The sequence below is a fragment of the Periplaneta americana genome, chromosome 8, assembly GCF_040183065.1.
Source record: "Periplaneta americana isolate PAMFEO1 chromosome 8, P.americana_PAMFEO1_priV1, whole genome shotgun sequence".
Lineage (NCBI taxonomy): Eukaryota > Metazoa > Arthropoda > Insecta > Blattodea > Blattidae > Periplaneta > Periplaneta americana.
The window spans coordinates 157,186,330-158,339,762 of record NC_091124.1 but is presented as its reverse complement, the minus strand read 5'-3'; the positions used below and the strand labels follow the sequence as shown (position 1 = coordinate 158,339,762).

At 35.9% G+C, this 1,153,433-nt stretch overlaps 6 protein-coding genes, 1 long non-coding RNA gene and 3 other non-coding genes across 39 annotated transcripts; 7 read left to right on the top strand and 3 right to left on the bottom strand.

Annotated features, from left to right (window-relative positions):
- The first annotated feature begins 11,031 nt into the window (after positions 1 to 11,031).
- On the top strand, positions 11,032 to 11,103 carry TRNAN-GUU (transfer RNA asparagine (anticodon GUU)). Its single transcript has one exon. It is a non-coding gene; the product is annotated as a tRNA-Asn (tRNA).
- A 9,600-nt stretch (positions 11,104 to 20,703) lies between these two features.
- Positions 20,704 to 44,820, top strand: LOC138705191 (myoneurin-like). Of its 6 annotated transcripts, none has more exons than XM_069833934.1 (5): positions 20,778 to 21,133; positions 29,448 to 29,589; positions 29,681 to 29,806; positions 29,891 to 29,962; positions 42,123 to 44,820. In XM_069833934.1, the coding sequence occupies exons 1-5, from the start codon at positions 21,123 to 21,125 to the stop codon at positions 42,144 to 42,146; spliced, it is 375 nt and encodes a 124-aa protein (XP_069690035.1). In that variant the 5' UTR covers positions 20,778 to 21,122; the 3' UTR covers positions 42,147 to 44,820. The 6 variants fall into 6 exon arrangements, 4 of the variants coding, with proteins under 4 accessions (XP_069690035.1, XP_069690034.1, XP_069690032.1 ...); XR_011333651.1 differs by lacking the exon at positions 20,778 to 21,133 and having other exon boundaries at positions 27,769 to 29,589; positions 42,123 to 44,113; positions 44,291 to 44,820; XM_069833933.1 differs by lacking the exon at positions 29,448 to 29,589 and having other exon boundaries at positions 20,782 to 21,133.
- Positions 44,127 to 44,210, top strand: TRNAL-UAA (transfer RNA leucine (anticodon UAA)). The gene has a single exon. It is a non-coding gene; the product is annotated as a tRNA-Leu (tRNA).
- Positions 44,821 to 45,039: 219 nt separating the features above from the next.
- On the bottom strand, positions 45,040 to 93,651 carry LOC138705190 (facilitated trehalose transporter Tret1-like). 2 transcript variants are annotated; one of them, XM_069833929.1, is made up of 5 exons: positions 93,543 to 93,651; positions 75,625 to 75,745; positions 68,111 to 68,496; positions 56,204 to 56,623; positions 45,040 to 50,055 (listed from the first exon to the last, which is right to left on the bottom strand). In XM_069833929.1, the coding sequence occupies exons 2-5, from the start codon at positions 75,740 to 75,742 to the stop codon at positions 49,558 to 49,560; spliced, it is 1,422 nt and encodes a 473-aa protein (XP_069690030.1). In that variant the 5' UTR covers positions 75,743 to 75,745; positions 93,543 to 93,651; the 3' UTR covers positions 45,040 to 49,557. The 2 variants fall into 2 exon arrangements, with proteins under 2 accessions (XP_069690030.1, XP_069690031.1); XM_069833930.1 differs by lacking the exon at positions 75,625 to 75,745 and having other exon boundaries at positions 93,543 to 93,645.
- A 31,149-nt stretch (positions 93,652 to 124,800) lies between these two features.
- Positions 124,801 to 145,859, top strand: LOC138705189 (facilitated trehalose transporter Tret1-like). Of its 2 annotated transcripts, none has more exons than XM_069833925.1 (4): positions 124,801 to 124,918; positions 135,616 to 135,766; positions 136,511 to 136,770; positions 138,830 to 145,859. In XM_069833925.1, exons 2-4 carry the CDS (start codon positions 135,622 to 135,624, stop codon positions 139,898 to 139,900), a joined length of 1,476 nt encoding a protein of 491 aa, XP_069690026.1. In that variant the 5' UTR covers positions 124,801 to 124,918; positions 135,616 to 135,621; the 3' UTR covers positions 139,901 to 145,859. The 2 variants fall into 2 exon arrangements, with proteins under 2 accessions (XP_069690026.1, XP_069690027.1); XM_069833926.1 differs by lacking the exon at positions 124,801 to 124,918 and adding an exon at positions 132,785 to 132,911.
- A 34,887-nt stretch (positions 145,860 to 180,746) lies between these two features.
- Ogg1 (8-oxoguanine DNA glycosylase) lies at positions 180,747 to 242,093 on the bottom strand. Of its 8 annotated transcripts, XR_011333650.1 has the most exons (6): positions 241,184 to 241,473; positions 232,534 to 232,989; positions 227,953 to 228,235; positions 216,260 to 216,437; positions 211,748 to 211,819; positions 208,147 to 208,214 (listed from the first exon to the last, which is right to left on the bottom strand). XR_011333650.1 is itself a non-coding variant. In XM_069833903.1 (5 exons), exons 1-5 carry the CDS (start codon positions 242,027 to 242,029, stop codon positions 185,051 to 185,053), a joined length of 1,095 nt encoding a protein of 364 aa, XP_069690004.1. In that variant the 5' UTR covers positions 242,030 to 242,093; the 3' UTR covers positions 180,747 to 185,050. The 8 variants fall into 8 exon arrangements, 6 of the variants coding, with proteins under 6 accessions (XP_069690004.1, XP_069690005.1, XP_069690003.1 ...); XM_069833903.1 differs by lacking the exons at positions 208,147 to 208,214; positions 211,748 to 211,819; positions 216,260 to 216,437; positions 241,184 to 241,473 and adding exons at positions 180,747 to 185,149; positions 199,452 to 199,646; positions 241,968 to 242,093; XM_069833904.1 differs by lacking the exons at positions 208,147 to 208,214; positions 211,748 to 211,819; positions 216,260 to 216,437; positions 241,184 to 241,473 and adding exons at positions 180,747 to 185,149; positions 199,452 to 199,646; positions 241,600 to 241,743.
- On the top strand, positions 242,003 to 925,891 carry LOC138705188 (band 7 protein AGAP004871-like). Of its 15 annotated transcripts, none has more exons than XM_069833912.1 (10): positions 242,003 to 242,127; positions 323,802 to 323,877; positions 470,422 to 470,493; positions 786,900 to 787,000; positions 839,569 to 839,724; positions 878,954 to 879,051; positions 885,289 to 885,450; positions 896,226 to 896,391; positions 910,722 to 910,881; positions 918,052 to 925,891. In XM_069833912.1, exons 2-9 carry the CDS (start codon positions 323,832 to 323,834, stop codon positions 910,833 to 910,835), a joined length of 915 nt encoding a protein of 304 aa, XP_069690013.1. In that variant the 5' UTR covers positions 242,003 to 242,127; positions 323,802 to 323,831; the 3' UTR covers positions 910,836 to 910,881; positions 918,052 to 925,891. The 15 variants fall into 15 exon arrangements, with proteins under 15 accessions (XP_069690013.1, XP_069690023.1, XP_069690024.1 ...); XM_069833909.1 differs by lacking the exon at positions 242,003 to 242,127 and adding an exon at positions 454,831 to 454,975; XM_069833910.1 differs by lacking the exons at positions 242,003 to 242,127; positions 878,954 to 879,051 and adding exons at positions 454,831 to 454,975; positions 859,860 to 859,957.
- On the bottom strand, positions 255,000 to 304,862 carry LOC138705186 (uncharacterized). The gene is made up of 3 exons (XR_011333648.1): positions 304,554 to 304,862; positions 267,798 to 268,038; positions 255,000 to 267,151 (listed from the first exon to the last, which is right to left on the bottom strand). It is a non-coding gene; the product is annotated as an uncharacterized lncRNA (long non-coding RNA).
- Positions 492,777 to 492,849, top strand: TRNAN-GUU (transfer RNA asparagine (anticodon GUU)). Its single transcript has one exon. It is a non-coding gene; the product is annotated as a tRNA-Asn (tRNA).
- Positions 925,892 to 1,095,225: 169,334 nt separating the features above from the next.
- Positions 1,095,226 to 1,125,734, top strand: LOC138705185 (protein IWS1 homolog). 2 transcript variants are annotated; one of them, XM_069833900.1, is made up of 4 exons: positions 1,095,226 to 1,095,764; positions 1,105,465 to 1,105,677; positions 1,110,661 to 1,110,772; positions 1,124,280 to 1,125,734. In XM_069833900.1, the coding sequence occupies exons 1-3, from the start codon at positions 1,095,534 to 1,095,536 to the stop codon at positions 1,110,694 to 1,110,696; spliced, it is 480 nt and encodes a 159-aa protein (XP_069690001.1). In that variant the 5' UTR covers positions 1,095,226 to 1,095,533; the 3' UTR covers positions 1,110,697 to 1,110,772; positions 1,124,280 to 1,125,734. The 2 variants fall into 2 exon arrangements, with proteins under 2 accessions (XP_069690001.1, XP_069690002.1); XM_069833901.1 differs by lacking the exon at positions 1,095,226 to 1,095,764 and adding an exon at positions 1,101,475 to 1,101,658.
- Positions 1,125,735 to 1,153,433: the final 27,699 nt, after the last annotated feature.

The window sequence follows — 1,153,433 nt, the reverse complement described above, 5'->3', positions numbered from 1 at the left end:
GCATTTCTATAAAGGTTTTGTTGAAAATAAGCAACGAAGGGACAAAAAAACAGGAGATCTGTCTAATTTTCCTACTTTCAGAAAGAGATCAGAGGCGTATTTAGGCCTAGGCAGACTAGGCAGCTGCCTAGGGCGGCAGATTTGAACGGGCGGTTTTTAAGCTATTACTGTTATTTTTTATATTTCTTTAAATTTTATTCGTATCTCTTTAAAAGAGTACATACATGACCTTAAACGCACAATAAAAAGGATATTATGAATAACATCATCAGCAATCAGTTCAAATTTAATCAGCAGTTGTCTGCCAACGGAAAAAGGACAGTTTTTCCAATAATAGTGTCACAATGCAGTCGTAGCACTTTTTCAACGTTATGCCCTTTTACTGTGTCTCACGTGATAACCTTAAAAACATTTCTGGTTATTATAGACAGATTGATATCTGAATTGGAGAAAAGAAAATAATCTTGGAAGAGTTTTATAGTAAATTTGAGATTCTAAGTAATTTGCCTGGGCGAGACAACACTGAACTATTAAAATGTCCTAGAAGACTGCAAGAGCATTACGAAGACTGCTTGGAAGAATTTTTGAGTGATGAGATTATTCATTTAAAGCAACGAAATAAAAGTATCCTCCTTAAGTACATTCTATAAAGTGTTGCTTGAAAACCACATTCGAGAACTGTTTCCTAATTTCGAAATTGCATTACAAGTATTCTTGTCAACCGTTGCAACCAATTGTTCGGCCGAGCGCTCCTCTACAGACTCTAAAGACTCGAGAATTATTTACGATCATCCATGTCGCAAGATCAACAGTCTTGCTGTCCTTTCCCTGAATTCTGACATTACACAGCAACTAGACTATGAAGAATGATGTGATCGACGAATTTGCAGCAAAGAAAGTACACCGTAGACCACTCATTGCCTGATTTGACTTTGGAGAGTTCAATAACGCATGTATTTATTATTATTATTATTATTATTATTATTATTATTATTATTATTATTATTTAATTATGGTATTGTTGATGTTGATTATTTGATGATACATTCATGCCGAAATAAGAAGCGGAAATATTTTTCTCTGCCTAGAGGTGCCAAGTAGCCTAGCTAGATTCGCCCCTGAAGTAGATCATTAAGGGTGCTATTAATAGACATTTCGTTAGCCCGCGCTACGAGCGTGCTAAACTAGCCGCGGCTATCGACTGGTTATTTGTACAGGATTCATACCATATTATATCGCTAACACTGGCTTATGAATATGAAAAACATTGGTTCGCGCTGATCATCCACCGGAAACCCGGGCTAAGAATGTCTGTTATGAATACGGCCCTGGATTTCTTTAAAAAAAAAAAAAAAAAGGCTAATACAACAGTCTAGTATATACAGTCACGAAGCTTGAGTTGTGAGGGTGCTAGGAACAACAGAATGTGCCGGTACTATTTGCATTGTCTGTAATGAGGCGATATTAGCGATCCTAGTGGTTAGCAACAATGTACGGATGCATATTTACTACGTATTGAGCTTCGTGACTGTAATAATACTGCAAAGTCAGTAGGCCTGGAAATACTGATTTATACCCACTCTCGATGGCTATGATTTTTTTGAAACAGAATCACTCGCCTACAAGAAAGTGTTCTTGAATAGAAGCGGCAGTACAGGACGTGAGGAGTGCATGTGGTTTACTTGACCTTGGAGATGGGTCGAGCCGTGAGAAACTGGAGTGCTGTTAAATAAAAATGAGCATCTGGGATGCACATGTGGCGAACACGTGGTTTAACGGAACAATACGGAATTTGTAACAACTTGTTTCCTATTGTTCCAATTTTAATTATATTTGCAGGGTATTTTTAGACTATACTGAAAAGTAAGAACATAAGAACACCAACTATCTCCTCTTCTTTCTGGTCTACTGTGATTTTGATTCATAAAATACCTACACAAAGCATTCATCTGCCCGACTTGGGTGATGAATAAGGATGTTTTAGCGAAACAACGAAGCCAGGCATGCCAGAAATCAGACTCTAAATGCGTAGTTATGTGCGCGGATCGCCGGTCTGTGCAGATTGCATCAATCAAGCGTTTTCTTCGCTGGAGGGGTATACAATAATCTATTCTGCGCTTCTAGGGGTGGATTAAATAGGCATTTGGACATTATAAACACACTTAGCAGAAGGAAAAAAAAAAAAATAGTTATTATCAGTGTCTATATTTGAAAATTGTAATACAAGAAACTTTAGGCTTACTCAGTTATACTTCACAAAGTAGTGGTATGTAAAGCATAATTTATTAATATCATTTTTATATAGTATTTGGAGAAAGAAAATATTGCAGGAATTTCGAAAGAACAAAAAACGAACAAGTATTTCATTTTACGTAGTAAGTACACTACTCTTTCATTGTTCGTCAAGCATTATGCTTATTTAAGTTGTGTTAACTCTCACTAAGTGGTTTTATTATTTTATTTTATCAGTCTTAGTATTTATTTTATTATTGCTAATATTTTTGTTTTATTATTATTACTATTTATTAATTAATTAGTATTACTATCTTTGTATTATCTCCGTCACGGCTATTCTATTATTATTATTATTATTATTATTATTATTATTATTATTATTGTTACTATTATTAGGAACATTAAATCCAGATGTTTGAGATGGGCAGGGCATGTAGCACGTATGGGCAAATCCAGAGTGTTAGTTGGGAGGCCGGAAGGAAAAAGACCTTTAGGGAGACTGAGACGTAGATGGGAAGATAATATTAAAATGGATTTGAGGGAGGTGGGATATGATGATAGAGAATGGATTAATCTTGCTCAGGATAGGGACCAATGGCGGGCTTATGTGAGGGCGGCAATGAACCTCCGGGTTCCTTAAAAGCCAGTAAGTAAGTAAGTAAGTAAGTAAGTAAAAGTAAGTATTATTTCTAACATCAACATTATTATTGATATCAGTCAAATTTATGTAGACTCTACTGGACTGTACCCGAGCACGAGCATATGCCCATTTCGGGTATCTATTCTTATGTACCATTTCAAATGTAAATTGTGAATAAAATGGTGAAATTGTGAATTATTTATTGGGACCATTCGTACACAAATGTTGAAGAAAATATTATACTCCCAATTTACATGCAGTAGGACATCGTGAAGTTTTTACACTGAAATCATTTCCTTGCTGTATGTCAATATAAATTAAGCTTAGAATTTAAATTTACATGTAGTTTATTTAGAAAAGCTTGAGAGCAAGTTGGGAGCGTTACTGAAAGAAATTAAAAGTGTAGTTCACAAGCTGTGAAGAGACGATATTCTCTTTATGTCAGGTTTGAAGATTTATTAATATAAGTATATTAAATTAATATAGTGACGTGAGATGGAAATTTGCCATTATATATTTTTCCAGAAAATTTTTTTCGCCTTGCAAATAGTTTCTTTCTTTGATCCTTACAGCCTCACATGTATTCCTCACTATATTCTCATCACCAGCTTATGAAATGGAAGTCGTAAGTCGTCTAACCTATGATGGCCGTGTTAGTACACACTACAAAACAACGCCATTGTCTAGTTCGTTTTGCCGTGAGAGTACTGATTAAGAAATAAGCAATGGCAATTGAGAACTTTACTAATCTGATCTAAACTGTCACAACACTATTACCTCGACATTGACTGATGAAAGCCTTTCATTTTAAAATAATTATCTTTGGCTGAGGAAAACATTATAACAATTATGTTATATGATTCGTAATTTCTCTTCTTCGTTATCTGTGAACTCCTCACTTTATTTATCACGAGCCGTACCCGTGCGCTCCGATGCACCTGTTAGAAATAAATATAAAGCAATTACATAATTAAAATAGAACGTTTGATCCAGAGAACATTCGTGTTTGTTAGAAGGATAAATCGTTTAATTTGTCACTTAATTGAAATTGTATTTAAATAATTAAATTTGGTCCAGAGAGCACTCATTTGGTGCAATGACAATAACTTTAACATGTTTCATATTTGTTATTACATACAACTGTAGTTTAATGAATATTAACATATAATTTAGTTTTAATGTGTAAACTTTATATTACTTGCTATATGGTTCCATTGAATTATGGCAATAACTTAATTTTAACTATTGTTTTCTACGTCTTCAGTAAATGGCGCTTGGCCCACTATGGTTCTGAACCCTTCAAATAACTTAAATTATATTATATAATATTACATTATATTATATTATATTATATTATATTATATTATATTATATTATATTATATTATATTATATTATATTATATTACATCACATTACATTACATTATATTATATTATATTATATTATATTATATTATATTATATTATATTATATTATATTATATTATATTATATTATATTATATTATATTATATTATATTATATTATATTATATTATATTACATTATATAAAAAGTGCGTTGATAACGGATGTACTCCGATAAGAAAGTATTTAATTTGTTGTGGGGCTCTTGAATCTCAGAAGCAACAACTTTTACAACTGCGCTGCATAATCTGCTTGGCTCATTACCCATTTTTTTTGCATTGCATTTATTGCATATATTTAGTCTGTTTTATGTATTTTAACACGATTCGATTGAGCATAGTTAAAATTTGAATTATAAAATAATGGATTGCTAAGCTAACGTACTATTACTGCATACTAAATCAATACACTCTCGTTGTTCGTTAATTCTCTGAGATTAAAATGAGTATGTACATAAATATTATTTTAAGAAATACAGAAAACGAATGTACAAAATAGCCTATCAAATTTTCTGTGCATAAGAAGCTACTTTAATCTTACCTGTCCTCGATTTACTAAAAAGTTACTGAAATAACATTATAGCAGTATGTCCATCTAGAGAAACTACACTTTCCAATGGTGAAATAATAATTAATTATACAAATCGGTTAATTTAGCTTCCGATATTACTTCATACAAACACAGAAACTTTGTCTGTTGCTGTCCATGGCCCCTTTTTCGATTGTTGTTGTCCAAGGCTATAGACGAAGTCATTTGTTATTTTATTGCACCGTCTTAGATGGCGTTATTTTAATTTTAAAACTCATTTATCTCATTAAATATCAGTCCTATAAAAATTTTGTAAAGAATAAAACGTATCGGAAATCATTTTTAAAGAAACTTTTGTTATGTAACATTTTTCACAAAAATCAATAATAAGCGAGATATTTCGATTTATTTAATTCAGGCCACATTATAACCCCCCTTTTAAATAAAGTATTTTGAATGCCATATAGCCTAAAATCTAAGATACAACGAACTTAATTTATATTCCAATTTTCATATAAATCGGTTCAGCCATTATCGCGTGAAAAGGTAACAAACATACAAACAAAAATTTCAAAAATGCGATTTTCGGTTTCAGGGTGGTTAATTATATATGTTAGGACCAATTATTTTTGGAAAATCGAAAATTACCAGAAAAATTTCGGCTACAGATTTATTATTAGTATAGATAACTCATTTCCAGATACAGCCAAATCAGCACCCGTACTGAAACAAAAGCTGATATGTTGCTGCAGGTACTGTATAGCCCTGTCGCGCTCCCTTCCAAGGCGATTCACTCCCTCCAGGTAAGGGAATAGAAAGTGAACATTTCACAGAGACAGCTGCGCAATGTGCGCGACTGCACAATGTGCAGGGTTTTGGCATGCCTGCTCTAAAGAGAGCAGACATTCCGATCATTAGAAATTTGTTTGAAGAATACTATAATATTATGTCTCATTTTAATTATATACTGTAAGTTGTACCACACGATGATTTTTTTCAATCTAAGAAGTCAATATTAAGACAATACTGTGGAGTTAAAAATCTATTTTTGGGCATTTTTTAGTTTAGGTTCGGTGATTTCGGTATATCTTCTGTCGGTATACGGTAGAATTCAACCTAATTCGGGTTGTGCAGAACGCGGCAAACAAGATTTAACCCCGGTAACATGCTCGCTCGTATCTCGTCTCAAGTCACTCTGTTCTGTGGCAGACATACGACATTTTATAGGTAGCGTGCGTATTTGGAGTCAACATAAAACAAATCGTTGCGACATAATTTCTGCGCTAAACGTCTTGAAGTTTTGTCTTTGGACTTTCCATAAATGTTGTTCGCATGTCGACAAGATTTTCTGTGACGACTCTCTTTGTATATTGTATTTTTTACTGTTTAAAAGGGATCCTGTTTCATGTCACTTCTTAAACAAGTGAAGGATATAGTGCTGCTAAACTGGAGAATTTGCTACGGTAGCTTTGAGCCATACCGTTACGGTTACGGCCAAATTGAGCTAAATACACAATGTCGCCAACATAATGACATGACGTTGATGTGTGGCGTCGTTAGAAGGAGAAATATGTTTTTTTTTCTATCTCTCTACCTGCTTCGCTTTGAACATTACTGAGAGATAGCACTATTATTTTAAAATAATTAGTACCTACTACTTAAAATGAAATACTTGTTCGTTTTTGTTGTTTCGAAATTACTGCAATATATTTTTTCTCCAAATACTATATAAAAATCATATTAATGAATTAAGCTTTACAAACCATTACTTTGTGAAGTATAACTGAGTAAGCCTAAAGTTTCTTGTATTACAATTGTCAAATATAGACACTGATAATAACTGTGCTTTTTTCCTTCTGCTAAGTGTATCTATAATGTTCAAATGCCTATTTAATCCAACCCTAGAAGCGCAGAATAGATTATTGTACACCTATTCAGCGAAGAAAACGCTTGATTGATGCAATCTGCATAGACCGGCGCGGCGATCCGCGCACATAACTGCACATTTAGAGTGCTATTCATAGATATTTCGCTAGCCCGTGCTACGAGCGTGCTAAATAGGATTCATATCATATCATTTCGCTGACACTGGTTTAATAATAATAATAATAATAATAATAATAATAATAATAATAATAATAATAATAATAATAATAATAATTTTTTATTTAATCTGGCAGAGCTAAGGCCAGTAGGCCTTCTCTTCCGCCCAGCCAGATTCTAATTCTAATTGAATACAATTGCTTACATTGTTATTACATTAATATCTAGACCATAAAACAACATGAAAGTAAATAATGAAAGTTGGATAAGTAATGTTAGTGTGACAATAATAAACATTGGTAAGAAATAGTTATAATAATAGTAATAATAATAATAATAATAATAATAATAATAATAATAATAATAATAATATAGTAGTAGTAGTAGTAGTAGTAGTAATAATAATAATAATAATAATAATAATAATAACAATGAGATAATTTAGATATTTATCTGTGATATATATAGCCATTAAAAATTGAGAAACCTGAAACAGCTATTATTGTTACTTACTTACTTACAAATGGCTTTTAAGGAACCCGAAGGTTCATTGCCGCCCTCACATAAGCCCGCCATCGGTCCCTATCCTGTGCAAGATTAATCCAGTCTCTATTATCATATCCCACCTCCCTCAAATCCATTTTAATATTATCCTCCCATCTACTCTCGGCCTCCCCAAAGATCTTTTTCCCTCCGGTCTCCCAACTAACACTCTATATGCATTTCTGGATTCGCCCATACGTGCTACATGCCCTGCCCATCTCAAACGTCTGGATTTAATGTTCCTAATTATGTCAGGTGAAGAATACAATGCGTGCAGTTCTGCGTTGTGTAACTTTCTCCATTCTCCTGTAACTTCACCCCGCTTAGCCCCAAATATTTTCCTAAGCACCTTATTCTCAAACACCCTTAGCCTATGTTCCTCTCTCAGAGTGAGAGTCCAAGTTTCACAACCATACAGAACAACCGGTAATATAACTGTTTTATAAATTCTAACTTTCAGATTTTTTGACAGCAGACTAGATGATAAAAGCTTCTCAACCGAATAATAACACGCATTTAATAATAATAATAATAATAATAATAATAATACTAGTACTAGTAGTAGTAATAATAATAATTATTATAATAACAATGAGCTAATTTAGATATTTATCTGTGATATAGGTATATAGACTAGCCATTAAAAATTGAGAAACCTGAAACAGCTGTTATTGTTAACAAGAATTGTTAGAAAAATATTTCGTTAGCCTATTCTTAAATTGGTTTGATGTCTGACAGTCCCTGACATTACTCTCGGAAGGGAATTCCAAAGCCGAGGAACAGCCACAGTGAAAGAAGATGAATGTGAGGATGTTCGGTGGGAGGGAATGGATAATATTGAGGAGTGTTGTGATCGTGTGTCTAGGTTATGATGGGTGGATATATTTTGAAAACGAGACGCAAGATAGACAGGTGTGGAGAAATGCAATATGTGAAAGAGAAGGGAAAGACAGTGGATTTTCCTACGATCTTCTAGACGGAGTCAGGACAACATTTCGAGGGATGGTGTTACGTGATCAGCCCGGCGAATATTGGAGACCAAACAGAAGCACATATTATGAACACGTTGTAGTCTCTGCGCCGAACTAACGCTTAGGTCAGTAAGCAGAATATCACAGTAATCGAAGTGGGGCATCACGAGTGTTGCACTAACTTTTTTTTCATGGAAAAGGGTAGAAAATTCTTCAATCGCCTAAACGAGTGGATTAATGAGAATACTTTTTTGCAGGTTTCTGCAACTTGAATGTTCCAATTTAAACTTTTATGGATACGAAAAACGTTCGTTCGCTGATCATCCACCCAAAGCCCGCGCTAAGAATGTCTATCAATAGAGTCTGATTTCTGGCATGCCTGCTTTAGAGAATAGCGCTGATAAAAGAATTATAAGTTTTACATTAGGGAACAAAACGATTTTTTTAATAAATCGTAACTCGCTCATCAGTTTTATCATTCATATTATCAGTTTTAATCCTTAACGTGTAAAGTATTATTACTATTATTATTATTATTATTATTATTATTATTATTATTATTATTATTATATGAAGCTATGTTGGAAAGAGTGGATAAAGCAAGAATTATGTTGAAACTGGTTAGGAAGAGAAAAAAGGAATTGGCTGGATCACTGGCTGAGAAGGAACTGCTTACTGAAGGATGGACTGAAAGGAATGGTGAACGGGAGAAAAGTTCGAGGCAGAAGTAAATAACAGATGACAGGCGACATTAAGATATATGAATCATATGCGGAGACTAAGAGGAAAGATTGGAGAATTCTGGAAATCTGGTCTGCAGTGAAAGACATGCCCTTGGGCAGAAAACTATGAACAAATGAATTATTATTATTATTATTATTATTATTATTATTATTATTATTATTATTTCCTCTTTCTTTTTTATTCGTATTTGTGTTATATATGCTCTTTAGTGCTCCTTTGAGATTCTGTCGACTCTCTATTGCACTTACATGTACTTTTCATTATTCACCGTCACTGTATTTGTTGTATTTGTATGTGCTATAGCATGGAAGATAAGGTCGTATGGTCTTAATCAATACAGATTAAATAAATAAATAAATAAATAAAGAGACAAAAATGAATAAACAAATGAAAACAAACAAACAAGTAACTTAATAAAGAAACAAGATAAATTTTTATTAAAATAGGTTCGCTGATTCCGAAAATGACTATTTGAAACTATATAAAATTACACCGCTGCTTCCGAAAACACTATACATTAATTCAGCACAAATGCCATTTTGCTATTGAATATCAATAAAATAATACGATCATTGTACACATAGGTTAGGTCTACTATGACAACTACACATTAACACTACTTGAAAGCTCTAACTCAAAACTGTTCCACTATGGGAGATTCTCTCTTCACTCTTCTGTTTGAGACGTCAGCAGTAGCCTCCCAACATGGCTATATCCCAGCATCCCTTACAACGTCTTTCCTTTTCAGAAACGTCCTGGTGAAAACGCTCACCTTGCTCGTGACTTAAAGCTCCAAGGTTTTCCGGGAAACTATCAATGTGAGAGCGCAAAAAGTGCATTTTAAGGGGTATTCATTTAAATTAAATTAAATTAATGCAGTTAAATGAATCAAGATGCTATCATTGTTCTTCACTGTAAGTACCCCAGTTCATTTTATTCTTCGTGCTTTATTATAGTTTTAGTTATTCATTCATTCATTCATTCATTCATTCATTCATTCATTCATTCATTCATTCATTTATTTTATTCCATAGATCTTACATGAGCAACGAAGCTTCAAGATGTGGAACAAGTCAAAATTTTACAATATTACAATTACAATTTATACAAATTTTTACAGTTTTACAATTTAGTAATTTTCTACAATTTTGTGCAATTTTTGTAATATTTTGGCGAGGTGTAGTGAGATGAAGTGAGGTCCGAGGATTCGCCAAAAGATTATCCGACATTTGCCTTTTAGTTGGGGAAAACCTCGGAAAAAGCCAACCAGGTAATCAAATCAAAGGGGTTGATGCCGAGGATTCGCCATAGATCATCCGGCTTCAGTCCCACGACTGGGGAAAACCTCGGAAGAAACCATTCAATGAGATCAAAGTAGGATCCAACCCAAGCCCGAACGCAGCTCCGGATCAGCAGCCCAGCGAGTCTGCCGACAGAGCTACATCGATGGTTCTACTAAAAATATACAATACCGGTACATAGCCAATCAGATTATTAAATTTACAAACGCAAACAATCATTCATCAGTTGAGCTATATGTATAATACTAAACAAGTAAGTTAATTAAATTTAAGGCATAAACAATTCAATCAGTTGAATAATTTCGAGGGAAAAATTGTTTCGCAGCCGGGTATCGAACCCGGGACCTTCGGTTTAACGTACCAACGCTCTACCACTGAGCTACCCGGGAACTCTAACCGACACCGATCCAATTTTTCCCTCTATATCCACAGACCTCAAAGTGGGCTGACAACCGTCAAGCAACCAACTTCGAGTGCACACTAACTCCGTGTGACTTAAATTGTGGTTTTCTGTTAAGGAACAGTGACGTGTATTATGCAAATCAAGATTTCAGGTATAACTCTCTGTAAAGTTGATTTGAATAATTTCGAGGGAAAAATTGGATCGGTGTCGGTTAGAGTTCCCGGGTAGCTCAGTGGTAGAGCGTTGGTACGTTAAACCAAAGGTCCCGGGTTCGATACCCGGCTCTGGAACAATTTTTTCCCTCGAAATTATTCAAATCAACTTTACAGGGAGTTATACCTGAAATCTTGATTTGCAATTCAATCAGTTGTGATATATAGGAATTGATAATACATATCATGAAAACTACTTCAAAATACAAACACAAACAATTTATCAATAGAGCTATACAGATTACTATTCAATTTAAAGCATATACAATTCATCGTCCAAAACTATACAAACATATACTATACAAAGTAAGCAGATTAATTCAATTTACAAGCATACTTTCATTAAGCTATGCAATTTTTTGCTATTAATATCAAGTAGATTAATTCAATTTATAATCATAAACAATTCATCAGTTGAGCTATACAGACTACTATACAATTTACAGCATATACAATTCATCAATTGAGCTATACAGACTACCATTCAATTTACAGTATATACAATTCATCAGTAGAGATATACAGACTAGCATTCATTTTAAAAGCATATACAATTCATCACCCAAACTATACAAACATATGCAATCAAATTAGTTCAATTTACAAACTTACTTTCGTTAAGCTATACAAAATTGTATATTATGTCCAAAAATGAAGTTACGGAGAAGGATAAAGAAGAAAAGTTATTTGAAGGGCCATCAAAAAAGAAACAAATATATTCAGAAAGAAGATCATAATTGACTTCCTAAGAAGAAGAAGGGCAGTTATTACTTGCTTTTTATGTAAAGCACGCAAGGGGTTGGCGAAGCTGTAAACGAAGCAGCTGTTCTCAACATGTCTTCAAGTGAATCATTTTGTGATATCCGTGGGAAAGACAGAGGAATGAATCGTCATGGAAGGTGAATGTAACTAAATACTGTATAAAAACATAGGACCATACTGCAAAGGAAGTGAAAGCTAGAAACACTCGTGAAGACTGCTTGTGTGTATACTGTAGGTTATGCTACAAAAGAATTGTTAAAAATGACTAAATGTGATCTCTAACAAATAAATATCGTCACTTAGGCTGTTAAGGTGTACCTTTTAAATTGAAAACTAACAAATGCATATAATTATGTTTCTTTGGGTGCTGCAAGAAATGTTTTCAGTTGGTGGATAAATATTGCAGAGAAATTATTTTGCAGACATTCATAAACATTAAGAGCAAGGAAGTTCAAGACACACATTTGGATGCACTTATTCGACCTACTCCCACAAATAATGAACGATTATATTCCACACATGGTCGGGTGACCAGGCGTCCTCTTTTGTCCGGACATGTCCTCCTTTTTAGGCCTTTGTCCGGGGTGCGGGCGGATTTTTTAAAAATCAAGAAATGTCCTCCTTTTCGTAATTTGTATGCTTGATATTTTGAAATTATCTGATTTGACGCCTTTTCAAGTAATTTTCCTGTAGGTGGCAGCAGCATCGACGGAATATACTCTTTGCTAACGATCACAACTCTCTTTGCTCCTCTTTGTTATGGTCGTTGCTTACAGGAGCTAGTAAATCGAGAGATCGAGGTAGGAATATAAATCTAAATATTTTCTGTTTTCTTTAATAATTATAGTTCCCTTGACTTTCGTATGTAGCTAACAGTAAAATCATTATTATTAAGTTTTATCGTAATTATTTTGTAATAAAATAGATATTAACATGCTTTTAAGCATGATATAAGCCTCAATCTGTACTGTAAATATTTTGTAATGACTTAATTTAAAGTATAATATAGACCTAAGCCTAAATCTAAGTACATATTTTCGGTCCTCTTTTTTGGAACAATGTCCGCCTTTTTATGCTTTGTGTCTTCCTTTTTTATGGATGCGAAACTGGTCAACCTAACACATGGGCATATAAGATGATTTTCTGCGTACCAAATCAGAAAAACTTGATGACAAAAAAAAAACTCATGAAATACATTTCAGAAGAGGACAGAAAGTATTATGTGCCTTAAATAATATATTGTGTTTAGAATCATAAGTTAAGAATTTCAGGAAATGAATGAATGAAAGTAACCACTTATTGTTTTCCGTTTCGTGAAAAATTTAATTTTGGAGTTAGCATCATTTTGAATTCAGGTCCTAAATTTTATTTTTAATTTGTTTTAATGCTTTTAATACAGACAGTAGTTAATATTTGTTTACATTTCGACTGAACGTGAATGTCATTGCCAATGACCTTGCGTCAATACATACCAATACACAGCAGAGAAACAAATGACTGCTTCGGTTTACGTATTGGGCAAAGTAAATAATGACAGTCTATTCTCATTTTCAAAAACATCAGACTCACAAAACATTTTTTTTTCTGTAAAAACGTAGACAGTTACAGAGAAACATAATCCGACTTTTTTCAGTTATGTATGCCTTCCCACCAGTATTGTTTGGCAGGTTATATCATTTTCACTCTGTATAGCCTTGGACCAAAGTGTGCGTGTTTGTGTATCCCAAAGAGTTTGTAATATAATAAGTATTACAAACTCTTTGGTGTATCCAAACGTGATTCGGGTTCCGCACATTACGGGTAGATGGCAAGACTGTAACCAAGCCCCTACAGTCTCGGCTGAGCGGAACTAGGAAACCGGGGCAAATTGAACGTTGCGCTTGCCGCCATGATGATGGAGAGCAGACGCATAATAGCAGTACGTAAATCACACAATTTAACGCTGTGATGATCTAAAATTGACAGATTATAGCCATTTTCAATGTTTAACGTAAAATTAGGACGAAATAAATATATTCAGAGTTTCATTGATATACGTCAGAGCATTAAAGGAGAGCAAATACGTATACGTTGCAATTGATATAAAACATACTCATACATCCATAAATAGGCCTACACAATACATATTATAGAATTTATAATTTTACGTTAATCAGCTTATTGTTAGGTTCCAGATAATCGAAAATTATATTAACATATATTACTCTTAGATAAGAGGACATGAATATATGCACCTTGATTACACAAGTTCTTATTATAATCAAATTCTTAAGTGAAATAAATATGTGATAATCAGTATAGACCTGTTAAGTTTTATGTATTCATTTCCTTACATCTGAAACATAGCATGTTCTCCAACAAGATCAAGCCCACGGCTGGCTAATTTATTAGTCTAGTTAGGCCTATACATATTGATCATGAACCCTGAGTGATAAGTTCACTAAGTAGGCTTAGCTATTATAGCCATTTATTTATTTATCCACATATAGATTTTAAATCGATGTTTATTGTCTTGCAGATAAATTAATTTACATAATAAAAACAAAAAGTTATCTTTCCACTAATCTTAATATCTGATGTGTAAGTCTAAATAATTCACTCAGTGGGATTTCTCTACAGTCTGATATACCTGTACTAACAATTAAGTATTCTTTATTGTCGTAAACTACTGATTGATTTTTAATGATATTGATAATGTAACAACAGAGATAATATATCGTTCCTTTTGCAAATGGCTTGGAAAATTAAACAGGAATGGTACAGCATCATCTTTCAAAATTCTATTGTCATTACTTTTCCAAAAATCTATGTCTTTAAAATAAGCCGAACACAATTTTACGTGAGGTGAAGGCACAAATTTATCTCTTTTAATAGCAACAAGCCACTTAGCAAATAGCTCGGGATTCGTCAAAGGGAACCTGTAAAGATAGATTGTTGCCTAATTATAAACTTTTTCAACTACGGTATCTAAGATATACATAGTATGTTACAGTTTCAATGTAGCCTCCAGAATTCAATGTTATTATTTTGAAGCTTGTGTACTTACTTGTGAAAAGAAATTCCTGACCCTGTAAGCCACGTGTTATTGCAGTTGTACGCCGCACAGGAAACTACCATTTTACACTATTTACAAAGCACTTCACTTCATATCAACTATAGTAATATTTATAAGAATAAAATTTCATACTGTTATCACAACAGTTTACATCACTTTCACAGTGTTCACAAAAACATCCGAGACAAGACATAGCACAAGCAGGCCACTACCGTGTTTACCGCTGTTTCTACCAGTATCATGGGGCCGTAAACATGCGCAGACTGGTTTCAATTTTGGACAGGACATTAGCGCTCCGTGTGAGTCTAGTATACTATATAACGTCTTTGATTGTAACCTATTTTCAAGTTGCACACCACTTCGACGGGCCACGCTGTACATCATGCGTATCTGTGGAGAGTTATGTCGTGTACTAGGGTGAATGTATGTGTAAATGTTTGTGTAATTATAGTGTAAGAAATAGGTGAGGATGATGATGAAAATGAGGAAAGGAGAACGAGAACCCGGTGCCGGCATGTAGCGTGCTCCAATCTTGGACCAAAGTAGGTATCGTGTTTAAGAGCTTGTGAAACACTTAGGTTCCTCCACTCGGATCTTTTAGTTCTGTATTTACAGTTGAATAAAATGTGTTCGAACAGGGGACAACTGCACTGGAATAAATCCAGGGTTATAATCGGTGTAACGACAAGAAGAATTAAGAAGGAACAATAAAATATATATACAATTAAAGAACGAATTACAACAGTTTAGTCATCAAATCTGACTCATAGAAACATTTATGTTTATAATTTCGGTTATGCAGAACATTGCATTATTTTTAGGAAGGTGCAAGAAGTAAAAATTAAATTAAATCCTATGAATTTTATTTTGGGGGAGGGTGGCGAAATATTTTTTTTTGCCCCACGACGTAAGGAAACATAACTACGCTTCCACACCTGTGGAGTAACGGTCAGCCGTCTGGCCGCGAAACCAAGTGGCCCGGGTTCGAATCCCGGTCGGAACAAATTTACTTGGTTGAGGTTTTTTTCCGGGGTTTTCCCTCAACCCAATACGAGCAAATGCTGGGTAACTTTCGGTGCTGGACCCCGGACTCATTTCATCGGCATTATCATCTTCATCTCATTCAGACGCTAAATAACCTGAGATGTTGATACAGCGTCGTAAAATAACCCAATTAAAAAAAACATAAATACGGCCCTGCTTCTGAGGATTCAATTAAAAGAGAACATTACAATTGAGGAGTGTTTCTCCCAAAGTCAATAAACGCACAGAATCGTTCGGAATAACTCGCAATATTAACGCCATAAGTAACAACCACGCTTATCCATGGATATGGGAGAGCATGAGCAGTGTGCATTACTTCTGGGATCGCATTCGTATATATTTTACATTGTTGATGAAAATATAAAATGCTATTTAGTCGTCGTATGTTGCGAATTCTATTCTGCTTATGTTGTATTTGGTGTTTATCGACTTTTGCTTCAAATGATCGAGAGCGAATATCAAGTTTTGCAAAATATCACAGTTTTCATTGCCTTATAATAGTAGCAATAATCAACTTTTTATAAAAATGATTTCATAGGGATACGCGTAACGTGAATATTGACATGTAACCACCAAGAACTCAATTTTGAAATTTTTTGACGTTTATCGACTTTTGAAAAAAAAGAAAGCTCCTCAATTTTGAAAAGAGCAATCACAATAATGAATTTTGACATTAAAGGAAGATTGAGCAAATTTAAGACGAAAATTAACCTTTTTTTCTCTTGTACGGATGAGGGATCCGAAGACTTACATTGCAGCCTGAGGCTTATTGTGCTTACCACTCCTATTCTGTGAATGAGAGTAGCCGAACGGCTGCGCTTCTGTACAAGTACATCACGCCGCACCGTGGGCTTAATCCGGGCTATTGTGTGGATGATATGTGAATTAATGATAGCGAAAAGAGTGCGAGGTCCAACGCCGAAAATTAGCCAGCAATTCTGCTTTAGTTGGTTGAGGAAAATCCAAAAAAAAAAACCAACCAGGATTTGAACCCGGGCCCGCTCGTTTCATAGCCAGACGTGCTGATCATTATTCCAAAGCATTTTAGTGAAAAGGATCAACAGTTGTTATGGATGCATTAAAAAGAAGCAATAAATAAAATCCATCTTGAACCTTGCGTACACTACTTTTAACACTGTATTACAAAATATTGATAAATTGGCACTTACTAGTATTAATTATTAAAGCACGTGTGGCTTACAGCTGTTTCGGTGTATACACCATCGTCAGAGCCTACTGGATCATAGCGTCATCTTGATATCCCTGCCTGTTGTAAGGGCGTGTTTGTGTGGTAATGTGGAGTCAAATAGTGTGTGTGTTCTGAAATTGATCTCTGTGTTGAGAATTTGATTAGAGTGTGTTTTAGTGTGTCTGTATATTTCATATTGTTCTAGTGAAATTTATGGAGTTGTTTTCAAGTTCCGGTGTGTATTGAAGTTTTGGGTCTATTTTGTTTATGTATTGGTGTAGTTTGTGTATTTGTCGTTTGTTTCCTTTGTATAGTATGAGTATGTCATCTATGTATCTGTGGAATTATATTATGTTGTCAGCATATTTGTTGTGGTCGTTGTTGAGTATGTATGTTTGTTTTGTCCATAAATTTGCTAGACATCACCATAACAAAAGTTGACAACGAACACACTTTCAAAATACACAGAAAACCAACCACCACCACCACACACATACACAACATATCCAACCACCCTATACAACACAAACATGCTGCATTCAGGATAATGGTACACAGATTACTCAACATACCCATGAGCCAACAACACTACAATGAAGAAGTGAACACAATCAAATACATAGCACAAGAAAATGGTTACAATCCAAACATAATAGACAACATCATAAGGAAGACAAAACAAAAAATCTTAACAAACAAAAAAAAAGCACAAAATACAACACAAACACAAGAACACAAGAAATACATCACACTAACATACGAAAACGAAAGCACACTTAAGATCGCATCTTCATTCAGAAAACAGAAATACAATATAGCATACTGTTGTTGTTGTTGTTGTTGTTGTTGTTGTTGTTGTTGTTTTCTAATGCCAGGCGTTTGACAATAAAGTCATTTGACCTCTTGCACTCCAATATTTTTCAAAGATATTATCATGACCAGCCATTGAAGCACAGATTTTGAGGTGTTCCGAATCCATTTCTTGGTTTGAGTTGCACAATGGGCAGTTAGGGGACTGATATATTCCAATTCTATGTAGGTGTTTGGCCAAACAATCATGGCCTGTTGCGAATCTAAATGCAGCTACAGACGATTTTCGTGGCAAATCGGGAATTAACTGTGGATTTTGATGCAGAGAGTTCCATTTTTTCCCTTGGGATTGAGTTATCAAATTTTGTTTGTTGAAGTCTAAGTATGTAGATTTAATAAATCTTTTCACAGAGTAATACGTGGATTTAGTAACAGGTCTGTAAGTAGCAGTGCTGCCCTTCTTTGCTAAAGCATCCGCATATAGCATACTGTACAGAACAGAAAACACACTACAAAGACATCTCAACACAGACACAACACAAACAAATAAATACAACCACACAGGCGTACTTACAAACTCATATGTAATAGTTGCGACAAGTTCTACATTGGACAGACAGGCAGACCATTCCAAACACGCTACAAAGAACACATTAAAGCAATAACCAGAAGACACAATACATCTACATATGCTAACCATACATAGAATAACGTAAATACAGACATGGAAATCCTACACCTACAACCCAAAAACCAAAACCTCAACACACTAGAACAATATGAAATATACAGACACACTAAAACAGACCCTAATCAAATTCTCAACACACAGATCAATTTCAGAACACACTCACTATTTGGCTCCACATTACCACACACAAACACACCCTTACAACAGGCAGCGATATTAATATGACGCTATGATCCAGTGGGCTCTGACGATGGTGTATACACCGAAACAGCTGTAAACCACACGTGCTTTAATAATTAACACTAGTAAGTGCCAATTTATCAATCTTTTTTAATAAATAAAAAATGTCTTATATCAACGACAAATTACTCTCTCTTCTACACTTTTATCAATTCCAAAACTCACTAACATCCAGTGACGGCTTGTGAGTTCTAGGTTAGGTGGGGCCAGATTAAAAATAAACTCATGTCTTATACCACATGTCTCTATAGGCGCCTTTCGATATTCCCTTGTAGTTACATCAACATATCAGTTCATATTTTCAATCTTTGGACTAGAAAATACTTAAGAATAAAACACAGAATAATTAAAATATTTCTACACAATAATTAGTACATGCATAATTAATAAAACAATGATCAAGTTAAACAAATAAACAAACTTAGAGTTGCCGATTATTTGTACAGCTAAGGTGCTTTTCTATTCTTCTGATGCGCAAATTAATCTATCACTTTCGACTTATAGTTCGTTATTTTGTGAATGTAGTCCCTGTGAATAGAAAGAACAGCCAGTGAATTTAATCTTTCTTGCCTGTCATAGTGCTTCTCAAAAAGAGGTTTTATGCACTTAAGGATGCTGAATAAACGCTCTGTTTCGGCACTAACCACAGGTCACAAGAACTATTTCCAACAACTTTGTTACTATGTGCCCGTAAGGACATTTTCATGGAGTAACAACATTAACGCTCTAGAGGTTGGTACGTTTCTGGGTTTAGAGTACAATGCACTTAGTTAATTTCTAAATATTTCCTTATTCAGTTTGTTGTATTGCGTACTAATGGTTTGAAGCAATGACTCAGAGAAATTATCACAATAAATAAGGAATTTTTTGGGATAAACTATCGAAAATACAGACAAAAATTCCCGAAGTTTGCACTTTTTTCACACGTTATGATGTCATACGCTTCTTTTCTATTGGCACAACACCTAACGTTTTATATTCTATAGGGTTGTTAATGTGTGTTGTAGAATTTTCATGTGATTTTACTCTCTCAGACAAAATTGCTTTAAATCTGTACACTCCTTATTAGTCCACAGAGTTTCGTCCACAAAACATAGACAACGATTTTCATTTCCCACACGCCGTTAACCATTCCTTCTTTTCAAATAACTCAGAACAAAATTTTCTGCATTTCTTTTCGTCCTGTTGAACGATATTAATATTTTTAGTAACAATTGTTAATAAAAGAGAACAATTCGCTCCGGCGCCGGGGATCGAACCCGTGTTCTTGGTTCTACGTACCAGTTCTCTCAGTGGTTAGAGCGCTTGGTAAGTAGAACCAAGAACCCGGGTTCGATCTCCGCGCGCGCCGGAACGAATTTTTCTCCTTTAATAACCATTGTTACCATAACAGGTAAATTTTGTAGGGCCAAAAATTTATCTTTTCGTAAATATTTTTAGACTGAAAAGGTCAATTCATCTTCTAATTTTAACCGCGAGAACGGAGTTTGAATCAAATTGTCTACTGTGTACATTCTTTCAAACACTTTTGCACAATTTATAATATTTCTACTTAATGTAAAATAGAACTTCAATTTTAACACAATACCACAGACAGAATTGAACAGAAGGGTCGGCTCCAAGTAACGCTTGATGACTTTCAGGGTGGTGGGGAAAGGGACGGGGAAGAACTGAGTGTGTTGTAGTCCAAACTTTAGTGCTAAAGGGAACTACGTACAGGGCGGACTCACACGGGCCCAGTCAGTCCAGTCACTCGCTGAATTACGTCACTGCATAATATATATTTTTTGTATTGGAAACACATTAAGAAAGATAACTTTATATGAACTATACTGCACTGCATTGTAATTTACGTTCCCAAAAATGGGAACCGGGGCCGGGCCCCAATGGCCCTTAAAGAGGAGCCGCCACTGCTAACATCCAACAGCTATGCTCGGAGAGCAATAATTTACGATACGCGACACATGCGCATGGGAGGATCCTCAGTAAAGTTTAGTTCAACGCCGTGGTGAACTGGATGTCATACCCGCGTCAACCCTCCTAGAAGATGGATTGCAGACAGTCTGTCTGTGAGTCGTGCGGCACGAGTTGTAACCACAATGAAGATCGGAGGAGTCACGTTGGAGACAAACATGACGGCAACAATGAATATCAGTGTAGTATATGCCGCAGGATAATTATTACGATAGTCTTAAACCTGCGGCGTCAGACGAGGGAGCTACGCAGCAGTGGTAATTTCCCTTGTGAGGTGTGCAACTCTTCATTCGAGATTGACAGATACTTGAAGGACCACAAATCTTCTGCACATGGCACACTCGTAAGTTGGAGTACCAATATTGAAATATTGAATAATAATTTTTCTTTTCTCAATTTTCTTAGCTGATACGTACATTTAATATCAGGCAGTGCATCTCAATTGACGATGTGTTACAGGAGGAACAATTGAAGGGTTCAGAAACATGGTGGGCCAAGCGTCATTTACTAAAACCGTTGAAAAAAAGGATTAAAATGAAATTATTACCATAATTCAATGGAAACATATAGCAAGTAATATAAAGTATACACATTCAAACTAAATGACATGTCAATCTTCATTAAACTATGACATTCACTTCACTTTAATCCTTGCTTTCTCCGTTTTTAATAAATGGCGTTTGGCCCACTATGGCTCTGAACCCTTCAATTATTACGCTTGTATACATCTTAGTCTGACTAATGTAATACATATTAGAAGAAGTGTTACAAATATGAAATAGTGTGATATACGACCTGAGATGTGTTGTATTCTTGAGGAAACCTTCCAAATTGCTACGCACTGACACCAGGGTTGCCAGATAAGGGAAACAGAACCGTCGTATCAACTTATAAAAATGTCAACTTCAGCATAAAATTGTCGCACATTTCTCACCTTACTATATTTACAGATAGAGTGTACAAACATATTTCACAATACACTAAAAAAAGTGATTCATAGGCCTATTTATAATTATACCAGCAAATTTTTGTTCGAATGAAGAATATTACTAATTATTTATCACATTCACAATGACATTTAAAATTCAAACACATCACCATTTCTTCATCAGCACTGTCAACTCCGTAAAGCATGCACGATGACGCTTGGTCAGAAACAACATTATTAAACTGAAAGTCAGCTGAAACTTGCCTTTGGCCAGCGCGATGGAGGTATTAAGGCTAATATTATTAAATGCTTCATCTGATAATTGCATCAAATCAATCCGCCTGCAGTCCACTCAAATCCGACAATGCTATAAATCGGCGCGTTTAGACTTCTTAATCCTACTGCGGTACTATTTCATTGAGAAAATACTGGACTTCCATTGCAGAATATATAAGGAAGCTAGCAGAGATCTGAACTCGTGTTACTTTGACATAACCGCGCAGTACAATGAAACCTAGACCTGAAGATGACCAATTATGATTTGCATGGCAAGCGTAGCCGCCGTATCGATTTTCAAAACATCTTTTATACCACGGTACGTCAGCTCCCGTGCTCCACCGGCCGAAAGATAATCTGACCGTGCTCCACCGGCCGAAAGATAATCTGACCGGCCGAAAGATAATCTGATAATCTGACCTCAATCATATCCTTAAAAACCAAATACCAAATAGACTGGCAATAAAAAGTATAAAATAAAAATGAATCATATCCCTAAAACAGTAACAATAAAATACAAGCAATAAAAAAAAAACATGGGTAATCACACAGTCATTGAGAACTTAAAGCACGTTTTTTTTTTTTTCATATTAGTCAACGACATATTGAATGAAGAACACTTGTCTAAAAAGGGACGAATTAACCTTTGATTTTGTTTTAATTACAGATCAATATAAGTTCCATAATAATGTTGTCCCTTCATTAAAATAGTCGTACAAAATATCGTACGACATAGAGTTCGATCTTACCACGTACAATTAGTGAAAATGTTCGTATACGTACGACTATAGTCGTATGTATGACAACACTGACTGACACTCTCTTTCGCGGGAATTAGTTAGAAGCTGAACTGTTGAAACGTTTAACATTGCGTTTTTGAGGAAAGTGAACATTTTTGTGATAAGTTATTTTCTTGAATATACATTGTTATTCCTCAACGTTAAAAATATTAATGATATAGGCCTATATATTCTTAAAGGGAAAGAATCTACGTTTATAGCAATGTATGTGTAACTGATTTCGTTTTAAAATTATAATATGTTTTGAGGTTATGACTGACACCAGTGTGTCACAAATATGCAATACCAGTATTATTAGTATTCCATCTTTATACCTTGGTCTTCTGTTTCGTTACCAGTATTAGTAGTACCTGTAGGGGGAGGAAAACTCTCACCTTCCAACAAACTTAGGAAACAGTGGAATGAAAAAGCAATGTAAGAAGCCATGAAACAAATTCGAGACAAACATGAGAGAAGATAAACCTGGATTCAATATTACAATTGGGAAAACAACTTCTAATGAAGTTGCTGAATGCTTGTTCTGTGCTTTTCTTAGTAGAGTCCATTTTGACTTTACAATTTTGTTAATCTTGTAATTTGTTAATAGTATTCCATATTTGTACCTTCATTTTTTTTAAGGAAATGTATTAGATTTTGAGGAAATTATTATTTTTTCAAACATTTTATAACATCTTACGAACTTCTAAGTCCGGTATATCATTCAGAGGGACATTCAACAACAAACATAACTATACATTACTTTCAGTATTCAAAACATGTAGGTTCCGAAACGAAAAAAATAATTTTTTTTTCATATTTCTAAGACTACCTCTAATAGCGATGTATGTAATGGAGACAGAAATGAACTGGCCCCAATACCCCATCATCTCCTGGCTTAATTTCCTCATAAGTGATGTCTTATTGGTGCCATGTATAGAGAGAATCACATATGAGTAGTTCCTAAAAGGCTAATTTGGCCGTGTCTACAGTGTTGCCAACTAATACCTGCTATCACCAAAGAGGGTAAACTCACAATACCATGTACTAAAATAACAATAATAATAATAATAATAATAATAATAATAATAATAATAATAATAATAATAATAATAATATTGTACTAAAATTAAAAATGTTTTGCCTATTTATTTATTTCCACATGTCATCTTCATGTTGGGAGGTTTTTTCTAAATGATTCAACATTTGTGAAAGGGTATATTTTCCTTCTGGACCTTTCGCACATTATGTAGGTAATTAATAGATTAGTATGATCTAATATTAATATGTATTTTGTCTCACAACATGAAGTTCATTGCTTTGACTAAATAGTTTACGATTATGTTGGTAATTAATAGATTATTATGATCTAATATTAATATGTATTTTTTCTCACAACATGAAATTCATTGCTTTGACTAAATAGTTTACGATTATGTTGGTAATTAATAGATTATTATGATCTAATATTAATATGTATTTTTTCTCACAACATGAAATTCATTGATTTGACTAAATAGTTTACGATTATGTTGGTAATTAATAGATTAGTATGATCTAATATTAATATGTATTTTGTCTCACAACATGAAATTCATTGATTTGACTAAATAGTTTACGATTATGTTGGTAATTAATAGATTAGTATGATCTAATATTAATATGTATTTTGTCTCACAACATGAAATTCATTGCTTTGACTAAATAGTTTACGATTATGTTGGTAATTAATAGATTAGTATGATCTAATATTAATATGTATTTTGTCTCACAACATGAAATTCATTGATTTGACTAAATAGTTTACGATTATGTTGGTAATTAATAGATTAGTATGATCTAATATTAATATGTATTTTGTCTCACAACATGAAATTCATTGCTTTGACTAAATAGTTTACGATTATGTTGGTAATTAATAGATTAGTATGATCTAATATTAATATGTATTTTGTCTCACAACATAAAATTCATTGCTTTGAGTAAATAGTTTACGATTATGTTGGTAATTAATAGATTAGTATGATCTAATATTAATATGTATTTTGTCTCACAACATGATATTCATTGCTTTGACTAAACAGTTTACGATTATGTTGGTAATTAATAGATTAGTATGATCTAATATTAATATGTATTTTGTCTCACAACATGAAATTCATTGATTTGACTAAATAGTTTACGATTATGTTGGTAATTAATAGATTAGTATGATCTAATATTAATATGTATTTTGTCTCACAACATGAAATTCATTGCTTTGACTAAATAGTTTACGATTATGTTGGTAATTAATAGATTATTATGATCTAATATTAATATGTATTTTGTCTCACAACATGAAATTCATTGCTTTGACTAAATAGTTTACGATTATGTTGGTAATTAATAGATTATTATGATCTAATATTAATATGTATTTTGTCTCACAACATGAAATTCAATGCTTTGACTAAACAGTTTACGATTATGTTGGTGATTAATAGATTATTATGATCTAATAGTAATATGTATTTTGTCTCACAACATAAAATTCAATGCTTTGACTAAATAGTTTACGATTATGTTGGTAATTAATAGATTATTATGATCTAATATTAATATGTATTTTGTCTCACAACATGAAATTCATTGATTTGACTAAATAGTTTACGATTATGTTGGTAATTAATAGATTAGTATGATCTAATATTAATATGTATTTTGTCTCACAACATGAAATTCATTGCTTTGACTAAATAGTTTACGATTATGTTGGTAATTAATAGATTATTATGATCTAATATTAATATGTATTTTGTCTCACAACATGAAATTCAATGCTTTGACTAAACAGTTTACGATTATGTTGGTGATTAATAGATTATTATGATCTAATAGTAATATGTATTTTGTCTCACAACATAAAATTCAATGCTTTGACTAAATAGTTTACGATTATGTTGGTAATTAATAGATTATTATGATCTAATATTAATATGTATTTTGTCTCACAACATGAAATTCATTGATTTGACTAAATAGTTTACGATTATGTTGGTAATTAATAGATTAGTATGATCTAATATTAATATGTATTTTGTCTCACAACATGAAATTCATTGCTTTGACTAAATAGTTTACGATTATGTTGGTAATTAATAGATTATTATGATCTAATATTAATATGTATTTTGTCTCACAACATGAAATTCATTGCTTTGACTAAATAGTTTACGATTATGTTGGTAATTAATAGATTATTATGATCTAATATTAATATGTATTTTGTCTCACAACATGAAATTCAATGCTTTGACTAAACAGTTTACGATTATGTTGGTGATTAATAGATTATTATGATCTAATAGTAATATGTATTTTGTCTCACAACATAAAATTCAATGCTTTGACTAAATAGTTTACGATTATGTTGGTAATTAATAGATTATTATGATCTAATATTAATATGTATTTTGTCTCACAACATGAAATTCATTGATTTGACTAAATAGTTTACGATTATGTTGGTAATTAATAGATTAGTATGATCTAATATTAATATGTATTTTGTCTCACAACATGAAATTCATTGCTTTGACTAAATAGTTTACGATTATGTTGGTAATTAATAGATTATTATGATCTAATATTAATATGTATTTTGTCTCACAACATGAAATTCAATGCTTTGACTAAACAGTTTACGATTATGTTGGTGATTAATAGATTATTATGATCTAATAGTAATATGTATTTTGTCTCACAACATAAAATTCAATGCTTTGACTAAATAGTTTACGATTATGCATGATCTAATATTAATATGTATTTTGTCTCACAACATGAAATTCATTGCTTTGACTAAATAATTTACGATTATGTTGGTAGTTAATAGATAACTGTGGTCTAATATTAATATGCATTTTCTCTTACAACATGAAATTCATTGCTTTGACTAAATAGTTTACAATTATGTTGGTAATTAATAGATTTTTATGGTCTAATATTAATATGTATTTTGTCTCACAACATGAAATTCAATGCTTTGACTAAATAGTTTACGATTATGCTGGTAATTAATAGATTATTATGATCTAATATTAATATGTGAGGAGCATCGTTTCAAAACGTATTAAGTTCCCCAGTGGACGAAATTAAATTTGTTACTTTCTATTTATTTATCTTTCATGCTGTGAAGTCTGATGGTTCCAAGTCATCATATTTGTAAACTGTGAAACCAGTAATTAAAAATGGTTTTTTGTAGCGTTTTGAAAACTTCTCCGGTGTACGAGTAATCCAGTTTTTCGTCGTTCGTGTAAAAAATTATAAGTTGCACATAATACGTTTTGAAACGATGCTCCTCATGTATTTTGTCTCACAACATGAAATTCATTGCTTTGACTAAATAGTTTACGATTATGTTGGTAATTATGGGCCGTATTCATAGACATTTTTAGCGCGCGTTTCCGGTGGATGATCAGCGGTTTTCGTATTCATAATCCAGTGTTAGCGATAGGATATGATTTGAATTCTGTACTAGTAACCAGTGGATAGCCGGGGCTAGCTTAGTACGCTCGTAGCGCGTGCTGCGAAATGTCTATGAATAGCACCCTAATAGATTAGTATGATCTAATATTAATATGTATTTTGTCTCACAACATGAAATTCAATGCTTTGACTAAATAGTTTACGATTATGTTGTTAATTAATAGATTAGTATGATCTAATATTAATATGTATTTTGTCTCACAAAATTAAATTAATGGCTTTGACTAAATAGTTTGCGATTATGTTGGTAATTAATATGTAGTATAATGAGTAGAGAAGAAATATATGTGCAGTCACACGGATTTGCCGGGATCCGCCTCTGCGGGGGGTCTCCCTGGGGGCTCCCCACCCCCTACCCCTTGACCAGAGGTCAGTTGGGTGCCCTTGACCACTGGACAGTTCGGTGCGCACCCAACTGACCAGTAGACATTAGGGTGCTGCAATTATGAGTTGCACCCTAGGGTGCGCACCCAACTGTCCAGTGTTCAAGGGGGAGAGGTGGGGACCCCCCAGGGAGACCCCCCGCAGAGGCGGATCCCGTAGAATCCTTGTGACGTCACATACATTTCATCATTAGTGCAATAGCGGCGTACGTACACTTTATGCAAAAGCGGTCTAAGTCGAAAACATTTTTATTTTTTCGTTATGATGCCAATATGGCGCCCAGCGTTTCTCGAGGCACTCCCAAGATGGCGGAAGTGTTTTTCTCGTGGCACTCCCAAGATGTCGGCACTGTTTTTCTCAATGCACTCTCAATCCATGCATGTAATAGCGGCGGAAGTACACTTTATGCAAAAGCTGTATAAGTCGAAAAAAAATTAATTTTTTCGTTATAATGCCAATATGGCGTTCAGCGTTTCTCGAGGCAATCCCAAGATGGCGGCATTACATTTCTCGAGACACTTACACACGGAATATGATTTTCGTGGGGTACTCCCAAGATGGCGTTAATGTTTTCTCTGGTCACTCCCTAAATTTTAATTTTAAATAGTCCTAAATCAAATATCTTGTAGTTTTCTCGTGGCGCTACCAATACGACGCTCAGATTCTCTCGAGGCACTCCCAAGTTGGCGGCATTACATTTCTCGAGGAACTTGCACACAGAATATGATTTTCTTGGGGCACTCCCAAGATGGCGTTAATGTTTTCTCTGGGCACTCCCTAAAGTTGAATTTAAAATAGTCCTAAATCAAATATTTTGTAGTTTTTCTCGTGGCACTACCAATACGACGCTCAAGTTCTCTCGAGGCACTGCCAAGGTGGCGTAAATGTTTTCTCCAGGCACTCGCAATATGGCGTACTCTACTCGGAGTGGTTTTCTCAAGGCGCTGGCAGATCCGTGCGACCGCGCCGAGCATGCAAGTTTTGACAAGTTCGGAAAAAAGATGTTCCTCATCGGCGGATCCGGACGACGTACTACAGAGCGTGTCTGGACCACATGCCGAGCACGCAATTTCAGACAGGTCCATATGACGTCACTATGACGTGTGTTACTCGCGGCACTCCCGAGATTGAGTACTCCAAATATAACCGACCTTACCTCTAGCGTGTCTCACTGCACTCCGCACCTTTTCTAGCGGCGCGGTCAAACTTAAGAGCGTGCCACAAATTTTGCCTGCCTTTCTCGCGACACTCCCAATATGGCGGACACGCGTGTTACTCGCGGCACTCCCAAGATGGAGTACTCCAATATGTTGCCCACCTTTCTCGCGATTCTCCCAATATGGCGGACTAGGCTGAAAGCCTTTCTTCTCGAGGCACTTCCAACACGTCTCATTTTAACTCTACGCCGTTTCCCTAACATCGGATACAGACCTTGCGTGCAGGACGCCTCGCAGCAGGAGTATATATATATATATATATATATATATATATATATATATATATTTATTTATATTTATATTATATGTATATTTATATTATGTATATATATATGTATATATTATGTATTATATATGTATATTATATTATATGTATATTTGTAACAACTGTTATCATCAACCGCCAGCCAAGATGGAGCGTCAGCGATTCCTGTGCGAGTTGTGTGGTGCTTGTTATACCTATAATATCTACAATAAAGATCTGAGAAAGCACTGCCGCGACAAACATGAAGGTAGCAGGTATTACCAGTGCAATGTGTGTCGCAGGGTATTTACAACACTATCAAACCTGCGACGTCACACTCTGGAGGTGCACAGTACAGACAACTTTCCCTGCGACCTCTGCAACGCGTCCTTCAAGAGCGTAAGATACTTGAAGGACCACAAGTTTGCAGCACATGTCGCGCGCGTAAGTGTGTACTTTATAGTATAATACTGAATGATTTGCATATATTAAAATTTTTATTTGTCAGTAATTATTTGTTTTATAAATGTTACAGGCGGATCCTCCACCTATGTCACCGTCACAGCATGATATCGTTTCAGAACCGGCTGCGTCACCAATGCCAGGACCTTCGCGTATGACGGTGTCACCAATAGCAGGGCCTTCTCATAAGATTGTCGAGGTAAATAATGGAAAAAAAAATTATAATACCTGGATTTGTTGCTCTGTCATTAAACATATCATTAATCATATATAATTGTTTCAGCCCACGGCTACTACAAGTAACAATGAAGACCAACGTCTGCCAGAAAACAGTACATCTACAAAACATGATGAGGTCAGTGCCTTCATTCCCATTGAAAGAGCATTTAACAGCCGAGTCAAAACATATTTCGCATCTAATCTTCCTCCAGGCGATTTACTTACCGTTTTAGAAAGTGTTTCTCAAAATATTGTAGATAAATTAGAAGAAGTTCTGTGTGCTTTCACATTGGTAAAGTTCAATTTCTTTGTGGAGTGCGATTTCGGAAATATCTATAATGAAATGGCGCTCCACAACTTCAAATTCAAAACCAAGAACCAAGCAGTGTTTAGGAATGATGATCTGAAGGTAGTAGTAAGAAAGCATATTGAAAAGATAATAAAGGAATCTGAGGATAGTGCTATGAAAGGATCTGGATGGTTTTATTTGAACATTCGGAGTTTGGAACTTACAATAAATACACATAATCCGCTACAGGCTTCAGGATTTTTAAATATGCCGTCAAAATTCAGATATTCCAAATCTCTTATTAATATTAGAAATTTCGACAAATACTGTTTCAAGTACTGCATTCTTTCGAAAATTATTACATCACATAAGGATCTGTGGATGCAGTACCAAAATAGACCAGATTTGGAGGATATGTATGATTGGGAATGTATAGAATTCCCAGCGCAGTTGAAACATGTTTCTCGCTTCGAACGCAGAAATAGTATTTCAATAAATATTTTCGGACTGGATGACAAACATGAAATTGTACCACTGAAGGTTGTTGATGTGGAGTTGGAAGATCATCGCGATTTGTTATATTTAACTAATGGTGATGATGCCCATTACTGCTGCATCGAGAACTTTGACGCTTTCATCCGTCGTCAACTGACGAAGAACACAATCCAAGTTAGAGTGTGCAAACGTTGCTTTGCTCACTTTAGCAACGGTTGAAGGAGCATAAAAATCTATGTATGTATTTCAAACCACTGAGATGTGAAATACCTAAAATAACACACATAAAGTTTGATAAATATCACCATACTCAAAAAGTAAGATTTGTCATCTATGCAGAGTTCGAATCTATTCTACAACCAATCTCTGGATGTGAGAATAATCCTGAGAACTGTTGGACCTATCGGTATCAAAAACACACTCCTTTCAGTTACTCCTACCTTCTGAAAGACAGTGAAGACCAATACATGAAATTAAGGTTATTTAGAGGGGCGGACTCAGTATCACATTTCATGCAGTCCCTGTTGAATGATGTAAGTTCAATTGACCGCATTTTAAACAAGAGTAGGAAACCGATGACGTCTCTACCCTCCGAACAGGAACAAAATTTCACAAAATCCACCGTCTGCCACATCTGTAAAAAAAAAAAAATAAATAAAAAATAAAAAAAATAAATAAATAAATAAATAAATAAATAAAAAAAAAATAAAAAAAAAAAAAAGCAATTTTACAAAAGAGAATTATAAAGTGAGAGATCATTCTCATATCACAGGTATATATCGCGGTAGTGCTCATAGGGATTGCAATCTGAGTTACCGAGATCAGGCATTCATACCGGTGGTGGTTCACAATTTGTCCTCTTATGACTCATTTTATCGTGAAGGAATTGGGATTCGATAGTAATAGGATAGACGTCATTTCTAATACTTGCGAGAAATATATTTCATTCAGCAAATATATTCCTTCAAGATATAAGAATGATTCGTATCTTAAGCTAAGGTTTGTCGATTCATCCAGATTCATGTCTAGCAGCTTGGCTGAACTGGCAAAAAATCTGCCGAAAGAAAAATTTATTGAAACTTTGAGGACAAATTCGATTTGGTGTGTCGCAAGGGTGTGTTTCCCTACGATTACATCACATGTTTTGACAATCTGAACGAAGACCGTCTCCCGCCCAAAACGGCATTTTATAATAGACTAAATGATGAAAGTATTTCGGACTCCGATTACGATCACGCGGTACATGTTTGGAATACATTCGAAATTCAAAATCTGGGTGAATATTCAGACGTGTATGTGAAAAGTGATACCCTAATTTTGGCTGACGTTATTGAAAATTTCAGAGAAATGTGTATGCAGGCGTACGACCTTGATTGTCTGTATTACTTCACAGCTCCCGGACTTGCTTGGAACGCCATGTTAAAACATACAGAAGTTCCACTCTCGCTTCTAACTGATGTGGACATGATAATGCTTATAGAGAGCGGCGTCCGAGGTGGTATTTGTCAATGTGTTACTCGATATCCCGCTTCCAATAACGATCGGTGTAGAGAGTATAACGCGAACATACCGCATAGTTACTTATACTACGTCGATGCCAATAATCTGTGTGGATGGGCAATGTCCCAATATCTTCCATTTGATAATTTCAAGTGGTTATTGAATGAAGATATTGAGACACTGGACGTAACGTCCGTGTCAGATACAAGTGAGAAAGGTTACATTTTGGAAGTAGACTTGAAATATCCAGGTAGTTTGCATGCATTACATTCCGATCTTCCGTTCTGCGCTGAAATGAAATGCCCGCCCAATAGTAGAGTGAACAAATTAATCACTACCTTAGAAAAGAAAGTGAAATATGTGGTCCATTATAGGGCGTTGAAGCAGGCGCTTGAACATGGCCTTAAGCTCCTCAAAATTCATAGAGCGATCGAGTTTAGCCAGTCTCCATGGCTTAAGAAATACATCGACCTAAATAATGGAAAAAGGAAAGCGGCCACTAATAATTTTGAAAAGAAATTTCTATAAGTTAATGAATAATGCAGTTTTTGGCAAAACCATGGAGAACATCAGAAAAAGATTAGATTTTCGTCTTGTTTCTAACGCAAAAACTCTTGAGAAATTAATTTCTAAAACAAATTTTGTTGAGCGAACTATTTATGACGAAAATCTTGTCGGTGTTCATCTCACGAAGACGAAATTGGTGTTTGATAAAGCCATGTATGTGGGGATGGCGATTTTGGATATGTCAAAGACCCTCATGTATAATTTTCATTATTCGATCATGAAACCCTTCTATCATGATCGAATAAAGTTATGCTATATGGACCGACTCGTTTATTTATTCAATTGAAACCCAACATTTATATGAAGATCTGAAGAACATAGCAAAATACCTGGATACAAGTGTGTATCCTACAGATCATCCATTATTCTCGCTAGCGAATAAAGGAACTTTAGGAATGATGAAAGATGAGTGTGTTGGCAGGAATATTGAATCTTTTGTAGGATTACGAGCAAAAATGTATGCCCTAAATTTTGGAACCTCTTCTATAAAAAAACTGAAAGGCATTAAGAAGAACGTCATTCAAAATCAAATTAATTTCAATGACTATGTAAATTGCCTGAAGGAAGGAGATACCACATATACAAAGAATCGGCTAATACTAAGTGTTCATTTCAAAGTGTGTCATGACGTCACTGTTGTTGGGTCACCGATTTGAAGCGAGTTTCAGCTTATATGTTAGAGAAGTTGCCTATTATTTAAGGCGTTCTTCAATCTGAACTTGAGAATGTGTACGGTATAACTGGAACGTCGTAGCAACAGATGGCGGTCTGTACGGTCTGTGTGCTACCATAACCTCTTTCGAACTGTGTTTTGCGCGGGCAAGTCGTACGCAGGGTATTTGTTATCATCGGTTGCATACGGTAACATTCCACAACACAAATCAAATGCTCCGTGTCCATGTTGACAGTCGAAGTTAATGTCAACAAATACGTAAGTAATCGTCTTAACCCTCACCCCATATCCCGACAGTACGTATTTCCAAACAGTTCACATTCCTGCCACTACCGGCATTACCGTACGTATCGGTACGTACTCTTCAGAATGAACGCCGTACTTGCTAGGCAACTTCTCTGCCTCTTAGGTTATACACCTCTGCGGAAGATTGAATTCTCTAGGCTCATCGGCTAGCCACATGACGGCATACAGCGAGCCATGACACATTTTGAACTGAACACCCAGTATTGTCAGACCGTCATAATGTTTATACTATCTGCATGGATAAATATATAATAGGATGCGAAACTTAACGAGTTTCCTGTAACACATACTAGAGGCGCTGTTGTAGAAATTGATCTTGCTGCCATCTATTTTTGGGCGAGGCGTTATTACAAATAGGAGCGCACCAAGTAGCGAAAAGAGTAATTACTCCCTGCATTTAGCAGCGCACCTGGTGACGAAAATGTTAAACTGTGCAGAAAGTATTCCCTCCCTCCCTCCCTCATCGATATTCAAGACTAACCCAATTTAAAATAAAACATTTACAGTTTAATTCCTCACAGCATATTCTACTGAAAATTCTTACCGGAGCCAGCAGGAAGATAAAAGAGACGATGTGTTTTACACTACCCGATTAAAATATAACCAGACAGAGACAGCAAATAAAGCAAAAGGTTAGATAATTGGGGTTGTATTCTTTGGGTATTTATTGTACAGCACAATGGAAAAGTCTGCAAGAACTACGTAGCTGGTTCAATTTATTATATTACTATTACTTTACAATACATTCAACACTATTTTTACAACGTCCATAAACATCACTGTTCAACATACACTGCTTATACACACACACACACACACACACACGTATCACTTTATGTTCACTTATTAGTAAGTTTCAGTCCGCCATCTTCTCTCCTCGACTCTCCCATACAATATCTCGAACGGATAAATAGAGAACTCTCAGTAATGTACCCAACACGTAGTTCTAATGTTCACTACCTACGACGTCGGGCGCTGATCACCTTATTTCAGAGCACCACATCTAGATGGTGCTGACCGCAGTTTCGCATCCTATTATACATTTATCCATGCTATCTGTGTTAATAAGAAAACACTGGATCGTCGCGATGACAAGCGACATATCTTGCCAGATGGTATAAACACGTTGGCGCATGGCCATAGATGTCTTGGGAATGCGGGCACAGTGTGAGGAATGTTCGCCTGTGATTATAGTGATGGACGGGCCTTACTAATGTTTTTTATGTTTTGTATAAGGCACATGTTGTAAATATGTATATAAGTTGTGTACAAAATTCCTATGAAGCGTTCTGTACTTGTATACACATGGACATCGTAAAGAGTTTCCTCTGAAGTTAGGAAATATGTAATAGCTAACGGAGACGAAGAAGAAAGAAAATGAATATGGATGCATATGGCTTTAGATCGTGATAGGTTTAAAAGACGAATATTGCAAACAGAGAAGATCTTGGAAACAGTGTTAAAGAACAAATATACGCTATATCTGCCAGCTGATGATAAACTAAAGGCGAATGAACGCAGTGACAGCGCGTATGTATATATGAAACTGAGTCAACACAATGACTGTGCGTGGGGTCTAACTTGTAGAAGAATGTGTGCTTTGACTGTGTGTGCTCTAGGGAATGAAATGAATTATGGGTTAAATGAGCGTTGAGCGGATTCCGCCGATTTTGGAATAGACACCGACACACTTAGGTTAGCTTAGGTCAGTTAAGGCTTTTATTATCCCGTCAAGATGAATGTAAAAGCGATTGAGTGTGATTTTTTGTTTTCTATGTTGGCAGTTCAAGTACGTCGGTGTCTATTCCAAAATCGGTGGAATCCGCTCAACGCTCGTTTCACCGAATTATGTACATTTTCCCGATAAAATTGTATATAACTTGCAACATTATGTGAATTAAAGACATTACATTAATCCTTGTATTCCCTTTTTTGTGACTTTAATAATATAACCTCCATTACATAACCTCGGGTTTTGAGTATTCACATGCTTATGCAGCAAGAAGACCGCTTGACGATATTTCGTCAACATTCAACAAGTTATCCAAAGTGGACTACAATCCTAAATCGAGCAGGATGTTGCAGAGCCTTCATCTAGGAGTAGAATATCCTATCGTCGGCGCAAGAGTAGCAACGACGAGATACGGAAGACGTATCATCTGCTACCTCGCCGATGGCAGGAGCGTCTTTCTGCCCAGATGAGTGATCAGCGGCTTGCAGAACTAAATCGAACTCAGCACAGTATTATATATCATGGTCTGAAAACAAATATGTATGATGTGACCTACCATAATGGCGAATGTGTACCTTGTGCTAATAAACAAGTGCAGTGAATTTTGTTTTTTTTTTTTATTTATGTGTAACTAAACAACATATTCACATCAGTCGACCTGGTTGGCGAGTTGGTATAGCGCTGGCCTTCTATGCCCAAGGTTGTGGGTTCGATCCCGGACCAGGTCGATGGCATTTAAGTGTCAGTAGATTTACTGGCGTGTAAAAGAACTCCTGCGGGATAAAATTCCGGCGACGCTGATATAACCTCTGCAGTTGCGAGCGTCGTTAAATAAAACATAACATTTAACATTTATTCACATCATGGGTTGGCATCGTTTTAGTTTCCTTGGGAATATGGATAATCCTTGATTACATCCTTCCTCGGGGCTAGGGCTTTATATTTCAGATTGAAATGAGTCAGTTCAACAACACATCTTCAAGCGGCAACATCATCCAGATAATGCTCGAGGAACGGAACTGTGGAAACGTGCACGTGAAGGAGTGTGAGCAGGAGGTCGTCTTAATTATAGATAGTTGAATTTGAAGTCATCAGCTAGCGTGTGTAGGATAAATTGTTTAAATATGGAATTTTCCGTAGGCAATAACGTATTCTTAGGAATTGAGGTGTGTGGAAATATAGGGAAATATAACTCACAGACACATCAAACGGCAGAAGTGTACAAGGTAGAAATGTGTAAAGGCGTTGTAGTTGTACAGTTGTCAAAAGAAAAAGTGGCCGCTCTCTTGAAACAAAGTTCCCTTCGGGTATCTTCGCTACAATTCGGAGACAGGCGATGTTACATGTTGTTGGACCACGTTGCCTGTTATCTACAGTTATAATTGAAGTATTCTTCGTGTTATTCGATAGCGTAATGGCAGCGTTCCGGCCTCTCTTTCGTGGGGTTCTGCGTTCGAATACACCTTCGTACTTTTTATGTTATTTTTTGTTTTTAAGGGAGCGAGACAAAATATACATAATTGCTCCTTTCTTTTTTACGATTATTAACATCAGGTTCATTAATATATTATGCAATGACTTTATCATTATGACATTGTGGCTGCAAATGGAAAGAAAAAGATTTTATTCTCAATAAAAATATCTTTCGTGGCATAAAGAAAACAAATTTACTGGCGTACGCCTTAGAACATTAAAAAAATTAAGCCTTCAAAAAACAAAACAAAAAACCACAATTCAATATTTAGTCTATCTTCCCTTTATCTCGATCATCTTGCAGTCGAGTGGGCATGGAATCGACTAGTCTTTGCAAATAGCGACTGTTCTTAGACACGATATTCCAGGTATTCTGAACATACATACATAAGTGTTCTGCCCAAGGGCAGGTCTTTCATTGCCAACCCAGCATTCTCCAATCTTTCCTATTTTCTGCCTTCCTCTTAGTCTCCGCATATGATCCACATATCCTAATGTCGTCTATTATTCTTTTCAACCAGAGACCTAACCAATTCCTTTTTCTCTTTCTAATCAATTTCAGCGTCATTCTTTCTTCACCGACTTTTTCAAACACAACTTTATTTCTTATTCTGTCTGTCCACTTCACACGCTCCGTTCTTCTCCACATCCACATTTCAAATGCTTCAATTCGTTTGTCTTAATTTCGTCGTAATGTCCATGTTCCTTCCCCATACAATGCCATACTCCACACAAAGCACTTCACTAGTCTCTTCCTTAGTTCTTTTTCCAGAGGTCCGTAGAAGATCCTTCTTCTTCTATTAAAAGCTTCCTTTGTTCATGTTTACAGTTTTTCTTGGGAAGGATAAATGCGGTACCTTGTCGTTGCTTTCCGCACACCACTATCTCTTTCGCAATTATATTATTTATTTATTTAAATTTAAATATACAGAATAAAGAATATAATTACAAACAAGAGAAATAGAAATAAAATAATACAATCAATATAAAAAGGAGATACATTAGTATTAATAAAATTTGAGACCGAATGAGCAGCGCTTGTGTTCGGTCGCAGTTCAGGTAAGTTATAATATTAATAGGCCTATAAGAGAATATAAAATAAAATAAAATAAAATAGGAAATAAAATTAAAATTACAGTTACGGAAATTATATAATACAATATTAATATAAGAGAAAAATAGAAAATTAAAAAAAAAATAAATAAAATAGGAACTAAAATTTAAATTACAGCGGCAATGGAATTACATAATATAATATTAACACTAGAGAAGAATAATATCGCTCGTGAAAAGTACAAATATAATATAGGTTGATTAATTTATACACATAGGCATCTTATTAGATTCCAGGGAGCCCAAGCGTGGAGATGAGGAGAGTGGATTTGATAATTGGGTCCTCCGCAAGGGTTAAATATTAGTTCTATCAGAATGTTTGACCCGATCAGATACCGGGAAATCCCAATTAGGCTTTTGCCCCCGCATCCTGGACTAGCTTCTACAAATCATCAGAAAATCTTAGAGTGTGAATGTGCCAATTTTTCCGAAAATGTTTCCACACTTTTGCCCTCGTAGCTCAGCGGAAGAACGTGGGAATTTAGATGTCAACGGCTCAGGTTGAATTCCTCGTCACTCCTTTTCATTTTATTGTAGTTGTGGCGTGGTGCACCACATTTATTCTTTTGCCTTTTCCCGACATCTTTCCCGCAGTTTTGTACTTCATATATATTCATAATCATTTGCTGGTAGTTCTGTTATATGCTATCAGAGTGCGTGGTGTTTCCTTTATTTTGTTTTTTTTTTATTATCTTTTCTTTTTTCTTAATAGGGTGCGTTAGTTTTCCTTTATTCCACCTATCATATTTGTTATTTCTTTTTACTCTGAGAGCTGCCGTTTGATTTGCTGTTTCGTAAAATAACGGCTCTTGACTTCGGGGTCTCGGGAATACTACGATGGCGAGAGGATCTTAGCTGCGGAGGGACCGCAGTTCTACGCGTATGGGGCGCCATGTTACCTGCGCAGCCTGATTGGACTCAATTCGGCGGCTGGTGGCTAATGACATCGGGCGATGGACCCACGCGGTGTGTGTGTGTTGTACGCCGCAAACTCCGTAAGGATATTCAGCCTTCCATATGGTTGATTGTGGATATATTCGCCTGACTTCTGCAAACCAAGGAGTTATTTCCTGATGCTGGTGATTGTTTGGAGCCGGCCGGCTTATTCCAGCATTATCTTCGATCTACTAGAACTGGCGATTAACATCCACACTACGCCTTATGCCGTACTATCCACTAGTCGATCATCCTGCCTGTAAGTGACGGACTGAGATAACTGGACTGTGTGACCCCAACGCATGAACTTCTACTCGAGTGGACCACCCCAAGTTCATATTTTAATGGTGTGTTTGTGTCGGATTCCCTCTCCATATTCGGGACTACAGTGCTGGTTTGGTTACTTTGGTTTTGTTTTAATTTGTTTAGATTGCCAGTTTGGCACTGGGTTATTTATCTTTTATGGTTAGGTTTTTGAGAGTTGTCTTTGGGGTTTCTGTGTTAATTGGCTTAGGATTATAGGTATTGTTTAGTTATGGGTTTACTGGATTTGATTAGGGCACTCTCTTCAAAAGGTTGTAAGAGTTACATGAAGTACCATTTCCAGGTTTGTTTATTATGATTGTAATTTGTTATTCATGTTATGGTTTATAACCTGGCTTCAGATTGTGTTTATATTGTATTGTATAATGTTATTAAAGGCGTAAGTGAAGTCAGAATTCCAGGCAGTCGCTAATTGCCCACTATGGATTCCTTGGCCTCTTTATTTATTATCAAGTTATGACGATCACAAACAAACCCCCACCCCACAGTTCAAGATAGTATAATGTAATAATACAAAAAGAAAAACTAGCACCAGTATTATGCAACTGTATTGTTCCAAACCTAATATTAAATTTATGTTATTTATATCGCTAAAGAACGATAACTGAATATAAATTATATCTTGAATATTATTTATGTCGCTAAAGAACGATTACAATATAAATAACTTGAATATTATTTATACAGTATCACTAAAGAACGATAACAGAATATAAATGATAAATATCGGTTTGTTTAATTAATATAAGATATTATATAATACGTATTTAATTATCTAAATAAAATAACCTATTTACAAAGAAAAATGGTTATTTGTGTTAGGGTAAACTAGGGTCTGTTGGACAGTCGGGCATGTTGGGCACTCTGTACTTTAACGTGTTACCTCGCCACTTGTGGGCATCACATTCTGCTAGAAGTCAATGACGGAAGTAGCCCCACTCGTGGCTACTTCCGTCATTGACTTCTAGCAGAATGTGATGCCCACAAGTGGCGAGGTAACACGTTAAAGTACAGAGTGCCCAACATGCCCGACTGTCCAACAGACCCTAATTTACTCTATAATAATTACTTGCATAAAATACAGATTATTTACATCGCGAAAGAATAACAATATAAATAACTTGAATATTATTTATAAGCTAATGAAGGAAAATAGAATATAAATGATAAGTTGAATATTATTTATATCGCTAAAGAACGATAACAATATAAAAAACGTGAACATTATTCATATCGTTATAATACGATAACAGAATACAAATGATGACTTGAATTTTATTCATATCTCTAAAGAACGATAACAAAATATAAATAACTTGATATCGATAAATAACGATAACAGGATATAAATGATAATTTGAATATTATTTACATCGCTAATGAAGATTAAAAATAAAATGAAAACTTGAAGAAAGCCCAAACCCACAACTTTCGAATCATTAAATAAGTACTCTACCACTGATCTACGAGGCGCAGATATGGAACACTTTCATAGTTCCGGAACTGCTTGTACAAGCACATGCATTGTGTAACATCGCCGCGACCCGAAGTGGACTTAGAAAATATTCACTGTACACGAGTGCATCCACTTTTTTTTTTTGACATCTGTACATATTAAGCAGCATCAAATGACAGACGACATAAAATTAAATTTGAAAATTTATAATTCTGATGATAAAGTAAAGCAACTCGGGATTGAGAGAGCTGATGGCTGTAAGGAAGATTGTGTACTAACAAGGAGTGAAAGAGTAGATCTTAGATCTTTTGTAAATAATGGATGAGATTTTTATGTAGTGTCGTTACATGCTCCCGAAGCCGTCTTAATGGAGAAATAATTTTCTGAATGTAATATGATTATAACAACCTGGGAGTTGGAAGATAGGAATGAACGTATTAGTGCGGGTGTGGTGGCTGATCATTTTAGTCGTCGTACTGAAACTGACGGCGGCACTTCAAGTGCTATCGACGGTGTAACATCTAAAGGATTTTTCGCCACCCAAGGTTTATCTTCTCAATATTTTCATTCCGTTCAGTGTAAACCGAGAAGTGTGAAACCCGACAATGCACGGTTAAAAAATTCGTGTTACACAATGGAGTCTATGCATCATATTGAAGAGTGTGATAGTGATTTGTAACAAACCCCGTACATGGAATTCAACTAGGCTATTGTAATAAAAAGTGCAAAGTGTATGAACAATGTAACAGTGCTAATAAACAAGATAGCTATGAAATCGTAATTTATAAAGACAGCGATATTGAAGGGAAAGTAGAGAACTTGTAATAACACGCATGGCTCAGCATGAGGTCCAATTTGAGAGAACTTGTATTCGAGAACGGTGCGGACGCGCGTTTAAATTCAGCAAAAGCTGTGGGAGGAGTTACAATCTTCTGCCGACGAATGACATTCATTCGCCATTCATTGCCGTGTTGTATTAGCTGTAATTAATATCTGAAAGTATATGGTAGGGGATTATAAAGGGGCGTGTACTTATATATTAAATAAAGCTGCAATAGCTCGAGGTGGTTTACTTTTACAAGTATTCAGCAGTAAACATCATAGTAGGATTCATCATGTCGTCGACCTGGTTGGCGAGTTGGTATAGCGCTGGCATTCTATGCCCAAGGTTGCGGGTTCAATCCCGGGCCAGGTCGATGGCATTTAAGTGTGCTTAAATGCGACAGGCTCATGTCAGTAGATTTACTGGCATGTAAAAGACCTCCTGCGGAACAAAATTCCGGCACATCCGGCGACGCTGATATAACCTCTGCAGTTGCGAGCGTCGTTAAATAAAACATAACATTTTTCATCATGTCGCAAGGTTTTGAACTGTGTTTTGCTCCGAAGAGAAAATTCCTAAGAAATCTTATAAAATCTTTCCAAATCCTAGGAATTTGATGAAGATATATGGTGACAACCAACTAGATGAAGACACCACTCACGTCTCCCTGTGCGGTACACCAGCCTTCAGTTATAATGGGGACGTTGACCATGATGAAGCTGTGCATGCTGAAGTCTGCGACGGTCGCTACCATAGTTCAGAGCTGTGTATATTGGAGAGTACCGCATTCTTTTGATCCGACAAATGCCGACGCGGCGGCCATATTTACTCCTGCGGAGACTCAGTACACCGTAAGAATTGCGTAGGAACACAGGTTTCTAGTGTGATTTTCCATCGTTATCATGAAGAATGCTGTGTTGTTGTGCAGTTAATCAATGTATAATCAATTGCTGTTGTACTGAATTAGCATTACAGCTTATTGTCTATGGGGGTGACATGAATATATTAGAAGAAATACACAAACTATTAGGGAAAACACGGGAACTTTACTGAATCAAGTAAAGCGATAGGTTTGGAAGTAAATCCCGAAAAGACAAAGTATATGATTATGTCTCGTGACCAGAATAGTATATGAAATGGAAATATAAAAATTAGAAATTTGTCCTTCAAAGAGGTAGAAAAATTAATATATCTTGGAGCAACAGTAACAAATATAAATGACACTCGGGAAGAAATTAAACGCAGAATAAATATGGGAAATGCCTGTTATAATTCGGCTGAGAAGATTTTGTCATCTTGTCTGCTATAAAAATCTGAAAATTAGAAATTATATAACAGTAATATTACCGGTTGTTATGTATGGTTGTGAAACTTGAACTCTCACTTTGAGAGAGGAACAGAGATTAAGAGTGTTTGAGAATAAGGTTCTTAGGAAAATATTTGGGGCTAAGAGGGATGAAGTTACAGGAGAATGGAGAAAGTTACACAACGCAGAACTGCACGCATTGTATTCTTCACCTGACGTAATTGGGAACATTATATCCAGACGTTTGAGATGAGCAGGGCATGTAGCACGTATGGACGAATCCAGAAATCCATATAGAGTATTGTTGGGAAGCCGGAGGGAAAAAGACCTTTGGGGAAGTTCGCGATTCTGAACAATTAGTTGAGTTTCTAGGTACAGATGTAAGTAAACCCGAAACAGAAAGATCTAGTGAAGATGAATCTGAGCAAAAGAAATTGATATAGGCTAAATTTTAATTTAACTGAAAATGGAAATATTGACTTGAGTGAACAACAAGCTCTTTACTATTTGTTGGGATCAGATTTTTTTTCAAAATAAAACAAAATAAGTTATATAATATTTGTGAAAACTATATTTCATATCTAATAACTGATAACAGGGATGTATCTATAAATTTTACTAGCATATTAGTGACTCTCAAGTCGTACATGGAAATGTCACGTATACCCCTATAAATTCGTGTTTGATATAATTCTAAATGCCGAAAAATGTGAAACGTTGGTAGAAAATGTATTGAAACTATAGGATTTGAAGTCTTTATTCATTAACACTTCAACTCATACGTTCTCAATTCGTTATAATATATTTGAAAAAAAAAAAGTCTTATCACTATTTTAGGACTAGAATATATTTATTGTTAAGAAAATTGTCTGTTATAGCAAATGCACGAAAACAATTTGCTAAATGTGGCGGTCGAAATGTTGGTGTGAGAATTGTACTAGAAAATTGTTGATGTTACCCGTATTGAAATGGACATAACATAAATAATAAAGTGTTATCTCTCATGAGTCATTTCGCTATGACAATAATGTTTATTAATTCTTGTCTCCTGTGTGCAATAAACTACAACAACATGTATGATATCGCCTTTAATCACCATTGTTCTAGCATTACTGCTTACGCTTCTGTGCCGAGCAAGGAGTAAATATGGCTGCCGAGGTCGAGAATGCAGTACTCTCTAATATATACTGCTCTGCCATAGTTATTATTGCAGCGACCCGAGAAGTGAAGGATGCAAACTTGGGGACATCCGTGCAGCGATGGCTGCGCCACATACAAAGGCGTAATGAGTAAGGTGTGTACAATAAGCCGCATTGGCCGAGTGGTCGAAGGCGACTGAGTTAAGTTCAGTTCTCTATGTAGAGGCGTGGGTTCGAATCCCACATGCGGTATTTCAATATTTTAATGTTGTAGGATTCGAATCCAACCTGTGGAAAAAGTAATAATATTTTTCAATTTTTAATTGTTACAGATGTCGAATCCTGACCAGAATGTGGGAATGTGGACCACGCTTCAAGCAGAAGTGAACAATATTTGCAGACTGAGGCTGAAGAACTGCGCGGTCCCGCCCGGGATGCTGACCAGACGGAAGAGCCTGCCCAGGATGCTGACCAGAGGGAAGAGCCTGCCCAGGATGCTGACCAGACGGAAGAGCCTGCCCAGGATGCTGACCAGAGGGAAAATCTTTGCGCGTGTTGCAGCGATGACAGCCCATCATTATTCAACAATACAATAATTCCACTAATAACACTAGACTGATTAATTGTAACATTCAGCGTGTGTTCTTTTGCGCTCGGCAAAGTGTTCGGCGAAGTGTCTTTAAGTTATTGTTCAATAAACATTGTATGTGTGCGCATAGTCTGTGTTTTGTATAGCGTGTTTTGTGTGGTTTTGCAGTTTTTTTATAATATGTGTGTGGTTTGCAGTTTTTATAGTTTGTGTGTGCGTGCGTAGTCTGTGTTTGCAGTTTTTTTTTTTAAATAAAGTTCAATATTTGAAGTATTATTGGTGTTATTCATAGAAAAGAAATTGTTTTCCCGTTATGTAATCCTATACTACACCTTACATTGGAACCGTTTTCATAATTAGGAGCCTAGGGTGGGTGAATGGGTAACCTTTCCAGCCCAGACCTTAAGTGGGAAAAAAATTTAATGTGATCATATTAGGAATGGAAGTATGCACTTGAGGAAAATGAAGGAAAAGAAAAAGAAAACAATTCAGTTATAATTAAATAATCTTACATTTATTGCATAACATTATTAACTACAAAGAAAAGTTTGCCTGTAGTCAAAACTGAAATGCTTCATAATAATTATTCATTAGTATTAGTTTTTAGTCATTTCTTTAGAATTTTTACGTTTTGCAGAGTACATTTCATATTATTGAAGTCATGATACATGCAGAATGTTTTTGTTGGGAGAGTTATCTGCAATGCTGCTAAGTTTGGACAACCCAAGTCATCCATATTCCAAATCATTAAATTTTTTATGTATTTCTCTAAGAACAGTTTCTTTTGCACACCTTTAACGTACACTGCGGTATGTTAAGTAAGAATGTTCTCAAGAAGTGATGGTAACTCTGAATATTGGATGTAGCCGGTATCCCACGGGATTCCATGGACGTATTTCTCGACGTACGATTGCGATGTTTCATCGGGATAAGTGTTTGGCGGTGGTCTGAAGATGTAGAGCCCCAGTAGTCCAGAACTGCCTGATGATACAGCTATCTGCTTTGCGATGAATTCCGATTTAACCCTTGAGTGAAAGCCTTGTATGTCCACAATGCAGAAGTCCATATAGTGCGTCAGTCTTAGGATACAAGACGAACGATGAAATTGTAGACAGTGGTTGTTCCTACACAATGTATTTTGCTTATATACCGTCATCCTCACATCCACTAGACCACTTCGATGATGATGTCAATGACCTCCCATGTTCCTTATATCACTTCCGTGACGATGTGGGAGAGTGGATTGTAAAGTACTTCTCTGTCATGGAGGATGAGGCAAAACGCTTTGGTGTTTGGAGATATATTTTCCTTTGCTGAAATTTGTAATCTGATGGCTACCACGTCAGTGTCAAGGAATTCGTTTTGTTTTGAGCAGTCAATGACAAAAAGTGGACACTCCTTTATGAAGTCATGCCTTTTCAGTAATGGGTAAGGCGTACGCTGATAATACGAATTTTGAAATGCTGAATACATTTCGTACAGGAAGCCATATGCATTATTAGCATCGTCAACTTCAAAGGAATGGTAGGGATATCTTTCTGAATTTAAATATAACTTCACATCCCGTACTCCACATAAATCGAACTTTGAGCAATCCGCATCCTTTTTGTGTCTGTCCGTCTGAAATCCTACGATAACATGTCTGGGTTTTCTTAAATTCTTAGTTGAGCTCATTTGCCACGTTACTGAAGAAGACGTGGGTAACTGAGGATGCTCATGAAGTAGCCAAGAACTAAATGCTATTTGTAAAGGTTGATCCTTCACCAAAACTTTTGTAAGTCGTAATTTCTCAACATCGGAGACATCTATAATTGGCATTACCCAGGATATACTGACACAACTTTGCTAACGTCTCCAATAGTGACATTGATAGTGGCCCGAGTTCGATTAAGTATTTTTTATTGGGTTATTTTACGACGCTGTATCAACATCTAGGTTATTTAGCGTCTGAATGATATGAAGGTGATAATGCCGGTGAAATGAGTCCGGGGTCCAGCACCGAAAGTTACCCAGCATTTGCTCGTATTGGGTTGAGGGAAAACCCCGGAAAAAACCTCAACCAGGTAACTTGCCCCGACCGGGATTCGAACCCGGGCAACTTGGTTTCGCGGCCAGACTCGATGACCGTTACTCCACAGGTGTGGACTCGATTAAGTATTAATTCAATCCTAGTGTTTAATTCAATTCTATTGAAATCTTCAGCAAATCCAAGTATGTGCTTGAGGGGGATGTATACATTGAATTTCCCATCGGCATTCGCAACTTCAACATTTTGTGCATTCCAACGGATTGTAGGAGCAAAGGCCTTTCAATCTGCTTGTTATGCCTGGATTTCGTACACTATGAATCTTAATTCCACTTATTTCGAATCGTACTTCTTGAAACAGAAGAACTAATCCGTTGCTTATTGCTTAACCAGCGTTCGCAGCGGTACCAGCCGCGTTCAGTATTCGCCCCGATAACGCTATGAAACTCTCCGATGGTAGACAGTAAGCGTTACCGCCTTGCACAGCAATGCGAATTTCATCATTTTTACGTATAGCCGTCAAATTGTATGGTTTGTAAATTTGATATTCATATTTCAGAAGGTCAGTGTCAAAGACAACCACTTCGTAATATTTAACATTTTTTCTTCACAGTCTCAAAGGTCAGCATCATAATAAAACCAAATAAGGGTTCTAAATAAGAGATACTATCTCTTAACAGGACCCCTAGGTATCTCTTATTAGGGAACGGAATAAATAAAAATGAAATAGCTACCCAAAGTCATAAATTATTTTCTTTCTTATTAGCAATCTACCTTATTATAGGCAACATTTTCCCAGCAATTTTATAAAATTAATAATAAATTTGTTGTACCTTACATTAATTGCTGTTCACTTCCTCAACAAAAACCATCAAAAGTTCAAAATATGAAAAATTACTTTCCTTGCTCTCAGCTTCGTTGCTTACTTTCAACTGAGGTTAGACAAAGAACACGATGTCTTAGAAGCACAAACATTGATTTACCATAGTTGTCGAGAAATGGCAAATTATACCAGAGAAATTAACAATGTATCTCTTATTAGGAACCTGTAGATATTTGGGTGCTTTACCATACTTTCTCCGGGGTCTAGTGATTACAAATGAAAAACACATTTTTGCCAATTTTGTTAGTTAGAACCTTGTCAAACCAAGGCCACGAGCTCGTGTATGCGGTGAAAATCCGCGATAGACGTCATCTTGAGCGACGCATCCTAGAAGCCTGTCACAATATTTATCCAGACATTCTCGTACAAGTACATAACGACTGGATCAAACGCTAACGACTTCGTGTTCAGCATGAGGGCAGGCATATTGAACATTAAATGACTTTTCAACCATAACAGATATATCAAAGTTGGTTACGGAACTTAAATTATGAGTTAATTCTGGTCTTATCTGATATGCCACATGACCGTATTTCCATTTTAAAAATTACACTTTGAACCAATATGGTGGATTTAAGGATGGCGCCTATGTTCCTGACATACCATACCTACCATACTCCCCTGACCCACTGTTTGATGAGGAACTCAGATATCTCAATTTTCCTTCCGTTTCCAAAATAATAGGATTCCTGGGACTTTTGACTCATGCTGTAGTTATTTTTGCTATCATTTTCACACAAAGCTCCGTTACAATTTTTTTTCATTTTCGCACACAGTACCTGGGCACATTAATAAAATCTTCTACAGTTTTTTAAATACCTTATTTTAATTCTATTTTGACAGCAATTTTATATATAAAACTATATCTATATTATGCCAACTTCATTTTCAGAACAAATTTTAAAGAATATTTACAATTTCAGATTATAAAATGATAATTATGCATGATGGAGCAACTTGTCACACTGTTAGAGTGAAAACCTTTCTGTCAGAAAAATATTAGTCTTTGCATTGTCCTGGAAATTCTTCGGATTTGAACACAATCGAGAATTTGTATGAATTTAGTTGAAAGAAAATGCCTAAACAGGTTATTAGAATCATAATGATTGCGAGTATGCCACTCAGAGTTGAAGGGGATCCTTAAAATGTAAAGATTTCACATGGGCTTAAGTAAGTAGTATTCAAATATTTTTGACATGAAAATGTAAATATTTTTCAAAATGTGCTCTGAAAATGTAGTGGAGATAATATGGTTCTATTTTCAATTACAAAATTGCAGTAAATGTAAAATTAAAATAAAATATTCGAAAAGTTTTAGATGATTCTATTAATGTGGCCAGGTACTGTATATTATATTTGAAGTGTTTAGTTCCCGAGTAAATATGGGATGTGGAAAATGAGCATTTTCCTGAAAGCTTCCTAGTAGATATTTTCTGTAATATGATTTATCCGCACACGTACAATAGCATAATGTACAAAAACACATATAGGCCTATACCTATCTAATTATTTCATTCATTAATCAATATAAGAAGTCCGAATGAAATGATCTCATGCGATCCCAGTGACTTTAAATTGAAGTAGACGATCTCTCTCTATTCGAGACTCAAATTCCCGACCTAGCACAATGACGTAGGCAATGTTCTCCATACTGTTTGCCAATTGAACGTCGTTGCTAGGATATTCTGGTATAGGCTACTCTATTTTTTTTTCATGGAGTGCAGTTTCATAGAGAGGACTTTGCCGACAGACCTTCTACTGCCCCCTACTAATTGGTTGTCATAAATAAATGTCTTCCTTACTGTGACAGAAATCTTGTCTTCTCCTGTCAGTAACCAATCACAACCCTTGTTCAGAAGAATTGACAGGCTCCCGTCAAATCCACGTGGAGGCAGAGTTGCTGCATCTTTTCCGAATTCCAAGAATCCCGTCAGTCTCATTTCAAGGGTCACCAGGATTGTGGCAACTGTGCAATGTTGGGACAAGGGGACAGAATGGAATTGTCAGAGGTGTTTGTGTAGGAAGTCATAAATCTGTAAGTGGGTGTTCAAAGGAGCCACCGAACTGCACTCCATAAAAAAAATGAGAGTATAACAAGGCCTCACGCTCTTTCACCGCTCAGAAGACGCTGGATCTCGTCCAGACTTTTCCCCTTCGTCTCAGGAACGAGACGCCAGACGAAAACGGTGGCGCAGGCACAGATGGCGGCGAAGATCCAGAAAGTGGTATGTTCACCCAATCCCGCGACGAGCTTTCCGAAAGAAAAAGTGACAAGAAAGACGAGAGTCCAATTGGTGCAGACTGCGACGCTGCTGGCGTTACCCTTGACGCGGGGCGCGAACAACTCGGCCATCATCATCCAGGGCAGCGGGCCAAATCCCAGGGAGAAGACGATGATGAATAAGGTAACGCAAACCAGCGGCAGCCAACCCAGGCCCGCAGCGTCCTCGAGGCAGAAGTAGAATCCCAGCAGCGCCAGACACAGGGCCATGACGCTCGCGGACACCAACAGCAGGATACGACGCCCAGCGCGGTCAACTGCAGCACTGGCAGCGTACGACATCACCACCTGCACCACTCCCACGATGATGGCCGCCACCTGTCAATCGCAAATACGAGTACATTTATGAATCCATCCATATATTATACCAGTGGAGAATATTCAGAGCACGCTACGCATGCACTGCATGATCTGTTACTTTTAAAATCACACTCTATAATTCAAATTGATTAGTTAATTAATTTTTATTGCTAGTAAGATTGAAATGAATACAACTTAATAAACACAAAGAAAGATAAGCTAGCCCACTCCCGATTGAGTAAGACTCGTGCTCAGGAGGGGATTCCAATACAGACAAAAATAAAATTAAAATTGAGAGTGAACAGATATTAAATAGTGCTTAATATATTTAAACCCAAACTATAAATCCAATACAAATTTGTTTATTAATTTGGAGAGGATTCGTGGTCAACATAATATTGGAATACAATTTGTTTAATAATCTGGGACCTTGACTCATGCTATGATAAAAAGCAGCACTGGTTTTACATTTTGGTTCAGAGAAACGCAGAGAATTCATATTTTTAGTTCTATATTTATGTATATACCTTTCAAAGTTATTAAAATTTCTATGAAAATATTTTAATAAAACAAAATAATACATTTGTTTAATGTTGAAGACTTTGAAATGTTTAAACAACAATTATTCAGTTGGGTAATTTTTCTGCTTTTTTAAACAAATTTTTAATACTTTTTACTGTAATAAAATTAACGGATAAAGGCTGGATTTATAAGTTCCACCCCAACCTATAATACCATACATACAGTAAATATAGATTGAAATAATGCTAAATAAATTATACGTAAAGAGTTAATTGACAAAATATTTCTTAGAACAACAAAGTAGCATAATGTTTTACGTAATTTATTACAAATATAATGAATATGATTATTCCATTTTAAATGATTATCAATAATTATACCTAAGTATTTTACCTCATTAACTTCATTAATAACTGAACAATTGCAATTTATATCGGAACAAACAGAATTATGCATTTTAATTTGTAGTATAGATGAAATTGGTTTACACGTATTACCTTTATTATTTAAAGAAAATGGGATAGCTATTGTTTTATCTTTATTAATTACAAGTGAATTTAAATCGAACCATTTTTTTATTAATTTTAAGCCGCAATTTTCATTATAATAAGCATCAGTCCACGTTTTTCCACTAAAAAGTAAAACAGTACCATCGGCATAATAATTTATTATTATTATTATTATTATTATTATTATTATTATTATTATTATTTACTATATTTATATTTATTTTTCTCATTTTATTTTCCGCCCACATGTTAAATACTCGTACTATGTCATTGTTCTCTATCAACATCTGTATAATTGCTCTTTGACTTAAGCGGTATATTTCTATAATGTCAGATGATGGTATGACAAGACTCCCATTATTCTTTCGTTAAGAAAAGAAAAGCGATTTTATTCACTGCTAGTACCATAAATTGAATCTTTAGATATATTAGGACCTACACTATATTTTCTTAATGATTTGACAACAAAGCCATCGGTGCATACAATCACATTTTCAGAATATTCTGTCACTGAGAATGGTGTAAGAATAAAGGGGGTTATAATGATTGTCTACAGTTGAAAATTCTAAAGAATCATATCGCCTCTGATTCTCAAAACAGTGAGAATTGTTATTAATCTACAATGCGTTGACTGAAGTTAAAAACAAAAAATGATGAACAAATTCATTGAATTATGAATTTACTAATGGAAAGTGAGTCCTCTAGAATCATAACTCACAATATCCATATTTCGTAAATGTGTCGTCTGTTATGTTTTCTGCAATCGGACCACTATCCTCGAGTAGCAACATTGTCAAGTATTTGAACATGGCTTGTTAATTTAAGATGGCATACTAACATGGATGTAAGATTAAACAGTGTGTTGTTTAGAATTCCTCAATGCGGAGGGTGTGACGCCATTAAAACGTTTGAAGAATCTTCATGGGGATGCAACAGTGGTTGCGGCGCTGGGTACGGCCCTGAGGCGCGAGGCTGAAGATGGACAAACATCACTGTCAGATACAAAGCGGATCTGCCGTCCACACACTGCAGTGACTACAGACAACATCCGACGCAATGATGACATTTTTCGTGAATAGTGTTCCATGTTGAAGAAGCTTAGAAGTTATCTTCGGTAAGTTCATCCATCAAAAAACAGTCGGAGGTTGTTCTGTACGACAATCCAAAACCCACACACCAGCTTGCGTACCATTACAGCAATTGCAAAATGTGAATAAGAAGTTTTCCAGCATCCTCCTTACAGTCCTGATCTTGCCTCTCCTGACTTCCATTTCTTTGGTTCGCTAAGGGTAAATCTTCATGCACATAATTTTGAGGACAATGAGACTCTGTAAGACGCCGTATTTCAATGGCTGAGGAAGGAGGACGATTTTTACGTGATTTGTTAAACAGTGGGTAAATACAAAGTAAGATAACGGAGATTACATTGAGAAGTGATACAGCACATTCATAAGCAGAGTTGCGACAATATACTATATACTGTAAATTTCACCTGCTTTTTGTGAAACTAGATAAAAAGAGAAAGCATTATTTTCTGACTGTCCTTAGTAGTACATACATAGCCTACATACAGTATAGTTAGTGACTGGTAAATCCGACCCTAGAACTTGGAGAAGTTAGGGGTGAAAATTGCTCCCCACCCACCACACTCTTAAGTAGCGAGAGTCTGTCAGTCAGTTTATGGTTGTCAGGTGGTCAGGTCGACAGTCTTGCCTGCCTGTGTGTTGTACGTATTGAAAACATTTGGTCTGGTGATCTTTCGCTTTCGCGTTCTGTAATATATTATTAGCTCTTTAGTTTTTGTTATAACAATTTAGTTTAGTTAGTGTGTTCTTCTTTATAATTGTTTCAAGTTTTTAGTTATAATAAATGTCGCCTTGGACTTACTCATTCGGTGTTAACATCCGACTGCCTCTGCATAGTTTGAAAGCGGGAATCTGATTTCAATGCCAAGCCTGATTTGATAATTACCGATGATGACGCATAATGAACTTCTTCGTTACTTTAGCCCTTTGTCCATTTCTTAACGATTCGAGGGAGTCTCGCTGTCCTTCGGCAGGTCTTCGTACACAATTTCTTTCTTTGTCTTGTTTTATCTCCGCCTTAACCGACTCAACAAGCCAACGAGATGAAGGGGATGACATATCTCAGGACCAACAGTAGTAGGCCTATCTCTCACAACACAGGACCATCGTGGAGACGTTACAGGACAAGTGCAAGACCTACCGAGTCCTGTGGCATAGAGATAAATTTCACCCCACGTCAGGAATGGAACCACGGACTGCCTAGCTGGGAAGCACACGCTGTCGTAACTGCGGATCCTACACTTCTTTCTTGTGAACATTTATTGCTAGCTATTTTCACAAAGCGACTTCTTAAAAGTAGCTATTATTTTATTCTAATTTTACAGCAAAGTGCTGGCTGGCACTTTCTCTTAATTTGCAGTTAGCTTATCGAAACAATTTTGAAATTACTGATGAGTGTGATTAACTCGCAATTTATTATAAGACTACGTTGATTCATTTACAGCTGTTGAAACGATTGCGACTGGATAGGCATAACGTTTTCCCGTTACTAATTAAACTACATAATAGCGAACTAGTATTTACTATTTAGCTGTAGTTATAGTCATTTTCAGAATACCCTCAGATAGCTTTAATGTGTATTTGCTATTTGATATATTACATTTAGGACACTGCAGTCCAAGTTTCCAATTATGTTTTAATTGCCAACCGTCACAAATGTTTGATGAAATAGTTAATTTCGGCGAACTAATGTATGTAGTAATTTACCAAGGGTCTTAGAAATCTTTTCAAACTTATTTCCCTTCTCATTTTGTTGTCAGAAATATGCAATGTGAATTCGTCCGTTCTTGCAACATGTCATTTCGGTTAATGTTTGAATTTCGGCATTTCTCGTGTGATTTAACTAAGTGTGTCCAACCGTTCGTATAGGGCTGTATTTTTAAACAGCGCCCTTTTTTTGTAACAGAAAATAACCAAGTAATATGTAATAGTAAATAAAATATTTGAACAGGTTAATGTGTTCAGTTAATGGGATGGCTGTTATCAAATACAGCTAAAACGGTTTCTGAGGCTAATATAATTGAGGCAACACCACTATGATTCACCGGTGAGAAAAATGTTTTCTTTATCAATAGTAGCGGTAGCAGGGCAGTCCCTTCTCTACCCCCTACCTCTATTTGTCACGTGTTTGTTGACAGCGTGCGGACTGTTAGAAGTGGAGTGGGTGAAATTCGTTACAGGGCCGGATTTACCAGTCACCAACAATACTTACATATGGGCTATTCCATATGAAATCGATCAGTAAAAAACCTCACATTTTTTATACTCTAATTTCTTCCCTATTTATACAAGGTGCTGAGGAGAGTGCATTTTCAAAAATATACTATCGAAAGTCAAACGGTTTTCGTATTGTTGAGCGACAAATTTAGCGTGTTTTATAAAAACAAGCCTCTTTCAGCGCTCAGTCCTCTGGAACCATTTACTGCAGAACATTGAACGGGAGCTCATTTTGAAGCTGACATTTGGTAGGTTATGTTAAGAAGTAACACTTATTTTTATTTTATGCAGAGAGACAGATAATCTGATTTTACTTACTTTTAGGCTTTTTGCCAATTTGTAAAAATGTAAAAAAATATATTGAGAAAAATCCTTGAATTATTAAGAGGGATTCGGCATTGTTTGCTTAGTGGTATGGCAATAAGTTTCGAGGGTATTAAATAGATTATTTTCACACGCCTGGACTTGAACGGCGCAGTACCGCACGCACTGGCCGAGAGCTGAAGATAAGCGAGCGTTGGGCGTCATGTTACTCCTGTGTTTATGAAAACTTGTGATAAAGCTAGCCCAGCTATGCGCTACTAGACGAAACATCACGTGCTTGTCTCCTGGCCACGCTTGTCTCGGCTAGCTCCCGCCTCACAGTCAGCTGGTTAGTTCACGCGCGTACTATTTATTTTCTTTATTTGATATTTTCAATACTTTCTTATCAACATACCACCAGTAAATAATTTGTGTTTATTTGTACTTTCAATGCGGAATCTAACTATATATTTTTAAAATATGTTTTCGTGGTCAAAGGCGTCTTAATGAAGAAAAATCTAAATTTCTCCATTTCCATAAAACGTAAGAAAATCTGTTTATATGTCAATATAAACTTTAATTTATCAGCATCAAAATAAACCATAATTTTGATCATTGAGGGAAAGGGTTTCGGAGCTACAACAGTTTAAAGTTGCTAATTTTATGAAAATACGAAATATAAATTTTAATATTTTTAATTTAAACACTATGAAGTTTTGATTCCTCAAACTTTGTGCATAGCATTGTATCACAGTTCTCTACGTACAAAAAAAAAGTTTAATCTTATTTAGAAATTGTAAAGTCAATTTTTCTCTATATTTCGGTCGATTTGAGATGGAATAGCTCATATATTCCTACTAGGGAGAGTCACTAAGTTACAAATTGAAGTAGCGACCTACATTTTTAATGAGGCGCCTAAAGCTATCATCGCTAAATGGGTGTAGGCTACTATCCAGATGTCAATCGATGTGCGCTGAAGCGAGACAAGGAAACAGCAGCGGCAAGATTGCGACACTTCTGCATGAGTGTACCATTGGTGACTTGATCGGAGCATCGATACACACTTTGTCTCGGCTTGGGGATAAAGTGTCCAAGACTCAACAGGCGATCACTTGTGACTGTCCGGACTAGCATATATCAATTTCAAATTCAAACCTGCTTTACAGGGAGCTACTACCTAAAAGCCAGATTTACATAACATATTCGTTACTGGAGGTGCATTAACAGGGAGCCATAATTTAAGTCACACAGAATTTGTATGCACTCAAATTTGGGTTCTGGCGCATTGTCAGCCCATTTCAGTTGTTTCGATGTAAAAAAGGGAAGAAATTGTGATGTTGTCGTATATAGTTCCTGGGGTAGCTCAGTCGGGAGAGCATACGTGCGCTAAGCGAAGGGTCCCGGGATCGATACCCGGCCCCGGAACAATTTTTTCTTGAAATTAGTCAAATCTGCTTTACAGGAAGCTACTACCTGAAAGCCAGATTTGCATAGGAAGAGAAGAGTTCAGAGAAACGTTATGAGGACTACCTTAGGGTCCAGCGTGCTGCCGGCGGCCTCGAAAATGTCGACGCTGTAGAAAATGACGGCGTTGATTCCGCTCAGCTGCTGGAAGACCATAAGTCCCAGACCTACCACCAAGGCTCTCCTGGCACCGGGAGTCGACACCAGATCCTGCAGAGACGTTTCCTCCCGCGATGCATCCCTGGCCGCCTTCTGCAGGTCTGCCAGTTCGCGGTCCACCTCGTATTGCGGGCCTCTGAAGTACCGGAGCGCCTTTTTGGCGGCATCCATCTTGCCTACCTTGACGAGGTGCGCGGGAGACTCCGGCATTCTGGAGAACGTGAGAAGCAAGGCGACGGGGACGGTCGCGCTGATGATGCCGAGCCACGTGTAGTCGGCGATGGCGCCCACCACGTAGGTGAACAGGATGCCCACCGTCAACATCACCTGCGTAATACACAGTATACAGTGAAATATGCTTCTAACTGCGATCACTTCATTTAAGCGGCCATCTAGCCGAAAGGCCAATTTTCTCTGGAACCGATTGAGTTTTCCATGACAACAATGCACATTTTCTCTTTTTTTAGGGGCCACCTCATGTGCCGGACAGTGACTGTGGTCTGCTTTGATAGAACCTGGCTATAACGGTCACTGCCAAACAGAAAATATTTTCATGGATACTGTATCACCAATTTTTTCCTATGGTTAGACGACAGGATGCGATATCACGAGGACAATAGCTAACTGTACAACAGTACACCGTCATCATCTTACGACTAAGTAGTTGGTTTATTACTCTTTTGTCATTTTCCATTCCGACATCTCACAGATGTAAATTCTTATTCGTCTTTAAAGAATTGAAACACCGCCTTTTCCTATCGAAATGCACAGTATGTTTTAGGTCAGTTAACCATTCTTTTGTACTGAATTGATTTTTTCTTCCTCCTTTTACCTTTCTCCGTTTGGACCAGCTTTTTCGGTTCGTTTTTTCCCGTATATAACTTAAATTTCATTATGCACGGGAAAAAATCGAAACGTGTGTACACTGCTGTCCGCAAGAAATCGATTCGTATAAATACCCGTTTCGAGAAATTCACTTACCGAATGAACGGGCCCTAACGTTTGAGACTCGCATTCGAGAGATCCCGGGTTCGAACCCCGTGGTCGGCAGTCTGACAGGTTTCTCATGGTTTCCCTCAGTCACAAAGACAAATGCCGGATTAGAAACTTGTATACCATGATTCATCATCGCCTCAGTCACAAATATCATAACATTAATAAAAATCTAAAAACAGTTACATGAAGACAAGTTATTAATAACACGATAATAGAAACGGGAAATCAACAATATTAAAAACGCCAACTGATATACGCAAAGATCCTACACATGAGATATGACCACATATATTAAAACGTGTAGGCTTATAAATAAACTAGGCGTACAGTTCCAAAACCTTCTAAGTCCACTTTTTTACCAAAATTATTTTTTATCTTTTCGTAGTAAGGATTAATGCACTCTATTGACCCATATATCAATAATGTTTAAAGAGTTTTACATATAGTGAAAAAGTTTATCTGAAAAATGATTATTTTTCCAATATACTCTAAATCCATTCTCTACTTTTCCAATATCCTCTAAATACCTAGCGACTTTTCCAATATCCTCCAATTGAATGCGTCCTCGATAAACGCCTTCGAGAATACATAAAATTCAATCCTCATCAGAGGGGATTTACACATTCTCCAGGAACAATAGTTAATACATCCCTTCTCAGGTCCATTTTAATGTCCGCAAAATCTAAAAAAATGTGATGCAACTCTCGTTTTCCTGACATTAGTAAGACATTCGATAATATCGGGCACTTGCACCTATCAAACACATTAGATAGCTTGCTTATTCCAAGCTTGTTGAAAACGTTAATTTTGAATCTTCAACTAAATAATTCCACTAGAGTAGAAATCAATCATAAAAAAACTAATCCCATAGATTTACGAAAAGGAGTTATGCAAGGATAGCCCCTTTCACCCGATTATACAATCTATGTACTGATCACATCCTTAATGAATTGTCAGAAGACTCGATCGCTGCCGAATACGGTTTCAATCTTGTTTCAGGTTTAAAATCTATTACTGTATTTGGTTTTGCAGATGATACTGTTATCATAGCTAAAAATAAAAACTCTGCTTTAGAACTCACAAGGATGGCTATTGATCGTTTCAAAGCTATTGGTTTATATATAAATGTCAATAAATCTGTAGCTATTAATATTTCTCGCGGTAAATTGCATCCAAATCAACTAAACATTTCTGATGACACTACTATTACAGTACATGCTTAACTGCAAATTAGCATGTACGCTATTTAGGTGTTAATTTTTCTGACGTTTGTATATTCGATTCCCAAACCGTTTTAAACGACCTGAAAACTAGATTAGATTTGCTAATTTCGTCGCCTTTATTACATCCTGATCAAAAGTTTTGTATATTAAATTCCTCAATTTGCCCATCATTAATCTACACATCTCAGACAATGCCCTTGAAAACAATACCCAATACTTTTTTAGATAACGCTGATAAAATTATTAAAAGCACTCTTAAAGAAATTTTGCAGCTACCAGCTGACAAAACCGATTCTATGATACATACACATCGTAAATATAAAGGTCTTGGTCTTTTTAGGGTACGCTGGGAATCCACGCTACAACACATTAACGGCTTAAGGGTATTACACAAAACTAATTATCCTTACATTACTTCCACTAGGGACCTTATTGAGGAGAGTAAAACATGTTTAAAGAGCCTTAAATTAACTCCTGCTAATTATTTTTTAAATAGTCGTGAAAATTTTGTGGACTCTCGAAAAGTTAGAGACGCTTTAAGAAACAAAGAATTTGAAAATTGATGTACATTGCAACAAAAGGGTAAAGGAGTGATTCTTAACAAAGAGTTCCCCCAGCAAACAGCTGGATAAGATATCACAAAGGTCTAACCCTCTCGGAATGGATAGACGCCCTTAAAATGGTAGGCTGTGTTGCTCCTGTCCGAGCTGTACCGGGTAGAAGTCGGGATGGTACCCGCTGTAGGCGCTGTCTCAGCGAGATTGAAATTCTTCCCCATATCCTTGGCTTCTGCCCCTATAGTGAGGCCCTTCGGAACATCCGTCACCATGCTGTCCGTTCTATGCTGGCCGAGGCGCTGAAGGAAGTAGGGTTTACAGTCCATCAAGAGGTGCAGGGACTAGCCACACAAGGAAGTGTTCGGTGAATTGATATCATTGTCATTAAGAACAACTCTGCATACATTCTCGATCCCACCATCAGATATGAGACACATGCAGATCAACCGCATGAGGTGGACAGTGAAAAAAAAAACGGATCTATGAACCAACAATCCCGTTCTATAAAGATAAATATAGCCTGTCCCACATTGATGTGATAGGTCTGATGGTGGGAGCACGAGGTACCATACCCTCCTTCTTTGCCAACAAATGTAAAAACCTGGGCCTAACATACAGCATTGTGAAGGAAATAGCCATTAGTGCCCTCAAAGGATCGGTTCAGATATTGAGAAATCATTTGTATGGAAGTGATAATGGAAATTTCAAGTTATCTTAACCGATGGCTGTTGATTGGTTTAGATATCAATGCCAATCAATCCGTACTATTATTTTTCTCGCGGTATATGGCATTCAAATCATTCTAACCTATCTGATGGTATTTCGCCCCCCCCCCTTTCTTAACTGTAAATGAGCACAAACGCTACTTAGGTGTAAATTTTTCTGATATCTTGCATATTCGATTCCCTAACCGTTTCAAATGTATATCATTTTACCTTTTACGTGTGATTCCAAATTATGTATAATACGTGTTCGCGTAGGCTTCCGCGGCTGGTGTACATTGGTGTGTGGATAAGCTTCAGGGCTTCCACCGTGTTGTCTTGGTGTTATTGGCTGACGTTTGACCGCTGTGTTGTGGTCATCTTCAGAGCAGTTGTTGGATAAGGAAATAGTCTGCCAGCTATACTATATATATAGTAGTCTCGATGGGGGGAGTACTTGCGGTGATAGGTCGTAGGTTCTCCTTCTGGCATCTGATTGGTCCTACGTTGTCCAATCCGGTTGAGGTCTGTATGAAGGAGAGTATTCATATTAGATATTTGTATTTGTACGCGGCCCCCCCCCTTCATCCGGACATCGGGCACGGTATCAACGTCACTCTTTCGGACCTTATGAGGGCCAGTATTTAATATGAATACTCCCCTTCATACAGACCTCAACCGGATTGGACAACGTAGGAACAATCAGATGCCAAAAGGAGAACCTACGACCTATCACCGCAAGTACTCCCCCCATCGAGACTACTCTATATATATATATATATATATATATATATATATATATATATATATATACGAGGTGGCAGACTATTTCCTTATCCAACAACTGTTCTGAAGATGACCACAACACAGCGGTCGAAACGTCAGTCAACAACACCAAGACAACGCGGTAGAAGCCCTGAAACTTATCCACACACCATATATGTGATACGCTTTGTCAAATCTGGCAACCTTTTCATAAGGGAAGCTAAATTTATTATTATTAACCAATGTTTATTTTATTTTATTTTTTATTTATTTATTTATTTTTTTTTGCATATTCTAGTAGTGTACTGATTGTGAGATCTGGCAGTTGGTATACATTATTATATTTTTCCTCCAGACAAGGTCTTCGGTAGATTAGAAAAAAGAATAAGGAAAATAAATACGATCACTGATTCTTCTGAATACAGTACATCAGAATTTATGTAGGAGAAGGAACTGTCAAGAAGCTAGGATATGATGTTCCTGTCAACAGCTGGAAGGAAAGGAGTGACACAGGTGCTGAAAACATTTTCAACTTAGCCCTTTCTAAGAGAATTCTCTTCAAAAAAGGGAAGTCAGGTGTATTAGAGGAGAAGGTCACTATTGTAACGATTTTGGAGTTTAGCGAAGTTTTTGGAAACGAGAAAAAGCAATCTATGACATACAGTTGCAAAGAAAATAGTTGGGGTGGCAGTAAGAAAAGGAGAGAATTCAAGATACTGATAAACTCCTTTCAAAACATTTCGTTTCTTTGTGGAAAACAAACAATGATCTGGAATTTTATGCCCGTCTCATCAATGAGAATGGAGAGGAAGCAGAAGAAGACGAAGGAAACATTTTGGTCGATGAACGTGACGACCTGAAGTTGTAGGAGTAAATTTCAATTTATAAAATGATTGTTCAATAAACTCTGGATAGAGTTCTATTTTTTATTGGTGGAATTCCATTATGATATTTGTGATTATTGCATACATCTGGAGATATTTTTGGTCGATGAAAGTGATGATCTGGAGCTGTAGCAGCAAATGTCAATTTATAAGGTGATTGTTCAAAGCAAACCCTGGACTGAGATCTATTTTTTATTTCTGGAATTCCATTACGATGTTTGTGATTGTTGCATACATCTGGAGATATTTTGGTTGATGAAAGTGACGACCTGAAGCTGTAGGAGCAAATGTCTATTTATAAGGAGAGTGTTCAAAGTAAACCCTGGAATGAATTCTATGTTCTTTATTGCTTATTATTATTATTATTATTATTATTATTATTATTATTATTATTATTATTATTATTATTATTATTATTATTATTGCTGGGATTCCATTGTGATATGTGTGATTGTTGCATATATTTGAAGATATTTTTCTCTTGGAATTCAGCTCAACAGTGTTCTATTAAACGTTGAGTAATGATTTATTTCGTATGTATTTGACCACGTAGTCTACCATATCCAAATTTGTAGCATGATTATGGATTGTTTCTTGAGTAATTCTTTATCTTCAATCTGCATTCTTATTTACGTGAACAATATAATAATCAATAATATTTATTTATTTACTTAACTAGCTATCTAGTGAGTACAAATTAAAATTATAAAACAAAAATGTTTTGTAGCCACTACCGTAAGAGCCAGGCTCGTGTACGGTGTGGTCTTAGTCAATATAACATAAGATTTATAAGAACAGTTTACTAAATACAGTAAGTAGCTTAATTCAGACCAATAAATAGCACACAATATCAAAAAAAGAAGAAGAAGAAGAAGAAGAAGAAGAAAGAGAAAAAGAGAGAAAGAACATATTTAATATAAATTGACAATCAGACAGAAGCCAGTGATATTCAATAAAAATAATGAATATAGTTGACAGAAATAAAAGGTAAAAAATACACACGTTTGTTAATATTATATATAATGAACAATTTTATAAATTTCTTTTTTAAAAGCTTCAACTTAAAAACATATCAAATTTTGAAAATGGTTTGTAATTTTATTATAAAGTCTTGGGCCGAAACTAGCACCATGTTTAAGAGTTGCATTTGTATGACATTTAGGCTTAATTAATGGGAAAGTAGACTTTTGTCTTCCAGTACGATATTCATGTCGATTAGATTTATGTTTTATTTGATTTCTGTGGTAGTAAGTTAGTAAACTATATTTATAAATTTCTTCAATAGTTAATACTTTAAAATCTATGTAATTAAATTTGTTGGGTAATCCATATTTTTGGTTAGACAAATTTTTATTAACTTTCTGTGTAATAAAATTAATGGATTAAGTACAGATGATGCTATCCACCCAAAATTTATTATACCATATTGTATTAATGATTGTACTAAAGCTAAAAATATTATTCTCAATGACTCATTAGTGATAAAATTTCGAAGTATTGTGAATAATTGTCTTTCTTATACTTGTACACATAAAATCAATTTGTTTATCCAAACGTAAATGCTGATCTATAACAATTCCTAAATATTTGACTTGTGTGGAAGGTGTTAGATGTGGGCAATTACAATATTTATTTGTTAATTCATTACATGAAATATTATGTATTACTAAGTGATAATTATTCATAGGTGGCGGTAAACCTTTCGTTGTTAAAGAAACTGGAATATAGGTAGTTTTATTAGTAGGCTATTCAAAGACAGGAGATTAGAGTCAAGCCAATTTTTTCACTACGTTAATTCCATTGCTAGCATTTAAATAAATGTTATCCCAAATTTTCCCTGTTAAATGTTAGTACAGTATCATCTGCAAACGAAAATATATTACAACCATATTTCTTTAGATCAATTTTCAACAAATTATTAATATATATTGTAAATAAGATTGGTCCTAATACTGTAGCTAGTGGAATTCCAATATCGATCAATTTATAATTGCTGTTATAATTGTCAATTTTGACTTTTTGATATATATTTTCTAAATATGAACGAAAAACTTTGAGTACAACTCCTCTAATACCAATGTTTTCTAATTTTGAAAGAAGGATATGATTAACTGTATCAAACGCTTTTTTCAAATCAAGAAATATTCCTAAATATTTATTTCTCATATCTAATTTTCTCATAATATTCCATGTAACAGCTAGAATAGCATCATTTGTCCCTTTAGATGTACGAAATCCAAATTGAAATTCGCTCAAAATGTTGTTTTATCCTAGATACTTTACTGACCTTTATTTAATACATCTTTCTATTAGTTTAGCAAGAGATGGCAACAGAGAAATAGGTCTATAATTGTTTAAATCAGTCCGATCTCCTGACTTATATAAGGGAATTTCAATAGCAGTTTTCAGTTTTGTAGGAAAAACACACTGTATAAAACACAAATTAATTATAGGTACATAAAAGAGGTTTAACGTATAATTTTTAATTTTCTGTGAGATAGAACTGCCTATGCCATCATTACCAGGAGAAACATTAGTTTTTAATTTATCAATAATAGAAATTAATTCATTTTCTTTAATTGAAACAAATATTGAGACAGGGGATAGTGATTGGTTTAGTATCTGGAACATGGTTTTGTAAGTGATTTTACAATTTCATGACCTATTTTCGTAAAATGATCATTAAAATTATTAGCAAACCCGTTTTTATTGAAAACTGATACACCATTTGAATTAATAATTTCCATTGGTGTAGAATGTTTAGTTGAAAAAGTGTTTGTAGCTTCATTCACTATTTTCCAAAAATTGTTTTGATCATGTTGGTTGTTCATAAACTTTTTTTCGTAATATAGTTTTTGCAGTTCTGATAAGAGTAGTTAAAATATTTCTGTAACTTTTGTATTTAATTAATAATGTACTATTAAATGGCTGCTTTCTAACCTTATTCGCTAATTTATCTCTTTTACGAATAGAACGAATTAAACCAATAGTTATCCATGGTTTTATTTTTTTTTTAATTTATTGGAAATATTTTGTGAGAACTATAATTTACATGTATTAATATGACAATTTAATTGTTCATTAAATATATTAGAAGCTAAATCGGGATCTTAACATGTGTAAACATTTTCCCAGTTTTTTTTTGTTCATGTCAGATATTAATGTGCCAAAATCAATATGAAATTTTAAGTGAGGATTATCTCTGTTTGTCTCTGAATTATTGTCTTCCGTAAATAAATATGTTAGTTGAAATCTACTAAGAAAGAGACTAGTGAAGTGCTTTGTGTAGAGTGTGGCATTGTATGGGGGCAGAAACATGGACATTACGACAAACGGAAGAGAAACGAATAGAATCATTTGAAATGTGAATATGGAGAAGAGTGGAATGTGTGAAGTGGACAAACAGAGTAAGGGACGAAGAGTGGGTGAAGAAAGAATGATGCTGAAACTGATCAGAAAGATAAAAAGAAATTTGTTGGGTCACTGGCTGAGAAGAAACTGCCTACTGAGGATGCACTGGAAGGAATGGTGAACGGGAGAAGAGTTCGGGGCAGAAGAAGATATCAGATGATGACGACAATAAGATACTCGTATGTATGTGTGTTGTTATGCATTTATGTATGTATATATGTATCCAATGCCCACCCACTTCATTTTACGTGATTCGGATTCCACGCATTGCGTATAGATGGCAGGACTGTGACCCATTTTTCTAGTTGTACACCACTTCGGCGGGCCACCTGTACGTCATGTGTTTCTGTGGAGAATTATGTCGTGTACTAGGGTGAGTGTATGTGTAAGTGTTCGTGTAAGTGTAGTGTCTGAAGATGAAGATAGGAGAAGGGAAAACCCGGTGCTGTCACGTAGTCTACTCCTGTCGAATAGCACTAAGAGGGACGCCAGACTTAACGTCTCTGTCCGACGGACGAATCACTATAAACAGTGAAATATACCTTCTCTTCATATGAACTGCGGAGATATTTGTTGTCTAGTTTAAAAAATAATCTGAAATTGCACTTTTTCAATTCAGATTCCTTTCAGTTCCTTTTTTGTTCTCTTGATCACCAGATGAATTTATTATCATACTCTTTTTATTGTGAATTTTATTTAATTTTCGCATTTCTTTTCTTTTTTATTGTTTTATTACATTCCATTTTGTTATATTATTCCTTACGTTTTCCATATTAACTATTTGTACAAAATGAGTTGCTTTTACTATATTCCAATGTATTTTACTTTCTTTTTTTCTATTATGGTATTATTTTCATGTTGTTTAGTGTCTGTTTTATTATTCTATTATTATTATTATTATTATTATTATTATTATTATTATTACGAGGGGGTCCAGGAAATAACGACCGTTCGCGCATACCCGTTGCGCAGCTGACTCCCCTTCCTTGTTTGAAGGTCAACTGGCTTCCTTAACATGTGTTCTCATAATGTTGTGAGTACTGGTTGCAACAAGTCGCCATTGTGCATTTTGTGTTACTTCAAAATGAACGACGTGATTGATAATCCCGCCGACTGTGAGGTGAGGAGTGTGATTCGATTTTTGAATGCCCGACATTTGAAACCTGCAGAAATTTACCGGCAATTGAAAGAAGTGTATGGTGATACTGTAATGAATGAAAGAAATGTGAGAAAATGGTGCGAAATGTTCAACAATGGGCGAACAAATGTCCACGATGAAACTCGACCCGGACGCCCATCACTCATCACAGAAGACCTGAAGACCAAAGTGAACGACAGAATCTTGCAAGACAGGCGCACATCACTCGACGAATTGCATATTGCCTTTCCTGACATTTCTCGTTCTTTGCTTGGTGAAATTGTGTCGCAACGTCTTGGCTACCACAAAATCTGTGCACGCTGGGTTCCACGGCAACTGAGTGACCAACACAAAACTCAGAGAATGGCCTCAGCATTGACATTCTTGATGCTATATCACACAGATGGAGACGCCTTTCTTGATGAAATTGTGACTGGTGATGAGACCTGGGTGTCTCACAACACCCCAGAGACCAAGCGCCAATCACGTCAGTGGCATCATCCCTCATCACCCAAGAAACCGAGAAAATTCAAACAGACTCTCTCAACACAAAAAGTTATGGCTACTGTCTTTTGGGATCACAAAGGTGTTCTTTTGCTGGATTTCATGCCAAAAGGCACTACGATCAATGCAAATCGTTATTGTGAGACTTTACGAAAACTACGGCGAGCCATCCAAAACAAGAGGCGAGGAATGCTTTCGAGAGGAGTTGTGCTTCTTCACGACAACGCCCGCCCGCACACTGCTGCTTCAACTCGAGAATTGCTGGATCAATTCGGTTGGGAAATCTTTGATTATCCGCCCTATAGTCCAGACCTTCCTCCTAGCGATTTTCACCTTTTCACTAAGCTGAAAGACTTTCTGGGTGGTACGCGTTTTGGAAGTGATGAAGAGTTGAAGAAGACAGTGAACAACTGGCTTAATGAACTGGCGGCGGAGGAGTATAACATGGGAATTCTAAAGCTAGTGAACAGATACGACAAATGTTTAAATGTACGTGGTGATTATGTGGAGAAGTAAAGGAAGCTTCAGTTATGTAACAGACTTTGTTTTTTCAAATAAATATTTTTTTTTAATTATGACAACAAAACGGTCGTTATTTCCTGGATCCCCCTCGTATTATTTGTAATATGTAGGTATTCTGTTCTTTAACTTTTTTTTAACTTTCACTGCTTGTATACTTTGTGACTTGGTAGAGTGTAAGAGAAGGACCTGTGGGCTTAACTCTGCCAGTATAAATAAAGAATTATTATTATTATTATTATTATTATTATTATTATTATTATTATTATTATTATTATTATTATTATTATTATTATTTGTAATATGTAGATATTCTGATCTTTAACTTTTTGTTAAACTTTCACTGCTTGTATACTTTGTGATCTGGTAGAGTGTAAGAGAAAGCCCTATGGGCTTAACTCTGCCAGTATAAATAAATAATAATAATTATTATTATTATCATTATTATTATTATTATTATTATTACGTATAAAATAACCTCCTTATCCGATAATTAGCGCAGGAGAAAATATTCTGCAGAGATTGACAAAAATGTGTTGCTAGAAATGGGGATTCGCAGAGTTCCTGAGCTTCAGAACCACTGAACTAAATTCAGTTTCTGGAGTCCGTACAGTATAGGAGACCAGATAAGTCCTTTGCGCAAGTGACGAATGGAAGGGACCAGTCCAATGACCGCTCTGGGGAAAAGCATTGCTAGAAGGGAGAGGGGATCATTTCTGTCTGAACTCAACTTCAGTTAAGATTCCACACTTTCTATCACTTTCTGCCACGCGCATCTTACCCCTTAGCGGCCGCGAGCTAATGCAGCCCTGAATACACTTCCGCACTGATAGGCTTCGTCCATTCGCTTCACGTCGGTTCCACCCAAATGCACCGACTTTCTCTACAGATTCCAGAAATGGAGTTTAGGCATGTTGGGTAAAGTAGATCTACTAATACTTTTAGTGCGTTTAAGTACGCTTCCATTGTATGTTTCCGATGTGAGCTCGTGACAAGCGGCACGAGTGTACACAGAGTCACAATTTGCCCACTGAATGACAATAGGTGCACATAATGTTTGGGATTGAACTCATAAAAAGAGTAATTGTATTCTCTTAAATGTCGGTAATAGCTAACCTGAAATAAAGTTCCCAGCGCCCCGCGCACAGATGTCTCTGCCACCTCGCTGGTGTAGACGGGCGCCACCACCGACACCACTCCCGTAGCGAGTCCCGCGAGAAGTCGAGCCACATACAGCATTGCCACGGAGCTGGCGCCCACCACCAGCGCCCAGCTTATCAGGAAGGGCGCCGAAGTGGCGCAGATAACTATTTTGCGTCCGAAGCGATCTGCAAGGTACCCTGCGGGCAGAGACCCCGCTATAGCACCCACTGCGAGCAGGGAGCCGATCCAAGAACCTTCTTCAAGGGTGACGGGCAGGGTGCTGTTGGCGGCCTGCAGCTCTGGCAGCACTGGAGATGTCCAGGCCAGGACAGTCCCAACGGCCATGGAGCCCAGTGTGGCTGCACACAGCAACAATAATGTTAATTCTATACTCAATGTAGGGTATTTGTTGATAGGTAATGAATCCATCGATCTATCGCTGTAGATTCACATAGCGAAAAGTGATTTCGATAGGATAATAAAACTTATTTGTTGAATATTTAACACAACGCTTTCTTATCTTCTAATAGAAACAAGACAATAGGAGTCTTGAAGGTGACACACACTTTTTCATTTTAAGTTCGATGATTTTCGCAAATACAGTGCAATATGAAATGTGTCCTAAATTGTCAGTGAAATGAGTCATAGTGCCACTACAGTGAGTGAGATGAGAGTAAAGTGAAAGATTATTATCAGTACCAATGTGAAACTTATATAGGGCCTATACTGGGTGTTCATTTCAAAGTGTGTCATGACGTCACCGTTGATGAGTCAGCGATTTGAAGCGAATTTCAGCTTTGGTGTCAGAGAAGTTGCCTATTAATCAAGGCGTTCAATCTGAACTTGAGAACGTGTACGGTATAACTTGAACGTCGTAGCAACAGATGGCGGTCTGTACGGTCTGTGTGCTATCATAACTTCTTTCGAACTGTGTTTTGCGCGGCCAAGTCGTACGCAGGGTATTTGTTATCATCGGTTGCGTACGGCAACATTCCACAACACAAATCAAATGCTCCGTGTCCATGTTGACAGTCGAAGTTAATGTCAACAAATACGTAAGTAATCGTCTTAACCCTCTCCCCATATCCCGACAGTAGAAAAAACTCACCTCAGTACATGTTTCGAAACAGTTCACATTCCTGCCACTACCGGCGTTACCGTACGTAACGGTAAGTACTCTTCTGAATGAACGCCGTAATTGCTAGGCAACTTCTCTGGCAGATAAATAATACACCTCTGCGGAAGTGTAGGAAGATTGAATTCTCTAGGCTCATCGACTAGCCACGTGACGGCATACAGCGAGCCACGACACACTTTGAACTGAACACCCAGTACATATGTAGGTTGTATTGTACAATTAGGTTCACTTATTAATTACGTTATTTTATATATTATTATTAATTGTAATTATTATGTTAATTTATATTGTGTATTCTTATTGTATTGTGTATTGTATTGTAATTTTATTATGTATTGTTTATATTGTGTATATCACTGCCACCGGGTGCTTGTCCACTTGCAGTGTAAATAAATACATACATACAATCAGTTATGCTTTCCCCCGCGGCGCAAGTTTTTCCTATGAGTGAGATCCAACTCGTTTGCCGCTCATTGGAAGTAGTAGGAAACCTGCTTGCTTACTTGTTGACCTCTGTGAATGTCGCAGTCGTAGCACAGCTGTTCCCGGGTGTGTGCTGTGTTGTTCGTTTCTTAATTCGACAGTATACATAAAGTGTATTATGCCTTGTGAGTTTACAACGGCACAGCGTGTCTTTATTTAGGATTCATATACATTAACTCAGTCAGCTCGTGAAGCTCGAAGATGTGAAGTTCGAAGACGGTTTCAAGAAAGATTCCTGGGTGTAGACGCTCCAGATCGTAAAACAGTCCATAATCTTTATCATAAATTTCAGGAAACTTATATAGGGCCTATACTGGGTGTTCATTTCAAAGTGTGTCATGACGTCACCGTTGATGAGTCAGCGAGTGTCCAGCCTAAGAAACCAAAAAGAAGCGTATGGTTGTCATCGAAGAAAGATTACATAGTATTCGTAATGGTTTAGAAATTTCTCCTAGAAAATCTCTCCGTCGTCTTGCACAAGTGGAACTTTCATATGGGTCTGTGAAAAAGGCTACTAAAATAAAGTCGTATAAAATAACTGTGATACATGCTCTTCAGCCAGGTGATCCCGTACGTAAGCTTAAATTTTGTGAGTGGATTCTGGAAAATGTGATGAATAATTTCCTAAATAGATGCGAAAAATGTGTGGAGAATGAAGGAGGGCAGAATCAACACCTCATTTGATAATTTGGTAAGTAATGAGAATCTTAAATTTGTTTGTGTATTGTTGTATGATTGGTTTGTTTTATTGTTTTACTCTCCCGCTAATCACCGAGACACGGCAAACTGGCTAACCGGCTAACGAGCGGCGCGCTCGCCCATAGGAAGCATTCCGGCGGAAAGCAAAACTGATCGCACTGTATTTTGTTCTTTACTATGTTATCAGTAATACTTCTGTTTGTTCAGCGACATTCATAGACCTATCAAACTGTTCACTGTTAACCCAAATACAGACAAGGACAATGTTAGAATCCTAAAAAAGTAAGATTTATAAATTTGTAAACCCGCAGTTTAATTCGGTGGAATTAATTTCTTCAGAAATTCATACAAATAAGGTTGGCCTATACATGTACTGGAACCTATTTTAATATTAATTTTCGCCGATCTGTGGCTCAGGTGCTAGCACGCTGGTCTCCCTCCCAAACGCGCAGAAACCTGGGACCCGTTTCACAATCCTAACAAATTACAAATTAACAATTTACAAATAACAAGTAAAGGATTACAAATGCTTGTGTTTCATAATGCTATCTTATTAATTTGTAAAGTTTGACGAGCTTTACAAAATCAACTAAAGAAATTTACAAATAAGCATTATTGGTTACACCAGCGTTTCTCAAACTTTTTTGAAGTGGGGACCACTTTTTTAAGTCAGAACAGTTCCGCGGACCACCTTACTCTTGTTGCCTTCGAAAGCAAATTTATAATTTTTGTAGCATATTTTAATATCAGTATATCTATATTTTAAAATAGAATTAATTAATTAAAATCAATTCATTTCAAAGAAACGCTGGATTACACAATATCGCCAACGACAGTTAACAAAATTAGCTAAGGAACAGAGTTAAAGTCGCTGTATTTTTACCACTATCGGTACATATATTTATATTTGGTACTAAAATAGATTATTCTAAGCTTGCTGATTCATATTTCACCAACAGAAAATATAAAGTATTGTTAAAAAAATTAAAAGTATTTTGATTTTTATATACTGTATTGGCGACAATGGAGTTTCATGTGATGTGATTGGTTGAGTATACCAATACGTCTATTACTTAAATGACCAAAGTTATCGCCGAATTCAGTCAAATAAGTAAATAACAGATTTGGTCCAAGTACAAATATGCAATTGATAAAATAATTACAATGTCTACCACAAAATCAGGTAAATGTTTTGTGTTGATCCATCAGTATTTATTAATGTTGCATCCATAACTTCAGAAACATTAGTGATCCCAGCAGCAGCATAAAAATTCGAGGATAATATGACGGTAGAACTGTATTGTAACCACGTTCTGGAAACCATTGTTGAGCCATTGCAAAGGCAGTTCGGCGTTGAATTAATTTTTCAAGACGATAATGCTAGAGCAAGACGTGTGGATGAATTCCTCGAGCGTGCTCATATCAGGAGAATGGAATATCCAGCATGTTTATCTTATATGAACTCGCTAGAGCACGCTTGGGACAGAATCAAAGCTGCCATTCGACAACGCAATCCTCTTGTAAAAACTGTCCAAGACCTCCGAGAGGCCACTGTGGGACCGTCTCGATCAACAGGTACTTGATGACCTTATTAGCAGCATGTCAAGACATAGCTGCATTGACTCAAGCTCGAGGGGGTGTTACCAAGTACTGAGACTCTAAGAAATGTGTTTTCAAGGCCAATTCATATCAAATTTAAATTGCGATGTTTCTCCATTAAATTATTGAATTTGTTCATTTTGTTGTTTTATGAAATTTTATAAGTTTAATTAATAAAAATTATCCAATATATGCATGTTTTCAAACAGTGGTAAATTATTTTACTAGTTACATTCAGTCATTTTAAAAGAAAACTCGAAAAAAAAAAAAAGAGTGTAAAACTCGAAAAATAGGGTGTTTCCAAACTTTTTGTGATGTGTGTATTTCAATGTACATCTTTACAAATATTTGTTTCCTTCTTTCATTAGTACTTATAAACGTTTTAAATCGATTGTTTGAAATGCTATTCATTGCAGATGATGTTCAGCTCGACCACGTTGCTGTACCACGCTATCAGATGTCATAGATGCGAGGGTGGCCAGAATTCAGAGCCTGCAACGTCAAGTGATCTTGTAAATAATCCAGTTTATTCAGTTTCTAGATCATGAGGTAGGATCGTCTTTTGTATTCTTCCTAATTGTTGCTTTATGTACTGAGTCTCAGACTGAGTGGTTTGGTTTCGTGAGGTTGCTTTGAAGTATGTGATCATGTGTAATGGATTGAAAAGTACGTTTATGTAATTCAATAAATCAAAAATATTGCGTTCATGTGGTTTTATTTTCTGTTATTGTTGTCATAATAAAGCTATAGTTGTTAAATTTATAATTTCTCTTGTTACTCAAGTAACTAAAAAAATACGTTCACTTGTTTTTATTTTTGTCATTGTTATTATTGTGTATTTATTTATTTATTTATTTATTTATTTATTTATTTATTTATTTATTTACTTATTTATTTATTTCTGGTGTAGTTAGGGTCATAACGCTTCTCTTTCATATAATCAGAAACATATAATGTTGTCATCATAATGAAGCTATAGTTGTTAAATGTATCATTTTCTCTTGTTACTTAAGAAACTAAAAAAAGTGTTCATTTGTTTTTATCTTCTAGCATTGTTGTTATTACGTATTTATTTATTTATTTATTTATTTATTTATTTATTTATTTATTTATTTATTTATTTATTTATTTATTTATTTATTTATTTATTTATTTATTCTATTGTAGTTAGGGCCATCAGGCTTCTCTTCCACGAATCCCTATCATTTTTCTAATGGAATACTCCTAATGGATATTTTCCTAATAGAAAGAATTCCTAAAGTATATCTTCCTAAGTCATATTTTCTAAATTATTGTTCCTAACTGTTCTTTTTTCTAATGGATTATAATCCTAAATCATTATTACTAACGTCATTTTCCTAACTTAATATTCCTAAGTCAAGATATTTCCTAAAAATTAAATTAATTAACAATATACTTGTCATACTGTTAGTAATTTAACGTTGCTAGGAGAAATGAATTCATTTTGCTTCATAATTACTTTAGACTAAAATTTTTTGTGTTCTTCTGTTTACTAATTTAATTTTATAATCTATAACAAAGTTGTTAAAGATGCAATCAGAAACTGAGAAATTATTTCCAACAGAGGAGGTACAAGGTTAATACTTGAGGGTTACATTTATTACAAATCACGATCATAATAAGGAAAGTAGTTTTGGGAATACCGTAAAGGCAAGGCCAAGGAATGTGAAGCTAGAGCAATAACTAGGGAAGATCATAAAGGAATAATAGTTGTCAAAGGAGTTAAGAAATCACAGCACTCACATCCACCAAATAGAGAAGAAGCTGGATCAATTAAGGTCAAAGAAAATCTGAAAAGCCTCGCTGAAGAGAGACCAGAAATGACACTCGCTCAAATTCTGAGAAACAGACTTAGAGATGTGCTTTCAGCAATACTCGCTTAACTACCTGATCGCGAAAACCTGAAGAGCAGCTTAAGGAGGATGCGGAAACGCGACTTACCAGCGAATCCAGTATCTTTACAGGAATGTGGAAAGATACCAGAAAAAATATCAAAGGACTCTTGTGGGAGAGATGTTTCTACTATTTGATTCAAACCAAGTTGGGGAAGAAGACACCGATGAACGTGTTATAATTTTTATAACAGAATAAACCTGGAATTATTGATGAAGAGCTCCACTTATTATTTGGATGGTACGTTTGAGGTACCTATGTCCTAACCTCTTCATGCCAATATTCTCCATCATATACTGTTAAACGCTAGGGAGCGGATCATGCAGATGAAGAAAGTGAAATCCCATTGTCTTTTGTGTTTATTTTACTAACTTCAAAACAACAGGCTTTGTACACGAAAGTGATTATGGAAGTTCTGAATAAAGCAATAATGTACGGTGTCAATGTTGTTTATCCTGAAATGATTATGATAGATTTTGAGAAAGCCATCATTAACAGTGATGAACAGGTTCTGCCTACTACGGAAATTATTTGTTGTTTCTTCCATTTAAGTCAATCTGTCTACAGGCGAGTTCAGGCTGAAGATTTTTAACAAAGTTACAGTTATCCAGACGATTGGCAGCTGAGAATGTCAGTACATATGCTTCTGGCATTGGCATTTATTCCTGTGTAGGATGAGGCTGAAGCATTTAAAGAATTATGTAACGAAGTTAATGAAGATGTCTTAGTTATATTTGATTATTTTGAATAAACACATTGCGGAATAAGAGCAGAACAGCAGTCCCACCTTGTTACCCTGTTTAACAATGAAGCCAACATCAAGCGACAAGACAAAACCGTAGTAGAACTAGCAACAACAGAGAAGGTTTTCACAATAGGTTCCAAGTCGTCGTGGGAAAACATCATCCCAACTTGTACACTACGTTAAAGGAATTTCAAGACGAACAAAGTGAAACCGGTAAATCAAAACCAAAAGGTAATGGTTAACAATACAAAGAAAATTGAGATCTGTAACTCTACAGTACGAAAATTATCAAGCTGAAGGCAGAAAACTAGACTTTCTGCGAACAATAGGTCACAACATTAACATTTACAACTAAATTGTATTTTCATTAGAAAATAATAAATTTAGGAAAAATGAATTAGGATTCTGCATTATGAATTTTAAATTTAGTAATTTTATATTTAATGAAATTTACAACTAGGAAAATGGATTTAGGAAAATAATATATTACGAATTTTAATGATAATGAAAAACGCATTAGGAAAAGTGATAGGGAACGGTTAAATCATTGGGTGTGAATCTTGCTCTGTAAGGAAACATCAAGAGTCGGGCCATTTATTTTTTGTTTCTGGGACTACTTATTTCAGCTCATACTGTATAACTTATTGACTAAAAGCTAGATAAAAGAGATTACTCACGATTGCAGTCACATAAGTCTTCGTAAATGACAAACAGTGCAGTATTGTCGCAAGAGGTACCTCTTCGCGTATGCACAGTTATTCGGTTTACCGTGAGGGCGAGTAGAATAGGCCAATAGGTTTCATTATATTCAAGATTTCTTTTCGCACCAGCTTTCGAAATAAATGGAAAGGGTATATGCGTATCATAAATCTATCTCTAATAGAAGAGTTAATTTCGGAATCTATTTACCGAAGATGGCGGCCAGATACTGGGTGAGTTTCTTCCCCTCTGGAATACTCTTGCCTCGGGGCTCCTCTGTGAGCGGCTCGAAGGCATCGACATCTTTGCTGGGAGCCTCTGGATCCATTGTCTAAGAAATATAAAACTGTACAGTATTATTTGTAATTTCTGTCTGGAATTTGTGGAGATGGTGAAAATCTTACTCTCACAGCCACTTTGTTCATCACAATATCTCATATAAACGGACCATCCTGAGTAAAAACTTCAGCTGATTGTGCTCTAGCGATTGTTTCTATTCCTTATTGAATAAGTAGACTATAATTAGGCTTTTATTTTGTATTCGCAGAATATGTTTGGAATTAAAATATAGGGTAAGGAAAAGTATTTTCGTGATATAGGTATATTCGTGATAATTTTTGCAAAAGCTTTCAAGAACATCCCTACTGTAGAACATAGTTCTAGGCGACTGCTAGTAATACTGCATTGTTTCACGGATGGCGAAACATGATTGATTCCATCTTAGTTTGTTTGTGCTGGCCATGACAGAAAGTTGCGCACTTTCTTAAGAATTTCGGTAGTTTTTGAACTGTTTGTAGTGTTGCAGTGATTACTGTGCACGTATTTAAAGTAAGAAGTCCATACTTGTACTATACTGTAGTGCTTGAGTTCCTCTAACTGTACATAATATTTAGATTATATTATTGATGTTAATGGCGTCAATTAAAGCTTAGGAAATGGATGCGATTTCTTAGCTTTCTTCTCGTGAAAGTGATGGCGGCCGAACAAGCCTCAGTATTTCGGCTCATAGCAAGGTTTCTATACCTTTGCCAGAAAAGCTTATTTGAAGAAAATTATTACCCATAAATCGTACTTCTATTCTATCTATTTTTTTATTAATTTAGTGCCTATCACGAAATTACGTACCCTACCTTGATTTTAGGTCTAACATAGGAAAAGAGAGAATTAAATACAGGAAATATGGTGCAATCAACTTATTGCAGACGCCAAAATGGTGAGGGAGCAGAAAATATCTAGCTATAAATCTACAAAGAAAAATAGATGTGTCATGGAGTTCCCTCAAAGATTTCATGAGCAGAAATGATTGTTATGGAAATCAGACTCCTAAATTAGGAAGGTTTTTTTGATCTTACGTCTGATATAGAAGTACCGCTGTATATTAATTATACGAGAGTGGATCGGAAAGTAACGAACAATAATTAAAAAAAATCGTTCTATAGGTAAACAAAATTAAATTCTGCGCACCGCTACCCCAATCTATTTGGCTTCTCGTTTCCAAAATTTATCCGCATATCATCAGCTAAGTACAAGATCTCATCATAACAATTTACTCATTATACCCTACCACAAGACATCTTTATATTCTTCATCCTATACAGTTTCAGTTGCTAGAAATTGGAACTCGCTTCCGAGTGATATAAGGGGTTGTTGGACAATAACTTCATTTAGGTCAAAATTGCATAAATTCTTACTTAACAGATGAATTGCTGATTAATATTTGTTACTTATAATGAAACTAACATCTGTCCATTCTTATTATTATTATTATTATTATTATTATTATTATTATTATTATTATTATTATTATTATCATTAATTTTTCTAAATGGATTTACAAAACCTCTAATGGCAATTACATTAATATTCTCATTATAGAAATAGAAATATATATATTCTCCCTGTAACATAGTCCTAGTAAGCTTATATTAAATTAATTTTCATCATTTTACTAGCTATCTCAAATATTAAATTAATTATAATTCATTGAATTAAATTAGCTCATATATTAAGTTACTACTTTACCTTATAGATTTATCTAAATTTAAATAAATGTGTAGTGAAGAATATTGCTGGAGAACCTTTTAAGTGTAGTGTAAATATTTGTAATTTAAATTTATGTATTGTATTGATTAAGGCTGGTTGAGTGGAAGAGAAGGCCTTATGGCCTTAACTCTGCCAGCGAAAATAAAACATTATTGTTATTATTATTATTATTATTATCATTATTATTATTATTATTATTATTATTATTATTATTATTATTATTATTATTATTATTATTATTAGAATAGGAGGGGTAACATTAGTAACAAAAGAACTAGCTAGATATAGAATATTGAATTCTTACAGGATCCAGTTGAGGTAAATAAAAATATTTGTTTCAATGAAAGACGGGAAGCAAGTCGTACACTTAGAAATAAAAAGAGACATTACTTGAAGGAAAAACTCAATGAGGTAGAAAAAATAGTAAGAATAAAAGAGATTTATATAAACGCATAAAGGAATTTAAGAATAGATATCAGGCAAGGGTAAACGTGGTCAAGGATGAGAATGATGACTTGCTTGCAGATTCTAATTCAATCCTGAACAGATGGACAAACTGTTTTGGGTAACTACTAAATGTACATAGGCCAAATGGAAATTATCGAGATAAGATTCAAATACAAACTGCTGCCTATTTATACCCGAAACCACACTCTCTGAAGTCGAAATTGCGATAGAGAATCTGACATTAGCCTACAAATCTCCAAGTATCAATCAAATTCCAGCAGAATTAATACAAGAGGGTGGAATCGTATTATCTAGCGAAACGTATAAGCTTGTACTGTACTTACTATTTGGGAAAAGGAAATTGTACCAGAACAATGGAAGGAGTCCATAATTGTACCTATCTTTAAAAAAGGGAAAAAGATTAACTTTAGTAACTTTCGAGAAATATGACTTTTGTTGACGTCGTACAAAATTTTGTCCAATATTCTTTTGAGAAGATTAAATCCATGTGTAGATGAAATTATTGGAGATCAGTGCGGCTTTAGGCGTAATAGATCGACCAATGATCAGATTTTTTGTATTCGACAGATAGGCCTATTGGGGAAAAAATGGAGTCTAAGGGTACATACAGTACATCAGTTATTCATAGATTTCAAAAACGCTTATGACGGTTAAGAGAGAAAGTTTATAAATATTCTTATTGTATTTGGTATTCCCAAGAAACTAGTTCGATTAATTAAAATGTGTCTCAGTGAAACGTACAGCAGAGTCCGTATAGACCAGTTTCTGTCAGACACTTTTCCAATTCACTGCGGGCTAAAGCAAGGAGATGCACTATCACCTTTACTTTTTAACTTTGCTCTAGAATATGCCATTAGGAAAGCTCCTTGTTTACGCATGTGACTATGTTAGGTCAAAATCCACAGACTATTAGGGAAAACATAGGAATTTTACTTGAAGGGAGTAAAGAGATAAGTTTGGAAGTAAATTCCGAAAAGGCAAAGTATACGATTATGTCTCGTGACCAGAATATTATACGAAATGGAAATATAAAAATAGGAAATTCATACTTTGATGAGGTGCAAAATTAAAATGTCTTGGAGCAACAATATCAAAATATAAATGATACTCCGAAGGAAATTAAACGTAGAATAAAATAAATATGGGAAATGCCTGTTATTATTCTGTTGAGAAGCTTTTATCTTCCAGTATTCTCTCAAAAAAGCTGAAAGTTTGAATTTATAAAACAATAATATTACCGGTTTCTCTGTATGGTTGTGAAACTTGGACTCTGAACTGAGAGACAAACACAGTTTAAGAGTGTTTCAGAATAAGGTTCTTAGAAAAATATTTGGGACTAAGAGAGATGAAGTTACAGGAGAATGGAGAAAGTTACATAACGCAGAACTCCATGCATTTTATTCTTCATCTGACATAATTTGGAACATTAAATCCAGACGTTTGAGATGGGCAGGGCATGTAGCAAGTATGGGCGAATCCGGAAATGCATATAGAGTGTTAGTTGGGAGGCCGAGGGGAATAAGACCTTTAGGGAGGCCGAGACGTAGATGGGAGGATAATATTAAAATGGATTTGAGGGAGGTGGGATATGAAGATAGAGACTAGATTAATCTTGCACAGGATAGGGACCGATGGCGGGCTTATGTGAGGGCGACAATGGACCTCCGGGTTCCTTAAAAACCATAAATGAGTAACTATTATTATTATTATTATTATTATTATTATTATTATTATTAATACTTATTCACAGATTACATTTGGAATTAAAATATATACGGTATTAATCAAGTGCAGAAACGTAGTCGCAATCAAATTTGTTCTCACGGGAGAGTTGTTCAGTAGGGGTCAGGTGTGAAACCTGTTTTAGAAAGTAAACTGTGACTTCTTTTAGTTTCCATACAATCTTATTTCTTGAGATTTTATATTATTATTATTATTATTATTATTATTATTATTATTATTATTATTGTTGTTGTTGTTATTGTTACTATTATTATTTATAACTATCCATACCCATGTGCTCTGCTGCACTTGTTAGAAATAAATATAAAGTAATTACGTAATTAAAATAGGACATTTGGTTCAGGGAACATTCGTGTATGATAGAAGGATAAGTCGTTTAATATGTTACTTAATTGAAATTGTATTTAAATAATTTAAATGCGATCATTTTTGTTTAGACACCACTCCTTTGGTGCAATGATAATTCCTTTAACATGTTCCTTAGTTGTTATTACATGCAAATAATTAATATAGAGTCATTTGGTTCAGGTAATATCCGTTTTTGGTGCAAGGATAATTCGTTCAACATTTTTATAACTTAGTCTTGAATGCATCCTTTAATAAATCACTCCAAATTAATGTCAATATACAGTGGATTGTGTACGAAGATCATTTGTTATGTTGGCCACATTGTGCATCTTTTTTCTTTGTTAAGTTCATTTTATTCACGCTTTAGCATCTGTGATCATGTCTCTTGTTTAGAATGTGTGGATATATCAGTAGGTCGTTTTTACTCTTGTTGAGTTCCTGTTTCTATTGTGTGTTGTAGATTGCTTGTGTTCACGTAACTGATTATAGACTTTGATTAATGTTTTTGGTATTGATGATTGAGGCGGTGATGAATCAGGCATGTATATTTCAAATCCGATATTTGCCTTTATGACTAAGAGAAATCATGAAAAACCTCAGTCAGATTGGTCGGCCAAGGGGTTTGAGCCCGGGAACTCCCGAATTTGTGTCTCAAACTCTACCGTCTGAACCAACTCGGTTATATATCATTGTTTATGCAAATAAAAAATTGAGGTACCCTACATAAATATTATTTTAAGAAACACAGGATATGGGTAAATTATGAGTGCAGGAACGCCATATCGTGACATCTATTAAAATAACTCAGTTCCAGTGAGCTCAATGGTAAATACTTATTTTCACTCTATATGTAGGTATTTTTGGTCTAGTAAAACATTCATCTTTACGAAAAAATCTCTTAAAAATACTATTAAGGTCTGTGGACAAAAAGAAACTGAAGTATATAAAATTAGAGTATTTTATGTGGACCAAATAAAGTTTAAATAATCAAGTTATACAATAATTATTTCGACAGAATATCAAGTTTTATGTGCGTAAAAGTCTATTTTAATCTTACCTCAGGCCTCATATCTGTAGTGCTCGGGAAAAGTGACACAAGTCAGTTTCCACAAACCTTTTTTGATAATTTATTGACAACTTACGGAACATCTGTTGGCTTGGAAAAAAATACATAGGTATTCCTCCCATTACAATAATTCATACAGAACAAAATCAAATCGACATAAACCAGTGTAAGTTGTCAATAAATTATCAAAAAAGGTTTGTGGAAACTGACTTATGTCACTTTTCCCGAGCACTGCAGATATGTAGCATTACATCCATCTAGAGAAACTACAATTTCAAATAGTGAAGGAATTATCCAAATCGGTTAATTAGCTTTTGAGATTACTTCATACAAACACACAAACATTCTCTGTATATTAATACTGAAAAACATTTATATTATATTCCCATCATAGAATAGAAATATATCCATGTTAAATGAATAATATTATCTTTTTTTGTGCAAGGCCGCCTTAAATAGACGGAGTCATTTGTTTTCATTTCATTTAGTCTATTACTATCTGAGATGGCGCTGATAAAACACGTTATTTTAAAACTCTTGTGTCTCCTTAAATATCAGTCGTAGAAAAATTTGCATAGAATAAAACTTATCGGAAATCATTTTTAAAGAAACTTTTGTTATGTAACATTTTTCATGAAAATCGATAATAAGCTATATATTTCGACTTATTTAATTCGGCCCCCCTTCTAATTCCCCTTTTAAATAAAGTATTTTGAATGACATATAGGTTAAAATCTAAGTTAGAACGAACTTAATTTAAATTCAAATTTTCATAGAAATCCGTTCAGCCATTATCGCGTGAAAAGATACCAAAAATCCAGACAGGCAAACAGACATACAAACAAAAATTTAAAAAATGCGATTTTCGGTCTCAGGATGATTAATTATACATGTTAATACCAATTATTTTTGGAGAAGCGAAAATTACCAGAAAAATTTCAGTTACAGATTTATTATTAGTATAGATAATAAGTATTATCGATATTACTATTATCACTGTAACTTATCTTTATTGAACGTCTCAGATTGTCTAGAAGTAAATATCTTTGACTGATGATGGCAAATCAAGCCATAGTCAATGCAGGCATTTCACTGGATAAAGAAATTTTAGCACAATTTGGTAGTCATTGGTTACTTTTTATGTTATCATTCTTATCTTTTTGTCTTTCATGACATCATAATGAATCATCATCATCATATGAATACTTAGAATAACAAATAAATAACAAGGAGGAACTTTGTTGTGCATTTCTGTCTAATATAATGTAGTACATTCTCCAGTTTGTAATATTATTTTTCTAACACTCTGTATATTATAAAATATGAAATCTGTGTCTGTATGTTGATCCTTCATCCAATGATTCCACTTTGACAAATAAAATCCGATATTAATCCAAGCAAAAGTGGCGATTTCAAACTTCTCACATTCAAGCATTTATGTAATCAGCTATTGAGATTTTATCTCTGCTCCATATTCACTTTCATAGATATGAAACAGAGTCGAGTTGAGATAAGTTTAATCAACTGGTTGGAAGAATTCTCTTCGTGATTATCGATGATTTCAGTTTCTCTGATTATAACTATCATGTGTACCAGATTTGTTACAAAAATATTCGCTAAGTTTGATCGGAATTGTGGTAATGGACAATACGTTATAACACTAGGCCTAATAGAACATGCAAATATCTCGGTGAAAGATCTGTAAGAAATGAAACGTAAGTTTTGGAAGTTGAATATATTAAGACTATTTCTTTACATTTGGAATCTGAGAAGTTAAAAGAAAGTTTCAGAATTCTAGAAATACAGAATTACGTCGATGTCGGCATTATTTTTTGGTTATAGCCTAAGCTTGAGTATTTTAATTTTAAGAGTGACAGAAGACAAATCCCAAAAAATTAAATTTCTTAGGTCAATATGAGATTTCATAATAAGGAAAATGATTAGAAACGAAAGTATCCAGAACAAATTAGAAGAAAAACATAACGCTCAAACATTCACTGGAAGGAATGTATTGCATTTGATGTATTTATTGCTACATACTATAACGCAAAATGAATAGAATAAACATAGAGCACACCCGTCTGGACAAGCTCGTGTTTGGGATATTTCCTATAGCCTGAATAATTATTTTGCACGAAAATACAATATAACAAGAATTTAATGAATTAGAAAATGTAATAAAACAGTAAATGCTAATATACAAAGAAAATCAATGCAAGAGCATAATATAAGTTTGAAAGAATAAATAGCCTATAACTCTGCTACAGAAAAGAATAATAAAAATGTGCCTTATTAAACCTCTTGATTATTCTTCAGAGCTGCTGTATTCAGAATTTAAAGTATTTGACTTCCATCAAATTTATAACAATGTATTATTGAATTTCGTACATAAAAACCGAATTATATTTACTTTATATTTACATAAATATAAAACTAGAAGATCAGATAACATATGCTTGACAGTTCCTAAATGTACCACAACTGTAGCATATGATCACAGAAGCAACTACGGCTTTATAACATGGTAATAGCTAAATTCCCAAACATACAATTTGCTAATGCTCCTTATTTTAAAAAATCAATTAAAAATTGCTGTTTACAGAGAAAATTTAAAGTTCAGTTATTGTGATATCTGTGTTTTTCTTGTCCTTTTTTCTCTCTCTTTTTTTTTTTAAATAAAATGTCTTAACATTATGTGGAATGCCTCTGATCACGAGTATGTAACTTACTTTTCTGGGGCTGCTAGAGTGTTTTTATATGAAAAGAAATCAATATGTATCTTTGTTCTGGCAATAAAGTATTATTGTTATATCAACCATTCGCTTGTTGTCAGTTATAGTGGATTCATAGAGGAAGAAAGCTGTACGGCGAACCTGGTTGTGTTGATACTACCACGGGGTAAGTGCGTTTTTGTTTAAAATGTCTTATATATTTCATGAAAATGTAGTGTGCTATGTATATCATTACAGTATATTTTAACTATTTCCAAGATTTCAAAATAGTTTTATAATATAATTTAAATTGGGATTGTTTTACGTAAGAAAATAAAACAAAACGTATGTAGTAGTTCAAGGCCAAGCGATGTCCTTATTAGGACCACATGATTTATTGAATTATTTGCATTAATTATTTGTATTTATTTATTTTTATTTATATTTACTTAATTATTTATTTAATTATTAATTAATTAATTTCATTTATGTAAGGTGGTACTGTTTTATTTGTAAGCAGAACGTAATCAGAGGTATGATTTTGTGTGAAACTTATGGCAGATATGTGGATGGATATTATGTTGAGATCACAAAACAACAGGAAATTGCACATTTTGAGTACCCAGAATGTAAAAATGATTAAGTTCTCTAATAATGTGAAACATTTTATGTCATACATAGTTTAAAGACTATTTTCTCATTGACTTAGAGTTTTCTTTATTTTAATAAATAAAATATATTTTTATTCAATCGTTTGTTCATCAATTGAAAAGTTTATTAACTCTGTTTATTTCTAAAATTTGGAAATTCAGAGCTGGTCTTATTTGGACCCTCTGTTCCGAATCTAATAAGGCCAATTATCCCTTTTTTTAGTAACAAATAATACAATTTAACGGTAAAGCTATATATTTTCCATTTCCTCATGAATAAATTTATAATTGTGTTAAATTTAAAAAAAAAGATTCATTGAGAAAGAACCAAATGCCAGCGAAGCAAACCTTAACATGGTTATTTGACGCATTACTTTAGACTAGAACAAGGACCACTTAAACTTCTGTAGTCAAGAAAGAAGAACTTACTAATGTAATTGTTAATGGTCCAGTAACAATCAATACCTCTCACGTATCAATAAGTTTAATTACGAGAAGTAGCACAGTCATTATCATGCACGTGGGAGTTGTGTGAACTTGTACAGCTAGTAGGGTATGGCTATCGACGTGGTTCAAGTTTTGGTGGAGCGATGATGATACTGCAACGATAAAGGGAACGGAAAACAATCTCTCATTTTATTTCCCATGATAATCACATGGCTGTGAATTAAAATGCCATGGCCGCTTTTCATGAGCACCTCTTAAATTGGAGGAGGTTCCAAGACTTCGTTAGATAGATCAAGTCTAGAACCACGTAAGTATTCTAGAAGAACGGAACGGGCACACTGGCCCATGCTGTGATGTTGATAATGATGATACTTTCCAGATTCAGAAGTATTTATGCATCAAAAGGACGCAGACGGGTGAAAGCTTCTCATACAAAAAAACCGAGTCTCTCCTTCCACAAGAGACCGCCCGAGTTCTGTAGTGGACAAAATGATTGAAGAGCAATGATTTCAGAACACTTTGACATACGTTGATACTATAGTTTCACCATTGTTCCTTATCTCCGTATCATAGTAATTCTTAAATAGTCCCTGCAATTGATAAAGAACGTTAATAAAGTGATATCGATTACAATTACGTAACTGTTATCATCAATTTTAATATATTCCATAATCTCAGACAGACTTGAGATTGCTCTAATCAGAGATAATCCATATCTCTAAGTCTTGTGGCACTTCGCAGTGCCCTTTTCAATATGAGTGCTGTTTTAGAAGGACTGATCTTTGGAAATTTGTTACCTCTTTTAGCCCTACTAGCCTGTCTATATGTCCTGCGCCGTGGCATCCTGCCTAGGACTCGCGTTACGGAATGCGCGCTGGTTCGAGTCCTCACGGGCAAGAAACTTTATCATGAAATCTCGGCCAGTGTATGGGACCGGCGCCCACTCAGCATCGTGATGCACTTGAGATAGGTAGCGAAATCCGTTGCGAAAGCCAGCTATAACGGCTGGGAGGATTATCGTGCTAACCACACGATACCTCTATTCTGGTTGAATGATCGTCCACCTCTACTTCGGCATGTGGAGTGAGACCAGCAGCCGGCTGATCCGTCTAGGTCCTTCACGGGCTGTAGCGCCACGGATTATTATTATTATTATTATTATTATTATTATTATTATTATTATTATTATTATTATTATTATTAGGTGGTCTATATACTGCACTTTATTTTAGGATTCTATTTTACACAATATCTAGAGTACTAATTAGTATAGTTATGACTGTTGTTTTCAGCTTCCACAACCTTTGAATTTCTATACTCAGATTCTTACATTTAAATATAAAATTTTAGCTTTCTTCGTGATTGTTTCTGTCTTCAGGTACAGTTCCATAATGGCATCGATACATATTATCTTTTTTTTCCTCTTGTCTTCAATAGTCTACTGTTATATCAGTCTTATGATATTATTGTCATTGTTCTTGTTCTTATTATTATTATTACTATTATTATTATTATTATTATTATTATCATCATCATCATCATCAGCAGCAGCAGCAGCAACAAATAGAGGGTCTCCGAGAATGAATAGATTCATGAGGTTACTGTGAAATATATATTACGTGGAGTGGATTGAATGTGCCTTTATTTAATTCAGTAAATCAAAAAGATTCCGAACAATATTAGTAAGTTTCAATATCTGCACCATAAACTTGAAGGCGATAAGATTCGAATGTATTCACTATACACATTATTTCTGATATAACCCCATCGGAAGAAGTGTAATGGGATGAGATCAGGTCTTCTTGCGGGCCACGGGATGGGTGCATTTCTGCCAGTCCACCGCTCTGGAAATGGACGATTCAATTCTTCTTGCACATGATTTGCAAAGTGAGGCGGAGCTCCATCTTATTGAAAGATTATCTGAAATCCAGCGCTTTTCATCTGCTCGATTTGGGAAAAGAAAAAAATCCTCAGCTGGCTAGCATGTTCACATAGACTAAGTAGTGTGGTTGATGCTGGTTCCAGCAAAAGAAAGGGGCTAAAAATTCTGGTTGTGCATTAGATAGCAGCAAAATATTGACGTTAGGAGAAACTCGAATGTGTTTGTTTAACATGATTGTGATCCTGACTGACTTTTCAATGCACTTATTTCAGTTTATGGCGGCCGGGTTGCTCAGTTGGTAGAGCAGCTGGCTACGGACTGGAAGGTCCGGGATTCGATCCCGAGTGGTGACGGGATTTTTCTCGTTGTCCAACTTTCAGAAAGGCACCGAAGTTCACTCAGCCTCCTATAAAATTTAGTACCGGGTCTTTCCCGGGGGTAAAAGTTGGCCATAGCGTGGTGCCGATCACACCACCTCTAGTGCCGAGGTCATGGAAAGCATGGGACTCTACCTCCATTCCTTCATGGCATGTGACGGGGATACCTTTACCTTTTTACCTTTTTATTTCAGCACATAAATTTAACAATGACTTTATTATAACTATAACAATAAAAAAGGTAAAGGTATCCCCGTAACATGCCATGAAGGCACTTGTGGGGCATGGAGGTAGAGCCCCATGCTTTCCATGACCTCGGCACTAGAATGAGGTGGTGTGGTCGGCACCACGCTCTGACCGCCTTTTACCCCCGGGAAAGACCCGGTACTCAATTTTATAGGAGGCTGAGTGAACCTCGGGGCCGTTCTGAAAGTTTGGCAACGAGAAAAAATCCTGTCACCACCTGGGATCGAACCCCGGACCTTCCAGTCCGTAGCCAGCTCATAACTATACCAATAAAAATTCATGAACGCAATATTTTTGAGCCTCTGAATTAAACAGGGAATGATAAATTTGGAATTACATATTTTGGCGAAAATAATAACAGAAAATAAAACTACATGAACGAAATCTTTATGAATTTCTGAATTAAATAAAAATGATTGTAATCCATTATACATAACACATAACTCATAATAACCTCATAAAATTCAACCATTCATTTTCAGAGACCCTGTATTGAGTCTACTTTTGCATTCATTCCGACTTAATTTAATTTGTAATATTATTGAATCTTACTTTTTGGGCTGTACTGTATATAAATTATTGTCCTGCTGCCTTGAAAATGTGCTGTCTACATTTTAATCTCTATCTCTACTGCTGAATTTGGTGTTTAGCTGTTCAATTTGTAAGATCTGTATATTCGTAGTTCCTTTTCTAAAGTACCTCTTCTTTTTATCCAATATAATTTGTATGTAGTTCAAAGTAATTTATTCCATATATTCAAACTTTTAAACATCTAAATTTTCTCGAGGTCCAGATGTTAAATCTGTAAACCAGAGATGTAACTGGTGTGATCTTATAGTATAAATGTCGTTTCAGATTTAATTTCAGAGCATCTAGCCTACTTAATGTATTGCAAAGGAGTTGGAATAGACTTTTTCTTTTACATTATAATCTGAAAATATACAACAGACACGGGCGAACTGGTAATCATGATTACATCCGGTAGTGGGAAAGTTCTGACGTTACGTTCCTCCCACCAACTTCCACCTCCTCTGTAAGCGACTCTTAGTCGATGTCACGGATTGTTTTTGCGATGTTGAATTCTCATAAACGCCCATTCCAAGTAGATTGGGAAGAAAAATTCTTCTGTTGTGCTCATGGAGAAAACGTGATATGCTTACAATGCAACAAAATCATTATAGGAACGCAATATACACAGACATTATAAACAGTGTCATAAGAATCACAGCTTAATTACAGGTAAATAACCGTATTTTGAAGTTTAATACCTACACAATAAGCTAAAATAATAATAATATTAGCTAGATCATTTTTCTGTTTTCACAAATTTTTAAACAAAATTTTGCTCTATCTTTTATATTTTCTTTTCTATTTCTCTCTATTTCAATTTATAGGGCCGGAACATACAGAGCAGCTTGAAAAATTAAAAACCGAAATATTAAGTAACCAGAATAGAGAGGAGGCGAATGCCTTGACTCAAAATAAGAGGAAATTCTTGCCAGTTACATAGTTGCATGGGAAGTCGCAAAATCATTGAAACCTTTCAGTGACGGGGAATTTGTTAAAGCATGTTTAATAAGTGTGGCGAGTGTTATGTCTCCTGAAGAAAATGAACAATATGAAAACATTACTTTGCCTCGTCGTACTAACTATATGGAGGAGAACAGAAGATATTTCATACCTGGTGGATGAGCAACTAGAATCTAGTATTTCCCGATTCATAGTGTATTCAGTAGCTTTAGATGAAAGTTCGGACATTGCTCAGTCAGCATGGATCTTAAGGTAATTATCATTTATTTTTATATCAACTTCATGTAATAAAATGTGTACAATTAATTTAATTGCAAAACATTGATGAGAGCATGCTTAACACACGGCAAAGGTAATGTGTGCTCATACTTTGTATTATGTTTCTCTTAAGCTCGCCACTGCACATGAAAGGGGTGAGTACATTCCCCTACCACACTAACTCTCCTCTGTGTGACGGGTAGTATCTCAAGATCTGCTCACCACTGATATACAACTTCAAGGTACTTACGAGGTGAGTTTGAAAAGTCCATGGCTTGACACATAGATGGCAAGTAGGAGGAGGACTTTTCAATGAACAAGTTCACTAAGGATCCTGAAAGTAATAAGATCTGGACTTCTAAAATCAGATGTGAGGGATGGATTCCTACAGAGAGCTCTGTCCTTTGTGAGGAAGCTGCATTTTGAAGAATCCATGTGGGTAAAATCCCGAGAGGATGAAGTATATTGACATCACGTTTCACAAGAGATTGAAAAATTTGTTTAGTGTGCCGCTAGTGAGATCAAAACAAGTTATTCCTGATGCATCCCAGTTTAAGAATACTTCAAGACTAATATGTGACTCACAGTTTCTTAATGATGTGGCAAAGGGTGTTATGATGAAAATGACAGAGAATTTTATGTGGCTTCCGAGATGTTTTACAAGAGAACGGTAAAACTGTGTGTGATGAGCAATTGAGATGTTGAAACAGATTGCGAGCTTCCAAAATGAGTTACCGGTACAGTGAATTGAATTAATTATATAATGTGTCTGGATATAATTATAACCTCTGGTATTATGAAAACTATAAAAACTTGTGAAATGTGTTTAGACGCTGTTGTCTCAAATATGATCATTCATTAGAGTACTGATATGTTGCATTTACAAGTATTAAGTGCTTCAATGAGAACGGCTTGCTTTTTTCATTTCTTTGTAATAATTTAACTCAAATTTTTCTGTAAATCAGAACTTACTTGTAGTAAATATTGAACTATTGTAAAATATCTTAATGTTGACTTGAAAACATTTTTCCTACATAAAGTGCAGAATGTTAAAGCAATTCATTTTCTCCCTGTCATAATATAAGACAACAAATTGTCCCTAGGGTTTTAGTCTTAGGCTTATAATAGCTGGAATGCGTAGGCCTAAGCAGAAAAGAGAGTAGTAAGTGTTGCTATGCACAGCATTGTTCAATTTCTGCAGATTTATATTTTCGTTGTTTAGGCCTCATAACCATTCTGTTGACTAAGTTGTTAATTTGTGTTTAAGAGACCCTAGTGATTTATGACTTCAAAAAATTTGGGCTATTATGAAGGACGTGTCACCCAAATACTTGAGACTTTTGGTATGCCTTGCCTAGGTTAGATTAGGTTAGGTTAGTCTTTTGGTATGCTTTGCGTATACAAAGTGAAATGAAATGTGCATTTCGCGTTCATTTGGAAGTGTTTTACCTCTTTATTTCACAGGAACTTACCTGTTTCACGGATATTTAGGTTATCTGCATCATCAAGATTCATGCAATATTTCAACATTTTCCGGTAAGTTTATCAATATAATTACATTAGTTTTACAATCCTCGTTCTTCACACTTCTATTCATGAAAAAATAGCACTTTTTGACAATTCTCTCTCTCTCTCTCTCTCACACACACACACACACACACACAATATCGCGAGTTACACGTCCTTCACAATCTGCAAAATTAGTTGTGTACGTCTATATGTTGGCTATGATTTTTTCCTTTTTTTTTTACTGTAATTATGGTATTACTGTTCAATAATTATCTTAACTGGGAATAAATGTGTCTTTATTGTATACCGTACCAGATATAGTTTCGATACTATAAAAGTAATAAAATATTTGACAATTCTCTCTAACCTAATTTTACAGTTCGAGCCTATATTATTTCACATCAACGCACAGGAAGCACATAAGACAGATAATGTTTTTATTATAATATACTTTAGATCTTATTCAAAGAAGTTGTGTGTTAATAGTTGTGACTACATAGATTACAAATTCATGTTAGCTCCATGTATTATATTGTATTGTATTAATTATGTTATATTCATAACATTGTAGTAATTTTCTATCATACTGGTTGAGTGGAAGAGAAGGCCGAATGGCCTTAACTCTGCCAGTTAAAATAAACCATTATTATTATTATTATTATTATTATTATTATTATTATTATTATTATTATTATAAGAGCCTTCAGTGTGTTTGGAATCTTAATGGCGACGGGTGAGAGTGCCCAACTCCAATGGCTACACTGTATTCATAGAGTCATTGTAGTCAACAATACAGCCATTGTTAGCGTCCATTTTGTATTAGTTCAAGCACGAAAAAGAAACAATTTTCTGTTAACTACATTTTGTGTAGTTTAATTTTGAAGTTAGTAGACCTACACCAAACAGATTGGCAAAAATGGAAAATATCGAGCTTCGTGCTGTCATTAAATATTTCGTAACAGGTAATGAGTCCAAGAGATATTAAAGCAAACATGGATGCTACAGTGGAGAAATCCGCTCCAGCATTTTAGACTGCGAAAAAATGTGCGGCATTATTTAAACATCGTCGAGAGAGTATGGAAGACAACCCCCGCAGTGGATGTCCAGTAACAGCAACAAGTGAAGAAATAATAGAAAAAATCCACGATATGATATTGAATGACCGTCGACTGAAAGTGCGTGAAATTATCGATGTTATGCGTACCTCAACTGAACAGATGCGTCACATCTTAGTCAATGTATTGGACATGTCCAAGGTCTCCGCAAAGCGGGTTCCGCGTTTCTTAACTTATGAGCAAAGACACGTCCGATATCATATTTTCAAGGAATTGTTTGGCTCGATTCGAGAAATATACGCCAGATTGTTTGAGGCGGTTTGTGACCACTAATGGAACCTGGATCCATTATTACATACCCGAATAAAAACAACAGTCGAAACAATAGAAGCACAGTGATTCTTCACTTCGAAAGAAAGCAAAAACTGTTCAATCGATTGGGAATTTCATGGCGTCCGTGTTCTGGGATTCTAAGAGTATAATCACGTTTAAGTCTTATCTAGCAAATGGGAGAACAATAACCGGAGAATATTATTCCAGTCTCCTGCAGCAACTGAAAGAAAAAATTCGAGAGAAAAGGCCGGGTATGGCAAAGAAGAAAGTGTTCATCACGACAATGAACCTGCTCACACGTCTGCAATAGCGGTTGCTAAATTACATAAACTTCAGTTCAAATTGTTGCCGCACCCCTCATACTCACCAGATCTCGCACCCTCAGACGTCTTTCTTTTCTCAAAGCTCAAAACTCACTTGGGAAGAAATTTTCGTCAAGTGAAGAGGTTATCGCAGCAGCAGAAGGATTTTTGCAGACCTCGAGGAATCCATATACAGGAACGGTATAGCAGCATTGCAGCACCGGAGGACCAATTGTGTGAATCTCAGAGGCGATTATGTTGAGAAATAAAAATATTTTCATAATATTCCAGTTTAATTCCTATGTCAGGTTATGAACCTCTCAAACAATCCTCGTATTTGAGAGAGTAAGATTTAACAAATCGAATACGAAGTCTCCAGTCCTCCAGTGAAGGTGGCCATAAGGATCCTGAATATAGAATAGTTATTTTTTAAAGTCGTTGGTTAATTATAAAAAGAAAACTAAATTTTGAATTTGGGATTCACTTGATGCCAAAATGTCAAAATGACAGAATTATATTTTTTTGAAAATATAAATGATATTGGAAAATATGTAGAGTCCCTAAGAATTTGTAATGAGATGATTTGTATTTCAAAGACTTTGAATTTTAACCTCACTAGTAGTTAGTAGGTGGACTGAGGAACGGAACCTCTCACTCAAAAAACCATCCTCTGACAATCCTCTGATTAAAATAGGCATGGTAAATTTAGAAGAGAGGAAAGGTAGATATGATGCATATATTTCTTGTTTCTCTTTGTTGACCTAGTCCGCTTGTGAGAGGTTTTTCTGAAAGCGGATGGTTGGATCCAATAGCATGGTCTTATCTTTAACTCTGTAATGGCTATGATGTCCGCATGCCTGTTGGAATGATCTGCGGCCGAAATGCAAAAAACCTTCAAACTAAGGTGTCTTTGATTTTTATGATTTTTTTATATTAGTTTATTATTAAAATAAGTATCACAAAAGGCACTACTTTGGTTTGTTAATTTGCTTTAGGTGTTTGCATACTATTGGATTAAAAGAGGAATGAATAAACTCAATTTTATGTGATCTAATAATTTACGTTGGATTCGATTAAAAATATCTCATGATATTAAAATAAAAGCTACACAAATTAGAATATTTTATACAACTAGGATACAAAATTGAAACCATACTCACATAAAAAAGAAGATATGTTTGAAGATACCAGTGACACTACTTGTTTCTCCCCACTGTTAGAAATCACGACAAGCAAGTGATCAAAGAATTAACGGACATAAGATTTACTCTGGGCAACTGAAATGATAAGAAAGATTTTTTTGTTCCACTTAACCTTGATTGTACAAAAAATCTGATATGTCATTTAATCACAACTTTGATAATAAGTACACGTAGTCAGAAAGTACTTTAACAAGCAGTTGCATAGATAAGACGAAATTTATTCCATGATATTTTACACCCACCCAAAACGTTTCGGAAATGACACTCCAGAATGAGATGGAAGTATTTATCCCTAGACACTCCTACTACTAATATTGAGTATCAACATAAAGGGCAAATAAGTTTAACAATTTTTCACATACCTAAATAAACTAGTTCTCAGAAATATTTCACTACCTCGAAATTCAACATAATTTTCAAAATTAAAGAGCAAGACGACACGAATCTGCATGTTACCTAACTCTAAAATAATATGAAATAAAAAATAAACTGCTTCCAAGAGGAAGATCTTTACGCAGGCCCGGACCAAGATGGCTGAAATTTTGTATACTATTTAAAAAATTCCTCAAATTATCAACTCTAAAACCATTTTCTAAGAATTAACAGTCATAAAAACAGAGAGGAGCTGTCGTAACTTACAACTAAGCGTCTTGGTCGTGTTCTACAAAGCGTCTACTGCTGAATTAGCTGCGAAAAAAAGTCAATAAATATGCACATATTATAAGCAATTATATCTTTATTTCCTTTGTTTTGGAGACCTTCGGTCCTTGGAGTCATGATGCTAAAGATTTAGTATCTCAAATCGACCAAATTTTGATCTCAACGCGCAAATGCAATGAGCGTTCTAGGCACTCTTCCCGAACATTGTAATTATTGTTTCACCTTGTATATGCTCATTTTGTTGTTATATATGTAACTTATTGTTAAAATAACGTTCTATGTTATTCATGTATTAATGTTGTTGAGATTTGTTAATTAATAATCATTTTTATATTTGTTTATTTATTTGTTTATTTTACTGCCAGAGTTAAGGTCATGTGGAGAGAACATTTTGTAGCATTTCCGGGGTGACTCTAGCACAGGTTTCTATGATAAATGTTCCACATTCTCAATTTTCCCTTCATATACCAAGCTCTTTATTTAACCCAAAAAGAAAAAATCAAGGGGTGTTAAATCTGGAGATCTGTCTGGCCATTCTACTAGTCCACGCCGACCAATCCAATGTCCAGGGAACTGTTCGTCGTCCAATCTGCTGCAACATTTCTGTGGCTAACCCACCAGAATGAAAAATTATGTCAATTATTCTTCCCTCTTTCGACAACGCCATGACGAAAATCAAGAAATTTGTTATAGGAAAGCTTCAAATAATCACAACAATGCATTGAAACTATCACAGATTAAACAAACAGTAAAGCAGGAAACGTTAATTACCAGAATTACATAAAAATACCTTTTCCAAAGCCTCCTTAGTACCGTGTTACAAAATATCTGTAGATGCAGTAACTAATATTTGTGGCATTATGACAGTTATCTTTAACTAATTTGAAAACGATTAGAGATATCTCAAAACGGATTGCACCATTGATTTTTTCAGAAAATTTCACATGATTTTGAGAACCTAATGACCCCCTTTCCGTTTAAAATTTCAAAGTTGCATCCAAAATAGCGGCTTTTATGATAACTGAGGGCTAGAATCGAATGTGTCACTGGTAGAGCATTTGATCTTACAAATACTGGTAACACTTCAGAATAAAAGAAAACACACACTACAATAAACAATCGGCTATTACACGAAGGCCATGATCTGCAGGATTGCTGACATATTTAGAGCTCAAATTCAATTGGTCATTGAAAACTTCAAGACTTACTAAAAATAATTTACAGGTCTGATTCTGTGTAATTTTATGAGTACAGCTGTGTATTGGATATTAAAATCTACAAAACTTGAGGTGGTTTGATGGCATTATTACCATTAGAAATGAAATATTATTATGGTTACTGTCATGATGTGACTATTTTTCATTAATTATACATATCTATATATGAAGGGTTCAGAACCATAGTGGACCAAGCGCCATTTACTAAAACCGTAGAAAACAAGGGTTAAATGAAGTTATTACCATAATTCAATGGAAACATATAGCAAGTAAAATAAAGTATACACATTAAAACTAAATGATATGTCAATCTTCATTAAACTATGGTATTCACTTAACTTTAACTCTTGCTTTCTCCGTTTCAATAAATGGGGCTTGGCCCATTATGGCTTCATATATAATTTGAATTGGTAAGATAATATTATTTTTAAAAATCAAATATTTTTATAGTGGGGTTGGGTCTTTTTCATATACTTAATGGCGGTATGTTGTAGATATTTATATGCGTCATTCTCTTCAGTATTGGCTCGAGGGAGCGCAAAAATTATAGTTCCTAAGGAAAGACCAAAAGGTATTACTTACTGATAAAATAAGAGGCCTACAAAATTTTGTAGTCTCCCAATCATATAATCATATAAATCGGTTCAGCCATTATCGCGTGAAAAGGTAACAAACATCCAGACAGACAGACAGACATACATACAAACAAAAATTTCAAAAAAGCTATTTTCGGTTTCAGGATGGTTAATTATACATGTTAACACCAATTATTTTTGGAAAATCGAAAATTACCAGAAAAATTTTGGCTACAGATTTATTATTAATATAGATTGGATGATTCATAAGGTTAAAACTATATGCTACAAGGTAATAAACGTAGAAAAAATACAATTATTTGTATATTAACATTTTATTAATATTATGCTGAGAATATTAATATCTCATTTCTGTAGCCTACAATGAACTGCATTTACGATACTGTTCCATTTGTATAGAGTCCGAGGATTAGGAAGAGCCGTATCAAATTCTTTAACAAAGTTATATATGTTAGGGGAAAGAAAATTAATTGTTACCGGTACGTTTTCCATCACACTGTTTCTTTTGCTTCTTACCATTGACCTTTCATATGTCTCTTGAGAAGAGATACAAAAGTCTTTGAAATGGAAAGTGACAAATCACAAAACTCGTGTTCAAACAAGATTTTCTGTTTCACATTTTTCAAATCACCCACTGATTTCACCACTCGCCATTTATACTGTTGCAATGTCTTATTCTCTTTTTGTACACAAAGCTATTCTTTCCTTAACTTCCTTATTCTTCTTCCATTCTCAGTATCAGCTTCCAATGACATAATGGAGATCCCAACTTCGTCAACAACTGTCAGAGTAGAGAGAGGAAGAGAAAGATTTCAGCAAACTTCCGTTTTACTCTTCTTCTTTCCTAAAAATGATAATTCATATAACATAACGAGCCTACTTTATACACAGTAGCGAATAGATATACCAATATTATTATGGTTAACTATCAGTGTAATGCTCATTTAACCTTTGGTTCCTCAGAATGCAAATATATACAGTACAGCCCCCTTTCTGATACATACATGATAAGGTCATGCGATCCATATCCTCCCCCCTGAAGTGACTGGAACAAATAGTGCTGCAACGACAACACGAGGTGTCCGAGCAGCTTTAACCTCAGGATCCTATGGAAAGCTAAACAAGTTAAATTTAAATATTAATAAACTACAGACGACAACAACTCCGGATATTTGCGCATATAATGTCATTAATCTCTCCTACATACGGGCTATTCCATCTCAAATCGACCGAAATATAGAGAAAATTGACCTTGCAATTTTTAAATACAATGAAACTTTTCTGTCCGTAGACAACTGTGATATAATGCTTTGTGCAAAGTTTGAGGCATCAGAACTTAATAGTGTTTAAATTAATAATATTTAAATTTATCGTATTTTCATAAAATTAGCAACTTTAAACTGTTGTGGCTCCGAAACCCTTTCACCCAATGATCAAAATCATGGTTTATTTTGATGCTGAGAAATTAAAGTTTATATTGACATATAAACAGATTTTCTTACTTTTTATGGAAATGGAGAAATTTAGATTTTTCTTCATTAAGACGCCTTTGGCCACGAAAAAATATTTTTAAAATATATGGTTAGATTCCGCATTGAAAGTACAAATAAACACATATTTTTTACTGATGGTATGTTGATAAGAAAATATTGAAAATGTGAAATAAAGAAAATAAATAGTACGCGCGTGAACTAACCAGCTGACTATGAGACGGGAGGTAGTCGAGACAAGCAAAGCCAGGAGACAAACGCGTGATGTGTCGTCTAGCAGTCATGGCTGGGCTAGTTTTATCACAAGTTTTCATAAACACAGGAGTAAAATGACGCCCAATGCTCGCTTATCTTCAGCTCTCGGCCAGTGCGTGCGGTCTTGGTGCGGTACTGCGCCGTTCAAGTCTAGGCGTGTGAAAATAATTTATTTAATACCCACGAAACTTATTGCCGAGCCACTAAGCAAACAATGCCGAATCCCTCTTAATAATGGAAAGTTTTTTTCTCAATATTTTTTTACATTTTTACAAATGGCCAAAAAGCCTAAAAGCAAGTAAAATCAGATTATCTGTCTCTCTGTGTACAATAAAAAATAAGGATTACTTCTTAACATAACCTACCAAATGTCAGCTTCAAAATAAGCTCTCGTTCAATGTTCTGCAGTAAATGATTCCAGAGTTCTGAGCGCTGAAAGAGGCTTGTTTTTTTATAAAATACGCTAAATTTGTCGCTCAATAATACGAAAACCGTTTGACTTTCGATAGTATATTTTTGAAAATGCACTCCCCTCAGCACCTTGTATAAGTAGGGAAAAAATTAGAGTATAAAAAAGTGCGAGGTTTTTTACTGATTGATTTCATATGGAATAGCCAATACCCATGACAGGTTATTCCAGGTAAGTTCTTAGACAGCACACCGGATCGACATATTTAAATTTATCAAAATATTACTCTAAAAACTTAAAACAACACAAGTACACCATGAAAATACAATGATAGGTTGAATTAAAATGGCCACCGCGCGACACTGGCAACTATTTTCGATTCTGTACTCCTTGGTTCGATTACACATTTCTCAGCGCTATGTGTGGAAAATGCTGTCTCGCCTCGTTCGCGCATTTCCCGGCGCACATTTCACATTACACATCTCTCGGTATAGTGTGTAACTGGCCTAATCAAAGATGTTGTACAGTTATTTGACAACATATAGAGCGAACAGAAATACAAATGCATCTTGTAGTAATAGTTCAGATGAAAAGAAAATTATTAGTATTAACTATTATTAACAAAACACTGCCTGTGTAAAACATTACACTAGGCATATATTGTAAACACATGTTTGCTTTGATGTGGACGAGAAACGAATAATTATTATTTATCCGCTTCCATATCATATAATATACACTTGTAAAATAAAAACACGTACTTAATGTTTTAGTTCGAAATATAGCTAAGTAGGCCTACCATGCAATAACTTATTATCACAGCTGTAGTATGAAATAAACGTCACATGCATGAATTAGTCATATAATAGAACTCAGGCGTTGTGTACACAACATTTTTTAAGTAGGTTATTTTACGACGCTTTATCAACAGCTTAGGTTATTTAGCGTCTGAATGAAGTGAAGGTGATAATGCCGGTGAAATGAATCCGGGGTCCAGCACCGAAAGTTACCCAGCATTTGCTCATATTGGGTTGAGGGAAAACCCCGGAAAAAACCTCAACCAGGTAACTTGCCCAAACCGGGAATCGAACCCGGGCCACCTGGTTTCACGGCCAGACGTGCTAACCGTGTACAGAACATCTTGTCTATTGATTTATTATTATTATTATTATTATTATTATTATTATTATTATTATTATTGACTCCGTTAAATGTTGTCTTAAAACATTTTATGTAAAGTCGTGTTGTACTGGTAACTTTAAGCTGTGTGCTGAGATCTGCTCTTTATCCAGTACAGTTTTTATTAGGTTATTTAACGACGCTGTATCAACTACTAGATTATTTAGCATCGACGGTATTGATGATACGAGATGATATGTGGCGAGACGAGTCCAAGAATTCACCAAAGACTACCTGACATTCACTTTACGGTTGAGGATATCGGAAAAACCCTAACCAGGAAATCAGCCGAAGCGGGAATCGATCCCGCGCCCGAGCGCGACTTCGGGTCGGCAGGCCTTAGCCCACTGAGCTACGCCAGTAATTCTTTATGTACTTCTATAATCAGTTTAACAATTTTAAAATATGATTCTCGGGAGGACTCTGGAATCCATTTTCTAAAATATGTTCCTATAAGTGTAGAAAGATTGTATAAGTGTTCTACTGTTAGATCACATTGTAGAGTGGGTGGTAATATGCCACTGAACTGTCATCATCTATATAATCGCTTTTTCACTTAAGCGACATATTTCTATAATCTCAGATGATTGTATGACAAGACTCCCATTATTCATTTGTTAAAAAAAAATAAAAGAGATTTTGTTTATTGCTGGTTCGTACCATAAATCGAGTCTTTAGATTTATTAGGCCCACACAATATTTCCTTAATGATTTAACAACTAAGCCAGCAATGAATACAATCACATTTTTACAATGTTTTGTTATTGAGAATGATGTAAGAATGAGGAAATTGCAATCAATGTCTGCAGTTGAAAGTTCTATAGTCATATCGCCTTTGATTCTCAAAACACTGAGGATTATTATTACAGTACGTTAGGTGTTTGGAAAATGCCATTGGGTATATACAAATTTTTAGCGGACATCCCTCGCTTTGTAATATAATTTAAATAAATTATTTACGTATTTTCTAACGTATATAAAATATCATAAGTAAAAATATTTAATGTATCCGGTCCTAGGAAATAGAAATAAACTAATAAGTCTATTTATGAGCAATATAAGGCGTTTATATTTAAAGCAGTGCTTAGTTACAGTATTTAGATTTACTTCTGTTGTTTTATATTATACGTTAGAAAATACGTAAATAAATTTAGTTATATTACAGTGAAGGAGGAGGTCCGCTAAGAAAACGCCTATATACTCAACGGTATTTTCTAAACTCCGAATTCTTTAGAAACAATCATTCATGCTCCCCAAACATGGCGTCAAATTTCAAATTTGAGCGTGCCCAAATTTGTACACGACACCAGCGTCAATTGTGTGTCTAGTTATATAACTACAACGTCTTTGGTCTATGCAGTAGTTAGTTTTCTAACATCTCAACAGATGGCAGAAGTGTACAGATTTTACCAGAGTCCGTGGATTTTACCGGAGTCCGTGCATTGAGTCCACAGACTCTGGACTTTACTTTCCTTGTATGTAACTATACAAACTGTTGCATGTATACGTAAATGGTAAATATTTACCTACCTAATAACTTCAAAACACTAAAACGTCGCTTATCATGTTTTACACCCGAACCCCTCAATTGTATTTCTGTTGGAACAGAAATTATTGAGAATTTTGTAGATAAAATAACAATAATGAGAAACATCTTAATGAGTTACTATAATAGGGAAAACATCATAATCGGTTACTATGGTAGGAAAATAAAATATAATTTTTACTACAAATGGTTTTGTCTGAGATTAATGTGTAGAAATGGATTGCTTTGAAATTCCTAACGAAATAATGGTAGAAGTAGAGAGAGCAAGCCAAAGGGCTATACCAGGAAAATCGCGAGATCGATAATATTACCATAGTCTACTATATACAGTCGCGAACAGGGGCGGCCCGTCCTTATGTGCTACAGTGCTACAGCACAATGATAATTTTGGCTCAAATAATGTATTTGTAATACCACCGTAGTATTTGATCTGTCATTTGACAATTTCCCGTGGTTATGTTCATGACGCGTTGTAAAGTGTTTAGTCTTCGTGCCTTCTTTGATGCCTCAGGGGGTTCGTTGTGCTACTCAAAGCTCCACATGAAAAATGTAGACAGTTATGCGCATTTGCGAAGCTGAAATCACTGCTCTGATTGGCTATTTTTACGCGGGAAAGTGCTGTAGTCAGCTTCAGCACGACACAGCTTGGAGATTGCAAAAGTAAAGCGTAACGAAAGAATGCTTGTTTGTGGAAGAATTCGGAACTATGTACAATGTATTTGGTAATTCAAGTGTCCGACTGCTGCTGCCATCTACCAGTTGAAGTTGCTGTCAACAGCCATACTATACTGAACAAAAGAGTTCCAGATACAAGTTGGATTTCTATACGGAAGACCTGACTTCCGAAATATAAATGGCTGTTCAATTGTCAGAATACATAGTATCCAACAATTTACAGGATCCATTCTGTGAAGTATCGAAGTTGTTAAATATTTTGGTTACAACACCAATGACCACTGCTGAGCCAGAAATATGTTTTTCTTCCTTGAAACGCATAAAAACGTTTTTAAGGAACACTTTGTCCCAGGATCGTCTCACTGCTCTTGCAATACTGTCAATAGAAAAGAGTATGATGTCCAAGATGAAGGGGTTTAACACCAAATGACAAGTTCTGCAGTACAAAAGAACGTCGTATGGACTTATTTCATCAATAGACGATACTCCAAATTAAGATAAATACATAAGTGTAGGCAAAGACGTTATAATAGTATACTAGACTCACACAGAGCGCTGGTGTGCTGTCCAAAATTGAAACCAGTCTGCGCATGTTTACGCCGCCATGCTATTGGTAGAAATAGAGCGGTAAACACGATTGTCATACTTGTCCTTTGTTTTGTCTCGGGTGTTTTTAGTGAATAGTGTGAAAGTAATGGCAATATAATTTTGAAAGATGATATATTATCGCCGCGGACTCATGCTTAACATGTCGGCATCATACAATAACGTGCGGTGTGGTTTAAAAAAATAATTTTGTCGACCGATTGTTGCTCTGTAGGTTTCACTCTAAGCGTCACGTTGTCACGTCTACTTTCTCGATAAGAATAAGCACTAGTTTGTTATGCAGCTTATTGGTTGCATTATTGAAATTGAGGCGAGTGATTGGAGCGGCGACAAAAGAAATTGAAAACAATAATACAATAAAATTTCAAAGACCTGCCGAACGCATGAGGCCGCTCAAAGACCTGCCGAATGTTAACCATGAGAGCGCGGCGATAATACCATCCCTGTTTAATTTTCCAAGCTATTTTCAAAAGGTACGATATAATATTATCTCTGTTGTTACAATATCAATATCATTAAAAATCAATCAGTAGTTTACGACAATAAAGAATACTTAATTGTTAGTACAGGTATATCAGACTGTATAGAAATCCCACTGAGTGAATTATTTAGACTTATACATCAGATGTTAAAACATTAGTGGAAAGATAACTTTTTGTTTTTATTATGTAAATGAATTTATCTGCAAGATAATAAACTTTCATTCAAGATCCATATATGGATAAATAAATATACAGATAATAAATAAATAAATAAATAGCTAAATAGCCTCCTTTGTGAATTTATGATTCAGAGTTCACCTATAAATAACTCATTTACATTTTGCCGGATATATTTTATTAACAAAAGCAAGGAATGGCATCATATTGTGACTTTATTTCAACTCAACAATAGGATTTTATTCTTCCAACAATAATTCCTTTCTACAATTCACCTTAACCGCTCTCGTCAACAATTGGATTTTCACTCAACACAGTATTCGTTATAGCACTCCACCGACGACAATGACAATTTACTTGGACTAGTACGAACAACAATGAACTGTTAATCTTAACTAATATTTACAAAGCACTATTTACAAATCAGAACTATCAGTTCTCAGTTCACAGTTCTTCTATCTCAGTCACTCGAGTTCACAGTATCTCGAACCACAGACCTTCAGAGACAGTTCACTGTACTCGAACTCAGGTCCCTCCAACTGCGGTCCACTGCACTCGAACTCAGGTCCCTCCAACTGCGGTCCACTGCACTCGAACTCAGGCCTTCGGATGCTGACGCCGATGCGGACGCACACTCGAGTCGAACTCCGGCACACAAGTCTGGCTTGCTTGCTCTGGCTTACTCACTGACTGAATAACTGAAAAACTGCTGTCGTTCCTTCGCGTCCTTAATTTATAACCACAGCGACGTAGCCTCGAAAGTTCGAATTCGCGAGTCTTCCACTTCGACGGATTTCTCGGCCTCTCTAGGCAAGCAGAAGATGCGCGCGCAAACTCCCTCTCGCCGCGCGCCGTCCCAAAGTGCTCCGCGCGATCTTCTCTCTTGCGGGACGCTGGTCGTGAGTTCGAATCTCACGTCGCTGTCACAATATTGATATTGCATATGTGCATAAAAATTATGTACCATCACTCCGCAAGCAATGATAATATATCTATTTTATTTATTTAAAATAAAAATACAATATGTAAAAAATCCACACATAAAAAGTATGTGGTTTTTTTTTATCTTGCATAAAGTGATTGTTTAGTTTTTAGGTCTTCACGTTACCTATTGTTTGCAATGTATTACAGGTACCGATACTTTTTATAATTGATAGCATTCCCTTTATTAATTGAAGAATGAATTCAATGTAATTTGGCTACCTTCGCACATTATATTTTGCCAGATTACCTATGTCCTGTGGTCTAAAAGTGCCGGTAATATAATTTATTTTTAATTCTCTAAAACTTAACAACAAGTCTATACTGATTATCGCATATTTATGTACGCACAGAGCTCTCTGATGTTATATGTGCTGTCTTAGATAGTTTTCAATACCTGTGCATTTTCTGGCGTATTTGAATTTCCTGTCTTCTTCATATTCTTCTTCATTGGTCCTTCTACACTATTTCCTGTATTTACTTTTTTCCTATCGCAGTCCTTCTAATTAGTTCTACTTGTGTTTATCGTAAGTGCAAAGTATTTATTTGCCTTTACATTACAACATAGTTTACGATATGCGGAAAAAAAGAAGCCTCGGCATGTACAATTGCAGCGATTTGTTGAGGAGTTCGGATCGCAGCACTTTTCCACGGATGGTGAAAAACTTACATGCATGGTATGTAAAGTCGATCTACTGGGGAACAAGAGACACCATGTACAAAAACACTACAACTCTAAAAGACACAAGGAATGTTTTAAGTTGTTGAATTTGTAGAAAGTCGAAGCTATTCCCACGAGTTCAAACATGGAATGTGATTTTTACCAAGACTTGGGCCACATGTTCGTTAGGGCAAATATTCCATTTAAAAAACTGAAACACCCATGTGTCAGATCATTTTTACAAAAATATACAGGTAGAACATTATCCCGACAATCTCTCTGCGTACGGATTATTTAGCAAAATGTTATGAAGATGTCTTACGTGAAATTAGAGAAACCTTAAAAGATGAAAAATTGTGGGTATCTATAGACGGAACGACAAATATTGCAAACAGATCTGTTGCTAATGTTATTGTTGGGACACTTCAAACTGAAGGTGTGAGCAAAATGTTTCTATTGACATCCGAAGAGCTAGAGAAAGTAAATCATGTTACCATTGCAGCTCTGTTTGAAAAATCAATGCGATTATTGTGGTCTGACGACTTGAAGCTGAAAAGCTTAAAGTATATTGTCGTGCACTAAAAAATGCAGTATGAAGAAGAGCAAAGTAGTACAAAGTAAAATACTATGTTTTCTATGTTGTTGTATTTATATACAATATATTGTTCTTATGTAGCTACATTAATATCATGTAACACAGAACTATGTATGTTGTAATTAAAAACACAATATAAAAAATAGGTTATTTAATATTATAAATGAAATTACTGAATAGTAAACATAATTTGCTGCAGGAACTGTACTCTAGTCGTCGTTATTGTAGCAACACGATGACATTCCCCCCCTCCATTCCTTGCTCCCTAATACATTACGATATAGTGCATGCAGCAGTTAACTTAATGGTTTACGTACACCAAATGCTCTCTCTGTTTATCACTACCTCCTTGCTTGCTATAACAATTATAAATATTATAATCCTATTAAAGAGGTTAGCGGTATTCTAAGGTCTACTTTCAAGATAAAGTATGTTTCATGTAAGTGACAATAATAGTAATTTATATGATATGTGTGTCACTATACAAATCACTAAAATGTGTGACAAAAGAAGTAAAATTGAAATATTACATAAAAAAAACACGGTAGTACTCTCAACGCTATCTGGAAGCAAAAATTGGTCGGTGACAGAAAAATCAAATGTGGAATATAGACAATCGAAATTAAATATTTAAAACCTGCAATTAAGGTTTCAGGAAGCTATACATTAGGGAACAAACGTATCAACGATTAAAAATGTTCAGCTTAAGAGACAATAAAATTATAGACAGTCATGTCTAGATTATACCCAAATATATAAAGAGAGGATATAAAGCGGCATCCGAGATAAGTTCTTAATATAAGGTATATACCTGCCAGGAAGGAAAACAACTGGAGTCCAAACTGACTCAATATTTGAAGAAGAAGGAAAAGATAATGAAGGACAAGATGACCTATGCATCGAGCCTATTACTCTATCACTAAAATAAACTTATTCTGAGAATGTTTCAATCTTGATCTGTTTCTTACCTCGGCTGGTAGCACCTCCGCGATATTCGGCAGTCGGTGTACTAATGACGCTACGAAGTCCGAGTCTTATCTCCAGAGATACGGGTCCTAGAACAAAACTCAAGGCACTACATTATATCTATGTTAACTGTCATTAAATGATGTACAGTTCCCCAAAAAAGGAATGAGACGACTTTTGGTCGTCGAAAGTTAAAGTTCTACAGCGCGGTTCACGCGATATCGACGTAGCCAGGAAGACATCTGGTCGTGCATGCTTTTCATCGTACTCAAAGTATACAGCAGTGCAAAATGTTATCAGTTGTCTGTATGTTTCTGATGTAGGTCTCTTTTTACGTCGTTGATCGTTTACTTTTCATGAAAGTTTGGAATATACCGTATAACACGAAAGTCATTCGTCAAAAAGGGAGAATACTATTAATTTTGAAATGATAAATGTAGACCCATGAAAAATACAGCAAGGAACATTGAACGGACCACGACAAGGACAACAAGGATCACGACAAGGACAAAGAGCAGGTTCATGATAACATATTACAAGAAACACGACAAACACCACTACAAAGATTGTGATAAATACCACGATAAGGATACAAGGACCAGAACCATGAAAATAACTATTAGAAAAAGAATAAGAACCACGATAAGGATAAAAATCAGGAAAATGACAATACACTACGATAAGAAACACGACAAACACCACGACAACGATTACGATAAATACCACGACATGGACATCGAGAAGGATTACTACAAGGACCAGGATCATGAAAAGGGCTATTATAAAGACAAAAAGAACAACGATAAGGACCACGACAAAGACATCAACGGCCTTCATAAGGACCACGAAAAAGACAAAGATATGAACGACAAGGACCACAATAAGAATCACGACATGAACCACGGTAAGGAAAATGATAAGAATCATAACATGGACCACGACAAGAAGCACGATAAGGATTACGACAGAGACCACGGTAATGATCACGACATGAAACACGCCAAGCTTCAAAATAAGAATCATAATAAGGACCTCGATATGGACTACGATAAGGATCACATCAAGGACCACGATAAGGTTCACGACAAAGACGACGATAAGGATCACAAGGACCAGGATAAGAATCACGGGTAAACAGTGACAAGCACCATGACAAGGATTACGATAAGGACTCCGAAATGGACAACGATAAGAATCATAGATATGGACCCCAAATAACACCACGACAAAGATATCGTTAAGGATCGCGACATGGGCAACGACAAACAAAACAAGGATCACGATAGGAACCATAACATGGACCACGATAAGGACTTCGAAATTTAATAGGTAAGGACCATGACAAAAACAAGAAATACCAATATAAAGACCATGACGAGAACAACAAGTCGAACGATAAAGAACATTACAATGGCAACAAGCATTATAATAAGGATCATGGAGAAAACAACAAGGACTGCTCTAACGTCTGCCATAAATACAAGAACTACGATGAGGATTACGACGTGGACCATGATAAGTACCACGACAACGATCACGATAAGGATCACGACATGGAGAATGATAAGTACCACGATAAGAATTGCGTCAAGAACTAAAAAAGGACTATGATAAGAACCAAGAAAGAATCATGAAAGGACCACAAAAGAATCACGAAAGGATCACGATAAAAACTGCGTCAAAGATAACAATTATCACGACAAGGACGAAGCAAAGACAAGGACCACGATAAGGATGACGATATGGGTCACGAAAACCACTTTGTTAGGGTTCACTATAAGGACCATGACAGTGATCACAAGGAGGAATATGGTAGAGATCACAAGGACCACGACTGCGTTAAGAACTATGTGAATGACAAGGATGAAGACAGGGACAACGATAAAGACAAAGACAAGGATCACGATGGGAATCATGACATGGGCTACGACGAGCACTACGAGAATGTTTATGAAAGGGATCACGACATTCGGCCACAATAGGGATCACAAGAAACAGGATTGCTATAAGAACTAGGAGATTGACAAGGATCACTATAGGACAATGACAATGACAAAAACATGAACCACATTAGAGATCCCAATATGGACCACGAGAAGCATCATGAGATTGATCACGATAGGGACCACTACATGGGCCACTATAAGTTTCACGACAAGAACCATGATAAGGAGCAAGACCACGATAGCGACAATGACAAAGACAGCAAATACCAAATAAGGACCATGAGAAAAGTAGCAAGGAAGACGATAAGAACTATTATAATACCAATAGGGACCACGATAAAGACAACAAAGATCAAGATAAGGACATGTCAAAGACAGCAAGGACCACGTCAAAAACAATAAGGATCACGATGAGAACAATGACAAGGAAAACAAGGACCAATATAAGAAACACGACATGGACAAATACAAGAACCACGATGCTAATTACGAAATAGATCACGATAAGGACAAAGTTCACGATAAGGGTCACGACATGAACCACGATAAGGACCAATACCATTATAAAGATCATAACAAAGACAACAAATACCACGATAAGGATCATGATAAAGACAACAAAACCACGATAAGAAACAGGACAAAGACAACAGTGACATGATAAGGACCGTGGCAAAGACAACAAGGATCATTATAAGATTTACGGTAACGATCACGATAAGGACCACGACATGGATCACAATAATGATCACAAGTACCAAGACACGGATCATGACAAGGACCACGACAAGGACCGTGATTCACGTCGTGATACTTAAGCCTATTGTGGTTCTTGTCGTTGACATTTTCATAGTCCTTCTCGTGGTCTTTGTTGTCTTTGACAGGTCCCTTATGCTGATCCTTGTTGTCTTTGTCAGATCCCTTATGCTCATCTTTATTGTCTTTGTCGTTGTCCTTACTATGATCCTTGTCTTTGTCATTGTCCTTATCGCGACGATTGTTGCCTTTATTGCAGTCCTTATCATGTTCCTTATTTTCTTTGTCAGAGTCGTTATCGTGGTCTTATTCATTATCGTGATCCTCATCGTGATTCATTTAGTGTTCCTTATCGTGATCTTTGTTGTGGTGCTTGTCGCAGCTCATGTTGTGATCCTTGTCGTCGTCCTCGTCTTTGTCCTTGTCGTGGTCCTTGTTATTTTTATCATGCTCCTACAATTATCATTCCAAATAATAATGTCTTTCCCCTTTGGCAAGTGACTATTGTTTCACACGGCAGATAATATTGTCCTCAAAGCGGGGTCTTAAGATGCTGTACAGCAGCCCAACTGATCACAGATTTACTCAGGATATTTTCTACAGAGCGCCATGTAACTAATTTTGAAGTGAGCTATACTATAGTAGAGGAGGCAAGATCTGCCCTGTGATCTTATCATGTGCCGTGGCTATATCACCAATGGGAATTGAGGGATGATAGATGAAATTTTCGTGTCAGTAGATTCGTACAATATTAACCATTATGAAACAAACTCTCCTTCTAATAGGTCAGTCTTTCTTCTATCACACAGCTCAAATGCCATATCTCGCCTCCTTATCTATATAGTACAAAAATTTATGCAATAATAATTGCAATCTTACAAAATTTTCACTTATTCCACATCTTAAAGGTTCAATGCTAGTGTAAGATCTATAGAATACAGTAAATGGAATGAAATGGAAAAAAAATGATTTGAAGCCTTCTCGATGAAGGGTAGTCAGCACTCTCACTCGCATGTTTCTCCTCTTGGAACGTGTTCCTAGCCCGGGCTATAATATTCTTTGTCAGTATTTTGAATAGGAACCTGTCTGTGGTGAGACTAAAAAGCTGGATAAATGTCTGTCTCTCCATCTTGTCTCTGTGGCTGATACGGTAAATATTTAAATGTAGTTATTTAAAATCAATTTCTTAATGTTTGTTGTTAAAGTATTCTAAATTTATCAATTTCATTGTAATTGTTAGTTTTTAATATTATGTATGTGTATATATATATATATATATATATATATATATATATATATATATATATACATTTACACTGCACATAATATATATGTATATGTGTAATATATAAATAGTGTCATTGCATTCATTAAATTAACGTTGATAATATTATAATTTGTAATTTTGTATTATCTCTGCTCATTAACACTTAATCTGAGGACTCTGTAAAACACTATTTCAAAAAAAAAATGTTGTCTCATTGAGCGCGGCCGTTCCTTCGGAGCGGGAGATTCGTCTAACAGCTCGCTGGAAAGGCACGTCGGAATGACGTAGGCCTGTAATAGGTAGAGGATAGTCCACGCAGCTATCTGGTGCAGTGTGAAGTATCAGTAGCTATTTCGCTTTTCCTATCTACGACTACATAATGGAGGAATCTAAAAGACGGAAAAGTGATCATCAGGCAAATTCTTTCAATATTGCATGGGAAAATGCTTATTTTTTCACAGCAGCTGGAGTCAATACTCAGTGCCTTATCTGCCACGAAAGTTTGAAAGAAATAGGAAAACATAATATAATGCGATGGTTTTGTTGTTGAAGATCGCAGTAAAAAAGTTCAGGAGTTGAAAGTTGCATTATTACGTAAGATAGGGTACGTTAGAATTTATTAATCTTCAACAATGTAAAAATCTCTCTTCAGGGGAAAAGGCCAGCTCACTGTTCATAATGTGGCGTCATGTTGGAAGACCTGGTCGCGTCGGGGAATTTCGCGCGCGTCCGGCAGAAGTAAGGCGCGCTGCGGCGCGGGGAGTGGAAACGCGAACTTCTGCGGGCGCAGGGTGCGGCGCGGCGAGGGGAAAGAAGACTGCGGCCTGCGCAGATTGGACGGGACGGACGTAAGGGAAACGTTTGGAGTCCGAGTGATGGGGAAGCCCAGAAAGTTCGCAAGCCACGCGAACCGATTGTTGTAGAATCTACGCGACGTAGTACATTCGAGAAAGTGTGATTTAATAAATAGAAGGGGCAAGTGAGCCACAGAGCCAGTTCAGTTGAGCCAGTCTAGTTAGACAGTCAGCTGCGAGAAAGCTAGTTAGCGGACACGTATCCAGTGGAAGTATTGGGTTCGAAGTACAGTGAACTTAAGTGAGTACTGTGGCAGCGTCCAGGCGAGGGCAACGCGTCCGAAAGTCTTGGGTTCGACGTGCAGTGAACTGACTCTGGAAGTCTTGGGTTTGAAGTGCAGTGAACTGTTATCTGGAAGTCTTGGGTTCTACGTACCATGAACTTGAGTGAGCTAGAAGAACTAGCCAAGGCGAACGAACTGTGAACAGAGAACTGACAGCTTTGTTTTGTAAATAGTGCTTTGTGAACATTAGTTGAAATTAGGAGTACATTGTTGTTCTTCTCAATAATAAACGTGAATAGTAATTATCGTCCTGTGGAGTGCAATAACGACTGCTGTGTTGAGTGGAATAACCATTGTAATTTGTGTTTAATTATTGTCTTACTATGTAAAGTATTGTTTACTTCATCAGTAAATACAGTGTCATCTATCTGATTACTTCATGAATCCAGAAGTAGTAGTGAGTTTTTCTTAACATCCGGGAGAAATACATCTCTTATCCTTTTTCTCACGTGATTTTTTGTGAGTTTACCGGAACTATTTGCATCGACTACAACATTAAATGGCTTATATTTGTCTACACGTTGTTTTACTTTAGATCTAAATTCCCCTTTCGTTTCTTGAAATCATATGTACAGTAGTGTTCCTAGACTTCCAGCTGCATACCAATGCATTTGGACGTGTATAAATGAGTGACAGATGCCATGGATTGCACTACTATTGTATTAATATGGCTAAGAGAAAAAATGAATAAAGCATTAATGCGAGAACTATGAGGATCCGAGTGCGCGCAAGAAGCGGTATAAATAACAACGATTTTCAAATCAATATAATATTTCGTAAACGAGATAAAAGCGAAATGAACGACTATCACCACGTTTCTTAACGAACAAAAATTAGCTTAAATATGCGTTTTAATAAATTCAAGCATTATGGCCTGGTTCGGTTCCCTTGTGAGCATGATCACGAAATACGCTATTTGTGAATGGATACTGTTGGTCAAATTTTTTTAAGAGTTGGATGAAAAGGGCTAAAGTATCAAATGCTTGGAAAATTAATCGGAATCGTCAATAACGAATACGTCCTTAGTGGACATGTTTCGGCCTCATATAGCAGAATTTTTCTTTCTTTCGCGTGTGATCTTCTGTTTCGGAATCAACTATTAGCGGAGGAGAGGAGAACTGATTGTAAAGAATCGTGGGTTGTCTCCATCTTAGTGTTTTTTTTTTGTTTTTTTTTTTTTCGCGAAGTGACAAATCCGGTCTGCCCAGACCAACACTTCCTTTTTAACTTTAAGACTGCAGAAAACACGTTTTCAAACGATGCTCCTCATATGGGTAGTTTTCTTAGCTATTGGCATTTCATTATGCGCTTATTCAAACAGTATTTTTCAATAATTCTATTAGAGGTTACATCTATGTCTAGTTGAGCGATACGTCTCAAAAGAGGGAGGATACGCTGAGTGAAAGGAAAAAAATTACAGTATTTATAATTTTAATGAATGTTTAAAAAAAAAACTTAAAAATGTGACGACATAAAGAGTTACATCTGTAACTCAAAAAGAAACTGCAGGTGCTTATGGAATTTTTGAACGTACAGTTCAAAGAATTAGTGCAGAAGCTAAACCAGCAGAAGAAACAGTACATAAATGGAAGTGCCAGTGCCAACTTTCTCTTCCCTCAAAGGAAAAGGGGGCACATATCAAGCTAGTCACTGAAGTTGATTTCGAGAAGAAAGTGATTTGTTTGGTATCTTGTGACATATGCCTATTTGCTTATCTAGGTGTGAAGACACAGTGGAACAGCAGGGAACGAAAGAGCTGATGAACTGTCTTTTGAAGTGCTGCTGTTGAATGAAAGAAACGAAAAAAAAAATTACACTTTCTCTATTGATACTGTTTCTGAAGCGAATAAATAACCATAAAATTTACTTAGTCTTACGTTAAAAAAGTGTAAAAATTGTTAGAAAAAGGCATATACCTTCGACAGACGGCCCGTTTCAAAACTATGTCACGTCATCTTCAGTGTCTCTTGAACCACTGGTGATCTTGACTCTGCGATGTGCAGTTGTCGATGGTAGGGGTGGGGGTGTGTTGTTCCTATGGTGGGGGCTGGCTGTTTGTGTGTTATGATGTATTATGACGTCGAATAATGTGTTTGTATTGAACTGCAATTGTGTGTTAAGTATATATTGTGGGTGTGCTATTGTATTCTTATATATTTCGTACTGTTCTAGGATGTTTAATTGTGAACTTTTTGGTGTGATGTGTAAAATTTCCATATCTGTTTCTATATTATTGTAGTCATGATTATTGTTGAAAATGTGGTCTGCATAATTTGATGTGATGTAGGGTTTGGTTATAGCTTTAATATGTTCATTATATCTTGTGTGAAAGGATATTCCTGTCTGTCCTATGTAAAAATGTGGGCAACTATTGCATTTTAACTTGTAAACTCCAGTTGAATTATATTTATTTGAATATTTAATGTGATTATTTAGGTATTTCTGTGTTGTATTATTTGTTTTGTATGCTATCTTGTATTTTAGTTTTCTGAATGAAGTTGCAATTTTGTGAGTATTGGTATTGTGATATGTTAATGTTATGTATTTATTCTCGCATGGTGTTTGAGTTGGTTTGTTCTGTTTTTGTTTTGCCTTTTTTATTACTGTGTCTATTATGTTAGGGATGTATCCATTGTCTTGTGCTATATATTTTATTGTGTTTAATTCTTCAGTGTAGTTGTCATTGTTCATTGGTATATTAATTAATCTGTGTGTCATTGTACGGAAAGCTGCATGTTTATGTTGTATGGGATGATTTGGTGAATTGTATATATGTGTTGTGGTTGTAGTGGGTTTCCTGTATATTTTGAAACCCACTACAATCACAACACATATACACAATTTTTTTTTTTTTCAGACTTAGCAAATATACAAGTTATACGTTCTTAAAATTTTATCGTTAAAAAGAAAACAAACAAAAGAAGAAGAAGAACTGCATATTTGAATGGGTCACTGGAACTATGCTGCATGTTAGAACTGTCAAGTTTGCAGGAGAGCATATTGAATGGGATTTCCGGAAAAGCTGCCTAGCTGAGGCGGGATTTGAACATGCAACGTTGTTCCATGGAAATTATAAATAATAAAACCATGACTTCTTTTCGAAAAGATTATTATACAAAAAAAAAATGATATTTAACTTTTTAAACATTTAGTTCAGAATAATTTGAATACATGTAGTTAAAGACAAAATCATTAATTTAAATTGAGAAAAAAAACTGAAAATACACATCAGATTTTTTTACTGACTTGGTATATTTTCATAAAAACTTGTGACGTTTAGGGTCCATCAGGTACTTTATCATGTCCAAAAGATCTTTCTTTCTCTCTTTCGCAATGGGCAGAGGGGCTCAATATAAACGTAGTAGATCATTTTAATCAATCACATTCGGTGTGGCTGGAAACAACATCTGAGCGTCATGGTCTCAAAAATTTGTGTGACTCTCTCAAATACAGTGTCTTTGAATCATCTGCGCTCATCTTAAACAAGGCGTACCTAGTGATCGACACGTTTCTCTTGACTTTTCCTGGGGAAAGGCGTCGAGATCTATGGCAGCATAGTAAAGCTGTGTAGTTGACGACAGGTGATTGCACCGCACGTAGTTCTATATGAATATATGCAGCATAGTAAAACTTTGTAGTTGACGACAGATGATCGCACCGCACGTAATTCTACAAGAATATATGCAGCATAGTAAAACTTTGTAGTTGACGACAGATGATCGCACCGCACGTAGTTCTACAAGAATATATGCAGCATAGTAAAACTTTGTAGTTGACGACAGGTGATCGCACCGCACGTAGTTCTACATGAATATATGCAGCATAGTAAAACTGTGTAGTTGACGACAGGTGATCGCACCGCACGTAGTTCTACATGAATATATGCAGCATAGTAAAACTTTGTAGTTGACGACAGATGATCGCACCGCACGTAGTTCTACAAGAATATATGCAGCATAGTAAAACTTTGTAGTTGACGACAGATGATCGCACCGCACGTAGTTCTACATGAATATATGCAGCATAGTAAAACTGTGTAGTTGACGACAGGTGATCGCACCGCACGTAGTTCTACATGAATATATGCAGCATAGTAAAACTGTGTAGTTGACGACAGGTGATCGCACCGCACGTATTTCTACATGAATATATGCAGCATAGTAAAGCTGTGTAGTTGACGACAGGTGATCGCACCGCACATAGTTCTACATGAATATATGCAGCATATTAAAACTGTGTAGTTGACGACAGGTGATCGCACCGCACGTATTTCTACATGAATATATGCAGCATAGTAAAGCTGTGTAGTTGACGACAGGTGATCGCACCACACGTATTTCTACATGAATATATGCAGCATATTAAAACTGTGTAGTTGACGACAGGTGATCGCACCGCACGTATTTCTACATGAATATATGCAGCATAGTAAAGCTGTGTAGTTGACGACAGGTGATCGCACCGCACATAGTTCTACATGAATATATGCAGCACATTAAAACTGTGTAGTTGACGACAGGTGATCGCACCGCACGTATTTCTACATGAATATATGCAGCATAGTAAAACTGTGTAGTTGACGACAGGTGATCGAACCACGTATCTTTATGTAAAGTTATGCTGCATAGTAAATCAATGCACTTGTTGGCAGCTGATCGCACCCACACGTACTTCTACATAAAGATAATTATGTAGCATGTATCTGTCGACAGGTAATCGCACCCATTTCTGGTTGTAAGCAATGATATGCATCACAATAAAGCTGTATACCTATCGGTTGGTGATTGCACTCGGTTCCGGACAATTGGCCACAGAAAATTAGTAACAGGGACAATTCGCCACAGATAAACAATTTGCCACAAATAGACAATTTGCCACAGATACACAATTTTCCACAATTAGACAATTTGCCACACCGTCCATTATCCAAAAATGGAACCTAACAATTTATTTAAATTTGAATTAGTGGCAAATACGATAACTTTCACGTTGTCCTCCGGTTCAAAATACAACAACCACCTTTCTCCTTGTACGGTCTTAGTGTATCTGTCGGCTATAACGTTCAGTTCGTCAATATTTCTTGGTTCAGGTGTTAGGTGCTGCTTCCTGGTACGGAGCACAGTTTTTTTTTAACAGATGGTTTCTTCGGTAGATTCACATTGGCTTCGCTTGCAATACGCTGTATCTCATTTTGAATAATGAAAGACGTCGGTTCTCGGGAAGTCCCCGCCCTTGCCTTCATGTTCTCTACACATTCCTTTGCGTTAATCCTTCCCCAGTCTGCAGAATGATTCTTGTGTTCAGACGGTTCTTTGACGACACTGCTTCCATCTTATGATAACGTGACTGTTGCATTACACCCGCCACGCATGTCATAGCGCCAAACAACTCCATTCTTATTTTCTCTAAGTCTCGTGTACGTGTAGCCAAGATACTGTATATTAATTTGTGAGAGCCTCTTTATGATTTTGTAAAGCGAATTTCTTGCGCCATAGTTCCGAATTAGTTTACAGTTTCTGGATCTGCCTTGTGTTACCATAGAAATATATTATAAATTGTTGCGAATTTCAGTATTGCTTTGACTTTTAATGTGTGGCTAATTGCTTTTGATACGAATTTAAATTATTTAGCGAATTATCTTCGATACGAATTTCAATTATGTGGCGAGTTGCCTCTGTGGCCAATTTTCTGTGGCCAGTTGTCCCCAACCCGATTGCACCACACGGTAATTCTACGTAAAGATATGCAAACATAGTAAACACAGACAAATAAACAGAATAGTAAAGCTGTGTACTTGACGACAGGTGATTGCACCACACGTAGCTTTACGTAAAAGTATGCAGCATAGTAGATAGTAGAGCTATTCACCTGTGGACAGGCGTTCGCACTCACACGTTTTTCTACATGAAGATATGCAACATCTGTCGATTTTTCTTTTCATTGTCTGTTTATTTCTTTGACTTCTTCTCTTCTTTTTCTCACCTTCATTCCGATTCCGCAAATAGCATTGTCATCGTTTTCTAACTCTATTCCTTCGCATTCTTCCACCCCTCCCTCTCACTTCTTCCATATATTTTGTCTCATGTTTGCATTAGAGATACGAAGCACGGGGCGCGAAATAAAACATCGGGCGGGGCTCCAAGTGAGAATGAAAAATTTCGAATTCCAGTTCTATTACTGGCAGATGGTGTTTACATGGCCGGGCGCCAGGAGGGGAAAGTGGGGCTTCAAGGTCGTCAATGAACAGACACACGTACAGAAGCGCCCTCAATAGTACATAGTATTACATGGTTACCCCTACGTTGTAATAACAAAAGACGGACTTCACAGAATATATTCCAAAGGCGTTGTCATGTTATCTTCCGACAGATGAAAATACATTAATGAAGTAAGAGCTTTTGTGATTTATCTTTTGGTTTAGTGAATTGGGTGACCATGTACCTGGCGATGGACCGAAAGGTCCTGTGTTCTCTCTCGGGATACTCTTCGTTCGTTGCCTCTTCGTTCGTTGCCTCTTCGTTCGTTGCAGAAGTTCCAGAACGGCTTAGAAGTTCATTCATGGCCTACCATGGAGGAAACACCACTCGAGTGGAGGGGCACGGGAACGGAGACCAAGGGGAGTCCGGCCAGATTTTTAGATAAGTTTGAGGAAGAGGAAGCCACAAAATATTCACAAAGTTGTTTGTTTACATGAAAGAAGAATTCTGTTAAATCACATTAAGTCATATGGATCGTATGCGAAGACTAAGAGGATGGCCGAAGATAGAGAAAAAATTGGAGAATGCTGGATTTGCAGTGAAAGATCTTGGCCAAAAAAATATGAATGAATGAATAATTGAAATAGTAATTATGTCTTCCACAGTTTGAGATTTTTCATGGCATCTGGTGAACGTGGGTTCAGTAAACTGAAGTTGACCAAGAATTACTTGCGATCACGTTTAGGTCAAGAAAAACTCAACAATCTAACAATCTATTTATTTGTCTATGCTAACAATACTATCCATTGAGTGCGAATTGGATTCAAAGGTCAGTCTTAGTGAGGTCATAGAGCAAAATTTGTATCTGCTAAAGTGAGACGATTCAAGATGCCGTCTGCTTCGAAATGTAAAATTAAAATTAGATTCTGACTGAAGTAGCCTACTTCCCAGAGCTTCTATAAATGTGGTGTTTCAGTTAAGTTAGTAGGGCTACTGCATAACAATTTATTAGACTACTCTAACCTGACTTATTTATAATCTGCATATTAATTATTTTTTTTACATGTACTCTAATATTTTCACTGAATTATGCTTGCATTTATTTTTAAAATGACTTTTTTTTTTGTTGGTTGTAAGGCTCATTATTGAAACATATTGTATTTATAAACTGAGGGTTATTTATTTCTCTTGTCCAAAATATTATTTCAATTTCAGTAAAAATAAGGTTGGCAGATATTGTAATACAATTTCCTTAGTTTGTCTTTATATCATATTAAAATTATGGAATTTTAATTTTCATTAAAATATTATCGAGGAGGAGGGCTTAACAATTTTTTTGCGGGGGGACCACAATTCCTATGGGCGGCCCTGATTCAGCCTTCTGTCAAATTGAGTACTGGGTCTTTCCCAGGAGTAAGAAGGCGTCGCAGTGTGGTATCGATCAAACCCTTGCGGTGGCTGAGTGGTTAGACCTTCAGCCTGTCACGCAGGTTCGAGTCCCGGTCAGGCCTGGGATTTTTCATCGACAAGGACCATGTCGCAGTTGGAGTTTTTCTTGGAATTCTCCCGTTTTCCCATATTAGGGGTCTATATAATTCCGTCAACATTTCTCCATTTCGCTATCATTCTACAGCAGGGCTGGTCACCGGGAGCGATTCCAAACTCTAAAGCCTTGGTTTTTCTGAACCGACGCATGCGACGTGCGAGGTGCGAGGCCCGCCTCGCACAAATCCGGACTACACGAGAGATAGTGAGTGGTTTCTATAACTGCGAGATGCGAGGTCTGCGCACCTCGCAGCCATAGAAACCACTCACTATCTCTCATGTAGTCCGGATTTGTGCGAGGTCTGTCGCATGCGTCGGTTCAGAAAAACCAAGGCTTAAACAGGGACGCTTAATATTCATCCGTCACGACATCAACGCTGCGCGATGTTCCGCGGGGAAGAAAGGGGTTGAAGAGAAGTCATATGGCTCCCCATGAGAGAGTAGAATCCGCTCTTGGTGCCCAGCCCTGTTCTACAGCATTCCACGATCGCCAGCTGGCGACGCAAGGAAGAGACTGGCCTGTTCGAAACCTAGGTACGCAGCAAATCTTACTGCAGTCAGCCGGTGTGGGTTTGGGAATCCATCTAGCTTGAGGGTTAGAGCAATAGATCTTGAAAGGTCGCAGTGCAGAGTCGTAGTGCCCCCTAACGAAATTCCATTCAATTTCAATGTGTTGGACATTCTAATGAGATGACTTGATTTGATCGATACTATGAAGTACAAGTAAATTAATGATAAAGAATATATGCATAATGAATGAATGATAAAGTGTGAATTTTTATTTTATTTTATTGGGTTATTTTAGACGCTGTATCAACATCTAGGTTATTTAGCGTCTGAATGATATGACGATGATAATGCTGGTGAAATGAGTCCGGGGTCCAGTACCGAAAGTTACCCAGCATTTGCTCGTATTGGGTTGAGGGAAAACCCCGGAAAAAACCTCAACCAGGTAACTTGCCCCGACCGGGATTCAAACCCGGGCCACCTGGTTTCGCGGCCAGACGCGCTGACCGTTACTCCACAGGTGTGGACTAAAGTGTGAATGTATTAATGATAAGTGAATACATAAATGTGTGAATGGATGAGGAATTCATGATAAATGAAATGTGAGTGAATTAATTATGAAATATATGCATGAGTGTATGAACGATAATTGAATATGTGAATGTGTGAACGAATGTTTGGATGGATGGGAATTACTGAACAATTAATTATGAAAAATGAGATTAGTTAATTATTGAACTGATGAATCGAAAATGAATAAAAAAGTAATTTATAATTAGCCGATAGCAGCTGATAAGCTATGTACAGAGTTTCTACACCAACGTGCCCTAATTTTGAAGCCTTTTTAATGATAGAAAATACCTTTTTTTTCAGATCTGATTTTACAGACTTGGGTATAACAGGAGTTAAAATTGCCGCTTAAATTTTCTCACAGCTAACGTTTGTCGCGTTTGGCGCTGTTGGTAATCCATGCGAAAATGGAGTCACTTCAAAAGGTACCTAAGTTGTGGTGTGGTATTCCAAGTTTAAGTCCGTTATTATGATGCAAAGGGAATTTCGTCATGTGTATCACATAGCATTACCAGACGCCAAGGGATAAAAACATGGTATAGAGAATTTATGGACTCTGGGAGTGCATTGAAAAGGCATGAATATGCTGCAGCACGGTCGACTCTAGGAGGTCGGAAGACTCAACTTGGCAACACTGTGTCGTCTGCTGTTGTCCATCATACTGCTGTCATACTTCACTAACAAAACTAAAGAGTTTTAATGTTAATATCAGAAGAAAACCGTAAAAAAGTTAATCGTACGCCGTACAAGGAGCCAGTATAATACATTACTGATTATAGATAAATAATTATATACAGTAGCTACATTTGCAACAAAGTAAAGTAATCCTCTTATATATATTTTTAAATCTTAAATAATGTCATCTAAAAAAAATGCTGTAATTTAATACAAAAGCGGTATGTCATGTCTTCATTATTTTTATCGTTATTTCCCACATGCTATAGTTTTATATTCTTTATCAAATATATTCCATTACATTGTGTACAAAATTCAAACACGTATAATTCATAGGCGTGAATATTAAGCACATTTTGTTACATTGTAATTTATTTCAAGTCATAGGCTACTTTGGTTGTCAGCCAGAATTAATGGATCTATCCAGTTAGGCTAGGCCACTTTTTTCAAACTTCAGTAATATTCATTTATAAAAAGACACTGTAGATATCTTAAAAGGAGTCGTGTCTTTATTATAATATATTTTTATCTTATTTTCAACATCTATACGGCAGTTCTATATTGTTTATAAAAACATTATCCCATTACATTACATGCAATACTCAACACATACTGTACAATTCCTAGGCCTAGGTTATACACTATTATTAAATACGTTTTATCTTACTTAGGCCTACAATTTTCACATATTTTTTTTTAATGTCTGCAATTTTCTCTTACCATACACTGATTTACTGGCAGCTGTGATATCATTCCTTGCCTTTGAATATTATTTAACTATGTTCATAATCTTAAAAGTATTTATTTCAGTCACTGACTTCACAGCATATGTTTAAGTGTAGCACCTTAAACATATGCTGTGAAGTCAGTGACTGAAATAAATACTTTTAAGATACAATATAGACTTCTCTGAAAATTAAAAATGAATTGCAAAATATGTTCATAATGCCGGAAAGTATTTTATACAGCAAGTTTAACTTATTCCATCGCACGAGGGCATACATCGTTTACAAAGCCAACATCAATACACAAGACTGTTTTTGAGAGTAACTTCAATAACTTCTTTTGATTTCCACATTTTACATAGTTTACTACATTAACACTATCTTAAATCAATGTACTTGCAATGCAGTAATAGGCAATTGTTGCAATGTAAAGTACAAAATCTTAAAGAAGAGTAAAGTCCTCCTCAATTCAAAGTGTCATAATAAATATCTTGATTGTGGGTTTCTTTCCCTACCAAGTACAGTAAAACCCCGATTATCCGTCACCCTATTAACCAATTGGTGGATTATCCGACTGTCTCTCTCGCAGAAAAAATATGAAGTACGAATTATTTCTACAGAGTGTTTTTACAAACCTTTAACCTTAAGCATTATGGCTTACTCTTCGAGTGACCGTACTGTTTAACTTCTATGCAAAATGTCTTCTACAAGTGCCAAAAAAAACATGTTGTACTACGGAAAAAAATGCAAGTAATTGTGTGGTTCGAGAAAAGAGAAAATGTGGTTCATCTCACATCACAGTACGAGATAGGAATTACAACTTTGCGCGATTTAGGCTAATGAAAAACAAAATATAAACTGTATAAAATTTGTAAATCTACAACATGAGACCTCTAGTATTCCTATCTTTCCATAGAAAGTCGTCGTAAGGAGTTTCCTTGGCCATTAAAAACCCGTCGTTGAAAACCAGACTTAAGTACAATAAATATTGTTTTAATAACTGACTTATAGGAAAATCAAACGTAAAAAAAAACTTCTGATCCACTACCTAGTGTATTAAAAAAAAGACCATGGAGGAAATTACGAAAATATTATGCACTTTGTTTATGACAACTTTTTATGGTAGGCCTACGGATTATACGATTTTTTCGATTAACCGTTCACTTCACCCCCTTTATTACCACGGATAATAGAGGTTCAACTGTAATCAATACAAAGTGAGCAATGTAACTTTGAGGATACCTTGAAGGTGGCATAAGCTGATATGTTCAGAAGCTGAATATCAGCTTCAAAGCTAAAAGTATTAGGTTCTTTGATAACTCTAAAAAATGGAGCTACCGGTACATCTACCATTTCGTTTCTTTCTGGCTCTATATCGTCTTCTGTTTCAAATGTCTCCGAAATCCGTACTTCGTTGCTTTCATGTCAGAACCTAAAAAGAAAACTCAGCATAAATTGTAAATACTCTTTAATACGCGAAAGCAAGACTTAAATCTCATACACCACGCGCTCGAAAGAAGATTGATGTCTGATGCACATGTTGCCAAGTTTCCGCCTTCTACTGGAGTCGACTGTGGCTGCTTTTCCCTAGGTAGAACTCCTGAACTTAACTTGTTGTTCCAACAAGATGGTGCTGTCCCCAATGGTCGCTGGATGAAACATTCACATGGCATTGGATAGGACGAGATGGACTCTGAATTGGCCTCCACATTCTCCTGATATCACGTCGTTGGATTTCTTTTTGTGAGGCTACGTCAAAGACAGGGTGTAATAAATTACGGGACGTTCTAGACCTCCGTGCAAGGATTGTGGAAGCTATTGGTACCATCCCTCCGGACATGTTGGAACAGACCTGAATGGAAATCGAATGCAGACTAGACATCCTTCGTATCACCACAGGGGCTCATGTAGAAGTGTCGTGATTTTTTGTTACAAACTTAATACCTCCTACAACTTATGTTTGTGAATAAAATTCCCTTATCTTTATATCTTAGATATCGGGAGCAAGATGAAAATAGAGCATTTCGGTGTAGACACTCTGTATTTATTATTCTGAACTGTGTTGGAAGTCTGAAAGAACTATCTGCAGCTGTAATGTGTGACGTTAATATTATATTATATTATATTATATTATATTATATTATATTATATTATATTATATTATATTATATTATATTATATTATATTATATTATATTATATTATACTATGTCACATTATAGAAGTCTATATGGCTATATTATATTCAATGCCAAAGTCCAAAAAGTTTTTTTAATTAACTTACTACTTAAAAAACATAACTGTTTTATATTCAGGATCCTTGTGGTCACCTTCACTGGAGGGCTAATTTTTAACAAATCTTGCTATCTACCGGTATTCAGTCATTCATTCATTCATTGTTTTCTGCCCAAGAGCAGGTCTTTCACTACAAACTCAACATTCTCCAATCTTTCCCAGTTTCTGCCTTTTTTTATAGTCTCCGCATATGATCCGTACATCTTAATGTCGTCCTATCTCCTGATGCCACCGGCGTGGCTCAGTCGGTTAAGGCGCTTGCCTGCCGTTCTGAAGTTGCGCTCGGGCGCGGGTTCGATCCCCCCTTGGGCTGATTACCTGGTTGGGTTTTTTCTGAGGTTTTCCCCACCCGTAAGGTGAATGCCAGGTAATCTATGGCGAATTCTCGGTCTCATCTCGCCAAATACCATCTCGCTATCACCAATCTCATCGACGCTAAATAACCTAGTAGTTGATACAGCGTCGTTAAATAACCAACTAAAAAAACTATCTTCTGATACCTTCTTCTGACCCGAACTTTTCTATTATAGCTATATTATTAGTGTTATAAATTGTCTTGGTATCTACAATTACATTGGCCCTATGCAAAGTGGAAGGAGACTATAATAGACCACTATAGACCACTATATAGATAATTTAATAATAATAATAATAATAATAATAATAATAATAATAATAGTAGTAGTAGTAATATCACGTTCCCAATTCCATATCGAATGGACAGCGTATAAAATTAAGGTCAGCAATTTTGTCTCCAGATCGTAAACTGAAATTATTATTATTATTATTATTATTATTATTATTATTATTATTATTATTATTGTGTGTATACAGCATATTTTACACATAAATCAACTATTTACGCAATGCTTTTCAAAATTTCATTTTAATTATAGAGCTACTGCTGAAGAAAAGTTCAAGTCCTATTGTAAACAGATCACAACATGTTCTCCCTACAAGATTTGGGCTTTCTTCCCATAGATTTTAAAAGTCTAATCATGAGGAGGAAGCGTTGTGTGGGTAGTAGAGAGGGGAAGGATGGGCGCCGGCGGGAGTAGGGACGCTGGCATAGACCGACGTCGAGTACAACGCAGCGTTACACAGCAAGCGTGGAGTGCGCGTACGGCGTACGTCAGTTCACAGAGTGAGAAGTCGCATGAAGATCATGGCAGAGGAGGTGATGCTGTGCAACGGCTGAGCAAGGTCACGTATTCTTCAGGTAGGGGCAGTCTGCGACGTTAAACGACTATGATGATCATTGTCATAATGGTTACAACGAAAATAATAACAATAGTAGTAGTAAATTATACCCTATGTCAGCGTTTCTCAAACTTTTTTGAAGTGGGGACCACTTTTTTAAGTCACACGTGTTCCACGGACCACCTACTCTTGTTTCCGTCAAAAGCAAATTGATCATTTTCGTAGCAATTATTTTAATACCATTATACTGGGTGTTCAGTTTAAAGTGTGTCATGACTCGCTGTATGCCGTCATGTGGCTAGCCGATGAGCCTAGAGAATTCAATCTTCCTACACTTCCGCAGAGGTGTATAACCTATGAGGTAGAGAAGTTGCCTAGCAAGTACGGCGTTCATTCTGAAGAGTACGTACCGATATGTACGGTAACGCCGGTAGTGGCAGGAATGTGAACTGTTTGGAAATACGTACTGTCGGGATATGGGGAGAGGGTTAAGACGATTACTTACGTATTTGTTGACATTAACTTCGACGGTCAACATGGACACGGAGCATTTGATTTGTGTTGTGGAATGTTACCGTACGCAACCGATGATAACAAATACCCTGCGTACGACTTGCCGGCGCAAAACACAGTTCGAAAGAGGTTATGGTAGCACACAGACCGTACAGACCGCCATCTGTTGCTACGACGTTCAATTTATACCGACTTTCTCAAGTTCAGATTGAAGAACGCCTTAAATAATAGGCAACTTCTCTAACATATAAGCTGGAACTCGCTTCAAATCGGTAACCCAACAACAGTGACGTCATGACACACTTTGAAATGAACACCCAATACTTATATTTTAAAATTGAATTAATTAATTATAACACTTTTGTAATTATATTTTTTGTAGCCAGTCACAAGTAACTTATAACAAATTCTGTGCATTGCTGATTCATCGCTTGCATGTTAGCAGTTGTTTGCAATCCTTCTTATGTACACGCTAGTATTGTCCATGTTTCTGTTAAATAGTGGCCATTATAAATAATAGAAAACTGGCTTTGATCCGGATCTTTGAAAAGAAAGGAACATGATGATACGCTTCATTTAGGCAGAGCTAATAGTTCAGAAGCTGTGTGTGAAGAAATATATTAATTATAGTGCCATTAAAGAAATATCTAATCCTACTAGAAGCTGTTCAAAGAAAAAATACTTTCGCAAATATGACAAGAGTTATTTGGAACTTGGATTTATTTGGTGTGGCAATGAGAGTGAACCAAAACCTCCGTGCGTTGTTTGTTATGATGAGCTTCAAACGAGTGTATGAAACCCGCGAAATTGAAACGGCACTTAGAGACGAAACACGCAAGTGTAAAAAGTAAATTGTCGGATTTTAAAACAGTCGGAGTCTAACATTTTTTATATCGTCATCTGGAAAAACAAATACAAAAATTAATGCAAAAACATACACTATTTTCAACAAGTAAAGATGCAATTTGGCACGTTCTATTATTGATGTACGACGTACAGTACGTGCCCATTTCAATGCTCAGACTGGGTGTCGGCAAAACTATTAAGAAAGTCATCAATACATGAAAAGGTTCGGTACTTTGGTCCTTTGTTATGAATTCGTGTGGTCCTGGCTGGGTTTCAGGCTGGGCACCAGATATGCAGGGAAAAGATAGCGAGAAACGCCACGTTCATAGTGCTTTAAATCCCTCTTTTGTTGTTGAGAGTAGAGTAGAAAGTGGGTAGACGGGTAGGGTAAGAAATTTAAAAAAATATTAGTACTGAGAGAAAAATTGAAAAGCGATTGCCATGTGTAATTTCCAAAGTCTGAGATTTTCAGCTATAATGTGATACGAAATTCGTTTGAATTTTATTTTTTCTTTTGTCTTTTTTGAAGGACCACAAGGACAGAACTCGAGGACCACGCTGGCCTATAAAACGGAAGATTCCGAGATTGAGTGATTGGGCAAACCGGTTTAGTGGAGAGTAGAAAACAAAAGTGGTCCCTTTTAAATGGTCGCTTCTTATTGTGTATGGTGCATTCTTCCCTTCCCTTCAGTATTCTGAATGTTGTATCCAGCGACGGAACTTTGGCAGTGTGTGTTGCCGAGTTGATTTTTCGAAATGTTTCTAAGTGTAGATGATTGGTATATTATTATTATTATTATTATTATTATTATTATTATTATTATTATTATTATTATTAGTATTATTATTATTATTGTTTTTTTATTTGTTTAAATTTAATTACATTATATTTTGTGATTTTGATTTCGATATTACTAGCTGGTGTAGGCAAGCAAGGCAAACCATTACAGTCTGATGCTAGGGAAATTGTATGTAAAGCTCATACGTTCTTTAAAAAAGAATTTGATGCATTGTAGAATGGAAGAAAAACAATATCAGTAGCAAATGTGCTTTAAAGAACGGCGTTTGCGACTGACGTGTCAAGGAGAACAGTTTCTCATATTTTAAAGTTACCCGAAGAAAGTTGAAATACTGTGTCAACCCCTGGAAAAAGAGGCTCAATAGGACACCAACTAAAACTGTTATAGATTCGTTTACCGGCTCTGCTATTTGCTGTACAATTTATAACTTATATAAATCACTGTTCTTGCCAAGTCCCGATGATATGAGGAAGGCTCTGAAGAAAGCGGAATTATTTGATGGTAGCAAATGGGCTCTTCGTCAAATATTAAAAAATGTGCAATTTCGCTACTTAAAAAAATGACGTAGCAAAACACAATATCAATTCAAATTTAGTAACACTACGGTACTTACAGCCGCGGTGGAAAAGTGGCAGCAAAACACTAGAAAAATGCTTGTGAACACGTTAAGAATATTGACGGTTTTTATTGTAAGAAAGACGGTAGATAATTTTATTATAAATTTAGAAAATCGGACATAGATTAGTGTTAGTGTAAAAATGTTTTTTCTACTGACAAATTAACTCCAGTGAGTTCCGCCACTTTACGGATGGATGGAGTGACTCTCCTTTTGCCTTCCCCGTAGCCGTAGAGAAGGTGAGTACTATATCTCTTTCTCTTTCTCTTCAGACAGGGAAAAGATACAGCAAACTGGGTATAGTAATAATAATAATAATAATAATAATAATAATAATAATAATAATAATAATAATAATAATAATGAAACAGATCAAATCCTATTACGTTTAAATGACAAATGTAATTATATATGCTGATTCTGACAATAATAATAATAATAATAATAATAATAATAATAATAATAATAATAATAATAATGATAATAATAAAATTTTTACTTGGGTTATTTAACGACGCTGTATCAACTACTAGGTTATTAGCGTCGTTGAGATTGGTGATAGCGAGATGGTAAGTATTTGGCAAGATGAGGACCAGGATTAGCTATGGATTGTCTAACATTCGTCTTACGATTGGGCAAAACCTCAGAAAAAACCCAACCAGATAATCAGCCCAAGCGGGAATCGAACCCACGCCCGAGCGCAACTTCTGGTAGGCAGGAAAGCACTTTATCCAACTGAACTACGCCAATGGCTAATAATAGCAGCAGTAGTAATAATAATAATAATAATAATAATAATAATAATAATAATAATAATAATAATAAAACATACTAAATTCTGTTACGTTTAAAACATATGAAGAGTTCGCGGGAAAAACGATGAATGTCACAGTTTTCTTAAGGTTGATGTCATTATCTAATTCAATGAATCACTGCGAAATTTAATGTTGTTCTTATGAAAAATTATAAAAAGGAGAATTATCACCACGAATACAGTAATCCTTTCCTTTATTTCCTATAGAAACAGTAATACATCTTGCAGTTATAGACTCAATTAGATCATTATCTAATCCTTAACAGAAATGTGACATTCATCGTTTTTCCCGCGAACTCTTCATATTCTTCTTCTTCTTCTTCTTCTTCTCTTTACAGTTCTGTGTAACCAATGACCGTTCTGCAACTAATTTAGATTATCTATTTTTATTAAGATTCTTAAAAACTTTATAGAATAAATGATTTGAAAATAATTGAGAACGGATCTTAAAATTGCACGTTTAACAGATAAATTTAATAATTACCATTATATTGATCATCAGCAGGGAGCGGATTTTGATGACATATCATCATTTTTGTTTGCATCCTTTGCAACGCCCATAAATATATATTGTGTATGTTACAATATTATAATTCATAATTCAGAGTCACCTTGAAGTAAATTGTAGGGTATGTAATACATCTCCCACATCCATGGACTTCTACGCCCTTGATTAATACCTAATTCGTGTGTGAATTTAATGTTCGGATGTAATTTATTAAACTCGTTCGTAATGTGTTCAGTTATGTGTATATTGTTTTCGTATATTATAAGGGTATCGTCTATATATCGGACGTACAGTGGATGGAAATATTGAATTTATTGGATAGGTGACTAATATGTTTTTTTTTTGTCAAGGTTCTGTAAAAACATACCTACCAGTAAACCAGAAAGTGGGTCTTCCATGGCTAGGTCTTTTTGTTGCAAGTAAATTTTGTCATTAAATTTGAAATAATTCTGTTTTAGAGAGCCCACCAACAAGCCAATAACTTGTTTTATTAAAGTAAGATTAAGTTGTAAATCATTCAGTTTTTTGTTAATTATATTATCTATTGTTTCTTCACTTGGAATATTTGTATATAGATTAGTAATGTCTAAAGATAATAATTTAGTTTCTTCTGTGGTCTTTAATTTTGATGATTTCGTTATGAAATGCTTTGTATTATTTATGGTATGTCATTGTTTAGAATTAAGTTTCTTTTCAGAAAACGCTGCAAGTAGGCGTCTAGAATCAAAACCCGCCAAGTCCATCGAAGGAAAAAAATGAGATAAAGTTGCTTTTCTGTGTATCTTCGCATGGACAATCCGATTCTGGCATTATTTTTCTGCAAAATCCGCTGGATTTCTCTGAAAATGCTGGACAAAAATCAGGGTTAGTTTCAATATCCTCTAGACCCAACTGCATTTCGGCCAATGTTAGATTCAAAAACCGCCAAGTCTCTTTCTGCCAATCAGGATGTGGGACTGCTGTACCCAGCATTCCTCTATAATGTAGTCAGCTGTGCGATGTTGATTTATTATTTGTGGTGTTAAGCTCTTATTAAACTTTATTAAGATTAATTTATACTCTAATAATATTCAGTGGAATGATGGATACAGTGAGCAGTGAGTTACAAAAATGTTCACCAAGAAAAACTCGTGTGAAAACACCAAATAGGGAGAAATGGAAAGGAAAGAAAGGTATGTGTGGTTGAGGTTACATTTTCATTACATAGAAAACATTATATGATGAATATAAATATTATGTACAGTATTAAATTATAACATACTGTAGGCCTATTTTTACAAATTATTAAATAATTACATAATTTTGTAGGTACCGGTACTCCACCTGTGGCCCTCCTGTTATACAAGCTTGTAATCATACTGATGGAAGTAAATAGAAATGCAACAGTTTGACTTTGCTGGACATAAAGAAGTTCCATTCCGTTTTCTACTCTTCATCAGATAAACAGCAACAAGATAATTTTATTATTGCACATTCTCTAGCTAAACCAGTGAAACGACGTAGAGTTAGAGATCACTCTAGATCACCGAAGATTCTTAATTAAATCTATTATTTTAATTATTTTGTTCGTAAGAGGAGTGGTGTAAAGGTTTGTGTATGCCGTGAGAGTTTCATGAGGATTTTAGGCATTAAGAAAGACAGGCTCAGTGGTGTATTGAAAAGACATTACGTGGGTGTTGCCAAGGAAACCAGAGGTGATGATAGGACAAGCTTAAAAACTTGTGACTGTAGAAAAGCTATACACGAGTATATACAATCTTTTAAGGCATTTGAATCCCACTATGCTCGAGGTAAATCCATTTGCCGACAATATCTCTCCCCAGATCTTAATATTAAGAAGATGTGGGAAATGTTCAATAATCCTGTGCCAGATGAGTTACAAGTAAAAGAATATTTCTTTAGATGCATACTGCTAAAAAATTACAATATTGGATTTGGAACCCCTAAAACAGATGCTTGTTCCTTTTGTATTTAAGTAGAAGAACTTATGAAACAAGAACAAATTCAAGAGAAGCGTTCAGCTTTGGAAACAAAGAAACTATTACTTAAAACGAAAGCTATTGCATTTTATGATTTTCTCAAAGAAGACAAGCAAGAAGTTCTTACAATGTCGTTTGACTGTCAAAAGAACCTAATGCTTCAAAAATTTCCAGATCATTCAACGTATTTCAGTCGACAGATGAGTTTTTACAACTTCATTGCTGTAACAGGTAACTCAAGATCTAAATTGCAATCAGGCAATGTACACTGTTATACTTGGAATGAGAATGAATATAGCAATGGCAAAAATTCCAATGCTACAGCAAGTTGCGTACATCATCAGCTTAACAATTGTGACCTTAATGGCAAAAATGTTGTTAGACTTTTTGCAGATGGATGCGCTGCACAAAATAAAAATACAACAATGATTGGAATGTGGTCTAAATTGCTACTCACTGACGCATCTGTAACTATTAACAAAGTGGAAATTATACTTCCTGTGGTTGGGCATTCATTTCTCCCTCTCGATCGCATATTTGGAGTAATCGAAAAAGAAATAAGGAAGAAGAAAGCGATTGTAGATCCTCAAGAATATAAAGATATTATTGGCAAGCATGGAACAGTTTCTAACCTTGGAAGTGAATATGTACCTCTTCAAGACTGGAAGACAGAGGCAGACAGAATTTTAAGATCTCCTGCAAACTGGCTTTTCAAGTTCAGTCCCTGTAAAAGATTTATTTTAAGACGATCTGCATTGAAAGAATAGGTAACAGTGCAAGGTGAGGTTAACTATAGAAATGACACAGTTATTCCAAAGGTAGTAACAAGAAAAAACAAAAGAATTTTAATGATTGAGCCTGATATTCTAAGTCTTGGAGTGCCTTTGAACGCACTTAAGGTAAAAGATGTGACCAAACTTTTGGAGAAACACTTTGGGCCTGATTGGCAAGGCATTGATGTTTTATGTTGAGATTATAAATTCAAGAAATACCATTGAGAGTGAGGAAGAAGAAGAAGAAGAAGAAGAAGAAGAAGAAGAAACTATTCATTTGGAGAAAGAGGAATGTGACAATATTGTGTAAAATCTGTATGAATTTAAAAAGTGTAACATATTCAAATAAATAAATAAATTTAGCTTCCCTTATGAAAAGGTTGCCAGATTTTACAAAGCGTATTACATATAATTTGGAAACACACCTAAAAGGTAAAATGATACACATTAGAAACAGTTAGGGAATCAGATATGCAAAATGTCAGAAAAACTGTTGTTATGTTTAAAGCATGTGCATAATCATAATTCATGTCTGGTTTTCATTTCCCACATAATTTGTAAGATTTAAGTTGAAATGTTTTACTTTTTGACACTTTTTATGCTTAGAACTAATTCTCTTACTTTCAAAAGCCTCCAAATACACATTTCAGTTTCAAAATCAGTTAGGTGCTAATTTAACCTTAAGAATTTCTTAGTTTCAATGAAGAGGCAATCCTGTAATTTGTATGAATGTATCTAATGATAATAAAATACTTGATGAAAGCATTGTTTATATCGCAAGAATGTTTATTCATATGTAAACAGTTTTTTTTTTCATTTTCCCACAAATTTTGTTTTATGCACTTGGAGGGTTTTGATTCTAGGCACCTCTATTTTGTTAACTTTATGGTTGGGTGCATTTCTGCTATTTACAATAGGTCTCATAGACATTTCAGTTTTATGAGTTTTCGATAAAATTTTCAAAATGTGAACACTAGGATTTTTTGTAATAACTTTGTTGTCATTATTAGATGGAAATAAATCTGGAGAATTCTTGTTTGCTAATTTTATCTGTTTCTGATATGTTTCAGTGGGATCTGTTTTCAGTTCAGTTACTTGGTTACTATTAAGAAAATTATTGGTTTCTTCAATATATTCAGATTGCATCATTTTTATCTGCTTTGGTATGAATTATATTATTATCTGCTAATTTGTATTTAAGGTTCTCTAAATTTCTATTCTTGATTTTTGCCTTGTTAAGATATTCTTTTGTTTTAGGATCGACAATATATTCTTCTATAATTTTTGCTGTACTATAGCTGAGGAATTCTTTATTTTCGTGATTGCTTTGAGTTATTACATGTTATGTTTCTATTACTAGAGTATCTACTACGAGTATATTGTGAATATTGATAGGGGGTAATTGAACTTGTATCCATTTTGTAGGATATCGATTTCATTGTTTTTAATTGAAAATTAGTCAGATTGACAATTCTATTATCTTTAATGGAAGATTTGTTTTTGATTTTGTTTTGTTGTGTATTACCATTTACTAATGTATCAAGTTTTTCGTAATGTTGTATATTTGTCTACTATGACCTGGTTAATTCTTTCATTACAATTGTTTTTTGCTGTAATTCAAAATGGGCCTAATTCTTTTGCAAGCTGGAGATGTGTTTCATATAACTTTCTATTCAAGAATTCTTTTTTTTTATGAAGGAATTTCATTTCATTTCGAATGCGTAACATCTGACATTGCTGGTTGGATATATTCGCTACGTAAGAATAAGGTTTGTTTTTTATGGTCGCGTGTTTCGGAGTGACCCGGTTTAAGGGGAGGTTGTAAGCTGATTTGGATCAAAATTAATCTTTTTTTTTATTTTTAGCTGAACTAATAAACTAAGAAAAAGTCGGTAGGTTAAGGAAGATCACAACTACAGGTGTGCAAATTTTCATAGATGTAGATTGAATAGTTTCTGAGATAAGTGTACCTGAAGTTGCTAAATTTAACACGGCGAGGATAGGGCTTACAACCTCCCCTTAACAGACATTGTTTATTGAGCCAAATATTAGCGTTGTTTTTTTAGATCTTTAGTTTTGTGTTTGTAACTGTGTATACAATCTTGCTTGACTAGCATATGAAAATTTTAAGTTCATATTGATAACTGTCCGATAAGCAGGTAATAATTGATTAATATTTTGTGTAATAGCCGTCTATATGTTTATCAAGTACAATATAATTATTAAAAATACTATAGTACATTTGAAAGATTAATGTTATCGACAATATTTACCATCTTCAAATCTACAACAATAACACATAAATGTGAACAACGTAATTGATAGTTGGTTAGGAATCAATAAACAATAGATGAATTATACAAGAATTAAATATAGTTAAAATTTAAATGTTCACTATATTAAAATTAACATATAAGTGACTATCATCTTGAAAACATTGTGGAAGTTGTTTTACAATTTATTCATAAACAATAATAACATAATTGATACTGCTGAGGAATATTTCATCGCAAAACATTTAGCCAGGGTACCTCAATTATAAATGAATAAATTAGTAATCCATCGAACCCATTATACAACTTATTCAAATCAATTATCGCAAGACAACCCCCACCTGAACCTATACGTACAACTTCCATCTCAGTACCTAAATCATACGACGTACATTAGCATGTATACGCATAATGTGAACCGCTCTGCGAGAAGTTAGTTACAGTCGAGCCTGCACAACGCACACATTAACTGCTCCAATTCACATCATTATGTAAATCTTACACTATATACATAACGTTTTAAAGAAACAAAATGTAAATACGAATTAGCGTGTCACAATACTTCACTCATTTTACAGTTATATTCGGCCACAGCTGACTCCCGCAACGTGACAAAAAATCTTCCACAGAAAGAAATTGTACAACAACTTCCACAATGTTTGAAGCTGATAGTCACGTCATAAGTTAATTTTGATTTAATTAACATTTAAATTTTAACTATATTTTATTCTTGTATAATTTATCTGTTGTTTATTGATTCCTAACCAACTATGAATTACGTTATTCACATTTATGTATTATTGTTGTAGATCTGAAGATGGCAAATATTACCTTAAACGTGAATGTTTTAAATGTACTACAGTATTTAATAACTATATTGTACTTGATTTGCATATAGACGACTATTACACAAAATATTAATAATTTATTACCTGCTTATCGAACACTTACCAACATGATCATAAAATGTCATGCATTTTGTTTTCATTTATGAAGATGATTACTTTTACATTCATTATTAACTTAAACAATTTTCAAGTCTCAAGAAGTAGCTTTCCAATAATATTTGCCATTGAGTTTATTTCTCAGTGATTTTAAATCTCGTCATATTGGACAAATTTTCTGTTTGCCTATATATTTTCAGTTTTATAAAGATATAGAACATAAAATGAGACTGACTGACAAAAGACATAGCTTGAGTATGGACAATTTGGAGAAGATTATTGCTATGTACAGCAGAGGAAATTATGAGTGAAAGCGTTGTAATTCTTTGATGCCATAACTTTTGTTTCTTAGAAATAAATAAAGTTTGAGCGCCTATTATAGCATTTTTAAGTGTACGCTGTAAAATCGTCCTTCAATAACACAGGATTTTTGCATTAAAATTTCATATTTATTAACATAGTCAAATAGTTAACTAAAATTTGCGAACCGCACATTCAAGAGGGCATTAAAAATGTAATGCGAGACACAAATAATTGTCACATGACGAAGTCTTGTAATTGACTATGTGACTCTAACTAAGGACCGAAGTCAAATTATTTATTAGCGTTAGATATGACAATTACTGTATTCGTTGCTTTCATGTCCTCAGGTCATAATGTTAGTGAAAGAAGATGGTAAGGCAATGACGTCAGTGATGATGTGTGACGCGGAACTCGTCAGTCTTCAACGTTCAGACAGCGAATACACAAGTGGAACCCAACAGGGTCGGAAGTGGCCCCAACATCTAGCGGCCATTATCGGTAAGTCACTTACGTTTTAAGGCTGGATCTCCTTTGTAACAAAGAACATACATCTGTAAAGCAAACTGTAATGTAAGTTTGAATTAAACAACATCTCAGGTTATTTAGCGTCTGAATGAGATAAAGGCGATAATGCCGGTAAAATGAGTCTGGGGTCCAGCACCGAAAGTTAGCCAGCATTTGCTTGTATTGGGTTGAGGGAAAATCCCGGAAAAAACCTCGAACAGGTAACTTGCCCCGACCGGGAATCGAACCTGGGCCACCTGGTTTCACGGCCAGACACGCTAGCCGTTACTCCACAGGTGTGGACCACATCATCCCTCCTGGGTAGCACACCTGGGTGGGCCACCCAAGCGGCCTACATGTGAAAGGACCCATACTTATCGCTAGTGCCGAGAAGCGATGACCACTTGGTTCGTCAGAGATGATCCAGTCTGCCACAGGAGGTCCACTTTACATTCATAATGAACGTTGATTATGGTTAACTGTCTGAGTGTCACAGAGGAACCGGAGTAGCTGAGAAAACTCCTGTGTTGTCTGGATAACGGGCTTACTCAACACAAGTTATAAATTCAGGGTCTTGGCACGGAAATTTAAAACGACAGTTCCTTTTTCTCCAGCATCATAGACTGTAGTAAGGGATTTGTGCTACATATATTTGTGACGACATCACAGAAGACAATACAATCGTATCTACTGAAGAAAAAGAAGAAATCGTTCTCACGTGAAATTGAATTGTTGCAGCCACGCTGGCCGCCATGTCCGCAGGCTGTGCTCTGGGGTGGACGTCGCCGGCGCTACCTCTGTTGCCCTTTCTGACGGAAGCACAGGCGTCCTGGGTGGGCTCTCTCCTCGCTGTGGGAGCACTACTGGGGGCTCTGCCCGCTGGCTGGCTCGCCGATGCGTGGGGTCGTAAGGCATTCCTGCTGTCTCTGGGACTCCCTTTCCTACTAGGCTGGGGTCTTGTCATCACATCTGCGCTTGCGTTGTCTCCGGAATTTCAGGTACGCCTAACAGTTTCTGAGCTCTCAAATTATCCCTATTTTACGGTACAGAGTCTAAAGAAGATTCAAAGACTCCCGGTAGGAGTTTCCTTCTATTTATGAACCGTTAAATTCAATTTTGTTATTTGTAATGGAAAGGGTATTCATAAAAATTACAAAAATTTGGAGAAATTAAAAAAAAATGACATTGAAACCCAATAACATTAAAAAAATCTTCATCAACAGATGTAGGGCTATATTCTATACTAACTCGTCCAAAAGTAAAGTAAAGATTGTTCTCTCAAACAAAATATACAGAGTGTAACGAAAATAGTGGGCGAAACTTTAGGTATGGATTCCTCATATGAATGGTTATATGACATGGGTCCGGAAATGCCTGGTTGCTGCGCTATAGAAGTTGCAAGGAGGATCATTGTGCACTACAAAACTTAGGTATTGGTTGATTAATGTTTCAGTCAGTGCACATAGTCGCACTGACATCCGGACCTGCTTCCAAATTCCTTGTGTAGCACGTATTGTCCGACAGTGTTGCTTAATTCGTAGACAGATAGTTTCCACATCGTTTACAGGAGTCGAATACACAAGCGACTTCAAGTGCCCCACAAGTAGAAGTCCAGGGGTTGAGATCTGGTGTGCGTGGAGGCCAAGCAGTTGTTCCACCTCGCCCTATTCATCAGCGAGGGAATGTTGCATTATGATGTCTACATACATCCAGACTGAAATGTGTGTGAATTGAGCAACATAGTCGGACAATACGTGCTACGCAAGGAATTTGGAAGCAGGTCCGGACGAACTGCGGCCAGTATTCAGGCAGGAGATGGACATTTTGAACAGTTCCTGTAAACAAATGTACACAGACTGAAACATTAATCAACTAATACCTAACTTCTGTAGTGCACAATGATTCTCCTTGCGACCCCTATAACGTGGCAATGAGGCATTTCCGGACCTATGTTCATAAAAACCTTTTTTTCTTCTCTACATATGAGAAATTCACATCTGAAGTGTTGGCCACTATTTTCGTTACACTCTGTATAAACAGATAAGCAGTTAAAATGCAATATTCATAAGAAGATAAGAGGAATGAAAAAAAATTTATATGAACACAAATGAGAGCTAGGCCCCATTACTTTCAAAGTTGAAAAGTAATAAAATATTATAATACAATATATTTTGAGAATGAACAAAAATTGAGTGTTTAAGATATTAGTATATTTTAAACCAAAACTTTGCAAGGAAAATGTAAGATCTTTGAAAGGAATATTTGTAGATTAGGTCGAAACATTTCTACTAATATCTGATGGCTTGTTGCTGCTTCCATTGAAATTTCATTATCGTCAGAAAGTGGGCGGACTTGGACTCCAAGAAACCACAGTTGAGGCAGAGACAGGGGAGTTACAGTACGTATATAAGAACACTGTACAGGTCGTCCATGCAGAAAGCGGTAAAGTTTCATTTTACGCAAAATCGCTGCAAAGAAAAGTGCTACGAATGTGTAAAGAGTACAGAGATCTAAAAGTTTTACCTCACTATAATTTCTGCAATGCTTGGGAAAAGAGGCATAAGTCAGTTTCCACAAACATTTTTTATTAATTTATTGACAACTTACGGAACATCTTCTCGCTTGGGAAAAGAGACGTAAGTATTTCTCCCATTACAATAATTCATACAGAAGAAAATCAAATCGATGTAAACCAGTTTTAAGACAGTTTTTTCCTTCTTCTGTAAAATTAACATTTTTGACTTGTGCCACTTTTCCCGAGCACTACAGATTTGAAATACGAGTAAATAAGCATATTTAAAGAGTAAATGTACAACAATGTAAATAAAGCATTCATTAGATTATGGATAATCTTCTTATGTGACATCACATTTCCGAGATGGACAGAAAATAAAAACGCGTAAAAATATTAGAACAATCAAGGATTAAATTAGCCGTAGGGTACAATAATTGCTTAAAAAAAAAAAGCAAACAAATACAGGACCAGATTTGACACTTTTTCATCTGCATATTTTTCACAAACTCATAGATCAATGTTGGATATCATCTTGTCCAAAGGTGCCACTGCTGTATGCAGCGCGCCTGCTGCTAGGAGTGGCGGTGGGCGCCGTCACGGTGGCGGTGCCTCTCTACAACAGCGAGATCGCCGAAGACAGCATCCGCGGAGCGCTGGGTGCTTACTTGCAGCTGATGATCACGATGGGCATCCTGTGGGTGTACGTGGTGGGAGCGCTGGCGCCATGTATGAAGAGCCTGGCCCTCGCCTGCGCCGCCGTGCCTCTCGTTTTCTGCGTCGCTTTCTTCTGGATGCCCGAGTCGCCCGCATACCTCGAGGCTCAGGATCGTTTCACAGAGGCGGAAGCGGCACTTCGGTGGCTGCAAGGCAATCGAGGCCCGATACCTGAGACACAGCGGTGGCGCCACGGGAAGAGGGATGAGGTGCCTCAAACGCAGGAAGAGGCGGAGCAGTGGCTCCAGGGCGAAAGCGAGGAGGCCCAGAAGACGCAGCAGCCAGCGCCCCGAGCGTCCACTGCGTGCGCCTTGGGCATCGTGTTCGCGCTGATGGCTTTCCAGCAACTTAGTGGTATCAACGCGGTCGTCTTTTACGCCGGGAAGATCTTCTACGGTCCCCACAGCGCTGTGGCGGCAGTGGTAGTGGGTGCCGTGCAGGTGGCGGCGACGGGCGCGGCCTCTGCCCTTGCAGATAGGGCGGGACGCAGGGCGTTGCTACTCGCCTCTGGCTTCGGCATGTCGACTTGCCTTATCGCTCTGTCTGTCTGTTTCTACACGGACGCCGACGCGGGAAGCTGGTTGCCGCCATTGGCGGTCGCAGCGTACATTGCCCTGTTTTCGGTGGGGCTGGGACCTCTGCCCTGGCTCATCATGGCCGAACTGGTGCCTGCTGACGCCAAGGGTCGTGCCAGCGCCCTCGCTGTGTGTCTCAACTGGACGATAGTGTTTGCGGTAACAAAGGCGTTCCCTGGACTGCTGGTGGGGCTGGGTCCTTGGGCAACCTTCGCCCTCTTCGCCGCAGTTTGCGTCGTGGGTACTGTGTTCGTGGCCACGGCCGTGCCCGAGACTAAGGGAAAGTCTCTGCTTCAAATACAGTGCGAGCTGGGACGGGCGTGAGTCACTTTTCGTTTTGAGGATTCACTGGCTATCAAGCCTCGGTTTTCTGCAATCTACTGGTATATTTTGCTGGCCGTCATAATTTAACTATCTGTTTTCTCCGACAAACATCTCTGCAATATTGCGAGATTTTGTTTAGCGAACGTATACGTAATCTCACTTGACATACTGGCCCGTAAAGACATATATCCGCAGAGCAGGATACTTGCTTCAGTAAGAAATAGCGGCCAGTAATTTTTTATGAAGCCCTTATCATACGTAACAAATTTCTTCTGTGTGCCGAAAATCTTGAACACGGAATTTCCGCTTTACGTCGTGCTTGTTAATGAAGACCACACTGAAATTTTTTACTTCAAATTTTTAAATTTCAAATTTCAAATGCATCGGAAGATGTTATGACATGACCAAATACAAATTTATATAATAATACAAAGCAGAAGATATAATACAGAATAATACATCAGACTACTGAATATAACTACAACAATAGACATAAAAATAAAACAATACAATCATTATAAAGAGAGGATACAATAATATTAACAAAATTTGAGGACCGAATGAGCAGGGCTCGTATTCGGTCGCAGTTCAGATATAGGCTATAAGAGGAATAAAGAAAATAAAATATAATAGGAACTAAAATTAAAATTACAACTACAATGAAATTATATAATATAATTTTAACATAGAGAAGAATAATATTCTACGTGAGTACAGTAGGACAATTTATGAAAAATATATAATCCGAAATTATAGAATATAAATATAATATAAGCTGATTAATTCATACACGTAGGTTATAAATTTATTTAATCAAATTGAAGATATTAACACTTTCTAATTTTCTTGATATGTTAGTGGGTTACACGTTAGAAGTTCTGGGTGTAATTTAGCTAAAGAATTATACAACCGAAGGCCAAAATTAATGCTATGCTTTAGACCAGTAGATGTTTAGGCCATTTAGGTTCTAATAATGTTGAATTATTATTTCGTCTTGTGTCAGGATTATGTGCCTCTAATATAAATTTATTACGATTTTTATGATAAAATTTTAACAGAGTATATTTATAAATTTGTTCAATATTAAATACATTAAATTCAGAATAAATTAATTAATTGGATAATCAAAACGTTTCTTCAAAAAAAATTAGTTATTCGGTTTTGTAGTAAATTTAACGGACTAAGATGAATTTTTGTACTTCCACCCCAAACAATAAAGCCATATTGAATAATAGACTGAAAAATTGCCAAATAAACATTTCTTAGAACTACAGTGCGTTCGTACCTCGGCCGTACCGTTCCGCGGCAGCCTTGGACTGGGTGAAGATTGGCGCGCCTGCCGCCAAAGTTACACGTAAACGACCGGCAAGTCATGGGTACGGAACACTAACTACTCTACTAACATTAGGCTTACCTGCATCACAACAGATGTTGAAAGTGATGACCTTCAACTCGAACACATTTCCTATATCTCCGAAAACAATTCTGGTTCACTCGCAAAAGTTCATGTTGACTGATTGCCTGTATTTCTCTCGTAATGTTGTCCTTCGATTCTTATAACATGTGCGGATTTGATGCGTACACTTTATTCTTTAACGTTCCCCATAAATAAAAATCGCATGGAGATAGGTCAGGGGAACGAGGTGGCCACAATCTTCGACTAATTATTCTGTCACCAATACACTTCTCAATTCATGCATATAATTCGCAGCGGTGTGCGCTGTAGCTGAATCCTGCTGAAACCAGCCACTCAATCGTTCATTTCTTGTTAGTTGCGGAAAAAAATTATTTAAAATTGAAGTTACATAAACGTGTGAATCAACTGTTGTGTCGAAAAATATGGGACCGATAATTCTACTCATGAATAATATGGAGATTTTCGGTAGCCCAGTATCTATTGTTCTGAGTAGAAACGTGATCGTGAAGATGAAACCACGTTTCATCAGTGAAAAACGTTAAAAGTGGGTCCACGTCGCCATTATGAACGGACTGCACAAACCAATTGCAATAATTAACCCTACTTATAGGATATTGTGGTTGTAAAGCATAAACTACAGTTAACATGTACGGCTTAAGTTTCAGACGTTTCTTTGCCACAAAAGCTGACGTCTTGGAAATGTTAACCTCTTGTGCTAAACGTCGCAGTGATTTGCGGGGTGAGTGCTCTAACCGAGCCCCTACTTCATCAAGCTTCTCTTCTGTCAGTACAAGGCATTGTTGAACACGTTTCTTGTTCAAAAAAGATCCTGACTTTATTGACAAGGTCATGAATAGTTGACCTGCTAGGAATTCGAACACCTGCAAACCGATGTTCAAATTCTCTTCGACACTTTCTTGCAGAAGAGTATTTCATGTACGCATCATAGAGAAAAATACGTTGTTCTAAAGTGTACTCAACCATTATTAATAGACACTTTATCACCACGAGACAACACAATTTTACTCACAACACGCGCACAGTTCCAACTCGACTGACTGGCGCGTCAGCGGTAGCTACAGCGCTACTCTGGCGGCAGACGCGCCAATCTTCACCCAGTCCAAGGCCGCCGTGGAACGGTCCGGCCGAGCTACGAACGCACTGTATAATGGGTAAGTAGCATCGAAGATTAACGAATTTATAAACTGTTTCACGAAACCTCTTACAAAGATAATTAAAGTGATGAGGCCATTTTAAATTTTGATCAATAATGATACCCATATATTTCACATATGTTGCTTCTTTCAATGTGGACATTTACAACTTTTGGGATCTAAACAATTTTCACTGTGTATTAATAGTCTATATTCATCACTAATTTTTTAAACTTTGAACACTGACAGTTATTAACGAAAAAGGAACTAAGGTTGATTTAGATATATTTAAAGAAAGTAAGTTGGAATCAAGCCTTTTTTTAACAATAATAGCACCATCGGAACACTTACAATGGAGTATGAACTTCGGTCATAACAGTTCCTGCCAAGTGACAGGTAGAGGAGTCAGTGCTTGCTGAGGGAGAGTTTCTGTTTTCATCGCCCTGTTATGAGGGTAACCTATTGAAGACTGCTATTCAATTATTATTAAAAATGTTTTACACATCTGTTTTTTTTCATGAGGTCCCGGGTTCGATTCCCGGGCTTGGCTCTCAGTGAATTTTTCTTGTACAAGAAGAATTCCCTGGGTGTCTAGAGTCTGGAAATTTGTATGAATGTGAGTGTGATTGTGAGTGTGCCGGGTTAATATTAATTAACCAATCATCACAAATATAAAAAATACATCAGGACTGTCGCTGGGCAGTAACCTGAACACACGTTTCAGCGTCACATTGTTGGCAAGTAACTCCATCTGTTAGCACAACCATAAAGCATCTAATAGATGCTATAGAGTTATCAACGAACAAAAAAAAAAAATCTGTCTTTTGTTTTGATTAAATTAATTACTTTTATGTTTTATATTCCTCTTCCTGATTAAGCTTCCTTCCTGCCCATTGTTTCAAGATTGCTATCCATCATCAATCTTTCCTATTTTCTGCTTTCCTCTTAGTCTCCGTATATGTTCCACATATTTTAATGTCGCCTATATCAGATGATATCTTTTTCTGCCCCGAAGTCTTCTCCCGTTCACCATTCCTTCCAGTTTCTCCTTCAGTAGGCAGTTTCCTCTCAGCCAGTGACCCGAACATATCCTTTTTCTCTTTCTGATCAGTTTCAGCATCATTTTTTCTTCACCCACTTTTTCCAAAATAACTTCATTTCTTATTCTGTCTGTCCATTTCATACGCTCCATTCTATTCCATATCCACATTTCAAATGCTTCTATTCGTCTCTCTTCATTTCGTCGTAATGTCTCTTCTTATGTATTATTTTATTCTATTTCTATTGTTGTAATTATATTCTGTAGTCTGTTTTAGATTCTGTATTCTATATTAAGAATTAAGAATCAATAAATATTAAAATTAAGTTAAATAGAGAGACCAATGGACACACAGTCAGACAATTTACAAATTCAAGGCTAAAATTTGATAACGATTATTTAATTTTATCCAAGGATCACATAAAAATAGCAATTCAATATTGTCTAAAACTTTAAATATCTCAGGTAATGAATTATGGAAGTTATTACGTTTTAAAGTTAAAAAATGCTCTCCTGAAAAATATGACAAAATGGACTTCCGTGTGGTCTTCAAATGCATCAGCTGCAGTCAGGACTGACTCCGAGGACTTCGATCTCTAGACTACCGAGGACGGCTTGAAAGGTTGTGCACAGTGATGTTTAAGACTTCACTAACTTTGATTTTATCACTGTGATAAAAGGTCATAATCACTCATATGACTGCTCTGTTCTTTATAATTATTATAGTGACAGAAATTGTTGGTGCTTTAAAACTCGTTTGTACTATAGTGCAGCGACAATTTTATAGAAGAGTATCGGCATAAAGTATACAACATAATTAGTTAAAAATCAAAATAGTAATGTAAATACGAGTAATATTATCTGATATGAGTTTTACGGGTGAATTGAGTTGCAAAGAGGATTTTTTCCCCCTTTTTTTTTTCTTTTAGCCGTGTATTTAAACTTAATTTCATATCGTTTCGATACTACTTATGATTCCACTCTAGAACAGTAATGCTAGAGACATGACAGGATTGCCTATTATGTTATGTTGGTTGCTTTATAACAACTGGAAAAGACGAAATAGGACAACACATGATAGGTACGACAGAGATCAGTGGAAAACTATAGTAAAATATAATGTTTATCAAGGATAAGGGGGAATGTAATGGTAACCACAGTGAGCAGAAATAGAGATATTAAGGGAGAAATATTAAACACTGCATTTGATAGTAGGCTATGCCATAGTATGGGAATTCAAGGAAACAATTCAACATTTTTCTCCCAACTACAGTATTAAGCATTATTCTTCAGCCGTGTCGAGAACGTGACTCGCAAGACATTGTGGCTCGCAGTGATAGCTTGCTTCTAACCTCCGCCAACCCCCACCCTCTCACTCATTGGAGTCAAACTCCGTTTCATTTGTATTTGTCTCTGACCTGCGAGTGGCATATGTCTCTCTCGAAACCATGTACGAAAGTTCCAAGTAGGATGGGAGGACGCATTTTTTTGCTGTCAATATGATGAGAATATTAAATGTATGATTTGTTCACAAGTATTACGAGGAAAACGGTTGTATAACATAAAACGGCATTATACTACATGTTACTCATGAAACATTAAAAGGTTAAGTGTTATTGTTGTTGTTGTTATCATCATCATCATCATCATCTCTGTACGTCGACCCTTTTTCAGCAGATGTACTAATAATGCGGTTAGCTCTTCAATTTGAACTCACTGATTTACTATGTGATGTCAATGAAAGATAGATGTAAGGACTTGACAAATGTTGAACTTTCAAATCTGCCAAAAAATAAATATCCGAAGCTTTGTTCTTTCGCTTGCTCTGTTGAAGCCATGTTCGCTACAACTTACGTTTGTGAAAAATTATTTTCAACAATGAAAATAGTAAAAATCAAATTTAGATCACGCCTGACAGACAAATACCTTCGTGATCAACTATGACTGGCAGTAAGTGACATAATTCCTGATTTTGAAACTCTGTCGCAGAAAATTCTGAAGACAGTCAATTTTAGGTTGTGATGTGTCCTATGTTTTCTTGTTCATTTCTTTCTTCGTTACACGTACTAAACATTAGTTTGTAGCCTTATACTGTATAAAAATTATATTTTAGTGTTTGACGTAAGGAAAATGAAAATCCGTTAATAAGTCAGACAGTTGCTTCACTTCCCCTTCGGGTGTTCGCCTCCCTCCATAGATGCTATGCACGTTGCAGGTTACAAAGTGGCTCGGCGCATGATTACATTTTCGCCACCGCTGTTCTAAATTAATAATTGTAGCATTATGTTCAGTGCATGTTTTTCATTGTATTGATTTAATTTTCTACAAATATATAAAAATGAGAGTTGACATTGTATTCCCCTTTACCCTTCATACTCATATAATGAGTTTATTTCCAATCGGAAGTTTATCCTATTACTGAGAAATATAAAATAATTTCATATAACATAGCAATATTTCATTGTTTTTTAAAACTAAAATTACTGGAAAGTGGAGAAAAACGCAGTTTAAATTTATAAAATCAAATTAAATGTTACAATTTCCAGATTTCAAAAATCGCTTAAAAATGGATAATTTATATGAAAAAGATTACTAACTCTTCATAAATGTAGCATAATGGTACTTCCCTTTTTCTAATGTTCGCGCCAAAAAACGTATATGCAAGACATATCAAAAGCCTGAACAAACCAGTCCTAACCTATCACCGATCCTAGACCTTACGAAAATTCGCTTTCTACCTGTCTACCAAAAACGTGTATGTGTAAGACATACCAAAAGCCTTGAAAAATCAAACCTGTTCTGTCACTGATCCTCGACCTTACGAAAACTCGCTCATTCCACAGTTCCACAATTCGCACAAAGACATTTATCGGATAATATCAATATTAAATAATAGCACCTTTTAAAATCCCAAAATCGTCCAATTGACAACCGTTGCACAAACCATGCACTGGTCCTTCCTTCTCCATGACCTTTAACCAAAAGACTAAACGACCTAACTTCGAGGAATATTTAATCAAATCTACCATAAACGAACGCTAACTAACGGGAAATCCGTACACTATCACATTACGAAAAAACATGGCCACAGCAAAAAACATCGGACCTACAGTCATTGGAGAGCCATATTCTACCACGAAACAGGTTAAGTAATATAAATCAAACAAACAAACTTGTTATTGCTTGACCGACATTAACTTCTAAAATATGATTTTTATATTTTATCGTAGTTGTCATGACCGATGACATAATTACCTTATAAATACTGTATCTATTTAATCTGCTATAGAGGATCTATTACTCTTACAATCTCTGTAACAGTCTCTCTTTGGGTGGCGATATTTAAAATTTCTGTGTTGAAGACAAAAATTAAACTTTATAAAAAGTACATTTTATAATGAAAATAAAGGAAAACAGTCAACTAGCACTGAAAACTGGATTCGAACACTCAACTCGGAGAGAACTGCTGTAGCCTATTAAGCTAGATTGGACTGCTTATGTCTACTTTGCGCTCGCATATTCGGCCCTGCAGGACTCTAGTGTGCACGACAGCCCTGGGCATAGAGGGGAACTGCAAGGAAAGGGAGAACCCCCCCCCCCATGTTCTTTTCGCTTATACCGTTCCAGAAACAAACGCACAATAAGGCACTGTGCATCAGTGGTGGATTTTAGGCTGGAAGTTCGTTAAAGCTATAATCTTGTATTATATCATCCGTCACAGAGTAGTGTTTACCTTCTTGTCTGTTCATATCGGACCCAAACATAACTGTCTCAGACGGGAAGTTGAAGTGGGGAGTTAAAGGGTGGTCTGCAGTGACTCGATTGAGGTATTAGTGCCCAGACCTGGTGTAAGCTATGAACGTGGACGTGCAAGTAAATTAGATTATTAGAACGTGGAAGTAAATTTGAACGTAGATGTGGGGCATATTTCCCTCGCTGGAAGCAACGCAAGGAGAAACATTTTATAATGTGAAACTTCAGACACTGATTCCAGTAATGGAGGTTGAACGTCAATTGCTTCTAGTAGGAACCTGTCTGTCAAAATGTCTTCTGGGCAGAACACTGTGCAACAAGATGATGTAGAATGCTTGTTCCATATCGGCAAATTTTTCAAATACCGTATGTGATAGGTAAAAAATGGATTCCGTGTGTCATGTGCAACATGCGGGCCCATTTAAATGTGCTGTTGTGAATAACACATTTTTACAGATCGAGAGGCGAGACATGGCATGTGAGCTACGAGAGAGGGAAGAGAACAGAAGATCAGAATCAAAGTTTGTTTCGGCTTGATTAATATTAGACGAATCTACCAACACGGAAATTCAATTCAAGTTAAACCTTATTCTCCCCCTCAATACCGATCGGTGATATAGCCACTGCGTGTGATAAGGCCACATAACAGATAGTGTCATCTCTGTCAACATTTAAAATTATATAAACACTTTAATATAAACGTAATCCAATTTTTACAAGCTATTTTTTTTTTTTTCATTTAGTAACACTGTATGTGAAATATAAGTCATGTTTTCCCATTTTTCAATTTCCCCTAACTATTTTATGGCGGTCCTAATTTGGTACACTTTCATCATGTCAATATTACGTTTTCTGAAATCATTTAAATTTGCAGGAATAATAATAATGTAATAATAATAATAATAATAATAATAATAATAATAATAATAATAATAATAATAATAATAATAATAATAACAAGTATTATTATTATTATTATTATTATTATTATTATTATTATTATTATTATTATTATTATAGCTTTATTTAACCTGGCAGAATTAAGGCCGTAGGGTCTTCTCTTACAGTCAACCACGATTAAAACTTGTTTACATAGTTGAACATATAACTGAATCGGATTTAAGTAATTACATACAGATACGATTTATATAATGATATAAAAAGAGGCAGTTAAATAAAAATGTACCTAATAAAAAAAATAAACTCTGTTGAAGATATATTAATGTTGTAGGAATCAAATACATGAAATTAGAAGCCGATAATTCAGTAGTCAACACCTGTGGAGTAACGGTTAGCACGTCTGGCCGCGAAACCAGGTGGCCCGGGTTCGATTCCGGTTAGGGCAAGATACCTGGTTGAGGTTTTTTCCGGGGTTTTTCCTCAACTCAATATGAGCAAATGCTGGGTAACTTTCGGTGCTGGATCCCGGACTCATTTCACCGACATTATCACCTTCATCTCATTCAAACGCTAAATAATCTAACATCTTGATAAAGCGTCGTAAAATAACCTACTACAAAAAAAAAAGATAATTCAGTAAAATGTACACCATAAAACAATAATAAACACATTGGAATACATATTGGTATTAAATTACAAGCAAGTAGAATTCACAATATAATTAAATCAGAAACCGACAATTGAATAAAATGTACACAATAGTAATAATAATAATAATAATCATCATCATCATCATCATCATCATCCTTGCATGTAGGCCTAGTGGCCCGTTACGGTCTCTTGCCAACGCTTGAACGGTCTGCCCAAGCATCTCTTGCCCACAGGATTGTAATTTAAAATTGATAAATGATAATAATAATAATAATAATAATAATAATAATAATAATAGTAAATAATAATACTTACAAATGGCTTTAAAGGAGCCCGCAGGTTCATTACCGCCCTCACGTAAGACCGCCATCGGTCCCTATCCTCTGCAAGATTAATCCAGTCTCTATTATCATACCCCACCTCCCTCAAATCCATTTTAAGATTATCCTCCCATCTACGTCTCGGCCTCCCCAAAGATCTTTTTCCTCTAGCCTACATGTCCTGCCCATCTCAAACGTCTGGATTTAATGTTCCTAATTATATCAGGTGAAGAAAACAATACGTGCAGTTCTGCGTTGCGTAACTTTCTCCTGCAACTTCATCCCTCTTAGCCCCAAATATTTTCCTAAGAACCTTATTCCCAAACATCCTTAATCTCTGTTCCTCTCTCAAAGTGAGAGTCCAAGTTTCACAACCATACAGAACAACCGGTAATATAACTGTTTTATAAATTCTAACTTTCAGATTTTTTGACAGCAGACTAGATGACAAAAGCTTCTCAACCGAATAATAACAGGCATTTCCCATATTTGAATAGGTTATTTATGAAAGGGCCTAAGTCATTATTTTGTGAAAATGAGTTTGTAATGTAATAACCAGGGAAAGGATTTATATGTAAATACATATTTACTTATAAAGCTAATATAATTTATATTTTGCATTATCTTTATGTTTCACAATGTGTAGGGTTGAAAAATCCTACTTTTATTTTCCATATTTTTCCATATTTTAGAGTTTAGTACATATTTTCGTTAATTTCCATATATTTTCCATATTTCATATAAAACAGTCCATATTATATTAGGTTTAACAATAAAACAAAACAAAATTCCATTAACTTTTAAAAATACATTTCAACAATAGAGATTTAAACACATGTTCAGTAATCCCTTTAACATCAGAGTTATTTGAAAATTAGCAGTCCTATCAACAATGGGAAAGTAAGTTACAAAACTGTATTAATTTAATTTAAAATTTTTAACAGACTTCAGTTGTGCAGCTCAACAGTTAAATGCCAGTCAGAGTACACATAGGTTCAGTTTTGTAAATCATACTATAAAGACGGTAAATATGCCAAAAGTACGTCATTCAGTCAATTTAAAATCAAAACTAACAAGTTACATTTCAGAATTTAAAGAAGATGGTTTATCAACTGACAATAAAATATTATTTTGTAATTTGTGTCAGTGTGCAGTATCATCTACACAAAAGTTCCTGGTGCAACAACACATTACAACTAGTAAACATCAGGCCAACAAACAACTAAATTCCAAGCAGAGACAATTGTTTTTAACACAACCAACAACATCGAATGTAAGATCTGAGTTTAACATCGACCTGTGCCGTTCTCTCATCTCTGCTGATATTCCTCTCTACAAACTAAAGAATAAGGTCTTCAGGGAATTCCTTGAAAAATATACTCAACATACAATCCCGGATGAGTCAACACTTAGGAAGACGTATGCTCCATCCATCTACGATGAGACAATACAGAAGATAAGAGATGAAATTAAAGATAGTTCAATTTGGGTTTCCATTGATGAGACTCCCGACAAAGAAGGTAGACTTGTTGGTAATGTAGTTATCGGTTTGTTAAGTGAACAATATTCTGAACGAATTCTTTTACATTGTGATGTTCTAGAAAAGTGCAATAACAAAACTATAGTTAAACTGTTCAACGAAGCTATGGGTATCCTGTGGCCAAAGGGTATTATGTACGATAATGTGTTATTCTTTATTAGCGATGCTGCCCCTTATATGGTCAAAGCTGGACAAGCATTATCTGTTGTATATCCTAAATTGACTCATTTTACTTGTGTGGCGCATGCATTTCATCGTGTGGCAGAAGTGGTCAGAGACAATTTCCCTAAAGTAGATTTGTTGATTTCATCAGTGAAAAAAGTATTTCTCAAAGCTCCCAGTAGAGTTAACGTGTTGAAAGAAATGTACCCTGAAATTCCATTGCCACCAAAGCCAATTTTAACTAGATGGGGTACATGGCTAGAAGCAGTTGAATATTATGCCGAACATATAGACTCTATTAACAATGTTCTCCTTGCATTGGACTCTGAAGATGCAGTCTCAATTGATACTGCGAAAACAGTTACCTGTGACATAAGTGTGAAGAATGACTTAGCTCACATTCAGCATACATTTTCATGCATCATAAAAACGCTCAAAAGTCTCCAAAATAGGCACCTTTCACTATCTGAAAGTTTTGAAATTATAAATAGTACTGTGGAACAACTGAATCGTGGTAGAGGTAAAGTTGCAGATGCAGTAAGAGCTAAGGTGGACACTGTACTTTCAAAAAACCCTGGATATGAAGAACTACAAAAGGTTGTTGCTGTGATGAGTGGTGAATCAACAGTGAAGATTAACTTGGACTTATCCCCAGCAGACATTGTGAAATTGAATTATGTACCAGTTACTTCTTGTGACGTCGAACGCTCTTTTAGTCAGTATAAATCTATCCTCAGAGACAATAGAAGAAGATTCACTTTTCAGCACTTGAAAGAAATGTTTGTAACCTATTGTTATGGTAACAGACAATAAAAATTGTGTTTTGTTGAAACTACATTGGAAGATAAGGTACGTCCATTATATTTTTTGTTTAGTTTGATTAAAATGTACCAATATTTAACGTACATAGTCATTTTTTTATAATTTTAAGTCCATATTTAATTCCATATTTTGGTAAAAATCCATATTTAATTCCATATTTTGGTAAAAATAACTACATATATATTTACATATTTCATATATTTTTAGTCCATATAAATCCGTTCCCTGGTAATAACTGTTCTTTTGGTGCAGATACATCGATTTAGATATGAAGAGGACTAAGTTTCAAACTCCATTGCTTAGTAGAATTTATGATACAATTTTTATTTCAGCCTTAACCTCAAAATTTCGGCCTGTAAGCAGTTTTTCTTACATTGTTAACAATTTAGTATTCAAGACTTAGGCCCTTTCATAAATAACCCATTCATTTATTCTGCGTTTAATTTCCTCCCGAGTGTCATTTATATTTGTTAGTATTGCTCCAAGATATTTGAATTTTTCCACCTCTTCGAAGGATAAATCCCCAATTTTTATGTATCCATATCGTAAAATAGTCTAGTCACGAGACATAATCATATACTTTGTTTTTCGGGATTTACTTCCAAACCTATCGCTTTACTTGCTTCAGGTAAAATTTCCGTGTTTTCCCTAATCGTTTGTGAATTTTCTCCTAACATATTCACGTCATCCGCATAGACAAGAAGCTGATATAATGCGTTCAATTCCAAATCCTCTCTGTTATCCTGAACTTTCCTAATGGCATACTCTAGAGCAAAGTTAAAAAGTAAAGATGATAGTGTATCTCCTTGCTTTAACCCGCAGTAAATTGGAAAAGCATCAGATAGAAACTGACCTATACGGACTCCGCTGTAAGTTTCACTGAGACACATTTTAATTAATCGAACTAGTTTCTTGGGAATACCAAATTCAATAAGAATATTATATAAAACTTTTTTTATCAAATGTCTGTCGAATAGAAAAAAATCTGATCAATAGTCGATCTATTATGCCTAAAACCGCACGTATATCAATAAAAATCACACAATTAGAAGAAACCGGTATTAATGTCTGTGATGCTCTTCAACTTGTGACATATGTGGAAAGTGAGTTAAAGGCTGCACTTGGTAAAGTTGATGAAGGTGTTAATGCTAAACTACAGTGTGTGCTAGGTCGGAACGAAGGGTAGACCTACTCTACACTCTACAAAATTGGTGACATTCTGAGTGGTAAACCGGTGACGTTCCAGTAATTCAACAGTAATAATTTGATTTATTTCAAATATGCTTCAATAACATCCCGCGATGTTGAACGGTCTTTCTCCCGAAACAAGTCAATGCTGAGTGAAAATAGAAGATCGTTTTTATTTTAAAACTTTAAAATGTATGTGATTTGTTATTGTAATTCTTCGTGACCGTCCATCATGATGAAACATTTTTTTTTCATTTTGTGTAGTGTCGAGTGTTATCTCTTGTTTGATTAAATAAATTCAAAATTTTATTAATAACGATTAATATTATTATTTTACTCATTTTTATAAAACGATTCCAACGATATATGGTTGTGAAACATGGACGATAAAAGAAAAAGAACGAAATAAGATAAATCTGACAGAAATGAGATAGATACCTAAGAGCTATTAAAGAATATACAGCTGTCAAAAAAAAGTGACCGCACTCGTGAACAGCGAATATTTTAAAAAGTCCACTTCAGATAATGGCTATGTTACATGATGCATGTGCTTATAGAAGCAGTTTCGGAAGTAAGATGTTTAAGCAGAAGTCATTCACATCTGCGTCTCATAGAGAAGTGGTAGTGTGTTCGAAGGTGGTGAGTTCGAGTTTTAAGTTATCATTTTATTTTGTTGTCGTTCTTTAGCATTATAAATAATATTCAAGTTATCATTTATATTCTGTTATCTTTTTTTAGCGATATAAATAATATTCAAGTTATCATTTGTATTTTGTTATCGTTCTTTAGCGATATAAATTATATAAACCTAATGTTAGATTGAAACAATATAGTTGCATAATACTAATGTTAGTTTTTCTTCTTATATTATTACCAGACAGCGCATTTTCGACCCAAACAAGTTAGAGAAGTTGTCGGTTAGTACATTCTGGCCGTTCAGAGTTAAAACTCTGCCGCTAAATGCTTACTTCAGGACGCTACGAAAGGTATAGTTAAGTACATAATAATAATAATAATAATAATAATAATAATAATAATAATAATAATAATAATAATAATAATGGAGCATGACAACTTTAAGTGGGATTGCTACTAAATTGAAATGGTCCGTCCAGCTACTTATTAACCATATCAACGCACTAAAACTTCGAAACTAGTGCTCCACAAAATATTAATGCAAAATATAACAGAAAATATATTTAGATAATAATACTGAACTAGTATATAGAATATACTGTATATTATACAACATAGGCTAATAGTAAACATGATATAGGGGAGAGTCGGGTAGTATCGGACATCGGGTAGTATAGGACAGTGCGTTTCTTTCACCTACCACCATATGGTAGTACCTGAATGACGTGGTTACGTTTCTCTATGCGACATCACAGAAACGTAACCATGTCAATCAGATACTATTATCGTGTGGTAGATGAAAGAAACTCACTGTCCGATATTACCCGATGTCCGATACTACCCGACTCTCCCCTACATTAACTTATATATTCTATATAAAATATATCCAATTAATTCATGTAACAAAATCAGTTCCGTTACGGTGAACAAAACATACTGTATATTCTGAGATTATGAAATTCATATCTTTTACCATAATAGTTATCAGTAAAATATTTGTTTAAGCTACGAAAATATTCTTCCTACGTTACATGACGTTACAGAGACACAATTATAATAATAAAAATCAATATACAAATTAACAATATTTATATTTTACACAATATATACAAATAATTCATTTATCAAAACCTATACGCGTTGCAGTGAACGAAAATATACATTCTAAGGTTATGAATGCAAACCTTTTACGAACGTCACATAAAATTTGTTTAAACTGAGAGGGCCCAATCTTTTTTAACCCAGTAAATTCAAATAAAAATTAAATTGAAATCAACATATCCCCTATAACAATATTAAGTTATCACTACATAAAACTCATGATTATACTTCCTACTGTTACACAATAACATTTCAATACAAAAGTGGATACATTCTACATTGTATGTCTACTTATGTTGGATATCGTAAAATAATTGTGCATGTGAAGGTGCCGCACAGGCGAAAACGTTTACTTTCCTTTCTATTAACATGTTTTAGCAAATGTTAATTTGTAACAAGAATGATAAGTCATATGACTAAAAATTTTTAATAAATATATTTCATAATCTTCGTGCAATGCTCAATTTGCTCCCGACCATATTATTTTAGATTTTGAGACAGCTGCAACAAAAATGGTATTTTCTTCAGTCATGCTTCAATGCTGCCAATTTCATTTGGGACAAAAATGGTACTGTAAAATTTCACAGTTAAGATTGGCAGAGGAAGTAAGTGAATTGCTCCAGTTGCTTTTTGGTTGCCTTATTTGACTTCGAAAATATCGAAGAAGCATTTATGGACCTGATCAGAGTTTCACCACAGTCTAGTATATACAGGCACGAAGCTTGAGTTTATGACTGTGCAGGTACTATTTCGCATTGTCTGTAATGAGGCGAAAGTAGCGATCCTAGCGGTGAGAAACTATCTATGGATGCATATTTACTACGTACTGAGCTTCGTGACTGTACAATACTAGACTGTGGTTTCACCGCAAGTGGGCACCAGAGTTAGCAGTTTTTTCGACTGCATTCTTGAAACTTACGTCGCGGAAAATAGTTCCTTTTATCCTGTATTCTGGACTTATATGGGTTTACACACACCTCGCACTACTAATGGAGCCGAATGCTTTCTACAAGCATCTCAAGGACAATTTTTATGTCTAATCCTTCAATCTACATACCATATTCATTGATGTACTAATAAAACTTCAGGCTGAAACATATTTGACATTTCAAGGTGCCAGCAGAAAGTAGTTCAGAAGAAGGCATCAAATTAAATACAGGAGTAAGATAGAAAATACATATAAACAGCTGATTACAGCTTTTAAAGAATGTCAGTCGACTAAATTTGCCCGTAAACTGAAACCGCAGACGTGTGTGTCTTCAGAACCTACAAAATTTTAACTCTCAAATTTTTAACTACACCTACTGCTATACTCTAACCCTACTGGGAAATGAAATTTTACATTCTTTTATTTGTGGTTATCAGTAGCTAGGCAGTAGATAGACCTGTCTGTAAAACTGGGGAGGCAAATTTTATGAGCTTTTTATGCTTACCGCGGTGTGTATGAAGAATTTCTAACTTTATTTTGTTGCGTTTTTGATACAGAAAATACCATATTTGTGAGCTTTTAATGTCCTCTGACATTGAACCCGAACCTCACTGATGCTAGGGTTTCGAATACAGTTTGAATTAAAGTCATAGGTTCGAAGAATTATTATAAGTATTATTCGAAAATCGAACTTTTGTTGCTGTTTAGTCAACTGTCCGAAGACAGGTCTGGACCCCACAAGTGACACCAACAAGGCATCACTCATGAGCAACTAGGCGAGAAGATAATGGGGTAGGGTGGCCAGTTCCTTTCCCTCTCCATTGCTTACATATTACTAGTTATACGATGAAAGAGTAATGGAACGGAGAAAAATTCTCTCCGGCGCCGGAATTTGAACCCGGGTTTTCAGCTCTACGTGCTGATGCTTTATCCACTAAGCCACACCGGATACCACCCCGGCGTCGGACAGAATCGTCTCAGATTAAGCTCCAACTCTTGGGTTCCCTCTAGTGGCCGCCCTCTGCACTACGTCATAGATGTCTATGAACGTAGGACCGAAGTCCACACATGTGCTGAGGTGCACTCGTTATGAGTGACTCAGCACATGTGTGGACTTCGGTCCTACGTTCATAGACATCTATGACGTAGTGCAGAGGGCGGCCACTAGAGGGAACCCAAGAGTTGGAACTCAGAGACAATTCTGTTCGACGCCGGGGTTGTATCCGGTGTGGCTTAGTGGATAAAGCATCAGCACGTAGAACTGAAAACCCGGGTTCAAATCCCGGCGCCGGAGAGAATTTTTCTCCGTTCCATTACTCTTTCATCGTATGATGACGCAGAATATCTGCATGGAAATATCATATGTACTTCGGTACATTAAAATAATATATTACTAGTTACATATTACTTCAGACACAGGCCTATACAAACAATTGTTCTTCCTCTGACACACATCGTCAAGTGAGATGTACTGCTTGATAATACTGGTACATATCAGCCACAACCTCAATCAGAGGTGATCGAACATTTATATATCCTTAATTCCTGTTCACCGTGCTCTTGTATTTTGTAGTAAGCACTTTTGAAAAATGTGGAACTTTCAGACCCCAGTTAAAAAATTTTCTGAGTACATTGCTGATTTCAAATGTCAGATTATACCTAGTAGCAGGTATCGCTTGTCCACCAGTCAGGTTGATGTTTTGCCGTGGAAAAAGCGTGCACCACTCGAATGTTAATTAGGCTATTCGGTAATTAAGTAGTACTGCAGGCCTAAGTCAAGCTGCAATAGAGGTCCAGGGAACATACTTTCCCGTTATAGTGTAAAGAGGCTGATAGTATGTCAATCATAAGAAAACGCTAAAACTATAATTAAAACTTATTAAATATATATTTGTCTGGACTTCAATTGCAGAAACATGGTCTGACCGATCTTTCTACATGATTTTCAGTTAGTATTTAATAACTTACTTTACTGACGTACGTACGTCTATTGCTTACTAGGAGTAATTAAATAGTACTCACCATCAAATCATACAATCGAAGTGTTCACCCTCTGCTCTTAAACATGAGTCAATGCCGCTCAAAAGTTTGCAGAAACTGCATGAAGTTCATTTTGCTGCGTTGCAAAGAACGCTTGAAGAATATTTACTTTAAATCCTCTAGATTACATCTCGTACTTACTTACCTACTGGCTTTTAAGGAACCCGGAGGTTCATTGCCGCCCTCATATAAGCCCGCCATTGGTCCCTATCTTGAGCAAGATTAATCCAGTCTCTATCATCATATCCCACCTCCCTCAAATCCATTTTAATATTATCTTCCCATCTACGTCTCAGTCTCCCCAAAGGTCTTTTTCCCTCCGGTCTCCAACTAACACTCTATATGCATTTCTGGATTCGCCCATACGTGCTACATGTCTGAATTTAATGTTCCTAATTATGTCAGGTGAAGAATACAATGCGTGCAGTTCTGTGTTGTGTAACTTTCTCCATTCTCCTGTAACTTCATCCCTCTTAGCCCCAAATATTTTTCTAAGCACCTTATTTTCAAACACCCTTAACCTATGTAGATTACATCTACTGTTTGCAAAAATTTGGATTTAAGGACAGTCCACAAATGAACGTCACACTTTTTCCATTAACTTAAAAATTCTTTGTGATAATGGAACATGTGTCCTGTGATAATAAAGAAGAAATTTTATTTCTAAATTATATCGAATTCTCTCCATATTACACAATGAAACACTCACAGAACAATAAAAGTATCACAGTAGTAGTCTACACAATCAAGTAGTCTATCATTATTAGTAGTCATTATTATTCATTTTGCACAAAATTATATAGAATAATTCTATACTGCGTTTTTCTCTGTAATCATTTGTATAGCCTTCTATGATAAAAAAATCTGTATTTATAAGTGATAGGATAAGCTACGGTGTTTAGTCAACTGACCCAAGATAGGTCTGAACCTCAGAAGTGATACCAACAAGGCACCACTTATCAGGCAACTAGGTCAGGAGATAATGGGGTAGGGTGGCCTTTCATTGCATACACAGTCGACTAGCTACGTAGGCCTATTACACTATGCAGACTTCAGATACATACAAACAATAATTGTTCTTCCTCTGACACATATTGTCAAGTGAGATGTACTGCTTGATAATAGATGTACAGTTCCCCAAAAAAGGAATGAGACGACTCTTGGTCGTCGAAAGTTAAAGTTCTACAGCGCGGTTCACGCGATATCGACGTAGCCAGAAAGACATCTGGTCGTGCATGAGTAGGCCTATTTTCATCTTACTCCAAAGTGCACACCAGTGCAAAATGTTATCAGTTGTCTGTCTGTTTCTGGTGTAGGTCTCTTTAATTCATTCGCCAAATGAGAGAACAACGTTAATTTTGAAATGACAAATGTAGACCCACGGCAAAGACAGCAAAGAGCATTGTATGGACCACAACAAAAACAAGGACCACGACAAGGATAAAGATCAGGACTACGATAATATACTACGACAAGAAACACGACAAACACCACGGCAAGGATTACGATAAATACGACATAGATCACGATAAGGATTACGACAAGGACCAAGACCACGAAAAGGACTATTAGAAAGACAACAAGCACAACGATAAGGACAACGACAAAGATATCAACGACCTTCATAAGGACCACGAAAAGGACAAAGACATAAACGACCAGGAGTACAATAAGGACCATAATAAGCATAACGACATGAACCACGGCAAGGAAAACGATAAGGATCATAACATGGACGACAAGAAGCACGATAAGGACTACGACACAAGCACGGTAAGGATCACGACAAGCTTCAAAAATAAGAATCACAATAAGGACCTCAATATGGACCACGATAAGGATCACGTCAAGGACGAGAATAATGAATACAACATGGGCCATGATAAGGATCACGACAAAGACCAAGGATCACGGAGTGAATCGCGACAAGCACCATGACAAAGATCACGATAAAGATCACAGATATGGACCACGATTAACATCACGACAAAGATCACGATAAGGGTCACAAGGACGACAAACAATACAAGGATCGCGGTAGAAACTACGACATGGGGCACGATAAGGACTTAAAAATTTACCAGATAAGGACATGACAAAAACAAGAAATACCAATATAAAGATCCTCACAAGGACAATATGGAACGATAAAGACCATTACAATGGCAACAAGCATTATATTAAGGACCATGGAGAAAACTAGGACCGCTCTAACGGCTGCGATAAAGGCAAGGACCACAATAAGGATCACGACATGGACCATGATAAGCACTACGACAACAATTACGATAATGACCACGGGACATGGAGAATGCTAAGTACCACGACAAGAATGACATCAAGGACCACAAATGGACTATAATAAAAAAGAAAAAAGAACCATGAAAGGACCACGAAACAATCACGAAAGGATCGTGATAAGGACTGCGTCAAAGAACAAAACAAAGATAAGGACCACGATAAGGATGACGATATGGGCCACGATAAGGATGACGATACGGGCCACGAAAAGCAGTTTCATAGGGAGCAGTATAAGGACCACAACAATGATCATAAGGAAGACTATGATTGAGATCACAATGACCACGATTGCGATAAGAACTATGAGAATGACAAGGATCACAACAAGGACAAAGACAAGGACAATGATGAGGACAAGAACAGGAGCCACAATGAGGATCATGACATGGGCCACGACGAGCATCACGAGATTGATCATGAAAGGGACCAAAACACTGGGCCATGATAAGGATCACAAAGAGCAGGATTGCGATAAGAACTATGAGATTGACAAAGACCACGACAATAACAAAGACAGGGACCACGACATGGGCCACGATAAGGATAACAAGAATCATGAAAGGGAGCAAGACCGCGATAAGAACAATTACAAAGGCAACAAATACCTAATACGAACCATGACAAAAGCGGCAAGGAAGACGATAAGGACTATTACAATGCCAACAAGGACTATGATAAATACAACAAAGATACGATAAGCGACATGTTAAAGACAAGGACCACGGCAATAACAATAAGGGTAACGATGAGGACCACGACAAGAAAAACAAGGACCAATATAAAACACGCGACATGGACAAAGACAAGGGCCACGATAAGGTCAAAGTTCATGATGAGGGTCACATGAACCAAGACAATGATAAAGATCAAGACTACTATAAGGACTATAACAAAGACAACAAATACCACGATAAGGATTATTATAAAGACAACAAGAACTATAAGCGCCATTGCAATGACAAGGATCATGATAAAGACCACAAGAAAGACAGCAAGGACCATGATAAGAAACATAACAAAGACAACAGTGACCACGATAATAGCAGTGGCAAGGACATCGAATATCATTATAAAATCTACGGCAAGGATCACGATAAGGACCACGACTTGGATCACCATAAGGAACACAAGTACCAAGACACGAATCATGACAAGGACCACGACAAAGACCGTGATACTTAGGCCTAACGTGGTTCTTGTCGTAGTCCTTATCGTGGTCTTTGTCAAGGGCCTTATGCTGATCGTTGTGTCTTTGTCGTGGTCCTTATTATGATCCTTGTCTTTATCACGGTCCTTATCGTGATGATTGTTGTCTTTTTTGTGGTCCTTATCATGGTCCTTTTTTCCTTAGTCAGGGTCGTTATCGTGGTCTTGTTCATTATCTTGATCCTTATCGTGGTTCATTTCGTGGTCCTTACCGTGATTTTTGTTGTGATGCTTGTCACAACTCATGTTGTGATCCTTGTCGTCATCGTCTTTGCCCTTGTTTTTATCTGCTCTTACTATTGTCATTTCAAATAATGTTTTTCTTCTTTGGAAAGTGACTATTGTTTCACACAGTAGATGATATCCTCTTCAAAACGGGATCTTAAGATCCTGTACAGTGGCCTGACCGATCCCAGATTTACTCAGGATATTTTCTACCGAGCGCCATGTAACTAATTTTGAGGTAAGCTATACTAGAGAAGAGGAGACAAGATGTGTCCTGTGACCTTATCATGTGCCGTGGCTATATCACCAATGGGAATTGAGGAGGGATGATAGATGGACTTTCGTGTCAATAGATTCGTATAATATAACCATCATGAAACAAACTCTCTTTCTGATACTTATTCCACATCTTGGACCTTCAATGCTAATGTCAGATCTATAGAATACAGTAAATGGAATGAAATGAAAAAAACTTGATTTAAAGCCTTCTCGAGGAGGGAAAGTCAGCACTCTCACTCGCATGTTTCCCCTTTTGGAACGTCTTTCTAATTGGCCCGGGCTATAATATTCTTTATCAGTATTTTGAATGGGAACCTGCCTATGGCGAGACTAAAAAGCTGCATAAATGTCTGTCTCTCCATCTTGTCTCTGTTGCTGATAGATTAATATTTAAATGTAGTTATTTAAAATCACTTTCTTAATGCTTGTTAAACCATCCAATTTTATTGTAACTGTTAGTTTTTAAATATATATGCATTTACACTGTGTGTGTGTGTGTGTGTGTGTGTGTGTGTGTGTGTGTGTGTGTGTGTGTGTGTGTGTGTGTGTGTGTGTGTGTGTGTGTGTGTGTGTGTGTGTGTGTGTGTGTGTGTGTGTGTGTGTGTGTGTGTGTGTGTGTGTGTGTGTGTGTGTGTGTGTGTGTGTGTGTGTGTGTGTGTGTGTGTGTGTGTGTGTGTGTGTGTGTGTGTGTGTGTGTGTGTGTGTGTGTGTGTGTGTGTGTGTGTGTGTGTGTGTGTGTGTGTGTGTGTGTGTGTGTGTGTGTGTGTGTGTGTGTGTGTGTGTGTGTGTGTGTGTGTGTGTGTGTGTGTGTGTGTGTGTGTGTGTGTGTGTGTGTGTGTGTGTGTGTGTGTGTGTGTGTGTGTGTGTGTGTGTGTGTGTGTGTGTGTGTGTGTGTGTGTGTGTGTGTGTGTGTGTGTGTGTGTGTGTGTGTGTGTGTGTGTGTGTGTGTGTGTGTGTGTGTGTGTGTGTGTGTGTGTGTGTGTGTGTGTGTGTGTGTGTGTGTGTGTGTGTGTGTGTGTGTGTGTGTGTGTGTGTGTGTGTGTGTGTGTGTGTGTGTGTGTGTGTGTGTGTGTGTGTGTGTGTGTGTGTGTGTGTGTGTGTGTGTGTGTGTGTGTGTGTGTGTGTGTGTGTGTGTGTGTGTGTGTGTGTGTGTGTGTGTGTGTGTGTGTGTGTGTGTGTGTGTGTGTGTGTGTGTGTGTGTGTGTGTGTGTGTGTGTGTGTGTGTGTGTGTGTGTGTGTGTGTGTGTGTGTGTGTGTGTGTGTGTGTGTGTGTGTGTGTGTGTGTGTGTGTGTGTGTGTGTGTGTGTGTGTGTGTGTGTGTGTGTGTGTGTGTGTGTGTGTGTGTGTGTGTGTGTGTGTGTGTGTGTGTGTGTGTGTGTGTGTGTGTGTGTGTGTGTGTGTGTGTGTGTGTGTGTGTGTGTGTGTGTGTGTGTGTGTGTGTGTGTGTGTGTGTGTGTGTGTGTGTGTGTGTGTGTGTGTGTGTGTGTGTGTGTGTGTGTGTGTGTGTGTGTGTGTGTGTGTGTGTGTGTGTGTGTGTGTGTGTGTGTGTGTGTGTGTGTGTGTGTGTGTGTGTGTGTGTGTGTGTGTGTGTGTGTGTGTGTGTGTGTGTGTGTGTGTGTGTGTGTGTGTGTGTGTGTGTGTGTGTGTGTGTGTGTGTGTGTGTGTGTGTGTGTGTGTGTGTGTGTGTGTGTGTGTGTGTGTGTGTGTGTGTGTGTGTGTGTGTGTGTGTGTGTGTGTGTGTGTGTGTGTGTGTGTGTGTGTGTGTGTGTGTGTGTGTGTGTGTGTGTGTGTGTGTGTGTGTGTGTGTGTGTGTGTGTGTGTGTGTGTGTGTGTGTGTGTGTGTGTGTGTGTGTGTGTGTGTGTGTGTGTGTGTGTGTGTGTGTGTGTGTGTGTGTGTGTGTGTGTGTGTGTGTGTGTGTGTGTGTGTGTGTGTGTGTGTGTGTGTGTGTGTGTGTGTGTGTGTGTGTGTGTGTGTGTGTGTGTGTGTGTGTGTGTGTGTGTGTGTGTGTGTGTGTGTGTGTGTGTGTGTGTGTGTGTGTGTGTGTGTGTGTGTGTGTGTGTGTGTGTGTGTGTGTGTGTGTGTGTGTGTGTGTGTGTGTGTGTGTGTGTGTGTGTGTGTGTGTGTGTGTGTGTGTGTGTGTGTGTGTGTGTGTGTGTGTGTGTGTGTGTGTGTGTGTGTGTGTGTGTGTGTGTGTGTGTGTGTGTGTGTGTGTGTGTGTGTGTGTGTGTGTGTGTGTGTGTGTGTGTGTGTGTGTGTGTGTGTGTGTGTGTGTGTGTGTGTGTGTGTGTGTGTGTGTGTGTGTGTGTGTGTGTGTGTGTGTGTGTGTGTGTGTGTGTGTGTGTGTGTGTGTGTGTGTGTGTGTGTGTGTGTGTAAATGCCTTCATTAGATTAACGTTTATAATATTATGTGTAATTTTGTATTGTCTGTGATCATTAATATTTAATCTCAGAACTCTGCAAAATCCTATTTCAACGTTATACAGACAAAAAAATTGTTGGTATAAACTAAGAAACGAACCCGCTTTCTTCTCTACAATACGCAGAAGATTTACCGTCTGAGCTATTGAAACGACACGAAAGGTATTATTTCTGCGCGGAGTGTCGAAGTAATCATGAAGATTCATGTACATATTTATATATTATTTGCGTCATATTATCATTTTCTTGCAGTTTTTGAAGTGAATTTCGGAACGAACCTAGCAACAAAACAAACAGTCTAAATTTAAGTAGCTCAAATATTCGTTATCTTGTGTATCAGTGCTCTGGTTTCCGATCATGGGCAGTTTCTTACATCTGAAACTTAAGAATATTCCATCGTCTCATTCCTTTTTTGGGGAAGTGTATAGCTGTCAAAAAAAAAAAAAAAAAAAAAAAAAGTGGTCGCACTCGTGAATAGCGAATACTTTCAAAATCCACTTCGGGTCACGATGATGTTACGCGATGCATGTGCTTGTAGAAGCAGTTCCGGAATTATGGAATTATTTCATATCTGCGACTCATAGACAAACGGTAGAGTGCTCGCTTAACGATTCTAAGGTTATGATTTCGGGCCTTGTTCAAGTTTTCGTTTTATTTTTTAATCGTTCTTTAGCGATATAAGCAATATTCAAATTAACATTTATATTCTGTTATCGTTCTTTAGCGTTATAAATAATATTATAATTATAATTTATATTCTATTATCGTTCTTTATCGATATAAATAAATTCAACTTACTTATATATTGTTATCGTTCTTTTAGAGATATAAATAATATTCAAGTTATCATTTATATTCTGTTATCGTTCTACAATATAAATAACATAAAATTAATATTAGCTTTGGAACAATACACTTGTATAATACTGATGTTAGTTTTTTCTTTTTATATTATTACATTACACTATCTTGAAACAGAATAAAATGAAAAGGAATGACGAGGAATTGAAACTGAGATGCTGCCATCTAAATTCCGACTTAACTACGAGGGCACAGGCATAGAAACATTTATGGAAAAATTGGCAAAATCCTCTCCAAGATTTTCTGATGATTTGTAGAAGCTCGTTCAGGATGCGGAGGGCAAAGGCTAATTGGGATTGCCCGGTCTCTGATCGGGTCAAAAATCCTAATAGACCTAATATTTAACCCTTGCGGTGAATTTCGGTGAAGTCCGGAGGACCCATTAGTCAAATCCACTCCCCTCACCTCCACGCTTGGGCCCGCTAGGATCTATTAAGATGCGAAAGAAACAGTGGTGTACGTTTTTTTTTCATTCATCCATTCATTTTATTCCATAGATCTTACATGAGCAATGAAGCTTTAAGATGTGGAACATGTCAACATTTTACAATATTACAATTACAATTTTTACAAATTTTTATAGTTTTACAATTTAGTAATTTTCTACAATTTTTACAATTTTGTACAATTTTTTTACATTTTTACTTTTTTTTTTTTTTTGGCGAGATGTAGTGAGATGAGATGAGGTCCGAGGATTCGCCAAAATATTACCCGGCATTTGCCTTTTCGGTGGGGGAAACCTCGGAAAAACCCAACCAGGTAATCAAATCAAAGGGGTTGATGCCAAGGACTCGCCATAGACCATCCGGCTTCAGTCCCACAGCTGGGGAAAACCTCCGAAGAAACCAAAGTCCAAAGGGGGATCCAACCCAAGCCCGAACGCAGCTCCGGATCAGCGGCCCGGCAAGTCTGCCGACTGAGCTACATCGATGGCTCTACTAAAAGTATACAATACATAGCCAATCAGATTATTAAATTTACAAACGCAAACGATCATTCATAAGTTGAGCTATATTATAATACAAAACAATTTAATTAAATTTAAGGCATAAACAATTCAACCAGTTGTGATATACAGAAATTGATAATACATATCATGCAAACTACTTCAAATTACAAACACAAACAATTTATCAGTAGAGCTATATAGATTACTATTCAATTTAAAGCATATACAATTCATCGGCCAAAACTATACAAATATATACAATACAAAGTAGCATACTTTCATTAAGCTATACAAATTTGTGCAATTAATATCAAGTAGATTAATTCAATTTATAATCATAAACAATTCATCAGTTGAGCTATACATATTACCATTCAATTTACAGTAGGTCTATATACAATTCATCAGTAGAGCTACACAGACTAGTAATCATTTTAAGAACATATACAATTCATCAGCCAAACTATACAAACATATACAATCAAATTCGTTCAATTTACAAACTTATTTTCGTTAAGCTATACAATTCATATGAAGTAGATTTATCCAATTTATAAGCTTAAACAATTCATCAGTTGACCTATACAGTATACTATTCAATTTACAGTACATACAATTCATCAGTTATGCTAAACAAAAAATACAATACATAGTAAACAGATTAAGTCAATATAAAAACATATTTTAGTTGAGCTATATAAAATTGTACATGTCATTTAAGTAGAATAATTCAATTCACAAGCATAAACAATTCATCAATTGTGTAGAAGGTATGAGTATGTAGAAATTTGGTTAATTCTTTTCTGAACCTTTTCTCGTTGTTCTCCAAATCTTTAAGATAATTAGGCAGTGCATTGAAGACTGTTATACATGAATAGCGAACTCCTTTTTTAAAAAAGCTTAGACTAACAGAGGGTAGATGAAGATCTGATTTATGTCTTGTATTAAAATGATGAATGTCTTGATTAGTACTGAATTTATCTTGGTTCTTAATATACAGAATCATTAGGGAAAGAATGTATTCACAAGGTAAAGTCAAGATTTCTAAGTTTCGGAAAATATTTTTACATGAGGTGCTTTTATGCACACCGGCCATTATTCTTATAGCTTTCTTTTGTAAAACAAAAACGTGTTTAGCTTCAGACGAGTTACCCCAGAATATTAATCCATATTTCATTACAGAGTGAAAATATGCAAAGTATGACATTTTAAGTAAGTTTATATCACCAATAGTAGATAAGGATCTTAATGCATAACAGGCAGAGCTCAATTTACGAGTAATACATTCTATATGCGTTTTCCAGTTCAAGTGATTATCCAATTCTAAACCAAGAAACTTTGTGCTTATAGATTCTTTGAGATGAGTTCCATTTAATCGAATACTGTAGGAAACCTGAGCACTATTGTGTGTACTAAATTTGACTGCACTGGATTTATCAACATTAAGTGCTAGTTTATTTGCATGGTACCATTCATTCATTAGATTCAGCACTGTATTAGAAGTGTTTATAAAATGATCGTATTGTTTGCTTGAAATAATTACACTTGTATCATCTGCAAATAAAATTACATGGGATGAATTGTTTATGGTCAAGGCTAAATCATTAATATAAACTAGAAACAACAATGGACCTAAAATTGACCCCTGCGGAACACCATGTTTAATATTTCTAAATTCTGAATAAGTAACTTTATGACTATTTGGTACATTTACTTCTACTTTTTGTTTTCTATTTGATAAGTACGATGTAAACCAACCCAACATCTCATCTTTAATACCATAAAACTTCAATTTTTTTACTAATATACTATGGTCTACACAATCAAATTCTTTAGCCAAGTCACAAAAAATCCCACCTATATGTAGTTTCGAATTTAATGAATTTAGTATTTCATCCACCAAACTAAAAGCAGCATTCTCTGTCGATTTTTGTTTTCTAAATCCAAACTGTTCTAAAACTAATATATTGTTGGACTCCAGGTAATGATATAATCTATTATACATAACTTTCTCAAACACTTTTGAAAATGTTGTTAATAATGATATGGGTCTGTAATTAGCAATAGTACATTTATCTCCCTTTTTGTATATTGGTTTTACTATTGAATATTTGAGTCTTTCTGGAAAAATACCACATTGCATTGACAAATTGCATAGATAGCTTAACGGAGGGGATAATATTTCAGAACAAGCTTTCAGAACTTTACTTGGAATTTCATCATATCCAGAGGAATATTTTTTTTTTTAGTTGTTTTATCACATGCATGATTTCTGCTACGGTAGTGGGAATAAATTTGAGACCTAAAAACTCAGTGTTAAATGCATCAGTTAGGTAACCAAGTGCAGCATCTTCTGCACAATCTTGAATGTTTAAGTTCTGAATAATATTTATATAGGATAAACCATACAGTTATTGGCCACTTGAACTTTGATGTGTTATTATAAGACAGGATGTGCAAATAATTATTTAATATTTTGCCAGATGGTAGCAGCATGTTTTCTTATTTGGTAGTTACTTTAATTTTCAACAACAGATAGCACTGTGAGATGAAAAAAATATTTCTGCAAAACATACGTTCCCAGGCTCTGGTTTCTTGTGAAATTCTTAAGAACTGTGTTGTGGTTGAGTCGTAATAAAAACTGTTTCTTTTAAGTGGTATTCATTATTATTTCAATTATGAGGTAAGTACATCTCTATTTTCACTTTACACTTATAAAACGTAATCAAATACAATCCCTAAATTTTGAAAATTTACTGGCTAATAACTGTTTAATTATAACGCATTTTTCAGTTATTGGCCACCCCGGCCAATAACTGTAATTTTAACATATTTTTAAAAATCAATTATTTTCCTTCATTTAACTTATTATATGCCACTATTTCACTAGTATTTTTATTTTGAGTCAATTAAATGTGTGCATAGTTATTAGCCACGTGGCCAATAACTGTCTTAATGGGTGGCCAATAACTATTCTTGTTTATTTTATACCCTGGTTAGGTTATATTTAAGATTTCAAAATGAGCTGACCATAAGCCAAAGGCGATGAAGGTAACATTGGAAGAATTGTAAACTCACAGGACTTCACTTAAAGAGTCATTGCTAAAAGGTACGGTGTTCCTAAGGCAACCCTAAAAATCAAAATAAAGAATGCTAAAAAGGAAAGGTGATTTGAATCTTATAGCTTAAGAGGAAATTGATAATGAGTGTTCTGAAAATGTCATTTCATATCGAACACTGGATGCAGACAAATCTACAGGGTTGTTTCCGATCTCTGATAACGAATTTGAATGACATCATGTGCGTCAGGAGTCACATAACAGCTGAACTGTGGCGCGAGATGACAGACCAGTAGTGAGTGATCTCATAGTCAGAGTGCACGGCGACTCTCAGCAGAAATTCCCAAGAAAATCGAGCCTTTTTGGGAGGAGTACATAACAATTATTTCCGATGTCAAGTACAGTTAAGTGAAAATAAAAGAAGCCTGCAATAAAAGAGGTTTCGTTATTTCCAAGAAAGGCATCTTCTGTATACTTAATAAGATTGGTAAAGCTCAAATGGAATTAATTTGTATCATCTCGTGGGGAGAGGCGACTTATGACGGGGGTGGATTTGCTTGCTTTTTCCACTCTGGAATTAATCCCATCCGAGCTTTGCCAGTCTTATTAAGTACACATAAGATGTCTTTCTTGGAAATAATGAAACCACGTTTCTTACAGACTCCTATGATTTTCATGGAACTGTACTTCACATCGGAAAGAGTTGTTATGTACACCTCCCAGAAAGGTTAAATTTTCTTGGGCATTGCTACTGTGATACACCGTGCACTCTGATTATGAAATCACTCACTACTGGTCTGTCATCTCTCCCTGCAATTTAGCTGTCGGTGTGATTCACATGACGTCATTCAAATTCGTTATCAGAGATCGGAAATAACCCTGTACTCAACAAGAAGTTTTGGCAGACAATATTGACAATTACACCTATTATAAAATGCAAGAGATGAACCCAGAATGTGACTCTCCATGACAATTTTTTATATTGTATTTTTGTTGGATATTTAACAACGCTGTATCAACTACTAGATTATTCAGCGTCGATGTGATTGATGATAGCGAGATGGTATTTGACGAGATGAGGCCCAGGATTCGCCATAGTTTACCTCACATTTTCCTTACAGTTGGGGAAAACCTCGGAAAAACTCAGCCAAGTGATAATTTCAAGGGGGAACGAACCCACACCAGGGCACAAGTCTGGATCGGCAGGCAAGTGCTTCAGCCGACTGAACTACGCCAGTGGCAGACTCCCTATGACAATACATCAACAAGTGTGAATGAAGGTTGCAGTAGTCAATATTCTGGTTGTGGTAACATATGTAAGTGAGAGCCACCGGCGTAGCTCGGTTGGAGTTGCGTTCGGGCGCGGGTTCGATTCCTGGTTGGGTTCTTTCCGAGGTTTTCCTCAACCGTAAGGGAAATGTCAGGTAATCTATGGCGAATCCTCGGCCTCATCTCGCCAAATATCATCTCGCTATCACCAATCGCATCGTTAAATAACCAAGTAAAAAGAACATAAGTGAGAAAATATCTTCCATGCTTAAAAGAGTCAAGAATACATCATTCGACAAGTTTCTGGTGTGGTCAGAGACACCTAAAAGAGAAGGCAAACATGATATAGAAAGATTGCCGTTTTCGATAATATCACAGAGCTACCAGGATATGCACAGAAAGAAGCGCGAACGGAAAGTTGTCCAAGAAAAGAAGAAAGAAAGAAAAAACGTAAAGTTGCGACAGAAGAAAGAAAAGGAACACTCTTCAGAGAATTGCAAAATGAATCAAGTCCAATTTGTGACATTTGCAAGAAGCTTCCAGTGAAATTTGATGTGAAGATTGTAAAAAAGTATTTTATGTAAATTATATTTTACATAAACACAGACAACACATTCCTGAAAAACAAGGTGATATCTCCCTATGTCACTCTTTTCTTATAAAGGAGAAGATTCACATAACACTATGTACCTTAAGAGTAGTTCGGAGGATGATGATTACCTTGAAGAACTTGATAAACTAGCAACATATAAATAAGGGTCTATAAACTAAAGAGACATGTGAATTTATATTTTACATAAAACTGGTATTAGGGCAGTGCAATGCATGTGTAAATGACTAATAGAAATAATAGCAACAGTTTAAAATAATATTTGCATCCAAAACAAAAATAAATGTCTGTTAGAGTTGATAATTGTGAAGTGGCCAATAACTATGCAATCAGTGGCCAATAACTGTCAAGAAGTGGCCAATAACTATAAATTCACACATATTAATTTTAATTGGTCACCAGTATGACACAGTATTATTGATTCAATTTTTGTAACAGTGATTTGAATAAAGAAATAATTGACAATTACAGATGCACAAACAGTTCCTTATTACAATATAATGCATTGAAATCCTCGACTCTCAAACATAATATTTTCCTTAAGTGGCCAATAACTGTATGGTTTACCCTAGAAGTCGTTAAAATGATTTGCAATTGATTTTGGGTTATCTATTTTACTCTCATTGATTTTAATGCAAGTAATATTTTCACTCTTTGAATATCGATTAGTTTCATTTTTAATAATATCCCAAATAGTTTTAATCTTATTATCTGAATTTTGTATTTTTTCATTCAGATACATTTTCTTTGCATCTTTTATAACTTTTGTCAAAGTTTTACAGTAATTCTTGTAGTAATTAAGAACATGAGGATCATCACTATTCCTACTCATTAAATATAGATTCCTTTTCCTAGCACATGATATTTTAATTCCCTGAGTTATCCACATGTTTTTACTTTTACATTTTTTCACCACCTTGACTGGAAAACATTCATTGAAATAATTCGTAAATGTAGTGAAAAATGCATTAAATTTAGTATTAATATCAATGGTATCGGTACTATATACATTTTCCCAAGATTCATTTTGTAGACATGTATTTAAATGATGAAGAGATTCAGCATTTATAATCCTTTTTTTTTATTTTTAGATTAACACTTTGGAATTTTTCACTCATATTGAAAACACTTAGAATTTGTGCATCGTGATCAGACAGGCCATTGACTAATGGTACTGTTGAATAGGAATTCAATCTACTTTTATCTATAAATATATTATCAATGGCAGTACTACTTCCAGCTTGTGTTCTGGTTGGAAAACTTACTGTGTGATTAAGATTATAAGTTTCAAGAAGTGAGTTTAATTTTCTTTTACGTGAGCTTTCTGATAGATAATCTATGTTTATGTCACCACAGATTACAAATTCGGTATGTGGTTTATAAAGTCATTTCAATAATGAATCTAAGTTAGTTGTAAATTTCTTATAATCTCCCAATGGCACCCTATAAACACGGCAAGTTACTACATTTATCCTTCCCAAGAAAAACTGCAAACATGAGCAAAGGAAGCTTTTAATAGAAAAAGGAGCCTCTTCTGCGGATCTCTGGAAAAATAACTGAGGAAGAGACTAGTGAAATACTTTGTGTGGAGTGTGGCATTGTATGAGGAAGAAACATGGACAATACGACGAAAAGAAGAGAAACAAATAGAGCATTTGAAATTTGGATGTGGAGAAGAATGGAGCGCGTAAAGTGGACAGACAAAATAAGAAATGAAGTTGTGTTGGAAAAAGTGGGTGAAGAAAGAACGATGATGAAACTGATTAGAAAGAGAAAAAGGAATTGGTTGCGTCACTGGTTCAGTAGAAACTGCCTACTGAAAAATGCACTGAAAGGAATGGTGAACGGGAGAAGAGTTCGGCGCAGAAGAAGATATCAAATAATAGACGACATTAAGATATGCGGATCATAAGCGGAAACTAAGAGGAAGACAGAAAATAGGAAAAATTGGAGAATGCTGGGTTTGCAGTGAAAGACTTGCCCATGAACAGTACATATATGTATGTATGTCCAGGATGCCTGGAATGTCATGGCTGAAAACAGTCGCTATTTGAAAAGACTAGTCACTTCCACGCCCACTCGACTGTAAGATGTGATCAAGATGTGGAGAATATAGACTGAATATTGAATCGTGGCTTTTTGTTTAATTTTTTAAACGGTTAATTGTTTGAATGTTGTAAGGCAGACGCCAGTATGTTTGTTTTGTTTGTGTCACGAAAGATATTTTTGTCGAGAATAATTTTTTTTTTCCATTTGCAGTCATAATAAATAATGATAACGTCATGGCATAATATATTCATTAACCTGATGTTAATTACTAAAATAATCATAAAAGAGACAGGAGCAATTATGTATATTTTTCTCTCTCTCTTGAAAACAAAACAAAAAAGAACATAAAAAGCACAACATTGTGTTTGAACGCAGGCGCTCACGAATAGCAAGCTGGAGCGCTACCATTACGCTATAAAGCAATACACGGAATACTTCAATTATAACTGTAGATATCAGGCTACGTGGTCCAACAACATGTAACATTGTCTGTCTCCGAATTGTAGCGAAGATACCCGAAGGGAACTTTGTTTCTAGAGAGCGGCCACTTTTTCTTTTGACAACTGCACATCTATTATTAGGCAGTACATCTCACTTGACGATATGTTGCAGAGGAAGAATAATTGTTTGTATGCATCTCAAGTCTGAGTAGTGTAATATGTAGCTAATCGGTGATGTGTGCAATGGAGGGGAAAAGGAACTGGCCGTCCTACCACATTATCTCCTTGCCCAGTTGCCTCATAACTGGTGCCTTATTGATATCACTTGTGAGGTTCAGACCTGTCTTCGGACAGTTGACTAAACAACAAATAAGTGAGTGAGTGAACACACTCAATTTTGGAATAGGTGCATGTAAACTATGTTGGCTTCAGTTAGAGAAAAATATGTTTTCTTTATTGCTGCAGAAAGACTTTCTGAAGTCTGCAAACGTTGTTACATTACTAAGCGAAAACAATCTTAGAAAATACGCATCCTATAAGCGAAAACACATTCGTCACTATCGACCTTAAAACATGCATTCTTATTTGTAGTTGCATTGGGTACATTCTGATATGGGGTATTGCTACTACCTTCATGTATTAGGCAGGTTTTGCAGTGGAGCCTTATATTTATACGTATTTTTGTGTGGGAATATGATAGAATTTGATATCCATAGTTACTATATTTAGTAAAGAATGTCCCAGAATGCAAATAAGCCTCAGCTGCAGTTTAAACCTTCAAGTCCCTTCTCCGTACAAGAGGAAAAAGTACCACAATACCTGATTTGATACATAACTCAATTTCATCAAAAACTGCATTAAGCAGATTTTGAACCGGACACCCTCAATTTTTCTTGTCCGTTCTCGATAATTTTTCCATTAATATAACATACTTTCCCCACTCCTCCTCTAATAAGTATATCTCCCTAGAGAGATAAGTAAAACGAAATGCCAAGATACTTTCATACATTCTTCTGCCGACAACTGAAATTTATAGAAGCAATGCAATTATCACATTTATTAATATTGGTTACAATATTTACATGAATATTATTAACAGCTAACAGACCAAGTTATTTCATTCATTCATTATTGTGGTGACGACTGAAATTAATGTAAAATTATAATGATTACAGTTATTAATATCAGTTACAAAATTTGAATGAATGTAGTTAGGATTTGTTTATTTCAAAGTCCTTTTCTTCGCAGCTAACTGAATCCTCCGTAATAACTTGGTACCTCTTCAGATACATTGGGACCTACTTCTCCGCAAAGAACCCTCTTTCTTGTTACTTAAACTATCGGCTACACAACTTTCCACAATTGTAGATGTCTTCCATCCTCCATGCCTCTTAAGTGTTGAAACATCCACACATCTGCTTGCCAAGAGCGCAGCGGAAGTTCTAAATGAATGGCCTACATACAGTTTAGGATTTTCCTAATTTAAAAAAGTTGCTATCTTACTAGAATTGTAGAAAGAGTATTCCTCCAAACTGGTTGATTGTAACATTGTCCTTTGTCATATTGCATAAACAACAGCAAATTGTTATTCCCAATCTTTGACCTAGATCAATCCTATAATTAATACTTTAATAAATTATATTCAGTTCACAATTTTCCTTAGCATTTCTTTGACAACTTCTCTTATCACTGCATAAATTAATAATATTGAAGGGTTAATTTGCTTAATCTTGTTTGAAATTTAACTTTATTTGTTCCTGATTTGTATATAGATATTGCGCTAACTGAATATTAATTAATTGTATTGTAAATTTAAAAATGATGTCATTCTAATAATCTTATTCTTAACGTAGATAGAACATCAAGTTTATTTCAGTAACAACTTTAATCTTAAATCATCCTACAAGACTAACTTTCTTGGTGTCATGTTTGGTAAGGATCTTGGTTGTCATTTCACCTTGATGACCTTTATAATGTTTTAGACTCAATAAGGGGGGTAAAAGCTAATTGGGATTTCCCGGTCTCTGATTGGGTCAAAAACCTTGATGGAACTGATATTTAACCCTTGCGGTGAATTTCGCTGTAATCTGGAGGGCCTAATTAGTCAAATCCACTCTCTTCACCTACATGCTGGGAGCTTTTAAGATGCGAAAGAGAGAGTGGTGTGCGGACAGCAATGGGAAGCTGCCACATTTATATAACTCAAGAAGATATGATAAAAAATGGCATGATGAGTTTTTCCCCGGTAAAAGATTCCGGACGTAAACTATCCCCCCGTTTGGATGTCTGGGAGGGGGATACTGGGGAAGGAAACGTCATGACTCAACCCAAAGGAGAGATGAAAAGAAGACCGATGACGACTGGAACGTGCAACATGAAGACACCACTTCTACCAGGTAAGTTGGAAAAGATGAAGGAAGCAATGAGAAGGAACAGAATGGACATGATGGTAATATCAGAAGTGAAGTGGGAAAATAGTGGAGAATTGATGAGTGTCTTCAAGAGAGTATGCAGTTGAACACAAACAACCAGGAAGACTTCCAACCCAAGTGTTTTGTTGAAACTCACAAACATGTTGCATTTGAAATTCTTGTTTCCATCATAGTCCAGTTAGATGAACGATTCAGCGATTTCATAAAAGATTTCCCCAGCTCAAAGAAACAGTTCCTGGTATTCAGTTTCAAAAACTTAAAAATACCTGTCCTAATGAGTTTAACTTTGTGGCACTACAAAATGAACTGGTTAATATCTACAGTTCTGGAAAAGATAAGGACAAATCCTGCACTGAATTATTGGCTTTCATAGTAGATAATGAGCAAGAAACAGTATATGAGCAGACAGTAGTGTTGCTTCAGCTAATTCTCAGCATTCCAGTGTATTCGACTACTACAGAACGTTCAATTAGCAAATTAAAAAGGATTAAAAGCTATCTCCGAAATTCCATGACAAATAAGAGGTTATCCAATCTAGCTACAATTTCAATTAAAAGGGAGCTTTTTAGTCAGTGTTCTCAAGATATTGTGTTCAAGTAACGAGTTACAGAAATTTTTTCAGAAATGAAAAAACAGACTCCTGGAATTGATATATAAGAAATCTTAGGCAACTGTGATGGCCTCGGAACCACCGAAGACAGGATTTTTATTTTTATTTTATTGGGTTATTTTACGACGCTGTATCAACATCTAGGTTATTTAGAGTCTGAATGAAATGAAGGTTATAATGCCGGTGAAATGAGTCCGGGGTCCAGCACCGAAAGTTACCCAGCATTTGCTTGTATTGGGCTGAGGGAAAACCCCGGAAAAAACCTCAACCAGGTAACTTGCCCCGACCGGGATTCGAACCCGGGCCACCTGGTTTCGCGGCCACACGCTCTGACCGTTACTCCACAGATGTGGACCCGAAGACAGGATGGATTGTATTTAATTGTAAGTACTGTAGCCAGCTTCCTTTGCTGCTGTTTCCTTACAGCATGAAGCTTGCGTTCAGGGACTGTGTCCATCTGATAATTTGCAGTGCATACTTCCCTGAAGCAATTCTGTCTGCGGTTACCTGGAAGCTTTGTGTCCTAAAACTTCATCATTATGACCTACCTCCAATTGATTCTTCGCCAGTTCTAGTTTGTTTCTTTTTGTTAGCCCTATATGTGTTAATTAATGCAGTGAAGATATTTAATTTATTCATTTAATTAAGTTTAATAATAATAATAATAATAATAATAATAATAATAATAATAATAATAATAATATCTTAATACTACACCATAAGAAACAATTAATTTATATAACATAGTCAGTTTGTATTTACATTAATGATAATATGAATGGACTAATGATATTAAGCTTGTTAAATTAACAATTTGAATATGTTTAGTGTTAATTAACATAGTGAAGATATCTACTTTGTTAATTTAACATTTTAATAAAATTTGCTTAATCCTATACTAGAAGACCCATTACATTTGTATATGACATTAGTAAAGAATCATACTAGTGTACTCATTATTGTGTTTCTTAATTGCACAGCTCCTACTGGTTCCAAATTACCATTTTCAGGACCATTTTCGAAATCATCGAAACATTCATCAATTTCCTCACATACAATCCCACCCCTAAGAGATACATAGTGCAATATGCAACATGTTGTTGTTGTTATCTAATGCCGGGCTTTGGCAACGAAGCCATTAGCGTTCTTGCTCTCCAATATTTCTCTGTGGTGGATCCATCAGGTAGAACTTCACAGGTTATGAGATGATCTTCAGTCATTTCTTCTTCTTTGTAAGTCCTCCTGCATTCCATTGGAGAATTTTAAGGATGTTCTTGTAAATGACGTCCTGCAGATGTCCCCGTCCAGAGATCCAAATGGGGGACTATTTTACCTCCGGAAAACTTATCTGAAGGATTTGCCATTAGGTTAATTAGCATATGCAACATGTTAATATTATATATTTAGTGTATTGTAACCTGACAGCATTCAAGTATTTCAGTCTCCTAAACAAACCCTTCAAACGTCCAAATGCCTGTTCAATAACTACCCTACTAATGGAAAGCCTCTTACCGAACTTCCTTTGATTGGGGGTCAAATGTCCATTATCTCTGACCATTATGAATTCTCTTAATGGGTATGCAGAATCACCCAAGAGGTATGATTTTGGTGGAAGTAGCACATCATGTCCTGTACCTAATTTTAAAAAAATTGGCGAGTTTTGCCACACATGAGCATCATGTGCAGAACCAGGCCATCCACAAAATACATCAATGAATTCTTTCTTGGAATTGCAGACTCCCTGTAATAATATGGAATGGAAATCTTTCCTATTGTAGAAGGAATTGTCAGGCATTGGAATATGTGAGCAGTCAACACAACCAAAAACACGTGGGGAAACTTTTTTGTCCTCTTAATGAATTAAAATCGTTCACATTTTTCACAGCATTCTGTCCTGTAGGCCATGAAATATATTTCATAATCTTCTGTGACATTATTTTGCACGTGTCAATAAATATGGTGTAGGCATTTCCTTTACTTAAGCCAAATCTATCACCAACTGAACGAAAAGATTCTTGATTAGCTAATATCCATATAGTTAGTAGTATGGAATCTTTGACGGAAATTCCCGTCCGGCCTGGTTTGGCAGTGTGGCTCCCAATATCTTGAATCAAAATCTGTAACGCAAGAAATATACTCAATTAAATTATTTAGTTGCAATATAATTATGTAACATACTACAAAATTAAATGTATTAATCTAATTTCATTTCATAATTACCTCTACTGAACTTCTTGATAACCTGAAATGTGATTTGAAATCAAAATCGCTATACTGCAATATTGTATTTTTACATGTTTCTCACGGATTGCAGACAATAGATCAATATCGCTATCACTGTCGCTAAAAATAGTGGAATCTGAAGATTCGTAAGTCCATTCACTAAAACGTTACAAGCTGCGAGCTCCATATTCAATCAGTTGATTTAGCTGTCTACACATTTAGGTTAGTGAAGCTATCCATTGCTTTTATCAGTCTCCAAGAAACAATGGAGCGAATGGTTCAGCGAGGCATACAGCGCTGGAAATAGGAACAAGCTGATGGATTTTGGCGAAGAGTTAAAGAACGTTCTAATGAAATTGTCGATGGATGCGTACAAGCGTGCGCTGAGTTTACAACCATGAGAGATGACGTCACTACTTTCATTCACCCCACACCAGTCTGCTCAGAAGGGAAGAAGGTAGGATTCAAACGTAAACACTGCTTGTGACACATCTGTGGCATTTGCAGGAAAGTAGGATGACCGGTAACTCCAATTAATACCTCTGTAATCTTCACCGTAAAAATGTTTCTTCTCTGGAAATTACTACCATCAGGAATGGGAAGACAAATATTTTTGTGCACTTCACGAGGGAAAGACTATTTGTTTAATTTGTAAGAAAATGTAGTAATTATATTTCTCATTTCAATTCTATGAGATTCCTCACTAATATTAACAGTATCAAAATGACAATAGAAGAAAAAGCACTGATTCAATATGAAAAACTTATTAGATTACCAGGAAACAATTGGCATTCATACAGTCCTCTCTGTAGATTGAAAACTCAAAAAAGTTTCATATCCATTGTTCAAGAATTAAAACAGAAAATCAATATCCCGAATTTAAAAGAAAAACTACAAATTAAACCAAACCCTTTAATTCTATTAAATATGGAATATAATCTAAATTTAACACAAGAAATACTGAAATCAGAAGTAAACACTGAAATACTAAAACAATTGTCTTTAGAGACAATTAATATTAGATACCCTCCACAAAACTGGCTTCATTTATACACTGACGGATCCTTGATCTCCAGAGAACAAGGTGCCGGTGCAGGTGTTACGTGCTGTCTCTTCTCACTTTATAGATCTCTTTGGTATGGAACAACAAGTTTTGATGGAGAAATCATTGCAATAAGTGAAAGTCTCAGGAATCTTCTATGCCACATCAGTAAATTTAAAAATGCAGTTATATTGTCAGACTACAAAGCAGCTATTCTATCAATAGTCTCTAAACACACACCTTCATCTCAAACAGCAGAAATCACTAAAATGCTCTCTCAATTAATATCACTCAATAAAAGAATTGTATTCCAATGGATACCATCCCACTGTGGAATCCTGGGAAACGAGAATGCGGATGCTTTAGCAAAGAAGGGCAGCACTGCTACTTACAGACCTGTTACTAAATCTACATATTACTCTGTGAAAAGATTTATTAAATATACATACTTAGACTTCAACACACAAAATTTGATAACACAATCCCATGGGAAAAAATGGAACTCTCTGCATCAAAATCCACAGTTAATTCCCGATTTACCACGAAAATCGTCTGTAGCTGCATTTAGATTGGCAACAGGCCATGATTGTTTGGACAAACACCTGCATAGAATTGGAATATATCAGTCCCCTAACTGTCCATTGTGCAACTCAAACCAAGAAATGGATTCGGAACACCTCAAAATCTGTGCTTCAGTGGCTGGTCATGATAATATCTTTGAAAAATATTGGAGAGCAAGAGGTCAAATGACTTTATTGTCAAACGCCTGGCAATAGAAAACAACAACAACAACATTTCTCATTTCAATGTAAGGAGGCATTTTACTTCTCGTCATGCAGAAAAATATGGTACATATGCCATTTCAGTTAATTATCGTTTAATTTTCCTTTATGTTATTGTCTTATTGACGTCCACGTTTATTATTTTGTGTCTTCAATTCATTCTTTATTTAAATAGGAACTGCACGTCTCCAACTCCTAACAGAACTAAAAGGTACAAATAAACCTAAGATTGAAACTTCTGTTCAGCAAAAGGTAAAGTGTGTAGTTCGAGCTAGTTTCAGTTTTGCGTTTGTGTTAATCAAGTCTAAAACCATATATTAGTACACTAGATCAGAGGAAGAAGTATCAGAAGTCTTTGGGATCATTCCCATGTACAGGTACACATAGTAAAAGTGTAAATTAATTGTGTTGCAAAATTGTTGCAAACTGGTTAAACCTATAGGTTTGTAAAATGTTTATTTATATGATTATTTCGGGTTTGCTGTGAAATTTAATATTAAACTTTCAAATTAATCTATGGAACAAAGATTCAATATTATATTTTGTAAATTGATACACTAACATTACAAATGATGAGTGACTAATGTTAAAGTGATGTTTGGGACGTCTGCACACATTTCTACGATGTTTCTTACGAACAACAGAAATAGATAATTAGTTACGTAGCAATATGTTAAACTCAGTATTATGTTTAAAAAACGACTGCCACTGATGCAACGAAGCAAGCGGAAGTAAAACGGGTTACTCTCTTTGATAGTGCATGAAATAGGTTCATCATGGGATGAGGGATAAACAAACCATCCCTCCATGACCAGTTGCCCACACATGATGATGAGTGTGGATTAATTTGTCCGAGGTCCAATGTCGAAGTTCATACCTCATGTTGCCCCTAAGGAAGTTAAAATTATAATTAAGAACTTACCAAATAATAAAGCACCAGGCCCAGATTCAATCTGTACTGAAGCACTGAAACGACTACTTCATTGTGCAATGACACACATCACTAAAATATTTAATTTATGCCTATTTTATCACTATTTTCCTCTAACTTGGAAAACAGCTCACATCATAGCTATTCCTAAGTCTGGTAAAAACCCAATAAATCCCCGTAGCTACAGGCCAATAAGTTTGCTAAACTTTTTAAGTAAAAATTTTGAACACTTAATATTAAATCGCCTCAGTCCAATCTTAAACTCACCTGAAAGAATAAATCACTTTCAATTTGATTTTAAGAGTCTTCATAGTACCACAGATGCTTTGTTTAGATTGACATCCATTTATACAACAAGGCTTTCAACAACATAGTCATACAGTTGCTACCTTTCTGGACTTCGAACAAGCATTTGATAAGGTATGGCACGATGGTCTGATATATAAACTACATCAATTAAACTTCCCTGATATTTACATTCATCTGCTAGCTGACTACCTTCAAAATCGTAAATTTCAAGTTCGAATAGGAGCAGTCCTTTCTACCTCCAGAAACATCGAAGCAGGCATTCCTCAAGGATCTGTTCTTGCACCTGTTCTTTACTCCATTTATGTCCAGGATATGCCTACAATGTCGGACTGCCTACATAGTCTCTATGCTGATGACACTGTCATATTTATTAGACTTTTAATATTCATGCAGCATGTGTCAACATGCAAAATGCCCTAAATATATTAACACAATGGTCAACCAAATGGGAGGTTAAAAGTCAACAGCGAAAAATCTCAATTGATTGTCTTTAATAAACGTTTTCCCAGGATTATAGACCAACTGAGTATTCAAAACCAAATAAAATCTTTTACCACATCAGTTAAATATCTTGGAGTACTTCTAGACAACGTTTATCTTACAGGCATCACATTCAAAATATAAGAGACAAAGCATTTCAAAGATACATGGCACTTTATCCACTTTTCAAAAGTCTGACTTCAAGAAAAGCAAAAGTCCTGCTGTATACATTAGTCATCAGATCATACATCTACTACTGCTGTCCACGTTTCAAAAGTCTGACTTCAAGAAAAGCAGAAGTCCTGTTGTATAAAAAATAAATACTATTTAAATGTTCATACAATACATTATCAACACTGACAAGTAAAGATAACGAGTCTAACAAATTTCTCCGATTTTCAGATCCCTGATTTTCGTTATGACCCCTTAGTGATAATTCGTGAGTTCCGCAAAATATTAAGGAATCAATTATTCTTCCTAGTATGTTATTTGTGACCTGTTCGTTGTGTTTCTGGATTGAAATTTTAACCGTGGAATCAATTTGTCCTGCAATATTTACTGTCCCAAATAGTTTAAACTTACACGCATTTTCTAAATATACTGCACTTTCTTCATGTTTTTTGATGCGCTCACTTAAATGTTTTAGATCTTTGCAACCTGTCGACATCCAAAGTCACTCACCACAAAACAATAGACAACAGAAACAAAACAATCATTATTTCTTGTTACTTACAGTTGTAAAGCATGAGTTGCAGAAAGTTCTTTTCTTACCATCAGCCTGTGTAAAACTGAAGTAATTAGGTTGATGTGTGCCTAGCCGTTTAACTTCAAGTTTATCTTTTAATTTTAACGAAGAAAACGATGTTTTTATAATAGGTAATCCACTTTATTCATGTTTTCAGCAGGCGGGCCAGGCTCATCGGGCCTCAATGCAAAGCATTATATTCGTAACAGTAACTTCATAACACTTTGTGAATCTGTCAATAGTGAACACTGCATACCTCGCACCATGGTAGTTGAGCACTAAAGTCATTCAAGTTGTGGGGCTCTTTGACACGGGCCCAAGCCCGTGTTATACAATTTTTTATGTTTTACTGACACACATCGCGACATGTGACGAAATTTACTGAAACAATTATGAATCCAGTACACTGTCGTTAACAAAATTTATGCATTTTAAAAGCGAAAAGAAAATTTCAGGAGAATGAAATATTGGTGGGGTATGGCCCCGGTGGCCCATAAGGACCAGCCACCCCTACCCACTTCACTTGCGTGATTCGAGTTCCACATATTGTGGATAGATAGCAGGACTGTGACCCATTTTCAAGTTTCACACTATTACAGCAGGCCAAGCTGTGCATGATATGTACTGTACTCCAACCACGAGAAAGTCCATGTGGAATGAGATGAAGCGGGGTAATGCTGTGAATGAATGTTGATGTCATAAGATGTCATAAGGTCACACACGTGTGTACTCGTATATCTATTGGCTAGCTCTCACAGACAAACAATAACATTGATACACACATATTTATACTATCCTAGTTACAAAATTAGAACACTGTTAATCTCCTGGTCTTTTAATCCCTCCATACAGGAAATAACATATGCAGGAGAGTGCATGGTTTTAAACTGACGTTATAACGATAACATTATCTATCTACTTCGCTCCAATAGATGACGCAATAGTAAGCACATTCCTTTCACGATGATCTCCTGGTTGGAGAACAGTATCTGTGGAGAGTTATGTTGTGTACGTGCAAGTGTTCGTGTTAAGTGTAGTGTAGGGAATGGGTAAGGATGATGATGAAGATGAGGAAGGGAGAAGGGGAAACCCAGTGCTGGCACATAGTCTACTCCTGTTGAACACACCAAGGGCGCTGCCAGGTTTAATGTCCTCGTTTGACGGACAAATGACTATCAGCAGTGACATACTGTATGCCTTCTCTTCATATACATATTGGTACACAATCTAGTGATTAGAAGTTATGCATTGCCACCTCTCCTAAGTCCGATAATAATAGGTAATAATTTACAAATGAGGTCACACTCATGATTTGCTTTATTCTTAATGAGAGAATACACCATAGTTTCTGGCATACCTATTGAAGAAGTCATGATTTTTATGGTTCTTTTCGTCATTCAATTTACCTTGAAATTTTATATCACCACCAATCTTCTAATAAGTAAATATGTGTGCTTTATGGATTACTTAAAAGAATGACCTCATAATTTCGAAAATTTGTACATATGACTCTTTAACTATAGTACTTTGGATGTCGAGTTAAAGCAATGTAGATTGAGCAGTTAAGAAACTTCCCCTTCAGTTCCTAATATCTAGAATAGTTATCTATGTAGTGTACCATGATGCAAAACTATAAAGGTAATATAAACATATTAACACTTCTGTACTGCAGCACCCAAGTCCAAGTGTTATAAAACAAAATGAATGAATAAAATAACAACTGACATCCAAAATCTTTTACTGTCTTTTTTGGTTCCATTTAACAAACTTGCAATTACTGAATAGTGCTGATGTTGCTACCAGTAGACTGACAGCTGCTTGTAGTTCAGAGGAAGGGAAGTAGGTACAACAAATACAAAGGGTTACATTCTTTCCATTAGTAATTAATATTGATCGAATTGCAATAGTAAATGAACTTAAAATAATCCCTATAGCTGAATATCTCAGATAAAATTGGTTACAGCACGTCAATAGAAGGCAACATTCCAAGATACCAAAACGAATGCTACAGTACATCTCCAGGGGAAGAATATCTGTGAGTAGACAATTCCGAAGATACCAGGAGACCATAACAGGCCACTAGGCCTATTACTGATAGATGATATGACGATGATGCCCACACATAAAATTGTTCATGTGCCATGATCAAAATTTGTGATTATGTTAACGATCGTTCATGATGTAAAAAAAGTACAGGATAAATGCAAATACAGTACAGGAAATTTGGTCTTACCGGTAACTTAAATCTATTTCTAACTATTTCATTCCAATTGTGGCATTATTTCCCTTTCTTTCTCTGAGGTCCTACTTCATATTCTTCTGCTTTACGTTTCACAGGACTGTCTTGAAACATCTTCAAGTCAGCACAAAAAAGAATCTGGAAAAAGAAAGAATATGTGCATTATACATTATACACCCCAACTCTGGCTACTAGCAACAGGCATCTATAATGAACACCGATCAAAATACCCCTCATTTCTCGTGAAAAACAACAACTGAATAGACTACAGTGGACTTTATGTTGTCAGCAAACAGCTGGATACATTAGGAAGATTGATACATGATGCAAGACCAAGCATTACTTTTTATACCTAACACTGTTAAATCTGTGCCTTTTAAAGTCACCTTTCTCAGACAAAAAACAAACCACTGCTATTAAAATGAGAAAAACTCTGATTCTGTATGAAATCTTTATAATATTAACAAACACAAAATATAAGGAGAATTGAAAAACTGTTAATTTCTAACTGAAAAAACTGGCTGGATTAATTTAAAAGATTGAACTATTACACTATAACCTAAAAAAATATGTCGTTTCACACAGAAAATTTAGATAATTATGACGAGGCCAGAAACAAAGGGGTGTAAGTGCACTTAAGTTACTTTTGAGAAAATGGGATTGAAAGTATTTAGGCTTTCGTAAATTCCGTGAAATCTGTAATTTAAATTTTAATGTGTGATGTGGTTAAAGGATATATTCCTTTGCTACTAAAATTTTAGATGCTTCAGCTTACCCTGGATGCATTTAACTCATGTTTTCATAAATGCCATTTGCACCCCTTAGCTTCTAACCCCCTCATATATTAGCGAACTCTCAGGAATATATAAATATTAGTTTCAATCTGGAGGTATCAGAAATTATTTAAACAAATACAATTGTGACACAGCAGATCGAGGAGGCTGATGACAAGAAACAACTAGCAGAGAAGAAAAGTGTTATAAAAAATTTGTTGAAAAAAGTGACAGGTGAGAGAAGAAAAGCTACACTGAAAATGAACTTCAAACAAAAATAACGACGGAGAAAATCTTCAAATTCCCGAAAAGATGATACAGACGTAGATATGGGCAATTTTCTGAGCTATTTTTTATGAGATATCAATGAACAGTGCACAAAATACATGAAAGAATGACTTTCTCTGTAAAAATTAGCAATGAATGAACTCAATAAAATCATGAACAGAAACATGTCATGAAAAACGAAATCAAAATTGATACAATGATCTTTATTGTTATTTGGATGTGGGAGCTGGACGAAACAGAGGCAAGAGTGAATAAAGAATGTTACCTTTGAATTAGGTGTATGGAGAAGAACGCTACAAGTTTCATACACAGGAAGAAGGATGAATAAATGCATTACAGATGAGATCAATCCAACTTCCTCACTTGAAGTTGAGGGGATGGAAATGACATAAAGATATTTTTTGACATACGACATGCATACAGAATCACTACTCAAATATCTGATGTTTAACCAGATAGAAATATTGAGAAGATTGTGATGCTAATATCAGAAATGGATCGATGACATCAGGAGGATAGCAGACCTACTACAAGAGAACATGAAATAGTTGACACGAGATGGAATGGAGTGGAATGTTTTCTCACAAAAAAAAAAAAAAAAAAGACAGAGAAATCTAACAAACAATAAGCAGGAAGGCAAACAATGGAAGAGGCATTCTTGCCTAGAAAATCCGACTAGGATCACGAATTGAAAAGATTCGAAGGAATAATAATAATAATAATAATAATAATAATAATAATAATAATGATAATAATAAATATAATAATAATAATAATAATAATAATAATAGTTACATATTTACACAGACAAATTTACGCATGAAAATTAAGATGATCTGGTGTTCTTTAACTTGAGACTTGTGGCCCTATTAAAGTAAAACTTCATTTATAGTTTTAATGGGGGTGCGAAGAAAAATGTGTAACTGAAATGACATTTAATAACATCTGAAATAGCATTTGAAAACTATATGGGAAGAACGAGTTAAGTCAATTTTGTAAAATTTTCACAAAAAAACAATTTAGAACTATCTTTGAATCTATAAAACAGTCCTCAAACTTATAACACATATTTTTGAATAAAGTAAAATTACATTTCAAACTCAATTGACCTACCATATTCTTCTCGTGTGATCTTTATTTAATAAAATGTGATTATTAAAAGTAAGTTATTTTGCTTGTTCATAAAGAATAAACCATGCCTTCAAATTGTGACAACTATTCCATAATTTGTTCAAGTACCTATATCATGCTGTGTTACGAAACGTTTCAGTTTCTAAAGCAGTAACAACATTAAAGGACAGGATTGTTGGAGGCAAGCATTGGCAGCTTCGGATTTTCACGAATTTCAAAGCGAGGCCACATCTGAACAGTGGCCATGTACTGTATTTTCCCATACTTATAATTTCAAGGCAAAGCTAATGTCGAGAAAAATTGTTTTAGAAGGTATAAATGGCTCTTTCTATTTCCTGGGGTTTAAAATGTGATTGTATATAAACGAATAAACGAAAAACGTATATCTTAAATAAATTAACATGAAAAATGTAGAGAATTTACCAGGATTTCAGAAAAAAAAAAAAAAAAAGGAAATGAATACGGTTGCTTTCAGATGATCAACTCCTCAACTCCTTGCAACAGCACGCAAAGACACAGCACCGACTACAATCAGCAGACCACATGACCTCACTCAAAAACTACAGGCCCATATCCCTTCTACCAGTCTTCTCTCAAAGGTCTTCGAAAAAGTTATATATAAGAGAGTATATCATCATCTTGATAGATACAACAATCTCATTCTGGAACAATTTGGATTCAGAAAGAATAAATCAACTGAGCAAGTGACCAGGGGCGTATTTTGCGGGCTACCGGGGCTACCGGCGGTAGCCCAAGGACATTACAAAAGAAAAAGTTTATAATATAACATAATGTAATAATTTTGTATTATTAGTTTTACCATAGCAATTAAAATTAAAGTAATTGTTAGATATATTTTGTGTAATAATAGTGTCAGCGGTAGCCCAAACCCTTTAACCAGTATACGCCAATGCAAGTGACATTTAATTTAACTGATAAAATTCTGGAAGCTATTAATAAAAAATTACAAGTAGGAGGGATATTCTGTGATCTCTCCAAAGCTTTCGATTGTATTAACCATAAAATTCTACTACAAAAATTAGAATACTATAGTATTAAAGGCATAGCATACCAGTGGTTTGAGTCATATCTCCTAAACAGAAAATAAAAATGAAAAATATATATAAGTTCAATCATAAGACATATCTCTTTGCAAATGTTTATTTGCTATGAAGGTATAAAATATATTAACGTTTTCGCCTTATTTGGCATCATCAGATATAATAAAATACGTGATCTGAAACTTGAGTAAATTGACAAATGAACAATATAATATACATGGTAAATGAATCTTCATGAGTTTTATGTATGACGATATATGTAGGTTGTTAGAATTTCAATACAATGCGAGTTTGAAAGAATCAAAATATTTGTATATACATATAACTCATGTTACAGGTATATATACATGATTAAATAAGCAATTGAATTATGCAAAGTATCAGCGATGTTGAAGACATTATTAAAATTTGATTGTGAATGAAAGTGAAGAAATATCATAGATTTAAAATTTTACGAAGAATAAAATGTATTAAAATTACTATATAATTAATGTTAATACACAGCAGTACATCACAGCAAAATCCACAGCATATGTTCTTGATAATGATCAATTGACAACATAAAACACAAGATTTATCAATTGTAACATAGTATTAAAGACAATAAAATTACCACTGAAAATCAAACTTTACAACTTTTCTTCATCTAAGGGTGATTCTATGTTTAAGGGACATTTTCAACTTCATAAAAACTTATTTTTAAAGACAGAAAAACAAATACGAAAACAAATTTTCTCGGTACTAATTGAGTCCTATTTTTATACATAGTCAGCAGGGCTAAATTTTCACAAACAACTGATTTTTTACTTATTAAAAAATTGATAGAAAATCAATAGAAAATGTTGCGATAGAAATTCTAAAACAGTACAAGTCTCCAGGTATTGATCAAATTCCAGGAGAATTAATACAAGAGGGTGGAAGTGCATTAACTAGCAAAATTTATAAGCTTGTTCTTGCTATTTGGGGAAAGGAAATTGTACCAGAACAATGGAAGGAGTCTAGGGTACCTATTTTTAAGAAAGGGGACAAGACTAAATGTAGTAACTTTCGAGGAAATTCACTTTTGTTGACATTGTATACAAAATTCTGTCCAATATTCTTTTGAGAAGATTAACTCCATATGTAGATGAAATTACTGGTGGTCATCAGTGCGGTTTTAGGTGTAATAGATCGACTACTGATCAGATTTTTTGTATTCGAAAGATATTGGAGAAAAAATGTAAGTATAAGGGTACAGTACATCAGTCATTCATAGATTTCAAAAAGGCATATGACTCGGTTAAGAGAGAAGTTTTATATAATATTCTTATTGAATTTGTTATTCTAAATAAACTAGTTCGATTAATTAAAATGTGTCTCAGTAAAAAGTATAACAGAGTCCATACAGCAACTTTCTGATACTTTTCCAATTCACTGCAGGCTAAAGCCAGGAGATGCACTATCACCTTTATTTTTAACTTCGCTCTAGAATATGCCATTAGGAAAGTTCAGGATAACATAGAGGGTTTGAAATTGAATGGGTTACATCAGCTTCTTGCCTCTGCGGATGATATGAATATGTTAGGAGAAAATCCACAACAGTTATATTACCAGTTGCTCTGTATGGTTGTGAAACTTGGACTCTCACTTTGAGAGATTAAGGGTGTTTGAGAATAAAGTTCTTAGGAAAATATTTGGGGCTAAGATGGATGAAGTTACAGGAAAATGGAGAAAGTTACACAATGCAGAACTGCACACATTGTATTCTTCACCTGACATAATTTAGGAATATTAAATCTATACATTTAAGATGGGCAGGGCATGTAGCATGTATATACGAATCCAGAAATGCATATAGTGTGTTGGTTTGGAGGCCAGAGGGGAAAAAGAGCTTTGGGGAGGCCGAGATGTAGATGGGAGGATAATATTAAAATGTATTTGAGGGAGGTGGGATGTGATGGTAGAGACTGGATTAATCTTGCTCAGGATAGGGACTGATGGCAGGCTTATGTGATGGCGGCAATGAGCCTCTGGGTTCCTTAAAAGCCAGTAAGTAAGTAAAAAGTTGATGCTCCATGATAATGACATTGCGGCCATGCTAATGACTCAATCCTTAATTCCAATGCTGAGATCTTGTAGAAAACCTAAAACCTAATAAAAACCAACACTGTAAAAAAAAATCACTTAATTTTTTAATATTCATATGTTTCGCAACTAGGCCCTGTATACATACATATAAATCATTATTATGAATGTACTAGTAAATGTCATTTAATTTTAATTTAGTTTGTTTAATTTGGGCTAATAACATGTCAAAATATAAATCACACATACTTCAGTAAAAACTATCTAAATAGAAGTATCATTAGCATCGCAAAGCATCACTGAAATGGAAAAAATACATCCATGCTAATGACAATGATGATGTCTGTGCAAATGACAAAGCAATCATTTTCGATTTCTTCTAGAAATTATTGTACTGCCCCCAAGTCTGGGCTCTTGACATTGAACATATCTATAAGTAAATGTACCCTACTATGTTATCATAATTTAACTATTATTAAACTGAATTATACTCGTACATAGTTCATGCTAGTGACAATCAATTTGCATACTAACATCAGTTCCTGAAGAAAAATATTTGTAGAAATATCAGTCTCACAATTTTCATCCACAACACTCTGCAACTCACTGTAGTTTGGATCAGTAATGCCACACATACTATTAACTTACTTACAAATGGCTTTTTAAAAACCCAGAGGTTCATTGCTGCTCTCACATAAGCCTGCCATCAGTCTCTATCCTGAGCAAGATTAATCCAGTCTCTACCATCATATCTCACCTTCCTCAAATCCATTGTTATATTATCCTCCCATCTACGATACATGCTATTAAATCAAAGAAAAAACTTCCCTTCCTTCCTATGGTCAAATTAAGTTCATCCATACTAATCATATAAAACTTGGGGGACAAGGTTTAATAGCTCTTCATTGCTCTTTTATTGATGAAAAAATTAATCTTCATAACAAATATTAATTGAATATCCCACCGGAATAAGGGTCCAAGTACATAGGGAAACCATGCACCATATATCCTTATTTCGGGGGGGGGGGGGGGGAGGGGGTATTTAATTATTATACCTATATTGAAGTATACCTATATTAGGAAAATTTTCATTTGATGTTCAACATGCCATATGAGGGACATCCATACTAATGACAATTTTTTTTTTTTAAATTTTGTATGTATGTATGTATGTATTTTTTTATTGTGTATATTCTCAAATATTTTTTTGTATTCGTACACTTACTGATATTTGTATACCAGCTTTTTTATCTTCAGTCTTTGGCGTTATTGACTTCATCAAATTTATTTTCCCTATTTACAGTGATGCTGTCGACATTTGCTATGTTCCTGAAGCTTTAAATAGTGGTACGAAAAAACGAATAACTTTGCTCCTCCCCAGAATCCAGCCATTCAAAAAGCCTGGGATGAGATTATTGCAGGTCAAATACTTGATTCTCTTATATCCTCTTTCACATCTGACAAGGACATCGCTCGTATTAAAGCTCTCCAAGAGAAGGAATCTGGATCTTGGCTCCATGCTCTGCCTTCCTCCTATGTTGGTACCTTGATGGACGGTAAATCTTTCCAAATCGCTACTGCATTGCATCTGGGCTGCAAAATTTGCTATGTACACCAATGTATATGCGGAGAGACTGTGGATTCCTTTGGACATCATGCCTTAAGCTGTGCCAGAAGTAAAGGTCGCATTCCTAGGCATTCTGCTATTAATAACATCATTAGTAGATCTTTAACCTCCTGTGACATTCCAACTCTTCTTGAACCATCTGGTATTAGCCGGTCGGATGGTAAACGACCTAACGGCTTGACATTAATTCCTTGGTCCAAAGGTAAATCACTCATCTGGGATTTTACATGTGTAGATACATTAGCCCTTTCCCATTTAAAATCTTCTGTCAATTGTGCCAGATCTGCTGCTGAATCCGCTTATCATGCTAAACGACGCAAATATGAACATTTAACATCAAATTACATCTTCGTCGCTTTTGCAGTTGAGACCTTTGGTCCGTGGTGTAGAGATGCTAAAGATCTACTCACCCAAATTGGTACACGCCTACTGTCCCGTACCGGCGATCCTAGATGTATCAATTTCCTTCGTCAACGCATTGGAATAGCGGTTCAGCGAGGGAATGCTGCCTCCATCCTGGGATCATTTCCTAACTCTATTTCGTTAGAAGAGACCTTTCTCATTTAATGTGTAGCGTATCTGCTTGAGCACGGGTAGAAAGTTCACAAGAACAAAACTTCCACGAAGAAAGGAGAGAGGATGTCCGATCTTTAATGAAGCCATGGTCGAGAATATCCACAAGGCGAGGTGCTACCCATCGGCAACATGAAGATCACCTCTATGTCTGAGTTACGACGGCTGGCCGGCGTCAAGAGCATGGGCGATGCGGAATGCCCCACGCTGCTGGACATCGAGATCTGCAGCGAGCAGGACGACCCAGGCAGCTCTCCAACTTCGGCGTCAAGTGCAAGATCTTCGAACTGGACGCTTGCCAAGGCATCGGAAAGGTGTGTCTGGTGTACATTCACAAGAGCGAGTGCAAATCCGATCTAAAACGAGAGGACCCCAAGATCTGGCTGCTGGACAGAAGTTTCGAGTGGCACTACCTGGCTGCAGACTTCACGCAGTACTTCCGCATGATGCTGGTACACCAGAGTCTCCCCCAGTGGCAGTTCAAATTCACGCCCATGAACCTAACACCGTGGGCTGAGCAAATGTTCGTGTTGATCGCACCACATCTGCTCCAATCTGATGTGAATAACCCACTCACACAGAGCGTGGACTGGTGTGACATGCCGTATAACCACCTCGACCCTGCGATCTCCAAGACGAGAGCGAAGAGCTCCAAGAAGAAGGCAGACCCAGCCAAGGTCAAGCCATCCTGAGCAACTCTGCGGGTGTACGAGTCATAACAGAGCGGCAGAAACAACTTCTGTAATACGAGTATTACACTAATATTCGTGTTTATTTAGAAATTTCATGACTTTCCGTTTCAGTGTTTACAAAAATAATGACAAATTGCATATGTTTTATATACATACATACATACAGTAATTTTCCAAGACAACTTAGGAGAAACTGAAGGGGAGTAGGCCTTCTTTATGAAAAATTGTTGGAAATTTCTCTGCCAGCACAGAAAACAGTTTTATGGAGCTGAGACATGAATCTGTAGAATCACCCTAAGTAGCCGTAACTTGAACAAAGTGAGGGCATAAAGTGATTGAAGATAATCTCATCTCAGATGTCTGCGATGATGTGTGTTCTAGTGACATTTTTAAAACATACAGTAAACATCATTTTGTTTAAAGGGAACCAAATGAATCACATACTGACTTTTACAAAATACTGATTATTCTTTTCATTCTATGAAATAAGATGACGTACTATTCAGACTAAGATACAAAAAAAGTTGTACACTTCAAGAAAAGGTGGAGAGTAATCAAATTCTTACAATTGCGTGAAACATTTATACTGTTCGTGATTGTTATTGTGAGCATAGTTGGGACTATAAGAATGTTTGGGATTTGAAATACAATTTGGTAGGCCTTTTAATTTGTCTTTATACTCCCCCCATTTCAAAATTTGACAAAGCGGGGTCTTCTCGTTAATTACTTCATAATTGTTTCCTCATTCCATGAGGCCTAGTCTAAAGACAACAATGCAATTTATTGATAGTCGAAACAATTCACACATCAATATGACGCCAATGAGTTATTCGAAATCGTGGTGGTAATAAGTAATGTCATCATAGAGAATTGAGAATGTTTTTCAAAAGACTCTAAGTACCCAAATTTTCAAAATTGAGTTTTTGGTGGTTGTATGTCAACAGTCATGTTACGCATATCCCTGTATTATCAGTTTTAACGAAAGTCTATTATTGCTGTAGTTATATGGCAATGAAAACTGTGATCTTTCGCAAAACTTTATATTTGCTCTTGTTCATTTAAAACATAAGTCAATAAACGCCAATTACATTATAACCAGAACAGAACCAGGGCCAAATTTAGACATTCTGCCGCTCGAGGCAGTTTATATTTTGAAATCCCGTTCTTTAATCAATTAATCAATCAATCTTCTTAATGTATCCAGCTGTTTGCTGACAACATAAAGTCCACTATAGTCCACTGTAGCTTATTCAGTTGATGTTTTTCACGAGAAATGAGGGGTATTTTGATCGGTGTTCATTATAGATGCCTGTTGCTAGTAGCCAGAGTTGGGGTGTAGTCAATATATACTGCAGGGCTGTGTCTTCTGCAACTGGTACTGATGATTTTAATTTACTTCTTTTGTGGTTTATGGATGGACAGTATAGAAGAATGTGTTCCAGATCTTCATCATGATTATTACACCACAGACAAGTAGGATTATCAGAAATGTGAAATCGGTGTAGGTACAATTGTGTGACAATGTGACCTGTTCTGGCTCTTGTTAAAAATGTTTGAACATGTCTGGGCAAGTTTTTGTACATTTCCAGGTCATTTGGTTTCTTTTGTACAGACTGTAAAATTTTTCCTTTGTCAGAAGAGAGCCAATTGTTGATCCGTAGGTTTGTAAAATGAGACTTTACTGAAGCAAAAGCACTGGATAGAGATATCACTTGAAGAGGTCTTGGTTGCAAATATGTTGCCTGTTTTGTAATATTATCCACTTTCTCGTTTCCAGGTATACCACAATGACTAGGTATCCAATGAAATATTATTTCCTTTTGGAGTTCTTTTAGTTTACTTAGTTGTTTTTGAATTGGAATAATTCTATGTGCATATAGGTTTGGTACATATTTAATTACATTCATCAATTAATTGTAATGCACACAGTGAACAGGATCATTATTACATACCTCGAAAATTCCAGCAGTCATAAATCATGTGTACTCAGTTTTATTAAAAATGTTTTTAAAAGCTTTAAATAATTATAAAAATAAGTTTTGAAAATAACAGTTAAATAACTTTTATTAAATAATTTTACTAGGTTGTATTTATCGGGGGGGGGGGGGATAAAACATCACTTTCATTTACTGGCTAAGAATTGTTGTCTACTGTATGATTTCAATCAACAATATTATCACTTAAGTCATAAACAGCGAACACAGAAGTACCTAACAGGTTGTTGGGCTGAACTTTTCGAATCAAATTTCTCAAAAAATTATTCTAGTTTTGGAATTTGTCTGATTCATTGTTCCAAACAGTCCTTTCTTTTGATTGTTTTTTTTTTTTTTTTTTTACTGCTCACCACTTAATTTAACTCTACGATCACTCATTCTTTAGATATTAACTAATCACTAAATCACACACCAACTGACCAATCTGCCAGCTACTGTCACTCCACATATGAAACTGTAAATCAATGTTGCATAAATAGCTCATGTTTTGGTTCACAATTGTTTGATTGGGTACGCTATATTAAACTTTAAGTGCAAGGTTAGTAACTGTTAGTCTAACAATTCCTTTCCATTATTTCCTTAGAATATTCAATGTCATTATTGTCGCTATTTTTTTGACTAAATCCATAAGAAACTAAATGTTTTTATGAATGATACATATTTATTTTTGCTTTGAGAATGAGAATGAAACAGTGCGCCATTTCACAGACGAATTGGTAATCACTCTTTGTTGCAGCAAAAACATTATTTTATTTGCTTTGGTCTTGTTCAAAATAGTCTATTGTGATATTTTTTCGGAAAGAATCATATAATACAAATTTTAAGTAGGCCTACGGTTTCTTAAAGTGTTTTTTTCCTCACTCGTAATGAAATTCGCGATGTTTCAGACAAAAAATGCCATCCCTTAAATTCTGCTCTCCCAGGGCAAATGTCCCGGTCTGCCCACTAGTAAATATCAGCCTGAACAGAACTGTTGTAATAATCATACTTGAAAATAAAGTTTTGTTTTTATTTTAAGCAACATATAACAACTCAATAGCAATTTATATTTAGATCAACGATATAAAAAAATATATTAGATGAAGAATAAATTACTACTGTACTTATAGTGCGGCAAACTAGTTAAGAACTTCATGGGTGGTACAATGGAACATAAGCGGCGCGAATTGTACTACGTGAATGAACTGAGTTTTAAACTGTAATATATTTCGTACGAAAATTGTTTAATATACCTACAAAATAAAAGTCAGAATGCCTGCATCAGGTAATAAGCTTATATTATTTCTGTCAAAAGCATATTATAAAATATTTGACAACAGTCAGAACTGATTAAAGTAAGGTAACAGATGGGACATAAAAATGACAGTATATACAATGAACACAAACTTCATACAATCTCTGTCCTACTATGAAATACGAAAATACCACAATATTACCAAATATTGTGAGTGCATTGAAACTTTGTGCAATATGAATTGTGTATTCAGAGAAGCTGTCTAAGGATGGGTAACAGACAGAACATACAGGTAATGGACGGGACATTTTCTGAATATATCTTGTAATGAATAGAAAGAACAACTGAATAAAACAGTGAATATTATGAAAATGTTTTAAACAATTAACAGATATATCTGCCCATCTTACTTTAGCATATCACTTAGAACAACAAAATAATATAATTGATTATGTCTATAATGTCATACATTGTACTACGAAATTTAACATTGTAATAAGAAAACTTTTGATTGATGCAAGTACAAGTAAATGAGAGTAAAAAAATCGATTGAAGATACCATAAACGTATTTAATAGGCCTATTTTTGTTTTGTACTTGAAGACTTGGTTTTTTTGAACGTAAATTCATGGTCATCAGATTTGTAAGAGTAATATTTCCATTTGATTTTGTATGGAGATACTCCAATTATAGAATGCAGTAACGGATGGGGCAGTTTCTCTTGTCCTGTCTGTTACCACGATTACAAATATTGTTTTGAATTTAATTAAGGTTTTGAAGGTTCATGGTGTTCGTCTTGAAATATTGGAAGAGAATATATTTTTTTTCATTGGATAGTTTGTAATAATATAGCTTGAAACTAAATAAATTCAAACATTTTGTAACAGACAGGACATAAACTTGAGCTGATTTGGATAACCTCATAACAAAAGTTAAACAATCGAATAACAATGTATTATACCTGCTTCGTCCTCTTTGCATGGTGTACGTTCAATCAAACCATTCACTGCTACGATCACTCACAGATTGATGAGATAAGAGAGACCAAAGTTCACTGCAGTTGCTGCGAATGTCGCAATAGTATGCTCTAACTTTCCACTCACATTCAGAACAAACTATAAACGAAAACAAGCTCTCTTCTATGCCTCTGCCTTGTCCAGTCATCACTGTCAGCATAAACATAGTAAAGGCGTTCAAACAACTTCGTAAGTGACGTATGATGTCATGTTTTTGGTGGAATGACCCAATAATGAAGCTAATTCTAGAAAGACGAAACTAAAATTTTAAAAGAAAAATGTAATAAAAAAACTAGTAGTAATAAGATATTAATAGATATTTAACCATTTAATAGGCTAATAAATAATTTAATAAATAGATTTAAAATTCAGTATACTAAATGTCTTGAGACCTAACATGTCCTTCAAAATTAGAATCCAATGAGTGGTGACTTAAGAATATCACACAACAAAGTACTCTTGTCAGTGGCAGACACCTACACTGGGGATTCCGTTAAAGTTCAAGTATTAAGATATCTAGCCAGGAAATAATGAAGGCAGGTACTTTAACAAAGAAGAAATGGTCAGTAAGGAGATGAAGAAGGGTGTCTTGAACCTCATGAATTATTTTGAAATACCGTACCAGAATCAGCTAAAGAATTTTACTATGACATTACAGAAGGTTCATGTTAAATTGAATGGCTGAATGGGGAAGGAAGAATGTCCAGGCACCAATGATTTGAAAAAATTCAGAACAAACTTCCTTATTTTACACACTGAATGTTTTGATTGGTTTTCACTATTATTTGGATATTCATCTTTTATGCATAAATTTACAAATGGGTACTTCAGAAAGGAAATAATATATTTCGGGTTATTTTAACAAATATGGACTCTATTTCTTTTTCATATCAATGATTCAGTTACTATCATTCTTATATGAATAGTTTGTTTTTCCAAAAAAAAAAAAAAAACATAATATTTTTGCATTTTTTTACTTTGTACTTTGTTCAAACTGTTATTTAATGATGAAAATATATTCATTTAAATTAGAATATAGTAATATAAATTAATATAAACTAGAACTAAATTCAGCAAAAAGTCCTTTTCAAAAAGGAGAGAGAAATACTTCAGATTATAATATTACTAAACATATAGTATTATGTTTTAATTTTTTGGCGTTTAGCGACTTTTGAAATAGACAGTAAACTTTATACTCTCACTTTTCCATTTACGAATCTAAATTACAAAATATTAATTACGTAATCACATTAAAATCTAAATAAACAATATGATAGTAAAAAAAAAAATAGAATATTTGGGTTTAAACTTTTCACTCATATAAAAAAACACATTTTCAGAAAAATTTACTTTGAGATGCTTAGTGACTTAAAAAAAAGTTCAATTGGATATTAATATCACAGTTAAATACTTTAGAATACGATTATATTAAAATAACTATTTCTATCTTTATACTCCCCGCATTTATTACTCACCCATTTGTGTACGAATGCTATTGCTTACATGATGTAGCACACTTGAATGATGTCACTGTATTAACAGAAAGTGTGACCAGACTTCTTGAACGTTAGGCGCATAAACATTTCACGTTAAAAAAAATTATATATACTGTGTTATTTTAAGAAATATAATTTCGAGGAACTTCATACTGATCCTAAGTTACCCTCTGTACTGAACTGACACTCTGACGAGACAAGTGGACATGAGGTCAACAGACAGCTTGTCAATCTTTGCCTTTCATGGGCTACTGCACAATGTACTATTACTACTCCTGTTGCTGCCGCCTCCCCCTACTACCACTACTATTGCTACTTCTACTGCTACCACTAATACTTCGCTAATATTCATTCTGATATTTTGCATTTCTTCATTACAATGATAATAAATTACTGAATCTATATCACATTCCCCTTTTTTTATGACTACAAGAATAGTAGTAAAATTGAAATGACAAATATGATTTTATAATACAATAATTGTGAACTCACCGTATGAGCCCAACCAGCTAAGAGGCCATACAATGACCGAAAATGATCTCCTATCTCATTGTAAATCTTGTCAGTAATTGTCTTGCGCCCCTTCAGATGGGGTAAATAACGCTGCACAGCCACCTGATAAATGTGGGTGTCAACCGGTATGGCTTCCAAGTGTCCCAGTGACATCAGACAAATACAATCTGCAACCTGAAAGTAAATATGTTACACATAACATTACAGATGTATCTCACACTAAATAGTGTCAGCTAAATCATCAGTCATCATGCTGGTAACACTGCGTAACAAATTTTAACTTTTTTTTTGCGCTAGGCATATAATACATGTTTGCTATATAATTTGAACTTTCTGAATGCGAATATGACATTAAAAAACAATTGTTGGTTACGGTTTTTGAGAAATTTTCGAATTTATAAGTATTCAAAATACTGTTTTATATAATGACAATAAGGTTAAATATTCACTGTTCAGAAGATTGCAGCTTTCTTTTTCTGCATTTTCTTTTATACTGGGCATCAGGTAAATCACGAGATAAAGTTCAACAATAGTCTGCTGGCATATTCATACTCCACTGTCCTTGGTATCTTTTTTCCATAGATGAAATTTCTTGATGAAAGCACTCACCATGCTCATCACTGAAATCGTCACAATTCTCGGGGAAAAAGTGAAAATGGGAGTGAAGTAAATTTCCAGGCACATGTTACAACCCATACTTTCATATGCCAAAAGTAAATTTTGCACTAGTTCTTCAGAGTTCCCACTTCTACGGATACCCAGAAAATTTAATACAACCTCCTTGAATGCAATCCAGGTGGCTCTCTCTTTTCCCTCCAACAAAGATTTGAAGTGATTGGCCTTCATTTTTTCTCTAATTTGTGGTCCATTGAAAACTCTTTTATTTTTGAGTTACTAATAGCAGAAAATTTTTCCTGGATATGCTTAAATGCTTCCGTTTCATGATTCAACCCTTTAACAGAATTCTTCATTAATCCTAACTTAATGTGTAAAGGGGGTAAAATTATTTTACTTTGAGGTACAAGGGGTTGATGTATAATATTTTTCTTCCCTAGCTCTAGTGATTGTCGTATTGAACACACTTTTATTTTATAATGCTTATCTCGAGCATGACTGTCCCATTCGCACAGAAAGCAGCAAAATTATGTGTAGCCTAATTACATTCCAAGAATCAATGCTACAACCTTCAAACCCGCACATATAAACCATTAGTATTTTGAATATTATCATTAAAGAAATACACATCTTACACAGAATACCAATACCACGGAAATCTCCTAATAAACTGAAGCAATTTCATATGCTGAACCTGTTTCTCCCACTCCAAATTGAATCGAAAAGAGCAATAAAACAATTTCTGTTTCTAGAAGTGGTTTTGACAAGGCAGTCTATTGCAAAATATGGACTACAATAATGTCATTCAAGCTCACAGTGAAAGAAATGCACATCTCAAGTAAAATCAGGTGAACTCAAGCAAATTCATACCATGAACCTGTTTCCCCTCCCCCTCCAAATAGACTCGTAAAAGGAGAATAAAATAATTTCTGTTTCTACAAGTGCATCTAACATTGTGGCCTACTTATAACAATATTATTTTCATATAGTAGGTAGTCATATTTGAAGAGTCCACTGCAAGAATGATGGATGTCACTTTCTTGTGGAAAATGAACCAAGACTGTCAATGCATAGCTTAAGACATATAGAATGTACATAGAGAGTTATATGGCATTAACACTGATAGTTATTGTCTAGTAACGATCGGAAAATCACAATTAAGCTTTGAGCACTAAGAATTTCAAACTTTCAATTGCCTCTCCTGAAAAATGTATTTCATATGACATCCATCATTCTTGCAATGGACTCTTCATTTGTAAAACAAAATAGTTACACACGAAATACGGTGATTTTTTAAATAAAATGCATAGAAAATGAATTATATTGTGCATCTCGAAAATCTGAACTGATGGAATATTTTACTTGTTATTTTTTAATTCAGGAGATCCAAAATTAGTAAGAATTTGTTAGTTTCATGTCTGGTGCAAAACGACTGTTGACCAGTGTAATCTGGGTTTGAATTCTGGTAGATGGAAGTGGAATTCTGAGCTTGGTAGACTTTTACATTTACCCTACCAGCATTCCACCATTGTTCCATCAATCATCATGTGGTACTATGTAGTTTATCTATGTAGTTGTGCACCTATGGCAGTAAAAAGAACTTAGCTTGCTTTATGTTTTGTTCGTTTTGAGAAATTGTGTATATGCATGCTAACAATGGGGTTATGTTTCTCATCATCATCTTCCTCCTCCTCCTCTTCTTTCACATCCTTTTGATGTAATCCATCTTCTTTCCTCCATCGTCTGCATATTTCTTTGTATTCTGCATTTCATTTATTAACATATGTAGAGGTGTGGTAATTGGCTGAAACGCTTCACCATGTACATGTTGAGAGCTCAATTGTCCCTGCTTCAAGGCTATGAACTTGCGTTTTACAGCTTGAGAATGTTTTATGATATTTCTTTTCAGTTTGTCTCGAGATGCTGTAGCAGCTGACATCTTGCAATGCAATGATGAATATTCATGCTACATTTACTATTTTATACACAAGTTCTATAGTTGCAATTAACTGCTGCTTGCGACTAGACATATGAAACGATAACTTATCACGTTTAGAAACAGACGTTCCATTTTTGAATAGTTTATCATTTAATTTCACAATTACATCAGCTGTTGTAGTAATAGTTACTACACCATTCATCGGAATTTCAAAGTAATTTAATCCACTGGATAATTTATATACATTTGTAGTATTATCATGCTTTGGAGTTGAAGCAATATGAAAAAATGTAACACCTTTGAACTTGTTTGTCATTTCATACATTTTTCTTCAACTCATTTGCTTGAGTCACTTTTTCAGCAATGGCAAATAATGCACGATCTTAATCATAGTTCTGTAATTTTGCATCCCAATGTGCTTCCTGGTGCTGCATACATTCATGCACATGTTTCGTCTGTTCATTCGTTTCATTAATATAGTTTTTAATTCGCGTTTCAAAATTGCTACTAGTCGTGTCAACAAATGTTGTCGTGTACGTTTCCAAAGACGATTTAATTTTATCATCATTTTCGATGGCATATCGTTGAATTTCCTTAATAGCTCTATCCACGTATAGTTTATTTGCAGCGTCCTCTGGCTCATCCAGTTCTTTGACACCTTTTAGTTTTAAGTTGCCAGTAAGATAGTTTTTATCACTATCGCGTGGGAAATCTTCTCAAAGAATTATTTTTTCTCTTCTTCTGTAGACACTCCATCCAAATTTGTCAATATTCATACTTTCTCAAAGTCTCAATACTAAGTAAAGAGAAGAGTAATCATTTCCATATTATACAGAAATCTATTCCTTTGTGATATCTCCCCTTGTGTAATTCGCTTTCTAAATTCATGATTAAACATCGATCGCCACTATTCCAACACTCGGAACACATTTCTTTAAATCGATCAAAAGTCATGTCTGGATTGACAAAATTGTCAAATATATGCTTCAGGTTCATACTATCCTGTTTGAAAAGAACAATTAAATTGCAATTGTCTCGAATGAGGTGCTTGGGAATCTTTGCATAAGTCTGTCCAAGATAAAATAAATCCAGGTTTTTATGTCTCCCCATACTAAACAATTTCGATATTGTCTGTGAATCAGTCATTATGTCGTCAAAGACAAACACAGAGTTTGCTTTTATGTCTTCAAATGGTACAATATCCTCGCTGGCATTATATCTAAAAAGTCCAATTTCTGGTACTTTTTCTAATACTTTTGCTAAATATTCGTATTTTGGCTGGAATAGGGATTTTGAATAGATGTAGATATTTTCGAATTTTAATCCAGAGCTATGAAGAATCCAACTTAACAACAAGTTTACTTTCCCAGCATTGCTTGGACCACATATGATACATCGCACATGATTGGGAAATAATGCACTGTGTCATATGTTATTTGTATCGTTTTCACTTTCTCCTATAACTTCAATTGGTAACATTTGTGATTGCTTCACAACTTTCATGTTTTTTGATTGTTGTCAAACATTGCAGTGATAGATACAGGTGTAATTACAACTGTTAAATACTTTAACATGAATACTATTTTCGACATATATGCAACAGGATACTATTTTCGACATATCGTTGCATAAATGTAATAGGAATACAATTTTCGACATTGTGTTGCTTAAATGCAACAGGAATACCATTTTCGACATAGTGTTGCATAAATGCAACTGGAATGCCATTTTCGACATCGTTGCATTAAAGCAACAGGAATACCATTTTCGACATATCGCTGCATAAAAGCAACAATACCATTTTTTATATATGTTACAGAAATATGATTTTCGTATCAGTTGCAATTATGAACGCTAAGAAACTGGATGTGTGACTAATGTGTTCCCTGATTACATACGATAGCAGAGAATCCCAATATGATTGCATGAATCATTGGGTTCAATATATCCCATTTAGAGGGAGAAAGATATGTATGCAAAAAGGGTGAAACAGCATTGTTCGAACACAATGTTCAAAGTGTTTTGTTGGATTGTGTATAAAGTGATTTTACAAATATCATAACAATGTAGAATAACACATTATATTTATATAAGGAACGACTTTTTAAAAATTATTTTATAGTATGCTTGTTACGGTGAGGAACGCACTGTAGGAGGACGCGGTATTTTAAATACAATTATCAACAAGCTACCACTGGAATTGCATCTACCAGGCGGACCTGGCACTAAACTGCATAAGAGAATTTTTCAAGGTCATTTGCGGATCAATGGTTTGGACAAGGCGTGTCGAGAACACGATATTGCATATGCACAAAGCAGTGATCTTTCATCAAGACACGCAGCTGATAAAGTGTTACAAGACAAAGCCCGAGCACGTATAACTGCATCTGACGCCAAACCGAGTGAGAGGGCTGCTGCTTTTTTTGTCTCCAAAGTAATGGGTGCTAAACATTTCTTTGGTGCTGGAAAGCGAGACATGACACTCTCCAAGTTGAAAGCAGCAATGAAAAGAAAAAACAAATACGCATAAGAAGAAGAAGAAGAAGAAGAAGAAACCTCGAGTCATAAAGGGACCGAAAAGAGGTGGAATTCTCCCTCTGCTCCCAATATTCGCAGGTCTCAGTGCATTAGGAGCTCTCTCCAGTGGTGCTGCACAAATAGCGAAAGCTGTAAATTCTGCCAAAAGTGATAAAAAGCAACTTTCAGAATCTATTAGGCATAATAAAACTATGGAGGCTATTGCGATGGGGAAAAAATCTGGTGGTGGGCTACCTCTCCCTTTAATATTGGCTGGTTTACGAACACTTGCAACAGTTATTTCACCAAAGAAAGCATAGGCAGGAAAGGGTTTGTATGTGAGACAATACAAGAGCGGTAAGGGAATGTGGTTGAAAAAAAAGTCATGTGATGCTGATAACCTTAATTATGCACGATTTCTTGAGATACAAAATTTTCGCGGTGTATTTATGAGAAATGCTTTGCCAAGGAAACCATGGTATAAAGAAAAACTAGTAATTACTTTAGATTCTAATGAGGAACCCAGAATGCATCGGGTCGCGCTTAATAAAATTAATAACAATGAAGCATTCTACTTTGATTCGTTTGGAGACCTCCCCCCACCTGTAGAGATAACTAATTACTTACGAGGTGTAACAATTAAATATAATACTAACCATTATCAAAAGTTTAATACGGAATTATGTGGATAGCTTTTCAAATTTTGCTATAAATGCAAACATAAAAATTTGTATGCTGTCACAATGTCTTTCACAGTGACAGGTAACACATCAGAGATATCTTGTAACTATCATCCACCAATCACACTGGATGAAGATTCAGAGTATGAAATTGGTCTCGTGAATTTGTCAACATATAACACCATACCCAATGTTAACGATGGGAATAACAAATTTATATACATTACAAAGTCAACAAAGGAAAGTAAAACAATTAAATTACCTATGAAATCAATGATATCAATAAATATATATCTCATGCAATGATGATCAAAGACAATCACACACGACCGATCGCCTTTGAATTAGTAGCAAATAATAACACATTACACACACAAATTTATTGTCAACATGAGATTGATTTCACTGCTCCCGATTCAATAGGTAAAATACTGGGATTTAAATCGAAAAAACTTGAAGCTCTCCATAAACACATATCCGATTACCCACCTAACATATTTCCTGTCACTCTTATAAGAATAGAATGTAATTTAACTGGGAGCTCATTTTTAAACAGTCAATCAACACATGCAATTCATTCTTTAATTGTAAATGTTGACCCAGGTTTTCACTTGTCTGAAAGCCATTCGACATTCGATATTTCAAAATAAATACTATATATATATTGATAATATTACTATTAGAATACTGGATCAAGACGGAAGATTGATTGATTTTAGGGGTGAAACTATTACTCTAGAATTACATCTTCGAAAAAGATGGGATTACAATTCCCTCAAAACTGCTATATCAGGATAACACATCAACTGAACACGTTAGTTCAACTTCTGAAACCAAGAGATTGACATCTCGGTCAATACACTTACTCACAAAATATGGATATCAAGTAAAGCGACGATGGATCCCTTATATGTTACTAAATCGCCAATATTTGAGGAGAGAATAGTGAAAAAAGAAACGCATTCCTTTCTCCCACAGAATCCTTCAGCCAACAATGAAAATTACTCAATCAATATTCGTATTAAAAGTGAAAATTTATACATGCTCCCTTGTGAGAGTTGTATTGTTATTGAAGGTAGCATTACAAAACCTGAGGGCACACCAACTAGTGCAAAATTGGTTAACAATGCAATGGCATTTTTGTTCGAAAGTATACGATTGGAACTTAATGGACAGCTTATTGACAGCGTTAAAAATGCAGGTATTACGTGAACGATTAAGAGTTTGATTTCCGTGAATACATTTGAATCTAACATGCTTGGAAACAGCGGTTGGATCCATCCCACTAAGGATGTTGATAGTGCCACCAATACTAAATTCAATGTTTGTGTCCCTCTGAAAACTCTTTTCGGGTTTGCTGAAGATTTTAAAGATATCATAATAAATGCACAATTGGAACTCATACTTGTACGAGAAAAAGACTCTATTAATGCTCGAATGGGTGAGAATTGCAAGGTCACGTTAACAAGAATTCAATGGAACATGCCTCTAATTACAGTCTCTGATTCTGAAAGACTTCGACTTCTAGAGATACTGAGAAGTGATACACCGTTTAGCATTCCATTTTGCTCATGGCAGTTGTTTGAATATCCATCACTACTTGCAACTAAACAGATTATGTGGAATGTCACAACTACAAACAAACTGCATAAACCAAGATACGTTATAATTGGATTTCAAACAAACAGAAACAGGATTGACAAGGATAACAGTGTCTTTGATCATTGTAATATTACTGACGTGAGAGTATATTTGAATGATGAATTCTACCCATACAATAATCTGAATCTGGATATTGAGATTATGAATTCTACCCATACAATAATCTAAATCTGGATATTGAGAATGGCAAAGTGGCTCTATTATATGAATTATACAGCAAGTTTCAAAATTCATATTATAACAAACCAAACAATTCACTGCTATCGAGAAAAGATTTCATCGAAAAAGCGCCATTTTTCGTCATTGATTGCTCTAAACAACATGATGAAGTAAAACTAGGAGCAGTAAATATACGTGTCAACATATTGGCAAATGCTAATATAGCAGCAAATACTGTTGCATTTTATCTTATTCTACACGATTGCCTCGTAAACTATACATCCCTCACAAACCTGGTGCAAACAGTGGTGTAAATGTAAGTATGTGTTACTTTTCTCTGTAATATTATACAATTTACATTAGCTATCATACCTCAAAATCAGTGCTTCAGTGGCTGGCCATGATAATATCTTTGAAAAATATTGGAGTGCAAGAGGTCAAATGACTTTATTGTCAAACGCCTGGCATTAGAAAACAACAACAACAACATTAGCTATCATTCTACACTGCTCTTATTTTGTTTCAGGATGTCCATTATGATAATTGATGTACAAGGTTTCCACGAAGCTGGGACGAATAACGTTATTGTAAAGGAACTCACCATCTCGCCAGGAATGTGTGGCTGTTCAAACCACCTCCTCACGTGATACCATCAAACTCGTCGAATTGGTTGACAACATATCATCATGGACTATTGTGGAATAGTGGTTATGTTAATTACAGTGCTTTTAAGAGATATCACGTATGATTGTGAATGTGTTTACACAAAGGGTTTGGAAAAGAAACAATTCTTGGAACAATTCATTTTGCTACTGTTTTCTAGAACTGTATTTGTTGCATTGTAATCAATATATACCCATTATTTGCTTTTATTACTGTTTTCTTTTACCTCGATCCTAAGTCCCCCAAGATGGAAATAAGGACAGGACTCTTGCTCAGTGACAAGGAATGTGGTTTCACTTTCGAAATAATAACTCATTATATTCATTGGTTTTTTTTTTATTACATGTTAACTTTTCTACATGCAACGCAGGAGCACACCTGTTCCCTCCCCTCCTCCTCCTTCTCCTCCTCTTGATCCTCCACCTCCATCGTCATTTGTTGTGGCTCCCTCCTTACCTCCATTTCCATGTGCGTGGGGAACAGGTTGCGTGTCAGACAATGGAGCATCTGTGAAAACAGCAAGTCATTACTTACTTACTTACTGCCTTTTAAGGAACCCGGAGGTTCATTGCTGCCCACACATAAGCCCGCCATTGGTCCCTATCCTGAGCAAGATTAATCCAGACTCTATCATCATATCCTACCTCCCTCAAATCCATTTTAATATTATCTTCCCATCTACGTCTTGGCCTCCCCAAAGGTCTTTTGCCCTCCGGCCTCCCAACTAACACTCTATATGCATTTCTGGATTCGCCCATACGTGCTACATGTCCTGCCCATCTCAAACGTCTGGATTTTATGGTCCTAATTATGTCAGGTGATTAATACAATGCATGCAGCTCTGTGTTGTGTAACTTTCTCCATTCTCCTGTAACTTCATCCCTCTTAGCCCCAAATATTTTCCTAAGAACCTTATTCTCAAACACCCTTAATCTCTGTTCCTCTCTCAAAGTAAGAGTCCAAGTTTCACAACCATACAGAACAACCGGTAATATAACTGTTTTATAAATTCTAACTTTCAGATTTTTTGACAGAAGACTAGATGACAAAAGCTTCTCAACCGAATAATAACACGCATTTCCCATATTTATTCTGCGTTTAATTTCCTCCCGAGTGTCATTTATGTTTGTCACTGTTGCTCCAAGATATTTGAATTTTTCCACCTCTTCGAAAGATAAATCTCCAATTTTTATAGTTCCATTTCGTACTATATTCTGGTCACGAGACATAATCATATACTTTGTCTTTTCGGGATTTACTTCCAACCCAATTGCTTTATTTGCTCAACTAGAATTTCCGCATATCCCCTAATCGTTTGTGGATTTTCTCCTAACATATTCACGTCATCTGCACAGACAAGAAGCTGATGTAACCCGTTCAATTCCAAACCCTCTGCGTTATCCTGAACTTTCCTAATGGCATATTCTAGAGCGAAGTTAAAAAGTAAAGGTGATAGTACATCTCCCTGCTTTAGCCCACAATGAATTGGAAAAGCATCAGATAGAAACTGGCCTATACGGACTCTGCTGTAAGTTTCACTAAGACACATTTTAATTAATCGAACTAGTTTCTTGGGAATACCAAATTCAATAATAATATTATATAAAACTTCTCTCTTAACCGAGTCATACGCCTTTTTGAAATCTATGAATAACTGATGTACTGTACCCTTATACTCACATTTTTTCTCCAATATCTGTCGAATACAAAAAATCTGATCAATAGTCGATCTATTACGCCTAAAACCACACTGATGATCCCCAATAATTTCATCTACATATGGAGTTAATCTTCTCAAAAGGATATTCGACAAAATTTTGTACGACGTCAACAGAAATGATATTCCTCGAAAGCTACTACAGTTAGTCTTGTCCCCCTTCTTAAAAATAAGTTACAATTATGGACTCCTTCCATTGTTCTGGTACAATTTCCTTTTCCCAAATTGCAAGTACAAGTTTATAAATTTCGCTAGATAATGCCCTTCCACCCTCTTGTATTAATTCTACTGGAATTTGATCAATACCTGGAGACTTGTAGTTTTTCAGATTTTCTATCGCAATTTCGATTTCAGAAAGTGTGGGTTCGGGTATAAATGGCTCAGCAGTTTGTATTTGAATTTCGTGCCGATCATTTCTATTTGGCCTATGTATATTTAGTAGTTGCCCAAAATAGTTTTTCCATTTGTTCAGGATTGAATGAGAGTCTGCAAGCAAGTCACCATTCTCATCCTTGATCACATTTACTCTTGCCTGATATCCGTTTTTAAATTCCTTTATACCCTTATATAAATCTCGAATGTTTTTATTCTTACTATTTGTTTCTATCTCATTCAGTTTTTCCTTCAAGTAATCTCTCTTTTTATTCCCAAGTGTACGACTTGCTTCCCGTCTTTCATTGAAATAATTATCTCTATTATCCACGATTGGATTATGCAAGAATTTCAATTTTGCCTGTTTCCTTCTATCTACTACAATGGAACAATCTTCATCAAACCATGGTTTCTTTTTCTTAGTTTCATGATAACCTATGCTCTGCTCAGCTGCAATTTTGATATTATCTTGGATACTGTCCCACACGCTATTAACATCTAACTCTTCCTCAGCTTCGTCAGCAGTTGCTAAAGTAGCAAACCTATTTGAAATTTCAACCTGATAACGTTGCTTAGTTTCCTCGTCCTTTAATTTCAGAATATTGAATCTACTAATATTAGCTTGTTGCTCTACTCGCTTGGCTACTGATAGTCTTTCTCTTAATTCTCCAATTACCAAATAATGATCAGAATTACAGTCTGCCCCCCTGAAAGTTCGAATATCTACTATACTAGTGTGCCTTGTTTCATCTATCAAGATGTGATCTATCTGGTTATGTGTCATTCCGTCTGGAGAAGTCCACGTATATTTATGTATATCCTTATGGGGGAATGTTGTACTCTTGACAATTAAATTTTTTGATGTGGCAAAGTTGACTAACCTAACTCCATTGTCATTACTACTTACGTGTAGGCTCTCTTTTCCAATTGTTGGTTTAAAAATATCCTCCCGTCTTACTTTAGCATTGAAATCCCTCAATAAAACTTTCATGTGATATCAAGGTAACTGATCAAAAGTGTGTTCCAATTCCTCATAGAAGCTATCCTTTATATGGTCGTCTTTCTCTTTTGTAGAGGTGTGAGCATTTATAACTAAGATATCGCACCATCTACCCTTAAGTACTAAATACGATAACCTGTCACTGATAAATTCGACCTTTCTTACTGCTGATTTTATTCTTTTATGTACAAAGAATCCTGTTCCTAATTGGTGATTATCATTTCCTTTCCCATAATACAATAAGTAATCGCCTATTTGTGATATGCCATTCCCATCTAACCTAACCTCTTGTACTCCCACTAAGTCTATTCTATATCTAGTGAGTTCTTTTGCTACTAATGTTACCTCTCCTGTTCTATAAAGACTAGTTATGTTCCATGTACCAAATCTTATAACCTTTTTCCTTTGCTGTGGTCATGCTGAAGAATCAGTACCATTCCGAGGCTTGCTGTTAGGTTTCGTAACAAGCTGTTTTTTACGGTGATGGGTTGTTAGCCCTTCGCCCAACCCCCAAGCTGGAGGACCACCACTTATCGGCTGTCCATGACTGCTTATTCAATATATTCGCAGCTACCCTCCATATCTGGAGGCCGTCTCCTCTATCTGCAACCTGAGGACGCGCCATGCCGTGGTGATAGGGACCCACAATACATGCTGTCATTACGTAAAATAAATTAGTTGACATCTGTGAACGTAATTAATAACACAAAGTAAAATTCGTTACAGTGTGAGCAATCGTTGATTAACAAAAATCAGATAGGAGTGTTATAGAACATATATAATCAAGGTAAATGATTAAAACGAATGTTAAAGTTATCGCTTGCGTCTATTGTTGTCAGAAGAAGGAAGTAACACTTGTAAAGATTGAATAAACTACACTAAGCTAAGAATCATGTGTTAGATTTATGCATCACGAGACTGGTAGTTGATTAAAATATTCAATGACCTTACACTATTGTCGGGAGGCACCTCCACCCGAGCTGGTATATTGTTATGGAGAGGCGCCTCTACCCCAGCTGGCATCTGTGAAAATAATTAATACACAAAGTAATATTTGTTGAAGCGTGAGCAATCGTTGATTAACGCATAACTATTAAATGAAAATACTATCTAGTTAAATGGAGTGCAAGCGATCGTGGATTAAATGAAAATGGCCTACAATCTAGTTAGAGGATTAAAAAAACATGCATGTGATACATGGATTTACATCGTTTGTCAGAGTAATTCTATCGATAAAATAAAAACTTTGGGGGGCACCGGGTATCGATCCCGGAACCTCACACTTGCTAAGCGAACGCTCTACCATTTGAGCTACGCCCCCAGTTATTAAATGAGCACACGAAACAGACATGTTAAACAGCATTCTTTGAATCTCTGGAACTGTTGTCATGAAAGCCAACCTGTCTCATACTTTTGCATAGATGGCTTGTGTTCATGTAACTAATTATAGATTTTGATTAATGTTTATTGTATTGGTAACTGAGGTGGTGATGAATCATGACATGTAAATTTCCAATCTGGCAGTTGTCTTTATGGTCGGCCATGGAATTTCGCGACCTCCTCAATGCGAGTCTCAAACTCTCTCGGTTCTGCATCATTGTTTATGTAAATAAGATAAATTAAAGGGGCATTCCATGTCAAATCAACACAAAAAAGTGAACTTTTCAACCCGACCACCTCAGATTTTCATTAAATTTGGTAGGATGGTAAAGAACCTTAAGTTAAGTAATTATGTAAAATTTTAGCCCTCAATAATGCACGATATCCCTACAGCAATTCTGTCAATACAAGAAAAACTGTAAAAATGTCGCATACTATGTCAACAAAAATAATTCATAACTTCTCTTCTAATTGAGGTAGAATCTTAAACTTGGGCTTATTTTAAAGCTAAGGGATCATACATTTCAATAAAAATAGGTTTGCATCAAAGTAATGAATTCTTTATTGAATAGTCACGTGAAACACATTTTAACAATGAATATCTACAAATGCGGGACATAAATTATTTCGTGAAAAATGTATGTTATAGAGGTAAGAGTATTCTCCCCTTGGTGTAAGTTTCATTTTGGAAACGTTTCAGGAATATCAGTAAAAAAATATATCAATGTATTGGTTTGTAGCACTTAACCCCTTCTTACACCAACACTGCATGCATACGAGTTCCTACTTGTCTGATAAGCTGCGTCATCGATCTGTCAGGCCATCATGACTGGCACTTTATACAGTCTTCAATTTATACAAAACGTGTAATCTGTTTCAAGTGCAGTGTCGTTAGTTTTAGTAGTATATGGTAGTTTTGTCCGATGTAATGGAGTCGCGTTTTAAGTTATAGGCCTATTTTTGCTGCAATCCCTTCGAGAAATCAGGGCACTGTAATTAGAGGAAAAATTTAAGAAGTGTTATATCGTGGATGCTTAATGTATTTCCTGATTTAAAACAGGAACAAAAGGTGTGCGCTATGTGTCGCAAAGAAATAAAAATATATGATGCTATTACGCAGAATCCTCATAATGACTCTAGTAATGAAGAATACGTCGACTCTACAGCAAATGTAAGTTCATTAAATACAAGTCTTTTTGACCAAGGTGTGTTCCTTATTAAACAAGAAAGGCTACAACAAGAGAATATAAGAGACAGAAATTTGAAAATATTGTAAAACACAAAGGCTTCGATATAAAGATGCCGAGGAACCAGGACCTTCCTTATTCTGAAATTTTGTCTCAGTTGCAGGAAAATTTTCAAAATTCAGGTAAAAGTGAGAAAATCACCATTTTAACACTACTACCTAAAAGCTGCAGCGTAAATAATATAAAAAAGAGTTTCTTTCAGCTTTCGAATACATAATTCGGAAAGCCAAAGTCCTGGCAAAGGGAAAGGGAATTTTGTGTTCACCAAATCCGAAACCTGGAAAACCCTTGCTCACGGCTGTTGCCGGTAAAGTTAAAGAATTCTGTTGTTCTGACGAGATAAGCAGAATGATACCTGGTAAGAAATATTTGTTGTGATTAAAGAATCAGGGAGTAAATCACATGAGCAGAAATTAATTATATGCAGTGTTTAAAAATTCTAACCCTGACCAAGAAATTGTATTCTAGCTGGAGTTAGTGGACTATACCGTCTGTGTCTGTGTCCTATCAGAATGTAAAACTTATGCCGGAAGCAATTTATTAAAGTTTCAGGTCTACGTGGATTTCAAGAAAATATTTCTTTATACTTTCCAACTTAACATTTCTTGGCTACTATGGTGTGCAATCCTCCTCATATAAATTGCTTGTTCAGGAAATGTACAGAATGTCCTGAACCATTCAAAATAAGAAAGGGTTTAGAGAAATCTTTCGTATAAAACTGCAGTGAATCAGTGACCTACAAGCAGTGGATGATGACTGACCGATCAACGCTTGAGACTATAATGAAACCCACAGATAAATTTTTCGACTGTCTCTTGGAGAAACTTGGTGATTTACTGACTCACTCATTTATATCATCTGAACAAAGTAAGTTTCTACGTGAATGAAATCATTTCTACAGCCATACCTGCTTGTTGTGTTATGCGACTTCACTGAAAACTATTATTTCGTAATCCAAGATGAAATTCAGTCATATCACAAGACTAATGTGCAGACAACCATTCATACTTTCGTAATATATCGTAACGAATCGTCATCCGATACAGTCTCTATTAAAAATCTGGTAATAATTTCACACTGCCCGAAATATGACACTACAGCTGTACATCTGTTTCATAAATATCTAATGGAGTCATTAAAACAAACATCTGTAATTCACCACAAAAATTATGTATTTCTCCGATGGATTCTCTGCTCAGTATGAAAATAGAAAAAAATTTCCTGAATCTCACATTACATGAAGAAGATTTTGGATTTCCAACAGAATTGCATTATTTTTGCATATCGCAAGGCAAAAGAGCATGCGACGTTGTAGGTGGGACACTTAAAAGGTTAGCGGCTTGTGCTAGTTTGCAGAGACCATCCGATAAACAAACAACTACACCTAGGGAATTGTACGACTGCACAAGGCATAATCTCCCGAACATTAATACCGTTTATGTGACTAAAAAAGGCTATACTGAAGAGGAAAAAATGCTTGCTCTTCGATTTGCAAAATCCACCGCAATGTCTGGAACACAAGTTTCATACAGTCCTGCTGGTTAGGATGGGTATTATACTTGCTAAGCAGTTTTAAAATGCAGTTGAAACAACGCAGCATCCTGTCTGGAAAGATGATCAGGCTATTTCATCTCAGCAATGAAAGGTAAGCATTTCTTACAGAACTTCAGGTTTAACAAAATCCATGTGACAATAATTTATTTCAGGTAATAATTTAAAAAATTCGAATTATGTACTACATGTTAAATTACATAGCGACATTCAAGAATATGATTAAATATAATTAAATACAACGAATGTGTGGGACATAATTATCGCGACTTATACGGTTAGCTTACGCTTGCTGTGACATAATAATTTTTATCTTTATAACCTATGAAGATTCCAAGTTGAAACTTATCAGTTCATTATATCACTAATTGAGGCGTACTATATACTTTTTTCATTAAAATAGAACCCCCGCATTTTTAAATATGAATATATGAAAATTGTTTCACCATGTTTTTTTTAGTGTAATTGAATACATGCAGAAAACAATATAAGTAATAAAAACTATCACATATTAAGAATGTATCACCCAATTTTTGTAAATTTATCTGGAGACGTTGAGATATATAATTTTAATTGAAGCGGCGTGCTTACAAAAATGTGATTTTTCTTCATGTTTGAAACGCCACTGACAGAAAACGAAAAGCACAGGACATATGAAACTCGGCAGTTTTAGTTAGCACGGCAGGTCAAACAAACCCTCAAATTTTGAAAGAAATCTGAGTCGGTCGGGTTGAGTGCCTTGTTGATTTGATATGGAATCACCCTAAAATAAAATTAGGTACATAAATATTATTTTAAGAAACATGGGAAACGAATAGTATGGATAAATTATGAGCGCAGGAACATCATGTAATTACAACAATTAAATGAAAATAAGCCCACAATCTAGTTAAATGATTAAAAAAACATGAATGCGATGCATGGATTTACATCATTTGTCAGAGTAATTCTTATGTAATTACAACAATTAAATGAAAATAAGCCCACAATCTAGTTAAATGATTAAAAAAACATAAATGTGATGCACTGATTAATGTAATTAATGATGTGCACTTTGATAAAAATCATGCGTTAGATTTATGCATCACGTTATTAATAACGCTACCGTGATAATCACAACACAAAAACATATAAGTAGGCCTACATCAGATAATGAAACAAAAATAAGTATTAATTACACTATTCAATGAACTTATGTTGGTTCTGTGTATGGTAAGCAGATACAAGTATGTTAATGAAACAATAAATATGAGACTTCGATGATTAAAATATGCAATATACTTACATTCATCTCCAACTCGCTCAATATATATATATCAGAACAATCATAAACTTGCAATGATGGTTCCATGATGCCAGGATTCACACAATTTATTGTGTGATATACACCGTTACACTTTTGAATGAGGTACAGTCAGCAATGTACTTTGAATTCCATTCTTGTACCAGTGCCGGCTCGCAACCTGAAAAGTTGAAGCTCTTTTATTGAGGGACATGATGTATGACTTACCTATTTTTGTAGTTTAAATTGATTCGTCTGTCTCTACGAATGGAGAATTTGTCAATGATGTCGTCATGAAATGGCTGCTTCTCAATCAGATCATGTAGCAAGTCCTTGTGAATGGAGATGCACACCAATGATGTTAATCTCCCTTGTGCCATTGAATTGCGAAGATTTGTCTTTATGTGGTTGAGTGCAGTAAAACTTCACTCCACTGAAACGCTCTGTTGACAGTAATGTTACAATAAGGGAAAAGAGCCTACAGGTTTCTTCAATATGTCTTTGTTTTCTCTTACACGTTTTAGTGCTTGTATCAGGGGAAATGTTCTGGTACTCATGCTCTGCATAAAGAAGTTCAAACGATTTACTTTTAACAAATTTGGGAAAGTCTTTTGTAGAGTGGTAAGAGCATTAGAAGGAAAAATATTCGAATACTGAAGAAATTTTGAAGTATTGGCAAAAGCGCAAAACTGAAGCTCTTCAATGTCTTGATATCCAGTGTTAACTTGCATAAAAATGACGTCATGTATTTCAAAAATAATTGTGTGTACTTCTGAAAAAGTTCACCTTCTGACAGCTTAACATATTTCCGCCCTGAAAATTCACCGCTTTCTTTAGCTTTTTCAAAAAAAAAAAATAAATAAAAAAAAAAATAAATAAAAAAAACTGACAGACACTTCATCTGTTTTCATAAAATCCATCCGAGTTCCATGCCGATTTTTTTATTCCAACTAACAAACAGGGCCAACAAAACAATTTTTCCAAATAAGAACTACCGCACAGCCACTGATGTTCACTGTACCACGCACTTTTAAAATGTTTGGTGTAAGATCTCGCACCTTTCCTTTTCAGCTTTTTTGCCGATATATTAGTAACAAGTGTTGGTTTCCCTGCTGACAATTCTTTTTATTTTAGTCGGTTATTTAACGACACTGTATCAACTACGAGGTTATTTAGCGTCGATGAGATTGATGATAGCGAGATGAGGCCGAGGATTCGCCACAGATTACCTGACATTCACCTTACAGTTGGGGAAAACCTCGAAAAACACCCAACCAGGTAATCAGCCCAAGCGGGGATAGAACCTGCGCCCGAGCGCAACTTCAGACCAGTAGGCAAGCGCCTCAACCAACTGAGCCACGCTGGTGGTTTCCCGGTAACAATAAATCTCTTTCATCACCTTCAGTCCAACGCGAAAATGGTGTCTGTAACACGCTACACACTATAGGCCTATTGTTTATAGGATACATTCCTCGTTGTTAATAAAAATATTTGAGTCATCACTTTGAAAAACAATTATAAAACTATCACTAAAATAAATAACTGCTTAGTTAACTTAATCTTCTAATATATCGTTTTAGCAACAAGACATAACACAGTCACTCTATTCACACGTCTCACAAACTGAAATTAACAGGTACAAAGAAATGTGAACACTGTGAAAGACAAGGAATTTTATCTCATTGTATTCACGTGCCATTATTTTCCTTTCAAAAGAGCCAAGCCAGGAGGCTATAAGAATGTTTGCAGCTACAAGAGAAATGTTTTGTCAGCGATTCAAGTACCCTCGCAAACAGGCTCTATAGAAATCTTACAAAGGTTCGTTGCCATGGTTACCCGTAAACAAATCTGCAAATTGAGAAGCTCTACCTCTGAAAGAGGGATATAGCTGCAATTGTCACCCTTCCCCACTCTGCGCCAACCAGTAGTGACAATGGGACTAGTGTTCCATAATGCAGAATACCTAAGTGCAGAACATATCACAAAGCAGAACGTAAAAGACAAAAATGAAGTGAAATAAAATAGAATATTAAAATACTTGTAAATAAGTGAAGTTGTGCTTAGTAAACAGGTGAAGCGCCACTTCACGAGCTTCACCCGAAAAACCGCCCCTGTCTTGCACTATATTCCTATGAAATCTACAATGTCTCATTTATATGATTTTCCTCCACGTGTCGGGGCTCGTTCAAGGTTAAACAACCTCAGTCCCCATCTCTCACACAGACAAGCATAGTTTTTTTTTTATCCTAAAATAATTCAACCTATACTTCCGGGAGCGAAGGGGCTCGCATCCTGTCTAACCCCTTAAGCAACATATTACCTAAACTACATTAGTACGTATTTCCACATGACAGGGCTAGCACGTCCAAACACTTTCGCTTTTTACACGTCAGCCTTTCATCATTCTCGTCTCTCTCGCATGCAGATGCAGGGGCTCGTGTCTTGTCTGACTTTCTCCTACATCCCGTTACCTAACAAATTTCCACATGTGTCTATCCATGTCAGGGCTAGCCACTTGCAGACAAGCATAGTATGTGTTATAAGTAATTAGATTCGTATTTCCGGGACATGTAGCGTTATGTCAAACCATCACCCATATCTTATTACCTAGCATCATATCAAATCAACATCTACAACTTATTACCTAACTTAAAATAGTACATATTTCTAACACACTACTAATAATGCAACATACTTGGTGATACTAACATATATGAGTAATCGTATTCATTTCTACTCACCTCTCTGCTATTCAATCATCCTCTTGAAATCCACTTTATGCATTGTCTTACTCCCTCCACCAATCGGCACCAACCCTCGGTATACCAACACAATCTTCGATTCTGCAGTTACATCGTTCAGTACTGATTCTGATAACTCGGTAAATTGTTTCGGCACAAAAAACAGGTAAGTCCTGTAAATCTGCAACTATCGCTGGACCATTTACTGTATTTAATTTCCTTAACTTTTTCAAAACATACTCCTTGTATGGTCAGCGCGTCTGGCTGCGAAACCAGGTGGCACAGGTTCGAATCCCAATCGGGGCAAGTTACCTGGTTGAGGTTTTTTCCGGGGTTTTCCCTCAACCCAATACGAGCAAATGCTGGGTAACTTTCGGTGCTGGACCCCGGACTCATTTCACCAGCATTTCACCTTCATTTCATTCAGACGCTAAATAACCTAGATGTTGATACAGCGTCATAAAATAACCCAATAAAAAAAATACTCCTTGTTGGGAGTTAACTCTCCAATCTTACATATTTTTGTATATTCCCCAACACTAACTCGTGATAATGCAGATAATGAATCCATACTGATACAACTGTATACAATATTCATCATATCCGAATTATGTCTGCTTTTATACCAATGATGAGGGACAAAAAACTCATACATATTTTGTAATAGAACTTTCTCTTCAACTGGTCGGGGAAACGTTCTCACAATACAATGGACAAGGTCGCACACAACACGTGTCGAGGTGTTGTTTACCTTGTCATGTGTCACATGCCGAGGCCAACCCATTACGCCACGATTTCAGGCGGATTACTAACAATGGACCTCGTTCACTTTCACACAATTGTTTCAAGGCTGATTACTAGCGGAAGCCAAAGCCCCTCTCCTCACTAGCAGTTGAATTTTGCAAGCCCCGCTCCAATTCAACATTCCTTCATCCTCCATCTCCATTCGTTCATTCGCAAATCCCCTTCCAACCAATCACATTTGAGACCCGTCCCTATCATGCACCAATCACAACTGAGATCCCCTCTCTTGTTTCAACAACTCGCAGGCCAGTCCCCGCCCCCTTCCCCTCATCCCTCCTTTGGCCACGCCCATGGGAGCCTGGAAGCCTGTGACGTCAGCTTCATTTCTATACTACTGATGTAGATATAAAATAATTATAGTTATTACTAGGGACACCGTAAAATGGTAAATAAAATACATCGAAGTTGGAAAAGCTACTGTAATTCGTGAAAAAAATCGTTATTTAAATACGTAAGTCGTGTAAAAATTCGGTATTTTAATATGTAAATCGCAAAGAAATAGTCTGAATTGACTTTTAGAAAATCTGTAATAAAACACTCATTCCCCTACACACTTTCCCAGTATTAATAAGGCCAACTACACAGTAGATGGAGAAAAGTGTCACGTGGATATAAAAAAACATTAGGCCTTTGTTCATTTGCACATTATGACAGGTCACTTGGCTGCTGAATTGTCAAAATACATTATTCCTTTCATTTAGATATGATATTTGTTTTACTTATTACAAGAAAATGATTGGAATATATGTCTCTTCCCCTATGATCTGAAACATCTTCCACGAGAGACCTGAGATTATTGTTTACAATTAAATAATATATTATTGATCCGGAATTGTGACCACCCCATGTATATTCATATAGGCCTATTTCTTTTTTACAAAAGAAAGTATTTGTTATTTTGAGCTCGTTATAAGATGCAAACTGTCTCAATTCCTGTCCACTGTCATTAACGGTATATTCTCCATTATTTCTTACTAAATTTGGTATTAGGACGTTGCCAACTCTGACATTAAGATCTTCACTTATTACCAGATAGTGGTCTCTACAGAGTAATGGTGATACCTACAATGCTTTTGGTTGTGAAACCTGGGTCCTAACACAAAAACAAATAAATATGATTCAGAAGGCAGAAATGAGGTAAATGGATAAAATTAAAAATGAACAAATAAGAAGCAATATAAATGTAGAACCTCTATACAATAAGGTAATAGAATATAGACAACATGGGCTGATCATATGAACAGAATGAGTAATAAAAGATATCAACTAATAGTAAAAAATTACAAAGAAAAGGATGCCGAAATGTTGGACATCCTAGAAAACACTGGGCTGAAATATTGTGAAGCTAGAACAGGTGACATGCCTATACTCTGTAGTGTTAATGAAGATGACATTATTCCTTAGTCTTCGTTGCATATCTTGCTAAAAATGTGGTAAATATCTTATTCACATTAATACTTACTGTGTTAGTGTGTAACGAACCTAAGCATTGCACATGTGCGACACATAGATTTAAAATTTTTACAGCTGAGCAGCCATACTTTCCACATGATACATGAAACACGAACCCATTTTCCCATTTATTTTGAATGTTTCATTGTCGAAAATAAAATAAATCGCGTTTATCGCAAAAAATTGCCAAATTCGCAAAAAAAAAAATAGAAAAAACGAGCAAAATTCACAACAAATCGCGATTGTAAAATGTGTTACAGGACGAGTCTCATTCATATGTACAAAAACTTTAACTCTTCCATTTATTAGCAGAATTCGTGAAAAAATAATTTGCCAAAAATCAGGTGTCTCTAGTTTTTACTCACAGTGTGAAATTCTATGCTGTGTTGAAAATAGTCTATGATTGTTTCACATAGTTAATTTCCAGGTAAACATTTATTTTTAAACCCCAATCCATTCTGAATTTCACGTGTACAGTTTTCATGTGAGTTTTTAATGCAAAAAAAAAAATGTTGTGTAAATAGTTGCAATTTGAGCAGCAACTACGAATAAGGATAAAATTGATGAGATATGAGTGAAATTATAAGAGACTAGGACTCACATTACAGAATGCACACTGGTTCAAGTCCTCATGGGCAAGGAATATTCTCATGAAATTTCGTTCATTGTATGGAACCAGTACCAACCCAGCATAGTGATGAATTTGGGGGGAGGGGGAGCTACGACAGTAGCAAAATCTGGTTTCAAAAAACCAGCTATAATGGCTGGGGGAAAGGGAGGGGAGGAGGGTTGATATGGTTGGATGATTGTTCACCTTTGCTGAGGCAAGTGGACATGAGACCAGCAGTTGGCTGGTTGGTTACAGATTAACTTACTAATAATAAATTTAAAAACTCAGCAAAAGCAATAACTAAATAAAACTGCTTAATAAGGGGAAAATTTATAATTATATCAGTATGATACAGTTATAAAACATAGCAAATGAAATATGTTCTAATTTAACGTCTTTATCAAGTACAAATCTAGATAAGGTGATACACGAGTTTTAGAATAAAATGTTTAGATCTCGACAATATGTAAGGTACATGTTATGTTATGTTGACTATACTATTTTGACAATTGAGATCCAAATGCCTTATAAAATATTTTGTTAGATTAGAACACCAGACTCTTTACATAGTTTTTTTTTTTTTGCGCCTAATATTTGTTGGTTTTGTTATATCATTACATTGGGTGAATTAAATCTGCAAGCACTGCAATGTGGCAACTTTGGTTATTGGCAGACACAAGGATACAAGCCAATTACTGAAACAGTGCAGTAGGCATTGGTGACTGAGTGCACAACATACTATTAAATATAAGCTCTTAAAATGTACTTTAATCAGCCAAATTAAAACAGTAGATCCTATAACTATCTTATTCCAAACACTTCTTATGCCTGTCTAAGAAGTTCCACATCATTCACTGTAGTTTTCTTCGAGAAATGAAGTGAACATTTTCCTGGATTCTATCTTTCAGTTCTTCCAGGATATAAGGGTTACTTTCATACACTTTATATCTTTTAAAAGGACCAGCTTCTGCAGACCTCTGGAAAGAGAACTAAAGAAGAGACTAGTGAAGTGCTTTGTGTGGAGTGTGGTACTGTCTGGAGCAGAAACATGGATATTACGACGAAGTGAAGAGAAGTGACTAGAAGCATTTGAAATGTGGATATGGAGAAGGAGCATGTGAAATGGACAAATGAAGATGCATTGAAAATTGTGGGTAAAGAAAGAATGATGCTGAAACTGATCAGGAAGAGAAAAAGTAATCGGCTGGGTGACTGGTTGAGAAGAAACTGCCTACTAAAGGATGCACTAGAAGGAATGGTGAACAGGAGAAGAGTTAGGGGCAGAAGGAAATATCAGATGATTGACGGCATTAAGATACATGGATCATATGAAGAGACTAAGAGGAAGGCAGAAAATAGGAAAGATTGGAGAATGCTGGGTTTGCAGTGAAAGACCTGTCATTTGGCAGAACACTATGCATGCATGTTTGTATTATGCATGCATGCATGTATCTTTTAAAGTTCCTCAGAGGCAATAATCATACAGATTAGGTACGGGGATCGAGGGGGCCGCATACTTTTACTTATAATCCTACCCTTGAAGTACATCCATGGAATTATCTGGCTGTATGTGCTGAATTTTGTTGGAAAAATCTAAAACTGCTCTCCCTCCCTGTTAGTTCACTATAAAAGGGACAAAAAAATGTTTATCACATATCTATCAAAATTGACAGTATCTATTATTCTCTCACCCCTTACTGTGCACCATATTCCAAGTTCACATCATAGAGGGGCTCTTCACGAAGAATCTTAGATTTTTCAGACCTCCAATATCTATTGTATTGAGTATTTATATATCCATACAGATGAGATCATGCCTCATCCAGAAACAGGAGATTAGGATCGATTTCTCTGTTCTGTACACTATTTAAAATTCATTCACAAAATCTACTCCTAATTCTGATCAGGTCGTAGTTCTTGCACCACTGTTATTTTGTAAGGTTCCAACTTCAATAGCTTGGTAGTTCTTTGCACAGATCTATAAAACACGCCTGTTTGCTGTGAAAGATGACAAAGTTGTTTTGTAGAGGAATTTTCCAAGCGATGTCCAATGTCACTCAAAACTTCCCCAGTGAGGACAGTGTGCAATCTGTGGTGCCTTTTACTGGTAACACTTCCAGTCTACCGAAATTTATTCACAAGGTTATGAATCACTGAAAGAGATGAAACACAAATACCTGGGAATCTTTTCCGATATCATCTGAATTTGTTAAGACATAATTATCATACATAAATACCTACTGTTCAATATTATATCCTCCCATTTTATCATGCACACAAATGTTGTTCCAGATTTTGAGTCTAGCACTGATTCGCTCTCATAGCAGCACGCATTGTTTCATCATCCAACAACAGCATTGTCGCATTGTGGTCCTTAGCTTATAGCTGCACATCCATCAACAAGTTGCCCTCGGTAGCACAGTTGGTATAGCACTGGCCTTCTATGCTCGAGGTTGCAGGTTCGATCCCGGCCAAGGTCGATGGCATTTAAGTGTGTTTAAATGCGACAGGCTCAAGTCAGTAGATTTACTGGCATGTGAAAGAACACCTGTGGGACAAAATTCCGGCACACCAGTGACGCTGATTAACCTCTGCAGTTGCGAGAGTCATTAAATAAACCATAATTTTTTTCCCCCATCAACAACTGAAGTTGCCACATTATGGTTCATGCAGATTTAATTCACATAGTATATCAATTGCTAATTTTATTAAATGTGACCTTTTCAAATGTAAGTAACCTTGTTGTTTTTAAATTGTGACATTTCGGATTTATTGGCTTAGCATTCTAAACTATGTTCCTCTTTACATCTGATTATGTATTGTGTTTTAAAAGAACGAATTTAAAAGAATGAAAACACAAATAGCCAAAAAACGATTAATGTATTCTTTAATAAATCACTAATCTCTAATAGGTAAAGCCCTTTAATTTTATAGGTTTAACTAGCTGAAAGCGTCTACACCTGTGGAGTAACGGTTAGCATGTCTAGCCGTGAAACCAGGTGGCCCGAGTTCGATTCCCGGTCGGGGCAAGTCACCTGGTTGGGGTTTTTTCCGAGGTTTTCCCTCAACCCAATATGAGCAAATGCTGGGTAACTTTCGGTGTTGGACCCCGGACTCATTTCACTGGCATTATCACCTTCATCTCATTCAGACGCTAAATAACCTAAGCTGTTGATAAAGCGTTGTAAAATAACCTACTAAAATAAATTAAAAAAAAAAAAACTAGCTGAAAGCACCCAGCATTGCCCGCGTTTTCCTTTCTGCTTCTGTTTTTAATTATAATGGTCATTAAATTTTCGGAAATCCTGCAAAACCCAACTATAGTCAACGAAAACGAATTGTCTTTAAACATCGTCAAACATCTGCGTAATTAATTGTTTTGCATGGATAAAGATGTGGGATGGAGCTTCCATATCGTGATTCCTCAGTCTAGGGATGACGAAGTTCTGTAACATGCTTAGTAGCGCTCCCCATTTACTGTAACAGTCTGTCTTATTCCATTATTGTCCACACCTGTGGAGTAACGGTTATCGCGTCTGGCCAGGAAACCAGGTGGCCCGGGTTCGATTCCCGGTCGGGGCAAGTTACCTGGTTGAGGTTTTTTCCTGGGGTTTTCCCTCAACCCAATATGAGTAAATGCTGGGTAACTTTCGGTGCTGGACCCCGGACTCATTTAACCGGCATTATCACTTTCATCTCATCAGACACTAAATAACCTAAGATGTTGATAAAGCATCGAAAAATAACCTACTAAAAATTAATGGAGTTAACACGCGTATTTGAGGTTCGTTTTCCGACCAAAGTCATCAGTAGGCACTTTCCAACAATGTGGCCTTCGCGATCTCCAGATTTCAATCCAGCCGACTTTTGGTTGTAAGGTTACCTTAAAGAACGAGTTTTCCTGACACATCCAACAACCCTACTGCCACTGAAAGATCCATCTCGCAAGAAATTGCCAATATTCCAAGACATTATCTGCAAAATGATGTGCACGGTGTCGCAGACAGAATACTATACGTTGAACAAGAGAACAGCAGATATCTTCCCAATGTTTCGTTAACCCCATTGTGTGCCCAACACTGTGATGTTTTTGTTTTTTCCCTATCTCAAATATTATAATATTTATAGCGGTTTAATGTCTGAACTGACTTTTGAAATACCCTATACTTTCTGAGAAGTACAAGATAGATTTTCCTTGGAAGTATTTTCAAATTAGGAATAATAATCAAAAAGTTAAAAAAATTAATTTCATAAAAAACGAGAACCAGTAGGCCTACTTATAACTACCCAAATATTTTGCTGAACAAGCCTCACAGGTTGTTAGCAGCACCCATATCTGTTACGTGGCAGAGGATCATATTATACTGACTCTGAAGTAATTGCAAGTGCACGCTTGTGACAAAATTGAAGTCTCGGTGTTGGTACAGGCTGGAGTTTCAAACCACTTCAAGTGGCCTGAACGACCTGACTTATCTCCTACAGCCAACAAGACATTGTCAAGAAACTGTTACTTCAAGATGTTGTGAATAATCATGGAGTTTTTAATTTTTCAGAGCATTTTTAAAGTAGAGTAAACTGTTGTATTGTGTTATTTATGAAGAACATTCATTTTTCAAATTTGTTGATGTTTCCCTAGTTTTGTGATATTTATGATTTTTTTTTGTTATTCTGTTAAAAATTTACGTATCATAGCCTAAGAGTATTTACAGTCATCTGTTTTAATTCCTCCCATAAGTGTAAAAGTCCCACACGTAACCCCCTGTGTCCCACACATGACCAACAAAAAAATTCTAGAGGCTCATCAGTTAATGTTTTGTTCAATGTGATTGCGTGAGATTACAGAATTTTCTGCAAGTAATTCAGAAAAAAATACACCATAATGACAGCATTAGCAGATGGGCTGAATTTTCTATAATAATTCAGTAATTTGTTATGTTGGGGAAATGCATGTGTCCCGCAAGTGACCATCATGTGTCTTGTATTTTCTAAGTACTGTTACGGTATGCTTGTCTTGTATTGTTATCCAACAGAATGAAAAAAAATTAGTTATTGTTTCCTCTATATATATATTTTGTAACATCGTTCCCGGTGTATCAAAAAACTTTAGTTATTGTCGTGCGCATGCGTCGATCCACCCCCACCTCCTACTTGAATGTTCAAGGGGAAGGGAATAGGAGAGTGATTGTGACTCGAATGTGAAGGCAGTGCTTGACGGACGATGAAGAAGGCAGAATTAGCCCAGCTGGACGGATCAGGCAACTAAAATTGACGATCCTATCCGATAAGTATACACCGGGAACTACAGGCTGTGGCTGTGAGATATGAGACAGGAATGGTTTAGGAGTTTCTTTAAAGTTATGTAAAAGGGGTTGCTGTTCAATGAAATAGTTTTGGTTATTTGTTCTTTTCCCTGAAGGTTTGTTGAGTCTATATTGAGAGACATTATAATGTAGGGAGATGTTGCAACTGATGGTTGGAAGTTTTTGGTTAATTCCCTTTTAAAATAGAGATTGTAATTAAAGAGAATATTCTTGTTGTTGAATGTTTTCCTGTTAATTCTTATATAAGAGATCATGGCAATACAGGGAGGTTTTGGTAATTTTTGGAATTTTTTCCTTTTTTCTGAAATTCATTCTCGTTTTTCCAAGTTCCTTATTTTTTTAATTTTGGTGTAGCTGAAGAACCGTCACAGTACACAAAAAAGATAGGCTATAACTTTTCATAGCTCAAAAAATCAGTCATTGTTGGCACTTTCTTTTTGGCATACAAGACTTTTAATTAAAACATTTACTTATTAATTATATGAAGATATATGATTAAGAAATTAGTACAAATGTCCCACACGTGACCATGGAATGTCCCTAAATCAGTCTTCATTAGGATATAAAAATGTGAGGTTACTAATAAGAAATAACCAGTAACTCCATTAAAGAAACAAATTAACTCTTTCCTCACTGGAAGGAAAGGAGGTTCATATTTCTGATCAGAAAATAATAGAATGCAGTCAATAATGGAATCCACAATAGGCTATGTTAGTTTCATGCTAAGAGTTGATAACTAAGTAGAGTATAAATAAATATTGTAATTACCTTGGCTCCAATTCCAGATAACTTCATGAGCTCTGTCTTTGCTTCTACATAAGGGAGGCTCTGCAAATGTTCTAACCAGCGGGTTCCACCCATCTGCATTATTTTACAAGCTGATTGATTGATGAACTTGGCTCTATACCCAAAACCGGCATCTCGTAATGTCTTTTCCACAGATGGGTCGGTGAGTGCAGACACTGGAGGGAAGTCATAATATGCTACACCATCTACATTAGCAATCTTATTCCCGTACAAAACACACAGTTTTTCCACCATGGATGATATTCTGTGGACAATACATAGAATGAATGAATTTGTGGACAATACATAGAATGAATGAATTCACTGGTCGAAACTAATTCCTCTGTTTCTGTTGCAAATAGTGCAATCAGAAGGCAGAACCTCTATAGAGGAAATTAAAGTAGTTCATATTCAATCGCCCAATAGTTTACAAGTATACAGGCTAAGTAAGTAATGTAGTACATTATTTTCTTTGAGTCTTTTGGGTTAAATGATTATAGTTGTGGCAGAGGCGGGGGGGGGGGGTCTCTCTCTCTCTCATTTCCGTTAACAGTTCGTCCTAGTATTAAATTACTAATTTTCTTACTGAGGGCGGCCAGACAATGATTCAGATATAATGAAAGCAGGGCCAATTGTCAATGGAACACTATTTAGGTCATATAAACGGTACTGATCTTGTATTATATCTCTGCCTTTGTGCAATGTCACAATTGACAGAGAGGGGACGAAGAGATAGCAAAAGATTGTACTAACCTGTGAGAAATTATAGGCATATCTAACTCTCAGCTTGCATTCAAGCAAGCTGCGGCTCGAGCATTGGTATGAAGGCAACCAGATATCTTTTGTTTTACTTCTTACAAGGGAAGGGTTTCGGCTCGAACAGGAATTTCGTATCCAAAATTTGTATACAGGCCCATCTTTACAAACCTGTAAAGATCCCAAAAGCATTTGTTTGTGTAATGTGTGGTTTGTCTGTTAGAGCACTGTACAAGTTGAGGGGATGGGGAGAACACTGCATAAGTTAACGGGGTGGGGCACCTTACTCGTAAGCCTATGGGGCACCTTACTCGTAAGCCTATCTTCCTCATAACAGCTAGAGAAAGCAGTTTATATCTTCTTGGCGTGTGCACCGTTCTCTTGTTGCTTGGAAGGAAAGTAAAAATGACGAAAGAAAACTCTAAACATACGGAATGTTTTAAATATATTGACATATAAACTGAGGAGAATGTATCCTAAAATGGAAACTGTCGGTAATGAAGACCACATGTTTGCGTTGTTTTTGATGGATTTAATAGTTTAGAAGCAGGAAAATCAATTGTATTTTACCAACAAAATAACACTGGACATGCTAGTGGATGATGAAGAAGACTTTAAGAAAGGCGAAGGATGTCATAACATTATTCAAGATCAAGAGTGCGGTGCTAGTGCTGGTGATGGAAATACTACTCCCCGAAGAGAAGCTAGCAGTTCTAGTGATTATGAACCCCCCAAAAAAGAAAAGAAATGTTAACAGCATTATAACAGAATATTCGGAAGAAACTCTTCAACGAAATTATGACAATCAGTACAAAATACTACAAAAGGTGACACCTTATGCTACCTTGTTGAAAAGACATCCATCTATAAAAAAGTAATATTTGAGTATGTGGGAAAAAAAGGAAGTGAGAAATGTTTTCGAGGAAATAAAGTAATTAAGGGCAAAGATAGAAAAGATTTTGTTATATATCCCAATTTGACATGTCGAGAAATGAGGGAAAATGTGTGCATTACTGGCACCTGACATATTGGGTTATGCAAAATCAAACAAAATAGGGCACACCAATTTTAAATGCTCTATGACTTCATTAAACATCTCAAAAAGGAAAACAGAATTTCTCATAGACACATAATTTCTTTTTCGACATCCAAAGACATATTCTGTTCTGTTCGCGAACACAGGCTATTCTGTTCGCGAACCATAGATTAATTCCTGAAGTCAACGACCTGAATATTCCACCTGTGAAACTGAATAAAACAATCATCCCGTTTAGCTCTACCGTAAAAAATCTCGGAGTGCATTTCGAATCTAATCTCAGTTGGGATACGCATATTAAATATACATGTAAGAAGGCATTCTCTATTCTCCATTCACTAAAAAGATTGTATCATTATCCATCTAAATTAAAACAGATGCTGGTACAGACACTCATTCTACCTCACTTCGATTATTGCGACGTTTTGTTCAGTGATCTCAGGATTGATTCCGCTCAGAAACTACAGCGTGTTCATAATGCGTGCGTCCGCTTCATTTGTAATGTTCGATACTATGATCATATCTCACCTTCTTTCGAGAAGTTATCATGGCTCAGGTTACATGAGAGGAGAAATCTGCACTCACTTTCTCTCCTATATCGAATTATGCACACTTCATCCCCCTATTATTTATTCGCTCGTTTTCATACTCTCTCTCGCTATCATAATATTAATACTCGATCACAACGCGATAACACGCTAGAAATTCCACTTCACACATCATTTCTGTATTCCTCATCTTTCACTGTTGCTACCTCTCGTCACTGGAACTCTCTGCCGCCTGAAGTCAAGGGCTGCCGAACATTGAAATCTTTCAAATCCAAGTTAGAAAATTATCTTATGACGAGTTGCCAAACTAACTTACTATTATGACAAGTGTTGTATTGCATGTTTCCACGTATTCACATTTTGTTTTTATGTTCTAGTGATATTTAACTTATTTTATATTTTTGTTTTCATATTTTCCGATAACGGTATATCTCTAATGTGATAAGTTGAGCTATATATAATCATAATTTTCCTTACTATGTGTACTTAAAAATATTGTATTCATTGTATGCTTTGTACTGCACTATTTTATTACTACTATTAGTATTATTATTACTATTAGGCCTATTATTATTATTGTTATTATTATTATTATCATTATTATTACTACTATTCTTTATTATTATTATTATCATTATTATTATTATTATTATTATTATTATTATTATTATTATTATTACCGGTACCAGTATCAATAATTGTCTTATTTTTTTATACTTTTTATGCCTCATTTATTTTTGACCTGCTGTTCACATTTTATTATGCTTTTTTCTTTCTTTCTCTATGTTATATATTATGTCTGATTTTTTCTTACTTGTTGTTTACATTTTATTATTATTATCTTGTTCAGTTTTGTGTGTAAAATTGTAGTGTACTTTGTAAATTTGTAGTGTTTTTGTAACGCAGTTTTTACACCTGGTTGAGTGTCAGAGAAGGCCGTATGGCCTTAACTCTGCCAGGTTAAATAAATCATCATCATTATTATTATTATTATTATTATTATTATTATTATTATTATCATAAAAGGAGAACAAGAAATTCGTGAATGTGGGGACCATTTTGTAAGGGAAGCGAACCAAAAAAATAGTAAATCTGCAAATACAGCCACAGTATATTTGGAAATGCGACCAAAGTGGGTTCAATTATGAACAAACGTCCGGGTGTACATTGTCCAGAAAAGGAGAGCAATCAACAGCTGCATTAGTTCAATTGACATACAATATCACCCACAGTTATACAATAGATTGACTTCAATGAGTGGTCATCTATTGAAAAAAAACTATATAGCCTACCTGTCTTCAAGTAAAAAGTTTTGGCACAAAAATAAGGAAGCAGATTTAAGAAAACCTTTTCCCAACTATATATAGTAGAAGCTAGTGCGAGTGGTAAAATGTCTAAAACCCATTTAAGAACATTTTTCTCCAACGTTCTGTCTGAAAATATTGCTGCTGATCAAAAGTGTACACTGTTGTGTGAGTCATTGAATGCGCACAAGGACATAGCCTTGATAACTGAATCATTCCAAGGCAAGGACATAGAATGTATGATCATTCCACCTAAAAAAAAAAAAACTAAATATATCCACCCTCTGGATATCTATTTCCTTAGACAATACAAAATATACGCTCAGAGGTAAACAGATTACATAAGGACTCTTGCTGAGAATCCAGGACTTGGGAAATCGAGTGTTTATAATGAAAATGCACTCTGTTATACATAACCAGTTGTCTGCTCCAGTATACCACCCTATGCTTCAGTATTCCTGGCAGCTGGTTACGTGAATCCTGAATAAGTCTCGGATTTTAAAAATGTAATTCAGGTGGCATTTGATCTTTCAGCAATTGAGTGTGGTTCAGAAGATTGTTCAGGTGTTGCTTCTGCGTGTTGTGCTTATTGCTCTGCTCCATGCTGTTTCATGCATTTTACAGAGAATCCTCATGTACATATTTTAAGAAGTATATTGGCCAACACCAACCAAAAGAAGAGTTACACAAACGAATGCTTTTACGGACTTCATCAACATTGTGAGGTAAACCTCTGTACAAATTTTTAACCAAAAATTCCTGTTCGAGCCGAAACCCTTCCCTTGTTAGTATTCTGATGCCCACGATTAAGATAAGCCATTTGAAACACAATGGTCAGTCATTGGCAGAGATATAAAGATATAATACGTCTGTAATAATAGGGTAAATTACGTAAAGAATAAAATATTATTTACAGTACCTTGCAATATTGTTGTTAGATGAACAGATGAATGAGAAAAGATTCTCAACTGGATCCTGGGCAAGAATCCTAACACCTGTAAATTTTTCAGCAGACTTTTTGAAGTATGGGTCTTTCTTCGACCATTCTTCATAATGGTCTGCCAGTGATACATCTAACTGGAAATATTTTCGCAATAACTCTTCTTCAGTTGAGCCTTTATGAACTTCTTCACCTAGGCCTACATGATTATTATCATTCCTATTTCTATCTGCATCACCTAGAGTTTTATTCATAATCCCTCCCTTCGATCTAATGCCACTTTTATTTCTTTTACTAGTATCGGTTTCTCTCTTTGAGCTTTCACGTTCATAACCCTGGAAGAATTCATACAAGATATATTCACTATTCTGTGACAATTTCCACACCCGATGGGCAAACACACCAGTCCACTCATCATTTCCAGTCTTCTTCCACCTGTAAAAACAATACAATTATTTTAACATTATTTACCGGTAATTTTTTCAGTATAAAATTTCTAGAGTTAGGTATATTCATGGTAGTGTAATATGTAACAACATAGAACTGGACGCATTCTATTCTTCACCTGACATAATTAGGAACATTAAATCCAGACGTTTGATATGGGCAGGTCATGTAGCACATATGACCGAATCCAGAAATGCATATAGTGTGTTAGTTTGGCGGCCAGAGAGAAAAAACCTTTGGGGAGGCTGAGATGTAGATGGGAGGATAATATTAAAATGGATTTTTTGAGGGAGGTGGAATATGATTGTAGAAATTGGATTAATCTTGCTCAGGATAGGAACCAATGGCGAGCTTATGTGAGGGAGGCAATGAACCTCTGGGTTCCTTAAAAGCCATAAGTAATATGTAACTAGTCGGCGATGTATGCAATGGAGGGGGAAAGGAACTGGCCACCCTACCCCATTATCTCCTGGCCTAGTTAGCTATTTTGTGGTGTCTTGTTGGTATCACTTGTGAGGTTCAGACCATCTTCGGACAGTTGACTAAACAACAATATAGCCTATTCTGTAGAAATAAGCAGCCATTCCATGCTAAACTGAGCCTGGACATTATTTTTTTAAAATTTAGTATTTCTTTCTGGAGACTAATAATAATAAACCCTTATTATTTATATTTTACAGTAGAAATAAGTTCAACAACTTAGTTCACTGTATTTGTGTCTATTTATGAACAAAGGTGAAGTGTACATATGCTGAACTTCAATGTGAAAATTGATCAATGTTGAGAGTCCTTGAATTGTTCCTTCTTTTCATCAATCAGCTGATCTGGTGTCATCTTATCTACACCAGTAGTTTTCTTTCTCATTTTAGGAATTCATTCTAAAGGCAGGTGAGGTAGATAACGAGTTTTAATTACAGATGCCTCAAACTAGGAAGCTGCCTGGAGAGGGGAAGGAGTAGAGCTAACAGAGGGGGCCCATCTACGCAGGGGGCCCATCTACGCTCCGATACCCAAGTATAGTCATATTATCTGAAAAGTTGACCTCTTAACAATTATTCAAGATGCACCCTCCCTATAATATATTGATCAGTATTTTAATACATAATAATTCGTTTAATGTTATTGGTGTTTATGATTTATTTTCTAATTGCAAAGCTATATTCATTAGTATAATACAATATATGATTGACTTAAATTTTTCATCATCCTTTAAGTTATATGTACCCAAATTGTAGATTATAGCATTGTCATTAAACTTCAATTTTTCACTTCAAATCAAGGAAAACAGATCACTTATCTGCACAATATGAACAAATCAATAAAAGGAAGACACAATTGAGTTTCTATTTAGCCATTCCAAAGGGATCTCCTTTACTCCCGATAAATCTCCATCTAAATCGCTGCTCACTTCTTTTATTTATTTGTTTATTGCTAGTAAGTTTCAAATGAATACAAGTTAATATAATATAATATAAACTAGCCCACTTCTGAATAAGACTCGTGCTCAGGAGGGGATTCCAATACAGAGAAAAATAAAACAATTACATTGAAAAGTGTTAAATATCTAAAACCCAACTATAAATCCAATACAAATTCCTCCTCCTCCTCCTCCTCCAGACTCCCCACAAATGATTAATGATTAATGCAACTGTCCACTGAATCACTACTCACTTCTTTTATTTGTTTTTTTATTTATTTATTTGCCTCTTTGCTTATTTGTTTCTTTGTTTATTTATTTATTTATTTTGCTAGTAAGTTTCAAATGAATACAAGTTAATACAATATAATATAAACTAGCTCACTCCTGATGAGTAAGACTCGTGCTCAGGAGGGGATTCCAATACAAAGGAAAATAAAATTGAGAGTGAATAAATTAGATTGAAAAGTGTTAAATATCTAAACCCAATTATAAATCCAATACAATTTTTTTTTATTTCTTCTTCTTTTTCTCTAGTCTCCCCACAAAAATGATTAATGCAACTATCCAGGGCTTGTTCTATTAGAGGAATCTGCTTCACATATTCCTCTCCAATATCCTCTCCATATTTCATGGATTTTTCACATTTCTTCTTCAAAGACTCTTCCGTGATTTCATTATTTTTTCCCCTTGTCAGTGCTATGACGTCATCCATTTTGAATATAGTGTTGTTTACAACAATCCTAGTTAACGTCATCTTAGAAATTCCTATTGCTGCTGCCACTCTTTCCCGCAGCTTCTTAACATCCTTGAGAAATATCCCGGCTTCGCTTTCTTTTTTCTTGAATTCCGTCACATTATAAATCATCTCGCGAGTGTGACTATGTAGAACTTTGCACGATGATGTACTACTCATCATAATAGAAGAAATACTTTATCACAAACGACAGTCACTAGCAGCGTTCTTATACACTATACAGAAAACAGCCTTCTCAACTCTTATTAGAACTGAGCTGTACTGTTCTAGTCCACAGTGCACAGCAGTAGGCGGATAGTGGTAGGGGAGAAGTGCTCTATGCGCTTGCGTGAACGAGACAGCTTGCTAGTTTGAGGCATCTGTACATTAATGATAACAGTTGTGTGTGTCACATCCATCTCAAAAATTACTCTGAAATTTATTTTATTTATTAATAATAAATTATAAAAGAAACAAAAGTTTACAGAAGTAAGGGTGAATCAATGGTCAATACAATCTGAATATTACTTCTTCTGGATTCAGAATTAAGATATAATAAAGCTCTGGTTAATGTCTGTCACACCCGTCCTACAGAGTATGATTGAGGTTATTAAACTTTATTTACTATTACCTATGGAAAAGTGAATTAAATTAAATTAAGTTGAATTTTATAGGAGACTTCTGTGGTTGTATGTGTTCATGTCATATAGGCTCATTCTCTCATAAGGATAGTTTTTAAAAAATATGAATGAATTTTGTTCTTGCTCCAAAACATAAGACATTTAAAATGCTTTTATTATTATTATTATTATTATTATTATTATTATTATTATTATTATTATTATTATTATTCGTATATGAATACAGAAAAGTGGAGAACATCAAAACAAAATTGGAGAAAGAAACTGAATGAAAATAAAGAAGCCAAAAAAGTTTAATTGATGAATGAAGGAAAGGGAGAGAGATAGGAAAAGGCGAGCAAATGCAAAGAAATGTTTATCTGCAGACATGAACAAACTGAAGGACGTAAGGATGCTGAACGGTAGGAGGGAGCAGTAGGCAAAGGCTGGAAATGGAACTCCTGAGCTTGGATCTTACAAGTGTGTGCAATCACTTCGTTTGTAGGGCAGTTAAAAGAGTGAAGAGGGTGCTTCCTACAAGCCCAAGTAAAAAACAGGCAGTTATTGGAAAACTTTTGAAAGCAAATCGAAATGTTCCAAGTACAGTATTCATGGAACGAGGTTCTGGCAGCTAAAGAAGATGATGAAGTTAAAATTATGTGCTTGAGAGTGTGCGATGCAGAAAACGCTCACATTTTCAGAATCGATTAAAATGATGTGTCTTAAGTTTCATACGAACAATTGATGGGGATTCTTCCAGAACCAACTATAAAGATTACAGGAAACAAGACACTATTATGTATTTTCTAGAAGTACTGATAGTCTTGAACAATCTTAGAACTAAGTATTACTTCAGTGAATTTCTGTGTTTATGTTTGTTGTAATGTTGTTAAAATATTTTATTAAAATTACTACTATTTAATTTAGTGCTCCCTAAGATCATATGGATCATTTTTTGTTTTAAATGTTAATTATTTTGATATACAACACATAGGCTCGTCCAAATATAACTTCACAGCGTCATACCTGTCCACCTGAAAAGTGTCACGCCCGTCCTGTGCATAATTATTTTTAAAATGTTATGATTCAGGTATAAATATTCAATTATTACAGGAAACATGTATAACATTAAATAACTTTTAGTACAAAAATTCTCAAGCTATTTGTTTTATTAAGTTCATAGAGTTTTCTTATTTTCATTAGAGGTGAACACTGCAAGTGCATATTTTTGTCACACCCGTTCTCGGACATTTACGATGCTGCTATCTTAAGTATAGTTAGAATTCTTCTACAACAATTACACAGTAAGTGCAAGGTTTAATGTATTACACAGTGATCCAGGTATGAGACTTGTAGCCTGCACTACAAAAAATCGGGATCAGTAAACTAGTTAAAAATGTTATGCAAATGTCACAATCGTCTGCATGGAATGGCTGGGTGAATGTAGAGTATCCAATGCCCACTGAACGAATATCTCACTTTTATAACTGCCATTGTTGCGCTATAATCGTATATGCAAGGAAGGCTATAACAAAAACCTAAACTAACCAAACCTAACCTGTCAAAGAAGCAACAAGTTATACTAAATATGTGTGAAATTGGCCTATGTCTCTATAGTGGGCGGGACATAAATAACATTGACTGATAAAATAAATACAGTGAAATAATCTATAGTGTTTATGTTATTTTTTCTATTCAAAACATACAAAAATATTAATAATTAATACAGTCAACCTCACATCTTCATTTGGAGTGAGATTCCTCCTGTCTCTTGAAGTCTATAGATGTTCTAGGTTGAGCTTCAGCAGTGAACAATCTAACTGCAGCTAAATTCATAACAATCTAACCGCAGCTAATTTCATAACAATCTAACCGCAGCTAATTTCATCAAGTAAGAAGACTTCATGTTATAGGCATGCATATTATACTATACTGAAATGAGATTGATCATACATAATAGCTGTATATCGAACTATATACTATGTACACTACAGTAACTGTTAAATGCACTTTATTACTATAGTACAGGCAGAATCAATAGGCGGGTTTTTGGTTTGGTACGGAAACAACTCACTCCACACTTTCTCTAGTGGTTTATGACATGAACGAAGAGACCTTTCTGTCGCTCCGTTCGAATGTTAGTTATTGACAAGTGCTTGTCTGTGATACTACTGTGCTAAGTTTGTTCATAATAAACAGTATTTTTAAACAACTATTAATCATCCGAGTATTGTAATCGCTATCATGTCTCAATCAGGCCCTGATATCAGAAGCCTTACTAAAGGTGTTGTTTATCAACTTCACTGTTTCTTGAAAGAACTGTGAGGACATTAAAAATGTCCTGTCATCAATGCAGACAGTCACTGTCAAAGGCCAGTGGCGCTTCTTTACGATCGGTCCAGAGAATTTATGCAAAAGGGAGACGAATAGCAGTAAAACAATCATCCTATGGAGCCTAATTTTACATATATTTATTTAAAGAATACACGGACAAATGTAGATAATATGGAATTTTACATTTAAATTAATAATATTTTTTTAGATATTGTAACATTTTATTTTATGTTATATTAAGTTGTTTATTTAAGACATTAACAATGGAAAATTGTTTCATTATTTAGATTGTTGAAAACCATTATTAAGTTAATTTATTTATTTTTTTTTTTTTTTTAGAAATTGTTCACGGAATAAGGTAAATTTCTTAATTGATATGCTAATTATATCTCTGTCAAATGGAGTATTATATTGTAGTCTACTACATATTCTCGACTGCTAAATTTTTAGGAGCTCCAGTGTTAGTTATAATTAGGTAAAATACATTACGTTTGGAAATAAAATATTATTAGGATCATAAAATGAAATATCATTTAATAACTTGTCAGTAATACATTAAGTTGGTAAATATACTGCATAAACATTAGTATTTACTGTTTCAACACAACATTCTGAAAATACATAAATACAAAGTATTTGTGTAATGTTAAATATTTGATTTATTTTAGGTTTACATTACACTTTATTACATTAGTGAAATGACTTAACTTACAAAGTATTATAATGATAATATTGAGTAAATAACGTAGGCCCTATTTGTAATTACTACAAGTCACGTTATTATTTTATTTATTTTCTAAGTTTTCCTGCAGTGAAAAAGTATCAGTGGAGTTATTTGGGACAGGATCATACACCAAGCAGGTTCTGAGGGGTGTAGGAGTCGGGGTAGAGAAGTAGGGGTTCGCCAGACCCGCCGATTTCTTCTGCCCCTAGTATAACTCAAATTGTGCAGTGTTTCTTGTCTTGAGTGCCTCTAACATACAATGGCATTTCCTGGCCTGTTGCTAGCCTTTCATCTGTCATAATGGGGTCCACTTCCACAGTAAAATATACAAATAAATATACTATGATTACCAGATTAAGAGTACAATTAATCCTATCACAGTATTTAATCTTACTTTAAATTACAGCAAGTGTTCGAAACAATATCCAGCTGCTCATAGACAAGTTTCACTACTGGGTGTTCATTTCAAAGTGTGTCATGACGTCATTGTTGTGAGTCAGCGATTTGAAACGAGTTTCAGCTTTTATGTCAGAGAAGTTGCCTATTAATCAAAGCATTCAATCTGAACTTGAGAATGTGTATGGTATAACTTGAACATTGTAGCAACAGATGGCGGTCTGTACTGTCTGTGTGCTACCATAACCTCTTTCAAACTGTGTTTTGCGCGGCCAAATCGTACGCAGGGTATTTGTTATCATCGGTTGCGTACGGCAACATTCCACAATACAAATCAAATGCTCCATGTCCATGTTGACCGTCGAAGTTAATGTCAACAAATACATAAGAAATCGTCTTAACCCTCTCCCCATATCCCGACAGTAAGGAAAAAAACCCACCTCAGTACATGTTTCCAAACAGTTCACATTCCTGCCACTACCGGCGTTACCATACATATCAGTAAGTACTCTTCAGAATAAACGCCGTACTTGCTATGCAACTTCTCTGACACATAGGTAATACACCTCTGCGGAAGTGTAGGCTCATCGACTAGCTATATGACGGCATACAGCGAGCCATGACACACTGAAATGAACACCCAGTATATGCCCAGTTCTTCTTGTGTAATGTTACACAATATCAAGTTGTAACAGGATACCCACTCATGGATCAACTGTGTTCTTGGGAAAACCAGGGATAAAGGTGAAAGACCATTGGATTGTCTAGTGGTAATAAAATATAAATAACTTAAAGAATACTTAATTTAAAGCCACTTTAATAATCAACAAATCAGCGCCCAAAAGAAGTGGCATAGAAAAAACCACCCACACGCGCACGCACACATAATCCCATTCCTCCTTCCCGAGACGGATAGTCACCTGAGCATAATAAAAGCATAGTAATAAAATAACTGCAGTCTCTAGCAAGAGAAGGAGAAAAGAAATTGAAGTTAAAGCGGCCTGCAAATAATAATTAAAAGCTTAGATTAACAAATAAATAACGACCCCTTCTCGATTAATAACAACAACAGAGGTTAGGTCCATACTGGTATCGCATTCCGTGCACGCCATTCTCCACAGTTGGTGATCCTAAAAATCCCATGATTCCCTCCCTCATATTACGTCACATTAAAGAAATATGGAGGTCTTTTTCATTCACGCACAACGAATTTCGTATATAAGTATGGGGGCGGACTGGGTGGGCATACAACAGTTCTAGTGATCACATCCAATTTCCACTATTCCATACTATAAATCCTAGTGATTTTCAAGGCATTTTAAGAATGTTTTCTAGTGGCGCATACATACTGAAGTTTTAACCAAGAATGTAGCCTAAATACATTTGTACCTTAACGTGGTAACGCTATAGTAAAGAAATACCAATTGCTAGTTAAAGGTTAAGTTAGCTTAGATAAGGGGATACTTAAGTGACATGAGGGCGAAGACCACGGACTGTGACAAAGTTACTCACCAATGTCGTTACTGTCTCCCCATATCTGACCACAGATCGTACGGACTGTAAGTTACTATACGCATATTTAGTTACAGTACGCGATCGTTGGGTGTCTCTGGTAAAGTTATGGGCCCTAGCTCGCCCTATAATTTGTCGTGTTATTATAAAGGCTTATGAGATTTATTTCTAACTCAAGCGTTCGAGCCCACACTATGTTTTCCAAAAGCTGGCGTGACCGAAAAAGTATTCAGTATTATAGGCTACTTAGTCTAGTTTATTTATTCTAGAGTAGGTACCGGTAAAGGTTATGTTCCAAAAATGATGTAGGCATGTTTCTTCGAAATTAAATTAAAAAAAAACCAGCATCTCAGGTTATTTTAGATTATACCAAATATTTATAAATTCTGTGAAATATACGATTTGATCTTTAATTAATTTCATTATCAATCACTCTACCCTACCTGAAGCACTGTCCACCACATAATGTAAACAACAGTTCCAATTCCGATCTGGCACAGGGAAGTTTATGCCACATTTTCTCTCGTTGACACATTGATTTCTAATGTTTATAAGGAACGATAATGTAGATACAACACCACAGATATTATCCCATATAAACTACACTGGAACACGTGCCGAAGGTGATGAACTTCGTTCTCTGCTGGCACTGTAAATTTTCCTGTCTTTGTGCGAAAGCCCACCATTCTTTTGTCTAAAAACTTTCCCGCCTATTTGTGTACTGGCAAGGTGTTTCAGGTTATGACGTAACTTCAACAAAAAAATTAATAAGGGTAAGCAAACCATATCTTAATTAAACAAGAGAGTAATAATACCAATTATTTTACTAACAAAAAAGTATAATGTCATATCATATTACCCATAATTATGCCTGAACATGTCTTTGGTTATGTACATATATCCACAAATGTCAATTTTTTTTTATTGTGTGTCTCGTTTTAATTCCATATATTTATCAAATTTATAAGGATATGCTTGTAAGATAATGAAGATAATAGACATTCTTGACCTTTTGTCGGCATGTTATATTCGACGTGTAAGTAAATATAAAAATACAAATTATGTTTCACTAAATATACCCTCTATAAACTATTAAGGTTACAGTAGCCTGCCTGCACTTACAAATGTCTGCTATGATGCAGAAATTATACGTTAAAGATATTAGTTGCATCTATGCGTCTATAAAAGCACCAGTTTTAGTTAATGTAATTTCGAATTTCATAATACATTTTTTGCGTTAACGCCACTGCAATGTTGCTATCCTTGCAGTCTGGCCCTGCGTTCAGCATCCGATTTGTGGCGGCGTAGGCTTATTGTATGTATTCGTGTATTAGTACAGTGAGAAATCTTGTGAGAACATCTTTGCTCTCTCACCGCGGTGAATCAGGTATTTCTGATTTTCATTTGTATGCTAAATTGCCTTCTTGTACTACAATATTTGCTAATCCACTTTTTATCAATATATTTGACCTTATTAGTTATTACACATTTGTGACAACTAGTCACGTCTTTGGTCTATTTATAGCAACTGTGTAAGTAGTGGAAGGAGAAGACGTAGATACATACACAAACCCCACCCTCTAATTTATATTGGTGTAATGTCATAATCATAATATTATGTCGAACTTGGGTAGGCGTACACCAAGAGCAATTTAAGCAATGTGATGTGAAGAAGTAACTGTCGTATGATAAAAATTGGCACTCTTCTTCAAAAATAAATTCAGGAAGGAAAATCATTCGTAATAAACCTTACATCGTCACATGAAAATGTGTTATTTGATCACAATGTGATATTTTTATTATTATTATAGGCGCCTAAAGGTAATGAACATAAAATGCTTAAAACGTAGAGATTAGGAATATAGCTATACATAGTCAAATTCAGTAAAACTCAGCTTGTTATATAAAATAATTACTCAATTGTACAGTATATATGGAAAAGGGATTCTCGTGGTTTTGTCATCGACAGACAAACGAAAAAAAGACTACATCGGTAAATAATTGTTAGGTTACTTTCAGTGAAACGTAATTATATAAATATACCACGAGGAGTTGAGTGCCAGCATGAGGATTTCATGCTGGGCCTGTCAGTAGCGTCTTTGAAGCTCTTTTATAGATTATACAGAAGCAGATTTTTTTTTTTTTTTTTTCATGTGGTGAGAGTGAATATTATGAATTTTTGGTGCATTGTCAAACACCCACCACTTCTTGTTGGCAAGGCAAATAGTCTTTCTGTCAATGATTAATGTAGGGTTTGATGAGAGAGTGATTTGTGATATGTAGCCGCATTGTGGTGACAAGTAGTCCTACTTTCAGTGAGAAGGTTAGGGTAAAGGTTTTAATGAGGCATTAGTTGTCACACACTAGCCTACATGAATTAACCTTTAGTTTAATCGATGTTGGACGAAGTGTTGGAAAAGTGGCAGGTATTTATCGATATCTTGGGGATTTTAGCTATACTTATAATTTAAACTACAGGACAGGCTGGTTTAAAAGATTGTGCGCAAACTTACGGAACATATAGGGTGCTCCACATAAAGCATTCATCGAATAGAAATCCATGGCTTGGAAAGTAATCCTGAGTCAGTACAAAACTATTAATGTTAGAAAGTACATTATGGACATTTTATCAGTAAAATAATAATAGTGTATGTAGGTATATCAATACAATAATAATACTGTATGTAGGCATACCGATTACACATCAACGTACGGTAACAATTAATGTTGGATAGTACAGGACATTACAACAAAAGGTTTTGGAAATGGCGGTCGTAATTTCGAATACAGACATTGCATTTTCTAAGAAAATTCTGGAGCACACTCAGATGCTTCAGATATCCTGGTCACTATAGTTCAAAGATCTAGCAGTCTCATAAATGAGGGGCTCTTGATATGGCCCCAAAAGAAGTAATCGAGAGGCGTCAAATCAGGGGAGCAGCCTGGCCATGCAGTCGGACCTCCTCTTCCGATCCAACGCCCGGGATATTCAATATTTAGAAACTCGTACACCAAGAGTAAAGTGTGCTGGTGATCCGTCCTGTTGCATCCACATGTGTCGATGCACAATGAGTGGCACATCTTCTAAAAACTCTGGAAGTACTTACTTACAAATGGCTTTTAGAGAACTCGCAGGTTCATTGACGCCCTCACATAAGTCCGTCATTGGTCCCTATCCTGTACAAGATTAATTCAGTCTCTACCATCATATCTCACCTCCCTCATATTCACTTTAATATTAACCTCCCATTTACGTTTCGACCTCTCCAAAGGTCTTTTTTCCCTCTAGTCTCCCATCTAACACTCTGTATGCATTTCTGGATTCGCCCATATGTGCTTCATGACTTGCCCATCTCAAATGTCTGGATTTAATGTTCCTAATTATTTCAGGTGAAGAATACAGTGCATGCAGTTCTGCGTTGTGTAACTTTCTCCATTCTCCTGTAACTTCATCATCCCTCTTAGCCCCAAATATTTTCCTAACCACCTTATTCTCAAACACCCTTAACCTCTGTTCCTCTCTCAAAGTGAGAGTCAAAGTTTCAGAACCATACAGAACAACCGGTAATATAACTGTTTTATAAATTCTAACTTTCACATTTTTTGACAGCAGACTAGATGACAAAAGCTTCTCAACTGAATAATTGCAGGCATTTACCATATTTATTCTGCATTTAATTTCCTCCCGAGTGTTATTTGTATTTGTTACTGTTGCTCCAAGATATTTGAATTTGCCCACCTCTTCAAAGGAGTCCACACCTGTGAAGTACCGGTAACGGTTAGGAAATCTGGTCGCGAAACCAGATGACCCGGGTTCGAATACTGGTCTGGACAAGTTACTTGATTGAGCTTTTCTTTTTCAGGGTTTTCCCTCAACCCAATATGAGCAAATGCAGGGTAACTATCAGTGCTGGACCCCTGACTCATTTCACTGGCATTATCACCTTCATTTCATTCTGGCGCTAAATAACCCAAGATGTTGATGCAGCATCGTAAAATAACCTACTAAAAAATCTTCAAAGGATAAATTTACAATTTTTAAATTTCCATTTCGTACTATGTTCTGGTCATGAGACATACTTAATCATATACTTTGAATTCTTGTAATACATTTTGTGGAAAGCTATTGTAAATAGCCCAATTTAAATTTCGTGACAGGAGCTAAGATCCAGTCACATGTTCTCGGATAATACCTGTCACTGCAAGCCTGTGTTGGTGACAGTCATAGGCGCTGACTCCCCAGAGCCGAAGGGGCCGGGCCCCCCCTCCCAGTATTCCCAAATAATAAATAGGCTAATAATAGTGATGATGATGATGATGATGATGATGATGGTGATGATGATGATGATAATAATAATAATAATAATAATAATAATAAGTTAATAATAATTAATAATAACAAAAAATGTTTTGGGTATCCGTAAAGACTAAAAGCAAGAGATGACAAGGCATGTTGGCGACAATGATTACATTTAACTGGCAACTGACCATGCTTACGTTATTATTATTTCAACATATCAACAATGCACTAAACCGCAGACGGCTACTTTTAGGATATGTTGAGACATTGAGCTTTATTTAATTTTCCCTTAAAAGTCAGTATCCAGGCTCGCATAGTAATTGTGTCGTGGCCTCATGGCAATATTGTTCAGCGAGTTGTTGCTAGTTTAACTGTTAATTAGTAATTTAATAGTATAAGTGTACCTAATGTTTATAACATGGATCGATATATCATTAAGAAACCAAGACTAGGTGTTGGTCATTCAAGTAATCCACTGCCGTCTACATCAACAAACGTAGTCTGTACCAGTGGCAACGATGGAAAGCATGAAGATAACAGTGTTACTAGTTCTAGTTGTGTTGATGAGCTAGCTGTACAATCTAATATGTCCATCAGTGAACTTACAGACAATTATGGGTACTGTAAGAAAATACATAAAAGAAATTTTCAAGAGTATAAATCAACTTTCCCATGGCTAGTGCATAATACAACTGCAGATGTTGTTTATTGCAAATATTGCAGGGAAGCTTCTAAGAATCTGGTAACATTTTGTAGCAAATATGACTTGACTTTCATAAATAGTGGTTTTAAAAACTGGAAGAAAGCTTAGGAGAAGTTTCGGGTTTATGAAAAATCTGATTGCCACAGTGAATGTGTTTTGGCTGTAAATAAAATTCGGGGTGAATGTATTAGGCCAGTTATCTACCACAAAGATGAAAGAATCTAGGTTAGCATTACTAAAGATACTATCTTCTTTACAGTATCTAGCTATGCAGGGTCTTGCAATACGTGGCTACATGGATGATATAACAATTTAATTAACCTAATGCGATTGAGAAGTAATGACTGTCCAGAACTTAAAAAAGTGGATGGATCGCAAATCATATAAATGGTATTCTCATGATATATGTAACGAAATGCTGGAAATTATGAATCACAGTGTATTGAATGATATTACAAAATCTATTCAAACAGCCAAATATTATTCCATAATGGTCGATGAGTCATGTGATATTTCTGTAAAGGAACAAGTGTCATTATGCTTCAGAACATCCATTTTGAATCTTGCGTACACTACTTTTAACACTTGAATATAATTAATTGATTAACTAGCGGACTTACTCGTGTTAATTATGTAACACACTACAAAGACATCGCAACACATAAAAAACACAAACAAATAAATACGACTACACAGGTGTATACAAACTCACATGTAATAGTTGCGACAAGTTCTACATTGGACAGACAGGCAGATCATTCCAAACATGCTACAAAGAACACAGTAAAGCAATAACCAGAGGACACAATACATCTACATACGCCGATCACATAACCAATGCTAACCATACATACAATAACATAAATGCGGACATGGAAATCCTACACATACAACCCAAGAACCAAAAACTCAACACACTAGAACAATACGAAATATATAACCAAAAACTCAACACACTAGAACAATACGAAATATACAAACACACTAAAACACACCCCATCAAATTCTCAACACACAGATCAATTTTAGTACACACACACTATTTGACTCCACTTTTCAAAAATAAAACGCACCCACACAACAGGCAGAGAAGTTCGAGATGACGCCGAGATCTAGTAGGCTCTGAGGATGGTGTGATGAAGCACCGAAACACCTGTAAGCCGCACAGACTTACATAATTAACACAAGTCCACTAGTTAATCAATTAATTAGCTTCAGAACAGTTACAGACGACCGTGAGGTACAAGAAAATTTTGTAAGATTCTACGATATATCCAAGACAGATGCTGAGACATTATTTCGTATTATATTAATGATGTTATTATACGATTTAATTGTGAAATAAGTGCTGAGGCCAGTGCTATGATGGTGGTTCGAATATGGCAGACAAGAATTCAGGCATTCAAGCTAGGCTGTCTGAAAAAGAACTCCGGGCATTATTTGTACAGTGACTCACTCAATCTTGTCATTCAAAACACTGTCGAGAGTATTTCGGGTAGCCGAGATGTACTAAACTTTATAAAAATAATTTTATTTATGAGATGTAAAATCATGGGAGGGATTAGTCTCATGGTGTGAATCGTGTTATATACACAATGGTGAGCACATTTAGGTTTAATGTGATCAAAACTCCTATATTTCTTGAATATATTTACAGTTTACTGAAAAAAGTAATAATCATTAATTTTTTATTTTATATCTTCCCAAACTAGTTACTGTGTAAGATCTATCAAAATCTTTATTGTACAGTTACACACTTTTGCCTTACATTTGTATATTTGACAGTATTTAATCTGTAAAATAATGGGTATATGCCTGGAATAGGTTTTACTTAATGCGACACAGTTCCAAAAGAAAGCGACGAGCACAGATAACAACCCAAATAGCAGTGATTCAGAATGTCAGATTTCGGCAATAAAATCTCGTAACTTATACACTATCTACATTGCAGATATAATTTATTGGCATACACTGGAACTGTCGACCATTCATCCTCTCTAATGCAAAAATCACATCTTTTGAAAAGATTTCTAGACACACTGCATTTCTTCTATATTGACAGAAGTTATAACTTAGCAGATACTGTTTTTAAGTTATCCCAATGTATGTGAATTATCTCCACACATTCTTCCTTTGAGGTTGCCCCACAGATAATTATTACACGGGTTAATGTTTGGGGACCAGTGAGCACAAACCAAGGCTAATTTTGCAGTCTTTGGAAACCTCTTCTAAGTCTTGAGAGATGCTCTTGCAGTAGGCTGTTGCACTGTCTGTTGAAAATATCTATACATTTTTTCCTCATTTACAAATGGGTTTCTAGGTATCGATATTTCCTTCATCATATGCAGAACGAAGAATATTAAGTAAATATATTTCATTATTATACAGCAGCTAGGCTATAATAGGAGTCAGCGATTTTGGCAGACAGATTTTTTTTAATCTGAGAGCAAGTTACTCACCGATGCAAAGTCGGCCGATATCTCTGCAGCAAGCAAACTGAAGTTGGAATGGGTAGGACATAACAGTAAACATACAGGTCCGAGATCCAAGTGGACTTACATGGACAGTCACTTCTAAAAACTATGCACATATAGCTAAACTATAGAACTACAGCAGTGCATGTACGTATAGGGTCATTCCATATCAAATCAACAAGGCACTCAACCCGACCGACTCAGATTTCTTTCAAAATTTGACGGTTTTTTTGATCTGCCGCGCTAACTAAAACTGCCGAGTTTCATATGTCCTGTGCTTTTCGTTTTCTGTCAGTGGCGTTTCAAACATGAAGAAAAATAACATTTTTGTAAGCACGCCGCTTCAATTAAAATTATATATCTCAACAACGTCTCCAGATAAATTTACAAAAATTGGGTGATACATTCTTAATATGTGATAGTTTTTATTACTTATATTGTTTTCTGCATGTATTCACTTACACTAAAAAAACATGGTGAAACAATTTTCATATATTCATATTTAAAAATGCGGGGGTTCTATTTTAATGAAAAAAATATATAGTACGCCTCAATTAGTGATATAATGAACTGATAAGTTTCAACTTGGAATCTTCATAGGTTATAAAGATAAAAATTATTATGTCTCAGCAAGCGTAAGCTAACCGTATAAGTCGCGATAATTATGTCCCACACATTCGTTGTATTTAATTATATTTGATCATATTCTTGAATGTCGCTATGTAATTTAACATGTAGTACATAATTCGAATTTTTAAATTATTACTTGAAATAAATTATTGTCACATGGATTTTGTTAAACCTGAAGTTCTGTAAGAAATGCTTACCTTTCATTGCTGAGATGAAATAGCCTGATCATCTTTCCAGACAGGATGCTGCGTTGTTTCAACTGCATTTTAAAACTGCTTAGCAAGTATAATACCCATCCTAAACAGCAGGACTATATGAAACTTGTGTTCCAGGCACTGCGGTGGATTTTGCAAATCGAAGAGCAAGCATTTTTTCCTCTTCAGTATAGCCTTTTTTAGTCACATAAACGGTATTGATGTTTGGGAGATGATGCCTTGTCCAGTCGTACAATTCCCTAGGTGTAATTATTTGTTTATCGGATGGTCTCTGCAAACTAGCACAAGCCGCTAACCTTTTAAGTGTCCCACCTACAACGTCGCATGCTCTTTTGCCTTGCGATATGCAAAAATAATGCAATTCTGTTGGAAATCCAAAATCTTCTTCATGTAATGTGAGGTTCAGGAAATTTTTTTCTATTTTTATACTGAGCAGAGAATCCATCGGAGAAATACATAATTTTTGTGGTGAATTACAGATGTTTGTTTTAATGACTCCATTAGATATTTTTGAAACAGATGTACAGCTGTAGTGTCATATTTCGGGCAGTGTGAAATTATTACCAGATTTTTAATAGAGACTGTATCGGATGATGATTCGTTATGATATATTACGAAAGTATGAATGGTTGTCTGCACATTAGACCTGTGATATGACTGAATTTAATCTTGGATTACGAAATAATAGTTTTCAGTGAAGTCGCATAACACAACAAGCAGCCATGGCTGTAGAAATGATTTCATATCACGTAGAAACTTACTTTGTTCAGATGATATAAATGAGTGAGTCAGTAAATCACCAAGTTTCTCCAAGAGACAGTCGAAAAATTTGTCTGTGGGTTTCATTATAGTCTCAAGCGTTGATCGGTCAGTCGTCATCCACTGCTTGTAGGTCACTGATTCACTGCAGTTTTATACGAAACATTTCTCTAAATCCTCTCTTATTTTGAATGGTTCAGGACATCCTGTACATTTCCTGAACAAGCAATTTATACGAGGAGGATTGCACACCATAGTAGCCAAGAAATGTTCAGTTGGAAAGTATAAAGAAAAATTTTCTTGAAATCCACATAGACCTGAAACTTTAATAAATTGCTTCCGGCATAAGTTTTACATTCTGATAGGATACAAACACAGACAGTATAGTCCACTAACTCCAGCTAGAATATAATTTCTTGGTCAGGGTTAGAATTTTTAAACACTGCATATAATTAATTTCTGCTCATGTGATTTACTCCCTGATTCTTTAATCACAACAAATATTTCTTACCAGGCATCATTCTGCTTATCTCGTCAGAACAACAGAATTCTTTAACTTTACCAGTAACAGCCACGAGTAAGGGTTTTCCAGGTTTCGGATTTGGTGAACACAAAATTCCCTTTCCCTTTGCCAGGACTTTGGCTTTCCGAATTATGTATTCGAAAGCTGAAAGAAACTTTTTTATATTATTTACGCTGCAGATTTTAGGTAGTAGTGTTAAAATGGTGATTTTCTCACTTTTATCTGAATTTTGAAAATTTTCCTGCAACTGAGACAAAATTTCAGAATCAGAAAAGTCCTAGTTCCTCGGCATCTTTATATCGAAGACTTTGTCTTTTACAGTATTTTCAAATTTCTGTCTCTTATATTTCTCTTGTTGTAGCCTTTCTTGTTTAATAAGGAACACACCTTGGTCAAAAAGACTTGTATTTAATGAACTTACATTTGCTGTAGAGTCGACGTATTCTTCATTACTAGAGTCATTATGAGGATTCTGCGTAATAGCATCATATTATATTTTTATTTCTTTGCAACACATAGCGCACACCTTTTGTTTGTTTTAAATCAGGAAATACATTAAGCATCCACGATATAACACTTCTTAAATTTTTCCTCTAATTACAGTGCCCTGATTTCTCGAAGGGATTGCAGCAAACATAGGCCTATAACTTAAAACGCGACTCCATTACATTGCACAAAACTACCACATACTACGAAAACTAACGACACTGCACATGAAACAGATTGCACGTTTTGTATAAATTGAAGACTGTATAAACTGCCACTCATGACAGCCTGACAGATCAATGATGCAGCTTATCAGACAAGTACGAACTCGTGCACATGCAGTGTTGGTGTAAGACGGGGTGAAGTGCTACAAACCAATACATTGATATATTTTTTTACTGATATTCCTGAAACGATTCCAAAATGAAACTTACACCAAGGGGAGAATACTCTTACCTCTATAACATACATTTTTCGCGAAATAATTTATGTCCCGCATTTATAGATATTCAATGTTAAAATGTGTTTCACGTGACTATTCAATAAAGAATTCATTACTTTGATGCAAACCTATTTTTATTGAAACGTATGATCCCTTAGCTTTAAAATAAGCCCACGTTTAAGATTCTACCTCAATTAGAAGAGACGTTATGAATTATTTTTGTTGACATAGTATGGGACATTTTTACATTTTTTCTTGTATTGACAGAATTGCTGTAGGGATATCGTGCATTATTGAGGGCTAAAATTTTACATAATTACTTAAGGTTCTTTACCATCCTACCAAATTTAATGAAAATCTGAGGTGGTCGGGTTGAAAAGTCCACTTTTTTGTGTTGATTTGACATGGAATGCCCCTATATGAAAAGGGACCAGTTTCTGGCACACATTTTTCGACATAATTCCAGTTGTCTCTGCATAGTCTTTTCCTCGTTACTATAAAGTATAAAGACAATCTATATAATAAAAAAAAAACTATTCTATAATCAACTGGCTGATTCGTCAACTTAAATATCCTTAAACCTTATACGTAGGTTTCTGTTAATCCTTAGTTAATAGATAAGACTGAGTTTTACAAAATACGGACATTAGGAGTTGGAAAATGAGAGACAGTAATAATTAAAATAATTATACCGATTTATTTATTTATTTATTTTTTTTTTTACCCAGCTTTAACTAAGACTCACTCATAAAATTGGGTTAGACTATTCATCTCATCTCTCAGAATTGTTTCTAAAATGTATAAGAAATGTAAAAAATTCAATTTCATGTACTCCCTTCAAATAACTTTTGAGTTTTTTTTTTACGGTTTTAAAAATTCACTAAAGTATATTTAACTAGAGACGTAAAATTTAAAATGAAGGTTACTCTTTACAATTTTGGTTAAACATTCTTAGATTCCTTAAATACTATCTCCTAAAGTACTGGTGAAAAGGCAGAAGGAAGTGAGAAATCTCATGTCATCCGACTTCGATGAAAATCGATATCTGCGGATCTTTGCGATCACAGAATATGAATAAGATATCGTTTTGTCCGACTTTGTCCCTGAAGTGGTGGAGTGGGATAAAAATGGGTGAAAAATTAAATTAGATATCTTAGGGGTTTTTGAGACAAAAATTACGAATAATACAATTTGTGCGAATTCAATATGGCCTGAATGAATTTGTGTTGGAATTTAGTATAGTCATCAGCCAATACCTCTAGATTAATAAACAACTTTTTAGAATCCATGAAATATTTATTGTGAATGGTGATCATATTTTTCAATTGGTGCAATTTGTGCAGGGAAAATTGGTTTCTCCGATATTTTTTTCGATTTTGAATATTTTAAAATACTTTCTTTTTCGATTTATTCACAATGTATGTGTTAAGAAATTATTGCCCTCGCAATATCAATTGCAATCCTACTAATTATACCTTTATATAAATCTAACTTCCGTGGCATGCAATTGTACCCAATTAACCAAATTAATATTTCCATCAATAAGAAGAATCATAATTTTTTTTTACTAACATGAATTGGCGCACGACCAGAAAAGATCCCTACATTATTATTGGACAAATATTGTATATTGATCTGGTAAGGGTAAGATTTAATTAATTATATATATATATGACACGTTCATAGCAACTGAAACGTCATTCCATATATTTGAGTTGGTCTCTCTAAAGAAATGTTGAGCAATAAAATTACTGCTAGTCAAATTAGATAATTCACTAGAATAAATTAATTTTAGGTCAAATTATCTCAAAACTAGGTCTCATGGACTTGATCCACTTTAGAACTGAGCACCTCATACCTATGCAATGCTTTTTTCCTTTTAATTTAGAAAGTGAAGGAGATGTATTGTAAAATTATTGCGAACGAAAGTCATTTACATGTATTTAAGGTATTCTTTGAATCGGACTATACTGTGATGTTTTTCATAATAATTAAAACAGAAAATCAATATCCCGAATTTAAAAGAAAACCTACAAATTAAACCAAACCCTTTAACTCTATTAAATATAGAATATAATCCAAATTTAACAGAAGAAATACTAAAATCAGAAGTAAACACTGAAATACTAAAACAATTGTCTTTAAGAGACAATTAATATTAGGTACCCTCCACAAAACTGGCTTCATTTATACACTGACAGATCCTTGATCTCCAGAGAACAAGGTGCCGGTGCAGGTGTTACATGCTGTCTCTTCTTACTCTATAGATCTCTTGGGTATAGAACAACAAGTTTTGATGGAGAAATCATTGCAATAAGTGAAAGTCTCAGGAATCTTCTATGCCACATCAATAAATTTTAAAATGCAGTTATATTGTCAGACTCCAAAGCAGCTATTCTATCAATAGTCTCTAAACACACACCTTCATCTCAAACAGCAGAAATAACTAAAATGCTCTCTCAATTAATATCACTCAATAAAAGAATTGTATTCCAATGGATACCATCCCATTGTGGAATCCTGGGAAACGAGAATGCGGATGCTTTAGCAAAGAAGGACAGCACTGCTACTTACAGACCTGTTACTAAATCTACGTATTACTCTATGAAAAGATTTATTAAATCTACATACTTAGACTTCAACAAACAAAATTTGATAACACAATCTCAAGGGAAAAAATGGAACTCTCTGCATCAAAATCCACAGTTAATTCCCGATTTACCACGAAAATCGTCTGTAGCTGCATTTAGATTGGCAACAGGCCATGATTGTTTGGCCAAACACCTGCATAGAATTGGAATATATCAGTCCCCTAACTGCCCATTGTGCAACTCAAACCAAGAAATGGATTCGGAACACCTCAAAATCTGTGCTTCAGTGGCTGGCCATGATAATATCTTTGAAAAATATTGGAGTGCAAGAGGTCAAATGACTTTATTGTCAAAAGCCTGGCATTAGAAAACAACAACAACATAATAATTATGTAAGCTGCTGGTATGAAAATATAAACGACGACTCAGAACATTATCGCCTGTCATTCATGCAGCTCACATACGAGTAAACAATATTGTTTCGCCTACTGAAAATGTCATCGAGGTCACCTGCCAAAATCGCTGCCTTCAGCTGTACAAACTTTATCTTTTTGCCATACCTTAACATTCAGAATAGTGCCAAAATTAGGAATGTCCATGATATTCTGCCCTATTGGATATTCACTTTGTCCACACCTGTGGAGTAACGGTCAGCGCGTCTGGCTACGAAACCAGGTGGCCCGGGTTCGATTCCCGGTCGGGGCAAGTTGAGGTTTTTTCCGGGGTTTTCCCTCAACCCAATACGAGCAAATGCTGGGTAACTTTCGGTGCTGGACCCCAGACTCATTTCACCGGCATTATCACCTTCATCTCATTCAGACGCTAAATAACCGAAGATGTTGATAAAGCGTCGTAAAATAACCTACAAAAAAAAATATTCACTTAAGATTCCTGTGGAGTCAATCTTCTTGGAAGGTGCTTTTCTACATCAGTGATAAGGACGAATGTGAGTTATGGGAAAAGTGATGGGGTGACAAGAGAAATGGGAGTATCACAAAAAAATTGTCTGACTGTGTCTGTCCATCAGAAATTCCACTTTAACTCAAAAGAGATTTGAACAAGTCTCCATATAGGAAGTCGACACACTTACCAATTCGACTAAAATTGTGTTGATTAACAACCTATGAGAAAATAAATTTCATATTTATGCTTTCTGAAACTGTTTTTATTCAGTAAATTACTTTACAGTACAGAGGATCTGATATCACAATATTTTCAACAACCATATTTGATTTTAATATTTGTTTATAAAATAAGCCATATCTTAAAAATAATGTATATTAATAATTTGTCACATATCAGAATATATTACACTATGTGATCAAAAGTATCTGGACACTCTGCAAAACGTGTTTTTATCATAGAAGGCGACACAATAGTCAGCAGACATCAGACAGCTGTCAGCAGACAGTGCGAGACAACATAATGAGATGGTCTGAGGAACTCACGGACTTTCAACATGGTCAGGTGGTACTAAGTATCCCTAGGTCCACTGCTAGTGATGTTATACTGAAGTCGAAACGTGAAGGGATGTGTACAACCCAAAAGCATGCAGACTCACCACCCATGACTTCCAGAGACCGTCAAGAAGAGAGTCATACAGCGTAATCGTCAATCATCCACTGCCACCATGATACAGGAATTCCGAACTGCATCAGAATCTTCTTCAAGCACCATGACTGTTCGGCACGAGGTGCGTAAACTTGGTTCCCATGGCCAAGCAGTTGTCCATATCCACACATCACACAGACAAATGTCAAATGCCACCTCGCATGGTGTAAGGAGAGTCGAAACTGAACCCGAGAAGAGTGGAAAATCGTTGTGTAGAGTGATGAATCATGGTTGTACAATGTGGCGATCCGATGGTAGGATATGGGTGTGGCAAATGCCTGGTGAATGACATTACCAGCCTTTATAGTGTCGACTGTGAAATTCGAGGGTGGTGGGGTTACAATGTTGTCATGTTTCTCCTGAAGGGGTCTTAGCCCCCTTGTTGTTTTACCTGGTAATGTCATGGCACAAGCTTGCGTTGACATTTTAACCACTTTCATATTGCCTACCGTCGAAGATCAGTTTGAAGATGACCATTGTGTCTTTTAACTGAACCGAGCATCCATCCATACTTTAGAGCTTGTAGGGGAGTGGTTTGACGACAACAACATCGCACTAATGGACTGACCTGCACAGAGTCCTGATTTGTATCCAGTAGAACATCTCTGGGATGTTTTGGAATGCCAACATCGTGCTAGATCACACCAATCCACATCAATAACTCATCTCATTTTGGTGCTCATGGAGGAATGGGCTGTAATTCCCCAGGAAACCTTTCACCACCTGACAGAGTATGGCTGCGAGAATGAAGGCTGCAATAAAGACTAAGGTTGGGCCAACACCATATTGATTGTGAGTGTTCCCAATGAAGGGCTGCCCAAACTTGTACTTCATTTTGAGGTGGGTGTCCAGGTACTTTTGATCACAGTGTATTTTTTTTTTAATTTACTGAAATTCTCACATAACGTTAAAAAAACAAAACCATCCATGCAAATACTCCTTATTTTAATCCCATTAAAAGAAAACTTGGAGCAGTGTAGTAAACCAATTCAAGAATAACATTTATTTTAAGAATGGGCATATTTCTTTCACCTAGATGTTTTTTAACTTCTCATAAATTGGGATTAATATATTTATAAAAAAAATGGGACAAACGTTTTTTTATGTAGGTACTGAAACTAATTTTTGGTTCCTATAATACTGTTTATTAATACCGTAATAAGTTCACACACGTGGTTCGGTGAACCATAATATCTTACGTAAACAATATTACAGAGATAATGGTGAAGTTCATGATATCAGCATTTGAAAATATCAAACTTTGTCAAAAGTTAAAATGGTAACTGAAATACTGTAAATGCTCCAGCACATAAAAAAACCTAAGACTGTAATGCAAGTTTTAATTCTTTTTCAGCATAAGAAGTTATCACAGCTGTGATGCAAGACTATGGTCGTATCTGAAAAAATGTTTGTCACGATTTCTATTGTAGCATTTATATCAACACTGAAACTGAAAGATATTACTATGAATGTAGATGTGCAAGAGACATATCAGTTCTATAGCTGGGTAGATTATGTGGATGTGCATAAGGTGATGTAGTTCACGAAATTAACTTATAATTTTGAAGTCATTGCTAATAAAACTTTGACTTAAAAAGGTTTTCAGTGGAGAGAGATATAAATGTGTAATGTCTTTAAATTGAAGTGCAAATAAGTGAGCTCGCTATATTGATGAATCCAGTACTATAGAAAAAAATACATATTACTTTACTGAATTATAGCATTGAATTACAATAATGTGAAAATTAAAATCTTATCCATGAAGTGATCACAAGTAATGATTTGCATGGATGTTTATTAGAAACATTTGGATAGAATTTGTACATAATTCTTTTAGTGTTACCCATTTTTAAATCTACAAAAACTGGCTTTTACCTTTACTGAATAGCCAATACCAAACGTGAGGCACTTTGTTTACCTGATATGATTTTCTATGATTTATAAGGCAACATGAAATATATTTTAAAATTAATACCATTCATCCTTTTAGGAGAAATATATAATTCTGAGAAAGAAACAATTTTCTCATATGAAATGTTAAAGAATAATAGAAATAAACATGTAATTTGTCACAAACACAAATGAATCGGTTATTGTTGAAAGGAACTAAGTCCACTGTAAGTTTTGAGATAATCGAAAAAAACTGTTTTGTGGATAATCTACCGGTATCGAAGATTAAACCATTTTATGTGTACAATATATGTTGGTTTAATCTTCGATAGATTATCCACAAAACAGTTTTTTTTCGATTATCTCAAAACTTTAAAAAGTGGACTTAGTTCCTTTCAACAATAACCGATTCAAATATATTATATAAATTTGGACAAACAGAACTCTTGTTGCATACATCTTTCATATGCTCATAAGAAATAACTTTGGATTTATTCACAGCCATATTTGATTTAATATGAAATTACTAGGCCTAATTAATATGATTTAATATTAAATTACAAATATCATTTTGTCGAATAGTGAGGAGTTTATCAAATATAAAAAAAGCCAAAAAAAAAAAAAAAAAAGACAGCTGAAAGTTGAGAAATTCTGTATCAATGACATATTGAATTGAAATATTTCTTCTCCTTCCTATGACATACTTCTACAATTGAATAGCCGCCCAGAACAAGGTTGTAACCAGCAAATACGATATTCTTAAGAAATAGGTAAAAAAAAAAAACATTATACTGTACATACTTTTAATTTTTTAGAACAAGATTGACAATTAGACATGTGTGCTGATTTTAATACAAGTACAAGCATTACACATACTGGTACAGTAGTGCATCATTAACAACCACTGTTCACGAAAAAGTCAACTTATGAGAAATGAGGGTTACAACCTTGTTTTGGGCGGCTATTCAATTGAAGACCTGCTTGGAAGAACATAGTATAGCAATTTGCAAACTCTTCAGGAAACAAAGTGAAAGACATTCCACAACTGACACATGTATTATTTTTATCGCCAGACATAGTCATTGGTTGCAGAATGTAAGCCTAAAAATTTTACTTTACAAACAAAAAATACAATAAACTCTCTTCATTTACCATTATACAATTTGTTACCAGTATGTACAGTGTTCTTCCTTGCAGGTATTCAAATGTTGTCTGGTGATATTTTGTTGCCAATGCCATAAAGAAGGTCTTGAACTTAGTCTAGTCTCTATCACGATCAAGAAACTCTTTTGCGTGCACTATAATTACTGCATGGGACCAATAGTTATTACAAAAAATATTTTTCACTCTGAACCAGAGTTGAAACGACGTATCTTGGATCTAGGTGCAAGTATAGTGATCATTACACAGTGATGGCCAACTTCTTCGGGCTAAGGGACATAACACACATCTTTCGAAGTGGTGAGGACCCCAAGACTTTCCACTTAATCCTTTCATTGAGGAAACAAGTATATTGGAGCACTTAAATAATGAGCATATTAAATTGTAAACAACAATAAAATGTATCAGTAATAATTTTTAATGATGCTTAAAAATGAATGCTGGCTTGAGTTTTCATGGGGAAAGAGTTTTCTCATGATATTTCGGCCAGTGTATGGAACCAGTTCCACTCATCATCATTACGAATTTGGGGAGCTAACATAGCAAAATCTAGTTTCGAAATGGCTGGGAGGATCATCATGTTGACTACATTTTACTCCTGCTCTGGTTTCATGAGGCATATGGATCTGAGGTCAACAGTTGGGTGGTTGGTTTTGGCCCTTATGGGTTGTTGTCCCATGGATTACTTAAACATTAAACTGATAACCAGGGCTGGCACTTTCCGAACCATAACAAAATATCAGGTTATATCTGCGCAAGTTGTGACTACTGATGTTACAGCAATGCAGTTAACTGTGTACGCTCACCGCAGAGCACACATCCCTTATTACGAACATAGAGAGACAATGTGCTGTGTGTGTGTAGTTACAAGGTACCGGGAGTTCAGTTGTTTTGTTCATGCACCTAAAAGGATGTGCTCCAACATAAGCATATTGGACACATTTGTGAGAGAGTTAAACAGTTAGTACTTTTCGACAGATAGTAAATCTTCTAGAAACATCATTGTGTCTTTTGTGGCCTGACACAGTTATATGTGACAATGTCTTTCTATTAGTGACCCATGGTGCACCTTACATGTTGAAGGCGGGTAAGGTAATATAGAAGCGTTATCCCCGAGTTCTTCATTTAAGTTGTTTAGACCACGGACTTCACAGGGTACCAGAAACAAACAATACGATCTTGCTATACAGGTGTTGACAGTTTCATATCTCAGCTCAAAAAAGTGTTTTTAAAGACTAAGAAAATTTAAAGAAAAGGCACCCAACATACCTCTACCTCCAAGACCAATAATAACTCTGTGAGATACATGGGGGGAAGCTGCTATATATTATTACCCCACGCATTACTATTCTATTGTTGGAATATTAAATGAGTTTGACAGTGAAGAAAGTGATTCTATTAGAGCGGCAAAGAGTTTTGTCTCAGGCAGCTATATCAAGTTTTGGTGTGTATTAAAACAAATTTAAAGGATTTGCCAAATAAAATAACTCTTTTGGAATCCAGGCAAATAAAACTCTCAGAAGCATTGAGACATGTAATAGAGTTATCGGAAAACATTGGTAAAGCTAAGGTACAGTAGCAGTATGTGTAAAAAATAAACTCATGACAATGCTTGAAAAAACCCAGGGTATGCAGTTATATTAGAGACAAACTAGAAGGAATAGATGATCATGAACTGCATAACTTGGAGAGAAGAAATGTAGAAATAGATGTTCTTTTATTTTTCAAGTTTGCACCTACCACTTCTGCCATTGAGACAACTTTCTCTGAATACAAAGCTTGTTTCACCCCTAATGGGAAGAGTTTGCTTTTCATACATTAAAAATGTACATGATTGTGCATTGCAACAGACAATCAATCACACAATGATCCTTTCCTATTTGAGCTGTGTCGTTTCAAAACGAGTTAAGTCCCCCCCCCCTCCATCGAAATTTAGTTTGATGCGATTTCGCGCTTATAAGCATGTCTTCTATCATATATTATAACAAAATTGGATAATTTCGTATTATATTCTGTGTTTTTTGTATGCACTTTCTGATGCGTCAGATCAAATTGTGTTATGTTCGCGAAACTGATTGGTTCAAATCATATTAAATTCCCAACCGTTTTTCTTTCGTTGGTTGACCTGAACGAAATGCCGCATTTTTTCCTAAGTTGTCAGCGATGTGTACAATGTAATGATTAACAGTTGCTTACTACTTTTGTGCAAAATGGATAGTTATGCAATAGTTGCAGAAAGATCAAAGAGGATCAGGAAAAGGCTGAGAACAAAAACAAAAAAAAATCGTGAAATGGAAGCAAAGTAAGTACATTAGCTATGTTACTACAATAAACTGAATTAAACATCACATTCTGAGATAATATTATATTCTAAGCTACATTCATTTCCTTATATACACTATGGCCTTTCTACAACTAATCGTTTCCAGTTCAATGTGCATCATTCCCACAAAGTTCCCAACATTCTATGCATGGAACGAGACTCAGTGTGGAAGAGGGGCAAATGAAGTGGCATCAGGAGTAATGTCATTTCTCAGCTTTGAGCAGGATGTTACTTGCATAAGACTTTACTGTGACAGATGCAATGGGCAGAACAAAAACATGCACATAGTACACGTCCTTCCTTTCTGGCTCTAAAGCAAGGCAACCCCACACATTTCCGAAGTTGTAATGCAATTTCCAGTGTGGGGCCATTCATTTTTACCGGCTGATAGACTTTTCGGAGTCGTAGAGAAAACGTTGCACAAGAAAACCGAGTTAATTACCCCTAATGATTATAGGGCTGTTTATGAAACAGTGGGTTCCGTTAAAACCCTAGGCGGAAATTGGACAATTCGAGATTACAACTCTCTAACTTCATAGTACAAAAGGGTGGACAGAATCAAGGATATGAAAAGGGTCTATAAAAATGGAAAAACAGAGATTACTTTGAAAATGGAATCCACATTTAGATATGATTATCCTTTCAAAGTAGGCAGTCATATTATAAAACGAAGAGTAAGAAGAATAACAGAGCCACAAATCTTACTGATGCTAAAAAGAACGATGTGGATACTTTGCTGAAAGTGAGATTTGGAGATAGTTGGGAAGAACTGGATGACGTGGGGTTCTATGTTTCTGCCTCAGCATTGATACAGGATCTTCTACTGAAAATAATGAACATGGTGAACATCTTCATGAAGAATCAGGTTTTGAAAGACTCTGAAAGACTGTATTTTCATAATTATATTACTTATGTGTATTCATTTTAGATTAAAGGGCACTAAAATAAACAATGTAGCTTCAATTTTGTTAGTACCCTAGTATAATTTATGATATTTCGTTGATAAGAAATACGGGAACACAGAATATTTAATCTCAAATAACCATTTCTGTTACTTTATAAGAAATAATAAATGGCATCTCTGTGAAGAAGGTAAATAAAATGAAACAGCATTGTGTAAGAAACAAAAGGTGTTGGCTCAAAACATATCAAATTCTTTGTGTTGTTTCAAAACATATTAAGTAACAAATTAAAAGTCAAATTGCTCCGCATTGTGATAGGAAACACATTTCAGATTTTATCAGTATTAGTTATAAATGTCTATATTCACACGATGGCAGTCCATTTTAATACATATTCAAAACATTTTAGGAGAGAAAAGTTTTTATTGTTTCCTGTAAAATTAGAATTCGGGAACATAACACGTTTTGAAACGATGCTCCTCATTTGCTTTATACAGATAGGCCTACATGTGTAAGAATGTATTTGACGTTAAAAATAACTGTATGTATTTCAGGAACAGCTTGTAGTTTGCAGGAAGAATTTGTTGTACAAATCTGCTTGTATACACAGCACTTGTAGCCATCTGCTGCTGCTACCATGTGTGTGTAATTCAGTCTGCTATAGTAAAATGTATCATAAACCCTATGTTCAGGCCTGCTTATAACATTACAAAGTCATTAGATTTGTTTTAAGTACAGTCCAGTCTTATACTTCTACTGTAGTTAATGCGAATGCTATGGACAATTTTGAACATCAACCAGGCCTTCAAAGTTAGTTTTGATGGGAGACAATGACAACAGTAAGATATTCGTAGGTGGTCATCACTCAGTTTCTCTGAGTAGATTAATTGCTTTCATGGAGAAAAATGTACGCTTGCAGATATAAGTACTGATACTTCCAAACATGGAAGCTTGTTCCTAGAAAAGTCACTCAACTTTTGAAAATTTTCACTTGGCACAATTTTCCAAACAGTAAGCCCTTTTCTTGTTTTGACTGGAAGAACGAATCACAGTGAAGATTATACAAATATAACTGAAATTATTATTCATCTTGTTTTGAAATTTCACATTTCACTGGTTTATTAAGCAATATTAGCTGTGGCCTCATGTTTTCAAAATTCATAAATGGATTTGCAAGCTGTTCTGAAAGTATCTTAAGGAATTCACTGCATGACAATATTATATTCACAACAGGAAATTCTTCTATCATTACTTTGCACGGTGGAAAGAAAATATCGATATATTAAGTTTCTTCTGGCAAAATTTGATTTTAAGAGATTTAGACAATTGATGAAACATCAAAATGGGCAACTAAGTTTAACATATTTTAATTTTGTCCTTTGAAAATAGGTTTAGTTCATTTATATGTTGTACAATGTCTGTTAGGAATGCAGAGTTGAAATCAAACCCCGAATTCTGTAACTTTGCCATTCTTTCGAAACCTTGATTTTAATTTCATTCAGGAATTCGATTATATTTTTTTTCTCAAGGAAATAAATCTTTTGAGGCAATTTTTCTTTCTCAACCTACAAACTTTGGTAAGAAGAACCAGGTCACCATATTCTGATTCAAGTCCTTCTAAGAAAGAGGAAACTTCTGATGTGTCAAAAATCAGTTTCCTCTTCTGATGAAATTCGTACATATTGTAACAATACCACTTCTTCCATTTCCAAATATTTATCATAAATAAGGAATACTGGTGTATGTATCAGGAAGTCCGTGGTCAAAGCTAACAGGCTAATGATGCTTATAAATATTAATTTACTTTTAACCCAGCTGTATAAGCAGAGAAACTTCACACACTGTCACCAGTTGGCCATTACTGCACTAGACCATTAAAATAGACAACTAGACAGTTGAAAATACGTTGTTAAAAGCAAGTAAAAATACTTGTGGAACACCTTTCGTAATTTTGACAAATTTAGCGTTTGAGTTTTTTTTTTTTTTTTTTTTTTACAATACAGCAAACTTTATTTTATCTGTAATATCATGGTTAAAACAAAATCATGGTTAATCCAAAAACTAGTGAAAAGGAGATATGTTATAGTTAAACTTAATTTTAACAACTGGAACATTTTCTAGGATCGTTTCAACATTGTACATTATGTTTGTTACCAACATTCACACACACTTATACCACACGAATTCATACAGAAATAATAAAGAACTCCGAATTAAATTAACATCTACAAAAGAACAAACTTTTCTCAACTTACATTTCAGCAAAATACTCGGTAGACCTGTAGAAGTAGTCCTGTCACATTTATCACTTTTGCCAGCACAGGTTCCAAGTCACTCACTGCCTTTCCTCACTCTGTCTTTCTTGGTCTTTAATAAGTTTTACTTCATCACATGCCAAATAAAACTCATTAATTTAATGCATTATGAATACAAAGTTTCCTTCAAAAAAGTTTAAACTCATTTCTCTTATCAAACCTTCTCTGAAGTAAATTTAATCAATATTTGTCAACAATGAAAATAATGATGACTTGATCCATAGATTGTATTAAAGGTATCACATTTGGGAGACAGTACTTGAAAAAAAAAAATTACATCCTCTACTTACAGTTAAATATTCACTAGTGTGGGATGGTAAGTTGTTTTTTTTCAAGCAGTCATTTAGAATTATTAAAATATTCAAGCAAAACACCAATACATTATTGGCAACAATTTTTTTGTTCGAATTAAGCCGCAATGCAGGTAGCCTGCTCCTGGATAGTTCAGATTCGATGATATACGACTTTTTTTTTCTCGTACAGTTGTAAATATATGAACGAAATTTAATAATATGAGATTGCAGATATTGTATGATGGGTTCAACAATGCAGTATTCATGTTACTGATATTTTAGAATAGAAAGTAAAACAGAGTGAAAATATAACATTTTATTGAATACCAGTAGCTTAATTTTGTAAGACTACAATCTTTACACACTTCTCATAGCTTCCCCAAAATTACTGAGAGGTTAGTATTATGTACTGGTCACAGGGGGTCTGCATTTTGCGTGACATTTTAAATTCATGTAACATATGTGTCTTTTAATATGAATAATCTATCTAATAGAATTTAACAGTAAAGTCGGTATGCTTCTTGTTTCTAAACAAAATTTAAATAGCGAGAGGAGATGGGAGCAAGTATTCTACTTTATTGTAGGCAAGTAAAAATGTTCTTAAAGCAGAAAAAATTACGTTTTGAAATTTTCTGAAATGTCTTTGGATAAAATAAATCGCATATCGACTTTTGTGGTGGCTGAAATTCGAAAGTAGCGTCTTAAAAATAAATGGTGTAACAATATTTTAAAATGATCTAAAACTCAAAAAAACATACAATATGATTTTCTCTTCTCTTCTCTGAGGATGTTGCAGAGGTGAGGTCTAACATTTAAACTTGCTTTTACGTAAAAACAAACTTGCTTCTAGGCCTACATAAAAACATAAAATCCTACGAAATTACCACTTACTTAGTCACGGTATACAGAGTGTTTCATAATTCCTATTACAAACTTCTAGGGGTTGTAGAGGGGACTAATAGATAAAGTTTTGATTGGGAACCCATGTCTGGAAATGTATCACAAATTCCTTTTATTTTAATTTAGTAACTTTATAAAAAAATAATTACATTTTTACTTTACAGAACTGGCGTATTTAAGTTAATATGTTTTCAATAATAAGTTTTGAATAATCTGATTAATGATTATATTCTCAAAATTGAGTGATGGGATATCTTGGACACTAATAATATTCAGTTTTTAGTTTCAAATTTGACAAACAATAATTACTGTTAGTTGTAGTGTTTGATTGTTCCAGTATTAACGTCTATACTTATATTTATTGTGCTAGAAAATTATAGCATAAGCATATCATATAATACACGATTAAACTGCATTAACATTTTAAGATAAAAATTCCTGTGCTGGCTTTGAAGTGAGATTTACAGGATTAATAAGCTAAAAACAAGAATACCTTCCTTTCTGATGATTGTGTAAAGCGAAGAAATTCCTGCATACAATTATTATATTTGTGCAATAGGTTAGTAAAAACTACTAATTTGTATTACGTACGACTATGAATGAATGTTATTATATAAACACAACACTGTTTTACTTTAGAAGTGTTGAAAACTCGTAACTTGTTTAAAGAGTTGCACCTAGACTTTTAACATAAAATCTTACATAGCAGATAGTCTTCATTATCCAATAGTCTGGATTATCTAGACCAAACCACACCTCCTCTCCCTCCAAATCTGAATTTGTTGACTCTGAAAAGGAACACCGAGAGTGATACACTAGTCTGCAATCAAACTCGAAATGACACCGACAGAACTGTAAGTTACAGTTTTTGCTTACTTAACATAGTCGGAAGATTGTGTGCTATTGCGAAGAAGAGAGTGAAGTCTTTGCAGTTGATAACATACAGGTTACAAGATGGGTGTGACGGGCTTGGATCTAAATAAAGAACTCATTACGATAAAGCAGTGCACATAACAAAGTATTTTTAAATAATACTGTAAGATAATGTATTAGTATTAGTATCTGAATAAATTAAGATTTGTGTCAAAAATGAGGAAATTTAATCACATGTAACAATCGATTTCCGAAAACATAATTTCAAATATAGTTTTGAATTATCTGACTTTCCTTTAGTCCTGTTTATGGACTGAATGAGTAATACAATATTGACTGCAGTATTCTCAGATAGGTATACATTACTACGCACTTGGAACAAAAAGGAGCATTGAACAAAGAATATTTAACCACTTTTTTTTAATGACTTGTCACAGTAACCAATACCTAGTGTGAATTCAGAAGAAACATGGATAGAAATATCTCATTTCTTGTTCAAGAAACAATAAATTGTTGTGCAGTAATTATTTCTCGTAACTGTTACTGCATACGAAATAAATGTCTTGAGCTTAAAATTATAGAAGTTCTCATCCCCTAACTTTGGAAATAAATGTCAAGTTCTAAGTGGTGTAAGTTTTAGATATAAATTTTTCTTATTCCTTACATTAGGAAATAAATATTAGAAGATTTACATTGACTGTAAGTCTAGTTGCAACTCTTGTTTGTGGACGCACCACAGTACTATGTAAGCACTACTATGTATTCAGGGTAATATTCAGTGTCCCATTCTTTGTAGCATTCTGAAGAAAAGGAATAGGAACTGGTGGAAGCAACTTTCAGCACCACCAGAGCCTTGTTGGCGTGGGGACACTCTCTCTCTGCTGCTTCGGGAGTCTTGTAAAACCGTGGCTTTTTCGAGCTGTATTGTGCCATTGAAGGGTTAGTGTAACGTCTGTAATCACAGTTATATTCCATTACCACGTTCATGTCATCCTCCGCTATTGGATGGTACCATTTTTCCTGAAGAAATCACTAATAATTAAATACTATTACTACTACTATTATTACTACTACTACTACTACTACTACTACTACTACTAATAATAATAATAATAATAATAATAATAATAATAATAATAATAATAATAATAATAATAATGTGAAACGAGAATTATAACCAAACTAGATGAAAATAGATTAAGCAATTTTGAATGCAAGGTTTTCAGGAAAATATTTGAAGCACTCCAGAATTCTAACACATTAGAAAATTAGTAAAAACATGTTTAGTGTACTCGGGTATCACAATAACATGATAGTTCCCAAAATTATACCAAGACTACTCTGAAGGATATATCAGAATTCCTGGGAGAAACTAAAATTGAGCAGGCATTTAAAAAAAATCTTTAACAAAAAGACTGAGCAGATTAAAAAAAGAAAAAAAATTAAAAAATTATCCAGATTACTAATTGAAAAATAGTTTGCCAAGACAGGGTGACTTAGAGCTACATTGTGAACTCAGCAATTGAGAGGTTGTAATAATAACAGATGGCAATCCATAGAATCTCTCTCTCTCTCTCTCTCTCTTTTTTACAGATAGTGCCTCACAAGCGATATTTCATTATAACATCCAAATAGCTATAAGAAGTCTACTATAGCAATTACATACCTCATAAACATTACCATTTCTCAGCTGGAGTTGTTCAACTCGCAGCTTGTACCTTCCATATAGGTATGGGTTCTGCACACGATACACAGATTCAACTCGTGATCGTAGATCACTAGAAAATTCCTCCAGCACTCGACTGTGCTCCATCCCAAATACTTGGACTTGCTTGTATCTTTTATTTGTATAAGATTCACTGTCCCAAGAATCGGGTTTGTGATGTGTCAGTACTTCATTCAACATTCTGAAATAAATTACAGCCATATTATTAAATCAGGACTGAAACATTAGTTAGAAACATCTTCTAAAATATGTTTTTATTACTATTAAGTAGCCTATTTGGAAACACGAAGTACATAGTTATCTTAAACAATAATAATACAGATCCACAAACAAAGTTTGGGCCACATGAATTTTCAAAGTTCCAATTATAACATACTGAGCATGCTCGATTCTTACTGAGCATGCGCAAAAATGCTATAGCTGGAACTTGGAAAATTCAGGCGGCCCAAATTTTGTTTCTGGGTCTGTATCCTGTGTAGCAATTGTGAGTGAATACATGTGCTATGATGCCACAACATGAATGATAAAAACCGAGACAATGACATTAGTTGCAATATGTATTGGGAACATGTGACCATGGCTAACATATCACTAAGATTTGTAGTGAGTCGAATTGCAGAAATATATTTATGTGGAGCTGGATATTATGAGCACATAGTGTCTGTAAAATGTCGTCGTCTCACCTGGAGTGTAATATTGTTTTGTAAAGTAGCATAATGCTGACAATATAGTCAAATTTATGTGCATATCACTTATATAAGAGCACAAAATCAAGAGTAATTTAACCACTAACAACCCTTTAGGAAATAATGAAGATATTACTAAAAAACAAACTCATAGGTTAGGACAGCGTTTTCCAATCCTTTTCAACATGTGGCACATTAAAGATGTAATTTAAAATCCCGCGGATTTTGAGGGTTTCAGGAGGGAATAAGTTTACTAAATGTAGACGTGCTGCGTTCACCGAATATTGGCTCTTGTGGACTCACTTCTTTACTATTCTTTTCACTTTTATAGAGCTGCCATAGTATGAGTGAGACCACTAGTCAGGAAGAGTGAGATTCAAGGAAAATGAGTGAGACAACAAATTCCTTTTACCACAATTTTTTTTATAATGCAAATTATTTTTATGTAATATTCATCAGTTTTGTGGAAAACAACAGAACACAAAATAAGTTAATATATTCCAAATGTTGCACTTAATTGTAAATGATACAAAGCTCATTCTTTATTGTAATGTGTTTTATTATACTGATGTGTTGCTTTCTTAGCATTAGCCACCACGTGCTTCTTTTGGTGGTTCGAATGTGTGACATGGCTCAGGAATGGCCATTTTCATGGTCAAGACAGATGGTAATGTACCATCCATGTTCAATGAAAGTCTAAAAGCTGTTTTATTTTTCCTTATCAGAGAAAAAACAAGTTCTTCGCTAGCATTAGAATGTGGAATCATCAAAACCAATTTTGCAACCTCAGATAACCTCTTGTACTTTATTTCTCAATTTGCTAGTTTCATCTGAGATAAATATGCCCAATTTACATCCATTCGGTAAATGTACCGACTTACTTGCTCCTCATCTTGGACTTTAGCACTTTCCCATACATCTTCAGGGATACTATCTTGTATTAAAATTTTGTAATCCACAAATGCGCGAGATTTCAGCTTACGTGCATGTGAGCGTGAGATCAGTCTCAAATCAGCGTGTCTCATGCACTATGCGTGTGACTTGACAGGTCTGCTTTTATTTTTCTAATTTTTGCTACAAACTTTACCATTTTCTATTTTCTCATGGCATGCTAGTGTGCTGCGGTACACCAGTTGAAATGACTGGGTTAGGAGGAGGGAAAAGTTTTGAAAAATTATTGGTACCGTAATTGGAGCAATTGTTATTGTAATTCTAGGCAGCTGGTAAATGTTATTGACTGGGGCAGTTCTCCACCTCTTAGTTTAAATATTAATTTTTTTATATCATCTTATGAATCCCTTTCTAAGGATAGCACGGCACGGCTCCAAAAGTTGGTAACTTTATGTTGGGGACTAATCCAGATTAGTCCACAAGGCTCTTAGCTGAAGTTGAACTCGACCATAGCTTTGCCATTTGGAGAGCTATGATATTAGTACAAAGAAAGGCTGCTCCTGTAAGGTCACCTTCGAGTGACAAGTGGTGTACGGGTTTAAACCACCATAGGAAGGGACTCAGTACATATATTAACTTTACTGCAGGCACGGCTCTGGAGTAATTGAACAGGTGACTTGCCACTTGCAGGGTTGGCATGTTTAAAACAAAACGTTTTAGACAAAGTGTTCCAAATTGTTTAAAACAATATCCGTTGATTAAAACATTTTAAACACAATGTTTAAAACTATATGATGATATTAATTTTTAAGCCAACAGAATTCTCTGTTACGTGTATTATTTATTTATCCGTTAATAATAAACAGCGTTTAAAACTATATCATCAAAACATGACCTTTTCTTTTTTCTCCATCCTCCATACAAGTTACTTCTCTCGTTTTCTGGTCGTTTTATTTTATCCTACTTGTTTATAATATAAAATCACGTTTGCCTTCTATTCAGGCCTTTATAAAATGTACAGTTATGAATTTACAGTGGTGCTCCTGACTTTATGGAGCCAAACTTTTACCTTTTTCCAAACAAACATTATTATTAATAAGGAATTTTTGTGGGATATACAGTGCAAACAATCTGAATGCTGATATCTGCATGTAAGCCTAACATCTTAAGCAGGTTTTGTTATATTAATAGGAAATCCACTGAAAAAGGATTTTAAGATGCTCAAGTTATAAAATATTGTAGTCTTTTTTAATTTTCTACAAACTTAGCTTCAAATTTGAAAATGAAAAACTGAGCTATAAAATAAAATTTTTAAAGTAGGCTTACACCACAGGGTACCAATTTTTTCTGTTGTACCATTGAGTCATTAAACCACCAAACACCACTTCTACTTCATGAAATGTTTTGATGAGTGCAGGAAAGAGACATCATTCGATCATGATCACTTACTCACTAATCGATAATCAACAGTGACATCATAAGAAAGCAGAAATCCGGATATTCAGTTTGATTGGAAATGTCTTTGTGTTTCTGTTGTGTGGTCTAAGCAGTAAATGGTAAATCCAAAGTAATCGATGTTTTAAATATGCTGTCTAAATATTTAGGGAAGCGAAATTCTGATTATGAGGAACCTCCATTATTTAAAGAGGTGGAAATATGTGTACAATTAGCTTGTACCCACGTGAAATAATCCTTCTTAAGCTCACAATGAACCACAAATAGTCGAACAGCAGGAACAGATGCCTCACTGTTTTAATGAAATCAGAATTATAACTTTGTACCAATTCGAAACTGGACTGTCAAGCTTTTTTATAATGTTGTGGAAAATGATTCCTCACTGTTATTAGATTATAGATCTTCAGAAAAATATAAACAGACAAACTGAGATAAATTTGAAAATATTATATTTTATGAAATTCACCATTAAGTTTCATAACATGTATTTTTTTTTAGTTAGTAGGCTATTAATTTTACAAATAAATAACCTTATTTAATTAATTAAACAGCGCAATAAATTTAAAATGTCTAAAATGCCGGTTTCCAGAATTTTTGTATGTAAAAAAAAATCATGCTTAATATTTAAAAAAAATGTCAACTTTATCATTGCAACAGTTAAAAGATTAATCAACTCAAAATATTAATCATTTATACGAAATTTCAAATAATAGAAGATGAGAGTGTCGCACTGTACAAAAGGAATGAATGATTATGAATATATTGTATTTGTCTTTAAGCAACATACGTTTTGGTGAGGTGACACTTCACATTATTAGTATACAGTCCCGTCTCCCCATTTTACAATGCCTCTCGTACAGATCTTTAGGTTGTTACTTATTTTTAATTTATTATTGCAATTCTTCCACTAGTCTTTTCTTGTCCGTCATCAATTCTTCCACTAACCCTACTCCTCACGCATTATTATACCAAAAATATTATACTTCTAATTCTTGACCCTCCTTCTGTATGACACATTTCCCCTCACTTCACATCTGTAACTATTTGCACTTTTCACTGATAACTTTTCCACATTGCTACTTTATTTTAGGTCTTAATTTTCTTTTCTCACGATTTATTTCCCCTCCACACCATTTCCATAAGTCATACTGCTTTTTCACCTTCTTTTCTCTATTTCCTTCATCTCTGCTTCCTGAACTATCTCCTACTTACATTACTCTACTTCTCGTCAGCCTCTATTTGGATCTTATTTCTTTCACCTCAGTGTACAAAATATAATTCCTGAGTATCCAAGGAAAAGTGCAGTTGCATCCTTTTGATTAGTCACAAGGTATGACTATTTGTCAAAACACTTGAACAAAATTGGAATTTTTTCACCACTTTGTCCACTGTGCAGTCTTCGGAAAGAAATGGATCAGAATCATACGTCCAGCCCTTAAAAAATAAAACTTTTTTTTTCCAACCCTGCAGTTGCGAGATCATTTTTACACAAAATGCAGAGAATTCCTATCCAGACCGGTCCCAGTCATAATGTACCTTTGCATCAGCTTAATGGTAGTAGTGCAGAGTGCCTATCCCAAGAAAGCTAAGTGGTAAGGAGTGGCGTGGGACCAATCACAACGGAACTCTGTACGAAACACCTTTAGTAATAACTGTAACAATATATACATATACATAGTGTTCTGCCAAATGGTAGATATTTCACTGCAAACCCAGCATTCTCCAATCTTTCCTATTTTCTGGCTTCCTCTTAGTCTCCGCATATGATCAATGTATCTTAATGTTGTCTATGATCTGATATTTTAGTAGGCAGTTTCTTCTCAGCCAGTGATCCAACCAATTCCTTTTTCTCTTCCTGATCAGTTTCATCTTCACTCTTTCCAACACAGCTTCATTTCTTATTTTGTCTGTCCATTTCACACACTCCATCTTTCTCCATATCCAAAATTCAATTGCTTCTCATCGTTTCTCTTCACTTCGTCATAATGTCCATGTTTCTGACACAAATCCATACTCCACACAAAGAACTTCAGTAGTCTTTTCCTTACTTCTGTTTCTAGTGGTCCGGAGAAGATGTTCTTTTTTCTATTAAAAGCTTCCTTTGCCATAGCTATCCTCCTTTTGACTTCCTGGCAGCATCTCATATTACTGCTTATAGTACACCCCAAGCATTTGAAGCTGTCCACTTGTCATTTAGTATTCGCACGTTTACTTCCTTTATTTTTTCTTCCAACAATCAATAATGATAATGATAATAATAATAATAATAATAATAATAATAGTGAATTATTAATACTCCAATGGTTTCAGTTTTGACGTAATTGTCAGTGATATCACTGTGAAACAGGGAATCATGTCTATGATTGAATATGTTATTGCACCGGAGAGGACTAGAAGGATCTGGGTCACAGTGGTCCAAAACGTAAACCTAGCTGGTCAAAATTAATAACTTTTCTCCTATCTAACAGATTCTCATGAAACTTTGTACAGTAGTTACAGGTAACATATTTGTTTTGTATGCAAACTCTCATCAAGGGCCCCACAGACTATATGTCTTGTCTGCGTAGTTCTAAGATGTCCCTGTAGCATCTTAAGGCCATCCATCACACACAGAAAGCTAAGCTGAGCTACGCATGTTAAGGAAAAAAGTAGTTCTAATGTAGTTATATGGGATGGCACACAGAGAGCACTATGCTAAGCCAAGATAAGCAAAGTTATGCTAAGCCAAGTTTCACGGATGTGATTTTCGTAGTTGTAGCTCGCTTTGCGCATGCACATAATCAGTTGTTTGGAGGCATTTAGCAGACTGTTGTGTGTAAATTTTGTGTAGGCCTACTTTAATTATTATTTTATTATTTCTGTGTACTAATTATCATGGAAGGCAGACCAAAGGAGAACATACTAATTAAAGAAATACAAAAATATCCCATATGGTAACAATGGTTATTAGAGGAGAAAAATTTGTTACCATAACAGACATATTCTGTAGGACCAAAAATTAATCTTTACGTAAAAATATCCCTATCTCTATAACAAAACCTAAAATTGTTATAGACACACAACCAGGGAAAACAACTGTTGGCAAGAAATAAGTGAAACTCTCGGAACTGAAAGTACGTATCATTTATTCTTTGGCATAATTATACCCCATTTATTATAATTTGAACAGGCTACTGCTTATTAATTCAGCAATATGTTTTTCATTTTTGAAATAAATTTATATTATATTAAAGTGTATGTTGCTAACTTAATGATGAGCTAAGTTTGAACAGTCAATCTTGATTTAGCGTCTATGACAGGTCTGCATAAACAGCGCTCAACGAGCACGCGCGCTCCTTCAGAGTGGGAGAGCGCTGTTTACCGCTCGCCGAAACGGAGAGGAAGATACGTCAGAATGACATAGACTTGCTATAGGTAGAGGAGAGGGAAACGACCACTCAGTTATCTAGTGGAGTGCAGTGTGTAGGCCTATTCTCAGTAACTGTTTCACGTTGCTTACCTACTGCTACAGTACAGTATGGAGGAATCTAAAAGATGGAACATAACATTTAACGATTTACAGCTCGAACTTATTGATCTTCAAATTGACCTAAGGGCTAAAGATCGTTTGAATAATACTACTAGCCTGGTTGAGTTTTACAAGACTAAACATTAGCAATAATATCCACGACTACACAGGCTGGCTGTGAAAATGATTGCTATATTTGGCTCAACATTTATATTTGTGAGTAACTCTTTTCTATAATCAACTTTAATAAAGGCAGGCATTGAACATCTGTAACTGATGTTTCATTACAATCAGTAGGCTACTGTTCCTTTCAGCTGGCAACAGCATAAAACCTCGTTTTGATGTACTGATAAATAAAAATATAACAAAATGATATTGTACATTTAAGTAGGTATAGAATTTCTATTACTTCTGTAAAATAAATATTTCTTTATTAATTAATAATAGTCCAAGATAGTTTTGCAAACACTGAACGGGAATTCATTTCATAAGCACTCGTAATAGTATTTCTTTTTGTTTTTATTTTGTACGAGATCACCCCTTCTTCCAGTCCACCCTTATACAGAGCGCAGCTAATATCTGCATTACGCTCATGAGCTGTGAGCCGGCTCAGAGAGCGCAAACCTTGTGCAGGCCTGGTCTATGAAGATAAGCAGTCAGTTCCTTTCTCTTTCATTATCTTCCACGACACAGCCAATACCTAAAATTGCCTCCCCTTCAAATATTAAGTGGATGTAATGCAGCCATTTTAAAACATCTGTCTAGCTTAACTTAGATACCGTTTCGTGTCATAGTACATCATAGCTTAGCATCGGTTAGCGTAGCGTAGCTTAGCTTAGTTTTCTGTTAGCCTTTAGGCTTGGCTAATGATTTTTCTGTGCGTGTACATGCATGACTGCGAGCAAGTTGGAGCATGTGTAGGGTCTTCAGTTAAAGCGTCAGTTTTAACTAATTGTTTCGACTGTGCACTTCGTGTCTAAGACATTATATCGGACTTGAAAATCGTAAATCGTACGTTTTCGAGCGATTTCACCCAGTTTTATCGTGATAATCCATGCTTGTGGAAGATAAAAGTAAAGAGTAGGCCTACTCAGATAAAAATAAAACAAATATTGCTTATGAACAGTTACGAGCTAAGCTATTGGAAACAGAGGCATATATTGCGGGTGTTCAAGTTGTGTGCTGGACACCCTGTAAATTCTGTGATCTCATTTTTTTTATTTTAAGTTGTTTTATATAATGCAACAATAATTTTAATTTATCACAATTTAAATGCGTGGTAATCTCATTGGAAGTTGATGTATATAGTTCAAGACTAATTTTAATTTATTACCATTTAAATATTTTAAATGCCAGCTGGTTGAATGTGCACACCATCCCCAGAATGGCTTTCGTTTTATAACATACGCTCTGCCTGACGAAGTGGAATGAGTTCTGGTCTGGTTGTCCAGCCCGTACAAAAGAACATCCTCGGTTGAAAGTTACTGCTGTAGTTCTCTGCGCGTGCACGGTGGAGTGGTGGGGATACTCGCTTCTCTCAAGCTCGTACGTCGTCCTGTATACAGGCAGCTCAACTTGTCAATTGTAGCCTTATACAGTAAAATATTGTGTTTGACGTGTGTATTTACTGCTTGTGTGAGTGAATTTACTGTGTTTAGGTTTTATTAGAGTTCATAGCTGTGTGCCAGCGCAGGTGAACAATTTAAATTAATTATTTAATGATAATAGCACTTGGAAATGTATACTGTAAAATATCTTTTGCAAAAATAATTCTTTTCTCGCCCACTAGAAGAGAAATAATTTACATATAGTGAACAAGGGTGGACCTTCCCTACCACTTCGAAATTTAGTGCAACAATATAAAACAAAAAGCGGACAATACACTAGACATTTTTCTATTTTACAATATGAAAATGTAGAATGGTTAGCGGATTGTGAAATTTCAAACAGGTTATTTTGCTGGCCATGCTTATTGTTTTCTAACAAAAATGAGGTTTGGAGTAAGTATGGATTTGCTGACTTAAATCACTTGTGTAGTGCACAGCAAAAACATTCAAAATCTCAAACTCACGTACAATGTTTCCTGAAATCAAAACTTTTCGGCAAACAGTGAATTAATATGTAAATCTGACTTTCAGGTAGAAGCTTCCTGTGAAGCAGGCTTGAATAATTTCAAGGGAAAAATTGTTCCGGGGCCGGGTATCGATCCCGGGACCCTTCGTTTAGCGCACAAATGTCTACCGACTGAGCTACCCCAGGAACCATACACGACACCGTCACAATTCTTCTCTTTATATCCACACAACTCTGTAGGCAGATAAGAATATTTCTGCCCTTTATTTCGCCCTAATGCGTCATTTGTAGCAACTGAAATAATTGATTCCGCGTCATTATTACTGTTTCTAATATCGGAAATGCCTGACTCAGATAAACCACACGCTCCACTATTTTCGGTACCTACTGTTCGCCACATTACACTCTGATGTATCTGGACTCGAACTGGAACAAACTGGCTGTTTGTTTTTTTAAATAGCACATCTATTTTTGCACTTTTTCTCATAATTTCCTCTTTTCTTATTGCTTTGTTTTTCGCGAGTTTCCTATTTTGTAGTTTAGTCAACTGTCCGAAGACAGATCTGAACTCACAAGTGAAAGCATCAAGTCATGAGACAATTAGGCCAGGAGATAATGGGGTAGGGTGGCCAGTTTCTTTCCCTCTCCACTGCATACACTGCTGAGTAGCTACATATTCCACTAATCGGACATCAGATGGACACAAACAATTATTCTTCCTCTGACACATGTCGTCTAGTGAAATGTACTGCCTGATAGATTTACTTATCAGCCAGAATCTCAATCAGATGAGTTTACGGTATTGAGAACCACTTAGCTTTTTTCCGACTGTCACTCGTTATAATGAATATTAAAACATAAGTCACCTAGGTACAAAACAACTACACTCTTTACTGTTTTAAATTAAACTGAACTAGGGATGGACAAAAATAACTGGTTATTTTGATAACCGGTTATTTTCATTAGGTTAACTGGTTAATTACCGATTTTTTTGCTTGCCGGTTTAACCTGATAACTGGTTACTTTCATTAATAACCGAACTATCGGTTATTTTTTTAAATACAGTGTCTGATCCCCGTCAACAAATTGTTCTCTTGTGTCATTCCCAGTGCTGTCATGGAGGCCATACGGAGCCATATATCGTATGGGAACCTACAATTTTTTTTAATTAATCGTATGGAGAAAAGAAAATTGTGTCCGTATGGAGCCATACAGGTTGCCTAAGTTTTGTATGCGGAGATCTGTAGGCCTACAGTTTTTCCTGTTCCTAATGTATTTTGTTTGATGTTCATAAACAAAAATTGTCCACCTCTGGAGCACTGGAATCCAAAATTATATAAAATAATGGTTGAAAAACAAGAAGTGCTGCAAATACACACTCTAAGAGTCATCGAGACAAGTGTGCATCTACGGTGGTGCCACATGGTGTATTCTTTAAATCAAACTTGTACAATTAAAATGTAAAGCAAAACAATTTCTTTAATATTAAAAAAATAATTAAATGACAGTCGGAGAGACAGAGAGAGGAGAGTAAAATATATTTCAAAGGAGAAAACAAGGGGTGGGGCGCATGGCCAAGAAAAAAATTACCATTACAGCACTGGTCATTCCTAGATGGAGCATGGGATGTTACTTTAGTTATTTAATATGTCAAGGACTCCTGGACACATATTTTATTGCAGTGTGTCGAATTGGAACATGTCCGGAAAAAATATCTACTACCCTCGATGCTAAGTCAAAATAGGAGTTCGCTTGCATGTCTTGACCTCATGGAGAATAGAGAATACGAATACAAGACTGGATTGTTCCTCTTGAAGGCGAGACAGATTAGAATTTCGGCGGTTAAAGTGTGTGATGCGAACTGTCGAAGAGATACTCAATTATACACTTTTATGACCGTTTAGGTTAGGATATATTATATAATGTGTTTTGTGTGTGCCATTTTTATTTTAATCTGTGTATTCTTTTGGAGAGTGGTTGGTGAGGGAGGTGAAACCTACAAAATTGGACTTGTTTTACACAACACATACTGTCAGAAAATCCATACATGGGATTTAAGAGAAAATTCTGATAATATAGTACATCTGTATGTGTAATATTGCTTTAATATGTCCATAGATGGCAAAATAATTTCGACTCCAATGCAACTGACAATCTATGCCTATCTTAATCGCGGACTTTCTCTGATTGTGCGGGTATTGCAGCATTTCAACGACGGACAATTTCCACTTGTCTGATTGGCTGATATAAATGCGTGGGTTACTGGAACATTTCAAATGATCCGTGAATTCAAACGATGCCTATCTCCTTTTTCTTGAAATAACTTTCTGCTAATTCAGATCGACGGTACGTGGCTTTCTAACCGTGAGATCTGATAAATAATTGCAAATACTTATTAAACTATTTTGTTGTACGTAAGCATAGCCTACGTTCCACTGTGAAAATGTCTTCTACGAAAAGTGTTGTGTGGGATTTTTTACGAAGAAGCCAAATAATACGTGTGTTTGTAATCGTTACGGAAAAAATTTCAAAACAGGTAGAGAAACAACTAATTTAAAAAATCTTCTTGTAAACGTTCGGTCCATATCTTAGGAGTAAAGGTAGCATGTCTGGCTGCGAAACCAGGTGGCCCGGATTCGATTCCCGGTCGGGGCAAGTTACCTGGTTGAGGTTTTTTCCGGAGTTTTCCCTCAACCCAACATGAGCAAATGCTGGGTAACTTTAGGTGCTGGACCCCGGACTCATTTCACCGGCATTATCACCTTCATCTGTCCACACCTGTGGAGTAACGGTCAGCGCGTCTGGCTGCGAAACCAGGTGGCCCGGGTTCGAATCCCGGTCGGGACAAGTTACCTGGTTGAGGTTTTTTCCGGGGGTTTCCCTCAACCCAATACGAGCAAATAAATGCTGGGTAACTTTCGGTGCTGGACCCCGGACTCATTTCACCGGCATTATCACCTTCATTTCATTCAGACGCTAAATAACCTAGATGTTGATACAGCGTCGTAAAATAACCCAATAAAAAATAAAAAAATCACCATCTCATTCAGACGCTAAATAACCTAGGATGTTGATAAAACGTCGTAAAATAACCTACTAAATAAAAAAAATGTAAACATCCATCGCGCTTAAGGTTAAAGGAAAATGCACAAACTAAGAGAACTTCAAGTAGTTCTAATGAAGCTGATTATGTTCAAATTCAGGTAAGGTAATAATTATGATTATTGTCAATATATTTATATTTTCAAGTTATTAATATGCACACTGGCCTACATAGCCTATAAATCATTTCCGACTTTATAGAGAAATGTAGCAAATTATGTGCAATCATTTGTAGTGCTATTTATTTTTAATGTTAAAATACAGTTTCACCCATCCTTATAACCCTAATGTGAGTGAAGTAATTAGATAACTTATATAAACTGAAGTTTCATAATCTTATTTGTTACATTTTGTTCAGATACGTCGTTGATGTTCTTGAGCAGCTAATGAAATCCTTTTAACTATCCTTGGTAGAGATGGGTAAAAAATAACACAACAGTTATTTTGGAACTGTTCCGGTCTCGGAACTGTTGCAAAAATGAACAGTAGGTCGGAACCTCCTGTTCCGAAATAACAGTGTTCCGACTCCGAGCTGCCCACTTGCCCAGCTGTTGCGGGCTCGCAGTACCGCGTTGCACAAGATATGTTCCGACTCCGAGATAACAGTCGGAACGTCGGAGCTTGTTCCGATGAACCAACGACAGCTGCAGTTACACTGTACTTGAAACTCTCACGTGGTTGGAGGGGGGCGCATGGACATTGAAATCCTTGCGGTGGCGCGAACTTTAATATCAACATTTGTAAGACTGGCCAATCATCTGTAATGTTATAGTAAGTATTCAATAATCTGTAATATTGATTCCCGCTTTATGGTTTATTTCACCATTAGTTGACTAATTCTGTTTTATAAACATTCTACAAAGTCATAAAGTACGCATACTATTATTAATTAATTGATCAGCTGATTCTATACAAAGGTTAAAGTCGTAAATGGTAATGAGTGGTTTAGTTACAATGTCTGTATGTCGTTTGTTGAGGTTAAGTCTGACAAGCACAAGTTTTTGTGCTATCTTCTCTGTTATCAAAGAACGACAAAAATGTTGTAGCATTATTTGTTGGAAACTACCCATATAAGTACTGATTTGGAGAGCGAGGTTTAATGCGAAGTTTAAATTACACTTTGGTAAAGATGCGATTCCAACATTTTACTAACCCACTGCGGGGTTTCCAGGTTTCAGTACTGCCAATATATATCTTTTTTATTTATGAAATTGTAATATTTATTATTATTATTATTATTATTATTATTATTATTATTATTATAACTGTGCATTAAGAAAAGTAAAATTAAAAATTAATGATTTGTTTTTTTTTTATTATGTAATAGAGAGAACAGAAATTACATACCATATGTTTTAAATGTTATGTTATTTTTTTTTTAGTTGGCTACCATGTCTTTATAACTTTATGTACGAAAACAAAGTGTTGTATTCTGTTCTTGTAGTCAACAGCTGTGTAATTACTAACATTAAGCTTTTGAGTTCTGTCCGCATGCACAGCAATTTTCCAAAATCGATTCGAATGTGCATTGCAGTGCCATCTATAGATAAGAATGTGTACTACGTCATGCCTGTGAGTGCTCCAGTGTGAGCTGCATGGTGTTATTTGTCTATGGTGAAGAGGGAGGGTACTGTACCGTTCGTTTGAACGACTCCGACTCATCACCACTGGTGACTGTTATTTGGAACATAGTATTTTTTCGGAACCGGAACCGTCGGAACTGTTCCGGGAAAAGAACAACTTCGCCCATCACTAATCCTTGGTTGGTTTTACAGTTGATTGTACATTTTTCTTTGATCTTTATTGGCAGTAACCTCGCATTTTGTTTTCCTGACTAATTTAACGATTTTCAAAATTTAAAAAATCGGTTAACCGGTTATTTTTGATCGGTTAACCTCCTTCAGGTTAAGTTGTTTTTAAAATAGCCGGTTAACTGATGACCGGTTATTTTCCAAGAACCTCCCACCCCTAAACTGAACTGCCAAGCATCCGGCTGCTACAGGGGCTGGCGGTATTTTCTTTGAATGTAAGTTTGAAGTTTGTGTGTTGATACTGGCTACTCTTACGACAGTTAGCGGCGTCTGTCATCACAATGACTGCGAGCAACGAGATTTGCTTTCCTAACGTATTGTAATATAGTACCAGTAAGCTCTTTAATGTTATCGCCGCGCTCTCATGGTTAACATTCGGCAGGTCTTTGAGCGGCCTCGTGCATAACATTCGGCAGGTTTTTGAAATTTATATTATTGTTTTCAATTGTCGCCGCTCCAATCACTCGCTTCAATTTCAATATTGCAACCAATAAGCTGCTTTCATTATTAACTGACACCTACTTGTCTAATCCACGTGGACTAAAACCGAGGTTGCAATGTCTTGTGCTGAAGAACATTAAGGTATGTGATTAAAAGTTATTGTTAAAGAGTTATTATTAAGAGCTAAGAATGTCAATGCACTCGTATATGTAATAATAATAATAATAATAATAATAATCATCATCATCATCATCATCATTTAACAATAACAAACTAGTGCTTATTCTTATCGAGGAAGTAGACGTGACAATGTGACGCTTAGAGTGAAACCTACAGAGTAACAATCGGTCGGCAAAATTATGTTTTAAAAGCACACCGCACGTTATTGTATAATGCCGACTTGCTAAGCATGAGGCCGCGGCTATAATATCACGTGAGACTCTCACATTGAAAAAAAGTGTGCTGTGACACCATTCTTAAAAAACTATCCTCTTTTCCGTTGGCAGACCGTTGATTAAGTTTTTACTATTTCACGTATTAAGAAGTCTACCCAGCGATTGTGAAGGCTCTCTAAATTCACGTAAAAGTAAGATTTTTAAATAATTATTTGTGTTTCTAATTTAATTTATTGGTAAAACATACCAATAAAGAAAAATACATGTAATAAGACAAAATAAAAGTTTATAAAGTGTCTATTTGAGCCTGAGCAGACAGGTTCTTTGTTATAAGCATCTGGTAACTCGGTTAGGGATTTGTAGCTGCAGGTAGGTATTTCAGGGTGTCGCGTCGGTGCGAATTACAAAGATTGAAATCCAGAAAGAAATAGACCTACTGAAGCATCCTAATCCATTTCCATCTCAAAAAGAACGTTATTGATTAGCATTTAAACACTTCCCTATAATCGTGGTTCTTTTAAATTTGTGATGCGTCCTTCCACATATGTCCCAAAATAAGTGATCTCTCTTTTTTTTTTTTTTTTTTTTAATGTTTTGTGTGATATTTCGGAGCAAAAAACAGTCTCTTCCACAGTTTTAATCAACTTAGAATGAAATTGTGTTTTATGTTTTCTACAGGGACACTATTTTGTTTAGCCGCGCGATTTCCATTTTCCCGTCGCCCACCGCTAGGAGCTTATCTGCGGCCAAACAGCTACCCGGTCTGCCGGCACTGAAACGTTGTAGTATAGGAATTTGTACTTACCCAGCTCAAAGTAGATGTTGAAATGTCCCCCACCAATTGCTACACATTGTTGACACGTTATTACGAAATTGTTAATTACTTTAAGAAGTTCTGCTTCACTGATTGACTCGATTTCAGCTCTTATACTGCGTGTTCAGTTCAAAGTGTGTCATGGCTCACTGTATGCCGTCATGTGGCTAGTCGTTGAGCCTAGAGAATTCAATCTTCCTACACTTCCACAGAGGCGTATTACTTATGTGCCAGAGAAGCTGCCTAGCAAGTACGGCGTTCATTCTGAAGAGTACTTACCGATACGTACGGTAACACCTGTAGTGGCAGGAATGTGAAATGTTTGGAAACACGTACTGGGGTGAGTTTTTTCTTACTGTCGGGATATGTGGAGAGGGTTAAGACGATTACTTACGTATTTGTTGACATTAACTTCGACGGCCAACATGGACACGGAGCATTTGATTTGTATTGTGGAATGTTGCCGTACGCAACCGATGATAACAAATACCCTGCGTACGACTTGCCCGCGCAAAACACAGTTCGAAAGAGGTTATGGTAGTACACAGACTTTACAAACCGCCATCTGTTGCTGTGACATTCAAGTTATACCGTACACGTTCTCAAGTTCAGATTGAACGCCTTGATTGATAGACAACTTCTCTGACATAAAAGCTGAAACTCGCTTCAAATCGCTGACTCAAAACAGTGACGTCATGACACTTTGAAATGAACACCCGGTATAGTTTTTAAGCTCATTTATTGTATGCGGGTTTTTCGCATAAACCTTATTTTTAAGTGCCTGCCATAGATATAAATCGCATGGTGTTCAATCTGGACTCCGTGGGGGCCCACAGATTTTTACTGATAATTCTTCTTCCGAAAATTCGACGTAATTCCCTAATGGATTCTTCGGCAGTATGAGCAGTGGCGGAGTCTTGTTGGAAATATACTGAGGAACATTCTTCATATGTCGGTTCATCTAAAAATGGATCAAGGATCTCATTCACATAACGCTCGCTGGTAATTATGCCCTGAGTGAAAATAGGCCCAATAATTCTGCGTCCGTTCATTGCACACCACACGCCTACTTTTTCACCGTACAAAGGTGTTTCAAGTACAAGATTGGATTTCTCCTGACTGTAATACCTATGATTTTGTGGAGATTCTTGTCCTTTTAAAGGAAAATAGGCCTCATCCGACTATATAAGACCTCAAATCGAGTTAATCAGTGAAGAAGAACTTCTTAAAGTAATTAACAGTTTCATAAGGTGCGAACAGTGTGTAGCAGTTAGTGAGGGACGTTTTCAACACTTGCTTTGAGCTGGGTAAGTACAAATTCCTGTGTTTCAGTGCCGGCAGACCGGGTGGCCGCTTGGCCGCAGATAAGCTCCTAGCGGCGGGCGACACGGTAAAATGAAAACCGCGCGGCTAAACAAAACATTGTTACTGTATCTTTCATCATATTAGGCCTAGGTAAAATAATTTTTATGAAAATTCACAATCTTAAAAAAAAAAAAAACCGACAGTTCCTTTCGTTGACACTTAACCTTAAGAAAAATCTAGAGCAGACGCTCCCGATGCCTCATTTTGATTATCATGATCATGATAGGGACCGGATTTTTATGTAATATCAAGGTGTGAAATATGTACATATTTATGTAAGAAAAATAAGCTGAATATGTACCAAAATATGTAAAATCATGAAAATATTTAATATCATATCTGTCAGGTATAGGAAAGGTAAGACTCTCCAGTTGTGATTTCATAGAGCACCCGACTTTTTTACTGCACACTTAACACATTACTAGTCCACACCTGTGGAGTAACGGTCAGCGCGTCTGGCTGCGAAACCAGGTGGCCCGGGTTCGAATCCCGGTCGGGGCAAGTTACCTGGTTGAGGTTTTTTTCCGGGATTTTCCCTCTACCCAATACGAGCAAATGCTGGATAACTTTCGGTGCTGGACCCCGGACTCATTTCACCGGCATTACCACCTTCATATCATTCAGACGCTAGATGTTGATACAGCGTCGTAAAATAACCCAATAAAAAACATTAATATTTTTCCATCTGTAGTAAAAGATTCGTTCACTACAATCCATGATTTTATTTTTGTCGTTAGGGTTGAAGATACAGGGGCCATTTTAGTTAGTTAAAAGCAGTAGATAAATTCACTTGCACATTATAGGTACTAAAAGTACTAAAACTAGAGAACTGAGTGAAATGAATGACACAACAGTACTGCAAGCACTGTTTCGCTTTACTGGATTAGGAAAAAATAAGAGGAGATGTGGGACACATGCATTTTAGCTGCTCCCTGTAAGAAACAAAGTACCTACTAAAACCTCAAACTATAGGCATTTACAAACTGTTGTTTTAAAAGTGACATTCCTGTCTCATTCAGAAGAGTAGGATTATTCCAGCCGAGAACCAAACTTTCTAATTGCTTAGAAAATCACATTTCCGTATAGGTCTACTAAATTTAAAGTAAAGAGGTCAAGCAATAACCTGAAAACCTATTTATTTTAATCTTTCAACATCTTTCCAGCTTGTTCCTTTATTCCAGCTTCTTTTCAAAAGTTGGCTACTTTATTGCGGCTCATATCAGACTTGGCACGGGTTTTCCATGAAAGGATTAGGAAGAGGGTGAGTAAGGTTGCAATTTGCATGGGAACGGCTTATCAAGACGTATGCAGAACAATTATAGTTCGAGACAAATCATGTCGTCCTCGTCCCATTCCACCGTATGAAGACAACGCTACGTTCTGAATGATTTTTACAATACAAGCTAGTTGTATGGGAAAGGTTGCCTTTTGTTCACTCATATTTACAGTGGGCGGTATGGGGTGAGTGCGTCTATTACTTCCTGGAACTGAAGACGTTATGGTTCGTCCCGAAATATATCTTTTCTTGGGTAGATAAAAAGGCTTTTTAAATCTGTGTATTTCAAATTGTAAACTTCCCCAGCACTAGTCCCCCCCCCCTTTCAGAGAAGTAAAAATGAATAAACCCCCTAAATATGTAGATTTATGTAATACCAAGCCATAATATATAGTGTGGGGTAAATATTAAAAATATGTAGTATCAGATTTTAATATATTAATAGTAATTACAAGATTCGCAAAGATTTTTATTTATATACGGTTAGGTTGAAAGGAATATAACATGTAATTACATAAAAATCCGGTCCCTAATCATGAATCCTCTCTTCGGCCGGTATCGCATCTTGCAAGCATATTTCCTCACTTGCTCTCTTTATTAACTCGTATTATATTATTATGACGCTCTCTCCCGCGTCGTCGCGTTGCACACGTATTCACCTTATTTTGCGTAAGTCATGGCCTACACAACAATAGTATCTGCAGTAAAACGCAGTTAAACAATTTCCCCAATCTAAATTTATGCTTTTGGTACAACTGATTTTCATTTCTTTTATATTCTACACGTTTTCTTAATTATATTTAATTTCATACTAAATATTATACGCAACAAATGCAAGTCACGAGAGCTATGAATAACATTTTCAGTTTGAAACCAATTGAAGCAGTGATATCAATAACCATTCAAGTCCACTTCTGGCCTTTCATTTTTTGAAAATTTGAAATTAAATTTTGGATATTTCTACAAGAGTTACGACTTTAAATATTTGTATACTAAATTGTCTTGATCTCTAAAACAACCAGACATATTACGCGAAAAAATAATAATAACGTAAGAAATTTAAAAAAAGTTTTTTTTTTCTCGAAACTTGTGTAAATGGTCTTGAATGGTTATTGATCTCACCGCTTCAATTGTCTCCTTGCCCGAGTAAAAGTCGGCATTCAGCAAGATGCAAGTATTATGGACTTTCAGTGTACTGTGGCAATACTTGAATTTTATAAAATGCAACACAATGTTGTCGCGATGCATCAGAAGCCAACCAGATCGTACTGCGAGGAGGAATTATGAGAAATCCAAAGAGTATTCTATTCTATTGCATGTCAATATGCATGATGTGTGAATATTTTTTCTATTCAATTATGTATGTATAATCACATATGCTAATTTTTATGTTGTGTTTCTCCTTGGTCAAAATGAAAGTGGCCGGCATCTGAGAGACTAAGTTCGAATCGGGTATTTCCGTGAGCGCTCAGGACAGCCAGGCTTTGTTCAAAAGATTGCGTATATTCTTGTAGGAGTTATAATGGGGAACAAAACTATTAATCACTAAAATCTTCCGAGAAAATAATTTATATACGAGATTTAAAACAGACAGCTCGTTCAGAGTGTTTAAACAGTGAATATTGTAACACGAACACTATGTACTGTATAACAGGTTCTCAAGTGGAGTATGGCCATTGCACTTTACAATGCCATTCTTACTGCAGTAAAACTGTTAGCGTAGTTTGTAGAGCGATAGCTAGGAATACGTGCAGTTGCCAGTTTAAATCTTCGTGGAGTTACTAAACTTTTTTTTTGTTGCCTTTTAAATGCATCAGTGAAAATATAACAAGTTTTCGTCATTTTTTTTATCCTCACAATACGTTTCGCTTTATTATTTTTTTCGTGTTAATAGAAACTTTTGACGCTAGATGGAAGTAACACTAAAGACAATTAGGGGCTTTCATATTAAAATGCTTTTAATTATTTTATTAATCCCTGCTGCTTTGCACTCTATTGGCTAAGTAACATTCAGTAAATAGTCCACACCTGTGGAGTAACGGTTAGCGTGTCTGGTCGCGAAACCAGGTGGCCCGGGTTCGATTCCCGGTCGGGACAAGTTACCTGGTTGAGGTTTTTTCCGGGGTTTTCCCTCAACCCAGCAAATGCTGGGTAACTTTCGGTGCTGAACCCCGGACTCATTTCACTGGCATTATCACTTTCATCTCATTCAGACCCTAAATAACCTAAGATGTTGATAAAGCGTCGTAAAATAACCTACTAAAAATCAGTAAATATGTTGACGGTTAAATAATTGGCAATAATTAATTTGCAAGTTGTGCTACAGGGAATATGATTATTATACTAATCTAAATCCATGATCATCACGGCCTAAATGTAGACCTAGTAATTGTAAACAAAAAGAAAAACCATAATTCTTATAAAAAAACATATTCTGATTTCCTGGAATTATAACAGCAAATTTTCACTAATCTTGTAATTATCTGTCATTAACATGAATTAACATAAGCAACATTATTTGATTATATTACACTAAAAGGAATTATAAAAATAAAAGAAAGTACAAAACAAAAAAATTCACTACGGACATTCCAACTGTCTGCGTAGAAGTTAAGTAGCTTAACCACTGCTCTACGCCAAGCATGTGTGGAGGCAATAAAATACTATGTTAATTATTTTATTAATCCCTGCTGCTTTGCCCTCTATTGCTTAAGGAACATTCAGTAAATAATATGTTGACGGTTAAATAATTGGCAATAATTAATTTGCAAGTTGTGCTACAGGAAATATGAATATTATACTAATCTAAATCCATAATCATCAGGGCCTAAATGTAGTAATTGTAAGCAAGAAGAAAAACCATAATTCTGATGACAAAATATATTCTGATTTCCTGAATTATAACCACAAATTTTCACCAATTTTGTAATTATCTGTAAGTAACATGAATTAACATAAGCAAAATTATTTGACCATATTACACTAAAAGGAGTTGTAAAAAATAAAAGGACAATACAAAAAATTCACTACGGAGATTCGAAGCATGCTGTGGAGGTAGCCCAAATCAGCGCCTAGTATTATGGAGTTAACTAAAGCGGCGCACGGAGACTTACGGTAGTGAACTGCGCGCTCACCCGAAGGGACTTCGAAAATTTTCGCTACTCAAGAGACCAACCACTTTCATTTTGACCAAGTGTACAAACTAAAAAAATTAGTAAGTTTCTCTGAATTTTAGGGGGATTTTTAATATGATATAGGGGGATTTCTTGTTCCTTGGTTGGCAACACTGTACTTGCCTCTCATTATTTCTGCGCAGTTGCAAAAGCGGAAACGCGGCTTTACGCTGTCTTACAAACAAATGCACAGTAAAGGCCTATTCACAATGAAAATTAAACATAACCGTAACATAAACACAGAAGTTTGCGCCCAGGCTACCAAATGGGATCATTCACAATGATTCACATAAGCATTGACATAAACATTACCGTAAGACGTTAACATGAAAGTTTGCAAACTCCAAACTTGATGCTTATGCTTACGTGATTTGCAAACAGAACACAATCGTGAAGCGCTGAAATATGCGACAGAATATGAGGAAATGGCGTCGTTGTTATGTTTCCATGGTTACCAAGTATGTTTGCTGTTATGTTTATGTTCCCATCGTGAATGATGGTATGAATTCTTGATTTTACCGTAACGTTTATATTCTTAAGTTAACGCTTACGTTATGTTTAATTTTCATTGCGAATGAGCCTTTAAGGCACTCTGTCTGCATCAGTGGTTGATTTCAGGCGGCCAGCTAGAGCCGAAAGTTCGCAAAATCTATGGTAATAGTATAAAGAAATGGCACTTGATATACGTGATATTTCCATATCCGTTTAGTACTTTGCATAAGTAATAACACCACACAGCTTAAAAGATACGTTTCCTTTATTTTATTCATTTCTGGCTTACCACTCTCTTGAACAGCCCTGGGGACCAAAAACCCAGAAGAAAAGTTTCGCCTTTTTTCTTCGCTCTTTTTAACAACCAAAACTAGGTACACCACTGTCACGTATCAGTGGCTGAAGTCATACCTTTAATATATAAATTTGTCCATATTTCATAGAAGAAAACCGTAACTAACAAAATAAATGCTATTTATTTATTTATTTTTGTAACTTGAAGTACTTTATCCCATTTAATAAAAATTAAACAACATAAATAACGTTTTATTATTCTCTTAAGTTACAGTTGACAGCTCGGAAGCACTGACACTGGAAATACTTAAGCCCTATTTAAATATTACTGTATATTATTCAATGGTACTCACATAAATTGGCAGCATTTCTTGCTTGTTAATAATTTGTCTGCTTGATTCATTTAGTGAAAGTCTGAGAAGCCAAACTAGATGGAAATCTGTCAGGTCTGAATAAATATCATAAGATCCAACGATTATTCATGGCTATTAAAATTCGAATCAACTCCCCTACCAAATACGATTGTCAAGTATTGCTAACATCAATTAATTTCATCTAATGCAAAAAAGAACATTTTTATTTTTATTTCTAATTGACTTTCAGCATCAATCCACATTTCTTCTATTCTACTTGTCACTGTATGTCGAGAAATTATCAACATTTTTTTAGTTTTTTTTTTTCCAGGACGTATTTCGTCGGCAGCTACAATGGGAACCTTTTTTTTTTTTAACAAAATCACAACTCACATTAAGGCTTCATATTTGTTAGAATTTGCTGTGAAATTCGACAACTATTAACAATGTTTTCAATATTTACGTCGGGAAGCTTATCGTCACATAATTATGTTTCAGCTATTCTAGCTTCGTTATTCGTGTCTTTCCTAAAGAAAATCATGATAATTATCATTGTAGAATATTCATACGGACAGCCTAAAATGCCCTCTTACATTTAAATTTGTTACAGGTTAGTTATAGATTTGTATGTCACATCCGACGCTATGGTGTCCTTCCAGAAGGCAAAAATTATTCTAGTCCTTATGCGCCATACTTTCTACTCATATCAGACCAAATCATTACTGTCTCCTCCGGGGAAGTTAAGACTAGGTAGTTAAGGAACTGTCGGTAGTGACTCAATCCAGGTATTAGTGCCCAGGTCTGTTATATGCAGGCTTAGGATCCGGGACACTTCAACAACCAATGTACGCACAACTTGACTGTTCCTTGAACATAGTAGACACACAATATACTGTGAATGTAAACAACGACGTCCATATGCTTCGTTATATTCTGCTGTTAATAGTATAATCTAGTGACGGTGAAAAATGAAGTAGGATACATACCAGAGTGCTGCATTGGAGTTAATCGCTCGCTTGAACTCGGTCGAGTGTCGCACCCTCGAGTGAGTTACGATCGGTCGTGATACGCTCGTAATAAATAGAAGCACAGCACAAGGTCATCTCACCGACATGTCTTATCTTGTATGGAAGGCGACAGATAAGATATGTTTTGCTCACACGGTAAAAATAAGGCTTTATTTTCTGCGTTTATGACAAACGTTTAATGGAACAGTCAATGGAACGTACCAACACAGGAACATGAAGTTATAAATAAAATAGTATGAAAAACTTCGATATAGAGTTATTATTGCTAATTAATAATTATTCAATATTTTATTTACCACATATATAATATGATAGGTCCCTACATAGTGTTCCGCCTATATACTGCGACAATGTAGAAACGTTTTACAAAATATTATTGATATAGCAGTAGATTAATAACATTATTAGTACTATAGGGATAACGTCACAAAAAATATAATAAAACGAATAATCATGCTGCACAACTGTTACAGACGCAAAGATTGATACACTAATTATTAGAGATTATTATTATTATTATTATTATTATTATTATTATTATTACTAGAAAACTTGATACGGTTCTTGCATTATCGTGATTGTGTTCTCCGTTTATAATAATTACATTTACATCCAATAACATCTATCAGATGTGGCAAAAACAAAATCACTCCTGTGTGTGTGTGTGGGGGGGGGGGGGACATTTACCTACAACATTTATATTACATTTTAAAGCAAGTTTTGTAGTTGCACTATGGAGAGGTTAGTTAAACACTGCAAAGTTTTGAAATGATAAATATCTATGATGTTACTACACAGTTCATCACTGTAACAAGAACGAATGTCTAACGCTCGGCTTATACCGTTAGAGGATTTATCGTTCGTGACAATATTACTCATCATGCATGTGCGCTACCTATCGGATTATGCTATGAACTACTTGGCGCTCGAGCGAAAACGTCTGATGCAGACCTCTGATACATACCTCAAAAGTTTTCATGCCCCTTGGCGACATTGAAGTCGTTAGCGTTACAATGAACAAACATGTAGGACATACTTGCAACTAGTTCGAAAAAACTGTTCACTATATATTGAAAATGCACTGTGATGGCCTGAGATATAATTTGGAGCATAAATAACGATCTGCGATAATATTGTGCTTATTCATATAAACAGGCAAATATAAGTACTTAAAATTTCATCAATTCAGTAATTTACATATACATCTAAATGAACATACTCTTTGGCCGCAAGAAAGAAATATGCATTTGCATTAAAATCTGGTCCCTTTTTATACGCGGGAAAAACGAAGTAATTTTGGAATAATTTATTCGGCATTACCCAATCTTCATTCTTATGAGTAGACCTGTACTATATTAGCAATATCGTAGACAAAAGAATTGCACTCTTTCAATCCCCTCAAAGTACATCCAGGAGTATAAATGAGTATTAATGGTAGAGAAATAATTATTTAGAACAATCGTTAGGAAAAACCTAACGCAAACGGGGGATGATCACAGCAAATGAATAAATTCGAATGAATGTTGGGAGGGAAAGGAAAGTAAAATGTCATGTTTATCCCCAAACTCTTGACTGGGCAGTTTATTTGGTAGCGATGTGGGGAAGTACAGTAATTTCCAGCAATTTCGCTCATGACTAAGAAGTAACAAAATGTCGCTTAGCGGAAGTGCAAATGCATCGAAGTCAAGGTCGACTGGAATGCTTGCGATGCGTGGCGATCGGCCAAGCCCCCGTCTGTTGAACAGCACGATGAAAATGTACGTTTATTATCCAGACAGTTTCGTTGCATTAAAACGAATTGAATAACTCAAGTCAATCAACTTCATTTAACCGTCAAGGAACTTCCGAATTAATTAAATTACCGTTAAGACGCTCAGAATTAATCAATTCAACGCACTTCACTTAAAATCCTTGTTCTCCCCGGATTTCTCACAATAGTGTGATTCTCCGTCATGCCCGTTACAGGGCATGTTTGCCGAGGCGTTATTTCTATCGCGGAAGATGTTTAGATGAATGTGAGAAGTTTGTTGAGAAGTGACGATTGGTTGTATGAGATTGTAAAAGGAAGCAGATTGTGGTTCTTCAAACTGATATTAATCCAGCATTTGCTTGGAGGGACTTGGGGAAACCACGTAAACCTACTGCTGGAATCGAAACTCGAACCTTCCTAATAAGACCTGGCGTGAGCACCGAGCTCTATGAATCTTAAACCTTACTTACTTACAAATAACTTTTAAGGAACCCTCAGGTTAATAGACTTGAAATTATTATTGCGCTGGCAATTTCATTTCTTGTCTTTGTTTTTATATCGTATACAAATGAGAAAACCTTCTCCATAGTGTAGTAATATCAAAACATTGTATGCTCAAGATTAACATGGAGTGGAAATTCCACAGTAACTTCATTTTCTTCATCTGAGCAATTTCCTCCCAAAAAAGTCCACATACATAAATTTATCTGTATTAGGAATAGTAAGTTAGTGTTGTGCAATAATCAATAGACTATGTTCTTGTTTTATACAAGAAAGAAATTCAGCTGCTAATGAAGCAATTGGCATATCTGTTTACGAAGGATAGAATGTGGAGCAATTACCCAAGTTTTTCAAATCAACTTCATTCAAATGAAAATTTTTAGAACATTTGGTGTACACTTTCAATCAAGAAACGAGTGTTATGAGCGGAAATCTCAAAACACGATCAAAAAAATCCCTAGAATCAAACCTAGTTTCCCTATAATGCGTATATTTTCCCTAAATCTAGGGAAATTTCCATAGGGTTGGCAACACTAATGAGGTGGTCACTACTTTTGCTTCGTTTAATATGTTCTTCCATTTATCGCGAAGTTGTTTCACTTTCTTGATAAGATAACTAAATTAGAAATTTCTTCATCCAGGGTTGCATCACGAGCTTTTAGAAACTTATTAGCAGAGACCGGAACTTTGACAGAATGCGGTTTTTAATGTGTTAAATCTATCTTCATTTTGAAAGTAAATCTGTACGAATTATACCTTTGTGATTGAAACGTCACAGTTTTATGTTGCCCTTTTCTGCCTTTTTAAATATAAATACCTAATTTACAAAATAAATGCTTTTTTTGCCTTTATTTGATTATTTATCTATTATTTATTATTTTATTATTAAAAATTGCCTACAGGTATATTTTAATTCATTTCTATAACCGCTACAATGAAGGTGACTTCACCGAATGTATGTTATTGTCTTTCAATCAGTTCATATTCTCTTTGCAACAATGAGTGCTGCGGTGCAAAAATGTATAACAGTAAGCGTTTTAATTATCGCTTGTGTTTATTTCACAACGCAACAATGAGTACGGATCTAATGTTTTTTTTTTTTTAATGGTTATTTTTTCTTTCACCTTTTCATTGCGACGTTGTTGTAGCTAGCTAAATTTTTCATATCGCAACATATCAGTATAACCAAATACAAAAATGCACTTTCCAAGGCTACTGGGAAGAAGATTTATTTGCTTCCAACAGTAATTGCAACATCGAGTCGAAAATCTCAATTTGCATTCGACTTAAGTAAAGCTTTTCTTGCTGCCGAAATCCCTTTGTGGAAAGTGCAAGATTGTGGGTCTAGTGCAAGGTTTTTGTAAGTGTCTTTTATTGCGTATTTTAGCTATTTATAATGCCTTTTTGCCTGCCTATTTTAGCTATTTATGATGCCTTTTTGCCTTCCTATTTTAGCTATTTATGATTCCTTTTTGCCTGCCTATTTTAATGATTCATAATGCGTAAACTTCCGGTCTCTGCTTATCAGGAATATTACTATAATGTACCGAAGTACATATGGAGTTTCAGTGCAGTAATTCTGCGTTTCCATATGGTGAGGAATTGGTAGACCGAAGAAAAATTCTCTCTGGAACCGGACTCGAACCCGGGTTTCCAGCTTTACGTCCTGGCGCTTTATCCACTAAGCCACACCGGATTCAAGTTCCGATGCCGGATTGAATCCCTCTCATTTTAATTTCTACTTACTGTGTTCCCCTTTGTTGGTCTACCCTCGAATACCGTGTCACAGTATTTGTGACAGTAGACACAATGTCCAACCACAGTTCTACCGATTCTTCACCATAATCACATTGTGATTCAAGACCCCGGCCTCTTAGTCACTTGTAATGAGTGCACATCTGTACTTGTTTTTATAATGTAAAATATGCATATCTCTAGGATATTCAATTAAAATGGAAGTGTAGAAATGTCTTAGTCTTTTCAATTTAGGCTAATTAGATTGATATAAGCGTATCTTATAGTCTGTGTTCTCTGAACATTTAATTAAAATCAGGTTGTAGAGTTTATTTTAAATTTTCCAAGGTTTTGTTTAACGTGAAATGAACATTGTTCATTCTTTGTTCTCTAACACAGTTTAAACACAAATATTAAACGGTATATCATCTGTATTTTTTCTTACGAGTTTAAAAACAATGTACATGGGAATGATCTTCTACTTCCCTGTTCAAAACAAGCCAGGTGAAGAGGGGTTGTTCATAACAACACAAGTTAATGTGCACTCCCTGCTGATTTCAGCGTTGCACGATCTCATAATTCATGTTTTTTTTTTTTTTTTTCCAGAAAATTATTCAAAACATAGCAAAATGATATTTGTCTTTTTTGTTGCTCTTTACTGAAGGAATCATTCCAGAATTAATGACATTACTTACGGTTCAACAGAGAAATCAGAAATAGTAGTAAGTTATTATTATTGCTGACTGATTACAACATTAAAAGTGAAGTACGTTGCAGCCATTAATTTTAGATATTTTACAATTTGTAAAGGTGGAAGGAGTCCATAATCGTACCTATCTTTAAAAAGGGGGACAAGACTAACTGTAGTAACTTTCGAGGAATATCACTTTTGTTGACGTCGTACAAAATTTTGTCCAACATTCTTTTGAGAAGATTAACTCCGTACGTAGATGAAATTATTGGGGATCATCAGTGCGGTTTTCGGCGTAATAGATCGACTATTGATCAGATGTTTTGTATTCGACAGATAATGGAGAAAAATGGGAGTATAAGGGTACAGTGCATCAGTTATTCATAGATTTCAAAAAGGCATATGACTCGGTTAAGAGGGAAGTATTATATGATATTCTTATTGAATTTGGTATTCCCAAGCAACTAGTTCGATAAATTAAAATGTGTCTCAGTGAAACGTACAGCAGAGTCCGTATAGGTCAGTTTCTGTCAGATGCGTTTCCAATTCACAGTGGGCTAAAGCAAGGAGATGCACTATCACCTTTACTTTCTAACTTTGCTCTAGAGTATGCCATTAGGAAAGTTCAGGATCACAGAGAGGGTTTGGAATTAAACGGGTTACATCAGCTGCTTGTCTATGCGATGACATGAATATGTTAGGAGAAAATCCACAAATGATTAGGGAAAATACGGGAATTTTACTTGAAGCAAGTAAAGAAATAGGTTTGGAAGTAAATCCCGAAAAGACAAAATATATGATTATGTCTCGTGGCGAGAATATTGTACGAAATGGAAATATAAAAATTGGAAATTTATCCTTTGAAGAGGTGGAAAAATTCAAGTACTTGGGAGCAACAGTAACAAATATAAATGATACTCGGGAGAAAATTAAACACAGAATGAATATGGGAAATGCCTGTTATTATTCGGTTGAGAAGCTTTTAGCATCCTGTCTGTTGTCAAAAAATCTGAAAGAATTTATAAAACAGTTATATTACCTGTTGTTCTATATAGTTGTGAAACTTGGACTCTCACTTCGAGAGAGGAACATAGGTTAAGGTTGTTTGAGAATAAGGTGCTTAGGAAAATATTTGGGGCTAAAAGGGATGAAGTTACAGGAGAATGGAGAAAGTTACACAACACAGAACTGCATGCATTGTATTCTTCCCGACATAATTAGGAACATTAAATCCCAACGTTTGAGATGGGCAGGGCATGTAGCGCGTATGAGCGAATCCAGAAATGCATATAGAGTGGTAGTTGGGAGGCCGGAGGGAAAAAGACCTTTGGGGAGGCTGAGACGTAGATGGGAAGATAATATTAAAATGGATTTGAGGGAAGTGGGATATGATGATAGAAACTGGATTAATCTTGCACAGAATAGGGACCTATGGCGGGCTTATGTAAGGGCGGCAATGAACCTACGGGTTCCTTAAAAGCCAGTAAGTAATTAAGTATAAAGGTGGAATTTTTATTTAAAGTGACGAGCGATATTAATAGTTGTCTGGCTTAGGCTTGAAATGGCAAGCTGCAAATCCCATTTTCAGTTGTGTCTGTAATCATATTTAATTAAATCACTAATACTTAGGATGTTTGATTAGTTTTTTTTTCTTAAGTTCATTTATACACATCTGTGCATCTGTGGTCATATCGCGTGTTTAAGTTCTGTGGGAATACCAGTAGGCCGTTTTTACCATTGTTGAGTTTCTGTTTTCTGTTGTACTCGTATGATATAGAGTAGATGGCTTATGTTATGTAACTGATTTAGATTTTGATTAATGTTTAGGAGTGTAATATTGATGACTGAGGCAATGATGAATCATGGTATGTGAATTCCAATCCTGCATTTGCCTTTTGTGCTCGAGGGAAATCATGAAAACCACCAGTCAATTGGTCGGCCACGGGATCTCCCGAATGTGAATCTCAAACGTTACTGTCTGAGCCAACTCACTTGGTGTTTAGTTCATTATTATAAACGCTATATAAACTGCAGCAGCTCGCAGAAAATACACTTCAGCTGCTACCGATTTATTAAATTATTTCAAGTCCATGTTTCATAGATGTACAACTTACCTACGTGTAAATACCGTTAAATGTTGTTTAGTATATTACCCTCGATTGGAAATATTAACTGAAATCTTTCAAAACTTGGATTCCGAAGTTTGCCGAGATAGGTAAAACCTTGACAAGGGTAACAATTGTTTCCTGGGTTCCTCTCCGGGAATTTCTGAATCTAGCTAAAGCATTTTGAGTACATAAATATTACGTCGGGTGACCTCGTGTGGAGAATGTCGCGTGCCTGCAGTTAAGAATAGACTCCTTCGATTTCTTGAGACGAATCTCCTCCCACCCCAGTGATGAATGCTACAGGTGATCGTTTACCGGATGGGGGATTTCCCCAACATCGAGTAGTACTGCAAACGTAAGACACAAACGTTGCTACTACACTTCGGACGGGGAATGACTGTTACAAAGAAACCTACAATACCTCGACAGATCTGTCTTGAAAAAAATTCATATGGTCTGTTTATTTTTCGTACAATGATAATTCGTAATAACAGACGAAAAAAGCACATTCGTTAAACATGTTTCAAAGGCCTACTGTATACAGGGTATTTTAAATTTAAATTGTGGCTTACTTAACGACGCTCGCAACTGCAGAGGTTATATCAGCGTCGCCGGTGTGCCGGAATTTTGTCCCACAGTAGTTCTCTTACATGCCAGTAAATCTACTAATATGAGCCTGCCGCATCGACATGGGCCGGGATCGAACCCGAACTTCGAGCACAGAAGACTAGCGCTATACCGACTACGCTACCCACGCCGACTACTGTATATTTTATTACCATTCTACTATGCATATGATTGTCGCATCCTACGTGCACCACATCGCTCACTAGCCGTGGAAAGGAATCAACATTCAGATTCGCATAATTAAATATTAAATTTCTTTTAATCCTCTTATTCTTACATTGATTTGACACACACACACAGTGCTGGACTAAGCAGTGCGGAGCTTGTAGCTTAATATTATAAAAGGATACCAAATTTATAGAAATGCACATAGGTATTAAAATATAGCCTAATTCATTTATTTGAACAGTAAAGTAATTCAATATTTTAATTTGCTATTCGGCCAGTAAAGCCTCAGTAGACCCCTACATTCTAGCCTGGCATGTAATGAATGAATTAGAGAAAAAATTCTGGTTCTGATTAAAATTTATTACCTGGTATATATAGTGCATTACTGTATGAGAATCGTGCATGAAAAATTAAGCAGTGAATATAAAAATATGCACCCCTCCAGTTTAGATCCTCTAGAACGGCTGCTGTTATATACTACATTGGCCTGAGGCGGTATACGGAAAAAAAGGCCCATAGTCCAACATGGCATTCTGAGAAAAACGCTTTTAAAGTTTTCAATGTGCTATATTTATTGTTCTGATTTTTATATCATCGTGTTTTTTTACAAAAAGTAGTACTGTTTTATTTACCCTCATCAAAAATGTTGCATATGTTTATATTGTTAATAAAGGAACATTAGGCCTATATTAAAATTAAACTTAAACAATGTATGTGCCCTTTTTCCAAAGATCATATTTATTATCATTTAAAATGCAGTTTTTGAAGAATAGTTATAATTATTTATTAAGCTCAGTAATACTGGTAAAAGCGGATTTAATCTTTACTATCCAGTTTTTGTCTTCTGTTAGGAAAGACTTCTGATTCATTGTATGATTGGTCACTTTCATACCACTGGTATAAGGAAATCTAACCTTCGTTCAACATAATATTTTATATCCAAGTCCTGTCTTGTTCTGTTGGGAATCTGTAATGTGATGTATCATCATTCACTTTGGATGCATTAAATACAATTAAATCGCATCAATTATTTTCTATTTTATAACTACTGAAACATTTTTTTTATTCTTATGTTCAATATTTACTTACTTACAAATAGTTTTTAAGGAACCCGAAGGTTCACTGCCGCCCTAACATAAGGCCGCCATCGGTCCCTATCCTGAGCAAGATTAATCCAGTCTCTACCATCATATCTCACCTCCCTCAAATCCATTTTAATATTATCCTCCCATCTACGTCTCGGCCTCCCCAAAGGTCTTTTTCCCTCCGGCCTCCCGACTAACATTCTGTATGCATTTATGGATTCGCCCATACGTGCTACATGCCCTGCCCATCTCAAACGTCTGGATTTAATGTTCCTAATTATGTCAGTAGAAGAATACAATGCGTGCAGTTCTGTGTTGTGTAACTTTCTCCATTCTCCTGTAACTTCATCCCTCTTAGCCCCAAATATTTTCCTAAGAACCTTATTCTGAAACACTCTTAATCTCTGTTCCTCTGTTAAAATGAAAGTCCAAGTTTCACAACCATACAGAACAACCGGTAATATAACTGTTTTATAAATTCTAACTTTCAGATTTTTTGGCAGCAGACTAGTTGATAAAAGCTTCTCAACCGAATAATAACACGCATTTCCCATACCTACCTGTTTATTCTGCGTTTAATTTCCTCCCGAGTGTCATTTATATTTGTTACTGTTGCTCCATGATATTTGAATTTTTCCACCTCTTCGAAAGCTAAATCTCTAATTTTTATATTTTCATTTCGTACAATATTCTGATCACGAGACATCATATACCTTGTCTTTTCGGGATTTACTTCCAAACCTATCGCTTTACTTGCTGTAAGTAAAATTTCCGTGTTTTCCCTAGTCGTTTGTGCATTTCCTCCTAACATATTCACGTCATCCGCATAGACAAGAAGCTGAAGAACCCGTTCAATTCCAAACCCTGTCTGTTATCCTGAACTTTCCTAATGGCATATTCTAGAGCAAAGTTAAAAAGTAGAGGTGATAGTGCATCTCCTTGCCCGCAGTGAATTGGAAAAGCATCAGATAGAAACTGGCCTATACGGACTCTGCTGTTAGTTTCACAGAGACACATTTTAATTAATCGAACTAGTTTCTTGGGAATACCAAATTCATTAAGAATATTATATAAAACTTCTCTCTTAACCGAGTCATATGCCTTTTTGAAATCTATGAATAACTGATGTACCGGTACTGTACCCTTTCCTCCAATATCTGTCGAATACAAAAAAAATCTGTTCAATATTTATGTTTCTAAATACAAAATAAATGTTAATAAGAAACGTTTTTGACTCATTTTGTAAATCATCTCGCGACCCTTCTCAATCCCTTACACGCCCCCTGGGGGTCACGACCCACACTTTGGGAGCCGCTGAATTAGACTTACCATCGAGTATGTGAAAGGCTTGTTTCACTGAAATTTAATTTCCGACATTTGTATCCCGAATAAAATAATGCTGAAATAGATGAACTGAGAAAAATTGCAGAATAGGTGACGAGGTTCTCAGCGGAGTTGCTGTATGTAATACAATCCACTTTTCAAGCTAAAGGTGCACTGCTGTTCATTGAAGGTCACCAATACCCATCTGAGGCTTCAGGATTCAGATGTTTTGTATTAGATTTGGTGAGTGATAATATTGTTATTTGCATAGTTATAGGCAGTGTTGTCAACCGTAGGCTACGCTCTGGATCGTACATGTACGATAATCTGATATCATATGCGTCCGTTTGATCCAACCACGGATAGTACGCAAAATGTACGATCCTATCGGCAAATAGGAAGAAACATGTTTAAAGAGGGATTTTGAAAATTTGTTACAATTTACGACATTTGGAATCTCATACTCGTGTATATTTCTGCAGTAATTATTATATTTCACTTATGCAATCAAAGTAGTTTCTGCGTGTAGCACTTCTGGCTACAAGTGCTGTAGACCTAAGTCCATTGGCGCAAAACAGATTTCTATAATCAATGCTCTCTTATATCTCCAGGTCTAGGCGACAACTTCATTTTCATAGACTGAACGTTATTTTATAGCGACTCGCTAAGAAATCATAATATATTACTTGTGGCTATTCAAAAATGATGCGGACAAAGATTCTTCCGTCGTTTATTTGCAAACTTCCCAGATACTGTTCTCCAACCACGAGAAAGTATCTGCGGAATGAAACGCAGCGGGGTAATGCTGTGAATGAATGTTGATGTCATAAGGTCACACACGTGGGTACTCGTATCTCTATTGGCTAGCTCTCACAGCACAAACAATAACACTGATACATTTTTATACTACCCTAGTTACAAAATTAGATCACTGTTAATCTCCTGGTCTTTTAATCCCTCCATACAGGAAATAACATATGCAAGAGAGCGCATGATTTTTAAACTGACGTTGTAACGATAATATTATCTATCTACTTCGCTCCAATAGATGACGCAATAGTAAGCACATTCCTTTCACGGTTGATCTCCTGGTTGGAGAACAGTACATGGTCTCTCTAATCCTCTCAATAGTGTCAACATAAATTTTACTGTTGTCACGTAGGCAGATTAATAAGTTGGTCATAATGTTTTGGAAACCCCGGAACCAGTGGCAGTTCTAGTGGCCCGGATTGGAACAGAAAGCAAAGACTGTTCAAGTGCAAGAAAAATTTAAAGGCTGGCCAAAGTGCGTAAAAAAAACATGAAATTATAATTTCGCACTTAATCGCAAAAATCTCCCATATTTCGCATTTTGTACTCAATTTCGCATTTATTGCGGATTAAAAAACCACCGTAAGGTATGAAATTCCCTCCCTAAGGTACAATTACGTGATTACGTAGCATTTGAAAACGTTTCGCATTTATCGGGACTGCGAAAATCTACCAACTCTAATAATAAAATTATTAACGACAAATATTCTTAGGGTCAAAAGACCTCACATAAATAGCATGAAATTCTAGAGTAGCTAAGTTGTAAGGGTTAATAAGTTGTAAAATTTCAACAAAATTAACTTATCTATCATTATCATTATCCGAAACAGTTTCGCGATGACCTCTAAGCCCATTGTCTTGCCGAGCACAAAGTAACGCGACCCTGCCATTGTTGTCACAGCTGAGAGGTTACGTAATATGTCATCTTTGTGTTTCTCGCTTAGCTTTGAAATCGTTATGCTGCTACGCTCACTTTCCAGAGAACTGCTCCACTTTACTATTAAAGATTTATGACATTCACTATCAACATGCTTTGCAAGTTTTTCTCCTAATTGAACGAAATGGCGGCAAAGGAAAACAGAAAACTGCGTATTTCTGCTCAAAGTATTCAATGAATTTATACCTATCAAATGGTTTACTGTTAAAATTTCTGTTCTTATTATACAATAACGCTTGTTTGTAAACTGACTTGCGTGGTTTGCATGGACAAGCGTAGATCGATGCACTGATATCAAATGGTTCGTCTATATTAGAGACATTTGCTCTCACCTTTACGTCCGGAGTTCGTGAGATATCGATGCATTTATACCACATGGAGGTTTGTCCACATTAGAAACATTTTAACTTGCATTTAAGTCATAAAGTTGGGGGGGGGGGGGGAGAGTTTAAGACAATAACGCTTGTTTGTAAACTGACTTGCGTGGTTTGCATGGACAAGCGTAGATCGATGCACTGATATCAAATGGTTCGTCTATATTAGAGACATTTGCTCTCACCTTTACGTCCGGAGTTCGTGAGATATCGATGCATTTATACCACATGGAGGTTTGTCCACATTAGAAACATTTTAACTTGCATTTAAGTCACAAAGTTGGGGGGAGAGTTTAAGACATTTCTGTTCACTGGGTTAACAAACACTTTCATCGCACTTGCGCTTATTACAGAAAAAAAAAAAAACTTCAAAATATTACATTGTTTAGACAAAACGCAACTAATATAAGAACACTACTAGTATCACCGACTAATCATTTGCTACTGAAAACTGTCGCGAAACGACGAATTCTTTCTGTGATTTTAAAGTAACTGACAGTGGACACTGTCAGATATACCATATTTTGAATGCAGACAACCTTTTTGGTTGTATAGAACTATCTAAAAATGTTGATTGTGGTTTGCATGTATTGCCTGTACTATGCATGTAAAAATATTACTTTTAAACTTTATTTCATTTGTTATATTTTTAAACAGAATAATGAACTGCGATCCCCGCTTGGGCTGATTACTTGGTTGGGTTTTCCGAGGTTTTCCCCAGCCGTAAGGTGAATGCCAAGTAATCTACGGTGAATTCCAAACAGGCCTAGTTTTATGTGTAGTGTACGAACCTCCAATAAAAATTACGATAATGTGGAAGCACTTGTGCATTCCAGACAAGCCGCAGGGTTGCCAACTCTGGTTATATGCGTGTTATTACAAGAAGGGCTCATCGTGCATTTTATGACCCTACGTTGCTTTCCTTCCCCTGAAACCAAGTTTGCACTTCATTACCACGCACCTCTCATTTCACACGTAATTTACTACATTTTCTTTAAATATTTCCGTATAAAATCCTTGACTTTTGAAATACATCTCCGCAAATTCAACCATTTTCACTTCCAAAATCACCGGAACTACCTCAACGCTCGTTTTTCCAAAGATTTTGGGAATTTTTTGCTGAAAATTAGTAATATATTGGTAGGTAATCTCCGCCTTTAGCTACAAATAGGCCTAATTATAACGGCCGGCGAAACGCTTTGGTGTTGTATTGGGGGGGGGGACCTAAACCGTTCGCCAGCCGCCATAATTGTGTGTTATACCAAAGGCAGGTTTTCCATATATATATATATATTCGTATAAACACTATAAACTCTAAATATGACAAGGATGTTATTAATAGTTTACAAACTATACCCCAGGGAGACCAATAATACTGCTTCGCAACCCTCTGCTGAAAAGTCTACAGAATACAATACACAAGCTACTTACGTTATGGAAATATTCTATCCCGCCAACTTGGATTACTGCTCTCTCTTCCACTTCTCAATGCAGACTGTAGCTTCCTTTCCGGCCAAAATAATTTTCTAGCTACGGTATTGTATTGTTGCAAGTCACTGTTAATGCATTCCCATTACTCAGACGGGGATAAAACTGCACAACTTAATTTTGTTAGTAGTGACTAATACTCGCTCTCTCACAGCTCATTACTAACGCACAATCACATCCGTTGAATATGACTGGTATTCGTCTAAGCATGTGACTAGCGGAATTCCCCTTCTGCGCCATCTCAAAGCATATTTCCCCTCGATCACGTGACTGGACTTTCGTCAGACGTTGAGTCATCTATCGATCCTTTCAGCACCTTTGAGAACTTATTTCTTGTTGTGTATTGTATGTACGTATCACATAATGCCGTCAATAATAGTATAATTTATTTTATTTCTCATAAAGGAGTTAATAGAAAGAATGAAAAATTCCTATTTATATTTTTTATTGTTACACATCTACAGTAGTTAGTAAATCCTCTCGGGATTAGTAGTTCCCGCTACAGGTACTAGATGGCACAGCCAGTATATTTGCGCCGAACTCTGATGTGCGCAAGGTCCGTCGATAAGACTAACAGCTGTTCGTCAGCGACATCTAGCGACCTTGATTTGCGCTACAGTGATTTGCGCAGCATTTTTTTTATATGTGTGTTGCATGCAGAGAAAGAGAGAGAATGACGGAGACAGAGCGTTTTGCCAATTCTGAGAATTAATTGATTCGTCATGTTTAAAATCTTCTTCATTGCTGTGTAATATATCTCCGATAGCGCTTATCGCTTCTGTATTATTCCTGGAACTGTTGTGTATTATAAGCAGTTATGGCGTTGGATTGTGCACTACTTACAATAATTTGTGATTACTCAGGTTTCAGTGCAAGTCAGACTTCAGTGCTGTCCAATCTTTTTGGGCGCTTTTACGGCACGATACTATTGCCAAGAACAGATTATTATTATTATTATTATTATTATTATTATTATTACTTACAAATGGCTTTTAAGGAACCCGCAGGTTCATTGCCGCCCTCACATAAGCCCGCCATCGGTCCCTATCCTGTGCAAGATTAATCCAGTCTCTATCATCATATCCTACCTCCCTCAAATCCATTTTAATATTATCTTCCCATCTACGTCTCGGCCTCCCTAAAGGTCTTTTTCCCTGCGGCCTCCCAACTAACACTCTATATGCATATCTGGATTCGCCCATACGTGCTACATGCCCTGCCCATCTCAAACGTCTGGATTTAATGTTCCTAATTATATCAGGTGAAGAATACAATGCGTGCAGTTCTGTCTTGTGTAACTTTCTCCATTCTCCTGTAACTTCATCCCTCTTAGCCCCAAATATTTTCCTAAGAATCTTATTCTCAAACACCCGTAGTCTCTGTTCCTCTCTCAAAGTGAGAGTCCAAGTTTCACAACCATACAGAACAACCGGTAATATAACTGTTTTATAAATTCTAACTTTCAGATTTTTCGACAGCAGACTGGATGATAAAAGCTTCTCAACCGAATAATGACAGGCATTTCCCATATTTATTCTGTATTCAATTTCCTCCCGAGTATCATTTATATTTGTTACTGTTGCTCCCAGATATTTTAATTTTTCCACCTCTTCGAAGGATAAATCTCCAATTTTTATGTTTCCATTTCGTACAATATTCTGGTCACGAGACATCATATAATTTGTCTTTTCGGGATTTTACTTCCAAACCTATCGCTTTACTTGCTTTAAGTAAAATTTCCGTGTTTTCCCTAATCGTTTGTGGATTTTCTCCTAATATATTCATATCATCCGCATAGACAAGAAGTTGATGTAACCCGTTCAATTACAAACCCTGTCTGTTATCCTGAACTTTCCTAATAGCACATTCTAGAGCGATAAAAAGTAAAGGTGATAGTGTATCTTCTTGCTTTAGTCCGCAGTGAATTGGAAAAGCATCATATATTATAGAAACTGGTCTATACGGACTCTGCTGTAAGTTTCACTGAGACACATTTTCATTAATCGACCTAGTTTCTTGGGAATACCAGATTCAATAAGAATATTATATAAAATTTCTCTCTTAACCGAGTCGTATGCCTTTTTGAAATCTATAAATAACTGATGTACTGTACCTTTATACTCCCATTTTTTCTCCAATATCTGTCGAATACAAAAAATGTGATCAGTAGTCTATCTATTACGCCTAAAACCGCAGTGATGTTTGCCATTACTATTAATTTAATTAATAGAAATTCATTTGTTATCAGTGTGTATTCCTAAACAAAGAAGTGCCTTGGCTCTGGGATTTCGGTAGTAGGCCTACCGATAGTAGTTACTCGTATCTTCATCGTCATCGTCGTCAATTCGGACAATTTAAAGAGAAAAATGACCTTCATGTTACCAATTTTTATTAAACTTTTTTTTAGGCATTCTATGAGTAAACATACACACACAAGCTTTTATTGACCCCAAACTCCATTCATTTAATAGTTACAAAATATATAAATTTCAAATGATTGAGAGAATGACAGACTTACTAGCGTTAATTATATAAGCACGTGTGGCTTACAGCTGTTTCGGTGTATAGTGTACACCATCATCAGAGCCTACTAGATCTCGGCATCATCTTGATATCGCTACCTGTTGTAGGGGTATGTAAGTAAGTCTGCCATTTTATCAATCATTTGTATTTAAGTGTTAAAAGTAGTGTACGCAAGATTCAAGATGGATATAAATTTCCATAAAAGTCTGCACACTGTTTAATGTTAACTTCAATATCTGGTATTCTAATATGTTGTAGGAGCATCGTTCTAGGCTCGTTTAAACCTAATTAAACACGCTTTCGACACATAGGGCGTTGGAATAGATAAAATGTAGCAGTTTTTGTGTAAATGTACTTACTTACTTACAAATGACTTTTAGAGAACCCGGATGTTCATTGCCGCCCTCACATAAGCCCGCCATCGGTCCTATTCTGAGCATGATTAATCCAGTTCCTAGCATTATATCCCACCTCCCTCAAATCCATTTTAATATTATTGTCACATCTACGTCTCGGCCTCCCCAAAGATCATTTTCCCTCAGGTCTCCCAACTAACACTCTATACGCATTTCTGGATTGACCCATACGTGTTCCTGGCCGTCTCAAACGTCTGGATTTGTTGTTGTTTAGACCAGACGTCTCAGTAGGGCCTCCTCGGAGCACTTCGTCCTCTCTCTCTTTTTTTTTATGTAAGAGTGGAACAAGATGCGGGAGCAGTTCGTGTGTCTCCGGATGACGTCATTGACCGCGACGTTTGAATAGACATCTGTAACCGCTACGATTTTGTCTCCATCTCCGAAGAAAGAATGTCCTTATTACCGCAAATGTATGAACAAATAAAAGCTTTCACAGGGAAAGAGAAATTGTGGGAGTTGCAAGTTACAGTGGATAACTGTTACCACTTAATTAATCTAAAATTATTACCTAATTTCAATCAAGACCAGTGTAACAAATATAATGAAGTACTGAAGGACTTGAGAAAAGAATTTGAGAGGATATATCATAAGAATACGTACTTTAACAATCAACAAGTTTAATTCTAATTTTATTATTATTATTATTATTATTATTACTATTATTATTATTTAATTGAATTTTATTTTATTCAACATAGTATGAACTTAAAAAAAAGAGAGATACCAAAAACCATTTACTAGAAATGAAGTATTTTGTTGTTTAGTCAACTGTCCGAAGACAGGTCTGAACCTCACATGTGATATCAACAAGGCACCACTTATGAGGCAACTAGGCCAGGAGATAATGGGCTAGGGTAGCCAGTTCCTTGTACTTAAATAATTACGTAACGTATGGTTCTTCATGCTTCAGATGTCTTCTTTTTTACTCATAATATATAATTAGAAAATACATTTATTATTATTATTATTATTATTATTATTATTATTATTATTACTGCAAACGACTTACGAAATTTTATTCCTTCCGAAAACAACCGTCTATTGTGACAGTACAACTCAAAAGTGCAGCTTTGTGGAATTTCTCCTGCGACAGTTAAAACTTAGCTCGCTCATGCTTGTAATATGAATCAACGATCGGCTATCTTCGGGTATTGAGCTTATCTCTTCAGCTGACTACGCTATCTATATCTGCTCTGTGTAACAACTTTTATGCGTTGGCCTTGAGACGCCTGGTTTAGACTGTCGGAAGACAGGTCTGGGCCTCATAAGCGATACCAAGAAGGCACCACTTATGAGGCAACTAGGCCAGAAGATAATGGGGTAGTTCCTTTTCCCCTCCATTGCATACATCGCCGACTAGCTACATATTACACTAATCAGACTTCAGATGCATACAAACAGTTGCTCTTCCTCTGACACATATCGTCAAGTGAGAGAGTACATTACATTAGCACACGTGTCTTGCATTAAAGTATTAATCTAACGTTTTTTTACAGGAAAATAAACTGTACGGAATCAGTTCAAACTACCACTATTTTCTCTTCATGTGAGGCAGAGTATTGTTTTATTACTGCTTTGTTAGTTGAAATGAGGATGGAAGAAAGTATTGTTAAAGCCTTGGTTTTCTGAACCGACGCGTGCGAGGTGCGAGAGAAGCCTCGCTGTATCGCCTCGGACCGATTCGTCCACGGATTTCTGCGAGGCGCGCACTGCGAGGTTTCAGCAAATACTGTAGCTTTGGATCTAGAAGGTTGTAAAGAGGAGGTGTAGATTGATTTTCGCATTGCTTAATTTTAAATTAATTCACAGCGTTTTGAAGATTGCTTCGATCTTCCTCTTCAAGTGAGATAAAGAGTAAATGAGAACGTTAACAAACAGATATGCCATTTCACTGATCAACGATAGATTATATAGAGCGAAAGAACTGAAGAGCAATATGAGGATTCATAAAATCGGATATATGAAGAAAATAATAAAATAACTTATCTAGGAAAATAAAACAATTCCAGTTTAGATATATGTGGAGTAGGTACAGACGGTCTACTGGCCACAAATAACCGTGCATATAGCAGTAAAATAGTATAAATCTGCATACATAATAATAATAATAATAATAATAATAATATTGATTTATTTTAGCTGGCAGAGTTAAGGCCGTAAGGCCTTCTCTTCCACTCAACCAGCAAAAAGTGTATATACATATGCATGAACTTACAAAGAATCCAACAATTTGATTGAGATGAGAGTTACATGTATACAAAAGTTATTTACAAATTAAACAACAAAATACTATGAACTATTAATTAAACACTGAAATAAACTGTGTAGCAGAATTAAACTAAAATACATAGAATGTTAATATATTTCAAATAATATTAGATAATAGAAAGAGATTATTACGAGACAATTAAAATACAGCACAATCAGGATGATGTCTAAAGAAAAAAGTAACAATGTAGTCAGTGATAGTTTAAATCAGTATGATTGGAGTGAAATGCTAATAAGGTTATCTTTTAAGCTGTTCTTAAAGGTGTTTATTGTCTTGCAGTCCCTAATACTTTGTGACAAGGAATTCCATTGACGCGAGGTGGATATTGTAAAAGATGATGAATAACAAGATGTTCTATGAAGAGGTATACTTAGCGTGCCACAGATAAGTGATCTGGTATTTACGTCGTGGTTAGAGTATAGATAAGAGAAACGAGACGAAAGGTAATTTGGTGTTGAAGTGTGCAGAATTCGAAAGAGTAAAGACAAAGAGTGTAAAGTTCTACATTCTTTAAGTCGGAGCCACGAGAGACTTGCGAAGGACGGTGATATGTGATCATACCGTCGGATGTTGCACACGTATCTGACACACATATTCTGAGCTCGCTGTAACTTGACTGACAATTCAGAACTTAGGTCACTTAACAAAACGTCACAATAATCGAAGTGCGGCGTTACTAGACCCTAGTGTAAAAGAAACAGACACTCGTACCTAGTTTTCTTCTCAGGCTGTCATCTAGCAGTTCAAAAAAGAACTATGTGGGAGAGATTTCTAGTGTTTTATAACTTATCCATAAATTATATTATCTAAGTTCATATACGGGTTCAAGGAACAAATGTGTGATAAAATTAATAATATAGCGTATAGCAATGAAATAAAACAATTAGATGCATGGAGTGTTGATAGTTTACTGAAGATATCAGTCATCTAAAAATAGAATAATGTTCTCTTCCTCATTAGCTTTTACCTATGATTGAGGTTCTGACTGTTACGTCTAGTGTAATATTATCAGGCAGTACAACTCACATAACGAAAAGTGTCAGAGGAAGAACAATTGTTGCATACATCTCAAGTCTGATTAATTTACATACTACTTGTATGTGATTTATGCAATGGACGAGGATTGGAGCCGGCAACCCTACCAAATTATCTCCTGGCTCAGTTTCCTCGTGAACGATGCCTTATTGGCGCCACTTATGAGGTTCCAACCGTTCTTCAGACTGTTAATTAAACATACGTACATACATTAGCTTTCTCTTTCAAAAGTAGCAAACAGGCGGCGAGATCACTGTCAAGGTCAGTGGGGAAATGGAAGGAGAAACAATTAAAAGGTACGCAAAAACGCGTCTTTGCAATGGAATTTGAGGCTAAGAAAAATTGAATATGTGAGCGGCAAGCCTGCTGGCCGTTAGTCCCTGAGTTTCGCCGTTGAGAAACCACAAGCTGCGCAGCGTCATTGAGAAGATGGTTCGCAGCGCCGGCCTCGCACCTCGCACGTCGCATGCGTGGTTCAGAAAAAACAACACTTCAGTGTTCCATGTAGTGGTTTAATTTTCGCATACCTTTTTTTCAGAAGTTCACATTATACGGAGCTATTATTATCATACGTCCCAGAATAGTGCGGCTCTGCGTGGTTTCCGCCGCGCGCTGACCGTTCCTCCCGCGCAATCGACCTCCAGTAGCCATATGGCATTCAGTGTGCTTAGAAGTCGTGTTATGAAACTCTCGATTCTTCAAGTGTACAATGTTAGTGTATGAAGTTCAGTGATTATTGTGTATTTATGTAATGTCTAGCAAAAAATTCTCACTGTGTGAACGTGTGTATATGTACAATACGTACATGAAAGGCAAAAGGTCGTGTGCGAAAACGAGACGAAAATTCCGAATAAAGTTTCCAAACAGACCTGTGCCTTCTTCCAAAACAATTAGACGACTCGCTAAAAGATTTAAAGAAACAAGCTCAGTGAAGAATCGAAAATCAAGCAGAAAACGTAATGTTCTTATGCGAAACGATTGTCAGTTTTATTTCCAACAAGATTCCGCCACTGCTCATACAGCTGCCGTGTTAATGAAGGAATTGAGGCGTATTTTCGGTACGAGACTGATCAGTAATAATTTGAGGCCTCCACGAAGCCCAGATATAACACCCGGTGAATTTTATTTATGGGTAACACTAAAAGGTAGGGTTTATAGGAAAAATCCTCATGCTATAGATGAACTAAAAGACTATATACGAGAAGAAATCCAAGCTATCAATGATGTGGAACTTCAGAGTGTTGTTCATTCGTTTATCAGAAGATGTCAGTTGTGTGTGGCGGCAAACGGGGGCCATTTTCAGCAACGACTGTGAGCATGGTAAGTCCAAATTATTGAACATTTATTGTTAGTACTGTTATATATCGGAGAAGCGCCGGAGAAATGGTGGCTCTTCGGAAACCACGCAGGGCACGGTCGACCGGCCGGCCGCTCTTTTCTGGGACGTATGATAATAATAGCTCTGTATTTGATAATCCTACTTGCTGAAGAAATTGAAGGAAATGCCACTAATATTTTTCACAGCCCATTCGAACAATTTCTTGAGTGTTGTGATGGGATGTTGAAGTGGTTGAAGACACGCTTTCGTACTTCTGCCGCCTATGCCATCACAAGGGTCTTTACCGTGCGATGTTGCAAAAAGGTGCCACTGTGCAGATACTCCATAATCCCTTTCATGGTAGCATGTGTTTACAAAATTCTTTCTATTGTTATATTGTGCACTCGCGCCGTCAAAAAATTAAATCATTTCATTAACAATTTCTACTTCCTCCTTCAGAAACGTTATTAAAATATAACGCTGATAAAATTGAACTGCATTAGTTTCATATTTAAGGCACTCAGATATTACAACTAGATTCCTGTATTTCACTTCACATTCTTGTGTGAAATAGTTACAAATGGATGCACCATGGTCTGTGGCCTTATCGTTAATCTAGCAAACACTCTGCATAGAATCTTGAATGACGAAGGCATAATTTTTCTAAAAATCACATATGACCAGTGGCGATTTCTCTTAAGGAGCACAGGAGCAGTGCACCACCTCTTCAAATAACACACGTTTTATAAGTTATATCAATGAGCTGCAGTAGACTATGTGAGCGACATAATTCTTTATTATAATACTATGCAAAAATAACACTGCATGTGTACTGTTATTGTTTACGCCTGGGACTTATGTTTACCGCTCGACACTTGCGGCACACTGCTCCATTCGAGCATGCGCAGTAGTACTGTTTCACTGGCAGGCTTTGGAGCATGATAGGTAGGTTTACAGTGAGCGTAGGAGGGGTTAGGAGCACTTTCAGATGTGTTCTCAAGCTCGTCCCATCATAAATGCTACAATGAATAGTGTGCAAAATCTGTTAAATGTGTAATTTTCTATAAGACCTTTACACGAAAAGATCAATATAAAGAAGATGGGTAGACCTACACATGAATTAAAATTATAAGTGACGAAGAACAGTAACAGAGAAGTGACTAGAAAATTCAACATTCGGACTTACGAGAAATGCAATATGCGGCTGCAATATAAAAGACGCTGTATTTTGTTTTCTTTGCTTGTTGTTCGACGGCGAACATTTATTGACAAAAATAAGTACGTTTTATGAATTTTATTTATTTTTCTGTTTGAATTTAGGACTTTGCGTAGTAACTACATAATTTTGATTATCGTTCTGCAGATATGATTGATTTGAAGCGCATGAATGAAGGAATTAAAAAACACGATTCTTCAGCTGCACACATCAACAATAATGTTAAATTAGCAGTGTTGGGTCAAACAAACATATAGACGCAATTAGATTCAATTGGATTGTTGAACTTCACAATGATAAAGCTACCAAGCACAGATATGTGCGTGCGGTTTTGTGGAGCTTTGAGTTGGCTTTAAGAGATCACGAAGACGGAATTCATCTTTAAACGCTAGTATTTTTCTTGGCCTCATCAATTTCAGTTCTGAATTAGACCCACTCTTAAGGAACAATTGGAAAGAGGAACAGTGTTTAAGAGCACGTCAAACACTATACAGAACGAAATCCTTCAAGCAATTTTGATGTATGCCATGATGAGATTTCAAAGAAATAAAGAAAGCTGCTGACTTTTTAACAGTTAAGGCTGATGAGACGACACACGTATCGAACGCTTGTGAACGTGTGAACTGTGTTATAAAACGCAATATAGCGAAAACAATATTATTTACGGTGTGCTCAGTAGAAATTGAACACTTTACTTTGCTATTGTTGGACTGCCTAGAAAACTGATTAACTGCAATTTCTTGACTAACAAAATTATGTAAATCTATACCTACGTAGCGTATGTTAATAGTTATGTAATAGTACCTGTAATAATAATAATAATAATAATAATAATAATAATAATAATAATCATCATCATAATCACAATAAATATTTGTGCACCACCAGGATTTTTTATCACCACACGCCACTGCATATGACTCAGGATTCTCCTTCCTGTACGTTTTCGTTCTCTGAGAAATTTAGCGTGCAGCTGTCAAATAAACGCATGAAATGCAAAAGCTTCTAATTTTGTGGACAACTTTCCTAAAAAAAATCCTCATCTTGTGACTATAATTTCCAAATTTGTTCTATCAACTGCCGCCCATTGCTTGTAAGTAATTTTTCAAATGATGTTGTCCATAAACATCTCGCAAGTTATTAAATAAGACCTTTCTGGAAGCACATCTGTTATAGCCTACATTTTCGAAGTATTAATGATAGACTTGCTGTTTTTCTAAATACGCGGAGGCAATACGATATTTGAAGCAGCTGAAAAACTAACTAAAGGTTATCACGAAATAATGTGATTTGTAGACGGGGTCAAAACGTTTCAAGACAGGTTTAATATAAGAACAGTGGAGATACTTACACGATAACTAGTGCTTGTCTCCTTCAAAGTACACTCCTCCTGCTGTAATACAGGTCTGCCAGCGTCCCTGCCACATTTCAAAGCACCTTTGGAAGCCACTTTCCTGGAGACTATTTAGTTCCCTTGTCGCATTCGCTTTGATGATAGGAATGTCATCGAATCTATGCCCTTTGAGTTTCATTTTTAGTCGGGGAAACAAGAAAAAGTCTGCAAATCTGGATTCAGAAACAAAGGCTCAATCCTCACAATGGAAGTCGCCAAATTCTCCTCGGCCCAAGAAAGCGAGACTGTGAAGCCGGAACGGGAAAATTGCCTAATCCTAGAAGCGGAAAAGGAGATATGACTTATTTATTTTAACTTGATTCCAATTTTATTAATGAATAGTCATACCTGTGTGCTTCGCTGCACTTATTACAAATAAACATTACTTAATTTCAAGGAAAAATTGTTCCGGGACCGGGTATCGATCCCGGGACCCTTCGCTTAGCGCACGAATGCTCTACCGATTGACCTACCCCAGGAACTATACACTACACAGTCATAATTTTCTTTCATATCCACACAACTCAAATGGGCTGACAAGATGCCAGAACCCAACTTTGAGTGCACACAAAGGTACGTTAACAGGAAGCCACAATTAAAGTCACACAGAATTTGTGTGCACTCAAAGTTGGTTTCTGGCGTCTTGTCAGCCCGAGTTGTGTGGATATAAAGGAAACATCGTGACGGTGTCGTGTATAGTCTCTAGTGTAGTTCAGTCGGTAGAGCATTCGTGCACTAAGCGAAGGGTTCCAGGATCGATACCCGGCCCCGGAACAATTTTTCCTTGAAATTATTCAAACCTGCTCTGAAAGCCAGATTTATATATACATTACATAAGTAAATATGTTACATTATAAAATACAGCTTTGCTATTACCCCTGATCACATATGTAATATATTGGCCATGCCTATGTTAAATCGGTAACATGTGGAAGAGAACAACCATCAGGATCGCCACCGTCGATTGAGAACGACCGCTAGATGGAAGTACAGTTGCCCCATGCAATTCAAATGAGAATTATAACGTAACTTCTTATGCAGTAGCTAGATGGCAGCATAGTGACATTGATAGAAGTTGTTACCGTCAAAGCCTATGAGGCTAAGCAATCTGTTATATACTGTATGTGATCTGGACTATTATCTAGAAAAATATTATTGAAAGTTTCTCAGTTACTTCAGTTAACGAGGTATGTATAACTCATATAGAATGCCATGAACTTACATGTAAAACTTGCTGCAAAGGAAACGGAACGAATTGAAGCTGTTATATAAATGATTACGTGATGATTATGAATATGATGACGATTATTATTATTATTATTATTATTATTATTATTATTATTATTATTATTATTATTATTATTATTCGTGTGGGAAAATATCAGAGATAGTATCAAAATTGCAGCTGAGCAGAGCATAGGTTATTATGAAACTAAGAAAAAGAAACCGTGGTTTGATGAAGGTTGTTGCATGGTAGTAGAAGAAGGAAACAGGCAAAATTGAAATTCTTACAGGATCCAGTTGAGGAGAAGAGAGATAATTATTTCAATGAAAGTCGGGAAGCAAGTCGTACACTTAAGAATAAAAAGAGAGGTTACTTGAAGGAAAAACTGAATGAGGTAGAAACAAATAGTAAGAATAAAAACATTCGAGATTTATATAAGGGTATAACGGAATTTAAGAACGGATATCAGCCAAGGGTAAACGTGATCAAGGATGAGAATGGTGACTTGCTTGCAGACTCTCCATCAATCCTAAACAGATGGAAAAACTATTTTGCGCAACTACTAAATATACGTAGACCAAATAGAAATGATCGGGACGAAATTGAAATACAAACTGCTGAGCCATTTATACCCGAACCCACGCTTTCAGAAGTCGAAATTGCGATAGAAAATATGAAAAAGTACAAGTCTCCAGGTATCGATCAAATTCCAGCAGAATTAATACAAGAGGGTGGAAGTGCATTATATAGCGAAATTTATAAACTTGTACTTGCTATTTGGGAAAAGGAAATTGTACCAGAACAATGGAAGGAGTCCATAATTGTACCTATTTTTAAAAAGGGGGACAAAACCAACGGTGATAACTTTCGAGGAATATCACTTTTGTTGACGTCGTACAAAATTTTGTCGAATATCCTTTTGACAAGATTAACTCCGTACGTAGATGAAATTATTGGGGATCATCAGTGCGGTTTTCGGCGTAATAGATCGACTATTGATCAGATTTTTTGTATTCGACAAATAATGGAGAAAACATGGGAGTATAAGGGTACAGTACATCAGTTATTCATAGACTTCAAAAAGGCATATGACTCGGTTAAGAGGGAAGTATTATATGATATTCTTATTGAATTTGGTATTCCCAAGAAACTAGTTCGATTGATTAAAATGTGTCTCAATGAAACATACAGCAGAGTCCGTATAGGTCAGTTTCTATCTGATGCTTTTCTAATTCACTGCGGGCTAAAGCAGGGAGATGCACTATCACCTTTACACTATCACCTTTACTTTTTAACTTCGCTTTAGAATATGCCATTAGGAGAGTTCAGGATAACAGGCAGGGTTTGGAATTGAACGGGTTACGTCAGCTTCTTGTCTATGCGGATGACGTGAATATGTTAGGAGAAAATCCACAAACAATTAGGGAAAACACGGGAATTTTACTGGAAGCAAGTAAAGCGATAGGTTTGGAAGTAAATCCCGAAAAGACAAAGTATATGATTATGTCTCGTGACCAGAATATTGTACGAAATGGAAATATAAAAATTGGAGATTTATCCTTCGAAGGGGTGGAAAAATTCAAATATCTTGGAGCAACAGTAACAAATATAAATGACACTCGGGATGAAATTAAACGCCGAATAAATATGGGAAATGCGTGTTATTATTCGGTTGAGAAGCTCTCATCATCCAGTCTGCTGTCCAAAAATCTGAAAGTTAGAATTTATAAAAGAGTTATATTACCGGTTGTTCTGTATGGTTGTGAAACTTGGACTCTCACTCTGAGAGAGGAACATAGGTTAAGGGTGTTTGAGAATAAGTTGCTTAGGAAAATGTTTGGGGCTAAGCGGGATGAAGTTACAGGAGAATGGCGAAAGTTACACAATGCAGAACTGCACGCATTGTATTCTTCACCTGACATAATTAGGAACATAAAATCCAGACGTTTGAGATGGGCAGGGCATGTAGTACGTAGAGGCGAATACAGAAATGCATATAGAGTGTCAGTTGTGAGACCGGAGCGAAAAACACCTTTAGGGAGGCCGAGACGTAGATGGGAGGCTAATATTAAAATGGATTTGAGGGAGGTGGGATATGATGATAGAGACTGGATTAATCTTGCACAGGATAAGGACCGATGGCGGGCTTATGCGAGGGCGGCAATGAACCTCCGAGTTCCTTAAAAGCCATTTGTAAGTAAGTAAGTATTATTATTATTGTTATTATTATTATTATTATTATTATTATTATTATTATTATTATTATTATTATTATTATTATTGTAAAGTGTAGAACCGTAGGAAAATGAATTGAATGAAATTATATGATAATTCGGCAATAATAGGGGTCTGTAGCAATGCTCTAATACTGGAAAGAAGCTACATTTTAAAGTATTATTATTATTATTATTATTATTACTAATTATTATTATTATTATTATTATTATTATTCTCTGAACTTGTTACAAATAAATAGAATTTACATAAATCTACAGGGTGACCACATGGAACCTGTACAACTTCAGATGTAAATAACAGATTATTGAGATATGATATCTGGATGAAGTTTTCTGCATGTTAATTAGTAATTGTCAAAGTTTTTATAGGAATTTTGTTGGATTATTGAAATGAGATTTTTGGTTGCAGGTGTGAATTTTGTTGACATCTGAAATCTGACAGTGAAGGAGATGTGAACACCTCACGAGATGACACAATGTGTACCCTGGTTTACCGAGACACGATCAGATACATAAGTGCAATATCACGTCCGGATCCAATATGAAAGAAAACCTCTTATCACGGCCAACAATCCGGGAATGGCACCGAAAACTTATAGAGGCTGGGGGTGTGTTACGGCAAAAGGGCAGTGGGCGGCAAAACACAAGTGTGGAGGATATTGAACGTGTGCAAGGTGCATTTGTCCCCGAAGGAATCCTTCCTCGACGCCAATTTTAGCCAGCATATCGATAGCAAATGCTGTGCGGCGTGGACTATTATCTGGCTGAAGAGCTTGCACTAGCTAAACGCTTACGGTCTTACTAATAAAAACTCTATATACAGACGTTTAACTGTCTTATACAATGAGTACCTCGTTTATAACTTTTATAAGCTGTGTGTAAATTCCTTACTAATAATCACTACATACGTCGTGTATAACAGTACACCTGTTACACAGCTACGTCATAGTTTCGTCATTACTTCGTTACGAAAGGTAATAGAATATCTGAGGTTCTCTATTGCATCCGGTAGAGCGCTCTAGTGTGGCGTGTTAAATATCGATAGTACAACTGGCTCTAATCGATTACCACTCTACATTTTGGTCAAAGAGTACAAACTACAGCAATATTATTCTAATAATTCTATGATCTTTGGTTTGTTCTTCTATGGTTACAAGGTAACCATCATCATAAAATGACAGTTGATACGAACAGCTGTTAGAGGGGCGGCCATTTTTTCCCTATATACAACGCTTAAACAAGGGGTTTCGTGTATATAACTACTGCAAAACAATTCCCATTGTATAGTTACAGCTTGTTTATACGTCCATAGCTTATTCACGGTTTATTAGTAACGTTTTCTGTCTCAACTCTGCATAAGTCTCGTATAAAAACTATACACGGTTTATTAGTAAGACTGTTACAGTTTCAGATTCTTGTAAAGGGCTTTGTGGACAGTCGCATGCGGCAAGTTCAATTCCCTAGCGGCACTGCGAATGGACTTATTAGGGCTTACTGATCATGTCACGATAAACCAGGATTTACATTGTGCAATCTCCTGAGATATGCACATCTCCTTCGCTGTTTCAGATTTCAGCAAAATTGACACCTGCAACCAAATAACACATTTCAGCAATCCAACAAACTTCCCATTAAAAATTTGACAGTTTCTGATTAATATGTAGATAACCGCATCCAGATATCATGTCTCAATAATTTGTCATTTACATCTCAAATTGTAAAGGTTTCACATGTACACTCTGTATTATACTTACTTCAAATTACAGCGAGCGAGAGCGGCAGTTTAGTTAGGCGCATTCCAAGGTCGTGTCGCAACTCGAATGGCTCCGGGTCCATTTCTTCTGCGACAAATACTGCTGCTGGGTGGCCAGACGTATATAGCGACACTGGGTGGTCAATATGTTTGTCATTTCGTTTACATATTGTAGCCAGGTCATCATTTCTTGTAAACTGGAAGTATTTGACTTCTCTGCCTTTGGTTTTCTTCGCATAATTGTTGCATCCGAACACGGCACAATCTGGCATTTTGTAGTTTTTAAATTACACGTAGGAAAGCCTGTATAAACTTTCTTATATGCATTTCTTAATTTCACAATAATAATAATAATAATAATAATAATAATAATAATAATAATAATAATAATAATAATAATAATAATAATAGCAGTGATTAGTGATAGTCATTAATAAAGTGATATTCGTGTTTCTCTTTATTTAACGAAAAACGTTTCAAGTTATTTAAATATCCTGTAAAGTTATTCTACAAAAATTCCCTCTCAGTAGACTATCCACACGTAATAAGAATCCTTTATTAGGGAAAATGAAGTTTAGAAACAACGAATAATTATACTACTACTACTACTACTACTACTACTACTACTAATAATAATAATAATAATAATAATAATAATAATAATAATAATAATAAAATAAAACTTGGAGGCAAGTGTTTGACATGTTACGGCTATTCGTGACCAATTAATTTTCCTCCTTAATTAACATTATTGCTAGTTAACTGGGAATTCCTTATTATGAAATCCATATTTTTAAACTTTAAATTTATATTGATATATTTATTTCCGGTTTAGTAATTCCGGAAGGAGACTCAGAGAGTCAAAGAATATACAAATCAAAAGACTTTTATCTCCTAACTGACAATAAATAAACAACAAATATCATGCAAAAAAGAAAAACAAAAAAAGAATTGTAATAAAAGTACAAACAACCATGTAAAATGAATGGCCATGCTTTAATTTTTTAGGAATGAGATAGAAAGCGAAAATTAAATGTCATGTAAAGGACACACAGATTAAGACTTTAAAAACAGTGAAATAATAAATCAAAGTTATTCATTTTACAGTAGAGAATTACAGTAATTTAGTGCAACGTAAATTTACAAATTCGTATGGATACATACGTAAGCTAATTTTAAATACTATTTACTTAACCTTACTCCTGTTTTTTTTTACTTCACCAGAAGGAAAAGTAAATATCGCCACTAAGTTCCCTTCTGGTAATTGAATTTGCAGTCAGGCATACAACAACTTGGTATTTTATTTAGGCCAAATGTATTAAAAAATAGAACAAGTGACATTGATGAATGCAGTGAAATTTGTCTCTCGAATTATCTATAAGATATCGCAATTTGTACCATCTTATCTTATAGCGTTAGAATATCTTTTGTTTGTCAAAAACTTTATGAGACACAGACTAAGATTCACCTTTCAGTTTCCCCCTCCCGCGAAACGTGATCTATAAAGTTTAAGAGAACGTAAACTCTGTTTTCTATTGGATAAGATGTACAATGGGAGAAAGGAATTCTCAAATTTGAAGGAAAAGTTGTTTTTTTAATGGTTGAAATTCTCAGTAGGCCTATGTATATGTAGTCATAACAACAGAATCAACTTGTGTTTGTGAGGGAGTGAAATAGAGAGAGACATTGACTTTTATATGGGAAATTATTATCATGACAGATTTATAGCAATAAGGTGGCAATAAATATGACATATTTTGTTACTAACAATACGGTGCCAATAAATATTGCTTCGCTTATGTATAGTCCAGGCTAAGTTGCCCCATGTTTTAACTCTCTTCAAAATATCTTTCTTTAAAAGTACATACATTTTTCTTCTTTCAATTTTTACCTAAAGAATTATTCAATAATAAAATGTATACAAAAGCGTTCTAGCAAACCCTTCACAGCGATTTTGTTTGGTAAAAAACGTACAATTCTTTTGCAGGACAGACCTCACAAATCAGTATTGTTTTTAATATTATTGTGTTATAAATACACTTCCAGTTTGAGTTGTATTTTGGGATGTAAGAGTCAAGTTTAAATTGCCGCAACGTCCAATGAGCATTCTGCAAAACCAAGAATAAGAGAACTTTTATAATAGATGTGTTTACTTGTACTCTTTTCAAAATATCGTCCTTTGAGAGTACAAATTTCTTCTCATTGATTATAGTTCACGTTAACACTTTGTTTGTTAAAAACATAAAATTGTTTAGTCACACGTTAAAACGTGTTAAAATTTAAAAAAAAAGGTATATACCTTGGACAGACAGCCCGTTTCGACGTGATATTACGTCTTCATCAGTGTCTCCTGAACTACTGTAGACAGGAGACACTGATGAAGATGTAACATCACGTCGAAACGGGCCGTCTGTCCAAGGTATATACCTTTTTAAAAAATTCTAACACTTTTTAACGTGTGACTAAACAATTTTATGTTTTTAAATTTCTTTTTTCTTTCATTTTCGACCAAAGATATCCTTCAATAATAAAATCTATACAATAGCGTTTCAGTAAACTCTTCACAGCGACTTCATTTGGTAAAAAAAAACACAATTAATGTTGAGATGCTTTAGAAATTCATAAATTGACAAGGGAAGAGCATGTCTGACCTGTTGTAAACCCCCATGACCCTTCTACAGAACCACAAGAAATTAGATCTTTATAATAGATATGGTTACAGCCTTCTCACATCATACTTTCGATTGTTACTGACGAACAATATTGCCTGTTGAAAAACCGACACAGGAATAAAAGTTTCCTTTATGGCACTGCTATAAATTTTCTTCTCATGCGCATTACCATATTGTGTGATCGTAATAATGTACAGTCCTAAGATATGTCGTAAAAATGGAAGAAGAGAGAAGGTGAAGAAGGAGATCTTTTAAAGAGTAATGCTGAGTGCTGCAAATCGCAAAAGAACTAGGCTACAAATGTCGCTAGTGTGTAATGTCATGTGGCCACACTTGGCTACATTTAACGCAGAAACTGAGCAGTAATTGTAGCGCCGTGTGGCCACCCATTTTGCGAAAATTACGGCAGCTACATTTATAGCAGAAAACCTGCGTCATTTACAGCTCGTAATGCTTTGCCACTGAGCCAAATCGCTCGGTTATTTTATATTTATTATAGGCGTATCTGACAAACATTTTTGTGTTACTGAATTTTTATATTTATCGAATATCTCGTAACATTGCGCCAGTGAAGTAGTCCAGTTCACAGTTTACTATCGTATATCACTCAGAGGTGTATACAGTACAAGACAGAGAGAGAGAGAGAGAGCAGATATCTTCATCTCTTTCGCTCTCGCTGTGTCTCTGTGGCAACAGTGCGCTTCAACCAGCATTCAATTCGATTATCCCAAGTTCAAAGTTGTTTTTGAAATCACGATAACTATGATTATTATTACTTTCCTTTTTGCAGAAGATCTCATGAGGCCAAAGTTTTTATTGCATTGCGAGAAGTATTGGTGCCTTTCTTGTTGTCCAGACCAAAGACTTATATACCTGACCTATAGCGGAACGATTTTGTAATGAAACTTGAGGCTATGTTCTTTGAATGTGGCGGTACATTTTAACCGGTTATTCGGAAAAAGGGCACATAGCCTTGTGTTCTTTTCTTCCGGCACATACTTCAATTATAGTATGTAGTAATATTTTTCGAGGGGAAGGAGATTGGTTTCAATCACAGCGGAAGAGTTCCCTCCTTAACTTAGTTAATACATGTCTGGTTAAATACTCTGACTCATTACAGTATTCTCATTACAGGTGTAACGGAAATCCGTCCTAAGTGTCAAAATGGTGGACGGAAGGGGAGACACTCAACAGTACGTCGTCCAGCCGGGTAAGTTGAACAAACACTTTGAAGAAACATGATCTTGAACTTACCTTGAGTTTTGTGAATGTGAGACTACTTAAGCATTCGTATCTGATTTGTCATCTTTTTAAAATAAAAGTCTGCGAAAAGTTCATAGTGCAAGTCTTTATATATACAGAGTGTTTCCGAGGTGGTGTTACAAACTTTCAGGGATGATGGCGAAGGGTACATGTATCAATTTGAAATAAGGAACCATTATCCGGAAATGATCATATATACAGGGTTAGTTAAAAGTCCTGCACCACCTAAATAACTTTTGAAGCATACGGTTCAGTGCCATGAAACTTGGTATGTGAGGATAACCATATACTAAGAACTCAATAATGGTATTACCGAGTTTTTTCTACTTCCGGTTTAACCGGAAGTAACTCCAACTCTCTTATTTTAAATGGAACACCCAATATATTATTTTATTTTTGAATAGTACTCATTAAGAGCTTTTCAGAAATTACCCACACTTGATACTTCTGTACAAATTCAGTGTTACTAAGTCAAGGAAAAAGAAAAGTGTATCGAATATTAAAATAATAAAAGCACCACCTAAATAACTTTTGAAGCATACGGTTCAGTGATATGAAACTTGGTATGTGAGGATAACCATGTGGTAAGAACTCAATAATGGTATCGCCGAGTTTTTTCTACTTCCGGTTTAACCGAAAGTAACTCCAACTCTCTTATTTTAAATGGAACACCCAATATATATTTTTATTTTTGAATAGTGCTCATTAAGAGATTTTCAAAAAGTACCCACACTCAATACTTCTGTACAAATTCAGTGTTGCTAAGTCAAGAAAACAGGAAAGTGTATCGAATATTAAAATAATAAAATACTCCTTCCTTAACAAAAACAAAACAAAGCTAGCTCATCTTCTAAATTATGTGTTCAAATTGGTAGCCCTCAGCTGCTTTACAATGTGTCACTTGATCACAGAAACCATTTAAGGAATGATTTAACCTGGCTTTAGGAATATCTTGCATCACTTCCATTTTTATTTAGCAACATTGAATTTGTACAGAAGTATCAAGTGTGAGTACTTTTTGAAAAGCTCTTAATGAGCTTTATTCAAAAATAGAAATATATATTGGGTGTTCCATTTAAAATAAGAGAGTTGGATTTACTTTCGGTTAAACCGGAAGGAGAAAAAACTCGGTAATACCATTATTGAGTTCTTAGCATATGGTTATCCTCACATACCAAGTTTCATATCACTGAACCATATGCTTCAAAAGTTATTTAGGTAGTGCATTTATTATTTTAATATTCGATACACTTTTCTGTTTTATTGACTTAGCAACACTGAATTTGTACAGAAGGATCAAGTGTGGGTAATTTTTTAAAAGCTCTTGATGAGCTTTATTCAAAAATAAAAAAATATATATTGAGTGTTCCATTTAAAATAAGAGAGTTGGAGTTACTTCCGGTTAAACCGGAAGTAGAAAAAACTCGGTAATACCATTATTGAGTTCTTAGTATATGGTTATCCTCACATACCAAGTTTCATGTCACTGAACCACATGCTTCAAAAGTTATTTAGGTCGTGCGGGACTTTTGACTAACTCTGTATATTCATTTAACGGATATGTCAGTTGACTTCAAATTTACCTACAGTCTTGAAAAAGCAATATTACAAAGAGAAAAAATGTGATCAACTACTAACCGGTATCATGGCTGAAAATGTCGTGGATTCGTTTGGGGGGGGGGGGAGGAGAATATTTGTTGTTTCACAAGGAAACTCTTAATGAGGACTTGGCTCTAGCCAGCTAAGCAGGAAGGCCAATCTTATTTGAACAAACTGATTTAGGAAATCTATACCCTGTACAAAGACCTTTGACTAAAGTACATTACATTGAACCAATCCAACATGCTTACTACCAGAGAACAGAGATGAACGATACAGGCCTGCTGGAAAGTGTTGATACTGGACATGATTGAGTTTTGATTGTAATAAAAGAATGAATGTCTTAGCTGTTTGAGTAAAAACATAATACATTATTATAAATTGTGACTAAGAATATTGTTGAGAAAGAATGTCTTCACTGTACTACTCTTAGTTGTTTGAGTAAAAACATGTAATTAGTGAAATTGTGTAGAGGTTTCTATTGTACTGAAAGAATGCATAGGCGGAGAGAGACCCGTTTTCTTGGGGGGGCAAAGCAAAACCCCCATATAACAAGGTTATGCGGGACATTATTTACCTCCTTCCCCCGTTATAGTTTGACCGTGGTACAGTATATGTTTCTTACAGTGTTACATCCACATCCGCGATGTTTCGGACCGAGTTGTGTAAGGCTTGAACTATAGGTCTACTACAAATTATAATAGGGCATAACTTAAAACAATCTCCCTCTTTTTCTGTCTCGTACAGAAACACATGCATACATCAATAAAACTACGTAACAGTGCTAATAGAAACTTTTTTGTATAAAGTTTACCTTCCTGAAGATATCATCACAGTCTAGTATATACAGTCGCGAAGCTCAATACGTAATAAATATGCAAACATTAGATAGTTGCTCACCACTAGGATCGCTAATATCGCCTCATTACAGGCAATGCAAAATAGTACCGTCACAGTCTATTGTTTCTAGCACCCTCAAAACTCAAGCTTCGTGACTGTATATAGTAGACTGTGGTCGTACTATTAGATGGCAATGTTTCGCGATAACATGACCTACAAATCTCCCAGTTACATCTGTTGTTTCATATGGTGAAACTCATATTTCCTTATCTGGTGCAGCGTCCCTTATGACGTTATGAGAGTTAAAACATTTTCATAGCAGGGCTCAGAATGATTTTACGCAATATTATTGTACAAGGAAGTTTTCTTTTAGTGTATTTTTCTATAAATATCTCAAAATGACAGTTTTCGACATTTTCAAACGAAATATCAGCCAAGAATATCATGTTACACGAGTCCTTATAGAACAATGACCGTGTAGTAGCAAGTAAATTTGAAGAGAAAAAAGATCTGTTTTGAGTCTCCTTGAGAAATACATTTTGTGTGAGTTTTCTAGTGCATCTTTATGTAATATCTTTTTCTTCTTTGATATCAGAATAACATAACTGATATTTACACCATTCGAACTGAAGTATTCACTCCAAATTTTTCTATCAGTAAGTTAACTTCCAAACGCTTAGGATTTCTTTCTTTCTGAATAGTCAATACCTTATTTGCTGATATGAATTCCTAAAATTGATTGTGAGTAGGGTGGAGTGGGTGGAGAGTTGTTTATGAAGTAATAGTATGATTAAATTTGTCGTAGAGGTCGACAGCTTCAATCAGTGTTGCCAATTCAGCGGTTTTCCCTCTAAATCTAGCTTTTTTTGGATTACCGTCTCGCGGGCAAAATTATATCATCCCGCTTAGCGGAAATACTAGCGGTTTTTAATCTTTGAAGTTTCTGAAAAGAAAATATTCTTATTAGCGTTATTGTTGTTTTTGCAAGTTTAATACCGGTCGATTCTAACAATGGGACAGTAAAAAAATGTAAGTGTGGTGGCATTCTATAGTCCCGTCACTCTAATTTCCGGCAACCAATGGCGTTGCAGGTCGGCTACATTTAAACGTGTGCGTCTTGTGATTCGCTGATTCATTTCTTAAGGCTCGATAAATACTTAATATAATCGCCCACCATTTTAGCTCTTTCGTTGGCGTTCGCAGAAAGCACACGAAGACGTTATTTGCTGCTCAATTATTTGTTGAATTCCATTGCGTTTGATTTATTATCATAGGAGCTACGACATGATAATGTTTAACGGTGCGGCAAATAGATTCCTCGTATGGTAGCTCGGCAACGTAAGAACAAAAATGGCGAACGATACTACTTACCTAGACTTTATAGAGCCTTCACTTTCTAAGACGTAAGCAAAGAGGCGGAGTCACGCCGGGAATAACAGCGTCGCGACTATAATTAAACGTTAAACATCTAACATCTGCTGTCGCCGTGCACTAGTACTTCACGTAAGCTTAATCAACAAAGACTTTAATAATATAATATATTAGAAATTACATACAGACTAAATTCAATTGCTTAAAGAATATTATTTGTGTAAGACGTACCATGACAGTGTTAACTATTACTCGTTTTATAAATATACCGGTACAATATCGTTAAACCTTTCTCTGTGCTATTTATCCGTAAATAATTGAGATGTGGGGCCTCAAGATCAGCAACGGTTTCGTAAAGAGTGGCTACGTGAAGTGTAACATAAAGACAAACACAATTGAAGTAGCCATTTACAGGGACGCATCTAATATAAATCCTTTTCAAGAATTCCTTGATCTGATTATTTTCTTGGTCTAATGCTCAAGTGAAGAGAGTATTTTTTTAGTATGATGAATGTCGTGAAGTCTACGAAAACGGATGGGACAGAATTAATGGATGCAATTCCGACAATACGGGCAGGTCTGGATCATGTGAACAAGTGTTGCAAGAATTATCAGGTACCACCAGTGGTTTTGGAGAAAATAGATTCCTTGACTACGTACAAAAATGAAAGAGGACAGGCTAGGAATAACTTACTACCTCGGGGACCTCACAGTCACAGTATTATATTCCTGCGTTAGAAGGTTCAGATGGAGATGATCCAGAGGAGCTGCTAATTTGAGTGAGTGATTTTTAAATTACATGTTTCTTATCAATACTAATTGCATGCGTATAAAATTGAATGTCTCACATTGTGCCGAAACGAAAGCTTCATTGACCAGCATCTGCGGAAGTTAAACTTGTGCGCTATACCACTTATTTTATTATTATTATTATTATTATTATTATTATTATTATTATTATTATTATTATTATTATAAAATTGAATAATAAATACGTATTAAATCTAGAGATTTTTGTTAGAAAATCGCGGGTTTTCGAAAGCCATCTAGCGGGATTATATGAACAACTGTTGGAAACACTGGCTTCAATCAGCTTAAGAATCAATTAGCTTAACATAAAGGAAACGCACTGAAAGCGCAACTCGGACATCAAGATACTCTCATACTTCACTATATTAATCAGAAGCTGAATATAGTAACACTGCAGCCTGGTGTTGAGATATACACTGTACACAGCAAGTCTGATTCCAATGGTGACCAAAGGCCTAGATCATATATGTAACAGATAACTCCTCGCTGCGTTAAAATAGGCAGCACTTTGAAGAGAACAACCGCCAGGATCGCCACCCGTCCGCCGTAAACGAACACGAGATGGCAGCACAGTCCCCAATGCAATTCAAATGGGAATTATGACGTGACTCCTTATGTAACAACTAGATGGCAGCGTAGTAAACCTGACAAAAGTTGTTAACCGCAAAGTCTATAAGCCCGACATATCTGTTACATATATGATCTAGGCCAAAGGCTGGGCTCTAGTGATCACTAACTCTTCTCTGTTGGATCTCTGCAGAAGTACGGGTAGCCTGAATTCTGGGTATATTGCTATTCAAGTCTTAATAAGAACTATAGTAAAGATGATAATAGGTGATATGTATAGCAACAAGTCTGTCATGTCTTTCTTTTTCCTGTATTTTACAGAACTAACAACAGTACATAGCGATTGTTCAGATATTGAATAGAGTTTTACAAGTTTTCCCTGTCTTGTTTGTTTTGTGATGTTGATCACATGAAGCTGGCTTTCTTTTTTCAATGCAAGGTTGAAGAATATCTTTAGGTATAAGGTTCACCTTTGAAGTATCTTAACCATTGGATTTTCATGAAATTTACGGATGTAAACCCTCTGCGAAAGGCTTTCACACTTAGGAAGGACGTAGTCATTTTTCTAATTGTAAAAGCCTTTCGCAGAGTCTTCACTACAACACTTATAGAATCTAGAACCACTAATTTGACAAACTAGAATCACTAATTTGACAAACTTCTTGAGTACTTCTTTGATGACTCATCTGTATGTAGAAAATATTATAGCCTTTTTATTTAGGACCTTCAGAAAAATCTCTAATTGGATGTAGTTTAATTGGTGCACATTGTACTAGGTAACTAGATCATAAATATTTTGTTTCATATGATCTGCTAGGGCATGGAAAGTTTTGAAATATTTTTTCTTGGTTAGGGAAGTTCATTTTGCGTGAATAAGTACAATCTGTATTAATGAATTCTTGCCTTAACTTGTCTGCCACTTGTATTATACTTATACTTTCTCTTCCAATTTCCTGGAGTTTTATTCCTTTTTCCACAACGAGCCTTGTTTTCAATGTATGTTCCATTTGCTGTTTGTTATTTTAGTCTCTCTAAGTATTTGTCAGTTTATTGTATTTCTTGTTGTTTTTAGTTTTGTTTTGTTAATTCATTCTATATTTTCTATACATTTGACATTCATGTATGTAATATCTTAGTAATTTTAAAAGTTGGGTGGACTAAGTAATAAAATAAAATAAATACCAATGATACCTTCAAACTAATTTGAACGTGTGTTAGTTCACTTGAAAGTTGGCTGAAGTTGTAGATTACGATAACTGCAGAAACATCAGAATCAAATACATGAGTTTCAGCATTAGAGACAATCTTTCTTAACTCACTTCGAATGACCACCGAAATGTTACACGATTTTTTCAGAAGCATTAATATGTACTACTATCTTCCGAATAAAAATTTTACAGCTTACTTAATTGAATATGCTTATGAAGAAATGTGTCATAAGGAATCCCCCAAGCTCACTACATTTCAGATTTGGATATTTAGTGACTTACACTGATTGGCTTCTGAACCGTCCAATTATTACTGGATGCTTTAAGTTTTATGGAGTAGGAGTTTTATAAAAATGGAATGTCCAATTGTTGGAACAGTTTCAAGTCAGTGGCTCTTAAAGTAGAATTAATAAGATTGATTGCGACTGGCATCTTAAAAATAAATACGTGCAACATTGTAGCAAAAATTTGGAATTAGTCCATCACAAGAACTCAGCATAACCGGCTACTGCTAAAATTAGCACCGAATTACAGATGTTTTAAGAGTTAATGATACAAACTCAATGAGCCTTAAACAGAGAGTTGGACTCACTTTCCGTTTCTTTCTTTCTTTAACCACTCCTTTCTGGATTTTACAAGCCAGTGCTAATAGTGATGAGTAATTCTGTGGACCACACAAAATATATGGGCAATGCAAATGGGTTAACTCCCCTGATGAGGGATCAGCTCGACGCAGGGACCAACTCGTAAAGACAACACGAACACACACTGTACATAGAATGTTCGGGATAGATGGCGAGTAAATTCCAATCCGGCATTCGCTTTTGCGAGTGGGGAAAACCCCAAATAAACCCACACTCAGATTGGTCGGTCTCAGGAGGCAGAAGGCTTAAATTCGGAACTATCCCGATGAAGTCGGAACACGGGGAATCCCTCATGTTCCGAGAGTTGAGTCTTTTAAATTGCAGCTGCCATAATTTATCATGAAATGGTTGTTATCTTATAGCACATTTTGATAAGATTAATTAAGGAGCTTATGCTGCGTTTCGATTTAATGAGTCAACGTTACTGATAGCGACGTAGGGATGCCCAAAATACGTACTCTAGAGCGTATACTCTATAAATCAGTGGTGCACAACCCGCGGCCCGCCACTATGTTTGCTGCGGTCCGATAGTAAAGTTTCAAACTTATATATATTTGAACAGACATATTATTAATTACTATAAATTACAGTAATCAATAATTAGTAAGACATTTATGTAAATTGCATTTATTAGTGAAGGATGTCTTCGGCCCTCAAAAAGAGCATTTTTTTAAATATTGACCCGCAGTATTCGTAAGGTTGAGCATCCCTGCTATAAATTAATAAATATTGAGAAGCATTGTTTTTACATTTCTCTTGTCTCTTTTAAGAGAGGTTTGTTGCATTAGAATATTAGATAAATCAAATAGTATACAACATGTTTTTGTTTATATTGAATTCATGTCATTCAAATTGTTAACAATTACACGAAAGTATTGAAAGACGAGGATTGTTGGAAAAGTTCATAATCTGACATAGAAATTAAATTAGGATTATTGTGAAACAACTTTATTTCTCAACATCATCCCCCCTGAGATTCACAGACTTGGTTCACCAGTGCTGCAATGCTGCTATACCCCTCCCCCCTTGTACACAGAGTCTTCGAGACCTGCAAAACAAGCCTTCTGCTGCTGCGACATTCATTTGACGAAAATTTCTTCCCACCCAAGTGAGTTTTGAGCTTTGGGAAAAGAAAGAAGTCTGAAGGTGCGAGATCTGGTGAGTAGGGGGAGTGTGCGACAACAATTCGAACAGTAGTTCGTGTAGTTTAACAACCGCGATTGCAACGCGTGAGCAGGTACATCGTCGTGATGAAACCTTAATTTCTTTTTGGCCATATCCGGCCTCTTCTCGCGAATTTTACCTTTCAGTTTGCTGCAAGAGATGTGAATAATACTCTCCGGTTATTGTTCTCCTCTTGCCTTTTATCAGTCCTTCGGAATATCATAGCATTGCTTAGTACAGAAATGTATTTCTAGGGAATCTACCTAAATGAACTTTGCGTCATTTAACATCTTACTAAGGTTTAATAGTTCAAAGTTAATAATTTTCTTAGGTTAGGAAAGATTTCATTCTTAAAAGCAAATATAAGCCTTCATTTAATAGCAATTTTTTATCAAAACTTATCTCATTCATATTTTATTCCTATGAAATACTCTAGGAACTTTTATATTAGCTAGTATATAAGAGTTGTTTCAATAAACATAAATAGGCCAATCAATTGTTTTCATTAACCCTTACGGATTCGCGCAGTATTTCCTAACATTACTACTCGCGTTTGGTGTCACTAAGCTCAATCAATAATCAATGTTTTGGACTTAATACTTTTATTTTATTATGCGATATTTGTCTGCATAATCTAAAAATAACCGACTTGCAGTTATTTTTTAAATATTAAATGTAATGTTATAGGATTGTTGTATAGTCAACTGTCCGAAGACAGGTCTGAACCTCACAAATGATACCAAGAAGGCACCACCTATAAGGCAATTAGGCCAGGAGATAATGGAGTATGGTGGCCAGTTCCTTTCCCCCTCCATTGCATACATCGCCGACAAATTAGCAAAAATATACACCTAGCAGATAGTGCTCCATCAAGTCGTCTTTGTTGCCTATGCACACTTAGAGAATACACTTACACATAAACAGGATAATTTTATTAATTATACGCCAATATCACTACTTGTGCGACAAACCCCTCCCAGATTTCAAACTTGGCATCATCTTTGTCTTCCTTCTCTTGAAGGACGCATTATAACAGAATCGAAGAAAAGTTAGAAAAAACGAGACGAAGTAGAGTCTTTTCTGTTTTCGAGATTTTGTTACGCACTTAACACATGTGTATTGTATACTGTTTTTGTACGATCATATAGGCTCTTTAGAACTTCAAATACTGTATGAATTTTATGATACTTTCTGCATTGAGAACGCATTTTAGTAAATGTAGCCATTATACATTCAAGAGAATATTAGTTTGCTAAAAAGTGTCAGTATGGTTTTCTTTTTGTATCTCATAATGAAAAAAAAAAAAAAAACATGAAAAATATGTTATTTAGGGGGATTATTTTTTTATTTATTTATTTTTATTTATTTATTTACAATTTACATTTGTAATGAATACATATGAATAGATACCCGAAATGAGCATATGCTCGTGCTCGGGTACAGTCCAGTAGTCTACATAAATTTTACAGGGATCAAATAATAATGCTGATGATAGAAATAATAGTAACAATAATAATAATAATAATAATAATAATAATAATAATAATAATAATAATAAAAATAATCGTGACAGAAATGATACAAAGATTGTAATACAAAATAATTAATTAATAATAATAATAATAATAATAATAATAATAGTGATAAAACAAAGATATTTACAATAATAAAATAAATACTAAAACGGATAAAATAAAATATAAAACCACTAGCGAAAGTTAACACAACTTAAATAAGCATATAATAACCGGAAAAAAATGACGAACTCGAAAATCAACAGAAAAGTTCGTTGTATCGCAGACGACAGCAACCGCCGTATTGACATTGTGTTGTGCATTAATGGTAGTGGGGGGAGCCGAAAGTCTACGTAAGTGCCATTCTCTTTGAATCTTCTCGTGCAATCATGGGAAGTTAATGCTGCAAAAACAAAATGTCTACGAGTCAAACTGTTCATTATTACCAAGATAATTACAAATAATACTGAAATATATTAATCTAGTTTCAGTTATAGATCTCCCCTTTTGTGCAAGAGGTATCATATCAAAATATTTTATGAATGGCGGGGAAAATATAAATTTCAAGAACTCTCTAGTGACAAGAGTTAGTGACAAGTACAATCAAGTGTATCTGTGGCGATGCTAAGAAATCATTTATTGGAGATATACACTGATATTAATTAAGAAAATGATCTATTTATATTTATTACAATGTTTTATCTTATAGGTTACATGCATCAGATAAATACAATAAAAATTAGTACCATATAATGCTAGTAAGAATAAAAAAATAAATAAATAAAAAATAAAATTGATCAAATATCATACAAACATTTTCACTTTATTTTTAAACTTAAGAATGTGTAAATTGCTTAGGTCTGGATTATTTTTCAATACTGAATTGTATAGTGTTGGTCCATAATTCCTACTGTGTCTTAATCCAGCTGTAGTGTGGCATTTAGGTTCTGCCAAAAGAGTTGGGACATTTCTTCTGGTGTTATGTATATGTTTTTCAGTCATAAAATTCATTCGATTTTTGTGAAAATAAATTAGTACTGTACAGCTCGACCAAGTTAAGTCTGCGAGCCGAGAGGGGAAGTTGGAGGCAGTTCTGTAGTGAAAGGAGGCGGTAACGAGAGGAGACCAATACAGTCTCATATGACAGCAAAGTTTTCTACTGCGCTTCAGTTCATAGAGCGGTAACAATTTAAGACGCTTTGAAATAGACTGTACTTCTATTTCTGCTTGACAGTGAGGTTTGGCTTTCTGAATGGCAAGCGTGGGCGTAGGAGAGAAAGTTGCATGAGGGGGGAGGCTGAGAGACAGCGTAACTGTTGCCTTTATCTGAAGACAAGGACAAAAAATGCGTGCGCTCTGTAGTGTATTTTAAACGATGTGCACACATTGAAATCTGAGAGTCAAGTGACCTATGTGGCAACTGTGTTTTGCCTCTACATTCCTCTACATTCCATCCCGATATCCACACTCGCAGACTTGACTTGGGCAAGCTGTATGTTTATATATTTGCTCAATTTTTAGTACTTGGAATTCAGAATAAATTAATTGTGTCGGATAATCAAGTGGTTTATGCAGACAAATTTTGATGATACGTTTTTGTAGTAATATTAATGGAGTTAGGATAGTCTTTGTCATTCCACCCCATCCTATTATTCCGTATTGAATGACTGATTGAAACAAGGCTAGATAAACAACATGGAGAACATAGATAGGCATATATGCACGAAGGGTTACAAAGGTATGAATTGTTTTCCGTAACCTATTACATAAATATGTTACATGTTTATTCCATCTTAAATGTTGATCAATGATAACACCTAAGTATTGTACTTGCGTGGATTCTGTCAAGGTAGAGCAATTGCAATCAATCAAGTTTATGTTACTGCAATTGTGTATTTTTAAATTTGTATCCTTATCGAGTTTGATTTTCCTCAGACTAGAAGCCGTTAATGTAAAAGGAACTGCAGTTGCTTTTTAAATGTTCAATGAGAGCAAATTTTCATCTAACCATTTCTTAATTATATTTATTCCTCTGTTAGCATTTAGGTAGGCATCATTCCAATTCGACCCACTAAAAATTACGGCTGTATCATCGGCATATGCGAATATATTTCCAGATATATTTCCTATATCAATATTTAGCAAGTCATTGATGTATATTAAAAATAGTAGAGGGCCTAAAACCGTACCTTGTGGCACACCTATATTTATATTACGAATTTCACTGTGTTGGTCGTTAAATTTCGTTAATTGGGATCTGTTGCTTAAGTATGACAAATAAATTTAAAGCGATTCCTTTAATACCGTAGGCATGAAGTTTAGAAGTGAGTATATTATGGTCTACAGTATCGAAGGCTTTTTGAATATCTAGAAAAACTCCTAAACATTTTTTACCCGAGTCTAATTCTTTAATAATCCTTGATGTTACGTTCATAATAGCGTCGTCTGTGCTCATGTTAGAACGGAAGCCAAACTGCTTTTGACTTAATAGACTGTTTTTTCTAACAAATTAATTAGCCTGCTTTTAATACACTTTTCTAATAGTTTAGAGAGACTTGGTAAGAGTGAGATGGGTCTGTAGTTACTGAGATTGTTTCTGTCACCAGATTTGTATATAGGTATTACCACAGCACATTTTAGATCAGTTGGAAATACACCTTGTGATAGGCACAAATTAAAGACCTGGGTTAGTGGTTTCGATATAGGTTCAATAATCATTTTGAGCCATGTATGGTGGGTCCCTATCACCACGGCATGGCGCGTCCTCAGGTTGCGGATAGAGGAGACGGCCTCCAGATATGGAGGGTAGCTGCGAATATATTGAATAAGCAGTCGTGGACAGCCGATAAGGGGTGGTCCTCCAGCTTGGGGGTTGGGCGAAGGGCTAACAACCCATCACCGAAAAAAACAGCTTGTTACGAATTCCTACAGTAAGCCTCGGAATAGGACTGATTCTCTGGCACGACCACAGCAAAGGAATAAGGTTTTGAGATTTGGCACTTGGAACGTAACTAGTCTTTATAGAACAGGAGGGGTAACATTAGTAGCAAAAGAACTAGCTAGATATAGAATAGACTTTGTGGGAGTACAAGAGGTTAGGTTAGATGGGAATGGCATATCACAAATAGGAGATTACTTGTTGTATTATGGGGAAGGAAACAATAATCACCAATTAGGAACAGGATTCTTTGTACATAAAAGAATAAAATCAGCAGTAAAAAAGGTCGAATTTATCAGTGACAGGTTATCATATTTAGTACTTAAGGGTAGATGGTGCGACATCATAGTTATAAATGCTCACGCCCCTACAGAAGAGAAAGACGACTATATAAAGGATAGCTTCTATGAGGAATTGGAACATACTTTTGATCAGTTCCCTAGATATCATATGAAAATTTTATTGGGGGATTTCAACGCTAAAGTAGGACGGGAGGATATTTTTAGACCAACTATTGGAAAAGAGAGCCTACACGCAATTAGTAGTGACAATGGAGTTAGATTAGTCAACTTTGCCACATCGAAAAATTTAATTGTCAAAAGTACAACATTCCCCCATAAGGATATACATAAATATACTTGGACTTCTCCAGATGGATTGACACACAACCAAATAGATCACGTCTTGATAGATAAACGGAGACATACTAGTATAGTAGATATTCGAACTTTCAGAGGTGCAGACTGTAATTCTGACCATTATTTGGTGATTGGAGAATTAAGAGAAAGATTATCAGTAGCCAAGCGAGTAGAGCAACAAGTTAATATTACTAAATTCAATATTTTGAAATTAAAGGACGAGGAAGCTAAGCAAAATTATCAGGTCGAAATTTCGAATAGGTTTGCCACTTTAGAAAGTTCCGACGAAGTTGAGAAAGAATTAGATGTTAATAGCGTGTGGGAAAATATCAGAGATAGTATCAAAATTGCAGCTGAGCAGAGCATAGGTTATTATGAAACTAAGAAAAAGAAACCGTGGTTTGATGAACATTGTTGCATGGTAGTAGAAAGAAGGAAACAGGCAAAATTGAAATTCTTACAGGATCCAGTTGAGGAGAATAGAGATAATTATTTCAATGAAAGACGGGAAGCAAGTCGTACACTTAGGAATAAAAAGAGAGGTTACTTGAAGGAAAAACTGAATGAGGTAGAAACAAATAGTAAGAATAAAAACATTCGAGATTTATATAAGGGTATAAAGGAATTTAAGAACGGATATCAGTCAAGGGTAAACGTGATCAAGGATGAGAATGGTGACTTGCTTGCAGACTCTTCATCAATCCTAAACAGATGGAAAAACTATTTTGCGCAACTACTAAATGTACATAGGCCAAATAGAAATGATCGGGACGATATTGAAATACAAACTGCTGAGCCATTTATACCCGAACCCACGCTTTCAGAAGTCGAAATTGCGATAGAAAATCTGAAAAAGTACAAGTCTCCAGGTATCGATCAAATTCCAGCAGAATTAATACAAGAGGGTGGAAGTGCATTATATAGCGAAATTTATAAACTTGTACTTGCTATTTGGGAAAAGGAAATTGTACCAGAACAATGGAAGGAGTCCATAATTGTACCTATTTTTAAAAAGGGGGACAAAACGAACTGTGGTAACTTTCGAGGAATATCACTTTTGTTGACGTCGTACAAAATTTTGTCCAATATTCTTTTGAGGAGATTAACTCCGTACGTAGATGAAATTATTGGGGATCATCAGTGCGGTTTTCGGCGTAATAGATCGACTATTGATCAGATTTTTTGTATTCGGCAGATAATGGAGAAAAAATGGGAGTATAAGGGTACAGTACATCAGTTATTCATAGATTTCAAAAAGGCATATGACTCGGTTAAGAGGGAAGTATTATATGATATTCTTATTGAATTTGGTATTCCCAAGAAACTAGTTCGATTAATTAAAATGTGTCTCAGTGAAACATACAGCAGAGTCCGTATAGGTCAGTTTCTATCTGATCCTTTTCCAATTCACTGCGGGCTAAAGCAGGGAGATGCACTATCACCTTTACTTTTTAACTTCGCTTTAGAATATGCCATTAGGAAAGTTCAGGATAACAGGCAGGGTTTGGAATTGAACGGGCTACATCAGCTTCTTGTCTATGCAGATGACGTGAATATGTTAGGAGAAAATACACAAACGGTTAGGGAAAACACGGAAATTTTACTTGAAGCAAGTAAAGCGATCTGTTTGGAAGTAAATCCCGAAAAGACAAAGTATATGATTATGTCTCGTGACGGGAATATTGCACGAAATGGAAATATAAATATTGGAGATTTATCCTTCGAAGAGGTGGAAAAATTCAAATATCTTGGAGCAACAGTAACAAATGTAAATGACACTCGGGAGGAAATTAAACGCAGAATAAATATGGGAAATGCCTGTTATTATTCGGTTGAGAAGCTCTTATCATCCAGTCTGCTGTCCAAAAATCTGAAAGTTAGAATTTATAAAACAGTTATATTACCGGTTGTTCTATATGGCTGTGAAACTTGGACTCTCACTCTGAGAGAGGAACATAGGTTAAGGGTGTTTGAGAATAAGGTGCTTAGGAAAATATTTGGGGCTAAGCGGGATGAAGTTACAGGAGAATGGAGAAAGTTACACAACACAGAACTGCACGCATTGTATTCTTCACCTGACATAATTAGGAACTTGAAATCCAGACGTTTGAGATGGGCAGGGCATGTAGCACGTATGGGCGAATCCAGAAATGCATATAGAGTGTTAGTTGGGAGACCGGAGGGAAAAAGACCTTTAGGGAGGCCGAGACGTAGATGGGAGGATAATATTAAAATGGATTTGAGGGAGGTGGGATATGATGATAGAGACTGGATTAATCTTGCACAGGATAGGGACCGCTGGCGGGCTTATGTGAGGGCGGCAATGAACCTTCGGGTTCCTTAAAAGCCATTTGTAAGTAAGTAAGTAAGTAATCATTTTGAGTGTTCTAGTAGTGATACCATCAACACCCGGAGTCACATTATTTTCTTAAAGTTTTAGCAATAGTTATAATTTCTTTATCACTTACGGGAAACATGAACATTGATGATGGTGATGATTATGATGATGATGATGATGATGATGATGATGATGATGATGATGATGGATAAGAAAAGGAAGAAGAGAGTCTTGTGTTTTTGTTTATTTTTGATGCTATATTGTGTCGTATGTTTGTAAAATGAGCATTAAATTCGTTTGCAATATCATGATGATTCTTAATAATTAAGCCATCTTTATTTACTATTTCCATAATACTGCAGCTTTTATTTGTTGAAACGTTGGTAGCTTCGTTAATAGTCTGCCAAAATCTTTTGGGGTCATTCCTATTGTTCACAAATTTCTCTGAGTAGTAACTAACTTTCATATTTCTTATAACGCAAGTTAAGATATTTCTGTACCTTTTATATTTTTTTGATAAATCTTCATTCAAAGGTTCACTTTTTACTTTTTTGGCTAGTCTGCCTCTTGTGCGTATTGATTTAACAATACCCGATTAGACGTATTACTTTACATTATAATAGAAACGCGGACAATTAAAGTAAAGTAATTGTTTCCAAATGTGAATGTATTGATTTCACGGCACTAAAATGATTTATATCGTGTTAGGAGTTCGTTGAACTTACGTACTCTCATCAATTCCTAGAAAATTGCTAAATGACCGAGAACCTTCCAACGTCATCTCTCTGAATAGGAATAAAAAAATATATTACCAATAAAGGACCTTTTATTTTCATTTCATTATTTTCAAATGTGCTGGGATGATAATTAATGTTATAAGGCATTCCCTGAATATTCGTTTCATAGGTAATTTATATTTTCAGATATTTTTAATTTCTTGTTTCTAATGCACTTATGTTTTTTTTTTTCTACGTGGACTTCACTTTCTCACCCACACTTCTTACTTTTTTCTATGTGTTTTCTCTTCCAGAGCTATAAGTTCTTTGCAACCGCAAACACAACACCTAAGGCCGTCTAAATACTACGTATCATCGTTCGCCGTTTTGATTCTTTTCTTTTAATAATTCAATTAAATGTGTTCTAATATTTCAGTTACATTTATTTTAATATTGTAATTACATTTATTTTAATATTGTGATTACATTTATTTTAATATTGAATTGCATTATTTATATTTTAATTACATTTATTTTAATATTTATTATTATTTTCAAAACACATAATTAAAGCAATTTAAGCGATGGAAATATTTTGTAAGCGGATTTGAAATAAGAGCGAAGATTTCTGTATTAACAGACAGATTGTCTTGAGTTCTTCGCCAAGTAAAAATACTCTGTCCTTTAACTCGCCGTAACTTGAAAACTAGCAAAGATTTTGAATAGCGGCAACTTTTGAAAGTAATTTTCATTCTCTCTCAAAATTTCACTCGCTTGGACACCTCATGTAACGTGAAAAATAAAAACGTTTGCCGCTAACCACTTTTGAAGATGTAAATGTATATTTTGAACAGATTATTTCAAAGTTAGTATTCCCCCCTCCCGTGTTTTAAAAACAATTTTGATTTCAAAATTTGTTCTATGCTTTCCTCAGACATTAACCTGCCAATCTTAAAAATAACAGTGCGATTGACTATCGCAGGAACTACGACATGATATTACGCTGCATACGCGAAATTTTAGTCTCCGCCAGCGCTGCGAATATTTCGCGTTGGTGTGGGGATACTTGCGAATTTTGTTGCTGCTGTTTCACGGCCGACTTGATGTTTCCTTCGCTTTTTTTTTTTGTATACGGCCTTGACAATAGTAATATTTTCCTGAAATTGGATAATTTCTCAATTCCACCACGAGGCGCTGTCTGCAAAGCTCTGGTGTCGACAGAAGAAATACTCAATATGAATTAAAATAAATAATTAAAGAGTAATAATAACACTTATAAATAATAAATAAGAAAATAATAAGTATTATGTTTAGTTCTGTTAATTATGGTAAAAGCGTGAGTTTGAAAGCAGGGAAGGTACCACATAGTAACCTGTTCAGTTTAAGAAGAGACAGTATTCACTATGACCAGGGGCGGGAAATCCTCTCTCAGAGGGCTTAGCTTCTCCCGCACAGTTGCTGTTGTACGTAGGCACTGATGCTGACTGCTCTGTTTACAATACGAGTTTCGCGCCCTTGACTACGACGATTCAGTACCGAGAACCGAACTGCCTTAGTCTTCGATTTACAGTGAAACCTTTCCTTACGGACACCCCCAAGATACGGACACTTTTCATATACGGACAGATATTTATGTCCCAACTGAAATAATATAGAAATAATTATAAATTTAACTCTCATTTACGGACACTCTCAGATACGGTCACGGACAGCTGTTTCACAGTCCTAAAACTTGCTTTACCTCTTGACTGCGGACAGAACTTGGATTTTAAGACCTAATATGCTACAAAAATGGAAAATTTAGTTTTGAAAACAGTGAAGAAATTCCTTAACATGAAAGAAGACAATAAGGGTGCTATTCATAGACATTTCGCTAGCCCGCGCTACGAGCGTGCTAAACTAGCCCCGGCTATCGACTTGTTACTTGTACAGGATTCATATGATATCATATCGCTGACACTGGTTTATGAATATGCAAACGTTAGTACGCTGATCATCCACCAGAAGCCCGCGCTAAGAATATCTATGAATATCGCCCTTAAGGACTCGTAGGCTACCACTAGCCCAGCTGGCTACCCCTTGTTAGCTGGAAGCGGGTGGATAAACAAAGTCTTAAAATTTAACCTGTTTTATGGGTCCAAGGTCTCTGCGATCGTGAAATTGTATTCGACACATGATAGGGTTAGGAGCATTATTATTCTCTTCACTTCAATCAGTTGTTCTGTTTCGAGATACATGGCACCTGAACGTAAAGGTTAAGTTGAACACTGTAAATTATAGTACTGGATAACTGTAGACCTAGAATACTGTATTTTCCCTTTTCGGTCTTATCTACCGTAGTTTAAAGTTGCAAAGAATTTACTGTAGTATACTGTGTTTAGAATTAAACTACAGTAGGCCTAATACATTTCATTTAAAGTGTGAAAGGATAGGCTACATAATGCATATTATAAATTCACTGTTAGATTGGGGAGCCTCCCTCCCAATAAAGGACACCTCCCAGATGCGGACATATTGTTACTTCCCTTCGATGTCCGTCCGTAAATGAGAGGTTTTACTGTAGTGAAAAAAATGTTTATACTTTCCAGCTAATTGGTCACTGACATCTGCAACACTTATGTTACATCTTTCAGTTTTGAGAACAGAGGATTCACCACCTATTGTTTCAATCGGCGTACAGACTTTTTTATGACCGATCATAAACAGCGGAATTCCCTTTCCCGAATGTTGAAAATATTTCTAAGTCTGAAAAATTCCCGAACATTAAAAAATAAGCGGCCCGATCATTGACATTTGCTACACAGATGCTATTTAGTTAGATCTTAGAATCTAGAGTTTAGAGCAGGGATGTCAAAATTCCTGAATTACGTGCTCATACTACAAACAATACAAATCCAAGGTTCATTTATCAGCAATATAGAGTACAATCATCGTTCTTTAAGGGGACATTGTACTGAAATTTCTATCTTCCATATTTTTAAAGCTAAATTCACAAACTTTTTATTACTGGTATAATATCTGGTTAATATTCACACGTATACAAAAGTTCATCCCTCTATGATAAGTGGTTTGGATTTTATTAATATCTTACAAAATATTGTATCACTTTATAATGAGAAGTCCCTTGTACCACAATTTACATTATGTTTAACTCATATTCACGTATATGATTCTTTATATACACTGGAACAAATATTACTATTGGGTTTTGCTGTACAGTGAATCGGTAAATTAGTAGACATTTTTATGATTACTAATACTTTTATTTTCTATTCTTTCATAATAAAAACTTCTAGTAATTTACTGATTAATTTTACGGAAAATTATAGCCAAGTTTTGATCCCATATATACAGGGTGATTCATTATTACGTGTAAATACTTTGTGTGTGGGTGTGTGTGTGTGTGTGTGTGTGTGTGTATTGTAGAGGTGAAACTAAGACTAAAACGTTCTATACAACTTTTTCTCAAAACATTTAATTCCAGATTTCCAGTATATTGCACCTACGTCGTAGTAACTGCATAGGCATTACTCTTCTCCCACACATTTGGTGTGGTATTGTGGGGAATCAGTTATTCGGACCTCGAGGTCTACCTCCGCAGTTTATTTATTTATTTATTATTTTGCTAATAATTGTAACATAGAATATAATATATATAGAAAAACCTCAGCTCGCCCCTGAAAGAGTAGAACCCGTGCTCAGGGGCGGATTCCTGAATTGAAATTAATAATTATACAATACAATTTGTCTTATGTCTACTGTGAATGGGGAAATCACCGCGTATTCTTGGAACGCGAATTGGATGGTCTGCTACATGATATCTCTCTTGCAACCCAAGTAAACTTATGGTTTAAGCACGATGGTGCTCCTGCACATTACTGCCGCAACGTAAGGGCGTATTTCAATGCTGTGTATCCAGATCAATGGATAGGTCGCGCAGGGCCAACTCCGTGGCCAGCCAGATCACCGGACATGAACCCTCTGGACTTCTACCTTCGGGGCCGCCTGAAGTCGTTAATATATGCCTCTGCTGCACCTAACGTAGAAGTACTACAACAACGAATTGAACATGCGTGTAGAATTGTTCGTAATGAGTTGAACGGGCTCTGTGACGTTCAGAGATCATTGAGGCGGCGACCACAGGTATGTCTTCAATTTGAGGGACAGCACTTTGAACATGCATTACACTAAGAATTGTGCAAATGTGTAAAATCTAGAAGAAATAGTTTTACATTCTTTACTGTGTTTGGGTTTAGTTCACGAAACGTGCATAAGTGAACTGCCGGGGATATGGGCTTAGTGACTCTGGTTGTTTTTGTATTGAAGTCCAAATGCACTGTACGAAAGTGATAATTAGTTTACATTTGGCGTGTTATCCTTTCTTTGTTTGGGAGCGCAAATTCACGCAAAATGGCGTTAACTCTGGAATTATAGGTTTTGAGAAAAAGTTGTATAGGACGTTTAGTCTTAGTTTCACCTCAACATTACACATACAAAGTATTTACACGTAATAATGAATCACTCTGTATAAGGATCCATGTAAGTGAATATAAGTTAAGAATAATGCAAATTGTGGCGCAAGAGAGTTTTATATAAAGCGATTCAATATTTCAATAAAATATTAGTAAAATACAAACCACTTATCATAGGCGGATGAAATTTTGTGAATTTGACATTATTATACCAGTGATAAAAAATTTTGTGAATCCTAGCTTCATAAGTATGGTAGTTATTGGTTTCACTATTGTGAACCATTAAAACTGTGGAACTTGAAAATTTCAGTAGTATCCCCTTGAGGAAACTAGTGCGGTTTCTTGAGAGCACGCAGTGCAGACGTTTCGACATCCCTGGTTTAGAGAATATCTGGATCTGTTTTTTTCGACACAGTCACGAAAATGATTATCCTAAGAATATATACACCTAGCCTGTTCGTGAAAAATGCTTAGAAAAGTAAAATGACAAATTCCAGAACAATATCTCGCGGCTCGGTATAATTGATTTGTTATTTTAGTAAGTTATTTTACGATACTTTATCAACAGTTTAGATTATTTAGCGTCTGAATGAGATGAAGGTGATAATGGCGGTGAAATGAGTTCGGGGTCCAACACCGAAAGTTATCCAGCATTTGCTCATATTGGGTTGAGGGAAAACCCCGGAAAAAACCTCAACCAGGTAACTTGCCCCTACCGGGAATCGAACCCGGGCCACCTGGTTTAGCGGCTAGACGCGCTAACCGTTACTCCACAGATGTGAACGGTTTAATTAATTGATGTCAGGGCTCGGTACCGGCCGCGGCCCGGCGGTTGAATAACACTGACTTAGATATGCTAAATGTTGTATTACAGTTTTGCATATAAGCAGTATTAATCCCTGAGATTTCAAATACAGTTTTATAAGCCCCAATTTAAACCTCCTCTTCGATTAAAAATAATAAAATTCCGTAAACAGTCTATTGATCGTTGCATGCGACAAACCACACTGTCATGTCATATCTCTTATACGATATAAAATAGCCACATCCGGCATGGATAGTCAGTTAGGCCGCATTTGTAATGCTCGAAGCTTCCTCTTTTCTTTGCCATAGTCGATCGTTACTGTTTATACAGCTGTATCAACTTATGTAGGGCAAAAATAAATTCATCGGTAGCCTCATGGTTAGTGTGCGTCGGTTCCCCACTACTGAACTAGTGTTAGAAACCCAACGAATCCACGTGAAATTTGTGGTGGACGAAAACGATTCTTGAGAGCAGGTCAGTGGCGGCTGATTGACGGAGGCAAATGAGGCCGGGCCTCAGTCACTTGGCTTAACTGAAATCAAATTTTGTGTTTTTATGTAATATATTAGTTATTTGAATGAAACATATATCGCTGTAGAAGTATTTGAAAATTTGTAGTGTATATAGACCTGTTTTGCAGTAAAATTTGTTCCTGAGGCCAGGATCGCTCGTGCCGGGTCTGGCTTGTGTTGTATATAGAGCTGTTTTGCAGTACAATTTGTTCCTGAGGCCAGGATCGCTCGTGCCGGGTCTGGTTTCTGCATTCCGTGTGTCTACGCGGGCTTTGAGGTTGGGCTTGAAAAGCTGTAGCTGAGGCACAATTCGTCTGGCCTCATGGCCTGGTCAGCTTTCACTCCTCCCATCCATGGGCTGGTCTTAAGGGTAGAAGGGTGGGAATAGCGGTTGTGACTTGTCTTCCTAAATAGGCCGTAAATAACATAAAAATTCCCGCTCTTTGGCAGGCAGAGACCCACACTGTTCTCTCTCCTTATGTCTTAGTTTATGACTTAAGCGAGGGTGTTGTACTGTTGTACTTCGTAGTACAGTAGTGAGTGTGGTTCATTGTTGTTATGTGTTTCGGAAAAATATAAACACAAATGCGAGAAATAATGATGATATAGTTAATTCATGTTAGAGTGTCCTTTTTCGAGAAAGGAAGTTTTAAATAACGAGATAGCTTACCGAGATACCTGCGACATGGCTGATAATTTTTCTGGCAGATAATCTTAAGCGCGAGTTTCTATTGCATCCTGGTATGGGTAACATAAATGATTAAGTGGTAATGTGGTGCAAAATAAACTTTTCTGTTGGGCTTGTTTGTTGCTGTCAAAGGAAAAAAACAATACAAAAAGAAGAAAGGAGAATTTCAACACATACTTTTCATCTGAGCATAATATGTGTTGCTTCATCACACTCAAACAATCACTGAAACAAACTCACAGCATAACTTATTTGGTGAGTGACATTATTATTTTCCATTAATAATAATAATAATAATAATAATAATAATAATAATAATAATGGTAATAATAGTAATAATACAGGAATGATATCATTTTTTTTTTTATTTTCTTGGGTTATTTTACGACGCTGTATCAACATCTAGGTTATTTAGCGTCTGAATGATATGAAGGTGATGATGGCGGTGAAATGAGTCCGGGGTCCAGCACCGAACGTTACCCAGCATTTGCCCGTATTGGGTTGAGGGAAAACCCCGGAAAAATCCTCAACCAGGTAACTTGCCCCGACCGGGATTCGAACCCGGGCCACCTGGTTTCAATAATATCATGAATAAACATTTCCTATCGGAGGCACTATGTAGAATTTCGATCACCGGCCGTTACTGGAGCAGGTATTCGACTGATAATGTTATTTTGTGTGTCGAAATTCCATCTGGTATAAAGTAATTCCATCGCCCTTGGTGAACTACGACAACATCTAAGACTGGAAAGTGATAGGTAATATCGACGTATTACTCTTTTGGAAAGGCGACTGCGTCAGTTCATGATAATCAAAGTACCTGTCTGCAGAGGAAGAAGGGGGAAATGTTTCGCAACATATGGTCTCCGGATACAGGTGGCCCACAGATTCTCCGTGTTGTGGCTGTAAATGTAATAATAAATATTTAGATTGAACATTAGTTCCCAATACTTATCTCCGATTCTGAGTAATATATTATAGAGAATAAAGATATTAATCCATTGAATTACAAGGATTACACTGAAGAAGAGTGAAACAGTAATATACGTTACAAGAGCGGTATGTTGACGTTTTCATGTTCGAGGAAAAGATTGAAAAAGCGAAACGTAGTTGAGCTTTTTTAATTTCCGAGAACATGAAAACAAACATACCGCTCGTGTATCGTACACTATTTTGTGCGAAGATCGTTTATTACATACCTGAAAGACGAATTTCTAATTAGTTGCAATGAAATCTCCATGTTGGTTTCTGTTTAATGACGGCAACTTCGGAAAACCAAATTATCTTTCTTCAACATTGTTGCTATAAAATGTTTTCTGTGTTTACTTACTCCAGCAGGCCGTGATATACGTCTGTCTTCCCCCCCCCCCCAGTCTATAAATGCGAACTTAAAACAAACGGTAAGGTTATGTAATGATTTATTTTTCATTTTAATATTTTAACAATATTATTTATATAACATATTGCAGTAACAACATCGGTATCTGGAATCTTGTTGATTTTTTCACGGCTTCCTTAATGTTACTTGTATCAGGAATGCAATTAGTTTCGTGGAGTAGTAGACTTTACTTAATTTTTGCAAATATTTAAAAACAATAATTAACATTGCAATTTAGGTGAAATTGCAGTGGTAAGTTTCCAATTTATAATTATTACTATGTTAAACGTCTCTAAAAATAATATGTTAAAAGCCTAAAGCAGTAAAATGAATGTCGCGCTTAAGCGGTAAGAAGAGGGAAATTGTTATGTGTGTTACGTTGGGAATACTGAATGTGGTATTTCACACTTACGCGTATTGGTTCTGTGCGGAAAACAAGCAAATACGCACGATCTCGCACAAAATATGTTGTGCCAAATTGGGTGCACATTTCAGAGCTGAATTTCTTACTAAATCCGTTTCTCTCTACCACCCTCAGTTTTTTTTTTTAATTTTATTTTAGAAAATCACAATTTGATGTCTTCTTGACATAATTTTTCGTGTAGTATTCCTCGATTACATTTCTTTGAACCTGGGCTTTAAAATAGTGGAATAAAAATAATTACTCTAATGCATTCATATTTCTATATAACTGGCATCATCTTCAAGGGTCGTGGATTAACGGTGATTTTGCCACATAATTGCATAAATCGCACCCCTTAAGAAAATATGTTATTTTATGGTTAATCTTTTTACCGATTTGAAATTCTGAGTACGTTTATGATGACTCTGGTTCAAATGGAAACACACAATATCTTTTAAAATACCAATTTTTCCATACAATGATTTTTATTGATATAAAACAAAAAGCTTGCATTAAGTACGATGTAGGAACAAGTTTCATAAATCGCACCTTTGCATATCTCAAATCGCACTCGGATCTCGAATCGCACTCTTTCTTAATTAAGCACCAATTATTTTATTAAATCTATAGACAACATGATGATGACGATAATAATAATAATAATAATAATAATAATAATAATAATAATAATAATAATAATAATAATTGAATATCAAACATACTACTAATTATTACAATAATGGGAGAAACGAATAATCGAAACAATGGACAAGTACAGGAATACCGGTAATGAAAATTTAATTTTTATACTGGATAGGCTATTGACTGGCCATATTCTTTTATATTTACTGTAGATGGAAGCAAATAGTCTATTTTTTGCAAAAATCACATACGTAGTCACGTACCCTACCATATGTAGTAGCACTTGATTTCTGTGTCCATTTTGAACACTTTTCACATTGCACTATGTCTTCCACTACAGTTTCTTCACACAGCATGCAAAGCCAGCCATCAGCGTTGACGATTTGAACCTAAACTTCAGATGGAACAGTCTTCTTTGATTTTCCGAAATTCAGTCTCTTTGCCTGCCTTTTCTGTCTTTTCTTCTGTTTTTGTCTCCTTGCAGTAAATGAATTTTTATGTGGGCTCTCACTAAGAATTACAGATTTTTGGACTGTAAGTTTTCCTTCGGGACTTGGTGGCTGAAAGGCTCGGTGTTGGTATAAGAGATATAGCTTCTATTGGCATCCTCGTCTGCATTGGAGAGCTCTCGCTTACTGCTGTCCTTGGGACATCAGGAGTAGCACTGTGAACGTCATTGTTAGAATAGTAGAACATGCACTGTCATCATGATTTGTTTCAGGTATTGTGATAGTAATATTTTTGGATCCAGCGAAATCGCTATCAGAAAAAACACTGCAGTCCAAAGGCCATATCCCTGTTGCCCTGATCCCGGCAGCAGCATTAGATATTGTACACGCCTTGCTGTAAGCTTCTCCAAGTAAAGCTGAGACTTGGTGTTGAGTGATGCATTGCCCTGGATTGCTGCGAAGCCATTTGTTCACAGCCTGTTCATAATAGATCTCAAATGGCTTGAACAGAGCAACATCAATGTCCTGGTAGCTGTAGCATGATAACGCCATTCTTTCTAGCCAACTCTATACCTTCAAGATTTTTAGAATGTGTACTATGTCCATCCATACAAGAACAACTTTGTTCTCAAGAAAAGACTACGTGTTTTACAAAATGTTCCAACCATTTTATGAACAATTCTGAATTCATGTAACCACTCTCTGAAACTTCAGTGATACTTCCTGGAGGGGCACCTGCTTGCAGCAATGGACTTCTTCACGGCTAATTCAGCAGCAGATGCTGCGCGTCTGGAGGTATTCGGCAAGTGAGATGGAGCTAGAGTGTCAACGCAAGTGGAGTCCCAAATTAAAGAATATGTAGTTGAATTTGTAGACCTATCCTTTGGCTTAAAATTAAGAAAACAGGACGTGAAAATTTTGGAAATTAGTTGAGTTAGAATTAAAATTCCAAACTTTGGAATAGAAAGCAATCGCCATTTTGAAAAATTAAATAAAGTATTAATAAACAAGTTAAGTAATGAATAATATGCTTAATATAAAGTACAATGATCGGACTTTCATATGCTTATTTTGTAATCTTTCTTGTAAATCATAATATACACTGAGAAAAAAATAATCACAATGTTAAATTTTTGACTGCTTGAAGCTTTACAATCATTTTTCATGTAAGTTTTTTCTTCTTATTTTTGTTCTAAAATATTATTCTTGTCTCGAAAAACTGATTCATTTAACTCGTAGGCGAAAAAAGTTTAGACCAGGTTTTCAGGGTTCCTGGACCACTGTGCAATTTAATGAATGATTTTTAATCTGTAAGCCTATCTCGAAATACCGTGATAAGACGCGTGCAAGAATTAGGGTGTGATATAGAGTAAAAGTAAACAGTGCCACAGAAGTCACTAATAAGGAAGGTGTTCAAGCAGCATATTTGATTTGATTTTTTTCACCAGACAGGAATGATGAAATTGTAAGCAAGTGAAATAAAGAGAAGTTTGTGACCGTGAGGAGTGCATGGACGCGTCATAGCTCTGAAAAATGTGGGCGGAGGTAAATCCGCCCTCACCCCTTTCGCTTAAGTTTGGGCATCGCTGCACAGTGTGAAATAACGCAAATCTAGCTGGACAAAATTCATAACTTCTCTGCATTTGAACGGGTTGTTATGAAATTTTTGTATAGACCTTATAGATAGCACATATACTTTGTGTACAAACTCTGACTACGATTGTGCAAGAGGAACTACCATTTTATAAGGGGTGGTTTTAGGCAAAAATAGTAACTTCTCTTCTATCTAAGAGATTTTTATGAAATATTGTACGGAAGTTACAAACTATATTTACAGTTCCAAAAGAGGAAGTACCCCTTTACAGGGGGTGCATTTACACAAGATTAACTTCTCTCATACATAACAGATTTTATTAAACTTTGTACAGGAGTTACAGGTGGCATATATTTGTGTACAAATTCTGATTACATCTGTATGCTACCTGTAGGCCTAGTAGTTGTACAAAGTTGCGTAAAAATATATTATATAGGACAGAAGTTGTTAATTTTGTCTAAATGCAAGACTATAAAGAGGCAATTTCTCTTATATAACATAATCAGAATTTGCAGACAAAAAATATATTCCACCTGAAACTTCTATATAAAGTTCCATAAAAATCTGTTAGATAGGAGAGAATTTATTAATTTTGTTTAAATGCACCCCTAAAAGAAGTAGTTCCACTTAAGGAACCGTAAATATAATTTGTACACAAAAAATATATGCTACCTGTAACTTCCGTACAATGAATCATAAAAATCTTTTAGATAGGAGAGAAGTTATTAATTCTGTTTAAATGCACTCACTATAAAGGGGTAGTTTTTCTTGTGCAAACGTAATCAGAGTTTGTACACAAATCATACGAGTATGTGCCACCTATAAGTCATGCACAAAGTTTCATAACAATGCGTTAGAATGCAGAGAAGTTATTAATTTTGTCCACCTAATGATTTGCGTTCTGATTCACTGTGCGTTTGTTAAGGTTGGATAAAAATGTGTCCAATGTACTTTTAAACTGATATTCCATATCATGTGAATAATATTGTAGGCCTAAAATACTCTCACAGTGATTGAAAACTTCCTTAGTCAATGATTCTTTTCTGCTGCTAAGCCAAACATGGAAGAGTTACCGTATGCCCCACCACTAAAAAAAAAATTAATTACTGATAAATGCACAAGAACGCGCAAACTTTAAAACAAGGATTCAACACTCTAAATGATGCTGTGTTAAATGGTAAAAGAATTGTTGTAACCGGACGTAACCGGCTATACTAAAACTCACATTATATTTGGAGAACTTTAAAACATAAGTTTTTCATCTTGCAGTGTAGGCTTTCACGGCCGGAGTCTATAGATCTAGATTCATTTTCCGGGCTGAGAGGCCGTGGTCTATTGGTTGGTTTTATACCAGACGTTTCGTCTGCAACTGCGGCAGACATTTTCAGTGGAGTGATATCCGAGGTCGCAAAACTCTTCTCGGCGTACCTGAGGTCTGCCGCAGTTGCAGACGAAACGTCTGGTATAAAACCAACCAATAGACCACGGCCTCTGAGCCCGGAAGATCAATCTAGATCTATAAGGCCCGATTGTATAAACCATTTAATCTTAGATCAGAGGTTAAATTGATCCTTGTTTCAGCTGAACTTGGAATTTTGTGTTGTATAAAGTCTAATCTGAGATTAATTTGTCTCAAACTAAAGTCAACTTTGACTGAAGAAATTTCTCCGATTAAGTTAGATGATCCAAGTTCAGTTATTTCTTTTCTGTTTGAAATATACGAGTGACAGATTGTGCAAATAAAATATCCATTATTATTAATATTAATATGTTACGTACATTTATATATATTTCTTTCAATTTCTTGCCTTAATACACAAACATTCTTATATTTTATAAGGCTCTATCGTGTTCAGCAGTATCAAATAACATAACCTATAATTATATTATGTTTATAACAACCATTAATTATTAATGGATATGATAGGTACATTCATAAATGTTCATTTAACTGTATTACTAAACGAAAATTGTTGTTGCATAAAGCTTTATTATGTTTAGCAGTATCAAACACCATAACATGATAACAACTTGGAGAACAGTCAACCTTCTTCTTATTGTCCGCCATTATTTACTTTGAAAAAAAAAAAACAGTGTCTCCAACAGAGTGTAATACGGAAAGTCGCCAAAAAGTACTTCTAAAGTCGCTAGATTTCTCATTATCAACAAAGAAAGATTAAATTTGGTCACTATGGGGTGCTAAAAAGGTCACTAAAGTCCTATTTAAGCAATATAAAAGTTAAAAGAAATTGTTGTTGAAAAAGAGTTAAAATCGCTAGATTGGCAACACTGAACAAACCTGTATAACATGGTCCGCGCATCACGTATTTCACCTGTTTATGCGATGTTGCCAAATCCTTTTCACGTGAACTTAGATTGCATTTGAACCAAGGTAATTTGATCGCAGAAAAGTTTTATACAATAGAAGAAGTGTCTGAACTCGGTTTACTTTTCGATCTTCAATCAAAATTGATCTTTAGTCAGGGAGTTTTATACAATTGGGCCTAAGTGTTTCAATTGTAATATTTAAACCCTACCGTAAACATGTAATTGAAGTTACATTAGTAAGAACGTACCTATTATGAACAAATTCCAAATTTCAGAACACAATAAATCACTAACAATTGGCTCTTTTTCACCCACATAGTAAGCCTCTCTCTCTCTCTCTCTCTCTCTCTCTCTCTCTCTCTACGACTCAACCGGAGCTAGAAGTCATGGATAAATACATAATAGGATGAGAAACTTAAAGAGTTTCCCGTACCACATACTAGAGGCGCTGTTGTAGAAATTGATCTTGCTGCCATCTATTTCTGGGAGGGGCGTTATTACATCTAGCAGTGCACCAAGTAGCGAAAAGAGTAATTACTCCATGCATTTAGCAGCGCACCTGGTGACGAAAATGTTAAACTGTGCAGAAGTATTCTCTCCCGCCCTCATCGATATTCAAAACTAACCCAATTTAAAATAAAACATTTACGGTTTTATTCCTCACAGCATATTCTACTGAAAATTCTTACCGGAGTCAACAGGAAGATAAAAGGGACAATGTGTTTTACACAACCCGATTAAAATATAACCAGACAGAGACAAAAAATAAAGCAAAAGGTTAGACAATTGGGATTGTATTCTTTGGGTATGGAAAAGTCTGCAAGAACTACTTACATAGTTCAATATATTATATTACTATTACTTTACAATACATTCAACAACACTATTTTTACAACGTCCATAAACATCACTGTTTAACATACACTGCTTATACACACACGCATCACTTTATGTTCACTTATTAGCAAGTTTCAGTCCGCCATCTTCATCTTCGACTCTCCCGTACAGCAATATCTCGAACGGATAAATAGAGAACTCACGGTAATGTACCCAACACGTAATTCTAATATTGACCACCTACGACGTTGGGCGCTGATCACCTTATTTCAAACCCCCAAATCCAGATGGTGCTGACCACTGTTTCGCATCCTATTATATTTATCCATGTAGAAGTGTTAGGAAATACTCAAAGTTCATACGTTTCTAAATATAGTTTGCCGCTGGTAAATCAGTAAAAGCCATTACTCACAACATTCTTCAAATATTAAAGAACATAAATTCATATTCACTTATGCATAACTAAACAAGTCGAAATTTTATTTTTGTCCACCTATATCGGGAAAATTGCACACTGTGCGCTGGTTGAGATTATTCAATCTTTGTAACAGACATTAACAAGGACTGGCAATAACCAATTGAGGAGTAATCTGAAGTACTGTAGGCCTACTGGAAGAAAGCTTCTGCTTTAATCGTTTTGTCACTCCGTCGTCTAACTGAAACTAACGAACGGATCTGATCCGTGCACATGGCGTGCATTTCGTGCCCAGGAATGCCCGAGTCTAATCGATTGCCACTGCTCTGGGACTGACGTGACCTCTCAAACTGGCATAACAGGTGCTGGAATTGACAATTGCCCGCGGGCAATTGTAGTACAGCAGAAATAATTGATACGAGGATATTGAAATAATTGGTACATGTGGATTGCACATGCCTTCTCATATACAGTAGGCCTATGTATTGTAAGAATTTTAAAATAAATTCCAGAAGTATATTGCGGGTATTTCCTCTTATTTAATGTATTCAAAATTAGTACTAATTATTGTTAGTGTAGATATGTTGCCGTACGTTATTCCAAAATATGAAATATCATTCATTGTGACACTCATCAGAATAATAATAATAATAATAATAATAAAATAATTATAATAATTTCATCAGATTAGAGCTATTTTAATATCATGATATTTACTGCATGCATCTGGAGACTAGCGATACTTTTCGGCATCTTCTGGATTTGTAATTTCGTACGATTACTATTTTATGACACATGTTGCCGCTTCTAAAATGTGTGCATAACGTCGTGTTTCTGTTTTTTTTAATTGTATTTTATAAGTGAAATATAAGGAAAGTGTGATACTACACAGGGCTCGAAATGGACGTTTTCACGAACTGGAAAGCTCTATGCAAATCGAGCTTTCAGGTAAAGCTCCCTGTGAAGCAGAATAATTACAACGGAAAAATTGTTCCGGGACCGAGTATCGATCCCGGGACCTCTGTCCGAACGCACCAGCGCTCTACCGACTGAGCTACCCAGGAACTACTACGTTAACAGAAAATCACAATTTCAAGAAACACAGAGTTTGTGTGCACTCGATTTGGGTTTCTGGCGTCTCATCAGCCCACTCGAGGTGTGTGGATAAAAGTTGAGACGGTGTCGGGTGGAGTTCCTGGGTGGATCAATACCCGACCCCGGAAAAATTTTTCCCTTGAAATTATACCGAAAGCTCTAGTTATACGGTGTTGTCGATGACGACAATGATGAAATTAATGGCAAGTGAGGTGACGCCGAGAATTAACATTGAAATATTTATGTACATATCGATAATATAAGAATTTTCATACTGCGTACGAAATAGCTGGAAGTGTCTGAGGTCAGGAGCATAGACAAGACTAATGGAGGAAATGCAAGATAAGACAGGAGAAGAACGAGTGAAGGAATGAAGCGACTACCAGATATTAGTGATTGTGAGGACAGAATAGATAGGGCTTTGGAGAGGTTATTAGCGAAGAAGAGGAGTGCTAAAATGTGAGTGCAAGAAAGTTAGGGGTGGCAAAAGTGTAAGAAAAGGAACAGAGAAGAAAGTGTGAAGTGTAAGAAGATAGGGTAAGAGTGTAATAAGATAGACTATCAAACAATGAATACAAGAGAATTAAAGTGAAAAAAAAATCTGAACAAATGTGAAGTGGAATGAGAGAGAAATTGGAAGTGTAATTAAGTGAATTAGATATTTCCTGTTTTTCAATGTTATGGGATGGGAGTAGTATCAGGGGTACTATAACTGTAGGAGTATTATAGAAATAAATATATGGGAAGAGATAATAAAATAGGAAATTTAGGAGTGAAGCGAAGAGAAAGAGATAAATATGTAAATAAACGGAGGATGGGGGGGGGGGGAAGTGATGAAGTGTTGTAAAATAGAGTAAACGGAAAAGTCAGCAAGTAATGTAGGAGAAAATAGCGGGAAAACAATGATTAAGAGTAGGTAGGATTTGAGGGTAGAGAAGAAAATAAATAAATAACGCAAATTATTAAGGAAGGAATATGCAATATTTAATAGGTGAGCGAGAAATGGAAGGGAGACAGTCTAGGTAGGAGGGAGAGAATAGAAGAGTATAGAGTGGGAAGGACATATAGCAATTCAGTCATAACAGAACATTAGAAAGTAATCAAGAAATTCTCGGCAAAGAATACATTAATAGAAAAGAGTTATATGTATTAAAGGGATGGTGGATCGAAAAACAGAAATGTGAAGGTCCACCATAACTGTGAATTGTAAAGTTGAATGACAAATAAATATATCATATATCATATCAATATAAGAATTTTCGGACACGTCTTTGGAAATTTTTATCTCTTTATCTCCTTTTTCACAGAAGGAAATCACGAAAGGCAGCCATTTCCTTCAGCCTAAAAATTATGTGTTTAATAAAATGCATAGGCCCGGGTACCGTACCAGTATAAATTCTTCATAATTTGCTTTGCTTATTACCAGGCAGCGCATTTTTGTTCCCAAACGTACAGGGGATCGAGTAGTTTCTTTTAGTACATCTATTACGTCACGTCGATAAAGATGCATAAGCAGGATAGTATTGTAAGCAGGCACGCATAGACTATGAATCATAGTACAATACAGGCGCTCCATCGTCAATGTTGTGTATGTAAACACCAAGTTACGAATACATTGTGATCTGATTCTAATATTGAGTAAGTTGCATTTTCATTCAGACTTTTGTGTTAATATTATTTTAATTTATCAATCTATGTTATATTGCATTTCATTTTGATCTGTATTTTGTATATATTGTGTAAAATGTAAATATTGTTAATGTGTATATTGATTTTTGTTATTATAATTATGTCACTGTAACGTCTTCTGACGTAGGAAGAACATTTTCTTGGCTTAAATTTTTACTGACAGTTATGGTATAAGATATGGATTTCATAATCTCAGAATATATATTTTTGTTTATCGTAATGGAGCTGATTTTGTTAAATGAATAGAGTATATACAGTTAATGTGTATTATGTTTACTATTATGTCCTATAATATATATTATATATAGGCCTACTAGTTCAGTATCATCATCGATATAATTATATTTCCTGTCATAGGCCTATGTAGCTCTAATAGTTTGTAGAGCGCTAGTTTCGCAATGTTAGTGCTTTCATGTGTTTAAAAAGTAGCTGGGCATACCATTTCAATTTAGTAGCAATCCCACTTACAGTTGCTATGCTTCATTTTTATTTTTATTATTATTATTATTATTATTATTATTATTATTATTATTATTATTATTATTATTATTATTTTAAATTACCATCCTGTGGGCAAGAGATCCTTGGGTGATGATGATGATGATGATGATTATTATTATTATTATTATTATTATTATTATTATTATTATTATTATTATTATTATTATTATGTACCGAACTAGGTTTTACCTTTCGTAGCGTCCTGACATAAGCATTTAAGGTTAGAGTTTGAACCCAGAACAGAAGCTCCAGGATATACTAACCGATAACTTTCCTAACTTGTTTGGGAACAAAAATGCGCTGCCTGATTATTACTAGCGAAAGAGAATGAATTCAAGGCCCTACACTTCTGAAACAAGCCCTCATTAGACTTATCCCGAAAAATAGAATTCCTGAATCCCCAAACGACTATAGACCAATCAGTATCCTACCAGCTCTGTCAAAAGCACTGGAGCGCGTAGTACATAAAGAGCTGACTAAATCAATGAACATTGCTTACTTGATGACTACCAATCTGGTTAGCTTTCAGGATATAATACTACTACTGCCCTTTTAAAAGTGATTGAAGATACTCCAGAAAGTCCACACCTGTGGAGTAACGGTCAGCGCGTCTGGCTGCGAAACCAGGTGGCCCGGGTTCGAATCCCGGTCGGGGCAAGTTACCTGGCTGAGGTTTTTTCCGGGGTTTTCCCTCAACCCAATACGAGCAAATGCTGGGTAACTTTCGGTGCTGGACCCCGGATTCATTTCACCGGCATTATCACCATATCATTCAGACGCTAAATAACCTAGATGTTGATACAGCGTCGTAAAATAACCCAATAAAATAAAATAAATACTCCAGAAGCCAGTGACAGAAGAACTAACGCTATTAACATTACTAGACTTCAGGAAAACTTTTGACACAGTTGACACGGATCTCCATTTATGTAAACTTAAAAAATACAACCTTTATAACAGTGCCGTAGCTTGGTTCGATTTCTACCTTCGCGAACGCCAACAATGTATATCAGCCGATGGTCATTCTTCCAATTGGCGTACCGTAAAGGCCGGAATCCCTCAAGGCTCGATTCTTGGGCCATTACTTTTTACGCTTTAGCCTACATAAATGACGTAACAAAGGTTTTTAAATATTCTAAACACCATCTATATTCTGATGACTTACAACTTTACATTAACTCCCGAAATTGTACAATCAATGACTCTGTGGCCAGAATTAATTAAGATCTGACATCTGTAGCTCAATGAGCACAAAAATTTGGACTCTGGCTAAATCCAGAAATTCGCAAGCTGTAATAATGGGACTCCAACGAGCATGATACAAAATATATGTCGCCACTGTATCGAACAAGAAAATAAACAATACCACAATTCATTCATTCATTTAGTGTTCTGCCCAAGGGCAGATCTTTCACTGCAAACCCAGCTTTCTCCAATCTTTCCTATATCACAAATACATGTAGCAAAACAGTAAAACATTTAGGAGTATATTTAGATTCAAATTTAACTTTTCAAAGTGAAGTGACCTACATATGTAAGAAAACTTTTTCTATAATTCATTTCTCCAAACACTTGACCAACGTTCTACCTCTTAGCCTCAAAAAGAATCTCATTCAAACTTCAGTGATACCCCATTCCGATTATTGCGATTCTCTCTATTCACGAATCTAAATACTGATCTTGTTCACAGACTACAGCGTGTTCGTTTTCGTTTGTAACATTAGAAAATTCGATCATGTAACACCGTCACTAGAACTGTTGCCTTGGAATCTACTTAAAGAAAGAATACTATTCGTCGGGCTATGCCCGAGGTTGTGGGTTCGATTCCAGCCCAGGTCGATGGCATTTAAGTGTGCTTAAACGCGACAGGTTCATGTCAATAGATTTACTGGCATGTAAAAGAACTGCTGCTGGACAAAATTCCGGCACACCGGCGATGCTGATATAACCTCGGCAGTTACGAGCGTCGTTAAATAAAACATAATGTATTTTTTTAAAGACTATTCAATTCCCTCTTAATACTATTTAAAATTATCCACAACTTCACAATCTTTTACTTAGCATCTCGTTTCGTTTACCTTTTACAACTGAAACCTGGAACATGTTCCTTCTCTATTCCTTTTGCACAGAACATTAATTTACTCATCAATCATCATCTTTCAGCATTATCGATTCCACACCATGTCAGAAACTGTCGGGCGATATAAAAATTCAAATCTAAACTAAAGAATCGCATTCTAAGTGAGAGTAGAGTTCCCGGGTAGCTCAGTGGGAGAGCGTTGGTACGTTTAACCAAAGGTCCCGGGTTCGATACCCGGCCCCGGAACAATTTTTCCCTCGAAATTATTCAAATTAACTTTACAGGGAGTTATTCCTGAAAGCTTAATTTGCATAATACACGTCACTGTACGTTAACAGAAAACCACAATTTAAATTCACACAGAGTTAGTGTGCACTCAAATGTTGGTTGCTTGACTGTTGTCAGCCCACTTTGAGGTCTGTGGATATAGAGGGAAAAATTGGATCGGTGTCGGGTAGAGTTCCGGGTAGCTCAGTGGGAGAGCGTTGGTACGTTTAACCAAAGGTCCCGGGTTCGATACCCGGCCCCAGAACAATTTTTCCCTCGAAATTATTCAAATTAACTTTACAGGGAGTTATTCCTGAAAGCTTAATTTGCATAATACACGTCACTGTACGTAACAGAAAACCACAATTTAAAGTCACACAGAGTTAGTGTGCACTCAAATGTTGGTTGCTTGACTGTTGTCAGCCCACTTTGAGGTCTGCTGATATAGAGGGAAAAATTGGATCGGTGTCGGGTAGAGTTCCCGGGTAGCTCAGTGGGAGAGCGTTGGTACGTTTAACCAAAGGTCCCGGGTTCGATACCCGGCCCCGGAACAATTTTTCCCTCGAAATTATTCAAATTAACTTTACAGGGAGTTATTCCTGAAAGCTTAATTTGCATAATCGCATTCTAGTTCATGAAATTGCTTGTTAAACACCTGTCAGGTTGCGCAACTTCAGCTTAACCCATAACATATAATACAAAATATTATAACTATTGTCAGTTTTACGCTTAATGTGTGATGTATTTATTATTATTATTATTATTATTATTATTATTATTATTATTATTATTATTATTATTATTATTATTATTATTATTATTATTATTATTATAACTATCATCATAGCTATTATTGCCATTGTAACTATTTTTTCTCTTCGTACAGGGTACGGCATTTGGTTCTGACGAGTTTCAACATGCTGTTGTAAAGGGACTATAAGGTTTAAAAATTAAAAAATAACACAGTATGTAGCTTGAATAATGCAATTTATTGGAATGTTTTAATTTTGTTAAAATTGCACATTTCAAGTGATACGCTTGGTATCTTACGACCTGTTGTAATCTTACACGAAAATTGTCCATGACACTTTGTAATAAACCTGGGGCTTCGTTGATTTCTTGCACTTCAGCCTGTATCCTGTTCTTCAGATCCTGGATAGAGTGTGGTCTGGTTTGAAATACTCTTGCTTTGACGTTGACCGTATGGTGTGCTGTCTCTGCTGCAGTCATAATTGGTCCCTATTTTTTTTTCGAAGATGGAAATGATAGAGCTGTTACGGTGAATGGTGAACGGTATCGACAGATGTTAGACATTTAGAGGCGCACTAAACAGGGATGACATGTGATTTCAACAAGATAGGGCTAAGGGCCATACTGGCAGAGACACACTGTGATTGTTGAGAAATTTCTTCCCAGGAAGCACAATTTCTCTCTCGGTTTGGAGACATCAATTGGCCAGCTCGATCCCGAGTTCTAACAGCTCCTGACTTCTTTTTGTGGAGACACACTCTATCCAGGATCTGAAGAACAGGATAGAGGCTGAAGCGCAAGAAATCAACGAAACCCCAGGTTTATTACAAAGCGTCATGATTCATGAACAATTTTTTAGTTTTTAAAAATTATAGTTCCTTTACAGAATAAATATGGGAAATGCCTGTTATTATTCGGTTGAGAAGCTTCTATCATCCAGTTTGCCGTCAAAAAATCTGAAAGTTAGAATTTATAAAACAGTTATATTACCTGTTGATCTTTATGGTTGTGAAACTTGGACTCTCACTTTGAGAAAGGAACATAGGTTAAGGATGTTTGAGGAAAATATTTGGGACTAAGAGGGATGACGTTACAGGAGAATGGAGAAAGTTACACAACACAGAACTGCACGCATTGTATTCTTCACCTGACATAATTAGGAGCATTAAATCCAGACGTTTGAGATGGGCAGGGCATGTAGCGCGTATGGGCGAATCCAGAAATGCATATAAAGTGCTAGTTTGGAGGCCGGAGGGAAAAAGACCTTTGAGGAGACCGAGACGTAGATGGGAAGATAATATTAAAATGGATTTGAGGGAGGTGGGACATGATGAAAGAGACTGGATTAATCTTGATCAAGATAGGGACCAATGGTGGGCTTATGTGAGGGCGGCAAAGAACCTCTGGATTCCTTAAAAGCCAGTAAGTAAGTATAGTCCCTTTACATACAACAGCATGTTGAAACTCGTCAGAACCAAATGCCGGACCCTGTATTACTTTAATAATTGCTCTATAGTGTTTTTTGACCCTGTTGAGCCTCTAAAGGGCTTTAATTTAATTTGTATTATTTTTGTCACTCTTTGTATTTTTTTTATATTTCTATAAGTTATCTGGTAGGTTGGAAGAGAAGGCCTTATGCCCTTAAACCTGTCAGATTAAATAAATGAATACTTCCCAGACTGGGAGTGAAGGAAATCGACTTTATAAATGGAAATATGCTATCAAAGAAATAATGACCACTTTTTGAGCTTGATCCACTTGAACAACGTTAAAAGGAATGGTTGCTTTCGAAGATTCTGAATTTCATTCACTCATTCCTCCCCTGTGCCTCTGATTGAGGTTCTGGCTGATAATATACTTCACAACTGTAATAACAAGACACGGAAATATAAAATCTTATCTACATAAATATAAAATTATAGATAGCCCATTATGTCCATGCAACAATAACGAACAAACGATAGATCATTTGTTATACAATTGAAGCCTCAAATTCCAAAATTGTCTACATCCATTTTTAACAATTTTCAGAAACGCCAAAAACTGATAACTTTTTTCCTAATTGTTTTCAGTTTTCTAATTTGTTTTATTTTACAGTTGAGAAACACTCTTGTAATGAGTGATATTCCTGAAAATCAGGGATCGATATTTCAGGAGTTATTTAAGATTTTTGTTTGGATTGAGAGAGTTTTGAAACTGTAGGCTGGAACGAGAGAGTTTGGAAAATTACACAATTCTGTTTCGTTACTAATATTTTAGAAGAGGCTTCTTATTAATGTAAATACAATACCGATAATCTATTACAACTACAATTTCTATTTTTTCTATGACATTGAATTCAAATATTAAAATTAATGTTCATACAAAATGAGTACATTATTCTGGTTGTTATTACTCTTTATTTCAGATTCTTAAGTCTTCTTGTTCCATATTGAATTTAAAAAGGAGTACTTAAACTTAAAAAGATCCTTCTTCTTTGTGCTTGAGGTTTAACTGACACCAGTCAGCAGAAATAGATGTCTTGCTCGTCATTTAGGTTTATTTGATTAAATTCACTTTAGATAATGAATAGGCTTCGAGACTTCGGACCTCATACAATAAGTTGACTGTGCATGTACTATAGGTTGTTGACTCGCTGCAGGCAGTGAAAGGGAGGGATGTGTTGAGATAACAACGTTGCTATTTAGAGTAGAGTGCGGTAGTATGGGGAAACACACACACATATGTACATTCTGAAAGTAAATATACATTACACAATGACAATGTCAAAATAATGTGAAAAGCATTTATTCTCCTGTCTTTTATAAGCATTTGTGTTTAATTATACACAGTGTTAATAGTGGAAATAAGCATGTAGCAATTTTAATTTCTTCATTTATCCTATTGGTCGTCTTTAGGAAGTGCAGTTACAGTACCGAATTGCAATGTACTACAAGATGAGCAAAACGAGAAAACCTAACATCATTGCAGTCTCTAAGAGACAGTCCTTTATTCTCGGGTGACTCTATGTCCACTAATTTGCTGTTTATGTTACACAATGTTCCATATCCGTTATTTTTACATAAAATTGATTTACACTTCTGATTTACACGTTCAGTCACAGGTGTACTTGGTGTCTCATTAATTCTCTGTATCATTTCCTCAACTAATTTGAGGGCTTCCGGCATCTCTTGTTTTGACTTTTCTAACCGTGTAATAGTTTCAGACACAGTTTGAAAATAGGTTTGTATGAAAACCAAATTATTCGTCAGAACCTTCAAATCCAGAGTGTTTTCCCTTTGCGTATTTGTTGGCAGTCATTCTACAGTACCCCCACCCTGTACGCTTCACCACTATACTCAGTACGCCGTTATGCGGATTTCCCGCTGAACTGCTCTATTGGGTCCGAAGCTTGAATTAATGAACATGCGCTCTGGCTCAACTTCTTCAAACATTGAGTCTAGCACATTTGCAGTCTGCGCCGGTTTCAGACGTAGGCTACTTATCTTCAATTGTTTCATCACATCTGCAACCTGCCCTAACTTTCTCTGTTTAGGTGGTTGTCTGCTGTAATCTTCGATTCCAACACAGTTAGTGGCACAAAAAGAATAGGTAATAAGTTTTAACATCTGAATTCCTTCTTTTACTGTTGAAATTTGGAACAGTATAAATAAAATAACGTGCAGCACAATATGAATAAGCCACAGCAAAGAAACATAACTGCACTTATCTTATTGTTCTGCGTGGGCATTTCCCTGTTTTTTTTTTCTGTACAGTAAATTTTCACACGAGCATTATTCGGTGGCTTTACACGTAGACCTCCTATTCTTCTTGTTCGATGACACATAACATTCTACTTTGAATGTGCTTTAAAAAATCGCGTAAATAAGTAATGTTTAACAAAAGATTGACATTTCTCCTTTTCTTCCTGCGGCATTCAAGTTTAATACGAGGGCTGTTTTTTTTTTTTCAACCTCTGCTGTTCCATAAAAAAGATAAGTGTAAATAACAAAATGAATTTATTACCAAAAGTTTTGTACAAACATGGTTAGGTACTTTTCGACTTAATCACCGTGAAGATTGAAGCATTTGTAATATCTGTGGACGAGCTTTCCAATCCCTTCTTCATACAAAGTTTCCGCCAGTGTGTTGAGATGGGCCTTAACGTTGTTTTGAATCTCCTCATTAGTCTGAAACCTCTGCCGTCCTAGTGGAAGTCGCTCGGCACTATGTCGGGGCTATGCGCTGGGTGTTCAATCACTTCCCATCGAAATTGCTGAAGAAGTTGTTGGGTTACAGCACACTGTGAGAGCGGGCGTTGTCATGAATCAGAAGAACTCTGAAGTCAGCATGCCTCTTCTTTTCTTTTGAATGGCTCTCTGCAGTCATCGTAAAGTCTGGCAGCTGCATTGATCGTAGTCCCCGGTTCCATAAACTCCACAAGTAACACATCTTTTTTTGTTCCAAAACACGGTAGTCATAACCTTCCTGTTGTTGAACGTTTGTTTGAACGTTTCTGGTTTGTTTGGCGAGTTTGAGTGCATCCATTGTTGTGACTGTTGTTTTGTTTCGGGGGTGACATATTGAATCCAGGTCTCAGCTTCAGTCACAATTGATTTTAAAAAATCTTCACCTTCAGTCTCATAACAGGTGAGGAACGTCAGGGCTGATGCCATTCGGCGACCTTTGTGGTCATCAGACATCTTTGGAACCTATCGAGCGCACAGTTTTTTTTTGTAGCGTAGGTGTTCTGTTACGATCGTGTAAACAAATGATCTTGAAACATAAAACATTACACACACAACTCACTTATGGTAAACCTCCGTTTTTCTCAAACCACTTGGTCAACTCGTTGAACGCTGTCTTCTGTTGCGACATACTTGCGTCTTTGTCCCCCTTCATCGTGAACATCGGTTCGGCCTTCTTTAAATTTCCTACACCATTCACGCACAGCACCATCACTCAGAGTTTTCACCGTATACTCGGTTCATTCTTCGATAAATTTCCGCTACACTATTCTCTTTTCCTTGAAGAAACCGAATTACACTACCAGTAGCGGCTGGTGGTCAAAATAATGAGTGTGCTACAATCTCTATATCGGCCTACTGAATAGGCTTACACTTATATGTATTTATCTTAATTTGGAGTCTAACTTAGTGATGAAATATGAAGTCCATACGACGTTCTTTCGTATTGCAGAACTTGTCATTTGGTGTTAAACCCCTCCATCTTGGACATCATACACTTTCCTATTAACAGTATTGCAAGAGCAGTGAGACGATCCTGGGACATAGTGTTCCTTAAAAACGTTTTTATGCGTTTCAAGCAAGAAAAACATCTTTCTGGCTAACAGTGGTCATTGGTGTTGTAACCTAAATATTTAACAACTTCGTTACTTCACAGAATGGATCCTGTAAATTGTTGGAGACTATGTATTGTAACAATTGCAGAGCCATATATATTTCGGAAGTCAGGTCTTCCGTATAGAAATCCAAGTTGTATCTGGAACACTCTTTTGTTCAGTATAGTATAGCTGTTGACAGCAACTTTAACTGGTAGATGGCAGCAGCAGTCAGACACTTGAATTACCAAATACATTGAGCGTATTCCGAATCTCACCGGTGAGCAATCCGATGGCATCACGGTGTTCCGAATTCCACCGATGACGTCATTGATGCTCCACCGGTGTCGCACCGGTGCCATCAACTTGCAGAGGTGGTGGCAGTCTCCATCAGCCGCCATCAGTGAATCTGATTGGTTCTTGTATAGGGCGGGAATTAGCAGACGAATAACATTGTGCACTGTTGTGTCATGGCGGTGTGTTCTGCTGTATTGTTTGTAATGAGTACAACGTAAAAACACTATGTTAATGGCTTATGAGCGAACATGTCAACGGGCCCGTTATTACTACCGGTTCAAGAAATAAATTGTTTATGCTGTCTTTTCTTTGAACGAGATGGCAGTACGAAAATTTCGCAAAATTTTGCTAGCGTAGCACAGACAACAACTTGTACAGTCGCCATGACAGCCATCGATCCTTCCAGCAGTTTTGTTCCTTATTTCGCTGCAACGTGACGTCATTGATGGCACCGGACCGGTGAGATTCGGAATACGCTGATTGCAAATAGTTCCGAGTTCCTCCACAAACAAGCATTCTTTCATTACGCTTTACTTTTGCAATCTCCAAGCTGTGTAGTGCTGAAGCTGACTACAGCACCTTCCCGCGTAAAAATAGCCAATCAGAGCAGTGATTTCAGCTTGGCACGTGCGCATAACTGTCTGCATTATCATGTGGAGTAGCACAACGAACCCCCTGAGGCACCAAAGAACTAAGAGCGAATAGCGAAGACTAAACACTTTATAACGCGTCATGAATATAACCACGGGAAATTGTCAAATGACAGATCAAATACTATGGTATTACATATACTTTATTTGAGCAAAAATTATCATTGTACTGTAGCACATAAGGACGGGCCGCCCCTGTACACTACGCAACTCGCACTTGGCGGGAGAATCAATCGTAGCAGCCGTGGTGGGAATATATTATATTCCCACCACGGTAGCAGCCATGTTTACGTGCCTGCAACTCAGTTCAAAGTGGCGTATTGACGTTGGAAGTGGCAGAGGTTATAGTCGGGGAGATGCGCAGTCACCCTCCGAGCATCCCCGCCTCTTACCAGTCGATTAGCTGTTTACCGGCACGTTCGGAGATTGAAAAAAAACAGCCTTCGTAGCATAGCTATGTTAATTAGCAGTAGCGGTTCCTCGGGGGAGGGAAGGGAGGAACGTCCTCCTCACATTTTTCATATTTTGAAAGTAAATACCAAATGAAATATATGCATTGAAATTCGAGGAAGATTCGATAATTTTTAAGTTCACAGCTATAACAAAACCTCGGTTCATCGAGTTTTAAACGACGCGCACTCATGTGTTGCTAGAAAACTGTGAGAAGGATGCGAGATTGTCTGTGTGGTGGAAAGCCAATCCATTCCTCCTTTACTGCAGTTAACACACATAGACAACAGCGCACTAGCGGCCAGAGAAAGAAGCAGAGTTTTAAGGCAAGTAAATGAACGGATAGGGAGGAGATCCTCCTCTGAATCAGCGCATGGGCGGGAAATAGAAACCGACTGGTCGTGCAGCAAGCTCGCTACCGCTGCCATCTAACGATGCTTCTTTGAACCAGACTATAACACATCTAGGAGGAGGCACAATAAAAACAGTTTTAACGCAAAGCTATGAAAGACATCATATAAACTTTTTTTTTTAATTATAAATAAAAAATATTATTCATTGCACTTTATATAAGCTACTATTCATGGTTTGAAAATCTGAAAGTTGAAGTTGGATTTATATAAAACAAAGAGGAAGTAGTTCTACGTTAGTATCGCAGAGCTTTTTGGCCCCTGAAATTCACTTCCATTCATTGTCTACTAGACAGAACAACAGCCAAGTTGTCAGTTTTGTACAAATATATTTGAAATTGAAAGTCCTCCAAACTATATTATTTTTAACATAAAAAAATTAATCGACCACCGGCAGCTTCGAACAATAATGGTAATATGACTTCACAAGAACTTACATTCTTCAAAAGCATGTGATACTGAACTTGTAAAATGTACATGTGACAACACAGACCACGTGGGTAGGTGCAGTGTTCTCGCTTTCCTAACAGATTATTTCCCATTCCCACTTCTGTAAAAAGGTTCCGGTTACGTGTTAGTAGCTGGTCTCTTCCAACACGTGTGATGCTGTAGTGTACGCGAAAAATGCTGTGAGGTTGTGAATTTCCTTGTAATTGTTAATTTGTGCAATTATTCAACAATGAATGGAAGTGAAAACATATTATATTTTGGACAATTTAGGAAATTCAGTTTACAAGAACATATTATTGCTATACAAAAGGGAAGGCCATCCCTAACACTACCTGTCTTACACGTATGCATGTAGACTAATTTGTAGCATGTTTCTCTCAAGAAGGTGTCATTTTGCGCTGTTAACTTCTTTTCTCCTCTTAAGAAATATGCAGGAGCCGCCACTGTTAATTAGCACTGTTAATTTCAAATATCATCCGCTAGGAGCGGAGTTTTTCATTCTGAGCGACAGACTGATTTAAATGAGAAGATCTTTTTTACATACGTTCTGTACCTATGCGCGGACATCCATAATTATTCGATTAATCGTTGCGAATACTCGATTAAATCGATGGCCCTAGTTTAATTTGCAGCGACGCTAAGAGTTTTCTCGTCGAATTATCAAATACGTAACGCGTGAAATGGTACTCGGAATGACGCTCTGTGCCACTTGTTCTGCCTGCCTAAACCGTCAATTGCCGTGGACTGTAATTACAACCTCAGTTAAAAAATCGATCGTATAAAACTGCAGGCTTGCAATTCTAGTAATAGTAGGTGTAATAATTAACAACAGCCAACCCAAAGACTAAGGCACTGTTCGAATGCTACTTGGAAATCACGATCTTGTGATGGAATACTGACTGAGATATTTTTCCATTTCCTGTACTTATTCTGTATTGTCGTACAGTAAAAAGAAAGTTTAGTCACGATTTGGAAGCACTATTTCACCTCCTTGCATTGTAGAATTGATTTCACAACAGTTGTATTTTAGTTATAGCCTAGAAATCAGCCATTTTACATCAACACAGAAGAAGGTAGAAGAAATTACAGAAAATTTACTAACGAACTATGAAGAGAAACTTATAAGGCGAAGGAAGACTGGATGAAAGAGAAATGTAAAGAAATAGAGTATCTAGAGAGAATAGGAAGATATGATTCAATATACCGTGAAGTAAAATATTTGGACTTCACAAATAAGAGAAGCAAATCCATGTGGTTGATAGAGGACGAAATTGGAAATGAAATAACAGACAGAGCAGGAATACTGAACAGATGGACGAAATATGTAGTACAGTAGAGTTATATGAGACAAGGTATCGTCCAGATGACTTGGCTATAGAAGACGAAGAAGCCGTATCAGAAGATGAAAAAGGATTTCCTATTTTAAGGGAAGAAGTTGAACTAGCGCCTAGGGAAATGAAGAATGGGAAAGCAACAGGAGTTGATGGAATCCCCATTGAATTAGTGAAATGCTTGAGTGAAGACAAGAAGGAAATTCTATCATTATGCAACGAAATATATGAGCAAGGCGACTGGGTTGAAGATTTTACGGAGACTTTGTTGCTTCCAGTACCGAAGAAAAATAATGCTAACAATTGTAACGAGTTCAGGACTATCAGCCTAATATCACACTCGGCGAAGATTCCTCTGCGAATACTCAATTGACGTTTATATTCTAAGATGGAAGAACGGTTGGAAGAAGAGCAGTTTGGCTTCAGGAAGGGAAAAAGGTACGAGAGATGCAATTGGAGTAGGGGAGAGTTGGTCAAAACGGGATACTTAACACGGAATCTTGTATATTTCCTGTTGAAGTGATACGAAACAATTCAATTTTTGCTTATGAATCCACTATTCTATGTACTTTCATAATACACATTGATTTTCACTTCTAATGATATAGCTAAACTGGGAAAACAATTTTCTTGGAAAGTGCGCAAGTATCCCGTTTTGGCCGACTAGTTGGGTAAAACAGGATACTTATTTAAAATAAAGAAAATATTGTCAAGGAACTGAAAAAATGTGTGTTTTTATTATAATGCATAATAAACACACCAAAAAGTGTTTTGCATCACCTGTCAACCAGACCTTCAATAAAAGATAAAAAGAAGGAAATCTAAGTAATGAAAATGTATTTATTTTTAACAGTTGTTGATAAAATTATAGCAATGGTGTGGATGGCCAAATAGAAATTGAGTATTGGCTGGAGTACTTCAATAGAGAGTAGTGCTTCTTCTTGCATTGATAATGCTTGGATTCTTCGTGGAATACTGTCTAACACCACATTTATCAACTGTTGATCCATTCTGTCCCATTCTTCAACAGCAACTCTGCATAGGTCTTCGAGATTGCGTGAGGGGTCAGGGCACGCAATAATGGCTCTCTTTAGTTGAACCCAGACATGCTCAATTGGACTCATGTCTGGAGAACATGCGGGCCATTCAAACCTGGCAATTCCTTCACGATTATGGAAGTCATTGATAACAGCCGCACGATGGGTTCTGGAATTATCGTCCATAAACATGAATCCTTTTGCGAAGTGCTGATTAAACGGTGCTACTATGGCTTGAAGAATGTTGTCCCTATACTGTGGAGCCCTCAGCATTCCTTGGATCGACACCAATTTTGTCCGCGACCCCACATAATGCCACCCCAAAACATCACTGACCCACTACCTTACTGCATTTGATTGTAGGGGTGTCTGAGTCGTGCAGCATTACCTGATTCTCTCCAAACACGTTGTCGATGATTATCCGACACAAGGCATATTCGGTATTCGTCCGTGAATAGAACTTTCTGCCAGTTTTGTACAGTCCATTGGTGATGATTTCTTGCCCAGGTGTAACGTTGTCCATGGTGCCTAGGTGTAAGAGTTGGGCCTCGCCATGGACGTCTGGAGTGCAGTCTGCTATCATGTAATCGGTTTCGTACAGTTTGAGTGGATACGCATCTCCCTGTCGCAGTTTGAAAGTCATTGTTAATCATGCCAGCAGTATTCTCAGCGTTTCTCGTGGCAATAATTCGCAGATATCGGTCATCACATTCTGTTGTTGCACGTGGACGACTACTACGAGACATGTCGACAATACCTGGGTTTCGGAAGCGATTCCAGGTTCGTACCACATCACTCTGGTTCAATCCTAAGCAGCTCGCTACTTCCCTTGAAGACAGCGCTTCCTGACATAGAGAAACAATCCTCGCACGGTTGAAGTTCATAATTGACCGCCTTGCTATTGTTCAATATCTTTAGAATGAAATAAAATTGTTTTACCCTGAGTTATTCGCTGAGAGATGAGATTTCTTGCACTTCTGTTTACATCTGTTTACTTTTTCAATCGGTTTCTAGGATAGACTTCTACTGTTTTTCAACATTGTTTACGTTTTTCAGACAGTTGAAAGGATAGCTTTCAAATGTTTTATGGATATTTCTTGAAGTGGAGTGTAAATACCACTTCTACAGGTGACGCAAAACTTTTTTTTTTATGTATTAGTAGTACTAAAATATGTATGTGGGCTTAAATGAAGAATATCAAATTATTATATGTAAGGTCTATCCTGTTTGTTGACATTGATTCATAGTCCTAATGCAGAATTTTTCATTTACAAAAGCTACAGTAGAATTATTCGCAGTCTTCCGATTCTATACTACTGCACGCCTGATGAGCCCATTCTTGGCATTGAATACATTTATTTCATCATCCCTCTTCAGGTTTTGAATTAGAGAATTCGTCGTTGTCTTCATCCTCTTCTTCCTAACCATTGTCATTGTTGGTTGTCATAGCGAGAACATATTCAATTCAGAATTTAAAGTGAAATCCCACTATATGCAATGCAAGTTGGATAAAACATGGCGTCACAACAAAACGGTAGAAGCTACAGCGGTTTTCTTTACAAAGAATTAAAGACTAATAATGTTTTATTTATATAAGAGACTTACCTCTTCAACTCTGCGAATTTAATCCCAGAATGTGCCAATTAAAATCAATCGAAACAATTTAGTTAAGCAGCTGATTTTAAACTTTTCTCTACACAACAAAAATTAACGTGTTCGTTTTGCATGTGAGCACTGCATAATGTCCCCTTCTAGTCTAAGAACAAAGTCCTCGCATCATTCGGTAACTTGCAGCAGTTTCAAACGAAATAAGTCGGGTATCCCGTTTTATCATACCATCCTGTTTTATCCAACACTCCCCTACTACGAACAATCGGCGAAAGAGACCTAGAGAAGAATGAAGGAGTGTATATAGTAATTGTGGACCTAGAAAAGGCGTTTGACAGAGTGGATTGGAATAAACTGATGGGGATCCTAAAGAAAATTGCCGTGGATTGGAAAGAGAGAATGCTGTTCAGTAACCTTTACGTCAATAAACGAGTCAAAGTCGGGATAGGAGAAGAAATGTCAGAAGGAAGTGAAATAGGGAGAGGAGTACCACAAGGATGTTCTTTATCACCTACCCTGTTCAAAGTCTACTTGAGAATTTAGTGAAGAACTGTTTTTAGAACATGGGAGGAGTGATAGTAGGAAGAAGAATAAAGTGTATAAGATTTGGTGATGATATGGCGTTGTTAGCAGAAGAGGAGATATATACTAGGGGATATGCTACTGGAACTAAATGACAGCTGTAAGTAGTATGGAATGAAGATAAATGCAAACAAGAAGAAGACCATGGTCATAGGAAGAAAAGTGAAGAAGGTAAACTTGAGACGTACTGGGGTCCATTCTCCAATAAGAATCCATAAATCTTGGATAGTATTAGGGAAAACCTCGTTGGATGATAGGTGAATAATAAGAAAAAATGTTCTTGCATCTTCGCAAATAATTTATTAACATAGCAGTAACTTAAATAATTTGAATAATAAGGTAAAGTAGAAAAGAAAAACAAAATAAAAAACCAAACTTAAAACCTCCACACCTATATACAATATAAATAAATTTACATCCCCAACACGGGACATACAGAAATTAGTATTATTCTAAAAACTGCCAGGCTCACGCAGGGGTAAGCTCAACTAATATTTCAATTTTGGTCTGAAAAACCAACTTGCCAAAAAGGGGGAAAAACAAGGAGAGAGAGAGAGAGAGAGAGAGAGAGAGAGAAGGGGGAATAAATTAGCTCACTGTCGTTCATGCCTAAAAGAGTGACCCACTATTCGTACAATAATTAATTTAAAAATGCAAAGTGAGTATTATCTAATTAAAAACCATGACCGGAGAAACACCTCCATGAAATCACTTGAACACACAAGTCCACAGTCGACGCTGCATATATAACAAGCACAGTCACTGTCAATGATGGCTGAGCAAGCGTATACTTCACTAAACGTATCCGTCATGGCAGATCAGATATAGAACATAATACTCAATTAGACAGAGTGTCACAAAATGGCTAAAACTCTAAAATATACATTCAAAATATTGAGCGAGAGTGATCACAAAAATATATTAAACTAATAAACCTCAAACCTGAAGCGTCCATTACAAACCATGTAAGGACGTAATGTACCATTCGCATCAGCCGGTAACTACACTCTCTCTCTCTCTCTCTCTCTCTCTCTTTCTCTCCACAAAACGCCAACTCGGCGCTTTCTACTCGGAGAAATACGCATGGTGGAAGAATGGTATTCTTCCACCATGCACTCGCCCCAGCAAAACGTGGAAACCGTTACAGTTATGAATCCTCCAATAGGGAATGACACCTAGAACGTAGGGATACACTCCTGTTCCGGTATATGAAATAATAAATACAAAACAACTAGCGGAGAAAATAAGAACCAGAGCAGTGATAAGAACTAAAATACAGAGCCATCTATAAAAAGAGAAAGAAAGTAATAGAAGCAAAAGAAAGTGTTGCGCGTTGCTCACATGATTTTATTGACCCTATACGCTTAAAATATGATTGGATAGCCGGCTTGAATGTGTTGATCCAATACTTAAAAGGTGAAGTAGCCTGTAAGGGTTGCGTTCTGTTAATTAGATCAGAAAAATAAGTGCGAAAATCATTTTGATCGTCGTCTTTACTATATAACGATGGATTCGGTTTCCAATAACTACGTCCTGTGGTAGCGAGCTTTTCTTTTATTCTGAGGGTCATAGTAAAACTTTCATCATCAGAAAATGCTATGAGCATGACTGTTGCATCGGAAATGACATTACTAGTGTCCTTATCCACATAGATTCTGTCCAGTCGAGATGCCGACTCCCCCCGAAAAAATGTAAACTGCACCGTCGTAGGATGGCAAAGTTTCCAAGCATCTTTCAAATTTAATTCTTCAACCAGTTGATTGAGAGCAGGTGCTGTTTTAAATATACTCGTTTGGTCGGTTGGATGTAAAACGCAATTAAAATCGCCCCCTAGGATCGATGTTTTGTAATGGTATCTCAAGAAGAATGGCAGTTCTATAATGATAAAATTTTCACGTTCTTTTTTTTTTTATTTGTCCCCGACGGTAAGTATAGGTTAACAACAAGCGTCCCATTTGTAAACAGAACATTAATCGCTCGTACACTACTGTGTGCATCATAATACTCGATTTCTAAGCTGGATCCCTTGTGCAGAACTTGTATTTCCCTATTTTGACTATGCTGACATTTTACTGACTGACCTCCCCAGCGACAACAAAACGAAACTTCAACGTGCTCATAATTTGTGTGTACGTTTTGTAAGCAATGTTCGTAAATATGATCATATTACCCCATCCCTGGAAGCAATAGGTTGGCTTAAACTAGATAAGAAAAGAAATTTACATTCACTTCTCTTTCTCTTCGAAATCTTGAACTCTTCTATTCCTTCGTACCTGTCGTCTCGCTTCACTTACCTTTCTTGCCACCATAATCTGAACACACGCTCTCGTCATGAAACAATATTAACAATACCATCCCATCGCACCTCCTCATACTCATCCTCTTTCACAATAGCCCTGCCAAGATTCTGGAATTCGCTAACTGCTAGCATCAGGGACTGTCGAAATAAAATTGAATTCAAACGCAAACTTACTAGGCACTTGGTCAGTAATTGATTTCTTGTAAATAGTTTCCTTAATCTATCACAAAATATTTCAATATTCAGTAATTTCATCACTATACAATTCTGTTATTCTAGGTTTAATTTGTAATTCAGTAAACATAAAATATTCTTTGTTTTTCTATGATAAATTATCTAGCTTTAATTAGTCAGGTAATCTTTTCGTATTTTTATTTTTATTGTAATTGTAATTGTAAATTTAATACTAATTATAATTTTATTTGTAATTGTAATTGTAAATTTAATATTAATTGTAATTTTAATGTTAATATTATAGTTGCAATCTCCTGGTAGAGGGGCAGAGAAGGCCTGACGGCCTTATCTCTACCAGGTTAAATAAATAAATACTAAATACTAATATATGATGGCGGTCCCACGTTGGGCATCTCCCGGATTTGTGATGTACTCGTTTCACGATCAGACATGCTAACCGTTACTCCACAGCGGTGGACGATTTTGTACTTCCCTGCTGGAAATTAACTCAAGCTTTATTAAGCATCTTTATAAGATTATACTTCTTTTCTTCCTTTCCTTATGCTTCATACTTTTCTTCTGTTCCTCTTCGTCATCTTCTTTTTCTCCATTACTTTTTCCCTCTTTCCTTTCTTTTTCTTCTCCTGTTCCCTTCTCTGCATGATCTTGATTGGAAAACTTCACCTACAAAATCCAGTGCTCTTAAATGTACATTTGCTTACGTGCTTAGTTACTTGATAACCTATTATGAAATCACTTATTAGATCGGGAAGAAAGTCAAATGTCATAAACTTTAGATCGAAAGAGTGTATGCCTTACAGTATCATAAACCCAGTTTCTGAAATTATAGCAAATGAAACAATAAAATTAGCAGTATGAAATGAACGAGTCGAGCGGTTTGATTTCATTTCCTTTGCTTGAATTTCTAAATTTTATTACCAGTTACTCAGTTATAATTAATTTCAAACTGTGCTAGTTACGTGTGAGGTATTTAGTTCTTCAATAGCGGCTCAAGTGCTTCCATGTATTTTGCATGCTTAATTTCCTGTGCAATGATCTCAAAACTCAGTTTTATGTCGAAACACATGTTCTAAAATAATATTCTGACTTTTCGTCTCCTGTTATTAGTGTTTACATATTGTAAGTTAAACAAACAACATAATTTATGAGATATGACATATGTATTCGTAACTGTTCTGTGCATGTTTAAAATTGTTCTTATCTTCGATCGTAGATTTATGGTCAGATCTCACAAGGAACGTGATCTGAAACTTATTTTAATGGAGGTAATAACATGTTGTACAACTGCAGGACACGTAGCTTATGAGTGCTGGTCAGCCATATTTTAGCCACGTATCAATTGCCACTGCCATCGTAATGGTAATTTACGATGCAGTGGTTGTGCCAACAATGGTGCTCACTAGATGGTTAGTCACGGAATAAAGGATGTGATATAATAATAATAGTAATAATAATAATAATAATAATTATTATTATTATTATTATTATTATTATTATTATTAATTTTTAATACTAGGTTATTTTACGACGTTTTATCAACATCTTAGGTTATTCAGCGTCTGAATGAGATGAAAATGATAATGCCGGTGAAATGAGTCCGAGGTCCAGCACCGATAGTTACCCAGCATTTTCTCATATTGGATTAAGGGAAAACCCCGGAAAAAACCTAAACCAGGTAACTTGCCCCGATCGGGAACCGAACCCGAGTCACCTAGTTTCGCGACCAGACGCACTAATCGTTACTCCACAGTTGTGAACCATTTATTTATTTATTTAATTTCGCAGAGCTAAGGCCAGCAAGCTTTCTCTTTCTTCCAGCCAGAGGCTAATTGAATACAATAGTCTTATCTAGTACAATAATAATTACAATAATAACTTAACTGGAACGTACTACAATAATATGACACTGAGTAATAATAGTCAAATTAAATAATAACACTGGTCTGCGTTTCAAAACTTTTTTTCTAAGATCAAGGATTTTATAACTGATTTTTCATGTTCCTTGCACGCTGAATTCAAAAATATAACTCATTTTGCTCAATCAGGAGGTTTCTTTACTAGCCAAGATTTTAGTTAGTATATATTTACAGAAATAAAATGTACAACATGTAAGAAAAAATAATATTTACTATCACAAAACAGACTTAAGTTCACATCAAATATACATTAAACATATTATGTAGTACATAAATACAGTTAATTTGGAAGAAAGGGCCTTTTCAAGAAATTTCATTACTATTTCAGACCTCGAAAATTACACTTGAGACACGGGTCATATCTTGCAATTCTGTATAGTGGTAACTTAGTAGGAGAGAGAGACGGGTGTAAAATCAACTTCTTTCTTGCAGCCCCATGTAGTCTGGCTTGAGCTTTCTCAGTGATGAGACTGATTTAAGGAACGTTCTTACAAAATGAATAGAAAGTGCGAGACTCATACTGACCAATTTTACTATATTTATGGTAAAGTCAAACGAAAGTTTAAAATCACTCCATTTGCAAGGAAAATGCACGAATATCATGCCTACTTTGGTGTCAAAATTGGTGATCAGACAAACCTTTCGTATCTCGTGTGTGCTGCACTTTCTTCAACGCATCTGGGAAGCAAGACGCCTGAAACCTGGTTCACACAACGCTCTGTCAGAAGCTCCCGTGGATCCTAAAAAATTCTATTTTCGGCACTGCACATCAAATGTGGCAAGACACTCAACAAAGAAAAAGAAGAGCTCTTGCTTTCCTATGTCAGAAATTTCTACATGTCAGTGAGGCCAAACTAATAGCAGGTATTTTTGATGGCCTTCAAATCAGGGAGCGTATGAATGATGCTAAATTCAATGATCATAAAAAGGATAAAGAGAGTAACGCCTGGCTCGCATTGAAGTCTATTTATTAAGAACTTTCTGGGCAACCATAGGAGCTCAGAGTAGAAACATGCTGTTGAGGAACTCCTGCGGAGCTACCAGGCTCTTGATGCATGTCCATAAGATGCACTTCCTCAGCTCGCATTTAGATTACTTTCCTGAAAACTGTGGGGAATACAGAGGGGAGCAAGGCGAGTCCTTTCATAGAGACATTCGTGTGAAGAAATAGAGGTACCAGAATCGTTGGGATGTAAACATGCTTGCAGACTATTGCTAGGAGGTTACCTCAAGAGGGATGTTCCAGATGCAAAACGCGCACGAAAGTCCTTGAAAAGGTCCTTCCTTCCACAATAACGGTATTCGTGTTTCATTCTATATACATATTTTACTATTTACGAAAATCTGAGTCAGACTTGAAACTATAATTAGTATAGTCTAATAACTATAAGATACAATTTATCTCTGAAATATCATCTTTTTAAAAAATGCGATAGCCAGAAAATCTGACCTGACTGAGCAAAATGTGTTATATTTCTGAATTCAGCATGCACTAAATATAAAAGAACAGCTATGAAAATGTTGACCTGAAAAATGACGCAGACCAGTGTAATAAGATACATAGTGTTAATAAAACAATAATACATATACCACCACCACCATCACCACCATCAGGAGTTAATTTGTGTATTTTTATCCTATTATATGCATAAGCAATAAAAATTGAAACAACCATTATTATTATCGAGAATTTATTGATAAATGCTTAGTTATTATTATTATTATTATTATTATTATTATTATTATTATTATTATTATTATTATCATCATCATCATCATCCAAATATTGTAACCCTCTTTTACCCTTTCGTGTATTAGGGTTGTAGTTTTTTTACAATATTAAACACATTATGTAGAAATGGTTACAATAGCGAAGAAGTAGTAGGAGGAATGAGTTATAGGTACAATATAAATACACGAATTAATAGACAGTAAACAATACTAAAGGCGTCCACACCTGTGGAGTAACGGTCAGCGCGTCTGGCCGCGAAACCAGGTGGCCCGGGTTCGAATCCCGGTTGGGGCAAGTTATCTGGTTGAGGTTTTTTCCGGGGTTTTCCCTCAACCCAATACGAGCAAATGCTGGGTAACTTTCGGTGTTGGACCCCGGATTCATTTCACCGGCATTATCACCTTCATATCATTCAGACGCTAAATAACCTAGATGATGATACAGCGTCGTAAAATAACCCAATAAAATAAAAAAAAATACTAAAGGCGTCATACAAAATTACGTTCAGTTACAAATTAAATACATGAATTAGAAATTATAAACGAAAGTGTAGAGATACTGCAAGAATATAACAAAATTTTTCAAACTATATACATAATTTTAAACTGTAATAAAGAGATAATGCACAAAATTGACTTAGTTACAAATTAAGTACATAATATACTGGTAGTAACAATAAACGATAGGAAAACTCGCTAATATGTTCTCGCGGGATATCAGCCGAGTTAAGATTTTGGAATGCTCCAAGCTTTCGACTGCTATCTCTGCAGCCATCTTCAGGGAAGTGATGTCCGAACAGAAAGTCGAAAGGTAATATAGATGTTAGGCTGTCTCAGGTGACTTTCGACTTTCTGTTCGGACATCACTTCCCTGAAGATGGCTGCAGAGATAGCAGTCGAAAGCTTGGAGCATTCCAAAATCTTAACTCGGCTGATATCCCGCGAAAACATATTAGCGAACCAACGCCGAGAAAGCCTCAAATCATACAAACGATAGGAAAAATATACGAAAATGACATACGGTTACTTATTGATTATATAATATAAATACATGATTTAGAAGCATTGAAGCAATAAAGAACAGCAAAAAGACAACACGTGAAATAACTTACAGTTACAATTTTCGATGCATGATTTGCGATAGTAAAGAGATAAAAACAAAATTACTTACGGTTACAAAATACAGTATATACCAGCCATAGAACGCTGAACAATAGTAAGAACCTTAATACAAACGTAGTTATGTATTATTGTTACTAAGGTGGATGCTCCTGTTATGGCCATGTTCCTGATATGCCCCCCCCCTATTGTGAGTTAGTTAACCAAAAAAATCCGCTAAATTGCAGCAGCATCCAGTGAAAGGACATCCTGGTATGTCACATCAGTCAGGTTGAACAATATGGCGTCAGTTGCCTGTTATGCTGTTTTCATGTGACCTCTTCTTATTTTTCTCTGGTAAGTCTCCTTTGTTTTATGCATGTTTTTCAAAGATCTGTTTCATGAAAACCATCGTACTCCATTCAGTTTTTAATGTTCTGTTGATTGGTGTTATCGTTGATGGCGTATCTTTTACGAGTTGTTCATAATTAAACGATTTTCGTGAAACATACCTGCTCCTGATATGGCCATATCAAATGCACCATGGCCATATCAAGTTCATTTCACTTTTATTTTTTCACCTGACAAATTTACATGCCTTATAACTGGGATTACGCAAGAATTTTGTATTTCAAGAAAAACAACTTAATTTTTTATGGAAAAACCTGTTTTGACTACACTTTTGAATTATAAAAAAGATTATTAAGTGTCATTTTTATTCATTTTATACCAAAATTATTTAATTTTAGTACAACTGCGCTATCAAACTGAAAAAAATCACGATTTGTAGAACATGGAACAAGGGTGGCCATATCATGTGCACATGTTCCTGATATGGCTACTAGGTAGACTTTTGGAATTTGGGACTTTTTGGACAATTAAAGCTAGTTTTATGGGGAAAGGAAATTGTTTTAAGAAAGTCCATTAGACTGAGAACGAGTAAGAAAAAAATGTTTTACATTTTTTTTCAAAATGGCGACTAGAAAAATTCTCAAACCTTAGCATGGCCATATCAGGGACACCTACCTTATTATTTCCCAAAGAGAGACAACTTTTTTGCATAGTGTATTAGGATTTTATATTATTATCAATAATTTACTTACACTTAATAGTTACAGTCCTGCGTAGGTGTAGTGTATGAACTCTGCGAATTGTTTATAACAACATTTTTTCCCTAAGTAAATGGTAAAAGGGTGTATAGTAATTTAAACTGCAGTCCGAGAATATGATATCTTGATATCTAAAAAAACGTATTTTCTTTCGAAAACTGCAGAGTGAAAAATCAAATGTTCAACAGTCTTCAACAGTCTGGCTGTCTTTGCATATGCACATAGATTCTTTTGCATTTTTCATCCTAAATCTTTCAAAGTAGGAATCGAATTTTCCATGACCGGTCATAAATTGAGTGATGAAGAAGTCGGGTGAAAATTGACTGTAACATAGTCGGTCTTGTAGATTAGGAAAGAATAATAATTTCTTCGTCACAGAGCCTTTAACACTAGTACACCTGAGTGTAGTTGTATGCTTGATCCTCTGCTTCATGTATGGAATAGGACAGATGGAATATTTATATATTTATATTTTATAAGGATGCTCGTTTCGCTAATGTATCGGATCTTACTTAGTTATTCGTATTACCTATGATCTCATCTTCATATTTTCGCTTTTACATTAAGTCTGTGACATAACTCAAAAGAAACAGAAAAATCTACCCTTTATATCCATAAAAATATTAAAAACATATATAAAGACCAGCACAAGCCAGGACTACACAAAAAACGCTAAGGACAAAAAGTGGAATACCATTATTACTAAACCAGAAACCATGTCTCAAGCACCTCGCAAAATTGCAGTAGCAAAATTCAGATTTATCACAGAACATGACTGTTTAGCGAAGCAGTTAAAATAGGAATTTACAATAACCAGAACTGTCCTCTATGTGATCAAGAAGAAGAAATGACTGAAGATATTTTCAAACTTGTAATGTCCTGCCTGCTGGATCCATAATAGAAAAATACTGGATAGCAAGAGCGCCAATGGCTTTACTGCCAGGGCCAAGCATTAGACAACAACAGCAGCAGCAACAACAATACATTTGTTTCAATTCAGTATTTTAAACAATTTCCATATTGCAATTATGACGTTACTCACTGTGCCTCAAAAAGTCCTGGTGGAGTTTCAGAGGGTTATATTTTTTGAATGAATAGAGGTAGAAATGTAATATTGGTGCCAGATGAAAAAAAAAAAACAAAACAAAAAAAAAAAAACAAAAAAAAAAAAAACAAAAAAAAAAAACAAAAAAAAAACCAAAGTCTTTCGTCTATAAGTTTGAGGTGCTGAACGAAACAAAAGATGGTAAAATCTAACAAATTAAATTTTTATTGTTACAATTAATTATACAAGAAGGATGTCCAAAGAAAGGTAAGTCTGTTTTGTGGTAAAATTTGAATCTGTGACTCGTGTGCGACCTGAATTTCGTCGCGTATTTAACGAAGAATCACCACACCAGAATAACATTCGTCTTTGGATAGACAGTTAAAAGAGACAGAAAGCTTATGGAAGACCATCGACAAATGATGAAACGGTAGAATCCATCCTAAGAGCATTTGTTCAGAGTCCAAAGAAATCATTTTCGTAAATGTGCCCAACGATTAAGAGTTTCGAAAACAACATTTCATAGAGCATTAAAACAACGTCTTCATCTGATCCCTTATAAACTTAAATTGTTACATGCACCCTGATGATTATCACAAAAAGTATGAGTTTGCTCTATGTATGTCGCTACTTCAATTTGTCACTTACTGACTCTCCCTTGTTCGAAGACAGGTCTGAACCTCAGAAGTGATACCAACAAGGCACCACTTATGAGGCAACTAGGCCAGGAGATAATGGGGTAGAATGGCCAGTTCCTTTCCCCCTCCATTGCATACATCGCCAGCTACGTATTTCACCAATCTAACTTATATGTACAAACAATTTTTCTTCCTTATATACTATTGTAATTTTTTTAAAAACAGTTTATTTCCAATTTATAATTTATTTACATTTAATTATATTATATAAAAGTAGTAAGTGCAATTTGGCTTCAGAAAGGAAAAAGATACGAGAGATGCAATTGGACTGTTGCGAACAGTCGACGGAAGATACGTAGAGAAAAATAAAGAAGTTTACATACACTTGTGGACCTGGAAAAGGCTTTTGACAGAGTGCATTGGAATAAGCTTATGAGTATACTGAAGAAAGTTGGTGTGGATTGGAAAAGAGAACGCTGCTTAATAATGTTTATATGAAACGACGAGCCAAAGTCATATCAAAAGAAATGTCAGAAGGAAGTGGAATAGGAAGAGGAGTACGACAAGAATGCCTTTATCACTACCCTGTTCGACATCTACTTGGAGGATTTAATGAATAACTGTTTTCAAAACATTGGAGGGATGATAGTAGGATGAATAAGAATAATATGCATAAGATTTTCTGATGTTGTGGCATTGTTAGCAGAAGAGGAGATGATACTAAGGTAAGGTATACTACTGGAGCTAAATCACATCTGTGAGCAGTATGGAATGAAGATAAATTGTAACAAGACGAAGACCTAGGTTATCGGAAGAAATATAAAGAAGATAAACGTATGAATTCGAAATAAGGCAGTAAAATATTTTCAAATACTGTAAGTAGTAACATGAGCTGCTGCCAGGAAGTCGAAAAGAGTATAGCAGCGGCAAAGGAAGTTTTAATAGAAAAAGGAGCGCCTTCTGAGGATCTCTGGAAAAAGAACTAAGGAAGAGACTAGGGAAGCGTTTTGTGTGGAGTGCGGCATTATACGGGAGTGAAACATGAACATTACGATGAAGTGAAGAAAAACGACTAGTAGCATTTGAAATAAATATGGATATGGAGAAGAATAGAGCGTGTGAAATTGACCGACAGTTAAAGAAATGAAGCTTGGTGGAAAGAGTAGGTGAAGAAGGAATAATTCTGAAACTGATCAGGAAGAGAAAAATGAATTGGCTGGGTCACTGGCTGAGAAGAAACTGCTTACTGAAGGATGAACTGGAAGGAATGGTAAATGGAAGAAAAGTTCTTGACGGAAGATGATGTTAGATGATAGACGACATTAAGGTATATTAATCATATGCGAAGACTGAGAAAAGGACGAAAAATAGAAAATATTGTAGGATTTTGGGTTTGCAGTGAAAGACCTACCCTTTTGGCAGAAAAGTGTGATGATTTGTATAAGATTTTGTGCACAACAAGGAAATTTTATATGGACAGTAGGAATTTTTCTTTATTGCAACCTGGCTGCAGCAATATCCACAACTGACTCAGAAAGAGGCCTCTGTGTGATTCCTCTGGATTAAAACAACGGCCTGATCCGTCTGAAACTTTGGCGGCACATAGTTGAAGACTCAATCTAAAAAAAATATATTTTAATAGTGGAAATTTTGAATTGAAATTATTATGACACGCTTATAAATTTTATTCTGTCCATTCGGTAATGATAATCAACATAATTATTTGGAACCGTTAATATCGGTAGATGTTTCTCAGGTAGGCCTATACTGTGCAGCAGACCGCAGATTCCAACTACGACCTATATATCAGAGCTGGAAGGCTTGGTTTGATTTGGATCTGTTGTTTCTTGTTTCCACGAAAACACACATCCCTACACCAGAGCACGTCTTACTCTCCCCTACAAGAGTTTTCAAAGCAAAACCAATAATTGAACCCCGGTCTTGAAACATAGTCTCTATCTGATTCACTCTATGATGAATCATTAATTGATCTTTTAGCAGAAATACTGTGAAAAGATTAAATATAACAGACTGTAACTCCTGAGGCAAATTTATAAAATTCTAATCCTACGGTACCATGAGATATTAAGAGTCCACTGCAAGAGTGATGGATGTCACTTTCTTGTCGAAAATGAACCAAGACTGTCAATGCATAGCTTAAGACATATAGAATGTACATAGAGAGTTATATGGCACTAACACTGATAGTCATTGAATAATTTCGAGGGAAAAATTGTTCCGGGGCCGGGTATCGAACCCGGGACCTTTGGTTAAACGTACCAACGCTCTCCCACTGAGCTACCCGGGAACTCTACCCGACACCGATCCAATTTTTCCCTCTATATCCACAGACCTCAAAGTGGGCTGACAACAGTCAAGCAACCAACATTTGAGTGCACACTAACTCTGTGTGACTTTAAATTGTGGTTTTCTGTTACGTACAGTGACGTGTATTATGCAAATTAAGCTTTCAGGAATAACTCCCTGTAATGATGTGATGTCGGTGTCGGGTAGAGTTCCCGGGTAGCTCAGTGGGAGAGCGTTGGTACGTTTAACCAAAGGTCCCGGGTTCGATACCCGGCCCCGGAACAATTTTTCCCTCGAAATTATTCAAATTAACTTTACAGGGAGTTATTCCTGAAAGCTTAATTTGCACTGATAGTCATTGTCCAGTAATGATCGGAAAATCACAGTTAAGCTTTGAGCACTAAGCATTTCAAACTTTCAATTGCTTCTCCTGCAAAATGTATTCCAAATGACATCCATCATTCTTGCAGTGGACTCTTCATATGGAAGTTACACTTGTAGCAGCGCTTCGGTGTGTTATGATCGCTGACGATTTTTCTCCTCTCACTCGTGATGATCAAGTAATAAGAAATAGCTTTACTCTTCTCACTACCCATTTACGGAATAAATATACAAATAATTAATAAAGAAACCCCAAGGGCTCAGAGCATCATGAATTCATGATATGGTCGGCTTGGGTAGCGCTGGCCTTCTGTGCTCGATGTTGCGGGTTCGGTCCCGGCCCAGGTCGATGGCATTTAAGTGTGATTAAATGCAACAGTATCATGTTAGTAGATTTACTGGCATGTAAAAGAACTCCTGCGGGACAAAATTCCGGCACAGCAGCGACGCTGATATAACCTCGGCTGTCGCGAACGTCGTTAAAAAAATAACGATATGTGATAAAAGTGCCTACAAGCGGCGACAGCCTCTCCAGTAATTTACTGAATTTTCTGCATTCCTCCTTACATCAGTGGTTCCCAACCTTTTTTGATTGACGACACACTTTACTGAACGCCCACAATATCGCGACATACTTATTTGTTTTTATTATTAATAATATAATAATAAAGACCAGTGCTTTTATTCTGGAGAAAAACGTGGTGAAACTCTGTGGAGAATATTTTATAGCGGACAGGGAGATAATTACTGTTCACTGTAAGGAAATTTTGTCTTTTTTAACCTCCTTTTCGTCCAAATAAGATTTTCAAGGTCTAAGTGGAATTCAAAGAAAAATTAGTATATTAAAAACAGTTATTCACACATATTAATTGGGTTCCATGATGAAAAATTCAACAAAAAGGCGCCGGAACTTTGTAACGCATTTAGACGTTCTGCTATTAACTTCTTCAGGCATTCTTTTTCAGTTTCAGCAAGTCGATTTTCAAAACTCTCAACTAAACAAAAGAACAATAAATAATTTACGTGCTATAACCGAAGACGCTAGAACTTCAATTTTTCGTAAAATCCTTGAATTTTGTTTGTGGTTGAAATAATAGTTTCTGTTCTGTGTTGCATGCTTGTATTTAAAGACTTCAGTGTCTCGAAAATTTCGGCAAGATTTCGCACACGAAAAATGATCTTCCGAAAGAAGTTTAGCATACTCTGGCTTTTAGTCTTTAAGAAAAAAAAAAAACTCGTCTTGAAGCCCTACCACTCGCATAACTAATTTATCCCTAGAAAACTACATGAGAATGATTACTTTCTAAATGTTTTTTTAGTTTATTTGGCACCATAACATCATTTGACAAAACATTTCCGCATATAAGACATTCGGGATTTTGTTTATATTCATCTCCACGCCACGTAAAACTTTATTGAAAGCATCAATCACTTTATATTTACGAAACGAAGTACGTTTTTGTGAACCTTGAAGGGAATTTTCGCTCACATTACTGTAGCTATATGAATTAGCATTGCTGTAATCTAACCCACAAGTTGATTCAGATTGTTTTTTCGAATTAAAAATTTGTACATGATTGTTGTTGATTAACTGTCCGAAGACAGGTCTGAACCTGACACCAACATGGCACCACTTATGAGACAACTAGATCAGAAGATAATGGGGTAGGGTGACCAGTTCCTTTCCTCCTTTGTCCATTATAAAATCTAAAGAAAGCACTTTTAATACAATAGTCGCACTATCACCTCACGTATATACTGAAACTGACCAATATGTTCTGACGATTCTAAACTCTGTTTGGGAAGAGTAAACGAATTACTAAGCATAGTTGTAGTGTTTACTTTCATTAGAATTATCGCCAGGCAGAAAAATTAAACAACATTGTTACAGATGTTCACGTTCCAATGGTAAAGTATGTCTCAAAATAAAATGTACCAAATCAAAGGCTTCGTTGTAAATTAAAAACAATGCGTTGTAAAGAAACTTTCTGGATGGCATAACATTTATTTACATTACATCAAATTATGCAGATCACATTATCGACAATAATCATGACTACAATAATATAGAAACAGATATGGAAATTTTACACATCACACCAAAAAGTTTACAGTTAAATATCCTAGAACAATACGAAATATATAAGAATACAATAGCACACCCACATTACATACTTAATACGCAACTACAGTTCAATACGCACACATTGTTTGACATCATAATACGTCATAACATACAGACAGCCAACCCCCACCATAGGAACAACACACCCCCACCCCTACCATCGACAACTGCACATCGCAGAGCCAAAATCAGCAGTGGTTCAAGAGACACTGAAGACGACGATAAATAGCGTCGAAACGGGCCGTCTGTCGAAGGTAAATACCTTTTTAAACAATTTTAACACTTTTAACGTGTGACAGTGTAAATTTTATGTTTTTAACAAAGTGTTAACTAGAACTTTAATCAATGGATTTATTTTTCACTCTAAAATTTCGCGACACACTCCATGGGGCTGCGTGTATTCATTTCTTTGATGGTATAGGAGAGAATGTCGTAGTCCGAGCAGTATCAATTCAGCAGTTGATTTCTCCTGATCTGTTGGACTGTAAGTGTGTAGGTTTGTTCTGTATGCAACAGAATATATAGCCTAATACCATTGTCGTAAAATACGAGTATTTAAGATTGTAGCTATCTTTGTAGCTTTGTTCTCTTTAATGTAAAACTGAGTTACTGTACGTTAGTATTGGCTGCAGACGTCTATATGCACTCTGTAAATAAGTAATTATTTCAAATACATGTTGTAGGCTGAATGCAAGGCATAATTTTCTTCCTGGAAGAGGGAAATGTCGTTCTAATGTAATCAGTAGTCTGTTGCACTGCACAAACAAAAATGTCATGACATGTCACAGTTAGCGAGTCTTGTGGGTTACTCACCTTTATTTCTACTTCATGTGGTTCTCCCTAGCTTACAGTGCGATTTCCAATAGAACGGACAACGGATCGATCTTAACTAGATTCTGTGACAGTGCAGTGAATGTGTGTGTGATAAACACTTCTTCTGTTAGTCCTTTTCATGTTCCACCATTGCTCCATTATCGTGGTAGCAATAGCCTACATATGAAGATTTCGAGTAGCTGTCCAGATGTGATTATATTTTGGTGAGAGATATCTAAGTTATGTAGATTGATGTGGTATTCATTAATAAATTTTAACGCACCGTCCTGCCATGAAGTCTTAGAAAATTATGGTAGGTATAACAATATAAGACCACGTTTAGTGGATATTATATTATATAAATACATAATTTATGAAGACACGGGTTCAATTCCTGATGGGGTCATGGATTTTCTCAATTTATCTAATCCTTCTGGCCGCACTATGACCCTGTGGTTTACTCATCCTGTAACAGAATTGAGGAAAGAAGTATTTCCATGGGAGGAAAAACTGCAAGCACATAGAACTGACGCTCTACTGCAGGGATGAGACGATATTAGAGCCCGAACGAGAAGTTATGGCACCAGCGTGAGGGACGCATTTTAGTTCGTTTGCTTGGACTCGCCCTCACACTCAACTGGAGGGGTGTTGGGTTAGTTGGTTACTGACATTCTGAGTGTTCAGATCATTCTGCTACTACCGCTATTGCTAATACTGAAAACATTGTCCTTCTGAGCGCCCTCATTATGGCATTGTCTAAGGTGTGAAATCAAAGAGTAGTTCATAGTCTGGGACATGAAATAGCATACAATGTATGGAAATTCATGTCAGAAGAGACTGTAAATGGAATACCAATTCCATTGAAAAGCATGTGTGCAAGAGTACTGGCTGCCACTGGTATTTCAAACGAACCTTGGCAAGAATCAAGAAAGAAGGGAAAAATATTGTGGTAGGAACAGCAGATTCTTTCTTATGTGAAGAAAGTAGAGAACAAATACATTGAAAGTGAGCACGTGATGGATAGTATTTTGGAGAAACATTTCCATAAACTTAGGGACATCTGATTCCAGCACAGATCAGTCGTCTGATTCGGACGGAGAATAAGAATATAAAGATGGAATAGCGGGCGTAATTTCATTAGGTGCCTTCGGACTCTCGAGTAGGAAAGTGGTGATACTATATTAATTGTACTCAATGAACTCTCTTCATTTTTGTAAAATATTTTTATAACTGAACTGAACTGAACTGAACTGGACTGGACTGAACTGCACCCGAGCACGATCTTCTGTTCTTTTGGGCTGCAATGCCTAATGTAGCTGAAATCTAATGTATAAAATAAAATAAAAAATCCTGAAACAATATTTGCTGCACACATGTTTAATATCAGTGTTACGTTGTTAATTATTTCAATGAACATCTTGACTCTCTCTTGATAGTGGTTCATAATTTAAATCGCGCTAGTTTTCAAAATATTTGCTGACAATGTTAGGTTCGTCGACGTATGTGTGCGAAAGTATGTTTTCCAACATGAATTTTGTGAAGAATAGTTTCAGGTCCAGGGTAACTCATGAACACTTGCGGGATTATTCAACTATTGCTGTAACTTCGTGCACTCCGGACTTTGTAAAGACCTCACAAAACAAGACATGCCATGAAATTTGGTGGATGAATTTTATATTTCAAATATTATATTTATATTTCAAACGTGCATGTTGCCGTTGAATTTAAAATGAGAGGGATCTAAAAATTTGTTTCTGTGTGTGCATGCAGATACTCCACTGATTGAAATGAAATACGAAAATGCAAGGAAGTACAATGCTAATTCATGTTAATATACACCATATATACTTTCCTCTGTAATTATTCTGTATCTAATACTTTTATGCAATTAAGCGGAGTAACCAATCACCGTGAGACCAGCACCTATCTTACTCAACCAAATGTTTGGACCTCAAAGTCCCTTTATTGCGACATTACCATCAGTCCGGACCCCAAGGAAAAATGATTGAAGACCCCTGGTATAGACTGTAATGGCTGATGCAGTTTCCGGTAATTCAGGGCCCAAACATCATAGAAGCAGTCCGTTAGTACATACAATTATTCTGTAGAAACCGTCCGTTACTTGACGAGGGCGCTTCGTACTGTACTCCAACCACGAGAAAGTCTTTGGGGACAGACGAATCGGGGTAATGCTGTGAATGAATGTTGATGTCATAAGATGTCATAAGGTCACACACGTCGGTACTCGTATCTGTATTGGCTAGCTCTCACAGCACAAACAATAACATTGATACACACATATATTGATACTACCCTAGTTACAAAATTAGATCACTGTTAATCTCTTGGTCTTTTAATCTCTACATACAGGAAATAACACATGCAGGAGAGTGCATGGTTTTTAAACTGACGTTATAACGGTAATATTATCTATCTACTTCGTTCCAATAGATGACGCAATAGTAAGCACATTCCTTTCACGGTTGATCTCCTGGTTGGAGAACAGTAATGTGAGCACAGTCTTGTAAAAATCCTCGGTGCATTTGATGCTTTATAGTAGGTTGCTAGTTTAAAGCAAATAATTATCTGCCATGTGACATGTCACGTTATCTATCATTGCTTCACACATATCGATGCATGCCTCACATTTCGGCGCGAACAAGAACCAACGAACGGTCGGAGCGCGAAAGGATTTTTCGTCATGTTTGTTGACACGTGGAGTCTTCTATTATGGAATGAGGATTATACATACCAACCTCAGCTTATCAAATGATGTCATTTGTTTCTACGTGTGTAATTCGAAATAGACATTTCAAAAATTAACGAACAAGGAAACTTCTATTGAAAAAAAAAACCTACATTAGTCCATTTTTGGAGATGTGTGGTGCTTTTTGACATTAGAGGAAAAATGGCGGAACTTCCGTGATATGAGGTCAGCATAATGCCCGTTCTCCGTTTAAGACAACACAGAACATCACATTAACAAAGAATAAACATTTTTTCTCCAGGCGAGATTCAAACCCACTACCGTGACTTCCACGAGATGTTAAAGCTCGTTCCTATTATTACCAGTTTCTTGAGATGTTCTGTTATACAGTCATGGGCAGTGAGAAGTTTGAAGACTGTTACAAACTTTTTTTCGCTGTAGACGTTCGATGATTTTGATGTATTATTTTCTGTTTTCATGATTTCTTAGAGATTAATCTGATTTTGTTCTTGTCGTTAGAATTTTTTTTATCTATTTTTTAGTTTTTCGACTAGAAAGTAAGATGTGCCGTTAATAATTTAAGGGTATATGTACGTGAACGACCACAAATATTATCAGTAAATGCAGGCTCTAAATTTCTAAAATTTTATAAGAAAATGAACTCACAATTGGGCAAAAATTACAAGGTACCACAACAAGAGTTATTAGAACTTAATTATCTGGTAAAAGTATAAAAAAGGTTACTAATAATATTTTTCAAACCAGTTTTATCAAAGTATGAAAAAACAAAAAAAAATTGCAGTTACATCATTTGGTAACCATAACATTGTTATGGTCTCGCTGACATCTGTAATATTTTTTCTGCATGTAATAAACACTTATTTCTGGAAAGTAGACTACTCTCAGACTTGTAGAGTTGTTTATCTTAATACATTTAATTTTTTATTTGTCCCATATAAAATATATTAAAATTTACATAATGTTTTGTGACCTAATTTTTCTATTTTCAAAGAAATGGGCATTATTGTAGTGTACCTTTTGCATATATGCATGTTAAATCTGTATACAAAATTTCAGAATTATATCTCAAATGGTTGTAGTTATGAAATAATACGAGTGTGAAAATTGTCAAATTTTGGGAAATTTAATTTAAAGTAAAAAGTTAATTAAAAAAAATATTAGCAACCTTTTTTATACTGTTTATCAGATATTTAAGTTCTAATAAGTCTTGTTGTAGTACCTTGTAATTTTTGTCCAATTGTGAGTTCATTTCCTTATAAAATTTTGGAAATTTGGAGCCTGCATTTTCTGATAATATTTGTGGTCGTTCACGCACATATACCCTTAAGATTGTCAACACTACTTATTCCGTACTTTTACTGTGACTTTCGTCATTGACTTCAAGCAATTAGCAATAGTCTTTACTAAACTACAAGTGTGTACGGACCCGAAACAAAATTTGGGCCACCTGAATTTTCCAAGTTCCAGTTATAACATACTGCGCGTGCTCATTGATTACTGAGCAATTAAGGTGGCCCAAATTTTGTTTCTGGGTCTGTACACTGGCTCGCAAAACTTTTGTCCGATATACTGTGCAGTTTTTCTCGTTCTTAAGTTGGTATTTGTATTCCCTCTAGGACAGTGGCGTAGGCGGCAGGTAGTCTCCCCGCAGGTAACAAACACCCCTCCTCACAACAGAAAGGTTGAACCGAGCTACTTAGTAAACTTAAAGAGAATATGTTTACGTAGTGGTCTAGTGATATAGATAAATTTAATAAACACGGCATTTTGTAGCTCCTCCTCACGCCACGGTTCTTTGCGTTATAATGCGCCCATAGCTTATTTTTCTTTGGCTGTTGTCAAGGTAATAACACTAGGCTAATAAAATTACATTGATTGAAGGCGGCACTAATAATCAATAGATTAATATTCTAAAAAAATCGGGTAAATAATTTTATTAAGACAAATTTTTATGAGTATGTGTATAATTTAAAACTTGATTGTCAATTATATCCCGTAGGATACAGCAGTTTAATTTATATTTTGAAAACACACACACAAAAAAAAAAAAAAAAAAAAAAGGTTTGCATATTAATCTCATGTACAGGGACATCATTTTATTTTTACTAACATTTTTAATATTAACCTGTCTATACCTTTAGAGAACCGGAAACATCGCTTGCTCCCCCCTCCAAGACTGGAGTTCGATGATACTGGCGTAAAACACAAATCACTCTACTAGGTATAGGAAGGAAGAAAAGTAGTTCATCCATTTACGTAAAGTAGGAAATATCGCGATTTTGAGTTTGATAATTTTCATTAGGTTTTTTTAATCAAAGTACAGTACTGTATTAACAATAAGTGTTTTTACTCACGAAGTGAGTTATCCATGCGAACGTATTCATTATGCAGTGTATATTATACTGTCTACAGCACATTAGCGTACAATATAGAGAAAGAAGTTAAATTGAAAAATAATCATATTATGAATATTTAAACACAATTTTGAAAATGGTGGCCGTTCATTTCGATACAGGCTTCAGTTCTTTTGTGCATATTATCGCACTATAGACTATTGCATCTAATTCCAATTGCCAGTTTCGTCCTTCGTACTAGTAACACATGTTGAAATAATTCTGTACCTACTCTACGTACTGTAAATTCAATCTTCACTTCTGCCCGACCCGAAAATATAAAATTACTCAGACATGCTATCTACTGTCCGTCCAAGTGGTTATGGCGCAGGATTGTAGAAAGGGAGGAAATCACGTGACAGTTAATTACTTAACGAGGCCCTTTTATTTAAGTTAAATTAAACAGCTGTATAATATTACGTAAACTTCCAATTCCTAAGAGAAATTAATGTTTTCAGAAAAGAGCTAAGACAGCCCAGCTATTACAGAGGGGCGAGCAGAAACAGGTGGGGGAAATCGGGATGCGACGTAGGCAAACGGACAGTACTTGTGCGAAAATATGATTCAATATTGAAAGCTCTTTCGTCACTGGAAAACGCGAATATATTTCTGGAACGTACTATACTCAGTAACTCAGTACTGCTTACTATCTGCGGTCTTGGTTCTGTGTGGAGTTGGAACTTCCTTAGTAGAAGGGATGGGAGTGAAGTACATTAAAAAACTCAGGTACAATAAAAATTGAAGTAAAAATAAAATGATGTCCCTGTAGTAATGGAACGAAAATGTGGATGTAACGAACTATAAAATAAGCAAAGCATATAGAAATAGTAAATGTCTGTGCTTTCAACACCAAACATGATATTGGAACCATATCTGATACAACAAAGATGTGTAGATGGAGGAATTGTTCTGTTGAAAAAATATAATTATATCAGGTTACAACATGCACATGCTAGGTAGCATACAGTATTTTCCAGGATGTGGATATATTGCTGGGAAGTCAAATTCTCTGCAATTTTACACAGAGTTCCTCCTCATAGCCTGGAAATCCATCCCCAAACAGCGACAGAAATACGTCCACTGCGTTGTGTTGATGTTACATATTCTGTTTGGAGCCTTGTGGACCCAGTAGGATTAAAAAACCTGAATAGACCCATGACTGGTGTTTGAGAAAATCTTTTAATCTGACAATTTTCCCATGGATATTCATAATATTCTTGTCAAAACGCGATGTGATCTATTCTATGTTTATGATCCAACATGGTATTTATACGTGCAGGGAAGATGAAAGATTTTCCTGGAATATTATATAATACTCAAGAGAAATATACAACATGTTTGAAACATTTCGGTGCAAAATAGACTAAATGTTTTATTTCTATCGGTTACATATATCGTTATTGCTCTAAAAGGTTGTCTTTGGTTCGATTAGCTACAGAGGTGTGAAAATTTTTAGAATGATCTTAATTTTAAAGGTTTTTTAATAGTTCCTTCACAAATATTCATTGAATTGATGAATAGTGGTATATAATATTACTATACTGATGTAGGATATACTTACTACTAACAATGCCGGAAAGCATTGTTGTACATTGGTATTTTTCTTATTTTACAATTGTTACGGGAATTCAGAAATTATTATATTATGTTGGCGGAATTGGAATCATAAAAAATTAATTAAGAAATGCTTTAAACAAATTGTTCTTTGCGCTTACATTGTTGTGAAGGTTCAAATGAACCTGTTTTGTGCATATAATTTTTTATGTTTCCAATTCCGCCAACATAATATAATAATTTCTGAATTCCCATAACAATTGTAAAATAAGAAAAATACCAATGTACAACAATGCTTTCCGGCATTGTTAGTAGTAAATATATCCTACATCAGTATAGTAATGTATACCAATATTCATCAATTCAATTAATATTTGTGAAGGGACTATTAAAAAACCTTTAAAATTAAGATTATTCTAATAATTTTCACACCTCTGTAGGTATATTATATTATCGCCGCGGCCTCATTCTTAACATGTCGGCTTCATACAATAACGTGCTGTGTGCTTTTAAAACATAATTTTGCCGACCGATTGTTGCTCTGTAGGTTTCACTCTAAGCGTCACGTTGTCACGACTACTTCCTCGATAAGAATAAGCACTAGTTTGTTATATTGTTAAATGGCTATTATTATTATTATTATTATTATTATTATTATTATTATTACTACTATTATTATTATTATTATTATTATTACTACTATTATTATTATTATTATTATTATTATTATTATTATTATTATTTCATATACGAGTACGTTGACATTCTTAACTCTTAATAATAACTCTTTAATAATAATTTTAATCACATACCTTAATGTTCGTCCTCAGCACAAGACATTGCAACCTCGGTTTTAGTCCACGTGGATTAGACAAGTAGGTGTCATTTAATAATGGAAGCAACTTATTGGTTGCACTATTGAAACTGAGGCGAGTGATTGGAGCGGCGACATAAGAAATTGAAAACAATAATACAATTAAATTTCAAAGACCTGCCGAATGTTATGCACGAGGCCGCACAAAGACCTGCCGAATGTTAACCATGAGAGCGCGGCGATAATACCTGCGACTCAGAGTTCAAATACCTCCCTTCCCAGGACTACATGTGGAGTGGGGTATGTAGACATATTGCCAACATAATATCTCACAAAGTTCACTTCCACATTATTTCATAGAACAAAAGTTTTGCGAGCCAGTGTACAAATTTTAGTCATTTTATGTTTGTTCTGGAAGTCTGGTTTGGGAACTGGAAGAGTAAGGGTGACTATGGAGTAGGCTATTGGTGGAATGATAACGATGGGGGAAACGGGAGAACTCCGAAAAGAACTCCTCGTTTCCATTGTCCACCACAAATTCCTTCATGAACCAGATGGGAATCGATCTTGGTTGCCACTGTGTTACCTGAAGAATTTTCTTCTAGAACTAACGCACCGAACCTTATATTATTATAAAACAATAAATAATAAAATAGTGAATGATAACAATAATAATAATAATAATAATAATAATAATAATAATAATAATAATAATAATAATAATAGAGTCCGTATGATACAAATTGTTCACACCTGTGGAGTAACGGTCAGCGCGTCTGACTGCGAAACCAGGTGGGTTCGAATCCCAGTCGGAGTAAGTTACCTGGTTGAGGTTTTTTCCGGGGTTTTCCCTCAACCCAATACGAGCAAATGCTGGGTAACTTTCGGTGCTGGACCCCGGACTCATTTCACCGGCATCATCACCTTCATATCATTCAGACGCTAAATAACCTAGATGTTGATACAGCGTCGTAAAATAGCCCAATAAAAATGATACAAATTTACGAGGTCGCACAACTTCACAATGTCGCTCCCTTCCCGCGTGTGAGAGGGAGAATTGTCAGTACCTTTCTAGTTATGTATAGACTGTAGATCTATAGAAAATTAAAAAGAAATAGTACTTGAGTGTCCAAATTGTGTTTTTATAAAATATTATACTTTGTCAAAGGTACCGGTACTGCCACTTAATATGATATGTATACTCCTAAATGCATGTAACACTCACCAAAATTGTTTCAACTGTTCAAACCACAAGTTGGCTTCGCAAGAAATTACTAAAATCTTCTCTAAGTGTTCTACATAGAGAAAACGTTTGGCGCTTGTCGGTGAATGTTCATGAAACGTGTAAATACTAAGTCCCAAAGATATACGTTATCAATAGAAAAATAGGCTTTTCCCTCAAGATCCGCGGTCTGATGATGATTAATGGAGAATTGATGGAATTATGGCAGGACGAACGAGAGTACACCTTGAAAACCTGTCCCGCTCAGACGTTTGTCCCAAGATAACTGGAATACTACTATGGTTTATCCATAAAAAATTTCACTTGGACTTAACGTTGGAATTTTCATTTGATCAGAGGTTAAAACAACTTTAATTACAGATGCATGACCACTTTCTCAAAATTAATAAAGCAGTTTTCAACCCGTTATCGCTATTTGGCTCATTGTTTGGGGGTGTTTGAAGCAGTGCTAGCACCTGAGTGCCGCGAAAGGTCACCTAATTCGATATCGCGGGTCAGGAGGCCGTGCCCTTTCAGCCAATAGCCTTGTCATTTATTAACGCTTCCTCAGTCATTGCAGCCGACCCCGCTTTCCAGTTGCTATGACAAGAAGTATGGGAATTTGCACAAATTCTGAACTTGCGTTTCAAATTTATTATTATTCAATTTCTTCCCATTTATACATTAGCTTCTCGACTATACTGTACGGTCCAAAAGGGACCGAAGGTCAATCGAATGACTGGAACTACTGGGTAATAGGGAGCCATATTTTAAAACATATTTTCGGAAGTGGTTTGTTTTGTATGATTAGTAAAGTTCAGAAGTTACATTATCTGTTTGCTTGAAATAAGCAAGTAGTTATTTAAAATATAGGAATTCAGCATTGAAGAGAACAAAATAGACGTTATCAAATTAAACAAATTACGATATATTCACGAAAAAAAGTTAATTTTCATTAAAGTCATGCAACACTTATTTTTTTCAAATTGAGTTCACGTGGGATCACAAATTTGACAAAATTAGATCACTATCAAGGCAATACTGTATGAAGGGTTGTCCATTTGAAAGGTTTAATATGATTGGTGTGAAAATATGCAAATGACTTCTACATCTTTCCCTTTCACTTGTTTTTGTGTTTTGTAAATTGTAGGTATGTTTGCATTGCAGTCACAACAGGAGCCACCTGCTAAGAAACATTCCAATTGTGTGAACATAGCTGGCGTATTCATTAATGATAGGTACAAAGACATGCGATTATTATAAGGTGAAGCCCGTCAAATTGCTGCTAATGTACGTATACTTTATTGCTGTGATAGGTAAGCCTGTTGTATTCAATTAGACTGAGCAGAATAGGTCTGCTGGCCTTAGCTCTGCCAGATTAAATAAATTATTAAAATATTAGACTTTGTGCTGCGCGATTTCCGAATCGCTGTTCGCAAACTACTCTCATTTCATCAGACACCACTTCCACTACTCGGTCCCCGAAAATCTCTACTGAGTTCGAGAAAGCCACAAATATGGCCTGTTAACGTATGGGTTATCATTCTTGGAGAGCATCTTATTGGACCTGTGTTTCTGGAACTTTGACTTAGAGGATGGTAGTATCACAGTCTACTATATACAGTCGCGAAGCTCAATATGTGGTAAAAATGCAAACATGGGTAGTTGCCCACCACTAGGATCGCATCTATCGCCTCATCATCGCAGATCTCTCTCCTAGCAGACGAGAAAATATGTTACACTTTCGTTGTCGTGTTCTTTTGGAAAAATTAACACCTTGCTTCCATTATTGAAATATTAAATGCATAAAGTTAATTTATTATTTTAATGAAGTATATTAAATTCCACCATAAACTCGAAGATACCTGCAAGAAATAGGTTAATATTATTTTTGTTTGTGCAAAACGAACTGAAATTTACTATAATCGCTTCACTCATTCAAGATTATAGCGATAATTAACTATTAAACCAATAAATATTAATTTGCATTTCCCTTTACAACAATAATAATGGAAATATGAATTAGTCGAGTAACTTACGTGTACCGGTACTTGTAGTGTAAGCTTACGTAACTAACAAAGTGGGATGAGGTTAAGCAATAATAATCACACCAGAAATGGAAATAAAACGTGATCAATAAATTTTATTGTAACAGACTTTTTCTACGTCTCTAGTAAAGTAACAAATAAAAATAACAACAAAATTAACAGCTATAATTAAAAACATATCCTTTGAAACAAAAAAAGTAGCCCTAAGCAATAATAATCCCACCAGAATTAAAAATAAAACGTGATCAATAAATTTCATTAAAACAAACTTAATTTTTCTACGTCTCTAGTAAAATATTATTATTTCAATTATTGTATTTTAGCCATTAACATTTTCATTACAGCCAATAACGAACATTTCACAAGCATCAATGTGAAATACGCAACGAGCTAGCACTCGATGGAAATACGACACAGTCCAAAGTCGACCGTGGACAGTCTATTGTTTCTAGTTGCTAACCGCTTGGAGCGCTTTATCACGAGATTTGCAAAAAATCACCTCAAGCTTCGCGACTGTATATAGTAGACTGTGGTAGTATCTTAAATTTCTCGAGAAATTCTGTATTCAAAATTTGCTGTTGCTTGTACGATATCAAGTAGTGATATATCATTGGTTTCAGCCTCCTTATTTTCACTCAGTAGATAGTCCACTTCAATAAACTGCATCCTGAGTGCTGAATCGGTCGTCATGGTCCTAATTCTTCCGATTTAACTGAAATTTTCTTTTGAGGCTACATGAAGTCCCTGGTGTTTCAAATAGGAGCAGAAAATACAGTCGGCCTAAATAGGAGTCTGAAATGTGAAGGTCCAGCAGGACCAGAGAGATTAGTGTGAGAATAAACCAATCGTATTAAATGGAGACTGAATTATTTAAGGCTACGCGTGTAACTGTGAGCCCAGCAATACCCAGGCGTTTGCTTTGCTGCATCAGAAATAATTAAGGTCGTGTATTTCGCAATGTCTGACTTGTGCCGTTCATTTCTGTTTAGGCAGCCCAAATAACAGTCGAGATATGTGAGAGGTATTTAGTGGTTTCGCAGGCGGAATCGGGGATAGGTATAATGTCCACTGACATCACGTGAATGTTACGAATTTTAGTCTTCGTGAGAATAAATATTTATCGTTGGATAGTGTTTATTTCCGTTAATATATCTTAGTATGTATGTTCATTATAGTTGTGCTAATATATCTTGATGTGTAAGTTACCTGAAATCCCTCAAATTAATTTACTTGTTTCTTACATTCGGAGTAAACAAAAAACATCACCTATTATCACTTAAACATCGTATCGAGAAAAGGTTCTCTCTACATGACATCACGTGACTGGCGTATATCGGAAATAAGGAATGTCGCAGATATTTACTGTATTCTCTCACATACTTACTTTGGGAACCCAACGTAATATACTGCACAAAGTTGCATAGCCAACATTTTTCTCCAGAATATTCCAGAATTTCATTCTTGATCTTGTCGCCCTGGTTGGCAAGTTGGTATAGCGCTGGCCTTCTATGCCCAAGGTTGCGGGTTCGATCCCGGGCCAGGTCGATGGCATTTAAGTGTGCTTAAATGTGACAGGCTCATGTCAGTAGATTTACTGGCATGTAAAAGAACTCCTGCGGGACAAAATTCCGGCACATCCGGCGACGCTGATATAACCTCTGCAGTTGCGAGCGTCGTTAAATAAAACATAACATTTAACATTTTCTTGATCTTGTAATAGCAGAACTACTGTAGCCTACTTGGTACTAGTTGAAGTGCCTCGGACATTTCTATATTTGACGACTCCAGCAATATTATGATTTTAGATATATATGAAAAATAAATTGTTAATGGACACTAGAAAATTTCTTAATTTTTCTGATATCAGGAATTTTGCAATTTTGATTGCGAAACTGTCTTCACTCTCTAAGATGTTAATAACTTAAATAATTTTGTTACAGTGCTTGGCATAGTAGACCTAAGTCTCTCTCTGCCTATGAGAGCGGAAGGGGAACATCCCGTGCACTGCGACCTGGTCTATTGTGCTCCCCTAGGATGAGTTGCATGCCCACCGACTCTACTTACGACCAGTCCTGACGACCAGTCCCGCCATCCTTCCAAACCCGTGTACTATTCCCTCAAACGGTCTAAGTTGTAAGCCCTCTCTCCCGTCTCCTCAACGGTCTGAGGTGTAGCCCCCTTTCCCGTCGGGAGGGAAGTGGATTCCGCTGCTGGCCACCAACTATCATAGCTAGACATATCACGGAGGCCGGCCGGGAGAGTGAGCAGCTTCGGAAGGCCGCCGCAGGAGCGATCTGAAAACCAAATAAGACAACCAGAAATGAAAAGGAAAGTATAAGAGAGGAAAGGAAGTGGCGAGAATGAATGGGGTTCTATACGCCTGATCATATGATATTCATCCATAGGAATGAGGGGGAAAAATCCGAAAAACCTCGCCCAAGCAATTTGTCTTAAGCGGGGAATCGAACCACAGCCCTTTGGATTCGGGAGCGAAGACGCTATCACAGAGACCACAGCTGTGGACTATAGTAGGCCTAACTCGCACCATCTGATCAGCTCCTCCAGGGGATCACAACGGGCTATGGAGGTACATGAACATCAGGTGCAAGTACTAATCGTATCACACAAGTCTCGATAAAACTCTTTCTCACTATGCGAAACTGTTTGAGGAAGTGAACCTATTAGATATCTTCAATATTTGGACTTTACGGCGTCTCGCACTGTAACAATGTACTGTATTTCCTTTCTACTTTGATATCTATAATATAGATTCTATATGGCACAATTTGCAATAGTATAGTTTTTTTTTTTTTCCTTTTTAAAGAAAGCATTCCTTATCGAATTTCTTACATCTGTATTGGTGTTTGAATTATTGACAGTGTTCACCTTCGGCATATCCATGAGCTATGACGCGTTACGTCATAATGTCCGTGTCGCTGTTAACATCAGTCTCAGTAATGCACAACCTCTGCCGAAGAGTAATGAGGAGTAGGGAATTGTGAACATTGTTGGTGGATTGAAAAGGAAAAAATGTGAGAATCCGGAGAAAAGTCTTCACAAACTTTACTATGTCCACCACAAATAATAGCTCCATTATCGCCGGGTTATGGACTCGAGTCCGCGGTCGCCGTAAACGAATGAGTTTCAACAGATTCAGTGATAATACGGAATGCGGCAAAACAAACGACACTGAAATTGTTGCTCATCTACTGTGCACGTTTCCCTAGCAACGAAGTATTAATTAATGTATTTTTTTATAATGTAGTAAACTTTATTGTACATAAATAAATACATTATAGTTGAGAATAACAAGAACAGAGTAAGGAAAAAAAAAATAAAATAAAATAACTTGACACTTGTTTATGGGTATTGCCCACTGGCAACCCCAAAAGTACTCTATAGCCTCATATCACTATGACGTTTTCTTTTTAGTCTTCTATGTTCTGGATCTTGTGGTGGATTAGTGATAAAGACTTGAAGTAGCGGATTCATGTGGTTTAGAAAGGTGTTATACTGTCTGTTGTAGCTCTGTCTTAGGACCTCCATCACCTCAGGAATACAGAGATCATCGTGCAGGTTCTTGTTGCTGATATACCAAGGTGCACCAGACATCAGCCTCAAATAGCGATTTTGCATGACCTATATTCTTCTTATTTGTGATACAGAAGCAGATCCCCAAATTGAACATCCATATTGCCACACAGGGCGCACAATTGAAATATAGATAAGTCTCTTGTAGTGTAGAGGCAATGGAGATTTGTCTTGAATAATGTGTTTTAGCAGGTAGATTCTGTGTCTAATTCTTTTAATAATAACCGATATGTGGTTATGCCAAGTAAGTTTGCTATCTAAGATTAATCCAATATATCTGACAGATTGAGCCATTGGTACTTCTGAACCACATAATGTTACTGGATAATTTACAGTGTTTCTCTTATAAGTAAATTTGACTAAATTTGATTTTTGAGGATTCATAATTACTCGCCATTGCTTACACCATGTGGAAATTTTTTCACAAAAAATGTTCAGTTCTGCTGCTGATTCACAAGTACCTTTACTAAGAATGGCAACGTCATCAGCAAAATGGGCTATTGTTAAGTGATCTTCAGTTGGAAAATCCGATGTATATAGAATATAAAGCAGCGGTCCATTAATTTATTGTATATAATAGTTTGACATATTGTGAATTGAGTGTTGTGTTGATTTATGCAAGTATAGTTCTCACAACAGAGGAGAAGTTGTTTATCGTGGAACATTATTTCCGCTCATACGGAGTAGGACGTCAGAATGGGCCAAGTTTGCTTCACGTTAAAGAACAGTATGAGGAGCGATTTAATAAGGAGGCACCAAATAACAGAACTATGTTAGCTGTCGTTGACAAGTTCCGTCATACGGGATTAGTCTTATGTCAACGAAAGGGGACAAAGAACTGTCACCACAAACGTGAACCATGGACGATTTCTCCAACAGATGTTACAGTCCCCAAAACGTAGTCTATAAGAACATCGCTGAAACTTGGTTTGAGCGATAGGTCTGTTCGACGGATGTTTAAAGAGCTGGGTGGATTTGCATACCGCATTCAAATTATTCAGCGTCTAACAGAAAGGGATGAGCGAGCCCGATTACAGTATTGCAGCCGAGTGTTGTCCATGAAGTATCAGGATCCAGATATCTTCTGCAACATATGGTTTTCAGATGAAAGCTACATCAATCGACAAACAACTCTTTTTTAGCGTTTGAAAGGCCTGATGTAGTTATACAGAAACCACTGCACAGTGCACGGGTTACGATTTGATGCGCTGTATCCCATCACGGAACATTGGACCCTTATTTCGTCGAAAATGCTGCACAGAATCCAAAAACAGTAAACTAGGCAATCTACAGATATCTTATTATTACCAAATTCGTGCGGGATTTGCGCCGTTTTTGTCGCGTGAGAAACTTACTTCTCCAATGACAATGGATGCAGCAAGATGGAGCTACATCCCACACCGCGGAGGAGTCACTTGCCCTTCTGCAACGATACTTTGGAGATCGCCTAATTTTTCGTGGAACTCCATTCCCGTATCCTTCCTGCTCCCCGGATCTCACGGCCCCAGATGCCTGCGTATGGAGCGTGTTGAAAGAATCGGTTTTCAAGACAAATGACTAACCTACAAAATATATTCCCGAATTATGCGAGACAACCTTTGTTCATCAACGTGTCCAATAATCATCAGAAATGTTATGAACAATGTGTGGACGTGTTAGTACACATTTTGAACACATACTGTACCAATGCAATTAAATAACATTTCAGTGTCGTTTGTTTTTGCCGCATATTGTATAATAATAATAATAATAATAATAATAATAATGCTTTATTTTCGCTGGCAGAGTTAAGGCCATAAGGCCTTCTCTCCCACTCAACCAGCCTTAATCGATAAAATACATATTTAAATTACGAATATTTACACTACACTTATAAGGTTCTCCAGCAATATTCTTCAGTTAAGTTTTAACGACTAGTAGACTACATATTTATTTAAATTTATATAAACCTGTAAGGTAAAGTAGTAACTTAATTTATGAGCTAATTTATTTCAATCAATTATAATTAATTTGAGATTTGAGATAGCTAGTAAAATGATGAAAATTAATTTAATATAAGCTTACTAGAACTATGTTACAGGGAGAAATATATATATATTTCTATAATGAGAATATTAATGTAATTGCCATTAGAGGTTTTGTAAATCTATTTAGAGAAATTAATGATAATAATAAGAATGGACAGATGTTAGTTTCATTATAAGTAATAAATATTAATCAGCAATTAATTTGTTAAGTAAGAAGTTATGTAATTTTGACCTAAATGAAGTTATTGTCCAACAACCCCTTACATCACTCGGTAGTGAGTTCCAATTTCTAGCAACTGAAACTGTATAAGATGAAGAATATAAAGATGTCTTGTGGTAGGGTATTATGCGTAAATTGTTATAATGAGATCTTGTACTTAGCTGATGATATACGGATACATTTTGAAAACGAGAAGCCAAATAGATTGGGGTAGCGGTGCACAGAATTTGAAATAAGAGAACAAGAGAATGCAGGACTCGTCGATCGCTTAGCCTTAGCGAAGACAGAGTTTGGAAAGACGGGGAAACATGATCATACTTACGAATATTACAAATATAACGGACGCACGCATTATGCACACGTTGTAGCCTGCTGGTCGATATTTAATTGTTTAAGGTATCGTAATTCAATCAATTGGTCTTCTATTCTAACAAATGTTAACTAATTTGCTGGCTTCTCAATTCATTTCAGACATGGACAACTTGCAGTTACTGCTAAATGCTGGACTATGCAACGACAATTACTTTTTACACAACTTTCCCGTTCTACACCTCCTTGTATTGTGTATGATGGTGAAGTATGTTCAGTATAAATTGCACCATTTATTTTTAATTGTCATATTTTTCCCTTTGTGTATTATATGTTCACACAAAGTGTTATTACTCACATTGTGTACTGGGTTATTGAAGTATCGACTTTTAGTACGTTCTAGGTATGGTGTTTTTCCTCTTCTTGCAAGTAACCACTATGTTAAAATGAATAAATATTTGTGCGTCATAAAAATCAATGAAAGCCTCATTTCCTGTCTGGCAGATGGGAATATGATTGATTCTCGTGACATTTTCTCTCCCGAATCGATCATTTGAAGTGTCGTGTCGTGACCTATCCAGAACAGATCGATGGATTGATGGACGTGGTTTGCGAGATTAACTTTGTTTTAACAAATGAGTGATGGCGCCCGCTACATCGACCGTGTGGTATGTATATAATATTCTGGTGGTCTGGGACATTGCAAACGAACATTTTACGTGGTATGGCTTTGCAAATAAACTGCAGAATCTAATTTATTGTGTGGGACAGAGTCAGAAAGACAAATAGAAACAAATGATGAGTAGTGCCAGTCTGAATTATTTTTCATCATCATCATCATCATCATCATCATCATCACATCATCATCATCATCATCATCATCATCATCAGAAACGTTTCTCTTCTCATCCTCTCCAATTATTTTGTTCTTATTCTTTTCCTCTTCTTCCTTTATGTTGTTGTCTGAAGCGTTCTTCCCCGCTGAACTTCAAGATAAGCGTGGAATGAGACCTCTGCCGTTGGTTGAAATGTAATTATACTTCTCTTCTCCTCTGCCGGCAATGTTTACTTCTCCTGTGAGACGTTAGAAAACCAAGTATAGTGCCGAGGTCAAGAAAACATGGAGCTCTATTTTCATGCTTTCCATGCACCTTCGTATTTACTTTTTTATCATCATCATCATCATCATCATCATCATCATTAGCATTTATATTGTAATCATCATTCTTATTATTTTATTTCATCTTGTCGGATTGTTAACAAGAATGATTTGATTTTTGGTTATGCAGATGATTCAGAATAACAGTGAAATATTTCATTAGAATATACGCTATCCCTGTGCAACTATTTAAGAGATGACGAATTAGAGATCGACCAAGTCTCTGTTTTTCGCCAACAACATTAAAGATTAGATATCTCCTGGAACATATGCAACACATTCTGCACTTTGATTTTTATGTATTAACTAGCTGAAAGTACCCGGCGTTGCTCGGGGTTTCCTTTCTGCTTCTGTTTTCAAATGAACTGGTTGTTAAAGTTTCGGAAATTTCGGAAACCCAACTATAGACAACCAAAACGAATTGTTTTACTAAGCTTTCCTCGCACATACATATGAATCTTTACTTAACTTCACTTACATGAATTAATACTCCTTAGCCAAATGCCTGCCAGGTTTAACTAAATTTAAAACAATTGTAGATCAGGCACCGAAAAGAAAATATTTCATCATGTGCAAGACGTTCAACTTTGTTTTATATTTATATGTTTTTTGTTTTGTTTATTTATCTCTGCCGGTCAGTTACCGCTAAATTTCAAGTGCTTTATCTTAGTCGTGGCTGTCAGCGTATTAAACACCATTAATTTTTCTGCCGTCTCCTTTCCTCCCCGCCAAAAATGTGACGTTGTACAGAGGCAGAGAAAAAATAATTATAAGATCTGTACATTTAACTGAAGCTGTGCTGACATACATTTCACGTAATTTCATGTCTATGTGTGCTTTCACTTGAACTTCAGAGACAGCTGATGGTGATTAGAGAATTCTCTTGTTCCCAGTCTGAATCGTTGGGGTGTCATCGTGTGCCTAAATTTATCTATCGGTCGTACCAAAGAATCAATATATACGTATGTAATCCAATTTATATTGGAATATTTTTTACCCCTTGACAGCTGTACGCCCGCTTATATCATACCAGGGCTTTTTAAAATATGACTAAAGATATAATATCTAACAAATTTAGAACATATTAAATATATTACTTTTTATTTTATATACAGAATGCAGATAGAGTATAATGTTGCAAGAAGCCATTGTTCAGCATAAATAATAATATTCTGAAAGACATCCTATGTTATAGAAAATGAAGTGACCGTTCTTTCCACAACGCTTGACATACTACCCTGGCAACCTGATTACAAAGATAAAATTTCGCAATAACACATTATTGGACATGGGCAATAATATTTTGAAAGATATATATTTTAGAATTAAGTAGTATATCGAAATGATAGCCGTCCAAATCTTGGATTTAAAATATCGGCATCCCAATCAATTCAAATGAACAAAAATAAAGAAAATGTAAATTAATGTCTTATTTTCAGTGGGCTTACGTATATTCACATACTACATTAGGAACATGACAAAAGTCTCATTGATATGCATACAATTCGTTTTCCCGTCTTTTGTATAAATATGTATGTATGTATGTTTAGGTGTGCTCACTTGAAAGCAAGTTACGCAATTATTGACAATATGAAAAACACGGAGATTTAGGTGAATGTCTGCAACTTTGAGCGACTATCCTTGAGCTTTATTTTACTACGGTCATTACGAATGCTAGTTGCACTGAAATGGCAGTTGCTTAAAATCGAATGGCATGTTACTGGCTATCATAAGAATATGTGGGATAAAAACATCTTTTTCTTTCGTTTTGCCAGTTAATACTGTCACTTCTATTGCGTTTGTCATCAGTTTTTTCACACCAATTCCTGTTCCATTGCATAGTTCTTGTGGATCAATATTTCGCAATAGTACTATTGGTGATTCAGTATTAAGTATTAAATTATGTGTTGGCAATCCTTATGATTTCAAAGAATTTAAGAATTCAGTTTGATAAAACACAGTCTGCTCACTATCTACAACTGTCTCGAGAAACACATAATACGGTTCTGGACTGCATAAGGATACTTACTGCATGAATAAATTGTCTAGATTTTGGCCTTCAAGATGTATCTACAATGTTATTTTATATCGTTTTGCTTTTTCCAAGGCCTCATGAAAGTCGATGTTGAATATAACAGACAATAATAAAGAACAGTTGACTATAGAAGATTGCATTTTAGTATTATACAGGAATGTTTGATCGTATTTATTTTTATTTTTTACTTTTTTAATCAATTTAACGTCAATTTTAACAATTTTAATATAGCCTATGTTCTTCTCCTGGTTATGAAGGTTAAATGTGCAAACTTTGGTAGATATTGGTCAAAGCATATAGATTTGTATAGGGAACAAACATACCCACATTCACTTTTATATATTAGATAAGATGATTGACTTTCTGCTTTATGGAACACTTTTTTATTTTATTTTATTAGCTTATTTTACGACGCTTTATCAACATCCTAGGTTATTAGCGCCTGTTCAATTAATCTATTTCTGATGGAGACCAGCAACATCTTCAGCTGGGTGTAGTGTTAGATCTTAATGGTCTGAGCCGAAATTTTACCATGGGACGTCTTGTTTGTGGCTTTCCTACTTTAAAACGAGCGTCAGATAAAGAATCATCACTATCAGTAATTCTGAACTGAACAGTCTGTACTGCATGTTACCAGAGCAACGCTCATAGTTTAATATACATCTGCAGATTGAGCTAAAATCTGGACAAGCCCTCACTACACAACAAATAAACAAACAGTTGCCTGTCGCACGGTTTCCAACTCGCCAAGTGTATTCATCCGATCATTTCCATAAACGGGAAACGCGTTCGATCCGTAGGGACGTGGCTTTGTGACGTGCTGAAAGGGCGAAAAGGCCTAATAATGTTATGCGCCCGACTAGGTTCCCACCGGGAATGAAGATTAAAAGTAATTGCATTAAAGGTGAAATGCCTCAAATTAATCATCGCTTTCATTGTAGTGAATTCGTGTATTCTCACGGTTACATTCAATATCAAAGCAGCTCTAATGAACAGCTATTTGCAAGTAAACACACGCATCTGAACCACAAACAAGTCTGTGATGCGGCTGCTGATCTAGGATACGCTGTCAGACACTGGATCTGAACTCCGGACCAATCGAATCGTTCTTTTGCAAAATGAATGGTTCACTGTGTTTTCTGAAACAGTTATTAATTCAGAAACAAGTCTGGGGGGGAGTGAGACTTAATCGTGTTATGAAATAAATTGAATATATTGGCAAATAATAAACCAATATTATCTAAATTTTCATCATTCATTCCTTTACGTTTCGTTATCATATCATCACCATCTCTACCACCACCACCATTACCACGACCACCATCACCATCACCATTATTATTATCATTATTATAATTATAATCACCACCACCATCATCTACAAAAATATCGACATCGTAAGGAAAACTTGTGTAGTCTGTTTACTTTATGAGGAATCTTGTACTGTTGAAATTGATCCTTCCATCTTTTTTTAGATCTTCCGTGTATTTCTTTCCCATTTGGTTTGTACAGAAATGAGTAGTTTAATATCAAAGACTTACATCTGTCGTCTCCATAGTTTTGATCTAGAGGCACTTTTTTGTTTCACAGTGTTCTTTGTAGTATTTTAAAACAATTTATTTTTATAAATGTAGTGTTAGAGTTTGTATATAGTTTCACCATAACTGAAAAAAGTATTAAAAATATATAAGAATCCACATGATCTAATTTCATCTGAAAGTCGGATGTCCGTCTTTGATATTAAGCTACTCAAATATTCTTCAGAAATATATCGACAACCCAATATTTTTACACTTATATCTTCATTCTTAATGCCAAAGGCACGTGTGTGCATTTTTTACTGTTTTTACTTAATTGCAGTTTTAAAGTTCTTAGTCGATATTTCATCGTATAGTAGCGAGGTGGATAAGAGCTTTCAATGAGCGATGTGAAAGTGTGGCAGACGTACTGTCCGTTACTCAGGAGAAGACGAGCGAAAGAATGTGACCTTCTTGACTATCGCTGTTGATTATTATAAACATCGCTCAGATAAGCATCCCAGTAGCCAGGTTATTACTCGTACAGGAAACATGAGTATCAATGCGTATGGAAATTAAAGCTAAGTTGAACAGAAGGAGACCTAATGTTTCCGCTTACTGCAGTACACATATTGCACGTGTTGTCGTATGTTATCTGTTCACATCCCTTCCTCCTCAGTCTGCTCTCGTCTTCTCCTGAGTCACCGACAGTAGCTCGGCCGAGTCGCTCTAGTGTCAGCAGTGTTGCCAACTGGACGGAAATTCCGTCAAAAGTGACGGAACTTCAATGTAGCAGACGGGAAAAGACTGGCTTTGACGGGGGACGGATGTTCTGGCGGAAATTACGATTTACATTGTCCTTTGACTTTTTTAGGTGCTGTTATTTGTAATTGTTTAATTTTTGGGGGAGCTTAGATCAACAAAATATATCAACTGCAGAACTAGAGGCAGACTATTAATTTAATGAAGATTGTAAGGAAGTTGCGTTAATATCTTCTTTTATTTGTATATAGATATATTGAGTGAGTCTTAGTTTTTTAAATTTTGACGGATTCTGACGGATTTCCAGGTGATAGACTGACGGGGATACAATTTATGTGTTGGCAACACTGAGTGTCAGACACGAGCAAGTGCAGGCTGTTTCAGCACTGTTAGACACAGATCGACGTCAGACGATACGTGAGTTAGACCAAGAGATAGAATTATCGCATACGACTATGCTTCATATTCAAAATAATCGCCTGAGAATGAGGAAAATTGCATCGCGGTGGGTTCCCCACGATTTGACGGAAGCGCAGCGATGTATATACGATACGACGCCGCTCAAACTCACTTGGAGCGTTATGGTCATGAAGGAGACGCTTTTTTACGCCGTATTATTCCGCTTGATGAGACATGGGTCAGATCGTACGAACCGCAATTTAAGCGCCAATCCAATGAGTCACCACGCAAACCAAAGTTCGTCATACCCCTACTAATGTGAAAGTTATAGTGATTCTTGTGTACGATTCTGATGGCGCCATCCTAACAAATACCGTACTGCAAAGACAGACTGTTGATTCACAGTATTTCCGTAATTTTTAAAGTATAACTTGAGACTAGTGTTGCGAAGGAAGCGGTAATACTTTTTGCAGAACCCTCCCATCATTTTGCAGGACAGTGCTCGGGCGCACGTGTTTCACCTTGTAGCTGATCTGTACCATCGCTGGGGTTGAGAAGTTCTTTATCGTCCACCATAATCACCGGACTTAAGCCCCTGTGATTGTGACTTGATCCCAAAGATAAAGCTACCACTTCGTGGCATTCGATTCCGGACTGTTCCCGAGATTCTACAAGCACTAGATCGCTCCATCAGAAACATCAACAGAACAGGCGTTGCTACAGGGATACTACGACTTCCACATCGCTGACAACCAGTTGTTGACAATGTCGGTGACTACATTGGAGGACTGTTTGTAGAAGTTTCGTATAGGTAGCACTTTTGTATTAGTAATAAATAAATAGTTGTCACTATTACAGTTCCAACCTCTGTATATAATTTAATCAAAGTAATTCTTTATTACAGAAAATGATGCTCTTCAATTATTTTTGACAATATAGCACGAGATCATTATGACGTATTGAGTAGACAACCTAAGTCATCTAATTAGTGGTAATTCAGAATAGATTATGCTTTCTTTCTGTGTGCATTGTTGGCTAAATGACCATTGTTCGTTTTGTAGTGAATATTCCAGAAATACTTAATTAGAAACTCAATAACTGTCTAAAGTCTAAAATATTTGTTTACGTGTGTCAGATAAATGTTAGTGGTCTGAGGTTCGAGAATAAAATATTTGTATTGCTCTGAGTTCGATACATGTTCGGGAATTAGAAGTGAAATAATTGTTTTGATATGGCTGACATTCATGATTAATGATTAATGAAAAACAAACTAACTTTGAGAGACAATGTTAAAGGACATTAGACTATTCTGGGGAGTATTTCTGTTTTAGTTAAGAAAATTCTGGAAGACTTGCAAAGTGCTTTATATTGTAATTCAAGTTGTACCCCAGCTTACAGACGGGGTGGGCAAGTCATAACTTACCTATCTCGGTATTTATGACCCCATGTTTCAAGTCAACAACGCGACATCTATTGAATTCCTGTTGCTCTCAATGTTAGTTCTGATTCACCCGGACCCGCCGCTCACTTGTGAATTCTGTATCTTACTCGCAATTTACACTAGTCTACGTAGAGACTTTGTAGCTCATTTATATTTACTCACTTAGAAGTTTGTAGTTAATCTAGTGCTAGCACTTTCGTTTTGTGCACTTAGAACATTTTAATTAACTTCAGCTAGCAAATCTTTGACTTATTCTTCCAACTGAACTCATGCTTCCAATATCTGGGGTCGTCGCTGGTACTTTGAGGAGTACAGGCATCCTGCGTTTCTGAAGACAAGTCCAATCATCCTTGGGACTGCAGCTCGGAACACGACAATTTTTCTCTTCTCCAACTCAGAAGCTTTTGTTGAAGAAGCAATCAGAAATTCACAATTGGATAATCTGTCGCGTGTAAAGCTGTATGGTTACAATTATCATACAAGAAAATTACTGCTTCATGTCGGATTTCGAGACGTCAAGACCACAAAGCACACAGCATTTTAATAATGAACCTTTACCACATTAAAACAAGGCGATGGTATAGGTCTGTGGTAAAGCATTTGGTTACAGATCGAGAGAACCCCGATTCAAACGTAGGTGGGCCGACTCCAGATTTTTATAATGAAATTTAATTCTTAATTGTTTCATATAGTTATCAATAAATAGGTTGTTGAAGCAATTTATTTGACATGTGTACATTTCTTTACGAAAAACAGTCATGTCTAAAAGTAGGCTCGCCATTGTTTAAACCGCTTTATTCATCCGTTGCTATTGCTGCCGTGTGACATCTGGTGGAAGGAACAATCGGCGTCAGCAGTTGAAAACTACTTTTCCCACTAGTGTTAAAAGCACTTTTCGCACGCTACTTCATAATAATCAATTTTAATATGCTTGCCTAGCGTTAAAAGATCGCCTTTTAGAAATGGCTGTCCAAAAATATTTAGTATGTTAGCGCTATGTACAACAACTCAAGAGAAAATGAGTAAATCTTTTTCCATTAGGGAAGTAATTCGTTTCCTTATCTGAATTCATTTGTTTAGGATGTTTTACTTTTTCTTATACAAAGTATAAAGATAATGTATTGTGATGCTGCAAATATTAAATTTCGAAATCTCTCTGCCATACACGTTTTTACAGTTTCTGATACACTGAAAAGCGGTTTTGGCATGCCGATGCCGTTTCTCTGCTTGACAGCCTGTCTGTGTACAGTTTCTCCTGAACAAATATACTTACAACTATTTTATGTTTTTTTTTAATTAATTACATATACGGGTACAAAAACCATAGAAAGTGTAAATGTATTTTGAATATTATAAAGAGTGTCTTATGTATGTAATCCAGAAAATGAACGTTTAACTTCTTATTTAAACGCAGACTTACTAAATAATATAATTGATATGTGTCTTGAATAATAATTCATGAAGATAACCTATAAAGAGTAATATCATTCACAACATGAATTTGTTACGAAACGCGTTCATTATCTATCAACTGTTAACAAAGGACAATTTCGCTAGTCCAACATGAGTTGATGATTTCATTTTTAAACACTTTAAATTTATTTTTAACATTACGGCTTATAGGCTATTACATGTAGGGGTGAAGTGGGTACAGTAAGACAGGGAGAACAGTGGGACATTTTTTATTAGATGATAAATTTTGATATTGAGATGCTAGTAACAGTGGAGTTGTATGTTTCATGAGCAAAGTAACAGTATTTTAATACTCGATTTGGTTCTAGTTATAAAGGTGAGTGATGAAAAAATAATTAATAATTTTTCACTCTAGAAGTAAAATTTTGGCTTGTGTTAAATGAAGGTTATATTGGATATACAAATGAGATATACATATGAATGTTTTGTTACCTAATACTGTGGTATTTGAGGTTATGTTTGGCAAAGTTTCGTCTTTCTTGTTTTAATTTTGAAGTGATGGCGTCATTTTTAAACGAACTATGCGTAAAGGGAACAGTGAGACATGCCATTGAAGGGTACATTGAGACGTCTCACTGTTCCTATGTACCAATGATTTGCAAAAACAAACTGTAATTATAATAAATTTACCAGTAACTAACATTAAAAATGAACATACTGGTAAGCAATTTAGGAACTATGGCTTAAAATAATGGATACATTACATTTTAATGGTTTCATAAATAAAAAAATTATTCACAAAATGTAAGAAAATGTTAAAAAATAACAATGAATTAAATTAAATTCTTATAATTATATGCTTTGTTGTCACCAAAAATTCATTTCATTTTTTCACAAAAGTTCGAAATGTCATGAAAAATTCACTTTTCCAAATGTTCCAGATGTTTCAATGGTTTTGAAGTCAGACATCAAAATGATTCTAAATAAGCCTACAGAACATGTCAAGATAAAGAGACAGCAAGCTTTCCTTTCTTTTAAAATAAATGTAAATCATTTCAATGTCCGTTAATAGACACTGGTGTCTCACTGTACCCTCGTGAATGGGAACAGTGAGACATTTGCATTTTTTTGACAAACATGTATTGTATATTATGTCCTTTATCTATTAACATTTTTGTTTATGTATTATTGTACTCCATGTTTCAATGTCTATTTCTATTGCACTTGATTTTAAAAATACTTGAATTATCACTTACATACATATGTCTTAATATTTTGTGTCTCACTGTACCCACTACTCCCCTAAAATAATTTACGTTCTTCATGAAGCGATAAAATGTCACAATGAACGCATGGGCTAATATAAAAAATATACGAGTAGTATCAAAATAACGAATTCAGAGCCATAGATGTTTCGAGAAGTCATATTTTAGGTAAAGGAAGAGAAAACGCCTGGCCTAAATATCTACATTTCGTAAAAATGTGAGATCATTCATTACTGCAATTTTCTAATATTCAAATGTTCCGCGGGTGCCAGTTTTTTTAACTGTATCTCTGTTGCACATATGTATTTTCGTGTACTATCTCTGTCTGTTTAACATCACAGCTTTCTTTTCACAATAGTACAGCTCGTGCATAGCTACAGTATATCTCTCAGTGTTCTCCACGACCATTTCTTCTTTTGACAGTTTTAAAACAGGCTGATATATCTATAATATGTAGTTATGAGTATGAATAGCGTTATATAATAATGGTGTATTGTGCCGTCGGTATACTTGAACATTGCCTTTCCTCGAAGTAATTTCCTTCACGTGCCTCTGCGTTTTGTACTCATCACAACGAAAACAAATTGTATTGTTGTTATGAATCTAACAACAAATAAAATAGGATAAGAGTGAAACGAAGATGCTGAAATGGCAGCCAGAGAATGATTACGGGTTCTCTAACGTTTGTCTTTATTTATGTATTTCTTTTTAATTTTTTTCTTTCTCTCCATCTCTCTTCCTTCCGTTTTTGCTTACAGCTTTCTTCAGTGTTTATTATTCTTTTTCCTCTTCTTTTCTTCTTTACTGTCTCATTGCACAACATATAAAGAGTAACTAGTTATTTAAGAACGCTGTATCAGCTTCTGTGTTATTTAGCATCGCGTCGTTAGAATTGAAGCGGTTACTAGTAGAAGGGCCCAATTAGTGATTTTTTCAAAATTAACTTTTTTTCAGTTTCCTTGCACTTCTTCTGAAGGCGCATCCGGTGAGTATAACAAGGCCTCAGTCATTTGTATAATTTACGGAGAAATTACACATTGTTTTGTATGGTTTGTAGAAGAAAGGCCCATTTATTCCACTTGAGACTTGTTTAGATTAGATTAGATTAGATTTATTTATTTAACCTGGTAGAGATAAGGCCGTCAGGCCTTCTCTGCCCCTCTACCAGGGGATTACAACTATAACATGAACAATAAGATTACAATTAATATTAAATTTACAATTACAATTACAATAAAAATTAAAGTACGACAAGAATACCTGATTAATGAAAGCTAGACATTTTATCATAGACGTTAAGAACAAAGAATATTTTTGTATTTACTAAATTACAAATTAAACCTACAATAACAAAATTCTATAGTGATGAAATTACCGGATATTGAGATATTTTGTGGTAGATTAAAAGAACTATTTACAAGAAACCATGTCTGAACGAGTCTCAATTACTGACCAAGTGCCTAGTAAGTTTGCGTTTGAATTCAATTTTATTTCGACAGTCCCTGATGCTAGCAGGTAGCGAGTTCCAGAGTCTTGGCAGGGCTATTGTGAAAGAGGATGAGTATGAAGAGGTGCGATGGGATGGTATTGTTAGTATTGTTTCATGGCGAGAGCGTGTGTTCAGATTAGAGCGTGTTGTAACTCCCCTGTGCACGTTTGTAGAAGAAGGGCCCTGCAGTGTATAGTTGGACTCTTATTCTTCCAACTGAGATTCTTGAGACTAAAAATACTGCATTAAATGCCTTCATTCTTTTTAATGTTCTTATTTGAATTATTACCATAGATGTCAGGTTACAATCTAGTTTGGTTAGACAGATGGCGGTCTATGGCAGGAGTAAGAAAGTGGGAGAAGTTATAATCTAATAGAGCAGCCGTGGCGAAAATGTCACTCACGAGCACATTATGGCTCGCAATGATAGCTATGCATTTCTCTTGCTTCCTACCTTCTCCAACCCCCACCCTTTCACTCACTGGAGTCAAACTCCGTTCCATTTGTATTTGTCTCTGACCTGCGAGTGACGTATCGTCGCAGTGTCTCTCTCGAAACCATGTACCTCTACAAAAACGAAAGTTTCAAGTAGGATGGGAGAACGCATTTTTTTGCTGCCAATATGATGAGAATAACTTATTAAATGTATGGTTTGTTCACAAGTATTACGAGAAAACGGTTGTACTGTATAACAAAACGGCATTATACTACATGTTACTCATAAAACATTAAAAGGTTGTCATCATCATCATCATCATCATCATCTTCTTCTTCTTCTTCTTTGTGCATCGATCCTTTTCCAGCAGATGTACGAATAATGCGGTTAACTCTTCAATTTGAACTCACAGATTTACAACGTGATGTTAAATGAAAGCTAGATGTAAGGACTTGACAAATGTTGAACTTTTCAAATCTTTGTCAAAAAAAGAAATTTCCGAAGCTTCGTTCTTTCGCTTGCTCTGTTGAAGCCATGTTCGCTACAACTTACGTTTGTGAAAAATTATTTTCAACAATGAAAATAGTAAAAACCAAATTTAGATCACGACTGACAGACAAATACCTTCATGATCAACTACGACTGGCAGTAAGTGACATAATTCCTGTTTTTGAAACTCTGTCGCAGAGACATTCTGAAGACAATTAATAGGTTGTGATAATGTGTCCTATGTTTTCTTATTCACTTCTTTCTTCGTTACACGTACTAAACACTAGTTTGTAACCTTATACTGTATAAAATTATATTTAAGTGCTTGACGCAAGGAAAATGAAAATCCGTTCATAAGTCAGACAGTTGCTTCACTTCCCCTTGGGGTGTCCGCCTCCCTCCATAGGTGCTATGCACGTTGCAGGTTACACAGTGGCTCGACGCACTTTCGCATTTTCGCCACGGCTGTAATAGAGTAATAGGTCTACAACCTCTTTCAGTACCTGTACTGTCATTTCTCATAACTATTGTCCTGGAACACAACTATGGTCCATTAAAATTTGTACTCCATAACACAGTACCTCGTTTATCTATATTTTCGCTGTACTGTAGTTTGAAGTCAAGTCACTGCAGCTATCTATGAACGGTCTATGGTACCTCTACACTGTTCTTTGAATGGTTGTATCGTGGTCCATAGTTGTGTTCCAGGACCATAGTTATGGTAAATGACGGTATGTGTGTTTTAGTTAACCGTTGTTGGCCAGTAGTGTTGTCGTAATCATGTCCGACTGAGATACTCGACCTAAGAGACGTAGTGCTCCGTCTAAATGACGGGACAACAGAAACAAGAAATTGAGAGAAGAAAGACAAGAATATATATAAACAAGAAAACGGATGAGTCAGTTGATGTACTGTGTTCTGATTTCAAACAAAATATCCCATGTCTATATTTTGATGACTACTGATTGTTTTGTAGTCGCCAGTTATGGTTTCATGGTCATCAGTGGCATTTTTGAAGAAATCTCACACTTCTTTCCAGAACGTGGTCACAGTTATCTGCCATGTGACCGGCACTTTGCTGTCATTTAACGTATGCAGGGGAAACTTGAAAGTGTGGAAAGCCCTGAAGAGTGGATAGATGATGTAATATCAACAAAATGCACAACGGTGGCAGTAAAAGGATTCATTATCAAACTTTTTTCAAAGCATTTGGAACCGTTTTTCAGATATAGTACTGTAGTAAAAATGATAAAATTATCAAGTTCATGATCACAAATTACAAACTTATGTTTTCACCCAGTATCAGAGAGCACTTGAAGCCAGTGTTGCCATCAATGACTTGAGATCTTTTCAGTTCGAAAAATTGTGAAATCTCTTCCTTCTGAGACTCTGTACACAAAGACACTACCTATCAAGTCAACAAAGCTAAAAAATGTCACAAATCCGCAGGCTTTGAATTTCTACAAGAAGCTGACGTCTTGTAAAGATAATGATACACAAAATGAAGATGACGAAATACAAGATGCACTAATATGGAATGCCAATGCAATGAAAACTTGAACATGTTTTGTAAGCTATATATTTAAAATAATGTTAGTGAATTTCATATAACTTAAACAGAAATTTATTTATTTTTTTACTTGTAACTACAATTTGTTATTTCGTATTTCAGTTTTTGTAACATGTCTTATATATATTAGTCTTCTAATCTGACATGTTAGGGTTTGATTTGTATTCAAAACATAAATTTTTGTAAGGATTTTATCTTTCATAAAAGCAGGTTTGTAGAAAAAGGTCCCAATTCTAATTTTTTAAAATGTGATTACTCCAATTTAAAAGACTGTTAGAAATGTGAAAATGACATTAGATCTTCATGAAAGTGTTATATAATTAATCTTAGGCAATTTACTTTTATATCTGTATTTGATAATGATATATTTAGTTTTTTGTCCGTTGTGTAAAATTTAAAAATATCGATTTGGGCCCTTCTAATAACTGCTTCAATTGATGGTAGAGCAAGATAGTATTGGACGAGATGAGGCCGATAGGTCGCCATAGATTACCTGACATTCGCCTAACGGTTGGAGGAAAACCTCGCAAAAATCCAGCCAGCTAATCAGTCCAAGAGGGATAGAACTGACGCTGTCTGCCATCTGAGGTACGTCGATGGCCGAGGAATCAGTGATGAATTCAAGGGATGTCCTCGGAAGGAATTTCCTCTCCCGATTTCAGGATGTCTTCCCCGGAAATTTCAGACTTTTTAAAATTAAAAAAATATAATGCATGTAATGTTATATTTCAATTTCATATGGCTTTTCAGTAACGAAATTACATTCTGTTATGTATATTTTCAGGTAGTTGTTTCCTTCAAGGTTAATGGTCTGCTAGTCGATCTGTCACAGTTAAGAGGTCACGTGTGCTATGGTTTTATTGACGTAGTTTCAGTGTTAATTTTGTTTAGCAAATACACTACAATATTTATTACTAAAATAGTCATTGGATATACAGTAAATATTTAACTGTACGTCAGCAAAACAAGAAACCTGAGTGAATAAAATGATTTGAAGCAAAATCAAACATAAAAAACGGTGGGAAATTAAAGGTAATTTAAATATAATAATATTATTAAATATAATATTTACAAAACATTTCTCAGAGTACCGCTATAAGAAATGTTTTGTTTATGTGTTGTAACTGTTCTCTGTATGTCTCAATTGATGACTGATGTTTGATTTGCAATAGCAATGTTTAAATTACTGATTGTTTAGGTTTTATTTCCATTGTGTAAGCTAATTTATTATTCTTTTCAATTTGTTTTATGCTTAGGCCTATTTTTTGTGTAAAACTATAGCCCTAGCATACATATGTAAAATAGGGCTACCCCCCATTGGAGATACAATAATAATAATTGTATTTTGGTAGTACTCTGAGTAGTATATTTTGTAAACTGTGTGAAGTTCATTTAAAAATTACACCGAAGCTCTTCAAGAAGCAGGTGGGATATAGATACCGTGCCCTTTAAGAACTTCAGAAAAGCTACTGGAAGACACAAGTCGTCTAATTAAGTGAGTAATTACTACTTGTAGGCCTACTAAATTTAGGCGGTTTATATCAAAAGAATATTTAACATCGGTTTTATGAGATAATTTTACACAGAATGATAATTCATATTCACCATGTTTTACATAACAGTATTACTATTTTTAAGTCAATCCCTGTATTAACATTTAGTAGTATTTGAGACAATATAAATGAATGAAAGCTCTATTTTTGTAATTGACTACACTTTTTGGGTTCCCTTTCACGTAGACTGTTTTAAGTAAGATCCTTGTTCCACCCCTATTCTCCGGTATATGGAAAAAGGTCTGAATTCAACACTGCGAGGAATTGCTGTGATGCTGCAAAGATCAATTTCGATATTTTCAAGAAATGCACATTTTCAGCATCTCTGTTCATCTTCTGTGCATACCGATTCATTCTAAACTATTTGACGAATTTTATTCAGTATCTATAAGTCAATTTAGTGTTAATGATAGGCCTACAATTAAGCATAATGATAAACAAACTTTATTTGAAAAAAAAAATCAAATCTAGCGCTTAGTGCATTATTACGAGAAAGAAGAATGTCCGGAACGAATGCAGTATGCTGCATCCTCATAAGAATGCATGTAATCACTATCACATCGAACATACATACATACACGATCCGGAGTTGCGCTTGGGCGCGGGTTCGATTCCCGCTTGGGCTGATTACCTGATTTGGTTTTTCCGAGGTTTTCCCCAATCGTTAGGCAAATGTCAGGTAATCTATGGCGAATCCTCGGCCTCATCTGATCGAATATCATCTCACTATCACAAATTCCTTGGTTAAAAGCATTTGTTGTTAACGTAGGGTCCATCCGGCTCTTTGCTTTATTTTCATTAATAAAATTGTTTTAGGGTGTGCTGATTATTAGCCAAAACAGCACCCGAGTCCGGTGGTGGGGCTGTCACCTAGGCCTCCGGACCTGCCCTCCTCGGATCTTGAGGCGGAGCAAGGACATTTCCTCCCTTGCTCATTTGTTATGGGTTTCCCGCCAATTCTCCGGTGGCTATCTGCAGTGGTTTCCCACTGGACGATGGGGACGCCACTTCCCTACGCAATGTTAGAAGAGGTATAAGATGGGGATTAAACGATACCTTGGAAGATCTGGATTTCGCTAATGATATCTGTTTGCTCTCCCATAGTTTTGGTGATATGCAGAATAAAGTTAATACTTTATTAGAAGTAATAAAAGGGGCTCATATGAATTTAAACGTAAAGAAAACTAAAGAAATGAGATTAAATAGTAAAAAGAGAACATTGATACTTTTCAAGAATTTAAATCTTTGGGTAATATAATTGACAAGGATGGTGGAGCCTTTGAGGATGTAAAGAACCGAATAAAAAATGCAAATAGTGCATTTGTCCAGTTGTACCCAATATGGAAATCATATATTATATCTAGATCTACAAAAATTAAAATCTTTAAGAGTAATGTGAAATCAGTCTTATTATATGGCTGTGAGACATGGAAAAGAAGTAAAATTATACAAAATAAACTGCTAACATTTGTTAATAGATGTTTACGAAGAATTTTAAAAATTAGATGGCCAGATATAATGACAAACTCAGAACTATGAAAGATAACAAATCAGAAAGAAATCACAATAGAAATCAAAAGATGAAAGTGGAATTGGATAGGGCACACAATCAGGAAAGAAGATGAAGCAGTAGAAAGAATGGCTTTGGATTGGAACCCCCAGGGTAGTAGAACAAGAGGAAGGCCAAAAAATACATAGAAGAGAACAGTTTTGAAGGAAATTGCCTGGGAGGGGAAAACATGGAGCGAAGTGAAGAAGTTGGCTACAAATAGGGTCCCATGGAGGCACTTTGTGAAAGCCCTAATGTCCTCATGAGGAGATACAGGAGTTTGATTGATTGATCACAAATTCCATCGACGTTAAATAACCTCGTAGCTGATACAGCGTCGTTAAGTAACCAATTACATACATACATACATACATACATACATAAAGTAGTTCGAGAATTGTATGTAGTGTTACGATGTAACGGAGCATACAGTATTAAAAAAATACATACATACATACATACATACATACATACATACATACATACATACATACATACATACATACATACATACGCACGCACGTACATATTGGGCATATGTGTCATGGCGGATAGTGAATAATATCACGAAAGCACCCAGCTTTTAACTCTGCACTAGGTGTAGCCTACTAAGTGTTAGTGGTTTGTATTCTCATTTATTATTTTGTGTTCTCCTGCTACGCTACTAGTTGAATCATAATGTAGCAGAAAAAAATTGTAAAAGTCGATGACTTGGTGGGTACACTAATGATCTTACTAATTTTAAAAAGCAATGTCTACAGTTATATGAGTAATTCAAGACTTTCGGTAATCACCGTTTAAGAAATAAGAATATTATGGAATGTAAAACCATCTATAAGAAATAGATTAAAGGCTCAAAAATTATATGTAATGCGGATAAAATTTAAAGAGCTAAAAATAAGTCAAAATCTATTTGATCTTTCATTAAATAAAATTTAAATGATGCGCTGATTTGTAAAGCAGCTAATTTAAGCTGTAAATAATTTAATTCCATTTTTTTAACAGTATTTGTTGAGCGGCTCGAGTATTTTCTAAGTCAAAGAATGGCACATGCTCCGATCCGAAAGATTTGGTTCATAATATGATGACGAGGTTTGAGAATAAGATACTTAGGAAAATATTTGGAGCTAAGGGGGATGAAGTTACAGGAGAATGGAGAAAGTTACACAACGTAGAACTACACGCATTGTATTCTTTACCTGACATAATTAGGAACATTAAATTCAGACGTTTCAGATGGGCAGGGCATGTAGCACGTATGGACGAATCCAGAAATGCAAATAGAGTGTTAGTTGGGAAGCCAGAGAGAAAAAGATCTTTGGGAAGGTCGAGACACTCGAGACACAGATGGGAGGATAATATTAAAATGGGAGGTCGGATATGATGATAGGGACTGGATTAATCTAGCTCAGGATAGGGACCGATGGCGAGCTTATGTAAAGGCGCTGTCAAATACTTCTTAATTAATAATATTTTAACGATATTAATGAGTACCTACTATGAATTATTTAGGAATTAAGTTTTATTATGCATTTTTATTTGTTTAACCAAGTTTTATTCTTTAATGAAGTTTTATTCCTTTAAACAAGTTTTATTCATTTCACTCTATCATGTATTGTATTGTAAAATGCTTTGACAATAAAGTAATTGATAATCTGGCATACTAAATGAATCATTTATGTCACTGCTGCTGACGTGCACACAAGTAGTGAAATAAGTAGAAGTAATTATTATAGAAGTAGTAGTATTAGTCAGGTGCTCAGGCATCTTCAGATGAATTTTATTACAGTTTGGAGAATTCTAAGAAAACATCTTAATTTGCAAAACAATTAATTACACGGATCTCTGGCGATCGTGTCATCAGTAGATACTTTCCAACAATATGGCCTCCGCGATCTCCAGATCTCACTCTGGCTGACTTTGGTTGTGGAATTATTCAAAGAACGAGTTTTCGTGGAACATCCAACATTCCTACAGTATTCAAAAGCTGCTATCTCGCAAGAAATTGGAAAAATTCCGAAACTTGCCTGCATAATGCTGTGTATGGTGTCGTAGAAGGAATGGTGTTTGTTGAAGAAGAGAATGGCGGACATATTCCCGATATTTTGTAAAAAAACAAATCACATTGGTTGCCCAACAAAGTTATTTTTTTTACCTTAAGGGTATATGTACGTGAACGACTACAAATATTATCAGAAATTGCAGGCTTTAAATTTCAAAAATTTTATAACGAAAATGAACTCACAATTGGACAAAAATTACAAGGTACCGCAACAAGACTTATTAGAACTTAAATATCATTCTGATTAAAGTACAAAATGGTTAGTAATAATATTTTTCAAACCAGTTTTATCAAAGTCTGAAAAAAATTTAAAAAATCTGCAATTACATTATTTGGTAACCATAACATTTTTATGGTCTCTCTAACATCTTTAATATTTTTCCTGCATGTAATAAATACTTATTTCTGAAAAGTAGACTACTCTCAGACATGTAGAGTTGTTTATTTTGATACAATTAATTTTTTATTTGTTCCATGTAAGCTATATTAAAATTTTACATAACAATTTTTCTATTTTCGAAGAAATGGGCATTATTGTAGTCTGCCTTTTGCATAAATGCATGTTAAATCAGTGTACAAAATTTCAGAATTCTATCTCTAATGGTTGTGGAATTATGAAATAGTAAGTGTGAAAATTTTCAAATTTTGGAAAATTTAATTTAAAGTAAAAAGTGAATTCTAAAAACATATTATTAGTAACCTTTTTTATACTTCTATCTGATATTTAAGTTCTAATAAGTTTAGTTGTGGTACCTTGTAATTTTTGCCCAATTTGAGTTCATTTCCTTATGAAATTTTAGAAATGTAGAGCCTGCATTTTCTGATAATATTTGTGGTCGTTCACGTACATATGCTCTTAAATATTATAATATTTGTAATGCTTTAAAGTTAGGAGTGACTTTTAATGACGCCAAACAAACTTTCGATTTTCATTCTATACCTTTAATATTTTCGTACGTGGTTCACCAATACGTAACAAATGCTTTTTCGAACGAAACGGAAATATATCACAACAGTTAGGGAATGTTCAGGTCTTTCATACCTACTAACTGCTGGACTTTAAAGGTCATAGAAGTCAAGGAAAATTTATCAACACAGGAATTGTCCAGGTATAAGTTGGAGTCAATTTTTGGAGGTGTAGACTGATAATAATTTATATAATATTATTATTGTCATCATTATCAACATCATTATTATTTTTGTTGTTTATGATATTGTTTACGCCATTCTGCTGACTTATGGTCTGGATTGCAATGAACTAAATAACCGACACTGCCTTGCATGCTTGGGTGCGTAAGAACTGACACGCAATTGGCAGTGCATGCTGTATCTCATGCAAACAGATCGATTGTTGTGGAGAAACGAAGGTATCGTGACTGGTTTGAGCCGGTAGAGTGCGACCGACTGTCCGGCGGGAGAGATGCGGCTTGGACATTCCTTCCAGTAGATTAGCGGGCGTTCAGGACCCGACAACGCACATACAGTATGTATCCTTGGTGCGCTCTGGTGTGTCAACTGGGACACGCTGTGCTTTTTGGTGTAATGTTAAATATCAAATTTGAAACTTTCACTCTGGCTGTGTAATATTTGTTTCTGTTATTTTTACCCATTTCACTTTTTGGAAGGGATTAGGGTTGTGGAGTCGAAGTCATCACACTTTCACCAATTTGACTCCTTCCTCTACATGAAATATTAAGGAAATCTCTTTGAACTACCGTGTGAGCCGACGGCGTGGCAGCCTCAGGTATAGGGAGATTCAGTTACACTTCTTCCCCCACCACAACATGTTATGGCAGCCGTGGCGAGAACGTGACTCGCGAGACATTGTGGCTCGCAGTGATAGCTGTGCATTTCGCTTGCTTCTAACTTCCGCCAACCCCCACTCTCTCACTCACTGGAGTCAAACTCCGTTCCATTTGTATTTGTCTCTGACCTGCGAGTGGCATATGTCTCTCTCGAAACCATGTACAAAAGTTCCAAGTAGGATGGGAGGACGCATTTTTTTGCTGTCAATATGATGAGAATATTAAATGTATGATTTGTTCACAAGTATTACGAGGAAAACGGTTGTATAACATAAAACCGCACTATACTACATGTTACTCATGAAACATTAAAAGGTTAAGTGTTATTGTTATCATCATCATCATCATCATCATCATCATCATCATCATCATCATCTCTGTACGTCGACCCTTTTTCAGCAGATGTACGAATAATGCGGTTAGCTCTTAAATTTGAACTCACTGATTTACTATGTGATGTTAAATGAAAGCTAGATGTAAGGACTTGACAAATGTTGAACTTTCAAATCTTTGCCAAAAAATAAATATCCGAAGCTTCGTTCTTTCGCTTACTCTGTTGAAGCCATGTTCGCTACAACTTCCGTTTGTGAAAAATTATTTTCAACAATGAAAATAGTAAAAAACAAATTTAGATCACGACTGACAGACAAATACCTTCGTGATCAACTACGACTGGCAGTAAGTGACATAATTCTTGATTTTGAAACTTTGTCGCAGAGACATTCTGAAGACAGTTAATTTTAAGTTGTGATATTGTTAATTTCTTTCTTCGTTACACGTACTAAACATTAGTTTGTAGCCTTGTACTGTATAAAATTATATTTAAGTCCTTGACGTAAGGAAATTGAAAATCCGTTAATAAGTCAGACAGTTGCTTCACTTCCTCTTCGGATGTCCGCCCCCCTCCATAGGTGCTATGTACGTTGCAGGTTACACAGTGGCTCGGCGCACGATTACATTTTCGCCACAACTGTGTTATGGGAATAAAGACGGAGAAATGGCGACAATGCATTTAATATTTCTTTTATTGACACATAATAATTCTCTGTTCGTTGATAGTCATAAGCAGGCTTAGGGTCCGGGACACTTTAGCAACCAATGTACGCACAACTTGACTACAGAGTTCCTTGAACATAGTAGAGAGTAGACAGACATACTGTGACTGTAAACAACGACGTCAATGTGCTGTGTTATATTCTACTGTTAATAGTACAATCTAGTGACGGTAGAAAATGAAGTAGGATACATACAAGTTTTCATGTCCCTCGGCGATGTTGAAGGCGTTAGCGTTACAATGAACAACCATGTACATACTTGCAATTAGTTTGAAAAAAAAACTGTTCACTATGAATTGAAAATGCACTGTGATGGCCTGAGTTCGTTTCGTAGGGAGAGACGGAAGAATACTGTACCTCTGATCAGGAACCGAATTGTACACTAACGCATAGGTAAACAAAACTCAACGCGCCACCCCACTCCATCTGTACTCCGTTGTACAGTAACTTCACTTGATTCTTAAGTTGTCTCTGAGCCTAAGCCTGGTCATAGGGCTAACATAATATCAATTATTATGCAATTAGGGTTCCCAACTTAGGAATGGTGAATTGCAGTAGGCCTACAACTTACACGAAACATAGGAAGGAGGGAAATTCTTGAACTAAAAATACAGTTTAAGAGAAATTTTCACAGTTTATGTACGAAAATAATCTATTTGAATAAAGTACAGTTCATCACAATTAGTTGGCACCGGTATGACCATTTTAATTTAATATATCAATTATCTACTACAATGATTCCCAACCTTTTTTGACTGACGACAGACTTTACTGAACGCCCACGATATCGCGACACACTTATTTGTTTTTATTAAAAATAATGACATAATAACAACCAATAGTTTTCTTCCGGAGAAAAAGGTGGTGGAACTCTGTGTAGAATATTTTATAGCGGACGGGAAGATGATTCTGTTAACTGCACGGGAATTTTGTCGTTTTTAACCTCCTTTTCGTCCAACTAAGACTTTCGAGGTCTGAGCGAAATTCAAAGAAAAATAGTATTAAAAACATAGTTATTCACACATATTTCGGTTCCATGATGAAAAATGTAACAAAAAGGTGCCGAATGCCGTTCCAGAGCCATCCGTCAGAAAAGAGCACTAATAACGATTTCTATGTAGTGTCGAACATCCAGTGTTGTAAACAGGTCGGTGTTAACACGCAACCAAAAATTCTATATAAAAAAACAAGCAGCAACTTGAGTGGAATTAGAAAAAAAAACAAAGATATGAGTCAAAAATCTCAACCTGTCTGTTCTGGATGTCCGATAAAAGATTTTTATTATCGTTTTTGGAAACTCACCTCTTTAAATTAATGTGAAGTCTGCGCTTGGTGGGTTGCATAGAGTTTCTCTATACGTGGCCTTATGATTGACAGGCCAACACGTAAATCATCTTCAAGATGCAGTAGTCTGTTACTTTGTTTGGCGTTCACTATTTTCATGGTAGACGTTATGACGTTAAAACGGCAGTTCTAAATGTCTTTTTAGTTTATTCGGCACCATCGACTGATATAACAAAATATTTCCGCGTATAAGAACTCGGTATTTTGTTTATATTCATCTCCGCACCACGTAAAACCATATTACAAGTATTCATCACTATAATATTTACGAAACGCAGTACTTTTTTGCGAACCCTGAAGGGAACTTTCGATCACATTATTTGAATTAGCACTGCTGACGTCTAACCCAGAACTTAATACAGATCGAGTTTTTTGAATTGGTATATGGTATATGGTATATTTCTCAATATACTCGGTCCTGCTGGCCCTTCACATTTCTGTATTCGGGCCAGCATTTCCTTACTTACACTATTTACAATTTTAACAAAGCCGTGATGTGACCCTTGAAGCCTGTCCATGTTCCTTTCACTTTCACTTAATATTAATTTCTTGTCCTAATCCTACATTCAACTTCATTCCCCTTTTCTCATAACTAACTAAATACAGCCGTCTTGTAAATAACATAATACCTTTAACCTTACGTATTTAATATAGAACCCTAACCCTCGTTGACTATTTCCCCGAAAATTCACCCTATTATTAAATACACTGACTAAGCACTTCTTATACTACACATTCGCGCTCGCAGCCTAGCACATTTGTTACACTTTATTTATAACCGTATTAGAACAAAACTATTATTCAATAACCCTGAAAAAATGTCGCAGTTCAATTTGAATTATCCATTACATAACTTACACCAGCTATTATTTGAACCCACTAATACACCACTTTCTGAGATTATAAACAGTTTTTTCTTCTCTGTTGTCCCGTCGTTTCGCACTCCTAGTACGATTTGCACTCTCAATATTTCCCCTTCTATTCCCCGCACTTATTTCATTTCCTCGATCACTACTCTCTTCTTTCGATGGTTCAGCATTCTTCTCTCCCCCCTTCTGCCTTCTAACTCCAAGGTCTCCAACTCTGTTGCTGTTTGATGCTTTGCTAGCTTTGTCGACTTGGCCTTGGGGTGACGTCATTCCTGCTCGTCTACTTGATGATGCAGCCGCTGCCTTTGAGTTCATCGCCTGAATGGAATCTGATGATAATGTTGATTTTCTCCGACATCCTTCTATCGCAATCTCCTGTGTCGCTGCCCTCTTGCCTTCCGCAACTTTACCTTTTCTATTCATTCCGCTATTATTTACAATTTCTCTTACTTTCTCCTTTATCTCTAATCTTTTTCTTTCATCAATGTTCTCTTCATTTGACGGTGCATTTAAGTTTTCTAAACAAAATTCGACATAGAATAACTCTCCATTAATTTTCAATTTATCCTTGATTAATTTAGCGTAATGTCCATTTTGTCTAGCTGCTTTCATAAATGGCACTAAGACACTCCTTCTACACCTCATCTCGTATTCAAAATCTTCATCTATACTAATGCTCGAGTCTTTCAATGATTTCTTACTATACATGATCTTCTCTTTAATCATCCTGTTTGCCAGTTTGACCAAGATGGGCCTATTTTCCCCATGACCCATTCTATACACTTCTTTCACTTCTCCATTTCCTATGTCAATACCTAACCATTCCCAACATACGTTCACTATCACTTCATACGTGTCCCAAGACTGTTCTTGCACTTGCTCTTCAACACCAAAGAAGATCAGATTGTTCCTTCTTTTCTCTTCTTCTAAATATTTTACCTTCTTTTTTAATAGGCTATTTTCCTTTTGAAGATCTTCCAGTTTGCTGTTAATGCTATCGATGGTCGCCTTTAGACTTAAGGTATCCATACTCCACAGATCCTTCACCTCACTTGTTATTCACTATAAAACGGCTTCCGTCTACTACTGAACTTTGCTACGTTAGCGGGCTCGCGGTCAATCACGTCTTGCTCGGCTGATTGCTCATTGAGAACTGTTTTTTGAATTAAAAATTAGTACATAAAAATCTAAATAAATCAATTTTGATAAAATAATCGCACTAGCACCCACTCACAGGTATATAGTGAAACTGACCAATATGTTCTGACGATTCTAAACTCTGTTTATTAGTAAGTGGGAAGAGTAAACGAATTACTAAGCATTGTTGGAGATGTTCACTTTCATTCGAATTATCGCCACTAAGAAAAATTAAACTGAGCATTGTTACAGATGTTCATGTTTTATTGGTAAAGTGTCTCAAAATAAAATACAGGGGCGATTTCTCAGGGCATGCTATGCTTGCTGCGCAAGCCCAATATTTTCGTAGAATATGTATTTCTCAAAATGGGATTACGTACATTAAAATTTCTTTTGATTTTTATAATAATGTCTAGGCATAATACCATCCGCAGGTTGCACACCGCAAGATCGTAACGCTTGCTCGTATCTCGGAGCTACAGGAATGACGTAGAAACAGCGAGAATATGATGCGCGCGCAAGTACCTTCCTCCTAATCCGTCCAAGTCGCACATGCTTCTGTTATATGCTGTATGAAGCTCTGGTCCGAGAGCTACACCAAACAACTATTTAACGTTACACAGATAGCAGCAGTGTTGCCAATTCAGCGGTTTTCCCGCTAGATCTAGCGTTTTTCGGCGTTAGTTTAGCGGGTAAAATTTATTAAACTTGTATTGCTGATCTAGGGATTTAGCGAGTATCTTTAGCACTCACAGCGGCAAAATAATCTAATTTGACATTGACAATATAGCAATTTAGCGGTTTCTGTAAGGCTTCACAGCGGATGTTTAAGAATCGAGTTGGCAACACTGATTGGCAGCAGTTTTTACCAGTGAATGTGCTGTGATTTGCGAGTGTAATGTAATTTTATGAGCGGAATATTATTAGTTCTTAAACGTTAATTTGAAGTGTTGCAATGAGTTCGGAAATGTGTGTTATTGAAACTTTATTATCAAATCCATTTTCCCGGAGGACTATTCAAGAGAAGACCGACATTATAAAGAACGGAAGACCATGTCCAGGGCTCCCAGATTTAAAAAGACAGCATAAGGAGAAAAATAGAGAATATGTGCGCTCGTTCAGTACATCTCAATACAACAATACGCATTGGTTGGCAGGGTCGAAAAAAACTGAATAAACTGTTTTGTTGGTCGTGTTTGTTATTTTCTACAGATAACGGTGTATGGTGTAAAAGTGGCTTTGACAATTTAAATACTTTAACATTGTCTATTACAAGACACGAAAAGTCTGCAAACCAGATGAATTATTTCCTCCCATTTTCCCCCATCAATAAAAGAGCAAGCCTAACTTTCGTGACCAGCATTCGCCCCTGATAAAATATACCATATCAAAGACTTCGTTGTAAAAAAAATGCGTTGTAAAGAGACTTCCTGGATGGCATAAAATTCATTTTTCAATTCCAAAATTTCGCGACACACTCCATTAAGCTATGCGACACACCAGTGTGTCGCGTCACACCGGTTGGGAACCACTGATCTACTCCATACTAATCTCGTTTTAAATAATTTTAAGTAAAATTAATTTATTCACTCATTTGCTGCAATTTATTGGTAAAGAACAATTAACTGAAAGGCATAAACATCAACATTTTGTTTTGATAACTCTTAGACAACAGTGACACTAGCGCTGGCAGACATCGGAGTTGAATTTTTAAGTACGTATCATCCTGTGATTTGGTTCTCTTTATCAGATCTGGCCTACTTATAATATAGTCGTAGAAGTCAGTAGGTATAATGGCATATTTAATTTTACTTTCACCTGGATTTCTGTTTTATTTGATTTTCACTTATTCCTTTCATGGTGTCTGTGGACTGAAACTAAAGGCCGTCTCACATTAGGCCTAAGAATTGAAACAAGCACTAATAAAACAAAAGCAAATGGTGTAAATGTTCCTCATATTCTGGATTTTAAAGCATTTTTATACATCACCTTACAACATACCTACATGAATATTGATCTGAAGGCCATTAACCAATATTTCTAGGTCACTCAAGTGGATAGAGTTTTCAAACACAAAACAGATTAAAAACTGACAGTTCAAAATTACCGGTTTGAAAGAATTGTAAAGCCTTGTCAAAAAGAAGAGATATACTTGACTCAAACTTCTTTCTGTCTATATCATCCATGCTCATAAAGTGTTACTAACCCGGGATTTTTGCTGTCCCGGTGAAGTAAAAAATTCCTCTGGGATATATAGCATACGATTCTGGTCAGTCCCGAATCCTGCCGTTTGGGAACCCTATACGTAATACTTTTTAGTCTGTTGGATGTACACTGGATCGAGATCACGTTACATACTGCGATCAGTGATTGTTATGTCAATATTGAGTCAAATGACGTGATTCTCTGTGGTACCGGTAATTTCTTTTTCTCTTTTAATTCATAAGAATTTTTTGTGGTTTTTCTAACGATTTGGTTAATTTGTTACATAAACTATTTTCTCCTGTTAATAGAAACTATTATGGCATTTTACGGTAGTTAATGACTAGTTTCGGCTTGATTTCGGCTATCTTCAGAGTTCTCATTAAAGTGTTAGAAGTATGTAATCAGTATGTATATATTTTCTTCTGTCTCCTAAGTTTTTAGGCATGAATTACAATTACAATTACAGTAAGGTCATATTCCCCATAAATACTTATTTCACTTACTTTGGTAATGTTGAATATGAATGTTGGTCTATAATTGAACGTCAAATCACACACACACATGCTACTTGTAACTTCTGTAGAAGTTTTCAAGAAAATCTGTAAGACAGGAGGGAAGTTATTAATTTTTTCTAAAACCATTCCCTATAGAGGGATAGTTCCTACCACACAAACGTAATGGGAACTTGTACACAAAAATGTATGTTACCTGTAACTCCTATACAAAGTTTCATGAAAATATGTTGCTTAGGAGAAAAGTTATTAATTTCCTCTAAAACCATTCCATCTAAAGGAGTAGTTACTCTAATGCAAACATAATGAGAGTTTATACACAAACAGTATATGCTCTCTATAACTTCTGTTGTAAATTTTCATTAAAACTTAATAGGTAAGAGGAAATTAATTCATTTTACCGAAACCACTCCTGTAAAGGGGTAGTTCCTTTTATACAAACAATGAGAGTTTTTACTTTAAAAGTATATCTACCTGTAACTCTTGTACAAAGTTTCATGAAAATCTGTTTGTTAGGAGAAAATTTATTAATTTTGTCTGAAACTACTCGTATAAATGAGTAATTCCTCTTACACAAACGTAATGAGAGTTTGTACACAAAAAAATATATGCTACCTGTAACTCCTGTGTAAAAATTTCATGGAAAGTTGTTAGATAGAATATAAGTTATTAATTTTGTCCAGCTAGATTTGCATTTTGACAAAAAATTAATTTGAAGCGTGTAGGGAATCTGCTGTTTGGTTCCTCCAACGCTTAGAGACAATGTATAGTGTTTGTACTCACCCTGTTGTTTACACCACGTTCTCTGTCTACCAGTCACCGAATTCATCGTTCGACAGGTAGGAACGGGAACAGAAAACCAATAATATAATACACACACAGTACGTACAGTACAAACGTATGAAGTGACCTTTGATTGGCTAATAGTTTTTACCCCCATTTATAAACAACGAAGGGACTCTACTGCAATTTAAAATTATACATATATAAAATTGATAAGATAATATTTTAAGAAAATGATCGTTCTTAGTGGATACCTAGCAATAGAAAATATTTAGAAACATAACCCACAATTATGATTGCACTGTACCTGAATATACTTTTAAAATCTTACTGCTATCAGATACTATGCAAAAAAATTTTGCAGATTTCAATAAAAACGAAGAAACAAAAATTGAAGTTCTACACAGTAGTTGGATGAAAATCTTGGATAATGCCAAAAAAATGTAGTCAGATTCGAACAATAGAATATAAATTTCTGTTAACTGTAAATAAACTGACATGGATGTGAAGTAGACAGCAATACAATTAGAAATATAAATGGCTACGTATGAATATAGACAAAACTGGAGATATCATTTCTAAAGAATGAAGTGAATGGAATATCAACTAAGCCACAAAATAAACATAGGTCAAGCAAGGAAAAAAAATTCATTTTGGACCTAATAATCGTATATAAAAGAAGGAAGAAGATGATGGTGAAGAAGTCAAGGATAGTCCAGTTAATTTTATTTATGTCATTGTCGTGTGATGTTCACATTTAATGATAGCTGAAGAAGTTGAACAATAGACTAATCTATGAAATCAGAAGAAAAACATAGAAGAATGCCATGCAAACTCCATGATCATCCGATACGTCTCCTTCGTTGAAATATTTAGTGCTTGTTGTGACGTTGAGGAAGTACTGTAACTTAAAATTCTCATTTAATAGCGTGCTGCTCGCTTTCATTGATACGGTTCATATTGTACGAACTATCTGCATTATATTAGGCCTATATTATCGCGTTTGTAAAATATATTTTGAATTATGACATATACAGTGAGTAACAAAAATATTCGGACATCCATCAACTAACAATTCAATGACATATTTACATATAAATATATAAAAATAAGCTTTAATTATTTTTTCCCTGAAAGTATCCCATTTCATTTAAACATTTTAAACACAACAATTTCAATTAATTTAATTTTCTTCTAATTATTAAAACATAAAGGAAAACATTTGATTTCTAATACTAACAAAAATATTCGGACACTTTTTGAAAACAAAAAATACTATTCCAGCTCGTTATTATTAGTACATTGTAGGACCACCCTTCTGTTTAATAACCTCTTACAGTCGGCGTGGCACGCTATGTACTAATTTTTTTTGTTATGTCTATAGGAATTTTCACCCATTCTTCTTGAAGTCTTGCTTTTAGCTCTTCTTTAGAAGAAATAGGCCTTGATCAAACCCTCCTGTCAAGTTCTTCCCATAAATGTTCAATAGGGTTCAAATCCGGCGATTGTGGAGGAGGATAAAGCACTTTAGGGCATTTGTAGAGCAGAAAGTCGTGTACAATATAGGAGTTATGCTTGGGATCGTTGTTCTGGTAAAACATAAATTCCTTTTCAGTTCCAAGCTTTTCTACACTTTTCACTAAATTATGTTGCAGGAGGTGTAGATAGTCTTCCTTCTTCATGAGATCCTCGATGAACACCAATTCACCAACCCCAGAAGCTGATATGCACCCCCATATCATCACATTTCCTCCACCGTGTTTAACAGTAGCTCGCAAATTCTTGGTTTTCATTTCCTCCTTAGGCTTTCTCCAGACCATCTGTCTACCATCGCTGCCAAAAACATTGAATTTACTCTCATCAGAAAAAAGAGCCTTTTCCCACCAATCTTCGCCTTTATTTTCATATTCCTTAGCAAACTGAAGTCGTTTACGTCTGTTCCTTTCATAAACATAAGGCTTTATTCGTGCTGTTCTTCCGTTGTAGTCCCGTTTATGTATTGCCCTTCTAATTGTTTGGGCATGCACTTTTTTACCCCTAGCCGATTCAATTTCAGAAGCTAACTTCGGGGCACTTATACGAGGATTCTTTTTAATCTGTCTGATAATAAGAGATTCTTCTCTGTATGTGAGGACTTTTCGGCGACCTGTTTGCTTTCTCAGCTCTATTCTGTCCTCGTTTTTATATCTGAGAATTATGTCAGACACTGTACTTCTCTTCATCTGAATCAAATCTGCAATGTTTCGAATGGTTTTCCCTTTTTCATGATGGAATATCACTAACTGTCTCTGATTAAATGTTGTTTGCTTACCTTTACGCCCCATTTTGTGTTCCGTCTTGCTGAAACGACAGCACAAGTAAGACTAAGTACTCTCGCACATTATTGAAACTCGGTACTTCCACCTACTTTGTAATGTAAATGATCAACAGGGGTGTACAGAATAGGACTAACACGACTGTCCGAATATTTTTGTTACGCAGTAAATTGTATATTTTTTTTATTTTTATATAAATATGTTAACATACCGTTTCATTAGCAAGTTCTTTTTATGTCCATATTATGAAAATTTGTATATTTGACGTAAACGCAAGCGTAATTTCTGCGTTTTTGCAAACATGTTTAGTAACATACACATAAACATTTGGAATATTAAGTGTCCGAATAATTCTGTTATTCACTGTATATCCATTCCACCCCTAGTTGAGAGAACAATGTGACCAATAATATCGATGTTCGATTTTCGCCAAATTGTGTAAAATTAGTGAAAAATTGCCTATTGGATTGTTTTCAACTATTTCGGTTTATCATCAAGCATTTCTTCAATATACCTCATTATACTCGTACTTCTCTCAGAGATTAAAAATTACTCCATCATCTTGAGATGTAGTTAAAAGTTAGGGAGCGTTATAACTTCGAAATATAAACTAAAATTTATACCTATATAATAATAATAATAATAATAATAATAATAATAATAATAATAATAATAATAATAATAATAATGATGATGATGATGATGATGATGATGATGGTGATGGTGATGATAATAATAATAATAATAATAATAATAATAATAATAATAATAATAATAATAATAATGTCAAAGTCGGTTATTTTTCTTCCTTTGTAGATTCTTTTCGTTGCGGGACTTTTAATAATTCTTCAGCTATTACTTTATTCACCGACCAGCATTTCATGTACCTATACTCCATTGACGAATTTATGTAGTCTTTTTTGACTCATCGTTTGTACATGGCCCAACCCATTATTCCGATAGTCATCAATTGTGTCAAAGATCCTGTGGCCTCTAAAATTCTAATTACGGCTTTTTTGTATGATCTAAGACACTTTTCCTACTCTTAGAAAAAATCGCATTTATTCTGATTACAGTTTGCTTCTATCGTTCCGGTTTCTTTACTCGATTATTTAGCGTCGATGAGATTGGTAATAAGAGATGGTATTTGGCGAGATGAGGCCGAGGATTCGCCATAGATTACCTGAAATTCGCCTTACGGTTGGGGAAAACCTCGGAAAATCAATCAGTCCAAGCGGGAATCGAACCCAGATCCGACACTACATAAAAATTATTAGTGCTCTTTTCTGACGGATCGCTCTGGAACGGTATTCCGGCACCTTTTTGTTAAATTTTTCGTCATGGAACCGAAATATGTGTGAATAACTGTTTTAATATTATTTTTCAATTAATTCCGCTTAGACTTCGAAAGTATTAAGGCTGGTTCACAATAAACCGGGAATGGAAACGACAACGAGAACGGAAATATTGTTAAAATAAATGTATTTAAATGTGAGCATTCAGAATTAACTATTGTGAATGCTCACATTTAAATATATTTATTTTAACACTATTTCTTTTCTCGTTTTCGTTGTCGTTTCCGTTCCCGGTTTATTGTGAACCAGCCTTAATACTTTCGAAGTCTATGAGGAATTAAATGAAAATTCCCGTGCAGTGAACTGTAATCATCTCCCCGTCCAGAAGAAAACTACTAGTTGTTATTATTATATCATTATTTTTAATAAAAACAAATCATTGTGTCGCGATATCGTGGGCGTTCAGTAAAGTGTGTCGTCAGTCAAAAAAGGTTGGGAACCACTGTTATAGACCATAGACCAATAGAGAAGATGCTACATGGTAGTTATACAGTGGGTCACAACAGACCATAGTTCATAATTGATCGCTTATGTATACACTCTTTTCAGGAGGGAAGCTTGAGATGAGCGTAATATACGTGTGGATTTTTCAGCCCCGAAGATATCACAGGGGTAGTTGAGACAGTCCTTAACGGCCAACAGAATCAAGGTCCTCCGAATACAAACTGAGCAGCCTGCGCCTGGTACCGTGACCGGTTCTCGCATACTAAGGAGTCTCCCCAGCAGGGCACCGGAAACATTTTTTATGTAAACGGGTCTAGCTGACTGAGTGTCCCTCCGGACTAACGACTGTGCACAGTCGTGAGCGTTTCACAGAGAAGTAATAATCTCGATGACATCCTCATCCAGCATTCTACGAAGCTCGTATGCGATTCTGGAGCATACTTTTATGCTATAAACCAGACGTCTCAATAGGGCCTCCTCGGAGCACTTCTTCCTCTCTCTCTTTTTTAATTTAAGAGTGGAACAAGATGCGGGAGCAGTTCGTGTATCTCCGGATGACGTCATTGACCGCGACGTTTGAATAGACATCTCCAACCACTACGGTCAGTCTTTGTGTTCATCTCCGAGAAAGGAACGTCCTTATTACCGAAAATGTATGAAGAAATAAAAGATTTCATAGGGAAAGTGAAATTGTGGGAGTCGCAACTTTCAGTGGGTAACTGTTACCACTTCATTAATCTAAAATGTTTACCTAATTTGAATCAAGACCAGTGTAACAAATAATTACGTAACATATATGGTTCTTCATGCTTCAGATTTGTTCGTTTTACTCATTGATTTATTCGAAAATAAAATTATTATTATTATATTATTATTATTATTATTATTATTATTATTATTATATTATTATTATTATTGTTATTGTTATTGTTATAGTGAAGTACTGTAGGCCTTGAGAAAAGAATTTGAGACCAGATTTAAATTTTGAATAGTTCTAATTTAAAATAATTGTTTGTGAATTCCTAAGATGTTTTTGGTTATTTTTAATTATTGAAATCATTATGAATCATATTATTTAACTATTATTGTAATGAATATGTTAATATTGGCATATCATAAAAAAATGTACTTTACCAACCAAGAGTAATAATTTAATTATTATTGTCATTTAATTGAATTTAATTGTATTAAATATAGTATAAACTTAAAAGAAAAGAGATACTGGTACCAAAAAAATTTACTAGTAATGAAGTATTGTTGTTGTTTAGTCAACTGTCCGAAGACAGGTCTCAACCTCTCAAATGATACCCACAAGGCATCACTTATGAGCAGGGAAAGGATTTATATGTAAATACATATTTACTTATAAAGCTAATATAATTTATATTTTGCATTATCTTTATGTTTCACAATGTGTAGGGTTGAAAAATCCTACTTTTATTTTCCATATTTTTCCATATTTTAGAGTTTAGTACATATTTTCGTTAATTTCCATATATTTTCCATATTTCATATAAAACAGTCCATATTATATTAGGTTTAACAATAAAACAAAACAAAATTCCATTAACTTTTAAAAATACATTTCAACAATAGAGATTTAAACACATGTTCAGTAATCCCTTTAACATCAGAGTTATTTGAAAATTAGCAGTCCTATCAACAATGGGAAAGTAAGTTACAAAACTGTATTAATTTAATTTAAAATTTTTAACAGACTTCAGTTGTGCAGCTCAACAGTTAAATGCCAGTCAGAGTACACATAGGTTCAGTTTTGTAAATCATACTATAAAGACGGTAAATATGCCAAAAGTACGTCATTCAGTCAATTTAAAATCAAAACTAACAAGTTACATTTCAGAATTTAAAGAAGATGGTTTATCAACTGACAATAAAATATTATTTTGTAATTTGTGTCAGTGTGCAGTATCATCTACACAAAAGTTCCTGGTGCAACAACACATTACAACTAGTAAACATCAGGCCAACAAACAACTAAATTCCAAGCAGAGACAATTGTTTTTAACACAACCAACAACATCGAATGTAAGATCTGAGTTTAACATCGACCTGTGCCGTTCTCTCATCTCTGCTGATATTCCTCTCTACAAACTAAAGAATAAGGTCTTCAGGGAATTCCTTGAAAAATATACTCAACATACAATCCCGGATGAGTCAACACTTAGGAAGACGTATGCTCCATCCATCTACGATGAGACAATACAGAAGATAAGAGATGAAATTAAAGATAGTTCAATTTGGGTTTCCATTGATGAGACTCCCGACAAAGAAGGTAGACTTGTTGGTAATGTAGTTATCGGTTTGTTAAGTGAACAATATTCTGAACGAATTCTTTTACATTGTGATGTTCTAGAAAAGTGCAATAACAAAACTATAGTTAAACTGTTCAACGAAGCTATGGGTATCCTGTGGCCAAAGGGTATTATGTACGATAATGTGTTATTCTTTATTAGCGATGCTGCCCCTTATATGGTCAAAGCTGGACAAGCATTATCTGTTGTATATCCTAAATTGACTCATTTTACTTGTGTGGCGCATGCATTTCATCGTGTGGCAGAAGTGGTCAGAGACAATTTCCCTAAAGTAGATTTGTTGATTTCATCAGTGAAAAAAGTATTTCTCAAAGCTCCCAGTAGAGTTAACGTGTTGAAAGAAATGTACCCTGAAATTCCATTGCCACCAAAGCCAATTTTAACTAGATGGGGTACATGGCTAGAAGCAGTTGAATATTATGCCGAACATATAGACTCTATTAACAATGTTCTCCTTGCATTGGACTCTGAAGATGCAGTCTCAATTGATACTGCGAAAACAGTTACCTGTGACATAAGTGTGAAGAATGACTTAGCTCACATTCAGCATACATTTTCATGCATCATAAAAACGCTCAAAAGTCTCCAAAATAGGCACCTTTCACTATCTGAAAGTTTTGAAATTATAAATAGTACTGTGGAACAACTGAATCGTGGTAGAGGTAAAGTTGCAGATGCAGTAAGAGCTAAGGTGGACACTGTACTTTCAAAAAACCCTGGATATGAAGAACTACAAAAGGTTGTTGCTGTGATGAGTGGTGAATCAACAGTGAAGATTAACTTGGACTTATCCCCAGCAGACATTGTGAAATTGAATTATGTACCAGTTACTTCTTGTGACGTCGAACGCTCTTTTAGTCAGTATAAATCTATCCTCAGAGACAATAGAAGAAGATTCACTTTTCAGCACTTGAAAGAAATGTTTGTAACCTATTGTTATGGTAACAGACAATAAAAATTGTGTTTTGTTGAAACTACATTGGAAGATAAGGTACGTCCATTATATTTTTTGTTTAGTTTGATTAAAATGTACCAATATTTAACGTACATAGTCATTTTTTTATAATTTTAAGTCCATATTTAATTCCATATTTTGGTAAAAATCCATATTTAATTCCATATTTTGGTAAAAATAACTACATATATATTTACATATTTCATATATTTTTAGTCCATATAAATCCGTTCCCTGCTTATGAGGCAACTAGGCCAGAGATAATGGATAGGATAGCCAGTTATTATTATTATTATTATTATTATTATTATTATTATTATTATTATTATTATTATTGTAGATTACTTAAGAAATTCCTTCCGAAAACAACCGTCTATTGTGACAGTACAACACAAAAGTGCAGCTGTGTAGCATTTCTCCCGCGACAGCTACAACTTAACTCGCTGATGCATGTAACAGGAATCAACGATCGGCTATCTTTGGGTACTGCGCTTATCTCTTCAGCTGGCTACGCTTGCTCTCTGTAACAACTTCTATGCGTTGACCTTGAGACGCCTGCTATAAACAATGGGAAAATAGGAAGGTTATGTAGTAAAGGCAGAATTTTGAAAAAATTCCATCTTGTCCACCGCAAATTGACATCAGTTGATGTCGTGGATTGGATCGAACTCGGGTTTGCGAAATACGAGTAATAACTTCGCGCTTGGGGTCCTTGTCTGTTGTCACTTTGCCCTAACTCGCTAAGTGTCACGAACAAACAGAGGCTTGCTTAATCATCACTGTGGTTACATGAGTGACATATGCAATTCAACCCAATTATCTATTGGATTTGGTGCTAATGAAGCGAATGGAACGAAACTTTGGTTACTTCATGAGCAACCTGATACTGCCAACTGAAAACACAGTAGCCACGTATAAGCCCTCTCTCATACATACCTCCGATACGCTGTTTTAGTATTTGTGAAGTATAGTGTTGGATCATCGATAATATTGTTAATAACCCGTCTTTCTGTCTATGTGCGAAGGCTGTTTTCTTTCAAATTTCCGATGGTCCATTTTTTACTTAGTTATTTAACGACGCTCTATCAACTACGAGGTTATTTAGTGTCGATGGGATTGATGATAGCGAGATGGTATTTGGTGAGATGAGGCCGAAGATCACCTGAAATTTGCGTTACGGTTGGGGAAAACCTCGGAAAAAACTTAACCAGGTAATCAGCCCAAGTGGGAATCGAACCCGCGCCCGAGCGCAACTCCGGATCGGTAGGCAAGCGCCTTAGCCGACTGAGCTGGTCCATAAAAAAGGCAATTGTAAATAACAAAATTAATTTATTACCAAAAGATATGTACAAACATGGTTACTTTTCGACATAATCAACATGAAGACTGAGGCATTTGTCATATCTGTGGACGAACTTTCCAATACCCTCTTCATAGAATGTTGTCACCAGTGAGTTGAGATGGGCCTTAATGTTGTTTTGAAGGTCCTCATTAGTCTGGAACCTCTGCCCTTCTAGCCACTTTTTCAGTTCAGGGAAGAGATGGTAGTCGCTCGGCGCTAAGTCGGCCGAGGGTTCAAACACTTTCCATCGAAATTGCTGAAGAAGTTGTTGGGTTACAGCAGCACTGCGAGGGTTGGCGTTGTCATGAATCAGAAGAACTCTAGAAGTCAGCATGCCTTTTCTCTTGTTTTGAATGGCTCTCCGCAGTCGTCGTTAAGTCGGACAATAAATAGCTGCAATGATCGTAGCCCCCGGTTCCATAAACTGAACAAGTAACACATCTTTTTGTTCCAAAACACGGTAGGGAAGAGTGGTCCACAATGAGACATTCCCTCTAAAATCTGAATGGTTTAACCGACAAGTGTCTCACACTTGTGGCAACCTACATGAACTATTAGGCAGTAGTTTTTCAAGATATCGAATGGATCACCTTCGACATTCTCGTCTTAGTAAACATTTCGCCATTTTCTAGTATGTATGTAAATTTTTTACCTCAGCAATTGAAGTGTCTAGTTGTCTGTTCAGTCATCTCATTGTGGACCACGTTAATACGATAAAACTATGTATAATCACGTATTTGATGTTTCAGAAATGGCTAAAACTCGTAAAATTAAAATAAATAAAGAGTCCTTGACAGCCGAAAGTATGAATATGCTGTAAAACTTGTTCTAGAAAAAAACATCAGCATTCATAGGGCATCAGTTAGATATGATTGTCATTCCAGCCACAGACATGCTATCTTAAGAAGACTGCCATAAAAACAAGAGTTGGAAAGGAGACAGAGAAAGAATTAAAACAGAAAAAGAAGAATGTAATGATGGAGAAAAAAGTTACACAGAAGATATCTGATCCCTCTGAAGAGATAGATGTTGCAAATTCTGACCATTCATCTTCTGGAAGTGACTTCGAAGTTGAACATTCTCTGTCACCAATGGACCAACAACCCAAGAAGCAGATGTGAATGACTTTGTTCTTGTAAAATTTCAAGTTAATAAGAAAAATGTATTTTATGTTGGAAAAGTGCTCTCTCGTAGCCCTAAGAATTACAATGTTTCATTTCCAAGAAGTTGTGCTAAAATAGGGAACAGTTTCAATTTTCCAGAAGTGCCAGATGAAGCATTGGTTAATAAAACTGAAATTACAATGATTTTGCCAAAGCCACCAACCTGTGGTAAGACAAAAAGGCAGCATCGAGTAGACTTAGAAAATAATGGCTGTTCACGTTACGGGCCACTTTCTTTTTTTCTTTTCTGTTTTGTTTTTTTGACAACTGTACATAGAACGAACAGAAATGATCGGGACGAAATTCAAATACAAACCGCTGAGCCATTTATACCCGAACCCACACTCTGTGAAGTCCAAATTGCGATAGAAAATCTGAAAAAGTACAAATCTCCAGGTATCGATCAAATTCCAGCAGAATGAATACAAGAGGTTGGAAGCTCATTATCTAGCGAAATTCATAAGTTTGTACTTGCTATTTTGGAAAAGGAAATTGTACCAGAACAATGGAAGAAGTCCATAATTGTACCTATTTTTAAGAAGAGGGACATGACTAACTGTAGTAACTTTCGAGGATTATCACTTTTGTTGACGTCTTACAAAATATTTTCCAATATTCTTTTGATTAACTCCATATGTAGGTGAATTTATTCGAGATTGTCAGTGTAGTTTTAGGCGTAATAGATCGACTAATAATCAGATGTTTGGTTTTCGACAGATATTGGAGAAAAATGGGAGTATAAGGGTACGGTACATAATTTATTCATAGATTTCGAAAAGGCATAAGACTCTGTTAAGAGTAAAGTTTAATATAATATTCTTATAGAAGTTGATATTCCGAAGAATCTAGTTCGATTAATTAAGATGTGTCTCAGTGAAACGTACAACAGAGTCGTATAGGTCAGTTTCTGTCGGATGCTTTTCCGATTGATTGCAGCTAAAGCAAGGAGATGCACTATCACCTTTACTTTTTAACTTCGCTGTAGAATATGACATTAGGAAAGTTCAGGATAACAGAGAGAGTTTGGAATTCAACGGGTTACATCAGCTTCTTACATATGCGGATGATGTGAATATGTTAGGAGAAAATCCACAAACGATTAGGGAAAACAAGGGAATTTTACTTGAAGCAAGTAAAGCAATAGTTTTGGATCTAAATCCCGAAAAGACAAAGTATATGATTATGTCTCGTGACCAGAACATTGTACGGAATGGAAATATAAAAATTGGAACTTTATCCTTTGAAGGAGTGGACAAATTCAAATATCTTGGAGCAACAGTAACAAATATAAATGACACTCGGGAGGAAATTAAACGCAGAATAATTATGGGAAAATGTCTGTTTTTATTCGGCTGAGAAGCTTTTGTCATCTAGTCTCCTGTCAAAAGGTTTGAAAGTTAGAATTCATAAAACATTTATATTACCGGCTGTGCTGTATGGTTCTGAAACTTGGACTCTCACTTTGAGAGAGAAACAGCGTTTAAGGGTGTTCGAGAATAAGGTGCTTAGGAACATATTTGGGGCTAAGAGGGATTAAGTTACAGGAGAATGGAGAAAAGTTACACAGCACAGAACTGTACAGTATTCTTCACCTGACATAATTAAGAAAATTAAATCCAGACGTTTGAGATGGACAGGGCATTTAGCACGTATGGGCGAATACAGAAATACGTATGAAATGTTAGTTGGGATGCCGGAGGGGAAAATACCATTGAAGAGGCAGAGACACACCTGGGAGGATAATATTAAAATGGATTTGAGGGAGGTGGGATATGATGATAGAGACTGGGTTAATCTTGCACAAGATAGGGACCGATGGCGGGTTTATGTGAGGGCGGCAATGAATCTCCGGGCTCTTTGAAAGTCATAAGTATGTAAGTAAGTATGTACAGTATGTATGTATGAATATATGTATGTATGTATGTACTGTATGTATGTATGTAATGTCTTGACCGTTGTGTGACGTCAGTGGACGTTAGAATTATGGTACAATGCTCGTATACGGCAAACTTAAAAATATTATACAGGGTGTTTAAAAATACGGGTCATATTTTCAGGTATGTATTTCCCACATGTAGACAAACAAAATAGTCCATTACAACATGTGTCCGGAAATGCTTTATTTCCGAGTTATGGCCTTCACAACATTGAAATTCACCGGAACGTTTTTCTTTCCGCAGGTCGTTGCCGTCAAAGGAGACATTAAGAGGGCACTCTGACAGTTCATTCCGAGGCAAAGGTTACATTCAGTGTTGTGTAGGCGTTAGACTGTGCGACATGTATTCAAATCAAGAGCTGGCAGAAATACATTTCATGTACGGTAAGGCGGACGGCAATGCTGCACTGGCTTGTCGTATATACCAGGAGAGGTACCCACAGCGACAATGTCCAGATCGGAAGACATTTGTACGTCTCCATTACCGTCTGTGCGAGTATGGAAAATTTAACTCTCCTGCTTTGGGAAGGGGACGACCAAGATCTACAACTACAGAAGTACAGGAGGAGATTCTGGAGGCTGTGAACATGACTCCTTCTATCAGCACACGAAGGGTAGCGTTGCAAGTCAATGTTCCTCATACGACTGTCTGGAGACTGTTGAAAGAGTATCAATTGTATCCTTATCATTTGCAACGTGTACAGGCCCTGTCACCAGCAGATTACCCTGCACGAGTTAGGTTCTGTCAGTGGTTCTTGCAGCAGTGTGGTGTAAATCCGAACTTTCTGCCTTAGTATTATTTACAGATGAAGCACAGTTCACACGAGATGGCATAACAAATTTCTACAATCAGCACGTATGGGCGTATGAAAACCCACGTGCAACTGTTCCATCCCATCACCAGATGCGGTTCTCCCTCAACATGTGGGCCGGTATCATTGGTGATCGATTAGTTGGACCCCATGTACTTGTAAACAGACTTACGGGGCAGGCGTACACAAACTTCCTGGAAAACACCATACCTCATGTTTTAGAAGACACTCCACTGATCAATCGTCAACACATTCACTTCTTGCATGATGGCGTTCCTGCACACTTCAGTCGTAAGGCTCGCCGGTACTTGGATCGATGGTTTCCTGATCAATGGATAGCTAGATGTGGCCCAATTGCTTGGCCTCCACGCCCACCTGATCTGAACTCTCTAGATTTCTACTTGTGGGGCCATTTAAAATCATTGGTTTATTCGTCTCCGGAGCCTGATTTGGAATCCCTTCGGAATCGAATTTTGGCATGTTCTGAGGACATACTCAATACTCCTGGAGTTTGGGATCGTGTTCGCAGGTCAATGAGACATCGATGTGAGGCCTGTATTCAAGCAGGAGGTGGACATTTTGAACATCTTCTGTAATGACAACGACCTGCGGAAAGAAAAACGTTCCGGTGAATTTCAGTGTTGTGAAGGCCATAACTCGGAAATGAAGCATTTCCGGACACATGTTGTAATGAACTATTTTGATGGTCTACATGTGGGAAATACATACCTGAACTTATGCCCCGCATTTTTAAACACTCTGTATAACGTATTATAATATAGGATTTGTCGGTTTTTTCCCCATTCTTTCAAAATTTTCTTAATTTCTTTATCGGGAAGATCATCTTTGGAATGAAATGTAGCTAAGTTGCCACAGGCTTGAAGCACACTTACTTACTTACAAATAGCTTTTAAGGAACCCGAAGGTTCATTTTCGCCGTCATCATATCATCATATCCCACCTCCCTCAAATCCATTTTTATATTATCCTCCCATCTATGTCTCGACCTCCCGAAAGCTCTTTTTCCCTCAGGCCTCCCAACTAGCACTCTATATGCATTTCTGGATTCGCCCATACGTGCTACATGCCCATCTCAAACGTCCGGATTTAATGTTCCTAATTATGTCAGGTGAAGAATAGAATGCGTGCAGTTCTGCGTTGTGTAATTTCTCCATTCTCCTGTAACTTCATCCCTGTTAACCCCATATATTTTCCTAAGCACCTTATTCTCAAAGACCCTTAATCTCTGTTCCTCTCTCAAAGTGAGATTCCAAGTTTCACAACCTTACAGAAGAACCGGTAATATAACTGTTTTATGAATCCCAACTTTCAGATTTTTTGACAGCAGACTAGATGACAGAAGCTTCTCAACCGAATAATAACAGGCACTGCTTACAGAAAATTGCAATATTGCTTGTGACACCTTCTGCTTCCAGTGCTTCTTGTCATAGCCACGATCCAATGTGCTAATGCAAGTTGATCTGTTTTACAGTAACATACGAGCTCAGTGTCAACGTCAGATTTAATACACCATGCTCGACTGCAGTCCGGAGTTGAAGATTTTAAAGTAATAGAATCAGGGGAATTAGTTGATCTATCCTTTCAAATCTCTTGTTTCGAAATAGAGTCTGGCTATCGTGTTTTGCGGCATTATAATTTTTAGTTATCTATGCTCAGATGCACAGAGTACTGTATTTTAATTCATGTGTATTCTTATTTTAAGGGTTTTTTACATAGATTCAGATATAATACTTTTCTCTAAAAAATTCTTCAGTATTTATATTTTATTCCTGGTTATATTAAGCACAAGGCGGAAATGTTGTGATACTACAAAAGTCTACTTCAAAATGTTCATGAATATATACAGAGTGTACGAAAATTACCTTTACAACTTTAATAAAACGAAATCGCGGACAACGATATCTCTTGAAGAATTTCAACTCTGATCTTCACCATCAGATTATCAGTGTCACAAGGGTGCTATACATACGGTCATTCATAAGAATGATGTTAGGAGATCTACTTGGCCAAGATATGGGTCCTACACACCCAAACTACCTAGTTGGGAACTTTTCATTGAGGAATTCGAGCACATCAATGCTTAATATTATGGACTATTATCTTGGTGGAAGATGAAATTTAGTTGCAGTTGTTACAAAATTTTCCAGGATGTCAAGATAGCTGTTAGATTACAGTATTCGTTCAGTAAGGAAGAAGGTTCCAATCAGGCGGTTATCAAAACTTTCCACGCAACACATGAACACTAGATGGTCTCTTACGTGCTTCAGTGTGAAATGTGGATAATTTGAGCCCCATTCTAATTTAGCCAATTTAATTTTGTTCCTTTTATATTGTGAAGACACTGACTTCCTTTTGTTTTCCAATATTTGTGTCTAAATCACCCGTATTTAGACAACAGATGAGGAAAAAATAAATAACTCAAAATTGACGAAATCGTGACTGATGATCTCTTAAGAAATTGCAATTCAGTTATGGGTGTCCTAACTGTTATTAGCATGCAATTCGTCATTTGTGTTCCGTGATAATTTCCATAATATTTGTTGGGTCCTGGGAATCTCGTTTGCATCTCACGTGTGTTCGGGGGGGGGGGGACATAAGTCTTTATTGCATCACCTCAAAATGGTAATTGGAGAGAATTACGTGATATTCCGTTTCAGTTTCAGGAGCTGTTTTGAGATGACTCGAATATTTAAATAGCAACAGTGAAATAGTGAGAGTGTAAATTGAAATACAGTGCTTTGAAAAAAAAAACACAGTTTATCAACTAGAGATTTTGATTTATCTATTACACGATTAGAAGAAAGTATATAAAGATTAGAAGAAATAAAGTACTTTGACACAATAAAATATTAATTGACTTACTCAAATTCTATTTTACTAATGATAGCTTCACCAAAACGTTTGAACGGAGCCGTCATTTTCAGTTGATTGTCTATGCTGTAAACAAATGACGATCGCAAAGCATGTTTCATACCGTAAAGAATTTGCATTTTAAAATGTTGGCAAAAAAGAAACAAATGCTAGGGAAGTGATAAAAACAGACAAATGCTAGAGAAATGATAAAAATAAATAAATGCTAGGGAAGTGATAAAATTGCACCGATAAACAGCAATGATTGGTTGAAACACGTTCTTTTGTACCGTTTTATTGGTCCAAAGTAGTATGATGTAGTAAAAGTGTAATAGTCAATAAGAAAACAATATTTAATAGTTTAAATTAAACGTACTGTCTGCCATATTCATTATGATAATTTATATTTTTAATTCATTAAATATTTAACAACTTTAAACCATCACATTTTTATATCTTCTTCATGACAGCAGTTTTTATTTTTTAATACATTGAATCATATTTAACAGTTTCAATCATGAAAGATAATTGAAAGTTTCTGTCGTCTTCATGATGACAGTTTTTACTTTTTAATACATTACATAATATTTAACAGTTTTATTATCAAAAGTTTCTGTCGTTTTCATGACGGTAGATTTACTTTTAGCCTAAATATATTACATAATATTTTATTATTATTATTATTATTATTATTATTATTATTATTATTATTATTATTTATTGAAATGATAATGATCTATTTCATAAATTCAACAATGATCTAGATTCACACATACGCATATATATATATATATATATATATATATATATATATATATATATATATATATATATATATAGCTTTATAGGAGAGTGAATAAACATTTTAAGACTACGAAATATAAGTATTTCAACTCATAGCTGGTTAATTCTTATAGTAACACAACTTCCTTCACTACTAGAACCTTTGGATTTGAATGTTAACAGATGTTAAAACATTAAAAATAATTTTAGGAGTCTGGAAAGATTCTTGCCGTGAGTGAAGTTTTATCTTCATCCTATGGGGCTTCGTACTTCACCCTTGTCCTTCTTTCAGATATTCAAATAAAGAAAATCTCATCCAGAGGATTGGCGTCTGGAAAGGTTCCCAAAATGCTGGCAGTTTTAATCCTCAAAAATTTCTGTTAACATAACAATTATAATTTTTACTTTGTAATTTGTTAAAAATTTAACAGGTTTAATCATTAAAAATTTCTTTTATCTTCATAATACTAATTTTTACTTTTTAATTAATCCATCCGAGGCTTCTGTTGAGACTTGAAAGCAATGTGAAAATGACGCTCAATGGGTTGCTAGCCCAGAGAGGTACAATTTGTGGGGTTCCCACCTATACAGCATTTCCTCTGCATATGACATTTCAGTTATACCGCTGATACTCGGTCCCCAGAGCCTCGTTCGCTCAAAACAGGTTGCACCACGTGAAGGTGAGGATGGGATTTGGGTAGGAGAGGTTGTAAATGGAATGCACATCACTACCTTTTTAGTAACTTTTTCTTTTCGCTGATGATCTAGTTCTCATAGCATCAACTGAAGATGATTTACAATATTCAGTACACAATTTAAATATGGTCAGTGAAAAATATAACATGGAAATTAATATTGAAAAAACGAAAATCATGTCATTTTGTGGGAAATTCCCTGTACCAAGTAAAATCTGTTTGAATAATAATATACTAGAAAGAGTAAATACCTTCACTTACCTTGGCTAAACACTATCACCTTATGAGGAAGTAGATATTGCTGAAAAAATATGTAAATATAATAAAACAATGGGGATCATTAATAAAATCATGAAACGTTCACTAGTACAAAGACACACAAGAATACGCTTGTATAAAACCTTAGCACAGCCAGTATTAAGCTATAGTAGTGAAGCATGGACTGTGAAGAATAAAACTGTCAATATAATAACAGCAAGTGAGATGAGGTTCATGAGAGCAACAGCTGGATATACTCGTTAGGATCATAAAAAATGAGGACAAAATGGAAGAACTTCAAATAGAACCCATTATGCAGTTCATCATCAACTTCAGTGGAAGTGTCATCTCGAACGAATGGATCGATCCAGAATTCCAAAAGCACTGTTTCATTACTATCCGCATGGCAAAAGATTTTTGGGTCGTCCGAAGAAGAGATGGACTGAAAATTCTAGTTTGAGACCGTAACAGGCCACTCGACCTAATACTTGTTAGGAAGACGACAACGACGACGACTTTTTAATTAAAAGTTTTGATCGTTTTTATGATGAAAATTTTTACTTTCTAATTCGTTAATATTTAAGAGGGATAATCATTGAAAATTTCTGTCATCATGATTATATATTTTTTTCTTTTTTAATTAAAGGGGCTAAATATTTAACCATTAAAAGATTCTACCATCTTCATGACCACAATTTATTCTTTTTAATTAATAAAATACCCCTTAGACGGCGTGGTCCGAAGGATTATTTATTATTTAGTTTTTAATTTTACTGGTCAGAGGCCATTTTCCTAAAGTTTTCTTTGTGTTTACAGTTTCCCCTCTTTTCTCTTTCCTTTTTCTTAAACTATTATAGACACAACACCCATGTCCGAGTTGGGACTCGAAACCATAACCCTTCGGACCAAGCGATAGAGATATTATGTGTCTCTACCTCTTGCGCATGGTTCGTGGATTCGAATTCCGCCTCGGGCATGGATGGATATCTTTCGTTCATGTTCTGTCCTGTGTGTGTCTATGTGGAGACCTCTACGCTCTGCTGATCCCAGACTAGGGGAAGCAAACATATGTGTTGGTGTCTAGTGTTCATCATCCATAAAATCGTCCCCTCCCCTGTAAAAGTATCTACTATCTTCATTATGAATTAAATATGTAATATGATTAATCATTAAAAGTTTCTGTCTTCTTCATGCTTGTTTTTGTTTGTTTAGTCAACTCTCAGAACCTCACAACAAGGCACCACTTATGAGGTAACTAGGCCAGAAGATAATGAAGTAGGATGGCTAGTTCCTTTCCTCTTCCATTGCATACATCAGGCGTCTCAAGGCCAACGCATAAAAATTGTTACAGAGAGCAAGTGTAGATAGCGTAGTCAGCTGAAGAGATAAGCGCAATACCCGAAGATAGCCGATCGCTGATTCATGTCACACGCATGAGCGAGCTAAGTTGGAACTGTCGCGGGAGAAATTCCACAAAGCTGCACTTTTAAGTTGTACTGTCACAATAGACGGTTGTTTTCGGGAGGAATAAAATTTCTTAAGTAGTTTGCAGTAATAATAATAATAGCAATAATAATAATAATAATAATAATAATAATAATAATAATAATAATAATAATAATAATAGTAATAATAATAACTTTATTTTCTAATTATATATTAATGAGTAAAAAAAAATCTGAAGCATGAACAACCATACATGTTACGTAATTATTTAAGCACAAGGAACTGGCAACCCTACCCCATTATCTCCTGGCCTAGTTGCCTTATAAGTGGTGTCTTTTTGGTATCACTTGTGAGGTTCAGACCTTTCTTCGGCAGTTGACTAAACAACAACAATACTTCATTTCTAGTAAATGGATTTTGGTATGTCTTTTTTTAAGTTTATACTATATTTAATAAAATAAAATTCAATTAAATAGTAATAATAAAATTACAATTACAATTGTTGGTTGTTAAGGTACGTATTCTTACGATACGTCAATATTAATATAATAATTACAATAATAGTTAAATACTATGTTTCGTAATGTTTTCTATAATTAACAATAACCAAAACATCTTAGACATTCACAATTTTTTTAAATTAGAACTATTCAAATCTTAAATCTGGTCTCAAATTCTTTTCTCAAGTCCTTCAGTACTTCATTTTATTTGTTACTGGTCTTGATTCAAATTAGGTAACAATTAGATTAATGAAGTGGTAAATTGACTCCCACAATTTCACTTTCTCTATGAAAGCTTTTATTTTTTCTTATATTTGCGGTAATAAGGACATTCTTTCTCGGAGATGGAGACAACATCGTAGCGGTTGCAGATGTCTATTCAAACGTCGCGGTCAATGACGTCATCCGGAGATACACGAACTGGTCCCGCATCCTGTTCCACTCTTACATTAAAACAGAGAGAGAGAGGAGGAAGTGCTCCGAGAAGGCCCTATTGAGACGTCTGGCATACATCGTCGATTATCTACATATTACACTAATCACTCAGATTTGAGATGCATACAAACAATTGTTCTTCCTCTGACACACATCGTCAAGTGAGATGTACTGCTGGATAATAAATATACATACCAGCCAGAACCTTAATCAGACGCCTCTTCTTCATGTTGATAATTTAATTTTTATTTCTAATTTATTAACTACTTAACAAGTTTAGTAATTAAAAGCTTCTAAGTTTTCTGTTCTTATTCTGTGACAGCTTTAATGTTTACGTGCACAGTTGTTTCTGAAAGTAACGTGATATGTCGATAGTGCATTATCAGTGTGACATGAATAGGAATGCCTAAAAAATGATCGATTTTGAGGAAAATTTATATGTTGACTTATAACTGCAGGACATGGAGACCAGTTTGAATACCCAGGCGGGACTACAGCAATATCCAGGCAGACAAAGCAGACCTAGTTTCAGTCGCATCATGGTTCCGAATAACAGCAGGTCTGAAGACGTCAACAATTATTTTGGCCCTGTTACCCAGGAAGGTGCGTACATCACACGTAAAGAGATTTTGGAGAGATTTAGGGTTAATCCCGAATAAATAGGTATTGTAACGAAAGAAGTGCTGATATTAAAGTTAATATTGTTCATAATATTCAGAATTTACGTACCACAGCAATTTATAAGATATTTAAATATGCGAGTGTCGTGATAACATATTCGCTATGAGAGAAATTTGTTATTGTCTAATTCTCCACAAAATCACAATTCCCAGCGACGCAATTTTGTTATTTTTTCAGGTGTTTAAAACTTTCATTACTTTGAACTCCGTTTCAACATCTCGCAGGCAACTATGCACAACGCTTTGTACATCACAATGGTCTTGAAATAGAGATCTTATGAAACCAAAGAGGTTGTAATCCCAAGCATTCGGTCCGGACTATATAGCGAGGTGGAAAATCTCATCCATTCCTTTTGACGGTTGGAGGAAGTTTGGAGTGGAAACAGCCATTCTTAGGGGCGGGAATACTGGAAGTATGATTTTATGACCCATCATTTAGAAATGTTTAATATTGCTGAATCGAGAACACTAGTTTAGCAACTCTGTGATTTTCCACTACTGTGTAGTCCGCACCAACACTGGTGAGGAAAGTGTTTTCATTGTTAGTACTAGAACAACATTTGATTAGCTTTTTATGTACCCGTAACAACGATAGGGTGGGTGAGTTCATAGTACTACTATCTCGAATTCTTTGCAGGGCTGAAGATATTAATTACAGTCAGTACAATGTAAGGTCATGAGTTGTAATGTTGAGAACAATTTTATATTATTCTGGAAAGCATAGGCGGAGAGAGAACTATTTCCTTGGTGGGGGGGGGGGCAAAGCAAAACCATAGAATCCCCATATAACGGGGTTATGGGAGACATCATTTACCTCCTCCCCCGTTATAGCTTGACCGTGGTACAGAATATCGGAATATGATCATCAAAGCTCGGAACTTGGGGACTTGTGCCTTTGCACGTGGCTAAGCGACTGGACTTCCATGTCAACAACTCCCGCTTCCAGCACGGAGGTACAGTCAGGTCTGCTATAAAAGTAGTTTCTGGCTGTAACAACGTATTGATAGTATTATGGTAGGTTGAAACACGTAATTTTACAGCATTTGTATAATAAAAATAAACACGAGAAATATATCAAATTTACTGTTCTGCTCTGTACATTTTATTACAGTGTGTGACTACGTACATTCGAAGATTTTCGAACCCATAACTTCTTCGCCTGTTAGTTAAACATGATTTGAAACGAGAAAAACTTATTTCCACTTCACATGAAGTGACGGGAACAAACTTCAAATACTGAATGTTTTCACTGTTACCGTTTTCTATTTGATTTTCAGCAGTTGCTAGCTGATCTCGTATCTGAGAAAGATAAGCATATCCCAATTTTTTCTCGAAAATAGTTTTCAATTTGTGTGTCACTACTAGGGCAGATCCCTCTACGACTTGTTCCATGGCTGTGGATATATTTTCCACCGATTTAAGGGACTGCAATGTCTTTTACCATTTCCAACCTCTAGTTTATGTGTGGCAGAACTTACAAAATATAAACTTTCCATTCGAAGAAAATAATGTATCTCCTCCGAAGTCATCCACGAAATTCTGTACCTAAAATTAAAAAAAAATGTATTTTAAAACTTCTAGGCCTATAATACCCATTCGAATAACACGTATTTTCTAATTTCTCAAACAGACCGTTTACCTGTAATTCTCTGAATGCCATTGGCTTCGACACGACACAGTTTCCTCGTCCGTCTTCCTGTCATTCGATGTGATCACTTTCTTAGTACACACGACTGTCCCTGAGCACTTGCAGCGTGAATATTGTGTACGTTGTACCTGTAACCTTACTCATGCACACGACACACAAGTCCCCAAGTTCCGAGCTTTAATGATCATATAATAAACGTATTTTCGGGGGTATGTTTCTTACAGTGTTACATCCATATCCGTGATGTTTCGAACCGAGTTGTATAGGGCTTGAACTGTAGGTCTACTATAAATTATAATAGGGCATAAACTTAAAAAAATCTCCCTCTTTTTCTCTCTCGTACAGAAACACATGCATACATCAATAAAACTACGTAACAGTGCTAACAAAAACTTTTTTTATATGAAGCTTACCTTCCGAAGGTATCATATGAAATATAAATTCTAATAATTATTTTATTTAATAATAATAATAATATTTATTAATACTATACACTTGAGCTACATTAGGCATTGCAGCCCGAAAGAGCAGAAGCTCGTGCTCGGGCGCAGTTCAGATCAGTTATACAAAATATATCACAAAATTACGAGAGTTCATTGAGCACAATCACATTAATAAATGGTAAAATACATACAGCATGTAATAACAGGGTCTATATACAAATAGAAAATACAGAAGTACATGAATATTAGAGTAACAATTTTAACTCAATTAGCTTAAACAATTAAATAATTAATCTGATTTGTTTCTTAAATCTATGTGTGTTAAGTGTACTTAGCTCAGGGTAAGCTCTAATTAATGTATTATATATTTTGGGTCCAAAATTTCTGCTGTGTTTTAATCCAGCAGTTGTGTGGCATTTGGGAGTATTTAGAAAGAAACTGTAGTTTTGTCTCGTCTGGTATTCATGAGGATCATATTTAAATTTATTGTGGTTTTTATGGAAGTAAATCAGCAATTTTTGTTTATAAATTTGTTCTAGATTTGATACGCCAAATTCCTGAAAAATTAATTTTGTTGGGTAATCAAAAGGTTTATATAGACAAATTTTGATAATTCTTTTTTGGAGCAGATTTAAAGGACGGAGAGTCGATTTTGCCATTCCTCCCCAACCTAAAATACCATACTGAATTATTGATTGAAACAGAGCTAAGTACACAGTACGCAGAACATAAACAGGTAAATAAGAGCGTAAAATGGAAAATTTGTGGATTGTTTTACTCAATCTGTTACACAGAAAGGAGATATGTTTGTCCCATTTTAAATGTTGGTCAATAATAATGCCTAAATATTTAACTTGTGAGGATATACTCAAAGCGTTAGATGAGCAAGTAGGTAGGTTACAATCATGTATAGTTATACTTATATTATTATTTATTTCTAGTTGCTCAAGGCCATGTGATGTTAATGAAAATGGTATTAATTTTGTTTTAGAAACGTTCAAAGAAAGTAAGTGAGCATCCAGCCATTCTTTAATAATATTAATACCACTGTTAGAATTTTGATAAGTTTCATTCCAACTCGAACCGCTAAATATAACCACAGTATCATCAGCATAAGAATACAGAGTACCAGAATATTTCTCAATGTCAATTTTAAGTAAATCGTTGATATATATTAAAAACAAAACAGGACCTAAAATCGTCCCCTGAGGTACACCTATATCAATGTTACGTGATTTACTAAGGTGATCATTTATTTTAGTTGCTTGAGTTCTGTTACTTAAGTAAGATTTAAATAATTTTAAAGCAATTCCATTAATTCCTAATCTATCCATTTTATTCAAAAGTATACTGTGATTGACCGTATCGAAAGCTTTTTGTAAGTCTAGAAAAATTCCTAGACATTTAATCTCATCTTTAAATTTACACATTATACAGTGGAACTCCACAAATAGACACAGCATTGGTCCGTGTGCGAGACGAGGTACGAACGCTGTCTTTCTTCGGAGTACTACGGACATTGGTAAACATGAGGGCTGTACAATGTTTTTTATGGAGTGCGTACCGAAACATAAATAATTTACGTACATACTGTAATTTTTATATTGTAGTATATCGTCGATGTTCCTGCAATAATTTCTATGTGCAAAATATACAATTTTTCAGTAGGAGGAAAACACACATTTATTCATCCTATGGCAGCCGTATATAGGGGATTGTAAATTCTTACATTTTCGAAAGAAAGAAATATAATTATATATAGGAGATTTATTATTTGCTGTATCACTGTTTAAGTTATTTAATAGAGCGAAAAACTGAAAATCGATATATATGTCACCTAGGAGTTATTGCAGGAACGACGACGATATGCAAAATATATGACAAAAAAATCCGTGATTAAGTATAATATATACGTGATACATCTGAATCATAAAACAAACTTCTGAAGGAAAGACTCTCTAAATGTATCTACATAAAAGGCTTTCATTTCAAAACTTCGCACTCTAAATAACTAGTTAATTAAATGGAATTCAATTTAAACAAAAAAAAAAACACGTAAATTTAGATATTGAGGGGGAAGCTTAATTGCATTTTAGATTTCACCTCCCACCCCCAGCCACTCCCACTTTGAAATTCCAAATGGCACCCCTATATTTTTGTACTTAAATATGAAAGAGCATTAAATTGTTTATACACCACATTCATTTGTTTTCGCATCTTTTCTTTTCTATCGCCGCCTGGCAACCTGGATTATTGTTATTGTTAATTAGAGCTGAAGAGAATAAAGCTACAAAAACGTATTTAACATTTCATTTACTAGTTGTGTTTGTGTATTAAATTATTTTAAAATGGTGTATACCCTTCAAGAGAGAACATAAATCATCCTTATTGATTAAATTTAGGAAATTACATAAAATAAGCTGTGTTTTTTCATCCTATAATCAACTGATAATAACAAAGCTTCTTATAATCACTACAGAATGTCTGATATTTAGATGAATATTGTTTTATCCCATGCACTGTTCTGACCTAAATGTCACATTCTTCAGCGATGGCTCTGATTGATTCACCTTTTTTAAACCGTTCCAATAGTTGTAACTTCTGCTTCAACATAAGTACACATTTTTTGTTCCCTGCCTTGCTGCCAACGTGTACGAGTATCTGCACACTACTGCACTGGTTCAACTGGTCAGCCCTGTGCAGCACGGGACAGGATGCGTTGACTTACCTTGTATCGTGAAGTGTACGAGAGTGAGCGTCAATTTGTGGAGTTCCACTGTATTGGGATCAGTTTTCTTTTTTCTGCATTGTTGTGCAGTATCTTATTCATTTATCACCAAGAGGCGGCCTGAACACCTGCAGACTTCTAAGACATGAGTACAGACTGTTACAAAAGGAACATTGCAGTGCTTCCATTCCTCAAATGAAATATATGAATCCTTATACAGGGACATTATTTTATTTTTACTTCAATTTTTATTGTACCTGATTTTTTTAATGTAATTCACTCCCACCCCTTCAACCGTCTTCCACACAGATCCAAGACCGCATATACAGTCATAGTAGCCACAGTACGTTCCAAAAATATGTTCGCATTTTCCAGTGACGAAAGAGCTTTCAATATTGAATCATTTTCGCACAGGTACTGTCGTCCATTTGCCTACGTCGTATCCCGGTTTCCCCAACCAGCTTTTATTCGCCAGCTAGTGGCTGGGCTGTCTTAGCTCTTTTCTGAGAACATTAATTTCTGTTAGGAATTGGACGTCTACGTAATATTATACAACTGATTAAAATAACTTAAATAAAAGGGCCTCGTTAAGTAATTAACTGTCATGTGATTTCCCTCCTTTCTACGACCCTACGATATAACCACTTGGACGGACAGTAGATAGTATGTCTGAGTAATTTTATCTTTTCTGGCAGAAGTTAAGATTGAATTTACAGTACGTAAGGTACTCTTTTATAGAGTAGGTACAGAATTATTTCAACATGAGTTACTAGTACGAAGAACTGGTAATTGGAATTAAGTACAATATGCTATAGTGCGATAATATGCACATTAGAACTGAAGCCTGTATCGAAATGTGTTTAAATATCCATATTGTGATTATTTTTCAATTTAACTTCATTCTCTATATTGTACGCTAATGTGTTGTAGACAGTATAATATACACTGCATAATGAATACGTCCACATGGACAGCTCAGTTCGTGAGTAAAAACACTCATTGTTAATATTGTACTGTATTTTGATTAAACAAAAACCTAATGAAAATGATTAAACTCAAAAGCGCAATATTTCCTAGTTTACGTAAATGGATGAACTACTTTTCTTCCCTCCTATACCTAGTAAAGTGATTTGTTTGTATATTACGTCAGTATCATCGAACTCCAGTCGTGGAAGAGGATAGCAAACGTCGTTGATCCAGAGGTATAGGCAAGTTAATATTAAAAATGTTAGTAAAAATAAAATGATGTCCCTGTACATTCAGAAATTTAAAATAAATGCAGTATTATAGTCCAGACACATGATCTGAAGATATTAATTCATTAATTTAAGCACAGAAACTTAATCATAAACAAACGCAAAAGAAGATCTTTTGAATTCAATAGAATAATAGATAAAAAAAAAAAGAGATCAGACAACTTTGGTGGGGCAGTGCGCCCCCATGCCCCCCATAACTCCGCCTATGCTGGAAAGTTTTCGTGTAGAACACGGCATATATATTATATTTTGTTAATTATTCATGAAAACCTCATAGCATTATCCAAGGAAGAATAAACTTGTTCTCCAACGCGGCAAGACATGATCTTATACTATAGTGCACGTCTCTATGGGGAAAGGTTAGACAGGCTTGCATACAATAGACCAGCCGTCGGTCAGTTGCCAGTTAGGCAGATATGCGCAAGGCGAGAGGCAGGAATAAAATGAGTGCGCACAAACCTGGCGCAAGTATGCGCGAGTCTCCCGCACTGAAACCGGGAGACATTGGCAACTATCTGCTTCTTCATCAGCTGATTTCAGATCTTGCGTAGCAGATCCTGTTTTCATTGCGAATAGCCTAGTTGTATAGTTTCGGTGCAGTTCGACTATTTGTCGAATATTTTTTCATAGGTTATCTCTATGTGGGAGTGTGATGAACTGGTCTGATGAGAAAAACGTAGAGTTTACTGAAGAATATAGGAATTATTCTTGTCTTTGACGAGCCTCAGAACCGAATTATAAGGACCGTCAGAAAAGAGAGGATGCCCATCAGTTTTTAGCAGAAAAATATGAGCTGGGAATTAAAAAAGCAACAACAATAAAATTAACAGTTTCAAATCTTACTTTCATATGGTTCACGCAGAAGCGAAGAAAACCGAATTAATTAATTTACGTATTTACATATATATTTATTTATTCACTTATTTATTTATTTTCGTATTCACATATTTATTTACTTATTCACATATTTATTTATTAACTTATTCACGTATTTATTTATTTAGTTATTAAGTTACTCAATTATCCCGAGTTCGATTCCCGGTAAACATCAGTTGCCAATTAAAATTGCAGCATCTCTTGCGCATATCTCGTTTCCATTTGCGCACATATTTCTGCGATTTTGGATCCAGTCCGAAGAGCAATATCAACGGTTGATAAAATGTACACAATGGCAAAAAGAATGGGCCGACTCTTGGTCGATGCTAAGTTCTATCGCGCGGTTCACTCGTGTAAACGCACTGCATCAAGGCATTGCTGTGGTGTCTCTTCATTGAAAGTCATCGGTCTACAATGTAGTTAACCTTACGAGCTGTGTGTGGCCCAATGGTAAGATGTCTGACATCCGTATGAGATGTTGTGAGTTCGCCTCCAGGTACGGTAAAATTAATTTTGTTTATTTTAGTTTTTAATTAATTTATTAGTTTAAATGTGAAATGGCATTTCTTCATAAACTACGTTACGCCTGCCTTGTAAAAATATTATTGCCCATCACTTATATGCTGTTATGTGCGAGACTGGCCTGTGTAAACAAAAATACTTGTTTCACATCCTAAAAAACCTGACGCATATCAAACATAAATAAATAATTGAATAAACAAAAACAAACAATTTGTTAATATATTAACAAAAAAAGGCCTGTGGTGGGGAATAGTATCTCGTACACAAATCACCTGCGTCAACAATTGCCTAAATTCATGGCCACCTCCTCCCACACATCTAGAACTCTGTCCCACAATTCGTCAGCTGTCCGAACGGGTAGTTGTTCTGTCCATTAGAGCGTAGGATACATTTGACTGTAGCCCATAAATGTTCAATCGGATTCATATTTGGTGATTTTGGAAGCCAGCTCGACCAGGTCGACATCACGCCTCCTCGTAAATCATCTTTGAATCCGGTTGGCGGTGTGTACCGGGTGATTATCCTGCTGTAAGAAAAGTGTTCCTTCTGAATATCGTTCTCGAGTGGAAGGAATCATTACATTTTCCAAAATGTGTTCTTAGACTTCTGCCGTAAACCGATCGTGGATGCGTTCCAGAAGTCCTGCCCCATCGTATGACATTCACCCCCAACACACGACGCTCACGCGACTTGACCTGTTAAGACGTCTCACGAAGCGTTCATCGTATCGGTGACCATTCATACGATAAACTAGGGCAGCACCATCGATGCTACTGGAGACAATTGAGGGGGCCAGTAGCAAAGGAGTACAAGTGACATTTTTAAGAATATGAGTTAAATGCATCCAGGGCAAGCTAAAACATTTAAAATTTTAGTGGCAAAGGGATACATCTCTTAACGATACCACACACTAAAATTGAAATAAAAAATTTCACGGAATTTACGAAATCTTAAGTACTTTCAACCACATTTTGTCACAAATAACTTCAGTGCACTTATACCCCTTTGCTTCTGACTCCCTCAATTACCAATTACCAATGACATTTCTCCATTCGAAGTCCTGTTGGAGAGTAGCATACGCTAGACAGTCCATGGCATGATCCATCGTCAAATGTTCTCTCCTCACAGCTCGACGGCACCATATGCCACGCTCTCTAAAACGTCTCCTTACAGTGTGTGGGGAACCTGGAAAGTTGGATGCCATCTTGAGTTGAAAGGCAGTCCTAAAGGGGTGGTTCTCAACTTCTCTCAATAATATGGCGTCCTCTTCCCTTGTAGAGATGCGCGGACGACCAGGAATGTGACGATTCACAACTTCACCATTCTCGATAGTAGTAATTGACAATTGGACTCCAATCTCTCTGACCGTCATCGACGCAGAATAACCTACGCGAACCAGGGGTCGACCTGGTTGTCGAGTTGGTATAGCGCTGGCCTTCTGTGCCCAAGTTTGCGGGTTCGATCTCGGGCCAGGTCGATGGCATTTAAGTGTGCTTAAATGGGACAGGCTCATGTCAGTAGATTTACTGGCATGTAAAAGAACTCCTGCGGAACAAAATTCCGGCACATCCGGCGACGCTGATATAACCTCTGCAGTTGCGAGCGTCGTTAAATAAAACATAACATTTTAACATCCACCGAGTACTGATAAAGTTGTTCATAATCATACGAGGAGACGATAATAATTCGGGTAATGATTGGAAGATCCTTCAACCAAGAAACGTACAAACTCTGGTGTTCAAATAGTGGGTAATAATAAGTGTAGTGGCATTAGAACAGTACCTAAATATGGTTTTTTAGTGGGTTATTTATGACGCTTTATCAACACCTAAATATGTTAATCTACATGTACAGTAACAATTTATGGGGGCAATTTAAGAAATGCCATGAATCCTTCAATATGGCTGTATGGAGCATGTATCGGTAAGTTTTTTTTTTTTTTTTTTTTCACATTCGTCAGAGGTTGCCCTGAAAAGGATGATTTGACCCGGATTTATTGTTACTTAATATTCGTAGTATTTCTTGTAATAAGATTAATGATATTGAGATTGACTTTTTATCTGACGTTAGTAATTTAAAGTTTTTATGCTTTATGCTTTACTGAAGTTTGGACTACATCAGATTCCATTCAATCATGTAATTTTAATAATTTTTCCTTGTCTACTTTTTATTGTCGTAATGAATTTTTACTTGGTGGTGTTGCTATTTGGACTAAGTTGGAGGCTGGACATATGTGTTATCGATTTAAATGCTTTTTACATTGAAAAACATATTGAAATTTGTGGTCTGAAATGGTTAATTAATGGTGTTTTTTTATATTATTCTGGTCTGTTACAGATCACCTAGTGGCAATCTCAATTTATTCTCTGATGGTATTTACAATGTTTTATACAGTTTATATACACCGACTGTAAATATCATTTTATCTGGCGATTTTAATTTGAATTGTTATCAGCCTTCAAAAGGTTTTATTGACTTTAGTAACTTCCTGTTCGTTTTTGGTCTTGAGCATAGAGTTCAATGGCCTACGCGTGTATCTGAATGTAGTGCTACAACGATCGATAACATATTTACCAAGGTTTCGGCGAAGGACACCTGCTGTGTCATTGACAATACCTTTCCTGATCATCGTACTGTTCTATATGAATTTTATAGTAACGATGTATTTATTAATAATTATGCCTATTCTAAAAGAATTTTTAATTCAATCAATTGTGAGAAATTTTTAAATATGGATCGATGTCTTTGAATTTACATATTTCTCTGATAAGTTTAGTTATTTTTATAAAGTACTAATGTATTATTTTAACTTACCGTCGGCTTAGAGTGTAAACATGCTAACCGGCAAAAAGAACATTTTACAAAGGAAGCAAAAAACTAAGTTTAATTTAACTCTGAAACTTTAGGACCAAATCCAAAGTACAGGTGGAATTTGTACCTTTACTTTAGATTTGGTCCTAAAGTTTCAGAGTTAATTTAAACTAATTTTTTTGCTTCCCTTGTAAAATTTTCTTTTTTGGTGGTTAGCAGGTTTACACTCCAAGCCGACGCTATTTTTTTCTGTTAAATTTGGTAAATCTTCTGAATCCTCTAAATACTGGGTTTATAACGAAGTAAAATATTCAAGCATGTAAATTAAGAAATCATTTTTCTATCTGAAGTTTATCCGGAATTTGATACTGTTTACAAAGATGCTAAGCCTAATCATAGAACATTGGTCAATAATACCAAACGTCATATATGTAGTACTATGTTTGATATTGCACTGAATAAAGGTAGTATGGCTTGGCAAATAATAAGGTCATAGCATATATGAAAATATCATTTTGAAAATTGATGACGTTATTACGAAAAATCTTAAAAAAATAGCTGATAATTTTAACAAATTTTAAAGAAACTGCACCAGAAGTTATTTCTCACTTGAATTGCCCTAATTCTGAACACAATGCTAGCAATTTTAAGTCTACTGACAAATCCATGTATTTGAGTGAGTTCTCATAATCCGAAGTTCATAAAATTATAAAGAATAAAGTTAAACGTAAATTTTCATCTGGTCCTGATGATTTTGCCTCTATGTTAATTATTTCAAGTAGTAAGTTTATAATTAACCACTTACATATCTTATTAACATTTCTTTCTGTTCTGGCATTTTTCCAACTGAATTAAAACTTAATGAAGTTATTCCAATCTTAAAAAATCTGATAAATTGAAAGTGGAAAGTTATAGACTCATTGCAATTGGTAATACTATTTCTTAGGGTTTTCAATATTGCATGTTAGACAGACTGCTCAAGTACCTGGACAGATTTAATATTTTAGTCAATAATCGACATGGTTTTAGAACCTCTAAGTCCACTAATACTGCGATCTGTAGCATATTCAATGAAATTTTGTCTGTTCTTGCTAATGATAAGCCTCCAGTTGGAATTTTTTGTTGGACCTTAGCAGAGCCTTTGACTGTGTGAATCATAACCTTCGTCTTGTTAAGCTTGAAATATACGGTATTCGTGGGAGTATTAAAGTGGTTTATTTGTTATCTTAAAAACAGATATCAATATGTGGAAATATTACACAAGGACCATAAAATAAAAGTAATTAATATTAGATCCAAGAATGTACATGTTAACATGGGTGTTCCTCAGGACTCTGCTTTGGGCCCTGTATTGTTTCTTTTGTATGTTATCGATTTACCCATGCACTTAAGAAATTACTTTATGTGTATGTATGCTGATGATACTTCTGTTATTGTTAAAGATGGAAATGAACTGGACTTAGAGACAACCTGATGTAAACTATTGAAAGATATCAAAACATAGTTTGATAACATTCTGCTTTTCTTGAATGTTAATAAGACGGGATATAGTCACTTTTAAAATTCCCAAAAGAAAAATATAAACGACATTAATATTTCCATTCAAGATCAATACCTACGTAAATGGAAACTACTAAATTTTTTGATGTTACATTTGATGATCGTTTGTCTGGGAAACCCCACTGTATACGTTTAATTTCTAAACTTAACAGTATTTGTTGTCAAATTCGTACTTTGAGGACTATAATTGATCATGATGTTTTGTCTTTTTATTTTGCACAAGTTGTGTCTAAGCTTTAATATGACATTTGTTTTTGTGAATCTGAAACCATGTTGAATGAAATTTTTATGGCTCAGAAGCGTATTGTCAGATGCATGGCTGGTGTTGATAATAGAACCACTTGTAGGGAATATTTTTTTTTACATTATAACATTCTTACTGTTTATGGTATATATATATACATATATATATATATATAATGTATTGCAATTAATTTATTCAAATTTTTCTCACTTTCCGCAAAATAGTGACTTTCATACTTATGATACTCGGAATAAAAATAATTTAAGTATTCCGGTACATCACCTTACAAATATTAGCAGACCTTACATGGTTTTTGGTTTTAAATTTACAATAGCTTGCCTCAGGATATTAAATATATAAATAATACTTTTAAATTCAGGACGTATATAAAAAAGAAATTGATAGGATTGTGTCCCTACAGTCTAGAGGATGCACGTGTGGGTCTTGGAACTCTTGCCTAACATATCTTTAATTTGACTTTGTTGCAATTTTAATGTATTTAAATGTATTTAAACACAGTGCAACAATAGTATCATTCGATATCACCAACTTATACACAAATATACCAATACAGGACACATTACAGATACTAAAACAAATGCTCACAGATAACAACACACCACAAGAATACATCGAAGAAATCATCGAAATCACAGACATCATAACAAAGCAAAACTATTTCACACACAACAACAAATACTACACCCAAACAGAAGGATTGCCAATGGTTTCACCCATATCCAGCATACTATCAGAGATATTTTTACACAACATAGAACAAACATACATACTCAACAATGAATACAACAAGTATGCAGACAACATAATATACTGGCACAGATATGTAGACGATATACTCATACTATACAAAGGAAACAAAAGACAAATACACAAACTACACCAATACATAAACAAATTACATCCAAAACTTCAATACACACTAGAACTTGAAAACAACAACTCCATAAATTTCCTAGACATCACCATAACAAAAATCGACAACAAACACACCTTCAAAATATACAAAAAACCAACCACCACCACCACACACATACACAACACATCTAACCACCCCATGCAACACAAACATGCTGCATTCAGGACAATGGTACACAGATTACTCAACATACCCATGAGCCAACAACACTACAATGAAGAAGTGAACACAATCAAATTCATAGCACGAGAAAACGGATACAATCCAAACATAATAGACAACATCATAAGGAAGACAAAACAAAAACTTAACAAACACATAAATACCATAAATACACAAAACACAACACAAACACAAGAACGCAAGAAATACATCACACTAACATGTGAAAACAAAAACACACATAAGATCGCATCTTCATTCAGAAAACAGAAATACAACATAACATACAGAACAGAAAACACACTACAAAGACATCTCAACACACAAAAAACACAAACAAATAAATACGACCACACAGGTGTATACAAACTCACATGTAATAGTTGCGACAAGTTCTACATAGGACAGACAGGCAGATCATTCCAAACTCGCTACAAAGAACACATTAAAGCTATAACCAGAGGACACAACACATCTACATACGCCGATCACATAACCAATGCCAACCATACATACAATAACATAAATACGGACATGGAAATCCTACACACACAACCCAAGAACCAAAAACTCAACACACTAGAACAATACGAAATATACAAACACACTAAAACACACCCTGATCAAATCCTCAACACACAGATCAATTTCAGTACACACACACTATTCGACTCCACAATCCAACACATTCCAACAATAAAACACACGCTCCTAACAGGCAGAGAAGTTCGAGATGACGCCGCGATCTAGTAGGCTCTGATGATGGTGCGTGATGCACTGAAACAGCTGTAAGCCGAACGAATATTACATATTTAACACGAGTAAGTCCACTAGTTCATCAATTAATTATTTTAATGTATTTTATTGACAGTGTCTATCCATTTTTATGCCTTTGACAATAAAGTCTATCTATCTATCTATCTATCTATCTATCTATCTATCTATCTATCTATCTATCTATCTATCTATCTATCTATCTATCTATCTATCTATCTATCTATCTATCTATCTATCTATCTATCTATCTATCTATCTATCTATCTGTCTGTTTGTCGGTCTGTCCGTCCGTCCGTCCATCGATCCATCCATCCATCCAGCCATCCATCCATTCATCTCTCTGTCTGTCCACCTATCCACCTACCCACCTATAGGCCTACAAATATTCGCAATGAAAACAGCAGGTCCTATGCAAGACCCGAAATTAGCTGGTGAAGAAGCAGATAGTTGCCAATGTCTTTCTGTCCCGAGAGGGAGACTCGCTATACTTGCTCTAGGCTTGTGCGACATTTTATCTCTGGCCTTTCGCATACCTGCCTGGCAACTGTTGTGTGCCTCTCGTTATTCCTGCTCAATTGCAAAAGTGGAAACGACGTTTTAACTGGAAACTGTTGTTTGCCTCTCATTATTCCTGCGCAGTTGCGGAAGTGGAAACGCGGCTTAATGAAAAGCCTCACGCCTGACCGGGACTCGAAACCGGACCTCCCTCATGGTAATCCATTATATGAAGATAAAATAAAGATATGAAAGCGCTGTTGGTAAGTGTCTGCGAGATACAAAACGGAAATATATCCCAAGAACGTATTTTACTTCTTGGAAATATGGCAACTTGTGTCCATTAAATGTGTGATCTTGCGTAAAAGTGAACAAACGAAAGACGTTGCTCTCATGAACATTATCTTCTTAATACATGATTTTCGGTTTGGCTATCGCATTTATCGAACTAAAGTAATATTGAATAGTTAGTTACAAACAACAACGATTAGAAATGTATACACTAATTGTAAAAGCGTGATTTACTTCTGTTGATATGAAGGGATATAAATTATTCAGTGGTCGAATTCTGAGCACATTTTTGCTGCTGTTTACAGACCAAAAATTTAACGTATGTAGAAAGGAAGTGCTTCATTTGTCAGTAACTAAAATAGATTAAAATAGGTAGTTGTGTATAACAAAGCTGTTGCAGCTTTACAGCACAGCAGCTTGGTATATTTATATCTGCTGAATATTCATGCAAACGCGCTGTTTAATTTTTTGCTGTCGGCAGGCTTTATAATATATTATTTTGATGTCAATGTAATATAAGTTACTGCCTCAATTCGACCACTGAATTTACAGGAACATTTACACTTTAAAAGTATGTATTGCGTTAAATATTTCTCATGAAAGGTATGGATTTTAATAGGTCGGAATTCCGCTTCTAACAACAGTAGATCCGAAGATGTGAACAGCTTCTTCGGCGCCAGCACACAAGAAGGTTCGTAATTATCGCTTTTAAATCCTAGTTTGATCTCTCTTATAATGAATCATCTTTGTAGCCTAAGATTAGAGCCTGTACATGTAAACAAAGTCTAATATGCATACGAATATGCACCGTAAGTTGCCATTAATATACAGAATAATGTATTTTATCTTCTGTTTATAAAATATACAATGTGTATTTGAATTGGTGTCAAATATTTTAGTGGGTTATTTTACGACGCTTTATCAATTGCTGTGAATATCTAGTGTCTGAATGATATGAAGATGTTGATACCGGCGAATTGAGTCCAGGGTCCAGCGCCGAAAGTTACAAAGCATTTGCTCTTAATGGGTTGAGGGAAAACCTAGGAAAGTACCTCAACAAGGTAACTTTTTCCCAACCAGGATTTGAACCCGGGCCCGCTCGTTTAATGGAAGGGCATGCTAACTTTTACTCCAAAGCGGTGGACTGATGTCAGATATTCTAGAGGTGTTTTGCTATTGGCGAAACATTTAAGAAAATAATATAAAATGGGTCTAGAAAGGCTTAATTTCTGAAGTAGGAGGCATTTTGTTATTACAGAAGTCAAGCATTTAATTAGCAATAAAAATGCAATTAAACAATACAAAGTTCAACAGAAACAAACAAAAAAAAATACATAAGACAAACACAAATAGTGTTCAAAATAGTCTCTCTTTTTTCGATGCACTCTTTGAGCATATGTACATATTTTGTCTTACTCTATTGCATGTATTTGGAGTGCTGTCACAGTCTAGTATATACAGTCACGAAGCTCAGTACGTAGCAAATATGCATCCATAGATAGTTGCTAACCACTAGGATCGCTACTATCGCCTCATTACAGACAATGCGAAATAGTACCGGCACAGTCTATTGTTCCTAGCACCCTCACAACTCAAGCTTCGTGACTGTATATACTAGACTGTGGTGCTGTTAAGTTTTTCTAACATCCATTTTCGATATGTTGTCTGAAAACGTCAACATAAGGCGCAAGAGTTGTTTAAACCAGGGCTTGCCAAACTACGGCCCGCGGGTCGGATCAGGCCCGCGAGCTACTTTTGTTTGGCCCATTTATTAACTTTAAAGAAAATTAAAAGTCAATAAAAGAAGTTAATTTATTCACGAATTTCGATCGACGAAATCAAATTAGAGGCCCAGATTCTTAAACAAATTGCTCATATACTGTGGTAACAATGATGTTGCTACAATATAGGCTACTGGTTACAAGCGTTCAGCCGCCAAGCGACCTTAGGTTGTCCAGCCCAAGCACGAAGTGTGGCAACAGAGCAACCAGAGATTGCACCGCAGTAAGCTGACAACAGCGACTTCTTTCGATACATGCTCACACAAAATAGAGCAGTGGAAATGTAAAGTGGTAAATATTATCCAGTTAAGAATAGTATTAGCACTTTGAGTAATCCACAAGCATTTACTAGTAGTTCTTACAGCGTAACTTAACTTCAATTATGGCAGTGAATGTTCTGTGTTTAAACAACAATGGAGTTTGGACTATTTTATGATTCAAACTGGAAATAAAGTAATTATGCCTGACTTGTAACGAATCAAAGAATGTAATATTCGCAGGCATTATGAAACCAAACATTTGTCAAAATTTTCACAATTTACGGGGAAGTTACGGGATAAATTTGAAGCAATGAAACGTGGGCTATCATCTCAACAGAATATTTGAAGGAACAGAGATCAGACAATGTAGCAGCAACAGTGGCTAGTTTCGCATGAACTGGCGAAAAGGGCAAAATCTTTTAGTGATGGTGAATTTATTAAATCGTACATGATAATGGAGATTTTTGTCCTGAGAAAATAAATTTATTTAAGAACATTAGCGTCAGGTGATCGAGCAAACCATTCAGTGATGTGTGGGAAAGAAACCGTCTCTAAGCTCATGTTTACATAAAAACATTTTTAGTGTTAAGTCGATAGGAACATGTCTCTGGAATATATGACACTATATAATTAAAGTAATTTTTACATTTTCTTATGTGAAACATCCGTCTTTTGCAACCTTTCTATGCCATAGAGCGCTATTGTTAAACATATTACATACATTTAAAAGTCATGTTGAGTTCAGATAAGTTTGTGAAATAATATCATATAAATATTTTGGACTTACTTTCAAGTCGAAAATATTCGTGACGTACGAGGCGCATCCAGAAAGTAAGTTTCCCGATTTTTTCCTCTTGAAAGTAAACGTAATTAGCCGTGTCAATTCCGCATGGGTAACAGATCTATGACGTATCAATCATATGCCAGCCGGACAGGTCCCGCCTGGTGCCAGTAGCGTGGCAGCAGTGGTCCGAAATGGAAGCTCTTATTCCTTCTCCCGCCGCCTACGAGGTTCGGTCGGTGATAAAGTTCTTTAATGCACAAAGCATTGCGCCAATTGAAATTCATCGGCAGCTTTGTCAGATCTATGGGCCGAACATCATGAGTAAGCAGATGGTGCGTCGCTGGTGTAGGCAGTTTTCCGAAGGTCGTCAAAGTGTCCAATAATGAAGAGCGCAGTGGGCGACCGTCTCTCATCAATGATTATCGTGTTGAGCTGGTGCGGCAGTGCATCATGGAGAACCGTCGCTTCACGATTACGGAGCTGAGCAGCCATTTTCCGCAGATATCGCGATCCTTGTTGCATGAGATTTTCACTAAGCACCTGCTGTTCAAAAAAGTATGTGCCGGTGGGTGCCGAAAAACCTGACACCCGAACACAAAATGCAACGTTTAGGAGCAGCACTGACATTTCTGCAACGGTATCACGATGACGCCGACGAGTTCCTCGACAGGATCGTCACGGGCGATGAGACTTGGATTTCGCACTTCACCCCGGAAACCAAGCAGCAGTCAATGCATTGGCGGCATAGTGGATCTCCGGTCAGGAAGAAATTCAAACAGACGCTGTCGGAAAGTGATGTGCACTGTGTTCTGGGACAGGAAGGGCATTCTGCTCATTGACTTCCTTCCAAGAGGTGAAACAGTGAACGTTGACCGTTACTGAGAAACAGTGCGAAAATTGCGACGTGCCATTCAAAACAAGAGGCGTGGAATGCTTACTGCAGGTGTTGTGCTCCTCCATGACAATGCTCGTCCACATACGGCTCGGCGCACAGCAGCTGTTTTGACGGGATTTGGCTGGGAGTTGTTTGATCGTCCACCCTACAGTCCTGATCTTGCTCCCAGCGATTTTCACGTTTTCTTGCACCTCAAGAAATTCCTGTCCTCCGGTGAGCGTTTTGACAACGACGAAGAGCTGAAGACGTCTGTCACACGCTGGTTCCATTCACAGGCGGCAGAGTTCTACGACAGAGGGATACAAAAGTTGATCCCACGATACGACATGTGTCTCAATTCTGATGGTGGCTATGTTGAAAAGTAGCTGAAACATTGCTGTACCTGTTGCCAATAAATGTTTTCCTGAAAGTGTGTGTTCTATTTAAAAAAAAATAGGGAAACTTACTTTCTGGATGCGCCTCGTATATTGACATTGTATCTTGATGTAACAGAATCCATTTCTGCCATCTTAACATGATAAGTGATTGACTGAAAAATAAAAAACTAATTTATATGATAATATTACATAAAGACAAAAATTAGAATTACCAAATTTCTTGAGCATAATGACGACTTTTCTTGCAGTAGCCAATACTTTGAAAGAAAATAAATCTGAGCTTTGGAAAGGTTATGAGTAAAATTACACAGCTTTTGTGAAAATTGTAAGTACATTTCTACCAAATTTTGCATTCATAGGCTATAATAATATATGTGTAAAATCATCTTAGACTAAGGTAGAATTATTGTCAAAGAATATCATTTGCATATTATACAGTCGACTCCCGATATTTCCCAGTAATTAATGCACGAACTTCCGCGAAATATCGAAACTAGCAAATTTATTATTATTTTATTATTATTATTATTATTATTATTATTATTATTATTATTATTATTATTTAAAGTCCAGTTCTCTGACAGGTTTAATAACTAAAATATACTTCAAAATCACGTCAAAATGTAAAACAGTGCAAAACATTTTGAAACATAAAATATTTTACAGTGCTGCAGTGGGTTAGAATCTTAAAATAAGAAACACAAGTTTTACAAAATATTATAAGACAATTTAATTTATACAAAAAATAATCTCATCTTTTTATGAGAGTAATGTTCATTTTTTGTAATTTTAGATTGAAAATTTCTTAAATGGAGGAAGAGATCATAAATCGAGGAAAAACCTAAGTGATGTTTCTTTGCCCCGTTTCCAAAAAATATCACGAACTATTCGCAAAGTGAATTATCGAGAGTCGACTGTATGTTCGAGATTGTTATATGCAACATGAACTTTACAATTTTATTTTCTTGCTGAGTTTTAGTGATATCTTATGCAACTTCTCTGCTATTGTAGAAGTATTATTGCGAACATTGTATTTTGTTGAATTAATACAATGAATTTATTCGAAGGGTTGTTATAATGGATTTCTCATAACAAACAGAATCAATTATTATTGCACGCACAATGTGTGTTTGTGTTCTCACATAACGATGCAAATTTAAATACTAGTGTTGGAATTTATTGTTTGAAAACAGGATACCTTGACATGAATGTTTGGTTTTGTGAGAAGTCGCCATATTTATATATTATAACACGGTGCGAAAGTCCCCACTCCCTAAAAAAAAAAACACCATTTTGAATACTTTGAATGTTTTAAGTCATGCATACTTTTTCTTGTTTGATTTAAAATTCTGCAGAACAGTGGTGAATTTCAAGGAATAGTTTGTATGAAATTTCCTCCCACAATAATTTAATTTCCTCGGAGAAATCGTATATTATCGCGTAATTCCCCCCCCCCCATTTTTTCTGAAATTTTTTACCGAAAAATACCAGAGGGGAATTATGCGAATTATGGGTGTATAAAGTAGTTTAAACGTAAATCTCCCCATCCCCACCCTACATTCAGTTGTAATCACTCACATAGGAGTCGTCACTGTTTTCACAGATATCTGATTAAGATAACACATCATCTTGTTCAATTTCACTATTCCACAACATGTCATCCTCGGATCCATCAGTGGCACAGAAAGTTCCAGTTTTTTTTTTTTTAAATAACTTCCTTGGTAATCGACCCCCAAATTTCGATTACTCACACATTGTCGGTATAGGCGACTTGTAACGGTACTTATAGTGGAGATAGAGAAATGAAAATAGGAAGGGATCGGAGTAGGTAAACTGGGGCCCGATCATGAAAAATACGGTAAATCGGGTCCTGGGTCTGAAAAGATTGTAGTAATACTGGGTGTTCATTTCAAAGTGTGTCATGACGTCACTGTTGTTGGGTCACCGATTTGAAGCGAGTTTCAGCTGATATGTTAGAGAAGTTGCCTATTATTTAAGGCGTTCTTCAATCTGAACTTGAGAACGTGTACGGTATAACTTGAACGTCGTAACAACAGATGGCGGTCTGTACGGTCTGTGTGCTACCATAACCTCTTTCGAACTGTGTTTTGCGCCGGCAAGTCGTACGCAGGGTATTTGTTATCATCGGTTGCGTACGGTAACATTCCACAACACAAATCAAATGCTCAGTGTCCATGTTGACCGTCGAAGTTAATGTCAACAAATACGTAAGTAATCGTCTTAACCCTCTCCCCATATCCCGACTGTACGTATTTCCAAACAGTTCACATTCCTGCCACTACCGGCGTTATCGTACGTATCGGTACGTACTCTTCAGAATGAACGCCGTACTTGCTAGCCATCTTCTCTGCCTCTTAGGTTATACACCTGAGCTGCGGAAGTGTAGGAAGATTGAATTCTCTAGGCTCATCAACTAGCCACATGACGGCGTACAGCGAGCCAAGACACATTTTGAACTGAACATCCAGTAGTTAGTAGCCTATTAGCATTACCGAGGGAACATTGTATGGAAGTTGGCTGGATCGTCCTCCAAAAATTTATTATGTTAAACATTTAAACACACTGATTTTACTAATTCAAACGTACTAATTTGTCCCATTGTCAACAGTGTCACTTATTCTGCAGTAAACTGTTCCTTTAACCCTTCATTACGCGCGTTCATTTTTGTGACATGGTAAGGCGCGTGGGGTACAGCTGTAATCCCACTGCTTACAATTCAAATTATTTAGTTCTCTAGAACTCAACTAACATCTGAACATTATTTTAGTTTATCTAGGAGTTCTACACTGCAACTGGTAAATAACATTAGTTTAATTTTACGATATTCATTATAATGTTCGATAATATGAATGTTTAATCTTAGTATGTGAATAAACTCAGACTGAAATTAATACTGAAATATTATTATTTCAAATTTTGTAGACTTCATCAGCATCATTTAGTTGCATTTACAATTATTTTGGTGACATTTTTGTCGAAAATCAGATCCAATTACAGTAATTCAGAGCACATTTCACGAGCTCTTCGTTTTGGACCTGAGAATGAATTGTTATGTAGAGGAGTGTGAACATTTCTTTTAGACTTTTCTTCGTTCCGCTTCGTTTTTCCATCTTTCCCTACAAAATATCTACTCGAATGCGTAACTTTAGGCCTAGTATCTTCTTCCTCTGCATAGGACAATTCCTGCTCTGAATCTGTATCATGATCGCTTACTGCAAAGTGACCTTCCCATGAGATTCATCATCTGCAGAAGATTCTTCATTCTCACCAATACTATTGAACCAATTCAATAAAACATCAGGATCTGGAGTTTTCTTAGGGTTAAATTTTCTCTTCTTTTTGCTTCCGACATTTGTGGAAAAATGAGATCCCACAATTTACCAGTAGTGGTGGAGGTGGTAGTGGTGGTGGTGGTGATGATGGTGATGGTGGTGGTAGTACTAAAAATATTCAGTAATAAGTGAAAATATGCCTCCAAACTTAGCTTAGAAGATTATGTAGTCTTCAATTTTGCACACGTTAATGACAATTTCAAATCTATAAGTAGAACAAATCCCTTGTAGACAGTTTAGCAGGAAGATACCTGAAGCGACACAAGTGCAGAAATATTTAGAAAGAAAGTTACAGAAAAACTAAAATCACTGGGCTACATCTGTATCCCACGCGCCTATCGTTGTAACTTAGAAGGATGTGTGGTCTTTTGGCGTTCACTAAACAACAAACCTTATTTTTACATATAACAATGACAATTTAAAATCCGAAAGTAGTGTAGATGTATTTTATTCAGATAAGCGGCAAGGTACCTGAAGCGGAACATGCGCAGAAATATGTATAAAAAAATATAAGGGAACGAAAATGTCTGGAATACATCTGTTCCCCACGCGTCTATCTAAGGATTATGTGAATCGACCTTAAAATAAACAGGACATGAAACATTTATGATGGTGAAATTTTAAAACACACTGATTTTACAAATTCAAACGTAGGCGTACTAATTTGTCCAGCTGTCAAAATTTCTTCTGCAATAAATTGTTCCTTTTTCTTTCTATTTTAGTCTGATTTCCTAAACTTCTGCATAAAATGTAAACTTCGCCAGTGAGACCTCAATCGGATTAAATTAAAAGCACAATATTTTGATTTTTATACAGTATCTGAATACTCGTTCAAGGATAATAACTTAATTTGTTCACTTCATTAAAATATTCAAATATTTACTATATTCAGTATTTTTTTATCTTTAAATATTAACGCATTTATATTTGTAAAAAATTATTATTCGAAAATAGCCTAATTCACACAGGTAAAAAAACTCGAGAATGATATTCAATTTACCTAGATCAGGGACCTAATTTACCGATCACATAAGGTTCGGAAATTGATCAGGACTCGATTTACCTAGACCCGAAGGGATAGCAGAGTTCAAACGGACCAGGTACAGGTCTATTGTTAAGAGATCTTGACCCTGGGCGTTCACACTCGAAAATTTACGAATGAGATACAAATGTCATAGAAAACTGACTGACAGAAATTTCTGTGTCCTTTGAGGGGAGGGAAATATGCGAAATTTAATTCATTTTCAATATTTTAATAAAAACTTAAGGTGAGGAATTATGTCAGGGGGAACTTTATATAATAAAATACGATAGTTGTAAAGAATTATGGCAATGCAGTCGTTTTTTCACATGTAGAAAATATGATATTGTTTTCAGGGGCTGAAAGTCACAGTACAGTCGCTATATCAAATTTTACCAGTTCTAACATCATGTTCCAATTTAAGATGCATATAATATTTCACAGCATACTTCTGATAATATTATGGCTAGCCCGGAAACTCAGGTCATTTTGTAATTATTTTATTGGCTATCCTATTTATCTTTTGTTTTCCGTTGCTATGGATATTCGTTCAATAAAGCCATTTTAGTATGGAGTTAATTTTATTGAAAGCTCTTGTTAATTAATTGTGTGCCCACAATACCTCAAGTGCCACATTGGTGACCCGGAAGGCTACTCAACAGACATCATGCAACAAGATAACGGAGGCGCAACAAATCTAGCAACTACTACAACAGGCTCAATTTCAAACTTCGCAGTAAAGATGCCTATGTTCTGGAAGAAAAAGTTAAAGTATGGTTCTTACAAGTTGAATCACAATTCATAAACGCTGGAATCATATCGGAGGAAACAAAATTTCATTATGTTCTTGGCTCATTAGACAATGAAGTTGCTGACCTCATATAAGATTTTCTTATGAAATCAATGTCGGTTGATCCATACACAAATTAAAAAAACCGATTGATTGAGAATTTGAGGAGAAAGTAGAAAACCGTCTACCTTGCTTCGAGAGTTAAGTTCGTTTGTCGGTGATAAAGTCTACACCGATTTTTTGAGAACCAATATCTTACAAATGCTTCCCACTAATGTCAGAGGTTTCCTAGCAACTAGTCATGACGATTTGGATGCCGTAGCAGGTTTCCTAGCAACTTACTTACTTACTTACTGGCTTTTAAGGAACCCGGAGGTTCATTGCCGCCCTCACATAAGCCCGCCATTGGTCCCTATCCTGAGCAAGATTAATCCAGTCTCTACCATCATATCCCACCTCCCTCAAATCCATTTTAATATTATCTTCCCACCTACGTCTCGGCCTCCCTAAAGGTCTTTTTCCCTCCGGCCTCCCAACTAACACTCTATATGCATTTCTGGATTCGCCCATACGCACAGTGGTTCATTTTCCCAATTTCTTGGCCAAAACCTCTAGACATGTTTGAATTAATTTGAACGTAACAAAGTTGAAACAAATCGTAAAAGTAACATAATTAAGAATTAAATATCGAGTAAATTCACACAAATAGCTATAGTATATGCTTTTTTTTGCGTGGATGATCAATTCATTGCTTCTTAGGGTATTCAAAGTTATAGTCTATTTTATCTATATACATAAATCTATATATAATGTGTGTATAGTACAGTAATTATTTCATTCGCCAGCATCCTAGTCTTTATCAGGGGCCTGAGTGGACACACCTAAATGTGTAGATGCATCTGGAGCTGACAGAAGTGACATTACATCTGCAGACAAATGCCTCAGTTTCTTCCTTGGGACTTTCAATATTCTTTATGAAGTATGGTCCAACAATGCCTGCAGATCAGTTTCAGCAGACTTTTCTGTTATTTGAATGACATTGGTATCGGGATAGCATGTCTTTTGTGCTTCTAGCACCGTTCTGTATTGCTGGAAAATGTAGGCGATGGATTTTTAGCCTCGGACCTAATCAGGTTATAATGGAATTTTGTTAATTTAACTTCAACTAGAATGGACAATGCTTTTACTCCAGATAAAGATATACAACGCTCTTAACTTGTAATTTATAAGCTTTTCTGCATGTTGACGTACTGATTGGTGTTGAAAATTGTACATCTTTTATTGCAGCAGCAGTAGTAACAATCTCTCCTGCTTCACGAAGACTAATTTGTGTGGCATATGCGAGTTCTGAAGGACCTATGTTTTGTCTTAATCCCTGTGCTTTTCGTCTTTTATAACGTTCACCACTTTACTAAATTCTAGTAATGGACGTTCGACTCTCTATTGCGTTTCAGTAACGCATATTGGAAAATTCGTAGATTTTCAAGCCATTTCTTATTCTGTGGTAGAAATCTTTCAACTGTCCTATTTCACCGTTGCCATCTGGTTCTAAAATTATATATTAAATGTTTTAATACATTTTTTAGTTCATCGGATGATGTCGGAGGGGAATCAGTTATGATTCTAATGCGTTCTCTTAAATAATCATACTTTTCTTCAAATTTAGATGATGAACGTTCCTGTAGTATAGTAAACAATTCACGCCTAGTGAGGTTTATGTGATGACTTTCATATCCTGAAAGGAATTACAGAAATAATTCAAATTTTAATAAATTTATGAAGGATTAATATACGACACAACAATTTTTTGTGGCAACGTATTTCATAGGTAAGCAAAATGAAATAATGTACAAGAAACAACAACATTGGAACCAAGTCTCTCGACATATTTCTCCTATCGTGACACTTTTTAGTACACCTCGTTCACAAAACTCTGTTTTTTGGGCGTACAGCCACCTGCGCACGACCGATTTCACTTCTTCATCCGAACCGAAGCGTTGTCCTCCTAGCAATTTCTTCATTGGTCTGAAGAGGTGAAAGTCAGACGGTGCAAGGTCTGGACTGTAGTGTGGATGATTGCCGCCTTAATGATGGCTCTGACATTGGGTGGTGTTGCAGCGGTCACTGGTTGGCCGGAACGCGCTTCGTCGGCGGACTTCTTCGAAGAACCTGCACCACCTGGAGATGTTGCTATGGTCCAGACAATCAAGCGCCATACATCTCCAATATTTCCCTGTGGATTTCACTCGAATTTTTTTGTTTTTCGCAAAAAAATGGACTACACCTTGTTGCTCTTCACAAGTGAATGATGGTAGAAAACGCGTCATTATTACTCAGTAGTTACAGCTTGTTTAGCCAGGGTGACATCCAAACGAATCATTGCTGTATGTAGTGCAAGCTTCAAACTAACTCTCTGCCAAATTTCAACGTCCTAACCAAAATAGTATTCCGTTAAATAATTGTTGTGTGTTACTTTCCGATCCTTCCTTGTATTACAACGCAAAGACGCAGTGCGCACTTCAAAACTAAATTCGAGCTAGTGGGCTTAGTGGCAGTTGGGGGCAGACTTTCTTTATTGGTACATGAAGAGCATCCACATAGGTATGATTTGTAATGAGAAACTTGACAGGACCTCACAGGACCGATAACTTTTAACCTCCGTGAATCTGCCGCTTTCACATTTTCAACCACAATCAACGTGACTATATTATTTAATATCTAAATGCCGTTAGTTAATTAAGTAATAAATTAAAACTATGTTCAAATATTCTACATACCTCCAGGAATCGAATCCATGCTTCAGCTTTTATTTTCACACTTATACCACTTATTTATAACACTTCAAAAAGGACCTTTCTTTCACCACGCAAACTCAGCAACTGGATTGTCCAAGAGAGACGCATTTTCAGCCACGTATTTACAAGCACAGGACTGGAGATTGGAGATAAGATATACGATGTCTACATGCCCTGTCCTTCCTCTTCAACTTGAGACAACAAACAACCCTCCCCTGTATGTTTCAGTTTTGGGGTTTTGGCCAGGAATTCGGGAAAATGAACCACTGTGATACGTGCTACATGTCCTGCCCATCTCAAACGTCTGAATTTAATGTTCCTAATTATGTCAGGTGAAGAATATAATGCGTGCAGACCTAGCAACTAGTCATGACGATTTGGATGCCGTAGCAGTAATGGAAGATAAAATGATGAAAACTAGTAGTCCTGCAAGTTCTTTTCTGTACGAGGCAGCTACGTATACTGAAAATCAAACTGCTTCAAGTGAGCGTTCATGTGCGTTAGAGACACAGATCGCATCGCTTGTAGCGTCCGTAGAAAATCTCCAATTGCCGAAACGAGCAAGAAATAGGTCTTAGATCATGTCATACCAGAACATCAAGTAACAGCAGTACAATTAACCTATGGTTAACCAATAATACTGTCTGCTGATTTCTTCAATGGCACGGGAAATACATCTGATATTCCAGTTTCCATCCACAAATTAAGGGCACTTTTTAAAAACATCAAACCAGTCAAATCAGAACACCACTCTTCACAACAAGCCTTTCCAGCACTCCGAACTGATGTCTTCTCCTCATTTTTTCGTAAGACATGACGCTGTAAGAAAGCCACTACAACCAGTGTATGATCGGGACGCTGTATGATGGACCATTCGCTATGCTACAACGCTCTGAAAAAAACATTTGAAGATTACTATCCCACGTGGACCACAAACTGTTTCTGTCAATAGACTGAAGCCTGAATTTATACTCAATTGTGACGAAAATACCTCTAATACTGACATTCAAGTAACGCCACCCAGTCATCTCTCCCAGGACATACTTACTCAAGATTGACACGTATAGAATGATCTTTGAAAAAAAAAAACCGTTCAGGACGAACTATTACTTTCCCGCAACGTTTGAAATCTAGTGTTTTCTAAGGAGGGAAGTTTTGTGGTTAGCCTGGAAACACAGGTCATTTTATAATTATTTTATTGGCTATCCTATTTCTCTTTTGTGTTCCGTTGCTATGGATATTCATTCATTCATTCATTCTTTCAATAGTCATTTTAGCAAATACGTTACTATAATAATACCGGACAGCTAGCAGTTCTGCGCGCGAACGACGCTGGTGCTGCTACCTAGGCGGCCGGTGTGACGATACTCGCGAAACAAGCTGTAATCAACTGCAATGTATATTGTTGCTGGGCTAGTTAATAGTTTTATTAATTAGTGCTGTGTTAAAATGTCAGGGTGTATATGTGCTGTTTATAATTGCTACAAAATTACAGCATTACAAATTGCTCCAAATCGTACTTTCGATTTCCGAGGGATCATAAAACGTGAATCAACAACATTCTTTAGTAGGCCTAATTCCTTCGTCTTTGTGTTGATAGAACAAATTAGCTTTTTTATTTAAACCTAATAAATGAATATAAGTTAAAATGTATCGGAAATTTTAAGATTTTATCAAATTAAGTTTTATTGTTGTCCACATGCCTTTACTAATTATTACAACCATCAGATTACTATCAATTTTATCTTTGCAGTTGTCAGCAATGCATATAAAGCATTATTGTAAATTCATTCCTAATATCAGAATTGATTTTGTCTCACTAAACTAAAGAAAAATATGTAACAATTAATTACGGAAAGTTATATGAAGTATGCAATATTTCTCATAATATGCAGCTTTGATATAAGATAATAATTTCATATTTAATATTATTCAACATTTCTTTAGTGTTTCATATATTATTCCACGTTAGTAACTCACGTTTTAAACAATAGTCCGAATCCCGCTATGTTAATATTTGTATTTGTGGACGTAATTCCATGCCGCTCCGCTAGATGTCAAGTCCGCGATATTTCGCACTCACGTCAATGCTGTTAGTATACAGCTGTCCGGTATTATTATAGTAAAGTATTTGATTTTAGTATGCAATTAATTTTATTAAAAACTCTTGTAAATTAATTGTGTGCGGACAATACCTCAAGTGGTACAAAATTATTTTAGGATTAATTGTACTAAATAACTATATTGATTGTAAAGTAGGGCACTTCAAAAGTTAGTTTTAAAACAAAATAAAGTCACAGTTTTTTCTATTTATTCTTTATTGCAATTCTGTTAATACTTTGCGTCGCCGCAGAAATATCAACAGATTTTCTTATTAATGTTGTTTAGTCAACTATCCGGAGGCAGGTTGAAATCCCATAAGTGATACCGATAAGGCATCACTCATGAGACAACTAAGCTAGGAGATAATGTGGTAAGGTGGGCAGTTCCTTTTCCCCTCATTACATACATCGCTGACTAGTAACACATTACAGTAATAAGACTTCAGATGAAGCCTACACAATTAGGGGAGAGTTGGGTAGTATCGGACATCGGGTAATATCGGAGAGTGATGTTTCTTTAATCTACTACCAGATGATAGTACAGTGATGTTTCTTTCATCTACCACCAGATGGTAGTAGCAGTGTTCAGATGTCGCATACAGAAACGTAACCATGTCACTTAGGTACTACCATCTGGTGGTAGATAAAAGAAACATCACTGTCCGATATTACCCGATGTCCGATACTACCAAACTCTCTCCTATTGTTCTTCCTCTGACATATATCGTCATGTGAAATGTACTGCCTGATAATAGATGCAAATATCAGCCAGAACCTCAATCAGAGATCTGTTCTTTACTACAATTCTGTTAATAGTTTGCGTCACCTCTGGAAAATTAACAGATTTGCTTCTTTTTAGATATAGACTTATGGCCGGTTTTACCAAACTTCGTTATCATTATAACGTCTCGTTAAATAATTTAATGACATGTTAGTCAGTTTTTGTGTTTCACCAAGTATCATTATTGCTAACGCATCTTTAAATTCATCGTTAATTTATTAGGACCTATCCGTTAAAACAGTAACGATGCGTTAAGAAGTCAACAACATGGCGGACGTAATTATTCGTTGATGAAGTTCTTTATTTAGAACTTCAACATAAAGACGAACTTATATGTTGTAATAACACTCGGAATAATCATTTTGAAGATTAAGTGATAAAGAATTCCACGAAAGCTACACATTAAGGAAATAAGTAGTAAGAATGATTCCAGAAGAAACTGAATACCGGTATACTGTATAGGTTAGAATACGACAGATAGAAATCACCCACTTAACGCCTCTTCAACAGATTCTTCTCGCTTTAAGATAACTTTGCGGGAAGTTTTGAAATGGTAATTGATTATATGAACGGGGTATCAAAAGCTGTATTGTCTAGATATGTGAATAAAGTATCAGACGTACTATCAACATTACAATAGTCATTATTTCTATAGGCCTAATAAGCTTATAGCTAAATTTTATGTTGTCATAGACATCATAGATTGTGTACATGTTCCAATCGTATATCCTGGCAGAAATATAGCCAAAAGATTCTGCAATAGAAGATCCTATTTTCCTTCAATATTCAAACAATTTCATAGGCCTATGTAACGCTCCGTATAGAAAAATTGTGGCTAAACTAGCGCTGAGGTAATTTCCTTCGTACTCTGCTTATACACCTTGCACATACGAATCTGTGACAGGTTACGTTTGATTAGTTTAGGTTTTTGTTATGCCTTCCATATACGATCAACTGCATTAACACAAAAAAATCCCTTATAAATTCAGCGATTTTCACTTCTGAAACCAGCAGAACTACCTCAGCGCTAGTTTATTGAAATTGTAATAGGTTAGAATACGACAGATAGGAATCACCCACTTAACGCCTCTCCAACAGATTCTTCTTGGTTTAAGATAATGTTACGGTCTAGACGGATAGTACAACATTCCAAAGGAGGGTGCCTTTTAAATAGAAAGAGTGCAAAGAGATTTTCTTTTAGGAGACAATGGATACCCCTTAAAATCCAAATTAATGACACCTCTCCTGAATCCTGCCACACAAGCATGGCAAAATTGTTACAGGGTACTAATAAATCTGCATGAAATACAGTGGAAAAGTAGTATGCAATTTATGGAAGAGGCGATTTCCCGTCCTAAATTTAGGCCTAATATAACGGCTTAGAATGCTTTGTGTGGCATCAATTTTGAAGCTGTCGACCTTATAGTCCGCTAAATTTTCTTAGATTTCCTTTAGAAGTTACAATGTAACTGCTCTACATTCCTATTATTTACATTTGGAAGCATGTCTTTTTTTTTAATTGCTGTGTGACAACATACTGTATTTAGGAAGATGTTCTTAAAATTACTGCCGCTTACCCGTTTGCCTATGATTGTTTCCTCATGCCAAACAAAGTCCGCCATGATCATATGTAACCAATGAAATTTGCGATTTCGAAGCCATGGTCGTATGAAAAACAAATATGCAAGATACAAGTACAAAATCCCCTCGTTAGTAAACGCCTGTTAATTTTAAAGATACGAGGCTTGGCGAAACAGTCAACTTTTAAAGATCCCGTTAAAATTAAACGATCCATTTGTTGACAAGTCGTTTGTGCTGATTTAAAGAAGCTTGGTGAAACCAGCCATTACTTTGATATCCAGTTGTACAGTTGCAGAACGAAAGTTCAAGCCATGGTATTACAAATAAATTAAATATGAACAATGGAATTAGCCAAACTTACTTCGATCCAGTAACACTTTATAATTTACAAATTTTGTTTGACAACTTCTGAAGCAGTGAGGTTTTAATTTATTTATCCATTGACAGAAAAAAAATGCAGAATTAAGAGCAGTTTACAGCTGACCGTAAAGTATAAGTGAACGTCGTCGTCATCATCATCATCATCAGCAGCAGCAGCAGCAACAGCAGCAGCAGAAGCAACAACAACAGCAATTTCAGGGATACAGTTCCGTTTCCTAGTATCAAAAACTGATCTCTCCATATTTTCTGTAGACAACCTCTGTCTCTTAACTCCTACATTTCTGTAATCGTAAAGGTCTTCAGGGAATCTGTCTTTGTGCATTCGTTGCACGTGTCCCATCCATCTTTTTGAATTTTTTTATTTCATAGTGGGTATGTTCAATTTTTGTCTCATGTCTTCATTTCTAATTGGATCAGTTCGTGTATATCCCAGGATCAATCTCAGAAATCTCATAGGCCTGTTTTCTGTCTGAAACCTTATGTTTTTATTGTATCAGGATCAAGTTCCAAAGAGAACTGCGGGTTCTGCCTTATTTTACAAAACTTTAAAATTGTTCCAATGTTGGTTTTGCCATGTACGTTCTTGTAATTCTACCTCACAAACATTAAAATTATTTAAAATTAAAACATTTAAAATCACAGTCTGATATTACAATTTTTGCCCGTATTGAGTGTTTACCTGTGAATGCTTATATTCTGGTCTTATCTATTGATATTTCACGGTTACAATTATTTGTTATTAAATACATTTCGTAAATAGATCTGTATACATCATTGTTTGTCTCTAAAAATTAAATTTGGTGATCTGCAAATTGTACATAACTAATAGTTTGTAAATGTTTATTATATTTAAAAAATAAGCCTTCTTTCCATTTTAAAAATAACATTAGTCTAAAAGCTAGATATAATGCGCACCCTTCTTTGTATCCTTTGCTAATAGTTACTTTTTCACTCCAACATTTTCTGCTTCAATGTTTTTTTTTTTTCTCTCTCTCTACAGACTATAAACTTCTTATAGCGTATAAAAGTTGTCGTGGAACTAATTTTTTCTCAATCCTTTCCAACAGTTTGCTTCTGTTAACTTTGTCGAATGTCTTCATATAATCTATATTTGCTATAAATGTGACTTTATTCTGTTCTTTAAGGTGTATGTACACTTACAAATCCCCAAAAATGATGAAAAATTAGAATTTTCAAAATATGACTATTTTGATAGAGAATTTTCTCCCTTTTAATTTGGTTAAGAACTTTCGATTTATGTTTTATGGTTTTTCAGATAAGTCCCATTTTTCAAGATGCTACCTCATCAGCCACTTCTAGTTGCCAATCCCCTCGTCCAGCATTGGTTCTAAAATAAGCTTCTTTCTAGTCCCAAAATCGATCCATAGATGTCAGGGCATGATCACTAGATTGTGGCACACTCTGGTGAACTAGAAATTAAACATTACAAAAATAATGTTACAACTTGTTTTGTTTATAATTTTGACGTAAAAACAAAAATAAATATCTCATGCAGTTTTTAAGTTACGAGTCACAGTTTTTTTCATTGTTTTATAGCTAAAATTATTGTTTAGTGCCTGACATGGAGTTATTTTTTTTTTTCATTTACATTAATTCAATACTACTGGCAAGTTGGTATAGCGCTAGCCTTCTATGCTCAAGGTTGCGGGTTCGATCCCGGGCCAAGTCGATGACATTTAAGTGTGCTTAAATGTGATAGGCTCATGTCAGTAGATTTACTGGCATGTGAAAGAACTCCTGCGGGACAAAATTCTGGCACATCCGGTGACGCTGATATAACCTCTGCACTTGCGAGCGTCGTTAAATAAAACATAACATTATAACATAAAAATACTACTATAATGTAAAACATTACGATGGAATGAATAGAAGCGAATAGAAGCATTTGAAATGTGGTTATGGAATGGAACGTGTGAAGTGGACAGAGAGAGTAAGAAATGAAGCTTTGTTGGAAATAATGGGTGAAGAAAGAATGATACTGAAACTGATCAGGAAGAGGAAAAGGAATTGGTTGGGTCACTGCCTGAGAAGAAACTGCCTACTGAAGTATGCACTGGAAGGAATGGTGAACGGGAAAAGAGTTTGGGGTAGAAGAAGATACCAGATCATAGACGACATAAAGATATATGGATCATATGAGGAAACGAAAAGAAATGCAGAAATTACGAAATATTGGAGAAAGCTGGATTTACAGTGAAAGACCTGCCCTTGGACAGAACACTAAATGAATGAATGAATGAATGAATGAAATATGTAAAAATATGCTAATATTATATGTTGCATAATTATGTAAAAAATCCATAGATAATTATTAATCTTCAGCGCACTTCTGGAAAACGAACTAAGGAAGAGACTATGCAGTGCTTTTTATAGAGTGTGGCATTGTATGGGGGAGAAACATGGACATTACGACGAAGTGAAGGGAAACGAATAGAAGCATTTGAAATGTAGATATAGAGAAGAATGGAACATGTGAAGTGGACAGGCAGAATAAGAAATGAAGCTGTGTTGGGAAGAGTCGGTGAAGAAAGAATGATGCTGAAACTGATCAGGAAGAGGAAAAGGAATTGGTTGGGTCACTGGCTGAGAAAAAACTGCCTACTGAAGGATGCACTGGAAGGAATGGTGAACGTGAGAAGAGTTCGGAGTAGAAGAAGATACCAGATGATAGACTACATTAAATATATGGATGATATAAGGAAACAAAGAGGAAGGCAGAAAATACGAAAGACTGAAGAAAGCTGGATTTGGAGTGAAAGACCTGCCCTTGGACAGAACACTAAATGAAATGAAATGTGTCATTGTGAAGCTTGAAATGTCCCCTTGTGCCTGACAATGAGCAAAATAACATGAATATAGCATGTCTATGGATTTTTTTACATAATTATACAACATAAAATATTAGCATATTTGACATTTTTGGTAATATTTAATTAATGTAAATGAAAGTAAAAAAAATAGCTCTATGTCAGGCACTAAACAAAACTTTTAACTATAAAACAGTGAAAAAATTGTGGCTCTATCTTAAAAACTGCACGAGCTATCATGTTTTAAGTTTTATGTCAAAATTATAAAGAAAATAATTTTTAGAAACAATTTAGAATTCTCCGCTATATACCAATATAGAAGACGATCTTTGGGACGCCCCCTGAAAAGATGGACGGAGACCGTAACAGGCCACTAGGCCTAATATCTGCATGGACGATGATGGTGATGATAAACAATTTAGAAACAATTTCAAGGGATCTGTTAAGTTCATTCTCTTTCTGGTACCATATTCAATTGTATAAAAATGTTATGCAAAACAAAATTCTTTATATGTAAAAGTGTACATATACCTAACTTTCAATTAGTTGAGACATACTAAACATGTAGTCGACACACAATATTCCTCTTCTAAAACCATGTTATTCGTTGTGATCAATTGTTCCGATATACCATTAACTTGGAATGAAGTTTATATCCTGTGTTCAGTAAAGGAATTTCTTGGTAGTTTTTACAACTCAATTTCCTTTTTTAAGAATAAATATAACCAGTCTACATAGTATATAGCGGGATAAGTAGCAGATATTGCTATGGTATAATAATCTTTTCAGTAAGATATTTGACTGTTTTATTAGCTCCATGTTGATATCTGTTTCTGGCGATTTCTTATTTTTAATTCCTTTTTTTTTTTATTTTAGTAGGTTATTTTACGGTTAGGTTATTTAGCGTCTGAATGAGATGAAGGTGATAATACCGGTGAAATGAGTCCAGGGTCCAGCATCGAAAGTTACAAAGCATCTGCTCATATTGGGTTGAGGGAAAACCCCGGAAAAAACCTCTACTAGTTTTTAATTCTTTTAAGGCTTGTGAAAGTTCTTCATTGGAACTTGTTCCGCCATACATATTTTATTCAACTCCAGTTTATAAATCTTTGTAGTATGATATCTTTTCAAATCATCTACTAGAAAGCCTATAGTGTTTAAATTTATCTTTTTTTTTCTTTCCCATTAAGCATGTCTAATATGTACAGTAGTTTTGAAAGCTTTATTTTGGGTTCATACACATCTGTTTTGAATCCATATATATTTTTGTCATTTTAATTTCCTATTTCTCTCTGTTCTGTTTTACATTTCCTTTTATATCCTATTTTATCTTGATTCCTTTTACTATTTGTATACCTATTTTACATAATCTCCTTTTTATCTCGGATATAATTAGCAATATGTTCATTCTAAATTCTTCATCTATTCCTTTAGTAAATCTTTTTTGCATTTTCCTAAAGCTTCATATGTAGCGCCAGTCAAGACATTTGTGATATTTTCTCATTCTTTGTTTATATTTCTGTTTTATTCTTTGTTGGTATAAGTGTTCATGCTTTGTTTTTCCGAAAGGTGTATTTTAAATATCGTAAACTGGGGTAAAAAGGATCACATGTGGTAAAGTGGATCATATGTGTATTGCCTAGATAAGGCAGCGCCACATGGATCACACATGAAAAGAAAACCTTTCTTCTATAAGTGCCACTAAAATAGTTTTCTTTGCATGTGTGAACCATGTGGCGCTGACTTATCTAACCATACACATATGATCCACTTTACCACATGTGATCCTCTTTACCCCAGTTTACGGTACTTCGTGTACAGGATGATTTTGAGATTCAGTCTATATAATTGCTTCCACTTTGTCGGTATATTAATCCTGCTTATTTAAAGATTGTGATCAGATTTAACATGTCACTTCGAAAAAACCCTAACATATAAAGTTATTTAGGAGCTTGCCACTTAGGGGAGAGTCGGGTAGTATCGGACGTCGGGTAATATCGGACAGTGAGTTTCTTTCATCTACCACACGATGATAGTACCTGATTGACATGGTTACGTTTCTGTGATGTCGCATAGAGAAACGTAGCCATGTCATTCAGGTACTACCACATGGTGGTAGATGAAAGACACGCACTGTCCGATATTACCCGACGTCCGATACTACCCGACTCTCCCCTAAATAAGGGAATATTATATTGGCTTTGTGAGAAATTAAATCAATTCCAGAAAAAAAAAAAACATTTAGGAATGTGATCGCTGAGTGGTAGTGTCCATTTTAGTAGATTGTTATATTATGCTTTGTTAGAAGTTTTAATACTGTCTGTATAGGAGAGGAAATACAAGTTTCTTAGTTGGCCATTCTTTACGGACAATTTTACATTTTAAGCAATTTTGTCAGGAGTAGGTGGGTTCATCTAATATCGATTCAGTAGGATATTTCCTTGTTTACAGTCATACAATACTGCTACCACCACCACTACCAACACCACCACCAGTTCTACTACTACTACTACTACTACTACTACTACTACTACTACTACTACTACTACATAAATAATAATATTAAACTGCCCCCCATTGAGGGTAGTCTTTACGGACTCAGTATATCCTCAAAAAAAATTATTATACATATGTAAACATAGATATTAAATTTTAAAGAAAGGAAACAAAGAAAAGGGCGTGAAAAATTATAATTGCTATTAATGTGGCACCATGTGATTAATTAGGATTTGGCAGGATTTTTTTAACACAATTATCACAATGTCATCCCTCAGAGATGTTGGCAGAGCAAACTTCCGTAGAAATTCTTCGAAAAAAGCTGGTATAGTCCCTCGAGCACCTATGAGCAAGCCGAATACCTCAACGTGAATTAAGGCATATTTCAGCTTGAAATAATTGACTGTAGGCTCATAGATCGACTTCTTCTCAAGGTGGACCTCGGCTGACTGATGACATTCTACTTCAAAACGTATCGTGGGGTCCACAATGATGCCCTGTTTAGTGTCAGCACTGTACGCTAAAATATCTACTCGTCTCCCTCGAAATTATTCAAATCAACTTTACAGGGAGTTATACCTGAAATCTTGATTTGCATAATACACGTCACTGTTCGTTAACAGAAAACCACAATGTAGCCTAAGTCACACGGAGTTAGTGTGCACTCGAAGTTGGTTGCTTGACGGTTGTCAGCCCACTTTGAGGTATGTGGATATAGAGGGAAGAATTGGATCGGTGTCGGGAAGAGTTCCCGGGTAGCTCAGTTGGTAGAGCGTTGGTACGTTAAACCAAAGGTCCCGGGTTCGATACCCGGCCCCGGAACAATTTTTCCTTCGAAATTATTCATCTACTCGTCTCGTTGATCCATTTTCAGCTAGACAGGAGATTTCTTCTTCTACTATCCAGCCCTTATTTCTTAATGCGGCAGCAATTTTGGATCTTACAAGATGATGTCTGGAGTTCCTCAAGAGCAATCCCTGTTCACAGAATCCCACTACTACTATTACTAGGATTACTACTACTACTACTACTACTACTACTACTAGTACTACTACTACTACTAATACAATAATAATAATAATAATAATAATAATAATAATAATAATAATAATAATAATAATAGACTATTTTTACCTTTTGCAACAGCATTTGTTCACTCAGTTGTTAAAATAACTCTGTATTTCTTATGCCATTTGAATTACTCGTATTTTTCTAAATTTTATGCGGTAATTTAAAACAATTCTTTATTATTGTGTTATGTAACTATTTATTTCTGTTATCAATTACATTTCTTAGTCATTTTATGTACATAGGTATTTTTATTTCTTTATGTTTTATTTCATTGTGTATGTTCTTATCAGTTATTTTATATCTTTCAACACTTATAATGGATTTCATTTCGTTTGCCTGTGTCTGTTCTTACTTCTTTCTTTCGTTGTCTACATTTGATTTCTCTTTATTAAGGCTAGCACCGATATATTTCCGTTATTTTGTTATTAGGACGCTAAATAAATGAAGAGACATCAGAATAATTCAGTAAGTAACTTATTTATTTTGTAAACTTGTAACATCCGTCACTTTTCAATATATCCTCTCCTACAAGTATACATTCCAATTCCTGATGTCGCTGTCGTAGTCATTTTTGTTTTCAGTTGTGTTTCTAATTTTATTCCTCTGAAGGTTTCTTTCATGTGTTGAAAGATGTTATAGTCTGCTGGTGCGAGATCTGAGTTATAAAGGAGTCTTCCAACGTAGTTCGCAGTGCATTCGTGGTGTGGACACAGTGAGGACGAACATTATCCTAAAAATAACTCCCTGTTTGACTTTTAACGATGTATTTGAAGAAACGCCCGCTCTCTTACTTTGTTCCTCAGAAAGTCGGTGTCCCTATTCTCAGCGCTGCAGTCTTCCAAAAATTAACCATAGGCCTAAATAACCCTTTTAATATTCCAGAAAAGAGTCATCACTACTTTGCTTGCAGAAGGTTGGGATTTGAATTTTTCTTAACAGTGAGGACGGATTCCTCCACTCCTTCCTCTATCTCTTGGATTCTGTCTCGGAATTATGTATTCGTGTTTCATCGTCACATTTTTTTTCAACGTCACATTTTTTCAATAACCTCATTTCCGTCATTCAAATAATGATTCTTCAGACCACTAGCATATCCTAAAGTCTTGTTTTTTTTATACATAAGCTCTTTTGGGACCCGTCTTAAACAAGTTTCATGTTAGTTCAGGTAATTGAATGCACAGTTTCTACACATATATCATCTCATCGCACCTTCTCATACTCTCCTTCTTTTCACAATAGCCCTGCCAAGACTGTGGAATTCGCTACCTGCTAGCATCAGGAACTGTTGAAATAAAATTGAATTCAAACTCAAACTCACACTCACTAGGCACTTGGTCAGTAATTGAGACTCGTTCAGACATGGCTTCTTGTAAATAGTTACCTTATTTTATCACAAAATATTTCAATATCCAGTAATTTCATCGGTATATAATTTTATTATTCTGGGTTTAATTTGTACTTAAGTAATAAAAAATCTTTCTTTGTTCTTAAGTTCTATAATAAATTGTCTAGCTTTTATTAATCAGGTAATCTTTTAGTACTTTGATTTTTATTGTAATTGTAAATTTAATATTAATTGTAATTATAATTTTAATTGTATTCTTAATATCGTACTTGTACTCCCCAGGTAGAAGGGGAAGAGAAGGCCTGATGGACTTATCTCTACGAAGTTAAATGAATATAATGTACTACATATACTCAGGGGCGTATTTTGCGGGCTACCGGCGGTAGCCCAAGGAAATTACAAAAGAAAAAGTTTATAATATAACATAATGTAATAATTTAGTATTATTAGTTTTACCATAGTAATTAAAATTAAAGTAATTGTTAGATATATTTTGTGTAATAATAGGGTCAGCGGTAGTCCAAACCCTTTAACCAATATACGCCTCTGCATATACTATACTAAACTTTATTATATTAAACATTCATTCTTGAAGTTTTGATGTCGAATCTATCCATGCGGATTAATTACATATTGCTAAATATAGAACTGTGAGGTAGAACAGAGCACCAATTTCACAAAAATTCAGATGTACACATTGTGAAAAATATTTCTGCTTAAAATCACTCTTTAACTAATACACTTCATATTAATTGTAACAGTGACCAATCAACTGTCCGTTTTAAATTAACATTACATTTGACCTCGGGTATAGGTATGTGTTAACAATATTTCATATCATTATACATGTATAGTGCGGCTGTTTTATTTCCTTACCACTAAGCGCCACCGGCTTTCGTCATACGGTCCGTAAAATAGTCGAAACAGAATCTATTAGATAGTAACTCATCACTGCCATTAATTATTGCAATAAAATACATGAGCTTATTTTAAAATTGTCTACATGAAGTGTTATATCATTTAGGGTTTCTCTGAGTCGCTTCCTTCTGGCTTTTGTCTTGTACAATTCCAGTCTCTCTAATAATTTCTAACACATTTATTCAGTGTAGGACGACTAAGACCTCAGACACCAGAAAAAAAAAACTTTCTAGATATTCTTTGTAAGTACTTGTCTGATAGAGTTAGTAAATATATGAGAAACAACATTCGATTTTGTGTAGTGAACCAAGAAGCATCCAATCAAATCACACGGTCACCACAATCAAAATTCTTGCTCTTACTGACTGTTAGACCCAGCAAAAGAATTGACTCCCTTCTACAGAGACTGGGTGAAGCTTATTGTTTTGGATTATCATATTCATTCATTCACAGTGTTCTTCCCAAGGGCAGGTCTTTCACTGCAAACCCAGCTATCTTCAGTCTTTCGTATTTTCTGCATTCCTCTTTGTTTCCTTATATGATCCATATATCTAAATGTCCTCTATCATCTGATATCTTCTATTCCGAACTCTTCTCCCGTTCACCATTCCTTTTAGTGCATCCTTCAGAAGGCAGTTTCTTCTCAACCAGTGACCCAGCCAATTTCTTTTTCTCTTCCTGATCAGTTTGAGCATCATTCTTTCTTCAACCAGTCTTTGCAACACAGCTTCGTTTCTTATTCTGTCTGTCCATTTCACACGCTTCATCCTTCTCCATGTTATCTTCTTTTTATCTCAGGCATTGATCTTAGCCAGAAGGCTATACACAGCGTAAGGTGTGTAAGGGAAACTTATAATGAAGGTGTGGGTGTAAATGCCGCTTAAGAGCAAATAAAATAAAACAGGCGCACTGTATGTTTCAATTTCTTAAATTCGACATCTTGTAGTGCTGCGTATCTAAAAAATGTGATCTATAATGTTGTGTTTTATTCATTTCTTCATGTTTCATCTTTTAGCTCGAGTTAGACGTTCGCATAGGTACCTTTTTAAACTTGTGTTACCAAGTTTCGAAGAGCATCATATCTAAAAACATGATTTATATAGCAGGTGGAACCATGCCTCAAAAGGCAATCGTCAATACATCCCAAGTCGGAGGATATAATTACATCACATCCAGATCTTTCGAAGGTGCGTAATGAGTTGCTATGGTAACACGAGTGTTGTGTGCGCGCAGAGCTTGCCTGTATACACAATGGCTGCTATTTGCACTGCACAATGAAATCATCAGAAACGGGTCACAGATAGTTTGTTTGCACACCTGCTTTGTTACATTATTTACAATATAGACCTAATTTTGGGTGATATTAACTGCGTATGACGTAATGTTAATTGAATCAATATTACACTGAAACTGAATTTAGACACAAGAGTGAACATTACAATGTTGCCACACAATGTTACTATATTAGAGACACAATATGATTTCAATGTAATAGTCTGCCTGGGTGACTCAGTGCCCGAGGATGCGGGTTCGATCTCTGCCCAGACCGCTGGCATTTAAGTGTGCTTAACCTCGGAAGTTGCTAGCGTCGTTAAATAAAACATAATTTCAATTGAAATATTTTATATGGCCCAGCCCTTATATTTTAGGTAAAATAACAATGTTTGTAACCAGGGGCGACTCGTCCATAAGAGCTGCGGAGCTGCAGCACTCCCTGCTTTGACAGGAAAATAAAAATAATATTTATTTTAATTTGTAGAAGAATTGTTACAGCTTTTATTGGTAAATTGCTTTATATTTCATCTGGCCGGGAATATGTATATAGTACGTCCGCTCAAATGAGAGCCACTTGGAACGTGCGATTGACACACTTACCGCAGGGAGCAAGTAGGCACGCGACTCCGAGCAGGTTCCATGTAAACAACGCTGCGTTGCCATCTCTCCCTTCTGAAGACTGAAGTAAACCTTCGTGTGCGTCTTGTAAATACAGAAATAAAACACGAACACGTATTCAGAGTCCGTTGAGTCAATTACACAAGATTCCAAGCTAGCTTCTAAGGAGCGATAATCACTTTCTTTTGTCTTTACATGTTTGATATACTTTACCCAATGCTTTTTATTATTAATGTCATCCATCACATTTACTATCAAATCACGTACTTCTTGAAAAGATTTGTTTCCCAATCCATTTTCTGACCGCACATTTCTCTTCAGTTGCGACCAAACGAATTCTATGGCAATGGAAAGGGGGGGGGCAGTCGTACTACAACATGGCCGTATTTCGATGATAGTTCGTCGATTATATACATCTTTTTTCTGTAATGGCTACGTTTTATCTCTTGTAGCAGATGCAACTTTGTTGTTGGTTCTGGCGAGGGCAAAGGGATTTTATTTTCACGTTTTAATGAGATCTATTGTTGATCTAGTGGTAGGTACAGGATTCACAATACGGGAATGGTATGGGGAATTTTCCATAATGATGACAAACGGTTCTTCCAGTCGTTTTAGCATATATTCCTCAAACCATACTTCAAAGATTTTAGAATTCATAGTCCCACGATAATCAGCCGGGCATCACACATACTTTTTTGGGTAACGAATAATGCTCCTGGAATGAAACCATTTCTTCCTCTCGTATGTAAAATTACTATTCGTTGTCCTTTATCTGAAGAAAAATTGTCATCACAATAACTTGACCCATCTGACCAACGACTTTACTCCGTCATGGGTATCATACCATGTTTCGTCTAAGTATTCTTCTTCTTCTTCTTCTTCTTCTTCTTCATAACCCAGTTGTCGATAATACTCTATACTCCGTAAATACGAGGAACGCCACATCCGTATTCGTAATGATTTCATTGCTGCTGGTTGCGATCCATGAATTTTATATTTAACCCCATTGAATGTAATAGTTCCAGTATAGTATTTCTTTGATACGGAATCTCATATTGGGTAGCTTGTGTTTTATTACGCATTGCATTGAGAAGTTTATTTGATGTTGGAGCTATTTTATTTTTCATTTATATTATATGGAATACAAAAGCCACAATATACATTTACAGTCTTGTGCCTTGTTCTGAGCAAACTGTATTATACTTCCGGGCTCGTCTGAAACCGAATACTATATGAACTTGTTCTCGGAGCACAGACTTAGATCTGTCCACAGCTCTGGCGTACCAACAACCAGCAGCGTGCTTCAAGACTGAAACACCTGACGCCTCCCGCTCAAGGTAGGTGCAAGTGGCTCTCATTTGAGCGGACGTACTATATTATCTTATGCATGATCTTTTTGCGCGTCGACTGTACTGGAATTGACTCTGCATTCAAAGTGGTCCTGGGATCTGCAGGGTGGGACAGATCACAGAGAGTGTGTCTTGCTTGGTCAGGGAGCTGAGAGGTGAAGGGAAGCAGAGGGGAAACTGCCGCTGTTTAAAACCCATATTTCGCTGCAGTGGCTTGCAGAGCCTACCACACCGCTATTGTAATGCTACGTCAAATGGATTCTCTATTCCCTTGAAACTTAATGACAAAATTTTTATTTTCTCTTCACATACTTATTGTTGTAGAATCTTATCGAGTTAATATAACGAAATTGATATTCTCTTTTGCCTTATTATTACGTATATACCCATCCTCCAGCAGAAGCTAATATTTGCCTTAACTCAAAATGATTGCACGAGTATAATCCTTTTGATATAGCACGTAAAATACGAAAGAGACTTCTTTTCCAGTTTTAGAAAATTGTTGACCATCAGTATATCTGAGTGTTGCTTTCGTGTGACGTTTTAGTACCGTAACTTAACCAGTGCAAATGTGCAAGCATGAGTGTGTATGAATTACAGAACATTAATTTTATTTTTCTCAACTTTCCCTTGCGGAGAAAATTGATGTAATGAAGTGAAATTAAAGGGTCGTTCGTTACCCGACTTATATCTTACTCAAGCTTCATCCAGCCGAAATAGTGCATATATGTAAGGAAGTATAACAATGAAATTTACGCTGAGCATTTGTGGTTGCCTCCTCTTCGGTGGTAATACTGTATAGACTAGGAGTGGTGTGACAGATTTAGGACTTTTCCCCTAAAAATTAAAAAGCACGAATCTTCGCAATCTCACCTGAAAAATGTTGTTTCATTGGCTATGTTAGGCAAAACTAATATTGCTGCGCAATTAAGTGAAACGAACAGAACAAACATTCTCAAACATAATCAAGAAGTGAGAAAAAATCGTGAAATTATTTTAAAAAATATAGCTTGTATCAAATTTTGTGGCCAATATGAACTTTCCCTTATGGGATATGATGAAAAAACGATTCGAAGAACCCTGGTGTATTTCGTGGGTTACTACAGTCCGTGAGTGATCTAAACGAGCCTCTCAAAAATCATTTGGAACATGCCACTGTTTAAAAATAATTCTAAGACAGTTCAGAATGAACTGGTAGATTGCAAGTTGAGTTCTGCCGATCAGAAATTCAAACTGAAATCGATGGTATTAGTTTTTTTTAGCGATTAGCAAATAATGCCACAGACATCTCCCAACTAAGTGAGAAAGTTTTGGTTTTTCGATATGTAGTGCATTTATTTTTGTCCTATACTTATTAGTAATGGTATCAAGAAGTGAAATTTGTATGTATCGAAATCTACTGCAGCTCTCCCAATCCACAAGTTCACGAGCCGCCACTGTTTGTAACTGTTAGTAAAGAATGAGGAAGAATAATTTTAAGAACAAACGAGGCATGTTTATGACGAACGTTATTCTTATTAGGGAATTTAACATTTTTTAAACGAAGAAATATTCGGACATTTTCAGCAATGAAATGCAATAAAATGAAATAACTAATTGTGGTACAATTTTAAATTGCTGGATGGTGTACAACATATTATTATTTAGTTAACAAGGATGAAATATTTCTAAACAATTTATCTCCTGATTTTCCGTGCATTTTGTAGGTTTTGAATAATTAAAAAGGAGAAAGAAATCGTGGCATCAGTTGATTGATAAAGCGTGTCGCGGTTTGCACAGCTACCTACCAAGCTTGTCCTGGTGCAAACAGTGTCAGGCTAGGCGCTAGATGCTTCCATTCAGAAGTTACATCAAACAATTGTTATGATTACCTCTTATTCTTATATTATTCACAACCTAGAAAAATGCACAGGCAATCACAATATATATATATATATATATATATATATATATATATATATATATATATATATATATATATATACAGTAAAACCTGCCTTTGCGGTCACTTCATTTAAACGGCCACCTGGCCAAAAGGCCAGTTTTCTGTGGAACTAATTGGATTTGCCATGAGATCAATACAAATTCTCTCTTTATTTAGCGGCCACCTCATGCTTCGGCCAGCGGCCGGGGTCTGTTTGGATTGGAACCTGACTATAACAGTCACTGTCCAACATAAATTTTTTTCACGGATACTGTCTGACTTATTTTTTTCGATGGTTAGAGGACAGAGAGCAATATCACGTAGACAATAGCTAAGTGTACAACAGTACACCCTCCATATCTTGGGGTTAGTTGGTTACTGTTTTATGACTCTTTTGTCACTTTCCACTCCGACTCTACACAGCTATAAATTCTTACTCGTTTTTAAAGGATTGAAACACGGACGTCTTCTATCGAAAATGTCACGGTATGTTTTAGGTCAGTAGTTAACCATTGGAATTTTTAAAATTTTTTTCTCCTCTTTCCATTTTTTTTTATTTGGACCAGCTTTTACGAATTTTTCTTCTTTTCATTCAGTTGATTCAGAGGAACTGTGAAGTTAGTTTGAGAGAGAAATCATGTCTAACAATAAATCTAGAGTGGTGTTTAGAGGTGAGACGAAAAATGATTGAAGAAAGTGAGAAGGGAACATCTGCGAGAAAAATTTCAGAAATATTAAAATGTGAAAGGACACAAATAAACGGTATAATTAAGATGAAATATTAAAAGAATGGAAGAGGCTGACATTAATATGCACGATTGTTGTACGCCCACAGTACTAAAAAGTCAATGAAATTCAATATTTTCATGCTGATTCATAAAAAACCGCAACCTTAATCAAGCGGCCACCTGATAAAACGGCCATTTTACAATGTAACTTCAGATGGCCGCTTTAGACAGGTTTCACTGTATATATATATATATATATATATATATATATATATATATATATATATATATATATATATATATATATTAAGAATAATTTGTTCTTCTCCATCCAGCAACAATTCAGAATTGCAACACTATATTAGTTTCTCAGTTATTATGCATTTCATTGCTGAAAATGTCAGAATTTTTCTTTCTTTAAAAATGTAAAATTTCCTAGAAAGAGTAACATTCGTCACAAAAATACCTAGTTTCCACTAAAAAAAGTGCTCTTTCCCATTGTTTATTAACAAATGAAAACATTGTTATTTTACCTAAAAATTTAAGAACAGAGTCATGTTATTGAAATCATATGATGTCCCTAAACTTTTTGACAAAACTATGTACTGAATAAGGGAGAGATGTGCCTATATTTTCTGTTTCTCCCGTCACTGAAAACATTTCTTACCTTCTCTTTATACTAAGTATAAAGGGAGATTGTTTTGGTCAGTAGAAGGAAAAAATCTAATTGATGAACGTTATTGAACAAGTAATAACTACTTTACTGTGTTAATATTATAAATTAGGTAACATACCACCAAAATTTATAGTATTAACACAATGAAGTAGTAGTTATTACTTGTTCAGTAACGTTCATGTGATTATATAAGTGTTAAAAGAGTGTATCCAAGAATGAAAATGCATGCACTTTTCAACAAACATACCGAAAAATTGGTTTCGCAATACCAAACAAACATGACTGTCGTTGTGGTCCAATAATAGGACTATAATGAATATCTATTGATCATATTATGCGGAGACTTAAAGGAAGGCAGAAAATAAAGAACATTGGAAAATGCTGGACTTGCAGTGAAAGACTTGTTCTTGGTCAGAAAACTATGAATGAATGAATGAATGTATTTTGTAGAATATCTTGTCGTAATGATTTCTTCACACATTATGCTTAAGAACCGGATCTTAAGGCTATATTTGTTCTTTTTCTCACGGACATTTCCACTTTTTCTGTGGTTTCCCTTGTCTTCCGACAGAAGAGAGTGCCATCGGTCATTTAGTTCACTACCTTCCGCACAGAGCACTGGTCTGTCGCGCAAGATTGATGATATGTAAAATGCGGTGTTGAAGGGATACAGGCAGTGGTGTATGAAAATGGTGTTATTTTTTACATTTGTTGAATAAACATGCAAAATATGGTGTTCTTTGTTTTTGTTCATGGCTGAATATTCTCGAAAATCAAAATGAGATTTAATTACATGATAATGTAGTCTTAAATACATTTACAACACACAAATTATATCTTATTTTAAAACAGTATTATATGTAACTGGAAAAGTAAAATAACAGAATGCATATATAAGCAAATGCAGTCCACAATCTATGCCTGTAGAGAATTGGTTTTTGGTTCCATTTCTGGAAAAGAGAGAGAGAAAAAATATATATATATATATAATATTTTTAAAGAATTCACGTAATATGACTTTTATTAGGTTAATGCAATGTCTTTAATAAATTTTATTAACATACCTTACTCAAATGCAACCATCGTGAGTATTTCTGCATTAGCTGCTACACGTTACTGACACAGCGGGAAAAGCATGGACAGTGTTATACTTTGTGATGAGGATACTAAGAAAAGACTCTGATAAATCCAAAGAAATTGCATAATAAGACACTATGGAATATGGTGCTGCATGTTGAGATCCTTACAGATTGAAACATATTAAGACATTGGAAAAGATTAAAAAACGGGCTCTCAAGCTTTGTCGTAATAATTCAACATTAAAATGGGACATACTCATGGACAGAAGAACGCGAATTCGATTATGCGCACTGTTCAAACGTACAGAGGTGAGCCTGCCTGGAGAGAAATAAAAAATTGGTTGCAGCCGCCAAATTACTCTTAAAGGAACGACCACTTACATAAATTGAGGGAAAGAATACAGAGGAAGGACACTGGAAAGTGTTCGTTTTTCAAGCGTACTATCAGAGACTGGAATTCTTTACCTGGAAACTTACTAAAGGCTTTACCAATAACCAAAAATTTATTTAAAACTAGCCGTACCCGTGCGCTCCGCTGCACCCGTTAGAAATAAATATAAAGTAATTACATAATTAAAATAGGACGTTTGATCCAGGGAACATTCGTGTTTGATAGAAGGATAAATCGTTTAATATGTTACTTAATTTAAATTGCATCCAAATAATTAAAATGCGATCATTTTGGTCCAGAGACACTCATTTGGTGCAATGACAATTCCTTTAACCTGTTTCTTAATTTTTATTACATGTAACCATAGTTTAATGAAGATTGACATCATTTAGATTTAATGTGTATATTTTATTTTAATTGTTATAGGTTTCCATTGAATTATGGTAATAACTTAATTTTAACCCTTTTTTCTACTTATTCAGTAAATGGCGCTTGGCCCATTATGGTTGTGAACCTTTCAAATAACTTAAATTATATTATATAATATTATTATATTATATTATATTATATTGTATTATATCAGAAGTTACGTACTGTAATAACATTATAGCATTATGTCCATCTAGAGAAACTACACTTTTCAATGGTGAAATAATAATTAATTATACAAATCGATTAATTTAGCTTCCGATATTACTTAATACAAACACAGAAACATTCTCTGTAGGCTATCTTTCATAGCTCTCGATTGTTGCTGTCCAAGGCCCCTTATAGACGAAGTCATTTGTTTTTTAATTCATTACACGGCCTTAGATGGCAGTTATTTTAATTTTAAAACTCATTTATCTCATTAAATATCAGTCCTGTCAAAATTTTTCAAGGAATAAAACTTATCGCAAATTATTTTTAAAGAAACTTTTGTTATGTAACATTTTTCACAAAAATCAATAATAAACGAGATATTTCGATTTATTTAATTCAGGCCTCCTTATAACCTCCCTTTTAAATAATGTATTTTGAATGCCATATAGCCTAAAATCTAAGTTACAACGAACATAATTTATATTCCAATTTTAATCGAAATCCGTTCATCCATTATCGCGTGAAAAGGTAACAAACATACAGACAGACAGACAGACATACAAACAAAAATTTCAAAAAAGCGATTTTCGGTTTCAGGGTGGTTAATTATATATGTTAGGACCAATTATTTTTGGAAAATCGAAAATTACCAGAAAAATTTCGGCTACAGATTTATTATTAGTATAGATAGGCTTAAAGACTTTACTAATAGGCGGTAGTATATTATGCACACTATTTAAAGGATGTAATTGATGTTTTGTTATTTGAAAAGGGGCTATTAGAAAGAGAACAAGGAACACGATAAGGACAAAGATCAGGACCATGATAATATACTACGACAAATTGCGGAAACAGCGCAGTGGATAATATAGTGCACAATAGTTCGTTGAGAAAGAAATACTTAATGAATGAATGAATGAATTAATTAATTAGTGCTTTTAGTCGTAATTTAATTATCTAGTAACAACACACCAAGCTCTTCAGCTGCACACTCCAGTTGAGTGTGTTGTATTTCCACGAGATTGCTTGAAGCTCTACCTGAAAATAAAGATCGCTGTATGTGTTGCATTGAGCGTTGCATAAGTAGGCCTATTTGGCTTGGTTTGGCTTGGCTTTTACGTGGTCTTTGCACAGGACGGGTCCGCACACGTAGGCACGGTTTCGCCCATTGTGCGCTCATATATGCGATTATTGTCAGAGTCCGACAAGTGGCCTGGGTGACATTCGTAAGTCCAACGCTGACAGGTGGGCCATCCTGCTTCAGCCCCTGATAGAGCCAAGTCCCGTTTCACGGACGAGTATTCTGATGAGCCCCAGGAGCCCGGAGCCTCAAGCCCTTCCTATATGAGCATCGGAAACCCGTACTAACCCAGACTTCACTCCAGCCGGTGACCTGCGATCCTATAAGAAGTATAGTACGATTATTTAGTCCTTACAGTCACCGGAGATGTGCGCCTGGGTCAGGCGAATCCATTTAGTTACGCCAAGGAGTGTTTCGGTTAGTCACTCGCTTGCCTTCGAAGCGATCGGATGTTATGCGTGCGGTAGAGCGGTATGTTTCTAGTACAATTAAGCTGTACTGCATTCCTTTCCGACCACTTGCCCCTATTTCTACTCCGGAGCTCTCTCCATTACTCCTATTACTTCCCCTCTTTCCCGTCGCTGAGCTGTCAGGACTAAATAGTCAGTCTACTCTGTAGTACTTCACTTGGAGAGACTCACTGACGTATTCCTCAGCATGTCGTTTGACAGCATTTCATACTCGATGAACTTGTACTCTCACCCCCTAAGGGTGACTATGTTTCCCTGTTTCATCAACGAATATTTCTATGCTGTGAAGATTCATACCAGTAGCACACTTTGCTTAGGGTTGAAAAAGCGGGATTTTCCTGAATTTTGGCGCAAAGGGAAGTGTCCCGCCGATTTTCAACAAATCGGCAAATGTTCTGAACTTTAAGAATGATTTAAAACTTTCACTGTAGGAAGCGTGCACGAATTAAACTTATTACATTTCCTGTGTTAAAGACACTACAAGCTGTTCTACGGTCGTACTCGGTTGTGACTGTCCCCGCTGCACAGTGGGGTATTTGCATCAAAAAGTTGGCCAAAAGTCGATATTGTCAATGTTGTCCTACCCCTGAAATTCTTGCCGCCTGAAAGAAGTAAATAGTGGGGGAGCAATAAAATAAAAGTTTGTGTTTCATCTACTTGATCATGTGGCCGTCAGCGCAGTCCAAAGTTGAGTGTTTTTGACACTACACATGTATCGTCTTGGCGCTCTGCGCAAGTTCACAAGTTCATTATTGTTTTTCTACGTTTCAAAGACAGTACTCGTATGTCCTGTTACAAGATGGATCCTTCTCAGCAAGGTAGTACTTCATTTTGAGCGATTTTTATGCTTATGTAAAGTATTTTTAAGAAGTTATTGCGGTTAGAAAACCATCTATATTTCAGTATTTTTTTTTCACGAACGTAAATTTTCGTTTAATGATTTAATCCACTTCAGGGTGAGTCCCGATGTTTCTTCTTGTATTATTACAAAGACTAGATCTCTGGGTATGTAATAGAAAAGACTTCGTGCGAATTTTGTATTTTTATACATTTTTGTTACGAACACTAATTTTCAATTTTTTAATCTGCTACAAATAAATATATTTTTTTCTTTTACTAGGGCCATCTACAATGAAATTTTGTTAAGGAAACAGTTATATGATATCATGCAAGAGCAAAAAAACTGTGATATGAAGGAAAAATTGGAATATCTAGGAAAAAAATCGTGTTAATGCAAGAGAATTGTTCAGAGGAACAAGTTAACGCTTTTAAACATACATTTTCGTATGTGAAAGCAGAGTTAAAAAATGAGATGGTTGAATGCACACAGAAAAGATTATTTATTCAGAAAAAAGAATGAAAGCTGACTTCAAGGGACCTTGGAGTTAGGCCTATCAAAAGCAAGACAACGGCTACGACGTGATCGAGACGGCCCACAAAATTCTTTCAGCGACTCTAGTGAACGAAGTAAAAGAAGGAAGACACAAGGACTTAGATAAATAGTAAACACTGAGAAATTAATTTTTGCCACCCAGATATTGTTGCGAGCCTCTGGAAAACCCCACGCACCAAAAGTTAAGGAAATTACTAAATCTACTAAGTGAGCCACAAAATACAGTAAGGCGTACTCCAGCATTTCACAAGAAAAAAGAGGCCAGTTTTATCTCCACAAGCTCTTTCTATATTTGTGGAAGCTGGTAATTTACTTTGTCACATGCTATTTATGTGTCTTATTGTTCCTTCATTATCTGTTCTACTATTAAATAATACACATTAACTGTAATTTTAGAAGTTGTATCAAGTGGACATAAAGTTGATATTTAGAAATTCGCTGCTTACGCCATGGATATAGCAAATCTATATGTTAAGCTGTAATCGTGGCATCCAATGATTCCCACAATGCATAAGATTTTAATTCACGGCCCAGCTATAATCGAAAATCCTCATTTAGGAATTGGCAACTGTCAGAGGAAGCAGCAGCTGAAGCTAGGAATAAGCACTTCCGTTCCTACCGCCAGAATTATGATAGAAAGTAACCTAAATATAATTAACAGGCTGCTGCTTAGCCTAGATCCTCTGCTCACAGGCATGATATTAACCTGAGGAAGAGAACGAAATCATTTTAAAATAAAACACAGAAATGCTACTACTTTATTTATGATTTCAGCTGATCAAAATGAAGAAAGTAACTGCAAGTGAAGCTGAAGAGTCTTCTGATGAGAAATCATGGGAATAATCTCATTGGTACAGTATCTGATAAAGTGAAAGTGAGCTAAATTCTTAACTACAAAAATAACTTTAAAATATATATTCATGACATGAAAACTACCTACGTATTTTTATATTAATATCTTAAATACTTGCATAATTACATACATTATATAATCAGTGTTAACTTATTTGCAAATTATATTAGCATATTAATTATACAGGATGGGTCAGAAAAGTATAGGTATGGTGTGAGGGGTGATAATATTGGTGATTCTGAAAAAAGAGTTTCTACGAGCAATTGCCCTGTTCTTAGCATAATCTGACATAGCCTACAGCTGTTTGAAAATCACGGACGTCAGTCTCATGTCCTTCATTAGCACGCATATCCGGACCCAACAAAAACGACATTAGGTTGTAGTAAGATCAATAAAACGTATCCTGGATGTTGGATCGGTCACAGTGAAGTCATTTATTGACCACCGAGGTCACCCGACATTACTACATTGGGTTATTCTTTTTGTGATTGTGATCTGTTTGTATAGGGAATCACATTAGTCGGAATATAACCTCGAAGTTTCTGCGACTTAAGTAATAAATAAAGAATTTGGATAAAACAACGAAATACATTTTGTATTTCTCTAAAAGTGCCATAATCCCCTTATTACATCCTAATTTAATATATTATCCCAATTAAATGTGATTGAAACACTATAACAATTTTGGCCAACTTTTTAGTGCAAATACCCCACTGTGCGCTGGTCTGTTATTGTTGCATTTTAGCGCCAAAGATTATAATCATTACAAGGCCTTCTACAAACTCGTTGGCAAGCGCTCAACGCTGCTGCTTTGTTTTCTTGCCTTAATGCCGTTTTTGACTGTAGATGACACTTAAATTCCTTGCTCTTCCTGTCGCAGTGTTGCCATACCTACTGATTTAATAGGAGATTTCCTGTTTTTCTATTGAATCTACTGCTCTACTGATTTTTTTGTCAAAAGTCCGAATTTCTCCTGCCTTTTTGGCATACTGCAGTCACCTAGTTCTAGGCCCGGATTTTCAACTCATTACTTTAGCACACATATATTATGTCATCATGTCTTATTTTTGCATCTTATACACAAGTCAATGTTTTCATTTGTCTCCCTGCTCATAATGCGTTGCCACAATGATGCTTACAAGAAGCAAGGAGTCGCCTCTCGACTGGAGTTCAGCGGCGGATTATGATATCAGCACACAGCAGGTAAATACAATGTTTTATACACGTGGCTCAGTTATGGGTCTCTCCAATCCACTCGATAGTCTAAACATAATTACAGAATGATAGAAAACGAATGTTTGAAACCATACGACGAAAGCGCACACACACATACACACACACTTTCTCTCTCTCACACTCACACTCTCTCTCTCTCTCTCTCTCTCACATACACTCACACTCACACTCACATTCTTCATGCAACGTAAGCATGTGATAACTGTCATCAATTTGCAAAAGGAGACATGTCGAAAATAACAAAGTGTTGGAAAATCGCAAAAACTATAAGTTAAATTAAAATGTTCATATATTTTTTCTAATTAGATCATTACGGATACATACATTCAGGATCCATGAACATTTTAATATTTTAAGTCTGTTATGTTTTTTTTCGTTGCGGTTTTCCAACACTTTGTTATTTTGGACGTATCTCCTTTTGCAAATCGACGACCAGAATTAAGTTATTTCATTATTGTTTTGGGGACCTGGGGAACAGAAGAAGAACGAAACTCATTCAGTAGTGAAGTTTGTTTCTGATTGTGTGCACGTGAAACAGTGAGAGAGTGAAGTGTAGGCAATGGCATTTTTGTGTTACATATCTTGCACAGTGATCTTTTCAAATGAGTGAAAGTGTCCCAGCTAGAAAGAAAAGTAAATACTCCCAGAATATTATAAATCAAAGTGGGAAAATGATGAACAGTTTAAAGGTAGTAATGTAAAAGCAAGAAAGGGGATAATTTTTCGTTTGTTATAGTCGCAGCTAATGCAGTAGGTCTACTGTATTTAATATTACCTTTAAAATAAATCTCGTTGTATCGAAAATATTTTGTGAATACACGAAAAATTCCTGATTAATGCATTTTGATGCGACACATTGTCAATAAGACATTACTGTGTAAAAACAAAATTTCATGACTTAGTTACGTAAGCTGAGTAGAGATGACAGTAATTATATTTAGCAAAATTGTTCTATTTCATTGGTTAGGGATGTCCTTTATAGTAATACAACAGTATCATCTTTCTCACAGCACACTGTTTTGTAATTAATATTATAATACAGAGAGGAAATTCATGTTTAATTAATCTACTGTAATCTCCTGTTTTTTTCGATGATTTTCTCCTGGTTTTCGTGAGTAGGTCGTGGCAACACTGCTGTCGCGTCCAGTCATTAGATGTGTGGAGTAGCGTGTTCAATATTCATCTTCCATAATGCAATCAAGATAAGTGAAAACGTGTTTCTATTCTTATTATCTTAAGTCTATGACATAGTCGGGACATGATTAAAAATGTCTAAAAAACAGTCATCGAAATTCATTGAAGCATGGACAAAGGAGTTTCCCTCAATTAAATGAGGAAGGCATGACCACGAAGCATTCTGTAAAGGTGCAAATTGTTAATAAAAAAAAAACAAGTTCAAAGAAAATTAGCCTATTTTATTTCTGATTTTCAGTACATATGTGTGTGTCTCATGGAGATAAAAATGACATTTATAAATATGTAATGACAGAAAAGCACCATAAGTATATTGCTGCTACATCAAACACTTCAGAGCTTCAAGAGTATTTTATTCGGCAAACTAATGAAGCTGAGAATGTAGCAGCAGCTGAAGATGTCTTTGTCTATCGCACTGTGAAGCATCACATGTCCTATAATACAGCCGCTTGTAGTTCTAAAGATGTAACTAACTGAATCATAAATTCAATTGTATAATTGTGTAGTATTAATATGTAATTTGTTGCACATTGTAAAGTTTCTGTGTATTTTTGTGACCATACTAAAAGAAAATAGTCGCAATTACAATATATTGTGTTGGACGATTGGAGTCACGAATTCTTGCTCACTCTTATGGCAACCTAAATCTTGTTGTACATGTTTCTCTGTCCTCACAACGCCAGTAACGACAGGTTTTCTGTTTGTTGTGAAATTGGTAAAAGAATGAATTTAATACAAGCATTGGTTTGTTCTTCGTAGACTGAATTATTTGTGCCCTTTTCACTACAGTAATTTTATTATAACTCAGGATTTTTGTGAAAATAGTGACGGAATGAGAAATAAAGTGATTCTAAACAGAATACGAACGATGTACGTACATTGCTAGGATACAGACAATACAATCGAATGTTGGATACTACTACGATACAGTCAACACAATCGGATGACCGTTATATCCGTGATACTGAAACGTGGCATTACACGAATATCGTACCATAATGTCGTATTAACCGAAATGTCGTGTGACAATAAAGATTCGTGACCTAAAAAGAGAGACCAAAACCGCTGAAACGAACGTTACAACTGTATTCTTTATTCCTTACAGTACAGTACAGTTTCTGGTTTTGTCATTCAATAATTGGTTTGCGACCCATTGTCATTTAACAAAATAAGTTTTGTTTTGATCTCTTGTATCATCCCTAGAAGTTTGAGAATATATCGTCGTGTGAATGCAAGAACTAGGTAACTCGAAATTTGCGTTTTTTAGTTACCTCTTTTATAGCATAGCAAAAATCGCACAAAATGTAATGCAAGAACTTGGTAACTGATCGAACGATATCAGCGACATTTATTTTCCAATATAACAAATAGGTAAATGAAAACGAGACATATTCCTTAGTGCAATAAATAAGTAAATAGGCAATGTCACAAAATATGAAAAATCAAGTTACCTAGTTCTTGCATTCACACGACGATATATATATATATATATATATATATATATATATATATATATATATATATATATATAGCGTGCACGCAAAAAATTCCAGTGGATAGTAAATTGACTTTGAGATAATAAGTGTTTACACTTTCACTTTTGTATATTTTAAACCCGTGAGGTATGTATCAGCATATGTGTTGTGTTGACTGTAGTGTAGAGATGCGATAAACTGTTCTTTTTAAGAAACAGTTTCGACTGTAACTGTTTCATGAACGAAGCTGTTTCAAAATACCAGTTTCAAAGAAACAGTTTCATAAGAATATGTTGACAACATCAGTCCCAACTGTTCTAAGTTTTCCAACTGTTTCAACCTCTCATCTGCTTTGGGAACATGTTTCAAAGCCCTTGAATCGTCTTAAAATCAGCTGTTCAGTGTATTATGACAACGAAAGTCATTTTTCGTAGGTTACTGTTCAGGGTACAGTAAATGATTACAATTCAAAATGAATCGATTTTAGAAAAAATAACGCATATAACCCTCGGAGAGTTTAATAACGATGACATTACCCGATGATGTTTTTCGCGTTATATTAATAATTAACACTATGTTAGGGCACCATGAAGATATTCTCCATAAATGGAGAACTAATAATTAATATCAGATTTATTAGAGAATTTGATTCGTAGAATGAAATTGCTCGATCCTACATAGGCTAATGTTGCACGAAGACCGTATGGAACATGGATAATATTAAGTTATATCGACCTTCGATTGGAAGTCAATGATAGCGCTACACTCAATGACGTTGTAGTTACTTACCGGCTACACTTGGTCTTTGCAGACAGCAATGAAGAGTGAAACTGTTTAGAAATTGAACTGTTTATCTCTTGGAACCATGTGAAACGTTGAAGTGATCACTGGACCAGTGTAACGCTCTTTGGAACAGGTTATGTCTCTAAACTGTTTCGTATCGAAACAGTTTCAATTGCGAAACAGTTAAAAAAAAACTGTTCCAGCTTTTTTACCCATCTCTACTGTAGTGCCATCTCTGTGTTGTATTTCTATTGATTAGTACACCATAACACAAATAAAATTCTCCCTCCTTCATTTCGAGGCAATTTAATTGCAAAGCACATGCTTTGTCGTTACAAGGAAGTCACTGCATATTTTATGACCGAGTGCTGCAAAATGATTATGTCGTCATTTCTCCGGTGGCTCCAATCTTAGCCTTTAGTTAGCGCTCAGGGTTGAACAATCGCGGACTATAGCCACAAGTTACGTATCTCATTCCAATGAGTCAGGAAACAGCGGAGCATTTATATGAACATGTAAAAACCTCGTTTGTGTGTATTGGCATCCCATGTAAAGACAACTTAATTGGCTTTGCAGGAGATAATGCAAGTGTTCTGATGGGGAAAAGGCTTTCTCTTTGCACTATGTTGAAAGCAGTTGTACCCAACTTATGTACTATGAACTGCATTTGTCATTCTTTTAATCTTCGCCCGTCGTACGCTTGCGCCAAACTTCCATGTGCATACGTTTCTCCATGCGAATGCAAAACATATAGAATAGTGATGGGCGAAGTTGTTCTTTTCCCGGAAGAGTTCCGACGGTTCCGGTTCCGAAAAAATACTGTTCCAAATAACAGTTCCGAAATAACAGTCACCAGTGGTGATGAGTCGGAGTCGTTGAGTCGTTCAAACGAACGGTACAGTACCCTCCCTCTTCACCATGCAGCTCACACTCAAGAGGAGTAGAAATAGAATTCTATTCTACTCCTCTTGCTCACACTGGAGCACTCATAGGCATGACATAGTACACATTCTTATCTATAGATGGCACTGCAATGCACATTCGAATCTATTTTGGAAAATTGCTGTGCATGCGGACAGAACTCAAAAGCTTAATGTTAGTAATTAAACAGCTGTTGACTACAAGGACAGAATACAACACTTTGTTTTCGTACATAAAGTTATAAAGACATGGTAGCCAACTAAAAAAAATAACATAACACTTAAAACATATGGTATGTAATTTCTGTTCTCTCTATTACATAATAAAAAAAAAACAAATCATTAATTTTTATTTTTACTTTTCTTAATGCACAGTTATAATAATAATAATAATAATAATAATAATAATAATAATAATAATAAAAATAATAAATATTACAATTTCATAAATAATAAAAAAGATATATATTGGCAGTACTGAAACCTGGAAACCCCGCAGTGGGTTAGTAAAATGTTGGAATCGCATCTTTACCAAAGAGTAATTTAAACTTCGCATTAAACCTCGCTCTCCAAATCAGTACTTATATGGGTAGTTTCCAACAAATAATTCTACAACATTTTTGTCGTTCTTTGATAACAGAGAAGATATCACAAAAACTTGTGCTTGTCAGACTTAACCTCAACAAACGAGATACAGACATTGTAACTAAACCACTCATTACCATTTACGACTTTAACCTTTGTATAGAATCAGCTGATCAATGAATTAATAATAGTATGCGTACTTTATGACTTTGTAGAATGTTTATAAAACAGAATTAGTCAACTAATGGTGAAATAAACTATAAAGCGGGAATGAATATTATAGATTATTAAATACTTACTATAACATTACAGATGATTGGCCAGTCTTACAAATGTTGATATTAAAGTACGCGCCACCGCAAGGATTTCAATTTCCATGCGCCCCCCTCCAACCACGTGAGAGTTTCAAGTACCAACTTCATCCAACGAAGTTCCAAGTACAACATAAAGAACAACGAGAACAGTGTAACCGCAGCTGTCATTGGTTCATCGGAACGAGCTCCGACGTTCCGACTGTTATCTCGGAGTCGGAACCGTAAGCAACGGTCGGAACCAGTGTTGCCAACTGGACGGAAATTCCGTCGAAATTGACGGAATTTCAATGTAGCGGATGGGAAAAAAATGGCTTTGACGGGTGACGGATTTTCTGGCGGGAATTACGATTTACATCGTCTTTTGACATTTTTAGCTGCTGTCGTTTTTAATTGTTTCATTTTTGGGACATTTTACTTTTTATTTGAACAGCCCTGCCTGTTCCGTACTATGTTTAAGAATGCCCTGTTTCAAATTTGCTCGTAATCAAATCAATGTTGACGAATAATTATTTTAATCAGAATTAGTAAGTAAGTTGTGTTAAAATTGCTTGTATATATATTGGGTATTATTTTTTTTTTTAATTTTGACCGATTCTGACGGATTTCCAGGTGTTATACTGACGGGGATACAATTTATGTGTTGGCAACACTGGTCGGAACATACCTTGTGCAACGCGGTACTGCGAGCCCGCAACAGCTGGGCAAGTGAGTCAAGCCACATAAATTGTTGCATCCCAGCCAAACACGTTGGTTATTCCTACAAACTGTAGTTTCCCGTCTTCTAGAGCAATATGATACACTGAAACGTTTTCACTCATTCAGCTGCAGAGGATAGATTGTTAGCTCCAGATTTTATACTAGATTATGTTAGATTGTTGATGAAGACCGAAACAAGAAACAGGCTTTGGCACAAAAGAAGCAGCGTTGCCAACCTGAACACGAGCGATTCGGCTACAAACATCCCGAAATTCAGCTACAAATACTGAAATGAAGCTACGCTCAAAACTTGAAGAATTTGCACATATTATGCTGTTCATTGTGCTGCGTTTAACGATTGTTTCATTGCCCATTATATTAATTTAATAAAAATAATTCGAAAGAGCTACGAATACAATTATTATTATTATTATTATTATTATTATTATTATTATTATTATTATTAATGGGGTTATTAATGTTAATATTTATAATAATCATTATTATTTCTTACAAACCGAAAAATCAATACATAAGCCTAAGCATCAACACACTTCTATAGGTTTGGTAAAGCGTTGCTCAACCCAATCTACAAACCATGCACCAATATAAGAAAGGGAAAGTATCTCACCTAATGAAATCTAGTCGATCCTTCTGATGACACTAGCTAAAATTTTAACTGTAAATATGTACCTATAAATACGTAGACAAATATGTATAAACACATGGACACTGTGTTTTGGACAAAGTGTCGCAGCAAGTGGACAATGGGAAAGATATGCGTGGGAAGGGCCAGTTTTTTTTAAATCTAAGAGGTTTAAGTTTCTTTTTATTTGAAGTCGGAGTACGGTTAATTTTGCGGAGTAGGCGACCCCTAATAAAAACTCTGCTGTGTGCCGGGAAGTTCACAAACAGAGGAACTGTCAGGTTACTGGTTTACTTTTGTTGGGTAGGCGACCCCTAATAAACCGCCTGACGGGTGTCTACAAATTCACGAGTACAGAAATTGTCAGTTAGGAAATAGGCGCTATTCACATAATAGGAAAATAAAACTGAAAATAGCAATGCTATCCTTGCCATAAATGCGGGTCGCATTGTTCAGAATTCAGTCTGTGACACAAAGTTTCTACCGGTATGTTTTCGTAATTTTAATGACGAAGTGAGGAAATTCTGGTGGGTATTAGTATGACAAAATAAATTTGTTAAAAGAAAGTGTTTACACATAAAATTTAAGTATTCACAGATGGTCGCTCCATCGAATCTCAATTCGGCTACATTTTGACATTCGGCTACGACCATTCTGCTACAAGCTACATGACTAAAAATTAAGCTACATTTAGCCGAATTCGGCCACGGTTGGCAACGCTGAAAAGAAGACTTTTATCAGGATCTCAGTGTTACTCGTTTTCAATAAACATTTGACTAACGCAGAGAGTGCGAGACAACATGAGCGAAAATGAAGAAAACTGAAGAAATAATGGATATGCTAGTGGTTTCTGAAGATAGAATGTAGGGTGAGTAAGTTTATAACTTATAATGCTGCAGTACAGCACATAATCACGTTATTCAAACTAACTGTCTCTATCTCATTGTCACACTGTCTATTTTGGGCAGAGATCTGTATAATCGCGGTTAATAATAAGAAAGAAGTGCGCTCCATAGAATTCACTTTCTATTTCGCGGTTAATGCCGTACGGTACTGTCTTTAATATCTCTTTAAAATAAATCTCGTTCTATCGAAAATCGTTTGGTAAATCGTATTTGTGTGATGAAAGTGTGTTTAGGAGGACTTGGATATAGAGGTCAATTAGGAAGTTATAGAATTGATATGGATGTTGAAACATTTAAAACATTGTCTAGTTAATTAATGTAGTTATCAATAGAAGGTTATAGTAAAGAAGTAAATCTTAGAAAATGATGTAGGGAAGATCTGAAAGATGATATTAGTGAGGTAGTTACAATTTTTAGATAGTTTATTACAGTGGCGGCTCGTGGGTATTCAATTAAGGGGGGCTGTATACAAAAATATACCAAGCAAGTTATTTTATTTATAGATTAGTTCCATGCGCCTTGTCTTGTAGGTTGCAAACTTTTGAATCGTCTTCTTATTAAAATCCGGTATGTAGTTTAACATTATCTTTACAATCGAAAACATAGCTTCTCTCATCGTATTTTTGTAAAATAGGATTTTACTCTCTTCAAACACGAAAAACAACGTTCTGGTTTTGGAGTTGTCATTGGTATGGTGATAGCTATGCGTAGTAATTTCACAACTTCTGAAAATGGGGCCTGCAAGTTCTCAGATAGAAGAGATTGACTGCGTCACTGATATTTCTGAATTCTTGTCTCTGGTACAACACAGTGAGTTCCGTTTTTAGTTTGTCTTTATCGAACATTGGAAAAAAGCTTCACATATACATTTAGGTCATTTTCAGGAAATGAGGTTTTGTAGCATTCAAATTTTTCTTGACACAGATGAGAAGATAATATCAGATGATCTATGAACTGGAATCGGATGTTGGCTTGTGTGATAATGAGGTCACACACTTCCTTGGCTGCCGCAACCCTTGTCTGAATGCCTTCGACCTTACGTCGCTTTTTAGGGTTTTCATTTTCACAGATCTCGCTGCTCAGCTGTGCACTGTTCCGTGATGTTGTTAGATGTTTCAGATTCCATTATGGTTTGAAAACATTCTAGCAATGGCTCCCTCTCATGAACAACATTTACTGTTTTTATTTTAAAACTACATCTTGTTGCCACAGCTGATGGAATTGTCTTTGAAACACATTAATCTAATACAGACTGTGAGGATACTGAACTGAATAGACTGTAAATATTGTACAGAATTAAACATTGTTGTACTTGTTATACTCACAACATTAGAAAATGTATTTAAAACTGCGCGCTACTGACAAACTGCTGCAAAATTTGCAGCACCAGGAAACTCTGGATTCTTGGCAAGGGGCAACAGGGGGAAGGGTAAAACTAACGCGCAAAGCATCCGAGACGAGACTGGCAGCTCCAGGGGAGGAAGTGGCTTCACCCTATATTCCTTGTCTCTGGTTTCGCTCTGGCAGCACCAGGGGAGGAAGTGACTTCACTAACGATTGCGTGCATGTCAATGAGAGCGAAATTTTGCAAAAAAAAAAATCAAGCCGCTAAATAGAGACTGTATAATAAATGTATTTCACAATATAAAACGAGTCAAGAGCCACAAATGTCTGGGGGTGCTGCAGCTCCGCAGCCCCCCTTCGAAAGCCGTCCCTGGTTTATTATGAGTGTTGCTTGAGGAATGGATGATCGAACTAAAGTGAACTTGATACTCATGTCAAGATTCAGCAAGATTATTATAATGATGTGTATTAGGAAGAAGAGGATCCCAATGAGTAAAAACGTGTGAAGTGTTAAGTGTTAAATATAAAATGTTAGTATATTGATTTTAAAAGGATAGACAGTTAAAATATTTATGCATGATATTCTGAAAGAGTAATAATGAGCAATAGAATAATCGTAAAGTAGGGCGAGTAACATGGGATATAGAAAGACCGTAATTTTGTGTGTGTGTGTGTGTGTGTGTGTGTGTGTGTGTGCGTGCGTGCGTGCGTGTGTGTGTGTAATGCTGGAAGGAATGTAAGTAAAGTATGAAACTAACAGATGGTAGATATTTAAGATCAATAAGGAGAAATGGTTGTTTGGAGTTAAGTTAATAGGGGGAGTAGAAGAGTTATTAGTTAAACAGACTGTCGAGATTGCATACTAATTGTAGGTAAATGTAATAGAAAGTTATGGTGAAATCCATTTACAGAAATGTGGTGGTACACTATAACTGGTTATAAATGTTGATGACAATACAAGTAAATAAATAAATAAAATATAAAGAAGTAATTAAGAAGAGGAGAATATTTAGCCATATGATAAGAGCCGTTTGTTTTTTTTAGGAAAGCAGATGAATCACAGATATCATTAAATAAAGACGACTACCATATCTGGAATTGTTTTATGAATTGGCTGAGGGTAACGTGGAGTTGAACGATCACTTATCAAAAGCAACTGTGTTTTCTGGTTTGTCTAGCGATGTGTAGAATGATCTAATTTCACTTACTATTCCTGAATTTATGATTGCAGAATAAAAAATCAAGGAAACGCCCTTTGTATCTATTATCTTACAATTAGATGAGACTACAAACTTGCAAATAAGTCTCACTTATCGGCTACTGTTAAGTAGGCCTACCTACGTGACAAAAAATGTATCTATTGGGATTTAAGGATGTTAGTAGTTATTTCAGATTTTGCAGAAGAAAACTTGTGATAGATCTACTGACTTCGGTTAAAACAAAATACTGAATTTTCAACATTCTCTCTCAGAACTCCATGATAATTTTGAGTCGATTTGGAATATATATACAGATAAGGAAAAGAATGAAGATCTCTCAAGTAAAGAGATTTAAATAGATATTATCCTGGGGAAAGAAAGTAAGTCTTGCTACAGAAGGTTGTTCTTCCAGAGTAAAGATCCGATTAAATCAAACATCGAACAACGGTTTCAAGAAATGCCGAAGTTGACATTTATGAGTTTACTGGATTCTAGAAGATTTGAAGATATGCAAAAAGAAAAAATCTGGAGTCAGAAATGTTTTGTCTTAAGGAAAACTATGGAAACTTCTTCGATTTTGAAAGCATAAGAAGGGAAGTGAATTATATTTAGAGATATGGATATGTGCAAAGAAAGCGTATTCAAATTCTGTCAGGCATAGTAACCCTGGATTTGGTCGATGTATTTCCTGATGTCTACAAATTGTCTCAACTGATAGTTTATTTTTTCTTCCCCGGAGGAGGGACCCGAAGGCTTGCACTGCAGCCTGAGACTTATTGTGCTTACCATTCCTATTCTCTGAATAATTGGGGTAACCAAACGTCCACTCTTTTGTACAAGTACAGCACGTCGCACCGTGAACTTAACCCGGGCTATAGTATGGATGATGATTTTAATAATGGCAATCCGAAGTCCAACGCCGAAAGTTACCCAACAATTTTGCTTCTATTAGTTGAGGGAAAACCCCGGAAAAACATTAACCAGGATTTGAACCCGGGCTCGCTCGTTGCACGGTCAGACGCGCTGATCTTTACTTCACAGCGGTGGACCAACTGATAGTTACTATCCCGGTCTCCAATTTCTCTGCAGAGAAATCCTTCTGAGCATTAAAACGCATAAAAACCTATCTGAGGAATATCCACGGAGAAGAAAGATTGTTATCGCTAAGTACTAAGTATTCATCAAAAGACTTTATCGTCAGACCTGCGATGGTGTTCTGCATTCAACGACGATGTGATCAACAATTTCACTCGAAAAAAAAAAAAGAATTGAGCTCATCTACAAAAAAATATGGTAGGAAATAGAGTTTATTTTGTATATATAATTTTAACGTGATTGTTTTTGTTGAGCCATTGTTAGGGCGACATGCAAAATATATGCTTTCATTAATTTTTTTTTAATCCGCAGTTGGTCTGACGCCTCGCCGCTGGTACTTATGAAATTCATTTTACAAAAAAATGTACTAGACGGCTTTACAGTCGCATGGATGATGTATTAATCACGAAGTACTTATGAAATTCATTTTACAAAAAATGTATTAGATCGCTTTACAGTTGCGTGAATGATGTATAACTCACGAAGTTTTTATTAGCCATATTCTGGTGTTTCAGACAGACACTGATGCTTCATTTCTTTTCGTGTCGCTTTGCATTGAGGAGCAATTAATTTTCAAAATAGTCCATGTGAAGGGGAGTGACCACTTCCCTCCTAAATGGATAACCCTATTTCCTCTCAGAAGAAGGTATAATTAGTTCTATTACTGTAACTATAATCCATCCAGTTATCAAAGCCAATTGTACCTAGAGCGTACAGACCACGTATGAGTACTTATTATACCTATTATGACAAAACCATAAACAATTAAATCTCACAACCAGTCCTAGAAAAAAAACCTTATGTAAAAAATGTAGTTTGTATCACTTCGCGCTCAACGAGCGTGATTGGTTCACGGCATCTATCTTTATAGTGACTTCCCTCAGCACGTGTTCTTCTTGAGTATCACAGGGTGTTATAAAATGCTATCTTCTTATTCAAAATATATTACAGTAAAACCGAACCAAACGGTCCGATTCAGTCCATCGCTGTGGAGTAACGGTTAGCATGTCTGACCGTGAATCGAGCGGGTCCGAGTTCAAAACTTGGTTGGGACAAGTTACCTGATTGAGGTTTTTCCGAGGTTTTCTCTAACTCACTAAGAACAAATGCTGGCTAACTTTCGGCGCTGGACCCTGGACTCATATCGCTGACATTATTCACATTCATTTCACTCAGACGCTAGATAAGCATACCAGTTGATAAAGTGTCGGTAAAATAATCAATTAAAAAAGAGCCGTTTCGTGTACCGTAACATTTTTTTTTTTGGATTATCCATGATTACTACGAGTATTTTTGGTAATTCACTAGCAACTGTTTAAAATATACTACAGGGACATGATTTTATTTTTACTTCAATTTTTATTGTACCTGAGTTTTTGAATGTACTTCACTCCCACCCCCTTTACTAGTAAACTTCCAATCGTTCTCCACACAGAACCAAGGTCGCGTATACTGAGTTAATGAATATAGTACATTCCAGAAATATGTTCGTGTTTTCCAGTCACGAAAGTGTTTTCAATATTGAATCATATTTTCGCACAGGTACCGTCGTCCGTTTGCCTACGTCACATCCCGGTTCTCTCCCCCACCCGCCTCTGCTCCCCCTCTGTAAAGGCTAGTGGCTGGGCTGTCTTAGCTCGTTTCTGAAAACATTAATTTATGTTAGGAATTGGACGTTTACGTAATATTATACAACTGTTTAAAATAACTTAACATAAAAAGGATCTCGTTAAGTAATTAACTATCACGTGATTTCGCCCCTTTCTACGACCCTGCGACAAAACCACTTGGACGGATAGTAGATAGCATGTCTGAGTAATTTTATCTTTTCGGATCGGGCAGAAGTGAAGATTGAATTTACAGTACGTGAGGCACTCTTTTATAGAGTAGGTGCAGAATTATTTCACATGAGTTACTAGTACGAAGGACGAAACTGCTAACTGGAATTAGGTACAATAGTCTATAGTGCGATAATATGCACAAAAGAACTGAAACCTATATCGAAACGACCGGCTACTATTTTCAAAAATGTGTTTAAATATCCATATTATGATTATTTTTCAATTTAACTTCATTCTCTAAATTGTACGCTTATGTCCTGTAGGCAGTATATATACACTGCATAATGAATACGTTAGAATGGATAGCTCAGTTCGTGAGTAAAAACACTTACTGTTAATACAGTACTGTATTTTGATTAAACAAAAACCTAATGAAAATTATCAAACTCAAAATCGCGATATTTCCTAGTTTACGTAAATGGATGAATTACTTTTCTTCTCTCTTATACCTAGTAAAGTGATTTGTTTGTATTTTACGCCAGCATCATCGTGGAAGGGGGTAGCAAACGGTGGTTCCGGTTTTCAAAAGTTAATTCAAAGGTATAGCCAGGTTAATATTAGAAATGTTAGTAAAAATAAAATGATGTCCCTGTATTATCACCACTAATTCAGCCGTAAATGGTTCCACAATTCTTGGGATATATGGTTGATGGAACAAAAGATACGGTATGCAACACGAAATAGTAAACAAATATTGTAATAACTTTTACTTGATGGAACCAACCCGTTGCACATTGATCGATTTAGGGAATTTAGCTGGACAAAAGTGAAAAATGATGTTTCAGATGAAGATTAAATACGCTGAAAATGTATTTACATTCATCATACTTAGTTTCCAAACAGTGTATGCTGTATAAACAGGAAGCTCGGTAAGATAAGGTATGATCGATGCACCGCAGTGTCGCATTGGTGTGCGTTCATATTAAATTCAGTTATCAGGTTTTTAAATTGTGAATGAATTGACTATGGAAAATTAGCAGTAAGATTTTTGGTTGTGAACTATAAAGTAAAAAACCTATTTGAACTGACAAAACCGAATTTTCATTAGCATTAATGTATGCATGTATTTATTCACACTGCAAATGAGTATATACCAGGTGGCAGTGGTAACTAATTACACTCAATAATGACAATAATAAACACAATTAATAACAAATACAATTAATAATAAATTAATAATAATCAATAATAATAATAATAATAATAATAATAATAATAATAATAATAATAACAGGGAGCATCCTAAATTAAATGAAGCATGATCACTTAAAATAACATTTGAAGTAAATCTAATTTTTATCTTAACCCTAAGTTCGAACTAAAACCCACGAGTATGATATGTTCATACCTGCACAATTACCTCTCAGCACTACACTCATTTCGCTGACAACTCACTCACTGCACTGGAATACGACACATTTCACTGATTCCATCCTGATTTCACTAACACTTCAAAAACATTTCACTGTTCAAATACTTTGCACTGTCACTATAAACTGTAAAGCTTCACTGACAGAAACACACTTCACTTACACAACACATCACTTACACAACACACTTCACTGACACAACACACTTCTTCACTGATACAACACATCAATAACAAAATATCAATTACTGTACACCCTTTAAATAGTGTGTATACTACACTACCGTCTATTAGTAAAGTCCTTAAGCCCATTTTTAAATAAATTTTTGGTTGTTGGTAAGTCTGCAGGTAAAGCATTCCAGTCTCTGATAATACGACTGAGAAAAAGAAAACTTTCCAGTGTCCGTCTTCTGTCTTCTTTCCCTCAATTTATATGACTGGTCGTTCCTTGCAGAGTAATTTGGCGGCTGCAACCTATTTTTTATTTCTCTCCAGGCAGGCTCACCTCTGTATGTTTTGAACATTGCATGTAATCGAATTCGCGTTCTCCTGTCCGTGAGTGTGTCTCATTTTAATAGTGAATTATTACAACGCCTGAGAGCCCGTTTTATAATCTTTTCCAGTGTCTTAATATGTTCTAATCTGTAAGGATCCCGACGTGCAGCACCATATTCCATTACTGGACGAACTAGTGATTTATATGCAATCTCTTTGGATTTATCAGAGCCTTTTCTTAGTACCCTCATCATAAAGTGTAACGCTCTCCGTGCTTTTCCCGCTGTGTCAGGAACGTGTTCCCCCCAGCCGAGATGTCAGTGATGTCAAAAGTATGAAATTTACAATTAATTGAGCTTCTCTTAAAAGTTGTCTTATTTCTTTGTCGCATGTAACAGCTTTTAAATATTGTGTATTCTAAGTGAAAACTGCCAGTTTTTGCCAGTTTAGTTTTAAATTGGATTTATAGATGTCCTACAGTCCACCACAAGAACGGATCTGTTTGAGTTTTACTGACAAGAAAGGTTCACAAGTGATAATGAATTTTCATAACGATTGTTTCCCCATACATTCCATTTGGAATAAGAAACTTCCCTATAAATTTTTTCATCCGGGGAAGACCCACTCTTCGAGTTTTAATTTTTCAAAATAATCATGTGTCTCATATATCCATTGTCACCATGAAGAAGAAAATGTTTAAGGTCCTCAAAATCAAAGAAGTTTATGAAAACTATCTCTTCAAGTGGTTTCAAGAAGTATACTTTACATCTGTCAGTGATCATAGCATTGTTTTGGTAGACTCGTGGACCAGTTACCGACGTAGACAGGCTATAGAATGAATAACTCCAGAAGGTAAAACGGTGAAACTGTTAACAATTTCAAAGCACACAACTCCGATTGTTCAGCTCTTGACATTTGGGCTTTAGGCTTTGGAAAAATTTCATTCAGAAGTTCTCTGATAGGTTTTGTTACTTCGTACGAATATTACATTGCATCAAAGAGATAATGTGATAAAATTGCAGTCCTTAACACATAATCAGTTTTCATCTTAGCAATGTAAGTCTGTTTAAATGTGGTTGGTATGAAATCGGGTACCTTGACAACAAACCTGATAAATTCGTCACTCCTGTAGAATTCTGTTTTCACGTTGATGTATAGAACAGCTCTAAACTGACTGTTGTTGTTGTTTAGTCAACTGTCCGAAGACAGGTCTGAATCTCCCACTTTTGAGGAAACTAAGCCAGGAGAAACATATTTTTCTGAAATGTTCGTGATGCAAAGTTCCACTGTGTTTTGAGCATTTGTACAATGATTTCCACTACTGTGATCAGTACAGTGAGTAATTTCAGGTATGCTTACATTTTCTTATCATTTCTTCGTAGACACTTTTAAAGTCAATTCCATGAATATCATATATCTGATATGTCATTTTCATAACTTATATTATTTAAGAAGATTTTGACAGTTCGGTATGCAGCTAGATGAGATTTATTGCCTGATATGTCTAATACATATCACTATTTGCATTAGCTGTTACAACTTTGGATTTCTACTACCCGTGCTTCCGTATCAAAGTTATCAGCGAAATGGTAAGAAGCAAGTCGGCGACTGATATAAATCAAATATAAGTTTTAGGATAATTAGTAATTATGATATGATAATGATATATAATTACCTATAACTGAGGTCGTGCCTGATATGTACAGGGACATAATTTTATTTTTGCTTCAATTTTTATTGTACCTGAGTCTTTGAATGTACTTCACTCCCACTCCTTCTACTAATGAAGTTCAACCGTCCTCCACACAGATCCAAGACCGCATATACAGTCATAGTAGCCTTACGGTCATAGTAAACAGTACGTTCCAAAAATATGTTCGCGTTTTCCAGTGACGAAAGAGTTTTCAATATTGCATCATTTTCCATTTGTCTACGTCGCATCCCGGTTTCCCCCACCTGCTTCTATTCGCCTCTCTGTAAATGCTAGTGGCTGGGCTGTCTTAGTTCTTTTCTGGGAACATTAATTTCTGTTAGGAATTGAACGTCTACGTATTATTATACCCATACAACTGTTTAAAATAACTTAACTTAAATAAAAGGGCCTCGTTAAGTAATTAACTGTCACGAGATTTCCTCCCTTTCTACGACGCTGCGACGTAACCACTTGGACGGACCGTAGATAGCATGTCTGAGTAATTTTATCTTTTAGGAAGTGAAGATTGAATACACAGTACGTAAGGTACTCTTTTATAGAGTAGGTACAGAATTATTTCAACATGAGTTACTGATACGAAGTACGAACCTGGTAATTGGAATTACGTATAATAGTCTACAGTGCGATAATATGCACATTAGAACTGAAGCCTGTATCGAAATGAACGGCCACCATTTTCAAAAATGTGTTTAAATATCCATATTATGATTATTTTTCAATTTAACTTCATTCTCTATAGTGTACGCTAATGTGCTGTAGACAGTATAATATACACTGCATAATGAATACGTCCGCATGGAAAGCTCAGTTCGTGAGTAAAAACACTCATTGTTAATACTGTACTGTATTTTGATTAAACAAAAACCTAATGAAAATTATCAAACTCAAAATCGCAATATTTCCTAGTTTACGTAAATGGATTAACTACTTTTCTTCCCTCCTATACCTAGTAAAGTGATTTGTTTGTATTTTACGCCAGTATCATCGAACTCCAGTCGAGGAAGGGAGTAGCAAACGGTGTTTCCAGTTCTTAATCGTTGATCCAAGGGTATAGCCAGGCTAATATTAGAAATGTAAGTAAAAATAAAATGATGTCCCTGTACATCTAGGCCTATTATTATCAAGCAGCACATCTCACTTGACGATGTGTCAGAGGAAGAACAATTATTGTTTGCATACATCTCTGAAGTGTATTTAGTGTAATATGTAGCCAGCGATGTATGCAATGGAGGGGAAAAAGAACTGGACACCCTACCACATTATCTCCTGGCTTAGTTTCCTCATGAGCGATGCTTTATTGGTGTCACTTATGAGGTTCAAATCTGTCTGTGGACAGTTGAATAAACAACAACAACAGTGATATAATGACATATTTATGTACAAAAAAGTAATGTTTTAATTGTTTTAGGTTCCCAAACAGTTATACGATCACGGAATAAACCTTGGAATAGCTATTAGTGGAATAGTCTAACTATAGAATAAAGTATGGAACTCCTTGTTGCATGACGTTCGTTTATTCCAAGATTATCTATTCCATAGTTAGCAGAATTAGAACAGAAGCTGGCAATATCAAGTGCATTAACAATACCAGTATGTTTTAATAAAACATTTCAGAACATATTAGCACTATTTTGTCTACGGATTTTATTATAAAAATGAGTATGAATCAAAAGAAACTAGAAACCAAAACTGGACGGTAGAAGATACATTTAAGCTAGTTGAGATAATGGATGACTATAATAATGTGCTTAAAGAACTGATGTCATAAATCATAACGTTTATCAAAAGGCGTGATGTTGTTTAGTAACTGTCCGAAGACAGGTTTTAACCTTATAAGTAGGGCTAGGATTCTTAGGTAAATAAATATTTTATTTGTGCTGTAATAGAAACTCGTAATTGTGTTTTAAGTTTCGGACAAGTTCACCTGAGCATATATTTTAAATTTCATTTCACATAAAAACACATATTTTGATTTTTTATGTAAATATATATTTTCAAATATTCACATAAAAGCGCATAAAATTAAGTTTTCATCAAATAATTTTCGACAAAAGTCTCATTTCGGATTAATCATCAATGTCCAGTGCAGTTGCTTAGACGTGACATTTGGCAACTGTTTCTCGGAATTGCCTATTGTGGACCTGTGGAACTGCAGTCTGCTCTCTCACCACAAGCGATAAGAGCCGTCACCATTTAAAAATTGTACTGTAAGGGCCTTTTCACACGAGCGACTTTTTGCCGCCAAGGTCGACTGCAAAAAGCAGTCGGTCTGCCGCCGACATGAGCGGTTTTTCGACGGCAGAAGCAGTCGACATGGGCGGTGTGTGTCGTCGGTTCCGGTGGCAGTCGAACTGCAAGAGGTGTGTCATTTTTCACTCGCATTATAGTAATGGAAAATCTTGTAACCAGATACCAGTAATTAAAAGACGAGAATGATACACCTCGCTACTTAAGAGTAATTTCTTTCCGCCAAAAATTGCTTTCTGACCCACAACCTGAAGATGATAATCATCAAGGTGAACTTTAATGTATTTCTTCAGTGCCTTCTTATAACAATTCTGAATAAATTAACTAAATTAATTTAAATGCAGTTACCGTAACACTTTTTAATCACTATTCAGTAGTAACATATTTTTAGGTAAGTCTGGAAATTTTACACAACTTCGTTCCAAGTGGACATTTTAGGCATTGGATCATATTCAATTAAGAACTGCCCCTTGGCCAGTTTGCACATTTTAATTTTGGACTTTATGTAATTGGACATTTTATGAGCTTTGACATTTTACATAAGTGGACGTTACCACATAATGGACATTTTCGTAATTTGGGCAGTTCAGTGTTGGACCATGTATCTGCTAACCCACCCCACAGATAGAAGTCCTTTGGGCCGAAATCGAATGAACGTGATTACATTTTAATGGCTGCAGACCATCCTATCACTCTAAGCTTAAAAACCTGAACCAAGTACACATGAATATCTCTACTATAATGGGGAGGTAAGTTTTGGTATCACATATCGAAGTAAATCCAAGTATCGTATACATGCGCATTGAGATTGCCGTCAATAAAGTAGCTACGATCCAATCACACCCGACATTTCGATTATTTATGATACCACCCTAAATGTTTGTATTTTGTTTCGTAACCAATATGCAAAACTTCGATTAGGCCTATATCTATGATACCAACCTAACTGTTTGTCTTTTCTTTTGTTACCTACTAACCTGCAAAACTTCGATTATATTATGATACCAACCTAAATGTTTGTCTTTTGTTTCGTCACCAACCTGAAAAAGTACAATTATGTACGATATTAACCTTAAACTCCACTAGTAAATTACTGGTGCCAAATTACATGCGTTGTTTTCGTGATATTACTACAATGACATTTATTTTCAAGAGTGTAAAATGACTTTTGCGCCACCCGGTATTCAGGCCTATGTGTACTTACCAATTTCATTCTTCTCCTTGCTGCTGAGTTCCATGAAGTTTGTGTGAAATTTCAAACACACTTGTTCCCAAGCTTTTGTTTTTTTCAAGTCGATTACTGTATTTATCACTTTGGTAATCCCATATAGCAGGCTCACTTTGTATTTCTGCGATGAATGCATCTGTATCGAAAGATTCCATCTTGAGAGCTCAGTTGTCAGAACGAAACTGTCACGCAGCTGTCCAAATCAACAATCTGTGAGGCCAAAAATCGATTTTCTGACCTACTCATAAAATTAAATAATCGTGTTACTTAGGAGAACGTGATGATAGAGTAAACATAGGGAAAAACAGTCCCGCAAGCCATGCCAGTGACGGCGATTGTGGAGTAGAGTAGTATTCTTCTATTGCGATTTTAATTGAAGTGAAACGAGATGGAAATTCATCTTCAAGGTACAGTGGATACAAAAAGTATTTGCACACCCTTGTTTTTTTAATGTTCAAAGAAATAATAACGATAATTTTCTCAATATAAGTTTAGTAAGTAGCAGCATGGAAAGAACAACTTATATAATCAATAAAAATTGCATATAGTTACAAAATAAAATTACAAACTAAAAACTGCATTTTTAGATGTCAAAAAAGTATTTGCACAGCCAGTAAATTAAATAATAAACTCAAGCAAACTAGAGAAGTCTTTCTCAGTACTTTGTGTGGAATCCATTGGCTTCAACCACGGCTTCTAGTCTTCGTGGTATGGAGTGCACCAACTTTTTTGTTGTATCGGGAGGAATTTCAGTCCATTATTCCATAAGAGCATTATGAAAATCTGTCTTGTTTATATGCGGTGTTTTCTGATTTCTTTGCCCAATAAGTGCCACAAATTCTCAATTGTATTCAGATCAGGTGATTGAGGTGGGGTCACAAGCCTTCTGGGTGTGTTATACAACAACCACATCTTTGTTATTTGAGCAGTGTGGTTGGGGTCGTTGTCTTGTTGGAAATAATAACTTTCAATTTTTCTGCGCTAAGTAAATTATGGCGCAACAGCTCGATATACATTCTGTAATTCATTATTCCATGAATTATTGCTAAATTTCCCACCCCAGAGGATTCCAAGCAACCCCAAACCAAGATATGACCGCCACCGTGTTTTATTGTGACTGTAAGATTTTCCTTTTTCAGTTCCTGATTAGGTCTCCGCCACATTAACTTTCTTTCATAAGAACCAAATAGATTGTACTTGCCCTCGTCTGAAAAAATAAACTTCCAGGGGCTTATCTTTGTATTCTTTAGCGAAATCCAACCGTTTCTTCTTATTAGTTTCACTAAAGTGGAGTTTTTTCTCGGAGTTCGGCCATGGAATTTAGTACTATGCAAAACATTCCTGATAGTCTGAAGATTAACCTGTTTGACCGACGTTGTAGAATTGTTCGCAGCTAACGTTACAGCACTTCGGAATGGATCTTTGATGACAGTGTGAATTATTTGACGTCTCTCCCTAAGTGTAAGAATTTTTGGTCTTCCTGTTCGCGGTTTATTGACTGTTGTTCCAGTCTCATCGTAGTTCTTGCACAAATAACACACAGTAGAAAAAGGCAGGGACAGATCTTTTCCAATTTTACGGCAATTCTGGCCTTGCCAAAGTTGAAAAACAGTTCTACCCCGCATGGACTAAGGTAACTCTTGTGCTTTAGGACTCATGTTGTTTATTGATGTTCTATCCTTCAATACACATACTAATCCCCACTATAACATCAAATATTTCATTTGATGTGATTTAGCCAATAAAATAGGACTTATGAATTGAGAATTTTAATGTGCAAATACTTTTTTTACTACAAGAAATTAAAGTTTTCTGATCCTTATTTCAATTTGTAGCTGTACGCAATTCTTATCAAGTACATAGCTCTTAATATTACTACTGTTACCTGTTACAATTGTATTTATAAAATTCATCTTGATATTTATTTAAATATTAAGAAAAACAAGTGTGTACAAATACTTTTTGTATCCACTGTATGTTCTATCATGTAAAGTGATTGGCAAGTGTTATTAATTTATGTTTTGTGGCTTACTTGAAGTCTTTTTAAGCAGTACAAACTCTCATTTTTTATTTCTAACTTTGTCCTGAGATTAAAAAATTACTCAATTTAACTCAAACAAGCTACATATTACTTTACTCTGAGATATTTCTGTTTCATGTTGCTATAAATTTCATTTACCTTCAGTCGCTTTCGTAGCATACTTTTCAACGTATTTTCTGTTAAATAGGAGAACAGTTGGTAATTTTGTCTAAATGCACCTCCCTATATGGGGTAGTTTTCCTTAGCCAAACGTAATCAGAATATGTATACAAAACAAATATACTACCTGTAACTACTGCACAGAGTTTCATGAAAATATGTTAAATAGAAGAAAAGTTATTAATTTTTCTCTAAATGCACCCCCTATAAGAGGTAGTTTCCCTTATACAAACGTAATCGCAGTTTGTACAAAACAAATATACTACCTGTAACTACTGTACAGAGTTTCATAAAAATCTGCTAGATAGAAGAAAATGTACTAATTTTTCTCTGAATACACCCTCTGTAAGGGATAGTTTCTATTGTACCAACATAATCAGAGTTTGTAAACAAAACAAATATACTACCCGAAACTATTGCACAAAGTTTCATGAAAATCTGTTAAATAGGATACAAGTTATGAATTTTTCTCTAAATACACCCTCTATAAGAGGTAGTTGTTCTTGTACCAACGTAATCGGAGTTTGTATACAAAACAAATAAATTACCCGAAACTATTGCACAAAGTTTTATGAAAATCTGTTACATAGGAGAAAAGTTATTAATTTTCTCTAGATGCACTTCATAAGGAGTAGTAAAAAAATATGGTTTATTTAACGACACTCGGAACTGCAGAGACTATATCAGCGTCGCCGGTGTGTCGGAATTTTGTCTCGCAGGAATTCTTTTACATGTCAGTAAATCTGACATGAGCCTGTCGCATTTAAGCACACTTAAATGAGATCAACCTGAGCCGGGATCGAACCCGCAACCTCGAGCACAGAAGGCTAACTACGCTACCGAGGCCGACATATAAGAGGTAGTTTCCCTTATAAAAATGTTACCGGAGTTTGTACACAAAACAAATATACTACCTGTAACTACTGTACAAAGTTACATGATAATCTGTTAAATAGGAGAAAAGATATTAATTATTTTCAGATAAATGTAATGTTTTGAACCATTGCGTGTCGCCGATCTTGGCGGATAAAAGCCGTCCGTGTGAAAGCAGAAAACGCTGCCGCCCGTCGCGGGGACCGACTGCAAGACAGCGGCTGCAGTCGGTCTGCCGTCGGGGTCAGCGCTCGTGTGTAAAGCAGCCGGCGTTTCCCATTTAAATGCATTACCGACTGCATCCCCGCGACAAGCCGCTAAGGTCAACTGCTTTTTGCAGTCGACCTTGGCGGCAAAAAGTCGCTCGTGTGAAAGGGCCCTAAGCTCGCGCAAGAAACGATTACCGAAAAGCAATGATGGCGTTGCTGTCTGTTTTGACGTGTGTATGTAGGCACGCGGAGGGGGGAGAGGTGGGAGCCGATGGAAGTACTGTCTCTTCCAAGAAGATGAACAAATGAGGACATCGCTGTGGAAATAAAGAACGTAGCAAGATAAAAATTCGAAGCTAATTAAACGCGCAACATATGTTTACGAATGAAATAATAATACCGTGCGATACAAGACACGGATTCACATGCAATGGAACAAACTGAAGTCGTAATGTAACTATCACAACGCAAGACTGATTCTATCGATGTCGTTTCTCTTCCGACTGTACTCTTGAATATCATTCAAGTTATCTCGTGACCTTTCCTTTCGCCCGCTCTTCCTTATCGCATTGTTTGATTCGAATTCCTTCCGTCAGTAATCCGTGGTTGCGGGACCTATAACTAATATACATAAACATTGATGTGTCAATTAGGAATGCCTTGTAAGTTATCATAATGCTGATTCAGGAAGAAATTATAATTTCATAAACATCAGCTGCCACTGTTTTTGTTTCCAATCATTAACATGTCTCTAGGGAGTGCATGTTTTTTCCCAAGGCCAGGGCCCTCTTTTTCCCAGTACGAGGCAGTGTTCCGCGATAATCGTCAGTCATTTGTGATGGACAACTTGTGGATGAATCTCATTGTGTACTGTAATTCTTCAGCATTTGGCGAGAAAGTATAATTCTGTGGTGTTCGGGTGAAGGGATAGAAGTCATTTTTTTGTCCAGGTGGAATTTTGTTCCCCAGATGAACACACAAGTTAAATTATATCAAAGAATACAAGCAGTTGATGTGTTTTATTTGTGTAGAAAATTATTTGTCATAAGGGTTCCAAGTTTAAGTTTCATTTATCTCCGAACTCATTTTTATGACTTATCTCCCTTTACCCAAACACTACAGAATTTATACTGGTGAGTATTGCATATTGTTTATATTCACATAAAATAATTGAAGCATAATTAAATATTATTTCTTTATTGTTACATATTTTCCCGATTGTTAGCACCAGTGGCGGCTCGTGGGTATTGAATTACGGGGGGCTGCATACAAAAGTAAACCAAGCAACTTACTTTATATAAATATTAGTTCCATATTGTAAATATTGTACAGAATTAAACATTGTTGCACTTGTTATACTGACAACATTCAAGAAAATGTATTTAAAACTGCGCGCTACTGTCAAACTGCTGCACATTTTGCAGCCCCTGGAAACTCTGGATTCAAGGCAAGGGGCAGCAGGGAGGAGGGGTAAAACTAACGCGCAAAGCATCCGAGACTAGACTGGCAGCTCCAGGGGAGGAAGTGGCTTCACCCTATAGTCCTTGTCTCTGGTTTCGCTCTGGCAGCACCAGGGGAGGAAGTGACTTCACTAACGATTGCGTGCATGTCATTGAGAGCGAAATTTTTTTTTTAAATTCGAGCTGCTAAATAGAGATAGTATAATAAATGTATTTCACAACATAAAACGAGACAAGAGCCACAAATGTCTGGGGGTGCTGCAGCTCCGCAGCCCCTCTTCGAAAGCCGCCCCTGGTTAGCACACCAAAAAATAAATATTTTCCGATTTTTAGAACCTAAAAATCCGAGCCCTACTCATAAATAAGGCATCACGCATGAGGCAACTAAGTCAGGAATAATGGGGTAGGGCGGCCAGTTCCTTTCCTCCTCCATTGCATACATCGCTGACTAGTAACATACACTAACCAGCAGAGTGTCATAGAAACCATCAACTTCACAGTAAGTCTTGTTAAGAGTTGTTGATGAAACCTCTTTCATTAGTTTCGCAGTCTTGCTGTCATAGAATTTATCATTCTTTGTGTCTTCTTATTATGAGTCGTGTGCAGATCATTTTGTAAGTAAAGAATACTGAGAGCTTTCTTTTCTAGATATTTCAATACAAAGGAAGCAATGAAGAAATACTATTAGGCCTACTCAGCACCATATTCGAAAAAAAAAAGAGTTGTACTGGAGAATAAAAACGTGAGGTCAAATTAGCAAACAAAAAATCGAATAATTCAGCCGCGGCGAAAATGCGACTCACGAGCACATTGTGGCTCGCAGTGCTTTTCTCTCGCTTCCTACCTACAACCCCCACCCTCTTACTCACTGGAGTCAAACTCCGTTCTATTTGTATTTGTCTCGGACCTGCGAGTGGCGTATCGTCGCAATATATCTCTCGAAACCATGTACCTCTATAAAAAAACGAAAGTTTCAAGTAGGATGGGAGGACGCATTCTTTTGCTTACAATATGATGAAAATATTAAATGTATGATTTGTTCACAAATATTACTAGGAAAACGGTTGTATAACATAAAACGGCATTATAAGTTACTACATGTTACTGATGAAACATTAAAAGGTTAAGTGTTGTTATTATTATTATTATTATTATTATTATTATTATTATCATCATCATCATCATCATCATCATTATCATCTCTGTACGTCGATTCTTTTACAGCAGATGTACGAATAATGCGGTTAGATTTTCAATTTAAACTCACAGATTTACAATGTGACGTTAAATGAAGGCTAGATGTAAGGACTTGACAGATATTGAACTTTTCTGATCTTCGGAAAAAAATAAATATTTGAAGCTTCGTTCTTTCGCTTGCTCTGTTGAAGCCATGTTCGCTGTAACTTACGTTTGTGAAAAATTATTTTCAACAATGAAAATAGTAAAAATCAAATTTAGATCACGACTGACAGACAAATACCTTCGTGATCAACTACGATTGGCAGTAAGTGACATAATTCCTGATTTTGAAACTTTGTCGCAGAGACATTCTGAAGACAGTTAATTTTAGGTTGTGATAATGTGTCATATATTTTCTTGTTCATTTCTTTCTTCGTTACACGTCCTAAACTACTTCCCCTTCGGTTGTCCGCCTCCCTCCATAGGTGCTATGCACGTTGCAGCTTACACAGTGGCTCGGCGCACCATGGCCTTTTCGCCACGGCTGGAATAATACATCAAAACTTGTAACCTGGAACCCTACACGACATGCCTGAAACCATAAGAATAGATTATAAATCAAAAGCTACAGACGAAAAATGGCCTTTTAAAATAAGTTGCAACTGAATAGGCTTAGAGGCGAAAGATGTCCTGAAGTCTAATATGTGACAGTGGCAATGTTTTGAATGTTTGTTTCGGACAAAAATCCATAACGTAAACATATCTAAGACATCACTTTCTGAGGGACTTAAAGTGAGGTTGTGGGATAAATAAATAAATAATGAAACATTTACAATCGTCGTCCGAAAGATAACAGAGAACGCGCCTGCAATCTCTCCCAGTGATGCAACGATCTTGTAAACACATGACGCAGCGTCATACAAGGCTATTTCCTCCTACAGCCGCAGTATTTGTCAGTGCGATTCCGATATTTTCGCAGTTTGTCTCTCTGCCAGTCCATACCGTGAACGTGCTCATAGTGTTGAGAGGTTTAGTGCTGTGACTTGTTGACATGTACAGCAACGTGCCACGTACCGGCATACAGAGTGATGTGGATGCGCCGCAAATAAAGTTAGGTACGTATCCATACCGTAAACATAAAGTGTAGCGTTGCGTTTTTACTCTGTTCAACTTGAATTTGAAAATAAGACTTTGCATTCCTTCGGAAACTGAGCCACTTAATCCGGTTCCGAACCCTCTCTCTACTGAGCTGTGTTCGCACAATATACATCTCGTTCGATGACGGTTTATTATACTGACGGCAGGAGTTCGATTCCTATGAGAACCTATGATATTCGTCATGTACAAAACGGTTTACTTACTTGACACTTCACAGAATGTATGTTATGCCAGCTACTGATCATGTCTTTTCAATCATACGAAATCTCTTCTCTCGTCCTTTAGTTATTATCGCAATGTTATTATCATTTAGTTATTATCACATTATTATTATAATTTCTATCATTATTGTGTTGTTATTGCTATTTTGCCTTGTCATTCGGTCTCCATAGTAGATAGTAGAGTCGGGCAGATTGCCTCATATTATCGCCAGTTCTCGGTTGCGTAATCACCTCAGTCTCGCCCAGTGCGCGAGTACCTAACGTAGCCAAATGACTCATTGATAGAGAACACGAGATTCTCTTGGTCCCGAGATTACCGATACTAGATCACTCCCGACAGTCTCGGACGTCTAGGCGGGACTGTAGTAATGATAAGAAAGCAATATCGCTCGGGCCGTGCTCCTATAGGAAGCATTGGCTTATACATTTCCCGATTCTTTAAATATATATCATGTCGTAGCTCCTATAATACTTAATCAATCGCGCTGTAATTTTTTGGATTGATAGCTCAATGTCTAAGGAAAGCATAGAAAAACAAATCGAACTGAAAATCTTTTTTGGAAAGTGAAAAAAAAAAAAAAAAAAAAAACTTCGCTGGAGATAGATCTGTTCACACTTCACCTCTGGTAAGCGGCAAACTTTTTTGTTTTTCACGTTAGATGGGGGGGGGGTCAAAGCGAGAGAAATGTTGAGAAAGGATGGAAATTACTTTTAAAAGTGATGACCACTCAAAATTTTTACTGGTTCTCGTACAGTCAGTGTACGCATTTCATAACGATAAGTCGGCCGTGCGATAACAGGCCGGGACCCGGTATTCCTCGTTCCCGAGAGTGCCAATCTCGAGAATACGATTCTCGGAACTGGCGTTATCGGCCAGCTAGTCTCGCCTACGAGAACGAGCGGGAGTAAGAGGCTGTTTGCCCGACTCTAGTAGATAGGTACGTAGGTATAGTCTGAGCGTTCAATTGCTATATGCAGCCTATGTCTAAGACGACGGTTTCCTTTGAAGAGGTAAGATAAGAGTTTGTTTATTGATTAGGCGTTTTCAGATGCCGCTCCAGACACAAAACAAGGAGCGATAATTTGTCTACCAATTATGCGTTAGCATTTGTAATTTATGTGCCGATATCATCTTCACGTGGAGTAGCTATGTAACAGTATTATCATATATCGAGTCGATTGATGAAAATAAAAAAGGTTGGTGATTTTAATTTTACTTAAAGGTCATCTTGTAGTGCATGGTGACGGTAGAAATCAATGTACTGATTCGGTCTAAAAATTCTGTAACTAAATTAAAATGTAGCAACACCGTTTGACATTATAAGCATTGATACGAGAGGCTCGCGCCAGGATCATGGAGGCTGTGAGATGGCAATGAGCAGAGCCATCTTCAGTTACAAGCCGGAGCATGGGTAGGTTTGGCAATGCTGAGTGGAGGCGGGCGGAGGCGAAATAAAGGCTTGACGTTTGACGTTTTAGTGCTTTGATTTCGTTGTCACATGTACATTTCTGACATTAATTGATACAAAACTAAGTGTATATGATCAAGATTCAGTGTATTGATGTACGTAATTTATTACGGAATCCGAAATGGTATTTTATTTGAGTTTCAGAATACCGCGTAAGTACTTGCATACAGCCACTTATAATTTAAAAAAAATTAAAAGCATACGTGTTTTTTATTGATGGTACAAGGCAAAATAAATAAATACTTAAAGAAATGTTACTCGTACCAAAAATAAATAAAATAACGACGTACTTTCGGAATACCCTATTCCAATCAATTAACCATTATGTGGCTAGTAAATTGACAAAGTTTTGCCGCTTTATGTTGTTCCATCTCTGACGTAAGGGTCTAGGATATGATATGCATTTTAATTTCATGTGATTATCTATCGTGATTTTCTATAAATATTTCAAATGCCCAGGAAGCCAGTTTTGGCTTAAACCTGGCTAGTCACCATAAAAATACTGTTATCTTAAATTATTTGTTATAAACCTTTTTAAAATACATTATAGTTTTAAATAAATATAACTACAGAAAACAAGCTAAGAATGTAAATTATTCAAATAAAATAAAAACGTATACAGAGGAAACTATTGACATATTATAATAAGGTATGAGGATGTAAATACAGTTAGACCAAGCATAAAGATCTATGAAAAAATGAAGAAACATACCTTCAACATAATACGTAACAAAACACATCATTACATATTAAGTATGTGCTGATTATCGTAAACTCAGTGAACTTTTAATCCTGTAAATACGAAGTGAAAAGAAACATGTTTATAACTAATTTATTGCAAAAGAAATACTATTAATAAACAAACCTTGAAAACCAAAAAATTGAGTGTATGCATCTACAAATTATAGGTAGTTCTGACGTATAGCAGGAATTCCGAATCTTCAACAAAACTGTAGCATTTATGGGATCACAAAACAATGAACTTGAAAATGAACGCCGTAACTTTATTGATATAGCAGGCGAGACCCAACAATTTGGCCAGAATTCTGATACACAACAAACCACAAGTAAGACTATAAAAATGTAGTTTATACAATATTTAATATTTAGAAGAATATTGTCATTAATAATAACCGTAAAAATTGCTAACGATTGCAGCCACATTTTCATTTCTTGTCTTGTTTTTATCGCCAACACGCACTTAGTTTATAATATATCAACAATTAACGTTTGGTACGACCGAGAACATAATTCCCTCGACACACACTTATATTGTAACATTAATTTACATTGAAAATCGTCATTAACACAAACACGTGTTCTGGAAAGTAGGCCTCCGGTTGACAGTTAATTACAGTGTTGCTCCGGCTTGTAACTGAAGAATCCAGTTGAGAATCACGGTAGCAATGCATAAGATGTGCGCGCATGCGCAGTTAATCATCTTACAGCCTGCCCATTGCCTCATTGCAGAGCCTCACATCTTATGCATTGCTACCGTGATTCTTAACTGGATTTTCACTATAAGCTCCTTCGCTCCTCTGACATCTGGCCAGTCACTTGTTATGCATTTGAATCAGCTGTGGCAATGTAATACTTCGCCTGTATAAATTATAACTCTATATATATATATATTTACAATTAAAAAAAATATTTATATGTTTTTTTTTTTTTACAAATTCAAAATGATGGCAGTTCACTGATGAAGCTTTTCCCTCATCATTCATAAACTTGTTAACTTTTCATGTTCTCTCTCTTTTATTTTATTACTGAAACTCATGTTTACAATATCATGCTCTTTTAACTACATTCTTTAATAAATAATATATTTTTTTAATTTTGTGTTAGAAGAAAGTACTGATACTTGACCATTTTTTAAATGAATTTATTTTTTATCTATCAAAGGTAGAGAAGTGATCTTGCATCATATTTTAGATATAACATGCATAAATACACACAAAAAATTTCATCACAGAATGTTGGATAATTTTTTAGTTAAGTGGGAAATGCTTAATCACTGCACAGTGAAGTGAATTTTGAAAAAAAAAAATGTAAATAATTTCTTTTAATTGTAAAAATATTTTTTTTCGTGTAGCAGAAGGATAGTGTTTTACACATACCAATTTTCATTATTGTACAAGATACACTAATGGAGGGAAAAATGTTGAATATTTCCAAAATTTTACTGCTGTAAGCTGTACCTAACCCTTTAACAAATTCGTAAAGTAAATGGAAAGTTGTAAATAGCCTATAGCAGATTGATTACTGGCCTTGGGTGATGTTAGTTTAGTCCCTTTAACTTTGTAGAAAATATTAAAAATAATGAAAATTAAAATGAATAAAAAATAGGAATAATTTAATATCACTGATTTAATGTTCATTATTCAAATAATACCAAGATTTTTCTCCCATCTTATAGGCTAATTGAAGGAGTCGGAAGCAAAGGAGTATAAGTGCACTTAAGTTACTTTTGAGAAAATGAGATTGAAAATATTTCTTTCGTAAATTATGTGAAATGTTTAATCTAAATTTTAATGTGTGATGTGGTTTTACATTAAAATTTTAGATTCCTTGGCTTAACCTGAATGCACTTAACTGATATTATTAGAAATGTCACTTGTTGCATCCCTTTATTTCTAACCCCCTCAATTGATAACATATATTTATTTTACATAAATCTTCAACAGATTACATGGCAAAACATTGAACAGATATTGCAGAAAATGAATTTCACCGACAGTTACAAAAATAGCTCTTCATTATGACCCATATAGAATACATAAGACAATATTAAAATTAGCAACATGTTTCTTTCTTAGGAAATCATTCACTTTTTTCACATAATTGTTCAATAAAATATTGACGGTAGGGGATATAATAGAGTGGACAATATCTTTTTCACTGTGACCTACTGTACATTGAAGAGCTGAAAATAAATTACATGGTATGCTGTCCATAGACATTCTGGACAAAACCTTTCGCTGATTTTCTTGTTCTGAAAAAAGCTCTTCGTTGTGATCCAGAATTTTCTGAGTAATTGCAAAAATATAAGACACGCATGTAACATCTGTCGTCTACTAGGAAACATAAGTGATCTCTGTTCACCTGACAGATCAAATTATTTCTTGCATCTCTAGTTTCATTATCATCACTTACTTACTTACTTACAAATGGCTTTTAAGGAACCCGAAGGTTCATTGCTGCCCTCACATAAGCCCGCCAGCGGTCCCTATCCTGTGCAAGATTAATCCAGTCTCTATCATCATACCCCACCTCCCTCAAATCCATTTTAATATTATCCTCCCATCTACGTCTCGGCCTCCCTAAAGGTCTTTTTCCCTCCGGTCTCCCAACTAACACTCTATATGCATTTCTGGATTCGCCCATACGTGCTACATGCCCTGCCCATCTCAAACGTCTCGATTTATGTTCCTAATTATGTCAGGTGAAGAATACAATGCGTGCAGTTCTGTGTTGTGTAACTTTCTCCATTCTCCTGTAACTTCATCCCACTTAGCCCCAAATATTTTCCTTAGCACCTTATTCTCAAACACCCTGAACCTATGTTCCTCTCTCAGAGTGAGAGTCCAAGTTTCACAACCATACAGAAGAACCGGTAATATAACTGTTTTATAAATTCTAACTTTCAGATTTTTCGACAGCAGACTGGATGATAAGAGCTTCTCAACCGAATAATAACACGCATTTCCCATATTTATTCTGCGTTTAATTTCCTCCCGAGTGTCATTTATATTTGGTACTGTTGCTCCAAGATATTTGAATTTTTCCACCTCTTCGAAGGATAAATCTCCAATTTTTATATTTCCATTTCGTTTCATTATCATCACTACATACAAAAATCTTACAATAACGCTTTTACTATTCTATAAGAACAATAGTCACTAATATAATGCAATACAGAAAAAGTACTCTAATCTAAATTATCTATGTCATCCTCTGTTACAGTAACATCATTTACCTTCTTTGACATTGAATCACTTACATAGATTTCATTTTGTGAAATTAAAATATTTCCTACTTCATTCGACCTCAAAATTAACTGCAGATAAATTAATTTTGCTTCCGTTCCATAAACCTGTCTAACAGATAATATGTGGTAATTCCCACCACTCATCTGATGGTAGTTACCAAATCTGTCTTCCAGGTCATCTGTTTGCACCCCACCAGTTAAAAAAAATAGTTCTTATGCATTATGTTGATCCAATGAAGATAAATCAACCAAGCCAACTGTTGTGTGGTACAATAACGACTGTCTGCATACTGAAACCTGTCATTCCTTCGTTCAACGACACAGAAAAGCGAATCATAAATTCTGTAATACTCTGAAAATTTACTGTGATTGTTTCCTGGTACGTGTTTCTAGCTGGCTGACTCCAGCAATATACTGTACATAGGCACCAGACGTCAGCAGGAACAACAGCCGATCTGGCTCAATAGCTACTGAGAATAGGACAGCAAAACCCTGAAACGTGTCTAGATAACACGAATTTTAACTTGTTAAGTGTTTTAATAGTCTATTGTAACATTTTAATATTATGTACATTTTAATGAAAAACACTGTTGAAATACGACTAACATGTCAGAGTTTACCATATTTTAGTGAATTGTCCTTCTCTAGGGCATGAAGCGCTTTAAGAGCAGGAAAAGAAGCCTCTTCTTCATTGTATATCATGACTGAAACATTTAAGTCTAATAACCTAATCTGTTTGCTTGAGCCAGTTATTATTAACATAATTTACTTTACACTGTCAAAAATAAAGTACAGGGGTTGCTCTGTGGCATTGCTATTGGGATGGTTGGTATTGTACTTTCAGCCCTGGGGTTATTAAATAATGAAACAATCTTTCTGTTTATAGCATTGTTACCTGAGACAATGCCAAAAACTTGGAAACTTATGTCCTCCAGCTTTAAAATAATACCGCTTACAAACAAATACAAATGTTCAGCTTTTATGGTTGCAACAGGCAAAATATGTGCTACATCTTGTGTTCAAACTTAGTACCATAAAGACATATGCAGTAGAAGCACATTGTGAATTTCCTTCTGCCTGACCAACTATTATAAACTGGATTTTAAGTGGATTTCATCCGAGTAGCAATAAGACACTTACATCTTCCTCCTTTAGACATGGTACTTTCTTGGACAAGTAGTTAAATAAATGTGAAGATTGTTGATCTACTCGTATTATTGGATCTGTGGAAAAACTGTTGTAGATTCTACTTAATTTAATTTCACAAGGCAACAATAAACCTGAATTGCTTCTTATGTATCTGTAACAATGTGGGGATATAGATCTACCAGTTACCAAAAAACTATTAGACTTTACCTCCATGAATACCTCATGCTGGACTTCTTACAATTTAACAGAGAAACCTGTTGAACTAGTAAACTAATTGTCCACTTTTTTTCTGGCAGGTCAGTACACATGCTGTTTAGCAATTCTTGAATAAATTCAAGTTTGTCAGTAACTGCTTATTTTAAATTTTTTAATTTTACACTAATTTCTTTTAGTAAGAGGAAGTAGTTCTACGTTAGTATAGCAGAGCCTTTTGGCCCCTGAAATTCACTTCCATTCATTGTCTACTAGACAGGACAACAGCCAAGCTGTCAGTTTTGCACATATATATTTGAAATTGATAGTACTCCAAACTACATTATTTTTAACATAAAAAAATTAATCGGTCACCAGTTTTTCTTATAATGGTAGTATGACTTTACAAGAACTGACATTGTTCAAAAGCATGTGATACTGAACTTGTAAAATGTACATGTGGCAACACAGACCACGTGGGTCAGTGCAGTGTTCTCGCTTTCCTAACAGATTATTTCCCATTCTCACTTCAGTTACGTGTTAGTAGCTAGTCTCTTCCAATACGTGTGATGCTGTGTAATGCATATTTAGGTAATTTTTAGCTTAATAATGCATATAATATACATTACATTCAGTTTAAATGTATGTTTCAATGATTTTGTGTGGACACCTCAGTTTCTCGATTTTGTGTCCCATATCAGGAATCAGGATTGAAGAAGAAAAAGAAAAAACTAAATAACAGAAAAATTAAATAAAATGTTAAGATTTTCACAGTAAGGTGTTAGAGGACCTTTCCCTGGACGGAAGTCCACTTTTACAACACTTTACCAACGACCCTCTATACACTGCGTGTCATAAATGAATTTATTACGTTGGCTATTTTGAGAATAGTAAGTAGAGAGGAAATATAGAGGGTTCAAGGAAACTGCCGACAAATAATTTAGGTCAAAAGCATCCTCTTTCAGGGAGGTTGTAAATTCTCTTCCTTTTCTAGTACTAGTAGCAATTTAGATTCTTCTAAAATTGGAATCATCGTTAAACTGTGTTTGCAGTGTGTGAATATCGTAAGTAGTTAATGTGCTTGTTTATTCTGTATGCGCGTGTTAATGTGGTTCTAATATGTTTCCAATTTAAAGATTCCAAAAGTGTATTCTTTGCACAGTGGATTACTGTAAAGGAAAAGATTTTATTAGGTCAGATGAGGATGTCGTATTTTGCGACTGTTGGAGTAAAGAGTAAAGCAATGCTGTTCTGTTTCCGAATATTTTATGTGACAATTGCTCTTTGTAAAAAAAAAAGACAAAACTTGTTTAAAATAATTATTAAATTATGATGTCCGTTTTAAATCGTATCTAGGTAACCGTGAGGTCTATTATAATTTCAGATGAAATGTACTAAAAAATTTCAAGTCGACCAGCATGTCGCATCTGTTTCACATATTGCAAGAATGCAACAAAAGAAAGAATCTTCAAAGAATTTCATAGATCCCTCAGTTATGCCCGTGGGAAAGTGGATGTAGCGGCGAAAAACAAACTGGACAGGGTCATAAATGCTAACCCGGACTGCGGATTCTTTTGTTCAGTGAAGAAAGTTATTTGTGGCGAAAACTTGATGAAGAATTTGACCTGACACTATCACAAATATGTTCGTTCAAGTTTAAACCCGTAACTTCTTGCAATATAGAGATAAGTGCAGGAACCTCACAGAAACCAATTTAAAAATGTTGTTAGGTTTTAACTGTGCAAAAAAATGTGAAGTGAAATAAGACATTTGAAACAAAAATAAAAGTGCATATTTTAATGTATTTTTCGCTTGATCATGCATATTTCATTGTTTGATAGTGCATGAATGCATGCATATTTTGGGATTTTATAGTGCATGAAATTCTAGTCTCTAATAATAATAATAATAATAATAATAATAATAATAATAATAATAATAATAATCACTCACCAAAATTTATACAACTGGAGCACTTGAGCACTTTTGTTGACCAGGTTAATATACGCGATAGATAAAACCCATTCGCTGAGATTCTTCTGACTTGAAAATAAATCCATCATTTTTTTGTTGAAGTTGTCTATTTTGCAAACAAAACTCCTCAGATTCATCGTGCCCTCTTAGTGCTAAATCTAGTGCCCCACAAAATCGTATGCAATTTATTATTAAATTTAACACATATCTGTTTTTATCAACTTGCTCATTGTGTTTTGCAATCGCGAATCTGTAGTGTGAATTTAACTATTTTCTGTGTTCGCTTTAACCAGCATAGACAAACTGAAAACGTTATTCATGTTAACCTTTGACTTATGATGTGTTTTTATTTTATCTCATAAATGTACTAAATCTGTCACACCCACTTTTGACCAGCTAAGTTCACCTCCGAACAGAACACCCGGGAAACAGAAGAACGCATTTTTCACATCACATCCACACAACCAGTTAACGTTAAAAACGGAGATTTCAATAAAGCGCCAACCGAATCCATTTTTTCACAGTACACAACACGATAACACGACCACTATTACGATGACAACCTCACGACTTCACACGTTCACACTACAATTGGTACTGTTGGTAGAAATAATAAAGTGAAAACTTTCTCAAGCCAAGTTTTCAAGAAACCGGGAGAGATTTTATTATCTTATTGTTGCAGTCTTCGCTCTAAGAAACTTGTTCCGACAAAGTGGAAGGACAGACAGAGCGAGAGGTAGTAAGGGATTGGCGTAGAAAATGGGGATGTATACAGTTTCACAAGCATTGCAAAAGCCAGCGGCAAATTGTGCCTGGCACGTTTTAGATCATGTTTTAGATGCTGAAAAGGATGAGCGAACATGGAGATTGCGCGCGCATCCCATTATATTTCTTATGGGATGTAGTGGCTGGCACAGATCCATCCTCCAAACACTGGTTGCAACATGTTTCGCTGCAAAGATCATATTGACGGTAGAGTTTGTGTAAGCGTAACTTGTTTCTCTCAGGTTTTGAGCGGAAAATATGAATTCTCCTTTTCCTTCTGTATTCTGGTAGTGCCATGGCACAACGGCACTACCTCTAAAGCCGCCCCTGATTTGTAGCTTCACTTCTAATTAACAGTAACAAAAATCGAGGTTGCCAGGCAACGATATGAAACGAAAGATGTGAAATAAATGAATGAGGTGTATAAACAATTGAATGCTCTTTCATATTTAAGTATAAAATATAGGGGTACCATTTGAAATTTCAAAGTGGGGGGTGGGTGGGGCATGGAGGATGAAATCTGAACTGCAATTAAGCCTGGTTTCAGACTTCCGCTTCAATATATAAATTGAGGTGTTTTTTGTTTAAATTTAATTCAATTTATATAGTTATTTAGACTGGGAAGTTTTGAAATGAAAGCCCTGTATAATGCAGGAGGTAGTTTGGGAGCTATTTGTCGAGTTAATTTTAATACAGCATATGAGAGAGAGAGGGAGTATGTCTCTCCTACTAATCAATTGTAGCAGAAGGCGGTAAGTTCCCCAAAGCAATAATTTATTTCGAGGTTGAAAGAAAATGTAAGTTAATTTTTTTAAATCTATTACTTTATTTATAGGCCTTTAGTTTTTATAGGACCCACGAGCCGTAGGTTGCCGAGCTCTGCATTAATAGCAACTCAAATTACGAATCAATATGGTTGCCACTCGCGATGGGATTGTTGTGGTCACGCGATTTCCACTTGCTTGCAGGGCCGGATTTGGGTATAGTGCCGCCTCTAGGCAATGCTAAAATCCCCTCTGACCCAATTCTCACAAACAATTTTTGCGCATCTATTAAACAGGTCATGTTTAGTTTAAATTAGTTTTAAATGAAATGTTACGATTCAGAAAACAATAAATTATTGGAATCAAAATACATGCATCTAACTTGGGAATTATAAAAATTTCCATCGCACTTTCTTCACAGAGAAAGCGTTCATGATGTCATCAAAGTTGATCTGACGAAGCACATCAGATCGATGCAAAGAAATTTATTCATTGTTGATACAAAATTGATTTTTGAAAGCCAGGCTGTGGTGGGGAGATGGGAAATACTTAATTTGTTCGAAAATTCTTAAGCGTGTGTTGCGACGACAATACTCGACTCTTCAGAAAGAATATCATACAATTACATGGACATGTGAAAATAATTTATTTTGGGGCTATCTGTATAACTGTTGGTTATACATAATAATCAGTATATTACAATACGTTTACACTCAGTTCTGCATGACAAACATGTATTTCGTTTCATTTTGAGTGAAATGCATAGGCCCACAAATATTTTGATAAATACAAAACAAGAAAATACAAACACATCACACAAGTGTCCTCGGTCTTAAACAGAAAAAGCTTCTTGCTAGCTATGTTCTAGCTTGGAATATTGGAAAATCAATTAAGCCCTTTACAGAAGCATCATTTGTAAAATAGTGCATACAGGACGTTACTAAAATAATGTGTCCAGAACAAAGTCAAAGTTTAAGAAAATTAAATTATTTCCAATTACAGTTCAGAGAAGGAATTTCAAGATTGTAAATGTAATTAAATCTGAAGCTGAAACCACAATTAATCAGTTTGTAGCTTACTCACATACATTGGACGAAAGCACAAATAAAAATGACAAAGCTCACCTAGCCATTTTTATCCGAGGAGTTAATGAACATTTTACTGTGTCTGAATGTCTTCTAGATGTATAATTACAAAATACAACTGGAGAAGATCTTTTCCAAGCACCGAAAGGCACCATAGAACAGAAGAGGTTGAATTTGCAATGGTTGTGTCAATAGCAACAGACGGGGCTCCAGCTTCATAGTATGTCAAAATAATATACAAACGTATGATATTTCCTTATTCTTTTGTTGTTATTATTTGTAAACATAAGCAGACCGCTGCCGCTATCCCCCACTGATCGCTTCCATCTGTTGAGGTACGAGTCTCTCTCCCTTCTCTAGCCTTACAGCATACTGTGTTCGGCGGGCAGCATCGAGAGCACGAATGACGATACGCTTTTTGGAGACCTCTAGGCTAAACAATATGATTGACGCGGGAGAACTTAAGACCTTTCCGCCTTCTTTGCTTCAACATGTGATGTGATGTGATATGTGATGTGATGCGATGTGATGTCAACAGCACATATTACTTATAATGGTGGCTCTCACATTTTTGTGTTATCATATGGCCTAGTATTTAAACTTTGGAAAGCAAGTGCGGAATGAATTAAAGGTCCTTCGTTCTTCTTTGCGCTAAACTTTCGACACCTTGGAAGGGTCTTTGGAATGAATCCTGTGCTGCTTGGTCAGCTTGGCGGTATGAACTTAGGGCGGGGGGGGGTAGGGGGCCGCCATTGGATGAGCGGGTGAGGGGTCAAATGCGGCCGGTGGGCTGGTACACCTCATCCATATTCATCCCATAAATTTGAGGTGTACAATAGGCTTCAGTATGGCCGACGTGCAAAGGGTCGTCCCTGACCCGCCCCTAGCCACCATTACCTAACCTAACCTAACCTTGCGCTAAATTCAAAGCCCGCCGCCTGTCGCTGATGATAGCAACGCGATAATGTAATAAAGATAGAGTTGTTCTTTGTAAGCGTGGGTTTTTTTTTAATCTGGCACATACTAAATCTAAAATATTGAGACGCTGCCCCCCAGAAGCATCTGACTGCAATGCTGAGGAGCATGGTGGACGGGAGAAAGAGCTGTCCAGTAATTTCGTTGTGACCTCTTATTGATGGACAGCAGAGACAACAGAGTTCTCTATGTGATATTAAAGGTCTTTACGGGCCGAAATTCTTAGGCCCGGGCGGCCCGATCTAAAGCAGACCCGAATCCGACCCGAAACCCGAAGATTAACAGATAAACCAGAGGCCAGAGGGGTCAGGAACAACTGCGAGAGATAATACTCCAGTAGGAGCATGAGAAAGCATAGTCTGTCAGTCTTGTACGTAAAACAAATAATCATGCTACGTGTCTATGACCGAGTAGAGATGAGACAAATGCTGTTACGAAATACCAAGTCGAACTAAACAATAACTTGCGATACCGGAGTCTACTGTTCTGAATGGGTGTAGGGGAGACATCTAATTGTGTATGCATTAAAATCTTTTTAATCAGTATGTATATTTCGCGGAAAAATATGATTTGCTTTTCCTTAAGGACCGAGCCCGGCTCGAATCCGACAAGCATAAGTGAATTTCAACTCGAGCCCATACAGACCTCTACGTGGCATAAATCTATGATAAGGCACTCCTAATATTTCTTCAGTTCCCAAGGAAGTCTAATAGTTTTATTACCTTTTAAATCCCTTTGTCCCGAGTCGAGTGTGAACCCGCAAACTTCGACAACAGTAAGTAGTAAACAAGCACTAAGGACGACTATTTTTAGAATATTCAGGAGTTTCGTGCCGCGATTAAATTATTTAATCATGAATTGTCATTATTATGGAGGCGATTTCTGTTATGGGGAAATGAACTGAGACAGATCTGAAGGAATGAAAATAATTTATTTTTTTTAACAAGAAACGTTTCTTTCTTTAAATAAAAAAACTAATGGCTTGCCGAGATACTAATGAGGACAATATTAATGATAATGTAGATTTGATGGTAATAATGATGGTACTGATAGGCCTACTGTTGTTTTACGCTGTATTGTGAAAGCAACACTGCAATTCCCGGAATTGACGCCAACGCCTGACTGTTCGCTTATAGCAGGACACAAGCAATATCGTCCTCAATGATTAGCAAGGTAATCACTAGAGTCGAGGTTCGGGTTCTAACCAGACCGAAAGCGGTGGGTTTTTAGTGCGATATGTGTTAGCTAAAGATAGGAATTTACCCACAAAGACTACAAGGTTAGGTATGCATAGAGTGTTCGTTGTACGCACGAGAAACATATTCCCATTCAATTGCTGCGATACAAAACACATTTCAGTTGTAACCTGGTCATACAAGCTTCACGTCATTCATGACGTAACGACAGTCTAAGCACACCTAACCTAATATCCTCATGTTGTGGTATAAATTCCTACCTTTAGTTATAGCATTTTTTCTCTCGAAACACAATAAGGTTGAGAGGCTCATTTTTTAGTTGGTTATTTAACGACGCTGTATCAACTAATAGATAACTTAACGTCGATGGATAGAGAGATGGAATTTGGTGAGATGCGGCCGAGGATTCGTCATAGATTGCATGATATTCGTCTTACAGTTGGGAAAAATCTTGGAAAAACCAGATAATCAGACCAAACGGGAATCAAACTCACGCCCCAGCGCAACTCTGAATTAACAGACAAACTCGCCTGCCTCCTGCGCTACGTCGGTGGCTAGGTCCTTGTTAGGTTTACGTTAGGGTTCTTAAAAGAAACCTGTCTTTTTCCGCCTTTATTGAAATACAAGGGAGTAATGAATTCCTTTTGCAATTTATTATCTTACATCAGAAATGAAATTCTTAACAGTGCAAAAGAAGCAGAGTCCAAAGTAGATGTGAGTAACTATATCTCGCGATGTTAATAAATATATAATCAACCATACAAGCAAATAAGAGGTAGGAATGCCACAGGAAGCATATTAGTCCGGGATGAAATATTTAAAGAGTAGGGGAAAAGGAAGGGTGCAATCTGTCTAAATTCTAAACGTGCAACTGCTGCAGCATGTTTTTAAATGCTTGACGAAGATACAGCTACCATTATGGCATTTGCATAATTCAGTAACTCTGTATGAAAGCCCTCGTAAATTCACAATCGTGTATATGTGGATTCTGTGTTAATAAAACCAAAGCTTAATCAGATTTAAATCTGTTTGCCTCTTTCCATCATAACAACCATAAAAATTTTAAAGTGAAAAATTTAATTATACACAAAAATTAGCACTTTTAACAGGATTGGAGTACAGCAAGGGATAAAGGGGCAGTGGTCTGTCGCGTAACGCAGTTACACGCACTTCATATCTTTATTTGGACCATTTGGTGCCTTTGTCCGTATTCTGCGTCTTTCTACTGGCAGGGATTTGTTATGCTGAAAATCGCTATTCGTTGCTTTTTATTTTTCTGTCTTCAGTAGACTACGTAGGCTACTTTAATTAAATGCACTGACTCTTATTTTTCATATTTAATACGTGTCTTCATAATCTATTTATGCAAATTTTGCCTTAATTGTGCACTCGTTTAGAAATCATTCACCTGTATTTAATTAATGGAGCGAATGTGTTAATAAATTTTTATAGGGTAGCCTATTCAAGTTTTACCTGCTATCATTTCACTAACTCCCTTTATTTATCGTAATTACAATCACTATTACCATCCCTAGTAAAAATTAGGCAAATCAATGTCGTCTGCCAAACATTCTTGGATATAACTGGTGATCCCAGGTGTAAAAGGCAATGTGTTTTTATCGAGTCTTGTAATATTGTGTATCTTGTTATGCTTGTATTTTTAGGACTGAATTTGATTCCTATTTCATATAGACTATTGTGATTTAACAAATCGCACTTAGTTACTAGACTTTACAATCTTTTTTTTTATTGGGTTATTTTACGCCGCTGTATCAACATCTAGGTTATTTAGCGTCTGAACGGTGAAATGAGTCCGGGATCCAGCACCGAAAGTTATCCAGCATTTGCTCGTATTGGGTTGGAGGAAAAGCCCGGAAAAAACCTCAACTAGGTAACTTGCCCCGACCGGGATTCGAACCCGGGCCACCTGGTTTCGCGGCCAGACGCGCTGACCGTTACTCCACAGGTCAATCTTGGTAAGTTTAGTTTCAGAATGGTTTAAAAACCACCGCCATATAGCAGTATTGAAAGTATCACTTTTAAATCCTTGTGGCTTCTGAATTTCCTTGGGCTTGAAAATTTTCATTTCGTACTCCCATTATTTGTTGACAATTTTAATTATTTCACGATGAACTATTACCTGAATTAAATAAAGTAAATAACAACTTCAATGTGTCAGTATTTAAATTGTATTCTTATTTTACCTGATTTACTAGTTTCGACATAGTTTCCATCATCCTCTGAATTCAACCTGGTAAAATAGCACCACAATATTTAAATATTATCACAGTGAAGTTGTTATTTATTTAATTTAGAGAACCTAATAGTTCCTTAGATATATATATATAAGTATTAAAAGACTGTAATCAAGAATGAAGTTTAATTATCTGTTCTGAAAATTTTTTCCACATTCATAGGATAGTTGGAATATTGCAGACAAATTAACACAAATGTACTATTTTAATATTTTGTCGGTGTATGTAATGTGCGCCACGGTTATCCCACACTTTGTAATTGAATGAAAATTAGATATGTGGAGTGCTGCACGAAGATTTGTAAAAATGCCACGTAGATATATAGATTGCGCCAGGAGTAATACGCTAAACAAAATCGAGGGAGTTCATCGATATTGAATCTATCTATAGGTTGGTACGGTTTGCCAACGGTTGGTAACACCTGTTCTGTATAACAAAATAGATCACAATCACAACACAGTCCAATATAATCAGTCATTCGCTTGAGTCTAAACTCTCATAGTTGTCATAAAAAAGAGATGAAACTCAAAGGATTGTTGATTTTATAAATGACAAAGTTACAGAACCTAACATTTTTAACCATTTTATAAGTAACGAAGTTACTAAGCCTAGCATTTTAAACCAAACCTATGCAATTTCGTAGCCAGTCCTAGGGTATGGACACTAGGCGTCAGTGTGTTCGTACCTCTGTGAAAGTGGAAGGAAAATAGGGTAAACTGTATAGTGATTGACCACTTAAGCTAATGAATAATAAAACAATGAAATAGCGGAAAACAGTGGTAACTTATTGAGAGAATTTTAAAGGCATTGGGTCAAGTGAAGATTCAGAAACAAATCAAAATCAATAAACAAAAGAAAAAATAAAATTTTAATGCAAAGATAAATTAAATAAACACAACAAGTCCACTTTTACAGTTATTGACCGTCTACTGCACAGTGATTGACCGTCTACTGCACAGTTATTGAATACTCATTTATTAGTGATTGAACAACACATTTTCACAATTTTCACTTTTTTCTTGTCTGTTTCGTTTCTCTTCTTCTGATCTTTCTCATTAAGAACTATTCGCCACCGGCGTAGCTCTGTCGGCAAAGGTGTTTGCCTGCCGATCCGAAGTTTCGTTCGGGCGCGGGTTCAATTCCAGCTTGGGCTGATTACCTGGTTGGGTTTTTCCGAGGTTTTGCCCAACCGTAAGGCAAATTTCAGGTAATCTATGACGAATCCTCGGCCTCATCTCGCCAAATACCATCTCGCTACCATCAATCCCATCGACTCTAAATAACCTCATAGTTGATACAGTGTCGTTAAATAACCAAGTTAAAAAATAAGAAAAGAACTCTTCTCGCTGCCTTTTCTTTCATTTCTTATTCGCTTCCTTCCTTCTCTTGCCTCTTCTTCCATTTTTCTCTTTTGTGCCTTATCAGAAGCAAGTGTGTGTCATTTCTCTGATGTTATTACAAATGGCTTCACCCAGCACTGGACGAGGACCAAAGAACACTTTTCCTTCAACGGGATATTTGCTTCTGGACGCTAAGGTTGCTTTTAGGACACCAAACTTCTTGGCAGCTTCATTTAAATCAAATCCACTGTGGACAGGTTCTGTAGCGTTTCGTAAAGCTTCCCCTGTATAATGCACTTTACCTGGCTTAGGCATTATAATATAGTATCAGTCCTGTAAAAATCCCCATCATTTAACCGATAACATATATAGAATTGGAGCAAATTGGTCATTATTGTAACAAATAATTTATGAACGACCAATCACTGTAGTTTGCGGCCATTCACTTTATAGTGATTGACCACGGGGCATTTTTATGTCATATAAAAACTTTAACAAAATAATATTCTGTGGACGGAAACCTTATACCTTTTCTCACACTGTGAGTGTAAAAACGAGCACCAGAATTTATGTATCCTTTGCAGAATAAATAAATTATTGGATGCATTATTCTTAGCAATTTCTCTAGTTACTTACACTTGTTTAGGATCAGTTGCATTTCCAATCGATTTCAGTCCTCTCAGACAACAGACACTAACTCAGTGGGATGAACAGCGACAACTAACCACAAATAAGGGTTGTTACTAGAGGTATATGCAGCAAAAAGTGAAATCACGATCGTGGTTTATTCACAATATACTTGAAAAAAGGAAGCGGTCAATCACCGTATACTGGTCAATAACTACCTAGTTTACCCTATTAGCGTGCCGCACTTTACATACGTACTGTATGTCGGTGGCGCAGTATTCACCACCTCCCATTTGTCATCAAATTTAATATAGCCTAGTACTGCTTCTTGTAGGTTTTTCTCCTAAAAGCTTATAGTTTTAGAGTTTGTGAAATAAACTTTTGTAGGGAAGGTGTACAAATTAAATTCTTAAATTAAATTAACACGAGTAAGTCCACTAGATCATCAATTAATTAAATTCTTTCTTAATAATGATCATCCATTCAGTGAAAATGTTTATCTGCAGTACTATGTACACGCCAGAAAATAGTTTTTGTTTAGTCAGCTGTCCGAAGAAAATATTAAATTTGTCTTTCTTAATTTGTTTGATTTAAATTAAAATGTGCTGTTTACAATACAATCCGTGGTTTGCATTTCATCTACGGTTCGTTCGCGAATATCACATAAAAATCATCTTGTAAGAATGTTTAGTTTCATGTTCCAATGCATGGCTAGATATCCAATCTATGACTATATATACGTATATACAATGTTTTTCCACGTTTTTGTATGCTTTCCAAATAGAAAATGTATGAAGGAATTGTAGCTTAAACTTTTGTACTATCGGCATTATAGATGCTAATGCTTCTCCTGTTGCCATTGATACGGGGAATGACGTCACAAGCAGGCAAGTCTGACGTAATATACGAGAGTCAGAAATCATTTACGGGGTAAGTAGAACAGCGATCCCTTCTAAGCATTTTCCAATATTAAACGCGAACTTTGTATATTATCTGTCTGGCATACGCTCAAAGATAACACAGCATTCCATGCTATATCTCGAGGTCAAAACTTAAAGAAGCCTGTTTCCAAATCCTTCTGATGTCCTGTTTTATTGCTACCGTTTTAACTTTTTCGTTAAAAACTGAACAGATGTTCATAATGGATGTCTGTGAGCGGAAACGGGCGGTAATGATTTATATTCTGTGTATAAAAAACCGACAGAGAGAAAGCAAAGGTGAAGAGAATAGAACTGCTTGTAATTCATCATTATAAACCACACGTCTTACTCACTGGTTACGACTTTGCAGACTCTAGGCTAGTTTAGAACTGTCTTCGAGCCAACATCACGTTGACTTATTTTGTAAACAGTATGCTAGAAGTAGCACCCATGTTGCTCCTTTGTGTAATGCACATGTCATTTAAAAGTACCCATAGTATTCTGTAATTATGTGTAGGCCTAATATAGAGTATTATTATCTGTAGTAATGTCACGAGAGGTCTGAGATCTGCCGATAAATCCACGAGCGAAGCGAGTGGATTTATCTGGGAAATCTCAGTCCTCGAGTGACATTTATTAGGACTATTTCGTGAATAAAATAAAAATGTAAATAATATATCCCTAAAATTCGATCACAAAATGTTAATAATTGTATATTTACGAATACTTAACCTATTCAGACATTGTGAAGCTGAAATAGATGAATATCGATTACTGCAATAAAGAAATTCGATGTTATTATTCAGTAATGCCAATTGCGAAAAGCGAAATACTGGTTTAACAATGTTAATTACATGTACTGCACTTTCCTCTTATTATAACATAAATACATTTTCATTATCTGCTGAAATCATGATTTAATTTAAAATTTTATAATATAATTATAGTAACCTAATTAATACATTAATTAAATGAAGAATTGTTGAAAACGCATTTATCTAATCTGAATGAAGGAATGTAATTTTTTTCAAATAGCCTACAATGGACGTGGAATTAGAAGATGAAGATGTATTTTATAGGCTACAATAGGTAAGGTTAGCTGTGTGAGCAGGACCAGTGTCAGCTGTGCCTTATTTCGACCGTTACTACGTGCTACAGGAAAGCATTTTTTATAGCTCGACAAATGCATTCTCGCTGTAGTGTGTAACGGAATTAAAGCTGCGTCTACACAGTTCAATATTCCAATCGCGTATGCGCGTAATCTGTGTATAAACGTACGTTAAATTAAGATGCATGAAGATTTTGTGTCTATATTGTGCGTTGTTTTGAACGTCGTCTGCACTGCGTAAATATATTAATTATTATTAAATATTAATCTTGCATTCATTGCTTTAAAGTTGAAAGAAAAGTTTAACCGTGTAGTTGTATCTTAATGTATTCATGATCATCAATTCACGGGGAAACAGTTGGCGACAACGACTAAACAAAAGAACGACCATGCGATAAATTGATAGGATAAATCTAGCTGCAAAAATTATCGCAAAGTCTGACTGTGATTGGTTGGAATTCAAAATTTCATTACACTTCATTGGTCGAAAATGGAATGACGTCATATAAACGAAATAGTCAATTAGGTTATTCTTCCTTCTTCGATGGTTCAGCAAAGCGTAATGAATCAGCCAATATTGTCCCAATAATTTCATTTCTTATACAAATCTGGTTTTCAGGTAGTAGCTCCCTGTAAAGCAGGTTTGAATAATTTCAAGGAAAAATTGTTCCGGGGCCGGGTCGGGAGAGCATTCGTGCGCTAAGCGAAGGATCCCGGGATCGATACCCGGCCCCGGAACAAATTTTCCTTGAAGTTATTCAAACCTGCTTTACAGGGAGCTACTACCTGAAAGCCAGATTTGTATAATATATTTCGTTACTGGAGGTACGTTAACAGGAAGCCACAATTTAAGTCAAACAGAATTTGTGTGCACTCAAAGTTGGGTTGTGGCGTCTTGTCAGCCCGTTTGAGTTGTGAATATAAAGGAAAAATTGTGACGGTGTTGTGTATAGTTCCTGTGGTAGCTCAGTCGGGAGAGCATTCGTGCGCTAAGTGACGGGGTCCCGGGATCGATACCCGGCCCCAGAACAATTTTTCCTTGAAATTATTCAATTTCATTTTTGTTACATCTCTTTGTTGCAGCGTGCGAGTTGCACTTCTCAGTAGCGGAATATAGTATGTCAAAGCCATTTTTACATTGTGTACTGTTATCAGTTATCACATTTTTTTGTAGTTAGAGTCTAGGGCAAGTCTGAAAGGTCCGGATTCCCTCAGTCGTAATCGAAAATCCGAATTGTTGATAATGAGTACTGTACAGTATACAGAGTAGATGTGAACCTATTACAATAAGCCACAGAGGTAATAGATGAAGTCAATGCGAACAAGCTTTATCCAGTAAGATTTTTGATACGTCCAATAGTTTTGTGAGTACGAAATGTAACGCGTTGCACCGCTGTAACGTTCCTTGAGACGTTTTTGTTCAAAACCTTCTCTGGCAAGTCTTGCGGAGTGGACCCGCACTGCGAAGAAATGACCTCAAGGAGCGTTACAGTGTTGCAACGCTTTACATTTCATACTGTCAAAACTATTGGACGTATCAAAAAGCTTATCTGACAAAACTTGTTTGTATTGACTTCATCTATTACCTCTGTAAAAGTAATAGGTTGCCTTCCACTCTGTATATTATAATTGTCACATTAATTATATAGAAAGTAATAGGAATTAGATCGTAGGGCACTAAAAAATTGGTTTTATGCACATAAAAAGAAATGAAAATGAATGAAGGTATTAAAATAAAAAATGTACTATGAAAGAACAATAAAATATGAATAAAGAAGCAGGAAGTATATATATATATATATATATATATATATATATAGCATCAGAAATATTGTTTACACAATTTATTGGCATTTATTTTCACCTTTTTTGAAAAAAAAAACACACGAAAAGTATTTGTGATAATTAAATAAATCTCTAGGGATCAGAGACCAACAAGTGTATAACAGAACTCAATGAGAACGCGATACCAATATGTGTTGCACATATATAAGTACATTTAGACACTAAAATTAAATCTTGTTGCTGAAACTGTACAACAAGAAATCTCTGTTGCTACCAACAAAGCGTTGATTTGCAGGATGTATGCCTAAATTTCGGCTTTGCACTTATACAAACATAAACAAAATACGGTACTAATTATTTCTATTTGAGCAGAGCCTTCTTCAGTTACAAGCCGGAGTCATACGTCAGCAACACTGTGATTAACTGTCAAGCGGAGGTCTACGATACAGAACACGTGTTTGTGCTAATGCCGATTTTCAATGTAAATTAATGATACAATATAAGTGTGTGTCAATAGAATTATGTTCGCGGTCGAACCAAACGTTCATTGTTGATATATTATAAACTAAGTGCGTGTTGGCGATAAAAACAAGACAATAAATGAAAATAAAATAGTTGTAGTCTTTGGCAATTTTTACGGTTAATGATGACAAAATAATTGACTGTTCTTCTAAAAATATTGTATAAACTACATTTTTATAGTCTTACTTATGGTTTGCGGTGTATCAGAATTCTAGGCAATTTGTTGGGTCTCGCCTGCTATATCAGTAAAGTTACGCCGTTGATTTTCAAGTTCAGTGTAAACAGCTGTTTTGTGATCCCATAAATGTTGCAGTTTTATTGAAGATTCGGAATGCCTGCTATACGTCAGAATTACCTATAATTTGTAGATGCATACAATCACTTTGTTGGTTTTCAAGGTTTGTTTATTAATATTATTTATTTTGTAATAAATTAGGTATAAACATGTTTCTTTTCACTTCGTATTTACAGGATTTTAAGTTCACTGAGCTTATTCCAATTGGGACATGATGTGTTTTGTTACGAAATTATGTTCAAAATATGTTTCTTCATTTTTTCATTGATCTCTATACTTGGTCTAACTATATTTACGTCCTCATCAGGCAGTTTATATTTCCCATCCTACTTTGCAGTCTGCTCGTCTAGTAAACAAACTATTTCAAATCCAGTGCCTCACGTAAAAGAAAATTGTGCCCATGTCTGCTCTAAAACATCTATTTATGCACGACGACTGCAATATTCTCCTTCTCCACATCACTGCTGCTGGAATATAGTAAGCGTTACGTGACCTTGATTCCGCTTGATTCAGGGGTTAGTAAATGATTTCATTAATTATGAATAGACTTCGTTGAATTGCCACACGCAGCATGCAATAAGGTTGCCGATGTACGGTAGTATAGAGGAGGTGAGCGGCCTCCCGGTCTCGTAGTAGCAGCAGTTCATGTTAAGAGTTGTGACCGGCCCAAATAGACAAAGCAGCTATAGCTAATGCTCTACCTATGTAAGCACTTGTTTTTGCATTACTGTGGTTGGAATAGTCAAAGCTTAACATTTGTTCAGTGCAGACAAGAATTCAATCAAACATACTGCAATGAGAGTGTTGCAGTTCCAAATAATTGCCCCTGGAATACCCTTACTCCCGCAGCCAGTCCTGACCCGTTGGGGAACGTAGTTGGATGCTGTTAATTATTATGCAGATCATTACGGCAAAATAATGGAGATAACTGATGCATTGGATAGCACAGACAGTTCCGCTGTTGCAGCTGTAAAATCATTGCCTTCTGAACAGTTATTGGAAGATATTCTGTTCATTGATTCTAATTTTAAAATCGTGTCCTAAAGCATCATATTGTTAGAATCGTCTGAACTACAACTCTCAGAAGCCCTTAATATAGTGGATTAAGTATCACAAAACATTATCCAAAATAACAATTCACTAATTTCAGAAAAAGTGAAATGTAGGCTAAGTTGAAAAACATTATTGCTAAAAATTCTGCCTATTCACAACCTCGTATTATAAATGATGTACTATCAGGTCACGACAACACATCTGAATTTGGTGTACTAAAAAGTAGTGACTTTCCGTTCTTCAAATATGCACGTATTACATCGTGTGATGTTGAACGTACATTTTCCCAATATAAAAACTGTTTAAGTAACCATCGGAGGAGGTTACTTTGCAGTCGCTCAAAATGTACGTAACTCTTCATTGTAATGTACATATTTAAGGATTATGTGAGTATTTTACTTTAAATTTTAAGAGTTAATATATCTTACTATAAAATAATTGTGTACTTACATGTTTAGACATTTGCTACTTCAATGATCATTCATTATATTTCTTGAATGCAGATACAGGTTTTATTGTAACCGCAGTATACTGCTCAGTGTTTACATCAGAGGCATACTCCATCCTTTGCACGCCCCCTTCTCATACAGTCTCTATCGCGTGCACAGTAAACCTTGCAAATCTCGTGGCAATTCCACGAAGTCTAATTATGAATATCTTGAATAATGGTTCAAAAAGTAAACTGCAGTATAAGCGGGGATATTATTCGCAGCATGCTGATAGAGCTGAAAGTATGTGTTATCTTCGCAACACCAATTATTTTAACTAACAAGCACGATGCATTCAAAAATCTGTTTAGACTGCAGGTCTCGTGTTTCTTTCAATAAATTATGTACAGAATGAAATGAAGCCTTTTCTAGTTTCGCTTTGTTTCAATCGTGCAATAAATGAGTCCGTTCGTCCGTCCCTAGTCTGTCTAGTTAGTGCACAGTGAAGTTTTGCACCGGGTTTGTTATTGTGTGTGGCAGAATTTGGTCGTATGACCGTGAATAACGTGGCAAGTCTTTACTTTATAAATTGATTAATGCATGTTTTAATTCTGCAGTCCACATCTGTGGAGTAACGGTTAGAGCGTCTGGCCGCGAAACCAGGTGGCCTGGGTTCGATTCTCGGTTGGGGCACGTTACCTGGTTGAGGTTTTTTTCCGGGATTTTCCCTCAACCCAATATGAGCAAATGCTGTGTAACTTTCGGTGTTGGACCCCGGACTCATTTCACCGGCATTATCAACTTCATCTCATTCAGACGCTAAATAACCAAAGATGTTGATAAAGCGTCGTAAAATAACCTACTAAAAATAATTTTTCAATGCCTGGGAAAAGTGGCATAAGTCAATTTACACAAAAAAAAATTTATTCGTTTATTGACAACTTCCGCGTGGGAAAAGAGACATACTGTAAGTATTTCTCACATTAGAATAATTCATACAGAAGAAAATCAAATTGACATACACCAGTGTGAAGACAGTTTTTTTCCCTTCTTCTGTAAAATTAACATTTTTGACTTGTGCCACTTTTCCCGAGCACTACACAATTTCTTCATGATGTTTATAAAATTATAAGACGGTACGTATCTTCTGATGGCATCTACTTTATTTTGTTAAGTGGCTAATTATCTGCACAAGTATGTTAAAATAATTTGTTATAGGCCTATTTTATGCAATTTTGTCTTTATTGGTTTCGTGTTATTATTTATTTTTAAAATTATATCTGTTGTGCACTTCTCAATTTTGATAAAATACTGTCATTTTTTACTATAACTCGCGCTTCTTTTCCTTTGGTAATGACTATTTTGATGGTGGTGGTAAAGAAGAAGAAGAAGAAGAAGAAGAAGAAGAAGAAGAAGAAGAATAAATTGTGTGGGAGCGATCGTTACATGTTTTAAAATATTGTTCTCGAATTTTCTTCGATATACTGCGACCACTACAATGTAACATACCGTACATCGAACTTGGGTCTGTCTGAATGGGGAAGCGTTACTACATTATGCACTTGTGCGGTCAACTACTGTACTCTTGGTTTCACAAGTAAAGAACCTTCGTTGCAGGGTTGGGTTCAGGAAGCCATAAATCTGACTGACACGCTCCCCCAATTAGTGAAACTGTGGACAAAGATACCGCCAGAAGACCGCCGAGAATGCTGTGTTGTGAATTTTCCATTTTTGAAAGAATCCAACCAGTTGCAAAAGAAAATACATTTAAAGAGTCAAGCCAAGCGCAAACATAGCAACAGTTGAAAGTTTTAGGCCCAATTGTATAAAACTCCCTGACTAAAGATCAGCTTTGATCGAAGATCGAAAAGTGAACCGAGTTCAGACACTTCTTCTATTGTATACAACTTTTCTGCGATCAAACTACCTTGGTTCAAATGCAATCTAAGTTCACGTGAAAAGGATTTGGCAACATCGCATAAACAGGTGAAATAAATGATGCGCGGACCATGTTATACAGGTTTGTTCAGTGTTGCCAGTCTAGCGACTTTAACTCTTTTTCAACATTTTCTTTTAACTTTTATATTGCTTAAATAGGGATTTAGTGACCTTTTTAGCACCTCATAGTGACAAAATTTAATCTTTCTTTGTTGATAATGAGAAATCTAGCGACTTTACAACTACTTTTTGGCGACTTTCCGTATTACACTCTGTTGGAGACACTGGTTTTTTGTGCAGTGTAAATAATGGCGGACAATAAGAAGAAGGTTGACTGTTCTCCAAGTTATCATGTTATGGTGTTTGATACTGCTAAACATAATAAAGCTTTATAAAAATACAATTTTCGTTTAGTAATACAATTAATTGAACATTTATGAATGTATCTATCATATCCATTGGTTGTTATAAACATAATGTAATTATAGGTTACCGGTATGTTATTTGATATTGCTGAACACGATAGAGCCTTATAAAATATAATAATGTTTGTGTATTAAGGCAAGAAATTGAAAGAAATATATATAAATGTACCTAACATATCTATTAATATTAATAATAATGGATATTTTATTTGCACAATCTGTCACTCGTATATTTCAAACAGAAAAGAAGTAACTGAACTTGGATCATATAACTTAATCGGAGAAATTTCTTCAGTCAAAGTTGACTTTAGTGTAAGACAAATTAATTTCAGATTAGACTTTATACAACACAAAATTCCAAGTTCAGCTAGAACGAGGATCAATTTAACCTCTGATCTAAGATTAAATGGTTTATACAATCGGCCCTTAGCAAGTTTACCTCCCCTAACTGTCCTGTCGATCACTGCCATCTGTGTAGAAGTGGTATGAGACCAGGGTTCTTTACTTGTGGAACCGAGAGTACTTCACTTTTGTATGCGACTGTCCCAAAAGCTCCAGCTTGACGTAGCTGTCTTCATTGCTTGTAATTAGTGACAACGTACGCCATTTCAAAATCATGTAATCTCGTTCAAATTATAAAGCTCCTGAGATCTCATTAAATCATTTGTTTTTCCCGAGCCACCAGATAGTAGTAAGACAGTCGCCGCGTCAGTGACGTAGTAGGCTACATGACAGTGGGGATAAAAGTCTGGAGGCTTGAAAATCCTGCGTAGTGGAGACTTGATTCTGTGGATGGTCAACAGACTCGACATGTGAAAGCCGGTTGCCAAGTCACGCTGATAGTTGCATTTCTTCTGTCACTTACTTCGGGTCAGATGGTGATAAAGTTGAATGTTATGTCTGTGTGTGGTTTTTAATTTATATAGCAACAAATACTTCTGTTTAGATAGTACAGGGATGTTTGAAAATTGCTGTACGTTTAGCGAATGAGAAATATTAATTAAGGTGATCAAGATTTCTGTGATAGTGATTTCTAGTAAGTGTGAAAGCCGGTTTTAATGAATACTGGAACGTGATTGGAAGAATTAATTAACTCTTTTTGCTTAACATACATTTATTTATGAATACTTGATCCAATTTTGTTGATTATAAGATTAAATTACCTTAGGGATAACAGCGTAATCTTTTTTGAGAGTTCGATATGGCGTTAATGGAGCAGAGTTGAATGTGATTGAAAAGAAAAGTCGAGTATTCGAAGTGATTCCTCCTCATTATCAATCAGATATGCATACACGCGTGTTTTGTGACATGTGGGACCCACTTCATCGGTGGACAGGAACCATAACGTTCATGCATTTGTCCCATGTGTCCTTTTTGCTGAGTTAAAGCTAACTGACCTGTACAGTACATGCATACGCCCTACCTCTTAAGCTGTTTGCTAGGTACTACATGTATGTTATGGGATATTCTTGTTGGTCTTCTAATGAGAGCGTTCTCCAGATCTAAATTCATGGGATTTTTATTTTTCGGATTGCTTGAAAAGAATTGTTTATTCACAGCCTATTGCCAACATTGAAACACTTCGTCAGCGTACCTATTCAAATCGGCTGCCAACTTATCCAACAAAGATCTGGTATTTTTTAAGGAATACGACAGTCTACGACACTGCGACTGTAGGCTTGCATTTAGGCTGAAGAAGGTCATTAGGAGCACTTCCGGTAAGGGTAAGTAGCTCCATGTTACTGACGTAGCGTACATACATTACTAACTTGGAACCGAGATCAAGTGGGACAAATGTTTATATTAACTTTTTGCATTATTTTTGAGTCTCCTGTCCACGTTGTTTCTCTTCACTTTGTCGTAATGTCCATGTTTCTAATCCATACAATGCCACACTCCACACAAAGCACTTCATTATTCTTTGTTTTCTTTTTCCAGAGATCTGCAGAAGATAATATTTTTTCCATTAAAAGCTTCCTTTACCATTGCTGTCCTCCTTTTGTCTTTCTGGCTGCATCCCATGTTACTGGTTATAGTACGCTCCGATGAAGTGAGTCCCAGATGTAATGGAACTATGTACAGGGTGGGTACAAAGTCCCTACAACCCTCTAATTACCTAAAATACAAACTATTTATGTAATTCCTGTCATAATGCAGACATACAGCACTTTACACCGACTGTGTGCCCTAAGTTTCAAAAGGGTCAGTATGTCCCCCATTATTCTACTCGCACAAAATAATGCATCGCAAGGTTCGGTGTGACATTCGCCTCAGCATTGCTGGTGTAATCTGTTGGAAAGCGCGTCGCACGGCGTCCTTCAATTCATCAATGGTGTCGTACCGTCCCGTGCAACAATGCTCTTCATGAAATTCTACAGCGCACTGTCACAGGTTGTGAGGTCAGGGCTGCGAGGTGGCCAGTCGAGAGGAGTTGGTAAAATGGGTGACTCACGGCCAATCCAGAGTTGTGGAAACCTTGACAATGCGCTGTGGGATTTCATCAAGAACACTGTTGCACAGATACGGTACGACCACCATTGATGAATTTAACGACGCCGTGCGGCGCGCTTTCCAACAGATTGCACGAGCAATGCTGAGGCGAATGTCACACCGATCCTGGCGACGCATTATTTTGTGAAAGTAGAATGATGGGGGACATACTAACCCTTTGGACACTTAGGTCACACAGTTAGTGTAAAGTAGATGTATGTCCGCATTATGACCGGAATTACATAAATGTCCACACCTGTGGAGTAACGGTCAGCGCGTCTGGCTGCGAAACCAGGTGGCCCGAGTTTGAATCCCGGTCGGGGCAAGTTCCTGGTTGAGGTTTTTTCCGGGGTTTTCCCTCAACCCAATACGAGCAAATGCTGGGTAGCTTTCGGTGCTGGACCCCGGACTCATTTCACCGGCATTATCACCTTCATATCATTCAGACGCTAAATAACCTAGATGTTGATACAGCGTCGTAAAATAACCCAATAAAAAAAATTACATAAATAGTGTGCATATTTGAGGTATTTTTAGGGGGTAACGGAACTTCGTGCCCATTCTGTACAGTACACATTCCCTGGTTAAGTCTAATGGGTCACTACAAAGCTCAGTTTAAAACTGGTCAACCCGTTCTCGTACTCACCTTGTGCTATACCTTCTGTTGGAGTTATTTATGTGTCACAGTATGTTTCTCGTGTAATCTATTTAATGTGACTTATTCTCTGTCTTTAGCGATATGGTTTTCCAGAAATTTAATTTCTGATTTCATTTGTTCATACGAATACTGCCAGTGGTGTAAGAAATGCTATTTTTCTACGAAAGTGGGGATTGATAGGTTTCCTGGCAACAGAACTGATATTGGACGTACGATTGCCTACATTCAGTGCGAAAATTATTTTGTGCGAATGTCGTTTATTACGTACCTGAAAGACGAATTTCTAATTAGTTGCAATGAAATCTCCATCTTGGTTTCTGTTTAATGACGGCAACTTTAGAAAACAAAAATATCTATACTCCAGCAGGCCGTGATATACGTTTGTCTTTTTTTTTCCCCCCCAGTCTATAAATGCGAACTTAAAACAAACGGTAAGGTTATGTAATGATTTATTTTTCATTTTAATATTTTAACAATATTATTTATATAACATATTGCAGTAATAACATCGGCATCTGGAATCTCGTTGATTTTTTCACGGCTTCCTTAATGTTACTTGTATCAGGAATGCAATAAGTTTCGTGGAGTAGTAGACTTTACTTAATTTTTGCAAATATTTAAAAACAATAATTAACATTGCAATTTAGGTGAAATTGCAGTGGTAAGTTTCCAATTTATAATTATGACTATGTTAAACGTTTCTAAAAATAATATGTTAAAAGCCTAAAGCAGTAAAATGAATGTCGCGCTTAAGCGGTAAGAAGAGGGAAATTGTTATGTGTGTTACGTTGGGAATACTGAATGTGGTATTTCACACTTACCGCGTATTGGTTCCGTGCGAAAAACAAGCAAATACGCACGATCTCGCACAAACAAAATTTCGCACGAACTTTTCGCACACTACAGTCTTTTCTCCTAAATGAAATATGAAACGCTTCACATTTATATGAATGACTGAGACTTAGAATAGATTATCCACCAACCAGGTCTGGTGGTGTGCTCATAATGTAGTTAATCTAAATAATAATGTGGTTAAACTAAATGACAATTTTTGTAGATACGAGGTATAACTTCTTAGCCATCGATGAGTTCTTTTGTTTTATGAAACCTGCATATTATGTCGGGCATAAAATTAAACTCTACTACAATAACTCTGAATATTCTCAATGATATGTTGTATACCAGCATTATCCCGTTCGGTGTTGCCAGTTTCACGTTTAGTTGAGTGCATTATTCTTTAATGCATAGAAATGACACAAAGACAAATTTTATAAAACACGTATCTCCACAGAATTCACAGGATTTCAATGGTTTCAAAAAACGATAACTTGTATCGACAAATCTTCACGTTGACGAACTGCTCTGATCTCAGATGTTAAATCAGTATGTTTTATACTGTATTTATTTTTCTTGTTAGACCGGATACAAAAATAGCGCTTAAATGTGTCGTGTTTCTCTCCGAACTGTAGAAATAACAAAGGGCAAACAAAACTTTAAGTTTCCTTTGCAACCACATCCTCAGATAAGCTACCAAGTTATACAACATTCTGTAACAGACATCTTTCCTCGTCGTCGTATAGAATATGCTGTCTTGATAACATAGGTACATTTTTTATAGACACTAGATACTATACACGTGAAAGAAATTAACTAGATAGTAGATACTATCTACGAAAGCTTTCTCCATTTTAAGTCAGAATCAACAAAAGTTACATTTCCATAATAATGTTTCAATACATAACAAACTTTCACTCAAAATATCTTATTAGTTATTAGTTTAAAAAAAAAAAAAAACATGCTCTCTCTCTCCACCTGTAATTCCAGTGAATCTTAACATGAGTGTTGCCTGATATTTACCTACCGTATATGTGTCTGATGTGTCAAACAATGAAATAAGGAAAATCGAATAAAATCTCAGAACTTTTATGATGTCAACGTAATCTGATAAATATCACATAAAGAAATATCAAACTTCAATGTGTCTGATGTTGTAGACTTAGTATTTAATAAATATCACATATCGTCATTGAAACTTCATTCCAGTGAAACCATTACGAGTCATACTCGGTCCGAGTATAGGAAATTGAGACGAAATTCTTCATTTTATTAATGATACCTGGATTAAAAGAAAAAAACTCTTGTTATTGCAGAAGTAAAAAGCATGTTCTTTAGTATCATTGCTATAAACTAAGTTTCAGGCAGAGCCTGTAGTGACTGAGTAGGCAGACTTTCGACGTGTCACGCAGGCGACCTAGGTTTCGAGTCCCAGTCTATGTACAATTTTATATGAAAAATCGATAATGATCCTTGTGTCGAACAAGACCGCAGATCAGCCCTGAGCATTAATGGGAAGCGAAAGGGGGCAAGGAAACCCCTGCCCATGTCTTTTCGCTTACACCGCATTAGAAACAAACACACAATAAGGCACTGTAGTGCACACCTGTGGAGTAACGGTCAGCGTGTCTGGCCGCGAAACCAAGTGGCCCGGGTTCGAATCCTGGTCGGGGCAAGTTACCTGGTTGAGGTTTTTTCCGGGGGTTTCCCTCAACCCGATACGAGCAAATGCTGGGTAACTTTCGGTGCTGGACCCCGGACTCATTTCACCGGCATTATCACTTTCATGTTATTCAGACGCTAAATAACCTAGATGTTGATACAGCGTCGTAAAATAACCCAAGAAAATAAAAAAAATAAGGCACTGTACGTCAGTGGTGGATTTTAGGCGACCAGCTTGAGCCGAGCGTTCGTAAAAGCTATAGTGCTTGCCTTATACAATCCGTCACTGAATAATGTGTCCTGTTTACTCGTATCACTGCCTCAGCAAGGGAAGGTGGAGTGGTCAGCCAAGGGGTAGTCTGCAGTAGCTCGGTTGAGGTATTAGTGCCCAGGCCTGCCGCAGTTGTAGACTTTTTCAAGGGCTCTCCCGTTTCTCCATTATTCGGGCATTTATATAATTCTGCCAACTCTACACTTCTTTCTCATTCAATAGCTATCTCCGATGCGACGCAGGAGGAAACTGGCTTAGTGACGTGTGGGATAGCCTATATGGGACATAGGCTAGATGCGCAGTGGACCTTAGTGTAGTCAACTGGTGCGCCTGTGTACGGGTAAGTGTATTGACACTATAGACAATTCCCATGTAGAATGGCCGCAGTGCAGTGGATTCGCCTTCCCACAGGAGAATTAAAAATAAAGTTTGGTATATTGTTTGTTTTGATAATTGAATTCATTATTTATAGGCTACAATCAAACCTACATATAACGATAAGCCCCGATAATGCGATAATTTTTTATGGTTCGGACATATTTCATATCATATGCTAAATATTTCGTCTTAGGCCTATTGATGAAGCAATTTTCCAACACCTGTTATTACGACTAGTTCTCTGTAACCTTTTTCACCATCCAGTCGGCCAGGATTCGATCCCCGGCCTGATCGTGATGGAATCTGATCTGGACAAAGCAGACGCTGTAGAAAGTACTTTCACTTCTCTCTACAATTCCATCAATGCTCTCCACCTTTCCCTCATTTCATTTATTATCCGTTGCAGTTGTAAATATACTGGGATTGAGTTTTGGAGGTAGGGAGGATTTTTCATGCTGATGTACGTTATAAAGAGTTGGAGCTTCTGGCTCTGCGGTTCTAAGGTCTCGTCTAGTGATGGGACTTTGCTCTTGCAGGGCTGAGCCAGAATGGTCCATCTGTCAGTGTCAGATTTACGGACTTGAAAAAACCAAAGCAAATATGGGGCGCACAATCGGCCGATATCGGCATGGTTCCATTAGATTCGGGCCCTCGTAAGCCAACGCAATTCAAGCCAGGTATTTACAGTATCGTTTCTTCTTGCTGGAAAGCGAACGAAATTCCTATAGAAGATTCTATAATCTGCAAATGTCCTTCATTTAACCACTTAATACTTTAAAGGAAGCGATGGCTGGCTACAACAAACAGCACTTCAAGGAAAAGTGGCGGCCGGGAAGGAAAAGTCTGCTTCCATTGCTTTTCTGATTCTTGGCGTGCAAATAAAATGAAAGAAATTTTGGCAGAAGGCAACTCTGATGAGATCTTCAACGCTGACGAAATGCGGTTATTTTTCCAAATGTTACCAGACAAAAAACTATGGTTTATAAGGAGGTAAATACAAGAGAAATAAGCAAATAAAACTACGTCTCGAATTTCGACTCCGACTGTACAGCAGTCTTGCGATGATGACTAATAATTTCGAGCTAGAGCTCTTTCATGCCCGCTGCGCGCGCGTGGAGCTCTTTTACCTGTAAGCATTGCTAAAGAATGTACAGATCTTAGAACACAGCGCATCATGACGGAACGGAAGCGCTTACAGCTTTCAAGGAACAGTAGAAGATACAATATTTATGCTTCGAACATGGTGATGAAGTCCAGTGTTTGTTGTGTAAAAAAAAATATAATTTGCAAAAAAAAGCAACATAAAACGCATTATGAGACGCAACATGAAAAAAAAATATATAGGCATTATTCAGGAGAAGAGAGAAATAAATTGATTTCGGAATTGACATCGAAAGTAAATTAATTTATATTTGGGTCAGTAGATTGTATCTAGATTCCTTTTATTTCTTTATTTTAAATGTATTGTTGATGTTTTATTTGTTGCTTGTTTCTAGATATTTACTTTTATTAGACTACGTGTTTCTTTAATTTAGAAATAATATTTTATCTTTGATTGCACCTTAACTTATACTATTACTAAGCTCAAATTGCTAATTCACTTTTATTCCAATAACTATTTTAAAGATTTTGAGCAAATATGAACTAAACATTTTGAAAAATTTGATGCAAGGAGCGTTTTTAGTAACGTCAATATAAAATATACTTAAAAATATAATTTCAAAACTATTAGACCTAATTGCACCAAATTTTGTACAGATGATGTTATTATAGATTTTGGCCGAAAACTGTGGAAGTTTTAAAAATCACACATATGATTGATTGACCCCAAAAATTACGTTGGCTCTCAATATCTTAATTTAATCGATTTCTTTTTTTTCGTGTTACGTGCATCTCACAAATCACTCTAAGAAAACTCATTACATAATCACGACTGGAGAGTAAGGACTACATTTTCACAATCACACAATCAATATACTCTATTTCAATCAATATTGTCATTATTTTTTCAACAAATACTCAGAAGTACTTAGAGATCACACACGTCGAGCAGGTAGACCCTATTAGTTTCTCCTAACCAATGAAGTGAAGTATTTACATAATAAATAATTGCTTTTAACAAGAAAATGGTTTACATACAATTAACTTTTCCTATTTCTCTTTTTGTTCTTAAAAAAACTCTTGCCTTTGCGATTTGTTTATATATGCACATGTATATTAAATAACTGAATAATTAGCCCTATTACATAGCCAGAAATTTAGTAACGCAAGTTATTGTAATAATTGGTGCCTTTATTCGCTGCATGTGTATGTACATCCCTGATGTCTACGTTACGATGTTATGTAGTGGCTACGCTATGCCCTCGTGATCAAGGTCGAGCTCTTCTATCGTGATTGGGAGCTAATATCGTCTCATCCCTGCTGTACAGTATGCGACAGGAACAAAGAGAACGACTCTGACTCCACTGTATTGGCCACGTATCAAAACCTAGATGCCTAAAAAAAATGTTAAGAATCCGCTAGATAAGAAAATTTGACTTGAATTTGTTATTCATTGTTTTATCTGTTTGTTGACTATCGTTCCTGCAGGATTAATTTTAGTTGTTTCAATTTATTACAAGACAAACAAATATATTTTATTATTGATCCAAGAACAATTTTGTTCGCTGCTGTTATATCTGACAAAACTTATTCTTAAAACATTGTAATTAATTTTAGTTTCTCCATCACTTCAGTGAATTATCCTATATTATGCTTTATTTCCGTGTTGGTAATACCTAGTCTGTTACTTGTCTTTTTTCGATACTTGTTAACAAGCCACGTTCAGAAGAAGTAAAATATTGGTTCAAGTAGTCAGTCCTTTTGTTTGGTTCGTTTACCTGCGTACATCGGGTGATCTACATAAGTTAATTGTTCGATGTCAGAAAGGGTAAGGGCAAGAAGAATTAATTTTAATTCAATACGAAGTACACTATTTCATTTATTAGTTTACGCTACATAATAAAGAGAAATGTCGCATTTGGTTTGGAATAAATCGCCGTTACGTTTGTTGATTTCAGATAAAGACCCATGAATTATTTTAAAACCATATTGTGTTCCAACCCCTTGAGGGGAGGTGCACGGGCTGAAGGCTGCCCTCGCACATAGGCCGCCTGCAGGGTACATTGTACTAACAGCAATGGGATAGTGTGTATGCCTTAAGACCTCCCACGCTATAGATTACTCTACGGGCCTCCTTCGAACTCCCATACAGCTTACGGAACCCTTTTATCTTTCCGCGTAAGCCCCACCGCGAACTCTCAACCCCGGTTCAACTAGCTACCATGAGCCCAGGGGAGAACCCACGGTACATTGCACTACCACTAGCAACTAATGACCACATACCACGGGATCCAATATCGGTGGCGAACCGCAGCCGACTCTACATCAGAGCAAGCCCGAAATATGGGGAAGAAACGGAGATGAGATGATGATGATATGATGATGATGATGATGATGATGATGATGATGATGATGATGATGATGATGATGAAAGAGGAGGTCCACCGGCAAAAGTTACTCAAATTCTGCTTCAATTGGTTGAGGGAAAACTCAGAAAAAACTTCAATCAGGTAACCTGCTTCAACCAGGATTTAAACCCGCGCCCGCTCGTTACACGGTTAGACATGCTAGCCGTTACTGCACACCGGTGTACATATTGTTTTCCAGTTGCATAATTACCGGAAAAATTGACTCGTAGAAAGTGAATATGAATAAAAACTGAACTAATATTTGGGGTAAATCGCTGTGCACAGCCAGAGCACTTTTTCGATATAAGGGACGCCGAGAACAGGTATTTCCTTAAAATTAATACAGTATTTAGGAACACCACAATACTTTTTCTTCTACTTACAGGCCTAATGAGAATTTTTTACGAAAGAAACTGGTGTCACAAAAATAATAGACCTATATCATCATTGTCTTGTTTCAAGGAATGAATGTCTTGGATACTTTCATTTTGGCCATTTTGAAGATTACAATGTGCGTAATATATAGTGCCTCAATATATTATTTTAGATCTTGAGTCAGTTTGTAGGGAATGAAGAATAAATATTCCCCGAGTTTTAAATTCTTATAATACACCCCTGCTTTGGTGAACAGTTACAAGGAAGACTTGCATAGTCGCGTCCGTCGGTAACGCGCTATCTCGCAAGCCAATTGTTCCAATCGTAAAACAAGTGACTGCAACTTTCTGAGTTGTGACAAGTAGCGGAGGTGTGTTAGGCTTCCTCCGCAGGCTCTACCTGTCCGAAGATTTCCTTCGGCAACGAAACTTTTCCTTCACAAGAGGCTCAGATCTGCAGCGCGTGCTTCTCTCTGCTCTCAATGCGACATAACAAAACACTTTTGTTCGACAGAAAGTTTTCCCAGAATTTCTTTACGTATTCAACTTCCGATGCCAGAGTCGTCTCGATTAATTCCGATTTCACGATTTCGGTGAAGTAATTTATGCAGATTCTGTACCTAACAGTTGTATGGTTCAAAATAGCCATGTATAAAATAAAATAGTTATAATTATCTAGTAGCAATAATTTATCTAGTTTCTTGTACCAAGCATTTGTAATTTAAAATGTGTCTTTCAGCAGTGAATAATGATGATGATGATGATAATAGTAATAATAATTAAAATTGTCACCTAACCCCTGATTAAGCATTTTTACGGTGGATCAACCTCGATTACGATTTAAATAGGAGGTTAACCACAGTAATCTCTAACCAGCCAAATTCGAGCGGTTAAAGGAGATAACCAGCGATTAGTAGAGCAAGTAAAGGAAAATGGCGGCCAGAGCCACAGGTGATTATTTCGAAGACGATTATTATTGTACAGTACTTGAATTACTTGTATAGAGCGTGAGCGTGAAGGTTCTTTAGTGGAAAGAGAGAATTCTTACGAGGAATTGGGTGACAGAAAATTTCAGGAGGGAATTCGTTTATCAAAATCTACAAATGGATCACTTGAAATAACATAAGAACAGCCATTTTTCTCCTATGAATCGACCTTTTATATTACGATTCTATGTAATTGTTATTTTCTGTATTTTTTAGAAGGAATGCTCGAATATCTCTTTCTCTATGTCACTGGCTGAACAAAGAGAGGTTATGGATGGATCTTAGGATAATGCACAATTCCCTGGTGTAAATGGGGTCCAAGATTGTACACACATTCCTAACTAATCTTCTGCATCCTTTTCCTTTATGGATATTCCATCTTTTTTATATAATATATTTAAATCTAGTAATTAAGTCTATCGATACTTCAGCTTCACATTGGGATATATTGATTTTTGCATTCAATTTTCCGTTTTGTACGATTTTAACCTAACAGTACTGAAAAACAAATAAATGCAACTCGCAAATATAACAACGCCTAAAGGCAAACAAATGCAACGCGAAAATGTAGGACACGTTCATTTCGGTGTAGAACGTAGTGAGCGCAGTCGTTTTTAGACGTTGACTATTATCTTTGCAGTGGTATGGATGCTTTCCTTTAGTCATTTTGTAGAAACAATGTACCATAATAGACTTTACTCTGGTTAAATGAGGTGTCAGCTAGCCATGTTTTAGTAATCGGTGATTATGAATGGTGCACAGAAATTACATTTTAACCATTGTTACTGTTTAACCGTCGTTCCGTAATCTATGATTACTGCATTTTTAACCGATGTTGATGCACTTCGCCATTAAAGTCTTATTCTTATTCTCCACTCTTCTGTCCATCCAATCCATGTCATTCAGTCTGCAGTCTCTCATCCCTGTTCTGATCTCTTGTAACCATGAATTTCTAGGTCTTCCTTTCCTTCTTCTCCCAGGCGGACACCATTTCAGCATCATTTTAGGTAACCTTTCTTCTGGCATTCTTCTCATATGCCCATACCAGGTCAACTGCTTATATTTCACATAATCCAAAACAGAATATTGAATGTTCATTTCATCTCGTATAACTGTATTTCTAATTTTGTCTAATTTCGAATGTCTCGCTGATCATCTTAAAAAATCCATTTCCATTGTCATGAGTTTTGATGCTAACTTTTTACTAAATTTCCATGTTTCAGCACCATGTAACAGTACTTTTGACTATTGAATTATATACTTACAATTTATTTTTCTTTGTTATGTGTGTCCCATAGAATACCATTCAACATTGCTATTACTGCTCTGCCTTTTGTAATTCTGTTCCTAATATCAGCTTATTGTCTATCTTCTTTATGTATTCGAACCCCCAAATACTCAAATTCTTCACAAACTTTAATACAACCCTTCTGATCTTCCAATATTAAATCCTCAGTTTTTATTCCACATCCCATATACCTAAAATGTTTATTTTCTAGATTTACTTTCAAACCTCATTTATCGTATTCTTCTATCAATTTCCGAAACATAATTTCCATGTCTTCATATTCTTGTGCAATTACCACCTGATCGTCTGCAAACAATAATATTGTAAATTTATTTCAACTCAACAACAATGTAATTTATTGTCACAACAATAACTCTTCACTTTCTACACAGTAACACAGTATTCGTTAGTGCACTCCACAGACGACGACAATGACAATTCACTAGGATTATTACGAACAACAATGAACTGTTAATCTTAACTAATATTTACAAAGCACTATTTACAACACAGAACGGTCAGTTCTCAGTTCACAGTTCTTCTAGCTCAGTTACTCGATTTCACAGCATTTCGAACCACAGACCTTCAGAGACAGTCCACTGTACTCGAACTCAGGTCCCCCCAACTGCGGTCCACTGCACTCGAACTCAGGTCCCCCCAACTGCGGTCTACTGCACTCGATCTCAGGCCTTCGGATGCTGACACAGTTGCGTACGCACACTCGAGTCGAACTCCGGTATACAAGACTGGCTTGCTTGCTCTGGCTTACTCACTGAATGGCTGAATAAACTGAAAAACTGCTCAAGTTCGCTCGCGTTTCTTCTTTTATACCAAATCATAGTTACGAGAAATTTCTACGGGTGTCCTCTCGAATTATCTGGATATCTCCACTTCGGACGGACTTCTCTGGACGATTCGGGAGGGTCCGTCCCCCCTTCACTCCGCAAGTAGCAGCTGCGCGCGCACTCTCCCCTCGCCGCGTTGACGTAATACACCCCCTCTGCCCTTCAGCATGCAGATGCTCCCCGTACCAGCCGCGCGCCCTGTCGGTCGCGTGTTCGAACCCCGTTGCAGCTGTCACAATATATTACAACATATTTATTGATTCGTCTCCAACAGGTATTCCCATTCCTGAACATTTCCTGGTCCAGTTTGACAATGCTTTCGGTCGAAATATCTTAAATGATTTTAGTGACATGCTACACCATTGACAAGGCCCTTTGTTACTCTAATTCCTTCTCACCTACATTTTCCTATTTTCACTTTAGATATAGCATTCTTGTATACATTTTTATTGCATTAATAATTCTTGAGTCAATTTCCGTATCAACTAATGTCTGCCATAATTTACAGTGTCTAACTAAATCTACGAATGTAAAATGAATCTGTTGTCCCAAACTATTTATTTTCTCAATTAACTGTTTCACACAAACACATGGTCCATTATAGATCTTCCTGACCTGAAGCCAGCCTATATTTCATTCTTTGTCATTTTCTTCTAGATAATATATTATTATTATTATTATTATTCCATATAAACGACTAAAAATCCATCATTGTTATTTCTCTGTAATTTTCACATTTATCGTTCCTTCCTTTTTTACGAATTACTGATATCAACTCAATTTTCCATTGGTTTGGCATTTCTTCGCCATTCAGGCATCTCTCAAAAAGACTCCTTATCAAATAATAATAATAATAATAATAATAATAATAATAATAATAATAATAATAACAATAATAAAATAAATGTGGGAACTGCGTATACATAAGAAAAGTCTAGCGTAATTGTTTATGTAGTATTGCTTGTATAACTCGAGTTTTATAAATGATTGCGCATGGCAGGCAAGCGAATTACTCTCGTAATGTGATCATATTTAGTAATCATTTATTGGTACAGCCAATATAAAAAGAATACACACATTATAAATAGTTCAGCTGCTACTAAGCTATCCCTTCCATTCAGTATATGACGACATATTTCAATTGTGGAACTGTACTTGTTTATCCTTCCCCGAATCCCTAACCTCATAATCCGTGCAAGGCAAATAAAATGATAATGTCACTGGCAATTTGTAGGAGAAAAATTTGTTCATTTTAGGACTTTCTGTATGGAACCAACAGAAATCTTTGTTACAGCAGCTAGTTTTGAAATGGAGCTGGTGGGTTCATTAATAAAATGACCTAATATTTGAATCTGCAAAGTTTCATCGAGTTTTCTAGGTTGGGAATTTGATTTATTGCACACAGAACTAGTTTCTTCAAATTTCCTTATTAGATCTATGACATATCGGTGACTTACGTTTTTTCTCAGAATGCCTCTCGTTGAAAGCTCTAGCAGTTCTACGAGCACAGCGGTTTTCAGCTCCATAAATAAATATGATTTCTGTTTTCTCCTGAAGAGAGTGGATCGGGGGAAGCTATCTCACTTTTACTTAGATTTAAAATTTAAGATACTTTTCATTTAGTTTTGAATTTCATATTGAAATATCAAAGTCTGGAAGGTATTTTGAAACTATATTTTTGGTACAAAACAGAAAACATTAACTATCTTGTTTATAGATATAGGTTTTCTTCTTGCCTGCACTGTAGGCATCTTTCTCCGATAGTCGGGTAAGATGGCAAATGCAATTAACGCATTTATTCATATATGTATTTTACATGAATTTGGTTTGATACATGTATATAACAAAATTGGCTTAATCTAAAGCTCATGGACACTTTTTCACTCGTTTATCACTACTTAGCAACACAGTCATTGCATATAATATTTTATTGCCGTGTGCAAGACTTTTGAAATCACTTCTTGCACACAATGAATTCAATCCAGTACATTTTTTGTCATTCTTTTTAGGCGGCTTTTAAGGATGCGGTAAGGAATCCCGTATGCTTGCGATGCTCTAAAACAGTTCGTACCCTCTGTTATAACATGTTCCATCACAAGTTGAAGACTCTCCTCAATCCACTGACCTCTATCAGAGGATTTTACGTAATGTTTATACATTCCCTGCAATAAAACAAAAAATAAGTCTTGCAATCAGTTGGCATCTTACCCCGAAAAAAAGTGATCATCTTCCCCAAGTATCGGGGTAAGATGCCTAGTGCTATGACGTAACCTAAGATGGCGGAACATGGTCGTTGGTTGTTAACAATACAAACTTCAGAACCTTTACTACAATATCCATTAAAAATGTTTGACAGTTATTACGGATTCAACTTACTTACTTACTGGCATTTAAGGAATCCGGAGGTTCATTGCCGCCCTCACATAAGCCCGCCATTGGTCCCTATCCTGTGCAAGGTTAATCCAGTCTCTACCATCATATCCTACCTCCCTCAAATCCATTTTAATATTATCTTCCCATCTACGTCTCGGCCTCCCTAAAGGTCTTCTGCCCTCCGGCCTCCCAACTAACACTCTATATGCATCTCTGGATTCGTCCATACGTGCTACATGTCCTGCCCATTTCAAACGTCTGGATTTTATGGTCCTAATTATGTCAGGTGAAGTATACAATGCGTGCAGCTCTGCGTTGTGTAACTTTCTCCATTCTCCTGTAACTTCATCCCTCTTAGCCCCAAATATTTTCCTAAGAACCTTATTCTCAAACACCCTTAATCTCTGTTCCTCTCTCAAAGTGAGAGTCCAAGTTTCACAACCATACAGAAGAACCGGTAATATAACTGTTTTATAAATTCTAACTTTCAGATTTTTGGACAGCAGACTGGATGATAAGAGCTTCTCAACCGAATACTAACACGCATTTCCCATATTTATTCTGCGTTTAATTCCCTCCCGAGTGTCATTTATATTTGTTACTGTTGCTCCAAGATATTTGAATTTTTCCACCTCTTCGAAGGATAAATCTCCAATTTTTATAGTTCCATTTCGTACTATATTCTGGTCACGAGACATAATCATATACTTAGTCTTTTCGGGATTTACTTCCAACCCAATCGCTTCACTTGCTTCAACTAGAATTTCCGCGTTTCCCCTAATCGTTTGTGGATTTTCTCCTAACATATTCACGTCATCCGCATAGACAAGAAGCTGATGTAACCCGTTCAATTCCAAACCCTCTCTGTTATCCTGAACTTTCCTAATGGCATATTCTAGACCGAAGTTAAAAAGTAAAGGTGATAGTGCATCTCCCTGCTTTATCCCGCAGTGAATTGGAAAAGCATCAGATAGAAACTGGCCTATACGGACTTTGCTGTAAGTTTCACTAAGACACATTTTAATTAATCGAACTAGTTTCTTGGGAATACCAAATTCAATAAGAATATTATATAAAACTTCTCTCTTAACCGAGTCATACGCCTTTTTGAAATCTATGAATAGCTGATGTACTGTACCCTTATACTCCCATTTTTTCTCCAGTATCTGTCGAATACAAAAAATCTGATCAATAGCCGATCTATTACGCTTAAAACCACACTGATGATCCCCAATAATTTCATCTACATATGGAGTTAATCTTCTCAAAAGGATATTCGACAAAATTTTGTACGACGTCAACAAAAGTGATATTCCTCGAAAGTTACTACAATTAGTCTTGTCCCCCTTCTTAAAAATAGGTATGATTTTGGACTCCTTCCATTGTTCTGGTACAATTTCCTTTTCCCAAATTGCAAGTACAAATTTATAAATTTCGCTAGATAATGCCCTTCCACCCTCTTGTATTAATCCTGCTGGAATTTGATCAATACCTGGAGACTTGTACTTTTTCAGATTTGTCAGCCTTAAAAGGCTTTTACTTTAACAGAGATAGTTAACAAGCAGAAACATTTATATTTTTAATTGACGTGACCGATCTTGACGGTAGTTGTTATTTTATACTCTTGTTGCCGGGGCTCTTATCAGAGGATTGGGGTGGTACAGCAAGTTCTTATGAAAGTTTTCTGTAAATTTCTGTATAATGTCGTAGAGTTGTTCGACAGCGACATCTAGCGACCTTGATGAAGACATACGCGTGGCATTCTCTCTTGGAAGAATGTGAAACTACAAAGAAAGATGCATCTTCCCCCGATAGTCATCTCCCCTGGATTCACTCTACTGACTCTACACCATTTTACAATAATGTAATACACGAACACAACTATTAAAAGAAATGTCCAATGGTATTTGTAGCTTCAGCTCTAACCAACAGTAACATAATTCGAGGTTGCCGGGCAACGATATAAAAACAGAAGATGTGAAATAAATGAATGAGGTGTATATTGAATTCTGTTTCATATTTAAGTACAAAAATATAGGGGTGCCATTTGAAATTTCAAAGTGGGGGGAGGTTGGGGTGCGAGGGCTGAAATTTAAACTGCAATTAAGCCTGGTTTCAGACTTTCCCCTCAATATCTAAATTGACGTGTTTTTTGTTTAAATTGAATTCAATTTATATAGTTATTTAGATTGGGAAGTTTTGAAATGAAAGCCATGTGTAATACAGAAGATAGTTAAGGAGCTATTTGTCGAGTTAATTTTAATACAGCATATGAGAGAGGGGGAGTGTGCCTCTCCTGCTAATCAATTGTAGCAGAAGCTGTTAAATTCCCCAAAGTAATAATTTATTTCGAGGTTGAAAGAAAATATAAGTTAATTATTTTTTAGAATCTATTAACTTATATAGGCATATATTTTTTACTTTCCGCCAGTGTCCGGATAGAAGTACATTGTGGACCGTAGGTTGCCGACCTCCGCTCTAGGGGATAGAACCCCCGTCCATTTCATGAGAGTTCATCAGCTGACTGACTGCTGTAAATTGTGGCTGGACATCTTGTATTCCCACGCGAGTTACATACGTTGCAAATGGTTTTCTTTTTTCGTGTATCTATGAAAACACGTCCTATTAGCTGTCACAATCATTCTATTATCTCTCCTACGCTGATCACCAGATGCAGTTCAAAGAGTTTTTAAGTACTGCCGTGACACTTCCTGAACAGCTCACTGAGAGGAATACCGAATCTCATGTGGACATATTTCGATGGAAGAATCTCTTTTCTGCGTATTGTGTTGAAGAGAGTGGACACACTTTGCAATAATACCTCGTGAATTACAAGCAAGAGACGTGAGTGATGGTGTTGGTGTGATAATGTCTGTGATGGAGCTGCGCGTTGTGACGACAGAAGTGTCCTCGACCAACCAAGATGGCTACAGACAGAGGAGAGTTTCCAGACGGGTGTTTCAACAGGATGCAGACGGTCAGTATCATATTAAGAAGTACAAGTTGAAGATACTGTTTGTTTACGGAGTTTAATGTTATTTTGGGATGATTTTAATAATTTATCTCGCACTTACATAACACCTTTAATATAAATATATTTTTTCATCTTGCTTTATTCGTTTCTCTTGGTTCCGTTCTTTCCTTTTTCTTTCTTATTTCCTCCTTTCTCTTACATCTTTTCTTTTGTAAATACATGTCGTTTTCTCTTGTTCTCGTCGTTCATGACATTTTGGCCACCTCATTGTACTTTCTGATTATTTCCTTGATATTATTCCTCTTGCTCTTCTGATTATTGTTCTTCCTTTTGTTTCTTCTATGTTTGCTCTTGTTCTTTTATTTCTTGTACTTTCTTTTATTCATTCCATTCTAGTTTTTCCTCTAGCTCTTTTCGTTCTTGTCCCAATTGTAATTCTTATTCCTATTGCTCCATTCGTCCTTCTTTTTCTCATTGTTCTGTACATTCCTGTCTCAATCGTAATTGTTATTCCAATTGCTCCATTCATTCTTCTTCCACCACCTAGTTCTGTACATTCCTGTCCCAATCGTAATTGTTATTTCTATTGCTCCATTCGTCCTTCTTTTTTCCCTTGTTCTGCACATTCCTGTCTCAATCGTAATTGTTATTCCTATTGCTCCATTTGTTCTTCTTTTTCACCCTAGTTCTGTACATTCCTGTCCCAATCGTAATTGTTATTCCTATTGCTCCATTCGTCCTTTTTCCCCTAGTTCTGCACATTCCTGTCCCAATCGTAATTGTTATTCCTATTGCTCCATTCGTCCTTCTTTTTTCCCTTGTTCTGCACATTCCTGACTCAATCGTAATTGTTATTCCTATTGCTCCATTCGTTCTTCTTTTTCCCCTAGTCCTGTACATTCCTGTCCCAATCGTAATTGTTATTCCTATTGCTCCATTCGTCCTTTTTTCCCTTGTTCTGCACATTCCTGTCTCAATCGTAATTGTTATTCCTATTGCTCCATTCGTCCTTTTTCCCCTAGTTCTGCACATTCCTGTCCCAATCGTAATTGTTATTCCTATTGCTCCATTCGTCCTTTTTTCCCTTGTTCTGCACATTCCTGACTCAATCGTAATTGTTATTCCTATTGCTCCATTCGTTCTTCTTTTTCCCCTAGTTCTGTACATTCCTGTCCCAATCGTAATTGTTATTCCTATTGCTCCATTCGTCCTTTTTCCCCTTGTTCTGCACATTCCTGTCTCACTCGTAATTGTTATTCCTATTGCTCCATTCGTTCTTCCTTTTCCCCCTAGATCTGTACATTCCTGTCCCAAACGTAATTGTTATTCCTATTGCTCCATTCGTTCTTCTTTTTCCCCTTGTTCTGCACATTCCTGTCTCACTCGTAATTGTTATTCCTATTGCTCCATTCGTCCTTTTTCCCCTTGTTCTGCACATTCCTGTCTCAGTCGTAATTGTTATTCCTATTGCTCCATTCGTCCTTCTTTTTTCCCTTGTTCTGCACATTCCTGTCTCAATCGTAATTGTTATTCCTATTGCTCCATTCGTTCTTCCTTTTCCCCCTAGGTCTGTACATTCCTGTCCCAATCGTAATTGTTATTCCTATTGCTCCATTCGTTCTTCTTTTTCCCCTTGTTCTGCACATTCCTGTCCCAATCGTAATTGTTATTCCTATTGCTCCATTCGTCCTTCTTTTTTCCCTTGTTCTGTACATTCCTGTCTCAATCGTAATTGTTATTCCTATTGCTCCATTCGGTCTTCTTTTTCCCCTAGTTCTGTACATTCCTGTCCCAATCGTAATTGTTATTCCTATTGCTCCATTCGTTCTTCCTTTTCCCCCTAGGTCTGTACATTCCTGTCCCAATCGTAATTGTTATTCCTATTGCTCCATTCGTCCTTCTTTTTCCCCTTGTTCTGCACATTCCTGTCTCAGTCGTAATTGTTATTCCTATTGCTCCATTCGTTCTTCTTTTCTCCCTACTTCTGTACATTCCTGTCCCAACGTAATTGTAATTCCTATTGCTTCATTCGTTCTTCTTTTTCCCCCTAGTTCTGTACATTCCTGTCCCAATCGTAATTGTTATTCCTATTGCTCCATTCGTCCTTCTTTTTCCCCTTATTCTGCACATTCCTGTCTCACTCGTAATTGTTATTCCTATTGCTCCATTCGTCCTTCTTTTTCCTCTTGTTCTGCACATTCCTGTCTTAGTCGTAATTGTTATTCCTATTGCTCCATTCGTTCTTCTTTTTCCCCCTAGTTCTGTGCATTCCTGTCCCAATCGTAATTGTTATTCCTATTGCTCCATTCGTTCTTCTTTTTCCCTTGTTCTGCACATTCCTGTCTCAGTCGTAATTGTTATACCTATTGCTCCATTCGTTCTTCTCCCCCCCCCTTGTTCTGTACATTCCTGTCCCAATCGTAATTGTTATTCCTATTGCTCCATTCGTCCTTCTTTTTCCCCTTGTTCTGCACATTCCTGTCTCACTCGTAATTGTTATTCCTATTGCTCCATTCATCCTTTTTCCCCTTGTTCTGCACATTCCTGTCTCACTCGTAATTGTTATTCCTATTGCTCCATTCGTCCTTCTTTTTCCCCTTGTTCTGCACATTCCTGTCTCAGTCGTAATTGTTATTCCTATTGCTCCATTCGTTCTTCTTCCCCCCCCTTGTTCTGTACATTCCTGTCCCAATCGTAATTGTTATTCCTATTGCTCCATTCGTTCTTCTTTTTCCCCTTGTTCTGCACATTCCTGTCTCACTCGTAATTGTTATTCCTATTGCTCCATTCGTCCTTCTTTTTCCCCTTGTTCTGCACATTCCTGTCCCAGTCGTAATTGTTATTCCTATTGCTCCATTCGTTCTTCTTTTTCCCCTTGTTCTGCACATTCCTGTCCCAATCGTAATTGTTATTCCTATTGCTCCATTCGTCCTTCTTTTTTCCCTTGTTCTGTACATTCCTGTCTCAATCGTAATTGTTATTCCTATTGCTCCATTCGGTCTTCTTTTTCCCCTAGTTCTGTACATTCCTGTCCCAATCGTAATTGTTATTCCTATTGCTCCATTCGTTCTTCCTTTTCCCCCTAGGTCTGTACATTCCTGTCCCAATCGTAATTGTTATTCCTATTGCTCCATTCGTCCTTCTTTTTCCCCTTGTTCTGCACATTCCTGTCTCAGTCGTAATTGTTATTCCTATTGCTCCATTCGTTCTTCTTTTCTCCCTACTTCTGTACATTCCTGTCCCAACGTAATTGTAATTCCTATTGCTTCATTCGTTCTTCTTTTTCCCCCTAGTTCTGTACATTCCTGTCCCAATCGTAATTGTTATTCCTATTGCTCCATTCGTCCTTCTTTTTCCCCTTATTCTGCACATTCCTGTCTCACTCGTAATTGTTATTCCTATTGCTCCATTCGTCCTTCTTTTTCCTCTTGTTCTGCACATTCCTGTCTTAGTCGTAATTGTTATTCCTATTGCTCCATTCGTTCTTCTTTTTCCCCCTAGTTCTGTACATTCCTGTCCCAATCGTAATTGTTATTCCTATTGCTCCATTCGTTCTTCTTTTTCCCTTGTTCTGCACATTCCTGTCTCAGTCGTAATTGTTATACCTATTGCTCCATTCGTTCTTCTCCCCCCCCCCTTGTTCTGTACATTCCTGTCCCAATCGTAATTGTTATTCCTATTGCTCCATTCGTCCTTCTTTTTCCCCTTGTTCTGCACATTCCTGTCTCACTCGTAATTGTTATTCCTATTGCTCCATTCGTCCTTTTTCCCCTTGTTCTGCACATTCCTGTCTCACTCGTAATTGTTATTCCTATTGCTCCATTCGTCCTTCTTTTTCCCCTTGTTCTGCACATTCCTGTCTCAGTCGTAATTGTTATTCCTATTGCTCCATTCGTTCTTCTTCCCCCCCCTTGTTCTGTACATTCCTGTCCCAATCGTAATTGTTATTCCTATTGCTCCATTCGTTCTTCTTTTTCCCCTTGTTCTGCACATTCCTGTCTCACTCGTAATTGTTATTCCTATTGCTCCATTCGTCCTTCTTTTTCCCCTTGTTCTGCACATTCCTGTCCCAGTCGTAATTGTTATTCCTATTGCTCCATTCGTCCTTCTTTTTCCCCTTGTTCTGCACATTCCTGTCTCACTCGTAATTGTTATTCCTATTGCTCCATTCGTCCTTTTTCCCCTTGTTCTGCACATTCCTGTCTCACTCGTAATTGTTATTCCTATTGCTCCATTCGTTCTTTTTCCCCTTGTTCTGCACATTCCTGTCTCACTCGTAATTGTTATTCCTATTGCTCCATTCGTCCTTCTTTTTCCCCTTGTTCTGCACATTCCTGTCTCAGTCGTAATTGTTATTCCTATTGCTCCATTCGTTCTTCTTCCCCCCCCCTTGTTCTGTACATTCCTGTCCCAATCGTAATTGTTATTCCTATTGCTCCATTCGTCCTTCTTTTTCCCCTTGTTCTGCACATTCCTGTCTCAATCGTAATTGTTATTCCTATTGCTCCATTCGTCCTTCTTTTTCCCCTTGTTCTGCACATTCCTGTCTCAGTCGTAATTGTTATTCCTATTGCTCCATTCGTCCTTCTTTTTCCCCTTGTTCTGCACATTCCTGTCTCACTCGTAATTGTTATTCCAATTGCTCCATTCGTCCTTCTTTTTCCCCTTGTTCTGCACATTCCTGTCTCACTCGTAATTGTTATTCCTATTGCTCCATTCGTCCTTCTTTTTCCCCTTGTTCTGCACATTCCTGTCTCAGTCGTAATTGTTATTCCTATTGCTCCATTCGTTCTTCTTCCCCCCACCCTTGTTCTGTACATTCCTGTCCCAATCGTAATTGTTATTCCTATTGCTCCATTCGTCCTTCTTTTCCCCCTTGTTCTGCACATTCCTGTCTCACTCGTAATTGTTATTCCTATTGCTCCATTCGTCCTTCTTTTTCCCCTTGTTCTGCACATTTCTGTCTCACTCGTAATTGTTATTCCTATTGCTCCATTCGTCCTTCTTTTTCCCCTTGTTCTGCACATTCGTGTCTCAGTCGTAATTGTTATTCCTATTGCTCCATTCGTTCTTCTTCCCCCCCCCTTGTTCTGTACATTCCTGTCCCAATCGTAATTGTTATTCCTATTGCTCCTTTCGGACCTGTTCTATACGTTGTTCTTTTCGTACTTATTTTTTCTCTCTTTTTTTTTTTGCCCTTGTTCCATTATAATTGTTATACCTGTTGCTCCTTTCGACCTTGTTCTATCCCTTTTTCCGTTTCGTACTTATTTTCTCTCTCTTTGTTCGTCCTTGTTCCATTATAATTGTTATTCCTGTTGCTCCTTTCAACCTTGTTCTATCCCTTGTCCGTTTCGTACTTATTTTATCTTACCTTTTTCGTCATTGTTCCATTATAATTGTTATTCCTATTGCTCCTCTCGACCTTGTTCTATCCCTTGTCCTTTTCGTACTTATTTTTTTCTCTCTTTTTTGTCCTTGTTCCATTATAATTGTTATTCCTATTGCTCCTTCCTGCCTTGTCCTATCTCTTGTTCTTTTCGCTATTATTCCATTCGTTATCATTATTCCTACTACTACTTTCGTTTTTGTTCTTTCCCTTCTTCTTTCATTATAATTGTTATTCTTTTTGTTCCTTTCGACCTTGATCTATCCCTTGTCCTTTTTGTTATTATTACATTCGTTATCGTTATTCCTATGACTACTTTCGTCTTGTTCTTTCCCTTTTTGTTCTATTGTAATTGTTATTCCTATTCTTTTCGTTCTTGTTCTGTTGTAATAGTTGCTATTCCTATTGCTGCTTTCGAGCTTGTTATTTTCTTTTTTCCTTTTGTTCTTGTTCGTTCTCTTGCTATTTTCCTTCTTGTTTCATTTGTAATTGTTATTTTCATTTTTCTTTTCGAACGTTCATACCTTTTCTTGTTATTTTGTGTTTATTTCTTTTCCGTCTCGTTCCTGTTCCCCTTCCTTTTGTCTTGCTCTTTCTTTCATCTTCAGCTTCAAAAATTGGTAATTAATGTAAATAATAATATTTTTATGTGTAACATCCAGGCTGCCTACACTAACAGAACAAAAATGAAAGGATTTTGTGGTACAACCTCGGTTGCCATGGAAACATCCGATAAAATATTCAACAGTATGAACGAATCAATTCCTACAGGCAAGGGGAGCCCGCATGATATACTGTATATCTAGTATATCATCTACTTGGAAGAGTTTATTATAATCCATGGTGGGATTGCAATCTATTTTTCTAAATAATGTTGTTATATATGTATATGTACTGTATATTTCATGTTCATGTCAGAAATTACATTCGTGTAATATGGACCTCACATATTTTGCATAGCCTACGGAAATAATGTTATTGAGTTGTGCTTCGACATGGATGAGAAACAGAAGCATATACAGAAGTGGCAAAAAAAAAAAAAAAACCGGACCGACTCTTGTAGCTGATTTCAGAGCCTTGTTCACTCAGAACACGATAGACTGGTAACAAAGATTTTCGTGCTTCGAATCCTGCCTGGGAAGGAAATTTTTTTTGTTCCTTATTCAAATTGATTCCCAATACTTTTCGATTGCAGCGATATTTTCATACTTAATTAAGTTATTATTCCCATAACATGAATTTTACCAGCAATCGAAAAGTATTGGGAATAAATTTGAATAAAGAAAAAAAAGTTTCCTTCCCAGGTAGGATTCGAACCATGAAAGTCTTAGTTCCCAGTCGATCGTGTTCTGGAGTGAAAAAGGCTTTGAAATCAGCTACAAGGGTCGGTCCGGTTTTTTTGCCACTACTGTACAATACATGTGCTATAGAAAGTTAATACAAGTTAGGCATTACTCATGTACAGAGGTATAAATAACAACGACATTTACGGGATATTCTCATGTGCTTATACCACAGTCTACTATATACAGTCGCGAAGCTCAATATGTAGTAAAAATGCAAACATGGGTAGTTGCCCACCACTAGGATCGCTACTATCGCCTCCTCGTCGCAGATCTCTCTCCTAGTAGATGACAAAATATGTTACACTTTCGTTGTGTTCTTTTGGAAATATTAACACCTTTCTTCCATTATTGAAATATTAAATGCATAAAGTTAATTTATTATTTTAATGAAGTATATTAAATTCCACCATAAACTCGAAGATACCTGCAAGAAATAGGTTAATATTATTTTTGTTTGTGCAAAACGAACTGAAATTTACTATAATCGCTTCACTCATTCAAGATTATAGCGATAATTAACTATGAAACCAATAAATATTAATTTGCATTTCCCTTTACAACAATAATAATGGAAATATGAATTAATGGAGTAACTTACGTGTACCGGTACTTGTAGTGTAGGCTTACGTAGTTAAAGTGGGATGAGGTTAAGCAATAATAATCATACCAGAATTGGAAATAAAACGTGATCAATAAATTTTATTGTAACAGACTTTTTCTACGTCTCTGGTAAAGTAACAAATAAAAATAACAACAAATTAACAGCTATAATTAAAAACATATCCTTTGAAAAAAAAAGTAGGCCTAAGCAATAATTATCCCACCAGAATTGAAAATAAAACGTAATCATTAAATTTCATTAAAACAAACTTAATTTTTCTACGTCTCTAGTAAAATATAATTATTCCAATTATTGTATTTTAGCCATTAACATTTTCATTACAACCAATAACGAACATTTCACAAGCATCAATGTGAAATACGCAACGAGCTAGCACTCGATGGAAATACGACACAGTCCGAAGTCGACCGTGGACAGTCTATTGTTTCTAGTTGCTAACCGCTTGGAGCGCTTTATCACGAGATTTGCAAAAAATCACCTCAAGCTTCGCGACTGTATATAGAAGACTGTGCTTATACTGTATACCAGTTAATTGTTAATTTGTCTGTGGCGGAAAGCAATTCTTTACTTGTCCTCTTAACATTACATTATGGTTTAATGCAGAGAGAGAGAGAGAGACTAACTTATTTATTTGCAATAAGTGAAGCTGCTTCAATTTTCTTAATCAATTCAGATTTAATAATAATTTTCATTAAAGAATAAATTACAGTTATTCACAAAAATCCATCTTATTAGACTAGTTTATAAAAACAGTAGTGGAATGTTTATTGTCCATATCATTCGCCTAGCATACGAATAGGCATAACTTAAAAAAATCGATTTTAGAGATACGCCGGTTTTTAATGCATCCGTATATAATGGATAGGCATTGGACACACACACACACTCACGCACGCACGCACACAGAAATCATAAATCATCCGTTGAACTGGTTCTTGTGACTTTTTTAATTATCTATTTATTATTATTATTATTAGTCTATCATTATCATCATCATCATCATCATCATCCTCATCTGAATTTTAAACAACAAACTATTTACGTTGAATGTAATTGAATTTTAACAAATATTTTTAATGAATGCATTACCATTGTATCTGCTAGAAGTTTGTTGATGTATGTATTTCCAAAAATAAAAAAATCCTTAAATTGTATTTATGGCGGAAAAAATGCTTCAAAAGTTATAAAACTAAAATCATTGACATAAAATGTAGATATGGGTACAGCAGAGTGGCCCTCTTGAAGAATTCACGAGGTCGTGAAAGTTTGTTATGAATTTGTATCGGAAAATAACGTTTCAAAACGCACTATAAAAATAGCCTGGCGCAATACGTAATCGCTTTGTGTAATACGATCTCCATAAGTTGCAGCGCAATACTATATTATGTTAGAACTTTTATTATAGCATAGCATTCCGCCTGCTTGATGAATTTCTCCTATATACCAAGTAACGACAGTATTTGATAAGGATGGGTGGGCACCGGGCATAGTACAGCTCACATCATTTTCTTAATGTTTCTTTCACGGCTACTTTAGAGTGAGTTCATGACATTTCTCGTGTTAGCGATGGTGTTTATACGTGTTCAAATTTCGCCCAAAAGAACGAATTCCCAGGGAATGAAGATAAATCTCCACCTATGTCGGGAATCGAACCACGAACCGCTGGGTTGGAGATCGCGTGCGCTATCCACAGAGCCACAACTGCGGAAAAATTTGGAATAATTGTAATCATCCACTAACTTTCGCGCTTCCAGACAAGGCAGCTCAAGTTCGATTCCATTGTTCTTAACAAAGAAATTTATTTTTATATGTATGTGCCCCTTGTCTCGTGGCTGTCCTGTGTCCTCTAGGCGGTGATCCTGCTCGTACTAACCACATGTACATGGAAACCCGCATTCGGTAGTGTAATGTTGGTTTATTAAAAAAATTAAGTAATAAATCGGACAACTGAAAGAGCACATAGGGTTAAAGAATTGATGTTAAATTTATTACTGTTGTACTAAAGATAGTTCTTCCAACATTTTATGCAATTTAATGTCTTTATACTGCACGAGGTGGCGGAACAAATCTCCGGACCGACCAACCTGGTTGTGGTTTTTCTGTGGTTTCTCAGGCAAATGCCGGTTCGAATTTTCATTGCTACGGTACATTTCCCTTCCTCTATGGGAGGGGCGTCCTCCCTGAAACCGTTTCTGGGTTCTAAGCCTTCTGCAATATCTCTGCCAGCATTCATTCCTTAAGAGCACTTCCAAGGGTGCTTCGACACCTTGGAAGGGCCTTGGAATGGATCCTGTGCTGCTTGGTTACCTTAGCGGTATGAACTTAGGGCGGGGAGTGTAGGGGGCTCATTGGGTGAGCGGATGAGGCGTCTCATGCGGCCGGTGGGCTGGTACACGTCATCCTCATTCATCCCATAATTCGGGGTGTACAACAGACCGACGTGCTGAAGGGTCGTTCGTAAGCCGACCCTAGCCATCGTTTCCTAATCTATAATCCTTTCCCCTAATGTTTCTATATTTTACACTTTCAATAATACAATTTTATTTTAATTCAGTTGTGTTAATTTTCGAATTAGTTTTTGGGAATTATTAGGGCCCTGCATTTGGTCACTTTCAATACAAGTTAGGTATACGACGACCATAACTAGCTTCGCTGGGTAAGGAGAGCACTGCAAGCCAAAACAGCTCAATCTACACTGTAACAGCTCCCCGCACTCGGATACTGTGTGTATACTTATATCTATTCGTGTACCTCTGTGTATAAGTCTGTGAACAACACGAATGGTACGCATGTACAAAATCTAATTTGGGTTTAATAACAATAATAACGAAGTATTTATTTAAGGGCAGCTTATATGCAATAAAATATTATTTTTGCAGGTACAGACAAAACTCCAAAACTTTCAGGAGCCAGCACATTTTGCCCACACATGCAATGAGAAAACCATAGAGTTCGGATAAAGATTCATTTACTGAACTATATTAACTTAAACAGTGATGTCAAAGCAAGCGCATTTTTCTGACTTTGACGTCGTGTGCGGGCATAAGCGCTAGGTATGGAAGGAGGAAGAATTATGTATATGAATAAGCAGCTGTTGGATTAAGAAAACAGTGGTGCACAAACTTCAAACGGAACGTGAAATTTTATGTCGCTATTTCCTGTTTGATATTTCATATATTGTCTGTAAAACAAAAGTACTAACACCAATTTCTTAATATTGCACTTGTGTTTTAAATGTTAATAACATAATAAAGAGTTAAGAAGGAATATTCACATAAATTCCATAGTAGTACAATTATACTAGGTTCTTAGGAAAATATTTGGGGTTAAGAGGGATGAAGTTACAGGAGAATGGAGAAAGTTACACAACGCAGAGCTGCACGCATTGTATTCTTCACCTGACATAATTAGGAACATTAAATCCAGACGTTTGAGATGGGCAGGGCATGTAGGCCTAGCACGTATGGGCGAATCCAGAAATGCGTATAGAGTGTTAGTTGGGAGGCCGGAGGGAAAAAGATCTTTGGGAAGGCCAAGACTTAGATGGGAGGATAATATTAAAATGGATTTGAGGGAGGTTGGATATGATGATAGAGACTGGATTACTCTTGCACAGGATAGGGACCAATGGCGGGCTTATGTGAGGGCGGCAATGAACCTCCGGGTTCCTTAGAAGCCAGTAAGTAAGTACAATTGTACAATACTAAGTGAATGAAATACATCATTCCTAAAGAAAGTGATGTTCCAAAGAAAGAGATTGAGTATGACATGGTAACTTGGAATTGATATTGATGGTATCTTTAGCCTTATAAAAGTAACTTAATCAATAACCCAATCAAAACAATATTATAGTACAAAGCAAAGTTACCTAGGTATATTTTTTAACTGTAACTAATATTACATAACAAAACTCTTATCACATTATGCTTTTAAGATGGTATTGGTGCTCAACTTCCTTTCATCAGAATATTAAATTATTTTCTCGAAATCTGCTGAAGCTATCGAGCTGACGGTTTTACAACACATGGGCACATATCTTTTGTTTATGATGTAACAGTAGTTGCTTTGTTAATTAATTTCCTTACAAAAACATTTTCCGTGCAAATATTTTTAAAATTTTCAATACACTATCTTCAATATTACGTATTTACAATATATTAGATTTACGAAAACATTGTTTCAGTACCTGTAAGGCTACTAAATAAACATATCTGAAAATTTCACTCTTCTGTAAGAAAGTTTAGAAAATATTCATTTTGAACAAAAACGCAAACTTGTGAAAAATGAGCATTAAAATTAAAACTTACATTCTTATAATGCACTTACACTTCTCAGACAAATATAAAAATTAATATGGACACAATTTTAATAAGTTCTCTTCCCATTATCCATTGAAATAGTGCTGGCCATCCCTGTATATACCTCGACCAAGCGGCATATACTACATCTTTCGTCTGTCTCTTTCATTTCCATTACAAACCGCTCAGGCTCTTCTGAACTCTAAAGAGCGTGCCTGCGCATATGGGCATCAATTGACATGACTGATTTAAATTGTATTAAATATCTAACCTATGTGATGTAAACATACGCTCACACAGTCGCTCTGTGCTCTTCACTCAAGCTATGCAGTGACAAATCTTGAGATTTGCGAGAAATGAAACAATATTAATCTAAAAACCACATTCTAATTTCTTCCTGCAACCCTTTTATTAATATTATGTATAAGTTGCAGTGACATAAAAGAAATCGAAGTCTTTAATAATTTTAATGCAATAAAAAAAATGCAGGCGCCACAAACGCTTTTAGTCGCCATGACTACCTGGCTCCTGGGATTCTACTATCATTGATTTTTGTAATAAGTAAAACGCATCTAAATGCTTTAGATCTAATTAAAAATTCCAATTGACAATTGAAAAAAAAAAAAAACATAAATCTCAGTACAAACTCAAAACAAATTATATTGACTGCGTGCTTTATGAATCTCTGCACATTACAATGAATGAATGTAAACATTTTATATGTTTCAAATGAAACATTTTTCCTTGTTTATGATAAGCCTAAAATATATTTTGTTCTTTCCTAATGACATGTCCCCTACAAATTTTTCTATTAGAGCACTGAGCGTCTAGTTTTGTTTTGTTTTCGAGTATTGAATGAAAGGTAGATTTGACTGTGCAAGAAGGGTCGGATGCTACCGACCAATACTCCATACATACCTACACTGTTGCTGATTGCTTGGAGACTCCACAATGTAGTCCAAATATCCTGACGTTTCGCGAGAGCCAATAACGTGCAAACAATAACAATAACAGAGCAGTGTAATGCTGAGAAGATAGAGCAATCCAAGCCAAATGCTTGAAATCGGTGCGACGCATATGACGTCAAACTTCACCATTTATGTCCCATAATCCTCCGCGAAGTACCGCCAATCACCGAATAATCAATCAGCGTATTCCGAATCTCACCGGACCGGTGGACATCAATGACGTCACGCTGCAGCGAAATAGGAACAAAACTGCTGGAAGGTTCGATGCTATCATGGCGGCTGTACAAGTTGTTGTCTGTGCTACGCTAGCAAGATTTTGCGAAATTTCCGTACTATCATCTCATTCAAAGGAAAAAGAGCATAAACAATTTATTTCTTGAACCATTAGTAATAATTGGTCCGTTGACATGTTCGCTCATAAGCCATTAACATATTGTTTTTACGTTGTGCTCATTATAAACATACAGCAGAACACACCGCCATGACACAACAGTGCACAATGTCATTTGTCTGCTAATTCCCTCCCTATACAAGAACCAATCAGATTCACTGATGGATACTGCTACCATCTCTGCAAACTGATGGAGCCGGTGCGACACCGGTGGAGCTTCAGTGACGTCATCGTTGAAATTCGAAACACCGTGATGCCATCAGATTGATCAACGCTGAGATTCGGAATACGCTCTATGGCTACTATTGGTTTCGGTCATACGTAAACGATTTAGAATGAATGTGTAGGTAACAGGAGTATTAGCATATTATTATATAAATGTACATTTCACTGTATATTTATTAAAAGTGTCACGGTTGGGACACAGACTGAACATTTCATTTCCACATTCTTTCTTTTATCAAGAAGGATGTTTGCACTCCTTCATATGTTAAAGCAGGGGTTCCCAAACGGTGTGTCGCGCAGCCCCGTGGAGTGTGTCGCAAAATTTTGAAATTGAAAAGTAAATTTTATGCCATCCAGAAAGTCTCTTTACAACGCATTTTTTTATATTTACAACGAAGTCTTTGGTATGGTATATTTTATTTTGAGACAGAATTTACCAATGAAACGTGAACACCTGGAGCAATGGTCAGTGTAATTTTTCTGCCTGGCGATAATTCGAATGAAAGTGAACACTGCAACAATGCTTAGTATTCGTTTACTCTTCCCACTTAGTAATAAACGAAGTTTAGAATCGTCAGAACATATTAGTCAGTTTCAGTATATACCCATACATGTGAGCGAGTGATAGTGCGAATGTTTTATCAAAAATGCTTTATCTAGATTTTATCATGGACAAATTTTTAATTCGATAAAGACAATCTGACTCAAATTCTGGGTTAGATGACAGCAGCGCTAATTCAAATAATGTGAACGAAAATTCCCTTCAGGGTTCACAAAAACGTGCGAAGTGCTAAATACTTGCAATATGGTTTTACGTCGCGTGGTGATGAAAATAAACAAAATCCCGAGTGTCTTATACGCGGAAATATTTTGTCAAACAGTCGTTATAATTGTGTGAATGAGCATTTTCTGCCGTGGAAATAGTGAAATCTGAACAAAACAGACTGTTGTATCTTGAAGATGATTTATGTGTTGGTCTGTCAACCATAAGACCACGTATAGAGAAACTCTGTGCAACACACCAAGCGCAGACTTCACATTAATTTAAATAGGTGAGTTTTCAAAAACGATAACAGAAATCTTTTATCCGACATCGAACATAGATAGGTTGGGATTTTTGACACATATCTTTGTCTTTTTTTTTCTAATGCCACTCAAGTTGCTGCTTGTTTTTTTTTTTTTTTTTTTTTTTTTTAAGAGTTTTCGATTGCATGTTAACATCGATCTATCTACAACACTGGATGCCCGACATTACAAAGAAGCTATCAGTGCTTTATACTGGCGAAACGTGCTTGAACGGCGTTCTGGTACCTTTTTCTTGCATTTTTCATCATTAAACCGAAATAAGTGTGAATAACTATGTTTTAAATATAATTTTTCTTTAAATTCCGCTTAGACCTTGAAAATCTTAGTTGGAAGAAAAGGAGCTTAAAAACGACAAAATTCCCGTTCAGTGAACAGTATCCCCGTTCGCTATAAAATATTCTACACAGAGTTCCACCATTTTTTCTCCAGAAGAAAAGCACTGGTTGTTATTATATTATATTATTAACAAAAACAAATAAGTGTGTCGCGATATCGTGGGCGTTCAGTAAAGTGTGTCGTCAATCAAAAAAGTTGGGAAACTGTGTTAAAGCATAGGGGGACATATCAACGGACATATTCTACAGTTGATCTGAACAGAATATTAGCTTATGACAGCTGCTGAACTTGACTGCACTTTTTAAATATTCACAATACGAAACAATTTGTAATCGTAATAATATGAACAGAACAACTGATAAACACACCGGAAAAAAAGATGAACTATGGGTACGGCCATACTAGCAAACCTTTTTGGTTCCACCGTTTCAAGCTTATGGCCCAGAGTTGGTGTAATGCAATAATAATTAATACTGTATTAAAAATCATACCTTCAATGTGATGTTTGCAATTCCAGTAGAAAAGTCAATGGTATGTTCTCGAAGTCATTTAAATTCGCCACTCTTTTAGGTAAATTAATATGTTTCCTAGGAGAGACGAACAATTTCTTAGCATCCTGTGTCTCCGCTTTTCGCATTTCTCTGCATATACAGTCAGTAACGAATGTCTTCGTACACCAGGCTCATATATTAACATTTGTGAAAAAAATCTGATTAAATAATACAGGGACATCATTTTATTTTACTAACATTTTTAATAGTAACCTGTCTATACCTTTAGAGATCCGGAAACACCGCTTGCTCCCCCCTCCAAGACTGGAGTTCGATGATACTGGCGTAAAACACAAATCACTCTACTAGGTATAGGAAGGAAGAAAAGTAGTTCATCCATTTACGTAAACTAGGAAATATCGCGATTTTGAGTTTGATAATTTTCATTAGGTTTTTCTTTAATCAAAGTACACTACTGTATTAAGAATAAGTGTTTTTTTACTCACGAAGTGAGTTGTCCATGCGAACGTATTCATTATGCAGTGTATATTATACTGTCTACAGCACATTACCGTACAATATAGAGAAAGAAGTTAAATTGAAAAATAACATAATGTGAATATTTAAACACAATTTTGAAAATGGTGGCCGTTCATTTCGATACAGGCTTCAGTTCTTCTGTGCATATTATCGCACTCTAGACTATTGCATCTAATTCCAATTGCCAGTTTCGTCCTTCGTACTAGTAACTCATGGTGAAATAATTCTGTACCTACTCTACGTGCTGTAAATTCAATCTTCACTTCTGCCCGACCTGAAAATGTAAAATTACTCAGACATGCTATCTACTGTCCGTACAAGTGGTTATGCCGCAGGATTGTAGAAAGGGAGGAAATCACGTGACAGTTAATTACTTAACGAGGCCCTTTTATTTAAGTTAGATTAAACAGCTGTATAATATTACGTAAACTTCCAATTCCTAAGAGAAATTAATGTTTTCAGAAAAGAGCTAAGACAGCCCAGCTATTACAGAGGGGCGAGCAGAAGCAGGTGGGGGAAATCGGGATGCGACGTGCGAAAATATGATTCAATATTGAAAGCTCTTTCGTCACTGGAAAACGCGAACATATTTCTGGAACGTACTATACTCAGTAACTCTGTACTGCTTACTATCTGCGGTCTTGGTTCTGTGTGGAGTTGGAACTTCCTTAGTAGAAGGGGTGGGAGTGAAGTACATTCAAGAACTAGGTACAATAAAAATTGAAGTAAAAATAAAATGATGTCCCTGTATAATAAAAATAAATATTATTACGTAAAAATAGTCTGTTTACGGTTAATACCTACAGAGAACAGCGCATTTACCTCTGTACATTTTTTGTAAACACGACACAACACAACTCAAAACTAAAGGAGAGTAGGCTACATAAAGTCCCCGTGCGGACAGCACTGGTGTAAGAGAACCTTTGTTTGTTGTTGTTCAGAAAGCTACAGAGTCAAATATAGAGTTGCCTGTGACTGTAGTAAGATAAGACGCAGCAAAACTTGGGACTATAATGGAAATACCAATACCAATTAGAGAGTTAATTGTTAAGTTGAGAAAGGAGGGACAGTCGATAAAGATTAGTAGAACATGTAAAAAAAAAGACTTTTCTGTATAATGTGTTTCAAAGGTACAATGACCACAATAACTGGTTAGTAGAAGTCGATCAGGACGATCCAAGAAACTGGAATCCAACCATAGACGGGCAGTATTGAGATCCGTCAGAGAAAATCCAAAAATAATTGCACAGAGACTGGTGGCCATGGTTAAAGAAGATTATATTATAGAGGTGGTATCTCAGACTATACGAAATGTCATAAAAGAAGAAGGTTACCGTGGCCAAGTTGCCCGAAAGAAGCCCTGTGTGAGCAATGTCAACAAGCAGAAGAGATGGCTTCCGCATAGGAGCATGTTAACAAACCGCAAGACTTCTGGAATTCAGTCATCATCTTCAGTGGTTCGGATGGTAGGACAATGGTATGGAGAAAGCCAAGTGAATAATTACAGAGCAAGAATTTGTGCCCTACTGTAAAGCAAGGAGGAGGTGTTTTTTTGTTTGGGCTGCATGAGTGCTGCAGATTTGGAAAATTTGGTTTTTGTGGATGGGACTATGGACTGGATACAATATTTGAACATCCTGAAGGAAAACCTACACGACAATGCTGAAAAACTCAACATCAGTGAGACATTTATCTTTCATCAAGACACACACTGCCTCAAATGTGAAGCTCTGGTTATTGTACAATACAAAAAAATAATAATAATAATAATAATAATAATAATAATAATAATAATAATAATAATAATAATAAGCTCTATACTCCTCCCCAATCCCCCGACATAACCGCCATTGAATATTTATGAGATGAAATGAAACGAAGGCTGAAAAGACACAAGATAAGAAGCAAACAACAATTGAGGGAAAAAATTCTGGAAGAAGGGGGCAACATTGAGCCAGAGAAAACAAGAAAACTAGTACAAACAATGCCTAAACGCATGAGGGATGCTATAAAAACAAAAGGAGGTCAGACTGACTACTGAATGAAGAGTGGTTGGTGATTTGCATATAAACTGTAGTGTACAGAGACTTTTTTTTATTATGTTTTTGGTTTTCAGTTTCATTTGATGTAATTTACAAGTTTGTTTGTTTATTTTTCATACTGTTGTAAGATAATTCCATTAGTATACATCAGGATAATCTATACAAACGAAACAGCGCTTTTTTTGTTTACACTTATGTACATATTATTGTTATGTAAAAAGCAATAAATTGTAGGTTGTACGGAGACAATTTTTACTGACTGTATATATATATATATATATATATATATATACTGTATATACGAATTATTGATTTCACAATAACACATACATGGGCACCATTTTCGGTTACGTGAGGCACTCGATTTGAAATAGTTTGTTTACTAGGAGAGGAGACTGCAGAGTAGGATGGGAAATATAAACTGCTGTGACCTGCGTCACCTTATCGTAATCGCTAAGGCGCTTGGTTAACGTGAGAGACTCGACAACTCTTATTCAATTTGGCAAATTAATTCGGCAGATTTAATCATAAACCTCTTTACTGTCTCTCCGTCACTGAATTGATTTAAATCACAGGCGAGAAATTGCGTAACTAGCCAATAATATTCCATCACGTTGTCTACATTTATTTTCTTGAATATTTTGGCGTTTCTCAAGATTACTTAATAGATTTGCACGGTCTTGACCTAAAATAATTTCAGAAAATCATATTTCGTTTTCTACGCACATTTGATATATATATTTTTAATTTCTTTTGGAAGTAATACGTACAAACAACATTTAATTCCTCGTAGGCTACCTTTTAATGCAGCGTAGTTAAGGTATAATGTCGTATTTAGTATACTATGCAAATGGTAAGATCATAAATTTTCTTCGGAATAGAACGAAAAATAACATTTAATTTGTCTTACCTTCTAATTCAGCATGTTCTTTATGACATAAGGAGTAATGTCGTTGTATATTAAATTTATTAATGCCTAATAGGATTTTCGAGCATAACATACATCGTATGTTCTCCCCTTCTAAACAGCAAAAAAAAAAAAACTCTTCCTCCCATTTCTCATGAAATAATCGTTTTCTAACGCGTACACACTGCTTTGATAATGCCATTATGCCACCACTGATATTGCTTATGAAACTGATATAGAACCTGCCTACGCCCAGGAGCTACGTGAGGGAGGAACGGGGACTGTGAAGATGATGTCACTCAGAGCGATAAGCTCTGTGAAGGTCAGTGAGGCACAAATTCTCAAGTGAGGCACGATGCCCATCTCTGTGACTAACACACAAAGTACGTCAAACACACAACGCAAACAAAACGAAATAGCATTCTCGGCTTTTGCTGCATAATTATTTTTATCGGATGTTTATGTTTCTGAATGGACACTGTTTACAGTTAATTGTAATTCTTATTGACACGCAGCTGTGTAAACATTTGTGGAAGACCATAAAAACTATGAATCAGCCGAGACGGGATTAAGACGCATAAAATGCGAACCGCTTGGCATAGAAATGAGATTCTTGCTTCTATATATATTCAGAAAAAATATTGTTATTCAACCGTAGAGACCCTGTCACGAAGAAATTGTCCTAGCGCACGTATTATTTTTACAAGCGCCGTCAACGAATGTCCGTACGCCGCCACGCAACACTGTTGCTATACTGGCTATGGCCGTATAAGTAAACACGTTCCAAAACGTCAGGAGATTTGTACCGTACTGTAAGTGTCGGAACTCGGAACTCAGGACTCTAGTCTAGACTAATTATTGACATGGAATGAGACAATTCTTGCCTCATTTTCCTCAGTTTGATGTAGTTAAGTTAGAATAATCCTCAATCGTAATAATAATAATAATAATAATAATAATAATAATAATAATAATAATAATAATAATAATAATGTTTTATTTTCGCTGGCAGAGTTAAGGCCATAAGGCCTTCTCTTCCACTCAACCAGCCTTAATCAATACAATACATAAATTTAAATTACAAATATTTTCACTACACTTAAAAGGTTCTCCAGCAATAATCTTCACTACACATTTATTTAAATTTAGATAAATCTATAAGGTAAAGTAGTAACTTAATTTATGAGCTAATTTAATTCAATGAATTATAATTAATTTAATATTTGAGATAGCTAGTAAAATGATGAAAATTAATTTAATATAAGCTTACTAGGACTATGTTACAGGGAGAATATATATATTTCTATTTCTATAATGAGAATATTAATGTAATTGCCATTAGAGGTTTTGTAAATCTATTTAGAGAAATTAAAGATAATAATAATAAGAATGGACAGATGTTAGTTTCATTATAAGTAACAAATATTAATCAGCAATTCATCTGTTAAGTAAGAATTTACGTAAATTTGACCTAAATGAAGCTATTGTCCAACAACCCCTTATATCGTAGAGTTCATTTACATTACAGTATAAGAAATGCTGTTACTTTTGAGTTAATTCCTGCTAAACCATATTGAATGTCTTGTAATTTAGTGACAACTAGGGGCGGCTTTCGAAGAGGGGCTGCGGAGCTGCAGCACCCCCAGACATTTGTGGCTCTTGTCTCGTTTTATGTTGTGAAATACAATTATTATACAGTCTCTATTTAGCGGCTCGAATTTTTTTAAAAAATTTCGCTCTCAATGACATGCACGCAATCGTTAGTGAAGTCACTTCCTCCCCTGGTGCTGCCAGAGCGAAACCAGAGACAAGGACTATAGGGTGAAGCCACTTCCTCCCCTGGAGCTGCCAGTCTCGTCTCGGATGCTTTGCGCGTTAGTTTTACCCCTCCTCCCTGCTGCCCCTGGCCGTGAATCCAGAGTTTCCAGGCGCTGCAAAATTTGCAGCAGTTTGTAGTTGTGCGCAGTTTTAAATACATTTTCTTTAATGTTGTGAGTATAACAAGTGCAACAATGTTTAATTCTGTACAATATTTACAGTCTATTCAGTTCAGTACCTTAACAATTCAGGAGAAATGTGAAATTAAGTGCCCATCAGTTGAATATCATAATGGAAAGAGCCGCTAAACAAAACACAAAGGCTCGCATATTTTTTTGCTAATTTATCCAGTATCCCTTTCTCTCTCGATATCCACACAGTCTGTATTATATTAATGTGTTTCAAAGACAATTCCATCAGCTGGGGCAACAAGATGGATTTAAAATAAGAACAGTAAATGTTGTTCATGAGAAGAAGGAGCCATTGCTAGAATGTTTTCAAACCATAATGGAATCTGAAACATCTGACATCACAATAAAAGAGGCAAGCGCCCTGCTGCGTACTCTTGAAGATCCTGAATTCAATTTCTGACTCAGTTATTTTTTTCACTTATTGATGTATCATGTATATATGTTATACAACCAACTACAACATCGCCAGTTAGATATTTCTAAAGTTCAAATCTGCATATAAAAAATTAAATTATGGTTTATTTAACGACACTCGCAACAGCAAGGATTATATCAGCGTCGCTGGTGTGCCGGAATTTTGTCCGCAAGATTCTTTTAAATGCCAGTAAATCTACTAACATGAGCCTGTCTCATTTAAACACAACTTACAAGATAAGGCGCATGGAACTAATCTTTAATTAAAGTAAGTTGCTTGGTTTATTTTTGTATGCAGCCCCCCTTAATTCAATACCCACGAGCCGCCACTGGTGACAACAGTTTTTGAATATCCAAGAAATGTGAACCCGCAAGTAATACGGAGTAGCATAATTTTATTAAGAAGTCCTGAGTACATAGCTTTTATTTTGCTGCTGTGGTTTCCCTGTGTAACATTTCCTTTGCCGACAGGTCTGCCAACTGAATCTAAACGACCTTTGACTTTTCTGCGCTCGTTATATAGAGGTTGCATCGCCATATCTCCTGTTAATAATTAACCAAATTATGTAAATAACGGAAAGAGATTGCTCTGGGCTGACTGACTGCTCTGGTAAAACTCCCCTTTGAATATACCTGCGAACAAAGGTGCTGAGTTAAAATTTATACGTCTGCTGATGTTTTAGAAAGAAGCTCAGATTGTTGAATAGTAACACTGCGAAAATTATGGTACAAACCCAGCGTCTTCCGGCTTTATATAACACTACTCACTAGGCGGACACGTGTTCGAACTTCTGTGAAGTCGGTCGCCACGGATCTGTACATAAGGTAATATGTAGTCGTCCATGTGATGGTTTAGTGGTTACCATACTTGCACTAGATACGAGATTCGCGAATTCAAATTCAGCCAGGGGTGATAAGACTTCCTTCGAAAGGCAATTCAAGCTAAGAGGATCGTTTCGTAGGTTTACAACACGTTAAATAGAACCATATCCCCGAACGAGAGGCCTCCAGACAAAATTTGCTAGCCATTTCTCATCTACTTTGAAATTCAATCCTGGAGTACCATAATAAGTTCGTATTTATGCCCCAAGTGCGCTTGGATTAGTATTTTTTTTCATCCAAGATCTAATTCTCCGATAAACTTCATGCTTTTAAGTTAACTCCAAGCTATTTTCAAGACTTTTCCTATACTAAGAATAACTCAAGACGGTTTCAATTTTCGTAGCCACCAGCGTCGCTCAGTCGGTTAAGGCGCTTGCCTGCCGGTCTGAAGTTGTGTTCGGGCGCGAGTTCGATCCCCGCTTGGGCAGATTACCTGGTTGGATTTTTTCCGAGGTTTTCCCCAACCGTAAGCCAATGTCAGGTAATCTATGGCGAATCCTCGGCCTCATCTCGCCAAATATAATCTCGCTATCACCAGTTCCATCGACGCTAAGTAACCGTAGTTTACTGAACAGCCTCCTCTCTTTCCAATCCACACTTATTTTCTTCAGTTTGTACCAAACCACTCTCTCAAACGCCTTTTCTAGGTCCACAAATACTATATACACTTCTTTATTCTTCTCTAGGTACTTTTCGCCGATTGTTCGTACTAGTCCAATATTGCATCCTTTGTACCTTTTCCTTTATAGGAGGAACTCGGCTAATTCCGCAGTACGGGTAATTCCGCAGTAGTGTATATATGATTTTACTGCGACTTTACAATAGCGTGAATGTAAGTTTTGAGAGGCTGTCAACAGGAGGCATGTCCTCTGCAGTACTATAGAAAAAAAAAGTCAAGGATATTGGTCGACACTTCTATCGCAATACAGTTAAGCATCGAAAGTTGGCTGTTTTTCGTGTTTTGTTACACAGCTGTGAAGAAAGTGAGCATTGTTGCATATAAATTGTTCCTTTTATGTTACTTTCATAATGTATTTCATAATTATTTACTACTGTGGAATTAGCTAAGTCCTATTGCGGATTTATCCGCACTGTTGCGGAATTATCCGAGTTGTTCTTTTCCAACTGTAATGTATGTACAACTAAATATATTTTACAGATTTTATCTCATTTGGTAATGAAAGGTTTCGGTCATGTCTACATACCTTGATAATATTTTTCAATAAACATTTTGACAAAAATATGATAAATTTACTTCTTAATATTGCGGAATTAGCCGAGTCTCCCCTATAATAAAAAAATCCGTTTAGAACGATGTCCTCTGTGAATCTGTGGCATTGTAAAACTCTATTGTATTTTCTTTGTCTCTAAAATATCTTCTTAGCGACCCTTGTCAATGTCACCTTCATGCCCAATAAAATCAAGAAACTCGATAGTCATCTAAAATAGCCGCCATTTTTTTTTTCCACAGTCGACTGATATCATCCCAATACCGCTCATTGGCAGTTTCAGCCCAGTTTCAGTGATATCCTAGGAAATATCAATCTCGTCTCAAAAACCTGAATGTGCATACAAATTCTGTAGAGTTTTCTCAAGACAACCTCAAGAACGGCCTCAAACTCGACTGTGCATATGACTTTTATTGTGCCAAATAAATAATGATAGCTGCTTAACTTCTCAATAATGCATTTAAAACCTCAAATACGAATATTTAAAACCGCTGACCTCTTCTAAAGATTAATTACTAAAATGTTTGGTCGAATTAGGTGTTTTTCTTCAAAAGCTGTATTTTGATGTTGTTTTTGGGTGTTCCTAAATTACAGACTTCTGTAATTTCACAATGAAAGATGAAGTGGATAAAACAGAAAACCCTAAAGGTCAGAGCCAAAGTTCTGCTCGGGCGTGGCTTCGCTTCCCGCTAAGCCTGATGAACAGTTTTTCTTCTTTCGAGGTTTTCACCAATTGTAAGGCGAATTTCAGGCAATCCCATGGTAGAACCTCGCCTGATCCTATTTCGCTATCAATTTAGTCGAAACTAAATAATCTAGTAGTTGATGCAGCGTTGTTAAATAGCCGAATAGACAAAAAATACATGATATTAAATAGATCTACGTAGAAACACTGTTGCAGTCGGAACACGTTTAATAATTTAATCCGTGGAAGCAGATGATGATGCCCTAACGTCTTTGTCTTATTGTTAGTCTGGATGTGCTGGTATTTGAACCTTTGTTTGTGAGAGCCTAAGTAAACGAACTTAGTGTAGCTAATTTCAGAATCGAACCTCAAATCCTGCTACGAGGTGTTTACGTGGTGTATGCATATTCGATAAACATTGGTGAAAGAGCTTCAAGGAAATTGACTGCTCGATCGATCCTAGCCAAAGCCCCAAATTGCAGGAATAATGGACCTATTTATAAGTTATAAATATAGACAGTACAGATGACGTCATCGCCATAAAACTTGTTGCGTAAACAACGCCATACTTCGACGGAGATGAATCTGTCTGTCTGTCACCGCGAGATGTGATGAAGCTAAACTTAGGAGTCCCCTGTGACAGTTACGATGCTTAACTCTTCAATCTACTTCATAAAATCGTGCAGTATTTACCATGTTCTTTATTAGATTCGAAGTTCATACTGTAGTTCTGCCATTTTACTTTTAAATAACATAGACTGCTAATGACAAATCATTGTTTGCGCTCGGATGTGAATTTGATTTTCTCTTGGGCCGAATACCTGGTTGGTTTTTTTTTCCTGTGGTTTTCCAAATCTATGAGACGAATGTCAGGTAATCCTATGGCGAATCTTCAGTTTTATCTCGTCAAGTACCATCTCGCTATCCCTAGTGATGTGAGAAGGGCGGAAAAATTTCTGAAATGGAAAATAGTCTATTCCGCCTGACCAAATTGTTTTTCCTCGGTCCTTTGCTTGGAGCTTCAAGAGCTGCGCATGTATTGCTTACTCAGTATTCTCATTAGCCATCAATTTATCAAGCGGAAGTACTACGCGCCCAAGTTAAATATACGTCCGGAAAGAATGTGAATCACCGTTCCTTCTCCCTCTGGTCTTTGTGACCTATGAGTAAATACTAAGCTGATAAAGAAGTGTTTACTGTTCGTGCCAGCGAGTTGTATGAGATAGTGGTGAATTCACGTGTATAGAAGGTGCTGAAAGTGTTGCACCCGTGTAAATACTGTGAAAGTGTTAATATTATGTACCATATTTCTTACACACATATTACACAAATCACCTCACTCATTGCATTATCTCTTGTAACATGACCAACAGTAGGTCGTATACTAACAACTAGAGCAATTAGAGCTACTAGCGCTCGTCTCTTGCATTCACCGGACGGAAATTTAATTTGGGGGCGTAATAATAAGTCGTCTAATCTTAGGTGGCTGTGTCAATACTGACTCCAAAACAACTCCACTGTCACGCTTGCTTTTCTATAACATTCATACTGATGAAGAATCAAAGCGCTATCGAATACCGTTTTCTGAGAACTTTAATGACCTAATCTAAATAATAATATTGTCACGACACTATTTGCTCGACATGGGGTTTATGTGTGACTACCATTATAGTAGTTATTGTTGGATGAGGAAAGCATTAGGATGGTGTTTAGTTCGTGATTCTCCGGATTCGTTATGTCGTTGGACTCCACACTTAATTTTTTACAACGCTTCTATTGTATAGCATAAAAATTAATTTTTTAAGTTTCAGTTAAGCTCAGAATATGTGCGTCAGATACGTGTGCAACATCCGACGATATGACCACATATCACCGTCCATCGCAAGTCTTTCGTGGCTCCGACTTAAAGAACGCAGAACTTTACACTCTTTGTCTTTACTCTTTCGAATTCTGCACACCTTAACACCAAGTTACCTTTCGTCTCGTTTCTCTTATCTATACACTAACCACGACGTAAATACCAGATCACTTATCTGTGGCACGCTAAGTATACCTCTTCATAGAACATCTTGTTATTCATCATCTTTTACAGTATCCACCTCGCGTCAATGGAATTCCTTGTCGCAAAGTATTAGGGGCTGCAAGACAATAACCACCTTTAAGAACAGCTTAAAAGATAATCTTATTAGCATTTCACTCCAATCATACTGATTTAAACTATCACTGACTACATTGTTACTTCTTTCTTTTAGACATCATCCTGATTGTACTGTACTTTCAAAATTGTCTCATAATAATCTCTTTCTATTATCTAATATTATTTGAAATATATTAACAACATTCTGTGTATTTTAGCTTAATTCTGCTACACAGTTTATTTCAGTGTTTAATTAATAGTTCATAGTATTTTGTTGTTTAATCCGTAAATAACTCTTGTATTCATGTAACTCTAATCTAAATCAAATTGTTGAATTCTTTGTAAGTTCATGCATATGTATATACTCTTTTTGCTGGTTGAGTGGAAGAGAAGGCCTTACGGCCTTAACTCTGCCAGCTAAAATAAATCATTATTATTATTATTATTATTATTATTATTATTATTATTATTATTATTATTATTATGTGATGAAGAATGATTGCATAGTTCATTTGTTGTTATTCAGTTATTTTCGCTGTTGTCTGTTGTAAAGTTGTTATTTTGATAGGCCCACATGTATCCTTTCTGCATCTTACTATTCGATTGGAAATCCTTCCCATCTCTTCCACCCAGTGTTGCCAACTCAGAATTCCATTTACCGCTGCACAAGCTTAAAAAACCGCTAAACTGTAGTTGAAAAACTCCAGATTTTTCTTAATACATCACTTCCAAATTTGAAATACAAACTATACAGTTTTAGGAACTGGAGAATTTTATAAAAATGTAGACTAAATTATGGAAAGTGTGTATCACTTCATAGGCTCTATGTTCTATGCAAAATCGTTTGAACAATTAAATCTGAATATTTTGCATTCAATATCACCTTACATCATTTACATCAAGCTTTCCAACTATCACCGGCAACTTCTTCCACCCAATCTTTCAACACATGTTTTTTGACACATCTCTGAACTTTTGTACGTATGGAGTTTCATGCGGCATATTTCTTAAAAATGGAATAAGTAGATCAAGAACGATAAACTGGACACTTGGGAAACAATCACACTAATCCGTTGGAAATCTGATTTCACACGAACTGGAGACGTGCCTACCAACAATAAGTCTGGTTTTAAGTTTTAAGTAATATGTCTGTTACATAAACTACAATGCGGAATGATAAATTAAAAAAAATACAGGGTAGAGTAGCATTAATCGCACTGCTTCCTAAATGGCACCACTGCTAGTTTAAAACAAGTTACTGTAGTAGTGTGGGATCTAGTGGTATTGTTACAATCTACCATATGAACTACCACCATGTCACTTGATTTCTGCCACTTCTTTGTGTCTGCAGCGTGGTGATAGTGTATTTAATATAATCGCTTAGGTAGATGTATATTTAGCTAACATTTTGTAACTAAATAATAATAATAATAATAATAATAATAATAATAATAATAATAATAATAATGATTTATTTTAGCTGGCAGAGTTAAGGCCGTAAGGCCTTCTCTTCCACTCAACCAGCAAAAAGTGTATATACATATGCATGAACTTACAAAGAATCCAACAATTTGATTTAGATGAGAGTTACATGTATACAAAAGTTATTTACAAATTAAACAACAAAATACTATGAACTATTAATTAAACACTGAAATAAACTGTGTAGCAGAATTAAACTAAAATACATAGAATGGTAATATATTTCAAATAATATTAGATAATAGAAAGAGATTATTACGAGATAATTAAAATACAGCACAATCAGGATGATGTCTAAAGAAAAAAGTAACAATGTAGTCAGTGATAGTTTAAATCAGTATGATTGGAGTGAAATGCTAATAAGGTTATCTTTTAAGCTGTTCTTAAAGGTGTTTATTGTCTTGCAGCCCCTAATACTTTGTGACAAGGAATTCCATTGACGCGAGGTGGATATTGTAAAAGATGATGAATAACAAGATGTTCTATGAAGAGGTATACTTAGCGTGCCACAGATAAGTGATCTGGTATTTACGTCGTGGTTAGAGTATAGATAAGAGAAACGAGACGAAAGGTAACGGATTTACATGCAAAGGAATCCATAATCTTAAGATGTTATTGGTTTAAAGAAATATTAAAGAACATTTAACTTAGTAGGATTTTCGAACATGTGGCGATTATAGGCAAGAATGAAGGAAATAATAATTTATGACGTAGTTTCTCAATTCGCACCACTTTGTAGGTGCCTAATTCGCACCGGTGCGATATAAGCAACTGTAGCAATTCTAGCCGTACAAAAGAAGGCCCAAAAATTTTAACTGAACGAGGAATGCATCAGGTGGGTGCAATATCAAGTGGTGAAAAGGGCGTTAATACAACAAGTGTGTGTTGTACAAGCGCACCAGATATTTTCTGACACCTATGGTAATTTTTAAACGTCAAACAGTGCATCCTCCATTATCAGCTGATGTTCTTCCAGGATCGTTATTTGTTTGCTCTAATTCAGGTTACATCAACAGTGAACTATTTGTCAAATAGCTCAAACATTTTATTTGCCACTCAAACCTGTCATAGAAAAAAGTGCTGCTTCTGTATGTCCACCTATACGAACCATTCCAAAAATTTAGAAGCTAGATTATCTTGGGAAAATGATGTGCTCCTATTTCAGCTTCCTCGTCATAATACTCAGAGGCCCAGCCTTTAGATGTTTCTATCTTCAAGACATTTCAGACAGCTAAATCATGAAGCAGTTCTTAGGTGGCTTCGAGATAATCATAGAGAAAAGGTGACGCAGTTTACAGTTTGAACTGCCTGGTGAAGCACATGGCAAATGTGTAACAATAAAAAACGCATTCAGGAAGTTTAAATGTTAGGTAATTTATGCTCTATTTTTTCAATTTCATTTGAAGATGCGTTACTCTCTTTCATTAATTTCAATAAACTTGTAATTTTCATTTATTACATTATTCATATTAAATGCTGTTCAGTATGTTCAATATTAAAAGCTTTCCTTCATCCTGTGCCCTGCAGTTAAAGAGGTGCGATTTAAGAAACCGCAGGTGCTATTTAGGAAACTAGTTGCCTAAATGGCACCATTGACAAGTGTTTCGAAAATGTCATTCTACTTCAAAAATATTAAATAAAATTCAAGGATTCTTTTTTGCATGAAAGGTAAATGTTTTCGGAATGTATTTCTGTAAATGAATGCAGAAAATAAAAATTGTATTGTTCAATAAAAATTATAAATGCTAAAGTGGTGCGATATACGCAACCTTATCCTATAGTATAAGACGACATTAAGATATATGGATCATATGAGGAGACAAAGAGGGAGACAGAAAGTAGGAAAGACTGGAGAATGCTGGGTTTGTAGTGAAAGATCTGCCCATGGGCAGAACACTATGAATGAGTGAATGTATCATAATATAAGTTATCATAATTTAAAATAATTCAGTTGATATCTACTCTGTATGATTAAGCATATCAATTCATTTACAAAAACAATGCATACATGATTAGACTAAGAGTTTAACGAATGTAGCATATCTTATTTGTACAGGGACATCACTTTATTTTTACTTGCATTTTTATTGTACCTGCGTTTCTGAATGTACTTGACTCCCACCCCTTTCATTAATGTTCCTGCTCCCGTCAGCCACACAAACTTACGGCCCCTGTTACATCCGAAGTCTGCTAGCAGTGAAGTCCAGAGTATAGCGTGTTTCAGAAATATGGTTCCGTTTTCTATAGAAGAAAGAGCCTATATTATTGAAGCTTATTTCCAGGGGCAGGTATTTATGGAGATTAACTTTATCATTTGTGTTTTTTAATACTGGTGTCGGCGGAGATTGTTGGAGACTGATTTGTACACTTAGCGGGTATTAATGGAAATTTTGAAAAATACAATTATTTTGAAATTGGAGTATTAACTTAGTATGAATATTACAAATAATTAATATCAAAGATTCGTTGGATTCTGGTAAAGGTGCGGTATGGCCAATAGACAATATTTGTTGGATTGAGACTGTATTTAACACACATGCATTAAACACGAAAAAAACTTGCAGCCCTCAAATTAACACTTTCAAATTATTAGCGAAATATTGAATTCTCCGTCGTTCTTGTTCACTAATGTAATCAGAACACCTGGAATACCATGAAATGTAGCCTACTTCGATATTATAACAAATTCAAAAGAAAAAATAGTCCGAAAAAAGAACTCAGAATATGAAATTCGCTATAAAACGACACAATAATAATGCGCGAATGTGTTCATATTTCGCTATTAGAACTCTATTTCGCGATTTGTCGTGATTATTTTATCCGCATATTATTAATCAGAATCACTTAATTCGTAAAGATTAGTAAAAATATATTGTATATCTATTATGTCATGATTTTCGCGATCTCCATAAACACCTGGCCCTGCTTATTTCGCACAGGTACGGTGTGTAGCATGACTGAATAACTTTATCTGTGTGGACTGAGCAGAAGTGAAATTAGAGTTACCGAAAGTACGGTAATATGCTGAATAAAGTAGCCATTATATAATGAATACAACCGCCTGAAGAGTTGAGTTTTTGAAAAAAAAAAAAACTGTTACTACTCTACTGTATTTTGATAAAATACCGTAAAAGTAATAAACAAACTGAAAATCGTAATATCGCATTTCCCTGTAACATAAGTGGATACACTACTTTACTCTCCTCCTATAGCTAGTAAAATGATTTGTTTATATATTACACTAGTAACACCAAACTCCTGTAATGGAAGGGGGTAACAGTGTTTCCGAGTATAGCCAGGTTAGTGTTAAAAATGTTGGTAAAAATAAAGTGATGTCCCTGTACAACAAGAAGGGATGAGGCAGGAAATTGACATGGTTGTACCAAATCAAGTTAACATAAAACATTGATATTTTATACTCGCACAATGAAAAATTGTGATAATACCATATTAATCTCTGGTTTATGATTAACTAATATTGTTGTCGGCAAGTACATATAAAACAATTGTAACATCTTTACAGAAAAAAAAAAAAACTTTAAAATATCGTCTCTTCTGCCGGGATCATCAAAAAACGCCAAATAAATAGCTAGCCGCCGGCGGTAAAATTCTGTAGCTGACCGTAGTCTTAGATCATATATACCCCAGATAGGTCGGCCTTATAGATTTTGAAGTTAACAACTTTTGTCAGGTTTACTACTCTGCCATCTAGTTGTTACATAAGGAGTCACGTCATAATTCCCATTTGAATTGAATTAGCGACTGTACTGCCATCTCGTGTTCGTTTACGGCGGACGGGTGGCGATCCTGGTGGTGGTTCTCTTCAAAGTGCAAACGATTTTAACATAGCGATGACCTATCTGTTACACCTGAAAACACCAGATTTAGCTACAAAACCGCTGACTTGGAAACACTGCTTCCACCTCCGAATGGAAGTGAGTTGTGCATTGTTGATTTATCTCGGCTTGGAACTCGAAACAAATATGTGTAGCCTATGTTTGAGTACATTATTATAATTATGTATATATAATTGGACATCCCTACCGTACCTTACATTATTACATGAATATATAATTAGACATCTCTACCGTACCTTATTTTAGCTATTTGTGAAGTTGAATAGAGACCGTTTTCCTTTGATATTGGCTTGCGAATTGTGTCAGGTTGGTGTTATATATTTGTAAACGTGTTCACGAAGTGATGCTAAAGTGGGTTAATGTTTAAGGAGCCTTGTTCACCTGCCTGACGTAATGACATTAATACCTAATGGATTTTGTGAGCAACCCCGCCGTTTCCTGCGAGAATTACCTGGAGCATGCGCATATATGGATATAAATAAGTTCTTGTAATAAATGCTAGAGGCGCGGTTCCTAGTATGTGTGTCGTGACGGTCGATCACTCCTGCCTGTCTATGATTTGGGGTTACCCATTAAAATATTTATTTTTTTCCTACTCACGTATCCGAATTTGTCATGGAAAGGAAAACTAGGTCCCCCCTACAGATCCTAGATTCTATGTCTCGTTAGCGATCTTCATCGGCACAGTTTTATTGCGCATAATGTTTCTCAAATTATGTTTCTGGACAACTAGTGGGACTTTATAGCTTGTTGGACTTAAATAAAACATTGGTAACTTAGCAAAAAGAAAATTGGCTTATTCATTAATTTAGAACAATAAAGAATCGCGGTGTAGACTTTGAAAACCATTGGCATAGAATGAATTGGCTCGGCTGTTCGGAAGGATTCTTTCTCAAGGCCGAAATTTTCAGCAAGTTCTCGAACTGCTAACAAAGGCATATCGAACTTTTGTCAGAAACTTTTCATAAGAGCATCCTTTTACGTTGTTAAGAATTTGGTAACTGAAATAATATTGCCTGCTGTGAATGTCTGATAATTTAGTAGACTAAAAGATCGTCTTTATATTATAGTTGTACGATCGCGGTATTCGTGGAATAGCTGAACTATAGAACAAATTGAGTACTGATACAATTTTGTATGACGTTCGTTATCTAATCCATAGCTAGCAGAATTGAACAATGGTTGGCGCTATTTTTAGATGGTGTTTTGTTTATAAAGTACTACATTCAAAATACCAATAATTGTTTAAATACGAGTATTTCTGAACATTATATCACTGTTTTTGTACGAAGTTTAGACTTATTATAAAGAAATTAGTAAATTAAAAGGAATTAGAAATGAAAACAATAAGATAGAAGACACACTTAAGCTAGTTGAAATAGTGAATTATAAGAACGTGCTAGAAAACTAAAACTGTTGCCATAACTTCTAATCAAAAGGCGAAAGCATGGGAGTCTACAACTGTGTTATTTTAATGTTTATCGTACAGGGACATCATTTTATTTTTACTTGCATTTTTATTGTACCTGCATTTCTGAATATACTTCACTCTCACCCCTTCAATAATGTCCTTGCTCCCGTCAGACACACAAACTTACGGCCGCTGTTGCATTCGAAGTCTTCAAGCAGTGAAGTAAACACTGCAGTGTATAGTGTGTTTCATAAATATGATTGCGTTTTCTATAGAAGAAAGAACCTATATTAATAATATCGTACTAAAAAATTATATTCAAGAAACAATAAATTCAATTTCAGAGAATATGCTTCAAAATGTTTTTAATAATATGCGTACTGAATTGAAGCCTGCATTGTAATGAACGGCAACCATTTTCAGCAACTTGTTTAAAAATTCAGATTAGCTTTTTTTGAATTGAGGTGGCTAGAAGCAAAGGAATGCTAGTGACATTTGTAATAACATGAGTTAAGTGCATCCAGTGTAAGCAAACATATCTAAAATTTTAGTGGCAAAGGGATATTTTAATCGCATCACACATTAAAATTTAAATAAAAAATTTCACCGATTTTACGAAATCTTAAATATTTAAACCCCATTTTCTCAAAAGTAATTTAAGTGCACTTACAGCCCTTTACTTATGACCCCCTCAATTTAAATGCACTCTCTATATTGTATGATAACATCAATAATTAATACGCTAAATAAAGTAGACATTACATAACGAACATAGCCGCTTGAAAAGTTGAGTTTTTTTTTTTAATGTTACTATTCTACTATATTTTGATAAATTCCGTAAAAGTGATGATCAAACTGAAAATCGTAATATCGTATTTCCCTACAACATAAATGGATACACTACTTTTCTCTCCTCCTATACCTAGTAAAATGATTTGTTTACATATTGCACTAGTAACATCAAACTCCTGTAATGGAAGGGGGGCAACAGTGTTTCCGAGTATAGCCAGGTTAATGTTAAAAATGTTGGTAAAAATAAAGTGATGTCCCTGTACTACCTACAGCAGGGCCGGCAAGGAACCCTCCCTCCTTTGGCAATACAGAACTGGAGCGTGACTGAGAAGCTGAGATATCTGCAGTACAGTGTGGTGACGTGCACTTGGGCTGTACAGTTGTGCTGTACATTAGTGGTACGGAATAATATTTTCAAATGGACGGTGTAATGGACTTTGATACAACAATCCTCTCTACAGCACTTAACCTACGAAGTGCAGTCCATCACACTTCCTCTTAATTTGTCTTCATTCTTTTCGTTCTCGATATTATGCTTCAGGATCGAACTTCAGATTGTTAAATATCTATAGTAATAATAAATCTGTATCCGAAATTTTTCTGGTAATTTTCGATTTTCCAAAAATAATTGGTCCTAACATATATAATTAACCACCCTGAAACCGAAAATCCCTTTTTTGAAATTTTTGTTTGTATGTCTGTCTGTCTGTATGTATGTTTGTTTGTTACCTTTTCACGCGATAATGGATGAACGGATTTCGATGAAAATTGGAATATAAATTATGTTCGTAGTAACTTAGATTTTAGGCTATATGGCATTCAAAATACATTATTTAAAAGGGGAGTTATCAGGGGGCCTGAATTAAATAAATCGAAATATCTCGCTTATTATTGATTTTTGTCAAAAATGTTACATAACAAAGGTTTCTTTAAAAATAATTTTCGATAAGTTTTATTCCTTGAAACATTTTGATAGGACTGATATTTAATGAGATAAATGAGTTTTAAAATTAAAATAACTGCCATCTAAGGCCGTATAATGAAATAAAAAACAAATGACTTCGTCTATAAGGGGCCTTGGACAGCAACAATCGAAAGCTATGAAAGATAGCCCATAGAGAATGTTTCTGTGTTTGTATGAAGTAATATCAGAAGCTAAATTAACCGATTTATATAATTAATTATTATTTCACCATTGGAAAGTGTAGTTTCTCTAGATGGACATAATGCTATAATGTTATTACAGTAACTTCTGATATAATATAATATAATATATTATAATATAATATAATGTAATGTAATATTATATTATATAATTTAAGTTATTTGAAGGGTTCAGAATCATAGTGGGCCAAGCGCCATTTACTGAATACGTAGAAAACAAGGGTTAAAATTAAGTTATTACCATAATTCAATGGAAACCTATAACAAGTAAAATAAAGCACGGTATACACATTAAATCTAAATGATGTCAATGTTCATTAAATTATGGTTGCATGTAATAAAAATTAGGAACATGTTAAAGGAATTGTCATTGCACCAATGAGTGATCTCTGGACCAAAATGATCGCATTTTAATTATTTGGATGCAATTTAAATTAAGTAACATATTAAACGATTTATTCTTCTATCAAACACGAATGTTCCCTGGATCAAATGTCTTATTTTAATTATGTAATTACTTTATATTTATTTCTAACGGGTGCAGCGGAGCGCACGGGTACGGCTAGTATTAAATATAAATTGAAATAATAGGCTACCACTTAGCCTTACGTCGTAAGTGATGGAGATACGTAGTAAATACTTCACCCCTGATCTGTACGAAACGAACTACTTTCCCCTTCAACGCTCCTTAGAGAGGGGTAACAGTCCTGCTCCCGAGAGAACTAACTTGATTTCATTTGCCTGTACGGGTAAATATTCTTAATATTCTCATAGCTAGCAGTGCATATTTCTGTACAGATTACTGTGCACTTAACTGCGGAATCCCGGCCAAACAAGTCATTCAGCTGAGTGCGCCCCTTGTATAATGGCAGTTGACTTGAACAGAAAACGTCAACATATATGCCTAACTTGGAGTCAGACCACAAAGCGTAAACATTGAAGGAGGAGTGTTCGATCCGGTGCTGTGGATTGAATTCGGCGTAGCTCAGTGGTCAGAGCGCTTGGTACGTAGAACCAAGGACCCGGATTCGATCCCCGGCGCCGGAGCGAATTTTTCTCCTCAAATATTAATAATTCTTTCTTTGCCACTTTTTCCAACACAGCTTCGTTTCTTACACTGTCTGTCCATTTCACACGCTCCATCCTTCTCCATACCCACATTTCAAATGCTTCTATTCGCTTCTCTACACTTCGTCATAATGTCCATGATTGTGCCCCATACAATGCTACACTCCACACAAAGCACTTCACTAGTCTCTTCGTAGTTCTTTCTTCAGAGATTCTTTTTATATTAAAAGCTTCCTTTGCCATTGCTATTCTCCTTTTGACTTCTTGACAGCAGCTCATGGTACTGCTTATAGTACAACCGAAGTATTTGAATAATAATAATAATAATAATAATAATAATAATAATAATAATAATAATAAACTGTTAATTATTGGGTTAAGAAGTGCTTATAATACAGACTTAAGATTATTTGCAGCGCACGTTTTCCGTTATTAAATGTTACGGAGCGCTTATAATACAAAATGAAGATTATGTGCAGCACACTTTTTCCGTTATTTAAAATGTGTAAGAAATGCTTATAATACAAATTTAGGACTATGTACAGCACACTTTTTCCATTATTAACTTCACACTATAATCAAACAAGAACCTAAGATACATATCTAATATCTTTGTTGTTTTGCTGACAGTTAAATTTTGTGTACTTCTTAAAATAAGGGCAGACAAAGTTGTACATGTTTTAACAGTGTGAAATCTTAGCCTTAACTGTACCACTCCTACTTGTCTGTTAAGTTTTTCAGCGGAGATGTTCGGCAAGAGAGCGGAAGACTATTCCATAAATTTAGCTGTTACCCCTTTATTTGTAAATTAAATATATGGTAATTTTAGAGGTGTGACACAATTTTAGCACACGAAATCGATCTAGTTCTCAATGAAATTATGTTCTAGGAATTAAATTAAACTAATCAATTCCCAGTTCTCAAGAAAAACATTTATAAATAGTTGATGGAACAGCCTCCATTATGTTCAATGCTCTTTTCTTAAAGTGGAATCTTCTATATAGCCTCCAAACGTCTGCTTGATAGCTTGACGGCATCCGACGCAACTTAATTCAGATCTGTCTCCCCAAAGGTCTTTTTCCCTCCGGTCTCCCAACTAACACTCTATATGCATTTCTGAATTCGCCCATACGTGCTACATGCCCTGCCCATCTCAAACGTCTGGATTTAATGTCCCTAATTATGTCAGGTGAAGAATACGATGCTTGCAGTTCTGCGTTGTGTAACTTTCTTCATTCTCGTGTAACTTCATCCCTCTTAGCCCCAAATATTTTCCTAAGAACCTTATTCTCAAACACCTTTAGTCTCTGTTCCTCTCTCAGAGTGAGAGTCCAAGTTCCACAACCATATAGAGCAACCGGTAATATAACTGTTTTATAAATTCTAACTTTCAGATTTTTTGACAGCAGACTAGATGATAAAAGCTTCTCAACCGAATAATAACACGCATTTCCCAGATTTATTCTGCGTTTAATTTTCTCCCGAGTGTCATTTATATTTGTTACTGTTGCTCCAAGATATTTGAATTTTTCTACCTCTTCGAAGGAAAAATCTCCAATTTTTATATTTCCATTTCGTACAATATTCTGGTCATGAGACATAATCATATACTTCGTCTTTTCGGGGTTTACTTCCAAACCGATCGCTTTACTTGCTTCAAGTAAAATTTCCGTGTTTTCCCTAATAGTTTGTAGATTTTCTCGTAACATATTCACGTCATCTGCATAGACAAGGAGCTGATGTAACCCGTTCAATTCCAAACCCTGCCGGTGGACACTAAAATATTAAAATTGAAAATCTGAAATTTAATAGAGAAGGGCGAAGTTCAGTTTTAATGGCTACTTGTGGGAAGGGGCTAATCTTAGTCAGCGAATGAATTAGAGTGTAAGCACAATTTTTTAATATCGTCTTTTACTATTTTTGTGTGTTAAAATGAAACGTTAAGAACTTGGTTTCCATGTTACGAAGTTTTATTTTAGCTTCAAATAAGCTGTAGAATGGAGCTATAAAACCAGAGATTTAATACCTTGTGCAGTCATAAACACTTTAATGCAACAACATTTAAAAATGTTATTTCCGCTCGTATAACTTTTGTCTTATTAATATACACGACATAACAGCATCGTCTTGATTTCCTTCTTTTCGAAGTTTCTACTCAACATAGGCTAGCTGTTGTAAGACAAAGCTGACGTAGTAATTGTTTCTGCTGAGCTTCAATACACTTGCTGACGCCTTCAAAAGTAGTGGTAGTAGTAAGCCTAATCAAGCGGACGTGTTCTCGATTCTCTGTGGGGGAAAAATGAAGATGTATATAATCTTAATATAAAACCGGTGTGTATTCGTTGTCTTGTGCAGTAACACTCCAACAGGCTAAATACAATTCTGGAACACAAGTTATGTTAACACTTTGTAGGTAGCGGTTAAGGGGTGCAGTAAAGAGGTCGATGTCATGTTTTCGTTGAATTATATTTACCATTTGGTTGTTTTTATTGATATACTCAAATAAATTGAGTGAACACGATACAACCATCTGTTATACGCTATATCGTTTCTCCTCTCTGTTAAGCCTCGTTCACACTTTTCAAGTAACTTGAATTCAAGTCACTTGAAAAGACGAACTTGAAAAGTGTGAACTATGTTTCAAGTTGACTTGAAATCAATTAACGGCTTGAATTCAAGTTTCAAGTGAAGTTGGATCCCTTTCTACTTATTACTTGACTTGAAATGACACTTGAAAAGTGTGAACGTCACTTAATAACTTGAATTCAAGGAGAAGCGCGGGAATTTAAATTAAGAGCTGTTTTAAGAGCGAGCTGATTGTTTTTCAGTTTTACTGGGAACGTAAAAATAATAGGAAACGGTAATAAGTAAAATAATGACCAAATATTTGAGTTTCTGAAGTTGTATAAAATTCACGAAGACCTGCGGATTATAGAACTGCAAAGTTTCGTAATAGAAAAGCAAAGGAAGCTGCCAAGGAAGGAAGAGATCATTGAAGAACTGAACAGCAGAGATTTTAACGTGGACACCGATGAGATAGCCTATGAAAGACGATAAAAAAACATTAAACTGTACATAGAGAAGAAGTGAGGAAGATAAGAGTGATTAAGAAGAGAAGAACGTTGCTTGAAGGAATGACATTTATCGCCGAAACTGGCATGGTTCAATGTAGTTGATAGATTTTTGGGGGGGGGGGACTGTAACAGCTTCAAGATAATCATTTTCAATTATGGTAAATCAGACTTGCTTATATTTTATTATATTTACGATAAGAATTATTAAATCTGCTTGAAGATATCACTTATTCTATTTGTAATGGTCAGTGGTCGTGTATTTCTCTTACTAATCCAATTCCTAACCCATACTGAACAACGAGTCTTCCATTTCTTCAATATATTTATCATTTCTCTGGCACGGAGGCTTGCTACTACGGAAATTCCTAATTGCACAACATCCATGGACGCCATTTTATCCTACTTGAAAACAAGATAACTTGAATATGTATGAACTGCGACTTGACTTGAATTCAGATTACTTGAAATCACGTGACTTGAATTCAAGTTACTTGAAAAGTGTGAACGAGGCTTTATTTCTAGCTTATTATTATTATTATTATTATTATTATTATTATTATTATTATTATCTTTTTTTATCTGTTCATGTTTTTTTTCTACTTTTTTTGCACGTTTTATCAAATTCATAACTATCAACGGTTTTGTTTTCAATTTTTAAGTTTCACATATTTATTTCGTTATTTGCAACAGTTCGGTCTGTTGTGATAACTAATGATGCAACCTCTCCTTCCTTGGACACGAGGTTGCCTACGGTGAGTGTCTCTGAACTCTGCACAACGCGTTGCAATGATCAGATATAAACAAAAACAAAAAACGGTTTATTTAACGACGAGGTTATATCAGCGTCGCCGGTGTGCCGGAATTTTGTCCTGCAGGAGTTCTTTTACATGCCAATAAATCTACTGACATGAGCTTGTCTCATTTAAGCACACTTAAATGCCATCGACCTGGACTGGGATCGAACCCGCAACCTCGAGTACAGAAGGCCAGCGCTATACCAACTGCGCTACCGAGGTCGACCAGATGTAAACAAGAGCAGGTTTCAGACATACAGACAGAGTATACTTCGGTGGAACATAAACGCTGCGCACTACCTGTTCGGAAAATTTGCAGTGAAATATAACAAGTTTAAAGTTACACCCTAAATCAGTGATGTCAAAGCAAGCGCATTTTTCTGACCTTGACGTCGTGGAGGGGGGGGGGGGCATCAAGCGCTAGGTATGGAAGGAGGAAGAATGATGTAGTATATGAATAGGGACCGGATTTTTATGTAGGCCTTATTACATATTATGTTCCTTTCAACCTAACCGTATATAAATAACAAATCTTTGCGAATCTTGTAATTACCATTAATATATTAAAATTTGATATTACATATTTTTACATATTTACCCCACATTACATACGAGTATTATGGCTTGGTATTACATAAATCTACATATTTAGAGGTTTTATCCATTTTTACTTCTCTGAAAGAAAAAAAAAAAAAAAAAAAAAGAAAACTTTTGCTGGGGAAGTGTACGATTTGAAATACACAGATATAAAAAGCCTTTTTACCCAAACAAGAAAGGATATATTTCGGGACGAAACATAACGTCCTTAGTTCCAGTAAGTAATAGAGGCACTCACCCCATACCGCCCACTGTAAATATGAGTGAACAAAAGGCAACCTTTCTCATATGACTACCTTGTATTGTAAATATCACTCAGAAAGTAGCGGTGGATGGGACGAGGACATGCTCATCTCCTTGCGCAACTGAAAATAGCATGCACAGATATAAATCCCAATTTCGAAGAAATTGCTTTCAAAAATTATTAATTAATTATCACGTGAATGAACTATTCTAATTACTTATGGTAGATAGGAATGTAGTGGCGCAACGTCTGTAAATCCGTCACTGCACTGTAGAGGGCAACCCCTCCCACAGTATGTACAGTAGTTGTCATTTAAATCCTGTCTTGTGGGTTGCGTTCATTTTGCTCACCACTGCTATATATGAATAAGCAGCCTGTTGGATTAAGAAAACAGTGATGCACAAATTTCAAACGGAACGTGAAATTTTATGTCGTTATTTTTATATGGCTTCTTTCTGTTTGATATTTTATTTATTGTCTGTAAAACAAAAGTACTAACACCAATTTCTTAATATTGCACTTGTGTTTTAAATGTTAATAACATAATAAAGAGTTAAGAAGGAATATTCATATAAATTCCATAGTAGTACAATTAAACTATACTAAGTGAATGAAACACATCATTCATAAAGAAAGTGATATTCGAAAGAAAGAGATTGAGTATGACATGGTAAGTTGGAATTGTATATATTATTTTAATGTACCGAAGTACATATGATATTTCCATGCAGATATTCTGCGTCATCATACGATGAAAGAGTAATGGAACGGAGAAAAATTCTCTCCGGCGCCGGGACTTGAACCCGGGTTTTCAGCTCTACGTGCTGATGCTTTATCCACTAAGCCACACCGGATACAACTCCGACGCCGGTTAGAATCGTCTCAGATTAAGCTCCAACTCTTGAGTTCCCTCTAGTGGCCGCCCTTCTGCACTACGTCATAGATGTCTATGAACGCAGGACCGAAGTCCACACATGTGCTGAGGTGCACTCGATATGAGTGGCTAGTTGGCCGGGATCCGACAGAATGAGCGCCGTCTTAAATCACGAAGTGATTTTTACGCATATCATATATATTATTTTAATGTACCGAAGTACATATGATATTTCCATGGAGATATTCTGCGTCATCATACGATGAAAGAGTAATGGAACGGAGAAAATTCTCTCCGGCGCCGGGACTTGAACCCGGGTTTTCAGTTCTACGTGCTGATGCTTTATCCACTAAGCCACACCGGATACAACTCCGACGCCGGTTAGAATCGTCTCAGATTAAGCTCCAACTCTTGGGTTCCCTCTAGTGGCAGCCCTTCTGCACTACGTCATAGATGTCTATGAACGCAGGACCGAAGTCCATACATGTGCTGAGGTGCACTCGATATGAGTGACTAGTTGGCCGAGATCCGACGGAATGAGCGCCGTCTTAAATCACGAAGTGATTTTTACGCATATCATATATATATTATTTTCATGTACCGAAGTACATATGATATTTCCATGCGATATTCTGCGTCATCATACGATGAAAGAGTAATGGAACGGAGAAAAATTCTCCGGTGTGGCTTAGTGGATAAAGCATCAGCACGTAGAGCTGAAAACCCGGGTTCAAGTCCCGGCGCCGGAGAGAATTTTTCTCCGTTCCATTACTCTTTCATCGTAAGTTGGAATTGATTTTGATGGTATCTTTAGCCTTATAAAAATGACTTAATCAATAAACTAATGAAAACAATATTGCATTGTTGTTGACTATCGCTGAGGCGACATATTATTATTATTATTATTATTATTATTATTATTATTATTATTATTATTATTATTATTATTATTATTGCCAAGCATTCATAGCCGAATTGGGTTAATGACATTTTTGGCAGCAAGTGACAGAAATAAATGATGGGGAGGTCGCATCAATGGTAATTGAGACAAAGTGGAGTCAGTGGAGTGGTATATCTATTTTGGTACCAGAAAAGTTGAAGCGTCCGGTTATCTTCATGGAAGGGATCGCAAAGCTGCCGCCGCCAATGTGAGACTATCTAATTTAGTGTCCCGTCACCAACTGTCAGAATGGGGGACTGCCTGAGTGGGTGCCTGCTGATGTGTGAGGTTTCCGGGGACTCTGCTATATCTTAAGTGCTCGTAGCTTATTTAGGTCAGGGCGTTGTTCAGTGTTTGATGTTAATTTCGAACCTAACGCTCTGCGTCATCGAAAATGACGAAGCAGTTCGTCGATATTAATTTTTCCACTCGCTTGAACCTGGTGTTTTGACTTAACACGGAATGGTTGAAGGAGTTATACCGACACTGATGCAGCTTTGGAGCTTCTTCCTGAGGTCATTCCGAGCTGTAGTAGGGTGCATATGAATCTCTTCCAAAGTTTTATAAGGAGAGAATGGCCGGGAATCTCACTCTGTAGCTTGTCTGCATCTACAGAGCATTATCAAACGCATTTTGTTTAGATATGTGTAATGCAAAATGAGATTTATCTGCGTAATAATAATAATAACAATAATAAATGCACTATCACCTTTACTTTTTAACTTTGCTCTAGAGCAGAGGTCTCCAAAATGTGTATCGTCATTCGTGCTCTCGATGCTGCCCGCCGAACACAGTGTGCTTTAAGGCTAGAGAAGGGGGAGAGACTCGTATACCTCAACAGATGGGAGCGATCAGTGGGGGATCGCGGCAACGGTCTGCTTATGTTTACAAATAATAACATCAAAATAATAAGAAACATCATACGTTTTTATATTATTTTGACATATATGAAGCTGGCGCCCCGTCTGTTGCTGTTGACACAAGCCATTGCAGATTCAACCTCTTCTGTTCTATGGTGCCTTTCAATGCCTGGAAAAAAATATTCTCCAGTTGCACTTTGTATTTACATCTAGAAGACATTCAGACACAGTAAAATGTTCATTAACTCCTCGGATGAAAATGGCTAGGTGAGCATGTGAGTATGCTACAAACTGGTTAATTGTGGTTTCGACTTCAGATTTAATTACATATACAATCTTGAAATTCCTTCTCTGAACTGTAATTGCAAATAATTTAATTTTCTTAAACTTTGACTTTGTTCTGGACACAGTATTTTAGTAACGTTCTGTATACACTATTTCACAAATGATGCTTCTGTAAAGGGCTTAATTGATTTTCCAATATTCCAAGCTAGAACATAGCTAGCAAGAAGCTTTTTCTGTTTAAGACTGAGGACACGCGTGTGATTTGTGTTTGTATTTTCTTGTTTTATATTTATCAAAATATTTGTGGTCTTACGCATTTCACCCAAAATGAAACGAAAAACAAGTTTGTCATGCGGAACTGAGTGTAAATGTATTGTAATATACTGATTATTATGTATAACCAACAGTTATACAGATAGCCCCAAAATAAATTATTTTCACATGACCAACATGCCTGTAATTGTATGATATTCTTTCTGAAGAGTCGAGTATTGTCGTTGCATGTTGCATTTTAACACACCCTTAAGAATTTTCGAACAAATTAACATTTCACATTCTCCCCACTAACACAAAAAATTTATCTTCCTATTCATCCTTGAATGTACTATGTTCATGATTAGAAGACATTGTGAAACGGTGGACCACTCCGACCAACATAATGATAATGGCAGTCCACCACTGCTCTTCGTTTGCGCATAAACACTGAGTACAGTACAGGTGGGGATGGATGAGGCGGAACGCGCTCATTACGTACTGGCTTCGGTTCCGTTCAGGGGCTTACTCGCGAGTAGGCTTTTGGAGGCGTCTGCTCTAGAGTAGGCCATTAGGAAAGTCCAGGATAACAGAGAGGGTTTGGAATTGAACGGGTTACATCAGCTGCTTGTCTATGCGGATGACGTGAATATGTTAGGAGAATATACACAAACGATTAGGGAAAACACGGGAATTTTACTTGAAGCAAGTAAAGAGATAGGTTTGGAAGTAAATCCCGAAAAGACAAAGTATATGATTATGTCTCGTGACGAGAATATTGTACGAAATGGAAATATAAAAATTGGAAATTTATCTTTTGAAGAGGTGGAGAAGTTGAAATATCTTGGAGCAACAGTAACAAATATAAATGATACTCGGGAGGAAATTAAAAACAGAATAAATATAGGAAATGCCTGTTATTATTCGGTTGAGAAGATTCTATCATCCAGTCTGCTGTCAAAAAATCTGAAAGTTAGAATTTATAACACAGTTATATTACCGGTTGTTCTTTATGGTTGTGAAACTTGGTCTCTCACTTTGAGAGAGCAACATAGGTTAAGGGTGTTTGAGAATAAGGTGCTTAGGAAAATATTTGGGGCTAAGGGGGATGAAGTTACAGGAGAATGGAGAAAGTTACACAACACAGAACTACACGCATTGAATTCTTCATCTGACATAATTAGGAACATTAAATCCAGACGTTTGAGATGGGCAGGGCATGTAGCACGTATGGGCAAATTCAGAAATGCATATAGAGTGTTAGTTGGGAGGCCGGAGGGAAAAAGACCTTTAGGGAGGCCGAGACGTACTGTAGATGGGGAGATAATATAAAAATGGATTTGAGGGAGGTGGGATATGATGATAGAGAATGGATTAATGTTGCTTAGGATAGGGACCAATGGCGGGCTTATGTGAGGGCGGCAATGAACCTCCGGGCTCCTTAAAACCAGTAAGTAAGTATAATAATAATAATAATAATAATAATAATAGTAATAATAATAATAATAATAATAATAATAAACACAGCCACGATAAGTTCTCTGCTGTTATGTTTCAAAAGATATGTAGCCTATGTAACTCTGAAGAAATTCAATTAATATCTGCCATTTGACACAGAACTGTTGATTTCTTTCTCTCCCAAAGTGAGTGACCGTGTGTAGACATAAGATTGTTTAATCCCTGATCACATATAACAGATTGATCAGTCAAATGGACTTTCAAGACAACCAACTTCACTATCCTGCCATCTAGCGATTGCAAAAGAAGTCACGTTATAACCCTTATGGAATTGCATGGAGCAACTGCATTTGCAACTTGCGGTCGTTATAAAAGAATGGCTTGTCGACGGTGGAGACTCGGGTGGTTGTTCTCATTTTATGTTGCCGTTTCATAACATGGGAATGGCCAATCTCATATACTGTATATCTGTATACTGTAATGTTGGTTCACGCACCTCGAACGAGTTAGGACGGAACAGACCAATGGATCGCAATCCTTGAACATATAAGAAGATTATTATTGTGATGATGATGGTAATAAAATAATAATAATAATAATAATAATAATAATAATAATAATAATAATAATAATAACTCGACGAAGTTTCTCCTTCAAATACTGAATCGACGCAAATATTCCAATATGGAAGGGAAGTTGGTAGAAGAGAAGTTTGGCTTCAAGAAGGGAAAAGGTACGAGAAATGCAATTAGACTGCTGCGGACAATTGGCGAAAGATAAATATAAAAAAGCGTAGGCCTACATGTATAGTCCGGATCAGCTTACTTAATACCCTAAGGGTGAAACTAACCATTTTCTCCCGATTACTACATACTGTATGTTAGTGTATTGTAGTGATTTTCTAGTTTGCAGGTTGAAGTTTCTTTTGCCAACTTCATTTCGAATTTCGGTACTGAGAAATACTACAACTGGTAGTGATATTCTAACTTATGTTGGCAGCAGTGACAGCAGTTATCGGTAGTGCAAATTCTGAAAATTCAAATTGTTCTAGATTTCTGAGCCGATTACTGGAAGTTAGTGAAATTTGAACATAGAGGAGAAAGAGATTTAAAGAGAAATAAATCGTCCGGACTTAATTAAGGTTGATCGCGAGGATCCTGAAATTAATAGGAAACATAATAAATTTAAGGGTGAATATTGTTATAAAAATAAATTGTAATAATTAAGCACTGTTTATATCAATTATAAAGTACAGTCCAACAAGATAACCTTAAAATTAAACTTATAAATAAAAGACTTTAGTTAAAATTAGCATATGGCATATCTTTAATTAAGACTTTCTGAGAGGTATAAATGAAATTGTATAATCTCCAGGGAATCTTTAAGAATTTGGGTGATGATTTTTCGAATTTCAAAACATGGTATTGCTAATTGTTTTAAAAGATTTATATGTAAATTTTACTAAAGAACCCTGAGCACCAAAAAATAAACCTGTTGCTGACCAATTGAAGAGAGGGATGTTATACTTGGCATTAAGGTAGGGAATACAAGGCTCATAAATGGTCCCCTTTTCATGATCAACCTGATGAGCTTGGATGAGATCTCTCTCCATGCGTATAGTTAATATATCAGTATTAATATTAATACATAATAGTTATTTGAAGTGTTGCGTTGTGGTTATAATTCAAGATTATAGTCAGGTGAATGTAAATAAATATAACGTACGGTGTGATACATGCACTTGGGTAATCGATAGAAATACAATTTCATATTTTAATTAATTTCTCTCGTGTTTAGATTTTTATTACAGTAATGTCAAAGAGAGGAAATAGCATGGCAGTGACTCCTCCAAGGAAGAAAGAGTGTGCCATTCAGAGTAGGCTTCAGGAGTCTATAGTTCATATGTATAATGAACTGAAGGAAGAACATACGGAAACATCAATTAAAACTAGAATAGCAAAATTATTAGTACCGGAGTAAGTATTCTTAAGCATACATTTCAAAATGGCATTCGGTTTTCAGAGTTTGTGCTAATCATTTCACGTGATCAAACAAAATACATTTTTTGGTTAGGTCTCGTGAATCGTAAACTGTTTAGTCAAAGGAATGAATTTCATGTGAGACAAAATACATTTTAATATCAGATCATATTAATCTAGTAATTACAAACATAATGTGCGATATGTCCAGGAGGAAAATATACTGTCTTTCACGAATTATTGAACCATTTAGAAAATACCTCCCAACATAAAGATGAGATATGATAAATAAGTAAATAAGAAATACATTGTTATTATTATTATTATTATTATTATTATTATTATTATTATTATTATTATTATTATAGTACATGGCATTGCGATTTTACCCTCTTTGGGGATATCTAGTATTGATTGGTAACACTGAAGAGACGGCCAAGTTAGCCTTTTAGGAATTGTTCGTACGTCATCATCACCAGGGACGACACTTTGTCCCAGCGTGGACGGATTTTAGGTTGGTTATTGCTTGCCTATATTGACGTCACGGAGGCCATGGGTTCGAAGGTGTGTGACAGGAAAGGGCAACTTGTTTGTGCTGCGCCGAAGAACGAACGTACGTTTGATTTGTTTAGGATTCGAACCTATGCTGCTCTCCGCCGCTGCCTGCTTGTTTTGCAGTGTAGTGACTTACCTACAGTTCCTACAGCACTACTGGTGCCGTTGTCAATTAATGGCAAGGTGGTTGTGATCGTGACTCTGTGTGCAGTAGTGTAAACATAATACGATGTAGTCAGACAAGAACTCTAAACTGAATGCAATTACAACTGCGTTTGGAAGTGAGTATTTTAGTGTGGAGGGCGACAACATACGCTGTAAAGTGTGCAACACAGAACTAAAGGTAAACGTTCGTAAAGATTTGCAAAAGCACTGTGAAACGAAAAAGCATAGTGAACGTTTGTCGTATTTCTCTCATCTGCACGGTTGACAAACTCTTGAGCTTTATAATGATTTGTGCGAGATGATTGTATCGGCGAATAGTCAGTAATCTACATTTTCAACAGTTTATGGAAAAATACACGTCTAAAAAACTGCCCAGTATAACATCAATGCGTACAACTTATTTATCGTCTGCATACGAAAAAACTCTGAACCCAATCGAACAGCTATAGGTAGTAACAAAATATTTGTATCTATAGATGAGACATCGGATGCTGTGGGACAAGTAGCTAACGTTGTTGTAGGAGTGATGTCCTCCAATGAACCAGGAAAGAAATTTTTGTTGACATCGGAAATACTAGAAAAAGTAAACAGTGCAACTATTGTTAATCTTTTTGAGATGCACCTATGTATAACATCATGTGATGTTGAGCGAACTTTCTCGCAGTACAATCATATTTTTAGTGAAAACAAAAGGAATTTCTCTTTTTCACACTTAAAAATGCACATTATGTATTATAACGGACTACAGTTTGTATCAGAATAATGTGCGTTACTCGATTGCAAATACTGTACGTGTGTGTAATTTGACTAACTCGTCGTTGTATAGGGTGTTGTAAGTATGTGTAAGTAATATTGTAAACATGTAACTAATCAAGTTATATTCTATGCTACGCGCATACATACTATATGTCAGTGGTAACCTGTAGAAACGTTGCATTTTCGTTCCGCCGATCTATACCAGCAAACAGTCGCGTGCTGTCGCTGGACTGCTCCTATCAACTAGTAAACACAGGTAGTCTATACACCAGTACCAGTGAACCTCGTGGCGAACTGGGACAAAGTGTCGTCCCTGATCATCACTAAGGAGCGGATTCCTATGTAATTAAATATTCTTTTTGCGTGTGATAAATCACAATTAACAAAGTTAAAAATTCCGAACATGAAGTTTCAAGTTTAAAACCCGAATTTTGTTTCACATAAAAACACATATTTTCACAAAAAAATTATGTAAATACATATTTTCAGGAAATCTATTATAAACACATAAATCTTGGAGTTTTTTTTAATTACATAATTTTTTACAAGAACTTTTAAATATTTTAAAATTAAATCAATTATATCACTCAGAAGTACGTTATCTTTTTTAAGAATCCTTGGTTGCTTCGTGTTTCTAAGCGCTGTGTGGTGTATCCGTCATCCATTTTCGTAATAGTATCGCCTCAAGTTCTGAGAACTGCTAGGCAGCATATCAGTGTTATTATTAGAGAATAAATTAACATGGACAAGGAGGAGAGATCTTGTAACACATAATTAGGATTGTTTATTGTTGCTGAAGATGATTTCATTTCTCGCTTTGTTTGTGAAACACAACATATAAGAGCTCGGATATGAACATTATTTAATTTAAACAAATCTCTCGCCTCTCACTGATGCCTATCAAGTAAGGCAATACATCATGTTGTGATTCCCTGTTATCGGGCTTCATCAATCGATATCTTTCAAGATATGCTGAAAGATGGTTATTTAAAAAACGATTTGGCTTTCCTATTAGTAAATTTAATCTTTTTGTGTGACACCATAAAAAACTCGAAACATCCAAAAACCTGTTGTCTGAAACAAGGAGTTGCGTGCCGTGGAAATTAAACTAGACTCGCTACCAGGTTCAGAAGTACAAGTACTAAGGGACAAATTCCAGAATGTGTTTGGGAAAAACAATGGGTATAAAAAAATGTGTAAAGTTGCTCAAGTGTTGGAGGGTGTGCCTGTAGGTGAAATTGACGGTGTTTGTGTTTGTGACATTCCTCTCTTTAAATATGCACGTCTGACGTCCTGTGATGTGGAAAGATCGTTTTCACAGTATAAGTCGTTGTTCAGAGATAATCGGTATGCATTTGTGATGGAGAAATTGGAGATGACCTTTGTTGTTCACTGCAATTCTCGGCCAACTGCTAGCACTCAAGTGTGGTTGATGAGTAGGCCTACCTGGTAACATTTTTTTTTCAAGCTAAGTAAGGTATTTTTGTCATATTTAAAAAAAAATATTTTTTTATTGTTAGCAAATATTTTCGTACTTTTTAGCACATAAAAATAAATAGATTTAAATTTTTTAGCACATAAAAGTCCGCTCCCTAATCATCACTATAGTATTTGTCCCACCTCAAAATAATGTGACGTCGCACAGAGGCAGAGCAAAAATATTATAAGATCTGTACATTGGTCTATGCTGTGCTGACATACATTTCACGTAATTTCATGTCTGTGTGTGCTTTCACTTGAATTTCAGAGACAGCTGACGATAAACAGAGAATTTCCTTGTTCCCAGTCTAAACTCGTTGGGCCACCGGCGTGGCTCAGTCGGTTAAGGCGCTTTCCTGCCGGTCTGAAGTTGCGCTCGGGCGTGGGTTTGGTCCCCGCTTGAGTTGATTACCTGATTGAGTTTTTTCCGAGGTTTTCCCCAACCGTAAGGTGAATGCCAGGTAATCTGTGGCGAATCCTCGGCCTCATCTCGCCAAATACTATCTCGCAATCACCAATCTCATCGACGCTAAATAACCTTGTAGTTGATACAGCGTCGTTAAATAACCAACCAAACAAAAAAACCCGTTGGGGTGTAATCGTGAGCCAAAATTTATCTCTCTATCGGTCGTACGATAGAATGAATATATACGTTTAATTTATATTGGAAGATAGCTGTATGCCCGCTTGTATAATACCCAGTTTTTTTTAATATGACTTGAGAAATTGTATCTCACAAATTCAGAACATATTAATTATATTAATTATTGTTTTATATACTGAATACAGATACAATATAAACTCGCAATAAGTCATTTTTAACATAAAGACTAATATTCTGAGAGACGTACGTTGGTATTTTAGAAATTAAGAAATTGTTCTTTTCACAACGCATAACATACTACATTGACAACGTGATTATAAAGTGGCCACGTTCAATTAGTAGGCTAGCGGTGTCAAAGAGGACGGAAGCTTTGTAGCTTCAATAATTTTAATTATGTCGCGCTGTCTATTGTCGTCAAGTCTTTTGAAGGCCGCTCCAATACTCCACGCGGAATGTATGGACAGAAGCTTTGTAGTTTCATTAATTTTAATTATGTCGCGCTGTCCATTGTCCGATAGTATTTGGCAGTAATAAATTTTCGGACATGAACAACAATATTTTGAGAGACGTATACTGTAGAATTAATTAATACAGTGTTATTTTCAGTGGGCTTACGTACATTCACATAACACATTAGCAATATGACAAAAGTATCATTGAAGTGCTTTTTGATATGTTTAAATATATTTTTTTTTTCACTTCTTTGTATAAAATATAATTGAGAATGTGGAAAACACGCAGTTTTTAAGTTAATGTTTGCAACTTTGAGCGACTATCCTTGAGCTTCATTTTAATAAATAGCCATTACAAATGCTAGTCGCACTGAAATAATTACAGTTACTTAAAATCGAAAGGCATGTTAGTGGGTATCATTGGAGTGGGCCAATTCGCCAATTAATATTGCCACTTCTATTACGTTTTTCTTGAGTTTTTTTTCACATCAATTCTTCTTCTATTGCATAATTTTGGTGGGTCAGTATTTCGCAATATATATTATTTTTCAATATTAAGTATTCAATTATGTGGTAGCAATCCTTGTGGTTTCAATGAATTCAAGAATTCAGTTGGATAAACACAGCCTACTCACTATGTAGGCCTACAACTGCTTCGAGAAATTCATAATACGGTCCTAGACTGCGTAAAGATTTATTGCATGAGTTGTCTAGATTACCCTTATGATGTATCAACATTGTTATTTAATTTCGTGTCATAATTTCCATGACCTCGTGAAAGTGGATGTTGAATACACAGACAATAATAAAGAACAAATTGACTGCTATAGAAGGTTGCATTTCAACATTATGCATGAATGTTTGATCGTTTTTATTTTTTATTATTTTTTTTATTAAATTAACGTCCATTTGCACAATTCTAATGTAGTCTATGCTTTTCTCCTGGTTATGAAGGTTAAAAATGTAAACTTTGGCTTGTAGATTTGTATAGAGAACATACATACATACATACATACATACATACATACATACATACATACATACATACATACATACATACATACATACATACATACATAAGATTCAACAGTAGCATAGATGTTAACATGTTGTAAATAGTAAATTTAGGGAAAGTAGACTAGGCTAGCAATAATGTGTATACATTGTATTCGGAAGAGTTAGCAATATTGTAATGTGTAGTCTATTAGCATGCAGTATTGCATTTTTGTAATGGAACATGCTTGTAAAGAAAGCTTAAAAAAATACATACATACCTACCTACATACATACATACATACATACATACATACATACATACATACATACATACATACATACATACATACATACATACATACATACATACATACATACATACATACATACACTTTTATATATTAAGATAAAGGATGAAAGGAAAAAGTTTTATTAAAAGTTATAAAAATTCATTGTTGACCCGGATACCCTCTTTCCGGTTTGTTCCGAAAAATGGAAAAAACCACCAATTGATTCTTATGGTGACGATTTTTTTTTTTCGCGAATGTAGTTTTCGAGAAAAAGGAGTTCATACGGATTCTTTGAAGCACTCTGTATAGCAGACCTTAAATTAGTTTGGACATTTTGGTGTAGGCCTATAGTATTGACATTTAGAAGACTTGGGCCATTTATAATATTTGCGGACCATGTAGAATTCTAGATGATAAGATTTTTCTTTTGTCATGGCCTATGTGTCTGATAATCGTTGGGTCTTGATACCATATCTCTGTTCTAAGCGTCACCGTGTAGAAATACCACCTACGTAGTAGCGAGCGGTTCATATGCTTCGAATCTGCGCTTGAGAATACGTTCCAGTCCTGCTTGGGCTGATTATCTGGTCGGGTTTTTTTTTCCGAGGTTTTCACAAATTGTAAGTCGAATATCACGTCATTACATATCAAATAGTCACAGTTCATTTCACCTGAAAGACATGTCACTACCACCAATTTCACCGACGCCAAATAACAATTAATTGATATAGCGTGTTAAATAAACGATAAAAACTGAATAAAAAGATAAAGATGTCCGTGCATATCCCATGCAGAGAAGGCAGGGTGACAAAGGTGCCATGCTTTCTTGGATTCTACACTGGAAGGAATTAATGTGGTGAGACTACGCTCCTGCTATGTTGTGGATAATATGTCTACGCGCGCGCCGTATATTCTCGCTCGTCATAACTCCCTCCCTTTTGTTCTAAAATTTGTATATGAAAAACACTCTGAGGAGGGGAATTAGAAAGTGTATTTTATGAGAAGAATTTAATCATTTGTGCTTAGTTACTGTACTTGACCGTTGTGTCTTACAATAGCATTAGCACACTGAACACCAAAATATTTTCCATAAAATATCTGTCGTTAGAAATAAGACACCTGAACCTAAGACTTTGCGCACGAAGACATAACTGGGCGTGAAACAGAGAGAAACAACTTGGCAGTACATATCACAGTCTACTATATACAGTCACGAAGCTTGGGATGATTTTTTGCCAACGAGTTGCATTTCTCGCGATAGTTGCTGGCCGCTTGGAGCGCTATGAGTACTAGGAACAATAGACTCTGTCACTGCCATCGTGATCTAATAGCCTACAGGCCGTGACTCGCTTAACCCGATCACGAAGGGCAGCGTTTCAACCATATAAATTAACTGGAATGCATAAAGAGTAACATATATTTCTCTAAAATGTAGTGTAATTGCATTAATAAAATTTAAAACAATGATTAGGGGACACTTCAGACATAATTCCTTGCGAGTTAAGGTGTAATATTATTTTTGGTGTGAAAATTTCGTTGTTCGTATGTGTAATACCTGCCTTTATTTCGATTAAATATTGCGAAATTCTTGTACATTCATTTATGCACGATTCAATAATTTTCAGTTGCACCGCACGAATATTTACATATGTTGAAATTATAGGTTGTGTTTATTGTACCAGTTGCCCCTTTCTGTCTAATTTTAGTGGTCTCAAATGCTCTGCCACTACATATGTCTGTTATGTCATATGGATATTATAGGTTATGTTTACTATATTTAACTTAAATTCCTATATTCGCAATTATACATTATAATTAAACATGATGTCATGTATGACACCCGTCACATTCTATATGTCTGTATTTTAATACTACAATTCAGTACTGAATTATTGTATTTATCTACTACCTAAGAGACGAAGTAACACAATCGTACGTATACTAATTTCATAGGAGTGGTATGGTAAATTTTCTGTCTAGAATTAAGGAAGTTAGATGTGCTAAATTAAAATCACAATATAAATTCGTTTTAATTGAACCTCAAAATAGCTTCCATTCTAAACTGAAAATGTTGATGCGAACAGATTATGTTAATGTTAACACGTAAAATTCTTTTCACATTAAAATAACACAGTTTTGTAATTATTTCTGCAACATATTATGCAACAAGAAGTAAACGGAACTTATGGACACATTACACTAAATAAAGCTTAGCAATGATACGCAATAAAGTTATAATATAATATTTCACTGAGCTCCATATACTGAAATAGAAAACCCGAACATATATTACGGCCTGGTCTAGATCGAAAAGGCATTGACTGTGCCGTATTTCGCTTTGATGTGAAAAGTTGTGTAAACTGTGAAATGTTCGTTATCGGTTGTAATAACTGTAAATGGCTAAAATACAATAATTTTAATAATAATATGGGACAAGGAGACGTTTGTGGTACTATAAATATTGTAAGAAAAAGAGGTTAGAGTTATCCTTCTTCCGAAAGATCCAGGAAGGTGAGTTTATAAAATATAATATATACTTTATGAAAATAATATATAAACCTTATGTATTTCACATTTCAATAGTGGAAGGAAAGTGTTAATTTTTTCAAAAGAATACGATATCGAAAGTACAATACCTTTTATCGTCTGCTGAGGAAAGGGTCTGTGATGAGGCGATAGTAGCGATCCTGGTGGTGAGCAACTATCTATGTTTGCATATTTAGTAAGTATTTAGCTTCGTGACTGTATATATTAGACTGTGGTACATATAAACTGATTGAAGGTACTTACAGTAAATTCAGTATTCTTTGGGTGACAGATACTGGGGGAGAGAAATGTGTAATAGGCTACCTAATTTTGTTTACGCTAGGGAGGTTCTTACGTGATATTATATTTTTGTCACAAAATTATAAACCAGTAGCTGGTTTGATTTGATGTATTTTATGAAGTTTCACTCTGTATTTTAATGTTTAATGCTCTAGATAAAATATTAATTCCATTCAAATTATCATGAGAATTGTTGTAATAGCGTACTGCATAAATCAACTCCGTCGTTTGTTTCGATCTGTAGTGTTCGTTGCCATGGCACCCAAGTCGACTATAGGCGGTATACCTGTTAAAACCCGCTGTATCGAGTAATTTCCCGTGTGATTTCGTGAATCCAGTTGCTCCGTCAATAAAGGCGTTAGCTTGCAGGCATTTCCATACTTGAATATCCGTGTGTCAAGAAACTTGTGTTACTCCCGAATATAAGGTATGTACTATAGAAAGCTGGGAGAGGTTTTGATTTGCCGCTTCATTCTCGCTACGTGTGAACTTTATTATATAATAGGCATTATTCTCTTGTGTGTGTAATCAATCATCTATATTAATAATAAATCTGTAGCCGAAATTTTTCTGGTAATTTTCGATTTTCCAAAAATAATTGGTCCTAACATATATAATTAACCACTCTGAAACCGAAAATCGCTTTTTTTAATTTTTGTTTGTACGTATGTCTGTCTGTCTGTATGTTTGTTACCTTTTCACGCGATAATGGCTGAACCGATTTCGATGAAAATTGGAATATAAATTAAGTTCGTTGTAACTTAGATTGTAGGCTATATGGCATTCAAAATACGTTATTTAAAAGGGGGGTTATAAGGGGGCCTGAATTAAATAAATCGAAATATCTCGCTTATTATTGATTTTTGTGAAATATGTTACATAACAAAAGTTTCTTTAAACCTGTTTTCTGATAAGTTTTATTCTCTGAAAAAGTTTGATAGGACTGATATTTAATGAGATAAATGAGTTTCAAAATTAAAATAACTGCCATCTAAGGCGGTGTATTGAAATAAAAAACAAATGACTTCGTCTACAAGGGGCCTTGGACACAGCAATCGAAAGCTATGAAACATAGCCTACAGACAATGTTTCTGTGTTTGTATGAAGTAATATCGGAAGCTAAATTAACCGATTTGTATAATTAATTATTGTTTCATCATTGGAAAGTGTAGTTTCTCTGGATGGACATAATGCTATAATGTTATTACAGTAACTTGTGAGTGAATTGAGGACAGGTAAGATTAAAATAGCTTCTTATGCACAGAAAACTTGATAGGTTATTCTGTATATTCATTTCCTGTATTTCTTATAATAATGTTTATGAACATATTCATTTTTATCTCAGAGAATTAACGAATAACCATAGTGTATTGATTTAGTATGCAGTAATAGTACGTTAGCTTAGCAATCCATTATTTTATAATTCAAATTATAACTATGCTCAATTGAATCGTGTTAAAATACATAAAATACATATGCAATAAATGCAATGCAAAAAAATTGGGTAATGAGCCAAGCAGATTATGTTGCGCTGTTGTAAAAGTTGTTCCTCCTGAGATTCAAGAGCTCCCACAACAAATTAAAAACTTTCTAATTCGAGTACATCCGTTATCAACACACTTTTTCATAATATAATATAATATAAACATAATAATAAATCTGTAGCCAATATTTTTCTGTTAATTTTCGCTTTTCCAAAAATAATTGGTAATAACAATTAAGAAACATGTTAAAGGAATTGTCATTGTACCAAATGAGTGGTCTCTGGATCAAAATGATCGCATTTTAATATTTTAAATACAATTTAAATTAAGTAACATATTAAACGATTTATCCTTCTATCAAACACGAATGTTCCCTGGATCAAACGTCCTATTTTAATTATGTAATTACTTCATATTTATTTCTAACGGGTGCAGCGGAGCGTACCGGTACGGCTAGTACTGTAATATATAATTATTTTTAGATATTGTTGGATGACAAACTGATTAATGTTACCTGTTACACTTTTTTAGCGGTCTTCTTATGTCTCTGGACAGTAGTCCAGAATTTATATGCCATCTGCTTTCATTCATTCATTTATTCATTCGTGCATTTATAGTATTTGTACTGTACAGTCATTCATTTTTGTAACATGCACCTAATTACGCTTATAAATAACTGTATCCAAGAAGGGAGAACTTAAAATTCATTAACGTTGCCAATATCGAAATATAGTAACATTTAAAACATCTTTTTGCGATGTTACGAACTGTATCCTGCTTTTGAGATATCTCATTTCTGTTATATAGCCTACTAAATTTGAACTTGATAACTATAGCTTTCATATAGTAAAAATTTCTCTTCAACAGCCAACTCTTGTATCTTGTTTTATGACTAGGTTAGACTTCAAAATTTGAGTTCATCTTGGTCCGAAATTCTATTTAACCTTCATATTGTGGCCGGAATCTCCGACAATTGAACATATGTACTTGCTCTAATATTTTATTGTCTTTTATAATCTTCTTCTTACGGAATATTGTCCGAAAGGCATTATAGTATTTGAGTTTATGAAATAAAGTTTCATATCGAAAACTTTTTTAATATTACGAGAAGAAATATTCACGTTTGTAAGTTATCTTCTGAATTATATGTGTTACCTGACATCCGCAAATAATATACTGTACAGCATTTAACGTGTTTCTCTTGTTAAGAGTTTTACAGCGTATTCTTAGTGCGTGTTCTTTCTTTTCTGAATCCACTTCGGCATTCCAGAACGAAATATTCTGTAAAGAGCTGTATTCTTTCTTTAGTAGTTTTCTATAATTTGCTACGAGTGTGTTTTTTTTTTTTCATTTATTTATTTTATTCCATAGATCTTACATGAGCAATGAAGCTTTAAGATGTGGAACATGTCAACATTTTACAATATTACAATTACAATTTTTACAAATTTTTATAGTTTTACAATTTAGTAATTTTCTACAATTTTTACAATTTTGTACAATTATTTTACATTTTGGCGAGATGTAGTGAGATGAGATGAGGTCCGAGGATTCGCCAAAATATTACCCGGCATTTGCCTTAACGGTGGAGGAAACCTCGGAAAAACCCAACCAGGTAATCAAATCAAAGGGGGTAATCAAATCAAAGGGGTTGATGCCAAGGACTCGCCATAGACCATCCGGCTTCAGTCCCACGGCTGGGGAAAACCTCCGAAGAAACCAAAGTCCAAAGGGGGATCCAACCCAAGCCCGAACGCAGCTCCGGATCAGCAGCCCAGCGAGTCTGCCGACTGAGCTACATCGATGGCTCTACTAAAAGTATACAATACATAGCCAATCAGATTATTAAATTTACAAACGCAAACGATCATTCATAAGTTGAGCTATATTATAATACAAAACAATTTCATTAAATTTAAGGCATAAACAATTCAACCAGTTGTGATATACAGAAATTGATAATACATATCATGCAAACTACTTCAAATTACAAACACAAACAATTTATCAGTAGAGTTATATAGATTACTATTCAATTTAAAGCATATACAATTCATCGGCCAAAACTATACAAATATATACAATACAAAGTAGCATACTTTCATTAAGCTATACAAATTTGTGCAATTAATATCAAGTAGATTAATTCAATTTATAATCATAAACAATTCATCAGTTGAGCTATACATATTACCATTCAATTTACAGTAGGTCTATATACAATTCATCAGTAGAGCTACACAGACTAGTAATCATTTTAAGAACATATACAATTCATCAGTCAAACTATACAAACATATACAATCAAATTAGTTCAATTTACAAACTTATTTTCGTTAAGCTATACAATTCATATGAAGTAGATTAATTCAATTTATAAGCTTAAACAATTCATCAGTTGAACTATACAGTATACTATTCAATTTACAGTGTATACAATTCATCAGTTATGCTAAACAAAAAATACAATACATAGTAAACAGATTAAGTCAATATAAAAACATATTTTAGTTGAGCTATATAAAATTGTACATGTCATTTAAGTATAATAATTCAATTCACAAGCATAAACAATTCATCAATTGTGTAGAAGGTATGAGTATGTAGAAATTTGGTTAATTCTTTTCTGAACCTTTTCTCGTTGTTCTTCAAATCTTTAAGATAATTAGGCAGTGCATTGAAGACTGTTATACATGAATAGCGAACTCCTTTTTTTTAAAACAGCTTAGACTGACAGAGGGTAGATGAAGATCTGATTTATGTCTTGTATTAAAATGATGAATGTCTTGATTAGTACTGAATTTATCTTGGTTCTTAATATACAGCATCATTAGGGAAAGAATGTATTCACAAGGTAAAGTCAAGATTTCTAAGTTTCGGAAAATATTTTTACATGAGGTCCTTTTATGCACACCGGCCATTATTCTTATAGCTTTCTTTTGTAAAACAAAAACGTGTTTAGCTTCAGACGAGTTACCCCAGAATATTAATCCATATTTCATTACAGAGTGAAAATATGCAAAGTATGACATTTTAAGTAAGTTTATATCACCAATAGTAGATAAGGATCTTAATGCATAACAGGCAGAGCTCAATTTACGAGTAATACGTTCTATATGCGTTTTCCAGTTCAAGTGATTATCCAATTCTAAACCAAGAAACTTTGTGCTTATAGATTCTTTGAGATGAGTTCCATTTAATCGAATACTGTAGGAAACCTGAGCACTATTGTGTGTACTAAATTTGACTGCACTGGTTTTATCAATATTAAGTGCTAGTTTATTTGCATGGAACCATTCATTCATTAGATTCAGCACTGTATTAGAAGTGTTTATAAAATGATCGTATTGTTTGCTTGAAATAATTACACTTGTATCATCTGCAAATAAAATTACATGGGATGAATTGTTTATGGTCAAGGCTAAATCATTAATATAAACTAGAAACAACAATGGACCTAAAATTGACCCCTGCGGAACACCATGTTTAATATTTCTAAATTCTGAATAAGTAACTTTATGACTATTTGGTACATTTATTTCTACTTTTTGTTTTCTATTTCATAAGTACGATGTAAACCAACCCAACATCTCATCTTTAATACCATAAAACTTCACAATTTTTTTACTAATATACTATGGTCTACACAATCAAATGCTTTAGCCGAGTCACAAAAAATCCCACCTACATGTAGTTTCGAATTTAATGAATTTAGTATTTCATCCACCAAACTAAAAGCAGCATTCTCTGTCGATTTTTGTTTTCGAAATCCAAACTGTTCTAAAACTAATATATTGTTGGACTCCAGGTAATGATATAATCTATTATACATAACTTTCTCAAACACTTTTGAAAATGTTGTTAATAATGATATGGGTCTGTAATTAGCAATAGTACATTTATCTCCCTTTTTGTATATTGGTTTTACTATTGAATATTTGAGTCTTTCTGGAAAAATACCACATTGCATTGACAAATTGCATAGATAGCTTAACGGAGGGAATAATATTTCAGAACAAGCTTTCAGAACTTTACTTGGAATTTCATCATATCCTGAGGAATATTTTGTTTTTAGTTGTTTTATCACATGCATGATTTCTGCTGCGGTAGTGGGAATAAATTTGAGACCTAAAAACTCAGTGTTAAATGCATCAGTTAGGTAACGAAGTGCAGCATCTTCTGCACAATCTTGAATGTTTAAGTTCTGAATAATATTTATATAGAAGTCGTTAAAATGATTTGCAATTGATTTTGGGTTATCTATTTTACTATCATTGATTTTAATGCAAGTTTAACACAGATACTTAACTATTTTAATGTAAACCATTCCAAATATGGAACGCTGAACTCGGAAACATTAATATTTTTCTCAACTGTGAAGATGATGGCGACGTTGAGTGTAATGATGATTGTGGTGGTACGGTTAATAATGGCCGTATTTTATTAGTACTTATATATCCATTACACTTCAATCTTAGCTATCTACCCATCTCATTCGGCAGGTCTTGATGTATTTGAAAGATAGTCTTCAAGTTATAAAGTTATTTTGAAATTCGTTTCTGTCGGACAACAACATAGATATGATTTTTTATTTCAATATTCAAAATGTATCATTATTAACCTTTTAAAGCAACATAACTTTAATTAATACTATCCGATATGTTGTTTTGGCTTGCAGTGTTAATGCCCTGAAAGGTTACAGTCCGTGGTTCTTTAAATATCAGAGACTGTACCGCTATTGAATATAGCAGTAAATACCGGTATTGTTTCGATATTTTTCAATACCGATAAAGAATATCGCAAATCCTTAATACCGGTATGACGTCTGTTCAGGGCGTTTGTTCTGGTATTAATGTTCATTAATAAAATACCGGTATAATAACGGTAAAACACTATAAAGAGAATAATATACAAATGACTGAAATAACCAGAGTCCGAATCAAAACTGAAAATATCGACAAAAATAGACAGGCCTATGTTTTACTGCTTAACAATTTCTTTATAATAAATTGCATGTAACTTATCATTAATAAGTCATCGATATGACACTATAGAACTTTCTACCGATATAGACATAAGCATAGTAGCCTGCATGAATTAAATACTGCTATAAACATCTTAATGAACTACGGCATTAATATTTTAATTTAATTTTGGAACTTTTACTGCGCTGATATTGCTTCACTCGGCATTCTGTTGTATTTTATTTAAGTTTAATATACGCTTTAACATCTGTGGTCATACCGCCTGTTTTTCATGATCTGTGGGTATACCAATAGGCCGTTTTTACTCTTGTTGAGTTTCTGTTTCTGTTGTGTGTTGTAGTTGGCTTTGTTCATGTAACTGATCTGTTGTCTTGCTACGTGCGTACATCAACGAGTCAGGCTGTCTTCCATTCATTAATTTTATTTGTGCGAGATCGTGCGTATTTGCTTGTTTTCCGCACAGAACCAATACGCGGTAAGTGTGAAATACCACATTCAGTATTCCCAACGTAAGACACACATAACAATTTCCCTCTTCTTACCGCTTAAGCGCGATATTCATTTTACTGCTTTAGGCTTTTAACATATTATTTTTAGAGACGTTTAACATAGTAATAATTATAAATTAGAAACTTACCATGCAATTTCGCGTAAATTGCAATGTTAATTATTATTTTTAAATATTTGCAAAAATTAAGTTAAGCCTACTACTCCACGAAACTTAGTGCATTCCTGATACAAGTAACATTAAGGAAGCCGTGAAAAAATCAACAAGATTCCAGATGCGGATGTTATTACTGCAATATGTTATATAAATAATATTGTTAAAATATTAAAATGAAAAATAAGTCATTACATAACCTTACCGTTTGTTTTAAGTTCGCACCTATAGACTGGGGGGAAAAAAAAGACAGACGTATATCACGGCCTGTTGGAGTATAGTAAACACAGAAAACATTTTATAGCAAGAAAGATATTTTGGTTTTCCGAAGTTGTCGTCATTAAACAGAAACCAACATGGAGATTTCATTGCAACTAATTAGAAATTCGTCTTTCGGGTATGTAATAAACGATCTTCGCACAAAATAATGTACGATACACGAGCGGTATGTTTGTTTTCATGTTCTCGGAAATTAAAAAAGCTCAACTACGTTTCGCTTTTTCAATCTTTTCCTCGACCATGAAAACGTCAACATACCGCCCTTGTAACGTATATTACTATTGTGCGAGATCGTGCGTATTTGCTTGCTTTCCGCACAAAACCAATACGCGGTAAGTGTGAAATACCACATTCAGTATTCCCAACGTAACACATATAACAATTTCCCTCTTCTTACCGCTTAAGCGCCATATTCATTTTACTGGTTTAGGCTTTTAACATATTATTTTTAGAGACGTTTAAATAGTAATAATTATAAATTGAAACTTACCACTGCAATTTCACCTAAATTGCACTGTTAATTATTGCTTTTAAATATTTGCAAAAATTAAGTAAACTCTACAACACCACAAAAGTTACTGCATTTGTAATACAAGTAACATTAAGGAAGCCGTGAAAAAATCAACAAGATTCCAGATGCCGACGTTATTACTGTAATATGTTATATAAATAATATTGTTAAAATATTAAAATGAAAAATAAATCATTACATAACCTTACCGTTTGTTTTAAGTTCGCATTTATAGACTGGGGGAAAAAAAGACAGACGTATATCACGGCCTGCTGGAATATAGTAAACACAGAAAACATTTTATAGCAACAATGTTGAAGATAGATATTTTAGTTTTTAAAAGTTGCCGTCATTGAACAGAAACCAAGATGGAGATTTCATGGCAACTAATTAGAAATTCGTCTTTCAGGTATGTAATAAACGATCTTCGCACAAAATAATGTACGATGCACGAGCGGTATGTTTGTTTTCATGTTCTCGGAAATTAAAAAAGCTCAACTACGTTTCGCTTTTTCAGTCTTTTCCTCGAACATGAAAGCATAAACATACCGCTCTTGTAACGCATATTACTATTTTGTATGTCCTATTTACTCCTCTATGAATACCGGTATTTAACCTATAAATACCGGTTTTCGACGTATTTTACCGGTAAAAATAAAGGTTTTAATAATATCAGTTATACAAATGTAACGGTATAAGTAATGCCGATATTATCTCGAAATCTAAATAATTTCGGTATTAAATCATTGATAAATATAGATATTATTTTTTAAGAGATCAAAATGTCATAAAGTTTGATCAATCTTTACAAACATAGGCTAATTAAAGAGGAAGACAAGCTTATTCAACTTTGATAGAACCCAATATAGCCTATCTGAATTCAAAGGTGAAAAGTTGAAAAGATAATTTCAGAGAAAAACTGTAACTTCTTGCGGTTCCAACCTCCCTCCAACTATCGAGCACAACTTAGGAATATGCAACAATATAGAGCCCAAACACTTTGCTTATGGTTGCTTCTAACTGCACTAATTTAAAAATCGTAATTGAAGTCCTGTTTTGTGCATTTATTATTTTAAAATGTCATTCATATATACGCGCTATTTTTTCAGCTACCTAGTCACTCTTTGCAGAATTACGACAAATTACTACTCAAGGGAAGTATTTGGAATCAATGTTCACTTAATGATTTGTTTTGAATCAATGTTCACTTAACGATTTATTTTGAATCAATGTTCACTTAATGATTTATTTTGAATCAGTGTTAACATAACGATTTATTTTGACTCAATGTTCACTTAACGATTTATTTTGAAACGATGTTCACATAACGATTTATTTTGAATCAGTGTTCACTTAATGATTTATTTTGAATCAATGTTCACTTAACGATTTGCATAGCCTTCTTCAAAAGCTCTCAAATTTTCGTTTATGTTTTATTACTGTTGTTGTGGAGAGAGTACAACATTCGGAATATTTGAGATGCGATTGATTTTTTTTTTTTTAGTTTTATTACCATTTTATTATACTTAAAGCTTTGTATTTGTGCAAATTAAACTAAGTATAACTTAAATAAGGAACATGACACGATTAAGTCCTTTTTAAACCTGATGTTCTTTGAGTACTGATTTAAGAAAAAACAGCCTCACGATTTCAAACTTCTATCTTCGAGTAGATAGACCTGTACAATGAGGTTATGATTATACTGGGAAATATAAGGTTGTAATTGACACTGCATGGGCAAACTCATGTGTGGAGGCTGAATAACAATTCCTGACCCCCTTACGTCATCACGGGTCATGAATTGTTATTGGATAAGTTAGCGCCGAGCCTCCACACATGTGAGTTCGCCCTCATAGTGTCAATCACTACCTTAAAAAAATGGCACGCTCTTACAATGGTCCCTCGTATCAACAAACGCACGTGATCGTTTCTCATATATTATTGGTGGTTCATTCGCGGGTAACATTTCCTGGCGTAGTAAGACAAAGTTCAGTACAAGCAAGTGTTGAAAATGGACGTGCATTGAAAAATAGTGTAGGCCTAATAAAATTACGGTATAACTAAAACATTGTAAATACAAATGTATGTAAGTGTAAATATAAAGTTATAAGTTATTAATTAAATATTATTAAATTGCGCCTATGGCGCACTCTGGACAACGACTCTGTGTGTAAATTAGTGAACAGCTGGGTTCATATGAGTGAATGACGAACAGTCAAGTACCCGCCATGGTATAACACAACTTCACTGCTACATTATTGTCAGCATATTAATCTATTTTATTAATAGTCTAACGGAACCGTAGGGCTATATTATATTTTGGGTATGATGATGCCAGGTTAAGGTAATTAGGCTAAATCAAAATCACAGACCTTACATGAGTCACTTAGTCGCTGTCAACACGCCATTTCCTTTCGAATCAGATGGATGAGATGCTATCACGAAATAATCATCTGCCATATTAATCGTAAATTTATCCATAATATTGTATACAACATAGTTCGGCTACCACATTTTATCTTCTTCCTGATAACATGTTCAATAACACTTTGCCATCTTGAGGTCGTAACATCAGATAACCTAGGTCCTAGCTAATAGAAAACTACACGCTTCAGGTAGTTTGTATACGTCTTAATGTGATATATACGTATACTTTTTTTTTCCACATTTAAGTGGCTTCCCTCATTTACCGTATGTTTCGCTACAGATGAATCTGCAACTTCTTCTAACATAATATTCTATCCTACAACGGTAGACTACAACTTGAAAGCATAATATATTTTATTATCATAACACACAGCACAATTCATTTTGTAGGTTGTACTGATAAATAATTTACTCTCACATAATTCACAACACCGAACACAATTCACTCCACTCCCATAATAATATCACAATTCATTGATAAATGAATATTGCTCTCCAATAAGTAGATCTATCACAATTCACTTATTCCTAACACAACAGTTCAGTTTACTATTCGTAACACTTCATAAAAGTAACCGGTCAGCTGAAACTAAACCTAAACTGTCCATCTGACATGCTGCACTTCAATTAAGGCTTAATCTGTAACTGTGATTCCTGTACATTACGAGATGCTAAGGTCAGGCAGGTGTCATACATATCCTGTGCATGTATGGCGTTATTAGTCACTATAACATCATTCAAAATGCAATCATTCTCAATCAGCGTGGTGTTTCAGTACAAACATGAAACGTTAGGTTAGCCCTACTACATATTCATAGTGCAATAGTGTATATTTTAATCTGACTGCAGTGTACAACTTTTCCGTGTTTTGTATTAATGCGCTTTACTTTTTATTTCAATTAAAATAATTTTATATACTGTTGTAATAATATAAATTGGTAGATAAGCTTTTCTATAATATTTGTAAACCGCAATATTGCAAATTTTTAAAAAGAAGAAACCATTTATAACAGACATGGGCACAATTTTCTGTTACGTAAGGCACTCGATTTGAAATAGTTTGTTTAGTAGGCGAGCAGACTGCAAAGTAGGATGGGAAATATAAACTGCTGTGACCTGCGTCACCTAATCGTAATCTCTAAGGCAATCAGTGGCGAATTATTAGGGAAGCGCTTGGTTAACGTGAGACTCTCGGAAACTTTTATTTAATTTGGGCAAATTAATTCGGTAGCTTTAATCATAAACCTCTTTACTGTCTCTCCGTCACTTTGAATGGAATGGAATGGTGTATATACCCTAAGGCCCCCCGCGCTACAGAGTCCCCTGCCGGCCGTCCCTGAATTACATTAGACCGCTAGATCCTGCAGAATTCTTTCTAACTTTCTGCGATCCCTCAACCACCGGTCCCACAAGCTGCTATGTGCTCCAGGGGGAGAGCGCACGGTACATAGCACTACCACCAGCAACTAATTACTTCACACCACGGGATCCATGTTTGATGGTGGTCCGCAGCCGACTCTACATCGGACGCAAGCTCGAAATGTGGGAAAGAAACGAGATGATGATGATGATGATGATGAAAGGTAGGAAGTGTAATTATGGTGCTGCAATGAGTCCGAAATTCAACGCTGTAAGTTACCCAGCAATTCTGCTTCAATTGACTGAGAGAAACTCTCGAAGAAACCTCAACCATGTAACATGCCCTAATTAGGATTTGAACCTGGGCCCGCTCGTTTCACGGTTAGATAAGCTAATTGTTATTCCACAGCGGTGGACCCTGTCGTTGACATCCTTGTACTTTTGAGTTCCCATCTCTTCAAAGAAAAGAGGTCCAATGATGAAACTACTCATGAAGTTGCATCGGACTGACTCATTCACTGAACTTCGTGAATCTCATTTGGAGGCGCCGTCTCCAAATTAAAAAATGTTTAATGTTTACCACATCAATAGGAGAAAAGCGTGCTTCATCAATCCACAGGGTAATCCAAGGCCAGGAGTGATCAAGTACCACCGTTACAAGGAAAGGAAAAGGCGAAGTCAATACATTGCTGCGCGTCACGTAGTTCTAACTGGTGCGCAGTACTGTATATGAAGAGCAGAATCTGCATCTTTCTTATACTGAATTTGGTAGGTCTAGGATCAGTAGTTCTTTCTTTTAATGATAACCATCCAGGAGTGTGTTGAAGGGGACTCGCGAGAGTCCTTTGCTAAATGTTTATATTTGTTAGAATAACTTGCCAGGAAAAATCAATTAAATATACGTACTTTTCTAATTTAACTATTTCTTATTCTACATTCTGCTAAAGCGATCGATTGAAAATATAGAAATTTAGCGGCTCTTACAACTGCTTGTTGAAGATTTTCTGCAATAATTGAGTCCTACAGTTCCAAAAGATGTCGTACTTACTTACTTATTTACTGGATTTTAAGGAACCCGGACGTTCATTGCCGCCCTCACATAAGCCCGCCATTGGTCTCTATCCTGAGCAAGATTAATACAGTCTCTACCATCATATCCCAACTCCCTCAAATCTATTTTAATATTATCTTCCCACCTACGTCTCGGCCTCCCCAAAGGTCTTTTTCCCTCCGGCCTCCCAACTAACACTCTATATGCATTTCTTCATTCGCCCATACGTGCTACATGTCCTGCCCATCTCAAACGTCTGGATTTTATGTTCCTAATTATGTCAGGTGAAGAATACAATGCGTGCAGCTCTGCGTTGTGTAACTTTCTCCATTCTCCTGTAACTTCATCCCTCTTAGCCCCAAATATTTTCCTAGGAACCTTATTCTCAAACACCCTTAATCTCTGTTCCTGTCTCAAAGTGAGAGTCCAAGTTTCACAACCATACAGAACAACCGGTAATATAACTGTTTTATAAATTCTAACTTTCAAATTTTTTGACAGAAGACTAGATGACAAAAGCTTCTCAACCGAATAATAACACGCATTTCCCATTTTTATTCTGCGTTTAATTTCCTCCCAAGTGTCATTTATATTTGTTACTGTTGCTCCAAGATATTTGAATTTTTGTACCTCTTCGAAAGATAAATCTCCAATTTTTATAGTTCCATTTCGTACAATATTCTGGTCACGAGACATAATCATATACTTAGTCTTTTCGGGATTTACTTCCAACCCTATCGCTTTACTTCCTTCAACTAGAATTTCCGCGTTTTCCCTAATCGTTTGTGAATTTTCCCCTAGCATATTCACGTCATCCGCATAGACAAGAAGCTGATGTAACCCATTCAACTCCAAGAGTGATGACGATTGTGATAGTGATAATACTGAAGGTAGGTATCCGTTTCTTGATGGAAAGGTCTGGTTTTTCTTACAAAGAAAAGGACTACTGCAAGCATAATTTGTTTTCGCGTAAACTTCGTATTTCCGTTATCCCCTTGTAAACTAAATTTGCAGTTGCTCACAATATGATCATCAATTCTGTTCAAAATAATAAACATTACAGTAATTCAGTTCATAATTTCAGTATTGCGTTAAAATGCTGCTCATGCAACTCTTAATTTAAGCCATGTCTAAATTTTAAAGTTTCTTTGTCGATATCAAAACTTAATTACAGCATAGAGGACCAATTAAACTGAAAGGTAATCAAGACAAACGGCTTCGTAGCTGTGTACCTGGTAAAATGAGTGTATTGGTATTTCAAAATTGGCATGAAGGCATGGGTAAGTATCCTGCCTGCTGTTGAATTTCAACTATTTTATTGATGACTAAAAGTTTTTCAGAGAAGTGAGGAAAGGGGAAAAGACTAGAAAATTGTTCGGTTATTGTCTTCAGTTTATAATTTAATTTTTAAATATGTGGGACGTGTGCCTTTCTGTCCCCTCTCGCGTATACATTCCTTCTGGTAATGATTATTATACTGGTGATAATAGATGGTATTTGAGCTGATGATACTCCTACTCGCAAAAGTAATAATAATAATAATAATAATAATAATAATAATAATAATAATAATAACAATAATATACATCTTGATTACACAAATTTTAACACTTAGGAATATATTCATGATGATCACTTTCACGTGCTAAATGTAAACTAGGTTTGTAAATACCTAATTGATTAGTTTCAGCTTAGTAGTAGCCAGAGTATCTTGCATCTTCCGGTTTCTTCATTTATTTTGCTCGGGGTGCTTTGCAGTTCTTGGGTCTTATACTGAAGGTTTTATGAACATATTAATTTATATACTTTTATAAAAATATTTTCTTGATTATGAGACTATCGTTCTTATTCAGATTAAACATGTATGTTACGTTCGGAGAAAATCCACAAACGATTAGGGAAAAACACGGGAATTTTACTTGAACTTGAAGGAAGTAAAGCGATTGGTTTGGAAGTAAATCCCGAAAAGACAAAGTATATGATTATGTCTCGTGACGAGAATATTGTACGAAATGGAAATATAAAAATTGGAAATTTATCCTTTGAAGAGAAGCAACAGTAACAAATATAAATGATACTCGGGAGGAAATTAAACACAGAATAAATATGGGAAATGCCTGTTATTATTCGGTTGAGAAGCTTTTATCATCCAGTCTGCTGTCAAAAAATCTGAAAGTTAGAATTTATAAAACAGTAATATTACCGGTTGTTCTTTATGGTTGTGAAACTAGGACTCTCACTTTGAGAGAGGAACATAGGTTAAGGGTAATTGAGAATAAGGTGCTTACGAAAATATTTGGGGCTAAAAGGGATGGAGTTACAGGAGAATGGAGAAAGTTACACAACACAGAGCTGCACGCATTGTATTCTTCACCTGACATAAGTTAATTAGGAACATTAAATCCAGACGTTTGAGATGGGCAGGACATGCAGCACGTATGGGCGAATCCAGAAATGCATATAGAGTGTTAGTTGGGAGGCCGGAGGGAAAAATACCTTTGGGAAGGCCGAGACGTAGATGGGAAGATAATATTAAAATGGATTTGAGGGAGGTGGGATATGATGATAGAGACTGGATTGATCTTGCTCAGGATATGGACCTATGGCGGGATTATGTGAGGGAGGCAATGAACCTTCGGGTTCTTTAAAAGCCAGTAAGTAAGTAAGTAAGTAAGTAAGTAAGTAAGTAAGTTACGTTCAGTATGCCGCACACTGGATTACAACTCCTTCTCTCAGGTGAATACTGAAATGTTTATCTCCATTGAGAACATAATCCATATAAATACATTCCTTTAATGTTCTATTTTTGAAGAAACTTATCTTATCTTTCAGCTGTATGTTTTGTCAATGTCTAGTCTTTGTTTGTTACGAGAAAGATGTTTCTAAAGATAAAAGATAATTATGTTTATCAGTAGGTCGCCAGCACTTCTGCATTATACTGACATGGAACGAATTTTGGGAGGAGGCATTACGACCTAGCACTGCGACCTTTCATGATACATTGAACTAACCCTCAAGCGTGGAGTAACAGTCAGCGCGTCTGATTGTGAAACGAACGGGCCCGGATTCGAATCTTGGTTGGGACAAGTTACCTGGTTGGGGTTATTTCCGGGATTTTCCCTCAGCCAATTGAAGCAGAATTGCTGGGTAACTTTCGGCGTTGGATCTCGGACTCATTTCACTATCATTAATTCACATATATCATAGTCCATACCATAACCCGGGTGCAGTTCACGGTGCAGCGTGCTGTACTTGTACAAGAGTGCTGCCGTTCGGCTACCCAATCATTAACAGAATAGGAGTGATAAGCACAATAAGTCTCAGATTGTAGTGCAAGCTTTCCGGTCCCTCCTCCGTACAAGGGAAAAAAAGCCTCACTCTAGACACATTTCCAAACTACACCGGCTGACTACACTAAGGTTCGCTGCGTATCCAGGTTTCGAGCAGGCAACCCCACTCATCCAGCCAGCCCCCTCCGTGCGTCGCCAGCCGGCGTTCTGGGAATGCTATGGGATGATGATGATGAAATGGAGAGATGACGAATTGATGTAAATGTGGGGAAATGAGAGAACCAAGAGGAAAAACCCAACTGCGATCATGTCCGCCACAAATGTCACTATGAATTCTGCATTATACTGCCTCGACTATTTCATGTCTGTATAATTCATGTGATTTTTATGGTTGTGAAACATGGACTCTCACTTTGAGAGAGGAACATAGGTTAAGGGTGTTTGAGAATAAGGTGTTTAGAAAAATATTTGGGGCTAAGAGGGATGAAGTTACAGGAGAGTGGAGAAACTAACACAACATAGAATTGCACGTATTGTATTCTTCACCTGACATAATTAGGAACATTAAATCCAGACGTTTGAGATGGGCAGGGCATGTAGCACGTATGGGCGAATCCAGAAATGCATATAGAGTGTTAGTTGGGAGGCCGGAGGGAAAAATACCTTTTGGGAGGCCAAGACGTAGATGAGAAGATAATATTAAAATGGATTTGAGGGAGGTGGGATATGATGATAGAGACTGGATTAATCTTGCTCAGGATAGGGATCAATGGCGGGCTTATGTGAGGGCGGCAACGAACCTCCGGGTTCCTTAAATGCCACTAAGTCAGTCAGTCATAATTCATGTGAATAATTTATAAGCGAGCGCTTGTGAAAATCAGCATCATCCGTAACGGAGCAACTACCGGTACTACAGAAGGTCGCTACTAATAGATTATCGAGGAGAGGAATAATATACCCGAGAGTAATAATACACTCGAATTGTAGACTATTAATAATTATGTATAGACTGTTCGCTTGCTTGTTTGCGTCTGCCATAATTGAATAAGTGGAATTTATGAATTTCATAAGTTGATATTGCAAAAATAATTATAACAAGACCACTCGATTACTTTTAATCCATTTTTTTCTAAAGAGCCACATTGTTAGAAATTGCCTTGACATACCTGAATTTTATATGAGTTTTCTTAATTACTACAAGGCAATACTGTACTTATATACTATCCTCAATTAGTTAATTTCTCGATTGAAGAAATCGAGTAATTGGGCAACAGCGGAAGTTTTCTTTCCTTTACAGTTTACGTGGTAAGAGGAAGCATTGTCACCGCTGCGAGTCTTCTGTCGTACTTTCTTTCTTTCTTTCTTTCTTTCTTTCTTTCTTTCTCTCAGTTTAACCTCTCCCTTCTAGGTGCATTTACAAGACCCACGCCACCCGGGCCTTACAGGGCCGCGACCTGTCGGGAAAGAATTAATCTATGGATCACATACATACTTTTTTGACCACACAAGGACATGGAGGACCTCCCCGGATGAGGGATCAGCTCAATGCCAGGGCCACCTCCGATACAACACAAACATTTAAGACATTTCACATCATTCACTCACACATGTGAAAGGATTAAGGGAAGGATCGCCGTCCATGGCCGGACCTTCAAGAGGTACAATCCCGGCATTTGCCTGAAAATAACTGAGGAAACCATGAAAAACCTCAGTTAGGATTGCCGGCCCCTGGGATCAAACCCCGGACCTCCCGAATGCGAGGCCAGCCCTCTACCACGCTTCTGTCGTACTTTAAATAATATTCCACTCTAATTTCTTTCGATATGCAAACTGAAAAAAGCATTGTCTTGCCGTGAAATGTCCTCTTAGGGTCCAGATAAATAAACTACTTCTCACTGAAATCGTCTTTCGCTATGCAAGGCGACTTATATAACATTCCTGGTTTGTTTATTCAGTGAAGATAGGCTTGGCATTCTGCTGATTTTTCGGTCGATCTACCGAATTGTCACAGATGCAAACTATCCCTTTTTGTGTTAATAGGCTATCGATATCTTGTTTGTTTTCCCTTTTTCCATCGTTTATCAATTCAAAGTAAATCCATATTTAGACTGAGTAAAATGCAATTTCCAGTTAATTAACCAACTAAGAGATTACAAAACTGTTTACGTTTATTGATGTTTAAATCTATTTCATTATTAAATTTTAGTAAATTTTACTAGTTCTACTCCTTTCTCCATCTGAAGACCTCGCAATACATTGACTATTACACTCTTACTACGTCATACTACTTTTAACCAATAAAACGGTACGAAAGGACGTATTTCAACCAATCATGGCTGCTTATCGCACAATTTTATCACGTCCCTAGCATTTGTTTAATTTTATCGCGTCCCTAGCATTTGTTTAATTTTATCGCATCCCTAGCATTTGTTTCTTTGTTTGCCAACATTTGAAACTGCGCTGGCCTGGACGTCAAAAATATATATAAAATTACAAACCACTCCAGTCGATGCACAGCAGTTTCAAATATGACTCGCATTGGCATTCAAGAACAAGAATTAATAAAAATCATTGATCATGCCTATGCATCTTCTGAAATCCGATTTACAAATAAATGAAGAGCACCATTCGGAAATCCTGAATAAGTTGAATACACCATGTAGGCCTAAATCAACGAGTTCCACTTCTATTACGCACACGTCCAATATAACATCAATTGAACCACCAACCACATTCAAATTTGAAAATTGTACATTCAATAATTATTCCTTTTAAAATTATTCATTCGGAAATCCTGAATAAGTTGAATACACCATGTAGGCCTAAATCAACGAGTTCCACTTCTATTACGCACACGTCCAATATAACATCAATTGAACCACCAGCCACATTCAAATTTGAAAATTGTAAAATTGTACATTCAATAATTATTCCTTTTAAAATTATTCATGTTTATTTTTTATGTCATCGTCGTTAATTAAAACTTTTCTAACACTTGTGTACAGTATATTAGTTAGGTTATGTTATAGCTTCTGCTATATGATATTATGGATAGTCACGTATCAGAGATTGTTTAATATTAAGATTTATTGAAAATCATCTGTCAAGTGACGTTGATTACTGGGATTCGGATAATTGAAGTGGAATGTTGCATTTTAATACAAATGAAACTGAATCAACAATGCCTTCTTGACTAGTAACAGTCCACAGAGTTCAATGATGATTCCATAGTTGGCACAACTGATACCGGTAACAAGAAAACATAATCATAAAACACTACTGCCATCTAGCGTAATGTTGAGATGGTACAATAATAATAATAATAATAATAATAATAATAATAATAATAATAATAATAATAATAATAATAATAATAATAATACTTATTTGTCAGAAACCAGTGTACAAGGCCTGGATATGACATCGTCAGGTTCGATAGTTGATACATTTGAAGACAGTTGTATTTTCATAAGCCAATTAATATTTTATTGTATTGGAGTACTTTGTTACTTCTAATCTTTATATACTTTCTTCTAATCGTGTAATAGTCAATTAAATCCCACTCGAGTTTTGATTTTCTCTAGATAAATCAAAACCTCTAGTGAGATTACTGTTGATAAATTCTGCAGTGCTCGAGAAAAGTGACATAAGTCAGTTTCCACAAACCTATTTTGATAATTTATTGACAACTTACGAAACATCTGCTCGCTTGGAAAAAAAAAAATACATTAAGTATTTCTCCCATTACAATAATTCATACAGAAAAAAATCAAATCGACATAAACCAGTGTAAGTTGTCAATAAATTATGAAAAAAGGTTTGTGGAAACTGACTTATGTCCCTTTTCCCAAGCACTGCAGAATTAATTTAAAATAAAACGTGATATTGATTGTTGCGGTTTTACGAAAATGTAATTATTATTCTGTACGTGACAGCAGTGTCAAGAGAGGAGCAAGACTGTTTTTAATCAACATACAAATTCAGTTACAGTCAACGTCGATTAAGAAAAAAAAACACACAAAAGCACGCATGCACGCACGAACACACAAATATATATGATGAACCGTAAGTAATATCATTAATTTCATGGGCTTACTCTTTGACATATTTTAAACAAAAAAGTTTAATACAACATTTTTTCTCGTTTTTTCCTTCCTTCTCGAGATAAAAATAGTTTTACGTGAAAAATCTCATAGCGTGTTATGAGAAATTCATTGATGTAATTCCGTATATGCTCACCCAGTTTAAGAGAGCAGTGTATTATGATAATGAATGATTGAAATAATTTCAGTATTGTTCTTTAAATGTGCTGAAATTTGATCGGAACAAATGTAACATTTTAAAATTAATTTTCAGAACGAAAAGTTACATTTGTTCAGATCAAATTTGTGCACATTGAAAAGACAAAAGAAAAATTATTTCAATCATTTACTATCATAATACACTGCTATCCCCAACGATATAGCAAGATCTCTTGGTGAACCTTCTCACTGCAATAGTGTCATAAAGTTTTTCAAGTTGACTGGATTGTTTGATAAAATTGTGTAATATTCTTTTTTTTTTAATTTTATTTTACGACTTGTAAATGTTATATATTGTTAAAATTAATTCGTGTCGCGATATGACTTTTGTTAGAAGTTAAAGCGACAATAAATAAATAAACAGAAAAAAGAAAAAAAAAAAAAAAAAAAAAATACACTGCTGTCTTAAATTGACTGAGCATATTGGGAATTAAATCAGTGACTTTCCGAAAATACGGTATGAAATGTTTCAGCTAAAATATATATATTTTTTCTCGATAAAGAAGCAAAAACGAGCAAAATAATATTAAACGTTATTTTTTAAATATGTCCTTCAAATTAATGACATTTTAAAATACGATATTCATAATCATCGTCATGATCAAAGTAATCATCTTCACTTTACTTTGTTACGTTTCCATATTTTCATTAACTTTGTGTTTTATCAACTCTATGATGTCTTCACATTTTTATCAACTTACTGTGTTTTCATATTTTTATCTAGTTTGTTATGTATTCATACTACAACGTGTGCATAATGCGTGCGTCCGTTATATTTGTAATATTCGTAAGTATGATCATGTTTCCCCGTCTTTCCAAACTATGTCTTGGCGATCGACGAGCCCTGCATTCTCTTGTTCTCTTATTTCAAATTCTGCGCACCGCTACCCCAATCTATTTGGCTTCTCGTTTCCAAAATTTATCCGCATATCATCAGCTAAGTACAAGATCTCATCATAACAATTTACTCATTATACCCTACCACAAGACATATTTATATTCTTCATCCTATACAGTTTCAGTTGCTAGAAATTGGAACTCGCTTCCGAGTGATATGAGGGGTTGTTGGACAATAACTTCATTTAGGTCAAAATTACATAAATTCTTACTTAACAGATGAATTGCTGATTAATATTTGTTACTTATAATGAAACTAACATCTGTCCATTCTTATTATTATTATCATTAATTTTTCTAAATAGATTTACAAAACCTCTAATGGCAATTACATTAATATTCTCATTATAGAAATAGAAATATATATATTCTCCCTGTAACATAGTCCTAGTAAGCTTATATTAATTTAATTTTCATCATTTTACTAGCTATCTCAAATATTAAATTAATTATAATTCATTGAATTAAATTAGCTCATAAATTAAGTTACTACTTTACCTTATAGATTTATCTAAATTTAAATAAATGTGTAGTGAAGAATATTGCTGGAGAACCTTTTAAGTGTAGTGTAAATATTTGTAATTTAAATTTATGTATTGTATTGATTAAGGCTGGTTGAGTGGAAGAGAAGGCCTTATGGCCTTAACTCTACCAGCGAAAATAAAACATTATTATTATTATTATTATTATTATTATTATTATTATTATTATTATTATTATTATTATATGGCCTTTGTTATAACTTCGTTATGTTTTCATGTTTTATCAGCTTTGGTAAGTTTTCATATTTAGTATTCTATTTATTATTACGGATTCTTTTCTTCGGAATAATTTATTTCCAGTTGCTTGTTTTTTGCTGATGCCAACGATTCATATCTACATGGTAAAACTGGACCAAAATTAAATGTAATAACTCTTCACTTGTGTGTTTTTTAATCTTGTTTTATTTATTAAATGTTATTTTTCAATAAAAGAATGAGATAATAAACGGTACATTCGAGGCATTTGCAAAGATTGCTAACTTCAAATTTTTTATGTCTCATATCGTGCATAGCCTTTAGGCCTATGACATGAAATGATATTGTTCGTAAAACTATGGCTTACAGACGTGAATGTAACTATTGTATGTGCGTATTACAATTTGTACAAAGTGACATCTTATCTATAGAACGTAACATACAATGCTGCAAGGAAATTAGCGATCAATGGGTCAACCACGTGTAACAAGAAGCTCCATTGCGAGCCATTGTGTCCCGCACCCTGAATACATAGGTAGGGTATCAGCTGAATCGTTCTACATCACCTACTGTTAAAGAGTGCTAGACCCGTCGTTACGTTGTTCCAGACTGACTTTAGAAACCAGTAAGTTAAGCTCAGTAAGGTACTGTGAAAAGTAATCCGTATTTATCATAATGTGTCACTCAAATGCTAATAAGTTTTCGGTTGTAACATAAAATCCTGGTCTTGATTTTCAAAGATCCGTTTTAATAGTCTCTTTGTATTAGGCCTAATGAAGGGTCTATTATATCGTCTTCTTCTTCGTATTAAAGGATTCAAGTATTGAATTATGAAGTCCATTGCAGTTTCATTCGTTCAAGCCATCCCTTACTGTTTTTCTTTCGCTTCTTTTCTGTATATAATAAAATATCATTTCGGATGCTTCTATACACGAATTTATGATAGGTTGCTCGAAAGTTTTTTTTTGTTGCCTCACTAAACAATAGTCTTAATGAATGAAATGAAATGCGCACAATGTGCATAGGATTTGTAGGTTAGTCTTTGCAGAAGTTTGTGAGCGAGGTTTTCCTTTCTCGGCAGTTTTCAACGTGATATCGTCCACATGGCTTCTGACACAGTTCACACACACATTCGTCGTTGGGTTCGTGGTATCTCTTGGTGGTACAGATCTTATGGTGAAAACCATGTACTGCGTAACGGGTCACTATGTGTCTCAGTTCGTAGTTTGTGTTTGCCCAGTCTCTGGTTGTCATGGCGTCTGTTATGTAGAACTCGCTCCAGATGGCGTTCTTCTTTCCTCTGAGTACTTCCAGGGCTTTCTCGTATGCTGGGGTGTTCGGCATGCAGAGTTGTGTTCTAATATCTTCGATGAAGAAGCGTTCCTTCATTAGTTCGTATGTTAGTCTCGAGAGAGTTGTTCTTCCTACTCCTAGTACTCTTTTCATGAAGGATGATTTGACTCGTTCAATTTTTCCCATGTCGCGGACTGTTAAGTTTCCCCATATGATATTTAGTCCGTAGGTTGCTATTGGTGCTATAGCTGACCTAAATAAGGTCATTGCCGTTTTTGTTTCTAGTTGTTGCAGATTCTTAATATTGTACATAGCTTTTATTGCAGCGGCTGCTCTTTCTTGAATGTGGATTCTGTATGTTTTTAGTGTTGCTTGAAGTGTTACTCCTAAATATTTAAATTTTTGCACTACCTCAAGTGGCTCGTTCTGCAGTGTCAGGGTGTCTTTTTTTCTTTGTTTGCCGCCGTTTCTGAAGTTTATTTGTTTTGTTTTCTGGTGGTTTATCTGTAGGCTGTTTTTTTCTCGGCCCATCTCACGAGTTTATTTAGGATCTTTTGTAGTTCTTCTATGTTGGACGAGCCTATCGCCATGTCGTCTGCGTACATAATCATCGATGCTGTGGTGTCCTCTGTGATTTTTGTTATGTCTGTGGTCATGATATTGAAGAGGACCGGGCTGATAGGATCTCCTTGTAGTACCCAATTTGTCTGTATTATTTTGTTAGATAGTGTAATTTCGTCTGATATTTGAATGTAGTTGCAGCTTAGAATGTCTGCAATTATTGTTGTTAAGGCATGTGATTCGCCGATCATGTTGCTTAGTTTTCTAATTAGTGTTTCCCTGTTTATTAGGTCGAAAGCTTTGCAGTAGTCGACGAAGACTACATGGTATTTCTTCCCAGGGTGTCTTAGGGTATTCTCTATTTGTTCTATTAGGTAGCTTATGGCATGAAGGGTGCTTCTGCCTTTCCTGAATCCGAACTGGCATTCCGGGATACGGTTGTCTACTTCCACTGTCTAATAAAAGCTGGTTAATTTGTTCGTCCAGCTTTGTCTTAAAGTTGTGTTGATGCGCCATGTTGATATAATATTAGAATGAAATCGCTCAAATTTAGATTAGCATTCTCACGGAAGTAAGAACAGGAAGTTTATTATTATTATCATCATCATCATCATCATCATCATCATCATCATTATCATCATCATCATCATCATCAACTTTGTGCATATTCATATCTTAATGTGCCATATCTTACAACTCTCCGTACAGATCTTACAAATATCACATCGGCTTTGTAAAGGTGTCCAACAAGAACGCCGGTTTTAATAATGTGAATAAATGCAACAAAAAGAGGTAACAGAGCAAATATCAGTAAGTACCGTAAACCCAAAAATAAATATACATTGTTGGGACATTGCGCCATTGTCTTGTTGTTGGTTTGGCGGTCTGTTATCTGTTTTTGTTACATTTATTCACATTATGAAATCCGGCGTTCTTATTGGGACTACTTTTATAATCTACTTTTACCCTTGAAGAGTTCGCGGGAAAAACGATGAATGTCACAGTTTTCTTAAGGTTGATGTCATTATCTAATTCAATGGATCACTGCGAAATTTAATGTTCTTATGAAAAATGGTAAAAAAGAGAATTATCACCACGAATACAGTAATCCTTTCCTTTATTTTCTATAGAAACAGCACTACATCTTGCAGTTATAGACTCAATTAGATCATTATCTAATCCTTAATAGAAATGTGACATTCATCGTTTTTCCCGCGAACTCTTCAGTCTTTTTAATCCTTGTTCAACTTTCATTTCTTGCATCTCCGACTTTGACTAGAATGACACTTGGACAAGATCGAACATTAGGACTTCTTTCGATTCCCTCAAGATTATGAACTTAGCTATAGGTCTAGCAACACACTCTATTTTATTCTGCCTTTCTCTTCGGCCGACATAGCTATTCTCTTGCCAAAAAGTGAAGATAAACAAAAGCAACAAGTACGAAACTCTTCCATTCGCTACCGAAGAAGTAATACGACTAGCGGAAACGTAATGTAGTTCCCATAAAATTTTTTTGAGTAATTTAATGCTATACAATTCATAATTAGATGAATTACAACGTTCAATTTTTAATTTTAACAAAATTGGAATTAAATATGATATGAAAATAAATAAAGAAAAAACAAAAATTATGGCCTTCTGCGGAAAATACCCTGTGCCTAGCAAAATATGTTTAGATTAAAAAATATTAGAAATTGTAAATTATTTTACGTATCTCGGATACACGTTATCTTTTTTTTTCGATGAAGTAGACATTTCACAGAAAATTTCTAAATACACCATAACAATTGGAATAATTAACAACATTATGAAACCTTCCCTAGCACAAAGGCATACTAGAATTCGCCTATAAAAGACCTTGGCGAGACCTGTACTTTATTACGGCAGTGAGGCATGGACATTGAGGAAGAAAGACAAAAGCAGAATAACGGCTAATGAAATGAAATTTATGAGATATACAGCGGGATATACGAAATGGGATCGCAAACTCAATGAAGATGTAATGGAAGAATTACAACTATAACCTGTAATTAAAAACATAAAACATTATCGGAACAACTGGATAAATCATCTGCTTCATATGAGTAGAGATAGAATCCCAAAAGTCATGGTCCACTGTCGTCCAAACGGGAAGAGATCTCTCGGTCTTTCAAAAAAGCGCTGGATTGAAAATTCAACTGTGAGATCGTAACAGGCCATATGGCCTAATACTTGAAGGGAAGAAGAAGAAGAAGAAGAAGAAGAAGAAGAAGAAAATTCATGGTTGAAATCAGATTGTAATATTTTCAAACATGAATGCTCTCCTAGTATTAATTTCTTTATAATAATAATAATAATAATAATAATAATAATAATAATAATAATAACAATAAACATCGTGTGCTTGCAGTTCATAGTTACACGAAACATGAAAGTGTGGTGCATATGCAGCGGTCATTTCGACGACGATTTGGAGATAACCGAGACAGAGGACCAGTTCAAACCCGTAAAACAAATTATTATTATTATTATTATTATTATTATTATTATTATTAGGGCTAGGATTTTGATGAAATTGCATCTTTTTTCTATTAAGCCAGAAACATAGCTGCTTTAGTAAACTGGGTGTTTTAAGACACATTTGTTAGGGCACTTTTTTTTTTGCATTTTTTGCCTGTTTCAGCTTATAGGAGCATTTTTTGTTTTATTCGGTCATTTTTTAGGCATTTTCATTTAATTTTGGCCATAAATCCCCATTATTAATGTAAAATAATGTTTATTTCCTTTGATATTTTCTCTACATATTTTGTCCATTAATACCCATTATTTTGTATTTTATTTTAATCGTTTTTCTACACAAATATTGCCATTTTAACGTAGTACACCCCATGTAATGGATCAGTCCAACCACTCCTTCAATATAGATTCCTTTATACCTGCTAGTTCCGGATAAGAGTGGCTTTGTGGTGGACTACATGGAAACTACAATAGGTAAAATAATTAATTAAAGTGAACTACTTAGAAATTCTGTAAAATTAAATAAACTTAAATGTTAGTACTAGAATTTAATTTAATTACTAGTCTAAATATTAGGTAGTACAAAACCTCTTTTCCTACTAAGCCAATTATGTAATATAAATTTTTAAGGCAATTTAAGGGCATTTTTGAAAGATTTTTAGGTCATAAATGCATTGTTTTTAGGACTTTTTTCATGATTTATGGGTCATAAAAATCCTAGCCCTAATTATTATTATTGTTATTATTATTGGTTATTTAACGGCGCTATAGGCCTATCAACTATTGGGTTATTTAGCGTCGAGAGAATTGGTGATAATTAGATGGGACCGAGGATTCGCTATAGATTACCTAATATTCGCCTTACGGTTGGGAAAAACCTCGGAGAAGACCCAACCAGGTAGGCCTAATCAGTTCAAGGAATCGAACCTGCGCCCGAACGCAACTCCAGATCAATAGAAAAACACGCTACCGCCTGAGCTGCGCCGGTGGCTATTATTATTATTATTATTATTATTATTATTATTATTATTATTATTATGCATTCTAAGATATGAAAGACCTTGGCTGCTCAGTTTACAATTTGTACCACCGCACCTTGCCCTGACTATTTTGTTTATAGCTTCTGATTTTTTTGATTTTCTGTGAAAAACAGATTTATTGCTTCAAGTTTCTACTACATTGTGAAATTTATTACACAAATTTTAATAGCCAATATTGAACACTTTACAGAAAACTGATAAGATTAGAGAACCATTTAATATTTAAAATGTAGTCCGAACTCGCCATCATCACCTCGCAATGAGTAAGCTTCCGTATTTTATCTGAAACATCAGTTCCGTATAACAATATAATCAGGTAGGTAGAAATTAGTGTGTCGCAAATTATGGCTTTATTGCTTAAAGATAAAACGGTAGATTAGAGTGGTTTACTATACGTCTCAGTAATACAGTAGTACCCCTACAACACAAATACTGGTAGAGCCTTCTCCCGTGCCGTGTCTGTGGCTCAGCGCTAGCATCTGGTCTTCCTTCAGGCGGTTTGGATCCCCGGCCTGAGCGTGGGTGGAATTTTGTGGACAAAGCAGACATTGAAGGGGGATTTCTCCATCTCCCCCTCATTTCATATATCATGTGCAATAGGTAAAAATAGGCAGAGGTGAAGATTTTGGGGTTAGATACAGGTTTCCGATGTTGATATAGGAAGAACTTGATGTTTTGGGCCGTGGACGGCAGGACGGCCCATCAGCATCGGATTGACGAACGCTACGTGCCGGATCTGCTCGGAATATAGGCCGCACAATGAGTCGGTGCAAGCCTAAATGCATTGGATCCATCCTCTGGCTGACCTCGAAAAGTCAGCCAGCATATCAATGAAACAGCGTCGCTATGTCTATAGGAATTCCGAAAATAAATGGGTTTAGGGTAATGACTTGGGTGAGGAGAATGTAAATACAAGTGATGTCAACTACTCACTCTACATATAGACTTCAAAGAGTACAGATCGTAGTACAAGTTGATGTTCGAGTAAGTGTTCAAGAACGGAAAGTTTATGTGCAATATGGACAACACTATGCTCTTTAGTGTTTGTAATAATGTCTAGGATTCTTTGACTGGCTATATTTCTTTATATCTGGCTGACAGACTTCTTGAGGGCCGTATCCGGGATTTTTTTACTTGGTTATTTAACGACGCTGTGTTAAGGTAACCAGGAAGTGTAAAATGGTAACAAATGATACGTTTTGTTTACAGACATAAAAATCTACACTTCTTTAGGATTAATTTGATGTATGATTTATTGAAAAAAAAAAAAAAATATATATATATATATATATATATAAAGAGTTTTAAATTATTTGTGTGAGACATGTGTATTTAAATGCCAGCCTCCTTTCAGACTTTTTTTTCTCAATCCTGAGTTAGTTTTAGAATAGGATTTTCTCATTATCCTGATTCTGGTTTCGCGTTTCAAAAATGGACACGTCCATCTCTGTTTATTTAAAAAACGGACAAAAGTCAATCTTAGTTTCAAAAGTGGACAATGTAATGCTTCTTAATTTCCCGTAAACTTAATTTTTCAAACTAAATTCCCATTTTTCTCAAGATTGGTTGGACCAATCTGCATGAAACTTTACACACACATTATTCAATCAAGTCTAAATTCTGTGAACTAAAATTATTCAGATACTAGCCGTACCCGTGCGCTCCGCTGCACCCGTTAGAAATAAATATAAAGTAATTACATAATTAAAATAGGACATTTGATCCAGGGAACATTCGTGTTTGCTAGAAGGATAAATCGTTTAATATGTTACTTAATTTAAATTGCATCCAAATAATTAAAATGCGATCATTTTGGTCCAGAGACCACTCATTGGTGCAATGACAATTCCTTTAACATGTTTCTAATTTTTATTACATGCAACCATAGTTTAATGAACATTGACATCATTTAGATTTAATGTGTATACTTTATTTTACATGTTATAGGTTTCCATTGAATTATGGTAATAACTTAATTTTAACCCTTGTTTTCTACGTATTCAGTAAATAGCGTTTGGCCCGCTACGGTTCTGAACCCTTCAAATAACTTAAATTATATTATATAATATCACATTACATATATTATATTATATTATATTATATTATATTATATTATATTATATCAGAAGTTACTGTAATAACATTATAGCATTATGTCCATCTAGAGAAACTACACTTTCCAATGGTGAAATAATAATTAATTATACAAATCGGTTAATTTAGCTTCCGATATTACTTCATACAAACACAGAAACATTCTCTGTAGGCTTTCATAGCTTTCGATGTGTTCTGTCCAAGGCCCCTTATAGACGAAGTCATTTGTTTTTTATTTCATTATACGGCCTTAGATGGCAGTTATTTTAATTTTAAAACTCATTTATCTGATTAAATATCAGTCCTATCAAAATTTTTCAAGGAATAAAACTTATCGCAAATTATTTTTAAAGGAACTTTTGGCATTTACTGTATATCTCATTATTTTCAATTTCTTTTCTGCAATGTTTATTTATAAAATATTTTATTAAATTTTTATGTGTTTACTAAAATGGTGAAGCTTATATAAAATGTTCATCGGAGTTTTCTTTATCTGTCTTAAACATTTCAAATAGATTGCTTTGATAGTTCATGAGATAAGAAATAAATGTACGCTGCTGTATTTTATAGTGGATTTACACTTCTTGGTTACCTTAAGTAGTAGGTTACTTAGTGTTGATGGAATTGCTGATACTGAAATGTTATTTGTCGGGATGAGGGAGGAGATTCGCCATGGATTACGACCTGTTTGGAAAAACTTTGGTGGAGGGGAACCAACATATAATCATCCCACAAGGGAATCGAACCCACGCCTGAGCACAGTTCCTGATCAGTAGGAGATCCGGGATGGATGGATACATGCACTTAGATTCATATTGGCCCCATGTGCGATTATCGCTTCAGTCAAACAGTGGCATCGTGAACCTCATAGCGAATAGTCTATTGGCAGGTGGAGCATCCTGGCTCAGTACTGACATAACCACCTATCACTAGATTAATACCTAATATGGGCCATGTCCTAAGCCCTTAAATTTTATATCACCAGCTGAGACTCGTATTACCCCCAAAACTTCATCCCAGCATATTTTGAACTATAGCAAGTGATAAAATAAATTAAGAAAAAATTGAGGATTTTAATGGAATAAAATAGAGAAACAGAATGCCCCGAGAAAAACAGTGTGCAACCTCTGCTTTGTTCACCACAAATTCCAAAACGATCAGTGCGTGGATGAGCTACAGATGCATTAGTAGCGTATAGCCTAATTATAGAACACAAAAAAATCTATAAAAAGCGAGAAGCGCCATTAGAATACTCACTTACTGGCTTTTATTTTTATTTTTTTATTTATTTTTATTTTATTGGGTTATTTTACGACGCTGTACTGATTTAAACTATCACTGACTACATTGTTACTTTGTCTTTAGACATCATCTTGATTGTGCTGTATTTTCAAAATTGTCTCATAATAATCTCTTTCTATTATCTAATATTATTTGTAATATATTAACATTCAATGTATTTTAGTTTAATTCTGCTACACAGTTTATTTCAGTGTTTAATTAATAGTTCATAGTATTTTGTTGTTTAATTCGTAAATAACTCTTGTATACATGTAACTCTCATCTAAATCAAATTGTTGAATTCTTTGTAAGTTCATGCATATGTATATACACTTTTTGCTGGTTGAGTGGAAGAGAAGGCCTTACGGCCTTAACTCTGCCAGCTAAAATAAATCATTATTATTATTATTATTATTATTATTATTTATTTTTATTTTATTGGGTTATTTTACGACGCTGTATCAACATCTAGGTTATTTAGCGTCTGAATGAAATGAAGGTGATAATGCCGGTGAAATGAGTCCGGGGTCCAGCACCGAAAGTTACCCAGCATACTGGCTTTTAAGGAACCCGGAGGTTCACTGCCGCCCTCACATAAGCCCGCCATTGGTCCCTATCCTGAGCAAGATTAATCCAGTCTCTAACATCATATCCCATCTCCCTCAAATCCATTTTAATATTATCTTCCCATCTATGTCTCGGCCTTCCCAAAGGTCTTTTTCCCTCCGGCCTCCCAACTAACATTCAGCCATTAGAATATGTAAGTAAATATTGTGCAGCTTTATCCTTTTTTAATGAAGAGGAAAGCTTCTGGCTACAATAAATAATATATAATTTCGACCGTGTTACAGTGATTGCTATAAATTATAATAGAATGTTATACGACACTGGTAAGGGTTGTGCTCTTGAAACAGCCGCCACGCCGTTCAGTTCTTATAAAAACATTAAAGGTCTATTCACACATCTCCGGGACGTGACGATGCTCTCCGTGACGTGGCGGCATCTTCCGAAAAAATAAAATATCGTCGCCTTGCAGACAAAGCGGTGCGTTCCTACATCTCCGGCAACGGCATTCGCCGACACGTTCAGTGCTTCTCCGTGATCCGTGCCGGCAAAACGTTTTCACTCGCCACTGATTTTTTTTTTTCTTTTTTTTTTTCACGGACGTTATACTATCTTCCCGCCTACCTGCTTTCTCTGAGCTGAGCGGTTGCCTTTTGAAGTAAGACGGTCCCCTCTGAGGCAAACATAAATGTTGCCAATTCTCCCCTGAATGCTAACACTAATTGCAATCTTTCTTAACATGTTCAAACAATACACAAGTGTTTTTGTTTGCTGTTTGAAAGTCTTATAAATTCCTTAGTTTTTTTTTATTACAATTCCAAGATAGCAATGATAGATGAACAGCAATGTTAAAGATATAATTAACTTTATGAGGCACAATAATATTACCATGCCCAACCCTTTATCCATCAAAGGAGTTATGTTGCAGAAAATCAAATCAGCCAATATTAGTAAAAAACATGCAGTGGAGTTGCTCGCAGCCTCGTATGGACACGAAGTGTTACGACTTCCTCCGTACCACTGTGTTCTTCTAGCAACAAAACAGACCGACTGGGGATCCTTTGAAAAATCCTACCGAGTTACAACTGCACGGAACGGAAATGTGAGAACAGACGTGAAAAAATCATGTCGGGAAGGACGGATACGGACACGGAAAGCACCGTCACGTCCCGGAGATGTGTGAATAGACCTTAAGAGGTTATATATTTTCACTTGACCGGCATAAGACGGATTCCCGTTGTAGGGCGTCATCGAATACAACACAATAGGCACGTCGTGTTACGGTGAAGGTATCCCGTGACGCCGTACGTGGAGGCATGGAGGTAGAGGTCACATGACTGTTTGTCCTCGGTCGAGAAGGTGGTAATGTGGAGTGGATACTAAATTTGATAGCCGTCTTGCAAGTAATGATGATGAGGAAAATCTGCCACTACCCGGGCGCGAACTGGGATCTCCTAGTTCCCAATCCGTTACCCTGCCAACTGAGCTAACGCAACTCCGTCTGTAATGCTGGCACGGGATAAGCTTATCTTATTGCAAATATTGGTGTAAATTTTTAGTTGTACTCATGCAATTTGGATTAACACAAATACAAACATGCAAACTTCCGGCTACTTGTATATTTATATAAAAATATCTTGAAATAATAATAATAATAATAATAATAATAATAATAATAATAATAATAGAGCTGTTTTCAGTAAAATTTAAAATAATTTGGTTTACAAGTAGCTCACTCCCGAAAAAGCCGAAGTTTGTTCTCGGGAGTGTTCTTGAAAAGATAAAAGTAAAAGTATACATTGAGATAATGTAAAATAAAAAATATATATTTTTACAAAATTACACTGGATTAATTATAATATAAAAATGAAGGCAATATTCTTAACTGTCAATTTTTATGTCAGAGAAAATTTTGCAAAAATAATTTATACACTTCCTTTCTAAAACTGAAATTATTCATCAATGTTAGGTATGTACGATATACGATGTACGTATAATATTAATAAAAGAACTGAATAGTCTTAGGTCTCATACCATATTTGGTGTTACAACTTAGTTACAGATATTGGGAGGGAATTAGCACATCTATCTCCTTGTAGAATAAGCATGATGATTAGGGCCCGGAAGTTCATGCTCTAAAAAGCTATGAAATATGCATGCAAATATGCTTTTAAAAACTTTAAAATATGCCAATAAATATGCACTATTAAATTAAAAGAATTATGTCCCTTGGCAGTAGACAAGACGAGTTAGTATTAATAATAATAAACGTACATTATTCCTTAGAGGTAGAAGCAGAAGTGGTCCCGCTGCCAATGTTGACTGATGAATTGCTGTTCACAACGATTGCTTTCCACAAATTTTCAACTGAAAAACTTCGTCTGTTGTCTCGCAAAACACTTTTGTAACGTGAAAAACTTCTCTCCACGTCACAAGATGTTATTGGGGCATATTTAAATGATGTTAACTGCTCCACAGAGACAGGCAAGTCTCGATGTGACAGACGGTTTTCCTTCGAGGATGTCTCGAATATCGCAGATCTGTTTATAACCAGGATTTTTTGAAATTACATAATTCACTTTCTCTTTCACTTTTTGTCCTTTACTACCAGGAACAGAGCTTACTGTTAGATTGCATATTGTTTTTTTTTTTTTTTTTCAAAAACAGTAAGTGATTCATTTAAGGGAGATCCTATAGCTTCCAGTGACGTTATGGCTGTTGGTAAGAAAGAAAAAATGGGCAGATATGAAAGCAAGATTCCCTTCTAACCCAGTGCCTGACAGAATATTTTGCACTGTTTCTATTGATGTAGCATCATTCGAGTCCAATGAATTAACAATCTCGTTGACTATTAATATGTGCTGAGCATAATACAAAGCTCCAGATGAAAAAAAACCATAAAACTCATTAAAATATGCCATGTAGGTACTAAAATATTGAAATATGATGAATTTATCAAAATCGCGAAAATATGCAGTTATATGAACCATAAAATCATGTTCAAATAACTGCAAATTCCATAATTCGCGCACATAATGTATAAGCATATATTTTTAACTCCCAAGAAAAAACATGCAAATGCATGAACTTCCGGGCCCTAATGATGATTAAAACAAATACGCTACTTGATTTTGAATTTTGGTAATATATTTTCATAATTATTTTTAACGTCTAAATCTTTGAAATCTTTACATCGTATGTGAGATTTGTTGGATAATCGAAATGCTTATTTGAACAAATTTTAATTATTCCGTTATTAAGTTTATTCAGGGGCAACAGAACAGATTTTGTTACATCCCTTCCAACGTATTATTTCCTATTGAATAATCGACTGGATTAAAGCTAGAGGCCTAAATAGATCGCATTACACTACATGTCAGAATGGATAGTAGCTGGTAAAATTTATATATCAGTTTTCTTCATTTAGACTTCAGAAATAAGATAATATGTATGTTTTTCCGACGTAAGTATTGGTCCATTATAGTGTATGAATATTTCACCTAGTCACGTGTAAGAATTTTAGCACGTAAGCAAGGATTATAATTTATTTTGAACAATTTCCGGTATGAGTTTTGAAATTATTTTCACTTGGGGAAGTCCTGTTTCATTTAAAGAAAAAGATATATAACGCCTGTTTTATTAATATGGAGAGAAAGAAGGTTTGCACCCTATTCAGTTTTTAATAATGATAAGTCCGACATTTGCATTTATACTAGATATGTTATTATAACATTTCCAAGAAGTCCTGTAATCGTAAGCTTTTTCGGGTAGGCTGACTCGATATTCGGGAATGCGGATTCGGGAAAATGTACTGGAACGCCGTACCACATAAGCTATGCATTAACACTTTAATTTCATTTGATAATTCGATTATCGTACAGTTACGGCATATAAAAGAACCCTTTATCTGATGATTAGATTATGGCAGAGTTACGGAGTATAAAAGAACTCTGATCTAATAGGGAGCTCCAGGCAAAAATTGTCGGTTATTTCTCGCTCTTGTAGAATTCGATGAAGAATAACATCTGCAGTTGAAGGCAACGTTAATTGAAGTAGGGTGTTATCACAAGTATTATTTTAATTCATCATCATCAAATGCTTTTCGGATTAGGCCGTTGGACCTGTTCCGCCTCCTGGATTCAGCTGGTCCCTCCAACGCTTCATCGGTCTGCCGATGTTTCTCCTTCCTCTTGGTGTGTAGTTTAGGGATATTTTGTGGTATTCTTTCTGGGGGCATTCTGATCACATGGTCGTACCAATTTCTTCTGTATGTATCTAGAAATGTAGTTATGTTTTGTATTTTTAATATGTTGTGAATGTCCTCGTTTCTTTGGTGATCAAGAAGTGTATAACCTGCTAGTGGCCTTTAAGAGTCGCATCTCTGCTGCTTCTAGTCTTCTGATCTGCTGTGAGGTGAGTGTCCATGTTTCAGAACCATATAATAGTGTTGGTACGATTAGTGTTTTGTAAAATTTTAAAACAGTCTCAGTTCTAACCTTCTTCAACAGTGTTCTTTTTGTAGTACTTATGAGTTGCTGATATTTAGCCATTTTATTGTGAAAAGGCTGGCAAGGGTCACGGAAAGTCCACTGAAGTCGAAGTGGACTTCAAATTCCGTGTAAAGCCAACTGTCACAACATCAGACAGCTCTATAGGTCTCGCAAGTACGGATTACCGACGGAAGGAATGCGAATCAAATACTGCGATAAGGAAGAGCGGGCGACAGGAAAGGTCACGAGATAGCTTGAATGATATTTAAGTGTACAGTCGGAAGAGAAATGACATCGATAGAATCAGTCTTGCGTTGTGATAGTTACATTACGACTTTAGTTTGTTCCATTGCATGTGAATACGTGTCTTGTATCGCATGGTATTATTATTTCATTCGTAAACATATGTTAAGCGTTTAATTAGCTTCGAATTTTTCTCTTGCTACGTTCTTTATTTCCACAGCGATGTCCTCATTTGTTCATCTTCTTGGAAGAGACAGTACTTCCATCGGCTCGTACCTCTCCCCCCTCGGCGTGCCTACATACACACGTCAAAACAGACAGCAACGCCATCATTGCTTTTCGGTAATCGTTTCTTGCGCGAGCTATACCAGCAAATCCTACTCCCACGTCCAAGATGGCACACTGCCGCGTGACCCCTGGGCAATGTAGCTACATAGCTATAGCAGACGGGAGAGGGTGAGAGCGAGTATCCGGCGCTCTAAAACCGGACATGCCGACTAAGGGAGCATACCCCTACAGAAAACAGGCAAGTTTAGAGGCCTCAAGGTGGCAATCCTACCACTAAACTTACTCAACAAAGGACTGGTTACCCATTTTGAGGAAATTTGAACAAACACGAAAACTCCAGGATGATGCAAGACGGACGGATAGCAAGATGACAAGACAAGCATGATTATTTTAATTAATTTCGTTAAATAAATAGGTACATATATACATTACCTCTAACATTTTGAAATCACTGCGTAGTAAAAATATTACATTCTTGAGCAAAGAGAGTTTCAGATATTACGATTATTTTGACACATGTGTATCTGTATGCCGTATGTTACCATAATTCAAAACACATGCCGGCATCTTTGTACCAGAATGATGTCATTGTAGCTGAATTCCGGTCAGTTTGGCACGTGAGGATGATTTCATACACTAATCCGTGTATCTTATCTCGACTGGAGGCTCACCTCGTGACTGATTGCCTAATCTGCGACTACTCACTGCTCCGGTAGCTTGCTAGTCACAGTCAGTTCCTTGTCATCAATGTCTACCTGGTCTACCACAACGTTGGAGGTGCAACAGGGAGCGAACGGTGAGTTCTTTGCAGGGTTGCCAATCTGGTGATTTTAGCACCAGATCTGGTGTTTTGAAAAACCATCTGGTGCCAAATTTTATTGTATAGCGACATGTTGTTTTTTCTTTACTATTCTAGTATCAAATCTCGTGTTTAATTCACCCAATAAAATTGATATAGTTAATATTTTGAGCGTATAGAATAAGTTTTGTCAACTAATAGACCTATACGAGAACTAAAAATCGTTTAACTATAATTGACTATACATGTACGCTAACCTAGGTCTTTCGGAATTATGATTTTATTACATCATTACTACTTTCTTAATAATGCGTATCGCCTGTTTAAAATTTTTGGAGACCATATATTTGAGCTATTAAGTCATTAAAATGATATGAACAAGTTCAATAAAACGTGCTGAATTACGTTCAGGAGCAGATTTTATTAGCAGTGTTTCGGCATTAATTTATAAAATTAAAATTTCGCTACATAATAAAAATAAAGTTAGGAATAGAATGGCAATTCAAACTCTTCATTCCATCATGTTTGTAAAATTTGGATTGAATAGGGAAGGAAAATATTGTTATATGTTTTGATCTCCTGAAAGGGGTAGTGGTGAAAATAGGGACTTTACAATCGTACAACTGTCCTGAAGTTTCAGTACCTTCAACTTCTTGAAAGTTAGGACATTACAAAATATAGTAACATTTTTGTATGTTCCAGTTCGATATAATGTGACATATTTTATGAATTGTTAATGAAGACAGTATATTTTGTGGATTATAAATGTGACATTCCAGTATATTTTGTGGATTACAAATGTACGAGTAACATATTATTTTGTGAATTACAGTATAAACATGTGAGAAATAAAATTATCTTCAAAAGAAGACATACATCAAACGCAAAAACATTACTGTGGGAAAAATTCGGCATAATTTTGTCCATTTTTTAAACTGGAAATTTCTGGTGCTTTTCAAATCGAGATCTGGTGATAATCTGTGACTACGAGTTAGCAACACTACTTTTTTGTTGCACGTACAATATACCTACTGTAGAGACTAAGAAGCAACTAGTCAGATTCTGCAGTTGAGACTCGTTCTTCTTTTCCTAGTTCTCCACTTCTTCCTCTTTACTATATATATTTTTTTTGTTTTTGTCTTTTCTTTCTTTCCACCTCTCTTTAATTTATATTCTTTATTTTCTTTCCCTCGTCTTCTTTTCCTTTGTTTTCTTTTTCCCCATTCTACCCAGAACTCGCCGCGCCGGAAGCAGATAAAGCTCACAAACAAAGCGTGTTCAAGGACGCTAATATGAAAAGAATAAAAACAGGAAAGATCGGCACGTGCTCTAGTCCGCACGGGCCGAAATTCTTAGGTCCGGCCCGGGCCTGCCTGATCTGAACCAGACCAGAACCCGACCCGAAAAACTGTTATTATATAGCTTATTTATTATCACCCGAGCCCGACCCGAATCCCGAGATTAGCTTAGAAAGACACGGAGAAGTACATAATAGAAACAGTGGGCGTAGAAACAGAATGCGCTACTTTGGCCCGGTTTTATAAATACGGTTAATCTAAAGATTATGTTAAACGTATTATTTTGTTACTATCAGCAGACTAGCAGATAAAGCAGAGGCCGGGAGCCACTGGCGTCAGAAACAGAGATTATTACTGCAGTAGAAGCGTGAGAAAGAATAATTTCTCAGACTCCCAGGTAAAACAAATAATAATCGATGCTCTATGTATATACGCGTAACAGAGCAGAGACGAGACAAATGCGGTTACGAAACACGAAGTCCAACAAAACAATAACTTACTGTACCGAACCGGTAGTCTATTGTTTTAGATGGATGCCTGGTAAACATCTAATTGTGCATGCATTAAAATCTTCGTATTATTTTTAATTAATATATTATTCGCGGAAAAAAGGATTTGCGTGTCTGTAAGGCCCGAGCCAGGCCCGAACCTGACAAGCATAGGTGAATTTCAACCCGAGCCCGGCCACGGGCGTAAGCCCGCGAGCTTGATCCGAGCCAATGCAGACTTCTAACTGTAGTTCACTCTGCTGTGTTTTCTGAAATATCCTTATTTAATTCGGTCTCCTGGCATATGGACTAAGTGTAGGGTGACCAACTCTCCGTATTTGAGTTAGGCCTAATATTTTTTATCCTTCCGGGGTTTTATATTTCTCCCTATTTTTCTTGATCAATCATGATCGCTAATTTTTATGCAATCTAATAATAATAATAACCACGAAATATATTTAGATATAAACTGGCATTGATATTAGTAGATACCAATTAATACAACTTAATTGCGGTGATCCTATAGGTCTAGTCTTTGGTGTAACTATATGCACATATGATTGATTGTAAAGAGTTCTTTTTTAGTTTACATAGCAGAATAATAAAATTAAATGTTGTGCAGCATCTTTACAAATAGGCTATAAATAAGTTAAAACTTATAAACACGCATAATTTAAAATATTATTGTACTCAATATTGCATTATAAATAATATTTATATTATAATTAAATTGGTAGCTTTATATTATAAGTATAAACCATATCATCAATGAATCCAGGCTTCACACCTCCAAAATATTCGCTAAATTTGTCGACCAAGTCTCCCGTATTTTATGTATAGAAGTTGGTCACCCTAACTAAGTGTGTGTGTGTGTTTGTTTCTTTTGTTCTCGTATCATTTTATTTTACCGTTACATCAATTTGCGCATATATGTTTAATCATCTCATCTCTTTTGAATGTCCCTTGTAATGAAATAAATAATTGGTACAGTTGCAATAAATAGTTCGTCAAGGAACGTCGGTTATTAGTATTACGTCATCGTATCTCATTTGATAAATTGCATATTTCCCTCTATGCTTCCCAAACAGTTGCCTACATTTCCTTCTTTCGTAAAGTCCGGAATTACTGCTGCTATTTTAGTCACGGGATTTTCAAGGTAAACCAGTGTCGCTGTAGTGAAGTGACGGACTACTACAGTCGATCTGTGTCGGAACAGTGAAGTTTTTTTATCAACTGTGGTATTGCTTTGGTTAATGTTTTACTTTCTTTTGAGCTCCCAAGAGTTATTATCGGTGCAATAGGCGGGATGAGTTATAAAATTCATTGATGGAAAAATAATCACAATCACTTTATATCGAGACTCCAAAGGATATAAGTTAGGTTTAAAGTATTTTATGAGTAAATTTAAGAACAAATGCTATAGTATGTGTGTCATTCGCGACATGTGTTCATGTTTATTTACGTAGCTGGTTTTCTTTCGTTGATCAATAGAAGTAGGCTAATGTAGTAAAACTCTGCAAAATAACTTTACTGATACCACTCTATTGTTGTTTAGTCAGCTGTCGGAAGACAGATCTGAACCTCACAAGTGATACCAACAAGACACTTATGAGGTAACTAGGCCAGGAGATAATGGGATGGGGTGGCCAGTTCAAAACATATATCTGTATTAACGATAATACTGTAACTATACTGTGTTTTGTGTAGGTATTTTATGAGTATAAATTTGGACAGTATTTTTTTACACATACAGTATACAAGCTGTTATGAAAGCATTCAATGTCTTGAGAGGTGGTAGATAGTATTCATTAAAACAAGGAACAAGAAAACCTGGGTCCTAAAATTAATATGAGTAGGTTGTTCATAAACATCATAAAACATGCTCAATGTGATTTTTATAGAAAAAAAAGGGGCATTCAATATTCAGTATTCATCAAAATAAGATAAAATACTGTAAGTCTTAATAAACATGGGTCCTAAAATTTATATCTTCAGAGATATGGGTACTTGTTCATCAACATCATAGGAAACCCCTGCGGTGACTAAATGCTCAGATCTCCTGTCTGTCACGCAGGTGAACCACGGGTTCGATGCCCGGTCAGGTCTGGAATTTTTCATTAAAAAAAATCCATAGTGACACTTGTGGCGGACAAGGTCGCTGTTGCGGTTTTCCTGGAGGTTCTCCCCTTTTTCCCCATATTAGGCATCTGTATAATTCCGTCACCATTTCTGCATTTCGTCATCATTCCATAGCATTCCCCAGTCGTCGGCTGGCGACGCACAGTGTAAATTCAAGCAGCTAGCCGGCTAAAAATCAATTTTCACACCCCTGTCTTTAATACTAAATTCTTGTATAGACGTGTTGAAACACTCCAAAATATAATATACAAGTGTAGACAGATGCTCACATTTGGTAGGCGATCCTCACAACAGAGCATGTCTCCGATAAGATCATTTACGCTGCAGAGGCAGGCGCGCAGTTTGTATTTGGATGATGCAAAGTGAGGAAGTTTTTTTTAGTGGGTTATTTTACGACGCTTTATCAACATCTTTGGTTATTTAGCTTCTGAATGAGATAAAGGTGATATTGCCGGTGAAATGAGTCCAGGGTCCAGGACCGAAAGTTACCCAGCATTTGCTCATATTGGGTTGAGGGAAAACCCCGGAAAAAACCTCAACCAGGTAACTTGCCCCGACCGGGAATCGAATCTGGGCCACCTGGTTTCGCGGCCAGACGCGCTGACCGTTACTCCACAGATGTGGACGTGAGGAAGTTAAAATGGAATTTTTTTTCTGTTACACAATGTGGATATATTATAAGAAGGTTTATACTTACAAATAAACTGATTGTTTTGCTAAAGTTATTATCTTACTGTCTAGCATAAGTGTCTAAATAAACGTGTGCAGAGAGTCAAGTTCTACCTTACTACCTTATTTTGAGTTGAATTTTAAAAGGTGTAGCCATTATCACCTCGATAAAATTTTGTAGAGGTATTCATTATGCTTCTCTGATAAGACATGCAACCAGACGCATACCATTAATTACACTGGTCAACAAAATTTAAACTTTTGTCTGTTAAATGGGAAACAATGGGTGATGCTAAGTAACTTTTTTGTGCTGATTTCAAATCTTTTTACAGAACTTTTCCATCACCCAGGGTTTTAGAGTAATCATATGAAAAACATTTTTCGTGTCTATACATTATAGTATTACGATATCTTAACTGAAATTACATTTATTGACCTAAAATATATGTGAAGCATATTTTCGGCTGTACTTTCCTTGAGGAACATCTCTTTTCAGTATCCAACAATAGTCTGCCAACATATTTGGACAACATTTACCCTGGTAGCGCCTTTCAACTTCCACGATGTCCTAGTGGAAACGCTCCCCGTGTTCTTCGCTCACAGCCTTAGGTTTTCAGGAAAGAAATCGAGATGGGATGTAGAAAGTGTAGTTTTAAGACATATTACGTCCCATGATCTTGTAGTTCTCAATCATCTCACTGACAAGTTCTCTGTAGTTCTCAGAACTGAAGTTTCCTAAAAAGTTTGTGACAACATTTTTGAAATGCATCCATGGAGCTGCTTCTTGCATATTTAACGGGTTTTTCAAATTGCGTATCTTTCATCAGTTCCCTTATTTGAGGTCAACAAATATTCCTTCTTTTAGTTTAGCTTCACTGATTCTTGGGAATTTATTTTTCAGAAAGATAAATGGACTACCATCACGATCCATTGCTTTCACAAAATTCTTAATCAAGCCTAATTTGTTATGCAGTGGAGGCAATAAGATTTTTTTTCAGAACTTACAAGTGGTTGGTGAAGAACATTATCTTGTCCTGGATTAAATTGACTCTCTCCTTGGCCAATTCTTTTTATAAAAAGATAACTTTTAACTCTGCTATCCAACTTGCACAAGAAGCAGCAAAATTTAGTATAGCCAGCTGCAACCCAAGTAAGATAGCTATTACTTTCAAATCCCCACATATCTGCCAAGAAAAATTGTCACGCTTGATAGTCGTTAGTAAGAGCTTCATGTTCTCATAATTTCCCTTCATACCAACTGCATGGGCTAAAGGAATGGATGGATATTTGTTTTCATTATATAGTAACACTCCTTTCAAACTTGTTTTCGAGGAGTCTATGAACAAACGCCAATCCTCAGGTTTATGGTCAACACCCAGTGACTCGAACAAATTCTCAACATCACTGCAGAAAACTAGGTCCTCCTCTTTAGAAAACAAATGCTCAAATTCCTTTTGGTGTTGGCGGAAGAAACTTACTTTGGTTTTATCTGCAGCAGCTTCCAGCCTTTCAATCTTGAGGCGAGTAATTCTGCCTTGCTTTTACTTAAACCAAGATCCCGAACCAAATCATTTAAATCCTTCTGTGTTAGAAAGTGAGGTTCATTTATAGTATCATCTTCCACAAAATCTGGATGATTTTGTAATTCAGTTTGAACATCAGGAACACTTTGAATTACTTCAGTCAATGTTATGTCATCTGGTGGAGTTGGTATGGGAAGTCCTGGCCTATGAAGCACCTGCCGAATTGCAGAAACTAAATATTGATGTTTAACAGTGTCTGGACTTCGAATTTATTCCAGATATATTTGTTAAGCAGAAGTAGCAGTCTGTCAAATGATCCTTAGGTTCGCACCATATCATAGGGACTAGACTACAAAAGGCATATGACGGGATCCTTTTAACCAGACAGTTAATAGTGTTACACATTTAGCACAACAGATTTCCGGGGCCGATGTCTTGTTCTGGTCTATTTTGTTGTTAAAATAACAGTCATAAGCTCTTCTAACTAGAGGAGCAAAATTTGGCCTCTGCCATTTTAAAGTTAGCTCACCACACAATTAACAGATGTTGTTTCTATCTATAAGACACTTTCAAGACATGTTTCTTATACATTATACACTTATACTTGAAGCAAGTAAAGCGGTCGGTTTGGAAGTAAATCCCGAAAAGACGAAGTATATGATTATATCTCGTGACCAGAATATTGTACGAAATGGAAATATAAAAATTGGAGATTTATCCTTCGAAGAGGTGGAAAAATTCAAATATCTTCGAGCAACAGTAACAAATATAAATGACACTCGGGAGGAAATTAAACGCAGAATAAATATGGGAAATGCGTGTTATTATTCGGTTGAGAAGCTCTTATCATCCAGTCTGCTGTCCAAAAATCTGAAAGTTAGAATTTATAAAACAGTTATATTACCGGTTGTTCTGTATGGTTGTGAAACTTGGACTCTCACTCTGAGAGAGGAACATAGGTTAAGGGTGTTTGAGAATAAGGTGCTTAGGAAAATATTTGGGGCTAAGCGGGATGAAGTTACAGGAGAATGGAGAAAGTTACACAACACAGAACTGCACGCATTGTATTCTTCACCTAACATAATTAGGAACTTAAAATCCAGACGTTTGAGATGGGCAGGGCATGTAGCACGTATGGGCGAATCCAGAAATGCATATAGAGTGTTAGTTGGGAGACCGGAGGGAAAAAGACCTTTAGGGAGGCCGAGACGTAGATGGGAGGATAATATTAAAATGGATTTGAGGGAGGTGGGGTATGATGATAGAGACTGGATAAATCTTGCACAGGATAGGGACCGATGGCGGGCTTATGTGAGGGCGGCAATGAACCTTCGGGTTCCTTAAAAGCCATTTGTATGTAAGTAAGTATACACTTATACACTACTCCTTACAATGCACTATTAGGTACGGTATTATATACTTCTATCACAATTCAATTGACAACGGAAGAGAGCACAGGATTAGCTTCTTTCTTTAAAGAAAGCTTCTATTCATCTGAGAAATTTTCCTTAAAATCACAGTTTTGTGAGGGAAATGTCATTATTGTTATTCGTGAATTCACAGGCAACAATACCAAACGTTACAAGTCAATTGTTGACACAATGTAATGAAATGTAAATATAAAATACGCCTTCTAATCAGCATGTTATACACCACAAATGCTAATAAACAGGAACAAATTTATTTTCAAAATTAAAAAAAAAAAATGGTGGGTGATGGAAAATTTCTGACTTCATTTTTGGAATCAGCAGATGGCAATACATAAGAAACACCCGAAATTATTTATTTAACAAAATCATTGTTGACCAGTGTTATTTTTAGACACCAAGGGCTCCGTAACGCGTAGAGCTGTTTTCGAGGTTCGGAGCAAGAGCGAGGAAAAAGCGAAATTCTCAAGCATATAATTAAACATTTTTGTCTCAAAGATTGCTCGGAAGCCATTTTAAAAACAGTAAAGTAATTAATTAGATGTCTGTTTTCGAAAATTCGATTACTTACTTACTTACAAATGGTTTGTAAGGAACCCGAAGCTTCATTGCTGCCCTCACATAAGCCCGCCATCGGTCTTTATCCTTTGCAAGATTAATCTATCTCTATCATATCCCATCTCCTTCAAATTCATTTTAATATTATCCTCCCATCTACGTCTCGGGCTCTCCAAAGGTCTTTTTCCCTCCGGCCTCCCATCTAACACTCTATATGCATTTCTGGATTCGCCCATACGTTCTACATGCCCTGCCCATCTCAAACGTCTGGATTTAATGTTCCTATTATGTCAGGTGAAGAATACAATGCGTGAAGTTCTGCGTTGTGTAACTTTCTCCATTCTCCTGTAACTTCATCCCTCTTAGCCCCCCAATATTTTCCTAAGAACCTTATTCTGAAACACTCTTAATCTCTGTTCCTCTCTCAAAGTCAGAGTCCAAGTTTCACAACCATACAGAACAACCGGTAATATAACTGTTTTATAAATTCTAACTTTCAGACTTACAAAGAGACGACACGTTGACATCTTGTAATGTTATATTCACTTAATTGGTTATTGTTACAGCTGCTCTTTGAGTGCACATGTCCACAACCGTAGCCGTTATAGCTACTGTTCTCCAACCAGGAGATCAACCGTGAAAGGAATGTGCTTACTATTGCGTCATCTATTGGAGCGAAGTAGATAGATAATATTATCGTTATAACGTCAGTTTAAAAACCATGCGCTCTCCTGCATATGTTATTTCCTGTATGGAGAGATTAAAAGACCAGGAGATTAACAGTGATCTAATTTTGTAACTAGGGTAGTATAAACATGTATCAGTGTTATTGTTTGGCTGTGAGACCTAGCCAGTAGAGATACGAGTACCCACGTGTGTGACCTTATGACACCTTATGACATCAACATTCATTCACAGCATTACCCCGCTGCGTTTCATTCCGCAAAGACTTTCTAGTGGTTGGAGAACAGTATATCAGTAGCCGCTTATCAAAGAATCCGCCTACTGCAGGGAGGTAAGAGGGGTATAGCATGCGCGGCGCGAGGAGTCTGAGCTGAGTTTTCCTTGAAGAATACCTTATACCAGGCATGCCAGAAATCAGACATTGAATGTGTAGTTATTTGCGCGGATCGCCGGTCTGTGCGGACTGCATCATTCAAGCGTTGCTCTCACCAGTTCTTAGCTGGAGGGGTGTACAGTAATCCATTCTGGTCTTCTAGTGTTGGATTAAATAGGCATTTGGACATTATAAACACACTATTTTTTTAGTTGGTTATTTAAAGACGCTGTATCAGCTACGAGTTTATTTAGCGTCGATGAGATTGTGATAGCGAGATGATATTTGCCGAGATGAGGCCGAGAATTCGCCATAGATTACCTGGCATTCACCTTATGGTTAGGGAAAACCTCGGAAAACACCCATCCAGGTAATCAGCCCAAGCGGGGATCGAACCCGCGCCCGAGTGCAACTTCAGACCGGCAGGCAAGCGCCTTAACCGACTGAGCAACGCCGGTGGCTTAAACACATTTAGCAGAAGGAAAAAAAAACACAGATATTATCAGTGTCTATATTTGATAATTGTAATATAAGAAACATTAGGCTTACTCAGTTATGCTTCATAAAGTAGTGGTTTGTAAATCATAATTTATTAATATGATTTTTATAATTTGAAGAAAAAAAATATTGCAGTAATTTCGAAACAACAAAAAACGAACATAGTATTTCAATTTACGTAGTAGATACTAATTATTTTAAAGTAATAGACCCTACTCTTTCATTGTTCGTCAAGCATTATTATTTATTGGGACCATTGGTACACAAATGTTGAAGAAAATATACTCCCAATTAATTACATGCAGTAGGACATTGTGAAGTTTTTACATTGAAATCATTTCCTTGCTGTATGTCAAAATAAATTAACATTAATATTAATAAGTTAAATAGTATAAATTAAGCTTAGAATTTAAATTCACATATAGTTTATTTGGAAAACTCAGAGAGCAAGTGTCGACAAGTTGGGAGCGTTACTGAAAGAAATTAAAAGTGTAGTTCACATTCTCTTTACGTCAGGTTTAAAGATCTATTAATATAAGTATATTAACATAATATAGTGACGTGAGATGGAAAATTTACCATAATATATTTTTCCAGAAAAATTTTCCGCCTTGGAAATAGTTGCTTTCCTTCGCTCCTTACAACCTCAAGAGCCTCACATGTATTCCTCACTATATTTATCACTTACCAGCTTATGAAACGGAAGTCGTAAGTCGTCTAACCTTTGGTGACTGTGTTAGTACAGACTCCAAAACAACGCCATTGTCAAGTTTGTTTTGCCGTGAGAATATTGATTAAGAAATAAGCGCTGGCGAATATATTTTGAGAACTTTACTAAATTGTCACGAGACTATTACGTCGACATGGGCTGATGAAAGCCTTTCATTTTAAAATAATTATACATCTTGATTACACAATTTTTAACAATGTATCACTTCGGAATATGTATGATAAGACTTTCTTGTGTTAAATTCTAACGTACCTTGTTTACATGTTTCGACCTTTTTATGGAGAGTTCTGAGGATGTCCCATAAATAGATCGAAACATGTAAACAAGGTACGTTAGAATTTAACACAAGAAAGTTTTATCATTCATATTCCGAAATTAAAATATTTATTATTGGCTGAGGAAAACATTATAACAATTATGTTATATGATTCCTGATTCCTCTTCTTCGCTATATCTGTGGACTCCTCACTTTATTTTTCACAACGCATTCACAGGCATAGCTCAATCAGCACCCGTACTGATCTGTGTTACTGAAACAAAAGCTCAACTGCTATTATAGCCGCGGTCTCTTGCTTAACATTCGGCAGGTCTTTGAAATTTACTTGTATTACTGTTTTCAATATCTTGTGTCGCCACTCCAACCACTCGCCTCAATTTCAATGTTGCAACCAATAAGCTGCTTCCATTATAAAATGACAGCTACGTGTCTAATCCATGTGGACTAAAACCGAGGTTGCAATGTCTTGTGCTGAGGACGAATTAATGTATGTGATTAAAATTATTATTAAACAGTTTTTATTAAGAATTAATGTCAACGTACTCGTATATGAAACAATAATAATAATAGCCATTTAACAATATAACAAACTAGTGCTTATTCTTATCTAGGAAGTAGACGTGACAACGTGACGCATAGAGTGAAACCTACAGAGCAACAATCGGTCGGCAAAATTATGTTTTAAAAGCACACCGCACATTATTGTATGATGCCGGCATAAGCATGAGGCCGCGGCGATAATACTGTATAGCAGCCGTGGCGAAAATGTAACTCGCGAGCACATTGTGGCTCAGAATGATAGCTATGCATTTATCTTGCTTCCTACCTCCCCCAACCCCCACCCTCTCACTCAATGGAATAAAATTCCGTTCCATTTGTATTTGTCTCTGACCTGCTAGTGGCGTATCGTCGCAATGTCTCTCTCGAAACCATGTACTTCTACAAAACGAAAGTTTCAAGTAGGATGAAAGGACGCATTTTTTTGCTGCCAATATGATTAGAATATTAAATGTATGATTTGTTCACAAGTATTACGAGGAAAACTGTTGTATAATATAAAACGGCATTATACTACATGTCACTGATTAAACATTAAAAGGTTACCGGTAATTATTATTATTATTATTATTATTATTATTATTATTATTATTATTATTATTATTTTCTCTTTACGTCGATCGTTTTTCAGCAGATGTACGAATAACGCGGTTAGATCTTCAATTTAAACTCACAGATTTACAATGTGATGTTAAATGGAAGCTAGATGTAAGGACTTGACAAATGTTGAACTTTTCGAATCTTACGTTCGTGAAAAATTATCTTCAACAATGAACAAAGTAAAAACCAAATTTAGATCACGACTGACAGACAAATATCTTCGTGATCAACTACGACTGGCAGTAAGTGACATAATTCCTGATTTTGAAACTCTGTCGCAGAGACATTCTGAAGACAGTTAATTTTAGGTTGTGATAATGTGTCCTTTGTTTTCTTATTCATTTTTTTCTTCGTTACACGTACTAAACATTAGTTTGTAACCTTATACTGTATAAAATTATATATAAATGCTTGACGTAAGGAAAATGAAAATCCGTTAATAAGTCAGTTGCTTCACTTCCCCTTCGGGTGTCTGCCTCCCTCCTTAGGTGCTATGAACGTTGCAGGTTACACAATGGCTCGGCGCACGATCACATTTTCGCCATGGCTGCTGTATAGCCCTGACGCGCTCCCCTCCAACCTGATTCACTCCCTCCAGGTAGGGGAATAGGAACTGCACATCGCACAGAGATATCTGCACAATGTGCAGGGTTTTGGCATGCCCGCCTTGTACCATCATCGAAGTCAGACCCTTTAACGAATGTAGCAGTTGCTACAAAACTGTCAAGCTAGAGTCACAAATCTGTAGAATAGTTTCTCTTTTTTTTCTTTTCTTTTTCCGGAACACTGGATTACACTGCATTAGATGCACAGGGAGACTCTTACCGTTACAATGTTGATAAGTTCAACTGGGAATTCCGGAACTCGCCTTACACTATTGACTATGGCTACGTTCTTCACCCTTGCACCCGTCCAGAACCCATAGTCTTGGGCCATAGCCTAGGTTGGCGTAATGATGTATCCGTCACAGTGACGAACGATAGACTGTTGTTGTGTGAATCCCTGAAAATTTTCACTTTTTTTTCCGTTTACTATTTTACTTCACACTTTGTGTTTACCTATTAGCACGTTTTCTGTTCAATTCTCACCGTCCCAGGTATGTAGGTCTACAACGTATCTTCCTTCAATAGTCGAGTGCTTGTTGCGTTATAATCCTAACGCGTTTTGATTTCTCTTATGATATGAAGACCTCACAAGTAAAACGAGATGCAGGTAAGTCCTGATTTTTGTGAAAATGTTATAGCCTATTATCCAGAATGTATTCTTGAGTTCTATGAATATCATTCTAGGGAGCGACCACGCTGAAAATGAGATTAGTAGAGTAGAATTCAGTCATGTGAAGCTCGGCCACTGGTGACAGCTGCCACAGGTTTGCCACGAGCTCGGGCCCAGGGCTTCTCGTGGCCCGAGCTGCTAGCATAGTGCTTTGACAGGCGGAGACGTAAGAACTTAGGGTGCTATTCATAGACATTCTTAGCGCTGTCTTCCGGTGGATGATCAGCGAACTAACGTTTTTCGTATTCATAAACCAGAGTTAGCGATATGATAAGATATCAATCGTGTACAAGTAACCAGTCGATAGCCGGGGCTAGTTTAGCACGCTCGTAGCGCGGGCTAGCGAAATGTCTATGAACAGCACCCTTAAAGTCCAAGAGAAGGCTGCGTCTAAATCCATAGACATGATCCGCGCTGAATTCCCTGCTTTGCGTAGATTTTTAATATACATAGAATGGGAGAATGTGTTGTTATGTACGGTTGTAGCAAATCATATACAATGATTTATAAGAAAGTACAATATAAAACGACATTACGAGTTGAAACACCAAGCGGATTATGAAGAATTGGATGCAGAAGAACGAGTTGTTCTAGTAAAATGTCTAAAAGTAGATAAATGTGATGCAAGTAGTTCACTCATGCTGTGAGATATTACAATTATTTGTCTACCAAGTTAAATGATATTTACCGTAGTTGCACAGTTATAAAGCTCATGGAATTTACTGATAGTACATGTAGGCCTATTTACTGTTGTACAATCCTAAAAGGAAACTAAAAATCTGTTTCATAGAATCATAGTTAATATGTAAAAAAAAAAAAAAAAAGTCGTACCAGTAATAGATAATATTAATGACCGGAACCTGCATTTCGATGACCCAAGGAAATATAAAACTGATCACTAAATGTATACTAGAGTTTGAAGGAAATAACCACAAATTTAAAGAGCGTGATATAAATAAACCTTAATTATTCCGTAAGGTACAAATTTTTATTGTAATTGCTGATGTATTCTGTTAATGTTTATTATACATTCCCCGCTATGTATCGTGTTTTCCAGAACATAAAACACACTTTATCATTGAAAATATGTCTGAAAAGCATGGTGGATCTTATGCGTTGATACTAACTTTGTGAATGGGTGGAAGCTTCATGTGATTTTGTGAAAACTAAGGTAATAACCTGTCGGTTAGCGCCGTTCTTGAAGTGTTATATAAATTTTCGTATGACATGGAGGTGATGCTGTAAGAGCAAGTTACGAACTAGCGTGCATGAATGTCGCAAGACATGGAACTTATTCGGGCGGACAATTTATTAAGGACTGCAAAGAATGTATGTTCCAATGAACCTTCGAAGTTCGAGGCCATAAGCTTGTCGCTAAATACTGTAGCTAATCGTGCACAAGAAATTTCCCTAGTCTTACATTCGCACATGCCAATGTGATCGTTCACAGAACACTGAATGCAGGTACGATTGAATTATCGTCTTCTTTACGTCATCTGCCCCGAGTCTGGTACCGTGCTCTGTGTAGGTTTACGGTGGTATTGAGTTTAACATTACTGGAGTAGATAATATGTAGACTACGATTTTATATTATTTTAGTATAAATGGGAAAAAAACTAAAGTTGCTAAGACTCGGGATGAGGTCATGTTGTGCGCACCTGATTATGTTGTTGGAGTGTGTGATGTTTCCGTTAAAATTAAGTGCTGAGGATAAAGTGTCAACACACCTCATAAAGAAGAGGAACGCTTTCGAAACGCTGAAACTTCAAACTTATTTTTCTAATTAACCATGCATTTAATCGCTAAACTTAATGTAGATTTTCTATTCATTTCAGTGTACCCTATCGTCCCGTTCAGTATCCAAGATTATTTCACTTCCACTCTGCATAAGCCAATCAAAGAAAGTCAGTTATTAAGACAAGCATAGATTATTGACAGTTGAATCAGAGTCGAACCTCATTTCGCCAACTATGGAAAGTAGATCTTCAGTGACACAATTCGAAAGTGTAAAAAGCAAGCATTGCCGAGAGGTTGGAGAAATTAAATTTCAAATACATGGTTTCGAAAGCTAAAATGTAGGTAATATTTTGTCCGTTTTTCAGGAGTTTGAGTTTGTCTCGCTATAAATATTGCATTTACAAAATAGATTTATTTGTAGCACCATGAACGCATTTGTAACAAACACAAAATGTGTATAAAAATCAAATGCTGTGAACGAATGGAGGTCAATATTAGAACATTACGGCAGTTCATCTCCAGTGAGACGAAAGTGCGGTAAAACAAATAAACCACTTTGTCGATGTAAAGTGCCCAGTGTTTGTTGAAATTGTTCTAGCACCACATTGTGCACCCAGTTTATTCAGTCCAAAATCATTTATTTATACGTCGAATTCAAACACTCGAACTTTGTTTAAAGGTAAAAAAATAGAGCTATATTGTGTAAGTACTATTGAATTATAAGTGCACGTCAACAAATCCAGCATTCAGATCAACTTGTCTATACTTAAGTACAATACAGGTATATAGACGCAATAGAAGAGAGGCTGTACTTCGCTATGGATATTTGCACTCATTAAAATTAATTTCATCACTTCCTATCTGTGTTTATTGCCATTATTCGGCCTGTTATCAATCAATGTATTTAATAATAATAATAATAATAATAATAATAATAATAATAATAATAATAATAATGACTACTTCTATGGTGTAAGACTCAGCATGCTGGTCTCTTACGCAGAGGGCCCGGGTTCGATTCCCGGTCGGGTTGAATTCCCTGGTTAGGTTTTTCAGGGTTTTTCCTCAACCGTAAGACAAATGCCAGGAAATTCGGGCAACAACATCCCTGAATATCACCGGCCTCATTCATCACCGAAATCATATTCATAACAAATCAATAATACAGTTACAGTCGCCATCTAGTTCACAACAATAGAACCAGTACTCAACAATACTGGGTGTTCAGTTCAAAGTGTGTCATGGCTCGCTCATGGTGTATTACTTATGTGCAAGAGAAGTTACCTAGCAAGTACGGCGTTCATTCAGAAGAGTACTTACCAATACGTACGGTAACGCCGGTAGTGGCAGGAATGTGAACTGTTTCGAAACAGGTACTGAGGTGAGTTTTTTCTTACTGTCGGGATATGTGGAGAGGGTTAAGACGATTACTTGCGTATTTGTTGACATTAATTTCGACAGTCAACATGGACACGGAGCATCTCATTTGTATTGTGGAATGTTGCCGTACGCAACCGATGATAACAAATACCCTGTGTACGACTTGGCCGCGCGAAACACAGTTCGAAAGAGGTTATGGTAGCACACGGACCGTACAGACCGCCATTTGTTACTACGACGTTCAAGTTATACCGTACACGTTCTCAAGTTCAGATTGAACGCCTTGATTAATAGGCAACTTCTATGAAACAAAAGCTGAAACTCGCTTCAAATCGCTGACTCATCAACAGTGACGTCATGACACACATTGAAATGAACACCCAGTAGTATAGTACACAGACCTTCGGATTTCAACCAAAGATTAACTCGCGATATGACCAAAGATGTTAAAGCGAGGGGGGGGGAGAAAAAAGTGCCATCCAACAGCAATTAACGAGTAACAGCTTAGGACAAAGGTTACTATAGTAATACAAAATTTGTGACGAAGATAATAATAATAATAGTAATAGTAATGATAATAATAACAATAATAATACTTGCGGTAAATGTTTTAAAATAATTATGCATATTATGAAAATTTGCAAAGTATATATAAACTGAAAATTCTAATGCATCATTTGGAGACAGGGAAAAGAGATTCAGAATAGCCTATATGACAGGACCGGATTTAGGTATAGTGCCAGCCCTAGACAGTGCTAAAATTTTCCGCCCCCCCAACTCCCATAAACAGTTTATGAGTAGCTCTTTTTCAGGTAATGTTTAGTTTAAATTAGTTTTAAATGAAATGTTACAATTCAGAAAGCAATAATTACTGGAATCAAAATGCTTGCTTCTTACTTGTGAATTATAAAGACTTCTTCACACTTTCTTCACAGAGAGAGCATTGATGATGTCATCAAGTCGATCTGACGAAGCACATCAGACTCAATGCAAAGAAACATAAATTCAAACTTATTCATTGTTGAAACAAAATTGATTTGTGAAAGACAGGTTGTGATTTATTTTTAAGCATTGGTTTTGTTGGTGATATAATTATTACGAGTACCTACTTCTTACTTTAAAGTAAATTGAAAAATAAACTCCAAGTCTTTGCGAAATAAACCTTTCATATCAAATTATATATTGCACATGCTGGAAAGTGATTAACTAGTATTTTTGACGATATATGGCTACATTATAAATGTAACTCAGAGTTGTAGTTACTATTCATAGCGATACATAATAAACACACATTCAATTTGATTTTCAACATTGCATTCTTGTTTATACAAGGTGAACCCAGCGAATAGGGATTATAAAGAATGGACACTGAGCGAATTTTCCTGTGTTTTGTTTCTCTGTGCGCCAGCGGCTAGTTCCACTTTCAAGCGCTAGAGGTAGTGTAATCGAGCATACGCTGAGATAATAATTGAGAATAGAATTAAGGTACAGGATCCAAACATCGCCTACCTTATTGCATAATCCAGTAACGCTTTGCTTCAAATAAATTCAAGTTAACAGCTTTTCCTTATTTCTCAGTGACAAACTAGTTGTAATAATAATATTTTATATTTCAGATATCATAAATTATATTATAAAATAATATAATACATTATAAAATTAAGTATCGAATTCGTTTAATATTTGTATATAATCCTAGATCATATATGTAACAGATAACTTCTCGCTACGTTAAAATCGGCAGCACTTTGAAGAGAACAACCGCCAGGATCGCCACCCGTCCGCCGTTAACGAACACGAGATGGCAGCACAGTCGCTAATGCAATTCAAGTGGGTATTATGACGTGACTCCTTATGTAACAACTAGATGGCAGCGTAGTAAACCTGTCAAAAGTTATTAACCTCAAAGCCTATAACCCCGACATATCTGATCTAGGATATAATATAATATAGGTATATGGTTTTACTTCTTGTAAGAGTTTTGTTTTTCCATTTTCAGCGCTATCAAATCATTACATATTTTAATTTTATTGTTGTTGGGGTCAACGTCTGAACTCTCATTATAAAGGAACTCTAGAGTCTAGACATTACAGTTAATGAAGGATTTATTATTTTATGGATCCAATTTATTTTATTTGAGTACATAATGTACCTAGATGTATTAATTGTATGTGTTATATTTCCGCTGTGTCGACTGCTAGCTGGTGTGATGTCAGCGCCAACTCTAGGGAGAGAGCAGAATCTGACGCTCTAGCTGGCTTGAAGGTCATTGAAATCGGTCCGGCTACATCAAAGGTACCCACGCGAAGTGTCCATTCTTTATAATCCCTATTCGCTGGTGAACCAATGAAACGGGCGATTTTATAACTTTAATAATTATTGTATTGATTACTTTGAAACGCAACTTTCACTTAACAATTAAAATATACACAATAGCATTTACCTGTACCTCATGAAATTCTTATTTTCTGAATACTACATCCCGCAAGTGGGGACCCATTTCGTTGTACACATTCTTCAAGTCTAATTTGTACGTTTCCCATTACACGACGCAACATGTTCACAGGAATTTCAGCAACTTCATGGCGAATTTTTTCTTTGAGTTCTTCGATGTTCTGTGTAAGTGGCTTTTTTAATACCATACTCTTCAAATATTCCCATAAGAAAAAATTGTATGGTGTCAAGATCTGAAGATCTCGCAGGGCATGAAATGTGGTTTGGAAATAAACGTCTGACTGCATCCATGGAGACAAAAATTCTTGAATCATTCGGACATATCGCTGTGATGTTACAGTAACAAATGTCCCATTATCGTCCTCAAAGAAATAAGGACCGATGATTCCAAATGACTTGAACTTTTACTAGATACAGTATTCGCAGGTAGCGGTAGTTTTCATGATAGAAGAATACAGCCCTTCTTGTAGTAATTAACCCATAGGGGTTTTTCAGCATATACTGTATTTTGGATAAATTTGTTAGATGGTATAGTCTCCAAATATGCAATTGCCTTCCGAATAAATTGAAAAAGTAAAGAAATGAACATACTGTAGGACCAACTGATATCGTGATGACAAGGCCGAATGGCAGAGAAATTACATTTTTAATTATTAATTGTTGGGAAATTGAAGACGATAACAAAATAAACGTTAGCACCGAAGTAGAACGCCGACCGAAATTAAACTTGTGTACAGCCTGCAGCCACTTCTCCGTGGAATAGGGAGAGAGATGAAATTGCAGTTGTCATTGTGACGTCAGCCACCGTGCTTGTAGACATTAATGTCAGAGTAGTACATCAATAGGCCTACAGCAACGAAGGTGACAGGTGGTCAAGTTCTATAACCGTGATGGGATCGGAGCTTTGCAGCTTCAACGAACCCAAAGTGCGTGTAAATTGATAATTGGCATTTGACCAGCCAAACTCCAGGAGGCTGGTAACAGCAACATCACAGGCTTAACCAGTCACTTGATTTCTCACCAAAAGTACAACTTTCGAGTCCCGTCCTTCAGTGGTGAAAGTGATTGTGTTTTTGTGCTATCATGTTCGCGGGTTCTAATTGTATATACTGTAAGTAGTACAGAGGTTAGTGGATTTAGAGAATTAAATTTTTAGGACGATTTATCAACATGTAGGCCTGGGTAGCGCAGTTGGTATAGCGCTGATCTTCTGTGCTCAAGATTGCGGGTTCGATCTTGGCCCAGGTCGATGGTATTTAAGTGTGCACACCGGCAACGCTGATATGACCTCGCCAGTTACGAGCATCGTTAAATAAATCCTAATTTAATTTAATTTAATTTATAAACATATGGCTCGAATTCCATAGGTTCAAAACGCATTATATAGTGTATAGGTCAGGCATGTCAATTGATGCCCACAGGAGCAAGCGCGCGCTTTAGATCCCAGGAGAGCCTGAGCGCTTTACAGCGGAAAGGAAAGAGACAGACGAAAGAGGTGGTATATGCCGCTTGGTCGAGTTATATTCAGGGATGGCCAGCACTGATTCAATAGATAAAGGAAAGAGAACTTATTAAAACTGTATCCATGTTAATTTTTAGATCTGCCTGAGAAGTATAAGTGCATTATAAGAATGTAAGTTTTAATTTGAATGCTCATTTTTCACAAGTTTGTTTTTTTATTCAAAAGAAGTATTTTCTCAACTTTTCGTATAGAAAATTGAAATTTTCAGGTATAGGCCTATTTATTTAGTAGCCTTACAGAATGTTTTCGTAAATCTAATATACCGTATATACGTATTACTGAAGATAGTGTATTGAAAATTTTGAAAATATTCGCATGGAAATTGTTTGTAAGGAAATGAATTAACAAAGCAACTATTGTTACATCATAAGCAAAAGATACGTGCCCATGTGTTGTAAAACTGTCAGCTGTATAGCTTCAGCATATTTCGAGAAAATAATTTAATATTCTGATGATAGGCAGTTGCTCACAAATATCACCTTAAAAGCATAATGCGATAAGAGTTTTGTTGTGTAATATTAGTTACACTTAAAACAGATACATTACCTAGGTAACTTTGCTTTGTACTACTGTAATATTGTTTTGATTAGTTTATTGATTACTTTTGTAAGGCTAAAGATACCATCAATATAAATTCCAACTAATCATGTTATACTCAGTCTCTTTCTTTGGGATATCACTTTCTTTATGAATGATGTGTTTCATCCATTTAATACAGCATAATATTATACTACTATGAAATTTAAGTGAATATTCCTTCTTAACTCTCTATTATGTTATTAAGATTTAAAACACAACTGCAATATTAAGAAATCAGTGTTAGTACTTTTGTTTTACAGACAATATAGATAGTATTAAACAGAAAGAAGCCATATAAAATAACGACATAAAATTTAACGTTTCGTTTGAAGTTTGTGCACCACTGTTTTCTTAATCCAATAGGTTGCTTATTCATATACACAACCCTTCCTCTAGAGGGCAAGGAAACAAGACAAAAAGTTCCAATAAACATAGGTCCTGAAATCAACAGTTTCCGAGATACGATGTCGTGTCCACCAACTGAACACACCTCGTACATTTGTAATCTCATTTATTACCTGGCATACTTATTGGTCGTGCGTACTTCCATTTTTCCAACTTGAGCCACGTGTTTTCTGGATTATGTGCCTTGGGAAACGCACCTGTTGTGGTACATGCATGATGGAGCACCGGCTCACTTTCATTTGAACGTTCAGAGTTCTTACTCCCGATTTCAATCTCCTGGATTTTTTGTTTGGAGATATTTGAAATGTATCGTATATTCCAGTCGTGTTGATAATGCTAACGAACTCCGGAAACGCATTGTCAATGGTTTTCAAGGCACTAGATATGTGCCAGAGACATTTGAATGTGTACGGTTGTCGATGAGGAAATGTGCTGGTGAGGAATGGTGGTCATATTGAGCACGTGTTATAACGCTCTCTTTCTCCAGTGCATATCGGACGTTGTGTTACCCCAGAGGACTTGTACTGTCGAGACATAATAAAACCATAGTCTAATATATACAGTCACGAAGCTCAATACTTACTAAATATGCAAACATAAATAGTTGCTCACCACCAGGATCGCTACTATCGCCTCATCACAGAGACCCTTTCCCCAGCAGACGATAAAATGTATTGTACTTTCGATATCGTATTCTTTTTAAAAAATTAACAAATTCCTTCCACTACTGAAATGTGAAATAGATAAGGTCTATATATTATTTTCATAAAGTATATATTATATTTCATAAACTCGCCTTCCTGGATCTTTCGGAAGAAGGATAACTCTGACCTCTTTTTCTTACAATATTTATAGTACCACAAATGTCTCCTTGTCCCATATTATTATTAAAATTGTTGTATTTTAGCCATTTACAGTTATTACAACCGATAACGAACATTTCACAGTTGTCACAACTTTTCACAACAAAGCGAAATAGGGCACAATTAATGCCTTTTCGATCTAGACCAGGCCGTAATGTATGTTCAGGTTTTCTATTTCAGTGTATGGAGCTCAGTGAAATATTATAACTTTATTGCGTATCATTGCTAAGCTTTATTTAGTGTAATGTGTCCAGAAGTTCCGTTTACTTCTTGTTGCATAATATGTTGCAGAAATAATTACAAAACTGTGTTATTTTAATGTGAAGAGAATTTTACGTGTTAACATAATCTGTTCGCATCAACATTTTAAGTTTAGAATGGAAGCTATTTTGAGGTTCAATTAAAACGAATTTATATTGTGATTTTAATTTAGCACATCTACCTTCCTTAATTGTAGACAGAAAATTTACCATAGCACTCCTGTGAAATTAGTGTACGTATGATTGTGTTACTTCGTCTCTTAGGTAGTAGATAAATACAATAATTCAGTGCTCAATTGTAGTATTAAAATACAGACAAATAGAATGTGACGGGTGTCATACATGACATTATGTTTAATTATAATGTATAGGCTAATTGCGAATATAGGAATATAAGTTAAATATGGTAAACATAACCTATAATATCCATATGACATAACATATATATGTAGTGGGAGGGCATAGGAGACCACTAAAATTAGACAGAAAGTGGCAACTGGTACAGTAAACATAACCTATAATTTCAACATATGTAAATATTCGTGCGGTGCAACTGAAAATTATTGAATCGTGCATAAATGAATGTACAAGAATTTCACAATATTTAATCGAAATAAAGGCAGGTATTACACATACGAACAACGTAATTTTCACACCAAAAATAATATTACACCTTAACTCGTAAGGAACTATGTCTGAAGTGTCCCCTAATCATTGTTTTAAATTTTATTAATGCAATTACACTAGATTTTAGAGAAATATATGTTACTCTTTATGGATTCCGATTAATTTATATGGTTGAAACGCCGCCCTTCGTGATCGGGTTAAGCGAGTCACATGGTCTGCCTTACGGCGTGTATTAGATCACGATGGCAGTGACACAGTCTATTGTTCCTAGTATTCACAGCGCTCCAAGCGGCTAGCAACTATCGCGATAAATGCAACTCGTTGACAAAAAATCATCCCAAGCTTCGTGACTGTATATAGTAGACTGTAATAAAACCTCATAGATTTCGGAAACCGTTGGTTTCCGGACTTATCTTTATTATAACTTTTAGCCTTATTTCACTGTCCCCTGGGCATCCCTATAATTTGAGTCTGTAATATTATGAAACATTCTGTGCATAGGGAAGCGCAGTATGTCTATGAATGTTTGTGTATTCAACTTTACAATGTGCTCACATTTCCTGGTACGAAATATTTTTTCCCTAAAAATCCTCTTTGTGCATAGTTAAGCCTACTGGTTTTCTTTCTCCATTAACTCTGTCAACTTGCTGTTTTTTTATCCCTCTCCCATTCATTGGATTTTATGTTCGTTTATCCTTTATATTTCTCTTTCGACATTATTGTAAGGGATTAGGTACAGCTTACAGCAGTAACATTTTGGAAATATTAAACTTTTTTTTTTCTCATTACTGTATCTTGTTCAATAATGAAAATTGGTATGTGTAAAACACTGTCCTTTTGGTATATGAAAAAATACTTTTACGATTAAAAAAATATTAACATTTTTTTTTTTTTTCAAAATTCATTTCACTGTGCAGTGATAAAGCGTTTCCCACATAACTAAAAAACTATCCAACATTCTCTAATGAAATTTTCGTGTGTATTTATGCCTGTCATATCTACAGTATGATGCAAGATCACTCCTCTACCTTTGATAGATTGTCTGATAAAAAATAAATTCGTTTAAAAGAATGGTCAAATATTATTTTCTTCTAACAGAAAATAAAAACAAATTATTTATTAAGGAATGTAGTTGAAGGAGCATGATATTGTAAACATGAATTTCAGCACTAAAATAAAAGGGAGAGAACATGAAAAAGTTAATAAGTTTATGAGTTATGAGGGGAACGCCTTATCACTGCACGGTGAACTGTGAACTAAAAAAAAAAAAATAAAAAAAAAAATATATATATATATTTAAATCGTGAAAATATATATTTTTTTTTTTCATATAGCAGAAGGACAGTGTTCTACACACACCAATTTTCATAATTGTAGCTACAAGGTACAGTAATGGAGGAAAAATTGTTGAATATTTCCAAAAATGTTACTGCTATAAGCTGTAGCTAACCCCTTAAGACAGCCATAACATTCCAAAAAAATGTTTGTGTATAATTATTAATTGTATCTTTAGTAAACTCATTTTTAATGTTACATATGTTATAGAATTGTTGTTTAGTCAACTGTCCGAAGACAGGTCTGAAGTTCACAAGTGATAACAAGAAGGCAGAGATAATGGGGTAGGGTGGCCATTTCTTTTTCCCCTCCATTGCGTACATCGCTGACTAGTAACATATTACACTAGTCAGACTTCAGATGTATACAGACAATAGGATCATTCCATATCAAATCAACAAGGCGCTCAATCCGACCGACTCAGATTTCTTTCAAAATTTGAGGGTTTGTTTTACCTGCCGCGCTAACTAAAACTGCCGAGTTTCATATGTCCTGTGCTTTTCGTTTTCTGTCAGTGGCGTTTCAAACATGATGAAAAATCATATTTTTGTAAGCACGCCGCTTCATTAAAATTATATATCTCAACAACGTCTCCAGATAAATTTACAAAAATGTAGTGATACATTCTTAATATGTGATAGTTTTTATTCCTTATATTGTTTTCTGCATATATTCAATTACACTAAAAAAACATGGTGAAACAATTTTCATATATTCATATTTATAAATGCGGGGGTTCTATTTTAAGCAAAAAAATATATAGTACGCCTCAATTAGTGATATAATGAACTGATAAGTTTCAACTTGGAATCATCATAGGTTACAAAGATAAAAATTGTTATGTCACTGCAAGCGTAAGCTAACCGTATAAGTCGCGATAATTATGTCCCACACATTCGTTGTATTTAATTATATTTGATCATGTTGTTGAATGTCGCTATGTAATTTAACATGTAGTACATAATTAGAATTTTTTTAATTACCTCAAATAAATTATTGTCACATGGATTTTGTTAAACCTGAAGTTCTGTAAGAAATGCTTACCTTTCATTGCTGAGATGAAATAGCCTGATCATCTTTCCAGACAGGATGCTGCGTTGTTTCAGCTGCATTTTAAAACTGCTTAGCAAGTATAATACCCATCCTAAACAGCAGGACTATATGAAACTTGTGTTCCAGGCACTGCGTGGATTTTGCAAATCAAAGAGCAAGCATTTTTTCCTCTTCAGTATAGCTTTTTTCAGTCTTAACTCGTAAGGAACTATGTCTGAAGTGTCCCCTAATCATTGTTTTAAATTTTATTAATGCAATTACACTAGATTTTAGAGAAATATATGTTACTCTTTATGGATTCCGGTTAATTTATATGGTTGAAACGCCGCCCTTCGTGATCGGGTTAAGCGAGTCACATGGTCTGCCTTACGGCCTGTATTAGATCACGATAGCAGTGACACAGTCTATTGTTCCTAGTATTCACAGCGCTCGAAGCGGCTAGCAACTATCGCGAGAAATGCAACTCGTTGACAAAAAATCATCCCAAGCTTCGTGACTGTATATAGTAGACTGTGGTAGTAGTGACACGAGCTATTAATATCTTAGGGCAGTGATCATAAACTCGCGTCTGAACGGGCAAGGACAATGCTTGGCTGACGCGTCCTTACTGTACCGGGCAGAGGACCGGTTTGTGACGTTGCGTTGTAGTGAACAGAGGCGGCGCTTGCCATCCATTCAAACAAGAGATGCGAGGCGCAGAAAACACTTCAAAACGTAGGCCACACTGAAGAAATACAACTTACAGATACATTATATAGTACGTCCGCTCAAATGAGAGCCACTTGCATCTACCTTGAGCGCGAGGCGTCACGTGTTTCAGTCTTGAAGCACGCGGCTGATTCTTGGTAAGCCAGCGCTGTTGATAGATCTAAGTCGGTGCTCCGAGAACAAGTTCATATAGTATTCGGTTTCAGACGAGCACGCAAGTATAATACAGCTAGCTCAGAACAAGGCAGAAGACCGTAAGTGTATATTGTGGCTTTTGTGTTCCATACATTGTGATTGTATTTATAATGTGACGTCCTTGGAAAACGGATAATAACAATAGTCGTAGACGTAAACCCACACAATCGCCATTAGAACGTGGTAAGATTGTACAAGAACAGAGTTAATTATTATTAATATTTATACGCATTTCAAAGACGGTGCGGGTAAGTGCCGGACACCACTGAAAAATACCAGTGCTGCTACAGGAGTGTCTCGCGCAACAATAAAGAGAATTATCTCTGGAGAAGGTAAATCAACAAAAGAAAACGTCGATCGAAATATGAAAGAAAAATTTCGTGAAATCGATGGTTTCGTAACGGACTTACTACGACAAACTGTGTATGAGTTTTATCAAACTAAAATAGCTCCAAGGTTAAATAAACTTCTTAATGCATCATCATCATTATGGATAATGTCCCATACCATTCCCGTATTGTGAATCCCCTACCTACCACTAGATCAACAATAGATGTCATTAAAATATTTATACGTGATAATAACATCCCTTTGCCCACGTCAGACCCAACAACAAAGTTACATCTGTTACAGGAGATAAAACGTAGCTATCATAGAGAAAAGATGTATGTAATTGACGAACTATAATCAAAATACGGCCATGTTGTACTACGACTGTCCCCCCCCCCTACCATTCTTGTCTCAAAGCCGTAAAATTCGTTTGGTCGGAATTGAAGAGAAATGTCCGGTCAGAAAATACATTGGGAAATAAATCTGTTGAAGAAGTACGTGATTTAATAGTAAATGTGATGGATGACATTAATATTAAAAAGCATTGGATAAAGTGCGGGTATATCAAACATGTAAAGATAGAAGAAAATGATTATCGCTGCTTAGAAGCTAGCTTGGAATCTTGTGTAATTGATTTAAATAGTGACTCAACGGACTCCGAAAAGGAGGTGTTCGTGTTTTAGTTCTGTATTTACAAGACGCACACGAAGATTCACTTCAGTCTTCAGAAGGGAGAGATGGCAACGCAGCGTTGTTTACATGGAACCTGTTCAGAGTCGCGTGCCTACTTGCTCCCTGCGGTAAGTGTGTCCAATCGCACGTTCCAAGTGGCTCTCATTTGAGCGGATGTACTATGCAACTCACAGTAACGAATATGGCAGATACGAAGATGAAGAGCGTGCAGCATTAATTCAACAATTGAAGGAAAATGAGCTGCTGTTTAAGATCACAATGCTAGTGAATCAGCTGTGCGACTCAGTTATAAAATTTCACTTTTAATAGTAAGACATTTGAGACCTTTCCAAGATTGAGAATTTTTCGAAAAATGTTTAATTACAACTGAAGAACTTTTCTCACGACAAGTGTAGGAGTTTGAATCTCTTGGTTTGTCTCCTTCCACCGTGATGCGTCCCATCCGAGGTCTAACCGAGGACGTTGAGGTGCAACTAGTAATTATTTGTCAGTCTTTCATTTGTTATTCTTTGGAAGTAGATGAAAGTATTTATGTTAGCGATACTCCCCAACTGGTGATTTTTGTAAGAGGCGTTATTGAAAACCTTCAGATAAAGGAGAGCTCTTATATATTATTCTCATAAAGAATACTACTACTGGTTCCGTTATTTTCATGTAGAGGTTGCAGAAATTATTTTGGACTTCCTTGGAATAAACTTGTATCCTTGGCAACCAATGGTGCTCCTTCCATGGTTGGAAGTAAAACGGGTGTAGTAAGGAGTCTAAGGGACGAAATGAAAAGCGTTATTTATCCCATGAAGTTATTTCTATTCACTGTATTATACACCAACAGAATTCATGTGCGAAGCAAATAAAAATTATGTTATGGAAGTAGCCTAGTTGGGAAAAACCACCAACACAATTAGCTCGAAAGATCTCACTCATCGTCAATTTAAGTCTTTCTTGACGAATGCAATAGTGAGTATGGCGATCTGTCATATTATAGTAAAGTGCGGTGACTAAAACGTGGCAAATTATTGGGTAGGTTCTTTGAACTGAGGGAGGAAACATCGTCGTTCACGGAGAAAAAAGAAAAGCCTATGTCATACGTGGGGGGGGGGAATGGATTTGTGAATGTGCGTTCTTAATGGAATTATCTGAATGCTTTAAATTGTTTTCTACAAGGTAAGAACAAGATTATTACACAGTTATATGACAGAGTGAAGACGTTTAATATGAAACCACCTCTAATTATGGAACGTTAGTTTAACTAAAAGGATAAGTTACAGCACATTTTTCAAAATTAAAGTCGACCTGGTTGGCGAGTTGGTATAGCCCTGGCCTTCTATGCCCAAGGTTGCGGGTTCGATCCCGGGCCAGGTCGATGACATTTAAGTGTCCTTAAATGCGACAGGCTCATGTCATTAGATTTACTGGCATGTAAAAGAACTCCTGCGGGACAAAATTCCGGCACAGCCGGCAACGCTGATATAACCTCTGTAGTTGCGAGCGTCGTTAAATAAAACATAACATTTTTAACATAACATCAAAATTAACAACGATATAGGCCTACTAGTTTCTTAAGGCTTTGGATTTCGAGGAATATATTCACACATCATGTGATGTGCGCCAAGAATTTGATTCGAGATTTAAAGACTAGGAAAATTTTCAATTTGATTTTCGATTATTATTTCTAATAGGAACTTACTGATTTACTTTACTATAGTGAACTGAAGGACAAATATCGAAACAAAAGAAGTTTGTCTGACTTTTATACGAACTTTTCATGTGTTAGATTTCCCCGATTGTACAGACATGCATGTTTGGATCCACATATCTGTGCGAACAGTACTTTTTTTTCCCATGATGAAGATAAACAAGCCATGTCATGGAAGCCAAGTATCTGATCACAACTTAAAATGTGCTTTCACATTATGGACTATACAAAGAATAGATCCAAACGTTGAGAAATTGCTGAGGGAAAAGTGAATTAAATCCCGAAAAATCAGTGCTAATGCCATTGTTGAGTTAACTGAATAGAGTTAATTTCTGCATTACTATTCCTAGGGTTTTTATGTGTTTTGTTCAACATTTTCCCTAACAGAAGCAGTTTACACATTTATAGTAATTGTCATGCATTACCCGAATAATTAACATGAAATGTGTATTACATTTCTGAAAGTAATTATAAATTTATTAACTTCTAACTTCGTTGAAAATAGGCTACAACGTTTTTCAAATTGCTTAAGATAGTTTATTTAGTTATTTCTATTTAGCCCGTATCTTTTTGCATCAGGAAACAATCATAAACCTATACAGTAAATTCATATTGTGGTCCCGCCGCTGAACGTCTTACCTGCCCTGTTACGACTTTCCGCGGGCGAGCGGGCAAGGCTTGATGACGACACAGTGCTCTGAATTGAGGACCACTGTCTTAGGGCCATATTCATAGACATTCTTAGCGCGGGCTTCCGGTGGATGATCAGCGAACTAACGTTTTTCGTATTCATAAATCAGTGTTAGCGATATGATATGATATGAATCCTGTACAAGTAATCAGTCGATAGCCGCGGCTAGTTTAGCACGCTCGTAGCGCGGGCTAGACAAATGTCTATGCTTAGCACCCCAAGAACTGAAATCAGCCATAAATCGTCATGAAGAGAAAGATGACATAAATAAAATGTAAGAAATCCAACTATCTAGTGGCGAACGAAATAGCTTGTTCTCTTAAGCCAGTCATGTCAATTGATGCCCATAGGAGCAAGCGCGCGCTTTAGAGCTCAGGACAGCCTGAGACAGAGGAAAGGAAAGAGACAGACGAAAGAAGTAGTATATGCCGCTTGGTCGAGCTATATTCAGGGATGGCCAGCACTGATTCAATAGATAAAGGGAAGAGAACTTATTAAAACTGTGTCCATGGTAATTTTAGATCTGTCTGAGAAGTTTAAGTGTATTATAAGAATGAAAGTTTTAATTTTAATGCTCATTTTTCACAAGTTTGATTTTTTTTTATTCAAAAGAAATATTTTCTCAACTTTTTAAATAGAAAAGTGAAATTTTCAGATATAGCCCAATGTATTTAGTAGCCTTACAGAATGTTTTCGTAATTCTAATAAACCGTAAATACGTATTACTGAAGATAGTGTATTGAAAATTTTGAAAATACTCGCATGAAAATTTTTTGTAAGGAAATTAATTAACAAAGCAACTACTGTTACATCATAAGCAAAAGATACGTGCCTATGTGTTGTAAAAATGTCAGCTCTATAGCTTCAGCATATTTCGAGAAAATAATTTAATATTCTGATGATAGAAAGTTGCTCACCAATATCACCTTAAAAGTTAATGCGATAAGAGTTTTGTTATGGCATATTAGTTACACTTAAAACATATACAGCACCTAGGTAACTTTGCTTTGTACTGTAATATTATTTTGATTAGTTTATTGATTACTTTTATAAGGCTAAAGGTACCATCAATATCAATTCCAACTTATCATGTCATACTCAGTCTCTTTTTTGGGGATATCACTTTCTTTATTAATGATGTGTTTCATCCATTTAGTACAGTATAGTTGTACTATTTTGGAATTTATGTGAATCTTCCTTCTTAACTCTTTATTATGTTATTAACATTTAAGACACAAGTGCAATATTAAGAAATTGATGTTAGTACTTTTGTTTTACAGACAATATAGATAATATCAAACAGAAAGAAGCCATATAAAAATGACGACATAAAATTTCACGTTCCGTTTGAAGTTTGTGCACCATTGTTTTCTTAATCCAACAGGCTGCTTATTCATATACACAACCCTTCCACTTTCCATACTTAGCGCTTGATGCCCGCGCACGACGTCAAGGTCAGAAAAATGCGCTTGCTTTGACATCACTGTCTTAAGCCTTCCAACGGAGGAGAGTTTTTTTTTAAAAGCGTAATGATCAAGGTGGCTGAAATAATTTTTCCAAAAAAAGTTGTTAATTAATTAAAAAAAAAACTGCGCTTTCCAGAAGAGAATTCAGGAGATTTCTGATTGTGTTCATGAGGAATAGCCTATTAAAAAAAAAACAATGATAAAAATATATATAATTGGCTCTTGATGACAGTAGTGACATTACTGATACAGCAAAGTTTGCGATTTTTATTAGCGGGTTGATGAACTCAATGTTAGTGCACGAATCATCACTGGTTGTAGTTTTCATGCCAAGCATCTCTCCCCCGTCTCTTTACTTCATAGACTGCCTCTCGCGTGTAATCACTACCGTTCGAGTTTTGGTCACCGCTGCCCTAGATGTTTATAGATTTTTTTATACAGGGACATCATTTTATTTTTACTAACATTTTAATATTAACTTGCCTATACCTCTGGATCAACGCCGTTTGCTATCCCCTTCCACGACTGGAGTTCGATGATACTGACGTAATATACAAACAAATCACTTTACTAGGTACAGGAGGGAAGAAAAGTAGTTCATCCATTTATGTAAACTAGGAAATATTGCGCTTTTGAGTTTAATCATTTTCATTAGGTTTTTGTTTAATCAAAATACAGTACTGTATTAACAATGAGTGTTTTTACTCACGAACTGAGCTGTCCATGTGGACGTATTCATTATGCAGTGTATATTATAGGCCTACTGTCTACAACACATTAGCGTACAATATAGAGAATGAAGTTAAATTGAAAAATAATCATAATATGGATATTTAAACACATTTCGATACAGGCTTCAGTTCTAATGTGCATATTATCGCACTATAGCATATTGTACTTAATTCCAATTACCAGTTCTTCGTACTAGTAACTCATGTTGAAATAATTCTGTACCTACTCTATAAAAGAGTACGTACGTACTGTAAATTCAATCTTCACTTCTGCCCGAAAAGATAAAATTACTCAGACATACTATCTACTGTCCGTCCAAGTGGTTATGTCGTAGGGTCGTAGAAAGGAGGGAAATCACGTGACAGTTAATTACTTAACGAGGCCCTTTTATTTAAGTTATTTTAAACAGTTGTATAATATTACGTAGACGTCTAATTCCTAACAGAAATTAATGTTCTCAGAAAAGAGCTAAGACAGCCCATCCACTAGCTGGCGAATAAAAGCTCGTTGGGGAAACCGGGATACGACGTAGGCAAATGGACGACAGTACCTGTGCGAAAATAATTCAATATTGAAAGCTCTTTCGTCACTGGAAAATGCGAACATATTTTTGGAACGTACTGTGGCTACTATGACTGTATATGCGGTCTTGAATCTGTGTGGAAGACGGTTGAAGGGTGGGAGTGAAGTACATTCAAAAACTCAGGTACAATAAAAATTGAAGTAAAAATAAAATGATGTCCCTGTATTATACATACCGTACGACAGAGTGCTCATATACTCGTATTAAAGAAGAGTTGAGGTCATTGAGACGGTATGTGTGTTGGAGATGAGAAATTATTACTACTTTGTGACTGGCCCATTAAAGAGAGCACTCCACGCGTGTAATGTGACGTTATTAAAATGGTTCAGTTTAATCGTTATTGTCCTGCCCCAAATATTTTCATATGCTGCTTTTTCGCCGACTGTTTAATTTAGTTGGTTTTAATATGTATTCATTTTATTTTATTGGGTTATTTTACGACGCTGTATCAACATCTAGGTTATTTAGTATTATTTTAATGTACCGAAGTACATATGATATTTCCATGCAGATATTCTGCGTCATCATACGATGAAAGAGTAATGGAACGGAGAAAAATTCTCTCCGGCGCCGGGATTTGAACCCGGGTTTTCAGCTCCACTAAGCCACACCGGATACAACCCCGACGCCGGTTAGAATCGTCTCAGATTAAGCTCCAACTCTTGGGTTCCCTCTAGTGGCCGCCCTCTGCACTACGTCATAGATGTCTATGAACGCAGGACCGAAGTCCACACATATGCTGAGGTGCACTCGATATGAGTGACTAGTTGGCCGGGATCCGACGGAATAAGCGTCGTCTTAAATCACGAAGTGATTACGCATATCATATATATTATTTTAATGTACCGAAGTACATATGATATTTCCATGCAGACATTCTGCGTCATCATACGATGAAAGAGTAATGGAACGGAGAAAAATTCTCTCCGGCGCCGGGATTTGAACCCGGGTTTTCAGCTCCACTAAGCCACACCGGATACAACCCCGACGCCGGTTAGAATCGTCTCAGATTAAGCTCCAACTCTTGGGTTCCCTCTAGTGGCCGCCCTCTGCACTACGTCATAGATGTCTAAGAACGCAGGACCGAAGTCCACACATGTGCTGAGGTGCACTCGATATGAGTGACTAGTTGGCCGGGATCCGACGGAATAAGCGTCGTCTTAAATCACGAAGTGATTACGCATATCATATATATTATTTTAATGTACCGAAGTACATATGATATTTCCATGCAGACATTCTGCGTCATCATACGATGAAAGAGTAATGGAACGGAGAAAAATTCTCTCCGGCGCCGGGATTTGAACCCGGGTTTTCAGCTCCACTAAGCCACACCGGATACAACCCCGACGCCGGTTAGAATCGTTTCAGATTAAGCTCCAACTCTTGGGTTCCCTCTAGTGGCCGCCCTCTGCACTACGTCATAGATGTCTATGAACGCAGGACCGAAGTCCACACATGTGCTGAGGTGCACTCGATATGAGTGACTAGTTGGCCGGGATCCGACGGAATAAGCGTCGTCTTAAATCACGAAGTGATTTACGCATATCATATATATTATTTTAATGTACCGAAGTACATATGATATTTCCATGCAGATATTCTGCGTCATCATACGATGAAAGAGTAATGGAACGGAGAAAAATTCTCTCCGGCGCCGGGATTTGAACCCGGGTTTTCAGCTCCACTAAGCCACACCGGATACAACCCCGACGCCGGTTAGAATCGTCTCAGATTAAGCTCCAACTCTTGGGTTCCCTCTAGTGGCCGCCCTCTGCACTACGTCATAGATGTCTATGAACGCAGGACCGAAGTCCACACATGTGCTGAGGTGCACTCGATATGAGTGACTAGTTGGCCGGGATCCGACGGAATAAGCGCCGTCTTAAATCACGAAGTGATTTACGCATATCATATATATTATTTTAATGTACCGAAGTACATATGATATTTCCATGCAGATATTCTGCGTCATCATACGATGAAAGAGTAATGGAACGGAGAAAAATTCTCTCCGGCGCCGGGATTTGAACCCGGGTTTTCAGCTCCACTAAGCCACACCGGATACAACCCCGACGCCGGTTAGAATCGTCTCAGATTAAGCTCCAACTCTTGGGTTCCCTCTAGTGGCCGCCCTCTGCACTACGTCATAGTTGTCTATGAACGCAGGACCGAAATACACACATGTGCTGAGGTGTACTCGATATGAGTGACTAGTTGGCCGGGATCCGACGGAATAAGCGCCGTCTTATTGTGGCTTAGTGGAGCTGAAAACCCGGGTTCAAATCCCGGCGCCGGAGAGAATTTTTCTCTGTTCCATTACTCTTTCATCGTAGGTTATTTAGGTTCTGAATGAAATGAAGGTGATAATGCCGGTGAAATGAGTCCGGGGTCCAGCACCGAAAGTTACCCAACCTTTGCTCGTATTGGGTTGAGGGAAAAACCCGGAAAAACCTCAACCAGGTAACTTGCCCTGACCGGGATTCGAACCCGGGCCACCTGGTTTCGCGGTCAGACGCGCTGACTCAATCTGATTCTGAATGTATTCGAATATTTAGCTCTTGGTTGTATAGAGAGCTGAAGGACGTATTGAGATGATATATGAAAATCTGTTTCCAGACTGATGAAAATAGTGTATCAAAAGAGGGAACTGGCGTGCCTTCTGTATGATTTCCCAACAACCGAGCCTTGTGAAAATCTAGTGCCAATATTTTAGTTATTGATATTATTATTATTATTATTATTATTATTATTATTATTATTATTATTATTATTATTGTTATAATAAAACAGTTATATTACCAGTTGTTCTTTATGGTTGTGAAACTTGGACTCTCACTTTGAGAGAGGAACATAGGTTAAGGGTGTTTGAGAATAAGGTGCTTAGGAAAATATTTGGGGCTAAGAGGGATGAAGTTACAGGAGAATGGAGAAAGTTACACAACGCAGAACTGCACGCATTGTATTCTTCACCTGACATAATTAGGAACATTAAATCCAGACGTTTGAGATGGGCAGGACATGTAGCACGTATGGGCGAACCCAGAAATGCATATAGAGTGTTTGTTGGGAGGCCGGAGGGAAAAAGACCTTTGGGAAGGCCGAGACGTAGATGGGAGGATAATATTGAAATGGATTTGAGGGAGGTGGGATATGATGAGAGAGACTGGATTAATCTTGCTCAGGATAGGGACCAATGGCGGGCTTATGTGAGGGCGGCAATGAACCTCCGGGTTCCTTAAAAGCCAGTAAGTAGATAGATAGATAGATAGATAGATAGATAGGTGCATTTATTGATGCATAATAAATTATAAAAACTCATGTAGACAAGATCCTTTGCACGAGCTCATACGGCCATTCGTGCTGTAACTATGCACAGTTTGAATCTTCAAAACGAAAATAATGCCTACTAATAATAAAATAGTGAAAAAACAGTTATTATTATTACTACCGTTATCATTGATTACCACTATTATAACTAATCTAACTATATACCAAATTTCACAAAAATAATACAAATAAAATAGAAGGGAGATATGAAAAACAGACACGCACAGTGTCACACACACACACACACACACACACACACACACACACACACACACACACACACACACACACATATATATATATACAGTATAAACAATTCAATTTCTTGTTGAAGCTGCACCAAATAATCCAAATAATAAATATAAAGGTAATACAGTATATAAATAAAAACACACACACGCAATAAAATACAAAAAAAAAAAAAAACAAAACAAAAAAACATTTTCCCCTAATTCTATCATTTGCTCAATGTTAATATTACTCATTGCAACACTAATAAATCTTTCCCTTATCCATCGGCTCCCTCCCCCTCGGCCAATTCCACCCTCAACTGTCGAACTTTTGCCAAAAATTTTCCCACACTGTCATAGGATTTAACGTTATTTAATACAGCGTATGTCGCCAAGTGCCCCCTGCTAGATGTAATGAAGGACTCTGGCAGGAATCGTTTCCTCAGAGCTTCTGTGGCTTCACACTCCGACAAAATGTGGTGTGATGTCTCGCCTCTACCGCAAAGAGGACATATTCTCGCCCCCTCTTCGTTGACGATTTTTAAGTGCCCTCCAGGCTCCTAGACGGAACCAGATTAAACCCAGTCTACCATCTTTGCTACCTCCATAGAGATATAGTTCGGCCCCCCAATTTGTTTTGATCATCGATTGGATCTCCAGAGCAACCTTAAGTAAGTACTACTACTAATACTACTACTACTACTACTACTACTACTACTACTACTACTACTACTACTACTGCTACTTAAAAGAATAATGGTAAAATCTTAAACAAATGTCTTAATAATAATAATAATAATAATAATAATAATAATAATAATAATAATAATAATAATGTCAATAACATCATTATCCATTCCAAACATTCTTTGGATTCGTAATCGCTTCAAAAGTAATTTCTAAAACAGTTTCCTGATGGTCTCTAGTTTATAATTTGTTTCCGTCATCTGAAATCGTGCATTCTTTAGATGTGCTTTCTCCATTTGTACCTGGATTCGTAACGATAGCTTTCATTGGTTCAGCCTGAAGATATAGAATAATTTAATTTTTTAATTGAGAATTATTGTGTAATCTGGATGTGCTGCGCAAGAACTAAAGAACAGACTAGTGAAGTGCTTTGTGTAGAGTGTGACATTGTATGGGGAACAGACGTGGACATTACGACAAAGTGAAGAGAAGTGACTAGAAACATTTGAAATGTGAATATGGAGAAGAATGGAGCGTATGAAATGGACAGACAAATGAAGAGTGGATGAAGAAGAAAGAATGATGCTGAAACTGATCAGGAAGAGAAGAAGGAATTGGCTGGGTCACTGGCTGAGAAGAAACCGCCTACTGAAGGATGCACTGGAAGGAATGGTGACCGGGAGAAGAGTTCGGGGAAGAAGAAGCTATCAGATGGTAGGCAATATTTAAGCTACATGGATAGTATGCGGAGATCAAGAAGAAGGTGAAAATTAGAAAAGATTGGAGATGCTGGGTTTGCAGTGAAAGGCCTGCCCTTGATCAGAACATTATGGATGAATGAATGCCAGTATATTATAAATCGTTACATGATTTTTTAATTATCTTGGACAACAGCATCTCACATCGACCGAAATATAGAGAAAATTGACCTTACAATTTCTAAATACAATAAAACTTTTTTGTACGTAGAGAACTGTGATACAATGCTTTGTGCAAAGTTTGAGGCATCAGAACTTCATATTGTTTAAATTTATCGTATTTTCATAAAATTTGAAACTTTAAACTGTTGTAGCTCCGAATCCCTTTCACCCAATGATCAAAATCATGGTTTATTTTGATGCTGAGAAATTAAAGTTTATATTGACATATAAACAAATTTTCTTACTTTTTATGGAAATGGAGAAATTTAGATTTTTCCTCATTAAGACGCCTTTGCCAAGGAAAAAATATTTTAAAAGATTCCGCATTGAAAGTACAAATAAACACATATTTTTTACTGATGGTACGTTGATAAAGTACTGTAAATATCAAATAAAGAAAATAAATAGTACGCGCGTGAACTAACCAGCTGACTGTGAGGCGGGAGGTAGCCGAGGTAAGCAAGGCCAGGAGACATAAACACGTGATGTGTCGTCTAGCAGTCATGACTGTGCTAGCTTTATCACAGGTTTTCATAAACACAGGAGTAAAATGACGCCCAACGCTCTCTTATCTTCAACTCTCGGCCAGTGCGTGTGGTACTGCGCCCTTCAAGTCTAGGCGTGTGAAAATAATGTATTTAATACCTTCGAAACTTATTGCCGTACCACTAAGCAAACAATGCCGAATCCCTCTTAATAATGCAAGGTTTTTTCTCAATATATTTTTTTTTTTACATTTTTACAAATTAGCAAAAAGCCTAAAAGTAAGTAAAATCAGATTACCTGTCTCTCTGTGTACAATAAAAATAAGGATTACTTCATAACATAATCTACCAAATGTCAGCTTCAAAATAAGCTCGCGTTCTGCAGTAAATGGTTCCAGAGTTCTGAGCGCTGAAAGAGGCTTGTTTTTATAAAATACGCTAAATTTGTCGCTCAACAATACGAAAACCGTTTGACTTTCGATAGTACATTTTTGAAAATTCACTCTTCTCAGCACCTTGTACAAATAGGGAAAAAATCAGAGTATAAAAAATGCGAGGTTTTTTACTGATCGATTTCATATGGAATAGCCCAATAGCAAATTATTTACTATAGTAGTTGTTTAACAAAGAAATTATTTTGCAGTTAAGCGTGGGAATATCACACTCCACATAAAGCACTTCATAAGTCTCTTCCTTAGTTCTTTTGTCAGAGGTCCCCAGAAGATGCTCCTTTTTCTATTAAAAGCTTTCTTAGTCATTGCTAACCTCCTTTTGGATTTCTGGAAGCAGCTCATATTACTACTTATATGAAGCATTTAAAGCTGTCCGCTTGTTTCACTGCCGTATTTCCAATTCGAAACTTCACCTTCTTTAGTTTTCTTCCGATAACCATTGTGTCCCCGCAAAGAAGGGATCAGAGCTCTTGCGACGTATGAGTGACACTCGAGTAAGCTCGGCCTAGAGTACCGAAGATGATATGATATTGATTTTGGTATTTGTCAGCCAACTTTACAATTCATAGTTATGGTGGACCTTTACATTTCTGCTTTTCGATCCACCATCACTTTAATATATACCTACTTACCATCCTTTTGTGTTAATAAGTTCAGATTTTAAATAATTCCACACCTATTTACCTAGTTCCTCGCTTCACACTTTTAGCATCCCACCACAACCGTGATACACGTTCGCAGCATAACCATGTTCTATCAATTCCATTCCATCAAACATCTCTCTACTCTGCTTCCTTCACAATACACACAGCCCGTTCCTGGAATTCCTTGTCACAGGAAATGAGGAGCAGTCGGAGTCTAAAATCTTTTAAGTACACTCTACTTAGAAATGTCTTTAATGAACAGAACTAGACTCTTGCGGAAGTTTCTAAATAGTCTTAAATGACCAAGTTATTTTTTTTCTGCTCTCTCTTCTTCTTTTTTTTTTTTCTCTTTTCTTTTTTTATTATCTTCATATATTACTTAATCACTTGTGTTTGTATGCCATTTATTAGGACTTTGCTAATCAACATTTATGTCTTGTCACCCATATGTATTCTCCAATTACTATATTAACTGAATAACATATCTCAAGTAAATTAGTCGTCCAATTTGTCACGGGCATTTTAGGTCTTATAAAGTGTGTGTGTGTGTGTGTGTGTGTATTCCCCTTATGTTATGTAACTGATTTTGATTATGTGTAATTTTCGACTTTATTTTATATATTATGTAACTGATCTTGACTATTTGTAATTTTATATTATGTAACTGATCTTGTCTATTGTAATTTCCTACTATATTTTATGTAATTTCTAAAGTATTTTCTTTTGTGTTGTTTTGTAATCAAATTTGTATCTCATGTATATTATTGAAACCTGGTTGAGTGGAAGAGAAGGCCTCATGGCCTTAACTCTGCCAGGCAAAATAAACCTACTACTACTACTACTACGTTCATTTACCAAGTACTTCCTGATTACTTTCTAGTCTTCTGTTTTGACTGAATTGCTGTCTATCCTTCCTTATCTATCCTCTTTTTTTCTCTCTCATACGTAGACTCTCGCTTCAATTTCTCGCTTTCCTATTAAATATTGTATACTGCAGTGTTTCTGAAACTTTTTTGAAGTGGGGAGCACTTTTTTAAGTTAGAAGAGTTCCGCGGACCACCTTAAGGCTGGTTCACAATAAACAGGGAACGGAAACGACAACAGGAACGAGAACGAAAATAATGTTAAAATAAATGTATTTAACAATATTTCCGTTCTCGTTCTCGTTGTCGTTTCCATTCCCGGTTTATTGTGAATCAGCCTTTACTCTTGTTGCCTTCGTAAGCAAATTATCATTTTTGTAGCATATTTTAATACCAGTATACTTCTATTTTAAAACAGAATTAATTAATTATAATATTTTCTAATATATTTCTTGTAGCCAACCACAAGTAACTTATAACAATTCTGTGCATTGTTGATTCATCGCTTGCCTGTTAGCAGTTAGTTGTTTGAAATCCTCCTTATGTGTTACACGCTAGTAGCTGTCCATGTCTCTGTTAAATAGCGCCCATTATAAATAATGGAAAACTGGCTTCGATCCGGATCTTTGAAACGAAAGAAACATGATGATACGCTTCATTTAGGTAGTGCTAATATTTCAGAACCTGTGAGTGAAGAAATATATTAATGTCAGTGATTATAGTGCCATTAAAAAAATATCTAGTCCTAGTGGTAGCTGTTCAAAGAAAAAATACTTCCGTGAATATGACAAGAGTTATTTGGTACTTAGATTTACTTGGTGTGGCAATGACAGTGAACCAAAACTTCGGTGCGTTGTTTGTTATGAAGTGCTGTCAAACGAGTGTATGAAGCCCGCGAAATTGAAGCGGCACTTAGAGACGAAACACGCAAGTGTAAAAAGTAAACCTGTCGGATTTTAAAATAGCCGGAGTCTAAAATTTCTCATACCTTCATCTGGGAAATTAAATAAAAATATTAATGCAGAAACATGCCCGATTTTCAACAAGTGAAGATGCAATTTGACACGTTCTGTTATTGGTGTACGACGTACTGTACGTGCCCATTTCAATGTGCAGACTGGGTGCCGGCAAAACTATTAAGAAAGCCAATAATACGTAAAAAGATTCGGTACTTTGGTCCTCTGTTATGAATTCGGGTGTTTCCTGGCTAGGTTACAGGCTCGGCGCCAGATATGCAGGGAAACACCACGTTCATAGTGCTTTAAACACCTCTTTTTGTTGCTGAGAATAGAGTGGGAAGTGGGTAGACGGGTAGGGTAAGAAATTTCATAAAATATTAATACTGGGAGAAAAAGTGAAAGGCGATTGCCATGTGTCATTTCCAAACTCTGATATTTTCAGCTATAGTGTGATACGCAATTCGTTTGAATTTTATTTTTTCTTCTGTCTTTTTCGAAGGACCCGAAGGGCAGAAGTCGAGGACCACAGATGGTCCGCGGACCATAGTTTGAGAAACTCTGGTATACTGTATAGGCCACGGTTGGCAACCCCAGAGTCTGTACTACATTTTACTGGACACAGATTGTGGTATCAGGTCTATAATAGGTTCATTGTGATTGAATGATGTGAACGTGGTATGACATCGGGTATGACGCATGTTATTGTTCCTTTAAAAAAATCCTTTCCAAAACTCTCCAGTAGATTGGAAATTCATCAAAGGAAGGTCGATGTTGGGAAATATGAACAAGTATGAATATTTGTTCTTGATATGAAAATTTTTACGAAATATTATGAAATATGAAAATAAAATTTCCTCATTTCGATTCTGCTCATGAGTCCCAATATTCTGCGATTTACGGTGTAAAATATGAAATTTCGTATTTTTCCCGCTCTCTAATTATTCCGTGCCGCGACAGTCCATGGAGGACCAAGCCAACCAGCCGACTGCTGGCGTCATGTCTACATTTCTCAGCAGTGCTGAACGACTATGGACCACTGTGGGAGTAACTTGTGGTGAGCACGTTAGATGGCATGTGTAACCGAATTTCGCTAGTCACTGTCCCAAATTCATCATGATGTTGGGTGAGCAGCCGAGATTTTATGAGAAAATTTATTATTATTATTATTATTATTATTATTATTATTATTATTATATTACAGTGAATTTTCCAAGTAGAAAAAACACAAAGAAAAAAGACAAGAGAAATAAAAAGGTGATGTCATTAATTAATTTTCCTCGTTTGCTAACTACACCAACAGAACTTCCTGTATTCCACCCACTAACGAGACGTGTTCTGACGTTTTATGATTGAAATACCGCTACGCAGCTAAATAGAGCGTTAGTATAATTACATTTCAGAGCTACAAAGTCTGTAAAACCACTTGTTAATTCGAAGACCAACCGGTCTTCGGCGCGCCCTTGAAGCCCACTGCTCATGCTACAAAGAAGTTCTTCATAATCTTTTCATCCTGACCAATGCGGCGGTTTTCAGAGTTTTGAATTTTGCACGAACTGTAGTATCTATATCAAACTATAGTGACCATCATGTACGAAGGCTATTCGAGGACTTTTGCGCATACACAGTTACGTCACAGTCTAGTATATACAGTCGCGAAGTTCAATACGTAGTAAATATGCAAACATTAGGTAGTTGCTCACCACTAGGATCGCTAATATCGCCTCATTACAGGCAATGCAAAATAGTACCGTAACAGTCTATTGTTTCTAGCACCCTCAAAACTCAAGCTTCGTGACTGTATATAGTAGACTGTGGTTACGTGATCTCATGAATCTTTCAACAAATCATTCCATTACTGGTTCCTCCATGGAACAGAGGGAACATGCTGTTCCCTTCCTCCCTGCCCCCTTAACTGAGATTGTGAGATATACTTCATTCTAAAGGATAGGCCTACTTGCAGTTTTCGAAAAGCCCTTCTCGTCTGCTGTACGTGATGATGTGAGTGGGAGTTGCATGCAATGTATTTTCCGAAGCAGGCTCGAGTGGACACGAACTTACCCGAGTATCGCAGGAAGCTGTAGAGTTACCTCTTCCCTCGCGGAGTATTGGGAAGTGTGGAATATACTGTTTCATCAAGCTAGTTTATTTATATAAGTGATAATTCGGAAAACAATTAAGTTCGAAGAGTTTTTCGTGTGACAAAATATTGTGTGTGAAATTATACAATAGTTCCTAAAAAATCCGTACGATTTACGCATTCGCGGCCTGAGTTAAATCTGACGAAATAATGGCAATGGAACAGGTGACTCCTGCCTGTTCCAACTTCAACGAGAGAGAGAGAGAGAGACAGAGAGAGAGAGAGAGAGAGCGCCATGATGCGAACCAAGACAGCGAGTGTTGTGTTATCGATCAGCTGAAGTCGAGAGCGTTTAGTTCGATCAATTTTGCTGAGAAAAGCGCGGTTATTTTGAATGGCAAACCTACTCCTCTCCTTACAAAACTTAAAAACTAAAACAAAATCTTATACAAGACATTTTCAAAATAGTTACTATAATTCTGTGAAATGGTTTACTGGGTGCTCGTCAAGCGGTAAATTGTAGGTTTAATTTAGTTTTTTTATTTTCTGTTAACGGTGTTATATATTTAAGTCTAATAATAATAATGATAATAATAATAATAATAATAATAATAATAGCAATAATATATCATTAATTTGTTTTATATTAACATATTATTTTTCTGATTAAGTTGTAAATTAAGTAAAAAAAAAGAATTGTTAATGTTGCTAAATCATAATACAGATTATTATTATTGTTGTTATTATTAGTGTTGTTTCTGACCTGTTCCCCTTCGAGAAATAGCACCGCACGCCACTGGGCTACAGTAGTCACATTGGATGTATGTAATTCCTTTATATACTTTTAATCAGTAGTAATTTATTGTGACTCTATAATGCAATTAATCCTTATTACTCAAAATTCTTCTTCATGAACAAGCCAGAGAAACGAAATATGCCTGCAGTGTTTTTACATACAGACTACAATCAACGTAGGCTTAGTTGTTAGTAAGTGCCCACCAACTGTCCTTAAGACCTTAAGTGGCTGAGTGGTTAGACCTGTAGCCTGTCATGCTAGCTGTCAGGGTTCGAGTGTCGGTCAGGTCTGGGATTTTTCATTAGGCCCTAATAAATCTATAGCGAAATTTGTGGCGAACGAGGTTGCAGTTGGGATTTTTTCGGGGTTCTCCCATTTCCCCATATTAGGCTTGTACATCAGTCGGTCAACATCTCTCCATTTCGTCATCTTTCCATAGCATTCCCCGAACGCCGGCTGGCGACACATGGTGTGGGCTGGCCTAGGGACGAGGGGGGTAGCCTGCTCGAAACCTGGAGCGCAGTGAAACTTAGTTTAGTCAGCCGGTGTGGATTTGGGAATGCGCCCAGCTTGAGGATTAGCGCAATAGCTCGTTAAAGGTCGCTATGCTAGGTCATGGTGCCTCCCTCCTTAAATTCCATTCCATTCCTTACTACATTAATAAATTACTTTACTGTACTGGTATTGTCAAGCAAAACCTAACAATACTTACTTATGGCTTTTAGAGAACGCGGAGGTTTATTGCCGCCCTCACATAAGCCCGCCACTGGTCCCTATTCTGAGCAAGATAAATCCAGTCTCTACCATCATATTCCACCTCCTTCAAATCCATTTTAATATTATCCTCCTATCTACGTCTCGGCCTCCTGAAAGGTCTTTTTCCCTCCGGCCTTCCAACTAACACTCTATATGCATTTCTGGATTCGCCTATACGTGCTACATGCCCTGCCCATCTCAGACGTCTGGATTTAATGTTCCGAATTATGTCAGTTGAAGAATACAATGCGTGCAGTTCTGCGTTGTGTAACTTTTTCCATTCTCATGTAACTTAATCCCTCTTAGCCCCAAATATTTTCCTAAGTACCTTACTCTCAAACACCCTTAACCTCTGTTTCTCTCTCAAAGTGAGAGTCCAAGTTTCACAACCATACAGAACAACCGGTAATATAACTGTTTTATAAATTCTAACTTTCAAATTTTTTTGACAGCAGACTGGATGACAAAAGCTTCTCAACCGAATAATAACAGCCATTTCCCATGTTTATTCTGGTAAAAACTGAGAGTAGTTTTTATATTTTCACACTCATCCATTATTTATTTACATCTTATCTTCGCCACTGATAATATATATTAAATTGTATATTGTATATGAAATTGTGTTAAGAGTTCTCAGTGCAATGTAAAGGCCCAGTGGATGGGCAGTTAACAGAAACAACGATATTCCTGATAAGTACTAGTACTGAACTAATGGACATTCGTTCTTCATATTTGTGATAAACCTCTCTTAGTTGAAAAAAATAATGTCACAACAGGCAACAATTCACAAGTTTCTAATACTTTCCCTATACTTTCAGAGTATTATTTTGGCACGGTAGTACCTCAATCAAAAATCTCAAACAAGTGGCGAAAAGGAAGCTTATTGCAATGTAGTTTGCATGTAAGTCATCCAAGTGGGTGTTTAAATTCGAACTCTAACTGCAAGATTCGTAAAACACCATTTTAATGCACATGGCATAACTACTATACCATCGTAATCACCAGGCTTCGAGACTTTGGACCCGATACAATAAGTTTACTGTGCATGCACTATAGGTTGTTGACTCGCTGTAGGTAGATAGAGATGTGTTGAGGTAACGACGTTGCTATTTAGAGTAGTGTACGGTAGTATGGGGAAACATACACATTCTGAAAGTAAATATACATTACACAATGACATTGTCAAAAGAATGTGAAAAGCATTTATTCTCCTGTCTTTTATAAGCATTTCTGTTTAATTATACACAGTGTTAATGGTGGAAATAAGCATGTAGCAATTTTAATTTTTTTCATTTATCCTATTGGTAGTCTTTAGGAAGTGCAGTTACAGTACCGAAATGCAATGTACTACAAGATACATTCTCAGTGTCTCAAACGTAAATATTTTTCGGTTATCTGCCAACGTTTGTACTGTAGAAAGCTGCGCTCTACGTCGCATGACGTGATAGGAGCAAAACCAAAAAACCTAACATCATTGCAGTCTCTAAGAGATAGTCCTTTATTCTCGGGTGACTCTATGTCCACTAATTTGCTGTTTATGTTACACAATGTTCCATATCCGTTATTTTTACATAAAACTGATTTCCACTTCTGCTTTACACGTTCAGTAACCGGTGTCCTTGATGTCTCATTAATTCTCTGCATCATTTTCTAAATTAATTTGAGGGCTTCCGGCATCTCTTGCTCTGACTTTTCTAACCGTGTAATAGTTTCAGACACAGTTTGTATGAAAACCAAATTATTCGTCAGAACCTTCAAATCCAGAGCGTTTTCCTTTGCGTATTTATTGGCATCCATTCTACAGTGCCCCCACCCACTGTACGGTTTACCACTATACTCAGTACGCCGTTATGCGGATTTCCCACTGAACTGCTCTATCGGGTCCGAAGTCTCGAAGCCTGGTAATCACCATCGACGGATCCTTTGAATTACTCGTATATCACTTGATTTGCATTGCTAAGAGACTATCTGAACTGATGCCTGACTTCAGGAAAGAAATGATATATTTTGCAACATTCTGTCTGGAATTCGATGCTGATGTAATATTATGTCCCAAATATTCGGATCTTGGCTCCTCAAGAAGCGATATATGGTCCTCTTTTACTACTCTTCCATTAAATGTATTTTAAATATTCCTTGACACAGGATTTTGTCCTTTCTACCAGCCTTTTTACGTTTAAAGTAGTTACTGTAAAATTACTTTGTAAATCGGAAAAAATTCTTTCGACGGAGCCTTTGAATTACTTGTATATTTCCTGACAATAATAACATTTGTGTTTTGTTTTGTGACGATCCCTACGTCTAACAGTTCAGCCGATGCAATTAATACATATGAATTTTTATTTTAGTACGTTATTTTATAACGCTTTATCAACATCTTAAGTTATTTAGCGTCTAAATGATCTGAATGACATGGTGATATTGCCGGTGAAATGAGTTCGGGGTCCAGCACCGAAACTTACCCAGCATTTGCTTATATTGCGTTGAGGGAAAACCCCGGAAAAATCTCAACCAGGTAAGTTGACTCGACCGGGAATCGAACCTGTGCCATCTGCTTTCGCGGCCAGACGCTCTAACCGTTACTCTACAGGTGTGAACTACAGATGGACAATCGGAGGCACGAAATCGGTCGCATATTTTGCCACAACTGCAAGAGGCATCTGCATTTTGATATTGTGTTATGTACGCAACAGTTAAATGAGAAGAATTAATATAGATTCAAAAATGAACATAACCATACTAATTAACTGGTTCACAAATGTGAAAATTGAAGGAAATGACTTCTTACCTAAAGATTTGTATATATTTCAAATTCAAAGCTTGCTAAAGCCTTCAAGATATCATATAAAATGACTGAAATTTTACAGAATAATAATACTATATGTCACAACTTTTAGCGGGTATTATATAATCGAATTCAAAATTCCATTTTTCACTCCACCTTAGGCCTACTGAACACACATCATTGTTCTAATGTTCAATTCTATCTTCTGGAATCAACTTTATAAAGGGGAATCATAAAAAAAGTCTGATTCTTCTAAGTTACACTTTGACAAAAACTTCATAATTTTAAACATCATTCCAAGCATAGAATAGGAACCAAGCACGTGCAAGAGTCTAATGCCCACGTGCATCAACGTCGGTTAGTGTAACCACCAGTTAAAATTGTCATCTAACCTCTGGTTAAGCATTTTTACAGTGGATCGACCTCGGTTACGACTTAAATAGGAGGTTAACCACAGTAATTTATAACCGGCCATTTTCGAGCGGTTAAAGGAGATAACCAGTGATTAGTAGAGCAAGTAAAGCAAAATGGCGGCCAGAGCCACAGATGTTTACTTCGAAGACGATTATTATTGTACAGTACTTGAATTACTTGGATAGAGCGTGGGCGTGAAGTTTCTTTAGTGGAAAGAGAGAATCTTTATGAGGAATTAGGTGACAGAAAATTTCAGGAGGGATTTTGTTTATCAAAATCTACAGATGGCTCACTTGCAATAACTCAAAAACAGTCATGTTTCTTCTGTTGATCAGCTCCTTATGTTAAGATTCTATGCAACTGTTATTTTCTGTATTTTAAGAGCGAATATTTGAATATCTCTTTCTCTGTCACTGGCTGAACAAAGAGAGGTTATGGATGGATCTTAGGATAATGAACAGTAACCTGGTGTAAATGGGATCTTGGGTCGTACACACATTTCTACTAATCTTCTGCATCCTTTTCCTTTATGGATATTCCTTCTTTATTATATAATATATTTAAATCTATTAAGTAAGTCTATCGATACTTAACCTCACATTGGGATATAATCATTTTTGCATTCAATTTTCTATTTTGTACGATTTTAACCTAACAGCAATGAAAAACAAAGAAATGCAACTCGCAAATATAACAGCGCCCAAAGGCAAACAAATGCAACGCGAAAATGTAGGACATGTTCACTTCGATGTAGAACGGAGTGAGCGCAGTCGTTTTTAGATGTTGACGATTATCTTTGCTGTGGTATGAATGCTTTCCTTTAGTCATTTTGTAGAAACAGTGTACCATCATAGACTTTGCTCTGGTTAAATGAAGTGTCAGCTAACTATGTTTAAGTAATCGGTGATTATGAATGGTGCACAGAAATTACATTTTAACCACGGTTACTGTTTAACTGTCGTTTCGTAATCTATGATTACTGCGTTTTTAACCGATGTTGATGCACTTCGCCATAAATCTAAACTATTATACTGTTGGCTCAATTGCTCTCAGAATCGATTTATGCTATCTTGAAGGAAATATCGATGTGATTTTTTTAATGTTAACGCTGTGTGTAGCAGCAGCATGTTTCAATTGAGTAATTACGAGATAACGATAAAACCGGAACTTTTCACGTCCATTGTGCTGTTTATCGGGACACCGGAACTCTTCATTAAAATCCCAATCTATCCCGAGAAAACCGGGACGAATGAGATCCCTACCAAAAGAAAGCGTTTCCGGATATACAATAAGTTGCTGTTGAAGAATTTTAATTGTCTTTTTCCCCTACTCTTTATATGATTTTTGCACTCTGTACATCTTCCGCTCCGGGAATTGCACTCATGTGCTCTGCCTGTTTCAGTTACAAAATGCCACCATTGAAGTACGGCAGTCACCTTGACTACTGCATGTTGTATAATCCGTACGAGTATTTTGCATTTCATCACATTTCCCGAGTTCATGCCACGCTGTGAAGGGCACTGGTGAATAGAAACATTGTCGTAGCCGTAACACCGTACAGAACGAATGGAAGAGGAGAGCAGGGAGGGAGTGTAGCGGGATCGTACGCCAGCTGTTGATCCGCGGGCGAGCCGGGCAGTCGACAGTCGATTAGAGGCGCGCGTCGTGTGTTTCAGTTTTGTGTTTCGTCTCTTCCATTTAAAAGCTTTCTTTCGTGTGATTATTCTAGTTTATTTGTACATATCGATCTCAGTTAAGAACCGATAGTTTATTCTTAGATTATGATCTAATTGTCGGTGTGTAAATGTGTTTCATTTCTATTCTTTTAACATATCGCTTTGTTTTTGTGGTTGTTATGGTAACATTAGATAATGGTAGGGATGTGCTGTTATGACGTGTGCAAATAGAAGAGCGGAAAGAAGTGAAAATTATATTTATCTCAACTTGTATCGATTAAACTTGAAGGTTATACAGTACGTAGTGCTACTACTGTATTTACGTAATGGAATGGGGCGTAACCAACAGTTTGTAAACAACTGTGTCGCTTATTTTATAATGGTTACACTTGATTATTTTTTCTTTAATTCAGAAAACGCTCTGAGTACATTTATTTTTAACGGTTTAGAAATTAATTATATACATTCCAAATGTTATTCTGCTTGATGTAGTATGAATATTTGAACAGGTAGATACTGCCCGGTCTGTTTACCTTGTCTTCCTTCAGAGATCCAGTTGTAGTTGGCCAACATTTCTTACCCTTCAGTAAGAAATATCGGAAGTTCGATTCTTGGCAGATAAATGTGAGATTTGTGGTCAACAAAGTGGTTGTAGTACAGGCTTTCTCCGACTATTCTGTCTCCCCTGCAGTTCTGCTTCCACTATTCCTGCATATCATCATGTAATCATCTCACCATCTCTGATATACAGTAGCTTCTACAAAGGAATATCAGATGAACACCAGCTGTTACGTACAGTACATATGACACTTGTTTTTGCACAGTACTTGGGTTCGAGCCCTGTCAGGGAAATCGAGATTTATCTTCCTCTCACAGAATGAGTGTGTATCTTGTGTTGTGTCTTATGTAGTGACATTCCTCCATGTTGGCCACACTATCATGAAATAACACCACGTGTGATTGTCTAATTTTGATAAAAAAAATTCTCATAAGTGTATGAGTTCGAAACGAGTCAAAGGCCGTAGTCTTTGAAGGCAGTTGATGAAAATTAACGATTAAATTTTATATTTATTGACATCCCCCCCCAAAAGCAATAAACTGTTATGTATCTGTGTAAATATCAGACACCGAGGTCACGCGGTCGCTTGTTTACATCGATAAGTTAAATCCATTACTTTTATAACCAGACTTTGAAGTGCAGACACAGGCCGGGGAGATAGAGGTTTACTGATAGTGGAGTGTTGCGCGGAGGTGTGTAACAAACAGGTTTGGGCTTCTTTACTTTTTCCTGGTTGGAGGTTTCGTACGTACTGGGACAACTGGACTACGTGAAGTCATTACGGTGTGGAAAACCAAATTCAATTGGAACACAATTTTAAATACACATTAAATTCCTTCCACCCCCCAAAAAACTACAAGTAGGCCTAGGTAAACAAATAATTTTATTTTATTTGGAATGGCAAAATGAGTCACAATTGCTGGCGAAAAATACAGCTTTAATTATGCACTAAAATTTATAATGACATGATTTTGAAGTATCGGTATCTATGTATATTTAAAAATTATAACGTATAAACCAAAATTAGAAATAGAAGACATTTAGAATATACGTAATTTAAAATAGTATGAATATATTTAACACAAGTGTATTTTAAATAAGTATCTTGTTAATTTGTAATACCGATATTTCATTTTAATTCATTCGGTTTTCAGTTTACTCTATTTACTTATCAAATTAACATACAAAACTTTAATTTTGACTTCTTACAAATATTAAATTATTACTAAATAAAATACTCAGTTATTTTCATTTTAAATGTTATATTATCTGCGTTTATTGGTAATGGTTTTTACTCATACGAGGTTAGGTTTATATTAAATGGAACATATTGTTTTCTAAATTTTTATCTAAATATTGTTTCTTTTATAATAGGCCTAAGTATATTTTTTTCGGAGAAGTCTATCTCAGTGACTTATGTTTTATAATTACTAAATGTCGCTTCTTTTCGTTATTTTGTTACATATGTTACAAATTGTACGTGTTCTGATATAATAATAATAATAATAATAATAATAATAATAATAATAATAATAATAATAATATAAAATTGTTACAAAGTACCTTTGTAAATAGTACTACCCTGTAGTATAACTGTTTATAGGCTTAAGAAAAATATTACGTTTGTTCCTCAGACGAACATTTAATTTTTGCTTTGCTCGGTCTGTATTGGTCCATCTCACTAACATGATGTGTGTATGAGTGAAGGGACTACCTTGCCAGCTGATTTGTAAACACTGTAGACTTTTATTCTGTGTGCACTTAACTTCAGAGTAAATGTGCCTCAACTTCGAAGTCTACTAATAACTGACATACATACATTTTGTTATGGCCACCTGAAATCATTTATGTATTATGAACGATCGAATATTTAATGTTATGAGTAGATCTCTAATGTTAAGACGGTAAAGAATGTGTTTTAAAGTTGAAAAGTAATTAGAAATGGGTAAAAAATAGGATACTAAACTATGAATAAAAGAAAAAGGAAAGAGGCAAGCTATAAAGTATGTTGCACATAATATATTCAGGTATATTTATAGTGAAGACCATAAAAATTATAATTAAATCTTAACAGTTTCATTACCCTATTCTCCTCGTTTGACGAGCTGTGGTCGCGCGAGATTTACCACACCACAACATCTTCGTAAGACATCTTAATCAGTAAGTACATACTTTCGGCATAGCCTCTGATAATGTGCATTAAAATTTTACGTAGTTCTTTGTTCTATTAATTTTTACAGTACACTGCACATTCATCCCCAAACTGGAATTTTAAGTCTGAGCGCAGGAAATTTAAATACTAGACTATTGAGTTGTCATAATGACAGTGACACTTTATGGTACAGCTGTCGCTTGTGTAATGTAAAAGCTCTGCTACCAGGTGCCTATAAAACACTGAATTCTTAGATTTTTAACTCGGACAGTGTATAGACCAACAGACGTAGAATACTCCATTAATTTGTATTTTAGACACAAGAGTGAAATTTAGTAGCACCCAGACATTCCCATAAAAAATCCTTGCAGGAACGTTAATTTTTCAACATTTTAGTAACTAAATTACAAATATTTCTTTAAAAATAGTTAATTCAATGAAAATCTGTTATGTTAGTTATGACAAGACTTCAAAAACTCAACAATCGTTACAGTTGAGCGTTTTAGTACTCTAACCGGTATGGAATGTTTGTAAATACAGAGTGGGCACAAAGTACCGTTACTCCCTATAAATACTTCAAAATATAAACACACTATTTATGTAATTCCGGTCATAATATAGACAGCATCCACTTTACACTCTCTGTGTATCCTAAGTGTTCAAAGGGTCAGTATATCTCGCATCATTCTTCTCACTCAAAAAATGCGTCGCCAGGTTCGGCGTGACATTCGCCTCAGCATTGGTGGTGCAATCTGTTGGAAAGGGTGTCGCACGAAGTCCTTGAATTCATCAATGGTGTTGTACCGTTCCTAAGCAACATTACTCTTGCTGAAACCCCACAGCGCATTATCACAGGTTTCCGCAACGCTGGATTGGCTGTGGGTCACCCACATTACCAACTCCTCTCGACTGGCCACCTCGCAGTCCTGACCTCACAACATGTATTTTCCTTGTTCCACATCCATCCGTACCGTGCACGTGCGGGAGTCTCGTCTGTTTTGTATATTCCGGCTTTCAGTGGTGTTCATGCTTGAATAGTTGCTACAAAATTAGGACTCGTTTGCGATATATGCCAACATTTCAGATGTACAGCGGCACGCCACTGCTCATAGTAATGACTGTCTGTGTTTGTACTAACTGTGAACAGGGGCGAATCTAGGTACTTGGCGCCTCTAGGCAGAGAAAAATATTTCCGCCCCTTATTTCGCCCTACATGCGTCATTTGGATCAACTGAAATAATTGATTCCGCGTCATTATTAGCTACTGTTTCTAATATCGGAAACGCCTGACTCAGATAAACCACACGTTCCACTATTTTCGGTACTGTTCGTCACATTATTATACTCTGATATATCTGGACTCGAACTGGAACAAGCTGGCTGTGTTTCTTATTAAATAGCACATCTATTTACCTATTTTTGCACTTTTTCTCACAATTTCTTCTTTTTTTTTATTGCCTTGTCTTTCGCGAGTTTCCAGTATTGTTGTTTAGTTAGTCAACTGTCCGAAGACAGGTCTGGACCCCATAAGTGACACCATCAAGATATCACTCATAAGGCAACTAGGCCAGGAGATAATGGGGTAGAGTGACAGTTCCTTTCCCCCTGCATTGCATGCATCGCTGACTAGCTACATATTACACTAATTAGATTTGAGATGCAGTTCTTCCTCTGACACATATCGCCAAACGAGATGTACTGTCTGATAGTAGATGTACAGTTCCCCAAGAAAAGAATGAGAGGATGGAATATTCTTAAGTCTCAGATGTAAGACACTGCGCATGATCGGAGACCAGAGCACTGATACACAAGATAACGAATATTTGAGTTCCTTAAATTCAGACTGTTTGGTTTGTTGCTAGTAAAGTTCCGAAATGCACTGCAAAAACTGGGAAAAAAATGGTAATATGACGTAAATAACAGATAAATATATACATAAATTGTGTAGTTAAATCAACATTTGAATCTTCATGACTAGATCGACACTCCGCGCAGAAAAGAAAACTTTCTTGTTGCCTTTATCATGATCCTTATCACGGTATTTATTGTCTTTGTTATGGTCCTTATAGTGGTATTGATCTTTATCGTGATTCATGTCGTGACCTTTATCGTGAACTTTGTCCTCATCGTCGTCTTGTCATGGTTCTTATCATGATCGTTATTGTTTTTGTCGTCTTTGTTTTTGACATGTCCCTTACTGTGATCTATGTTGTCTTTATCGTGGTTCTTGTTGGCATTGTAATAGTCCTTATCGTCGTCCTTGTTGCTTTTGTCATAGTCCTTATTAGGTATTTGTTGTCTTTATCATTGTCTTATTGTGGTCTTGGTTCCTGTCATGGTTCTTGTTATGATTCGTATCGTGGTTATTCTCGTGGTGCTTGTAGTGGACCATGTTGCGATCTTTATTCTGGTTCCTGTCTTTGTTATTGTCGTGGTCTTATGGTGGTCCTTGTCAATCTCATATTTCATATCACAGTCCTGTTCCTTGTGATCCTTATCCTGGCCTAATGTCGTCCCTTCCATGATCATTCTCGTGGTGCTCGTCGTGGCCCATGTCATGATCCTCATCGTGGTCCTTGTTTTTGTCCTTGTGATCTCTACCATAGTCCTCCTTGTGACAATTGTTGTGATCCTTATAGTGATCCCTATCAAAGTGCTTTTCGTAGCTCATAACGCTATCCTTATTGTGGTTCTTGTCATCTTTGTGACAGTCCTTATCTCGATCCTTTCGTGGTCTTTTTATGGTTCTTATCATAGTCCTTTCGTAGTCCTTGACGTGATCCTTATTATGGTGCTTATCATTCTCCATGTGGTCCTTATCGTGATCGTTGTCTTTATCGCAGCCATTAGAGCCATACTTGTTTTCTCCATGGTCCTTATCATAATGCTTGTTGCCATTGTAATGTTTTTTTTATCGTTCCACTTGTTATTGTCATGGCCTTTATTGTGGTATTTCTTGTTTTTGTCGTGGTCCTCATCTTGTTAAACTTCGAAGTCCTTATCGTGGTCCATGTTGTGGATCCTGCCGTGATCATTTTTTTTGTCGTTGTCCATGTCGCGATTCTTATCGTGATCTTTGTCGTGGTGTTAATCGTGGTCCATATCTGTGATTCTTACCGTGGCCCAAGTCGGAGTCCTTATCGTGATCCTTGTCATGATGCATGTCGCGGTTCACGCCGTGATCCATATCTTAGTCATTATTCTTATCGTAGTCCATGTTGTGATCCTTATCGTCGACCTTGTTTGTGAACATTATTGTGGTCCTTGACGTGATCCTTATTATAGTCCATATTGAGGTCCTTATTGTGATTCTTATTTTGAAGCTTGTCGTGATCCTTACCGTGGTCTGTGTCGTCCTTATCGCGCTTCTTGTGGTCCATGTTGTGATCCTTATCGTTTTTCTTACCGTGGTTCATGTCATGATCCTTATTGTGGTCCTTGTCGTTGATATCTGTCCTTTTAATGGTCCTTATAAAGATCGTTGGTATATTTGTCGTGGTCCTTGTTGTTTTTCTAATAGTTCTTTTCGTGGTCCTGGTCCTCGTCGTAACCCTTATCGAGGTCCATGTCGTGATATTTATCGTAATTCTTGTCTCGTTTCTTGTATTATATTATCGTGGTCCTGATCTTTGTCTTTATTGTGGTCCTTGTTCTCTTTCTAATAGCTCTTTTCGTGGTTCTGGTTCTTGTAATCCTTATCGTGGTCCATGTCGTGTTATTTATCATAACTCTTGTCGTGTTCCTTCTAATATGTTATCGTGGTCCTGATCTTTGACCTTATCGTGGTCCTTGTTGTCTTTGTCGTGGTCCTTACAATGTTCTTCATTGTCTTTTCCGTGGGTCTACATTTGTAACTTAAAAATTAATATTGTTCTTTCTCTTTGGCGATTGACTTTTGTGTTACACTGTACATTTCAAACTTTCGTAAAAGGTCAACGATCACGGACATATAAATAGACCTACATCAGAAACAGACAATCAGCTGATAACATTTTACACTGGTGTGTACTTTGGATTAGGATGAAAATCGGTCTACGCATGCACGACCAGATGTCTTTCTGGCTACGTCGATATCGCGTGAACCGCGCTGTAGAACTTTAACTTTCGACGACCAAGAGTCGTCTCATTCTTTTTTTTTTTTTGGAGAACTGTACATGTCAGCCAGAACCTCAATCAGAGGTGTTTCCGTATTGAGAACCACTTAGCTATTTCCCACTATCACTCATAATGAATATTAAAATATAATTAATCAACTAAGTACAAAACAGCTGCACTCTTTACGGCCGGCTGATACAATGGCTGGCGGTACTTTTAAGTCCGAATGGGCATTATTGAGTGTTGGTACTTTCTTTGAATTTAAGTCTGAATGGGCATTATTGAGTGTTGATACTGGCTACTCTTATGACAGAGATAGTGGCGTCTCTCACCATAAAGCTTATGATTGTGAGCAACGAAATTCACCTTCCTAACGTATCATAATATAATACCAGTAAGTTCTTTAATGTTATCACGTGAGACTCACAGTGAGAGAGCATAAACACTGAAAGAAAGTGCTATGATCGCATTGTACATTATTATTGAAAAAACTGTCCTTTTTCCGTTGGCAGACCGTTCATTAAATGTTATTCATATCCTTTTCATTGTGCTAAATGTACTCTTTTAAAGTGTTATGAATAAAATTTAAAATATATAAAAATTAACAGTAATAGCTTAAAAACCGCCCCCTCATATCTGTCGCCCTAGGCTTAGTCTGCCTATGCCTAAATACGCCCCTGACTGTGAACACAATAATTTAAAAACGTGACTGCATTAATGGAATTGATTGTACATCAGGATATCTCATACGATGCACCGTTACCTAAACGTCTAGAGCGTTTCATTTTCTGAATTGAAATTCTGGCGAACCCCTTTGAAATTTGTGATCGACAAGGACTGTTTTATAGGTAGATGTTTGTCAGGTATTCAAGGTTATTCCTGCCGCAACTCAGAATTACTCCATTAACGTCATAATTATCATACTGATGTTACTTAAAGAACACGTCACAAGTTCCATGGTGCATCACGGAGAGCGCCGAAATAAGTCAGACTGACCTATCTGTAAGTTCGTCTCGTTCCTCATCATGCAGTAACTAAAATAGCCACTCTAAAAAGGCAACACTATAGATCTTAATTAAATACAAGATGTAAGTGAAATAGCCTTGCAAATTTTCAGAGCGAATAGCTCATATCGTATATAACAAAAAATTATAGTATCATATTGATGGAAAGTTCTTAGATTTTTTTTTTTCCAGAAAATAATGTTTTTCCCAAATTTTTAAAAACATCTTATTCGTTAACTATTGCGAGTAGGATCGTGGTTTTTATTCATTTCGATAGGAAAGCTAGTAAAGAATAATGGAGGACATGGCCGGATAAGGGTGTATAACGAAAAATGGTGTTTTCAGATAAACGTGGTTTACCTGTTGAGGAGCTTGCTACGGCGATCGAATTCAAGTTAAACTAGTGGCTTGTGCAGCAAATGCTGCAAACTAAGTTCATTAGACGTTTAAATAAACATTTTTCATATCTATTTTCAATGAAGAATATCAGACATTCTGAAAGTTATTTGCTTCCATAATAATGAAAGATGCTCTCTCTCGAGCCAATACTGAAGAGAACCATGCATATAAATATCTACACCACACCGCCATTAAATATATGAAAAAGACCCAAGCCCACTTGATTAATAACTATAAAAATATTTGATTTTTAGTAATATTATTATCTTACGTAAGTTTTATAGCTTTCAGTAACATATAATATATATATTATATAGCCGCCACTCAGTAAAATATAGAAATCAAAATCTAATTTAAGTTATTCTCTACATCTACTTATATAACCCCAAAACGTTTCAATTTCATATCATCACTATAGCACTAATATGTATAATTAATGAAAAATAGTCACATCACGGCATTAACTACAATAATATTTCATTTCTAATAGTAATAATGTCATCAAACCACTTCAAGTTTTGTAGTTTTTAATATCCAATACACAGCTGTACCCAGAAAATTACACACCACAAAATCGAACCTGTAAATTATTTTTAGTAAGTTAAGTTTTTAATAACCAATTTAATTTGAGCTCTAAATATGTCAGCATTCTTGCAGATCATGGCCTTCGTGTAATATTTTTTTTTACTGTAGTGTGTATTTTGTTTTATTCTGAAATGCAACACGGCCGACTTGATGTTCGCTTCGCTTCTCCTGAATGCAATTAGCTAGTTCTCAAAAGTGACGACAGATGGATTTTGGAAAATAGGAAAATTGTGTAGGAAAATTGACATTTCACTGAAAACTACTATTTTTCCGAAAAACTTTGGGTTCCAAGCTTCAAAATGAGGGGCCATTTATTAAAATCCGTTCAGCCGTTTTCCCGTAATTTCCATTACTAGTTCAAATTATATATATAGATATTCAAGAACACGTCCTTATTTAAATTAATTTTGGAATGTAATAAAGGCAACTGTTGAGAAACAGCATCACATTTCTGTAATAAAACGTTTTGTGAAACTTTTCATACGTACTTTTCCGACAACAACGTTATTTGTAATTAATAGGCTTAGCAAACCTTTAACTTCTACAAAACTGGTTTATTGAAGGACATAATAGAAGTTGAATCAAAAGTCTGGAACTATATAAATATCTTCCACGTGTATTCTTTTCAATTACTGTAAGTGTTACCAGTATTTGTAAGACCAAATGCTCTACCAGTAACATTCGGTTCTAATACTCAGCTATCTCAAAAGCCGCCATTTTCGATGCAACTTTGAAAGGGGGTTATGTAGGCACTCAACATCATATGAAAAAAAAAAACAATGGTGCAATCTGTTTTGAGATATCTGTAATCGTTTTCAAGTTATTTAAAGATAACTAGCCTACTGTCATAATGACACAAATATTAATTACTGCAACTACAGATATTTTGTAACGTGGCACAGTACTAAGGAGGCTTTGGAAAAGGTATTTTTATGCAATTCTGGTAATTAACTTTTCGTGCTTTACTGTTTGGTTAACCTGTGACGCTAAATAACCTAGATCTCGATACAGCGTCATAAAATAACCCAATAAAATAAAAAAAATACAACCTTATCAGTTTTGTTTTTTCTTTCCAAGCACTATTAATGCTTGTACACGACACACCGGTAAACTCAGACGCTAAATTCACAATCTCTTTTATCGGAAGTTCTGAATATTTTTCACTGAACTTGTGAAATACAAAATAACTGTTTTTTTTGGCCACTAGTCAAAGGTTTGCCGGACTTGTGTTTTACAAATTTAGTTGGCAACACAGCAACAGAAGACTCAGCACCTTCAGCCATTTTGTTGCATCAGAAGCGACTGAAGTGCTGCCACCCTCAAACGCGTCATATGTATTAAACTATTTTAAATTGTAATTATTGATCTCAGAGTGATTAGGTACATTTTATAATAATTTCTATGTTTTGGATATTATTATTTCAATTACGGAAGAATATTCAGGGGACATATTTTTAATTCAATGAAGGGATCTACTTTTTTCGAGCGCTTATTACTTATACATTGTGCTTCGGTGTCATAACCAATCTAACGCGAGTCTGAAATGCTTGCTTGCCTGCTAAAAGGATGGAATCTTCTTCAAAAGAATATAAAGATATGTATGTATCGCAATCGTCATTCTCAATTTAAAGACTATTTTTCTGCATAAAATGGCTTAGTGTTTTGTAATGACATTTCTTCTCTTATGGAGACATTTGGTATTGAACATAACTCAACAGAATGGCGCTTGTTCATTGATTCCTCTAAAGTTAGTTTAAAAGCTGTAGGCCTACTTCTGCATAATGGTAATAAATTCCTTGGTCTTCAGCTTGGTTACACAAAGTACTATTGCTGTTTGTGTCACTGGGATAGTAGGGACAGAAAAAACCATTGCATTAGAAAATAATGGCCTAAATGCGAATCATTCATTCCTGGACAGAAAAATGTGAAATATGACGCATTGTGTAATCCTAAAAATGTGTATCTACCTCCGTTACACATCAGACTAGGATTAATGAAGAATTTCGTCGAAGCCATGGACAATACTCCTGGTTTCATGTACTTAAAACAGAAGTTTCCTCGAATTAGTGAAGCAAAAATTAAAGAAGGAACTAGTGGCTTGTTCAGCAAATGCTACAAACTAAGTTCATTACAATTCAAATTTATTTCCAATGAAGAATACCAGACATTTTGCAAGTCCCTATCCTAAGCAAGATTAATCCAGTCTCTACTATCATATCCCTCCTTTCTCAAATCGATTTTAATATTATCCTTCCATCTACGTCTGCCTCCCTCAAGGTCTTTTCCCTTCAGGTCTTCCAATTAACACTCTATACCATTTCTAGATTAACTCATACGTGCTACATGCCCTGCCCATCTCAAATGTCTGGATTTAATGTTCCTGATTATGTTAGGTGAACAATACAATGCGTGTAGTTCTGCGTTGTGTAACTTTCTCCATTCTCCTGTGACTTTATCCCTCTTAGCCCCAAATATTTTCCTAAGCATCTTATTTTCGAACACCCTTAATCTCTGTTCCTCTCTCAAAGTGAAAATCCAAGTTTTACAACTATAAAGAACAACCGGTAGAATAACTGTTTTATAAATTCTAACTTTAAGCTTTAATTATCTATACCATACCGCCATTAAATGTATGGAAAAGACCCATACCACTTAACTACAGTAATAACTATAAAAAATATTTCACTTTAATAGCAATAATGTTATCTTACGTACGTTTTGTATAGACTACTATATAGCCTATATATATTATTTTATTTTAATGTACCGAAGTACATATGATATTTCCATGCAGATATTCTGCGTCATCATACGATGGCTTAGTGGATAAAGCATCAGCACGTAGAGCTGAAAACCCGGGTTCAAATCCCGGCGCCGGAGAGAATTTTTCTCCGTTCCATTACTCTTTCATCGTACTATATAGCCGTCATTCAGTAAATATTATAGAAATGAAGATCTAACTTCAGATATTCTCGACGCCTACCTATATAACCCGATATCATCAATAAAGCATTAATCTGTATAATTGGTGACAAATACATCATGACATTCACTATAATAATATTTCATTTTTAATGGTAATAATATCATCAAACATTCTTAATTTTTGTAGTTTTTAATATCCAATACACAGACAGCTGTATTCAGAAAATTACACACCAGAGAATCTTCTTTTTAGTAAATCTTGAAGTTTTTAATAACCAATATTACAAAAAAGTTCAGAAAAAGTTACACAAATGAAGCTCGACATATTGGCATTATGTCAGCCATCTGAACTCTAAATATATGTTAGCAATCCTGCAGGTCATAGTCTTCGTGTGATATTGTTTATTGTAGTGTGTTTGTATTTTGTTTTATTCTGAAAGGGCCATTACCTGTTTCTCAAAACTGACGACAGATGGATTTTGGAAAATAGGAAAATGATGTAGGAAAATTGACATTTCACTAAAAATTACTATTTTTCTGAAAAACTTTGGGTTCCAAGCTTCAAAATGAGGGGTCATTTATTAAAATCCGTTCAGTCGTTTTCCCGTAATTTCCATTACCAGATATAAATATAGATATTTGTGGGCCCACAAATACGATCACTAATGCATGATGAAAAGTTTGAGGAACTATTGAATCCACTGGAGAAAGAAGCTTGGCAAGCATTAAAAAAAGTTAGTTTTTTGGGAAATCGAAAGGCATAAAATTACCGTGATATTGTCAACAATCTTATAACATCTTATAAACATTTGGGTTGTAATATGCACTCGCACCTTGATTTCTTCCCGGAAAATCTTGGCGCAGTGAGTGATGAGCACAGGGAACACTTTCATCAGGAGATTTCAGCTATGGAAAAGAGATATCAAGGGAAATGTAATCCTAATATGTTGGCCGATTATTGTTGGACCATCGAGAGATGCTCCAGAGGCGAAATATAGCAGAAAATCGTCATTTCTTACTTTGTAGATGAGTCAGAATGTTTGAATATTGTGTAGTTAAGAATGCAGAAAATATTAAAATGTTTGAAATTATAAACGCCTGTCTCTCGGAAACCTTGCATGATGGGGAAAAACCGACATCATATTTGAATTAGGAGAAAAAATACTATCAGAATCACATATTTTTCTTTCTGAGACAAAAAAATCTTTTTTGTTCCTCTATGAAGCCTACATAATAAATATATTAGTAAATAAGCAAAATAGTATTGTCTTGTAATATAACGATACAGTATAAACAGATAAACAACATTTTATACTTACGCTTATCACTGAACACAAATTAAATTTAACAATAATTATTGTGTCGTACAGTATATTAGAACTTTTTTCAAATCGTTCAAAGGTTGTTTAATCTATCGATTACTCGATTAAATTCAAATCGTTAATCGATTAAATATCTGGATCTATCGACAGCATTAATAATAATTATTTCGTTAGGCTATATATTAAACAATATGTTTTTCAATTCTGTAATGTTTATTTCAGGTTTCGAATTATACTGTAGGCTACCTAAAATATTAAATCAGTGTAAAATATACGTACCTGGTAGTAAGACTGTAAATAACGAATCGATGATTGATGATAAATTGATACAGAAAACCAGTTTTCCTGAAATTTGGATTCCTTACTATGCAGCTATTTCCATATATTATGTAGTAAACAATTCACACAGTCAGCTGGAAAGAATATGACTGCTGCAAACAAGTAGATATGGAACAACTCACGGCTCTCTCTCCCTGCTTGAAACAAACAACGTTTCATCTCCTTCGTGTGTTTGTGCGACAGACTCTAACCTGCTTATCAAGGGCTAGTTGGTTGTAGCAAACCGTCGGAGTCAATTTCAATCAGCCTCAAATTGTTTTGTTTCATCCAGTGTGGTTAGCTCTAAGTTATGGTATTGAGTGGAGGTCAAACACATTTCGGGGTTGCTTGAGTAAATTCTGGGAATTTAAGTAGCATTTCTATCAAAATTATCCATGTCTTTATGTGCACAATATTGTGAGCAATATATCCATAAAACTTTATATTAAAATATCAAAATTTACATGACAGATAATGATATCTTTCTGAAGACAGAAATGTAATTTCGCATTTAAGACGCAATGAATAGCCTAAATAAGAATAGTACTATCTTTCTTACGTGTATATGGTAATAAACATATTTTTCTGTTCAGTTGATCTCGCAGTTTGCAGCGAATTCAAAACCAAGAAATAGTTATTTATGGTACTTGTGAGGTAAGTGCATCTTTATTGCACGAGTGGAAAGATTTAAGCACGAGGCGTCAGCCTCGTGCTTAAATTACACGAGTGCAATAAAGATCACGCTCACAAGTACCATACGTAATTTTATCCATGACCATAACGAAAAATTATGTTTTATAAAAGAAAATATGTTGAAAATAAGTCCTCATGTAATCACATACCATGGCATGGATTTTAGAATCAATACGTGTACTGGGTAGATCATGATGTAGGAGGCCATGATTAGTAAAGAATGGTATCTAAGGCGTTGGATAAATAACAAATTATAATTAATTATATAATTTTAATATATATATATTTTTTTCATTTTAAACGTGTATTTTCGTCTTTCTGAAGTTTCAGGGATTATTTAGAAGTTTTCACGGAACTATTGTGATTAAAATAATTTCAAATTTTACTTCTGTAAGCTTAAGAGTAATATTAAAACTTAATTAATCATCGTGTCTAGCTCAATTGGCTAACGCGTGTTGTTTTAAAATCCTGTAAACCCAACTTCGCAGGTTCAAGTCTCCTCGCATCCCAAAATGTAAATTATTACAAAATTTTAAAAAGATGCATATTAGATATGGATGTAATGTACAAATTACGACGTAGCAGATAGAGAAGGATATTGAGTGTATGTATATTTAAGAAATGGTAATAAAGAAGTAGAGGTAGTGACATCTAGTAACTAATATATTAACTTCTTGAGTAATAGTTCAATGGAAAAGTATACGTGTGTACCCGGGTACTAGGAAAATACTAATGAACTGTGAGATAAAGTACAAACTGTGAGATAAAGTCTTTATCTCACTAGTGAAATAAAGTAATGTTGAATAAAAGCCTACTTTACACACGCAAAAGTACTTAGTAAAGGCATGTTTTTCGTTATGGTCATGGATAAAATATCAAATAGATGCGAAATACTAAATAAAAATGGTTAGAGCACTCGCTTCGATAAATATCGGATTTGCCGCTATTGCAAGAAATGGCCGGCACTATCTTATTTTACAATTCAAATATTAAAAGAGATGCGTGCAATATCCAATAAAGAATGCGTAATATTTTTATTGATCATATAAACGTCCTCCTTATTCAGACAACAATTGAGTAGTTAATGTCATAATCAGACATTGTATGTAATGCGTAGTGTGTTACTCCAAGACATTTCAGTGGGATATGCAGTCATCGCACGCACAGCAAGCCATAAGAAGTGAGTGAATGGATTTTGAATGCAAGAGGACGGACTCAGGTGGCGTGGAGTGTGCAGTAGAGTTTCGTGAGTGCAGACTACCAATTCGTGTGTGTGTTCACCCGTCCATACATGTCACTCTGTACACCTACTTTGTTTACCGTGTCACACAGCATTGCAGTTGCTAAATATTTAAACAAAGCTCAAGGGGATAAAGCCAGTAATTGAAATGTCCTAGAAATCAGAGGCTGTTTTAGTTGAATAATTAAAAGAGACTTCCATGTGCAGGATTATGTTCTAAAACTGTAGTTGCTTAAAATATGTATTTAGGACCACAAAATAGTACTGTTTATCCTATTATTTCCCATAAAATACGTTTTCGTTTCCTTGTTCGTCTATATATGTGATTTGAAATTGTATTTGTAAACTTAACTTACCTCTAACTAGTTATTCCTTGAAAACATGTGTAGATATGTTGAATAATAATAGTAGAATACTAATGTTAGTAGTTCCCTTGCAAGCATGACTGAATAACTTAGCATGGAAATTGGACTGTTTTTCAACATGAAGTTAAAATTTGAGTGTGTAGTGTATGTAACATTTAATTATTTTTTTTTTAATTTCCACAATAAGATGCTGCATTAGTTTTTGGGAAGTTTAATAAAAATAATTGTTTTATTCCTAAATTGTTGTGCAAATACATTTTTGGTAAATAATATGTTACTTTATTATCAACCGTACTAATAATCATCTCTAAGAAAATATGTGCCTTGTAATTGCTCAGCTTAATACACGCCTACTGTATGTAAAAGGTAAAGGTAGTCCCTTCACATGCCGTGAATACTCTTGGGGGATATGGAGGTAGAGCTCCATGCTTTCTTGACTTCCGTTCTAGAATGATGTTGTGTGGTCGGCACCACGCTCCGATCGCCTTTTATCCCCGGGAAAGATCCGGTACCTATTCAATTTGATAGGAGGCTAAGTGAACCTCGGGGTCGTTCTGCAAGTTTGGCATCGAGAAAACCGCGCCATCACCCGGGATCGAAGCCCGGACCTTCCAGTCCAAAGCCAGCTACTCTACCAACTGCAGCTTAAGAGAGGTCTCCGGGCAAAATTTGTTGGTTATTCTTGTAGCACCTTGAATTTCGAGTCTGAATAAGTTGTGCATTTGAAAGCATCATTAAATAAAATACAGTGTGTGGCGTAAGTAACGAGTCTATCGAAAAATTAACTATTTTGGATAATTTTTTTAATGATGTTAATCCTCACGAGAAAGACCTCTTCCCGGTGCCGTACAGTCGATTTGGAAACAAACACCCCTCCCCTTCCCCCAGAGCTATTAAACGAAATAATGGTTAGTGTTTTAAATCTTTACTAAAACACATAAACGTAAAAATAGTCTCAATTGTTGACAAATTATGGTGTATAATTTCAAAACGTCTTCCATCTGCCGAATGCACAAATATAAACGACGTATCAACTCTTCATAGACTCTGGTGAGCATGTCAGATGTAACCATTTGTTTCGTGTTTTCAATTCGTTCCACAAATTCAGGAATGGTGCGTGACTTTGTCGCATAGACACGATCCTTGATGAATCCCCAGAAAAAGAAGTTCAGGGAAGTCAAATCAAGTGATCGCGGAGGGCAACGGATTAAAGCCTGTGCGACCGATCCACCTGCCTGGAAACACTTCGTCTACGGAATAAACACTTAATTTGAGCTTTACCGTTTCCAAGTTCAAACCAGGCAGCAATTTTTCTCTTCTGCAATAACGTTAAGCGGCTATGACAACTGTGTGTATAGACATGGCCATTATCCTTGACGTATAGAAGGCCATGCTCCAAGTCATTTAAGTCCTTGGCGTATAGATGGCCATGCTCCAAGTCATTTTAATCTGGCATCAAATGCACATTACACATGGATAAGTAGCTTCCTCTGGCGGCGGAGTTGTTTCCAAATCGACTGAACGGCATCGGGAAGGATTCTTTCTCGTGAGGAAAATTATTTTTTTTTTTTATATTTAAAATAGTAGATTTTTGGATAGACTCGTTACTTATGAAAGACTCTGTACAGCTACTAGTAGTAGTAGTAGTATTATTATTATCACCATTGGTCATAGGTACTTAATTAAGCGAGTACATGTAGTTCATCATGAAAAATAAATTTATATCTCAAAACTCTCAAGCTACTGTAATTTTATGTTAATATCTAATACATCTTCAACAAAAATTCAAAATTTAAATATATCTTACTACATCTTGCATTGCGGAAACTGCACTTAATACACAAGGAATCCCAAAAATAAGTAGTAGAGACTACCTGCAGGAATGTGTTCCTCATATAGAGAGTGAAAATAGTTTATATGTACAGTTCCCCCAAAAAAGAATGAGACGACTCTTGGTTGTCGAAAGTTAAAGTTCTACAGCGCGGTTCACTCGATATCGACGTAGCCAAGAAGACATCTGGTCGTGCATGCGTAGGCCTATTTTCATCCTACTCCAAAGTACACTCCAGTGCAAAAGGTTATCAGTTGTCCGTCTATTTCTGGTGTAGGTCTCTTTTTACATCCTTGAAAGATTGAAATATACCGTGTAAACGATGAGTTTTATAACGCCAGACCCATCGTAAGACATCGACCCCCAACATAATGCTAAAGCGCCCCAATCTTTCACGTCGGTGCACATAGAGCTGATCATGTCGGAGGCCATCCTCACGAGAGACATGGAGAGGACCTTCGTATTCACTCGAGATTTTCATTTTATCGGAGAAAATTACATTTCTGCAATCAAAATCCAAAATTTGTTGTGAAGGCAAGACGGTCGACAGCTTATGCTTTCCCCATTATTTCCATTTGCGCAGCCCTCCAGCTCCTAATACCGCGGCTCCTCAACCTGTTGATCACAGTCTGTTAAGAACCGGGAAAGTTAGATGCTGCTCTTATTTCGTTAGCAGTTCTGAAGAGGTCCTGTCGAACTGTCTCGAATAAGGAAGCATCCTCTTCCAATGAAGAAATCCGCGGACGACTAGGAATAGGGCGACATTCGACCTCCCCTGAATTTTGGTAACGATGAACCCCCTTCGCGGCTGTACTTCCAGGAACACCGACCAAACGGCAAGCAGATCTGGCCCCATATCCAGCCTTAGCTACAGCTATAACTCGCTGTCTCATAATATGTCACGTCGGTTCGTCATTGCGATGAGAAATGAGGGATGACGACAAGACTTTTGTATAGGAAATGCCTATATAGAATTATTGCAATATGGGACATCTTGACAGTAAGAGTTAATAAATTAATTCTAAATTAAATATTTAACTAATAGGATATAACAGGAAGTCCAATTGTTGCGAAACTCATTAAATTAAATCTAATTACATTAAGTAAACAAACCCCAAGTTACGACACCACTTGCTAGAGCTAAATTGTAGGTTATTAACATAAGCATTGAATAGGTCCGTGCTTATGCGTTGGACGACAAAATCGAACATCTGAAGTTCGAATCTTGCGGAGGAATGTAACTTCTTGGTTTCTATAATGTAAATCAAAATTTCTAAGTACAATCATTCATATTTCTTACATTATTTATTAATATTTACAGCCAACATTGAATTTGTAATGAAAAGACTTTAGAAACCTTATATGGAATTTGTGATCTGTAGGGACATAAACATAACTTAGATTATCTGTCGGAACTTTTCCGTAAAAGTAAATTAAATTCACTCCTTGAAACTGAAAACCTTAGCCGTAGAGTAATTTTCCCAACCAGCATACAAGCTGGAATTAGTACAACCACTGATAAAAGTTTTATAAACAGAATTAGACTGAATTCCTATTCGGCAGAACCTATAATCAATGGCTTGTCTGAACATGATAAACAAATCCTAAGTGTTTCCAATGTCACCGAATAATTTCAAAATATTAATTTAATAACTAAAAAAGGGTCGTAAATGCTGAAGCTAGTGATTATTTACATTTATGTCTACAAAATGAATCTTGGAAAAACGTGTATGATACTTGTACTACTGATATTAAGAGTAAATGTAATGTATTTTTCACTTCATTTCAGAATCACTTCAGTGAATGTTCTCCACTAAATGTGAAAAAATTCGAAAGCAAAAACATGTATATAACGCAGGGACTTAAAAATTTCATGTATTAAAAAGAAGAATCTATATGTAATGTAGCAATGTAATGATCATCATGTTTTTAAATACTACAAGAAGTATTGTGTAATTTTAACAAAATTATAAAAGAGGCAAAAAGAATACATTTGAATAGAAAAGTAGAAAATTCAGATAATCCAATTAAAGCTATTCGGAATATTATTAAAGATAAATTCGTAGATGTCCTAAGAAATAAATATTTTTTTCATTAAAACCAGTGATTAAAAAATAGAGGATCCCAAATCTATTGCAAATTCTTTTAACGCCGTATAGTACAGTATATAGGCCCTAAATATTATTGACAAATTAAACATTCAAGATTTTGCAAAAGATAGTGCATTTGGTTACTTAACAGGTGCATTTAATAACTAGAATTAATATACATATGTAGTTAGTCAATAACTGCAACAGTACGTTTTCATTCAATCATAACATGAATAAAATTTAATGCACATTAAATTAAACAGTATTGCAAACATGTAGATAAAATAGTTAAAATCAACTGAAGGAGTGAGAATGTTATAGGCCTAGTCTAAAGACACACTTTTAACAAAAATTGTTTTATGCGAGTGCATTTCTTACACATATGGGAAAGCTACTAATAAAATATTGTAATAATTATTCCACAAATGACATAGGCCTAAGGACTCTAAACCTTTGTAAAAGTTTGACTGTGTGGCTTAGGAATATTTTTTAATTTCATTCTAATTGTGTTAGTTTTTAATATATATGCATTTACACTGTATATATATATATATATATATATATATATATATATATATATCTCAATGGTGTAAATGCATTCATTATATTAACGTTTATAATATTATAATTAGTAATTTCGTATTCTCTATGATCATTAACACTTAATCTCAGGACTTTCTAAAACTCTATTTCAACGTTATTTAGCTATTTCGAAGTTAAGACAAAAAAAAATCGTTGGTATAGACTAAGAATCGAACCCGCTCTCTTTTATACCACACGAAGAAGTCTTAGCGTCTGAACTATTGAAACAACACGAAAGTTTTCCTTTCTGTGCGGAGTGTTGATCTAGACATGACGATCCAATGCCGATTTAACTACACGATTTATGTATACATTTATCTATTATTCACGTCATATTACCATTTTTTTTTGCAGTTTTTGAAGTGAATTTAGGAACGATGCTAGTAACAAACTAAATAGCCTGAATTTAAGTAACTCAATATTCGTTATCTTGTTATCAGTGCTCTGGTCTCCGATTATGCGCAGTGTCTTACATCTGAGACGAATATTCAATCGTCTCATTTTTTCCTTGGGGAACTGTACGTGGGTCCGGAAATGCTTGATTTTTGAGTTCTGTACTTAGACTGTCGCAACATGTGCTAACCGGAAAGTCTTTAACTCCCAGAGGTGGTTTCCTGCAACGTAATATAGCCCATTGTTCAACAAAATCTGGTATTTTTATTTTTTTTTGTTAGTGGTAGATGTTGATTTGACGTTGAAACCATATGACTTTGAAACCATATGAAATCGATCAGTAAAAAACCTCGCATTTTTGTATACTCTAATTTTTTCCCTTTTTATACAAGGTGCTGAAGAGAGTGCATTTTCAAAAATATACTATCGAAAGTCAAACGGTTTCCGTATTGTTGAGCGACAAATTTAGCGTATTTTATAAAAACAAGCCTCTTTCAGCGCTCAGAACTCTGGAACCATTTACTGCAGAACGAGAGCTTATTTTGAAGCTGACATTTGGTAGATTATGTTATGAAGTAATCCTTATTTTTATTGTACACAGAGAGACAGATAATCTGATTTTACTTACTTTTAGGCTTTTTGCCAATTTGTAAAAATGTAAAAAAATATTGAGAAAAAACCTTGTATTATTAAGAGGGATTCGGCATTGTTTGCTTAGTGGTATGGCAATAAGTTTCGAGGGTATTAAATAAATGATTTTCACACGCCTGGATTTGAACGGTGCAGTACCGCACCCACTGGCCGAGAGCTGAAGATAAGCGAGCGTTGGGCGTCATTTTACTCCTGTGTTTATGAAAACTTGTGATAAAGCTAGGCCAGGTATACTCTACTAGACGAAACATTACGTGTTTGTCTCCTGGCCTTGCTTGTCTCGGCTAGCTCCCGTCTCACAGTCAGCTGGTTAGTTCACGCGCGTACTATTTATTTTCTTTATTTGATATTTTCAATACTTTCTTATCAACATACCATCAGTAAATAATATGCATTTATTTATACTTTCAATGCGGAATCTAACTATATATTTTTAAAATATTTTTCCTAGGCAAAGGCGTCGTAATGAAGAAAAATCTGAATTTCTCCATTTCCATAAAAAATAAGAAAATCTGTTTATATGTCAATATAAACTGAAATTTCTCAGCATCAAAATAAACCATTATTTTGATCATTGGGTGAAAGGCTTTCGGAGCTACAACAGTTTAAAGTTTCTAATTTTATGAAAATACGGTAAATTTAAATATTTTTAATTTAAACACTATGAAGTTCTGATGCCTCAAACTTTGCACAAAGCATTGTATCACAGTTCTCTACGTACAAAAAAGTTTCATTGTATTTAGAAATTATAAGGTCAATTTTCTTTCTATTTCGGTCGATTTGAGATGGAATAGCTCGTACAGAAATTGGAAGCGAGAAGATATGCGCTTCATGCATGGTTTTATGGACGGCAATGCTATAAAGACTCGTCGTTTCTACCAAGAAAGGTTCCCACAGAGATGTTAGTAACCATTGCCGCCTGTGTGAATTTTGTACCTCGTTTTGTAGAAAGGGAAAGGCCGAGAAATAGGACTTCTGCGCAAAAGGAGGAGCTTCTGGATATTGTGAATGCGACTCCTGAAATCAGCACACGAAGGTTAGCAAAGTAAGTGAATATTCCTCTGGAGAGAGTTGCGAGAACACCAGTTGTATCCCTACTATCGGCAACGTGTCACCTCTGCGAGTAGTGTTCTGCAGCAATGTGCTAATATCTAATCTCCCTGCCTTACAGAATTTCATAGATGCAGCCCTGTATTTAGGTAGTGCTATGGCCATGGGCCTGGAAAAAAATTTGCGCCCCCTCCCACACCGACTTATCCAAATCTTAAGACATTTGACAGTCAAACGTAAAAATAGTGGCAAGTAACAGCAATGTAACATAAAATGCAACATACTACTCGTACTATCTAATGCAAGCGTCTCCGAAGGAAGAAAATATCGAAAATTTATTTTAAACTGCTTTTTTTCTCAAAATTGTGCCGCCCCTACGAATTTGCCGCTCTGTGGCTCGTGCGTAAATATGGGACCTGCAGAGATGAAGCACAGTTCACACGAGATGGAATCGTGAATTTCCAGAAAAAGCATGTATGGTCTCAACAACATTCAATCAAGATGCACCACTAATCGGACAACTACTAGATTGTGTTAAAATAGTATCTTATGTTGCAGAAAATCATATGTGGAACATTCCGGTTGTGACATGTGACAGCCTATAAGTCGGAAACCAAGCATTTCGGACCTATGTACAGATACGGAATTAAAATTTGGAGCGAATCTTGATGGGAGTCCATCTGTATATAGGCAACAATTTCGCATGACCGTCCGTAAACAGCATGAAATAATCGGACTTCCGGTAGGAGCAAGAGGTACCGCTACTCTCTTCATGAAAGATATGTTTAAGAGGCTTAGAATACCTACATTTATTATTCCGATTGTAACTTTAGCTGCATTGAAAGGATCAATTGCTCTCCTGAAGCAACACCTATATTCGAAATGAAACTAAGTTCATTAGCATTCTTTACTTTTTTTGTAACACTTACCTCTCTAAAACTAGGTATATTTGCACTAATGTAAAAGTGTTTTCGCAGCTTTGTACTTGTAGGAGTTTCATTGTCAAAACAAAATCAATAGTTTAATGAACTTGTAAACATTTATATGGTTAAGTGCTCTTTGTCCCTTGTGGCAGCCAGCTCACGAATGGTGAGAAGTTTTGTGAATTAAATTTGTACAGGGGCTCTTATTTACTGCACATGCGCAGTATGTTGTAAGCGAAACATATACAATAAGGGAGCTCCAAATTTTATTTTCGTGTCTGTACATAGCCTATAAGCTTTTTTCGTTTTGGAAGTTATGACCAAAGCTCGGAACTTGGGGACTTGTGTGTCGTGCGCATGAGTAAGGTTACAGGTACAACGTATACAAAGCTCACCCTGCAAGAGCTCGGGGACAGTCGTGTGTACTAAGAAAGTGGTCATATCGAATGACAGGAAGACGAACGAAGAAACTGTGTCATGTCGAAGCAAATGACATTCAGAGAATTACAGGTAAACGGTCTGTTAGAGGAATGAGAAAATACGTGTTATTCGAATGGGTATTATAGAAGTTTGAAAATATATTTCTTAAATTTTATGTACAGAATTTCGTGGAGGAATTCTGAGGAGATACATTATTTTCTTCGAATGGAGAGTTTATATTTTGTAAGTTGTGCCACACATAAACTAGAGACTGGAAACGGGCATTCATTGAAAGACATTGCAGTCTCTTAAATCGGTGGAAAATTTGTCCATAGCCATGGATCAAGTCGTAGTGGAACCTTCCCTAGTAGTGACACAGAAATTGAAAACTATTTTCGAGAAAAATTTAGGATACTTATCTTTCTCAGATACGAGATCAGCTAGCAACTGCTGACAGTGAAAACATTCAGTATTTTAAGTTTGCTCCCTCACTTCATGTGACGTGGAAATAAGTTTATTTTGTTTCAAATCATGTTTAACTAACAGACGAAGAAGTTATGGGTTCGAAAATCTTCGAATGTATGTAGTCATACACTGTAATAAAATATACAGAGCAGAACTGTAAATTTGATATATTTTGCATGTTTATTTATATATATGCTATAAAATTACTTGTTTCAACCTACCATAATATTATCAATATGTTGTTCCGGCCAGGAACCACCTTTATAGCAGACCTAACAGTACCTCTGTGCTGGAAGCGGGAGTTTGTTGACATTGAAGTCCGGTCGCTTAGCCACGTTCAAAGACACACGTCCCCAAGTTCCGAGCTTTGGTTATGACTCTCTGAATCCTCTCATTAATAAAAGTAGTAGCACTGCTATTTTTCTGTAACAGTAACACACTTCATGTGACGTGGAAATAAGTTTCTTTCGTTTCAAATCATGTTCAACTAACAGACGAAGAAGTTATGGGTTCGAAAATCTTCGAATGTATGTAGTCATACACTGTAATAAAATATACAGAGCAGAACTGTAAATTTGATATATTTTGCATGTTTATTTATATATATGCTATAAAATTACGTGTTTCAACCTACCATAATATTATCAACATGTTGTTCCGGCCAGGAACTACCTTTATAGCAGACCTGACAGTACCTCTGTGCTGGAAGCGGGAGTTTGTTGACATTGAAGTCCGGTCGCTTAGCCACGTTCAAAGACACACGTCCCCAAGTTCCGAGCTTTGGTTATGACTCTCTGAATCCTCTCATTAATAAAAGTAGTAGCACTGCTATTTTTCTGTAACAGTAACACACTTCATGTGACGTGGAAATAAGTTTCTTTCGTTTCAAATCATGTTCAACTAACAGACGAAGAAGTTATGGGTTCGAAAATCTTCGAATGTATGTAGTCATACACTGTAATAAAATATACAGAGCAGAACTGTAAATTTGATATATTTTGCATGTTTATTTATATATATATGCTATAAAATTACGTGTTTCAACCTACCATAATATTATCAACATGTTGTTCCGGCCAGGAACTACCTTTATAGCAGACCTGACAGTACCTCTGTGCTGGAAGCGGGAGTTTGTTGACATTGAAGTCCGGTCGCTTAGCCACGTTCAAAGACACACGTCCCCAAGTTCCGAGCTTTGGTTATGACTCTCTGAATCCTCTCATTAATAAAAGTAGTAGCACTGCTATTTTTCTGTAACAGTAACACACTTCATGTGACGTGGAAATAAGTTTCTTTCGTTTCAAATCATGTTCAACTAACAGACGAAGAAGTTATGGGTTCGAAAATCTTCGAATGTATGTAGTCATACACTGTAATAAAATATACAGAGCAGAACTGTAAATTTGATATATTTTGCATGTTTATTTATATATATGCTATAAAATTACGTGTTTCAACCTACCATAATATTATCAACATGTTGTTCCGGCCAGGAACTACCTTTATAGCAGACCTGACAGTACCTCTGTGCTGGAAGCGGGAGTTTGTTGACATTGAAGTCCGGTCGCTTAGCCACGTTCAAAGACACACGTCCCCAAGTTCCGAGCTTTGGTTATGACTCTCTGAATCCTCTCATTAATAAAAGTAGTAGCACTGCTATTTTTCTGTAACAGTAACACACTTCATGTGACGTGGAAATAAGTTTCTTTCGTTTCAAATCATGTTCAACTAACAGACGAAGAAGTTATGGGTTCGAAAATCTTCGAATGTATGTAGTCATACACTGTAATAAAATATACAGAGCAGAACTGTAAATTTGATATATTTTGCATGTTTATTTATATATATGCTATAAAATTACGTGTTTCAACCTACCATAATATTATCAACATGTTGTTCCGGCCAGGAACTACCTTTATAGCAGACCTGACTGTACCTCTGTGCTGGAAGCGGGAGTTTGTTGACATTGAAGTCCGGTCGCTTAGCCACGTTCAAAGACACACGTCCCCAAGTTCCGAGCTTTGGTTATGACTCTCTGAATCCTCTCATTAATAAAAGTAGTAGCACTGCTATTTTTCTGTAACAGTAACACACTTCATGTGACGTGGAAATAAGTTTCTTTCGTTTCAAATCATGTTCAACTAACAGACGAAGAAGTTATGGGTTCGAAAATCTTCGAATGTATGTAGTCATACACTGTAATAAAATATACAGAGCAGAACTGTAAATTTGATATATTTTGCATGTTTATTTATATATATGCTATAAAATTACTTGTTTCAACCTACCATAATATTATCAATATGTTGTTCCGGCCAGGAACCACCTTTATAGCAGACCTAACAGTACCTCTGTGCTGGAAGCGGGAGTTTGTTGACATTGAAGTCCGGTCGCTTAGCCACGTTCAAAGACACACGTCCCCAAGTTCCGAGCTTTGGTTATGACTCTCTGAATCCTCTCATTAATAAAAGTAGTAGCACTGCTATTTTTCTGTAACAGTAACCTAAATAAATAAATAAATTATATATATATATATATATATATATATATATATATATATATATATATATGCAAAGAAAAGTCAGGACAAAGTGGAGAAGGAAAATTCTCTAATGAGAAATTCTAAAGTGTAAAAAAATTAATTATACATCTTGATTAAACACATTTATCGCTTAAGATTTGGTAAATCTGTTACTTATAGATACAAGTTTACTATGGCTATGGTAAATTACTATCATAGTTTCATATTAACACAGGAAAGTTGTTCATATAGCAAATTTGTGTTATATTCTGATTCGTTTTATAATTCTTAAAAAAATATACTTATAACATTTTCCCTGAAATGAACAGGGAAGGGTCGACCTGGTTGGCAAGTTGGTATAGCGCTGGCCTTCTATGCCCAAGGTTGCGGGTTCGATCCCGGGCCAGGTCGATGGCATTTAAGTGTGCTTAAATGCGACAGGCTCATGTCAGTAGATTTACCGGCATGTAAAAGAACTCCTGCGGGACAAAATTCCGGCACATCCGGCGACGCTGATATAACCTCTGCAGTTGCGAGCGTCGTTAAATAAAACATAACATTAAAAAAAAAAACATTTAAACAGGGAAGGGAGTATTTGAGGAAAACTGATTTCTATGTTAATCCCTTTGTCCAGTACTTTGATTTTCACAGTGTAAATGCAAGCTGCATAAATGTTTTAATACCAACAGAAGCTTGTGTAATCTACAAAACTGAAAGTAATCTTTTGGTTTGGGTACTTAGTAAATAATACGTGTCGAATATTGTTTCACGAAAATAAACTGTAAGTGGTAATATCATTATTATGATAAACAACTGACTGAACAATTGCGAAATATGGCGTGCAGTGAGAACGTGCGCGTATATAGAAGTTTTATTTTTATTACATTCATTTTTTTCTTTTGCGTTATTAATTCATATTTTTATTCTTCACTAATTATACATTGTAATTATATAACACCTAAATTTATTGAATTTCATCGTACATATGTTTAAACAGACAAACGACAGACGACAGACAACAGAAATGTGTTTAAATGCATGTGAAACTAAATAATAGCGTGTTATGCAATGCTAATTTGACATTTTTGTAATTTTAGAAAATAATGAGAAAAAGGTATATGTATTGAGATTCAAAATTAGAACTTCATACAGCGTTACCTGGTGCAATCTATGAATAGTAAAGAAAAAAACTTAAAGACAGCATCGTTTTAAAAGCAGCCTTCTAAAATGACATGATACCTACATAGTTAGGCCTATGTTGAAATCTACACTTCTTATCCTGTAACTTGGTATGTGTTTCGTTGCGTCGAGATGTCCCCTTGTCAGAAATAGAGTTCGTTTGCCAGTGCCTAGTGTCTTTTATTCCAATCAAACTATGTACTTATGATTATTTACACATAGATTTTCCTGCATCTTGAGGATTTATAGTAGTATCGTATTATTATATCTGCGTGTAGATGTTCCCTATCATTTTCACTTTTAGTGTTGTCAGTAATCGTAGAATTTGCCATTCTTCTCAAGAATATAATTAGTATAGTTTGAGCCTTATGGGAGATGACGTTTGGAGAGGTTTATATGTGCAAATAGCAGTTGCGTCTTTAACGTAGGCTACTGTGTGTATCAATATTTGCATTTTCCTCGTGTAAATCTCACGTGGAAAGAATTGCTGTTTACGTGGTTGGTTGTGTGGGCTGGAAATGATAACCAAGACTACAACGTGAAGGTTTTGCACCTCGCCTGTTGTGGGCATGGGAACTCTTGCTATAGTTCTGTGACAGGACTTTCTTCTAGAGGAGAAACCATTCTGAAGTAACATAAACCGGCAATGTCGCTCTCGCAAGCAGCAGAAAAAATTGAGTTGGAGGCCACTCCACTTCAAGAAGCAAGACAGCGAATCTCTGCAGATGAAAGTAAGGAGCATGGTTGGCTTCGTCGATTACGTTTCACTAAGAGTTTCTTGGACAGTAATTTTATGTAAACTGTTTTAAAGTAACTATCACACTATTGCAGCATTTTAATTTGCACTAGAAAAGTAGTTGTGAATATACAGTATGTATGCATGTTAAATTCTACTAACATAGGCAATTATGTTATCATAGTACACTTTTTTTAAACTATGGTCTGTATTTTACTCAAGTGCAACGTACAATCGAAAAAAAAAAATGAAAGTAACTATAACTGCCTTGGCTTTTCATATTGCTAATTATGAATAGTTGCGAAAGGCACCAATAAACTGTATTCGATTACATCTTCAAAGAACTGAACACTGGTGGAATAATTACGTCTTCAACTGAAGAACATGTATTAGGCGTATACAGGGACATCATTTTATTTTTACTAACATTTTTAATATTAACCTGGCTATACCTTTAGAGAACCGGAATCACAGTTTAATACCCCCTTCCACGACTGTAGTTCGATGATACTGGCGTAAAACACAAACAAATCACTCTACTAGGTATAGGAGGGAAGAAAAGTAATTAATCCATTTACGTAAACTAGAAATATCGCGATTTTGAGTTCGATAATTTTCATTAGGTTTTTGTTTAATCAAAATACAGTACTGTATTAAGAATAAGTGTTTTTACTCACGAACTGAGTTATCCATGCGAACGTATTCATTATGCAGTGTATATTATACTGTCCACAGCACATTAGCGTACAATATAGAGAAAGAAGTTAAATTGAATATTTAAACATTTTTGAAAATGGTGGCCGTTCATTTCGATACAGGCTTCAGTTCTTTTGTGCATATTATCACACTATAGACTATTGCATCTAATTCCAATTGCCAGTTTCGTCCTTCGTACTAGTAACTCATGTTGAAACAATTGTGTACCTACTCTAAAAAAGGCTACCTTACGTGCTATAAATTCAATCTTCACTTCTGCCCGACCCACATAGATCAAATTACTCAGACATGCTATCTATCTACTGTCCGTCCAAGTGATTATGCCGCAGGATCGTAGAAAGGGGGGGGGGAATCACGTGACAGTTAATTACTTAACGAGGCCCTTTTATGTAAGTAATTTTAAACAGTGTATAATATTACGTAAACGTCCAATTCCTAACAGAAATTGTTTTCAGAAAAGAGCTAAGACAGCTCAGCTTTTACAGAGACGTGAGCAGAAATTTATAAGCTTGTACTTGCTATTTGGGAAAAGGAAATTGTACCAGAACAATGGAAGGAGTCCATTATCGTACCTATCTTTAAGAAGGGGGACAAGACTAACTGTAGCAACTTTCGAGGAATATCACTTTTGTTGACGTCGTACAAAATTTTGTCCAATATTCTTTTGAGAAGATTAACTCCATATGTAGATGAAATTATTGGGGATCATCAATGTGGTTTTAGGCGTAATAGATCAACTATTGACCAGATATTTTGTATTCGACAGATAATGGAGAAAAAATGGAAGGATAAGGGTACAGTGCATCAGTTATTCATAGATTTCAAAAAGGCATATGACACGGTTAAGAGAGAAGTTTTATATGATATTCTTATTGAATTTGGTATTCCCAAGAAACTAGTTCGATTAATTGAAATGTTTCTCAGTGAAACGTACAGCAGAGTTCGTATAGGTCAGTTTCTGTCAGATGCTTTTCCAATTCACTGTGGGCTAAAGCAAGGAGATGCACTATCACCTTTACTTTTTAACTTTTCTCTAGAGTATGCCATTAGGAAAGTCCAGGATAACAGAGAGGGTTTGGAATTGAACGGGTTACATGAGCTGCTTGTCTATGCGGATGACGTGAATATGTTAGGAGAAAATCCACAAACGATTAGGGAAAACACGGGAATTTTACTGGAAGCAAGTAAAGAGATAGGTTTGGAAGTAAATCCCGAAAAGACAAAGTATATGATTATGTCTTGTGACGAGAATATTGTACGAAATGGAAATATAAAAATTGGAAATTTATCTTTTGAAGAGGTGGAGAAGTTCAAATATCTGGGAGCAACAGTAACAAATATAAATGATACTCGGGAGGAAATTAAATACAGAATAAATATGGGAAATGCCCGTCATTATTCGGTTGAGAAGCTTTTATCATCCAGTCTGCTGTCGAAAAATCTGAAAGTTAGAATTTATAAAACAGTTATATTACCGGTTGTTCTGTATGGTTGTGAAACTTGGACTCTCACTTTGAGAGAGGAACAGAGACTACGGGTGTTTGAGAATAAGATTCTTAGGAAAATATTTGGGGCTAAGAGGGATGAAGTTACAGGAGAATGGAGAAAGTTACACAAGACAGAACTGCACGCATTGTATTCTTCACCTGATATAATCCAGACGTTTGAGATGGGCAGGGCATGTAGCACGTATGGGCGAATCCAGAAATGCATATAGAGTGTTAGTTGGGAGGCCGGAGGGAAAAAGACCTTTAGGGAGGCCGAGACGTAGATGGGAAGATAATATTAAAATGGATTTGAGGGAAGTGGGATATGATGATAGAGAATGGATTAATTTTGCTCAGGATAGGGACCAGTGGCGGGCTTATGTGAGGACGGCAATGAACCTCCGGGTTCCTTAAAAGCCAGTAAGTATATATATATATATATATATATATATATATATATATATATATATATATATATATTCAGTGTTGTGTAGGCGTTAGACTGTGCGACATGTATTCAAATCAAGAACTGGCACAGATACACTTCATGTACGGTAAGGCGGACGGCAATGCTGCGCTGGCTCGTCGTTTGTACCAGGAGAGGTACCCACAGCGTCAATGTCCAGATCGGAAGACATTTGTACGTTTCCATTACCGTCTGTGCGAGTATGGAAAATTTAACTCTCCTGATTTGGGAAGGGAACGACCAAGATCTACAACTCCAGAAGTACAGGAGGAGATTCTGGATGCTGTGAACATGACTCCTTCTATCAGCACACGAAGGGTAGCGTTGCAAGTCAATGTTCCTCATACGACTGTCTGGAGACTGTTGAAAGAGTATCAATTGTATCCTTATCATTTGCAACGTGTACAGGCCCTGTCACCAGCAGATTACCCTGCACGAGTTAGGTTCTGTCAGTGGTTCTTGCAGCAGTGTGGTGTAAATCCGAACTTTCCTGCCTTGGTATTATAGTTGACGCCATCGATTTAGGCAGATGGATTTTATTAATCAGAACTCCAGAGCGAGTTACTCTTAGCTGCAAGGTCGTTTATCTTCGTTGCAAGCAAATTGCAGCTGGGATGGGTGAGACAAAAGAGTAAACATACATTCCTGATTATCCTAGTGGACTCGGATGGACAGTCACCTCCAAACACAATGCACATACAACCACTTTTATACAACTACAGTAGTCTATGCAGTATGTGTGCATGCGTATGAAAAGAGAAGTCCCCGGCACACTGTTTTCGAGATAATTCCAGTTGTCGCTGCATAATCTTTGCCTCTTTACTATAAAGTATAAAGACAATCTACATATATATATATATATGTATATATATATATATATATATATATATATATATATATATATATACTGTATATATAAAAACTATTCTATAATCAACGGACTAATCATCTTAAATCTCCTTAAACCCTGTGTGCAGGTTTCTGTTAATCCTTAGTCAAAAGATAAGACGGAGTTTTACGAAATACGAACATTAAGGAATGTAAAATAGGAGGTAATGATGATCAAAATGTACAGGTTCATTTTTGAACCAGCAGCCATTCAGCCCTTAAATTTAAAACAAAGGCTCCTTTATAAAATTGAGTTATACTGTTCATCTCATCTCTCAGAATTGTTTCTAAAATGTATAAGGAATGTAAAAAAAATGCAACATTATGTAATACATTCAGATAACTTTTGAGGATTTTTTTATCCCCCAAAGAGCAGAGAGGGGAGAGAAAGGAGATGACAGTATAAAAATTTCACTCAAGTATTTGAACTAGCCGACGTAGAGACGTAACATTTAAAATGAAGGTTACTCTCAACAATTCTGATTAAACATTTTTCGATTTTTTAAATACCATCTAAGGAATAGTGAAAAGGCAGAAGGGAATGAAAAATCTCAAGTCGTCCAATCTCGATGAAAGTTGATATCTGGAGATCTTTGGGATCACAGAATACGAATATATTATTTTGTCCGGATTTATCCCTCAAATGGTAGAGTCGGACAAAAATGGGCGAGGAATTAAATTTGATATCAGAAGTGTTCTCAAGACGAAAATTACGGATAATAAAATTTGTAGGCTATGCCAGATTCAGTACTCTGAATTGTATTAAAAAGAAAATAAAGCATCGAGTAACGCAGACAAAACACAATTAACATATGCATTTAAGGAGGTATGTAAATGTAACACATTTCCACAGTATGAATTTACCAAAATCCAAAAATATAATTTCTACATATCTTCAATGAATTTTGTGTTGGAATTTAGTATAGTCATGAGGCAATACTTCTAGATTAATAGACAGTTTTTTTTGGAATCCATTAAGTATGTATTGCGAATAGTAATTCTGTTTTTCAATTGTTGCTATCTGTGCAGGGAAAATTGATTTCTCCGATATTTTTTTTCGATTTTTAATATTTTTAAATGCTTTCTTCTCTATTTTCGTCACAATGTGTGTTAAGAAATTCTGCTTTACCAGATAAATATATAAATAAGAAATATTTTTCTTTTGCCATGAGTAATTGCAAACGTTATTGCTTTACGTAAAAAAATATTAATTAAAAATAACTTAAAATGGTAAAACAATGCCAAAGACAGGGCTTGTTCTCTAGTGTGACATGCACTTGCATGTAAAATGTCATAAATGTATTATCTTGAAAAATGTCGAAGTTATGAGGGAAACGGATTTGGAAAATTTAAGTTATACGGCAATGAGCGACAAATGTATGAAGATGAGAAGATCTGTCCATATTTAAATGACCAAGTCAATTTACACAGTCTCACGTTTTAGGTCATAACTCGAAAAGTATTAGAGATATTTAAACAAATTGTTCACCATAATTTTGAGGAAAGTTCATAAAAAAAAAGGTTTTTTGCTTGGTTTATCGAATTACCATAGGTTATTAATTGAGAAAAATTCGCTCCGGGGCCGGGTATTGAACTCTTGACTCCCAGCTACACGCTCTAGGATCTCTAACCACTGAGCTACGCCGAGACTCAATCCACAGTATCGGATCGAATCTCGTAGATTATCGAATTACGTATTTCCTTATTGCAGCATACCTATTCTTTCGGTTAGTTATCCAACGTGTCGATTCCTGTCGCTTCCTCAACTTATTCTCGTACTTCATGAAAGTTTGTTATTAATGAAGACAATTCGACACAACTCATATCTATTTTTCGCCTGTCGCTTCTTGAAGTAATGAACATTTGCAATAATTTCTTGTTCTGGTTATGCAATGCTTTCTTCCTCTTAATTTAGAAAATGCAGGAGGCGAACGAAAGTCATTTACGGCACTCCCATGAATCGGACTGTACTGTGGTGTGTGTATTAATTAGTCTAATAGTGACGATACGAGAGGCGAGTGTGAACATATAAACAACGACAGACAGCCTTATTGCAATTCGTTCTTGGAGTTCTCACAAAACTTTGGCTCGCATACTGGAAATGTTATTGAGGTCATCTGCCAAAATCGGTGCCTCCGACTTATATTTACAGATGAAGCACAGTTCACACGAGATGGCATAACAAATTTCCACAATCAGCATGTATGGGCGTATGAAAACCCGCGTGCAACTGTTCCATCTCATCACCAGGTGCGGTTCTCCCTCAAAATGTGGGCCGGTATCATTGGTGATCGATTAGTTGGACCCCATGTACTTGTAAACAGACTTACGGGGCAGGCGTACACAAACTTCCTGGAAAACACCATACCTCATGTTTTAGAAGACACTCCACTGATCAGTCAACACATTCACTTCTTGCATGATGGCGTTCCTGTACACTTCAGTCGTACGGCTCGCCGGTACTTGGATCGAAGGTTTCCTGATCGATGGATAGCTAGAGGTGGCCCAATTGCTTGGCCTCCACGCTCACCTGATCTGAACCCTCTCGATTTCTACTTGTGGGGACATTTAAAATCATTGGTTTATTCGTCTCTGGTGCCTGATTTGGAATCCCTTCGGAATCGAATTGTGGCATGTTCTGAGGACATACGCAATACTCCTGGAGTTTGGGATCGTATTCGCAGGTCAATGAGACATCGTTGTGAGGTCTGTATTCAAGCAGGAGGTGAACATTTTGAACATCTTCTGTAATGACAACGACCTGCGGAAAGAAAAACGTTCCGGTGAATTTCAATGTTGTGAAGGCCATAACTCGGAAATGAAGCATTTCCGAACACATGTTGTAATGAATTATTTTGATTGTATACATGTGGGAAATACATACCTGAAATTATGCCCCGTATTTTTTAAACACCCTGTATATATTTCAACTTGTACGAGAAGATGCTGTGTTGCAGTCGGCCTGGGTAGCGTAGTCGGTATAGCGCTGACCTTCTGGGCTCGAGTTTGCGGGTTCAATCCCGGCCCAAGTCGATGGCATTTAAGTGTGCTTAATTTAAATGCGACAGGCTCATGTCAATAGATTTACTGGGATGTAAAAGAACTCCTGCGGGACAAAATTCCGGCACACCGGCGACGCTGATATAACCTCGGCAGTTGCGAGCATAGTTAAATAAACCATAATTTAAATTTTAAATTTTTTGATGTGTTGCTCATCGAAACGTGACGTTCTTTGGCGCCGGCAAGGTACCGGTATCCATTATGCGAGCGAGCAGTTAGTCTCGTGTATGAACTTTCCTTCTGTACAATTTACTCTTCATCCAACGCCATAAACATCTTGTATTGTGAGTTCAAAACGGCGGAAACTGCATTTAATATATAGATATCCCAAAAATAAGTAGTATAACTTCAGGAATATGTTCCTCACATAGAGTCGGGCAAACAGCCTCTTACTCCCGCTCGTTCTCGCAGGCGAGACTAGCTGGCCGATAACACCAGTTCCGAGAATTGTATTCTCAAGATTTGCACTCTCGGGAAGGAGGAATACCTGGTCCCGGCCTGTTATCGCACGGCCGACTTATCGTTATAAAATGCGTACACTCCGTACACTGACTGCCGGCTTAATTGCCGCTCATCACTGCAATTCGTGACTCTTTCTGAAATATTAATGTTCATAAAATAATTTAAGAAGGCACAGCAGTGTGGTATGCAATAATGCAGCACATTATGATTGTCGACATTCTTACAGAAGTCGCACTATTTTAATGAACTATTATTTATTGCCTTTCCGGAAAAGCACTTTCAGTCGTTACCTAATCCTAAGCTAGTCTAAAACAATAACAAGTTATGGTTGGAGCTATGATATACTTTCTCGCTATCAGCATTTCGTTGAAATTCCATATTTAATCATTCGATAGTGTTTTGTATACGCTATAGTAATGGATATCACACGACTGTATTATTATTATTATTATTATTATTATTATTATTATTATTATATTGCGCGTTCACATCTGGATGTTTCGTTGTTATGCAAGGGCATCTTCATCAGCATGGGTAATTATTGCGCTGTGTAAGGACGAAATAAAATAATACTTATTTATTATTATAAAGAACCAAAGACTCTGACAAAAGATATTTTTGTTTCCCAACTGATAAAATGCAAATTGATCATAATTACTTACAAATGCGTTTTAATAAACCCGGAGGTTCATTGCTGCTCTCACATAAGCCCGCCATCGGTCTCTATCCTGAGCAAGATTAATTCAGTCTCTACCATCATATCCATTTTTATATTATCTTCCCATCTACGTCTCTGCCTCTCCAAACGTCCTTTTCCTCCGGCCATCGAACTAACACTCTATATCCATTTCTGGATTCGCCCATACATGCTAGATGTTCTGCCCATTTCAAACCTCTGAATTTAATATTCCTAATTATGTCAGGTGAAGAGTACAATACGTGCAGTTCTACGTTGTGCAACTTCCTCCATACTCCAGCCCTCTTAGCCCCAAATATCTTCCTAAGAATCTTATTCTCGAACACCCTTAACCTCTGTTCCTCAAAGTGAGAGTCCAAATTTCACAATCATACAGAACAACCGGTAATATAACTGTTTTATAAATTCTAACTTTCAAGTTTTTTGAGAGCAGGCTGGATGACAAAAGCTTCTCAACCGAATAATAACGGGCATTTCCCCCCATATTTATTCTGCGTTTCCTCCTGAGTGTCATTTATATTTGCTTTATCATAACAACAGAGAATAAAAGGGGGTTATTATTATTAAATTAGTTACTTTACGACGCTTTATCAACTGCTATAGCTATCTAGCGTCTGAATGAGATGATAATGCCAGCGAAATGAGTCCAGGGTCCAGCGCCGAAAGTTATCCAGCATTTGCTCTCAATGGGTTGAGGCGAGAAACCTCAGCCAGGTAAAGGCTGGTTCACAATAAACCAGGAACGGAAACGACAACGAGAAATAATGTTAAAATAAATGTATTTAAATGTGAACATTCACAATTAACGAGAAGATTGCCGGAGCCCGGAAACGGGAACATGAAAGTCAATTGTGAATGCTCACATTTAAATGTATTTATTTTAACAATATTTCCGTTATCGTTGTCGTTTCCGTTCTCGGTTTATTGTGAACCAGTCTTAACTTGTCCCAACCAAGATTCGAACAGGAACCCGATCGTTTGACAGTCAGGTGTGCTAACCGTTACTCTACAGCGATTATTATTATTATTATTATTATTATTATTATTATTATTATTATCATATCTTTCATAAGCAATATCAGTCTTCGTATTCCTGCTAATGGTTTAAGATTTCATAAATTGTTTTATAATAAGAATCCTAAATCTCTCTCTCCGGTCTGCAGATGCATTAAATATGCTAATTTGCATGGATTCAACTTGGATCCATTTAATGTGTAGTATATCTTTGAGTTTTAACTCACTGATCTAATTTTAATAATTATTTGTCCATATATTTCTTGCATTTGGTCTATTGATTCATGTAGACCATTCCATTATTTCAATTCTCATTGTACTAATTTTATAATTTTATAATTATTATTTGATCAAAGATTGATGTCGACCATTATATTTCATCTCATTGCCATTTTCTATCATTCATTCTCATCATCATTTGTTGTTTTGTTCTGTTTTGTATCGTGCAAAACTGTAATTGGCCTTGTGCTGTTGTTTTTGCACGTTAATATTCTAAATAAATAAATAAATAAATAAATAAATAAATAAATAAATAAATAAATAAATAAATATCATTATTATTATTATTAGTATTACTGTTACCATCATCATCATTATCGTAATCATTAGGATGATTAAGATTATGATTATCAGGATTATCAATCCAAAAAATTACAGCGCGATTGATAAAGTATTATAGGAGCTACGACATGATATATATTTAAAGAACCGGGAAATGTATAAGCCAATGCTTCCTATAGGAGCACGCCCCGAGCGATATTGCTTTCTTATCGTTACTACAGTCCCTCCTAGACGTCCGAGACTGTCTGATCTGTATCGATTAATTCTTAATTTGTTATTCTCGTTCCTATTAGTCTCGGTAATCTCGGGACCAAAAGAATCTCGTGTTCTCTATCAAAGAGTCTTTTGGCTACGTTAGGTACTCGCGCACTGCTCGAGACTGCTGTGATTACGCAACCGAGAACTGGCGATAATATGAGGCAGTCTGCCCGACTCTATCCTCGCATATAAACAGTGAAAAATCGGAGATTTTGGTGGACAGGGAATGTTACTGCCACGATCAATCGATCGATTAGGAAATTTGGTATTGAAATGAGCCCTCACAAAGTCCCATTGAGAAGAGACTCGGTCATGCTGAAAGTAGCGGGAGATCATTGTACTGCGGTTCGCGCGGAATTGGCCGGTAGCTTATCAGCACAGTCTACTATATACAGTCGCGAAGCTCAATATGTAGTAAAAATGCAAACTAGGATCGCTACTATCGCCTCATCATCTCAGATCTCTCTCCTAGCAGACGTCAAAATATGTTACACTTTCGTTGTCGTGTTCTTTTGGAAAAATTAACACCTTCCTTCCATTATTGAAATATTAAATGCATAAAGTTAATTTATTATTTTAATGAAGTATATTAAATTCCACCATAAACTCGAAGATACCTGCAAGAAATAAGTAATATAATTTTTGTTTGTGCAAAACGAACTGAAATTTACTATAATAGCTTCACTCATTCAAGATTATAGCGATAATTAACTATGAAACCAGTAAATATTAATTTGCATTTCCCTTTACAACAATAATAATGGAAATATGAATTAATGGAGTAACTTACGCGTACCGGTACTTGTAGTGTAGGCTTACGTAGTTAACAAAGTGGGATTAGGTTAAGCAATAATAATCACACCAAAATTGGAAATAAAACGTGATCAATAAATTTTATTGTAACAGACTTTTTCTACGTCTCTAGTAAAGCAACAAATAAAAATTACAACAAAATTAACAGCTATAATTAAAAACATATCCTTTGAAAAAAAAAAGTAGGCCTAAGCAATAATAATCCCACCAGAATTGAAAATAAAACGTGATCAATAAATGTGATTAAAACAAACTTAATTTTTCTACGTCTTTAGTAAAATAACACATAAAAATAATAACAAAATTAATAGCTACAATTAAAAATATATCCTCTGAAAAAAAAAGTAGACCTAACCTTTATTTCTCTGGAAATTTAGCAGCCTAAGTGACAGAACTTTAACCGATATCTAATGTCCTTTCGGTTAGACTGAAACATTTCATTGTGAAATTTAATGTATTCTAACAGTCACAAAGAACATCAAATTAACAGTTTTGTTTCTGCACAGCATTCTTGTGGAAACCCAGGAGCCTTTCTGAATCTTTCGGAAATCGGACAAAGGATAACTCTGGCCTCTTTCTCTTATTGTTGCTACAATTTATAGCACTACAAACGTCTCCTCCTTGTCCCATATTATTATTCCAATTATTATGTTTTAGCCATTAACATTTTCATTACAACCGATAACGAACATTTCACAAGCATCAATGTGAAATACGCAACGAGCTAGCACTCGATAGAAATACGACACAGTCCAAAGTCGACCATGACAGTCTATTGTTTCTAGTTGCTAACCGCTTGGAGCGCTTTATCAAGAGATTTCCAAAAAACACCCCAAGCTTCGCGACTGTATATAGTAGACTGTGTTATCAGCGTCTGCCTTGCATTTCATACGGGCTCCGTTCCACAGCATAATAACCTCCCGTTATACCTGTGCCCCGTAGAATCACTACCACAAAGAAACATAAATATCTCGTCACTCAGTGAATTTAGAAATACAACACATACCAGTAGAGTTAAAATTGCGGAATTCGCAGTACAGTAGAAAGTGAAATGTTATTATAGGTTAGCCGAATTGAAGTTCCCAATTGCAGTGCAAAGATTATTTAGTCAGGAATATTGTGCTAATGCTCCAGAGCGTCATACCATTGTGAAATGGTGTAATCAGCTGTTGGAAACAAGCTCTGCATGGTTAAATATATAATAGGATGCGAAACTGCAGTCAGCACCACCTGGCGGCGGGGGGCTGAAATAAGATGATCAGCGCCCAACGTCGTAGGTGGTGAACATTAGAACTACGTGTTGGTTACATTACCCAGAGTTCTCTATTTATCCGTTCGAGATATTGCTCGAGAAGACAAGATGGCAGACAGAAACTTACTAATAAGTGAACATAAAGTGATACGTGTGTGTGTAAACAGTGATGTTTATGAACGTTGTAAAAATAGTGTTGTTGAATGTATTGTAAAGTAATAGTAATATAATAAATTGAACTATCTAAGTAGTTCTTGCAGACTTTTCCATTGCGCTGTACAATAAATACCCAAAGAATACAATCCCAATTATCTAACCTTTTGCTTTATTTTTTCTCTCTGTTTGGTTATATTTTAATTGGGTACTGTAAAAGAAATCGTCTCTTTTATCTTCCTGTTGGCTCCGGTAAGAATTTTCAGTAGAAAATGCTGTGAAGAATAAAAATGTAAATGTTTTATTTTAAATTGGGTTAGTTTTGAATATCGATGAGGGTGGGAGGGAATACTTTCTGCACAGTAATAACATTTTCGTCACCAGGTGCGCTGCTAGATGTAATAACGCCCTTCCCCCCAACAGGTGGCAGCAAGATAATTTCTACAACAGCGCCTCTAGTATGTGTTGTATGTATGTATTTATTTACACTGCAAGTGGGCAAGCACCCCGTGGCAGTGGTATATACAATATTAACAATACACAGTTAGAATGATAAGCTATACACAATAAAATTTACAATACATAATACAATTTACAACACATATACAATTTTATACACAATACAATAAGAATACACAATACAATTTAACACAATAATAATAAAACACCTAATTTTACAACACAACCTACATAATTATGTATAGGTCCTACATAAGTTTTAATAGTCTTTCACTTTACTCTCATCTCATTCCCTGTAGTGGCACTATGACGCATTTCACTGACACTTTAGCACACATTTCACTGACACTATAGAACACATTTCATTGACGCTATAAATTATCACTGATCGGAACTGTTCACTGCACTGTAAAACCATAACTTCACTGACTCACCTCGCTTCACTGATACAACAGTTCAAATAAGTCAAATAATTGCATTCTTATGCATACTTATAAACAGAACTACATTTAAACTAAACATTTCTAGTCTAAGGCCCTCTTACACGCTATTTTTAAATAATTTACAATTCAAACCAAGGAAGTAAACTCGTCAGGCTAGATAAATACATGTCACCTTAAAAAATTAAATGTTGAATGTCACCTTAATTTTAATTTTCACTTTATACACAACTCTTTAAATTATTCTTGAATCTCCTTAAGGAAGGACAGCCCTCAAAGACCGCTGCAGGTAGGTCATTCCAATCATTTATAGTTCTATTTAAAAATGAGAATTTACGTACATCCGTTTTCTGTTTCCTACATTTGATTTTAAAATCATGATCGTTCCTACCATAGTACGTTGGCTTTTCTAACCGAGCCGTTATGTCTACCCATGCTTTCTGACCTAGATGTGCTCTATACAACTTCAGATGTTACGGGAAACTCAGTAAGTTTCGCATCCTGTTTTATATTCATCCATGAGGACTGTGTTAAGAAAGAAGGGAAGCGGTAAAACAGTGTCCGCAGCTAAAGTTGAAGATGTTAGGCAAGCATTTCAGCGCAGCCCAAGGAAATCTATTCGACCGGTCAGTTCATAGCTGGATATTCCGACTGTTCACAACACTGTCCATAAAAGATTGCGACTTAGAGCGTACAAAATCCAATGTGTGTAAAAGCTCCAGCTTGTGCTTCCGTCACACCTGTAATGCTCGGAACACATGGAGGGAGATAGCATACCGTCTTGATATTGCCACCAAAGGCGCATATGTGGAGATCTCTTGAAACTTGGTGAGTTTTTCTAACATAAAATCTAAGTCCGGTTATTCTGTCACTATTAGGTTAGAAGATATTCAGGTTTCTTTGTGGTAGTGATACTACGGGACATACTGTGTAACACTCCGTGTAGCCAAAGAAACGTCCTCTGGTAGTTGTAAAAATCGCTAGTACTTTGGTCCCTCCATATCATCGTATAAAATAACGAGATTATTAGCATGTTGTCATCCATCATACGATGGAGAAACGAAATTGAACAATTGTGTTTCCAATACCATAGAATAATATTACTGGAATCAATTGACGATTTGTAACCGGTGATGACAAAATCGTAGACGCTTGGCATTGCCCCCTCTGTAAAAATTTTGCACACACTGTAGGTGAAATGGGTAGTCTTTCCTCATGCAGTGTTCGCCATACACGTGTTCGTGAAACATTGAGCCGCGCAGAAATTCGTCGCGTGCTAGAAATACTGTATAGAGCTACGTTGAACCATAGCAATAATGTTCCCTTCTTCCTCCATATTGCGTTGACATCCTCGTTCAAATGACAGCTCGTCAGCTCGGGCTCCCAAGAGAGAGTCGTTCAAAAGAGTCAGTTCGTTCACGAGAGGCTAGACAGCCCGCGAACGACATCGTTCAAGAGCTGGTTGCGTAACATATCGAAACTGTCAACAATAATCTAATCTATGATATTAGAAATCAGAAGGATAATCGTATTATGTTAAAAAAAATAGATGAAAAAAACAAAGCCTGCAACACAAACGTTATACAATGATATTTTTCTAAATACACATCAGCTGATAGAAAGCCGGGTGATATTAGTTCCACATCCTTCCGCTACTGGCGTATGGCGCGGTCTCACCTTGTCGGTTTTTCTCAAAGTATACTCCATTTTATTTCAAGGAGTGCAGTTCGGTGGCTCCTTTGAACACCCACTTACAGATTTATGACTTCCTACACAAACACCTCTGACAATTCCATCCTGTCCCCTCGTCCCAAAATTGCACAGTTGCCACAATCCTGGTGACCCTTGAAATGACACAGTGAGATTGAAGGGATTCTTGGAATTCGGAAAAGAATCGGCAACTCTGCCTCCACGTGGATTTGACGGGAGCCTGTCAATTCTTTCGAACGAGGGTTGTGATTGGTTACTGACAGGAGAATACAAGATTTCCGTAACAGTATGGGAGACATTTATTTATGACAATCAATTAGTAGGGGGCAGTAGAAGGTCTGTCGGCAAAGTCCTTTCTATGAAACTGCACTCCATGAAATGAAATACAGTATAACTTCAGATGTTACGTGATCATGCATTGAATGCCATTGGTTATTCGTGAGCGGGAGTCGTGAGACGAGCTGTGAGCTGTTTGAGAGTTGCGAGCTGAAGGAGCTGGCAGTGCCTCGCGAACGACCAGCTCTCAACGAGCGAGCTAGCTCGTTACTAGCTCGAAGGAGAGAGACGTTCAAAAGAGTCAGTTTGTTCGCGAACGACCCATCACTAACTGGGAAGGATACCATTTTCACACAATATATTGAAAACTCTGGCAGACACTACGATGAATTCTGCATCTAGGAAAAGGTCGGCGTTGGAAACCACATCCACAATGTCACTACCTAATAACACAGCTAATGGTGAACTACAGTGCTCAAGTAATAATCCACAATAACAATCTGCTGTGTAGGCTACGTAAACAAGTTTCCATGGCAATGCACGACCACCTAAAATGACAGCGCCAAATTCGAGACACTATACAGATAAAGCTGTAGCTAGGTAGATTTAGGCCCAATTGTATAAAACTCCCTGACTAAAGATCAATTTTGATCGAAGATCGGAAAGTGAACCGAGTTCAGACACTTCTTCTATTGTATAAAACTTTTCTGCGATCAAATTACCTAGGTTCAAATGCAATCTAAGTTCATGTGAAAAGGACTTGGCAACATCGCATAAACAGGTGAAGTATGTAATGCGCGGGCCATGTTGTACAGGTTTGTTCAGTATAGCCAATGTAGCGACTTTAACTCTTTTTCGACCACAATTTCTTTTAACTTTTATATTGCTTAAATAGGGATTTAGCGACCTTTTTAGCACCTCATAGTGACAAAATTTAATCTTTCTTTGTTGATAATAAGATATCTAGCGACTTTCCAGCTACTTTTTGGCGACTTTCCGCACACTCTGTTGGAGACACTGGTTTGTTTTGTGCATTATAAATAATGGCGGATAATAAGAACAAGATTGACCGTTCTCCAAATTGTTATGTTATGGTGTTTGATACTGCTAAACATAATAAAACTTTATAAAACGACAATTTTCGTTTAATAATACAGTTAATTGAAAATTTATGAATGTACCTATCATATCCATGAATAATTAATGGTTGTTATAAACATAATATAATTATAGGTTATGTTATTTGATACTGCTGAACACGATAAAGCCTTATAAAATATAAGAATGTTTGTATATATATATATATATATATCTACCATATATATTAATAATAATGGTTATTCTTTTTGCACAATCTGCCACTCGTATACTTCAAACAGAAAAGAAATAACTGAACTTCGATCATCTAACTTAATCGGAGAAATTTTTTCAGTCAAAGTTGACTTTAGTTTAAGACAAATTAATCTCAGATTAGACTTCATACAACACAAAATTCCAAGTGCAGCTAGAACGAGGATCAATTTAACCTCTGATCTAAGATTAAATGATTTATACAATCGGCCCTTAGACTGTTCTATCTCCGCAACCGTTCGGTATAGGTCAAATATTCATATCAACTTTTTTTTTCCAAGTAACTGAATATCTTTCAGAATATTGACATTTCCTTCTGGGATACCTTGTATAGGGCCCTAGCTGTGTTTGCCTTTTGATCTGAAGTGTGCTCGGGCAAGGGTTCGATTGCCACTTCGGCTGGTTAGTTCGTTGGGTTTTCCCAGAGGTTTTTAACAACTGTAAGGGGAATATTAGGTAATCAATGACAAACTCTCGGCTACATCCCGCCAAATACCATCTCGCTATCACCAATTCCATCGATGCTGAATAACTCAGTAGTTGATATAGCATTACTAAATAACCGACTAAGATTTTTTTACATGTTATTACGTCATATTTGTGTTGCTTTCATTGTGGAAAACATACTGCAATCTGTATTGCACGAGGAGTTAACTGCGTCTACTTGACAACACTGTGCAAATGACCATTTGACCAGTCGCACTTCCGTTTTGTTTCGATTGTACGTTGCATTTAAGTATAGATTATTCTCGATATGTAGCATGATGGATCAGAATGTTAAACTGTAACTTTTAAGTTATAAATGAGATATATATGTAACCTAAGAGTATATTTTTACCATTTTCTAGCTGTTGGATCTCGTCCATTCTTCGTCAAGCATCTCAGTACAAATACTATATAATTTAAGATGGGCTGGGATCTTGCTTCGGAAGTTGAACATCACTAGCATAATTGACAAACCCAAGCCAACTCCACAGGAATACCCTCTCTCTTGGCTTAAATTTTATAAAACTGCCTATCTTCGTAATTCCTCGAGCTGTGTACAAATTTATTTTTGAGCTATTATTCTATAAGCTCTTATAAATATAATATTGTCAGACAAGCCTACTGGATTTCGAAATTTCGTGTTCAATTTTGTGATTTTTTAAAACATATCTGTTGAAAGAAAAATGTAATTATTGTTCTTAAAAGAATTCAGTGATGCAAAGAAATGACAGTCGCTGCACAATAGGTCCAAAGAATACATAAAGTACGTATTGAAATATGGAAATTTGTTTCTTAATGCAGCAATTTTGAAATAATAGCTCAGTATGCAAATCTAGTCTTTCAGGTGAAGCTCCCTGTAAAGCAGATTTGAATAATTTCAAGGGAAAAATTGTTCCGGGGCCGGGTATCGGTCCCGGGACCTCTGGTTGAACGTACCAGCGCTCTACCACTGAGCTACCCGGGAACTCCACCCGACACCGTCTCAATTTTTCCCTATATATCCACACAACTCGCGTGGGCTGACGAAACGCCAGAGACCCACAACGAGTGCACACAATCTCTGTGTGACTTGGAATTGTGGTTTTCTGTTAACGTACACAGTAACGTATATATTATGCAAATCTAGTCTTTCAGGTTACTGTGTACGTTAACAGAAAACCACAATTCCAAGTCACACAGAGATTGTGTGCACTCGTTGTGGGTCTCTGGCGTTTCGTCAGCCCACGCGAGTTGTGTGGATATAAAGGGAAAAATTGAGACGATGTCGGGTGGAGTTCCCGGGTAGCTCAGTGGTAGAGCGCTGGTACGTTCAACCAGAGGTCCCGGGATCGATACCCGGCCCCGGAACAATTTTTCCCTTGAAATTATTCAATAGCTCAGTAGTATATTACAACCCACAAAAATGTTTTAAATACTTCAAAACAGCACTCAGTTTTTAAAAGTTGATAAACCCAGGCTTGATTGATTGACTGACTACAATAAATTGGGAGAATGTCATTTAACATTAGGTGGAGATAAATTGTTTTTCTTTTCATTATAACTTCCAGAACGTCGCTGAAGTCCAGTTAGCCTCTTGAGATAAAGGTGGCTGGAATATAGTGGTGAGATGTGATCAGTAAGGAGCGGATTCCTATGTAATTAAATATTTTTTTTTTTGCGTGTGATAAAACACAATTAACAAAGTTAAAAATTCCGAGCATGAAGTTTCAAGTTTAAAACCCGAATTTTATTTCACATAAAAACACATATTTTCACAAAAAAAATTATGTAAATACATATTTTCAGGGAATCTATGATAAACACATAAATCTTGCAGTTTTTTTACTTAAATAATTTTTTTTTACAAGAACTTTTAAATATTTTAAAACTAAATCAATTATATTACTCAGAAGTACGTTCTTTTTTTAAGAATTCTTTGTTGCTTCGTTTTTCTAAGCACTATGTCGTGTATCCGTGATCCATTTTTGTAATAGTCTCGCCTCAAGTTCTGAGAACTGCTAGGCAGCATATCAGTGTTATTATTAGAGAATAAATTAACTTGGACAAGGAAGAGAGATCTTGCAACACATAATTAGGAATGTTTATTGTTGCTGAAGATGATTTCATTTCACGCTTTGTTTGTGAAACACAACAGACAAGAGGTCGGGTATGAACATTATTTAATTTAAACAAATCTCTCGCCTCTCGCTCATGTCATGTAAGGCAATATATTTTGTTGTGATTCCCTGTTATTGGGCTTCGTCAATCGATATCCTTCAAGATATACTGAAAAATGGTTATTTAAAAAACGATTTGGCTTTCCTATTAGCAAATTTAAGCTTTTTGTGTAACACCATAAAAAACTCGAAACATCCAAAAACCTGTTGTCTGAAACAGGGAGGTGCGTGCCTTGGAAATTAAACTAGATTCGCTACCAGGTTCAGAAGCACTATTACTAAGGGACAAATTCCAGAATGTGTTTGGGAAAAACAGTGGATATAAAAAAATGTGTAAAGTTGCTCAAGTATTGGAGGGTGTGCCTGTAGGTGAAATTGACGGTGTATGTGTTTGTGACATTCTTTTCTGACGTCCTGTGTCCTGTGATGTGGAAAGATCGTTTTCACAGTATAAGTCGTTGTTCAGAGATAATCGGCATGCATTTGTCATGGAGAATTTGAAGATGACCTTTGTTGTTCACTGCAATTCTCGGCCAACTGCTAGCACTCAAGTGTGGTTGGTGAGTACCTAGTAACATTTTTTTTTCAAGCTAAGTAAGGTATTTTTGTCATATTTAATATATATATATATATATATATATATATATATATATATATATATATATATATATTTTAGCAAATATTTTCGTACTTTTTAGCACATAAAAATAAATATATTTAAATTTTTTAGCACATAAAAATCCGCTCCCTAGTGATCAGTGATCACTAGACTTCGAAGTTGAGATCGTAGTCGGAGACATACAGTTAACTGGTAGCGGAGTATTGTGCGTAGACGAGGAGAACAGACTAGGGCTTGTTTACTTTTTCCATCTATCGGATCTATCCATTGCGCTGTCTATCTAGATCTGAATGGAGGTTTCGTACACACTAGCAACGAAGCTGAGATAGTTGGAAACTATATTTTCACCGTAGTTTGGGACAACGCAAAGTCATTGCGATGTCGAAAACAAAATTCAATAGGAACAAATTTTTAAATGAAAGTTATTAGCGACAAAATGCGTCACAACTGCTGACAGAAAAATACAGTCATAATTGTTGTTGTTTAGTCAACTGTCCGAAGATAGATCTGAACCTCAGAAGTGATAGCAACAAGGCACCACTTTAGAGAAAACTAGACCAGGAGATAATGGACTAGGGTGGCTAGTTCCATAATTATGGGCTAAAAATTTATAATGGCATGACTTCGAATTATTTGTTGGTAAAAATTGTAACATTTAAATTTAGATTAAACATAAAATAAACATTCAGAATACACTATTTAAATTAGAATTATATTTTGACCGATATAATTATCTTATGATACTTCCTTTTATTTCGTTTGAATCTCAGTTCACTCTTTCATTATCAACTTAATCTATAAAACTGACTTCTTACTAATACTAAATTCTTACTGAATATAATACTCGAGTTATTTTCATTTTAAATATAATATTACCTTTCTTTATTGGAAATAATTTATTAACCTACTGTATGCTCAATTTCCCCCCCCCCCCCACCTCCATCGAACACGAGTTTTACTCATACGGGGATTAGATGTTTATTAAACAGAACATATTTTTGTCTAGAAGTTGTTTTTTGATTTTAATCTTCTTATTAAGACAAGTTTTCCCTCAACTCATTAAGAGCAAATGCTGGGTAACTTTCGGCGCTGGACCCTGGACTCATTTCGCTATCTAATTCAGACGCTAGATATATAACCCTAGCAATTGATAACATGTCGTGAAACAAGCAAATGAAAAAGAAGACACGTCTATTCTTTATAAATTACTGTATTTATGTCGCTTCTTTTCCTTATACTGTAATACAGGTATGCTCATTCTCTGACTCCCGATTACGTTCTGTAATCACAACCATCGAATGTAGAGCGTGCTGTTCCTCGTTCGAAGCTCGACAGATGACTGCAGAAGGCAGTTCAGGTACTTAGTAAACGCACGAACAGTGCGGGACAATGACACAGTCAAAACCTTCTGTAAGCAAACGATCATTCCGTACGTGTGGGAGGAAGACTGTTTTTGTTGTACGTTCGGTGAAAATGGAAAGTGATTACTATAATATTGTAAGGTACTGTCAGAATACTACTGAGCAACATAAAACTACATTATAGGTTCTGCTACCCAGAACATGCCGAAGTGACAGAGAAGCTGTTTTCTGTAATATAGCCTATTTTCATATACCAACGTTATTATTATTATTATTATTATTATTATTATTATTATTATTATTATTATTGTTATTGTGGTGATTTTATTCCAGCGGAAATAGATATTTTGATAAAATAATTTTTCAGGGGTGCAACGTGCACTACAGTTTCAAGAATTGAAAGCACTTCATGAAAGGCCAAACATTGAAGAGAGTCGAACAATTCAGAGTCTTATGTTTTGGAGCAAGTTAGCCTATGTAGTATGTTGGGAATTAGCTAAGACACTAAAACCCTTCACGGATGGTGAACTTGTAAAGAGATGTATGGTGCCTGAACAAAATATAGTTAATCATGTCTCTGTACTGCAATAGTTCAAATGTGAATTCACAGAACACAGATTTAGTGATTTTAGACGTATGGAGAGTGATATTAGTATTTTTGTTAATCTTTTCATAAATTTAGTACAATCCGTGAGAGTGCAGTTCCAGGACGAATTTATTTACTAAGTAACGTAGAATTCAGAACTAGCCGAAATGCAGAGAATGTGACTTGACAAGCATAGAATTATTTAAAAAATGAACAAAACTAAATATTACAAGATGAGCTTATTCGCTGCCACTATGTTAGCTACCTTCGCCTCGACATATGTGTGCGAACAATTATTTTCGAGAATGAAGGTTACTAAATGCAAATATAGGGCCCGATTAACAGATGAGCATCTTTAGCGCATTGCAGTAAGTTCGTTGGAAATAGATTCCCGATTACTTGCAGAAAAGAATGCAGATCTTGAATAGACCGCAAAGTAGACTATATGGTGGAATATGAAAATGATATTATCTATGATATTATTATATCATAACTATATTAAATATAATAAATAATGTAATAACTGAATATTGCAGTGTATACTCTTTCCTTTTTCAAATTCAGTTTATTATCCGTATTTGTAAGAGTGTAAGAACTATGCCACGGGCGGTGCTGCAATGTAGTTGCGGAGCCCAGTCCGTACGCAGTGTGTGTTATGCAGTGCAGCATCATCCTTGTAATCGGGGCTTTTACAATTTTGAGCATACCTGCTGTAATACATATAATTACATTTACAAATGCATCTTCTGATATTCTGGTAATAAGTTAATAATAATAATAATAATAATAATAATGATGATAATAATAATGATGATAGTTATGATTATTATTATTATTATTATTATTATTATTATACCTTCGTAAATATTATTGCTCTATGTAACTGTTTATAGATCTAAGAAAATGGTGTATTATATACAAAGCTCGGAAGTTGGGGACTTGTGTCTTTGAACGTGGCTAAGCGACCGGACTTCAATGTCAACAAACTCCCGCTTCCAGCACGGAGGTACTGTCAGGTCTGCTATAAAAGTGGTTCCTGGCTGGAACAACATAATGATAATATTATGATAGGTTGAAACATCTAATTTTATAGCATATATATAAATAAACATGCAAAATACATCAAATTTACAGTTCTGCTCTGTACATTTCATTACAGTGTATGACTACATGCATTCGAAGATTTTCGAACCCATAAATTCTTCGTCTGTTAGTTAAACATGATTTGAAACGAAGGAAACTTATTTCCACGTCACATGAAGTGACGGGAGCAAACTTTAATTTTTTTATTTTATTTATTTTAACTAGCTACCTAGTGAGTACAAATTGCATTTATAAAATAAAAATGTTTCTAGCCACTACCGTAAGAGTCAGGCTCGTGTACGGTGTGGTCTTAGTGAATAATATAACATAAAATTTACAAGGACAGTTTACTAAATACAGTAATTAACTTAATTCAAGGTCCACACCTGTGGAGTAACGGTTAGCACGTCTAGCCGCGAAACCAGGTGGCCCAGGTTCGATTCCCGGTCGGGGCAAGTTACCTGGTTGAGGTTTTTTCCGGGGTTTTCCCTCAACCCAATATGAGCAAATGCTGGGTAACTTTCGGTGTTGGACCCCGGACTCATTTCACCGGCATTATCACCTTCATCTCATTCAGACGCTAAATAACCTAAGCTGTTGATAAAGCGTCGTAAAATAACCTACTAAAATAAAAACTTAATTCAAACTAATAAGTACAACACAAGAGCAAGAATAAAGAAGAAAGGGAAAACGAGAGAAAAATACACATTTAATATAAATTGACAATCCGACAGAAGCCAGTGATATTCAATAAAAACATGAATATAGTCGATAGAAATAAAAGGTAAAAAAAGTACATTTGTTACTATTATATATCATGGATAATTTTACAAAATTCTTTTTTAAAAGTTTCAATTTTAAAAAATTTCAAATTTGGAAAATGGTTTGAAATTTTATTATAAAGTCTTGGGCCTAAATAAAATACTGAATATTTCACTGTCACTGTTTCCTGTTCGATTTTCAGCAGATCTCGTATCTGAAAAAGATAAGTATATCCTAAATTTTTCTCGCAAATAGTTTTCAATTAGTGTATCACTACTAGGGAAGGTCCCTCTACGACTTGATCCATGGCTATGGACAAATTCTCCATCAATTTAAAGGACTGCAATGTCTTTCAATGAATGCCCGTTTCCAGCTCTAGTTTATGTGTGGTACAACTTACAAGATATAAACTCTGCATTAGAAGAAAATAATGTATCTCCTCAGAATTCCTCCACGAAATTCTGTACCTAAAATTTAAGAAATGCATTTTCAAACTTCCATAACACCCATTCGAATAACACGTATTTTCTAATTCCTCAAACAGACCGTTTACCTGTAATTCTCTTAATGTCATTGACTTCGACGTGACACAGTTTATTCGTTCGTCTTCTTGCCATTCGATGTGACCACTTTCTTAGTACAAACGACTGTCCCTGAGCACTTGCAGCGTGAGCTTTGTGTACGTTATGCCTGTAACCTTACTCAAGCACACGACACACAAGTCCCCAAGATCCGAGCTTTGATTATATAACGACGTACTAAAGTGGAGCTTTATTACCGAGTGAGTCAAGTTAGAACACGACCAGAGGGAGTGATCTAAGACCTACGAGTTAATGAAGCTACTTTTGTACGGGTTGTATACAATACTTTATCCATGATCATAACAAAAAACATGCGTTTACTAAATACTTTTGCGTTTGTGAAGTAGGTTTTTATTCAACATTACTTTATTCCACTAGTGAAATAAACTTTACGTCACAGTTTGCTTATATCAACTCCTTCTTTCACTAATAGTGTACAATTTCATCATGGAATACTTCGACCAAAGGCTTGATGATTTTAGTACTTATGACGTTTGAAAAGTGTGCTAAAACTACTTCCTCGCAGATTTTATTAATACTTCTTCCATTCTTCCACTACACCATTTATTAAAACATCCATATTATTTTACATAAATAAGTACTGACTTCTCGGCAACAAGCTTAGCGTAGCACTTCGAGCTGCCCCTAGAATTTCTTCTGATAAACTTTCACCACTGGAATCACTCATTTTTCCACGGAACATATTTGTTATTTATCCGACGCTTTAGATACCATTCTTCACTATTCATGGCCTCTTACATCATAACCTACCGAGTGCGCATATCGATTCTAAAATCCATGCCATGATATCTGATTATATGAGGACTTATTTTCAACATATTTTCTTTTATAAAACAGAATTTTTGGTATGGTCATCGATAAAATTACGTATAGTACTTGTGGACCGTGATCTTTATTGCGCTCGTATAATTTAAGCACTCGCCTGACGCCTCATGCTTAAATCTTTCCACTCGAGCAATAAAGATACACTTACCTCACAACTATCATAAATAACTACTGTATTATCTACGTTGTTCGTTACTTGCCGAAAATTAGAAGAAAATGAATCTATAAATTCAATTACGCCTATTAAATCTGTTATGTTAGTGACGAATTTTACTCTTTATGATCCATGACGTCTGCTGTATAGTTGCTATGGTAATAATTCGTTATAAAATGCTTCATAGCACGTTGCTAAGTAAAATGACATAGCAACGTGTATTCTATTTTATTTAATTACTAGCCATACCCGTGCGCTTCGCTGCACTTGTTAGAAATAAATATAAAGTAATTACATACTGTAATTAAAATAGGACATCTGGTCCAGGGAACATCCATGTTTGATAGAAGGATAAATCGTTTAATATGTTACTTAATTGAAATTATATTTAAATAATTAAAATACGATCATTTTGGACCAGAGAGCACTCATTTCCTACAAGGATAACTTCTTGAACATGTTTCTTAGTTGTTATTATATGCAAATAATCAAAATATGATCATTTGGTTCAGAGAATATCCATTTTTGGTGCAAGGATAATTCGTTTAACATTTTTCTAAATTAGTCTTGACTGCATCCTTTAATAAATTTATGTAAATATAGAGTGGATTGTGTACGAAGATAATTTTTATGTTAACCTTATTGTACATCTTTTTTTTTTGTTTGCTAAGTTTATTTAGACACGCTTTAACATATGTGGTCATGTCGCGTGTTTAGAATGTGTGGGTATATCAGTAGGCCGTTTTTACTCTTGTTGAGTTCCTGTTTCTGTAGTGTGTTGTAGATGGCTTGTGTTCACGTAACTGATTAAAGATTTTGATTAATGTTTATCGTTCCTATAATTGAGGCGGTGATGAATCATGGCATGTAAATTTCCAATCTGACATTGGCCTTTATGACTAAGGGAAACCATGAAAAACTCCAGTCAGATTGGTCGGCCACAGAGTTTGAACCGTGACCTCCCGAATGCGAATATCAAATTCTACCGTCTGAGGCAACTCGCTCGGTTGTGATTCATTGTTCATGTAAATAAAGAAAATGAAAATTAATGTGGTACATAAATATTATTTTACGAAACGAGTGCAGGAACGCCTGATACCTTTTAAAATAATTCGGTTCCAGTGAGCTCTATGGTAAAATGCTTATTTATTATATGCTGTATTTTTGGTCTAGTAAAAATGCTCATCTTTACGACAAAACTCTTAAAAATTCCATTATGTTCTGTGGACAAAAAGAAACTTCAGGGGTTAGGTACTGTACAGTTTACAGCAGTAACATTTTGGAAATATTCAACATTTTTCTCTTCCATTGCTGTATCTTGTACAATAATGAAAATTAGTATGTGTAAAAGACTGTCCTCCTATATGAAAAAATGTTTTTACGATTTAAAAAAATTATTTACATTTTATTTTTTTCAAAATTCAGTTCACTGTACAGTGATGAAGCGTTTCCCACATAACTGAGAAACTTATCCAACATTCTGTGATGAAATTTGTTGTGTGTATTTATGCATGTCATACCTACAATATGGTGCAAGATCACTTCTATGCCTTTGATAGATTATCTCACAAAAACTAAATTAATTTAAAAAATGGTCAAATATTATTATTTTCTTCTAACACAAAATAAAAAAAAATTATTTTTTAAGGAATGTAGTTGAAAGTATATATTGCAAATATGAGTTTCAGCAATAAAACAAAAGAGAGAGTTTATGAGTTATGAGGGAAAAGTTTCATCACTGCACAGTGAACTGCCACCATTTTAAATTTTGAAAGAAAAAAAAAACATAAATAACCTTTTCAAATCGTAAAAATATTTTTTCATATAGCAGAAGGACAGTGTTTTACACATACCAATTTTCATTATTGTACAAAATACAATAATGGAGGAAAAAATGTTTAGTATTTCCAAAAAATTTATTGCTGTAAGTTATACTTAACCCCTTAAGTGTATAAAATTAGAGTATTTTATGTGGATCAAATAAAGTTGCATACATCAGGACTGTCGCTGGGCAGTAACCTGAACACACGTTTCAGCGTCACTTTGTTGACAAGTAACTCCATCTGTTAGCACAACCATAAAGCATCTAATAGATGCTATAGAGTTACCAACAACGAAAAAAAATAAATAAATAAAAAATAAAGTTGCAACCATCAAGTTTTACAATATATCGACAGAATATCAAGTTTTCTGTGCGTAACGATCAATTTTAATCTTACCTCAGTCCTCATATGTAGTATTCATCTAGAGAAACATCTACATCCATCTAGACTTCTAGAGAAAGTACAAATTTCAATTAGTGAAGGAATTATCCAAATTGGTTAATTAGCTTTTGAGATTACTTCATACAAACACACAAACATTCTCTGTACTTATAATAATATTGATAAACATCAAGGCCTCCTTAAAGAGACAGAGTCATTTGTTTTAATGTCATTATAGCCATCGTCGTTGTTCCTGCAATAACTCCTATGTGACATATTTATCGATTTTCATATTTTTGCTCTATTAAATAACTTAAATAGTGATACAGCAAATAATAAAATCTCCTGTATGTAATTATATTTCTTTCTTTCGAAAATGTAAGAATTCACGATCTCCTACGTACCTGTGCCGTAGAATGAATAAATGCGTCTTTCTTCCTACTGAAAAATTTTATATTTTTCACATAGGAGTTATTGCAGGAACAACGACGCTATAATCTGAAGCGGCGGTGAAAATGTATTGTATTGCTATTTTAAAACTCATGTATATCTTTAAATATCCTTCCTATCAAAATTTTGCATAGAATAAAACTTATCCGAAATCATTTTGAAAAAACTTTTGTTATATAACAGTTTTCACAAAATCAATAATAAGCGAGGTATTTCGATTTATTTAATTCATGCCCCCTTATAATACCCCTTTCAAAAAAAGTATTTTGAATGCCATATAGCCTAAAATCTAAGTTACAACGAACTTAATTTATATTCCCATTTTCATAGAAATTCGTTCAGCCATTATCGCGTGAAAAGGTAACAAACATCCAGACAGGCAGACAGACATACAAACAGAAATTAAAAAAAAAAAACGATTTTCGGTCTCAGGATGATTAATTATACATGTTAACACCAATTATTTTTGGAAAAGCTAAAATTACCAGAAACATTTTAGTTACATATTTATTATGAGTGTAGACAAAGGCAAACTACTTTTCCAACGTTAATAGGTAAATGTTTCATTGTACTTCTTCCGTACTGTATCTTCTCAAAACGTAAATACAAAAAAATTCTTAATTACCTTCACTGCCATTATGATTCCATCATTAGTCCATTATCGCCACCTTCTAATTGTCCCTGAATAACCGTTGTGCTAGATAAGTGACGTTTAATAAAGAATTACCTACTTATGAGTTACTGAACTTTTTCATTCCTTAATTAGATTAAATATTTAAGGAAGTTAACTCCAAATATCTGTAAGGACAATGCAATGTTAGCTCTTACGACAGAAATAAGTATGATATTTAGGTAGAGGAGAATTAGAAGAACTCGGATGTACTGCACATCAGTAACTCACTTCAGACAAACGTGAACATCCAAATTGAATTACGTAACCATTTTTATTTCTTTTAGTTAAAGAGACGTATTCTAATTATATACAGTCGGTTAAGGGGCTTGCTTACCGGTCTGAAGTTGCGCTCGGGCGCGGGTTCGATTCCCGCTTAGGCTGATTACCTGGTTGGGTTTTTTCCGAGGTTTTCTCAAATCTTAAGGTGAATGCCAAGTAATCTATAGCGAATCCTCTGCCTCATCTCGCCAAATACCATCTCGCTATCACCAATCTCATCGACGCTAAATAATCTAGTAATGGATACAGCGTCGTTAAATAACCAACTAAAATAAAAAAGTACATAAATATATATATATATATATATATATATATATATATATATATATATACACATACAGTATATTCATATTCATAGTGTTCTGATCTTAATGTCGTCTATTGATAGTCTATATTCTTTTGCCCCGATCTCTTCTCCCGTTCACCATTCCTTCCAGTGCATCCTTCAGTAGGCAGTTTCTTCTCAGCCAGTGATCCAGCCAATTTATTTTCCTCTTCCTGATCAGAGTCACCCACTCTTTCCAACACAACATTATTTCTTATTCTATCTGTCCACATCACACGTTTCATTCTTCTCCATATCCACATTTCAAATGCTTCAATTCGCTTCTCTTCAGTTCCTCGTAATATCCATGTTTCTGCCCCATACAATGTTACACTCCATACAAAGCACTTCACTAGTCTCTTCCTAAGTTCTTTTTCCAGAGGTTTGCAGAAGATGCTCCTTTTTCTATTAAAAGCTTACTTGGCCATTGCTATCCTCCTTGTGACTTCTTGGAGCTCATGTTACTGCTTACAGTACCCCAAGTATTTGAAGCTGTCCACTTGTTGTTCATTTAGAATTTGTAGTTTACCTTATAGACTATAATTACATACATAGTTAATAAGAGTCCCTTTTCGTCTCTTGCACTGAGTATTTCCTTCTCTGTTCCTAATGCACTTTGATCTTTTATTTCGCGAAAACCTAAGAAGCTTTCATTTATCTTCACATCACAAGGCTTTCGAGTTACATCATGTGAAACTGTAACGTATTTAAATATCTGACTTAATTGATCTTTTTTTTTTTTTGTTATGTCCTGTGTTGTATCTGTAATTATTGGAAAGAATGGGACAGCTTTAATGTCATTAATAATTTGGCAGCTTTAATGTCATTAATAATTTATTTTTCAACTGAACGGGATAAAACATTTATTAACTCATTTTGAATAGAAGGGCTGAGGTACTTTTGTGTATATTTTGGTTTATTTATGAGATTACGTAATACAGGATCGTACTTTGCGAGAAGTTCGATGATTGCTAAAAAGTTTCCACTGTTTGATTTTTCCAATTTGTTCCCTATGTCCCCGAAAAGCTAGATTATTGGATGCCAGAGTTAACGTCACATTCACGATACGCTCAAAGACCTGTTTCCATTATGTTTTCACTTTTCTTTAGTTCTGAATCCATACCCGCGTCAACTGTGTTTTTCTTACGCCACGAATTGAAAACTACGCATGCGTTCAAATGTGCGTAACTAGTTTCGTGTGACACTATACTTTTGGTTAACCAGCTCCAATCTCGGACCCCTTCCCTCCAACCTGAAGACGACTTCTGCTGCCCAAAGAGCCAACACGGTTTACAATAAAGTCATTTTTAATTGACTAACAAAACCATTCTCTCCTAATTTATCGCAATATTTCGTGGAAAAGGATCTGTTATCCTGCTTAGGATCTTTAGGGAAAGAACCCGCTGACTCTGGCTGATAAGGATTTTGTCTAACGAACTTTTTAGTTTCATTGTCTACTTCTAACTCATAATCTGCACGATCATTTGAATACTCTGCAACTGCGATATTGGTAAGCCTAATTACATTTAAGACAATTTTGTTACAATCTTCTTTTTCGCTAATGCTTTCGCAATTGCTGTCTCTACTAACATCTATTTCTATATCACTTTTCACTTCAGACGTGCACTCACTTGTGGCACTGCAGACATTTGTAACTGTTGAGCTAGCACTACCACTAGGACCAGAAGGAGAAAAAAAATTACTTATTTTCACTAATTTGTTTGTTTCTTTTTCTAACTCTCGCTTTTTTCTTTTCTGTGCACCACTTAGATGTGTTCGTACTTAACTTTAAATGGTTTCATTTTTCAGTACTATACTGTCTATACTGTGTAATAATAATTTACTCGATTAAAACACAGAAAAACGTACGAACAAAATTGCATTACAAACTGTTCAAATAAAGTTGGAAAAATATCACACAGGCCACACACCTGACATTATTAACTTCCCGCAAAGAGAGCTCTTTCGAAACTGAGTAAAGTTGACTTTTCGTTACTACACAAACATCTTATTGGATAATTATTGGCATTATAAATTTGAACGAAAACCCAGTCCATTGTTGTCGAATAAATGTATAACAAAAGTTACACGTTCAGAGAAAAATATGCGTAAAACCATCTCAGTTACCCTACTCATCAAGAAAATACAATTTTACAACTAAAATATGATATTTTGGTATCAATTTTCATTGTTTTCAATATGATAAATCAACTTTGCGCTGCTCTTTTGTGAGGACTGAGTGTAATACTACACACCACGTGTATTATCGCCGCGCTCTCATGGTTAACATGTCTGCAGCATACAATAACGTGCGGTGTGCTTTTAAAACATAATTTTGCCAACCGATTGTTGCTCTGTAGGTTTCACTCTAAGCGTCACGTTATCATGTCTACTTCCTCGATAAGAATAAGCACTAGTTTGTTACATTGTTAAATGGCTATTGTTGTTATTATTATTATTGTTATTGTTATTATTATTTCATATACGAGTACGTTGACATTCTTAACTCTTAATAATAACTCTTTAATAATAATTTTTAATCACATACCTTAATGTTCGTCCTCAGCACAAGACATTGCATCCTCGGTTTTAGTCCACGTAGGTTAGAGAAGTAGTGATTGGAACGGCGACATAAGAAATTGAAAACAATAATGCAATTAAATTTCAAAGACCTGCCGAATCTTATGCACGAGGCCGCTCAAAGACCTGCCGAATGTTAACCATGAGAGAGCGGGGATAATACGTGTTATACGACACGGCTGTCGGCAATGGCACAGGGCAAGCATTGTACAGGGACATCACTTTATTTTTACTAACATTTCTAATATTAACCTGGCTATACCTTTGGATCAACGATTAAAAACCGGAAACCCCCTTCCACGACTGGAGTTCGACGATACTGGCGTAAAATACAAACAAATCACTTTACTAGGTATAGGAGGAAAGAAAAGTACTTCACCCATTTACGTAAACTAGGAAATATCGCGACTTTGAGTTTGATAATTTTCATTAGGTTTTTGTTTAATCAAAATACAGTACAGTATTAACAATGAGTGTTTTTACTCACGAAATGAGCTTTCCATGCGGACGTATTCAGTATATTATACTGTCTACAACACATTAGCGTACACTATTGAGAACGAAGTTAAATTGAAAAATAATCATGATATGGATATTTATATACATTTTTGGAAATGGTGGCCGTTCATTTCGATACAGGCTTCAGTTCTAATATGCATATTATCGCACTATAGACTATTGTACGTAATTCCAATTACCAGGTTCGTACTTCGTATCAGTAACTCATGTTGAAATAATTCTGTACCTACTCTATAAAAGAGACCGTACGTACTGTAAATTCAATCTTCACTTCTGCCCGATCCGAAAAGATAAAAGTACTCAGACATGCTATCTACTGTCCATCCAAGTGGTTACGTCGCAGCGTCGTAGAAAGGGAGAAAATCACGTGACAGTTAATTACTTAACGAGGCCCTTTTATTTAAGTTATTTTAAACAATTGTAGGGGTATAATATTACGTAGACGTCCAATTCCTAACAGAAATTAATGTTCTCAGAAAAGAGCGAAGACAGCCCAGCCACTAGCCTTTACAGAGAGGCGAATAGAAGCAGGTGGGGAAACCTGGAATGCGAAGTAGGCAAATAGACGACAGTATCTGTGCGAAAATGATGCAATATTGAAAACTCTTCGTCACTGGAAAACGCGAACATATTTTTGGAACGTACTGTTTACTATGACCGTAAGGCTACTATGACTGTATATATGCGGTCTTGAATCTGTGTGGAAGGCGGTTGAACTTATTAGTAGAAGGGGTGGGAATGAAGTACATTAAAAAACTCAGGTACAATAAAAATTGAAGTAAAAATAAAACGATGTCCCTGTATAAAGCTGTGCTGAATTCAGCAACATAGTCCGATTCTATGAAACCGCCGTGAATAGTGATCTGACCAGTTCCATCCAGGCTGCAATTAATTGGGCTCTTTTTTTTTTTACTTTCTTCTTTTTTTTGCGTGGTGTTTGCGGGCGCCTTAAAACCCCGGATCCGCCTGCATTGCAGGCCCTAACGTTACGCCGCTGAAGCGAATAGAAGCATTTGAAATGCGGATATGGAGTAGAATGGAGCGTGTGAAATGGACATACAGATTAAGAAACGAAGCTGTGTTGGAAGAAGTGGATGAAGAAAGAATGATGCTGAAACTGATCAGAAGAGGAAAAGAAATTGGCTGGTTGAGAAGAAACTGCCAACTGAAGGGTAAACTGGAAGGAATGGTGAACGAGAGAAGAGTTCGAGGCAGAAGAAGATATCACATTATAGACGACATTAAGATATATGAGTCATATGCGGAGACAAAGAGGAGGGCAGAAAATAGGAAAGACTGGAGAATGATGGTTTGCAGTGAAATACAGGGACATCATTTTATTTTTACTTCAGTTTTTATTGTACCAGAGTTTTTTAATGTACTTTACTCCCACTCCCTCTACTAGTAAACTTCCAACCGTTCTCCACACAGAACCAAGCGTATACAGCCAAAGTCGCTTTACGGTCATAGTAAACATAAGTTAGTGAGTATAGTACGTTCCATAAATATGTTCGCTTTCAATATTGAATGATATTCTCGCACAGGTACTGTCGTCCATTTGCCTATATCGCATCCCGGTTTCCCCCACCCGCTTCTGCCCGTCCCTCTGTAAAGGCTGTGGCTGGGTTGTCTTAGGTCTTTTCTGAAAACATTAATTTCTGTTAGGAATTGGGAGTCTACGTAATATTATAACTGTTTGAAATAACTTAAAAAAAGGGCATCGTTAATTAACTGTCACGTGATTTTCCTCCTTTCTACAATCCTGCTACAAAACCACTTGGACGACCAGTAGATAGCATGTGTGAGTAATTTTATCATTTCGGATCGGGCAGAAGTAAAGATTGAACTTATAGCACGTAAGATACTATTTTATAAATATGTACAGAATTGTTTCAACATGAATTACTAGTACGAAGTCCACACCTGTGGAGTAACGGTTAGCGCGTCTGGCCGCGAAACCAGGTGACCCGGGTTCGATTCCCGGTCGGGACAAGTTACCCGATTGAGGTTTTTTTCCGGGGTTTTCCCTCAACCCAATATGAGCAAATACTGGGTAACTTTCCGTGCATTGTTTCAGAACTGCACTAATATTCTTCAAGGTACTGAAACTCAACATCTTTGAAGATTAGCAATACCAGTTTTTCACATATACTGTTTATATCATGTTTGAATTTCAATATTTGAGAGATTGAGTCATAAAGAGAATTTCATCGAGCTGGGCAAGGAAACTAATGAATATTTCAAGAAATGTGATATAATTTCTGAGGATTTGGGTCTCCTAGACGCAATCCATAATGCTGCACATTTAGCAAGTGTTGGGTGATGGATCCTTGATGCTTTTGGAGATTTTTTTTATGGCATTAAGGAAATCAGTTGTGGCAAGAAAACTAAGTGTATGGCTAGCACATCTGAAATGGATAGGCAAATAAGACAAAAGTTCATTCTTCAAATCCAAATCCAAAACTTTAAGGACAAGAAGAAGAAGAAGAAGACAGTATTCTGAGTATTTGAAATACAAAATACATCAATTTTATGTATTTAAATACAAAATACTTTCGAAAATTCTTACACATCACAAAATACAAATGTATTTTAAATGCGTATTTCAAATACTGCCCAGCCCTTCTCCTAGTCTACTAAAAATGCTAACAGATAATCTTATTTAGCTTTACTTACAGAAACAGAAATAATATACTGTTCAAACAATTTCATAGCCACAAATTAGCACAACCTTTTGATTGAAAAATGCAAGCATTATGTGTTCCGTTATTAATTCCACACTGTTACATCTCGTCCGGTCTTAAAAAAAATCAAATTCCTTCATGATGTTTCTTTAGATTTTCTAGGTAATAATTTGCATGAAGCCTCCTCAGAATCTCTTTGTTAATATCAGAACAAAATACAGTATATTTTTTGATAAAGCCAGTTTGAGTTTTTGCGTGGTTCAGAATACACAAGTCTTCACTATAGCTAAACAACAATCATGACGTTATGACATATGTATAGAGTAGTAGTATTACTACGTCGTGACCCTAGCCCACAAAAATCTCGATAGCCTGTAATTTACTTAATTAATATTAATTCACATAGTATTTCCATGTAGTTCTATCAAAAAATATTGTACGTAACTAGTACGAAAGTGTCGTTTCGAAATTCCGGACTCGGCTAATGTCTCGTCCGTAAAAGTCTCACTTGTACACAAAAGTGTCACTTTCTATCCTAGTTACGTAAATAACTGTTGTTACTTTGATATTTTTACAGCCTTGATACTCTGACTTCTTCTAGCCAAATCTCTTCCTCTTCATTTAGCTGTTTAAATGGTGTAGTTCAGATCCATATACATTATAAGAATGCATTTAATTATTTGCTTTAGAATATGTAAGTTTACATTATTTGATAGAAATGTGATTATTCTACAGCACAGAATTGAAACTACTATGCATACTTGGTCGCGGGCTGAAGTACTTTTTATTTTAATTTCCAGACCATGTTTTCTTTCAGTGCTAAGCACAAATCTCTATTATACTGATTTATTCTTACTTTTTCAGCTGAACCAGAGCCGATGGGCTGCATTGAATTCATTGCCACAGCAGCCTCCATCTTACTGTTCATCATAACCTTCCCAATTTCACTATGCCTCAGTTTCAAGGTGAGTAATCTTATCTTACTTGTTTACTTTTACTTCTGCAGTTCTAATTATCAGTGGTTGCCCTTTCATCCTTTCATCACCAACCGCCAATTTTATCTCTCTTGCCACGAAGGCCCTTTTCACACTGGGACACTGGTGACAGTCACGGGTGTTTGCAATGAACACTCGTGGGTCACTGGTGTCGAACACAGCTAGTATTGCCAACTTATTAGTAGCTTCTGATAAAACAATTTGTGATTAATTAGTAAAATGGATTCGAGTTAGGATGTTTTGTCGTTAACTGCTATAGAACAGGAGGAGGATGAAGACAAAACGTTCATTACACAGATATTCACTGCTAGAAATCTCAGGAATGGATACAATACTAAGGAAAAGCTATCTCATCAGATGAAAAACTTTCTCTTACTTTACTGTTGTTTTATTTTCTTTTATTTTGAGTATATTTTACAGATTTTAACTGGTAATAGTATATTATATATTTTAAAATATTATAAAACTGTCACTGGTAAGTTCATCGTTGCTCTTCATGAGCTGTTGGAAAGTATAACAAAGATTACTAGAAATGTTATGTCAACATTTGTGGTTGCTACATGTCAATACTTACTTATGTTCTTAGGTACTTACAAATGACATTTAAGGAACCCGGAGGTTCATTGCCATTCACATAAGCTCGCCATTGGTCCCTATCCTGTGCAAGATTAATCCAGTCCCTATCACTATATCCCACCTCCCTCAAATCCATTTTAATATTATCCTCCCATCTACGTCTCGGTATCTTTTTCCCTCTGGCCTCCCAACTAACACTCTATATGGATTTCTGGATTCGCCCATAAGTGCCACATGGCCTGCCCATCTCAAACATATGGATTTAATGTTCCTAATTATGTCAGGTGAAGAATACAGTGCGTGCAGTTCTGCTTTGTGTAACTTTCTCCATTCTCCTGTAACTTCATCCCTCTTAGCCCCAAATATTTTCCTAAGAACCTTATTCTCAAACACCCTTAATCTCTGTTCCTCTCTCAAAGTCAGAGTCTAAGTTTCACAACCATACAGAACAACCGGTAGTATAACTGTTTTATAAATTGTAACTTTCAGACTTTTTGTCAGCAGACTAGGTGACAAAGCTTCTCAACCGAATAATAACAGGTATTTCCCATATTTATTCTGCGTTTAATTTCCTACCGAGTGTCATTTATATTTGTTACTGTTGCTTCAAGATATCTGAATTTTTCCACCTCTTCGAAGGATAAATCTCCAATTTTTATATTTCCATTTCGTACAATATTCTGGTCACGAGACATAATCATATGCTCTGTCTTTTCGGGATTTACTTCCAAACGTATCGCTTTACTTGCTTTAAGTAAAATTTCCGTGTTTTCCCTAATCGTTTGTGGATTTTTCTCCTAACATATTTACGTCAACCGCATAGACAAAAAGCAGATGTAGCCCGTTCAATTACAAACCCTCTGTGTTATCCTGAACTTTCCTAATGGCGATTCTAGAGCAAAGTTAAAAAGTAAAGGTGATAGTGTATCTCCATGCTTTAGCCCGCAGTGAATTGGAAAAGCTTCAGATAGAAACTGGCCTATACGGACTCTGCTGTAAGTTTCACCGATACGCAGTTTAATTAATCGAACTAGTTTCTTGGAAATACCAAATTTAATAAGAATATTATACAAAATTTCTCTCTTAACCGAGTCATATGCCTTTTTTATATCTATGAATAACTGAAGTATTGTACCCTTAGCCTATAATCCCATTTTTTCTCCAATATCTGCAGAATACAAAACAATCTTATCAATAGTCGATCTATTACGCCTAAAACTGCACTGATGATCCCCAATAATTTCATCTACATATGGAGTTAATGTTCTCAAAAGAATATTGGACAAAATTTTGTACAACGTCAACAAAAGTGACATTCCTCGGAATCTACTACAGTTAGTCTTGTTCCCCTTCTTAAAAATAGGTTCAATTATGGACTCCTTCCATTGTTCTGGTACAATTTCCTTTTCCCAAATAGCAGGTACAAGTTTATAAATTTCGCTAGATAATGCACTTCCACCCTCTTGTATTAATTTTACTGGAATTTGATCGATACCTGGAGACTTGTACTTTTTCAGATTTTCTATCGCAATTCCGACTTCAGAAAGTGTGGTTTCGGGTATAAATGGCTCAGCAGTTTGTTTTGAATTTCGTCCCGATAATTTCTATTTGGCCTACTTAAATTTAGTAGCTAAGCAAAATTATCAGGTCGAAATTTCCAATAGGTTTGCCACTTTAGAAAGTTCCGACGAAGTTGAGAAAGAATTAGATGTTAATAGCGTGTGGGAAAATATCAGAGATAGTATCAAAATTGCAGCTGAGCAGAGCATAGGTTATTATGAAACTAAGAAAAAGAAACCGTGGTTTGATGAAGATTGTTGCATGGTAGTAGAAAGAAGGAAACAGGCAAAATTGAAATTCTTACAGGATCCAGTTGAGGAGAAGAGAGATAATTATTTCAATGAAAGACGGGAAGCAAGTCGTACACTTAGGAATAAAAAGAGAGGTTACTTGAAGGAAAAACTGAATGAGGTAGAAACAAATAGTAAGAATAAAAACATTCGAGATTTATATAAGGGTATAAAGGAATTTAAGAACGGATATCAGCCAAGGGTAAACGTGATCAAGGATGAGAATGGTGACTTGCTTGCAGACTCTCCATCAATCCTAAACAGATGGAAAAACTATTTTGCGCAACTACTAAATGTACATAGGCCAAATAGAAATGATCGGGACGAAATTGAAATACAAACTGTTGAGCCATTTATACCCGAACCCACGCTTTCAGAAGTCGAAATTGCGATAGAAAATCTGAAAAAGTACAAGTCTCCAGGTATCGATCAGATTCCAGCAGAATTAATACAAGAGGGTGGAAGTGCATTATATAGCGAAATTTATAAACTTGTACTTGCTATTTGGGAAAAGGAAATTGTACCAGATCAATGGAAGGAGTCCATAATTGTACCTATTTTTAAAAAGGGGGACAAAACCAACTGTGGTAACTTTCGAGGAATATCACTTCTGTTGACGTCGTACAAAATTTTGTCCAATATTCTTTTGAGGAGATTAACTCCGTACGTAGATGAAATTATTGGGGATCATCAGTGCGGTTTTCGGCGTAATAGATCGACTATTGATCAGATTTTTTGTATTCGGCAGATAATGGAGAAAAAATGGGAGTATAAGGGTACAGTACATCAGTTATTCATAGATTTCAAAAAGGCATATGACTCGGTTAAGAGGGAAGTATTATATGATATTCTTATTGAATTTGGTATTCCCAAGAAACTAGTTCGATTAATTAAAATGTGTCTCAGTGAAACATACAGCAGAGTCCGTATAGGTCAGTTTCTATCTGATCCTTTTCCAATTCACTGCGGGCTAAAGCAGGGAGATGCACTATCACCTTTACTTTTTAACTTCGCTATAGAATATGCCATTAGGAAAGTTCAGGATAACAGGCAGGGTTTGGAATTGAACGGGCTACATCAGCTTCTTGTCTATGCGGATGACGTGAATATGTTAGGAGAAAATACACAGACGGTTAGGGAAAACACGGAAATTTTACTTGAAGCAAGTAAAGCGATCGGTTTGGAAGTAAATCCCGAAAAGACAAAGTATATGATTATGTCTCGTGACGGGAATATTGTACGAAATGGAAATATAAATATTGGAGATTTATCCTTCGAAGAGGTGGAAAAATTCAAATATCTTGGAGCAACAGTAACAAATATAAATGACACTCGGGAGGAAATTAAACGCAGAATAAATATGGGAAATGCGTGTTATTATTCGGTTGAGAAGCTCTTATCATCCAGTCTGCTCTCCAAAAATCTGAAAGTTAGAATTTATAAAACAGTTATATTACCGGTTCTTCTATATGGCTGTGAAACTTGGACTCTCACTCTGAGAGAGGAACATAGGTTAAGGGTGGTTGAGAATAAGGTGCTTAGGAAAATATTTGGGGCTAAGCGGGATGAAGTTACAGGAGAATGGAGAAAGTTACACAACACAGAACTGCACACATTGTATTCTTCACCTGACATAATTAGGAACTTGAAATCCAGACGTTTGAGATGGGCAGGGCATGTAGCACGTATGGGCGAATCCAGAAATGCATATAGAGTGTTAGTTGGGAGACCGGAGGGAAAAAGACCTTTAGGGAGGCCGAGACGTAGATGGGAGGATAATATTAAAATGGATTTGAGGGAGGTGGGATATGATGATAGAGACTGGCTTAATCTTGCACAGGATAGGGACCGATGGCGGGCTTATGTGAGGGCGGCAATGAACCTTCGGGTTCCTTAAAAGCCATTTGTAAGTAAGTAAGTAAGTAAGTTGCCCAAAACAGTTATTACATCTGTTCAGAATTGAATGAGTGTCTGCAAGCAAGTCACCATTCTCGTCCTTGACCAAGTTTACCTTTGCCTGATATCCATTCTTAAATTCCTTTATGCGGTTATATATATCTCGAATGTTTTTATTCTTACTGTTTGTTAACATTTCATTTAAGTTTATTTTTTCTATCATTGTAGTTGTGATGTGTATAGTTGTACTTCAATGCTAAATGTTACGTATTGTTAAATATAACTTTCCATTGTAAATTAACATGATAACAAATTACAAACCATATTGCCATATATCGTTACTTAGCATCATATGAAATGTAATTTATAATTTTTTACGGTGGAAAAGAAAATATGCAACTTAGGTACAAATTTTGCTTCTTTCATTCATACTTTTCTCATTGAAATCAGGCACAAACTTAGCTATAATTTCTTGCCAAGCATTCGTTTTCACCATTTATTGGTATAGTTATCGCTTTTGACATCCCAAATAGCAGGTCGACTTTCTATTTCATTTATAAAATCTTCCGTGTTAATCAAATCTAAATTCATGGCTGGATAGACTAGTTTCACTGTGCTCGAATACTGAGTGAATGTTCTGTTGGCAATCTGCAAGCTGTGTCCTGTGATTAGTGTCCCAGTGTGACAAACTCCATTTGAAAGCAATGTATGTCGGGCAGTGACTGGTCTGGACACAGTGACCCTATCCGACACATGTGTAGAGGGCGAGACACTGCTGGGACACTGTGAATGGGTGAGACACTGCAGTGTCCCGGTATGAACCCTCCAATTCAAACTAATGTAGGGTAAACTAGGTAGTTATTGACCAGTATACGGTGATTGACCGGTTCCTTTTTTCAAGTATATTGTGAATAAACCACGATCGTGATTTCACTTTTTGCTGCATATACCTCTAGTAACAACCCTTATTTGTGGTTAGTTGTCGCTGTTCATCCCACTGAGTTAGTGTCTGTTGTCTGAGAGGACTGAAATCGATTGGAAATGCAGCTGAACGTAAACAAGTGTAAGTAGCTAGAGGAATTGCTAAGAATAATGCACACAATAATTTATTTATTCTGCAAAGAATACATAAATTCTGGTGCTCGTTTTTACACTCACAGTGTGAGAAGAGGTACAAGGTTTCTGTCCACAGAATATTATTTTGTTAAAGTTTTTATATGACATAAAAATGCCCCGTGGTCAATCACTATAAAGTGTATGTCCGCAAACTACAGTGATTGGTCGTTCATAAATTATTTGTTAGAATAATGACCAATTTGCTCCAATTCTATATATGTTATCGGTTAAATGATGGGGATTTTTACAGGACTGATACTATATTATAATGCCTAAGCCAGGTAAAGTGCATTATACAGGGGAAGCTTTACGAAACGCTACAGAACCTGTCCGCAGTGGATTTGATTTAAATGAAGCTGCCAAGAAGTTTGGTGTCCTAAAAGCAACCTTAGCGTCCAGAAACAAATATCCCGTTGAAGGAAAAGTGTTCTTTGGTCCTCGCCCAGTGCTGGGTGAAGCCATTTGTAATAACATCAGAGAAATGACACACACTTGCTTCTGATAAGGCACAAAAGAGAAAAATGGAAGAAGAGGCAAGAGAAGAAAGGAAGCGAATAAAGAAATGAAACAAAAGGCAGCGAGAAGAGTTCTTTTCTTATTTTTTTAACTTGGTTATTTAACGACACTGTATCAACTACGAGGTTATTTAGCGTCGATGGGATTGATGATAGCGAGATGGTATTTGGCGAGATGAGGCCGAGGATTCGTCATAGATTACCTGAAATTTGCCTTACGGTTGGGCAAAACCTCGGAAAACCCCAACCAGGTAATCAGCCCGAGCGGGAATTGAACCCGCGCCCGAACGAAACTTCGGATCGGCAGGCAAACACCTTTGCCGACAGAGCGAATAGTTCTTAATGAGAAAGATCAGAAGAAGAGAAACGAAACAGACAAGAAAAAAGTGAAAATTGTGAAAATGTGTTGTTCAATCGCTAATAAATGAGTATTCAATAACTGTGCAGTAGACGGTCAATCACTAATAAGCGTGTGGTCAATAACTGTGCATAGACGGTCAATCACTAATAAGCGTGTGGTCAATAACTGTGCAGTAGACGGTCAATAACTGTAAAAGTGGACTTGTTGTGTTTATTTAATTTATCTTTGCATTAAAATTTTCTTTTTTCTTTTGTTTATTGATTTTGATTTGTTTCTGAATCTTCACTTGACCCAATGCCTTTAAAATTCTCTTAATAAGTTACCACTGTTTTCCGCTATTTCATTGTTTTATTATTCATTAGCTTAAGTGATCAATCACTATACAGTTTACCCTATCTCCGTCAGTGACCGTCACTTGTGACCTAGTGTGAAAAGGCTCTAATACTGTACTCGGACCATGAGAAAGTCTCCAGGGAATGAAACGAAGCGGGGTGATGCTGTGAATGAATGTTGATGTCATAAGATGTCATAAGGTCAAACACGTGGGTACTCGTATCTCTGTTGGCTATCTCTCAAAGCACAAACCATTACACTGATATACACATTTTTATACTACCCTAGTTACAAAATTAGATCACTGTTAATGTCCTGGCCTTTTAATCCCTCCATACAGGAAATAACATATGGAGGAGAGCGCATGATTTTTAAACTGACGTTATAACTCTAATATTATATATCTACTTCGCTCCAATAGTTGACGCAATAGTAACCACATTCCTTCCACGGTTTATCTCCTGGTTGGAGAACAGTAGAAAGCAAGATTATAATTAATAATGGAATATTAGAACATAAACTGTGTTCAGTTACCTGGAATGTCAATCATATGAACGTCAAGCCTCGTTCACATTTTTCAAGTAACTAGAATTCAAGTCACGTGATTTCAAGTACCTGTATTCAAGTCGCCGTTCAGACATATTCAAGTTATTTTGTTTTCAAGTAGGATAAAATGGCGTCCATGGATGTTGTGAAATTAGGAATTTCTGTAGTAGCAAGTCTCCTTGCCAGAGAAATGATAAATATATTGAAGAAATGGAAGACGCGTTGTTCACTATGGGTTAGGAATTAGATTAGTAAGAGAAATACACGGCCATTGACCATTACAAATAGAATAAGTGAAATCTTCAAGCAGATTTAATAATTCTTATCCCAAATGTAATAAAACATAAGCGAGTCTGATTTACCATAATTGAAAATGATTATCTTGAAGCTGTTACAGTTCCCGCACAAAAATCTATCAACCACATTGAACCATGCCAGATTCGGCGATAAATATCATCCCTTCAAGCAACGCTCTTCTCTTCTTAATCCCTCTTATCTTCCTCACTTCTTCTCTATCTACAGTTTAATAGTTTTTTCATTCTTTTTCATAAGCTATCTCATCTGTGTCCACGTTAAAATCTTTGCTGTTCAGTTCTTCAATGAATTCTTCTTTTCTTTGCAGCTTCCTTTGCATTTCTATTACGAAACTTTGCAGTTTCTATCATCCGCAGGCCTTCGTGAATTTTATACAACTTCAGAAACTCAAATATTTGGTCATTATTTAACTTAGTGCTGTTTGCTATTATTTTTACGTTCCTAGTAGAACTGAAAAACAATCAGCTGTTAATTTAACGCTCTTAAAATAGCTGTTAATTTAAATTCCCGCTCTGTTCTCCTTGAATTCAAGTTATCAAGTGACGTTCACACTTTTCAAGTCAAGTAAAAAGTAGAAAGGGATCCAACTTCACTTGAAACTTGAATTCAAGCCGTTAACTGATTTCAAGTCAACTTGAAACATAGTTCACACTTTTCAAGTTCGTCTTTCAAGTGACTTGAATTCAAGTTACTTGAAAAGTGTGAACGAGGCTTAACAACGATTTTTACATGACGACAGTTGCGCCATAGAGTCCAGGCCTGCTAAAGAGCCTCTTTAGAGCGATTTCCTTTTCCCAGCTCGCTGGACAGGTATTGCTGGTGGAGAGAGGGAGGAATAGGTGTTGAGTCGAAACCAGTGTTGCCATTACAACGATAATTATCGTTTTGTACGATAGTTTTGAATCTTTTGCGATGTACAATAATCCCGTTAGGATAGTCCCTTATATACGATAATTGGCGATTTTCAGAATATTCATTTGTGTTTTCTAATTTTTTGCAAACGAGGTGGCAACACTGTTTTTATTTTTATTTTTTTTTGCAAAGATTGTATTGATAAAAATAAAATTCCTAGTGTGAGGGAAAGGGATTCCCAAATTTATATATCTGTAATACGATCTTGCCACTTTTACTGTTATTGGTGACAATAATGAGTTCAAAGATTTTCAAAGTTTACCTTAGATGCATTGACCCTCCGTCATTCGTTTACCGGTATTTTATAAAATTGACTTGAAAATAAAAAGTCCGCAACCATCTATAGTTTGACAACTTCAAGTGAAACCTCGTAAAACACGCCAACTTCTGGAATCTCTCTCTTTCTTACTTCTCTCTCCCTCGCTCCTCGTCATTCAGTCACCAATCACCACGTAAATATCTGAGAGGGTGTGTGTGTGTGGGCATCGCGACCAATAGAAGAACCACTCTCCAGTATTACCACAATAACGGATTCTTCATTTTTGCCTCGACTGTCGGCTAGGAAGGTTCCATTATGCTAGCATTGCAGGCAACTAGTCAACCTTTTAATGCTTTTGTTAGCAGGTTTGACAAACTGTGAGTGGACCTGCAAGTACATAGTGCATAGTGCTCTCTCCCTTCCCCCCGTGCTTTCTCACTTGCTCCTCCCCAAGACAGCCAGCGCTCACGTAGTAACTCGGTCAGGATTTCAGTTCGATTTGTCAGTCTATAGTTACTGATACCATGAATACCGTGTTATTATCGTTAGAATGAGCGTTTTTCAGAGGTGGTAGTGACAAATTTCAGCCAACAAATCATATGAACAGTCTGATTAACTATAATTCACTTTACCCTGAAAAAAGTCGTCAACTCTAGAGAAAAATACCTAGGCAGAGAAACATGAAGTGATCTTTGAAAAGAAATTTTAATATCTAACACTAATAAGGATAAATTTATGTTAAAATACTGCATCCAATGAATAAAGATATTTGATGTGTTTTACTGTTTTCTGTTGTGTCATATCCACTATAAATAGATATTTTGAAGTAGGCTACGTTGCTTACTAACTTATATCTGACAGCCGGGACGGAATATTTCCATTTGATTCGTAGGTTAATTTAATATTATTTTGTCATCTCTCTTTATGTGTATAATTATCACTGTTATTAATTCTAAAGCAATTCAATGAACATTTTAGTATTAAAAGTGTCTACTGGAAAATGAACCAGAACTTAATTATTTAAATTAGTATCTACAGAATTTGAAAACTCTAGAAAGGAGAACAATTAATACTGTACGATAATTTTGTTCAAAGCCAATAATTTTTAAGTGTTTGCACGATAATTTCTTGCAAACGGGGTGGCAACATTGAAACAAACTCGATACTCGTTAGTCAGTGTCGACAAGGCATTATGAATGTACAGTGAATGAAAAGAACAATACGTTTTTGTTGTATTGTATGTAGACCAAAAGGCTCCTGTTTAACTTGTTCAACGGTTAATGGTTATAGGTCTCGCTTTAATATTAGAAGACATTTTTAGAACACGCATGCAGAACGAAGAACATGAAAAATGTAACAAGATCTAGTACAGGGACATCATTTTATTTTTACTAACATTTTTAATATTAACCTGTCTATACCTTTAGAGAACCGGAAACACCGCTTGCTCCCCCCTCCAAGACTGGAGTTCGATGATACTGGCGTAAAACACAAATCACTCTACTAGGTATAGGATGGAAGAAAAGTAGTTCATCCATTTACGTAAACTAGGAAATATCGCGATTTTGAGTTTGATAATTTTCATTAGGTTTTTCTTTAATCAAAGTACAGTACTGTATTAAGGATAAGTGTTTTTACTCACGAAGTGAGTTATCCATGCGAACGTATTCATTATGCAGTGTATACTGTCTACAGCACATTAGCGTACAATATAGAGAAAGAAGTTAAATTGAAAAATAATCATAATATGAATATTTAAACACAATTTTGAAAATGGTGGCCGTTCATTTCGATACAGGCTTCAGTTCTTTTGTGCATATTATCGCACTATGGACTATTGCATCTAATTCCAATTGCCAGTTTCGTCCTTCTACTAGTAACTCATGTTGAAATAATTCTGTACCTACTCTACGTACTGTGAATTCAATCTTCACTTCTGCCCGACCCGAAAATATAAAATTACTCAGACATGCTATCTACTGTCCGTCCAAGTGGTTATGCCGCAGGATTGTAGAAAGGGAGGAAATCACGTGACAATTACTTAACGAAGCCCTTTTATTTAAGTTAAATTAAACAGCTGTATAATATTACGTAAACGTCCAATTCCTAAGAGAAATTAATGTTTTCAGAAAAGAGCTAAGACAGCCCAGCTTTTACAGAGGGGCGAGCAGAAGCAGGTGGGGGAAATCGGGATGCGACGTAGGCAAACGGACAGTACCTGTGCGAAAATATGATTCAATATTGAAAGCTCTTTCGTCACTGGAAAACGCGAACATATTTCTGGAACGTACTATACTCAGTAACTCAGTACTGCTTACTATCTGCGGTCTTGGTTCTGTGTGGAGTTGGAACTTCCTTAGTAGAAGGGGTGGGAGTGAAGTACATTAAAAAACTCAGGTACAATAAAAATTGAAGTAAAAATAAAATGATGTCCCTGTATGACAGATTTCGATTCAGTGGCTCTTTTGTGTCTGAGTTGTTCGAAACTGGAGCATGACTGTGAGAAATTAGTAAACAGTAAAATGTGTCAGATTGCAGGGACGAAATAAAAAAGTGAAGACAATCATTTTAATTAATTTATTTATTTACTTTTAACTAGAAGGATTTCACTAATTTCTTAGCTTCAAACTGCGTCAATGAGAAAATTACAAAATTATGTTACGTCAAACACAATCTTTGTATAAATAGTTGTTTTTAATTTATCATCGTATTAAGGGTTGTAAATTAAATTAAATTAAAGTAGTGTTTAAATACAATTTGACCAATTCAAGTTTTCACTAGAAAATAACTGCTTGTGGATGTGGGCATATTTTTCATTATAGTCATTATTAGACAGTGGCGTAGCATGAAATTTTGAGCAGGGGAAGCTAACTCAAGTTGTCTTTCATGCAATATGAGAAAACGTATTACAAAAATATAGTCTTAAAATAAATAGTAGTCAATTTCAAGTCAGCAGTCGAAGATTGGTTAGAACATCGTAAGTAACACCAATAAGGCATGATCTCAAATGATATGTAGTAAAATATGATTTCACGGTTTACACATATCTCTTAACAAATAGACACGTATACGTATAACATTAGCTCACTCCCTGTCATACTTAGAGAAATCACAATATTAGTATCATTACGTAAGTATGCGTCTGTCTTTTGGTTGTGTCCTTCATTGACAGCAAGGGAGTCGGTCATTTGTTTTTTAAATCACACTTTTGTTCGTAAGTCAGTCTTGATAATACAATTGTCCTAAAAATTCAAGTAAATTAGTGTCAGGAACTGTTATTTCGCTCATTATTTATTATATCAGCCACAATGCACACTAACACTTCAACTGAACACAACTGACGAAAAGGGATAACGCGGAAACTACTTATTTTAAATGTTAAAGCTAGCTTCTTTTCGAGCCTTGCGACTAGGGTAGTTTAAAAGGGATGGAAAACCTGCGGGGTGGATTACACAGAAGAAACCGGTCTGCTTGGAAGCTGGTGTGTGCAGGCTTCTTGTTTACTGCTGCATCACAAATCATCCTGAGCTGCCGCATCACAATATTTAATGCGTAAATATAAATTCTATTAAAATTAATAAATAATTTTCTCCATAAACTGCAGGTTTATTATGAAATTATTATTAACTGGGGAAGCTAAGCTTTTTAGCTTACATTGACGCTACGCCACTGTTATTACTGCCCGTGCCTCACTTCCTGAGCTGTTTCTTTGCGGGGCGAGACGCAGAGGGACAGGGTAGGAGGAGCTGCGTACCGCATGTGCCTACTACCCTACGTTCAACACATCGGCCTTTTCAGGATTCCTTTCGTCAGCTATGGAGCAAGATCAGCCAATGACAAGCGAATGTATAGGCTGTCCCTTCACGAAACAGATTATGTCCCCATCAATTCCTGTAACTAAATACTAATACCAGTTTAGACTACAGTCTCTACAAGACATTATAGACCTAACGCGATTACGGTTATCATGTGTACACATCCGTAAACTCTTTCCTCAATGGCAGTGTTTCGCAAACTTTTTCCACCGCGAAACCCCTTTTAATCTAAAGTGTAATTGCGGAATCCTTGTAATATTTTATTAGTGTTTAAATTAACAGACAAGTGAAAGCTAGTATCTCAATAATTCTGTTCAGTAGGACGAATGTATTTGCTTTTTAAGCCTGCAATCTGGTTTTATGGCGGAAAGTTGTAGTCTCATTTCTATTGTACTTCTGCATTTTGTCTTTTCGATATTTTGTTTTAGTGAACAGATGCGCAGAGAATCCAGTGATGAAAGTGATAAATATTATGGGTATTTTCCGTTTTAGATGTTCATTAAACATATTATTATTGCGCATATTCTTGGATGATGATTATTATTATTATTATTTTTATTATTATTATTATTATTATTATTATTATCATCATCGGTGGTTTCATGTTATTATTGATTCATATTTCCGTAACATTTATATATTTTTATAATATCCACTAAGTATAAAATAGCCACCGGAGCAGTCCAGTCGGCTAAGGCGTTTGCCTATCGATCCAGAGTTGCACTCGGGCGCGGGTCCGATTCCCGCTTGGGCTGATTACCTGGTTGGGTTTTTCCCCCGAGGTTTTCCCCAACCGTAAGGCGAATGTCAGGTAATCTTTGGCGAATCCCCGACTTCATCTCGCCAAATACCATTTCGCTATCATCAATCCCATCGATGCAAAATAACCTAGTAGTTGATACAATGTCGTTAAATAACCAAGTAAAATCATATAAGGCTCACGGAACCCCAGAACATACTTTGAGAAATGCTGCTCTGTGGTAATTCAGCAGTTGTCCAAACTGAACGAAGAGTGGCCTAGTGTGTACTTACATTTTAGGAAATCGCCATCAGAGATAATAGCGATAGTGGTAACCACGATCAGAGTATCCAGTATTATAACCAGTAAAGATCCCTGCGATGGAGTAGGATAATGTTTTCAGAACATGTAATATGCTGCAGTGCCGCCACGTTGCAACTCCCGTGACGTTCCGAGCAGACCTAAGAGGCGTGGTTATAAGCACTAGGGAACTCTCGGTTCAGGACGTGAGACACGGGCAGTAGATAAGGATATACCAGGCACAAAGCAAGTAAACATGTGCTGCCACTGTTTTCAAGAAGCGAATACTAGAGTGCATTGGAGGGTGGAGGAAGGACGGCATGATAAAACTAGTATCACTTCGCTCCAACCAAAACCGATTGCATCAGGCCTGATTTAGTCGGTTACTGTATTTAACGACGCTGTATCAACAACTGGGTTATTTATTTAGCGTTGATGGAATTTGTTGGTAGTTTGTTCATAGTGAAACGAAAATGGATTTCAGCGAATTGAGACCGAGGATTCGGTATGTGATTACATTACCTCAGAGTTGCAGAAATCTCGTAAAATCCCAAACAGGTAATCAGCCCAAACTTGTATCAGACACACGTCCGAGCGCAATTCCTAATCAGTAGGAAACACGCTGACCGCCTGAGCTACGCCGCACATTGGTCCGAAATGCAATTTTAGCGGGACAAATTAATAACTTTCCAGCTACGTTAGATTTTTATGAAATTTTTCACAGTAGTTATAGGTAGCATATATGTTTTGTATATAAGCTCTCATTACGATGGTATAAGGGGAACTACCCCTTATAGGAGGGCGCAATTAGACAAAATTAGTAACTTTTCTCCTATCTAACAGATTTTTATGAAATTTTACACAGTAGTTACAGGTAGCATATAGAGGGACATCATTTTATTTTTACTTCACTTTTTATTGTACCTGAGTTTTTGAATGTACTTCACTTCCACCCCTTCTACTAAAGTTCCAACCATAGACAAATAAGTTCCAACTGTCTTCCACACAGAACCAAGGCCGCATATAGTAAGCAGTACTGAGTTAGTGAGTATAGTACGTTCCAGAAATATGTTCGCGTTTTCCAGTGAAGAAAACTTCCAATATTGAATCATATTTTCGCACAGGTACTGTTGTCCGTTTACCTACGTCGCATCCCGATTTTCCCCACCTGCTCCTGCTCCCTCCACTGTAAAGTCTAGTGGCTGGGCTGTCTTAGCTCTTTTCTGAAAACATTAATTTGTGTTAGGAATTAATTGGACGTCTACGTAATATTATACAATTGTTTAAAATAACTTAAATAAAAGGGCCTCGTTAAGTAATTAACTGTCACGTGATTTCTCCCCCCCCCTTTCTACGATCCTGCGACAAAACCACTTGGATGGACAGTAGATAGCATGTCTGATTAATTTTATCTGTGCGGGTCGGGCAGAAGTGAAGATTGAATTTACAGTACGTAAGGTACTCTTTTATGGAGTATGTACACAATTATTTCAACATGAGTTACTAAGTATAAAGGACGAAACTGGTAATTGGAATTAGATGCAATAGTCTATAATGCGACAATATGCACAAAAAAACTGAAGCCTGTATCGAAATGAACGGCCACCATTTTAAAAAGTGTGTTTAAATATCTATATTATGATTATTTTTCATTTTAATTTCATCCTCTATATTGTACGCTAATATGCTATAGACAGTATAATATGCACCGCATAATGAATACGTTCGCATGGATAATTCAGTTCATGAGTAAAACCACTTATTATTAATACTGTACTGTATTTTGATTAAACAAAATCTAATAAAAATTATCAAACTCAAAATTGCGTTATTTCCTAGTTTACGTAAACTACTTTTCTTCCCTCCTGTACCTAGTAGAGTGATTTGTTTGTATTTTACGCCAGTATCATCGAACTCCAGTCGTGGAAGGGGGTAGCAAATGGTGTTTCCGGTTCTCAAATTTAATCCAAAGGTATAGCCAGGTTAATATTAAAAATGTTAGTAAAAATAAAATGATGTCCCTGTATATTGTGACTTTTAATTCAACAATAATGTTACTTTTATTTACAACAATAATGGCTTTCTATTTCTGAATGTAAATACTCCCGTCAACAATGGGTATTCCACTCCACACAGCAACACAGTATTCGTTATTGCACTCCACAGAAGACAATGAATTCAGGTGGATTATTGAGAACAACAATATAGGGTAAACTCATCTAATTCCGTGACTCATGTAATTCCGTTATACTGAATATAATGAATATCATTGAATTATGTGTACATGACAAATTATTGGTAGTTTGTTCAATGGATAGCAGCACTAATCAGCTACCGTCTCAAGACGTTTGGGCTTCTGGGAACAAGTGCACTGCTAACAGGAAGTCATTTCATAGTGCGCCCTTGCTAAGAAGCTTGGTTTGAGTTGTCCTGGTGTCGTATCCTAAAATAAGTTAAAAAAAAAAAACAGGTATGTGCATAATTATACGTGTGTATAAATATATATTTCTATAGAGATTGCTTTGAAGATTTAGAATGTGTACACAGTTGTCAGTGAACTTATATAATTTAGTCTACAAACCTTAAGTTGTCTGCACAATTTCTTAAGGATTTTTAACATTTGGCTGCCTTACTATATCACGGAATTAAGTGAACAGAAAATGAAAACTCATTAAATGAACGTCATATGGCCTGTACGACTAGTTGTCATCTATATTAATTAATTATATAATATTTATTTATAATAATTAGATAATTTATATTAAGTAATCGAATATTAACGCCAATTAAAATGAAGAAAATTTTGCATATGATATACATATTTAATAATGACCATCTTCGCATAGGGATCAGCACTCTGTTCTCTGATCCGCACGTGGGTTCGATTCTCGGAACTCTCAGACATTTTTTAGTCAGGAACTGGTCTCAAGCTTTATCTACCCAGATTCTTAAAGATAATTGAGTATTTGATTCTCAGCAAATGGGTGGATCAATTGTGATCTCTTTCTTGATCGGATGCGTCACTTTGTGAAGAACATCCCTCCAAGCAGACCTTTCCTTTTGTTGATGGACTCACATGGAAGTTATACGTAGGTCCTGATGTGTTGGCTTTGGCCAGAGAAAACAAGATCGTCCTCTTCACCATGCCCTCTCATAACAGCCATATTCTGCAACCATTAGGTGTCAGTGTTTATCGTCCCTTGAAGCAAGCTTTAGAAATGAGTTGGAGAACTTTCATATGACGAACTCCAATGTTGCACCAACACGATTTGACTTGCAAAAGTTGTTGAATGTGGCATATGAGAAGGCAATGACATGAACAAATATCCGTTCAGAGTTTTCTAAAACGGGAGTTTATCCATTCAACCCATCTTCTTTGACAGATGAAGCCCTTACAGCTAGCAAGTTAAAAGACAAGCCAACTCTTGGAAGTCAACAAACGCAGGGCGACCTTCCAGAAGAAAGAGTTTGCTCAGCTGTCTGTTTCATCACAACAAAATGATTTTGTTTAGTTGCCTGTTTGAACACAAGAGAAACAACGTCAGACTGTAACAGATTTGTTGAAAACACCCACATATGAAACATCAAAGAAAAAGAGAACGGTTAACCGCAAAATAGATGTCAGAGCCAAGTGCCTTACGCTACCAACCAAACCTCCAGCTGATGCTTCACCACAGAAGTCTACAAAATCTTTTCAAGGAAAGCCATCCACATCACGAGCCAGTTCTAACGATGAAAATTGGGTTTGTGGAGTTTGTAACGGATCCTATAATGCTGACTTCAAACAACGAAATAATGAAAATTGCATTGCTTGCTCATTCTGTGGGAAAACATATCATGAGAAGTGTCAAATTGCAGAATCTGATGTTGATGTTTTATGTGTGATAGTTATGCCACTTCTGATGTTGATCGTGATGATTCAAGTTGATTATATGAATAATGAATAACTTTAATTAGGATAATTACATTCATGTTAATGTTCAAGGTCACAGTGTAAGATTTTTCTGTCTTTATTTTATGTACACTATTGTGTCACGGAATTAAGGTTACAGTGTCACGGAATTAAGTGTAATATCACGGAATTAAATGAAATGTGAGTGATGCTTTTAATTTTTTTTCTCTCTACGTAAACACAGCTATCAGTTATTACTTCACGGATTGTCATATTACGACGCTTGAACAAATGTTTACAGTAATAAACAATATTAGTTTGTGTCTTCATATGGAAATAATGGTAATAAAATCTTATTATCACAGAATTAGGTGAGTTTACCCTACTCCGAATCTCAACTAATGTTCACAAAGCACTATTTACAAAACAAAACTGTCAGTTCTCAGTTTACAGTTCGTTTACCTTGATTAGTTCTTATAGCTCATTCACTCAAGTTTACAGCATATCGAACCCAAGACTTCCAGAGACAGTCCACTGAACTTCGAACTCAAGACTTTCAGATAAAGTTCACTCACGTCGAACCAAATACTCCCGGACGCGTTGCTTCCGCCTGGATGCTGCTACAGTTACTCAAGTTCACTCGCGTGCCGAACCCAAGACTCCTGGACGCGTTGTTTCCGCCTGGGCGCTGCTGATTCACAAACTGAACTCGCTGTCCAAACTAGACTGGCTTTGCGGCTCTTCTTCACGTCGAACCCCGGTCTCGAAGGCTGGCTTCCTTGCTCGCTCACGGCTGCTTCACAAAAACTGACTGACTGTTCTGAACTGCTCGCGCTTTTTATGTGTTGGGTCACACTTTCTCGTACCTTGGATTTTCGCGAACACTCGGTTCGCGTGGCTTTCCAGAAAACACTGTTTCTCGCGGCTTCTTCTCCCCCTTCACCTCGCGCCGCGCTCCAGTGCCCACCGACGCTGGCCTTTCTCTCTCCCCGCGCGCCTCCTTTCTCCTGCCGGACGCGCACGAAACTCTCCGACGCCAGGGACGAGAATGTTTGGCCTGCCGCCACAATATTTTTTATACAAACTCTGATTACGTTGGTATAAGGAGAACTACCCCTTTGGGGGGGGGTGCAATTAGACAGAATTAGTAACTTTTCTCCTATCTAACAGATTTCCATAAAACTTTATACAGTAGTTACAGGTAGTACATTTGCTTTGTATGCAAGCGCTAATCATCTGGATTGTCTTTGTTTCGGCCTCATACTTGATGTAATGGAAAAACTTTCTTGGGGAGCCAGGACTTATTCCAGGGGTACGTTTTCTCTAAATTTTCATTACTATCACGATGAGAACCTAATTTAGTAACTAGCTCACTAAGCCAATGTCCATTTCGTTAAAAAAAACTCATATTCTTTATCCTCTTGCTCTCCAACGATAATTATCTTATGGAAAATGTAACATTTTAGATACTATTGCACCTTTTGGTCATTCGGGAAGCTTATTTGATACATAATTAACAAGCTGTCACCTTGCATTCCCTGAATTGTACTTCGGAAGCACATTCGGTTCTCAGATATTTAAATAACTGCAATCGAGAAAAATTACACTTATTTACCAGGAAAGATTAGTGCACATAATTTATTACTTACTTATTTATTGGCTTTTAAGGAAACCGGAGGTTCATTGCCGCCCTGACATAAGCCCGCCATTGGTCCCTATCCTGAGAAAGATTAATCCAGTCTCTACCATCATATCCCACCTCCTTCAAATCCATTTTAATTTTATCTTCCCATCTACGTCTCCGCCTCCCCAAAGGTCTTTTTCCCTCCGACCTACCAACTCCCCAATATGCATTTCTGGATTCGCCCATACGTGCAACATGTCCTGCCCATCTCAAATGTCTGAATTTAATGTTCCTAATTATGTCAGTTGAAGAATACAATGCGTGCAGTTCTGTGTTGTGTAACTTTCTACATTCTCCTGTAAATTCATCCCTCTTAGCCCCAAATATTTTTCTAAGCTCCTTATTCTCAAACACCCTTAACCTATGTTCCTCTCTCAAAGTGAGAGTCCAGGTTTCACAATCATAAAGAACAACCGGTAATATAACTGTTTTATAAACTCTAAGTTTCAGATTTTTTGACAGCAGACTGGATGATAAAAGCTTCTCAACCGAATAATAACAGGCATTTCCCATATTTATTATTGTTGTTCCCAGGTATTTGAATTTTTCCATCTCTTCAAAGGATACATTTTTTATTTTTATATTTCTATTTTTTACAATATTCTCGTCACGAGACATAATCATATTCTTTGTCGTTTCGGGATTTACTTCCAAACCTATCTCTTTACTTGCTTCAAGTAAAATTGCCGTATTTTCCCTAATTGTTTGTGGATTTTCTCCTAACATATTCACGTCATCCGCATAGACAAGAAGGTGATGTAACCCGTTCAATTCTAACCCCTCTGTTATCCTGACTTTCCTAATGGCATACTCTAGAGCAGTGTTCCGCAACCTTTTTTAATCTTTGGCACATGAAAGTTAATTCCTAATTCATACTGGCACACCTACATTTTCAAACACACAATTTGTACGGAAACAGGGAAATTAGTAATATTTGGGGTAACCATAAATAGTGCTTTTAAACAGAACACAAATATAATAATTAAATATGCGTATATTACTTTGCTACTATATATTCTTATCATACGCAGTTATATGAATAAAACCACATGCAATAACATTCTCATTTATTTTAACTCCAAATGTAGTTGCATTCAATTAAAGGATGTAAAGTGATTTACAAAAAACCTACAGTCAAAGAACTCAAAATATTATTAAAATGAAAAAAAAAAAAAATACATAGTGAGATATTTGAGCCTGTTTTGTTGCACATATCAAACCAATCCTTGGAGCAACTGATGGCAAAGCAACTTTCATTTCTGCATCTACTGCCCGCAGTCTCTCGCGTTATTCAGTTTTGATATCATTTAATGCTGAGAAACCAAGTTCACATAAATATGTGGTTGAAAATGGCAGAAGCATGGACATAGCTGATAGTACAGAATATTCAGTCTTTAACGAGAGCCAGAAAGTGTCCAGCGGAAACACGGAGAATTTAATTTTAAGGGTTTCGTCTGCTCTCAAGGCGATCAACCTTCCCGGGCTTGTAAAGATAGAGACGTTTCAGTGTCACTTGTATTGAAGGGATCGCGAATCCAGTCCCATTCATGACCGTAAGTAGGAAAATATTCTCCAACTTGTCGTGAAGAACCTTTAAGTGCTCTACAATTAACGAAATGAACATGACATCAACTCCTAAAGATAACAAATTTTCAAACATTTCATATGAACCGCTTTCAAGATATTCCAACCACAACTTCAATTTTCCTCTGAAACGTTCAATTTTACCCTTAGTGCTTTAAGATATTCTCCTCTTTAACTTGCATTTTTCTGTTCAGTTCATTTAAATGGGAGAAGATATCTGACAAATAGGCTAATTTAGATACCCACTTTTCGTCAGGAAATAATGCAAATTTTCCACACATGTTGTCTTCAGAGTTGGGAAGTTACGCGTAAAAATCAATTTCTACACGACGGGTAAAATGTATAATTTATGGCATAAATTAAAAAAAAAAATCTATACTAATAATAAATCTGTAGCCGAAATTTTTCTGGTAATTTTCGATTTTCCAAAAATAATTGGTCCTAACATATATAATTAACCACCCTGAAACCGAAAATAGCTTTTTTGAAATTTTTGTTTGTATGTCTGTCTGTATGTTTGTTACCTTTTCACGCGATAATGGCTGAACGGATTTCGATGGAAATTGGAATATAAATTAAGTTCGTCGTAACTTAGATTTTAGGCTATACGGCATTCAAAATACATTATTTAAAAGGGGAGTTATAAGGGGACCTGAATTAAATAAATCGAAATATCTCGCTTATTATTGATTTTTGTGAAAAATGTTACATAACAAAAGTGTCTTTAAAAATAATTTGCGATAAGTTTTATTCCTTGAAAAATTTTGATAGGACTGATATTTAATGAGATAAATGAGTTTTAAAATTAAAATAACTGCCATCTAAGGCCGTATAATGAATTAAAAAACAAATGACTTCGTCTATAAGGAGCCTTGGACAGCAACAATCGAAAGCTATGAAAGATAGCCTACAGAGAATGTTTCTGTGTTTGTATGAAGTAATATCGGAAGCTAAATTAACCGATTTGTATAATTAATTACTATTTCACGATTGGAAAGTGTAGTTTCTCTAGATGGACATAATGCTATAATGTTATTACAGTAACTTCTGATATAATATGATGTGATGTAATATAATATAATATAATATAATATAATATAATATAATATAATATAATATAATATAATATAATATAATATAATATAATATAATATGTAATATTATATAATATAATTTAAGTTATTTGAAGGGTTCAGATCCATAGTGGGCCAAGCGCCATTTACTGAATACGTAGAAAACAAAGGTTAAAATTAAGTTATTACCATAATTCAATGGAAACCTATAACAAGTAAAATAAAATATACACATTAAATCTAAATGATGTCAATCTTCATTAAACTATGGTTGCATGTAATAAACATTAAGAAACATGTTAAAGGAATTATTGCACCAAATGAGTGTCTCTGGACCAAAATGATCGCATTTTAATTATTAAAATACAATTTAAATTAAGTAACATATTAAACGATTTATCCTTCTATCAAACACGAATGTTCACTGGATCAAATGTCCTATTTTAATTATGTAATTACTTTATATTTATTTCTAACGTGTGCAGCGGAGCGCACGGGTACGGCTATTATATATAATAAAATCGGAACTTGCTATAGACTAATAGGCATTAAATACGAATAAACAATGTATTACATTGTTAACGCGAGCTCCCAGGCTATTAGCTTCCGTTACTTGCGGTAATTCGTCAAGCTCTTCATGCATGCCTTATATCTTCTATCCTCTAAAAGGATACGCCGACACCACACAGTCCGCGCCGATGCAGATCCCAGAGCTTACTAGCCATCAAAGTGATACGTTTTTCATCATGTGGATTTTGTCATTGTGTTTTTCTCGCTACCCACTGGCATCTTTTGTCTTCATATTTTTTTGTCGAACTTCTTATATCATTGCAATAATGGATGGTACCCTTGTGAGTAGTGCCGAATTCGCTTATTTTCCTTTATCCGCTGACCGAAGAAGTATTCATTTTCACAGAATCCAAAATTAAGAGAGAAAACGTAAAATCTGTTCTCATTTAGAGAATTCTCTGTTGATACTTTCCCAAAGACGGCACCTTGAATTTTACTATATATTTCTATTTTATTTATTTTAGTAGGTTATTTTACGACGGTTTATCAACATCTTAGGTTATTTAGCGTCTGAATGAGATAAAGGTGATAATGCCGGTGAAATGAGTCCGGGGTGCAGCACCTAAAGTTACCCAGCATTTGCTCATATTGGGTTGAGGTAAAACCCCGGAAAAGACCTCAACCAGGTAACTTGTCCCAACCGGGAATCGAACCCGGGCCACCTGGTTTCGCGGCCAGACGCTCTAGCCATTACTCCACAGGTGTGGACTATATATTTATAATAAGTAAGTGTTTGTGATCATGACGTGATCTCATAGTCTTGTCTTATAATTCATATTACATATACAGGGTGATTCATTATTACGTATAAATACTTTGTGTGTGTAATGTAGAGATGAAACTAAGACTAAAACGGTCTATAGAACTTTTTCTCAAAACCTCTAATTCCAGAGTAAACGCCATTTTGCGTGGAACTTGCGCTCCCAAACAAAGAAAGGGTAACACACCAAATGTAAACTAATTATCACTTTCGTACAGTGCATTTGGACTTCAGTACAAAAACAATCAAAGTCACTAAACCCATATCCTCGGCAGTCTACTTATGCACGTTTTGTGAACTAAAACCAAACACAGTAAAGAATGTAAAGCAATTTCTTCTAGACTTTACACATTTGCGCAATTCTTAGTGTAACGCATGTTCAAAGTGCTATCCCTCAACTTGAAGACATACCTGTGCTCGCCGCCTCAGTGATCTCTGAACGTTACACAGCCCGTTCAACTCATTACGAAGAATTCCACACGCATGTTCAATTCGCTGTTGTAGTACTTCTACGTTAGGTGCAGCAGAGGCATACACTAACTGGCCGGGATCCGACGGAGTAAGCGCTGTCTTAAATCACAAAGTGGTTATTTTTCGCATATCATATATTATTATCATATGTACTTCGGTACATCATAATAATATAAAAACAACTCTTTATTTTAATATTTCAATGAATTTTCATACTACCATACCTATAATACGCGAAGTGGCTTCTTGAATAATATCCATTGTTGTAAAACTGAACGAACCCTGATAAAAGTCAGTTTATGTTTAACGATAATGATTATCCATTATTGGCTCACAATTTGTGAGCGTATCTGTATTTATGTCTTGCGCTGTTGATGGAGATGGTCCTGCAATTTGTAGAGCGTCATCCTGTGGTGGAAATACATAGACAGCAACTTGATGGCGCAGATAAAGGACGCGATAATTGCAAATGCTGCTGTGTGTCTTGTTGTTCGTCGAAGTAGATCGCAAAATTAAGATACATGTTTAACAATACAGTTATTCTTGTAGTCATTAGTAATATTTATGGTTAATATGCATTTCAATATGTATGGCCACCAGAGGCGGCTCCTCAGGGCAGGCAGGGTAGGCTAAGCCTACCTCAACACATTTAGAAAAACCTAAAAGTGGATATTTATTAACTACCCCAACACATTTGGAAAACCTTATATAATTATATACTCTTGTCTAGGTGCTTAGAAATTCTTCAATTAACTATGAATGGGATTTTTTGAGGGTTAGTTGGACGTTGCTTACTACTGGCAGTTCGATTTATGCGACAAGAATACACTGGACAGGTCACGATGCGTCAGAAGGTAGGCTGAAGCGAAGTTAGCCGACCTTCCACGTAACTTCAAAGCTGCCCCTGGAGTAAGCATTAAAAGAGATCGCTATTCTAAATGCTTTCTTAGCGCATGCGTTCTATGCTTAAGCCAGCGCGCTAGAATTCTGCCTGCCCTAACGAGAACCCACGAGCATTATCGAACATCTACGATTTGCGAAATTTCTGTTTGAAAGTTTCACGAGTTGGAACGTAGATTGTTACGAGTAGTATAACAGTTTGTAAACAGTGTGTTTTAAAGATGTTTTTTTTAACAGTGTATTTTAGAAAATGTGATTTTTGCAAGTACGTACTGTATATTAGTGTTATGTATATTTGGTGATTTACAGTTAATGTAAGTGATAACAATAATATTATGTTATGACTGATATAATAAGTAAACTGTTACGTTGTCCGTTTTCGCGTCGTTGTGACATTGAAAAGAGAAGTATTTTGGACAATGGACGACCCACTCCTGCATTAAGCTCTGTTGTTCATAAAGTCAGTGCTAAAGGTGCAAGAAAATTTAATCCTTCATGGTATGAAACACTACGAAATGGAAATATAAAAATTGGAGATTTATCTTTCGAAAAGGTGGAAAAATTCAAATATCTTGGAGCAACAGTAACAAATATAAATGATACTCGGGAGGAAATTAAACACAGAATAAATATGGGAAATGCCTGTTATTATTCGATTGAGAAGCTTTTGTCATCTAGTCTGCTGTCAAAAAATCTGAAAGTTAGAATTTATAAAACAGTTATATTACCGGTTGTTCTGTATGGTTGTGAAACTTGGACTCTCACTTTGAGAGAGGAACATAGGTTAAGGGTGTTTGAGAATAAGGTTCTTAGGAAAATATTTGGGGCTAAGAGGGATGAAGTTACAGGAGAATGGAGAAAGTTACATAACGCAGAACTACACGCATTGTATTCTTCACCTGACATAATTAGGAACATTAAATCCAGACGTTTGAAATGGGCAGGGCATGTAGCACGTATGGGCGAATCCAGAAATGCATATAGAGTGTTAGTTGGGAGGCCGGAGGAAAAAAGACATTTGGGGAGGTCGAGACTTAGATGGGAGGATAATATTAAAATGGATTTGAGGGAGGTGGGATATGATGATAGGGACTGGATTAATCTTGCACAGTGTATGGACCGATGGCGGGCTTACGTGAGGGCGGCAATGAACCTGCGGATTCTTTAAAAGCCATTTGTAAGCAAGTATGGCATGAAACACATAAATGGCTAACAGGAAGTGAAGTTAAAGCTAAGCTGTAGGTGGTCACGTTTGTTATTGTAATCTAAAGAAGGTACTTGGAATCAGATCATATTTGTAACTCGGTAAGTCTAAAGAGACTTGAAAAGAATTTGAATCCAATTTCGGAAATGTTGTCTGAACAACAAGGGTTGCAAGACAACAGTATAACAATAAACTAGAAAAAAACCGACAAATTATGAGACGGCTCATTGATGTAACAGTATTGTTATGTAAGCAAGAGTTAAGTTTTCGGGGGGGGGGCATGATGAAAGCGAGCTGTCATTGAATCGCGGGAATTACATAAAAATGTTCTGTAAATTTTGCCTACCCTGGACATTTGACTACGAGCCGCCACTGATGGTCACATCTACATTGATGTACCTACTACTACTACTACTACTACTAATAATAATAATAATAATAATAATAATAATGGAAATAAAAAGTTTATTTCAGTCGATGATTTAGTTAGTAATACTGGATAAATTGACATAATTATAGTATTCACCACTCATATTCAAATCTCTTCCTATTTCCTCCCATCCTATGTTTCTCATGTTCAGGTCTCTGTAATTAGAGCACACAAAATTATACAAAAATTCATGTTGCCTTAATTTTTCAATCATGTATTACTCCATAATGAAACTGCACGTGCTATCCACCATCCACCGATGTCCGGTGCAACAGAAAATCTAAACGTGATGGCACGAGTGCTGCACAGGAGAGGACGTGGCGTCCGTGGCGTGGGGACAGTGTGATTCTAAGCAACGTAAATAAATGGAGAAAACGAATACCACACATTGAATGCAGAACGTGACAGCACAGGAAATCACATTCCGTGCCGTGCCGTGCCAATAATGTGTTTCTACCTTAAGTTGGAAGGCACGTGCTGTGTCGCGTTGTGTGCACATTATCGCCACGCCATGCCACTTCACACTAAACTTACAATCTGTTCAGTCGCTATTTTATTCAGTAGCTTTCTGTAGCAGAGATGGAAGGTGAATGGGTTAGTAGTTCCATTAGTTCTTCATAGTTTGAAGAAGACATCGAAAATGCTCTGGTTGATGCGGATTATAAATTTATTACAATTGATGTAGGCTCTTACGGCAGAAACAGTGACGGGTGTGCTTTTGCTAATTCACGCTTTGGGAAAAAACTGGAATCTAATACTTTAAATGTGCCACAAAATGCTCCATTAGTTGAAAATGGGGAGCCACAACCACACATAATTGTTGGGGATGAAGCATTTCCACTAAAAAAATATCTTCTGCGTCCATATGGCAGGCACCATTTAGATGAGACGAAACAAAAACGATTTTCAACTATAGACTTTCCCGAGCGAGAAATGTGGTCGAGAATGCATTCGGAATTTTGACTGCTCGTTGGAGAATTTTTCGAAGATATATGGAGGTACAACCGAACATGGTCGATAGAATTGTACTTGCGTCATGCTGCCTGCATAATATGCTATCTAAAGACAATATGTTTGAGCCTGATGTGCAAGCACTTTCACTACCAACCTATGCCCTAAGAAATCTAGACCACTTGAGAAGAAACAGTACACGCGAGTCTTTTCAAGTGCGAGAAACCTTGAAGGAATATTTTAATTCTCTAGGCTCAGTGCCTTGGCAATTAAATGTTGTTCGTCGAGGTAGATCGCAAAATCAAGATTAATGTCTACAGTACAGCTGTTGTAGTCATTGTTAATATGCACTTTTATGTGTATGGTCGCATCTACACTGATGTACCTCCTAAAATAATAATAATAATAATAATAATAATAATAATAATAATAATAATATAGTAGTAATAATGAGGTTAAGTTGAATTGATGATTTACTTATGGGCTATTCCATATGAAATCGATCAGTAAAAAACCTCGCATTTTTTATACTCATTGTATCACTGTTCTCTACGTACAAAAAAAAGTTTCATTGTATTTAGAAATTTTAAGGTCAATTTTCTCTATATTTCGGTCGATTTGAGATGGAATAGCTCTTGGAAATAAGTTAACATACAGTACTCACCGCTTATATTAATCTCTTTTCTTATTTCCTCCCAAGCTTCTTTTCTCATGTTTAAGTCTCTGTAATTGGATGACTTAAAATTATACATAAATTCATATTGCCTTACTTTTTCAATGATATATTCCTCCATAATGAATCTGCACGTGCTCTCCACCGTCCGACAATGTCCGGTGCGACAGAAAATCTAAACGTGATGGCACGAGTGCTGCACAGGAGAGGACGTGGCGTCCGTGGCGTGGGAATAGTGTGATTCTAAGCAACGTAAATAAATGGAGAAAACGAATACCACACATTGAATACAGAACGTGACACCACAGGAAATCACATTTCGTGCCGTGCCGTGGCAATAATGTGTTTCTACCTTAACGACTTCAGGCGGCCCCGAAGGTAGAAGTCCAGAGGGTTCATGTCCGGTGATCTGGCTGGCCAAGGAGTTGGCCCTGCGCGGCCTATCCATTGTTCTGGACACGCAGCATTGAGATACGCCCTTACGTTGCGGCAGTAATGCTCAGGAGCACCGTCGTGCTTAAACCGTAAGTTCACTCGCGTTGCAAGAGGGATATCATGTAGCAGACCATGCAATTCGCGTTCCAAGAATGCGCGGTATATTTCCCCATTCAACCGCGGAGGTAGAACTCGAGGTCCGAGTTAACTGATTCCCTACAATACTACACCAAATGTGTGGGAGAACAGTAATGCCTATGCAGTTATTGCGATATAGGTGCCATCTACTGGAACTCTGGAATTAAAGGTTTTGAGAAAAAGTTGTATAGAACGTTTTAGTCTTAGTTTCACTTCTACAATACACACACAAAGTATTTACACGTAATAATGAATCACTCTATATAGGATGCTAAGAAAAAGTAAGAATCTAATATTTTGAGAGAAGGTAGGCCTACGAATAAGAAAAAAAGTCTAATAAATATGGGTGCTTTGAAAAACAAAAAAACTGTGAAATTGGTATGGTAACAACAGTAATATATATACAGGGTGTTTCAAAAACACGGGGCATAATTTCAGGTATGTATTTCCCACATGTAGACAATCAAAATAGTTCATTACAACATGTGTCCGGAAATGCTTCATTTCCGAGTTATGGCCTTCACAACATTGAAATTCACCGGAACGTTTTTCTTTCCGAAGGTCGTTGTTATTACAGAAGATGTTCAAAATGTCCACCTCCTGCTTGAATACAGACCTCACATCGATGTCTCATTGACCTGCGAACACGATCCCAAACTCCAGGAGTATTGCGTATGTCCTCAGAACATGCCTCAATTCGATTCCGAAGGGATTCCAAATCAGGCACAGGAGACGAATAAACCAATGATTTTAAATTGCCCCACAAGTAGAAATGGAGAGGGTTCAGATCAGGTGAGCGTGGGGGCCAAGCAATTGGGCCACCTCTACCTATCCATCGATCAGGAAACCTTCGATCCAAGTACCGGCGAGCCGTATGACTGAAGTGTGCAGGAGCGCCATCATGCAAGAAGTGAATGTGTTGACGATTGATCAGTGGAGTGTCTTCTAAAACATGAGGTATGGTTCCGGTGAATTTCAATATTGTGAAGGCCATAACTCGGAAATAAAGCATTTCCGGACACATGTTGTAATGAACTATTTTGATTGTCTACATGTGGGAAATACATACCTGAAATTATGCCCCGTATTTTTGAAACACCCTGTATATATATATATATATATATATATATATATATATATATATATATATATATTAATGTGAGCTCTGCTCGTTTCTACTGAAGTATGTCACATACGACAGACGCGGCTAATTTCGTTATACTAAGGTTTTAGTGCAAGAATACGGTTCAAATTTCGAAAGAAATGAATATTTTTAATACACGTATATTATTAAAGTTCAGGAAGTTACATATCAGCAGTCGGTCTGGGTAGTGTTGTCGGTATAGCGCTGGTCTTCCACGATAGAGGTTGCGGGTTCGATCCCGGCCCAGGTCGATGGCATTTAAGTGTGTTTAAATGCGACAGCCTCATGTCAGTAGATTTACTGGCATGTAAAAAACTCCTGTGGGACAAAATTCCGGCACACCGGCAACGCTGATATAACTTCTGCAGTTGCGAGCGTCGTTAAATAAACCATAATTTAATTTTTACATATCAGCATTTTTACCTCAAATAAATTTATACAATAATTAAAATTAAGCAATACAAATATACAAAAGAATTTAGTACTCTAGAAGTGTTGGTATAATTTCGTGATAGTACAAAGGTATTTTTGTAATAGTCCTTAAATTCAAGATATATAGGTATATTTAATCAAATTTTAAGTTCCTCTGTTAGATTCACATGTACAACCGAAACAATTAAAATTTGTTCGGTATTTTGAAAGGCTTTGACATGTTTCATGAAACCATCGATCACGACTGACGTACTCAATCCATCTTTCGCCATGTATGTCGTCTTCGAAATTTCCTGAGCAAGATGGCAACAAATCATTAGGCTTATCATTCGGCTTTTCTTTAAGCACAGATTTTCTTTGTTTGGCTCTTTAGATTATGTTTTTTCGTTGTCTACCTCTTTTAAGTCACTTGGGAGACTGAAAATGTCATTCTCCTCGATTGCTGCTTTGGTCCCTTCCGGGTCCTCGTCGAACTTGTCAAGAAAACACGAAGTCTCTGCGGAATTTTTTCATTGTTTAAGGCACAATAAATTGCCTCTTTCATACAATTTAGATTGTATTTCTTTCAAAATTTGACCCTGCGATTATCTGCAACATGCACAACATGTACAATATATCAGAGATGCTATGAAAAAAAAAAACACGTTTTACGTTTCATGCATTTGATCAGGCGCGGCTCCTTTTAAGGTTGTAGCAAGTTTGCGCTACACCTAAAAAATTACGGATATTTTGGTTTAAAATACAAATTAAATTATTGTAGTCTAACAAGTAAGTATACGATTAGTATGATCAGCTGTAGTAAGTTTCCCATCCAACTATAATCGTTTGTAGGAGCCTCATCGTTGACTTGCCAAAGTAAACGACGTACTTCTTATGGAGACAGGCTTGATCTTGGGTATCTTTTCGTGGCGAGGGGATGAGAGGGGTGTTGTCCAGCGTGGATTTTAAGTTGTTGATAAACGAACAGGTAGGTAAACGAGCTACGAAAATGGAAACAGATGGCAGAGCTGCTACTGATGAGTGGCAATGAATGAGTCGGAGACAGAACATGCCCGCCCTACGACTGCAGTTAGGCGCGAAAACAAGTTTTTTTTAGGGTAGAGGGTGAGCTTGTATTTTATTGTGTTTTTGCTTTCCGTTTCACACTTTCACTGCTGTTACTCGAGTCGAGTTGGTTGAGAGTACATGGAGGCGCGAAAGAAGCTGTTTTAATAAATTGTGTTGTTTGTGTTATTCTACTATATTAAATAGACCCTAGTTAAGATTAATAAAATTCAATCTTTAATAGAACATCCATTTTCATCGCGAAGCTTAGAAGAGAAGTGTGAGATTACTTGGTAGGTCGACTCCAAACCTTGAAATTTCGCAGTGCGTGAAAAGCAAAACCAGGTCGTTTAACAGAAAATTCAATTCTGACGCGTACGAGAATCTTCATTGGTTATGTGACTGTGAAATAAGAAAATGTTGGTCCTGTTTTCCTTGTGTTTTGTTCGGAGGAGAGTGGGAAAACACCTTTCAGCCTCTGAAGTCGTCATAGGGATTGTTAGTAAAATTTCTAGTAATTTTGTACACCCGCCAAAAGTTGAACATAAATTGTTGTCTCTGAAAAATTGCATTAGAGACACACAGCCTGAAATCTTTGTGAACTCGTCAGTGCCATAAATAACTGAAAGTTCAGTGCGAATATTCCTTTCATTTATGAACGGATACGCTCTAATGACACTTCGAAGAGACTCTTCTGGGAAAACATTGTGGAAATAAACAGGTGAGCTTCTGCAAATTTTTACGACTGTAGCATGATAGGCCTAATTTTGTAGTAAGAAAGTAAACGAACAAAATTTTGAAGCACCAGCCGCCACTGCATTTGATATTTCTTTCACCAGAGTGTGTTGTTATAATATAGATAAAATTGAAAGAGAAGAAATGGCCTCGTGGAATGAGAAAACAGCTAAGAAAATAACCATCTAAGATAAGGTTCTGTTACATAATCGGTGCATTGATAAGCATTATTTTTCACCTAGAAGTATACAGTACACCAGGGGCGGACGCAGGATTTTTTTTCGGGGAGGGATTTTAGGAGATATTAAAAATGGAGTAATGAGAAATAAGTTTATATACTCACAATTTGTTTCCGAGTCACAAACATTTACAAGTTGGCCTGAGTAGCGTAGTCGGTATAGCCTTCTATGCTCGAAGTTGCGGGTTCTACCCCAACCCAGCTCGATGACATTTCAGTGTGTTTAAATGCGACAGGCCTCATATCAGTCGATTTACTGGCATGTAAAAGAAGTCCTGAGGGAAAAAATTCCGGCACACCGGCGAAGCTGATATAACCTCGGCAATTGCGAGCATTGTTAAATAAACCATAATTTTGTTAATTTTAACATTTACAATGACTGCAATACAAAAACAATGACAGAATGACATTTACAGAAGAAGGCGACGAGGCTTCTTAGACATTTCATCCAGTACTTCATGAGCTTTTATTTCTACATTTTTATGTATAAACATCAAAGCCAGTCCATTTAATCTATCTGCTCCCATCGTGCTCCTCAAGTAAGTCTTCAAATACCGCAAAGTTGAGAACGACCGTTCTGATGTTGCTGTAGTTATAGGCAACGTGCAGAAAAGTTTCAGCGCCTTGCGAGTGCAGGGAAAAATAATTTCATTGCACCTGTTCAAAGATGATATAAAATCAGTAGGCCTAGGTATTAGGTGAAGATTTTTCTGATCAAGGAAATTTCTTCTCCGCATCCTCAATTCATTGAAGAAAGACTCTGGTGATGCATCAACATCATTGGGCCACTGATTTACTATAGCCTCAACAGCAGTTTCTAAATCTTCATCTGATGCTCGTACTATGTTTTTAGGCAGCAAAGTTTGTATGGACTTTAGGATTCCCTTATGATTTAAAAACCTGTCCTTGAGCTAACTAATGAAATAGTCTAAGAAGAGAAGGAAAATTAAAAGCCTAAAATACTCTTCATGACTCTCTGTCTTGAAGTAAGAACGCTGTGTTTCTCTTCCTGCAGTTCTTGGAATTTAACATCTTAGCAAAGATAATATACGTGGAAAACTCTCTAATTCCTATGTACATTCACGAATTAAAATTAATATTATTTTTGTTTCTTGTTTCGTATTTTTCTCAAAATTTCGGGAGGGGATATATCCCCTTAATCCCGCATCCGCATCCGCCCCTGCAGTACACGGAAAACAATTTGGACCACAACACAGCAGAAAACTGTTCTTTTAAGTTTTAACAAAGTAAATCGGATGGTGTATTCATTCACAAATTAAAAAGAGTTATGGATCTCACAACCCTTCAAGTAGTTTTAAAGAAAAATCCGCTCACGTCACTGCAAGAGCGCAGTGAATAAAATCTATTGTTTTAGTACGTCTTCTGCCATTTCTATTATACCATCAAAATTACATTTGTCGCTGGTCATATCATGGGATCAACTTTTGTATCCCTGTGTCGTCTGCCACCTAGGATCGGAACCAGTGTGTGACACTCGTCTGCGCCTAGGATCGGAACCAGTGTGTGACAGTCGTCTGCGCCTAGGATCGGAACCAGTGTGTGACAGTCGTCTGCACCTAGGATCGGAACCAGTGTGTGACAGTCGTCTGCGCCTAGGATCGGAACCAGTGTGTGACACTCGTCTGCGCCTAGGATCGGAACCAGTGTGTGACAGTCGTCTGCGCCTAGGATCGGAACCAGTGTGTGACAGTCGTCTGCGCCTAGGATCGGAACCAGTGTGTGACAGTCGTCTGCGCCTAGGATCGGAACCAGTGTGTGACAGTCGTCTGCGCCTAGGATCGGAACCAGTGTGTGACACTCGTCTGCGCCTAGGATCGGAACCAGTGTGTGACAGTCGTCTGCGCCTAGGATCGGAACCAGTGTGTGACAGTCGTCTGCGCCTAGGATCGGAACCAGTGTGTGACACTCGTCTGCGCCTAGGATCGGAACCAGTGTGTGACAGTCGTCTGCGCCTCTCTGTCGATCCCATGGTATGACAAATGTCTCAATTCCAGTGGGGAAATATGTTGAAAAATAGTTCAACAATTGTTGTATCTGTTCCAATAACTTTTTCCAGTGAAATTGTGTTTTCTTTTTGCAAACGGCCCCAGGGAAGCTTATTTTTTTACGGCCCTTGTAATTGCGCTCGAGTGACCGAAATTTGTACAAGAACTTGTTTTGACATTATTAACATGGTGAAAGTTAAAAAAATAACTTTTTTTTATTTGCCCCCATGAGAATGTTTGCTTGTTGGCCTCACCTCGCCTCGCCTCAGTGGGCGCCCAGCTTAACCCTTAACCCGAAAGATACATTAAAGTCACACTTACAGAAAGATCGGTCTAGGAGACCGGACATATTTCATTACTGTTCCCGTGAGTAATTTATACATATTTAATTCAATATAATATACATTTTATCAATAAACAAATATTTGACAATAAATATACTTACTTACTAGCTTTTAAGGAACCCGGAGGCTCATTGCCGCCCTCACGTAAGCCCGCCATTGGTCCCTATCCTGGGCAAGATTAATCCATTCTTTATCATATCCCACCTCCCTCAAATCCATTTTAATATTATTTTCCCATCTACGTCTTGGCCTCCCTAAAGGTCTTTTTCCCTCCGGTCTCCCAACTAACACTCTATATGCATTTCTGGATTCGCCCATACGTGCTACATGCCTTGCCCATCTCAAACGTCTGGATTTAATGTTCCTAATCATGTCAGGTGAAGAATACAATGCGTGCAGTTCTGTGTTGTGTAACTTTCTCCATTCTCCTGTAACTTCATTCCTCTTAGCCCCAAATATTTTCCTAAGAACCTTATTCTCGAACACCCTTAACCTCTGTTTCTCTCTCAAAGTGAGAGTCCAAGTTTCACAACCATACAGAACAACCGGTAATATAAATGTTTTATGATTTCTAACTTTCAAACCTTTTGACAGGAGACTAGATGACAAAAGCTTCTCAACCGAATAAAAACGGGCACTTTCCCATAATTATTCTGCGTTTAATTTCCTGTCGAGTGTCATTTATATTTGTTACTGTTGCTCCAAGATATTTGAATTTGTCCACTCCTTCAAAGGATAAACTTCCAATTTTTATGTTTCCATTTCGGACAACATTCTGGTCACGGGACATAATCATATACTTTGTCTTTTCGGGATTTAGATCCAAAACTATCGCTTTACTTGCTTCAAGTAAAATTTCAGTGTTTTCCCTAATCGTTTGTGGATTTTCTCCTAACATATTCACGTCATCCGCATAGATAAGCAGCTGATGTAACCCGTTCAATTCCAAACCCTCTCTGTTATCCTGGACTTTCCTAATGGCATACTCTAGTGAAAAGTTAAAAAGTAAAGGTGATAGTGCATCTCCTTGCTTTAGCCCACAATGAATTGGAAAAGCATCTGACAGAAACTGACCTATACGAACTCTGCTGTACGTTTCACTGAGACACAATTTAATTAATCGAACTAGTTTCTTGGGAATACCAAATTCAATAAGAATATCATATAAAACTTCTCTCTTAACCGAGTCATATGCCTTTTTGAAATCTATGAATAACTGATGTACTGTACCCTTATAATCCCATTTTTTCTCCATAATCTGTCGAATACAAAATATCTGGTCAATAGTTGATCTATTACGCCTAAAACCACACTGATGATCCCCAATAATTTCATCTACATATGGCGTTAATCTTCTCAAAAGAACATTGGACAAAATTTTGTACGACGTCAACAAAAGTGACATTCCTCGAAAATTACTACAGTTAGTCCTGTCCCCCTTCTTAAAATAGGTACGATTATGGTTTCCTTCCATTGTTCTGGTACAATTTCCTTTTCCCAAATAGAAAGTACAAGCTTATAAAATATAATTAAAAAAATTAATTTAAGATAATTTATTTGTATCAATTGACCAGAAACATGTTACATATGTCTATAGGATCAGCTGCACTACCGACATCTTTAGGGGATGAGGTAATACCAGGTAGATCTCAAATATTATTGTGTGAAGGCGTTTTTCTGGTATTTCGTTGGGGTTGGCTGTGCCATACAAACTTGTCTTCTCCAAGATATACGTCATTTGTTGGAGAAGTATTAGGAGAACGAGGTGGGGCTGTTTCACCTCTATTCTCATCTGGCAACTTCATTAGAAATTTGTATCTCTAACTAACAACTCATCATCTAACTCTGAATCCTATGTTTTAGTCTGATTAGCACTAAGGATGATAAAATCAGAGTTTGGGCAAAATCATCGAAATGTGGACATTAACCCACTTCAATTTCATGACCAACTTCACCTTAATCTTCTAGCCATTGCTGCATTATTTTCAGAAAATTAGGATCAGTAGGCATAACTGACATAGTGGGATACGTTTGCAATAACTGTGGGACATAATAAAGACTAATTATCGAAACGAGATTAAACATAAAACATACACCAATATTGAAATTGACGATGTATTACCCAATACGAGTATATCGGTCTGTGAGACCGACAAATATAGCAGACAGTATTTACATAATTTAATAAGAAACAGCACCAACAATGCATTGAATAGATTTAGATTATAATCACACTACAGTGTACGTAAAGAAGGACTAAAGAAAACATAGCTCAAAGCATAACACATAATATTAAGCAGTGTTGCAAATATTTAAGAAACGAAAATACTATATCGGCCTGGCTGACCGATATTTCGGGTTAAGGGCTAAAATACCTCTGCTAGAATATTTAATAAATTGAGGGAATTTTACAATTTAAAAAATATCAGTGAGTTTCCTTCTACTCCTATTAAAATAGAAAGTTTTAATATTAAACATATTTGTACTTTTTAAATTTATTGTAACTACGTTATACATTACAATATTTACCTTCTGTGTTGTAAATTTATTCGACATTACACATTTGCGTATTATGCGACAATTCAATAATGAATTAAATGTAATCATTGGAAATCAATGAATGTAACTACGTGCAAAGACATCTTACGACGTATATATTACTACTCCTGTAAGGTTTACACTTGTATACGAACGTTAATTGAACATGAACACGTTCGTTTTGTGCTAGTTTATAATTAAAAGTACCGATAGAGTTAAAACTATAAATTACTTAAATATTTTATCGCAATAAATGGCCAGATCTCAGATATGTCGCAGCACAGGGAATTTATCAGATCACACTTCAGTATTTGCATACAGTCGTATGAGTAAGCTACAAAATATATGTACGATGATCAAATAGCTTCATGATGACAATAGACTGAATTTATTAGCCTGTGATCGGAAACAAGAACGGTAAAGTTGAAACTTCGCCAACTTTCACGTTCCCGTTCTTGTTCCCGGTTCCGGCAAGCTTGTCGTTAATTGTGTATGCTCACACTTAAATAAAAACTAGTGGCTTGTGCAGCAAATGCTGCAAACTAAGTTCATTAGACGTTCAAATAAAAATTATTTATTTCCAATGAAAAATACCAGACATTTTGAAAGTTACTTGCTTCCATAATAATGATATATACTCCCTCTGAATGTTTTTTATGCCAAATATTTTTTCTTGATCCTATCCACCTTCAGTTTTTGAGTTTCAAGTGGAAATGTCAGGACGATCAATGGGTTTTTCATGTGGGAATAAAATAATAGCTATTTCAGGTCATTGTGAATTGTAGGAGAAAGTTAAAAAAGTCGGGTTTGCTATGTTTTCGAACAGACATAGCATCTTGGTATAGCTGCTGCATGTAGAGCTTGAAATATAGAGGGTAAAATCATTTTATCCTGCTAAGAGATCTTGCTGAATTGATCGGGAGACTACAAACTTTTGTAGGCCTTTTATTTTATCAGTAAGTAATACCTTTTGTTCTTTTCATAGGAACTGTAGTTTTTACGCTCTCTCGAGCCAATACTGAAGAGAATGACGCATATAAATATCTACTCCACACCGCCATTAAATATATGAAAAAGACCCAACCCCAATTGATTAACTACAAAAATATTTGATTTTTAATAACAATATTATCTTACGCCAGTTTTGTAGTTATATATATATATATATATATATATATATATATATATATATATATATAATATATAGCTAATAGCCGCTACTGAGTATATTATAGAAATGAAGGTCTAATTTAAGATATTCTCTACATCTACTTATATAACCCCAAAACGTTTCACTTTCATATCAGTATACCATTAATATGTATAATTAATGAAAAATAGTCACATCATAGCATTAACTATTATAATATTTGATTTCTAATGTTAATAAGTCATCAAAACAGCTCAAGTTTTGTAGATTTTAATATCCAATACACAGCTGTACTCAGAAAATTACACACCGCAGAATCAGACCTGTAAATTATTTTTAGTAAGTCGTGAAGTTTTTAATAACCAATCGAATTTTTTTGAAATCTAAATATGTCAGCAATCCTGCAGGTCATGGCCTTCGTGTAATAGCCTATTGCTTATTGTAGTATGTGTTTTGTTTTATTGTGAGATGCAATTATTTCTCAAAACTGACGAAAGATGGATTTTCGAAAATAGGAAAATTATGAAGGAAAACAACGCTTCACTGAAGGTTACTATTTTTCTGAAAATCCTTGGATGCCAAGCTTCAAAATGATGGGCCATTCATTAAAATCCGTTTAGCCGTTTTCCCGTAATTTCCATTAACAGTTCAAATTATATATATATATATATATATTTTGCAAGATCGTGTTTTTTGCTGTATTTACAGCTATTGTTGTTAGGCCCTGAAAGTTATAATTCCCACACAGAAATTTGTTGCTAATGAAACCATTCTTCATAATATAAAACTATACTGAAAAAGACCCCTTGCAGTGCACTTATTGTTACTTAGTTACCACTACAGTGCAGTTTTTGCGAAGGCTTTGGAATAATATTACTCTAAATTTTCAATGCAAAATATATTGTATTTGCAATTATAAAAATTTGATCGTGCAAAAAATTTAGTACAGTACACGTTTGTGAGGTGCATTACAAAATCTCGGAAATTGAAAAACTCGTTCTGCTTGTTTTTGAAACTTTTCCTCGATTTTGTAAAAAGCACTTCCCAACTTTGTATCGTAATATACTATATTGTAACAATTTTTCCCTCTCGTTCTCGTAGTTTCCGTTGCCGGTTTATATTTTATTTTTTATTTGAAGTTTTTAGTTGTACTCTAATATTGTTTTGCAATGGACATTACAAACTCCTTTTAAAAACCTAAACTTGAGAATGCTGCTATACAGGGCAGAACAAAATTGACAGTAAATGATTAATAATATCAAGGAACATATAGGCCTATTTGATAAATAACAAATGGATAACATCTGGGGTAAGTTATTTCGCTCTCTTGTACAATTTCCAGAGATGCAGTTACGAGGTTTTAAAAGTAAGCGAACGATATTGAAGTGCGATCCCATATCTATCGAAAAAAAGTATGGGTTGACCTCTCCCGGAGTAAATTTTGCGAGCGTGTATATATGCCCAATTATTTCATTATTTGCGTATTCCTTTACGTGAGTTGCAAGAAACGGATCGTATTCATCTTTAAATGCTAGCCCACGTTCTGCAAATGTACTTCGTGGTACTGATAATGATAACCCACATCAACACTTTTCGCTTATAATCACTTACAGGAAAACCCCTTTAAGCCGACCACTGAATTTTTTTCAGAAATGTGGTTATCTGGAAGGGTGATCTTCTTAAAGGGGGTTCGAAATAAAATACTCTACAATTAAATAATAAGCATGACTGTCCGAAAAATGTGGGTTGTGGACTATAATCAATTCAATAAAGAAACATTATACTGTAGCATATATAAAAATGAATAATAGGTTGTTTTATTAAATCCTATTAAAATACTGTATTCATAGTACAGCGCCTTCAACTTAAGATGCAACCCTGGTCACGGTAGGCGGACGGGCGATAGACCGTTCTCTATAGCGGGAAAACGAAGCTGTGTTGTGCGGCAGCAGGCGGGCGGGCGGGCGGATAGGCCGATATTTCAAGCGGGAAAACCCAGCGGTGGTGTGCGACCCAGCATGCAATAGTGTTAGTTTGTCTTCTGTAAGGTATGAATGTGTTTGATCAGTTTAGTTTTCATTTAACGTGTTTGGTGAACTGTGCTCTGTTTAAATTTTTCATGTAACTTTTATCTTTGGGGTATAATAAAACATAAAGTGTATGTGACCAGTCCTCGTACATCTGGACAAGGTTGGGAACCACTAGTGTAGGAAATCTCTGCATTCTCTTGAAAACGGCCGACCGAACTCGCCGATCAGTCCTCGGTTGTGAAGAAGGAAGCCGGGAAATTATATGCTCGAGCGCACACAGTCGAAAATTTATAACCGGCCGGTTGAAACGTTTACTAGGTCGATTGCGAGCGCTCGAGGTTTTTGCACTACAATTACGTCACATTTTAATGCCTGATACCCAAAACAGCCTACCTAAGAAGGTCACCATTTTGTTTTTATTTCAGGTAGCACAAAAATTAGAAAGTATTTGAACATTTAAACAAGGAAGCATAATTTTCAAACAACACAATTCTTTAAATGAAATAATACTTTATATTATCAGTAATGTTATTCAGCACCCATCTTATCAAACTCATATCAGTAACGAAAATGTTTAATGTAGCTTAGTAAATATGTGATTGCATAACAGAACAGGGATTTTGTTATGCGTGCCAAATTTCTTCAAAAGCATACATAATTTATTTCAGTCACAGTATTTAATAAAAATAAAGTAATTCTACATGTTCATTTTGCTTAACATTTTTACAATAGTGTATATTAAGAGATGTTTTAATCGCAGACAATGATCGACGTTGGAGCTACTTATGGTAAGGTGTATGCAGATTCTATTATTCCACATTCAATGACCATATCACGAAATGTCAAGGATGGAGCAAATAAAATTCCTGCTGAAATTATTCCAAAATTAAAAGAATCAATGGAAAAATCAATCTTATCTAGAATTTCCTCCTTGGTTTCTTTAATGTATCTACTTTTGACCTGTGCTATTACGAATATAACACTGTTACAAACTATTATAAGTTAACTGTTCCGTTCAATTAGAGGATAAACACAAACATATTTGTTTAATCTCTTTTATTAGTGCTGTTTATACTTTATATTTATATTTTTATAGACAACATTGTTTGTTAAAATTTTATTTTATTTTATTGATTTGTTAATTATTATTATTATTATTATTATTATTATTATTATTATTATTATTATTATTATTATTATTATTATTATTATTCAGTATGATAACCTACACACCTTCTAGGTTCACTAAACAGGCGATAGTGCATCAGGCAGTTTAATAATTTCCATAGCGCATACTATAAACACATCGATCGAAGACAATTTCCCGTCTGTGATAACCTTCAAATTCTGACCGGGACGACCGGTCGTCCGTGATGCTTCGGTTGGGTGTTTGCTTTCAGCGGAGTTAGTACACACGGCAGGCAGCCTGCTGAGCTAGCGACCGATCGCGTGTATTATCATGACTCTCGATCGGTCGTTCTTAATGAAATTCGGAGCTCTACTGTTTAGGTCTCTACACCTTAAAAAAAAAAGCTGAAAGTTAGAATTTATAAAACAGTTATATTACCGGTTGTTCTGCATGCTTGTGAAACTTGAACTCTAATTCTGAGAGAGAAACAAAGGTTAAGGGTGTTTGAGAAAAAGTGCTTAGGAAAATATTTGGTGCTAAGAGGGATGTAGTTACAGGAAAAGTGAAAAAGTTATACAGGGACATCATTTTATTTTTACTAACATTTCTAATATTAACCTGGCTATACCTTTGGATTAACGGTTGAGAACCGAAACACCGTTTGCTACCCACTTCCACGACTGCAGTTCGATGATACTGGCGTAAAATACAAACAAATCACTTTACTAGGTATAGGAGGGAAGAAAAGTAGTTCATCCATTTACGTAATCTAGGAAATATCGCGATTTTGAATTTGATAACTTTCATCAGGTTTTTGTTTAATCAAAATACAGTACTGTATTAACAGCAAGTGTTTATACTCACGAACTGAGCTATCCATTCGGACGTATTCATTATGTAGTGTATATTAATATACTGTCTACAGCACATTAGCGTACAATATGGAGAATGGAGTTAAATTGAAAAATAATCATCATATAGATATTTAAACATTTTTAAAATCTTGGCCGTTGATTTCGATACAGGCTTCAGTTCTTTTGTGCATATTATCGCACTATAGACTATTGTATCTAATTCCAATCAGTTTCGTCCTTCGTACTAGTAACTCATGTTGAAATAATTCTGTACCTGCTCTATAAAAGAGTACCTTACATACTGTGAATTCAGTCTTCACTTCTGCCCGATCCGAAAAGATAAAATTACTCAGACATGCTATCTACTGTCCCTCCAAGTGGTTTTGTTGCAGGGTCGTAGAAAGGGGTGAAATCACGTGACAGTTAATTACTTAAAGAGGCCCTTTTATTTAAGTTATTTTAAACAGTTGTATAATATTACCACAGTCTACTATATACAGTCGCCTCAATAACGCCTCTTACAAAAATCACCAGTAGGGAAGTATCGCTGACATAAGTATTTTTATCTACTGCCAAAGAATAACAAATGAAAGACTGACAAATAATTACTAGTTGCACCTGAACGTCCTCGCCTAGACCTGGGATGGGACGCACCACGGTGGAAGGAGATAAGCTGATAGATTCAAACTTCTACACTTATGAGAAAAGTTCTGCAGTTGTAATTAAACATTCTTCGAAAAAATTTCTATATTTAGAAGGTTTCTAATATCTTACTATTACAAGTGAAATTTTATAACTGAGTCGCACAGCTGATTCATTGGTATTGTTATCTTAAACAGCTTCTAGCTCATTTCCCATCAATTGTTGAATTAATGCTGCATGCTCTTCACTTCGTAACTACCATATTCGTTACTGTGAGTTGTATTATGTATCTTTAAGTTGTATTTCTTCAGTGTTGCCTACGTTTTGAAGTGTTTTCTGCGCCTCACATCTCATGTTTGAATGGATGGCAAGAACCGCCTCTGTTCTCTACAAGGCAACGTCGCAAACCGGTCCTCTGCCCGCTACAGTAAGCACGCATCAGCCAAGCACTGCCCGCGCCCGTTCATACGCGAGTTGGTGATCACTGTGCTGAAAATTTTAAAGACTCGGAGTTCGAAATATTGGATATAGACAGAGTGAATGGATTATTCACGAAACATATTGCACATAATCTGTTTATACAGGGCTCCGAAAGAAGGCTTCAACGTACTGTTTAAAATAAGAGATATGTTGGAAAATAGACACATTTGCTGTCAATATGTTATCGTCGCGGGAGACCTAAATTTGCCCCAGGTAAACTGGCAGGATACAATAGAGGGAGGGATGGGTCAGATGCAGTCATTAATAAACTCACTCATCTGGAGACGTAACTTAACTCAGGTAAGAAATAGGGCAACAAGGGGGGATTCCTTACTAAGCATATTTCTTTTAAGACCCTCAGAAATAGTCACAGGTATTGAAGTGATACCAGGTATTAATGACCAGGACGCGGTAATTCTTGAAATATTATGGAATGCTATACCTGGTAAGGTTTATCTTGTCTCAGTAGCAATAAAACTAAGTCCCTTCAATTGAGGGTGGAGATTATAGGAGGGTTGTAAATTTTCAGAACTCCTTTCAAAATCTTGTTATTCTACAGGCTACCGGAACTCAGTTTCTTGAAAGACAAGCTCAGTGACGGAACTACATAGTACGAAGAGAGATATTTTGTTACTTTATTTTGCGCTACAAAATGTATCAACTAGTCCCTTCCGCCACTGGCATCGCTTCACTCCCCACATCGCAATAACAACACAGACGAGGTAAGACATATCTCCTTTCTCTCTCTTTTCACAGTGAGACAAGATTCATCACACAGACTTTAAGAACAAGCAAAGCCAAACAAAGATCAAGAATATCTTGCAATATAACAAAACGGACAGAGAAGGCTTCCAGAATTATCTTAGAGAAAAGTACGCCTACTCATTATGGGTAGTAAAAGGCAGCAGCAGTGTAGAAGAATGCTGGGTGGAGTTTAAGCAGAATATATTAACAGGAATACAAAAATTTATCCCCATTAAACGTTTATCAAGCAATGCGGATCCGGAATATTATAATAAATACATACGGAAACTGAAATGAAAACTAAGGAAATCCTACAGCCAGCGCAAGGAAAGCGTTGCAAAACAAACAAAATTTCCACAACTATCGAAAGAACTGCTTAATGCGAAAAAGATAGCGCAGGAAAATTACCAAAATGAACTTTTCTAAGGTAAACGAAACCGCTGGGGAGAGGGGGGGGGGAGAATTGTATAAATATGTGAAGAGACGACACAAGGAAAACTATTCGAGCCTGCATCTAAAAAATGACCTCAATCAATTTATTCTACAGGACAGCGAAAAATCAGAAAAACTACATTCCTATTATGCCACTGTTTTTGGGATGAGGGCAATAATACCTAACTTAGCTCGTGTGGAAAATACGGATCAGTTTTCTATCAAGCCTAGGGACATAAGGAGAAAGATATCTAAATTGAAAACTCATAAATCAGTAGGACCTGATGGTATCACCGGAGACATGTTAAAATTTCCCAATGAAGCCATGATTTCCTATCTAGTGCATATATTTGAAATATCAATAAACAATGGTATTGTCCCGCGAGATTAAAAGATGCAATAGTGGTGCCAATTTATAAGTCGGGATCTCGCTCAGAGACAATAAAGTACAGACCAGTCAGCCTTACCTCTGTGGTTTGCAAACAAATGGAACACTTGATTTCAGCATATCTAAGGCAGCATTGGAATGATTCAAATTTGGTTACATAATTGTCAGTATGGGTTCGAGGGAGATAGTCATGTGAGAGTCAATTAGTAACTGTATGTCAGGATTTAGCAGACGGAATAGATTCAAACAGCCAAGTAGATGCAGTGATTATTGACTTTTCACGCGCATTCGATCTAGTCCCACACGACATATTGTTGATTAAACTACAATCAGCGGGAGTTGACTTCAGAGTACTCCATTGGATCAAGGAATTTTTAACTTGTCGCACTCAGAGAGTACTGATGGGGAAGGAACTATCGAGCCCAATTGAAATTACTTCCGGAGTCCCGCGGGGGAGTGTCTTGGGACCCCTTCTATTCCTGACTTTTGTAAATGATCTGTCAGTTAACATCTTGTCCAAGGCTCGCTTATTCGCGGATGATTGTACATATATAGGGAAATAAAAAGTCATGAAAATACTACTCTTCTTCAGAATGACCTCAATAGAATAAACGATTGAACAGTGGCCAACAAAATGAAAATAAATTCTCTAGAGAGCAAAGCCGTCAGTTTTACAAGAAAAATAATTAAAATTATTGCATCGTATACGTTAGGGGCGAAACCATTCCGGAAGTTAACAAAAGTAAATACCTTGGAATAACTTTTAACATCGATCTCGGCTGGGGAGGATCACGTTACTGACACAGTGGAAAATGCATGGAGAGCGTTATACTTTATTTTTTTTTTCATGGAGTGCAGTTTCATAGAAAGGTCTTTGCCGACAGACTTTCTACTGCCCCCTACTAATTGGTTGTCATAAATAAATGTCTTCCTTACTATGACGGAAATCTTGTCTTCTCTTGTTAGTAACCAATCACAACCCTCGTTCAGAAGAATTGACAGGTGCCCGTCAAATCCACGTGGAGGCAGAGTTGCCGCATCGTTTCCGAATTCCAAGAATCCCGTCAGTTTCACTGCATAATTTCGAAGGTCATCAGGATTGTGACAACTGTGCAATGTTGGGATTAGGGGACAGGATGGAATTGTCAGAGCTGTTGTGTAGAAAGTCATAAATCTGTAAATGGGTGTTCAAAGGAGCCACCGAACTGCACTCCTTGAAATAAAATAAGGTATACACTTTGTGATGGGGGTACTAAGAAAAGGCTCTGATAAATCCAAAGGGATTGCATATAAGTCACTAGTTCGCTCAGTAATGGAATATGGTGCTGCATGTTGGGATCCTTACAGATTAGAACATATTAAGACGTTGGGAAAGATTAAAAAAAACGGGCTCTCAAGCGTTGTCGTAATAATTCAACATTAAAATGGAACATACTCAGGGACAGGAGAACGCGAATTCGATTATGCGCAATGTTCAAAACATACAGAGGTGAGTCTGCCTGGAGAGAAATAAAAAATAGGTTGCAGCCTCCAAATTACTCTTCGCGGAATAACGACTCACTCACATAAACTGAGGGAAAGAAGACAATCGTACTATTAGGGACTGGGATGCTCTACCTGCAGACTTACTAAAGCCTTTACCAATAACTAAAAATGTATTTAAAAATAGGCTTAAGGACTTTACTAATACAGGGGCATCATTTTATTTTTACCTCAATTTTTATTGTATCTGAGTTTTTGAATGTACTTCACTCCCACCCCTTCTACTAATGAAGTTCAACCGTCCTCCACACAGATCCAAGACCGCATATAGTCATAGTAGCCTTACGGTCATAGTAAACAGTACGTTCCAAAAATATGTTCACGTTTTCCAGTGACGAAAGAGCTTTCAATATTGAATCATTTTCGCACAGGTACTGTCGTCCATTTGCCTACGTCGTGTCCCGGTTTCCCCCACCAGCTTTTATTCGCCAGCTAGTGGCTGGGCTGTCTTAGCTCTTTTCTGAGAACATTAATTTCTGTTAGGAATTGGACGTCTACGTAATATTATACAACTGTTTAAAATAACTTAAATAAAAGGGCCTCGTTAAGTAATTAACTGTCACGTGATTTCCTCCCTTTCTACGACCCTACGACATAACCACTTGGACGGACAGTAGATAGTATGTCTCAGTAATTTTATCTTTTCGGATCGGGCAGAAGTGAAGATTTAATTTACAGTATGTAAGGTACTCTTTTATAGAGTAGATACAGAATTATTTCAATATGAGTTACTAGTATGAAGGACGAAACTGGTAATTGGGATTAGGTACAATAGTCTATAGTGCGATAATATGCACATTAGAACTGAAGCCTGTATCGAAATGAACGGCCACCATTTTCAAAAATGTGTTTAAATATCCATATTATGATTATTTTTCAATTTAACTTCATTCTCTATATTGTACGCTAATGTGCTGTACACATTATAATATACACTGCATAATGAATACGTCCACATGGACAGTTCAGTTCGTGAGTAAAACCACTTATTGTTAATACTGTACTGTATTTTGATTAAACAGGAACCTAATGAAAATGATCAAACTCAAAATCGCGATATTTCCTACTTTATGTAAATGGATGAACTACTTTTATTCCCTCCTATACCTAGTAAAGTGATTTGTTTGTATATTACGCCAGTATCATCGAACTCCAGTCGTGTAAGGGGCTAGCAAACGGCGTTGATCCAGAGCTATAGGCAAGTTAATATTAAAAATGTTAGTAAAAATAAAATGATATCCCTGTAGATGGTAGTATATTAGGAACACTATTTTTTGTTTTACAAGTATTGAGTAAGCAGGGAAGCATAGTGAATCTCCAGTGATTTATATTGGGTGTGCAGTGTGTTGTAGTGAAAGTGCAGTGAGCTTCAAAGCAAATTCTTGAGAGTTATAGTGGCAGAGAAATGAATTACTGTCATTGCAAGTTATCTTGGACTTCCTGAGCGGGGTCAGAGGGGCAGAGGGAAGGAAGCTCGTAACGTAGGTGGAGCCAACTGAGTTGTTTACGCATGCTCCGCATCATAATCTCGTGTCAAAATACATAGAATTATTTTCTTCACTGCGTACCAGTAGTGTTAACATGGAGCAGCAACCACATGGTAGTAATTATGGTGAAATCATATCACCGCGGAAAAAAAGTAACACTTATCCACAGCGGAGAAAGAGAAATTGTCGCAAATATAATATGTGTTGCGAGGAGGAAAAATTAAACAAATGTTTGCTGGAACCTCTTGATAAGGAATATGAGAGAGTGGCTGAATACTCTGGCAAAATATTAGTTCCGTGAAGAGAATTAAGAATAATATTGAATTACAACCGATTGAACCTCACACTACTCCGGGAAAGAATAGGTATATACGGTAATGTTTAGAAATTATTGCTATAATAGTTATGTACAATAGTGTGTGTACTGTGAGCGACATAATGAATCACTGTTGTAAGTTATTTTGTTATAGTTCTGCAAAACATACTATTTCATTCCAGAAGTAGGACTTGTGTAAAGTTGAAGTGGACGACTGCGATCAACATGTCATTCGGGATACAATCGAAGAACTCTATCTTGTTCAGAAAGTACAGTACAGTAGTACCTACGTTTAAAAAGATCATTACGAATGGATGATGCCATTGACGAGATAATGATTAATTTTGGATCAAGCGAAGAAGACGATGACGATGATGGCATCAATGATAGGGATATGGATTGTGTATAATTATAAATTAATGTAAATTCAAATAATAAGCCTGTAAAATATTGTTATAAGAATATGTACATATCAGCCGTAGGTGTAAGTCATGTAGGCCTAGATAATGTATAGAAATAGCTGTAGTAACTCCGCCATTGCCGGTCCCCAGCTCGGATGAGATAGGAGGGATGTATACACGATTATATTTAAATACTTACTCGTTATAGGTTAATTAAAACCTGCTACGAAGCTATGTTCTCCTCTCAAAACCAGAGTGTCGTGAGATGAAGTCTGTATTGAACCAAGTTCTTTTACAGTAGAGAGCCGTAAGGTAAAAGAACCAACGTTTTCTGAAAAGAGTCACGTTACCTGAGAGAGGGGCATCCTTGTCATGCCGTTATGTTGATGAGTACACGCCGTACCGAGCAGTTCGAAAGACAGACTTAGGGGATGTAAGGTTCAAGATAACTTGCAATAACAGTAGATTGGCAGTGAAAGGGTGTGCGTTATAGTGAACGTTCTAAAATAGCTTGTCATAGGGTCTAGGCTAGCGATTTTGAGGTTGGAATAGCAAATAAGATTCTACCGAAATAATAAGGGTATAATATTGTTGTTTTGTTCTTGAAGTGTTGTATCAGTGAAGAAGTGTGTTGTGTTAATGAAGTTTTATAGTTTATAGTGGTAGTGAAAAGTTTTTAAAGTTTTTTGATCAGTGAAATGTTTTTGAAGTGTTATTGAAATCAGGATAGTGTCAGTGAAATGTGTCGTATTTCCAGTGGAGTGAGTTATTTGAGAGCAAAATGAGTGTAGTGCTGAAAGGTATTTGTGCATGTATGAAAATAATTATATCATGTACTAGTGGCTTGTGCAGCAAATGCTGCGAACTAAGTTCATTAGACGTTCAAATAAAAAAAAATATTTTCAATGAAGAATACCAGACATTTTGAAAGATATTTTCTTCCATATTAATGAAACATAGTCCCTCTGAGTGGTTTTTTTTATACCAAATACTTTTTCTTGAACCTCTCCACCTTCAGTTTTTGAGTTTCAGCGCGAAAACTCAAGTAACAATGTCAGGACGATCAGTGGGTTTTTCATGTGGTAGTAAAGCAGTAGCTATTTCAGGTCACTGTGGATTGCAGTAGCTATTTCACGTCACTGTGGATTGGAGGTGAAAGTTGAAAGAATGTCAGGTATGGTATGCGTTCGAACAATAAACATAGCATCTTGGTATAGATGCTGCATGTAGAGCTTGAAATGTAGAGGGTAAAATCATTTTATCCAGCTAAGAGATTTTGCTGAAATGATCGGGAGACCACATAATTTTGTTTGCTTCTTATTTTATCAGTAAGTAATACCTTTTGGTCATTCTTTAGGAACTGTAATTTTTGCGCTCTCTCGAGCCAATACTGAAGAGAATGTCGCATATAAATATCTACACCACGCCGCCGTTAAGTATATGAAAAAGACCCAACCCCACTTGATTAACAACTATAAAAATATTTGATTTTTAATAACAATATTATCTTACGTAGGTTATGTAGTTTATACTATATAGCCGCCACTCAGTAAATTACAGAAATGATGATCTAATTTAAGATATTCTTTACATCTACTTACATAACCTCAAAATGTTTCACTTTCATATCATCAATATAGCATTACTGTGTATAATTAATGAAAAATAGTCACATCATGGCATTAACTATAATAATATTTCATTTCTAATGGTAATGTCATCAAACCACCTCAAGTTTTATACATTTTAATTTCCAATAACAGCTTTACTCAGAAAATTACATACCGCAGAATCAGACCTGTAAATTATTTTTAGTAAGTCTTGAAGTTTTTAATAACAAATTTAATTTGAGCTCTAAATATGTCAGCAAGCCTGCACGTCATGGCCTTCGTGTAATAGCCAATTGTTATTGCAGTGTGTATTTTGTTTTATACTGAAATGCAATTAGTTCTCAAAACTGACGAAAGATGGATTTTGGAAAATAGGAAAATTATATAGGAAAACTAAGGCTTCATTGAAAGTTACTATTTTTCTAAAAATCCTTGAATGCCAAGCTTCAAAATGAAGGGTCATTTATTAAAATCCGTTCAGTCGTTTTCCCGTAATTTCCATTACCAGTTCAAATTATATAGACTATATAGATACTGGTGGGTGTAAGTTTCGAACTTAGGGTTAAGCTACAAATTAGATGTACTTTAGTAATTAATTATGTGTTTTTAAGTGATTGTGCTTTACTTAATTTAGGATGCTCCTTGTATTATATTACAGTATTGTTATTTTTATTATATTATTATTATTATTATTATTATTATTATTATTATTATTATTATTAATTGCAATTTATTATTAATTGTATTTATTGAGTGTAATTAGTTACCACTGCCACCGGGTATTTACCCATTTGCAGTGTGAATAAATACATACACATACATACTATTAACAGTACAATTTTGGAACACAATTTCTCGTACACTTTAAAATTTACAAAAACAAACTGTGATTTCATTTATTTATTTTCATACCTATAGGAACTGAAATAATAATCATTTGCATTGTTTTCTTTCCCACTGTCTCAAACGTCACTGTTTTCTTTCCCATTATCTAAAACCGTATTCATACTTGCGTATTGTCAATATAAAGAAGTATGTCTCTAAACATTTTATTTCATTTGTAGTTCATGTATATTATTGAAACCTGGTTGAGTGGAAGAGAAGGCCTTATGGCATTAACTCTGCCGGGCAAACTGCTGCTGCTAAACTTCAATTTTAATTTTTAATTAATTAATTTCTGTCTAGTCTTACTACAGATCATAGAAAAACTGTTGTATGTAACTCTTATATAATGACTATTAAGAAACTTGTGCAGTTTTCGACGCGAGCGGACAATAGCTATCATATGATCGTTGCATAAATAACTATTTTGTCACTACTGCGTAATGTATGTATTGATCCGAAGTATTTGAACTGTGCTATTGATTTTATTATACCAAACGGATATTATAAATTTTGTCTTCCAATGACTAGGTATTCTGTCTTGGACATATTAATTTCGTATCTTCAAACACATCTTGAACCTGTAATAAAAAAAAAAAAATACGTAGTGAAAGGAAGTTGCGGAAATCCGGTTACAGTACTTCAAGGACTGCGCATATTAATTTTATGCTCGACCATGCCGAAATGTAGTAATTATACACCTGGTAGCAGCCCTTTAATGGACCTCATTAAAGTACACCTATTCATTAAAGTTCAGGTGTTCCGCCAATCAGAAAACACCATTGTAGCAATATGAAAGCGCAAGTGTCGATTATTCTCGGATATGCAATCGAAAGAGAACTAGCGAAACGTCACGGAGGCTGGAAATCAAATACTGTCGCAGAAGGTTCTGTTCTGTTACTATAATAATGAGCGTTAATTGTAAATAATATTGAAATAAATTAAATTTGTCATCTCGTTTTTCAATGTCTAAATCAATTTCAAGATTATATCAAGATTAATCTTTATTTTACTCTCTAGATTATATCAAGGTCAATGACATTTGTTTCTAGAAAAAAAATCAATACTTTCGCGTCTGCGCACATCTCACAATTTATGAGATATTGCACAAGGTTAGTTCCGCTCCCCAGTCAGATAAGAATAACATGAATACTTATGAATAATTTCAAGTTAAAATATGTTCGAGCATAAAAAGTCATATGAAATTGCCTATAATTGTAATTAAGACGCTCATATGAAAATTATGAAACTCGCTTGCGCTGGTTTCATAAACATACTCGCGTCTTAATTACTACCATTATAGGCTCGTTGCATAATGTATTATTAAGATATCAAGTCGGAACTAAACATTTTCAGTTTATTAAATAAAATGAATGATTACCAATTGCGAGGTGGAGAGAACGAAATGTGGAAGACAATTACTTCACTGATAAATGATTGAAAGAAGAACTAATATTAAACTTTGGAACGAAAAATGAAATTACTAAATTCCCGTTAAAGATTCAGATTATTATTATTATTATTATTATTGTTGTTGTTGTTGTTGTTGTTGTTGTTGTTGTTGTTGTTGTTGTTAAATTGAAGTGATTTCTTTCTCAGCTTTTGTAACAGCATGTAAAACCGTTCGCAAACATAAGTTAAATAAATTAAGGAAATGTGTCTCTGTTAACAGGTTGTTCAGGAATATGAACGGGCAGTGATATTTCGATTGGGGCGCCTACGCAAAGGTGGAGCTCGTGGACCTGGTATATTCTTCATTCTCCCATGCATCGACACATACTGCAAAGTAGATTTGCGGACTGTCTCATTTGATGTGCCGCCTCAAGAGGTAAATAATGCAAAATAGTATTCGATAAAAGAACAGATCCTTCTCCCGTTTTCAAAAATATAGATGTTTGCCGCTTTTAATATACTGAAGAAATGACGATTTCTTACTTGTTTTGTATTTATTTTTTGCTCTGAATTTGCTGTAGTTCATAAAATAGCAGATTGAAATATCTAGGTATGAAAAGTTTGAATATATTATGTAATTATAAACCTATAATGCTATATATTGATTTAATTCTTCCTTTTGTTCATTACTTGTGAAGTTACTCTAGTTCATTAGGATGACTGATCATTTGTATCTCATCAAGTAACGTCAAGGACCCTAGTAATCCATTATAAGAACCTTAATTAAATTAAGTAAACTTACTAACATTAAGAGAAATTGGATGTAATTTATTAAGTTTTTTATATAATTTCAGGTCTATACAAGGTATTTGTAACTTAATGTGCAATATTGCAGGGACATATAACCCAACATACCCCTTTACTATAGCCATTTTCATGAAGGGCGCTGCGTTTTAGCCTCCCAGAACAACAGAACAACACGAGCCATTCGCGCTTCAGCAAAGTTACCTACAGTGCGTTCGTAGCTCTGCCAGACCGTTCCGCGGCGGCGTTAGGACTGGGTGATGATTGCCGCCAGAGTTACACGTAAACGACTGGCAAGTCATGGGTACGGAACACTAACTACTCTACTAACATTAGGCTAACCTGCATCACAACAGATGTTGAAAGTGATGACCTTCAACTCGAACACATTCCCTATATATCCGGAAACAATTCTGGTTCACTCGCAAAAGTTTATGGTGACTGATTGCCTGTATTTCTCTCGTGATGTTGTCTTTCAATTCTTGTAATGTGTGCGGATTTGATGCATATACTTTATTCTTTAACGTTCCTCATAAATAAAAATCGCATGGAGATAGGTCAGGGGAACGAGGTGGCCACAATCCTTGACTAGTTATTCTGTGACCAAACACACTTCACAATTCATGCATAGAATTCGCAGTGGTGTGCGCTGTAACTGAATCCTGCTGAAACCTGCCACTCAATCGTTCATTTCTTGTTAGTTGGGGGAAAAAATATTTAAAATTGAAGTTACATAAACGTGTGAATCAACTGTTGTGTCAAAAAATATGGGACCGATAATTCTACTCGCACTCACTGCACACCAAACCCCAACCTTTGCAGCATGTTGAGGAACTTCATGAGTAATTTGGGGATTTTCAGTACAGTAGCCCGTATCTATTGTTCAGAGTAGAAACGTGACCGTGAAGATGAAACCACGCTTCATCAGTGAAGAACGTTAAAAATAGATCCACGTCGCCATTATGAACGGACTGCACAAACCAATTGCAATAATTAGCCCTACTTACAGAATGTTGTGGTTGTAAAGCATGAACTACAGTTACCCTGTACGGCTTAAGTTTCAGAAGTTTCGTTGCCACAAAAGCTGACGTCTTGGAAATGTTAACCTCTTGTGCTAAACGTCGCAGTGATTTGCGGGGTGAGTGCTCTAACCGGGCCCCTACTTCATCAAGCTTCTCTTCTGTCAGTACACGGCGTTGTTGAACACGTTTATTGTTCAAAAAGATTCTGTACATCCGACTTTATTGACAAGGTCATGAATAGTTGATCTGCTAGGAATTCGAACACCTGCAAACCGATGTTCAAATTCTCTTCGACACCTTCTTGCAGAAGAGTATTACACATATGCTTCATAGAGAAAAATACGTTGTTCTAAAGTGTACTCAACCATTATTAATAGATACTTTATCACCACGAGACAACACAATTTTACTCACAACACGCGCACAGACGTCTTTCCCTCACGACAGATCCAACTCGACTGACTGGCGCGTCAGCGGTAGCTACAGCGCTACTCTGGCGGCAGGCGCGCCAATCTTCACCCAATCCAAGACCGCCGCGGAATGGTCCGGCCGAGCTACGAACGCACTGTAGTTATTGTTAATACTCATTGCAGTGCTTTTTCTTCTTCTACTGGCATGCAGCTCTTAAAGTTTAGCTAGTGCCTCCTTAACGATGACAGCCCATTCCTCTCTATTTTCTACCTTCTTCCTTCATCTTCTAACTCCCATCTTTCGCAGGTCCTCCTCCAGACAGTCCAACCACCTTAACCTCAGCCTTCATCTGTATCTTCTCCTTCCTGGATTTCCATCAAACATGTTTTTAATCGTTCTGTCACCATCCATTCTGATCATATGTACCGCCCATTCTATTCTTTTAACTTTTATCTGTGTTACTATATTAGTTCTCTTATACAATTGATTTATCTCATCATTTTTCCTTGTTCTCCATCCATCTTTATCTTTTATTCGTCCATAAATTGTCCTCAATATCTTCCTTTCCCATCTTTTCAACTGGAGTTTTATTTCTTCCGTCATAACCCAGGCTTCACATCTACTGGGTGTTCATTTCAAAGTGTGTCATGATGTCACTGTTGTTGGGTCACCGATTTGAAGCGAGTTTCAGCTTATATGTTAGAGAAGTTGCCTATTATTTAAGGCGTTCTTCAATCTGAACTTGAGAAAGTGTACGGTATAACTTGAACGTCGTAGCAACAGATGGCGGTCTGTACGGTCTGTGTGCTACCATAACCTCTTTCGAACTGTGTTTTGTGCCGGCAAGTCGTACGAGGTTATTTGTTATCATCTGTTGCGTACGGTAACATTCCACAACACAAATCAAATGCTCCGTGTCCATGTTGACCGTCGAAGTTAATGTCAACAAATACGTAAGTAATCGTCTTAACCCTCTCCCCATATCCCGACAGTAACAAAAAAAAAACTCACTTCAGTACGTGTTTCCAAACAGTTTACATTCTTGCCAGTACTGGCGTTACCGTACGTATCGGTAAGTAATCTTCGGAATGAACGCCTTACTTGCTAGGCAACTTCTCTCGCGTTTATGTAATACGCCTTTGCGGAAGTGTAGGAAGATTGAATTCTCTAGGCTCATCGGCTAGTCACATGACGACGTACAGCGAGCCATGACACATTTTGAACTGAACACCCAGTATATATAACTATATGTTTTATTACTTTTTCCAAAGCAAAGAAACGCCTATTACCTGCTGCAATTCTCTCTTTTATATCTTTGCTACAGTCGTTATCATAGGTGACCAATGCCTCTAAATACTTAAATGCTTCCACTTCCTTATAATTTACAGCATTTATTAATATTTAATTATTCCAGGTACCAGGCCTTGTTTTGGAGGTGTTCATATACATTGTTTTATTCACAATTACCTCTAAACCTAATTTATTTGTTACATTCTCCATTTGTTCATTGGTCTCTTCTAGTACTGGTAAGGACCGAGCTATCGTTACTAGATCATCTGCATATGCCAGATATTGTAAAGATCTATTCATCATGCTTCCCCCTGGATTAATCTGTGTACTTGTTACTAACTTTCCCAAGGCCAAGTTAAATAATAAAGTTGACAGGGCATCCCCCTGTCTCAATCCACTCTTGGTTTCGAATCTCTCCGACATTCTTCCATTAAATTGTATCTGGTTATTTGTTTTCTGTAGTGTTATTTTGATTAAATTTATCAATTTCGAAGGGATCCCAAATTCCTCCATGACGTTAAATAATTGATTTCGGTTTATACTGTCACATGCCTGCTTGAAGTCTATAAAAAGCTGATGTAGTACTACATTATATTCATAAGTTTTCTCCAATATCTGCCTCAGTTAGAAGAGATGGTCTGTGGTGGATCGTGCCTTTCTAAAGTCACACTGATAGTCTCCCAAGATTTCTTCTGAATATATTTCCAAATACTTGGCAATTATGCTCGTAAATACTTTGTATGTAACATTTAATAGGGATATTCCTCTGTAATTTTCACATATTAATTTATCACCTTTTTTGTGTATTGGACATATGATTGCTGTTTACCACTCCTCCGGTAACTCTTCTTTATCCCAAATCATTAAGATTAATCTATATATACTATCCCAGAGCTTTCTTCCGTCATGTATCAATAATTCGCCAGCTATTCCATCCATACCCGGTGATCTATTCCTCTTGAGTCTTTTGATAGTATCATAAATCATATATCTCGTGGGTCTCTGTATACTAATTTCTGGTCCATAAAATTCCATTTTTTCATCATCTATTTCTAAATTTGGTTTATTTAAAAACTCTTTAAAATATTGTACCCATCTGCTCATTACCAACCTTTTATCTCCTATTATTGCACCATTTTCCCCTTACACATAGTTATTCTCGGTTTATAACCTTCTTTAAAACTCCTTGCACCTTGATAGAACTTCCTACTCTCACTTCTTATTTTATATGTCGGCATTTTTTCTAATTTTTCTTCCTAATATTTTTTCTTTTCTTTTCTCAATGTTGCATTTGCTTCTCTCTTTATGCTCTTATATTCTTCTGTCGCTGCTCTTGTCTTTCCATTTAACATCTCTTCTCTTATATTATTTCAATGTACTGAAGTACATATGATATTTCCATGCAGATATTCTGCGTCATCATACGATGAAAGAGTAATGGAACGGAGAAAAATTCTCTCTGGCGCCGGGACTTGAACCCGGGTTTTCAGCTCTATGTGCTGATACTTTATCCACTAAGCCACACCGGATACAACCCCGGCGTCGAACAGAATTGTCTCTGATTGAGTTCCAACTCTTGGGTTCCCTCTAGTGGCCGCCCTCTGCACTACGTCATAGATGTCTATGAACATAGGACTGAAGTCCACACATGTCCTGAGGTGCACTCGTTATGAGTGACTAGTTGGCCGGGATCCGACGGAATAAGCGCCGTCTTAAATCACTTCGTGATAATATATGATATGCGTAAATCACGAAGTGATTTAAGACGGCGCTTATTCCGTCGGATCCCGGCCAACTAGTCACTCATAACGAGTGCACCTCAGGACATGTGTGGACTTCAGGCCTATGTTCATAGACATCTATGACGTAGTGCAGAGGGCGGCCACTAGAGGGAACCCAAGAGTTGGAACTCAGAGACAATTCTGTTCGACGCCGGGGTTGTATCCGGTGTGGCTTAGTGGATAAAGCATCAGCACGTAGAGCTGAAAACCCGGGTTCAAGTCCCGGCGCCAGAGAGAATTTTTCTCCGTTCCATTACTCTTTCATCGTATCTCTTCTCTTGCCTTGTTCCTTTTGTTTAAAATATCTCGACACTCCTCATTAAACCATTCTTTTTTTCTCATGCTTTCCTTCAGTTCCAATCACATTTCCTGCTACCATTTGTATTCCTTCTTTTAACTGATTCCATTCTTTCTCTATGTCGCTATCTCTAGGCAGTCTTTCCTCTAGAAACTTGTTTATTTCTTCCCAAAAATTGAGGGCCACTCCTGGATTATTAAGTTTTGCTACATCATACTCGTATTTCTGTCTTACTTGATTGTTGTCCTTATTCGTCCTTGTTCATACCATCCTTGGCTTAACTCTTTGCAATTAGTGGTGGTAATTTAAGCATTACATACACTCAGCCAAAATATTGTATCCACGAAGAAGATGAGACGTATGAACTACGTTACATAAATGAAATCGTTACAAAGATAATAGTGTGTGAATTGTTCGTTCTTCTTGCGGCGCGGCGTCAAGCACTACAATGTTTCACTACATCATTCGCTCAGCTTATATCCAGTAGAGAATGAGCTTACTACTGAAAATGTGATCACTAGGGCTCGGATTTTTATGTGCTAAAAATTGGGAAAATATGTGAAAAAAAAAAGAAAAAAAATTTACTTATGTTTCAATTTCTTTATGTGAATATAAACAATATGCAGTACTCACCAGTATAAATTATGCTGTCTCGCCAACTGCTGAAAAAATTACATTCACAATGAGATTCATTCTCAAGTTGTCCATCACAAATGACTGACGATTATCGCGGAACACTGCCTTGTACTGGAAAACAGAGCGCTTCACTTCACAAGAAGTCAGCCTGGCAAATTTATAACAGAGCATGTCACTTATACTCACATTAATATCCTTTACTTGCCGACCGTCCAACACACACGAAATCTTACACAGAGTATGAAACCCACAACCCACTATTTTTTTCAAACACATCTCTGTATTTTTCATGTAACACATGTGCTGTAGATCCACTAAGACTAAGGGCCGGTTTCACCAAGTTTCAGTAAATCAGTCCAAATGAAACATTAACTACTGAACATCAAAATATTTAACAATTCACTAAAATGTGAGCTGTTCACCAACCACATTTTCTTAACATTTAATGAACAGTAAGTAATGACTCATTACGGATAAATAAGTGCGATCAATGAATTTTTCATAACTATGTATATCAGAACATCTTTCTACGAAACCACGGTCTACTATATCGCAAATCGTGTACAGTATTAGAAAAAAGTTTTCTCGTGTCTCTTGGTAGTGGAAATGTTGAAATTTTGACCGCATTTTACACAAGTACGTTTATATGTGCGCTGTCTCCATAGACTTCAAGCTGAGCAGCTATAAGTAGGGACCGGATTTTTATGTAACATCAGGGTGTGAAATATGTACAAATTTATGTAAGAAAAATAAGCTGAATATGCCAAAATATGTAAAATCTTGAAAATATTTAATATCAATATCTGGCAGGTATAAGATAGGTAAGACTCTCCAGTTGTGATTTCATAGAGCACCCGACTTTTTTTTTACCGCACACTTGACACAATACTGTTTTTCCATCTGCAGTGAAAGCTTCGCAATCCATGATTTTATTTTTGTCGTTAGGGTTGAAGATACAGAGGCCATTTTAGTTAGTTAAAAACACTAGATAAACTCACTTGCACTTTATACTGTAAGTACTAAAACTAGAGAACTGAGTGAAATGATTGACACAACAGGTCCACACCTGTGGAGTAACGGTCAGCGCGTCTGGCCGCGATACCAGGTGGCCTGGGTTCGAATTCCGGTCGGGGCAAGTTACTTGGTTGAGGTTTTTTCCGGGGTTTTCCCTCAACCCAATATGAGCAAATGCTAGGTAACTTTCGGTGCTGGACCCCGGACTCATTTCACCGGCATTATCACCTACATTTCACTCAGATGCTAAATAACCCAGATGTTAATAAAGCGTCGTAAAATGACCTAAAAAAAAATTGACACAACAGTACTGCAAGCACTGTTTCGCTTTACTGGATTAGGAGAAAATAAGAGGAGATGTGGGACACACCATTTTAGTTGCTCCCTATAAGAAACAAAGTACCTACTAAAATTTCAAACTATAGGCATTTACAAACTATTGTTTGAGAAGTGACATTCCTGTCTCATTCAGAAGGGTAGGATTATTCCAGCCGAGAACCATACTTAATAATTGCTCGGAAAATCCCATTTCCCTATAGGTCTACTAAATTTAAAGTAAAGAGGTCAAGCAATAACCTGGAAAGCTATTTATTTTAATCTTTCAACATCTTTCCAGTTTGTTCCTTTAGTTCAGCTTCTTTTCAAAAGTCGGCTACTTTATTGCGGCTCATGCCAGACTTGACACGGGTTTTCCCTGGAAGGATTAGGAAGAGGGTGGGTAAGGTTGCAAATTGCATGGGAATGGCTTGTTAAGACGTGTGCAGAACAATTATAGTTCGAGACAAATCATGTCGTCCTCACCCCACTTCACCGCATGAAGGCAACGCTACTTTCTGAGGGATTTTTACAATACAAGGTAGTTGTATGAGAAAGGTTGCCTTTTGTTCACTCATATTTACAGTGGGCAGTATGGGGTGAGTGCCTCTTTTACTTCCTGGAACTAAGAATGTTATGTTTCGTCCCGAAATCTGCCCTTTCTTGCGTAGGTAAAAAGGCTTTTTAAATCTGTGTATTTCAAATTGTAAACTTCCTCAGCAGAAGTTTTTTTGTTTCATTTTAGGGAAGTAAAAATGAATAAAACTCCTAAATATGTAGATTTATGTAATACCAAGCCATAATATGTAATGTGGGATAAATATGTAGAAATATGTAGTATCAAATTTTAATATATTAACAGTAATTACAAGATTCGCAAATATTTGTTATTTTTATATGGTTAGGTGGAAAGGAATATAACATGTAATTACATAAAAATCCGATCCCTAGCTATAAGTGTGTCGTTGCGCTGTAAGTGTGTTGTGTAGCAATCAGTAACGAGCTGGTTTGCCATTCCTGGAACCCGAATTCGATTCTCGATCAGAACTTTTTTTTATTAACGTAACTCATTTTTATACATGTTACCTTTGTTCAGCTTTTTTTTTGTAGTGGAACGAATTATTTCGCAACTCTGGCTCCACTAGAGGAATTACAAAAACTCTTGGGAGATCTTCCCGAAATAAAATAAAGATAAACAATTTAAAGAAAAATAAAACAGATTACACACGTGAATCTAATACATTGTCCACATGCCACCGGCATCTATCACTGCCTGGCATCTTCGGGACATTGAGTCCACCAGATCGCGGAAATAGTTCTGGTCCTCAGCGAGATCTTCCCAGGTAGCCAGAACTTGTTCCCACAACTGATCTGGATTTTGAGGTGGGTTGTCTCGATATGTGTCAATCCTCCTCTTTTTCATGTCTTTCCGTGAACCATTATTGAACGTTTATGGTGATGTACGCGGGGTGGTTATCCTGCTGCAAAATTAAATTTCCTTTGGAAAGAAAACGATTATGAATTTCATGAATTCAGTTCTTTCGGTTATGTTTTGAAGTCACTACAAACAATAATCCCTCTGGATCCATCCTCTTCGCCAACTTGTAGAAAATCTCTCTGACGAAGCATTATTATAGCATGTACGCGTGTTCATACCTCATCGCTAGCTTTAATATTGCACAAAAGGATAGTGCTATATAGTAGCCTATAGTGACCAGTGTGCACTGGCTTCAGTCAACAGTGTGACTATTAAACGTAATAAAATATTAATAAAGATTTAAGTTACATAGAGTTAAGGAATAACAATTTTCACACCCCATTACTTTATTCATAAGTCACAGGGCAAAACATATTTCCACAAATAATGCCAACCGTGTCTAATTTCAGTAAATCAAGTTAATGTCCAATTTCGTGATAGTCATATCCTGGAGTATTCCATTGGTTCATACTGAACATTTTCACGGACGGCTTTAGTCTAGTGGACAGAGCGCCTGTTTCCGGATCAGTCGGTCGCGTGTTCGACGTTGCTGTTATGCATTCCTATATATATATATATATATATATATATATATATATATATATATATATAGAGGGCCGCCGAGAAGGGGGGACAAAGGGGGCAAGTGCGTATGGGCCCGTGAGCAGTAAGAGCCCGTCAGATTGAGTCTGATTATTTTTTATTATCATGGATACATATCAGTACTATAAAATTTTGTAAGAACATTTGTTACATGAATCTGACACAACCAATAATAGTATAATTAGTACAAATTACTACTTCAGTATGTAAATGTTTAACTTTTATTTAATAAAATATCGGTTTCCCACGTTAACAATCATCGACACGACACTTGAGGGTTCTGGGATTTGCCTGAAATATGTTCCCGTTGCTTGTACTGAACACGTTCAATTGGCTTGTCTTCTTAACTACTGTCATTGCAAGTTATCTTGAACTTCCTGAGCGGGAACAGGGGGGCAGAGGGAAGGAAGCGCGTAACGTGGGTGGAGCCAACTGAGTTGTTTGCGCATGCTCCGCATCATAATCTCTTGTCAAAAAACATAAAACTATTTCCTTCACTGCGTACCAGTAGTGTTAACATGGAGCAGCAACCACATGGTAGTAATTATGGTGAAATCATATCACCGCGGAAAAAAAGTAACGCTGTTATCCACAGCGGAGAAAGAGAAATTGTCGCAAATATAATATGTGTTACGAGGAGGAAAAATTAAACAAATGTTTGCTGGAACCTATTGATAAGGAATATGAGAGAGTGGCTAAATACTCTGGCAAAATATTAGTTCCGTGAAGAGAATTAAGAATAATATTGAATTACAACCGATTGAACCTCACACTACTCCGGGAAAGAATAGGTATATACGGTAATGTTTAGAAATTATTGCTATAATAGTTATGTACAATAGTGTGTGTACTGTGAGCGACATAATGAATCACTGTTGTAAGTTATTTTGTTATAGTTCTGCAAAACATATTATTTCATTCCAGAATTAGGACTTGTGTAATGTTGAAGTGGACGACTTCGATCAACATGTCATTCGGGATACAATCGAAGAACTCTATCTTGTTCAGAAAGTACAGTACAGTAGTACCTACGTTTAAAAAGATCAATAGGAATGGATGATGCCATTGACGAAATAATAATTAATTTTGGATCAAGCGAAGAAGACGATGACGATGATGGCAGCAATGATAGGGATATGGATTGTGTATAATTGTAAATTAATGTAAATTCAAATAATAAGCCTGTAAAATATTGTTATAAGAATATGTACATATCAGCCGTAGGTGTAAGTCATGTAGGCCTAGATAATGTATAGAAATAGCTGTAGTAACTCCGCCATTGCCGGTCCCCAGCTCGGATGAGATAGGAGGGATGTATACACGATTATATTTAAATACTTACTCATTATAGGTTAATTAAAACCTGCTACGAAGCTATGTTCTCCTCTCAAAACCAGAGTGTCGTGAGATGAAGTCTGTATTGAACCAAGTTCTTTTACAGTAGAGAGCCGTGAAGTGAAAGAACCAACGTTTTCTGAAAAGAGTCCCGTTACCTGAGAGAGGGGCATCCTTGCCATGCCGTTACGATGATGAGTACATGCCGTACCGAGCAGTTCGAAAGACAGACTTAGGGGATGTAAGGTTCAAGATAACTTGCAATAACAGTACCAACGCCTGCCGGCCCACCGCAATATGCTAGTGGGCTCTCCAAATCCAAGCCGCAGGATCACGTTTCCTTTTCAGTAGGGCCTACATAGTATGTTTCGTGACGAAACTTTTGTCTTTTCGTTGTCGTTTTTCTAACAAATTCTGTTCATTAGTGTTACCAGTGGACAATGGACAAGTAGAAGCATAAGTCGGGAGCTGAGAAGCGCAAGGAGAGACAGAAAAATTGGAGGATATTTTAACTTTTAAAACAAAACAATAATGTAATTTTATTGTTTCAACAATAGTCATTTTATAATTTAGCTTAAATACTCCCGTCAACAATGGGATTTCCACTCCACACAGCAACACAGTATTCGTTATTGCACTCCACAGACGAGAATGACATTTTACTTGGATTATTGAGAACAACAATGTACTGCTAATCTTAACTAATGTTCACAAAGCACTATTTACAATACAGAACTGTCAGTTCTCAGTTCGTTTGCCTTGGCTAATTCTTCTAACTCAGTCACTCGAATTCACAGTATCTCGAACCCCAGACTTTCAGAGACAGTCCACTGAACTTCGAACTCAGGTCCCCCAACTGCAGTCCACTGCACTCAAACTCAGGACTTCGGACGCTCACACAGCTGCGGACACACTCAAGTCAAACTCCGGTCTCGAAGCTGGCTTCACTGCTTCACAAGACTGGCTGGCTTGCTGTCCAACGACTACAACAACAACTACTGCTCAAGTTCACTCGCGTGTCGTATTTATAACTAAACCATAGTTTCCGGAAAGTACGATCTCGCGAACAATCTTCAGAAACCGAGAGGGTGATGCTTCCTGAAACTTCTCTGGATTTCTCCCCTCAGTCGCAGGCGCCGTCTCTCCTGTCCTCTCTACGTCACAGCACATGCCCCAGGAAGCAGATGCGCGCGCAACTTCATTGGCGCACCGAACGACCGCCGACCTTGACCTCCTGCCGGTCGTGAGATCGTATCCCGTCTGTCACAATATTAAGAAAGGGAGTAGAACTTTGTTTGAAGTTGCTGTGAAATTGAGCAATCTTGGAAAAATAAAAGTAGCAGACAAATCGTATCATTGAATGTGTTGTTCGAAAACAAGAAAAAAAAATGTTATGTTTTATTTAACGACGCTCGCAACTGCAGAGGTTATATCAGCGTCGCCGGATGTGCATACTAAAATGCCATTGACCTGGCCCGGGATCGAACCCGCAACCTTGGGCATGGAAGGCCAGCGCTATACCAACTTGCCAACCAGATCGACTCGAAAACAAGAGCCTCCTCAAAAACAGTATTACAGTATTTTCAAAACTCAAGAATAGAGAATGTGTTCCCAGAGACTGGCTTGTGTGGAGTGAAACAAATCAGTGAAAATAGTGCAGTGACTGATTTGTTTCACTCCACACTAGCCAGTCTCTGGGAACACATTCTTCATTCTTGAGTTTTGAAAATAATACTGGAAAAGCTCTTGTTCCGTCACTTAGAAGGTTATTAGGCAAGGCGGGGGTACTTTTTCGAACAACACATTCAGTGATACTTACAATTTGTCTGTCACTTTTTAGTTTTCCAAGGTCACATGTTACTTGCCATGACTCAGAGTTAAGAACTGGTGTGTGTAAATTTGTTTCACTTGCACATATTAACACACCATTTTTACTATTGTTTGCTTGTTCTGATTCAATACTACTGTTATCAGAATTTTTTTCTAAACAGCCACAACCATTAGTATTCATTTCTAAGCATGTACTGTCTTCATTTTTGACAACCGGAACAGTCGGGCTTGAGATTGGTTCATTTTTTGCACCTTCACTTTTTTATAGCTACGGTCAATTTCAGACCAACTTCAAACAAAATGAAGGAAATAAAAATGTATTCAGAGTAACAATGTGTCAAGAAAGACTAAATAACCTTGGCCTCCTTAGTCTGGAGAGCAATCTTGCTAGGTCTTTAAATTTTGATGATATAAATTTATATTTGATGATTCTGCATCAATGAAGTCAAGGAGAGTTGTTTGTTGATGTTGGCCTGCAAGTCAGAAATTACAGATGTTTAAGAATAGTGTTTTATGAAAACGAAACGAAACAAACGACACCAAAAAGACGAAAGTTTCGTCACGAAACATATAACACAACGTAGACATGATCAATGTTTTAATCCTTTCGAAATAAGCAACTATACTCGTAGGTTTAAGAAAGGGAAATAAAGGTACGTGACTTCCAACATGCTTAAAAATTTGAACATGCAACACATTAAGTTGTCGTACAATCTTAGGATTTGTGAACATTGTCGTAGGAAAATTTCGTTAATGTCAGATGTTGGTGAATCAAATGCCGTTCAAACCAATAGTGTTGATATCTTAGCCAGTTCTAGTGTCCAGAACATTGAAGAAGAAACAACAGGCAATTCGGAAACTGATAAATCTAGTGCGTCAAGTAATTCAGAGGTGTCAGTGACGGACATCGATAAGTTAAATGAAAGTTTGGTCTCAATGGGGGAAACACCAATTAAGAAGAAGAAATTATTACAGAAGAAGTATCCCCAACAGAAATAGCGGAAAATAAAACAGACGCTTAAGGAAAAGATTTTTCGCATTGAAAAAAGGGAAGTAGAAACAACACCAGATAAGAAGAGTAGCAGTGCTATAATTAATAAGCTAGCAGAGTGTTTCAGGAATGCTATTGACATAAAACGTAAAATTCAGATTTTAACTATATTTGAGGACTGGTCATACAGTAAAATAAATTAGGGAACACTTTGATGCATCTAATCACTCGCTGTAGCGTTGTGGTAAGATGCATGACTTTGATGTATAGGAACCCAAGTTCGAACCTGTGCTCAAGTCCTCTTTTTTTATAGTAGGTGCCAAATCTAGGGAATCATGTAGGACTATTTAAAAAAAACTACAAATAATGCCCATGGCTTGTCAGTATATCTTTTCATTAATAATCTTCCTCGTATGTAATCGTGAAAACTTTATAACTAATTGAACAGTTCATAGCATAAATACACGTCAAAAAAATGACTTTCATACTCCATCGGCAAGTCTATCGTGCTATCAAAAAGGAGTGTGTTATATGGCAGTAAAAAGTTTTAATAGCCTTCCTATCGATATAAAAAATGAAACTCAAAACATAAAATTATTTAAGGCCAAATTAAAGAAGTACCTAATTTCTCACGCCTTCTATTCTGTAGGTGAATTCATGACATTCAATAACACTTCATGAAAACTATGTGTTGTACTAATAGACTATTTTGTAAATCTCGTCTGTATATATTTCACCTAGACTGTGACTATAAATTAAGATTTTATAATAGTATTAAGTTTTTTGACTTGTTCCATATTCTAGCTGTAAAGCAATGTGTGAATACCATGGAATGTTAATAAATACAATACAATCACATGATCGGTTGGAAATTCTCTCAACTCCAGAACCTAGAAGTGGAAAAACTTTAGACACATCCATAGTGAAAAAAATACTTGATCATTACACTAATGATGGTATGAGCCGTGTCATGGCGGGAAACAAAAACTTCATTTGTGTAAAAGAAGACGGCCACAAAGTACAGAAACAGAAGAGATTGTTGTTATCAAATTTAAGAGGACATTTCGGGCTTATAAAATGTTAAATATTCAAATTAGTTTTTCAAAATTTGCGGAACTAAGACCAAAACAATGTGTGCTTCCTGGAGCCAGTGGTATACTCATTCAGTCTGTGTGTGTGCTCATCATGAAATGTAAAGTTGTTAATTGATGGTGGAAACATTGCGAAATTGACAGTCAATCTAGAACTGCCACTGAGAAATCACAAAGATCTAATTTCACAGATTGTATGTAACTCTCCATCCACTGATTGTTATTTCAGAAAGTGTAAAAATTGTCCATCAATAGCGACTTATTTCAACATTTACAGGAAGCATTTGAAACAGAAATGATAGATGTAGTTAATTACAAACAATGGGTAGGCCTAACTATTGACCGAACTAATTTAGAAATTTTGCAGTCTTCAGTAGAACAATTTTGAGATAAACTTTCGATCAAGTTAGAAGCCCTAGCCCCTGATGCATTTATTGGTCCGCAGCAAGCTACGTTTGTGATGGAAAAGAAAGAAAATTTTCAGGACAGTGAATGCCTTATATTTGTGACTTTTCCGAAAATTGTCTGCATGATTCAAGACTCAGTACGGATGTTCAATGAAATAAAAATCAGGTCACACTTCAACTCTTTGTAATTTATTTTAAACAGAAATAAATTAAAACATAAAAACTTTGCACCAATTTCAGAGTGTCTTAAACACAATACAAATGCTGTCCACCTTTTCGAAAGACCATTAATACGGTTTCTGAAGAACGAAATAGGAAATGTGGAAAAGAGTTATTTATTTTTCTGATGGGGCTAGTGTCCAATACAAAAACCGAAAAAAATTGTAAATCTATATTTTCACGAACAAGATTTCGACGTAAGTGCTGAATGGCATTTTTTTTTTAAACTTCCCACGGGAAGGGCCCTTGTGATGGGATTGGCGGTACCACTAAAAGACTAGTAACAACAGCAAGCATTCAGCCACGTCAGGACCCCTTTACGACACCAAGAAAATTGTTTGAGTGGGCTGAAAAGAATATTAGTGGAAATGATTTTCTATTTTTCACAAATGATGAGTATAAAAATGAATGTGATTTACTGCAGTCTCCATATGAGGAGCAGTAAGTGGCACGAGAACACTACATGCTTTCATACCGATCTCAAAATCTGAAGCACTGGTTAAAGATTATTCTTTGTTCCACGAAAGTAAACGTATATTTCATTGATTTTGGTTCACGTTAACACTTTGTTTAAAAAATTTAAAATTGTTAAACGACACGTTAAAAGTGTTAAAACGTGTATTTATTTGAGATGCTTAAAAGTACGCTTCCGGTTGACTTGTTTTTTGTGTGTGTTAAATTAGTTTTGTGGAATTTTATGTTAATAATTGTGCTTCAAAAGTGTTTACATATTTCGTAAGTTGACTTTACGGTGTATAACATATTGACACTGTGTGTACACACATATCCATACATAGCGACGCGGTCTTGCAGTGATGCTCCTACTCAACAGCATGTGCCCGGCAGGGTAAATTAATTTATTGCAAATTCATTTAGGTAGGCTATATCTCATTCCGAAATTTTGTACGCATTACTTGAGAAACCAAGTAATGCAGTGAAATTTTCTATATTTCCAAAAGAGTTTCTGAACTTAAAAAAAAAAAAAGCATTTTAAATATATTTTCGAGAAAAAAATACAACATAAATTTTAATCGAAGGTTAGATATGCTAAAAGTACATCTTATAAGCTTTAATATGAGCCGAATTTGAATAAATTGCGTTAATTAGTAACGGAGATATTATCGTTTATATTATAACAGTGTGTGCTCCATTACGTAAATTTTGAATTTAAATACTTTTCGAAAGAATCAAGTTTTATGAAAATAAAAATATATGTATATTTTATTTTTGTTCTTTCAATTGAATAAGAAAGTTTGACAGAAATAAAAAACATCAAGGTTAAATTTCTTTCAAATTTGTCCGGTTTGATGTGGAATGACTCATATGCAATATTCTTAAAGTGCACCCTGTTTCTTTCATGCCAATGTAAGATAATATATAAAGAAAGTTGGGGAGGGGGCAAATCACCATGCGCCTGTTTACTACTTCTGAAGGCCATCTTAAAATACTTGTCACACAAAACTAATCCTGTAAATAATAAAAATTAAAATGTTGAAGAATAAACGTAACATTATAAAAATGTTAATAGTTGAACTCGTAGTACATGGGTTGATTTTTTAGTAGTGGCAACTATGCTGCAGTGATGCCATGGAAAGGAGCCAGGCAATATCGTTTATACTAAAGGTTGCTTACATGCCTCCCCTCCCTTAGAGCTAATGAACTCGCCCTCCTTCTCCATGTCCGTTCACAGTGACAACAATAAGACGAGCAGTTGTGAGCAAGTGGTCGCAGAATACAGTCACAATGTTTCGAAGGAGGAACAGAGCAGCTGGTTAAAAATTCAATGTGCTAGAGGTCGTACAGCACGACCAGCGAATAGGGATTATAAAGAAAGGACACTGAGCGAATTTTCCTGTGTTTTGTTTCTCTGTGCACCAGCGGCTAGTTCTACTTTCAAGCACTAGAGGTAGTGTAATCGAGCATATGCTAAGATAATTAATTGAGAATAGAGTTAAGGCACAGGATCCAAACATCGCCTACCTTATTGCATAATCCAGTACCGGTAACACTTTGCTTCAAATAAATTCAAGTTAACAGCTTTTCCTTATTTCTCAGTGACAAACTAGTTGTAATAATAATATTTTATATTTCAGATATAATACTTTATATTATAAAATAATATAATACATTATGAAATTAAGTATCGAATTCGTTTAATATTTGTATAATAATATAATATAGGTATATGGTTTTACTTCTCATAAGAGTTTTGTTTTTCCATTTTCAGCGCTATCAAATCATTACATATTTTAATTGTTGTTGGGGTCAACGTCTCAACTCTCATTATAAAGGAACTCTAGAGTCTAGACATTGCAGTTAATGAAGGATTTATTATTTTATGGATCCAATTTATTTTATTTGAGTACATAATGTACCTAGATGTATTAATTGTATGTGTTATATTTCCGCTGTGTCGACTGCTAGCTGGTGTGATGTCAGCGCCAACTCTAGGGAGAAAGCAGAATCTGACGCTTTAGCTGGCTTGAAGGTCATTGAAATCAGTCTGGCTACATCAAAGGTATCGACGCGAAGTGTCCATTCTTTATAATCCCTATTCGCTGGCACGACATTGTCATCAAGGACTGCAAGAGGCTTGCGGTGCGGCTGTATTACCTTACCAAACGGTAGCAAGGTTGGTTAGAGCCTTCAGAGGACGCGAAAGTGTGTTGGACATGCCTCGACCTGGTCACCCACCAGTAAGTGACGAACATGTACAGACTGTGTCCGCGTTAGTGGAGATGGATCAGAATTTAACAATTCGTGAGTTAGCACAAGATACAGGATTGGCGCCTTCGACTGTGCTTCACATCCTGAAGGGTCGCCTGAAAGTGCTGAAAATTTCCTCAATGGGTTCCACATGATTTAACGGACATGCAGAAATGGCAGCGATATGTCACTTCTCGTACTCTCTTGCAGTGCTATGAGCGTGAAGGAGAGGTCTTCTCATGACATATCATTACAATTGATGGGACCTGGGGCAGATCTTATGAACCTCAGCTGAAACGCCAATCGGATGAGTGGCATCATCAAGGGTCACCACGAAAAACAACAGTTTGGCAGACTCCCACTAATGTGAAGACTGTGCTGATTCTTGCCTATGATTGGGATGGTGTGATCTTGAAGTATTAACGTTCCCCAAGGCAGAACGTTAATGTGGAGTACTGTTCGTTTTCAAGAAACAATCTGTGAGCAACTCTGAGAAGAAAATAGCGACACTTTATGGATAACCCACCCATCGTTCTGCATGACATTGCTACGGCGCATACAGCAGAAGTTGTGTCTGAATTGTTCAATCACTAAGGCTGGGAAATGCTCTATCACCCGCCATATTCTCCAGATTTAAGTCCCTGCAACTTCGATCTAATCTCTGAGATGAAGAACCCACTTCGCGGAATTCGCTTCCGAACAGTTGAAGATGTTTTACAGGCAACCGACCGCTCTATTCGCACCATCAACAGATTAGGCAGTGCCAACGGGATCCAATGGCTTCCGTATCACTGCGAACACATTATATGCAACGCTGGTGACTACATCGAAGGATTGTAAAACTTAGAACATGTATCAAGAAAAAAATAGTTGCCAGAACTAAAAAATCAACCTATGTACATGCGTTCTGTATGGGTAAATATTGAACAAAAAATCTGTTGCGGATACGACACAAAAATATTATGATAGGACTCAGGAAATAAATTATATGGTACCGTACATATTATGTTATTGGGGAGAGAAAAGAAAACATACTCGTTTATGGTATCAAAGTGCACATATGCTGGAACACAGACATAATTATTTCATTGGGCTGTTTGGAACAGAATAAAGAAATTGAACTTGTCCCCTCATCTACCTGTTCCTAATGGACAGACATCTTCTTCCAAGTTACTGAACAATTGATAACTGTAATAACTCTGTACCGGTACCTAACTGAACCGTTTTCCTCTGGTATTTAACAAATGTTAAGAAGGACTACTAAAGTAAGTTTAGGATGGCAACGAAATCTAAAATTCTTTCATAAATGGACATTCCCTCCTTTTCTCTTCTACTCAACAGATTTTAAGAACGAGAATCTAGGAACTAGGTACTATCTTTTAAAATATCTTGAAGGAAATATATTACACATTCAAGTGTGTTGGAATATAATGTGATCACTTAGATGAGTGTGTGAAAAAGTATTTGATGGTACAAATGTTGAGAGTTGTGTATGTTTATGTCATATTACGATAAAGACCTTCATTAAAGAAGATAATAATCGTGATAATTATCTTCATTCTGTTCAGAATTCAACTTGTTATTCCTCATGTGGACGGCCAACATTCCTTTTCCATTAATGTTTAGCCTATGTCATAAACTTCTATTATCCTTTCATTGCTCATTATTGTAAAGTAATATTAGATCCTTTTGGTAAGGAAAATATTTGTACCTTCCTTCATATTTCTTAATGTCTAATTTATGCATTTTTGTACACTCGAAATTTTTATACCAGTACCACAGTAAATTAATTTCTAATAATAGGGAAGGTAGAAGGAGGACAGTGGGTTGAGAGGGGAAAAATGGAGGAAAAGAAGTAGGAACAAAATGTCTTGTAGAGGAAAATAATTGACACTGGAAGATACGAATATATTACACTATGCATATTTGGTTCAGTAATTGTATACCAGTATTTTAAATGTACCGGTAGTATGAATTACTATGAACTTATATATTTATATAGATTTTTCATATTCAAATCCTGAAATGATGTCATATCAATCAGTGAAGATAATTCTGAATTCATTGTAAATAATGATAATTTTAAGTTCTTCAGAAAGTTGTTAATTCTCTGATACTATTCGGATACAATAACTATCTACAACTTTTATTTTCAGAATACTAATTATACATTTTAGCTGTTTTATAGTAAGCTGGGATTTCTAAACTGGGGAGCTTTTACATTCACACAAGAACTTGTAATCTTCAAAGAATGTGTTGCCAGAAGGCAATATTTTAAGTATCAAGGATTGAGACTAGAAGAGGAGGAGTAATTTATGTTCTAATAACTTATCACTCACAGGTGTTGTCCCGTGATTCGGTCACGGTGAATGTGGATGCTGTCGTTTTCTACTCAGTGAACCACCCCATCATGGCCACCAATAATGTCGAGGACTACAGGTAGCCGGGAGCCGTCAATAGTTCAATTAAGAAGGTTTCACAAGCAATATCTAACATAAACTAGATATTGATCTGTACAGAACAACACAGATTTATACCTATAGTATTTCTTATTAGTTAATATTACTTCTCATGAGCTATGTAAGTTCTGTTTAGTGTTACTGGTATTCAGATCCAGTCTTAACATATTCATGATCTATTTACTGTAGTACGGTATATCATACAATAATTCCTACTTAAGAGTCTCTGTAGAAACGCATTTGGTGTGTATGTACAGTATATAGTGTGCAAATATGAAAACCTTCATAGTCTTTCTGTTTGTGTAAGAATCCTGACTGGTGTAGTTTAGAGAGAGGATACACTTTTTAAAAGCAAGTGCTTGTGAAACTTTCTTGAAATGATAGATGTTGCCTGGCTTATTTGTGGCTTGTCTTGGTCGTTACGTGGTCATCATCCCTTTTTTTTCCCTTTGTATTTGTTTGTCTCCAACAGAAAACAGGCTGATGATGGAAATAAAAAGGGTAGAACAAAAGTTATAAAAAGAACGGCATTTATTTGCAAAGAATATTCTTAAAAAAACTTAACAAACAAGAGAATTTTACAAAATGTCTTCTCATTAATGTTGACCTTAAATAACATATACGGCTATTATTCTTTAACTTTAGTCTTCAAACATGCACTTAATCGCATAGTACACATCAAGAAATCACTTTCGATATCTATTAGTTTTTGTTTATAAATATTTATTTATAGCTACTGGTATATATTTATTTATTCAAATATTTTATTTATTTATTAGTACGGCAATTTATCATGCAGGAATATTAATATAAAAAAATAAATGTTTATACAGTAAGTTACTACGAAGTTTTTCAAATTGTTTGGGATTATTTTCAGGTGCGTTGGTAATGTTATTTTCACTTTTTTCTATATCACATCTATCTGAATCTGTAATTTAATATGTAGTTTTAACTTGTACGAATTTATAAGTTACCGGTAGTTTGTTTTATTACATTCAGATTTCTTTATTTGATCATTAGTTGAGTAAAATTATTTTGCAAAATTTAGAAGTACTGAACTTACCTTGTAAGTACATCCTTTCCCTAATGATGTTTTATATTAAAAACCAGGATACATTTAGTACTAATCGAAACATTCTTAAAATTTTAATACAAGACACAAATCAGATCTCCATTTACCTTCTATTAGTCTAAGCTCTTATAAAAAGTTTTTTTCTATTCATGTACCTTCAGTGCACTGCCTAATTGTTTTATAGCTTCAAGGTCAAGAGAAAAGTTTCAGAACAGAATCAACCAAATATCTACATACTCATACCTTCTATTCAACTGATAAATATTGTTTGTGCTTGTAAATTGAATTAATCTGCTTGCTACGTATGCATATTTTTATACAATCGGCAGAGGCTCTTGCCTGATGTTCTCAGGCTTGGGTTCAATTTCCACTTGGGATGATTACCTGGTTGGATTTTTTCCAAGTTTTTTTCCCCAACCTTAGGCAAATGTCAGGTAATCTATGGTGAATGCTCGGCCTCACCTCGCCAAGAAAAAAGTACAACTTTTGATTTGTTTCATGTCTTAAAGCTTCAATATTGATGTACGTAATGCAAGATCTATGGAATACAATAAATGAAACAATTATGTTTTCATAATCCAAAGAAGTGGGCTGAAAATTCAGAATTGAGATGGCAACAGGCTATTGAGCCTTATACTTGAATGGAAGGTAATATATTCATTCACTGGCACAAAATTTAGAAGTTGTCAATATTTGTAGTTTATTTTTAAATACACATTTATAATTACTCGTAACAAAATCATTAATAGCTTATTCATTATAGTTATGAAGTTATGATATGAAGTTTGCAAGCGGGAGTCTTTGCTGAATCTCTCTTGATAATGGCTTAAATACTAATACTCTTTATTAAACACGAAGGTGTAAAACTTTCAACCATTTTTTATTTGTTCTGGAGGCCTGACTCAAGACCTCACAAGCACAGCTTTGAGTGACCTATTATGTAAGCTATAAAAATTTATTAAAACAAATTTTTAATATCCAGTTAGAGAAACAATATAAATCAGGTTGATTGAAACAGGGAACAGTTTCAAAGTTTTATCAGTATCTTCAGTGCATATAGCTCTGATCGTGTTTTCACGTCTTAGTAACATGCAATGCAATACATTAATAAAATTGCTATATTCCTTCACGTTCAAGTAAAACATTAATTATTGTTCATTTATAAAATAGCTCAATTTTATTTTTAAATTTAAAACTTTCATGATGACATTAGATGCGTGTCTTTTCCAGTCAAAAACAAGTACAATAACAAAACCGATGTCTGTGTGACAAACCTGTCTTAAGATTTTATTTATTTATTTTTGTCTTGCATCCTATTCACTTACGAGAAATTGGGATGAAACAAAGCTATAAATTATGTTATAGTTTACAAGCTTTTGCTTGCACATGTTCAAAATAATCTGCTGAATATTCATTCTACACATATGAATTTTTTCTTGTTTTGTATACATACTATTTGCAATTGTACTGTAGTAAAATATCCTCCAATACACGAAGAACAGCAGCACTAGAACACCATTATAGCCTATTACGGTAGTGCTTTTCCTATTTTACACTATAATTTAATAAACTGTCCATGAACTTTTGTACTGTCCCTTGTGGATGTTATATGTTATATTACAGCCGAGTAATTTGCTGTTCTAATTTTTTACAGTCTTTATTTTAATTGGAATATCTATTTTTATTAGTTTATATTTTTGGCATGTGAATATTATTATAATATATAGGCCTATAACAAGGCTGTTAGAATATCTTCTGTGGATTCTGCATATCGTAATTTAATTTATGGTTTCATTTTGTTTATTTTATTCCAGCTTATTTCTCCAACTATATTTATTTCTAAGTTTAAACTGTTTTATATTTGTTTTATTAACGTGGCAGCTGGTAAATTAACAAGGGGTGATGAACGTTCAAAATTATTTAAAAAAAAAAAGTGAAATTATTACGGGACAACTTCCTGTTGGTACTTGTTCAAGATTGCAAAATATTACTTTCTCTTGTTACTATTCTCCTATATTTCAAATTAATTGAGTACCGGTACCTGTACTGATTTATTTTATGTATTGTTAGATGTAATGTGAGTGAACATAATACCGGTACTGTATGTTGGAAAGTAGGCTAAAAGTATTATGATTCTTTAAATATCCTGACAATGTTTCCTATATTTGTGATATTAGTTCTGTCACTAGCAACACTTATAATGAAGTATACCGTAATATTTTTTACAGTGTAAACATAAATATAAGTGTAAACTGACCTTGAAGTAGATATCAACAATATAAGAAAATTTTCAAGTGTAAAATATTCTAATAAACCATGTGAAATTATTTATAACAAAAATGTGTTATTGCAGAAATAATTAAAGAAACAGAAGAAGAATCCAGATTACATTATTTCTGTCAAGCTATTCTCAAAACTTTGAAGGATAGTAAAAACTTCTTCTCAGTAGTATGCAGTAATAAAATTTATAATTATCTTCCTACATAATGTAAATGCTAATTTTTTTAAAATAGATATTAAAGTTCCGGTTCCAATACCAAGTGTGCTCTAGAATTTCTAACTTAATTGTGCATTGAAAAGAAATGTATAGTTTCTCCATTTGCTCTAGTGTTTTGAATTGTTAGCATATGTCATGGACGCCTTATCGAGCTGTATTAGTAAATATTATCGTAGTGTTGTAGACTTGAATATGCTTTGATGTTTTTGTGCTGCAAATGGTATAAAATAAAAACTGATAACGGAAAAGAAAGCTTTTACTTAATATTTAATGAATTCTAATTGGTGGTGGAATTTCAAATTTTTATTACACATCACTGTATTACGATATATTTTAATATAACGAGTTATAAAAAATGTATTTTAAATATTTAACTGACCAAAAAGACTCTAGCTGCCATCATTACATTGTCGTGACAAGGGCTAATGAATCTCTGAAGTGAGAAACTAATAAAATGTACAGGTACTAATATATTTAATATGCTCACCAGAGTGATCTTAACAAATGTTATGACGTAGTAGATATATTGTACATGATAAATTATAATATTCTTATGATGTAACTTTACGGATTTCAAATATGAACATTATGTATACGGTAATGTTAAAAACCATACAAAATGACGTAGGTATTAACAAATGGACATACTAAATAAAATTATCGTAAAAAGAAATGAATTAATTAAATGCTTACATTTTTAATAGTGCATTGCAATTTAAAATAAAAGAAATTACGAATAAAAATGAGTAACAGAATAAATGTAACAGACTGTGGTGAACATAAATAAACAGAAGCTGGCAACCAATTCGTACTGCCCTACTTTTCATGAATACTGTTTATTTCCTCTAACCATATGTCTAATCATTCTGCTTGTGATGATGCGTAGGTATTCAATAGACGTCCCTTTCAGTTGCAATCTTCAAAAAGCGAGATTTTTAATTTACAGACTCAGCACTTTTAATGTTGCGGTTTTGTGTCATCTGGTGATGCTAGTTCAGAAATATATAATCTATATTATAGCAAAAGGAGCTTTGATACTACCAGTGATGTAATGAAACACATCATTTATTCATTGCTGCAAATTCTTTATTACCTTTACCAAAGTACATATGTTGGATTTTTGATAACAATACCGGTACCTATTTAAAAAAATAATTGTATTCAAATATATGACATTAAAATCTGTTATAATAATAAATTTTTATTGTTATAAGAATGCCATTTTTTTTAATGTTCAAATTAGAACAGATTATAATAATTTAAATCATGAGTAAGCTATTCCCATAGTTTGTCACATATTTTAAATTATATATTATTTTAATGTACCGAAGTACATATGATATTTCCATGCAGATATTCTGCGTCATCATACGATGAAAGAGTAATGGAACGGAGAAAAATTCTCTCCGGCGCCGGGATTTGAACCCGGGTTTTCAGCTCTACGTGCTGATGCTTTATCCACTAAGCCACACCGGATACAACCCCGACGCCGGTTAGAATCGTCTCAGATTAAGCTTCAACTCTTGGGTTCCCTCTGGTGGCCGCCCTCTGCACTATGTCATAGATGTCTATGAACGCAGGACCGAAGTCCACACATGTGCTGAGGTGCACTCGATGTGAGTGACTAGTTGGCCGGGATCCGATGGAATAAGCGCCGTCTTAAATCACGAAGTGATTTACGCATATCATATTATATATTATTTTAATGTACCGAAGTACATATGATATTTCCATGCAGATATTCTGCATCATCATACGATGAAAGAGTAATGGAACGGAGACGTAGTGCAGAGGGCGGCCACCAGAGGGAACCCAAGAGTTGGAGCTTAATCTGAGACGATTCTAACCGGCGTCGGGGTTGTATCCGGTGTGGCTTAGTGGATAAAGCATCAGCACGTAGAGCTGAAAACCCGGGTTCAAATCCCGGCGCCGGAGAGAATTTTTCTCCGTTCCATTACTCTTTCAACATATTTTAAACTTAATGTAAGTTAATTATGCTCATAAACCTAATTAATCTCTCTTAGTTACATTTTCATCTCTTGGTAATACATTTAATTAGCTATGGCAGGTATAATCACGTTTTTCCTTGTATTAAATGATTTATGACTCAAGTTTGAAGTTTAGGTTTTGTAATATTAATGGAACTAGAATCATATCTAATAAGCAAACATTCTGATGGGGGCAGATATAAAAAAGTTAAATTTTTTTCTTCCACCATGTTAATAATGTCAAAACAAGTGCTTATACAAATTTTGGCCACTCGACCACAATTACGAGGGCTGTAAAAAATAAGTTCACCAGGGACCGTTAACAGAAGGAAAACACAATTTCATTGGACAAATTTATTGGAATAGATACAGCAAATGTTGAGCTGTTTTTCAAAATATTGCCCACCAGAATTGAGACATTTGTCATATCATGGAATCGACAGAGAGGTGCAGACTGCTGTCAAACACTGGTTCCGTTCCCAGGCAGCTGACTTCTACGACACAAGGATGCAAAAATTGATGCCACGGTATGACAAATGTCTCAATTCTAGTGGGGGTATGTTGGCAAATAGCTCAATAATTGCTGTATCTGTTTCAATAAATTTTTCATGCAGTTGTACTTTTTTTTTTCTATAAACGGCCGCAGGGAAAATCACTTTCTGGATGGCCTCGTAATTGTGGTCAAGTGACCAAAATTTGTATAAGCACTTATTTTGACATTATTAACATGGTGGAAAAAAAAAATTAACTTTTTTATCTGTCCCTATCAGAATGTTTGCTTGTAAGCAGAGGTAACTTATTGTGGGTATATTGTATGATACTTTTACAGTAGGTACCTATCTAGTTGCTTTGCTTTTGTTTGCATGGATTAATCTTCATCTGACGAAAAATGTTCTTTTGAAATTGTTTATATTTTTCAGTGTTTATGACAAATAATTTAAATATTAAATTTTAATGAAAATTAAGTGTATATGCTATAATTTCAATACATAATTCTTAATAAAACTATGTACATCATAATATTTTCAATTCAGAAACAGTGAGTTTACAGAAAAAGATGCTGATCTAGTCTCAAATGTAAATAATGAACTGTTGCTTATCAAGGTGGAATATAAGTATGCAGATTTTAACAGATTATTTCTTGGATAGAGTACACAAAAAAATTCTAATACCATTTTAGTCCCAAATGAATAGTTTTTTCATAAAAAATTATTTTCTCATAAATATTAATACTGTTTTACTCAATAAGTACTATCTATATGATTCTGATTTTTACTCTTATAATTAGAGGAAGTGGTAAGGAATGATTTAGTCCTTTTGCAGTTTTTCAATGAAATGAACATTTTTCTTGCAAATTACATAAAGAGATTATAGATTAACACATATAGTTATTTCCTGCTAATAGGAAGTCTGGCATCCCTGCTGTAATGAATAAGGGAACGAATGCTGCTCTTCAGACATGAGTTCGTGTGTATGTAGGTGAATTGGTGATGCTCTGTTGCCAAACTACGCAAACTTTCGACCTAATTTTATAATTAACCATGCACTTAATTACAAAATGTATAATTGTCTTTTTATTTATTTTAATATATTCTATTGCCAGTTTAATCTGCACAGTTACTATATCACTTCGATTCTGTATACAGTGTTCATAGAAATTAAGCAATGATTCTTTTGTCAGGTGTTCTCAACCTGGTACTCACGAGCACCATGGTGCTTTTTTAATGACATTTGGTGCTCTCGTCATGCAAGTAAAAACTGCTCGTGAACCCCAAGGCTCCTGAGGTTCCTTTCTCAATACAAAGTTTGTTGCATGAGTTGGAAAAAAAAGTAGTGTTTCTTATATTAGAGATCTCAGGGGCGGATGCAGGGGGGGGGGGAATAAGGGGATATATCCCCTCCCGAAATTTTGAGAAAAATACGAAACAAGAAACAAAAATAATATTAATTTTAATTTGTGAATGTACATAGGAATTAGAGAGTTTTCCACGTAAATTCTCTTTGCTAAAATGTTAAATTCCAAGAACTGCAGGAAGACAAACACAGAGTTCTTACTTCAAGACAGAGAGTCATAAAGAGTATTTTAGGCTTGTAATTTTCCTTCTCTTCTTAGACTATTTCATTAATCAGCTCAAGGACAGGTTTTTAACTCATAAGGGAATCCTAAAGTCCATACAAACTTTTCTACCTAAAAACATAGTGCGAGCATCAGATGAAGATTTAGAAACTGCTGTTGAGGCTATAGTAAATCAGTGGCCCAATGATGTTGATGCATCACCAGAGTCTTTCTTCAATGAATTGAAGATGTGGAGAAGAAATTTCCTTGGTCAGAAAAATCTTCACCTAATACCTACTGTTTTATATCATCTTTGAACAGGTCAAATGAAATTATTTTTCCCTGCACTCACAAGGCGCTGAAACTTTTCTGCACGTTGCCTGTAAGTACAGCCTAAATGGACTGGCCTTGATGTATATACATAAAAATGTAGCAGTTAAAGCTCATGAAGTACTGGATGAAATGTCTAAGAGGCCTCGTCGCCTTCTTCTGTAAATGTCATACCGTCATTGTTTTTGTATTGCAGTCATTGTAAATGTTAAAATTAAAAAAAAAAAAAAAAAAAATATGGTTTATTCAACAACGCTTGCAATTGCTGAGGTTATATCAGTGTCGCCGGTGTGCCGGAATTTTTTCCCTCAGGACTTCTTTTACATGCCAGTAAATCGACTGTTATGAGGCCTGTCGCATTTAAACACACTTGAATGTCATCGAGCTGGGTTGGGGTAGGACCAATTTGTAAATGTTTGTGACTCGGAAACAAATTGTGAGTATATAAACTTATTTCTCATTACTCCATTTTTACTATCTCCTCAAATCCCTCCCCGAAAAAAAAATCCTGCGTCCGCCCCTGAGAGACCTTATAGGCCTTCTCGTATTTCATGGTATTTAAGTCCTTACAATCTATAGTCCGTCCCAGGTATCTGTAGAGTAGAAAGACGAAACAAGACCTCTGTGCAAGTGTATGCAGGAGGGCCAATGTTCGCTCTGGGAAGAAGTATTGGTTGAACGAAGCTAGCAATCACTTGCAGGGATTGGATCATTTCTGCAATGTTTGGGAAAGTGGCATAAGTTAGTTTCCACAAACATTTTTTAATAATTTATTGACAACTTACGGAACATCTGCTCGCTTGGGAAAAGAGACATAAGTAGTTCTCCCATTACAATAATTCATACAGAAGTAAATTAAAGTCTACACCTATGGAGTAACGGCTAGCGCGTCTGGCCGCGAAACAGGTGGCCCGGGTTCGATTCCCGGTAGGGGCAAGTTACCTGGTTGAAGTTTTTTTCTGGGGTTTTCCCCCTCAACCCAATATGAGCAAATGCTGGGTAACTTTCGGTGCTGGACCCCGGACTCATTTCACCGGCATTATCCCATTCAGACGCTGAATAGCCTAAGCTGTTGATAAAGCGTCGTAAAATAACCTGCAAAAAAAAAAAAAAGTAAATTAAATCGACATAAACTAGTGTGAAGACAATTTTTTTCCTTTTCCTGTAAAATTAACATTTTTGACTTATGCCACTTTTCCCGAGCACTGCAGATTTCTATCTGAACTCTACTCTACCTTCTACAACGAGCATCTTACCCCTTAGCGGCCTCGAACTGATGCTGCCCGCAATGCACTGCAGCACAGATAGACTCCGCCCACATATGCGTGAAGTTTTTTTTTTAAATTTTAGTAGGTTATTTTACGACGCTTTATTAACAAATTAGGTTATTTAGTGTCTGAATTAGATTAAGGTGATAATGCCGGTGAAATGAGTCCGGGGTCCAACACCGAAAGTTTTTTTTGGGGGGGGGGTTATTTTACGACGCTGTATCAACATCTAGGTTATTTAGCGTCTGAATGAAATGAAGGTGATAATGCCGGTGAAATGAGTCCGAGGTCCAGCACCGAAAGTTACCCAGCATTTGCTCGTATTGGGTTGAGGGAAAACCCCTGAAAAAACCTCAACCAGGTAACCTGGTTTCGCGGCCAGACGCGCTGACCGTTACTCCACAGGTGTGGACCACCGAAAGTTACCCAGCATTTGCTCATATTGGATTGAGGGAAAACCCCAGAAAAAACCTCAACCAGGTAACTTGCCCCGACCGGGAATCGAACCCAGGCCACCTGGTTTCGCGGCTAGACTCGCTAACCGTTACTCCACAGGTGTGGACTGCGTGAAGTTACTCTACAGATTCCCGGGATGGACCATAGTGTGGACTTAATCAGAAACATCATACTTCAATTGATAGATGTCCATTTCTCTTCAGCGCTGAAATATTTGTTGCAAAAGGAAAAATTCAAAGCCTTTGGTGAACTAAAGATATGAGGAGACGCCAAATACTGCGGAATGCTCCTCTCAGATGACTTGCTATGTTCAGGGCAACTTATCTATACGAAAAAATTTTCTCTCTTGTGAAATGCCTCAAAGAACAAAGCAAGATCGCGAGTAACTGTATCATAATTCACATCTGCATGACTTGATGCTTAGCTACAAGGGACTTCTCTTTGAACATCACTGAAAATCTGAGTAACATTCAATTTCATGTATATCATTATCCTGGTATTTTAAAAATTTATTCACCTCTTCATTCATTCATTCATTCATTCATTCATTCATTCATTCATTCATTCATTCAATTCATTCATTCATTCATTCATTCATTCATTCACATAGACCTATTAAACCTATTCGACCTATTCATAAAATATCCAGAACTGTAAATACTGACACGTATGTGGACAAGAGATTTACAAATTTCCAGCTGAACAGAAGTAAGAATTGAGACACAAAAATTGCAGTTCCTCAGTTCTTTTAGGAGTTAAGCCATTAACTACAATTGTTTAAATTTCATAATATGAATCTGCAAAACTAGTTGGCATGGACATGTACAGCAGAGGCAGATAAGATCATTTATTGTATTACCAATGAAAGAGCTCAAGAAGCAGTGGCGGCTCGTGCCTTTCTTGGATGGGTGTTCACAAAAAAAAAATATTGGTAATGAACACACTGATATAGGCTATTCTCGTATAGGTGAGTCACACGTCAGAGATAAACGAGTTCTAAAATGCATGTACCAAATCTACGCATATACACCAAAATTAAAACCATTAAACAAGAGTAGAGTAAAATTAATTCATAGGACTCACCTTCACTGCTGTTGTTGAAGATCTAGATTTATTTGTAGAGAAACTCCATGCGCCTAGTTTTGAGAGATGCAAATTTATCAATAACTCTAATGTTGTTAACAAGTTTTTTTTCCACGGCCAACATAGCCAATGTACTTAATAGCTCTTATGTCATTGTGCTACGGAGGAATATTTTAATCCTCTCTCGTAATTTAACACCCTCGCAACTTTACACACGTGTGTTACTTACTTTGCTGAACAAAAGACAACAGAATCAGCCCCCGTGCGTATCGGTATTTTGAAAAGAAACAGTAAAGAGAGAAAACGAGGAAAGAGGGAGAAAGGAACAGGATGCCAGACCCAAGAGAGATGGAGCATCTCTCTCTCTCTCTCTCTGTCACTAGCACGTTAAGACTTGTGCGAGCCAGAGCTATTGTAACCATTGTAACAAACCAGAAAATATTCTCGCCTAAGGCTATTCCACCCTGCTACGGAAAAATTGTGCGAACTGCTGTCAACCTGTCCAATAGAGATTTAAACACACACGACACACGAACGGGACATTCTCTCGAGACGAAATATGTAGGAACGTCATTAGACATTGGAAAGTAATAGATGTAATAATATTAATACAGTAATATGTACGATTATTGTTGGTTTTAAGGTGTTCACGTGCTCCTGTGCTCATATAGAGGAACCGCCACTGTCAAGAAGAGTGGAAAGATTTTAAAATTGTTATCATCTGAAGCAAACTTGACCAGATTTTAAATGGGGTTTAAACTTAAATTTATATTTATTAATAATTATGAGATTTTATGATTGACATTTTAAATTATAACTGACATTTCAAATAGCAGCCAACGTTTTATATAATGTCCGATAGACCTAGGGTTACCAGATGTCTGGATTTCGCCAGACATGATTTGCTTTTAGGAGTGTGTTCTACATCTGGCCAGGCATTGTAGAAAACCACAAATTGTCATACTTTTCTTTCTCGTCTATTCTCAGTGGACCAAAGAGAGAAACCGTCTTTATCTGGGGTTCGTTAGAGGAATTATGTTTGTAAAATTTAATTTAAGACAACTATCATGTGTGGATTTCCGCAACTGTTTACTGGATAAAGAAACAAAACTTTCCTTGCTCAAATAAATTGAGTTATCAAAGAAGTATTAACAATCAGAAATTAAACAAGGTAAAAGTTTATTTACAATCTGGATAATTTAGTTAATTTAATTCATGATAATTAATAATTTTGTATCAGTTTTATTGTACAAAGACTAAGAAATTACCTTATTATTACTAGTATATAACATATTTGAAAAAAAAAAAAGTCAGGTCACGTATCAAGTTAGTCCATACAGATTTTTTTTGTTCACATCCACGTAACCACAAATGCTTAGCGTAAATTTCATTGTTATACTTCCTTACATATATGCACTATTTCGGCTGGATGAAGCTTAAGTAAGATTTAAGTCGGGTAACGGACGACCCTTTAATTTCACTTTATTACATCAATATTCTCCGCAAGGGGAAAACAAAATTAATATTCTGTAATTCACACACACTCATGCTTGCACATTTGCACTGGTTAAGTTACGGTATTAAGACGTCACACCAAAGCAACACTCAGATATACTGATGGTCAACAATTTTCTAAAACTGGAAAAGCAGTCTCTTTCGTATTTTACGTGCTATATCAAAAGGATTCTACTCGTGCAATCATTTTGAGTTAAGGCAAATATTAGCTTCTGCTGGAGGCTGGATATATACATAATAATAAGGCAAAAGAGAATATTAATTTCGTTATATTAACTCGATAAGATTCTACAACAATAAGTATGTGAAAAGAAAATAACAAATTTTGTCATTAAGTTTCAAGGGAACAGAGAATCCATTTGACGCAGCATTACAATAGCGGTGTGGGAGGAGAGGAAAGATCCCTTGTTGCCTGGCTCTGCAGCCACTGCAGCGAAATATGGGTTTTAAACAGCGGCAGTTTCCCTCTGCCTCACCTCCCTTCACCTCTCTAGCCCCTGACCAAGCAAGAGACACTCTCTATGAGCTGACCACCCTGCAGATCCCAGGACGACTTTGAATGCAGTGTCAATTCCAATACAGTCGACGCGCAAAAAGATTATGCATAAGATAATAGTACATATTCCCGGTCAGATGAAATATAAAGCAATTTACCAATAAAAACTGTAACAATTCTTCTAAAAATTAAAATAAATATTATTTTTATTTTCCTGTCAAAGCAGGGAGTGCTGCAGCTCCGCAGCTCTTATGGATGAGCCGCCCCTGAATAGGAGTGGTGTGACAGATTTAGGACATTTGCCCCTAAAAAGCAAAATGCACGAATCTTCGCAGTCTCACCTGAAAAATGTTGTTTCATTGGCTATGTTACGCAACTCATACTGCTGTGCAATTAAGTGAAACGAATAGAACAAACATTCTCAAACATAATCAAGAAGTGATAAAAAATCGTGAAATTATAAAAAAAAAATGATTGTATCAAATTTTGTGGCCAATATGAAGTTCCCCGTAGGGGACATGCTGAAAAAACGATTCGAAGAACCCTGATGTGTTTCGTAGGTTGCTACAATTCGTGAGTAATCTAAACGAGCCTCTCAAAAATCATTTGTAACATGCCACTGTTGAAAGATAATTCTAAGACAATTCAGAATGAACTGGTAGATTGTAAGTTGAGTGTCTGCCGATCTGAAATTCAGACTGAAATCGATGGTATTAGTTTTTCTTAGGGATTAGCAAATGGTTCTACAGACATCTTCCAACTAAGTCAGGAAGTTTTGGTTTTTCGATATGTAGTGCATTTATTTTTGTCCTATACTTATTAGTAATGGTATCAAGAAGTTAAATTTGTATGTACCGAAATCTACTGCAGCTCTCCCAATCCACAAGTTCACGAGCCGCCACTGAGCATAAGTGATAAAGATATTTACCAGGCCGAAGCCTGGCCATGTTTACATAAAACATGAAAGATGAAAGTGCATAGAATGAGACCGACTAGACTGTTGATAGTACAGTAAATCAAAATAAGATTCATAGTTTTATTTTAGATTTAACAATATTTCTTCAGGGAGTGAATTTGCAAAGATGGTAAATTGTGTAGGATCAAGCATGCTCAAAAGTTTCAATTTGGAATTTTCAGAAAACTTTTGAATAATATCAGTTCTGATAACGTGCATGATTTCATTGAACAATCGCCTACACCCAATTTTCTTATCCTCTCCAGAGATTACATCCAGCCGTGATCTTTCAGATTGAGGATAATTTTCAGCAGCAAAATCATCCATGCATTTCCAAAATTCCTGAAAGTAATTTCTCAGTCCTTGCTTGTACTCCTCGAAATTATAAATTTTTGTTTTACAAAAAGCAACATCTGTTGCTTTTCGAAACAGAATATCAGAGTGTGGGAATATTGCAGGGAATCATATTAGAAGAAAATAAAATCAAAATCCTTCAGTAAACTCAACAACCCTCGTGCACAAACGACAGTTTCGTGGTCCCATTCACAATCTTCATTATCCATTATTGATTCGAATAAGCATTCCAACTTTGATTATTTAGAGAAAAAACTCGAAAATCCAGCAAGATTAATGAAGATCATTTTTACTTGTTTCATAAAATTGGCAGACTGAGTTAAGACGAGGTTTAATGAATTTGTACACATAGGGTACATAAGAATCGCTGACTTAGAGTGGCTGCGAAATTTTGCATGTAAATCATTATGTTCTCCCGCCATCACATCTGCTCCAATGTAGGTTTGAGCAGTAACTTTATCATTGCAATCAAAATCGTTAATGACTTCGAGAGCATGTTCAAGGAGAGCATTTGTTGACTATCCATGTTGATGTCTGGTCCTTTTTAAATTCCTTCAATGTCAAGTCTGTTATATATTGCAAAATTGAAGATAACAGCGATTTCATGCTATGTCAGAGCTCTCATCCAGAATTAAAACTACGAATGGTGCTTTACAATCCTCTTTCCTAATTTTATTATCTATGACTTCGCCCTCTGAGAATACTGGTATCTGAATTGAAGGTGAAATGAAACGAAACATAGTGAAGTATTCTAAGTATGTTTTCTGTAAACGTCGTGCCTTGCAATCTCATTAAAAATTGCCTTTGTTCTTTGAGGATATACTCTCGTCATGCCCTCTAATGCAAGACCTAATTTTCAAAGACCCATGTAGAATGGCCAAAAATTTGTTCTGTTCTGTTGAACAAGTTCACTATGCTTTTTAATAGAAAGCCTATACTGCAGTGGCGTAGCATGAAATTTTGAGCAGGGGAAGCTAACTCAAGTTGTCTTTCATGCAATATGAGAAAACGTATTACAAAAATACAGTCTTAAAATAAATAGTAGTCAATTTCAAGTCAGCAGTCGAAGATTGGTTGAACATCGTAAGTAACACCAATAAGGCATGACCTCAAATGATACGTAATAAAATATGATTTCACGGTTTACACATATCTCTTAACAAATAGACACGTATACGTATAACATTAGCTCACTCCCTGTCATACTTAGAGAAATCACAATATTAGTATCATTACGTAAGTATGCGTCTGTCTTTTGGTTGTGTCCTTCATTGACAGCAAGGGAGTCGGTCATTTGTTTTTTAAATCACACTTTTGTTCGTAAGTCAGTTTTGATAATACAATTGTCCTAAAAAAATTCAAGTAAATTAGTGTCAGGAACTATTATTTCGCTCATTATTTATTATATCAGCCACAATGCACACTAACACTTCAACTGAACACAACTAGACGAAAAGGGATAACGCGGAAACTACTTATTTTAAATGTTAAAGCTAGCTTCTTTGCGAGCCTTGCGACTAGGGTAGCTTAGTTAGAAAGGGATGGAAAATCTGCGGGGTGGATTACACAGAAGAAACCGGTCTGCTTGGAAGCTGGTGTGTGCAGGCTTTTGTTTACTGCTGCATCACAAATCATCCTGAGCTGCCGCATCACAATATTTAACGCGTAAATATAAATTCTATTAAAATTAATAAATAATTTTCTCCATAAACTGCAGGTTTATTATGAAATTATTATTAACTGGGGAGGCTAAGCTTTTTAGCTTACATTGACGCTACGCCACTGCTATACTGATCACTTAAAACAAATTCAGTACTTAGGGTTTTGACAAAGAAATGCAGTTGTTTTTTCACACTTGTTGTGACTTGCAGAGTCTTTGTGTCGTTTCCTGGATCTGTAAATACTATTTAAATCATTATAATCTGTATGATTCCAAACAGATTTTTCACGAGAAAATAATAAACAAAGACGCAAAAAAGTTTACTCATCCCTACACGTCTACAGCCAGTTTTATCATCATTAACAACACAGAAGTTTCCGATTCGGCAAACTTACCTGCAGATGCGATTCTTATATCACATAGGTTATTCTGTTGCTTGAAAGTTGTGGCAAAATTACACATTTAGAGTTTACAGTTGTACAGAATGATGTAGGTTAACTTAAAATACACTATAAATAGAGCACAGGTCTCATAAATAATTTTTAAAAGTATTACTATTAGCAATAACAAAATATGTCATGCAGAAAAGTTATAAAACACACAGAAAAATTGAACATGAGCACACACGTGTCGCCAAATGTGGAACCTAGATCACATCCCTTGGTCACAGTGTAAGTGACGTTCTTCCATTCAGCAGTTGCTGTTTTCATATAGCTCAACTGATGTGATGGACACTGTCACATTTTGTCATGCAGGCGCATTTTGTCATGCAGCGTAATCTACATTGCATCCTCAGCACAGTGGCGTTCTTCCACTCAGCGGCTGAACGTTGCCTCGCTCTGACTTACACCTACCGGTGTGACATACACAGTCACATTTCTCAGGAGTAAGAACTCGCCGTTAATAAATTGGCATGAGCGTGTGCCTTTGTAACTTCGTGTAATATATTTCCATTGCTGTAGCAGCGACATTTAAAATTTGAAAGTAATCTTAAAATAATAATTATTATGTGTAACAGGTACAACACGATACACACAAAATAAAATGCCAGTAAATGACAATAAATATATTTTTTGTTCAGAAAAATTCAGAGGATGCGACACATCACTCGCATCCATGCACACTACGCCCCTGGAATAAATGTAATTTACATTTTTTATTACTGTCTTATAAAGAAAACAGTGGTAATTATGGCATTTTGATTCCTGTCATGTTGAAATGTTTAATATACCAAGTTTCTAGTGTTATGTTATACTGTATTTTCCTTAATCTTCTTACAACCAATGTTGAACTTGAATATGCCATTAGTGAAATCATCTGTAAATCGACTTTACATACCTGAAACAAAAGTAAACATTCTGATAATTTCAAGATTGATGTTGAGGAATGTTCGGTCAAAATTACACCCATTTCCTTTGTCGTTTTTTCATTATTTGTAAAGCAGATATATAACGTATATTTATGTATAGTGTTCTGTGTTCACAGATCGCAAAATCTATTAATCAGTGTTCATTACTAATGAAAGTAATGCAGAAGCGCATTATTATTACAGACATTTTACTTCTTAAAACATAAAATGAAATTTATATATTTAGTACATTAAAACTTTTAGAAGAAAAGGATGAGACTTCTAATCTAAAGAGATGTCTAAAGAACCTAATAAATAGCTGAGAATTGATCCATAATAGAGAGATAGTGATGGTGATGACGATGACAATGACAATGACAATGATGATGACGATGATGATAGGCCTAATTTTTTAGAAAAAAAAAGTGTTTAATGTATACATTATTTAAGAAACTAGAGGCTCAAAGATTCGGAATATAAAGATTATCTATTTCCCATTGAAAGGTATGAAAGGCAATTAAGATGCCTTTCAACTTGTCATGAGTGACATTGCATGTATCACAAAATGAATTTTTGTGTTAACTTTAATTTTCTGTTACCCAGTATCTAATTAGAAGACATTCTTTGTGTACATTTAACGCATTATATATTAATTAAAAAAAAAAAACACCACCATCCAGTTCCACTGCATGAGATCACCTTGTGTGATCCACTTTATTAGATATGAAATGGTCCTAGGGATCGTTGAAAACTGCCGTGAAAGGAAAACCTCACTCACAAACTTTTGCAAAGACTAAGCTACAAATCCTATGCACATTGTGCGCATTTCATTTCATTCATTCAATGGTCCTAGGGATCCAATCCCTAAAAAAATAAAAATAAAATAAAATAAATGGATAAATATAAATATATATAATAAAATAAATAAATATATATATATAAATAATAAAATAAATTAATAAATATATAAATAGATAAATAAATAATTAGATAAATAAATAGATAAATAAATAAATGAATGAATAAATAAATAAATGAATAAGTGAATGAATGAATGAATGAATGAATGAATGAATGAATGAATGAATGAATGAAAGGCTCAGAGCCAAAGGCGACTAACCCACAATTACAAAATGAGTAAATAAGGGTTGAAATTAAGAGGATCCTGACAAAAAATGATTGGTTTCACAATTTATTTTAATTGGTCTACATTGAATAAATACAAAAATATAGCTTGAATCTATAACAACGATGTATAGTTTTGAAAAAAGGCTTAATAATGAACAATACAAAATCGTGGGTTGGTCGCCTTTGGCTCTGAGAACTTCAATTATGATTTAAAATTCATTATCAAGACGTTCTTTATCATCACAGTCATTGTTATCACCAGTTTGTGGCTTGAGACTCTCTCGTTCCAGCCTTAATGTTTCGTTCTGTCTGGTTTCAGTTGTATTCTTTACTGTACCTTTTTTCAATTGGTTAATATTGTAGTGTGGAATTTTACGTTCTTTGCTTTTTGTGTAACATTTCATTTAGGGAACGGATTGAAAATATTGTATTTATATTTTACATTTTTGGCGACTAATGAAGTTTAAATAAATTACGAAATAGTAATAAATAAAAATTGTTGATTAAATATAAACACTAATAAATAATTCCAGTAATAGTTTTTCTACTTAAGTATAAAAATAAAATTATGATTTAAATTCAAATATAATTGTACAATTTAAAGTTCCCTGAGTGAACCATTCTTTATAGAAGTCAGATTGAGGATAACATTTGTGAATCATTTTCAGGAACAAGAAATGTTCAATTCCCAGTTTTCCAGCTGTCACATTGTCATTGGTGCATGTTATGGCAGTGCATGTTGTGATGTGCTTATATGTGTTGCACGTTAGGTTCTCAGCAAGGACTCTGTCACTGTTTGCGTGGATGCTGTCATATACTACCGTGTCAGAGAACCCCTAGCTGCTGTCGTCAATGTCAACAACTACAGGTTTGTTTCTCACGACTTTGTTTAAAATGTTTAGGTATGTTACGAAAATACTTTTACACTTAGTAGATTATTACAGTAGCTGTGAATTATGCTTAAATTTCTCCGTAATATTTTTATTAGATTTATGCGCAATATGGACATTAAAATCCATTTCCTTCATAGCCATCTTGACTTCTTCCTTGACTGTCTTGGAGATTACATTGAAGAACACGGAGAAAGGGTTCATCAAGACATGGAAGGAATAGAAAAGCGTTATCAAGGCAGGTGGGTTGAAGTGATGATGGCTGACTACTGTTGGTCTATGAAGAGAGACAATGTGGAGCTGCAACATACAATAGAAGACAATCTCGAAGAACTTCCAGATGAAGAGGAAGCAGTATTGAAAAATGAAGTATCTGCATGAGTCTTGAATGAGTTGAATCTAAATTGTGAATATGAACAAGATAGTGCTGTTTGATTTTGTTTACTGTACAGACATTTTCAAGGATTACTTGATTTACGGTATGTATTTAAATGTGTTAAAATTGCATGAATGGAGCTATAAATATGGCAATTCTTCAAATCATTATAAAATTGTTTCAATAGAAGCCAACAATTAATCAAAATCAACCTTCGATATTAAAAGCCTTGAACCAAAATTTAACTTCGCAACCCTGTGAATTAACTTGATGAAGACAATGAAGAAGGGTATATTGAAAGTGATGAACATGATAGCGACAATCATCATATATCTATCAGATAGTGATTACAGTAGTATATGTGAACAAGAAAGTATGGAAATTGATGATAATGAGGATGACTTATGAAGAAGAAAATGAATCTATATACATACGTAAGGTTCACACCTGTGGAGTAAAGGTTAGTGCGTCTGACCACGAAACCAGGTGGCCAGGGTTCGAATCCCAGTTGGGGCAAGTTACCTGGTTGAGGTTTTTCCGGGGTTTTCTTTCAACCCAAAATTAGCAAATTTAATGCTGGGTAACTATTGGTGCTGGACCCTGGACTCATTTCACCAGCATTATCACCTTCATTTCATTCAGATGCTAAATAACCTGAGATACTGATACAGTATCGTAAAATAATCCCTAAAAGAAATGCACATGTAAGGATGGTCTGTGGAAAGAAAATGAACCCCCTTGAGACACGAGAATAAGAGCCTATATTATAGTCACTCATCTATCTGGCAGCAAAGGAAAACCTCGTGTAGCCAAACCACCGTTGGAAATTTGGTTTTACCTCATTGATGATGATATAGATGTTATTGTGAATTCCACATATATCTGTATCCAGTCAATTAGAGGATGAATCAGCCACGAACGTGACGCTTCACCAACAAATATAGCAGAAATAAAGGTACTTATTTCTCTTGTATTTTGCAGGGAGCCTAAAATGATCCCTCCAAAACTTTAAATACCTTTGGACTAAAGATGGGACAGGTATCCCAAGAAAGCTATCCAGTGGTCATTGTGAAAGCTGCCTGAGAAACAAAGTTCGCAAACCTATAAACAAATGTGTTCAAAAGCTCGTATGTAAAGACGTTTGGTTATGTTGTGTGTAAACCTGAATCTGATTTCTCAGAGTAGGTTGTGTTTCTGTCACGTTTCGATAATGTAATAAATTAAATCAATTAGAATAAATATGTCCAAATATAATTCAAGAGTATATCCAATTTCTTTTCTATAGCTAATTAGTGACAAAAAGTCTATAAAAATTTAATTTGTTCTTAATGTGAAGCTAGAAATAAACATTTGAATTACATGAAATACAAAAAACTCATACACATAATTGTTTCTGATATTAAAATGATACCAAAATGGTGGGGTAAAAATGTACCCCACGCATGTGCTGATGATATACAATAAAATTGTATGTGTGTGGTGAAGGGTTAAAAGACCATAAAATATTACGTAAGTGCTTCATGGATGGTATTTTATATGTGATAGAATTTGTTTGCCTTGCACCAGACGATATTTACAGTACCTAATACAATACCTTCCCACACACTCCATACATGTGAATCGAATATGTAGTTTAGATTATCTTCAAAGATAGCCTATATGGGCCAATCAACTGACGCATTCACTTTTCACTACTTACTACTTATCAGTTTAAGTTGTAATAATAAGGCTATGTGGATGCAAACGAACTATATAGACTAATTCTCAGTGATACAAATATAATCTCAAAATGGAGCATAATTACACCCATGTTCGTATGAATTTCCGTTACTCAAGAGTATCTCAGAAATAAACTCCATAAGTTATGATATAATTTCCTACAGTATATCATCACAGAATTGTATCAAGTAACAATAATATAGGTAGTTCATATTCATTTCTATATAAATTGTTACATTTTGATAAAATCTTCTTCTAATCCTTTGGTCTAAACGTAAAGAATTAAATTTTAAAACATAAAAAATCTATTGGTTATTGGGACCTGAATCAAAACTGTCATTAGAAAATAAACTTCTTGTTTATAAAGTCATACTAAAACCAATCCGGACATACGGCATCCAACTGTGGGGAACTGCTAGCAACTGAAACATTGAAATACTGCAGAGGTATCAGTCCAAAACTTTACGTTCCGTTGTCACTGCACCATGGTATGTACGTAATGATGTCATTCATCATGATCTAAACATTTCAACTGTAAAAGAAGAGATCTCTAAGTTCAGCAAAAAATACCTGCACCGATTAAATCAACATCTGAATCATCATGCATTAAATTTGCTGGATAATAGCCAAACAATAAGAAGACTTAAAAGGACCAATGCTCTTCACCTTCATTTTTACTACAACTATTTAAAACATTGTTATTTTTCTTTTGGAGTGTTGTCATGAGATAACATCTCCACTCGTGTCATATTCCTTTATAATATTTACTTATTGTCTATTGTAGACAGATTGTAAATGTGGCATAAGTGTTATTAAAAAAAAATCCTTTGGTAGAGATTTATGAGCAACAAGGAGGTAGAGTTTCCCTGCTGCCTTGACAACAGTAATAGAAGTTGATGATAGCTTTTTTTGCTCCGGTCATTTTTATGTATAGTAAGTAAATTCTTGGATTTCTTTCTTGTACTGGTAGGAGACAGAATAAGACCTGGAGCCATATTGGAAACTAAGGTGTGAACATAAATCACTTACCTTCACCCAGGATCAGAACTGCACCCTTGTAGTCTCTCCATCAATGGCCCGGCCATAGGTCAGTCAGTCAGTCAGTCAGATGATTGGCTCCTTACGAAAAAAACGGGAATTTTGATAAAGTAGATATGTGTCTTCTTGCTTTTTTAAAGTAGTAGATAGATACTTCGCTTTCCCTTGTCATTCATTCCATAATTTCTCTATTGCTACTGTATGTTTACCTCACAGTCTCTTGAGTAAATTTCCTGTAGTAATTAAAATTCCCCATTAACTATGCTAACTCATTTCTCAAATTGTTACATTATTTTATTGTATAAATTTTTCAGATATTTTATACAGTTTTATGTAAACTTCAGAATATAATTTAAATATGAAATATAGTATTCATAAAATTTAAATTCTTGTTTCCGACCATCTCTAAAATAAGTAGGAATGTGTGATATTTTATTATTAATGCATAAATATAATATTGCAATCAATGCCATTTTCTCTTTTCAGACTACTTCATGGAAATTAATATTAATTTGTTGCTATAACATTGAAAGTTACATAAATGAACGTAAACAATCCGTGGTTTAAGTTTAGTAGGTTTTCTTGGTTGGATTGCTACATTTACTTCTTCGTGTGTGATAGCACCATTACTCTTGTTGATTGATGTTTTGTGGATGATACAAAACAATAAAGCAAGATTATACTGTATATATAATGGAAGTAATATAACTGCGCAGATTTTAACAGCTTATCCCTTGGATTGAGTAAAAAAAAAAAAAATGCTAATACCATATTAGTCTCAAATAAATACTTTTCTCAGAAAAAAAAATAACTTCTCCTAAATGATAACACTTTTTCTCGATAAGTATTATTCTTACAATTATGATATTTACTCTTATCGTTAGAGAAATTGATACACAATGATGTATCTGTTTCCAGTTTTCAAATAATATAGACGGTTTTCTAGCAAATTAAATAAAAAGATAAACATGTATAGTTATTTCCTGCCGTGAGGAACTCTGGCAACCCTACTACAGTGACTAAGTGACGGAATGCTGCAATTCAAATCTGAGTTCGGGTGTATTTGTAGGTGAGTTGTTGCCAAACTTCGCAGTCTTTCAGCCTAATTTTCTAATTAACCATGCACTTAATTACAAAACGCGTAATTGTTTTTTAAAATTTATTTTAATGTATTTCATTGTCCCCTTCAATCTGCACAGTTATACCACTTCCATCCTATATAATTTTGTATCAATCAACCAATCTTCTTAATGTATCCAGCTGTTTGCTGACAACATAAAGTCCACTATAGTCCACTGTAGTCTATTCAGTTTTTGTTTTTCATGAGAAATGAGGGGTATTTTGATCGGTGTTCATTATAGATGCCTGTTGCTAGTAGCCAGAGTTGGGATGTAGTCAATATATACTACTGCAAGGTTGTGTCTTCTGCAACTGGTACTGATGATTTTAATTTACTTCTTTTGTGGTTTATGGATGAACAGTATAGAAGAATGTGTTCCAGATCTTCATCATGATTATTACATCACAGACAAGTAGTTGAACATTTAGATGAAATATGAGGGTTGATCAAAGAAAACGTTTATGAAAAGAATCTAGCAATGTTGTTTGAAAATATTGCAGCGCTTTCTTCATCAGAAATTTCAAAAGCAACAAACACATTCTTAGAGTCTTTCTCACAAAGGAAAGAGGAGTTTCGTTGTTGATAGGCCAGAATGTTTCAATACTTGATTGCTATCCTACAGATGAGAGTGAAGTGATGTTTCATTTCATCACCAGTAACATTCAGTTCATAAAATTGTATGAATCATTACTGCCAACAATCAGGATTTTGATGATTTTGCATCTTCATTCGGGCAAAGAGAAAACGTTATTTCTGTAGTATTTGTAAACATGTAAGTTGAATAGAGTGATTTTGTTAGATCGTTTTTATTTATTATTCATTTTAACTAATGAAATATTTTTGTTCTTTTAGACTTATTTTGATAATTTTCATAGATTCGTTGAAAAAAATTGCAGTGTTTTGTATTTTAGGTCTTAGTTTTGTGTATTCATGAAGTTCGTTTATTGTTTTTGACAGTTTTCGCTCTATGAATTCTGTTTAGCTTACATAATTTTACATCCGCCTTTTTTTAATGATCTAGTCTAATATTCTTTCCAAAAATATAAACTCTTCAGGTTGTTTCTTGGAAGTCAAGCGTTGCCAACTGTGACATACTTATGCATCATACAACATTATATTATTTAACTTATTGCAGGATGTAGCATAATGCCAAAGCATATCAGAATTTCTTTGTTATAGGATCTGCTGTATAATTAACTTTTTTATTATTTTTGCAAAAGTTTCAAACAGTTCAATGCACTTTGTTTCCTTATTTGGCATTGTTATGCTCCTTAAAACCATAAAGGTATGAAATATAACAGTACGTATAACTTACTTGTATCTTGATCATAGGTAACTTGCAAAACTCAAATGAGGCTGCATATTTTTGTATAATATTTTACATTTATTGTTTTTTCATCGAGGCTGTCAGTAATTAAAAGTAGAAACCTATGTAATTGTTGGGTATAGTGACAATAAAACAAATCAACGTCGCTATGTCAGCAAAACTCTTTTCTAATAAGCCTACACATTTGTTTATAGTGTAGGCTAATGATAACTTTGAGGTCATCATTTAATGTTTTTTTTTTTTTTAAATTTCGGTCACAAATACGTACATTATTTTAGGACAGTTTTTTATAATTTATAATTGATAACACAGTCTTTGCTCACAAGAAAAACACAACTTCTTGCACTTACGTATGAAGCCAATTTTCCAAGTAAACTTTCGTGTTAAACTGTCTTCTTCTGTGCATGGGATTCAAATCACGTGACACTGAGAAATAGCCCCTTTACGAAATAAGTCAGCAGCATTTGAACGTTAAAAAATGTTAATTTTGCTTTATAGAATGCTGTATAAACTTTTTCTGGCCAACTGACATGTGAAATTAAAATTAAGAACTGAACATTTATATATTGGTTTTTAAAGAGGAGTGAAGTCATTTTGTTGTCACTGATTGATTCTGTGTGACTTATTTTCTATAGCCATTCAACGCGCCTTCTTGCTGCTACAACTCTGCGAAATGTGCTGGGAACAAGAAATTTGGCCGAAATCCTATCTGAGAGGGAGGCAATCTCACACACCATGCAGACGGCACTGGACGAGGCAACTGATCCTTGGGGAGTTAAAGTTGAGAGAGTTGAAATGTAAGATAACATTTATGTTTAAATAATTAATGTATTATTGTATTTTTATGTACTTATTTACCCGAAAGTTACTGAAATATGCTTCCTTAAAAGCAGTATAAACGTTTTCAAACTTGTTAGGATAAACATCAGTGGCAGTTTATGTTATACTTTATAGGTGATTGCATTTAACTTATATCTGTAAATACATTGTTAAAACGGTCTTCAAACCATGCAACATTAAGACAAAAAGAAGTAAGTACCAGTAACGAAATATGAGGAAGGGTTTTTTTTTTTATTGTACAATGAAATTATGAATAAAACATAATCTATGTACGGATCAGCTGTTATTAAAGGCATATAAACAGTAATATTGCAAATATATTAAATATCTAGCTGCCACAGTGGTCTAGTGGTTAGAGCGCTGGATGTACAATCCTGTGGATTCGGGTGTACCACTGATTTATAACTGGTGTTGGATAAGCCTGTGCTCCAGGTAACACAAGGGTTTTTTCTAGAAACACCGGTTCTCTTGTGGCATCCCAACAAATCTCCATCATCATCTCATCTCATCATGGTTATTCATTCATTCATTCATTCATTCATTCATTCATTCATTCATTCATTCATTCATTATCTTCCATAGATCTTACTGAGCAATGAAGCTTTAAGATGTGGAACAAGTCAAAATTTTGCAATATTATAATTACAATTTTTACAATATTTTACAATTTTTAGAGTTTTACAACGTAGTAATTTTCTACAATGATTGTATTGTATTGTATTGTATTTATTAACATTCCATCGTATTCATACATGCTTACAGCTAGAATATGGAACAAGTCAAAAAACTTAATACTATTATAAAATCTTAATTTATAGTCACAGTCTAGATGAAATATATACAGACGAGATTTACAATATAGTCTACTAGTACAACACATAGTTTTAGTATCAATTTCATGAAGTGTTATTGAATGTCATGAATTCACCTACAGAATAGAAGGCGTGAGAAATTAGGTACTTCTTTAATTTGGCCCTAAATAATTGTATGTTTTGAGTTTCATTTTTTATATCGATAGGGAGGCTATTAAAAATTTTTACTGCCATATAACGCACTCCTTTTTGATAGCACGATAGACTTGCCGATGGAGTATGAAAGTCATTTTTTTGACGTGTATTTATGCTATGAACTGTTGAATTAGTTACAAAGTTTTCACGATTACATACGAGGAGGTGAGATCCGAGGATTCGCCAAAACATTACCCGGCATTTGTCTTTTGGTTGGGGAAAACCTCGGAAAAACCCAACCAGGTAATCAAATCAAAGGGGGAAATGAAGTGATGCCGAGGATTCACCATAGATCATCTGGCTTCAGTCCCACGGCTGGGGAAAACCTCGGAAGAAACCATTCATTGAGACCAAAGGGGGATCCAATCCAAGCCCAAACGCAGCTCCGGATCAGCAGCCCAGCGAATCTGCAGACTGAGCTACATCGATGGCTCTACTAAAAATATACAATACCGGTACATAGCCAATCAGTTATTAAATTTACAAACGCAAACGATCATTCATCTGTTGAGCTACATGTATAATACAAAACAAGTAAGTTAATTAAATTTAAGGCATAAACAATTCAATCAGTTGTGATATACAGAAATTGATAATACATATCATGCAAACTACTTCAAATTACAAACACAAACAATTTATCAATAGAGCTATACAGATTATTATTCAATTTAAAGCATATACAATTCATCCGCCAAAACTATACAAACATATACAATACAAAGTAAGCAGATTAATTCAATTTACAAGCATACTTTCATTAAGCTATACAAATTTGTACAATTTATATCAAGCAGATTAATTCAATTTATAATCATAAACAATTCATCAGTTCAGCTTTACAGACTACTATACAATTTACAGCATATACAATTCATCAATTGAGCTATACAGATTATTACCATTCAATTTACAGCATATACAATTCATCAGTAGAGCTATACAGACTAGTATTCATTTTAAAAGCATATACAATTCATCAGCCAAACTATACAAACATATACAATCAAATTAGTTCAATTTACAAACTTATTTTCGTTAAGCTATACAAAACAGTACAATTCACATGAAGTAGATTAATTCAATTTATAAGCTTAAAAATTCATCAGTTGACCTATACAGTATATATTCAATTGTACATGTCATTTTAACTAGAATAATTCAATTCACAAGCATAAACAATTCATCAGTTGTGTAGAAGGTATGAGTATGTAGAAATTTGGTTAATTCTTTTCTAAACCTTTTCTCATTGTTCTTAAAATCTTTAAGATAATTAGGCAGTGCATTGAAGACTGTTATACATGAATAGCGAACTCCTTTTTTAAAACAGCTTAGACTAACAGAGGGTAGATGAAGAGACAGAGGGTATAGTGTAGACCGACCTCCTATGGTGCACTCTGGGCAACGATTCTGTCGGTAAATTGGTCTACACAACTGGCTTCATATGGGTGAATGACGAAAAGTTAAGTATTCACCATTAGCAAGTGGCGAAGCTCTTAAGAGGCCTTTGAGGCTTAGTCTACCCAAAAAATATGAGTTATTTATTTATTTTTTATTGGGTTATTTTACGACGCTGTATCAACATTAGGTTATTTAGCGTGTGAAGGATATGAAGATGATAATGCCGGTGAAATGAGTCCGGGGTCCAGCACCGAAAGTCACCCAGCACTTGCTCATATTGGGTTGAGGGAAAACCCCGGAAAAAACCTCAACCAGGTAACTTGCCCCGACCGGGAATCGAACCCGGGCCACCTGGTTTCGCAGCCAGACGCGCTGACCGTTACTCCACAGGTGTGGACAATATGAGTTATTATACCTAATAACAGTAGTCCTATAAGTTCGTAATAACGATGTATCGTAACACTGGTTGCACTCCAATCCTTCCATATATTAAGTTAACTGTTGGCAGTGATAGACAAACGGAGACATGCTAGCAGACATTCGAACTTTCAGGGGAGCAGACTGTAATTCTGACAATTATTTGCTAATTGGAGAATTAAGAGAAAGACTATCAGTAGTCAAGTGAGTAGAGCAACAAGTTAATATTGGTAGATTCAATATCCTGAAATTAAAGAAAGAGGAAACTAAGCAATATTATCAAGTCGAAATTTCAAATAGGTTTGCCATTTTAGGAAGCTCTGACGAAGTTGAGAAAGAGTTAGATGTTAATAGCGTATGGAAAAATGTTAGAGATAGTATCAAAATTGTAGCTGAGGAGAGCATAAGTTATTATGAAACTGAGAAAAAGAAACCGTGGTTTGATGAAGATTGTTGCATGGTAAAGGAAACAGGCAAAATTGAAATTCTTACAAGATCCAGTTGAGGCAAATAGAGATAATTATTTCAATGAAAGACATGAAGCAAGTCATACACTTAGGAATAAAAAGAGAGATTACTTGAGGGAAAAACTGAATGAGGTAGAAACAAATAGTAAGAATAAAAACATTAGAGATTTATATAAGGGTATAAAGGAATTAAGAGCGGATATCAGTCAAGGGTAGGCCTAAACGTGATCAAGGATGAGAATGGTGACTTGCTTGTAGACTCTCATTCAATCTTGAACAGATGGAAAAACTATTTTGGACCACTACTAAATGTACACAGGCCAAATAGAAATGAGGGATTTAGGGGAAAAACCAGGCAGCTCCAATTTAGTACTTTTCGATATAAGTAAGAAAAACTCTTAAAAAAATTAATAATGCTTCCTCTAATGTTCAAACTAAAACATAACATGGTAATTGGTATAAGTAAATGATTGTTTAAGAAATATATGATTTTAAAATTATTTTTTAGGATTACAGAAATTTTGAATTTGTTGGAGCCACCTTGTTATTCCACCAAATACAGATACTTTCAATTTTTATTGTATTTTTAAACATTACTTTTAAGTAACTTTAATTTTTAAAAGTTGATGGGATACGTAGGTGTTGTTTGAGAGTCAAATATGTGAAACTGTGAATATATATTCGTTCTCAGTTATCATTAATCATCAGATTCAGAAGTTCCAGTTTGACGTGTATTTGAGGCGAACAGTAAACTCTCATAAAATGGCATATCAGTTGGTGGCACATACTGACATGCCAACTTCATAGCATCTTTAACTTGGCTGCTTTTATCTAGAGATGTTCTGAATATATTTTTTGGTATATGAGGGAAGAAGGACCATATTTGTACATAATAGGAAAGTCAAAAAATAAAGTTGCATTCAAAGATTCACTACACCGAACAATCTGCTTATATCGCATGTTATACTGAAATAGTTTGTAAGTAGAAATCATGAACTTGACATTTCTAGCGTTATTTAGTAGTTCCTTGTAGCGGCTTTGGTAACACTCACTGAAATTCTTCAGCATATATTGACTTACTGGAATGACTTCAAACTTTTTGGAGCTGTCTCTGACGACTTTATACCGGTCGTGCGGAACATATCATGTTTCCTCTTCTGTGATTCAACAAGTCCAAATGAGCGATCACAGGGGAGAAAACTGTGACTCACCTCTGAAAACATGTGTGTGATGGTCTGAAATCTGCCTTGCTGCACCAATGTGAATAAATATTGCACAATAGTATGGTTTTTATTTTGTGCTGCACAGTTGTCCGAAAACATGAAAATATGCTTTACTGATTTCTTTCAAACTATAGCAAAGAACTGATCAAGAAAACTAATGTCCTCATTGGGTCTATTTTTACCCGCACTTTCATCATACATGTAGAAGCAACTTTTATGAGTGCTGCTTACATGTATGCAAAAGCTGTAAAGCCATAGCTGTCTGCTATAGAAAACATTCCCTGATGGTATGGTAAGAAAATCCATATTCTGCTGAAAATCGAAGCAGATAGTTTCTACAGCTTCATCTGCCTTAGACAAAGATGACTTCTCTTTCAACTGTAAATAGAAGAGGTCAGCTTTCCTAAGATGTAAATCTTTCTGAATTATAAGGGCTCTTTTCTCTTCTTCAGTTTGAGATTATAACATCTTCTTCTCTAAGATATAATATTTTTGGCAAGTGTCACTACGTGGCTTACCAAAGGATACATCACTAAAGTTTGTAGTGAAGAATCTATAGTAGAAGTCATAGCTCACTTTATACTTTACCTCTAGCAAAGACAGTTTTACACACTATCACTTCATATGAACCCAGACGAAACTAAAATTAATAATAATAATAATAATAATAATAATAATAATAATAATAATAATAATAACTCAGTATGATTTATTATCATTCCATGTAGAGATTAATTTTTACTTTTAAATTAGTATTTTGAATTTTATTGTATAATTTAACCTGTTTGCATTTAATGGAATTGAATGGGTTACATCAGCTCCTTGTCTATGCGGATGACGTGAATATGTTAGGAGAAAATACACAAACGATTAGGGAAAACGCGGAAATTTTACTTGAAGCAAGTAAAGCGATCGGTTTGGAAGTAAATCCCGAAAAGACAAAGTATATGATTATGTCTCGTGACGGGAATATTGTACAAAATGGAAATATAAAAATTGGAGATTTATCCTTCGAAGAGGTGGAAAAATTCAAATATCTTGGAGCAACAGTAACAAATATAAATGACACTCGGGAGGAAATTAAACGCAGAATAAATATGGGAAATGCATGTTATTATTCGGTTTAGAAGCTTTTATCATCCAGTCTGCTGTCAAAAAATCTGAAAGTTAGAATTTATAAAACAGTTATATTACCGGTTTTTCTGTATGGTTGTGAAACTTGGACTCTCACTCTGAGAGAGGAACATAGGTTAAGGGTGTTTGAGAATAAGGTGCTTAGGAAAATATTTGGGGCTAAGAGGGATGAAGTTACAGGAGAATGGAGAAAGTTACACAACGCAGAACTGCACGCATTGTATTCTTCACCTGACATAATTAGGAACATTAAATCCAGACGTTTGAGATGGGCAGGGCATGTAGCACGTATGGGCGAATCCAGAATTGCATATAGAGTGTTAGTTGGGAGACCGGAGGGAAAAAGATCTTTAGGGAGGCCAAGACATAGATGGGAGGATAATATTAAAATGGATTCGAAGGAGGTGGGATATGATGATAGAGACTGGATTAATCTTGCACAGGATATTGACCAATGGCGGGCTTATGTGAGGGCGGCAATGAACCTTCGGGTTCCTTAAAAGCCATTTGTAAGTAAGTATATAAATATGTGAGCAGACGAGGAATGCCACCTCCACTTTTAACGCGGTGTCGTGGGACATCACGAACAGTTATCAGGCCATCCAAATATTCATCTTGCGTTTCTTTATTCTTCATGTCATTAAGATTTCAGTATGTCCTTTTGCATTTGGATACCAAGTTTCTGGTAACACTGGCGCTTGCATTTACAATCGGATTCAGAAACACGAACAGGAAAATTCTTGCCTTTCTTGTTCACGTTTAATTTACTTGCATTGCTATTTCCTTTCTTGTATTTGAGAGCCACCATTTTGGATTACGTTCTATTTTTTTTTTTTTTTTTTTCAATGAATCTAAGTAAGTTATACTGGATGTTTCATCACTGGACACACTTTCATTTGGATTAGGCCTATATTCACTCTCAAAAGCAGAAAAATCACTCTCACTAGTCTCCATGTTGACTACTAATATAATACTGACAACAATGGATTAATATTAACCTTCTTATTTGTCTTTTAAGCTGTGATAATAGCGCTGCTTCCTATTGACAATAATGTAAGATTTTGGTGAAACCACAAGGTGGCTCCTGGAGCTGCCTGGTTTTACCACCAAACATTCAACATGTACAGAAAGAGACAGGTCCAAAATGCATTATAACTGTGAATGTAGTTTTTGGAATTACCTGGTTCTTCGACCAAACGATAGAGCGTAATTTTTTCTTCCTCTCTGCATAAATAGCTCAAAAATGAAAAAAATTGAAGCTGCCTGGTTTTTCCCCCAAACCCTTCAAATGTTCGGGACAAAATTCAAATACCAACTGCTGAGCCATTTATACTCGAACCCACACTTCCTGCAGTCGAAATTGCAATAGAAAATTTGGGGGGGGGGGGAACAAGTCTCCAGGTTTTGATCAAATTCCAGCAGAATTAATACAAGAGGGTGGAAGCGCATTATCTAGCGAAATTTATAAGCTTGTACTTGCTATTTGGGAAAAGGAAATTGTACCAGAATTATGGAAAAAGTCCATAATTGTACCTATTTTTAAGAAGGGGGACGAGACTAAGTGAGGACCGTTTTTGCAAAACTTGCTAACTGAAAAAAAACTAAATTTTACAGGAGAGACAAAACACTATAGTAAGCAAGTTTTGCTATAACTCTCACTTATAGCAGACAGCAAGTTTTGAAAAAACGATCACACTTTGACATACTACAATGAAGAGAAATAACCCAATTTTACTAAGACGCCTTGAACTTCATGTAGAGGCCTACCTTATGTTAACGAATCCATCAAAATCTCAATTTTGCAAATTTTGCAGTTAGCAAGTTTTGCAAAAACGGTCCTCAACTGTAGTAACTTTCGAGGAATACCACTTTTGTTGACGTTGTACAAAATTTTGTCCAATATTCTTTTGAGAATATTAACTCTATATGTGTATGAAATTAGGCGTAATAGATCGACTATTTTTTGTATTCGACAGATATTTGAGAAAAAATGGGAGTATAATGGTACAGTACATCAGTTATTCATAGATTTCAAAAAGGCATATGACTTGGTTAAGAGAGAAGTTTTATATAAACGTTGTTCTTGAATTTGGTATTCCCAAGAAACTAGTTTGATTAATTAAAATGTGTCTCAGTAAAACTTACACCAGAGTCCGTATAGGCCAGCTTCTGTCTGATGCTTTTCCAATTCACTACGGACTAAAGCAAGGAGATGCACTATTACCTTTACTTTTTAACTTTGCTCTAGAAAATGCCATTAGGAAATTTCAGGATAACAGAGAGAGTTTGGAATTGAACGGATTACATCAGCTTCCTCTCTATGCAGATGGCGTGAATATGTTAGGAGAAAATCCACAAACGATTAGGGAAAACACGGAAATTTTACGTGAAGCAAGTAAAGCAATAGGTTTGGAAGTAAATCCCGAAAGACAAAGTATATGATTATGTCTCGTGACCAGAACATTGTACGAAATGGAACTATAAAAATTGGAGATTTATCCTTCGAAGAGGTGAAAAATTCAAATACCTTGGAGCAACAATAACCAATATAAATGACACTCAGGAGGAAATTAAACGCAGAATAAATATGGAAAATGCGTGTTATTGTTCGATTGAGAAGCTTTTGTCATCTAGTCTGCTGTCAAAAAATCTTGAAGTTAGAATATATAAAACAGTTATATTACCGATTGTTCTGTATGGTTGTGAAACTTGGACTCTCACTTTGAGAGGGGAACAGAGATTAAGAGTGTTTGAGAATAAGGTTCTTAGGAAAATATATTTGGGGCTAAGAGGGATGAAGTTACAGGAGAATGGAGAAAGTTACACAACGCGGAACTGCACGCATTATATTCTTCACCTGACATAATTAGGAACATTAAATCCAGACGTTTGAGATGGGCAGGGCATGTCACATGTATGGACGAATCCAGAACTGCATATAGAGTGTTAGTTGGGAGGCCGAAGGGAAAAAGATATTTAGGGTGGCCGAGACGTAGATGTGAGGATATTAAAATGGATTTGAGGGAGGTGGGATATGATGATAGAGACTGATTAACCTTGCACGGGATAAGGACCGATGGGAGGCTTATGTGAGGGCGGCAATGAACCTGCGGGTTCCTTTAAAGGCATTTGTAAGTAAGTAAGCAAGTAAGATGGCAGTCATTCCAGGATGCACAGTTCAGTGCGAGGCTTGTGACAAAAGCCTCTAAAGACATGGCTATGACTTTGACTCGTGAGCTTGAGGAGGGATCAGTGACTGGGTATCGATTTGCCACATCTCCATATGAAATGATAGCCTCTTCTTTCATACGCCGCATAATATTGGTGTTCTTTGAAAGCACTGCGTTGTTGAGTTTAGTTTAATCAAATGGGGAGTGGATTTTTGCGTGTGTTTTATTTTTTGTTTTTGTTTTTTTTTTATATTAATTTTGTGTAAAATGGTTCATGCTGAGAGAATATTGAGGTCATTATTTGTAGAATTTAAAGAGAAACCATCTTCAAGTTGGATGTATGAAACAAAATGTGCCTGGCACGGGAATTGAAGCTCCGACCGTTTGCACGATAGCAGCGCGTCCCAAGCACCTGAGCCATTCAATGAAGACGAAAACATTAACCAGCTGCGTGGCTGTTGTTCAACTGCACAGGTGGTTTTGGGTCCAAGGAATATGCACTGATGCCCTGGAGTGAACAAGTCTCTGAAATCAGCTACAAGAGTCGGTCCAGTTTTTTTTTTGCCACTATTGTACATTATTTTTATCGGAATCAATTTTAATACAGTATTAAACATGGTTATCAAAAGTAGGAAACAATCGGAACTGTAAAATTCTTCAATGAAATATTTAATCCACCAATACTTGCGTGGCATACATTTGTAATCTACTGCTGTTTATTACGTCATCACATTACCAGCGCTTGCAGTGCTGGTAGTGTGACATTTTCAGTACCTTCTTATTACAGTTTAGCCCTGATATCTGGAGTGCTTAAAAGTAATTATTGTGACTCTTTTCTGTTAATAATGTAGGTATATTTCTAATGACTCTTAGAACAGCCTGGTCATTTTATCCTGTAATATAAATGATTATTGGTACGTGAACGTATTTGAAAATAGAGAACAATGACTTCTTCTCATATGAAACAGACTTCAACCCAATTGTTGCAAGTTCAGTGGGAGTGCTAACCAGGGGCGTATACTGGTTAAAGGGTTTGGGCTACCGCTGACCCTATTATTACACAAAATATATCTAACAATTACTTTAATTTTAATTACTATGGTAAAACTAATAATACAAAATTATTACATTATGTTATATTATAAACTTTTTCTTTTGTAATTTTCTTGGGCTACCGCCGGTAGCCCCGGTAGCCCGCAAAATACGCCCCTGGTGCTAACGCCAGTGATTTTAACTGGTGAGAATACAACGGCATAATTTTCGATTTCATTTATGACAATTTTTGTTATATTTGGAGCTTAAAACAATTGTAGATGAAAATTTCACTAATTTCACCAGCGAGTTCAATATTCTGTCTCAGTCACCCCTGTGTCATACTTGCCCTACCTGGTTATACTGCAATGGAATTCTTTAAACTATTTAGGATGTGAAATTTCTTAAATAACTGATATGGCAAATAAGTATAATGACAAATTTCTTCTGGACACGGAATGGGCTAATTTGGATTAATTTCTTATACTGCTACTTTGTCTGCTGCAGCTTATTAATTTATGGTGGTACCGGTACTGTAATAATTTTGATGTAATAACAATACCTGATTAACTGTTAGTTATTTAAATTAATAACTAACGACTTTACTGTATTAACATTTTAAATAATGATGTGATAAATAATGATGTGATTGTATCTAATTAACTAGTTTCGATCCTATGATTTAGCAGATGATGAAAATAGCATCGAAACTAGTCAATCATGTACAATAACATTAACACAGGGAAGTCATTGTGTACTAATTAAAAAAAAAAAACTTGACAGTTAATCTGTGATGATATAAGTATTAAAAGAGTGTATACAAGATTAATAATAATAATAATAATAATAATAATAATAATAATAATAATAATGTGTTGCAGGAAGGATGTGCGTCTGCCATTGCAACTGCAGCGGGCCATGGCTGCTGAGGCTGAGGCAGCCCGAGAGGCACGTGCCAAGGTGATAGCAGCTGAAGGAGAAATGAAAGCTTCACGGGCTCTCAAGGAGGCCTCTGATGTTATAGCCGAAAGCCCAGCTGCATTGCAGGTAATACACCTTTATGTGTTCCAGCCTACTATTAGATTCAGCCCACTGGAGTTGTATTTCCACGACTTTTTCATATTCTTTTGAACTAAATAAGAAACTTGATGTTTTAATCTAGTAGTTTCTTTCTCATATGATGGGCCATGGATTGGCTGCTTGTTCAGTTGTTGCCCCAGTCACAACTGTGTATTAATAAACACACAACAAAAATACGTCATTTCTAGTTCGGTTGTGATTGAGTGCTGTTTATGCCTCTCATTTGTAGACTGGCAGTAGTCAACAAATACTGGGTGTTGATTTCAAAGTGTGTCATGACGTCACTGTTGTGAGTCAGCGATTCGAAGCGAGTTTCAGCTTTTATGTCAGAGAAGTTGCCTATTAATCAAGGCGTTCAATCTGAACTTGAGAACGTGTACGATATAACTTGAACGTCGTAGCAAGAGATGTCGGTCTGTAAAGTCTGTGTGCTACCATAACCTCTTTCGAACTGTGTTTTGCACGGGCAAGTCGTACGCAGGGTATTTGTTATCAGTTGCGTACGGCAACATTCCACAATACAAATCAAATGCTCCGTATTCATTTTGACTGTCGAAGTTAATGTCAACAAATACGTAAGTAATCGTCTTAACCCTTTCCACATTCCCGACAGTAAGAAAAAACTCACCTCAGTACGTGTTTCCAAACAGTTCACATTCCTGCCACTACAGGTGTTACCGTACATATCGGCAAGTACTCTTCAGAATGAACGCCGTACTTGCTAGGCAACTTCTCTGGCACATAAGTAATATGCCTCTGTGGAAGTGTAGGAAGATTGAATTCTCTAGGCTCAACGACTAGCCACATGACGGCATACACACTTTGAACTGAACACACAGTAGTCATTGAAGGAATGTATATATACGTGCAGTACATATCGTGATCAGTGGTGGGGTGTGATGTGAAGAGCTGTGATTTTGTCGCTGTGATAGCTTTGTCACTGGTTCTGACTGTGATTATAGTTACAAAATCACAGCTCTGAGAAATCACCATCTCAGACCGATATGTGGTTCATAGCAATGGCGACTGATGTACGTATATATAGAGTTGCCAACTCGTCAAATCATATGTCACCAAAATAGTAAAAAAATCATCAAAATATGAATTATATTAATTTCACTTTACATGGGAGCATTTGTGTTAAAATACAAATAAAAGATAGTCCCATTATTCAGAAATTATAATTCTACAACAATTTCCACTTCTCCTGTTTCTTCAAGACGACATCCTCTAGAGAAGTTGTTGCTGCAGGCATATATGACCGTAAGTTACTAATTTGTTTAACTACATATTCTGGTAATCCATAGCTATGACATCATTTGTTGACTCTTTTCAAGCCGAATTTAATGCATATAATAGGATGAAGTGTTTCAATTTTCATTCTATTTCGCAATTTACATAATAGTAATGACTTACATGAAATGGTATTCAAGCAAGGAAAAACAAAAGTTGATATTGCAGAAGAAACTATAATATAATGGAATAGTTATCAACAAGTGTAATAAAATAAAAATGTCAGCAATTTTACATGTGTAATCAGTGGGATGTGTACCCCTTAAGTACGCATACCATAGATTGAATACCACTGGTATAGTACAGTATACTATACTCTTAGGATGAGGACTATATAATAGACCAATCAATATCTTTAACATCTTATCTTTCTAAATTGTTTTAACTTCTTGTTAATGAAAAACGAACCTGGGGACGTGAAACTTTCGACATTTTAAGTTCATGTTGAATCTTTCGTACACTACTTTTAACACTTGAATGTAAATAATTGATTAAATGGCGATCTTACTCGTGTTAATTATGTAAGCATGTGCGGCTTACAGCTGTTTCAGTGCTATTCGACACCATCCTCAGAGCCTACTAGATCTCGGTGCTATCTCAACTTCGCTATTGACACAACTCTTCATCATACGAACGCACCTACACAACAGCAGCAAAGTTGAGATAGCACCGAGATCTAGTAGGCTCTGAGGATGGTGTCGAATAGCACTGAAACAGCTGTAAGCCGCACATGCTTACATAATTAACACGAGTAAGATCGCCATTTAATCAATTATTTTTTTTTGCTGGGTAACTTTCGGTGCTGGACCCAGGACTCACTTCACCAACATTATCACCTTCATCTCATTCAGACGCTAAATAACCTAAGATGTTGATAAAGCGTCGTAAAATAACCCACTAAAAAAAATTATTTATTTTAAGTTCATTTCAGTTAGGCTTTAGATCATGATATGACGCATCACAACCTAAGCTATATTATATTTTGCTCAAGAAATTTATAAGGGTTTCATAAAAAGAAGAACACAATATCTGTAATGATAGATTTAGAAGTTGCTTTTGATACTAACTCTCACAAGTTCATTCTATTACAGTTTATGAAACTTGGAATCAGAGACGGAATGCTAAGATTGTACACTTTTCTTAATAAAAGAACAGTTCAAACCTCTGTAAATAATCACTTATATTCATCCAAGAAAATTACTAGTGGTATGGTACCTATAACGGTACCACAGTTCAGTACCTATATACAGTTGCGAAGCTCAATACTTACTAAATATGCAAACAGAGACAGTTGAAATATGCATCCATAGATAGTTGCTAGCCACCAGGATCGCTACTATCGCTTCATCACAGACTCTTTCCCTAGCAGACGATAAAATGTATTGTACTTTTGATATCGAGTTTTTTTTTTAAATTAACACCTTCCTTCCACTATTGAAATACGAAATACATAAAGTTTATATATTATTTTCATAAAGTATATATTATATTTTATAAACTCTCGCCTTCCTGGATCTTTCGGAAGGATAACTCTGACTTCTTTTTCTTAGAATTTATAGTGCAACAAACGTCTCCTTGTCCCATATTATTATTCAAATTATTATATTTTAGGCATTTACAGTTATTACAACCGATAACGGACATTTCACAGTTTACACAACTTTTCACAGTAATGCGAAATACGGCACAGTCAATGCCTTTTCGATCTAGACCAGGCCGTAATATTTTTCAGTGTATGGAGCTCAGTGAATTGTTATATTATAACTTTATTGCGTATCATAGCTAAGTTTTATTTAGTGTAATGTGTCCATAAGTTCTCTTTACTTCTTGTTGCATAATATGTTGCAGAAATAATTACAAAACTGTGTTATTTTAATGTGAAGAGAATTTTACATGTTAATATAATCTTTTCGCATCAACATTTTAAGTTTAGAATGGAAGCTATTTTGAGGTTTAATAAAAAAGAATTTATATTGTGATTTTAATATAGCACATCTACCTTCCTTGATAAAGACAGAAAATTTATCATACCACTCTTATACTCAATTGTAGTATTAAAATACAGACAAATTGAATGTGCGGATTATCACACATGACATTATGCTTAATTATAATGTATAATTGCGAATTTAGGAATATAAGATATAGTAAACATAACCTATAATATTTCCATATGGATGGCAGGGCATTGGAGACCACTAAAATTAGACAGAAAAGGGCAACTGGGACAGTAAACATAACCTATAATTTCAACGTATCGTGCGGTGCAACTGAAAATTATTGAATCGTGCATAAATGAATGTACAATAATTTCGCAATATTTAATCGAAATAAAGGCAGGTAGGTCTAATACACATACGAACAACGTAATTTTCACACCAAAAATAATATTACACCTTTACTCGCAAGGAATTATGTCTGAAGTGTCTCCTAATCGATTTTTTAAATTTTATTAATGCAATTACACTACATTTTAGAGAAATATATGTTACTTTTTATGCATTCCAATTAATTTATATGGTTGAAACGCCGCCCTTCATGATCTTGTTAAGTGAGTCACATGGTCTGCCCAGCAAATAGGGATTATAAAGAATGGACACTTCGCGTCGGTACCTTTGATGTAGCCGACTGATTTCAATGACCTTCAAGCCAGCTAAAGCGTGAGATTCTGCTTTCTCCCTAGAGTTGGCGCTGACATCACACCAGCTAGCAGTCGACACAGCGGAAATATAACACATATAATTAATACATCTAGGTACATTATGTAACTTACTGAAATAAAATAAATTGGATCCATAAAATAATAAATCTGTCATTAACTGTAATGTCTAGACTCTAGAGTTCCTTTATAATGAGAGTTGAGACGTTGACCCCAACAACAATTAAAATATGTAATGATTTATAAACTTGTACTTGCAATTTGGGAAAAGAAAATTATACCAGAACAATGGAAGGAGTCCATAATCGTACCTATTTTTAAGAAGGGGGACAAGACTAACTGTAGTAACTTTCGAGGAATATCACTTTTGTTGACGTCGTATAAAATTTTGTCGAATATCCTTTTGAGAAGATTAACTCCATATGTAGATGAAATTATTGGGGATCATCAGTGTGGTTTTAGGCGTAATAGATCGACTATTGATCAGATTTTTTGTATTCGACAGATATTGGAGAAAAAAGTGGGAGTATAAGGGTACAGTACATCAGTTATTCATAGATTTCAAAAAGGCGTATGACTCGGTTAAGAGAGAAGTTTTATATGATATTCTTATTGAATTTGGTATTCCCAAGAAACTAGTTCGATTAATTAAAATGTGTCTTAGTGAAACTTACAGCAGAGTCCGTATAGGCCAGTTTCTATCTGATGCTTTTCCAATTCACTGCGGGCTAAAGCAGGGAGATGCATTGTCACCTCTACTTTTTAACTTTGCTCTAGAATATGCCATTAGGAAAGTTCAGGTTAACACAGAGGGTTTGGAATTGAACGGGTTACATGAGCTTCTTGTCTATGCGGATGACGTGAATATGTTAGGAGAAAATCCACAAACGATTAGGGAAAACACGGAAATTCTACTTGAAGCAAGTAAAGCGATAGGGTTGGAAGTAAATCCTGAAAAGACTAAGTATATGATTATGTCTCGTGACCAGAATATTGTACGAAATGGAAATATAAAAATTGGAGATTTATCCTTCGAAGAGGTGGAAAAATTCAAATATCTTGAAGCAACAGTAACAAATATAAATGACACTCAGGAGGAAATTAAACGCAGAATAAATATGGGAAATGCCTGTTATTATTCGGTTGAGAAGCTTTTGTCATCTAGTCTTCTGTCAAAAAATCTGAAAGTTAGAATTTATAAAACAGTTATATTACTGGTTGTTCTATATGGTTGTGAAGCTTGGACTCTCACTTTGAGAGAGGAACAGAGATTAAGGGTGTTTGAGAATAAGGTTCTTAAGAAAATATTTGGGGCTAAGAGGGATGAAGCTACAGGAGAATGGAGAAAATTACACAATGCAGAGCTGCACACATTGTATTCTTCACCTGACATAATTAGGAACATTAAATCCAGACGCTTGAGATGGGCAGGGCATGTAGCACGTATGGGCGAATCCAGAAATGCATATGGAGTGTTAGTTGGGAGGCCGGCGGGAAAAAGACCTTTGGGGAGGCCGAGACGTAGATGGGAGAATAATATTAAAATGGATTTGAAGGAGGTGGGATATGATGGTAGAGACTGGATTAATCTTGCTCAGGATAGGAATCAATGGCGGGCTTATGTGAGGGCGGCAGTGAACCTGCGGGTTCCTTAAAAGCCAATAAGTAAGTAAGTAAGTAATGATTTGATAGCACTGAAAATGGGAAGACAAAACTCTTACGAGAAGTGAAAGCATATACCAATTTTATATTATGTACAAATATTAAACGAATTCGATACTTAATTTTATAATGTATTATATTATTTTATAATATAATTTATTATATCTGAAATATAAAATATTATTATTACAAGTAGTTTGTCACTGAGAAATAAGGAAAAGCTGTTAACTTGAATTTATTTTAAGCAAAGCGTTACTGGATTATGCAATAAGGTAGTCGATGTTTGGATCCTGTGTCTCAACTCTATCTCATTTATTATCTTAAGGTATGCTTGATTACACTAACCTCTAGGGCTTGAAAGTGGAACAAAACACAGGAAAATTCGCTCAGTGTCCATTCTTTATAATCCCTATTCGCTGGTCTGCCTTACGGCCTGTATTAGATCGTGATGGCAGTGACACAGTCTATTGTTCCTAGTACACACAGCGCTCCAAGCGGCTAGCAACTATCGCGAGAAATGCAAAAAATCACCCCAAGGTTCGCAACTGTATATACTAGACTGTGCCGGTACCTCATGTTTCTGTACTATTTAATATATATAATGTTACATGTTTTTCTCCATCTGAAGTAAAAACAAGTATCTCTGCAGACAATGTTATTATATCAGTTATTGATAAAGATCTAGATGAATCATTAAGATTAAACAGTTGTAAATAACATTAATACTTGGGCATGCAAGTAAAACTTTGTCATTTCACACTCTAAAGTTGAATGTACCCTATTCAGAAGAAGATGCACAGTACCAGAAGCTAAAAACCTGAATGTATGATAGTAAAAAGGCACCTAAGTCATCTGATTTGTCATTTTGAGTTAACTGCATTTTTATATTCACTGAGGAAAGCTCCAAATGTTGATAAAAATGGTTTTTCTCAGCCTTTCTATCACAGTAAAGTACAGTACGGTATATCATTATGTGATTTTCCAGGTTGCATGTAAGAAGGGACCTCAGTCGACGACTTAGATGCCTAATTTTATTACAGTGAAATCCCTCCTATCCGGCACCCAAATAACCGGCAATACCAAACCAACGGCACTTTTGGCTAGGCCAAAAAAAAAAAAAAATCATTCATATGAAAGAGAAGAGTCTGACAAAGACGTGAGTGGTTTTCATAGATTGCATATGCCACATACTGTGTTTACTCTTTACACTGTTCACGCGTGAAAACATAGACAAAAAAAAACCCGTCATGTCCCTGGAGTAGAGGGTAGCATCAGTAACCTGTCACTCGGACTTAGCAAATAATGCGCAGAGATATCTTTCAATTTAACACTTGAACTCGCCTGTTTTGTAGGGGTGTTGGATGAGTCTAAATACGAAAGTGTGAAATTCTCTGTTCCTACAGCGCGTAAAAATTTCATTTGACTGATGGATAGTATCATGGCTATTACCGCTAAGCGCTGCTCTTGCATAATGTCTTTATAGTTGCGATGTTGACTACACTGTTCTTCATGTCACATGACTCACATGACCGCCATTTAAAATTGTCATAAGGTTACGAAAATTTTTAGTATTTTTTACGCTATTATGTATTATTGTATTACAATAATTATGAACTGATGAATGTACGTTACCGTATTTAGTACTAAAAATAATCATTGTACGTATTTCAAAACTTTATTTTTAATTATTTATATGCAAATTATAAAATTTCAATATGAAAAAAAATGTTTGTGCAGTACAGTGTGTCTTTACATAACCTATAAACGTATTTTCCAATTATCTGGCAAAATCAGTTATCCAGCACTGGCTTTGTCCCACAGTTGCCCGATACAAGGAATTCTACTGTATATGATTTGGGAGATCCTTCATTGACATCTGTTGTTTCTATGAAGGAAGGGAAATACTCGTAAAAAAAGATGCATAGTCCTCATCTGAATGATATATAGAGATTGCTGCTGCAGAGTTGTGCATTCACTTAAGATATTCTATGAAGTTTTATTCGCAATTATTAAGAGTCAAACAAAGAATCAAAACAAAACAGAAATGTGCTGGGTCTAGCATTTTATTAGGCAGAATAATGATCTCTCCTACGATACATGTCCAAGACTTTTCCATTATAGGCAACTTACAGGAAAAATATTTCATATTTTAAATTTAAAGACTGATCTGCTCATTACTCCATCTATCACGAAGGACAGGTGCACAAAGGCGCAAATAATTTGCATTATTCCTACTGGACTAAATTAATAATTATGTACCATCTAATATTGACGAGATTCATCTTCATGCTGACAAAACAAAAATTACACAATTTCAAGAATTTGTCTTTCACTTACAGAGGAAGGACGCTTTAAAGTGATCTGTATAGTCTTGGTAAGTTCCAGAACCTATGCTGGGGTCATTCATACTGCTCAATGATAAGGTTGAAAGAATTGGTATCTCTTTTTCTCTAAGACCTCACATCCAAGCAGTATGTGATATGTGTTCTGCTGTTTGTACAGCCTACAAATGAGCAGTGGCGAAGCTACATGGAGGCAATTGAGGCAATGCCTGCCCAAAAAAAATCTCAAGATAAAGAATTGTAAATAGGCCTACTACAATAAATTTCTCGACAGTAATAATTGTTGTGATTGAGAAAATCAGAAGTTCATACAGGATTCTTCGCTCATTGGCCGCTAGATAGTGGCACATGTCAACGACAGAATCTGTCTGTTGTGCTCGGCCAGGGTGCTGGGCATCTGCGGGTGAGACAATTTCTCGCTTGCCTCTTCTGCCACTTCAACAGGCTTTGGCTTTACGACAGGGATTGGAGGGGATGGAAAAAAGGACAAGCTCTATGACGGATTACAACAGGAATTTTATTGTCACACTTGCCATGGTCACATTGAAGACTGTCAGCAATGAGACGCGTTAGCGAATCCTTGCCTCGAGAATTCAAATGCAGTCCATGATTAGTGTATTCCTCTCTTACAATGGAGGATGTGTCTATAATATTAATGTGGGCCATGCCCCTCTCCAACTGAGCCAAGTCAATCCGCAGATTTACACTCTCAACCTTCCTATTCATCCACGGCTTGTCATGCCTCCGGAAAAGGTTCACAAAACCCACATTCGTATGGCCACTCCTCTGTGCAATGTTGTGTATATCTCCATCAATTGAATAATTGAGGTTCCTGTCTAGGCTGTTTCCTGCACCCCCCCCACTATAATTACATGATCTTCCTTATCAAGATCTTCAGCAAGCGCAGATAGATCCCCTACAACATTGGACAGAGAAGCGTTGGGTTTGAAAAAGCTGGTAACAGCATATTTCTCACCCAATGAAGCCTGGAATGGAATCTATCTATATCACAATCAAAAACTGAATGTACTGTCTTCACAAGAAGATACAGCTTAAAAAACTATAAACCCCACATTTATTTGAATAATCAAAAAATTCAGTACAATCCAACTCCTAAGATCCTAGGATTAATTTTTCATGAAAAAACTTTTATGGAAAACACATTTAACCAATGTTGCTTTGCAGTGTCTACCACGATTAAATCTCTTGAAGATCATAGCTAATAAGGAATGGGGATCAGATATCACAATGCGTCTATTTTATAATGCTTATATACGATCAAAATTGATCTACAGATGTGAAATCTGGGAAGAAGCATCAGCAACTCATATACAAAAAATTTCTGTTCTTCAAAACTCAACCTTAAGATTATGCCTAGGAGTTCCCCAAACCAACATAAACTGTTGCCCTAGAAATTGAATGTAATATTCAACCAATCAGACACTTTGTATTACAAAAGGATCTAAAAATACATTTAAAATTGCAAGCCTCATCCAGATCTCAGATGTTCTTCAAGCTGTCAGATAATATCCTGTGTAATTTCTATAAAATAAACAAAGAAGAAATACCAAACTATATGACAGACACACTCATTGCTAAAACTCCAGTTGTGAACGAAATTCCTCCATGGAAATGGGCGATTCCAGAACATAGCATAAAAATTCCAGGAAATCATTCCAAAAATGATCCTCCATACATTCTTAAGTTAGATGCCATGGAACTACTCTGCAGCACATATAAGGATCACCTTCAAATTTATACAGATGAATTTCTAAATCCTAATAATGGGACATTAGAAGCAGGGTATTATATTCCAAAATATCAAGAAAATTACTTCATACCATGTTCATCCTCTTCCAGTCTTGACACTGAATTGCTAGCTATTGATGCTGCTCTTCAGTGTGTTACTCAAATTTCTGAAAAATCTATTTGCATACTTACCGACTCCAAGAGAGCTATATTTAATATAATCAAATATGTACCAAACCTATACGCATATAGAATTATTCCAATTCAGAAACAACTAAGTAATCTAAAACAACTCCAAAAGGAAAATAACATTTCAATGGATACCTAGTCATTGTGGTATACCTGGAAACGAGAAAGTTCATAATATTGCAAAACAGGCAACATATTTGCAACCAAGACCTCTTCAAGTGATATCTCTATTCAGTGCTTTTGCTTCAGTGAAGTCTCATTTTATAAACCTATGGATCAACAATTGGCTCTCTTCTGACAAAGGAAAAATTTTACAGTCCGAACAAAAGAAACTAAATGACCTGGAAATGTACAAAAACTTGCCCAGACATGTTAAAACATTTTTAACAAGAGCCAGAACAGGTCACATTGTCACACAATTGTACCTACACCCATTTCACCTTTCTGATAATCCTACTTGTCTGTGGTGTAATAATCATGATGATCTGGAACACATTCTTCTATACCGTCCATCCATAAACCACAAAAGAAGTAAGTGAAAATCATTAGTACCAGTTGCAGAAGACACAGCTTGCAGTGACTACATCCCAACTCTGGCTACTAGCAACAGGCATCTATAATGAACACCGATGAAAATACCCCTCATTTCTCATGAAAAACAAAAACTGAATAGACTACAGTGGACTATAGTGGACTTTATGCTGTCAGCAAACAGCTGGATACATTAAGAAGATTGATTAATTGATTGATTGTTTGTAATTTCAGTACTCTGTATGACCAGAAATAATGCTCGATAATAAACACCTTCTTCTCTGTTGTGAGAACCATAATTGCAGCACTAACTCCAACAGTGAATATCTATATATATAATTTGAACTGGTAATGGAAATTACGGGAAAACGGCTGAACGGATTTTAATAAATGACCCCTCATTTTGAAGCTTGGAACCCAAAGTTTTTCAGAAAAATAGTAGTTTTCAGTGAAATGTCAATTTTCCTACATCATTTTCCTATTTTCCAAAATCCATCTTTCGTCAGTTTTGAGAACTAATTAATTGCATTTCAGAATAAAACAAAACACACACTAAAATAAACAATAGACTGTTACGAATGACCTACAGGATTGCTGACATAGAGTTCAGATGGCTCAGATTCTTTCACATCATAATGTCAATATGTCGATCTTCATTTGTGTAATTTTTTGCTAACGTATAAAAAATAATTTACAGGTCTGATTCTCTGGTCTGTGGTTTTTGGAGTACAGCTGTGTATTGCATATTAGGAACTACAAAACTTAAGAATGTTTGAGGACTTTATTACCATTAAACATGAAATATGATTGTAGTTAATGCAACACATAATGGTATACTGATGATATGAAAGTGAAACCTTTTGAGGCTTTAAGTAAGTAGATGCAGAGAAAGAATATTTTATATTAGATCTTCATTTCTATAATTTACTGAGTAACGACTATATGTATGTTACTGAAAACTATAAAACTTGCGTAAGGTAACAATATTGTTATTAAAAATGAAATACTTTTATAGTTATTAATCAAGTAATGTGGGTCTTTTTCATATATTTAATGGCAATGGAATATATGTCTGATTCTCTAATTTTCCTTGGTAGTAATCGAGTCATGCTTCCTATTTTAGCTGCGTCTTTAAACTACCGTACATCAAAATTAATTTCACATTTCTTTGGTTTAATCGATTAGATTTGTGATCGCTGCCAAGCATATTTTGTTGTAGGGAAAATAGCATGCCATTTCACTTTTTGCTACCGTGATGAGTAAGTTTATTTCCCGCAACCAGCAACGAATGAAACACTGAAACTGCTTACAATGGACAATTTTATTTAGGGTGCATATAAGATTCTACAACTCTGACATATCATTCGCCTCATTTTCCGAATCTCAGCAATAGATTCCTCACAACAGCTTATATTACAGAAAATATACGGAATAACATTCATTGTTACACAAATTAATCCAGCAGTATTTGGTAGATCAGTATTGTCTGGAGGAAGAGCAAAAATTACAATTCCTAAGAAAAGACCAAGAGGTATTACTTACTGATAAAATAAGAGGCGTACAAGATTTTGTAGTCTCTTGATCACCTCAGCATGATCTCTTAGTGGGAAAAAGTTATTCTGCCCTCTACATTTCAGGGTAGTTCACGAAACATGCAGCAGCTATACCAAGATGCTAAGTCTTCTGTTCAAAGCATGACAAACCTTACATTTTCTTAACTTTCACCTACAATCCGCACGATTTCGCATTGAAACTCAAGAACTGAAGACGGATAAGTTCAAGGAAAAGTATTTGGCATAAAAAAACATTCAGAGGGAGTATGTTTCACTATTATGGAAGAAATAACTTTCAAAATGTCCGGTATTCTTCATTAAAAATAAATCTGAACAATTTTTATTTGAACTTCTAATGGACTTAGTTTGCAGTATTTGCTGCACAAGCCACTAGTAAGTTACTATATAATTATGTCAGACCACAGTATAAACCATCCTCAGAGCCTACTCTTAATTATGTGAGCATGTGTGGCTTACAGCTGTTTCGGTGTTACTTGACACCATCCTCAGAGCCTTGGTGTCAAGTAACACCGAAACAGCTATAAGCCACACATGCTCACATAATTAACACAAGTAAGATCGCCATTTAATCAATTATTTATATTCAAGTGTTAAAGTAGTGTACGAAAGATTCAACATGAACCATGATTAACTCATGTACACATATTTCTTCATCCCTAAACTCATCAACATACATCTCTTCTTCTTACATGTTAAAACTATAGTACCTTTTTTTTTTATTACTAAATTAGTTTTCTACTGTTCATTAGCATTTTGTCTGCTGTGAATAGTAACCTTCAAAAACTATAATGCATGGGTGTTCAAACACCTATAGAATCAGGAGATATTGCATGTTAAGGATGCTCTGCTAAGGTCAATAACTTTCCATATAAAATAGAAAAAACGACCTTTAAGAATATGCTCTATGGGTTGCTTACACTAGGGGTTACCTCGTACGAGTTACAATTGGACATCTGTGTTATAATGGGTTACAGGAGTTATAGTAAGAGACCTTACAAATTTTCCTACCATACAAAGAAAAAAAAAACACTTAAAATGAACCAATGTGTTATAGTAATAAACTAATTGTAGATGATATGGATGTTGCATAGCCTATACGAAGACTCATAGAATTCCAAAATAATTATTCGATATATCTAAGAGAAAAATAAAGAGAACTATAAAAAATATAAAAGAAAAATTCTTCACGTTAACAAATGACAGTAGTTTTAATAGAAAATTCACAAAATATGAACTTGATTCTGTAATGAGACTTCGCTAGCACAGAAGGCGTATTTACAGAAACTTAACATCAAAAACATAAACAAATTTTCATGTTCAAATTGAAGCCTATACACTCATTTTTCTTAACATCTTCACTGAATCAGTAACTTCATCATCAAGTTGTAATTCTCGCAGACTCCGAGGGTACAAATCAATCAATAGGAAACAATGAGTCCATCCAGACAAAGAAAATTAAAGAATGTGCCATCATTACAACTTCACAGTTTATGGCAGTGGTGATATTCGGGTGAATCACACTGATTCGGGGTGCGAACAAACCAGTTGTTAAAATATTTCTAAGTTTGGCGACCTTTTCAGTTTGTAATATTTGCAATTACCATGGATATATACTGTATATGTTTAACATAGGTACACATAAGAGATCTGGTTGTTAAACATTTTGAATATCACCACTGGTTTATGGAAAACCATAGTGTCCTTCAATGAATTCAAATCTAGTAATTAAGTATCAGGTTTAAAATGAGTTTAACTTAAATGCATTAATAAATGGTAAACAATGACCATAATAGGCCACTAGGCCTAATATATGTCACAATGATAATGATATTTTAAGGCACAATAACTCAAAGAATTCATATAAATTCATATAACGGTTTATAAGAACTGATTTTTAGAGTACTGGTAGTGTAGTATAATAATATCTTAACAGATTTTAAATCATAAATATGTATATATTTTATGTACATATTTGTACAGGGATAAGATATGTATGATTTAACTACAGCCCTAATATACCTTCGGGTAAAATAGGGTTCTATAAACTTGGAAATTCAATAATAATAATAATAATAATAATAATAATAATAATAATAATAATAATAATAATAATAATATCTTAACAGTTTCTAATGATCCGAAGAATTATTTACATTCTCTGCTTGCTTTCATAAAACATAAGAAAAGATAGCTTGGTCAAAATGTGAATTTATTTCCTATCTATTTTTGCAATAATAATGAATTTATTTCCCTAGTTTTATTACTGTCTTTGTTCATGTATTTGCTTTGTTGTTGCAGCTTCGCTACCTTCAAACTCTAAACACCATCTCTGCAGAAAAGAACTCCACTATTATCTTTCCATTGCCACTTGATATTGTTACACCATTTCTTGGATCCCTTACGAAGAAATAGGTGCACCAGCTGGCCACACACAGCGAGGGACTTGGAGCATGAATGGGTGAGTAAACCATTTGTGAACTTCTTGTGCATTCAAATTAATGCCGGAAAAATATGCGCTTCTATTTTCATCATCATCAGTTGCTTCTATTTTCATCATCATCATCTCCTCATTGTTTTGTGAGAAACTGTAATGTCAGCAACTTCTTCGGTCTGTAAATACTTCTTCTTCCTTGAGTTTTTTCATTTCGCAATATGCTAAGTAGAAAGATGAATATTTTGTTGTAAAAAATCGACTTCGAGCATTCCTGATACCATTACCAAAAAAGTAAAGAGTGGTTGTGAGATGCCACTAGTCAGTCTGTCTGTCTCTGTCTGTATGCAGTGAATCCTCTTAAACTAACGGACAGTAGAACCTCATTATGACATTCTCGTTTTTAAGGGATTATTTTAAAAGTCCCAGCAGAACTGTTACAATGACAATGTACTGTTGTCAAAAAAAAGAAAGTGGCCGCACTCGTGAATAGCGAATATTTTCTAAGTCCACTTCCGGTCACGATGATGTTACACGATGCATGTGCTTGTAGAAGCAATTCCGGAACTATGGAATTATTCCATATCTGCGTCCTCTAGACCTGCGGTAGAGTGCTTGCTTAATGATTCGAAGGTTGTGAGTTTGGGCCTTGTTCAAGTTTTCATTTTATTTTTTAATGGTTCTTTAGTGATATGAATAATATTCAGATTATAATTTGTATTCTGTTATCATTCTTTAGCGTTATAAATCATATTTAAGTTACCATTTATATTCTGTTATCGTTCTTTATCGATATAAATATATTCAAGTTATTTATATTTTGTTATCGTGCTTTTAGCAGTATAAATAATATTCAAGTTATAATTTTTTATATTCTGTTATCATTCTTTAGCTATATAAATAATATTCAAGTCATCATTTGTATTCTGGTATCATTCTTTAGCGATATAAATGATATTCAAGTTATCATTAAATTCTGTTATCGTTCTTAGTGATATAAGTAATATTCAAATTATAATTTATATTCTGTTATCGTTCTTTAGCAATATAAATAATATTCAAGTTATCATTTCTATTCTGTTGTCGTTCTTTAGTGATATAAATAATATTCAAATTATTATTTGTATTCTGTTATCGTTCTTTAACCGGGTTCGAATCCCAGTCGGGGCAAGTTACCTGGTTGAGGTTTTTTCTGGGGTTTTCCCTCAACCCAATACGAGCAAATGCTGGGTAACTTTCGGTGCTGGACCCCGGACTCATTTCACTGGCATTATCACCTTCATTTCATTCAGACGCTAAATAACCTAGATGTTGATACAGTGTCGTAAAATAACCCAATAAAAATAAAATAAAAAACTATATAAATAATATTCATGTTATTTATATTGTTATCGTTCTTTTGTAATATAAATAATGTTCAAGTTGTTATTTGTATTCTGTTATCGTTCTTTAGCAATATAAATAATATTCAAGTTATCATTTATATTCTGTTATCGTTTTTTAGCGCTATAAATAATATTCAAGTTATCATTTATATTCTGCTTTCATTCTTTAGCGTTATAAATAATACTCAAGTTATTTATATTCTGTTATTGTTCATTCGCGATATAAATACTCTGTATTTTATATAAGTAATTATTAAAATATAAATAACCATGTTTCCTTGTAAAATAGTTTATTTTATTTAAATAATTAATTATATATTATATAATATCTTATACAACAGCGTGCAGTGATGACGTTTCCGGGGAAGCAATTGCGTGGAAACCCTGTATGTAAGCAACAGACATCGAAACCCAATCGAACAGTGGCATACATGCAGGCACTGCTTCCCTTCACGTCATGCTATCACATGCCACTGATTTTATGTTAATTAAACATTTCCAAACTCTGAGATTTTCAGCTATAGTGTTATATGCAATTCGTTAGAATTTTATTTTTTCTTCTGTCTTTTTTGAAGGACCACAAGGGCAGAACTCGAGGACCACAGGTGGTCCACGGATCATAGTTGAGAAACAGTGGTATAGATTTAAGACTGTAAGCATCTCTTCACATAATATTTTACATGGATTTTTCAGTTTTATTTTTATATAGTGAAGACCTGCAATTTTATTTATGTATATGCGTTGTAATCACACGTTTGTGTTTTTAACTAATTGACAACAAGGGTACATTTACATATGAAAAGAAATATTGACGTCCGAAACCATGTTGTTTTTACTATGCTTTATGTTTATTAATGTATATTGTACTTTTGATTGTAGAGGCACATGTACTTATTTAGAGATTATATTGCAGCATAAAAAGTTGTATCTGATGATGTCGGCATGACCGACGAAAACGTTAATACAGTATTAAATTATGTAAGTAATATGAGTCATTCCACGTTAAATCGCACAAATTTAACCTCGAATTGACTTTAATGTCTCTAATTTAGATAAAACAAATTTTGCACATTCTATGGATTGAAAAAGTAAGTACATGTTTTATTATTGTTGTCTATATCGATTATTGTAGTAGATATGTGTTATCAAAGATTCTGAAATAATTCGCGCATCATTATTGTTAAACGTGATTATCTCCACTAATAATCATCACAGAGATTTGCTCTTTGTCTCAATTTGAAGGTGATATTACATACTTTGTTCTTCGCATAATAATATAAAAATATAAGTTTGTTAACTTTGTTATAAAAAACATTTAAACACATAAAACTATGTTTTAATGGCTGCGACTTGCTTTAAAATTACAGAAAAAAATCCTTAAATACCTTGAAATTATTTTAACCACCCTTAAAAAAATCAGAACGCTACTCTCAACCATTGAAGAATAATTAAATGATTCACCAAGCTGCAAGTCTTGAGTGCGTGGACTGCATAAGTACTGTTGCAAGATAATGTGCAAGTCCAGCTCTGGATGAGAGTCGTGTGACCACTTTATACTGTTCTATGGTCAGAATATCACTCTTTCGCGTAATTTATGTAATATAGTACTGTATTTAAATATTGTTTTTGTAAAATATACACTTGTAAGAATGATAACTACAGTTTACACAACACTGCACTTTTAACTAATCACCTACAACCAATTCTATTTAATGTCCACCACTTTACTCTCACTTTGAAGTGAATAGTTCTTTATTATGGCCTGAGATTGTGTCAGTGGAACAAGAGAATGAAGTTGTAAGATACCTCGTACCACTTTTGCTTGTTGGTACCTTGAGTAGAAAATATAGCTAAGTTATTTGTATTCGCTAATGGAAAAATTTAAAAGAAATATTATAAATTATATTATTAATACCATCAAGCATTAATTTAACATTTTCATGATGAACATAGACACAAACTGAGTGCGTGCCACTTGTTCCAGGAAGTACACATTCCTTTGGTCTGAGTTTGAAAATTTTTGAAAATCCTGTTTTGATATACGGATATTGCTCTTTGAAACACTGGTAACTTTTCTTAAGATTACATAGTATTAATCTTTTCTCTTTGTGAACTCCCTTTCCATCTTCTTTAACTGAAACACAATTCTTTTTGCCAGCCATAACCCTCCTCACATCATCAGAATTATAAAATTGAACAACCTTCTCTACTACAAATGTTCCCAAACTTTTTCCCGATTTAGGATTAGGAGTAACCAAAATCCCCTTTTCTGCTCCTACTTGTTTAGAAATTCATATCATGTGAGTGGTGATATTAAAATGTTGTTGAATTTTACTGTAGGACCAACTTTAAAAAATTGTTAATAATATGTATTTTGAGATTTCTGTCGTCTGTTTCATGAAATAAGTTTATCAATTTCTGTATTATATCGGAATTATTTGAATTTTCAACTGAAGTTGTGTCTTCTGTGATATGAAATATTTTATGTTTAATTGTATCTGTAACTTTCTGCATTTTTTTGTTTTGGATCTTTTTTTTTAGATAATTTTGTCTTCTTTATTGGCGATTCTCAATCATCACTAAGCTCTCACACAGCTTCAATATATTATTTTTAAAGTTATTTCTTACTCGAAAGCAACCTGAAATCAGCGTAGTTCTATGTACAATATAATAGATTATACTTTCTTTTTGCGTTTTTAAAGTACCGATAAGCTGTTATAAAAATAATTGTTTAAAAAGTGACCCTCTAAAACAACCCCATCAATAAATCAATTAATATAATATTCCATTTGTTCCCATTTCAAATGACACCAACACTCAACTTCTATGATGCATAGAATCTTAACAATGAGCATTTGCATACTGTGTCGTGCATGAATTTGTCATATACAGTAATTAAAAGAGTATAAATAGTAAAATATTAAAGTATGATCCCAGAAAAAATTACAGACCTCTTATTTTGATCTGCACAATATATTTTAGAAGATTTAAGCAAATACTAAATGGTCACGTTTCGTATACAGGTGTTTGATACGACATGCACACAACACAACACGATATCTACTCCGAAAGACTTAGGAAATATTGTTAGATAAATTAAAGGGAAACTGCTAAGTGCAAAAGCACTACAAAAGTTTATTAATACAGGAAGAAAAGACTTATGAAACGAATACAGACATAATAGAAGAATATAATGCAATCAAGATGACAGATGTAGAAAAAGTCTTGAAAGAAGCAAAAAACAGAAAAGCTCCGGGCATAGATAATATAAATACTGAATTAATAAAATATGCCAGTTTATTTTGGAAAAAAAGATTCATACAATTACTAAATGATATCTGGAGCAGTGGCAAAATACCAGAAGAGTGGAAGATAGCAAATGTAATTAATATACACAAGAAAGGAAATAGAATAGATTGCTCTAACTATAGAGGTACTAAGCTCAGCATACAAAATTTATACATCGATAATAAAATTCAAACTACAACCATTGACTACAAGAGGAACAATGTGGGTTTAGGAAAGGCAGATCATGTATGGATGCAGTCTTTGTCATAAAGCAACTGATGGAAAAAAGAAGAGAATTTAATCTACCACTTTTTATCCTATTTTTAGATTATGAGAAAGCATATGATCGAGTAGATAGACAGAAACTATGGGAAATACTACAGTATTATGACGTTCCTTACAATCTGATCAATGCCATCAAATCATTATATGATAACACCCAGATAATAATAAACAAAGGGTCTCCTTTTAAAGTTAATCAAGGTCTCAGACAGGGTTGTGGCCTATCCCCAATATTGTTCGATATATATATATATATATATATATATATATATATATAATTATCCAGGAATGGCAAACTTTACACCCTAAAAGTATTAAATTAAGATTAAATAAATCAATAAATACCTTACTATTTGCTGACGACCAGGTTTTGTTCGCCGAATCTGAAAAGGATCTGCAAGAGAATGTAAAAAACTAAATAAAGTTTTGGAAACCTTTAATATGAAAATATCAATCAATAAAACCAAAGTAATGGCTATGGAAGGAAAATACAATAGAAGAGCTAAAATCGTTATAAAAGATCAGTTAATAGAACAGGTGAATACTTTTAAATACCTGGGATGCGACCTATCCATATATAATTTGAACCAAGATCTTGACAACAATGTAATAAAATATAATTCAATAAATGGATGTATTAACAGATACTTAGGAAATTCAATGAGGAAGGAGGTCAAACTCAGATTGCATAATATAGTATCGAAACCGATGTTACTTTATAATAGTGAAACCTGGATAATGAGGAAAAAAGACAAAAATAAAATAGAAAGCTCAGAAATGAGATTTATGAGACGGCTATTAGGAGTATCTCTAAGAGACAGAGTGAGAAGTGCAGACATATGAACGGCACTGGTATAAGAAGTAGTATAGTGCAAGAGGTAATTCAGTACCAAAAGAACTGGCAAGAACATGTCAACAGAATGTCCCCTGACAGACTACTGCAGCAAGCTTTATTTTATAAACCAAATGGAAGACGAGATATAGGACGGCCGAGAACCAGATGGAAAGACCAGTTTCAAGAATAAATGTCTTTGGCGCGGAACGGGATAAACCCCAATCCTTGGAAAGGCAGAAGAAGAAGAAGAAGACTGCTAAGTGCTGAAGGGACATTGCGTGCTTTTAGAACTATCTGTTTATTTACGTAAAGTAACACCGCACCACTGATAATGTTTTACTCACTCTTGCTGCATCTATCGCAGCTGCATGCTCCAGTGCATGGTCTCACTCAATCCGAGCCTTCCGACCCGAACACACCATCAGTAAATTATTTGCACAGCGACTTCTTTTTCGAATAGCGTTCTAAAACCAACGCAGTTCTACGTAAAACATTTCAAAGAATATAATGATATTCTTTCCCCTTTTTAGAAGTACGTCCCTGATATATAAAAACGTATTTTAAAAATATAACCCTCTAAAAAGGGCTCATTTTATATCTTGATTGAACACAAAAAATTTGTATATAATACTGGAATTATTGCACTTTAAAATGATATAAATACGAAATTTCTACGATTTATAGAATCTTCAGTATAACCATTTTCATAATACGTTGCATCCTAATTTACGGAAAAAGTAACATTTAATAAATTACTAAATAATTGTGTCAGTCCGAAAAAATTACACATGGGTTATTTAATTTCATCAATAGAATATATAAAAAAAATTGGAGCAAATATTAAGTTGTCATGTTTCGTAGGTGTTCGATTTGACATGGAATGACTCATATAAGGACTTGTACCTTACACATATAGAAAGTAAAGTCATTGACTGAATTAAAAAATTAAAAATAATGTAGATAATTATTACAGTTGTCTGAACACTATTTATTGATAAAATAAATAAAATAAATAAAATTGGTTAGAAACCATATATGTTTCGGGGGCTGTGCTCCCCCATCATCAGTGGTTGTACCACCACTGATGATGGGGGAGCACAGCCCCCGAAACATATATGGTTTCTAACCAATTTTATTTATTTTATTTATTTTATCAATAAATAGTGTTCAGACAACTGTAATAATTATCTACATTATTTTTAATCTTAACTTATGAACACTGTTGTATTTCGACCTTCTAAGTATTTAATCATTGACTGAAAATAAATCTTTTATATTGTATATCATAGACTTTTCTGAAAAATTATTCAAAATGAATTGCAAAATAAATGATTTCTCTTTCACTGTGTAAGTATTCAGATATTAGAGTGCTGAATGTAATTAATGTCTTATAATTAATGGTTTCAGGTCTTTGACAAATCTCTCACCCACTGTGTCGGTATGTTCATCTAATCTGCCACCTTCAGTCCACTCGTGTGTTGCCAGCATTTGAAACGAAAATCTGAGGAATAGCAAGTAATGGAATCATTTTGTGTCGTTCACTCTATTTCAGATAAGTGTTCATTTTGTGTGATTTGTCTTTGTCAGATCCGAAACACTGTTTGAATGATAATTCTAACTGTAATGAAATGTAGGCTTTGATAAAAGGAAAACTGTAGTTGTAGAATACTACTCGATGTCTTTATGAACAACTTATTAACTATACTCTTTGCAGGTGATTTTTTAAAGATAATGAAACATGTAAAATGTAATTAAAATAGTCTTGATATATGGTTCATATTGTAAAACATTGAGAGTTTCTTTCGTAACGTAGGGTGACTCAATTAAATGTAATCACTTGAGTAAAACATTTAAAGCTCTGTCCTGGACAGTAAACTTATTAACGGACGTGAGCAATATTATTTTTGAACTGAAATATAGGTATCACATCTCTTTCATTTATTACTTCTTACAACAGGTCACTATATTTATGATCTGAAAAACACAATATTTGTATTATGGTCGGATGTTGATATCTTTCTCTGTTTTATATAAGTTCTTCACTTTATACTCCACCCATAAATTAGAACGATTTTGTCATTCATTCTATCATGAATGTTGGAAAAACTGAAAAAGATTCTTAATCTTACGATATAGGTATTGGTTCTCTGTAGTTTCTTATTCAATTTAATTAGACTGTGGATCTTGTGATTAAAGACAATATCCGATTATGTATGAAGTTCAAAGTTATAATATTTTTTCCTCAGATGCGTCAGAATTTTATATCTTAGCTAATAATTATCAGTGTGGAAATAATAGCTACCTAATTAATTAATCTCTGTCCTTCCTAGCTTCGTAATAGTATTAGATTAAACTATGTGTAATAGGTTCACATGAAACTATATAAATTGATACTGACTGCATTAGGTCTGATAAGCTACTGGTAAGTAAATATAAGAATATGTTCATGTACAAGTGTAGAATGAATACATTGAGTTTTTTTATATATATTTTTTTTAGTAATGTTAAGTCTTAGCTTCATGAATATTATCACAAAATTAGTTAATGATATTAAATTGTAAGAATTTTAGTAAATCTTGGTAACTGAAGTCAAACCTATAATGTATAATAATGAAATTGCCAGGAGAATGCCTCTGATCACTATCTTCGATATAAAATAAGCATTAGATAACACCACATACTTCATAATAGTAGTACACAATTGTTGAAAAATGTACAGACCCAGAAACAAAAGTTGGGCCACTTGAATTTTGTTTCTGGATCTGTACACTGTCTAGCCGTAGTCTAAGATTAATTCAAATGAAGCAGTCTATGCTCTATATAACTATTACTATTCAGTCAGGGGCGAATTCTCTGGGTGTGCTTAGCATATGCCACATGTTTGAAGAATAAGATGATAAAAGAGAAAGTTTTGACTGTATGACGTCATTCTAAGGCATTTACATGGCCATACAGAACCGATTCAGCAAGAGTGTGTACAGGGTGTAGCTTCGAAGTGTACATTTTTTTTAAGTTGTGAATTGTGAGTTTAAGTGCTTGGTTGCAAGTAGTAGACTAATTATGAAAAGGGAAGAGTTTGAAGAGTTCTGTATAACAAGTGATCTGTTACTGAAACTGTTTGCCAAAAGAAGTACCATATAGCTGGGAAAAGAGAAATTATGAAGAAAAATAGACCATGTCCCGAAGCATAAAAACAAGAATGGAAAGATATGTACGGCATTTCAATACGCAAAAGTACCTTGGTTAGCTGGATCTAAAAATTAAATAAACTTTTCTGCTGGCCTTGTTTGTTATTTTCAACACAATGGAGTGGGGTGTAAAAATTTTTGCTGAAGATAGGGCTAAAAGCTAGCAATCAGAACAAAAATAAAATCATATTATCATTTTACACATATAAAAAATCTTTAATAAATCATTCTAAATGGAATAATAAACATAAATATAATATAATTTTTTTGTATAAAATATTATCTATTCTAAAAATATCTATCTATACTAAATAAATTTTACAAGAGAAAAAGTTCATCCAAAGGGCTGGTCTCGGGAAGAGTACCCAAAATGCTCATTGCATTTCCGCGTTGAATTGCAATACTTAAACGTTGACGCAAATAAGTAGTGCAACAACGATCACCGGTAATGGAGATCAAAATTTGGCCGATTTGAGATACCAAAACTTTAGCGTCATGACTTCAAGGTCTCCACAGCAAAGGGGACAAAGATATAATTGTCTAAAAGATGAGCATACTTACTGACTTTTTTTTCACTAATTCAGCAGCAGATGCTGCGCATCTGTAGGTATTCGGCAAGTGAGATGGAGCTAGAGTGTCAACGCAAGTGGAGTCCCAAATTAAAGATTTTCCTCTATATCATGGAATTAAGGTGAGACCATTGGGCCGTTTACCATCCGCGTGACTAATACCTGGTGGTTACAAAAGAGACGGGATGCCACAAGAAGTCAGAGATCTTTTAATGATATCATTGAGTGATGTATGTCTGGGAATGCGACCCTTGCTCCTCACACAGCTGAGTGCATGATGACCGTAAATATCAGCAATTCCTCCGCAAATACATTGGTATGGCTGGTGTAAGAATGGGTTCTCGAATTTAAATTGTCTTTCTATGTCTGTCAGCAGGCATGATAAATCTGTAAATTGCCTTAAAATAATGTTTTGTCAGCCTGAATAGCTTTGGAAGGACAAGAATCGATCATCAGCTTAATGAGCATCAAAAAATTAACTTACCTACACAATGATAAAGTGTAGAAAATCCATGATATTCTTAAACAGATGCAGATGACTTGATGTTTTGTGTTTCCCAAGCAGGAATTGCCATGACGAATCTGATACTTCTCATAACAAGTAAAAACTACGTAGAACTCCTGGAGATAATTCATTTCTATGTCCAATATTAGAGAACCATTTAAAAGAATCAACAGTTTTCCAGGGCATATTTTCTCCAATCCAAAATGATTTGATTGCCTTCATCTCTTCCGTATTTACAGCCAGAACAAAACAGGAGCTTGAGCAACTGACTTTATAGCATTGATTTCGGATGAAACCTATGACAAAATAAACAAATCACAGCTCTCAACTGTTTTTCGTTTCATTGATCGAAATAGACAGGTTCTGGAAAGGTTCCTTCATTCTACTGATCGTTCAGCTACAGGCCATTTAGAACATGTTAAAATTGTTGTGAATGATTTCAACTGAGATAGCAAAGTTATTGCTTGAAGCTATGATGGTGCTGCAGTAATGATAGGACAAGTCAGCAGTTTAAATAATTGAAGTGAAAGAGCAATACCCCACTGCAGTTTTCATTCATTGCTACAACCACATGCTAAATTTAACTTTGCAACAATTATTCTCAAATATCAAAGATTGTAAGTTCTATTTCAGATACTTTCGGGACCTTCAGTGTTTTTTCTATGTCTTCTAAACGAACATATGCTTTTCTGTATTCAGTCGCACCTATGAGACTTACGAATACTGTAAAGGAGAAATATGACACGATAATGTTTTTTCATCACGTACTTGGTGGTCACTCTGCAGATTGGAATAATGATACCGTTATAAATGCTCGAGGTTTCTTGTCTTTCCTAAAAAATTTCAGACTCGTTTCTTGCTTAATGTCTTTTCTGAAATATTTTCATTTATAAATATTCTCTTCAATATTCTCCAGACGAAAGCATAGATATTACATACTGTGCTAAAAAAAAGTGAAAGAAACAACAAGAAAACATTTCAGGAAAACTTATGAAGAAGTCACATAAAGAGATGAAGATGATAAACCACCTTTCAAAAAGCGAGGATGTCACAGAATATAAACGTCTGTTCGTGGAAATTTTAGATAATATGATATTAATTGTTAAAGAATAGATTTCAGTCCATGGGAAAATTTGATTACATCTGCTTACTGAACAGTAACATGTATGATAGATACAACAAAGACTTTCCTGAAAACTCTTTAAAAATTCTTGATATGAATTATGGTACATTTTTATATCATTCGTTTGGGGAATGCATTGTCTATTCTCTTTATTCACAAGAGTTTAAAAATAAGTCTGCTTTTGAATTGGTTAAATTTATGAATGAAAACGGTCTGCAAGTGGGACTAAAAGAGGTGTATAACAAACTTGTTAAAATGACTGTCACAATTCTTACTACAACATCTACAGCTGGAAGGATTTTTCTGCATTACAGAGGATAAAAATGTACTGCAGGTGAACTCAAGAACAAGAAAGATTATCTTTGCTAGTAGTGTTGTCAGCTGTGAAAGCTTTACTTGATGACTTATAAAATTTGACTGACATCTTATGATGCAGTGATACAGAAAAGAAAGATTGCTACAATGATTTTTCACCTTCCCTCAACTACCCCATAACACATTTGCAAGTAAGCTTTATATTTCAGTTACATCAGTTTTATGTTTATTGTGTGTATGTGTGTAGATAATCTCTTAGAATATGTAATGGGCTTTGTAATAGAGGAAACTTATGTTTTATTCACATTAAAAATAAGTTCAAAAAACGTATTATATGTCTTTCTCGTGTTAAATTTTACATTACCTCATTAACATGTTTCAGCCTGTTATCGGCCATCTTCAGAATTGGTTGTTGCTGGTCTTGGCGCCTTTTTGTTTGTGTTTCCTGTGGGGGTGTGTTTACGTAGTGTAATGTGGAGTCAAAGAGAGTGTGTGTTCTGAAATTGAGTTGTGTGTTGAGAAAACATCCAAATGAAATTCTCAACACACAACTCAATTTCAGAACACACTCACTCTTTGACTCCACATTACACCCCACAGGAAACACAAACAAAAGGCGCCAAGACCAGCAACAACCAGTTCTGAAGATGGCCGATAACAGGCTGAAACATGTTAACGAGGTAATGTAAAATTTAACGCGAGAAAGACACATATTACGTTTTCCAATGTGACATAATGTTAAAAGTTGTGTAATCAAGATGTACGGAAATAAGTATTGTGATTATGTTGTTTAGGGATATAACTGTAAGTGAACATGACCAAAAATTTTGGTTAGGATTCGCCCCTGAATATTCTACTTAAAATTATCCATAGAAAATGAATTCCTCAAGAGAGACAGACAACAGCGTACCATAGGCTTACTTAGTGTACTTTCAGTGAGATGATTGAAGACACATCTCTATTTTTGTAGAATTGAAATAACTCTCGAGTATTGCTATAGTATTGTAAATAAAACATCATAATAGAAGTAGGTACTGGTAGGTGAAGTTCTTACTTTTAAAAGAGCAGTCAGAGGCGTTCTTTTAGTGGCCTAAGTATACGAGAAGTGGCATTAGAATTGTGTTATTTCTCTTTCATGTATAGAGTACCATACTGGTATTGATAACACAATCATAATTGAATCGGGTATTGCAGGAACAGCATATGTCAATATGGCAGACATGGTGACGTGTGCTGTTTCTACAATCTCTGATTCAATTTCTTTCTTAATGCCGTTCTGATTACTTAACAATTTTCATATTTTAATGCTACCGGTTCTCTTGTTTATTAATTTTAAACTGAAATTATGTATGTTGTTAAGTATTAGTATTTTAAAACATCAGAACACTAGGTAACTTTGTTAGTTTCAATTATGTTCAACGAACTTACGATTTCAGAGAATCAGAACTGAACTGCATTATTTTCTTTGTATACTCAGGGTCTGAAGAAATATTTCTGATTGTTATGCTAATGTTATTTTAAAACAAGTGTTTATGTTTACCTGATTCATGCTATTATAATAATACAGCAATTTCAACTTAAGACGCAACCCAGTCACCAGCAGGCAGGCAGTACCCCCAGTACTTTCAAGCAGTAACACCCAGCGGCATTGTGCGGTAATTGAACTGCTAAGTGGCCTGGCATGCATTTTTTATACCCGTCTTCAGTGTTAGTTTATCTTCCGTAAAATTAATGTAATGGTGTTTATTTTCGTACCTTAAGACATAAGATATTCAAAATGACTTCCACCAGCATCAATACAACGCTCACATCTGCAACGAAGATGATGAAATACGCGATCCAATTCCTGCCTTGAAATGCTGGAGATCATGGCCCTAATATTTTCTTGAAGTTCCTCTAATTTATGAGGATTGTTCACATACACTTTATGTTTTAACATACCCCAAAGATAAAAGTCACATGGTGGTAAAAACCATGATAAATTTAAACTTAAACAGAGCACAGTTCACCAAACACATTAAATGAAAACTAAAACTGACCAAACACGTTCACACCTTACAGAAGACAAACTAACACTAATTTGCATGCTGGGTTGCACAACATTGCTGAGATTTCCAGCTTGAAATACCAGTCTATCTGCCCACCCACCCGCCCTCCCTCCTACCTGCAGCTGCACAACACAGCTTGGTTTTCCCACTATAGAGAACGGTCTATTGCCCGCCCGCCTGCCTGCCGTGACCAGAGTTGCGTCTTAAGTTGAAGACGCTGTATGATATCTCAATCATGATCAACAATTGTGTCCATTTATATACGAATATCCATATCAGTTTTATATTACCACAAGTCAATGATCCAAAGAGCTGTATATCATCAGATAGTGCTTGGTCTTCAAAACTCAGATTCTAACAGTGTTCCTATATAGAGCAAAGTTTGGTGCTTTAAACACATCTTTATATATGAAGCGCCTTTGAACCAAGTACTTCTATTACTTAAAAAAAAAACAGTGTGTGGTGACGGGAAAGTAAAAATAATATACAGGATTACAAACAAATATATTATTTTCTTGCGTTTTTGATTCGAAATACTACAGGATGTCTCAGATCGATAGTGCCAAAATAATACAAATAATACAGGACTCTAATTCTGTTAAGGTGAGTATTTTCAGAGAAGACAACCATGATTGGCATTATCATCTTAAAGACTATGAAAGTCGCATTTGACAAGACACAAATGCCTTTTGGCATTGAGTTGGAGAATGTACGAACGTAAAACTATCAAAAGTTCATCTCATTTATGACAAAGCTCCTTCCAGTGCCTATGTAACTGAATGGTACCTTTCATTCTTATATATATATTTTCATAGCATATTTTCAGGCTATTAGATTTTTAAGCTACAAAAAGATGCCATGATGTTCGGAGAAAGATTTGCATACCAGATTTTGAGGTCTTTGATCATGCTGCAGATTTAAGTGTTAATTAAGTACCTGTAGAGAAGCGGCAGAATAACTTCTTTGCATCACTATAATACTTGCATCAAGATCGATGGTCCCCCATTTTAAGTACCGTAGTTCTGTGAATTGAATAGATATTATTTCAGTGGAAAGAACGATAATTTTATCAGAAATGTCTTGCTATTTCGTAAAATTTGTAAAATAGTAGAACAGTTTACAGATAGCTTTTCATACTTACTGCACCATGCTTCACCTCATATTTCAAGATCCCGTAGAATCTTTAGTGGATATTGCCAAGCATAGGTTCTCTATCTCAAAATACTAATCTTAGTGTCCTATATCATCTATCATTTTGTTACCGTTTACATGAGACATTATGTGATTGTATATAAATAAGGAAGACATATATCTCATCTTTGGAAAATTAATTCCTTGGTAAGAGTTAGGGTATTTTTCTCTTCCAGGAACAAGATAGAAACTACTTTGCAATATCTTTATTTAATTATGGTTTCTGAAACGCATTTTGAATGTTTATTCTGTTGTACAAGAATTCATTATTACTAGATTCTTTACTTAATAAAATAAATTTAACAAGATGTTATTGTTACGGACTTTTTATCACCTCACACTGTTCATCATGCACTTTCTCTGATGCTGTGTTAATCTGTTTCATTGTTTTTTCACATTTTATGATTTTTTTTTTTACTGTGGCCTATTAAAAAACCAAGACCATAGTTGGAAGGACGAATTTTGAGACAATCTGAATAGAAAGAAATATCTTGTAATATATCTCATGTCATTATATTTGTGCATCTTACTTTCGCAAATATACATGAATAACAGTACAGTAACTAAAATTAAATATTTACAAATCATGTTTCTAGAAATGTTGTGTCTGTAATACATAAATATTTATTTTAATCATTCATGTTAATGATTTTCCTAATATTGTAGTTACTGTCTAAATTAGGTTCACTAGATTAGACTAGGGGGCTTGCAAAAACATCACTATAAGCTGGAAAGATATGAGTTCAGTTCCCTGGTGGAGTTAAGGATTTTTCAATTGATCTAATCCTTTTGCCCTCCCTATAGTCCTGAAATTGATTCAGCCTCTAACAGAAATGAGTACCAGAGATATTTCGTTGTGAGCAAAGGCAGCCAGTATGCAGGAATGGCATCCCTACTGCTACTGATTGTCGGCTTTTCAAGGTCTTTAATGTGACCTAGATTAGACTAGATTATGGTGACCAAATTTTTTTGGTCCAACAGTGAACACCTTCCAGAAATCTCGATTAATAGCAACACTTCTGCCAGCATACCAGTACTTATCACCTATGAATAAAATGTTAATGCAACAAAAGTAAATTTCAGAGACAGAAACAGGGACGTTTATTCTCCAGGATAGTAACTGAAAATGAGGGACTGCCCCCAGAAATAGAGAACATCTGGTCATCCTGGACTAGATAATCAGTTCTCTAATCAATTTAAAATCTCAACACTTCTTGATATGGTATGGTAATGGCGTATCCTGTAATTGCCTTGTTTGATGAGCTATGGTTGTGCGAGATTTGTCACACCAAAATATCTTAGTAGACATCTTGATCAGTAAGTTTAGTACATGCTTTTGGCATAGCCTCTAATAAATCCTGCATAAAATATCTTGCGCAGTTATTTCTTAAAAACGTTTTTATAGCACACAGCAAATTCATCCACAAACTAGACATTAAATCCGATTGCAGGGAATTTAAATAATTTTAATACGAGGCCATTGGGTTAAAAGCTGAAATTAAATAAATTTTCTTTAACCATTGTAAAATAATGTGGTATGGTAATGAATGAATAATGAAATTGGACAAAAAATCAGAGTATCTTGAGGAAATATGACCAATAATGTTTTTGTGTTTTATGTACCATTATCTCATGGAATCTGCTGGGTATTTAATCCCAGTCTCTTCAGTGATGACTATGGCTGAACTTCACAGTAATTGACTTTTGAAGAATTGAAAAGTATGTGGGTTTCAATTCAATAGGCATGTCATGGTGTTAATTAAAGATACTGTAGCTAACATTTAATGCGAAATATGAGTTTGGTTTGCATTACACATTGTTCAGTTATTCTAAGATATTAGCCTACATTTGTAACTCTGTAGTCAGTACATGTACTGAATGAATATGTTGATATTAGGTGAATTAAATTTAACGAATGCTGCTTTTTTAGTTTCTCTGAGCAAATTTCTGAACTAATATACTGGAATATTATTATATCTTTCATGCACAGTTTTTAATTCAAATTCCAGGCAAATTTTAGTAGTCATTTATGGTCCATGACAAAATTCAGATATCAGTCATAATTTTCATCTAATATCTGATCAGCAAATATTATAAATTCCGCCTAACAGGAATAGAATTCTCCACAGTGCTAGACTAGTAAAGTCGAGGAATATCTTCAGCTGCCACATCTGGAGATGTTATCAATCAGTCACTCAAGCAACCTACTGTTTTGTTGGGTACCACTCGATGAAATGACACAGAAAGACGAATATTTAAAATCCTTTAAAAGTAAATAATAAAATGTATATCTGCGCATTTCTGAGAGGAAATAGTGTGTACACAGAATTATATGCTGACTAACTAGCTAAATGGAGTGTAGGTGGTAGCATGTCAGTTTCCATTCTTCATCATGTTCCTTTATAGTAATACCTACAGTATCCTATAGAGACAAATGTTCAAATAATAACATATCTCAATTTTAAATCTGTGAATCTGGATTCAGACTGGAATTAGTAGCCTGCTTCAGCACTCTTTCCTAATGATTCTTAAGTAAATAGTAAATTTGTGCTTGTGAGGAAGGACACATTCCATAATTATTGATAAGTGAAAATATACGGTATGTACTGGTACCAGTTTGTCTTTTTATTTTGGGCAATGCATTTGACAAACTGCCTTGAATAAACATTACTGCAGACTTCGTAATTGACTGTTTATGTATTTAATCTTTGCGTTTAGCTAATCCCTCCACAGGTCAAGTGTTAAGGTTCATTTTCACATGTCCGCGCTGAGTCAAGTCTAGTCCTACAAGGGTGAGGGTGGGAGAAAGAGAAAAGTGTATCATCCTTACAAGCAGGCAATAGATTGCGTAGGGAATAGTTGAATGCACAGTATTTTTCAAGTACTATATTTCGTACTTAATACTTTTGTCCTAAATTATTTAAACACTTTTTGTCGTTACTCTATGTTCTTGCAATCAAAATTCAGTTATTTACTTTTTCTTAATCATCAATTAATTTCAGTACTTATTGTTTTGGTACCATTATTGGTGGCCTATATTTCCTTGACCGCAGCAAGAAAGAGAGAGAACAGCAAGAGAACGAAAAATAAACTTGTAATTTTGCCCCACTTATCTTAAAATAGTTAACCAAGCTAAGTTTATGATTTTATGCATAATACCTATTACAACTGTGATCTAAGTTGTTAATCATATTTCATCTAGAGAACTACAGCAATATTGTTTGTAGAGTTAGTTTTGGTTGAGTGGAAAAGAAGGCCTGCAGGCTTAACTCTATCGAGTGAATAAATAAATAAAATATATGTGGTGTGAACAGCCCATGAAGGCGAAGGACGGCTACTGGTGTCCCTTCAACGTGTCGCAGCAGAGGCGAACAATCATCCAACCAGAACGAAGGTATCATGTGGTTAGCACAAGGATCCCCTCAGCCATTATAGCTGGTTTCCAGAACTGAATTTCACTTCCTATCATAGCTCCCAAAGTGTATCATAATGCTGGATGGCCACTAGTCGAAATTTCATGAGAAAATTCCTTTCCTATGAGGACTCGAACCAGCACGCATTCCATAACACGAGTCCTAGGCATGATGCCTTAGACCAGGGGTTTTCAAACTTTTTCAGCCACAGAGCCCTTGTGATAGTAATGCTCACCGAGCCCAGTCACATTTTTCCTTCAAATGTTTACTTACTATGAATTGTTATGAAAGAGTATAATTGATAAAACCAATACGTCGGCCAAAAGCAATGAAATGTGGAATAATAATGATAATGAAAATAATAATATTGGTACATTACATTAAAAATGTCCCACGCAGTGGCGTCGCGGTCTAAGGCATCTTGCCTAGGACTCGCATTATGGAATGCACGCTGGTTCGAGTCCTCATGGAGAAAGAAATTTTCTCATGAAATTTCGGCCAGTGTATGGGACCAGTGCCGACCCAGCATCGTGATGAACTTGGGGAGCTACGATAGGTAGCGAAAATCCGGTTCAGCAAACCAGCTATAACGGCTGGGAGATCATCATGCTAACGACACGATACCTCCATTCTGGTTGGGTGATCGTCCACCTCTGCTTCAGCATGTGAACGTGAGGCCAGCAGTCGGCTGGTCGGACTTGGTCCTTCAGGGCTGTAGCGCCATGGATTTATTTTTTACATTAAAAATATTTACTTGTAGTAATGTGAACAAGTTTACTGAGAATATGTTTTTTCTCGTCATCAATTTCAATACTTTTCTGTTAATGCGATGAGTGGTACTGTTTTCTGCCCCTTATTTGCTTTATATTTGATTGGATCGAAGAAAGTTGAAGTCTCATCTCAGGTTCAGCATGTAGTTGCCTGCGATACTTTGCCTTCGTCATAGTATATAAGGAAAAAAAAATCCCTTTACACATATGTAATTGCTGAAAAATGAAAGAAGAACCGAAAAAGTCTTCACAGATAGTTCAGGGTACCCGGTACTCTTCCTTAACACTGCACCAAAACTCTGTCAATGGTTTCTACTCAAAAGTTGTCTGCAGTGTAGAGTCAGAAAGAGGTTTTCTAAAGATACAAAAGGATTCTTTACCCAGAAAACCTGTTGCACTTTCGTATTTAGTTCCTCTGGAAAGTGTTGTGCGACAGACTTGAGCTAAACAACTAAAAGTTGTGTTATATCATCAAATAGCTCATCTGGAAATAACTGATCAGCTCCCTCTAATCACAGAACTCTGGGAAACACTCCACAACACAGTTGTGAAACAATTGGTACGAAACAGGAATTTTATCTTGAATGCTAATATTTTGTCATTAGCTGAGAATATAGTGCCTTGTAGAGCCAGGCTAGCTTCACATATGTTAGTAAAAGTATCTGTAAGTTAGGCAAGCCTTGTTATTCATACAGTCTTGCAAAAAAAATCGGTGGTGTGCAAAGAAAACACTCACTTCGGCTCTTAGTTTGAACAGTTCCTTTCCATGGGCAACCATCTGACCTCTATATTAAGGAGCAAAGTACAGTGGATGCTTCCCGTGACTTCACAGAGAATCTTAAAAAATTGAAAGTTCATTTGATTATTACCATCGAATCATCAAGAATTTTCTTCAGAGAATATGGCATTTTCTTAGCAACAAGTAAAGAATGCAGTGGCTGATAGTGCCATTTTTTTTTTTTTTTTGCAAGTTTCTTCATTTGTGATACAGCACCAGAAGTTTCGGCCATCATTGCCCTCGACCTGTCTGTGCAGACATCTATTTATTTGTCCCACTGTATGTCATTTTCTATTACAAATGTATTCAAAATGTTGAATATCTCCTCTAAAATTTCGTGAATATTGAGTGATTTACACAGAAGGAGGTCTTTTGCAGTACAAAGTTGATGCTGATATCAAGACAAGTAATACTGAAGTCCTTCTACATCTGTGAACTCATCCATTTATAAAGCAAATTAAGAGAACTTTAGCCGCGATTTTAATTCATTTTTCACATTCTTTGCGAAGGATTTTATCCGGTGAGATATAGTACAATTTGAAAGTGATACCAGTAGGGGAGACCAGTGTAAAGCGGCCTACCTGTGTAAAACGGCCATGTGTAAGCATACATTTAGCAGCATTGCCATATTGCCGATTATGTAGTGCACTACGTCAGAACTGCTTCTGAAAGTGGTCTGTAAAGTCGTGGATGGCTGTCTTCACAATTTATGATTATTTCGATATGATAACTGTTTTTGGAGGTTCTGATCTAAGGTATCTACTTATTATTTGATATAATTTCATACATAATATACATAACGTGAAATGTTTATCTACTGCTTGATATAATAGAGGTTATAAAGTTCAACATGCATGTGTTCGAAACTACTTCAAGATGGCGGTGTTATGCTATAAGCTTGTTTGTATAGACGCATGTGTTCGGTGTAAAACGGCCATGCATGGTGGCCGTTTTACACAGTGCTTGGCCGTTTTACACCGTGCTTGATGGTTTTACTCTGATATCTCTGACGTAATACATTGAAACACTAGGACTTCTACAAGTAATTCGGTTTCTTTTCCAGTATCAACTAGGCTATAAGTAGACGTATTAGGAACACTGATAGAAATTCTTGGAGCAGGGAAAATATGAGGGAAGCCATTAAAGCTGTTCAGGAAAATAAAATGAGAACTACAAAGGCAAGCAAAATGTATGATTTGTCTAGAATCAATCTGAGACAGCGAGTCGAAGAAAGGAATATAGATGCCATGTGCTGAAAAACTAAAAGAGAAAGCTGAAGCAGCCAGGTTCAAGAAAATAGTTAGAAAAAGAAACATGTATCATAAAATAATTTTGGAAAAGCAGAATACTAAGAACATTGAAATTACAAGTAGCGAAGAGAATTTAGACGATGAGGAAGATGCTGAATGCATATTTCGTCAAGAAAATATCCACTCCATTTCAGCTAGTGGTGAAGGATGGGCTCGCTGTATGCCGTGCATGAAATGGGCTCATGAAGAGTTTCCTGGACTTGATCCTGTAGCAGACGATGATTTCACCTGCGATTTGTATCGCTAGACTATTAAATTTAAATGTCCTAATTCATGTTATAATTGATACCATATTAATGCTTTCTTTTCAATTATATGATCTTAGTTAATTAGATTAACATGTTCAACTTTCACGATAATAAATAATATCGTGTAACTATATGTATTTTTCAACTGAATATGTTTTCTATCATATTTTTTCTAGCATAATATACACTGGGCCGTTTTACACAGATGCTAGTGTAAAACGGCCATTATATTACACTTCTGAAAAATTTTAATTTCGACAATATATATATATTTTTTCAAAATTAAAAAAATGCCATATCACTGTCCTTGGATGATATACAACTCACACCTTTAAATTTAGACTCTTGAGCACACCGAAAGTTGTGTAAAGTAACACTTAAAATTAAGGTGGCCGTTTTACACAGGTTTCCCCTACTGCAGCTTTATCACTTAATATGCACTTAACCATGTTCATACCACAGCGTTGATGAGTTGTTCTGCAATGTCTTTAACAAATCATTGCACTTCCTTTCGAAATATTAAATTAGCGTATCTTATTGGTCTGGATGATATTATTCAAAATGATGACGTAATTTCGCAAGGAACATGGTAAAATTTTCCTACATACGAGGGCCATCAAAAAAGTTAATTTACAGAAAGAAAATTTCATGAAAAGATTTATTGGAAGATAAATAATTGATTAACTGGCGAACTTACTCGTGTTAATTATGTAAGCATGTGCGGCTTACAGCTGTTTCGGTGTTACTTGCCACCATCATCAGAGCCTTCTGGGTCTTGGCGGCATTTCGACATCTCTGCTTGTGTGGGTGCGTTCGTGTAGTGAAGAGTTGTGTCAAATACTGTGTATGTTCTGAAATTGATCTGTGTGTTGAGAATTTGATTTGAGTTTGTTTTGGTGTGCCTGTATATTTCATATTGTTCTAGTGTGTTGAGTTTTTGGTTTTTGGGTTGTATGTGTAGGATTTCCATGTCTGTGTTTATGTTATTGTATGTATGGTTGGCATTAGTTATGTGTTCGGCATACGTAGATGTATTGTGTCCTCTGGTTATTGCTTTAATGTGTTCTTTGTATTGATCTGCCTGTCTGTCCAATGTAGAAACTGTCGCAACTATTGCATGTGAGTTTGTATACGCCTGTGTGGTTGTATTTATTTGTTTGTGTTGTTGGTGTGTTGAGATGTCTTTGTAGTGTGTTTTCTGTTCTGTATGCTGTGTTGTATTTCTGTTTTCTGAAGGAGGATGTGATCGTATGTGTGTTTTTGTTTTCGTATGTTAGTGTGCTGTATTTCTGGTGTTCTTGTGTTTGTGTTGCGTTTTGTGTTTGTTGAGTTTTTGTTTTGTCTTCCTTATGATGTTGTCTATTATGTTTGGGTTATAGCCATTTTCTTGTGCTATGTATTTGATTGTGTTCACTTCTTCATTGTAGTGTTGTTGGCTCATGGGTATGTTCAGTAATCTGTGTACCATTGTCCTGAATGCAGCATGTTTATTTTGTATGGGGTGATTAGATGTGTTGTGTATGTGTGTGGTGGTAGTGGTTGGTTTTCTGTATATTTTGAAGGTATGTTTGTTGTCGACTTTTGTTATGGTGATGTCTAGGAAATTTATGGAGTTATTGTTTTCAAGTTCCAGTTTTGGGTGTATTTTGTTTATGTATTGGTGTAGTTTGTACACCAAAACACATCCTAATCAAATTCTCAACACACAGATAAATTTCAGAACACACACACTATTTGACACAACTCTTCACTACACGAACTCACCCACAAAACAGGCAGAGATGTCGAAATGCCACCAAGACCCAGAAGGCTCTGATGATTGTGGCAAGGAACACATGACAGCTGTAAGCCGCACATGCTTACATAATTAACACGAGTAAGTTCGCCAGTTAATTAATTATTTATATTATATTATACCGTATTATATTCCATTGTTCAAGAATTAAAACAGAAAATCAATATCCCGAATTTAAAAGAAAACCTACAAATTAAACCAAACCCTTTAACTCTATTAAATATAGAATATAATCTAAATTTAACTGAAGAAATACTGAAATCAGAAGTAAACACTGAAATACTAAAACAATTGTCTTTAGAGACAATTAATATTAGATACCCTCCACAAAACTGGCTTCATTTATACACTGACGGATCCTTGATTTCCAGAGAACAAGGTGCCGGTGCAGGTGTTACGTGCTGTCTCTTCTCACTTTATAGATCTCTTGGGTATGGAACAACAAGTTTTGATGGAGAAATCATTGCAATAAGTGAAAGTGTCAGGAATCTTCTATGCCACATCAGTAAATTTAGGAATGCAGTTATATTGTCAGACTCCAAAGCAGCTATTCTATCAATAGTCTCTAAACACACACCTTCATCTCAAACAGCAGAAATAACTAAAATGCTCTTTCAATTAATATCACTCAATAAAAGAATTGTATTCCAATGGATACCATCCCATTGTGGAATCCTGGGAAACGAGAATGCGGATGCTTTAGCAAAGAAGGGCAGCACTGCTACTTACAAACCTGTTACTAAATCTACGTATTACTCTGTAAAAAGATTTATTAAATCTACATACTTAGACTTCAACAAACAAAATTTGATAACACAATCCCAAGGGAAAAAATGGAACTCTCTGCATCAAAATCCACAGTTAATTCCCGATTTACCACGAAAATCGTCTGTAGCTGCATTTAGATTGGCAACAGGCCATGATTGTTTGGCCAAACACCTGCATAGAATTGGAATATATCAGTCCCCTAACTGTCCATTGTGCAACTCAAACCAAGAAATGGATTCGGAACACCTCAAAATCTGTGCTTCAGTGGCTGGTCATGATAATATCTTTGAAAAATATTGGAGTGCAAGAGGTCAAATGACTTTATTGTCAAACGCCTGGCATTAGAAAACAACAACATATTCAAGTGTTAAAAGTAGTATACGCAAGATTCAAAATGGATTATTGGAAGAGATACATACATCAATCATTGAGTTATTTTTCAACATATTCCCCACCGGAATTGAGACATTTGTCATACCGTGGGATCAACTTTTGTATCCCTGTGTCGTAGAAGTCTGCTGCCTGGAAAAAGAACCAGTGTGTGGCAGCCATCTGCACCTCTCTGTTGATCCCACCATAAAACATTTTCAAAACATATGAGTTAATTCTCTATATTGTTGTTAATATACTAAGGTAGCTTGCAACCTAATTAATTTAAAAATGAACTACTGTTTTAACATAAACAAAATTTTAACGACAACTTTCTCTCCACAGTAGGGTAAAGCAGTGCACTGGATCCTGCCTACACAACCACTGACAGGAGTACAAAAATGTTTAAATTAAATTATGGTTTATTTAACGATGCTCGCAACTGCAGAGGTTATATCAGTGTCGCCGGTGTGCCGGAATTTTGTCCCGCAGGAAATGTAAATGATCTATAAAATAAACTTACATTCATTGGTACCACCAACAAAATCAGTGTTTTGACTTTAAAAAGAAACATGATGCACAGCAAAGTTTAGTCATTTGGACAAAATAACATGAGCCTTGTTCTTGAAAAACAGAAAATTTTAACATAAAAATGATACCGGTACTTGGTAAATCATACTGACCAGGGGCGGCTCTACAATAAGAACTGCAGAGCTGCAGAACCGCCATTTAAATGGACCTGTAAAATAACAAAAAAATGTAAAACGTGCTTTCATGTAATCTAGTTCATTGTTTCATTTATTTTTCCAATTCATTCTCCTTCGATTCGAGATTTTACTGTCTGTAGGAGCCTTGAACTGCTCGAGAATATTAGCTGTAGTGTACTTTTCGGATCTGCGATCGGCAGTTCCTGAAGCTCAACGTAGGGTAGTCGGCAGCAGAAAACTGGTTTTCTTCACCGTCCCATAAGACTGCGTTAGAGCTGCAGCCGAAGCAGCTCTCTCCGAATATACAAAAGAACCGCTAACACCCTCATTCTTTATGTGATGCGTTAGAACACATAGGCTCCTGGACTACTGAATATCATTACAGTTCCAGTGTGTTATAGTACTGTGGGTGGTGTGATGTGATTAGTCAGTGTGTCTAAGGAAATATTTCGTATTAAAAATGAATGAAATGAAAACCTAATCGACCAACCCTTTTCGAAATGAAAAGAGAAATTGCATGTTAACTTAAGAAATTAGGACATCCTACACAAAATTTAAATATTGAAATTTCTGGAAAAAGTCGAGGAAATCATGTAGTCTACTAGTCATTTTAATACCGAAATGTGTAATGGAAACAATTGGTTTTTTGCTGCGCTCATGAAAACGCTTTCTCCCCCGCCCGTGTATTCTGTTTAGAGGAGAAAATACATGGACAAACACCGGAGTGAAGGATTTAGTTAATTTGACTTCAAAAACTAGAAAAGCTTGTGGGGCACATCTCCACTACGTGACTAGTTGTACCAGGTGGGAGAGGTGTAGCGCACGTATGGTTGGAGTACAATTTCGGGTGCACAGTCAACTTCGAGAAGGGGCTGTAATTACACGCGTTATCCGATTTAGATGCAATAAACAGCATGCGTTTGCTAAATACACTATTTTTCATGCAGAACTGCCAACCTTTGTAACCGCGGGCCGCTGCTGATACTGACAGTGATAACACAGAAGCACATTATGCAGTTACCATAAATTATTTATTACTGATCAAGTGTTAAAAGTGGAGACTAAAAGGGAGGCATAAAATAGGAAAGATTGGAGAATGCTGGATTTGCAGTGAAAGACCTGCCCATGGGCAGAACACTTATGTATGTCAGTTTAAAAAACAAATATTTGCAAAATTTTTTTGCAGAGAATTCCTTCTGACCCGTCATATCTAGTAAGACTACACTTCCCTTACTTTCCCATTTTTTCACGTCTCTATAATCTGAATCTGGACATTATGGCTTTCAATTCGTAGTCACTAAATTTTTCTCTAATTTCCTCAAGATAGGTTTTTAGAGTCTCATAAAGCTTCAGAGTGACAAGTATATTTACATCCTCTGACTGCAGGATCTTACTTGTTTTGTCTTTTCAAATAAATGCGAAGAAGATAGTTTTCAGGTTCTCTATTTTCTCGCTCAATCCTACTGCCTCTTTTCTTGTATTCAGTTTCCAGCCGTTAATTGCCTCCCATGAATCCGTTACAATATTCTGCTTCCATAACATTGCAAGCAATAAAAACAGCAACATTTCTTTCGCGAGGACAGACATGGCAGTTCTTGATTACAAGTCGTAATTTTTCTCTTTCTACCAAGTTAGAGGGAGGTTTGAATGTTGAAGCAGATAATAGGAAAATTAGTATTAAATCCTGGTCTGTGCATAGATTTTCATGAAGCCCCAATGCTCGTGGGGTACCTGGGCAAGTGCCAGTATTCCCCCATTGCATTAAGATGGCACTGCTCCAAAGCAAGTCTTAACTTTTTATTACTATTATGACAATTTCAGATTCTGGCCCATTTGACTTGTATTGTACTATCTCTTTTTTAGCATAAAGAAACTCTCTCTTATAGCCTTCACAATCTTAACATTAGCGAGTATCAAGACTTGCTCTAAGATGAAATATAACCAAAAGGCTATGGGCAACAAGTACTGATTTGTACTCAGCTCTAATGGAAGAGAAAGTAAAAATGAAAATATGCTTATCTGCATTAATCATTTCTAACCTGTAAAGTTTTGCTGTGTGATGAAGTTGTTTCAATGAGGATCTCAGATCATTTTAATTTAGTAAGTTAGTTTATAAACTCGAGCAGTGGCGGCTCGTGCATATATTTTTTGATGGGGCACATCAATAATTTATTTTGAATTCCGTTCTTCATGCAATATAAATAAGTCTACGTTCATATTCATGCAAAATTATTATTGACTGTATAACTAGGCCTAATTTGTGTACCAGTATATATTTAATTAAACCTATATACTTAATTACAAATTATACATGCATAAACTGTGTCACGATCAACAAATTATTTATGTTAAATAAATCTGGACTATCTACAATGCTATTTTAAACAATAAGTACAGCCTTACCTTAAATGTGTTTCTCCTTTAGCTGTATTCTTCCTTCCTTGATCTTATAATTCATGAGCAGGGAAAGGAAGTTCATGCACTGAAAACGTGAAGAATATGTATGCATTTATGCCGTAAAATAGATAAATATGCTAGAAAATATGCATTATCAGTCTGAGATTATTTTAACAGAATAAAAAGATATAGGTAACCTACGTTTAGTCTATGGATTTTGAAGTGCTTTCCTCATTGCTGAATGCTCCATTTATGCTGTTACAGTTCACAACTAAGCAGTGACGTCTGTTTTCTGTTGTCATTCTTCGCCTGTTGTTTCAGCATAGCTTTGTAGCATGAAAAACTTCGTTCTACGTCACAAGAAGTAAGAGGGGTTTGCATGAAAGCTGTGAGCTGTTCTATAGAAAATTTTGTTGGTTTTTGGGGTGTTTTTTCTTCGAGATTATCTTGAATTTCCTTAAGTTGATAATAGCCAGGGTTTTTGGAAAGAATATTTGCTGTTTTCTCGTTCACTTTATCTCCTACATTTCCTGGAACTGATGTTAAACTGGATATTGTTCTATCGAAATCTGCTAAAGACTGCAGTAAAGGAATACAATTTCTAACTTGAGAGGCTCCCTATGAGGGCGTCATCGTTACGTTCAAAATTCATAAACATAAATTATTCGTGTTTACGAGATTACACACTTTTAAAAATGAGGAAAAGATAAATAAACATAAATAATATGCAGTTTTCCTGCATAAATGTTAAAATATGATGCTTTTATAAATAAGGGAAAAATATGCACTTTTATGCACAATACAAGTAATATCATTATATTCAGAAATTTGTGATTCATGTAGATAATCTTTCAGCATATTCACACAACGATAGAGAACAAATATGCAAATGCATGAACTTTCTTTCCCTATTCATGAGATACTTGTCCATATAACTAATAATGGTAATATGTTCACAGGTCACATTATTTACATTAAATTACACTAACAACTTATTATTTGTAGGGTAAGTTGTCTAATTCCGTGATACTCCTAATTCCATGATACGTTTTTCTCAATGAATGTCATGGGGTTGGGTATCTTGCTAGGAAGTTCACTGATGTCTTAAAAGTAGGCGAAAGGTGCACTCTTTTGAGAAAGATATCTGGCGCTATGGTTGAACAGCAAAGCTTTAACTGATATTCAATTTTAAAAAGTATCACGGGATTAGGGGTATCACAGAAATAGGTAACTTTACCCTACAAGAAATTCATTCGTCTGGTTTTCAGTTGTGCAAATCGATCAGTAGTCTACTTGTCGAAATGTGGCAAAGATTCTTTTTTCTACTGTCAACATTGAATACTGTACCATTATTTAGATGGTCGCTCAACAATATATTTTTATCCAGTTCCGAAATGAAATTCACTAAGCCTAGAAAAATACTGCTATTTTGTGGCTCTTGTGTTTTGTCATGTCCATGCAGTGCGAGTTCAGACATACCATAAAATTTAATGCACTCAATCATTTTCGAAAGGATATGCCTGTTTTTATCTAGGCCTACTTCTTGATTGTGATGTCTTACAGATTGCTAATACACACTGTAAAGTTGAGTATTACATATTATGTTGACGTATTTATATACGATTTTGAAGATTCGTGCTTAGAAATCCTTTCAGAAAAATGTTTCATTTCGGTTACCCTACTTTTATCCAACTACTTTCGTCTTGGAACAAGATGCATGAAAAATAAAACAATTAATTTTTATTGGACATCCACATAACTAGGAACATTTTTTGGTGTACCATTCCTTATTGAAATGCCGATTAGTGAGTTTACCCAACCGCTTATTCACTAACTGAGTTATACATTTAAATTGGCCTATTGAGTCCCAACCTTCTTATTTATAATTTTTCTTCATATCGCCTTGGAAAAAATGGTATGTTCATCAACTGATTTACACTGTTCATTGTTCACAATTATAGCCTATTGTAGTTACACGTATACACAAATCTTTCGTTTGCACTACAAGTGCTAAAACACGTGTGATACACTCGTTACTTTAACTAAACACACAATGGAACTGGAAAGTTGACATGGCTGCCTGACAACAAATCTGGATGTCTTTAAACTACCACTACATAGGGTGGGTGGTGTGAGTACCATTACATGGAGTGGACAGTCAGAAACTCAGAAACTCGTCCCTTCTTCAAAAGGACAGAGATGGAGGGTAGGTTTCTTTCTCTGTCTAAACAGACTGGCAAAGTGGGGTCCTGCACAGAGTGCCCCAAACCGTGTTATTTTCGCATATATCTCCTTCCACCCCGCCATCCACCTCTTCCATAACTCAGATCTCAACATAGGGCACTTTTCTCAAGACGGGTCAGCCTACATTCCAGGATGAAGGCAGGCTCTACCGCCCTAGGAGTGCTGCGTAACTTCCAGGAACGAAGCAAAATATTCAAATATGCATATCACAATAGGAATGTGGAATAAATAAAAATAACATATCTTATTAATGTTCTTCGATATTCAAATGCTGAAATAATGTTAACATTAAATGTTAGGTGGGGCACTGCCCCAAGTGCCCTTATGGGCGGACCGCCACTGAACTTGAGTGTAATCATAAGACCAGTGATCAAGAAAGTTTTGGGGGACTATTCTGGCAACAACTGTAGTAGGTTCTATGTACAGACGGGATTACAAAATTCTCCCAATCATAGTTCTGGCTGTGGTCTTGGAAATTAAAGACAGGTTTAATGTTCTGTGTGAAAAGATCGTATTACCAGTACTCAGTTGTTTTCATATTGAATGTTAATGTTTCAGTATTTTTATCACAAATATAATGGTGTATACAAATGTACTACGACTGAAGAAATTTATATATAGTTAAGGTTATGTGTTTTAATAGAAAAATGGTAAGGGATCCATGTATTGATCTGATCAGTTCTAAAGTTATGACTGCAATAATTATTACAAGTAAGAAGTGACCATAAATCATTAGTTAATTCGTAAAATGTAGTAAATAGGTGACAGAAATAGAGTTAGAATGGTTTTTCACTGAAATAATCTACAAAAATCATCGTCAAAAATATTTTGTATTCATTATTTTATGTATTTCGTTTTATTTGATATTAATAGGTTGGTAGAATAATAAAATTAGGAACATACAATATAATTACATGTCTCCTTAAATAACACAATTTTTTGTTTCTATATCTTAGTCAGTGATACTTACGAGTTGAAACATTTAAAGTTTTGCAAAATTTGTTATGTTAATAAATAGTCATATATTATACAGGCTGATGTAAGAGTCTTTGTTCATTTTGATGAAAATGAAAATAATGTAATCTATACTAATAATAAATCTGTAACCGAAATTTTTCTGGTAATTTTAGATTTTCCAAAAATAATTGGTGTCGACATGTATAATTAATCATCCTGAAACCAAAAATCGCTTTTTTGAAATTTTTGTTTGTATGTCTGTCATTCTGTCTGTCTAGACGTTTGTTACCTTTTCACGCGATAATGGCTGAACCGATTTATATGAAAATTTGAATATAAATTAAGTTCGTTGTAACTTAGATTATAGGCTATATGGCCTTCAAAATACTTTATTTAAAAGGAGGGTTATAAGGGGGCCTTAATTAAATAAATCGAAATATCTCGCTTATTATTGATTTTTACGAAAAATATTACATTAAAAAAGTTTCTTTAAAAATGATTTCCGATAAGTTTTATTATATGCAACATTTTGATAGGACTAATATTACTATGATGTACCGAAGTACATAATATTTCTGTGCAGGGATTCTGCATTACCATATGGCGAGATATATCCGTTTTAAAATAACAATGCTCTTTATATATGGGCAGGTCAGATTAAAATACGAGTGATGAAGATAAAACAAATGACTCTGCATTTATTTACAATCGGATTAATATAAGTATGATATAGGGATGATACGATATGTTTATAATATAGGACTAAATATTATTATATTCTAAAGAGAGAGTATTTATGTGTTTGTATGAGGCAATCTCAGGAAACTATTTAATAGATTTAAAATAATTCTTTCATCATTGCAAAGTGTAGTTCCTTTAGATGGACGTAGGCTTTATGTCATTACAGAAGCTCATGAGTAAATCGAGGACTGGGCATAAATGCATATAAGGTAGGACTAAATAGAAACTAACGCACAGAAAACTTTATATTATATTGTCGAAACTAATAATTAACTATATGAACTGCAAGTAATTTTAATGCTATTTGGAGGTACCGTACTGAAATTTGATGTCTGATTTCCGTTGCGTTTTTTATGAAAGAATAAAAGTCAGAGATGGAATAATTTTACAAATATACACGCTGTGGAGGTGTACGATCATCCTCCTTTATAGCGGCTGTTATTCGCCAGATGTTATGGTACATTGGATGAATGGATGTGCGCAGTGGAAGACTTTTAGAAATAAATAGTGTGAATTTGTATAACAGATATAATTAACAAATAATGGATAACAATATTACATGAATGATAAATGAGATAACATGTAGATATGACATAAGTGAACGAAAATATTACAAGTTAATCTGAATAACCAGTAAACCAATGACTGAATCGTGGAGACTTTAACCACATTGGGCTAACATACTTACAAGTCGTAATACAATCTGATACACCCATTTCTCAATAATCAGTTGCTGACCTATTAAGCATTTAGTTGTTGAAACATTCTCTCAATATATATAGCCAACAAGATATAAACCTCAACATGAACGCCCAGACAGTATGCTAACTCATAACAGATGCCCCATTCAATTACATAAAATCTGAATAACCAAATTCAACGTACACATGAACTCAGTATTTCACAAAGAATTTACCCAATACAACTGTCACACGATTGATCACTATATAAATTACCAATTCCACATATGTCTCACATAAACTGTCCAGATAGCACTGACAATAATCTGTACCTTACAATCAAACAATGCCCAAGAGAGAGAGAGAGAGAGAGAGAGATACGATAGATGATAGCCGACGATAATTTCAAATACCAATAGTCGTTTGAATAGCAACTGAAACTCAATGCACTCGATTCCTGAATACCGGCGTGGAAACCAATAATAACCAATATGGAGTAGCAAGTACTGTACTAGAATAGATAACGAGGCCCATACTATTCTAGTTCATTACACCGTCTCTTACGATGTAAGCCAAGAGATCGTAATCACTATGCTATCACCCAAACCGTCTTGGAACTTCAATACCACCTCACATATCAAAGTTACATCTCGTCACGTAATCCCAATCACTTAGCCCAAGACTTATCATCAGCGAGTGATTTCCATACACGATCCACCACAATATCTCTAACACATACAACCAAAAATGACAATAATATCACAACCCAAATTTGCCTACTCTAATAATAACAAATCTGATACAACTTATTGCCGCATTGAATCCCAAGATATATTTCCAACAAGGTTTCATGTAATCCATAAATTCTCAAGTGAAATTTAATGATACACTATTCTCGAACAATCTAACACGACGAACTTAAGTTACAAGTGTAGAATACAATTCGATGTCTACTTCCTGAGTGCACGTCGATTCCCTGAATGAAGTTGTCGGTACGACCTCCGGCTCCTGAGTAATGTCGATACGGCCTCCAAGTCCTGAGTAGTGTAACATATAACTGCGCGTAGCCAAGTAACCTCGCTTTCCCTCTCTCTTCGTCTGACGTAACCAACCGGCCAATAGGAAAAATTTGGGTAAGAAAATGAAGGAAATAGTAGCGCTATCTATGGCATATCGTCTGAGAGCACTGTGTCGGGCGAAGTGACGTACTAGAGGGACAACTAGGATGTCAAGCACGGCTCAACGCGGCACATATAAGTATTATTCAGTAACATAACAGTACATATATTGCTTAATTGAGGGGCTGGGTGCAAGAAGGGCATTTTAGAGGATGTGACCTTTTTGAGTAAAACGGTTTATCGTGTTCTCTGATCTGTTATGTATATGATCACCAAGTTGTAGTTTAATACTGTGATCATAGAGGTCAGGAGTACCCAAAATGGAAAGGTGTGCATAGATAACATTATTACGGTTTGAAGTTTCAACATCAATTTTCTCAAAACTTGCATTTGAGAGAAGTGCCTTTCTTGCATCCAACCCCTCAATTACGTTTTTGGGTGAGCTGCGGTATGTATAGGAGTTAACAGTTCTATGTAGTGCACGATACTTCATACTGAATAATTAACAAACCTACATCTTTAGCACGACTTGTGGTTTGTAGGCCATCTCAAACCTCAAACTCCACCATTCTGAGCACGAGATCTTATATAATCGGTCATTTATGGCCGAATGTTACCAATATAAACAATTAATAACTTAGGTATTTCAGTCATAACGTTATACAATAGCAGATGAAACTATGAAGTAATTACATAAATGATATACGACTATTTGGTCTAGGGAGCATCCCTTTTCGTTGCAAGAATAATTCGTTTAACATGTTTGTAAATTAGTCTTGAATATGTTGTGCTGCTGGAAAAGTTTTCCTTCCTGAGATTCAAGAGCACTCACAACCAATTAAAAACTAGGTAAGTACTTATAGTAGTGCATCCATTATCAACACACGTTTTAAATAATATAGGACAGTACAACATCTTATTTCAAAAAGTATTGTTTGGTGACAAAACCTTCTTTCAGCTGAGAGTAACAACCTTCAGTTCTTACAAATATATCGTCACTTTGGTGGTGAAGGAGCCTCACCCACAAAATTGTGATTTTTGACTTAAAACCATTTATGAAGTTAAGGAGTCTAAATTTTATATTTGTTAAAGGTAATATGCGATTAATTTAAAAAAATAAAGAAATATTTGAATTTTGTGAAAAGCCCTATACCACAATTACTGAGTTGTGAATAAACTTCAGTGTCTTACATCCATTCACAGTTGCATTGGAAGGAAAAATTCTGGAACGTTTGTACAGTTGTGAAGGGTCTTATTCCACCTGCAAGTATCTTACATTTCATTTGAACAGGAATGCTCGAAAGGTTGTGAATTGTGAAGAGACTTAAACCACATAAAATGCTTAAATTATCGTATTTTTAATTTCTGGAAGCTTAGGAATTTAGACTTGCGGCACCATTGTTTGATTCTTTTTTGTGTACTGAGCCATTAAAATCAACTTCTAGTAAAACTGACATAAATCCAGGCTTTGAAAACAGTAGTGATGAATTATTTGGGGATATAAGTGACAATGATCGGCCATACCATCCAAAAGGGGATGATGAAGAGACAACTTCTGGAGATAATTTAGAATCACCAGCACACTCTGATGGACAGAAGATAACAGAACAAGTTGAGAAAAATCAGACAAGCGAGAGGAATGAAGATATAACAGAGGACAGCAATTTAACTAAGAAAAGGAAACGAAATCCGACAAAATGGAAACGTGATGTTCAAAATAAATTACAAATGCCGGTACAGTAGAGACAGATAAAGGGGCAAGAAACCCCTACCACACAAGAAAACAGAGGGTGCGAAAAACATAATAAGGTCTCATAATATAAAGCCATTACCAGTAATATTCACATTACTTTCGAAGTTCTATTAAAATTAAGTACTTTGCTTCTGGCTTATCCGAAAATAGGCTATACAGTGACTATAAAGAATAGTGTGCAGAACTTGGCATAACTCCTGAGAAGGCCAGTTATTATAAAAAAAATCACCACTGAATTTAATTATGGTTTCCACGAGCCGAAAAAGGATCAATGTGATTTCTGTATGCTTTTAATAACAAAGATGAGGCAGGATAACAAGGACTTCAAGAAAAATATGGATCTGGATGTGGCTAGAAAACAGGAAGCAAGTGAATATAAAATAGCTAATAAAAGAAGAGCTAAATCTGAAAATTTATTTTCCTGTTTCACAATGTGTTAAAAAATTCTTGTCACACCAGTGTTGAATATTGGAAAACTATATTATATACAAAAATTGAAAACTTTCAATTCCACTACATATAATTTGGGCAACTCTGAGGCTGTAAATTTTATGTGGCATGTAGGTCCTCAGAAATAGCAATGTGTCTTTGGGAAACTTTAAGAAATCTTCATCCAGCAGTACAACAAACGACTATCTATTACGATACAGCATCAGGACAAAACCGTAACCGTATTGTGACAGCTGCACCGGGGTTCGAACTCGTGTCCAACAGGGCGCGCGGCAGATGAAACGCCAGTTGCTTAGGTGTAGCGAACGTACAGGGAGCATCTGCATGCTGAGAGGGCAGAGGGGCGGTGTACTACGGCGATGCGGCGAGGGAAGGTTGTGCGCACATCTGCTGCTTGCCGAGTGGGGAAGGAAGCAAACTGCTACGTGGGGAGTGAAGGGGAGGGAACCTCCCGAATCGTCCAGAAGTCCATCGAAGTGGAAATATCCAGATTATTCGAAAATGCCATTCTGACCGCGAACTTTTCTCGTAACTATGGTTTGGTTATATAAAAGAGAAGACGCGAGTCAGTCAGTCAGTCAGTCAGTCAGTCAGGCAGTTTAGTGAGTTGCAGTGTTGTTAAAGTCAGTGGAGAGCAAGCCAGCCAGTCTTGTGTAGCAGTGAAGCCAGCTTCGAGGCCGGAGTTCGACTTGAGTTGTGTCCGTAACTGTGGAGCCGGAAGTCCTGAGTTCGAGTGCAGTGGACCGCAGTTGGGGGACCTGAGTTCGAAGTTCAGTGGACTGTCTCTGAAAGTCTGGGGTTCGAGATTCCATAAACTCGAGTGACTGAGCTAGAAGAACTGTGAACTGAGAACTGACAGTTCTGATTTGTAAATAGTGCTTTCTGAACATTAGTTAAAATTAACAGTTCATTGTTGTTCTCAATAATCCAAGTAAATTGTCATTGTCGTCTGTGGAGTGCAATAACGAATACTGTGTTGCTGTGTGGAGAGCAAATCCCATTGTTGACGAGAGCGTTTAAGGTGAATTGTAGAAAGGAATTATTGTTGAAATAATAAAATTAATAATAATAATAATAATAATAATAATAATAATAATAATAATAATAATAATAATGGCTTTATTTAACCTGGCAGAGTTAAGGCCTTAAGGCCTTATCTTACACTCAACCAGGATTAAAACTTCCTTACACATTTGAACATAAAACTTGATCAGAATTAAGTAATTACATACTGATTACATAATGAGATCAAAAGAGGTAGTTACATAAAATTTACCTCATAAAATAAAAATAAACATAGTGAAATACATATTAATTTGTTAGAGTCAAATGCGAATCACATAAAAACAGAAGCCGATAATTCAATAAAAAAGAAAAATGTAAACAGTAAAAATAAAAATAAACGCATTAGTATACATATTAATATTAGATTACAATTAAGTAGGACTTACATAATTAAATCAGAAGCCGACAATTGAATAAAATGTACACAAAAAAATAGATTAATAATAAAGTACAACAACACAGTGGGATACATATTGGCGTTAAGTGATAAATAAACACGATTTAGATAATAAAAATAAGAAAAAATAATAATAATAGCCCTAAATACAGTGGAACACATTTGCAACACGTTAGGTCTGGCAACTCATCATAAGATTACTTTTCTAATTTACATTTAAAGGAAATTAAAGTTCGGCAGCCCTTGACTTCAGGCGGCAAAGAATTCCAGTGACGAGAAGTAGCAACAGTGAAAGATGAAGAATAAAGAGATGATGTGTGCAGTGGTATTTCTAGCGTGCTGTCATATTTTGACCGAGTATTTAAGTTATGATACCGAGAAAGACTGTGGAATCGGACAGATAAGTAAGAGGGAGTAGAGGTGTGCAAAATTCGGTATAAGAGAGAAAGGGAATGTAACTTTCTCCTCACATTTAACCTGAGCCACAATAATTTATGGAAAGAAGGCGAAATGTGGTCGTAGTAGCAGACATTACAAATGAAACGAACACACGCATTATGAACACGTTGCAGTTTCTGGGATAAATCCACCCTGAGATCACTGAATAAAGCGTCACAATAATCGAAATGAGGCATAATAAGAGTGTGTACAAGCATCTGCTTTAATTTAGCTGGATAGTGGTACAATCTTTTTAATGAGTGAAGAGTGGAAAATACTTTCTTGCATGTGTGTTTGATATGCGTGTCCCAGGTGAGGTTAGATTCAAAATGAATTCCCAAGTTTTTTACAGTTGAACTGAATGGAATGTTGAGTTGGAATAAATTTACAGTATAAATGTGGCTATGTTTCTGCGTGCTGTAACGATGTTACCTATCAATGTGATTAACCAAAAATTTATGGAATCTGGTCATTGTGAAATGGAATGTGATAGTATCTATTCTGCCATTGAAAGTAGAGGAGACAAGATTGATATTTTTACCCCAGATAGATGGTATACTATTGCCCGAACAGCCAAAATACAAAACCCTTTCTATAGGGTAGTTGAAATGGACTTCGCCGATTTCTTTGATTTTAAGAGCTTTAGTGTTCGACTGATAACTAATAAGAACAAGGGTTGAAGGTAAAATAGTTGCAATACAGAAAAGGAAATTCAACCCGCATATTTTTCAAGAAAGATTGAGTGACCTAGAATTTCGAAACATCACAGTGACAAAAGATACGGTACCTAAACGAAGAGAAACAGATTTTCTTACTAGTGATTTTATTTTTATTTTATTTTTTATTGGATTATTTTACGACACTGTATCAACATCTAGGTCTTACTAATGACAACAGCATACTCTACTCAGATACAGTAACGTCATCAGAAGAAGATGACTTATATATAATTAATGCTTTGTATCATTTGTTCAATGTAGTATTAACACTTTCACGCCTGTGTACATCACTTTTTTAAAGGCAGTTTATCCGAATTTAAAAAATATAGTATCTAGGCCTATAGTTTAAGTGTAAATATTTAATTTGGAAACATTTCTATACTACCTGAAGATATTTGACATTAATTTATTTTTGGGCCTTAAATGAGGTTGAGGATCCCTTGAATAATTACTTAGAATGGTTTTTTGTCTTGTGCTGCAAATAAAAATTGATGCCAGAAAGGATTAATACACTGGTTTTTCCGTAATTGATAATATTTTAAATAAAATGCATGTCTTTAGCATCATCTGCAATACCAGTACTTTTGTTTCATATTATCAGATTTGGGTTATGTCCTTTCATCATTTTAAGTTAGATAATTCCTCATTAATAAATATGGTGAAAGGTTCTAAGCCACATTATAAAATATGTTTGATATTAATATATTTTAATTAAAAAGGAAATTAAAGATAATGCAGTACCTTTTTTTTCTAAAAGAATCAATAATAAGCGAGATATTTGGATTTATGGACTTCAGGATCCTTATAATCCACCTTTTAAAGTGGTGATTTCTCATTGGCTGAACAACTGAACTATAATGAACAGGTGTACTTTAATGAGGTGCATTAAAGAGCTACTGCCAGGTGTATAATTAATACATTTCGGCGTGGTGGAGCATAAAATAAAAATTCGTAAGAGAGAAAATAAAACTTTCTCCCGAAAAACAATAATTTCGAATAAATTCGAGCACAAAAAATCGCGTAAACACAAAATTTCGCGTTATTTCACGAATTTAAACTTATAAGAACGATTTTTTTTAAATGAAACATATTATAGCATTCTTCTTAATTGTATGAGAACATAAAATCCATTTCAATTTCGAATTTACTCTCACAATGTTAAATAATGTAGTTTTTCTGATTGCACAAAAATTTCAAATCTTTTATCTCGAAACTTGCTCACTGTGGAATAGAACCATTCACTACCATAGTGACGATATTCCATTTCAGACGCTGTTATAGATCTAACATAATACCAAGCTTAAACAGTGGCGGCTGATTGACTGAGGCAAGTGAGGCCGGGCCTCAGTCACTTGGCTTAACTGAAATCAAATTTTGTGTTTTTATATAATTTATTAGTTATTTGAATGAAGCATATATCGCTATAGAAGCGTTTGAAAACTTTGATGTATATAGACCTGTTTTGCAGTAAAATTTGTTCCTGAGGCCGGGATTGCTCGTGCCGGGTCAGGCTTGTGATGTATATAGACCTGTTTTGCAGTAAAATTTGTTTCTAAGGCCAGAATCGTTCGTGCCGGGTTGGCTTAATGCATTTCATATCCTTTCGCGGGCTTTGAGTTTACGCTTAAAACGTTGTAGCTGAGGCACAATTCGGCTGGCCTGGTCAGGTTTCACTCGTCCCATCCGTGGGCCGGCCTCAAGGGTAGGGTGGGTTGGGAATAGCAGTGGTGACTTGTCTTCCTAACTAGGCCATAAATAACAAAATTCCAGCTCTTTGGCAGGCAGAAACCCACTCGATTCTCTCCCCTTATGTCTCAGTTTATGACATAAGCGAGGGTGTTCTACTATTGTACTTGGTAGTACAGTAGTGAATCTGGGCCAATGTTGTTATGTATTTTGGGAAAATATAAACAGAAACAAATGAGAGAAATAATGCTGGTGGAGTTAATTCATTGTTAGAGTGTCCTTTTTCGAGAAGAAATAATATTAAAAGAAAGGAAGTTTTAAATAAAGACAGAGACTACCGAGATACCTACGACATCGTTGATAATTTTTCTGACACGTAATCTTAAAACGCGAGTTTCTAATGCATCCTGGTATGGGCAACATAAATGGTTAAGTGGTAATGTGATGCAAAATAAACTTCTCTTGGCCTTGTTTGTTGCTGTCAAAGGAAAAAAATAAAAAGAAAAGAAAGAAAGGGGAATTTCAACACATAATATGGGATGCTTCATCACACTGAAACGATCACTGAAACTCAGAGCATAACAGCTTATTTGGTGAGTGAAATTATTAGGCAAAAATGTATTAAGGCGAACACCAGTAGGGGAAGTTATCCCCACCCGCGCCGCTCGGCACCTCGCTCGCATGCTCTCTCTCTCTACTATCTGTCCCGCTTCGATGGATCACTGCTTACCACATTGTAATACGCATTAGACAATACGCATTAGACAACTGTCCACAACCACAATGCAATACGCATTAGACAACTGTCCACAACATGTACTGACACAACACAACACAACACAATGTAATGTGGTTTTCATTAAACAACACTCACCTGTTAACTTTGCACGTCCTCGAAGTAACACAATAGTATTTTTTTCCCACAGGTTGAACACTCGTAATGACTAGCAAGTAGTCCATGCTCCTCACAGTACCTTACCGTATCCGCCTTCAAATTCTCCCTGGACATTTTCAGGAAGAAGTACACGTCTTCGGTACGGATCTTCACTACACGTGGTTACGTCTGTACACGAAATTGGACACGGACACAACGAAGCTCCGCGCGTTAACACTTATGCCACCCCCGTAGTCAACCCCTACCAAGCGACATTCACAAGCCCACCAGTTTCTACCCACGCTATTCGGCCATTGTCCCCTTCTACAATACGTTATGGCAGTTCCCTTAAACATAAATAGATTCATTTTCCCTTCTACCCCCAACACGCCTCGGTAGCCGAGAGGTCTAAAGCGTGAGCAAAGAGCGTGCGTTTAGGTTTAGTTACGAACTTTCTCGGATCGAATCTCCCCTCCTGCGAAGTCGTAAGAAAAAAAATAAAAGAGAAAAGAGAGAGACATGAAGCAAGGAACAGAGAAGGAGAGGCTGGAGAGAGAGAGAGAGAGAGAGAGAGAGAGAGACTGACAGGACGAAGTTCCTCTTTTGCTTCGTAGATGTCGTTACTCTTTTTGTTCCACTTTCCTACACTAGATGTCACCCCACCCTAAACCCCTATTTCCACTCTTTCCCGCTAGGGTGTGTGGTGAGCTTGTAGGGGAAAAGTGGAAAGGGGACGTGGGCGGAGCTTTGCGTTCACCATATTACGTTTTTCCCAATTATTATTTTTCATTGATAGTAATAAGAATAGACTAATAATAGTAATAATAATAACAATAATAATACAGTAATAATGATATTAATAATATAATAACAATAATAATTAATATCATAAACAAACATTTCCTATCGGAGGCACTCAAACTAGTTGCATCTGGCCTCACCGAGAATTTTGATTACCAGCCGCTACTGAGCTTAAAAGTAGAATTAATTGAACAACTCCATAACCTATTGCATGGTAATAACAGTTATATTCATAGTTCTAAATACAACTTTGAAAGTAATTCAGGAACAAACGATAAATTAATTATTAACTAACAATAACAAAGCTGTATTTGGAAATATAACAGATTTAAGTCAATGACATTTATTTATAACAAGTGCAGCGAAGCGCGCGGGTACTGCTAGTTCTAAATAAAATAGGTATCTATAAAATATATCAACCAGGAAAAGCCATTACAGTAATACCAAATCAAACAGAAATGACAAAACAGCAATTTACAGACTCAGAAGGGAATCAACTTAATTGAAAATCATCGAATTTCAACGAAGTGTTTCAACTATAGTAAGTACCAGTATAATTTGGAAGAAGTAATTTTTTTTCTCACTTGGTCACAAGTGTTTAAATCTCAATTGTACAGAACTTTAAGCAAATTCAACAGAAGTAATAGAAACTTAATTAAAACATAACCTCATGGAATTAGTCTGAGGGCTATTAGGGTAAACAACAACAAAATAGACCTAATTTAATGGCTGCCATGGTATGTTGCCACATTTTCTGTTTCAGTAAATTTTCAGTAAATTTTAGTCTTACTGCCTGACGTTCCAAAACACTTTTTTTTTTTCAGCCTTTCACAGTTGTTGTAGAACATCTTACAACTTGTTAGTTGTAATAGCTTCTAGGGCTACTACATTGTGCACTTCCGTTGGTTAGTATTATAGATTTTATTTCATACCGATGCATTAAACTTCATGAATTTCAAGCAAAGGGACATGGGATGTCCAATTAGGGAAATGTTGAGTCCATAGTCTTGGAACAATAAAATTCTAAATGAAGGAGAAAAAAAATGGATTATTCACAAGAGATTAGGACTGAACTTTTCCCGTTGCTGTCAAATATGTCCATAGCAAATTTTAGGACATTTCAAAGATTGGATCCCCCATTGTCTTCTGGTGAAAAAAACTGAGTGAAAGAAAAATTATGAGTAAATGACGTTAGTTGAGCAATTGTGAATGACTCCAACTAGAAGGACACTTTTTCCATCTGACAACAAAAGCAGATTTAAGTTTTAATCCTGGTACAGTTTTTATATATACAGTGGGTCAAAATGAAACTCGTAATTGAAGTATCAACTAATATTTAGTGCGGTGAAAAATGAATATGTTGATTCACTGACCTGAAATCTGTATTTTCTAATGCCTGCAATATTGAAGATTGAATACTTTCATAGAACAGCAAGTAAAAGTAAACTAAATAACTTATTTGCTTTCACAACAATTCAGGATCAAAGTAAAACTCGTACATTACACTTATAAAGAAAATAAATATGGTACACACAATCTTAATCCCCCATTCGTACTCAAATTTCACTCCCATGAAGACGTGCTTTATTTCGAGAGGGACACTCAAGTTTGCTCCAAATCTTATCTAAGAGACCAGACAGTCATCCTCATCAGGCATGCGTACTTTTTGCTCTGCAATATATCTAATTGAAATCATAATACCAGGACTTTTATAAGGCCGTGAAACAGTTTAGAAATTCTCCACAAATAAACTAAGCAAGGAATAATACATTTTATTACGCAGAAACGTAGGTAAATTCTTCAAGTTTTTTTTTTTTTACATATCTCACAAATTTATCCACTCCTGGCCGATATGACAGACATCTAGCTGATAATCTATTTCATTCATATGCGTGTCAGCATATCATGACTGATCAGTTCCAAGGCCGCGAAGTTCCTTAACGTTAGCAGGGAGTGGAGGGGGGGTACAAAAACAATGTTCTTCACAAATCCCCTCAATAAAAAATTGCAGGGTGTTAAATCTGGCTCCTTGTTGAATTCTGCTTGAAATCGTCACAATGGATTATGTTCTTGCATATACTAACACACAGAATACTTTCTCACATTTATTTAACGCCATAAAACTCTTACTAAAATGTCTCATAGCAATTAATTCACTACTAATATACTTCTCCTAGTAGCAAACTACGGAAACTATGAGATGCAGGCATTTTCCTATGAAAACTTGGAAAGTTCCTCGTTCTATCGGTATATTCGTTGCTTAGTTGTGGTGAATTTCTGAAATGAAAACCAGTGTATATACCAGTAAGTACTTTTCTGCCCTGATTTATTTTTATTCTGTCATCATTTTAGGATCTCATTTGGTTTCGGATTGAAATAAAGATAATTCACAATTACTATTATTATTTTATAACTGCTATTTATTTGCAATGAATAGACAATTAGACATGCTATTATACTGCATCAGTAACTTTGTTTTTAGCTTGTAAATCCAATAGTAACATTGCACTGTGTAATGGTAAAAGGAAAAATATTGTTTTTAGTCCGAAACATTTCCGAACATGTATTTCTTTGCATCATTTTTGAAAAAAAAAAAAAAAAAAAAAAATGTTGCAACCTTCATGTTGCCAATCACATCCAGTATTTGTTTGTGGATGTGACATGCTGCTACATGGTTGAGAATTTATTTAGTCATAGTTGACCGCAAGTAAGTCTTGAGCCTGAGTAGTGCACTGACGCTTCATTCTGTCTCCCAGCTGGATGATGGGCATGTCAGTAAAAGCTGGATAAGATTTTCCACATTTCTGAATGAACACCTGACTCTTTCATCATTGGCGTCAAATTTCTCTCGCATCATTTACGCAGGAAATCTTGTTCTTTTGTCGAAACATCTGTATTTCCACTCTTAATTATGATGGCGGCCGGGTAGCTTAGTTGGTAGAGCAGCTGGCTGCGGACTGGAAGGTCTGGGGTTCGATCCCGATTGGTGGCGGGGTTTTCTCGTCTCCAAACTTCCAGAACGGCCCTCAGGTCCACTCAAGCCTCCTATAAAATTGAGAACCGGGTCTTTCCCAGGAGTAAAAGGTGGTTGGAGCATGATACCGACCACACCACCTTCTTCTAGTGCTGCGGTCAAGAAAGCATGGGGCTCTACCTCCATGCACCCCATGTGCCTTCATGGCATGTAACGGGACTACCTTTACCTTTTTTTTTATTTGAGGATAAAGTGCTAACATATCAAAATTTTCCCTTTTTATCAAGACATTTTCTGGAAAAACTTTTTTCCTTATACCACACTGATTGAAAAATCGATTTTAAAGTCCCATACTATGGGACTATAGTACTATGGAAGGAACGATTTGTACTATGGTAGGAACGATCATGATTTTAAAATCAAATGTAGGAAACAGAAAACGGATGCAGGTAAATTCTCATTTTTAAATAGAACTATAAATGATTGGAATGACCTACCTGCAGCGGTCTTTGAGGGTTGTCCTTCCTTAAGGAGATTCAAGAATAACTTAAAAAGTGTATAAAGAGCAAATTAAAATTAAGGTGACATTCAACATTTAATTTTTTAAGGTGACATGTATTTATCTAGCCTGACGAGTTTACTTCCTTGGTTTGAATTGTAAATTATTTAAAAATAGCGTGTAAGAGGGCCTTAGACTAGAAATGTTTAGTTTAAATGTAGTTCTGTTTATAAGTATGCATAAGGATGCAATTATTTGACTTATTTGAACTGTTGTATCAGTGAAGCGAGGTGAGTCAGTGAAGTTATGGTTTTTCAGTGCAGTGAACAGTTCCGATCAGTGATAATTTATAGCGTCAATGAAATGTGTTCTATAGTGTCAGTGAAATGTGTGCTAAAGTGTCAGTGAAATGCGTCATAGTGCCACTACAGGGAATGAGATGGGAGTAAAGTGAAAGACTATTGAAACTTATGTAAGACCTATACATAATTATGTAGGTTGTGTTGTAAAATTAGGTGTTTTATTTTATGTTTTATTATTATTGTGTTAAATTGTATTGTGTATTCTTATTGTATTGTGTATAAAATTGTATATGTGTTGTAAATTGTATTATGTATTGTAAATTTTATTGTGTGTTGCTTATCATTTTATTGTGTATTGTTAATATTGTATATACCACTGCCACCGGGTGCTTGCCCACTTGCAGTGTAAATAAATACATACATACATAACGGCTGTGTATATATTTTTTTAGTATTCTTCATATGATTGATATGCCTGTGACTCAGGCTGTTCCATTAAATTTTTGGTGGCTTCTAATGCCTTGGACGTGTTAATGGTTCCGAACCAAGATCCTTAATCTTCTTATTGCAATCTTTTAAAATAGACAAATTTTCATTAGACGTAAGTCTATGTAAACCAGCGATGGGGAAAAGGGGTGGAACGAACATATCAGCAACTTACTCACTCCACATCTAAAACAGCAAGGTCGGGCGTATTTCATCGTTTCCGGGTTTGAGTGTTTACAAGGCAAGTCGAAAGCTGTGCAGTGGTGAAACCCAGTAGAAACGCGATGTAATAGTTCTGTTGTTATACTCCTGACCTAAACTAATAGGGTGCTGATAAAATGTTAATAGGACGAAATAGGCATTTACATTTTAGCAATTAAAATGTATTTACATAAATATAACGAAAATAATAATGTGTTACTTCATTCCGTAAACAGATCGAATGAGTAATGACCAAAGTAAATAGAATGCAAATACTTTTCTTGCAACAGATGAACTGATAGCACGAATAATTAACAAATATATAAATAATGTTAGGCCTACAAAAAAACAACAGTATAATAATAATAATAATAATAATAATAATAATAATAATAATAATAATAATAATAATCCGTGGCGCTACAGCCCGTGAAGGGCCTAGACCGACGAGCCGGCTGCTGGCCTCAAGCCCACATGCCGAAGCAGAGGTGGACGATCATCCAACCAGAATGGAGGTATGGTGTGGTTAGCACGATGATCCCCCCAGCCGTTATAGCTGGTATTCGCAACCGGATTTCGCTACCTATCGTAGCTCCCCAAGTGCATCACGATTCTGGGTGGGCACCGGTCCCGTACACTGGCCGAAATTTCATGAGAAAATTTCTTCCCCCGTGAGGACTCGAACCAGCGCACATTCCGTAACGCGAGTCCTAGGCGGGATGCCTTAGACCGCGACGCCACGGCGCGGGACAATAATAATAATAATAATAATAATAATAATAATAATAATAATAATACTTTATTGTCAGAACAAAGCTACATTATGATTTTTAATATAAAAACACTCTAGCACCCCCAGAAAGAGTAAGTTACATACTCGTGCTTAGGGAGCATTCCCCATAACCTAATGTTAAGACATTTTATTAAATAACAGAGTAAAAAGTAAAAAATAAGAACAAGAATAAGGAGAAGAAGAAGAAGAAACATAGATATTACAATAATTGAACTTTAAATTTTCTCTGTTAACAGTAATTTTAATTGATTTTTTTTTTTAAATAAAGAGCATTAGCAAATTGTATGTTTAGCTATTATCGTGTTATAAAACATTGGGCCGAAGTTTTTACTCCCTTCGAGAACACCTCTGCTTGTCTTTGGTTTTTAATAAATATTTTAATTCTTCCAGTTTCTTATTGCGAGATGGTCATATTTAAAAAGAAGGACATAAATTAGCGTTTAATGTGTAAAACGATTACACAAAACAGTCACGATACTGTAATATCAGGATTTCTGTTATAACAATGTCATCACGATATAAATACAAATTCAAATATTTATGTGACCTGAGATGTTGATAAAGCGTCGTAAATATATATCTGCCAAATTCTTCTCATAATTCTGTTCATGGGGGATTTAAAATGCCGAAGCACACTAAACAAGGAGCAGAATATCTCCTTGTTGCACAACAAACACAATGCTTTGTTATTTGGAGGAGCACAAAGGTACTTATATTCCCATTCGTCTTTGTAAATGTATCTTTTTACATTCCTGTGGGACATGATTCCACCACTGATACTCGCAGACTTGTTGTGACAGAGTGGTCGCGATTTGGAAGGAAACAGATATAGGAATGAGTAGTCTGCTAGCTAGCAGTGGGAGGGGTTCAACTATGATTGAGGGGAAGGGAACACACTGTGCTACTTTTCCCTTCGCTGATTTAAACCATCAACAATGTTTCAACAGATGTAGTAAGACCTGCCGTAGTATTTTTCTTCTCCTGGAAAGCCTTGTTCAAGAATATCAATTATCTGTTTCCTCCAGTGGCGGTTTCTCGGGGGAGGGAAGGGAGGAACGTCCTCCCCACATTTTCTTCTTTTGAAAGTTAATACCAAATGCAATATATTCCTTGAAATTCGAGGAAGATTCGATAATTTTTAAGTTCACAGCTATAAGAAAACCTCGGTTAATAGAGTTTTAAACCACGCGTACTCATGTGCTGCTGGAAAACTGTGAGAAAGATGCAAGATTATTTGTGTAGAGGAAAGCCAATCCATTCCTCCTTTACTGTAGTTAACACACATGGACAACAGCGCACTAGCGGCCAGAGAAAGAAGCAGAGTTTTAAAGCAAGTAAATGAACGGAGGAGAGGAGATCCTCCTCTGAATCAGCGCATGGGCGGGAAATAGAAACCGACTGGTCTTGCAGCAAGCTCGCTACAGCTGCCATCTAACGACGCTGCATTCAACCAGACGTCATCTAGGAGGAGACACAATAAAAACGGTTTTAACGCAAAGCTATGAAAGACACCATATAAACTTTTTTTTTAAATTATAAGTCAAAATATATTATTCATTGCACTTTACTGTATATAAGCTATGTTCATGATTTGAAACTTACGAGGATATCTGAAAGTTGAAGTTGGACTTATATAAAACAAAGAGGAAGTAGTTCTAAGTTAGTATCGCATATCTTTTTGGCCTCTGAAATTCACTTCCATTCATTGTATACTAGACGGGACAACAGCCAAGTTGTCAGTTTTGTACAAATATATTTGAAATTAAAGGTACTGCAAACTACATTATTTTTAACATAAAAAATTAATCGGCCACCGGCAGCTTTCAACAATAATGATAATATGACTTTACAAAAACTGATATTCTTCAAAAGCATGTGATATTGAACTTGTAAAATGTACATGTGGCAACACAGACCACGTGGGTGGGTGCAGTGTTCTCGCTTTCCTAACAGATTATTTCCCATTCCCATTTCCGTAAAACGGTTCCGGTTACGAGTTAGTAGCTGGTCTCTTCCAACACGTGTGATGCTGTAGTGTGCGTGAAAAATGCTACGAGGTTGTGAATTTCCTTGTAATTGTTAATTTGTGCAGTTATTCAACAATGAATGGAAGTGAAAACATATTATATTTTGGACAATTTAGGTAACTCAGTTTACAAAAACAGATCATTGTTATACAAAAGGGAAGGCCAACCCTAATACTACCTGATCTTATATGTATGCATGTATGCTAATTTGTAGCATGTTTCTCTCAAGAAGGTGTCATTTTGCGCTGTTAACTTCTTTTCTCCTCTTAAGAAATATGCAGGAGCCGCCACTGGTTTCCTCATCAACAAGCCAAGATATGTCACTCTATTTCCAAACGCACTGAGTAGACCACTGACTCCTTTTTAACTTTCTATTGACAGTTTACTCACTATTTCAAAGACCAACTCACACTTTATCAGAATGTCCTTTATGTGACCTTTGGTAGATCTGTCTTGTGGGACAATATTTTCAACTGGTCCCTGGACAGCTTCTTTAAGGATGTGGGTGAATATATAAAACTTCTGTATTAGAAAATAGGATTCTCAACTGACTGGCTCATTTCATAGCACAGCTCTCCTTCATGACGAAGTCACAGCAATGAGCATCACAATGCACATAAGTATATAACTAACTAAATACTGCTTGTCAATGCAACTGTTTTATAATATCATTGATTAAAGTTCTCGTTAACACTTTGTTAAAAACATAAAATTTACTCTGTCACACGTTAAAAGTGTTAAAATTTTTAAAAAGGTATTTACCTTCGACAGACGGCCCGTTTCGACGCTATGTGTCGTCGTCTTCAGTGTCTCTTGAACCACTGGTGATCTTGACTCTGCGATGTGCAGTTGTCGATGGTAGGGGTGGGGGTGTGTTGCTCCTATGGTGGGGGTTGGCTGTCTGTATGCTATGACGTACTATGATGTCAACAATGTGTGCGTATTGAACTGTAGTTGTGTGTTAAGTATATATATATATATATATATACACAGAAATACTTAAATAACCACACTAAACATTCAAATATATATAATTCAACTGGAGTTTACAGATTAAAATGCAATAGTTGCCCACATTTTTACATAGGACAGACAGGAAGATCCTTTCATACAAGATACAACGAACATATTAAAGCTATAACCAAACCTTACATTACATCAAATTATGCAGATCACATTATCGACAATAATCATGACTACAATAATATAGAAACAGATATGGAAATTTTACACATCACACCAAAAAGTTCACAGTTAAACATCCTAGAACAGTACGAAATATATAAGAATACAATAGCACACCCACAATATATACTTAACACACAACTACAGTTCAATACGCACACATTATTTGACATCATAGTACGTCATAGCATACAGACAGCCAACCCCCACCATAGGAGCACCACACCCCCACCCCTACCATCGACAACTGCACATCGCAGAGTCAAGATCACCAGTGGTTCAAGAGATACTGAAGACGACGACACATAGCGTCGAAACGGGCCGTCTGTCGAAGGTAAATACCTTTTTAACAATTTTAACACTTTTAACGTGTGACAGAGTAAATTTTATGTTTTATAATAGACTAAACACCTTTATTGACCCACTCATGTTTCCAACTCCATCATAAGCCTGTCCTCCCAAGACTTGCCAATAGTAGCTGTAGTTTAATGACAGCATCACAAATGAGTTTGTAAAATCTCACAAAACAAGGTTGGGATGCACTACTCTATTCAAATCACAATGCCTCCAATTCAAAACTTATTTTTCTTTCTTTTTTTTTTACTGAGATAACATAGACCACAAGTTGCAGCGCTACCAAATTACAAACTGGAAATCGAACTCGAAAATATTGCCTATAGGCTACATAGGCGTATGTCTAACGTAGGCCTAATATTTTTAGAATAACTTGCAACAAGAAAGTACCGTAGAAGAGGGTAAAGTCGATCAAAATTTTGCAATTTTTAATGATATTGAGGTTATGCAATGCAGCGAAGTTCGTCAGAAAATAGCATTTTGTCGTCATATCCTTCACTTATGAAGACACGTTACAAGAATTGAATTACAATCTATGAAAAACTGTTTTTTTATTTGACTTGTGATCGAAGTTACCTGCTTAAATAGGGTAAAGTCGATCACCATTGAATTTTTAGTTTAAGATCGATTTTAAAGTATTGCGGAGTAAAGTCGATCACTGTTTATGGTTTTAAAAAACAAATTAAGTGTATTACATATATTTTATTTGTTATAAGGGATGTAAAAACAATAATAATCTTCAATATATGCCTATACCATTATATACTGTGATCATACTATTCGATACAATTAGGCCTATAGGTCTCCACTGTACAATTGTGACTATGATTGCCAACTTATAAAACATAAAAACACATTTTAATACTTCACATACCAACAAACAAAGATTTAAGAATTCAAAATTTACATTGAAATACCACCCTTCAATTATAAACTAAAATGCAATTCAGCATTGCTTAGGTTTATATCAGATGTTATTGAAATGTTCCCCTCCTCATGTCACTTTAGAAACTACGTTGTTCCCATAGTTAGGTACAGAGGGGTGTACAAAATATGTTCCTTTGGCAGAGCTTCTCTTACGCAAGAAATTCACCATAATTTCGTCTTCCTCTTTCCCCACTATCCATCAATATAAGCTATACTATGACACTTTTCTGTTTATAAGTGTTAGTTGGAGGTATTTCGGTGAACAATTTATTCTTCCTGCTAGTCCTATCTGTTTCGAGTAGGTCGATGGCATGATCGACTTAACCCTACAAAAGTACAAGTTTTCTTAAAATAATAAGTTTCAATACTAACATTTACGAACTGCAAAACTATTATTTCAGGATACAATCTCAACGAAAAGTACTTACGTATATTTCCTGTCTCCTTGCACTGCTCAATATAATTTAGAGTTTGTAAGACTTTGTTTTCATTTAAGAGAAAAAGTTGAAAATAACAATTTTCACTTCAACAGTAATTACACAGTGTTCCCATTGTTGGAATTCGCAGGCTTTTAGTTGTCCCTCTCACTAACATTTGCAATGTCAGTCAATGAAGTCAGCATAACAAAATTTTAACAAGTAACTGAGAAAATATATAGTTTTCAATAAAAATCACAAATGATCGATTTTACACCCACTGATTGACTTTACCCACTTCTACGGTTTGGGAGATAGTCATGTCCTTACCGCATACTGACGTCGGCAGTGGAGGTGAATGGAAATAATAAATCTGGCTCATTTAGGCTATGCCTGAAGTTAATAATAGGCCTATAGACTATGTAGAATCACTGAATGACAAAAATCACATGAGTGTCCGATGACCTTTCCATTACAATCATTTTAAATGTCTGATTCTGTAGACAAGGGTGTACAGGGATAGGCCTAGGACTATTGATAGAGGTAGGCTAATAGTAAGTTATTAGTAGGTAAGTTTTCTTCTTTGCATATCGCGAGATAAAAATTGTCTTCAAACTCACATCTTTTACAATACATTTAGCTGTCTTACAATATGGTGATCACAAAGTACATGACCGTAAATCCCGTTTGAGTTTTCAAGTTATCAGTGGCGTACTTTAGAGACGTAATTAATACAAGTTTCTAGGCGTGAATGTATTAGTAGTATTAGTATTTATTTATTTAACCTGGTAGAGATAAGGCCGTCAGGCCTTCTCTGCCCCTCTACCAGGAGATTCCAACTACAATATCAACAATAAAATTACAATTAGTATTAAATTTACAATTACAATTACAAATAATATTACAATTAGTATTAAATTTACAATTACAATAAAATCAAAGTACGAAAAGATTACCTGAATAATTAAAGCTAGATAATTTATCATAGAGAAACAAAGAATATTTTATATTTACTGAATTACAAATTAAATCTAGAATAACAAAATTGTATAGTGATGAAATTACTGAATATTGAAATATTTTGTCATAGATTAAAGAAACTATTTACAAGTAATCAATTACTGACCAAGTGCCTAGTAAGTTTTCGTTTGAATTCAATTTTATTTCGACAGTCCCTGATGCTAGCAGGTAGCGAATTCCAGAGTCTTGGCAGGGCTATTGTGAAAGAAGATGAGTATGAGGAGGTGCGATGGGATGGTATTGTTAGTATTGTTTCATGACGAGAGCGTGTGTTCAGATTATGGTGGGAAGAAAGGTAAGTGAAGCGAGACGACAGGTACGAAGGAATAGAAGAGTTCAAGATTTCGAAGAGAAGGAGAAGTGAATGTAAATTTCTTTTCTTATCTAGTTTAAGCCAACCTATTGCTTCATATGATCATATTTACGAACATTGCTTACAAAACGTACACACAAATTATGAGCACGTTGAAGTTTCATTTTGTTGTCGCTGGAGAGGTCAGTCAGTAAAATGTCCGCATAGTCGAAATAGGGAAATGCAAGTGTCTGCACAAGGGACTCTTTTAAGCAAGAGGGGAGATGAACATTTATCCTTTTTAACACATGGATATCGAGTTGGTGCAGGAACAGTGACGCCAACTGAAATATTATTCTTGTATTCTTATATTGTTCTCATAGATATTGCGAATAAATAGGCCTATAGTCATAAAAATGGCCGTAGTATTGATGTGCATGTGAGCAGTAGGAACATAAGCAGTCAGTGGCGTATCATGTTTATAAATTATACTAGGCGAGGGAACATACTTAACTTTGGCCTACTGCGTCTGAAACAGTCTAGATGCTGTAGAATAAGTGACATATCAGAATCACACACTAAAACACAAAGTTGCATGTTTAACACGTACACTAATACCAACATAAACAATTTTTTATATTTTTATTTCTGTACAATAATTTAAACATAATAATAATAATAATAATAATAATAATAATAATAATAATAATAATAACAGTGGCGTAGCATGAAATTTTGAGCAGGGGAAGCTAACTCAAGTTGTCTTTCATGCAATATGAGAAAACGTATTACAAAAATACAGTCTTAAAATAAATAGTAGTCAATGTCAAATCAGCAGTCGAAGATTGGTTGGAACATCGTAAGTAACACCAATAAGGCATGACCTCAAATGATACGTAGTAAAATATGATTTCACGGTTTACACATATCTCTAACAAATAGACACGTACACGTATAACATTAGCTCACTCCCTGTCATACTTAGAGAAATCACAATATTAGTATCATTACGTAAGTATGCGTCTGTCTTTTGGTTGTGTCCTTCATGGGAGTCGGTCATTTGTTTTTTAAATCACACTTTTGTTCGTAAGTCAGTCTTGATAATACAATGTCCTAAAAACAATTCACGTAAATTAGTGTCAGGAACTGTTATTTCGCTCATTATTTATTATATCAGCCACAGTGCACACTAACACTTCAACTGAACACAACTGACGAAAAGGGATAACTCGGAAACTACTTATTTTCAATGTCAAAGCTAGCTTCTTGCCAAGCTTGCGACTAGGGTAGTTTAGTTAGAAAGGGATGGAAAGTCTGCGGGGTGGATTACACAGAAGAAACCGGTCTGCTTGGAAGCTGGTGTGTGCAGGCTTCTTGTTTACTGCTGCATCACAAATCATCCTGAGCTGCCGCATCACAATATTTAACGCGTAAATATAAATTATATTAAAATTAATAAATAATTTTCTCCATAAACTGCAGGTTTATTATGAAATTATTATTAACTGGGGAAGCTAAGCTTTTTAGCTTACATTGACGCTACGTCACTGAATAATAATAATAATAATAATAATAATAATAATAATAATAATAATAATAATTACAAAGCACCAGTGGCGTTTCAAGCTACTTTGCAATGCTTCAAGAAGAGCAGGAACAGTGGCGGTTATTATAGACACGAAATGTTAAGCAGACAGCAACAACAACAACAACAACAAAGCCACACAACACGAAATAACGTCAGCCTAGAGCAACGAAGTAACAGCATTACACGCAGAGCAGTGATGTCAACACAACACATTCCCGCTGGTTACTATGGTATAATGGTATTGCTGTCGTGTTGGCAGAACTGCGTCTGCTCAGTCCTGCAGCATGGCCGCCACTCCTGTGTGCCTGTTATGACGCGCCAGATCCAGGGCTGTCTGTCCCTGTTTACTCCTCGACCCCCGCTCAGCCGGACCACTGGGGCGCGGCCTTCACTTGCTGCCCAGTGCAGTGGTGTGCATCATCAGGCTTGTTGGGCCGCGCCCCAGCTGCCAGCAGCTGCTCACACACTGCAAGGTGCCCACACCATGCAGCCGTATGCAGAGCAGTGCAGCCAGAAAGTCCTCCCTTCATATCCAGCCACGCCCCGGCCGTCAGCAGCGCCCTGCACGCATCCTGCCGGCCTTCACTTGCTGCAAGACACAAGGGCGTGCGGCCATCATGATCCTCGGCATTCACCTGGCTGCCTGCATCCAGAAGCAGCTGCATCGTGTGTATGTCCTCTCCGTACGCTGCCCGGTGTAGCGCAGTCCTGCCTTGGCCATCCTTCTCCTCCCAGTCGGGCCCGACCTCAACCGCAGCTCTGAGCTTCTGCAGCAGACAAGACAATCTGGTCAGAGGAAGCTCAGTCAGTTAGGTGACAGTTCCGCTAGGCTGACCGAACCTGATGGCAGTAGTAGTGACAGTAGCCATAACTACAGTAATGTCAGTAGTAGTGACAATAGCCAGAACTACAGTAATGGCAGTAGTAGTGACAGGAGCCATAACTACAATAATGTCAGTAGTAAGTAGCCATAACTACAGTAATGTCAGTAGTAGTGACAGTAGCCATAACTACAGTAATGTCAATAGTAGTGACAGTAGCCATAACTACAGTAATGTCAGTAGAAGTGACAGTAACCGTAACTACAGTAACGTCAGTACTAGTGATAGTACCCGTAACTACAATAATGTCAGAGTAGTGACAGTAGCTGTAACTACAGTAATGTCAGTAGTAGTGACAATAGCCAGAACTACAGTAATGGCAGTAGTAGTGACAACTACAATAATGTCAGTAGTAAGTAGCCGTAACTACAGTAATGTCAGTAGTAGTGAAAGTAGTCATAACCACAGTAATGTCAGTAGTAGTGACAGTAGCCGTAACTACAGTAATGTCAGTAGTAGTGACAGTAACCAGAACTACAGTAATGGCAGTAGTAGTGACAGTAGCCACAACTGCAGTAATGCTTGTAGTAGAGACAGTCTGAAAACTGAAATGAAGTTTGTTCTCGAACTGCAGCTGGTCGCAATCTCTACTGTGACAGTTTGTATCAATCATTGCTCATAACTGTAACCATGGCAGCAGCTCACACTTACTGCTGTCTTCAGTCGCTCCTCTTGCACTTCCTCTACCATTTTCTTCAGTTCCTCCCCCTTCGCTTGCAGTTCTTCTCGAAGAACCCGTAGTGCTTCCTCCTTACTCTGTAATTAAAACCAAATCTGGTTGAGATGTCACTAACTTGACCAGAAACATGACTGCTATCATGATGATGATGGTGAGAGTGATTATGATGATGATGATAATAATAATAATAATAATAATAATAATAATAATAATAATAATAATAGTCTTAGACTATAATAACTAAAAATAGGATTGCGGCAGGAAACAGACGCTTTTATGGGTTAAGGAATGTGTTTAAATCAAGAGAAGAAAGTAAAAGGTAAAGGTATCCCCGTAACATGCCATGAAGGCACTTGGGGGGGCATGGAAGTAGAGCCCCATGCTTTCCATGACCTCGGCACTAGAATGAGGTGGTGTGGTCGGCACCACGCTCTGGCCGCCTTTTACCCCCGGGAAAGACCCGGCACTCAATTTTATAGGAGCCTGAGTGAACCTCGGGGCCGTTCTGAAAGTTTGGCAACGAGAAAAAATCCTGTCGCCACCTGGGAGCGAACCCCGGAGAGAAGTAAGTAAAAAGGTTAAAATTAAAATTTATAAAACAGTAATTAAACGAGTAGTTACATATGGGAGTGAGATATGGGCCATGTCACAAGCTGACATGCGACGGTTAAATACATGGGAAAGGAAAATATTAAGAAAAATCTATGGACCTCTGAAAATAAACGACATATGGAGAATTAGAACATATTATGACTTATAGTTCGCGCCACGGATTTTGGCAGATGGATTTTGTTAATGTGAACTCGAGAGCGAGTTCCTCACCGCTGCAAGATCGGTTATCTCTGTCGCAGTTGGAATGGGTAGGACATAAGAGTAAACACGCACGCCTGAGTGCTCTATTAGATTCTGGACAGTCACCTCCAAAAACTAAACAAATATTACAGTAGTCTGTATGTGTCTGTGGTATTCCCAAGAAACTTGTTCGATCAATTAAAATGTGTCTCAATGAAACTTACAGCAAAGTCCGTATAGGCCAGTTTCTATCTGATGCTTTTTCAATTCACTGCGGGCTAAAGCAAGGAGATGCACTATCACCTTTACGTTTTAACTTCGCTCTAGAATATGCCATTAGGAAATTTCAGGATAACAGGGAGGGTTTGGAATTGAACGGGTTACATCAGCTTCTTGTCTATGCGGATGACATGAATATGTTAGGAAAAACTCCACAAACGATTAAGGAAACCACGGAAATTTTACTTGAAGCAAATAAAGCGATAGGTCTGGAAGTAAATCCCGAAAATACAAAGTATATGATTATGTCTCGTGACCAGAATATTGTACGAAGTGGAAATATAATCTGTTATATATATATGGGAATATGTTAATCCTTAGTCAATAGATAAGACTGACTTTTACGAAATACGAACATTAAGGGATGAAAATGGGAGGCAGTAATGATCAAAATAATTATACCGATTTATTTTTTTTTAACCAGCAGACGTGCAGCCTTTAAATTTAAAACAAAGATTCACTCATAAAATTGGGTTAGACTATTCATCTTATCTCTCAGAATTGTTTCTAAAATGTATAAGGAAAGTAAAAAAATTCAATTTCATGTAGGCTACTCCCTTCAAATAACTTCAGGTTTTTTTTTATTTCCGAGCAGAGAGGAGAGAGAAAGGAGTTGACGATTTTAAAAATTCCCTAAAGTATATTTAACTAGAGACGTAAAATTTAAAATGAAAGTTACTTTCTACAATATGGTTAAACATTCTTAGATTTTTTAAATACCATAACCTAAGGTACTGATGAAAAGGCAGAAGGGAGTAAGAAATCTCGTGTCATCCGATCTCGATGAAAGTCGATATCTGGGGATCTTTGCGATCACAGAATACGAATAAGGTATCATTTTGTCCGACTTTGTCCCTAAAGTGGTGGAGTGGGACAAAAATGGGTGAAAAATTAAATAAGATATCTTAGGGGTTTTCGAGACGAAAATTACGAATAATACAATTTGTGCGAATTCAATATGGCAGTTTCAGTACTATGAATTATATTTAAAAAAATGAAACATCGGATACCGCAAATATACATAAACACAGGTAACACATGTACAGTATTTAAGGGGGTATGTAACACCTTTTGATAGTAGGCCTATACAGTTAGTAAAATTGAAAGTGTAATTTCTACATATTCTGAATGAATTTTGTGCTGGAATTTAGTATAGTCATCAGCCAATACCTTTAGATTAATAAACAACTTTTTAGAATCCATTATATTTTTCAATTGGTGCAATTTGTGCAGAGAAAATTAGTTTCTCCGATATTTTGTACGATGTTGAATATTTTAAAATGCTTTCTTCTCTGTTCTATTCACAATGTGCGTGTTAAGAAATTATTGCTCTTGTAATGTCCATTACAATCCTATTTATTATACCTTTATTAAAAATCTAACTTCCGCAGCATGCAAATTTACCCAATTAAACAAATTATATTTTCATTAATGAGAAGAATCGTAATTTTATTAATTTGAATTGTCGCACCACCAGTAGAAGATCTCTAGATTATTGCTGGACAAATCTTGTATATTGATCTGGTAAGGGTAGGATTATATATATGAAGAGTCCACTGCAAGAATGATGGATGTCACTTTCTTGTCGAAAATGAACCAAGACTGTCAATGCATAGCTTAAGACATATAGAATGTACATACAGAGTTATATGGCATTAACACTGATAGTCATTGTCCAGTAATGATCGGAAAATCACAGTTAAGCTTTCAGCGCTAATCATTTCAAACTTTCAATTGCTTCTCCTGCAAAATGTATTCAAAATGACATCCATCATTCTTCCAGTGGACTCTTCATATATGCGCAATGCAATGCTTTTTCCTTTTAATTTAGAAAATGTAGAAGACGTATTGTAAAATCATTGCGAACGAAAGTCATTTACATGTATTTAAGGTATTCTTTGAATCGGACTGTACCGTGGTGTGTTTATAAATTAATAATAACGATACGAGAGGCGAGTGTGAACACATAAACAACACAGACAGCCTTATCGCAATTCATTCTTGCAGTTCTGACAAAACATTGGCTCGCCTACTGGAAATTTAATGTCATTGAGGTCATCTGCCAAAATCGGTGCCTCCGACTATACAAAAGTTATACAAAGATATTGATATAGTTGGCGATATACGAAAGAAAAGACTGCAATGGATAGGGCATGTTATAAGAATTAAGGAGGATAGATTGGTAAAGGCGGCCCTAAATGGAAAAATTGAGAGCATAAGAAGAAGAGACAGGCCTAGAACTAGATGGTTAGATGCTGTTGAAAACGATCTGAGGGAAATGAAGGTTAAAGGATGGAGAAAAACGGCAGAAGATAGAGAGGCCTGGGCCTAATTATGAAGGAAGCTAAGTTTCTCAGAGGACCGTGAAGCTCAGGAGTTAGTTTTTTTTTATTAGACTATAATTAGGGGAACTCGGGGGGATATGGGCACGTGGGGAATATGGGCAATATTAAGTTTTCATGTCGAAACTCTTGCAAGGAATTATGTTTCTTCGCTAATAACGGTTAGTATAAAGTGAGAGTATCGTAATGGTTGCTGTGGGAAGCGCGCTGTGCAGTATTGTCTCGTATTGTTGTTAAAATAGCCATCTAAAATGTGAGTATTGACTTCAAATGTATACTAAAATTTCACAATACTTATTTTAGATATCTTATATGCAATAGATTACACATGGACCGGGGCGGCTTTCGAAGAGGGGCTGCGGAGCTGCAGCACCCCCAGACATTTGTGGCTCTTGTCTCGTTTTATGTTGTGAAATACATTTATTATACAGTCTCTATTTAGCGGCTCGAATTTCTTTAAATTTCGCTCTCATTGACATGCACGTAATCGTTAGTGAAGTCACTTTCTCCCCTGGTGCTGCCAGAGCGAAGCAGCCAGAGACAAGGACTATGGGTGAAGCCACTTCCTCCCCTGGAGCTGCCAGTCTCGTCTCGGATCCTTTGCAAGTTAGTTAGTCCGCTCCCCCTGCTACTCCTGGCCGTGAATCCAGAGTTTCCAGGACCAGGAGCTGCAAAATTTGCAGCAGCTTGCCATTAGCGCGCAGTTTTAAATACATTTTCTTTAATGTTGTGAATAAAATAAGTGCAACAAAGTTTAATTCTGTACAATATTTACAGTCTATTCAGTTCAGTACCTTAACAAAATCAGGAGAAATGTGAAATTAAGTGCCCATCAGTTGAATCTCATAATGGAAAGAGCCGCTAAACAAAATACAGAGGTTCGCATATTTTTTGCTGATTTATCCAGTATCCCTGCTTTCTTCTCTCGATCTCCATACAGTCTGTATTAGATTAATGTGTTTCAAAGACAATTCCATCAACTGGGGCAACAAGATGGAGTTTTAAAATAAGAACAGTAAATGTTGTTCATCAGAAGAAGGAGCCATTGCTAGAATATATTCAAACCATAATGGAATCTGAAACATCTAACAAGATCACAATAAATGAGGCAAACACCCTGGTGCGTGCTCTTGAAGATCCTGTATACAATTTCTGGCTCAGTTTTTTTTTTTTTTTTTTTTTTTTCAATTTATTGATGTATTATGTAGATATATTATACAACCAACTACAACATCGCCAGTTAGATATTTCTAACGTTCAAATCTGCATATATATAGAAAAATTAAAGTATGGTTTATTTAACGACACTCGCAACTGCAGGGATTATATCAGCGTCGCCGGTGTGCCGGAATTTTGTCCCGCAGGATTCTTTTAAATGCCAGTAAATCTACTGACATAAGCCTGTCTCATTTAAACACACTTAAATGCCATCGACCTGGGCCGGGATCGAATCCGCAACCGACTATGCTACCGAGGCCGTCTCTGCATATCAAGCTTTGTTAATGCCATACAGACAATACGGAACAGTGCACATTTGAGCAGCGAGATCTGTGAAAATGAAAACCCTAAAAAGCGTCGTAAGGTCGAAGGGATTCAGATAAGGGTTGCGGCAGCCAAGGAAGTGTGTGACCTCATTATCACACAAGCTAACACCCGATTCCACTCCATAGATCATCTGATATTACCTTCTCTTCTGTGTCAAGAAAAATTTGAATGCTACAAAAGCTCATTTCCTGAAAATGATGTAAATGTATGTGTGAAGCTTTTTCTAATGTTCGATAAAGACAAAGTCAAAACGGAACTCACTGTGTTGTTACAGAGACAAGAATTCAGACATGTCAATGACGCAGTCGAGCTCTTGCAGTTTCTTCTGAGAACTTGCAGGCCTCATTTTCAGAAGTTGTGAAACTACTACGCATAGCTATCACCATACCAATGACAATTTTCGAACCAGAACGTTGCTTTTCGTGTTTGAAGAGAGTAAAATCCTATCTTAAAAATACGATGAGGGAAGAGAGACTGACCGCGTTAGCTATGTTTTCCATTATAAAGACTTTGTTAAACGACATATCGGGTTTTAATAAGAAGATGAGTCAAAAGTTTGCAACCTACAAGATAAGGCGCATTTTTTTATGCAGCCCCCCTGAATTCAATACCCACGAGCCGTCACTGCACATGGACTTTAGAAAATAGTTAAAATCTAATAGTATAAATACAGAATACACATCTTGAACTGCCGTCCTATTGCGTCAGACGTTGTTTTGTGAATAGTTTACGGTGGAGCCAACTGTTGAAAGTAACTCTACATATCGGGGTAATATGGGCGCTAATGTTCGGGGGAATATGGACAAGCATTACACTTCATAAAAATGACTCTTCAATCTTTTAATGAAAATGGCCTACAAATGATTACAAGAGCGAAAGATGTCATTGCACCCAAAGAACACAAAGTGGTACATTGCATTTACCCTAAAAAGAAGGGAGAAACCATTACCCTTGTGGCCTGCTTCAATGCAGCAGGGAACTACTTTCCTCCAAGTATCATTATAAAAGAAATGAGGACAATAATGACTGAAAGAACAGCTGCCTGCTGTCAGTAAGGTGTACTACAACAAGCAGCCTGCCTGCATTAACGGAGATACGAGTTGTGATCATTAAATTCCGAGTCCTGCTCCATAAGTGGAAATAAAATTACCTCATTTAAATTTGGCTGCCATCCCCTTCAAGGGCAGCTATATACTGATCCCAACGTGTCTGCCATTTTTGGAATGCCTCCTAGAAGTCGTGTTCTTGAAGCCTGTCAAGCACCTTCTGAGATTCACGTTGTATCTCCTTCACAGTGCTAAAGCGGTGACCCTTTAGCTCGAATTTCATCTTCGGAAACCAAAAAAAAAAGTCGCAGGTGACAAAAGCTGGTGAATACGGGGGTGAGGAACGACGACTATCTCATTAGGGGTGCAAAACTGGAGTGTTGCGAGAGCTCTGTGAGCTCTGTGAGTTGTGGCAGTGTCGTCGTTGCTTTTCGTCCAGAGTTGTGGTCGTTCATATTCAAAATGGACGTGAAGATCATTATGCACAATTTGTAGAATTTTTTCGACATTTTCGGCAGTGTTGCACGTGTGTGGTCGACCTGGACTCTCGTCCTCCTTCAGCGATGTTCTGCCATTTCTCAAACGCGAATGCCAGTCAAAACACCTCGCCTGAATCACTGCTTCATTCCCGTAGGCTTGCTTCAACATTTCATGGGTTACGGTTGCCGATTTCCCAAAGAATTTGACGTTGGCTCTCTGCTCCAGTTTTGAGTCCATCGAATTTCGCAAATGCGCGGATGCACGTGCTAACAAAACCTTGTGTAACACAGCTCTCACACCTGTGGAGTAACGGTCAGCGCATCTGGCCACGAAACCAGGTGGCCCGGGTTTGAATTCCGGTTGGGCAAGTTACCTGGCTGAGGTTTTTTCCGGGGTTTTCCCTCAACCCAATACGAGCAAATGCTGGGTAACTTTCGGTGCTGGACCCCGGACTCATTTCACCGGCATTATCACCTTCATATCATTCAGATGCTAAATAACCGAGATGTTGATACAGCGTCGTAAAATAACCCAAGAAAATAAACACAGGTCTCAATGAAGATAGCGCTTCGAAACTTTGTGTCGTCTCTCTTCAAGGTCATCTAGTGTCACTGCTGCGCACGCGTGTCAATCTCGTGATCCCTTCGCCCACAGCAGACACAATCTCGGAATTTAATGATCATACCTCTCAAGAACTTCGTTGTTTATTTCAACATCATTAAGCATGCACCTGTAATTTTGATAGCAGATGGACGTGATTCACATAGTTATAATCCTGACACTCTTAACTTTGCAGTGGAAAACGGATTATGCATGATTTGTCTTCCTCCACACACCACAGCCTGGCTTCAATCAGCAGATAGGAATCTGTTTGGTCCTCTGAAGAAAGCCTACAACAGTGGTGCTACAGCTTTCTTCAGGCAACATAGGATACCTTTTGCGAAGGTCGAGTTTGCTTCCATTGTCAAAGAAGCATGGAACAGATGTGTCAATGTATGTCTGGCTGTAAATGCCTTCTGAGCTTCAGGCCCTTTTCCACTGCACATGAGTGTCATTCCTGATTATGCTTATATTGGCACTACAGCATCAGGTGACAAACCTACAATTCATACAATTCCCTCCACTGATTCAAATGTGTTAGAATCTCCAAACGTCATTCATCGTCAAAGAGTCACATCATCTGCCAAAGGCGTTACGCAATAAACATCACAAATTGTATATACAATATATGTAATATAGTTAATACTGTTACATTTTAAAGTATTTTAAGTGTTTTTTTACTTCTTTCAGTTGACTGTGATTCACATCATTAATGCCCATTTTACCCCCACACTCGGGGGAATATGGGCAAAACACATTAACTTGCATTTTGCAGTTTTACTTGTATACGTTTAGGAGTAAGCAGTCAGGATTCTTATATAATATAGCTAAATTGTTAAGAAACATATCCCAGCTGTAAAATTAATTATTAGAAAAAACCGAGAGATATCATGCCCGAAATAGTACAAAGAAGCCCATATTTCCCCGACTTCCCCTATCATAATTACTAACATTTACAATGACTGAATGCAGCCGGTAAACCCCCTCTTATCTGTAATCATGGCAACAGCTCACACTTACTTTTTCCAGGTGGCTCTCCATCATCCGCTGACCCTCGCGTTCATGTCTCAGCGTCTCCAGCAGTGCCTGGCATCTCTGTAATGTAATGAATTCTGGATTAGAAAAAGCTCAGCTGATTAAGTGATAGTCTGACTTGAAGCAACAGGTTTCATGAAGGAATCAAGCTGATGGACCGGTATACAGCATCAGGAAGTGAGACAACAGCTACCAAAGTACAAAGTTTGTACATCTTGATTACACAACTTTTAACGCTGTATCACTTCGGAATATGTATGGTAAGACTTTCCTGTGTTAAATTTCAACGTACCTCATTTACATGTTTCGATCTATTTATGGGTCATCTTCAGAACTGGTCGTTGTTGGTCTTGGCGCCACTTGTTCTGTTTTCTGCTACACTACACATTAGAAATTTTAAACAACAAATCCATAAATTTTCTAGACATCACAATAACAAAAATAGACAACAAACACACATTCAAAGTATAGAGAAAACCTACAACAACAACACACATCCAACCACCCCACACAACACAAACAAGCTGCATTCCGAACAATGGTACATAGACTACTCAACATACCAATGAACCAACAAGATTACAACGAAGAGCTAAACACAATCAAATACATAGCACAAGAAAACGGATACAACCCTAACATAATAGACAACATTATACGTAAGACAAAACATAACCACAAAAAACATAAGAATACAACACAAACACAAGAACACAAAAAATACATCACACTAACATACGAAAACAAAAACACACACACAAAATTGCAACATCATTCAAGAAATTAAATTACAACATCGCATACAGAACAAATAACACTCTACAAAAACATCTCAACACACAAACAAACAAATACAACCACACAGGCTTATACAAACTCAAATGTAACACTTGCAACAACTTCTACATAGGACAGACAGGCAGATCGTTTCAAACACGTTAAAAAAAACACATCACAGCCATAACAAAATTACAAAACACCTCCACATATGCAGAACACATCACAAATGCTAACCACATCCACAGAGACATCAACACAGACATGGAAATACTACACATCCAACCAAAAAGAATCTTTTGGAAATCTAGGAATAATTTTTGCTATATTAGCAATTGGGTTACTCCAGAAACTAAACACACTAGAACAATATGAAATATACAGACACACAAAAACACACACCAACGAAATTCTCAACACACAACTCAATTTCAAAACACACACTCTTTGACACTACACTATACCACAAGAACACACCCTCACAGGAAACAGAACAAGTGGCGCCAAGACCAACAACGACCAGTTCTGAAGATGACCCATAAATAGGTCGAAACATGTAAACAAGGTACGTTGAAATTTAACACAGGAAAGCCTTACCATCCATATTCCGAAATATAAAGTTTGCATAAGGGCTTTAAAATAATACCTCTCACCCTGCCTATGGCTTTCCGTAAAGAATTAAATAAAACTTACGTGGTCTCAAATAAATTAGATATCTGCAGAAACATAATCTTGATTTTGTTGGTGAAGTTTCAAGAAATGGTCGAAAGATCGAATACACTACCAGTAGATACTGTAATTCGCATTTTCATGATACACCCTAAAGGAAATAGGCCATAATTTGATTTTTATAAGCCCTAAAATAAATGGGCCATTGGTCATCTACACCGTCAAACTTTATGATGATGCGGCACACATTTTGGCGAGACTTAACTTTGCAACACCCACCTCCACTATCGTGTATAAAATACAAATCCGTATATAATCGAAAAAATTATGATTTTACTGAAAATCAGGCGATTGCAGCCTATGTACCGAACTGCAAGATGAGAGATCGGAATATGCAAGCCTACTTTCCAATTTATTCTATTTTGCTTCTTAGACGTGCCTTCCTTGCTGATGTAGCCTATCTTTCAAACACTTTCTATACTAATTTGGAAGATCAAGAAGTTAACATAATAACAGTCAAAGATAAAAGCAACAGTTGTAAGGAAACTTGATTTCTGGTTGACAACACTTCACACAAAGAAATTTGTGTGTTTAATGAACTGTTGAGAGGTAAAGTTTTACAGTGCGGATTTATTAAATGTTCGGGAATTTAAGGTTTTGTCTGTGCTTGGATTTAGAAATCGTCGACAATTTTTTATCTATATTTTCCTCATTTTCACCAAATAATATTTCCAACATATTATGGTATCGAAACTATACTTTTTCTTCTTTGAAAAGGAGAGAAATTCTGAAACATAAAGCATCACTTCTTCGATAAACAACTAGATGAAAACAGTGGTAAAGTAGTATAACTCCATTACATATACGACTGTTCCTCTCCATAACATTGTCCATAGTATTCTCCTATCGAGGCTCAGATTCTTTTTCACATTTACTTTAAATTGTAATATTTCTATCCATCTATGCCTCCTAACCGAGCGAGAGGAGGTGGGATTGAACAGTTAAACTTCCACCAAAATATTTTTTACAAACTTTTCAGTATAAGCGTTGACGACATTAAGAACTTCGGCTGACTTTTTATTAATAGTGTTTTACCGCACAGGTCTCCTCCAGAGGGTTTACCGATTTCTTTCTTTCTTTTTAAGTTTTCGGACCCGTCCATTAGACACGACGGATGTCTCCAAAAATAAGTTTTGCACACATTAAATCTCTTTGTTTTCAAGTTCAGAACGCACTTTCGCGTAGCCGACTTTGGATCTTTTGATGTTTCCGAATTATCCTCACGGCGATGTTGTTGAATGGACAACGATCGAATTAGTCTCGAAAGGAAGCATTGTGCGAGAATAATCTGTTGAAGCCCAAGATCAGGTGAAGGTAGATTTCCTATTGTCTTCAGAAATCAGTTCATTATTATTTCTAACACAGCAACAGTTTTTATCTTCAAACACTATAGCAGGTATTACCACACACTTTTTTGTGACATACGCCTTCCAAGTATTACGATCTATCTTAGCTTTCGCTCGTTTATGTATTGAATTATCACGCAAACATTTCTTCCCCCCTTCCACTTGAATGAGTTCCTCATTCACTGACATGATCAGTACAACTTTAAGATATTCTGTAGATGTATACAAACATAACTTTAACCTAAAGAATGATAGCACACGATTGGTGGGGAAGCTACTAGCAGGCGTTGTGAGTTAAACTGCTACACTAGTAGTGGCGCGGCTATTCCATTTACCGTAAGAACATCTAATCGCCTTTCAATTGGCTAATCTTTGAAGTAAAATTGTCACTTCACCAATTAATAGCTAACAACCTCATAGACGAGAACTGGCTGTAAATCAAAATTAATAATTTTTTTGTAGTTATAACACTTTGCCTCTCAGAAGCTCAAATAAATCACGGTAAATTTAGCTATGTATTGTATGACACGACAAACACAGACATTCCTTTTACACACATGCAATAAAGTTGCACAGTTTTAAACAATATATTACTGGCCATCATACAGAAGAAACTCAAACCAATTATGACAATCATAGATGGATACTGAATCCGTTTTTAGACAGAAAAGCTGAATTGACTGATATTCCACATAAGCTTAATATTAAAGAAAAACTCATTCCAATATGTATCTACTTGGGAATTTGGATTGAGGCAATAAAACATGTGGACAACTACTCAAATACTTGGGTTGTACTACTACTAGGTTCAAAAAGTTCCCGGAATTTTACTACCATTTTTCGTATTAATATATAACAAGGGATATTATACATTTGTTTTGTTGGTAACATTCATGATGTCATTTCCTTAAAGTTTGCTGATAATGGCAATTATTGGTTTTGAGTTGTAGGCAATTGTTTATCATAGTGTTTTGTTTGTTCGTCGCATTTTGTAATTATGTCCACAGAGCAAAGTACAAACATCAAGTTCTGTGTTTTGCTGGGGACATGATCAGTATGGCTGATGAAGATGGTGATTTCTTAAACAAAATGAAACTGGTGCTACTTGTACGACCCAGTCCCTAAACGACAGTCATCTGAGTGGAAATCGAAAACATCTCCTCGGAAGCAAAAATTTCCTAGGGACACTTCCAAAGGCAAAGTTATTTTAAATGTTATGTTTTATTTAACGACGCTCGCAACTGCAGAGGTTATATCAGCATCGCCGGATGTGCCGGAATTTTGTCCCGCAGGAGTTCTTTCACATGCCAGTAAATCTACTGACATGAGCCTGTCGCATTTAAGCACACTTAAAGCAAAGTTATGTTGGAAGTTTTCTTAGACTCTCAGGGTCTCATGCACCATGAGTTCATTCCAGAAGGTCGTACTGTAACGAAAGAATTGTACGTAGAAACCCTCCGTCGCCTCTGGGACGCAGTGAGAAGGAAACGTCCAGAAAAGTGGGTAGAAAACAACTGGTTCCTTATGCATGACAATGCACCTGCTCATCGCGCAATTATTGTAAAGAATTTTGTTGCCAGGCACAACATAACTGCTTTGGATCACCCACCATACTCTCCTGATCTCTCACCACCTGATTACTTTCTGTTTCCCCGTCTGAAAAGTCATCTGAAAGGACGGAGATTCAATGCTGAAGAGGTTATCGCAAACGCGACGAGAGCACTAAGACGGGTTTCACAAAATGGCTTCCAGGCCTGCTTCCAGGAACTCTACACGCGTTGGCAAAAGTGTGTTGTTGCGGAAGGCAACTATTTTGAAGGGAATGCTGTAGAATAGTGTTTAAGGTACGTTGTTTCTATGATGCTAGCAAATTCCGGGAACTTTTTGAACCTAGTATGTATAAGTAGTTACATGAGCTGCTGCCAGGAAGACAAGAGGAGGAGAGCAATGACAAAGGAAGCTTTTAACAGAAAAAGGAGCTTCTTCTGCGGACCACTGGAAAAAATCTAAGAAAGAGACTAGTGAAGTGCTTTGTATGGAATGGGGCATTGTTAATTAGGCAGAAACTTGGACATTGCGAAAAAATCAAGAGAAATGATTAGAAGCATTTGAAATGTGGATATGGAGAAAAATGAAGTGTGTGAACTGGACAGACAGAATAACAAATGAAACTGTTCTAGAAAGAGTGGGTGAAGAAAGAATGATGCTGAATCTGATCAGAAACAGAAAAAGAATTTGGCTGCGTCACTGGCTAAGAAGGAACTGCCAATTGAAGGATGCACTGGAAGGAATGGTGAACGGGAGGAAAGTTCGTGGCAGAAGAAGATATCAGGTGACATTAAGATATAAGGATCATACGCCTGTGGAGTAACGGTTAGCACGTCTAGCCGCGAAACCAGGTGGCCCGGGTTCGATTCCCGGTCGGGACAAGTTACCTGGTTCAGGTTTTTTCCGGGGTTTTCCCTCAACCCAATATGAGCAAATGCTGGGTAACTTTCGGTGTTGGACCCCGGACTCATTTCACCGGCATTATCACCTTCATCTCATTCAGACGCTAAATAACCAAAGCTGTTGACAAAGCGTCGTAAAATAACCTACTAAAAAAAAAAATCATATGCGGAAAATAAGAGGAAAGCAGAAAAAAAGAAGATTGGAGAATGCTGGGTTTACAGTACAATCTTCTTAAACTTGTAAACGATATCACTGTGTGTGTTAGGGAATAGAGAGTCCAGATTTGAGAAGTTTCTTTCCCAAAAACACACACATTTATTGCTTATATTTTTTTAACGTAACTATTGAAGCATTTTTGTATTGTTATATTGAACGTTGTGTTTTTGATCCAAGTGTAAAAAAATATGTATGTTAATAAGGCGTTGTTTATTTTATTTTATAATCCATCCCTCAGCTCTTTACATGTCAACCCAGGGTGTCGCGACCCATACTTTGGGAACCACTGATGTAGAATTGCCATACCTGTATGTAGGCCTAATCCAGATTTTCATTATTAGAGCCAAAAGGAAATGAACATAGATCATCTACTCTCCAGTACATAATCCAAAGCAGGCTGGGTATATTTTCAATTAGCTCCATTCTGTTATACAGGGTGTTTAAAAAATACGGGGCATAATTTCAGGTATGTATTTACCACATGTAGACAATCAAAATAGTTCATCACAACATGTGTCCGGAAATGCTTCATTTCCGAGTTATGGCCTTCACAACAATGAAATTCACCGGAACGTTTCTCTTTCCGCAGGTCGTTGTCATTACAGAAGATGTTCAAAATGTCCACCTCCTGCTTGAATACAGATCTCACATCGATGTCTCATTGACCTGCGACCACGATCCCAAACTCCAGGAGTATTGCGTATGTCCTCAGAACATGCCACAATTCGATTCCGAAGGGATTCCAAATCAGGCACCGGAGACGAATAAACCAATGATTTTAAATGGCCCCACAAGTAGAAATCGAGAGGGTTCAGATCAGGTGAGTGTGGAGGCCAAGCAATTGGGTCACCTCTACCTATCCATCGATCAGGAAACCTTCGATCCAAGTACCGGCGAGCCGTACGACTGAAGTGTGCAGGAGCGCCATCATGCAAGAAGTGAATGTGTTGACGATTGATCAGTGGAGTGTCGTGTCTTCTAAAACATGAGGTATGGTGTTTTCCAGGAAGTTTGTGTACGCCTGCCTCGTAAGTCTGTTTACAAGTACCTATATGGGGTCCAACTAATCGATCACCAATGATACCGGCGTGAGGGAGAACCGCACCTGGTGATGAGATGGAACAGTTGCACGTGGGTTTTCATACGCCCATACATGCTTATTGTGGAAATTTGTTATGCCATCTCGTGTGAACTGTGCTTCATCTGTAAATAATACTAAGGCAGGAAAGTTTGGTTTTACACCACACTGCTGCAAGAACCATTGACAGAACCTAACTCATGCAGGGTAATCTGCTGGTGACAGGGCCTGTACACGTTGCAAATGATAAGGATACAATTGATACTCTTTCAACAGTCTCCAGACAGTCGTATGAGCAATATTGACTTGCAACGCTACCCTTCGTGTGCTAATAGAAGGAATCATGTTCTCAGCCTCCAGAATCTCTTCCTGTACTTCTATAGTTGTAGATCTTAGTCGCCCCCATCCCAAACCAGGAGAGTTAAATTTTTCATACTCGCACAGACGGTAATGGAGACATACAAATGTCTTCCGATCTGGACATTGTCGCTGTGGGTACCTCTCCTGGTACAAACGACGAGCCAGCGCAGCATTGCCGTCCGCCTTACCGTACATGAAGTGTATCTCTGCCAGCTCTTGATTTGAATACATGTCGCACAGTCTAACGCCTACACAACACTGAATGTAACCTTCGCCTCGGAATGAACTGTCAGAGTGCCCTCTTAATGTCTCCTTTGACGGCAACGACCTGCGGAAAGAAAAACGTTCCGGTGAATTTCAATGTTGTGAAGGCCATAACTCGGAAATAAAGCATTTCCGGACACATGTTATAATGAACTATTTTGATTGTCTACATTTGGGAAATACATACCTGAAATTATGCCCCTTATTTTTGAAACACTCTGTATAGAGCTAATTTCCTAGAGAACATTTTTCATTACCGAAGAAGATCCTCAAATAAAAATTCAGAAAATTACATATTTGTGAACCGTTATGTCCTGAATGTAAAATAAATATCAGAGTTCTGATATTTCTCACTGGTTTACTAAAACATTCAATTTCTATTTTGACGTTTATTACTTTCGTAACAACTTTAATGGATAGCAATGTCCTATTCTATCCTCTAACCTTGCCACAGTCCTCGGTCTCCTTTCATTTAACTAACTTCTCTCCATATCCACTCTAACGTCCACACCTGTGGATAACAGCGCGTCTGGCCGCGAAACCAAGTGGCCGAGTTCAAAACCCAGTCGAGGTAATTCATCTAGTTGAGTTTTTTCCGGGGTTTTCCCTAACCAAATATGAGCAAATGTTGGGTAACTATCAGTGCTGACCCCGGACTCATTTCACCGGAAATATCATCAGTTCATTCAGACTCTATATAACCTGAGATATTGATACAGCGTCATAAAATAACCTACTAAATAAAATCCACTCTAAACTTATCACTGTCCTCAGCCTCCTGTCACATAGCTATCTCTATTTTCGTGTTTCAGATTTTTCCAATATTGCTACTGTCTTTACGTAGTAATTAATATATAGTGGAGTACCAATACTTATTATTCAATTAATTTCTTATTTTTAATACGCTCTAGCGCCTGTGTGTCGGGCTATTTTAAAGTTTTTCGTGCTTACTGCTCCAACCTTCAATATACCCTCAATTGCCCAATTACTGTATCACTCATCACTTACTTTTTCCTGCTGGAGCCGCAACTGGTGCTCTCCTTCATATTTCTGCCTCAGTTCTACTTTCTCCTGTAAGCACAAAGGAATCAGGTTCAGACAGATGTAGCCCAGTCAGTAAGGTGGCAGTACGATGAGAAACAGAATAACACACAACCAACTACTGAATGTACTGGCAACTACTAAACAACACGACATTCTAATACTATCTTCACATTTTGTACATGGTTGGGTCTACAGATTGGTGTTTACTCTTCTTCAATTTCTCACGTCACCCATTTCCTGACTGTCTGGTATGAGCAAATAGTTCTGTGGAATAAAGCTTTAACTGTGACCCAATCTAAGGTGTTCAATGGTAACTGTATATAAGACAACAGTGGATCTCGTACCCTTTCAGATCGTTCTTTCAACTTTTCCAGTTCAGCTTGTGTCTGTCTCAATTTCCTCTCTTTAAGCTTCAATCTCTCTTGCAGCTCCTTCAGGTCGTTGCTTCTCCCTAATTTTTCCTCTTCCTTGCTTGCCTCCAGGCCATGCAGGGCCCGTGACTCCATCCTCTCCTTGACGGCTCTCACCTCCTCTATGAGAGGAAGCAGCAAACGTACCTGTCCCTCCAGGGTCTTCACTCGCTGCTTGAAGTCAGGTATTGGGTTGGGTTTTGCCATCCTGCACACCAGAAAGTAAGAACAACAGAAGTCACTAGTGACCTTCCGTTAACAGCTATTTCATCTATCTTAAATGAATTATAAGTGGTGTGTGGGATTACAGGTTTCAAGGTCATTTCTGTGCATCAAGTACTTTGCTTTGGTCAAATATGTTACCAAGTACGTAAAACTTCGTTCTCAAAGTTACATCTTCACTGTGCTGATTAATATCATATTTCTGGGGATACATTATATACCTTCCCTTATTTAGATAAATCGTATCTAGGTTACCTTAACATTTATGCCTCATTTTCTTTTGTTTGTAATTCAGTACAATATTTGACAAGTAAAAACTTGCAATAAATTTACAAGTTCGTTACCGTGAGAACCTACAGTTAAACTTTAACACACCTTGGGATATCAGCAGTGCGAAAACAATACCATAACCACCAGGGCCTGGACGTTGCTAGCATGTCGTCTTTTATCTCAGAAGCTGGAGACATTGTTAATATACACATAAATCCTAATCATAGATTTCTGGCTGTAAAACACACAGTTTGAAGATAAATTTTATAATCTGGATTCTTTCGTTTTCAGTTAATTTTTGTACTTTCGACACATTATTGGCCATTTGCTTATATTTTTGGTATTCATCTTAATTTTTGTTTTGGTTTTGAGTTAAATTTAATAAAATTTCATTTTATTTTGTTTTCTGGTTGCTTCACCTTCTGCATTTACAGTAGAGGTAGGATGGAATTTATTTTTCATGGAAGAGGAATCCAAGAAAAGACGATAAGCCTGAACCCTAGAAGAATGCCAAGGCTTTAGAGAGAGAAAGCTGCAGAAATCAATCAGCTGTTCCTCACTTTACAAATACAACAGACAACCATAATAATGTTTTAAGAATGCCAAGGCTTTAGAGAGAGAAAGCTGCAGAAATCAATCAGCTGTTCCTCACTTTACAAATACAACAGACAACCATAATAATGTTTTAAGATTTGAGTCAGATGTGATACTGAAGGAATATCTTCTCCCCTTTCTAAAATTCTATACAGATAGCAGTTTTCTGTATCTCTTAGTAACTTTTATTTTCACATTCCCCACCCTAGGGTCAAACAGAAAACTGTCGCGAATGCTGCCAAACAGAAATCATAAGCAAGGTCAGTACTGTTAACACGAACTACAGCCAGTCATAGTAAATCATCTCAGAATACAGAATATAGATGATATGTGAAACAATGTATCTAATTTTTTATCCACGAGTTCAGTGTGTTTGAGAATGGAAGATCTGCTTTCATCACCAAGCTGTTACCTGATGTTAATTTTGCTTAAAATAAACTTATTTCACAGCCATCAGCATAGCACGTTTTCCTGTTATCCAGAGTTTCCATCGTGCGTGGGTTCGATTCCCGCTTAGTCTGATTACCTGGTTGGCTTTCTTCAGAGATTTTACCCAAACGTAAGGCGAATGACATGTAATCTATGGCGAATTCTGGACCTCATCTCGCCAAATATCATCTCACTGTCAAGAATTCCATCGGCGCTAAGAAACCAGTATTTGATTCAGCGTCGTTAAATAACCAAGTTTAAAGAACTTATTTCACTCTCTTTAATAAATCTAATTTTGAGCTGACATGCTTCCTGTTTTTATTTTAAATGTTTCAAATCTTTGATTCCGTTTTTAAATCACGTGTCTTCACCACCAAACAAAATTCAGGATAAACAAAACAACACGTCTTTATTGTGCACAGCAAATCCAGCCCCAGTTTTCATAAATGAATTTGATTAAAAGCTCCATTGAAAGTTCTACTTTTGTCGCTGAAAGCTAGTTTTATCTGTAATTCTGATTTTTGGGAGTCTAACTGCTCTCTTGAAAGTATCCTATGACCTCATTGCATAATTTTTGTGATTTTTTTTTAAATTAAGTTATTTCATTAATTTTGAACCTCAACACTCATCGGCAATCACTTTGAAACAAGATTTTCACTCATAGGTCTAACTGATTCAAATAAAAAAAAAAACATTGTTGGTCACTCCAATGACATATTTGATAATCCATGTTAATTAAATTTAAATGCCACACTATCATTTAATAGTAAAATTCGGCTTCAGTCTTGAGTATCTCACAAAGAAACTGGTTAAGGAAACATGCAGTGACCTCCGATTTCTTAAATTGGCGGTAAATCTTTAGTTATGACCATTCGCGTCATTTCAAGGGGACGGGGGTGAAAATAGAGCCCTCCCTCCGAGTTTAAAACAATGACAATTGAGTACTTGTACTATGAACGTTTAAGAAATAAAGGACGAACTAGTCAATGGCTTTGCTTAAATGAAACAAAGGCGTTACCCTTTGCCATATTAGCGGCTCTTACCTATTGTAAATAATTCACTAATTAATGGAATGCTCACAACATTGGATTTTCTCCATCAGTTGTTTTCTAACATAACAGTAAACGTCTGTGATGTTATTAACACTTTTCTCTGAAATGTGTATGGCTTTGTAGTTCGGAATGTCCTGCAAGTTCATAGTTGAATCTTCTACTCTGCACAGAACACGTTTTGGTGATGTATAAATTCCAATTCTACAGATATGCGCTGCCAGACACTCATGTCCAGTTATCAGTCTTACGACAGCCACTGCTATTATTATGGGAGATTTAGGACTTAAATATTTATCTTTCTTCCATTTCGGATCAGAATTTATTTTCACTAAGTTTCTACTATTATTTAATACTTTCCCTTTATAATTTTTCTTTATTAATAATTTTGCTGCATAATGCGAAAATTCAGAATGAAATCTTTGTCGGATTGTCATTTGTTTCTTGCTCAATGTATCAATTTTCATTTCCTTCCAATCCACATATGAAAAAACAGGCTATTTATTCATTGTAGAGCAACAATTTTTTTTTTCTGTTTTTATACAAATCTATACCATCAATTTCTACGTCCTTATAATATGTGATTTTGTAGAACAAGCTATTGTTATCCAGCCAGAACTTACCTAGTGAATTGAAAATGAAGTTAAGTTAACACTGAGCGAAACGAAGAAAGGTGCTACAAACAGTGACGGAGTTCTTGTCAATTCCCAACACAATCGTCCACAAACTTTCTACACGGAGATAAAAGTGAAGAAGTTCGAACCAAAAACCACTTGGTTGAAAACGAGAATGAGTAGTGATGCAGCCCTGCTTCTGAGGAGTTATATAGTGCCTTTTCTAGCGATTAACAAATAGCCAGATAAAGCTGTCAGACAGCTTACACAAGCAAGGAAGAGGACGTCATACAAGTGGCGCTTAAAGACAGCCAATAGCAGAGCAGTGTATATTAGAGAGTACCGCATTCTCCGCGGCGGCGGCCATATTTACTGCTAGCTCTGCACAGAAGCGTAAGAAGTAATGCTAGAAGGAAGGTCATTAAAGGCGATATCATACATGTTGTGGTTTATTGAATACAGGAGAAAAGGATTAATAAATATTATTGTCATAGTGATATTGTGTTTGATATGTGTCTGGTTTTTTTAGGATGTGAAACAAGTATTATTGTTTATACAGGCCAGGTCTCGCCTATTAATAGCCTACAGGTGATGAGCAATAATATTTTTACAAGGCAGGCATAACGACGTTTGTTAACAAATGTCATTTCATATTTAAACTAATAAATTAATTAAAAATTAAAATAAAAAAATAATTTTACCGTAGCGGGAGGCGAACTCATAACTTCTAGTACGGATGTCAGATATCTTACCACTTGGCCACACATAGCTCGTAAAATTTAGTACATTATAGACGGATGACTTTCAATGAAGAGTCACCACAGCAATGCCTTGCAGTGCGTTACGTTTACACGAGTGAACCGCGCGTTAGAACTTAGCATTTCTATCGACCAAGAGTCGGCCCATTCTTTTTGCCGTTAAGTGTACATATTGCTGATTAAATGTAAATAAATCACATTCTTTAGATAACTCAGTTCAATCAAGAGAAGTCATAGAAGAAAATGTTCAGCCAACTTGTAGTGTTCAAAGTGTTCAACTTGAGAGTAGTGGTAATAACAGCAACGGTAATAATGAAGAATCGGGTAAGAGTGAAACGGAATGTGTTGACAAGGCAATCCTCACTACTTTAAACGAAACGCTCACTGTGATTGGAGTGAGTCCAGTGAAAAAGAAGAAAATATATCATAAAAAGTATCCCCAAACTAAACTAAAACAGAAAGAGACGTCACTGAAAGAAAAGGTTTTCCATCAGTGTGATACAAGTAGTGATTCTACAAACGAACCAGATAATGAAATCCTGGAGAACCTTAAAACAGCGTTCTGTCTGGCCAGGACAGAAAAACCAAAATTGAAGTCCTCGCCGCTCTCCCTTTTTCGTGGTCCGTTAGGAAGATCCAGAGTAACTTCGCAGCAACCAGACATATGATTTCCATCGCGAAGGACTTCAACATAAGAGGTCTAATTATGTGTACTCCAGAAAACAAAAAAGGTCACGGATTTCCGGTTATGACAACAAAATTAGTTCAAAAGTTTTACGAATCAGAAGAATTTAGTAGAACTAGCGTGGAAAAAGGGATTTTGTAACAGTTAGAGAACATGGCAAAAAGAAGCAGATACAAAAACAATTGGTGCTTTGCAATCTTTCGGAACTCTACAGAAACTTCGAGGACAAACATCTTGGTGTTAAAATTGGATTTTCTAAATTCGCCGAATTAAGCCAACAGCATTATATCTCATCCGCTTCGTGTGGCACGCATAGTGTTTGCGTTTGCATCCTGCATCAGAAAGTAAACTTAATGATAGATGGTGCAAAATTCCAAGAGCTAACCAAAAGTGAAGAATTAGGTCTACCTATAAAATCCTACCAAGACTGTATTGCGAGAATCATTTGCAGTTCACCACAACCGTCGTATTATTTTGATAAGTGTGCTGAGTGTTCCGGAACATTGAATTTAGAAACACAATCACAGTCTGTTTTTGACGAAGCTTTGATAGACTCAATTTCATGCAAACAGTGGGTAGCTTCAGACAAAACAACATTAGAAAGCCTGGAAAAGTCTACAAATGAATTGATAAATGTGTTGATTGGAAAGTTAGTTGCACTCAAAGAACAATCATTTATTGCGCGGCAATTGGAACAACAATCAGGCAACGGTACATCCGTTTGTTGTTTATCATAGGAACAATGACACTGAGAAATGTGATTCTTTTGTAGTTATATCCGATTGCCTGAAACATGATACTGTTGCAGTCCACTAGTGATGGGCGAAGTTGTTCTTTTCCCGGAACAGTTCCGGCTGTTCCAGTTCCGGAAAAATACTATGTTCCAAATAACAGTTCCGAAATAACAGTTACAAGTAGAGATGTGTTTGAATCGTTCACTGATGCGAGCAATCTCTTTGACTCTCGCTCCATTTGAGGAGTTGTACAGTACCCTCCCTCTTCCCCAAGCAGCTCGCACATACGTTATCGGCATGACGACATAGCACACGTTTCTCAATAGATGACATTCCACTGCACATTCGAATCTGTTTGGAAACTTGCTGTGTATGCGGACAGAAGCTTCGTGTTTATTAGATGAACAGCTGTTGAATACAAGGTCAGATTGCAACACTAATTGGTATATGAAGTCATGAAGACACGGTAACCAACTAAAAAAATTAACATCTCATTTAAAACGTGTAGTATGTAATTTTTGTTCTCCGTGTTCCGTAGTAAAAAAAGAACTAAAATTATTAATTTTTATTTTTACGTTTCTTAATGCTTAGTTATGATGATAATAATAATTACATTATAATTTGATACATAATAAAAATATATAACTACTGTATATATATATACATTACTTACATACTTACTTACTTACAAATGGCTTTTAAGGAACCCGAAGGTTCATTGCCGCCCTCACATAAGCCCGCCAGCGGTCCCTATCCTGTGCAAGATTAATCCAGTCTCTATCCTATTCCGAGGCTTATTATAGGGATACGTAACAAGCTGTTTTTTTACGGTGATGGGTTGTTAGCCCTTCGCCCAACCCCCAAGCTGGAGGACCACCCCTTATCGGCTGTCCACGACTGCTTATTCAATATATTCGCAGCTACCCTCCATATCTGGAGGCCGTCTCCTCTATCCGCAACCTGAGGACGCGCCATGCCGTGGTGATAGGGACCCACAATACATGGATATTTATACATTAGCAGTAGTGAAACCTGAAATTCCCACACTTAGTAAAATGTTAGAAACGCATCTGTACCAAAGTGTAATAATTTAAACTTCGCATCACACCTCGCTCTCTGTCATTACTTATGATCACACTACAAGGATTTCAATTCCATGCTTCCTCATCCATCCACGTGAGAGTTCCAAGTTCCAACTTGTTCCAAGTACAACATAAAGAACAACGAGAACCGAGAACAGTGTAGCCGGAGCTGTCATTGGTTCAACGGAACGGGTTCCGACTGTTCTCTGTTGTCTCGGAGTCGGAACATACCTTGTGCAACGCAGTACTGCGAGCCCGCAACAGCTGGGCAAGTGAGCAGCTTGGAGTCGGAACAGTGGAGGTTCAGACCTACTGTTCATTTTTGCAACAGTTCCGAGACCGGAACAGTTCCAAAATAACTGTTGTGTTATTTTTTACCCACCTCTACAGTCCACCTCTTTCAAAAACAGTTAATTAATTTAGTGAAACAGAAGCATGACAAGGTGGAGGAAAATATTCTATTTCAGTGACGGTGCTTCTTCTCAATATAAAAACAGAACTTTATCAATCTGTGCTACCATGAAGAAGAGTTTGGCATAAAGGCAGAGTGGCACTTCTTTGCTGCTTCTCATGGAAAGTGATCGTGTGACGGAATAAAACGACAGGCAGCCAGAGCCAGTCTCCAACGTCCAATTCATAACCAAATCACCACTGCGTTTGAATGATTTCAGTGCGCAGCAGTAAAGAGGATTATGCAAGGGAGGCTAAGGAGCTGGTGCCCAGATTCGAACGCTCACGCACAGTACAAGGGACTTTGTCGACACATGCCTGCATTCCTGTCTCCAAGTCAAAACTTGTGACAAAAACAAATTCTTCTGTAGAAGGGGGCGTGGAAATCCTCTGCAAGGAATAGCAACATTTGGTGAGTAAATGTTTGAATGCAGTCTTCTTTCTTTTGTCATTTTACTCCTGTGATAAAGCTAGCACTGCCATGCGCTGCTAGACATCACTTCTCGTGTTTATGTCTCCTGGCCTTGCTTGCCTCGGCTAGCTCCCGCCTCACACTCAGCTGGTTAGTTCACATGTGTACTATTTATTTTCTTTATTTGATATTTTCAATATTTTCTTATCAACGTTCCATCAGTAAAAAATATGTTTATTTGTACTTTCATTGCGGAATCTAACCATATATTTTTGAAAGGCAAAAGCGTCTTAATGAAGAAAAATCTAAATTTATCCATTTCAACAAAAAGTAAGATAACTGTTTATATGTCAATATAAACTTTAATTTCTCGGTATCAAAATAAACCATGATTTTGATCATTGGGTGAAAGGGTTTCGGAGCTACAATAGTTTAAAGTTGCTAAGTTTATAAAAAATACGATAAATTTAAATATTTATAATTTAAACACTATGAGGTTCTGTTGCCTCAAACTTTGCACAAAGCATCACAGTTGACTACGGACAGAAAAAGTTTCATTGTATTTAAAAATTGAAAGGTCAGTTTTCTCTATATTTCGGTCGATTTGAGATGGAATAGCTCTTATGCTCTGTTCTAATGCAGAAGCGACCATGACAATAGTCTACTGTTGTTTACATAAAACGAGCAGCAAAATGGAGGAGCGACCATGACAATACTGTTGTTTACATAAAACACGCAGCAAATACAAACTTTCAATCTCATTAATAGAACATTGTGGTAAATTTACATTTTATGTAACAATATTGCTCCATTTTTTTAATTGTACATTAAAAGAATAAACAGTAATACTTTTCTGCACAAAATCACACGAACTTTTTTTCTAATGCAACATTTTAATCTCTCCCGCTTCCGTAAAGCAGTATCATTTTTAAACAAATTTCTGGTTGTGTGATTGTCGAAACGGAGTACGAGATTTCTAGTTTCCAATAATTTTTGGAAACTGCTACAAAATTCGCCCATTAGGTAACCTTCATTGAGGAAAGCGTTGACGATACATCCTTCTTGCCTCACTTGAATTACGACGACTTTCTCCATAAACTAATAGGCCTCTGTGCAGAGTACTGCCTACTGAACGTTGCCACGTCTCTCACGCCAGAATATTAACATATTTAAGCATGCATTTTTATTTAATTTCACGAAAACGTAGTAGAACACATAAATATTTATTTAAATTAATATTAACTCTTTGCTAGATATACCTACTGATGTAATTCTTTCCGTAATTTTACTAACGATATAAGCGGTATAACACAAATAAAATAAGAATTTTTTTTTTCTGGGAAAACTATCACGTCTTGACCCTTTGTTGTATGGACATTTTTTGATCCTGTAGACCGTCCCCGACGATTGTGAAAAGGACGGTACTTATACCCCATATACACCTTGTATGTATGATCAGGGCTTTAAAGTGAAAAAGTTGTCTTTCTTGCTTTTTACCCTACAAAGACTTTTAGAATTTTGTCTAAGTTTAACAAGTTTCAGATAATTTTTATATTCAATGGACAGAATGAAATTATTATACTATTCAAACCTTCTTGCTGTATTATTGATCTCAAATAATTTTATTCAAAATCTGAATAAAATTATTTGAGATTAATAATACAGCAAGAAGGTTTGAACAGTAACATTGGATTTTCTTAATTACTTTTCAAATATGCTAGTAAAAATCTGCGATTTTATTAGCAACTTTTATTTTCTGAAATTTTGAGAGTTTCGCTGTATAGTAGGTGCTGTAAGTTCATAGTTAAATCTTCTTCCCTACATAGAACACATTTTGGTGAAGTACAGCATAAACCCCAATTCTGAAGAGATACGCTGCCAAAGACGTCCAGTTATTTGTCTGAAGATATTTTAAATTTCGCACCAAAATTTATTATTATTATTGTTATTATTATTATTATTATTATTATTATTATTATTATTATTATTATTATTATTATTATTATTATTATTATTGTATATTTATAACTTTTCTTAATTAATAATTTTGCTCAATAATACGATGTATTAAAATGATACCTTTGTTGGACTGTGGTTATTTTCTTTGAAGGAAAATAAGTTTTGATCTATTTAAGTTTGGAAAAACATTTCTTCTGACGCAACAATCACTAGGATTGTCAGGAAGATCCGAAGGAGAGTGGAAAAAATTGGAAATGTAGTTCCAGACCTATTGTAAGCGAGAAACTCAAGTATTTTCATGCGGGCTTTAATTTCTGCTTGAAGAATTGCCTTCAGTACCTCACTCCACAAGCTGTAACCATTTAAATTAGCAACTTTATGATATGCACTTATTCTTGTTTCTGTTCTACTCGTACATCTCTCATTGTCACTTCCAGACCTGCTACGCATTTTCCTATAGTATCCATAGATTGGATTGGTCTGGGTAGCGTAGCCGGTATAGCACTGGCCTTCTGTGCTCGAGGTTGAGGGTTGGATCCCGGCCCAAGTCGATGGCATTTGTTTAATTGCGACAAGCTCATGTCAGTAGATTTACTGGCATGTAAAAACTCCTGTGGGACAAAATTCCAGCACATCGGCGACGCTGATATAACCTCTGCAGTTGCGAGCGTCGTTAAATAGACTAAGCCTTAATTTAATTTTCCACAGATTCGTCCTGAAAATAAAAATCATTGTGCGAGGTGCGAGGCCTCCATAGGCGTGGGACCCAATTGAGATAAAGTTGGTCCAAACGGCTCATATTTATTTTAAGTTATAGTTACTCACATTATATTACTTACTGTATACACTGTACGTAACAATACTGATATATCATAATATTTAAACTACAAGAATTTTGCTTCACGTGCCATGCATAATTGTCCCATAATTGCATTCTGCACTGACAGACAGACAGGCGGGTTTTCAACTTTTAGTCTACCCGCAGTTCCTGCTGTCGTGATTTGGTGTAAAGAAGTCGCCTATCGCAATTTGCGGAATACCTTCACTTAGATAAATTCATTTCTTACTAAAGAGTGCGTCAGAAAGAACGGATGGATTTCACAGGGCAAGAAAATTGTAAGGATTCATCAAATCAAAAATTTATTGTTATCAACAGATTCACCAATACATGCAGTTTATTTACGGTATACAACATCATCCATATGATGTCCTTGGCTTTCGATACAGGCATCGAGGCGTTTTCTGAAGTTCGCCGTAACTTTCACAGTCATAGTTGGTGGGATTGCCGCAATTTCTTCACGAATCGCCGTCTTCAGTTCGTCCAGTGTATGTGGTTACTTACGCCTTCAAGTGGTCCCAAAGAAAGATCTTATCGTAACCTCGACAATCTCAGTGCAATAGCATGTTTGCGGGCTGATCGTTGAGGTGGCCGGACAACCTACTGTCTGTCTCCACATTTGCAGGAGTACACGCGCTCCGTGTTCGTCCAGGTGATTTCTTCTTTAATGTTGAACCTGTGGTACGAAATGAAGCCGCCCGAGTTGGAATCTTAGCGTGACGTCCGATGTCGAAATGAGTCCTGAGTGACGATCACAGACTCTTCATTTTTCAAAAATGTCTCTGCGATGAAAGCACGTTGTACACCAGACCAACACCATGTTCTCAACTGAAACTGCATTCTCTCGCTGACCCAACAGTCGTGGTCCCCCTCACTCTATCCCTCCCCTCGCTGCGTATTGATAGTTTGAAATCCATCCGTTCTTTCTGACGCACTCTGTACTAGCTTAAATTACCCGGCGTTGCCCGGGTTTTAAATTTTGGTCTATTTCTAAATAAACTATTCGTTAGACTTATCGGAGACCTCGGCAAGGGAACTATATAAAACCAAAACGAACCATATTTACTTATGTTTTCTCCTCCCTAGTGACGAATATTAAAGAAAGTGCCACTAATATCCAAAGAAACTGACTAATCGAAATAATTCCATCTCTCCTATGAATAGAGTTTTAACAACATTAAGACCTTATGCTACAGGGATATTCAAGATATTTAACATTGTGATTGATGATAATATTTATCGTACCACGGCATTATGCATTATTAAGCCTTTCTGCCCACAATATATTTAATTTCCTTCAAGGCCAAACTACAATCTGTAACGGATGGATTCTATCAAATACATGGATTTCAGGGTGTTTTGCAGTAACGGAGACTATACTCATCAGAATTCACTCTCCTGGAGAAGGTAATGTAGAACACTACCACAACAGAAAATCATATTTTTCTATAAACGGCCAAGTCATTAGTGACCATAACTTATTAATAAGAGACGGGTTAACAGTAACAGTAAAATAGGCTCTATATTATTATTGCAATATTATAATATTGTAATATTATCACAAATATTACTATAACTTATAATAATTGCTTAAAATCGAATGGCTATAATAGCAATACGCGGGATAAAAACATCATCTTCTTTCGTTTTTCCAGTTAATATTGCCACTCATATTACGTTTCGCATGAGTTTTTGACACAAATTCTTGTTAGTGCATAATTTTGGTGAGTCAATATTTCGCAATAGTAGGTCTACTATGGCTATTCAATATTAAGTAAATTATGTGGTAGCAATCCTTGTAGTTTGAAAGAATTCTAGAATTCAATTGGATAAAACAGTCTGCTCACTATCTACAAAACTGCATCGAGGAATTCATAATACGGTCCTGGACTGCGTAAAGATACTTAGTGCATGAATTATCTAGTTTTAGCCTTCATGATGTGTAACAACAATGTAATTTAATTTCGTGTTAAAATTTCCAAGGCCTCGTGAAAGTCTATGTTGAATACAACAGACAATAATAAAGAAGAATTGACTGTAGAAGATTTTGAATTTTAATATAATACATGAATATTTGATCTATTTATTTTTATTTTTTATATATTTAATTAATTTAACTTCCATTTGCACAATTTTAATGTAGCCTATGTTCTTCTCCCTGTTATGAAGGTTAAATGTGCAAACTTTGGCACATATCGGTCAAAGCGTGTAGATTTGTATAGAGAACATACACATACATACATACATACATACATACATACATACCCACATTCAATTTTATATATTAAGATTATGCTAAGCCTCTCCTTTTATCCGACTTATACACCACTGCGGGTAGGTTCACAAATTCGGATCTTCCTGAAAACGGTATCGGCGTGACGCAGGGTCACCACCGCAAAGATATCGCAGAACAATCACAAGACAACGGATAAACACCCAGTCCTGTGTTGGGAAGCACATGCGCTACACATATAGTCACATCGGCAGACACTTAGTGATAATATGCGATAAGAAAGATTTGTATTAATTTAAGCATCGACTTGAACGAATAAATATGTACATATAATTAAAGTTCATAGTTATAGCCTTGAAAGTTAATTAAATAGCAAATAAAGATACTATTTATTATATGATTGGTCTATCATTAGATATTTAGAAGCTGCGAACTGGTTATACGCTACACACTACAGCTGATTCTTCTCTCTCACATGGTATGATTTGACGCTCGTAACAATCGTGGTTGTGGTAGCCACATATGTTTCATTAATTGCTCCCGCAATGTATCTACGAAACAATTTTATTTTTAAACTTATAAAATTAATGTACCGTCGCGAGGGGTGACTTTGTGCCATGAGGGTGACTTTGTGCCATTCGCGAAAAATATGGTAGTATTCTTTAAGGCCGTGACAAGATTTTAAAGTCTACTTCCTTACGTTTAGTAGTCTTTAAAACCTTGTGACGGTTTTAATGACTACTTCCTTACGTTTTTTTTTATGAAATGCGCGGTAACAAATGAATGAACAGCTATTACATTTTCATTTAAAATTTGTGTATTTATTGGGTTAATCTATTGATGATTTCCTGATGTTTCACTTAAAATATTGACTGTAGGCTATTGCGTATGTTTTTACTTGCAAAAAAAAAAAAAAAACAACGCAGAGTAAGTATAAAGTTGCTCCTCATTGGATGACGGAATGCAGTAGAGGGAGTGGAACGATATGGCCAACTTAATACATTTGAAAATAACTCAGATAGATACTTAAGTATATTTTCAAGCTTTCTTGGAGTTTAAATAAATAAAGGAACAGGAACATACATAAATGGAATTAACTGCTAATTGTAGTAATTTGCTTCATACGAATTTTGTTAGTGCATCGCAGTGCCATTTTATTATTTTATTAGAAGCATGACACTATTGGTACTGCTCAATGACGTTATACTGAACGCCCCTCATTTTAATTTCGAGGGAGAATCGCAGATGTGCAGTTCGTGGTTGCTTGTTAACGGTGAAGTGTTGTGTGCGTGTTTAATTTTTGTATTGGATAATGGGGGATATGAATAAATGTACGGCCTGAGAATGTCTTCGCGGGTTGAAAGGTTAGTTACACATTTTTATTATAGACTATATTTGACGTTTTTTGAAGATGAATTTTCTTAAAATTTTCCGTTGGTAATTTAAAACTATGATATGGTAGAATGGTAAAGTTAGTGTCAGTATCATGTACAGGGACATCACTTTATTTTTACCAACATTTTTAACATTAACCTGCTATACTCGGAAACACTGTTACCCCCCTTCCATTACAGGAGTTTGGTGTTACTAGTGCAATATGTAAACAAATCATTTTACTAGTTATAGGAGGAGAGAAAAGTAGTGTATCCATTTTTTGTTACAGGGAAATACAGTATTACGATTTTCAGTTTGATCATTACTTTTACACTATTTTATAAAAAAAAATAAAACAGTAGAATAGTAACAATTTTTTTTTTCACAAACTCAACTCTTCAGGCGGTTATATTCATTATGTAATGTCTACTTTATCCAGCACTTTACTAACCTAATTTATTCCTGAGAATTTTGTGAACACTTCCGTAAGATATCCCAATTTCTACAGCTAACTTCTTGACCGACTTATTAGGACCTCGGTGCATCCTTTCTCTAGCATCTTCTACATCATCTTCTGTCACCTTTGTTGGCCCTATTACACTTTTCTTTCTTTCTGTACACTCTATTGCTCTAAATTTATCTACCAGATTAATGACAGTTCTACGAAAATATTTCATAGTGATATAATCAAGAAATTGTGAAAAAAAAAAACTGTTGTTCACATTCGGTTATATTGTAATTCCAGTTTCCATCATCGTCCTTCATACCTACAAACAGTAAAACAAAATTCTTGTTTAAATAATGCTATTAAGTACAGTACAATATTACAGGGTAACGTACTTTCGGTAACTCTAATCTTCACTTGTGCTCAGTCCACACAGATAAATTCAGTTATGCTACACACGATACCTGTGTGAAAATAAACTTCTATAATATAAGCACTTTCTTCTATAGAAAATGCAACATATTTCTGAAACACGCTGTACTCTCTACTGTTTATTTCACTGCTAGCAACAGCGGCCGTAAGTTGTGTGACTGTCGTTAGCAAGGACATTAGTGAAAGGGGTGGGAGTCAAGTACATTCAGAAACGCAGGTACAATAAAAATTGAAGTAAAAATAAAATGATGTCCCTGTATTGCATTACTTTGCATGTAATACAATCGTTAAAAAATAGAGCGGTTTGAAGTTGAATAAAGAGTATGGCAATATTTTGAATCCCGTTGTATTGGCATGCGTGCAATAATGACCTAAGCAGGAACAGCTGCATTTTACCATTACCAGGATATAATATTTTCCTTTAATTTATTTACCTGCGATCTTATACTAGTTCTGGTTTTTATGTATGGAGACATGTCTGCCTGTGCTTGTGTATGTATGCGTGTGTATGGTAAAATGCAACGCCGTTTGACTCTGTTATTTCCAGAACCAAAGATAAGTACGACTACATGGGTGCATACAGTTGCCTGGGAATTATATTCGGAATGTCATCCATACCACACAATGTAGTGTTTAAGAATTTTCGTTAGCCAGTTTTGCGTTTGTGTAAGATATGATAATAGTCACGAAGCTTGAGGTGATTTTTTGCATTGCTCGCGGTACAATGCTCCAAGCGGTTAGCAACTGAGAGTAATAGGAACAATAGACTGTGCGATAGTAGCGATCCTAGTGGCTAGCAAATAAATTTCAACTGTAATTGGATGCATATTTCCTACGTATTGCGCTTCATGACTGTAAGTACTAGACTGTGGTATCAAAGTTTAATATATACAGTTGCGAAGCTTGATTTTTTTTTTTTTGCATTTCTCGCGGTAGTTGCTAGCCGCTTGGAGCGCTGTGAGTAGTGTCACTGCCATCGTGATCTAATACAGGCCGTAAGGCAGACCATGTAACTCGCTTTACCTGATCACGAAGGGCGGCGTTTTAACCATATAAATTAATTGGAATGAATAAACAGTAACACATTTATCTAAAATGTAGTGTAATTGCATTAATAAAATTTAGAACAATGATTATGAGACACTTCAGAAATAAATCACTTGTGAGTTAAGATGAAATATTATTTTTGGTGTGAAAATTACGTTGTTCGTATGTGTAATACTTGCATTTATTTCGATTAAATATTGTGAAATTCTTGTACATTCATTTATGCACGATTCAATAATTTTCAGTTGCACCGCACGGATATTTAGATATGTTGAAATTATAGGTTATGTTTACTGTCCCAGTTGCCCCTTTCTGTCTAATTTTAATGGTCTCCAATGCCCTGCCATTCATATGGAAATATCATAGGTTACGTTTACTATATCTTATATTCCTAAATTCGCAATTATACATTATAATTAAGCATAATGTCATGTATGATACTCCGCACATTCAATTTGTCTGTATTTTAATACTACAATTGAGTATTGAATTATTGTATTTATCTACTACCTAAGAGACGAAGTAACAATCGTACGTACACTAATTTCATAGGAGTGGTATGACAAGTTTTCTGTCTTTATTAAGGAAGGTAGATGTGCTATATTAAATCACAGTATAAATTCCTTTTTATTAAACCTCAAAATAGCTTCCATTCTAAACTTGAAATGTTGATGCGAAAAGATTATGTTAACATGTAAAATTCTCTTCACATTACAATAACATAGTTTTGTAATCATTTCTGCAACATAGGCTATTATGCAACAAAAAGTAAAGGGAACTTATGGACACATTACACTAAATAAAACTTAGCTATGATACGCAATAAAGTTGTAATATAATAATTCACTGAGCTCCATACACTGAAATAGAAAACCCGAACATATATTACGGCCTGGTCTAGATCGAAAAGGCATTGACTGTGCCGTATTTCGCATTGTTGTGAAAAGTTGTGTAAACTGTGAAATGTTCGTTATCGGTTGTAATAACTGTATATGGCTAAAATACAATAATTTGAATAATAATATGAGACAAGGAGACGTTTGTAGCACTATAAATTCTAAGAAAAAGAGGTCAGAGTTATCCTTCTTCCGAAAGATCTAGGAAGGTGAGTTTATAAAATATAATATATACTTAAGAAAATAATATATAAACCTTATGTATTTCGTATTTCAATAGTGGAAGGAAGGTGTTAATTTTTCAAAAGAACGCGATATCAAAAGTACAATACATTTTATCGTCTGCTAGGGAAAGAGTCTGTGATGAGGCGATAATAGCGATCCTGGTGGCTAGCAACTATCTATTGATGCATATTTCAACTGTCTATGTTTGCATATTTAGTAAGTATTGAGCTTCGCAACTGTATATATTAAACTGTGGTGGTATTATGAAATACCAGTTAATTGGCCAGTTTATTTTTCCAATTTGGCTTTCTCAGATAAGTTATGATGGAATCTTCTTCGATCATGAAAATAGAGGAGCCATAATAAAATTAGGCCTATATTTTGTACCAGCTTTCATCTTGTCACATTTTTTAAAGTTACACATTAATTCAAACGAGTTTAATATAATTTTCGTGGTTTTGGCCTACTACTCGTGTATGTAGTTAACATTAGAGTTGTAAAATATAACGCAATAATTATTCGAGATTCCTCTTCATTATGTATTGTGAAAAAATATGATTGTTTATTCTTACCATCAAAACTGGTTCATCAGAGTTTAACCATGTCGTAGTGAAGTATTTCGTTCAACCGTACTAGGCGTCATACCTCGAAATGCAAGGTTTATTTCATATTGAACTGTTTAATTCATTTAGTGTTCTGCCCAAGGGCAGGTCGTTCACTGCAAACTCAGCTTTCTCCAATTTTTCCTATTTTCTGCCTTTCTCTTTGTCTCCTCATATGATCTATGTATCTTAATGTCGTCTGATATCTGATATCTTGTTCTGCCCCGAACTTTTCTCCTGTTCACCATTCCTTTCAGTGCATCCTTCAGTAGGCAGTTTCTTCTCAGACAGTGACCCAACCAATTCCTTTTCCTCTATCTGATCATTTTTGCATCATCTTTCTTCACACAGCCTTTCCAACTCAGTTTATAGGCCTAGTACACCCCAAGTATTTGAAGCTATCCATTTGCTCTACTGACTGTCTCATTTAGAATTTGCAAGTTTAACTTCTTTATTTTTCATCTTATGACCATGGTTTTCGTCTTATTTGCATTTATCTTCATCCCATACTGCTCACAGCTGTCATTTATATATTGACCTGTTTATTAATTAATTATTTACAAAAGCGGGATAGAATATTTAAATATTTAAATTACATCTTTTGTTTAGTATTTTATACCCATTATGAAAAATATTTATTTAGATTTGGAGCTCAAGTGTTTGTTATGAGATAGTTACCCTTAATAAAACTCCATTTAGGCTACCATATGTCCGTAGATAAGTAGGACTGCTTTCGAACCTAAAGGCCGTATTCATAGACATTCTTAGCGCGGGCTTCCGGTGGATGATCAGCGAACTAACGTTTTTTATATTCATAAACCAGTGTTAGCGATATGATATGATATGAATCCTGTACAAGTAACCAATCGATAGTCGAGGCTAGTTTAGCACGCTCGTAGCGCGGGCTAGCGAAATGTCTATGAATAGCACCCTAAGTGTCTGGCGTTCGTAAAACTTTTGACAGTACAGGCAAGTGTTTCGATTCCCATTGTAAACGTAAAGTTTTTGTGAATAGAAACCAGGTTCTCGTGCATACAGTCTATTCCAGGCATGCCAAAACGCTGCACATTGTCCATCTGTCTCTGTGCGATGTGCACTTTCTATTCCCCTATCTGGAGGAAGTGTATCGCCTTGGAGGGAGCGCGACAGGGCTATACAGTACCTGCAGAAAATTTCACCTGTTGTTTCAGTAACACAGTTTCAGTACGGGTGCTGATTTTGCTACGTCTGTGAATGAGTTATGATAAATAAAATGAGTTCACAAATAACATAATTGTTATAATGTTTTCCTCAGCCAACAATAATTATTTTAAAATGAAAGGCTTTCATCGGCCCATGCCGAGGTAATAATATTGTGACAGTTTAGATCAGATTAGTAAAGTTCTCAAAATATTATATTGCCAGCGCTTATTTCTTAATCAGTACTCTCACTGCAAAACGAATTTGACAATGGCTTTGTTATGGAGTCTGTCCTAACAATCAATGGTTAGACGACTTATGACTTTCATTTCATAAGCTGGTAAGTGATGAGAATATAGTGAGGAATACATGTGAGGTTCTTGAGGTTGTAAGGAGCGAAGAAAACACCTATTTGCAAGGCGGAAAAATTTTCTGGAAAAATATATAATGAAAAAATTTTTCATCTCACGTCACTATATTAATTTAATATACTTACATTAATAAATCTTTAAACCTGACATAAAGAGAATATCGTCGCTCTACAGCTTGCGAACTACACTTTTAATTTCTTTCAGTAACGCTCCCAACTTGTCGATACTTGCTCTCAACGTTTTCCAAATAAACTATACGACTTGACTTTAAATTATAAACTTAATTAACTTACTTATTAATATTAATGTTAATTTATATTGACATACAGCAAGAAAGTGATTTCAGTGTAAAAACTTCACTGTATGTAATTAATTAGGAGTATAATATTATCTTCAACATTTGTGTGCCAATGGCCCCTGTAAATAATAATACTTGACGAACAATGAAAGAGTAGGTTCTATTACTTTAAAATAATTAGTACCTATTACATAAAATGAAATACTTCTTCGTTTTTCGTTGTTTCGAAATTACTGCAATATTTTTTTATCTTCAAATACTATATAAAAATCATATTAAAAATTATGCTTTACAAACCACTCACTACTTTGTGAAGTATAACTGAGTAAACCTAAAGTTTCTTGTATTACAATTGTCAAATATAGACACTGATAATAACTGTGTTTTTTTCCTTCTGCTAAGTGTGTTTATTATGTACAAATGCCTATTTAATCCAACCCTAGAAGCGCAGAATAGATTATTGTACACCCCTCCAGCTAAGAACTGGTGAAAGCAACTCTTGTATGTTGCAGTCCGCACAGACCGGGGATCCGCTCACATAACTGCACATTTAGGTCCGTATTCATAGACATTCTTAGCGCGGATTTCCGGTGGATGATAGCCGGGGCTAGTTTAGCACGCTCGTAGCGCGAGCTAGCGAAATGTCTATGAATAGCACACTTAGAGTCTGATTTCTGGCATGCCTGGTCTATTCTATACAGAACTAGAAAGTATTGGCAGTTAAGCTGCTTCAAGACGTCACCATGGCAGCCGCTGAAACCTACCACCCAGAGTCCAAGCTGACAAGTCGCGACTTGTTCACGTTAGCACGTACTAGCCAGCTGTTTTGTTCCGAAGAACCGAATCTTCGCTACTACACAGCAAGTATTGGTGTTCTGTCATGGCTATTCTTTTCGTAGTTATTTTGTGTTGATGGAGGTGAATTATTTTGAATTTAGTTTTAAATTTAATTTAGCTTTGTGAGTAATTCTAACGCGATTTATAGTGTTCGTGCATTTATAAAATGTCGCAAGGCGGTAAGTTCTTACTCCCTCAATTAACGGCAGTTTTACAGAACAAACTTTTACTTAATTATAATAATGATCCGAGGCACGACAGCCCATGAAGGACCACGACCGACCAGCCGGCTGCTGGCCTCACGTCCACATGCCGAAGCAGAGGTGGACGATCGTGGAGGTATCGTGTGATTAGTACGATGATCCCCCCAGCCGTTATAACTGGCTTTCGTAATTAGCCTACTTAATTATATTTCGGAAAATAAATATTTACCTGCGTGAAATTTTAAAATCACTGTTCTTATTTTGAATAACATAATTTTATTTGGCGCTGTGTTCGCGAAGGGATTAATTTTTGTAGAATCGTTAGAAATAGGATCACTATCATCTTTCGCCACATTTACGTCATCAGGCTAAACTGAAGTAGGCGTGATTCTGTGTCATTATTAGGCCTACCGATACTAGACTAATATCTGAAACGCCTATCTCAGGTAAACCACAAGCTCCACTATTTTCCTGTACTGTTAACCACACTATGTGATAGTCTGATTTATGTAGGCTAAGCCTAACACTTCTATACCAGACATTATTAGCTGATGTGAGGTTGTCCGTGCATCTTTTCTTTGTTAACTGTAAATTTATTAGCATGAATTCTTGATTTCAATTTATACTATAGGCTATATTGTTTGCACATTATGTACCGTATTAGTATTCACTCATACTCTATTATTATTATTATTATTATTATTATTATTATTATTATTATTACAGTCAGAGTCCTTATGATACAAATTATTACGAGTTCGTGTCAGTTGCTCAGTTCCGACCAGTGAGCTCTATGTACAGCTGTCAAAAAAAAAAGTGGCCGCACTCGTGAACAGCGAATATTTTCAAAGTCCACTTCGGGTCGCGGCGATGTTACACGATGCATGTGCTTGTACAAGCAGTTCCGGAACTATGAAAGTGTTCCATATCTACGCCTCGTAGACCAGCGGTAGAGTGCTTGTTTTATGATTCAAAGGTCGTGGGTTCGGGCCTTCTTCAAGTTTTCATTTTATTTTTTAATCTTTCTTTAGCGATGTAAATGATATTCAAATTATCATTTATATCCAGTTATCGTTCTTTATGGCTATCACGTTATTTATATTTTGTTATCGTTCTTTAGAGATATGAATAAAATTCAGGTCATCATTTGTATTCTGTTATCGTATTATAACGATATGAGTAATAATTATTATTGTATTTCCAATGGGGGTTAGCCGTATTTTACATATGTATAGTTTTATACACAAAAAAGATAAGCATAAAGAGAAATGGAAAAGAAAATTAAATTAGCTTACGCGATGTAAACAAAACATAAACAATCCGTAAATTAGGCATTGCGATTGCAAAACAAATATCAGGTATCAATTTGTAACATACAAAAACATTAACAACACACATACGTAACACTTCTATAACACAAATATGCAGCTTTCCGTACCATACATCATAAATTAATACACAATAGTCACACAAACACAATCAAACCATAATTACGACATTGCGATGACATCAAGCATCACATAACTGACTCACATACATAACAAATCAAGCATCCGTTACAACACATACACTTCAACATAGTAACCACACTTTTAAAAGTTACAAATTTGGCTCCAAGAAGAATAAATAGGACACTGTTACTAATTACTATTCTTCTATAATTTCTTAAATACATCTGTAATAAATCTGTGAAATTCCGATATGAATAATATTCACGTTCTTTAGCGATTTAAATAATATTCAAGTTATCATTTATATTCTGTTTTCCTTCATTAGCATTATAAAACAATATTCAAGTTATTTATATTGTTATTGTTCTTTCGCAATATATTAATTAAACAAACCGATATTTATCATTTATATTCTGTTATCGTTCTTTAGTGAGACTGTATAAATAATATTCAAGTTATTTATATTGTAATCGTTCCTTAGCTATATAAATAACATAAATTTAATATTAGGTTTGGAAAAATCCAGTTGCATAATACTGGTATTAGTTTTTCTTTTTGTATTATTACATTATACTATCTTGAACCACAATAAAATGAAAAGGAGTAACGAGGAATTGAACCTGAGACGTTGACATCTAAATTCCGACGTTCGTCCGCTGAGCTACGAGAGCAAAAGTGTGGAAACATTTTTGGAAAAATTGGCCCAATCACACTCTAAGATCTTCTGATGATTCGTAGAAGCTAGTCCAGGATGCGGGGGGCAAAGGCTAATTGAGATTTCCCGGTCTCTGACCGGGTCAAACATCCTGATAGAATTAATATTTAACCCTTGCCGTGACTTTCGGTGAAGTCCGGAGGGCCCAATTAGTCAAATCCACTCTCCTCATCTCCACGCTTGGGCCCCTTGGAATTTAATAAAATGCGAAAGAGATTGTGGTGTGCGGAAAGCAACGGGATGTTACCGCATTTAGGCCTATCCTTCCTAAGAAAACTGCAAACATGAACAAAGGAAGCTTTTAATAGAAGAAGAAGGATCTTCTGCGGACCTCTGGAAAAAGAACTAAGGAAGAGACTAGTGAAGTGCTTTGTGTGGAGTGTGGCATTGTATGGGGAAAGAACATGGACATTACGACGAAATGAAGATAAACGAATTGAAGCATTTGAAATGTGGATGTGGAGAAGAACGGTGCGTGTAAAGTGGACAGGCAGAATAAGAAATAAAATTGTGTTTGAAAAAGTGAGTGAAGAAAGAATGATGCTGAAACTGATTAGAAAGAGAAAAAGGAATTGGTTGGGTCTCTGGTTGAAAAGAATAATAGACGACATTAGGATATGTGGATCATATGCGGAGACTAAGAGGAAGGCAGAAAATAGGAAAGATTGGAGATTGCTGGGTTTGCAATGTAAGACCTGCCCATGGACAGAACATTTATGTGTGTATGTTCAGAATGCCTGGAATATCGTATCTAAGAACAGTCGCTATTTGCAAAGACTAGTCAATTCCATGCCCACTCGACTGCAAGATGATCGAGATAAGAGGAAGATAGACTAAATATTGAATTGTGGCCTTTTGTTTTGTTTTTTGAACGATTAATTGTTTTAATGTTTTAAGGCCGACGCCAGTAAATTTGTTATGTTTATGCCACGAAAGATATTTTACTGAGAATAAAATCTTTTTTCTTTCCATTTGCAGCCACAATATCATAATGATAATGATAAAGTCATGGCATAATATATTAATGAACCTGATGTTAATTACTAAAATAATCATAAAAGAGAAAGGAGCCATTATGTCTAGTTTGTCTCTCTCAAAAACAGAACAAAAAAGGACATAAAAAGCACGAGGTTGTAGTCGAACGCAGGACCTCATGAATAAGACGCCTGAACGCTACCATTATGCTATCGAATAACACACAGTATACTTCAATTATAACTGTAGATATCAGGCAACGTGGTCCAACAACATGTAACATCGCCTGTCTCCGAATTGTAGCGAAGATACCCGAAGGGAACTTTGATACAGGAGAGCGGCCACTTTTTCTTTTGACAGCTGTACACTTCCGAGCAAAAAAATCGCAACACTTGAATAAATTTGAAATATCAATCCGTAATACAAATTATAACATTTCTGTGTGCTTCTATGGATCTGTTTGTGTTAGGCAAGTGTTAATTCATGTTAAGATGCCGTTAACCCCAGAGAACGCCGCTAGAGTAGTCATGTTGGAAAAAGATGACAGCAGCTTACGTTATGTGGCTCAGGTGTCGCATACATGGCTCCGTAGCTCTTGAAGAGTATCTGGAGCATGTTGACGGACATTCCTTCCTAAAATGTCCTACAGATGATCAATTGGGTTAAGATTCAGACTGCGTGACGCCCCTTGCACGAGTTGGATTCCTACTTCATTGAGGTCCTGGAGGACGTATCGCGCCACTCAAGGACGTGTATTGTCCTACATGAGCACGAAATTGTCACCAATAAATGAAGCAAAAGGAAGACCAAGTTGCCCAAGAATTTCTTCACTGTAGTGATAGGCAATAAGAAACCCATCTTCCACAAAACAAGATTCGTTCATGCAGTCAAATTGACGTCTGTCCACACCATCACTGAACCGCCCTGAAATGCTGTCCTTGATGAAAAGTTGCATGGAGAATACCTTTCTCCAGTCCTCCACACTCTTCCTCTTCCATCTGGGGATCTGAGGCAGAATCGGGACTCATCTGAGGACAAAACTGTTCCCCACTGTTTGTCAGCCCATTCCTGATGTTCCCTTGAAAATTGTAAGCGAGCTTGACAATGTTGCCTCGTAAGTTCTGAGCCAAGGACAGATCTTCTGGAGATCAGGGCAGCATCATGTAACCTCCTCCTCACAGTCCACTCGCTGACATTCACATCTCGCACTTAGTCTAGTCGATTACTGGCTTCGACCACAGTGGTGTGGCGGTTACGCAGCACTTGAAGGCGCAAGAATTGGTCATCTATAGCAAGAAGTTGACCTTTTCCTACCATATCTCGGTCTTCGAGAATATGAACTAAGTTCCTTGTATCTTTGCTCTGTACGTGAAAACTTCGACGGAGTTGTATGCAACACCTGAGGCACATAACGTAAACTGCGGTCATCCTCTACCAACGCGACTGCTCTAGCGGCGTTCATGGGGCTTAACATCATCTTAACTTTCTTACATGTTGTTGAAAACTGAGTTCAATATCACAGAATTCCATTATAACCAAAAAAAGAACACTATAGTGTAGTAACTTTGTTTTAGCTGCTTGGGTTTAGGGTTGTAAATTTTAATGGCACAGCAATAAATATACAGTACCAGACAGAAAGTGGCAAAGAGGGTGTCACAAACGACCCAATGGTTATACTTTTCTTCCCAAAACATGAATTAACACTTGCCTAACACAAACAGGTCCATAGAAGCACACAGAAATGTTATAATTTGTATTACAGATTGATATTTCAAATCTATTCAAGTGTTGCGTTTTTTTTTTGCTCGGCAGTGTATATATATATATCAGTATTTTATTCAGCTCTATAACAAAATTATGAAATATGGTGTGAACATTTGTATTAATTACTACAATATCTAAGTAAGCTTTAATAACTAAATAACGAAAAGTGTGAACACTTGTATTACAATATTACATATTTTTGTAAGCTATATAAGAAAGTTATAAAAAAAGTGTTGTAAAGATTTGTATTAAAATACAGTATTGCAATATTTAAGTAAGTAAGCTTTGTAACAAATTTATGAAATGTGACATGAACACTGAAGAATGTATTAATCATTGCTTTAGATTGCACACACAATTTCATTAACATTTTAAATTCTATCTATACGTGGTTCTTCATGCAAACAATCACATTCTTCGTTCTCATTGTTTTCACTTTCAGTAATCTGATTTGTGTTAATAAGAAAATCATACAATTTCCGTGAATCAACCTCTTTCCAATTGTTTCCGAATCTACTACTGAGTAGGGTTCGCAAATCAGATTTTTTGGCATCACTGTTTGATCTCAAGGTGGTGACGGAGGCACTTTGACATGATCCATGAACATACCACGTTTCATCAGACTAGCACATGATTTAGACGAATCGTCACATCGGTATGTAGGTTCCATTTTGAAAGTGATATTCACTTCCCCATTCTTTTCGCATTTCTTTAGCATTATTCTTTTCATTTATTTTATGCCACTGAGGTTATGAAATTCATTAGCCAAGAGTTTGAAATCCCTGACATGCCAATGTGTGCCTAAATATTTTACTGTCACCACTGTTTCATATATCGCCTTATACTCCTCAGGAATAAGAATTTCATTCTTCTTATGCACAACCTTTTCTACTAATCCAAAGGCTCTGTCAGCTAGTAGAAAAGAATGGCCTCTTACCGGAAAAACTAACAATTTCAGAAACCTGAGGACGTGCTTTTCTTTCAAGCCAAAGACCAAGAGCATGTACAACATGCATGCTATTTTGTCCACCACATTCATCGGCGAACAGCCTAATGCATTTGGTGGAACTGTCGAAATTAAATTCGCTGATTAATGTAGTGACACAAGATGCCACTTCAGTAGCGCCCGCCCAGCCTGTGCTTCATTTCATGTAAAGAAATTTGGCTTCTGTGAGCTTTATCAGTTACACAGAGAGCATAGAAAACTAATTTTTTTGAATAATATGCTTCACCTATGCTGAGTTTCGGGAATGGTTGCAGTTGCTGTAAGTCGAAACAAAATGACTGTGTCTCATTAGGTTCTGTTCTCATAATTATATGGAACGTATTGATATGAAGCATATGTGCGCCTAAATCGGATAGGAGCCTAGTCTTTTTCAGTGTATCATCGCAGTTTCTTATTTGGAACAACATGTGTGCGCAGTAACTGCATTCATCATTGGCCGGTGTACCAAATCCTATAGCCTATTGAATTCTGCCCAAAAAAAAAAAAAACATCTTTTTACTCTTAAGTCAGATATTAACACTTCATTGTACATTTTGAAGAGCTTTGTAATATTTAGGCCTAAGTCGGAAGCCAAATAAAGTCTCTGACTTCTACTTCTATTATAATGTAATTCCCTTGCTTTTTTTTTAGTAGATTATTTTACGACGCACCGATAGCTACCCAGCATTTACTCATATTGGGTTGAGGGTAAACCCCGGAAAAAATCTCAACCAGATAACGTGCCCCACAGGTGTGGACAACTTGTTCTTAATTTAGAGATAAATTACACTACTTCCTTCTCCTTAGCTACATATAGTCATGGATAATTATATATTTATCCATGATATAGTGCTATCTTTCGGGCACCACCTCTCCTCTCTCTCTCATCTAATCACATTGTTCTAAAACAGCGGGAAACTCAATAATGGCGGGAATGTACAGCACGCTGGCCAACGCTGTCCATTTCAGATTTTAACTAATAGGAGTTGTACATAATACGTTTTGATCCAACACATAATATTCATCATAGAAAAAAGGCGGGAAAGAATACGAATTGCTCCAATATAAGATCATAGTCTTAAAGAATACCATCTCAGCTATGCGAAATCGCTTCAAACTAAATTTCGACTGAGGATGTATTTAATACGATTTGAAATGACACTCCACAAATAACACTCTACAAAAACATCTCAACACACAAACAACACAAACAAACAAATACAACCACACAGGCGTATACAAACTCAAATGTAACACCTGCAACAACTTCTACATAGGATAGACAGGCAGATCATTTCAAACACGTTACAAAGAACACATCACAGCCATAACAAAATTACAAAACACCTCCACATATGCAGAACACATCACAAATGCCAACCACACCGACAGAGACATCAACACAGACATGAAAATACTGCACATCCAACCAAAAAGCCAGAAACTCAACACACTAGAACAATATGAAATATACAGGCACATGAAAAAACACACCCCAACGATATTCTCAACACACAACTCAATTTCAAAACACATACACTCTTTGACTCTACACTATGAACGCACCCACACAGGAAACAAGAGGTGCCAAGACCAACAACGATCAGTTCCGAAGATGACCGAAAATTGGTCGAAACATGTTAACAAGGTACGTTAAAATTTAACACAAGAAAGTTCTTATCAGACATATTCCGAAGTGGTACAGTGTTAAAAGTTGTGTAATCAAGATATATGTGTTAAGTGCTGTAAGTGGACACATACTGGAATTTTCAAAGTCCATATTTTTAAGGATCCACTATAGTGAAATTAAAACTTCCATGTTTTTAAAGCTAGATACAACAAATTTTTATGACTGGTTTATCTGGTTAATAATGACAAATGTGCACAATTTCATCTGCCTGTTATAGAGGAAAAAAAGAGCATGACTGTAAATATTGCCAACAATTTTTCATATTTTATCTTTTGAAGATGATTCGAGAGAGTAATGAAGATCAGGTAAGTAAATTCAGTAAATATATTTAAGGAATAATTACATAATTATTTTTTGGTACAGTGTCCATGTTCATCTATGACAGTATATCTTGGATTGTATTATAAATTGTAGTGGTATAGGTCTCGCAAACAAGGAATACCGACGGAAGGAATGCAAATAAAACAATGTGATAAGGAAGAGCGGGCGACAGGAAAGGTCACGAGATAGCTTGAATGATGTTCAAGAGTACAGTCGAAAGAGAAATGACATCGATAGAATCAGTCTTGCGTTGTGATAGTTACATTACGACTTTAGTTTGTACCATTGCATGTGAATACGTGTCTTCTATCGCACGGCATTAGGCCTATTATTTCATTCATAAACATATGTTGCGCGTTTAATTAGCTTCGAATCTTTCTCTTGCTATGTTCTTTATTTCCACAGCGATGTCCTCATTTGTTCATCTTCTTGGAAGACATAGTACTTCCATCGGCCCGTACCTCTCGCCCCCTTGGCGTGCCTACATATACACGTCAGAACAGACAGCAATGCCACCATTGCTTTTCGGTAATCGTTCCTCGCGCAAGCTATAGTAGTAGTAGTAGTAGTAGTAGTAACACTTGTAGCATTACTGACGATATATGAATAATATTAGTGACTACAGTTGTGAAGCAGTAGGGTACGCTGTAGCGTCGCGGTTAAGGAGTAACGCTGCAAGCCGTAAGAACACGGATTCGATTACCGACGGGGTCATAGACTTCCTCCACTGATCTAATCACTATTGCTTTGGAGTTCACTCAGCCTCTAAAAGAAATGAGTACCAGGGGCATTTCCAAATATTTTTTTAACTTCTCTCATTGCAATTTTTTAGCTCTCTTTCATTCTGATTTCTTGCCTGACCCATGGGTTACCATCTTGAAGGAAAGTGGATCGGCAGTGAAGAAAAAGTCTCAAGGTAGAAGAAGAACCATGAGTACTCCAGTCAACATTGCTACATTTTGGTTTGCTGCTCCACCCTATGAACTACGTACGTCGTAGAAGACGAGTGTGTGTACGCTTGAATGGTAGTCACTTAAAGGACATCCTTTTCAAGAAATAAATGGCATAATATGAACTTTATGATCTCATGTATGTCACTTTGAAAAAATAAATTCTTCAGTTAATAAACAATTTATTAAAATAATCGCCCGTTCCCTAGCGGACTCAGTATAAGAGGGGAAATTGCAAGTATCCGGAAATAGAACTTGTGCGTGTAAGTAACAATTTCATGAAAATGTCAGGAATGCATGGACGCAGATGGAAACCACTTTGAAAAACTCCTGTAACACAGGTTAATAATTATATTCTTAAATAAAAATAATTATTTGCATGCTATTATTAACCAAATTTATATGAGTAAAATACGCGAAAGTTAAGGATAGATAATGGCGTAATCTAGGCCGGCCATGCAAGCATGTCTGATGCACGTGATCTCGGGTGGGGGCATAGCATAAAGCTCTTCATTGTTTAAAGGTTATTCTGAAATCACTTTTTTTTTTCTTTTATGGAGAAGGGACCCGACGGCTTCCTATGTATCCTGAATGATAGGGTAGCCGAACGGCAGCCCTATTGTGCAAGTGCAGCACGCCGCACCGTGAACTTAACCTGGACTATAGTATGGATGATGATTGTGAATCAATGATTCCGAGGTCGAATGACGAAAGTTACCTAGCCATTCTGCTTCAGTTGGTTGAGGGAAAACACCGAGAAAACCCCAACCAGGTATGGAATGCAATTGAATTTCAGGAGGGGGTACTATGACCCAGGACTGCGACCTTTCACGATCTATTGCGCTAACCTTCAAGCTAGGGGCATTCCCAAACCCACACCGGCTGTCTACACTAAGGTTCGCTGCGTATCCAGGTTTTGAGAAGGCCATCCCCATCGTCCCTAGACCAGCCCCCACCGTGCGTCGCCAGCCGGCGTTCGGGGAATGCTATGAGTAAAGCCCGGATTCCCATGCACTCTCAAATCTTAAACATGCTTGCATTCATGCATTATCGTATGAAAAATCATCCACAATGAAGCGAAAAAACAGTAAAAATATGCGGTATCGATATTGAGTTCTACATTATGTTACCAGTACATTTTTATTTTACTTCATTGTTCAATAGATACTTTTAACATTTATATAATCACTGATTAACTTTACAACTTCTTTACTTTGTTAACTTTAGAAAATTACCTGGTTGGCTAGTTTCCAAGTGTTATTCTTCATTGTCCAAAGCCTAGTGAAGGTACCGCGCTATCTTCTGGTTTTCTGTTGAATTGTTGTGTAGTTTGGTTATAGTTGTGGTATGTTCCTTGCAACGTGTTTGAAATGATCTTTCAGTCTCTCATTGCAACTATTGCATGATAGTTTGTGTTTCTTTACGACGCTTTATCAACATCTTAGGTTATTTTTTTTTCTATTTTGTTTCCTGTTTTCGTTTTTCATTTGTTTTCCTTTGTTTTACTTATACTAATACAAACACAACACCCATGCCCGAGGCGGGACTCGAACCTACAACCCTTCGGACCAAGCGATAGGGACATGCCGTGCCCCTACCGCTTGAGCCATCCGGGCCGGCATAGATTATTTAGCGTCTGAATGAGATGAAGGTGATAACGCCGGTGAAATGAGTCCGGGGTCCAGCACCGAAAGTTACCCAGCATTTATTTGCTCGTATTGGGTTGAGGGAAAACCCCGGAAGAAACCTCAACCAGGTGACTTGTCCCGACCGGGAATCGAACCTAGGCCACCTGGTTTCGCGACCAGACGTGCTAACCGTTACTCTACAGATGTGAACTGAGATGATAGCTTGTATATTCCTGTTAAGTTGTATTTATTTGTGGGTCTTGTTTGTGTGTTGAGATGTTTTTTGATGATTTTGTAGTGTGTTCAAGAAACTAAAACTTTCAAGAAACTAAAATACAACATTTCATACAGAACATTTTACAAAAATATCTTAACACACAGACAAGACACACATATAAATAAAACTTAACAGGTGTATACAAACTATCATGCAACAGTTGCAATGACTTTTACATTAGACAGACCAGAAGATCATTTCAAAGACGTCAAATGAAATCATTTAACTCACAGCCCATATAAGAAGGTAAAGTTTCCTTTTCTGTATCAGATATAAAAGGCATTCTCTTTAATTCCAATTCAAGACAGTTGATATTTGATTGCATGTAGGCTGTAATTTCTACGGATTAACTAGAAACAGATTAACCTACATAAATTTACGTGAAGTAGCTTTGACATGAAGAGCTATAGAAAACATAAATTCGACAGATAATGAAGCGCGAAACGTATAATAGCTGACATTGTGTGCACAACAAATAGTGCCAAGAGCGCTATTGAGCACTCACCAAGTGGGAATTGTAACTTTGACAATTCAACTATTGTTACCATAGCAAAAATGGTCCACACCTGTGAAGTAACGGTTAGCGCGTCTGGCCGAGAAACCAGGTGGCCCGTGTTCGATTCCCGGTAGAAGCAAGTTACCTGGTTGAGGTTTTTTCCGGGGTTTTCCCTCAACCTAATATGAGCAAATGCCGGGTAACTTTCGTTGCTGGACCCTGGATTCATTTCACTGGCATTGTCACCTTCATCTCATTCAGACGCTAAATAACCTAAGATGTTGATAACGCGTAGTAAAATAACCTATTAAAATAAAAAAAACATAGCAACAGGCATCCCACGCTATGTGATATTCAGTTGTTTTTCCGATCGCAGGGCCAATGTCATACCCCATCTCATTAGGACAAAAAATTAGCTATTGCTAAGTTAATTATTAATTCTGCCAGTGAGTTATACATTAAGTATGGTTGTCAGTACCAGGTAGGTACACGCTAGTACTTCTGTATCTCTCTACCCACTGTAATTTTCGTACAGATGGTGAAAGCAACAGCTGACAGGCATTGACATAGATGTTCAATTCTTAATATTTTGCGTTTAATAAATTTTGAAACATCCTGTGAAATAGTATGCATAAAGGTAAACTGACATCAACGCCATCTCTACACAGCCACTTTCTAGTTTATACGTAGTATTGAGTCTGTCGCACAATGTGTGATTGGTTTCTTTGCGTTTGATTGAAGTATCTGTCGTTGTAATGTAAATATTTTCATATTATTATGATATAATATCTAAAATACATATTAAGTTTATTAGACGGCAAAAGAGTTTTAAATTTCTTTAAGTAGTTGCGCTGATTAGCCAAAATCAAGACCATTTCTTTTCAAGTTTGAGTTCACCAGTATTATTGTGCAGTGCGTAGTTTTCCTTGATAGTATTCTTTCGTTGGAATCTGTTTGTGTACACGTAAATAGTTTTCGTAGGCTGAGTTTCATTAAAGTGCAGTGTAAACTTGAAGATAAAGAAACATATTACGAAGGAATGGTGCAACATTACGGTAAGTTACATATTGATGATTTGACAGGAGAGGCAGTTCAAATACTTGAAATAATTACATAAATTAAAATTTTGTATTTTATTACGTTTAACCTCCAAGTTAAAAAACTTCTTTGTTTTGTACGTTTATCATTATAATACTTATGTCCAAGTTAGAAGTTGAACTTGCTGTGTATTATGTAGGTATTTATTATTACCTCTATTTTAAAATAAGTGTTTTGGACAGAGCTATGTATCTTTTTTATTTACAATACGGGTAAAAAATATTTACTCATTGGGGAAGAAATATGTACCGTATTGTGTAAGTACACGTTTAATGTGAGTTATATACAACTGATTTATGGTCATATTTCCAACGTGAATTCTGACCATTCCAGAGAATTCTTCCTTAGAATTCATCTGAGAAAGCAAATATTGAGTATTTGCTTTATACAGTATTTGTTAGTATAATAAGGGAAGTCCACACCTGTGGAGTAACGGTCAGCGCGTCTGGCCACGAAACCAGGTGGCCCGGGTTCGAATCCCGGTTGGGGCAAGTTACCTGGTTGAGGTTTTCTCCGGGGTTTTCCCTCAACCCAATACGAGCAAATGCTGGGTAACTTTCGGTGTTGGACCGCGGACTCATTTCACTGGCATTATCACCTTCATATCATTCAGAAGCTAAATAATCTCAGATGTTGATACAGCGTCGTAAAATAACCCAGTAAAATAAAATAATAAGGGAACAAGTGCACAGTACCGGAGCAGCTAGATTTTCACATATGTCGGTTATGCATTTACTCAAGTAGATTGTGAAAGTAAAGGGGCGGGGAATAAAAACTATTCTCTTTTTTCTACCAATTCTTTCTCTCTTTTCCTCCGTTTCTTCTCACTTTCTGCTATCTTCACGACACTTTTATATCAACACGTTATATAGGCTATTTGGTCAATGTTACTTACGTCCCGCCCACTACAGAGACATAGGCCAATTTTACTCATATTTAGTATAACTTGTTGCTTCTTTGACAGGTTAGGTTTGGTTAGTTTAGGTTTTTGTTATAGCCTACCTTGCATATACGATTATAGTGCAACATTGGCAGTGATAAAAGTGAAATATTCGTTCAGTGGGCGTTGGATACTCTACATTCACCATTTATACATCCATCCATCCATCCATCCATCCATCCATCCATCCATCCATCCATCCACCCATTTATTTATTTATTCTGGTAGGAATATCAGTTTTGTTGACGTCGTACAAAATTTTGTCCAATATTCTTTTGAGAAGATTAACTCCATATGTAGATGAAATTATTGGGAATCATCAGAGTGGTTTTAGGCATAACTATTGATCAGATATTTTGTATTCGACAGATAATGGAGAAAAAATAGGAGTATAAGGGTACAGTGCATCATTTATTCATAGATTTCAAAATGGCATATGACATGGTTAAGAGAGAAGTTTTATATGATATTATATTATTATTATTATTATTATTATTATTATTATTATTATTATTATTATTGAATTTGGTATTCCCAAGAAACTAGTTGGATTAATTAAAATGTGTCTCAGTGAAACGTACAGCAGAGTCCATATAGGTCAGTTTCTGTCAGATGCGTTTCCACTTCACTGTGGGCTAAAGCAAGGAGATGCACTATCACCTTTACTTTTTAACTTTGCCATTAGGAAAGTCCAGGATAACAGAGAGGGTTTGGAATTGAACGGGTTACATCAGCTGCTTGTCTATGCGGATGGCGTGAATATGTTAGGAGAAAATCCACAAACGATTAGGGAAAACACGGAAATGTTACTTGAAGCAAGTAAAGAGATAGGTTTGGAAGTAAATCCCGAAAAGACAAAGTATAAGATTATGTCTCGTGACAAGAATATTGTACGAAATGGAAGTATAAAAATTGGAAATTTATATTTTGAAGAGATGGAAAAATTCAAATACCTGGGAGCAACAGTAACAAATATAAATTATACTCGGGAGGAAATTAAACACAAAATAAATATGGGAAATGCCTATTATTATTCGGTTGAGAAGCTGTTATCATCCAGACTGCTGTCAAAAAATCTGAAAGTTAGAATTTATAAAACAGTTATATTACCGGTTGTTCTTTGTGGTTGTGAAACTTAGACTCTCACTTTGAGAGAGGAACATAGGTTAAGGGTGTTTGAGAATAAGATGCTTAGGAAAATATTTGGGGCTAAAAGGGATGAAGTTACAGGAGAATGGAAAAGTTACACAACACAGAACTGCACGCATTGTATTCTTCACTTGACATAATTAGGAACATTAAATCCAGACGTTTGAGCTGGGCAGGACATGTGGCAGGTATGGGCGAATCCAGAAATGCATATAGAGTGTTAGTTGGGAGGCCGAGACGTAGATGGGAAGGTAATATTAAAATGGATTTGAGGGAGGTGGGATATGATGATAGAGACTGGATTGAGCTTGCTCAGGATAGGGATCTATGGCGAGCTTATGTGAGGGCGCCAATGAACCTTCGGGTTCCTTAAAAGCCAGTAAGTAAGTAAGTAAGTAAGTAAGTAAGTCTAAGTAAGTACGGTAGAGTTAAGGCCACGAGGCCTTCTCTTCCACACTACCAGAAGTAAAATACGTAATAAAACAATGATAAAAATAGTGAAGTCGTACTTAAATATAAAAATAATTTTCATGCACATTAACAAGCTTACGTGGGCTATAATGAAATATTAACTAAACATGATACATAATTAAGTTATTTATAATTCATATCCTAATGCTACTTTATGATAGGCCTAAATGACAATTTATATACATACAGAATAACCATTAAAAATCGGCTAACACTCACAATTCAATTTCATGTAAAAGTATGTAATTCTTAATTTAAATTGATTAACCATTCGGCAATCCCTGACATGACGAGGTAAGGAGTTCCATAGGCGACAAACTGACACGATGAAAGAGGATGAATAGAAAAGTATGTCATAGATGACGTCACAAGGTAGTTATAATAGGTAGGCCTATATACCGCCATGTTTTTTTTTTTTTTTCAAAATTAATGATTTGATGATATATTTATAGAGTTATGTCATTAAATTAAGCGTATATAATATTATTTACTACTCACCATTCTGTTTTATTCAACATCCACTTCGAATAGCCTATTCCTTCACTAGTACATGCTTTGGAGTTAACTTCTGCTTCCCGTATCCTGGGTACACTTTGGCGATGTCTTTCAAGAAAGTGTTTTGGAAGGCGTACCGTATTCAAACCGTATGATCTTTTCAGAAACTCAGATATGTTGAAGTTCGATTTTTTAAAAGTTTACCCTTTTTGTATTTCCTCGTAACAATTGAGGTTAATCGAAATCTACTATCTGTCTTGACCCACCGATAGGAATCGAATTATTTGTTGGTATTACCACATTCTAGTATATACAGTCACGAAGCTCGAGTTTTGAGGGTACTAGGAACAATAGACTGTGCAGGTACTATTTCTCATTGTATGTAATGAGGCGATAGTAACGATCCTAGTGGTTAGCAACTATCTATGGATGCATATTTACTACGTATTGAGCTTCGTGACTGTATACACTAGACTGTGGTATTACGTTACAAAATTCTCTAAAAAAGCATAATAATCACGAACGGTAACCATGCTTAAGCTTAAATTACTTTCAATAGCAGCTATTTCTAATGTCATTCCAATGAAAACCAATATATAAGCATGGTATTTTGTTGAATTGAAAATTTGCAAGCATTATTTATAATACCAGTCTTTGTATTACAATCACTACATTGCACTTCGAAAGGACAATTTGATGTTCTAGTGATGATAGGCCTATTATATGTATCCGCATTAATATGTGTTCTGTATCTTGAGCACTTTCCACAGTTTCAGTAGTACATGCTGCTGCCGTAGTAAATCAATGTCTGCTACTGACAATGCTTAGCAATTTAAAATCGATACGCATCAAAGAATAAAATAATATTTAATTTTTAAGGTTCAATTATTAAAAATTTAATTCTGTTTTCCTGAAACATGCAAGTATTTTCTCTTTAATTATAAATAAATATAAATCTTGTATATTTACGCATCTATCCATACTAATTTCGACATAAAATTGAAAATCACGAAAATATAATTTACTATATTTTTAAACTACGGCTATCTCTTGGCTGACCGTGTTAAACAACTGGTAGAACGAAAAAGCAAGGTTTATAAATCAAATACAACAACCGGGCTGGAATCATGAAGAAAAAAAATTATTGAGGCGAGCTATAAAGTTGCGTGGGAAATTGCTAGAGCATATGGAGAGAGAATTTATTTAAAAAATGTATAGTGTCATCTGTTGTTTCGTTTACAGACTGTTACCTACAAATAATCGATGTAATTGTACAGATAGATTATTCTGACGGTCAGTTTGTAGTTTGTCCTCTTGATCTAATCATTCATTCATTCATTCATTCATTCATTCATTCATTCATTCATTCATTCATTCATTCATTCATTCATTCAGTGTTCTGCCCAAGGGCAGGTCTTTCACTACAAACCCAACATTCTCCAATCTTTCCTATTTTCTGCCTTCCTCTTTGTCTCTTTTTCTTCTCTTTGTTGGGTTGGTTCATAATGTGTCCTTCCCCAGCATTCCCCTCCCGGACATCCGAATGGGGGCATAGTTTACTTCTGGAATCCTTTACCATGGAAATACTCATCATGCCATGTTTGTAGTTTTCCTTGGGAACGATAAATACGGTTGCTTCTCGTTGCTTTCCACACACCACTCTCTCGTTCGCATCTTAAAAGATTCCAGGGGGCCCCAGCGTGGAGGCGAGGAGAGTGGATTTGACTAATTGGGCCCTCCGGACTTAATCGAAATTCACCGCAAGGGTTAAATATCAGTTCTATCAGGGTTTTTGTTGTGATCAGAGACTTGGAAATCCCAATTAGCCTTTGCCCCACGCTTAATGGTTAAAGCGTCGAATATCTGGTTAGATGTAAGGCTTCTTGGTTCGAATCCCGACGTCGCACAGTGTGCAATTTTGCGTGATCTAGCTGGGTGTGGTGTAAAGTAGAACAGTCTTTACTTTTTAGTTACATGGGTTGGACCCTTAAGCCCTAGCTGTCGATAAACGGAAATAACGAAGAGTCAATAGTGGATACAGTAGATATTTTATTCTGGTAGATGTGTTACAATTTAAGTGGACTTTAAGTCACACACGGGCTAAAATGTTCCTCCTCTTTTATAACATTTTGTCAGGATGTGAAACAACCTTTCGACCCTTTAATTACTTTGTTGAGTAAAAAATGCTTTCTCAAGGGGCGACATTCTCGGGAAATTAGGTATGGGCAGGGTTGTGTGAAAGGCTATTTCATCCTCTTCTCACCACATCGCCACATATTCCGTGAAGCAAGACGGATATATCCTCCGAAGACTTCAGTTTAAGGGTTCTTTAGTTAGGTGCATCTTTTTTTTCTCTTGTACGGAGGAGGGATCCGAAGGTTTACACTTCAGCCTGAGGCTGATTGGATAGCCGAACGGCCCAGTTCTTGTAAGGTAGAGCAAGCTGCATCGTGAACTTAACCTCGGACTGTGGTATGGATGATTATGATTATGATGATGATGATAATGGTGATATGTGAATTAATGTTGGCGAGATGAGTTTGAGGTCCAACGCCGAAAAGTACCCAGCAATTTTTCTTCAATCAGTTGAGGGAAAACCCTGGAAAAAACTCCAACTAGGATTGGAACCCGGGCCCGCTCGTTTCTTAGCCAGACATGCTGACCATTACTTCACAGCGGTGAACAGGATCCATCTTACTTCCCAATTGTTACATGGTACATTCTACTAATCTACTACAATAACTGACATGGTTAGACTTACACCTAATATTACAGTATATGCTTGTGTATGGTGCAGACACATTTCATCGCACATACCTACTGTATTTATTTCATCACATGTACAAAAATGAATTTTCGACTTTCTGATTTCGGCACAAATGAGTAGGTCTATTAATTTGTGGGTTTGACTGTACAAAGAATGTTTGGGTGCATCTCTATTATAACTGTGTCGGCTATTTGTTACTTGTAAGTTAGTACAGGGACATCATTTTATTTTTACTAACATTTTTAATATTAACCTGGCTATACCTTTATAGAACCGGAAACACCGTTCGCTAACTCCTTCCACAACTGGAGTTCGATGATACCGGCGTAAAACACAAACAAATCACTTTACTAGGTATAGGAGGGAAGAAAAGTAGTTCATCCATTTACGTAAACTAGGAAATATCGCGATTTTGAGTTCGATAATTTTCATTAGGTTTTTGTTTAATCAAAATGCAGTACTGTATTAAGAATAAGTGTTTTTATTCACGAACTGAGCTATTCATGCGAACGTATTCATTATGCAGTGTATATTATACTGTCTACAGCACATTAGCGTACAATATAGAGAATGAAGTTCAATTGAAAAATAAACATAATATGGATATTTAAACACATTTTTGAAAATAGTGGCCGTTCATTTCGATACAGGCTTCAGTTCTTTTGTGCATAATATCGCACTATAGACTATTGCATCTAATTCCAATTGCCAGTTTCGTCCTTCGTACTAGTAACTCATGTTGAAATAATTCTGTACCTACTTTATAAAAGAGTACCTTATGTACTGTAAATTCCATCTTCACTTCTGCCCGACCCACACAGATGAAATTACTCAGACATGCTATCTACTGTCCGTCCAAGTGGTTATGCCGCAGGATCGTAGAAAGGGGTAACTCACGTGACAGTTAATTACTTAACGAGGCCCTTTTATTTAAGTTATTTTAAATAGTTGTATAATATTACGTAAACGTCCAATTCCTAACAGAAATTAATGATTTCAGAAAAGAGCTAAGACAGCCCTGCTTTTACAGAGGGGCGTGCAGAAGCAGGTGGGGGAAATCAGGATGCGACGTAGGCAAACGGACTGTACTTGTGCGAAAATATGATTCAATATTGAAAGTTCTTTCGTCACTGGAAAACGCGAACACATTTCTGGAACGTACTATACTCAATAACTCGGTGCTGTTTACTATATGCGGCCTTGATTCTGTCTGGAGAACAGTTGAAACTTCATTAGTAGGAGGGGTGGGAGTGAAGTACATTCAAAAACTCAGGTACAATAAAAATTGAAGTAAAAATAAAATGATGTCCCTGTATAAACATTAGGCTACCTTATCGCTCCGACCCTCCACTGCGAGTTAAGTCTTCCTACAAAGCGTTCTTTGTAAGAACGTTTAGTTAATTAGCGGTTATTGTGTGATGAATTTGATTCACTTTGATGAAATCTATTAATCCAAATATGTTCTTTATAACATACATGTTTTTATTATTCCATTAATATTACTGTAGGCCTATATCACAAAGCATTTTTATGAAGACTGCAAATATGGAATTAAAAAAATATAATTTTCAAGTTTTAACAAAGCTTATAGTATAGAGACTCACACGGAATCACAAAGAAACTTTAGCCATTATACACTGGTCAAAAAAAGTTAAGCTAATTTCCAATTTATCCAATAATACCTTATATTTGTTTCTTTTGGTTTTATGTGGCACGTATTATGTTTACCAATTCAAACTCTTTCATTTGTTTTATTCTGCATCACTAGGTAACGTCCAAATCACGGCTAGTAAACAAAGCCTGTAATTCGAGCAAAGTTCAATCAGTGTCGTTTTGCTTCATAGTGCTTCATAGTGCAGTACAATGGCTCGGAACACCCTTACAATGGCAGACTGCATCAAAATCATCACTTTGATGGAACAAAACATGAGACAAGTTGATATTGCTAACATCCTTCATGTGAATCAGAGTATTGTCTCCAGACTGTGGAGAAAGTTCCAGGAAACCCAGTCAATAGCAGATCGACCTCGCGAGGACCGTCCACGCAAAACAACACCAGGTCAGGACCGGTATGTAAGGTTATCTGCACGTAGGAACCCTATAGCCTCAGCTACAACTCTGCGCCTTGACCTGCGCGAAGCCACTGGTCTTGTTGTAAGTAGCCAAACTGTGCGCAATAGACTTCATGACATAGGGTTGTATGCTAGAAGACCACTCAAGACTCCAGCACTCCGTCCACATCACAGGGGTGCTCGTGCAAGATGGGCTAGAGCACATGAGAATTGGACACGAGACCAATGGACCAGAAATTTATTCTCAGACGAAGTGAGAATTGGCCTACACCCTGACAACAACTCTATTCGCGTATGGAGACGAACAGGGGAACGAAACCATCCCTCAATGACCGTGGAACGTCACCAACAGTTTGGTGGTTCAATCTTGTTTTGGGCATTTGTCATGTTTGGCCGCCGCACACCACTAGTTTCAATAGACTGCTGCCGTGTATGAGAACAACATCCTCCAACCCGTAGTAAGTGGTTTTGCAGAGACTGTAGGAGAAGGGTTTACTCTACAGGACGATAATGCTCGGCCTCATCGTGCTCATAGTGTGCAGCGGTATCTGGTAGAACATGGGATCCGAAGAATGGATTGGCCAGCATGCTCACCGTATATGAACTGCATAGAGGATGCATGGAGCTTTCTCAGGAGAGCCATTTCCAATCGTCCACATCACCCATTAACGATTCAAGAACTCAGGAATGCTGCCTTGGAAGAATGGGACAATTTGCCTCAGGAGAGCTTAGATGCGTTGGTACTGAGTATGCACCGTCGCATACAAGAGTGCCTCAGGGTTCGTGGAGGACCAACACGTTATTAAACAGGGTACTGAAAGCACCATTTCCTTTTCTTTGATGATGTACGAATTTGAACTTCCCTTATCTTTTCCGTTGTTTCCAAACAATGCAACTTTTTCATTTCATATTGAGTCCATTGTTAACAAGTAGTGTATTTCTACTTTTAAGTTTATTCTGTGGAACCAAGAAACCCAATTATAATTTATCTATTTTATTTTAATTAATAAAAACCGTTATATGCCTAATTATGCTTAACTTTTTTTGACCAGTGTATTATATGTTATTTTCTGTAACGACATCTTTTTTCTCTTTTTTGCAGAAACGTACGAAAATGTCCGAAATTAATTATTTTCTGTGCCGCGGTTCTCGCGATTCGCTGTGAGTTTGTCTTATTGCGGTACACTCTCTGTTATAATGCTTGCTTTAGTGTATAGTACATTTTCGATCAAAACCTAAATAATAATGCTAATCTGCCACTTTATTTCCAGTATTAGACTCAAATCTTTATGCAGAGAATGAAATAGTGACCTTGAACAATATTCTTCACATTAAAAAATTAAATTCAAGCTGTATTTGTATACAAATTTGCACAAAATATAAAATGTTGTTTTTGGTCGAAATTGTACCGGTGATGGTACAGTGCTGATCACACTGAGTACAATGTCGATCATACACATTTTCCACATAAAAATATGTTTTGCTTTACCTCCTACACATGTTTCGTAGTACCAAGTGTCACACTTTTGACAATGAATCCACGAACCCTTTCGCATCAGTTTCTCAGAGTAGTAGTTCAAAAGATAGAATCCACAGTTATTTTCGTTGGGATTTTTTGGTTCTTAACTGCAGTCTGTGCTGTAGGTCTAATTGGTGGTCCGCCTTTCATAGGTTTGGTTAATTTTTTAATAATAGGTCTACTGCAATTCTTAAAGAGCCTTTGTTTAATCAAAATGGTGATCAAATGTTACACGAGATGAAAATATGATCTTTCACTTTTTCATCATGAGTTCCTTTTCAGATGTTGGCAAAATTTGCTTCATAGAATCATCCAATGATAGGTCTATCGGGTTCATTAGGATGGAATTCTTTGGAGTTGACGTTGCAGTGGGTTTCATAGGTTCTTTACTTTTGGTTTTGGGATGAATCGGACTTAATTCTGTTTTTACATTCGAAGAAGCCTCTGATGCTTTAGGTCTACCTAATTTTTCACTTAGGCCTAGGTCTATCTCAGATTCAGGTATTGGAAGAAAATGCGATGAAAGAGAGTACTTCTCATTCAGCACAACATATTTGTTAAATGGCATAATTCCACAACACTGAAAACCTTCAATAGCTTGATCCCACAGTAGCTGTTTTCTCCCATCCTTGGGAAAACAAAGAAGAAAATTTCTGTTTATAGAGGGATTCCCAATCTGTGGTATTTTTATGGTACTGGTGGGATGACCTGCGGTATCGCCGACGCGAGGATTCAATCCTAGTTGAATGTACTCTAGCTTTTTAATTTTGTTTTGTAAGGTTTTATATGGGGTTGAATATAGTCCAGAAGTCCCTCGAAGTTCTCCCTTGAAGCGTTTGAATCGCCGAGTCTCCTACTTTTTTAAACAGTTTACATAATTATATTTTATCTTCTAGCATTCCTTCTTCGTTTATAAAGATTCTACAAATTGTAAAAGCATTCAAACCGCTGAGCGGTTACCGCTACCTTCGTGGCCCCGCCGGTCGGTCAAGAAGCTTGCTGCTTGCTTACTTCATTGGCTGCAGCTGGTACGATTTCAACAGGCGAAACCGAACGCACAAAGCTGTGGTAAGTCAAATAGCGGAGAGGTGAGAAAGTTTACCTGGTTGCCATGACAACTGTGCGTTTTGTGGTGGGGATCCATGCCAAAGGATGCGTTTAGTGGGAGGGAACCTTTCCGTCTACGGGAGCATTCTCAACACAATGTAGGAATTTCGTCACATTTGTTTCGTCTATTTGAAGCGAAATATGTTGGTAGCAGTAGCGGCCTGTGATCCAAATCCTCGATGAGGCCAGATGCAACTAGTTTAAGTGCCTCCGATAGAAAATGTTTATTTATGATATTAATTATTATTGTTGTTATATTATTAATATCATTATTACTGTATTATTATTATTATTAGTCTATTATTATTATTATTATTATTATTATTATTACTAGTAATGAAAAATAATAATTTCACTCACCAAATAAGCTGTTATGCTCCGAGTTTCAGTGATTGTTTCAGTGTGATGAAGCAACCTATATTATGTGTTGAAATTTCCCTTTCTTTCTTTTCAACAGAGAAGTTTATTTTGCATCACATTACCACTTAACCATTTATGTTGCCCATACCAGGATGCAATAGAAACTCGCGTTTTAAGATTATCTGTCAGAAAAATTGTCAGCGATGTCATAGGTATCTCGGTCGGCTCTCTCTTTATTTAAAACTTCCTTTCTTTCAATATTATTTCTTCTCGAAAAAGGACACTCTAACAATGAATTAACATTATTTCTGGCATTTGTTTCTGTTTATATTTTCCCGAAATGCATAACAACATTGGCCCAGATTCACTACACGAAGTACAATAGTACAACACCCTCGCTTAAGTCATAAACTAAAACATAAGATGAGAGAATAGTGTGGGTCTCTGCCTGCCAAAGAGCTGGAATGTTTGTTATTTATGGCCTATTTGGGAAGACAAGTCACCCTATTCCCACCCCAATCTACCCTTGAGGCCGGCCCATGGTTGAGAGGAGTGAAACCTGACCAGGCCAGACGAATTGTGCCTCAGTTACAACGTTTAAAGCGCAACGTCAAAAGCCCGCGAAGACAAACGAAAATCCAGAAACAGACCCGGCACGAGCGATCCTGGCCTCATGAACAAATTTTACTGCAAAACAGGTCTATATAACATCACAAGCCAGACCCGGCACGAGCGATCCTGGCCTCAGAAACAAATTTTACTGCAAAACAGGTCTATCTACATCACAAAGTTTTGAAATGCTTCTACAGCGATATATGCTTCATTCAAATAACTAATACATTACATAAAAACAAAATTTGATTTCAGTTAAGCCAAGTGACTGAGGCCCGGCCTCACTTGCCTCAGTCAATCAGCCGCCACTGGTTGGTAGACATAGTAGCGCCCAGGAATTCAAATAGGCAGTGTTCTCAACACGATGTAGGAATTTCTTCACATTTGATTGGTCTATTTGGTAGAAATAGTAGCATAGCGTCTAGCGTGAGTTGAAATATTTGTAATGGTCTGCACTCTGCATTGTGTGTTATAATCTAATTTTTCTTAAGTGATTAGTGATTATTATTGTGTTATGGTAAGTTTATTTTAATGGTTATTAATATTTAAGAGGTTTATAATGAATCCAACTAACAACGTGGAGTGTGCTAGACTCCAGACACACTTTTCTTTGTGGAAAGATGACGACAAACGCGATGTGTTAAGAATGTTGGTAGACCAATACCAGTATTGTGTTTAGAAAAACTTTGCTGTGGGGCAGATTCAAAAATTTATACCAGGAAATTTAAATCTCACTATAGTGAGTCTTATTTTAATTACTAAGTAGCTGAAGTAGTAATCAGTAGCAATTTTCCTTTCAATATTTTTATCGTGATATAGTGAAGAATAGCTGTTTTGTGTGTATTTCTCGCCCGGTTCTCTCCCTCTCACAGCCACTCACCTAACATCATTCTCTCAGGCTTGCATCGTTGCCATTCTGTACTCATACACGATCAGTAAGTTACCGTATAATAATAATAATAATAATAATAATAATAATAATAATAATAATAATAAAAATTTTAGAACACGGATTCCACCTACCAAATTATATGTCTTAAAATACTAAAAAGAGCAGATTTGTCTGCGTTTGTCGAATGCGCATCATTATATTTACGAAAAGGCACTTTTCAGTGCCAATAATTTATTTTGTGTGCAGAAGGTTGGAATTTTGATGTAAGAGGGAAAGGGTGCAATCCATGTTCTGGAGTTTATCCAATAATAATAATAATAATAATAATAATAATAATAATAATAATAATAATAATAATAATAATAATAAAAATAATAATAGTAATAATAATTGTTTCTGCGGAATGGGGATATTTGACGAGTGACATGTTTAATTCGTCTAGAGCCGCCACTGATGCATATGTGGGTATTTATCTTTCCGCAACTTTCTGAATAAATGCATTTCTCTAAGACCAACACTTATTCCTGATGTACAATTACTTTCATTTGTAACTCAAGAGGAACCTGAATATTTCCTACTTCAAACAGATTCCAAAATAAACAACAGTAAAAGACTTTTCTCAATTTCTGAAATCTTGGAATCTTTTTTGAGTTTCTTCTTACAGATTTTCAAGGCCATTACCATATTCTTTACGTCTGTCACCTGAAATATCTGGCAAAGCCTTCAGAAACAGTTCATAGCAGCTCATCTGTTCCTTCATCTGACGTGACACAGACGCCATTGTCCTCTGTTCCGCAGGTAGACTGTGCTTGTGCTGTAGTGGTGGGGGAAAGTTAATACGTCATCATCATCTATACATTAGCCCAGGTAAAGTTCACGGTGCGGCGTGCTGTACTTGTACAAGAGCTCGGCCGTTTGGCTACCCAATCATTTACACAATAGGAGTGGTAAGCACAATAAGCCTCCGGCTGCAGTGCAAGCCGTCGGGTCCCTCCTACGTACAAGAGAAAAAATTATGAATCATTCACAGTTTCCAATGAATTTAAATTTAATAGCTTACACCAGCCGTGGCGAAAATGCCATCGTGCGCCGAGCCACTGTGTAAGCTGCAACGTGCATAGCACCTATGGAGGGATGCGGACACCCGAAGGGGAAGTGAAGCAACTGTCTGACATAGATGGTTTTTCATTTTCCTTACATCAAGCACTTAAATAAAATTATATACAGTACAAGGCTACAAACTAATGTTTAGTACGTGTAACGAAGAAAGAAATGAACAAGAAAACATATGACACATTATCACAACCTAAAATTAATTGTCTTCAGAATGTCTCTGCGGCAGAGTTTCAAAATCAGGAATTATTTCACTCATTACCAGTCATAATTGATCACGAAGGTATTTGTCTGTCAGCCGTGATCTAAATTTGATTTTTACTATTTTCATTGTTGAAAATAATTTTTCACAAACGTAGGTTGTAGCGAACACGGCTTCAACAGAGCAAGCGAAAGAACGAAGCTTCAAATATTTATTTTTTGGCAAAGATTTGAAAAGTTCAGCATTTGTCAAGTCCTTACAGCTAGCTTTCATTTAACATCACATTGTAAATCTATGAGTTTAAATTGAAGATCTAACCACATTATTCGTACATCTGCTGGAAAAATATCGACGTACAGAGATAATAATAATAATAATAATAATAATAATAATAATAATAACAAAAACAAAAACAAAACTTAACCTTTTAATGTTTCGTCAGTAACATGTAGTAACTTTGGCCTATAATGCCGTTTTATGTTATACAACCGTTTTCCTAGTAATAGCCTACTTGTGAACAAATTATGCATTTAATATTCTCATCATATTGTCAGCAAAAAATGCGTCCTCCCATCCTACTTGAAACTTTCGTTTTTATAGAGGTACATGGTTTCGAGAGAGATTTTGTGACGATACGCCACTCGCAGGTCAGAGACAAATACAAATGGAACGGAGTTTGACTCTAGTGAGTGAGAGGGTGGTGGTTGTAGGTAGGAAGCAAGGGAAATGCACTGCGAGCCGGAATGTGGTGAGTCGCATTTTCGCCACGGCTGGCCTACACATTCATCGTTTCTTCTATATGAAAATAGCAATTTTTTTACGTCTGTAAGTTAGTGACAAAACAAAAGTTACTGAAATTAGAGCTCCTCAGTTTCACGTACTTTTTCAAGTAATAATGAATTGAAAACAGGAGTCGTCTCACACACACACGACAGTCTAGTATATACAGTCACGAGTTGTGAGGGTGCTAAGAACAATAGACTGTGCCGGTACTATTTCGCATTGTCTGTAATGAGACGATATTAGCGATCCTAGTGGTTAGCAACTATCTATGGATGCATATTTACTACGTAATGAGCTTCGTGACTGTATATACTAGATTGTGTTACACACTGCCAACCGTAACTGGTCACAAAGTTCTCTGCCCATTATACGAGTAGTACTGCATCTTGATTTCGCAGTTTTCATTCGTGAGAAGAACTGCTCACAGATATAGTATAATGCAGTGGCGTAGCGTCAATGTAAGCTAAAAAGCTTAGCTTCCCCAGTTAATAATAATTTCATAATAAACCTGCAGTTTATGGAGAAAATTATTTATTAATTTTAATAGAATTTATATTTACGCGTTAAATATTGTGATGCGGCAGCTCAGGATGATTTGTGATGCAGCAGTGAACAAGAAGCCTGCACACACCAGCTTCCAAGCAGACCGGTTTCTTCTGTGTAATCCACCCCGCAGATTTTCCATCCCTTTCTAACTAAGCTACCCTAGTCGCAAGGCTCGCAAAGAAGCTAGCTTTAACATTTAAAATAAGTAGTTTCCGAGTTATCCCTTTTCGTCAGTTGTTTTTAGTTGAAGTGTTAGTGTGCACTGTGGCTGATATAATAAATAATGAGCGAAATAATAGTTCCTGACACTAATTTACTTGAATTTTTTTAGGACAATTGTATTAAAACTGACTTACGAACAAAAGTGTGATTTAAAAAACAAATGACCGACTCCCTTGCTGTCAATGAAGGACACAACCAAAAGACAGACGCATACTTACGTAATGATAGGTACAGTACTAATATTGTGATTTCTCTAAGTATGACAGGGAGTGAGCTAATGTTATACGTATACGTGTCTATTTGTTAAGAGATATGTGTAAACCTTGAAATCATATTTTATTACGTATCATTTGAGGTCATGCCTTATTGGTGTTACTTACGATGTTCCAACCAATCTTCGACTGCTGACTTGAAATTGACTACTATTTATTTTAAGACTGTATTTTTGTAATACGTTTTCTCATATTGCATGAAAGACAACTTGAGTTAGCTTTCCCTGCACAAAATTTCATGCTACGCCACTGGTATAATGTCAGCCCTCGGCATAAGAGGGGAAGTAAAAGGTATGGAGAAACACCCGCCCATTCCTTTTCGCTTACATTGTCTTATAAACAAACGCAGAGTAAGGCTCTGTGCATCAGTGGTGAATTTTAGGCGACCAGCGAGAGCCGTAAGTTCGTAAAAGCTTGATACAATCCGTCACTGATGTTCTTCTCCGCTCGTACCGTAACAAAACATAACTGTCTCAGTCGGGGAAGGTGGAGTGGGGAGTTAAGGGGTGATCTACAGTAACTCAATTGAGTTGATAACGCCCAGACCTGGTAAATGTAGTTCCAAACATGGCTACCACAAAGCTGGAGCAGGGTTGAATCTTTCTGTATTACAGTAGAGCATCCCGTTTAGAAACAGTGAAAACGTAAACAAAGTGCAAGTAACGTGTGGGGGGAGAAAGAGCCGTATGATAAACACGAGGGATGCACAAGGTTTTAGTTACAACATTTAGCATTAATGAAATTGTATTTTCTAAAAACACACAAAACAAAAGAACACAAATTGCATAACGTTATCATATACACATCTTAACAAGCAAGCAATTGTAACGTTGAAATAATTCAATATAACAAATCAAATTTTTCTACTTATATGATGTTGCTTTCAAGCAGCACTTTTTACTGTCATGAATTTGACTAGCATAATATTATCGTCTTCTGTGGCCGAATTAACAAAATGTATAGTACATTGGTCTGAAGTGACAACATTATTTTCTAAACATAATTACAGTACTTTAGTTTTGTTAATTCGGCCACAGAAGACGGTGATACAGTGTCTATCAGTCTTATTCGTACTGGTGAAAATATGTAACAACTTTGGTGATAAAAGACACATGAAATGAAAGTATTACATTTCCCTTTTAAAATTCTGTTCAGTAGCATTATGAATACAAATAAAACAAAAAGTAAATTCCATATATACCATAAACACGTAAATAAACGAAATTTAACAAAATATATAATTTCTCTACCTGTCATTTGTATTCGTACAGTTAGTAACAAAATTAAATGACTATACATAAATAACATAAACAATTACGTTCTAATACCTAGTTGCATATCCTCTGGCTTTGATCACTGCCTGACACCTTCTCTGCATGGAATTTACCAACGTTTTACATTGCTGCGGAGTGAAATTTCGCCATTCTTCCAGCACAACAGTTTTGAGGTGTTCTTTGGACGAAATTGTATTTTTATGTATATTTCCCTTAAGTTTGGACCACAAAAGCTTGATGGGATTCAGATCGGGTGATTGAGGAGGAGTATGGAGTTGTTTCGGGACGTTCCATATCAACCAGTGTTTGTTCATTTCGGCCGTATATTTGCTGTCGTTGTCTTGTTGGAAAATGTAGACAGGCGGCAAACCCATTTCATTGCACTTTCCTTGATATTATTTTTCAAGATGTTGTTATAGACTACATTGTCCATAATTGTATCAATTAAGTCGATGTTACTCACGCCTTTCGAAGACTTATAGCCCCAAATCATTATGACGCCACCTCCATGTTTCACAGTGGGAAGATTGTTATCCACTTTATCGGCCTCATTCTTCTTTTACCACACTCTATGGGCACCATCGGATCCGAAAAGATTAATCTTGGTCTCATCACTGTCCCAAAGTTCTTGCTCCTAATTTACATGAACTTTAGGAAATTTGATTCTTAAAGCTCGATTTTTTCTACTTACAAAGGGGTTTTTTTCTTATCCTTCTACCATGAAATCCATATGTATATAGGACACGTTGCACCGTTGTTACACTAACAGTCTTCCTTGTGGTTTTTGTCATGAGAGAAAGTGGTTTCGGCAGACTTAACCGTGGATTTGATTTTATCTTTCTTATTTTAAACCTTTTTCCCCTCTCATTTAGTATTTTTTCTTTTGGTTTTCTCTTCTGATTTGCAGTAAATCCACGGTATTTGAATTTATTAACCACGTATTGTATCGTGGAATGACTTTTGTTTAATATATTGCCTATTTTCCGTAAAGAATAATCTTTAAAAGCCAGTCTAAATATCGTCTTCTTTAGCTCGGCACTGAGTTCCTTCGACTTGCCCATTTTGAACAGAACTGACTGCTGAAGCAAAACAAACCCTAGAGCACGCGGTAATGCACACTCGCTGTTACCATTAAGGCACGGCACCCCCGAATAAATCAAAATTACTCAAGTGTACGAATATAAATGACATACAGTTTTACTTTCAAAGTAATACATTTATTAATATTTTTGTTAATTAGAGCTTAAAATAAAAACTGGTTGTAACTTCACGTTCTAAGAAATGGTTTTAAAGCATGGTACACTACTATTAGTATATGAGTATAATTATTTTGTACATAATGTTGTCTTATTAGTTTAAATTAGATATGTACGAATAAGGATGATAGACACTGTATTACGTTAGTCATATAGAGAATGAAATTCATGACAGTAGAAAATGCTGCTTGAAAGCAACATCATATAAGTAGCAAAATTTGATTTTTTATATTGAATTATTTCAACGTTACAGTTGCTTCTTTGTTAACTTGTGTATAATGCAATTTGTGTTCTTTTGTTTTGTGTGTTTTTGGAAAATATAATTACAATTAATGCTCCACTATAAATGTTGTAACTAAAACCTTGTGCATCCCTCGTGTTTATCGTATGGCTCGCCCTCCTCCCCCCTACACGTTACTTGCACTTTGCTTACGTTTTCACTGTGCCTAAATAGACGCTGTACGGTATATTATAAAGCATTTTATATTGTCGCCAATACTGCAGAAAAACTCTTCTTCCCACTCTAAATTAAATCTTTCTCTCTCTGTTTTAGTCTTAGTTTTAAGGCTTTGATATAGACATACTCTTGATGTGCTTCACTGCGTTCGTGTTTTAGTGATAGTAAACAGGGGATGATGCTTATCCGAGCTTTATGGAGACGCAGAAAGGTTGAGGAGCATATACAGAATGATTCAAAAGTCTCTTGACATTTTATGGAAAATGGTATGTAATTGCAAAAGTTCCTATACTTCTGAAATATACTATACCAAAGACTACATTTAGTGCATTTCAATGTGGTTGCTCTCTACGTCTAGGCAGAGCCTCCATCTTTCTTCCGTAGACCGAAACATTTTGTTCAGCATAGCATGCATGGTCTCGTCTGCTGCTGTCCTAATTCCTATAGGGTGTCGACCAGTAATCGATACACTTTAGATTTAATGAACAGCCAGGTGAAAAAGTCTAATGACCCAGTCGGTCTCTTTTGTTGCTAGAAGAACTTAGCCGCACGGTCCACCCCGGTCATTAAGGGACGCGTGCGGAAATTTCTAGGCGCGCAGTTGTCACATTTTACATTGACTTCCCCACGTGGGTATGAAACAATCGTATATTTATTTCTATACAACAAATTGTACTTTCATTCAATCAATCACGAATTAATGAATGGTTAATTTTGAGTTACTGTGTGTATAAAGATCCGTTACAGAATCATTGTACAGTCAACTTCTTCAAACTTATATATTTTCATACTTAGACTATATCAATAATAATAATAATAATAATAATAATAATAATAATAATAATAATAATAATAATAATAACACCGAAAGAATATTGTCAATTTGTGTTTCGTGTCTAAGTTCGTAGCGAAATCTGAAATGTTATGTAATAAAATATGGCATTTTTCTTCTCTTACCTCTATTCGTCGTCACTCTCTCCTAAATGAATCACAAATCTCTCTTGGTTACTGTCCCTGTCGTGCTTCATAATTCCCTTCCGTTTTAATTGCATGTTGAACACAGGAGGACCAATTACGAGGACCGATTGTTGAAGCTCCATCACGCATAAGTTAACACACTAGACTCAAGTCGGGATAATATTGTTTTTCCTAACATAAGACTTCAGTTGATGCCAGATCATTTCCAAAGGTCGACCTGGTTGGCGCAGTTGGTATAGCACTGACCTTCTATGCCCGAGGTTGCGGGTTCGATCCCAGGCTAGGTCGATGGCGTTTGTGTGCTTAAATGCGACAGGCTCATGTTAGTAGATTTACTGGTATATAAAATTCCGGCACACCGGCGAGGCTGATATAATCTCTGCAGTTGCGAGAGTCGTTAAATAAAATATAACATTTAACATTCCCAAAGGATTTAGAACACAGTGGTACGGAGGAAATCGTAACACAACGTGTCCATATGAGGCTGCAAGCTCCTCCACTGCATGTTTCTTACTGCATGGCTGATTTGATATCCTGCAACATAACTCCCTTGATGGGTATGGGGTTGGGCAGGGTTATATTATTGCCCTAATAAAGTTAATTATGTCATTAAAATTGCTGTTCATCTAGCATTGCTATCTTGGGGTTGTAAAAAACTAAGTAATTTACAATATACTCCACGAAATAATAATAATAATAATAATAATAATAATAATAATAATAATAATAATAATAAAATTACAGAAGACTTTCAAACAGCGAACAAAAACACTTGTGAATTGTTTGAACATATTAAGAAAGACTGCAGTTAGTGTTAGCATTCAGGGGAGAATTGGCAACATTTATGTTTGCCTCAGAAAGCGGAAACAGAGATTACCCCATCCCCGAGTGGACAGAAAAGGTTGGGGGGACCGTCTTACTTCAAAAGACAACCGCTCAGCGTGCGGTAGCCTCTGTCTTTAACTGGGGATCCAAAGAGCGATCCCCAGTTAAAGACAGAGGCTACCGCACGCTGAGCGGTTGTCTTTTGAAGTAAGACGGTCCCCTCAACCTTTTCTGTCCACTCGGGGATGGGGTAATCTCTGTTTCCGCTTTCTGAGGCAAACATAAATGTTGCCAATTCTCCCCTGAATGCTAACACTAACTGCAGTCTTTCTTAATATGTTCAAACAATTCACAAGTGTTTTTGTTCGCTGTTTGAATGTCTTCTGTAATTTATTATTATTATTATTATTATTATTATTATTATTATTATTATTATTATAGTCTAAGTATGAAAATATATTAGTTTAAAGAAGTTGACCTACAATGATTCTATAACGGATCTTTATACACACAGTAACTCAAAATTAACCATTCATGAATTCGTGATTGATTGAATGAAAGTACAATTTATTGTATAGAAATAAATATATGATTGTTTCATACCCACGAGACGAAGTCAATGTAAAACGTGACAACTGCGCGCCTAGAAATTTCCGCACGCGTCCCTTAAAGACCGGGGTGGACCGTGTGGCTAAGTTCTCGCAACAAAAGAGACCGACTGGGGGTCCTTTGAAATGGGAGGCTGGCTGCTGGTGAACATTTGACAGTTGCTACCCGTGACCTACTAAATAGAACAAGAGAGGCAGCTAATCAGAAAGTGTACCGTTTTGTATGGACGAGAGATTGTAAGGTATTTATTCGTAAGGATGAAACGAGCCCTGCTTATAAGATCAATTCTGTCCAAGACTTAATTACATTGTAAATATCTTACTGTCTGATTTTTGTTTCCTATTAATGTTAATATTTCTAAACAATGGATTGTCTAATAAATGAGCTAAATTATTATTCCGCTAATAATAACACTCGCACAGCAGTTTTGGAAGACTTTAACTCTTGCAACAGTTACATTGGTAACAATTTACACGATTTTAAATTATTTCACTTAAATATACGCAGCTTGGCGGCCGGGTAGCTCAGTTGGTAGAGCAGCTGGCTACGGACTGGAAGGTCCGGGGTTCGATCCCAGGTGGTGACAGGATTTTTTCTCGTTGCCAAACTTTCAGAACGGCCCCAAGGTTCACTCAGCCTTCTATAAAATTGAGTACCGGGTCTTTCCCGGGGGTAAAAGGCGGTCAGAGCGTGGTGCCGACCACACCACCTCATTCTAGTGCCGAGGTCATGGAAAGCATGGGGCTCTACCTCCATGCCCCCCAAGTGCCTTCATGGCATGTTACGGGGATACCTTTACCTTTTTTTATACGCAGCTTAAATAAACATTTCCTGGAATTCTGTGCCATTATGTATAATTTTAATAATCCTTTCGACTTCATTATATTGACGGAGGCTTGGTTAAATCATGACTCTGGTTATGATTTACCAGGTTATAAAAAGCTTGTCAAAACGAATAAATATACTAAATGCGATAGTTTAGTTGTCTACTGCAAAAATAATATTGATGGCACAATAGTACATGTAGATATCCCACGATGTAATTCTATTCATCTTAATTTTATATGTAATAATACTCCATTCTCCATTGTGGCGATATATAGATCCCCAAACAATTGTATAAATGAATTTTTAGACAATTTTGAACTATTTTTGTTTAATTCTAAAGACACAAGCAATCAAATCATTGTTGGAGACATTAACATACAAATTCTAGAAGACAAATTAGACAGTATTGGCAATAGGTACATGAATATCTTGCACGAATATGGATTTGTCAAATTTTTACACTCTATTACTCGGCATGATTCTAAGTCTTGCCTTGATCACATATTTTTTAAAACAAAGAGTAACTGGAAATTTGTACCTGCTGTTTTCTGTAGTGCTATTACCGACCACTATGCAGTTATTGCATTATTCGAAATTGGAATTAAAAACTCGAATAGCCTACATCTCAGTATCCTCTCCATATAAAAAGAAACATAAATTACAATAAGCTAATTTCGCTTATAGAAAAAGAAAATTGGGATTCCGTGCTTAACTGTGAAAATGCTGAATTATGCTTTCAAGTATTCCAAAATTTAATATCTAATTATATAGACATAAGCACAGATGTATCTTACCTTAAAGTATCTTATAATTAAGAAAAATAAAACCCTGGATCACCACAGGTGTCATTAAGCCAATCCGTATAAGAGACAAATTAGCCAGAAATATTAGAAAAGAACCTGATAATATAAATCTAATAAATTATTACAAAAAATACAGAAATACCTTAACTCTTATTATAAGAAACATGAAAACTCAGTATTATCAATCTCGATTTCAGAAGTATCGAAATAATCCTAGGAAATTTTGGCAAACTATTAATGAAGCCACAGACGTAAATGTGAACCAAAATAGTATCATATCAGAGATTTTAAATGAAGAGGGAGAAATATTTAAAAACAAAAAAGACATAGCTAATGAATTTAATAAATATTTCTCAAAAGCAGGACATAGCATTGCATCGAACATCAACAAATCGGCATTTAACACGGAAAATTATTGTAGTGACCATAATAAGCACGCATCTTCCTCCATGTTTTTATCACCAGTAACCGAAGAAGAAATTTATAATATTGTTAAATCCTTAAAAAATAATGTCTCACCGGGAATCGACAAAATTACAAATAACATATTAAAGATTATCATTAAACATATATTAAAACCGCTTGTTTATGTATTCAATCTATGTCTCACCCAAGGAGTTTTCCCAGAATCTCTGAAAAATGCTGTAGTTGTACCGGTCCATAAGTCAGGGGAAAGAAAAAGTCTGAATAACTATAGACCTATATCCTTGCTCTCTAGCTTCTCAAAGATATTAGAAAAATGTTAAAAAAAAAACAGATTAGTAAATTACTTAGAGAAAAATGAAATTCTGTCCAAACATCAGTATGGCTTCAGAAATAAATTATCTACGGATGACCCAATTATTGAAGTCACTGGTAAAATTATGCAGGAGTTGGATAACGGTTCTAAATGTTTAGGGATTTTCTTAGATTTAAGGAAAGCTTTTGACACGGTTAACCATCGTTTACTTCTGGACAAATTATTTGATATAGGAGTCTGGGGTATTGCGCATAAGTTATTTCAATCATACTTAAACAAAAGAACTCAGGTAACCAAAATTGATGATAATATCAGTGAAAATGTAAATATTGATATAGGTGTCCCTCAGGGAACAATTTTAGGTCCTATTCTATTTTTAATGTATATTAATTATTTATTAAACATTGATTTGAAAGTACATAATGACTCCTGTTATTGTTACGCTGATGATACGGTGGTGATTTTCAATGGTTTAACTTGGGAGGACACTTATAAACATGCCAATGTAGGTATAAATTTGATCAAAAACTGGCTTGATGCAAATTTGCTATCTCTAAATATAACTAAAACTACTTTGGTGCCATTTTCTTTAACAGTCTCTGGATTGAACAAATTGAAATCACTTTCTCATTTAAAATTAATAATCCACAACTCATTTTGTAAACTCTCTACAACCTGTAAATGCCCTTGCCTGAAAGAATCTGTAGATGTGAAATACCTGGGAATTATTGTTGATCAGCACTTGAAATGGGATAGACAAATCACCTTTTTATGTAACAGGATACGTAAAACAATTTACAAATTTGTAAATCTTCGCCATTACTTGCCCACTCATGTATTACGTTTGGTTTATTTGGCTATAGTTGAATCTGTTATCCAATATGGTATAATTGGATGGGGAGGCATTACAAAAACTGCTCTTTTTCCTCTAATTATGTTGCAAAAACGTATAATCAAAATTTGTTTGAAAAGGCGACTGGATTATCCAACAAATTTGATCCATTCCGAATTGAATGTTTTTAGAATTGACCAAATTTATAAATACTCTTTAATGAAATTCTATCATAAAAATAGAATGAAATTTCTAGCTCAGCCACATGCTCATAATACAAGACGAAATGAAATTCTTAAATTAGTTGAACCTAAATATTTCACATCTGCTGCTTTACTACACAGTACAAATTATGGTCCACGTCTATATAATTCGATAATAAAATTTCATCCAGAATTGACTACTTTAAGCAATGAAATTTTCAGATCCAGAATTAAAAAAATTATATGACAGACTTCCCTGTATATATATTATGTACCATGTATTGTAAAACAAGTTTATTTCTATCCTAAGTGTATTTTTCTATTTTATCTTGGTTACTATATCAACATGACCTGCACTAATTATACTACTAATAATAATTTAATATTAATCCATCAATCTAAACATCGTCTCTTTTTTCACTCAGTTATTATTAGTATTATTATTTACTAATTTTATTATAATCTTTATGTGAGCTTTTTTCTTAAGTATTTTATCTACAAAGTATGTGTATCTATGTAATGGAACACGAGCTTTGCTCTTTCGGGGTATTTTAATGTCACGTTTTTATGTATATGTTATTATTAAATAAAATCTAAATAAATCTAAAATCTATAATGGAATCGACAGAGAGGTACAGACGGCTGTCAAACGCTGGTTCCGATCCCAGGCGTCTGACTTCTACGACGCAAGGATACAAAAATTGATATCATGGTATGACGAATGTCTCAAATCCAGTGAGGGATGTGTTGACAAATAGTGCAACAATTGTTGTATCTGTTTCAATAAATCTTTCCATGCAATTGTGCTTTTTTTCTGTAAGCGACTCCAGAGAAAATCACTTTCTGGACGGCCTCGTTATTGCGGTCGAGTAGCCAAAATATGTATAAGCACTTCTTTTGACATTAACGTGGTGGAAGAAAAAAAAATAACTTTTTTATCTGCCCCCATCAGAATGTATGCTTGTTAGCTTTACAAACCACACACTATTGCTCGTGTAGTGTGGATTTGTACCAAACGAACCTCGCACCTCGCATGCGTCGGTTCTAAAAAAAAAAGCAAGCCTTTAAAAGTCTTGACGGAACTCTCACATTTCAGTGTACTACACTGATTTCTGTCTGAGATTTAGATTCAAACATAAGCGCGGCTTAAATGATACTGACTACTACCGACCCAGTGATCATAAACCATTCTGAATTGTCAATACTTTTAATGAAAAAAATAAAATCAATTTCATTCAAATGGAATAAAAAATTGTGGGAGGAGTATTAAAAGAGGAAAACGAAGTATGTTATGTGCTTAATAGTGTCTTTTATAGTTTAAAGTCTATTTATTTCTTTAAATTATGTTTTTGAATAATGAACTACGGTTCATTGTTGTTTATGCGGTAATGGCACTTAAAGGGAAAGGGAATTTGGTAGACGACTGCCAAAGTAATTGCAGATGGGTTTCAAGCCTGCAAGCATATCGACGGGCCAGTTAAAAAGGGAAACAACTCAAAATTTAAAGTTTTGAGAGAAAACTGAATTTTAAAGCTTCATGTTGCTGTAAAAAATCGAATTAAGACACACTACTTTGAAACTTTAAGTATATAGAAAACATGATTCGAATTTGGATTAAGTTCAACAATCCTTTGATATTTCACAGCAACATAAAGCTTCAAAATGCAGGTTTCTCAAAACTTTAAATTTTGAGTTGTTTTCCTTTCGAACTGGGCCGTCGATATTGTATTCCTGTTCTGACTGCCTGGACACTTGGATAAGAAACAACGATTAGGAATTGAATGGAATTTAACTGAGGGGGTACGGATGGCCCAGCACTGCGACCTATTAAGTTCTATTGCGCTAACCCTCGATATGGAATGAGTTGTGTGCCATAGATCCCCTACGCGCATTGCCCTAACCACATGACACTCTACGACCGGTCCCTACCAAAGACGTTATATAGTATACTAGACTCACACAGAGCGCTGGTGTGCTGTCCAAAATTGAACCAATCTGCGCATGTTTACGCCTCCATGTTACTGGCAGAAACAGAGCTCTAAACACGATATTGTCATACTTGTCCTTTTGTTTTGTCTCGGGTGTTTTTAGTGAACAGTGTGAAAGTAATGTAAATTAATGTGATAACAGTATGAATTTTGATTTTGTAAATATTATTATAGTTGAGATATATATATATATATATATATATATATATTAAATACTTTATTTACATAATTCTACTACATTACCTTACTTACAACACACATCATATATATTTTTTATTTTATTGGGTTATTTTACGACGCTGTATCAACATCTAGGTTATTTAGCGTCTGAATGATATGAAGGTGATAATGCCGGTTAAATGAGTCCGGGGGTCCAGCACCGAAAGTTACCCAACATTTGCTCGTATTGGGTTGAGGGAAAACCCCGGAAAAAACCTCAACCAGGTAACTTGCCCCGACCGGGATTCGAACCCGGGCCACCTGGTTTCACGTTCAGACGCGCTGATCGTTACATACATACAAACATACTATGTACATCATATACATACAAAGGGTATTTACATACAAACTAATACTAGGCTATGATACAAGTTTGTTGCAACTTTCACATCTTTGTTTATATACAGAAAAGATATTGTATAATATTCTTGCGTTGTTATTACTCATTCTTACGTGAATCTTTTTATTTTTCACTAGCCGTACCCGTGCGCTCCGCTGCACTTGTTAGAAATAGATATAAAATAATTACATAATGAAAATAGGACGTTTGATCCAGGGAACATTCGTGTTTGATAGAAGGATAAATCGTTTAATATGTTACTTAATTTAAATTGTATTTAAATAATTAAAATACGATCATTTTAGTCCAGAGAGCACTCATTTGGTGCAATGACAATTCCTTTAACATGTTTCTTAATTGTTATTACATGCAACCATAGTTTAATGAAGATTGACATATCATTTAGTTTTAATGTGTATACTTTATATTACTTGCTATATGTTTCAGAAGTTACTGTAATAACATTGTAGAATTATGTCCATCTAGAGAAACTACACTTTCCAATGGTGAAATAATAATTAAACAATTAATTAGCTTCCGATATTACTTCATACAAACACAGAAACATTCTCTGTAGGCTATGTTTAACAGATTTCGATTGTTGTTGTCCAAGGCCCTTATAGATGAAGTCATTTGTTTTTATTTCAGTACAGCGCCTCAGATGGCGTTATTGTAATTTTAAAACCCATTTATCTCATTAAATATCAGTCCTATCAAAAGTTTGTATAGAATAAAACTTATCGGAAATTATTTTTAAAGAAACTTTTGTTATGTAAAATTTTTCATGAAAATTAATAATAAGGGAGATATTTCGATTTATTTAATTCCAGTCCCCTTATAACCCCCCTTTTAAATAAATTATTTTGAATGCCATATAGCCTAAAATCTAAGTTACAACGAACTTAATTTATATTCCAATTTTCATATAAATCGGTCCAGCCATTATCGCGTGAAAAGGTAACAAACATCCAAACAGACAGACAGACAGACAGACAGACAGACAAGAATTTCAAAAAAGCGATTTTCGGTTTCAGGATGGTTAATTATACATGTTAACACCAATTATTTTTGGAAAATCGAAAATTACCAGAAAAATTTTGGCTACAGATTTATTATTAGTATAGATGTACAATCATATTCTTCACTTTGTAAGATATAATGCACCGTGTTTCCAAGAATCCACACACAAGCATCCTGTTTAAACTTAGAAACTAATTTACAATCTGGCCTCGTTAGGATATAAGGAATAAACCACGGGTATCGATCAATCTTCAATCCCTGTAAATAGAATTCCATACGCCGCTAAATAGCCTGTGTTTTGGTGCATCGTTCAAAAATGTGAGTCAGAATTTCAGGTTCACCACAAAATTCGCAATTTGGATCATTTAACAGTTTTATCCGATAACGTCTGTATCTAATTGGATATTGAATCGTTGTTGTTTTCTAATGCCAGGCGTTTGACAATAAAGTCATTTGACCTCTTGCACTCCAATATTTTTCAAAGATATTATCATGACCAGCCACTGAAGCACAGATTTTGAGGTGTTCCGAATCCATTTCTTGGTTTGAGTTGCACAATGGGCAGTTAGGGGACTGATATATTCCAATTCTATGCAGGTGTTTGGCCAAACAATCATGGCCTGTTGCCAATCTAAATGCAGCTACAGACGATTTTCGTGGTAAATCGGAATTAACTGTGGATTTTGATGCAGAGTTACATTTTTTCCCCTTGGGATTGTGTTATCAAATTTTGTTTGTTGAAGTCTAAGTATGTAGATTTAATAAATCTTTTCACAGAGTAATACGTAGATTTAGTAACAGGTCTGTAAGTAGCAGTGCTGCCCTTCTTTGCTAAAGCATCCGCATTCTCGTTTCCCAGGATTCCACAATGGGATGATATCCATTGGAATACAATTCTTTTATTGAGTGATATTAATTGAGAGAGCATTTTAGTTATTTCTGCTGTTTGAGATGAAGGTGTGTGTTTAGAGACTATTGATAGAATAGCTGCTTTGGAGTCTGACAATATAACTGCATTCTTAAATTTATTGATGTGGCAGAGAAGATTCCTGAGACTTTCACTTATTGCAATGATTTCACCATCAAAACTTGTTGTTCCATATCCAAGAGATCTATAAAGTGAGAAGAGACAGCACGTAATACCTGCACCGGCACCTTGTTCTCTGGAGATCAAGGATCCGTCGGTGTATAAATGAAGCCAGTTTTGTGGAGGATACTTAATATTAATTGTCTCTAAAAACAATTGTTTCGGTATTTCAGTGTTTACTTCTGATTTCAGTATTTCTTCTGTTAAATTTAGATTATATTCTATATTTAATAGAGTTAAAGGGTTTGGTTTAATTTGTAAGTTTTCTTTTAAATTCGGGATATTGATTTTCTGTTTTAATTCTTGAACAATGGATATGAAACTTTTTTGAGTTTTCAATCTATAGAGAGGACTGTATGAATGCCAATTGTTTCCTGGTAATCTGATAAGTTTTTCATATTGAATCAGTACTTTTTCTTCTATTGTCATTTTGATGCTGTTAATATTAGTGAGGAATCTCATAGAATCTATTGGAGTTGATTTGATTCCACCAGTAATGAGTCTGCGAGCTTGGTTTTGAACATATTCTATTTCGTTTATGAAAGGTGAAGTAATTAAAATTTCTCCGCAGTATGTCAGCACTGGCAGTATAAACATTTTGTATGTAGTGTTCAAAGTATTCCTAGAGCATCCCCATTTCTTTCCTGCTAGTCTTTTTAGAAGGGAGAATCTTTTACGAGCTTTTTCAGAAATGTATTTCAAATGGTTGCTCCATGTTAACTTACTATCGAAAATAACTCCAAGATATTTGGATTCATAAGTCCTAGGAAGGTGTTGGCCATTGTATTGGATATTCAATTCTCTTTCCTTTTTAACGAGTGAAAATATTTGGTAGTTACTTTTGCTTAAATTGAGTGTCATCAAATTTGATGTATTCCATTCATGTAGTTGATTTAGAGCCTTAAGAGCAGAATTTTGAATTTTGTCTCTATGTCTGTAAGATCCGGAAGTCCACAAAACTATATCATCTGCAAATAGTGCTGTTTTCATGTTTGATTCCTCTAATAGGGAGGGTAAGTCATTTATATAAATATTGAATAAAGTTGTGCTGAGGACAGCGCCCTGAGGTAGACCTCGATATGTTTGTCTGTAACTAGAAAGTGAGTTATTGAATTTAGTGGCAATGAATCTTTGACTAAGGAATTCTGATATCCATCTGAACATATTGCTGGAGATACCTAATTTCTGGAGTTTTAGTAATAATTTATTTCTCCAAACAGAGGCATATGCTAACTGAAAGTCAATAAATATTGCCAAGGTATCTTCTTTCTTGTTAAAACTGTCTTTTATTTCTTGGCCGAGGCGTATGACTTGTTCATTGGTAGAGTGTAGTTGTCGAAAGCCGGCTTGTCTTTGTGATAAAAGATTTCGGGATTCTAAATACCAAGTTAATCTGTTGGAGATCATGGACTCCATGGTTTTTGCTATCATGCTTAATAGTGCTATTGGTCGATAACTATTATCATCATGAGCAGGTTTCCCTTTTTTGTGAATTGGTACAATGATTGCTTTTTTCCAAGCTGCAGGAATTGAGGTGTTCCATGATAAATTGAAAATGGATAAAAGTACAGACTTGGCTTTTTTCCCCAGATGTTAAAAAAATTCGGAATGAATGTTGTCGGGGCCAGAAGATTTCTTGGTTTTTAAATTTTGTATAGCTAGAGTTAATTCTTTGGAAGTAAAATTTTGATGAAATATTTCAGGTTTTGTACTAGTAATATTGTTTTTATTATTTTTATGTAATTCTCTTTTGATAAATTTGTCAGTTTTTTTTTATATTGGGATATAATCTGTGAGAGTTTGAGTAATGTTTATTAAATACGTTTACTATATCTCTACTATCTGTTAGTGTTTTGTTATTGAATCGTGAATAATTAAGTACCATGATGATTTGACCGGAGCAGCTAGTATTTTATTAGTAATATTTTCCCAGATTTGCACTAGATTAACTCCGACAGGAAGGATGTTGACTATCCGCATTGTTACCAACTCCCCATATTGTTGTAGGTGTCCATAGATTTTCCTTTTTTGTAGGACAAACATTTTCCACATCCAACATATATATATATGTAACTCCCTGGATGTATATTCTTAAATATTTCAACATGGAAGCTATTTTTCGTAAATCAGGTGGATTCCTAAGGTCAATATTTTGTCTCCACTGTTGAAACCACACCGCTGATATTTTGAAGAATCTGATTTCGATAAAGAAGTAACGTAGTACATTTTGTAGTTACATTCCATAAACCTAACCCACCTTCATCAGGAGCACGATACAAGGTGGATAATAGTACCTTGAATATACATTCTTTCCATAAATATCATAACATGACACTTGTGATTTGTCTGCTATGACTCACCGTAATTGGAAATACTTGCGCCAGATACCATAAGGCAGATAATATAAATGTATGAATAAACCATACTCTTTCATAGAGACAGAAATCCCTCCATTTATATATCAATGTAAGTCTTTTTATTTTTCGGACAACCTTACTCTAATTTATACTCTGCATAGTATTGGGAAGGCGATGATAATATTCCCAGTATTTTTTGTTGATCTACAATTTTTATAGTTTCAAAACTTGGTTCCTCTGTCCATACCCCTATAGGCAAGGCAGTCGATTTTCTTTTATTGATTTCTAACCCTGATACTGCCGCAAAGGGGTGTAATACTTCCCCTAATTGAATTTCATCATTTCCATTATTTATAATTACACTAACATCATCTTATGCTGCAGCAACTAGCCTAGCATTCCCAAGCCTATATCCTGGAAGTTTTTCATGTAATAAATATAGGAGCGGATTTAGTGCAAGGGAAAATAAAACCATAGAAACATGGCATCCTTGTCTAATCGATCTGGTATACCTAATTTGTTTTAACTTCAGACATTTAAGAACAGGTTCTACGAACTGCGACAAATTCAACAAGTTAATCCGGCGACTGGTGTGAACTGACTGAATGACACCGTTGGTTAAATGCCCTATTCGCTACCAGTAAGAATTCAAGGCTCCTGAACTTGTGCACAGAGTCCGTGGAAATACAGAGTACCGCAGTCCTTTTGTGTCGGATATGCCGACAAATTAGCTATTGCTATTCCAGCACACGCTGTTTAACTATAAAGTGCAGGGAATGAAAGCAGTCTTTCAGAATCATTTTTTTTTATTTTAAGGGCCACGGACATTGGTCTAAATTGAGTTCTACTTTAAATATTCCTATCCCAAGCATGTTGAAATGGAATAACAATGGCGGGCAACTAGCTGATTGCGCTACTCTGGAAATCCACGGAATCTGCTTGTGCATAGCTGAAAGGTTCACTACTTCAAGATGTACAGTCCGCTTCACCGTTTTTGGCGTGTGAAATAAGTAATGGGAACGTTAAGTGCGTGTGTTTCACATTTGCCGCAGTCAGTCTGACAACTGTGTTTGGCATATGGCTGATGTGACGTGTGTAGGAAGTGGTACCATTCTCAGCTGCACTATCAACATGCTCACAAACAGGGCACTATATATCTATTATACACGCCAAAAACGCTGGCGCTAGCTTATAAACAGTTACTGTACCTTGCCGTCTATCGAACTGGAGGTTATAAAGACAAGTCTCCACCTCCAGTAGCCTCTGCAGCCTGACGTACTTCTCCCACTCGGCGTACCGCCTGTTGACTCCCTTGAAGTAGTGCTCGAGGTCTGGGTGTCAGCGTCCACCATCCTCGGCTTTGCCAGCTTGTCTGCAGTTGTTCAATGTCGAGCTAAAAGACAGTGTAATTCTTAATTGAAATCTTCGTAATACAGTGATTGCTAACTATGAAGAGGATAAATAGGTACCGTACTGTCCAGCCGAATGGTTATGTCACAGTCTAGTATATCGTCATGGTTCCTGCAATAATTCCTATCTGACATACAGTATTTATCGATTTTCAGATTTTCGCTCTATTAAATAACTTAAATAGTGATACAGTAAATAATAAAATCTCCTATATGTAATTATATTCCTTTCTTTGGAAAATGTAAGAATTCACATTCGAAAATGTAAGAATTCACAATCTCCTATGTACTACTGTCGTAGAATGAATAAATGTGTTTTCCTTCCTACCGAACAATTTTATATTTTGCGCATAGGAGTTACTGCAGGAACAACGACGATATACAGTCACGAAGCTCAATATGTAGTAAATATGCATCCATAGATAGTTGCTGACCACTAGGATCGCTACTATCGCCTCATTACAGACAATGCGAAATAGTACCGGAAAAGTCTATTGTTCCTAGTACCCTCAAAACTCAAGCTTCGTGGCTGTATATATTAGACTGTGGTTATGTCGCATTCCGGTTTGTCCCACTCGTTTCTCCTGTCCCCTGTGTAAGGGCTTGTGGTTTACAATGAGCTGTTAGGCTCTTCTCTTCAAATATTTGCTGTACGGAATTGAAAGTTTACGTTGTATTGTGTAATTGTTTAAAATAATTTAAAGAAAAGGGCCCCGTTAAGTAATAGTCGTGTGAATTCCCCCTTTTGACAACCGTGTGACATAACCACTCGGACGGACAGTAGCATTACAACATGTACGTCACCAGACTATTAACAATAAGTGAAGCATAAAAGTAAAGTCTGAAAAGGAATCAAAAGATGACGCACGTAGTAACAGTTACTTCTAATATAGTTACAACTTCAAAGAGAAATGAATTCAGGGAGCTGAAATGAAGGGAGTTTAGACTTTTATTTAAAAAATAAAATTGATTTATCCATATTCTTTTATTTTTAGATGGCTCCTAAATGTTGTGTACCAGCAATTACCGGTGTGCTATAAATGAGTGTTATGTTACAGTTCTCAAATTTCTAATTGAAAAAGATAAGTTACTTGGTTAGAAGCTACTCGTATACCACGAAATGTCTTCACGCCAACAGAGCATTCTTTTGTGTATTAAACACTTTGAAGTAAACGATTTGTATCTAGTACATGTTTCTAGAGACAGAGAAGGAAATGTGCAAGAATACCCCCGAAATACAGTGAATAAAAAAATATTAATACATTTATCACTTTCATTTGATTATGAATAAACACAACGCAAATCAGGTAACAGTCCCTTGTACAAAAACTTGCCCAGACATGTTCAAACATTTTTAACAAGAGCCAGAACAGATCACATTGTCACACAATTGTACCTATACCGATTTCACATTTCTGATAATCCTACTTGTGTGTGGTGTAATAATCATGATGAAGATCTGTCCATCCATACACCACAAAAGAAATAAAGGTGAAATCATCAGTACCAGTTGTAGAAGACACAGCCCTGCAGTATATATTGACTACACCCCAACTCTAGCTACTAGCAATAGGCATCTATAATGAACACCGATCAAAATACCCCTCATTTCTCGTGAAAAATAACAACTGAATAGACTACAGTGGACTTTATGTTGTCAGCAAACAGCTGGATACATTAAGAAGATGGATTGATTGATTGAGTGATTGATTGACACCTAATTATATAAAATCTAGTACTTAACCCATATACTGTATGCCCACAGGGTCGTTAACGACCCACGTCATATTTTTATTGGTTCCTTTAATATTTGTTTAAATTTTCGGTTGGACACCATCATTATGTGTTCGATAATATATTGGCAACACTTCAGTTTGTCCAATTGTTCCGTTGTAACTCTCTGCAATGCATTTTAACTGAAAATGTGTAACACTTAGTTTGGTTATAATGCACGTCAACAAAGAAATGTAAGTAGATACTTCATTGTTAAGTATTTTAGTTCTGATATTGTTTTATTACATAGGGCAAGCAGTAACCAATATGATTACATAAGATGGAGTCATGAATTGTATTCAGTAGAGGCGTAATAGTGTAACAAATTTGGGTGGGTCGTTTTCGACCCTATGGGCACATAGGGAACCTTTCGTACATTTTGCTAAATTTTCTAATAATATTATTATTGATAATTATTGTGAGCAGATTTTCTTTACTTTCATATTCCCTATGAAAATTTACGAAACATTTACGATTTATAAATACGTGAATTAATTTTTTAAGAAACTACAATCCCGCTAACACAGCTAACAAGCAAACATTCTGATAAGAGCAAATAAAAAAGTTAATTTGTTTTTCTTCCACCATGTTAATAATGTCAAAAGAAGTGCTTATACAAATTTTGGCCGCTCGACCACAATAAAATTACGAGGCTGTCAAGAAAGTAATTTTCCTTGGGGCTGTTTACAGAAAAAAGCACAATTGCAAGGAAAGACTTATTGAAACAGATACAGCAATTGTTGCGCTATTTGTCAACATATCCCCAACTGGAATTGAGACATCTGTCACACCATGGGGTCAATATTTGTATCTTTGTGTCGTAGAAGTCAGCTGCTTGGGATCGGAACCAGCGTTTGATAGCCGTTTCCAAGTCTCTGTCGATCCCATGATATGACAAATATCTCAATTTCGGTGAGAATATGTTGAAAAATAGCTATGCAATTGGTTTGTCTGTTCCAATAAATTTTTCCAGTGAAATCGTGTTTTTTTTTTCTGCTAACTTCCCCTGGCGAACTTATTTTTTTACGGCCCTCGTAATTGCGGTTGAATGGCCAAAATTTGTATAAGCACTTCTTTTGAGATTATTAACATTGTGAAAGAAATTAACTTTTTTTATCTGCATCCATCAGAATGTTTTTTGTAAGACGTTTGTTTTCCCTTATTTTAGAGATAATTACAACAAATCTCACAAAAAGAGTCTTACCGCTTTCGAAATACTGGAAGAACTTGAGACAGTATTTTCTCAAGAAAATATTTCGAATATTGAGTGGTTCTACAACCTCCTGAAGATAACGGTAATGAAACTGGTGACGATTCGGTTGACGAAGTTTGTAACAATCTCTGTGACATCACCAACTTGAGGCTCCAGCTGAACAGTAATAAAAAATTCCTATTATATCAAACATGTAAAAGGTTGACTAAATTATGTCCAACAACCTTAGTAAATACGCCCTATTACAGACCTGCAGAACTGTAGCTCTTGAGAGCGACTTCTTTCCTCCCCTTTCTTAACCCACCCACCTTTTCTACCTGTGCGGTCACGGCGTTCTAGTTATGCTCGGCTGCATCAACATTTATTCTCGCGGCGGAAGTCGATCATCCCGAATAGAAGTGGAGTGAAGCTGACGTCATAGTTCCCCTACTTGCAAGTTCTGCAGGCCTGCCCTATTAGATAGCGCCCACCTGGAATTTCTGTGTAACAGAGATAGTTTATATGCATAATAGTTTTGTACATATGTCCCTTTGTATTTGTATACACAAAATATAAGTGTAATAATACATTTTTGAGTTATACTAAGCAGAGGAGTCATTTTTTTTTATTAAGTATGTCCAACAGATTTAGTAAATAATCGTTATGATGACTTTATTGTAATATGCATGAAAAGGTTGTTCATGTGCCCAAAGGGTCGTTTTCGACCCACGCTTAAATGGGCACTAATGATTATGTAAGCGGAGATTTTGCATTGTCATTCTCTTACTATGACTAAAAGAAGCAACATTTGTGAAAATGAAGACTTTTTTTCAAAAATAAAAGTTACGGGCATATATGGGTTAATTCTTCCGTTGGGTGGGATAAATACACAGAAAATCCAGATATGAAACTAATCAATATTACAGTTTTTAAATATATTTAATAATACTATATTAATGATAGCCTATTAATAATAATGAAATAATGAATAATTATTAATATTTATTTCGTAATATTACGATTATTTAATAATTATTATTGGTGATGTTTCATGGTTCTACTGATTCGTATTTTCGTGACTTTGTATACACTTTGCAGTATTCTCCAGATTTAAAATGATATTTAAATAAAATTTACGATTCACAGAATTCCAATCTTTCAGAAGCGCTGCATTATACGATTTATTTTGTTTGTATTTATTGACAAGGAGGGATTGTCATAATACAATGTAATGTATTAAAATCATAAAACCTCATTGTCCTCAATAATTTTTTAATTGCGTCGAGCGTTTGGTAGTGTTTTTAAACGTGCCTGTCCAATCGAAGCTTAATTATCAGCCCCCAATATACACATTTATTCCTAGAATCGCCGTTGACACTACAAAACGTAAATGTTTTTATTCCCTACTTACTGTTGCAGTTTTCAAGCAGAAATCGTAATACGCTATAACTTAAAAAGCTTACCTCAGTGGGAAGAGGTTCATCCTGGTTGTCCCATGGGAATCGAACCGAGCTCTTCAATACACATACTCTCCATACAGCGCTCTTTTTGCTTACCTTAATTGAAATCAAAACTCATAATGGCGGTCCAATTTGTCATTTGTTTTGCTGAAGACGGCATTGTTACGCGTGGAGCGATGAAATCGAATTCCATGGAGAATGAAAAAATGGAACTAGCGTCAGCGAGTAGAAGCTATAGATAAGAAAATTGATAGTAGGCCCAGCGAATAGGGATTATAAAGAATGGACCCTGAGCGAATTTTCCTGTGTTTTGTTTCTCTGTGCGCCCGTTTAGTTCTACTTTCAAGCCCTAGAGGTTAATGTAATCGAGCATACGCTAAGATAATAATTGAGAATAGAGTTGAGACACAGGATCCAAACATCGCCTACCTTATTGCATAATCCAATAACGCTTTGCTTCAAATAAATTCAAGTTAACAGCTTTTCCTTATTTCTCAGTGACAAACTAGTCGTAATAATAATATTTTATATTTCAGATATAATAAATTATATTATAAAATAATATAATACATTATAAAAATTAAGTATCGAATTCGTTTAATATTTGTATATAATATAATATAGGTATATGGTTTTACTTCCCGTAAGAGTTTAGTTTTTCCATTTTCAGCGCTACCAAATCATTACATATTTTAATTGTTGTTGGGGTCAACGTCTCAAATCTCATTATAAAGGAACTCTAGAGTCTAGACATTACAGTTAATGACGGATTTATTATTTTATGGATCCAATTTATTTTATTTGAGTACATAATGTACCTAGATGTATTAATTACATGTGTTATATTTCCGCTGTGTCGACTGCTAGCTGGTGTGATGTGAGCGCCAACTCTAGGGAGAAAGCAGAATCTCACGCTTTAGCTTGAAGGTCATTGAAATCAGTCCGGCTACATCAAAGGTACCGACGCGAAGTGTCCATTCTTTATAATCCCTTTCGCTGGTAGGCCTACTTAAGTTGAGAATTTTCCATCAGATTTTAAATGTAGTCAACCGGCCGCAAGGGAATTTAAATATCAATATTAAATATAATCATTAAATATTCTCGTTTTGATACTGTAAGTTATATTTAAAACGTAGCCTATTTTTAAGTTTTCTAAATAAACTAATATAACGTACATTTTATGATGCAGTTATGTATTGCAATCATGTTACTTGATTTTTAAGTATAAAACTTAGAGATCTTCTTCCTCTTCTTTTATTAATTTTGTAGATGAAACTTCATTCTATACTATGTTGGCTTGGCTGCATTTTCATAATAGTTAATAGAGATGGGATAAACTGTTCTTTTTATGAAACAGTTTCGACTGTAACTGTTTCATGAATGCAACTGTTCCAAAGTAACAGTTTGAAAGAAACAATTTCATAAGAATATGTTTACAACATCAGTGCCAACTGTTCCAAGTGTTCCAACTGTTTCAACTTCTCATCTGCTTCGGGAACATGTTTCAGGGCCCTTGAATCATCTTTAAATCACTTGTTCTGTGTAATATACAACGGAAGATAGTTTTTATAGGTTACTGTTAAGGGTGCAGTAAATAACTACAATTAAAAATAAATCGATTTTAATAAAAATAACGCATATATAACCCTAGGAGAGTTCAATAACGATGACATTAGCCGATGATATTTTTCGCGGTATATTAATAATTAACACTATGTCAGGACATATTCTCCATCAGCGGACATCTAATAATTAGGAGATTTATTAGGGAATTTGATTCGTACAATTAAATTGCGCGATCCTACATAGGCTACTGTTGCACGAAGGCCGTGTGGAACATGGATATTATCTACTTTCGATTGGAGGTCAATGATAGCGCTACACATGGCCCTTGTAGACAACAAAGAAGAGGAAAACTGTTTATAAACTGAACTGTTTGTCTGTTGGAACCATGTGGAACGTTGAAGTTATCACTGGAGCAGTGTAACCATCTCTAATAGTTAGGACAGCGTTTCTCAAACTATGGTCCGCGGACCACCTGTGGTCCTCTAGGTCTGCCCTTGTGGTCCTTCAAAAAAGACAGAAGAAAAAATAAAATTCAAACGAATTGCGTGTTACATTATAGCTGAAAATCTCAGAGATTAGAAATTACACATGGCAATCGTTTTCACTTTTTCTTCCAGTACCGACAGTCTATCGACTTCTCACTCTACTCTCGGCAACAAAAGAGAGATTTATGAACGTGGTGTTTCTCGCCATCTTTTCCCTGCACTTCTGGTGCTGCACCTGTAACCCATCCAGGAACTACCCGAATTAATTACAGAGGACCAAAGTACCGAACCTTTTCATGTATTTATGACTTTAAATCTTTCTTATGTGGTACACGCTAGTAGTTGTCTATGTCTCTGTTAAATAATGCCCATTATACATAATGAAAAACTGGCTTCGATCCGGATCTTTGAAAAGAAAGGAACATGATGATACGCTTCATTTAGGCTCTGCTAATAGTTCAGAAGCTGCGTGTGAAGATATTAATATCAATGATTCTAGTGCCATTAAAGAAATATCTAGTCATTCAAATATAGGTCTAGAACAACTGTGTAAGAATCGACAGGCTCATTCATCTCACTAATGTGAGTAGGCCTACCAACATTTATTTTTTTTTTTTTTAGTTAATAAGTTAAAGATTATTCAAACTCTAATAGCCTTGAATTATAAAAAAAAAAAAAAAAACGAAAATAAATTTTCTTCTATTAACATTAACTTAATTAGCTAATACTAATATAAAGTTAATTGAATTAAATTAATTTTAATTAATTAATTAATTCTAATTTAAAATATAAGTATACTGGTATTAAAATATGCTACAAAAATTATAAATTTACTTTCGAAGGGAACAAGAGTAAGGTGGTCCGCGGAACTGTTCTGACTTAAAAACGTGGTCCCCACTTCGAAAAAGTTTGAGAAACGCTGAGTTAGGAGATGAACCTTAATGTTGCGACTGTACAGTTAAGAATGCATAGTTCTTTCTGTTCTTCTTATGTGTTCATCTATGCATTTAGTTTTAAAAAAATTGCATTTTTTTTGCATATGTCCCAATTTTCTCTGGAACAAAGTGAAAGTAGACAGTTGAAATTTCACCGTTTCCTTCATTGTAGTACATCGGGGGGTACTCACACGACTATGCCCAGCAGTGTTGCCAACTTAGCGGAATTTCCGCTAGATTTGACGGATTTTAAAGTTTGTCAGCGGGAAATTTTTGCATTTAGCGGATACCCAGAGCTATCTATAAGATACATTGTATTCTTCACCTGACATAATTAGGAACATTAAATCCAGACGTTTGAGATGGGCAAGGCATGTAGCACGTATGAGCGAATCCAGAAATACATATGGAGTGTTAGTTGGGAGGCCGGAGGGAATAAGACCTTTGGGGAGGCCGAGACGTAGATGGGAGGATAATATTACATGAATTTGAGGGAGTTGGGATATGATGATAGGGACTGGATTAATCTTGCTCAGGATAGGGACCGATGGCGGGCTTCTGTGAGGGCGGCAATGAACCTCCGAGTTCCTTAAAAGCCATAAGTAAGTAAGTACGTAAGGGAAATATGCGAAAATGACTTAAAATGATATCACGCCAAGACTCTGTTCCAAAAGCAACTCCCCATCTTCAGTCGTTTGTAGTTTATATTTCAGGGAAGAAGATTATTCTAATATTGTAATGGGAAATTTAGACGATTAAAACCAAATGCTGTGCCAACAATATTCCCTCATTATCCTAGGTATAAAGTGATAGATATCAAAAGACCGTGACGAACAGTTACTAAAACTGATCTCCCTCCACCCAAGAAACACAAATCTATTAGTAGTAGTGGTTTTTCACTGTTTGAACAAGATGTTCAGAGTGGCTCAGCATTAGTTAATGACATTCCCTTCTTGCCAGTTGATAATGATCATAAAGCGACGCAAACAGACGTTGTCAACTTTGACGAGCTAAAAATAAATATTAACAGATTGCATGTGAAAATTACGCAACTTAATGTGTTACAAGAGAAGACAGATGAGATAACGAAAACAACCGATAAACTCCAACTAATTTAAATAGATCCATTACATAAAGAACTGGAAAATATAAAGAAAGAGGCCGATGAAGGCAATATTCATGCAAAATTTATTCTAGATCAGCTGCTTAATCATCGAAAGAGAATACCAAAAAAGAATGTATTAGAAAATTTGTGTTCAGAAATTGAGCCGTTACTGTGTAGATGCCCTCTCTTGCAATGCCAATTTGTGATGAAGGCAGTCAAAAACGACTTGCTAATATCATTACTGTGAAATTTGTTCTAGATAACATTGCAGCAGCTTTAACTGAAAGCTTGTTCTTTCGAAGAATGCGGCTTATAATCCACTGAGTCGTAAAATCTTGAAACTATGATTCTTGAATCTGCAATATCAAGTGGAATGTATTAGTGCAGTGAGTGAAATTATAAAACTTAGTACAAATCACAGTCTAATAATTACAGTCGCGCAACTCACACGTATAAAATATGCCAACATTTGACAGCTGGCGCGACAGTAGCCCTCTAGCGGCAGGCAAGTTAAAAGTGTGCACACGACATATGATAACACATCAGAAAACGGGTTTTGCGTAATTTATTTTGTATTTTTATGCTATACAGTAAGTGTATATGGTCCTTATTCATTTTACTTTAGAATCCTAAAAGAATTTCACAAGCAGTTAATCTACAAGTTTCATAAGCTAGGAATAAATGTAATTCTTTCTGCTCCTTACAACTGAATCATGGCCCTGATTACGTATCATGGTTTGAAATAATATAATTGTTCGTACGTGGACGATTAATTTAATTCATTCCTAAATATATTTATGAATCATTGGAACTCTATATTATTTTCCTGTGAGAATAGTCAAAATTAGTAGCTTCAAAATTGTAGGGCATATCTCGTAGGGTACATCGCGTTGTGAACTCCTCTCCCTATTTCCTGAGAAATTAACTATTTTTCATACCGAAAATTGGGGTAAACTCGGGCGCTGAGGTAAACTTGAAAATTAAAAAGGGGAGGATTTAAACCTTAATATGATAGACATTGATTTATGAAGTTCATTATTTTTCCATTTTTTAAGAATCGGTATTTCCTTTATTATTTGAGTCACAAATAGTGCTGATATTATGGTTTAAATTTTTATGGCAAGTTTACCGCATTTTACATTACATTTCCAGTTTTCACACATAAGCTTAATTTTAACTTATTCTACCTATGTAATACGTAATTTACATGCACTTACTGTTAATATGACGTAGGTGAGAACAAATAAATGGACACACAATTTTGTTGAAAAAATTGTAACTTCAATTAACTCAGAAAATGTAGGCCTAATTTTATTTTCCGAGCAGAAGTGGTGTAAGTTAAAATGGGTAATGAGGGTTAAAGTAAACATTCTGTAAAATCAGCGCAAAGTAGCAATTAATATTAAATTTATTTAAACTATTAGTAGACAGTGAATAGCACGAAGGATATATTAATTGCTACTTTGTGCTGTATTTTACAGAGTTTTTACTTTAAACCTCATTACCTAATTTTGACTTACACCACTTCTGCTCTGAACGGCTTAAATAATCACTGGGAATGTAAAATCAACACCAATAACAGTCGTGCAAATTATTACAGAAAATGTTGCTTTTTATATTAATTTAAAAAGGCTCTTTATTTCTTGAGAACTTAATACGTTTGCCACATGAATCCACACCAACACATCAGAAATTTATCGACACAGTCTGGATTTATTCAAGAAATGAATATTTTGCAAAAGGATTACAATACTCCATGAATTCTTGAAAAATTAACATCATGATCCGTATTTGAATGCAATATAATATTCAACTTTTGAAAAATATAAAGAAAAAAACACGAATACAAAAATTATGGAATTACTTGCATTAAAAACTGTAGATACGTTACCGGTATCCAAAATCGGAATGGTTACACATTTATACATATGATCTCTGCAAAAAATAATATAATGTAACAGGTATTTACTTTGTTTTTATTTAAACTCTCCTTCCTGACATACAAATAGGTACCTGATAACTATAAATGTTTTATAGAACACAATACGTAGGGTACCTACAAAGTGGATTATTGGTTATGACTGAGTTATGCTTTTCTCTTGGTCTTTAGGGAATCTGAGGAACGACAAATTCGGAGATTTAAACTTGTTGTTACTGCAATTTTTGTCTTTGCACACATTGCCTTTATTCCGACGCATGATTAAAACGTTATTATAACATCTCGCATCCCTTTAAAGCACGTGCTGGCTGAACGAGACTGTATCAACCCTGTGACCAGTGCCTTGCCTGCCGCTTGGGCGCTAGTGTCGCGAATGTTGGCAAAAAAAGTGTTGAAGTTGCGCGACTGTAAGTATTAGACTCTGTACAAATTATGGTAAATAATTACCCAAGTGATTACTTTTAAACATCGCAGTTTAGCCTAGGGTTGCTACTCGGCGAATGAACTACAAAATTACGTCTCTTCCATCATGTTACTTAAACTGAACAGGTTACTATGTGTTACCTTCCCTGCTTTTAAACTCACGCTTTTACCATAATTAATAGAACTAAATATAATAATACTTATCATTTAAAAATGTTATTATTACTCTTTAATCATTTATTTTAATTCATATTGAGAATTTCTTCTGTGGACACCAAACCTTTGGCAGGCAGCGCCTCGTAGTGGAATTCAGAAACAAACCATTTTAGAATAAGATTACTATTGTCAAGGCCGTATACATAGAAGCGAAGGGAGCATCAAGTCGGCCGTGAAATAATTTGTATACTTATAAGTTGTTCTTAAAATAATAAAACTAAGTGATGATTGTGGTTTTATTGTGTAACTGAGTTAAAGTTAAAACATTACAGCATGCATGATAGTTGTTTTTTTCTTTGTCGTTTTAAACTGCAGATTTACACGAAAGAAGTTCAAAGACATGCTTTTGTTATATCGCTTCATTACAATCGTTCGTCGTCCTGTAGTTTAATTGTTCAGTTGTTGACAAACAAACGAGGATCAGAGTGATATATGTCAGCGATGCCTTGTGTACGAGTTTTGTGTATAATAATTTGTTATTTGGTGCGTGTGAAATATTTGCATTACCTAAGGCCATCATATTCCTCAGAGTCGAAGCCGGGACCAAATGGATAACTATTGCAAGAACTCCTCGCGGTAATTTTGCTGATCAGGTAAAAATATTATTCTAAGCACCGTCATAACTGCTTTTTGATTCGTTTACGCTTCTGCATTTACGGGCACATCAACATTATGAGCCATGAAAAACTTAGGATTTTTTTATTGTAAAACTGATTCAACAATATCGTGTTATATTATTAAAAGCAAGAGTGTCATAGCCTATCTAACATGACAGGAATTTTATTAGTGGCATAAATGAAATGCGAGACATGTTGCTTGGTGAGATACGTTCATTTATAAATGTGTAGTTTGAACATATCTTGCTAATTGTCAACAATATTATGCTCTATATACTGCAATCTAGCAATTCTCAATAGTAATTGTGCAACATATTATTATATTATTGAAGTTAACGGCACAGTGAATTAAAGAAAGTAAATAATTAGTAGGTATCTACATTTAAAGATATTGTATAACTGATAATGATAACACACATCAAATAATAATAATAATAATAATAATAATAATAATAATAATAATAATAATATGTTGTTGTTGTTTTCTAATGCCTCGCATTTGACAACAAATTCATTTGACCTCTTGGACTCCAATATTATTCAAAGATATTATCATAGTCAGCCACTGAAGCACAGATTTTGAGGCATTCCGAATACATTTCTTGGTTTGAGTTACACAATGGGCAGTTAGGCCACTGATATATCCAATTCTATGCTGATGTTTGGCCAAATAGTCATGGCCTGTTACCAATCTAAATGCAGCTATAGACGATTTTCGTGGTAAATCGGGAATTAACTGTGGATTATGAATTTATGGATTTAACCACATCAAATAATATAAAATACAATATTAAACTAAAAGATACAGTGTTACATACAGACATAATGTATGATGTATAAGACAGTCATAGTAGTACAATCTTCATACCGATTCGGACAAGTTACTTGATTCAGATTTTTTTCCGGGGTTTTACCTCAACCAACTGAAGTAGAATTGCTGGGTAATTTTCGGCGTTGGATCTCGGCTTCATTTCGCCATCATTAATTCACATATCATTATCATAATCATCATCATCATCATCATCATCCATACCACAGTCCGGGTTATGTTCAAAGTGCACTGTTCAGCAGTTGTACAGGGACATCACTTCATCCCACCTTTCTTAAATCCATTTTTATATTATCCTCCTATCTACATTTCGACCTCCCGAAAGGTCTTTTACCCTCTGGCCTCCCAACTAACTCTTTATATGCATTTCTGGTTTCGCTCATACATGCCCTGTCCGTCTTAAACGTCTGGATTTAATGTTCCTAATTATTATGGCAGATGAAGATAATGCGTGCAGTTCTGCGTTGTATAACTTTCTCCATTCTCTTGTAACTTCATCCCTCTTAACCCCAAATATTTTCCTAAGAATCTTATTCTCAAACACCCTTAATCTCTGTTCCTCTCTCAAAGTGATAGTCCAAGTTCGACAACCATACAGAACAACCGGTAATGTAACTATTTTTGAAATACTAACTTTCAGTCTTTTTGAGAGCAGACTGGATGACAGAAGTTTCTCAGCCGAATAATAACAGGCAATTTCCATATTTATTCCGCGTTTAATTTCTTCCCGAGTATCGTTTATATTTGTTACTGTTGCTCCAAGAGATTTGAATTTTTCCACCTTTTCAAAGGATAAATTTCCAATTTTTATATTTCCGTTTTGTACAAGATTCTGGTCACGAGACATCATCATATACTTTATCTTTTCGGGATTTATTTCCAAACCTATCTCTTGTACATTGATTATTTATTTACATATTGTCAAATTAAAGACATTACTCGTTGTGTTCATTTTGTATTAAAATGAATAGTGACATTTATATTAACTTTAAAGTTTCATTACTTAAATGCTAAAAATTAATGTTTCCTGTAGGTGATGAAAGGAGGAAAGATTTGGAAAATCTAATGCAGGCTAGGTGCAAAGAAATCTCAATGGAACTACCGACAGAAAATCTAGCATAATCGTAAACCCTGAAACGACATAACAATATAAATACAATGACTTTATTACAATCTTTTTTTTTAAATTACCTAAGATGTTGATAAAGCGACGTAGAATAACCTACAAAAAAAAAAAAAGCGATAAAAGTATGTTGGTTTAGAAGGCAGTGGAGTTGAGTTCATTGGTTTTCGGTGTATGTATAATCAGGACGAATTCGTTCTGGTATAGCCTAATTAATTTTTTGTAGGTTGGTCTGATTGGATTTTAGAATTTGATTTGGAAAATGCTTTGTTATAGGAATCCTACAAGCAAAACTCAGCTCGAACTTCTCGCGGCGCGCATGCTATACTACTGTACTCTTACTCCTCTGCAGTAGGCGTGAGAGCACGCTGGAAACGGGAGCATACCTCATCCGTACGCCCGCTGGTTTCTGCGCACAGAGTTTTCCTTGTTGGGTGCCTATCGACGGTGAAGGCGAGTAACGGGACTAACGTCTGATTTGGGTTCAGTTATGGGTTATAGCTAAGAGTGTATTCCGAATTTCAGCGCTCAGCAATCTGATGGCATCACGGTGTTCCGAATTTCAACGATGACGTCACTGATGCTCCACCGGTGTCGCACCGGTTCCACCAGCTTGCAGAGGTGGTGGCAGTCTCCATCAGCCGCCACCAGCGAAATCGAAAAAACGAAAGAGGAGAATTGGGAGGACAAATTTAAAAGGTACGCAAACGCGTCCTTGCAAGGGGTTGGGGGCTGTACGAAACTAAATATGTGAGCTCCAAGCCTGTTGGCCACTAGTCTCACTCCGGGTTACGCTGCTCCACTGAAGGAACTCTAGAAAATTCTGAAGGGGAAAACCGAAAATGGACGTTACTTCTTAGGTACCACATACGCGAGGGGGACGGAAATGTGATCAAGAGATCACGGGACGGGACTAGGAGGAGATGGCTGGTGTAAATCTGCACATTGAAATGAACTGTGTCATTTCGCAGTGCAGGAGGAGTCGAGAAGACTCTGTCGTCTGTTGTTCGATGACAAGGCAGGTGAAGACCGCCAGGAGAGACGCCGTGAATTATGAATCTGCAATTTGGTAGGTTCCCTGTCCTTTCGCATTGCGACTACATGAGTAACCTTGCACATGTATTTAGTAATTTTATAAACTATGAACTAGGGCATTAAGTCGTTTGTTAGAAAAGAAAAGGGGGGGTTTACGGGGAAGGGCATATAGGTCCGTGGCCCATTTCTTTTAGGGCTCATCCCGACATTTGTCTTAACGCCTTAGGAAAACCACGGAAATACCTTAGGCAGGATGAGTTGTCTCAATATAAGAGACTAGCCAATTTGGCTTTTAAGTAATAGGTCGATTGATTTATTGATTTATGATAGATGTAATTATTAATTAATTTAGAATAATTAAGGGGTCATGGGGATCCCCGGCGAATCTGATTTGTTCTTATATAGGACGGGAATTAGCAGACGAATGACATCGTGCACTGTTGTGCCATGGCGGTGTGTTCTGCTCAACGAGTTAGAAAGAGAAAGATATAGAGTGGTCATTGCGCCGCCATGTTTGAAGAAAATTGAACGACCGTCGGTAATGAACTTATGCGCCCAAAACAAAGTGGGCGTGGTGATAGCTGACATTAGAATCGTCAGCTGTCTTAATTTCGTTTGCATAAATCAGTTAAACTGAAGTGGAAAAACCTAGTATTTCGTCAAATACGTGCTAGGAACTTAATCTAAGCTTATGTACGCTAAATTTAAAACACTTGAGCTATTCCTAGAAGGAATGCTTAAAAGAATAACCTAAGCAAAATTGTCATGTAGTATGACAAGAAGTTCTAGCAAATATACTGAAGAAAATGTTAATATTCCTAGGTCCTTTTAAATGCGACCTGCAAGATTGCCTATAAAATGAACGAGTATGATTCGGATGATTTTATTAAATTGTTTTCCCAGTCTCTACACGTTGCAAAACTATTTACTATACCATAAGATATAGAATGAAAGTAGGCCCTATCTGTGGTAAACAACCTTTACCTCCAAGCTTGTAACGTGGGTGAAACATGACAAAACACGCTTTCAGTTTTTTTGTTACAGTAAAGTATAATTATTATCGAAATGTGAGCGTGAGGCCAACAGCCGGCTGGTGTGTGTGTGAGCCTTTCAAGGGCTGTGGCACCACAGATAATTATTAGTATATAATTGAGCACCCACGTACAATAATGGGGTAAGTAGTTACGAAATATATTCATACTTACCCCATTATTGCACGTGGGTGCTCAATTATGTCCTTCATGTCCTTCCAGTCAAAATACTAACAACAATACGACCTACCCCAGAGTTTTGCGTTATTTTGGATGCGAGTGTCGAAATACAATTTTAATATTTGATTGCTATTACTAGGTTTGAAACGGAATTGTAGTGGTTTTATCCGTATTTAGTTTAACTTTATTACTAGTGAACCATTTATTTGATTAATCGTTTGTCTTCGAAATAGGCCTACTTCTTATAAGCTACAGCTCATCGTCTTCTTGTATAAGCAGTAAGGACAGAAGGAGCAGAAATAAAGGATGCCGGTGTCGAAATACAGTTTTAATATTGTATAGCTATTTGTTTTTCACTGGGTCTGAAACGGAATTGTATTGGTTTTATCCGTATTTAGTTTAAATACATTACCAGTGAACCATTTATTTTGTTTATGCCGGGCGTTGTTACACATTTATGCATGAAAAAAAAATGCTGCTAATTAACAAAACTATGGACTTAACTTCATAAAATTTACATGAAATATGATATATCAGTTGTCTTTTTCCTTTTGACATTGCAATTATATGCAGCACACACAACAGGCATGTTTTTTCTTCGTTTTTTTGTACTTCTTACCTCCGTTATACAACATTGTAAGCAGACGAATTTTTACAAAGGTGGGCGCTTAGCTCAAATCTGCCGTGTTTCGCGGTGGCACCGCAAAGAGCGCTGTACAGGACAACATGGCCACTCTATAGTCTTCTCTTTCTAACTCGTTGGTTCTGCTGTATTGTTTGTAATGTGCACAACATAAAAACAAGATGTTAATGGCTTATGAGCGAACATGTCAATGGATCAATTATTACTACCGGTTCAAGAAATAAATTTTTTATGCTCTCTTTTCTTTGAACGAGATGACGGTACGGAAATTTCGCAAAATCTTGCTAGCGTAGCACAGAAAACTTGTACAGCCGCCATCATGATAGCCATCGAAACTTCCAGCAGTTTTGTTCCTATTTCGCTGCAGCGTGACGTCATTGATGTCAACCGGTCCGGTGAGATTAGGAATACGCTGTAACATGAGCAGTGTTGCCAACTCAGAATTCCATTTACCGCTGCACAAGCTCAAAAAACTGCTAAACTCTAGTTTAAAAAAATCCAGATTTTTCCTTAACACATCACTTCCAAATCTGAAAGGCAAACTCTAAAGTTTTAGGAATTTTATATAAATATGGACTAAATTGTGGAAAGTGTGTATCACTTTGTAGGGTCTATGTTGTATGCAAAATCATCTTCATCCTTGTACAGGAGGGATGATGTACACTGTACAGTCCTGCAACTCACGAGATGATTCTCTTTCATTACACGACAGAAGAATTATACTCGTGTCGCGTTTATTATGTAAATATTTTGTGGTAAGATACTGTTTTTAAATTATTGTTATTATTTATTGTTTAACTCAATTAAAAATGGCTGGATACAAACCTCCTCTCGCTCAATACGATAAAACTACATTAATACCGTTTACTAAAAAATAAATCAGGTTCGTCTTCGATGAATATAAATCAAAATTTAGTTATCTATGACAGTAATTGATCTCAGTTAGCAATTTGTAGATGCTCAAAAATGAAAAATAATCGAACCAAGTAAAACCTCCGTGGTCAGTTGGTCACCATGCTGGCTTCTAGATCAGGAGGTCCCGGGTTCGATTCCTAGGCTCAGCTCTCAGTGAATTTTTCTTAAAGAAGAAGAATTCCCTGGGTGACTAGAGTCTGGAAATTTGTATGAAAGTGAGTGTGCCGGGTTAATATTAATTAACCAATCATCACAAATATAAAAATACATCAGGACTGTCGCTGGGCAGTAATCTGAACACACGTTTCAGCGTCACATTGTTGACAAGTAACTCCATCTGTTAGCACAACCATAAAGCATCTAATAGATGCTATAGAGTTACCAAAAAAAAAAAAAACAAAAACAAAAAAAAAACAAAGTAAAATACCTAGCTATTATTACATTTACGATGAGATTATTTTATAAACTATCTGTGTCTAAATTTGTTTTACTAAGACATTTTGTGCTAAAATTAAAATTAAGACAAACTTAAAATATATCATCTCCTTCTGCCGGAATCATCAAAAAACGCTAAATAAATAGCTAGCCGCTGACGGTAAAATTCTGTAACTGACCATAGTCCTGAAAACACCAGTTTTAGCTACAAAACCGCTGATTTGGCAACACTGAAGGTTTGTAACAAGTTTGGTGGGTTAGTTGAGGGATATAAGGTCGAGAAATGTGAAAAGGTCTCAATGATTTAAGTACGTTTTCACTCTCTTGTATAGTGTGGGGAGATACTTAGTGTGTTTCGTTGACGATATCGGCAGCTTGAGATGTCATCGTCATGTGACGTCATCATTATGTTGAATACGGTTTCATCACAGTCTAGTATATACAGTCACGAAGCTCAATACGTAGTAAATATGCACCAATAGATAGTTGCTCACAACTAGGATCGCTAATATCTCTTTATTACAAACAATGCGAAATAGTACCGGCACAGGCTATTGTTTCTAGTACCCTCACAACTCAAGCTTCGTGACTGTATATAGTAGACTGTGGTTTCATACTAGTGTATACTATTCCCGGGAAACTTAACTTAATCTGGGTTCTTGACTCAGATTAGGCTATTTAAAAGAAATTTATTCTGCATTTGAAATGGTACGGATTATGTATGTGATGCTATACGTATATTATCTTAAATCCGGTGATCTCAACATTATAAATTGGATACACAACTCTTGTAGCCAAATGCTAAAAAAACCGTGACGTGTAACTTCCGTACTATTGGCACACCTGAAGCGCATCTCTCTTTCTAACTCACAGGGGAATTGTTGTTTTGTTGAAAGAAGTACATCGTTTAATTATATTTATTTAATTTTGCCGTTATAATGGTGAAATACTGTGCAGCATCCGGCTGTAAACAGTTACAAACACCAGGAAGTGGAATTCAATTTCACATATTTTAAATTACTTGCATCAAAACATGAATTCGAAATTATAATATTGGCCACCTATCTAGTCAATGATCTGATCATCATGTGATAGAGTCTAACTCCGAACCCAGCGGTCCCGGGTTCAATTCCCGGTCAGGACGAGTTGCCTGAGTGAAGTTCTTTCGGGCTTTTTCCCCCTCACTCCTACGGATGAATATCAGGTAACTTTATCAGGCGACTGTAACCCCACTCATCTTCGCCATTTCCTTTCCTCCCTCATCATCCCGTTTCTGGTTTTTCAGATCACTCTATGGCGGCCTCCCGAAGCTGCTGACTCTCTCAACCAGCCTCCGTGGAATGTAGTTCAGCGATGTTGGATGGCTTCTGCAATGGCACCCGAGACGGACCTACTCGCGGGAGGAGTTTCACCTCGGACCGACAGGGGGGTCTTGGGGGAACTTGCCGAAGCAGGAATGGTATATGATTCTGTCGGCTGTAGAGACCGGTCGTTAAGGGAGTCATGTGGTTAGGGCGGTGCGCGTAGGAGATCTGTGGCATGCAACTCATTCCATATCGAGGGTTAGCGCAATAGATCTCAATAGGTCGCAGTGCTAGGCTGTGCGTGCCCCCCTCAATTAAATTCCATTTCATTCCATATCATTTTTACATTGCGGTATATTATCGTATTAGTAGGTGAAACGTCGATATTTCTCCACGCTACATAGGTAACAGTGCAAATATGTTATCAAATCTTCAGCCAATGAGTGCACTTTCTGTTAGCTGAATCAGAATGAGCATCAACATGAAACTTTTCTTGTATAAAATATTTGTGCATTGTGACTATATCCATTTAGTTGATTAAATTGTAATGAAAATACGTTGATTAAATTGTAATGAAAATACCTAATACATCTCTTTAGGTGTTAATCAAAAATTGATTTGATAGGTTTTTACACCAAGTGTTGATAATTCGTCTTCTATTTGGTCACAAACATTCTAACTCAGTTCCAAACAGTCTTGAATATATAATATAATTCGTAACTACAAAACATGATGGCATAGTTCATGTGAAATAAGCGTATTGTCTGTTAAGAATTTTGTTTTAAGTAAAATATCGATTATATTGCTACATACCAATAACATGGACATCAAATCAGAAATAAGACAATCAGCGTTAAAACTTCATGAAAAACTCACTGGTTTGTCTGATATTGAATACTCCCCTTGCTCCTCACACACCAACCGCAGATAAAAAACCCAAGAGGGTTTCCTGCAAAAAGTAATCACTGAAAGGCATACTCTCGGCTCCACAAGTAAAGAACCCTGGCCTCACACTTCTGCACAGATGACAGTGATTGACAGGCCAGTTAGGGGAAGCTGTTGCCACGTTTGCTCTTGGCTGGACTCTTTAAATGTATTTTCTTTTGCAACTGGTTGGATTCTTTCAAAAATGGAAAATTCACAACACAGCATTCTCGGCGGTCTCCTGGCGGTATCTTTGTCCACAGTTTCACTAATTGGGGGAGCGTGTCAGTCAGATTTATGGCTTCCTGAACCCAACCCTGCAACGAAGGTTCTTTACTTGTGAAACCAAGAGTAATCTGGATCTATCCTGGAAACCCCAGCAGTTGATACTACCAACCAACCCACTTGCGTTATATCATACTAACTATGCACTAGATCTTATTGCAATAGAAAATAAACAGGACGAATGTAGTGAAGTACTTAGTCTTTCTGCCTTAGAAACATTACAAATCCGCTACCCACAAGACAAATGGCTGCATGTGTACACCGACGGCTCCCAAATAGAAAAACACGGGCCCACTGGAGCCGGAATTCATTGCCAATTGTTCTCTACCTATCTCACTCTAGGCAACAACCATACACCTTTTGATGGAGAAGTAAGAGCCATATGTACTGCTGTGAAACAACTGTTGTGCAGGTCCTTCCCATTTCCAAACATTGTCCTCCTCAGTGACTCAAAAGCAGCGATATCTGCAATTGGAAACTACTTACTACAACCAGCTAATGATGACATTCAACAATGCAGAGAAGACATCCAGAAACTAAATAAAATTGTGCATCTGCAATGGATACCTTCTCACTGCGGTATTGCCAGGAATGAAGCAGCAGACTTTCTAGCAAAGAAAGGAACAACTATCCCCCTTTCATATTCTAACATGCTGCCATTCCACAGAGGATCTACAAATATAAGCAGTCGAGTGAGACAATGTTTCCATAAGAGTTTGGAAGACCAAATTAAAGATAAACAATGGAAGGACGCGCTAAACTCCACTCTCCCCGAATGGCCCAGAAGAGAAGCTGTTGCGACGTTCCGCGCCGCAGTCGCAGTCATGACTGTCTGGCTAATCACCTCCACCGCCTGGGTGTACTATCCATGCTCTGTGGATGTTCCGACACCATGGACTCAAACCACATTAAGACTTGTCCAGCTCTTTCATCTGTCGGCTTTGTGGATAGGTACTGGGAGGCCAGAGAAAGAATGCAGCAGTGCTGACATCCACTCCTTCACAGTTTCACTTGGACATTGTTCACTTTATTTCGTTTTCTTTCCTTTTAGTTTTTATCGCCATTGTACGGCCAATGACTCTAGTCAAGTGCCACTGCATTGAATAAAAAAAAAATATATATATATCGATTATAGTTACATTAGTTTCACATTAAGCCCTCGAATTTGAGTACTGGTAGTATAGGCCTACTTTATTTTTCCAAACAAGCCCGAACATAGAGGCCCAGGACCTATAGGCAGTTAACAGAGTAGGATTTATTTAACGTAGTTTGAAGTTAGAAAATGGACAACCAGACTTAGAAATGAAGTAGACATGTTTCGTGGCTTACTTGCTTCATGAGTGATGCCTCATTGAGCTTCAAACCTGTCTTTCGACTAAAAAACAGCAATTTATTACAAGATTATATTGCCACGCGAAAGTTTTAGTATCTAACAGACCGCACTATTATTATTATTATTATTATTATTATTATTATTATTATTATTATTATTATTATTATTATTATTATTATTATTTTCCCTGGCCGGGGCCCCCTCCGAAGTTGGGGCCCTAGCAGTTGCTAGTTTGTTTAGGCAGAAGTTCGCCGCTGTTCCTACATAATGTTTGTATATTTCGTATTTTTCAACTATACCCTTTAAACTATAGGTTCAATACAGGCATGATGTAATATTTTGTATGTAAGGTTATTTTGATAAATTTGAATTTTTTCTACTAGTGCTTATGTATCGTTATTTAATATTTATTATGTTCATTTACTGATATGTATTTCTGTTAACAAAATAATAAATTTTAACGGGAAACTCAGCTCTTATACGACACACAATTAGGTATAACAGGTTTTTATACTGTAAGGACAAAGTATAGATTCATTTATTTGTCTATGGCTCCTCAGAGCGACTGCCTTCGTACCCCTTCTATCCCACTCACCTTTTCTACCAGTGCGGTCATAGTGTTCTAGTTTCGTCGGATGTATGAACATTTATTCTCACGGCGGCAGCTATACAATACGCTATCAAGAATTACAAGTGAACAGATAATAAAATCCTTAGGAACATACCTTTGCAATGTGACCTAATAGAAAAACGAATGAAAGAAATAAATACGTTAAAAGATATGTAAAATAAATTTTAAAATTTATGTGTGCATATAATGTAAGAAGGTCTACCTGCCTATATATATATATATATATATATATATATATATATATATATATATATATATATATATATATATAGTATGTTGCTAAGTGAGTGATACCTATATGACCGGAGCTCAATGCTGTCATTCAACATTGTAACGCACTGCAGCTGAATGAGTGAGTGAATGAGTGAGTAAGTGAGTAAACAACCAAAGAAACAAACAAATAAATAAATAAATAAATAAATACACGTACTGCAGTTTGAAGAGAACTGGAACATGGCAAAATCTAAACCCGTGAAGAAATACTACTTTCAAAGGAAATGGAAATATGATCATTTTGTTGTTGAAGAAGACGAAAGAATTGCTGATTTACTGTTCTCATCCAATTTATTTCTACTCGTCATTTCAATATTAATCGACATTTAAACAAAGTCCATATTAAGAATTATGGAATAGACAGACTTTCGGATAAGTTCATTCAATATTTATTTATAAATCATTATTATTATTATTAATATTATTATTATTATTATTATTATTATTATTATTTATATACTGTCAAATTAAGGATATCACTCGTTGTGTTCATTTTGTATTGAAATGAATAGTGACATTTATATTAACTTTCAAGATTCATTACTTAAATGTTACAAATTTATGTTTCCGTAGGTGATGATAGAAGGAAAGTTTTGGAAAATATAAAGCAGGTTCGACGCAAAAAATCTCAAAGAAACTACCGACAGAAAATATAGCATAATCGTAAACATTGAAACGAGATAACGCATTATAGATACAATGATTTTATTACAATCCTTTTTGAAAATTACAGTGCCGCCACTGATGGACCTTACACACTCAAAGAATGTCAACAACTCTACGCAGAAGTCGAGCATCCCCAATAGAAATGGAGTGAGGCTGAAGTCATATTTCCCCTACTTACGGGTTCTGCAGGCCTGGTCTATGGTATAGATTAACGGTATGTACCTATAAAAATCGGTAACTTTAGTTACATTATTTATAGTAATTAAACTCGTGACAAAGCCAAAAATTATACAATCTTAATTGAAAATAAATCTTTCTACTACAAAATATAACTTTCGGTTTACTACAAGTGCGACAGTATATGTTTAAAAACTCATAAACATAAGTGTGGGTGCTTTTCTTGTATCGTATTTTACTAATAAACTCAATCTTCACTATTCCTAACCCATATTTATCCTTCTGATCGGGAGTAGTGCATGTAAATATGTGTCCTAGAAGAAGTAAGAGATTTCTGTTATAATTTGTCTTTAGTTTTGATATGTTTACATTGGTATGCATTTCTTTTTAGTTAGAAATAATGTAGAGCACTTTATATTATATACCTTAATTTCATTTATGACGTTTACGTCCAAGTTTAGAAAATTCATAGTCCATATTAAATTGATAGAAATAATTCATGATAACCCACAATATAAATAATTTCAATATGCATACACGAATTTTGGAGGTAACATCGTGCAGTAGCTGTGTTAGAAAGAGAGAGGATTCATTCATTCATTCATTCATTCATTTATTTTATTCCATAGATCTTACATGAGCAATGAAGCTTTAAGATGTGGAACATGTCAACATTTTACAATATTACAATTACAATTTTTACAAATTTTTATAGTTTTACAATTTAGTAATTTTCTACAATTTTTACAATGTTGTACAATTTTTTTTTTTTACATTTTGGCGAGATGTAGTGAGATGAGATGAGGTCCGAGGATTCGCCAAAATATTACCCGGCATTTGCCTTTTCGGTGGGGGAAACCTCGGAAAAACCCAACCAGGTAATCAAATCAAAGGGGGTAATCAAATCAAAGGTGTTGATGCCAAGGACTCGCCATAGACCATCCGGCTTCAGTCCCACGGCTGTGGAAAACCTCCGAAGAAACCAAAGTCCAAAGGGGGATCCAACCCAAGCCCGAACGCAGCTCCGGAACAGCAGCCCAGCGAGTCTGCCGACTGAGCTACATCGATGGCTCTACTAAAAGTATACAATACATAGCCAATCAGATTATTAAATTTACAAACGCAAACGATCATTCATAAGTTGAGCTATATTATAATACAAAACAATTTAATTAAATTTAAGGCATAAACAATTCAACCAGTTGTGATATACAGAAATTGATAATACATATCATGCAAACTACTTCAAATTACAAACACAAACAATTTATCAGTAAAGCTATATAGATTACTATTCAATTTAAAGCATATACAATTCATCGGCCAAAACTATACAAATATATACAATACAAAGTAGCATACTTTCATTAAGCTATACAAATTTGTGCAATTAATATCAAGTAGATTAATTCAATTTATAATCATAAACAATTCATCAATTGAGCTATACATATTACCATTCAATTTACAGTAGGTCTATATACAATTCCTCAGTAGAGCTACACAGACTAGTAATCATTTTAAGAACATATGCAATTCATCAGCCAAACTATACAAACATATACAATCAAATTAGTTCAATTTACAAACTTATTTTCGTTAAGCTATACAATTCATATGAAGTAGATTAATTCAATTTATAAGCTTAAACAATTCATCAGTTGACCTATACAGTATACTATTCAATTTACAGTACATACAATTCATCAGTTATGCTAAACAAAAAATACAATACATGGTAAACAGATTAAGTCAACATGGCGACGCGCGAACCCAGTGACAATGCAGTGTTTACGCAATGCTTAAATCATTCATAATTCATTATGGAATACTATGTTCTTCTTTTCACTCATTTATGCTACAAATATGGAATGCTTTCTTCCAATCCCATTGAACGTCTAATAACACTACTCAAGAAATTTGAACTCTTTTCCCATAACATTAATAAAATTGACTGATCTTAACTAATTTGCATGCGCTGAACACGAAAATGACAATGAAAAGTTCGTAACACGTCACGTTTTTGTGTTATAGATAGTTACTTGATACACTGAAAAATCAGGATTTTTGTCCTATTAAAAATTACTTTGTTCTCATTTTTTGTGTAAAAATTTCCAATTGCAACTTAGATACATTAATAACTGACCAGCTATTAAGACTTATAAAAACCATTCTTCGTGCAATAAAATAGAGAAAGATTAAAAAGAAATACCTTCATTTTTTCTCTTATGAGAACTGGAATATTGTCTTTCAAAAACTAGCAATAATCGCCCATCGTCGCTGGATCCCAACTTCCTTGATACCGTTGCTCCATTGTAGCAATGTCTTGGTGAAATCGCTCTCCCTAGTCATCACTTACAGTCCCCAAGTTCTCAGGAAAGAAGTCCAAATGTGAATGTAAGAATTGGGTCTTGAGTGACTTACTGCAGGGCCATTTTTTGTTTGTAGTTTCTTAGTAACGACTCTATTAATTAGCGATAATTTTCTGCCTTGTAATTATCTAAAAACCCTTTGATGAAAAGATTTTCATGTGGTAATTCCTTCGTGTTAAGTCTTTTCTCAAAAATGCTGTCCTTCAAAAGTTTTATAATTTGTGGACTTACAAATATGCCTTCTTTTAATTTAGCATCACTGATTTTAGGGAACAGAGTCGTTAAGTATTAAAAGGCATCTCCACTCTTATCTAGAGCTTTCACAGAATTTTTCATTAACCCTAGTTTTATATGCAGTGGAGGAAGAAGTCCTTTTTGACGTTGCGCTAGCGAAGGATATTTAATATTATGCTCACCAGGAATATAACCTGGTCTGATAGGCCAGTTCTTCACCACATAATGTTGTGCTGTTGCTCGATTGTCCCACAAGCTGTCATTGGAGCAGCAGAAGACATGCAGTGGGAGCTCGTGCCGGATAAATTAGGTGAAGGTCAATAGAATTCTAGGTAATTTCCTGGAATTGTCATAAGTTATAGCCGTGACGTCGCGAATGATTTTGTAACCTATACGATGGGCGTATTGAATTAATGTAATATATTAACCATTTTCTTAAGTTTTATGAAAAACACAGCATATAAAATAAACAAATTTTCAACATTTTCGGAAGCTACGTCCCCTTAACACCGAAGTATTCACTGTCCCAACAAAACTTCCACACAATACATACCACAACATAATAAAACAACCGCAAGTCTACATAACATAAAAAAGACAAAATCTAACACATTTTATACAACACATCAAATTAAAAGAGTACACAAGAAATATTACCCATAACAAAATTCAAAATCATAATCATAATCGTAAACTGTATTCATATTTTAAATCAACTTCGGAACATGCAACTTCCAATATAAGCTTACCTATCCAGTAAAATCAAGTAGCTACTATTAAATCAAAGCAGTATTCTGTTGAACAGAAAACTTACACTTGAACGGAAAAGAAAGGGGCATTAGTAATTTCATTTCTTGCAAGTTCATTGATGCATTCAAAAAATACAATCAATTATTCCATTCTGAATCGTTTTAGATTTCCCAGAAAAAAAAAACAGGCCTAATTTTTTCATAGTGATTTCTAATTTTCAAAGGGCCAATGAAATGAGAGCCAATAATTCTTTGAAATTCCCGTTTTCTGTGACGAAATACTCTCATCATGACCGCGAAAAGCCAACTCCTGCTTGCTTAGAAACAATACCGTATCGATTACGGTGTGCATTACAAGTCTATTTAAACGTACGTTTTCATTAAATTGACTTACGTATAACCTAGTACTTTCCTTTAGTGCATCCGCAATGGTGTTCACGTTCTTCTGCAGTGCCTTTAATTGCAAAATGCATTTAATGTGTTCAACTGAATCTGCATGTCTGTGAAGACCGCGATTGACGATTTTTGAAATCGCAAAATCCAGTTCAATTCCAAGCGAGTTTCTTGTTCCCCAGAAGAAGACAAGGCCAACAATATAACTTCTCGTTATAGTGACTCCCACATAACCAGTTGTAATCGGCATACCACGAATCTTGAAACTGAATATTGTATGACCGACCACCAGTTTTCACTTTTTTCATAGTTATATTAATGTGAGGTGTTGTTCTGCGGTATTTTAAAATACCTTGCTTATCTTCTGCACACCAACGAGAGAACGGTGTTTCCAAAAGATTACACACTAAATCGTTTAACGGATTCATGTTTTAATCGCATTAATACACTTAGTAACACCTTCACATTTCGCTCCACTTGTCACAACAACGAATACTATATAGACTATAGACTAAAAGCGAAATCATTGGTCTTCACGGGTGAAATGTACAACATAGTTTCAAATGTTATGCCAACTTTCTTCATTACAGGGTATTCAAATTATTTCAAAATCTATACAAAACATAATATTCAAGAGGTGCTAACGTTAAAAAATACAAAAATAGATATGTTATATACTAAATTTAAACAATATTTAACTTCTTTACACAATATTTTATGTTTTCTTATTTAGTTGCAAAATATTACAGTTTGCCACCCTGGTCCAATGTTTGGACGAGAGAGAGATTCTGTCTTTCAAGAACAGAGAAAGGAGATGAATGCCTGCTCGCCAGACCTTCCTAATACCCTCGCAAAAGGGACCGGTAATTCATAGTAAGCAACTCGTTGTCATGGCAACCGGGTGTGTGTACTGAAGGCGAAAAGGAAAGTCTCATTCGGACCTTCAGCTGGTCTGCTAGCCACGTTGCCTGGCTGGTGAGGGGTTCATGTGAAGTGCTGCAGTGAACGTTAACTGAGCGGATTAAGCCGAACAAGATATTAAAAAGTAGAGCAAAATATGGTTTAGTGAAGAATTCATTTTATTTTAATTTATTGATAAAATATATCTTATTAAAACACGAAAAAAAGGGGTGAAGGTGGCCTTCATGTACTTCACTTAAATAACCGCCACTGACTGGAATACTGGGAGCAGCACAAGAAAACACGTCCACTCTCAACTACGGTCTGACCGGAACTGATAAGACAAATGTTTCATTTCCGATGAGGAATATGTTGAAAAATAGCTCAACAATTGCTGTGTCTGTTTCAATAAATTTTCCCAATGAAATTGTGTTTTTTTTCTGTTAACGGCTCCTGGCGAATTGATTTTTTACGGCCCTCGTAATTGCGGTCGAGTGGCCAAAATTTATATAAGCACTTCTTTTGATATTATTAACATGGTGGAGGGGGAAAAAATAACTTTTTTTATCTGCCCCCATCAGAATGTTTGCTTGTAAGAGGTGCGCGGTCTGCGCACCGCACTTTCTCAGATACCCAAGGACAGATATATCAGTGCAAATCCAGCATTGTCCCATATTTCCTATTTCCCGCCTTCTTCTGAGTTTCTGCATATGATCCATATTTCTTAATGTTACCTATCATCTGATATCTTTCTCTACACCGAAGTTTTCTACCGTTCATCATTCCTTCCAGTACATCCTTCACTCTTCAGTAAGTAATTTCTTCTCAGCCAGTGATCCGGCCAATTTCTTTTTCTCATCCTGATCAGTTTCAGCATTATTCTTCCTTCACCCACTCTTTCCAGCACAACTTCATTTCTTATTCTGTCTGTTCATTCCATATTCACATTTCAAATGCTTCTAGTCGTTTCTCTTCACTTCGTCGTAATTCTAAAATGTATACCCCTTACATTGGCATATTCCACACAAAGCACTTCACTAGTCTCCTCCTTAGTTCTTTTCCGCATGTCCGCAGAAGATGCTCCTTTTTATATTAAAAGCTTTCTTTGCCATAACTTCAACTTCCCTGGCAGCAGCTCATGTTACTGTAGGGCCGCGTTTAGTAGCGAACTGGACTCCCAAGTCCTGGTTATGACGTAATCGCGATAAGCAAGATGTGTTGACAGCATTCTACCATACTGGGTGTTCATTTCAAAGTGTGTCATGACGTCACTGTTGTTGGGTCACCGATTTGAAGCGAGTTTCAGCTTATATGTCAGAGAAGTTGCCTATTATTTAATGCGTTCTTCAATCTGAACTTGAGAACATGTACGGTATAACTTGAACGTCGTAGCAACAGATGGCGGTCTGTACGGTCTGTGTGCTACCATAACCTCTTTCGAACTGTGTTTTGCGCCGGCAAGTCGTACGCAGGGTATTTGTTATCATCGGTTGCGTACGGTAACATTCCACAACACAAATCAAATGCTCCGTGTCCATGTTGATCGTCGAAGTTAATGTCAACAAATACGTAAGTAATCGTCTTAACTCTCTCCCCATATCCCGACAGTACGTATTTCCAAACAGTTCACATTCCTGCCACTACCGGCGTTACCGTACGTATCGGTACGTACTCTTCAGAATGAACGCCGTACTTGCTAGGCAACTTCTCTGCCTCTTAGGTTATACACCTCTGCGGAAGTGTAGGAAGATTGAATTCTCTAGGCTCATCGGCTAGCCACATGACGGCATACAGCGAGCCAAGACACATTTTGAACTGAACACCCAGTAGTTAGTACTAGCGTACAAGAAACATTTGCTCTATATCCGCAGTACAGGTATATTGGAATTCCAATAAAGAGACTACAGATGCAGCGGCAAGCCTTTATTTATGATTATAAGCTCATTGCCGAAAGTAATGTGTACTGCACACATTCCTTGCGACGTTATTGAACTTTGAGTAATGAAAAATACAAATACAGACATAGACTACCCACCTTGAGTATGAATTAGCAGTTAAATGCCGATTTTTACATTCTGGAAAATTATTTATATATAAGCTTAGTATTCCTGCTACCAAAAGACTCAAGTTGCGGGTAAACAGTCTATATAGTAGGTAGAACCCAGGTGATGCAGCAGAGAAAGAGACAGACAAACATGTTCTTACTGCATGTTCGTAGAGTACATCCAACCTGAAATAAAAGTAGAGCAACTACTGATTTTATAATTTAACGGCGCAACAGCCTGAAGTTGGCCAGGGCCTACCTCCGTGACAAACATTTTCTGTTCATAAAGTATGGGTACAAAGTGCTGACGGAGTTGGGGGCTCACTTGGAATATTTTCCTTCGTATACTTTTCTAGAAATTCTCTAAAGTGTTTAGTGTTCAATTTATTAAGCGGTATATTAACATTGACCACAATGGCACATAGATCCCTGCAAAACATGGATTTCTTATCGTACTCTCTCTCAGATGGTACTGCTTGTTTTGAGTTACGTTCAACCATATTTCTATGCCTTTTTGTATTGCAGTGTCTTTCAATGTACTGTTTTCGTGTAACTTTTATATCTACAGGGATATCATTTTATTTTTACTTCAATTTTTATTGTACCTGAGTTCTTTAATGTACTTTACTCCCATCCCTTCTACTAATGAAGTTCCAACTGTCCTTCACACAGAATTAAGGTCGCATATAGTAAACAGCATTGAGTTAGTGAGTATAGTACGTTCCAGAAATATGTTCGCGTTTTTTAATGACGAAAGAGCTTTCAATATTGAACCATATTTTCGCACAGGTACTGTCCGTTTGCCTACGTCGCATCCCGATTTCCCCCACCTGCTTCTGTTCGCCCCTCTGTAAAAGCTGAGCTCTCTTAGCTCTTTTCTTAAAACATTAATTTCTGTTAGGAATTGGACATTTACGTAATATTATACAACTGTTTAAAATAACTTAAATAAAAGGGCCTCGTTAAGTAATTAACTGTCACGTGATTCCCCCCCCCCCCTTTCTACGATCTTGCGGCATAACCACTTGGACGGACAGTAGATAGCATGTCTAAGTAATTTTATCTGTGCGGTCGGGCAGAAGTGAAGATTGAATTTACAGTACGTAAGGTACTCTTTTATAGAGTAGGTACAGAATTATTTCAACATGAGTTACTAGTACGAAGGACGAAACTGGCAATTGGAATTAGATGCAATAGTGTATAGTGCGATAATATGCACAAAAGAACTGAAGCCTGTATCGAAATGAACGGCTACCATTTTCAAAAATGTGTTTAAATATTCATATCATGATTATATTTCAATTTAACTTCTTTCTCTATATTGTACGCTAATGTGCTGTAGACAGTATACACTGCATAATGAATACGTTCGCATGGATAACTCAATTCGTGAGTAAAAACACTTATTCTTAACACTGTACTGTATTTTGATTAAACAAAAACCTAATGAAAATTATCGATCTCAAAATCGCGATATTTCCTTGTTTACGTAAATGGATGAACTACTTTTCTTCCCTCCTATACCTAGTAGAGTGATTTGTTTGTGTTTTACGCCAGTATCATCGAACTACAGTCGTGGAAGGGGATGGCAAACTGTGTTTCCTGTTCTCTGAAGGTTAATATTAAAAATGTTAGTATAAATAAAATGACGTCCCTGTACTTTGCACAACTTACATGTAATGTAAATTATTATTGGCTCCGAACTCCAGAATTAAGTCCTCCAGCCTTTCGTACTTCGAACTTTTTATCTTCGGCATTTTACTTCGTCACAAATACAAATGTTACGTTAAGAAAATAATACGACTTTTAGATTTCACTGGTTTAAAGCACTCACTATGACCGTGTTCCGTGTGAGATACAGACATATGATTATTTGTACAATTAAACCTCACTATATAGTGTTTACTTTCACGTAATAATTAGACTGGCTGAGGTTAAGTACTCTGCGTGAAAAATGTTTAATCTCATGGCTAGATGTCAGAAATTGAATTGGATACAGATTCTGATGTTTTCAGTGTTCTCTCCATATCTACTGACAGTGAGTCAGATGTGGAAAAGAAGACGAAATCTGTTAAATGAATGCTAAAGGCACGTAGTTATGTGGTAGTTACTTATGAGGAGGAATTGTGGCCAGGGAAAGTTTTTGAAGTGAAGAACAATGGAGCTATTGTTTCATGTATGGCAAGAAGCGACAATTACTGGAGGTGGACAGAAGTGGAAGACATTTTATTTTATGGAAATGAAAATATCATAAAACAAATTGAAGACCCCAAATGCGTCTCGAAAAAGAGAGATCTATTTTCAATTTCAGAATTACAAGAGCAGTGGGTATTCAAAGGATCAGAATAGGCCTATTAAATGTAGTTATCAGTATGGTCAGTATGCCACTTGATACTTTGGTTTTGATATATTCTATAGGCCTACATCTCCATGTAAGGTGTAGTGCCCAATGTTCGTCCCCTTGCCTAAATTTGTCCCCCTGGTTTTCCCTTATAATGTATCGCACCCTGTGGTTGTGAGTAGAAACCATCCCTTCAATTGGAGCGAGTATTATTGTCTGTTTCGCTGATATTTAAGGGTGTTATTCATAGACATTTCGCAGCACGCGCTACGAGCGTACTAAGCTAGCCACCGGCTATCCACTGGTTGCTTGTACAGAATTCAAATCATATCCTATCGCTAACACTGGTTTATGAATACGAAAAACGCTGATCATCCACCGGAAACCCTCGCTAAATATGTCTATGAATACGGCCCTAAGTTTTTAATAATGAGTGAAGTTGGAAAACTATTCTTCTTATATATTCTCAGTAGTGCTTCACAGCCCAATGTGCGTATTTCCATAATATTTTTGCTTCTATATAGATTAAAATGTGTATACAGTCAGCGGACCGAATATTGCAGCGTAGCTAGGACAAGATGCCGCTATACGTTTTTTGGTACACATGTCTATATTTCGTCCTCCAAGGTCTGTCTAAATTTTGTCCCCGGGACGAAATTCAGAACTTTATTCCCATTTCTTGAATTTTAAGAAGATGGCTGTCATTTACATTTCAGGCCTGACTAAAACGCATTGAACTATTTAATCTCGGTTTAAACTGTGTAAAATGTTTTCAAATTGTTTAAAAATATCATACATCAAAGATGTGTTTTTTTTTTTCCGAAATATCATTAAAATATTACATATTTCCAGTGATCATTAGTTATTAATAAAGTTTCTTTTGTTCTATTTCTTTTAATTTCACTGTATTATTAAAATAATTTCCATTGAATGTGTTAAAAAGCATAGGGGACGCAATGTAGACCACTTCATTGAAATGTAAAAAAATGCATCAATAATTCATTCTTCATGTTTTATATTCCATTTGTTTCCACATTTATAAATTTCGAATTCTGTACAGTACATTGTAGCAAAATGTTGAAGGATCTTAACTACATAATTTTCTAGTCTTCAGCTTTAATGACTAGGGCTAGGATTTTGATGACCTATAAATCATGAAAAAATATCCTAAAAGCAATGCATTTATGATCTAAAAAATCTTTCAAAATGCCCTAAAAATTTATCTCACATAATTGGCTTAGTGTCCACACCTGTGGAGTAACGGTCAGCGAGCCTGGCCGCGAAATCAGGTGGCCCGGGTTCGAATCCCGGTCGGAGCAAGTTACCTGGTTGAGGTTCTTTTCCGGGGTTTTCCCTCAAGCCAATAGGAGCAAATGCTGGGTAACTTTCGGTGCTGGACCCCGGACTCATTTCACCAGCATTATCACCTTCATTTCATTCAGACGCTAAATAGCCTGAGATGTTGATACAGCGTCGTAAAATAATCCAATAAAATAAAATAAATAATTGGCTTAGTAGGAAAAGAGATTTTGTACTACTTAATATTTAGACTAGCAATTAAATTAAATTCTAGTGCCAAAATTTAAATTTATTTAATTTTACATAATTTTTTCTAAGTAGTACAGTTTAATTAATTTTCCACACCTGTGGAGTAACGGTTAGCGTGTTTAGCCGCGAAACCAGGTGGCCCGGGCTCGATTCCCGGTCGGGACAAGTTACCTGGTTGAGATTTTTCCGGGGTTTTCCCTCACCCCAATATGAGCAAATGCTGGGTAACTTTCGGTGTTGGACCCCGGACTCATTACACCGGCATTATCACCTTGATCTCATTCAGACGCTAAATAATCTAAGATGTTGATAAAGCGTCGTAAAATAACCTACTAAAAACTTTAATTAATTATTTTACCTGATGTATTTTCCATATAGTCCACCACAAGGCCAGTCTTATCCGGAACTAGCAAGCATAGAAGAGTCTGTATTGAAGGGGTGTTTGTACTGATCCATTACATGCGATGTACTATGTTAATATGGCAATATTTGTGTAGAAAAACGATTAAAATATTATACAAAATAATGGGTATTAATGAACAAAATTTGTAGAGAAAATATCAAAGGAAACAAACATTATTTTACATTAGTAATGGGATATATGGCCAAAATTAAAAGCAAATGCCTAAAAAATGACCGAATAAAACAAAAAATGCTCTAATGAGTTGGAACAGGAAAAAAAATGCAAAACAATGCCCTAACAAATATGTCTTAAAACACTCAGTTTATTACATAACATATATGTAAATACTAAAGCAGCAATGTTTCTGGCTTACTAGAAGAAAAGATGAAATTTCATTAAAATCCTAGCCCTGTTAATGGCTAAAAAAAAAAGCAAAAACCAAACAGGGCACGATAAATGGGCACCTTATATTATGCTTCGTTTTTTTCTCTTGTACGGAGCAGTGATCCGAAGGCTACACTGCAGCAGGTTTGTTGCGCTTACCACTTCTTTTCTTGTGAATGATTGGGAAGCCGAACGATCGCGCTCTTGTACGTACGTACACTTAACGGCAAAAAGAATGGGCCGTCGAAAATTTCCAAGTTCCAGATACACAACATTGGGACATGCAGATCACAGAAACCTGCAGAAAAGTATATTCTATTGTCCATGTGCTAAAAAGGATAAATGTTCATCTCCCCTCTTGCTTAAAAAAGGCCCTTGTGCAGATACTTGTATTTCCCTATTTTGACTATGCTGGCATTTTACTGACTGACCTCTCCAGCGACAACAAAACGAAACTTCAACGTGCTCATAATTTGTGTGTACGTTTTGTAAGCAATGTTCGTAAATATGATCATATTACCCCATCCCAGGAAGCAATAGGTTGGCTTAAACTAAATAAGAAAAGATATTTACATTCACTTCTCTTTCTCTTCGAAATCTTGAACTCTTCTATTCCTTCGTACCTGTCGTCTGGCTTCACTTACCTTTCTTCCCACCATAATCTGAACACACGCTGTCGTCATGAAACAATACCATCCCATCACACCTCCTCATACTCATCCTCTTTCACAATAGCCCTGCCAAGACTCTGGAATTCGCTACCTGCCAGCATCAGGGACTGTCGAAATAAAATTGAATTCAAACGCAAACTTACTAGGCTCTTGGTCAGTAATTGATTTCTTGTAAGTAGTTTCCATAATCTAACACAAAATATTTCAATATCCAGTAACTTCATCACTATACAATTTTGTTATTCTAAGTTTAATTTGTAATTCAGTAAATATAAAATATTCTTTGTTTTTCTATGATAAATTATCTAGCTTTCATTAGTCAGGTAATCTTTTCGTACTTTGATTTTTATTGTAATTTTAATTGTAAATTTAATATTGTAATTTTATTTGTAATTGTAATTGTAAATTTAATACTAATAAGTAATTTTATTCTTCATATTATAGTTGGAATCTTCTGGTAGAGGGGCAGAGAAGGCCTGACGGCCTTATCTCTACCAGGTTAAATAAATAAATACTACTAGAGAGAAGAATCCAAAAAGGATAGCTGCCCTTTTAAAAGGTGTACCGAGCGGTAACAGCACCTAAATTAATTGTAGATCAACAATATTCTATTTTAAATTTAAATTTTATTTTTATTTTAGCCCATTTTAATTTAATTATTTTTGGGGGGGGGGCAGCTATCCTCGACATGAATAATTTATTTTTCATATATAGAGCTGTACAGGTGGTTATTCACAATGAATGTCTTAAAACATTAATGGCTATATCTTGAAGTTCCAAAAGATCGATATGGAAACGATGAAGGAAATTGATACAAAATCTTGACATAGTGCCCCTTGCACCAAAGAGCAAGCTAATTACTTCCCAGCGACAAACGGGTATACGGTATTTCTCTTCCAGACAAGGAAAGCAGGGTTCATAATGTCTTTTCTTTTCCAGATCTACTTCTTGTGGCTGGAATTCGGCACCCTCAAATCTTATAGTGGGATCGATTATGAAGCCATTGCGCATGCTCGTCTTGTCAAAGCCGTAATTCACCAGGTAACATATAATAATTATTAATTTTTAGCAAAACATTAAGAGATAGCTATTTTCGTTTGCTACTTTGGATTCAGTGATGTCGAATTATAAAAACTCGCCTATTCTTATTCAGGGGAAAATTGAAAATTTGAAATTTATCGATCAGTGATTCTTGAAATAATTATATTGCTGGAGATAAGAGTCGATCGATGCTACGATATTAGTTGCATTGTTACGTTGCGTTTCCATGGAAATGTCTGAATTGTAAATAAGCATGAAGGATGGAGCAAGTTAGTATCTCAGTGAGAAGTGAGGAAAGGTTCCTTCTTGGGCGTGCTTATTGCATAACATGGCGATGAAGGGGTAATCTGTGTGTCGTACGCAGGATGAAAAGTGGGCAGCAAGAAGGTCAGTGGTTGCAGAACGCGACATTTCGAAGAGAGTAAAGCAGTATGTATTCAAAGTATGTATAGCCATGATCTGCTTATAAGAACTGATATATTGGAGTTTATTATTTTATTTGTGAGTTTCTAACGCAGATTTATAAATTGATACTATTATTTTTAAACGTGTTTCAAGTGATAATGTTAGTAGCATAATTAACTCTTTATATTATGGATAAATCTTAAATTTACTTTTGGTCCTATTTGTTAACATGGTTTCTATGGACAATAATCATACAATTTATTATGGTTATAACTAATGAAATATTGTGGTCTTGTGGACAACTGTGTTATGCAAGAGTTTAATTCCTGCTATATCTCTTATGACTATTGAAGATATCAATTTCTAGTGAATATTTCAGTTTTCTTTTTAAGTTTCAACCAGTGGCGGCTGCTGGTTTGAAAATATGGTGGTGCACAATGGATATCGAAGAGGAGTTAAACATACTTTACTTTAAAGTTTAAAACCGTGTATACCTGAGGGGGTATACATATAAGGCTTATTTATATGCAATTGATAAATAAAATGACTAAATACAAGCATACCTATTTATACAGAAAGTCCAAAAGTGGAAGGGGTCGTGGGCGGAGCTCTCTATATTGCGATTTACCCTCATGAAAAACATTTGAGCACAGAATCGTCATCAGAATGCTACCAAGTACCAAGTGCAACATTTTAGTCAAAATTCAAATGCAGCTTTCGTAGGCTGTCGGAGATAGCAGACTTATTGTCAGAACGACAACTCTTACAACTTTAAAGCAAAATACAAGCTCCTTTATGTATTGTGCCGTTTGTGTGCATGCAGATTGAGAAAGTAATGTGCGAAATATGCGACTGTTCATTGCACAAGCCGAATGAATACATTTTTCATGCTTATTACTTCGGACAAATGTCTAGTTGAAACAGATACTTTCCCAATGAATTTAGTTTCTTCTGCACTGACGTTGGTGTCCATGTCAGGGAGTGCGACAAACCGTTCTCAATGAGGAAAGCAGTAGACCACGCCTCTAACCCCCTGTCCCCGCATTAGCCGAACATCTCTATAAACTACCTTTCATAGGTTTTCAACATTTTTGCAAACCAAGAGGCTCGAAGGCTTCTGCAGACGTATACAAAACAAGACGCCAGCTGCAGATAGTCATGAATGAAATAGTAAAAAAACTATATTTTTAATAGTAACAAAGCCGGGAGATTAGGAACATTACTGGGGGGTGTACAAACCTGCAACCCCCTTGAGAAGCCGCCACTGGTTTCAACTTGTGACTATACGTGTTTCTAATTTAGGTAAACAAACTATTCTGTATATGTATATTTTAAGACTTATTGATCGACCTCATTTTAATATTTTATGTCTTTGGTTGAAATTTGTGATGGTTTTGCGGATTATGGATGATACTCCCACAACTTCAAATAGTATCCACAATACAATATCCTTCGTAAATTGTAAAATATGTCATAAACAGTTCACAACCAGAGGAATTCATATTCACATCAATCGATGTCATAATAACGACTCTTTATCCCAAGCTGTTTCTAATGAGGAAACTACTCTTAATACTCAAAATTCAGATGAAAATGTCTCACCTAAGAATTTACGTAAATGTGAAATATGTGGCCGTCTTTTCAAAAGCGTTAACCGTCATATTAGTTAGATTAGTAGGCCTATTCAGTGTTGCCACGACCTACTCACGAAAATCAGGAGAAAATCATAAAAAAACAGGAGATTACAGTAGATTAATTAAACATGAATTTCCTCTTTGTATTATAATATTAATTACAAAACAGTGTACTGTAAGAAAGATGATACTGTTTTATTACTATATAGCACTTCCCTAACCAATGAAATGGAACAATTTTGATAAATATAATTTACTGTTATCTCTACTCAGCGTATGTACCTAAGTCATGCAATTATGTTTTTACACAGTAATGTCTTATTGACAATGTTTCTCATTAAATCTGGAATTTTTCATGTATTCACGAAAGATTTATTTTAAAGATGATATTAAATACAGTACTGCATTAGCTGCGACTATAACAGACTAAAAATTATCCTCTTTCTTGCTTTTACATAACTATCCTTTAAACTGTTCACCATTTTCCCACTATAATTTATAATATTCTGGGAGTATTTACTTTTTTTCTTTCTTTCTGGGACACTTTAAAAGATCACTGTGCAAGATATGTGACACTAAAATGCCATTACCTATACTTCACTCTCTCACTGTTTCACGTGCACACAATCAGAAACAAACTTCACTATAGTGAAATTTCGTTCCTCCTCTGTTCCCCGAGTCCTCAAAACAATAATGAAATAACTTAATTCTGTCGTCGATTTGCAAAAGGGGATAGGCCTACGTACAAAATAACAAAGTGTTGGAAAATCACTACATAAAAATCATAAACCTAAAATATTAAAATGTTCATGGATCCTGAATGTATGTATCTATATTGATCTAATTAGAAAAAAAAATTATGAACATTTTAATTTAACTTACAGTTTTGCGATTTTCCAACACTTTATTTCCGAAATGTCTCCTTTTGCAAATTGACGACAGTTATCACACGCTTACTTTGCATGAAAATTATATACTTGTGTGTGTGTGTGTGTGTGTTGTGTTGCGTGCGTGCGTGCGCATCCTTTCGTGGTAAGGTTTCAAACTTTCGTTCTCTATCGTTCTGTAATTATGTTTAGACTATCGAGGGGATTGGAGAGACCCATAACTCTGAGCCATGTGTATAAAACATTGTCTTTATCTGCTGTGTGCTGATATAATCCGCCCTGGACTCCAGGCGAGAGCCGTCTCCTTGCTCCTTGTAAGCATCATTGTGGCGACGCAATATGAGCAGGGAGACAAATGAAAGCATTGACTTGTGTATGAGATGCAAAAATAAGACATGATGACATAATATAGGCCTGTGTGTACTAAAGTAATGAGTTGAAAATCCGGGCATAGAACTAGTCACTGCAGCATGCCAAAAAAAGGCAGGAGAAATTCGGACTTTTGACATAAAAATCAGTAGAGCAGTAGATTCAATGGAAAAACAGGAAATCTCCTGCTAAATCAGTAGGTATGGCAACACTGGGCTTATTCACAAGCAGAGGAAATACATACAAATATAGGGTGCGTCAGAAAGAACGGATGGATTTCACAGGGCAAGAAAATTGTAAGGATTCATCAAATCAAACATTTATTGTTATCAACATATTCACCAATGTATGCAGTTTATTTATGGTATTCAACATCATCCATAAGATGTCCTTGGTTTTCGATACAGGCATCGAGGCATTTTCTGAAGTTCGCCGTCACTTTCACAGTCATAGTTGGTGGGATTGCCGCGATTTCTTCACGAATCGCCGCCTTCAGTTCGTCCAGTGTATGTGGTTACTTACGCCTTCAAATGGTCCTAAAGAAAGAATTCGCAGGGCGCGAGATCTTATCGTAACCTCGGACAATCTCAGTGCAATAGCATGTTTGCGGGCTGATCGTTGAGGTGGCCGGACAACCTACTGTCTGTCTCCACATTTGCAGGTGTACACGCGCTCCGTATTCGTCCAGGTGATTTCTTCTTTAATGTTGAACCTGTGGTACGAAATGAAGTCACCCACCGCAAAATTGTATTCCGAGTTGGAATCCTAGCGTGACGTCCGATGTCGAAATGAGTCCTGAGTGGCGATCACAGACTCTTCATTTTTGAAAAATGTCTCTGCGATGAAAGCACGTTGTACACCAGACCAACACCATGTTCTCAACTGAAACTGCATTCTCTGGCTGACCCAACAGTCGTGGTCCCCCTCACTCTATCCTTCCCCTCGCTGCGTATCGATAGTTTGAAATCCATCCGTTCTTTCTGACGCACTCTGTATAATGAAAAACTGTCTACCGCGTTCACTGCGAAACTGTGGGCTCGGGTTCAAATCCTGCGTACTTTTCGACATTGGACCCCGGGCTTATTTCACTTTCATTCAGACGCTTTATAACCATGGCAATTGATAAAGTGGTAAATAAACCACAAAAAAGAAGAAACTAATATAACATCGTAACTGTAAGCACGCCAACTGCTCTGATCTAAGAGGCATCCGTATTAAAACAAACGGAGTTATAAGACACAGATTTCTTCATTAAGCTTATATCCTAATGATATAGCCTTCTAGCATTTAGTCATATATTACTTTCCTTTTATACCTTTCTTTTTTCATTCATTCATTTAGTGTTCTGCCCAAGGGCAGGTCTTTCACTGCAAACCCAGCTTTCTCCAATCTTTCCTTTTTCTGCCTTCCTCTTTGTTTCCTCATATGATCTATATATCTTAATGTTGTCTATCATCTGATATGTTCTTCCATCCTGAACTCTTCTCCCGTTCACCCTTCCTTCTAGTGCAACTTTCAGTAGGCAGTTTCTTCTCAGCCAGTGACCCAAATAATTCCTTTTCCTCTTGATCAGTTTCAGCATCATTCTTTCTTCGCACACTCTTTCCAACACAGCTTCATTTCTTATTCTGTTCGTCCACATCACACGTTCTATTCTTCTCCATATCCACATTTCAAATACCTGTATTCGTTTCTCTTCACTTCGTCGTAATGTCCATGTTTCTGTCCCATACAATGCCACACTCTACACAAAGCACTTCACTAGTCTCTTCCTTATTTCATTTTCCAGAGGTCCGCAGAAGATGCTCCTTTTCCTATTAAAAGCTTCCTTGGTCATTGCTATGCTCCTTCTGACTTCCTGTCAGAAGCTCATGTTATTGCTTGAAGTACACTCCAAGTACTTGAAGCTGTCCACTTGCTCTTCTGTCTCATTTAGAATTCGCAAGTTTATCTTATGTATTTATCTTCCTATGACCATACTCTTCGTCTTATTTGCATTTATCTTCATCCCATACTGCTCACAGCTGTTATTTAGCTCCAGTAGCATATCCTTTAGCATCATTTCCTCCTCTGCTAACAATGCCATATCATCAGCAAATCTTATGCACTTTATTCTTCTTCCTCCTACTATCACTCCTCCCATGTTTTGAAAACAGTTCTTTACTAAATCCTCGAAGTAGATGTTGAACAGAGTAGGTGATGAAAGGCATCGTTGTCGTACTCCTGTTCCTATTTCACCTCCTTTTGACATTTCTTCTCCTATCCTGACTTTGACTCATTTCATATAAAGATTGCGGAACAGTCTTCTCTCTTTATTAGTAATTAATATCGTCGTTGTTCCTTCAATAACTCCAATGTGCAAAATATAAAATTTTTCAGTAGGAAGAAAAAACACATTTATTCATCCCATGGCAGCCATACATACGTAGGAGACTGTGAATTCTTACATTTTCGAAACAAAGGAATATAATTACATGCAAGAAATTTTATTATTTGCTGCATCACTATTTAATAGAGCAAAAATATGAAAATCGATAAATATGTCGCTTAGGAGTTATTGCAGGAAAAACGACGATATTTAACTGTTGAATTTTCTCAGAATAATCTCCTTGAACCTCGATCAGAAGCATTCGTGTTTAATATTAAACCGGTTCTGAAGCATAAAGCAAGAATTTTCTTGTACCCTAACTTTATACAACTTTATCGATGTAAATTAAGTCTATTTTGAACGATAGTTATTTAAATAACATTATTTAAAGGTTGTGAAATTTATTATATAGTAGAAATGAGATTATAGATATCAGTAATGAGGAATGTTAGCCTACATCCGAAATTCAAACCTATATTAATATTTATCATTTAAAAATAAGTACACATGAAATTGTTGATAAAATTTAATGGCTTTCGAGTTTATAAAAAAATATGTGTAAGTAATAAGAAATTTGTACTTTAAGAAATAATTAATACTTAATATGTGCCGCATGTATATTTGTAAAGTTATTCTATCTCTCACTTTCATTTGGTCATGAAATAACATAAAGAAAATCAGACAATTCCCGTGCGTGGTGTGGGAGGTTATAAAAGTTTCAATTACATTCCTCACATCGAATTCAGTTACAATTTCTTCCCACGTCTTTTCTTTAGATTTTGGAGTAACACACTAGGCCTTTTTATTTCCACTAATGTTTACATATTTTAACAGAATTATACCTAACAGTTTCTCTTTTTGCGGGAAATTTGCAGGTCGTTGTTTCTTAGCAACATTCTCATCCATAATTTACTCATCCCGTGCAGTCACTACACTTGTCACGCAGTGGCTGCTCGTGACGTAAAAGGTGCGTGAAGCAGTGTTAGGTTGACTTCTAATTTTATAACAAAAACCATGTATAGGCTTATGTATATTAAATAGTCGTGCAGTCCACCCAAGCAACCCAAGCACGGCTTGGGCAGCACTGATTGATTATAAGAATCAATGTAAATCCACGATTAAACTTTCTGTTTATTTAATCATAAAGTCCTGAAACATTTCTAAATACGTTTTGTTAATTGTAAGTTGCGTGATGGGGCATATACAATGCACATACTGCGGTCCCAAGCTGGGCAGCTGCGTGCCAGCAGTGCTGAATGCAGGTTATAATACAGGGACATCATTTTATTTTTACTTGCATTTTTATTGTACCTGCATTTCTGAATGTACTTCACTCTCACCCCTTCACTAATGTCCTTGCTCCCGTCAGACACACAAACTTACGGCCGCTGTTGCATTCAAAGTCTTCAAGCAGTGAAGTAAACACTGCAGTGCATAGTGTGTTTCAGAAATATGGTTGCGTTTTCTATAGAAGAAAGAACCTATATTAATAATATCGTACTAAAAAATTATATTCAAGAAACGATAAATTCAATTTCAGAGAATATGCTTCAAAATGTTTTTAATAATATGCGTAAAGAATTGAAGCCTGCATTGTAATGAACGGCAACCATTTTCAGCAACTTGTTTAAAAATTCAGATTAGCTTATTTTGAATTGAGGTGGCTAGAAACAAAGGAATGCTAGTGACATTTGTAATAACATGAGTTAAGTGCATCCAGTGTAAGCTAAAGTATCTAAAATTTTAGTGGCAAAGGGATATTTTAATCTCATCACACATTAAAATTTAAATAAAAAATTCACCGATTTTACGAAAGCTTAAATATTTAAACCCCATTTTCTCAAAAGTAACTTAAGTGCACTTACAGCCCTTTACTTATGAGCCCTCAATTTAAATGCACTCTCTATATTGTATGTTAACACTAATAATTAATATGCTAAATAAAGTAGACATTACATAACGAACATAGCCGCCTGAAAAGTTGAGTTTTTGAAAAAAAAAAATGTTAGTACTCCACTATATTTTGATAAATTGCATAAAAGTGATAATCAAATTGAAAAGCGTAATATCGTATTTCCCTACAACATAAATGGATACACTACTTTTCTCTCCTCCTATAGCTAGTAAAATGATTTGTTTACATATTGCACAAGCAACATCAAACTCCTGTAATGGAAGGGGGCAACAGTGTTTCCAAGTATAGCCAGGTTAATGTTAAAAATGTTGGTAAAAATAAAGTGATGTCCCTGTATATGTCTAATTTTATGAACTAAAAGAATTGAAAGTGATGGGTAAAAACCATATTTCTAATAGAAAAAATAAATGTTTTAGCAGGGGCGGCTCGTCCATAAGAGCTGCGGAGCTGCAGCACTCCCTGCTTTGACAGGAAAATAAAAATAATATTTATTTTAATTTTTAGAAGAATTGTTACAGTTTTTATTGGTAAATTGCTTTATATTTCATCTGACTGGGAATATGTACTATTATCTTATGCATAATCTTTTTGCGCGTCGACTGTTTTGGAATTGACACTGCATTCAAAGTCGTCCTGGGATCTGCAGGGTTGTCAGCTCATAGAGAGTGTCTTGCATGGTCAGGGTATAGAGAGGTGAAGGGAGGTGAGGCAGAGGGAAACTGCGGCTGTTTAAAACCCATATTTCGCTGCAGTGGTTGCAGAGCCAGGCAACAAGGGATCTTTCCTCTCCTCCCACACCGCTATTGTAATGCTGCGTCAAATGGATTCTCTGTTCCCTTGAAACTTAATGACAAAATTTTTATTTTCTTTTCACATACTTATTGTTGTAGAATCTTATCGAGTTAATATAACGAAATTAATATTCTCTTTTACATTTTTATTACGTATATATCCAGTCTCCAACAGAAGCTAATATTTGCCTTAACTCAAAATGATTGCACGAGTAGAATCCTTTTGATATAGCACGTAAAATACGAAAGAGACTGCTTTTCCAGTTTTAGAAAATTGTTGACCATCAGTATATCTGAGTGTTGCTTTGGTGTGACGTCTTAATACCGTAATTTAACCAGTACAAATGTGCAAGCATGAGTGTGTGTGAATTACAGAATATTAATTTTATTTTTCCCTTGCGGAGAATATTGATGTAATGAAGTGAAGTTAAAGTGTCGTCCGTTACCCGACTTAAATCTTACTTAAGCTTCATCCAGCCGAAATAGTGCATATATGTAAGGAAGCATAACAATGAAATTTACGCTAAGCATTTGTGGTTACGTGGATGTGAACAAAAAAAATCTGTATTTTGTTTTCCTTGCCTCCTCTTCGGTGGTGATACTGCATGGACTAGGAGTGATGTGACAGATTTAGGACATTTGCCCCTAAAAAGCAAAATGCACGAATCTTCGCAGTCTCACCTGAAAATGTTGTTTCATTGGCTATGTTACGCAACTCATACTGCTGTGCAATTAAATGAAACGAACAGAACAAACATTCTCAAAATAATCAAGAAGTGATAAAAAATCGTGAAATTATTAAAAAAAATTATTGCATCAAATTTTGTGGCCAATATGAACTTCCCCTTAAGGGACATGATGAAAAAAACGATTCGAAGAACCCTGATGTGTTTCGTGGGTTGCTACAATTCGTGAGCAATCTAAACGAGCCTCTCAAAAATCATTTGGAACATGCCACTGTTTAAGGTTATTCTAAGACAATTCAGAATGAACTGGTAGATTGTAAGTTGAGTGTCTGCCGATCAGAAATTCAGACTGAAATCGATGGTATTAGTTTTTCTTAGGATTAGCAAATGGTCCCACAGACATCTCCCAACTAAGTCAGGAAGTTTTGGTTTTTCGATATGTAGTGCATTTATTTTTGTCCTATACTTATTAGTAATGGTATCAAGAAGTGAAATTTGTATGTACCGAAATCTACTGCAGCTCTCCCAATCCACAAGTTCACGAGCCGCCACTGTGTTTTTGGCTATATTTAAATCGTAAGCAACGACTTAAATACATTTTTAATAAACGAAGTTTTAGGTACTAAATACGTAAGTTGGCTATTCTGTTGGGGAGCACAGAAGGGACAGCAGTTTGTCGAGGTTTTCGGTGCTTGCGGGGAAGTGAAAAGCAAGGTCCGTGGGACGGTCGGTCGCTGTCGCTCTCCCAGGTCCCTTCATAACAGCCTTTAAAGAGAAAGCGAAGGCGTTGTAAATCTGTGACGTCACCATGGGAAGACACTTCACTGTCAACCCTTCGGCTTGCGCTGTCTTTTAGTAGTTAACTGGAATTTAGAAAACGCAGAGTGTGTTTGTGATTTTGTATAGACCTTAATAGTGTGCTGTTTATAATAGACCTATATTGTTACTATTATAGCATGCAAAATGCCAAATTGTGCGGTGAGCAAGTGTCAAAATTACAGCAGGAAAACTAAGGGCTCGAGTGTTATTTATCATACGTTTCCCTCTGTTCCGAAGCTCCGAAAGTTTTGTAGTAAGTGTTATCGAAAAGATGAATTTTAATCTTGAAACTGCGCGTATTTGTTCCGAACATTTCACATCTGATTCCTATGAGCGTGATTTGAAAGCCGAGCTTTTGAACATACCAGCAAAGAAAAAATTGAAATTAAACGCCCAACCACCGCTGAATTTACCAGTGTGCTATGTGAAAAACAGTGAGATAAACAGTGCTAGAAGTAAACGTGTAGAAGAGAGAACTTGTAGAAAAAAAATTTTGTCTGAGGTAAGTGAACCATTATATGCAAAAACAACAGTGCGGCAGGACGATCCATTGGGTGTGTTATCTTTCGTCTGTTCATTAGAAAATGAGGGGCTGGAACTCAAAAAAGAAAATGAACTACGTATAGAAAATGAAAAACTTAAATTAGACATTGAAAAGGTAGAGTCTAAATTAAAAGCATTACAAATAAAATATAAAAAGCAAGCATATTTCAGGGTCAATCAAAATTCACAACGACAAAGAAAGTGTTTAAATCGGTTAGGAGATGGAAAAGTAAAACGTTTATTAGCTACAGTGTTCACTCCAGGGCAAATAAAAATGCTTATTAGCGGGAAAAGAAGCAAAAATGGAAAGAACAACACGATTCCGGCATTAGCTCACAAGCAAACATTCTGATGGGGGCAGATAAAAAAGTTAAATTTTCTTCTTCCACCATGTTAATAATGTCAAAATAAGTGCTTATACAAATTTTGGCCACTCGACCACAATTACGAGACCGTCCAGGAAGTGATTTTCCCTGGGGCCGTTTACAGAAAAAACACAATTGCATGGAAAGATTTATTGAAACAGATACAGGAATTGTTACTACATTTGTCAACATATCCCCCACTGGGATTGAGAAATTTGTAATACCATGGGATCAATTTTTGTGTCGTAGAAGTCAGCCGCCTGCTATCAGTACCAGCGTTTGACTGCGTCTGCACCTCTCTCTGTCGATCCCATGATATAAGAAATGTCTCAATTCCGGTGGAAAATATGTTGGAAAATAGCTCAACAATTTCTGTGTCTGTTCCAATAAATCTTTTCAATGAAATTGTCTTTTCTTTTTCTGTTAACGTCCCCTGGCAAACTTATTTTTTACGGTCCTCGTAATTGCTGTCGAGTGGCCAAAATTTGCATAAGTACTACTTTTGACATTATTAACATGATGAAAGAAAGAAATTAAACTTTTTTATCTGCCCCCATCAGAACATTTGCTTGTCAGCGAGCAATTAGTGATAAACTGTACAATCATTTGAGATCACAGGTGGGAATTCCTCTACCAAGCGTTGCTACCCTGCAGCGTTGGACAAAAAATTGCCCTTTTCTCCTGGTATTCTTACACCGGTACTGAACATTTTAAGAGAGCAGGTGCTGTCTTTGAGCGAAATGGATAAGTTATCAGTGTTACTATTTGATGAGATGAATGTCAATGGTGTAATTTGTTAGATCATGAGAACGATTCGATATTGGGCCCTCACAGAAATGCTGAAATCGTAATGATTCGAGGATTGACAGCGAGTGGAAGCAGCCTATCTATTATGATTTCGACAAAACAATGAACAGAGAGCTACTGTTCGAAATTATAACAGAAATCGAAGTGGCAGGTTTCAGAGTAGTTGCAATTGTTTCTGATCTGGGTGGCGGCAATAAAAGACTGTGGAATGAGTTGCAAATAAATGTAAATCAAACCTACTTTTCAAATCCTGCTTCCGACGAAAATATTTGAGTTTTTGCAGATTTTCCCCATCTGATTAAGTTATTAAGAAACCATTTTATTGACAGTGGGTTTCAATTGAATGACACAATTAGGCCTATAGAAAAATATTTAATTGAACGGATTATTAAATCCGATTCTTTAGAGTTGCAACTATTACCGAAATTATATTGGGGTCACATTACTATGCAAGAGAATGATAGGCAAAATGTTGCACCAGCCATGGAACTTTTTTCGCATCACACTGCTGCTCTGATTAAATATTTGGTATCCGAAAGTGAAGAAGTTCATGAATTTTTTCAACTCATAAATGACTTCACAGATGTAATGAACTCGGGAATTCCGAAAGATCCTACACACAGTAAACTGAAATGTGCCTTCGGGATTAACCACAAGGAACAAGTAGAGATATTAGATAGAAGAACTGAGAGTCTGAAGCAAAAATACTCTTCTACCTTTTCAGAATGGGTTCCTTACCTCTATTAAGAGCTTGAAAGGGTTGTATAGCGATTTAAAAGAAAAAGGAATTGATTATATAATGACCAGGAAACTCAATCAGGACGCCCTGGAAAACCTGTTTTCCCAAATTCGTGGGATGGGATATTTTTGTAATAACCCTCTGCCCGTCGAAGTAAAAAATCGCTTGCGCCTATTAATATTAGGATGTTGCCTGCCTCACCCTACAAGTGCCCCTGTAGAAGATTCGGGTGGAGTAATAATAAAGCAAGTTTTCCTGGGACTCATAGACATTTCTTATGAAAGCGTGAACGAAATCCCTGAGGAAATAAACTCATTAGAGGTGGATATTGATGATAGAATTGATACAACAGAGCTAATTAAAAGGGAAGAAATGGAAGCACTCAGATATGTTGCTGGTTATATTGCTAGAAAATGTAATAAGAAAAGTGCTGTTTCGGATGCCAATTCCAGTCAACAATCTCCAGGATGGATAGAGGTCGTTTCACATGGTGGACTGGTTTATCCCTCTTCTCAGTGAATGGCAACAATTGAAGAGTGTGAAGTTATATTTAGAAAATTTCATAAAAAGTCACTCAACAGGAAAAAGAATGTAATTGGCCGTTTATTTAGATTTTTGAGGAAAAAGTTTCCAAATGAAGATCCGGAATTATTGAAGTTATCTAGTAGAGCACGGCCATTTTTTAGAATTCGTTACCTAAATAGAAGGAAACAGGACGTCAAAAGAAGAAACCGTATGAAGCAGAAACAATGGTTGCAGAGCTGCTTGTCGCGTCCTTCACAAGACTAGATGAGTCAGTTTAAATTTTATGAAACATTCTTAAAATAAATTGTTCTATTTGTAAAATCAGTATCACAATTGGGATACTTTCACTCCCCACTGCTATTGAAATCCCTCCTCAACCACTTCACTAAATAGTGTAGGTTAATTTACAAAATATTTATTTAACAATCCTGTATATAAAATTAATTATTAATTAGTTTTAGTGTACACACTACTCCAGTGTTAAGGGAAATTTAATACATTTTGCATGCGTAATTGGAAAGTACTGTACAGGACTGGTAACTGTGTCCGCGGTCTTGTTGGTGAGGAAAAGGTTTTCTGAGGGAAGGGAAGAGGGAGGTGGGAGTTGAGCTTATTGGTAAACGTACTATTATACGTGCAAGAAACATTTCCTCTTACCTTGTCTTCGCCTAGGCTTGCAGTGGGTTGCAGACGGAGTCGCGTTTCACTCGGATTCTTCAGAAGATGAACTGCCATTTTCACTATCGCTGCCCCCGGCTTCACTATCACTATCAGTGTTCAAGTTGATTGATATTTGGTCAATTACATCTGGAACTACTCCGTCCTTTTCCCAGTATTCTGCTTCTAAATTGGCGACGTGGTGGCAGAAATCTGCCCAATCTTGTCGTGTTACCTCCTGTATTGCGTTCTTCGTAGTTTCGCGCAGCTTTGTTAAAGACAAATCTCCTGTAACATTCGTGTCCCTTACAATTCTCTTGATTTTCGACCATGCGAGTTCGATGGCATTTAGATCACACATATATGGAGGAAGACGTATCACAACATGTCCACTACCTGACAACATGTTATCTATTCTATACGTCTTCTCCTTTGGTTTCAGTGGAAGAATCAGTTTATAAAGGTCGTTCTTACGCATTGTCTCATTGCACTCGACTCCTTTCTTTCTCAGCCACTCTATCATGTACCCTTTGAGGGCATAGGGTGATGGCGCTTTATCAACCTGAATACAATGGTATGGTGCATTGTCTAAAACGACAACAGAATTTGGCTGAAGATTTGGCATAAGTTGATTAACTACCCACTTTTGAAAATTGCCGCTATTCATTTGCCCATGGTAGTCTCCTGTTATAGAGCCAGCTTTGTATATTAGTTCTGCACCGGCAAGAAAACCACTTGCGCCCCCGGCATGTAGTATTATCAGTCTGTTCCCCGAATTCATATTGTCCTGAACTCCCATTACGTCATCACTTTGCCAACATCTTCGGTGAGTTAGATTGCTATCGACTCACGTCTCGTCTACGTACACAATTTCACGTCCTTCTTCTCGATACTTCTTCATTTTACGCAGATAGTTTGCCCTCCAATCTATAATATCCGGTCTTTCTACCAAGATTTTTCGTTTTGACTGGCATTTCCTCCATCGAAACCCCATGCTTTTCACGACTCTGTTTAGTGATTTTCTGCCCCAAGGAAAATTGATTTTTTCTTTAATTACCGTCAAAAGTTTAGGTATTGTCGGCACTCTCTTTTCTTGAATATAAAAGTCTTGTATTGTATTTCTTATAACACACTTGTCGAAGTCGTCTACATGCAGTATATTACGAGATATTATTCGTCTCTTCTTTCCTGGCGATTTCAGAAGTCTATCCGGACTGTTTTCTTTTCTTATCTTATGTTCCTTCCTAATCTTCTTTATTGTACTATACCCTACTCCAGTGTATTCGGCCGCTCTTTCAGTTGATTTATTTAAGGGAATCCTCAAATGTTTTTGCACTCTTTCCTCATCGCACTTCTCTATGATGTTAGCTATTATTTCTCTTGCTTCACTATGAATAGTTGTGTTTGCCTTTCTATTAGCCATACTAAACGAAAGTGTTTAAGACTATCGTTCTTGCTAATATCACTGCTCTATAATCTCGCACTATTATTCCTATACTATAGCTATACACATCCTATACTATTTTATCACTACACTACACTACACTACACTATACTAATTCTATACTAGATATACGCACTACACTGAATTACACAGATTTACTGTAATTACTGTATAAGGAAGTTCTGAATTGAACAATGTAAAGAATACTGTAAACTCAAGTTGACTGCACTCTTGCAATATATATATTCAGAACTGGTAGTTGTCCGTCAATGTCATAGAAAGGCCACCCCCATCCCGAACCTTTAGTACCTACCCTCCTCCCCGCGGTTGCGGCAGACCCCTCTCACACGGACACAGTTACTAGTCCTCCACAGTAAACGGTCATTGAATTAAAAAAAAAAAGAAGATGGGATATTGAAGTGGGAGTTCTACTCTTCCTCTACTTCTTTACTCCTTCAGTGTGTATGTGACCCAAACAAATATATAAATATACACTATCTACCAAAAAGTAATTGGGCACTATTTTTGCTTCTATAGAACCTCGTGGTACCACCTCTTGTTGCTATAACAGCAGCCAACCTGTCAGGCATGCTCTCCATAAGTTTGTGTAGGATACCCACTGGAATGTGTTGCCTTTCCTCTTGCAACATGACACTCAGTTGGACAATGGAAGTTGGCCGAACCTCCCGAGACCTCAATCGCCAGTTCAATTCTCTCCAAAGGTGCTCAATGGGATTGAGAGTAGGACTCTGTGCAGGCCAGTCTAACCGGTGAACATTATTGTCTGCATACCACTACATAGTAGCCGCCGAAACATGGGGCCAACTTCCATTGTCCAACTGAGTGCCATGTTGCAAGAGGAATGGTGACACATTCCAGTGGGTATCCTGCATAAACTAGTGGAGAGCATGCCTGACAGGGTGGCTGCTGTTATAGCAACAAGAGGTGGTACCACGAGGTTCTGAAGGGGCAAAAACAGTGCCCAATTACTTTTTGGTAGATAGTGTAAATCTTTAAATCACTTGGTTATCGCTAGAAAATGCAAGCTGAGGGTTGGCAATGTTCCCGCGGTGATGTCACAGATTCACAACCCTCTTGACTTTCCCTTTAAACACTGTTATGAAGGGACCTGTGACAGCGATAGCGACCGACCGTCCATGGACCTTGAGTGAAAAGGGTAACTGAAGCACGCACATTTCTCCATGTCGACATCTTTCCTGTGCTTAGCACATCTCGCACTACAGTGGAGGGTGAATGATAAAACTTGTCAAGGCGAACGATTTAAATGCTTTGACAATATAGAATGGAAACATATGGTAACTATTTAAATTAAAGAAATATTTTTGAGGTTTTTCAAACAAAACATATTTTTCTCTCTTATTTTTATTATGTACTGTAGCACATGAGCACATAAGTACCAGCTGCCCATGATTAAAGTATCATTAAACACCTTTAAAATCGCTATATGCTTTTATGTATACCCCGTATAAGTACTAAGGTTTTATCAACATTAAGTGTTAGATCTGCAATACATCAATCAACAATCATTCATTAGATTCAACACTATATTAAAAGTGTTTATATAAAGTGATCATATTATTTACTTCGATAATCACACTTGTGTCATCTGCAAATGAGATTACTTGGGATAAAATATGTATGGTTGAGGCTCAACGTTTAATATAAACTAGAAACAATATCATGTATGAGGGAAAAATTTGATCGGTGTCGGTTAGAGTTCCCGAGTAGCTCAGTGGTAGAGCGTTGGTACGTTAAACCAAAGGTCCCGAATTCGATACCCGGCTCCGGAACAATTTTTCCCTCGAAATTATTCAAATCAACTTTACAGGGAGTTATACCTGAAATCTTGATTTGCATAATACACGTCACTGTTCGTTAACAGAAAACCACAATTTAAGTCACACGGAGTTAGTGTGCACTCGAAGTTGGTTGCTTGACGGTTGTCAGCCCATTTTGAGGTCTGTGGATATAGAGGGAAAAATTGGATCGGTGTCGGTTAGAGTTCCCGAGTAGCTCAGTGGTAGAGCGTTGGTACGTTAAACCAAAGGTCCCGGGTTCGATACCCGGCTCCAGAACAATTTTTCCCTCGAAATTATTCAAATCAACTTTACAGGGAGTTATACCTGAAATCTTGATTTGCATAATACACGTCACTGTTCGTTAACAGAAAACCACAATTTAAGTCACACGGAGTTAGTGTGCACTCGAAGTTGGTTGCTTGACGGTTGTCAGCCCACTTTGAGGTCTGTGGATATAGAGGGAAAAATTGGATCGGTGTCGGTTAGAGTTCCCGAGTAGCTCAGTGGTAGAGCGTTGGTACGTTAAACCAAAGGTCCCGGGCTCGATACCCGGCTCCGGAACAATTTTTCCCTCGAAATTATTCAAATCAACTTTACAGGGAGTTATACCTGAAATCTTGATTTGCATAATACACGTCACTGTTCGTTAACAGAAAACCACAATTTAAGTCACACGGAGTTAGTGTGCACTCGAAGTTGGTTGCTTGGCGGTTGTCAGCCCACTTTGAGGTCTGTGGATATAGAGGGAAAAATTGGATCGGTGTCGGTTAGAGTTCCCGAGTAGCTCAGTGGTAGAGCGTTGGTACGTTAAACCAGAGGTCCCGGGTTCGATACCCGGCTCCGGAACAATTTTTCCCTCGAAATTATTCAATATCATGTATGTTTAGGAACTTTCTGAAGACTGGTTGGAACCTCATAAGCCATATAATAATAATCCGTAGCGCTTCAGCCCGTGAAGGGCCTAGACCGACCAGCCGACTGCTGGCCTCACGCCCACATGCCGAAGCAGAGGTGTACGATCATCCAACCAGAATGGAGGTATCGTGTGGTTAGCACGATGATCCCCCCAGCCGTTATAGCTGGTATTCGCAACCGGATTTTGCTACCTATCGTAGCTCCCCAAGTGCATCACAATGCTGGGTGGGCACCAGTCCCATACACTGGCCGAAATTTCATGAGAAAATTTCTTCTCCCATGAGGACTCTAACCAGCGCGCATTCCGTAACGCGAGTCCTAGGTGGGATGCCTTAGACAGCGACACCACGGTGCGGGACCCATAAGCCATAAGTAACACCAATAAGGCATCACTCATGAGGCAGCTAAGCCAGGAGATAATTGGGTAGAGTGGCCAGTTCCTTTTCCCCTTCATTGTATACATCGCTGACTAGTAACATATTACTCTAATCAGACTTCACATACCGGTATATACAAATAATTGTTCTTCTAACACTTATCATCAAATGGGGTGTACTGCGTGATAATAGACATAATAGCTAGAACCAAAATAATGGTCTTGCTCGTGAAATTACTTTAAATTTATGTACAGACAAGCTTTAAACTGGACTGTCTTGATATTCAACTTCAACACAGTCCTCAGCTTTCTGCATGTAATGTAATAGTAGCTGCTGATACAAAAAAAATAGAAAATGGGTATTAATCAGGGGCGTATTTTGCGGGCTACTGGGGCTACTGGCGGTAGCCCAAGGAAATTACAAAAGAAAAAGTTTATAATATAACATAATGTAATAATTTTGTATTATTAGTTTTACCATAGTAATTAAAATTAAAGTAATTGTTAGATATATTTTGTGTAATAATAGGGTCAGCGATAGCCCAAACCCTTTAACCAGTATACGCCACTGGTATTAATTAAGCTGAAACTAATCAGAAAAATGGAGTTTTTTTTTTTTGTATATCAGCATGCTCCATTACATTGGAGTAATACTACATGCTTTACATAAAATATTTCAATAATTAGTTACATAATTTATGACATGAAACAAGATATTTACAATTTTGATTGAGATCTTGAAATTCTTATAGATACAAGTGTTGCATAATTCTACTTCTTCTATTTTAGGTTACCATCATTGTTAATATTATTTCTAATTTCAACTACTGTTACATTTTGCCAAATTGTATGGATTTTTGGCAAAATGTAACAGTAGTTGAAGCTTTTGAGGTATGTTGTTGTGAACTGATCAAAAGGTGGAGGCCAGTTTGACCTGTGCATATTGTATTAGCTCGTAGAATTCTTCTTTCTTTTATCATTGTGGCACATCTTAATATTATATGGTTGACTGTCTGTTCTTCTTTTAGTCTGTAAGGGCACGTTGGTGTTGGAATAATCTTGAATCTGTGAAGGTACGATCTTGTGAAGCCAATAGAAGTAAATTCTGCCCCGACAGGTAAATTTATCTTCAATCTGTCTTTAATTGATGGGAAGAATGATTTCGTTATTGCGCCTTTAGTTGAAATAGTCCACTGCTCTTGCCATTTTCTTAAGGTCTTTTCTCTCTCTTCTGTTAATATGGTATCTCTCGGTATTTTGTTATAAGCTATTTCCCGTTCATCTTCTATGGCGGCTTGTTTGGCAAGACGGTCAGCTATCTCATTCCCTACTATTCCGACATGGGCCTTCACCCACCTAAAGAGCACTGTCCATTGCTGTCTCTCCAATTTTTTCAATTCTTTCTTTATATTTTCAATTATTGGATTATGTTTATTTTTGTTCTGTAAAGTGTCCAGTGTCACTTTGCTGTCTGTGTTAACTACTGCAATATTCTCTGTTTCTTCTGTTATTTCTACATTCTCAATATGTTGTAGTGCCTTCAAGATTGCTATTTGTTCTGCCTGATTGTTAGAACATTTTTCATGCAGTTTGTATTTGGATTGGTGGATGACCATGTCGTTCTGGATTATGACCGCAGCAGCTCCAACTTTTCCTCCGATTTTACTTCCATCCGCGTATATATCTATTTTGTTTGCCTTATCCTCCATAGGCGCTCTTATGAGTGGTTCTTCAGCTGGGTGTGGCCAGTGAATCACTTCCAGAGGTGCATCGTACTCGATGTTTTTGTGGGTGGCTCTATAAATTCTGACCTTTTCTTCTATGACTAGACGAATTGGAAGAAAGATGGAGTGACTTAGTTCTTAAGTACTTACCATTGAAAGCCAAACAGTCAAATAACATAAGTAGGCCTACTTACATTCAGTCTTCTTGAAGGTAATTTCTGCAAGTAATATTTAAGAAAATTTGTTGTGTAGCCAACAGTATGTCTATAGTTGCAATTCTATTACAGCAAGATCGGTGTCTGAACGAGCTGCAGATGCCTGCTATAAGCAAGATTGCAATGCTCCCCAGAGTGATGTCCCAGCTGAGGAAGCACAACTTGAAGCATACGTTTATTGAACATGGCATGTTGTCTGTGCTGGCTGTCTGGTTAGCACCCATGCCTGATCGCAGCTTACCCAGCCTCAAGATCAGGGATAACCTCCTCAAGCTGCTCTGGGAGGTAAGTCAGTCCTGTACCGCTCATAGTGTATACACTCAAAGAAACAAAAAAATTACTGACCTTATTTTTTGATGGTACAGTTATCCACATTAATTCAACCCAAATGTAAGTTACATTAACACAATTAAAAGCAATCATGATGTTATGCACAGTAATCAAGATTTAGAATGGTCAGAAGCTACATTTATACCTGTAAATGCGTATTGATCTAAAAATAGATAGCCTATTAGAGAGAATATTAGTATAAGGGTGAAGCCACAGTATTTCTATTCAGAAGAGACCAGACATAAAATGAGTGAAAGACAATTGTGTAATACATAATTGTAAAGCTTGAAATCTCTGTTACTTAGATCCATGGATAATTTTGCAAAAATTTACAGAATTTTGAAAGGGAGCTTGAAAATGTTTTCAGTGGTGTAATTTTGTGTTACTTATGGGACAAAGTTTAAAAATGCTTAAAGTTTAAATAATTTATTTGAAATGTTTCTACCTATGTTTTTAAAGACGTGTATTTTAAAGTCTTTCATATCATATATTTAAAAGATTTATCCAGTTCAAAAGTTAGTGGTATTCTGTTAAAAATGAAGACGATGTCCCATACATAAATTAATCGACATTTTTAACTTTGTGCCTTGTTATCAATGCAGAACAATTTTTAGTTTTTATTTTTTAAAGTATGGTGTTATATTGTAACTGAAAATGGGGTACTGGCATCTATGATGGGCACCCCTACAGTTATTTATGGTTGTAATAAGGCTTTGCGGCTTAGAATTAAATTATTCTTTGTACCATATGATTCGCAGTACTGTTGGCTTACATTCTCACGCATAGGCTATGTCCTGAGAGCATGTGGGAAGCTTCAGTTTAAAATACATTGTCCCCATGTGCATGTTCATGTTTATCGTCACTTAAAATTAATAATTTTTTAGTGTTCACTGCTGTTGTAAATAGTGTTTGGACATTTCGTTGTTTTTTGTATTGTATTGAAACCTTGATTATTAATTCCATGGAGTGTATCTCAGTAGATATAAGTGGTTTTAATGTTGAAATAACGCATTTTAGTGTCTTAATGACCCATGCCCATCACTATGTACTAAAAATCGCATGATATATAATGATGGGCACAGTATGCCCATCACTGTTTCTTGCAGTTTTATATAATACAACTTCATTTTCATACATATCTGTAGTACTTGGTGCGACAAATATATTACTTTAAACGAATGTTCTAGAACTACTCCATACAGTGATGGGCACAGTGCCCATCACTATATATTTGTAAGTGCCCATTACTAGTGCAATGACATAAAAACTGATAGACATAGAGGCTACTAGTCCTTCTTATTTAACCTATTATTAATCATACGCTATGGCCTAAGTCGAACTCTATATTCCTATTTTTCTTTAAATCTCAGAATGCCTAATGTTAGGAAATTAAGTACACTAAAGATCAGTTGATGTCAGTAGTTTGCAGCAGTTCGATATGATGAGAGGATTAAAACATCTGCTAAGAAGTTCGGTGTATCAAGATCAACACTCCAACGGTACATTAAGGGGCAGGATAAATCTGCATTTGGTCCCATGTCTGTTCTCTTAGCTGGTGAGGAGATGATGTTAGTAAATTGGTTACTGAATTCTGGTAGAATTTTTCTCCTAAAATATTAAGTGTCAGTAATACAGATAAATTCTGTAGGACAAATTAATATATCTATAATATTCCCATAGCTAGCAGTGCATTAATAACTGCGGATTCCCAGCCAACAAGTCATTCAGCTGAGTGCGCTCCTAGTATAATGGCAGTTGACATTGGACATATACGTCAACATATATATGCCTAACTTGGAGTCAGGCCACAAAGGGAAACATCGAAGGAGGAGAATTCGATTCGGTGCTGTGGATTGAATTCGGCGTAGTTCAGTGGTCAGAGCGCTTGGTACATAGAACCAAGGACCCGGGTTCGATCCCCGGTGTCGGAGAAAATTTTTCTCCTAAAATATTAAGTGTCAATAATACAGATAAATTCTGTAGGACAAATTAATACATCTATAATATTCTGGTAGAAAAGGTTTCCCTAGAAGAAGAGAAGACATTTAATTAAGTGTACAGGAATTCTTGAATTCAAATAATAGAGTTACCTCTTTCAAGAATAATTTGCCTGAAAAAGGATGGTATAAAGCTTTTCTCCGAAGGCATCATGTTGTTTTGGAGCAAACAGTGGAAGGTGTGGCAATGGCGAGTTCAAATGTGAGTGAAAACAATATAAGAAAATGTTTTCTAGAAACCTGAATCAATATTAAAGGAGGAAAATATGTTTGACATATTGCAAGATCCAACAAGGGTCTTTAATGGCGACGAAACTAATTTCCAACTTTGCCCTAAAACTCAAAAAGTTTTTGCTCCTAGAGGATCTCAGAATGTCTATGAAGTGATAATGGGTAATGATAAAGAAGCCCTTACAGTCATGTTCACCTTTTCAGATGCTGGATTTATGTGCCCTCCAATGATAGTGTACAATTACAAAAGGCTGCCACATGAAATAGCACAGTCAATTCGTGATGAATGGGGAATTGGCCTCAGTGAATCCGGATGGATAAAATCGGAAGTTTTTTTTATGAATTTGTGGGCAGTGTTTTTCATCCATTTCTTTTCAAAAATAAAATAAAATTGCCTGTTATCTTATTTTTGGATGGCCACAAAAGCCACATGACATTCCAGTTGAGTCAGTTATGCATTGAACTCAATATAGTTCTTGTGGGCTTGTACCCCCAATGCAACCAGAATACTACAACCTGCCGATGTTGCTGCTTTCCGGCCTATCAAGAAGGAGTGGAAGAAAGGGGTTTTAAATTGGCGGCGGGAGCATCCTTGTCAATTACTCCTTGTTAATTACTCGGGCAATGCATGACAATTACTGTAAATGTGTAAACTGCTTCTGTTATGAAAATGTTGAACAAAACATATAAAAACCCTATGAATAGTAATGCAGAAATTAACTCCAGTTCACTCAACACTGGCATTAGCACTGATTTTTCGAGATTTGTTTAATTCTCTTTTCCCTCAGCAATTTCTCAACGTTTGGCACTATTGTTGCATAATGTGACAGCACATTTTAAGTTGTAATCCGATACTTAGCTTGCATGACGTGGCTTGTTTATCTTCATCATACGAAAAAATTACTGTTCGCACAGATATGTGAATCCGAAAATGCATGTCTGTACAATTCGGGAAATCTAACACCTGGAAAGTTCATATAAAAGTCAGGTAACTTCTTTTATTTTGATATTTGCAATTCAATTCATTATCGTAAAGTAAATCAATAAGTTTCAATTACAAATAATAGTTGAAAATCAAATTGAAAATTTTCCTAGTCTTTAAATCTAGAATCAAATTCCTGGCGCAGATTGCATGATGTATGAATATATTCTTCGAAATCCAAAGTCTTAAGAAACTAGTAGGCCTATATCGTTGTTAATTTTTAAAAATGTGCTGTAACTTATCCATTTAGTTAAGCTAACATTCCATAATTAGAGGTGGTTTTATATTAAACACCTTCACTCTGTCATATAACTGTGTAATAATCTTGTTCTTACCTTGTCAAAAACAATTTAAAGCATTCAGATACAGTAATTCCATTAAGAAGGCAAATTCACAAATCCACGTTTCCTTTTTCACTTACAATACAGGCTTTTCTTTTTCTCCATGAACGATGATGTTTCCTCCCTCAGTTCAAAGAACCTATCTAATAATTTGCCATGACTTAGTCACTGTACTTTACTATAATACAACAGATCGCCATAGGCCTACTCACTATTGCATTCATCAAGAAAGACTTCAATTGACGATGAGTGATACCTTTCGATCTAATTGTGTTGATGGTTTTTCCAACTGGGCTACTTTCATAACACTATTTTTTATTTGTTTTGCACATGAATTCTGTTGGTGTATAATGGAGTGAATAGAAATAACTTCATGGGATAAATTAACGCTTTTCACTTTGTCCCTTAGACTCCTTATTACACCCGTTTTACTTCCAACCATGAAAGGAGCATCATTGATTGCCAAGGATATAAGTTTATTCCAAGGAAGTCCAAAATAATTTCTACAGCCTCTACATGAAAATATCGGAACCAGTAGTAGTATCCTTTATGAGAACAATATGTAAGAGCTCTCCTTATTCTGAAGGTTTTCAATAATGCCTCTTACAAAAATCACCAGTTGTGGATTATTGCTTATATAAGTATTTTCATCTACTGCCAAAGGATAACAAATGAAAGACTGACAAATAAATACTAGTTGCACCTGAACGTCCTCGGCTAGACCTCGAATGGGACGCATCACGGTGGAAGAAGACAAGCTGATAGATTCAAACTCATACACTTGTGAGAAAAGTTCTTCAGTTATAATTAAACATTCTTCAAATTTTCAATCTTTAAAAGGTTTCTAATATCTTGCTATTAAAAGTGAAATTTTATAACTGAATCACACAGCCGATTCACTAGTATTGTTATCAGCTCATTTTCCTTCAATTGCTGAATTAATGCTGCATGCTCTTCACCTTCGTATCTGCCATATTCGTTACTGTGAGTTGTATAATGTATCTGTAAGTTGTATTTCTTCAGTGTGGCGTACGTTTTGAAGTGTTTTCTGCTTCTCACATCTCTTGTTTGAATGGATAGCAAAAACCGCCTCTGTTCACTACGATGCAACGTCACAAACCGGTCCTTTGCCCATTACAGTAAGCACATATCAGCCAAGCATTGCCTGCGCCTGTTCATACACGAGTTGATGATCACTGTCGTAGGCTATAGTTCGAACTTTTTTCACTAGGAACAGTGCTCGTAATGGCTACTTTTCTTAAAAGTGTCGAGATCTTCCAAATGTCGAGATGTCCAAAAATGACCCTACTCATAATTTTCGCGACATATCTTGTAGCTTTTATAAGGTTAGTTTTAATGACTACACAGGTCGTTTGTCATGTTTCAGACCACTCTGCCCTGGGGAGTAAGGTTGGGTGGCTAGGGCACATGTACCAGAACCTACTAATATAGACTACCTAGTGCGTCCCAAACGGGAAAATGAGACAGACATTAGCACGGTAAGTGTGCCATGATTGACAGCAACTCTGTTGTGTTAAATAGGATGGTTCTTGTAAGAAATTCGGGAACAATTCTGTGTTGCTTGGGTAAAGGGAGATAAGTCATAAAAATGAGTTAGGAGATAAATGAAAATTAAACTTCGAACCCTTATTGCAAATAATTTTCTACATAAATAAAACACATCAACTACTAGTATTCTTTTGATTTTTGCACACTCACTTGTATAATTTAACTTGTGTGTTCGTATGGGGAACAAAATTCCTTCTCCTTTACCCAAACACCACAGAATTATGATTTTTAATTTCTCTTCACAATAATAATTTAAATTGTAATTTACATTGTTTCACTTACATTAATGAAAGAGAAGATCTATCATTTTGTAATTTTATATTAAAATATTGCGATATTGCGTAATGTTTTTGCGTTGCCTTATAATTCTATGATTCCAAGGCGAAAGTTATCATATCAATTTTTGGCGAAAATGATATTTTGTAATATGTTGTGCATCCTAAAGGTATCTTTATTGTGACAAAAGATGATATGCATATTATCTGTGGTATTTTTCTCTCTAAACCATTGTTTTGTAACTGATTATTATGACTTTATACAGTCATTCAAACCTTAAAAGGATAGGTCTTGAAAAACTTCAATAAATGGCATATCACATTTTGTCTTGAAGCCACAGTTTTATCGGAAATACTGTATGCTGTTGTCGAATGAAAATTAAAAGTTGATTTACATCATTCTTTCTCTAGTTTGAGTTATGCCTTACCTTGGTAGGTACCCGTAGTGGAACACAAACCCACGATCTCTGATATCCGATATATACAGAACCCATATGTATGTTTTAACAATTTAAGGTATATACATTATTCAGTTACTGCATTACAGTTTAGCAAATACCGTACACTATTTACAATATTTACTGCTAAGTGTCATTTTCACCAATGCCGGTAAATTAATTTGTTATCTCAATTTGCTAAAACTCTGTTAATAACATGGTCTCGGGAAACACTCAACTCTGTGGTCACCACACCTTTTATCGTCTTAGTTTTCTAAACTGTAAATTTTGTTTCAATTCATTTTGATCCTTAAAATTCTCATTTTGGAACCAACACCATCTCTTTGGTACTGCTCGAAAGAAGAATCTTGGAAGAAAAACTGACTAGCATCATACGAGTTCTTCATTAAAATAAAAGTAAAAACAACTGAATATGAGTATCTCGATGGTGTAGTTGATTATAAAAACAGTTTTGTTACCGTAAAGAACGATGTGCATTGATGGAAAAGAAGAAGAAGAAGAAGAAGAAGAAGAAGAAGAAGAAGAAGAAGAAAAGGCCTAACATGACATACAAAGAGAAAGATCTGTCATTGGAACTCGTACAAAAACATATAAATGTGATTGAAAACAAATTGAAGTCCTGGAGTTAAAAATGATAAGTGGAAAGATACAGCAAACAGCTTTAATAAAATCTCAAGGAATGTAACTGTCAGTCAATACATCTGTATCATAGTGAAGTTATTTTTACATAAAAAGGTAACAATATTTTTTGCCAGTCACGTTAGCTAAGAATAACATTTTTAGTTTGAAACTGTTGGTTTGCCCGAGTAAACGTCGGCTTTCAGCAAGGTGCAAGTGTTATGCACTTTAAGTGTACTGTGGCAATACTTGCAAAATGCAACACATTGTTGTCCTCTTGAATAAGGAGCCAACCAGTTCGTAATGCGAGGACGAATTATGAGAAATCCAAAGAAATTAAAATCATTAACTTAAAAATTTAAAATAATGTAAAATATATTACTATTTTGAAGCCTATCAGTTTATTCATAGAGTAATTTCAAGGATATGTACCATTGGAATAAATATCTTATTTTAATAATTAAAAATCCTTGCACATTAGAAATTAAATAATTCTTGTTCATACTGCCACGTAAAAATATCAACTCTGTAACATAAGTCGATAACTTACCTTTCAACAATGGATTTCTCTCTCAGAGCATTGAATTTTTTTTTTCATTGATTCCGGTTCATGTTAACACTTTGTTTAACGACACGTTAAAAGTGTTAAAATTTAAAAAAAAAATTATGTACCTGAGACAGACGGCCCGTTTCGACGCCGGTTCTGTGTCATCTTCAGTGTCCCATGAACTACTTATGTTCCTGTTGATCTTGCATACTGCTATTTACATTCGTCAGTTGTAGGGGTGGGGGTGTGTTGCTCTTGTGGTGGGGGGTGGTTGTTTGTGTGCTATGTATCATGATATCGAATAATGTGTGGGTATTGAACTGTAATTGTGTATTAAGTATATGTTGTGGGCGTGTTATTGTATGTTTGTGTATTTCGTATTGTTCTAAGATGTTTAACTGTGGACTTTTTGGTGTGATATGTAGAATTTCCATATCTGTTTCTATATTATTGTAGTCATGATTATTGTTGATAATATGTTCTGCGTAATTTGATGTGATGTAGGGTTTGGTTATAGCTTTAATGTGTTCTTTATATCTTGTTTGAAAGGTTCTTCCTGTCTGTCCTATGTAAAAATGTGGGCAACTATTGCATTTTAGTTTGTAAACGCCAGTTGAATTATATTTATTTGAATGTTTGATGTGATTATTTAGATATTTCTGTGCTGTGTTATTTGTTTTGTATACTGTCTTGTATTTTAGTTTTCTGAATGAAGTTGCAATTTTGTGAGTATTGGTATTGTGATATGTTAATGTTATGTATTTATTCTCATGCTGTGTTTGTGTTGGTTTGTTCTGTTTTTGTTTTGCCTTTTTTATTAGTGTGTCTATCATGTTAGGGTTATATCCATGTCTTGTGCTATATATTTTATTGTGTTTAGTTCTTCAGTATAGTTGTCTTTGTTCATTGGTATGTTAATTAATCTGTGTGTCATTGTACGGAAAGCTGCATGTTTATGTTGTATGGGATGGTTTGATGAATTGTGTATGTGTGTTGTAGTTGTGGTGGGTTTCCTGTATATTTTGAATTCATATCTATTATTTGTTTTGGTTATGGTGATGTCTAAGAAATTTATAGCTTGTTATGTTCTGTTTCTATTGTATACTTTAATTTGGGATGTATTTTGTTGAGTTGTTGATGTAAGTTTTCTATTTGTCTCTTGTTTCCATTATATAGGACTATTATGTCATCTACATATCGATGCCAGTACATTATTCTCTCTGTGTGTTTGTTGTTGTCAGTGTTTAGTATGTGTGTTTGTTCTATATTATGAATGAAGAATATTTTTGACCATATCTTACTTTTTTTCCCTTGAATGCCGTATTTGAACACATTGTGCAACTAATGCAAACGCAAACATTTAAAACTCAAATTCTCAAGAAATCGTCTACCAGTGCAGGGACATAAATTGTACTGTGAGTATTTTATTCTATTGCATGTCAGTGTTCATGAGTACGAATATTTCTTCTATTCAATTGTGTATATACAATCACATTTGCTAATTTTTATGTTGCGTTTTTCCAAGTACAAATTAAAAAAATTAGGGTTTTTCTCTGAATTTTAGGGGGATTTTTAATATGATACAGGGGGATTTGGATTTCTTGTCCCTTGGTTGGCAACACTGAGAGGAGGAAAGGATTGACCGTGGTTATTTAATAAGTCTGTGGATTGACTCTCCTCCTCACAAACAATCTCGCATCCTTCTCACAGCTTTCGTGCAGCACATGAGCGCGCGTCGTTTAAAACTCGATTAACCGAGGTTTTCTTACAGCTGTGAACTTAAAAATTATAGAATTTTCCTCGAATTTCATGGCACCTATATTATTTGGTATTTACTTTCAAAAGAAGAGAAATATGAGGAGGACGTTCCTCCTTTCCCTCCCCCGAGAATTTTCTGTTTATTTTAGTAGGTTATTTTGCGACGCTATATCAACATCTTAGGTTATTTAGCGTCTGAATGAGATGAAGGTGATAATGCCGGTGAAATTAGCCTGGGGTCCAGCACCGAAAGTTACCTAGCATTTGCTCATATTGGGTTGAGGGAAAACCCCGAAAAAAACCTCAACCAGGTAACTTGGCCCAACCGGGAATCGAACCCGGGCTAACTGATTTTGTGGCCATACGCGCTAACCACTACTCCACAGGTGTGGACTCCCCTGAGAAACCGCCACTGCATACGACTCATTTTCTTTTAGGGGAATTGTCATGGATAATCCTGTTTTTCCGGCCAATCTTCCACAGTTACAATATAAACTGAGATAATGTCACAAACCCAAGATATTATGTTGGTGAAATGCAAAATAAGTGTTACTATACTGGGTGTTCATTTCAAAGTGTGTCATGACGTCACTGTTGTTGGGTCAATGATTTGAAGCGAGTTTCAGCTTATATGTTAGAGAAGTTGCCTATTATTTAAGGCGTTCTTCAATCTGAACTTGAGAACGTGTACGGTATAACTTGAACGTCGTAGCAACAGATGGCGGTCTGTACGGTCTGTGTGCTAGCATAACCTCTTTCGAACTGTGTTTTGCGCCGGCAAGTCGTACGCAGGGTATTTGTTATCATCGGTTGCGTACGGTAACATTCCACAACACAAATCAAATGCTCCGTGTCCATGTTGACCGTCGAAGTTAATGTCAACAAATACGTAAGTAATCGTCTTAACCCTCTCCCCCTTTTCCCGACAGTACATATTTCCAAACAGTTCACATTCCTGCCACTACCGGCGTTACCGTACGTATCGGTACTACTCTTCAGAATGAACGCCGTACTTGCTAGGCAACTTTTCTGCCTCTTAGGTTATACACCTCTGCGGAAGTGTAGGAAGATTGAATTCTCTAGGCTCATCGGCTAGCCACATGACGGCATACAGCGAGCCATGACACATTTTGAACTGAACACCCAGTAGTTTTCCAATACAAAAACCTGGATAAAGAAATTATTGGTGTTGGTGAAAATGGCTGTAAGAAGATAATCTGTCTTGAAATATTGGAGAAAAAAATGGATTCTTGTAGTACCACAGTCTAATATCATACAGTCACGAAACTTGAGGTGATTTTTTGCTTTTCTCGTGATACAGCGCTCCAAGCGGTTAGCAACTGAGAGTACTAGGAACAAAAGACTGTGCAATAGTAGCGATCTTAATGGCTAGCAACTAAATTTCAACTGTCACTGGATGCATATTCCCTGCGTATTGAGCTTCGTGACTGTATGTACTAGACTGTGGTAGTACTTCCCTTTTCAGTCTCTAGCCAATATTGATCCTATTTTTTAATAACATGTTTTGCTTTATACAGGGTGAATCAAAAGTCTGGAACCATATAAATATCTTCCATATGCTTGATTTTCGATTACTATTGGTGTTACCAATATTTGTAAGACCAAATTCTCTACCAGTGACACATTCGATTCTACCTCTCAGCTATTTCAAAAGCCGCCATTTTGAATGCAACTTTGAAATTTTAAATGGAAAGGAGTCATGTAGGTAATCAAAATCTGTGAAATTTTCTGAGAAAAACAATGGTGCAATCCGCTTTGAGATATCTTTAATCGTTTTCAAGTTATTTAAAGATAACTGTCATCATGACACAAACATGTTGTTGTTGTTGTTATCTAATGCTGGGCTTTGGCAACGAAGCCATTAGCGTTCTTGCTCTCCAATATTTCTCTGTGGTGGTTCCATCAGGTAGAACTTCACAGGTTTGTAGATGATCTTCAGTCATTTCTTCTTCTTTGTGGCATAGAGGACAATATGGATTTGTGTAAATTTCTATTTTATTCAAGTATTTGGCCAAATAATCGTGTTCTGTAAGCAGTCTGAATTTTGCTACTGCAGATTTACGTGGGATTTCTGGAATAATTTCTGTTTTTTTTTTTATTAAAATGCTCCATTTTTTATCTTTGGCTTTGGTACATAGTGCTTGGTTTTGCTTGATTTTATATTTAATTTTAATTAGTCTTTTGATGGATGTAAAAGGTAGGCTTTTATTTGTATTCTGAATTGAATTGGATCCTTTCTTGGCAAGAAAGTCAGCAGTTTCATTTCCAGCAATTCCGCAATGTGCAGGTATCCATTGCAATTGAATTCTTTTCTGTAGTTTGTGAAGTTTTTGGATCATTTTGTGACCTTCTTTAATTTGGATTGACATCATTTTATATGAATTTATTACATATAATGCTGCTTTAGAATCAGAGAGAATGACAGCATTTTGAAATTTATCTATTCTGTACAATAGGTGTTAGAGTGAAATATGAATAGCCGTTATTTCCGCATCAAAATTTGTTGTATGATATCCTGCTGGTTGATAAAATGAGAATAACGCACAAGTAATTCTTGATCCTGAGTTGTTATCGATAGTAGACCCATCTGTGTAGATATGTAACCATTCTTCTGGTGGGTATCTATTGTTCACAGCTTCTAATATTTCTAACGCTTTTAGTACAGGTTTGGAAGTTTCAGATTTTGTAACTGGTTCTTCTAAACCTAGTTGAATGTTAATTGGTTCGAAGGTTAGAGGGTTTTCTCTGCTTAAAATGTTTTCTTTAGATTTAGGGAGATTCAATTCTGTTTTTATTTCCGTGACTCTGGACAGGAAACTTGTTTGTGTTTTCAACTTGGTTGGTTGTAACAGTCTTTTTTCCCATTTTGTTGTTGTTAAACGTAGCATTTTTTCATGGTGTGTTAGTGCCTGCTCCTCTAGAGTGAGATATATTGGAGGGTTCTGGGTTAGGGCTTGCATTGCCGTGATTGGGGTTGATTTTGCTGCACCAGTTATTAGTTGCAGGGCCTGATTTTGGCATACTTCTAGTCGATTCAGGTTGAAATTATTTGCTGTAATTAATACCTCCGCATTGTAGAGGAGTATTGGCTTGATGAATGTTTTGTACGTGATGTTCAAAGACACAAACCTTAGTTACTGCATCTGCAGATATTTTGTAACGTGGTACAGTACTAAGGAGGCTTTGGAAAAGGTATTTTTATGCAATTCTGGTAATTAACTTTTCCTCCTTTACTGTTTGATTAAACTGTGACAGTTTCAATGCATTGTTGTGATTATTTGAAGCTTTCCTATAAGAAATTTCTTGATTTTCGTGATGGCATTATCGAAAGAAGGAAGCTTGATATAGACTATGAAGAGAAAATTGAGAATGTGGATAGAATATTTTGTAGTATTTCCGGGGTGACTTTAGCACAGGCTTCAATGATATGGTTCTTTAAATGTTCCATATTCTCAATTTTCTCTTCATCCTACCAAGCTCTTCATGTAACTCCAAAAGAAAAAAATCAAGGCGTGTTAAAAGGGGAGACCTGGCCAGCCATTCTACTGGTCCACATCGGCCAATCCAATGTCCAGGGAACTGTTCGTCCAGTCTGATGCAGTATTTCTGTGGCTTAACCTACCAGAATGAAGAATGATATCAATTCTTTCCTCTTTCGATAATGCCATCACGAAAATCAAGAAATTTGTTACAGGAAAGCTTCAAATAATCACAACACTGCTTTGAAACTGTCACAGGTTACCAAACAGTAAAGCAGGAAAAGTTAAATTACCAGAATTGCATAAAAATACCTTTTCCAAAGCCTCCTTAGTACTGTACCACGTTACAAAATATCTTTAGATGAGTAACTAATGTTTGTGTCATTATGACAGTTATCTTTAAATAACTTGAAAACGTTTAGAGATATCTCAAAACGGATTGCACCATTGTTTTTCTCAGAAAATTTCACATGATTTTGAGTACCTACATGACCTCCTTTCTATTTAAAATTTCAAAGTTGCATTCAAAATGGCGGCTTTTGAGAAAGCTATGGGCTAGAACCGAATGTGTCACTGGTAGAGCATTTGGTCACTGGTAACACCTATAGTAATCGAAAATCAAGCATATGGAAGATATTTATATGGTTCCAGACTTTTGATTCACTCTGTATAATAGATGCAGAAATTATGTTATTGTCTTATATGCACAGTTTCAGCGAGAAAGAACAAGTAAAGTTTAAAGTGAGAATTTCCTTGCAATAAGAGGAAAGTAATAATAATAGCTTATCCATGAACCCAGAAAAGACGAAACTAATGACTAATGCGTCTGAAGACCGGATCCATTTAAATGGCGAGCCACTAGAATATGTGGAAATTTATACCTATCTGGGCCAGAAACTGTCCTTCTCCAGCAACTCAGAGAAAGAAATAGAGAGACGAATCAGCATGGCATGGAAGAAGTTCTGGTCTCTAAAGTTCATACTTACAGACAAATTCCAGAAGCTAAGCTTAAAGATTGAGACCCTGGAAAAATGTATATTACCAGTCCTACTGTATCGATGCCAAACCTGGTCCCTAACATCAAAACAGAGGCATATGCTTCAAACCTGCCAACGCAGTATGGAAAGAAAAATCCTGCAACTTTCTCTGAGGAACAAAGTAAGGAACGAGGAGTTACACAACCGTACCGGCATGAAAGACGTCCTAAACACTGCCGAAAGCCTGAAGTGGAAATGGGGAGGGCACGTGGTAAGGATGGACAACAGAAGATGGACGCATAGACTCATTGGGATCCTAGGATCGGTAGAAGAAGAGTGGGACCCCAGACGACTAGATGGGCTGATTTCTTCAAGAAGAAGGCAGGAGCACAATGGACAAGCAGAGCAAGACGGACAGATATGGAGAAATCTAGAAGCAACCGTCCTCAGTGTGTAGTGTGGTGCGAATAGGGAGCTTGCAAGTGGATACATGTTTAGCTTAGTACATAGAAACGAAGTAGTGCAGCCAAGTTCGATGATATCACCCCTTAGGACCAGCTCACCTAATGAGTGAAGTCTACTGAGCCAAGTCCTGTCAATCAGGAGGCCCTTGCTCTTACGGGATCTAGCAGGCTAAATTTATTTCGCTATACTGGAGAATTAGCACGGCCACTTTGAACCGTGCCGTTACGTTTACCACCAAATTTAAGTAAATACACAATGTCACCAACATAAGAACATGACGTTGGTGTGTGGCGTAGTTGGCGGGAGAAATTTTTTCTCTCTCTGTCTACCTCCTTCGTTCTGAACATTATTGAGAGATAGCACCACTGTTAGCGACAATGTGTATTTGCGTAAATATTGCGAGTAAATTATGACGAGTGCCTTAGATGAGAGGCTCGGGACAGAAACAGTTTTGCTGTAGTGCATGCGCGGACCTCTCATGCAGTGGGAGCGTGATCCTTACTTGAATTTATTTTTGCGTGTACTTGCAGATTAAATGATTGAGATCCCTTCTTGCTCCGGTTACAGGCCTTGCATTTACGAAGGTTATGTTATGTTAGCTTAGATTAGGTTAGGTTAGATTAGATTAGCTTTGGTTAGGTTAGATTAGCTTTGGTTAGGTTAGATTAGTTTTGGTTAGGTTAGCTTAGCTTTGGTTAGGTTAGCTTTGGTTAGGTTAGGTTAGCTTTGGTTAGGTTAGCTTGATTTGATTCGTCCATGTAGTAGTTAAAATTATATAATATGACAGTTTTTGATTCGTAATATTGTTAAAAAATAATAGGCCTATAATGAAAGCGGTGAATAATTTCATGGTCCTTAAATTTTTTTCGTAAAAGGCTAGGTATTTTTCGATAGGCCAGAAATAAAACAGCAACGCCGTCATAATTACGTACTTTACGCTTTGGCGAACATTAACCGGAAATTTACTTTCCGTCATTTTAATTGTATTCCGTGAAACACACCTTTTTTCCTGTTAATTTCCTTGTGATAACCTAGTTTATTATCTTATTACATCTTCATTTTCTTTTAATGCATTCAAAAAACCGCCGTTGTACTACATAAAACCTTGAACTAGACTAATGGAGTGAATTATTTAAGAATATAGTCGCGAATTTGACTACCACCATTTCGATTATATTTTGTTTGATACGGCTCGGTACGGCCCGGTGACTAGTGGCCAGCGAGTAGAGTCGACTATCGATATTGGTCTGCCGTGCGTATTATCCAGTTGTTCCATTTATTTATTTATAAAATCATATATTCGGAAATGAGTTTATTACTAACAGATGACAATATTATATTCATTGTTATTTGCTGATGATTAATTGGTAAATGCAGAAGAATATGAAGACATGGAGTATATGACAATATGACAAGGAAACTTATAGAGGAATATGGGAAATGGGATCTGAATATAAATCTTAATAATAATAATAATAATAATAATAATAATAATAAATTTAACTTCCCTTATGAAAAGGTTGCCAGATATGATAAAGCGTATTACATAATTTGGAAATACACCTAAAAGGTAAAATGATATACATTTGAAACGGTTAGGGAATCGAATATACAAAATGTCAGAAGAATTTACACCTAAGTAGCGTTTGTGCTCATTTACAGTTAAGAAAGGGCGGAAAAAATATCATCAGATAGTTTACAATGATTTGAATGCCATATACCGCGAGAAAAATAATAGTACAGATTTGTTGGCATTGATATCTAAACCAATCAACAGCCATCGGTTAAGATAACTTCAAATTTCCATTATCACTCCCATACAAGTGTTTTCTCAATATCTGAACTGATCTTTTGAGGGCAATAGCTGCAGATTCAAAGGATTTAATTTTGGAAAACGGAAAAGAAAACATAAATCATTATGATGAATACACATATTTAGGAGTTAAAATAACTAAAAATGAAAATCACGAAGGTGATGTAAATGAAAGAATTAACAAAGTGAGACAACCAAATTCAAAATTAAATAACACTCTGTGGAATAAAGATATCACTACAAAAACGAATATTAAAAGCAAAATATCATATCTTAGGCTCAGAAACATGGCATTTGAAGTCAAGGACAGTAGCAAAACTACATTTTACAGAGACGAATTTCTGCAGAACATGCAAGAGTATCAAGGAAGGACAAAATTAGAAATAATGTTATAAGAGAAAAAGTGAAAGTGCAAGGATCGCTTGTAGACTAAATCAAAACAAAACAATTAAAATGGTTTGGTCATATGAAGAGGATGACAGAAGATAGATTGCCGAAGAAAATGATGAATGTATTCCAATGGGAAAAAGGAAGAGGCGAAGACCAAAATTGACATGGGCACAAGGAATAATTAAAACAATGAGAGAAAGAGGACTGGAAGATGGGTCATGGGAGAATAGAGAGGAATGGAGAAAGGGTATAAAATCCTGAAAATGAGTACAGGAAGGTGCCCTAGGACATTGTAAAACCTGATAATAATAATAATAATAATAATAATAATAATAATAATAATAATAATAATAGTAATAATAATTTTCCAGATATATTTTATATGAATGACAATGCGTTTTGTGTGTGTGTGTGTGTGTGTGTGTGTGTGTGTGTGTGTGTGTGTGTGTGTGTGTGTGTGTGTGTGTGTGTGTGTGTGTGTGTGTGTGTGTGTGTGTGTGTGTGTGTGTGTGTGTGTGTGTGTGTGTGTGTGTGTGTGTGTGTGTGTGTGTGTGTGTGTGTGTGTGTGTGTGTGTGTGTGTGTGTGTGTGTGTGTGTGTGTGTGTGTGTGTGTGTGTGTGTGTGTGTGTGTGTGTGTGTGTGTGTGTGTGTGTGTGTGTGTGTGTGTGTGTGTGTGTGTGTGTGTGTGTGTGTGTGTGTGTGTGTGTGTGTGTGTGTGTGTGTGTGTGTGTGTGTGTGTGTGTGTGTGTGTGTGTGTGTGTGTGTGTGTGTGTGTGTGTGTGTGTGTGTGTGTGTGTGTGTGTGTGTGTGTGTGTGTGTGTGTGTGTGTGTGTGTGTGTGTGTGTGTGTGTGTGTGTGTGTGTGTGTGTGTGTGTGTGTGTGTGTGTGTGTGTGTGTGTGTGTGTGTGTGTGTGTGTGTGTGTGTGTGTGTGTGTGTGTGTGTGTGTGTGTGTGTGTGTGTGTGTGTGTGTGTGTGTGTGTGTGTGTGTGTGTGTGTGTGTGTGTGTGTGTGTGTGTGTGTGTGTGTGTGTGTGTGTGTGTGTGTGTGTGTGTGTGTGTGTGTGTGTGTGTGTGTGTGTGTGTGTGTGTGTGTGTGTGTGTGTGTGTGTGTGTGTGTGTGTGTGTGTGTGTGTGTGTGTGTGTGTGTGTGTGTGTGTGTGTGTGTGTGTGTGTGTGTGTGTGTGTGTGTGTGTGTGTGTGTGTGTGTGTGTGTGTGTGTGTGTGTGTGTGTGTGTGTGTGTGTGTGTGTGTGTGTGTGTGTGTGTGTGTGTGTGTGTGTGTGTGTGTGTGTGTGTGTGTGTGTGTGTGTGTGTGTGTGTGTGTGTGTGTGTGTGTGTGTGTGTGTGTGTGTGTGTGTGTGTGTGTGTGTGTGTGTGTGTGTGTGTGTGTGTGTGTGTGTGTGTGTGTGTGTGTGTGTGTGTGTGTGTGTGTGTGTGTGTGTGTGTGTGTGTGTGTGTGTGTGTGTGTGTGTGTGTGTGTGTGTGTGTGTGTGTGTGTGTGTGTGTGTGTGTGTGTGTGTGTGTGTGTGTGTGTGTGTGTGTGTGTGTGTGTGTGTGTGTGTGTGTGTGTGTGTGTGTGTGTGTGTGTGTGTGTGTGTGTGTGTGTGTGTGTGTGTGTGTGTGTGTGTGTGTGTGTGTGTGTGTGTGTGTGTGTGTGTGTGTGTGTGTGTGTGTGTGTGTGTGTGTGTGTGTGTGTGTGTGTGTGTGTGTGTGTGTGTGTGTGTGTGTGTGTGTGTGTGTGTGTGTGTGTGTGTGTGTGTGTGTGTGTGTGTGTGTGTGTGTGTGTGTGTGTGTGTGTGTGTGTGTGTGTGTGTGTGTGTGTGTGTGTGTGTGTGTGTGTGTGTGTGTGTGTGTGTGTGTGTGTGTGTGTGTGTGTGTGTGTGTGTGTGTGTGTGTGTGTGTGTGTGTGTGTGTGTGTGTGTGTGTGTGTGTGTGTGTGTGTGTGTGTGTGTGTGTGTGTGTGTGTGTGTGTGTGTGTGTGTGTGTGTGTGTGTGTGTGTGTGTGTGTGTGTGTGTGTGTGTGTGTGTGTGTGTGTGTGTGTGTGTGTGTGTGTGTGTGTGTGTGTGTGTGTGTGTGTGTGTGTGTGTGTGTGTGTGTGTGTGTGTGTGTGTGTGTGTGTGTGTGTGTGTGTGTGTGTGTGTGTGTGTGTGTGTGTGTGTGTGTGTGTGTGTGTGTGTGTGTGTGTGTGTGTGTGTGTGTGTGTGTGTGTGTGTGTGTGTGTGTGTGTGTGTGTGTGTGTGTGTGTGTGTGTGTGTGTGTGTGTGTGTGTGTGTGTGTGTGTGTGTGTGTGTGTGTGTGTGTGTGTGTGTGTGTGTGTGTGTGTGTGTGTGTGTGTGTGTGTGTGTGTGTGTGTGTGTGTGTGTGTGTGTGTGTGTGTGCGCGCGCGCGCGCGCGCGCATATTTTCATTTTAAATAGATACAGTTAATATTTTCAGTAGACTATGTGTTGTTGTGTTGTACAGCATAGCAGTACACATTTTCTCTACTAGCCGGAGGTGTGGCATAGCCCACGACTTTAGAACAGCTTTAGACATTGTGCACTTTAATAAGATGGTTCCTGTAATTGTAAAGGTTTAATGATAACCTTAGTCGAATATCTGGAGCTAATTTTGCTTGTCACTTTTGTTTTGCTTCAGTCCATAAAGAAAAGGTTGAACCCCTTCGAAAGGTGTTTGCTGAACGTGAAGTGACTGAAGATGCAGGAAAGACGACCTGTGTCTGTGACTGTATCCATTGATGGTCGCAAAATGGAAATATGAGCTGTTTTAAATGCTTGGAGAGTCTGACAGTGAAGAACTTTGGTGTCATGTGAAATTTATGTGTAATATCGATATTTTGTTTCTTTTAATGTTAAAATTTTTTTAATAAAATAAAATTACGCATTTTATTTCTGTTATGTTGCAATCTCTTTCACTAGAATTGAGAAATATTTCAGAGTTCCGTATTGTTGTTCACGTAGCCTTTTCTTTAGTGAAATTCCTACGTGAGAAAATAGACTGGTGGAGACGTGCCAGTAGGCTAATTAAGGGAATTACAACGAATTTAGAAAAAAAAATGAAATTTTGGTTTTATCGTTTTTCGGTAGTTTAAGTGTAAAATGATAATATGATTTTAGGCCTATTTCTTCTGTCAGCTTTTAATCCTATCTTCGGCAAAAGATATTGTATACTAAAAGCCAGGTTATGAACCGACTAAACAGGAAGTAGTTGGGAGGGCGAGAGGAAAGTGCAGGTTAGAGGGGTAGCCTGTGGTGCAGTGATGACACGTTGAGTGTGGGGGTGGAGGGGAGAAGGAGAACGGAGCTTTTCATTGGACCTCGCGTGAAAATGTCGTCTGCTAACGAAAATCTGGAAACGGAATCACGGAAACAGTGTAGCCAAACTTCCCAGTTCATTTGCAGTACCACGTGCATTACGAATCGCATTTCATACCAGCGTCATTAGCTCGTGCTTTCTTAAAAACAGTAATTTTAATTACGTACTAATATTGTGGGTAGTTTTATCGAGAACTATATACAATAGTTATTTTAAACATATCGGTGACAAACACTGAACACACTTTGAATCTCGTGCCACTATGTGGCAACAGAGCTCAGAAAGAGAGCAACAGAACGGTGCTTCCTGTTTAGCCGGTTCATAACCTGGCTTTTAGTATAGTAATTCTTAATGCAAAAAATATTGTGAATGGAATTTTTTTTTTTTTTTGCCAACCTCTCAATGAAATTTTAAATTTATTTAGCCGATTCTGTACATGAAAGTATGTTACATAATTTGCCTTATTTTTCCTACATTTGTATCTTTATCACTTCTGAGAAAAGTGCTTCCAAAATTGAGGAATTTAACACTGCTAATGGCTTCATTGCCAAATGCAAGGCACTAGACAACAACAACAACAACATTGCATGATATGTAAAATTTGACACCATTTTTCTGCACTTTCTTATTATTGTGATATTGGTGCACTTTTCTCAGAAAGTATTTTACCCAGAAGGCTGAAATTAATATATAATATCAATGTGATGACATTTTACACAGTAGGTTAAATAAATTAAGTTTATTTCTATCTTCAGTAAAAATAAAAAATAATTTGTAGTAATTCTTAATGCAAAAAAATGTTACGAATAAAAAAAAACTTTTTTTTTTGTGCGTACACAACTTTTAACATTGAATATAAGTAATTGATTAACTAGCGGACTTACTCGTGTTACTTATGTAAGTCTGTGCGGCTTACAGCTGTTTTGGTGCTTCAGAGCCTACTAGATCTCGGCGTCATCTCGAACTTGTCTGCCTGTTGTATGGGTGCGTTTGAATGTTGAAAAGTGGAGTCAAATAGTGTGTGTGTACTGAAATTGATCTGTGTATTGAGAATTTGATCAGGGTGTGTTTTAGTGTGTTTGTATATTTCATATTGTTCTAGTGTGTTGAGTTTTTGGTTCTTGGGTTGTATGTATGGTTAGCATTGGTTATGTGATCGGCGTATGTAGATGTATTGTGTCCTCTGGTTATTGCTTTAATGTGTTCTTTGTACCGTGTTTGGAATGATCTGCCTGGAATTTTGAATTTATTTAATCGGTTGTATACATAAAGATACGTTACATATGCCCTATTTCTTTCTACATTTGTATCTTTCACAAATTCTGAGAAAAGTGCATCCAAAATTGAGGAATTTAACATTGTAAGATATGAAAGTACAGACTCCCTTAAAAATTTTCAGGGACGTGATTTTTATTGCCCTTTAGATTATTCATAAAAGAAAACCGGTATAACTTGCCAAGTCAAGTTTAAGGAGAAATGGGGAAAAAGCAAATCGAAATTTGTAGTCCAAATTTTAAAAAATCTTAAGAATATATTTGGCATCAGTTTTCTCGTAATTTCTTAAGTAAACTCTGTGTGTTATATTCAGCTCTTCATTTAGAACGACATTATCATTATTTCAATGTTTTCACGATATTTAACTAAGTTCCTGAGAATAGAGTGAGTGTGTAACTATCCCATCCCACTCCATCTACAGAACTGCTTACAGAAAGCTGAACATTAATTAAGTATAATGTTGTATAGTTTTCAAGCTGTTTAATATTCATTGAAGTGCATCACAATATGATCAGCATACTTCAAAGTACCTTTTTGATGTTGGATAATGCTTTCTGGAGAATCACTTGCAGCAACTAAAAAGTGTTTTGCCAAAGTACTGACATGCATTCTATGATAACATTGGTTATGTGTAATATGTTTATAAGCAAGATGTATTTCCTTATGTCATAAGTGACTATCTTAAAAACAACACTGTAATTCATTAACACATCTCACAAAACATATAAAATATAATTATAATTACATCATATTGATCTTTTTCAAGGTGATTATTTTACAGGAAACCTTTCCAAATATGCAATATAATTTTATTTTTGGATACTGTACACATTTTTAGCATTATTTACTAATATCATGCCGAATTTCACATTGCGGAGGTAATTATTTAAAAAAAAAAAATACGTTTTTTGTTTGCCCTGTAAAATTTGCATTTTGTTAGTTATGCGGTATTGTTTCTTCACCGACGACTTGCTTTTATTTATCTTCAATGTAATGTAAACAGTCTGACAAGAAAATTTCAAGAATGATTTGGGTTAAGTGTAAATCAGATTGCATATCACTGTAATATTTGTAGCCCATACCTGTCCGACATATTTGTTGTTGTTATTAATACCGAGCTTTGGCAATGAAGCCATTAGCGTTCTTGCTCTCCAATATCTCTCTGTAGTGGATCCATCAGGTAGAACTCCATAGGCTTGTAGATGATCTTCAGTCATTTCTTCTTCTTTGTTGCATAGAGGGAAATTTGGATTTGTGTAAATTCCTATTTTATTCAAGTGTTTGGCCAAATAATCGTGTTCTGTAAGCAGTCCGAATTTTGCTACTGCAGATTTACCTGGGATTTCTGGAATAATTTATGTTTTTTTTTCCGACATATATAAAATGACTGAAGCAAGAGCATTTTTTTTTTTTTTTTTTTTTTTTTTTTTGGTGGAATGCTCCAAAACGGCACCTTTTTAACGTGAATAGGCTACGTCTAAAAATTCGGTCCAATATGCCTAATAGGGTGTCATCCCAGAAAGTCGACCAACACATTTTCAGGCCAGTTTAGTCATGTCTTTAATTTCCAAACCGCACGACATAATTCAATGAAGTAAGTGACTATTGACAAACGAAATATAAAAAACTATCCAACGTGACCTTGAGTTTTAGCAGATGACGCCATGTAGGAAGACACGGAAGGAGGAATTTGCTGGATTGCACAGTAGCTGAGGCAATTTAACTCGAGAATGTTAAGAGATACAGTATCTCGTTCATAGCGGTGTCAAATGATTTGTAACTAACCAGATCTACAATCTCAATTGATCAACAATCGACAAGTTAGATGAAAAATTCGCGAGTGGATTTAAGTGAAGAGAGAAAATTCACAATTTCGAGGCATATGCAAGCCAGATGCGGGCAGGTGTATAAGCAACTGGTAGCAAACAATAGAGCACTATGGTTTCTATAGCAACCAACATGTTTACTCTTAATGCATAGAAGATGACTACTGGCAGGAGTTCCCGCACATGAAAGATATAGGTCCTACCAGGTTTTCAGAGTATCTGGAAAGAAGAGATGTTGGTTTGTTACTGTTGATGTGTACCTTAATAGCCATTTTATCAGCATTTTATAAAACTTGCAGCCTCTCTCCAATACAGCCTATCCCCCTTTTTTTGTTATATTTTTCATCACAGAACCGAGAAATGTTCGAAATTCGCGCTTCCAATATATTGTGAGACTCCTCCCAACTAAACTTCATTGTCTCTTCACTGAGATGATTCCTTGCTTCTTATTAAGCCTCACTTACATGGTATCACTTAATGATGTGTAGTCACTAACGTATCGCTAAACTGCACTGTGTACACCACTGTGCAAGTGATCACTGCATTAGCATATCACTACTTGCAGATCACTAGAACAAGTTGGTTGCATTCCAACTTTAGTGAGCAGTGATGCATCATTTTTCCCATGATTCCATCTGTTTAATGGCTGATTTCGCGCGTAAATTATTTAGTTGCTTGCAGAAATTGCATTAGAATGTGCTAAAATATGGATAGATGGAATGATCAATGTACTCTGCATTTTGTTGTGTACGGGGACGGGAAGTAAATAATCAGGAATATAAAAACAAACAAGCAGTCCTCTATAAGAATTGCGAAACTGTCTCCGGTAAATGAAAACCAGAGTTTTTTTAGTTTTGCTGGAGGTATTCTCATTGTTGTCTGCTCTCTTTGTATAGAAACCAGTGGCGATTTCTCTTAAGGAGCACAGGAGCAGTGCACCATCTCTTCAAGTAACGTATGTTTTTAAATTTATATCAATGAGCTGCAGTAGACTATGTGAGCGACATAATTATTTATTATAATACTATGTAAAAATAACACTGCATGTGTACTGTTCTTGTTGACGCCTGGGACTTACGTTTACCGCTTGACACTTGCGGCACACTGTTCCATTCGAGCATGCGCAGTAGTATTGTTTCACTGGCAGGCTTTGGAGCATGGTAGGGAGGCAGTACAGTGTGCGTAGGAGGGGTTAGGAGCACTTTCAGATGTGTTCTCAAGCTCGTTCCATCATAAATGTTACAATGAATAGTGTGCAAAATCTTTTAAATGTGTAATTTTCTATAAGACCTTTACACGAAAAGATCAAAATAAAGAAGATGGGTAGACCTACACATGAATTAAAATTATAAGTGACGAAGAACAGTAATAGAGAAGTGACAAGAAAATTCAACATTCGGACTTACGAAAAATGCAATATGTGGCTGCAATATAAAAGACGCTGTATTTTGTTTTGCTTGCCAATTGTTCGACGGCGATAATTTATTGACAAAAACAAGTACGTTTTATGAATTTTATTTATTTTTCTGTTTGAATTTAGGACTGTGCGTAGTATCTACATAATTTTGATTATCGTTCAGCAGGTATGATTGATTTGAATCACAGGAATGAAAGAATTAAAAAACACGATTCTTCAGCTGCACACATCAACAATAATGTTAAAGTAGCAGTATTGGATCAAACAAACATACAGACACAATTGGATTTAATATTGGATTGTTGAACTTCACAATGATGAAGTTACCAAGAACAGATATGTGCGTGCGGTTTTGTGGAGCTTTTGAGTTGGCTTTAAGAGGTCACGAAGACGAAAACTCATCTTTAAACGCTAGTATTTTTCTTGGCCTCATCAATTTCAGTCCTGAATTAGACGCACTCTTAAGGAACATTCGGAAAGAGGAACAGTGTTTAAGAGCACATCAAACACTGTACAGAACGAAATCCTTCAAGCCATTTTGATGTATGCCATGATGAGATTTCAAAGAAATAAAGAAAGCTGCTGACTTTATAGCAGTTAAGCCTGATGAGACAACACTTGTATCGAATGCTTGTGAACGTGTGAACTGTGTTATAAAACGCAATATAGCGAAAACAATATTATTTATGGTGAAAGAGAGATGGAACGGAGAAAAATTCTTTCCGGCGCCGGGATTTGAACCCGGGTTTTCAGCTCTACGTGCTGATGCTTTATCCACTAAGCCACGCCGGATGATATGCGTAATAAATCACTTTGTGATTTAAGACGGCGCCCATACCGTCGGATCCCAGCCAATCAGTCACTCATCTGAGTGCACCTCTACACATGTATGGACTTCGGTCCTGCGTTCATAGACATCTATGACGTAGTGCAGAGGGCGGCCACCAGAGGGAACCCAAGAGATGGAGCTTAATCTGAGACGATTCTAAACGGCGTCGGGATTGTATCCGGCGTGGCTTAGTGGATAAAGCATCAGCACGTAGAGCTGAAAACCCGGGTTCAAATCCCGGTGCCAGAAAGAATTTTTCTCCGTTCCATCTCTCTTTCATCATGTGATGACGCAGAATATCTGCATGGAAATATCATATGTACTTCGGTACATCAAAATAAATATTATTTATGGTGTTCTGCATAGAAATTGAACACTTTATTTTGCTAATACTAGACCTACATAGGAAACTGATTAACTGCAATTACTTGACTAACAAAATTATGTAAATCTATACCTACGTAACATATGTTAATAGTTATATTGTAGTATAGTTAGTACCTATAATAATAATAATAATAATAATAATAATAATAATAATAATAATAATAATAATAATATGATAATCATAATGATAATAAATATTTGTGCACCACCAGGATTATTTATCACCACACGCCACTGATAGAAACTAGCAGATAGTAAAACTGTTCACTTGCCATCCTTAAGTAATTATAGTTAACTGCAACTATCTTTCACAATTAACTTTTTCAGAACAATATTTGAGACTCTCTGCACTTCTCTTCACACATGTGTAGGCTTGTGAAAAATGGAATCCTGAAGACTACTTACTTCAACCCAATTATAAAGGAATTCTCTGCAAAGAAGTTTTTTGCAAATGTTTGTATTGAACACTTGATTAAGAAAAAAACATAAATAATTCATGGTAATTTCACAACGTGGGTTATTTCCAAGTTCATGTTGCACTGTCCAAACGTTTGTAGTGATTAATTTTTGCTGTATGTGAGGCTTTTTAAATGTCAAGATTTTGATTTTTTGGAGGTATCATAATATAAGTTTATAGATAATTTCCATTTTTACTCATATGAGTGGTTGTGTAGGCAAGGCCAAATGCACACCTTTGCCCTGAGACCTATAATGCCATTAAGAAGGTCCTGCATGCATGTCACTGGTTTTGGACGTGTACACACTCGATGCATCACTTCCAGATTGCCATTACTCTGCTTGATATTCCTCACTAAACGACACATCACCTAGTGATATCGTGTACATGAGGCTTTAGAATTGTTGGGCCTCCTTTGATAACTCCAACTCTGACCACTGTGCTAAATTTTGGCTGCTAAAAGGCGTCACAAGGAAAGAGCATGACAAAAAGAAGAAAATACTGAAAAAATGGCTATACTGTGGAAAAATCTTCTAATATTTCGGGTTACTAGTATCTAGTATGGTTATTGTCTTTGTTGCAAACAGATTTATTAATTTTTTAACCCAAATTTAGTCAGTTTTATTTATACTAACATGGAAGAAATCTCAGGAAAATAAAGAAGGTTTAATTATGTTTTTTCCTGAACTCCGCTTAGGCTTTGAATTCCCAGTGTACTGGGCAGTAATCATCTCCAAGTTGGCTCCAATAAATTTTACACAGATTTCTACCACCTGTTTACGTAGAAAGAAAGCACAGTGTGAGAATATACTCGGAAAATGAGTGCATGTCTTTTCAGTAGTGTTGTAATTTTGAAATTTAAAATGGACTTAAATTAAAAGGAAAAGTTAAGATATTAATGAAAATTGCACTTACACAGTAAGTTCCAAGTATTTTAAAACCATTTTCTTAAAAATTACCAGCAGCCATTTTTTTCCTTCATCCTTCACAGTCTTTTAGTATTTAAGATATTTAGTCGATAGTATGCCTTTACTTTTTAACTTCACTCTAGAATATGCCATTAGGAAAGTTCAGGATAACAGAGAGTGTTTGGAATTGAATGGGTTACATCAGTTTCTTGTCTATGCGGATGACGTGAATATGTTAGGAGAAAATACACAAACAATTAGGGAAAACACGGAAATTTTACTTGAAGCAAGTAAAGCGATTGGTTTGGAAGTAAATCCCGAAAAGACAAAGTATATGATTATGTCTCGTGACCAGAATATTGTACGAAATGGAAATATAAAAATTGGAGTTTATCCTTCGAAGACGTGGAAAAATTAAAATATCTTGGAGCAACAGTACAAATATAAATGACACTCGGGAGGAAATTAAACGCAGAATAAATATGGGAAATGTGTGTTATTATTCGGTTGAGAAGCTCTTATCATCCAGTCTGCTGTCCAAAAATCTGAAAGTTAGAATTTATAAAACAGTTATATTACCGGTTGTTCTGTATGGTTGTGAAACTTGGACTCTCACTCTGAGAGAGGAACATAGGCTAAGGGTGTTTGAGAATAAGGTGCTTAGGAAAATATTTGGGGCTAAGTGGGATGAAGTTACAGGAGAATGGAGAAAGTTATACAACACAGAACTGCACGCATTGTATTCTTCACCTGACATAATTAGAAACATTAAATCCAGACGTTTGAGATGCGCAGGGCATGTTGCACGTATGGGCGAATCCAGAAATGCATATAGAGTGTTAGGTGGGAGACCGGAGGGAAAAAGACCGTTAGGGAGGCCGAGACATAGATGGGAGGATAATATTAAAATGGATTTGAGGGAGCTGGGGTATGATGATAGAGACTGGATTAATCTTGCACAGGATAGGGACCGCTGGCGGGCTTATGTGAGGGCGGCAATGAACCTTCGGGTTCCTTAAAAGCCATTTGTAAGTAAGTAAGTGGATAGTATGCTAAAAATTATAGCATATTAAAAAATGCTGTAGTAAAATTTAAAGACAAATTGAGCAAATTACTCACTTGTCCCATGTAAGTTTTTTTCCCATTTTACCTTACTAATGTGATTTATTTATTATTACTTAAATTGAATCAGGGATTGAAGAAACAGCAATGTGTGGTGTATTGACACTTCGATGGCTGAGAACCAACTGTTCTAAGTCCAACTTTTTATAAGAAAGAAATCTGTGTTTCATTGTGTTCCAGTTCTTATCTGCATATATGAATAGAACAAATTTATAAATATTTCTCTCCATAAGGTTGTTATGAAGCTATTCCAAATTATTTCATGAAGCTTTGAATGTTAGGAGCTTAAAATAGCTCTTCTGAAAAAAAAAAATAGTAAAATGGACTTGGAACAGTCTGGTTATGGGCCACTGATGTGTTGTTTCTGCAATCCCCGATTCAATTAAACTCATGAGTAGAAGTTCTCAATAATGAAATCAATTTTCACTGTATTCTTGTAAAACTGAAACGCTGTTTTAAAGCATAGTGATGATTGAAAAATATGAGGATAAGGGGAAAGCATAATCCAGTGGTGATATTCAAACTTATTAACAACCGGTTCTCTCACGAGTATTATGAATAGATTGAATAAAAAGCTATTGGATGGGAGGTAGTGACAAAAATAATGTTTTTGTTGTGATTTATGGCTTGCATTGATTAGAGGTACGTACTTTAAAACACCTAGGCTAAAAGAAGATTTCAAATTCCTTTCTTGTTTTCTGGGGCTAGTTCCTCGTCCCACTTCCTTTTTATCCTTAGATCATCTGCACTATGGTTCTCTTTCGACAGCGATGACTTTACATACTTTGTTGGATCCCATTCTTAGAGAGGCAGACACATGACCTTGGTTGACATCAGGTGCGAGATGTTGCTGATGTTGAGCTTGAGCTGGGGGACCCGGGTTCGATCTCCGGCGTCGGAGCGAATTTTTCTCCATTAATAACCTTCTGTATGTATGCTTTCATGTCATCTATGCATGCAAGTTGACTTTTCTTTGTCCTTAGTGTAATAAACTTTGAAACCCCGGAGTTCTTTTGTGGAAACCCTGTATATAAAAGTGTATCTATGTATGTCTGTGTCTGTGTTTTGTTTTCTCAATACAAATCTGCACACTTTGACCAATATGTTGTTGTTGTTGTTTTCTAATGCCAGGCGTTTGACAATAAAGTCATTTGACCTCTTGCACTCCAATATTTTTCAAAGATATTGTCATGGTCAGCCACTGAAGCACAGATTTTGAGGTATTCCGAATCCATTTCTTGGTTTGAGTTGCACACTGGACAGTTAGGGAACTGATATATTCCAATTCTTTGCAGGTGCTTGGCCAAACAGTCATGCCTGTTGCCAATCTAAATGCAGCTATAGACGATTTGCGTGATGCAGAGAGTTCCATTTTTTTCCCTTGTGATTGTCAGAGGCGGCTCCTCAGGGCAGGCAGGGTAGGCTAAGCCTACCTCAACATATTTAGAAAAACCTAAAAGTGGATATTTATTAACTACCCCAACACATTTGGAAAACCTTATATAATTATACACTCTTGTCTAGCTTCTTAGAAATTCTTCAATTAACTATGAATGGAATTTTTTGAGGGTTAGTTGGACGTTGCTTACTACTGACAGCTCGATTTATGCGACAAGAATACACTGGGCAGATCACAATGCGTCAGAAGGTAGGCAAAAGCGAAGTTAGACGACCTTCCACGGAACTTCAAATCTGGCCCTGGAGTAAGCATTACAAGAGATCGCTATTCTAAATGCTTTCTTAGCGCATGCGTTCTATGCTTAAGCCAGTGCGCTTGAATTCTGCCTGCCCTAATGAGAACCCACGAGCATTATCGAACACCTACGATTTGCGAAATTTCTGTTTGAAAGTTTCACGAGTTGGAACGTAGATTGTTAAGAGTACAATAACAGTTTTTAAACAGTGTGTTTTAAAATATGTTTTTTTTAAACAGTGTATTTTAGAAAATGTGATTTTTGCAAGTACGTACTGTATATTAATGTTATGTATATTTGGTGATTTATAGTTAATGTAAGTGATAACAATAATATTATATTATGACTGATATAATAAGTGAACTGTTACGTTGTCCGTTTTCGCGTCGTAATGACATTAAAAAGAGAAGTATTTTGGACAATGGACGACCCACTCCTGCATTAAGCTCTATTGTTCATAAAGTCAGTGCTAAAGGTGCAAGAAAATTTAATCCTTCATGGTATGAAACACTATGAAATGGAAATATAAAAATTGGAGATTTATCTTTCGAAAAGGTGGTAAAATTCAAATATCTTGGCGCAACAGTAACAAATATAAGTTAAATGATACTCGGGAGGAAATTAAACACGGAATAAATATGGGAAATGCCTGTTATTATTCGATTGAGAAGCTTTTGTCATCTAGTCTGCTGTCATAAAATCTGTAAGTTAGAATTTATAAAACAGTTATATTACCGGTTGTTCTGTATGGTAGTGAAACTTGGACTCTCACTTTGAGAGAGGAACATAGGTTAAGGGTATTTGAGAATAAGGTTCTTAGGAAAATATTTGGGGCTAAGAAGGATGAAGTTACAGGAGAATGGAGAAAGTTACATAACGCAGAACTGCACACATTGTATTCTTCACCTGACATAATTAGGAACATTAAATCCAGACGTTTGAGATGGGCAAGGCATGTAGCACGTATGGGCGAATCCAGAAATGCATATAGTGTGTTAGTTGGGAGGCCGGAGGGAAAAAGACATTTGGGGAGGTCGAGACATAGATGGGAGGATAATATTAAAATGGATTTTAGGGAGGTGGGATACGATGATAGAGACTGGATTAATCTTGCACAATGTAGTTTTCGGGGGGCATGATGAAAGCGAGCTGTCATTGAATCGCGGGAATTACATAAAAATGTTCTGTAAATTTTGCCTACCCTGGACATTTGACTACGAGCCGCCACTGGTGATTGTGTTATCAAATTTTGTTTGTTGAAGTCTAAGTATGTAGATTTGATAAATCCTTTTACAGAGTAATACATAGATTTAGTAACAGGTCTGTAAGTAGCAGTGCTGCCCTTCTTTGCTAAAGCATCCACATTCTCATTTCACAGGATTCCACAATGGGATGGTATCCATTGGAATACAATTATTTTATTGAGTGTTATTAATTGAGAGAGCATTTTACAGTCTTTGAGGAATATCTTGAGACTGATACCTGCTCTGGCCTTTTCCAGGCAACCGGTTGAGAGGGTGTAAGTTGACAATAGGAAGGAAGGAAGGAAGAAAGAATCCACTTGCGTCAGTCGAAGTCTCGAGGTTGCCAGTGTCAACCTTGTCGGTCACAATATTGCGAGTTGTGTTTTAGTGCGATATTTTACTTCGACGTTATTTATATGTTATTTGTTTGAGTATTTATTTTATTGTTTTACTGTATCCTGTTATTTTGTATTTTTATAACAATAACCACTGGTAGTGCAAGTGGAGAACAGTGGCGCTTCTCTGTTGTTAACAAATTCTGTTATGTTGTAGAAATGCATCAGAACACAGACATATTTACGTTAGTTCCATATTTAATAATATTTGCTCTAATATTAATTCTTTTTCAAACCGGTGTTGGAAAGAAGGGAAAGCCAGTGCAGTCAGACGGAGGAGAAATTGTGATTAATGTGCACAAGTTCTTTAAAGACGAATTTGATGCACTTAAAAATGGAGCGCGTACTATATAAGTCACAGATGTCATCGGATGAACTGCTACTGCAACTGGAGTATCTCGCGCAAATGTTTATAGAATGTTAAATGAAAAGATAAATGCTGACAGTACAGGAACCAAAATTCGAACCCCGGTTAAGAAAAGGTCCAACAGTACACCGAAGAAGACGAATATACGCTCATTCACTGCATCTGCCATTAAGAGGATCGTTTATTCCCTATACAAAACAAGTTTCATTCCCAGTTTGCTTGATATACACAAAGCTTTGAGGGAGGCTAAGTTAGTTGAGGGCAGCATATGGGTAGTGCGACAAATATTAAAAAATATGAATTTCCGTTACGCTAAAAACATTGTAGGACGAAAATTTTTAATGGAAAAACCCGACATTGTAGCAAAAAGGTTTTTATTATTTACGAAAAATGCAAGAACTGAGAGCATGTGGTCTACCAATCGTTTATCTTGATGAAACTTGGTTGAATGTGAACCATACTACAGGAAAGGTATGGTTATGTGTCATGCCAGACGGTGAAATTGACTTACCTATGATTTTGCCCCTGGGTAAAGGTCAGAGATTTATTATAGTACACGCCGGGTCTTCTGAAGGGTTTGTTCCGAACGGCCTTCTGTATTTTCAGTCTAAATCCACAAAGGACTGTCACGAGGAGATGAATGGTATTGTTTTCAGGGATTGGTTTGTAAACAAACTCCTTCCAAATATTCCTCAAAATAGTGTAATTGCTATGGACAATCCACCTTATCATTTGGTGGAACTAAATAAGGCCTCAATATCATCACGTTTAAAAAGCGAAGTGGAAACCTGGTTACGCAAAGAAAACATTGAATATGATCCGAGATCCACCAAAGTAGTATTATATGACATTATCAAGACTAAGAAAGATAGATTTAGAAAATACGAAATTGACACTATTGCAGAGTTAGCAGGGCATACCGTAGTACGTCTTCCTCCCTATCATTGCAACTTCAGTGCAATTGAATTAATTTGGGCCCAAGTAAAGAACGATGTGGCCAAACATGATGTAACATTCATACCCAGTGATGTAACACTTCTCTTTCAAACAGCATTATCAAAAGTGACACCAGAAAACTGGAGAAAAGCGTGTGAAAGTGTAGAAAAGGAGGAAAAGTTTTATTGGAAGAAAGATGGTTTAATTGACGAAGTCATCAATCAGTTTGTAATCAACATAGGAGAGACATAGTGAAGACGAAGGTTGTGAACACTCAACAGAGGAGCAGGCCGCCACTGACACTTTCACGGACATGATGGAAGGGATAGCACCAATGCCAACAACCCCATAATAATAGCTGTGCGAGAGAGAGGGTAAGTACATAATGCTGTCACTGTTCAAAATTTTGTCTCAACTTGTTCCTCAAATACTGGTACTGTAGTTATTTCTGCTGTTTGAGATGAAGGTCTGTGTCTAGAGACTATTGGTAGAATAGTTGTTTTGGAGTCTGACAATATAACTGCATTTTTTAATTTATTGATGTGGCATAGAAGATTCCTGAGACTTTCACTTATTGCAATGATTTCTCCATCAAAATTTGTGCCATATCCAAGAGATCTATAAAGTGAGAAGAGACAGCACATAACACCTGTACCTGCATCTTGTTCCCTGGAGATCAAAGATCCATCGGTGTATAAATGAAGCCAGTTTTGTGGAGTGTACCTAATATTAATTGTCTCCAAAGACAATTGTTTCATTATTTCAGTGTTTACTTCTGATTTCAATATTTCTTCTGTTAAATTTAGATTATACTATATATGGAATAGAGTTAAAGGGTTTGGTTTAATTTGTAAGTTTTCTGTTAAATTCGGGATGTTGATTTTCTGCTTTAATTCTTGAACCATGGATATGAAACTTTTTCGAGTTTTTAATCTATAGAGAGGACTGTATGAATGCCAATTATTTCCTGGTAATCTGATCAGGGGCGGTTATTCAGGTGAAGTGCCACTTCATCTATTTATGTGTAAAAAACAATTTTATCTCGTATTAATAATTAATTCTAATTATTACCGGTATCATATTTCTAAAATAAAAAAAGTTTTCTTGTCAGTTGTTGTATAAATAGTGCCTGGAACCGTCCGCTGAATAGAATAATGTCAATTGCCACGAGCGCTGAGCAGCGCCTATTGGAACTTACAATACTGTAGAGGTGAAATTATTTGGGTTCCCATTCTCATACAGCACTTGATTTCCATGGTAACGTGATGTCACGCACTAAAGAAAGATTGTATGAGTGAAGTGCATTTCTGAGTCTTTCAGTTACAGAGAACTGTCAGACTTGAAGGTGGAGCAACCAGTTTGCAGATCTAACGGTACTAATAATAGAGAAGGGTTGAAGCTGGTCTCCAAGGCTGGGGGCTATTGTTTAAGGGCTGTGAAATTTTACAGTATGTACTACCTGACTCGAGAATAGTATCCTCATTCCCTGTGTCCAAGCAGCCATCCCTGCAGTAGTAAATTAGCTGGCTCTATGTTATTTGATCAGGAATACACCCCACATACATTCGCAAAGTTTAAAATTTGTTTTTCCCGGTTATTTCTTCTCGTGAGCTCATCAGGTTTGATCCAGCTCTTGTATTTGAAAGTTTAACGCGCGTGTAAATGTACAAGTCATGTAGTTTAATACTGTGTACTTACATATTAACTTATTATTTAATGTATTTAGAGTATATTAGTGATAAGTGTATATAGTGTATTAATCCTACATCTAAGTGTATATTATATGTTTAATCACTATAGTGCTATTATACAAATACAAGTACTTAGGTACCAGTATATAGGAAATGTTGATAAATGAGTGTGAAATATGTATCCCGAAAATGACACAGTTTGTAATTTATTAGAAATGCCGTTTTGTAGACTTAAATATGAGAATAAGAAAGATGTTTTAAATTCTGGACGACTTGTTCTTTGTTTTAAGAAGTGCTAAAAAAAATATAGAATTTGTATAAAATAGCTTTAAAAAATTCTTCCGATGAAAGAAGCTTTTCTGTTTGAAAATATCGAAAATTTCGCTCAGAATGCTACATCATAGAAGAGACTTTCATCATTAGCCCCATAGCTTTGCATAGAGATATTACTGTCCACCCTCAGTTAAACTCAGACATTTTATGAAGACATCATCGACAGGTTTGCTGCTTAAAATATAGGAGGATTGACTTGATATGCAAGAAATTGGGTGAGTCCTCAAATAAATTAGTTTTCCTGTTTGCATGTGTAAAATTGTATGTAGTTTACGAATAGTAGTCATACTCATTATATTGGTAAAACTGTTCATGTATTTGTTTATGTGAACAGCACTGAATCTGATAAGTTTTTCATATTGAATCAGTGCTTTTTCTTCAGTCGTCATTTTGATGCTGTTAATATGTTGTTGTCGTTGTTGTTGTTGTTATCCAATGCTGGACCTTGGCAACGAAGCCATTAGCGCTCTTGCTCTCCAATATTTCTCTGTGGTGGTTCCAACAGGTACAACTTCACAGGTTTGTAGATGTTCTGCACTAATTTCTTCTTCTTTGTGGCAAAGAGGACAATTAGAATTCGTGTAAATTCCTATTTTATGCAAGTGTTTGGCCAAATAATCATGTTCCATAAGCAGTCTGAATTTTGCTACTGCAGTTTTACGTGGGATTTCTGGAATAATTTCTGTTTTTTTTTTTTTTTTTATTAAAATGTTCCATTTTTTATCTTCGGCTTCATTACATAGTGCTTGGTTTTGCTTGATTTTATATTTGTTTTTAATTAGTCTTTTCATGGATTGAAAAGGTAGGCTTTTATTTGTATTCTGAATTAAATTGGACCCTTTTTTGGCAAGAAAATCAGTGGTTTCATTTCCAGCAATTCCTCAATGTACAGGTATCCATTGCAGTTGAATTCTTTTCTGTAGTGTTTGAAGTTGTTGAATCATTTTGTGACATTCTTTAATTTTAATTGACATCATTTTATATGAATTTATTGCATATAATGCTGGTTTACAATCAGAGAGTATGACAGCATTTTGAAATTTATCTATTCTGTATAGTAGGTGTTGGAGTGAAATATGAATAGCCATTATTTCCGCATCAAAATTTGTTGTATGGTATCCTGCTGGTTGATAAAATGAGAATAACGCACATGTAATTCCTGATCCTGAGTTGTTATCGATAGTAGCTCCATCTGTGTAGATATGTAACCATTCTTCCGGTGGTGTGTATTGTTCACAGCTTCTAATGCTGGTGCTTTTAGTACAGGTTTGGAAGTTTCAGATTTTGTAAGTGGTTCTTCTAAATCTAACTGAATATTAATTTGTTCGAAGGTTAGGGGTTTTTCTTTGGTTAAAATGTTTTCTTTAGATTTAGGGAAATTCAATTCTGTTTTTATTTCCGTGACTTTGGACAGGAAATTTGTTTGTGTTTTCAACTTGGTTGGTTGTAACAGTCTTTTTTCCCATTTTGTTGTTGTTAAACGTAGCATTTTTTCATGGTGTGTTAGTGCCTGCTCCTCTAGAGTTAGACATATTGGAGGGTTCTGGGTTAAGCCTTGCATTGCCGTGATTGGAGTTGGTTTTGCTGCACCAGTTATTAGTCGCAGGGCCTGATTTTGGCATACTTCTAGTCGATTCAGGTTAAAATTATTTTTCTGTAATTATTACCTCCACATTGTAGAGAAGTATTGGCTTGATGAATGTTTTGTACATGGTGTTCAAAATCTGCCGATTGCTATCCCACTTTGCTTCAGCTAATCTCTTTAAAATTGGAAGTCTTTTTGTTGATTTGTTTATTACTTCTTCAATATGATTTCTCCAAGATAATTTTGAATAAAAAATTGTCCCTAGATATTTCGTTTCATATGTTTGACTCAGGTTTGTTTTCTTGAACTGTAGATTTAGTTAGGGATTTTTTTCTTCAAGCTAAATATTTGAAATGTTGTTTTATAGGTATTTATGGCCATCAAATTGTTGTCAGTCCGCCTTTCTAATAGGATCAGAGCCTTTTCCATTGAAGCTTTGGATTTGACTATTTGTGGGGAAAATGTCCATATGACCATGTCGTCTGCAAAAAGAGCTGTCTTTATTTCTGTGCTTGATACGGCCGAGGGAAGATCGTTGATGTAAATGTTAAACAAGGTTGTACTCAATACTGCACTTTGTCAGAGGCCCATTTTTATTTGTCGGAATTTGGAAGTACTGTCATTGTATTTTGTAGCACAGAAGCGCTGGGAAAGGAAGTGAGTGATCCAGTTTAACATGTTTTGAATGCGTAGTTTTGTGAGTTTTTCGAGTAGATTATACCGCCATAATGAATCGAATGCTTTTTCAAAATCAATGAAAACTGATAGCGTATCTTGATTTTTGTTGAAAGATTCTTTGACATTATGGGATAACTGAATTGTATTTTCTTTGTAGATAGGTTTTGTCTGAATCCTGTTTCTGCTGCTGTTAGTATGTTATTACTTTCTAAGAACCAATTTAACCTTGCTGAAATCATATGTTCTGTTGTTTTTGCAATGACACTTGTTAAAGAAATTGGTCTGTAATTATTTATGTCATCAGCTGTCTTGTCTTTTTTTTAGAATAGGGATAATTATTGCTTTTTTCCACTCTGTAGGTACAGTAGAGGTCCATGATAGGTGCATTTCTTCTCTTTTGTCCGAGATATTTCAGAAATTCAACATGTATTTTATATGATCCAGGAGATTTGTTATCTTTTAATGGATTGCAGAATTTAGTTCCCTTATGCTGAATTCTCTCCTGAATGTATCATTTGTTTGTTCTTGACATTTCTTAAATTTTTTGAGATCTTTTTTAATCTGCATTTGCTTCTTTTTAGCTTCAGGAGAAAGTTTATGTTGAGAGCTATAATCCTTATTAAAGGCTTCGGCAATAGAGCTGCTGGAAGTAAGCATTTTCCCATTAAATTTGAGTGGTTCTTTCCTTGTTTCTCTCTGATACGTGATTTTACTTGCATATCTGTATTAGTGAGGAATCTCATAGAATCTATTGGAGTTGTTTTGATTCCACCAGTAATGAGCATGAGAGCATAGGCGGAGAGAGAACAGTTTCCTTGGGGGGGGGGGGGGGCAAAGCAAACCCATAGAATCCCAATATAGCAAGGTTATGGGGGACATAATTTACCTCCTTCCCCCATTATAGTTTGACCGTGGTACAGTATATCGGAAAGCGATCATTAATCAAGGTGTTTTTGGGGTACATATTTCTTACAGTGTTACATCCATATCCGCGAAGTTTTGGACTGAGTTGTATAGCACTTGAACTGTAGGTCTACTACAAATTATAATAGGGCATAACTTAAAACAGTCTCCCTATTTTTCTCTCTCATACACAAACACATGTATACATCAATAACACTACGTAACAGTGCTAACAGAAACTTTACCTGAAGCTTACCTTCCTGAAGATATCATATGAAATGTAAATTCTAATTATTTTACTTAATCTCTCGTCTTTAAATTTACACATTGTACCGGGATAACTTTTATTTTTTCTGCATTGTTCTGCAGTATGTTATTCATATTTCTCCAAATGGCAGCCTGAACACCTGCAGACTTCTAACACATGGGTACAGGCTGTTACATAAGAAACATTACAGTGCTTCCATTCCTCATATGAGGTATAAAAATACTCATACATTTAGAAATTTAAAATAAATGATCTGAAGACATTAATTCGTCAATTTAGCACAGAAACCTAATCATAAACAGAAGCAAGAAAAATCTTTTGAATTCAATATTTTCTAATGTTAATAGAAAAAAAAAGAGTTGAGACAAATTTTGGGGGGCATTGTCCCCCCATGCCCCCCCATAACTCCACCTATGCCTGAGAGCTTGGTTTAGAACACATTCTATTTCGTTTTTTTTTTTTAAATGTGCACATTTAACCTTCATAGCCAGGAAAGAAACATAGGCTACATTAAAATTGGACATATGGACGTTAAATTAATTAAAAAATAAAACAAAAATAAATACGATCAAATATTCATGTATAATATTAAAATCCAATATTCTGCTGTCAAGTGTTCTTTCTTATTTTCTGTTATATTCAACATAGGCCTATATATTTTCACGAGGCCCTGGAAAATACAACACGAAATTAAATAACATTGTTTTACATAATGAAGGCTAAAATCTAGACAATTCAGGCAATAAGTATCTTTACACAATCCAGGACCATATATGACGAGTTTCTCGATACAGTTGTAAATAGTCAGCAGGCTGTAGTATTTTATCCAACTGATTTCTTAAACTCTTTGAAGGATATCCATCAAAATATTTTGAAACTTAATTTTGAATGACCAGTAGTACTATTGCAAAATATTTACCTGTATGCTTATGCAATGGAACAAGAATTTTTGTGAAAAAACTAATGCAATACGTGATATAAGTGAGAATATTAGGTGTAAACGACAGGAGAAAATTTTTTAACCTATGTATGTTTGTGATACCCACTAACATGCCTTTCGATTTTAAGCAAGTTCAATTTCAGTGCGACTAGAATTTGTAATGAGTAATGATGAACACTGAAATGCGAACGTATGTGCATGGAAGAAGTATCTCATGTGATCTGTGGCTATCTTATTCTGCACTCGCGTACTGCGAGATAGATTCTGCGAGATAGATTTTTGTAATGAGTAATGACCATATTAAAATAAAGCTCAAGGACAGTCCCTCAAGTTGCAGACATTCACTTAGAAACTCAATATCAATATCTTTCATATTGTCAATTATTGCTTTCGAGTGAGCACACCTAAACTTTATATATAAAACAAACTTCCCCTAAAATAGGGGTTGACCTGAAAGACAAAGTATAGCCTACCAAATAGACAAGTATTGGTGAATGCATACAATTTTGTGAAAATGTTTTCGTGAGAAATACAATTATTATTATCATTGTGTTATTAATTTACTTTATATATATGATTTCTCAGAAGATAGATTCAATATTTTAGAGCTATCAAAGAAACAGTCATGGCCAAAGAAGGTTCAAGATTGAACTCTTTACAGAAATTAATAAACTCTTTTATAATCGTGCCTCTAGCACCCACTAATAACCCAATAATTTCAATTGTTTGTAACTTATACATATCGATGGCCCAGAACCAGACTGTTCCAAGTCCATTTTACTATTTTTTTTTCAGGAGAGCTATTTTAAGCTCCTGACATTCAAAGCTTCATGAAACAATCTGGAATAGCTTCATAGCAACCTTATGGAGAGGAGTATTTACAATTTTGTTCGATTCATACATGCATACAAGAATTGGAACACAATGAAACACAGATTTCTTTCTTATAAAAAGTTGGACTTAGAACAGTCTGGTTCTCAGCCATCGATATGTTAATAATAAGGAACAGCTGGATCATAAATTTGATTCTTCTCATTGTTGACATCTTCCAGTTGAGTTGTATTGAATTCAAAGTGGATAGTAGGATCTATTATATAGCCTGTTGTGTTGTTAAAAGCTAATATATCAACCCGCCGACAGCTTCCTGTTTCCGATAGACCATGGATTTCTTCATAGGTGGTATATCCCTTGTCGCGAAGAGCTTGAGCGATTGCGGTCCTGATTTTGTGATGCCTGGCATTGCGTAATGTCTCACCATGTGAACAAGATCCAAGAACGTGGGCGAAAGTTTCTATCTCATTGAAGCAGTGGCGACAACAGTTACTGTCCACGGATCTGACTGGAATAGCGCGTACAGCTGCAACATTACCAACCATTTTTATAGCATCCTTCCATTCACTGCTGCTCAGTCCTTCATGATGAGTGATCCACTGGTTTGTGGCAGGTTGTTCCGCGAAAAGGGAAACTCCTTTCCCTTTTTGAGAAAGCGTGCTCCATTTCTGAAATTCTAGATCCCTTAGCGTAGCCCTCACTTTCCTTGAATCAAGAAATTCATCTCGGGAGTTAGTGAGACTGTCATCGTATGTTAAATTTAATCTGGTTAAGGAATGTTTGCTTTCATCTATTGTGCTTCTGGTATTTAGAATATAGGTACAGTATTATTTCATTTGTATAGTGTTTTCAAAGCATTAATTTGCTGCAGAATTGCTTCCCATTGAGATCTGAAAAGTCCCAAGCCTTTAAATTTTCTGGGACTGTAAACCATATGTCAGGAAGAACAGGGAGTTGTAAAATTCCCTTTAAAGTGCATTTTACCATTTTGTGAGAGTCTTCTAGACATTTTTGGGGAATCTGACGAAGGGGAATAGTTTGAAAATGATAGATGAGTGTAGGGCAAATCTAAGCATTTAAGATAGAGAATTTCTGATCGGCTTGGAGAAGGGGTGAAGATGCAAGTAATTCCAAATTTTTACATAATGTTTGCATAGTCGTTAGAGAATTAAATGCAATCTCATTTTCATAATTTACGCATATTGGATTGTCTCACCGGTGGATATCATTTTTACATCACCCTCGTCTGTGTATGTTTATAAATATCTGTGTAATTATATTGCCAATGTTAAGCGTTGTGGAAAGAACAATATCTTAATTTCTAAAATATATGTCACTCATAACATGTATGTTAAACAATGACTTCTCACGAAATTATACTGTACGTTTTTCTTTCTGTTTATAAAATAAAAAATAATATAATTAATGTGATCTGAATTTGAGAGATAATAGAAATTTCTCAAGTCATATTTCAAAAACCGGGTATGATATGAGCATACAGCGGTTAAGAGGTAAAAAAAACTTTTAATATAAATTAAATTACATACGTATATGTATATGTACAACAGATTAGATAAATGATTGCTCACGATAACACCCCAATGGGTTCTGACTGGGAACAAGGTAATTCCTTATTTATCATCAGCTGTCTCTGAATTTCAAGTGAAAGCACACATAGACACACCTTGAGATCAATGTACAGATCTTATAATTATTTTATTTCTGCCTCTGTACAATATCACATTTGTGATGGAGAGCAAAGGAGACGGCAGAAAAGTTGCAATGCTTTTTGATATGCTGACGCCCACGAATAAGATAAGCCAATTGAATTAGTGGGTGTATAGATACCAGATATATGTTTGTTTTGCTGAACTTGAAGACAATGCTAATGCATTTAAATCTTGTGTTACTGTAGCCTGTAAATATTTTTGTTTGGTTTTACTTTGTTTATAGTTTGATTTTTTTTCTGTTATTTTATTTATATTTCTGGTGGTGTGGAAGAGAAGGCCTGATGGCCTTAACTTCTTCTTCTTCTTCTTTGGCACTACGGCCCTTGTAGTCTAGCCTTGGCCTCCCTTAGGATTTCGGTCCATTCCTGTCCAACCAGAGCCTTCTGCCTCCATCTTCTCACGCCTAGAGTCCTTAAATCTTCCTCCACTCCATCCAACCATCTTAGTTTCTGTCTGCCAATATTGCGCCTGCCTTCTGGTTTTGTGTTTAGAATCTTTTTTGGTATTCTCTGATCATTCATCCTGATTACATGTCCTAACCATTCCAACCTAGGGGCTTTGATTTCAGCAACAATATCTGGAGATTTATATTGAGTTTTCAGTTCTGTATTATATCTAATCCTCCAGTGCCCATTCTCATATTTAGGACCATAGATTTTCCTTAGAATTTTCCTTTCCCATGTCATCAGTTGTTGTTCCATTTTCTTCGACAGAGTCGAAGTTTCACTGCCATAAAGCACAATTGGTCTTATGACTGTTTTATATAATGTAAGTTTTGCTTTTTTACTTATGCATCTTGCTCTCAAAGTTTTGTTAAGGGCTCTCAGGCATCTATTTCCCCCAGCAATTTTTTGCCTCATATCCGCATCTGCAGTATTTTCTTGGGTAATTAGAACTCCTAGATATTTAAAAGAATCTACTTCCTCATATTTCTGTCCATTTATTATAATATCTTTATTACAAATGCCACTTGGTCTTATGTTTCTCATATATTTAGTTTTCTGATGGCCTTAACTACATCAGAATAAATAAATAAGCAAAAATAAATAAATAAATAAAAATTAATTAAAAGAAACAGTTGAATGCAAGGCATATGATGAAATGTTTTCTTTTCGATGCCTGATCTACACCTGTTTTATATTGAGTGTTCCTGGCAGGCATATGGCTAAGAAGTAAGTGACGCTATGTAAAGATTATCTTTATGGACGAGAAAACTTAGTAAAGGCAATTCGTTTTGGTTGTCTATAGTTGAGTTTCCGAGATTTCTGTAAAATCTAACAACCAGTTTAATTAAAAATAGAAGCAAAAAGGAAAACCCGGACAACACTTGGTGCTTTCAATTAGTAAGATATAAAAATCACATTACTTTGTTTTGTTATAAAATAAAATGAATTACTGTACTAAAGGACAACGTTTTATAGCTAGAAGAAAAAGTAATGGCATTTCAGTAACTTCCTCTAGGATTCCAGAATGGACACTATTTTCATTTATATTAATGCATTTGCCAAATATAAGCTTCGAAAATAATTGAAATGAAATGTTAATTATGAACATTAGTTTTAAAAGTAATTACTAGGCGAAACAAACATTTATTCCAATTGTTACATGTCGAATAACCTACTGCTATTGTATTATTATTAGAAAGGATAGCAGTTTTTGGAAAGAAACTAAGTCAAATTTTGACATAGGTTTCTAGTCTATATTTTCCATCAGTACGTCAGTTACCACATGACTGAAATAATGTAGTATGATATAAAAAACCTGAAATTTCAACTGTCTACTTTCACTAGTTCTAGAGAAAATGGGGACACATAAAAGGGAACATGATTTTTTAAAAATCAAATACACAGATGAACACGTAGGAAGAACTATGACTTCTTAACTGCATAGTTGCAACATTAAGATTCATCTTCTATTACAAAAACGCAGCGAACATAGTATAGAATGAAGTTTCAGCTACAAAATTAACAAAAGAAGGGGAAGAAGATCTCTAAGCTAGTTCCATTTTTTCATTCTCTTTGTAATTGGCATTCATTGCTCAATGCGTAACCATGCCATCTTCAACAATGCATATAATAAATTGGACCGCCATTATGAGTTTTCATTTCAATTAAGGCAAGCAAAAATGACGTTTTATGGAGAGTATGTGTATTGAGGAGCTCGGTTCGATTCCCATGGGAGAACCAGGATGAACCTCATTCCACTGAGGTAAGTTTTCTAAGTTATATTAAGATTCCTGCTTGAAAACTGCTATAGTAAGTAGGGAAAAAAAAATATTTACGTTATTTAGCATAAATAGTGATTATAGGAATAAATGTTTATATTGAGAGTTAATCATTGACCCTCGATTGAACAGGCACATTTAAAAACACTACCAAAATCGCCACGCAATTTTAAATTACTGAGAAGAATGATGTTTTATGGTTTTAAAACATTACATTGTTTTATAGCCATCCTTCCTTTTCAATAAATACGAACAAAATAAATCGTATAATGCAGCGCTTGTGAAAGTGTGGACTTCGGTGAATCGTAAATTAGCCTATATATAAATAGTATTTCAAATTTGAAGAATAGGCCTACTGCAAAATGTGTACGAAGTCACGAAAATACGAATCAATAAAAACATGAAACTTCACCATTAATAACAGTTATAATATAGGCTTAATCGTAAAATTACAAAATAAATATTAACAATTATTATATCCAATTATTATTATTAATAACATTAATACTATTAAAAATCTAAAAAAAATAATATTAATCAGTTTCATATCTGGTTTCTCTGCATATTTATCCATGAAAACAAATTACCGGTACCGAAATAGGCTAAATGCAAAAGCAGAAATAAGGCTACAGCTTGCCGCCCTAAAATCAGATCATTCTAAAAAAAATTGTTATCCTTTAAAAAGTAACATATTAATCCCATCGAACAGAATAATTAAATACTGGATTTTCTATAATTACGTGTGTTATTTATTAAATACTATTAAACTATATTAACATTTATAGTGCAACGATTATTTTGTTTTGTTTTTCTTTTAACGATCTTATAAAAGTACAAGGTAGGTATACTAATTATAGCAAATGTGCACTTTAAAATAAATTGAAAATGCAAGTTTTTGACAATGTACAGTATGTGCGTCAGTAACATAGATTCAATTCAACATTTACACCCACTTCAATAAATAATAATGATAATAATAATAATAATAATAATAATAATAATAATAATAATAATAATAATAATAATAATTATTATTATTATTGTTATTATTATTATTATTATTATTATTATTATAACACTAATGAAACTTCGAAATCCTCTAATAACACACATAGAACTGTTAACTCATTTGCGTTGCTTGAATTCATGATCAAATGAAAGTGAGGAATGTATTAATATTAGAAAGGATAGCAGTTTTTGGAAAGAAACTAAGTCAAATTTTGACATATTTTAGGAGAACAAACAAACTTATTTTCATGAATAGGCTACATACGAGTGTACCAGTCCAGTACTATAAAAAACATCTTGATGTTAGAGATGCAGAGGAAGGTTTCACTAAGTTCCTTTCTTTGTAAATCAATACTTCATGGAAATATTAATAATTTCATCGCAAAAAATTCAAATTTAGAATTAGTTCCTGTCTAAAACTTGAGATTCAAATCTACAGGTGGTACATATTAATTATAGAGTAAGTTACACATATTTTATCACCTAATTACATATTCGGGTGTGCCGCGGTACTGTTTTCTTAAAATCATACTTGCTCCTCATAAAATACCGTACTACTTTTTACTAAATTTCAATATTATTATTATTATTATTATTATTATTATTATTATTATTATTATTATTATTATTATTATAACAATATTAATAATATTTAATTACAAATGGCTTTTAGAGGACCCAGAGGTTCATTGCCGCTCTCACATAAGCTGGCCATCGCACAGTTTGAAATTTTCTTAATATAACTGGACATCATTAACATGTTCCCTTCTATTTAACAGATTTTCATGAAATTTTATGTAGAACTTTAAGGTAGCGTATTTGATTTCAATATGAACTCTGATTACGATTGTGTAGGGAGAACTACATCTTTTATAGGGGTGAATTTAGGCAAAAATTAATAAATTCCTTTCTATCTAACATATTTCCATGAAACTTCATGCAGAACATAAAGGTAGCTATGTGATCAGAGTACAAACTCTGATAATGTTCAAGGTAAAATACCCCTTTATAGGGGGTTAATTTAGGCAAAATTAATAGCTTCCTTCCTACCTGACATATTTTCATGAAACTTTATGCAGAACTTAAAGGTAGCTATGTGATCTGAGTACAAACTGTGATAATGTTTGTGTAAGGGAGACTACCCCTTTATAGGATGTGAATTAAGACAAAATTTATAACTTCCTTCCTCTCTAACATATTTTCATGAAACTTTGTGCAGAACTTAAAGGTAGCTACGTGATCTGAGTATAAACTCTGATAATGTTTGTGTAAGGGAAACTACTCCTTCATAGGGGTAAATTTAGGCAAAATTAATAACTTCTTTCCTATCTAACACATTTTCATGAAACTTAAGCAGAACGTAAAGATAGCTGTGTGATCCGAGTACAAACTCTGATAATGTTCGTGTAAGGGAAACTACCCCTTTATAGGAGGTTAATTTAGGCACAACTAGTAACTTCTTCCTATCTAACATATTTTCATGAAACTTTAAGCAGACCTTAAAGGTAGGCCTAGCTATGTGATCTGAGTACTAACTCTGATATTTGTGTAAGGGAAACTACCCCTTTATAGGATGTGAATTTATTCAAAATTAGTAACTTCCTAACTAACATATTTTCATGTAACTTTAAGCAGACCTTAAATGTAGCTATGTGATCCCAGTACAAACTGTGATAATGTTTCTGTAAGGGAAACAACCCCTTTATAGCGGGTTAATTTAGGAAAAATTAATAACTTTCTTCATAACTAAAATATTTTTATGAAACTTTATAAACAACTTAAAGATAGCTATGTGATCTGAGTACAAACACTGATAAACACTTTTGCGCGACATGTCAGTATCCTCACCAAGGTCTGAATATAGTATATAGACGGGCCAGTTCAAAAGGGAAAAAACTCAAAATTTAAAGTTACGAGAAACCAGAATTTTAAAGCTTCATGTTGCTGTGAAAAATCCAATTAACACATTCCAATTATTTTAAGCTTATAATATAACTACAGTGTATGAAACATCATTAACAGAATTCTGGAGTAATTTCAACGATTCTTTGGTTTCTCACAGCAACATATTGCTTTAAAATGTAGTTTTCTCAAAACTTTAAATTTTCATTTGTTTCCTTCTGAACTGGGTCGTTCATATAAATTATACAACAAATCCATTTTCTTCATATTTTCTCAAGTTCGTTTCAGAACGGTTTTTTTACGACAGCACTCGAAATAGAACGAATTTCAATAACTCCTCTAGCGATAATTTGTGTGTCTATGCTCTATGTCTCTGAGCATGTGCAGTTTCTTGTATCAGGAGTTTAGAATATTCAAAGGCCCATTACTTTTTTCTGATAGTGTACATAACTAGGGCTCCCTAAAAATGTTTTACTTATTGTTGATAGTTTGATGACGTACATGCTATCATTCTTATCTAATATACACTCTTTATCCTGTTCATTAGCTAGCAATCAGTGTGATACCGACGATTTTCACTCATAATTATTGTTGTTGTTTATCCAACTGTCCGAAGACAAGTCTGAACCTCACAAGTGATACAAAGAAGACACCACTTATGAGGTAACTAGGTTAGGAGATAATGGGTTAGGGTGGCCAGTTTCTTTCCCGCTCCAGTGCAGACAACACCGACTAGCTACATATTACACTAGTCAGACTTCAGATGCATACAAACAATAATTGACACATATGGTCAAGTGAGATGTACTTCCTGATAATTTATGTACATATCAACCAGAAACTCAATATTGCTTTTCAGCTGGACGCAGAGCAGAAGAGGAGACAAATGCGGTCCAGATGATCTATGAGTCCATACATTTCACCTATTCGACCTCTTCTGAAGGTACAGTAATATTTCAAAGTAGGGAAGCAGTAAATAAATAGGCTACAATGAATACACAGTGTGTTTCATGAGGAATAGTGAATATTTTAGAGAGTGGTAGTATGGACTATTGTGTGTAAAAGAGTTCATATAAACATGTGTCCAATTTTTAATGTGTGTTGAAATACGACTCTTAGAATGTTACATATAACAAGCCTTAGAGATGATATGAAGCAAACGACTACGCACAAAAGAATAATACGTGTCGCTCTTGTAAGATCGTCTGAGGGTAGCACTGGTCATAAAGGGATGTAGAGAAATAGCTGTTGGTATTTCCTTTGGCCACAAAGATGGGCATGTTTGTCCAGCATGACAGAGCGCCTGTATATTTAAGCCTCCAGGTAACTCATTTAATGTCACATTCCCCGAAAGAGAAATCAGCCACGGTAGTCACGTGCTTTGGCCTCCAAGGTCCCCAGACCTTAATCCTGTGGATTTTGTCTTTGGAAACGAAATGTACAAAAACCTAGCAAACACAAGGATCAAATTATTGGTCGCTCACATTATGAATAGTACTGCTCTCCAAAGCAGACCTCAGAAGAAC

Bases quoted from the DNA above. Each gene is read 5' to 3' on its own strand.
- LOC138705189 (XM_069833925.1), top strand. From the start codon at position 135,622: ATGTTAGTGAAAGAAGATGGTAAGGCAATGACGTCAGTGATGATGTGT. The intron at 135,767-136,510 runs GTAAGTCACTTA...GAATTGTTGCAG, and splicing joins ACATCTAGCGGCCATTATCG to CCACGCTGGCCGCCATGTCC. The intron at 136,771-138,829 runs GTACGCCTAACA...TCTTGTCCAAAG, and splicing joins CGTTGTCTCCGGAATTTCAG to GTGCCACTGCTGTATGCAGC.
- LOC138705191 (XM_069833931.1), top strand. From the start codon at position 29,245: ATGTATTATATATGTATATTATATTATATGTATATTTGTAACAACTGT. The intron at 29,807-29,890 runs GTAAATAATGGA...TAATTGTTTCAG, and splicing joins CTTCTCATAAGATTGTCGAG to CCCACGGCTACTACAAGTAA. The intron at 29,963-42,122 runs GTCAGTGCCTTC...TCCAAATCCTAG, and splicing joins CATCTACAAAACATGATGAG to GAATTTGATGAAGATATATG.
- LOC138705185 (XM_069833900.1), top strand. From the start codon at position 1,095,534: ATGAATTTTAATCTTGAAACTGCGCGTATTTGTTCCGAACATTTCACA. The intron at 1,095,765-1,105,464 runs GTAAGTGAACCA...ATTCTATTACAG, and splicing joins GAAAAAAAATTTTGTCTGAG to CAAGATCGGTGTCTGAACGA. The intron at 1,105,678-1,110,660 runs GTAAGTCAGTCC...GTCATGTTTCAG, and splicing joins TCCTCAAGCTGCTCTGGGAG to ACCACTCTGCCCTGGGGAGT.
- LOC138705190 (XM_069833929.1), bottom strand. From the start codon at position 75,742: ATGGATCCAGAGGCTCCCAGCAAAGATGTCGATGCCTTCGAGCCGCTC. The intron at 68,497-75,624 runs GTAAATAGATTC...TGCTGTGTGCAG, and splicing joins GTATCTGGCCGCCATCTTCG to CCACACTGGGCTCCATGGCC. The intron at 56,624-68,110 runs GTTAGCTATTAC...TGTATTACGCAG, and splicing joins CGCTGGGAACTTTATTTCAG to GTGATGTTGACGGTGGGCAT.
- LOC138705188 (XM_069833909.1), top strand. From the start codon at position 454,834: ATGGAGACCAGTTTGAATACCCAGGCGGGACTACAGCAATATCCAGGC. The intron at 454,976-470,421 runs GTGCGTACATCA...GGATTTTAATAG, and splicing joins TGGCCCTGTTACCCAGGAAG to GTCGGAATTCCGCTTCTAAC. The intron at 885,451-896,225 runs GTAAGATAACAT...AATGTGTTGCAG, and splicing joins AAAGTTGAGAGAGTTGAAAT to GAAGGATGTGCGTCTGCCAT.
- Ogg1 (XM_069833902.1), bottom strand. From the start codon at position 241,275: ATGTGTCAACGAGAGAAAATGTGGCATAAACTTCCCTGTGCCAGATCG. The intron at 199,647-227,952 runs GTAATTACAATA...ATTTACTTTCAG, and splicing joins TATCTGGAATTGGAGCCAAG to GTTGCAGATTGTATTTGTCT. The intron at 185,150-199,451 runs GTGAGTTCACAA...TTCTTTTTCCAG, and splicing joins TAGCTGGTTGGGCTCATACG to ATTCTTTTTTGTGCTGACTT.